This window comes from Thalassophryne amazonica, chromosome 1 (assembly GCF_902500255.1).
Source record: "Thalassophryne amazonica chromosome 1, fThaAma1.1, whole genome shotgun sequence".
In the NCBI taxonomy this organism is placed as follows: Eukaryota; Metazoa; Chordata; class Actinopteri; order Batrachoidiformes; family Batrachoididae; genus Thalassophryne; species Thalassophryne amazonica.
Window position 1 is genome coordinate 120,727,304 of NC_047103.1, and position 982,147 is coordinate 121,709,450.

General features: G+C 43.0%; 2 protein-coding genes, 3 long non-coding RNA genes and 1 pseudogene across 7 annotated transcripts; 3 read left to right on the forward strand and 3 right to left on the reverse strand.

Moving 5' to 3' along the window:
• Positions 1-666: 666 nt before the first annotated feature.
• LOC117513664 (cardiac phospholamban-like) lies at positions 667-96,461 on the forward strand. 3 transcript variants are annotated; one of them, XR_004561671.1, is made up of 4 exons: positions 667-737; positions 83,547-84,029; positions 88,916-88,919; positions 96,451-96,461. XR_004561671.1 is itself a non-coding variant. In XM_034173897.1 (2 exons), the coding sequence occupies exon 2, from the start codon at positions 83,805-83,807 to the stop codon at positions 83,964-83,966; it is 162 nt and encodes a 53-aa protein (XP_034029788.1). In that variant the 5' UTR covers positions 667-737; positions 83,547-83,804; the 3' UTR covers positions 83,967-84,656. The 3 variants fall into 3 exon arrangements, 1 of the variants encoding a protein (XP_034029788.1); XR_004561674.1 differs by lacking the exon at positions 88,916-88,919; XM_034173897.1 differs by lacking the exons at positions 88,916-88,919; positions 96,451-96,461 and having other exon boundaries at positions 83,547-84,656.
• A 21,797-nt stretch (positions 96,462-118,258) lies between these two features.
• Positions 118,259-119,403, forward strand: LOC117513675 (cardiac phospholamban-like). The gene has a single exon (XM_034173916.1). The coding sequence runs from the start codon at positions 118,551-118,553 to the stop codon at positions 118,710-118,712; it is 162 nt and encodes a 53-aa protein (XP_034029807.1). The 5' UTR covers positions 118,259-118,550; the 3' UTR covers positions 118,713-119,403.
• A 19,584-nt stretch (positions 119,404-138,987) lies between these two features.
• LOC117520254 lies at positions 138,988-149,977 on the reverse strand. The gene is made up of 3 exons (XR_004563586.1): positions 149,968-149,977; positions 142,250-142,252; positions 138,988-139,122 (listed from the first exon to the last, which is right to left on the reverse strand). It is a non-coding gene; the product is annotated as an uncharacterized LOC117520254 (long non-coding RNA).
• A 23,728-nt stretch (positions 149,978-173,705) lies between these two features.
• On the reverse strand, positions 173,706-902,990 carry LOC117513685 (annotated as a pseudogene).
• Positions 468,474-483,782, reverse strand: LOC117513694. Its single transcript, XR_004561676.1, has 3 exons — positions 483,696-483,782; positions 478,913-478,916; positions 468,474-468,484 (listed from the first exon to the last, which is right to left on the reverse strand). It is a non-coding gene; the product is annotated as an uncharacterized LOC117513694 (long non-coding RNA).
• On the forward strand, positions 631,690-649,575 carry LOC117513700. The gene is made up of 3 exons (XR_004561680.1): positions 631,690-631,700; positions 644,206-644,210; positions 649,230-649,575. It is a non-coding gene; the product is annotated as an uncharacterized LOC117513700 (long non-coding RNA).
• Positions 902,991-982,147: the final 79,157 nt, after the last annotated feature.

Here is a 982,147-nt window from a genome sequence, read left to right on the forward strand (position 1 = left end):
GTGCTTCAACAATTATGAAGAAATGTGCATTTCAAAGAAAAAACATTGGGGCTTCATTCATTAATTTTCTGCCACTTACTGGCGTCCAGATCACAGTGAGTGTCAGCCCAGATACCCGATGGAGGAACCTCATTTTAGTAGGTTGTATCTGCAATCTTGTTCTTGTTCTGAGGACAGGAGTGTAAATCACCTGGTAACTCCAGAGCCTCACCTTCTGGCTCAGTTTTTTTTTTCTTCACCATACTCCATCTTATCCCAGCTTACATCCACAAGATCCCAGGATACTTGAATTCATCTACTTGGGGCAATAACTCTCACCTGACTCAAAAGAGATAATCCACTCTTTTCCGACAGAGGACCATGGTCTCAGATGTGGAGGTGCTGATCCTCATCCCAGTCGCTTCACTCTGTGTCTCGGACCTGTCCAGTGCACATTGAAGGTCACAGTCTGATGAGGCCAACAGAAATACATCATCTGCAAACAAAGCAGAGATGCAAGGCTTTAATATCATAAATGAAATACTGCTGAACTTCTACTCTGCATCATGTTTGTAATCAAGCAGATTTATTTCTGACTGCAATATCCCAGCTGTGTTTCTGAAGATGTCCTGCCTCTCTCTCTCTCTCTCTCTCTCTCTCTCTCTCTCTCTCTCTCTCTCTGTTTACAGCTTTGGACAGCATTACATATCTGACATTTCTGTCTCACACACACCAACAACTCTGCTCTCATCTGAAAGGTAAGAAGCAACTTCCTCTGTGAATTTGTATTCCTTTTGCAATCAGTGAAAGATAAATAGTGATAACCAGTCAGAAGACTGTCATACTCTGAAACGATCCTGGAAAAAAAAAACCTTTATGAAAAGAAGTATTTTGCTGACTGTATCTTCTTTGTCATTTCATCACGTTGTTGTGGTTATTAGTTGGTCCACTGGACAGTTCTTTATTGACAGCATCATTCTTATCAGTATCTTGTTGTATTGTATGTGGAGATGTAGAGGTTTCCGGCATGAATTGTTTGAACTAAAAAAGTCACATTGAGTAAGCAGATCTGTGAGGAGAGCTGCACAGAGAGGCAGGGGGAATGGAAACTAGACTCAAACTCCCAGAGGGATAAACACTCATCCACCCTTCTTCCATTCCCAAGCAAATCACATGGTTTTATTTTAGACCACTGAAGAGCACAATCAAATAAAAGTGCAAATAAAAGTGTCTCTTTCTGTCTTAGTCATGTCTCAACTTTGGTTGATCTGGTTTAAAACTGATCTCTTATACTGTTTCCCAAAAGCACCTTTAAGATAAAGACATTATTTGCCTATTAACCTGAAGCTCATAAAAAATGATGGCATCAGAGGTTTCATGCTGCTTTTCCAAATAAGGGGTTGAATGCCCTCTGATGGTCTTTAACTTAGTTACGAAGCTCTTGCACCAACATGCCAGGATTTTACTGAAAACAATGATTAATACTTACAAAGAGAGTTCACATTGGGGCAAAAGTAACTGGTGCTAATCAGCCACCAGGAGACACTGACTGTGATCCACTCACAGAAAGACTTTAGTTAGTAAAGCTTCACAGTGTTCTGCTGCACTCACTTTGACATTTTCACAACAAATTTCCAGAGAAAAATACAAAGCAAATCACGTATTACATGTGAGTTTGCATTGCTGTCAACAGCCTGACATTTGAGATGACAAAAGATGTTCAGAGTTGATGTGGCTATCATATTAGGTGGCTGTGTTGTGGATTCCACCCGAATGAAGTGTCACTGCTTATCCCTGGATCCCGTAGCATGAAGCAGATGAGAATCTGTGACTCCTCATGGATAGGACACAGTCCATCACAGGTTACATTCCCAGTCAAAGCCGGTACCTAGATACAGCTACATGGACTAGGACAATGCAGATGAGGATTGGATTTGTACTAATTTTACAACAGCAGAGACAGAATTCGTGCTGATTACAAGTAAAACTGTACTACATATAGATACTGTACTACATATAGATACTGGAAATCAACAAAAAAAAGACAAAAATAAGTGTTTTGCTGATTGTCATGGGTCTGTTTATCGCCCAAGTCCTTATCCCACTGAGATGCCTGTGCTACCTAATCACACTGCTGCCACTTAGCAATTTTTACATCCACCAAGGACATAATAAAATCATCTGTGTTTATTTATATATTTGTCTAACTGTCTGTTAGCAGGATTACGTTAAAACTACTACACGGATTTTGACTAATACCCCTGTCACACATAGCCAGAATGAGACCGAATGGTGCTAGAATGACGATTTGCCCCACATACGAAAAGTGTCCATTTGCAGTTCTAAAACGTTCTGACAGCCATCTGCAAGAGTCCACACAGTCGGTCAAAATCAGCCAGAGGCCCTGAGTGTGATGCACATGTTCAACACCCTCCGGGCACCGTCGAGATGAGAGACCTATCTGACGGCGAAACATGTGCAATCTGACCATCTGACCACAATTTACATATTCTGATGGTGGTAAAACAGGATCCGAAACAATTTGAGCACATATGAGGGAATCTCAAGATGGATCTGGCATGGCAAAGGCTGCCGGTATGACCTGCACATGTATAATAATGTCTCCAATATACAGTGAATGTGAACAATGGCTATCAAATGAAAAGCACCGTCGCAAATCTGAACAGGCTGTTATATCCACAACAGACCTTACAGTACAGATATTTGTCCATTCCTTCCCATGGGTGGTGTAAATAATGTCAACTACTGTCTTCATCATAACCTTATATACCACGGGCAGCTGCGCCTGTCCGTGGTCTCATTTGCAGTAACGCGTCATTGCACGTGTCAGGCTCGGAGCTGAATGGATCTCACTGCTGCAGTACAATATATTAGCACCTTCTAAGTCTGTAGGAGATATGACATGGAACTGTTGTGCCAGGCCGTGACAGCATTAATAAACATGAATCTCACCTCCAGCAATGGCCCAGGAGTAATTCACAGCACTGACGTGCAGCCGGGACCACAGCCTGTGGATAAAATCCTCTCATCTGGCTGCTGTGTGCTGTAATCAACCACGCAAAAATAAATCCCATGTGATAATCCAACCACTGCGGTGTCCAGTGTTGCATTGTTCTGCTGAAGTGAGCCAAAACACAAAAAAAGAAATTAAAGTTCCCTGGAAAGGCTTCATCTAAGGGATGGGACAGCATGGCTCACAGCCAGCAGTGTCCAGCAGCTGGCAACGGTGTGCATGTGCACATGTGCCCCCTCCCTGCGCACACACATAGCTGCTCATTCAGCAATTGTGAGCACACACACATACATACACACCCAGCGATCGTGTCATCAGTCCAGCACCTCTGCTCTACGCACACGCACACAAGTAAGATTATTCGCATTGGGAAGTGGAGGGCGAGCGCAGATATGATTCGATGAGTGAGTGAGTGACCGCACCATGCTGGCTTTGACACATATGGCATGAGTCTGGTCCATACGTTGGTTGTACTGCGATGTTCAGTACCGGCAGGGACTGTGCAAAGGAAGGAACACAGTGCTCCCTTCCACTTCGGTCTCATGTTTGCCATCCAGATGTTTGGACATGGGGCAGTCTTCAGCGCCTTTTATGGCTGTCTGACAGCAGTCTGTGTCATCTACCTGTTGTCTACATGCGCTTTGGATCCCATCAGCTGTGGATGGGGTAATCTGGATGCTGATCAGGCAAGCCTCTTTTCCTCCCACCTGCATCCCATTATGGCAATATTTGCAGTGTTGGCTGGTTCTTGCACATTCTTGCTATGTGTGACAGGGGCTTAAATGTTCAACACAGATAGACCATGGAAGATTCCATTAAATTCTGGAGGTGAACTGGATCCGGATTCTGGATCGAGTTTCACGCTATATAAACTTTGAAGGATTACTGTTAGCAGGATTACGTCAAAACTACTGCACAGATTTTGATGATAGGTATTAGGCAATGGAAGACTCCATGAAATTTTGGAGGCAATCCAGATTCTGAGTCAAGATTTCACTTTATACGAGTGGTGCGACCAGCGCGAAGTTCGCTCATGGTACATGGAGTCCCAAAAAGGAAGTACCAAATTTTGAGTCCACAGTGAAACAGGAAATGTCAAATGTTGAACACTTCCTGGCATGGGTGGAGCTAGAGCGGAGGCCAGGGTTGCACTGGACTCCACTGATATCTGATTGGACACAGATGATTGACATGTCACGGCACCACACGTCTGGTTGAAAAAAGCTGCATTTTGAAATCATGTCATGTCTGTCTGAGAGGACATGCATGTCTGGCTGGATGCGCACGGGCACGGCGCAACGTGTGTCCTGTGAACGGCACAGGACTGTATGATAAGCCAACAGTTCGACAAATACGCCACTTTCAGTCACATATCAGCAGAAATACACCGTATCAAATGCTGTTTTGTCAGTTATCATAGCGCTTTTTCTCTTTTTTAAAGAAATACGTTTATCTGCTTGTTGATTTTAGCCATTTCATGCTCCTGTAATAAGACAGTGATTATAGCACAGTGGTAAAGTTTTCATCTGGTAATCAGAGCTTTTGTAAATTGCAGTTTTGAATCCCGTGAGTGGCATTTATTTTTTTATTAACCAGGATTATTTAAGCACAGGGTTCTGTATTGCGTCCTCTTTTATTTATTATTTATATCAACCCAGTGATATTCACTAATTATACAGCTGGTTTTTATTTTATTTTTCTCCACATTAGCAGCATAATGTGGTGCAACACATCCCAGCTGCTCGCACTGTGTTCCTGCTCACATGACGCCATCATATGCATGACAACGTTGCAGCGGGTTTGTTCACACCTGCCCGTTGGCTTGATGTTTTTGTGGTTCGCTCATACGAGCTGTTCTGCCGTGATTCGCCCTGATTTGTACTTATTCGTACTATGTGTGAAGGGGCCCATAGAGATTTGCTTTCAGTTTGAGTTTGAGGATGATAATTTTTGAAATTTTTATTCTTCATATTTTTGTATTTCTTGTATTTGAAATGGCTTAAACAAATTAAAATTTTTCAAATTGTTCACAAGTATTCTAAAACTTTGGAGGGCACTGTATCCTAACCTTATGATGAGTGCAAAATGAGTGTGGTATTATTACAGTTTTATTTAAGAATGTTTAATTTTCACTGGTGATGCACTTTGTGTGACATCATAGTCATATCGTATATCATACTGATATGACAATATTGAGATACAATATGTGGCCATATTGTACAGCCCTACTGTCAACTAGCTGAAAACTTTGAATATTAATTTACATCTACATTTAAAAAAATGCTTAAAGTGACAGGGGTTAAGAGGGCTGTAATTAGGGGTGTCTGGGGAGTGGAGCCCCCCAGAAGCTGAAAGGCAAAAAAAGAACAATGCTTAAAAAGGTGGGGAGTCTGGGGTGGGGGGGCACAGAAGCTGAAAGGCAAAAAAAGAAAAACATTTAAAAAATGCGGGGGGGGGGGGGGGGGGGGACTGTTGTGTGGGCCGCCAGAAGAGGAGGTACTGCTGGCCCAACACCAGAGGGCGCCCTGCCTGTTGTCGGGTTTCAGGCACCAGAGGGCGCAGCCACCTCTCAGGAGCTCCAGGAGCACCGGTACTGACATCTCTCAGTCATCAGCCATCATCACCACCACCAATAAAAGCCTGGGAGAATCATCAGAGCTCTGCCGAGTTATCAGCTTACCCGTCAGGTAAACATACTCAGCCGCTTTGTGCCGGTCGCACATTTATTGCTACTGACCTTTGCAGTCGTAACCTCTGGTATACTCACAGCTTGGAGCTGGGTTTGTGGAAGTTGGAAGGAGTTGGCGTTTCCACTCCTCACTTTCCTTATCTCTAAGTATACTGTTGGTACTGCTAGTTTTCAGTGTTCCTGTTTTATGGGAGTGGTGGATTTTTCCCTCAAGAGAGGAAATGAACTTTTTGCTGACTGTTTGCTGGTTGTACACACACCCACCTTTAACCTGTGTCTGTTCCTGCCAGCAGTACCGGATCTGACAGCTGGAAGCAGTGGCCACCTGGGGACTCGGGACTTGGTGGCTCCGGTGTGTTGCAGGTCTCCGTTGGCGGTGGAACCTCGTGGGTCCTGGCTCTTCTCTGGATAGGCGTCTCCTACCCTCAGGCCTGCCCACGCGTCACCTTTTGTGTAGATTGATTGACAGACTAAAAGCATATTTGGTTGTTGTGCACATTTACAGAATAAATTGTTATTTATTCGGACTTCCTATTGGCCGTTCATTTACGCCCCCTGTCGTGGGCCGTGTACTTCACTTTCCCAACAAGGGACATTTTACTGAAAAAACTCTGAAGGACCTAAGATGGTGAGCAGCTTCCAGGCATGTGAGAGGCAAATAAAGAAAAATGCTTAAAAAGGTGGGGGGTCTGGGGGGAGGAAGCTCCACTGATGGGGTGTACTTCTTGCATTGGGTGAGGAATGTCAACGACAGCACTTTGGGCATGTGTAGTGTTTCCTGCAGTGGCAGATTCTGCTCTCAGACCTGACCATGGCACAGTGTTCCGTTACTAAACATGTAACTGTGTGATGTATGGCAAGTGAGTGCATTCATCATTTTGTTTTAAATAACAGCTGAGTGGATCCTTGTCATTTGATTAGTGCTTTGTATGTCTTGTATGTGCAAATTTGGTTCCATACATTTGGTACCATTGCACACTGCACACACCTACACACACGCACGTGCACATACACACGTGCGCGCACATTCACACAACGCGTGCATGCAAAATGTACCAAATGTAATGTGTAACAAATGTGTACCAAAATGTAAGTCCCTTTTCTGTTGTTTGCAAATTAATATAATATAAAATGACAAGGAGCTATTTTAGCCGTTATATAAAACGAATAATGAATGTTTTTACATTCTTTCAATGGAACACATATTTAATTCGGTGAAAGCTGGAACAAACCATTCAACTTGGTTTTGCCTCGTTGAATGGTTTGTTCCAGCTTTCACCAAATTAAATATGTGTACGATTGAACTCATAAACATTTATTATTTGTAGAATATTACATGTGTTCTTTGTATTAGTACTAGTGTGTTAAATGTATAATGTATGTAATATGTTCTTCACCTATAGTTGTTGAGAAAAATGTTAGGTGTCATGTAACTTGGGGGCCATTGACCGAGGAAACCCCTTGCATTCAGTTGCCCCTGCAAAAAGGTGGTTTTTGTGATGAAAATAACCTTTGAAATAAGAAAAATTCCAGTACTTCTTGGATTTGTGCCTCATGTGTGCACGTGTTGCATAGTTACATGCTGCTCAAGGCTTCAGCTGCTAGTGCTGACATGCACTGACAAAAGTCACACCCACAGAATGAGTGGCATCCAAAAAACCTCACAGGAACACAGTGCCAGTCATTGTTTAGAAAACAGTCCTTGTAAATGAAGAAGATGTCATTTTCTCGCCAAAGTGATTTGATATTTTTTATGATATTCTTACTTGCAGTCATTTCTAAATGTCCTCACATGCACTACCTCTGTTGGCCACAGTGCAGCTACAAACCCAAATCAGAAAAAGGCTTGAAGATGTTGCAGGGTCACTGTGGGGCTGGAGTCTATCCCAGCAGTCATAGGGCGTGAGGTGGAGTACAATTAACTAATCTAAATTAATTGCATGTACATATATCAAAAATAATGCAGGGGGGAAAATCACTCTTAAAAACAATTATAGAAATATTACAAAGCAGAAAAAATAAACTGTAGTCTACAAACTTTGCAAAAATGGGGCATCATGAACATACTGAGCATGATTTATTGCTGCACTACAAAATGTATTTAAAAAAATCACTCCAACTCATGGCGTGTGTGTGTGTGTGTGTGTGTGTGTGTGTGTGTGTGTGTGTGTGTGTGTGTGTGTGTGTGTGTGTGTGTGTGTGTGTGTGTGTGTGAGAGAGATGCAGCAATTGGATGTCAAGGTGTTTTGTAATTTTGGAATACAGTTGTAATCCTGTGATATGGAGAAAGTGTATGTATGTGGGTTTTTTGAATCTGAGGTCAAAACAGAGGACCTGAGGGGATGGGTTATTTTTGTTACATATATGACTTCAAATCTTTAAAGCACAGACATGAAATCAAATCATAAAAGCACAGAAGTGACATCAAATCATAAAGGCTCAGAAGTGACTTAAAATCATTAAAGCCCAGAAGTAACATCAAATAGGCAACCCCACCCATCACAGTGGCCGGCCCAGGTTCAGCAGCAGACCAATGTGTGGGGCTCCCAGGAGGCGAGCTGGCTCCAGCAACAATATATGCACCCACACATCCCCCCAAGGTCACATGTCCCTGGCTCATACGGCAAAATTAAGGGTTTACTGTGATTTTTTCAATTGTAGCACAAAGACAGAGACATGGTGGGAAAGGGGGAGACAGAAGCGCCGCTGATTGATCTAACAAAGCAACTGTGGCACAAAGTGCCAGAGGGACTTTTTTTCAGCCATGACAAGGAATTAAAGTATTTTCAGATGTCATTTTCCAAAATCAGGAAGCTTTATGTGGATAATTTTCTTCACGATGTGATGATTAATCCACTAAAACGAACAGGTAAGACTTTCTATTTACTTTGTGTGTGAATTTACACCTCATGAGGACTGCAGCTGTCAGCGAATCATTGGACAGCATCAATTGATGTATTTCGGATTATGAGAAAGCCTGTAAAAATCCATAAATTAGCCACATCATTGTTTAAGCCGCAGTGTTCAAAACCTGTGAAAAAAAGTAGCGGCTTATCTTCTTTGTCTTTCGGCTGTTCCCGTTAGGGGTCGCCACAGCAGATCAATCGTTTCCATCTCACCCTGTCCTCTGTATCTTCCTCTGTCACACCAACCACCTCCATGTCCTCTCTCAGCACATCCATGAACCTCCTCTTTGGTCTCCCTCTTCTCCTCCTGCCTGGTGCCACATCCTCAGCATCCTTCTCCCTATATACCCTGGTCCCTCCTCTGCACATGTCCAAACCATCTCAATCTCGCCTCTCTGACTTTGTCTCCAAACCGTCCCACCTGAGCTGTCCCTCTGATATGTTCATTCCTAATCTTGTCCATTCTTGTCACTCCCAAAGAGAATCTCAACATCTTCAGCTCTGCCACCTCCAGCTCTGCCTCCTGTCTTTTGTTAGTGCCACTGTCTCAAAACCATACAACATAGCTGGTCTCACTACTGTTTTGTAAACTTTCCCCTTCACTCTTGCTGATATTCTTTGGTCACAAATCACTCCTGCCACCTTTCTCCACCCACTCCACCCTGCCTGCACTCTCTTCTTCACCTCTCTACCACACTCTCCATTACTTTGAACAGTTGACCCCAAATATTTAAACTCATCTACTTTCACCACTTCTATTCCTTGTAACTGCACTATTCCACTGGGCTCCCTCTCATTCACACACATGTACTCAGTCTTGCTTCTACTGACTTTCATTCCCCTTCTCTCCAAAGCATATCTCCACTTCTCCAGACTAGACTCAACTTGCTCTCTACTCTCACTACAGATCACAATGTCATCTGCAAACATCATAGTCCATGGGGACTCCTGTCTGATCTCATCTGTCAACCTGTCCATCACCACTGCAAACAAGAAAGGACTCAGAGCTGATCCTTGGTGTAATCCCACCTCCACCTTGAATGAGTCTGTCATTCCGACTGCGCATCTCACCGCTGTCACATTATTCTTGTACATGTCCTACACTACCCTAACATACTTCTCTGCCACTCCAGACTTCCTCATACAATACCACAACTCTTCTCTTGGCACCCTATCATAAGCTTTTTCTAAGTCCACAAACACACAATGTAACTCTTTCTGTCCTTCTCTGTACTTTTCCAACAGTATTCTCAGAGCAAACATTGCATCTGTAGTGCTCTTTCTCAGCATGAAACCATATTGCTGCTCACAGATCTTCACCTGTTTTCTAAGCCTAGCTTCTACTACTCTTTCCCATAACTTCATGCTGTGGCTGATCAGCTTTATGCCTCTGTAGTTACTGCAGCTCTGCACATCACCCTTGTTCTTGAAAATAGGAACCAGCACACTTCGTCTCCACTCCTCAGGCATCCTCTCACTTTCCAAGATTTTATTAAACAATCTGGTTAGAAACTCTACTGCCATCTCTCCTAGACGTTTCCATGCCTGCATTGGAATGTCATCTGGACCAACTGCCTTTCCACTCTTCATCCTCTTCATAGCAGCCCTCACTTCTTCCTTGCTAATCTCTTTTACTTCCTGATTTACTCTCACCACATCATCCAGCCTTTTCTCTCGCTCATTTTCTTTATTCATCAACTCTTCAAAATATTCCTTCCACCTTCTCAGCACACACTCCTCACTTGTCAGCACATTACCATGTGCATCTTTTACCACCCTAACGTGCTGCACATCCTTTCCAGCTCTGTCCCTTTGTCTGGCCAATCGGTACAAGTCCTTTTCTCCTTCCTTACTATTCAACTTCTTGTACAGCTCGCAATATGCCTTTTCCTTTGTTTTTGCCACTTCTCTTCTCGCCTTACGCCGCATCTCCTTGTACTCCTGTCTACTTTCTTCATCTCTCCAACTATCCCAAAACTTTTTCACCAACCTCTTTCTCCTTATGCTTTCCTGGACCTCTTCATTCCACCACCAAATCTCCTTGTCTTCTTTCCACTGTCCAAATGTCATACCCAGTACTGCCCTAGCTGTCTCCCTCACCACATCTGCAGTACTTTTCCAGTTGTCCAAAACTGCTTCCCCTCCAACTATTGCTTCTCTCACCTGCTCGCTAAATTTCACACAACAGTCTTCCTCCTTCAGCTTCCACCATCTGATCCTTTGTTGAGCTCTCACTCTCGTCTTTACCTCTAAAGTCATCCTACAAACAACCATCCTATGCTGTCTAGTGACACTCTCTCCTGCTACCACCTTACAGTCTGTGATTTCTTTTAGCTTGCATCTCCTATTAAGAATGTAATCCACCTGTGTGCACCTTCCTCCACTCTTATATGTTACCCTGTGCTCCTCCCTTTTCTTAAAGTAGGTATTCACCACAGCCATTTCCATCCTTTTTGCAAAATCAACTACCATCTGTCCTTCCCTATTCCTATCCTTGATACCATATCTACCCATTACTTCCTCATCACCTCTGTTCCCTTCACCAACATGCCTATTGAAGTCTGCTCCTATCACCACTCTTTCATGCTTGGGCACACTCTCCACCACCTCATCTAACACACTCCAGAAATCTTCTTTCTCCTTCATCTCACAACCTACCTGTGGGGCATATGCACTGATGATATTCATCATCACCCTTCAATTTCCAACTTCACACTCATCACCCTGTCAGACACTCAATCTCCAACACACTTTTAACATACTCTTCCTTTAAAATGACCCTAACACCATTTCTCTTCCTGTCCTCACCATGGTACAACAACTTGTACCCACCGCCGATGCTCCTGCTCTTACTTCCCTTCCACTTGGTCTCTTGCACACACAATATGTCTACCTTTCTCCTCTCCATCATATCAGCCAGCTCTCCCCCTTTACCAGTCATACTACCAACATTCAAAGTCCCCACTCTCATTTCCACCCTTCTAGTTTTCTTCTTCTCCCGCTGTTCGTGGCAACATTTTCCTCCTTTTCTTCGTCGTCTTTGCCCAGCAGTAGCCCAATTTCCACCGGCACCCTGTTGGGCAATAGCACCGGTGGCGGACGTTGTTAACCCGGGCCACGACCGATCCAGTATGGGAATTCGCGGCTTATATTCTGATAAATATTTGATGCACTGTCGATTTTTGTAAGTTTTCCCACCTACAAAGAATAGAAAGGTCTGTAATTTTTATCATAGGTACACCTCAACTGGGAGAGACAGAATGTAAAAAAAAAATAAAAAAATCAGAAAATCATTGTATGATTTTTAAATAATTAATTTGCATTTTATTGCATGAAATAAGTATTTGATAAAATAGAAAAACAGACCATAATATTTGTTACAGGAACCTTTTATTGCCATTACAGAGGTCAGATGTTACCTATAGCTCTTGGCCAAGTTTGCACACACTGCAGCATGGATTTTGGTTCACTCCTCCATACAGATCTTGTCCCTCCTTCAGGTCTGGAGACTGGCTAGGTCACTCCAGGACCTTGAAATGCTTCTTATGGAGCCCCTACTTAGTTGCCCTGGCTGTGTGCTTCGGGACGTTGTCATACTGGAAGGAACCCATCTTCAGTGCTCTTACTGAGGGAAGGAGGTTGTTTGCCAAAATCTTGCGATACATGACCCCATCCATCATTCAATATGGTGCAGTCGTCCCGTCCCCTTTGTAGAAACGGTTTCACGGTTTGGATAGTGTTCTTGGGGTTGTTCTCATCCTCCAAACACAGGAAGTGGAGTTGATATCAAAAAGCTCTGTTTTAGTCTCATCTGAAAACATCACCTTCTCCCATGTCTCCTCTGGATCATCCAGATGGTCACTGGTGAACTTCAAACAGGCCTATACATGTACTTGCATGAGCAGAGGGTCCTTGCATGCCCTACAGGATTTTAAACCATGACAACATAGTGTGTTACTAATTTTATCTTTGCGACTATGGTCCTAGCTCTCTTCAGGTCATTGACCAGGTCCTCACATGTAGTTCTGGGCTTTCTCAGCATCATCCTTACCCACAAGGTGAGATCTTGCATGGAGCTCCAGACCGAGAAAGATTGACAGTCATCTTGTGTTTCTTCCATTTTCTAATAATTATGCCAACAGTTGTTGCCTTCTCTCCAAGCTGCTTGCTTGTTGTCCTGTAGCCCATCCCAGTCTTGTGCAGGTCTACAATTTTGTCCCTGTGTCCTTAGACAACTCCTTGGTATTGGCCATGGTGGATTGGTTGGATTGTGATTGATTGTGTGGACAGGTATCTTTATTACAGGTAATGAGTACAGCGAGGTGCAACTTCATTCAATTTTGGAGGTGATCTGGATCTGCATCCAGATTCTGGATCAAGATTTCATGCTATATAGGCTTTGAAGGATTACTTCAAAACTACTTCACAGATTCTCACCAAATTTGCACCACATATAGATATTAGGGCATGGAAGACTTCATTAAATTTTGGAAGTGATCCGGATCTGGATTGGCAGATGTCAGAAATCTCTGACTGCTTTCATTTCTTTGTTGTGTTAGTTTTGTACACCCACTGTGCTTATTTGTGATTTTTATGTAGCTAGCTAGCTAGCTAGCTAGATAGATAGCTTTTATTATCATTGTCATTACAACAACGAGATTTCTGCACTCACATTCCACATACAAACAGCAATTAATCCACAATTATTACTTGTTTACCGTAATAATGGCACACATCATAATTAGAACAACACATATGCATTTGACATTGTTTATGTACACTAAACTTGAAACAGTCCGTTTTCCAAATTGAGGCGATGTGAGTGTGTTGGCAGCCGCTGAAACTGAAGTCGCGTCGCCTGCTAGCTTGCAAAGAACGGGGGCCTGCCGCGGGGGAGGGGGGGCAGGAAGACAGGTAAAAGGAGATACTGGAGCATGCTTCAGTCCATGTGTAAGTCAGTTATTGTCTTTGTGGGTTGAGATAAGAATGGAGCCGAATAATCTCACCAAGGCCTGAATAAATTCCTCTGGAGGTAAACAGTGGGCAATTGACCTTGAGGCTAGATAGCCTGTAGTGTTGCACCTGAGCAGTGAAAAACACTTTTTAACAGTTCCACTTGAACAGCCAAATCCCAATTATGAATTAAGAATATTCCCAATTATGAATTAAGAATATTCACCGGCCTCCGAAACCTTCAGCTTCAACTGCAAGGCACGCATCAGCTCCAAGGTGTCATCCAACTTGCATCTGAGTTCAAGAGTCAACGCAGTCTGAGAATGCACTGCCTTGCCAACCTCGTTAATCATGACGGACAAACGAAGGTCCGTGGTTCTTGATGCTGCCATCTTGCCAATTTTCCGGGAGATCAGGGCAGCACATAAGCCAAAAAGTACCAGCCCTGCTGCCATGAGACCAAAAATGAATAAATCCTCGACATCCTCAACAGAGAAAGGCGCCAAGCATGCAACACGCCAAGACCCCCAGGAGTCGAGGACATAGCCCGCAGGATACGTTCCATCTGGGCAGGTAGGATCCCCCGGTCCTGACCTTCTTATAGAAAAATGGTGTCAATAGTGTTCAGAGACCAGCTGATCAATTCCATGGTTAATCCAATAGTAGTCCAATAGATCCAGAATCCAATATAGTTTTGAGGAATTCACAGTCTGGTGAAGTAGGGACTTGAAGGTTAAAGGCAGAGAGATAAGGGAGAGTGGAGGAGATGTGACCACCCTCGTCGGAGTCCCAAGGTGTGTCCAATATTTCTGTATGTCTTGATACATTATTTAATTTTGTATTATTTTTGGTCAGCCTCTCCACTCAGTGCTGGTTTTCAGGTGCAGTGACGTGTCAGCCAGTCCTTATCTCTCTGACTCCTAACCTGATTTTCAGGTGTTGTTTTTGTTTTCTCCTGCATACGTCAGTCATGTGTGTTGGATACAGGACAAATGGTTCTCCGTATTTTGTTATCTGTGCTGTGATTTGGAGTGATGGGATATTCTGATATGGTCTAGACTTTAGCCAGGTATTCTGCAGTGACTATAGGCCAGTGGTGGGCACAATTTTGCTAACCACTAATTAGCAAAGCTAACTTTATCATTAGCAGATTAGCTTTTCAGCTAACTTTGAAAACCATCAGCAGATTAAATAGCTTCTGCTAATTTTCAGCCCACTAAAAGTTCTTTACTGGCATAGTTAAGACTGAACAGTCAGAAACATTTGTAACCCTAAAATCAAACATTAATTTCTGTCTCTTGTAAGGAACTCAGACACCCCAGCACAAAGAAGCGGGTCAGCTACAGGTGTTGCCGGAACAAAAACATCATTTACTTTTAACATACAGCTGCTCAGACAGTGGCAGAAGAGGTAAATCACAATGTACTTTTCACTCATGGTCACAGTGTACTGTAAGTCAGTGTACTGTAAAATAACTACATTCCTTGAACTATAAAAACACAACAAATCTATGACACTAACAACGCTGCTAAACAAACATGTACTACAGTAATAATACAAACAAACAATCCCCAAACTCCCATAATGCATTGCTGCAATGCATAATGATCAATGATGATCAATGATCAATGCTGATAAAGACAGCGTGTACATGCAAACCATTAGTTTTTTAAGTGAAACAACACTTATTTATGGAGTTAAATTTGTCTCTTTAACACCTGCAAATGCACAGAGGTTGATCTACAAATAGTCCTTGATTTGCACACGTGTTTTGTGATCCACAAACACAAATTTCTGATTTGTAACTTGCGTGTTGGTTTTCAGAAATAGATGTGTATTATATGTATTTTTTCCATTTGTAAAAAAAGGCATTTGCAAAACTGAAAATTCTGTTTATGAAGTGTGACTCAGCATGTTGATCACTGATCACATGTTGGCCGCTATTCACACTCCCAACTAGTAGATGGCAGTGTTCTATGTATTTTGGTGGGGGGTGATGAGAGGAGACTGATTTCCCATAATGCTTTTTTGCGCTTGTGTTGGTTTACTGCTCAAATCTTCAGAATTAGCGCATTAATGTGCAATATTTTCACTTTGTAAAAATGACAAAGTTGCTTTTAATGTTGATACACTGTCCGGAATTAGTCTGTTTATTAATGAAACAATGAGTGAAAGTGCCTTGCATTTGGTCTACACTACCACCGTCTCTAGTATAAGCGAAGTGTGCATTGCATCTGCGCATGCGTGGGTCAAACGGGGGCAAAAATCACAGCTACTACACTCACACTGCTCCCATTGAATTTCGTATACAGTAGTATTACCGGACTGTAAAAGTTAAGGCTTACAGGGATTGTTTCAAAGGCTTTAAGCCTTAAGCGACACATACAATAATGATAGGGGCGCATTGTGCTGTTTTCAAATGCTCGAACGGAATTTATAGGCTTGAAAGTTGACTGAAAACACACGATTGCAAACCTCCGCCAAGTCCAAACAAAGATGGAAAGAAGAAGAAATGTGGTCGTAAGCCTCCGTTCATTCTACACAATTTTGCCACAAAAAAGAAAGATCCAGACGGACGTAAAAGACGGACTAAAATTGTTTCTTGCACATTTATTTTGTCAATATCCTGAAACCGTGCCGCCGTTTTCATGCATCGGCTTATGACTGTAATGTCGCGCCATGAATGACGTGGCGCGTAATATTGTAAAATTGACATGTTCTGTAAACAAACTGCATGCATGCACATATCATTGTATGTCTGTCAACTTATCAAAACAAACGTGACAGCAAAGAGGTTATATGTGAGACTCACCGTCATTGTCGTCATTATGAAGCCGGCGGAGTCGCGATTTCTCATCCCTGCTTAGCAAATATTCTGCAATATCCACAGTTTCAGTCTCTGGACTTCGTCTAACCATCTGTCAGTTGCCTTCAAGGGGTCAGAAATTTGTTTTTCTCCAACTATCAACAAGCACGGGTCATTTTCGACAGCAGCGTGCTCTTCCTCCTTTGTCGGCACTAACGGAACTTTCTGTACAGATGTAGCACACGCAAGCTCAACCAGCTCTTCTTTCCATTTCTGTCCACTGCCGTATGTAGTCCTGGTTGTAACAGGCAATCCGCGAAGCTTACAAAAAAGCTTTAAATCGTCAACTTTCCAGCGGTTGAAATGATCCAAATCACAGCACTCTTCGCTGCTTTCCGCCGGCATAGCTTGTGGGTTGGTAGCTGAAAACTTTAGCCTGCCCATAATGCACCGCGCGGCCTGAGATGCGCACTTCGCTTATTCTGTGTGTAAGGTAAGTGTGATGTCTTTGCAGCAGCTGACAGGGTGATGGAAGACAAAAGTGCTGGCTCATTGTTTGTTTTGGATTTGTGATCACTTCACATTGAGTTTACTCAGAAGCGGCTGTGGTGCTTCTGAGTAAACTCAATGTGAAGAACTCAAAACTTGTTTATCAGTTGTCGACAGTGCGCTGATGCTAAAGTTAGCGGTTAGCTGTAACTTCCACTAATTCTTTTAGGGGTTTATCGGTTTAGAGTTATAAATAGTAATGGGTCGATGAGACAGCATGAAGCATTTCAACACATTGCCAAACTATTGATACTGTGTCGATACTGTGTCACTGAATACTGACATCTGCTGGACCTTAAAAATCCCTACAGGCACCTGAGTTGACACTCTCAACTGACACTAATTTCATGGCCTAGTTTATACAATAATATAATCTAAGTCATTGTATTTCATCTTGTATCATTTCATATGTTCATTTAAATTTTAAATCTTAAATAATAATAAATAATGTGAACATGTATCATACGTAACGTGAAAATCTCAATGAACATGTTGTGAATGACAATGCTTGTTGACTGGGATTATATATATATATATATATATATATATATATATATATATATATATATATATATATATATATATATATATATATATATATATATTTTTTTTTTTTTTTTTACAAATTTTTATTCAAAAAAATAAGTTGTTCCAAAGTCTGTTACGCTTGTTTGATGCAATTTCTCCAGCTTTAGAAACACCCACTCACAGGTCACGGATGACGTTGGAGTGCAGAGAAACTGTAATGACAGCTGGAAGAGGTTTGAATATACTGTCTTGTGGTTGTCCCAGTATCTCAGAGGATCCTGGGACCTGGCAATATTGGCTGCTGCCAGGTACCTCTGCACCTCCTGGATGGCATTAGCTGTGGCACTTTTGGTGTACCTGCCCCCTTTGATGTCGAGATGTTGCCGAAGGTCATCTAAAAACAACAATGTGGCATTTCAGTACATGATTTCCAAACAACAACAAACAAATGATGCTGAATATGAGGGCTGAAGGACCTGAACCAGTTCCCTGAACCCTTCACTCTCCACAGTGCTGAGGGGCTGGCAGTTCTTCAGGATGAAACTCAGCAGAGCAACATCCAGCATCTGCTTCCTGGAAGATGGTGAGGTAAAGAAAGGAAATGAGGTAAAGAATAAATTAATAGGAATTTATTATCAATAAATTAACTGTGAGTAAGTTGTAGACTGGCTGTATACCTGAGTTCATCCTGGGTGTATCTGGGACTTAAAGAGTTGCTCTTGCTTAGATAGGAAAGTTCTACTGAACAAATGCGACATTTAACCTGCAGAAAATAATATGAATAGTAAATTAAGACTCACTTTGAAATGAATACGAATTCAGATAGATCAAGTGGAAAGTCTGACAGGACCTGGATGGATCAAGAAAATTAAAACATACCTTATTTTCCGATATGACATCAAAATGATCCCACATGGTGGAAATATTTGGTGAAATTGATGATACACCTCAAAAGATCTGAGATTCTTTTGGCAGATGCATCCCGTTGACAGATACGCTTCCTTATAAATACAGTTTGGCCATTTTGGCGCGTCAATGTCAGTTCAAAACAGTTCCTGTATAGGTCACGTGACTTTCGCAAAGCGATACGTGCACCGACATGGGGTTTCGCTCTATGAGCTTGACGCATGCGCTGACGCATCGGTGTTGCTGGACCCATCACTAGTTATAAAACTTAACTTTTCAGTTAGCGGATTAGCGGTTATCAAAGCTAACGGTTTTTCGGTTAGCTGTGCTCACCACTGCTGTAGGCACACACAGATTTTTTCCATATGTATCTATCTATATGTACACCCACTGATATATGATAGAGGAGCAAATGGTAGCTGTCAGGTGAACTATTTTATTGATTAGAGCTGATAATATATGGTTAGGCTATATATATATATATATATATATATAGCCTATGAAAGACGTGCGGACGGGTCCGCGTGTCGGGACACAGCCGGCGCGGTGCGGCGGCACAGGAAAAACACCTCCGTGTTGATAACCATTTGTAAAATCCAGGCGGCTTTTGATGGCTTTCAGTGGAGTGAGTATATGAGAAATTGTTTAACAGCTGGACATGTTCCAACTTGTCCTTAAGGCTTCCAACAGAGGTGTTTTTCCTGTGGCGGAGTGTCGCGGCGGCTGCGAGCCAACGCTGCAATCCGTCCGCACGTCTTTCATTAAAAAAATCTCCTTTAACAGTGGAATATCCAGATAAAATGCTGAAACCGACTTCTTCTGAAACTTCTCTGTTCTCTCACGACGTCCTGGATCAATAGAGCCTGAAATGTGGAGGTTTTCAGCTTGAAACAGGCTGACGACGGCGCCTGAGAGCGCTGCGCGACGTCTCGCACCGTGGGAAGTCCTTAAAGCGACAGTATCACCTCAAAATCTCTCATCAGCCATTAAAATTTTCACCGAAAACCAGCTTAATTTTTGGAACCGTGTCCACTTCGATGTGTCTCACAGGTTTAGAAAAAATTTTGATCAAACAAAGCACCAGTCTCTCAGCAACTTCTCAGACAAAGGAATTCTGACAAGGGGCTGGACGACTCCTCCCACAAGGAGTGCTCACAGGCGAATGACGTCACCGACAGGCGTGGAAAAACTCACGCATGCGCACGAGGGTTCAAGCATGTCTGACGTAAAAACATATGAATGAAATCCATATAGTTTTTGAAAAAAATAAAAAGGACCTATACTTTATTGACAGACCTCATGTATATATATATATATATATATATATATATATATATATATATATATATATATATATATATATATATATATATATATATATATATGTGCTTGGCGATTCACCCTCTCTGCAGCACTCAGCACCTCATTATTAAGATTGTCTTAATATGTTGAATATGGATCATGTTACATTATTATTTTGTGGCACTTTACACAGTGCTATGCGACACTTTACAGAGCTAGGGAGGTGCACCCAAGGCAACTCTGATGTACATACCTACATCAAATCTGTGGCACATACGCACAATTATACAGATTTATATTATGACCCCTTCACTGTGCTTTTATACAGTTCTGTGATATTAGATTCACATTATGCAGCCACTGGTGATGTTCAGTACTACTTGTGATAGATGATTCCTCATGCCCTGTTTTCGACAGGCCATCTATTTGGACAGGGATATGCTGCACAGTGTTCTGGCATTTTGTTCCTTCTGCTGCTCAGCTCGGAGTTCGGTGACCACTCCAACATGGCAGCCACATTTCTTGCACCCCAGCAGCCATTGCGGCATCTACTCTATATGTCTGCTATACCTTGGTGGGCAGGTGTCAGCTGCCATTTGTTTGACAGTTGGGACATTCATGTTAGTCTGGGTAGATTCCTGTCACTCTTGCTGCATTCTGCATATTCTTGTTGTAGTCTGTCGGCATTGGGGGGATTCCGGCTGTGTTGTGGGCTGATTCGTCCTACATCCTGGGTATTCTTACTGTATGACAAAATAGTGTCTTCCTGATCTTGGTTTTACATCATTATGTTGTGTCTGTGAAGTACGTTTGACATAATTCTTAATGGCCACTTCGTACATAACACAACTGAGGCCAAATGGGGCATGAAGGATGATTCAAATGGCAGTTGTGAAATATCGGAGCCACCTCAAGCGCCTCATACAGCAGTTGGCACAACCATTCAGCCACAGCACATGCACTCCACATTTGTGTCGTGCTCGTACTGGAAACACAATCGAATGCCATCAATATGAGGTCTTACTGCCATCTCACCATGGTCACAGCACGTCATACGTAGGTCAGACCATTCAGACTGCAATTGAGGGGCTGCACAAAATGATCGGCCACATCGAACCCTGTCCGAATGTGGTGAACAAGCTAGCCTTCACACCAATGGCCAAATTAGGGCAAATGGCACTGAATGGCCATTTGACCCACGCCCAGCCAGAATCAAGGTGCCACCCACGAACTTTCTACAACAGCAGTCACTGCTGTTGGAAGTTGGGCACTTAGAAAATGTGTGCCCATTTGTGCAGCCAGCACAAATGTACTGTGCAGGACACCACTGTCGAGGTGCAGTCGAGGTGGTGAAAGCTCAAAGGGTTTTCAGTGTTTCATGTCCGCCCCAGAGCAACACAAATGGCATGCGAATGTGTCATTGCCCCCCCCCACCCACACACACACACACACACACCACGATCCAACATTGAAGAGGTGTGGCTGAGGTGGCAAAGGCTTAAACGGTGACAGGAGTGCAGTGCGATCGCTGTCCAGTGCAGCGTGTACATCTGGATGGCTGTCATGTCCATGATGGAACAGCTAAATTAGAAAAGACATGCACATCCAAGATGTACAAAAAAAAAAAGGCATGCTGGATCAAAAAAGAGACTAGATATCAAAACAAAAAATCTGCACAACCTGAACGCTCCCATGCAAAAAGCTTTATTAAGATACAGAAAGCAGTAGTGGTGTTTTGGGCGCTGCCCTTCTTCAGACATGGAACACCCTCATAGCATATCCAGCATGTCCTGCTGGAGATGGAATCACCAGCCAGCAGCGTGCCCACACCACCACAACAGAGATTAAAAAAAAATCCCTAGCTGCTCCAGCTGCATGCATGGTTCTATCTACGGTGGGCGATGCCGGGAATGTAAATTTCCTCCCCACGCTTGTGTTCAAATTGGCTGTACCACCTAGCTTGGATTTTACAGAAAAATTAACTGAAAAAGTACCAATTCGTTCGTATTTCGTAGTTTGCTTTATTTTGCAATTTCAACCAAATAATTAAAGAAATAAGAAATATATATATCTCATTTTCTTCTTATCAATGCTGATCTCTGCAAACAGCAGAGCTGCTTTCAGCTTTCTTTGAAGCCACAGTGCTGAAGGCACCTTAGAGCAGTCAGCTCCCTCTGTTCTGACTGAAAGGAAAAATAAACTCCATCAGAATCTTTAATGAAATAATCCAGAGTTCATTCTGGGTCCATAGATGGTGATACATTCAGAAATTTACAGTTTATTGTACAGTTTAAAGACTTCGTGTTTCCAAAACACTTTGTTTGCTCTGAGAGCAAACAAAGATGGAGAGAGGTAATAGTTTTCATGTTTTTGACACATTGACATGTTTTCACATTAATAGTTTTATATTGTTTTTTTTAAGTAATCCAATCCCACTCAAAAATGTTGAAATAAAACATAACTGTCATGACAGAAAAACTGCCCACTTCACTGGATTAAAGGTATATTTTTTGAACAAGAGAGCAAATGCTATGTCCATCAAATATTAATGTGTTTTTAGCCTTTTCAACATTATTTATGACCTTTTCAACATTATGTATTTTATTAACTTAGACTTTGACAGAAACATGGAAAAAGGAAACATGGATATTACAAATATTAAACATAAATATCTTTTTTTGTCTATTATTCTTGCTTTCACTGCATCTAAAACTTGTCAAAATGAGCTAAAATAGGGCTTGTCAATCATGTTTTGGAGTCAATCATGTGGCGCAGACACCGACCACACAGCAGCCTGTTCTGTACATTATGCTGACAGCTCCCACCATCAGCTAAGAAAAACATTGTGCAATATGAATCCCATATAGATCACATAAAAACAGCAGCCTCCCGCAGCCAGCAAGCCATCCCACCGGGCAGCCACATCACATGACATGCAATCATGATCATGGCCCAGGCACGCCCTCTGATGTAATCAAATGATGTCAGCACACGCAGAAGCGCTGAAGCCGTCAGATGATCACAAACGCGTTCACCAAGGCGATCAACATGTCACACCTGATAGCTGTGTTATCGCAAGTCAAAGCTAGAGAACACATATCGTGCCATGAAGAACATCACCTGTCAACAGGCCACCATGATGCACCATGACATGGTGAAAAATAAAAACAGCTCCTTGGCCCACTGTGCTTCACGTGGCATGTGATCGCAACATCCACACGTTCCATCCATCATGTGACAGCCTGACTGAGCCCACGCATGAACCAGTGTGAGCAGCTCATTTGCCCTACATCCTGGAGAGGGAAAAGCCGTGAGCCCATTTATGTGAGTGCTTCACTGCTCCGGACTTGGGGGCAATGTCACTCAGATCATGTCAGCGCAGTCGATCATCATCACAACTCACAGCTGGAGCACACATATCATTCCATGTAGAACATACAGCCCTCTACAAGCCATTGGGATGCACATGTGTCGGCAGGCTCTTCTGATGTGGACAGAAATAAAACATTTCACCTTTGGAACAGCTGTGCCTCAGTGCACACTGCAGACACATCAGCCAGGCTGCCCCATGTGAAAATATCCATCTGATCATGTGAATGACCAGCTGGTGAGGTAAAAGTCAAATTTTTATTTGCCCTCACACATTTTCTTTGATTTATGACCATTTGTACAAAATTGCTTCTGCTGCTGTGTGAGTGATGTGGTGTCACACCTCTCACGTGGTTGCACTGTGTTCATGTGCATGCACATGAGCGTGCAAAAAACCATCACTGTGGGATCATACGGCATCCATACACAGCTGTCCAACATCTGTCCCTCCCAACAGTGGCTGGAATTTTTCAGGATTTGCCAATTCTCCCTTTTTCGGCCTCATTCGCCCGTGTGTTATGTGTGAAGGAGCCATAATAGTCTACATCCGAATCCGAATCCAAATCGCCTCCAAATTTTAATGGAGTCTTCCATGGCCTAACACCAATACATGGTGAAAAGTTGGGGAAAATCCGTTAAGTAGTTTTGAAGTAATCCTCAAAATCTGATGAAGTAAAGTGTACAAATTGAAATCCTGATCCAGAATCAGGATCCAGATCAGCTCCAAAATTCAGTGGATTCCTTGGCCTAATATCTATCTGTGGTACAAATTTGGTGAGGATCTGTGAAGTAGTTTAGACGTAATCCTTAAAAGGCTATAGGGTAGGCCAATAAAATGTTACCACGTTTTTAATTCGTACAATTAGAGAGTGTATTACAACAACCCACAGACCATTGAGACCCTGAAGACCAACATCCATCAGGAAATTCGGAGAATCCCTCTTGAGATGTGTGGCAATGCCATCACAGACTTCAATGTGCATGTTGCAGCTGTAATCCAAAGAAGAGGCACGTGGATTGAACATGTCATTGAACTGTGCGGAAAACAAGACAAGTGGGAAACCTTTGGTATCAAATGTTAATTTCATGCTTCTGTTACAAGCAGTGTTGCCACAGTTACTTTGAAAAAGTAATCCAATTACTGATGACTGATTACTCCTTGAAAAAGTAACTTAGTTACTTTACTGATTACTCAATTGTAAAAGTAACTAAGTTAGATTACTAGTTACTTTTTTAGTTACTTTTCCCAGCTGCCGACAACAACCTCTGCCACTCAACATGACAATGATACCTGTTTGCCAAAACTTACTTTATAGTCACCCTTTCTTGACTTCAATGAAAATAAATACTTGTTTTATAAAAAGTAAAATAAAGACCTCTTTCTTGACCTCATATTTAACTGTTGACAGCACTGTAACAGTAAAACTTGCAATTTCGAACCTACATTGTTTATAAATGTAACTATTAAATTCATTCTAGCATTTTCTAACATTTAAATTCTCTCTAAATATTTTACTTGTCGAAATTAATATTATTTTAAGTAGTATTAGTAGTTGTAGTAAAAAAAAGGCTTCAAAACTGGACCTTAATCTAGGTGTGTTGTGAGGGGGGCACATCCCTCCCCCACGCCCCCATTCCATCTGGATTCGCCCCTACTTTGGCGTTTGAGCACAAAGAATGGATAACATTTATTTATGCAGAAAACATGACCAGATTTACAGGTAAGAAAGTTTTATTGTGTTTTCACATCATGTGGTCCTCAGAAAGAGAGTTTAGGTGCATTTGAGTGGAAAATAGTGTTAGTTGTTGACGCGTCGCGGAGGATCAGCTGTTTAACGTGCAGATACGGAGCGGCTCAGCTCTAAATAAAGGAGGAAAAAAAGTATAAAAATGTCTTTGTAAAGCTCAGTGCAAGTGTGCTGATCACCGTGCTTTAAGAGGTGAGGACGAGTCGAGCAGCTGCAAAAAACCGCGGATGAAAAGCTCACAGCTCACTGAAAGTGGGCAGTTCAGTCGAACCCCGACCTCCTGCCCACAGACCAAGTTTAATGCTGTTATCGACCCACAATGAAAATAATAGTAACGCACAGTGACATGAAGAAGTAACTTTAATCTGATTACTGATTTGGAAAGATTAACGCGTTAGATTACTCGTTACTAAAAAAAGTGGTCAGATTAGAGTAACGCGTTACCGGCATCACTGGTTACAAGTCTGTAAACAAAAACTTCAAATAAGTTCTCATTTCAAAAACGTGTACAATCAAAAAGTGGGTAACATTTTATTGGCCCACCCTGTATATTGAAATCTTGATCCAGAATCCGGATCCAGATCACCTCCAAAATTTTATGGAGTCTTCCATGGCCTAATATCTATCTGTGGTGAACATTTATTTAATCAAATCCGTGCAGTAATTTTAATGTAATCCTGCTAACAGACAGACAAAAAATAAACACCAATGATTTTATTATGTCCTTGGTGGACATAATAAAGTAAGACAGGAAGCAACAAGGCCCAACAGACTTGTACAGTATATTCTTTCCCTGCAAAGCTATCCGCATTATGAAACACTTCTGTCAGGCAACATCCTGACTCCATAAGCTCGTCCCAGATGTCTCTCAATGTAAAAAAGGCCACAGATCCAGAGAAATAAATGTAACTGCTGAGATAAGTGAATGTCTCTACAAGTTCTACACTTTCACAGGATACAGATACACTTCTGATGGCCAAGTGCAGGAACTCATTGAAATCTCTGAACCATAGTCTTGATCCAGGTCAGTCACAAACCTCTTTAAGGGCCCCTTCACACATAGTACGAATGTGGCTGAATTGCACACGAAGCAGGAATTGTATGCAATATGTGTAAAATTGGAGCTGCCTCCAACGCCTCGTACACCTGTTGCTACAACTATTTGCGCACACCAGTGGCTGACAGACAGAGTGTGCCCTGTGAGAGCCCATTTGATCCCTCTCACAGCAGGTGTTGGCCAAATTTCAGGTGACACACACAAACATCTAACACCGCTTGCTTGGCACTTACAAAATGTGTGGCCATTTGCACTGTTAGCACGACAACAGTCAGCAGACGATTACTTTCATGTTGGCGGTGAAATTTTTCTAAGTGCCCCACGAGTGCAGTGTTGCAAAACAGAAATGCACATGTGGCGTGCACGTGTTATGTGCTGTGCGTGTGAATCGCGAGTGTGTTGGGCCCCCCCACCCCATCCGCAACACATGTGGTGGATGTGTTGCAGATGGGGGGGATAACTAAATAGCAGCAAAAATACCTAAAAAGAAATGATCACATAACAGACACAGAGTGACATGTTGGTGTGTGTGCTGAACTGACAGGAGGCATTGACATCTCTGGTTCTGGATGTCATGGCTGGGAACATGTACCGTGTTTGGATGGACATGAACTTACAACTGTCCACTGTGACACGCGTGTGTCTGCTTGCTGTCCTCACGTGGACATACATAAAAACATATATCGCTGTTGCGATGGGCTGCAGCGAGTGAGCACATGGTGCGCTCATTGACAGGCTGTTCCACATGACCCGTTCACAGGACATGCGTGTCAGGCCAGACATGCGTGTCCTGTGACACTGGCTGGACACACCAGGCCAGTAGATGTGAACATGATAAGAGTGCACCGCTCCATTCATGTCATTTCATGACTGTACGTCTGTGACCATGGGTCATCTACAGAGGAACAGATGGTTCATGCTTGTATTGTTCGCTTGATAAGAGGGATTCAATAAAATGCGGTGTTGTTTATATGATGTGTAGTTTTATTTTTTTAAATAGGTCTATGTCCTTGTTGATTTCAGGCATTTTTCCACATGTTTTATAGGACAGCGATGGTAGCGCAGTGGTAAAATTTCTGGCTGGCAGTCAGTTTTGTAAATTACAGGTTCGAATCCTGTGGGTGGCATGTAGTTTTTTTTTCACAGCAGCTGTGTGATGTGGTTACACATGCTCCAGTTGTTCGCACTGTGTTCCTGCTGCGATGGTGTCGTGCACGCTTGTGCACGACACCGTCGCAGTGGGATCGTTTATGCCTGCTCGACCACATGTCCCTCCCGACGTCGGCTCGATGTTTCCGTGGTTCGCTCATACAAGCTATTTCGCCGTGATTCGCCGTGATTTGTATTCATTCATACTATGTGTGAAGGGGCCCTAACCCATAGAAGCACCTTTTTGGGCACAGAGAGCAGTGTAATCCCTCTGTACCTGCTGCAATCCGGGTGATCATCACTTTCTTTCCAGACTGGGACATCAAGTACTTTCTTCTGTCCCAGATTATACAAATCTGGGACTGTTCACAATGTTAAGAGAACAACAACTTCACCTGCCCTGAGATCAGCTCCAATACTGCTGATCCCTAGACTGGTCCAAATTTAAAGCTGTTTCAGTGTCTTTGCAACCTCAAAACCATTTGGCGATTATCTGCTCACTGGAGGATTAAATATAAGAAATCTAGCACCCAAAATGTCTAACATCCCAGCAGGAGTGACAGCCTTATACAACTGCTCAACTGGGCACTACAGCAGCTAGCAGTCCCCCATCATGATTCTGGTGGAATGAGATGTAGGTTTTCAGAGGAGCAAAGTGCTTTGATTCCTCTGTAAGTATGCCAAGGCTCACTAGACCACAGATGGTGATTTATCACAGGGCTTCCCAGTGTACTCTGTGAGCATTACAGTCCACTTTCTCACTTCCCATTACAGCCTAAATTTTCCAGCAGACTATGTACTATGACTCCTTTGGGTGGTTTTTAGAGCACCCTCAGATATGAAACCTCCTTCTGTGGACACCAGTGATTCCAGTTCAGTTCCCATCAACTTTCAGGGTCTGGATGTGGAACAATTCTGACATTGCATTTGGACCAACAGTTGTTCCTTTGAAACAGTTTGCTCTTGAAGTCTAGTCACATTTATTTTTGGACACTGAGCAGACAGCAGTCTGCGAGGCTTACAACTGAATCCTCATGGAAGCCACAACAAGGTTGTAGTCAGAAGTCTTTGTGAATCCATTCAGTCAGGGTGTGTATCTGCACCAGCACATAACTTGTGTTTCATTTTACTTTACTTGCATCATGCCTCATGACCATTACCTCAATTTTTGGAGGTAAAAGTTGTATTCTGTGACTTTGCCTTTCAGCTGCTGCATCTTGTCCCATTACAACCTGGTCTCACAGCAAGTCCTGGTTCAGCAGCACGAAATATACATTAATCTATTGGTTTGTGATATTGTGATCAAAAGCGCCTCATTTTTGTCACAGCAGCACAAATTCATTCTAATTCATTCTGTGACGGCTGCACGAAATTGAAAGTGGTTACGGTGGGGGGGAAGGAGTAAGATTAGGTTATGATTAAGGTTAGGGTTGGGGGTGGGGAGTAGGGTTAGGAATAGAGAGTTAAAAAAAGCTCCGTCACAAAGATTTGACTCATTTAATCACGGGAGCACGAAAAAAAAAAAAAACAACAAAAAACAAAACAACAACAAAAAAACGTGAGACTGGGCTGCCCATTCTCTGTTTTTATCCAAGTGACACAGCAGAGCTGAAGCAGCCACATAGTCCTGACAGTGCAGCAGCACTTTGGATGAAGCACAGACACACAGAAGAGGAAACAAGTAATGACTTTTTGAAAAATGCCAAATTTCCACTTGGTGGAGGAGTTCATTTTGGCAGGACGCTGCTGTGCTGTGAGGATCAGAAACTCCCAAATGTCATCAGTCCTGTTTCTGTTGTAATATACGATTATTTCATTTGTTTTCTGTTCTGGCTAAAAAGAGGACTACCCGTCAGTGATCAGGAATGACTGACAGCCAGCGATCAGCACATAACAGCGTGACTGAGGACTGATGACAGCTGGAGGATAACTGTCACTCACACCCTGCCAGTCATATGGAAGCATGGAGGAAATACTTCCTTTGCATTTGTCATTCTGACCACTGTTTTTTTTTTTTTTTTTTTTTTTTTTAGATCTGATAAGATTTCAGGCAAAGCATTTCAAGGTTTTTTATTTTATAAAAAAAAAAAAGCAGTAAAGCTGAATGATGGAGCTCTGGAAGTACAGAGAACCTTGGAACACCCACAACTCCTTAACACACAACACTGTGCGTTGATCCTCACACTGGAACAGAAAAACTCCTGGAAATGTGTAGAAATGCATAATTGCATTTACCATTTCAACTCCTGCAAGACCCCCTGCTGTAGGAACAAGATTTCCAAACTTGGCTGTCAAAATAATGCATTAAGTTAGATTAATTAATTACAGCACCTATAATGTGCTAAGAGCCCATTTTTATAAGAATCAGGCAGTTTACATGGGGCTGCGATAGTGACCAACTCAGATTTTGCTCAAACTTTGGTTACTGGATGCACCCACCACCAACATACATAACAAACATACACCAAACATTTTGGCCAAATTCAATACGGTGACCTCAGCAGGGCTCATCAAAGTTCACACCTAGAATGGCCTTAAACTGAAATTTGGTGAACAGGAAAGATTTGGACAGCTCTTACATGAAATGCGTTCAATCCCCCAAAGTACTTTTGTGATTTAAGTATTATAGGAGGACAATTCTTCAAAATAATCACTAATCTGGGTTGAGGGATTGAACGCGTTGGAGGATTGTATGCGTTGGCCACCAGGCGGCGCCAAAGTGGTCAAATTTGTGTTTACACACACACACACACACACACACACACACACACACACACACACACACACACACACACACACACCTTTGGCGCCCCCTAGTGGAGGGTGCGTCCAGTTACCAAAGTTTGAGCAAAATCTGAGTTGGTCACTATCACAGCCTGCCTGACTCTTATAAAAACTGACTCTTTAGGTCTCGATTAATTGCATTTTGAACTTTTTGTTTTCATCTCACTGACTTGGTCTGGAAACAGAGTGTTGCACAGCTTAAACAAGAGCACCAGACCAGAAGCGTTTTATTTTTTATTTTTATAGCATCAAAGAAAAATAATGTTATCAGCAGATCTACAGTGAATGGATCATGGGCGCAGTTTGGTGGGGGATAGGGGGGACATGTCCCACCTACCTTTTCAACCAGGGGGGACAGAATATGGTATGTCCCCCCCACCTTCTGACATATATGTGTGTACTTGAAACATGCTATGCCAGTCTTATGTGCAAACCACGTCAGTCTTATGTGCAAAACCATGTCAGAATAGTATCTTTGTTTCTGCAAGTTTGTACTTTTAGCAGCACTGACTTGTTTACAACACCTGTTTCTTGTTTGTCACATTGGGAATTTTCTGGGACTGCATTTGCCTAGATTTGAAACCAAAAATAGTTGCCTCTAGGGAGTAGTGTCTACACATAAATATCAATGGACCATATGCTAATTTACTAAATTCTGAAAGTTAGAAAAGGAAATAAGAAAAGCTATGCGGGACCTCAGAAAGCCCATCTGCAATATTGCTTGATCTCCCAAATCAGTCTATGCAAACAAAATTATGTTCAGTATGAGTGTTGTCATTAGTGCCACTTCGAAAATTAAATTCATGATAAGTATTTATCCTAAACTTATGATCTGTTGTTTTTTCAAACTTATGCAAAAACAAATCTTGAGAAAAAAAATACAGTATGCAATTGTTGTTTTATATTTATGAATACATTTGACCACATTGCAGTTGTTTTTTTAATGAGAATTCAACCTATCATTCTTTCTGAGTTCGACACGTGGTGATACCTTATTTACACCAGGATGTTAATAAAATCAATGCTGGCTATTCTCAGAATAAAGTACTTATAGCCACAGTTTCAAATTGCATAAGTCAAATGGTGTCCACTTTATGGTCTTCTCAAAACATTAAAATTACTGTTCTGGATGCTCAGAATGCATCTGAGCTTATCTAGAAACCGTTGGCCTAAAGCAGCCCCCAGGACCCCTGCCTATGGGCTTTGGCCCTGCGGGCCTCGCACTTAGCCCCCCGCCTTTCCTGAGCACAAGGGTGTCCATAAGTGCACGGGGCACCAGGACACCCTGAGCCGGAGGTCGATGATCGACTTTGTAGTCGTATCATCTGACCTTCTGCCACGTGTCTCGGACACTCGAGAGAAGAGAGGGGCAGAGCTGTCAACCGATCACTTGGTGGTGAGTTGGATCCGCTGGGAGGGGAGGAAGCCGGTCAGACCTGGCAGGCCCAAACATATCCTGAGGGTCTGCTGGGAACAACTGACGGAACCCTCTGTCAGCGAGGTCTTCAACTCCCACCTCCGGGAGAGCTTCTCCCAGATCCCGGGGGAGGTTGGAGACATGGAGTCCGAGTGGACCATGTTCTCCACCTCCATTGTCGATGCGGCCGCTCGTAGCTGTGGTCGCAAGGTCTCTGGTGCCTGTCGCGGCGGCAATCCCCGAACCCGGTGGTGGACACCGGAAGTAAGGGATGCCGTCAAGCTGAAGAAGGAGTCCTACTTATCTTTGTTGGTAGGTGGGACCCCAGAGGTAGCTGACAGGTACCGGCAGGCCAAGCGTGCCACAGCCCGTGCGGTCGCAGAGGCAAAAACTCAGGTCTGGGAGGAGTTCGGGGAGGCCATGGAGGAGGATTAGTCGCGGCACACTGGACCAGCGCTACACGCTCCATCGGGTGCTCGAGGGTTCATGGGAGTTCGCCCAACCAGTCCACATGTGTTTTGTGGATCTGGAGAAGGCGTTCGACCGTGTCCCTCGGGGCACCCTGTGGGGAGTGCTCCGGGAGTACGGGGTCCGGGGTCCTTTGCTAAGGGCTATCCGGTCCCTGTATGACCACAGCAGGAGCTTGGTTCGCATTGCCGGTAGTAACTCAAACCTGTTTCCAATGCACGTTGGCCTCCGCCAGGGCTGCCCTTTGTCACCGGTTCTGTTCATTATTTTTATGGACAGAATTTCTAGGTGCAGCCAGGGTGTAGAGGGGGTCTGGTTTGGGAACCACAGAATCTCGTCTCTGCTGTTTGTGGACGATGTGGTTCTGTTGGCTTCATCAAATCAGGACCTTCAGCATGCACTGGGGCGGTTTGCAGCCGAGTGTGAAGCGTTTGGGATGAAAATCATCACCTCCAAATCCGAGGCCATGGTTCTCGACCGGAAAAAGGTGCTTTGCCCTCTTCAGGTCGGTGGAGTGTCCTTGCTTCAAGTGGAGGAGTTTAAGTATCTCGGGGTCTTGTTCACGAGTGAGGGACGGATGGAGCGTGAGATCGATAGACAGATCGGTGCAGCATCTGCAGTGATGCGGTCGCTGTATCGGACCATCGTGGTGAAGAGAGAGCTGAGTACGGGGGCAAAGCTCTCGATTTACCGATCGATCTACATTCCTATCCTCACCTATGGTCATGAGATTTGGCTCATGACTGAAAGAACGAGATTGCGAGTACAAGCGGCCGAGATGAGTTTCCTCTGCAGGGTGGCTGGGCGCTCCCTTAGAGATAGGGTGAGGAGCCCAGTCACTCGGGAGGAGCTCGGAGTCGAGCCGCTGCTCCTCCACGTCGAAAGGAGTCAGTTGAAGTGGCTCGGGCATCTTTTCCAGATGCCCCCTGGACGCCTCGCTGGAGAGGTGTTCCGGGCACATCCCATTGGGAGGAAGACCCAGGACACGCTGGAGGGACTATATCTCTCGGCTGGCTTGGGAACGCCTTGGGGTTCCCCCGGAGGAGCTGGGGGAGGTGTGTGTGGATCGGGAGGTCTGGGTGGCTTTGCTTGAGCTGCTGCTCCCACGACCCGACTCCGGATAAAGCAGAAGAAAATGGATGGATGGATGGATGTTTCCTGCTGCTCTGCAGCAAATGTAGGCAAAATACTGTGAAGTACTTTTCATACCAAAGTAACTTGCTTTAATTACTGTAATTGTTATATCGCAAATGTGGCTTTTGCACGTTTACTGGCGTTCATGCACAAAACACCGATTAGACTTTAAGGATTGCTAAAAAAAACAGCCACACACATTCTAACAGCTTTAAAATAGTCTAAAAATGTTTGAGTCACGGTGTTTGTCATCCAGATTTTAACGTTCATTTGAAAGATTTAAAAATGAAATGATCTTGGATCCAATAAGATAACTTTGAAAGGGTTCATACTGTGCAAAATCAGTTTTCATCTGTCTTTTGCATTTTCAAGTGTTTGATATTTAATGTTCAATGTCTCCAAAGTCCTGTTCTGAGTGTGTTTTTTTTTACATATACTCATCTGATTTAAGCAGAATTTACATATGTAACAGAAATAACTCATCCCTCTCAGATCCTCTAATTTTACCTCAGATTATTAAACCCAGCACACACACACACACACACACATATGCACGCACGCACGCACGCACACACACACACACACACACACACACACATACACACACACTTTTTTGTATTGCCCAGGAATAAATCTGTATTCCAAAAACACAACAAACTCAAATCAAATCACAAACCCCTGATATGCAAATTGAAATTTATGACATCATACACTCCACCACTGCATTTTGTAGTGCAGCAAAAAATCTTGCTCAGTATGTTCATGATGACCCATTTTTGCAAATTTCATAGCCTGCACAGGACATTAAAATATATTTTTTTGTTATTGTTTTTAAGCATTACAGTTTTGCCGATTGCTTACACACATTCTGCAAAATTTGGCTTACTGTGTCAAAACTCTACACACAGGCAAGATAAGACACAACCAGTGTTGTAAAACTCCTCAAACTCCTCACAGCCCTGTCCCCCTCCCCCCAGGAGCTGAAAGGCAAAAAAAGAAAAATGCTTGAAAAGGTGGGGGGTCTGGGAGGAGCGGAGCCCCCCCAGAAACTGAAAAATTTTACCCATGTTAATGTTCCCTGAAGCATTTGCTCCAAAAAATCTGAAGGACCTAAATGACATGCTGAGATGCTGAAGAGATGCTCGTTCATGTCTGCAACATATACATATTATATAGCTCTATTCTGAAAGTAAAATTGAAATTTTACAAGAAGGAAGTTTAAATAAATTAATATATAAATAAATGGCAATATGCCCAGAATGTTTTGACTTTCATTTAATTTTCAGATTATTTACGTATTTACTTGGGGAAAAAGATGCTGTTCTCACACAGACAGATGTTAAAAATCTCAGAGCAGTCTGAGGTTCCAGTGCAGTTATCTGACAAAAGAGGAGTGTGGTAGTTGTGCATAAAGGTGTTAAAGTGTCAGATGATAATGTGTAGCTTCCTTGCACATGACAGCATGAAGAAACAAGGCAGAAATGATAAGCGTGATATGCTGCAAAGTGTGAAAAACACAGCTGTTATTTGAGCTGATTGCTGTGAGGTGAGAGACAGCAGCACTGACTGAGGCACACACTGATCTGAATCAAATTAAATTACCGACTGTGCAGTTATTATGTGACATGCTGCCCTTTAAAAAACAATATATATGGTTGCAAAAAAATTATAAAGTCTCACAATGATGAAGAAAATAATGGGATCAGTGAAAGAAACTGAATGGACAGAATTTTTTTAAACTCTGATATCATGTCTTTCAGCATTGTCAACATTCTTGTCATATAGCAACCAATGACTACTAACAGACAAACAAACAGGGCAAACAAAGAAATGAGGAAATTTGTTTGCAAAGTTTCTATTCATTCATTATACATTTACAAACATCATCTCATTTCAATTCACTTCTGAAACAGCACATGCAGGTACTATCATAAATAGTGATAGTATACCAATATGATTGTAATATATATATATATATATATATATATATATATATATATATATACACACACACACACACACACACACACCGTGCATCTGGAAAGTATTCACAACGGTTCGATTATTCATTCATTATGTCTCAAAATTCTACTCACAACACCCCATAATGACAACATGATTTTTTTTTATTATTTTTGCTAATTTATTAAAAATAAAAAAGTAAGAAATCACATTCAGACCCTTTGCTCAGTACTTTATTGATGCATCTTTTGGAGAAATTACAGCCTCAATGTTGGGAAGGTGTCGTGACACGGACCCACAACAGGGGGCGCTAAGGAACGGACAATGGATAAGCCAACCAGTAACAATTTAATGTTGTGGAAACACACAACGGAATACAGACAGAGATATGGATTGCCAATGATACACGAGGTGACGTGTGGGCAGGCTCGAAGATAGAAGACCTCTGGTGAGAGAAGAGCTGATTCCCACACAGCTTCCACCACCAGCGGGCCTGAAGAACACCGGAGCCGCCAAGTCCCGAGTCCCCAGGTGGCCTCTGCCTTCGGCTGTCGACCCTGGTACTGCTGGCAGAGAACAGAGAAAATCCAGATGAGTGTGAATCCGCACACTCAGTAGTCCACTCACAGTCAATGTTCTCCAAGGAGGGAGCACCTCCACCTCCAATCACACACTCGTGCAGCTCCTGTGTAACCACTTATCTGGTACGGAGCGTGATGCGAAGTCGTCACGGTCACGCCCTTCTCCAGCTCCGATAAGAACACCACAGGGCAAGCGGCTGCAAGGAAGAGTTACGTTAGCAGAGAAATTTACCACAGAGAAGATCACCTCTTGGTTGCTGATTTCTCGGCGGGGAGGTGGAGTTGTAGTCCGGCTTTTATGGTGATGTGGTGAATGAGTGACAGCTGGTGCAGATGATGAATGACAGCTGTCACTCTCCGTTGCTCCGACGCCCTCTTGTGCTTGAAGCCCGCACTCCAAGCAGGGCGCCATCTGGTGGTGGTGGGCCAGCAGTACCTCCTCTTCTGGTGGCCCACACAACACTCAAGTCTTCTTGAATATGATACTACAAGCTTGGTGCACCTATCTTTAGGCAGTTTTGCCCATTCCTCTTTGCAGCACCTCTCAAGCTCCATCATGTTGGATGTGGAGTGTCGGTGCACAGCCATTTTCAAATCTCTTCAATCAGATTCATGTCTGGACTCTGGCTGGGCCACTCAGTGACATTCACAGAGATATCCTGAAGCCACTCCTTTGATATTTTGGCTGTGTGCTTACACAGTAAAATTACCAGTGTTAAATTAATACTGACAGTGAATATATGGTCCCACTCTGGCCAGAGTAGGACCATATGTACACTGGCAGTGTTAATTTAACACGGTCAGTGTCAGTTTCACACTGGTGATGTTACTGTGTAGAGTCATTGTCCTGCTGAAAGATGAACCGTCACCCCAGTCTGAGGTCAAGAGCACTCTGGAGCAGGTTTTTATCCAGGATGTCTCTGTACTTTGCTGCATTCATCTTTTCCTCAATCCTGACTAGTCTCACAGTTCATGTTGCTGGAAAACATCCCCACAGCATGATGCTGCCACAACCATGCTTCACTGTAGGGACGGTGCCTGGTTTCCTTCAAACACGATGCCTGGCATTCATGCCAAAGAGTTCAAACCTTGTTTCATCAAACAACAGAATTTTGTTTCTCATGGTCTGAGTCCTTCAGGTGGCTTTTGGTAAACTCCAGGTGGGGTGCCATGTGCCTTTTACTAAGGAGTGGCTTCCATCTGGCCACACTACCATACAGGCCTGACTGGTGGATTGCTGCAGAGATAGGTGTACTTCTGGAAGGTTCTCCTCTCTCCACAGAGGAATGCTGGAGCTCTGACAGAGTGACTATCAGGTTCTTGGTCAAAAATTTCCAAACTTTTTCATGTTGTCATTATGGGCTGTTGTGAGTAGAATTTTGAGGGATAAAATGAATGTACTCAATTTTGGAATTAGGCTGTAACATAAAATGTGAAAAAGTGAAGCATTGTGAATACTTTCTGAATGTACTATAACAAAAATAGTTATTAAAGCAAGTTACTTTGGTATGAAAAGTATTTAACATGTAGTACTTTACTGTTTGTTGCTGAGCAGGAGGAAACAAGAAGCCTGTTTTATTCCTCACATCAGAGAACATAAAGCTAATCCGTGCACTGTAGATGTGCTGATAGTGTTAATTTTTCCTTGGCGCTATTTAAAAAAATACTTTTGGTCTGGTGCTGTTCTTTAAACCATGCAAAAAAGTGTCCAAATGTATGCATCACCAAACCAGTTACTGCTTTCAAAAGCTTTCTTTACTTATAAACCAAGTCATTGATGCCCACACAAGGTTTAAAATGTGCCTATAGATATTACAACATTAACGCGTTATGGGTGCTGTAATCAATTAATCTAAATTAATGTGTTATTTTGACAGCCATAGTTTTAAGACATAAACTTATGCATAATTATAAGCCTGGTCATTTTGAGTGACATCTGCTGAGTTGAGCCCATCTCTCAGCGTTGCTGCTCAGAGGTCGCTCAGTTGCAGCCTCTAGCTGTGGTGAAGTTCAGTGTCTGTCATTTTTGACATTTTATTCCAAGCAACTGGAATAATATGGCTTGTTGTGAGATGAAATGTCCTAACAGATCATCTAAGACTAAATTCTTGTCTTTGTGCATGCTAACAACATTAGCATTTTTAGTGGTTATAGGTAGCTTGATCCCTTAGGTCTTATGGGCCTTTCACACTGAAGCCATCTTTTGATCATTTTGATGCCTTGCCTTGTGTTGAACGCATTGGAAAAGTTGGACGCAGCAAGGGGGGGCGGCGATTACTCTGTCACTATCTGGCTTTTCAAGAGTCCAGTGGACAAGCAGGACAGTCGCCATCTTGGATTCACAGGAAAAAGCGAAACAGTCTGCCAGTCATAACCACAAAAAGCAGAAGAATGAGTCACCTGTCACCCTGCTGAGAGAAGCTTTTTTTCCGCGACTGTCCAAAGTGACACTGAGCTGAGGGAGGTCTGACCAGACGGGGTGATGTATCAGGCCGCGACAATGGGCAGAGCAAAACACGGCAGCCAGTGTTCAGGCCACAAACCCAGGTAGAGCAAGACACAGCAACTGAGGTTACTGAGCAGACCCACTCAATACGAAATGCTTCACTTTTGGATATAAAGAAACACCCAGTTTGAGCAATGGAGCTTCTGCAAATTTGTCTGAGGTGACAGTAATTAAAACTAAAATGTGCACTGCTGAAGGTTCATGATCAGCTAACATTAGCTTAGCTTTTTAGCCTTTAGCTGGATTTTAAATTTTAAATTGTTCAATCTATATTTATTTTTACCAAACAAAGCTGCACAGTTTTTAAATTGTTACTGCTGTGACTACAAGGAAAGACTCAACTTTAAATAACTTAATTTTTTGGTTGAATTTTTTTATTGTTTCGTGTTTCTATAATATTTTAAGAAATATATTTCTTCACTTGTCCCACATCAGGAACATTTCAACATGTGCTGTGCCTTGTAAAACCTTGTAAATACAATTGAGCTTCAAAAACTCCCAGTGATGGTGCTGAACAGCAAAACCTGAAGTCCAGACAGAAGAAGAGACCATCTATGCTCTTCAAAATATGAAGACTCCACCGAGGACGAAGTTGTGAAGGAGACCTTCATCTGGTTAAATGTCCTGAGAGTCCAGCTCACCTGTCATCTTTTAAAACTCCCACCTGCTGCTACACTTCTGAAGGCAGCTATTTAAAAGAGCAACTATTTGAATATTTGGAAAAGCTGTTTCCTTTTACATTTTGACATTAAATGAATTCATTCATTTAATACATACATTTATTAAACATGAAAATTCAGTAAGGTATATCTTATATATTATATTCCAATTCTAAGGTGGAACTATGCCAGTCTACAAAGGTATATCTAAATATCTAAAAAGGAAGAGTAAAATAGGAGAGTAGAAAAGAGTAGAGTAGAGCCACTTAGGTGCCTGGTCTTGAGAACCAGGGATGATAGGTTAAAAAGCTTTTTTATCCCATGGGAACTCTCCCTACCCACCCAAGCAGCTCAAGAAAAAGGTATATATAATATAATAAGTAATAAGACATAAGAAGGATAAAACATCACAGGAGAAGATTGTTATCAAACACAAAGGAACCAACTATTTTGTAAGCTACGATGAACATTGCTAAGGCCGGCTAGATAAGCTAATGTTAGCTGTTAGGTATAACTAATTGTACCCCACTCCTCCGATATTTACTTAAATATAATAATATTGAAAAGGGGGGAACAAGACAAAGTAATGCATGTAGAAATGTATATGGAGACATAAGTACATATATTTGCAGAAAAGAGAAAAACGGCGGCCGTTTTAATCACCAAACCTGCAGCGGCCAGCATTACACATCTTGCTGTTTCTTCTTCTTCAGCTTATATTTCTGACACAGTATTCAGTAGCTTCGCCCTCGTGTGGGAACACATGTAATTACAGCTGATCATCCCAGTAACCACTTAGAGCGTTAAAATTAATTATCTAATAGGCTGCCTCACCCTCATTCACATTATATATATATATATATATATATATATATATATATATATATATATATATATATATATATATATATATATATATATATACATACGAGGGCTGTCCGTAAAGTATAGGTCCTTTTATTTTTTTCAAAAACTATATGGATTTCATTCATATGTTTTTACGTCAGACATGCTTGAACCCTCGTGTGCATGCGTGAGTTTTTCCACGCCTGTCGGTGACGTCATTCGCCTGTGAGCACTCCTTGTGGGAGGAGTCGTCCAGCCCCTCGTTGGAAGTTGCTGAGAGACTGGCGCTTTGTTTGATCAGAATTTTTTCTAAACCTGTGAGACACATCGAAGTGGACATGGTTCGAAAAATTAAGCTGGTTTTCAGTGAAAATTTTAACAGCTGATGAGAGATTTTGAGGTGATTCTGTCGCTTTAAGGACTTTTCACGGTGCGAGACGTCGCGCAGCGCTCTCAGGCAGCGTCATCAGCCTGTTTCAAGCTTAAAACCTCCACATTTCAGGCTCTATTGATCCAGGACGTCGTGAGAGAACAGAGACGTTTCAGAAGAAGTCGGTTTCAGCATTTTATCCGGATATTCCACTGTTAAAGGAGATTTTTTTAATGAAAGACGTGCGGACAGGTCCGCACGTCGGGACGCAGCCGACGCGGCGCGGCGGCACAGGAAAAATTCCGACGAGGGGCTGGACGACTCCTCCCACAAGGAGTGCTCACAGGCGAATGACGTCACCGACAGGCGTGGAAAAACTCACGCATGCGCACGAGGGTTCAAGCATGTCTGACGTAAAAACATATGAATGAAATCCATATAGTTTTTGAAAAAAATAAAAAGGACCTATACTTTACGGACAGACCTCGTATATATATATATATATATATATATATATATATATATATATATATATATATATATATATATATAGATATATATAAGGTGAATGAGGGTGAGGCAGCCTATTAGATAATTAATAGCTAATAGGCTAACCTATAATTGTAGCAGTATAACTGTATAAACAAAGGCTCAGATATAATATGTTATAGGTTTTATCTAAAGTTTAGCCTATGTGTTAGGTTATGGTTAGCTAATCTAGGTAGAAGAAATTCCACACTTTGGTAATTATCACAGATGCGACCAGTTCTGACTAATTGAGAGGTGTAAACACCGTATGTAGGTTTACTTGGTATGTTACTACTCATACAAGGAAATTTTATAATATGAAAGTCAAAATCATCCGTTTGTCGAAAACGGCTGTTCTAAACTGTCTATCTATAATGATCAACTCTATATCTAAGTATGAGAGTGTTTTATTGTTTTCTGGAGTCTTTTTTAGTTCTAATTCTGATGGATAAATATTTTTAATTTCATTCTCAAAATTAGGGTTATTTAAAGTAAGTACGTCATCAATGTAACAGAAGGTATTATTAAAGGTTTTTGCTGACTTGCTATTAGTTTTAAGTTTATCTTTCATAAATTTGTATTCATAATAAAAAAGGAAAAGGTTAGCTAAAAGTGGAGCACAATCTGTTCCCATAGGTATCCCTATTGTTTGTTTGAAAATTCTGTTGCCAACCTCTATATTGATATTGTCTACAAGGAATTCTATATGCTCAGTCATATTTTCCTCAGTTATATTATGAAACCGTGTTGATGTAGACCAATATGTTGTACAATCATTTCTTATAACGATATATTTAGAACCTCTAATTCTAAAAGCTTCCCTGACTAGTTCACTGATACTATATATCAGCCTATACTGGTGGTTGGCTCTCACTGTGGTATTGTATCACTTCCTGTTCTGGAGCACAGCGGTGTTTTGCTGTATCTGTTAGCTGTTTAATCTGCGCAGTTAGATTGATCTAGTTAACTAGATAACGATTTGTTTCACAGTATAATCTTCACGTGCCTTAACTAAAGCACTCCCTCTGCTGAATCACCTCTAAATTATTTACACATTATTCACTTTGTGTGTTTTTAGGAATCCGCTAGCTTAGCGCAGCTATTAGCTCTTAGCTGGTTTAGCATTGCGGCTTCTCCTGTCTCTCCCGCACTTTTCTGCTCTGGGTGTGAAATGTTTAGTTATTCCTCGGCCTCCTTTAGCAGTAATGGTACTTGTAATAAGTGTAGCTTATTCGTAGCTTTGGAGGCCAGGCTGGGCGAATTGGAGACTCGGCTACGCACCTTGGAAAATCCTAGACCAAGGTAGCTTAGCCACCGTTAGTTCCCCTCCGGCAGATCCCGAGCAGCCGAGAAAGCAGGCCGACTGGGTGACTGTGAGGAGGAAGCGTAGTTCTAAACAGAAGCCCCGTGTACACCGCCAACCCGTTCACATCTCTAACCGTTTTTCCCCACTCGGCGACACACCCGCCGAGGATCAAACTCTGGTTATTGGCGACTCTGTTTTGAGAAATGTGAAGTTAGCGACACCAGCAACCATAGTCAATTGTCTTCCGGGGGCCAGAGCAGGCGACATTGAAGGAAATTTTAAACTGCTGGCTAAGGCTAAGTGTAAATTTGGTAAGATTGTAATTCACGTCGGCAGTAATGACACCCGGTTACGCCAATCGGAGGTCACTAAAATTAACATTGAATCGTGTGTAACTTTGCAAAAACAATGTCGGACTCTGTAGTTTCTCTGGGCCCCTCCCCAATCGGACCGGGAGTGACATGTTTAGCCGCATGTTCTCCCTGAATTGCTGTCTGTCTGAGTGGTGTCCAAAAAATGAGGTGGGCGTCATAGATAATTGGCAAAGCTTCTGGGGAAAACCTGGTCTTGTTAGGAGAGACGGCATCCATCCCACTTTGGATGGAGCAGCTCTCATTTCTAGAAATCTGGCCAATTTTCTTAAATCCTCCAAACCGTGACTATCCAGGGTTGGGACCAGGAAGCAGAGTTGTAGTCTTACACACCTCTCTGCAGCTTCTCTCCCCCTGCCATCCCCTCTTTACCCCATCCCCGTAGAGACGGTGCCTGCTCCCAGACCACCAATAACCAGCAAAAATCTATTTAAGCATAAAAATTCAAAAAGAAAAAATAATATAGCACCTTCAACTGCACCACAGAATAAAACAGTTAAATGTGGTCTATTAAACATTAGATCTCTCTCTTCTAAGTCCCTGTTAGTAAATGATATAATAATTGATCAACATATTGATTTATTCTGCCTTACAGAAACCTGGTTACAGCAGGATGAATATGTTAGTTTAAATGAGTCAACACCCCCGAGTCACACTAACTGCCAGAATGCTCGTAGCACGGGTCGAGGCGGAGGATTACCAGCAATCTTCCACTCCAGCTTATTAATTAATCAAAAACCCAGACAGAGCTTTAATTCATTTGAAAGCTTGTCTCTTAATCTTGTCCATCCAAATTGGAAGTCCCAAAAACCAGTTTTATTTGTTGTTATCTATCATCCACCTGGTCATTACTGTGAGTTTCTCTGTGAATTTTCGGACCTTTTGTCTGACTTAGTGCTTAGCTCAGATAAGATATTTATAGTGGGTGATTTTAACATCCACACAGATGCTGAGAATGACAGCCTCAACACTGCATTTAATCTATTGTTAGACTCGATTGGCTTTGCTCAAAATGCAAATGAGTCCACCCACCACTGTAATCATACCTTTACAGTAGAAGTCTTTTTAATCATACCTTAGATCTTGTTCTGACTTATGGTATGGAAATTGAAGACTTAACAGTATTCCCTGAAAACTCCCTTCTGTCTGATCATTTCTTAATAATATTTACATTTACTCTGATGGACTACCCAGCAGTGGGGAATAAGTTTCATTACAGTAGAAGTCTTTCAGAAAGCGCTGTAACTAGGTTTAAGGATATGATTCCTTCTTTATGTTCTCCAATGCCATATACCAACACAGGGCAGAGTAGCTACCTAAACTCAGTGAGTGAGATAGATTATCTCATCAATAGTTTTATATCCTCATTGAGTACAACTTTGCATGCTGTAGCTCCTCTGAAAAAGAGAGCCTTAAATCAGAAGTGCCTGACTCCGTGGTATAACTCACAAACTCGCAGCTTAAAGCAGAAATGGCGTCTGACTAATTTAGAAGATCTTCACTTAGCCTGGAAAAAGAGTCTGTTGCTGTATAAAAAAGCCCTCCGTAAAGCTAGAACATCTTACTACTCATCACTAATTGAAGAAAATAAGAACAACCCCAGGTTTCTTTTCAGCACTGTAGCCAGGCTGACAAAGAGTCAGGGCTCTATTGAGCCGAGTATTCCTTTAACTTTAACTAGTAATGACTTCATGACTTTCTTTGCTAATAAAATTTTAACTATTAGAGAAAAAATTTCTCATAACCATTCCAAAGACATATCATTCTCTTTGGCTGCTTTCAGTGATGCCGGTATTTGGTTAGACTCTTTCTCTCCAATTGTTCTGTCTGAGTTATTTTCGTTAGTTACTTCCTCCAAACCATCAACATGTCTATTAGACCCCATTCCTACCAGGCTGCTCAAGGAAGCCCTACCATTAATTAATGCTTTGATCTTAAATATGATCAATCTATTAGTTGGCTATGTACCACAGGCTTTTAAGGTGGCAGTAATTAAACCATTACTTAAAAAGCCATCACTTGACCCAGCTATCTTAGCTAATTATAGGCCAATCTCCAACCTTCCTTTTCTCTCAAAAATTCTTGAAAGGGTAGTTGTAAAACAGCTAACTGGTCATCTGCAGAGGAATGGTCTATTTGAAGAGTTTTAGTCAGGGTTTAGAATTCATCATAGTACAGAAACAGCATTAGTGAAGGTTACAAATGATCTTCTTATGGCCTCAGACAGTGGACTCATCTCTGTGCTTGTTCTGTTAGACCTCAGTGCTGCTTTTGATACTGTTGACCATAAAATTTTATTACAGAGATTAGAGCATGCCATAGGTATTAAAGGCACTGCGCTGCGGTGGTTTGAATCATATTTGTCTAATAGATTACAATTTGTTCATGTAAATGGGGAATCTTCTTCACAGACTAAAGTTAATTATGGAGTTCCACAAGGTTCTGTGCTAGGACCAATTTTATTCACTTTATATATGCTTCCCTTAGGCAGTATTATTAGACGGTATTGCTTAAATTTTCATTGTTACGCAGATGATACCCAGCTTTATCTATCCATGAAGCCAGAGGACACACACCAATTAGCTAAACTGCAGGATTGTCTTACAGACATAAAGACATGGATGACCTCTAATTTCCTGCTTTTAAACTCAGATAAAACTGAAGTTATTGTTCTTGGCCCCACAAATCTTAGAAACATGGTGTCTAACCAGATCCTTACTCTGGATGGCATTACCCTGACCTCTAGTAATACTGTGAGAAATCTTGGAGTCATTTTTGATCAGGATATGTCATTCAAGCGCATATTAAACAAATATGTAGGACTGCTTTTTTGCATTTACGCAATATCTCTAAAATCAGAAAGGTCTTGTCTCAGAGTGATGCTGAAAAACTAATTCATGCATTTATTTCCTCTAGGCTGGACTATTGTAATTCATTATTATCAGGTTGTCCTAAAAGTTCCCTAAAAAGCCTTCAGTTAATTCAAAATGCTGCAGCTAGAGTGCTGACGGGGACTAGAAGGAGAGAGCATATCTCACCCATATTGGCCTCTCTTCATTGGCTTCCTGTTAATTCTAGAATAGAATTTAAAATTCTTCTTCTTACTTATAAGGTTTTGAATAATCAGGTCCCATCTTATCTTAGGGACCTCGTAGTACCATATCACCCCAATAGAGCGCTTCGCTCTCAGACTGCAGGCTTGCTTGTAGTTCCTAGGGTTTGTAGGAGTAGAATGGGAGGCAGAGCCTTCAGCTTTCAGGCTCCTCTCCTGTGGAACCAGCTCCCAATTCAGATCAGGGAGACAGACACCCTCTCTACTTTTAAGATTAGGCTTAAAACTTTCCTTTTTGCTAAAGCTTATAGTTAGGGCTGGATCAGGTGACCCTGAACCATCCCTTAGTTATGCTGCTATAGACGTAGACTGCTGGGGGGTTCCCATGATGCACTGTTTCTTTCTCTTTTTGCTCTGTATGCACCACTCTGCATTTAATCATTAGTGATCGATCTCTGCTCCCCTCCACAGCATGTCTTTTTCCTGGTTCTCTCCCTCAGCCCCAACCAGTCCCAGCAGAAGACTGCCCCTCCCTGAGCCTGGTTCTGCTGGAGGTTTCTTCCTGTTAAAAGGGAGTTTTTCCTTCCCACTGTAGCCAAGTGCTTGCTCACAGGGGGTCGTTTTGACCGTTGGGGTTTTACATCATTATTGTATGGCCTTGCCTTACAATATAAAGCGCCTTGGGGCAACTGTTTGTTGTGATTTGGCGCTATATAAAAAAAAAAATTGAAATTGAATTGATTAATTTTCTCTGCTGACTAAAATTCGAGTATTAGTCTGATCTCTTTTTGCAGCCGTTTTCCTGGGACGGATACCCTGTCTGCGGCGTTGGCGTTTGGTGTGGACTGCGACGGCTTCGCCTCACACCCCACCCAGATAAGTGGTTATCTCAGGAGCTGCACGAGTGTGTGATTGGAGGTGGAGGTTCTCCCTCCTTTACTGAATACAGACTGTGGGATTACTGAGTGTGCGACCTCACACTCATCTGGACTGTCTCTGTTCTCTGCCAGCAGTACCGGGTCTGACTGCTGAAGATAGCGGCCACCTGGGGCGCAGGGCTTGGCGGCTCCGGTGTTCTTCAGCTCCGTTGGCGGTGGAAGCTGTGTGGATCCGGCTTTTCTCTCGCCAGGCGTCTTCTATCGTCGAGCCTGCCCACACGTCACCTGGTGTATGATTGACAGTCACTGTATTGTTATTGTCTGTACATCGTTGTGTGATTCACAACATTAAATTGTTACTTTTGGTTTATCCATTGTCCGTTCATTAACGCCCCCTGTTGTGGGTCCGTGTCACGACATTTTCACAACAGGATTTCTCGGCCAGCGTCATGGATCCCGAGGGGCGTCAACCATCGCTTGAACAGCCAATGGAAGAGCGAGGTGCACAGGCGCCAGCAGGAGGCGTGTTGGGTGAGCTGCAGCACATCTTAACCGCCTTTACCGCTCGGTTGGACTTAGTTACCGAGCAGAGCAGTGTTCTCAATCGTAGGATGGAGGCTCTCACCGCCCAGGTGGAAGTGCGTGCTCAGGGCGCTGCTGCAGCACCTCCTCCTGCTGACCATGTGCCAGAAACAGACATTCCGCTGGTCGTTCAATGAACCCCCCCACCTTCCCCTGAAGCATACATAAGTCCTCCGGAGCTGTACGGAGGCTGTGTGGAGACGTGCGCGGACTTCTTGATGCAGTGCTCGCTCGTCTTTTCACAGCGTCCCGTCATGTACGCAGCAGACGCCAGCCGGGTGGCTTATGTGATCAATTTGCTTCAAGGAGAGGCATGCGCCTGGGCTACGGTGCTTTGGGAGCAGAATTCACGGCTCCTAACGGTTTATACTGAGTTTGTGAGGGAGTTCCGACACGTGTTCGACCACCCTCATAGAGGCGAGACCGCTTCAAGTGTGCTGCTGTCGATACGGCAGGGGCGTCGGAGCATGGCGAAGTATGCAGTCGTCTTCCGCATCGCGGCAGCGCGAGCCGGCTGGAATGCTGTTGCGCTCCACGCCGCCTTTGTAAACGGACTGTCTCTGGTCCTTAAGGAGCACCTGGTGGCGAAGGACGAGCCGCGGGATTTAGATGGGCTTATCGACCTGGTTATACGGTTAGACAACCGATTAACGGAACACCGACGGGAACGAAATGAGGGGTGTGGCCAGGCACAAGCCGTCCCTCTTCCTCCCAGGTCCGAAAGGAAGCCGACTTCCCCACGCTCCACTGCCAGGGCTCTCCACGTGACAACAGCTCCCCCTGCTGACGTTGCTATGGAAACAAGCAGGGCCAAAAAACGATCAGATCAGAGACAAAGGAGGCTGATCCGTGGAGAGTGTTTTCTCTGCAGCTCTACCGAGCACATACAGAAAGAATGCCCCAAACGGTCAAAACAACAGCACTCGTCCTTAGAGACTGGGCTAAGGGTGGGTCACAACACCCACGTGGGGAAATCCCGACGATCTGCACAAATCCCAGTCACGATCCTGAGTGGGGATCTAACCCTTCACGCCCCAGCACTGGTGGACACGGGGTCGGAGGGGAATCTGCTGGATAGCAGATGGGCAAAGGAGGTTGGGCTCCCTCTAGTGGCCTTACCGTCACCATTGTCGGTGCGGGCGCTAGATGGCACCCTTCTTCCACTAATCATACACCAGACACAGCCAGTGACATTGGTGGTGTCTGGGAATCACAGGGAGGAGATTCTGTTTTATGTATCACCTTCAACCTCCCGAGTGATTTTGGGTTTTCCATGGGTGTTAAACACAATCCCCGGATTGATTGGCTGTCTGGGGTTGTGGTTCAGTGGAGCGAAACCTGCCACCGGGAGTGTTTAGGATCCTCGGTTCCACCCGGTTTGACAGCTAAGGAGGAGGTTTTAGTCCCCCCCAATCTGGCGGCGGTGCCAGTCGAGTACCACGACCTTGCTGACGCCTTCAGCAAGGATCTGGCACTCACGCTGCCCCCGCACCGTCCGTACGATTGTGCCATTGATTTGATACCGGGCGCTGAGTACCCATCCAGCAGGTTGTACAACCTCTCACGTCCGGAACGCGAATCAATGGAGACCTACATCCGGGACTCGTTAGCTGCCGGGTTGATCCAGAACTCCACCTCCCCGATGGGTGCTGGTTTCTTTTTTGTGGGCAAGAAGGACGGCGGACTCCGTCCATGCATTGATTACAGAGGGCTGAGCGAGATCACGGTTCGCAACCGATACCCGTTACCTCTGTTGGATTCAGTGTTCACGCCCCTGCATGGAGCCCAAATTTTCACGAAATTGGATCTTAGGAATGCTTATCACCTGGTTCGGATCCGGGAGGGAGACGAGTGGAAGACGGTATTCAACACCCCGTTAGGTCACTTTGAGTACCTGGTCATGCCGTTCGGCCTCACCAATGCGCCCACGACGTTCCAAGCATTGGTTAATGACGTCTTGCGGGACTTCCTGCATCGGTTTGTCTTCGTATATCTAGACGATATACTCATCTTTTTTCCGGATCCTGAGACCCATGTCAAGCATGTACGAGGTCTGTCCATAAAGTATAGGTCCTTTTTATTTTTTTCAAAAACTATATGGATTTCATTCATATGTTTTTACATCAGACATGCTTGAACCCTCCTGCGCATGCGTGAGTTTTTCCACGCCTGTCGGTGACGTCATTTGTCTGTGAGCACTCCTTGTGGGAGGAGTCGTCCAGCCCCTTGTCGGAATTCCTTTGTCTGAGAAGTTGCTGAGAGACTGGCGCTTTGTTTGATCAAAATTTTTTCTAAACCTGTGAGACACATCGAAGTGGACACGGTTCGAAAAATGAAGCTGGTTTTCGGTAAAAATTTTAACAGCTGATGAGAGATTTTGAGGTGATACTGTCACTTTAAGGACTTCCCACGGTGCGAGACGTCGCGCAACGCTCTCAGGCGCCGTCGTCAGCCTGTTTCAAGCTTAAAACCTCCACATTTCAGGCTCTATTGATCCAGGACGTCGTGAGAGAACAGAGAAGTTTCAGAAGAAGTCGGTTTCAGCATTTTATCCGGATATTCCACTGTTAAAGGAGATTTTTTTCATGAAAGACGTGCGGACGGGTCCGCGCGTCGGGACGCAGCCGACGTGGTGCGGCGGCACAGGAAAAACACCTCCGTGTTGATAACCATTTGTAAAATCCAGGCGGCTTTTGATGGCTTTCAGTGGAGTGAGTATATGAGAAATTGTTTAACAGCTGGACATGTTCCAACTTGTCCTTAAGGCTTCCAACAGAGGTGTTTTTCCTGTGGCAGAGCGTCGCGGCGGCTGCGAGCCGACGCTGCAATCCGCCCGCACGTCTTTCATTAAAAAAATCTCCTTTAACAGTGGAATATCCGGATAAAATGCTGAAACCGACTTCTTCTGAAACTTCTCTGTTCTCTCAGGACGTCCTGGATCAATAGAGCCTGAAATGTGGAGCTTTTAAGCTTGAAACAGGCTGACGACGGCGCCTGAGAGCGTTGCGCGACGTCTCGCACCGTGGGAAGTCCTTAAAGCGACAGTATCACCTCAAAATCTCTCATCAAACGTTAAAATTTTTACCGAAAACCAGCTTAATTTTTTGAACCATGTCCACTTCGATGTGTCTCACAGGTTTAGAAAAAATTTTGATCAAACAAAGCGCCAGTCTCTCAGCAACTTCTCAGACAAAGGAATTCCGACAAGGGGCTGGACGACTCCTCCCACAAGGAGTGCTCACAGGTGAATGACGTCACCGACAGGCGTGGAGAAACTCACGCATGTGCACGAGGGTTCAAGCATGTCTGACGTAAAAACATATGAATGAAATCCATGTAGTTTTTGAAAAAAATAAAAAGGACCTATACTTTATGGACAGCCCTCGTACGTCAGGTCCTACAGCTGTTGTTGGAGAACCGGCTGTTTGTGAAGGGCGAGAAGTGTGAGTTCCACCGCACTTCTTTGTCCTTCTTGGGGTTCATCATTTCCTCCAACTCCGTCGCCCCTGATCCGGCCAAGGTTGCGGCGGTGAGAGATTGGCCCCAACCAACGAACCGCAGGAAACTACAACAGTTCCTCGGTTTTGCAAATTTCTACCGGAGGTTCATCAAGGGCTACAGTCAGGTAGTTAGCCCCCTGACAGCCCTTACCTCCACAAAAGTCCCCTTCACCTGGTTGGATCGGTGCAAAGCTGCGTTTAGGGAGTTGAAACGCCGGTTCTCGACTGCACCGGTTCTGGTGCAGCCCGATCCAAAGCGCCAGTTTGTTGTTGAAGTGGATGCCTCTGACTCAGGGATAGGAGCCATGCTGTTCCAGAGCAGGGAGTCCGACAAGGTTCTCCATCCATGTGGCTACTTTTCCCGCAGGTTGACCCCAGCTGAACGGAACTATGACGTCTGCAATCGGGAACTTCTTGCGGTGAAGGAGGCTCTTGAGGAGTGGAGACACCTGTTGGAGGGAGCATCGGTACAATTTACGGTTTTCACGGACCATCGGAACCTGGAGTACATCCGGACCGCAAAGCATCTGAACTCCAGGCAAGCCCGCTGGTCGCTGTTCTTTGGGCGTTTTGACTTCCGGATCACCTACCGCCCCGGGACTAAGAACCAACGATCTGACACCCTGTCCCGGGTGCACGAAGAGGAGGTCAAAACTGAGCTGTCAGACCCCCCTGAAACCATCATCCCCGAGTCCACTGTCGTGGCCACCCTTACCTGGGACGTGGAGAAGACCATCCGGGAGGCCCTGACACGGAGCCCGGACCCGGGGACAGGTCCGACGGACAAACTGTACGTCCCACCAGAGGCCAGGGCTGCGGTCCTTGACTTCTGTCATGGTTCCAAGCTCTCCTGTCACCCAGGAGTGCGAAGGACCGTGGCAGTGGTCCGGCAGCGCTTCTGGTGGGCATCTATGGAAGCCGACGTCCGGGAGTATGTCCAGGCCTGCACCACCTGTACCAGGGGCAAAGCTGACCATCACAAGGCCCAAGGCCTCCTCCAGCCTCTGCCTGTGCCTCGTCGCCCCTGGTCTCATATCGGCCTGGACTTTGTCACGGGCCTCCCGCCGTCCCAGGGCAACACCACCATCTTAACGATAGTGGACCGGTTCTCCAAGGCGGCCCACTTCGTGGCCCTCCCGAAGCTCCCGACGGCCCAGGAGACTGCAGACCTCCTGGTCCACCATGTCGTGCGTCTGCATGGGATTCCATCGGACATAGTCTCGGATCGTGGTCCTCAGTTCTCCTCCCAGGTCTGGAGGAGTTTCTGCAGGGAACTGGGGGCCATCGTCAGTCTCTCGTCTGGGTACCACCCCCAGACGAACGGGCAGGCAGAGCGGACGAACCAGGACCTGGAGCAGGCCCTCCGCTGCGTGACCTCCGCGCACCTGATGGCCTGGAGTGACCATCTGGCCTGGATCGAGTACGCTCATAATAGCCAAGTTTCATCTGCCACCGGCCTCTCCCCGTTTGAGGTGTGTTTGGGGTACCAGCCCCCATTGTTTCCGCTAGTGGAGGGAGAGGTCAGGGTGCCCTCGGTCCAGGCCCATCTGAGGAAGTGCCGTCGGGTGTGGCGTACCGCCCGCTCTGCCCTGCTCAGAGCCCGGACGAGGGCAGGCGGTCTGTTTATCCACAAAGGACATACCTCTACAAACGGAATCCCAGAAGCTTAAGGACATATTTATAGGACCCTTCACCATCGTGAAGGTCTTCAGTCCAGCCGCAGTGAAGCTGAAGCTGCCAGCTTCACTGCGGATACATCCAGTATTCCACGTCTCCAGACTCAAACCCTGCCACACCTCTCCCCTCTGTGCCCCTGGACCGGCGCCGCCGCCTGCCCGGATCATCGACGGGGAGCCGGCTTGGACTGTGCGCCGACTCCTGGACGTTCGTCGAAAGGGCCGGGGATTCCAGTATTTGGTGGACTGGGAAGGATATGGACCCGAAGAACGCTCCTGGGTGAAGAGGAGCTTCATCCTGGACCCGGCCCTCCTGGCCGATTTCTACGCCCGGCACCCGGACAAGCCTGGTCGGGCGCCAGGAGGCGCCCGTTGAGGGGGGGGGTCCTGTTGTGTGGGCCGCTGAAGAGGAGGTACTGCTGGCCCACCACCACCAGATGGCGCCCTGCTTGGAGTGTGGGCTCCAAGCACGAGAGGGCGTCAGAGCCGCTGGAAGTGACAGCTGTCACCTATCAACACCAGCTGTCACCCATCACCACCACTACAAAGGCCGGACTGCAACTCCACCTCCTCGCCGAGAAATCAACTACCAATCAGGTAATTTTCTCTGCTGACTAAAATTCGAGTATTAGTCTGATCTCTTTTTGCAGCCGTTTTCCTGGGACGGATACCCTGTCTGCGAAGTTGGCGTTTGGTGTGGACTGCGACGACTTCGCCTCACACCCCACCCAGATAAGTGGTTATCTCAGGAGCTGCACGAGTGTGTGATTGGAGGTGGAGGTTCTCCCTCCTTTACTGAATACAGACTGTGGGATTACTGAGTGTGCGACCTCACACTCATCTGGACTGTCTCTGTTCTCTGACAGCAGTACCGGGTCTGACTGCTGAAGATAGCGGCCACCTGGGGCGCAGGGCTTGGCGGCTCTGGTGTTCTTCAGCTCCGTTGGCGGTGGAAGCTGTGTGGATCCGGCTTTTCTCTCACCAGGCATCTTCTATCGTCGAGCCTGCCCACACGTCACCTGGTGTATGATTGACAGTCACTGTATTGTTATTGTCTGTACATCGTTGTGTGATTCACAACATTAAATTGTTACTTTTGGCTTATCCATTGTCCGTTCATTAACGCCCCCTGTTGTGGGTCCGTGTCACGACACTTTCACAACACTATGCCTTCGCAGCATTGTTTGAAATGTTTTGTAACTAATTTAAGGCTAGAGGTTAGTAGTTGGGATAATGGTTTAGTAGTACATGCATTAGAGGCCGCTATAAATCTACTACCTATTGGATTTTTATGCATTTTGGGAAGCCAGTAGAAGGATGGTAATTGTTTCATATCGTTAGTAGTTTTAAAGTTATATTTAGTCATAAATTCTTGGTGTTTTGTAACAATAGCTTCTGTGTGACTATTATAAGACATATATGCTTGTGGGTTAGTCCCATCACTAGTATTGAGTTCCTTTAAAACTACATTTAAGTAATATTTTTTTGCAAACTATTAGGATATTGTTGCTGGCTTTATCTGCTGGTACTAAAACAACACGTCTTTGAAAGTTATTTAGGTATTCTAGGCAAACCTTGTCTAACAGTACATGTTTTTTTATATGGATTTTTCCTTTTTTCCTAAGTCTATCTATCTTAATTTGAACTGTTTCTAATACTCGACCTTCCCATTCGTCCAATGTTCTAGTATCTACTTTTTCTTTTTTAGCCCAACGCTTTTTGTAATCCTTAATGGCTTTTTTAACTATTATGAGGTTTGTGTCCCAGTTAATATTATTTTGTTCTCTAAATGATGGTCCTTTACTAAGTAATTTTCTAAGCTTCCTGTTCTCAATTATTCTGAGATTAACGGTTATTATATGTCCTGTTGGCTCGTATTTGAAATTAGACGAGTCGCAATCACAGCTAAGGTTTGTAGTACCTAATTCAAAGTCTAAATTTTTTATGCTTTGTTTGAAATTAAATACTTTATTAGCTATAGATTTAGTATATGAATAGCTAATAACGGGGGGGGGGGGGGGGGGTGGGGTATCATTGATGAAATTTGTTTTAGTTTTTTAGATTGGTTTGCTATGTAGAATCTGTGATAGTTTGATAATTTCAATGCTGTTGTTGTGAAAAGGAATTTTCAAGAAAGATTTATTATCATCTTTGGTTATTGTAGTTTTTTCTATTTTTTGTAAATCTAACCTAAAGTTAGCACAATCTTTTATGACAAGTGGAATATATATAGTTAGGTAATCTTTGTTCTGAAAGTATAATATTAGTTAAAGCTGTTAGTTTGCCAAGTTTTCTTTGTAGAACCGAAAAAATTAATGTGATAAGTTCATGTACTAACCCAGGTCTATTGTAATTGTTAATTAGTTCTTTTAATCTAAGTTCTAAATCTATCTTTGTAGTTGCATGTTGTCTATTGCGCTTACCTCATCATTTTTTGAACTTACGTTGTTTTTTGTTAAAAATGTCCATATGACAATAGTTTCCATATCTCTTTTAGAAACATTACCTAGTTTTCTGACATTGTCATTAAGAGCATACGGATAAATTGTGGCTAGTTCTTTGTACCAGTATTCCTCCCTTTGTAATCATTTAGAGGCTAAACTAAAGCATTCACCCTTTTCCAAAAATACTTCCTCTATAGGCATAACCTCTATGTCATCTACATTATGGCCATATGAGCAAAAGTGTTGGTATAAAAATAAATTACACATTTTATTAAGCCTCTGTCTATGGTTGTTCATTCTGCTCCTAAGGGTTTGGCTAGTTTTTCCTACGTATTGGATACCACATTTTTTGTAGCTAATCAAGTAAATTATATTTTTTATGTTGCATGTCATTTTTGTTTCACGTGTGCTAACCTTGTATTGTCTACCTGTGGTGTTTGAAGTTATTTCCTTTTCCTTCTACTATGTATTTGCAAGTTTTACATTTACTACTACCACATTTACCAACTCTAGTGTCCTGTATAGCATCGGTCACATCCCTTCCTACCAAGGTAGGGTTTGGGGATGCAACGTCATAAGTACAGGACAAGTTGGAAATAAGAGGTATACCCTTCTTTAAGGGACTAGGGTATGAGTCCATCACCTTGGTTTGCCGGGCTAGTGACCGCTCCCTCTTATACGTAGCCATCATGATATTTAAACCCTTGTTTAAGGGACTAGGGTAAGATGAAGTCCATGAAATTAAAGTTCATTCAAAAAGACATTTGCACAGGTAGAAGAAGCCCCAGCCCTATTGTGCATAATTGAAAAACATTCACAGTCACTACAACGGTCAAATTCTTATTTTTGTAATTAGTCTGTCCTCATTACAGCATTAAAAGTAATCACATAGTCAACAAGGACGTAATTACATGTTGAAATGACTAAATTAAAAAATTATTTCATTATGAAGATTCGTCCCATCCTGTCTATGGCTGATGCTGAGACCCTGATCCATGCTTTTATCTCTTCTTGATTGGACTACTGCAATGTTCTATTTTCTGGTTTACCGCAATCTAGCATTAGGGGTCTCCAATTGGTTCAAAATGCTGCAGCCAGACTTTTGACATGAAGCAGAAAGTTCCACCACATTTCACCCATTTTGGCATCCCTTCACTGGCTTCCTGTCCCAGTGAGATCAGATTTTAAGGTTCTGCTACTAACCTATAAACCTATAAAACCTATAAAATTATTCATGGACTGGCACCTCCCTACCTAGCTGACCTAATGAAACCGTCGGGATGGAGCCGCTCATGGTGCACAACAAAAAGCATGTCCGTGTTGGAAGTCTCACAGGACAAGTTGTGACATGCCCAGCTGTTACACAATTTCTCGGATACTCATAAGCCACCGAAAGCCGTCTGAATCTTCCGAATGGTTTCCAACACGGACGTGCTTTTTGTTGTGCGCCATTGCGGCTCTGTCCCGACGTGCGAATTCCTCCGCACGTCTTTCATTACAAAATCTCCTGTAAGAGTGGAATGTGCCGCAAAAGTGCTGTGGTACACCTCTTCTGCAATTTCTCTGGTAGTCAGACGACATCCCGGATCAACACAGTGTTCACTTTGGAAATGATCTGGTCGTTTCAGCCTGTCGATGGCCGCTCGGAGCGCGGCGCACCCTCCGCCGCTGTGGGCTGTCTTTAATCCGGTTGTAATGCTCCTTAATCTGTGTGATGCCCAGAGTATCCTCACCGAAAGCCGTCTGAATCTTCCGAATGGTTTCCACCTGGCTGTCTCTCACAGTTTCTGGAAACATTTGATTCAGCGCTGCTCCAATCGCTCAGCCATTTCCCTGACAATGAAAATCCGACGAGCGGGGTGGACCAGTGCTCACTCAAAGCCTGCCCACAGGCGAATGACGCAACCGACAGGCGTGAAAAAAACTCACGCATGCGCACGAAGGTCCAAGCTTGGCTGATGCAAGCGCACATGATTCAAATCCATATAGTTTTTAAAAAAAATAAAAAGGTCGGATAGTTTTCTAACAGACCTCGTATTTACTGGGTCTTTTTTCCTGGTTGAAATGCAGATATAAATAAATGAATCTACCAGACATAAAAATATACACATTACTTTTCATGCTGTTTTATTTGTCAAAAATTAAATGTCCAAGGTTCCTTATAATGTTAATCAAGAATCATCTCATCTGAAACAACAACATGTAAGTTATATTTTTTTAAATTTTTCAGATGAACAAAGATTTCTTAAGAATCTTTTTCTTTGTTTTTTTTTCCTTAAAACTATTTTAATTACAAGTTTTGTAATGTAAGAAACATTTTTAACTTCAAAATGTACAGTAATCAGAAATTAATCTTGAGTTAAAAAAAACTACTGTGTATAAATGAACAGTTCTGTGACACATTTTTGTACTCTGTCCTCTTCCGTGTTTTGGCCTGATGCCTCCTTTCTATTGGACGTGCGAAGCTACATCACAGCGCACAGCGGTGAACGTTGGATTGGGTTGAACTTTGTCCATGGTGACCTGACAACAAGCAGCAATGCACCCTCCCGGTGGAGCATCGCTTCTCATTGAAAATAATGGTTTTAAGAGTGATCCGCGATGCGTTTAACACCCTGAACATGTGCAGTGTGAAAGGCCCTTTATTCATTCACAATCACTAAGAAAATAAGGAGCTGAAAACTTTTCATGCCCACACTGTTGTGAAAGTGTCGTGACACGGACCCACAACAGGGGGCGTTAATGAACGGACAAAGGATAAGCCAAAAAGTAACAATTTAATGTTGTGAATCACACAACGACGTACAGACAATAACAATACAGTGACTGTCAATCATACACCAGGTGACGTGTGGGCAGGCTCAACGATAGAAGACGCCTGGCGAGAGAAAAGCCGGATCCACACAGCTTCCACCGCCAATGGAGCTGAAGAACACCGGAGCCGCCAAGCCCTGCGCCCCAGGTGGCTGCTGTCTTCAGCAGTCAGACCTGGTACTGCTGGCAGAGAACAGAGACAGTCCAGATGAGTGTGAGGTTGCACACTCAGTAATCCCACAGTCTGTATTCAGTAAAGGAGGGAGAACCTCCACCTCCAATCACACACTCGTGCAGCTCCTGTCTAACCACTTATCTGGTTGGAGTGTGAAGCGAAGCCGTCGCTGATCACACCAAACGCCAATCTCACAGATAAAGACACATCACAGGAAAACGGCTGCAAAGAAGTTCAGATTATTACTCAATGTTTTGAGTCAGCAGAGAAAATTACCTAATTGGTAGTTGATTTCTCGGCGGGGAGGTGGAGTTGCAGTCCGGCCTTTATGGTGGTGGTGATGAGTAGTGGATGAGTGACAGCTGGTACGGATGATGAGTGACAGCTGTCACTCCTGGTCGCTCCGACGCCCTCTCATGCTTGAAGCCCGCACTTCAAGCAGGGCGCCATCTTGTGGTGGTGGGCCAGCAGTACCTCCTCTTCAGCGGCCCACACAACACACACCAAAGCGTTATGAGAACTACTGTGTGTTCTCCAAACATAAGATTTCAATAAAAAAAACCTAACTGATGTTAGCCTGTTAGCTTAGCTGGATTGGACTTGAAGACAGTGGCATGTTCAGGATTCTTTCATCACACAAATGAGGTACCTGCGCTCCACTTTATCCATTCATGGGTTTGTCGTGACATAGGCAGAGTCGGTGCTGCTGGGGCTGCCAACATGGCAAAGCCCAGATATGGGCTTCATATCAACTGTTCCAGGTCCCTATATAAAAACTATAGGTGACATCACGCAGCGTTTGTCAAGTATACAGTTGTATGTAAACGTTTGGGCACCCCTGATGATTTCCACGATTTTCCTTTATGAATCATTGGTTGTTTGGATCAGAACTTTCAGTTAAATATATCATATAGCAGACAAACCCAGTGATATTTGAGAAGTAAAATGAAGTTCATAGGATTTACAGAAAGTGTGCAATAATTCTTTAAACAAAATTAGGCAGGTGCATAAATTTGGGCACCCCAACAGAAAAAATACATCAGTATTTAGTATATCCTGCTTTTGTAGAAATAACAGCCTCTAAACACTTCCTATAGCTTCCGATGTGAATCTGGATTCTGGTTGAAGGTATTTTGGACCATTCTTCTTAACAAAACATCTCAGGTTTGTTGGTTTCTGAACACGGACAGCCCGCTTAAAATCACACCACAGATTTTCAATAATTTTCAGGTCTGGGGACTGAGATGGCCATTCCAGAACATTGTACTTGTTCCTCTGCATAAATGCCGTAGTAGATTTTGAGCAGTCTTTAGGGTCGTTGTCTTGCTGAAAGATCCAGCCCCGATGCAACTTCAACTTTGTCACTGATTCATGAACATTGGTCTCAAGATTCTGCTGATATTGACTGGAATCCATGTGACTCTCAACTTTAACAAGCTTCCCAGTACCTGCACTGGCCACACAGCCCCACAGCATGATGGAACCACCTGCAAATTTTACTATAGGTAGCAAGTGTTTTCCTTGGAATGCAGTGTTCTTTTTCAGCGATGTATTCCGCCACTTTGTTATGTCCAAATAACTCAATTTTAGCTTCATCAGTCCACAGCATCTTATCCCAAAATGAAGCTGGCTTGTCCAAATCTGCTTTAGCATACCTCAAGTGACTCTGTTTGTGGCGTGTATGCAGAAAAGGCTTCTTCTGCATTACAGCATCATACAGCATCTCCTTGTGCAAAGTGTGCTGTATATTTGAATGACACAGAGACACTATCTGCAGCAAGATCATGTAGGTCTTTGGAACAGGTCTGTGGGTTGATTATGACTGTTCTCACCATCCTTCGCTTATCTGAGATTTTTCTTGGCCTGCCACTTTGGGTCTTAACTGGTACTGTGCCTGTGGTCTTCCATTTCGTCACTATGTTCCTCACAGTGAAAACTGACAGCTGAAATCTCTGATAGCTTTTTCTATCCTTCCCTTAAACCATGATTTTGAACAATCTTTGTTTTCAGGTCATTTGAGAGTTGTTTAGAGGCTCCCATGTTGCCACTCATTAGAAGAGATGCAAAGAGGAGAAATATTTGTAAATGGCCACCTTAAATACCCTTGGATTCACCTGTGTAAGGAGTTCAAGGGTCAATGAGCTTATCAAACCAATTTTGTTTTTCAATAATTAGTGCTAAATGTATTCAAATCAATAAAATGACAGGGGTGCCCAAATTTATGCACCTGCCTAATTTTGTTGAAATAATTATTGCACACTTTCTGTAAATACTAGAAACTTCATTTCACTTCTCAAATATCAGCGTGTTCTTCTGCTATATGATATACATATTTAACTGAAATTTGTGTTCCACACAACCAATGATTTATAAAGGAAAATCATGAAAACTATCAGCGGTGCCCAAACCTTTGCATACAATGCTATATACAGTCTATATGGTCTTGGCTCCACAGCTGCCTTTCATCTGCAATCAGACACCTGATCCACAGTTCAGCAATCAGTTCAATGTGTATCATTTCCTGGGTTTCTCTGTTTATCAGTACATTTTGGTTCCTGTTTTTGTTCCTGCTGTGTTCATCTCTGTCTATTTTCCCTGTGTTTGTTTTTTTATGGCATTTATTTTCCTGCTCTCTGGAACATCTTCTTGTTTGTGATTTCCTCATTCACTTTTCAGTTTTCTGTGTGTTCATCCAGTGTTTCAGGTTGTCATCAACTTCTTATTCATCTGGTCATTCAACCTTTTTCCTCAATAGACAGACCTACTGTATCTGAGTTCTCTGGGCCAACATTTGAGTTTAATTTTGCATGATTCCCTAAACCGACAATAACCCTGGCAAGTGCCTTGCTGGGAACAAATCACAGAGAAATACCACTATAGTTATTGCAATCTGGGTGATCACCTTTTCTCTGCAATAACTGATAAGTCCTTTCTTCCACTCTGTTAGAATGATACCCATCTCTCATATGGTAGCAAAGATTGCTTGAAATGCCAGTATAACTGGACTTCCACCTACTTGAAGGCTTTCAGCTCTGATAGATTCCTGCAGCTTTCTCTACCTTCAGCTGTTTCATGACTTTTGCAGTCTCACTGACATTCAGCTTTAATACGTAGCTGACTGGTTAAGTCCCACCAGACCTCTGACACCAGGGATCTCCAACATCCTGACGTGAGGAGCAGCCGAATGTACTTGCTCAAAGTAGCCAGTCCAACAAGACAGTACAGCAGAGTCATCTGTTAGCACCATGGCGTCACTTGTCGTGATTGCGGAAGGATGAAGTGCAGCTTCGGTTCAGTGCTTCAGTTCCTCTGATAGCAGGTTGAGGGTCAGTTACAAGACCACAGATGGTGTGTCACCTGCCAGCAGATTTCTCAAACACATGCCTCCTTGAGGACCATCAGTACCATCAGAGGCCACTTTCCCAGCTCCATTAACAGGCCAGAGTTTCCATAAATGCATACACTATGACTTGTCTGGATGCTACTGTGCCCTGACAGATAAAACAAACACTTCCTCTTGTGAGAATTATTGAGTACACTTCAACAAGAATAGGAGAATAAGAATAAGAAAGAACTTTATTAATCCCTTTATTAATCCTGAAGGAAATTGTTTTGCCAGAGTGCTGAAACAGTAAACACTGCTTTTTTTTTTTTTTACAATGAGAACAATGAGTACAATATGTTTATGCAACATGACTGAAAGACAGTTGCACAAGATGTTTGTCAGTATTGTATATACCTCTGAGTAACTGAAAATTCTTATTGTTATGGATTCATTCTGCAGAAGGGAGAGGAGTTATACAGTCTAATTGCCACAGATAGGAAGGACCTCCTGTGGCTTTCTGTGGTGCACCTTGGTGGCCTCAGTCTTTTGCTGAAGGTGGTCTGACAGGACATCAGTGTGGCACACAGGGGGTGGGAGGTGTTGTCATGGATTGTGAGCAGTTTCCTCAACATCCTCCTCTCTGACACGTCCACCATAGACTCCAGCTCCACCCCAGGACAGAGCCAGCTCTCCTGATGAGCTTGTTGAGTTTATGTCAGCTGCCTTCAGCCTGCTGACTCAATACACAACAGCATCGAAGATGACTCTGAAGACCACAGAATGAAAAAAAAAACATCTGTAACATATTTCTGCAGACATTAAAATAATCTGGGCCTCCTGAGGAAGTACAGTCAGCTCTGACCTTTCTTATACACAGCATCTGTGTTTAGAGTCCAGTTGAGTTTGTTGTCTATTTGGGCACCCAGGTACTTGTAGTCGTCCACAATGTCCACCTCAGTTCCATTGATGGTAACTGGGTTTGGATGGGTCTTCCAGCTTCTGAAGTCCACTAAGCACACGCCACTAAGGCTCATGCAGTTTTTATGTACACACACGCACACACACACACACACACACACACACACACACACACACACACACACACACACACACACACACACACACACACACACAGCTGAGTGATAATTTGAGCCCCATGCATGCGTGCACACACATGCGGCGTGCACTCGCGCGCACGTATGTATGAGGAACACAGCGGCGCCTCCCACTCCCGTCCCGTGTTTGCCATACAGATGTTTGGACATCGGGCAGTCTTCAGCGCCTTTTATGACCCTCTGAAATCAGTCTGTGTCATCTGCCTGCTGTCTAAATATGCTTTGGATGCCATCGTGCAGGTGTGGACGACATAATTTGGATGAGTTCTGACGACGCCTCTTTTCATCCTGGCTGCAATCAATGATTTACAACCCCAATTCCAGTGGAGTTGCACTGAGATGTAGCGACGAACTATGTTAACTTACAATGGTTTTCTTAAGTGTTCCTGAGCCCACGCGGTAAGATCCTTCACACAATGATGTCGGTTTTTAATACACTGCCACCTGAGGGATCGAAGGTCACAGGCATTCAATATTGGCAGTTGTTCACAAAGTGGTGATCCTTGCCCCATCTTTGCTTGTGAATGGCTGAGACTTTTGGGGATGCTCCTTTTATATCCAATCATGACACTCACCTATTTCCAATTAGGTGTTCTTTGAGCATTCATCAACTTTCCCAGTATTTTGTTGCCCTGTCCAAACATTTTGAAATGTGTTGCTGGCATCCATTTCAAAATGAGCAAATATTTGCACAAAAACAAAAAAGTCTACCAGTTTGAACATGAAATATCTTGTCTTTGTGGTGTATTCAATTGAATATAGGTTGAAGAGGATTTGCAAATCATTGTATTCTGTTGTTATTTACATTTTTCACAATGTCCCAACTTCAATGGAATTGGGGTTGTATATTAATCTGGAACAAAGAGGACAAACAGTGTTGTAAAGGACAATAATCAGGATGTTAAAGAGCAAACTTCACTTTCCCCCAGAACAACACGAACAGGAAGCGATCACGGCTCACTGCAGTTCCCACTGATTATAACAAGAGAAACAACCTGAGCTTTTTGGATCATCTATATACATAAAGGGCTAATTCTGTCTGTCTGTCTGTCCGGGATAAACTCCCAAACTATAATATGTAGCCCAAAAAACTATATATATTCTGAATCCTCATGACATGGGGAACAAACTGGTACCATTTTTTTTTAAGTTCTGGGCACCCAATAATTTAATGCTTTAATCTATTCTCTTTATCTATTTATCTTTTATGGTTACTTGATGTCATCAAGAAAGCCTGAGTACAAAAATTATAAAGCGGTCAGAATTCTAATTCCACCCCCCCAATGATGTCATCAAGAAATACAAAAAGTATAAAGCGGTCAGAATTCTAATTCCATTCCCCCCCATCAATCCTGATGATGTCATCCAGATAGCCTGAGTACATCAATTAGACACTGGTCAGAATTCTAATTCCCCCACCAGTCCTGATGATGTCATCAAGACAGCCTGAGTACAACAATTAGAAAGTGGTCAGAATTCTAATCCCCCTCCCATCCTGATGATGTCATCAAGAAAGCCTGAGTACAAAAAGTATAAAGTGGTCAATTCTAATTCCACCCCAGCCAAACTATAATATGTAGCCCTAAAACGTATATATATTCCGAATCCTCATGACATGGGGAACAAACTGGTACCATTGAACCATTGTGACTGTGCCTTAGGAGGGGGTGACCTTAAAAGAGGAGGCGCAATCTTATCAAGTGTAGTTTTAAGCATTAAATTTGGACTATCCGCGAGGCTGTCCACTGATTTATCATTCTCCAGATTCAAAGCTAAAATATCAGGCAGTCTGGCCTCAAGTTCAGTCATAGTTGAGGGTTTAATACGACGCTGCAGTTGTAGACAAGGTTGTTGTTCCACTAAACGTGGCAGCGTAAATGTAAACCTGACAAGTGAGTGGTCAGAGACTATAGAGGCGAGAGGCAAAATGTCAATATTTGTGACAGCAAACCCACGTGCAAGAACCAGATCCAGGGTATTTCCACTAATGTGTGTTGGGTCCTGAATGCATTGCTGGAATCCTAAAGCATCCACAATTTGCATAAATGATTTGCTAAGGGGATCAGAGGGCTTAATTATATGAATGTTAAAGTCACCAATAATCAAAATGTTATCTGCACTAGTTGACAGAGATGAATGCACCAAATTCATCTTAGAAGTCAGAATATGGGCCAGGGGGCCTATAAACAGTGACAATATAACATAGCTGATTTCCAGAAAGTGGTCAGAATTCATCTATTACAGAACTCAGCTTCCACCCCCCATCCTGATGATGTCATCAAGATAGCCTGAGTATCTATATACACAAAGGGCTAATTCTATCTGTCTGTCTGTCTGGGATAAACTCCCAAACTATAATATGTAGCCCTAAAAACTATATATATTCTGAATCCTCATGGCATGGGGAACAAACTGGTACTATTTTTTTTAAGGTGAACTGAAAATTAGCCCCAAAGAAGCCTTTTTTGTAAGAAATAGCCTTTTATGTAAGACCATACAGTGTTGTACCATGTACTTTTCATGCTGCCACTTCTGTCTGTCTTTTGTGTGTCCGGGATAAACTCCCAAACTATAATATGTAGACCTAAAAACTATATATATATTCTGAATCCTCGTGGCATGGGGAACAAACTGGTACTATTTTTTATTTTTCTAGTTTCATTACACTAGAAGTCTTTCAGAAAGCGCTGTAACTAGGTTTAAGGATATGATTCCTTCTTTATGTTCTCTAATGCCATATACCAACACAGTGCAGAGTAGCTACCTAAACTCTGTAAGGGAGATAGAGTATCTCGTCAATAGTTTTACATCCTCATTGAAGACAACTTTGGATGCTGTAGCTCCTCTGAAAAAGAGAGCTTTAAATCAGAAGTGTCTGACTCCGTGGTATAACTCACAAACTCGTAGCTTAAAGCAGATAACCCGTAAGTTGGAGAGGAAATGGCGTCTCACTAATTTAGAAGATCTTCACTTAGCTGGAAAAAGAGTCTGTTGCTCTATAAAAAAGCCCTCCGTAAAGCTAGGACATCTTTCTACTCATCACTAATTGAAGAAAATAAGAACAACCCCAGGTTTCTTTTCAGCACTGTAGCCAGGCTGACAAAGAGTCAGAGCTCTATTGAGCTGAGTATTCCATTAACTTTAACTAGTAATGACTTCATGACTTTCTTTGCTAACAAAATTTTAACTATTAGAGAAAAAATTACTCATAACCATCCCAAAGACGTATCGTTATCTTTGGCTGCTTTCAGTGATGCCGGTATTTGGTTAGACTCCTTCTCTCCGATTGTTCTGTCTGAGTTATTTTCATTAGTTACTTCATCCAAACCATCAACATGTTTATTAGACCCCATTCCTACCAGGCTGCTCAAGGAAGCCCTACCATTATTTAATGCTTCGATCTTAAATATGATCAATCTATCTTTGTTAGTTGGCTATGTACCACAGGCTTTTAAGGTGGCAGTAATTAAACCATTACTTAAAAAGCCATCACTTGACCCAGCTATCTTAGCTAATTATAGGCCAATCTCCAACCTTCCTTTTCTCTCAAACATTCTTGAAAGGGTAGTTGTAAAACAGCTAACTGATCATCTGCAGAGGAATGGTCTATTTGAAGAGTGTCAGTCAGGTTTTAGAATTCATCATAGTACAGAAACAGCATTAGTGAAGGTTACAAATGATCTTCTTATGGCCTCGGACAGTGGACTCATCTCTGTGCTTGTTCTGTTGGACCTCAGTGCTGCTTTTGATACTGTTGACCATAAAATTTTATTACAGAGATTAGAGCATGCCATAGGTATTAAAGGCACTGCGCTGCGGTGGTTTGAATCATATTTGTCTAATAGATTACAATTTGTTCATGTAAATGGGGAATCTTCCTCACAGACTAAAGTTAATTATGGAGTTCCACAGGGTTCTGTGCTAGGACCAATTTTATTCACTTTATACATGCTTCCCTTAGGCAGTATTATTAGATGGTATTGCTTAAATTTTCATTGTTACGCAGATGATACCCAGCTTTATCTATCCATGAAGCCAGAGGACACACACCAATTAGCTAAACTGCAGGATTGTCTTACAGACATAAAGACATGGATGACCTCTAATTTCCTGCTTTTAAACTCAGATAAAACTGAAGTTATTGTACTTGGCCCCACAAATCTTAGAAACATGGTGTCTAACCAGATCCTTACTCTGGATGGCATTACCCTGACCTCTAGTAATACTGTGAGAAATCTTGGAGTCATTTTTGATCAGGATATGTCATTCAAAGCGCATATTAAACAAATATGTAGGACTGCTTTTTTGCATTTACGCAATATCTCTAAAATCAGAAAGGTCTTGTCTCAGAGTGATGCTGAAAAACTAAGTCATGCATTTATTTCCTCTAGGCTGGACTATTGTAATTCATTATTATCAGGTTGTCCTAAAAAGTTCCCTAAAAAGCCTTCAGTTAATTCAAAATGCTGCAGCTAGAGTACTGACGGGGACTAGAAGGAGAGAGCATATCTCACCCATATTGGCCTCTCTTCATTGGCTTCCTGTTAATTCTAGAATAGAATTTAAAATTCTTCTTCTTACTTATAAGGTTTTATAAGGTTTTATCTTAGGGACCTCGTAGTACCATATCACCCCAATAGAGCGCTTCGCTCTCAGACTGCAGGCTTACTTGTAGTTCCTAGGGTTTGTAAGAGTAGAATGGGAGGCAGAGCCTTCAGCTTTCAGGCTCCTCTCCTGTGGAACCAGCTCCCAATTCAGATCAGGGAGACAGACACCCTCTCTACTTTTAAGATTAGGCTTAAAACTTTCCTTTTTGCTAAAGCTTATAGTTAGGGCTGGATCGGGTGACCCTGAACCATCCCTTAGTTATGCTGCTATAGACGTAGACTGCTGGGGGGTTCCCATGATGCACTGTTTCTTTCTCTTTTTGCTCTGTATGCACCACTCTGCATTTAATCATTAGTGATCGATCTCTGCTCCCCTCCACAGCATGTCTTTTTCCTGGTTCTCTCCCTCAGCCCCAACCAGTCCCAGCAGAAGACTGCCCCTCCCTGAGCCTGGTTCTGCTGGAGGTTTCTTCCTGTTAAAAGGGAGTTTTTCCTTCCCACTGTAGCCAAGTGCTTGCTCACAGGGGGTCGTTTTGACCGTTGGGGTTTTACATAATTATTGTATGGCCTTGCCTTACAATATAAAGCACCTTGGGGCAACTGTTTGTTGTGATTTGGCGCTATATAAATAAAACTGATTTGATTGATTGATTGATTTTTTTAAAAGTTGAACTGAAAATTACCCCCAAAATAGCCTTTTATGTAAGAAATAGCCATTTATGTAAGACCATACAGTGTTGTACCATGTACTTTTCATGCTGCCACTTCTGTCTGTCTTTCTGTCTGCCCAGGATAAACTCCCAAACTATAAAATGTAGCCCTAAAAACTATATATATTCTGAATCCTCTGTATCCGGGATAAACTTCCAAACTATAATATGTAGCCCTAAAACTATATATATTCTGAATCCTCATGACATGGGGAACAAACTGGTACCATTTTTTAAACATTCTGGGCAACCAATAATTTAATGCTTTAATCTATTCTCTTTATTTATTTATTTTAATGGTTACTGGGTAACCAATAATTTAATACTTTATTCTATTCTCTTTATCTATTTATTTATTACAGAATTCAGCTTCCACCCCCACCCCATACTGATGATGTCATCAAGAAAGACTAAGTACAAAAATTACAAAGCAGTCAGAATTCTAATTCCACCCCCCACCCCCCACCCCATTCCTGATGATGCCATCAAGAAAGCCTGAGTACAAAAAGTATAAAGTGGTCAGAATTCTAATTCCATTCGACCCAAACTATAACATGTAGACCTAAAAACTATATATATTCTGAATCCTCATGGCATGGGGAACAAACTGATACCATTTTTTAAAAGTTGAACTGAAAATTACCCCCAAAATAGCCGGCTGTGGGTATGACTAGGCAGATTCAAATTTTCAGCCCTGTATATGTGTTGGCCATCTCTGTTTATTTAATCCCTTTCTACAGCATACTCAGCACAGCACAGCCACAGCACACTCAGCAAAACAACAACATGCGTAGGCTGAGGCTGTGGGTATGACCAAGCACATTCAAATTGCCAGCCCTGTATATGTGTTGGCCATCTCTGTTTATTTAATCCCTTATGTTCTCAACTGTTAAGCACCTGACTGACTGTCCAGTACAACCCAGTTTTCCTTCCTGTCTGAATACATTCATTTTATATTGGTAAAATTGCAATGTAAAAACAGTGAAATACACCACTACCTCAATTTTGATTTATTGATGTTTACAGTTCCTGTTAGCTACCTTTTGTGTGTAATTTTGTTATAAATTTTATTGCAAAACAAAGTCTGCTTGAAGGACTTCAAATGTGTTTGTCTTTTAACCAAGTATTTCCATTTAGTTTGGGGAGTCCACCTCTTATAGTTTTACTGGGCAAACTTTAGCCCCCCATTAACTATTATATTTATGACATCAGCATTATAAAAGCAAATGTTGGGCAGTTGTTTTGATTAAATGATTGGCATTTGGCTTATGTCTAAAACAGATTAATCCGGGCAGTGCCGGGCACCCCAGCTAGTATATACATAAAGGGCTAATTCTGTCTGTCTGTCTGTCCAGCATAAACTCCCAAACTATAATATGTAGCCGTAAACACTATATATATTCTGAAACCTTATGACATGGGGAACAAACTGGTACCATTTTTTAAAAAAAGTTCTGGGCAATCAATAATTTAATGCTTTAATCTATTCTCTTTATCTATTTATCTTTTATGGTTACTTGATGTCATCAAAAAAGCCTGAGTACAAAAATTATAAAGCAGTCAGAACTCTCACCCCCCCCCCCCACCCCACGCACAACACACACACAACCCACGCACACACACACACACACACACACACACACACACACACACACACACACACACACAATACTGATGATGTCATCAAGAAAGCCTGAGTACAGCATTTAGAAAGTGGTCAGAGTTCTGATCCCCCCCTCCCATCTTGATGACATCATCAAGAAAGGCTGAGTACAAAAAGTATAAAGTGGTCAATTCTAATTCCACCCCACCAAAACTATAATATGTAGCCCCAAAAAACTATATATATTCTGAATCCTCATGACATGGGGAACAAACTGGTACCATTTTTTTTAAGTTGAACTGAAAATTACCCCCAAAATAGCCTTGTATGTAAGAAATAGCCTTTTATGTAAGACCATACAGTGTTGTACCATGTGGTTTCTCAACTGTTCTCAACTGTTAAGCACCTGACTGTCCTGTACAACCCAGTTTGCCTTCCTGACTGAATACATTCAACCAAAGTTATTTGATTCAACATAACATTATACTGAATCTGTAAAATATAATTACCTTTGGTGTACAACGCAGTACACTTTGAAGATTTGCTGTCTGAAAAGTTTTTCACCATTTATGACAAGACAGAAAAAGCTGGCAAGATACATAAAGGTTAAAGGTAAGACATCTTTTAATTCCTAAAGACACAGTTAAGGGCAACCAATAATTTAATGCATTAATCTGTTCTCTTCATCTATTTATCTACTACAGAATTCAGCTTTAATAAATGCTGCTAGATATAATCTATAGATCTATTACAGAATTCAGCTTTAATTATTATTGCTAGAAATCTTAGACAAAAAAAACCCTCTCACTTTAATTCTTTGTGGTTACTGGACTAATGCTTTAATCTATTCTCTTTATCTCTTTATCTGTTACAGAATTCTGCTTTAATCATTATTGTTAGAAATCTTAGACAAAAGATCTTTCACTTTAATTCTGCTTTAATCATTATTGCTCGAAATCTTAGACAAAAGAACTTTTACTTTAACTCTTTATGGTTACTGGGCAACCAATAATTTAATACTTTAATCTGTTCTCGTTATCTATTAATCTTTTATGGTTACTAGGCAACCTGACACTCTGGATGACCAGGTCAAGATGCACTTTGTTCACACTGTTCATGATATATGTGAGTTGGTGGCCACAGTCTTTCCAAACCTCCACTGTAACTACCAGAACCACAACTGGCTAAGCAAGCATGCTATCCTTGCTCCAAAGAACGTGGCAGTGGATGACATCAATGCTAAGCTTCTGGCCCAGCTTCCAGGACAGGCCTTCAGCTACAGGTCAATTGACACAGTGCCCAATCCAGATGAGGTGGTTAACTACCCAGCTGAATTCCTTAACAGCCTGGCACCAGCAGGCCTCCCACCACAGAGCTTGGTGCTCAAAGTTGGTGCCCCAGTCATGCTCCTGCGGAATCTCGACCCACCCAAGCTCTGCAATGGAATGCGACTCACAATTAAGAAGTTGATGCCAAGAGACCTGGAGGCCACAGTAATGACAGGCAACGCCAAGGGAGAAGATGTCTTTATACCAGGGATTCCACTTATCCCATCTGACATGCCATTTGAGTTCAGACGTCTGCAGTTCCCAGTCAAACCCAGCTTTGCAATGTCCATCAACAAAACTCAGGGACAGTCCCTTAAAGTGGTTGGACTGAATCTGGCATAGCCTGTGTTCTGCCACAGACAGATGTATGTCGGCTGCTCCAGGGTTGGTAACCGAGAACAGCTGTACATCCACTCACCAGGTGGCATGACAAGGAACATTGTCTATCAAGAGGCTCTTCAAAACTAATGGTCAGAAATCACTAAGTGAATTTCATGAAGAAATATTTCTCCATTCTAATATTTACATTTGCTGTTTAAAGCCATTTTATGTTTGTAAAATTGCAATGTAAAAACAGTGAAATACACTACTACCTCAATTTAATGATATTTGCATTTCCTGTTACCTATCTTTTGTGTGTAATTTTGTTATAAATTTATTTGCAAAACAAAGTCTGCATGAAGGACTTCATATGTGTTTGTCTTTTAACCAAGTATTTCAACTTAGTTTGGGGAGTCCACCTCTTGTAGGTGGATGGTAAATGGACTGCATTTATATAGCGCTTTTCCATCTGTATCAGACGCTCAAAGCGCTTTACAATAATGCGTCAAATTCACCCCGATGTCAGGGTGCTGCCATACAAGGCGCTCACTACACACCGGGAGCAATATGGGATTAAAGGCCTTGCCCAAGGGCCCTTAGTGATTTTGCAGTCAGGCGGGGATTTGAACCCATGATCTTCTGGACTCAAGCTCAACACCTTAACCACTAGACCATCACCTCCCCCACGTTCTGCTGAACAAACTTTAGCCCATTAAATATTACATTTCTAAGACATCAGCATTACAAAAACAAATGTTGGGCAATTGTTTTGATTAAAATGATTGGCATTTGGCCTATGTCTACAACAGGTTAACCCGGGCAGCACCGGGTACCCCAGCTAGTTTTATATATATATATAATATATATATATATATATATATATATATATATATATATATATATATATATATATATAAAACAAACACAATAAAACCGTCTAAAAACCCAGATAATATATTTATGAGAGTTTTAGGCACAATATACAAAGAGTTTTATGTTGCGATGTTAATGCTGTTGTCCGTGTCCAGCGGTTAAAGTGCAGCCTGATCAGAGCGTCTCAGTGCATTTCTCAGTGTTACTAACATCTCGCAGCATGGCGAACTCTACCAGGTTTTGCGAGATTTTGCGGGATTTGAAACCTCAATAGGGCGAATTAAGGCATGTAAATTAGCTAATCAGTGATATCACCTGTTTCTTTCTTTCTTTAAACAGGATTCATTGCAACATCCTTGTTTGTTGACTTGGTTGTAAACCAAGTTGTATGTAAATCTTTCTGTCACCACAAACTATTGCAGCTAGTTTTCCACAGGGCCACATGATTAGCCAGCTTTGTTACATGACTCTGCCCTTGTGTGAAACGTCTATGCTCTGGTTTTTAGTGATATGCCTTTTCTCAATGGATTCCTGCATAGCTTGTAGTGAGATGGACATTTTAGGTTACTTTTTGTTGTTTACTGTAAAGATGAAAACAAAACATTACTGAATGATATCATAAAAAAAGTGAATGAGTTATAATGAAAAGAGTGAATGAGTTGTAAATCAACTTGGACAGTCTTTAAAGTGCAACTTAAAATATTCAATATTCTGAGTTAATCTAAATTGCTCTTTGTGAAGTTCAAACTTTTGTTTTCCAAATTTAAAACATGCAGAGGTTTGAAACACACATGGCAATGCTGTGAAAGCTTTTGTGTTTTTCTCAGTTTTTAAGTTGTCTTTAAACTAATCCTCCCAGTCACTGTCTAAGCATTTGGTAACTGAATTGCGATATAAAAAGAACCATTAACATTTTTCAACACTCAGGTTTTCTGTGTACACACACTTCAGGGTTCATATTGTTGACGTGACACATTTGGTGCTGCCTCTTGTCTGGAGTCTGGAGCCACACTTCATCACGCCTCAGCTAGCACATTCAAGCAGCTCTCTTATCATCACAGTGCACTCTGATACAAAAAGTTCAAAAGGTCATGTGGCCATGTTCAGCCAGAAGAGGAAGCTGCATGGCTTTAAATATGTATGCATATATGTGTAGAAGGTCACTTCAAAGTTGTGCTGAAATTAAATGAGTTCTTTGTTGTTCAGATGACATGATGCAGTGTCAAGATGAATATGTTTATTATTATTATTGAATTCAAGCTATGTGTCATGAAAAGGCTGCATCTGACCTGAAATACACTTACTTGTAAATACTTACTTACTTGTGTAAGTAAGTAAGTTAGTACACAAGTTAGTGGCAATGGTTTTCTGAAGTGTTTCTGAGCCCACATGGTAAGATCCTTTACACAATGATGTTGTTGTTCATTCGGCTGCTCCCGGTTTTGTTCGGGGTCGCCACAGCGGACACAACCATATCCGCATTGCTAATTGGCACAAGTTTTACACCGGATGCCCTTCCTGACACAACTCCAGTTTTACCTGGAGAAACACACACAGCTGCTGGTGTTCCAAAGAGGTCTCCCATCCAAGTACTAACCAGGTTCCGCTCTGATTAGCTTCTGAGAACTGACGGGATCAGGCTGGCACAGAGCAGACCGGCTGTGCATCCTTTACACAATGATGTTGGTTTTTAATGCAGTGCCGCCTGAGGGATCGAAGGTCACGGGTACTCAATGTTGGTTTTCGGCCTTGCTGCTTACGTGCAGAAAGTTCTCCAGATTCTCTGAATCTTCTGATTATATTATGACTGTAGATGATGGAATCCCAAAATCCCTTGCAATTAAAGATTGAGAAATGTTGTTCTTAAACTGTTGGACTATTTTTTTCACGCAGTTGTTCACAAAGTGGTGATCCTCGCCCCATCTTTGCTTGTGGACAGCTGAGCCTTTTGGGGATGGTCCTTTTATACCCAATCATGACCCTCACCTGTTTCCAAACAGGTGTTCTTTGAGTATTCATCAACTTTCCCAGTCTTTTGTTGCCCCTTTCCCAGCTTTTTTGAAACATGTTGCAGGCATCCATTTCAAAATGAGCAAATATGTGCACAAAAACAATAAAGTCTATCAGTTTGAACATTAAATATCTTGTCTTTGTGGTGTATTCAATTGAATATAGGTTGAAGATGATTTGCAAATCATTGTATTCTGTTTTTATTTACATTTCACACATTTGTAGTTCCTAGGGTTTTTAAGAGTAGAATGGGAGGCAGAGCCTTGTCCTTTCAGGCTCCTCTCCTGTGGAACCAGCTCCCAATTCGGATCAGAGAGACAGACACCCTCTCTACTTTATACTTACTTAATATAGTGCCAAATCACAACAAACAGTTGCCCCAAGGCGCTTTATATTGTAAGGCAAAAGCCATACAATAATTATAGAAAAACCCCAACGGTCAAAACGACCCCCTATGAGCAAGCACTTGGCGACAGTGGGAAGGAAAAACTCCCTTTTAACAGGAAGAAACCTCCAGCAGAACCAGGCTCAGGGAGGGCAGTCTTCTGCTGGGACTGGTTGGGGCTGAGGGGACAGAATCAGGAAAAAGACATGCTGTGGAAGAGAGCAGAGATCAATCACTAATGATTAAATGCAGAGTGGTGCATACAGAGCAAAAAGAGGTGAATAAAAAGAAACACTCAGTGCATCATGGGAACCCCCCAGCAGTCTAAGTCTATAGCAGCATAACTAAGGGATGGTTCAGGGTCACCTGATCCAGCCCTAACTATAAGCTTTAGCAAAAAGGAAAGTTTTAAGCTTAATCTTAAAAGTAGAGAGGGTGTCTGTCTCCCTAATCCGAACTGGGAGCTGGTTCCACAGGAGAGGAGCCTGAAAGCTGAAGGCTCTGCCTCCCATTCTACTCTTACAAACCCTAGGAACTACAAGTAAGCCTGCAGTCTGAGAGTGAAGCACTCTATTGGGGTGATATGGTACTATGAGGTCCCTAAGATAAGATGGGACCTGATCATTCAAAACCTTATAAGTAAGAAGAAGAATTTTAAATTATTTTCTGGAATTAACAGGGAGCCAATGAAGAGAAGCCAATATGGGTGAAATATGCTCTCTCCTTCTAGTCCCTGTCAGTACTGTAGCTGCAGCATTTTGAATTAACTTTAGGCTTTTCAGGGAACTTTTAGGACAACCTGATAATAATGAATTACAATAGTCCAGCCTAGAAGAAATAAATGCATGAATTAGCTTTTCAGCATCACTCTGAGACAAGACCTTTCTAATTTTAGAGATATTGCGCAAATGCAAAAAAGCAGTCCTACATCTTTGCTTAATATACGCATTGAAGGACATATCCTGATCAAAAATGACTCCAAGATTTCTCACAGTATTACTGGAGGTCAGGGTAATGCCATCCAGAGTAAGGATCTGGTTAGACACCATGTTTCTAAGATTTGTGGGGCCAAGTACAATAACTTCAGTTTTGTCTGAATTTAAAAGCAGGAAATTAGAGGTCATCCATGTCTTTATGTCTGAAAGACATTCCTGCAGTTTAACTAATTGGGGTGTGTCCTCTGGCTTCATGGATAGATAAAGCTGGGCATCATCTGCGTAACAATGAAAATTTAAGCAATGCTTTCTAATAATACTGCCTAAGGGAAGCATGTATAAGTGAATAAAATTGGTCCTGCCACAGAACCTTGTGGAACTCCATAATTAACCTTAGACCATAAAGAAGATTCCCCATTTACATGAACAAATTGTAATCTATTAGATAAATATGATTCAAACGACTGCAGCGCAGTGCCTTTAATACGTATGACATGCTCTAATCTCTGTAATAAAATTTTATGGTCAACAGCATCAAAAGCTGCACTGAGGTTAACAGGACGAGCACAGAGATGAGTCCACTGTCTGAGGCCATAAGAAGATCATTTGTAACCTTCACTAATGCTGTTTCTGTACTATGATGAATTCTGAAACCTGACTGAAACTCTTCAAATAGACCATTCCTCTGCAGATGATCAGTTAGCTGTTTTACAGCTACCCTTTCAAGAATTTTTGAGAGAAAAGGAAGGTTGGAGATTGGCCTATAATTAGCTAAGATAGCTGGGTCAAGTGATGGCTTTTTAAGTAATGGTTTAATTACTGCCACCTTAAAAGCCTGTGGTACATAGCCAACTAAAAAAGAGAGACTGATCATATTTAAGATCGTAGCATTAATTAATGGTAGGGCTTCCTTGAGCAGCCTGGTAGGAATGGGGTCTAATAGACATGTTGATGGTTTGGAGGAAGTGACTAATGAAAAGAACTCAGACAGAACAATCGGAGAGAAAGAGTCTAACCAAATACCAGCATTACTGAAAGCAGCCGAACATAAAGATATGTGTTTGGAATGGTTATGAATAATTTTTTTCTCTAATAGTTAAAATTTTATTTGCAGAGAAAGTCATGAAGTCATTACTAGTTAAAGTTAAAGGAATACTCGGCTCAATAGAGCTCTGACTCTTTGTCAGCCTGGCTACAGTGCTGAAAAGAAACCTGGGGTTGTTCTTATTTTCTTCAATTAGTGATGAATAGTAAAATGTCCTAGCTTTACAGATGGCTTTTTTATAGAGCAACAGACTCTTTTTCCAGGCTAAATGAAGATCTTCTAAATTAGTGAGACGCCATTTCCTCTCCAGCTTACGGGTTATCTGCTTTAAGCTGCAAGTTTGTGTGTTATACCACGGAGTCAGGCACTTCTGATTTAAGGCTCTCTTTTTCAGGGGAGCTACAGCATCCAAAGTTGTGCTCAATGAGGATGTAAAGCTATTGACGAGATAATCTGTCTCACTCACAGAGTTTAGGTAGCACTCTGCAACAGTTTAACTGCACTGTGTTGGTATATGGCATTGAAGAACATAACAAAGAAGGAATCATATCCTTAAACCTAGTTACAGCGCTTTCAGAAAGACTTCTACTGTAATGAAACTTATTGCCCACTGCTGGGTAGTCAATTAAAGTAAATGTAAATGTTATTAAGAAATGATCAGACAAAAGGGGGTTTTCAGGGAATACTGTTAATTCTTCAATTTCTATGCCATATGTCAGAACAAGATCTAAAGTGTGGTTAAAGGGGTAGGTGGGCTCATTTACATTTTGAGCAAAGCCAACTGAGTCTAATAATAGATTAAATGCAGTGCAGTGTTGAGGCTGTCATTCTCAGTATCTATGTGGATGTTAAAATCACCCACTATAATTATCTGAGCTAAGCACTAAGTCAGACAAAAGGTCTGAGAAATCACAAAGAAACTCACAGTAACGACCAGGTGGACGATCGATAATAACAAATAAAACTGGTTTTTGAGACTTCCAATTTGGATGGACAAGACTAAGAGTCAAGCTTTCAAATGAATTAAAGCTCTGTCTGGGTCTTTGATTAATTAATAAGCAGGAGTGGAAGATTGCTGCTAATCCTCCTCCTCGACCCGTGCTTTGAGCATTCTGACAGTTAGTCTGACTTGGGGGTGTTGACTCATTTAAACTAACATATTCATCCTGCTGTAACCAGGTTTCTGTAAGGCAGAATAAATCAATATGTTGATCAATTATTATATCATTTACTAACAGGGACTTAGAAGAGAGAGACCTAATATTTAATAAACCACATTTAACTGTTTTAGTCTGTGATGCAGTTGAAGGTGCTATATTATTCTTTCTTTTTGAATTTTTATGCTTAAATAGATTTTTACTGGTTATTGGTGGTCTGGGAGCAGGCACCGTCTCTACGTGGATGGGGTATTGGGGGGATGGCAGGGGGAGAGAAGCTGCAGAGAGGTGTGTAAGACTACAACTCTGCTTCCTGGTCCCAACCCTGGATAGTCACGATTTGGAGGGTTTAATCAAATTGGCCAGATTTCTAGAGATGAGAGCTGCTCCATCCAAAGTGGGATGGATGCCGTCTCTCCTAACAAGACCAGGTTTTCCCCAGAAGCTTTGCCAATTATCTATGAACCCCACCTCATTTTTTGGACACCACTCAGACAGCCAGCAATTCAAGGAGAACATGCGGCTAAACATGTCAGTCCCGGTCCGATTGGGGAGGGGCCCAGAGAAAACTACAGAGTCCAACATTGTTTTTGCAAAGTTACACACCGATTCAATATTAATTTTAGTGACCGCCGATTGGTGTAACCGGGTGCCATTACTGCCGACGTGAATTACAATCTTACCAAATTTACACTTAGCCTTAGCCAGCAGTTTCAAATTTCCTTCAATGTCACCTGCTCTGGCCCCCGGAAGACATTTTGACTATGGTTGCTGGTGTCACTAACTTCACATTTCTCAAAACAGAGTCACCAATAACCAGAGTTTGTTCCTCGGCGGGTGTGTTGCCGAGTGGGGAAAAACGGTTAGAAATGTGAACCGGTTGGTGGTGTACAGGGGGCTTCTGTTTAGAACTACGCTTCTTCCTCACAGTCACCCAGCCGGCCTGCTTTCCCGGCTGCTCGGGATCTGCTAGGGGACAGCAAACGGCGGCTAATCTACCTTGGTCCGCACCAACTACAGGGGCCTGGCTAGCTGTAGGATTTTCCAAAGCTACGAACAAGTACCGTTACTGCTAAAGGAGGCCGAGGAATAACTAAACATTTCACACCCAGCGCAGAAAAGTGCAGGAGAGACAGGAGAAGCCGCCATGCTAAACCGGCTAACAGCTAATAGCCGCACTAAGCTAGCGGATTCCTAAAAACACACAAAGTGAATAATGTGAAAATAATTTAGAGGTGATTCAGCAGAGAGAGTGCTTTATTTAAGGCACGTGAAGATTACACTGTGAAATAAATCGTTATCTACATCAATCTAACTATGCAGATTAAACAGCTAACAGATACAGCAAAACACCGCTGTGCTCCGGAACAGGAAGTGATACAATACCGCTGTGAGAGCCAACCACCAGTAGAGGTCAGTGGTTTCAAGGGTGGTAATAGATTATGCCAAGTATCAATGATAAGTTGGAATGGCGTGTGAGACCAAAATGTTTTTAGAACCTTATGCCTGGTTCACATGGCAGGATTTTAAAATTATCTGAAGGTTTCCAAAACCTGAGAGACCACACACGTGGAGATAAAAAAATCACAGATCTAACAGGTTAGGTACAGTGTGTGGTGTTCAGCCACACGGTAAAAACAACACCACCACACACGAACAGATTTCACACACGAACATTCCCAGGTCTGACAGGAAATCTTGCAAAATCTCCTCAAGATTAAATGTAACTTCAGAGTGAACAGGTGGAGATAGTTTGTTGACTATTTAAAACAGAGGGGAAAAAAAAGATACAAAAAGAAAAGGCATTCTTTAAAGAAGTGCAGACAGCGCGACCACCAGACTTTCTGGTAAGTCAGAACAGCTGTTTTGAGTTTATTTTCTGCTCCGTATGTCCGTCACCTCACTTTCACACTGCGATATCGGGCCAAAACAATCCAACATGTTGGATATCCCCAATTTGCAATCGGAGCACTTCTGACGTCCTTCCGAGCAGATCAGAGCACTCTTAAAATACAACACACAGAAGGAATATCTGATAAGATTATCTTTAGTGTCATCACGATTGTCGAGTCATCCTTAAGATTGTCGGAGGGGGAAGATCGGGTCCAATATCAGCCTAATTATCTTGCCATGTGTACCAGGCTTTACACCTCAGCAGTTTTTAGAAGAAGAACTCAAAGCTTTTATTTCCTGTTAATTATGTAATTTTTTTATGTTAATTTACTGTCTTAATGTATTTATAAATTGTTTACATTATTGTTATCACATACACATTATTATTATTATTATCATATTTTATTATGACTTCTATTTTGTCATTTGACTTTTAAATGGATCACAAAGGGAAGAAGTGTTTTCACTTTCTTGTGCCATCCATCTATATTATAATAGCCAAGTGGCCTCTGTGTGCATGTGTTTGGCTTTGATCATACAAAAACCGGGGATCACTGACATTTGCCGTTTGGCATATTTATGTATTTTGGGTCATGGTTGAATGCTGCGAAAACTTAAAGTTGATAAGACAAATATTTTTGGAGAAATTAGCAATTGTAGCTGGCCAATAAACAATGGATGCTGTGCTGCAATGCACCATGGGAGTTTGGGGTTTTGAGGTTTTAGTTGTTGTTATTATTGTTATTAACAGTGTTGTTAATGTTGTTTTTTATCAGTTTACATAAGTCTCATTTTGCAATTATCATGAGTGACTTTAGTTTCATGTTGGTACCATGAATGAAATGTTTCGTAGTTTTAATGTTTTCAGCCACTGTCTTTGTTTGTCAAATTAAAACCATATTCAGATTCACATTCAGTTATTTTCATTGACAATATATTTACAACTGATATTGATATCAAAACACTAAGTGGCTTATTAATCAATGACATCAGTGACCATTTACCAATTTTTACAATAATTGATCTGCACTTAAATAAAAAATGTACTGAGAAAATACAATATTGTAAGCTTTTGGAATCTGAAGAAGCTATCACTGACTTAAAACATGATTTAGTTTTACAGAATTGGAATCCCATTTACGCAAAACAGGATGCTAACTTGGCATATTCAGAATTTGAAAACATATTTCTCAATATATACAACAAAAATTGTCCAGTTATACAGTATAGTAATAAGAATAAATATAGAGCTCATCCATGGATAACTAAAGGTCTTCAATAGGCTTGCAAGAAAAAATATGCTATACAGAGAATTCATAAAAAAAACTAAATCAAGAGAGGCAGAGATTAAATATAAGGACTATAAAAATAAATTAACAGCTATCATGCGAAATTGGAAAAAAAAATCATACTTTGGAAAAAGTACTAAATGACAGTAAAAACAACATAAAGGAAACATGGAAAATATTGAATACTATTATAATAAATCCACATCAAATAACAATTTAACATATTTTACGTATAAGAACAAAGATGAATATGATATGGAATTAATGAGAATTCATATGAATATGATATGGCACTGCTCAATTCAGTAGAAGAGATCAGTAGTCATGTGGACCAAAGGGAAATAGTAATGGGTTTATTTATTGACCTGAGAAAGCCTTTTGATACAATTGATCTCAATCTATTATTTCAAAAGATGGAACTGTACGGGATCAGAGGAGCGGCTTTGAACTGGATTAAAAATTACTTACAAAACTGGAAACAGCTTGTTAAACTGGGGGATTGCACCCAAGTCATCTAGAGGCATACATTTTTAACTTATGGTTCAAATTTTAACCAAACTAATTTTGGACAAGTTATTTAAATTAACATCACGTCTGAAGTTAAATAAAGTGAAAATATCAGATATATGTTTTAGTTTTAAAGTAATGCGCTAATTTTTAAGGTTTTAGTGTGGACATGCTGTGTCCAGGTGCATTATGGGTATATTATAGGGTAATCTCAGTACGTTCACGACATGAGAAATGCATTTCAGATCAGGCTCCACGGACAACAGCATTGAACTCTAGTGCCTAAAACTCTTGTGAATATATTCTCTGGGTTTAAAGACGTTATTGTGTTTGCATTTATCAAATTCCACGCATCTTAAATGTAGCAGACACGGATTATCTGGACTTTTGCTTTGGCAAGTTTTTACGGTCTCTACTGCCATCTACTGGCCAGTAGTATTCATGGCAGTATGTTGTGACATGCTCACCTCTTCCACAATTTCTCAGATAGTCACACAACTGAAAGGCCACCGAAAGCCGTCTGAATCTTCCGAATGGTGGAAGAGGTGGGCATCATTTTTCGGAGTCCAGCATGTCCTGTGAGACTTCAACGTGGTGGCGCTTTTGCTCCGTCAGCAGCTTCGTGCCGAAGCCATCGGCATGAATTTCGCTGCAACTCTTTTCATGGCAAAATCTTCTGTCACAGTGGAATGTGCCGAAAAAGTGCTGATGTCCACCTCTTCCGCAATTACTCGGATAGTCACAGGACGGTCCCGCATCACCACAGCGTTCACTTTGGAAATGATCTGCTCATTTCAGCATGTTGATGGCCGCCCGGAGCACGGCTCGATCTCTACTGTTGTGCAGCCGTCTTTAAACCGGTTGTACCGCTGCTTAATCTGTGTGATGCCCATAGGATCGTCACCGAAAGCCGTCTGAATAATCAGAATGGTTTCCACCTGGCTGTCGCCCAGTTTCTAGCAAAATTTGATGCAGTTGCACTGCTCCAGTTGTTCCGTCTTTTTCCTTGGAATGAAAAAACGCTGAGCGCACGACACACACCTCACACAAAGGCTGCTTACCAAGAAATGACGCAATCGACAGGCGAAGGTTCAAGATTAGCTCATGCAAGCACACATGATTCAAATCCATCAGGTTTTTGAAAAAAATAAAAAGGTCGGATACTTTTCTAACAGACCTCGTACGTTCAAAAACCACACGTTGGACTCGTGTTTCCAGAAGCAAAGCGTAAACAGAAGCTTTTTTTTCTAATTTAATTTACATTTCTTATTTTTTACAAAAACTCTCAATGGGAGACATCAAAGTTAAAAAAAAAACATTACAAGACAGGTCTGTGGTGTTTGCACATGCACAGTGCGAGAGGTTGGATGCTTGTAGCTCTTCAGCAGCGGGATATCCTCACGACGGCTGACCAGAATATCAAACAGGTTTGATTTTCATCTGACCATACGATTGCCAATCAGGAGGTGGTCGTGAGATATTAAATGCAGCTCATTACTCCATGTATACTAAACGATGCAGGACACGCGATTAACCTGAAACTCAGTGCGATCCAAAAAATTCTCACATGAATGAAAAATCAGCTGAAAAAGGGTCAAAACTCGCACAGTGTAAGCCCAGCTTAAGTACTGAATGTCTGGCACCAGTAGATCATGGCAGTGTTCTATTTATATTTGACACCGGTTATATCAGACAGTTATCTAATTACAACTTGGCTTTTTTTTTTTTTTTAAATGCCTGTTTTTACAAATAAAAAAATGGAATATTTTACAAAAGCACATTTATCTGTAAACACCAACACACAACACACCTCACATTAACGTGTTGGTTTACATAATGAATGACTCAACCAAATCAGGGTTAGCGGAGGCACATTTTACCCAGAATCCTTTGCGATCTGTCTGTTTGTTACAAAACTTCAGAATTAGTGCATTATTCAACATTAAAAGATATATGTTATATTTTAACTTTGTACAAATGACAGAATTGACATTAATGGAGTTATTCTATCAGTATTCATTTTATTTATACACCGAACCATAACTCAGCATTGCTTTATTTTCCAAGACCTCCGCCTGACGGCAGCATTGTGATTGAGTAGAGAGTTGCGCTTTGTGGCTCATCTCAGCTTGCGTCTGTGCTGGAAGCCATGTAGTAAACAGGAGCTTCCAGCAGCGGGCAAGATGTTCAATGACAGAAGTGCTGGCTCATTGTTTGGGCCGTTGTCGCTTTTGATGCTACCAGAAGCGACTGTGGTGTTAAAACTCAAAATACTGAAATTTATCGGTTATGTGTAACTACCGCTACGTTTTTGGGTGGTTTATCGTTTTATCTTTATGAAAGATAACTTTTCAGTTATCTGATTATCTGTTATCAAAGTTAATTTTTTGGTTATCTGTGCCCACCACTGACTAAATGGCAAAAGTCAGCTCTCCACAGTTTATCTGTGATCAAAGTTATATGCATACACGCATGAATGCACAGCTTTTTGTCATTCCTGCATTTTGCTGCAAGCAGGTGCTTTTACTTTGACACACAAATGGAAACGGTGGGGGAAGACATCAAATGCAGTACACTTGTCACTCATGGTAACAGCAATATGACATTTAAATAAACTAACTAAACCAACTGAACTACAAAAATACAATAAATTGTTAGTCTAACAACACTGTTAGAGTAACAATGTCCACAATAACAACATTTAAAACCTCAAAACCCTTACTGGTTAGCTAATATCACTAATTTCACCAAAAAAATATTAGTCCTATTGACTTTCCATTTTTGTAGTGTTCATCCTTGACCCAAAATACATAAGCATACCAAACTGCAAATGTGAGCTCTCCCCAGTTCCTCTGTGATCAAAGCCATACACACATGCAGGCATACACACACATAGAGGTCAATTGGTTAATATAGATGGTTTATAATTAATATAACCACAAAAAATATAACACTGTCTCACAAAACAGATCTTCCAGTGTACCCATGACCATAAATTTCTTGTATTGTTATTTTAACCAATCAATCAGTCATAAAGTGAGTCCTAAGGTAATGCAGTATGTTACATCTGAACTGTTTGTAGTTAGTACCTTTACATCAATGCCTGCCTCATCTGCATGATAGTAGTATGGTACCAACACCACATGGTGTGTTTTCTGTTTATGTTCTCTTTGGCGCTATACTGATTGTGCCCACAGGAAAAAAGCACATGGTTTCCAAACAAAATCTTGGCAGATATAATTATATTTGGAAAGAAAACATACATATCTGTAACATATGTAAAAACAGACTGAACACATTTAAGACACAAATGTCCCAAGCACAGCTCCACACCATCAATAGGACTGTCATGTATATGTGATTCCATTTGGACTTAATTTTGTTGTCACCCTTTGTGTCTTGTTTTAAATCACAGAGAAGACGAGAAGAAGGGGAGTGAAGAGATCATTCAGTTGACTCCACAACAAGCTGCCAAAGTCCATTTTTTCATCTCAAAGAACAAAGTCAAGCTGTAATTTAATTGACATTTGATTTGCATCCTGGTTCTTTGTGACTGAACTCATTCCTCCTCGCTGGATCCTGTTCGGTCCAGTCAGGCTCCTCTCCATTCCAGCAAGCCAAACTATCTCTTGTCATATCCAGCCAATCCCAGTGTGACCACTCTGCCGTCTCCATGGAGCGTGTTCAACATATGACCAAGTCCGCCATCCGCCGGGCATCTCAGATCGAAGTCACTCCACAAGCTAAGAGGAACCTGCAGGAGCTCTTCGTCAACTTCACGCTCATTCTCATCTGTCTGTTGCTCATATACATCATCGTCCTGCTGAGCAGCTGAATGAGCAGGCCTCACCCATGGCTATTTGAGATTGGGCATTTTGGGCAAATGAGTGCACATACAGTGACTAGTGACGTGACCACATGTCAAGTCAATCAGCATCATCAAAGTTTGACTTATTGTACATCATAAATGCAAAAGCTTTGCAGCACTGGAATGTACACCGTTGCCAAGGTCCAAAATGCCTTATTTCCAAATGCTTCAAAATCTGTTACATTTGAAGAATCCACTCAAAAATTACATTTTTTTGAGGACAGGCTCAGGTTTTTTTTAACTGGGTTTCATGAAAATTGTTTAATCAGTAAAATACTTCTCTGAACTTACAAAAAATGTGACACATTATGTGTGTCCATCACAAAATCATGTTCTTATGAAGTCAGGGTCAAACATTTCAGCAAAATGACTGAAACTTCATTTGTTGTCAACAATACAATGAATAAATGTGGGCAAAAACATCTTTGCTTGGGGAGGATGCAAAACTTAACATGATAAAGAAATCTTTGGAAGTAAGGCTAAGCTATAAAATATAATAACGTACGATCTGGTCCTTGGTTCTGGGAAGAATTGAGTATATTTTGATGGTGATTGGCATCTGCCTTAAAATTTCCTCTTCTCTCACTAACACACTTCTCACACTTTCTTTATTTGAGTATGCCTAATGAAATCACAAATATTTGCAGATATCCTACTGAAAACACAAGTGTGAACATTGTTCTGTGTCAGACGGTGGAATTTAATGCCAGGATACAAGCACGAACTTCATTAATTATAAAGAGTCACTCTGCATGGCGTGATTGCACATTTCTCTGATTGTGTTCATTTACAGTCAGTTTGATCTTCACTGACTTGATCCGGTTTAACTGTAGCAGAAATTGGTTTCTCCTCACCATGGCAACAAGGTGCAGAAAACAATTGTCAGGTTCCTTTCACAGCTCAACAAATAATCCAACACCTAGTATATCTTTACCTCCTTTAGACATCAGCCCAGCAAGAAAACAAAACCGCACTCCACTCAGTATCACTGTTTTTACATTCAACATTATACATTATTAGGATAATAATGTTGATAATCATGTTTCATATATTTTCTGCCCATGTATGTTTGGAAGACTGTAGCACGTTTTGAAATGTGGAAAGTACAATAATTTGCATGTAAATAAAATGGTTTCTCCTACAATCAGCACCTTTTTTTTCTTTGTTCTGAAATGTAACTGAAGGTTTGAGTCACCAAGTTCAAAAATTGTAACTGAGAACCAACCCAGTAGTTAAAATAACATTGATCCAAACTTTGATTAATGTTGAAGGCTAAGGGTGAATCAACATAGAACATGTGTTGGATTTGAAAACTGGATCAATGTAGAAATCCTAACATTGGGTCAAGATAGATATTCACTGCAGATATTCAATATAATATCTATATTATAATCAGGCATGCACATAACTGGTACTCATGGTGCTTGTGCGTACTAAAAATAAACGATGTGCAGCAGAACACAAGGGAAGTGCTTCATAAGAAGAAAACAATGACAGCTTGTAGGAAAAGTGTGTCCCTCTGCTGTGCATCAATGATTTTTAGTACACACGAGCATGTTGAGTACCAGTTATGTGCACCCCTGATTATAATAGCCAAGTGGCCTCTGTGTGCGTGTGTGCGTGCATGCATATGGCTTTGATTGATACTGTTGTTACTGTTAAGAACTGTTACGGTTGTTACACTTTTGACTGACATCCTGGTTCCACCTGGGGATATCTCCTGCCCCACAACTGAGATGAAGTGATTCAACAACTCACTGAAGAAACTGAGGAGAGCTGACATTTGCTGTTCATTATGCTCTGTATTTAGGGTCAAGGATGAACGCTGTGAAAGCTGAGAAATTAGCTAATTTGCTAATAACAATGAATAACAGATGTGCTGCCATGTGAGAGTGGAACCACTGTGAAACATTCAGAACTTAATAGTTTGTTTTCAGGATTTTTGTTCTTCTCCCCATTCGCTCTCCGACCAAAAAGTCACCAATGGGCAGTGCCTCGAAGGCCTTTAAGCAGGCTGGAAGAGAGGGGAGGACTTTTCAGCTGTAACTGTTAAAATTCTTGCCTTCACTGCGCATACATCAGTCTCTACACCCCAAAGCGTTCAAAGGGAATAATATGATTATTAACCATCAGATGGCAAAGTAAAACCTCTTAAATCATTCTAAAGTCAGTTTTAAGCAGAAACCAAGGCGCTAATCTGTGAGTCGCTACTGATGCTTTGAAATGACGGAGGAAGCAGTGAACACAGCAGCTGCAGCTCGTGTCGCTGCGGCACTCTGATCGCTTCCTCCGTCTTTTAGTATGAAACGATGCTGAATTGTTGTACAAAAGCTTCAGATATCTGTCACTGAGATAGATGATGACTGGAGTGCAGTTTTAAGCAGAAATGAGGTGATAATCGGTGATCCGCAGCTGACACACACAAATGACACGTGCAGTAAAGGCAGGGCTGACCGATTTTAGGGGGAGCTGTTCCGGGTCGGCAACACCGGGTTTTATTTGTATTCTGCTCCTCAGTTCATGAAGTGATATATATGAAATTGTAATATATGTTTTATGAGAATTTCGGTTCTTCAAACATGACGAGAGGCTTCAATTGTATATTACTGGACAATTGCTATACAATTTCAGGCAGGTACCCCACAGTCAGTGATTCCATCCAAGTCAAAACCAGGTGTTCCCATTGGGAGCATCGACCACTGCCTGACATACTCTGGCTCATATTCCTAATTGGATGTCTGATGTGGTTTTTGGAATGGCATTCTATTCTGCATGACAACAATACAGAGTTCCTGCGAGGTCATGTGATGGTGCATCACGGACAGAGATCCGACTCTTCAGCTGGTCCCAGAGAGCTCTGTTGGGTTGAATTTGGGTGATATGGCCGGTCACAACATATGAGGAACACCAACCTGATGGCAACGCGTAGTGATAGCACAAGCACAATGCAGAGTGTTGTCATCCATGAACTTGAAGTTCGGAGCACACTGACACCATTGTGGGGTGATGGGCTCAGTAGATGTCATACAGGTAAGACTGACTAATCATGGTACCATCTACAGGCACAAGTTTTAGTATCCATCTAGATGCCACCCCAAAATGTTACACCATGGCATAGTGCTCCACATGTGCCTCCAGATGTGCTGTCATTCATCATTCCGGTGCAGAATGACTTAAGTCTCATCAGTAAACAACACTGAGGACCACTGCTGGATGTTTCATCCTACATTTTCCCTTGCCCACTGCAGACATTTTCGGCGATGTCTGGCACAAAGGGATGTCACTCACAAAGATTGTCAAGCATTCAAATCAAAATACTGGATCCCTGTTCCGGATGTTTGGTGTAGAACATGGGTACCCCTGACAGCCCTCATACGCCACCTGGAGCTGGGTGGCTGTGCCGTTTCTGTTACACAGGGCATAGGGCCTCAAATACTGGTCATCATCCCTGTTTGTGACAAATAGACCACCACTTCTTGGCCTTTCACCAACCAATCCAGTGTCCCAATGCCGTGTAATGAGCCTACTAATGACACCTATAGACACTGAGCTCATTGCTGACGTCGACCTGTCCAGATACGGGCAACAGCTAGGTGGCAGTCCTGCTCAGGCAACTTACATCAGTTCACCATTACTAGTCAAACTTGTGTCTTTGGTCATAAACTTTTAATTCCATCCTTTTAAAGCCACTAAAATGCATTATTGCTCAATAACAGAGTTTTGAATTTCACCCCCATTTGTGTAATTGTCCCACAATTGAGATGAAGTGATTCAACAAACTCACCAAGACAGTTGTATAACTCAGACATATGTATATAACTTTCCATAGGTGAAATCATTGGAGCCAAAAATATAATTTTGGGTGAAATATATGGATCCATACCCCAATATCCTGAACTAATTAGAAAAGTATAACTTAACGTGTAGTAAGAAATAGGTCTTTCCATGTGGTCATTATGAATATTTTTTAATTAATTTACAGAAAATGTATGATATCATGATATAGATCATTGACAGAATATAAGATTTAGTCCATATCACACAGCCCTAAATGTAAATGGGATCCCTGTGAGGATTTTAGTTTGCTGAAAACATGTCAAATATAATGTGTAGCAAAGATACCCTCATTCAGAATTAATCAAATAAAGTACATTAATTCTCTTTCCCAAAATTGCTGATGTCTCAAACTGTTACTGTTGTTGCACTTTTGACTGACATCCTGGTTACTATGAAGAGTCAAAGTGATCAAAATTAATTGAAATATTGAATGTGGCAAATAAGAACACAGTAAAACAGATTGTGGTAAAAATGAAAGCAGTAAAACTTTGAATGTGGTAAAAATGAAAGCAGTAAAACAATTAATGTGGTTAAAAGTGAAAGCAGTAAATACTGAATGTGGTAAAAAAAAAAATCAAAAGGGTAAAACAGGACTTGATAAAAATGGAAGGTGTGAAGTACTGAACATGAAAATGAGTGACGTAAAAAACATCTGATTAATATTGCCCCTTTGAAAATTAGAAACATTATTACCTCCGCCAAGGAGGTTATGTTTTCGGTTTGTTTGCTTGTCTGTTTTTCAGCAGGATAACTCAAAAACCTTTGAACGGATTTTGATGAAATTTTGTGGAGTGGTTGGAAATGACAAGAGGAACAAGTGATTAAATTTTAGTGGTGATCCGGATCACGATCCGGATCCTGATGCTAACGTGTTAGCATGTCTATGGCATTTTCGATGTTAAAAGTTAGCATTAAGCAGTTGCAGCTGTCTTCACGTTCGGGGTGCATTTGTTTTCAAATTGTAATATTTCTTAAATTTATTTTTGTTTATATATTAATAATCTAATGATTATTATATACAATTTTAGAGAAAGAGACAAAAGAAATAGATCACTGTGCCAAGGAGGGAATCTCTTTAGGTCAGTGACCCTATGGCCTTGTTTAGAGAAGTGTTTCATAAATGTTAAAAAAATTCATATATTTGCAGTTTAGTTGAATAATAAATTGAATTTTGTCTCTTATTTGTTTTGTCTATAAGCACATGCAATATCAATATCAGTGCTCAGATGACAGTAGCTTCTGGGAAAGGTGCAAGTTGCAATAAACTGTGATGCCAAGCGCTAAGGATACATGCTATCCAGTCACAGCAGATGAAACTTTTTTACTACTGAGCAAACATCATTGTTAGACTTTTTTAGGTTCAATGATTCTACGGCGTGTAGATGTTATGGCGTCAGTGACCCCATGACCTTGGCAGAGGTTTGCACTCTCTGAGTGCTTCTAGTGGTAATATTAATCTTATAAATATTATGTCTTAAAAATATAACATTGGCTAATTTAATTCACTGCCTCGATTTTAGCACCTCCACTTTACCCACTTCAATTGTATCATTCACCGCGTCAACTGTGTAATTTTGCTCACTTCCGGTAGATCGGAATATGGCAGCAGCCACTGTGCGACCAGTGTGCGACAGCGGACATTTGCAGTCCAGAGCCACTGGGCATGTTACTGACCGCGGGGTGGCACCATTGGGAGTCACAGGCGAAGAGCGCCCAAATCTCAAAGCACTTTTCTACTTCACAAAGTAGCACTACTCTGCTCTACTCGGCTCGACTCTACTCGTTTTTTTTTTGCTTTTCCATTAGGGTTAGTACCTGGTACTGGGTGCTTTTTTAGTACCTGCTCAGGAGCGGTTCCAAGCGAGCCAAGCCGATACTAAAATGTGACGTCAACAGGCTGCCGGCCACTGATTGGTCAGAGAATGTCATCACTGGACAAGTCATGAGCGCGCCGTCCGAGATGAGAATCAAACCTGCCATTTTTAAATAGTCACAGCGGTGTTACAGAAACTGGGTTTTTCTTACCTTTCATGGCAAGGTTTTTTTTTTTACTCGCACTGGTCCATGGATGAGTTGCGGACGTTTCTGTGTTTGGTGGCGGAGGAGAGAATACAGAGAGGTGGATGAAGCAACCCAAAATGAGAAAATCTCCCAGTCTTTGGCAGCACCCGGCTAACTGGACATTACAGCAATGCAGAGAACAGCTGAAAAAGCTTAAAAGTGATTACAGGACCACAATGACCAGAGTAGGTCAGACTGTAACGGCTGGAAACGATTCAACCGAAGTAACACTGTTTACAGACACCGATCGATGAGCACCCGGAGGCAGGATGACCGTGATTCGGCCACGGGTTTGTTGGAAGCAACGGATGGTAAGTGTTTTTGTGACTTTGTCTGTAGTCTGCTTGAAAGCACAGTTTTAGCGTTACTTATCCCACTGGTGGGAAGCACACTTTAACAAAGATTTGAGTCTAAACTTGTGTTAAAGTAACATCGTTGTCTCATGTATGCGGATACAGTGAGCTAGCTGACTGCTAACTAGCGAGCTAGCTAACTCTGTGGTTCACTTTAAAGTATCAGAGTGGCTATACGCCCAACCGTTGGTTCAATAAAGTAAATATGCGAGCATATACGCCCAACCACAACTGACCAATGAGCGCGTTTGTAAGCTCACTTCCGGTTTCAAACGCGGGAGGGGAAAAAAGGTGGATATTTTTTCACCAGCTGCAGGAGGTTCGCACCCCACGGAGGGGCTGTGATCTAAAGCGGTTCTGTTTGGCTCATCACACCCAGGGAACTGTGTCAAACTAACACCATCTTACAGCCAACAAGCAGCATTTTGTTCAAAAACTGTTTCGTCATTGTTAACAGGCTTCCGTTCAAAATGCTTATGAAGTTTGTCTGTTTTGATCCATTGCGGTGTTTTCACAGTAACTAAAGACAACACCATTAAATGTGTCAAACATACACCACAATAGAGCCTTAAAAAGTGGTGTAAAAAATGTAGTTTAGATGCACAAAACATGTCAAATACACGATCACGGTTGTACAAATAAGATAAGACATTATATTTATCTGCCCAACGGTTGGGCGTGTAATAATACAATAACATGCTTTTGGAGGGTGGTATGCATTTTCAGAGGCCCAATGTTCATACCCAGTCACCCAAAATGACAGATATTCGCCCTCGTCTAACTCGGGTGAATATCTGTCATTTGGGCGACTGGGCATATCTGTCATGTTCTTTCAAATTATGCTCCAAATGGTCTGATTTGTTGGAGCATAATTTTGAAGAAAACATAACTTTTATGCAAAGTGACCAAGATAACTGAAACTCTGGAGAATGATCATACAGAAACTGAAAGGGTTTTTTTTTTTTTTTTTTTTTTTTATTACAATTCTTGCTTTTTGGGGGGGGGGGGGGGGGTCACTCTGTATGTACGTGTGTGTGTGTGTGTATATGTATATATACAGTGAGGAAAATAGGTATTTGAACACCCTGCGGTTTTGCAAGTTCTCCCATGTAGAAATCATGGAGGGGTCTGAAATTTTCATCTTAGGTGCATGTCCACTGTGAGAGATATAATCTAAAAAAAAAAATCCGGAAATCACAATGTATGATTTTTTAAGAATTCTGGCTCTCTTATTCTGCACTCTTTACCTGTATTAATTGCACCTGTTTGAACTTGAGGGAGCTGAAACTCCAAACCTGAAAGATCTAGAGAAGATCTGTATAGAGGAGTGGACCAAATCCCTGCTGCAGTGTGTGCAAACCTGGTGAAAAACTATAGGAAAAGTTTGACCTCTGTAATTGAAAACAAAGGCTACTGTACCAAATATTAACATTGGTTTTCACAGGTGTTGAAATACTTATTTGCAGCAGTAACATACAAATAAATTGTTAAAAAAAAATCATACATTGTGATTTCTGGATTTTTTTTTTTTTTTTTAGATTATGTCTCTCACAGTGGACACGCAACTAAGATGAAAATTTCAGACCCCTCCATGATTTCTAAGTGGGAGAACTTGCAAAACCGCAGGGTGTTCAAATACTTATTTCCTCACTGTATATATATATATATATATATATATATATATAGAGAGAGAGAGAGAGAGAGAGAGAGAGAGAGAATTTTTAACATTTTTTAAACCTTGATTTTGTTAATCACTTCCCATTTCTACCTTCATTATTGTCCAGGCAAGAGTAAAAGGAGCCTGTTCCAGCAGGAGAATCTTTCCATCCAGCGATGTTGAGGTTGAAGCTGAACTGGGTTCAGTGTGATCGACACATCCGACTGATCCTCGAAGAAGCAACGGAGGTGGAAGCTTCATTTAATCGGGCAATCCTTGACGAGCTGGGCAAGCTTATCCACGCGATGCATGACCGGGGCATGTGTCCTGCGCCCCCACCCCAGGACTATAGACACATGGAACTTTTGTATAGTTTGTGTTTCACTTTTTTTTTTTTTTTTTTTTTTGTATTTGCTCTTCTTTTAGTTGCAGTTTGTCATTAACGTTTTGGTATGATGATGGTTCATTTCTAAGAATTTAAATTTGAGATTTGCTACTCCAGAAGACACTGCACATTATACCTGGCTAAATCTTTACAAAGATGCTGTAATAATCATCTCTAAGCTGAGATTTTAGCAAATGGTATTTAACATGAAAAGGTTTAGTCACTTCAGTGATAGCACCATTACATCAAGGAATTCTGGCTATACCAGGTTTAAGGTTTGATGTGATGTAACATGTTACCACAAACTATTGGACTGTGGTGTATAATTCTGCTGGATGACGTATACCAAGCCAGAAGTAATTTATTCAGATATTTTGAACAACCAGTTTTACTGTCTGTTTACTTCCATTTACATTTATGACCCCATTAAATGTAAAACTTTTTTTACTACGGCTTTTCAAACTGTTAGCATTTAATTTAAATCAGTAAACCTTGGTAACTTTTACAAATTAAATTGATGTTACACAAAAGTGGAGACATTCTAGCAAAAAGTACAAACGTTTATTCAGAATTCAGAGTGAAACATAACTGCTGTATAACGTGTAGGCAAATGATGACAAAGGTATCCCATTCTGTGGCATGAACTTTTGCAGCAGTAGCTTTGAGAAAACCATCTGAACCACACACATACAGCATACATATTTTAATTACTGCTGTCAGGTTATTAAAAAAATAATGTAATTGATTACAGGGTTTGATTAGTTAAGCGAAATGAATCATTTTATTGCAGGTATATTAAAAAAATCTGTGTGTTTGGAGCATTTAATAATCTGGTACAAAGGATGTGGGTTATTTCTGTTGCACATCAAGCAGGTATTAAGCTGTAAATTGATCTTAAACTGGGAGAACTGTCTAACTGTAATTTGGATGGGTTAAATGCAGACAAATTCCATTATATTTATGTGTACAATGACAATAAAAGGCTGTATTATAAAGAATGCCTATAAAAACAGAATTGTGGGAGTTTGGAAGCTGATTCTTTCCGCACAATATGACGCCTTTAATAATTATATTATGAGATTCATATTTAAATTTGTCCATTGAACATTAAAATCTGGATGAAAAACAAATCAAACGTTTTTAATGTGTTTTAACCTGTTCGAGTTCAGTGACGACGTTAATTAACGGTCATTAAAATCGAATTAATATTTTGTGCATGAACGTCAGTAAACGCACAACTCCCACATTTGTTATCAAAGCAAGTTACTTCAGTATAAAAAGTATTGACATCCAACATATTTATTGCTCTCAGAAACGCATCTTCATTTAAAGACCTAAGTCACTGACAAAATGGAGCAAAGTGTGACAGGTACAAGTTAATTAATCTAAACGCTTTATTTTGACAACCACAATTTTAATATTTAATAGCGACAGCCTGCAGTTATTACTTATTTATGAGCTAACGATTACCTTACCGTCATGCTTTGTCTCTTCGTCTCTAGCAGTTTGTATCTTCTCGTCTTCATATTGTTGTATGAATTCCCATAGTCTTCTGTACTTTTCAAGCGTGTTTCGTCTCATCGCCAGCAACTTTCTCACAGAGCAGCAAACACACGGAGTCCACCATTGTTTATGTTTGTGTCGCGTATAAAACAGTACAGAAACAGCATTAGTGAAGGTTACAAATGATCTTCTTATGGCCTCAGACAGTGGACTCAAAAGTTCCCTGAAAAGCCAATGAGCTTATCAAACCAATTTGTTTTTCAATAATTAGTGCTAAATGTATTCAAATCAATAAATGACAGGGGTGCCCAAATTATGCACCTGCCTAATTTTGTTGAAATAATTATTGCACACTTTCTGTAAATACTAGAAACTTCATTTCACTTCTCAAATATCAGGTGTTCTTCTGCTATGATATACGTATTTAACTGAAATTTGTGTTCCACACAACCAATGATTTATAAAGGAAAATCATGAAAACTATCAGCGGTGCCCAAACCTTTGCATACAATGCTATATACAGTCTATATGGTCTTGGCTCCACAGCTGCCTTTCATCTGCAATCAGACACCTGATCCACAGTTCAGCAATCAGTTCAATGTGTATCATTTCCTGTGTTTCTCTGTTTATCAGTACATTTGGTTCCTGTTTTTGTTCCTGCTGTGTTCATCTCTGTCTATTTTCCCTGTGTTGTTTTTTTATGGCATTTATTTTCCTGCTCTCTGGAACATCTTCTTGTTGTGATTTCCTCATTCACTTTTCAGTTTTCTGTGTGTTCATCCAGTGTTCAGGTTGTCATCAACTTCTTATTCATCTGGTCATTCAACCTTTTTCCTCAATAGACAGACCTACTGTATCTGAGTTCTCTGGGCCAACATTTGAGTTTAATTTTGCATGATTCCCTAAACCGACAATAACCCTGGCAAGTGCCTTGCTGGGAACAAATCACACAGAAATACCACTATAGTTATTGCAATCTGGGTGATCACCTTTTCTCTGCAATAACTGATAAGTCCTTTCTTCCACTCTGTTAGAATGATACCCATCTCTCATATGGTAGCAAAGATTGCTTGAAATGCCAGTATAACTGGACTTCCACCTACTTGAAGGCTTTCAGCTCTGATAGATTCCTGCAGCTTTCTCTACCTTCAGCTGTTTCATGACTTTTGCAGTCTCACTGACATTCAGCTTTAATACGTAGCTGACTGGTTAAGTCCCACCAGACCTCTGACACCAGGGATCTCCAACATCCTGACGTGAGGAGCAGCCGAATGTACTTGCTCAAAGTAGCCAGTCCAACAAGACAGTACAGCAGAGTCATCTGTTAGCACCATGGCGTCACTTGTCGTGATTGCGGAAGGATGAAGTGCAGCTTCGGTTCAGTGCTTCAGTTCCTCTGATAGCAGGTTGAGGGTCAGTTACAAGACCACAGATGGTGTGTCACCTGCCAGCAGATTTCTCAAACACATGCCTCCTTGAGGACCATCAGTACCATCAGAGGCCACTTTCCCAGCTCCATTAACAGGCCAGAGTTTCCATAAATGCATACACTATGACTTGTCTGGATGCTACTGTGCCCTGACAGATAAAACAAACACTTCCTCTTGTGAGAATTATTGAGTACACTTCAACAAGAATAGGAGAATAAGAATAAGAAAGAACTTTATTAATCCCTTTATTAATCCTGAAGGAAATTGTTTTGCCAGAGTGCTGAAACAGTAAACACTGCTTTTTTTTTTTTTTACAATGAGAACAATGAGTACAATATGTTTATGCAACATGACTGAAAGACAGTTGCACAAGATGTTTGTCAGTATTGTATATACCTCTGAGTAACTGAAAATTCTTATTGTTATGGATTCATTCTGCAGAAGGGAGAGGAGTTATACAGTCTAATTGCCACAGATAGGAAGGACCTCCTGTGGCTTTCTGTGGTGCACCTTGGTGGCCTCAGTCTTTTGCTGAAGGTGGTCTGACAGGACATCAGTGTGGCACACAGGGGGTGGGAGGTGTTGTCATGGATTGTGAGCAGTTTCCTCAACATCCTCCTCTCTGACACGTCCACCATAGACTCCAGCTCCACCCCAGGACAGAGCCAGCTCTCCTGATGAGCTTGTTGAGTTTATGTCAGCTGCCTTCAGCCTGCTGACTCAATACACAACAGCATCGAAGATGACTCTGAAGACCACAGAATGAAAAAAAAACATCTGTAACATATTTCTGCAGACATTAAAATAATCTGGGCCTCCTGAGGAAGTACAGTCAGCTCTGACCTTTTTATACACAGCATCTGTGTTTAGAGTCCAGTTGAGTTTGTTGTCTATTTGGGCACCCAGGTACTTGTAGTCGTCCACAATGTCCACCTCAGTTCCATTGATGGTAACTGGGTTTGGATGGGTCTTCCAGCTTCTGAAGTCCACTAAGCACACGCCACTAAGGCTCATGCAGTTTTTATGTACACACACGCACACACACCACACACACACACAAACACACACACACACAACACACACACCACACACACACACACACACACACAGCTGAGTGATAATTTGAGCCCCATGCATGCGTGCACACACATGCGGCGTGCACTCGCGCGCACGTATGTATGAGGAACAACGGCGCCTCCCATCCCGTCCCGTGTTTGCCATACAGATGTTTGGACATCGGGCAGTCTTCAGCGCCTTTTATGACCCTCTGAAATCAGTCTGTGTCATCTGCCTGCTGTCTAAATATGCTTTGGATGCCATCGTGCAGGTGTGGACGACATAATTTGGATGAGTTCTGACGACGCCCTTTTCATCCTGGCTGCAATCAATGATTTACAACCCCAATTCCAGTGGAGTTGCACTGAGATGTAGCGACGAACTATGTTAACTTACAATGGTTTTCTTAAGTGTTCCTGAGCCCACGCGGTAAGATCCTTCACACAATGATGTCGGTTTTTAATACACTGCCACCTGAGGGATCGAAGGTCACAGGCATTCAATATTGGCAGTTGTTCACAAAGTGGTGATCCTTGCCCCATCTTTGCTTGTGAATGGCTGAGACTTTTGGGGATGCTCCTTTTATATCCAATCATGACACTCACCTATTTCCAATTAGGTGTTCTTTGAGCATTCATCAACTTTCCCAGTATTTTGTTGCCCTGTCCAAACATTTTGAAATGTGTTGCTGGCATCCATTTCAAAATGAGCAAATATTTGCACAAAACAAAAAAGTCTACCAGTTTGAACATGAAATATTTGTCTTTGTGGTGTATTCAATTGAATATAGGTTGAAGAGGATTTGCAAATCATTGTATTCTGTTGTTATTACATTTTTCACAATGTCCCAACTTCAATGGAATTGGGGTTGTATATTAATCTGGAACAAAGAGGACAAACAGTGTTGTAAAGGACAATAATCAGGATGTTAAAGAGCAAACTTCACTTTCCCCAGAACAACACGAACAGGAAGCGATCACGGCTCACTGCAGTTCCCACTGATTATAACAGAGAAACAACCTGAGCTTTTTGGATCATCTATATACATAAAGGGCTAATTCTGTCTGTCTGTCTGTCCGGGATAAACTCCCAAACTATAATATGTAGCCCAAAAAACTATATATATTCTGAATCCTCATGACATGGGGAACAAACTGGTACCATTTTTTTTTAAGTTCTGGGCACCCAATAATTTAATGCTTTAATCTATTCTCTTTATCTATTTATCTTTTATGGTTACTTGATGTCATCAAGAAAGCCTGAGTACAAAAATTATAAAGCGGTCAGAATTCTAATTCCACCCCCCCAATGATGTCATCAAGAAATACAAAAAGTATAAAGCGGTCAGAATTCTAATTCCATTCCCCCCCATCAATCCTGATGATGTCATCCAGATAGCCTGAGTACATCAATTAGACACTGGTCAGAATTCTAATTCCCCCACCAGTCCTGATGATGTCATCAAGACAGCCTGAGTACAACAATTAGAAAGTGGTCAGAATTCTAATCCCCCTCCCATCCTGATGATGTCATCAAGAAAGCCTGAGTACAAAAAGTATAAAGTGGTCAATTCTAATTCCACCCCAGCCAAACTATAATATGTAGCCCTAAAACGTATATATATTCCGGGGAACAAACTGGTACCATTGAACCATTGTGACTGTGCCTTAGGAGGGGGTGACCTTAAAAGAGGAGGCGCAATCTTATCAAGTGTAGTTTTAAGCATTAAATTTGGACTATCCGCGAGGCTGTCCACTGATTTATCATTCTCCAGATTCAAAGCTAAAATATCAGGCAGTCTGGCCTCAAGTTCAGTCATAGTTGAGGGTTTAATACGACGCTGCAGTTGTAGACAAGGTTGTTGTTCCACTAAACGTGGCAGCGTAAATGTAAACCTGACAAGTGAGTGGTCAGAGACTATAGAGGCGAGAGGCAAAATGTCAATATTTGTGACAGCAAACCCACGTGCAAGAACCAGATCCAGGGTATTTCCACTAATGTGTGTGTTGGGTCCTGAATGCATTGCTGGAATCCTAAAGCATCCACAATTTGCATAAATGATTTGCTAAGGGGATCAGAGGGCTTAATTATATGAATGTTAAAGTCACCAATAATCAAAATGTTATCTGCACTAGTTGACAGAGATGAATGCACCAAATTCATCTTAGAAGTCAGAATATGGGCCAGGGGGCCTATAAACAGTGACAATATAACATAGCTGATTTCCAGAAAGTGGTCAGAATTCATCTATTACAGAACTCAGCTTCCACCCCCCATCCTGATGATGTCATCAAGATAGCCTGAGTATCTATATACACAAAGGGCTAATTCTATCTGTCTGTCTGTCTGGGATAAACTCCCAAACTATAATATGTAGCCCTAAAAACTATATATTCTGAATCCTCATGGCATGGGGAACAAACTGGTACTATTTTTTTAAGGTGAACTGAAAATTAGCCCCAAAGAAGCCTTTTTGTAAGAAATAGCCTTTTATGTAAGACCATACAGTGTTGTACCATGTACTTTTCATGCTGCCACTTCTGTCTGTCTTTTGTGTGTCCGGGATAAACTCCCAAACTATAATATGTAGACCTAAAAACTATATATATCTGAATCCTCGTGGCATGGGGAACAAACTGGTATTTTTTATTTTTCTAGTTTCATTACACTAGAAGTCTTTCAGAAAGCGCTGTAACTAGGTTTAAGGATATGATTCCTTCTTTATGTTCTCTAATGCCATATACCAACACAGTGCAGAGTAGCTACCTAAACTCTGTAAGGGAGATAGAGTATCTCGTCAATAGTTTTACATCCTCATTGAAGACAACTTTGGATGCTGTAGCTCCTCTGAAAAAGAGAGCTTTAAATCAGAAGTGTCTGACTCCGTGGTATAACTCACAAACTCGTAGCTTAAAGCAGATAACCCGTAAGTTGGAGAGGAAATGGCGTCTCACTAATTTAGAAGATCTTCACTTAGCCTGGAAAAAGAGTCTGTTGCTCTATAAAAAAGCCCTCCGTAAAGCTAGGACATCTTTCTACTCATCACTAATTGAAGAAAATAAGAACAACCCCAGGTTCTTTTCAGCACTGTAGCCAGGCTGACAAAGAGTCAGAGCTCTATTGAGCTGAGTATTCCATTAACTTTAACTAGTAATGACTTCATGACTTTCTTTGCTAACAAAATTTTAACTATTAGAGAAAAAATTACTCATAACCATCCCAAAGACGTATCGTTATCTTTGGCTGCTTTCAGTGATGCCGGTATTTGGTTAGACTCCTTCTCTCCGATTGTTCTGTCTGAGTTATTTTCATTACTTCATCCAAACCATCAACATGTTTATTAGACCCCATTCCTACCAGGCTGCTCAAGGAAGCCCTACCATTATTTAATGCTTCGATCTTAAATATGATCAATCTATCTTTGTTAGTTGGCTATGTACCACAGGCTTTTAAGGTGGCAGTAATTAAACCATTACTTAAAAAGCCATCACTTGACCCAGCTATCTTAGCTAATTATAGGCCAATCTCCAACCTTCCTTTTCTCTCAAACATTCTTGAAAGGGTAGTTGTAAAACAGCTAACTGATCATCTGCAGAGGAATGGTCTATTTGAAGAGTGTCAGTCAGGTTTTAGAATTCATCATAGTACAGAAACAGCATTAGTGAAGGTTACAAATGATCTCTTATGGCCTCGGACAGTGGACTCATCTCTGTGCTTGTTCTGTTGGACCTCAGTGCTGCTTTTGACTGTTTCTGTACTGTTGACCATAAAATTTTATTACAGAGATTAGAGCATGCCATAGGTATTAAAGGCACTGCGCTGCGGTGGTTTGAATCATATTTGTCTAATAGATTACAATTTGTTCATGTAAATGGGGAATCTTCTTCACAGACTAAAGTTAATTATGGAGTTCCACAGGGTTCTGTGCTAGGACCAATTTTATTCACTTTATACATGCTTCCCTTAGGCAGTATTATTAGATGGTATTGCTTAAATTTTCATTGTTACGCAGATGATACCCAGCTTTATCTATCCATGAAGCCAGAGGACACACACCAATTAGCTAAACTGCAGGATTGTCTTACAGACATAAAGACATGGATGACCTCTAATTTCCTGCTTTTAAACTCAGATAAAACTGAAGTTATTGTACTTGGCCCCACAAATCTTAGAAAACATGGTGTCTAACCAGATCCTTACTCTGGATGGCATTACCCTGACCTCTAGTAATACTGTGAGAAATCTTGGAGTCATTTTTGATCAGGATATGTCATTCAAAGCGCATATTAAACAAATATAGGTAGGTGCTTTTTGCATTTACGCAATATCTCTAAAATCAGAAAGGTCTTGTCTCAGAGTGATGCTGAAAAACTAAGTCATGCATTTATTTCCTCTAGGCTGGACTATTGTAATTCATTATTATCAGGTTGTCCTAAAAAGTTCCCTAAAAAGCCTTCAGTTAATTCAAAATGCTGCAGCTAGAGTACTGACGGGGACTAGAAGGAGAGAGCATATCTCACCATATTGGCCTCTCTTCATGGCTTCCTGTTAATTCTAGAATAGAATTTAAAATTCTTCTTCTTACTTATAAGGTTTTATAAGGTTTTATCTTAGGGACCTCGTAGTACCATATCACCCCAATAGAGCGCTTCGCTCTCAGACTGCAGGCTTACTTGTAGTTCCTAGGGTTTGTAAGAGTAGAATGGGAGGCAGAGCCTTCAGCTTTCAGGCTCCTCCTGTGGAACCAGCTCCCAATTCAGATCAGGGAGACAGACACCCTCTCTACTTTTAAGATTAGGCTTAAAACTTTCCTTTTTGCTAAAGCTTATAGTTAGGGCTGGATCAGGTGACCCTGAACCATCCCTTAGTTATGCTGCTATAGACGTAGACTGCTGGGGGGTTCCCATGATGCACTGTTTCTTTCTCTTTTTGCTCTGTATGCACCACTCTGCATTTAATCATTAGTGATCGATCTCGCCCCTCCACAGCATGTCTTTTTCCTGGTTCTCTCCCTCAGCCCCAACCAGTCCCAGCAGAAGACTGCCCCTCCCTGAGCCTGGTTCTGCTGGAGGTTTCTTCCTGTTAAAAGGGAGTTTTTCCTTCCCACTGTAGCCAAGTGCTTGCTCACAGGGGGTCGTTTTGACCGTTGGGGTTTTACATAATTATTGTATGGCCTTGCCTTACAATATAAAGCACCTTGGGGCAACTGTTTGTTGTGATTTGGCGCTATATAAATAAAACTGATTTGATTGATTGATTGATTTTTTTAAAAGTTGAACTGAAAATTACCCCCAAAATAGCCTTTTATGTAAGAAATAGCCATTTATGTAAGACCATACAGTGTTGTACCATGTACTTTTCATGCTGCCACTTCTGTCTGTCTTTCTGTCTGCCCAGGATAAACTCCCAAACTATAAAATGTAGCCCTAAAAACTATATATATTCTGAATCCTCTGTATCCGGGATAAACTTCCAAACTATAATATGTAGCCCTAAAACTATATATATTCTGAATCCTCATGACATGGGGAACAAACTGGTACCATTTTTAAACATTCTGGGCAACCAATAATTTAATGCTTTAATCTATTCTCTTTATTTATTTATTTTAATGGTTACTGGGTAACCAATAATTTAATACTTATTCTATTCTCTTTATCTATTTATTATTTATTATTACAGAATTCAGCTTCCACCCCCACCCCATACTGATGATGTCATCAAGAAAGACTAAGTACAAAAATTACAAAGCAGTCAGAATTCTAATTCCACCCCCCACCCCCACCCCATTCCTGATGATGCCATCAAGAAAGCCTGAGTACAAAAGTATAAAGTGGTCAGAATTCTAATTCCATTCGACCCAAACTATAACATGTAGACCTAAAAACTATATATTCTGAATCCTCATGGCATGGGGAACAAACTGATACCATTTTTTAAAAGTTGAACTGAAAATTACCCCCAAAATAGCCGGCTGTGGGTATGACTAGGCAGATTCAAATTTTCAGCCCTGTATATGTGTTGGCCATCTCTGTTTATTTAATCCCTTTCTACAGCATACTCAGCACAGCACAGCCACAGCACACTCAGCAAAACAACAACATGCGTAGGCTGAGGCTGTGGGTATGACCAGGCACATTCAAATTGCCAGCCCTGTATATGTGTTGGCCATCTCTGTTTATTTAATCCCTTATGTTCTCAACTGTTAAGCACCTGACTGTCCAGTACAACCCAGTTTTCCTTCCTGTCTGAATACATTCATTTTATATTGGTAAAATTGCAATGTAAAAACAGTGAAATACACCACTACCTCAATTTTGATTTATTGATGTTTACAGTTCCTGTTAGCTACCTTTTGTGTGTAATTTTGTTATAAATTTTATTGCAAAACAAAGTCTGCTTGAAGGACTTCAAATGTGTTTGTCTTTTAACCAAGTATTTCCATTTAGTTTGGGGAGTCCACCTCTTATAGTTTTACTGGGCAAACTTTAGCCCCCCATTAACTATTATATTTATGACATCAGCATTATAAAAGCAAATGTTGGGCAGTTGTTTTGATTAAAATGATTGGCATTTGGCTTATGTCTAAAACAGATTAATCCGGGCAGTGCCGGGCACCCCAGCTAGTATATACATAAAGGGCTAATTCTGTCTGTCTGTCTGTCCAGCATAAACTCCCAAACTATAATATGTAGCCGTAAACACTATATATTCTGAAACCTTATGACATGGGGAACAAACTGGTACCATTTTTTAAAAAAAGTTCTGGGCAATCAATAATTTAATGCTTTAATCTATTCTCTTTATCTATTTATCTTTTATGGTTACTTGATGTCATCAAAAAAGCCTGAGTACAAAAATTATAAAGCAGTCAGAACTCTCACCCCCCCCCCCACCCCACGCACACACACACACAACCCACGCACCACACACACACACACACACACACACACAATACTGATGATGTCATCAAGAAAGCCTGAGTACAGCATTTAGAAAGTGGTCAGAGTTCTGATCCCCCCCTCCCATCTTGATGACATCATCAAGAAAGGCTGAGTACAAAAAGTATAAAGTGGTCAATTCTAATTCCACCCCACCAAAACTATAATATGTAGCCCCAAAAAACTATATATATTCTGAATCCTCATGACATGGGGAACAAACTGGTACCATTTTTTTTAAGTTGAACTGAAAATTACCCCCAAAATAGCCTTGTATGTAAGAAATAGCCTTTTATGTAAGACCATACAGTGTTGTACCATGTGGTTTCTCAACTGTTCTCAACTGTTAAGCACCTGACTGTCCTGTACAACCCAGTTTGCCTTCCTGACTGAATACATTCAACCAAAGTTATTTGATTCAACATAACATTATACTGAATCTGTAAAATATAATTACCTTTGGTGTACAACCAGTACACTTTGAAGATTTGCTGTCTGAAAAGTTTTTCACCATTTATGACAAGACAGAAAAAGCTGGCAAGATACATAAAGGTTAAAGGTAAGACATCTTTTAATTCCTAAAGACACAGTTAAGGGCAACCAATAATTTAATGCATTAATCTGTTCTCTTCATCTATTTATCTACTACAGAATTCAGCTTTAATAAATGCTGCTAGATATAATCTATAGATCTATTACAGAATTCAGCTTTAATTATTATTGCTAGAAATCTTAGACAAAAAAAACCCTCTCACTTTAATTCTTTGTGGTTACTGGACTAATGCTTTAATCTATTCTCTTTATCTCTTTATCTGTTACAGAATTCTGCTTTAATCATTATTGTTAGAAATCTTAGACAAAAAGATCTTTCACTTTAATTCTGCTTTAATCATTATTGCTCGAAATCTTAGACAAAAAGAACTTTTACTTTAACTCTTTATGGTTACTGGGCAACCAATAATTTAATACTTTAATCTGTTCTCGTTATCTATTAATCTTTTATGGTTACTAGGCAACCTGACACTCTGGATGACCAGGTCAAGATGCACTTTGTTCACACTGTTCATGATATATGTGAGTTGGTGGCCACAGTCTTTCCAAACCTCCACTGTAACTACCAGAACCACAACTGGCTAAGCAAGCATGCTATCCTTGCTCCAAAGAACGTGGCAGTGGATGACATCAATGCTAAGCTTCTGGCCCAGCTTCCAGGACAGGCCTTCAGCTACAGGTCAATTGACACAGTGCCCAATCCAGATGAGGTGGTTAACTACCCAGCTGAATTCCTTAACAGCCTGGCACCAGCAGGCCTCCCACCACAGAGCTTGGTGCTCAAAGTTGGTGCCCCAGTCATGCTCCTGCGGAATCTCGACCCACCCAAGCTCTGCAATGGAATGCGACTCACAATTAAGAAGTTGATGCCAAGAGACCTGGAGGCCACAGTAATGACAGGCAACGCCAAGGGAGAAGATGTCTTTATACCAGGGATTCCACTTATCCCATCTGACATGCCATTTGAGTTCAGACGTCTGCAGTTCCCAGTCAAACCCAGCTTTGCAATGTCCATCAACAAAACTCAGGGACAGTCCCTTAAAGTGGTTGGACTGAATCTGGCATAGCCTGTGTTCTGCCACAGACAGATGTATGTCGGCTGCTCCAGGGTTGGTAACCGAGAACAGCTGTACATCCACTCACCAGGTGGCATGACAAGGAACATTGTCTATCAAGAGGCTCTTCAAAACTAATGGTCAGAAATCACTAAGTGAATTTCATGAAGAAATATTTCTCCATTCTAATATTACATTTGCTGTTTAAAGCCATTTTATGTTTGTAAAATTGCAATGTAAAAACAGTGAAATACACTACTACCTCAATTTAATGATATTTGCATTTCCTGTTACCTATCTTTGTGTGTAATTTTGTTATAAATTTATTTGCAAAACAAAGTCTGCATGAAGGACTTCATATGTGTTTGTCTTTTAACCAAGTATTTCAACTTAGTTTGGGGAGTCCACCTCTTGTAGGTGGATGGTAAATGGACTGCATTTATATAGCGCTTTTCCATCTGTATCAGACGCTCAAAGCGCTTTACAATAATGCGTCAAATTCACCCCGATGTCAGGGTGCTGCCATACAAGGCGCTCACTACACACCGGGAGCAATATGGGATTAAAGGCCTTGCCCAAGGGCCCTTAGTGATTTTGCAGTCAGGCGGGGATTTGAACCCATGATCTTCTGGACTCAAGCTCAACACCTTAACCACTAGACCATCACCTCCCCCACGTTCTGCTGAACAAACTTTAGCCCATTAAATATTACATTTCTAAGACATCAGCATTACAAAAACAAATGTTGGGCAATTGTTTTGATTAAAATGATTGGCATTTGGCCTATGTCTACAACAGGTTAACCCGGGCAGCACCGGGTACCCCAGCTAGTTATATATATATATATATATAGATATATATATATATATATAATATATATATATATATAAAACAAAACACAATAAAACCGTCTAAAAACCCAGATATTTATGAGAGTTTTAGGCACATATACAAAGAGTTTTATGTTGCGATGTTAATGCTGTTGTCCGTGTCCAGCGGTTAAAGTGCAGCCTGATCAGAGCGTCTCAGTGCATTTCTCAGTGTTACTAACATCTCGCAGCATGGCGAACTCTACCAGGTTTTGCGAGATTTTGCGGGATTTGAAACCTCAATAGGGCGAATTAAGGCATGTAAATTAGCTAATCAGTGATATCACCTGTTTCTTTCTTTCTTTAAACAGGATTCATTGCAACATCCTTGTTTGTTGACTTGGTTGTAAACCAAGTTGTATGTAAATCTTTCTGTCACCACAAACTATTGCAGCTAGTTTTCCACAGGGCCACATGATTAGCCAGCTTTGTTACATGACTCTGCCCTTGTGTGAAACGTCTATGCTCTGGTTTTTAGTGATATGCCTTTTCTCAATGGATTCCTGCATAGCTTGTAGTGAGATGGACATTTTAGGTTACTTTTGTTGTTTACTGTAAAGATGAAAACAAAACATTACTGAATGATATCATAAAAAAGTGAATGAGTTATAATGAAAAGAGTGAATGAGTTGTAAATCAACTTGGACAGTCTTTAAAGTGCAACTTAAAATATTCAATATTCTGAGTTAATCTAAATTGCTCTTTGTGAAGTTCAAACTTTTGTTTTCCAAATTTAAAACATGCAGAGGTTTGAAACACACATGGCAATGCTGTGAAAGCTTTTGTGTTTTCTCAGTTTTAAGTTGTCTTTAAACTAATCTCCCAGTCACTGTCTAAGCATTTGGTAACTGAATTGCGATATAAAAAGAACCATTAACATTTTTCAACACTCAGGTTTTCTGTGTACACACACTTCAGGGTTCATATTGTTGACGTGACACATTTGGTGCTGCCTCTTGTCTGGAGTCTGGAGCCACACTTCATCACGCCTCAGCTAGCACATTCAAGCAGCTCTCTTATCATCACAGTGCACTCTGATACAAAAAGGTCAAAAGGTCATGTGGCCATGTTCAGCCAGAAGAGGAAGCTGCATGGCTTTAAATATGTATGCATATATGTGTAGAAGGTCACTTCAAAGTTGTGCTGAAATTAAATGAGTTCTTTGTTGTTCAGATGACATGATGCAGTGTCAAGATGAATTGTTTATTATTATTATGAATTCAAGCTATGTGTCATGAAAAGGCTGCATCTGACCTGAAATACACTTACTTGTAAATACTTACTTACTTGTGTAAGTAAGTAAGTTAGTACACAAGTTAGTGGCAATGGTTTTCTGAAGTGTTTCTGAGCCCACATGGTAAGATCCTTTACACAATGATGTTGTTGTTCATTCGGCTGCTCCCGGTTTTGTTCGGGGTCGCCACAGCGGACACAACCATATCCGCATTGCTAATTGGCACAAGTTTTACACCGGATGCCCTTCCTGACACAACTCCAGTTTTACCTGGAGAAACACACACAGCTGCTGGTGTTCCAAAGAGGTCTCCCATCCAAGTACTAACCAGGTTCCGCTCTGCTTAGCTTCTGAGAACTGACGGGATCAGGCTGGCACAGAGCAGACCGGCTGCGCATCCTTTACACAATGATGTTGGTTTTTAATGCAGTGCCGCCTGAGGGATCGAAGGTCACGGGTACTCAATGTTGGTTTTCGGCCTTGCTGCTTACGTGCAGAAAGTTCTCCAGATTCTCTGAATCTTCTGATTATATTATGACTGTAGATGATGGAATCCCAAAATCCCTTGCAATTAAAGATTGAGAAATGTTGTTCTTAAACTGTTGGACTATTTTTTTCACGCAGTTGTTCACAAAGTGGTGATCCTCGCCCCATCTTTGCTTGTGGACAGCTGAGCCTTTTGGGGATGGTCCTTTTATACCCAATCATGACCCTCACCTGTTTCCAAACAGGTGTTCTTTGAGTATTCATCAACTTTCCCAGTCTTTTGTTGCCCCTTTCCCAGCTTTTTTGAAACATGTTGCAGGCATCCATTTCAAAATGAGCAAATATGTGCACAAAAACAATAAAGTCTATCAGTTTGAACATTAAATATCTTGTCTTTGTGGTGTATTCAATTGAATATAGGTTGAAGATGATTTGCAAATCATTGTATTCTGTTTTTATTTACATTTCACACATTTGTAGTTCCTAGGGTTTTTAAGAGTAGAATGGGAGGCAGAGCCTTGTCCTTTCAGGCTCCTCTCCTGTGGAACCAGCTCCCAATTCGGATCAGAGAGACAGACACCCTCTCTACTTTATACTTACTTAATATAGTGCCAAATCACAACAAACAGTTGCCCCAAGGCGCTTTATATTGTAAGGCAAAAGCCATACAATAATTATAGAAAAACCCCAACGGTCAAAACGACCCCCTATGAGCAAGCACTTGGCGACAGTGGGAAGGAAAAACTCCCTTTTAACAGGAAGAAACCTCCAGCAGAACCAGGCTCAGGGAGGGCAGTCTTCTGCTGGGACTGGTTGGGGCTGAGGGACAGAATCAGGAAAAAGACATGCTGTGGAAGAGAGCAGAGATCAATCACTAATGATTAAATGCAGAGTGGTGCATACAGAGCAAAAAGAGGTGAATAAAAAAAACACTCAGTGCATCATGGGAACCCCCCAGCAGTCTAAGTCTATAGCAGCATAACTAAGGGATGGTTCAGGGTCACCTGATCCAGCCCTAACTATAAGCTTTAGCAAAAAGGAAAGTTTTAAGCTTAATCTTAAAAGTAGAGAGGGTGTCTGTCTCCCTAATCCGAACTGGGAGCTGGTTCCACAGGAGAGGAGCCTGAAAGCTGAAGGCTCTGCCTCCCATTCTACTCTTACAAACCCTAGGAACTACAAGTAAGCCTGCAGTCTGAGAGTGAAGCACTCTATTGGGGTGATATGGTACTATGAGGTCCCTAAGATAAGATGGGACCTGATCATTCAAAACCTTATAAGTAAGAAGAAGAATTTTAAATTATTTTCTGGAATTAACAGGGAGCCAATGAAGAGAAGCCAATATGGGTGAAATATCTCTCCTTCTAGTCCCTGTCAGTACTGTAGCTGCAGCATTTTGAATTAACTTTAGGCTTTTCAGGGAACTTTTAGGACAACCTGATAATAATGAATTACAATAGTCCAGCCTAGAAGAAATAAATGCATGAATTAGCTTTTCAGCATCACTCTGAGACAAGACCTTTCTAATTTTAGAGATATTGCGCAAATGCAAAAAAGCAGTCCTACATCTTTGCTTAATATACGCATTGAAGGACATATCCTGATCAAAAATGACTCCAAGATTTCTCACAGTATTACTGGAGGTCAGGGTAATGCCATCCAGAGTAAGGATCTGGTTAGACACCATGTTTCTAAGATTTGTGGGGCCAAGTACAATAACTTCAGTTTTGTCTGAATTTAAAAGCAGGAAATTAGAGGTCATCCATGTCTTTATGTCTGAAAGACATTCCTGCAGTTTAACTAATTGGGGTGTGTCCTCTGGCTTCATGGATAGATAAAGCTGGGCATCATCTGCGTAACAATGAAAATTTAAGCAATGCTTTCTAATAATACTGCCTAAGGGAAGCATGTATAAAGTGAATAAAATTGGTCCTGCCACAGAACCTTGTGGAACTCCATAATTAACCTTAGACCATGAAGAAGATTCCCCATTTACATGAACAAATTGTAATCTATTAGATAAATATGATTCAAACGACTGCAGCGCAGTGCCTTTAATACGTATGACATGCTCTAATCTCTGTAATAAAATTTTATGGTCAACAGCATCAAAAGCTGCACTGAGGTTTAACAGGACGAGCACAGAGATGAGTCCACTGTCTGAGGCCATAAGAAGATCATTTGTAACCTTCACTAATGCTGTTTCTGTACTATGATGAATTCTGAAACCTGACTGAAACTCTTCAAATAGACCATTCCTCTGCAGATGATCAGTTAGCTGTTTTACAGCTACCCTTTCAAGAATTTTTGAGAGAAAAGGAAGGTTGGAGATTGGCCTATAATTAGCTAAGATAGCTGGGTCAAGTGATGGCTTTTTAAGTAATGGTTTAATTACTGCCACCTTAAAAGCCTGTGGTACATAGCCAACTAAAAAAGAGAGACTGATCATATTTAAGATCGTAGCATTAATTAATGGTAGGGCTTCCTTGAGCAGCCTGGTAGGAATGGGGTCTAATAGACATGTTGATGGTTTGGAGGAAGTGACTAATGAAAAGAACTCAGACAGAACAATCGGAGAGAAAGAGTCTAACCAAATACCAGCATTACTGAAAGCAGCCAAACATAAAGATATGTGTTTGGAATGGTTATGAATAATTTTTTTTCTCTAATAGTTAAAATTTTATTTGCAGAGAAAGTCATGAAGTCATTACTAGTTAAAGTTAAAGGAATACTCGGCTCAATAGAGCTCTGACTCTTTGTCAGCCTGGCTACAGTGCTGAAAAGAAACCTGGGGTTGTTCTTATTTTCTTCAATTAGTGATGAATAGTAAAATGTCCTAGCTTTACAGATGGCTTTTTTATAGAGCAACAGACTCTTTTTCCAGGCTAAATGAAGATCTTCTAAATAGTGAGACGCCATTTCCTCTCCAGCTTACGGGTTATCTGCTTTAAGCTGCAAGTTTGTGTGTTATACCACGGAGTCAGGCACTTCTGATTTAAGGCCTCTCTTTTTCAGGGGAGCTACAGCATCCAAAGTTGTGCTCAATGAGGATGTAAGCTATTGACGAGATAATCTGTCTCACTCACAGAGTTTAGGTAGCACTCTGCAACAGTTTAACTGCACTGTGTTGGTATATGGCATTGAAGAACTAACAAAGAAGGAATCATATCCTTAAACCCTAGTTACAGCGCTTTCAGAAAGACTTCTACTGTAATGAAACTTATTGCCCACTGCCTGGGTAGTCAATTAAAGTAAATGTAAATGTTATTAAGAAATGATCAGACAAAAGGGGGTTTTCAGGGAATACTGTTAATTCTTCAATTTCTATGCCATATGTCAGAACAAGATCTAAAGTGTGGTTAAAGGGGTAGGTGGGCTCATTACATTTTGAGCAAAGCCAACTGAGTCTAATAATAGATTAAATGCAGTGCAGTGTTGAGGCTGTCATTCTCAGTATCTATGTGGATGTTAAAATCACCCACTATAATTATCTGAGCTAAGCACTAAGTCAGACAAAAGGCTGAGAAATCACAAAGAAACTCACAGTAACGACCAGGTGGACGATCGATAATAACAAATAAAACTGGTTTTTGAGACTTCCAATTTGGATGGACAAGACTAAGAGTCAAGCTTTCAAATGAATTAAAGCTCTGTCTGGTCTTTGATTAATTAATAAGCAGGAGTGGAAGATTGCTGCTAATCCTCCTCCTCGACCCGTGCTTTGAGCATTCTGACAGTTAGTCTGACTTGGGGGTGTTGACTCATTTAAACTAACATATTCATCCTGCTGTAACCAGGTTTCTGTAAGGCAGAATAAATCAATATGTTGATCAATTATTATATCATTTACTAACAGGGATCTTAGAAGAGAGAGACCTAATATTTAATAAACCACATTTAACTGTTTTAGTCTGTGATGCAGTTGAAGGTGCTATATATTCTTTCTTTTTGAATTTTTATGCTTAAATAGATTTTTACTGGTTATTGGTGGTCTGGGAGCAGGCACCGTCTCTACGTGGATGGGGATTGGGGGGATGGCAGGGGGAGAGAAGCTGCAGAGAGGTGTGTAAGACTACAACTCTGCTTCCTGGTCCCAACCCTGGATAGTCACGATTTTGGAGGGTTTAATCAAATTGGCCAGATTTCTAGAGATGAGAGCTGCTCCATCCAAAGTGGGATGGATGCCGTCTCTCCTAACAAGACCAGGTTTTCCCCAGAAGCTTTGCCAATTATCTATGAACCCCACCTCATTTTTGGACACCACTCAGACAGCCAGCAATTCAAGGAGAACATAGCGGCTAAACATGTCAGTCCCGGTCCGATTGGGGAGGGGCCCAGAGAAAACTACAGAGTCCAACATTGTTTTTGCAAAGTTACACACCGATTCAATATTAATTTTAGTGACCGCCGATTGGTGTAACCGGGTGCCATTACTGCCGACGTGAATTACAATCTTACCAAATTTACACTTAGCCTTAGCCAGCAGTTTCAAATTTCCTTCAATGTCACCTGCTCTGGCCCCCGGAAGACATTTGACTATGGTTGCTGGTGTCACTAACTTCACATTTCTCAAAACAGAGTCACCAATAACCAGAGTTTGTTCCTCGGCGGGTGTGTTGCCGAGTGGGGAAAAACGGTTAGAAATGTGAACCGGTTGGTGGTGTACAGGGGGCTTCTGTTTAGAACTACGCTTCTTCCTCACAGTCACCCAGCCGGCCTGCTTTCCCGGCTGCTCGGGATCTGCTAGGGGACAGCAAACGGCGGCTAATCTACCTTGGTCCGCACCAACTACAGGGGCCTGGCTAGCTGTAGGATTTTCCAAGGAGCCGAGTCTCCAGCCTGGCCTCCAAAGCTGCGAACAAGTACCGTTACTGCTAAAGGAGGCCGAGGAATAACTAAACATTTCACACCCAGCGCAGAAAAGTGCAGGAGAGACAGGAGAAGCCGCCATGCTAAACCGGCTAACAGCTAATAGCCGCGCTAAGCTAGCGGATTCCTAAAAACACACAAAGTGAATAATGTGAAAATAATTTAGAGGTGATTCAGCAGAGAGAGTGCTTTATTTAAGGCACGTGAAGATTACACTGTGAAATAAATCGTTATCTAGATCAATCTAACTATGCAGATTAAACAGCTAACAGATACAGCAAAACACCGCTGTGCTCCGGAACAGGAAGTGATACAATACCGCTGTGAGAGCCAACCACCAGTAGAGGTCAGTGGTTTTCAAGGGTGGTAATAGATTATGCCAAGTATCAATGATAAGTTGGAATGGCGTGTGAGACCAAAATGTTTTTAGAACCTTATGCCTGGTTCACATGGCAGGATTTTAAAATTATCTGAAGGTTTCCAAAACCTGAGAGACCACACACGTGGAGATAAAAAAATCACAGATCTAACAGGTTAGGTACAGTGTGTGGTGTTCAGCCACACGGTAAAAACACACCACCACACACGAACAGATTTCACACACGAACATTCCCAGGTCTGACAGGAAATCTTGCAAAATCTCCTCAAGATTAAATGTAACTTCAGAGGTGAACAGGTGGAGATAGTTTGTTGACTATTTAAAACAGAGGGGAAAAAAAGATACAAAAAGAAAAGGCATTCTTTAAAGAAGTGCAGACAGCGCGACCACCAGACTTTCTGGTAAGTCAGAACAGCTGTTTTGAGTTTATTTCTGCTCCGTATGTCCGTCACCTCACTTTCACACTGCGATATCGGGCCAAAACAATCCAACATGTTGGATATCCCCAATTTGCAATCGGAGCACTTCTGACGTCCTTCCGAGCAGATCAGAGCACTCTTAAAATACAACACACAGAAGGATATCTGATAAGATATCTTTAGTGTCATCACGATTGTCGAGTCATCCTTAAGATTGCGGAGGGGGAAGATCGGGTCCATATCAGCCTAATTATCTTGCCATGTGTACCAGGCTTTACACCTCAGCAGTTTTTAGAAGAAGAACTCAAAGCTTTTATTTCCTGTTAATTATGTAATTTTTTAATGTTAATTTACTGTCTTAATGTATTTATAAATTGTTTACATTATTGTTATCACATACACATTATTATTATTATTATTATTATCATATTTTATTATGACTTCTATTTTGTCATTTGACTTTTAAATGGATCACAAAGGGAAGAAGTGTTTTCACTTTCTTGTGCCATCCATCTATATTATAATAGCTAAGTGGCCTCTGTGTGCATGTGTTTGGCTTTGATCATACAAAAACCGGGGATCACTGACATTTGCCGTTTGGCATATTTATGTATTTTGGGTCATGGTTGAATGCTGCGAAAACTTAAAGTTGATAAGACAAATATTTTTGGAGAAATTAGCAATTGTAGCTGGCCAATAAACAATGGATGCTGTGCTGCAATGCACCATGGGAGTTTGGGGGTTTTGAGGTTTTAGTTGTTGTTATTATTGTTATTAACAGTGTTGTTAATGTTGTTTTTTATCAGTTTACATAAGTCTCATTTTGCAATTATCATGAGTGACTTTAGTTTCATGTTGGTACCATGAATGAAATGTTTCGTAGTTTTAATGTTTTCAGCCACTGTCTTTGTTTGTCAAATTAAAACCATATTCAGATTCACATTCAGTTATTTTCATTGACAATATATTTACAACTGATATTGATATCAAAACACTAAGTGGCTTATTAATCAATGACATCAGTGACCATTTACCAATTTTTACAATAATTGATCTGCACTTAAATAAAAATGTACTGAGAAAATACAATATTGTAAGCTTTTGGAATCTGAAGAAGCTATCACTGACTTAAAACATGATTTAGTTTTACAGAATTGGAATCCCATTTACGCAAAACAGGATGCTAACTTGGCATATTCAGAATTTGAAACATATTTCTCATATATACAACAAAAATTGTCCGTTATACAGTATAGTAATAAGAATAAATATAGAGCTCATCCATGGATAACTAAAGGTCTTCAATAGGCTTGCAGAGAAAAATATGCTATACAGAGAATTCATAAAAAAAACTAAATCAGAGAGGCAGAGATTAATATAAGGACTATAAAATAAATTAACAGCTATCATGCGAAATTGGAAAAAAAATCATACTTTGGAAAAAGTACTAAATGACAGTAAAAACAACATAAAGGAAACATGGAAAATATTGAATACTATTATACTAAATCCACATCAATAACAATTTAACATATTTTACGTATAAGAACAAAGATGAATATGATATGGAATTAATGAGAATTCATATGAATATGATATGGCACTGCTCAATTCAGTAGAAGAGATCAGTAGTCATGTGGACCAAAGGGAAATAGTAATGGGTTTATTTATTGACCTGAGAAAGCCTTTTGATACATTGATCTCAATCTATTATTTCAAAGATGGAACTGTACGGGATCAGAGGAGCGGCTTTGAACTGGATTAAAAATTACTTACAAAACTGGAAACAGCTTGTTAAACTGGGGGATTGCACCCAAGTCATCTAGAGGCATACATTTTTAACTTATGGTTCAAATTTAACCAAACTAATTTTGGACAAGTTATTTAAATTAACATCACGTCTGAAGTTAAATAAAGTGAAAATATCAGATATATGTTTTAGTTTTAAAGTAATGCGCTAATTTTAAGGTTTTAGTGTGGACATGCTGTGTCCAGGTGCATTATGGGTATATTATAGGGTAATCTCAGTACGTTCACGACATGAGAAATGCATTTCAGATAAGGCTCCACGGACAACAGCATTGAACTCTAGTGCCTAAAACTCTTGTGAATATATTCTCTGGGTTTAAAGACGTTATTGTGTTTGCATTTATCAAATTCCACGCATCTTAAATGTAGCAGACACGGATTATCTGGACTTTTGCTTTGGCAAGTTTTTACGGTCTCTACTGCCATCTACTGGCCAGTAGTATTCATGGCAGTATGTTGTGACATGCTCACCTCTTCCACAATTTCTCAGATAGTCCACAACTGAAAGGCCACCGAAAGCCGTCTGAATCTTCCGAATGGTGAAGAGGTGGGCATCATTTTTTCGGAGTCCAGCATGTCCTGTGAGACTTCAACGTGGTGGCGCTTTTGCTCCGTCAGCAGCTTCGTGCCGAAGCCATCGCATGAATTTCGCTGCAACTCTTTCATGGCAAAATCTTCTGTCACAGTGGAATGTGCCGAAAAAGTGCTGATGTCCACCTCTTCCGCAATTACTCGGATAGTCACAGGACGGTCCCGCATCACCACAGCGTTCACTTTGGAAATGATCTGCTCATTTCAGCATGTTGATGGCCGCCCGGAGCACGGCTCGATCTCTACTGTTGTGCAGCCGTCTTTAAACCGGTTGTACCGCTGCTTAATCTGTGTGATGCCCATAGGATCGTCACCGAAAGCCGTCTGAATAATCAGAATGGTTTCCACCTGGCTGTCGCCCAGTTTCTAGCAAAATTTGATGCAGTTGCACTGCTCCAGTTGTTCCGTCTTTTCCTTGGAATGAAAAAACGCTGAGCGCACGACACACACCTCACACAAAGGCTGCTTACCAAGAAATGACGCAATCGACAGGCGAAGGTTCAAGATTAGCTCATGCAAGCACACATGATTCAAATCCATCAGGTTTTTGAAAAAAATAAAAAGGTCGGATACTTTTCTAACAGACCTCGTACGTTCAAAAACCACACGTTGGAACTCGTGTTCCAGAAGCAAAGCGTAAACAGAAGCTTTTTTTTTCTAATTTAATTACATTTCTTATTTTTTACAAAACTCTCAATGGGAGACATCAAAGTTAAAAAAAAAACATACAAGACAGGTCTGTGGTGTTTGCACAGCACAGTGCGAGAGGTTGGATGCTTGTAGCTCTTCAGCAGCGGGATATCCTCCGACGGCTGACCAGAATATCAAACAGGTTTGATTTCATCTGACCATACGATTGCCAATCAGGAGGTGGTCGTGAGATATAAATGCAGCTCATTACTCCATGTATACTAAACGATGCAGGACACGCGATTAACCTGAAACTCAGTGCGATCCAAAAAATTCTCACATGAATGAAAAATCAGCTGAAAAAGGGTCAAAACTCGCACAGTGTAAGCCCAGCTTAAGTACTGATGTCTGGCACCAGTAGATCATGGCAGTGTTCTATTTATATTTGACACCGGTTATATCAGACAGTTATCTAATTACAACTTGGCTTTTTTTTTTTTTAAATGCCTGTTTTTACAAATAAAAAAATGGAATATTTTACAAAAGCACATTTATCTGTAAACACCAACCCACAACACACCTACAATTAACGTGTTGGTTTACATAATGAAGACTCAACCAAATCAGGGTTAGCGGAGGCACATTTACCCAGAATCCTTTGCGATCTGTCTGTTTGTTACAAACTTCAGAATAGTGCATTATTCAACATTTAAAAGATATATGTTATATTTTAACTTTGTACAAATGACAGAATTGACATTAATGGAGTATTCTATCAGTATTCATTTTATTTATACACCGAACCATAACTCAGCATTGCTTTATTTTCCCAAGACCTCCGCCTGACCGGCAGCATTGTGATTGAGTAGAGAGTTGCGCTTTGTGGCTCATCTCAGCTTGCGTCTGTGCTGGAAGCCATGTAGTAAACAGGAGCTTCCAGCAGCGGGCAAGATGTTCAATGACAGAAGTGCTGGCTCATTGTTTGGGCCGTTGTCGCTTTTGATGCTACCAGAAGCGACTGTGGTGTTAAACTCAAAATACTGAAATTTATCGGTTATGTGTAACTACCGCTACGTTTTTGGGTGGTTTATCGTTTTATCTTTATGAAAGATAACTTTTCAGTTATCTGATTATCTGTTATCAAAGTTAATTTTTTGGTTATCTGTGCCCACCACTGACTAAATGGCAAAAGTCAGCTCTCCACAGTTTATCTGTGATCAAAGTTATATGCATACACGCATGAATGCACAGCTTTTTGTCATTCCTGCATTTTGCTGCAAGCAGGTGCTTTTACTTTGACACACAATGGAAAACGGTGGGGGAAGACATCAAATGCAGTACACTTGTCACTCATGGTAACAGCAATATGACATTTAAATAAACTAACTAAACCAACTGAACTACAAAAATACAATAAATTGTTAGTCTAACAACACTGTTAGAGTAACAATGTCCACAATAACAACATTTAAACCTCAAAACCCTTACTGGTTAGCTAATATCACTAATTTCACCAAAAAAATATTAGTCCTATTGACTTTCCATTTTTGTAGTGTTCATCCTTGACCCAAAATACATAAGCATACCAAACTGCAAATGTGAGCTCTCCCCAGTTCCTCTGTGATCAAAGCCATACACACATGCAGGCATACACACACATAGAGGTCAATTGGTTAATATAGATGGTTTATAATTAATATAACCACAAAAATATAACACTGTCTCACAAAACAGATCTTCCAGTGTACCCATGACCATAAATTTCTTGTATTGTTATTTTAACCAATCAATCAGTCATAAAGTGAGTCCTAAGGTAATGCAGTATGTTACATCTGAACTGTTTGTAGTTAGTACCTTTACATCAATGCCTGCCTCATCTGCATGATAGTAGTATGGTACCAACACCACATGGTGTGTTTTCTGTTTATGTTCTCTTTGGCGCTATACTGATTGTGCCCACAGGAAAAAGCACATGGTTTCCAAACAAAATCTTGGCAGATATAATTATATTTTGGAAAGAAAACATACATATCTGTAACATATGTAAAAACAGACTGAACACATTTAAGACACAAATGTCCCAAGCACAGCTCCACACCATCAATAGGACTGTCATGTATATGTGATTCCATTTGGACTTAATTTTGTTGTCACCCTTTGTGTCTTGTTTTAAATCACAGAGAAGACGAGAAGAAGGGGAGTGAAGAGATCATTCAGTTGACTCCACAACAAGCTGCCAAAGTCCATTTTTTCATCTCAAAGAACAAAGTCAAGCTGTAATTTAATTGACATTTGATTTGCATCCTGGTTCTTTGTGACTGAACTCATTCCTCCTCGCTGGATCCTGTTCGGTCCAGTCAGGCTCCTCTCCATTCCAGCAAGCCAAACTATCTCTTGTCATATCCAGCCAATCCCAGTGTGACCACTCTGCCGTCTCCATGGAGCGTGTTCAACATATGACCAAGTCCGCCATCCGCCGGGCATCTCAGATCGAAGTCACTCCACAAGCTAAGAGGAACCTGCAGGAGCTCTTCGTCAACTTCACGCTCATTCTCATCTGTCTGTTGCTCATATACATCATCGTCCTGCTGAGCAGCTGAATGAGCAGGCCTCACCCATGGCTATTTGAGATTGGGCATTTTGGGCAAATGAGTGCACATACAGTGACTAGTGACGTGACCACATGTCAAGTCAATCAGCATCATCAAAGTTTGACTTATTGTACATCATAAATGCAAAAGCTTTGCAGCACTGGAATGTACACCGTTGCCAAGGTCCAAAATGCCTTATTTCCAAATGCTTCAAAATCTGTTACATTTGAAGAATCCACTCAAAAATTACATTTTTTTGAGGACAGGCTCAGGTTTTTTTTAACTGGGTTTCATGAAAATTGTTTAATCAGTAAAATACTTCTCTGAACTTACAAAAAAATGTGACACATTATGTGTGTCCATCACAAAATCATGTTCTTATGAAGTCAGGGTCAAACATTTCAGCAAAATGACTGAAACTTCATTTGTTGTCAACAATACAATGAATAAATGTGGGCAAAAACATCTTTGCTTGGGGAGGATGCAAAACTTAACATGATAAAGAAATCTTTGGAAGTAAGGCTAAGCTATAAAATATAATAACGTACGATCTGGTCCTTGGTTCTGGGAAGAATTGAGTATATTTTGATGGTGATTGGCATCTGCCTTAAAATTTCCTCTTCTCTCACTAACACACTTCTCACACTTTCTTTATTTGAGTATGCCTAATGAAATCACAAATATTTGCAGATATCCTACTGAAAACACAAGTGTGAACATTGTTCTGTGTCAGACGGTGGAATTTAATGCCAGGATACAAGCACGAACTTCATTAATTATAAAGAGTCACTCTGCATGGCGTGATTGCACATTTCTCTGATTGTGTTCATTTACAGTCAGTTTGATCTTCACTGACTTGATCCGGTTTAACTGTAGCAGAAATTGGTTTTCTCCTCACCATGGCAACAAGGTGCAGAAAACAATTGTCAGGTTCCTTTCACAGCTCAACAAATAATCCAACACCTAGTATATCTTTACCTCCTTTAGACATCAGCCCAGCAAGAAAACAAAACCGCACTCCACTCAGTATCACTGTTTTTACATTCAACATTATACATTATTAGGATAATAATGTTGATAATCATGTTTCATATATTTTCTGCCCATGTATGTTTGGAAGACTGTAGCACGTTTTGAAATGTGGAAAGTACAATAATTTGCATGTAAATAAAATGGTTTCTCCTACAATCAGCACCTTTTTTTTTCTTTGTTCTGAAATGTAACTGAAGGTTTGAGTCACCAAGTTCAAAAATTGTAACTGAGAACCAACCCAGTAGTTAAAATAACATTGATCCAAACTTTGATTAATGTTGAAGGCTAAGGGTGAATCAACATAGAACATGTGTTGGATTTGAAAACTGGATCAATGTAGAAATCCTAACATTGGGTCAAGATAGATATTCACTGCAGATATTCAATATAATATCTATATTATAATCAGGCATGCACATAACTGGTACTCATGGTGCTTGTGCGTACTAAAAATAAACGATGTGCAGCAGAAAACAAGGGAAGTGCTTCATAAGAAGAAAACAATGACAGCTTGTAGGAAAAGTGTGTCCCTCTGCTGTGCATCAATGATTTTTAGTACACACGAGCATGTTGAGTACCAGTTATGTGCACCCCTGATTATAATAGCCAAGTGGCCTCTGTGTGCGTGTGTGCGTGCATGCATATGGCTTTGATTGATACTGTTGTTACTGTTAAGAACTGTTACGGTTGTTACACTTTTGACTGACATCCTGGTTCCACCTGGGGATATCTCCTGCCCCACAACTGAGATGAAGTGATTCAACAAACTCACTGAAGAAACTGAGGAGAGCTGACATTTGCTGTTCATTATGCTTCTGTATTTAGGGTCAAGGATGAACGCTGTGAAAGCGAGAAATTAGCAAATTAGCTAACAACAATGAATAACAGATGTGCTGCCATGTGAGAGTGGAACCACTGTGAAACATTCAGAACTTAATAGTTTGTTTTCAGGATTTTTGTTCTTCTCCCCATTCGCTCTCCGACCAAAAGTCACCAATGGGCAGTGCCTCGAAGGCCTTTAAAGCAGGCTGGAAGAGAGGGGAGGACTTTTCAGCTGTAACTGTTAAAATTCTTGCCTTCACTGCGCATACATCAGTCTCTACACCCCAAAGCGTTCAAAGGGAATAATATGATTATTAACCATCAGATGGCAAAGTAAAACCTCTTAAATCATTCTAAAGTCAGTTTTAAGCAGAAACAAGGCGCTAATCTGTGAGTCGCTACTGATGCTTTGAAATGACGGAGGAAGCAGTGAACACAGCAGCTGCAGCTCGTGTCGCTGCGGCACTCTGATCGCTTCCTCCGTCTTTTATTATGAAACGATGCTGAATTGTTGTACAAAAGCTTCAGATATCTGTCACTGAGATAGATGATGACTGGAGTGCAGTTTTAAGCAGAAATGAGGTGATAATCGGTGATCCGCAGCTGACACACACAAATGACACGTGCAGTAAAGGCAGGGCTGACCGATTTTTAGGGGGAGCTGTTCGGTCGGCAACACCGGGTTTTATTTGTATTCTGCTCCTCAGTTCATGAAGTGATATATATGAAATTGTAATATATGTTTTATGAGAATTTCGGTTCTTCAAACATGACGAGAGGCTTCAATTGATATTTACTGGACAATTGCTATACAATTTCAGGCAGGTACCCCACAGTCAGTGATTCCATCCAAGTCAAAACCAGGTGTTCCCATTGGGAGCATCGACCACTGCCTGACATCTCTGGCTCATATTCCTAATTGGATGTCTGATGTGGTTTTTGGAATGGCATTCTATTCTGCAATGACAACAATACAGAGTTCCTGGAGGTCATGTGATGGTGCATCACGGACAGAGATCCGACTCTTCAGCTGGTCCCAGAGAGCTCTGTTGGGTTGAATTTGGGTGATATGGCCGGTCACAACATATGAGGAACACCAACCTGATGGCAACGCGTAGTGATAGCACAAGCACAATGCAGAGTGTTGTCATCCATGAACTTGAAGTTCGGAGCACACTGACACCATTGTGGGGTGATGGGCTCAGTAATGTCATACAGGTAAGACTGACTAATCATGGTACCATCTACAGGCACAAGTTTTAGTATCCATCTAGATGCCACCCCAAAATGTTACACCATGGCATAGTGCTCCACATGTGCCTCCAGATGTGCTGTCATTCATCATTCCGGTGCAGAATGACTTAAGTCTCATCAGTAAACAACACTGAGGACCACTGCTGGATGTTTCATCCTACATTTTCCCTTGCCCACTGCAGACATTTTCGGCGATGTCTGGCACAAAGGGATGTCACTCACAAAGATTGTCAAGCATTCAAATCAAAATACTGGATCCTGTTCCGGATGTTTGGTGTAGAACATGGGTACCCCTGACAGCCCTCATACGCCACCTGGAGCTGGGTGGCTGTGCCGTTTCTGTTACACAGGGCATAGGGCCTCAAATACTGGTCATCATCCCTGTTTGTGACAAATAGACCACCACTTCTTGGCCTTTCACCAACCAATCCAGTGTCCCAATGCCGTGTAATGAGCCTACTAATGACACCTATAGACACTCTGAGCTCATTGCTGACGTCGACCTGTCCAGATACGGGCAACAGCTAGGTGGCAGTCCTGCTCAGGCAACTTACATCAGTTCACCATTACTAGTCAAACTTGTGTCTTTGGTCATAAACTTTTAATTCCATCCTTTTAAAGCCACTAAAATGCATTATTGCTCAATAACAGAGTTTTGAATTTCACCCCCATTTGTGTAATTGTCCCACAATTGAGATGAAGTGATTCAACAAACTCACCCAAGACAGTTGTATAACTCAGACATATGTATATAACTTTCCATAGGTGAAATCATTGGAGCCAAAAATATAATTTTGGGTGAAATATATGGATCCATACCCCAATATCCTGAACTAATTAGAAAGTATAACTTAACGTGTAGTAAGAAATAGGTCTTTCCATGTGGTCATTATGAATATTTTTTAATTAATTTACAGAAAATGTATGATATCATGATATAGATCATTGACAGAATATAAGATTTAGTCCATATCACACAGCCCTAAATGTAAATGGGATCCCTGTGAGGATTTTAGTTTGCTGAAAACATGTCAAATATAATGTGTAGCAAAGATACCCTCATTCAGAATTAATCAAATAAAGTACATTAATTCTCTTTCCCAAAATTGCTGATGTCTCAAACTGTTACTGTTGTTGCACTTTTGACTGACATCCTGGTTACTATGAAGAGTCAAAGTGATCAAAATTAATTGAAATATTGAATGTGGCAAATAAGAACACAGTAAAACAGATTGTGGTAAAAATGAAAGCAGTAAAACTTTGAATGTGGTAAAAATGAAAGCAGTAAAACAATTAATGTGGTTAAAAGTGAAAGCAGTAAATACTGAATGTGGTAAAAAAAAAAATCAAAAGGGTAAAACAGGACTTGATAAAAATGGAAGGTGTGAAGTACTGAACATGAAAATGAGTGACGTAAAAAACATCTGATTAATATTGCCCCTTTGAAAATTAGAAACATTATTACCTCCGCCAAGGAGGTTATGTTTTCGGTTTGTTTGCTTGTCTGTTTTTCAGCAGGATAACTCAAAAACCTTTGAACGGATTTTGATGAAATTTTGTGGAGTGGTTGGAAATGACAAGAGGAACAAGTGATTAAATTTTAGTGGTGATCCGGATCACGATCCGGATCCTGATGCTAACGTGTTAGCATGTCTATGGCATTTTCGATGTTAAAAGTTAGCATTAAGCAGTTGCAGCTGTCTTCACGTTCGGGTGCATTTGTTTTCAAATTGTAATATTTCTTAAATTTATTTTTGTTTATATATTAATAATCTAATGATTATTATATACAATTTTAGAGAAAGAGACAAAAAGAAATAGATCACTGTGCCAAGGAGGGAATCTCTTTAGGGTCAGTGACCCTATGGCCTTGTTTAGAGAAGTGTTTCATAAATGTTAAAAAAATTCATATATTTGCAGTTTAGTTGAATAATAAATTGAATTTTGTCTCTTATTTGTTTTTGTCTATAAGCACATGCAATATCAATATCAGTGCTCAGATGACAGTAGCTTCTGGGAAAGGTGCAAGTTGCAATAAACTGTGATGCCAAGCGCTAAGGATACATGCTATCCAGTCACAGCAGATGAAACTTTTTTACTACTGAGCAAACATCATTGTTAGACTTTTTTAGGTTCAATGATTCTACGGCGTGTAGATGTTATGGCGTCAGTGACCCCATGACCTTGGCAGAGGTTTGCACTCTCTGAGTGCTTCTAGTGGTAAATATTAATCTTATAAATATTATGTCTTAAAAATATAACATTGGCTAATTTAATTCACTGCCTCGATTTTAGCACCTCCACTTTACCCACTTCAATTGTATCATTCACCGCGTCAACTGTGTAATTTTGCTCACATCCGGTAGATCGGAATATGGCAGCAGCCACTGTGCGACCAGTGTGACAGCGGACATTTGCAGTCCAGAGCCACTGGGCATGTTACTGACCGCGGGGTGGCACCATTGGGAGTCACAGGCGAAGAGCGCCCAAATCTCAAAGCACTTTTCTACTTCACAAAGTAGCACTACTCTGCTCTACTCGGCTCGACTCTACTCGTTTTTTTTTTTGCTTTTCCATTAGGGTTAGTACCTGGTACTGGGTGCTTTTTTAGTACCTGCTCAGGAGCGGTTCCAAGCGAGCCAAGCCGATACTAAAATGTGACGTCAACAGGCTGCCGGCCACTGATTGGTCAGAGAATGTCATCACTGGACAAGTCATGAGCGCGCCGTCCGAGATGAGAATCAAACCTGCCATTTTTAAATAGTCACAGCGGTGTTACAGAAACTGGGTTTTTCTTACCTTTCATGGCAAGGTTTTTTTTTTTTACTCGCACTGGTCCGTGGATGAGTTGCGGACGTTTCTGTGTTTGGTGGCGGAGGAGAGAATACAGAGAGGTGGATGAAGCAACCCAAAATGAGAAAATCTCCCAGTCTTTGGCAGCACCCGGCTAACTGGACATTACAGCAATGCAGAGAACAGCTGAAAAAGCTTAAAAGTGATTACAGGACCACAATGACCAGAGTAGGTCAGACTGTAACGGCTGGAAACGATTCAACCGAAGTAACACTGTTTACAGACACCGATCGATGAGCACCCGGAGGCAGGATGACCGTGATTCGGCCACGGGTTTGTTGGAAGCAACGGATGGTAAGTGTTTTTGTGACTTTGTCTGTAGTCTGCTTGAAAGCACAGTTTTAGCGTTACTTATCCCACTGGTGGGAAGCACACTTTAACAAAGATTTTGAGTCTAAACTTGTGTTAAAGTAACATCGTTGTCTCATGTATGCGGATACAGTGAGCTAGCTGACTGCTAACTAGCGAGCTAGCTAACTCTGTGGTTCACTTTAAAGTATCAGAGTGGCTATACGCCCAACCGTTGGTTCAATAAAGTAAATATGCGAGCATATACGCCCAACCACAACTGACCAATGAGCGCGTTTGTAAGCTCACTTCCGGTTTCAACGCGGGAGGGGAAAAAAGGCGGATATTTTTTCACCAGCTGCAGGAGGGTTCGCACCCCACGGAGGGGCTGTGATCTAAAGCGGTTCTGTTTGGCTCATCACACCCAGGGAACTGTGTCAAACTAACACCATCTTACAGCCAACAAGCAGCATTTTGTTCAAAAACTGTTTCGTCATTGTTAACAGGCTTCCGTTCAAAATGCTTATGAAGTTTGTCTGTTTTGATCCATTGCGGTGTTTTCACAGTAACTAAAGACAACACCATTAAATGTGTCAAACATACACCACAATAGAGCCTTAAAAAGTGGTGTAAAAAATGTAGTTTAGATGCACAAAACATGTCAAATACACGATCACGGTTGTACAAATAAGATAAGACATTATATTTATCTGCCCAACGGTTGGGCGTGTAATAATACAATAACATGCTTTTGGAGGGTGGTATGCATTTTCAGAGGCCCAATGTTCATACCCAGTCGCCCAAAATGACAGATATTCGCCCTCGTCTAACTCGGGTGAATATCTGTCATTTTGGGCGACTGGGCATATCTGTCATGTTCTTTCAAATTATGCTCCAAATGGTCTGATTTGTTGGAGCATAATTTTGAAGAAAACATAACTTTTATGCAAAGTGACCAAGATAACTGAAACTCTGGAGAATGATCATACAGAAACTGAAAGGGTTTTTTTTTTTATTTTATTTTTTTTATTACAATTCTTGCTTTTTGGGGGGGGGGGGTCACTCTGTATGTACGTGTGTGTGTGTGTGTATATGTATATATACAGTGAGGAAAATAGGTATTTGAACACCCTGCGGTTTTGCAAGTTCTCCCACGTAGAAATCATGGAGGGGTCTGAAATTTTCATCTTAGGTGCATGTCCACTGTGAGAGATATAATCTAAAAAAAAAAATCCGGAAATCACAATGTATGATTTTTTAAGAATTCTGGCTCTCTTATTCTGCACTCTTTACCTGTATTAATTGCACCTGTTTGAACTTGAGGGAGCTGAAACTCCAAACCTGAAAGATCTAGAGAAGATCTGTATAGAGGAGTGGACCAAAATCCCTGCTGCAGTGTGTGCAAACCTGGTGAAAAACTATAGGAAAAGTTTGACCTCTGTAATTGAAAACAAAGGCTACTGTACCAAATATTAACATTGGTTTTCACAGGTGTTGAAATACTTATTTGCAGCAGTAACATACAAATAAATTGTTAAAAAAAAATCATACATTGTGATTTCTGGATTTTTTTTTTTTTTTTTAGATTATGTCTCTCACAGTGGACACGCAACTAAGATGAAAATTTCAGACCCCTCCATGATTTCTAAGTGGGAGAACTTGCAAAACCGCAGGGTGTTCAAATACTTATTTTCCTCACTGTATATATATATATATATATATATAGAGAGAGAGAGAGAGAGAGAGAGAGAGAGAGAGAATTTTTAACATTTTTTAAACCTTGATTTTGTTAATCACTTCCCATTTCTACCTTCATTATTGTCCAGGCAAGAGTAAAAGGAGCCTGTTCCAGCAGGAGAATCTTTCCATCCAGCGATGTTGAGGTTGAAGCTGAACTGGGTTCAGTGTGATCGACACATCCGACTGATCCTCGAAGAAGCAACGGAGGTGGAAGCTTCATTTAATCGGGCAATCCTTGACGAGCTGGGCAAGCTTATCCACGCGATGCATGACCGGGGCATGTGTCCTGCGCCCCCACCCCAGGACTATAGACACATGGAACTTTTGTATAGTTTGTGTTTCACTTTTCTTTTTTTTCTTTTTTTGTATTTGCTCTTCTTTTAGTTGCAGTTTGTCATTAACGTTTTGGTATGATGATGGTTCATTTCTAAGAATTTAAATTTGAGATTTGCTACTCCAGAAGACACTGCACATTATACCTGGCTAAATCTTTACAAAGATGCTGTAATAATCATCTCTAAGCTGAGATTTTAGCAAATGGTATTTAACATGAAAAGGTTTAGTCACTTCAGTGATAGCACCATTACATCAAGGAATTCTGGCTATACCAGGTTTAAGGTTTGATGTGATGTAACATGTTACCACAAACTATTGGACTGTGGTGTATAATTCTGCTGGATGACGTATACCAAGCCAGAAGTAATTTATTCAGATATTTTGAACAACCAGTTTTACTGTCTGTTTACTGACCCCATTAAATGTAAAACTTTTTTTACTACGGCTTTTCAAACTGTTAGCATTTAATTTAAATCAGTAAACCTTGGTAACTTTTACAAATTAAATTGATGTTACACAAAAGTGGAGACATTCTAGCAAAAAGTACAAACGTTTATTCAGAATTCAGAGTGAAACATAACTGCTGTATAACGTGTAGGCAAATGATGACAAAGGTATCCCATTCTGTGGCATGAACTTTTGCAGCAGTAGCTTTGAGAAAACCATCTGAACCACACACATACAGCATACATATTTTAATTACTGCTGTCAGGTTATTAAAAAAATAATGTAATTGATTACAGGGTTTGATTAGTTAAGCGAAATGAATCATTTTATTGCAGGTATATTAAAAAAATCTGTGTGTTTGGAGCATTTAATAATCTGGTACAAAGGATGTGGGTTATTTCTGTTGCACATCAAGCAGGTATTAAGCTGTAAATTGATCTTAAACTGGGAGAACTGTCTAACTGTAATTTGGATGGGTTAAATGCAGACAAATTCCATTATATTTATGTGTACAATGACAATAAAAGGCTGTATTATAAAGAATGCCTATAAAAACAGAATTGTGGGAGTTTGGAAGCTGATTCTTTCCGCACAATATGACGCCTTTAATAATTATATTATGAGATTTCATATTTAAATTTGTCCATTGAACATTAAAATCTGGATGAAAAACAAATCAAACGTTTTTAATGTGTTTTAACCTGTTCGAGTTCAGTGACGACGTTAATTAACGGTCATTAAAATCGAATTAATATTTTGTGCATGAACGTCAGTAAACGCACAAACTCCCACATTTGTTATCAAAGCAAGTTACTTCAGTATAAAAAGTATTGACATCCAACATATTTATTGCTCTCAGAAACGCATCTTCATTTAAAGACTAAGTCACTGACAAAATGGAGCAAAGTGTGACAGGTACAATTAATTAATCTAAACGCTTTATTTTGACAACCACAATTTTAATATTTAATAGCGACAGCCTGCAGTTATTACTTATTTATGAGCTAACGATTACCTTACCGTCATGCTTTGTCTCTTCGTCTCTAGCAGTTTGTATCTTCTCGTCTTCATATTGTTGTATGAATTCCCATAGTCTTCTGTACTTTTCAAGCGTGTTTCGTCTCATCGCCAGCAACTTTCTCACAGAGCAGCAAACACACGGAGTCCACCATTGTTTATGTTTGTGTCGCGTATAAAACAGTACAGAAACAGCATTAGTGAAGGTTACAAATGATCTTCTTATGGCCTCAGACAGTGGACTCATCTCTGTGCTTGTTCTGTTAGACCTCAGTGCTGCTTTTGATACTGTTGACCATAAAATTTTATTACAGAGATTAGAGCATGCCATAGGTATTAAAGGCACTGCGCTGCGGTGGTTTGAATCATATTTATCTAATAGATTACAATTTGTTCATGTAAATGGGGAATCTTCTTCACAGACTAAGGTTAATTATGGAGTTCCACAAGGTTCTGTGCTAGGACCAATTTTATTCACTTTATACATGCTTCCCTTAGGCAGTATTATTAGACGGCATTGCTTAAATTTTCATTGTTACGCAGATGATACCCAGCTTTATCTATCCATGAAGCCAGAGGACACACACCAATTAGCTAAACTGCAGGATTGTCTTACAGACATAAGGACATGGATGACCTCTAATTTCCTGCTTTTAAACTCAGATAAAACTGAAGTTATTGTACTTGGCCCCACAAATCTTAGAAACATGGTGTCTAACCAGATCCTTACTCTGGATGGCATTACCCTGACCTCTAGTAATACTGTGAGGAATCTTGGCATCATTTTTGATCAGGATATGTCATTCAAAGCGCATATTAAACAAATATGTAAGACTGCTTTTTTGCATTTACACAATATCTCTAAAATTAGGAAGGTCTTGTCTCAGAGTGATGCTGAAAAACCAATTCATGCATTTATTTCCTCTAGGCTGGACTATTGTAATTCATTATTATCAGGTTGTCCTAAAAGTTCCCTGAAAAGCCTTCAGTTAATTCAAAATGCTGCAACTAGAGTACTGACGGGGACTAGAAGGAGAGAGCATATCTCACCCATATTGGCCTCTCTTCATTGGCTTCCTGTTAATTCTAGAATAGAATTTAAAATTCTTCTTCTTATTTATAAGGTTTTGAATAGTCAGGTCCGTTCTTATCTTAGGGACCTCATAGTACCATATCATCCCAATAGAGCGCTTCGCTCTCAGACTGCAGGCTTACTTGTAGTTCCTAGGGTTTGTAAGAGTAGAATGGGAGGCAGAGCCTTCAGCTTTCAGGCTCCTCTCCTGTGGAACCAGCTCCCAATTCGGATCAGGGAGACAGACACCCTCTCTACTTTTAAGATTACGCTTAAAACTTTCCTTTTTGCTAAAGCTTATAGTTAGGGCTGGATCAGGTGACCCTGAACCATCCCTTAGTTATGCTGCTATAGACTTAGACTGCTGGGGGGTTCCCATAATGCATTGAGTGTTTCTTTCTCTTTTTGCTCTGTATGCACCACTCTGCATTTAATCATTAGTGATTGATCTCTGCTCCCCTCCACAGCATGTCTTTTTCCCGGTTCTCTCCCTCAGCCCCAACCAGTCCTAGCAGAAGACTGCCCCTCCCTGAGCCTGGTTCTGCTGGAGGTTTCTTCCTGTTAAAAGGGAGTTTTTCCTTCCCACTGTTGCCAAGTGCTTGCTCACAGGGGGTCGTTTTGACCGTTGGGGTTTTTCCGTAATTATTGTATGGCTTTGCCTTACAATATAAAGCGCCTTGGGGCAACTGTTTGTTGTGATTTGGCGCTATATAAATAAAATTGATTTGATTTGATTTGAAAACGACGTCACTGCAGTTTGCTCTGCTGACCCCACCCACGTTGAGGAGGTACTATTTGTAGTAGAAAAGGACGCACCTGGAACCAAACCGAGTAGAGTTGAGTCGAGTAGTGCTGGTTCTGTGTAGTAGAAAAGTGCCTTAACGTAAGTCTGCTAAACACTTTAGCATTGATTCGACTGGCATGCGCAGTGGCTCTGGACTATAAATGTCCGCTGTCGCACACTGGTCACACAGTGGCTGCTGCCGTATTCCAATCTACTGGAAGTGAACAAAATTACACAGTTGACGCAATGAATGATACAATTGAAGTGGGTAAAATGGAGGTGCTAAAATTGAGGCAGTGAATGAAAACATTCAACATTAAATTGAGTACAGCAAATGATACAATTGAGGTGGGTAAAGTGGAGGTGCTAAAATCGAGGCAGTGAATTAAATTAGCCAATGTTATATTTTTAAGACATAATATTTATAAGATTAATATATACCATAATATGATTTTAATGGCATCCAAATTTAAGGATTCTAATTTTCAAAGGGGCAATATTAGATGGTTTTTTACGTCACTCATTTTCATGTTCTGTACTTCACACCTTCCATTTTTATCAAGTCCAGTTTTACCCTTTTGATTTTTTACCACATTTAATATTTACTGCTTTCAGGTTTAACCACATTGTTTTACTGCTTTCATTTTCACCACAATCTATGTTTTACTGCGTTCATATTTGCCATATTCAATATTTTAATTAATTTTGATAACTTTGACCCTTCATAGCTTCCACCTGGGGATATCTCCTGAAACACTCCCTTTCAGCCACATTCCAGGAGCGTGAAAATTCAGTTTTTCTTCAAAGGTTCCTGGAACTGTACCAGGCAGTGTAAGAATGAAAGAATCTTTCCAGACCATTTAGAATGTCTTCATTCAAAGATAACAGGACAATAAACTCAAACCTTGACAAACTGTGGTTGAGGTGTTGGGCTTGAGACCAGAAGATACTCGGTTCAAATCCCCTCCTGACTGGAAAATCACTAAGGGCCCTTGGGCAAGGTCTTTAATCCCCTATTGCTCCCGGTGTGTAGTGAGCACCTTGTATGGCAGCACCCTGACATCAGGGTGAGTGTGAGGCATGGTTGTAAAGTGCTTTGAGCATCTGATGCAGATGGAAAAGCGCTATATAAATGCAGTCCATTTACTATTTACAAACACACAGCTTTTCCTACAAATTAACACAATCACTTTGTGTTACAAATAACATTATTTTATCCAAGTATGAAAGTTATAATGTTTTTCTTGTGTGCATAATTAAGCAAAAACACTATTTGCATATATCCAATTTAACCTGACATGTTTCTTTTATAGCTTGGTGTGTGTTAAATGTGATTCTTGAATTATTAATGCTTTGCCCTGGTGAAATGTTTTTCTTTTAATCAGTGATTTGTTTAAGAAGGTATTCAAAAACTCTAAACTCTAATAGCTAAAATTCTAAAACTCTAACTCTAATATTCCTTCTGTGTGTGGTACGTTAAGATCACTATCATCTTAAAGGACATCAGGAGCGCTCAGACCACAAATTGGGAATATTCAACATGCTGGATTGTCTTGGCTCAATATTGCAGCATGTGTGGTGTTCCCAACCACAAATGAGCATGCAGCCTGCTGAATGTAACATGCAGATGCACTGAGCGGAATCGAAAATCAAAACGGCTCTTATGTTGCACCACAAGGTCCGGTGGTGGCACTGTCTCCACTCCTTTAAACACTGCATTTCCTTTTCTTTTTGTATAATTTTTTCTCTGTTAGGTATAGTCCACAAGCTATCTCAGTTGCTTCTTCCTCGTCCACCATGTTTAAGTTTAATCTCGAGAGGTTTTGCGAGATTTCCTGTCTGACCTGGGAATGTTCATGTGTAAAATCTGTTTGTGTGTGGTGTATTGTCTTTTCCGTGTGGCTGCCTTTGTGGGCACAGTTCTGCTAATCTGCTCAGACTCAGACTCAGACTCAGACTCACTTTTATTGTCACTTGACCCTTACAGGCAGAACGAAATGCAATTTCTCCAGGTCTTGGTGTAGGGGACAATTTTTTTTTTAACCTAACATATTGTATAAACTTTTGCAGTGTACAATATGCGCACCCCTGTGGCCATAGAATATATATACAAGGCACAGGGTCGGCAGCAGCAGTAGTGGTAGAGTATTAAGAAGGTGACAATGTGCATGTAGTGCAATGTTCACAGTTTGGTGGTGGATGTTGAACTGTTCAACTGTCTGACAGCATTCGGGTAGAAGCTGTTTTTCAGTCTGGATGTTTTTGCCCAGATGCTGCACAGCCTCCTTCCAGAGGGAAGGGGTGTGAACAGACTGTGCGCAGGGTGGGTGGAGTCTCAGAGGATGCAGGTGGCTTTGTCTCTACATCTGGAGATGTAGATGTCCTCAATGGGTGGTAAGCTGCATCCGATGGTCCTCTGTGCAGACTTCACCACTTGCTGCCGTGCTTTCTTCTCCGCCACCGTGCAGCCATCATGCCACACAAGGAGGCAGCAGGACAGGACACTGTCCACTGTACAGCTGTAGAAGGCCCTGAGGATGTCTGTGTTCAGTCCGGCCCTTCCCAATTTCCTCAAAAAATAGAGACATTGGTGGGCTTTCTTGATGACAGCCGTGGTGTTGGCGTGCCAGGTGAGAGTGTTGGAAAGGTGGACTCCAAGATACCTGATGGAGGAGACGATCTCCAGTTTCCGCTATCTGCTCAGGTATCTTGGAGTCCCAAGATACCTGATGGAGGAGACAATCTCCACCGCTGCTCCGTTGATGTATAGAGGGGAGAGGATGGTGGGGCTGACCTGCGGAAGTCAACAACTATCTCCTTGGTCTTCTGGGTGTTGAGGATGAGGTTGTTGTCTCCGCACCACCGTGTCAGGTTCTCCACTTCTCACCTGTACGCTGTCTCATCCCCTTGGCTAATGAGCCCAATCACTGCTGTATCATCTGTAAACTTAACAGCAAGATTATTCTTGCGCTGGGCTCTGCAGTGGAAGGTCATGAATGTGTACAGCAGTGGACTGAGCACACAACCCTGGGGTGAGCCAGTGTTCAGGATGATGGTGGAGGATGAGGTGGTGTTGATCCTGACACTCTGTGGCCTCCCAGTCAGTAAGTCCAGGATCCAGTTGCACAGTGCTGAGGGGGCTCCTAGTTCAGCCAGCTTGGAAACCAGTTTCTGCGGGATGATGGTGTTGAACACAGAAGTGAAGTCCAGAAACAGCAGCCTTGCATAGGAGTCCTTGTTCTCTGTGTGGGAGAGGGCCTGATGCACCACGGTGGAGATGGCATCAGCTGTGGACCGGTTTTGCCTGTACGCGTACTGGTGCTCATCTACAGTCACATCGATGGTCTGCTTCAGGCGCCTCATCACCAGCCTCTCAAAGCACTTTGTGGTGATGGGGGTGAGTGGCCTGTAGTCAACTGGCCTGTAGTCGTTGAGGCAGGATGGTGCAGAGGTCTTTGGCACAGGGATTATCCTTGATGTCTTGAGGCACGGCGGAACTCTGGCTTGGGACAGAGAGGTGTTGAATATATCCGCCAGAACCACAGACAGCTGGTGTGCACAGTCTTTAAGGACCCTCCCTGGTATTCCATCAAGGCCCAGGGCCTTTCAGGGGTTGATCCTCTGCAGCAAGTTCCTCACCTAAAGCTGTAGTGATGTTGCTGACTGGGGGGTCTTTGGGGGAGGGAGGGACTCGGGAGGGGGTGGTGGTGTTGGATGCCTCAAAATGCGCATAAAAGGCGTTCAGAGTGTCCGGGAGCACTGGGGCTGCAGAGCACTATGCTACATGTTTTTGTAGTCCATAATGCATTTGATGCCCCTCCACATGCTCTGTGGGTTGTTGGATTAGAGGTGGCCTTGAACCTTGAGGGCATATGTGGACTTAGCTCTTTTTATTCCCGCCGACAGGTTCCTTCTGGCTGCTCTGAGTGCTGTTGCATTGCTGTCTTTGAATGCAGCATCACGAATTTTCAGCACGAAGTGCACCTTTCCGGTCATCCAGGGTTTTTGGTTTGGCCTGATGGTGATGGTCTTGGAGGTGGTCACATTGTCTATGCAGCTGCGGATGTAGCAGTGCACAGTCAATGAGTATTCCTCCAGGTCCACTTTGCTCCCTGTTGTTGCAGCTGCTTTGAACTTTTGCCTGTCGGTGGTCTCAAAGCAGTCTTGAAGCATGGACACAGCACCAGTTGACCACACAGAGATGGTCTTTGTGATGGTGTCCCTGCTTTTCGACACTGGAAAAGCAGGGATTATCTAATTATCAAAGCTATTTTTTTGTTAGCGGATTAGCTTTTCAGCTAATTTTAAAAACCATCAGTGGACTAATTTGCTTCCGCTAAACGTAGTTCTGCTAATTTAGTCCGCTAGCTTCTTTTTTTACATAGTAATGGTGAAAAACATTTATAAACCCTAAAATCATACATGTTGGCTCCTGTCTGTTATGTATTTTGCAGAAATTAAATATCTGAGAAGAGCTCAGCTCAACTGTACCCCAGCAAAAGAGGCCTGGGTGCCAGGTTGCAGCTGTAAAAAAGCAAACACACAAACAACAAACAAAAGTCATTTCCATTTACAGCATACAGCAGTCCAGCCATGAGGCCAAAGTCCTCAAAAGGAAAGCAGGTCTGACTTGTGGTTTTGATTTATAAACCATCCAGATAGTTTAACTACATTAATGTCAGTGTGTAATTGTTCAAAGTGAAAATATAACACATATCTTTTAATTTTAAAATAATGCACTAATTTTGAAGTTTTGAACATTAACACACACAGATGCCAAAATGCATTATGAGCAAACTGAGTCTCAGATCACTAATTGGTTGATTTCTTATATGTAAAAAGCAACACACAAGTTAACGTGTGTGTTGGTTTTGAAAAATAAATGTGTATTTGTAACATATGTAATTTTTTCCTTTGTTAAAAAGGGATTTGCAAAACTGAAAATTCTGTTTGTTAAGTTGTGATTCAGGAACAACCATGTGATATCACTGGGCATCATTCACACTGCCATCTACTGGATGGCAGTGTGAATGGCGCCCGGTGATATCACATGGGTGTAGAGTTGAATCACAACTTAACAAACAGAATATTCAGTTTTGCAAATTCCTTTTTTTCTTACAAATAAAAAAAATACATATTTTACAAATACACATTTATTTGTAAAAACCAACACGTGTTGGTTTTTACATCAACCAATCAATGATGAGGGGAGGCTCATTTTACCCATAATGCATTTTGGCATCTGTGTGTTAATGTTCAAAATATTCAGAATTATGCACTACGAGGTCTGTCCATAAAGTATCGTACCTTTTTATTTATTTATTTATTTTTTTTTGGACGTCTATCTCAGCTTTCAGTGCTTACCAGTCCAGTAAGTATCAGTGAAATTGTGGAGAGCTGGAGAAGTCCAAACTTGTCCTCTGACACGCCGAAATGGAGGTGTTCCTTTGTCTCGCTTCCAAAGCGAATCGGTCGTGACGCGCGAAGCCTCCTCGCAGCTTTCCATGACAAAATCTCTTGTTAAAAGTGAAATCTGCCGGAAAATGGCTGATGTCCAGCTCTTGTGATAACCAGAGAAAGAGCACACAACAGTCTCATATCCACAGAGCCATCAGCTCAGAAATGGTCCGGTGGCTTGTGCCGTGTCATCGCAGCTTGGAGCGCGGCGTGCTGAGCATCCATAAAGGGGTCCTTAAAGCTGTAGTAACAGACCTTATTCTCTGTGAAGCCCATAAAATTTTCACCGAAAGCCAGATACATTTTTCGAATGGTTTCCAGGTGCCAGTCTCTAACAGCTTCTGAAAAAGTTCTGATGGAAAAAAAGTCCTTTTCATGGGTTAGGGTATGAGATTTTTAAGCACGTTGATGAGGTATTTTTTGTATGAAAACTTAGCTCTGCTTAATAATGTGTGGGAAATGGGAGAGTTACCAGCTTCTTGGAGGCTGGCAGTTATGGTTCCTATTTTAAAACCAAGTAAGGAAACCAAGAATGGCCTCTCTTCATTGGCTTCCTGTTAATTCTAGAAAAGAATTTAAAATTCTTCTTCTTACTTATAAGGTTTTGAATAATCAGGTCCCATCTTATCTTAGGGACCTCATAGTACCATATCACCCCAATAGAGCGCTTCGCTCTCAGACTGCAGGCTTACTTGTAGTTCCTAGGGTTTTAAGAGTAGAATGGGAGGCAGAGCCTTCAGCTTTCAGGCTCCTCTCCTGTGGAACCAGCTCTCGATTCGGATCAGGGAGACAGACACCCTTTCTACTTTTAAGATTAGGCTTAAAACTTTCCTTTTTGCTAAAGCTTATAGTTAGGGCTGGATCAGGTGACCCTGAACCATCCCTTAGTTATGCTGCTATAGACTTAGACTGCTGGGGGGTTCCCATGATGCACTGAGTGTTTTCTTTCTCTTTTTGCTCTGTATGCACCACTCTGCATTTAATCATTAGTGATTGATCTCTGCTGTCTTCCACAGCATGTCTTTTTCCTGATTCTCTCCCCTCAGCCCCAACCAGTCCCAGCAGAAGACTGCCCCTCCCTGAGCCTAGTTCTGCTGGAGGTTTCTTCCTGTTAAAAGGGAGTTTTTTCCTTCCCGCTGTCGCCAAGTGCTTGCTCACAGGGGGTCATTTTGACCGTTGGGGTTTTTCTGTAATTATTGTATGGCTTTTGCCTTACAATATAAGCGCCTTGGGGCAACTGTTTGTTGTGATTTGGGCGCTATATAAATAAAACTGATTTGATTTGATAGTGGCCAATAGCGTTAACATCAGTTGTTTGCAAAAAAAAGTGGAAAGAATGGTAACTGATAAGTTGGTGTACAAGTTGGAGGAGGGAAAATTTTCCAAAGTACAAATGATTTTAGGTTGGGGAAAGGAACTATGGACTCTGTTTTATTCCTGGAATCAGAAGTGCAAAAGGCATTGGTTAACAAAGAAGGGGTTGTAGCAGTTTTTTAGACATAGAGAAAGCCTATGATATGTTATGGAGGGAGGGCCTTGTTATAAAATTGCATTGAACTGGATTGCAGCTTTTTTTGCAGAAGCGGAGGATCCAGGTTAGAGTGGGTAATGTATTATCTGATGACCTGGAGACTGATAATGGTACTCCACAGGGTAGTGTGATCAGTCCTGTTCTCTTTACATAATGATTAATGATATATTTGATAACATTGGTGGAGGGTTTGGACTTTGTTTGCTGATGGTGGGGCAATTTGGAAAAGGAGTCATAGTGTTCCCCATTTACTAAAGAAAATGCAAGAAGCTTTGAATGAAGTAGTTAAGTGGACAGGAAAATGGGGGTTTTAAATTATCTGTGGAAAAAGTAAGTATCTAATATTTGGTTATAATGTAACGTTTGCCAGTTCTGTGGGCTTATCTCTGTATAATAGAGAAGAATCAGAATCAGAATCACCTTTATTGTCATTGTAATTTACATTGCAATGAGATTTGAGTGCAACTCCAAAAAGGTGCTTTCCGTGGTGCGAGTAATTTTTAGCCAAATAAAAGATAATAAAATTTAACAATAAATTATTCAGAGTATATGTACAACTAAATAAACATAAGATAAAATTAAATAAAATGTGGCTCTGTAGAACAACACCAGCAGCTTCTCCTCCAGATTGTTTCTCCTGAGCACCCTCAGGAACAGGAGTCACTGCTGGGCTTTCTTCACCACCACTGCAGTGTTGGCAGTCCAGGAAAGCCTGTCAGAGAGCTGAACTCCCAGGAACCTGATGGAGCTGACCCTTTCCACACAGTCCCCTTGGATGTAGCGTGGGGCTGGGTCAGCCCTGCCCTTCCTGAAGTCCAGGATTATTTTTGTTCTTGTGGTGTTCAGTGGCAGGTTGTTAGTTGAACACCACACTGTCAGTTGATTGACCTCATCTCTTTAGTCATTCTCATCCCCCCCCCTGAGATGAGCCCAATCACGGTGGTGTCATCCGCAAACTTTATGATGGTGTTTGTGGGATGGGTCGGAGAGCAGTCGTGTGTGTAAAGGATGAACAGGAGGGGGCTCAGTACACAGCCTTGTGGGGAACCGGTGCTGAGTGTGATGGTGGAGGAAAGGTGGGGGCTAAGTTTCACGGACTGTGGCCGGTTTGTGAGGAAGTCCTTGATCCCCTGGCAGATGGGGGTGGAGATGCCCAGATGTGTTAATTTCTGGACCAGGATCTCTGGGATGATGTGATTGAAGGCTGAGCTGAAGTCCAGCAAGAGCATCCTCACATCGCTCCCCTGGTGCTCCAAGTGGCTCAGCGTGGTGTGGAGAGCTGTGGTAATAGCGTCAGTGAAATAGAAAGAGTTAAAATTTTCAAGTTCCTAGGTGTGCTTTTTGATGAGAGGTTAAAATGGAAAGCTCATGTGGAAAAGACTGTGGCTAAATGTGTTAAGATTATAAATGTTATGCGTTGTCTTGCAGGAAGTAGTTGCAGTGCAGATAAAAGATAAAAGTGCACTTCTCATGATATATTGGGCAATCGTTCGAGCTTCATTTGACTATGTTTGTTTAGCGTATGGTAATGCAGCAAAGACGACTCTTACAAAGCTAGATGTTGTGCAGGCTAATGCCCTGAGGGCGTGTTGTGGGGCAATGAGGACCACCCCGATCCCTGCTCTTCTAGTGGAGTGTGGAGAGATGCCTTTGAGTCTTAAGCCCCGTTTACACATAGACGGTTTTGTCGGCGAGTAGTACGAAGACCAAAGTTCGCGGTAGTTCCGGCTGTTTTCGCGGTGGAAAGGGGCGGAGCATTTCGCCGGTGTTTTGACCGCCATACTATCTGCAGATACACGGATAAAACGCTGCTAAATCCGCCGAATAAAGTCGCGTTTTGACGCAGTAGCATCCGGCACACGTCAGGCAACGGGGGTTAATACCCAGTTCTATCCTTTACAATCACAGGTTAAGGCACGCGTGAGAATGGCGGTGTTCTGCTGCTGCCAATAATGCCCTGTGTACCGCTGGTTAATACCCATGTTTTTATCCAGGCAAATCCTGCGTTACTCCAGGATCTTTTGCATATAGGCACCGCCCCCAGAGTATAATAGGCTGAAGCAGCAGGTATACATGCCTCTGTCACTGCAGGGGGAGGGAGATCATCCTCAGCCTTTTCTTCTCCTTCCTTTCCCCCTCCTCAACATGTTGCTCCGTCTCCACCACAGGCCTCCCCTCTGTTTCTGAACCAGACCTCTTGATAAGTCCTTGCCGCTGCCAATTTTCTTTTAGGAGGCATACTGGAGCTTCTCTGCAAAAATATCTGGAGCTGGCCGCGAGTGCATGCAGCACGCTAGCGTTTTTATACTGACCACCGCCTATCGGCCGTTTGGAATGCCGTTTTAACTGGGAGGTGGTGTTTAGAACGGCGTACTGTCCGCTAGCGGCGCCGTTTTGTCTGCCTCTGTCGCCGGTTAAAATGCCGTTGATGATGCCAATGTGGGCTCTATTGCCGTTTTACACGCCGTTGGTTAGGGATACAACGCCGGCCGGCAATTACGGCGGTGTAAACTGCGGCACTACAGGAAGGGGCAGGATGAAACGGCGATTAAAAAGTATCAAACGCCGTTGTTCGCGTTGTCTCTGTCTTCACGCAAATTCTCCGGGAGCGCTCCCGGATTATTTGACATGTTTGAATAATTTTTTTCAACGATTCCCCGGTAAAGCCAGAACTAAGCCACGCCCCCTAGTGCCGGCGTTAACAACGGCATTTGATCCTTAAGATGGCCAAAAACTCTTCAGGGATGCTTCCGGGAGCTCTTACCGTCTATGTATGAACAAAACTGTTAGATGTATGATTTTTTTTATTGCCATGTGTGTCGTCTCTCAGGTATTGGAAATCTACAGACAATTTTAAAATATTGCCGTGTGAACCAGGCATTACGCTCTCTTGCTTCTCTTGTTCTCCCTTGCAAGCACTTACTTTTCTTTGTGGCTGAACATGTTATGTGTCGACGCGAGTTGAGGAGGCGGACCTGCGTCAGACAGAACCCAGCGCTAAAAATTAACCAGAAAGCGGTTCCAACAACAGAAACAATTTATTTTTCACCTGTGCATAATAATGTGTACAAACTGAAACAACGTCCTTCTGTGGAGTGACTGTTGGCGCGCTCTTAAGCGCCCCAAAAGGATAGAAGCCCGGCGTTCCTGGACCCACTACCACCAGACAAACAACCCCCCAGGTGGACACGACAAACTGACTCTCTGTGAAGGAAAGAAGAGGTGAGGTAAGTCAACAGTTACAACAATATCTTTCAAAAGACACACGCTATCAGCAACACTTCAGTCTGTATTTTTAATTTATGCAAATGAGCACTTCTCACAACAAGTGGAGGATCACTTATCCTGCACCCACAGCAGTGAGAAGCAAACTGCACAATTCTCATCACATTCCAGTATACTGCGTATCAAAACACCAAGTTACTATCAACAATTAGTCGGACACTTAATCACCTTTAATGTGTGCTGACAGCATGTGTCCCTCACCCTTCCCTGCTTCACGGGCTCGATGTGTCAAACCCAGGCGCAGTCCTCAGCGTCTCACAAACGGACATCACAAGGTCGAGTTCCCGGCAGTTTTGCTTGAATCACACATGCCTTAAATGCAGAACGCCCATCCAATTAACTGCTTCAGCTGAAAGTCTTTAAGGGTTGCATGTGAGCACCTCACAGGTGCTACACATGATGTTGATGAGGGTGAGGATTCTTCAGCCAGCACCTTCTCCACAGACAAATCAGTTCTCATGCCACCTGAAGAGCAAAGAAAAGAAAAGAACACCAAAACATCCAGCCACACCCCCCAACACACAACAGAACAGGCCTAAAAGCTAAAAGCTCCGCGTGGCTTTCTTTGTTAATTCATTGGTTTTGTTACTTGGGATGGCAACGTGCCAGCTTTGTCAAGTTTGTCACTTTTATAGACAACTTGTTATGGTTAGAAGTCCAGACGGGACCGGACTGGTACAGACGATGAACTCAAATGCTGGGAGCAAGGAACATAACTGGCTGGGGGTGCCTGCAGATTGGAGAGTCAGCCCGCTCGTAGCGGTGGAAATTAGGGAGCTGCAGGTTCCTGAGCCAGTCTTGTAAGGGAACTGAAATCCTGGAGTATATGGTACTTGAGCCGGGGCCAGGTGGAATGCACAGAGCCGAGAACAGGAACTAGGAGAACGGAGGAGAGAGGAGGTGAGTGATTGCACTCATAACACTGAAGCCTCTAACAAAAGACAGTTCACTGAAGGCTTAAAACAGGAATGGTCATAGTTCTGGAAATAATGTTCACAGTCTAGGAAATAAGGTTTGCTGTTCAGGAATCGTTCACAGTTCATGATTATCTTCAGAGCTGCGCATCTTGTGACACAGTTCCAATTAAGTAGGACTTGACTTTAGAAACCAGTTGGACATTTCTTAGTAGTTCAATATCAGAGTTCATACAGTTCTGAGAAAAACAGTTCTTGGAAATAGTTCTTGTACTAGTTCTTGAAACAGTTCAAGGAGTCAGTTTTGGAACAGTTTTTATTCATGCACAGTCACAAACAGGGGCAGGGTGAGAATGGGATCTCACAGAACATGAAGGAACTTAACTGAAGCATGGCATAGCTATGTGCTCTGTAGCTGAGAGCCAGAGAATTCCAAAGTGACATCCTGCAGAATGTGGTCTGGGAGCCATGAACATGTGTGACAAGGAAGCTGCACAGGAGAGTGTCTGGAAATACCAAAAATATCAATGATGACTGAGCTTTAATATGGAAATTAGAGTTGGCCAGGTTACCTTGAAAGAGCTGCGGAGAGCTAAGACATCGGAGCGCATGGAAGCGGCAGGAAAGACGTGGTCAGGGTCATGGAAGCTTCATGATCAGGATGCAATGCAAGAATCTGGCCGTGAATGAGCTGAAAGCCTGGGTTTAAGTAACCCACTGCTGATGAGCCACTCATGAACGTCAGGTGTGTATCGATGATGAGCAGCAGGTGTTCCTCAACTCACAATGTGCCATCTGGAGGAAAATTAACAAACTACACACAAGGCTAAAAACAGACAGGAAAGGGAGGCAGACAAAGGCAGCTCACAACACAGCTTCCTAGCTGAGTTTTTCAGAATAAGAGCAAATTTACAGAAAAGTGTTTTTTTTTTTTTCCTGTTTCCGTAACTGTACAATGACTTTTTCAAGCTTTTAACTTTTTTCCAAGTTTACAAAGACTTTTAATCCAGTCCCACAAGTTTTTGAGGACACCAGAATACCACTTTTAACAAACACCTAAACCTTCATCCTTGGACCAACCTGAACAAGCTGACAGTTGTGCAGAACCACTGCTCTGTCCTGCAGGTAAACCAAGCCGAAACCATGTCTGGTATCACCAGGGAAAACCTGCAGTTCAACCCCAGAACCAGGCAAGCTCAGGCCAAAGCTGGCCCATCAATGACTGAAGCAGATCGGATTGTGATCTTCAAAGAATCAGCTAAGTGACCCATCAAAAGGCTTTGTTAAATGGTACAAGGTGGCTTCATACAAATTTGTTTGATAATTTTCTTGTAATAATTGGCGACCCAAAATTCATCACTAAATTCCAATCAGATTTATTCACTTATTTCCTTAACATTCTTTCACTGCTTTAACTTTCACCGTCTCATGAGTAATAAAATGTGTCCATAATATAACTATTTAATCATTGATCATATCCTCAAAATGCCAGTGACCTGTCACTGGTCAGTCGTATCATAGACGTTATGACTTTTAGATCTGAGACTGATTGATTTGAAATTGTTTAATGGTTATTGATTAATTAATGATTGTTTAAATTAAAGTACCTATGCTTTAAATAGGTGATGCCCCTTAATAATTCCTGAGGTAATTAATATCATTCCAATTAAATCTAATCTTTACTAGTGAGGCGTGACTTACCTTGCTCCCCATAAGGAGGGCCTTTCTAAAATTAAAGATTAATAAATCTTATTATTATATGGCTGCGATGCCACACGCACTCTGACTGACTGATTACCAGTTGGATATTTTCCCATATCGGATGGGTTTCCATGACAGTCAGTCCGAAATGCGTATTTTCTTTACAAACCAGAAGCTAAAAACACGATTAGAAAAAGCAAGTCGGCAATGAACGTACTCCATAAATATCTAAACAACATCTGAAAAAACACACAGATACTGTAAGTTTGTGTGTTTATATATAACAGCCATATAATAAATGAATTATTAACCTCACTTGCTCAGTCTGTACAGGGATATCAGACCTCCGTGTTTTTCGCATGGACCTCGCTTCATTTGGTCTGTACTGATAACACGTCGGCCTTATATTTCCCCGTACAGACCTCACATTCGGTTAATAATCCTTTAATATTCAAATTCATTACATTTTGGTCCAACCATTGCTGCCAAATACTTATTACATCTTAAATTTGCTAATTAATTTGGTGCCACGTTGGTGAGGCCCAGTCCAATTTAATCCAATTTTGATCTAAATAATTATTATTCAATTATAGTAATTATAATAATTATATTATAATAATTATATTATTATTATAATTATTCAATATTTAAACGTGCTACATCTTATGTCTGCATGGCCAAAAGTTAGTAAAAGCAAATTATATTAATATCCACTACAAATTGAATTATCACCACTTCCCCATGACTAACTTCCAGGCTTAGTTGTAATAGTGTCACTCGACAACATGATCCTCACTCTGGGCATCAAGAAGCAGTCTTTTGCAGCTGTAAATCTTGCTATTCTAGGTCTTTTGGCCATGCTTTCTTGCAAAACAATGAAACATCATGATTATAGTTGGCAAATTATAATGCCATCTGAAGTTATAATGTAAGTGACCCTTGCCACACAAATCGGCTGGTCCTTGCAAAATTCTATGAACAAATGCAAGACAAATAGATGAACAGATTCTTGGTAGGAAACTTTTTCCTTTTAAAATGTGAGAAATGGTGCACATACACTGAGGAAAAGAACACCCTGCGGTTTTGCAAGTTCTCCCACTTAGAAATCATGGAGGGGTCTGAAATTTTCATCTTGGGTGCATGTCCACTGTGAGAGACATAATCTAAAAAAAAATCCAGAAATCACAATGTACGATTTTTTAATAATTTATTTGTATGTTACTGCTGCAAATAAGTATTTGAACACCTACCAACCAGCAAGAATTCTGGCTCTCACAGACCTGTTAATTTTTCTTTAAGAAGTCCGCTTATTCTGCACTCTTTACCTGTATTAATTGCACCTGTTTGAACTTGTTACCTGTATAAAAGACACCTGTTCACACACTCAATCAATCACAATCCACCATAGCCAAGACCAAAGAGCTGTCTAAGGACACCAGTGACAAAACTGTAGACCTGCACAAGGCTGGGATGGACTACTCTGAAAAATCATACATTGTGATTTATGGATTTTTTTTTCAGATTATGTCTCTCACAGTGGACATGCACCTAAGTGGGAGAACCGCAGGGTGTTCAAATACTTATTTTCCTCACTGTAAATATATTCCCAGGGTCATAAATGACCACATTCAGTCGTTTGAGGATTAATTAAAGCTTCTCATTTCCTTTTTTTATTTATTTATTTTTTAAAGTCAAACAGTTGTTCTTCAATTCCACTTTGCACAGAATTGTAGGAGTAAAACAAACACACTCTGTACAATACAGATTGAATGTTTTACATGTTAAAAATATATTTATTATTACTAGTGTGTTGCCCGTACCTCTTTGGAAACACCAGCGGCTATGTGTGTGTTTCTCCGGGTGAAACTGGAGTTGCATCAGAAGGGCATCCAGCGTAAACCTGTGCCAATTACCGTGCGGATCTGGCTGTATCCGCTGCTCCCATCCCGAGACGGGAGCAGTCGAAATGACAACACACACTAGTGAGCTGCCCGTGGGGATCCATGGGCTCTAGATTGAAAAGTGTTTATAAAATAGGTAGCTGACATTTTTCAACGGTAATGATAATGGACTGCATTTATATAGCAATTTCCATCTGCATCAAATGCTCAAAGCGCTTTACAATGATGCCTCACCTGCACCCAAAAACACACACACCGATGTCAGGGTGCTGCCATACAAGGTGCTCAGTACACAGCAGGAGCAACTTGGTGATTAAGGACCTTGCCCAAGGGCCCTTAGTGATTTTCCAGTCAGGTTGGGGTTTGAACTGAGGAGTCTCTGGTCGCAAGCCCAATGCTTAAACCACTAGACCATCACCAGAGTGGTAATAATTATGCAAAGTTTCTATAATGAGTTGGAAATGGCGTGTGAGACCAGAATTTTTAGAACCTTAGACCTCAACAACTTTTAGAGGAAGAAGGTAACCCTTTTATTTCCTGTTAATTATGTAATTTGTTAATGTTAATTTACTGTCTTAATGTATTTAGAAATGTATTTTATTTTATTATTACTGCTATTTTGTCATTTATTTTTAAATGGACCGCAATTAAAATAAGTGTTTTCACTTTCTTATGTCATCCATGTGTTTTTAATGTATTTACAATTATATTATGTACTTACATTGAACTTACTAAATAAAATCATGCATGCATACATGTACACAGACACCACTTCGATTTTAATATTTAGATGATTTACTGCCCCCAGCTGGAATGACGTGTGAGTCCAGAATGTAATTATCAATGTCCATTTATTCAGTTTTGTTAGCTAATATACGTAGTTGACCCAAAAACATTAGTCCTATCAACGTTCCATTTTGGTGGCATTCATCCTTGACCCAAAATACATAAGTATACCAAACGGTAAATAGTAAATAGTAAGTAAGTAAGTAAATTTTATTTATATAGCACCTTTCACAGACAAGAGCCACAAGGTGCTTCACAACATAAATGCAGAGTACACCACACAAAACATCAGACAATGGCCGAGACATAAAAACATAAAACATAACATAGGATCACAGAGCAGCCTAAAAGCTAAGCAAACGCTTGAGTAAAAAAGAAAATCTTAAGTTGGCTTTTAAAAGTATTGACAGAGTCCAGTGAGCGCAGAGAGAGCGGGAGACCATTCCAAAGCCTGGGAGCAACAGCCTGGAAGGATCGCTCTCCTCTGGTTGCAAAATGGGTGCGAGGAACCATCAACAGATTTTGGTCCACAGACCTCAAAGCCCTGGCAGGGGCATAAGGCTGGATGAGGTCACAGATATAGGGAGGCGCCTGGCCATGTAGAGCTCTAAAAGTTAAAACCAAAATTTTAAAATTGATCCTGAAGGACACTGGCAGCCAATGAAGTTCCTTTAAAATTGGGGAAATATGAGTCCTTCTGTTAGCTTGTGTCAGAATTCTTGCTGCAGAGTTCTGTACCAACTGCAGTCGACGCAACTCCTTCTTGTTTAGACATGAAAACAAACTGTTACAATAGTCTAAACGTGTTGACACAAAAGCATGAATAATAAGCTCTAAATCATTTCGAGACACCATTTTCCTGAGCTTAGAGATATTTCTTAATTGAAAGAAGCAATTCCTCATCAGCTGTTTACAATGCTGTACCAACGACATGTCTTTGTCAAAAATGACACCCAGGTTTCGAAGACATGATTTAGCAGACTGGCCCAGGTCTCCCAAGTACTGCTGAATACCTGGAATATGGGCATCAGGGGCAATAACCAATGTCTCTGTTTTGTCTGCTTTAAGCTGAAGAAAGTTATTCATTAGCCATTGTTTAATTTCCGCCAAACAATGGAGGAGGGAATCGAGCCTCTTAATCTCAGATGGCTTAAAGGAGCAGTAAAGCTGGATGTCATCCGCAAATAACTGGTAAGAGACATCAGTAAATCTTTGAATGATCCTACCTAAAGGGATCAAGTACAATAAAAACAAAATGGGGCCCAATACAGAACCCTGAGGGACTCCACATAACAGGTCCGCAGACTCTGACCTTATCTGGTTAGCAAAAATGCTAAAGCTGAGCCCAGACAGATATGAAAAAACCACCGAAGAACTGACCCCGACAGTCCGATATGATCCCTCAGTCTATTCAGCAGGACCTGGTGGTCAACAGTATCAAAGGCAGAGGACAAATCCAAAAGAACCAACACGGTGGATTTCCCAGCATCAGCAGACATCATAATGTCACTGGTCACTTTCAAAAGAGCCGTTTCCGTAGAGTGTTGTCTACGAAAACCGGACTGAAACCTGTCATGAATGTTATTCTGATCCAGGAAGAGTGTCAGTTGGTCTGAAACCACCCTCTCGAGGATCTTAGACAGGAATGGGAGCTTAGAAATAGGTCTAAAACTACTTAGCTCCATTTGATTTAAACCTGGTTTTTTCAGCAGGGGCAACACTATGGCATGCTTCAAAGCACTGGGAAACACACCGGTGGACAAAGAAAGATTTACCATTCTAGTAATACACGGACCAATTACCTCAAATACTTTAATAAAGAGCCTGTAGGGAAGGATGTCCAATGAGCAAGAGGAAGGTTTCATCTTGCTCACCAATGCCGAAATATCAGCAAGTGTCACAGCCCTAAATGAAGACCAAATGCTGGGAGCAGGCTCAATAACAATAGAAGTACCACACAGGGAGGGTGGAATTTTATCCTTAATCAACTTGATTTTGTCAGTGAAAAAACTCAAAAAAGCATTGCTGTCAGCTTCAAAAAACACAGGAGTAACTGAAGCAGCAGGACATACAAGAGAGTTGATTGTATCAAACAACACTCTGGCATTCTTCTTATTCACAGACACCAGCTGACGTATGTAGACAGAGCGGGCACTCTCAGCCATTTTGTTATACGATAGAACCAGCTCCCTGAGATGAAGCCTGTGAACCTCAAGTTTAGAGGTTTTCCACAGGCGTTCAGTTCTTCGACACAGTCTCTTAAGACTTAAGAGCTCTTCATTAATCCAAGGGCACTCATTTTTCTGTAAAGACACATTGTATTTGACAGGAGCCAACGAATCACAGTGTTGGTTAAAACACTGGATAAAATTGTCCATATCAAGAAAATCAGTGAACAAACAAGGATTAAACATAGAAGAAAATCTTTCTGCAGTTTCAGCAGTGATGATACGCCTCCGAGACATAATTTCTAAGGGCTTCTGATCAGAGCTGGAATGCAGGTCAAACGAAACGAGACTATGGTCGCTCAAGTGGACATCTTTTATAGACATATTTAAGGCCAAGTGTAAAAACTAAATCTAAAATGTGACCCTTTTGGTGAGTGGGCTCAGAAACATGTTGCACAAAATTAAAAGCTTCAGTCAACGATAAAAGCTCCATAGCAGAGCAAGATAACTTGTCATCAACATGAAGGTTAAATCTCCAAGAATTAAAACAGATTCCAACGTTATAATAGAGGATAAAGTCACTAAAATCCTTAAGAAAGGCAGTAGCAGGGCCTGGGGGGCGGTAAACCAACACACAGAAAAATGGGTTTGAGAAACCCACCTTGACCAACTGTGATTCAAAGGAGGGAAAATCCTGTGACTGTACCCCTTTACACACACAATCCTCTTTATAAACCCCACCACGGCGACAGGGGCGGGGCTTCCCAAAGACACAGAACCCAGCAGGGCAGAGCTCATTTAAATGAAGAAATTCGTCTTCTCTCTGCCAAGTCTCCGAAAGGCACATTAAGTCCAACATTTCCGTTGATATAAGATCATTCAGGGAAAATGATTTATTGGCGATTGAATGCACGTTCAATAAACCAAGGCGCAAGGTGGACGACGTCACGTAGGCGCTGTCTGAGGCTCGCAATGGGATAGGACGAAGAAAGTGGTCACGTGGACTCCAGCTGATCCGTGCAGGCGGAGGCATAAACACGGAAGTGCACAGTAGCGATGGAACTACGCCACCAGGATACCAGCGCTGAGAAAAGTCTAGAACACCCGTACCTAACCGAACAGGTGTCGATGCAGATGTGCCATCGCACACATCAAAGAGAGGAATGTGGTAGAGGAAGCAAGGCCACCGGTGCTGGCGCCCAAATGCGCCGCTGCACGCCTTCTCTTCACCTGGACACCAGCCCGCGAGCCTCTTCTCCTCTTATCCAAAAAGCCTTTTTTCCTCAGTCTCCTGTGGATCTTACATGGCGCCCTCAACAGCAGCGGATAATCAGGTGAGTGGGAGCCGATAGTTAGGGGCGGAGGAAACGCCTGGTTGAACCTGTCTCGTGAAGCAAATAGGCTCTCCATTGTCTCCTTGATATGAAACAAAGAGTCCCGATCGTAAGTCCGTAAAGCCAAGACACCTCCATCTGCTAGTCGGGCTGCTAAAATAACAAATGTCGTAAAAGTGGCCATTAGTAACCAACACAACAGGAGCCGAGCGACGGCCACGCCAGTCACAGGCGCCATCTTGGAAAGTCAATTACCTCTACAGGACCCCAGAGACCAAAACCACGTTAGGAGACCCTGGGCAGCTAATGTCAGCTAAATGTCAGCTCTCCCCAGTTTGTCTGTGATCAAAGTTATACGTGCGTGCATATATGTATGCAGGCACACATATACGCACGCACACACGGACACATCGAGACCACTTGGCTTTAAATAGATGATTTACTGCCCCCTGCTGGAATGGCATGTGAGTCCAGAATTTAATTATCACCATCCATTGGTCACTGTTGTTAGCTAATATCCCTATTTTCTCTAAAAGTATTACCAAATGGGTGTGTGTGTGTGTGTATAAGTATGACAAATGCTGGATTTAATTGTGAGAACAGTTCTGTTATTTAAAAAGGTTCAAGTAAGAAGTAAATGACACTTTAAGTCAAGGCGAAAATGTCCACAACAGTTTTTATTTAACAAACAACATGAATAAATCTTCACAGTGTGCATGGAGGAGTGAAACCAGAGTGGTTCCATGTGGGCTGTGATCCCAGAGAGGTTGCAGTCGCCTCTATGTGTTGGTCCATTTCTTTGTCAAAGTTAAAGGCTGTTGTTTCGTGAATTCTGTGCTGCACCATTTTACAGTGAACACAAAGCATCAAGTATTGTGCTTCTACCACAGACTGTATACATAAAATATGCAGCACCATGCTGGACTACAGGGAAACTGAAGGCTCTCCAGCACCCCTTTGTGGCCATCTTACATATGATAAATAAACTCCATTTTAACTGTGGGACACCAAGAAAGAACAGGTGAGCCCGTTAACCCGCATGAATTAGGGTCCACAAAGTCAGACCGCGAGTTATCTGAAACAGCGAGTTAATTAACTTGACCCATAAGACTTAAACTCAGTTTACCTTGCCATATTATAATAGTTTTGACCATATGAAGCATGATTCCTTCCTGGATGGTGATGATTTCTTCATCTGGAGTGGGTTTGGGATCTTTTGATTCCTCCTCCAGCTGCTGCAGGTCAGTGATGAGGGCTTCGTCAGTGCGGAAGATTCCTGATGATTCAAAGACTCTCTAGATTCTTACTTCCTGTTCAGATTGGGCCAGAATTTATACATGTGCGGACACGTGTGGCAGGTCAGGAATCAGGAATCTTCCACACAGAATCGTCCGCCCTCATCACTGATCTGCAACAGCTGGAGGAGGAAGAAGAATCGTCCAGAATCACCCACACTGACGATCCCTCCAAAAAAGGTCAAATCAAAATTGACTTTTATAGGTTGTCTACATTTTCGGGGTGCACAACTTGACCACAAGTAAAGCCGAATCGTGACTTATGTGTGCACGAGTTAACAGGGCTCACCTGTGTGTGTTTTTTAAATGTATTATTATTATTATTATTATTATTATTATTTTGTATAGCTCTGTTGTACGTGCGTCCAAATATTCATTTTGATGACAATGTAGTTTTTGAGATGGTTTACAAACACTGTGATAATCTGAGGCAGGCCTCTCATCAGCCATGTTGGTGAGGGAGTTTTATTCATGGAAATGTGGATAGCAGACTTTTTTTTGAAGAGCCTATATGAGTTAAATATATTTATTCAAGATGACTGCTCATAAAGTAACTAATAATAAAGTGGGATTATAGAATCTCAAAAGAATCTGTGACGCAATGTTAACATACAGTAATGCTGTAAACATTCTCCTGTCCTCTAAATCCTATTATGGCCCTGAGCCCGACCAGGCTGGTGAGTATTCATGGATACTGTGGTGTGAAGCCAGTTTGCAGGTTCACATTTGCTGGTGACTCATATATATATCCATGTCCAGAATTCTAGAATTGAAAGACCATCTCTTAGTACAATAAAACTTTCATTGTGTTATGGGATAAGCAAAAACACTGTCAGTACTGTCATCTGTTGTTACATTATTTTTATGCTGTGACATTGACATAATACCGTAGCTTTACTGGCTGTATTGTTTTTTGGCTTTTGACAACAACAAAACCATTGTCAGTGATAATATCAATATCATGTGGAAATGTGGTGAATTACGGAAGCATATTGCATTCACTGGATTAATTAAAAAAAATGTTAGAAAAATGTTATATATATATATACAGTGAGGAAAATAAGTATTTGAACACCCTGCAGTTTTGTAAGTTCTCCCACTTATAAATCATGGAGGGGTCTGAAATTTTCATCTTAGGTACATGTCCACTGTGATAGACATAATCTAAAAAAAAATCCGGAAATCACAATGTATGATTTTTTAACAATTTATTCAAATGTTACTGCTGCAAATAAGTATTTGAACACCTACCAACCAGCAAGAATTCTGGCTCTCACAGACCTGTTAATTTTTCTTTAAGAAGTCCTCTTATTCTGCACTCTTTATCTGCACAAGGCTGGGATGGACTACAGGACAACAGGCAAGCAGCTTGGTAGAAGACAACAACTGTTATGATTATTTATTAGAAAGTGAAAGAAACACAAGATGACTGTCAATCTCCCTTGGTCTGGGATTTCATGCAAGATCTCACTTTGTGGGGTAAGGATGATTCTGAGAAAGCAATGACCTGAAGAGAGCTGGGACCACAGTCACAAAGATTACATTAGTAACACATGATGCTGTCATGGTTTAAAATCCTGCAGAGGAGCAAGGTCCCCCTGCTCAAACCAGCACATGTCCAGGCCCATTTGAAGTTCAACAGTGACCATCTGGATGATCCAGAGGAGGCATGGGAGAAGGTCATGTGGTCAGATGAGACCAGAATAGAGCTTTTTGGAATCAACTCCAGCTGAAACTCCAAACCTGAAAGATTTGGAGAAGATCTGTATGGAGGAGTGAACCAAAATCCCTGCTGCAGTGTGTGCAAACCTGGTGAAAAACTACAGGAAACATTTGACCTCTGTAATTGCAAACAAAGGCTACTGTATCAAATATTAACATTGATTTTCACAGGTGTTCAAATACTTATTTGCAGCAGTAACATACAAATAAATTATTAAAAAATCATAGATTGTGATTTCCGGATTTTTTTTTTTTTTTTTTTTTTTTTTTTTTAGATTATGTCTCTCACAGTGGACATGCACACAAGATTAAAATTTCAGACCCCTCCATGATTTCTAAGTGGGAGAACTTGCAAAACCGCAGGGTGTTCAAATACTTATTTTCCTCACTATATATATATATATATATATATATATATATATATATATATATATATATATATATATATATATATATATATATATATATATATACACACACACACACACACACACACACACAGTGGTGGGCAAAGTTCCGCCAATCCACTAACCTCTCATCAGCAACTAGCTAACTTTTTTGTTAGCTGATTAGCTTATCAGACTAACTTTGAAAACCATCGGCAGACCAGTTAACTTCCGCTAAATATAGTTCTGATAACTTTTAGACCATGAACATAATTTTGAGGGCATTGTGAATTTCAGGCTTTATAAATGTTAAACACATTTGTAAAGTCTGAAATCATACATTTTACTGCCTGCTACCAGCACAGAAGAGCTGGCTACCAAAGAGAAAAGAAAAGAAGAACAGAGGAAAAAAGATCATTTGCTTTCACAGCCATACAGATTTGCAGACATAACACAAGTGTCACACACAGCAAGACAGTTTTGACTTATGGTTAAAATTTTAAACAAACTAATTCCGGAAAAGTCAATTCTGTTTTTTTACAAAGTGAAAATATTAGCTTTATGTTTTAATTTTAAATACACTAATTTTGAAGGTTTTAGCATTTTACAGACACACATCCCAAAAAGGATTATGAGAAAATTAGTGAATTATTTAATTCAGCACTTTTAGCGAATGTGTGGCTATGAACACTGTCATCCAGTAGATGGGAGTGTTCATGGCAGTGTGAATACCAATTGCCACACATTCGCTAAAAGTGCCAAAACACTTAACAATCATAATTTTCATTTTTCAAATTGCCTTTTTTTACAAATGAAAAAATGACATATTTACAAATACAGATTTATTTGTAAAAACCAACACATGCATTACAGTAACTTGTGTGTTGTTTTTTTTTAACATATACTGACCAACCACTGATATAGTTGTATGCAAATATTTGGGCACTCCTGATGTTTTCCACGATATTCCTTTATAAATCGTTGGTTGTTTGGATCAGCAATTTCAGTTAAATATATCATATAGCAGACAAACACAGTGATATATGAGAAGTGAAATGAAGTTTATAGGACTTACAGAAAGTGTGCAATAATTCTTTAAACAAAATGATGCAGATGCATAGTTTTGAGCACCCCAACAGAAAAAAATACACCAAAAGGTTTTGCAGAAATAACAGCCCCTCTTTGTTTTCTGGTCATTTGACAGTTGTTTAGAGGCTCCCATGGTGTCACTCATTAGAAGACATGCAAAAAGGGGAAACATTTGTAAATGGCCACCTTAAATACCTTTTCTCTTGATTGGATTCACCTGTGTAAGGAGGTCAAGGGTCAATGAGCTTACCAAATCAATTTTGTGTTCCAATAATTAGTACAAAATGTATTCAAATCAATAAAATGACAAGGGTGCCCAAATTCATGCACCTGCCTAATTTTGTTTAAATAATTATTGCACACTTTCTATAAATACTAGAAACTTCATTTCACTTCTCAAATATCAGTGTGTTCGTCTGCTATATGATATATTTAACTGAAATTTCTGATCCAGACAACAAATGATTTATAAAGGAAAATCATGAAAATTATAAGGGGTGCCCAAACTTTTGCATACAACTGTAACAGCAAGCTAATTCTTAGAATAATTAAAAATAGAAGATATTAGGTTGAGCATATAATGTACTGAGATACCCATAATGCACTGCTGGTGGGCACATCATCTCCACACTAAAACCTTCAAAATTAGCGCGTTACTTTAAAACTAAACATATATCTGATATTTTCACTTTATAAACCTCAGACGTGACGTTAATTTAAATAACTTGTCTGAAATTAGTTTGGTTAAAATTTTAACCATAAGTTAAAGCTGTATGCCTCTGGTTGACTTGGGTAATATGGCCAGGGTACAGTATGTGGTTAAAAGAAATGAGTGGTTTGCGCGTGCGCGCTCAGTTCTTTTTTGTCTGCAGAGGATAGAGCATTTTTTTCTGGAACCAGTTCTGCTGTGTTTATACAGGGTAGAACTATATATCTGCTACAAAACATTTAAGAGGTAGGTGCTCAACTGATTTTAACATTTATAAATGTTTGTCGTTATTCAGCTTTGTTTACCACATATGTTTGCAGTCTAAAAATTATCAGACCAAGACTTATCGGAAGATAATTAGTCTGATAATAGTTTTCAAAGTTATCTGAAAAGCTAATCCGATAATGAAAACATTATCTTCGATAACTAGCGGTTAGTGGATTAGCGGAACTGTACCCACCACTGCTAGTTGACCACCTTACTGAGAATGATCTTTTTGAGCCACTGCAGTCTGCTTTTAGAAAATATCACTCCACAGAAAGAGCACATATTCAAGCAGTGAATGATCTGCGGGCAGTAGACTCGGATACCACTACAGTCTTGGTGTTGTTGGATCTTAGTGCTGCATTTGACACTGTTGGTCATCATATTCTACTTCATAGGTTGGAAATTCATTTTGGGATTACTGGAACTGCCCTTGCCTAGTTGACATCTTATTTGTCTGGTTGTTCCCACTGTGTTTTGTGCAATGACACTACCTCTGATTTTAGGGGCATGAAGTTTGGGGTTCCACAGGGATCGGTTCTGGGCCCCCTGCTTTTTTCCCCTGTATATAGCACCCCTTGGGAACATATTGCGGTATTTTGGGGTTGCTTTTCATTGCTATGCTGATGACACTCAATTATATATGCCGATAACTGCTGGAAATCTTGTCCACATAAAATCTTTAGAAGACTGCCTTGCTGCAGTGAGAAGTTGGATGTCTAGTAACTTTCTACTTTTGAACTCTGATAAGACTGAAATGATGGTTCTTGGTCCAGCAAGACATCGTCATCAATTTGATCAGCTAGCGCTTAGCCTAGGTTCATGTGTTATACATCATACTGACAAAGTGAAGAACCTTGGGGTAATTTTTGATCCTACATTGTCCTTTGACCTCCACATTAGGGACATTACGAGGACTGCTTTCTTCCATCTAAGAAATATAGGAAAGATGCGTCCCATCCTGTCTGTGGCTGATGCTGAGACTCTGATTCATGCTCTTATTTCTTCCAGATTGGACTATTGTAATGCTCTGTTTTCTGGTTTACTGCAGTCCAGCATCAGGGGTCTTCAACTGGTTCAAAATGCCGCTGCCCGACTTCTTACACGAAGCAGAAGGGTTGACCACATTATGCCGGTTCTGGCATCCCTTCACTGGCTTCTCATCTCTTTGAGATTAGATTTTAAAGTATTATTGGCCTATAAAGTTGTTCATGGACTGGCACCCCCCTACCTGGCCGGCCTGGTTGAGCCCTATATAATGGCTCAGGCCTATTGTTGTCCGAGAGTGAATAAAAAGTCAGGGGTTACAGAGCCTTCTCTCTCACCGCACCCCAGCTCTGTGGAATGATCTGCCTGCACAGATCCGACAGTCAGACTCTGTGGAGACTTTAAGGCTAGCCTGAAGACCACACTTTTTTTCCCTTTTATCATTAGTATTTTATATGATTATGTGTCTTCTTTTATTCCTTTTATTTATTTTATTGCCTTTTACTTATTATGTTTTAAATTTTTATTGTTTTTAATCCTTAGTGCATTTTATCTGCCTTTTAAATAATGTTTGTGAAGCACCCTGAGGTGACTTGTCGTGATAGTGCACGATATCAATTAATGAAATTTGATTTGATTTGATTTTAATTTTCCCATAATGGTTTTCAGGCATGTGTTTGTCTGTAAAATGCTAAACCTTCAAAATTAGTGCATTACTTTAAAACTAAAACATATACCTGATATTTTCACTTTGTAAAATGACAGAGGTGATGTTAATTTCAATAACTTGTCCAGAATTAGTTTGTTTAAAATTTGAACCATAAATCAAAACTGTCTTGCTGTGCATGACTACCGTAATATGTCAGCAAGTCTGTATAGCTGTGAAAATTTTTTTTTTTTTTTTTTACCTTCCTTTCTCTCTAGTCACCAGGTTTCTTTTGCTGAGAGAAGACTGATCTGAGACAGAAGTGCTGGCTCGTTGTTGTGTCAGTGTCAGGAATTGGACTTGTGTGGGTTGTATTTGGTTTGCTTTTTGTATCTGTCTGTCTCTTGCACTGCCTTTCTGCTTGGGTTTTCTCTGTCCTGCTCTTTCTTGTCCCTCTCTTTCTCTTGGTTCTTCATGGTGCGCATTTCTCTCTGTTCTGGCCACACCCTGGTTCTGGAAGTTTTCTCACACCTGTTCTTGATTTGCTGCTCATCACCTGCTTTATAAGCCTCACTGTTTGCCTCTATTCCTCAACTGATCGAAGTGCCTTGTGCCTCTTTCTATCTGTGTTTCTTGCCTTGCCTTGACTGCCTCATCGTGTTTTTGCCAACCTGCCTGTGTACCTTGACCATGCCCTTGCCCTGATGATGGTGTTACTGTTGCTCTTTTTGGACTGCCTTTCTGTGTACTGACCCCTGCTTTCGTATCAAGTAAACGCCACAATTCTACAGAGCTGTTTGTCTGCGTCTTGTCTTTGAACACACCAGCTTTGCACTTGATCTCATTTTTAAATGAAGATGCCCATAGCCACAATGATGAATGCAAGGACATTTGACATTGAAAGAAAATAGGCACTGGATGTGAAAATGACAACTATGTCAGGTGGAAATTAGCAGTGGCACTTGTGTAGCATTGTGCAATGCTTTCCACATGATGGAAGACAGGGCCCATAACATCACAAGCACAAAAACATTAACTGATGTTACATTCTGAACCGTCCAGACTGTGATCGACTTGCTGTGAACGATCATGTCCTGTCACACTACTAAAATTAATGCACACCTTTTTGTAACAGATTATATGTTATTATATGTTATATTCCCAGATCTGTGTATTAAAATTGGTATAGATGAAACAGCCAGCTAACAGGATACCTTTGAGAGCATGCACATTGGTGTCATGTGATTGGACACCAGTATGACTCATGTCCTATCCACAGAGAGCATTGCTCATCTGTTACCTACCGTACAATCTGGTTTGTGCACGCTCCTGTGACCTCTTGGTTCCCATATGTTTGTTTTTAATGTATTCTTTTTAAAGTTATCTTAAGAACACCTAATCCTGTTTTGATCACATTTGGGCAATCCCTGAGAATTAGAAATCTGATTTTTCCTACAGACTGGACAGTGATCAAGGTCAGAGGTTAAGGTCACTTTTCAGATCCATGCTAATATATGGGTGCATCTTAAAAAGATTGATAATTCATTAATATTAATATTTTTGGCCATGTATTTCAGAAAATGAAAACTGTATATATTCACAAATCATTACATATAAATTTAAAAGTTTTTTTTTTTTTTTTAATGTTGATAATTACAATCGGCCTTGCAATAGACTGGTGTGCTGTCCAGGGTGTACCCTGCCTCACACCTGATGACTACTGGGATAGTCTCCAGGCCCTGTGACCCAAAATGGAGTAAGCAGATGTAGAAAATGGATGGAGGGATAGGTTATGGTCTACATCTCCAAAAATAGAAAATGTGTATCTCAAAATATTAAAATGTTTCCTAAGATCTATCTATCTATCTATCTATCTATCTATCTATCTATCTATCTATCTATCTATCTATCTATCTATCTATCTATCTATCTATCTATCTATCTATCTACTTGTATATATATATATATATATATAGAGAGAGAGAGAGAGAGAGAGAGAGAGAGAGAGGGGGGGGGGGGGAGCATAGAAATGTCAAACCTCTGTAAAGGTATGTTCATTTGTGCACTCAGTACTTGGTTGAGGCTCCTTTTGCAGAAATTGTTGCATCAATGCGATGTGGCATGGAGGTAAGCAGCCTATAGCCCTGCTGAGGTGTTATGGAAGTCCAGCTTGCTTTCATTGCAGCTTTCAGTTTGTCTGTATTGTTGTGTCTGGTGTCGCTCTTTACAGTACAGTACAAGTACAGTAAAACCATTTTCAGCATAATGGAGCAGATATGCGCAATATTTGAGGTGAATCGTGACTTTGACAATAAAAGCATGAAATTTTGCACACAGTTAGGGCATACCAACAAGATCATTTTTGGCTGTAGAGGGATCGCAGAGGCAGCCATTTTCCAAGATGGCTGCCACGGGTTGTTGTTTTATCAGTTGCTCAGGCTCTAGACCATCAAGGCTCTTGAAATCGGTGGCTAATCCTACCATATTCAAGAATGAGGAATGAAGTAGTACAATTTACAACATGCTAGCACCTACGTAACAGCATATGGCTAGCATTCATGGAATTAAATAATTGTAAAAACATTCAAATTTGTAATATTGGTGATATTATACATATTTTAAAACTATGACTAATGAGAGTACACACAGTACCCTACTTCTCAATGTTTCATTAATTGCTGTTTGCAAGAATTCTCCAGTAGAAGAAGCTCTAAAAATAGTCTGACTTGCAGCAGCTTTTGGTCATCCACTATTCTGTACAGTAAGACTTATTGGTGCAGATTTGATTGCTGCAAGAAATGTATGAGCAGTGTTTTTTTTCTCAATACTCATCAATGAACATGTGAAAGTTTTTAATTAAATGCATTTATACGAGCACTATGTTTATTAATCCTCATTATTAAGCAAGCTAGCTAGCTAACATATTTGGCTAACATCAGTAATCTATCTGAGTAGCAATCATTTATGAAGGGGATGTAAGTACATATGCAGCATATTTCAAACTGATTCGAAAATGTTATTTCATTGGTCAAAACATCGGTATTCAGTTGGTTTGGGTCAGATGCTGATCTCAATTTTTGGGACTAGTTTGTATGTACATTTGTATGCTTTCAGCTGACCTTGACTGGCCTGTTGCAGATAAATGTTCCCTGACACTTGCTCGACTTTGATCCACGCATTTGCACGCACTTTGTCTTGACGATCCCACCCGCTGTGTTCCCAACTGGATGCCGCATTTTGTTCCGCTGAACGCTGTGCGTTAAGCCTGGGTCCCACCGAATAATGAAGGACGAAGAAGGAGCCATGCATGGGTGTGGAGTGATTATTCGAAGAATGACCCACGTTTTCATCTAACATGTATCCACTACTAAGGTGCCTCTCTGTACCCCGCACGTGCCATGTAGAAGCCACAACCGACAGGTCATTACAGCCTCGAATGGCTCGTATCAGCCACGCTAAGCCACGTATGAACCACGTATGAGCCATGCAGTGCTGTGTAGCGTGATGTTATCAAGCTATAAAAACATTAAAAACAGTTACCTTAAGCTGTTCAAAATATATTCCACATGGAGCAGGAAAGAGAGGAAAAAAAGCGCCCAGATGAAACAGTCCTCTGTGATTCCAGAAGTGATAAGAGGTGTTTTCAGCATCCAAGGTTTGGCTACAAAATAATTATTTAGATTATTTATATACAGTCCAGTGCACAGAGCAGGTGGAATTGTGTGTGCAAGAGGAGATCCGCTCCAAAAATAGCCTCTCAGGTCCCGCGTAACTGCCAGGCGCACAGATAATGGGCTTTTTGCAGACTCGTAATCACCACGCAAATGTCTCTAAGCCGTTGCAGTAACTCGTACACAAACTGCGCCACGCGTTGTTGCTAATTTTGAACTTCTTGAAATTAGCGCCACGCTCAGAGAGGAGCCTTGTTAACTGAAGGTAATGCCTCTAAGAGCCACTCAGAGCCACGGAACTCCCACGATAGTTGAAGAAACCCTCTTGTAGCAAAGAAAACATGCTGCATGGCTCCTTCTTCATCCTTCATTATTCGGTGGGACCCAGGCTTTAGTACACTGGATGCTGCTTATATAAAATAATTATTTTGTGGCAGATTAATCATTTTTTGTCAGAGTTGGCTGCTGAAAATGCCTCTAATTGCTTCAAGAATCACAGAAGACTGTTGCAGCTGGACCTTTTTTCTCTCTCTCACTCTCATCTGATCCATGAGTTGGAGAACGTATTGGAACCATCTGAAAGGTATTTGTAATATTTACATTGTAATGCCTTGGTAAAACAGTTGCATGTTTCTTCCTTCTTATGAGTAGCTGTAAAATTATGTTTGTGATTAACATCTTGCTATAATTGTTCAGATGAGCTGCGCTGTGTGCACTGAAGCAATCACTCACACGTAAAGTTGTTTGCGCAATGTTCACGTGAAGTTCACATTATTAATGCGTGATGGAGATTTTGAACATTTCAAAGTTTTCTTTGTGCACTTGCACAAAGTCACTGCAGTGATGCAGTCGCTGTATCGGACTGTTAGGGTGAAGAGAGAGCTGAGCAGGGGGGCAAAGCTCTTGATTTACCGATTGATCTATGTTCTGACCGTCACCTATAGTCATGAGATTTGGCTCATGACCAAAAGAACAAAATCGCGAGTACAAGCGGCTGAGATGAGTTTCCTCCGCAGGGTGGCTGGGCACTCCCTTAGAGATAGGGTGAGGAGCTCGGTCACTCGGGAGGAGCTCGGAGTCGAGCTGCTGCTCCTCCACGTTGAAAGGAGCCAGCTGAGGTGGCTTGGCATCTTTTTCGGATGCCCCCTGGACGCCCTCGCTAGAGAGGTGTTCCGGGCACCTCCGAGGAAGACCCAGGACACGCTGGAGGGACTACGTCTCTCAGCTGGCTTAGGAACGCCTCGTGGTTCCCCCGGAGGAGCTGGGGGAAGTGCGTGTGGATCGGGATGTCTGGGCAGCTTTGCTTGAGCTGCTGCCCCCGCGACCCGACTCTGGATGAAGCGGAGGAAAATGGAATGGATTTAGATTGGGGTGCCCACACTTTTTCGGCTCAAGAGCTACTTTCAAAATGACCAGGTCCAAAAGATCTACCTTCATCAAAAATGCTTAACATAAGTAAGTACATACCTTACTCTGATGAGTTGCACTGAATGGACTCAGCCAGGGTTGCATAGTCCAGTTAAACTTCATTCAGTTTTGCAATTACCCATAATGCAACTGTTTTTTTCTATGTGTATTCGCATTTTCAATGCAACTTTTCAGATCTTTCAGGAATATTGCTATCCTAAGATAACCAAAGCTGAGGGGACTATTAGCAAGACAAATCACAATTGTCAATAACTTTTGTTCAGTGCATTATCATTCAAGTACTCAAGTCTTCCAAAAAGTTGCACTTATGCAATGAAAAACAGTGAATTGTCTCCTGCTGGTAAGGAATTGGAAATGGGCAGGGGTGGAGGGTGGGTGAGACCTGCCTTTTTAAAATACAGTCTGTGCTGTTAACACTGATAATATTCAGTACAATTGTTGATGCCACCACCAGGGAAAAACAGTTGATTCATAGCTTCTTCTCATTTTGTAACTTTATCATATACAGTTCAAACAGTTCCTGTATTTACACTCTGAAAACTGAAGTCAAAAGTATTTTTTTTTCATATTTGTTATCGGTATTTTAATGTCTCCCCCCCCCACCCCCACCCCACCATTAAACAAATACTGGCATGCTTAGTAGAGTTTGGAACACAGCGTTTCAGAAAGATTTGTTTTCAGTACAAGGAACAGTCTGTCATTTTCTGTTCATCTCACACAGAGTAGGGTAGAGCATATGTTGTTGTCATTATATAAAAATAAAGATCTGAAAGATGGTGAACCCAAATTACTTTAATCTAGCATCATATGGGGCAATCCAACAGTACGGGCATGTCATGATTAGAACATGTCTGTTCTTGTTGGATGCTTTCGCAATTTGCACAGTGGTCAGGGTAACGTGTGACTTGTTGAGAGACAATGTGTCAAAGGATGGGGAAAAGCAGACATGAACACCACAGTAATTCTGCCGTGGTAGTTTCCATGTTGTGGTCACATTTTGGCACACAATTTTGAGCAGCTTTGTTCATGTACCATAAGAGGACAGTGCAAAATAAAATAATATAAAAATCTCATCACTCACTCTCATCTTTAACCACTTACTCCATTTAAGGGGAAGAGGGGGGCTGGAGTCTATCCCAGCAGTCATAGGACATGAGGCAGGGTACACATACAAACAAACACATTCACACCCCCACCCACACTTATGGACAATTTAAAGCAGTGCTGTCCAAAGTATTCCAGAAAGAGCCAAGAGGGTTAGGTTTTCTTTGCAGCCACTGACTCCAGCAGGTGATTTTACTGATGAACTCATCCCACCTGCTCAAAGTGATGTTAATCAGTGAAATCACCTGATGAAGTCAGTGGCTGCAAAGAAAACTTGCACCCTCTCTGCCCTTTCTGGAATACTTTGGACACCACTGATTTAAAGTATCCAATCCACTTATCCTGTGTGTCTTTGGATGTGGGAGAAAGCTGGAGCACCCGGAGAGAACCCATGCAAACACGGGGAGAACACACAAACTCCACACAGAAAGACCACAGGTGAGAATCGAACCCATGACCTCCTTGCTGTACGGCAACAGTGCTAACCACTAATCGACTGTGCTCCAATAAATAAAAATTATTATTATTAATAATGAAAAATAATAAATACATGACAAACCCCAAATGCCCTGAAATCAAGTCAGTAAGACATGCTTTCTGCGGACACATTCCCAACCAGATTTCCAATCCTATCAGCTGTATTGTGTCTTGGGTTGTCTTGTGTGATGCCAGTTTAAAGGTAAAACCAAAGGTGATCAATGGTGTCTACTTCCATTCTCTGGAAAATTCAACATCCAACACAATTTATACATGCACAGACATAGACATAGAACTGTGGGACTTCTTTCAAAGTGTTTAACATTAAATTCCAAAAAAAAAAAAAAAACACCTGATTGAGTACAAAGCAACAGATTTTCGGTTGTAATGTGAACGCTATGACAGATCAAATGTAGCGTAAGATTACAATGTGTTACCATCAAATCTGTGGTGAAACCTTTCATGTTCAGTGTGTGAGGATACACTGATTTAACTCTTCAAGGTGGTTGGACACTGATTACGTTCCACATTACAGCCAACCCATGAATGCAAACATTAAAAAATACAAACCCTTTTTTGAACCCCATCTGACTCTGTTCTGGAAGACTATGACTACGTTTACATGCAGCCAATAACCCTTTCATAACCAGAATATTAGCAATAACCTGGTTGCACACGGCCATGTAAACACCCGCAAAAACCCGAATATGCTCATATTCCGGTTTTTAAAAACCCGAATAAGACCGCTGGGTTACTCCTCGTCTAACCCGAATATCAGGTCGTATAAACGTGCATCGGGATATCCCCATAGAAAGGAACATTATTTTGTGTTCTGAGCATGTCCTGTCCGCAAGGAATCTTGGTCTTTTGAATATGGCAACTACTTGTATGCGGCGCGCACAGCCCACCGGACACCACAGAAGCAGAGATAAACAGCGCATTGTGTTCTGCGTCCTTATCAGGCGGGCCGGTCGCGGCACCGGTCGGCATATCACCGTGATTGCTCTGCCTCCGATGTGCTTCCCATGTCTGTGGGCTTGGTAAATGCTGAAGCAGGCCACTCACACCACCCCCCTCTCTGCTGTGCAGAGCTGCGCCAAATCTGGCAACAGGTCCAGAGACTACAGTCACTGTTTTGATGCGGAAGCAGCCCGCAGGAGAGAAAAGTGAGAAAAATGTTAATGCCTATTTGAGAAAAGTGTGTAGTGAGGGGTTTTACACGAAGCAGGATTACACGAAGCAGGATCTGCATGAACGCCAGACCAAATCAAGCACCGGTGGAAGATATGCGTTGCTGTTTAGATGGGGATATTCCAAATGATACCAATGACCATGTATACAGGAGTAACTCTGTCTGCTCAAGCATGTAAACGGGTTATTCTTAAGGATTCAGAAACCGGAATATTTACCTTAACCAGAATATTAACGGCATGTAAATGTAGTCTATGTTGGAGTCATGATGTGTTTTTGTGAAGCCCTGTTCTCACTTCCATGGAAATGCATCCTGGAAGCTCACAGTTTACAACCATAGGGTGTAGAGTTTAGTTACCCAAAAAAGCAATCTAGCGCACAGTTTGATGATACAATGTGCCAAAGTTGCACCATGAGGAAAGAAAGAAAGAAAGAAAGAAAGAAAGAAAGAAAGAAAGAAAGAAAGAAAGAAAGAAAGAAAGAAAGAAAGAAAGAAAGAAAGAAAAGAATAACCCTGTAGCCTAACTGTAGCACAACATAATACAACTTCAGCACAACCCTGTCATTTCCGGAAAACTTCCCAGTGATTCCTGGGCATGGAAGACAATGGCACAGGTTTCATGGAAATGCAAGAGATTATGCAAGTATGGTCAACGTCGCAGCCAGTCTACTCTGTGCAAGCCCGATCATGTCAGATCTCAGAAATTCAGCAGAGTGGGTTCTGGTTCGTACTTGGATGGGAGACCTCTTCAGAAGACCAGAGGCTGTGTGTGTTTCTCCATGTAAAACTAGAGTTGGAAGGGCATCTGTTGTAAAACTAGTGTCAAATCCAAATGCGGATCTGTAATGGATCCACTGTGGTGACCCCACTCAAATGGGAACAGTCACAAGGCAAAGAACAGCCAAAGTATGATCAACAACAGAAAAATGGAATTTTCAAACATTTTAAGAAACGATTAAAACAAGACAAGATTTCTAATCGTGAGCTTCAGGTACGCATACTCATGAACATAAGCACAGGGCTTTATGGAAACAGTGTGAGAAGACGTGAGCTCTCAGTCCATCTGATGTCTCTCGCCTTCTCAACAAATAAGAAATAGATCTGTTTCTGACCATGCAGTTGGAGACTTTACAGCTTTTAAACAGATGCCATGGCCATGTGAAATACTCGGTACAACAACTATGTAAACTTTCAAGTTAAAAAACAGACATTACACCAAATCTGGAGACATGAAGACATCAAGTGAATGACAGCAGAATTATGATGGTGGCTGTTTTAACATGCTCTATGGTCTGCTCCAAAGGCAGAGACATACAGCAGAAGGGTTCTGTCACTGATATGAACTCCCGGACAGCTATGACTTAAACACTCCTTGGCATTAAAAAAAAAATCTTTGGAGTAAAGAAGCAAAGCAGCTTCTTTAAACCACTGACAGAGCTCTCTTCGTCTGTGTGCCTCTGGCCCACTGGTGGTGTTAACAGACCGTAGAAAAACAGGAGCTTATTACGTTATAAATATGGGAATAAAAATTAAAGAGGTGCTTGATTTACTTCATATGATGGGACATCTAAAAGGGATAGTAAATCAAACACCCCCGTGTCGATCAGACATTTGAAACATACGAGGGCTGTCAATAAAGTTACGGTCCTTTTTATTTTTTTCAAAAACTATATGGATTTCATTTATATGTTTTTACGTCAGACATGCTTGAACCCTCGTGCGCATGCGTGAGTTTTTCCACGCCTGTCGGTGACGTCATTCGCCTGTGAGCACGCCTTGTGGGAGGAGTCGTCCAGCCCCTCGTCGGAATTCCTTTGTCTGAGAAGTTGCTGAGAGACTGGCGCGTTGTTTGATCAAAATTTTTTCTAAACCTGTGAGACACATCGAAGTGGACACGGTTCGAAAAATTAAGCTGGTTTTCAGTGAAAATTTTAACGGCTGATGAGAGATTTTGAGGTGAGACTGTCGCTTTAAGGACTTCCCACGGTGCGAGACGTCGTGCAGCGCTCTCAGGCGGCGTCATCAGCCTGTTCAAGCTGAAAACCTCCACATTTCAGGCTCTATTGATCCAGGATGTCGTGAGAGAACAGAGAAGTTTCAGAAGAAGTCGGTTTCAGCATTTTATCCGGATATTCCACTGTTAAAGGAGATTTTTTTAATGAAAGACGTGCGGACGGATCCGCGCGTCGGGACGCAGCCGACGCGCGGATCCACCACAGGAAAAACACCTCTGTTGAAAGCCTTAAGGACAAGTTGGAACATGTCCTGCCTGTTAAACAATTTCTCATATACTCACTCCACTGAAAGCCATCAAAAGCCGCCTGGATTTTACAAATGGTTATCAACACGGAGGTGTTTTTCCTGTGCCGCCGCACCGTGTCGGCTGTGTCCCGACGCGCGGATCCGTCCGCACGTCTTTCATTAAAAAAATCTCCTTTAACAGTGGAATATCCGGATAAAATGCTGAAACCGACTTCTTCTAAAACTTCTCTGTTCTCTCACGACGTCCTGGATCAATAGAGCCTGAAATGTGGAGGTTTTCAGCTTGAACAGGCTGATGACGCCGCCTGAGAGCGCTGAGCGACGTCTCGCACCGTGAAAAGTCCTTAAAGCGACAGAATCACCTCAAAATCTCTCATCAGCTGTTAAAATTTTCACTGAAAACCAGCTTAATTTTTCGAACCGTGTCCACTTCGATGTGTCTCACAGGTTTAGAAAAAATTTTGATCAAACAACGCGCCAGTCTCTCAGCAACTTCTCAGACAAAGGAATTCCGACGAGGGGCTGGACGACTCCTCCCACAAGGAGTGCTCACAGGCGAATGACGTCACCGACAGGCGTGGAAAAACTCACGCATGCGCACGAGGGTTCAAGCATGTCTGACGTAAAAACATATGAATGAAATCCATATAGTTTTTGAAAAAAATAAAAAGGACTGTTACTTTATTGACAGCCCTCGTATACTGTATATACATGGTGGAAGTACTGGGACAGCGAGCCGAAGTTAGCCTTTTTTTTTTGCTGGTGTAGTTATTTTCATGTACTGCAGGTTCTAATATTGTCAAGGCAAAAAGTCTGTTCTTCAGCCTCAAAAGTCTCGCCCTGATGAGAATTACAGATTTGTGTTGGAGATGAGCTGTGAACAAGAAAGAATGAAGGAGAGTCGCTGTGATCAAACAAAATCTTTTTGTCTGAAGCTCAGCTTTGCATTTCCATGAAGATGAAAGCAAGTAAAACAAAAGCTACTGTACATAAGAAGCATGCCCTGAGGCCCACTTTTGCCGGTGCTTATCCCTGGATTTTGTAGATTGAAGTGGATGAGAGTCTACAGCTGCACATGGACAGGATGCCAGTCCATCACACGTTCCTTCCTCAGACAAGGCTGGTACCCATTTACAGCTGGGTGCACTGGGACAATACAGATAAGGGGTCTGGTCCAAGGATACAGACATGTAGTGTGAAGGGGAATCAAACTCATGGCAAACATATTGGCAGTGTGACTCATCCCACTGAGCTACTATTTTAAATTTTCTTAGAGTGAAATGAAATGTTAATTATTTAATTACTGGGATCATCCACAAATTGGTCAAATTTGTTTCCCTCTTGTGTTTGAACAGCCACATCTAAATGAATAAATTCAGATATAATGGCAGCACCCTGGGAAATAAAAACAGCCAAAACCGCCATCTGATATCTTAATGAACACCTGAAGCCCTCAGTATGGCTCTGAGAGCTGCAACAGTCCTCAAATACTGGGAGTTAGTTGCTCCATAAATCACATTTTATTGGTTTCAATACGTCTCCACCACTTAATGCAGAAAAAAAATTATATTAAGCTTAAAAAATATTGTAACAGTTACAACAACAAAAAGAAAAGGATTTTGTAATAAAAATGTAGCAAAAAGAAAATGTAATCAGGCATAGTAGGCATGACCAATATTTTCAAAAACTCACTGATTTTAGTTGTTTTATGTATTTAATTATTAACTGTAATATATATATATATATATATATATATATATATATATATATATATATATATATATATATATATATATATATATATATATATATACACATACAGGTGCTGGTCATATAAACAGAATATCATGAAAAAGTTGATTTATTTCACTAATTCCATTCAAAAAGTGAAACTTGTATATTATATTCATTCATTGCAGACAGACTGATATATTTCAAGTGTTTATTTTTTAATTTTGATGATTATAACTGACAACTAATGAAAATCCCAAATTCAATATCTCAGAAAATTTGAATATTACTTAAGACCAAAACAAAAACAGATTTTTAGAAATGTTGGCCAACTGAAAAGTATGAACATGAAAAGTATGAGCATGTACAGCACTCAATACATAGTTGGGGCTCCTTTTCCCTGAATTACTGCAGCAATGCTGCGTGGCATGGAGTCGATCAGTCTGTGGCACTGCTGAGGTGGTATGAGAGCCCAGGTTGCTCTGATAGTGGCCTTCACCTCTTCTGCATTGTTGGGTCTGGCGTGTCGCATCTTCCCCTTCACAATACCCCATAGATTTTCTATGGGGTTAAGGTCAGGAGAGTTTGCTGGCCAATTAAGAACAGGGATACCATGGTCCTTAAACCAGGTACTGGTAGCTTTGCCGCTGTGTGCAGGTGCCAAGTCCTGTTGGAAAATGAAATCTGCATCTCCATAAAGTTGGTCAGCAGCAGGAAACATGAAGTGCTCTACAACTTCCTGGTAGAGAACTGCCTTGACCTTGGACCTCAGAAAACACAGTGGACCAACACCAGCAGATGACATCTCACCCCAAACCATCACTGACTGTGGAAACTTTACACTGGACCTCAAGCAACGTGGACTCTGTGCCTCTCCTCTCTTCCTCCAGACTCTGGGACCTTGATTTCCAAAGGAAATGCAAAATTTACTTTCATCAGAGAACATAACTTTGGACCACTCAGCAGCAGTCCAGTCCTTTTTGTCTTTAGCCCAGGCAAGACGTCAAGTCAGCAGTCTGCCCCATGATTGTGTAGCCGACAGAACTAGACTGAGAGACCAGTTAAAGGCCTTTGCAGATGTTTTAAGTTAATTAGCTGATTACAGTGTGTCACCAGGTGTCTTCAATATCAAACCTTTTCACAATATTCAGATTTTTTGGGGTTTTCATTAGTTGTCAATTATAATAATCTAAATTAAAAGAAATAACTTGAACTATATCAGTCTGTGTGGAATGAATGAAGATAATTAGAAGTTTCACTTTTTGAATGGAATTACTGAAATACATCAACTTTTTCATGATACTCTAATTATATGACCAGCACCTGTATGTATATATGAAGAGTTCAGGCGCAAAACCCCGTAAATGCCACGCCCACGGAAAATGAGATAACCATTGCAAGTGAAAGCTTACAGAGGCTCGTATCCGATAACAAAATCAATTCTGCTGCAACACTCCATAAATCCTATGGTAAATGCAAGTCAACATGCGGTTTGTATGCAGAACCTCGTAAGCGCCATCCCAGTTTGTGTGCAAAACCACATAGTGAACAGCGCACCACTCACTGGCATGTATCTCGGTCACGTGATGCAAAGATTGCGGTGCCCACGAGAGCTTCTATGATGCTGCGTTTAAACATAACGATGGCACGTCACAAATGCCACGAAGTATACATTCTTGGATACTGATCACGAATGTGATGATTTGAGGCAGAGGCGTCAGGTGTCCTCAGGAACTGTTGCAACCTGTTACCATGCGTTATGATTAATGTAACGTGTTGGTGGAGCATTATCAGGAACCATTATGCACGGTCAAGAATAATATTCCGCGCTGTTGCGAACTATTCCGCGTAACAGCGCATCGTTAAGTTCTGTCACATTGTGAATGAGGCGAATTGTCTCCACACACACACCCATATTTGTCCTTCAGCTGATGAACAATTCAGATCGCTCCAGTTTGCTCCTTTAAATCCACACCAGAAGAACTTTGTGACTGCATGTTTAGTTGAGCTCTGTGCCATGGAGTGGCATAGAGAGGAGGAGACGGAGAGAGCCAGATGTGTGGCTACATGCGGCTCTCGTCTCACCCGTTGTCCTCCTTCAGCATACTGCATCAATGAAACTGAATGCGGTGCAGCAGGGTTTAATTGCACATGTCAGAGAAGAATGCTGTCATGCTCTATTATGGCTCATCATGAATCAAGATGGATCAACACGCTCAGTTGCAACCTCCACAACATGAGGCGAAATGAGGGTGGTGTGTGACATTCATGTAAGATTTTTTGACAGCCAAAAACATGCTCCACGAAAATCACGAATATCATGCACCAACACGCACTATTAAGAAACCTATTCAGATGCTTTAAGTCACATTGAGAATGTCAGGAATGTGCCAAGAATGATGCAAATATGACATTTGTAACGCGTACTGCCAATGAGTAAACACAGCATTAGCGTACATTAAAGTGATGGACTTACTGAGTTTTGCAAACAAACTGAAGGTGGAGGTACACCATAACCATTTCATAACAAGAAAGAATGATTCATAGACATGTACAAATTTCATCAGGTAAATATCCTTATTTAAAACAAGAGTGGTCTGGTAGAGATACAGGGTTTTGCACCTGAAGTCTTCATATATATATATATATATATATATAGTGCAGCATGGTGGCTTAGTGGTTAGCACTGTTGCCTCACAGTGAGAAGGTCATGGGTTCAATTCCCGCCTGTGGACTTTGCATGTTCTCTCTGTGTTTGCGTGGGTTTCCTCCGGGTGCTCCGGTTTCCTCCCTCGTCCAAAGACATGCGGGTTAGGTGGATTGGAATCTTTAAAATTGTCTGTAGGTGTGTGAGTGGGTGTGAATGTGTTTGTGGCCCTGTGACAGACTGGCGTCCTGTCCTGGGTGTACCCCGCCTCACGCTCTGTGGCTGCTGGGATAGGCTCCAGCCACCCGCAACCCTTGATTGGACTAAGCGGTTGAAGATGAGTGTGTGTGTGCGGCATTTAACCCTGAAAATGATTCAACAGTGGGGAGTGTCGGAGGAAATAAGAATCAGCAGCAGCTCGTTGCAGCCAAAAGCACCAAGGATTGGTACGTGACACTTCACTACAAACTAGGCATGTGGAGATTCATAGATGCAAATCGGTATGTAGATGCAAACGTGTGTGATGCGAGTGTATTGTTTCATTCAGTGTGCATCGATTTCTGCTCAACAAACATGCAGGTCTGCAAGCGGCTGGAGACTTTTGATGCACCAAAAATATTTAAATCAGGCGTTTGGAGATACTTTGTCTGTTTTAAAAAGATGGGAAACGTCACAAGACATGGGTCATTTGTAAGGGCCCCTTCACACATAGTGCGAAGTTTAGATGAAGTGCACACTTAGTGCGCATGACGCAGGAATCGTGTGCAAACCGTGTAATGTCATCCCTGCCTCCAACGCCTCATACACCTGTTGCTACAACTATTTGTACACGCTAGCTCCTGAAAGACAGAGTGTGTGCTGTGCGAACCCATTGCACCCTCTCGTGGCAGGTGACGGCCAAATTCCAGGTAACACACACAAACACCTAACACTGCTCGCATGGCACTTAGAAAATGTGTGGTCAGTCGCATTCTAGGCACGACAACAGACTGCAGACAATCACTGTCGTACTGCTGTGAAATTTGTCTAAGTTCCCCACGAGTGTGACTTTGCAAACACACACACTGACACATGGGTGTGTGCGCTCCACCCACGGGAGGCGTGGCTTCTGACAGAAGCAGCTGTGGTGATCTGTCATTCTGGACATTCCAGCTACACAACACCTACTGTGTTTGGACATTCATGGACTAACAACTGTCCACTGTCAGGCGTGTGTGTCTGATTGCTGCATTTACGTAGACATAAATAAAAACCTATATCGCCGTGGTGGTGACAAGCTGCAGCAAGCGAGCGTGCGCACGAAGCTGACACTGACAGCCCCCAGGCTGAAATGGACCGTCAGATCAGAACACGCAGCGGGCGATCTGACCGTCACATCACCCAGGTGAGCTCTGTTCCACATGACGCAGCGTCTTTGCTGTGGCGCCCCATCCGCAAGACATGCGTGTCGGGCAGAACACGGTCGCGGCCGACTAGACGCACCCGACCAGTAGATGTGGACATGATCAGAGCACACTGCTTCTCATTCATGTCATTTCATGACTGTATGACTGTGACCATGGGTCATCACCAGAGGAACAGATGGATCATATTTGTATTGCTCGTTTGATAAATGCAGTGTTTTTATATGGTGTGAGATTTATTTTTTTTGTAATACTTCCATGTCCTTCCTGATATGAGGCGGCTGCCTGCACCTTTCAAAGAACAGCTCCGTAACTCAGTGGTAAAGTCTCTGACTTGGGATCAGAGGTTTTGAAAGGTGCGAGTTCGCATCCTGAGTGGTGTGTATGTGTTTTTTTTAATTATACCACGTAAGTGGCGTGATGTGGTCCCACAGGTACTGGCTGTTTTTTATTTTTTATTTCTTCCACATAAGCGGCGCCATGTGCTGCACCTGGCACTGTTCCTGCTTGATGGACACCGGCGCGTGCACAAACTCTCACTTTCTTTGTGAACGCCTGTCCGTCGGCACCATGTTTCGTGCCCAATGTTTTGTGCTCTAATTTCGAAGTGTTTCACGCTGTTTCGCACTGTTTCGCTGTTTTCGTCCAAACACCGTCCAAACACTGTCCAAACTTTGCACTATGTATGAAGGGGCCCTAAAGAATGGCGTGCTGCTAAACCATACAGCCGCGCCTGCTCCCCCTAACTCGGATATTCCTATGAGGCAGATTATAAACTCAACTCCAGCAAAACTCGGTGAGAAAAGTATCTCATATTACTTTTGCCAAGGCGGTACTCTGTCAATGAGTGACACTTTAAGTCACTCATTGAGAGTGACATTGTATTACTGTTTAAGTTCTGACAGTGTGATGAAGCAGGTTCCACATATGAGGGAAATGATTCCTGTTCCTTAATGTTGAATCTGGTAAATTTGCTGCTTATAAGGAGTAAAACAAATCCTCTGCCTCTAGTAGAATCAGACGAAAAATAAGAATACCATAGTACCATAGTGAATTGCCGCTACTTATTTTCTGTTTAAATTTTTGGTGACGTGCCATATTGTACATGGTTTGAAATGTATATCACCAACATGACTTTCAAAAACTGCAGTTTTGATTGCACTCCAACCGTAGCTCCCTGTCCCAGTACCTATTTGACAGAGTTGGGATTTTTTATTTGTTTTTTGCAGTTCAGAAAGAGAAATACTGGGCGACCAACTCCTCTTCCTTTGCAAGTATTCCTTTGCTTGTCCCTGCTTCTTTCACCTTCAGGCCTGACGGCATCACAGCGTCGACTTCAGGAAGGCTGAGGAAGAAAAAAACAGGAAGAGAGAGTTTACTTAAAAATCAGCATGCTTGAACCCTGCAGACTTTCATACTCCTGCTTTGAGCTGCTTTCAGTTGCTTTGCAGTGGGCGGATCTCCCAGGGTGCTCATTTCATAATCACTGCTCGAGGCAAGCAGACCTCCTTATGCTTTGCTCACGACCTATTTACTGGAAGAACGGAAGCACAATAGTATCTTCACAGTTTCACATTTGCAAACTTACAGCTTTTAAGACGCTACACTTGTTTTAGTCTCCTCTTTTTCACCCAGAAGCCCCACTGAGACTGACCGTAAGAGCTTCAGATCATCAGAAAGTGATGACCGAATTTAGTTTGACAGATTACATCCCACGAACAATAACGAATGCTGAAAACACTCCTTCACATTTACTCTGCTCACTACTGCTGCACTGAATGATGCCTGTGTGCTGCTGAATAGTGTTTTGTATTACAGATGCACTGATTCTCAGACCTAAAGTCAAATTATCAGCCAAGACCGAGCGCAAATCACATACATGGATAAAGTACTTATAACATCATCATGCCTGTATGCGGAAGAGATCCTTCATCAGGAAGCTCACTGTACCCACTGCTTATTTTAATGAGAACCTAGAATTACAGGATGGTGCAAAAATCTGAAAAAAAAAATGCAATGCATAAAATTTTTCATGGTAATGTACAGTGCATCCAGAAAGTATTCACAGTGCTTCACTTTTTCCACATTTTTTTTAATGTTACAGCTTTATTCCAAAATGGATGACATTCTCCCCCACCCCTTAAAATTCTACACACAATACCCCATAATGACAATGTGAAAATGTTTTTCTTTTTCTTTTTTTCTGTTTGCTAATTTATTAAAATAAAAAAAAAAAACAGAGAAATCACATGTGCATAATTATTCACAGCTTTTGCCATGAAGCACAAACTTGAGCTCAGGTGCATCCTGTTTCCAATGATCATTGTTAAGATGTTTCTACAGCTTAATTGGAGTCCACCTTGAGTAAATTCAGTTGATTGGACATGATTTGGAAAGTCACACACCTGTCTACATATAAGGTCCCACAGCTGACAATGCGTGTCAGAGCACAAACCAAGCATGAACTCAAAGGAATTGTCTGTAGACCTCTGAGACAGGATTGTGTCAAGGCACAAATCTGAGAAAGGGTACACAATTATTTCTGCTGCTCGAAGGTCCCCATACGCACAGTGGCCTCCATCATCTGTGAATGGAAGACGTTTAGATTCACCAGGACTCTTCCTAGAGCTGGCCACCTGTCTAAACTGAGCAGTCACAGCAGAAGGGCCTTAGTCATGGAGGTGACCAAGAACCTGATGGTCCCTCAGTCAAAGCCCCAACATTCCTTTGTCAAGAGAGAAGAACCTTCCAAAACGACAACCATCTCTACAGCAATCCACCAATCAGGACTGTATGGTAGAGTGACCAGACAGAAGCCAGTCCTTAGTAAAAGGCACATGGCAGCCCACCTGGAGTTTGCCAAAAGGCACCTGAATGACTTTCAGAACATGAGAAACAAAATTATCTGGTCTGATGACACAATGATTGAACTCTTTGGCGTGAATGCCAGACATAATGTTTGGAGGAAATCTGGCACCATCGCTACAGTGAAACATGGTGGTGACAGCATCATGCTGTGGGGATGTTTTTCAGCAGCAGGAACTGGGAGACTAGTCAGGATTGAGGGAAAAATGAATCAGCAATGTACAGAGACATCCTGGATGAAAACCTGGTCCAGAGCGATTTTGACCTCAAACTGGGGCAACAGTTCACCTTTCAGCAGGACAATGAACCAAAGCTCACTGCCAAGATATCAAAGGAGTGGCTTCAGGACAACTCTGTGAATGTACTTGAGTGGCCCAACCAGAGCCCAGACCTGAATCCCATTGAACATCTCTGGAGAGATCTGAAAACACTCCCCATCCAATCTGATGGAGCATGAGAGGTGCTGCAAAGAGGAATGGGCAAAACTGCACAAAGATAGGTGTGCAAACCTTGTGGCATCACATTCAAGAAGACCTGAGGCTGTAATTACTGCCAAAGGTGCATCAATAAAGTACTGAGCAAAGGGTGGAAATACTTATATACATGTGAATTCTTAGTCTTTTATTTTTAATAATTTAGCAAAAAAATAAAGATAAAAAAATCATGTTGTTATTATGGGGTGTTGTGAGCAGAATGTTGAGGGAAAAAATGAATTTACTCCATTTTGTAATAAGGCCGTAACATAACAAAATGTGGAAAAAGTGAAGAGTGTTGAACACTTCCCTGGTGCACTGTAGTTACAGCTTTATATTAAATATGCTCAGCTATAAAACCATGTATAATTAAACAATACGTATCAATCATGTCTCATGCAAAAATAATAATACAAAAAATTAACAAAGGAAAACACCATCGAAGAGGCATATTGGGGAGGGGGCATTAGAAAGGAAATAAACATTGTACTGTATATAGTCAGGTCTGCACTAAAATGTGATGATGAAACATATTTCGGGATGAGAACTGATAGGATCTTTTCAATACTGATGCCATTATTGATTCTGCTTATTGATTACTGATTGTGATGGGCTTATCAATTTCATTTCCTTAGGGTACTATCTCACTTGGCTGCGATGGCCTGCAAACGGCAACTGCGAGGGAAATTGATTTCATGCGATGTTTGCTGGGTGGTGCTTTTCCCTCTCAGGGCAAGTGTCGCACCTAGATTTTGGACTGTTCAAAGTCCACAAGCCGACATGGGTCCTTGTAGTATGTTCTTAATGTACACGGTTGGGCCTCCGAATGTGAGAGAACTGTTCGGGGGCATGCACAAGCTGCTAGGAAGTACGCTAAAATAGATAAAAGAGATGATCAGAGAGAAACAGCCACTTCTGAAAGTGGCCGTGCTGCTGCAAGCTTGGCCACAATTGCAGGGCACATCAGGATTTCCATTAAAGCTTTCTGGATGTATGCATTTAATGTTATTTTTTTTTTCTTCGTTTTTTTTAGTGAGGTGCACAAGTCTTCAGGAGCAGCAGTGGTATGTCCTTTTTAATCTTCTTTATCCGGAGCGCTCTCTCTCTCCATCTCTCTGTCTCTGGACGTGTGGTGGAAGTTCTTTGATGCTCCCGCTGTGAAGGCGATGCACAGTTAGGGAGGAATTATGACATCATGCTTTTATTAAATGACACAGTCCTTTCAAATCCAGCTCTCCCACAGAGCACATATGTGTCTCTAAATCAGGGAAATCTTTCTGCTCAGTGCCGCGGTGTGGAAATTTTACATCATCTGTCAATCAGAGCCAAAAAGCAGGAGGACATTTTTGATCAGCTCTGGAGAACCTGACTGGAAAAAAAGGGAACAGCCAAAGGGCCTTACAATGTTATTGCTGAATAAATCAAATCAAATCAGAGGATGCACACCCCCAAAGTGCTGCTGGACATCATTGCGTCACAGAGGAGGCTCGTCCAGCACGTGAATGAGCACTGCACGTGGATCCTGGTTGCCAAGGATAAAGGATAATTATGTAAATTTTTTTATGTTAGTTTATTGTCTTAATGTATTTATATATTTTTTAGGTTCTTGTTATTATATACACACTATTAGTATTATCATTTTTATTTTATTTTATTTTTACTTCTATTTTGTCATTAGATTTTTGGACCACCATGAAAGTAACTGTTTTGAGTTTCTTGTGTCATCTGTGTATGAGGTCTGTTAGAAAAGTATCCAACCTTATTATTTTTTTCAAAAACCATATGGATTTGAATCACGTGTGATTACATCAGACATGCTTGAACCCTCGTGGGCATGCGAGAGTTTTTTCACGCCTGTCGGTTACGTCATTCGCCTGTGGGCAGTCTTTGAGTGAGGAGTCGCCCACCCTCTGGTCGATTTTTTTCATTGTTTAGGAATGGCTCAGAGACTGCTGCTTTGTTTGATCAAAATTTTTTCAAAACTGTAAGGCACAACTGAGTGGACACCATTCGATAAATTCAGCTGGTTTTCGGTAAAAATTTTAACGGCTGATGAGAGATTTTGGTCTGGTAGTGTCGCCGTAAGGACGGCCCACGGCGCCTGACGGCAAACTGCGCTTTGAGGCGGCAGCGTCTCGCCGTTTCAAGTTGAAAACTTCCACATTTCAGGCTCTGTTGACCCAGTAAGTCGTCAGAGAACAAAGAACTTTCAGAAGAAGTCGGCATGAGGAGTTTATTCGGACATTCCATTGTTAACGGACATTTTGTAATGAAAGAACGTGCGGGCAGAGTCGCATGTCGGGCCGGACCCGACCGCGGGGGTCGCGACAGGAAAAACACCTCCGTGTTGGAAACCTTAACGGGCAAGTTGGAACATGCCCAAGCTGTTAAACAATTTCTCAGTTACTCACTTGTTGAAAGCCATCAAAAGCCGCCTGAATTTTACAAATGGTTTTCAACACGGAGGTGTTTTTCCTGTCACGGTGCACACAGATTTGCCGAGTCGTCACGGAAACAACTCAGCGAATTTGCGCGCATGTCTTTCATTAAAAAATGTCCTTAAACAGTGGAATGTCCACATAAAGTCCTCATGCCGGCCTCTTCTGAATCTTCTCTGTTCTCTCACGACGTCCTGGGTGAATTAAGCCTTAAATTAGGATGTTTTCAGGTCAAAACAGGCCGACGACGGCGCCTGGAAGCGCTACATGACGTCCCGCTCCGTGGGAAGTCCTTACACTGACAGAAACACCCCATAATCTCTCATCAGCCGTTAAACTTTTCACCGAAAACCAGCTTAATTTCTCGAATAGTGTCCACTCGGATATTCCTCACAGGTCCAGAAAAAATTTTGATAAAGCAACGCGCGCCGTCTCGAACAAAGGAAACAAAGGAATTCAGCCGAGAGGGCGGGACCACATCTCACTCAAGGCCTGCCCACAGGGAAATGACATTACCGACACGCGTGAAAAAACTCACGCATGCACACGAGGGTTCAAGCATGATTGGTGCAATTGCACGTCATTCAAATCCATATAGTTAAAAAAAAAATAAAAGGGTCGGTTTATTATCTAATAGACCTCGTATTTTTAACATATTTTCAATTATATTATATAGAGTATATTTACTGCCCCCTGCTGGAATGGCATGTTAGTCCAAAATCAAAATAGCAACATTTGCACAACATTTAATATCCCTAGTTTCTCCAAAAATATTTGTCCTATCAATGTTCTCTTTTGGCAGTGTTCATCCTTGACCCAAAATACATAAGCAAACCAAACGACATATATCAGCTGTGCTCTGTTTGTCCGTGATCGAAGTTATACACGTATGCACAGGTTATTTTCCCAAAGAAGCCTTTAACTTCTTCTGGGTTGTCTGGGTGTCTTGATGGCTTTCCTCCCTCTTCTCGTTCTTGCACAGTCCCTCAGTTTTGAGAACTACAACCCCAATTCCAGTGAAGTTGGGACATTGTGTAAAATGTAAATAAAAAAAAACAGAATACGATTTGCAAATCCTCTTCAACTTATATTCAATTGAATACACCACAAAGACAAGATATTTAATGTTCAAACTGATAAACTTTATTGTTTTTGTGCAAATATTTACTCATTTTGAAATGGATGCCTGCAACACGTTTCAAAAAAGTTGGGACAGTGGTATGTTTACCACTGTGTTGCATCACATTTCCTTCTAACAACACTCAATAAGTTTTGGGAACTGAGGACACTCGTGATTGGGTATAAAAGGAGCATCCCCAAAAGTCTCAGCCGTTCACAAGCAAAGATCACCATTTTGTGAACAACTGAATGAAAAAATAGTCGAGCAGGTTAAGAACAATATTTCTCAATATTCAATTCCAAGGAATTTAGGTATTCCATCATCTACAGTCCATAACATAATCAGAAAATTCAGAGAATTTGGAGAACTTTCTATATGTATGCAGCAAGGCCGAAAACCATCAGAAACGCCGCTGCTTTCTCTGGGCATGAGCTCATTTGAAATGGACAGACGAAAAGTGGAAAAGTGTGCTTTGGTCTGATGAGTCCACATTTCAAATTGTTTTTGGAAATTATGGACGTCGTGTCCTCTGGACAAAAGGGGAAAAAGACCATTCACATTGTTACCAGTGCTAAGTTCAAAAGCCAGCATCTATGATGATATGGGGGTGTTTTAGTGCCCATGGCATGGGCAACTTACACATCTGTGATGGCACCATCACTGCTGAAAGGTACATCCAGGTTTTGGAGCAACACATGCTGCCATCCAAGCAACGTCTTTTTCAGGGACGTCCCTGTTTATTTCAGCAAGACAATGCCAAGCCACATTCTGCACGTGCTACAACAGCATGGCTTCATAGTAAAAGAGTGCAGGTACTAGAATGGCCTGCCTGCAGTCCAGACCTGTTGCCCATTGAAAATGTGTGGCGCATTACGAAGCACAAAATATGACAACGGAGACCCCGGACTGTTGAACAACTGAAGTCATACATCAAGCAGGAATGAGAAAGAATTCCACCTACAAAGCTTCAACAATTAGTGTCCTCAGTTCCCAAATGCTTATTGAGTGTTGTTAGAAGGAAAGGTGATGTAATACAGTGGGAAACATACCACTGTCCCAGCTTTGTTGAAACGTGTTGCAGGCATCCATGTCAAAATGAACTAATATTTGCACAAAATAAGGTTTATCAGTTTGAACATTAAATATCTTGACTTTGTGGTATATTCAATTGAATATAGGTTGAAGAGGACTTGCAAATCATTGTATTCTGTTTTTATTTAGATTTTACACAACGTCCCAACTTCATTGATTCAAAGATTTACCATAGAGTGCCATACTGTTTGTATTTCTTCATAAATTATGTAAATAAAGCCCAAGACAAATTCAGTGTCTTGAAAATGTTAATGTATCCATTCCCTGACTTATCTGAAGAAAACTGGCAATAAAACTGATTATTTACAGGTATTATACCAAAGTATTCCATTACTTACTGTATGCAACTCATCATCTTGACTTTTATATTTACGTCCGCCAAGGATGCAATGAAATCATCAGCATTTATTTGTCTGTCTGTTAGCAGGATTACATCAAAACTACTGCACGGATTTTGACGAAATTGTCACCACAGATAGATATTAGGCCATAGAAGAAAATTTTAGAGTTGATCCAGATCCGGATTCCGGATCACGTTTCACTTTATATAGGCTTTGAAGGATTATGTCAAAACTACTTCATAGATTCTCACCAAATTTGCACCACATATAGATATTAGGGCATGAAAGACTCCACTAAAGTTTGGGGATGATGCAGATCCAGATTGGCAGATGTCAGAAATCTCTGATTGCTATTGTTTTAATTAATTTATATGAAGTACTAGAAATTTTCTTTCAATTTGAGTTTAACCCTCTTGGGGTCCGAGGGCATTTTTTTGGACAGTTCACTCGCCTGGCATAAATGTTTTATTATTGCTGTTAACAGCTCTCCCTGCATCGCACAATCAAGCTTTATGTCTCTTTTTTCAGGACAACCTGTGCTTTCAGAATATACATTTTTTTCTTGAGTTTTATAAGTGTAATAAAGGTTTACATTCAAAAATAGGCAAGGAAAAAATAAAGCGAAAAATAATTTTCCACACACATTTATTCAAAACACACAGCAAACTATAATAAACAACTGTTTTGACACTTTATAAAGGTAATTTGAGGTCTTGTGTGAAAGGCTGTACAACAAAAAGGTTCAAACAATAAACACAAATGCACATTTTGAACAATATATACAAAATGGTCTATGCGTTTTGTTGTCCATTGATATGGTAAACAGTGCTTTACGCAGAGAAAGCAACAGAGTTATCCAGTAACATTCACATGCAAACTGGTGGAGCAATCCTGATAGTTACACACACTTTGTTTGAGCACGTGAGATTGTCATTAAAGGCTCTCCGTCTGCTCCTGCTTTCAATGATCGCTGTGCATAATGGCGCAGGGCACACTGACTATGTACTAATACAGGGGTGGCCAAGTTCGGTCCTCGAGAGCCACCTTCCTGACACTCTTAGTTGTCTCCCTGCTCCAACACACCTGAGTCCAATGAAAGGCTCATTAAAAGTCTGCTAATGAGTCTTTCATTGGATTCAGGTGTGTTGGAGCAGGGAGACAACTAAGAGTGTCAGGAAGGTGGATCTCGAGGACCGAACTTGGCCACCCCTGTACTAATAGTATGTACTCATTGGAGCACCCAGGGGGCTATTCAAATAGGCCAACTAGTAACATATCACTCCTGAAAGCGATCTTTGGCTTTTCACGTGAGGTAAATCTGCCCTACGATTGGATTTTGGAAAACCATGTGATGGTGAACCAACTCCGACTGGACTCTCACATTTTGCACGTCATCACACAGCTTCTATGAGGAGTACAAAGACGGCTCATGGCTAGCTCGAAAGTCCGTGGAGTTAATGTTTCAGCAAAAAAAAAGAGAAAGTTTCTATCTCATATCATTCAAAAGTTATTTATAATTTAGTAAAGCTTGGTCTTAGCTGTCGTATACGATGGCGTCGGCCCCAGAGGGTTAAGTAAAATATATATTTTTTTTTTTGTATTTGAAATGGCATGAACAAAAATGTGTGAAATTGCAAGTGTTCCATTACTGTTGGAGAGCACTGTAAGTTTCTACAGTTCCACAGCCACCCATACACATTCATACAACATAAAAGAATTCTCAAGTATCAGAGGAGGCAGAGTGGTAATGTAGAGAGCAGAAAATTTAAAATGAGTTCAAGAAAAGGTCTATTAAATAAGAACATCTAAAAAAATTTCTATTTTTCATTGAAACAATGTCTGTTTTTTCATCCAGGTTTTTAACAAGCTGCTCTGCACTCAGCTTGTTGGTAACAGAGGGTAGATCTACAGTAGTGTTCAGAATAATAGTAGTGCTATGTGACTAAAAAGATTAATCCAGGTTTTGAGTATATTTCTTATTGTTACATGGGAAACAAGGTACCAGTAGATTCAGTAGATTCTCACAAATCCAACAAAACCAAGCATTCATTATATGCACACTCTTAAGGCTATGAAATTGGGCTATTAGTAAAAAAGTAGAAAAGGGAGTGTTCACAATAATAGTAGTGTGGCATTCGGTCAGTGAGTTCGTCAATTTTGTGGAACAAACAGGTGTGAATCAGGTGTCCCCTATTTAAGGATGAAGCCAGCACCTGTTGAACATGCTTTTCTCTTTGAAAGCCTGAGGAAAATGGGACATTCAAGACATTGCTCAGAAGAACAGCGTAGTTTGATTAAAAAGTTGATTGGAGAGGGGAAAACCTATACGCAAGTGCAAAAAATTATAGGCTGTTCATCTACAATGATCTCCAATGCTTTAAAATGGACAAAAAAGCAGAGATGCATGGAAGAAAACAGAAAACCATCAAAATGGATAGAAGAATAACCAGAATGGCAAAGGCTCACCCATTGATCAGCTCCAGGATGATCAAAGACAGTCTGGAGTTACCTGTAAGTGCTGTGACAGTTAGAAGACGCCTGTGTGAAGCTAATTTATTTGCAAGAATCCCCTGCAAAGTCCCTCTGTTAAATAAAAGACATGTGCAGAAGAGGTTACAATTTGCTAAAGAACACATCAACTGGCCTAAAGAGAAATGGAGGAATATTTTGTAGACTGATGAGAGTAAAACTGTTATTTTTGGGTCCAAGGGCCGCAGACAGTTTGTGAGACGACCCCCAAACTCTGAATTCAAGCCACAGTTCACAGTGAAGACAGTGAAGCATGGTGGTGCAAGCATCATAATATGGGCATGTTTCTCATACTATGGTGTTGGGCCTATATATCGCATACCAGGTATCATGGATCAGTTTGGATATGTCAAAATAATTGAAGAGGTCATGTTGCCTTATGCTGAAGAGGGCATGCCCTTGAAATGGGTGTTTCAACAAGACAATGACCCCAAGCACACTAGTAAACCAGCAAAATCTTGGTTCCAAACCAACAAAATGAATGCCTCGCAGATGTGAAGAAATCATGAAAAATTGTGGTTATGCAACTAAATACTAGTTTAGTGATTCACAGAATTGCTAAAAAAACAGTTTGAACATAACAGTTTTGAGTTTGTAGCGTCAACAGCAGATGCTACTATTATTGTGAACTCCCCCTTTTCTACTTTTTTTTTTACTAATAGCCCAATTTCATAGCCTTAAGAGTGTGCATATCATGAATGCTTGGTCTTGTTGGATTTGTGAGAATCTACTGAATCTACTGGTACATTGTTTCCCATGTAACAATAAGAAATATGCTCAAAACCTGGATTAATCTTTTTAGTCACATAGCACTACTATTATTCTGAATCAAATCAAATCAAATCAATTTTATTTATATAGCGCCAAATCACAACAAACAGTTGCCCCAAGGTGCTTTATATTGTAAGGCAAAGCCATACAATAATTACAGAAAAACCCCAACGGTCAAAACGACCCCCTGTGAGCAAGCACTTGGCGACATTGGGAAGGAAAAACTCCCTTTTAACAGGAAGAAACCTCCACCTGAACCTGAACACTACTGTATTTCGAAACAACATTTTTCAATAATTGTTTACATTCAGCAAGTTTGTGTGTTATTTGGGGGTCTTTACCCTTACAGCAAGAAGGTCTGGGCTTGACTCCACCTATGCCCAGTTCCTTTATGTGTGGAATTTACACACTCTCCCTGTGTCTGTGTGGGTTTCCTGCAAGGACTCCAGTTTCCTCCTACTTTCACCCTCCCTCCCAAAAATAAATCAATACATAAATAAAACAAAAGAAACATGGCCATATGGTCATTAGGGTCCGCTCCTTTCTTTGCCCTTGACTAAGGCAGCATCTCTACATTTGGAGTTGGTCCCTGGACACCATTAAATTAATTGCTGTTAAATTCTTGTGTTTTATCAGATTCTCAGGGGGAAAGAAAAAAAAAAGGATACAGTGCATCTGTAAACTATTCACTTCACTTTTTCAGCCACATTCCAAAATGGATGAAATTCATTTTTTTTTTGCAAATTTATTTTTTGCAAATTTATTACAAAAAAAAAAAACAAAACTCAGAAATCAGGTGTGCATAAGTATTCACAGCCTTTGCCATAGAGCTCAAAATTGAGCTCTGGTGCATCCTGTTTCCACTGATCATCTTTGAGATGTCTCTACAACTTAACTGGGGTAAATTCTTTTGATTGGACATGATTTGGAAAGGTACACACCTGTCTACATACATATAAGGTCCCACAGCTGACAGTGCATGTCAGAGCAAAAGCTAAGCATGAAGTCAAAGGAATTGTCTTTAGACCTTGGAGACAGGATTGTCTCAAGACACAAATCTGGGGAAGCATACAGAAACATTTCTGCTGCTTTGAAGGTCCCAGTGAGCACAGTGACCTCCATCATTCGCAAATGGAAGAATTTCAGTTCCACCAGAACTGTCAGAGCTCCAGCATTCCTCTGTGGAGAGAAAAGAACTTTCCAGAAGGACAACTATCTCTGCAGCAATCCATCAATCAGGCATGTATGGTTGTCCAAAGAAAGCCACTCCTTAAGCTCCCATCACACACAGCATGAATGTGTAGGAACCAAGCCGACACAGCAAAAATAACCATAATCTGGAAGCAGTCGAGAGGGAAAGAGGAGTGTCGACTGTGGGCAGATCCCATCCAGATTACCTCGTCCACACCTGCACGATCGCATCCAAAGCATATTTAGACAACAGTTAGATGACACAGACTGCTGTCAGACAGCCATAAAAGGCACTGAAGGCTGCCTGATGTCCGAACGTCTGGAGGCAGCGCTTGTTGTGAAGGTGTAGTAACACGGACCCACAACAGGGAGTGTAAATGAACGGACGATAGATGAGCCAAAAGACAACAATTTAATGTTGTGAATGTGCACAACGGAATACAGACAATAGCAGATTTAGAATCAAGTCAAATATACAAAAGTGACGTGTGGGCAGGCTCGAGGATAGAAGATGTCTGTCCAGAGAAGAGCCGGGTCCCACACGATTTCCACTGCCCACGGATCCGGAGCACACTGGAGCCGCCAAGTCCTGAGTTCCCAGGTGGCCACCGTCTCCAGCTGTCAGATCTGGTACTGCTGGCAGGAAGCAGAAACAGTTTAATGGTGGGTGTGTGCACACCCAGCAAACAGTCCTTAGTTTCAAACGGAGGGAAAACCTCCACCTCCAATCCAGAAACCCGGCACGTGCAGTAACAGTGAGTACTTATAGAAGTTTGGCGTGGGGAGCGAAGACGTCAGCCCTCCACGAACCACAAACCCAGCCTCCAGCTGCAAGCACTCACAGAAATGACTGCAAACAATACAGAAGCAAAAACTGTCTGTGAAAGACTCAAAAAACGGCTGAGCAGTTTACCTGAGAGGTAGAACAATATCTCGGCAGGGAGGTGGAGTTGCTGCCCGGCTTTTATGGAGATGGTGATGAGGTGTTGATGAGTGACAGCTGTCAGGTGGTGATGAGGGACAGCTGTCATTCCCGGCTGCTGCCGTGAGGCGGCTGTGCCCCCTCGTGCCTGAAGCCCGCACTTCAGACAGGGCACCTTCTGGTGGTGGGACAGCAGTACCTCCTCTTCAGCGGCCCACACAACAGGACCCCCCCCTCCAGGCTTGTCTGGGTGGCGGGTGTAGAAGTCGGCCAGGAGGGCCGGGTCCAGGATGAAGCTCCTCTTCACCCCGGAGCGTTCTTCGGGTCCATACCCTCCCAGTCCACCAAATACTGGAACCCCCGGCCCTTTCGACGGACATCCAGGAGCCTGCGAACAGTCCAAGCAGGCTCCCCATCAATGATCCGGGCAGGAGGCAATGCCGGTTCGGGGGTGCAGAGGGGTGAGGTGTGGCGTGGCTTGATACATGAAACATGAAAAACTGGGTGGATCCGCAGTGAAGCTGGGAGCTGTAGCTTCACTGCGGCCGGGCTGAGGATCTTGAGGATTTTGAATGGTCCAATGTATCGGTCCTTCAACTTAGGGGAGTCCACTTGGAGGGGGATGTCCTTTGTTGAAAGCCACACCTCCTGCCTGGGCTGGTAGGAAGGGGCCGGGGAATGCCGGCGGTCTGCATGGGCCTTGGCCCTCGTCCGGGCGGTGCGCCACACCCGACGGCATCTTCGTAGGTGGGCCTGGATCGAGGGGGCACCGACCTCTCCCTCCACCATTGGAATCAATGGGGGCTGGTACCCCAAACACACCTCAAATGGGGAGAGGCCGGTGGCAGAGGACACCTGGTTGTTATAAGCATACTCGATCCAGGCCAGATGGTCACTCCAGGCCGCCAGGTGCGCGAAGGTCACGCAGCGGAGGGACTGTTCAAGTTCCTGGTTCGCCCGCTCTGCCTGTCCATTCGTCTGTGGATGATACCCGGACGAGAGGCTCATGGTGGCCCCCAGTTCCCTGCAGAAACTCCTCCAGACGTGAGAGGAGAACTGAGGACCACGATCCGAGACAATGTCAGTTGGTATCCCATGCAGACGTACAACGTGGTGGACCAGGAGGTCTGCGGTCTCCTGGGCTGTTGGGAGCTTCGGGAGGGCCATGAAGTGGGCCGTCTTGGAGAATCGGTCCAATACCGTGAGAATGGTCATCATGCCCTGGGACGGCAGGAGGCCCGTGACAAAGTCTAGGCCGATGTGCGACCAGGGGCGATGAGGCACCGGAAGCGGCTGGAGGAGTCCTTGAGTCTTCTTGTCCTCCGCCTTGCCCCTGGCACAGGTGGTACAGGCCTGGACATATTCCCGGATGTCGGCCTCCATGGACGCCCACCAGAAGCGCTGCCGGACCACTGCCACGGTTCTTCGCACCCCTGGGTGACAGGAGAGCTTGGAACCATGACAGAAGTCCAGGACTGCAGCTCTGGCCTCTGGTGGGACGTACAGTCAGTTCCTCGGGCCGGTCCCCGGGTCCGGGCTCAGTGCCAGGGCCTCCCGGACGGTCTTCTCCACGTCCCAGGTGAGGGTGGCTACGATAGTGGACTCGGGGATGATTGGTTCCGGAGGATCTGACAGCTCCGTTTTGACCTCCTCTTCATGTACGCAGGACAAGGCGTCAGATCTCTGGTTCTTGGTCCCGGGGCGGTAGGTGATCTGGAAGTCAAAACGCCCGAAGAACAGTGACCAGCGGGCTTGCCTGGGGTTCAGACGCTTGGCGGCCCGGATGTACTCCAGGTTCAGATGGTCCGTGAAAACCGTGAATGGCACCGCAGCTCCCTCCAACAGGTGTCTCCACTCCTCAAGAGCCTCCTTCACCGCAAGGAGTTCCCGATTGCCCACGTCGTAGTTCCGTTCTGCTGGGGTCAACCTGTGGGAAAAATAGGCACGAGGGTGGAGGACCTTATCGAACTCCCTGCTCTGGGACAGCAAGGCTCCTATCCCTGAGTCAGAGGCATCCACTTCAACGACGAACTGGCGGCTAGGATCGGGCTGCACCAGAACTGGGGCAGTCGAGAACCGGCGTTTCAACTCCCTAAACGCGGCTTCGCACCGATCCAACCAGGTGAAGGGGACTTTTGGGGAGGTCAGGGCTGTCAGGGGACTAACCACCTGACTGTAGCCCTTAATGAACCTCCTGTAGAAATTTGCAAAGCCGAGGAACTGTTGCAGCTTCCTACGGCTTGTCGGTTGGGGCCAGGGGACTAACCACCTGACTGTAGCCCTTAATGAACCTCCTGTAGAAATTTGCAAAGCCGAGGAACTGTTGCAGCTTCCTACGGCTTGTCGGTTGGGGCCAATCTCTCACCGCCGCAACCTTAGCCGGATCAGGGGCGACGGAGTTGGAGGAGATTATGAACCCCAGGAAGGACAAAGAAGTGCGGTGGAACTCGCACTTCTCGCCCTTCACAAACAGCCGGATCTCCAACAACCACTGCAGGACCTGACGTACATGCTGGACATGAGTCTCAGGATCCGGGGAAAAGATGAGTATATCGTCCAGGTATACGAAAACGAACCGGTGCAGGAAGTCCCGCAAAACGTCGTTTACCAAGGCTTGGAACGTGACGGGGGCGTTAGTGAGGCCGAACGGCATGACCAGGTACTCAAAGTGACCTAACGGGGTGTTAAATGCCGTCTTCCACTCGTCTCCCTTCCGGATCCGAACCAGGTGGTAAGCATTCCTAAGATCCATTTTAGTGAAAATATTGGCTCCATGCAGGCGCGTGAGCACGGAATCTAACAGGGGCAACGGGTATTGATTGCGAACTGTAATCTCATTCAGCCCTCTGTAATCAATGCATGGACGGAGTCCGCCGTCTTTCTTGCCCACAAAAAAGAAACCAGCACCCATCGGGGATGTGGAGTTCCGGATCAACCCGGCAGGCTAACGAGTCCCGGATGTAGGTCTCCATTGATTCGCGCTCTGGACGTGAGAGGTTGTACAGTCTACTGGACGGGTACTCAACGCCCAGGATCAGATCAATGGCGCAATCGTACGGCCGGTGTGGGGGAAGAGTGAGTGCCAGATCTTTGCTGAAGACGTCAGCAAGATCGTGGTACTCCTCAGGCACCGCAGTCAGATTGGGGGGGACTTTTTCCTCCTCGTTAGCAGTCAAACCGGGGGAACCGAGGATCCTAAACACACCCGGTGGCAGGTTTCGCTCCACTAAGCCACAACCCCAGACGGCCAATCAATCCGGGGATTGTGTTTAATCATCCATGGAAAGCCCAAAATTACGCGGGAGGTAGAAGGAGTTACATAAAACTCAATCTCCTCCCGATGATTCTCAGACACCACCAGAGTTACTGGTTGTGTCTTGTGTGTGATTAATGGAAGAAGGGTGCCATCTAGCGCCCGCACCCTCAATGGTGAAGGGAGCGCCACTAGAGGGAGCCCTACTTCCCTTGCCCATCTGCTGTCAAGCAGATTCCCTTCCGACCCCGTGTCCACCAGTGCTGGGGCTTGAAGGGTTAGATCCCCACTCAGGATCTTAACTGGGAGGCGTGCAGATATACGTGTGTGTCCCATGTGAATGTTATGTCCCACCCTTAGCCCAGTCTCTAAAGGCGAGTGTTGTCGTTTTGGCCATTTGGGGCAGTTTTTCTGTATGTGCGCCTTTGAGCTGCAGAGAAAACACTCCCCGCGGGCCAGCCTCCTCAATCTGTCATCTGATCTTATTTTGGCCCTGCTTGTTTCCCTAGCAACGTCAGCAGGGGGAGCTGTTACCACACGGAGCGCTGAGGCTGTGGAGCGTGGGGACGGCGGCGCCTTTTCGGACCCGGAAGGGAGAGGGACGGCTCGTGCCCGGCCACGTCCTTCGTCTTGCTCCCGACGACGTTCTTTTAATCGATTGTCTAATCGTATGACCAGGTCGATAAGCCCGTCTAAATCCCGTGGCTCGTCCTTAGCCACCAGATGCTCCTTTAGGACCAAAGACAGTCCGTTTACAAAGGCGGCACGGAGTGCAACAGTATTCCAGCCGGACCTCGCAGCCGCGATGCGGAAGTCGACTGCATACTCGGCTGCACTCCGACGCCCCTGTCTCATCGACAGTAGCACTGTTGAAGCTGTTTCGCCTCTTTTTGGGTGATCAAACACCATTCTGAACTCCCTCACAAACTCAGTATATATCGATAGAAGCCATGAATTCTGCTCCCAGAGCACCGTAGCCGAGGAGCATGCCTCACCTCGAAGCAAATTAATAACATAAGCCACCCGGCTAAAGTCCGACGCGTACATAACGGGACGCTGTGCAAAGACGAGCGAACACTGCATCAAGAAGTCTGCGCATGTCTCTACACAACCTCCGTACGGTTCCGGGGGACTTATATATGCTTCAGGGGACGGTGGGGGGGTTCGTTGAACGACCACTGGAATCTCTGTATTCGGCACCAGGACAGCAGGAGGAGGAGCTGCAGCCACGCCCCGTGTGGGCGCTTCCACCTGTGCGGTGAAAGCCTCCATCCTGCGATTGAGTATTTCGCTCTGCTCGGTCACTAAGTCCAACCGGGCAGTGAAGGCGGTTAAGATTTGCTGCCACTCACTTAACACATCTCCTGCTGGCGCCTGTGCACCCTGCTCTTCCATTGGTTGTTCAAACGTTGGTTGATGCCCCTCTGAGTCCATGACGTTGGCCGAGATATCCTGTTGTGAAGGTGTAGTAACACGGACCCACAACAGGGGGCGTAAATGAATGGACGATAGATGAGCCAAAAGACAACAATTTAATGTTGTGAATGTGCACAACGGAATACAGACAATAGCAGATTTAGAATCAATTCAAATATACAAAGGTGACGTGTGGGCAGGCTCGAGGATAGAAGACGTCTGTCCAGAGAAGAGCCGGGTCCCACACAATTTCCACTGCCCACAGATCCGGAGCACACTGAAGCCGCCAAGTCCTGAGTTCCCAGGTGGCCACCATCTCCAGCTGTCAGATCTGGTACTGCTGGCAGGAAGCAGAAACAGTTTAATGGTGGGTGTGTGCACACCCAGCAAACAGTCCTTAGTTTCAAACGGAGGGAAAACCTCCACCTCCAATCCAGAAACCCAGCACATGCAGTAACAGTGAGTACTTATCTAAGTTTGGCGTGGAGAGGGAAGATGTCAGCCCTCCACGAACCACAAACCCAGCCTCCAGCTGCAAGCACTCACAGAAACGACTGCAAACAATACAGAAGCAAAAACTGTCTGTGAAAGACTCAAAAAACGGCTGAGCAGTTTACCTGAGAGGTAGAACGATATCTCGGCAGGGAGGTGGAGTTGCTGCCCGGCTTTTATGGAGATGGTGATGAGGTGGTGATGAGTGACAGCTCTCAGGTGGTGATGAGGGACAGCTGTCATTCCTGGCTGCTCCCGTGAGGCGGCTGCGCCCCCTCGTGCCTGAAGCCCGCACTTCAGGCAGGGCGCCATCTGGTGGTGGGCCAGCAGTACCTCCTCTTCAGCGGCCCACACAACAGCGCTGTGTTCCTCCCTTTGCACAGGCCCTGCTGGTACTGTACATCAGAGTACAACCAACGTATGCCATATTGTGTCCAAGCCGGCATTGATGCAGTCACTCACTCACTCATGCAATCACATCTCTCCTTCCCAACGCTACTGACCACGTGTGTGTGTGCGTAGAACAGGTGCTGAAATGATGAAATAATTGCTCAGTGCTTGTGTGTGTGTGTTCGTAATGGCTGAATGAGCTGCAATGCTTGTGCACTTTTGCACCGATGTCAGCCACTGGACATCTTTTGCTGCTAAACTTTGCTAGCAGTGGGCCAAGCTTTCCTATGTGCACAATATTCGTCAGACACTGCCTTATTTTCAGTGAACTTTAAGTTCTTTTTTATTTTTTTGTTCACTACAGCAACACAACACAACTCTATACACTGCAATGTCCAGCTGGATACCACATACCACATGGGATTTATTTATGCCAGGGTTGTTTGCAGCACACAGCAGCCGGGTGAGAGGGTTTTCACTGCAGGCTGTGGTCTCTGGCTCCTGTCCGCCCTGTGCTGTGAAACATTCCTGGGGCCATGCTGGAGGTGAGATTCATGTTTAATAATGTTGTCATGGCCTGGTGATACAGTTCCACGTCATACCTCCTTCAGCGTTACATGGTGATCAAGGATTAATATGCATACAGTAGTGAGATCCATTCAGCTTGACCCTCTGACATGTGCAATTATGCATTACTACACATGAGACAACGGAGAGGCGCCCCTGCCCATGGTATCACAGATTTGATGGGCACAATATTTCACATTATTTATGTCACCCATGGGAAGAAATGGAGATATATTTATATTGTAAGGTCTATTATGGCTATAACAGCCTGTCCAGATCTGCAGCGATGTGCACTGTGTGACACACTGACCTGCAGTGGCACATGGTGCTTTTGGTTTGATTGCGCGCTGTTCACATTTACCGCATATGATGAATGCATGCCACATACATGTTATTACATATCAACATTTCCTTTGCCCTCCCTGGCCCGGCTCTAGTGGAGGTGGACTTACGTGGCACAACATGCCAGCAGGCTTTGCGGTGACTGATTCATCTCAGAGCTCAATCAGTTGTAATCAGATCATTTCAAATGCTGTTATGACACCGTCAGAATATGTCGACTGTGATCAGATGGTGCACAAACTGCACATAGACCGCTGTCAGACATGCATTCCATCTCAACAATGCCAAGAGTGTTTTGAACTGTGCAACACACTCAGGACAGCTGAGGGGACCAAATATGAAGATTGCTCTAAGACTGCCATCTGTCTGTCTTCACACCACACCTCAGCACTTCCCGACTGTGGCCGGATGTGTCATTCTGATGCCATTCAGCCTCAGTCGGCGTATGCGTGAAGGGGTCTTAGTGACAGGCACATGGTAGCTCGACTGGAGTTTACCAAACGGCACCTGAAAGACTCCCAGACCACAAGAAACAAAATTCTCTGGTTTGATGAAACAAAGATTGAACACTTTGGCATGAATGCCAAGCATCATGTTTGGAGCAAACCAGGCATCATCCCTACAGTGAAGCATGGTAGTGGCAGTATCATGCTGTGGGAATGTTATTCAGTGGCAGGAACTGGGAGACTAGTCAGGATTGACGTAAAGATAAATGCAGCAATGTACAGAGACATCCTGGATAAAAACCTGCTCCAGAGCGCTCTTGACCTCAGACTGGGGCAATGGTTCATCTTTCAGCAGGACAATGACCCTAAGCACGCAGCCAAGATATCAAAGAAGTGGCTTTAGGACAACTCTGTGTATGTCCTTGAGTGGCTCAGCCAGAGCCCAGACTTGAATCTGATTTAATATATTTGGAGAGATCTGACAATGGCTGTGCACCGACACTCCCCATCCAACCTGATGGAGCTTGAGAGGTGCTGTAAAGACAAATGGGCAAAACTGCTCAAAGATAGGTGCTCCAAGCTTGTGGCATCATATTCTAGAAGACTTGAGGCTGTAATTGCTGCAAAAGAAGCATCAACAAAGTATTGAGCAAAGGGTGTGAATATATGTACATGTCCTTTCTTAGTTTTTTATTTTTAATAAATATGCAAAAAAAAAAACTTTTTCATGTTGTCATTATGGGGTTCTGTGAGTAGAATTTGAGGGAAAATTAATTTACTCCATTTTGGAATAAGGCTGTAACATAACAAAATGTGGAAAAAGTGCAGTGCTGTGAATACCTTCCGGATGCATCATATATCAGTCATCAACCCCACGCTCTCTAAATATTAGTGTCGGGCATTGAAAAGCCCCTACTGGTCGATCACAAGTTCAACCTACACCATACCCACTCTTAGATATCTCGTTTTTGCATCTCCAATCCAGATAAAGACCACAGTATTACAAGCATGCCCAGATTAAAGCCAGCCATACATTACATGAAGATGCAATGCGATACAAAGGTATCATACGGCCATTAGTGTAATGCAGGACCATATTGCATAAGGACCTCATTCTAATAGCGTACAAGTTACACTTTATACCCCCATCTCTTCCATGCAGCAAAGAAAGAGGACGGTAACTGCAAACGTTGTGGTCTTGTATCTGGTCTGTGCAGAGCTCCACAGTAATAGCGAGGAAAAAAGATACAAGGCCACGTTACTATATGGAGCTTTGGAAAAGCTACTGTATTGTGTGGACACAAGACACAATTTGTTTGCATGATTTGATTAGGTCCTGCACTGTGGCAAGTTATGCATGCACAGGATGCATAAAACTGAGAGCAACAGACATACTATTGTGTGTTTATGTGGCTATCCAACACAGAAATATTTTTATTGAGCACAGACTAGATTTTGTTTGTTCATACAGATGTATAAAAGAATGTATTGGATACATGTGCAGCCAAAACTGTTTAACGAATAAGAACCAATCAAACCATGGGAACTAGTTATAGTGGCATGTATGCAATATAATTTTAAGCATCATGCAATTGTTTTTCTATTTTTTCTTCTCTATGGCTACTCTGGGGCACACCTTGGAAGTTGGCTCCTTTCAAGGAGCATACCTGTTTTTCTTTCAGAAGTTGTTGTTTTGGGTTTCAACCAAGGAATTGTGCATCTCCACATTTCAAATTCTTGTTTCCAGTCCAGTAGGCTTTGGTCACAGGTAAGTGTGTCATGCCTGTTTCTTGCTTCCGTTTTGCTGGTGTGCAAACGTGTGTGTGCACGTGTTTACCTATGCATGCCTGTGTGACTCTCTGCCTGTATTAACACATATGTGACATCGTGCAATAGATAATATGGGAAATGCAGCACTACAACCATTGAATATATACTCAACAAAAATATAAACGCAACACTTTTGGTTTTGCTCCCATTTTGTATGCGATGAACTCAAAGATCTAAAACTTTTTCCACATACACAATATCACCATTTCCCTCAAATAATGTTCACAAACCAGTCTAAATCTGTGATAGTGAGCACTTCTCCTTTGCTGAGATAATCCATCCCACCTCACAGGTGTGCCATATCAAGATGCTGATTAGACACCATGATTAGTGCACAGGTGTGCCTTAGACTGTCCACAATAAAAGGCCACTCTGGAAGGTGCAGTTTTGTTTTATTGGGGGGGGGATACCAGTCAGTATCTGGTGTGACCACCATTTGCCTCATGCAGTGCAACACATCTCCTTCGCATCATCCGTGAAGAGAACACCGCTCCAATGTGCCAAATGCCAGCGAATGTGAGCATTTGCCCACTCAAGTCGGTTACGACGACGAACTGGAGTCAGGTCGAGACCCCGATGAGGACGACGAGCATGCAGATGAGCTTCCCTGAGACGGTTTCTGACAGTTTGTACAGAAATTCTTTGGTTATGCAAACCGATTGTTTCAGCAGCTGTCCGAGTGGCTGGTCTCAGACGATCTTGGAGGTGAACATGCTGGATGTGGAGGTCCTGGGCTGGTGTGGTTACACGTGGTCTGCAGTTGTGAGGCTGGTTGGATGTACTGCCAAATTCTCTGAAACGCCTTTGGAGACGGCTTATGGTAGAGAAATGAACATTCAATACACAAGCAACAGCTCTGGTTGACATTCCTGCTGTCAGCATGCCAATTGCACGCTCCCTCAAATCTTGCGACATCTGTGGCATTGTGCTGTGTGATAAAACTGCACCTTTCAGAGTGGCCTTTTATTGTGGGCAGTCTAAGGCACACCTGTGCACTAATCATGGTGTCTAATCAGCATCTTGATATGGCACACCTGTGAGGTGGGATGGATTATCTCAGCAAAGGAGAAGTGCTCACTATCACAGATTTAGACTGGTTTGTGAACAATATTTGAGGGAAATGGTGATATTGTGTATGTGGAAAAAGTTTTAGATCTTTGAGTTCATCTCATACAAAATGGGAGCAAAACCAAAAGTGTTGCGTTTATATTTTTGTTGAGTGTACTTGAACTGCTGCATTGTGGTCTCATTTCAGCAACAAACGTGAACCTATTGCAATTACTCCATATACAATCTACATCTACAATGTGTTTTTCCCTGCAATCCTGATGTAATGTACATTCATGCTGAATCATCACATAGAGGCCGGCTTAAGGCTTTGCAATAAACAGCAGTCCTGGTAAAAGACACTGGACTTCATGCAAGAACATTTTCATATTGTTATCCTAAATTTCTCTTACTTTTTGTATGAGTTTGAATGACAGATGACAGATTTAACACCATGACAGATTTAACAAATGCTCCTAACTTCATATAACTTTGTAAATGACCTGATGAGTGCCACCTGTATATAATTCAGTGAACATTCACATATTTCTTCATATCAGTTTTTAGCAATAATAGATTTTATCAATTCAAAAAGGAATTATTTGACAACAGCACCAGATAGTTAAATTACATTTTACAAATACACTGCTTTAGAATTTTGCAAATTGCTTCCTCATAGTTCCCAGTGGGTGGCGCTGCTGGACGGTCTTTTGTAAAAAAAAAACACAAAAAAAAACAAAACAATTACTATACATTGTTTTGAAATCTTTTCATATATTACACTACTTTTGTGACCTTGTTCTAACACCAAAATAGGTTGTCCATATGAATAAAAATGTGTAGCCATAAAAAATTTGAAGAATTTCCAAACCCACATTTCATATTTTTAGTTTTAGAGTCAAATTGTATCTTTTACACAGTGTTTTAGACAAATATATGTCTCACATTCAGAAAACTGAGATTGTTCATGCTGGAAACATTTCTTCATACAACACATGGGCATTATCCTGTATGTAAGTAGAGCTGTTCTCAGGACAGGTCTCACGTGCATTTCTCCATTGTTGCCATGATCCCTGAACTTTATTATCTGTAAATGTTTTCTCTTTTGCTGTGTTTTCATTCTTCTACATCATTGCTTTGTCAGTCAAGGTGCCAACTAGGAACACCTGTGGTGGCTGACACACGTGTTTCTCATCAACCTGCTCTAGATCTATCCTGGTTTTCCACTCGATCCTTGCCAGAATATCCACTCTACTCAGCTGTACACTGGCCTCTGAAACTTCTGTGAATGTCTAATTTTTGCTCTCTTGTCTCCCTTGTCTTTTTGCCTGATAATTTTGCTTCTTCTCTCAGCACCCAGATATCAGCTGCCATTAACTCCAATGGCACCGCACCTGACTTTACGGCTGTTCCCTGGCTTCCCACCAATGTCCAGAGCTTCTCCCTCTGTCCATCACTGCAACCCCTACAACATCCTTCACTATTCAATATTATTTGTAAATACACTGTTCAACCTTTTTACGTTACTGCCTTTTGCAGCTGAGTCCTCTCCTTGTGCTGCATACTGTAAGAGTAACCTGGAAAATTTGAACTCAGCATTGGCAGACCCAGGTCATAAGGTTCTTACCTCCCACGGTGTTGGGAAAGTGTAGTGACACGGACCCACAACAGGGGGCGTAAATGAACGGACAATAGAAGGAGTTAAATTAGAACACTTTACTGTTGTGAATGCCACAACCAAACACAGCAGATTACAGAATGTATACAAGTCAATCAATAAAGGTGTCGTGTGGGCAGGCTCGACGATAGGAGACGCCCGTCTGGAGACGAACCGGAACCACACGATTTCCACCGCCACCGAACCCGAGGGATACTGGAGCCGCCAAGTCCCGAAGTCCCCAGGTGGCCACCGTCTCGGCGTGTCGGATCTGGTACTGCTGGCGGAAAACAAAAACAGTCAAGTGTGGGTGTGTGTACACCCAGTAACAATTATGGTGGGAATTCCACCTCCACCTCTCACTCAATACGTGTAAGCAGTGATCCCTCAGAGGAAAAGAGTGCCGTCCTGCACTCACACAGCCTCCACAAACTAAGGACCGGTACTCCTGCAAACACTCACAATAGATAGATTAGTAGATTACCTCAAAGGCTGAGGATATTACCTCTCGATGAAGATGATATCTTGGCGATGTGGTGGAGGTGTCTTCCTGCTTTTATTCCAGATGTGATGTAGATGATCAGTGACAGCTGTCATGGTTGATGGGTGACAGCTGTCACCTCGGCAGTTCCTGGAGGCGACAGCGCCCTCTCGTGCCTGAAGCCCGCACTTCAGGCAGGGCGCCCTCTGGTGGTGGGCCAGCAGTACCTCCTCTTCTGGCGGCCCACACAACACACGGCACACTATAGCAACTTGGAGCACACACAGAAAACAACTAAACCATGGCAACTCAGGTAAATCAACTTTGTTCACAAACTCTGCACTCTCGGATCAGGTAACACGGTTCACCCTAGCTATTCAACACACTCCACCACAGCCATCAGATCTGAGTCTGTTTTCCCTACAAGTAACCCAGTCAATACAAGAATCATACATTTGTAATTCTGAACCTTACTCTGGTGACCTTGATCATGGAAATAATTTTAGTTACAGTGTTCTCTTGTTTTCAATCAATGTCCATTAACTTAAGATGGTGAACAATCAAAGATCGCTTACCTCACTTGTCTGTTACAGGGTGATGCACAAACATAGATGGGAAGAACAATGTCCTATGTTGTCCTCATATTACACACTCATCACTGATTTCAAGAAAAGTTTACATTACCCACTTTAGGAGCAGGTGACTTCTAAAAGGCAGTTTTCACTCTGCCAAGGCTCTTGCAGTGCCACTGAATTCACCATCCACACACTGGCAGCTGAGTCCTATTGGAGTCATGTGGCACGGCAGAGCACATTTATTAATGGCCTGGCTGATCATTTAAAAGAGGAACTGGCTCTTATGGATGAACCAGGCTCCCTAGATGAATTAATCTCTGTAAGGCTGGACAGCCTGATGAGGGAAAGATGGTGTGAAAAGAGCAGAAGAGTTGAGTTTCTGTCTTCCTCTCAGATCCCCCCTAGGACAACATGATTTAATTCTTCTCATTCCATTGGCAAACTGTACACTCCAGCACATCTACCCCCTGCTGACAAACAAATATAAGTTGGCAAGGCCAAATTAACCCCTGAGGAATGTAGAATTGCTGCTGGAGAATGCATCAAATGTGGCCTCAAATCTGAGTCATGATGCACCTTATGGCCCAGTCACACGGCACACGACGATTCCTGAATGAAGGGAAAAAGCAAAAAAAGTCACAATTCGTTGACAAAAGGTGGACGAAAGAGCTTTATCACCGAACAGTCTGCGAAGCGAGAGCGCAAAAGGGATGAAAGAGGAACTTAACAAAACCGAAGCTCACGATCTTGATGCTTTAAATGAAACACTCCTGGAGCCACAGTTGGACCAGTGCGTGTCTGCATCTCTGAGTTCCAGGACTCAGCGCTGGGACAGAGCTCATAGCGCCTGAGTCCTGGAGAAACTGCAAACAGAAGCTTTGGGGATCTGTGTGCACATCGGTGGACCACCTGCTCTGGTTCCTCGTCCAGAACAAAAGAGAGATCATCACCTTCATCAGAATCCACACTGTCTGATGTCACGCTGCACGCTCTGTCTCGCTCCAATTTTAAAAAAAAAAAAGTGTGCTGTGGTCACTGCTGTATCACTGCATTATGTTCTAAGCCATATATATTGATTTATAACAGAAAACTGTCAAAAGGGAGAATAAATATAAGTGTAAAGATGACTGAATATATCAGAGCAGTAAATTAATCAGTGCGTGTGAACGTGCGCATTGACTCACATGTGCGGTTATTCCACCAGCTGATCACTGATCCACAACGTGAATTTTGCCTTCCAGAACAGCTCTTTATATCATCATTTTGATTCATCTGCCTGTTGCCACATGTACAGAAGGACTGGATTATCATTCCAACACTCATATTGTTATATTTAATAGAGGGTTTTTATGTGACGTATCGGTCACGTCATTTTGTGTCCCGCGGCCATTCTGGATTACGACGCGGTGGCCGCTGTGATACACTACGTGCATTTGGCGAATTGCAGAAGCTTCAACGTTGATGTGAAGAAGCCTCACGGCACCGTGGCACTGAGAGAGATCCGCCGCTAACAGAAATCCACTGTTTTATTATAATATTATTATATATTATAATTTTATTCGGCAAAAAAATTATATAAGAATACATAAAAATACCGCTGAGGATAACACAAGAACACTTCCAATACGGATGCTTATATACATTGTGGTCCTCGAGCACCGAGCTGCTGATCCGCAAGCTGCCCTTCCAGTGCCTGGTGAGAGAATTCGCTCAGGACTTCAAGACCGACCTCCGCTTTCAGAGCTCCGCTGTGATGCTCTGCTGGAGGCCGGCGAGGCAGCTTCCTAGTTCACAATATCGCAGTGTGACACTGTCGGCCAGTTTGTTACATCAACACTAAATTCACTATCTGGTATAAGATACGGATCCACTGAACCAACTGCTACACATCTATCACAATAAATAGCTTTATCTCTAGGATTTAAAGCATCGCAATAACCATACATTCTCTCCACTTTTCTATCACGTGCCAGCCTCATTGTAATCCAGAATGGAGACGGCACCTGTCCTGCAGCAAATCGGTCATGTGATTGAAAACCCTCTATACAAAATAATAAGCGCACGGAGCAGCTGCTGCTGCTGCTAATGCTGCATTCAAGTACCGTCGGAAATTACACAACTTTTTTGTTGTTTCAAATTCAACAGTTGCTTAGGGGATCGGCAAAGATCTGCGAGGAACACTATAATTTCTGACTGTCCCTGTCGCACCGAGACGCAGTAGCAGCCTATGTGCTGCTCACTGACTCATTGGCTCACTGGTTAAACTGATATGTGGTTCCTGCTTAATCCAAAACACACCTGCAGTAGTACACCTTTGAGGAGTGTTGCAGGTATTTTATTTACTACATTTTACCGCTGTACCACCTTCCTAATGAGAGGTGGCACTTGTCATACATTTCTAACAAGAAAAAAACAACAATGGTGGACTGTGACTGTGTTTTAGACAGATTCTTTGAACATGTTTTAGTGCACATGCTGGCCTGTATCTCCCAGCTCTTGCTTGATATGTGTGTGGTAAGTATATGTGGAGAACCATTGTTAGTTTTCTATTACTGAATGTAAGCAGGCTATGTCATATTAAAGCTTTGAATCAAGTTAACTTTGAATTATAACCAGTTAACTACTTATTTTAAATAATTGTTTTAATCTTTTTTAATTTAGTATTATGTTAGCTACAGGAAATAACTATAGTTAAAATAATGTTGTCTCTGCCAAACAATCATGGAGTGTAAACACCAGGCTGTCTTATTTTGTGTACAGACAAAATGAAGAGAAAGGGCAATAGCTCCAATTTATTTGTAAAGAAGCCCAAATCAGGGCCAGACCAGGACCAGGCAGAAGCTGTAGATTTAGTTGACTCCCTAATGCCGCGTTCACACCGGGCGCGATCAGACACTACAAATTCAAGTGGGTCACCAGGCGATGAACGCGCCTCCTTCGCCCGGTGTTTCACTCTGCTTGGGTGGACTTTTGCTGCGAAAATTCGCCCCGGTGCATCATCAAATAGGAGGAGCTTCCATTCCACTCAGCGTCATGTCATCACGACGGACCTTAATCACACGGAGCGAGTTGTTGTGGGAAGCTCCCAATACAGGGAGTACCATTATTTGCTGCAGGAGCTGTGTCTGGATGACGGCCGCTTTCAGCGGTCCTTCCGCCTCTGCGGGACCCAGTTTGAGGACCAACTGTCCCGTTCATGCGCGCACATGTAAACAATTAAAACAAAAAAAAAGATACTCTGCTGTTTGCTGCAGCTCACTCTTCCCCCCAAAAACTCTGTCATAATTGTGTTTAGAAACCAGTCACCATTTGTTTTATTATACATCTGTGTAGTTAATTAATAAAATATTCTCCACAGACGATTCACTCGCGCACGCACGTTGAAGAAAGAAAAGGAAAAAAGTCCGCTCTCCGCTGCTGCAGGGCTGCTGCTCACTCCAAAAACTCTGTCATAATTGTGTTTAGAAACCAGTCACCATTTGTTTTATTATACATCTGTGTAATTAATTAATAAAATATTCTCCACAGACGATTCGCTCACGCGCGCACGTAAAAAAAAGAAAGAAAGAAAGAAAGAAACTCCGCTGCTTGCTGCAGGGCTGCTCCTCGCACTTTCCAAAAAAACTCTGTCATAATTGTGTTTAGAAACCAGTCACCATTTGTTTTATTATACATCTGTGTAGTTAATTAATAAAATATTCTCCACAGACGGTTCACTCGCGCGCGCACGTTAAAATAAGAAAAGGAAAAAACGCTGCTCCCCACTGCTGTGGGGCTGCTGCTCGCTCCAAAAACTCTCTCATAATTGTGAAATAAAGGACAAAAGAGACATTAGTCCTGCTCACAGGCTGCTACCAGATACTGGACATGTTCACATCTTCAGTCAAACTCCAGACATCTCCACGTCACTACATATTCAGTCTCTAATTGGTCATCGCGGCGCGAAGAGACAAAAAAGTTCAGATTTTTCAACTTGGGGAGGAGGGCAACGCAACGTGACGCGACGCAATATTGCGCCACAAATGCACACAACGCTCAAAATCGCTTCACTCGCGTCGCTTCTCTTGCATCCATCGCGTCGCGCTGCGCGGTTTGATGCCAAAACACGTCCTTACATAGGGATTACATGGCAACCTGTGGCTGCAGTTGCTCGTGTCGCGCCCGGTGTGAATGCGGCATAACAGACACATTAAAAAGCTACAGAAGTGAAGCTTGCTTTGGTGAATTACTGAGGGACTCTCAAGAACTAGAGACAGCCTGAAGCCAGTTCTAGGCTTTTGGACTCACTGGTAATGAGTACTGTAGGACAGAGGCACAGTGATCAAGGTAATGAGGATTTTAACAGAGGTGTCTTTTAACAGGTACTTGACTGTCTCACAGCTGAACTTGAGAGACATTTTTCACAGAAGAATTGTGAGACAGTGCTCGGGATTCAGACTCTAGTCCCAGAAAGCCCATTATTTTTGAAAGAGGAACCACTGTTTGCCATTGGACAGACATATGAGTCAGATGTAGAAGATTTTAAACATGAGGTTCACCAAACCAGACGGCTTCTTCTAAGGATAGAGAAAAATGGATTAGAGAGACCCTCTACTTTACTTGATTTTGTTGTGTTCCTGGAACCTTATAAAGAGGTTTTGCATGAGCTGTTTAGGCTTTGTAAGATATCATTTGTTATCCCAGTCAGTACTGTGTCCTATGAGCCAAGTTTTTCTGTTCTAAAACTGATCAAAAACCACCTTAGGACAGCTATGGCTGATGACAGGTTAAGTCACCTCTGCATTTTCAGTGTTGAGTCAAGGAGGGCACATAGCCTCAACATGGATAACTCTGAAAAACATTTTCCTGCTTCCCACCAGAATTGGAGAATTATGCTCTCTTGAGTGTATCCTTGATTTCAGTTTGCAGTTTGAGCCAGTTTTATTTATGTATTTATGTATTTATTTCTGAGAATTACATTTTAGTCCTGTTCTGGGCTCTGAGTTTACATTTACATGTTCACTGCTCCATGGTGCCTTTTTACGTTGTTAAATAAACCATTTTGATTTGAGTGTGTGAGAAAATATTTGTTTTCCTTCATTCATCATTTATATATGGACCCCTCTGATAAAGCCTTGCTCACCATCTGGCCACCCCTTTAAAAAAAGTCTAGCTCCGCCACTGGTTTGATCATAAGAACTTAGCATACATCCAATCCGCTAAAAGACTGAACTCTCACCAGGCCAGGTGGGCTTTGTTTTTTGGTTCAGTTTCTCCAATATGTACTGGACAAAATCTAAAAATACAAGCCAGACACACTACAGTTCGACAGTACACATCTCCAGAATGTAGAATTCATCCTGCCCTTATTGTTGGCATCCTCAAATAGGAAATTGAGAAGACAATCCAGGAAGCCCAACAACAGTGTCCCAATCCAGGTGGGGGACTTTGTGGCTGTCGTTTTCTCCCTCCATCCACCTGTTCCCAAGTCTTTCAGTTTTGGCACTCCTCTAAATTGACCTGTCACCCTGGCATCAACCAAACCTTGGGCATTGAAAAGAGACATATCTGGTGGCTCACATTTGACAATGACATAAGAGACTTTGTCACTTCCTATTCCCTGTGTGGATGAGGCAAATTCTCTTCATCCACCTTCTGAAATACTCCAGCCCTTGCCTATTCCTAGTTGTCCCAGTCTCACCTCATCCTGGACTTAATTACTGGACTTCTATCTTTTATCTTGACTATTTTACCAAGGTTGCACATGTCCTTGTATTACCACCACTCCCTTCAGCCCAGGACGCTGCCAATTTCCTAGGCCCCCATGTATTATAGGCTCATGGCATACCCTTGGACATTGTTTCAGATGAAAGTTCACAGTTCACTCCACAGGACTGCAAGGCCTTCAGCACAGCTCTGGGGGCCATGGTCAGTTTGGCTTCTGCATTCAAACAAATGGTTCGATGGAAGGGCCCAACAATGAAGTTGAGTTGGACCAGCACTGCAGCATGGCCAATCATCTGTCTTCTTGGAGCACCAATTTTCCCGAGGTGTTTCCCGAATTTTCCCATAATTATCAGGTGAGATTTGCCAGTGGTACAGCGGATAAAATAAGTATTGAACACATCACTATTTTTCTTAGTAAATATATTTCTAAAGGTGCAATTGCCATGAAATTTTCACTGGATGTCAGTAACAACCCAGGTAATCCATATGTGCAAAGGAACCAAAACAAATAAGTACAGAAATTGAGTTATGTGTAATAAAATATAATGACACATGGGAAAAAATATTGAACATGTTTACTGAAATTTATTTAATACATCATAAAAAAAAGCCTTTGTTGGTAAAGACAGTTTCAACACGCTTCCTGTATGGAGAAGCTAGTTGCATGCATTGCTCAGGAGTGATATTGGCTCATTTTTCCCCACATAGTCTTCAAATCTTGAAGGTGCTAGGACCTATTCTGTGATCTCTGCTCTTTAGATCTCTCCATAGAGTTTTTTATTGGATTTAAGTCAGGTAATTGGCTGAGCCATTCTAGCAGCTTTATTTTCATTCTCTGAAGCCAATTGAGTTTCCTTGGCTGTGTGTTTGGGATCACTGTCTTGCTGAAATGTCCACCCTCTTTTCATCATCATCCTGGTAGATGGCAGCAGATTTTTATCCAGAATATTTTTGCTACATTTTTCCACTGATGTTTCTTTCAATTATATGAAGTTTGCCAGTGCTGCATGCTGAAAAACAGCCCCACAACACCTCCAAACTTCATTGTTGATTTGGTGTTTTTGGGGTGATGTGCAGTGCCATTTGACCTCCAAACATGGTGTGTATTATGGCATCCAAAGAGTTTAGTTTTGGTCTCATTTGACCAGACTATATTCTTCCAGTATTTTGCAAGCTTGTCTAAATGTTGTGCAGCAAACTTTAAACAAACTTCAATATACTTTTTCTTCACCATTGGTGATTTGTGTGGTGAGCGTGCATACAGGCCATGGCAGTTACTTATTGTTTGAAACAATTGTACCTGCTAATTCCAGGTCTTTCTGAAGTGGTCCTTGGCTCTTGGACAACTTGACCGACTTATAGTGAAATGATGTTCTTTCCACTTTCAGATTATATCCCCAAAAGTGTTCAATGGGACATTCAGAAGTTTAGTTTATGGACACGACTACTTTTTCCATAGTCGTGTCCATAAAAATCATAGAGGGATATGCTTTCCAAACTTAATACCCATTACTATATTGGATGATGTTGAAATTGAGGATGGCCCAGTGGTTGTTCAAGCAATAGCAAAGATTTCATGTCTGCTACCTACAACGCGCGTGGAATGTCTCAAACCTAAACCTACTTCTAGGCATCTTATATATGCTACTCTGGAACCACCCCTAAACCCAAACAGTTCAACTGTCAACCCCACTGAGGTCCTTAGACTGGGTCTCATTAACATTAGATCACTGTCCTCAAAATCATTGTTGATCAATGATCTAATTATTGATCATCACTTAGATATGATTGGGCTATGTGAAACCTGGCTTAAACCTACAGCTGTCCTCCCCTTAAATGAGGCCTGCCCACCAGCATATACATTTAGTTACGTCCCTCGTGATGCGAAGCAAGGCGGGGGTGTTGCTCATATTTATAAATCTAGGTTTAGCTTATTAGCTGTTGGGGGTTACAAATATAACTCATTTGAGCATCTGATTCTTCACTCTGCTCAGGATATTACACATTGCCTAGGTCAGAAGAAGAAAAATCAGTTGTATTACTTTGTCACTGTATATAGGCCTCCTGGCCCATATTCTGAATTGGTAGATAAATTTGGTGCGTTCATCTCTAACTTGTCAACTAGTGTAGATAACATTCTGATCATTGGTGACTTTAACATTCATATAAATAAGCCTTCTGATCCCCTTTGCAAATCATTCATGGAAATTGTGGATGCATTAGGATTTCGGCAATGCATTCGGGATTCAACGCACATTAGTGGAAATACCCTGGATCTGGTTCTCGCACATAGCATTGCTGTCACGAATATTGACATCATGCCTCTTACATCAGTGGTGTCTGATCACTCACTTATTAAGTTTACAGTTTTGCTGCCATGTTTAGTGGAACAACAACCTTATATACTCAACAAAAATATAAATGTAACAATTTTGGTTTTGCTCCCATTTCGTATGAGATGAACTCAAAGATCTAAAACTTTTTCCACATACACAATATCACCATTTCCCTCAAATATTGTTCACAAACCAGTCTAAATCTGTGATAGTGAGCACTTCTCCTTTGCTGAGATAATCCATCCCACCTCACAGGTGTGCCATACCAAGATGCTGATTAGACACCATGATTAGTGCACAGGTGTGCCTTAGACTGCCCACAATAAAAGGCCACTCTGAAAGGTGCAGTTTTATCACACAGCACAATGCCACAGATGTTGCAAGATTTGAGAGAGCGTGCAATTGGCATGCTGACAGCAGGAATGTCAACCACAGCTGTTGCTCGTGTATTGAATGTTCATTTCTCTACCATAAGCCATCTCCAAAGGCGTTTCAGAGAATTTGGCAGTACATCCAACCAGCATCACAACCGCAGACCACGTGTAACCACACCAGCCCAGGACCTCCACATCCAGCATGTTCACCTCCAAGATCATCTGAGACCAGCCACTCGGACAGCTGCTGAAACAATTGGTTTGCATAACCAAAGAATTTCTGCACAAACTGTCAGAAACTGTCTCAGGGAAGCTCATCTGCATGCTCGTCGTCCTCATCGGGGTCTCGACCTGACTCCAGTTCATCGTCGTAACCGACTTGAGTGGGCAAATGCTCACATTTGCTGGCGTTTGGCATGTTGGAGAGGTGTTCTCTTCATGGATGAATCCCGGTTCACACTGTTCAGGGCAGATGGCAGACAGCGTGTGTGGCGTCGTGTGGGTGAGCGGTTTTCTGATGTCAATGTTGTGGATCGAGTGTCCCATGTTGGCGGTGGGGTTATGATATGGGCAGGCGTCTGTTATGGACGAAGAACACAGGTGCATTTTATTGATGGCATTTTGAATGCACAGAGATACCGTGACGAGATCCTGAGGCCCATTGTTGTGCCAACATCCAAGAACATCACCTCATGTTGCAGCAGGATAATGCACGGCCCCATGTTGCAAGGATCTGTACACAATTCTTGGAAGCTGAAAATGTCCCAGTTCTTGCATGGTCGGCATACTCACCGGACATGTCACCCATTGAGCATGTTTGGGATGCTCTGGACCGGCGTATACGACAGAGTGTACCAGTTCCTGCCAATATCCAGCAACTTCGCACAACCATTGAAGAGGAGTGGACCAACATTCCACAGGCCACAGTTGACAACCTGATCAACTCTATGCAAAGGAGATGTGTTGCACTGCATGAGGCAAATGGTGGTCACACCAGATACTGACTGGTATCCCCCCCAATAAAACAAAACTGCAGCTTTCAGAGTGGCCTTTTATTGTGGACAGTCTAAGGCACACCTGTGCACTAATCATGGTGTCTAATCAGCATCTTGATATGGCACACCTGTGAGGTGGGATGGATTATCTCAGCAAAGGAGAAATGCTCACTATCACAGATTTAGACTGGTTTGTGAACAATATTTGAGGGAAATGGTGATATTGTGTATGTGGAAAAAGTTTTAGATCTTTGAGTTCATCTCATACAAAATGGGAGCAAAACCAAAAGTGTTGCGTTTATATTTTTGTTGAGTGTATATCATTACAGCGATGCATCAACTCCTCAACTAAGACTGAACTCGAAGCTAGACTGCCTGATGTCTTAGCTTCACATTTGACAAATACACAGTCAGTAGACAGACTTGTGGATAGTTTATACTCAGTGCTCAAAACTACACTCGACATGATTGCACCACCTGTGTTAAAACCGCGCTCCCCCAAATCACAGTACCTTGGTTCAATGATTATCTGCGTGACCTCAAGCATAAAGCAAGAGGTCTAGAACAGAAATGGTGTGTTCAAAATTAGAAGTATTTCACCTTACGTGGCGTGATGCTATCTTAGACTATAAGCATGCATTATCGGCTACAAAGCGGACCTACTACTCTGATTTGATCAACAAAACAAGCATAACTCAAAGTTCTTGTTCGACACAGTGGCAACACTTATGCATGGACAACCACCTGTAGTTCGCTCTTCTTTTACAGCACAAGATTTCCTGGATTACTTTGGGAAGAAAATAGAAGACATCAGGTTAAACATATCCCGGCATGCATTAACCCAGCCACTACATCCTGCTATTGAGGTGGGCGCCACTACTGAGGTATTACTTAGATTTATAGAAGTTGATAGTATCTCACTAGGCATGCTGACAAAACTCGTAATGTCAACAAAAAGCACAACCTGTTTATTTGAGCCTATACGAACAAAACTGTTTAAGGACCTGTGGCCCCAAGAGTGGGCCACAGGTCCTTAAACAGTTTGGTTTGTGCAGGAAATTATTAATCTTTCTTTAACTTCTGGATCTGTTCCTAAATGTTTCAAATCTGCAGTGATTAAACCATTACTTAAGAAACCTAAACTTGACCCTAGTGTATTGAAAAACTATCGGCCGATATCAAATCTATCATTTTTCTCTAAAATTCTGGAAAAAGTGGTGTCACGGCAGCTCGTAGACTATCTTACTGAGAATAATCTCTTTGAGCCACTGCAGTCTGCTTTTAGAAAATATCATTCTACAGAGACGGATCTCACTAAAGTGGTGAATGATCTTCTGCTTACAATGGATTCTGACACCACTACGGTTCTGTTGCTGTTAGATCTCAGTGCTGCATTTGATACAGTGGATCATCATATTCTACTTGATAGGCTGGAAAATCATTTTGGGATTACTGGGAGTGCCCTTGCATGGCTGACGTCATACTTGACCAGTCGTTCTCACTATGTTTTGTACAGTAACACTACCTCTAACCTTAGTGACATGAAATTTGGGGTTCCACAGGGGTCTGTCTTAGGCCCCCTGCTTTTCTCCCTTTATATAGCACCCCTTGGGCACATATTGCAGCGTTTTGGGATTACCTTTCACTCCTATGCAGATGATACTCAGTTATACATGCCGATAACTGCTGGTAATCTCGTTCACATAAAATCCTTAGAAGATTGCCTTGCAGCAGTGAGAAGTTGGATGTCTAGAAACTTCCTACTTTTAAACTCTGATAAGACTGAAATGATGGTTCTTGAGAGGCTTGAGGCTTGCCTCTACTGGTGGTTGGCTCTCACTGCGGTATTGTATCACTTCCTGTTCCGGAGCACAGCGGTGTTTTTCTGTATCTGTTAGCTGTTTAAGCTGCGCAGTTAGATTGATCTAGTTATCTAGATTACGATTTGTTTCCCAGTGTAATCTTTACGTGCCTTAACTAAAGTACTCCTTCTGCTGAATCACCTCTAAATTATTTACACATTATTCACTTTGCGTGTTTTTAGGAATCCGCTAGCTTAGCATAGCTACTAGCTCTTAGCCGATTTAGCATGGTGGCTTCTCCTGTCTCTCCCGCACTTTTCTGCTCTGGGTGTGAAATGTTTAGTTATTCCTCGGCCTCCTTTAGCAGTAACGGTATTTGTAATAAGTGTAGCTTATGCGTAGCTTTGGAGGCCAGGCTGGGCGAATTGGAGACTCGGCTCCGCACCGTGGAAAATTCTACAGCTAGCCAGGCCCCTGTAGTCGGTGCGGACCAAGGTAGCTTAGCCGCCGTTAGTTACCCCCTGGCAGATCCCGAGCAGCCGGGAAAGCAGGCTGACTGGGTGACTGTGAGGAGGAAGCGTAGTTCTAAACAGAAGCCCTGTGTACACCCCCAACCCGTTCACATCTCTAACCGTTTTTCCCCACTCGACGACACACCCGCCGAGGATCAAACTCTGGTTATTGGCGACTCTGTTTTGCGAAATGTGAAGTTAGCGACACCAGCAACCATAGTCAATTGTCTTCCGGGGGCCAGAGCAGGCGACATTGAAGGAAATTTGAAACTGCTGGCTAAGGCTAAGCGTAAATTTGGTAAGATTGTAATTCACGTCGGCAGTAATGACACCCGGTTACGCCAATCGGAGGTCACTAAAATTAACATTAAATCGGTGTGTAACTTTGCAAAAACAATGTCGGACTCTGTAGTTTTCTCTGGGCCCCTCCCCAATCAGACCGGGAGTGACATGTTTAGCCGCATGTTCTCCTTGAATTGCTGGCTGTCTGAGTGGTGTCCAAAAAATGAGGTGGGCTTCATAGATAATTGGCAAAGCTTCTGGGGAAAACCTGGTCTTGTTAGGAGAGACAGCATCCATCCCACTTTGGATGGAGCAGCTCTCATTTCTAGAAATCTGGCCAATTTTCTTAAATCCTCCAAACCGTGACTATCCAGGGTTGGGACCAGGAAGCAGAGTTGTAGTCTTACACACCTCTCTGCAGCTTCTCTCCCCCTGCCATCCCCTCATTACCCCATCCCCGTAGAGACGGTGCCTGCTCCCAGACTACCAATAACCAGCAAAAATCTATTTAAGCATAAAAATTCAAAAAGAAAAAATAATATAGCACCTTCAACTGCACCACAGACTAAAACAGTTAAATGTGGTCTATTAAACATTAGGTCTCTCTCTTCTAAGTCCCTGTTGGTAAATGATATAATAATTGATCAACATATTGATTTATTCTGCCTTACAGAAACCTGGTTACAGCAGGATGAATATGTTAGTTTAAATGAGTCAACACCCCCGAGTCACACTAACTGTCAGAATGCTCGTAGCACGGGCCGGGGCGGAGGATTAGCAGCAATCTTCCATTCCAGCTTATTAATTAATCAAAAACCCAGACAGAGCTTTAATTCATTTGAAAGCTTGACTCTTGGTCTTGTCCATCCAAATTGGAAGTCCCAAAAACCAGTTTTATTTGTTATTATCTATCGTCCACCTGGTCGTTACTGTGAGTTTCTCTGTGAATTTTCAGACCTTTTGTCTGACTTAGTGCTTAGCTCAGATAAGATAATTATAGTGGGCGATTTTAACATCCACACAGATGCTGAGAATGACAGCCTCAACACTGCATTTAATCTATTATTAGACTCTATTGGCTTTGCTCAAAAAGTAAATGAGTCCACCCACCACTTTAATCATATCTTAGATCTTGTTCTGACTTATGGTATGGAAATAGAAGACTTAACAGTATTCCCTGAAAACTCCCTTCTGTCTGATCATTTCTTAATAACATTTACATTTACTCTGATGGACTACCCAGCAGTGGGGAATAAGTTTCATTACACTAGAAGTCTTTCAGAAAGCGCTGTAACTAGGTTTAAGGATATGATTCCTTCTTTATGTTCTCTAATGCCATATACCAACACAGTGCAGAGTAGCTACCTAAACTCTGTAAGTGAGATAGAGTATCTCGTCAATAGTTTTACATCCTCATTGAAGACAACTTTGGATGCTGTAGCTCCTCTAAAAAAGAGAGCTTTAAATCAGAAGTGCCTGACTCCGTGGTATAACTCACAAACTCGTAGCTTAAAGCAGATAACCCGTAAGTTGGAGAGGAAATGGCGTCTCACTAACTTAGAAGATCTTCACTTAGCCTGGAAAAAGAGTCTGTTGCTCTATAAAAAAGCCCTCCGTAAAGCTAGGACATCTTTCTACTCATCACTAATTGAAGAAAATAAGAACAACCCCAGGTTTCTTTTCAGCACTGTTGCCAGGCTGACAAAGAGTCAGAGCTCTATTGAGCTGAGTATTCCATTAACTTTAACTAGTAATGACTTCATGACTTTCTTTGCTAACAAAATTTTAACTATTAGAGAAAAAATTACTCATAACCATCCCAAAGACGTATCATCTTTGGCTGCTTTCAGTGATGCCGGTATTTGGTTAGACTCTTTCTCTCCGATTGTTCTGTCTGAGTTATTTTCATTAGTTACTTCATCCAAACCATCAACATGTTTATTAGACCCCATTCCTACCAGGCTGCTCAAGGAAGCCCTACCATTATTTAATGCTTCGATCTTAAATATGATCAATCTATCTTTGTTAGTTGGCTATGTACCACAGGCTTTTAAGGTGGCAGTAATTAAACCATTACTTAAAAAGCCATCACTTGACCCAGCTATCTTAGCTAATTATAGGCCAATCTCCAACCTTCCTTTTCTCTCAAAAATTCTTGAAAGGGTAGTTGTAAAACAGCTAACTGATCATCTGCAGAGGAATGGTCTATTTGAAGAGTTTCAGTCAGGTTTTAGAATTCATCATAGTACAGAAACAGCATTAGTGAAGGTTACAAATGATCTTCTTATGGCCTCGGACAGTGGACTCATCTCTGTGCTTGTTCTGTTAGACCTCAGTGTTGCTTTTGATACTGTTGACCATAAAATTTTATTACAGAGATTAGAGCATGCCATAGGTATTAAAGGCACTGCGCTGCGGTGGTTTGAATCATATTTGTCTAATAGATTACAATTTGTTCATGTAAATGGGGAATCTTCTTCACAGACTAAAGTTAATTATGGAGTTCCACAAGGTTCTGTGCTAGGACCAATTTTATTCACTTTATACATGCTTCCCTTAGGCAGTATTATTAGACGGTATTGCTTAAATTTTCATTGTTACGCAGATGATACCCAGCTTTATCTATCCATGAAACCAGAGGACACACACCAATTAGCTAAACTGCAGGATTGTCTTACAGACATAAAGACATGGATGACCTCTAATTTCCTGCTTTTAAACTCAGATAAAACTGAAGTTATTGTACTTGGCCCCACAAATCTTAGAAACATGGTGTCTAACCAGATCATTACTGTGGATGGCATTACCCTGACCTCTAGTAATACTGTGGGAAATCTTGGAGTCATTTTTGATCAGGATATGTCATTCAAAGCGCATATTAAACAAATATGTAGGACTGCTTTTTTGCATTTACGCAATATCTCTAAAATCAGAAAGGTCTTGTCTCAGAGTGATGCTGAAAACTAATTCATGCATTTATTTCCTCTAGGCTGGACTATTGTAATTCATTATTATCAGGTTGTCCTAAAAGTTCCCTAAAAAGCCTTCAGTTAATTCAAAATGCTGCAGCTAGAGTACTGACGGGGACTAGAAGGAAAGAGCATATCTCACCCATATTGGCCTCTCTTCATTGGCTTCCTGTTAATTCTAGAATAGAATTTAAAATTCTTCTTCTTACTTATAAGGTTTTGAATAATCAGGTCCCATCTTATCTTAGGGACCTCATAGTACCATATCACCCCAATAGAGCGCTTCGCTCTCAGACTGCAGGCTTACTTGTAGTTCCTAGGGTTTGTAAGAGTAGAATGGGAGGCAGAGCCTTCAGCTTTCAGGCTCCTCTCCTGTGGAACCAGCTCCCAATTCAGATCAGGGAGACAGACACCCTCTCTACTTTTAAGATTAGGCTTAAAACTTTCCTTTTTGCTAAAGCTTATAGTTAGGGCTGGATCAGGTGACCCTGAACCATCCCTTAGTTATGCTGCTATAGACGTAGACTGCTGGGGGGTTCCCATGATGCACTGTTTCTTTCTCTTTTTGCTCTGTATGCACCACTCTGCATTTAATCATTAGTGATGTTGTGTGGGCCGCTGAAGAGGAGGTACTGCTGGCCCACCACCACCAGAGGGCGCCCTGCCTGGAGTGCGGGCTCCAGGCACCAGAGGGCGCCGCCGCCCCACAGGAGCTGCCTCGGTAACAGCTGTCACCCATCACCTGAGACAGCTGACGGCAATTATCACTGGGGTATATCAGCAGGACGGCATCTCCACCTCTTCGCCGAGATATCGTTCTACCTGGAAGGTAATAATCTCAGTTGACTGCTTGACAGTAACCTTTGTGATTTTTGTGAGTGATTGCAGACTTTTTTTCTCCAACGAGAGGTGGAGGTAGCTTCCCTGCCGTGCAGGTTGCTGGGTGCAAACGCGCCCACGTTTAATTGTGTTCTTGTTCCTCGCCAGCAGTACCAGGTCCGACACACGGAGGCAGTGGCCACCTGGGAGTTCGGAACTTGGCGGCTCCAGTATTCCCGGGGTCCTGTGGCGGAGGAAACCGTGTGGTTCCGGTTCTACTTTGGAGAGGCGTCTCCTATCTTCGAGCCTGCCCACACGACACCTTTGTGAATTGAACTTTGTCCATTGTTGTAATTTGTTGTTTTTGTTGTGCACGTTCGCAACAGTAAAGTGTTGTTATTTGACCTATTCCATTGTCCGTTCATTTGCGCCCCCTGTTGTGGGTCCGTGTTCCTACACTTTCCCAACAGGATATCTCGGCCAGCGTCATGGATCCCGAGGGGCGTCAACCGGCTGTTGAACGGCCAATGGAAGAACAAGGCGCACAGGCGTCCGCAGGAGGGGTAATCGGTGAGTTGCAGCGGATCCTCACCGCTTTCACGACTCGGTTAGACTTGATGGCCGAGCAGAACGCCCTCCTGAACCGCAGGGTGGAGGCTCTCGCCGCGCAGGTGGAAGCGCGCCCTCCGGGCGCCGCTGCGGCTCTCCCTCCCGTAGACCCTGTGCGTGACAGCGACGTTCCACTGGTTGTCCAACGACCCCCCCCACCGTCCCCTGAAGCATACATAAGCCCCCCAGTGCCGTACGGAGGCTGTGTGGAGACGTGCGCGGATTTCCTTATGCAGTGTTCGCTCGTCTTCGCACAGCGTCCCTTCATGTACGCGACCGACGCTAGCAAAGTAGCTTATGTGATAAATCTGCTTCGTGGTGAGGCACGCACTTGGGCTACAGCGCTCTGGGAGCAAAGTTCACGGCTCCTTCTGACATATGATGGGTTTGTGAGGGAGCTCAGAACAGTGTTCGATCACCCTAATAGAGGAGAGACCGCTTCAGCCGTGCTGCTGTCAATGAGACAGGGGCGCCGGAGCGCAGCTGCCTATGCAGTCGACTTACGCATCGCGGCTGCGAGGTCCGGCTGGAATAGCACTGCCCTCCGCGCCGCCTTCGTAAACGGACTGTCATTGGTCCTCAAGGAGCACCTGGTGGCTAAGGACGAACCGCGGGATTTGGATGGGCTTATCGATCTTGTCATACGATTAGACAATCGGTTAAATGAGCGCCGTCGGGAACGAGACGAAGGGCGTGACCAGGCACGCGTCGTCCCTCTCCCTTCCGGTTCCAACCGCGTTCCGCCCTCCCCACGCTCCACGGCCCCTGCGCTCCGTGCGATCACAGCTCCCCCTGCTGACGAAGCTATGGACACGAGTAGGGCAACATTTAGGGCACCGGTCACACAAAGGAGGCTGGCCCGCGGAGCGTGTTTTGTTTGTGGCTCGATTGAGCATCAGGTAAGAGACTGCCCCGAGCGGTTAAACACCAACGCCCGCCCCTAGACACTGGGCTAGGGGGGGCCGAGACGTTCACGTGGGACACACCCACATCGCCACACGACTCCCAGTTACAATCCTTTATGAGGATTTAACCCTGAAGGCCCCAGCACTGGTGGACACGGGCTCAGAAGGGAATTTGCTTGATAGCAAATGGGCCAGGGAGATAGGGTTCCCTCTGGTGGCGCTTACCTCGCCTGTGCAGGTACGGGCACTAGATGGCTCCCTACTCCCTCCAATCACCCACAAGACACCACCAGTAACTCTGGTGGTGTCGGGGAATCACCGGGAGGAGATCGAGTTTTTTGTAACTCCGGCCACCTCCCGTGTGATTTTAGGTTTTCCCTGGATGTTGAAACACAATCCCCGGATCGATTGGCCGTCCGGGGTAGTGGTCCAGTGGAGCGAGACCTGCCATCGGGTATGTTTAGGTTCCTCGGTTTCCTCCCGGTTCCCAGGCCAGGGAGGAGGTCAGAGCCCCGCCCAATCTAGGGACGGTGCCGGTGCAGTACCATGACCTTGCGGAGGTGTTCAGCAAGGATCTAGCACTCACCCTTCCCCCGCACCGCCCGTATGATTGTGCCATTGATTTGGTTCCAGGCGTTGAGTTCCCGTCCAGCAGGCTGTACAACCTCTCACGACCTGAACGCGAATCAATGGAGACCTACATCCGGGACTCTTTGGCTGCCGGGTTGATCCGGAATTCCACCTCCCCGATGGGTGCGGGTTTCTTTTTTGTGGGGAAAAAGGATGGCGGATTACGTCCATGCATTGATTACAGGGGGCTGAACGAAATCACGGTTCGTAACCGATACCCCTTACCCTTGTTGGATTCGGTGTTCACGCCCCTGCATGGAGCCAAGATATTCACCAAGCTTGATCTTAGGAATGCGTATCACCTGGTTCGGATCCGGAAGGGAGACGAGTGGAAGACGGCATTTAACACCCCGTTAGGTCATTTTGAGTACCTGGTCATGCCGTTCGGTCTTACAAATGCTCCCGCGACGTTCCAAGCATTGGTTAATGATGTCTTGCGGGACTTCCTGCACCGATTCGTCTTCGTATATTTAGACGACATACTCATCTTTTCTCCGGATCCTGAGACCCATGTCCGACATGTACGTCAGGTCCTGCAGCGGTTATTGGAGAACCGGCTGTTTGTTAAGGGCGAGAAGTGTGAGTTTCACCGCACCTCTTTGTCCTTCCTGGGGTTCATCATCTCCCCCAACTCCGTCGCTCCTGATCCGGCCAAGGTTGCAGCGGTGAGAGACTGGCCCCAACCCACAAGCCGTAGGAAGCTGCAACAGTTCCTCGGCTTTGCGAATTTCTACAGGAGGTTCATTAAGGGCTACAGCCAGGTTGCTAGCCCCCTGACACCCCTGACCTCACCAAAAGTCCCCTTCACCTGGTCGGATCGTTGCGATGCCGCGTTCAAGGAGTTGAAACGGCGCTTCTCGTCTCCACCCGTTCTGGTGCAGCCTGATCCTAGTCGCCAGTTAGTGGTTGAAGTGGATGCTTCGGACTCAGGGATAGGAGCTGTGCTGTCCCAGAGTGGGAAGACCGATAAGGTCCTTCATCCGTGTGCCTATTTTTCCCGCAGGTTAACCCCGGCTGAACGGAACTATGACGTCGGCAACCGAGAACTCCTTGCGGTGAAAGAGGCTCTTGAAGAGTGGAGACACCTGTTGGAGGGAACGTCCGTGCCATTCACGGTTTTCACTGACCACCGGAACCTGGAATATATCAGGACCGCCAAGCGGCTGAATCCCAGGCAAGCCCGCTGGTCACTGTTCTTCGGCCGTTTTGACTTCCGCATCACCTACCGGCCCGGGACCAAGAACCAGAAGTCGGATGCCTTGTCCCGGGTACACGAAGACGAGGTCAAAGCGGAGTTGTCGGATCCACCGGAACCCATCATCCCGGAGTCCACTATCGTGGCCACCCTCACCTGGGACGTAGAGAGAACCGTCCGGGAGGCCCTGGCACGAAGCCCGGACCCCGGGACTGGACCACAGAACAGACTTTACGTCCCACCAGAGGCAAGGGCTGCAGTCCTGGACTTCTGTCACAGCTCTAAGCTCTCCTGTCATCCAGGGGTGCGAAGAACCGTGGCAGTTGTCCGGCAGCGCTTCTGGTGGGCGTCCCTGGAGGCCGACGTCCGGGACTATATCCAGGCCTGTACCACCTGTGCCAGGGGCAAGGCCGACCATCGCAAGGCTCCGGGACTGCTACAGCCGCTGCCCGTGCCTCATCGCCCCTGGTCCCACATCGGCCTGGATTTTGTCACGGGCCTCCCGCCGTCCCAGGGAAACACCGTGATCCTCACGATAGTGGACCGATTCTCCAAGGCGGCCCACTTCTTAAATCTTAGAAACATGGTGTCTAACCAGATCATTACTGTGGATGGCATTACCCTGACCTCTAGTAATACTGTGGGAAATCTTGGAGTCATTTTTGATCAGGATATGTCATTCAAAGCGCATATTAAACAAATATGTAGGACTGCTTTTTTGCATTTACGCAATATCTCTAAAATCAGAAAGGTCTTGTCTCAGAGTGATGCTGAAAAACTAATTCATGCATTTATTTCCTCTAGGCTGGACTATTGTAATTCATTATTATCAGGTTGTCCTAAAAGTTCCCTAAAAAGCCTTCAGTTAATTCAAAATGCTGCAGCTAGAGTACTGACGGGGACTAGAAGGAAAGAGCATATCTCACCCATATTGGCCTCTCTTCATTGGCTTCCTGTTAATTCTAGAATAGAATTTAAAATTCTTCTTCTTACTTATAAGGTTTTGAATAATCAGGTCCCATCTTATCTTAGGGACCTCATAGTACCATATCACCCCAATAGAGCGCTTCGCTCTCAGACTGCAGGCTTACTTGTAGTTCCTAGGGTTTGTAAGAGTAGAATGGGAGGCAGAGCCTTCAGCTTTCAGGCTCCTCTCCTGTGGAACCAGCTCCCAATTCAGATCAGGGAGACAGACACCCTCTCTACTTTTAAGATTAGGCTTAAAACTTCCTTTTTGCTAAAGCTTATAGTTAGGGCTGGATCAGGTGACCCTGAACCATCCCTTAGTTATGCTGCTATAGACGTAGACTGCTGGGGGGTTCCCATGATGCACTGTTTCTTTCTCTTTTTGCTCTGTATGCACCACTCTGCATTTAATCATTAGTGATGTTGTGTGGGCCGCTGAAGAGGAGGTACTGCTGGCCCACCACCACCAGAGGGCGCCCTGCCTGGAGTGCGGGCTCCAGGCACCAGAGGGCGCCGCCGCCCCACAGGAGCTGCCTCGGTAACAGCTGTCACCCATCACCTGAGACAGCTGACGGCAATTATCACTGGGGTATATCAGCAGGACGGCATCTCCACCTCTTCGCCGAGATATCGTTCTACCTGGAAGGTAATAATCTCAGTTGACTGCTTGACAGTAACCTTTGTGATTTTTGTGAGTGATTGCAGACTTTTTTTCTCCAACGAGAGGTGGAGGTAGCTTCCCTGCCGTGCAGGTTGCTGGGTGCAAACGCGCCCACGTTTAATTGTGTTCTTGTTCCTCGCCAGCAGTACCAGGTCCGACACACGGAGGCAGTGGCCACCTGGGAGTTCGGAACTTGGCGGCTCCAGTATTCCCGGGGTCCTGTGGCGGAGGAAACCGTGTGGTTCCGGTTCTACTTTGGAGAGGCGTCTCCTATCTTCGAGCCTGCCCACACGACACCTTTGTGAATTGAACTTTGTCCATTGTTGTAATTTGTTGTTTTTGTTGTGCACGTTCGCAACAGTAAAGTGTTGTTATTTGACCTATTCCATTGTCCGTTCATTTGCGCCCCCTGTTGTGGGTCCGTGTTCCTACACTTTCCCAACAGGATATCTCGGCCAGCGTCATGGATCCCGAGGGGCGTCAACCGGCTGTTGAACGGCCAATGGAAGAACAAGGCGCACAGGCGTCCGCAGGAGGGGTAATCGGTGAGTTGCAGCGGATCCTCACCGCTTTCACGACTCGGTTAGACTTGATGGCCGAGCAGAACGCCCTCCTGAACCGCAGGGTGGAGGCTCTCGCCGCGCAGGTGGAAGCGCGCCCTCCGGGCGCCGCTGCGGCTCTCCCTCCCGTAGACCCTGTGCGTGACAGCGACGTTCCACTGGTTGTCCAACGACCCCCCCCCACCGTCCCCTGAAGCATACATAAGCCCCCCAGTGCCGTACGGAGGCTGTGTGGAGACGTGCGCGGATTTCCTTATGCAGTGTTCGCTCGTCTTCGCACAGCGTCCCTTCATGTACGCGACCGACGCTAGCAAAGTAGCTTATGTGATAAATCTGCTTCGTGGTGAGGCACGCACTTGGGCTACAGCGCTCTGGGAGCAAAGTTCACGGCTCCTTCTGACATATGATGGGTTTGTGAGGGAGCTCAGAACAGTGTTCGATCACCCTAATAGAGGAGAGACCGCTTCAGCCGTGCTGCTGTCAATGAGACAGGGGCGCCGGAGCGCAGCTGCCTATGCAGTCGACTTACGCATCGCGGCTGCGAGGTCCGGCTGGAATAGCACTGCCCTCCGCGCCGCCTTCGTAAACGGACTGTCATTGGTCCTCAAGGAGCACCTGGTGGCTAAGGACGAACCGCGGGATTTGGATGGGCTTATCGATCTTGTCATACGATTAGACAATCGGTTAAATGAGCGCCGTCGGGAACGAGACGAAGGGCGTGACCAGGCACGCGTCGTCCCTCTCCCTTCCGGTTCCAACCGCGTTCCGCCCTCCCCACGCTCCACGGCCCCTGCGCTCCGTGCGATCACAGCTCCCCCTGCTGACGAAGCTATGGACACGAGTAGGGCAACATTTAGGGCACCGGTCACACAAAGGAGGCTGGCCCGCGGAGCGTGTTTTGTTTGTGGCTCGATTGAGCATCAGGTAAGAGACTGCCCCGAGCGGTTAAACACCAACGCCCGCCCCTAGACACTGGGCTAGGGGGGGGCCGAGACGTTCACGTGGGACACACCCACATCGCCACACGACTCCCAGTTACAATCCTTTATGAGGATTTAACCCTGAAGGCCCCAGCACTGGTGGACACGGGCTCAGAAGGGAATTTGCTTGATAGCAAATGGGCCAGGGAGATAGGGTTCCCTCTGGTGGCGCTTACCTCGCCTGTGCAGGTACGGGCACTAGATGGCTCCCTACTCCCTCCAATCACCCACAAGACACCACCAGTAACTCTGGTGGTGTCGGGGAATCACCGGGAGGAGATCGAGTTTTTTGTAACTCCGGCCACCTCCCGTGTGATTTTAGGTTTTCCCTGGATGTTGAAACACAATCCCCGGATCGATTGGCCGTCCGGGGTAGTGGTCCAGTGGAGCGAGACCTGCCATCGGGTATGTTTAGGTTCCTCGGTTCCTCCCGGTTCCCAGGCCAGGGAGGAGGTCAGAGCCCCGCCCAATCTAGGGACGGTGCCGGTGCAGTACCATGACCTTGCGGAGGTGTTCAGCAAGGATCTAGCACTCACCCTTCCCCCGCACCGCCCGTATGATTGTGCCATTGATTTGGTTCCAGGCGTTGAGTTCCCGTCCAGCAGGCTGTACAACCTCTCACGACCTGAACGCGAATCAATGGAGACCTACATCCGGGACTCTTTGGCTGCCGGGTTGATCCGGAATTCCACCTCCCCGATGGGTGCGGGTTTCTTTTTTGTGGGGAAAAAGGATGGCGGATTACGTCCATGCATTGATTACAGGGGGCTGAACGAAATCACGGTTCGTAACCGATACCCCTTACCCTTGTTGGATTCGGTGTTCACGCCCCTGCATGGAGCCAAGATATTCACCAAGCTTGATCTTAGGAATGCGTATCACCTGGTTCGGATCCGGAAGGGAGACGAGTGGAAGACGGCATTTAACACCCCGTTAGGTCATTTTGAGTACCTGGTCATGCCGTTCGGTCTTACAAATGCTCCCGCGACGTTCCAAGCATTGGTTAATGATGTCTTGCGGGACTTCCTGCACCGATTCGTCTTCGTATATTTAGACGACATACTCATCTTTTCTCCGGATCCTGAGACCCATGTCCGACATGTACGTCAGGTCCTGCAGCGGTTATTGGAGAACCGGCTGTTTGTTAAGGGCGAGAAGTGTGAGTTTCACCGCACCTCTTTGTCCTTCCTGGGGTTCATCATCTCCCCCAACTCCGTCGCTCCTGATCCGGCCAAGGTTGCAGCGGTGAGAGACTGGCCCCAACCCACAAGCCGTAGGAAGCTGCAACAGTTCCTCGGCTTTGCGAATTTCTACAGGAGGTTCATTAAGGGCTACAGCCAGGTTGCTAGCCCCCTGACACCCCTGACCTCACCAAAAGTCCCCTTCACCTGGTCGGATCGTTGCGATGCCGCGTTCAAGGAGTTGAAACGGCGCTTCTCGTCTCCACCCGTTCTGGTGCAGCCTGATCCTAGTCGCCAGTTAGTGGTTGAAGTGGATGCTTCGGACTCAGGGATAGGAGCTGTGCTGTCCCAGAGTGGGAAGACCGATAAGGTCCTTCATCCGTGTGCCTATTTTTCCCGCAGGTTAACCCCGGCTGAACGGAACTATGACGTCGGCAACCGAGAACTCCTTGCGGTGAAAGAGGCTCTTGAAGAGTGGAGACACCTGTTGGAGGGAACGTCCGTGCCATTCACGGTTTTCACTGACCACCGGAACCTGGAATATATCAGGACCGCCAAGCGGCTGAATCCCAGGCAAGCCCGCTGGTCACTGTTCTTCGGCCGTTTTGACTTCCGCATCACCTACCGGCCCGGGACCAAGAACCAGAAGTCGGATGCCTTGTCCCGGGTACACGAAGACGAGGTCAAAGCGGAGTTGTCGGATCCACCGGAACCCATCATCCCGGAGTCCACTATCGTGGCCACCCTCACCTGGGACGTAGAGAGAACCGTCCGGGAGGCCCTGGCACGAAGCCCGGACCCCGGGACTGGACCACAGAACAGACTTTACGTCCCACCAGAGGCAAGGGCTGCAGTCCTGGACTTCTGTCACAGCTCTAAGCTCTCCTGTCATCCAGGGGTGCGAAGAACCGTGGCAGTTGTCCGGCAGCGCTTCTGGTGGGCGTCCCTGGAGGCCGACGTCCGGGACTATATCCAGGCCTGTACCACCTGTGCCAGGGGCAAGGCCGACCATCGCAAGGCTCCGGGACTGCTACAGCCGCTGCCCGTGCCTCATCGCCCCTGGTCCCACATCGGCCTGGATTTTGTCACGGGCCTCCCGCCGTCCCAGGGAAACACCGTGATCCTCACGATAGTGGACCGATTCTCCAAGGCGGCCCACTTCGTGGCCCTCCCGAAGCTCCCTACGGCCCAGGAGACAGCGGACCTCCTGGTCCACCACGTCGTCCGCCTGCATGGGATACCATCAGACATCGTCTCCGATCGCGGTCCCCAGTTCTCCTCGCATGTCTGGAGGAGCTTTTGCCGGGAACTGGGGGCCACGGTCAGTCTCTCGTCCGGGTATCACCCCCAGACCAACGGGCAAGCAGAGCGGGCCAATCAAGAAATGGAGCAAACACTGCGTTGTGTGACAGCCGCGCACCCGGCGGCCTGGAGTACTCATCTGGCCTGGATCGAGTACGCCCACAACAGTCAAGTGTCATCAGCCACCGGCCTCTCCCCCTTTGAGGTGTGTTTGGGGTATCAGCCCCCGTTGTTCCCGGTGGTTGAGGGGGAGGTCGGTGTGCCCTCGGTCCAGGCCCACCTGCAGAAGTGCCGTCGGGTGTGGCGCGCCGCCCGTTCTGCTTTGTTGAAGGCCCGGATGAGGGCGAAGACCCATGCAGACCGGCGGCAGACCCCGGCCCCTACGTGATCACCCCGGGCAGGAAGTGTGGTTGTCCACAAAGGACATCCCACTACAAGTGGCCTCCCCTAAACTACAGGACAGGTACATAGGACCGTTTAAAATCCTCAAGGTCATCAATCCCGCCGCAGTGAGGCTTCAGCTTCCAGCCTCACTGCGGATCCATCCTGTGTTTCATGTGTCGAAGCTCAAGCCCCATCACACCTCGCCCCTCTGTACACCCGGTCCGGCACCACCTCCTGCCCGGATCATCGATGGCGAGCCGGCTTGGACAGTGCGCCGGTTGTTGGACGTCCGTCGGATGGGCCGGGGCTTTCAATATCTGGTGGACTGGGAGGGGTATGGTCCCGAAGAACGCTCCTGGGTGAAGAAGAGCTTCATCCTGGACCCGGCCCTCCTGGCCGACTTCTACCGTCGCCACCCGGACAAGCCCGGTCGGGCGCCAGGAGGCGCCCGTTGAGGGGGGGGTCCTGTTGTGTGGGCTGCTGAAGAGGAGGTACTGCTGGCCCACCACCACCAGAGGGCGCCCTGCCTGGAGTGCGGGCTCCAGGCACCAGAGGGTGCCGCCGCCCCACAGGAGCTGCCTCGGTAACAGCTGTCACCCATCACCTGAGACAGCTGACGGCAATTATCACTGGGGTATATCAGCAGGACGGCATCTCCACCTCTTCGCCGAGATATCGTTCTACCTGGAAGGTAATAATCTCAGCTGACTGCTTGACAGTAACCTTTGTGATTTTTGTGAGTGATTGCAGACTTTTTTTCTCCAACGAGAGGTGGAGGTAGCTTCCCTGCCGTGCAGGTTGCTGGGTGCAAACGCGCCCACGTTTAATTGTGTTCTTGTTCCTCGCCAGCAGTACCAGGTCCGACACGCGGAGGCAGTGGCCACCTGGGAGTTCGGAACTTGGCGGCTCCAGTATTCCCGGGGTCCTGTGGCGGAGGAAACCGTGTGGTTCCGGTTCTACTTTGGAGAGGCGTCTCCTATCTTCGAGCCTGCCCACACGACACCTTTGTGAATTGAACTTTGTCCATTGTTGTAATTTGTTGTTTTTGTTGTGCACGTTCGCAACAGTAAAGTGTTGTTATTTGACCTATTCCATTGTCCGTTCATTTGCGCCCCCTGTTGTGGGTCCGTGTTCCTACACTTTCCCAACAAGTGATCGATCTCTGCTCCCCTCCACAGCATGTCTTTTTCCTGGTTCTCTCCCTCAGCCCCAACCAGTCCCAGCAGAAGACTGCCCCTCCCTGAGCCTGGTTCTGCTGGAGGTTTCTTCCTGTTAAAGGGAGTTTTTCCTTCCCACTGTAACCAAGTGCTTGCTCACAGGGGGTCGTTTTGACCGTTGGGGTTTTACATAATTATTGTATGGCCTTGCCTTACAATATAAAGCACCTTGGGCAACTGTTTGTTATGATTTGGCGCTATATAAAAAAAATTGATTGATTGATTGGTCCAGTGAGACATCGGCATCAATTTGACCAGTTAATGCTCAGCCTTGGCTCGTGTGTCATACATCACACTGACAAAGTGAGGAACCTTGGGGTAATTTTTGATCCTTCGTTGTCCTTTGGCCTCCACATTAGAAATATTATTAGGACTGCTTTCTTCCACCTGCAAAATATAGCAAAGATTCATCCATCTTGTCTATGGCTGATGCTGAGACCCTGATCCATGCATTTATCTCTTCTAGATTGGACTACTGCAATGTTCTATTTTCTGCTTTACCGCAGTCTAGCATTAGGGGTCTCCAATTGGTTCAAAATGCTGCAGCCAGACTTTTGACACAAAGCAGAAAGTATAACCACATTACACCCATTTTGGCATCCCTTCACTGGCTTCCTGTCCCAGTGAGATCAGATTTTAAGGTTCTGCTACTAACCTATAAAATTATTCATGGACTGGCACCTCCCTATCTAGCTGACCTCATTAAACCTTACGTACCAGCCCGGGCTTTATGTTCTCAGGGTGCAGGACTACTTTGTGTCTGTAAGGTGAATAAGAAGCCTGCGGGTCACAGAGCTTTCTCTTATCGTGCCCCTGTTCTGTGGAATGATCTCCCTGCATCAATAAAACAGTCAGATTCTGTGGAGATTTTCAAGTCCAGACTTAAGACGAACTTATTTTCCCTTTCATATGGCTAGCATACTGGTACAGTTTTGTTTTACGCTTTTTACTCTTTTAATTCATTTATTAGTAATTGGATCGGGCTGTGGCCTCAACTTTACCTAAATTCTGGGTCTTTTAATGAAGTTTAGGGCTAGCGGCCGGCGATCACCTTAGTATTTCTTCTGTTTTTGTTGTTGTTTAATGCTGGCAAATTATACAGTATTTTTTGTCTTTCTGATGCCTGATTCTGTTTTTTTCTCTCTGTTTAAGGTGCAGCTCCATCCAGAGATGGGAGTTGTATTTGTGTTGACGACCCTCCTGTCCTGTGCGCCAATAGCATTTCTTGTATATTCGTCTGTGAATTGTTCTGTGAATTGTTCTGTAATTTATGTTTGTAGCATGGCCCAAGCAGAGGGTCACCCCTTTGTGTCTGGTCTGCTTGAGGTTTCTTCCTCAGAGGGAGTTTTTCTTTACCACTGTTGCTCTGGGGGTTGGTAAGGTTAGACCTTACCTGTGTGAAGCGCTTTGAGGCAACTCTGTTGTGATTTGGCACTATATAAATGAAAATAAATTGAATTTGAAATTGAAAAAATAGAAATCCTTCTATAGCCAGTGTCACAGTATGTTTTGCAACAATATGGTTGCAAAGATCTTTAGAGAGCGCTTTGCTTTAAGCCATCATAAGATGTTTCTTGCGTGATGCCTTGCAAAGACACACCTTTTTATAGGACATCAGTTGGGACTGAACCAGCTGATATTATTTTGCACTGACAAGGGGCAGGATTGCTTTCTAATTACTGTCAGATTTCAGCTGGTGTCTTGGCTTTCCATGCAGTTTTGCACTTCCCTTTCTTTGGGTGTTCAATACTTTTTCCTGTGTTATTTCACATTATCACACAAAACTTACAACCCCAATTCCAATGAAGTTGGGACGTTGTGTAAAATGTAAATAAAAACAGAATACAATGATTTGCAAATCCTCTTCAACCTGTATTCAATTGAATACACCACAAGGACAAGAAATTTTTTGCACAAAAACAGCAACACTGCAACACATTTCAAAAAAGTTGGGCCAAAAGACTGGGAAACAACAAAAGACTGGGAAAGTTGATGAATGCTCAAAGAACACCTAATTAGAAACACGTGAGTGTCATGATTAGGGATGGATATTGATAAGATTTTATCGATATCGATGCCATTATCGATTCAGCTCATCGATCCAATTTCTTATAGATTCCCTTATCGATACCTCTTGTGAATTTTCTGTGCACTAAAAGTATGCTTTATAGGTTTTCTATGTCAACAACATTTTAAATTGGTCACTGGATCCTTGATCTCTGAACATAAATAAAAATAAATAAAATCTGTAGTTGTCAAAAGCATTTCCTTTCAGACATTTTGGCATGAATGTCTCTCCATACCTCTGAGCTGAGCTCAGTCAGCTGCTGCACATCAGTGCAGGACGTCTCATTTTGGGAGGAATTTATGTTTTGATTGATTGCAGTTTGTTTGTATTACAACGTTTGGAAAGAGGTGTCATTTGATTTAAAAAGTGTTTCGCTTTGAATTTATTAATTCTGACTGGACTCTATCATTCTAACTTGACTCGGCAGAGAGCCGCGCAGCGTTTGGAGCTGTGTGAACAAAAAGGAGGATGATTCTCATTTCTTTCTCCCAGCAAGACAGGAGTCCCAGTTAGTGACTTTATCCGCACAAAAGTGACTCACGATTGACATATTCAGGGATGAAAGTGGTAAAAAACAAAAAAGCTATAACCCAAAATTACCCCCCAACACCATCCACACAAAAATGTTTGAATTCTAGAAGCTCTGAAATGCAATCTGGGACTACTCCAGACAATAAACTGCAGTGGGTGCAGCATCCCTTTTGGTGAGAAAAAAAAACAACTTTCCTTATTCAAATTCATTCCAGTAGTATTCTGCTCTTACTAGGATGCAGCAGTTTTCTAGCTTGGCAGATAGTTCTGGAGGAAATCACTGAAGAAATAAACAAATTGAAAATATGGTTTGACTGAAACAAACTGTCATTACCTTAAATAAAACAGGAATGAAGTGGAGGTGTACGAGTCACTAGGTGTTCACAGGAAACATTTATTTCTATATTTATTTATTTAGGTTCATTGTTAGTTGGTTTTATCTTTTCTGTTGTGTTTTTAATCAGGTTCTTTTTGTCTCTTTCTCTAAAATTGTATTGTAGTATTATTGGTTATTATTGGTTATTATTATTGGTTATTATTGGTTAGTTGTTATTACTATTATTGTTGTTGTTGCTATTATTAATATATGAATAAAATAAATAAAAAATACAATCTGACTCTTTTACGACAACAAACGCTGAGCCATTAGTTATTATACAGAAAACAAATGCACACAAACAAGCTGAGATGCGAACCGCTTAATGCTAACTTTAACATTGAAAATGCCATAGAGATGTTAATGCGTTAGCATTGGTCCCCTTTTTAAGTTATAAAATACATCTATCAACTGTTTCAGAAGACCATAACAGGTCGGTTTAACATATAAAAGGTAAATATTACTCACAGACATATGCTCTTTAGGGGTTTAGCAGGGAAAAGTTAAGATAAAGTGAAATAAAACAATGAACCAACGAAGCAGCAGTTCGATGCACTGCGTCAATCTGCGAATCACTGCTTCAATTGTTTCAAGGTTCAAAGAAAAGCTGCGTTGCAGAAAAGTTGGTTACAGACCTGCTGCAGGGTCGGTAATCAATGTAGAGAAATGATCATTTTCCTGACAAACACCCCCCAAAACAATGGCCACTCTGAAGGACTGATAAGGGAATCGTTAAGCAAAAAGGTTATTGATGATGGTGGATCCAATAATTTCTTAACAATACCCGAAAGGAACCGGTTCTCGATACTCATTCCTAGTCATGATTGGGTATTAAAGGAGCATCCCCAAAAGGCTCAGCCATTCACAAGCAAAGATGGGGCAAGGATCACCACTTTGTGAACAACTACATGAAAAAATAGTCCAACAGTTTAAGAACAATGCTTCTCAATGTTCAATTGCAAGGAATTTAGTGATTCCAGCATCGACTGTCCAAAATATAATCAGAAGATTCAGAGAATCTGGAGAACTTTCTACATGTAAGCAGCAAGGCCGAAAACCAACATTGAATGCCCGTAACCTTCGATCCCTCAGGTGGCACTGCATTAAAAACTGATATCATTGTGTAAAGAATCTTACCGTGCAGGCTCAGGAACACTTCAGAAAACCATTGTCAGTTAACACAGTTTGTCGCTACATCTACACGTGCAAGTTAAAAACTCTACCATGCAAAGTGAAAGCCATACATCAACCAAATCCAGAAACACTGCCACCTTCTCTGGGCCCGAGCTCATTTGAAATGGACAGACGCAAAGTGGAACAATGTGCTGTGGTCTGATGAGTTCACATTTCAAATTGTTTTTGGAAATCATGGATATTGTGTCCTCCAGACAAAAGAGGAAAAAGACCATCCATATTGTTACCAGTGCAAAGTTCAAAAGCCAGCATCTGTGATGGTATGGGGGTGTGTTAGTGCCCATGGCTTGGGCAACTTACACATCTGTGATGGCACCAACAATTCTGAAAGGTACATCCAGGTTTTGGAGCAACACATGCTGCCATTCAAGCAACGTCTTTTTCAGGGACGTCCCTGCTTATTTCAGCAAGACAATGCCAAGCCACATTCTGCACATGTTTTAACAGTGTGGCTTCGCAGTAAAAGAGTGCAGGTACTAGACTGGCCTGCCTGCAGTTATTGTGTTATTACCAACATCTGGTTTAAAATTTCAAGTCAATAGCACCTTTAGAACTCTACTTACTGAGAAAAACGGTGACATGTTCAATACTTATTTGACCTGCTGTATGTCTCCAACCTTCATTGCCTTTGATCCAGGAGAAAGACATTGCTGTTCCTTCCTTACAGGCCCATCTTCAACATTGTTGCAAGGTATGGAGGACTGGCCGCTCTGCCTTGCTGCTTACCAGGACTCACAATCAGTGCCATGTGGAAAGGCTTCCAGCCTTGGCTCCCCGATCTGTCGTCCTGGTCATGAGATGGGGGTGTTGGCCAAAGGCATTGCCCTGAAAGCCAAGGCATGCAAGTTAGCCACCCCATTATTTGGGGCCATATGTTATGGACTGGGTAATTAACCTCAGTTTGTCAGGATTCACCAAACTGTCCATATTTTGGGCCTGTAGCGAGTTCACTCCAGACTCAGATTATGTAAAGTAATTCAGAGTCATACTGGAATTAAATGTCAAATCAGTTATGGCGTGTAATTGATATGGAATTTTGAAAGTAAAACGGCTTCAAAGTAATACAATACACAAACAGTTCCACAAAAAGGTTTGGATGACAGCAGAGTATTTGCATCTGACTCCTACAACAGGTTTGGAACACTCACGGAAGGGAAAACTCAAAATATAAGAAACTCAGTGAATGCAAATAGTTCTCTTAAATCGCTAATATGAGTAATTTATGAACACATCTGTTAGTATGAATGATTCTTGCATGAGGCCCATTGTGATGTTCTTAAAGAGTAGAATAATGGTAGCCAAATAAAAGGTCTGCTTTTTAACAGAACAAACTCATGCTTACTGTTGATGAACAGGGGTGAAAACAGAAGAGAGAAACCAAAGGGAGAGGTGACACAGACAGTGGGAGTGCTGGGGACAGTTCAGGTTCAGTTTTGTGAAATGAAGGCAGCAGTGATAGAAACTGAGATTGGTTCTCACCTAAAGTTTTGTAGATGCAACTGGACTTCTTGAGGATGAGGAGCATGAGGAAGAACAAGGCTTGGCAAAGGATGAAGTGAGGGATGAGGAGGAGGAGATTGAGGAGATGGAAGAGGAAAAAGGTTGGAAAGTGGAAGAGACTTTCTAAATTGGGGGAGGGACCTTCGATGGGGGGAGTGAGGAGGACCAGAGTGTTCTCCTTGTCCTACCTCCTCCACCTCCTGTCCTACTGCTTCTTCTCCTTCATGATTCATGGTGGGAGGGCTGACGAATCGGAGAGCTGACTGGCTAGGGAAGGTGGCGAAGCGGTGATCTGACTGGCTGCCTGTTTTTAACTATAGACACACACAGAAAGGCAGGTTTGTGGATCTGATTCTAAAATTACAAGAGTGCAATTAATGTTGACCAAAATAAGTGTTAAAATACCTAATCCAAATGTAAAAAAATTAAATCTGTTTACAGGGGAATGTTCTGAGTCACACTTAACTTAAAAGACCATATTAATTCTAAAACGAATGCTGATCTCGCATCTACACAGTCTAGAACAAATATGAACCTAAGCAGCTGATTAAATATTGGCTGGTTAGGATCACCACGTGTGTGAAGGAAAGTTCTTTTCATTTTCAGTCCTCTTCACCATCGCTGTTTCCACGAGTCAGCAAGAAACTTAGACCTCCAAATATAGGCAGTGAATTTCACTTCCTCAAAGACGCCATATTTACTTCACTGTCTGCGAGTGTTGCAGTGATACAGGCTGCATCATTTGTATATAAATTAATCCTTTTCCTCCCAGGCAAAATTATAATCTTTTTTACACATTTTACAAACTTCATGTCTTGACAGTAGCAAGGTTCCCATTTTGATTTAAATGGGAATTGGTCGGTAATTCATGCAGATACAGTTTGTCCACAGTAGGGTCTGTGATGAATGATATGTGCACAACTTAATCATCGGTCTTATCAGACCGTTTCAGCAAAGTACAGAAGAGTTGGGAGGGAGAGGATTAAATATACCCTTGAACAAAAGCTCCAGGTTTTCTGTAGGCCCACTTAACAATGCTGAGTACCTGAGAGCAGAGTCATAGTGTTTCTTTAACTTTACATTCATGTCTCTGTGTCTCATAATTTCATCTAAAGGTCAGTGTTTTGCTCAACATGCAAGGTTGACATACAAAGAGTACTCATTCCAGCATAAAACACAGCAAGGGACACAGGAAAGAACAAACAAACAAGTAAACAAACAAACCAGCTATATCAAAATGTTTGCACATTTATTAAAAGAAAACAAAAACAAAACAAAATAACAACAACAAAAAAACCTAAGAAATCACATGTACATAAGTATTCACACCCTTTGCTCAATATTTTGTTGATGCACCTTTCACAGCAATTATAGCCTCAAGTCGTCTTGAAAATGATACCACAAGCTTGGTGCACCTATCTTTGGGCAGTTTTGCACATTCCTCTTCGCCTCTCAAGCTCCATCAGGTTGGATGGGGAGCGTCAGTGCACAGCCATTTTCAGATCTCTCCAGAGATGTTCAATCAGATTCAGGTCTGAGCTCTGGCTGGGCCACTCAAGGACATTCACAGAGTTCTACTGAAGCCACTCCTTTAATATCTTGGCTGTGTGCTTAGGGTCATTCACTGCTTTAAGGGTTCCCATAATCTCTCTGGCAGCCCCCTGCACTTCCCAGAATGCACAGTGGAGCCAGCAGAGTTCCGGTATTTCAAAGCCATGTAAACAATGGCTATTGAAAATGTGGATAGCATCAATTCAGCAAGTTCGTGTGCGATTATGATGATGACACGAGAGGTTTATTAAGAAGAGGTGTAGCACCTGTGATGAACTTCTGCTGTGCCCCGATGTTGTCTTGTTGTACAGTATTATGTAAAAGTTTGGGGACCCCTGATGATTTCCAAGATTTTCCTTTATGAATCATTGGTTGTTTGGATCAAAAATTTCAGTTAAATATATCATATAGCAGACAAACACGCTGATATTTGAGAAGTGAAATAAAGTTTATAGGATTTACAGAAAGTGTGCAATAATTCTTTAAACAAAATTAGGCAGGTGCATAAATTTAGCCACCCCAACAGAAAAAATACATCAATATTTAGTTGATCCTCCTTTTGCAGAAATAACAGCCTCTAAATGCTTCCTATAGCTTTCAATGAGAGTCTGGATTCTGGTTGAAGGTATTTTGGACCATTCTTCTTTACAAAACACCTCAGGTTTGTTGGTTTCCAAGCATGAACAGCCCGCTTAAAATCACACCACAGATTTTCAATAATATTCAGGTCTGGGGACTGAGATGGCCATTACAGAACGTACTTGTTCCTCTGCATGAATGCCTTAATACATTTTACGCAGTGTTTAGGGTCGTTGTCTTGTTGAAAGATCCAGCCCTGGTGCATCTTCAACTTTGCCACTGATTCATGAACATTGTTCTCAAGAATCTGCTGATATAGACTGGAATCCATGTGACCCTCAACTTTAACAAGATTCCCAGTACCTGCACTGGCCACACAGCCCCACAGCATTATGGAAGCACCTCCAAATTTTACTGTAGGTAGCAAGCGTTTTTCTTGGAATGCTGTGTTCTTTTTTCAGCCATGCATACCGCCACTTTGTTATGTCCAAATAACTCAATTTTAGTTTCATCAGTCCACAGCACCTTATTCCAAAATGAAGCTGGCTTGTCTAAATATGCTTTATTAGCCACTCAGTTTGTGGTGTGTATGCAGAAAAGGCTTCCTTTGCATTACAGCATCTCTTTGTGCAAAGTGTGCTGTACAGTTGAACAATGCACAGAGACACTATCTGCAGCAAGATCATGCTGTAGGTCTTTGGAGCAGGTCTGTGGGTTGCCTATGACTGTTCTCACCATCCTTCGCTTCAGCTTTTCTGAGATTTTTCTTGGCCTGCCACTTCGGGCCTTCACTAGTCCTGTGTCTGCGGTCTTCCACTTCTTCACTATGTTCCTCACAGTGGAAACTGACAGCTGAAATCTCTGAGATAGCTTTTTGTATCCTTCCCTAAACTATGATGTTGAACAATCTTTGTTTTCAGGGCATTTGAGAGTTGTTTAGAGGCTCCCATGTTGCAACTCATTAGAAGAGATGCAAAGAGGGGAAACATTTGCAAATGGCCACCTTAAATACCCTTTCTCATGATTGAATTAACCTGTGTCAGGAGGTAAAGGTCAATGAGCTTACCAAACCAATTTTGTGTTCCAATAATTATTGCTAAATGTATTCAAATCAATAAAATGACAAGGGTGCCCAAACTTATGCACCTGCTTAATTTTGTTTAAATAATTATTGCACACTTTCTGTAAATACTAGAAACTTCATTTCACTTCTCAAATATCAGTGTGTTCATCTGCTATATGATATATTTATCTGAAATTTCTGATCCAGACAACCAATGATTTATAAAACAAAATTATGAAAATTTTCAGGGTTGCCCAAACTTTTGCATACAACTGTACATACTTCATGAGGCGTGCTTACACCGTGCACTAAACTGGAACTCTCTTGAAACTGACCTCTCGTGTAAGTCACAGACCACGAGACGGCACAAGATTCACAACTGCGAAACAGCGAAATGTCCTGCTGAAGGATGAACCATAGCTTCAGTCTGAGGTCAAGAGCGCTCTGGAGCAGGTTTTCATCCAGGATGTCTCTGTACATTCCAGCATTCATCTGCCAATCCTGCCTAGTCTCCCAGTTCCTGCCACTGAAAAACATCCCCACAGCATGATGCTGCCACCACCATGCTTCACTGTAGGGATGGTGCCTGGTTTCCTCCAAATATGACGTCTGGCATTCACGCAGTGAATTCAATCATTGTCTCATCAGACCAGAGAATTGTGTTTCTCATGGTCTGAGAGTCTTTCAGGTGCCTTTTGGTAAACTCCAGGTGGGCTGCCATGTGCCTTTTACTAAGGAGTGGCTTCTGTCTGGCCACTCTACAGTACTTGTCTGACTGGGGTGTTGCTGCAGAGATGGTTGTCCTTCTGGAAGGTTATCGTCTCTCCACAGAGGAATGATGGAGCTCTGACAGAGTGACCATCAGGTTCTTGGTTACTTCTGTGACTAAGGCTCTTCTCTCCCAGTTTAGATGGGTGGCCAGCTATAGGAAGAGTCCTGGTGGATCTAAACTTCTTCCATTTATGGATGATGGAGGCCACTGTGCTCATTGGAACCTTTACAGCAGCAGAAATGTTTCTGTACCCTTAACCAGATTTGTACCTTGAGACAATCCTACCTCGGAGGTCTACAGACAGTTCCTTTGGCTTCATGCTTGGCTTTCTGCTCTGACACGCACTGTCAACTCTGGGACTTTATATGTCAACAGCAAGTGTCTTTCCTCCACATCACATCCAATCAACTGAATTTACCCCAGGTGGATTCCAATTAAGCTGTAGAATCATCTCAAGGATAATCAGTGGAAACAGGATTTTAGTGGAAACGGGATTAAATTTTGAGAACCTGGCAAAGGCCGTGAATACTTATGTTGATGTGATTATATATATATATATATATATATATATATATATATATATATATATATTTAATAAATTTGCAATAAAAAAGTTTTTTCACACTGAGCATTAAGGGGCATTGTGTGTAGAATTTTGAGGGAAAAAAATAAATTTCACTCATTTTGGAATAAGGCTGTAACAACAAAATGTGGAAAAAATGAAGCACTGTGAATACTTTAAGGATGCCCTGTAACTGGGTCTGTTTGGGGTTCTAGCTTTAAAATCAGGTCAGTTAAGGTGACACATAACACTGTAATTTATGAATGCATTTAAATAAAATTTATATATGTCGTATTAAGCACATGAATGTATCAATATTGTGGTACATATTGAGTATCAGATGGCCAATGTATCGTATTGTATCATATTTCATTTTGAGAAATACAATAAAGCCCTAGTGAGGAGTACTGCTGTCCCCTTAGAAACACAGGGAAGGGGAAATGATTTGACAGGATGGGACTCACATAGTAGTACCTCACTGAGCTGTTGAACATTGGTGACAAATTGCAAATGGCTTTCGAGAAGGATTTTCCAAAATGTCTTGAAACATGGGGGTTCTCAATTTCCTCGTGTGAGTCATAGGGCTTCACCTCCCTGTTGCTGGAATTTTGTACATGTTCAAAAAATTTGCACAACGTATTTTCTCTCAAAATAGTCAGTCATTGCGGCTGTCTTGAACCCTTCTCAGTTACGCTTCTTTTTATACTATGATCAGAAAGGAACTGCGTTTCAGGCTGGAAGCGGCGCGATCATGGCCAAGTGAGTCCAGCAGCTCTCAGCCAAGCTGCTCTGCTACCAGCCTGGCTGCAACCTCGGGTGCATGCAGGGGTAGTGTGTTGGAGGAGTCCTGTGTGGGGGCAGAGCAGGAGGTGTGGGATCTGCTCCAGAAGCATCACGAAACAACAAGATGCACAACCTTCAGTGTCACAAGGTGTCCATGAACCTGTCCAGTGGAGGATCATAAACAGGTCATTCCAGAGAAGCATGAAGGAGATCTGTATGTACTCCTTCTTCAACATCAGAGGAGAGGATAGTGGATCTAGCGGGGACAGTAATGATGAGATGTAGCTACCTTTCCTGTGGGGTGTCACTCTGCTGGAAGGAGGCTGGGTGAACAACATTCTGGAAGTCGATGAATCTGCTACCACCAGACAAAACATCCACTTTTTTATTCTTTATTTTTCTACTCCACGGAGCTGCACTAGGCGTTTTTTTTTAGAATTATTTTGCCATCTGTGGCTACAGTCTGGGGTATTTCCACAGCTTCTTTATGCAAATGCTCACCAACACTCACAGCCCAGTCAGATACTATCTTAAATATGCACATATGGCCAAGTTGAGAATATCAATAGGGAACAGAAAAGTTCATAGTACAGAGGGAGTTCTTCATTCTCTGGGCATTACAACGCAATTAAGCCACTAAATCTTTACACAGAAAATAGCTGTTTGCTGCACTATATTGGGTAAAATGCAATTTAGGGCACCTTTAATGCTACATTTGAGAAACTACATACCAAAATGTAGCAGAATTTTTTTTTTTTACAGACAAACACAAGATAAGAAGATGAAAACATTCAAGAAAGATAGAACTGATTTTTCTAAATTGCCCCCACTGGGCATGGTAGCAGATTGAATCACAAAAACAAGGAAGATTGACATTTTAACCAAAGATATGTTCCTCACTCAGTGAAAACTGAATACATCTGAAAGCAGCAGTGCCACAACCACTGTGCCAGAAAATCTAAGAACTACCTCTCATATTCCATGTCTATTACTTCGACGTATGACGTCTGTTACATCTTTTGCGACAGTGTGTCAAATAAGAAAATTCTTAAATCTTACATGTAAAAATATGATATACTGTTGTGTAAAAGACAAAAAAAGGACCATAACTTACATCCTTGATGGAGAAAAATGCCCAATGGTAATGGTAATAAATAGGAATGTCAGTCAATAAAATAGAATCCCTAAGACTGTGCGCAACACAAGCAGTTGAAGAAGGGAGAGTAAAGAAATTGATCTACAAATCAGACATCATGACTTATGAATGAGCCCAGGCATTACATGAATAAAGACTTACTGCTGGAGCAATTAGATCTTTACTTGGAGAACTGAGCAAAAATATTCAATAATTACCAGTTTAGTAATGGACTATACCTATGTGTATTTCACTATTTAAGTAAAATGCCAAGTATTCACTAGTTTAATCTCCTTGTCAAGACATTCACTTATCCAGTTTCCCACACATTAACATCAAATTCAAGGATATTTGAAGGTCCAGTTCCATCAAATTCAAGGACCAAATGTGGCAACAGTTAGGGACTGGAGAGCAAGGTAAGCTACTTTTACAAATTTTATCATGAGACCTGCAGAGTTAATGAAAGCTCGGACAGAACAACTGACATGAGAAACTTGAATTTTTGAATATTTACAATTACAACAGCCCTGTGTCCTTGGACAAAACAAGTTAATTTGCATGGTCTCAGTCCACCCAGCTATAAATGGGTACCAGCCTTGCCTGGGGAACGAACTAACCTGCATCAAACTGACATCCTGTCCGGGGGATGGGGGTGGGGGGTGTCATAGACTCTCATCCACTTTTCACTATGTAACCTGCAGATAAATGCTGGCACCAATAGGACCCAGGGTCAATACAGGATTGACTTCTTCTTAACAGTGTTGTGTTTCAGGAAGAGCAGAGATGGTAGTCTCTTGTTTTCTCAAACACAGCAAAACAATGTTTTGTGTGAGTACACAAATGGAATCCAAGACTTGTTTGAAAGTTGATCAAAGTAACACTTCATTTATGTCATTCAATAACAACAAAACTACAACAAACTCAGTGATCTTTACATTTACACTGACTTCTATTTCATTGTAGGTGGTATGAATCCAACATATTTCATGTTTTGTGGGGTAACTTCATTTGTTCATATACATCCATTCCTGGATTTAAAGCCTGCAAAACATTCCAAGAAACTGTGAGAGAGGCAATCCATTCTAATTATAAGAATTAAATCACCACTTTACAGCTAATGTTTTTGACAAGTCAGAAGATGGATACATGAACTTTTTGAAATTGTTGGATGGAATGTTCCATGACGCATGTCCAAATGTCCTCAGATTTGACCTGACTGCTTTATGTGCAGCCATTACGCATGTCTAAAAATGTCGTAAACTGCATACAGTCTAAAATGATAAAAACCAAGGGCTTCATATCTGTCTGGAACAAACCGCTGTGCCATGAAATGTTCTGTTCTTTGCTTATAACGCTAACACAAACACATTCATACCGCTTGAACATAACGCGATCACGTCACCCGCTTACCACGTCAAACACACCAGCCTTTGCAACCAAGCACATAGCTCCACTGATCCACACAGAAGGATAAGACCCACCCACCTGAGGGTGGGCCGAGAGCAGGCTTAAGAAGCAACCTAACCTTAATGTCGGGGCACTTGTTTGCAGCGGTGCATGAGACGCTTGCTTCAAGATCCCAGCGCTGTCGTAGGTGACTCTGTTCATCAGTGCAGGCATCTTTTTAATACAACATCTGGTTTTTAAGTCCGTCTCCCGTCAGTCTTTGAGTTCACTCCCAATATAAAACTACTGGGAGGGGTTCAGCAGGCAGAAAAAAACCCCTACAAAATCAATGAATAAATTTTGGACTTCATTTACATCAACCATTACGAAATGCAAACAGTATGGTACTGCATGGTAAATCTGTGTGAAGTAGGCAGTTCTCAAAAACTGAGTGACCATGTTAGAAACAGACCAGTGAGAGAATGACCAATGAGCAAGACCTCGATGAGCTCTGAAACAATGATAGGCTTCTGTGGAAGTGAGTGGAAAAATGGACATGGTATGACATTAGCCTGTTGCATCCCCATTCACAGCTTTGTGTTGTGGTGAAGTCGAGAAACATTGTAAAAAAAAAGACAACAGATTAAATCTAGACTTGTTTCCCATGTCCCTTCTGACAAACTGCAGCTGAAAGTTTTCACATTCATTTTAAGAAAATTCTCTTCTATAACATGTCATCATGAAGCTGTATACCCGGTGGTGCAACAGACATAAGTTGTATAATGCATCCTAGTACCACAGACCACAGACGAAATCCAACGTAGGCCAGGAAAACAAACAAACAAACAAACAAACAAACAAACAAAAAAACCCTCCAGAAACATTCATCATGAAAGTTAAAACTCAGATTTCTGGGAATTCTCAGAAAACTTTCATCACTGTGTCATAATTTTCTGTCTCCACTGACTCTTCAGCAGTCAAGCAGTGGAATACTTGGATGCATGTGATGGAGCATTGTCCTGCCTAAAAATCAAGGCCTGCTTGAATGAGGCAGACTTTTTTTCTGTAACACTGTATGATGAAAATATATTCAGGTATCCCTCCTCCACCTTGGTGGTGTCTGACTGAAAGTGATGCTATTTAGTGGTGTTCATTAGTAATCCAGCCATGAGCCCATCCATCTGGTCCATCAAGAGTCACTCTAATGTCATCTGTCTGTGAAACATTTTAAAAAAGTGTCTTCAAATATTTCTTTGCCAAATCTTGGTATTTCAGGTTCTTGTTGTCTAACTGATGATGTCTTTTAACTTTAATTCCAGAAATATTGTATTAACCATTTAGGAATTGCAGCCTTATTTTCTGCCTTCAAAACTACCATTCTAAGCGAAGAAAGGTGATAATTTGAGGAAGAAAATGCTGCTGTGAATATACCTGGAATGGCTAATTTGTCATTCTTTCTTTAGTAAATTTTGGCATGCAGATGTGACTGCACTGCTGATGGAGAATTCTTGATTATTACAACCAAGGCTATTTTTTACATGTTTTGGTGGTTATTTTTTTCCCACACATTGGTAAATGGTAAATGGACTGCATTTATATAGCACTTTTCCATCGGCATCAGACGTTCAAAGCGCTTTACAAATAATGCCTCACATTCACCCCGATGTCAGGGTGCTGCCATATAAGGCGCTCACTACACACCGGGAGTAACTAGGGGATTAAGGACCTTGCCCAAGGGCTCTTAGTAATTTTCTGGTCAGACTGGGATTTGTACCAAGGATCCTCTGGTCTCAAGCCCAACTCTTAACCACTAGACCATCACCTCCCCACATTATTTATTTATAATGCAAACATCACATTAACAAGCAGAAGCTAATGAGCAAAAAAAAAAAAAAAATGCTATTGTACAAAGCATAAAAAGTGTTTCTTATCACCACTGAACAGATGAATTCACCCACGTCTTAATCTTTTAACATCTGATTAAATAATCACTTATTTTAATTTGAATCGTGCAAATAGTTATAGTACATTATTCTGAGGTTCATCTAGAAACACACATATCACCCATGAGAAATGCTGATGTTCTGGCATGCATTTCAACATTGTCTATTTTGCTTATTTTTAACCCCCCTCCCCCTTAAACACACACACACACACACACACACACACACACACACACACACACACACACACACACACACACACACACACACACACTGCAGCGATAAGGCTGCAGTATCTTTTTTCAAAGTGTGTCAGGCATTTTTCACTGGAAATTTTAAGATGAGCCAGCATGTGTTGCTACTCTATTTTTTTGCACCTGGGCACAAGCCAACATGGGGCAACACTGATTAGACAGTATCACACACAACATTGCTGACTGGATATGGTTATAGATGCCTCACAATATTTTATAAACTCAAGTTACTGTGATAAGGCCAGATTGTACTGGCTAATAAAGCTGACTGCTCCAGGAGCATCAGGAAACATGTAGATCAGGCACACACTTGAGTATGTGACTGGGGTAAAATCAGCTGGGGGAAAATGACCATTTACGACTAAAAAATAAATAAATAAATATACTCAACAAAAATATAAACGCAACACTTTTGGTTTTGCTCCCATTTTGTATGAGATGAACTCAAAGATCTAAAACTTTTTCCACATACACAATATCACCATTTCCCTCAAATATTGTTCACAAACCAGTCTAAATCTGTGATAGTGAGCACTTCTCCTTTGCTGAGATAATCCATCCCACCTCACAGGTGTGCCATATCAAGATGCTGATTAGACACCATGATTAGTGCACAGGTGTGCCTTAGACTGCCCACAATAAAAGGCCACTCTGAAAGGTGCAGTTTTATCACACAGCACAATGCCACAGATGTCGCAAGATTTGAGGGAGCGTGCAATTGGCATGCTGACAGCAGGAATGTCAACCAGAGCTGTTGCTCGTGTATTGAATGTTCATGTCTCTACCATAAGCCGTCTCCAAAGGCGTTTCAGAGAATTTGGCAGTACATCCAACCAGCCTCACAACCGCAGACCACGTGTAACCACACCAGCCCAGGACCTCCACATCCAGCATGTTCACCTCCAAGATCGTCTGAGACCAGCCACTCGGACAGCTGCTGAAACAATCGGTTTGCATAACCAAAGAATTTCTGCACAAACTGTCAGAAACCGTCTCAGGGAAGCTCATCTGCATGCTCGTCGTCCTCATCGGGGTCTCGACCTGACTCCAGTTCGTCGTCGTAACCGACTTGAGTGGGCAAATGCTCACATTCGCTGGCGTTTGGGACGTTGGAGAGGTGTTCTCTTCACGGATGATGCAAAGGAGATTTGTTGCACTGCATGAGGCAAATGGTGGTCACACCAGATACTGACTGGTATCCCCCCCCCCCATGAAACAAAACTGCACCTTTCAGAGTGGCCTTTTATTGTGGGCAGTCTAAGGCACACCTGTGCACTAATCATGGTGTCTAATCAGCATCTTGATATGGCACACCTGTGAGGTGGGATGGATTATCTCAGCAAAGGAGAAGTGCTCACTATCACAGATTTAGACTGGTTTGTGAACAATATTTGAGGGAAATGGTGATATTGTGTATGTGGAAAAAGTTTTAGATCTTTGAGTTCATCTCATACAAAATGGGAGCAAAACCAAAAGTGTTGCGTTTATATTTTTGTTGAGTATAAATAAATAAAGCCTCCTGGGGGTCCTATGAAACTAAAAGCAGCAGTGTTACATGGATGAATAAAAGAAATTCAGGGCTGCCCATAACTTGATATTATGAGCATCATTTTGAGACTGAAAGCATGTTCTTGACAAAGCATGGCCTTCAGAAAGTCTTTTTCCAAAGATACAGTATGTCTTGTAAAAGGACTGTTGACATGGTTTTCTTATATTTATACCTCCATCACACATAGCCAGAATCATGCAGAATGGCGTCAGAATGACAACTGGCGCACATCTGAAAAGTGTTGGGATTCAGTTCCAAAACACTCTGACAGCCATCTGCGAGAGTCCACACAGTTGGTCAAAATTGGCCCGGCGGCCCCGAGTGTGATGCACATGTTCAAAACCCTCCGGGCGCCATTGACATGGGACACCTATCCAGCTGCAGTCTGAGCGCCATCTGACTGCAATTTACATATTCTGAAGGCGGCATAAACAGGATCCGAAACAATTTGAGCACATATGAGGGAACCTCGAGATGGATCAGGCATGGCAAAGCCTGCCGGCATGCACACGCCACTTATCGACTTATAATGTCCATCTTCACTGTCTCCCCACCACCACCACCCCAGGACACAAAGGAACCATTGATCGTATATGTATGTGGCATGCAGCCATCCATGTGCAGGGGATGTGAACACAGCGAGAACAAACTGAAAGCACCGTGTCCACTGCGGGTCTATGCATGGCACAGTGCATATCTGGACAGGCTGTTATATCCATAATAGACCTTGCAGTACAGATAATATTCTTTCCCATGGGCGACATAAAGAATGTGAAATATTGTGCCCATCAGATCTGCGACACCACGGCGGCTGGCGGGCAGGTGTGCACTCTGTCACACATCACATCAGAGACTCAGAGCTGAATGGATCTCACCGCAATCCCATGTGATCATCCAACCAGAAATCATGATGTAGAGTTGCATTGTGGTGAAAAAAAGAAATTGTTTGTTGGAAAGGCTGCATCCTACTAACAGTGGAAAAGCTCACTGTGAACTTTTAAGCAAAGGTGTCCTTTGACTCTCAGATAAATGTCGCTGTGTGTGCGCCCACATGCATGTGCATGCACACACAGTGAACCTTTGCTGAGAGGGTTCCTTTGACTCTCAGTTAAACTTCGCTGCGTGTGCACGCACGTACACATACACACAGCAAAGTTTAGCTGGCAGTAAAATTCAGCATCAAAAGCTGTCAAGTGACAGCTGAGCACACACATAGCGGCTTATTATGAAAACACACACACACACACACACACACAGAGCAATCATTTCCTCATGTCAGCAGTTCTACATACACACACGCACGTGAGGTCAGTGAGCCTGGGGAAAATAGGACGAATGAAGAAGTGATTGAATCAGAGTGGGTGACCACACGGATGGACACATATGGCGTGAGTCCAGTCCATGCGTTGGTTGTTCTTTGATGTCCATGACAGGTCCTGTGCAAAGGGAGGAACACAGCACTCCAGTCTGTGTTTACCATCCATAAATTTGTAGATCAGGCAGTCTTTAGCGCCTTATATGGGCATCTGACAGCAGTCTGTGTCATCTACATACACTTTGGATGCCATCTGACAGGTGTGCACGAGGCAGTCTAGCTGCGTTCTGACTTGGCTGATCATGCCTCTTTTCCTCCCGACTGCATCCGGATTATGACCATTTTTGCTGTGTCGGCCTGCTTCCTGCACATTCTGGCTATGTGTGACGGGGGATTCTGAACAATATGTTATTTGGAAATGTATATTATTTGTTTTGTTGTGGTGACACTGTGGAGAAGGTGTGTGATTGTTCAAGACCATATGCACAGCAGGTTTTATTGTGTACAGTACACTCTAACTCAGGGGTGTCCACACTTTTTGGGCTTTCGAACTATTTTTAAAATGACTAAATCAAAATGATGTACCTACATTACAAATGTTAAACATACACTGGCTCATCAATTAAACTTAGTGCAGAACTGTAAAACTTAGTCCTACAGTAATAGTGACTTAAACATTTTAGTTGTTAAAATAATAATTCCTATTATTATTATTATTATTATTATTATTATTATTATTATTATTATTATTATTATTATTATTATTATTATTATTATTTGTAGTATTTCAAAATATGAAAAATGTCTTCACAAGTGACCCTTTAATCTAGTGGTATTGGGAGGAGCATGTCTTCTTCTCCCCTTGGTTTGCTGTCTGAGCAGGAAAAATTGATAAAAATTGATGCAGAAAGCACAACCTGATTCACCTGGTGTGCTGCCATCACTGTGCTTTTAGACACAGAGAGACGGCGGCAACTGTTTTTTTTTTTCCAACTCTGGCCTGCTGCACAAAACAGAGGATGAACAGCTTGCAGTATCAAATGCTAAAAGTGGGCGAAGTCGCCGGTTCAGCCGAACCCCCAACCTCCCCCTGGCTAAGGACCAGTTTTAATGCCATGTGATCTCCCACACTATCTTTGCGATCAAGCGCTCAATTGCAATTGACATATTGGGGACCCCTGCTCTAACTGTAAATACAGTGGTTTTTTTCAATTTATTTTCATTTATATAGTGCCAAATCACATCAAAGTTGCCTCAAGGCACTTTACACAAGTAAGGTCTAACCTTACCTAGAGCAAGCATACAGGCGACAGTGGTAAGGAAAAACTCCCTCTGATCATTTGAGGAAGAAACCTCAAGCAGACCACACTCAAAGAGGTGACCCTCTGCTTGGGCCATGCTACCGACACAATAGACAGACAATACAGGAAATTATACATGAAATTTTGGGAGATTTTGGGTAAACCATTTTTTCTCCATGAATATATTTCTAAAGGTGCTATTGGCATGAACTTTTCAACAGACGTTGGTAACAGCCCAAGTAATCCACATGTACAAAGAAACCAAAACAAATAAGTACAAAAATTACGTAGGTAATAAAATAGAATGACAGAGGGAAAAAGTATTGAACATGCTTACTGAAATGTATTTAACATTTCATACAAAAGCCTTTGCCGGTAATGACAGCTTCAAGATGCCTCTTGTATGGAAAAACTCATGTCATGCATTGCTCAGGTGTGATTTTGGCCCATTCTTCCACACAGTCTTCAAATCTTGAAGGTTCCACGGAACTCTTCTATGATCTCTGATCATTAGATCTTTCCATAGATTTTTTTTTTTTGGATTCAAGTCAGGTGATTGGCTGGGCCATTGTAGCAGCTTTAGTTTCATTTTCTGAAACCAACTGAGAGGTTCCTTGGCTGTGTGTTTGGGATCATTGTGTTGTTGAAATGTCCACAGTCTTTTCATCTTCAACATCCTGGTAGATGGCAACAGATTTTTATCAAGAATGTCTTGGTACATTTTTCCATTCATCCTTCTTTCAAATATATGATGTTTGCCAGCACTGTATGCTGAAGTGTGCGACACCATGATGTTCCCACCTCTAAACTTCAGTGTGTTTTTGGTGTGATGTGCAGTTACATTTATGGTGTGTATTACAGCATCCAAAGAGTTTAATTTTGGTCTCTTCTAGCCAGACTATACTCTCTCAGTATTTCACAGGCTTGTGTAAATGTCCAGCAAACGTTAAACTAGCTTCAACATGCTTTTTCTTCAGCAATAGAGTCTTATGTAGTGAGCATGTATACAGACCAAAATACACTGAGTGTATTACTTAGTGTATTCTTTGATCCAGTTGTACCTGCAAATTCCAGGTCTTTTTGAAGCTCTCCACAAGTGCTCCTTGGCTCTTGGACAACTCTTGTGATAATTCTTTTCACTCCTCACCTCATGGTTTATGGTGAAATGATGTTCTTTCCATTTTCAAATTATGGCCCCAGCAGTGCTCACTGGAACTTTCAGAAGTTTAGAAATCCTTCTGTAGCAAATGCCATCAGTATGATTTGCAACAATGTTGCGAAGATCTTTAGAGAGCTGTTTGCTTTTAACCATCATAAGATGTTTCTTGTCTGATGCTTTGGCAAATGACACACCTTTTTATAGGCCATCAGTTGGGATTGAACCATCTGATATTAATTTCAATTGAAAAGGGGCAGGGTTGCTTTCTAATTACTGGAAGATTTCAGCTGGTGTCTTGGCTTTCCATGCAGTTTTGCACCTCCCTTTCTTCGGGTGTTCAATACTTTTTTCCTGTGTCATTTCACATTATTATGCATAACTTAATTAATGGACATCTATGGTTTGATTTCTTTGTATGTGTGGATTACTTGAGTTATTACTGACATCTGGTAAAAATTTCAAGTCAGTAGCACCTTTAAAAATATAATATTCACTGAGAAAAATGGTGACATGTTCAAGACTTATTTTACCCACTGTGAACAGTGCAGTATACATACAAGCCAGTACATTCTGAGTGTCAGTCTTGAGTCCTTTGGGTAGTATCTCATTAGATCATGACTGCTGGAGAGTAGGTGGAGACAAAAAATTGTGACACAGTGATGGGAGTTTACTGGGAGTTCCCAGTGGTTACTTCCATGGGAACGTTTCCAGGTTATTTTTGTTTTCCTCTTCCACATTGGATTTAGTATATGGTCTGATTTCATGATGTTCTTATTTGTAACATCTTTTGGAAACATCTCTAATGAGACACCACAGTGGATACTAAGTCTCACGATTTCACGTCCTGATTGGAGACTGAAGGATAAATGTAACATGCTGCCGCTTGTCCACAGAGCAGCAAATGAGAGATGCTGAAAGAGATTCTTACTGTGAACTCTGTGTTGGGTTGAAGCTTCTACAAAGATCACTGGAGATGTTGTTCTGTTGCAGGGTTACTATTTAAAGTTCCTGAGGAATAAATTAAAATGGGGGTGGTTCTAACAGAAGGACCAAAACACAGAGCTGACTTCATTGTTTATATGGAAAATGTTAACATTCCCGGTAAGTCTTTGATCATATTATATCATGTTTTTGATGGAATTTGTTGTCAGTTGACATTATTAAAGTTATTTGACACAAATCTAAAATTTCTCTTTGGGATGAATTTACTTTAAAGTGTCTCCATGGAAACTCAACATGTTAGCATGCCAATTATGCATTTTATGGTTCTTCTGTTATATGGGAGTGAAATATTAACCCTCTGGAGCCGAGTGACGTGCCCTTGCATAAAAAGTCACATGACCTAATTAAATGGACGTAACACTCAATCTGCTGCACTCTGAGGCTCCCTTTAAATGTGTGTTGAACATGGAGACTTTAACCTTTATATCACTTTTCAAACTTTGTTAATAGGCCTAGTATAACTTGACTTATGAGTATTTTTTCGCCATGCGTTTTCATGAATATTATTGTCATTTTTCACTGCACGTTTATGTACACACATGCAGCCAAAAAGGATCATTTCCTTCTCTACTGCAGCAGCAACAGCGCTGGGAAGAAATATGACTCCTTCTTCTTCATTGGTTGGCTGGCTCGTGAATTTTCCACCAATCAGAAGTCACTAACCCCACGAGTTCACTAACCCCACATGTGTTTGATCACAGCCCACTCATCCCACATGGGTCTGATTGTGTTCTCTTTATTGCTGGTGGAAAGTGTGTGTAGGTTAGTGTTTTGTTGTTGTTTGGGTTTTTTTTGGTAAAAATGAGGTGTTTTATGAATGTGGAGCAAGCACTTCAATTATTTTTTGAACTGGTGGAGGTGGAAGACACAGCGTGCAGCATGTAGTCAGAATCTGAAACAGACAGTGTGCTGAAAGAGATGATCCCTCTTTTGTTCTGGAGGAGCAACCAAAGCAGGTGGATCCACCAACATGCACACGGAGATCTGAACAGAGGGTTGGAGCACGTGCTTCTGTTTCCAGATCCAGATTTCCGCTCGGACACGCAGCAGAGACACGCCCCAGCGCTGACGGCTGGAACACGGAGGAGGACGCAAACACCGCTCCAGCAATAAGCAGATTTCAGCCTCGGAGAACACCAGGAGTCCAGGTTGATACACTTTCCACCCAAAGTCTAAAACATCTTTTTCTTTAGTTTTTTGCAACTGACACAATTACAACAATTTGCATCAACACCAATAAAATTGCTGCAAAAAACAAGGCATTAGGGAAAATATACAACTGGACAGACATTGAAATGGAAGATCTGTACAAATTTTTTGGACTTCTGATATACTTCTGTCATTGGTGTCACTGCCACGTCTCCAGGACTACTGGAAACAAAATAATATTAGATCTGTGCCCTTTCCAAGGAAAGTGATGTCCAGAGACAGATTTAGATATTCTGGAACATCCACCTGAGTGATCCAGATGAGGATGTAGAAAATGATAGAAAAAAGGGAACACCAGGTCATGACAAACTGATTCGAGTCAGGCCTCTTTATGATATCGTCAGTGCCTGCCAGGCTTATTACCACCAGAGGAGGGAGCTGGCATTTGATGAAAGGATGGTGGTGATGAAGGCAAAACCTGGAATGACTCAATATTTGAAGGATAAGCCAACAAAATGGGGCATGAAGCTTTTTGTATTGGCTGTTTCAAGTAATGGCTACACACTCAAGTTCACCATTTACACTGGCAAGACTGTGACCACAAGTGAGCACAGGCTGTCATACGATGTGGTCATGAACCTAATCCAGCCATCCTCACTTGGTACTGGGTACCACATTTACATTGACAATTTTTACACGAGTCCCAAACTGTTCATGGACCTTGCTAACATGAAGTTTGGGACATGTGGCACATACAGGGAGAACAGACGAGGGTGCCCCAGAGGGAGGGCAAATGCTCTCACAAAAAAAATCTGAAAGAGGATCTATAAGATGGATAAGAGAGGGGCCTCTGGTGTTTGTAAAGGGGATGGGCACAGGGGAGGTCTGTGTGTTCCACCATCCATCATGCGTTTTCGGGTGAGACAGTGAAGAGAAGGGTGAAGGATGGGAAGGATGGACACTGGACGGTGAAAGATATTCCCTGTCCTACCCCAGTGATGGCTTATAATAAAACCATAGGTGGAGTCGACCTATCTGACCAGCGCTTCCAGTACTACTCCACCCATCGGAAAACTGCACGCTGGTACAGGATACTGTTGCTGCACTTACTTGACATTGCAACCACAAATGCATTCATCTTGCATCGTGAGATCAGCAGTGTCAAGCAAGTGCAGCCCAAGACACACAAGGACTTTATGATGGAGCTGGCGTCTCAACTGTGTGGCACAAAACAGGTGTCCCACAGAACAGGAGCCAAAACCACATTCCTGTGCCAATTGTGACAGGCATAGATCCTCACCAAAAAGCCACAAAAGGCAGATTGAGGTGCCAACAGTGCCTTCAGGTGGACAACAACAGGAACTGTAAAGTCACACAGGTGACGTTGTGCTTAAAAAATGACACCAAACAAGACCAGGTAAACCCTTTTGAAAGGTAAATTATAAAGGTAAAACCAAAAGTAGTCAAAAATGGCCAATTATACCCTGGACTCCAGAGGATTAATGTGGAGGAAAATCCACATGTCGTTTTACATGACATGTCATTTATCTGTGTCCCAGAAATGCTGAAGTCAGGACTGCATGGAAAAATCTGTGGCATTGCATTTCCTGTTTATAGTAAGTCATTAAGAATCTAGTTTTAACCCAAATCAGTGTTCCTGAGAGCTAAACGTGAAATTGGTGGCTTAATGAACAGTAGGCGCAGCTGTACTTCAAATTTTACATCAAGTTTTATTTTTGTTCATGATAAGACACTATCAGTTGTTATAAAAGCACAAATTGCTGAAGTCAAATGTTTAAATAAATGTAGAGAGAGAACAGTAACAGTCCAATGCAAATACATGGTTTTATGAAATAGTAATAACACTGCATTCTAATCCATGTGACAGACTGTGTATTATAGTTCTATCATCAAATATGCTTTTTAGGACTAAAATGAACAAGAAAATGGGACTGAGAAATAGCTCTCATTTATCTTATTAATTGCACCAGATTGCATGTACTATTTCAAAATTTTCTGGGGGAGGTTCCCCAGACCCCCCCACTGAGGGCTGCAGTCCCAACATCCTGATAAAGGTTTTCAATTTTTATTTTTCAAGGGCGACTTACACCACTGGCAACAAAACAGGTGAATTGGTGACAATTTCACAGGTGGAATCTCAGTGAAACGGTACTTCTGACACGTTAGCACATGTTGCCAAAATGTGGACTGAATGTCGCATGGGCTGGCAGCAAAAATAAAAATGGAAGTGCTGCTTGAATACTGTTCGGCACTCTCACGAAAGCCGAGCACATCAAATGTGAAACATTTTTAATATTTTGCCACCATCCACACAATATTTTATGGTCTGAAATCTCACACGATTAATCAATTAGATTTGCGGAAAATGTAATTGGATTAGAATTCTCATTTCTTGCCCGCAACAAGACATAAGTCCCAGTTAGTGACTTTAATCCACACAAAGGTGACTCACGATTGACATGTTTAAATGGCTCTGCAGGGGAGTTAATGAAGAAATTGTGGACCTGCCACTTCTGAAAAGCAGTGAAGCAGAGAACCAATGACGCAGCGGGTCTGCAATCAAGGTAGAGAAATTATGATTTTTCCTGATACACACCTGCTAGGTTCCTCCTGTCCAGTAGTTAGTGCTGTGTACCACAAAACATTCTAACCCACCTTAGCAGAAGAAGAAAAATGTTTGCCTGAGATTTGAACTGAACACGTTGTTTAAATATGGACTAATAATGACACCAAACTTATATTGGTGAGGAAACGACTATATTTTATGCCAGAAATGAGGTCCAGGTTGTTAAAAGCAACATTTCTCCTTTAATTTGGGTTGCCTTATATACACGTTTAAGCTAACAGACAGCAGCTGGTTCATGCTCTGTTGGATTAGTGCAGCAGATAACTGAAACAATCCTTTAAATGGTGATACAAGCATCAAATTCAGCACAAATACAGCTTAGACATTACACTTCAAAAAACTGACTGGCCACTTGAATTTTCAATAGGCAGCCAGGTCAGGGTCAATTGAAGAATTACACAGGGGTAAAAATTTAAAAATGCTCCAATCAAATTGAAAACTACATCATGTTACTTGTCTGATTATAAAGATTCATAAAAGCTATAGTTTGGGCTATCTGTGACTGAATGTTATGGAGTTTTGGGGGTAAAAACAGCAAGAATGGTGACAAAGGTCAATTTCAGTTTGTACAGGGGTGAAAAGGTAAAAAGTTGCTCTAATTTTGGTTAAAAGTGATGCAAATTATTGGTTGAGTTAATAGGATTAATAAATGGAATAGTTTTGACAGTGCTGAATGCTTGGTCTCCAAAGTAAAGGTCAAACAAGGTCAATGTCCATTGGATTCTATGACATGTGACCAGTGGTGGGCACAGTTCCGATGATCCGATAACCGATAATTATCGAAAATAATGTTTTAAAAACCATTATCTTTAAAAACCATTATCAGACTAATTATCTTGCAATAAATTTTTGTTCGATAATTTTTAGACCAATAACGTGGTAAATAAAGCTGAACAGCTACAAACATTTATAAAATTTAAAATCAGTTGAACACCTACCTGTTAAATGTTTCGTAGCAGATGGGTAGTTCTACCCTCTGCAAAACAGAGGAGAGCTGCTTCTAGAAGAAACCGCTCTATGCTCTGCAGGCAAAGGAGAACTGGTCACCCAAAAATAAAACACATTTCTTTTAACCCCATACTGATACGTGGGCAATATCACCTAAGTCATCCAGAGGCATACATTTTTAACTTATGGTTCAAATTTTAACCAAACTAATTTCGGACAAGTTATTTAAATTAACGTCACGTCTGAAGTTTTATAAAGTGAAAATATCAGATATATGTTTTCATTTTAAAGTAATGTGCAATTTTTAAGGTTTTAGTGTGAACATGCTGTGTCCAGGTGCATTATGGATAGGATAGGGTAATCTCAGTACGTTCACGACATGAGAAATGCATTTCAGACACTCTGATCAGGCTCCACAGACAATAGCATTAAACTCTAGTGCCTAAACGTTCGTGAATATATTCTCTGGGTTTATAGACATTGTTATTGTGTTTGTTTTTATTAAATTCCACGCATCTTAAATGTAGCAGACACGGATTATCTGGAATTTTGTTTTGGCAAGTTTTTACGATCTCTACTGCCATCTACTGGCCAGTAGTGTTCATGGCAGTATTTGCCCTGAAGCTGGGCTGATATTTTCAATCACTGTACTCGGTTCCAGCTCAAACTGTACCACAGAACCGCATGGTGTAAAAGTTCAGAGCACCCGATTTATGTTCTCACACACATTGTACATTCAAAAGCCACACATCGGACTCGTGTTTCCAGAAGCAAAATGCAAACAGAAGCTTTTTTTTTTCAAATTTAATTTACATTTCTTATTTTTTTTACAAAAACTCTCGATGGGAGACATCAAAGTAAAAAAAAAAAAAAAAAACATTACAAGACAGGTCTGCGGTGTTTGCACATGCACAGTGCGAGAAGTTGGATGCTTGTAGCTCTTCAGCAGTGGGATACTCTCACGACGGCCGACCAGAATATCAAACAGGTTTGATTTTCATCTGACCATACAATCGCTGATCAGGAAGTGGTCGTGAGATGTTAAACGCAGCTCGTTACCCATGTATACTAAACAATGCAGGATGCGCGATTAACCTGAAACTCAGTGCGATCCAAAAAAATTCTTGCACGAATGAAAAATCAGCTGAAAAAGGGCCAAAACTCGCACAGTGTAAACCCAGCTTAAGTACTAAATGTCTGGCACCAGTAGATCATGGCAGTGTTATTTTTGACACCAGTTATATCAGACGGTTATCTAATTACAATTTTTTTTTTTTTTGGAAATGCCTGTTTTTACAAATAAAAAAATGGAATATTTTACAAAAGCACATTTATCTGTAAACACCAACACATGGCACACTTCACATTAATGCGTTAGTTTACATAATAAATGACTCAACAAAATCAGTATTTTACACAGAATCCTTTGCGATCTGTTTGTGTTTGTTACAAAAACCTCAGAATTAGTGCATTATTCAACATTAAAAGATATATGTTATATTTTAACTTTGTACAAATGACAGAATTGACATTAATGGAGTTATTCTATCAGTTTTATTTATACACAAAACCATAACTCAGCATTGCTTTATTTTCCAAGACCTCCGCCTGACGGCAGCATCATGATTGAATAGAGAGTTGAGCTTTGTGGTTCCTCTCAGCTTGCTTCTGTGCTGGAAGCCATGTAGTAAACACGAGTTTCCAGCAGGGGGCAAGTTGTTCAAAGACAGAAGTGCTGGCTCATTGTTTGGGTCTGTTGTTGCTTTTGATGCTACCAGAAGCGATTGGGGTGTTTAAACTCAAAATCAGCTTGTTAGTAGTTGCAAGTGTACCAGAGGCAATACTGGAATTTATCGGTTATCTGTAACGTCCGATACATTTTTCGGTGGTTTATTGTTCTATCTTTATCAAAGATAACTTTTCAGTTATCAGATTATCTGTTATCAAAGTTAATTTTTTGGTTATCTGTGCCCACCACTGCATGTGACATATGTTACCCTGCAACATGAACTAAGCATGACACATGATGCAAACTGTTACTTTTTAAAACCCGATTAACTCAACCAATAATTGGCATAATTTTTTACCAAAATTGGAGCAACTTTAACTTTTGACCCCTGTACAAACTGAAACTGACCTTTGTCACCATTCTTGCTGCTTTTACCTCATAACTCCATAACATTCAGTCACAAATTGTCCAAACTATACCTTTTTGGAATGTTTATGATCAGGCATATAATGTGGTGTAGTTTTCTATATGATTGGAGCATCTTTTAATTTTGACCACTGTGTAATTCTTCAATTGATCCCTACCTGGCTGCCTATTGAAAATTCAAGTGGCCAATCAGTTTTTTTCAAAAGACTTCATGTCTATGGATTATTTGTGCCCAATCTGATGTTTGTATCACCATTTGCAAGATTCCACTGTAAATATTCTCTTATCTGCCTGACCATATATGAGATGTAAGATGCTGCCCCTCAGTGTTTCTCATTTGCCCTCATTTGAATTTGTTTGTTCCATTTCAAATACATTTTTTTTCTAAAATTATCTTCCTTAACTCAAACTGAAAGCAAATGTCTACAACTTGATAAAATTAATTAAAAATCTAAAATCCAGCTTCCTGATGAAGTGGAAGGAGGATTTTCTTAAAAAGAAGACCTGAAAGTTCAGCTAGAATTTGCCAGAAAGTACATTTGAGATGAAAGCCTAGATTTGATGTTTTGGTGAAAAAAATTTGTATTTCTTCATAATTGATGTAAATAAAGTCCAAGACATATTCAGTGACTTGGGTGTGTTCATATTTCCATCCCCTGACTTGTCTGAATAAAACTGACAATAAAACTGATTATTATTTACAGATTTTATCAAGTTTTAGAGATTTGCTTTCAGTTTGAGTTTGAGGAAGATAATTTTAGAAATTTTTATTCTTTATATTTTTGTATTTCTTGTATTTGAAATGGCATAAACAAAAGTAAAATGTGTGAAATACCAAGTGTTCCAATACTTTTGGAGGGCACAGTATCCTAACCTTATGAGTGCAAAATGGGTGTGGTATTATTACTGTTTTGTTTAAGAATGTTTAATTTTCACTGTTGCTGCACTTTGTGTCAAATCATAGTCATCAGAATCAGAAAAAAGTTTTATTGCCATATGAGTGAACAACATTAGGAAATTGCTGCGGTACTTGGTGCTAACATTAAAAAGTCATATCATATATCATATTGTTATGACAATATTGAGATACGATGATTTTGCCATATTGCACAGCCCTACTGTCAACTAGCTGAAAACTTTGAATATTAATTTACATCTGCATTAAAAAAAATGCTTAAAATGGCAGGGGGTTAAGAGGGCTTTAATTAGGGGGGTCAGCTGAAAGGCAAAAAAAGAAAAATGCTTAAAAAGGTGGGGGATATGGGGAGGCCGGAGCCCCCACCGAAGCTGAAAGGTTTTTGCCATGCTAATGCTCCCCTGAAGCATTTACTCAAAATAAAGTTTGAAGGACCTGTGAAATCCCTCACCATTGTGGTTTGCAAGCTGTCACAGCCCAGTAACATACTACCCTTAGTAATTGGCTGGGAGACCATTTGGAAGAACTGTGACCTGTGAGATGTTTCTCAACAAAGAACTGCTATAGTGACCCCAAGCAACAAGGGGAGGCAAAAGACAACACAAATTTAGTCAGTGTTTGTTAACTCGCCAGCTGAATAAGGATGCATTCCAGTTCTGTTCTGCTTCACTTCAAATGGTATGCTTCTGATCGGCCAATGAGGCAGCTCTTTCCAGTCCAAGAAAAACAGTTTCTTGTCATCTTGTCTCAGCGCAGAGCTTTGAGACTTGTATGTGGCAGCACTTGGACAGACAAACCTGAAAAGGACCTGATGACAGATCAGATTTATGAGATCCTGTATCATGAATCTGAACCAGAGTTTGTCCATCTGATTATGACCTTCAACTTTACTTAAGGTGATTTAACAAACATATTGTATTAATCATTTAGGAATTACAGCCATTTTCCTACACACACACACCCCTTATTTAGAGACCACATACAAGGATCAAAGTGGTTAATGTGATATTTGTGTTAAACATGTTGAATAGGCTAAAAAGTTGGCACTACAACCATACCTTGACTGTTTCATTTCAACTCCACTATGGTGGTGTACAGTGGTAAAATAAAAAGCCCAGACTGTCCCAATACATATCAAACTTACTATATTTAGATATGTCTGTGACTTTTACATGTCTGGGCTTGTGGCATAGAGACCACTGATCACAAGACAAAGTTTTGGATTTTCACTTACATGTTATTGTAAAGATTTTTGATTACACAACTGCAAAGATTTGCATGAGAACACTCACCTTGATAAGTGGGTTTATGACGCCAACATTGGCAGTGGAATTGAACACCTTGTTGAAACTTGTGTCTCTGTTGACCAATTCCAACTGGTAAAACTTCTTGTCATCCTACAAAACAACAAAGATGTTAATTTGCAGACTCGATCTTCTTGGCCCAGCACACTTGAATTAAGTCCCTCTGGCGGCTGTCTTGTTTCACTCGGGGTTGCCACAAGTTTTACGCCGGATCCTTTTTGATGCAACGCCACATTACATGGAGAACGGGCAGGCATGGCCTTGAATCAGGAACCTTCCGCACTGGAAACAAGTGCAGTAACTGCTTGGCCACCACCTGCCCCACCAGCACACTTGAACTGTGGCTGTGTACTGTTTTCCAACTGGTACCACAATACTGCTAAATCTACTGCTTCAGTCTTAATCATTTTGAGTTCATTACATTGCCACTGCCCAAGACAACTGGAATAAGACTCAGCACCTTAATTATAATTAGGCTGTTAGCTTCAGCTATCAAATCAACCAGGTAAAGGCCACTGGTGAGACATAAAATGTTTCACCAATGTGAAAGCATGGACAACATAGAAATAATTTATACTCAAAGGTCGGGTTGAATTTCTTTCTTGTTGACAACAGCTATAAAGAGACAATCTACACTCTTTTATGGACATTTATAGTCAATTAATATTATCATTATGAGAACATCTGGACCATTTCAATAAACAAGTGTCAGCTGCATGCCCAAACAAAGTACTGCAACAAAGTAATTTAGAAAAGTGTGGGTATGCCTGCTGGGAGAAGCTCCAGCCCCCCGTGACCCTTAATTGGAGTAAGCCGGTATAGAAAATGGATGGATGGATGGGTCACTGATTCAAAATACATTGTGGTGAACATCTCCTATGTGATTCACGGGCATAGCTGCACCAAAGCAATAAAGTCCCTCATGTTTCACAGAGGTTAATTTTGTTTTTGGCTTATAGGGAACAGTGTGACTATTATGTCGACTCACCACCAGCTTTTTGACCAACGCTTCTCTCTCAGTGATCATTTCTCTGAGCTCTGCTATAAGCTGAAGGTCTTCTGGTCGGCTTTCTCTGTTCCTTAGCTTCTCTTCAGTCCCCTCTAGCCTGGACACAAACATGAGGAATGTTTATGACAATGTGACAATTAAATGGATGACCTCTGTAATGAAGCAGATCATAGAGGTTTGGAGGCTTGAACAAGCTAAAATGGCTTGAAACAACAAAAGAAAAACCTTTAAATTTGAAGGTTAAACACACACACACACACACACACATAAACTTATATTACATTTTTAGAAACTTTTTTTCCAAAAACACTTGCAAAAAAGACATTTTTTAAAATTGTTTTTAACAGTTGACAAACACAAAAAAATAATTGTGAAGATAGTTACGATTCCAAAAATGAGCAGTGTCCCTTAATAGTTTGTTCAAAAGGATAAAGCAATGAAATGTTACTTGATGGAGGATTCATGATATATATTGATGAATATTTCAACAATATGATGAGGAGCACTGTATCACTTGCATTGTGAGAGAGTGTCAGTCTTGACATTATGGTCATGTGTTGTGTTTTTCTATGCATCAGCATCAGCATCTATGCTGATGCTGATGCTGATGAATCAGAATAGCTTTTATTCACCAAGTATCCACAGAATACAAGGAATTTGACATTGGTTTGAGCTGCACTCTCTCTGTACGGCATGTATAAATATACACTAAACACTGAATGTTTCACAGTAATAAAATGTGCAAATGAAATGTGCAAGTAAAATAAAATGTGCAATAAGAGAAAAAATGTGAAACAAACAAACAGATTGAAGTTAAGTTGTACTTGAGGTATACGAATTAGTGAGTTTTTTTTTTTTTTTTGGCAGGTTAAATTGTTCATCAGTGTGATGGCCTGTGGGAAGAAATTGTTCCTGTGTCTTATTGTTTTGATGTACAGAGCTCTGTAATGTTGACCAGAGGAAAGAATTTAAACAGTGTGTATCCAGGGTCTAAAGGGTCTGCAGAGATGTTACCAGCTCTCTTCCTGGACTGGTATAGGTCCTGGATGGAGGCAGGCTGGCTCAGATGATTTTTTTCCTGCAGACTTGACAGTTTGTTGAAGTCTCTGCCTGTCATGTTTGGAGGCAGAGGCAAACCAAACAGAGACGGAGATGCACAGGCCAGACAGGATGGGCAACGTATGCATGTTGTAGTGAAGATAGCCTCATTGAGAATTAATCCCAATGTTGTTGTTGAACATTCAGCTGCTCCCGTTTTTGTTCGGTGTCGCCACAGTACAGAGCCGCACTGGCATTTGGCACAAGTTTTACACCAGATGCCCTTTCTGACGCAACTCCAATGTAACCTGGAGAAACAGCCTGCTGGTGTTCCAAAGAGGTCTCCCATCCAAATACTAACCAGGCCCACACTGCTTAGCTTCTGAGACCTGACAGGATCAGGCTGACACAGAGCAAATCGGCTGCTGAGAATTAATCCCAATAAAGTACATTGATTCTCTTTCCAAAAATGGCTGAAAACTGAAAAGACTGTTTGTTACACTTTTGACCTGTCATCCCGGTTCCACCTGGGGAGGTCTCCTGAAACACCCCTGTCAGCCTCCACATTCCAGCAGATTTATCTCTACTTTTAATTCAGTTTTCTTCAAATCTGTTCCTGAAAATAGTTATCGTGAAATCTGGTCACAGTAAGCTATCAGACATTTTAACAAAACCAGTGTCAAAACCAGAGATATTCCAGTCCGGGAGAAGTTAATGTTGCACATCCCTGGGACCAATTTATAATACATGTCTCCAAAATGCTCTTCAAAGCATTCCTGGTTCAAACATTATCTGCAAGGCAAACTTGGTTCATCACCAGAGCTTCCCCTGGAGTTAACAGTGGGAAGGACAACCACTTTGTATTACAAATAACATTATTTTATCCAAGGATGAAAGTTATAATGTTTTTCTTGTGTGTGGCACTAACATCTCTTGTTATGAAGACTTTTGAGAAAATTGTTAAAGAGGAGCTTTTAAGACAAACACAGGGAGTGTTAGACCCACTCCAGTTCGCATACAGATCTGGAAGGGGCGTGGATGATGCGATCTCCACTTTACTCAATCTGGCTTTGCAGCATCTTGAAGGTGCAAATACCTTTATTCGGATGTTGTTTATTGATTTCTCCTCTGCTTTTAACTGCATACAACCATATGTATTGGCAGAGCGATTAAGAGACATGAATATTGATGCTGGCCTAATCTTATGGATTATTGACTTTTTAACAAACAGATCGCAGAGAGTCAGAGTTAATGAAACTCTCTCCGATGCTGTTGTATCATCCACTGGAGTCCCTCAGGGCTGCATTTTATCTCCTCTGTTGTTTGTTTTTTATACTAATCTCTGTCAAAGCCAACATGATAATCATCACATCATAAAATATGCAGATGATTCAGTCATCCTGTCCCTTTTGCACGGTGATGACTCCACAGACCATAGTTTGGTCTTGCTGGACTTTTTAGAGTGGTGCCATTCATCTTTTCTACATATAAATGTGGATAAAACCAAAGAAATGCACATTGATTTCAGGAAAACACCACCTGTTCTGAATCATATGTCCATTGATGGGAAGCCCATAGATGTTGTTGAGAATTGTAAGTATCTGGGCACCCAAACTGACAGTAAATTATCCTTTGAATTGCAGGTTAATGCAGTGTGCAGTACGGCTCATCACAGAATGCACTTTCTGCGAAAACTTAGGAATTATAATGTAGATGGTGTCTTCATGAAAATGTTCTACAGTTGCTTTGTGGAGTCTGTGTTAACCTTTTCCTTCCTGTGTTGGCTTAACCTATTGAACCTTAAGAATCACAATCATCTTTGTAATATTGTCAAGGAATGTGGTAAAATTGTGGGAACTCAGTGCACGGACATTATGGACCTTTTTAAAACAAGGGTTGTGTCAAAAGCCAGGAAAATGATGGCCGATTCTGCACACCCTCTGTACCCACAATTTAAGTTTCTGCCCTTGGGCAGACGCCTGGTAATGCCCAGATGCAGAACCAACAGACTAAAAAACTCTTTTATTCCCACAGCCATTGCTCTCCTAAATAACACCTAAGGACTCACTGTTGAACTTAAGTCAATACTGACTCGCACCTTATTTCTGGGCTCTTGTTTTATATATTTATTCTGCTGTGTTTTTATGTTTTTTATGAATTTGTATGATGTGGTTTTATGAATGTAATGTAATTTTTACTGCTGACTGCACCTGAATTGCCCCCATGGGGACTAAATAAATGATCAAATCAAATCAAATCAAAATTTAGCCCTCCGCAAAACTGTCATCACATCCGGGACGCTGCCGAGACGTCAGGGAAAAGACCCTATCCCAGCATGCATTACGCGCGCCAACTGTAATTTGTGGATTTACGTCAGTTTGCATCTCCACCTTTTTCTTGTCTTATACAGAAGGATCTACTTTTTTTAAAACTTCATATTGTCTTGCGGCACGTTTGGTGAGTACACATTTCTTTTATTTGTGCTTGAAAATTATTTTGGGGGACTTTTTCATACACCCGTTTGATTGAGTGGTGTCGCATTGAAAATCTACTGTGTTTCGTCTCCGGTGTTACCGTCGCGGGGTACGGAGGAGGGACCCGCAAAGAATCCAAGTCTTTAAAAAGATATAAACCTCTCTCAGCGGCCACGGAGCTCTACGGCTCCGATTACCGAGACGTGCGGCGCTGCGGAAAGTCTGTCCTTGCAGCAACAGGTGTCACTGGCCGCTCAGCATCAAAACAGCGAGCGTAGTCTCTGGACTTTTTCCAAGTTGGCCGCACCTCCATTCAGTAGACAGGGAGGTGCTGCCGGCTGCACAGCAGACATGGGGGCGATGTGAGTGGCCCGCTGCGGCGTTTAGCGAACACGCAGACTCAGTAAGCGCAGCGGAGGCAGAGAGCAAGGCGTCGGGGAAGAACGTCGCCCGCTGTCGATGTCGCCACTGATAACAGCATGCAGAACTGTATCTCACATTCATGCAACTTACTTTTGGATGCTGAAAGCAGGATGTGTATAACAGTAACATTACTAACAGATAAAATCAATTTCAATGCGGGATCGGACTGAAGGTGGGAGCGCTCTGTCTTCTGCCGGACGTCACTGCAATGACCCAGATGTACAAACAGTTTTCGCCGAGGGCTAAATTTTAGCTGCAAATTTGTCATTTTTAAATGAAGAATTCTCCGCTGAATTACAAATTTGGGCTTGCAGATTTACTTTACTGCATTCATAAGGGTCTTATAAATACATATCAGCTATTTCTTTCTTAGATCTGACCACATTTATTTCAATGCAGGTCTACTTTAAAGCTTTCCATAGTGAAATGTTTTTGCTTTTAATCAACGGTTTGTTTAAGAATGTACAGGAACCTTTCATCATATTTGGTGAAGAAAACATAACCTAAGAACAAAGTGTATGTCAGTATATTTAATGTCTAAGTATTTGACATCCCTCTGACTGTCTCTGCCTGAGTGAAATCACACACCAAATGGGTGGAGCTTAGTGACGTAGAGTCCACAAGTTCCAAAACAAAGTCATTCTCTCTCTTGTTGTGCTGTCTCTTATGCTTTTGTTTTTACTCTCTCTTGCTTCTTAAGGTGCCCTGACACTTTCATGACTTTGATCCGCACACTGGCATGCACTCTGCCCACTCTGCAAAGAAAATTTTGAAATGTTCAAAATCTCCATCACACATTATTTACGTGAACTTCACGTGAACATTGCGCTAACTATTCAAAAACACTGCCCGTGAGTGCGAGCGATTGTGTCAGTGCACTGCATGACAGCACAGGTCATCTGAATGATTATAACAAGCTGTTACATCTATCATAAACATACTTTTACAACTACTAATAAGAAGGAATGAACATGCAACTGGGCAATTCTATGGTAACGGAATTACAACAGCAGCAAAATGTGGACATATGGCATCTAGTCTTGTCCATCCAAATTGGAAGTCTCAAAAACCAGTTTTATTTGTTATTATCTATTGTTCACCTGGTCGTTACTGTGAGTTTCTCTGTGAATTTTCAGACCATTTGTCTGACTTAGTGCTTAGCTCAGATAAGATTATTATAGTGGGTGAATTTAACATCCACACAGATGCTGAGAATGACAGCCTTAACACTGCATTTAATCTATTATTAGACTCAGGTGGCTTCGCTCAAAGTGTAAATGAGCACACCCACCATTTTAACCGCACTTTAGATCTTGTTCTGACATATGGCATAGAAATTGAAGACTTAACAGTATTCCCTGAAAACCCCCTGTTGTCTGATCATTTATTAATAACATTTACCTTTATTTTAATGGACTACCCAGCAGTGGGGAATAAGTTTCATTACAGTAGAAGTCTTTCTGAAAGCGCTGTAGCTAGGTTTAAGGATATGATTCCTTCTTTATGTTCTTCAATGCCATATACCAACACAGTGCAGAGTAGCTACCTAAACTCTGTGAGTGAGATAGATTATCTCGTCAATAGCTTTACATCCTCATTGAAGACAACTTTGGATGCTGTAGCTCCTCTGAAAAAGACAGCCTTAGGGCCCTGTCCCACTGGCGTTTAGGAGGATTTGCGCATGAAATGAGGAGACAAAAGCTGAGCGTCCGCAACAAAGGTGGGCAGAATTGACAAATGTCCTGGGCTGGATAAGTGAATACATGAGGAAGAAAAGCGAATATAACAGGGAACAGAAGCGAAGGCGAATGCGGAGGCGCCCCCATGAGGGGCACAGCGGCCGTGATGCACTCGCTTCATCCATGCCCACTCTGTCTGCATGTGCGACATACCATTTGTGACCGTGATGTGGCCGTGCTGGGCACGCGTCATATCTGTTTTGCACGCTGTCCCAGTCCACCGCCAAGCCGCGCCAACCCGCGCCAACCAGTCGGTTGCGGATATCAGCGGATGCCAGGGAATATGCGGCGCGTTGGTTGTGTATGTCCTGCGTATGTCTTCAGTATGTGTTCAGGCAGTGATGCGGATCTCATCCGCAGCAGGATTTTTCAGCCGCTCAAAAATCCTGGCTGCGGACATGTGTGGATGATCACAGACGTGTTCGGATGGCGGCCGACTCATACAGGAATGTTACACGGTTATTGCGGTTGTTTGGCGGATGTGGGCCACTTTTGTGCGCATTCCATCCGCAAATCCTCCTAAACGCCAGTGGGACAGGGCCCTTAAATCAGAAATGCTTGACTCCATGGTATAACCCACAAACTCGCAGCTTAAAGCAGATAACCCGTAACCTGGGGAGGAAATGGCGTCTCACTAATTTGGAAGATCTTCATTTAGCCTGGAAAAAGAGTCTGTTGCTCTATAAAAAAGCACTCCGTAAACCTAGGACATCTTACTATTCATCACTAATTGAAGAAAATAAGAACAACCCCAGGTTACTTTTCAGCACTGTAGCCAGGCTGACAAAGAGTCAGAGCTCTATTGAGCCGAGTATTCCTTTAACTTTAACTAGTAATGACTTCATGACTTTCTTTGCTAATAAAATTTTAACTATTAGAGAAAAAAATTATCTTTATGTTCGGCTGCCATCATTAATGCTGGTATTTGGCTAGACTCTTTCTCTCCGATTGTTCTGTCTGAGTTATTTTCATTAGTTACTTCTTCCAAACCATCAACATGTCTATTAGACCCCATTCCTACCAGGCTGCTCAAGGAAGCCCTACCATTAGTTAATGCTTCGATCTTAAATATGATCAATCTATCTTTATTAGTTGGCTATGTACCACAGGCTTTTAAGGTGGCAGCAATTAAACCATTACTTAAAAAGCCATCACTTGATCCAGCTATCTTAGCTAATTACAGGCCAATCTACAGCCTTCCTTTTCTCTCAAAAATTCTTGAAAATGTAGTTGTAAAACAGCTAACTGATCATCTGCAGAGGAATGGTCTATTTGAAGAGTTTCAGTCAGGTTTCAGAATTAATCATAGTACAGAAACAGCATTAGTGAAGGTTACAAATTATCTTCTTATGGCCTCAGATAGTGGACTCATCTCTGTGCTTGTCCTGTTAGACCTCAGTGCAGCTTTTGATACTGTTGACCATAAACTTTTATTACAGAGATTAGAGCATGCCATAGGTATTAAAGGCACTGCGCTGCAGTGGTTTGAATCATATTTATGTAATAGATTACAATTTGTTCATGTAAATGGGGAGTCTTCTTCACAGACTAAGGTTAATTATGGAGTTCAACAAGGTTCTGTGCTAGGACCAATTTTATTCACTTTATACATGCCTCCCTTAGGCAGTGTTATTAGAAAGGATTGCTTAAATTTTCATTGTTAAGCAGATGACAGATGTCAGATGTTTTCTGGGGAAAACCTGGTAATTTTAGGAGAGACGGCATCCATCCCACTTTGGATGGAGCAGCTCTCATTTCTAGAAATCTGGCCAATTTTATTAAACCCTCCAAATCGTGACTATCCAGGGTTGGGACCAGGAAGTTGTAGTCTTACACACCTCTCTGCAGCTTCTCTCCCCCTGCCATCCCCCCAATACCCCATGCCCGTAGAGACGGTGCCTGCTCCCAGACCACCAATAACTAACAAAAATCTATTTAATCAATCAATCAATCAATTTTTTTATATAGCGCCAAATCACAACAAACAGTTGCCCCAAGGCGCTTTATATTGTAAGGCAAGGCCATACAATAATTATGTAAAACCCCAACGGTCAAAACGACCCCCTGTGAGCAAGCACTTGGCTACAGTGGGAAGGAAAAACTCCCTTTTAACAGGAAGAAACCTCCAGCAGAACCAGGCTCAGGGAGGGGCAGTCTTCTGCTGGGACTGGTTGGGGCTGAGGGAGAGAACCAGGAAAAAGACATGCTGTGGAGGGGAGCAGATCGATCACTAATGATTAAATGCAGAGTGGTGCATACAGAGCAAAAAGAGAAAGAAACAGTGCATCATGGGAACCCCCCAGCAGTCTACGTCTATAGCAGCATAACTAAGGGATGGTTCAGGGTCACCTGATCCAACCCTAACTATAAGCTTTAGCAAAAAGGAAAGTTTTAAGCCTAATCTTAAAAGTAGAGAGGGTGTCTGTCTCCCTGATCTGAATTGGGAGCTGGTTCCACAGGAGAGGAGCCTGAAAGCTTTTAAGCATAAAAATTCAAAAAGAAAAAAATAATATAGCACCTTCAACTGCACCGCAGACTAAAACAGTTAAATGTGGTCTATTAAACATTAGGTCTCTCTCTTCTAAGTCCCTGTTAGTAAATGATATAATAATTGATCAGCATATTGATTTATTCTGCCTTACAGAAACCTGGTTACAGCAGGATGAATATGTTAGTTTAAATGAGTCAACACCCCCGAGTCACACTAACTGTCAAAATGCTCGAAGCACGGGTCGAGGAGGAGGAGTAGCAGCAATCTTCCACTCCAGCTTATTAATTAATCAAAGACCCAGACAGAGCTTTAATTCATTTGAAAGCTTGACTCTTAGTCTTGTCCATCCAAATTGGAAGTCTCAAAAACCAGTTTTATTTCTTATTATCTACCATCCACCTGGTAGTTACTGTGAGTTTCTTTGTGATTTTTCAGACCTTTTGTCTGACTTAGTGCCTAGCTCAAATAAGATAATTATAGTGGGTGATTTTAACATTTACATAGATGCTGAGAATGACAGCATCAACACTGCATTTAATCTATTATTAGACGTAGCTCCTCTGAAAAAGAGAGCCTTAAATCAGAAGTGCCTGACTCTGTGGTATAACCCACAAACTCGCAGCTTAAAGCAGATAACCCGTAAGCTGGAGAGGAAATGGCGTCTCACTAATTTAGAAGATCTTCATTTAGCCTGGAAAAAGAGTCTGTTGCTCTATAAAAAAAAAGCCCTCCGTAAAGCTAGGACATCTTCCTATTCATCACTAATTGAAGAAAATAAGAACAACCCCAGGTTTCTTTTCAGCACTGTTGTTGTGAAAGTGTAGGAACACGGACCCACAACAGGGGGCGCAATGAACGGACAATGGAGAGAGTAAATAACAAGATTTACTTCTGTGAAACAAGCACAATTAATATAACAAACACAATTTGGGGTCGAATCCGCTGGTGTCGTGTGGGCAGGCTCGAAGGTAGGAGACGTCCGTCTCAGTCGAACCGGAACCACCCAGATCTCCTCTGCCACCGAACCCTGGAAATACTGGAACCGCCAAGTCCCGAATTCCCAGGTGGCCACTGCCTCCGCTCGTCGGATCCGGTACTGCTGGCAGGAGAGAGCAACAACACACAGGCGTGGATGACCGCACCCAGTAACGGAGAGGGGAGAAGCCGCCTCCACCTCTTGTCAAAGAACAGCAGGAAGGTGAGTACTTATCCAAACAATGAAGCTATCTGTAGTCACCAGTCCTGAAAAGGTTTAACGGGTTTAGCTGGTTATGCGATATATAAATGCAGAGAATACTACCTTAGTCTTAGGCGATATCTCGGCACTGAGGTGGAGACGCCGTCCTCCTGATATACCTCTGTGCTGAGTGGAACAGCTGTGTCTGGTGATGGGTGACAGCTGTCACCCAGGCTACTCCCATGATGCGGCAGCGCCCTCTGGTGCCTGGAGCCCGCACTCCAGGCAGGGCGCCCTCTGGTGGTGGTGGGCCAGCAGTACCTCCTCTTCAGCGGCCCACACAACAGGACCCCCCCCTCAACGGGCGCCTCCTGGCGCACGACCGGGCTTGTCCGGATGGCGACGGTAGAAGTCGGCCAGGAGGGCCGGGTCCAGGATGAAACCCTTCTTCACCCAGGAGCGCTCCTCGGGTCCGTACCCCTCCCAGTCCACCAGATACTGAAAACCCCGGCCCATCCGACGGACATCAAGGAGCCGGCGGACAGTCCAAGCCGGCGCTCCATCAATGATCCGGGCAGGAGGCGGCGCCGGACCCGGGGTGCAGAGGGGTGAGGTGTGAAGGGGCTTAATCCGGGAAACATGAAAAACTGGATGTATCCGCAGTGAGGCCGGAAGCTGGAGCCTCACTGCGGCGGGGTTGACGACCTTGAGGATCTTATACGGTCCGATGTACCGTTCCTGGAGTTTTGGTGAGTCGACCTGTAGAGGAATGTCCTTGGTGGACAACCAGACCTCCTGCCCAGGACGATACTTGGGGGCCGGGGCTCGCCGCCGGTCTGCATGTTTCTTCGCCCTCGTCCGGGCCTGCAACAAGGCAGAGCGGGCGGCACGCCACACCCGACGGCACTTCCGTAGGTGGGCCTGGACCGAGGGCACACCGACCTCTCCCTCAACCACCGGAAACAAGGGGGGCTGATACCCCAAGCACACCTCAAACGGGGAGAGGCCGGTGGCTGATGACACTTGGCTGTTGTGGGCGTACTCGATCCAGGCCAGGTGGGTACTCCAGGCCGTCGGGTGCGCGGCTGTCACACAGCGAAGTGTCTGCTCCAGTTCTTGATTCGCCCGCTCTGCCTGCCCGTTGGTCTGGGGGTGGTACCCAGACGAGAGGCTGACCGTGGCCCCCAGTTCCCGGCAGAAGCTCCTCCAGACGTGTGAGGTGAACTGGGGACCGCGATCGGAGACGATGTCTGATGGTATGCCATGCAGACGGACGACGTGGTGGACCAGGAGGTCCGCTGTCTCCTGGGCCGTAGGGAGCTTCGGGAGGGCCACGAAGTGGGCCGCCTTGGAGAAACGGTCCACTATCGTGAAGATGACGGTGTTTCCCTGGGAGTCGTGTAGCAATGTGGGTGTGTCCCACGTGAATGTTTTGGCCCACCCCTGGCCCAGTCTCTAGGGGCGGGCGTTGGAGTTTAACCGCTCGGGGCAGTCGTTTGCGAGATGCTCACTCGAGCCACAAACATAACAAGCTTCGTGGGCCCGCCTCCTTTTTTGCTCCAGGTGCCCTAAATGTTGCCCTGCTCGTGTCCATAGCTTCGTCAGCAGGGGGAGCCATAGGCGCACGGAGCGCAGAGACAGAGGAGCGTGGGGAGGGCGGAGCTCGATCGGACCCGGAAGGGAGAGGGACGACGCGTGCCTGGCCACGCCCTTCGCCTCGTTCCCGACGGCGTTCTTCTAACCGGTTGTCGAGTCGTATGACTAGATCGATGAGCCCATCTAAATCCCGCGGTTTGTCCTTAGCCACCAGGTGCTCTTTTAGGACCAGAGACAGTCCGTTTACAAAGGCAGCGCGGAGGGCAGTGCTATTCCAGCCGGATCTCGCCGCCGCGATGCGGAAGGCGACTGCATAGGCAGCTGCGCTCCGACGCCCCTGTCGTATGGACAGTAGTGCGGTTGAAGCGGACTCTCCTCTGTTGGGATGATCGAACACCGTTCTGAGCTCCCGTACAAACCCATCGTATGTATGAAGGAGCCGTGAGTTCTGCTCCCAGAGCGCTGTAGCCCAAGCGCGTGCCTCCCCGCAAAGCAGATTTATCACATAAGCTACTTTGCTAGCATCAGTCGCGTACATCACGGGACGCTGAGCGAAGACGAGCGAACACTGCATAAGAAAGTCCGCGCACGTCTCCACACAGCCTCCGTACGGTTCTGGAGGGCTTATGTATGCTTCAGGGGACGGAGGGAGGGACCGTTGAACGACCAGTGGAACGTCACTTTCGCGCGCAGGGTCCTCGGGAGGGAGAGCCGCAGCGGCGCCCGAAGGGCGTGCCTCCACTTGTGCGGCGAGAGCCTCCACCCTGCGGTTTAGGAGAACGTGCTGCTCGGTCATTAAATCGATCCGAGAGGTGAAAGCGGTGAGGATCCGCTGCAACTCACCGATTACCCCTCCCGAAGCCTCCGCCGCGCCTTGGTCTTCCATTGGCCGTTCAACAGCCGGTTGACGCCCCTCGGGATCCATGACGCTGGCCGAGATATCCTGTTGTGAAAGTGTAGGAACACGGACCCACAACAGGGGGCGCAATGAACGGACAATGGAGAAGGTAAATAACAAGATTTACTTCTGTGAAACAAGCACAATTAATATAACAAACACAATTTGGGGTCGAATCCGCTGGTGTCGTGTGGGCAGGCTCGAAGGTAGGAGACGTCCGTCTCAGTCGAACCGGAACCACCCAGATCTCCTCTGCCACCGAACCCTGGAAATACTGGAACCGCCAAGTCCCGAATTCCCAGGTGGCCACTGCCTCCGCTCGTCGGATCCGGTACTGCTGGCAGGAGAGAGCAACAACACACAGGCGTGGATGACCGCACCCAGTAAAGGAGAGGGAGAAGCCGCCTCCACCTCTTGTCAAAGAACAGCAGGAAGGTGAGTACTTATCCAAACAATGAAGCTATCTGTAGTCACCAGTCCTGAAAAGGTTTAACGGGTTTAGCTGGTTATGCGATATATAAATGCAGAGAATACTACCTTAGTCTTAGGCGATATCTCGGCACTGAGGTGGAGACGCCGTCCTCCTGATATATCTCTGTGCTGAGTGGAACAGCTGTGTCTGGTGATGGGTGACAGCTGTCACCCAGGCTACTCCCATGATGCGGCAGCGCCCTCTGGTGCCTGGAGCCCGCACTCCAGGCAGGGCGCCCTCTGGTGGTGGTGGGCCAGCAGTACCTCCTCTTCAGCGGCCCACACAACAACTGTAGCCAGGCTGACAAAGAGACAGAGCTCTATTGAACCGAGTATTCCTTTAACTTTAACTAGTAATGACTTCATGACTTTCTTTGCAAATAAAATTTTAACTATTAGAGAAAAAATTATTCATAACCATCCCAAAGACATATCTTTATGTTCGGCTGCCTTCAGTAATGCTGGTATTTGGCTAGACTCTTTCTCTCTGATTGTTCTGTCTGAGTTATTTTCTTTAGTTACTTCATCCAAACCATCAACATGTCTATTAGACCCCATTCCTACCAGGCTGCTCAAGGAAGCCCTACCATTAGTTAAATTCTTCGATCTTAAATATGATCAATCTATCTTTATTAGTTGGCTATGTACCACAGGCTTTTAAGGTGGCAGTAATTAAACTATTACCTAAAAAGCCATTGACCAAGCTATCTTAGCTAATTATAGGCCAATCTCCAACCTTCCTTTTCTCTCAAAAATTCTTGAAAGAGTAGTTGTACTTCACAGACTAAGGTTAATTATGGAGTTCCACAAAGTTCTGTGCTAGGACCAATTTTATTCACTTTATACATGCCTCCCTTAGGCACTGTTATTAGAAAGCATTGCTTAAATTTTCATTGTTATGCAGATGACACGCAGCTTTATCTATCCATGAACCCAGAGGACACACACCAATTAGTTAAACTGCAGGAATGTCTTTCAGACATAAAGACATGGATGACCTCTAATTTCATGCTTTTAAATTCAGATAAAACTGAAGTTATTGTACTTGGCCCCACAAATCTAACAAATATGGTGTCTAACCAGATCCTTACTCTGGATGGCATTACCCTGACCTCCAGTAATAATGTGAGAAATCTTGGAGTCATTTTTGATCAGGATATGTCCTTCAATGTGCATATTAAGCAAATATGTAGGACTGCTTTTTTGCATTTGCGCAATATCTCTAAAATTAGAAAGTTCTTGTCTCAGAGTGATGCTGAAAAGCTAATTCATGCATTTATTTCCTCTAGGCTGGACTACTGTAATTCATTATTATCAGGTTGTCCTAAAAGTTCCCTGGAAAGCCTTCAGTTAATTCAAAATGCTGCAGCTAGAGTGCTGACAGGGGCTAGAAGGAGAGAGCATATTTCACCCATATTGGCTTCTCTTCATTAGCTCTCTGTTAATTCCAGAATAGAATTTAAAATTGTTCTTCTTATTTATAAGGTTTTGAATAATCAGGTCCCATCTTATCTTAGGGACCTCTTAGTACCATATCACCCCAATAGAGCACTTCGCTCTCAGACAGCAGGCTTACTTGTAGTTCCTAGGGTTTGTAAGAGTAGAATGGGAGGCAGAGCCTTCAGCTTTCAGGCTCCTCTCCTGTGGAACCAGCTCCCAATTCGGATTAGGGAGACAGACACCCTCTCTACTTAAGATTCAGATTAAAACTTTCCTTTTGGAAAAAGCTTATAGTTAGGGCTGGATCAGGTGACCCTGAACCATCCCTTAGTTATGCTGCTACAGACTTAGACTGCTGGGGGGTTTCCCATCATGCACCCAGTGTTTCTTATTATTCACCTCTTCTTGCTCTGTATGCACCACTCTGCGTTTAATCATTGGTGACTGATCTCTGGTCTCTTCCACAGCATGTATTTTTCCTGATTCTCTCCCCTCAGCCCCAACCAGTCCCAGCAGAAGACTGCCCTTCCCTGAGCCTGGTTCTGCTGGAGGTTTCTTCCTGTTAAAAGGGAGTTTTTCCTTCCCACTGTCGCCAAGTGCTTGCTCATAGGGTCGTTTTAACCATTGGGGTTTTTCTGTAATTATTGTATGGCATTTGCCTTACAATATAAAGCGCCTTGGGGCAACTGTTTGTTGTGATTTGGCGCTATATAAATAAAATTGATTGATATATATATATATATATATATATATACACACACACACACACACACACACACACACACACACACACACACACACACACACACACACACACACACACACACACACACACACACACACACACACAGTGGGGAAAATAAGTATTGGACCCCCTGTCAGTTTTGCAGGTTTTCCCACCTACAAAGAATGGAGAGGTCTGTCATTTTTATCATAGGTACACTTCAACTGTGAGAGACAGAATCTAAAAAAAAAAACAAAAAAAAAAAAACAGTAAATCAAATTCTATGATTTTTAAATAATTAATTTGCATTTTATTGCATAAAATAAGTATTTGACCCCCTAGAAAAACAGAGCTTAACAATTGGTACAGAAACATTTGTCTGCCATTACAGAGGTCAGACGTTTCCTGTAGTTGCAAGAGGGATTTTTGTCCACTCCTCCATACAGATCTTCTCCAAAACTTTCAGGTTTGGAGTTTCAGCTCCCTCCAAAGATTTTCTATTGAGATCAGGTCTGGAGACTGGGCAGGCCACTCCAGGACCTTGAAATGCTTCTTACAGAGCCCCTCCTTGGTTGCCCTGGCTGTGTGTTTGGGGCCATTGTCATGCTGGAAGATCCAGCCACAACCCATCTTCAATGTTCTTACTGAGGGAAGGAGGTTGTTTGCCAAAATCTCACAATTCATGACACCATCCATCCTCCCTTCAATACGGTGTAGTCATCCTGTCCCCTTTGCAGAAGAGCACTCCCAGAGTATGATGTTTCCACCCCCATGCTTCACAGTTGGGATGGTTTTCTTGGGGTTGTTCTCATCCTCTAAACATGGTAAGTGGAGTTGATTCCAAAACGCTCTATTCTGGTCTCATCTGACCATATGACCTTCTCCCATGCCTCCTCTGGATCATCCAGATGGTCACTGGTGAACTTTTAAACCATGACAGCATCATGTGTTACTAATGTAATCTTTGTGACTGTGGTCCCAGCTCTCTTCAATCAATCAATCAGTCAATTTTTTATATAGCGCCAAATCACAACAAACAGTTGCCCCAAGGCGCTTTATATTGTAAGGCAAGGCCATACAATAATTATGTAAAACCCCAACGGTCAAAACAACCCCCTGTGAGCAAGCACTTGGCTACAGTGGGAAGGAAAAACTCCCTTTTAACAGGAAGAAACCTCCAGCAGAACCAGGCTCAGGGAGGGGCAGTCTTCTGCTGGGACTGGTTGGGGCTGAGGGAGAGAACCAGGAAAAAGACATGCTGTGGAGGGGAGCAGAGATCGATCACTAATGATTAAATGCAGAGTGGTGCATACAGAGCAAAAAGAGAAAGAAACAGTGCATCATGGGAACCCCCCAGCAGTCTACATCTATAGCAGCATAACTAAGGGATGGTTCAGGGTCACCTGATCCAGCCCTAACTATAAGCTTTAGCAAAAAGGAAAGTTTTAAGCCTAATCTTAAAAGTAGAGAGGGTGTCTGTCTCCCTTCAGGTCATTGACCAGGTCCTCCTGTGTAGTTCTGAGCTTTCTGAGCTTTCCTTACCCCACAAAGTGAGATCTTGCATGGAATCCCAGACTGAGGGAGATTGACAGTCATCTTGTGTTTCTTCCACTTTCTAATAAATAATCGTAACAGTCGTTGCCTTCTACCAAGCTGCTTGCCTGTTGTCCTGTAGACCATCCCTGCCTTGTGCAGGTCTACAGTTTTGTCCCTGGTGTCCTTAGACAGCGCTTTGGTCTTGGCTATGGTGGACAGGTTGGAGTGTGATTGATTGTGTGAACAGATGTCTTTTATACAGGTAACAAGTTCAAACAGGTGCAATTAATACAGGTAAAGAGTGCAGAATAAGAGGACTTCTTAAAGAAAAATTAACAGGTCTGTGAGAGCCAGAATTCTTGCTGATTGGTAGGGGGTCAAATACTTATTTTATGCAATAAAATGCAAATTAATTATTTAAAAATCATACAATGATTTCTGGATGATTTTCTGGATATTTTTTTTTTTTTTTAGATTCCGTCTCTCACAGTTGAAGTGTACCTACAATAAAAATTACAGACCCCTCCATTCTTTGCAGGTGGGAAAACCTGCAAAACTGACAGGGGTTCAAATACTTATTTTCCCCACTGTATATATACACACATTTTATATATATATATATATATATATATATATATATATATATATATATATATATATATATATATATATATATATATATATATATATATATATATATATATATATATATATATATATATGTATGTATGCAGCACAATTTGTGTCCGGAGTGAACTTCCGCAGTGATTAAGCGATCAACACCAAACTTGATATGGTCAATGGGGGCACCAAGGGGCCTTTGTGTTGACAACATACGTGCGCGAACACACAAACACACTAGATTAAATCATCACACACAATAGATTAAAGCATCACACATACACATTGAAGTGAAAGTTCTTTTTGTCTACGAATTCTAACAATAATGATTAAAGCTGAATTCTGTAATAGATAAAGAGAATAGATTAAAACATTAAATTATTGGTTGCCCCATAATCATAAAGGCTTAAAGTGGAAGTTCTTTTTGTCTAATAAGTCTAGCAATAATGATTAAAGCTGAATTCTCTAACAGATAAATAAAGATAATAGATTAACCATTAGATGCAGGTGTGGATGGACACCTCGCCGCCTGGACCATTGACTACCTCACTGACCACCCGCAGTACGTGCGGCTGTCAGTCTTAGGTGGTAAGGTGCAGCACCGAGGCCCCCCAGGGCACCATCTTCTCACCTTTCCTCTTCACCCTCTACACCTCGGACTTCATCTACAACATGGACAGCTGCCACCTCCAGAAGTTCTTTGATGACTCCACCATTGTGGGTCGCGTGTCTGAGGGGAACGAGCTGGAGTACCGGTTGGTCATCACAGACTTCGTGGACTGGTGTGAGAGCAACCACTTGTGTCTCAACACCAGTAAGACAAAGGAGATGGTGATCGACTTCAGGAGGAAGCCACCACCTCACCCACCGGTGAACATCCAGGGGGAGGACATAGAGACTGTGGACAGTTTCAAATACCTGGGTGTTCACCTCAACAGCAAACTGGACTGGACTCACAACACCGACGCCCTGTACAAAAAAGGCCAGAGTCGCCTCCATCTCTTGAGGAGACTGAGATCCTTTGGAGTGAGCAGGCCTCTGCTTAAGACCTTCTACGACTCTGTTGTAGTCTCTGCTCTCCTCTATGTTATCGTCTGTTGGGCCCCGGGCAGCACAGAGTGGGAGAGAAAGAGACTGAACAAGCTGGTCAGGAAGTCCAGCTCTGTCCTGGGCTGTCCTCTGGACTCTCTGGTGGAGGTGGCTGACAGGAAGGTGTTAACCAAGTTCAAATCCATCATGAACAACTCCTCTCACCCTCTGCACTGGACTGTAGTGGAGCTGAACAGCTCGTTCAGTGACAGGCTGAGGCACCCTCATTGCAAGAAGGAACGATACCGCAGGTCATTCCTCCCTGTTGCTGTCAGGCTGTACAATAACACTGTAATATATATATATATATATATATATATATATATATATATATATATATATATATATATATATATACCCCTGGCAAAAATTATGGAATCACCGGCCTCGGAGGATGTTCATTCAGTTGTTTAATTTTGTAGAAAAAAAGCAGATCACAGACATGACACAAAACTAAAGTCATTTCAAATGGCAACTTTCTGGCTTTAAGAAACACTATAAGAAATCAAGAAAAAAAACTGTGGCAGAATAAATTATGGAAGCACCCTGTAAATTTTCATCCCCAAAACTAACACCTGCATCAAATCAGATCTGCTCGTTAGTCTGCATCTAAAAAGGAGTGATCACACCTTGGAGAGCTGTTGCACCAAGTGGACTGACATGAATCATGGCTCCAACACGAGAGATGTCAATTGAAACAAAGGAGAGGATTATCAAACTCTTAAAAGAGGATAAATCATCACGCAATGTTGCAAAAGATGTTGGTTGTTCACAGTCAGCTGTGTCTAAACTCTGGACCAAATACAAACAACATGGGAAGGTTGTTAAAGGCAAACATACTGGTAGCCCAAGGAAGACATCAAAGCGTCAAGACAGAAAACTTAAAGCAATATGTCTCAAAAATCAAAAATGCACAACAAAACAAATGAGGAACGAATGGGAGGAAACTGGAGTCAATGTCTGTGACCGAACTGTAAGAAACCGCGTAAAGGAAATGGGATTTACATACAGAAAAGCTAAACGAAAGCCATCATTAACACCTAAACAGAAAAAAACAAAGTTACAATGGGCTAAGGAAAAGCAATCGTGGACTGTGGATGACTGGATGAAAGTCATATTCAGTGATGAATCTCGAATCTGCATTGGGCAAGGTGATGATGCTGGAACTTTTGTTTGGTGCCATTCCAATGAGATTTATAAAGATGACTGCCTGAAGAGAACATGTAAATTTCCACAGTCATTGATGATATGGGGCTGCATGTCAGGTAAAGGCACTGGGGAGATGGCTGTCATTACATCATCAATAAATGCACAAGTTTACGTTGATATTTTGGACACTTTTCTTATCCCATCAATTGAAAGGATGTTTGGGGATGATGAAATCATTTTTCAAGATGATAATGCATCTTGCCATAGAGCAACAACTGAAAACATTCCTTGCAAAAAGACACATAGGGTCAATGTCATGGCCTGCAAATAGTCCTGATCTTAATCCAATTGAAAATCTTTGGTGGAAGTTGAAGAAAATGGTCCATGACAAGGCTCCAACCTGCAAAGCTGATCTGGCAACAGCAATCAGAGAAAGTTGGAGCCAGACTGATGAAGAGTACTGTTTGTCACTCATTAAGTCCATGCCTCAGAGACTGCAAGCTGTTATAAAAGCCAGAGGTGGTGCAACAAAATACTAGTGATGTGTTGAAGCGTTCTTTTGTTTTTCATGATTCCATAATTTTTTCCTCAGAATTGAGTGATTCCATATTTTTTTCCCTCTGCTTGGTCTAAAAAAGTAACCGTTACTGACTGCCACAATTTTTTTCCTGATTTCTTATAGTGTTTCTTAAAGCCAGAAAGTTGCCATTTGAAATGACTTTAGTTTTGTGTCATGTCTGTGATCTGCTTTTTTTCTACAAAATTAAACATCTGAATGAACATCCTCCGAGGCCGGTGATTCCATAATTTTTGCCAGGGGCTGTATATATACATATGCATGTATGTGTGTGTGTATATATAGATACATACATATTCTATTTCTACCTCATTTGTTAGGTCTCGTACTGTTACAAGTATTATTATTATTGCTTATCCTTGCCCAAGCTGTTTGATGAACATTTTCCTCTACTTGCACCCATCTTGTGTGTTTTTTTAAGAGCTGATGTAACGTGAATTTCTCCTCTGTGAGATTAATAAAGTTTATCTTTATCTTTAAATTATTGGTTGCCCAGCAACCATAAAAGATACAGTAAATAGATAAAGAGAATAGATTAAAGCATTAGCCCAGTAACCATAAAGAATTAAAGTGAAAGTTCTTTTTGTCTAAGATTTCGAGCAATAATGATTGCCCCCTTACCACCTGCCTCATTTTGGCTTGTCAGTATCTCATGAATAAAAAGTGAAATTTCCCATTGATGGGATATACAGGTTTAGGAGAGGTTAAAGCTGAATTCTGTAATAGATCTATAGATTATTTCTAGTAATAATGATTAAAGGTGAATTCTGTAATTTATAAATAGATAAAGATAATAGATTAAAGCATTAAATTATTCGTTGCTCAGAAGTTCTTTTTGTCTCAGTTCCAGCAATAATGATTAAATCTGAATTCTGTAATAGATAAATAGATGGCCAATAACCATAAAAGATAAATCAATAAAAAGAATAGATTAAAGCATTAGCCCAGTAACCATAAAGAATTAAAGTGAAAGTTATTTTTGTCTAAGATTTCTAGCAATAATGATTGCCCCCTTACCACCTGCCTCATTTTGGCTTGTAGGTATCTCATGAATAAAAAGTGAAATTTCTCATTGATGGGATATACAGGCTTAGGAGAGATTAAAGCTGAATTCTGTAAATCTATAGATTATTTCTAGTAATAATGATTAAAGGTGAATTCTGTAATTTATAAATAGATAAAGATAACAGATTAAAGCATTAAATTATTGGTTGCCCAGAAGTGCTTTTTGTCTAAGAATTCCAGCTATATTGATTAACGGTGAATTCTGTAATTTAAAATAGATAAAGAGAATAGATTAAAGCATTAAATTATTGGTTGCCCAGATGTTCTTTTTGTCTAATAATGATTAAATCTGAATTCTGTATAGATAAACAGATGCTCAATAACCATAAAAGAAAAATAGATAAAATGAATGTATTAAAGCATTAGCCCAGTAACCATAAAGAATTAAAGTGAAAGTTCTTTTTGTCTAAGATTTCTACCAATAATGATTAAAGATGAATTCTGTAATAGATATATAGATTATTTCTAGCAATAATGATTAAAGCTGAATTCTGTAAGAGATAAAAAGATAAGCGAATAGATTAAAGCATTAAATTATTGTTTGCCCAGTAACCATAAAGAATTAAAGTGAAAGTTCTTAAGTACAGAAGTGATGTCAAATCCTTAAGGTATAGAAGTGACATTATGCGAGACACATGCACCACAGTCTTGGGGCACTTGGACAAATTTCACATCCAGCTCTACAGTGATTGTCTGCTGACTGTTTTCGTGATGATACTGTGAATGGCCACACATTTTCTAAGTGCCAAATGAGCGGTGTTAGATGTTCATGTGTGTCAGCTGGAATTTGGGCATTGGAAGCAGCTACGATTTTACATGTTTTGCATAAGATTCCTGCTTCATGCGCACTTCGACGAAATTCGCACTATCTCTGAAGGGGCCCTAAGGCTTGTTACATTTTTCACTTTTATAGACAACTTCCTAGTGGAGTTTTTCAGAATAAGCAGGAATTTCAAAGAAAAACTTTTTTTTCATATCGTAGAAATTACGACTTTTAGATTTGAGACTGATTAATGATTAATTAATGGTTACTGATCAATGTTTAAATTAAAATACCTATGCTTAAAATAGTTGGTGCCCTAATAATTTTGAGGTAATTAAATATCATTCCAATTAAATATTGCTTTACTGACTTATCTTTGTCCCCATAAGGAGGACCTTTCAATATCAAAGATTAATAAATCTTCATATTCAAATTTATTACATTTTTGATCCAAATAATTATTAAACTTTAAAGTTAATAATTAATTTGGTGCCACTGGTGATATGGGTTCTTAAAAATTATGAAATATTTAAACTTGCAACATCTCATGTTGCCACTGTATGCTAAAGTTTAAACTGGAAATTAGTTATATCCGCTACAGTGTTGAGTACCTCAAAGACTGGAGAAAGCAAGGTTGGACAACCACCAATCACCTGGCAAAAGCAGAGAAATGGTGACTTTCAAAAGGCTGGGGATGGAGTGGCTGTCTGCCTGTTGCCATCCAAGACAAAAGACAGTACCATGGTTGTCACTGATGCGGCAAATTGCGACACCAGCACATGCTCCCAGACTTGACTTGATGATACGTATAATGTTCTAGCAGAATGCATATAACATTTAATGTACTATTAAAATGTACTATAATGTACATATAATTATAATTATAATAACTATCAAATCAAATCCATTTTATTTATATAGCGCCAAATCACAACTACAGTTGCCCCAAGGTGCTTTATATTGCAAGGCAAAAGCCATACAATAATTACAGAAAAACCCCAACGGTCAAAACGACCCCTTATGAGAAAGCACTTGGCGACAATGGGAAGGAAAAACTCCCTTTTACCAGGAAGAAACCTCCAGCAGAACCAGGCTCAGGGAGGGGCAGTCTTCTGCTGGGACTGGTTAGGGCTGAGGGGAGACAATCAGGAAAAAGACATGCTATGGAAGACAGCAGAGATCAATCACTAATGATTAAATGCAGAGTGGTGCATACAGAGCAAAAAGAGAAAGAAACATTCAGTGCATCATGGGAACCCCACAGCAGTCGAAGTCTATAGCAGCATAACTAAGAGATGGTTCAGGGTCACCTGATCCAGCCCTAACTATAAGCTTTAGCAAAAAGGAAAGTTTTAAGCCTAATCTTAAAAGTAGAGAGGGTGTCTGTCTTCCTGATCCGAATTGGGAGCTGATCCACAGGAGAGGAGCCTGAAAGCTGAAGGCTCTGCCTCCCATTCTACTCTTAAAAACCCTAGGAACTACATGTAAGCCTGCAGTCTGAGAGCGAAGCGCTCTATTGGGGTGATATGGTACTAAGAGGTCCTTAAGATAAGATGGGACCTGATTATTCAAAACCTTATAAGTAAGAAGAAGAATTTTAAATTCTATTCTAGAATTAACAGGAAGCCAATGAAGAGAGGCCAATATGGGTGAAATATGCTCTCTCCTTCTAGTCCCCGTCAGTACTCTAGCTGCAGCATTTTGAATTAACTGAAGGCTTTTCAGGGAACTTTTAGGACAACCTGATAATAATGAATTACAATAGTCCAGCCTAGAGGAAATAAATGCATGAATTAGTTTTAAAGCATTACTCTGAGACAAGACCTTTCTAATTTTAGAGATATTGCGCAAATGTAAAAAAGCAGTCCTACATATTTGCTTAATATGCACACTGAAGGACATAGCCTGATCAAAAATGACTCCAAGATTTCTCACAGTATTACTGGAGGTCAGGGTAATGCCATCCAGAGTAAGGATCTGGTTAGACACCATGTTTCTAAGATTTGTGGGGCCAAGTACAATAACTTCAGTTTTATATGAATTTAAAAGCAGGAAATTAGAGGTCATCCATGTCTTTATGTCTGTAAGACATTCCTGCAGTTTAACTAATCGGTATGTGTCCTCTGGCTTCATGGAGAGATAAAGTTGGTATCATCTGCGTAACAATGAAAATTTAAGCAATGCTTTCTAATAATACTGCCTAAGGGAAGCATGTATAAAGTGAATAAAATTGGTCCTAGCACAGAACCTTGTGGAACTCCATAATTAACCTTAGTCTGTGAAGAAGACTCCCCATTTACATGAACAAATTGTAATCTATTACATAAATATGATTCAAACCACTGCAGCGCAGTGCCTTTAATACCTATGGCATGCTCTAATCTCTGTAATAAAATTTTATGGTCAACAGTATCAAAAGCAGCACTAAGGTCTAACAGGACAAGCACAGAGATGAGTCCACTGTCTGAGGCCATAAGAAGATAATTTGTAACCTTCACTAATGCTGTTTCTGTACTATGATGAATTCTGAAACCTGACTGAAACTCTTCAAATAGACCATTCCTCTGCAGATAATCAGTGTGCTGTTTTACAACTACCCTTTCAAGAATTTTTGAGAGAAAAGGAAGGTTGGAGATTGGCCTATAATTAGCTAAGATAGCTGGGTTAAGTGATGGCTTTTTAAGTAATGGTTTAATTACTGCCACCTTAAAAGCCTGTGGTACATAGCCAACTAATAAAGATAGATTGATCATATTTAAGATGGAAGCATTAATTAATGGTAGGGCTTCCTTGAGCAGCCTGGTAGGAATGGGGTCTAATAGACATGTTGATGGTTTGGAGGAAGTGACTAATGAAAATAACTCAGACAGAACAATCAGAGAGAAAAACTCTAACCAAATAACAGCATTACTGAAAGCAGCGACAGATAACGATATGTCTTTGGGATGGTTATGAGTAATTTTTTCTCTAATAGTTAAAATTTTATTAGCAAAGAAAGTCATGAAGTCATTACTAGTTAAAGTTAAAGGAATACTCGGCTCAATAGAGCTCTGACTCTTTGTCAGCCTGGCTACAGTGCTGAAAAGAAACCTGGGGTTGTTCTTATTTTCTTCAATTAGTGATGAGTAGTAAGATGTCCTAGCTTTACGGAGGGCTTTTGTTATAGAGCAACAGACTCTTTTTCCAGGCTAAGTGAAGATTTTCTAAATTAGTGAGATGCCATTTCCTCTCCAACTTACAGGTTATCTGCTTTAAGCTGCGAGTTTGTGAGTTACACAACGGAGTCAGGTACTTCTGATTTAAGGCTCTCTTTTTTTTAGAGGAACTACAGCATCCAAAGTTGTGCTCAATGAGGATGTAAAACTGTTGACAAGATAATCTATCTCACTCACAGAGTTTAGGTAGCTACTCCTCACTGTGTTGGTATATGGCATTGGAGAACATAACAAAGAAGGAATCATATCCTTAAACCTAGTTACAGCGCTTTCCGAAAGACTTCTACTGTAATGAAACTTATTCCCTACTGCTGGGTAGTCCATTAAAGTAAATGTAAATTTTATTAAAAAATTATCAGACAGAAGGGGGTTTTCAGGGAATACTGTTAAGTCTTCAATTTCCATACCATAAGTCAAAACAAGATCTAAAGTATGATTAAAGTAGTGGGTGGACTCATTTATATTTTGAGCAAAGCCAATTGAGTCTATTAATAGATTAAATGCAGTGTTGAGGCTGTCATTCTCAGCATCTATGTGGATGTTAAAATCGCCCACTATAATTATCTTATCTGAGCTAAGCACTAAGTCAGACAAAAGGTCTTAAAATTCACGGAGAAACTCACAGTAACGACCAGGTGGACGATAGATAACAACAAATAAAACTGGTTTTTGGGACTTCCAATTTGGATGGACAAGACTAAGAGTCAAGCTTTCAAATGAATTAAAGCTCTGTCTGGGTTTTTGATTAATTAATAAGCTGGAGTGGAAGATTGCTGCTAATCCTCCCCCTCGGCCCGTGCTACAAGCATTCTGACAGTTAGTGTGACTCGGGGGTGTTGACTCATTTAAACTAACATATTCATCCTGCTGTAACCAGGTTTCTGTAAGGCAGAATAAATCAATATGTTGATCAATTATTAGATCATTTACTAACAGGGACTTAGAAGAGAGAGACCTAATGTTTAATAGACCACATTTAACTGTTTTAGTCTGTGGTGCAGTTGAAGGTGCTATATTATTTTTTCTTTTTGAATTTTTATGCTTAAATAGATTTTTACTGGTTGTTGGTGGTCTGGGAGCAGGCACCGTCTCTACGGGGATGGGGTATTGGGGGGATGGCAGGGGGAGAGAAGCTGCAGAGAGGTGTGTAAGACTACAACTCTGCTTCCTGGTCCCAACCCTGGGTAGTCACGGTTTGGAGGGTTTAATAAAATTGGCCAGATTTCTAGAAATGAGAGCTGCTCCATCCAAAGTGGGATGGATGCCGTCTCTCCTAACAAGACCAGGATTTCCCCAGAAGCTTTGCCAATTATCTATGAAGCCCACCTCATTTTTTGGACACCACTCAGACAGCCAGCAATTCAAGGAGAACATGCGGCTAAACATGTCACTCCCGGTTCGATTGGGGAGGGGCCCAGAGAAAACTACAGAGTCCGACATTGTTTTTGCAAAGTTACACACTGATTCAATGTTAATTTTAGTGACCTCCGATTGGCGTAACCGGGTGTCATTACTGTCGACATGAATTACAATCTTACCAAATTTACGCTTAGCCTTAGCCAGCAGTTTCAAATTTCCTTCAATGTCGCCTGCTCTGGCCCCCGGAAGACAACTGAGTCGCCAATAACCAGAGTTTGTTCCTCGGCGGGTGTGTCGCCGAGTGGGGAAAAACGGTTAGAGATGTGAACAGGTTGGTGGTGTACAGGGGGCTTCTGTTTAGGACGACGCTTCCTCCTCACAGTCACCCAGCTGGCCTGCTTTCCCGGCTGCTCGGGATCTGCTGGGGGACAGCTAACGGTGGCTAAGATACCTTGGTCTGCACCTACTACAGGCGCCTGGCTAGCTGTAGGATTTTCCAAGGTGCGGAGCCGAGTATCCAATTCGCCCAGCCTGGCCTCCAAAGCTACACTTATTACAAGTACCATTACTGCTAAAGGAGGCCGAGGAATAACTAAACATTTCACACCCAGAGCAGAGAAGTGCGGGAGGGACAGGAGAAGCCGCCATGCTAAATCGGCTAAGAGCTAGTAGCTGCGCTAAGCTAGCGGATTCCTAAAAACACACAAAGTGAATAATGTGTAAATAATTTAGAGGTGATTCAGCAGAGGGAGTGCTTTAGTTAAGGCACATGAAGATTACACTGTGAAACAAATCGTTATCTAGTTATCTAGATCAATCTAACTATACAGATTAAACAGCTAACAGATACAGCAAAACACTGCTGTGCTCTGGAACAGGAAGTGATACAATACCGCAGTGAGAGCCAACCACCAGTAGAGGCCAGTACAGCCCTAGACTGATTTCAGTCTAGTACATTATAATGTACTACTATAATGTACTATCATGTGCTATTGTTGTTAAAAACTAAACAAGTCATTGAAGAATTAAGTCAAGTCTTAGCGCATGCACCGATGTTGTGTAATCACCTTGAGTCCTGGATGGAAACCACCCACGCAGATAACCAGTCCATCCATATGTCTTGAATTGAAACATCTATTTGCTGCAACCATTTGAAGCGTGGGTGAGAATTTGGCCTTCTTCAGCTGCTGAGATCTTCAACACTGAGCCACCTACATGTTGGATCATGCAGAGAAACATGGCATATACCAAAATGCTGCATGATTCAAAATCCACGACACTTATCATCTGAGTCTCCCTAAATAACCATTCACTGAGCACAAAGTCATTCCAGCAGTACACAAGGATCCTCCAAAGAGACCTGGTACCAAATACATCCAGTCGACACCTTAGGTTAGTGTTCAAGTCTCACAACAAGATAGTAAGCCAGGAAGCACGGGGACCCAAAAGATTTATACCTTTGTTATCCTGAAAAGGTATCAGCATTGCCAAACACCTCTGTTAAGCTACATCATGACTCTAAAAGCTCTGATATCTTCTCCTGATACCAGAAGCCAAGGACGCAGTGACATGAATATCACTGCAGAGAAACATGAATTTCTCGTCAACATTTTCAGGGCATACACAGTAAATTTTGCAGAGTAAAATACACTCTGCCAGGATAACATTTGGTCGCAGTCCAAACAGAGTTAAATACACTCTATTATTATCACTTACTGAGGCACTCCTGGGCTGGTAGAATAGATTTACATTTACGCTACTTGTCTACACCTGCCCATCCATGCCCAGTCACCCAAAATGACTGATATTCGCCCGAGTTAGACGGGCCTCTGAAAATGCATACCGCCCTCCAAAAGCATGTTATTGTATTATTACCTCCACCAAGGAGGTTGTGTTTTTGGTCGCATCCATTTTTTTGTTGGTTGTTTGGTTGGATTGTTAGCAGGATTACTCAAAAAATCCTCAACGGATTTCAATGAAATTTTTACCAGGGGTGTATCTTGGCCTAACTTAGAAGTCATTAAATGTTGGTAATGATCCGGAATATGTATGATGACGTGAGCAATGTGAGTGTCCAATCGGAATTGGTTCACCGTAACATGGTTTTCCAAAATCCAATCGTAGGGCAGATTCACCTCACGTGACACAACAAAGATTGTTTTTAGGAGTGATGTGTTCCTACTTTATTATAGTTTGCTGTGTGTTTTGAATAAGTGTGTGTGCAAAATTATTTCCGCTTTACTTTTTCCTTTCTTATTTCTGATCGTAAACCTTTATTACACTTATAAAATACAACTAAAGCATATATATTTTGAAAGTATAGGTTGTCCTGAAAAAAAGAGACATAAAACTTGATTGTGGGATGCAGGGAGAGCTGTTAACAGCAATAATAAAACATTTATGCCAGGCGAGTGAACTGTCCAAAAAATGCCCTCAGATCCCAGAGGGTTAACCACTGAATCTGAAACATGATGGTAGATGCGTGAAACGACGTGGAATAAGTCTCTTTGCCAAAGAGTATTCCATGTGACATCAGTGACCCTATGGCCTTGGCGGAGGTTTGCGCTCTTCGAGTGCTTCTAGTTATAGAGTGAAATCAGCTCTACCATCTTGTCACATCACAATTTTCAACTCCAATAAAAGTCATTCACAGCATGATAGAGTTGATTTTACCCTGTGATAGAATTGATTTAGCACTGTGATAGAGTATATTTAATTCTATTTAGACTGGGACCAAATGTTATCCTGACAGAGTATATTTTACTCTGCAAGATTTACTGTGTACAGATACACTTCTGAAGGCCAAATCCAGGAAGTCACTGACAGCCTGGATCGCAGTCTTGATCCTCACTCAGCTTCAATCAATGGATACCCTAATTCAGAGTATCCATTGATTCCACAAAGATCACAGTTCTGTAAATGAAGCCAGGGTCAGTAAACCTTTCCTCTCCAACAAAAGCACCAAAGGCGCCCAGAGCATGCAAGCACTGAACTGTGTAGGAGCCAAACAATTCCTGAAGAGCACCAGTTTTCACAGAGGAAAAACTCCAAGTCTCAGCCCCAGCTGAAGACAGTATTCACAGTAGTAGTGGACAGGCTCTTTATGATGTCCAGCAACTCCTTGGGAACCCCATGAATTTTCAGGATATCCTGTAGAGCAGCCCAATCAAGTGACTCAAAGGCTTTTCAAAAATCAGCACAGGCTGCAAAGAAGCTGATATTCATGCTTGAATTCTATCAGTAGCCACATACCTGGAATGCAGTTGACAGGTGACTTCTTGAAGACAGACTGTTGTAGTCACTGAGCAGCAAGTAGCTGGTACTGTTCCTATTAAGAACAATCCGTATCTAGTGATAAGGATTGTGGCAGGCTACCTGCTATATACAACAGGTAGTCTGCCATTATTTAGGCCTGGGTTCGAATCCCACTCATGCTATCTTTCTGTGTCCTTTCACAAATCACTTAATCTGCATGCATTGTGTCAGTCCACTCAGCTATAAATGGGCCTTTGCTGGGGAAGTAGCTTTCATTTGGACTGGTGGCCTATCCAGGGGGAGTTGCAGAATTTGATCTGCGTCACACTATGGAATCCAGAAATAAGCACTGGTACCAGTGGGCCTCAGGTCCTATAAAGGAATTATTTCTTGCAACAACCTTTCTTCCTGTTAAAAGGGAGTTCTTCCTTCCCACTGTAGCTTGCTCACAGGGGGTCGTTTTGACCGTTGGGGTTTTACATAATTATTGTATGGCCTTGCCTTACAATATAAAGCGCCTTGGGGCAACTGTTTGTTGTGATTTGGCGCTATATTAAAAAAATTGATTGAAATTGATTGAACCTTCACCAGCACAGAGAGCAGTGTAAACCTCCTTCGATGCAATCACTCTTCCCTTTCCAGACTAAAACAAAGATGGTTTTCAATGGCAGGAGCACAGCTTCTCCGTTCAGCTCCAGTGATGCAGATCCCTGTTGCTTTCCTTGCCCTCAGCTGTTTCATGGCTTTTGCAATCTCACTAACATTTGCTGGTTCACAGTTGACTGGAGAATGAGCCACCCTGGCACTGAATATGTCTAATATCTCAGGAAGATCAGCCCGCTACAGCTGTCCCAATGTGACAGTACAGCAGAGGCATCTGTCCACACTGAATCATCATCTGCCATGACTACAGTGGGACGAGATGTAGGTTGGAAGAAAAAGTGCATCATTTTCTCTGCTATTAGGCTGAGTGTCACTTGACAGCAGCTGTTGAGTATGGGGTCAGGACGCTGTCAGAAAAAATGTGTGCATAAAAGTAAAAAGTATAATTTATATTTTTAAAAAAATCAAAATTTGAAGTACACTTTTATGGTTGTGGTTTCTTCATTATGTACATGAATCAAAGTATGTGACTACTGTCAAATATATGTCACAGGGTAACAGGCATTATGTATGGACTACCAGTGCCGTTTCTAGATTCATGGGGGCCTTATGCAAGATGCTGTTTGGGGGCCCCGAGTTTCCCAAACTACAAAGGAGAGATTGCTAAGGGCCCCTTCACACATAACACGAAATTGTGCGAAAGAAGCAGACACCGGCCGAAAATCTGCAAACAAAAAATGAAATGGGGAACCGCAAAACATTCCACCTACTGTCGGGAGGGACACACGGTCGGACAGGCATGCATGATACCTCGGTGACGGTTTCCTGCACGCTCGTGTGTGTGTGTGTGCACGAACACAGTGCAAGCACCTGGAACATGGCTCCGCATCGCACTGCTGCTGTGAGAAAAAAAACAAACAAACACACACATCAAAAAAAAAAAAAAAAAAACCCACAGCAATTTCTAATATTTAATCCCTCTTGTTGAGCGGACAATATAAGTATGATCCTTCTGTTCCTTTGTATATGACCCATGGTCATAGATGTCAAGTCATGAAAAGACATGAGTGAAGGAGTGCGCCCTTACCATGTGCACATCTGCTGGTCCAGCCAGCTCCGCATGTCCAGGGAGCAGTGTGCCAAAGGACACTGCGTCATGTGGACCATAGCTCACATGGGTGACTTGACATTCAGATCGCCAACTGAGTATACACATGATCAAATGGTCCTGCATGCTGACACAGTTGCTCCAGCCTGTTGCAAAGGCGATATATGTTTTTATGTATTTCCATATGAGGACAGCAAGCACATGCACGCACCTCACAGTGAACAGTTGTAATGTCATGTCCATCATAACATGGTACCTGTTCTCCAGCTGTGATCAGGTCCACAGATCCCAAAAGCTGCTGCTGTTTGCAGCAACACCCACATGTTCGATCAGCGCACAGAACAAAGTGTCACTCTGGTTCTGTGTTTATTTATTTTAGTTATTTGTTATGCAATTATGTGTGTTGTTATTGTAGTATTTATTTATATACTTGTCATGGCTACAACAAGTTTGATAGTAAATATACTTGTAGATCAGTATATTTAACATGACAGTTGTATATTATTCATAACTAGTGTTATTTATAAAGCAGTAGCCAGGTTCTAATTAGAAGCCTATGAAATACAAACTAAACTTAATAAATTAAACTTATGTAAGTAATCATAAAATAATGTTAAGTGGCAAATATCTTAGAAGCTACTTCCTTTGGATGATGACAGCAGGCATCTGCACAACAACAACATCCTACATTTATTTTTAAACATATAACTCCCCTATTCCACAGAGTGCCATTCTACTACGATCACCCACAATCCAAAAAAGTGCAAAAAATGGGATGAAACAGCTTAATCCACCTTGCCTCCTAATAGACTGTCTTATAAAGTGCAGATCTAGCAATCTGCAGAAAATCAAAACTAAGAAGCTGCGCCCTTGGTCAGAACTGCAACCAATGCTGCACGATCAAGCAAGTTTAAAGCCATCCTCATTATCCCTCATATAGGGCCTCTTCACACATAGTACGAATAAGTACAACTCACTGCAACTCATGGTGAAACAGCTCATATGACTAAACCACGAAAACATCGCGCCGAGGGGCAAGCATGCGCGATTCTGGTGTGATGATTTGTGCACGCGACACTGTTTTTCCAGCAGAAACACAGTGCAAGCAGCTGCACCACATCACTTCGTTGATGTGGAGAAGAATCAAATAAAAAACAGCTGTATAATTGGTGAATATCACTGGGTTGATATAAATAATACATCATTTCAGGCATTTTTCCACACTGATTACAGGCCAGCAATGGTAATGCAGTGATAAAGAGTCTGTCTGGTAATCAGAGCTTATGGGTTCCAATCCTTTGAGTGACTTTTTTTTTAACCAGTGTTATTTAACCACGGGATTTCTGCTAGCAAATTCCTGAATCAGTCTGATCTTGAAGTCTGGCCAGATTTAGTCTTAGGCACTGAGCAGACTGTAGTGTGCAAGACTTCAAGTGAATCTTCAGGGAAGCTACAACAGGTCTGTGGTTAGAATTCTCAAACGGGGCACTTCAATAGACCCTATATTTCGGCAGAATTCTCCCGCTTATTCCCACAAGAGCCAGGCCATTCTCCTTGGCAACACTACCGGTATTAGAATGCCACATCCAGTGATGTATTTCTGTAAACTGACACTAGAATCCAACCACTCATATCCTTCAACCTTTTGCAAAGTCAAAGAGCACTGACCCATTTTCACCATGGTTACCAGATCCATGTGGACCAATGCAGTCTTTGTGGCCATGTCTGTGGACGCCAGTGATCACACTGAAATCACCCATGACCAATGAAGTATCACCTGTGGAACAGTGAATAAAAGGTCTCCCTCACTGAAATATTGTTCACAGCAGTTGGACCATAGACTCAAATGTAAAAACACAATAGCCATTGACTCTCTCTGAGCTCATCCATGGTTTTATTTGGGTTTCAAATGTGGTACTGTTGCTTCATACAGCAAAAAGCACATTTTAATTAATCAGCACATTATTTATTTATAATGCCATCACCCTTTTAGGAAGCAGAACATAACTCCCTAATTAATGGTACTGTTCAAAGCACAAAGAATGTAAGAAAAAAACACTTCTTGTCATCACAGACTAGGCAAAAACATCAAGAAAGAGCTAAATGTGCACATTTACCTCACTGACTAAATCACTTAAAAGATTAACACATTATAGTTAGCAATACTTTAGCCTGGCCATCTTCCTCATTGCCCAAGGCTGTCCTTCAAATTGCAACAAACTGAGTGTTGAATAATATGATGCTTATTACCTGTATTTAGTCGAGTATGGTCTTTCAGTTAGAGAGCGTGATTTTTGCCATCCATCCATCCATCCATCCATCCATCCATCCATCCATCCATCCATCCATCCATCCATCCATCCATCCATCCATCCATCCATCCATTTTCTATACCCCAGCAGTCATAGGGCATGAGGCAAGGTACAACCTTGGACAGGATGCCTATCTGTTGCAGGGCCACATATAGACAGACAAACACATTCACACCCATGGCCAAGTTAAAGTTTCCAGTTCACCTAACATGCATGTCTTTGGATGTGAGGGAATCCATGCAAACATGGGGAGGACAGAGGACATGCAAACTCTACACAGAAAGGCCACAGGTGGGAATCAATCCCATGACCTTCTTGCTGTGAGGCAACAGTGCTAACCACTAAACCACCATGCTGCTCAGTGTGATTTATTATTTCATTAATTCTCCAAGTCCCATCATGTTCTCCTCATTCAGAGCTGCTGCTGCTTCTTCTGCTATATTTTGCAGCTGCTGGTATTCAGCATAATGGGGCACTGCCACCATCTTCTGCTCCAGAATGTGGGTCAGACAGTCCCTCATTCAGATCAGTAAATAGGAGCAGCTTGCCATGCATGTAGATGGTACCATCTGGTGACCATATTTGATAATGCAGTATTTTGACATACAGTAACAAACAAAAGTTTGGACACACTTTTCCCATTCAATTAAATGGGAAAATGTGTCCAAATGACTGGCAGTGTAAGTCACTTCAAAATAGTCACAAGACCAGCTGAACAAGTAAAAAAAGACAGCTTATAGTCCAGAAATTATGGAACTGATCATCTGTGAAACTGCCTAATAAGGCTATCGGTAGAAAGGAGAACCTGTTCCATCTTGGCCGTTCATATCCATCACTGGTCTAAAATGTTGCACAAGACATTGCCATCATGCAGGAGCCTATAAGTGAAGCCCCACCTTTACCCCAGTAGATAAACTGTGGATATATGACTGTTAGATGGTTGCACATCCTGATATACACTGTTGGACAGATGTGTGAAAGGGAAACTATGCAACATTTTTTTACCTGAACTTTACAGTTTCTGAATAATTATAATTGCTAAATGACTTGTTTTGGTGTTTTGGAGAGAATGGGGCTCCCCCCACTGTCTCATAACAGAAAAGCAGTCTTGCAACTTTAGGGACATGGACCTGGTGTCTTTTGAATGAGAGTTCTTAGGTCTCGCGAGAAATACCAACTGCTTTACGGTACAACAACAACACAGGCTGGCTCTGTGGTTGGCATGAAGCTTGACACTCTGGTGACAGTGGCAAAGAAGAGAACACTGGACAAACTGCTGGACATTATGGACGATGCCAGTCACCCTCTGCACACCATGATCAGTAACCAGAGGAGCCTGTTCAGCCGTACACTGCTCCTCCCCAAGTGCAGCACCAACAGGCTGCAAAAAACTCCTTTGTCCCTAAGGCCATCAGACTGTACAACTGCTCACTCAGGGGGAGGCGGAGTAACAGGAAGACAGAGGACGGGAAGGAGAGCAGCAGTTCTGGTATTTATATTTGTATTTACTTTTTTCGAATTGTTTCTTACTTCTACTTTTGATACCCTGTGTGCTCTTACACTGTGTGCTAGTGCTACTGTCTAATGCTGCTGGAGCCTCCATTTTATTGAGGGAGTCTTCCCAAGGGATTAATAAAATTTTATCTAATCTAATCTAATCTAACACACACATATCAATGCTTCGGCTAGCTAGCAGCTGTAAGATCAAAACAAGGTTGGCTTTATTTCCTACATATTCATCATCATAGCAGAGCTGGGGGAAAACTAAAAAGCAAACAAACAAACAAACAAACCCTCTTATTAGAGGAAGTGAGGAAGAAAAAGAGCCTGTGACAGCCACAGAAGCCTATAACTTTTTCTGGGTTATCTGGGTGTCTTGGTGTCTTTCCTTCACTCTTCTCCTTCATGCACAGTCACTCAGTTTTTGAGAACTGTCTACTCTACAAAAATTTACCATAGAGTGCAATACTCTGTATTTTTCGTAACCGATGTAAATAAAGTTCAAGACATATTCAGTGACTTGGAAATGTTCATGTATCCACCCTTTGACTTATGGCAATAAAACTGGCAATAAAATGTATTGTTTTCAAGTACTGGTAACACTTTATTTGAAAGTACCATCATAATCATAACATGACACTGTCATAACTGTTACATGACACAGTCATGAATGTGTCATAAACATTATGTCAATGTCATAAATGTTTATGACTGCTGTCATAAAGTGTCATTCGGTTTTTGTCATGACAAGTTGACATTTGTTGGGTTGTCTTAATTATGACAACTTGACATGAATCAAAGTGACATTACCAGAAAATGTCTTTGTCATGACAACTTGACATTAAATTTGTTTGAGATGTCCTTATTATGACAACTTGACATTAATCAAAGTGACATTACCAGATAATGTTTTTGACAAGACAATTTGACATTAAATTTGTTTGAGATGTCCTTATTATGTATTTGTGTCTTCATGGCAAACTGACATAATGACTATTCAGTAGCAGTTTATAATAACTACACCTTATTTAGCCTTAATTAAGCATGAACAAATACATAATGAATTAGTAACAAACAATCAATTAAGAATGACTCATACGTAATAAGTAATTAACTAATACATTTAATTAATGCTTTACTTCTAATGAATAGTCTCCACATAGCATTATGTGTTTACTAAATTGTTTCTATAATTAATAAACCATGAACAAACTATTTGTAAGTGCACGTATGTATGTATTATTACGTCATGAGTTAGACATGTATTAATGATCGGGAAGTGTCTGAATAAATGATTTACCAATTGTGCAATGCATGTATAATTCACACAGTTGCTAATACCGAGCAGCGTGAGGAGCGACGATGATGACAAACAAGCACAAGCGTGTTCTTGCAGTCCATCCAGCTCAGTTTCCGCCATGACCGCAAACCTTACGCGCTTGCCACTGCAAACAGGAAGTTCAAACATGAAGTTCACAGGAAGTACACAAGAAGAATGATGAGAGAGACCAAGGTGCATGATGGGAGAACTTTTTCCCAGAAATGCGTAGAAAAGGCGTTACATCGTCCCACTGGACACGAGTGAAAGACTGGTGTAGGAATACACTGGGTGAGCCGTATTACCGCCATAAATCTATAGCTTCAGTCAAGAGAGTAGTTTGGAAAAATTAATAAGCCAGTTTTGAGATTCTCAGAGTGCATACGCAGTGAGATAGCTAACACTTCTGCTTCACAGGTCAATGCATACAAACACGCTGCCAGCGCCGGTCATGCTGGTAAATGACAGTGTGTGTTTTCTGAAGCAACATAACAGCTTAAAGAGCTTAAAAAGGAATTACACTGTGGACATAAAACGGTATTAAAACATTTCTAAAGTCAGTAGTTGTTCCACGTAGGCCTCATTCTATGACAAGCCGCTTACCGTGTTTGCAAACAAAGTAACAAAACTGTTGTACCATGTGGTTTCTCAACTGTTCTCAACTGTTAAGCACCTAACTGTCCTGTACAACCTTGACTTCCTGTCTGAATACATTCAACCAAAGAAGTTATTTGATTTAACATAACATTATATTGAATCTGTAAAATATAATTAATTACCTTTGGTGTACAACCCAGTACAGTTCGAAGATTTTCTGTCTGAAAACTTTGTATTTTCACCGTTTATGACAAGACAGAAAAAGCTGGCAAGATACATAAAGGTTAAAGGTAAGACATCTTTTACTTCTTAAAGACACCATTAAGGGCAACCAATAATTTAATGCCTTAATCTATTCTCTTTATCTATTTATCTTTTATGGTTACTAAGTAACCTGACACTCTGGATGACCAGGTCAAGCTGCCCTTTGGTCACACTGTTCATGACATATGTGAGCTGGTGGCCAAATTCTTTCCAAACCTCCACCGTAACTACCAGAACCACAACTGGCTAAGCAAGTGTGCAAGCTGATACAGCTTAGGACTCTGACGAGGGCGGTCACATCTCCTCCAGTCTTCCTTATCTCTCTGCCTTTAACCTTCAAGTCCCTACTTCACCAGACTATGAATTCCTCAAAACTATATTGGATTCTGGATCTATTATACTATTGGATTAACCATGGAATTGATCAGCTGGTCTCTGAACGCTATTGACAACATTTTTTCTACAAGAAGGTCAGGACCAGGGGATCCTACCTGCCCAGATGGAACGTATCCTGCGGGCTATGTCCTCGACTCCTGGGGGTCTTGGCGTGTCGCATGCTTGGCGCCTTTCTCCATTGAGGATGTCGAGGATTTATTCATTTTTGGTCTCATGGCAGCAGGGCTGATACTTTTTGGCTTATGTGCTGCCCTGATCTACTGAAAAATTGGCAAGACGGCGGCATCAAGAACCACGGGCCCTCGCTTGTCCGTCATGATTAACAAGGTTGGCAAGGCAGTGCATTCTCAGACTGCGTTGACTCTTGAACTCAGACGCAAATTGGATGACACCTTGGAGCTGATGCGTGCCTTGCAGTTGAAGCTGAAGGTTTTGGAGGCCAGTGAATATTCTTAATTCATAATTGGGATTTGGTTGTTCAAGTGGAACCGTTAAAAAGTGTTTTTCACTGCTCAGCTGCAAAACTCCAGGCTATCTAGCCTCAAGGTCAATTGCCCACTGTTTACCTCCAGAGGTATTTATTCAGTCCTTGGTGAGATTATTCGGCCCCATTCTTATCTCAACCCACAAAGACAATAACTGACTTACACATGGACTGAAGCATGCTCCAGTTTCTCCTTTTACCTTTCTTCCTGCCCCCCCCCCGCCCCCCGCGGCAGGCCCCCATTCTTCCCAAGCTGGCAGGTGGCACGACATCAGTTGCAGCGGCTACCAACACACTCACTTCACCTCAATTTGGAAAACGGACTGTTTCAAGTTTAGTGCACATAAACAATGTCAAATGTATATGTGTTGTCCTAATTCTGATGTGTGCCATTATTACGGTAAACAAGTAATAATTGTGGATTAATTGCTGTTTGTATGTGGAATGTGAGTGCGGAAATCTCGTTGTTGTAATGACAATGATAATAAAAGCTATCTATCTATCTATCTATCTATCTATCTATCTATCTATCTATCTATCTATCTATCTTTGCTCCAAAGAAATTGGCAGTGGATGACATCAATGCTAAGCTACTGGCCCAGCTTTCAGGACAGGCCTCCAGCTACATGTCAATTGACACAGTGCCCAATCCAGATGAGGTGGTTAACTACCCAGTTGAATTCCTTAACAGCCTGGCACCAGCAGGCCTCCCACCACACAGCTTGATGCTCAAAGTTGGTGTCCCAGTCATACTCCTGCGGAATCTCGACCCACCCAAGCTCTGCAATGGAACGTGACTCACGATTAAGAAGTTGATGCCAAGAGTCCTGGAGGCCACAGTAATGACAGGCAAGGCCAAGGGAGAAGATGTCTTTATACCAAGGATTCCACTTATCCCATGAGACATGCCATTTCAGTTCAGGCGTCTGCAGTTCCCAGTCAAACCCAGCTTTGCAATGTCCATCAACAAGGCTCAGGGACAGTCCCTTAAGGTGGATGAACGGAATCTGGCAGAGCCTGTGTTCTCCCACAGCCGGTTGTATGTCAGCTGCTCCAGGGTTGGTAACCCAGAACAGCTGTACATCCACTCGCCAGGTGGCATGACATGGAACATTGTCTATCAAGAGGCTCTTCAAAACTAATGATCAGAAAACACTAAGTGAATTTCATGAAGAAATATTTCTCCATTCTAATATTTACATTTGCTGTTTAAAGCCATTTTATGTTTGTAAAATTGCAATGTAAAAACAGTGAAATACATTACTACCTCAATTTTGATTCAATGATATTTGCATTTCCTACCTATCTTTTGTGTGTAATTTTGTTATAAATTTATTTGCAAAACAAAGTCTGCATGAAGGACTTCAAATGTGTTTGTCTTTTAACCAAGTATTTCCACTTAGTTTGGGGAGTCCACCTCTTATAGTTCTGCTGGACAAACTTTAGCCCATTAAATATTCCATTTGTAAGACATCAGCATTACAAAAACAAATGTTGGGCAATTGTTTTGATTAAAATGATTGCCATTTGGCCTATGTCTAAAACAGGCTAACGGGCAGTGCCGAGTACCCCAGTTAGTATATATATATATATATATATATATATATATATATATATATATATATATATATATATATATATGAGCTTGCTGGTAATTACACCAAACTTGTATAAACTTTAACATAGTTTATATAAATATAAGCATGAGGGAATAAGCCTGAAAATGAGATGCATGCTGTATTTTTTGTTTGAAGAAAAAAGTTAAATTAAGCTGTATAAAAAAAACTGAGCAGGTGAATGAAAATTATAGGAATGAATGTATGTGAATATTATATGTAAGGTGAACAGAGTGAAGGAGACTTAATGTAGAAAAATGAGGGGAATTTAAAAGCAAGTAGAAATACAGTCAAAATTCAAATTTCATTGCATTTATCATGGACAGTGTCGTCATTACAGTATAAATGAAAAAAGAGTCTGACAAAATATTCATAAAACTGTAACCATTGTATTGTATGTGACAATGACATTAGAAGCATAAGAAAACAAATTATTACTTTCTGAATTCTGAGTATTTGTCCCAGTGAGATATGAGAAACTGAGAAGAGAATCAAATCAAATCAAATCAATTTTTTTTTATATAGCGCCAAATCACAACAAACAGTTGCCCCAAGGCGCTTTATATTGTAAGGCAAGGCCATACAATAATTACGGAAAAACCCCAACGGTCAAAACGACCCCCTGTGAGCAAGCACTTGGCAACAGCAGGAAGGAACAACTCCCTTTTAACAGGAAGAAACCTCCAGCAGAACCAGGCTCAGGGAGGGGCAGTCTTCTGCTGGGACTGGTTGGGGCTGAGGGAGAGAACCAGGAAAAAGACATGCTGTGGAGGGGAGCAGAGATCAATCACTAATGATTAAATGCAGAGTGGTGCATACAGAGCAAAAAGAGAAAGAAACACTCAGTGCATCATGGGAACCCCCCAGCAGTATAAGTCTATAGCAGCATAACTAAGGGATGGTTCAGGGTCACCTGATCCAGCCCTAACTATAAGCTTTAGCAAAAAGGAAAGTTTTAAGCCTAATCATAAAAGTACAGAGGGTGTCTGTCTCCCTGATCTGAATTGGGAGCTGGTTCCACAGGAGAGGAGCCTGAAAGCTGAAGGCTCTGCCTCCCATTCTACTCTTACAAACCCTAGGAACTACAAGTAAGCCTGCAGTCTGAGAGCGAAGCGCTCTATTGGGGTGATATGGTACTACGAGGTCCCTAAGATAAGATGGGACCTGATTATTCAAAACCTTATAAGTAAGAAGAAGAATTTTAAATTCTATTCTAGAATTAACAGGAAGCCAATGAAGAGAGGCCAATATGGGTGAGATATGCTCTCTCCTTCTAGTCCCTGTCAGTACTCTAGCTGCAGCATTTTGAATTAACTGAAGGCTTTTCAGGGAACTTTTAGGACAACCTGATGATAATGAATTACAACAGTCCAGCCTAGAGGAAATAAATGCATGAATTAGTTTTTCAGCATCACTCTGAGACAAGACCATTCTAATTTTAGAGATATTGCGCAAATGCAAAAAAGCAGTCATACATATTTGTTTAATATGCGCATTGAATGACATATCCTGATCAAAAATGACTCCAAGATTTCTCACAGTATTACTAGAGGTCAGGGTAATGCCATCCAGAGTAAGGATCTGGTTAGACACCATGTTTCTAAGATTTGTGGGGCCAAGTACAATAACTTCAGTTTTATCTGAGTTTAAAAAGCAGGAAATTAGAGGTCATCCATGTCTTTATGTCTGTAAGACAATCCTGCAGTTTAGCACAGAACCTTGTGGAACTCCATAATTAACCCTAGTCTGTGAAGAAGATTCCCCATTTACATGAACAAATTGTAATCTATTAGATAAATATGATTCAAACCACCGCAGCGCAGTGCCTTTAATACCTATGGCGTGCTCTAATCTCTGTAATAAAAATTTATGGTCAACAGTATCAAAAGCAGCACTGAGGTCTAACAGAACAAGCACAGAAAGGAGTCCACTGTCTGAGGCCATAAGAAGATAATTTGTAACATTCACTAATGCTGTTTCTGTACTATGATGAATTCTAAAACCTGACTGAAACTCTTCAAATAGACCATTCCTCTGCAGATGATCAGTTAGCTGTTTTACAACTACCCTTTCAAGAATTTTTGAGAGAAAAGGAAGGTTGGAGATTGGCCTATAATTAGCTAAGATAGCTGGGTCAAGTGATGGCTTTTTAAGTAATGGTTTAATTACTGCCACCTTAAAAGCCTGTGGTACATAGCCAACTAATAAAGATAGATTGATCATATTTAAGATCAAAGCATTAATTAATGGTAGGGCTTCCTTGAGCAGCCTGGTAGGAATGGGGTCTAATAGACATGTTGATGGTTTGGAGGAAGTAACTAATGATAATAATAATAACGCACGAAGCCTCCGCTCCTCTTTCCATGACAAAAACTCCTGTAACAGTGGAATGTGCCGTTCATTTCCAAACTGGATGCTGTGTTTTATCCAGGACGTCGTCTGACTAGCACAGGAATTGTGAAAAGACGCGGACATCAGCACTTTTTCGGCACATTGAGACAGACGTGCGGAGGAATTCCGCGCGTCGCGGCGGTGCCGCATGGCGCAAAGCAACACCGTGATGAAGCCTCATGGGACATGTTCCTGGCATGTCCAGGCACTTCCACAATTTCTCGGATAATCACTCGATGGAAAAACCACCGGCAACTCTCTGAACGCCATCTCAAAGCCGTCCTGTGAGACCAAAACGGAGGTGGTTTTGTCTTGGTCCAGTAGCGAATCCATCGTGAAGCGCGAAGCCTCCGCTCGGCTTTCCATGACAAAATCTCTTGTTAAAAGTGAAATCTGCCATAAAATAGTTGATGTCCAGCTCTTGTGATAACCAGAGAAAGTGCACACGACGGTCCTGGCTCCACAGAGCCATCCGTTTAGAAATGATCCGGTGGTCTGTGGCTCTTGATGGCGGCACGGAGCGCGGCGTGCCGAGCGTCCTTAAAGCCGTCCTTAAAGCTGTAGTAACAGTCCTTATTCTCTGTGAAGCCCGTAAAATTTTCACCGAAAGCCAGATAAATTTTTCGAATGGTTTCCAGCTGCCAGTCTCTAACAGTTTCTGAAAAAATTCTGATGGAAAAAAAGCCCAAATCATTCCGCCATTTCCTGACAATGAAAATCCGCCAAGGGGGTGGACCACTCCTCACTCAAAGCCTGCTCACAGGCGAATGACGCAACCGACAGGCGTGGAAAAACTCACGCATGCGTACGAGGGTTCAAGCTTGTCTGACACAATCACACATGATTCAAATCCTTTTGGTAAATCCAGACTGGCAAAACGACAAAATCTACAACAAAAATATAAACGCAACACTTTTGGTTTTGCTCCCATTTTGTATGAGATGAACTCAAAGATCTAAAACTTTTTCCACATACACAATATCACCATTTCCCTCAAATATTGTTCACAAACCAGTCTAAATCTGTGATAGTGAGCAATTCTCCTTTGCTGAGATAATCCATCCCACCTCACAGGTGTGCCATATCAAGATGCTGATTAGACACCATGATTAGTGCACAGGTGTGTCTTAGTCTGTCCACAATAAAAGGCCACTCTGAAAGGTGCAGTTTTATCACACAGCACAATGCCACAGATGTCGCAAGATTTGAGGGAGCGTGCAATTGGCATGCTGACAGCAGGAATGTCAACCAGAGCTGTTGCTCGTGTATTGAATGTTCATTTCTCTACCATAAGCCGTCTCCAAAGGCGTTTCAGAGAATTTGGCGGTACATCCAACCAGCCTCACAACCGCAGACCACGTGTAACCACACCAGCCCAGGACCTCCACATCCAGCATGTTCACCTCCAAGATCGTCTGAGACCAGCCACTCGGACAGCTGCTAGAACAATCGGTTTGCATAACCAAAGAATTTCTGCACAAAATGTCAGAAACCGTCTCAAGGAAGCTCATCTGCATGCCCGCCGTCCTCATCGGGGTCTCGACCTGACTCCAGTTCGTCGTCGTAACCGACTTGAGTGGGCAAATGCTCACATTCGCTGGCATTTGGCACGTTGGAGAGGTGTTCTCTTCATGGATGAATCCCGGTTCACACTGTTTAGGGCAGATGGCAGACAGCGTGTGTGGCGTCGTGTGGGTGAGCGGCTTTCTGATGTCAATGTTGTGGATCGAGTGGCCCATGGTGGCGGTGGGGTTATGGTATGGGCAGGCGTCTGTTATGGACGAAGAACACAGGTGCATTTTATTGATGGCATTTTGAATGCACAGAGATACCGTGACGGGATCCTGAGGCCCATGTGCCAACATCCAAGAACATCACCTCATGTTGCAGCAGGATAATGCACGGCCCCATGTTGCAAGGATCTGTACACAATTCTTGGAAGCTGAAAATGTCCCAGTTCTTGCATGGCCGGCATACTCACCGGACATGTCACCCATTGAGCATGTTTGGGATGCTCTGGACCGGCGTATACGACAGCGTGTACCAGTTCCTGCCAATATCCAGCAACTTCGGACAGCCATTGAAGAGGAGTGGACCAACATTCCACAGGCCACAATTGACAACCTGATCAACTCTATGCGAAGGAGATGTGTTGCACTGCATGAGGCAAATGGTGGTCACACCAGATACTGACTGGTATCCCCCCCCAATAAAACAAAACTGCACCTTTCAGAGTGGCCTTTTATTGTGGGCAGTCTAAGGCACACCTGTGCACTAATCATGGTGTCTAATCAGCATCTTGGTATGGCACACCTGTGAGGTGGGATGGATTATCTCAGCAAAGGAGAAGTGCTCACTATTACAGATTTAGACTGGTTTGTTAACAATATTTGAGGGAAATGGTGATATTGTGTATGTGGAAAAAGTTTTAGATCTTTGAGTTCATCTTATACAAAATGGGAGCAAAATCAAAAGTGTTGCGTTTATATTTTTGTTGAGTATGAGCTGACTCAGGAACGAGTCTTTTGGATGGAGCAGTTGGCATCAGGTAAATCTTTTTCGTTATGTTAAAATGTGCTGTATGTGTTGTCCCTGTGTGTATTCCTCTATTTGCTCTAACATTACAATTATACAGTAAAGTGAGTCTATTTGAGTGTTTTAATCAATTATCTTCAAAAGGACACCCGCTGTAGAAAGGATTCCGGAATCTTTGCTCCAACACTGCGTTAGAATATTAATCTGAGTCATCTGAGTATTGCTCATCACCACTGTCATCAGATGATGACAGGAAGAAGAGGAAGACCAAAAACAGTATGAAGGGAAAAAGTCACAGAAGAATAAGGAGGAAGACTTTCAGAGAGGTAAATTTTTAATATTTTTCCTGTTTTATTTGCATGTGTTAATTATTATATTGTGTATCTTTATTTTGACCTTTACAATTGGTATTAAATAGTTTCTATTTAAGCCCAAAGTCCAGATCAGGTGGTGTCCCAATGCCGATGTCTGCTCAAGCTCTTCAGAAGAGATGTGACAATGACAATGACAATGAGTGTTCATGTGCTATCAAGGGGACCGGAACACCATAGTGGTAACAGCTCCCATTGCAGAGCTGTCGATCACTGCACATAGCAAATACAGGGAAGCCATAAAAACTAAAACAGTCAGGTTAAGCTCTCTGTTTGCAGCACAGTGTGCATTTGCAATAACAGAGGATCTAGAGGTAGGGCAGCTGATTAAAGACTAAAAGTCTCATGCACAGTAAAATCACCAGTGTGAAACGCACACTGACAGTGTGCATATGGTCCTACTCTGGTCAGAGTGGGGCCATATGTTCAGTGTCACGTTAACACTGGTGAATTTACTGTATGGAAAGCTACTGCCTTTTAAAATAAAGTAATGATGGATTATATTGTTGACTGTTCATTGGTTTCAGAGAGTATTGCAGCGTTGTATTTATGATAGAAACATTTGCACTAAGACATTGTTGCCTTTGAAAAGTATTTCAGAGTTATGTTTACAAGTATTTGCACTGATAAAATACTTTTGTTTATTATTATTTTCTGTTTTTAAGTAGCCTACACAGGTTTTGCAACTGTGTGGCTAAGTTTTAATGGCAGATTTTTGTTACTTTTTCTTTTATAACATATGTAAAAGTGTGTACGTATGTTCATTGTTTTTATTTCTGTACAGTTTTGCAAATACTTAATTCTGTATTGACGTCTCGTGGCTTTACTTATACTGATTTTGGTCTCTTTTCTGCACTGAAAAGAGATTTGTGACATTTTAGGGTTTTGTCTACCTTAACAAGTACTTTATAAAGCATAAATAGTCTTCACTTTCATAGTGTTCACAAAAAATAGTTGTAAGTGCCTGAAATAGTAATGCATTACAGAATTGAGTTGTCATTAACATATCACAATGTATAAACGGACTGTCTTGACACCATTATGATAATGTAATGAAGATGCGCCTTGGGGCAACTGTTTGTTGTGATTTGGCGCTATATAAAAAAAAAATTGATTGATTGATTGATTGATATGCTTTGACCTCAGAGAAAGTGGTAGCATTTTGATTTGTCATTAACATATCATGACGTATAATATGACTGTCATGACACCGTTATGACAATGTAATGAAGGTATTCTTTGACCTCAAGTAAAGTGGTAGCTTTTTGATTTGCCATTAATATTTCATGACATATAAATTGACTGTCATGACACCATTATGACAATACAATAAATATATTTTTTGACCTCAAGTAAAGTGGTAGCATTTTGATTTGTCATTAATATATCATGATGTAGAAACTGACTGTCATTACACCATTATGACAATGTAATACAGATATTTTTTGACCTCAAGTAAAGTGGTAGCATTTTGAGTTGTCATTAACATATCATGAAGTATCAACTGACATGAGTCATGACACAGTTATGGCAGTGTAATGAAGATATTTTCATTCGTCTGTAACCTTGTGCATGTAATTATAATAATCATTATGTCAACTTGCCATGATCACAAAGTAATTCATGGCATAATAGTGCCTACATAGTGCACTTACAAATAGTTTGTATTGTTTATTAAATATGAACAACAATGAGTAAACACATAATGAATGGGACTATTCATGAGAAGTAAGGTAGTAATTAAATGCATTAATTCCTTATTAAGTAGGCTGGAGTGGTGGCTCTAAGTGGTTAATGCCCTTGTTTTAAGTGTGGATGGTTCCCAGTTCAAACCCCACCTCTGCCACATTTCTCCATGTAATATGGAATTGTGTCAAGAAGGGCATCTGGTGTAAAACAGGCTAATTCAACAAGCAGATGCATCTTGGATTTGCTGTGATGACAACGAGTGAAAACCATGGAGCACCCAAAGGGACTTCTTAATTACTTAAGTATTCATTCAGAGTCATTCTTAATTATTTGTGATAAATTCATTACATATATTAATGCTTAATTAAGGCTAAATAAGGTGTAGTCATTATAAAGTGCTACCTAATAATCATTATGTCAACTTGCCATAAACACAAAAATATATGCATATGTTGTTAATGTCAAGTTGTTACGACAAAGACATTTTCTGGTAACGTCACATTGATTGTCAAGTTGTCATGACAAGGACAACTTCTGGTCATGACACTTTGATTATTGTCAAGTTGTCATAATAAGGACATCCTAAACCAGGGGTGCCCAAGTTCGGTCCTCGAGATCTACCTTTGTGACACTCTGAGTTGTCTCCCTGCGCCAACACAACTGAATCCAATGAAAGACTCGTTAGCAGGCTTTTAATGAGCCTTTCATTGGATTCACGTGTGTGTGAGCAGGGAGACAACTCTCAGGAAGGTAGATCTCGAGGACCAAACTTGGGCACCCCTGTCTTAAACAAATTTAATGTCAAGTTGTCATGACAAAGACAACTTCTGGTAATGTCATTTTGATTAATGTTCAGTCGTCATAATCAAGACAACCCAAAAAATGTCAACTTGTCATAACAAAAACTGAATGACATTTAATGACAGCAGTCATAAACATTTATGACATTGACATAATGTTTATGACACATTCATGACTGTGTCACGTAACAGTTATGACAGTGTCATGTCACGATTATAATGGTACCTTCAAGTATAGTGTTACCCAAGTATTACACCAAAGGGGCTGATTACTTATGCAACCTATCATCTTGGCTTTTATATTTTTAATTAATTTATATCAAGTTGTAGAGATTTACTTTCAGTTTGAGTTTAAGGAAGATAATTTTAAAAATTATTATACTGAAAAGCCTGATTTGCTTTTTGTATTTGAAATGGCATAAACAAATTAAAATGCCAAGGAGCTGAATACTTTTCCAAGCCACTGTATCCCTTGTACATACCCCTTACTGTGTGAACTGTGCACTGGGCAATAAGAGACTTCATAAGATGAGTTTATGGCCATGTCACACACTGTATATTAAAATATTGCATGTTTAAAATCTCTATGCATCACCATTTCAGTGATTGTCATTAAGTCATATGAGCTTCATCAACACACTTACAGTATTTGTAAAGCAGAAATCTTGTCTTTGAGGACTTCTTGGGCCTTACTGAAGTCAGCCAACATGATTTGGGTGTCTCTGTGATGGACTGCATTGAGCTCACCAAGATCCCTCTCAAGTCTCTTTGTAAGGTCTTGTTCATGGGCTCTACAGGAAGGACACACAAAACACAAACACTTGGGAAACAGCTTTACAATGAGTCAACAAGTAAAAAAATGATCCTAAAAACTTAATGAAAATAATGCAATATGATGAATGCATTATTTCTCCAATATGTCTTGTATTGCACCATTCTTATTCTCATGATATCACTGAATGTAAAGCATAACTCACAGCAAAAACCTGGTCAAAAGCTGAGAACAGCACTTTTGCAGTATTTAAAGTACAAAATAGACATGCTTTCCATAAGGGCATTGATAACATATTTACACCCCGATTGTATACACAACAAAACCACTTTGAAAACAACAATTAAAGGAAATAGATACATGGTAAAAGACAAAACTTAATTTTACTGCTTCAATGCTTCACCACAGGGATCTTTAATGGCTGTTGAGTGCTGGTACATTCTGACAGGTTGACACAGATTAATTAACTCCCTAGAAAACCTCTCATTTGGTGTTGCTTTCTAATTAGCACAGCAATGTGTGACGAGCACACACACATATGACAGATGACACTCTGGAGCACCAAGTGATATTTCTAGCTTACACCTGACATAGTGCTCATTTTTACCCCCAGCACCTGCATCCTCTAAATACATCACTTGCTCTCCTGTGAATGTATTGGGCGACATATGAGGTGTGGTCAGGCCCAGAGCTGGCAAGATGATAACTTCCATCCCCAGAAAGTGTTTGTCACTTATACCTCCAAAAACCATGTCTGAAGTCATGTGCGGTCTAGCACAACACAATAAGCGTAACAGTCAAATATGCCTGGCATAAGAGAGCATGAGAAGGAAGAGGGACCTGTGCACACCATGTGTCTCTGTTATTTGTACAGTAGGAGAAGGGAAAGAAAACAAAACAAGCACATACCCCAAATCTACTTGCACTACACATTTCTGGCTTTGCACTATAGCTTATAAAGCTGGGGCCCATGTTATACATTGTAATTTAAAAAGGGCAGTTTTAGTCATAGAATATTCATTTGTCCATCTGCAATCCCGTCTGCTTATCCCATCAGGTGTTAATCAGTGAAATCAACTGGTGGAGTTGGTGGTTACTAAGAAACCTGCACCCTCCTTGCCCTTTCTGGAGTCAGGTTGACAGCAATGAAGGAAATCTGGTGTAAAATAAGCCAAACCAACCACGCAGAGTACAAATCAAATTTCCATACCGGATTGATCGAGGCCTGGGTTAACAACAACCGCCATCGCTGCTGTTGCCAACAGGGTGCCAGCAGAAATTTGGCTACTGGTCAGTGAAGAAAAAGAGGATGAGAAAGTGTCCACAGACAGTGGGAGAAAAGGGAAATTAGAAGGGTGGAAGTGAGAGTTGGGACATTGAATGTTGGCAGTATGAATGGTAAAGGGAGGGGAGAGAGCTGGCTGACATGATTGAGAGGAGAAAGGCAGACATACTGTGTGTGCAAGAGACCAAGTGGAAGGGACGTGAGAGCAAGATTATAGGTTATGGATTCAAGTTGCTGCATCATGGTGTGGATAGGAAGAGAAATGTGTTGGGGTAGTTTTAAAGAACAAGTATGTTAAGAGTATGCTGGAGGTTAAGCAAGTGTCCGACAAGCTGATGAGTGTGAAGCTGGAAATTGAATGGGTGATTATGAATATCATCAGAGCATATGCCCCACAGGTTGGTTGCGAGATGAAAGAGAAAGAAGATTTCTGGAGTGAGTTAGTTAAGGTGGTGGAGAGTGTGCCCAAGCATGAGAGAGTGGTGATAGGAGTGGAAGTCAATGGGCATGTTGGTGAAGGGAACAGAGGTGATGATGAACATAGAAGTAGAGAGATGGAATGCCAAGTCCTTATCTCGGGAGCTGAGGTTGTGCCGCGCATGCGCGAGAGGAGTTTGGGTTCTTCACTTCTGGGCTTTTGCTCTGCAGCCAATGCTTCATTCACAGGTATTATAAACTCCAATTTCTGCTGGGAATCGATGATATTAAACATCACAAAATAAGGTTAAAAGTTTTGATCAATTAATCTGAATGCAACCCCAATTCCAATGAAGTTGGGACGTTGTGTAAAATGTAAATAAAAACAGATTACAATGATTTGCAAATCCTCTTCAACCTCTTCAATTGAATACACCACAAAGACAGGATATTTAATGTTCAAACTGATAAAAGTTATTATTTTTGTGCAAATATTTGCTCATTTTGAAATGGATGCATGCAACACATTTCAAAAAAGTTGGGACAGGGCAACAAAAGACTGGGAAAGTTGATGAATGCTCAAAGAACCTAGTTGGAAACAGGCGAGTGTCATGATTGGGTATAAAAAGAGCATCCCCAAAAGGCTCAGCAGTTCACAAGCAAAGATGGGACGAGAATCACCACTTTGTCACAATTGCGAGAAAAAATAGTCTAACAGTTTAAGAACAATGTTTCTTAACATTCAATTGTAAGGAATTTAGGGATTCCATCATCTACAGTCCATAATATAATCAGAAGAATAAGAGAATCAGGAGGACTTTGTACACGTAAGCGGCAAGGCTGAAAACCAACATTGAATGCCCGTGACCTTCGATCAGAAGTAGTGGGTACTAGACTAGCCTGCCTGCAGTCCAGACCTGGCACTGAAGGAATATATCCTAAATGTGCTTAAATATGCATTAACCTTTTGTGCTTTTTTCCCCATTCAGTATCATCATAATATTATTTATCTTTTATTGAGCTAAAAATATATTGTTACATATATGAGTGTGTTTTAATGTTTAGAAGTCACCATTTATATATTAATAGAGCTTGTTGCTGTTGAAGAATATATTACTCATATGACCATAGTGATCAATATTTATCAATGCTTACTGAACACGTAATCAATAGCTAAGGTTAATTACATGATCTATATATACAAATACATTTGAGTTATATGCTCGAATGCTGTTGAATTGTGTATTGTGTCCTAATGTGACCTAATTAAAGGTATGTTATGTTTATGATTACATTTGCTTTTGTTCTAAGATTTGCTTTTGCTCAAATATTAGTTTAGTTTCTTAGCAAGCTGTCATGAAGATATGTTACTTATATAATCATTTTCAAAAGGTCTTGTAAATGTGATGTGTCCCTGTTTCGGTGAGGCCCTGAAGATATATTAAGAAATCCATATGTTGCAAACAGCATATGGAACAGTGCTGACCACAAACTGTCAGAGAAGGAGACTAAACTGTTTGTTAGAAGGTTGTGTAATTTTGAAATGTGCAAACATTCTTGAGGTATAACCGTGTGCTGTGACTTGCTGACAGTTTTTCAGTTAGCAGTTGTTGCCCAAAATTTCTTATCAGTTCAAGAACAGAAGATTTCACAGCGTGTGTCTGCAGGACCATGCCACAAAATAGAGGGATCAAGACCATCCAGATGAAGAACAATGCCCAAGATTAGCAGAAAAACGTTGTAGTAGAATAGGGTATAAATACAAAGCCAGCCCACTGTTCAGGGTTCCTCCTTGCTGTCAGCTTGCTGGAACACCAGATTGCTGGTTGGAAGCTTGCAGCTCCTGGGACCCTCAGAACTTCTGGGTACGCTTTTGCTTATCTCATTCATTCTGTAAAACTTGCATTCTGTCAAATTCTGTGACATTTAAATTCTGTTTAATAAATCTCTGAGTGGTGGTCTAGCCCTCAGACTAATTGTGGTCAAATTTAAATAACTGGTCAAAACCTTTTTCAAATCAACGGACGCACAGGATAAGAGAGACAGGGGAGAGCGAGGTCGCTGGAGACCCCAGAATTATCCCAAGAGCACCCACTGAAAATGTGTGGTGCATTATGAAGTGCAAAATACGACAACGGAGACCCCGGGCTCTTGAACAACTGATGTCGTAGATCAAGCAAGAATGGGAAAGAATTCCACCTACAAAGCTTCAACAATTAGTGTTCTCAGTTCCCAAATGCTTATTGAGTGTTGTTAGAAGGAAAGGTGATGTAACACAGGGGTAAACATACCACTGTCCCAGCTTGTTTGAAATGTATTGCAGGCACCCATTTAAAAATGAGCAAATGTTTCCACAAAAACAATAAAGTTTATCAGTTTGAACATTAAATATCTTGTTTTTGTGGTGTATTCAGTTCATTATAGGTTGAAGAGGATTTGCAAATCATTGTATTCTGTTTTTATTTACATTTTATGAGGTCTGTTAGAAAAGTATCGGACCTTTTTATTTTTTGCAATAACCTTTTGGATTTGAATCACGTGTGATTGCATCAGCCAAGCTTGAACCTTCGTGCGCATGCATGAGTTTTTTCACGCCTGTCAGTTGCGTCATTTGCCTGTGAGCACGCTTTGAGTGAGCACTGGTCCTCCCCCCTCGTCGGATTTTCATTGTGAGGAAAATGTCTGAATGGCTGGAGCAGTGCTGCATCAAATTATTCCAGAAACTGTGAGAGACAGCTAGGTAGACACCATTCGGAAAATTCAGATGGCTTTCAGGGACGATTTTATGGGTATCACACAGATTAAGGAGTGGTACAGCCAGTTTAAAGATGGCGCACAATGGCGGAGGGCGCGCCACACTCCGAGCGGCGATCGACAGGCTGAAACGACCAGATCATTTCCAAACTGAATGCTGTGTTGATCCGGGAAGTCGTCTGACTACCAGAGAAATGGCAGAAAAGGTGGACATAGCACTTTCCCGGCACATTCCACTGTTAAAGGAGATTTTGTCATGAAAACAGGAGCGGAAGAATTCGCCACGGAGCTGCTAATGGCGCGGAACGAAAGCACCTCCGTCTTCGTCTCACAGGACATGTTGTTAAATGCTCAGCTCTTCGACAATTTCTCGGATACTCACTCGACTGAAAAGCCACCCAAAGCCATCTGAATCTTCCGAATGGTGGAAGAACTGGTCATGTCCCATGAGACTTACAACACGAAGGTGCTTTTTGTTCTGCGCCATTAGCGGCTCCGTCCTGATGCACGAATTACGCTGCACGTCTTTCATTACAAAATCTCCTGTAACAGTGTAATGTGCCAAAAAAGTGCTATGTCCACCTCTCTTGCCATTTCTCTGGTAGTCAGACGACGTCCCGGATCAACACAGCCTTCACTTTGGAAATGATCTGGTCGTTTCAGCCTGTCAATGGCCGCTCGAAGCGCGGCGCGCTCTCAGCCACTGTGGGCCGTCTTTAATCCGGTTGTAATGCTCCTTAATCTGTGTGTTGCCCATAAGAGCTTCACCGAAAGCCATCTGAAGTTTCCGAATGGTTTCCACCTGGCTGTCTCTCACAGTTTCTGAAAAAATTTTGATGCAGCAAAGCGGCAGTCGCTCCACCATTTTCCTGACAATGAAAATCCGGGGGCTGGACCACTACGCCCACAAAGCGTGCTCACAGGTGAATGATGCAACCGACAGGCGTGAAAACACTCGCATGCGCACGAAGGTTCAAGCTTGGCTGATGCAATCACACGTGATTCAAATCCATAAGGTTAAGGCAAAAAATAAAAAGGTCTGATACTTTTCTAACAGACCTCGTACACAACGTCCCAACATCATTAGAATTGGGGTTGTAATTTACTGAGCCTTACATTTTTGTAGCTGCCCCGATTATCACTCAAAAGTCACGCTGCTCTCAAAAAAAAATGTGTCGGTGAGGTGCTGTTCTTGCTGCGAAGGTTTGGAAACAACCGGGTAGGTTGAAAGGGGAATTATTCAGCTAAAATATATCTTATATAAAATATAGACGTTGCAGTCGATTAACAACAAGGCAAGTTTTAAAAGCAGTTAAAGTTAAGTTTATTCAGTCAGCTAAGGGCCCTGTCCCACTGGGGAGAGGATTAATTGCGCATGAATTGAGTACACAAATTGCGGGCGTTCATTGTCGTCCGCAACAAAAATGGCCAAAAATGACAAATGTCCCAGTATGAATTACGGATATATTAATAATATATAGCGAATATATGATGAACAATCACGGTTATATAATGCATGTAGTGAGGAAACTGATCCGACACATTGAGATTATCACGGCAGTATTACGGTGTATTATGAATGCATCGCGCACGTGTTGCGCATGCACGGCATCTGCATTGCGGTCATAAAATAAGCTCACTCGGGCCGTCGGCATCACTATTCACACCAACAATACAGCCTCTGGAGCATTTGCTGGACTTGGACAAGTTGATCACAGTGTTGTCATGCGAGGGTTAACTGTTCATGAGTTTGGGGAGTGGGAGGGGTGTTTTTTTCTTTTTTTTTTTTTTGAGAGTGTCACAAACAGCTAAACAGAAACTCTTCCTTTTGTTGGTGTTAAATAAAAGTCCTGGATTGCAGCAGCTATTACGTCTTTGTGGATCAGCACTGACTGGCAGGTATGTCGCTTTCTGCCACACTTTGGGTTTACGTGACGTGTTTGTTATGCATTCACAGATTGTCCACAAATCAGCTGCAAAGCAGATGTAATAAAAACGCTTTATTTGTGGCCAATTTGTATGCATTCACTACAACATATTTTAGTTTGTGATGTGGACATAATAGGCACGCAATATATCTGTTTTACACACTGTCCCAGTCCGCTGCCAAGCCGCAAATCCCCGTCAGTTGCAGATATCAGCAGTTAACGGCAGATATACAGTGCATAGAGTGACTATGTATTGTGTATGAATTGATTATATATGGAGTATGTAAGGCAGATGTCATCCGCATTCAGTGGCGGTCCTAGAGTGATTTACTCCCCGGGCGAAACCCCCTGTGTGCCCCCCCCCCCCACGCACAGTAACCACAATCCCACAAATTAACTCACAACAGCTATTTTCAAGAACAAATTTCCAGTTTTAATGACTACTGCAATAACAAACACAAAGAAGTTGGCACAGTCTAATGTGTCATCATCCATGGACTTATCTGCAATGATCATCTCAAAAGTTTGCAGGAGGGCATCATAATTGTTTGTCCCAGTGCTCACTATCCGTGATGTGAAATTCCATCAAGTAGGAGCATTTCTTGGCAACCTTGAGCAGCCTGCAGACTCAAGAAAAGACATCCTCTTTGTGGATTTTGAGAAAAATGTGGCAAACCCAGAGAGTGATGCAAAAAATATTCTGCACTCAGATAAGCATTTAGCCCCCCTGAGACAGAACCAGATTCAGTCTGTGTGCACAGCAATACACAAACATTGCACTGGGGGCTGTTGCTTTAACTTTGGCCTGCAAACCATTGAGAGCTGAAGCCATGACAGCAGCCATGCCTTCTTCGTAAGGAAGACAATCAAATGGCTTCACCAAAATCCGGTCCACAACATTCAAATTGTCTGCCATTATGTGCAGCTTGCTACCTAGCTAACTCGCTAGCTGGGACTGGCGCGAGGTTAGTGTGAAGTTTGTCCGCCTATGAGTGCTTTGTGACGGTGAAGGAGCTCAGCAGCACCCGCTGCTCGGTAGGGACAGAAACTGTGATAGAAGTCAGAAAGAGTGATAGAAGCCAGTCTCCAAACACAAGCAGCTACAAAAAACCCACCAGAAATAGAAGCTTGATTTGTCGCTAGTCATTTTTAACAAAGAAAATGCCGCTAAGAGGATTCGGAAAGTCTCCGGTTCAACTCAGAAAAGAATGAAAATGCTCCCACGGATGTTTACACCAAAAGATCGCTGATTCGCTCATTTCGCTGTCAATCAAAAAGGGATTCAGCCTCAGACAGATCATCCAATCATCATGCAGAAGCTGAGCGTCCGGGCCGGCCGAGGCCAGCCCACTGCCCCATAGACCCCCAGACACGGTGAGCGTCCGATGGGCGGGACAGAGCCCAATATTTATCCAATGACTCGTCTCGTTTCGCTGCAGTCTTTGCTTCGCTACTGTTTATAGCACTGTGAAGCTGCGGGAATGAGTGAGAGGAAAGCCGCCATGGGACGGGAAGGTGGGGGCGCCACTCTGCCGTAACGTAACGTAACCATGAACCCCCCCGTCAGGACAAACCCCCCCACCCCGTTTTTTTTTTTTTTGACCGTTTTTTTTTTTCCGCACGGTCGTGCCGCCCCACCGCGATGCCCGGTCGGCCCGCCTCCAGGACCGCCCCTGCGGACATGCGTGCCTCTGCGGATGATCACGGGTGTGTTCGGATGACGGTTTACACATCCATATGCAATCCATACGCAAATCCTCCTAAACGCCAGTGGGACAGGGCCCTAAGGGAAGAGGATAAGGTCACCATTTTATTTATATTTATTTTTTAATGGGATTTCTGGTCCCAAAGATGAACTTATCTTCGAGTCCATTATTTTCTTGTCCAAAACTTGGTGCTAAATTTGTTGTCTACACTTCTACAGGGATACAGTTGCTATTTATTTTAATTCATTGTGATCTTATATTGTTGTCTGTTCAATTTATACTTATTTTATTTTATTGGTATCCCAGTGTAAATTGTATATATATAAACTACACACTTATTGCTACTTACATTAGTCTTTTTAATCTTTACATGTTTAATCGAGCTCCTCAGTATTAAGTTTTAGCCTCACATGGACCACAATGGAAATAAGCATTTGTTTTATTGTCTCATCTGTGTATCATTGATATAATCACCTTTCTGTGTTATATGATTTTACAAAATTAACTCAGTCAAATTTGTAAATAAAAACACAGTCGCACTGTTAAAACAAGGTCGCAAACTGAGAGGAACTAATGTCTTCATCAATGAACATTTAAGAAAAAGGAAATGCTGATATTGCTAGAAAGGCTAGACAACTCAAAAAACTTAAAAAGATACAACACACGTGGGTTTCCAACTGTAAGATCTTCATAAAACTGAATGGGAGCCCTGAGGAAGCCAGAGTGTTGGTCGTGAGGAAGATGAAGGATTTCAACAAATACATCTGACAAATGGTTCTGATAAGGTAATACAAAACTAACATTGTCCTGAGACTTTTTGAATAATATGACAACTCCAAGTATGCCTTCATCACCAAACAGCAAGGATTTGTGTATATTACAGACTATTCTCCAACACAAACAAATGGAACTGGAAACGTTTAATTACATGAGTGCAGTATACTTGATCAGCCTGAGACAGACCCTGATAATAGTCTTTCTACCTTGGTTGGTGACTGTCACTATTTACACAAGATCAATTTAACAAAATAAATTCTGAGGGGAAAATGTCCATAATACATTTAACAGTAGAAGTATGTATAGCAATTTCAGCTCTATCAAAGAGTTTTTGCTTAAATTTAATTTTCCTTTTAGTGTTATTGCAATTACAGAAACCTGGATTAACAACGACAGAGATATGCCATTTTGTCTTGATGATTATGAGCTAAAATGTATGAATAGAGTAAGCAAATCAGGAGGTGGGGTAGCACTTTTTATCCACAATCTGTACATTTTACAACTTTATCAAATTTTTTCTTTCACAGTAGAGGGATTATGGAATGTATTACCATTGAAATCTGTAATGGGAAAAGGAAAAATATGACTGTAAGTTGTGTGTATCGATCACCTGGCTCAAATATTGAAACTTTCACTGCAATTATGGAAGAAAGGTTTCTTCTTTTAGCCAAAAAACTGTTATTCATTTGCGGTGATTTCAATATTGACTTGCTGAATCCTACCAAACTGAAAGCAATAGATGATTTTTCTGATACAATGTACAGTTGTCTCTTTTCCCTACAATAACCAAACCAAGTAGGATAACGTCACACAGTGCTACATTAATAGATAATATTTTTACCAATATATGGGTGTTCCAGCAACAAGTGGTTTAATAATATGTGACATCACAGATCACTTGCCCGTGTTTACTCTGTGTGACTGCGAATTAAAGACAAGTTATGAGGAAAGGAAAATTACTACAAACGAATAAGAACTGATGAAACCATTAATGCTTTTATCAACAGTTGAAAGAACAGGATTGGAGCTCAGTCATTTCTGAAACAGATGTTGATACAGCATATGACAATTTCTTGCATACGTTTGTTTCCCTGTATAATAATTATTGTCCAGTTAAGAATAGTGTATAAAGAAAAAATCTATAAATAGTCCTTGGCTTACAAAAGGCATATTGAATGCATGTAAAAAAAAAAGAAGCAATATCTGTACAAAATGTTTATTAAGCTTAGAACTAAAGTTGCGGAACAAAGTTAGAAAATTTACAAAAATAATTAACTGATATAATTACAACTGCTAAACAGCTGTATTTTAAACAAAAACTATTTGATAATAAATCAAACATAAAGAAAACATGGGACATATTGAATGATATTATTAAACAGGGATCAACAAAATCAGAATATCCCAATCATTTTGATAACATCAGTGGTGACAATCAATGCATGATCAATATAGTTAACAAATTTAACAAGTTCTTTGTGAGTGTTGGTCCAGAGTTGTCTGCTGAGATTCCAGACCAACCCAAAAGTCAATTTAATGCAACAATGATTAAGAATACTCACTCAATGTTTCTCTCCTCAACCAATGAACAAGAAATCAAAAGGATAGTTCTCAATTGTACAAGCAAATATTCCACTGATTGTCATGGCATTGATATGTCACTTGTTAAGTGCGTTGTCGATTATATTGTAACTCCTTTCACCCATGTTTGCAACTTGTCATTCCAGTCCGGTTGTTTCCCAAGTAAAGTGAAAATAGCAAAAGTATTACCATCATTCAAAAGTGGGAATAAACACAGTTTCACCAATTACAGACCAATCTCACTGCTGCCTCAGTTCTCAAAAATTATGGAAAAATTATTCTCCGCTAGACTTGTAAGCTTCATCAACAAACATCAATTAATAAATGAAAGCCAGTATGGCTTTAGGTCAAACAGAACCACCTCTATGGCAATAGTTGATGCAGTAGAAGGCATAACAAATGCACTGGATCAAAATAAGCTTGCTGTTGGTATCTTTATCGATTTAAAAAAAGCGTTTGACACAATCAATCACTCTATTTTAATAAGCAAATTAGAGAATTACGGGATCAGAGGATTCGCTAGGAACTGGATCAGAAACTACCTGACTGGAAGAGTACAGTTTGTGAAGATGGGTGACTATTCATCTGAACTTCTTAGCATTACCTGTGGTGTCCCCCAGGGGTCAGTATTAGGTCCAATCCTGTTCAATCTGTACATAAATATATATTTAATGTATCACAGTCAATCAATCAATCAATCAATTTTTTTATATAGCGCCAAATCACAACAAATAGTCTGCCCCAAGGCGCTTTATATTGTAAGGCAAGGCCATACAATAATTATGTAAAACCCCAACGGTCAAAACGACCCCCTGTGAGCAAGCACTTGGCTACAGTGGGAAGGAAAAACTCCCTTTTAACAGGAAGAAACCTCCAGCAGAACCAGGCTCAGGGAGGGGCAGTCTTCTGCTGGGACTGGTTGGGGCTGAGGGAGAGAACCAGGAAAAAAGACATGCTGTGGAGGGGAGCAGAGATCGATCACTAATGATTAAATGCAGAGTGGTGCATACAGAGCAAAAAGAGAAAGAAACAGTGCATCATGGGAACCCCCCAGCAGTCTACGTCTATAGCAGCATAACTAAGGGATGGTTCAGGGTCACCTGATCCAGCCCTAACTATAAGCTTTAGCAAAAAGGAAAGTTTTAAGCCTAATCTTAAAAAGTAGAGAGGGTGTCTGTCTCCCTGATCTGAATTGGGAGCTGGTTCCACAGGAGAGGAGCCTGAAAGCTGAAGGCTCTGCCTCCCATTCTACTCTTACAACCCTAGGAACTACAGTAAGCCTGCAGTCTGAGAGCGAAGCGCTCTATTGGGGTGATATGGTACTACGAGGTCCCTAAGATAAGATGGGACCTGATTATTCAAAACCTATAGTAAGAAGAAGAATTTAAATTCTATTCTAGAATTAACAGGAAGCCAATGAAGAGAGGCCAATATGGGTGAGATATGCTCTCTCCTTCTAGTCCCCGTCAGTACTCTAGCTGCAGCATTTTGAATTAACTGAAGGCTTTTTAGGGAACTTTTAGGACAACCTGATAATAATGAATTACAATAGTCCAGCCTAGAGGAAATAAATGCATGAATTAGTTTTCAGCATCACTCTGAGACAAGACCTTTCTGATTTTAGAGATATTGCATAAATGCAAAAAGGCAGTCCTACATATTTGTTTAATATGCGCTTTGAATGACATATCCTGATCAAAAATGACTCCAAGATTTCTCACAGTATTACTAGAGGTCAGGGTAATGCCATCCAGAGTAAGGATCTGGTTAGACACCATGTTTCTAAGATTTGTGGGGCCAAGTACAATAACTTCAGTTTTATCTGAGTTTAAAAGCAGGAAATTAGAGGTCATCCATGTCTTTATGTCTGTAAGGACAATCCTGCAGTTTAGCTAATTGGTGTGTGTCCTCTGGCTTCATGGATAGATAAAGCTGGGTATCATCTGCGTAACAATGAAAATTTAAGCACTACCAGTCTAATAATACTGCCGAAGGGAAGCATGTATAAGTGAATAAAATTGGTCCTAGCACAGAACCTTGTGGAACTCCATAATTTAACTTTAGTCTGTGAAGAAGATTCCCCATTTACATGAACAAATTGTAATCTATTAGACAAATATGATTCAAACCACCGCAGCGCAGTGCCTTTAATACCTATGGCATGCTCTAATCTCTGTAATAAAATTTATGGTCAACAGTATCAAAAGCAGCACTGAGGTCTAACAGAACAAGCACAGAGATGAGTCCACTGTCCGGGCCATAAGAAGATCATTTGTAACCTTCACTAATGCTGTTTCTGTACTATGATGAATTTTAAAACCTGACTGAAACTCTCAAATAGACCATTCCTCTGCAGATGATCAGTTAGCTGTTTACAACTACCCTTTCAAGAATTTTTGAGGAGAAAAGGAAGGTTGGAGATTGGCCTATAATTAGCTAAGATAGCTGGGTCAAGTGATGGCTTGTTAAGTAATGGTTAATTACTGCCACCTTAAAAGCCTGTGGTACATAGCCAACTAACAAAGATAGATTGATCATATTTAAAGATCGAAGCATTAAATAATGGTAGGGCTTCCTTGAGCAGCCTGGTAGGAATGGGGTCTAATAAACTGTTGATGGTTTGGATGAAGTAACTAATGAGAATAACTCAGACAGAAACAATCGGAGAGAAAGAGTCTAACCAAATACCGGCATCACTGAAAGCAGCCAAAGATAACGATACGTCTTTGGGATGGTTATGAGTAATTTTATCTCTAATAGTTAAAATTTGTTAGCAAAGAAAGTCTTGAAGTCATTAACTAGTTAAAGTTAATGGAATACTCAGCTCAATAGAGCTCTGACTCTTTGTCAGCCTGGCTACAGTGCTGAAAAGAAACCTGGGGTTGTTCTTATTTTCTTCAATTAGTGATGAGTAGAAAGATGTCCTAGCTTTACGGAGGGCTTTTTTATAGACAACAGACTCTTTTTCCAGGCTAAGTGAAGATCTTCTAAATTAGTGAGACGCCATTTCCTCTCCAACTTACGGGTTATCTGCTTTAAGCTACGAGTTGTGAGTTACTACCACGGAGTCAGACACTTCTGATTTAAAGCTCTCCTTTTTCAGAGGAGCTACAGCATCCAAAGTTGTCTTCAATGAGGATGTAAACTATTGACGAGATACTCTATCTCCCTTACAGAGTTTAGGTAGCTACTCTGCACTGTGTTGGTATATGGCATTAGAGAACATAAAGAAGGAATCATATCCTTAAACCTAGTTACAGCGCTTTCTGAAAGACTTCTAGTGTAATGAAACTTATTCCCCACTGCTGTGTAGTCCATCAGAGTAAATGTAAATGTTATAAGAAATGATCAGACAGAAGGAGTTTCAGGGAATACTGTTAAGTCTTCTATTTCCATACCATAAGTCAGAACAAGATCTAAGATATGATTAAAGTGGTGGGTGGACTCATTTACTTTTTGAGCAAAGCCAGTAGAGTCTAATAATAGATTAAATGCAGTGTTGAGGCTGTCATTCTCAGCATCTGTGTGGATGTTAAAATCGCCCACTATAATTATCTTATCTGAGCTAAGCACTAAGTCAGACAAAAGGTCTGAAAATTCACAGAGAAACTCACAGTAACGACCAGGTGGACGATAGATAATAACAAATAAAACTGTTTTTTGGGACTTCCAATTTGGATGGACAAGACTAAGAGACAAGCTTTCAAATGAATTAAAGCTCTGTCTGGGTTTTGGATTAATTAATAAGCTGGAATGGAAGATTGCTGCTAATCCTCCACCCCGGCCCGTGCTACGAGCATTCTGACAGTTAGTGTGACTCGGGGGTGTTGACTCATTTAAACTAACATATTCATCCTGCTGTAATCAGGTTTCTGTTAGGCAGAATAAATCAATATGTTGATCAATTATTATATCATTTACCAACAGGGACTTAGAAGAGAGAGACCTAATGTTTAATAGACCACATTTAACTGTTTTAGTCTGTGGTGCAGTTGAAGGTGCTATATTATTTTTTCTTTTTGAATTTTTATGCTTAAATAGATTTTTGCTGGTTATTGGTAGTCTGGGAGCAGGCACCGTCTCTACGGGGATGGGGTAATGAGGGGATGGCAGGGGGAGAGAAGCTGCAGAGAGGTGTGTAAGACTACAACTCTGCTTCCTGGTCCCAACCCTGGATAGTCACGGTTTGGAGGATTTAAGAAAATTGGCCAGATTTCTAGAAATGAGAGCTGCTCCATCCAAAGTGGGATGGATGCCGTCTCTCCTAACAAGACCAGGTTTTCCCCAGAAGCTTTGCCAATTATCTATGAAGCCCACCTCATTTTTTGGACACCACTCAGACAGCCAGCAATTCAAGGAGAACATGCGGCTAAACATGTCACTCCCGGTCCGATTGGGGAGGGGTCCAGAGAAAACTACAGAGTCCGACATTGTTTTTGCAAAGTTACACACCGATTTAATGTTAATTTTAGTGACCTCCGATTGGCGTAACCGGGTGTCATTACTGCCGACGTGAATTACAATCTTACCAAATTTACACTTAGCCTTAGCCAGCAGTTTCAAATTTCCTTCAATGTCGCCTGCTCTGGCCCCCGGAAGACAATTGACTATGGTTGCTGGTGTCGCTAACTTCACATTTCTCAAAACAGAGTCGCCAATAACCAGAGTTTGATCCTCGGCGGGTGTGTCGTCGAGTGGGGAAAAACGGTTAGAGATGTGAACGGGTAGGCGGTGTACACGGGGCTTCTGTTTAGGGCTACGCTTCCTCCTCACAGTCACCCAGTCAGCCTGCTTTCCCGACTGCTCGGGATCTGCCAGGGGGGAACTAGTCATTAAAATTAATTCTCTTTGCTGATGACACGTAGCTCAGATTACAATGAGCTTATGGATACGGTAAATGTGGAAATGAATAAACTAAAAAAATGGATGGATACAAACAAATTAATTTTAAATCTAAACAAAACAAAAGTAATGACTTTTGGTAATCACAAAAGCAATCCATACTTTCAAGTTATTATTAATGGTGTACAAATTGAAAATGTATTTGAGAATAAATTCCTAGGTGTAATTATGGATAGTAAATTATCGTGGAAAGTTCACATCAGTCATATAAAAAACAAAATTGCCAAGAGCCTCTCAATTATAAATAAAGTTAAACGATATCTTGATCATGACGCACTGCGTATGTTATACTGTTCCTTGGTGCTCCCCTACTTTACATACTGTGTTGAAGTATGAGGCAACAATTTCAAATGCTCATTAAATCCGTTATTTTTACTGCAAAAAAGGGCAGTGCAAATCATTCACAAAGTTAGCTACTTTGAACATACTCATGATCTCTTTATTCAGTCCAAGTTATTAAAGTTGTATGACCTTGTAAAATATAATACACTCATCTTGCTCTTTAAAGCTTTTAATAATCAACTACCGAACAACGTGCAAAAATGTTTTGCTCTTAAAGAGAACATTCATAATTTGAGAGGCTACGGATATTTGTTTTGCCTAAGTTAGAACTATTCGAAAAAGTTTTTGTGTGACAGTTTGTGGGGTGAAATTGTGGAATGCTCTGGATTTACAGCAGAGGCTCTGCCGAAACATTCACAAATTCAAGTCCTCATATAAAAATGTGGTTTGGTCTGTATACAGAGAGAATGGAATTTAATGTACTGTTCTTTATCAGTGTTGTGCTGTACCTTACGATTCCTTATAATTGTTGGTATGTGATATACTCTACCTCTGAATTTCTTACCATTGTTGGTATGTGCTTTCCTCTACCTGTGGATTTCTTACCATTGCTGGTGTGTGTGCTATATCATGTTGTTACCATTTGGTATTTTTTTTCATACCATTGCTGTATCTACCTCTTTGTTGCTAACAATAATCTTGAATATGAAAAATTGCTGTTTTATGTTTTGTTTTTGTTTTTTTAATTTTTGTTTTCAGTTGATCTGACAAGGAAGTCATTGTGATTTTTTTGTGTGTGTGTGTTAAAATGAATGATGGGGGTGGGATTTAATACGTTTTCTTCTTCCTTTCTTGCTCGAAATGAATAAATAAACAAACAAACAAACAAATACTTATGATGTTTGTTTTACTCTAAATACTATTTTATCAGAGGGAACACGGCTGTCCACATTGCCAGACTGAGAACTGTTCGACTCAGCATCCAAGAGTCAGCTGGTGGTCTCCGGTGATAGCGGTCACCTGCGTCATCCTGTAAGCCGCTGTCTGGTAGAATGCCACCTGCAAGGCCTCACGGTTGATCCCAGATATCCTGGACCTCTTCATGATGCAAGAATTAGCAATTGCACAGTTCCGAAACTACAAAACTTTCATGTCAATTTAAATCATGTAATATACAAACCTGCTGAGCTTGCTGGTGATTTTTCCTCAGTTTTGGCAGCTTCATAGAAACTGAAGGCAGGTGTCAGATTCTCCGTGATGCCTCTCATATTTTCTTGAATTTGTGTGGACTGTGAGTGACAGTCCACACAAATTAACAGACTCACTCACAGGTCTCTCACTGTTGTCTCGGCCTAGCAGCAGCAGTGCAGAGTACCCAACCTTCTTGGAGTCTCTGGGAGGGGTACTAGATAGTGCTCCGACCAGGGACTCCATTGTTCTCCTGGGACCCTTCAACGCCCACGTGAGTGGCGACAATGAGACCTGGAGAGGCGTGATTGGGAAGCACGGCCTCCCCGACCTGAACCCGAGTGGTGTTCAGTTGTTGGACTTCTGTGCAAGCCACAGTTTGTCCATCATGAACACCATGTTCGAGCACAGGGGTTTCCATAAGTACACGTGGCACCAGGACACCCTGAGCCGGAGGTCGATGATCAACTTTGTAGTCGTATCATCTGATCTTCGGCCACGTGTCTCGGACACTCGGGTAAAGAGAGGGGCTGAGCTGTCGACCGATCACCACCTGGTGGTGAGTTGGATCCACTGGGAGGGGAGGAAGCCGGTCAGACCTGGCAGGCCCAAACATATCGTGTGGGTCTGCTGGGAAAGACTGGCGGAACCCTCTGTCAGCGAGTTCTTCAACTCCCACCTCCGGGGAGGTGGGAGGACATGGAGTCCGAGTGCACCATGTTCTCCACCTCCATTGTTGATGCGGCTGCCTGCAGCTGTGGTGCAAGGTCTCTGGTGACTGTCGCGGCGGCAATCCCCGAACCCGGTGGTGGATGCTGGAAGTAAGGGATGCCGTCAAGCTGAAGAAGGAGTCCAACTTGTCTTTGTTGGTAGGTGGGACCCCGGAGCTGACAGGCAGCCCAGTGTGCTGCAGCCTGTGCGATCGCAGAAGCAAAAACTTGGGTCTGGGAGGAGTTCGGAGAGGCCATGGAGGAGGATTATCGGTCGGCCTTGAAGAAATTCTGGCAAACTGTCCGACGCCTCAGGAGATGGAAGCAGCTCTCTGCCAACACTGTCTGTAGTGTGGGTGGGGAGCTGTTGACCCTCGGATTCAGGAGGAGCAGTGTGGTTTTCATCCTGGTTGTGGCACACTGGACCAGCTCTACACCCTCCATCGGGTGCTTGAGGGTTCATAGGAGTTCGCCCAACCAGTCCACATGTGTTTTGTGGATCTGGAGACGGCATCTGACCATGTCCCTCGAGGCGCCCTGTGGGGGGTGCTCCGGGAGTACGGGGTCCGGGGTCCTTTGCTAAGGGCTATCCGGTCCCTGTACGACCGCAGCAGGAGCTTGGTTCGTATTGCTGGTAGTAAGTCAAACCTGTTTCCAGTGCACATTGGCCTCTGCCAGAGCTGCCCTTTGTCACCTGTTCTGTTCATTATTTTTATGGACAGAATTTGTAGGCGCAGCCAGGGTGTAGAGGGGGTCCGGTTTGGGAACCACAGAATCTCATCTCTGCTGTTTGCGGATGATGTGGTCCTGTTGGCTTCGTCAAACCAGGACCTTCAGCGTGCACTAGGGCAGTTTGCAGCCAAGTGTGAAGCATCCGGGATGAAGATCAGCACCTCCAAATCCGAGGCCATGGTTCTCGACCGGAAAAAGGTGCCTTGCCGTCTTCAGGTCGGTGGGGTGTCTTTGCCTCAGGTGGAGGAGTTTAAGTATCTCAGGGTCTTGTTCACGAGTGAGGGACGGATGGAACGTGAGATCGATAGACGGACCGGTGCAGCGTCTGCAGCGATGCAGTCGCTGTATTGGACCGTCGTGGTGAGAGAGAGCTGAGTAGGGGGGCAAGCTCTCGATTACCGATCGATCTACGTTCCAACCTGACCTATGGTCATGAGATTTGGCTCATGACCGAAAGAACAAGATCACGAGTACAAGCGGCCGAGATGAGTTTCCTCCACAGGGTGGCTGGACGCTCCCTTAGAGATAGGGTGAGGAGCTCTGTCACTCGGGAGGAGCTCGAAGTCGAGCCGCTGCTGCACCACGTCGAAGGAGCCAGCTGAGGTGGCTGAGGCATCTTTTCCGGATGCCCCCTGGACGCCCTCGCTGGAGAGGTGTTCCGGGCACGTCCCATCGGGAGGATGCCCCGGGTGTAGTGTGTGTGTGTGTGTGTGTGTGTGTGTGTGTGTGTGTGTGTTGGGGGGGCTGTTATAAGCTTTTGCTTCTGCCTACACCCTTTCGGTCACACAGTTCACTGTTAAATTGTCCTATTTATGAGTTTTTTGTTATTGTTGAGAGTCTGTGTGGAGAATAAATTCCTTCATTCATTCATTCATTCAGTTTTCAACCTTTTTCATAAGAAAAGCCCATACAGCCATACATTCAGGTACAGGTACTATCAAAATAAATACAAAAATAGTTTAAGATGTCAAATTTACATGAATTACAATTCATGATGATTATTACTTAATTTAAAGCCTGATTTATGCTTCTGCAACTATGCAATGCCGTGTATGCAATGACGTGTGTGACAGTTCTAAACTTCTCCGTCGCTGGATTATGCTTTATTCAGGATAAATCTGACCCTCAGCAAGCTTTTTTTCCACAATCATCACCTCCAATTCAAAGGTAAGCTCTACAATTTCCTCTTTTTCTGACTTGTAAATTTGCACACTTTTCTGCCAAATGTATGTGATCCTGACAATGTATGTCAGTGTGCGCCTGTAAAACCTATTATAATATGAGAGGAAAGAGGTGAAAGCAGAAAAGTGTGCAAATTACAGCCTTTTGTGTCTGATTTAACAGGTGCATGTCCAGACTGCAGGTCTGAGTCTGAGCACGGTTTGAAAAAAAAAAATCATGGAATCACAGAAATGAGTCTGCTCCAACTTTCCTTTAATCGGCAAATGTCACAGTGTTGAACTTTAATTTGTACCTCTATTACTGTGCATGTCCAGACTGCTTGGGGTTTTTAATGGAAATGCATTGCAATCGGACAGGACATTTTATCCGATGTGAGTGAAAAATCCGTTATACAAATCCATTATATACGGTGTTTATTACATGGAAAACAATACAAAAACATTGGGACTTTTTTGTCTGGTGACTGCGAATATCGACTTTATATGATGACAGTTTAGGTGAGTTTTACTGTATAATGGACTGAACACTAAATTTACGTACCTCACAAAACTTTGATGATAAAGTCAGCTTCCAGCCCACACGGCTGACTTTATTTTCCAATTTTTTTCTTCTGTTCGACTGAAGGGAATGTGAACATCTTGAAGCCCTTGTTGTGTCTATTTGAGCATCCAATGCACAGCAACTTGGCATTTTCAGTGAATAAATAAATAAAATAGCTGGATTTACATGCAGATATGCTTAACAACGAACATATTGTGGCCCAAAGATGGCACCATAAGTCACATGATCGTTTTTATTCAGCTTGTCATGTATCTCTGAATAAAGGGACTCTAGCCCATACAGCCCCTGCTGTAACGCTCCGTAATAAAGTACTGCACCCCCTCCCCATCAGGCGTTACGCAATTTTTCAATGACAAGACAAAACAGTCATGAGACAGCTATATTGTACGGCTTAGAGGACTGTAGCACAAACAAAAAGACAAGAGGCAGAGCTGGAGGTGGCAGAGCTGAAGATGCAATTCTCTTTGGAGTGACAAGAATAGAGAGGATAGGAATGAACATATCAGATGGTTTGGACATGTGCAAGGAGGGACCAGGGTATATAGGGAGAAGGATGCTGAGGATGAAGCCACCAGGCAGGAAAGAGAAGAATGAAGCCAAGAAGAGGCTTATGGATGTGTTGAGGGAGGACATACAGGTGGTTGGTGTGACAGAGGAAGATGCAGAGGACAGCGTGAGATGGAAACAATTGATCTGCTGTGGTGACCCCTAATGGAAGCAGCCAAAAGAAGAAGAAAAATAACGCATGCATTATGAACTTACAAGTTACTGTTAAATCACTAAGGCCCCAATCTTCCATCCAGTGTAAAACAGTACACAGTGCAATGTCAGGTTCCTTGGATGTCAGATATCGTTGGAGCTACGCAGCATACTATTAAGGTCTATTGTTGCGCTTGAAATCAAGTAACCACAAAATGTGTTGACCGCATGAATTCAAACTTTTGACTCTGTAAAGTAGGTCAAGCTGAAAAATCAAACCATATATCATACATAACCTTTGGAAGAAACCAAGTTAGAAATGGGTAAAGTTCCTGCTAATGCAGCAGGAGTATTTGCAGTTTATTAAAATACTGAATTTTGACATCTGTGATCTCAAAAAGTAGGAAAAAACTGAAAATGATATAACACAGCATGTACAGCCATGAGAAGAAGAAAAAGAAGTAGGCCATGAGATCCGTTGGTGCTGGAGCTTATCCCCAGATAACAGTATGAAGCAGATAAGAGTCTATGACTCCCTCTGGGAGGATTACCAGTCTGATGCATATAAAGCTTATTTACAGGTGGGTGAACTGGGACAACGGAAGGACACAGACAGGCATGACAGAGAATCAAACCCAGGTTTAGATATTGGGAGTCCATTTCCTTTTCCCTCTGAGCTACCCACTCTGCATTGGACGAGAGAAAGAAAGTCCAAAAGTAAAGTCCCATGTAGGCCCTGAGGCCAGTTGGTGCTGGTGCTTATCTCTGGATTTTTGTAGCATGAAGTAGGTGAAAATCAATGATTCTCCCTGGAACGGACGCCAGTCTGACGCAGTACCTGTACCTGTTCTACATTGGAAGAATCTGTGATAAAAAAAAAATCTGTGATGTTCAGTATAAAAATATACTGTGTGTGCACGCATAAATGGTGGGTTTTCAACACAAGCACATTATCGAGGACTTTGAACCCTGCATTATTCACAGCCAGAACAGTGTTTTTTTTTTCATTTGCAGTCAATAGCATACATAAAGCAAAGTGTCAAATACATGGCCTCAATTCCTGTGCCAAGAAGCAATGAAATACCTTAAACAAGGAGTGTTTGAGAAGGTTTTGAGCCTGACCCAGAAAAAGTAGGACATGGTCAGAGTAGGATGTGGAAAAAGGGACTGTCTCTGAAGGAGAAGCATGAAGACATGGTAATGACATTAGGGGAGGATACCCCATGCTAGTTAAGGCTGTGACAACTAATTCAAGAGGGCAGAACAAGCATTGAAGATAAAACAAAATCAGGGTGGACCCAGAACTCCCACCTCAACCAATATGATCCAGAAGATCCATGATATGGTCCTTGCTAACACAAGAGTAAGTGAGCATCACATAGCCAGTACTGTAGGCATTTCACAGGAAAGACTTCATTTGGTTCTGATGGAAGAACTGGGAATGTCGAAACTTTCAGCACGATGGGTCCCTAAGCCTTCTCATGGCCAAACAGAAATGCAGGAGGTTCTAGATGTCCAGGGAGAATCTTCAGCTTGTTGAAGGAGATCTGGATAACTTCATGCGATGATTCGTGACCATGGACTAGACTTGGGTCCATCACTTTGAACTGGAGTCCACACAACAGTTGAAGCAATGGAAACATGAAACCCACACATTTTTTCATAGCTTCGAATGTTGTGTGGACCCCATTGCAGAATAAAGCTAAAGTTGTCGCATTTGCTGGAAAGGTCACAGCCTGTGTATTTGGGAAGCTGAAGGCATTAGAATGTGAACTATCTCCAAAAGAAGTTTTGAACCTAACCCAGAAAATATAGGGTGTGGCTCTCCATGTTTTGGATTCTGAGAAACCAACATTTCTCTTCAGAATGTGTGAAATTTTGACTCTACTTGAGTTCTTGATTGGGGTTTTGGTTATTGTTCAGTTCTTGTTGTCATTTGTGTTTTGATTGCCTCCTTATTTTGTTCATAGTTTTCATGTTAAGCCCCAGTCAGACGGCACTAATGAAGGACACCGAAGTCAAAATGAAACAACAAATCTGGACTTATGTTGACTTTCGGAGACACTGTTTAACCATCGTCCAGCTTCATTCTTGTAGCTGCCACTTCGTCAGAATTTTCAAACTATTGAAAATGTGAACGAATCCCGACGACAACTTCAGTTCATTTGTATTCCGTTTGCTTTCTGTCTTGACGGTTCCTCATCATTTGCGTAGTTCCCGTACCATCAGCGTTCCGTCTGACTGACGTCCAACTTCGCCCAACCTCCCAAGTTCGACATCTTGCATGAACATTGACGATATTTGAACGGATCAATAACTAAAGCTCCGACGAGCTGAACATGACTCTTCCATGTGTGGGACACAAATCAATGTTTTCACACAGAAACAATAGCAGCAAGAAAGTTTTAGCAACTACTTTAAACAACTATTTACGCACGTTCCAGCCGTGTGTGGCTGGAGAGGCTGTACGCACAGTCCCAAAATGGCTGTGCACCACAAACGACTGTGCACATTGCACGTTCCAGCAGTTGTGTAGCTGGGACTTGAGTGTGCGCACACGTTGTTGTGAAGACAAACCTGTTGTCAAGCTAACCAGATCTCGCACCTGCAGGTGCTGTGGAGAGCACAGGCTGGCTGTAGAATTGCTCACAGGCTGGCGCTCAGTCATGTCATCATGAATGTTTTGTCTTGATTTTGTTTAAGGCGTCAAGGTCACCATTCGCTTTGTTTTTCTTTTGTTAGTTTCGGATTTGTTTCATTCTTTTATCCACTCTGGATTCGCAGGCTTTTCAGCGATGAGAGAAGTGCAGGCTCAATCCTCCACTTTTTCTTGACAATTTGTGACTTTCTGACTTTTTTCCTTCATTCAGCTATCGCTGTGTGCCGTGTGATCCGGCTCTTAGTTACACTGTTGCACTTTGCTCACTTCTGAGTTCTATGTTTGTTTCTACATTATGTATTTTCTGATCTGTTCTGTTCTGTTCTGATCTGTATTTTCTGATCAGGAGGAGCAGTGTGGGTTTCGTCCTGGTCGCGGCACACTGGACCAGCTCTACACGCTCCATCGGGTGCTCGAGGGTTCATGGGAGTTCGCCCAACCAGTCCACATGTGTTTTGTGGATCTGGAGAAGGCATCTGCCCATGTCCCTTGAGGCGCCCTTGTGGGGGGTGCTCCGGGAGTACGGGGTCCGGGGTCCTTTGCTAAGGGCTATCCGGTCCCTGTACGACAGCAGCAGGAGCTTGGTTCGCATTGCCGGTAGTAAGTCAAACCTGTTTCCAGTGCACGTTGGCCTCCGCCAGGGCTGCCCTTTGTCACCGGTTCTGTTCATTATTTTTATGGACAGAATGTCTAGGTGCAGCCAGGGTGTAGAGGGGGTTCTGGTTGGGAACCACAGAATCTTGTCTCTGCTGTTTGCGGGATGATATGGTTCTGTTGGCTTCGTCAAATCAGGACCTTCAGCGTGCACTGGGGCGGTATGCAGCCGAGTGTCAAGCATCCGGGATGAAGATCAGCACCTCCAAATCCGAGGCCATAGTTCTCGACCGGAAAAAGGTGCTTTGCCCTCTTTAGGTCGGTGGAGTGTCCTTGCCTCAAGTGGAGGAGTTTAAGTTTCTCGGGGTCTTGTTCACGAGTGAGGACGGATGGAGCGTGAGATCGATAGACGGATCGGTGCAGCATCTGCAGTGATGCGGTCGCTGTATCGGACCGTCATGGTGAAGCGAGAGCTCAGTAGGGGGGTAAAGCTTTTGATTTACCGATCGATCTACGTTCCGATCCTCACCTATGGTCATGAGATTTGGCTCATGACCGAAAGAACGAGATTGCGAGTACAAGCGGCCGAGATGAGTTTCCTCCGCAGGGTGGCTGGGCGCTCCCTTAGAGATAGGGTGAGGAGCTCGGTCACTCGGGAGGAGCTCAGAGTCAAGCCGCTGCTCCACCACGTTGAAAGGAGTCAGTTGAGGTGGCTCGGGCATCTTTTCCGGATGCCCCCTGGAGGCCTCGCTGGAGAGGTGTTGTGGGCATGTACAATTGGAAGGGGGCCCCAGGGTGACCCAGGGCGCGCTGGAGGGACTACATCTCTTGGCTGGCTTGGGAACACCTTGGGGTTCCCCCGGAGGAGCTGGGGGAGGTGTGTGTGGATCGGGAGGTCTGGGCGGCTTTGCTTGAGCTGCTGCCCCGCGACCCAACTCCGGATAAAGTGGAAGAAAATGGATGGATAGATGGATATTGTGGTTTTGTGATTTCTGTTCTTCTTCGGTTATGTTTTATTTTCCACTCATCCTCAGATGTCTGTTTAGTTTGTTGTCAACTTGTGTTCTATTAATTATCATGTGTGTCTTTAGTTCCGGCTCACTGTTTTCGCACACCTGTCGTTATCAGTTTAGTCATTTTAAGCCACTCTTTGTTTATTTTTCAGGTGCGGGTCAATTATTCCGTTATAGTGTCAGTATGAGAGATTGTCATCTCCCCTTTTAATCACTGGTTGTAAGTATTTTTTTTAATTTTTATTTTTGTCTTCTTGCTCCGCCTAGTTCCTATATTTTTATGAGTTGTTTACTCCAGGTCCCCTCAACTTTTGTCCACAATGTCATGGCATGTTGTATTTTGTATCATGCTGGATAATTAAAACACACAGAGTTTTTTTTTTGTATCCCTGCATCTGCATCCTGGCTGCCTGCTGTTGGGGTTCAAATGGACTTAGTAACTGGTTCTACACATAACATTCTTCTTGGTCGGGCTTAAAAAACCTTTCAATCACCCCTTGTAAATCTGTATGAAGAAAGAATACACTCATAAAGGGAGGTGTTGCAGATTCACAAAACATTTTTAAAATGAGAAAATTTACAAAGACATTGAGGACAAAAGTTCATGGTGATCAGGTGATTTAGAAGGTGCAGTTGCTGTGGTTACTGCTTTACAGCTGTGACAGTGTGAAAATGCTGGTTCTCAGTAAACATACGTCTGCAAAAAACAGCCCATTACCAGTGGTAGGCACAGGTAACCAAAAAGTTAGCTTCTATAACTGCAAAATGAAAAGATAACTTTTATAACTCTAAACCGATAAACTGCTCAAACATTTAGTGGAAGTTACAACTAACCACTAACATTTTGCATTGGCTCAGTATGCAGTCAGCGAAACCATTTCCAAGTTTAAGCACTGCAAGTGCTGCTGGGTAAATTCAAAGGTGATAACAAACCAAAAACAAACAAAAAGCCAAGCTTCTGTCTTTGTGCACTTGGCCTACCACTACAAAAAAAGCATAATTTACTTTGTGACCAGGAGGCATGAAGCACAAACCACCTTTCACTCATGGTTTCATCTAAAACCAACTAATTCCGCACAGTTTATCGAAATTAATGGCAACTATGTCATTAACAACAACTCTGTCATTTTTACAAAGTGAAAATATGGTACTAAACATTTTAAAGTAATGCACTAATATATGAAGGTTTGAGCATTAAACAGACGTGCTGAAAGGCATTATGGGAAAATTCAAATGATCTGATGGGGGAGGTGATGGTCTAGTGGTTAAGGTTTTGGGCTTGAGTCCAGAAGATCAAGGGTTCAAATCCCCGCCTGACTGGAAAATCACTAAGGGCCCTTGGGCAAGGCCTTTAATCCAGGCCTTACAATACATAATTGTAAAGCGGTTTGAGCGTCTGATGCAGATGGAAAAGCGATATAAAATGCAGTCCATTTATCATTTATCTGCTCTCATCAATTCCTTCCCATCTATTGGATGGGAGTGTAACTAGCCCAACATATATGTGAAACTCAAACGCAGTTTTACACTCAGAACATCTCAATAAGTGGATCACTGATCACATGCATTGTAAAAACAAACACACAAGTTACAGTAGCTTTCAAGAGGGTATCAAAATTGTCTTTTTTTTTTTGGTTTATTTCAGTTTCACAACAGTATATCATTTTAAAGTACCACAATTCGTCCCATATAGATATCCCATAATCCCTTGTGCCCCAGAGAGTTGCTGTAGTCAAAATAATGCTGAGAAACTACATGATGACGATTGCAAATGAACATTATATGACCAAAATGTAATTTTTCTGCCTTTCATAACATTTTTAAGAGACTGCTGCATGAGAACCTGAAAACTTGCTAAAACTACTATTCCAAATATTCTGCATCTGCTGCATTTAATCTACATGGAACGTCATGAACACAAACTGAATTTCAAACATTTTTGTGTATTATTCTGGAACAAACAATGCTGTAAAGGAAGATATGCAGGACATTAAAGAGCACGCTTTAGTTTCCTCCAGAATGACATGAACATGAAGTGATCGTGGCTCACAGCGATCCCCCCGCCCGCTATAAATAACAGTGAAACAACCTGAGCTTTTCGCAGGGTTTTACATAAAACAAACACAATAACAATGTCTATAACCCAGAAAATATATTCACCAGAGTTTTAGTCACAAAATACAGAGTTTTATGTTGTGATGTTAATGCTGTTGTCTGTGTGCAGTGGTTAAACTGCAGCCTGATCAGAGCATCTCATTGCATTTCTCAATGTAACTGACATCTCGCAGAATGGCAAACTCTCCGAAGTTTTGTGGGATTTGAAACCTCAATAACGCGAATGATATGGGTTTATAGATGTTGTTATTGTGTTTGTTTTATGTAAACCTGTGAGAAGCTCACTGTTATTTGCAGTGAGTGGGGAATCACTGTGAACCGCTATCACTTTATGCTCCTGTCATTTTGGAGGAAACTGAAATTTGCTCTTTAACATCCTGCTTATTGTCCTTTAAAGCACTGTTTGTTCCAGAGTAATATACATAAAATGTTTGAAATTTGTTTTGTGTTCATGAAGTCCCACGCAGGTTAAACGTAGCAGCTGTGATTATTAGTATTTGTTTTAGCAAGTTTTCAGGGTCTTATGCAGCAGTCTCTTAATAATGTTATGAAAGGTGGAAGATGTGCGGCAGTGGAAGATGTGCGGCAGTGGAAGATGTGCAGTGGTGGAAGACGTGCGGCGCTGTTTAGATGGGGATATTCCAAATGATACCAACGACCATGTATACAGGAGTAGCTCTGTCTGCTTAAGCATGTAAACGGGTTATTCCTAATGATTCAGAAACCGGAATATTGACCTTAACCCAAATATTAATGCCATGTAAACGTAGTCAGTGTTCTCTGCATTTTGATGGAGGGGGGAGAGTGATGAGAGCATCTCATTTGAATTTTCCCATAATGCCCTTTGGCACATGTCTGTTTAACACTCAAGCCTTCAGGAATTAGTGCATTACTTAAAAGAATATGTGCAACATCATATTTTCACTTTGTCAAAATGACAGAGTTGCATTAATTTGATAAACTGTCCGGCATTTGTTGGTTTTAAATGAAACCATGAGTGAAAGATGCTTTGCACTTTATGTCTCCTGCTCACTGTCTGCATATTGACATGTTTAATTTTTTTTTTCTTTTTCTTCCTTCTGTTGTGGGAGGACTCAGGTTCTCACAGCAGTCTGTTTACTGCAAAACACATGACAGCAATTACATGTCGGATTTTAGCTTTAACAGATGTTTCTGGCTATTAAACTTTACACACTAAGCCAGAAAAAAAAAATGTTAGTGGACTAAAGTAGAGGGTGACATGGGAGTAGATTTTCACTCCTGTCTCGGGCCAGAATAATAATAAAAAAAAAATCCTTTCCTGTCCCACTCCTGGTAAACTGACCCCCACTCCCATTCAAAATGACTCCCGCTCTTGTACCACTCCCATTTTTTTTCTGCTTTAGTTTTTAGGCTTTACTGTTCGCAGTTTTATTTCAGAAGATATTAACAGTTTTAGAGTTTTAGAATCCTTTGCGTGCTGGGGAGGGAGGCTTGATAATGGTTCAGCTTAATGCTAACTTTAACATTGAAAATGCCATAGACATGCTAACATGTTAGCATCAGTCCCATTTTAAAATTATAAAATACATCTATCAACTGTTTCAGAAGACCATAACAGGCCAGTTTAACATCAAAAAGGTAAATATTACTCACAGAAATATGCTCGGTTTTAGTGGGGAAAAAATTAAGACAAAGCAAAATAAAGACCCAACGAAGCAGCAGATCTTAGATCAAAGCACTGCTTCAGACCCGCTGCAGGGTCTGTAATCAAGCGTTTCTTGGGATAGTCATTTCAGTCTTAGTTTGGTTCTGTTTATCTCATTTCTTGTATTATGAATTAGTCACTAGTTTGGTTTTCTGTTGATGATTTTGTAGTCTCTGGTTTTGCTTCATTTACTTTCTGTGTTTAGTAATCTGGTTATGTTCCTTTAGTTATTTATTGCATTCTCTGTTTATCATTTATTTTGTGTTGTCCTTCATTGCATCATCTGTATTCTTTAGTCACTGGGTTTTTCTTTTCCATTTATTTTCTAGTTTAGCTTGTAGTCTGTTTTGCCATCTTATTATCAGTTATTGCATTTACATTTATACCTTAGCCAGTATCAGTTCCATTCCAGTTTTGGTTATAGCTTTTTGTTTTATTGTTGTTCCCCTGTTAGGGTTGTCACATTATTTCCTTGTTGCTCCCTTTATTTTGTTCACGTCACTTACTGTAGGTCTTTGGGCACATTGTGTTTTTCACCGTTGGGTTTTCCTGTCACTTAATTATCTTGCCTTGATTTGCTTTGCTTTTCACTATCTTGCACCTGCCTTTGTGTTTGTCAGTCATGCTCCTTCCAGGACATTCCTCACACTTGTTCCTCATACACCGTCTGATTAGCCTGCCCCTTATTTAAGCCCTCACAGTTCCACAGCTCACTGCCAGATTGTTGAATTTGTTTTTCACTTTCCAGCCATTCCTTTTCTTGTTTTGCCTAGATATCAGGCTGCCACTATTTGACCTTGTTTTGTCCTCGACCATGTTATTGTTTTTGCCTCTGAATACCACCATGGTGTGTTTTTTAACATCTGCCTGGTTTTTGAACCACGCCTAAGCCTCACATTTATCTGTACCTTTGCCTCGCTGCTGGACCGCCGTGTACTGTCTCCCTGCCTGTTTTTTTTTTTTGTTTTGTTTTTCATTAAACCTAATTCTACTGCATTTGCTGTGAGTGTTTGCATTTGTGTCCACCCAGTTTATGCCACTCCTGAGAGACGGGGGCTTTTAGCATGGCTTGGTGGGGTGTACAGCAGCACCTTGCTAGGGAACACAGCTCATTACTGAGGTTTGTGCATAGGCTATATGAAGTATTTGTTGCATACTGGTACTGGACCACACACACCAGGTGTGTATGTATGTGTATATATGTATGTACTACACATGGCATTATTATTTTGTCAGTGCCTCTTGTAATAAATAATATCCACTTGAATATGGATTGGGTAGCTCAGTTATTTTGATGATGCCAGGCTCCAAACTAATGGGGTTATTTCACAGAGCGCAATTCCTTCCCATTTCATCTGGAATAGCGAATTGGGATGTGTTTTGAAGCATCACAGTAACTTCTTGATCCATCTTAGTCAATCTTGAACAAACTTGGTATATGTAGTAGTTAAGGCCAACGGACTGTTTCAAGTTTAATGGACATAAACAATGTCAAATGTATATGTGTTGTCTTAATTCTGATGTGTGCCATTATTACAGTAGACAAGTAATAATTGTGGATTAATTGCTGTTTGTCTGTGGAATGTGAGTGTGGCAATCTCATTGTTGTAATGACAATGATAATAAAGCTATCCATCCACCCATCCATCCATCATCTACACCTGTGGTTGCAGCACCTGCATCAATTAGCAGCATCCTAGTTAAGCCTCAGCTGAGCAGGAGGACGCTACCAGATCTTTCTGCCTTCAGCGTGTCTGGAGCCACAACCAGCTCCACTGGCCCACCTGGCTTCCTGTACCTGCAACCCATCCTCCAGTGTCTTCATCTCCTGGTGAAGACACTGGAGGACCACATCATACAGTATCAACAGCATATTTACAATAAACTGTTCTTTGTTATTTCCTGTCTCATTGCATTTGAGTCCGTTTCAGTTCCTGGTCATCTGGCAACAGAAAGATCTGGCCAATGCATAGAGTCAGCTGGGATAGATTTGATCGACCATGTATTCTCTTCTCAGGGCAACTTACGCAGTCAACACCAGCAACAAATCGCGGAACTCCACGACAGCAATCAGCAAATCACAGCTCAGGTATCACAACTCTGCACACAATTCACCACACTCACTAAACAGTTAGCAAATATTTTTCCTACACCCAGTACCAGCCAAGCCTCAAGCATACCACAAGTAGTAACTATGAGCATGCCAGCCACACCCCCACATGACTCCCTAGTTTGTGATCCCGAATCATTTTACAGCCTGTTCACCACCTGTTTGTCATTTATAGTACAGTATTCATTTTTTTTTTTTTTTTTCCCAGCGAAACTCAACTTTTAGCACTGATCAAAGTAAAGTATCTTACCTGATGAGTTTGGTCCGGGGGGAGGTGCTGAAGTGGGTCACAGGTCTGTGGAAGGGCAAGTCCCAGATTTTAGCGTGCTATGATGAGTAATGCGGGGAACTCCGTAAGGTTTTTGACCATCCAGTAGGGGTACAGAGCAGTTATTTATGATCTGTCAGGGGGCTTGCAGTGTTGCCGAATACTCGGTAGAATTCCACATCTTAGCAGGAGAGGCAGGCTGGGACATCACGGCGCTGCGGCCCGTATTTAACATATTTATATTTATGTGATGAGCTGACGGCCAGGGATGAACCACAGTAACTGGATGAGCATATAATGCTGTGCATTTGTTTGGATAACCGGTTGCAGGATTGGTATTGGGTTCGAGCCCATAGGGGTTGGCCATCTTGGGCCTCTCTCTCTCCACCTACATGAGTCACCTCTCTCTCCTGGGGAGGCACTTCCCAGTGCTGTGGCACCCTTTGTTGACATACCGATGCAGGTCGGCAGGTCCCACTTAACACCAGAGGAGAGAGGATGACACTTATAGACTGGGGAATGCATTTATTGTAGTTTAAAGGGGCATATCCTGAGAAATTGCTCCAATCGGCCAAAAGAGGCTGCTCATCAGCAGATTCCTAGATCCTGGTGAGCAGTAGTTGTACTATACCTTTTTCCTCTTGCAAGACCCAAATCCCAGCCATAATTCAGCTACATCAGGACCATTTTTCATCCTCTGCCCTAATTTGTCCTCTGCCTAGAAGTTAGTTTCATTGATAAAAATGTTATAACCAAGCTTGGGAATCCCCTAGAGAAATTGCCTACCCTCCTTGGGGTTAAAGCTCTGGATGACACCACACTAACCACCATCACCACATCACGCACCATCCAACTTCACCTTATAACTTCTGACCCAATTTTCACTCACTAACCATGAGTGAAAAAAGTTTTTGTATTATCATTCATATTCTTTGAAAAATGGCCAAAAAAAAAAAAAAAAAATTATCCCAGGGCATGTAAACTATTGAGCACTACTGTAATGTTATGTATACCACTGATGTCCTTAGATGTTGACCTTCTCTGACTAAATATCTCACCTACAGACAACTAAAGATGTTGGTTTGAATTTAGAATAGTGATGCTTTCGTCAAGGTCAGTTTTATATTGGCTGCTCCAAGATTAAGAGAGGCACTCTCTTACTGTATATATGTGAAGGACAACAAGATCAGAAATGTTGTTTATAAAGAACCTTTAATGGTGACAGACTAGCAAATACATCAATTTCCATAATATTTTGTTAATTAATTTTTTCATTATCACTTAATAGTTCTCCATCCCATAGCGATGGGTATCAAAGTGCTAGTTACTCAGTAAAAGCAGAAAGAGTTTACACGTTGTGTTGTGTGGGCCGCCTGAAGAGGAGGTACTGCTGGCCAATGCCAGAGGGCGCCCTGCCTGTTGTCGGGTTTCAGGCACCAGAGGGCGCAGTTGCCACAGGAGTCACCAGGAGCCAGGAGCTGACAGCTGTCAGTAATCATCATCATTCATCACCACCATCCATAAAAGCCTGGGAGAGACATCAGAACTCTGCCGAGTTATCAGCTTACCACGCAGGTAAACCAACTCAGCCGTTTTGTGCCGTACGCACATTAATTGCTACTGATTTTTGCAGTCGTAACCTTTGGTATACTCGCAGCTTGGAGCTGGGTTTGTGGAAGTTGGAAGGAGTTGGCGATCCCACTCCTCACTTTCTTTATCGCTAAGTATACTGTTGGTACTGCACGTTCTCAGTGTTCCTGTTTTCTGGGAGTGGTGGATTTTTGCCCTCAGGAAGGAACTATATTTTTGGCTGACTGTTTGCTGGGTGTTCACACACCCACCTTAACTGTCTGTTTTCCCTGCCAGCAGTACCGGATCTGACAGCTGGACGCAGAGGCCACCTGGGGAGTCAGGACTTGGCGGCTTCGACATACTGCAGGTCTCCGATGGCGGTGAAACCTTGTGGGTCCCGGCTCTTCTCTGGATAGGCGTCTCCTACCCTCGGGCCTGCCCACACGTCACCTTTTTGTAACTGTGATTGACTGACTAGAAGCAGTATTTGACCTGTTGTGCACATTTGCTGCAATAAATTGTATTTATTGGCATATCTATTGACCGTTCATTTACGCCCCCTGTGTGGGTCCGTGCATTACACTTTCCCCAACAGGATAACTCGGCCAACGTCATGGATCCTGAGGGGCACAACCCACCCATTGAACAGTCAATGGAGACGCAAGGTGCACAGGCTCCAGCAGGAGGAATAATGGGTGAGTTGCAGCAGATCTTAACCGCCTTCACTGCTCGGTTGGATTTGGTAACCGAGCAGAATGTACTACTCAATCGTAGGATGGAGGTTCTCACCGCACAGGTGGAAGCGCGCACACAGGGCGCAGCTGCTGCTCCTCCTCCTGTGGACCTGTTGCTGAACAGGGACCCTCCTGTCGTCGTTCAATGAACCCCCCCATCCCCTGAAGCATACATTAGCCCCCCGGAGCCGTACGGACGTTGTGTCGAGATGTGCGCGGACTTCGTGATGCAGTGCTCGCTCGTCTTTGCACAACGTCCCGTCATGTACGCGTCAGACTCCAGCAGGGTGGCTTATGTCGTAATTTTGCTTCAAGGTGAGGCACGCGCCTGGGCTATGGCGCTTTGGGAGCAGAATTCACGGCTCCTAACGACATACACTGGGTTCGTAAGGGAGTTCAGACAGGTGTTTGATCACCCTAATCGAGGCGAAACTGCTTCTACTGTGCTGCTGTCCATTCCACAAGGGCGTCGAAGAGCTGCGAAGTATGCAGTCGACTTCCGCATCGCGGCCGCGAGGGCCAGCTGGAATACTGTAGCGCTCCGCGCCGCCTTTGTAAACGGACTGTCTCCGGTCCTGAAGGAGCACCTGGTGGCTAAGGACGAGCCGCGGAATTTAGACGGGCTTATTGATCTCGTTATACATTTAGACAACCGATTAGAGGAACGTCGACGGGAGCGAGATGAAGGACGTGGCCGGGCACGCGTCGCCCCTCTCCCTTCCCGGTCCGAAGCAGCGCCGCCTTCCCACGCTCCAGAGCCAGAGCGCTCCATGTGATGACAGCTCCCCCTGCTGACGAAGCTATGGACACAAGCAGGGCCAAAATGAAATCAGCTAACAGACAAAGGAGGCTGGCCCGCGGAGAGTGCTTCTTCTGCGGCTCTAATGAGCATTTGCAGAAAAATTGCCCCAAGTGGTTAAACACCAACACTCGCCCTTAGAGACTGAGCTAACGGTGGGCCATAACACACACGCGGGCAATGCACGAAAATCCGCACGAATCCCAGTTGTGATCCTCTGTGGGGATTTAACCCTTCAAGCCCCAGCACTAATCGACATTGGGTCAGAAGGGAATCTGCTTGAAAGCAGATGGGCTAAGGAAGTAGGGCTCCCTCTAGTGGCCCTTCCTTCACCAGTGAGGGTACGGGCACTAGATGGCACCCTTCTTCCACTAATAACACACCAGACACAGCCCTTAACATTGGTTGTGTCTGGAAACCACAGGGAGGAGATTGTGTTCTTTGTAACACCTTCTACCTCCAGAGTTATTTTGGGTTATCCATGGATTAGTAAGCACAATCCCCAGATTGATTGGCCGTCTGGGGTTGTGGCTCAATGGAGCGAAACCTGCCACCGGGAGTGTTTAAGATCCTTGGTTCCACCCAGGGCGACTGCTAAGGAGGAGGTCCGTGTTACCCCCAATCTGACGGTGGTGCCGGCTGAGTACCATGATCTCGCTGACGTTTTCAGCAAAGATCTGGCACTCACGCATCCCCTGCACCGACCGTATGATAGTGCCATTGATTTGATACCGGGTGCTGAGTATCCGTCCAGTAGGCTATACAATCTCTCACACCCGGAACGCGAATCAATGGAGACCTACATCCGGGACTCTTTAGCTGCCGGGTTAATCCGGAACTCTTCCTCCCCGTTAGGTGTTGGTTTCTTTTTTGTGGGTAAGAAGGACGGCGGACTCCATCCATGCATTGATTATAGAGGGCTGAACGAGATCACGGTTCGCAACCGATACCCATTGCCCCTATTGGATTCAGTGTTCATGACCCTGCATGGAGCCAAAATATTTACAAAACTGGATCTTAGGAATGCTTATCACCTGGTTCGGATCCGGAAGGGAGACGAATGGAAGACGGCATTTAACACCCCGTTAGGTCACTTTGAGTACCTGGTCATGCCGTTCGGCCTCACTAACGCCCACGCGACATTCCAAGCATTGGTAAATGACGTCTTGCGGGACTTCCTGCATCGGTTTGTCTTTGTATATCTAGACGATATTCTCATCTTCTCCCCATATCCTGAGACCCATGTTAAGCATGTACGTGAGGTCCTGCAGCAGATGTTGGAGAACCGGCTGTTTGTGAAGGGCGAGAAGTGCGAGTTCCACCGTACTTCTTTGACCTTCCTGGGGTTCATCATCTCCTCCAACTCCGTCGCACCCAATCCGGCCAAGGTAGCGGCGGTGAGAGATTGGCCCCAACCGGTAAGCCGTAGGAAGCTGCAACAGTTCCTCGGCTTCGCAAATTTCTATAGGAGGTTCATCAAGGGCTATAGTCAGGTTGTTGGTCCCCTTACAGCCCTGACCTCCCCAAAAGTCTCCTTCACCTGGTCGGATCGGTGCGAAGCTGCGTTTAGGGAGTTGAAACACCGGTTCTCTACTGCGCCAGTTCTGGTGCAGCCCGATCCTAATCGCCAGTTTGTTGTAGAAGTTGATGCCTCTGACTCAGGGCTAAGAGCCGTGCTGTCCCAGAGCGGGGAGTCCGATAAGGTTCTCCACCCTTGTGCCTATTTTTCCCGCAGGTTGACCCCGGCAGAGCAGAACTATGACGTTGGCAATCAGGAGCTCCTGGCGGTGAAAGAGGCCCTGGAGGAGTGGAGACATCTTTGACTTCAGGATCACCTATCGCCCCGGGACCAAAAACCAGCGGTCTGATGCACTGTCCTGGGTGCATGAAGAGGAGGTCAAAACTGAGCTGTCGGATCCACCAGAAACCATCATTCCGGAGTCCACTATCGTCGCCACCCTTACGTGGGATGTGGAGAATATCATCAGGGAGGCCCTGACGCATCACCCGGACCCCGGCGGTGGACCATCTAACCGTTTGTATGTCCCACCAGACGCTAGGACTGCAGTTTTGGACTTCTGTCATGGTTCCAAGCTCACCTGCCATCCAGGGGTGCGAAGAACCGTGGCAGTGGTCCGGCAGCGGTTCTGGTGGGCATCAATGGAAGCCGACGTCCGGGAGTATGTCCGGGCCTGTACCACCTGTGCCAGGGGCAAGGCCGTCCACCAGACCGAAAGAGGACTCCTCCAGCCGCTTCCTGTACCTCGTCGCCCCTGGTCCCACATCGGCCTGGACTTTGTCGCGGGTCTCTCTGCGTCCCAGGGAATGACAACGATCCTGACGATAGTGGACCGGTTCTCCAACGTGGCCCACTTTGTGGCCCTCCCGAAGCTCCCGACGGCCCAGGAGACTGCAGACCTCCTGGTCCACCACGTCGTATGTCTGCATGGTATCCCTGCGAACACTGTCTCCGACTGTGGTCCCCAGTTCTCCTCTCAAGTCTGGAGGAGTTTCTGTAAGGAACTGGGGGCCACCGTGAGCCTCTCGTCCGGGTACCACCCTCAGACCAACGGATAGGCAGAGCGGGCCAATCAAGAGCTGGAGCAGGCCCTACATTGTGTGACCTCCGCGCACCCGATGGCCTGGAGTCAACATCTGGCCTGGATCGAGTACGCTCATAACAGCCAAGTCTCATCAGCAACCGGCCTCTCCCCGTTTGAAGTATGTTTGGGGTACCAGCCCCCATTGTTTCCGGCTGTAGAGGGAGAGGTCGGGGTTCCCTCGGTCCAGGCCCACCTCAGGAGGTGCCATCGGGTGTGGCGAACAGCCCGCTCTGCCCTGCTGAAAGCCCGGATGAGGGCGAAGAGCCATGCAGACCGCCGACGCGCCCCGGCCCCTGCATACCAGCCCGGGCAGGAGGTTTGGCTGTCAACCAAAAACATCCCGCTGAACACGGAGTCACCGAAACTCATGGACAGATACATTGGACCCTTCAAGATCACTAAAGTCATCAGTCCAGCCGCAGTGAAGCTGAAACTCCCAGCTTCACTGCGGATCCATCCAGTGTTCCATGTCTCCAAACTGAAGCCATACCACACCTCGGACCTTTGCACCCCCGGACCAGTGCCGCCTCCTGCCCGCATCATCGACGGCGAGCCTGTGTGGACAGTCCGCAGGCTCCTTGATGTTCGACGGAGGGGTTGGGGTCTCCAATACCTGGTGGACTGGGAGGGTTACGGACCTGAAGAACGCTCCTGGGTGAAGAGGAGCTTCATCCTGGATCCGGCCCTCCTGGCCAAGTTCTACCAGCGACACCCCGACAAGCCTGGTCGGGTGCCAGGAGGTGCCCGTTGGGGGGGGTCCTGTTGTGTGGGCCACCCGAAGAGGAGGTACTGCTGGCCAACGCCAGAGGGCGCCCTGCCTGTTGTCGGGTTTCAGGCACCAGAGGGCGCAGTCGCCACAGGAATCACCAGGAGCCAGGAGCTGACAGCTGTCAGTAACCATCATCATTCATCACCACCATCCATAAAAGCCTGGGAGAGACATCAGAACTCTGCCGAGTTATCAGCTTACCATGCAGGTAAACCAACTCAGCCGTTTTGTGCTGTACGCACATTAATTGCTACTGATTTTTGCAGTCATAACCTTTGGTACACTCGCAGCTTGGAGCTGGGTTTGTGGAAGTTGGAAGGAGTTGGCGTTCCCACTCCTCACTTTCTTTATCGCTAAGTATACTGTTGGTACTGCACGTTGTCAGTGTTCCTGTTTTCTGGGAGTGGCGGATTTTTTCCCTCAGGAAGGAACTGTATTTTTGGCTGACTGTTTGCTGGGTGTTCACACACCCACCTTTAAACTGTCTGTTTTCCCTGCCAGCAGTACCGGATCTGACAGCTGGAAGCAGAGGCCACCTGGAGACTCAGGACTTGGCGGCTTCGACATACTGCAGGTCTCCGTTGGCGGTGAAACCTTGTGGGTCCCGGCTCTTCTCTGGATAGGCATCTCCTACCCTCGGGCCTGCCCACACGTGTGGGTCTGTGCATTACACTTTCCCCAACACGTTGTTTCTTTTAATGCTGTGTTAAGCAGATGAAGCCATCCTTTCAACTCCATTTTATCTCCCACATTCGACCACCTACAGTTAGTGTACCGACCAAACTGCCCTGCTGAGGACGCCTTATCCACTGCTCTCCACCTGTCCATGGAACACCTGGAGAGGGAAAATTTATGGGCTTTAAAGGCCAACCAGTGTCTGCACTTTCTCTGCAGGTTAAAGCGTGGCCATCTGAGCCCAGCTGTCCTCATCTACTTCTATAGAGGAACAATAGAGAGTGTACTAACCAGTAGTATCTCTCTATGGCATGAAAGTAGCAGCCTTGCAGACAGGAAGGCACTGGGGAGGGTTGTGAGGGCAGCAGAGAAAGTTATTAGGGCCAGGCTGCCAACCATTGGTGAACTGTCAGAACAGTGCTGCTTGTCCAGGGAAAGACGGATAATCAGAGACACTTTACATCACTTTCAGAAACTGTTTTCCCTCCTGCTGTCAGGTAGACAGTACTGTAGCCAGCAAAACATACAGATCCAGGGACTGCTTTTACCTAACCGCCATAATACAGTCAAATACAAATCGATAGAAAGAACTGTGCAATATAGAATGTATGTTATAGAATGCACTGTAGCATCTGGTAGCAGCTTTATCCTTGTAGCATCTTCATATGTGCAATATCCTGTGTCCTTTATTTTTTGTATGCTGTGTATATAGAGATACAGAGGCAGTTATCATTTTTTTTTCTTATCCAAAAGTAATTTATCACTATCACATGACTTTTATTATGTGCTTCTACAAACCCTGGCAAAAATTATGGAATCACCGGCCTCAGAGGATGTTCATTCAGTTGTTTAATTTTGTAGAAAAAAAGCAGATCACAGACATGACACAAAACTAAAGTCATTTCAAATGGCAACTTTCTGGCTTTAAGAAACACTATAAGAAATCAAGAAAAAAAGATTGTGGCAGTCAGTAACGGTTACTTTTTTAGACCAAGCAGAGGAAAAAAATATGGAATCACTCAATTCTGAGGAAAAAATGATGGAATCACCCTGTAAATTTTCATCCCCCAAATTAACACCTGCATCAAATCAGATCTGCTCATTGACATTGACCCTATGCCATGACATTGACCCTATGTGTCTTTTTGCAAGGAATGTTTTTGCAGTTTTTGCTCTATGGCAAGATGCATTATCATCTTGAAAAATGATTTCATCATCCCCAAACATCCTTTCAATTGTCCAAAATATCAACATAAACTTGTGCATTTATTGATGATGTAATGACAGCCATCTCCCCAGTGCCTTTACCTGACATGCAGCCCCATATCATCAATGACTGTGGAAATTTACATGTTCTCTTCAGGCAGTCATCTTTATAAATCTCATTGGAAAGGCACCAAACAAAAGTTCCAGCATCATCACCTTGCCCAATGCAGATTCGAGATTCATCACTGAATATGACTTTCATCCAGTCATCCACAGTCCACAATTGCTTTTCCTTAGCCCATTGTAACCTTGTTTTTTTCTGTTTAGGTGTTAATGATGCCTTTCGTTTAGCTTTTCTGTATGTAAATCCCATTTCCTTTAGGCGGTTTCTTACAGTTCGGTCACAGACGTTGACTCTAGTTTCCTCCCATTCGTTCCTCATTTGTTTTGTTGTACATTTTTCGATTTTTGAGACATATTGCTTTAAGTTTTCTGTCTTGACGCTTTGATGTCTTCCTTGGTCTACCAGTATGTTTGCCTTTAACAACCTTCCCATGTTGTTTGTATTTGGTCCAGAGTTTAGACACAGCTGACTGTGAACAACCAACATCTTTTGCAACATTGCGTGTGTTAAGGATTTTATATATATATATATTATCACTGTTAAACATTTGTACCTTTTGTCTTCTTTCTGATGAGAACGGTGTTGTGCTGTTTGCACTTAACCCCGAGAATGTACGTGTTATTCAACCTTGTTTTAGCATGCTGGGGTCAATCTGAACTGGGAATGAGAAGCTGGATGTACTTATTATTATTATTATACAACTTGTTTTCGTAGCCGCTAACGACTGGGAGTAAAAGAACTGAAGGTTGAATTTTGACTGATTGTGATGTGATGCTTAGTGTTCCAGGCAGATGCAGAACAGCTGATAACTGCGAACGAGATGTGCTGACCTTCGACGATAAGAGTAAAAGAAAGAAACTGTTTTATGCTTACAGCTGTACTTATTGACGTGTGTGTTTATGTTACGGGAAGAAACTTGTCTTGCGTCATTCCCCCACCCTTAGGACAAGTTTTTGTTTATGTGATGAGGGATTCACTAATAAAAAGAGCGAAGCGCAGGCCAGACTTTAGTGTAGCCTTGGTGTACAGCCTGACTGCACTCCGCGCGTAAAATTTGACTTTCTGTCTCACTGGTGTTTCTTGACTCTGTTTGTCTTGTTAAAGGTTTTAAAAATGTTTGGAGGAGAAAATACCCAACATTGACTGGGGGCTACGTCCGGGATCTCAACAATACCGGAGGTGTCCAGCGGAGGTCGTCAAGTCCAGACGTAAATCCTTGGCCAAGGTCTGATCGATTGATCGTGTCTGCAATTGTCGACCACCGTTGGCATCGTCTGGTTGACGAGATTTTCCCGAAGAAGACAGACAGGAAGTCGAGTCAGTGAGTAGAATTTCTTTGTAAATAGTACTGAGTGAGTGGTGATCAGATCACATAAACAGTTAAATTCCGCAAGCGATGATACAGAATCGTCTGTTAATGCAAAGCAGTTAAACTCTGTAAGGAGGGTGCGGACTCCTCTGTTTATATACGCGTACCGGTAGGGGATAAAAGTGATCACATAAAACAGTTAAACTCCGTAAGCGATGATACAGAATCGTCTGTTAATGAAACACAGTTAAACTCTGTAAGGAGGGCGGACTCCTCTACGGTTGCAAGGGACGCACGTAGTTAAATTCCGGAAGGAGGATACGGACTCCTCTGTTTTAATACGTAAAGGAAATCCCGGGTAGAAATACGTGCACTGTAAAAAAGCAGTTAAATCTGGCAGGGACGGCGGAGTCCCCTAATGCAGGACATTAGTTAAATTTCACGGGAGGGCGAGCTCCCCTGGCATAAGAATACGCGTACGATTATTAAAAGTGTTTCTATGTGTAAATAGTGTTTTGTGTAAGTGTAAATAACTGTGTGAAAGTGTAATACTTTGGACAACGTTAGTGACAACCGTGCGTGTGGAAGCAGCAGGCAAGTGATTCCGCTTCCTACGGGGAGGTGAAAGGAATCAACCACACGACGGCAAATTAATTGTCACGTCCAAAGAAAGTGTGAAAACTTCAGATTTAGAACACCCTAGGTGTGCCCCCGTCTGAAGTCCAAATTATAACAAGGGATAATAAAAATGGGGGGTAAGACGTCTAAAAATAAGGAAAATTTATCAACTGACGACTGGAAATTTATGGAAGCAAAAAATCCAAAAGCAACAAAGAAATTGGAGACCTGGATAAATAAACATGACTTTGACGGACGACTGAACCTGATCAGTATACAGAAGCTGAAGAAGGAGTTAGAACAGCAACATAAAGGTGATGAGAAAAAGATGCAGAAAGCAGGGGCAGATTTAGTGGCATTTTGGGAGGAGGAAGCAGAGAACAGACAGAAGGGAGCAGAGAAGCGACGATTAGCGAAAGCAAGGAAAAAGAAAGCTGTAGGTAAGGTAGAAGAAGATGTGATAATTCAGCACAGAGAACCAGAACAGCCTCAACAACCACCGCCGGCTGGATCGTCGGTGACAACAACACCTTTATCTCCTCTACCAGAGGATGACGATGTACCGCCACCACAGTATGATTTGGCAGTAAAACCTAAGGTAAAAAGTGAAAAACCAGAAAAACCAGAAAAACCACAAACACGCAGTCAAGCGAAAGTGCCTACAGCCCCTCCCATGGTGGAACACAGTGACCAGGGAGGTGCCTATCCTATGATAGAAGTACCAAATCCTCGTGCAGGAACAGCAGGACAGCGATCAACCATGCTCGTATATCGAACATGGAATGCTGATGATATCAAAGCAGCAGTCGACATGATACCATCGCCACATGTCGATATTGAGGGATTTATGCAGGATATAGAAAACATTAGAAATTCTTACCACCTTAGTGGACCTGAAGTCCAACAGGTGTGGATGAAAGCATGTGGCCCTAAATGGAGTCAGGTACGCGGAGACTGGAATCCTGCAGACCAACAAGGCGTACCACTGACACATGATGATCTAGTCTTAGAAACAAGAGTGGAAGCTATTACACGGGCAAAAGGTGTGTTAGGACCAAAGATAAATTATACTGAAATTACCAGGACAACTCAGAAAGAAGGAGAACCATGGATAGAGTTTAGATGCAGATTTGAGAGTGTATTTAGGGTCCATAGTGGCATATTGCCAGGAACACCAGTGTATGAAAACAAATTGAAAAATATTTCACCTGTGAAGCTGACAATGACCGATTTGATTCATGATGGCAACTCAACAGCTGTCATAACAGTAACGTGCCACTGAAGATGTTTTAAAATTGAGATTCACAGGTATGCCATTACATGTGTCACTTTGTAAACCATATTTGACAGAATGGCAAGAATTGGGACTGACAGTCATAACAGCTTTGTCAGCCACTGATTGGAGCAGAGTTGGACCACGAATGGAGTTCAGTCCATCAACTAAATTGTATAAAGTGCCAGTTAATGTCTCATTGGTGCTGACAGCTGGAACACACATTGATGTGTCCACTTCACAATCCTGAGTGTTTCAGTTGAGTCCTGAAGAGGATGATCTTCTCTCTTCTGTACCATCAGGATTGTGGACAACAGGTCCTTCAGACGTAGGACTGATAAAAAATGCACAACCTGTAGTTATAAGACCAAAAACAGAATACAGACCATGTGTAAGACAGTATCCATTGAAACCTGATGCAATTGAAGGAATCAGGCCAGTAATAGAGAATTTATTAACAGCAGGAGTAATAGTGCCATGTCCAGATTCACCATGTAACACACCCATATTTCCTGTAAAAAAGGCTCCGCCCTCAGTGGGGTGGAGAATGATTCAAGATCTGCAGGCAGTAAATGCTGCTGTGATTAAAAGAGCACCATGTGTCCCAGATCCACACACCTTGTTAAATTTGCTGAGACCAAATTCTAATAGTTTCTCAGTAATTGACATAAGTAATGCATTTTTCTCTGTGCCAGTACACCCAGATAGTCAATTCTGGTTTGCTTTTACCTTTAAAGGACAACGATATACATTCACCAGATTACCGCAGGGTTACGCAGAGAGTCCAACTATTTATTCTCAAGTCATGTCAGCATGTTTAGCTAATTTCGTTCCACCGGCAGATAGCCAACTATTAGTGTATGTCGATGACATTTTGATTGCCTCTGACACACGAGAAAACTGCATAACTGACACAGTAGCATTATTATGTTTCTTATTTGATAATGGCCACAAAGTGAGTAAAAACAAAGTTCAGTTGTGTAGGGATAAAGTAAAATATTTAGGACATGAATTATCAGCCACAGGGCGCACGATCCTGTCTGACAGGAAGGAAGCAATTTTGCACGCTCCAAAACCACAAACCAAAAAGCAGATGATGTCATTTTTTGGACTGACTAATTACTGCAGGGCATGGATTCCCTGCTATGCAGAATTGACTAGTCCACTTTCTGATTTGATGTACAAGGATGATATTTCAATGTCAACCGTGTTGGAATGGAACAAAGATGCTGAGGAAGCTTTTGTAAAAGTAAAACAAACATTAGTGTCATCCACAGTTTTGGCACTACCAGATTATAGTAAACCATTCATTCAAACAGTTGATTGTAAGAATAAGTTCATGACTAGTGTTTTGGTTCAAGTGTATGGCTCAAAATTGAGGCCAGTTGCGTACTACTCATCTAAATTGGATGCAGTAGCAAGTGCTTTACCACCATGCGTACAGGCTGTTGTTGCAGCCTCTATGGCTGTTCAAAGTAGCAATAATGTTGTTCTATTCCATCAGTTGACACTGAAAGTTCCACATGCAGTCTCTGCACTTCTGTTGCAGACAAACATGAGCCTTTTGTCCCCAGCAAGACATCTTTCGTGTATGTCCTTGCTATTATCACAACCACATCTTACGGTAGAGCACTGTACAACATTGAATCCATCCACATTGATACCCTTACCTGAGGATGGTGAGCCGCACAATTGTCTTGATGTAGCTACGGTCTGTACGAAAGCACGCCCAGACCTCTGGGACACACCCATCCCAAACAGTACAATTGTGTATGTGGATGGTTCTTCCACTAAAAACGCTTATGGACAAACACAATCTGGATATGCTGTTGTCACAAATTCAGAAGTATTGGATTCTGCTTCATTGCCATCCTCATTTTCAGCACAAGCAGCTGAATTAGTTGCTTTAACTGCAGCTTGCTATCTGTTTAAAGGTACGGCTGTAACAATTTATACAGACAGCCAGTACGCTTTTAGCACAGTACATGTGTTTGCAAAACTGTGGGAAGAGCGTGGAATGGTGACATCATCTGGAAAGCCAGTGACTCATGCCACTCTCCTAACTGCATTACTGAAGGCTGTGAGATTGCCTAACCAAATTGCTATATGCAAATGTGCGGCTCACACCAATGGCTCTGACAGTGTTTCAAAAGGAAATGATTTTGCTGACAGAGCAGCAAAAGAGGCAGCAGCAGCTTCTTCTATTTTTGTTGTACAGGAAACTACTCCAGATTTGCATTTAGGTCATACACTGCTTGCTGACATGCAACAGCAGGCAACTGACAGAGAAAAACAAATGTGGATAGCTAAAGGAGCTACGTATGCAAATGATTTGTACGTATGACCACAAAAGAAACCCATATTGCCAAAAAATATGTTTAAATGGGCAGCTATTATGAGCCATGGCGTGACGCATGTCTCATCAGGGGGTATGATATCGCAATTGAAATCTATTTTTTGTCTTTATGGGTTCGATGCATATGCAAAACAGCATTGTAGAGCATGCATGATATGTGCAAAACACAACTCACAAGGCAATTTGAGACCCCAAAGAGGTAAATTTCCAACACCACAATATCCCTTTCAAGTGATTCATATGGATTATATACAGCTGAGTAAACATGAAGGGAAGGAATTTTGTTTAGTCATAATTGATGCCTTCTCAAAATGGGTAGAATTGTTCCCTACAAAACATGCAGATTCACTTACAGTGGCTAAAGCATTATGCAAAGACATCATCCCACGATGGAGCGCATTTTGTTAATACAATAGTGCAATATGTAGGAGAAGCACTACAGGTCAATCTCAAAAATCATTGTGCTTATCATCCACACAGTGTCGGATTAGTGGAAAGGACAAAGGGCACAATAAAAATAAGATTAAGGAAATGTATAGAAGAGACAAAACGAACCTGGATTGAATGTTGGACCTAGTAAAATTGTATATGAGAATAACACCAACACCATCAGGGTTAACACCATTTGAGATACTTTATGGACGACCATATCGTCTACCAATTTTGACATGGATACTAAAACAGCAGATGAGGAACAAACATTAGCAAATTTTATGAAAAAGACATTAACACAGAAAGAGATAACTTAAACACATTTACTGCCGAATAATTTTGATCTTCCACAGGACGGCCTTCCAGTAGTCTAGCCAGGAGACTGGGTGTTCATCAGAGTGATTAAGAGGAAGAACTGGTCCAGTCCTCGTTGGGAAGGTCTATACCAAGTGCTGTTAACAACACCAACTGCAGTAAAGATAGCGGAGAGATCAACGTGGATACATCACTGTAAGATACAGCGTGTGTTGGCGGCCTCCACAGTGTAAGGGGAAGTCTGGCTACAAAGGGAGTCTATTTAATTAGCAATAGATTGTCTCAATGCCAGTGAAGCAGGGAGATCCTTGCACTATTAGGTGAGGTGGTTAACAACACTGTATCCTAGCAATCATGACTGAACTACAGCAGACCCCGGAGCGGCGTGCTCAGCGCCGCCGCTGCCGGACTGTTGGTAGGGCAGCCGGTTGCGTTGTGATCTTAGTGTGTTTCGTGCTCCTCGGATTCCTGGCCTGGTGGTTGACCCAAGAATTGCAGCTCACTGTGGACCAAGCCAGAGAACAACGCAAGCAACGTCAGAAGAGGTTTATTCATAATGTGAATGAGACAGATGGACACCCTCATATATACCATACTAATATGTGGTACAGATATGTTCATTTATTGGCTATGGAATTACGTTACTAATTGTTATGTTTGTTCGCAAATACCTATATCCTCAACACACCCAGCTCTGACGGCTAAACCGTACCCTGCTAGGGTGACAGAATGTCTTATCATACGGATGCATAATCAAACTGTATTTCGGGGGCAGCAGTTCTCAGCAAATCTGATAAGATGTAACACCACTTGCCTCAGTGCAACCACTTATATGATAGGGATTTCAACAGAGGACGTACAAGCGTGCCCAAGTGCTGCTCCATTGACTAGACTGAAGGGAAGCGCAAAAATATCATCACGTTAAATTGTCATCACAACGGCCATTCCCAAATTGCTTTTACGGGACAGGGAATAAAAATGTAGGTAAAATTAAGAAACGTCTGTGTACCCAAACGTATGTTTTATCAAATAATTTAAGCCTAACCAAAACATAATATGTGGATGGTACTTATCTTCATCACATTGGACGGGGATGTAATTATACAGGCTCCTGTCCATGGGGAACGGATGAATCATGTGCTTATGTTAGTAAGTTTTTGCTACCACCTGTAAATGGTACTCCGGTGTATGATGACATCTATTGGCTTTATGGTTCCAGACTGTACATGAGTCTCCCACCAAATTGGGGTGGTGTGTGTGCACCTACCCAGGTGACTGACCATACATATGTGGTAGGACCTCCACAGAGAAGAATGGCAGCACCAGACGGAGGAGATTGATATACCCAGATGTGTTACCACATAATCACATGTGGGGCTCGGATGTACTAAAGGACCAAAAAATTGTGGTCTGTAGGAGATAAAATAGCACATTCATTGTTCCCCTGGATAGGAGTGGGAAAAAATTCATTAATGATTGAAACTCTGAATTATCGATTGGGTCTGTTCATGAATGTAACTAAAAAAATAGTAGCAGCTCAAAACACTGAAATAGATGCTTTACGTACCATGGTGATGCAAAATCGCATGGTTTTAGACTTGCTTACTGGTTCACAGGGAGGAGTTTGTGTTCTGCTGAACACAACATGCTGTACTTTCATCCCAGACTCCATTCATTCAGTGGATATGCAGGACGCATTGGAAGAGCTGAATAAACTTCGTGATGCAATGCATAAAGACACCCTAGCCATGAACCGGTGGAATCCCTGGTCCTGGTTGACTTCAGGACCATGTTGGCAGTTACTATTGAAAATGGTGTCAAATACATTTGTACAGTGTAATCTGGCCTTCCAACAAACTATGCCAAAATATCAAGCATTGAAACAGTCAGACCTTAGTGGAGAAAACTGTAATGACTGTACTGAGAATTATGATGATATTGAAAAGCTCACAACTCCAGTTCAAGCTTGAACTGTTGACGTGATGAGTTAACACACTCTTAGCCTATGAAGCTTTAGCTGAAAAAGTAATAAGTCAAGTGGTGTAGTCAAATAATACAGAAAAATGGTTCATTTATACCAGTCGGTAGGAGTGATGTATGATGGTGGTGTGGTGATAACAGAATCTTTGACAGACTGCCACGAAATGTGTCAGGTTATTGTGCATTAATATCATTATTGTTACCCATGACCCCTGAAGACGTTACGACATATGCAGCCTCTCTTATTCCTGAGGATTGGCAGAAAGGCATAGCCAGACATAGAGTAAAAAGAGATTGGAAAGGAGTAGGAAATCCAACATATATTGACGCAATAGGAGTCCCCAGAGGAGTGCCTGATGAGTATAAACTGGTTGATCAAATAGCAGCTGGATTCGAATCTTCCATCTGTTGGTGGTGTTCAATTAATAAAAACGTGGACAGAATAAACTAAGTTAATAAACTAACTAACTAAGCTGGGTGATGCCTACTGTATGTTTAACAGGTGATAAACAGGTGGGAAATGTTAAGGATTTTATATATATATATATATGTTATCACTGTTAAACATTTGTACCTTTTGTCTTCTTTCTGATGAGAACGGTGTTGTGCTGTTTGCACTTAACCCCGAGAATGTACGTGTTATTCAACCTTGTTTTAGCATGCTGGGGTCAATCTGAACTGGGAATGAGAAGCTGGATGTACTTATTATTATTATTATACAACTTGTTTTCGTAGCCGCTAACGACTGGGAGTAAAAGAACTGAAGGTTGAATTTTGACTGATTGTGATGTGATGCTTAGTGTTCCAGGCAGATGCAGAACAGCTGATAACTGCGAACGAGATGTGCTGACCTTCGACGATAAGAGTAAAAGAAAGAAACTGTTTTATGCTTACAGCTGTACTTATTGACGTGTGTGTTTATGTTACGGGAAGAAACTTGTCTTGCGTCATTCCCCCACCCTTAGGACAAGTTTTTGTTTATGTGATGAGGGATTCACTAATAAAAAGAGCGAAGCGCAGGCCAGACTTTAGTGTAGCCTTGGTGTACAGCCTGACTGCACTCCGCGCGTAAAATTTGACTTTCTGTCTCACTGGTGTTTCTTGACTCTGTTTGTCTTGTTAAAGGTTTTAAAAATGTTTGGAGGAGAAAATACCCAACAGCGTGATGATTTACTCTCTTTTAAGAGTTTGATAATCCTCTTCTTTGTTTCAATTGACATCTCTCCTGTTGGAGCCATGATTCATGTCAGTCCACTTGGTGCAACAGCTCTCCAAGGTGTGATCACTCCTTTTTAGATGCAGACTAACGAGCAGATCTGATATGATGCAGGTGTTAGTTTTGGGGATGAAAATTTACAGGGTGATTCCATAATTTTTTCCTCAGAATTGAGTGATTCCATATTTTTTTCCTCTGCATGGTCTAAAAAAGTAACCGTTACTGACTGTCACAATCTTTTCTTCTTGATTTCTTATAGTGTTTCTTAAAGCCAGAAAGTTGCCATTTGAAATGACTTTAGTTTTGTGTCATGTCTGTGATCTGCTTTTTTTCTACAAAATTAAACAACTGAATGAACATCCTCCGAGGCCGGTGATTCCATAATTTTTGCCAGGGGTTGTATTCTGTGTTTTTTCATTTATTCATGGAGTGCATCAATATTTTGTTCTGTGACAGTATCTGTGATGTTTTTACTGAATGATAACTAGAGACATTCATCACGAAATGCCCCGCGTGCAGCACTATTTTCCATGTAAAGTGCAGTAATATGTACATGTGTGGGGTAGGTATTTGGTTGAACCCTCATGTGTTTGATGTAAACTGGGATAAACAGTGGAAAATTTGGAGATTGACATTATATTTATTTAGAGGATATGGCCAACAGTGACCATAAAAAGTCTGTAACCTTCGAACAAATGCAACTATTGGTAATTTTTTAAAAGTAGGTCAAGGTCACTGGCCTTCAAACCCATGCGAAATACTCCTCCAAGGCATGTACCCACCAAATATGAAGTTTTTGCAAGCAATAGGTGCCGAGGTACACTGCGTCGAACAAATTTCAGGCGAAGGATTTGACAGTTGTGACCATTGGTGACCTTGAAAAGTAGGTCAAGGCCACCGACCTTCAAACCCATGCGAAGTACTCCTCAAAGGCATGTACCCATCAAATATGAAGTTTCTGTGAGCAATAGGTGCTGAGCTATGTTGCGGCAAAGGATTTGGCAGTTGTGACCATTGGTGACCTTGGAAAGTAGGTCAAGGTCACCAGCCTTCAAACCCAGACAAAGTATTTCTCCAAAGCATGTACCCACCAAATATGAAATTTCTGCGAGCAATGGGTGCCTTCCAATGTTGTGGTGAAGGATTTGACAGTTGTGACCATTGGTGACCTTGAAAATAGGTCATTTTCCCCGGCCTTCGAACCCATGCGAAGTACTCCTCCAAGGCATGTACCCACCAAATATGAAGTTTCTGGGAGCAATAGGTGCGAAGTTACGTTGCGGCAAAGGATTTGACAGTTGTGACCTTCCTCAAACAACTCCCAGCCAGAAAGTCTTTTTTGTATTCTTGTATTGAAGTTTTTGCGAGCAATAGGTGCCAGGCTACGTTGCGGCGAACGAATTGCGGCCGGACAGATGGACGGACGGACAGACAGACGGAGAGTCGGACGGATGGACAACCCGGATGCTATATGCCCCACCGCACGTGGCATAATAAAAGCTATTCGAAGTCTATGTGTTAGTCTTTCATCTTTCTCCATCACTGTTTTGGATGAAAATCTATTACAAATATTACCTCCTCATCCCCACTAACAGTGCAATTCACAAACTCACTATTCTAACAGAAGGACAAACCTCCAGGCCTCCTGAGTGTACTGATGCTTACATTTTTCACCTTTCAAAATGTGCCTCATTTAACCTCCAAAGAATCTGTTCCAGAGCATTAATATTTTAAATGCTCCTCTTCATACACATCATGTCCATTTTTTTAGAAGAGGAAGAGCACAAATCTAAAAGGTTTTAACTTTTTCCTGAACATCTTCAGAGTAACAGAAAATGTGATTTACCGTATCTGATGGTTAGCTTCACTGCGGACCCGCAGCACCTCTTTGCCTTTCAGTTCCAGCTCTCTGGTCAGAGTGTCAATGGTCTCGTTCAGAGAGTGGATCTCATGGTCCAGGTCAGTGATGCGGTTGCTACGGGAACATACCTCTGCCTGCAGATCTGAGATGCGGGCCAAGAGCTCTTGTTCCTATATGATGTGCATGCACATTTAAAAGACAATACAGAGCTTTTTAGTAGATATACGATGAGAGCTAAAAAATTATTTGGTCACATACACGAATACTCTAGAAGCAAATGTTTCATGTAACCTGTTGGTGGCTGTGCTCCATAGCGCTCTTGAGCTCCCGTTTGGCAACGTTGTTTTCTTTAAGGTGTATCTGCTTCAGATGTTCTATCGATGAAGCATGCAGGTGGTTGAGCTCTGCACGCAGGGAAGCTGGCAGAGGGTGAGAGAGATCACTGTTACAGAGAATAGATATGATTATGCTTTTAGCTGTTCAGACATTCTCTCACTTTAACATCAACCAGATGGACAACACTACACATTTTATCCCTCATGCTCATCATAAATCATGTCTATTTGATACACATGCCACAAAAAAATTAACACATTGTATAATGATTAATATTTTCCTTCGTTATTTTGTCATATAAAGCCAAAGTCATCCAACTCAAACCCCGATAAACAATGTTTGATGTTTGTTCCTAGTCAAAAATGATTTCATAACCAAGGCATTTATTTCCCTCAATCAGAAGATGGTTTTCATCAATACTTTCATCTATTTCTTATCAGGATGGATAAAAAAATAACATGCCTTGTATAACACTAGCAGAAAAAAAAAAAAAAAACATTTGTTAGAATGCATTATGCCAAAAACTGAAACAACTAAAATAAATTAATAAATTCATTCATTATTTAATAATAATAATAATAATAATAATAATAATAATAATAATAATGAACACCACCACCGTTTTTCTCAGTAAATATATGGCTGAAGGTGCTACTGAAATTAAATTTTCACCCAATGTCGGTAACAATCCAAGTAATCCACACATGCAAATAAACCAAACAAATACGTACAGAAATTATGTTATGTGTAATAATTTGAAATGACACAGGGAAATTTACTGAAATGTATTTAATAATTTTTACAAAAGCCTTTGCTGGCAATGACAGCTTCAGGACACCTCCTGTATAGAGAAACTATTTGCATGCATTGCACAAGTGGGATTTTGGCCGATTCTTCCACACAAACAGTTTTAAAATCTTGAAGCTTCCACTGACTTCTTCTATGAACTCTGATATTTAGTTCTTTCCAGAGATTTTCTATTGGATTCAAGTCAGGTGATTGCTGGGCCATTTTAGCAGCTTTATTTTTCATTCTATGAAACCAATCAAGAGTTTCCTTGGCTGTGTGTTTTGGAACATTGTCTTGCTGAAATGTCCATCCTTGTTTCATCTTTATCATCTTGGTAGATGGCAGCAGATTTTTATCAAGAATGCCCCAGTACATTTTTTCCATTCATTTTTCCTTCAATTCTATGAAGTCTGCCAATGCTGTATACTGAAAAACAGCCCACACCACGATGTTCCCACCTCCAAACTTCACTGTTGGTGTGGTGTTTTTGGGGTAATGTGCAGTGCCATTTGGCCTGCAAATATGGTGTATATTATGGCATCCAAAGAGTTCATTTGTGGTTTCATGTGACAAGACTATATTCTCCCAGTATTTCAAAGGCTTGTCTAAATGTTGTGCAGCAAACTTTAAATGAGCAGTGAACTTCAGCAGTGGAGTCTTGCATGGTGAGCATGCATACAGGTCATAATGATTGAGGATTACTTATTGTTTTCTTTGAAACAATTGTACCTGCTAATTCCAGGTCTGTCTGAAGTGCACCACAAGTGGTCCTTGGCTCTTGGACAACTCCTTTGCTAATTTTTTTACTCCTCTGTCAGACATCTTCCAGAGAGCACTTGGTTGTGGCCGGTTCATGGTGTTCTGTCCACTTCGGGATTATGGCCAAACAGTGCTTGATTTACTGTTCCAAATATTCATACTGTGGAAGAGTCTGGGGGGACCTGGTTGGTAGATGTGGAGAGCTGGGATCAACTCCCACCTATGACCAGGGCTTTGGGGCGTACATGAGGGCTGGCTGGGGACCCTGTGGCATGTGTCCGTGGATCACAAGTTAATCTTTCATTAACTTCTGGATCTGTTCCTAAATGTTTCAAATCTGCAGTGATTAAACTATTACTTAAGATATCTAATCTTGACCCGAGTGTATTGAAAAACTATAGGCCGATATCAAATCTATCATTTTGCTCTAAAAATTTGGAAAAAGTGGTTTCACGGCAGCTTGTAGACTGCCTACAGAGAATTATCTTTTTGAGCCACTGCAGTCTGCTTTTAGAACATATCATTCCACAGAGACAACTCTCACTAAAGTGGTGAATGATCTTCTACTTGCAATGGATTCGGACACCAGTACAGTTCTGGTGCTGTTAGATCTCAGTGCAGTGTTTGACACTGTGGATTATCATATTCTACTCGATAGGCTGGAGAATAATTTTGGGATGATTGGGAGTGCCCTTGCATGGTCATACCTGACCAGTCATTCTCACTGTGTTTTGTACAATAACAGGTAACACTTTACAGTACCCTTAATACATAGTACCTACCACACTTAGTACAATGTATTAGTCTATGTAATAATCTGTAATTACTTGTACTCAGTTGTACATCCATAATGGAATAATGTGTACTAGTGCTTTGTAGGTACATAATGTAATAAAAGGGTATTGTTACAAATGTGTACTAAGAGATTGGTGGTACATATAGTAATAACGCATTCTTGTTACAAATGTGTATTTACACATTACAGTTACATGATGTAACAAGATGTACTAGTTGCATGTACTTATATTTGTTTATTCAAATGTATTAAAGCTCTTGTTTCCAAGGTCACCTTGCATTGTTTTGTACTACACGCTAACTACATTGGGAAGGTTTCGCCCCTATATGTATGTGTAACCTGCATGAAAAATCAGGTCACTAACCGGTTATTTTCATTTAGATACTTTCAGTGTACCTCCAGTAGGTGGCAGTGCCCCAAGCACGTAAATCAGGTATCATGTGAAGTCCGCACCTGCATGAGGGTCATTTTCCTCTCAGACACGAAGCAGACAGCAGCAGACCCGAGGGAGACTGTAGACATCCAGAACCAGACTGTAGCAGACAGACCCTGAGTTCATTTCAACCGGCGGTAACCCAACCACATTTATGAGTTTGTGCTTGATGAAACTCTGGTGAGTTAGCCAGCTAGTTGCTAGCTGTTCAGAAAAATGCATTGTGCTTTTAACTTGGTTTAAGTTAACCCACGTTGTTTAATAGATGCAGTAAGATGTATTCCAGTGTCTTTCCATGACGTTCATGCACTTGTATTGTTGTTTATCGCTCTGAAAAAAAAATCGCTAGCTTACATGCTAATGCTAAGCGCAACTAAGCTTACTTCATGCTAATCGCTAAGCTAAAGCTAAAGTTACACATAGTTTGCAATGAAAAGATGCATTTTAAATATTTTCTGTGAATTCCTCAGTTTGTGTCATTAGCCACTGTAATGGTTAACAGTGCCATTAAGGTGTGGTATATTTGATTCTTTAATCACAAAATTGTGCTATTGTGTATAAAAGTTGTAATTAATTATAAGTACAGAAGAGATACACTTTATTTTACAGTACTCAATCCATTGTATTTAAAGGTAATAATACAGTACTACAGTCTCTAATACATGTAGTATACTGGGTCATATACAAGTAGTACGCTGTATAGTTAACACCCTTCTGGTCTTGGTCATGATAATATGAGGTTTGTAGTACAATGTAAGTACAGAAGAGATACACTTTATTGTACAGTACTTTATCCATTGTATTTAAAGGTAATAACAAAATACAACAGTCTTTAGTACATGTACTAGGTAATAAAGCAGTTTTGATTTGCCCAACTCAAGAGCTGTAATCATTGTAATTTGTGGTTGTTACAATGCAATTACAGAGAGGATACACTTTATTTTACAGTACTAGGTCTATTGTATATAAAAGTAATAAATGACTGCAGTACATGTAGTGCAGGGGGTAAATTGAGTGATGGTAATGCGATAACCCAACCAAATCTGAAAATTAAGGACATGTACCAAGAGGTAGGGCCACGACAGGTGCATGTTCTTCAATGTAAGTACACAATGTTATGTGATGTACATACAATGTACATACATACATATAGGGGCAAAACCTTCCCAATGTAGTTAGTGTGTAGTAAAACAATGCAAGGCAACCTTGGTAACAAAAGCTGTAATACATTTGAATAAACAAATATAAGTACATGCAACTAGTACATCTTGTTACATCATGTAACTGTAATGTGTAAATACACATTTGTAAGAAGAATGCATTATTACTATATGTACCAACAATCTCTTAGTACACATTTGTTACAATACTCTTATTACATTATGTACCTACACAACACTAATACACATTATTCCATTATGGATGTATAACTGAGTACAATCCTTAGAAGATAGTCTTGCATCATTGAGAACCTGGATGTCGAGCAACTTCCTATTTTTAAACTGAAATGATGGTTCTTCGTCCAGTGAGACATCGACATCAATTTGACCAGTTAACGCTTGGCCTAGGCTTGTGTGTCATACATCACACTGATAAAGTGAGGAACCTTGGAGTAATTTTTAATCCTATGTTGTCCTTTGACTTCCACATTAGAGATATTACAAGGAGTGCTTTCTTCCACCTATGAAATTTAGCCAAAATTTGCCCCATCCTGTCTATGGCTGATCCTGAGACCCTGATTCATGCTTTGTCTCTTCTAGATTGGACTACTGCAATATTGTATTTTATGGTTTACCGCAGCATTTGGGGTCTCCAATTGGTTCAAAATGCTGCTGCCAGAGTTTTGACACGAAGCACAAAGTTTGACCACATTAGACCCATTTTGGCATCTTTTCACTGGCTTCCAGTCCCAGTGAGATCAGAATTTAAGGTTCTGCTACTAGCCTATAAAACTGTTCATGGACTGGCACCTCCCTACCTAGCTGACCTAATTAAACCCTACGAACCGGCCCAGGTGTTGTGTGTTGTCCTGGTACCTGCTGTCTTTCTCTCTCTTCCTAGGTGGCATTCCTTGTGCAGCTGATGAGCACACCTGTCTGCAATCAACCTGCCTCCATATAAACCCTGGTTCAACAGCTGGTCAGCGCCAGAAACTCAGTGTTCACGACCTGGTACCTGGCCTCTCTATTTCTCTATAGAGCCTCTCTGTCTGCGTTCCGTCGCAGTGTTTTCTTGACTCTCTGTTTGGCTACCTGCATGTTTCTTGTCACCTGTTCTAGTTTGAGTCTGAGTAATTGTGAGCAGCCACCCTCATACTGTTTCTCCTCCTCCGCAGTGACACCACTCTCTGTCAGCTCCATACGGGGCCATCTGGAACACAGACCACTGACAACTCCTCACCTTGGATTGCCACCTGCACACCGGGTCTACTTGGGCTGCAACCTCTTGTTTCCACTGCAACGCAGGCCGGGTCTCCACTCTGCAAACCCCCCAATCAGTACACACCACTTATGCAGCATTTGTCCTGGTAATCATCCTTGTACAATAAATCTGGTTTCCTTTATCCATTCAGCCTCCCTGCGTTGGAGTCCAATCCTGGTTTTTGGGTTTAATCTGTAACAGAAGTTTCTGGCCAACATCATGGACTCCGCAGGGTCAGACAAACTACAACAGGCTCTTTCCACCCAAGGCGCCTTCCTGCGCCAGCAACAACAACAACTCGCTGTACTGTCAGATCATGTTCAGGACCTCACTCAACAGGTTTCACACACACACACACACACACACACACACACACACACACACACACACACACACACACACACACACACACACACACACACACACACACACACACACACACACACACACACACCACACTGTTGTCACTAGCAGCGAAAGTTGAGATGCTTACCTTGGTTTTACCTCCTGCTCCAGTTTCCACTCCAGTTCAATTCCTATAGACCTCCGCATCCCCCAATCTCATCCCCGAACCGTTTATCTGTCATCCAGAACCATATTCCGGTGATGTTGATACATGGTCTTCCTTTCTCATTCAGTGTTCTTTTGTTTTCACTGGTCCTTCTCAGTGTTCCACTGATCTCAGTAAGATATATTACGTTATCAACTTGCTCCGGGGGGAGGCCCTCAAGTGGGCTACCGCCCTCTGGAGCACGGATTCACCTCTGCTTCACTCCTTTTCACTTTTCTCCCAAGAGTTTTGGTTGGTTTTCGATCACCCCCAACGTAGCCATTCTGCTTCCCAGCAGCTATTGTCCCTGAGGCAGGAGCAGCGGAGCCCTGCAGAGTATGCAGTCGACTTCTGGGTTCTTGCTGCGGAGGCCGGCTGGGACTCCGCGGCGCTGCAAAGCATTTTTGTTAACTGAGTATCGGAGGCATTAAAGCATGAGCTGGCGGTCCGTGATGAGCCCAAATCGCTGGATCAGTTAATCTCGTTAGCCATCCGTATCGTCAATCGGTTGAGGGAGCGTCGGCGAGAGAAAAGCCGGAAGGCTAACCGGAGTGCGGCTGCTCGGATCCCGCCGGGCCCTTCTTTCCTGAGCTCCACTGCTGTGTCCATCCCTAGACCTCCAACTCCCCCTGCTGAGGAGCCCATGCACCTCGGCGGGGCCAAATTATCGCCACAGGAGCGCCAGCAGAGACTGTAGGCTGGGGAATGTTTATATTGTGCAGCCACTGGCCACATCTGCAGTTCTGTTTTTCCAAATTAGACCTCAGAAACGCCTATCACCTGGTCCGGGTCAGGGAGGGTGATGAGTCGAAGACTGCCGTCAACACACCTCTCGGACATTTTGAATATCTGGTCATGCCTTTCGGTCTGACAAATGCTCCCGCCACCTTCCAAGCTCTAGTCAATGATGTCCTTAGGGACTTCCTCAACCAGTTTGTTTTCATTTATCTCAACGATATCCTTATTTTTTTCTCCGACTCTCAGTGAACATATCAGGCATGTGTGCCTAGTACTCCAGCGGTTGTTGGAGAACCGGTTGTTTGTGAAGGTCCAGAAATGCGAATTCCACCAGTCCACCATTTCCTTCCTTGGTTTTATTATTTCTCCCAACTCTGTCAAGCGTGATCTCAGTAAAGCCACTGCTGTAACTCAATGGCCAGTTCCAACCTCCAGTAAACAGTTACAGCAGTTTCTTGGTTTTGTCAATTTTTATCGCAGATTCATTCGAAACTTCAGTCTTGTTGCCTCACCTCTCACAGCTCTCACTTCTCAGAAGGTCCCATTTCAGTGGTCCGCCTCAGCTGACAAAGCCTTCCGAGACCTCAAACACTGGTTCTCCACAGCCCCTGTGTGGAGGTTGATGCCTCTGATTCCAGTATTGGTGCTATCCTGTCTCAGTGGTCTGCCACAGATGACAAACTCCATCCATGTGCCTTCTACTCCCGCCGGCTGACCCCTGTGGAGAGGAACTATGATGTTGGGAACAGGGAACTCCTGGCGGTCAAGGAAGCTCTGGCAGAGTGGAGACACTGGCTGGAGGGGGCTGCAGTTCCATTCACTGTCTGGACAGATCACAAAAACCTGGAATACATCAAAACAGCTAAACTTCTCAATTCCTGCCAATCCAGGTGGTCTGTGTTTTTTAGACGCTTCAATTTCAATCTCACCTACCGACCCGGAGCCAAGGAAAACCTAATGCCTTATACCGCCAGTTCGAACTCTTGGATCCTCCCTCCACATCGGACCCAATTCTGCCTCATTCCATGGTCATGGGGGCCCTCACCTGGAATGTTGAGAGAGTTGTCTGGGAGGCTTTAGACAGACATCTGGCTCCTGAAGGAGGACCTCCTGGGCGGCTTTTCATTCCACCAGAAGCCTGATCGGAAGTCCTCACCTTCTGTCATGCTTCCAAGCTTGCCTGCCATCCTGGGGTTTCCTGAACTTTAGACCTAGTACATCATCGCTTCTGGTGGCCCTCAGTCCAGGCAGACGTGCACGCCTATGTTCAAGCCTGTACCATCTGCGCCAGGGGCAAGTCTCTCCATCGTCCACCTGCTGGTTTTCTTCACCCGCTTCCCATGCCCAGCCACCCCTGGCCCCACGTCTGCCTGGACTTTGTCACGGGGCTGTCTCCATCCCAAGGTAACACTGTGGTCATCACGATCATGGATAGGTTATCCAAGGTGGCACAGCAATGGTCAGGCGGAACGGGCCAACGAGGACCTGGAATCGACCTTGAGGTGTATCTCTTCCTCCCACCCGCCCAAATGGAGCACGCACCTTTCTTGGATTGAATATTCTCACAATTCTCAGATCTCCTCAGCTACTGGATTTTCTCCTTTTGAAGTTTTGCTTGGCTATCAACCTCCTCTGTTCCCTCTACAAGAAGCAGACACTGCCATGCCGTCAGTTCAGGCCCACCTCAGGCGTTGCCGTCGGATGTGGAGGACAGCCCGTTCCGCCCTCCTGCAGGCTAAGGAAAGTATGCAATGTCATGCCAACCATCACCGCACCCCGGCTGACGTCTACCAGCCTGGGCAGGAGGTGTGGCTCACCTCACGGGACATTCCTCTGCAGACAGAGTCTCCCAAGCTTGCTCCTTGCTTCACTGGGCCGTTTGTGGTTGATCGGGTGATCAACCGTACCTCTGTGCGACTCCGTCTGCCTCGTTTCCTGCTGATCCACCCGGTCTTCCATGTGGCCCGGCTCAAGCCTGTCTGCTCCAGTCCGCTGTGTCCACCTGCTCCGCCACCTCCTCCTGCCCGGAACATCAATGGTCATCTGGCCTGGACGGTCAACAAAATCTTGGATGTTTGTCGGTGTGGTCGGAGTTTCCAGTATCTGGTGGACTGGGAGGGTTATGGGCCTGAAGAACACTCCTGGGTCAAGTGGAGCCTCATCTTGGACACTTCCCTCCTCCGGGACTTCTACCGGGAGCAACCTGATCGGCCCGGTAGGTCGCCTGGGGGCTCCCATGAGGGTGGGATACTGTTGTGTGTCGTCCTGGTGCCTGCTCTCATGGCAAGTCGTGATTCAACAGCACGAAATATACAATAATCTATTGGTTTGTGATATTGTGATGAAAAGCACCTCATTTTCAGGCCCCGTTGGCCTTCTCCAGCTACTAGGGCTGTAAACCCTCACAATGCAACTGATACTCCTCATCTTAGTCTCTAAGTAAGCGCTCATTTGATACAAGGTCATTCCAATGGAACCTAAGGATCTTCCAAAGACACTTTTTGTCAAAGACATCTAGTTGTCACCTTCGGTCAGTGGTTAGTGTCTAAGTCTCACACGCATACAGCAAGACATGTAGCAGCAGGACCCTAAAGAATTGGACCTTGGTTCTCTTGCAAAGATATCAGTATCGCCAAACCCCTCTGTCCAGCAACCTCATGATTCCATAAAGTTCTTCCCATGTGCCTCTCAATCTTACAGGTCGAGGACCCAGAGACATGTATGTCACTGCCGAGATAAGTGAACATCTCCACAAGTTCAACACTTTCACCACATACAGTATAGATACACTTATGATGGCTGAGTCAAGGAAGTTGTTAAAACTCTGAAACTTAGTCTTGATAAAGGACACTTAAAGACCCAGATGCTCTGATTCCTCACTCAGCTTCTCAAGTGCTACAATCACAGTATTCACAGCTTCTGCAAAGATCACAGAATTGTCTGTGAAGTCAAGGTAATTACTTTTCCTCACCAATAAAAGCACCCAAGTCACTTGTTTCTACAATCCTACCCAACATCCAGTCCATGCAAGCACTGAAAAATGTAGGAGCTAGAACATATCCCTGATGATTGCGAGTTTTCATTGAGAAAACTTAAAATCTCTGCATCCACTGCACACCATTCATAGTAACTGTAGATTGGCTGACTATGATGTTCGCTAACGTTTTGGGGGTCCCACGAATTCTAATGATGTCCCAGAGAGCACTCTGATCAACTTGATCAAAGGCTTTGCTTTGTGAAAATCAACACAGGGTGCAAAAAAGCACTGCTGATATTCCTGCTTGTATTCTATGAGTACTCACAGGGCTAGAACTGTGTCAGTGGTTAACTTGTTGGGCGTCATTCCCGCTGAGTAGCATGTTACCAGAACTGAATCCTATTCAGAATAATCCTTGCAAGCACCTTCTCTGTCACAGAGAACAGTGTGACAGTCTTTTGGTTGTTACAATTCATACAACAATCACCCTTTCCAGATTGCAAGAACAAGTCCTTTCTTCCATCCTGTAGGGATAATACTGGTCTCTCAGTCTGAAACAAAGATTGTTTGCCAGGAGCTCAGCTACAATGCCACAGAATTTTCCCTGTCTTCAGCTAATTCACGGCATTTGCAATCTCACGAAGATTAGGTGGTTCACAATTAACTGGAGAATCAATCAATTGTGAACCACTCATACGGGGAAACAGATCAAATCTAGGCTCACGTTTCCCCTCTGTCTTTTACCAAACTGTAGCTAAAATTAAGCATCTTTTCAAGAAAATCCATCCCTATGGCACTGGCACTGGACATCCACAGGGAGAGGGGCTTGAACCTTTCCTTTCTGCAGTGCTGGTGGACTACCTGCTCTCAAAAGCACATTAATGAGTTGCTTATGAATAACCATTCCCTGCTCCAGCAGGAACCCAGGTCAAACTGGAAAATGCAGACATCAGGATCCTTTAGTGTTTCACCCCTTGTGCTCAGAATGTGATGACCAGCACCATGTTGAAAACTGTCAAACTTAGCCATGACTTCTGTTGCCTCCACCTGATACTGACCTCCACCTGATGTCTCCCACAAACTGGAAACTACCTGGTGCAGCGAGAACATCACAGTAGGCCTGAAGTTAGGGGTTGGCAGTATACTCGCGTGATAGTGCAATATGGATTGCGAAATGTCTTCTATCTCATGAGAAATATCTTTTGCCCATATGGAAGCACAGGACCTTCGTTAGGCCAGAAATATTTTTTATTTCACTGATGAAGTAACAAAACATAATGTGAAATATATATTAATTTGGACATCAATCATTATTTTGGCACAGTTCTATCAGTGCTGCATGTACATTTGTTGAACCCTTAACAAGTATCATCATAGCCATTGATTTGCTAAATGTAAAACTAAAGATTTGTGAAGTTTACATGCAGATTTTAACTTTGAAAGAGTAGATTTGAAAATGAAAGTAGTCCAGGTTAAATACTTGCTCAGAAAAGATCATAATTAAAGTGGTCATACAGTGCAAAACCAGTAAAACCATGACATAATACCATCACCATTCAGACAGTGAAAAAATATTGTGACATTAAGCTGAAGGTCTATTTTTAAACCTACCCGCCTCACATATCCATGTATGGCTATGAATCATGGGTGAGTATTTCAATGTTTGAGCAAAAGTTCAACACTTTAACCACCAGCTACTACACCAACATACAGCAGCTGGTTGGAGTGTGCCCCATCAACCACCATCCAGCAGTTCTTTGCACTCATAATTTGATGACAGATGGACAAAAAAAATCTTATGGTGCATACACCATACAATCACCCCTGGAAAAGGAGACAGCTATTCCCAAGGCTAATGTAGACTATTACATTTATTTGATGCAACCGGAGGGACTGCTGCAAAAGGGCTACATCACATCTTTGGTACACCAGTGAAGCATCATCACTCATGCAGTTTAAAAATGATTTGACAAATCAACAGGTTGTTTTCACAGACAGACTCAATATAGCACTATGCAAATATGAAATGGTCACAACATGGACAAATGTATTTAATTTTCTTTTTACCCATCTTTGCCTTCCCTTCATCCTCAAGCTCAAACCGCAGAGTCTGGAGCTCTTGCTCTGACTGCTGTCTGAGGATCTCTAAAGTCCTCCTGTGTGCCTCCTTCATAACATGAACTTCCTCCCTCTGCTCCTGCTTCAGACGCTCCTCCAGGGCCTAAAAAGTGGGAGAAATTGAAGAGGAAGGATAGAAGAGATGAAAGGTAAGAGCCACATGGGGTGTGTAGCCAGTACATTCTGCGTGCTGCTCTCAAGCCGGTATATTGAGTCAGGTTATGTCAGGAAGGGTACCTGGTGTAAAAAAGCCACACAAAGTATGCAGATCAGAAATCGCAATTCCCTATTGGATTGGTCAAGGCCTGTTTAACAATGACCAACCCCAAAAGGGTCAGGGTTTTTCCAAACTAGAAGCCCTGGATGAACAGTGCAGTCCAGTCCCTATTAAAAAGCTGCAACACCACCTTTAAATCAGGGGACAGCGCCCTGTACAGCGAGGCCAGGTCCGATCTGAAAAGAGGCATCAGAGAGGCCAAGGCTGCCTACAAGGAAAAGATAGAGGACCACTTCGCTGCAAATGACCCCAGAAGGATGTGGCAGGGAATAAATCATATAACCAACTACAGACGCAGCAACCCAGGAAATGCTAGGTCTGACGCCTCGCTGGCAGAGGAGCAGAACCACTTGTTTGCCCGCTTCGAAGCAGACAGGCCAGCAGCAACTCCACACCCATCACTCTCCAGCACTAGCACGCTAACACTTCAAGAACATGAAGTGAGACGTGTGTTGAAGGCGGTGAATCCCAGGAAGGCGGCCGGCCCCAATGGTGTACCTGGAAAGGTACTGAAAGTGTGTGTTGACCAACTGGCTGGAGTTTTCACCTGCATCTTCAACCTGTCCCTGTCGCAGGCCACCATTCCACCCTGCCTCAAATCCTCCACCATCATTCCAGTCCCAAAAAAGTCAGCAGTGGAGAGTATAAATGACTACAGGCCTGTTGCACTTATGCCTGTGGTCATGAAGTGCTTTGAAAGACTGGTCTCTCAGCACATCAGAGCTTGTCTGCCTCCCACTCTGGACCCCCACCAGTTTGCCTACAGGGCAAACCGCTCCACGGAGGCCGCTATCATCACAGCTCTCCACACCACGCTGAGCCACCTGGAGCACCAGGGGAGCTATGTGAGGATGCTCTTCGTGGACTTCAGCTCAGCCTTCAACCACATCATCCCAGAGATCCTGGTCCAGAAACTGACACATCTGGGCATCTCCACCCCCATCTGCCAGTGGATCAAGGATTTCCTCACAAACCGCCCACAGTCCGTGAATCTTGGCCCCTACCTTTCCTCCACCATCACACTCAGCGCCAGTTCCTCTCAAGGCTGTGTACTGAGCCCCCTCCTGTTCACCCTTTACACACACGACTGCTCTCCGACCCATCCCACAAACACCATCATAAAGTTTGCGGATGATACCACCATGATACCATGATACCATGATACCACCAGCTCTCTGACAGCCTCTCCTGGACTGCCAACACCACAGCGGTGGTGAAGAAAGCCCAGCAACGACTCCACTTCCTGAGGGTGCTCAGGAGAAACAGTCTGGAGGAGAAGCTGCTGGTGTTCTTCTACAGAGCCACCATCAAGAGCATCCTGATGTACTGCATCACAGTGTGGTACGGGGGGTGCTCAGCAGCAGACAGGAGAGCGCTGCAGACACATCTCACCCCAGCAACCACCTGTTTGACCTACTAGCCTCCGGCCGACGGTATAGGTCAATCAAAACTAGGACAAACAGACTCAAGAACAGCTTTCTCCCCAGAGCGATCACTGCTCTGAACAATAACAAATCACTCTAATCCGCACCTTCAAGTTTCTTGTGCAATATCTGTAAATCATGTGCAATTTTCTCGTGAAATATGATTCCACAATTGTATATAATTCTCATTTTACATTACTTAGTCCACATTTCATTTTATTTTATTTTACCTTATGTTTATATTAGTTATACATATACTCTGAATAATTACTGTTAAATTTCACTATCTTTTATTTGGCTAAAAATTACTCGCACCACGGAAAGCACCTTTTTGGAGTTGCACACAAATCTCGTTGTAATGCAAATTACAATGACAATAAAGGCAGTTCTGATTCTGATTCTGATTAAAGCAGCGTGTTCATGTATTTTTAAAAGACATGGTGCTGTATTGCTCTCAGCCCGACAGACCAAAATAATGGGCCGAGTGCTAACCAGCAGCTAAAGCTAAAGCTCCAGTCCTCACATGATCATTCATACCGTTTGACAGTTTAAAATATTAAAACCATTCACACACTGAGTAAATATAAAACCTGTTAAATTGTTTCAGTCTTATTCACCATCACAACCTGACGATAAGACGCCCATGTTTTCGAAGATGACCTCTGGGAAATACTTTAATTCCTTATCGTGGAAATTTTAAAGACATCCCTCGTCACAGCACTCCATTCAGACATCTGTTGTCTCAAAAATTAATTCCATAAAAATTCCAAATTCTAGTTTTTAAAGACCCTCAATGTTTGTCTGCTCTGGGTGGATTTCACAGCATGAAACAGGATGTGGCACATTGACCCGCTACCAACAACTAGAATAAGTGACCAACAGGAAGTGAACCTTACCTCACTCGTAAATGGAAACCTTTTCAAGAAGAAAAAAATAATGGTATTAACCGGTTACCAATATTTTAAAATAATGATTCTGTTCCAGAACATTAAAAAAAAGTTTCTGATTTCATTTAACATACCAGTGGAGGCATGGATATATTTAGGTTAGATGGCAGTGGAGTTTCTTTTTGTTTTTTTGTTTTTTTTGTTTGTTTGTTTTTTCTTTACATTTATTCATAATTTTTTTCCAGCAAGAAACAAAACACCAGCACATCATCTTCACAAGTACAAGTACAACTAAAGTGAAATCAAACATGCTACAACTCGAACATTCATGAACATCCAATCCCAACATACCAACCACAGGGCCCATGAAACAATACAACCCAGTCGGCATGTCTTGATTCAGGAGCACGAAATATACATTAATCTATTGGTTCATGATATTGTGACGATAAGCGCCTCATTTTTGTCACGGCAGCACAAATTCATTCTCATTCATTCCATGATGGCTGCACGAAATAAAAAGTGAAGGGGGGGGGGAGGTCGAGGGTGGTTATCATTAAGGTTGGGGGAAGGAGTAGGGTTAGGCTATGGTTAAGGTTAGGGTTGGGGCTTGGAGTAGGGTTAGTAATAGTGAGTTAAAAAAGTCATGAAAATTTGACTCATTTCGTGACGGGAGCACAAAAAAAAAAAAACAAAAAAAAAAAAACGTGAGATTAGGCAGAAAAATAATAAATAAATAATTTTTCAGTGATCCAAGATAATTAATACAAGGTTGTCAGTTTTAGAAACTAGTGCTGGGTTGAAAAGAGTGATTCGCCAATTTTAAATTGATTCTCATTTTAATCACCACAAATTGATTCATACATCCAAAGATCGATTTAAAAAAAATATATATATGCACTTTTCGTCAGTGTTATAACCTGGCGAAAAGTCAGAAAAAATTATGCTGCAGTTGGGCCATTATGCTGTGTCTGAGGGTGTGAAAATGATCATTTCTCTATATTGATTAGATAATGAAATATACACACAGAAAGAGTCAGTGAGTAAGAAGGGGTTTAACCTCCAAGGAGGTTGAGATGGATGGCGAGGGGACAAGGCAATATCAAGAGCCAAAGTTGCATGATCTGAGATGACAATTGGAAGACATTCTGAATTATTGATTTTTTTTTTTAAATTAAAGAGCCATTAATAGAAAAAAATCTATACAAGAATATGTGTGATGAAAATGCAAGAAAAAAGAATATTCTCTGGCTTGTGGATTATGAAATCTCCAAGGATCAATGTATCTGTTTTGAGTCATAAGGTCTGATAAAGATTTAGACATAGCAGAGAAGGTTTTCATGCTGGAAGGAGAGGTATCAAGTACAAGATCACTAACACTATTTAGAGCACCACCAAAAATCAGAAGGTGTGTATTTAAATCAGGGATCATTCCCAAAAGGTGATGAGCAAACTGAGCATTATCAGATTTTGGAGAATAGACATTCACCAGAACAACATTGTACAGGAGAGTCCTTACAATAATTAAATATATTCCATTTGTGTCTGTGATCATTTTAGAAAGTGAGAAATGTATTTTCTTACTCTGGAGTTTAGATTTGAGTGGTAGATGTGACCGATCCACAGCTTTTTAAGTCTGTTATGATCTTTAATAGGTAAATGAGTTTCCTGGAGAAAAATCACACCTTTTTAAAGATGTTTCTAATGAATGAAAACCCTAGACATCTTTACAGGACCATTCATGCCCTTCACATTCCAGAAAAAGAATCCAATGGCACTATCCACAGTGGTACAGTCATGTATATGTGCACTTTCCTAGCAGTATTACAGTGTGGGTATGGTCCCATATTGACAAAAAAGGGAAATACAAACACTGGGCCACCTTAAGCATCAAGAGTGTGAAAGAGACAAAACACAATAAACCAAATAAAAACAAATGGTATAAGAAAAAAACAAGACAGCAAAACTAATTATAACAAACACACATATGGGCCAGAACACCCCCACCCCCCACTCTCTTGGCCCCCTTCCCCAAATTAAGAGAACTGCAGCTTAAACCAAACATCTGACTTTCCACTGCAGGCTCAGCCATATGAGCACTAAAATAAGAAATAGAATGTGCTCACTGAACCTATTAAAACAGATCAAGGCTCACCATCTTTGAAATTGTCCAAGGTCTATGTCCCAAGAATGCTCTTGTGAATTTGAAGACCCTGGCAGTGATAGAAATGGACTTATGCTGTCAGCTGTATGAGCATAACAACAGGAAACAGCATGTGAGCTTTTGACCTCCTAAAATAGGTCAAGGTTAGCCATTTTTTAACTTGTCCAATGCCTGTGTCCCAAGAATGTTCCCTGTGAATTTGGAGACCCTGGCCATAATAGGAGTGGACTTATGCTGAGTATAGACAGATGGACAGACAGACAGTTGGACAGACAGATGGACGCAAAGCCTTTGCAATACCCAATGGCCGTATTTTGATGGCCTAGGGTAAAAATTAGTAGTTGCTGGATGAATAAAGTTAACACTGAATGATATTAAAGGGGTGGGGGGGCGACAACAAAAAAGTATTAATTATGAGAAGGCACTGAACACAAAACAAAGTGTCTCATCTCAGTCTGACCAACAAAAAGGCAGAAACAGCAATGACCACGATCAATCCATTTTACCTGTAACAGTGCAGACAGCAGTAATTGAAATGAAAAGAAGAAAAACACCTCTAGTCTTTGCATAGATCCTGCACAAACTTGTCGGCATCCAATGCAGATTGCAGCCACTTCCTCTCCCCCTTCAGCAAAGTAATACGAAGTTTGGTAGGATACAGAATGTATAATAAAAATGTTATTGTGCTGTTTTGCACCTGTCTTAAAGTAACCCTGAGAATGTACTTGTTATTCAACTTTGTTTTAGCATGCTGGGGTCAGTCTGAACTGGGAGTGAAGAGCTGGATGTACTTGTTACACTGATTGCACAACTTTGTTTTAGCATGTTGGGGTCAGTCTGAACTGGGAGTGAAGAGCTGGATGTACTTGTTATTATTCACAACTTTGTTTTTGTTGCTGTTGACGACTGCGCTGAAGAGATGTTTTTGCAAGAGGAAATACCTTTTTGATGCCTGTTGATTAAATTATGTGCGCCAGGGAGTTTGAAATGGCCACTCACCCTCCCTTTGCGCACACACTAGAAAAGAGGAGGCAGAGCCATGCTCCGATAGAGTCTGCTGCGGGTTTACGTACGAACGCCCAGCCGGTTGACAAGCGCACTCTGCCGAAGGTGTTGGCTCTCCACCTTAAAGGCGTCACGGTAAGAGAGAAAGAGATGTTTCATGCGCTGCAACCACTTGTGCTTGATGTAACTGCTTTTGTGGGGAATAAATATACGCCTTTTTGTTCTAGCAAAATGCAGTCTGTGTGATCATTTCTGTGTGCCGATCTGACCGAACCTTGTTTCAAAACACAGAAGCACAGGCCTGAGTCCCCACTTGTAAAGCTTTGGCATGGGGCTCCTGAACTCTGCACGTTGTCTTACCACTTTGGGGTTGTACTCTTCGTAGAGCCGAATCATATAGCCAATGTAAGTCAGGTCACCTCTATTGCGTGCATCGTGAATCATCAGATCTTTCATTTGAAAACAATAAAAGCGTAGGGTAAGTGGTCAGGGTTTTCCTCTGGGAGCTGGTTTAGGAGCTAAATGCTGGTGCGCCCTGTCCAATACCGGTGTGAAGCAAGCACCTCAGTTCCAAAAACATCGCAGAGGAGTTGGCAGAAAAAAACAGAAGGCACAGGCCCTCAATAGCTTAAGGTAAACTTGAATCTGAACATTCCAGCATCTGCTGCATCTTTCCAGGTGTGCCATCTTGGATTTCAACCACTCATTCTCTTTTTTGAGTGCAGAGTACTCGTCCTTGAGCTGATCCAAACGCTTATCAAAATCTGTGTAAGTGGATTCAAGAAAATTAATGCGTAAACCATGGTCATGCACTGCAGATTGGACACTGCCCAGCTTGGATGACAAACTTTCAAAAGAAGGCTGAAAGTGTCCAGACAGCTCTGTGGTCTTCCAGCAGAAGGCTAATCTCTGCCATAGTTACAGGTGAAGCAAGCGGCAAAGTTTCTCTGTCTCGTTCTGACTTACTTTAAGACTTGGACACTTTGCAGGTGATCAGAAGGCGGTAAATACAAAAAAAAAAAAGTAAAACTGGTATTCCAAGCAAAAAGTGCGAGGTTTGCAAGACAAAAAACTGAATAGTGCAGTGGCGCGAGCTGAATACACATCTGATCACCAAACGCTATACTGGCAGTGGAATTTCTAACCAGATTGTTTAATAAAATCTTGGAAAGTGAGAGGTTGTCTAAGGAATGGAGAAGAAGTGTGCTGTGCACTGTCCTGACTGTTAAGAACAAGCGTGATGTGTACAACTGCAGTAACTACAGAGGCATTATGCTGATGAGCCAGAGCATGAAGTTATGGGAAAGAGTAGCAGAAGCTAGGCTTAGAAAAGAGGTAAAAATCTGTGAATAGCAACATGGTTTCATGCCGAGAAAGAGCACCACGATGCAATATTTGCTCCGATAGTGCTGATAGAGAAGTACAGGTGAGCCCTGTTAACTCGTGCGAGTTGGGGTCCACAAAATTGGACTGCGAGTTATCAGAAATTGCGGATTAATGAACTGACCCAAAAAAAACTTAAAATCAGCTTTCCTTTCCATATTACAATACTCTCGACCATCTCAAGCATGATTCCTTCCTGGATGGTGATGATTTCTTCATCTGGAGTGTGTTAGGGATCTTTTTTTCCTCCTCTGAATGCTGCAGGTCAGCAATGAGGGCTTAGTGTGGACAATTCCTGACAATTCAAAGTTTTTGGATGTGACTCTTTAGATCCTTACTGCCAGTTCAGGTTGGACCGGAATTTATACATGCCACACACCATCAGGACTGTTCTGCACAGAATTGTCCGCCCTCATCGCGGACCTGCAGCAGCTGGAGCAGGAAGAAGAAATCATTGTCCGCACTGATGATCCCTCCCAAAAACGGTCAAATCAAAATGGGCTTTTATACAGTAGTCTAAATTTCTGGGGTCAACAACTTGACCGCAAATAAAGCCGAATTGTGACTTACACGTGGGTATGGGGCTCACCTGTATGCAGAAGGTCAATGGACAGGAAGGACAAGCATGCTGAGGAAAGTATAACAGAAGGTAGGTTTGCTTTGGGAGTGCTGATGGAAAAGTATAGAGAAGGCCAGAAGGAGCTACACTGTGTGTTCAAGTATTTAAAGAAAGCTTATGACAGGGTGAGGAGAGAGAAGCTGTGGTGTTGTATGAGGCAGTGAGGAGTGGCAGAATATGGTGCAGGATCATGACTGAACATCATGGGTTTCTGAAAAATCAATGGTGATTTTTAGAGAAGACAGCAGCTCATACCATATATATGTTACGGCTGTGAAAATGACGTGTTAATTTTGATTATTTAATTTCAGCACCTATAACCTATGAGATCACTGGGATGGTAAATAAAGAGTTAGTATTGTGCAGACACTTTCTTCTTTGGATCATTTTGTCATCCTGACAACCACTTATGTGGCTGGGATGTGCATGTCACAGCTCATGGATTATGTTGTTCACTGACATGACAAATCACACTTTTTGGCTTTCATGGTCATTAATCTAACAGCCACATGGAGTTCTTACAGGTTTAAAACAGTATAAAAATGCCTGGTCCATGCTGTTTTTCATCCAAATTTAAATGTTCAATGAGCAGATTTGAAAATAAAATGGTGTTGGATCCAATAAGATAATCATTATGTAAATGTACTGCATGCGGTTATGATCAAAGTACTTTACAGTGATGCCTCATATTCACCCACTCATACACTGATGTCAGGGTGCTGACATGTAAGGTGCTCACAACACAAAGTCAGCAACTTCAAGATTGAGGACCTACCGAGGGTCACAAACCTACAGCTTTAAGCCCGTGTGTGTGTGTGTGTGCGTGTGGCTTTTAATAATCTGAGGTAAAATTAGAGGATCGGAGGGAATGGGTTATTTCCCTTACATATATGTCACAGAGGGGTTAAACAAGCTGTGCCCATCATAAATATTGCTTAAATCAGAATATCTGTGAAAACACTCAGAACTACTGGACTTTGGACATGTTGAACATGAACAAATGACAATGTAAAAGACAAATAAAAAGTGATTTGGCACAATACATCCCTTTTAATAATTATCTTACTGCATCCAAAACCATTTCATTTTCAAATCTGTCCACTGTACATTAAAATCTGGAAGAAAAACACCATGAATCAAACATTGTCAGACTGTTTCAAACCTTTAAGAACTCTCTCTGGCTGTTTAATTAATAACTGTTTAAGCCTAACCAGTGTTTCACTGTAAGGGCCCCTTCACACATAGCACAACTGAAACCAACTGGCACACAAAGGAGGAATCGTAACCCACTTGTGAAAAACCTGAGCCGCCTTGAACACCTCATACCACAGTCACCACAACCATTTGGGCACAGCACGTACACTCTAGATTCACGTGCTGATTGTGTTCGCAGCATTTGCACGGCGTGTCGAACGCAGGTCGAACATATCGTCCCGCAGCCAAAGAGCTGAATGAAATCATCGGCCATGTCGAACCATGGCCGAATGGCGCAAGAGGCACGAACATCCAACACCACTCGTGGGGCAATTAGAAAAGGCGGGGCTATTTGGGCAGCTGGTATGAGAGTAGAGTGCAGGCGACCACATTGGAGCTGGCTGTGTGAATGGCCCCACATTTTCTAAGTGTGCCACATGTGTGCCATTACCAAGCAACACAATGGCATGCTGGAGTGCAATCATCGGCTGTCATGTCCAGCTGGAAGAGGTGACCGCTGTGTACTCGCAACTCAGCTAGAGAAGATATATCATGTCACACAATACACATGTGTGGGCAGGCTCTCATGCTCTCATGAAATGTTGATAATTATGTACAGACAGGATGACATGGGAACCGGCCAGCAACGTCTGAGGACGCACAGCATGTTGTGAACTTTGTTATCAGCCAGCCGGCCAGACAAATGTCACTTCCACCATGTAAATTGTAGTCCACATGATGAACAGAAAGAGTGGAAAAAAATAAAAACATGTATATGATAAGGGGAAAGGCGTGAAAACATTCATGTGTGATCGTTTTGCTCATAGCGCCGTGGACACATGTGGCGTTTCGCCGGCCAGCAACTCACCATCAGCTGGAACTGACAGTGAGTCAGGAGGCAGGACAAGTAAATAAATACAACAATAATTACATACATATTTATATAACAAATACATAAAATAAATAATCACAGAACAAAGGAACAGAGAGTGAGACTTTTTTCTGTGAGCTGAGTTGGTCCGCAGAGGTGGGCGTGTCCGCGGCAGCAGTAGTAGCTGTTGAGCAGTGTGTACTCGCAAGTCACAGCTGGGGAACACATATTGTGCCATGCAGAATATCACCTCACAAAATGCCATGAGGCACGTGCATTGGCATGCTGTCCTCACGTGGAAATACATAAAAACACATATCGCCTTTGCAATGTGGGCAGCAGCGAGCGCGTCAGCATGCACATCACCAGCCAGGCTGCCCCATGTGAAAATATCTGTCTGATCATGTGAACATTCAGCTGGAGATCCGAATGTCACACAGTTATGGTCCACATGATGCGGTGTCCTTCGGTGCAGCACTCGCTGGACAGCTGGACACGCGGAGCCGGCTGTTGTGGATATGATATGAGGAACCGGCTTCATTCACGTCAGTTCATTACCTTTTTTACGTCCATGACCGTGGGTCAAGTACAGAGGAACAGGAGGATGACACCTATATTTTCTGCTCTTTATAACAGGAACTAAATATTACAATAGAAACTGCAGTGTTTTGGGTTTTTGTGTGTGTGTGTGTGTGTGTTTTACAGTGAGAACAGGTTCATGAACAGTAACATGATTGTGCTACATTTAAACAGTACATTCATTGTTCATATAATGTTCTGAATCTGTGCTCTAACATTATTTTGTGCTTACATATTTTCATTGATTTATGAACATATGTCCAGCATCTAATTGCTCTGTTGCTATGTAGTGTGACACTTTCCATGTGCTCACACTGTGTTTGTGAGTGTGCACACGAGTGTGCACGAAACCGTCACTGCGGAATCGTGCACGCCTGTCTGACCAAGTGTCCCTCCTGGCAGCAGATGGAATTTTTCACGGATAGCAATTTTTTTTTTGTTTTTTTTTTTTTTGCTCTTTTTTGGCCAGTTTCTGCTTCTTTCGCCCAACTTTATGTTATGTGTGAAGGGGCCATAAAATGTCAGTTCATGTATTAAAAACCTCCACAATCTTTTTGCTCTGCTGCCAGTCTCAATGCATACTTAAAAATGTACATTTTGTGTGAACGTGTGCATTCTACCCTGATCTGGTGCTGTCTGGCCTCCTCCATGGTGCTCAGTGCGCAGCAGTGAGCCTCCTGTAATCGATGCTCTCTTCTCTGATGTTCTCTCTGCATCTCTGAACATACAAACAAACCACCACACATCATCATAAATCACGGCCTCTTCCAAATCACTGATGCATTCTGTGAGTAATATCCACATCAGTAAAATCTATTCACGATCTTAAATACATTTTTATTCATTTATCCTTTATTTTATGGGCACCCATTTGACAGTTGGTGGGACTTAGAAACACACGCACACTATTTAAAGTTATGAAAACAAGAGGGAATCATTTCATTAATCCTTTGCGATCTTATTTCTACTCAGACACATACATGTGACTTGCATGAGCTTTATTAGAAGAAAAAATAAATTTGATTTGTATAGTACTTTTCCGACAGCCATTTCAAAGTTTTAGAAAATCTACATAAAAACATATACAACAGGAAAAAAGTAAACTAAAAAAAATTTACAGCCAAAAAAGACCTGAAAGCGTTTTCATTTTAATTTTGAAAATTAAGGCGTATAGCTTCAAAACAGAAAAAAAAAAAAAGCATTTCACAATATTAGAATATTTCATGTTTGAGTCATTATTTATTGTTGTATAAATACCATGAATTTCTCAGTTTGGTTCAACACACAACCACAGTCACAGGGAACACTGCTCACCCACATTTCAAAGTATCAGGCACATCCAGAAAAAAGAGAATATTATGAAAATGAAATGATTGTAATGACTCTTTTAAATTGTGTAATATTGTGGAAGAAAATGTTTCTAAAGTTATTTCACAACTAAACAAGAGTAAAACTAAGGACGTCTTTGGTATTGACACCGCTTTCTTAAAGGAACACAAAGAAACTCTAACCCCAGTTTTAACAAAAGTGATAAATCAGTCAATAAGTGAAAACACCTTCCCCACAGTTTTAAAAACAGCTGTGGTTAAGCCTGTCTTCAAGTCTGGAGACAAGCTCCAAGTCTCCAACTATAGGCCTATCAGTATCCTTCCAACCATCTCCAAAGTCTTTGAAAAGGTTGTAGCAATACAGTTGATGGAACATCTCGAGTCTGTTGAGGCTTTACATCCTCTTCAGTTTGGTTTTAGAAAACACTACTCAACCGAGACTGCATGCTGTTATTTTTTAGAAGAAATAAAATCCAGTTTGGATATGGGAGGAGTGGTAGGAGCAGTCTTTCTGGACTTGAGGAAGGCTTTTGACACTGTTAACCATGAACTTCTTCTTAACAAATTAACTAAATTCAGCTTTCATACCAATTCAATTCATTGGATAAGATCGTACCTCAGTGACAGGCAGCAGTGTGTAACTATGGGTGAAGTAACATCCCCTTTAAGACCATGCAGACTAGGTGTGCCTCAGGGCTTTATTTTAGGGCCACTGTTGTTCACACTTTATATTAATGATCTTCCATCTGTCTGCAATGTTAAAACAATTATGTATGCTGATGACACTGTAGTGTATACCCATGGAAAAACCGTGGAGGAGGTAGCTCAAAAACTAACAAGAGAGATGAAGTTGGTTTCTCATTGGTTAAAAAATTCCTGCCTTACTTTAAATATTGAAAAAACAGTATCTATGTTTTTTACAAACCGAAACAAACTTCAGAAATGTCCTGAAGTTTTAATCGGTGGTCAGAAAATTCATAATGTTGATCAATATAGATATCTGGGTATAATACTTAATTCAAATTTGAATTTTAAGAAACATTTTAAAACGATAACAAACACTTTAAAATTTCATTTGTCAAATTATAGATACATTCGAAACTCTCTTACCATCAAAGCTTCTAATGTATATCTTAATGCAATGATTATACCACATTTTCGCTACTGTATGACAAATTGGTCACAGGTGTGCAAAACTGCCTTTAGGCCTCTTCAATCACTTTATAAAAGCTCTCTCAAGTTTCATGATAAGAAAAAACATTTATTTCATCATTGTCACATACTCTCAAAGTATAATATTCTGAGCTTTGAAAATTCAATCATGTACTCAAATTTATGTTTGTTGTTTAAAATCATTCATGGCACTGCTGCTCCACCGTTAAAAACTTTCATATCCTTGAACTCGGAAATAACATCTCGAACCACTCGGTCGACGGGTCGGATTCCCAGACGTAGAACAACTTTTGGGAACTCAGTGTTCTCTTGTGTGGCCATGCGCCAGTGGAATATGTTACCAACTGAACTTATTTCTTGTACAAACTTTTACACCTTTTCACGACTGGTTAATTGTTTTCCATCAGCCTGTCTAGGGACTACAGGTGGAAATTAGCACGTGTGCTACAACCTGGCATAATGCATCTCTCCTATTTAAGGATAATGTATATTGTGCACTGTCCCTGTTTCAAATAAATAAATGTCAAATCTCAAAATGTTTAATATTTTGTCAGATATCTCTGAAAGTGAAAATATGTAATATCTACAATAATTCAAGTATTTTGTATTTTAATTTTGATAGTTATGGACTAAAGCTCAAAAACAAAACAAAAAAAAACAACAATGCAATTTTATGTAACTCATTAGTAATACAGTGAATCTCTCAGTCTGGTTCTGTACACAACCATTATCATAGGGAAGACTGCTGACATGAAGGTTACCCAAAAGACACTGACTGACACCCTCCAGACAGAGGGTAAGAAATAGAACATCATTGCTAAAAGGGCTGGCTGTTTGTAGAGTGCTTCAGTCCATTAGCAGTGGACTGAGGCTGGACTCAGTGCATCAAGACCCACCACACACAGACGTCCAAAGTCAATAGAGCTGTCAGGAGATTTTACAGCAATTCATGCTTCCATTTGCTGACAAGCTTTCTGCACTTGCTGATTTCCTTTTACAGAAGGAGTTGGCACTTGTCCACAGTTCCAAAACTACCAGGAACTGGTTTGCTGACCATGGTATTACAGTACTTGATTGGCCGACCAACTCGCTTGAACCTGAACCCCGCAGAGAGTCTATGGGGTATTGTCAAGAGAAAGATGAGAGACACACAACCCAACAATAAAGATGAGCTGAACGCTACTATCAAAGCAACGTGGACTTCTGTAATACCTCAGCAGTGCTACTGGCTGATTGCCTCCATGTCAGGCCGCAGTGATGCAGTAATTCCTGCAAAAGCATCCCCGACCAAGTATTTTGTATATACTGTAAATTAACAAACGCTTCAGAAGTTAAACATTTCTGTGTTACAAATCCTTTTTGTAATATTATAATATTTTGAGATATGTTTTTTTCTGTTTTTTGGTGCTGTCAGCTGTAATTATCAAAAATATAATGCAATGCTAAAATACCCTCGGCTGTATGAGCCTTGTGTTCTTTATAATTTTTAGTTGTTTAATTAATTATTAAGATCCTGTTGTCTTATATACAATATGTATATGTTCAATGAAGCCCGTCTATTAATCAGTCAATCAAAAACAATATTTACATTTGAACAGCATCTGCAGGAGGCTTAGCGTGTGCGTGTACATGAGCTTTTGACAAAAGTGGAAGTTATGCAAATCAATGAATATTTGTCAAACGTCCTCTGTGCATAGGAACTCCATAGGAAGTTAGCTTTCAGTTAGCGGAGGTTAGCACGCATGCTAACGCTGCAAAATGTGTTATCAGGTTACATAAAGAGGTTTTTTTTTCAGTTTTAGAAGTGTTTATCTTTTACATAATATATGACAAAGAGGATATATTTACACACAAATGAAACAGAGTTTTGCAGCTAGCTACCACCCTGTGATGTCACCATGCTAACATCTGCAAAATAAGTTCAGAGGTGTTATTAGGTTCCAATTCACCCTTTTCAGGTTTCAAATCCCGCAAAACTTTGGAGAGGTCGCCGCCCTGCAAGATCTCAGTAACACTGAGAACTGCATTGAGATGCTCTGATTGGGCTTGGGACATAAAACAATTTTTATATTGTACCTAAAACTCTCATGAATATATTCTCTGGGTTTTTACAGGTTGTTATTGTGTTTATTTTATGTAAACATGCGAGAATCACAGGTTGTCTCCGTTATTTTCAAGGGGAGCTGCTGTGAGCTACGCTCGCTTCCTGATCATGTCGTTCTGGGGGAAAGTGAAGTTTGCTCTTTAACATCTTGATTATTGTTCTTTACAACACTGTTTGTCCTCTTTGTTCCAGACTAATATATATAATATGTCTGATTTTTTTTTTTTGAAGATGGTGCTGTTGAAGCAGCAGCCTGTTACTTCAGCTCTGGCCCCTCGTTTCCTACTGTCGCTATTTGTAATACTTTTTAATGGTGCTTATTTGTTTTTATTTGCAGTGGGTGGTACCCTGTGCAAGTATGCACATGGGAAACCCACTTTTGTTACTCTTGTGATTATTTTCATGATGCTCTCTGAACTTTTTGAGGCAGCGCGGGGAAATCCCTTTCTTTCCTTTGTTTCCTCCGGACGTCCCATAGGAGCAGCTGCTTGGACTAAGAGACTCAATGCACAGGGGGCCGGGTCCCTGCTATGCTGAGCACCTGGATGTACCTGAGACATTCGGAAGAAATGTAGGGGCTGCAGGGGCGGCCGGACAAAGCGGAGAATGACTTATACTCCATCTGTGGTCATGGGGAATGTAAGATCTCTCCACAACAAGACGGAGGAGCTATAAGCGCTAACCCATTCCCAGAGGCTGTATAAAAACTGCAGTCTCATGTGCTTCACAGAGACGTGGTTGGATGAATATGTACCAGACTCTTTAATCAACATGGACGGCTTCACACTCATCCGCGCAGACAGGACGCTGGCGGAGAGCGGAAAAAAGAGAGGAGGGGGGCTCGCCGTTTATGTGAACGAGAAATGGTGCAGCGGGTCTCATATTCACGTGAAGGATCAGATCTGCTCCTCGGACATGGATCTACTCGCGGTGAGCATGAGGCCGTATTATCTCCCATGCAAGTTTGGAAGTGTGATTATGCTCTGCACGTATATTCCTCCCTCTGCAGAAGCCGCCACTGCCTGTGAGCAGATTCACAGCACAGTCACGCGGCTGCTGATGCAACACCCACGCACGCTCTTCCTCATCACTGGAGACTTTAATCATGCCTCCCTCTCCGCCACCCTCCCCACATTCACCCAGTACGTCACTTGTAAAACCAGGGACAATAGAATACTGGACCTTTTTTACACTAATGTGGAGAACGCTTACACCTCCACCCCCCTCCCCCCGCTGGGACGCTCTGATCACAATCTCTTCTATCTGCTCCCCCAATACACACCCAGGGTGAGAAGAGAACCAATACACAAAAGGTCAGTGAAACTCTGGACTGAAGAGGCCACTGACAGGCTGAGGGACTGCTTCAGAACCACAGACTGGAGCATGTTTCAAAACTCTTATGGTGAAGACATCAACGGCCTGACTCAGTGTGTCACTGACTACGTTAACTTCTGTGTGGAGAGCACTGTGCCCACCTGGAGGGTACAGTGCTTCCCCAACAACCACCCCTGGATGACCCCCGAGCTGAAGGCCCTGATGAACCAGAAGAAGAGGGCCTTCAACTTGGGAGACAGAGAGGAGCATAGAGTCCAACATGAGCTCCAGTGGAAGATCCGTGCAGCCAAGAAGGTGTATGGAGAGAAGATGGAGGAGCAGCTGGCCCGGAACAACGTCAGAGACGTGTGGAGATGCCTCAAGACCTCCTTCGGATTTGGGCAGAGTGCCAGCAGGACTGCAGATGGGGATTCTCGGTTCGCAGAGGAGCTAAACAGCTGCTTTAACCGTTTTGGCTCCTCCACGCCTGCTTCCCCCGCCTGGTCCCGGCCCCCCACATGTCTCCAACAGCCAGCCCTCCAGTCCCTCTGACCCACCACCTTCTACCCCCTGGTCACCTTCACTGCACCCCAGACACCCCCCCGCAACTGTATTCAGCACCAGCCCACCTCAGCTCACACCCCAGCTCCCTCCTCCCCCCCTCACTGTAACTCCAACCGAGGTGAGAGGCCAGCTCCTATGGCTGAAGCAGAGGAAAGCAGCAGGACCTGATGGGATCTCCCCGAGGCTGCTGAGGACCTGTGCAGATGACCTCTGTGAGGTCCTCAGCCACATCTTCAACATGAGCCTCAGCCTGGGGGTGGTCCCCACCCTGTGGAAGACCTCCTGTGTGGTCCCGGATCCCAAAACACCGCACACCAAGGAACCGGCCCACTACAGACCAGTTGCCCTGACCTCCCACCTCATGAAGACCATGGAATGGCTCGTCCTGTCTCACCTCTGCACCATGGTGAGCGACACCCAGGACCAACTACAGTTCGCCTACAGGCCCAACACTGGGGTAGATGACACTGTCATCTACCTACTGTAACGAGTGCTCAGCCACCTGGAGACCAGCGGGAGCGCTGTGAGAGTCATGTTCTTTGATTTCTCCAGCGCTTTTAACACTATCAGATCGGCACTGATGAGGGGGAAACTGGAGGACGCAGGTGTGGATGGACACCTCGTTGCCTGGACCATCGACTACCTCACTGACCGCCCACAGTACGTGCGGCTACGTGGCTGTCAGTCTGAGGTGGTAAGGTGCAGCACCCCACAGGGCACCATCCTCTCGCCTTTCCTCTTCACCCTCTACACCTCGGACTTCAACTACAACACGGACAGCTGCCACCTCCAGAAGTTCTCTGATAACTCCGTCATTGTGGGTCACGTGTCTGAGCGGAACAAGCTGGAGTACCGGTCGGTCATCACAGACTTCGTGGACTGGTGTGAGCATTTACAAATCCCAGCACTAATGTCACCTTATCACATCTGAACTCCATTTCACATATTGTAAAGAAGATGCTCCTATCTCTTTTTCAATCCCAATCATGTCTATATATATGCATATGTACATGTGTACGTGTATAGGTATGTGTGTGCATATGGGTATGCGTGTATGGATGTATGTATATGTGTATATATATGTATATGTGTATATGTGTGTATGTATGTGTGAATGAATGAATAAATGAATGAATGAATTTATTCGGCACACACACACAAATCCGAAAGAACAGAAACATACAAATAACATGAATATTATATAAACAAAACCTGTGAGTCCGAAAGGGTGTGGGCATAGGACCGTGGTTTGATGTAAAGACCTGTGATGATGACGTCATTAATTCTGGTGTATTGTTCCAATTCAGCCACTCGATTTTAGAAATGAGCCAAACGCCGGTCTTTCTCGCCTTTACCTGCTCCACCAGATCCATGATTGATTTCTGCTGCAGTTTCACAACAGAAATCTCCTTTCTTTTTAATGTCATCACCCTCCTCTGCCGTCAGAGGAGGGTATATATATATATATATACACGCACTTATGTGAGTGCGTGTGGGTATATAAATACATACATATTCTATTTCTACCTCATTTCTCATGTCTTGTACTGTTACAAGTATTATTATTGCCTAGGCCCCATTGTCGACTTGTGGGCTGCTTGTTGGCAATCGCCGATGTTATCTGCCTGTGTTGTTGGTCACCGCGAGCCGGGATGAATCTATATATATATATATATATATATATGTATACATACGCACGTATGTGAGTGCGTGTGGGTTCTATTTCTACCTCATTTCTCATGTCTTGTACTGTTACAAGTATTATTATTGCTTATCCTTGCACACGCTGTTCGATGAACATTTTCCTCTACTTGCACCCACCTTTGTGTTGTCTTAATAGCTGATGTAACGTGAATTTCTCCTCTGTGAGATCAGTAAAGCTTATCTATCTATCTAAATTCGGTTTCCATTTATTAAATTCCACGCAAATTAAACATAGCAGACACGGATTATTCGTTATAATTGTTTTAGCAAGTTTTCATCATATCATGCAGCAGTCTCTTATTATCGTGATGAAAAGCATAAACAAATACATTTTTGTAATAATATAATATTATATTAATAATATTATAATAATATTCATTTACAATTGTCATCATGTGGATTCTCTATGTTGTTTTAATGAAAGCGACTTTCTGGCACACAAGGTATTATGGGATACATGAAAACCCCAAATAACGGCATTTTCTGTTTTAGAAGTGTTTATTTCTCGCTAGCTTTTACATAATATATGAGAGACATGTATGTAAACACAAAGCAATGCGGTTTTGAAGAGAACAGCCACTGACATCATGGTACAGCTCTACTCTGATTATGTTATCCCCCACTGCTCAAAGTATAACAGATTTAAACAGAATGTGACTTTTTAACCTCTAAAAATACCTCTTAAAATATGTCAAGGTTAACTATCTTTGAACTTGTCCAAGGTCTGTATCCCAAAAACCTTCCCATGTGAGTTTGAAGACTGTGGCAATAATAGAACTGGACCTATGCTGAACAGAGACAGACGGACGGACGGATGGATGGATGGACAGACAGACAGACAAACAGACGGACGGACGCCATGTCTTCGCAATACCCGATGGCCATATGTTGGCCTCGGATAATGAAATGTAAAAAAATGTTTAAACATTTTATGTATAGTTTATATATAATGAGTCTAAAACATATAAAACTTTTGTTTTCTGAAATAACCAACAAAAATATTCAACCTCTTCTCAATATTCAAATTTTTTGGGTGCTGCTTATTTTTGGGGGAGAGTGTGGGGTGAATATACAGCTGGAATGGCTTTGTATCAAGTGAGTGGCTTGTAAGCGAGACTAAGATGAGGAGAATCAACATTGTGAGGGAGCATCAGCTATGACATTTTGGCCATCTGGCCTGTTTCTCTGTGCATGATCCAGCACACAGTTGCCTGGGTGGTGAAGTCCCCACTATCTCAAGAAGGCCAAGGGAATGTCAATGTTTCACCTGCCTGTGACAGAGAGATGGTTATTTTAGAGTTGTAGGAATGGACCTGTTGGCTGTCTGGATGGTTGTCAACCAGGACCCAAGGTGGTTCCATGGCATTGTGGATAAGGCAAAGCACATCACCAGCACATGCTCCCAAACATGAATTGGCTTGACTACAAAATTGTACCCAAGGCCATCAAAATATGGTCATTGGGTATTGCGAAGGCTTTGCATCCGTTCGTCTGTCTGTCTGTGCTCAGCATGAGTCCAGTCCTATTACATTCTTGGGACACAGACAATTTCAAAGATGGCTAAGCTTGATCTAATTTAAGAAGTATCTTAAAAGATTAAAAAGTCACATTCTGCTTCATATTTTCATGCTTTGAATAATTCAAATCCATTTTTTTGAGGGGTGAGGATGACAGTCAATCAGAGTAGAGTGGCACTGTGACATCACTGGCTGGTCTCTCTATGGCATGCCAAAACCGCTTTGTTTCTGGCTAAATATAACATGTTTTTAATATATTATGTAAAAGCTACCAACAAATAAACACTTCTAAAACCGAAAACATTGTTTTTGTAACCTGATCACTGATCACTCCACACCTCTGGAGTGATTTACAAGACATGTCACAGAAGACAGAATGCACACTAATGTCCGCTAACCAGGGATGCCAACTCTCATGCATCTGGTGTGAGACTCGCTTTCCGCATCAATCTCATGCTCTCACGCACAAGCAAAAAATGTCACGCCAAAATAAAATATTATCCCGTTAATTTTCTGTTGATGACTAGATTAGTCCAGACAAGACCACAGCGCATTTTTTCTTAATGAAAGGAGATTAAGATACACACACACAACTGTTAACATCTTCTGACAACGTTCCGACTGCAGTATTCTCTGACCGTTAATTTCCTGAAAACCTTGCAGCTGAGATACGCCAGCATATGAATAGTTCAGAGTTTGAGCATAGTCAAAATTTTGAGCAAAGTTTTGACTATATTTTCCATTTAAACACATTAATAATATACTTGTCTTATAATGTGATTGTGCCATCATAAAACACTGTATGTAACAGAGATATAAATTGTAAAATACAAAATGAAAGGGATTTGGGGGCTTCAAAGTTTGTTTTTTTTAATGTAAAAACAAGATAATTTCAGTGGTGTTAGACTTGAGTCTTCCTCCTGGCTCTCTTCCTCCTTTCCAGCTTTGGAGAGAAGAGAAGAGAAGAGAGAAGCACAGACGTTTGTGTCATATGAAGACTTGTAAAGCCTTGGATAAACAGCTGCCTCTCTATCTCTCCTTCCAAATTCACTGCAGAAAATGGTTCTGGGGAGCGTTATCATGGCTAAAACCCTACAGCTTCTGGGGAAAAGCCCCCAGACCCCACAAGCAGTACCATGTTGACCTGCAGCCATTTTAATCACTTTTCTTTATTTGCCTCTCACACGCCTGAGCTTCCTGAAATATTTTGAAAACAGAAAGGAGGATGGATGTGGAGAGGATAAGAATCAAACAGTTGCCCTTCTATTATTATTTATATTAGTAAATGAGGACTGTTTTTTTTTTTTTTTTGTAAGTTAGGGTTGGGGTTACCAAAAATTTTCGGCGTGCACTATGTACGTGCAATCTCACTCCAGCCAAAGTCCCAAAGTTGGCAACACTGCACCACCTGAAAGCTAACTTTCATTCTTGTCAAAAGCTCATGTATGTGCAGTGGTGGGCACAGATAAGCAAAAAATTAACTTCAATAACAGATAATCAGATAACTGAAAAGTTAGCTTTGATAAAGATAAAACGATAAACCACCCAGAAATGTATCGGAAGTTACAGATAACCAATATGTTCCAGTATTGTCTCTGGTATATTTGCAACTACTAATAAACTGAATTAGAGTTTTAACACCACAATCACTTCTGGTAGCATCAAAAGCGACAACAGACCCAAACAATGAGCCCACACTACTGTCTTTGAACATCTTGCTCCCTGCTGGAAGCTCTTGTTTACTACACTGCTTCCAGCACTGAGAGCAGCCAAAGCACAACTCTCTACCCAATCTCAACACTCCAGTCAGGCGGAGGTCTTGAAAAATAAAGCAGTGCTGACTTATGGTTTTGATTTATAAATAACATTAATACCGATAGAATAACTCCATTAATGTCAATGCTGTCATTTGTACACAGTTAAAATATAACATATATCTTTTATATCTTATATATATCTTGTTGAATAATGCACTAATTGTGATGTTTTGTAACAAACACAGACAGATCACAAAGGATTCTGGGTAAAATGTGCCTCTGCTAAACACTGATTGGTTCAGTCATTCATTATGTAAACCAACACGTTAATGTGGCGTGTGTCGTGTGTTGGTGTTTACAGATAAATGTGCTTTTGTAAAATATTCCATTTTTTTATTTGTAAAAACAGGCATTTTTTACGGAGCCCTGGAAGTGTCATCACAAAATGTTTTGCAAGTGGAGAGAATGTGCGCTCATTTATTATACTGTGCCGTGCGCATGTTTTATTATATAATTGTGCACAGATTTTATTATATTGTAAAATGTGCACTCAAAATTGTGTTGACACATAAATGTTGGCTTTACACTGTGCAAGTTTTGGACCTTTTTCAGATGATTTTTCATTCGTGTGAGAATTTTTTTGGACCGAGTTTCAGGTTAATCGCGCGTCCTGCATCATGTAGTGTACATTGAGTAACAAGCTGCGTTAACATCTCACGACGACCTCCTGATCGCCGATCGTATGGTCGAATGAAAATCAATCCTGTTTGATGTTATTCTGGTTGGCCGTCGTGAGGGTATCCTGCTGCTGAAGAGCTACAAGTTTCCATACCACTCGCACTGTTCATGTGCAAACACTGCAGAGCTGTCTTGTAATTTTTTTTGTTGTTGTTTTGTTTTGTTTTTAAACTTTGATGTCTCCCATAGACAGTTTTTGTAAATTAAGTTTGAAAAAAAAGCTTATGTTTTGCTTCTGGAAACACGAGTCCGACCTGTAGTTTTTTTAATGTGCAATGTGTGTGAGAACATTAATCGGGCGCTCTGAACTTTTACACCGTGCGGTTCTGTGGTACAGTTTGAACTGAAACCGAGTACAGTGATTAAAAATACCATACACTGTCTGTCCAGCTTCAGGCCAAATACTGCCATGAACTGCCATGAACACTACTGGCCAGTAGATGGCAGTAGAGACCCTGAAAACTTGGCAAAACAAAATTCCAGATAATCCGTGTCTGTCTCATTTAAGGTGCGTGGAATTTGACAAACGCAAATACAATAACAGCATCTATAAACCCAGAGAATATATTCACGAGCGTTTTAGGCACTAGAGTTTAATGCTGTTGTCCATGGAGCCTGACCAGAGTGTTTGAAATGCATTTGTCCTGTCGTGAATGTACTGAGATTCCCCTATCCTACCCATAATGCACTGCTGGGCACAGCATGTGCTCACTAAAACCTTAAAAATTAGTGCATTACTTTAAAACTAAAACATATATCTGATATTTTCACTTCATAAAACTTCAGGTGTGACAGTAATTTTAAATAACTTGTCCGAAATTAGTTTGGTTAAAATTTGAACCATAAGTTAAAAATGTATGCCGCTGGATGACTTGGGTGATATTGCCAGTGTATCAGTATGATGTTAAAAGAAATGATTTTTTTTTTTTTTTTTGTGACCTGTTCTCCTTTGCGTGCAGAAGATAAAGCAGTTTCTCATAGAAGCAGCTCTCTTCAGTTTGCAGAGAGTAGAACTATACATCTGTTAGGAAACTTTTAACAGGTAGGTGCTCAATGTTTTTAAATTTAAAAAATGTCGCTGTTCTGCTTTGTTTACTACGTTATCGCTCTAAAAGCTATCGGACAAAAATTTATCGGAAGATAATTTGTCTGATAATGGTTTTTAAACCATTAAACCAACATCTGGCTGCCACTTTATTATGGTGGGGGAGTTTGCGTACCCGGATGATCCTAGGAGCTATGTTGTCGTGGGCTTTGTGCTCCCTGTAGGGTCTCCAAAGGCAAACAGGTCCTAGGTGATGGGTCAGACTAAGGGCAGCTCAGAACCTCAGAACCTCCATGACCAGTGAAAGATCAAGCACCGACACGTCGCCCGGTATGGCGGAGCCGGGGTCCCACCCTGGAGCCAGGTATGGGGTTGGGGCTCGCGTGCGAGCGCCTGGTGGTCGGACCTTAGCCCATGGGGTCCAGCCGGGCTCAGCCCGAAGGAGCAATGTGGGCCCGCCCTCCTGTGGGTTCAGAGGGGGCCATGGGGGTCGGGTGCAGAGAGGATTGGGTGGCGGGTCGAGGGCGGGTGGCCCGGTGGCCCGGTCCATGCTCACAGCCTCTGGCTGTTGGGACGTGGAATGTCACCTCGCTGGGGGGGCAAGGAGCCTGAGCTTGTGCGGGAGGTTGAGAGATACCGACTAGAGATAGTCGGGCTCACCTCCACGCACAGCATGGGCTCTGGTACCCAACTCCTGGAGAGGGGCTGGACGCTTCATTTTTCTGGCGTTGCCCACGGGGAGAGGCGGAGAGCTGGGGTTGCATTGCTTATTGCTCCAAGCTCAGTCGCCATGTGTTGGAGTTCACTCCGGTGAACGAGAGGGTCGCGTCCCTACGCCTTCGGGTCCGGGACAGGTCTCTCACCGTTGTCTCGGCCTACGGGCCAAGCAGCAGTGCAGAGTACCTGACCTTCCTGGAGTCCCTGGGAGGGGTACTAGATAGCCCTCCGACTGGGGACTCCATTGTTCTCCTGGGGGATTTCAACGCCCACGTGGGCGGCGACAGTGAGACCTGGAGGGGGGTGATCGGGAAGCACGGCCTCCCCGATCTGAACCCGAGTGGTGTTCATTTGTTGGACTTCTGTGCTAGTCACAGTTTGTCCATCACGAAAACCATGTTCGAGCACAAGGGTGTCCATAAGTGCATGTGGCACCAGGACACCCTGAGCCGGAGGTCGACTTTGTAGTCGTATCATCTGACCTTCGGCCACGTGTCTCGGACACTCGAGTAAAGAGCTGTCGACCGATCACCACCTGGTGGTGAGTTGGATCCGCTGGGAGGGGAGGAAGCCGGTCAGACCTGGCAGGCCCAAATGTATCATGAAGGACTGCTGGGAACGACTGGCGGAACCCTCTGTCAGGCAGGTCTTCAACTCCCACCTCTGGGAGAGCTTCTCCCAGATCCCGGGGGAGGTTGGAGACATGGAGTCCGAGTGGACCATGTTCTCCACCTCCATTGCTGATGCAGCCGCTCGTAGCTGTGGTCACAAGGTCTCTGGTGCCTGTCGCGGCGGCAATCCCCGAACCCGGTGGTGGACAACGGAAGTAAGGGATGCCGTCAAGCTGAAGAAGGAGTCCTACTTATCTTTGTTTGTAGGTGGGACCCCAGAGGCAGCTGACAGGTACCGGCAGGCCAAGCGTGACGCAGCCCGTGCGGTCGCAGAGGCAAACACTCGGGTCTGGTAGGACTTCGGGAAGGCTATCGAGGAGGACTATCGGTCGGCCTCGAAGAGATTCTGGCAAACCATCCGACGCCTCAGGAGGGGGAAGCAGCTCTCCACCGGCACTGTTTACGGTGCTGGTGGGGAGCTGTTTGACTCTGACTGGGGATGTTGTTGGGCGGTGGAAGGAGTACTTCGAGGATCTCCTCAATCCCATCTTCACGTCTTCCGAAGAGGAGGCAGAAACTGGGGACCCAGAGGCGGACTCATCCATTACCCAGGCAGAAGTCACCGAGGTGGTTAGAAAGCTCCTCGGTGGCAAGGCTCCTGGGGTGGATGAAATCTGTCCTGAGTATCTTAAGTCTCTGGATGTTGTGGGACTGTCTTGGCTGACACGCCTCTGCAACATCGCGTGGCGATCGGGGACAGTGCCTCTGGATTGGCAGACCGGGGTGGTGGTCCCTCTGTTTAAGAAGGGGGACCGGATGGTGTGTTCCAACTATAGGGGGATCACACTCCTCAGCCTCCCCGGTAAGGTCTATTCCAGAGTACTAGAGAGGAGAATTCGACTGATGGCTGAACCTCGGATTCAGGAGGAGCAATGTGGTTTTCGTCCTGGTCGCAGCACACTGGACCAGCTCTACATGCTCCGTCAGGTGCTCGAGGGTTCATGGGAGTTCGCCCAACCAGTCCACATGTGTTTTGTGGATCTGGAGAAGGCGTTCGACCGTGTCCCTCAGGGCAACCTGTGGGGAGTGCTCCGGGAGTACGGGGTACGGGGTCCTTTGCTAAGGGCTATCCAGTCCCTGTACGACCACAGCAGGAGCTTGGTTCGCATTGACGGTAGTAAGTCAAACCTGTTTCCAGTGCACTTTGGCCTCCGCCAGGGCTGCCCTTTGTCACTGGTTCTGTTCATTATTTTTATGGACAGAATTTCTAGGCGCAGCCAGGGTGTAGAGGGGGTCTGGTTTGGGAACCACAGAATCTCGTCTCTGCTGTTTGCAGACGATGTGGTTCTGTTGGCTTCGTCAAATCAGGACCTTCAGCGTGCACTGGGGCAGTTTGCAGCCAAGTGTGAGGCGTCCGGGATGAAAATCAGCACCTCCAAATCCGAGGCCATGGTTCTCGACCGGAAAAAGGTGCTTTGCCCTCTTCAGGTCGGTGGAGGGTCCTTGCCTAAAGTTGAGGAGTTTAAGTATCTCGGGGTCTTATTCACGAGTGAGGGACGGATAGAGTGTGAGATCGATAGACGGATCGGTGCAGCGTCTGCAGTGATGCATTCGCTGTATCAGACCGTCGTGGTGAAGAGAGGGCTGAGTAGGGGGGCAAAGCTCTCGATTTACAGATCGATCTACGTTCCAAACCTCACCTATGGTCATGAGATTTGGCTCATGACCGAAAGAACGAGATCGCGGGTACAAGCGGCCGAGATGAGTTTCCTCCACAGGGTGGCTGGGCACTCCCTTAGAGACAGGGTGAGGAGCTCGGTCACTCGGGAGGAGCTCGGAGTCGAGCCGCTGCTCCTCCACGTCAAAAGGAGTCAGTTGAGGTGGCTCGGGCATCTTTTCCAGATGCCCCCTGGACGCTTCGCTGGAGAGGTGTTCCGGGCACGTCCCATTGGGAGGAGGCCCCAGGGAAGACCCAGGACATGCTGGAAGGATTACATCTCTCGGCTGGCTTGGGAAAGCCTTGGGGTTCCCCCGGAGGAGCTGGGGGAGGTGTGTGTGGATCGGGAGGTCTGGGCGGCTTTGCTTGAGCTGCTGCCCCTGCGACCCGACTCAGGATAAAGCGGAAGAAAATGAATGGATGGATGGATGGAAGTTATCTAAAAAGATAATCTGATAATAATGAAAACATTATCTTTGATAATTCTCTGTTATCGGATTATCGGAACTGTGCCCACCACTGGGTATGTGCACACGCATGCCCTCCTGCAAACACAGTTAAAACATAAATAAAATATTGTTTGTTTGATTGATTGATTGAGTTTATTCTGCAACATCAATATAAACATAGGGAGGTGAATATATCAATGATACACGGATAACACAATAAAGCATAAACATTTCTATTGTGGTCTTTGTGAAATTGTGATATTACAAAATAGAGGAGCTTGAATGAACATGAACACTTTGTACATAAGACAATAGGATGTTAATAATTCATGTAAATAACAATAAATGTGTGTATATATATATATATATAGTGGTGGGCACAGATAACCAAAAAATTAACTTTGATAACAGATAATCAGATAACTAAAAAGTTATCTTTGATAAAGCTAAAACGATAAACCACCCAAAAATGTATTGGAAGTTACAGATGACCGCTAAATTCCGGTATTGTCTCTGGTACACTTGCAACTACTAACAAGCTGAATTTGAGTTTTAACGTCACGATCGCTTCTGGAAGCATCAAAGGTGATGACAGACCCAAACGAGTCAGCACTTCTGTCTTTGAGCATCCTTCCCCCTCCTGGTAGCTCCTGTTTACTACATGGCTTCCAACACAGTTGCAAGCTGAACTCAAGTCTCTGTTGTCAGGCGGAGGTCTTGGAAAATAAAACAGTGCTGAGTTATGGTTTGGTGTACAAATAAAATGAATACTGATAGAATAACTCCATTAATGTCAATTCTGTAATTTGTGCGAAGTTAAGATATAACATATACAGTATCGTTTAATGTTGAATAATGCACTAATTCTGAAGCTTTGTAACAAATACAGGGAGATGGCATTCTGGGTAAAATGTGCCTCCGCTAACACTGATTGGTTGACTCATTCATTCTATGTAAACCAACGTGAGGTGCATCATTGATGTTTACAGATAAATGTGCTTTTGTAAAATATGCCATTTTTTATTTGTAAAAAAAGACTTTTTCAAAAAAAAAAAAAGCCAAGTTGTAATTAGATAACCATCTGATATAACCGGTGTCAAAATAAATAGAGCACTGCCATGATCTACTGGTGCCAGTGAGAGTTTTGGCCCTTTTTCAGCTGATTTTTCATTTGTGCGAGAATTTTTTGGATCGCACCGAGTTTCAGGTTAATCGCGTCCAACCTCTCGCACTGTGCCTGTGCAAACACCGCAGACCTGTCTTCTAATGTTTTTTTTTTAAACTTTGATGTCTCCCATTGAGTTTTTGTAAATTAAGTTTGAAAAAAAAGCTTCTGTTTACATTTTGCTTCTGGAAACACGAGTCCAACGTGTGGTTTTTGAATGTACAATGTGTGTGAGAACATGAATCATGCGCTCTGAACTTTTACACCGTGCGGTTCTGTGGTACAGTTTGAGCTGGAACCAAGTACAGTGATTAAAAATATCAGCCCAGCTTCAGGGCGAATAGATAGCAGTAGAGAGCTTGAAAACTTGCCAAAATAAATTCCAGATAATCTGTGTTGCTACATTTAAGATGCATGGAATTTAATAAACGCAAACACAGTAACAATGTCTATAAACCCAGAGAATATATTCACGAAAGCTTCAGGCACTAGAGTTTAATGCTGTTGTCTGTGGAGCCTGATCAGAGTGTCTCAAACGCATCCATCCATAATGCACCTGGACACAGCATGTCCACACTAAAACCTTAAAATTTAGGGCATTACTTTAAAACTAAAACATATTTCTGATATTTTTACTTTATAAAACTTCAGACTTGTCCGAAAATAGTTTGGTTAAAATTTGAACCATAAGTTAAAAATGTATGCCTCTGGATGACTTTGGTGATATTGCCCGCGTATCAGTATGTGGTTAAAAGAATTTTTTTTTTTTTTTTAATAAAACCAGTTCTCCTTTGTCTGCAGCGGATAGAGCAGTTTCTTCTAGAAACAACTTTCTTCTGTTTGCAGAGGTATAGGACTACATATTTGCTACAAAACATTTAACAAGTAGGTGCTCAACTGATTTTAAATTTTATAAGTGTTTGTAGTTGTTCAGCTTTGTTTACCACGTTATTTGTCTAAAAATTATCGTACAAAAATTTATTGGAAGATAATTAGTCCAATAATGGTTTTCAAAGTTATCTGAAAAGATAATCCGACAATGAAAACATTATCTTTGATAATTTGGTATTGGATTATCCGAACTGTGCCCACCACTGAATATATATATATATATATATATATATATATATATATATATATATATATATATATATATATATATATATATATATATATATATATATATATATATATATATATATATATATATATACATACACACAGTAAATCTCACATTTAATGGATTCAAGTGGACGAGCGAATTTTGTCCGTTATAATTAAAATCCGTTATATGTGTAAAACGTACAAAATCCACTATATGCATAAAATGGACAAAATCCATCATATGTATAAAATGGACAAAATCCATTTTTTCTACATCCACTATGGAGTGACACCTTAAAGTCCTAAAGCCTGATTTAGGGCTGCAGCTATCAAATATTTTTGGAATTGAGTATTCTATCAATTATTTTATCGATTAATTGAGTAATCGGATTAAAAATTACTTTTATGTTTTTAAACAACAACAGTAGTGGCAGGGCTCTCCCTAAGTAATGGCACAATGTCACTGTGCCATCATGCAGATTTTTAAGTTTAGGGTGTGCCCTCTCTCTGTTTCCCATATAATTATTTATTTTTTTCACGCTGTTGAGAGTTTTGGAGCTTTCCTGAGTCATAAGCCCAGGCAGTCTGTGAAATCTTCAGTCTGCGGCTAGGACATTCTTTTCTTTTCTTTTTTCCTCTTATTGCACATTTTATTTTCTTGCACATTTCATTTGTACATTTTTTCTACAGTGATTTATTCAGTCTTTAGTGTATATTTATACATGCTGTACAGAGAGAGTGCAACTCAAACCGAAGTCAAATGAATGTGTTTGTCTGTCTATATGTGGCCCTGCAGCAGACTGGCATCCTGTCCAGGGTGTACCCTGCCTAGTGCTCTATGACTGCTGGGATAGGCTCCAACCCCGCCCCACCCCCCCACCCCGTGACATTTGATTGGAGTAAGCAGGTATAGAAAATGAATGAATATATGTATTATTTTCAATATTAACTCAACTCCTATGAAAATTATTACTGTTTATGGATATTTGGGCAGTCAGATGGTCTTCAAGAATTTTTTTTATTCATTAAGTGGTCCTTGGTATGAAAACGCTTGAGAAACAGGAACCATGAGAAAGCTTTGATTTCACTCTATTTCCACTTTGACATTATTCAGCATATATTTCAATTCCCGCATGATGAAATAAAAGGATCTTTGGAAATCTGCAGCAAAATAAAAATTAATATTTTAAAATGTCATTTAAATGTACAGGTATATATTAATGGTAGGACTGATTATATTGGGAGCCAAAACTATATGACATCAATGGGATATATCTCCAGTACCAATACTTAAAATGGCTGAAAGATGAAAAAGTTATTCAAATTACTTAATAATATTTACAGTGTATTGTGACTAGCCTCCACTGTCTGGCACTTTCGGTTTGATCACTTACATGCTATCAGTTTCAGACTCAGACTCAGACTGAGACTCACTTTTATTGTCACTTCACCCTTACAGGCAGAACAAGTTTTTTTTTTAACCTAACCTATTTTATAAACTTTTGCAATATAAACTTTTGCAATGTACAATATGCACACCTCTCTGACCATAGAATATATATACAAGGCACAGGGTCGGCAGCAGCAGCGTTTCAGCTGGATAAGAAGGTGGACTTCGCTCAAGTTCTCTATAGTTAAATGTTGTTTATCTCAAGTGAGTCTTTGAGCTGAACTCTTTTGATTAATTAAAAAGATGAATGACCTTTGTGTGAAATGCTAGTGATCTTCTGAGTGATATATCATTTCTCCAAGTGCCCAACTGAGAACTTCAGCTTCAGCTCTCTCTCTCGAAGTGGTTCATTCAGTGTCTTGTTTGACTGCATGCTCACCGTGCTTTTGCTCTTTCTCTGTTGAAGTGTTTCATTATTACAAGCTCTATGACAGATCACAAAAACTCATGGTTCAGATTGGATCATGGTTTTAAGTCACAGATTAAGAAAAAGAAAAAGGGGAGGCAGAGATAAATATAACTTTGCTTCACATTTTTAAAAATAAACATTTTTTAAATATAATTAATAATAATAATAATAATAATATAATAATAATATTGAATAATATTTTAAATTACAATTTAATTGATTTATTAAATTGCAATGTGAACAGTATTAATGAATAAAAATAGCCTTTGTTAATGTTATAAAAATTAATTAAAAGAATAAAAATTAAAACACACCTGTTTATAGCTTAAAATACTTCATTAAAATATGATGATGTCTACATTTTCTGGTGAGAGGATGATGATGATAATAATAATTAATAATAATAATAATAATAATAATAATAATAATAATAATAATAATAATAATAATAAAAAATTAACTCATTCATTCATTCATTTTCTATACCCACTTACTCCAATCAGGGATCATGGGTGACAGGAGCTGATCCCAGCAGTCACAGGGTACACCCTGGACAGAACAGCAGGCTATTACAGGGCCGCATAATAATAAGAATAATACATTTTATTTGAAGGTGGCTTTCTTAACACTCAAGGACACTGTACAGTAAAACTCAAAGTCCATAAAAAACAATAAAAATCAAGAAAATTGCTAAAATAGACCGAGCAATAGGCATCAGGTGGAATAAGCAGTCAACAACAGATGTGATTTGAGTTGTGATTTGAAATAGGGAAGTGAATCAATGCTTCTGAGTGGAGATGGTAATGAATTCCAAAGACGGGGAGCAGAGCGGCTGAATAGTGATGATATGCAATCCATATACACATGACAACTTTCTATATGCAATTCAAACATAAACATTCCCCCTTCATTTATGTTAAATTAAAGTAAGTGAGGACAGGAGCCCAGAAGTTCATAAAGATACCTAGCTTCAGGTGGAGTTTTGCTGTTTTTAATTCCCTTTAAGGATACCTTCTCTATTCTCTCTCTTGAAAAAAGACCTGTGAATATACTGTACTTGACCATCTGACGGTCCAAGGCCAAGGATTAGCCCACCGCCTTTTTTGAAGAAAGTTGGTTAAAAGCACACACACACACACACACACACACACACACACACACACACACACACACACACACACACACACACACACACACACACACACACACACACACACACACACACACACACACACACACACACCACACACACATCTTCATCTGCTTATTCCAATTAAGGGTTGCGGGGGGCTGGAGCCTATCCGAACAGTCATAGGGCGTGATGCGGGGTACACCCTGGACAGGATGACAGTCTGTCAAAGAGCCACTTATAGACAAGCAAACACATTCACACCCACACGCACAACTATGGACAATTTAAAGCTTCCAAGCCACCTAACCTGCATGTCTTTGAATGGGGGAGGAAGCCACAGCACCTGGAGGGAACCCATGCAAACATGGGGAGAACATGCAAACGCCACACAGGAAGGCCACCGGTGGGAATCAATCCCATGACATTCTCGCTGTGAGGCAACAATGCTAACCACTAACCCACTGTCCTGCCTGGTTAAATACCCACCTGAAATTAAATAAAATTACATGCAATACATTTAATGAATGAGAAAAGGACAAAATTGGACACAATCAAGTGAGTTATTTGTAAGATACTGTATTTTATATTTGTGATGAAATCAGACATTTTACTGACATTGGCATTCCAATGTACATGATACTGGGAATGCTCATGCAGTGGCCCACCCCCTCATCGGGCAGAATTTCACATGGAGAACCTTGGGACCTCTGGTGGGAGAATGGGGTACATTTGTTGAATAACCCTGTTGTCTCTGATGATTTTCAGACGTTAATGCTGGATTTTACAGTCCCAAATTGAGTTGCCAGGAAAAAGGAGTTTTACCGGGGACGCGTTAGTGGATATAATTATAATGGTCAGGGTGCAGAGCAATATGTGAAATGTGAAACGGTCGAATATTGTGCCACCATCAATGCAATATTTTATGGTTGTGGAAAAAGATTTGTGGAAAAAATGTAGTTGGATTAGAATTTAGATTTCCGTGGAATGAGTAAGTGATCTGTTATTAATCATGATGCAAGGGAATCTCAGTTTATTATCATAAAGAGGATAAGCTGTGACATTTTTGAGATCTAAATTGGACTTGTTGACAAGTCTTGGGTCTGTTGAATTGAGACCTGGGGCCCATTCCAGAAAGCAAGCGGCGCTTAATGTGAAACACCTGCCTTGAATAAGCCAAACAAATGAGATGAAGCTAAAGCGGTTCCATCAAGGCTGAGCCACGTTCAGGCAATCAAACTAAGTCAAGACAGGTTCAACCAGTCAGACTAATTGTGTGTGTGAATCACCTGGTATAAGATAAAGGCCAGCTTACCTTTCAGCTGTTGGCTCAGCAGCTCCCTCTCTTGGTTGAACTGTGACTGAAGCTGCTGGAATGATGACTGCGACTGAGACAACTGCAACTCCAGTGACTGCTTTAATAGTGAGATCTAAAGAGAAAGAAGGATGGGAAAAAAGAAAGAAAAAAATAAAGAGACATCTATAGTTACCTGTTGAATAAAACAGGTGGAATATGTTGAGTATGTTAGTTAGAAACGTTGGGCTAGCTGCCGGCGATCACCTTTGTATTCTCTCTGCTTCCCTGTCGGTTTACTGGTGGTGAACTTATACCATAGGGGGTTTTTCTGACCGACTGATTCTGCTCTTTTTCTCTCTGTCCGAAGCACTGACAACACCACTGACTGATCCTGGCCCAGTACCACCAAGGTGCCAGACTGACCTTGGGATGTCACGCCCGTTCCAATACTGACCTGAGGTCCTGGCCTTCAGTCTATATTGGAGAACCAAGATGGACTTTACTGACTTTTCAATTTAGGACTCTGTATTCGCTGCTCACCTCTTTGTAAGGGCCCCTTCACACATAACATGAAAGACGCAGAAGCCGTAAGAAAATCCACAAACTAAACACGAAATGGGGAACCACGAACCATCCACCTGCTGTCATGAGGGATGTACAATCACACAGGCGACACATCAGCGACGGTTTTGAGTATGCTCGGGCAGCTGGAACGTGTTGAACCACATTACGCCGCTGATGTGGAGAAAAAAAAATACAAACCAGCTGTATAATTAGTGAAAATCACTGGATTGATGTCAATAATAAATAAAAGGGGACGCAATACAGAACCCTGTTTAAATAAAAATTAAATAAATAAATGCCACTTGCGAGATTCGAACCTGCAATTTACAAAAGCTCAGATTACCAGACAGAACTGTACCACTGTGCTACAATCACTGTGTTATAACGGGAGTGTAAAATGTCTCAAATCAACAAGAAGATAAACATTTTTTTTTTTAAAAAGAGGAAAAAAGCGCCATAATAACTGACAAAACAGCATTTGTTATGGTGTATTTTTGATGATACGTGACTGAAAGTGGCATATTTGTGGCACTGTTGGCTTGTCATATTGTCATAGTATTGCAGCGCATGTGTTCTGCCAGACACGTGTGTCGGGCCAGACACATGTGACATTCAGATCGCCTGCTGTGTGATTTGATGGTCCATTTCACATACAGCAGTCTTAGATCTTACTCATGTAAAGTGCCTTGATCAGCTTTGCTGTGCTTTGGTGCTATACAAATGAAATTAATTGAATTATGGAATACAGTAATTCCAAAATCCAAACATAAATTATAAGTACAGGTGAAACTTGTTAAGTCGTGCATGTTGGGGTCCACAAAATCGAACCACGAGTTATCTGAAGCCTTGAGTTAATGAGGGTCACCAAAAAACATACAGTAGTCTAAATTTTCTGGATCCATAAATCGACCATGAGAAAAGCCAAAATGCAAGTTACACATATGCTAATTAACAGGGTTGACCGGTATTCATTCATTTTATGCTGCTTCTCCAGGTTGGGGGGTGGCATCAGACAAGCACCCCCTCCACCATCTCCCTATCATTGGCCAAGTCCTCTCACTCTTCCTGGGGTCTTCTCTGAGGTGTTCCCAAACCATCTTGGAAATCCAGGGACTTTCAACTGAGAAAAGGCCCCAGGGAAAGCCCAGGACAAGCTGGAGACTCCCTCCCAGATATTTGAGCTTCTCACCCTATCTTTGAGTGTAAACCCAGATACCCAACAGAGGAACCTCATTTCCACTGCTTGCATCCACAACCTTGTCCAGTCAGTCATTACCCAAAGCCCGTGACCATTGGTGAGGATAGCAGTATAAATCAACTCGGAAATCAAGAGCCTCACCTTCTCAATCAACCAATCAAACAGACAGATAGATATCAATCATGTCAAGGTCATCATTGATCCTGCTACTGGTAACAGTGCAACCCAGTACAACCTGCCATATGGGTGTGTAGATGGCATCTGAACCAGCTCATCCATGAGCGCTTATGGTAGTGAGGAGGGTGGCATGACACCCAGCAGGATGAAAAACAAGACCTGTCAAAGAGTGGATGAGCTCCTTGTGAGTTAATGGCCATCATGCTTTTATGTATTATTTTTTGTTTACGTTTTTAGGAATTTATGTGTTTTAAAAAGTTTTATTTTATTCTTTTTTCCCTGTCTGCATATATAGTAATGGTAAATGCCACAATGGCAGAACCATATATGCTCATTAATACACATATATGTAATTTATTCATGCAAGACAGAAGGTATGTGGTGCGTGAGTGAACGTGGTGTGCGTGTGTGACCCCCATCCACCCTTCCCGATCAGCGTACAACATCCTACTCAAAGCCAACCGGCAACTTCTATCAGGAAGGGCCGACCACCAAAACAACATGAAGACAGACAAGAATGAAAGACAAGTGGTGAAGGCAATAAATGTGAAGTGATGATAAGTGAGACATGAAGGAGTCTGTTGTCTAATTAGTGAGCATCCATACCTTAATCTAGGACACCAGAGTCTTGATCTCCTTGAGCGCACCCAAAACCGAATTGTGGTGATGGCCACAAACACACAACCATCCACGTACAGAGACCCAGATCACAGCTAAATATCCGATCACTACTGTGGCTGGTGTGTTAGGCCAAGACAAAAGTACAGAACCTTACCATATGACATGGACCACTGTGGCACGTCAGAAGCCATACGGCAACTGCACGCAATGATGGAAATGGGTCCAGGATGCAGGTCCCCAGGAGAAACCAGGAGAAAAAGGGCAGTGGAAGGGCACAGGGGCCAGGAAGGGCAGCCACCAGAGCAACCGGGGCAGCACGACGAACCACCAGGGAAATGGCCCGGCGGCACCGGAATGCACCCCCCAACTGCCCCCCACCGGAGGCAACGGAAGCAACCGCATACCCAAGGGAAGCACACAGGGCGCCGGCATGGCGCCACACCACCACTACTGTACTGAGAACCACACCACCTGGACTACAGCCCCCAAAGGGAGGAGCGAATGGAACTGTAAATTCCCTGATGATTAAGACGGAATTCATTCTTAAACTCCCCCAACTAAACCAAATTATCTGAACGTCATTCAATAATTGCTCAGTGAAATTCATCATCCTCAGAGTGCTTACTGTGATATGTCCTGTTATTTAACTTCTGCCTGAGTTAAATAAATATCTTAAATGTGTGAAGTTGTCTGTGATTTTGTATGTTTTATAGAGGGGGTCGGACTTGACATGTCGAACTTGGACTGTAAGATTAGAGACTGCTTTTAATATTTCCTATTGAGTGACCCTAAAATCATAGATATTATAACCTTGTTATAATATCATTCAGTCATAGGTGGTGCCCCCAGTATTCGAGGTAAAATTATCCACAAGTGATAATTTCAAATATCCTAAAACACATATTATATTCTTCCTGCTACAAGGTCCACACCTAGCCCTTGGAAAAGAGCCATGTGTCATTTTAGAAATCAATGTAAGAACAATCATGCCACTGTGTGATGTGTTGACTGCTACAGATACACGTGGCAAATGCAGAAGGGAGATACCATGACAGTGCCGGGATTGTGAGTGATTGTTGAAATGTACTCACTCACTCACTGCCACTCTCAAACACTGTATCCTGATAATGCACAGTTTTTTTTATTATTATTTGTAAATGTGTTTTTTTTGTACTATTTTGCACCATTTTTAATCAATAAATCTCAGCAACAAAGGAAAGAAACCCATGTGTGTTGGTGTTTTGTCTTTGGGATGAACCAGTTTCTTTGCCAGGTTTAGAAGAGTGAAGCCACCCCATCCCCCATAAGCTTGTCCAGTGTCCAGTCGCTCCTGTGGTGCACCAGTGATCATTGCCTCGTTTACATAATAAAAAGAGTGCTCACAGGTGATTTAGCAGATTAGCTAAAAGCCGATTGGCTGCCCTGTGGGTTTTATAGGTAGAAACGCCAGATGGCTGCTCTGAGGGACTTCTAGTGTTGATATGGTCTCTGCACCCAAGAATGACAAGTGGTCTTCCAGCCAGCGGGTAATCTTGTTTTGAGTTTGGTGGCAGGATGATGGCTTCAGCCACTGTATAATACATCACAAAGCTAAAAATAAAAAAGCAAGATTCTTATTCCCATTCTCCATGGGAGTAACTCTGCAGCTGTCTTCCATCAGGCAGCAGCTATAGTCTATGAAGGGAATGGGTGCTGAGGGCTTGTCCCCTGCATGTCAGTGCCTAGGTCCAAACCTGCTCATGCGGGTGGGCACCTGGAACACTGTTTATCCTGTAAGAATGACTATCTTCCACTGCTCTTGAGGGAATTTGGAAAACTATACTGCAGTGGCAACACTGTCTGAAGTGTAAACACTGGAAAGTGACAAAATTTCTGTAATTTTGTAATTTCTGGTCATCATGATAGTCAGTATTAGGAGGGAGTGGGAATTGCTGTGGCAGACTAGGTCCTTGCATGGATGGTGAATATCACCCCTGTCAATGACTGTATTATGAGGCTCAGCCTCAAACATGCAATGATTCATGTGTCTGTTGCCTCTGTTGACACTGTGACTGCAAAAAGCAATGACTGTCATGACTGGGGGTTTGTTTGTTATGTTTTATGTTGTCTTATATTTGGTGATTGTGTGGATTTGATTTCTGGTTTGTTTCTTTGACTGCACTCTCTTGCTTTTTGGTGTGGACTTTGGTTTAGGGTGTGTCTGTTCCCTTTGTTTGCCACACCCTTCCCCTGCTTTTCCCCCACACCCGAGTCTGATTTGGTGTAATCACTTCCTCTATTTTAGTCCTGTTGTTTCAGTTCTCCAACGCCAGATCGCTGTGCCTAACAGCCTTCGCTTCCAGCCTTCCTTCTGAGTTTCTGTCCTACTTCTTGTTCTGATTGCCTGCCGTATTTTTGACCATCTGCCCATTTTCTAGACCATGCCCTGCCTAATGTATTTGTTACACTTGCTGATCACTGACTACCTGGTTGTGTATGAATCCTGCCTGTGACTAAAACTTTTTGAACACCAAATGCCTGAGTCAGAGTCTAGCATTTATGTCCAGCCTCGTCTGGTTCCTGAGCCTGATAGAACAATCTGCCCAAGAATGGACATAGCTGACTCCGACATCTACCGCTAGACTGTGCATGCGCACGGTGAACAATTGGCACAACAGTAGGAGACGCTGTCCAACTGTGTACCGGTTTCAGTGAATTGGCTTCATGTCAAGATGCCATGATGTCCTCCCTGAGCTCCCAAGTCAGACAGCTGTTACACAGGCTGGATCAGCAAACTCCACCTGCCACCACTAGCCAGCCTCCCGGCCCATCAGTAGCCCCGGCGGCGTCTGCTGTGAACTCTGATTTTGGCAATCAACTCTCTTGCCTCAAGCGTTTCCCCAGAGAATCTGGTGACATCACACCTTTCATCACCCGTGAGTTACACTTTGAGATGATGTCATCAATGTTCCTGTCAGTCAAGACAAAAATAGCTTTTATGATATCTCACCTCACGGGGTGCACAGCATCCTGTGCCACAGATTAATGGAGCAGGCAATTTGAGTACTGTCGCTCTCTTGGACACTTCACCGCCGTATTATGGCAGGTATTTCAACACACATCACCTGGTAGAGAGACAGCTCAATCCTTCATGCAGCTGAGGCAGGGCGCTCGTAAGGTGTCAGATTATGCCATAGACTTTTGACGCATCCTGGCTGTAAAAAGCGAGTGGAATCCGGCGGTACTAACTGACGCATTCTTTCAAGGACTTGCCAATTACGTTAAGGACCAGCTGGTAGCTGTTGACCTCCCTGAAGACCTGGATGCGCTTATCGTGCTGGCCATCCATGTGGATTGACATATGATGGACCGTCCCATGCCCGCAGGAGCAGATCATCATCGCACAGTCTCCGCCCCATCACGTCGTCCCAAACTGGTTCCAGCCTGCCCCAAGTAGACTCCAGCGAGCCCATGCAGCTGGGACGTAGACGCCTTTCCACGGAAGAGCGGCACCGACATCAAGTTGAAGGACGTTGTTTCTACTGCAGACAATTGGGACATCTTATTTCAAGTTGCCAGGTCAGGGGTGCACCAACGCCAAATAAGCCACCAGTCTTGGTGAGTCAGAATACTATTTTTCCCTCAGAACACAATCAAAGCTATGACAATGCTCATGAATGAATTCAAGCTCCACAGTTTCCCACAGGGTCCCCAATTTGACTCACAATTCTGGAAGGAATTCTGCAGGATGCTGGGAGCCACTGTCAGCCTGTCATCCAGTTACCACCCGTAGTCCAATGGCCAAGCTGAAAGGTTCAACCAGGAACTGGAGAAAGGCCTATGGATTTTAGCCTCACACCATCCCACCACCTGGTTGTCAAAGTTAAGTTGGATTGCACTCGCTCATAACAGCTTACTCTTTTCGTCTACTAGGTATTCCCCATTCCATGTGGTATATGGGTCTCAACCACCATTGTTTTCAGCTACAGACATTGGTTCACCTGCCCCATCTGCTCTGTCTCTCATTTTGAGGAGCAGAAAAACCCGGGAGCAGGCACGTTGGGCCTTGCTGCACTCTTCAGCCTCCTACAAGGCAGCCGCCAACTGCAAGAGATCACCCGCACCCGCATATGCCCCCGACCAAAGAGTCTGGCTCTTCACATGGGACCTGCCTATTTGGGGTCCTTCAAAGAAGCTCACTCCTAGATTGGTTGGCCCATTCCCCATTGCCAAAGTGTTGTACCGCGCAGCTGTTAGGCCCATCTCCTGAGATCCATGAGAATTCATTTTGACCTCTGGCCGTTCCCCCGCCGCTCACCCGGTTTGTCAATGGTGGTCCTGCCTATTCTGTCCAGCAGCTCCTGTCCTTGTGGTGTCAGGGCCGGGGCATCTAGTTCCTGGTTGATTGGGAGGAAAATGCTCCAGAGGAGCGCTCCTGGGTTTCATCTCGCTTCATCTTGGACCCTGACCTCATCCAGGACGTTTATGCCTCTCACCCTGATGCTCCTGGGTCGTCTGGGGTCGCCCAGTTGGGGCCTAACAGCCTTCACTTCCAGCCTTTCCTACAGAGTTTCTGTCCTAGTTCTTGTTCTGACTGCCTGCCGTGTTTTTTACCATCTGCCTGTTTTCTGGACCACCCTGCCTAATGTATTTGTTACCTTTGCTGATCATTGACTGCCTGTTTGTGTACCGAATCCTGCTTGTGGCCCGACTAAAACTTTATGAACACCAAATGCCTGAGTCAGAGTATAGCATTTGTGTCCAGCCTCCTGTTTCCTGTGCCTGATAATGCCTCATTGAGGGACACCTTTTATTCACAGTTTCACTCATCATCAATGACTGCCCCAGCTGTGACACTTTGTTGGCCATGGATGATTTCAATGCAACCACTACAATCTACAGGCTTGACTTCAAGAACTGCATTGGTCCACATGGATCTTGGGAATTGGTGAAAAAGGCACAATCCTCTTTGACTTTGCAAAACGTCAGGGGCTATGAGTTGCTGAATCCTGGTTTCAACATCCAGATGTACTCCGGTGAACATGGTACTCTAATGCCAGTGTTGTCAAGGATCATGTTCTTGTAATAAAACACTGTATAATTCTGCAGAGCCACAAGGTCTACAGAAGACCCAAGGTTGTGAATTCTAAACAGAGCTTTCCAGAGGATTTAGATGAAGTCTCAGACTACTTTTCTGGCTTGGGACTTTGGCGAGGGTGGTCACATCTCCTCCTCTCTCCTCTCCTCTGTGTTTTTCTATCTCTGCTTCAACTTTCAAAAGTCCCAACTTCACCAGAATGTGAATTCTTCATGCTATATTTGGAATAACCATAATGGTCTCTCATACTGACACCATTTTAACAACAAGGCAATCATGGCTGGGGACCCTGCATGCCCAGATGGAACCTATCCTGTGGGCTATGTTCTCGACACCTGGGAGAAGTGGTGCATTGCATGCTTGGCACCACTCTCCGTGGAAGACGTTGAAGATTTATTCTTATTTGATTTCATGGTAGGAGGGGTGGGGCTGATTGGGTTATGCGCTGCCCTGACCTATTGGAAAATTGACAAGACGGCTGCTACCAGAACCATAACCCCACATCTGTCCATTATGATTCATCAATAGGGCAAGCTGGTACAGTCTCAGACTGCATTAACTTTTGAACTCAAATGCAAGTTGGAAAACATCTTGGATCAAATATCTGCCTTGGAAAGGAAGATGTTGGAGACCAGGGAATATTCATGAATTGGATTCAGACAGTCAGAGGAGCCGCAAATGGAATTTCTGTGTCTCTCTGCCTAACCCAAAACATGGCAGCCTTATCAGCTACCGAAGGTCAAAACACCCCAATTGTTTTCCTCCAGAAGGATTTCAACGGCCTTGGTGAAGCATTCGGCTACCCTCTTATCTACCCTCCCTTACAGCCTGCTGTTGTCAATGCAACTCAAGACTTTATGTACACATGGGCAGAGACTGATACGAGCTCATTTGCACACATGACGCATCAGTTATCTCAAAAGATGTGTGAGTCCTGACATATACGTCTTCTGTAGTATCACAGTGGACTGGCAGCTTTGAGCAGCTGAATAAGGCAGATCCTCCTGCTGGGAAGCTAGATGTCTCAAGGGGCAGGGTTCTTGTGGCTGCATGTCCAGTCAACTGTGAACCTACAAATGTTGGCGAGATTGCAAAGGTTATGAAGCAGCTGAAGGCAGTGAATGCCCCAGGGATTTGCAATACTGGAGCTGAGCTCTTCCAGGAGGGTGGAGATGCTGTTCTACTTGCATTGCAAACAGTCTATGTTCCAGTGATGGAGACTGGCATCATCCCTATAGACTGGAAGAAAGGACTTGTCCCAATCTGGAAATAAAAGTACGATCATATTGATTGCAACAACTATAAAGTTATTACACTGCTCTCTGTGCTGGGAAACATGGTTATAAGGATTATTCTTAATATAATTCAGTTCAAGCTATTGAAGTTTAGTGACAAGGACAGTCTGAGTTCATGCTCAGGAGGTCAACTGTCAACTGCATTTTACCTCTGCCAGTACGCATAGAACACATGCAGGAATATCAGCAGTGCTTCTTCGCAGCCTCGGGTGATTTCCACAAGCCATTTGAGTCAGTTTATTGGGCTACTCTCTGGAACATTCTGAGAATTCATGGGATCCTCAAGAAGTTGCTGGACATCATAATCAGTCTACATACAGATACTGTGAGTGCTGTAAAGAATGGAGGCAGAGACTTTGATTTTTCTCAGTCAAACCTGGTATTCATTAGGGATGTGTGCTCCAACACTGTTCAGTGCTTGCATAGATTGGGTGTGATGCATGTGTAACACATATGCATGATCCAGTGCTAAGATGCATGAGTGTTAGAGGTTCCAGTGGCTCTAAAAGGCCAAGGGGATGCCCACACTTCACCTGGCTGCTCCAGACAGACAGACTTTGGAGAGGTTGGAATGGAATGCACCAAGGCAATTTCCCAGACTTGACTTGAGAAACACACCCACACACACACACACACACACACACACACAGACTTTTTTTTTTTGTATTCACATAGAAGCAGATTGTCCAACAGAAAGACAATAGCACTTACTGTAATTTCCGGACTATTGAGCACACCTGAATATAAGCCCCACCCACCATCTTTAAAAAGAAAAAATATGTACATATATAGGCCGCACTTGTTTAAAAGCCGCAGGTGTCCATGTTGCAACATGGACCCATTTTTTTTTTTACTTTTAATTAAATATGTACAGGTAACAAACACAAATACGTACAGTAAATGATTTTTTTCAAATAGTGCATGTAAGACGGCTGATTAAAAAAATAAAAAACACAAACGATAAATACTTTTGTCTGAACAGTGCCTGTAACACGGCTGGTTAAAAAAATTAAAAATACCGGTACAGTAGCCTACCAGGAAAAGTCACTGATCGCTATCTTCACCTTCCTCCTGCGCACTAAGTTGTCTTCTTCAGTGTCGGAACTGAATAACCTCAGAATTACTTCATCACACAATTCCTCAGTCTCTCTTTCGTTGTCGCTCTCAATGCCACTTTTGTCTCAAGGCAAATTCACCCTTCAGCTTGTGCTGTCCTCTTCATCACTCAGCAGTCCAGCCTTTTGAAACCCATTGGTGGTCGTGGATTTTTTTGACACTGCTCCAGGCTGTCAGAATCCACTGGTAGACTTGAGCAAAAGTTGCTCTTCGCATGCGGCCAGTTTTGGTAAATGATTTCTCGCCACTAGTTATCCAAGCCTTCCACTCAGCTCGGACTGCCACTTTAAATGATCTTTGTAAAAATCCATAAATGAGCTGCACCATTGTTTAAGCCGCAGAGTTCAAAGTGTGTGAAAAAAATAACGGCTTACAGTCCGGAAATGACGGTACACCTGTGTAGACAAATGGCAGATTTGTGTCTGTGCACTGTATCGGGCTGGATGGTCTGGAATTGCAGGACACAAATGCACGGCTCAGACAAACAGCTCTGGCTTTTAGAAGGTTTCACTACTGAGGATAGCGGGGGTCAGTACACAAGTAAGCAGTCAAGAAAAAGCAGCAGTACAAAAAACATCAGGTAAATAGGAGTGGTCGAAGTGACAGGCTGGAGATCAGGTACACACAAAGAGGCAGGCAGGACTATGGAATACAGGAACAGAACTGGGGCACAAAGCATGACAAACTGGAGGGGAACAAACACACCCAGTGAGCTTAAATAACATGCAGGTGGTAATCAGCAAATCGGGAACAGGTGTGCATGGAAAGCACCAGAACTAGGGCGTGGCCAGAGAGAGAGAGAAACACCCATCACCAAGACCCAAGGGAGAGAGACAAGAGAAAGAAAGACAGGCAGACCCAAGCAGAAAAACCCCAGCAAGAGATGAAGCCAACCAAACCTAACAAAATGCAAAAATAACAAACAGAACAAAAGAACAAAATAAAACAGAACACTTAGCAAAACTCAAACCTTGACAGTACCCCCCCCCCCCCCCATGGCCGGATCTGGACGGCCCAGGTACAGCAGGACGAGAGTCATGAAACTCACAGATCAGAGCAGGATCAATGATAAAGTGGGAGGGAACCCACAACCGCTCCTCTGGTCCATAGCCCTCCCAGTCCACCAAATATTGAACCCCACAACCACGTCAGCGAGAGTCCAAGACCTGCCACAAGCAAAAACAGGACCCCCACCCACAAACCGGGCGGTAGGCGGGGCAACAGCCGGGGAGCACAATGGGCTGGAATGAACAGGCTTGATGTGGCTAACATGAAAGGTCGGGTGGATACGCATAGTCCTTGGGAGGCAGAAGCGAACAGAAACTGGATTAATGACTTTGGAAACCAGGAATGGACCAACGAACCTGGGAGCCAGTTTTCTGGGCAGTCCTTTAAGAGGAAGATGATGTGTCGAGAGCCAAACTTTCTGTTCAGGTTCGTATGCAGGCGCGGCAGATCTTTTTCGATCAGCCACCATATTATAAGCCACTGAGGACTGTAGGAGGGCCCTGCATGCCCGCTCCCAGGTTCATCGGCAGCGGAGGATGAGTCCTAGGGCAGAGGGAACAGAAATATCAAGTTCTGCGGATGGAAACAATGGAGGTTGATGACCATATACTACATGAAATGGAGAAAAACCAGAGCATGAAGAAGGGAGACTATTGTGTGCCAGTTCGATCCAGGACAGTTGCACAGACCATGAGGCAGGATGCTGGGAGGCGAGAATCCGGAGGCCCTTTTCTAACTCCTGATTGACACGTTCTGTCTGCCCGTTGGCCTGGGGGTAATAACCTGATGTTAAGCTGGCAGTGTCCCCAAGGAGACGGCAGAATTCCCTTGAAAAATTAGATACAAACTGCGGCCCTTTATCTGACACAATATCCTGTGGAAATCCATGCAACTTGAACACATGTGTGAGCATTATCTCGCAGTTTCTTTTGCTGACGGAAGTTTAGGTAGAGGGATGAAGTAAGACATCTTGGATAGTCTATCCACCACGGTTAAAACGGAATTTCCTCTTGAAGGTGGCAGACCAGTTACAAAGTCCAACGTGATATGTGACCAGGGACGAGTAGGGACAGGCAGTGGCATTAAAGAGCCTGCAGGCGGGCGGTTAGAGGACTTGTGAATTGCACACATTGAGCAAGCATTAACATAATCTGTAATATCTTTTAACATCCCGGGCCACCAAAACCTCTGCTGAATAACATACTCTGTCTTTTTGATTCCCGGATAACAAGAGAACCGACTGTCGTGTCCCCACCTAATCACGTCCCCCCGAGAACGGCTGGAACAAATAGTCTACCCTGGGGACAACCTGGAGGAACTGGAGTATTGCCCAAGGCAGACTGGACCCTAGATTCTATCTCCCACGTTAATGCTGACACAAAGAAAGATGCTGGTAAGATAGTCGCCGGATCGTTTGGCGCATCAACTGGGTCACCCCGGCTGCGGTAACACATCAGGCTTGCCATTCCTGGAGCCAGGTCAGTAAGAGATCACAAAGTTAAAATGGCTAAAGAAAATGGCCCACCTGGCCTGGCGAGCATTAAGCTGCTTAGTGGTTCGTAGATAGGCTAGGTTCTTATGATCAGTATAAAACAAAAAGGGAATCTGTGCCTCCTCTAACCAGTGGCGCCACTCCTCCAAGGCCACTTTAACTGCCAACAGCTCACGGTCGCCGATGCAGTAGTTTTGTTCTGCCGCAGTCAACTTCTTCGACAAAAAGGCGGACGGGTGCAATCTGTTGTCTGAAGTTTTAACTTGCGACAGAACAGCTCCAACACCAGTGTCAGAAGCATCTACCTCAACCACGAACCGGCAAATCCCACATGGCCGCAACCTTCTCAGGCTCCATCTTAATCTCTCCCTCTGCAATAACAAATCCGAGGAATGATACAGTGCGTTGGTGGAACTCACATTTTTCGGCTTTAACAAATAGACTGTTTTGCAACAAAGTTTGCAGAATGGTGCAGACGTGGCATGTGTGGGTTTCCAGATCAGTGAAAAAAAATCAGAATATCGTCTAGATAAACGAAAACAAACTTATTTAGGTACTCGTGCAGCACGTCATTAACCAGGCTCTGGAAGACCGCTGGGGCATTAGTAAGACCAAAAGGCATGAATAGGTATTCGTTGTGTCCTGAGGGCGTATTAAAAGCAGTCTTCCATTCATCGCCTTGCTTTATACAAACCAAATGACATGCATTGCAGAGGTCGAGATTTGTGAATATTTTAGGTCCTTCTAAGAGCTCAAAAGCAGACGCGATGAGTGGCAGTGGATATCGGTTCTTTATTGTAATGTCGTTGAGCCCCCGGTAATCAATACATGGGCAGAGGGATTTGTCCTTCTTTTCTACAAAAAAGAACCTCGCTCCTGCAGGTGATGATGACGGTGTAATCAAACCAGCGGCAAGAGATTCTTGAATGTACTCATTCATGGCGTCGCGATCAGGGGCCGACAGAGAAAAGAGCTTCCCTCGGGGTGGGTTAGCCCCGGGGAAGAGTTCTATAGCACAATCGTATTCCCGGTGAGGTGGTAACGATTTAGCTTTGCTTTTACTAAATACTGGTGCCAGGTCATGATAGAACAATGGCACCCCCACCAGGTCCGGGTTGGAAGTGGACTGAACACATACAGGTTTAAACAGACATGAATTGTTACAAGCAGGCCCCCAGGAAATAATCTCTCCCTTAGCCCAGTCAAAATTGGGACCATGTTTTTGTAACCAGGGATGCCCCAAAATAGCCGGGTGAGTCATCTTATCAACACCGTGGAAACTGATTGATTCAGAGTGGTTTTCAGTAATTATCATCTGAACTGACTGAGTGCAATGGGTAATGCACCCCACTTTATGGCCATCCACGGCACGCACCACCAGAGGTCGTGAGAGCTCATACAGTTTAAGGTGTAGAGATTTGGCCAGAGAGGACAAAATCAAGTTTGCATCAGAACCAGAATCAACAAACGCAGAATCAACAAACGCAGGCACAGAAACGGATGAATGATCAGATATTAATTTAGCCAAAATCACGTTTTTTGCTGAGGAAGGAGAAATTGTGTTTTGACTCACCCGAATCTCAGCTTGTGGCCGCATGGTGGCACCCCTGGCTTGACAATAAGTTATCATGTGACCGGAAAACCAACAGTAAAAACAAAGTCCGCCTTCACGGCATCGCCACCTCTTGGCAGAGGAGAGTCGAGTGCGACCCAATTGCATTGGCTTCTCAGTGCTGTGGAGTGAAGATTCTGTGCTGACATGATTGGAGGAGGACGAGTGGGTGGGAGATCTTGCGGCGCGTTGAGCAGGAAGCTGGACGTCACGGCCAGGAAGGTCCTGCAGATGTTGGGCGGTCCGTATGCCGAGTGCGACGAGCTGGTCAACGTGCTCAGGCATTTTGACGGCCACCAACTGGTCCTGAAAGTTTTCAGCAAGCCCCTGAAGAAAAAATCATGTAGTGCCGCGGGATTCTAATCGCACTTGGCTGCCAGAATGCGGAAGTCCACGGCATAGTTGGCGACTCGGCGTCCACCCTGCCTCAGCCTCATGAGGGCACGGGCTGCTTCTAGCTCCGGAGAGGTGTGCTGGAAAACTGATCGCAGTGCCGCTGTAAAAGCCGGAAAAGACACACAGGTTGCAGATCGGCAACCCCACTCCGCTGTTGCCCACGCCAAAGCACGACCGGTCAAGATTATGTAAGCTATCTTCGCCCTGTTGGACAGGAACTTACATGACATGAGCTCAAAGTTTAATTCACACTGACCCAGTGAGCTTAAATAACTGCAGGTGGTAATCAGCAAATCAGGAACAGGTGTGCATGGAAAGCACCAGAATTAGGGCGTGGCCAGAGAGAGAGAGAAACACCTTCACCAAGATCCAAGGGAAAAGAGACAAGAGAGACAGGCAGACCCAAGCAGAAAAACCCCAGCAAGAGAAGAAACCAACCAAACCTAACGAAATGCAAAAATAACAAACAGAACAAAAGAATAAAACAAAACAGAACACTTAGCAAAACTCAAACCTTGACACACTGCAATAAATAAAACATTAACACTAGAATGCCTGGAACTTTCTGCCGCTGCTGCAAGCTCCCCCCCCCCCCCCCCCCCAAAAAAAAAAAAAAAAAAAAATTAGTGTTGTGTTGATCACCCTATTGACTGGTTCCTTTGAGTTGCAAATTATATCAGTACCTGCTCCCTTGCTCCACTCAGACTGTGTTGAAAGAGGGAGACATGTAGGAAATCAGGTTCTGAGGATCAGGGTTGGGCATCCCTGGCCTAAATTGAAGGATAGATCAAACAAAGGACTTCAGTGAAAAAACAACATTTATTTCACACATAAAAATATTCACGAGAAATCGCATTGATAAACAATTTGTGAGCACAGTCAGCAAATTGTGAGTTCCTATGTACAGTGTTCTGTTTTTTTGTTTGTTTAGTTTTTTTTAGCTATTTTTACACACGAATGGAGATCCTTTCCTACATTTCCGACAGGTGTACTTGTGGCAAATGGCACATTTCTCTGTACTGCGATTGCTGTTGCAACTCTGACACCCTTGGCATGTTGTTGTTTTCCCTTCAGAAACTCATTTCACGTAGTGTCTCCTCTCTCTCTCTTTCCGTTGCGCGTTCCTACATGTGTCTATTTCTCAGGTCAATTGCAAGCTTATGCTGGAACTTTCGCCTCGACTCCTTTGATCCTGTACATGCCTTGTACAGTACATGTGCATTAGCAGCAGCAATGTTGAGGATGTTGTAGAAGACAGCTATAGGCCATCTCTGTGTTCCTGTGCGCACTGTGTAAGCATGCAGTTTTTGATCCAGCACATCAACACCACATTTCATATGGTTGTAGTCTATGATTACATTTGGTTTTGGCTGCAAATCTTCTTCAAGCTCCACTTTCTTATGCAGCGTGCTGAGAAGACACACATTTTTCTTCTTTTTAGCTGCATAAACTGTTAGCAGGGCACTGCCAGAACTGAACACCTGTGTTGAAAACTACTCACGTTCTCTGGTGTTTTTTATATGCTCTGGAACTTCCTGTCAAATTTTATTTATTGTGCCAAGCAGAGTTGTGTTGCATTGTAGAAGCCTGTTCGCCAGAGACAACGATATGAAAAAATTGTCCATAGTGACAGTTCTGCCTCTGTCCAAAAAAGGTTCCATAAGCCTTGTCACAACATTGTCTGCAAGTCACTCTCCTATGGCACGGCTGGGGTCTTTTCCTAAGTAAGGAATGGCATTGCATATGTACTTAGTGTCCAAGTCTGCTGCAGTCCAAAACTTTATTCCAAACTTGTCCGGTTTAGATGCAATATATTGCAGAAAAGGACATCGGACCTTTGTTGGAAATAACTTCATCAACTGTTATGTGTTGCCCTGGGTTGTACGACAGCACTCAGTTCTGAACAAAGCACCCCCAAATGTCTGAAATGGCAGCAGATTTGTCCATCTGCATGCGTTCCAAATGGGTGTCCTTGATATCGAAGCTTAAATAGCGCATCAACTCTTCATATCAGTCTCGGGACATTGTGGACATGATTTCCGGAATGCCAAAGCATTTTGACCAGCAGTCACGCATGGCACCGGTTCTGCCAATCGCTCCTCTGAAGAATAAAACAGCTATGAATGCCATCAGCTCGAGACACTTGTGCTCCAGTCAGGGTTTGTTTTGCGGGATTTGTGTACTGTGCAGTCTATGATGGTCCTCAGCATGCTGATGTCAAATAGACAAAGGAAGCTTTGCAAGTGACTAGTCACTTTGCGTCTTGCAGTCTCCGTCGGTCCTGCATTGCTGACTGATGTCTGGGTTGTCTGCATTGGCTGAACGGTGCAGAAGTCCTGAACCCAAACAGTTCCATCTCTCGCTGTCTCACAAGGTCCTGCCTAAAGATAACATGAGATAAGATAAAACCTCTACTGCCCAAAAGGGAAGAATTGTTTTGCATTTAGGAGCATATATAAATAAAACCATAAACAGAAAGACGTGAACACAGACAATGCTACAATATAAAAGCAAAATGAAAATACCTTGGAGTTTTCGCTTGCGTCCCTGCTTTTCTGGGCTTTCTCTTCTTTTTTCTGGGACTTCTGTTCAGTGCGCTTGCGCTTCTGTGATGAAGAAGACTTTTCTCCAGTGCGCCTGCGTTTTTGGCACAGTGGTTTGTCTTCAGCATGCTGTTTCCCTTTTCTGAATTGGAAAGACTTTCCTTTCATAGATGAAGGCTTCTCTTCATCATCCTCCTCTGTAACAATTATTAGTCTTTTAGTCCGCTTATGTGCAAGTCTCGTGTGAAGAGGCTGTTTCCGCTGTGAATCCGTTGGTGCTGGCATGTCCTCATCAGAGGAGGAATCAGAGGGGATGAACTCTGATTCACCAATGGAGGAATCTTCATCACTACTCCATGAGTCCACATCTGGGAGTGCTTGCAAAAGAGCTAAGGCTTCCAGAGGAGTGTATTTGCTTGACTGTCTTGCTGCCATTGTGATGTTTGTCTTCTTGACTTCAAGATGTGTCTGCTTTTATAGTCAAAATGTCACACATACGCCCACATACATCAGGTAACCCTAACCCCAATGTTGAGCGGCGTTCAGCATTTAGCACCATTCCCTCATTCCATCAAAGATTCTTGCTGATTCTTGCTGGGAATCACTCCCAATAATGAGACTCTTTAATTTCTTTTCCTCATTTATTTCAAGTAGAGATGAAAAACCTTTAACACACAAACACCAGTGTAGGTTTCCACAATTTAAAAATACAGTAAATATGTACACTAAATTATGCACAACGCTCAACATTTATGCTTAGCTCATAATTAGAATTAGGATAATTTGGCCAAATTTGTAATTTGTTAATTCATTGTTACTATCCATAATTCATTTTCACTTATTAAAACACACTATTCCATAATTTCATATTTTCTTCAAATTAGCAAGCATACAAATTTAATTTTAAATGAATTTTCCTAAGTTTCTAGAACTACCCCAATTAATCATTAAACCAAAACTTCCCAATATTCACACTGAAAGTGCACTTGAAGCCCATATTTACAAAGCACACCTCAAACGCACCACCAAACAATGACAGGAATAAGTCCGAGGGTAGAGATGGAAAAAAGCGCTGCTTACTGGCAGTCCACTTCAGTTTGTTTGGTGAGTTTTATGCGTGCATTTACACTGGTCTTATTTTTCTTTTTCCTTTTGTTAGAAGCCCATATCCTTAGCTGCTTTTCCTCCTTCTTGCTCATACACTGCAACACCCGCGCTTCCTGCTGTTTGCTGTGCGCTGATTACTTTGCACTTACACCTGGCACTCAGCATCACATAAGATAAAAGGGGCGGGGGGGACGGGGCAGGTTTAACTCCGTTCGCCGCAGCACCTCCCACTCAACCTTTTTGCTTGCACTCGGAAAGGTTGCAGAATTATAGGCAAACTTGATGTCATAGAGCAGGGGTGGCCAAGTTCGGTCCTCGACAGCCACATTCCTGACACTCTTAGTTGTCTCCCTGCTCCAACACACCTGAATCCAATGAAAGGCTCATTAAAAGTCTGCTAACGAGTCTTTCATTGGATTCAGGTGTGTTGGAGTAGGGAGACAACTAAGAGTGTCAGGAATGTGGCTCTCGAGTACCGAACTTGACCACCCCTGTCATAGAGGACAAGGATCCTGCTCCTCCACAGGCAGAAGGACAATTAGCCACCTGACATCTCTGTGCAACACTATTCCTGCCTTCCTCTCTTGCTCACAAGATTCTGAGGGTGGAGTGGATGACTTTTGCTTTTGAACAGGACACAATGGCCAGGGGTGACTAGTACTTTTGCATCTCTTACGACACCTTTTGAGTCAGGAGCCACATCAACAACTCTTCCAAGTCTGAACTGTCCTCGTAAAGCATTCTGATCACAAAGCCAAACCCCATCCCCCACAGCAAGATTCCTGGCCTACGCAGATCTGCTTGTATCTGAGCCAGATTCTTGTTGGGCTCTAATTCTGCCCTGGCCCGGGTTAAAGCAGCAACAAAACCTTTCTTCTAGATCCGTACAATATTTCCTCTTGCCTCAACAGCAACATCTTTAGCAGACTTTACCGGCCACTCGCTTTCAGGTAGGTTTAAAAACTCAGGACCCTTCTGCCACCTGGAATCTTCATCCAAGTCTCTAGGCTCTGCCCCTCTTGTAATAATGTCCACTATACTGACTGGTCCAGGGATCCACCACCAGTCTTGGACGTTTGTGCTGCCTTGAATTTCTGCAATTCGATTGGCAAAGAATGTTTGATAGCCATAGCTTTCACGTTGAATTGCTCCAAGAACAGTCCAGCTATCAACCAAATGAAACCATTTCTCGACGCGAATTATGCAGTATCTCTGAAAATAGTTTTTGAGACGGGCAGCATAAACCGCTCCACAAACCTCCACCTTGACTGCATCACCTTTATGGTCCAAAGGTGTCAACTTGGCCCTAGATTCAACCAGCCGTATAGTCACATCTTTTGGGCCTGTCCACCGCAGGTATAACACAGCACCATACGAGTGCTCACTGCCATCCGAGAGTGTAATTCCACAGGGCTCCTCACTTGGGTCAGGTGTCAAAGACCTCGTGAATCTTAACTGCTGCAGTTCCATGTAGTCTTCCATTAACCGAATAGCATCTTCTCGAAGACCATCACACAAAGGCGTGTCCCATGTATTTTCTGATGAACTGTACCGTACCTTCGCTTCTTGAAAGGCCCTTCTCACCAAGATAGCCCCCTTCTGCTTAACTGGTATTGTGAGCCCGAGCGGATCATACAGCCCAGAGACTTGACTTAAGAGTTGTCTTCGAGTGAGCGGGTTCGGTGCTTGCGGCCTTACCTCATTTTTCAACAGATTTTCTCCCAACCTCATCTTTTTTTTCTTCTGAGAGAAGTTCACAGCAACCATCAGATGGAGCTTGTCCTCTTCTGGGTCATACCCAAGACCCAATGCTTTATTATCCTTCTCTGTAAGTTGGTTTGGGAGAACTATGATGGAAGGTTCATTCCTCTCTAAATCTTTGGATCCTGGCCTCCCACTTTGGCCTGAATAGATCCACGGTTCCATCCGAAACCCTCCAGCTTCCAAGATCTGCTCAATGTTTGCTGTTATAAGCTTGACTTTGCCGAGGTCATTATGAGAAGTGAGAATGTCATCCACATAAGCGTCTTGCTCCAACATGTGACGCTCCTCTTTAAAGTTGTTAAACCTTGGGTGATTTGCAGTCTCGCGCATAACAACCTGGGCGATACAGCCTGCAGGTCTGTCACCAATGTTAACCCTTGTGATGGGATACTCCTGGATGTCCTCATTCTCAGAGTCTCTCCACAGGAACCGATGCAGATGGACTTCTTGGTCTTCAAGCCAAACTGAATTATACATCTTCTTGATGTCCCCGAGCGCAGCAAACATACCTTCCCAGAATCGTAGGACAGCTCGGATGTTATTCAGGACATCGGGGCCTTTCAAGAGGAGGTAATTTAGACTGTGGACCCTGAACTTTTGGCTGCTGTTCCATACAAGACGAACTGGCATAGTAACTGAATGGGGGTTTGGCGCTATAAGATGGCTAATATACCACACTGACCCAGTCCATTTCTCTATCGGCTCTTTTGAGAGCTTAACTGCAGCTCTCCTGTCAACCATCTCATGGACTTGTGCTTTATAAGCCACCATCCATTCCAGTTATTTTGCCAATTGCTTCTCAGTCCTTAGGAACGTTGCCTCGACCGCCCTTCGATTATTAGGTAACGTTGCCGGATCCTCCACCCAGGGATACTTGGCATGCCAGTGTGGCTCCTCACTATGATGATCTCCGGTCACATATGTCAATCCACTCCTTATTTGCTCCAATTCGTGCTCCTCAGAAAGTGTCATCTCTTTTCCTCCAGGCTGACAGTTTCCACATCTACAGCCGCCACACCTAGGTTCACAGGCGGCTCCAATGCTATCCCACCTCCACCAATCCATAAAATCTCGAGGCTGATGTAGTAGCCAGAATGATCTGTTGTAATGGGTCTGGAGTTTTGGAGGTAACCTCTCTGCACTTAGTTGCTACAGTTCGCATGGAGCATACAAAATGTGTCCTGGAGCCGTGAGCTGTGACTGTGACCTCTTCCAGCAGGTCTGGGTGTGAGCCACCCACTGTTTTGCCAAGAGGGCCATCCCACAAAACCAGATCCCCGACAGAACATACCTTTTGAGGGACCAATTGGCCCTCCTTATGGCTGATGAGAAGTTTGATTTGTTTGGGTCGGACCAACTCTTGGAGGGGAACACCAGGAAATATTTTTTGCAGTTTCTTGGGTGACACGTGACGATTTACCTCTGCAATACTATTGAGCCCGTAACAAACAAGCTGATGTGATCTTAGATTACCCTTTGATGTTGGTACCCGGATCTTCAGGAGGGATCGTTTTGTGTTCACAGTGACTTGCATCCCACCAACACCGTGTCGCATCCTCACTTCTCAAACCTACTTCATCAGCAGCCTCGTAAGTAATGTAATTGGTGTCAGACACCAAGTCTATCAAAGTCCCGATTATTTGGCCAGCGTTTGCAGTGACTTCCAAGATCATCATTATAACTGGGTATTCATGAAGCCCATTCTCAGCCAGTAAACTACGGCCAGGTACAGTTTCACTGAATGTTTTTGAGACAGTATTACAAAAGACGTTCTGACACTCTTGTGCAATCTCGGGAGGCAGCCTGGCCAGAAGCTCTTCCTGGGCCTCTGTGTACTTTCTTCCTCCACCTCCCACTGGGCTCGGTTTTGGCCTTTTTGAATCACTGCCCTTGCTTCCAAATTTGGAACAAAGGTAGTAGTGATGACTTTGGGTCTGAGAATCCTTACATGCCTCATTTCTGCACAAAAAGGTTGTTTTACACTCTTCATCAACATTGTGCACCTCTAAACATTTCCCACAAGCTCCAAGCCTCCTTACTGCTTCTTTCTTTTCTGCTAACTTGAGGGTTTTGAACGTTTTACAGTAGAACAAGTTCTTCCTGTGGCCACTTTCTCCACACACAACACAAGCTTGCGGGGAGAACGATTTGGTGGCCTTTGTCCGGACGTACCTTTGTGGGATCTTTGGCTCTCTCCTACCAGAATCAACATCCCTTAAGTGTTCCAATTGTTCATAGATCCTCTCCTGTTTTTTTCAGAAACGTCAAGAGTTCATCAAACCTGTCATCAGGCGACACAGTCTCCTCTACGTCTGAGGCATAAAGCAGCCACTCTTTCTTTAGACTCTCTGGCAGCTTACTTTCCAGGGACTTAATGATGATTTTTCAGGGTGCCTGTATTTCTCAACTCTCTGAGATCCTGCAAAGCCTTTTCAATCATTTGAATCATGTCCACTATTTTCCTAGGTTGATGACTTCTTATGGGTGGCAGCGCCTGCAGGTCCTCAACCATTTCTAAGGCAATTGTGGTCTTGTTCCCATATCTGTTTTCGAGGACACGAAAGATTTCATCAGCTGTTCCATATGTCGACAAGCGAAGGTCTCGCCCAACCTTTTCCTCAAGACTGTCCAAAAGCTGCAATTTCTTTTCCTTAGAGCCAGTAGGCTCCCCTTGCTTTTGGAGTGCCTCCCAATCCTTTCTCCAGGAGTAAAAGGTCCGCTTATTTCCATCAAACCTTGGCAGGGCCGTCGGTCTCAACTTTATGGCTGCTGACTGGAGATAGGGTGATCCCACAAATAAACAACTTTGCTCAAGCTTCGCCTGCATCAATTCAGCCTTTCCCGCGACCAACTCAGGTACAGAGGCTTCCAAGCTCTACATACGTTCCTGAACATCACTCCGCTCCGCAGCAGGGATCCAACGGTTCCATTTCCGAAGAGCTTCTTTGGCCGCTTTTACAAAACCCTCAAGATTATTTAGCATGAGCTCATACACCTCCAACTTTACGTCTGGGCGACCTGTCAAAGGCTGCTTGCTCTCCCTTTCAGCTCGTCCACAACCCTCTTTATATCCAAAGCCCAGTTCTCTTTGGAGATCTTCTCCTCCCCTTCCTCATTTGTCTCAGCATACATAGCTTCCAATTCATTGTTGGCTTCCATCATCTTATCGGCCTCCAGTGTAACGTTATTGAAGGCTTCCACAAGTTCTTCTGCTGACATTTTTGAACATGACATCACTATTGAGTTTGCCAGCCGAGAGAGCCTCTGCTTGGCTGTCGTCCTTTCGTGCTTCAGTTGTTGCAAAGACTTTAACTCAGCCATCTTCCTTCTTATTTAGGCCAAGCTTGTGTTTAGAAATTACAGATGGAGCTTTGGGCAGAGGGTATAGAGCGTTAGGCTGGGAGGCTGGAGCTGGAATTTTGGGCTTGAACGTCTTTTTGGGAACGTCCTTGTCAGCCAGCTTGAGCTGGTTTTTCACAGTTGCGTGGTGTTCAGCATTTAGCACCATTCCCTCACTCCACCAAAGATTCTTGCTGGGAATCACTCCCAATAATGAGACTCTTTAATTTCTTTTCCTCATTTATTTCAAGTAGAGGTGAAAAACCTTTAACACACAAACACCAGTGTAGGTTTCCACAATTTAAAAATACAATAAATATGTACACTAAATTATACACAACAACGCTCAACATTTATGCTTAGCTCATAATTAGAATTAGGATAATTTGGCCAAATTTGTAATTTGTTAATTCATTGTTACTATCCATAATTCATTTTCACTTAGCATTTAAAACACACTATTCCATAATTTCATATTTTCTTCAAATTAGCAAGCATACAAATTTAATTTTAAATGAATTTTCCTAAGTTTCTAGAACTACCCCAATTAATCATTAAACCAAAACTTCCCAATATTCACACTGAAAGTGCACTTGAAGCCCATATTTACAAAGCACACCTCAAACGCACCACCAAACAATGACAGGAATAAGTCCGAGGGGAGAGATGGAAAAAAGCGCTTCTTACTGGCAGTCCACTTCAGTTTGTTTGGTGAGTTTGATGCATGCATTTACACCAGTCTTATTTTGCTTTTTCTTTTTGTTAGAAGCCCATCTCCTTAGCTGATTTTCCTCCTTCTTGCTCATACACTGCAACACCCGCACTTCCTGCTGTTTGCTGTGCGCTGATTACTTTGCACCTACACCTGGCACTCAGCATCACATAAGATAAAAGGGGCAGGGGGGACGGGGCAGGTTTAACTCCGTTCGCCGCAACACCCACACAGCCTGTTTGTCTATGCAGATTGGGGACTGCATGCTGCAATAACATATGTCTGGGCTAGTGAATGGCTTGTTAATGAACCATTGTGCCACAATGATGGACTCTTGGGGTAGAGGGGGGTACCTTACTCTGCGCAAATTTGCGCAGCCTCAGGTTCTAAAGTGTTAAACTGATTCTCAATTGCAGTTGAACCATGTTGTCTTTGGAACTTGTGTCTCTGAGTGCTTCTATTTCTTTCTGCAGACAAGCCTTTAAATTAAAGCAAATACCCTCGACCATTTAAGAAATATATAACATCAAAATTGCGGAACAGTCTCTGAGTGCTTTAATTACAGTAAGATCAAAAAATGCTTTGGTATCTAAAATGATGACTATTTTTTTTCCTGATTTGCAGTAAGTAAATGTTTTGAATTTTATGGGTTCATCTGAATATCCTCACTGTGGCATAATAGATTCTGAACACAGTGTGCCAGAACCAGACATCTCATGTTTTCTGTCTCAGACAGCCAACAGCTTGTGAATGAACAAGCGTGCATGAAGCCAGATAAATAAATGACCAGACAGCATAAGCCACATCTCATCACACAAAATTGTTGTGTTTGGAAGAGATACTGAAACTATTAGGGGACCAAGCAGCTGTGAATGGCAGAACTCTCACAGACAGGCTGCTCTGGTCGTCGAGCTGCCACTCATCCTGCAGCTCCAGCAGGTAAAATTCCACAAGGATTTGCTGCAGGAGCTTGACTATATTAGTGGCTGAAGGTAAGAGGGATTTAAAGCAAGGATGAGAAGCAGTGCTGGAATAAGGTATGGAGGGCTCAACATAGGATTAAAAAAGACCCACTGTATATTCAGTGGTGCACAGAAGAGAAATTTATTTGTTGTGAAATTACAAATGCACGAGCTTATTGTTTAATGTTCATTTGTATATAGACAACAGCCAATTTTTATTTATTTATTTATTTATTTTTATTTGGGGGTTTAATCAACAGTGGTAAGGCACCGTCACCTGTTATGAAAAGTGTTCTTTCACACTCAAACTGAATGAATTAGCATCAATTATGTCAGTCTGATGATCTGGTCAGTCTCATTTCAGTGCACCATTTACACCTGGCATTAAAGTGTGCCGTGTTTTAATCTGACTCCTTTGATAACTACCACTGAACAAAAATATAAATGCAACACTTTTGTTTTTGCTCCCATTTTTCATGAGCTGAACTCAAAGATCTAAAGCATTTTCTACAAGGTCTGTGAGAAAACTATCCGACCTTTTTATTTTTTTCAAAAACTATATGGATTTGAATCGTGCGCTTGCATCAGACAAGCTTGAACCTTCGTGCGCATGCGTGAGTTTTTTCACGCCTGTCGGTTGCGTCATTCGCCTGTGGGCAGGCTTTGAGTGAGCACTGGTCCACCCCCCTCGTCGGATTTTTATTGTCAGGGAAATGGCTGAGAGGCTGCCGCTTTGCTACATGAAATTTTTTTCAGAAACTGTTAGAGACAGCCAGTTGGAAACCATTCGAAAGATTCAGATGGATTTCGGTGGAGATTCTGTCGGCGTCACACGGATTAAGGAGTGTTAAAACCTTTTTAAAGACGGCCCACAGCGGCTGAGGGCGCGTGGAGCACCGAGCGGCCATCGACAGGCTGGAACGACCAGATCATTTCTAAACTGAACGCTGTGGTGATCCAGGACATCATGTGACTACCACTGAAATGGCAAGAGAGCTGGACATAGCACTTTTGCGGCACATTCCACTGTTACAGGAGATTTTGTAATGAAAGACATGCGGAAGATTTCGCACGTCGGCGCTCAACAAAAAAACACCTCCGTGTTGGACACCATTCGTAAGATTCAGACAGCGTTCGGTGGCTTTTCAGTCGAGTGAGTATCCGAGAAATTGTTTAACAGCTGGGCATGTTCCAACTTGTCCTGTGAGACTTCCAACACGGAGGTGTTGTTTGTCCCACGCCATGAGCGGCTGCGTCGCGATGTGCGATCTTTCATTACAAAATCTCCTTTAACAGTGGAATGTGCCGATAAAGTGCTGATCCTGACCTCTTCTGAAACTTCTCTGCTACGACGTCCTGCATCAACAGAGCCTTAAATTTGGAAGTGATCTGCTCGTTCCAGCCTGTCGATGGCCGCTCGGGGCGCGGTGCGCCCTCCGCCACCGTGGGCAATTTTTAATCCAGTTTTAATGGTCCTTAATCCATGTGATACCGACAGAATATTCGCCGAAAGCCATCTGAATTTTCCAAATGGTTTCCATCTGGCTGTCTGGCAGAGTTTCTGAAAAAATTTTAATGGAACAAAGCGGCAATCGCTCCGCCATTCCTAAACAATAAAAATCCGACGAGGGGGGTGGACCAGTGCTCACTCAAAGCCTGCCCACAGGCGAATGACGCAACCGACAGGCATGAAAAAACTCATGCATGCGCACGACGGTTCAAGCTTGTCTGATGCAAGCGCACATGATTCAAATCCATATAGTTTTTGAAAAAAATAAAAAGGTCAGATACTTTTCTCACAGACCTCGTATATACACATTTCTCTCACATACTGTTCACAAATCTGTCTAAATCTGTGTTAGTGAGCACTTCTCCTTTGCCGAGATAATCCATCCCACTTCATAGGTGTAGCATATCAAGATACTGAGTAGACAGTATGACTATGCACAGGTGTGCCTTAGGCTGGCCACAATAAAAGGCCACTCTGAAGTGCTCAGTTTTATCACACAGCACATTGTCACAGATGTCACTAGTTTTGAGGGCACATGCATTTGGCCTATTGACTGCAGGAATGTCCACCAGAGCTGTTGCATGTGAACTGAATGTTCATTTCTCTACCATAAGCTGTCTCCAAAAGCTTTTCAGTGAACTTGGCAGTACATCTAACTGGCCTCACAACCACAAACCACGTGTAACCACACCAGCCTCCATATCCAGCACGTTCACCTCCAAGATCATCTGAGATCAGCTACCCGAACAGCTGCTACAACAATCGGTTTGCCAAATCAAATAATTTCTGAGTAAACTGTCAGAAACCATGATCTGCATGCTCATTGTCCTCATTGGGGTCTTGGCCTGACTGCAGTTCGGCGTTGTAACCAATGTGAGTGGGCAAATGCTCATATTTGATGGTGTCTTGCTGCTGATCAACTCTACGCGAAGAAGATGTGTTGCAATATGTTCAGGCAAATGGTGGTCACACCAGATACTGACTGGTGTTCTGACTCCCCCTCCCCCCAACCCCTCCAATAAAGCAAAACTGCACATTTTAGAGTGTCCTTTTATTGTGGCCAGCCTAAGCCACACCTGTGTTATAATCATGCTGTCTAATCTGCATCTTGACATACTACACCTGTGAGGTGGGATGGATTATCGCAGCAAAGGAGACGTACTCACAAACACATTAAAAAAAATCACACGCTTTTTTCTATCGGTGCATGCGCATGGTTGAAATGGCATGAGAAGCTAGACTAGAGTGAGTGGATACTACAATGGCGGAAGCTAAAACCTATTTTCATTCAAAGTGGGAGAATTATATTTCGCTTATTCAAATCCCAAGTCCATCTGTCTTATCTGCAATGCAAATGTAGCTTTACCAAAGAGGGAATTTGGCACGGCATTTCAAGACGATCCACAAGAGCTACAATGCAGACTTCCAGACTAAATCACCTCTGCCCACCCAAAAAGTCCAGGAATTGAAACGTCGGCTAGCAGCACAACATTCCATTTTTACCAGGCCCAATGCCACAAGTAAGGCTGCAACCATAGCTTTTTATCATGTCAGTCATGTTCTTGCAAAAGGAAAGAATCTTTCAAGGATAGTGAGATTGTGAAAGAAGCGTTCATGGAAGCCACAGATGTGCTCTTTGCAGATTTTAAAAATCAAAAGGAGATTGTGTCTGCTATTCAGGATGTGCAGCTATCAAGAAATTCTGTAACATGGCAATGTGAGAGAATGAGAGGATGTTGAACAGCAAATGAGGAATGGTATTGACACATTTCTCAGATTTGATGAACCCACTAACGCTGTGGATGTGGCTCAGCAATTTGTTGACATTAGAATGGATTGAATGTAAAAGGAAGAGCTGCTGACCATTTTGCCTTTGAAAGAGCACACAAGAGGCACAGATATTTTTCAAGTTTTTATGGAATTCATTAATAAGTGCCAGCTGCCCCTCTTCAAACTCATCTACATTACAACCAATGAGGTTCCAGTGATGGTTGGATATACTGCTGGGTTCAACGGATTGGGCAAATAGTGTGAATCTTTCCCAGATTTACTGAATTTGCCAGTAAGGGTTGTCCGTGAAGATTGTAAATATGAAAGACATGATGGATGTGGCTATCAAGATTTCATGTTTTGTTCAGGCCAGCAGTCTGCAGAGGTGATTATTCCGTATGCAGCTGGAGCAGACAGGTGCAGAACACACAGCTGCTGCCCACGTAGCTTGAGAGTGCACACTATGATGAGCAAGTTGAGAGCATCTTGTCAGAATTTGACAGGTGCTTTACTGACTTTGCATCCCGTGAGCCTGTTGTCAGTTTTCTCCATTTTCCATTTGGGGGAAAATATAGATGTGGATTATATAACATCCAAAGTGGTCTCACTCTTCAACCTGGATAACTGTGCTATTGAGAATGAGATCCTCACACTGAAAAATTACATTGAGTTCAAATACAGAGCAACTCCTGGCATGAATGTCCAATTCTGGAATCTAATGCAGAAAGAGAACTACCCCAACCTCAACCAAACTGCACAGAATTTACCTGCATTTTTTGGATCAATATATTTGTGTGAGTCTGCCTTTTTACATATGAAAATCATCTACTCAAAATACAGATCCACCATGACTGATGACCACTTTGTGGCCTGCTTACAGCTGGCACTCAGCTCCTACTGTCCAGACTATGAGAGACTAGCTTCCTCCTCCCAGTGCCAGAACTCCCACTAAGATACGGAACAACCTTTCCAACTTGAATTAGGCAATGTATTATTTGGGTTGTTTGTTATTGTTTTGTTATGAGCCAGTCATATGCCTACTTGTGTTTATTCTTTGCACCATGCACATTTACTTCAATAATTTATTATTACTGTCAAAACTTTATCTTTGTGCCAGAAAACTGTATTATTACATTGGTGCCCAATAAATTGTGGCTACACTATGGCTTTGATATGGCTTGGTAGATCTCGATACACTGTCAAATTTAAAAGTAGATCTTGGTTGAAAAAAGGTTGGGCACCCCTGCTTTAGAGCAAATAATGTTTTTTTTTTCTTTCTTTCTTTTGTGATCTTATTTTGGTGGTTCCTGTTATTCTACATCCCCTTCTTGAAGATAGTCATCTTGAGACAGATTTTGGCACCACATGGAAAATTTGGGTGAGAAGCAGGGCTGATTTTGCACTGTGAAAGCTGAAGGCATGGGCTGTAGGCCCGCCTTGCGGGTGGTTTTTCCCTCTGGTTGGGCATGGGGCTCTTTTCATGGATATTCTCACCTAAGGACCTGCCGGGACATCATTTTGTGATCAGAGGACAGAGTATTTTATTTGAGCATTTTTCCAGAGTGGAGTCAACTGTTTGGGACTTACTCATTTAATAATTAACGGTGGATTATCACACAGACTTTCTGAGCCCAGCACTGACCTCTTGTGGATTATTTTTCTAAGTAAAACATTTCCCAAAGTGAGTGGGCAAATGCTAACATTTGATGCAAACTTACAGTGAGTCCAGTTTTAAATCAGCTCACAACAACATTCACATTGCTACTCTGTTGTGGTAATGAGCATCTCTTTGTTTGTACCGTAACAGCTAAAACACAGACATGAACGTCTGTTCTTGTGCCTTTTTATGGTGGAGTTCTTTGTGTCATTAAACATCACTCTTTCCTGTTAGATAAAGACATTTATTCATATTTATTTGCTTGAAGTGAGCATGACTACTAATTGTATTTTATCTGGAGCCCAACATGAAGAAAAGCTCAAAATAGTGAAGCCATCACGATTGCTTGTTTAAAGAACGCTAAAAGTGTGACCCAACTCAGTTTTAAAGGCATGCTAAAAGTAATCAAGCCCTGTTAGGAAATTTCCACCTCTCTTGTTTTTAAAACAAAAAACAGTTTAATGTTGTGTTTCTCATTTCAAATGTAAAGAAAATTCATGGTCGTGAATTGTGATTTTTTTTTTTCCCCAAGTCATACCAGACCATAAGTCACAGGACCTCTCAAACATGTTAATAAAAAGTTGCATATACTCTTGAAAATACAGTACATCTTATGCTGATCCTTTCTCAAGTTTTAGGAGGAACATAAAAGTTGTGGAGGGTGTGTGGAGAGTTGTTGGGGGGGCATCTGGCTTGGAGCTCCACCTTACACCCTGACTGGACAGTTGTCAGCAGAGCTCATATGGCTGGGCCATGACATTACAAAAGACAAAAAAAGGCCCTCCAGAAGAATTTCATTCTCTTTCTACCCAGGGACAAGCTGCCTTATCAAGGAAGCCACTGAGGATGCTTCAGCACACTCTTTGGCTAGCTAGTGCCATGAATACTAACATGAACAATTTACTTGCCACATTAAAATCAGTGAGATGGCCACAGTGCTCCATGAAAACTTATTCTCTTTTATTTTCTCTTTGTCTTTCTCCCAGTTGTTTGTACTGAAGTACAGTACAAGTACAGTAAACATTTGAAAGTCTGACATGTTTGTTTTAGGCCCCACCCACACGCAAAAAAGGGTTCAGGCATACTCACAAAAGTTTTGTATTGTATAGGTGTTTCCTTCATCCCCACCAAATTGGTCTTTTCAGTGTCCGAAAATGCTACTTTATAAAAATAGGTCTCAGAGTGGATCAATCTGAATCAATCGTCTGGACAAGGAATCAGGAACATTTTCAAGTGATAAATGGTAAATGGACTGCATTTATAAAGCACTTTTCCATCTGCATCAGACGCTCAAAGCACTTTACAATAATGTCTCACATTCGCCCTGATGTCAGGGTGCTACCATGCAAGGGGCTCACTAGACACCGGGAACAACTAGGGGACCCTCTGGGGTCTGAGGGCATTTTTTGGACAGTTCACTTGCCTGGCATAAATGTTTTATAATTGCTGTTAAAAGCTCACCCTGCATCCCACAGTCAAGTGGTATGTCTCTTTTTTTCAGGACAACCTGTACTTTCAGAATAAATATGCTATAGTGGTGTTTTATAAGTGTAATAAAGGTTTACAATCATAAATAAGAAAGGGAAAAAAAGCAGAAAATAATTTTCACACACATTTATTCAAAACACAATGCACATTTTGAACAATATATACAAAATGGTCTATGCATTTTGTAGCGAGAAGTCTGCCTTCACCATTCAACCTCCTAAATTTGCATTAAGCAAAAGGTCATAAAATTTCTTCAAAGAAGAACCCATCACAGCTCAAGGTCTGGAATATATCTAGGTGTCAAAGGGATGTTCTCTGTGCCAAACACAGGATGCCAGTTGTCATCAACCCCCACCACAAACAGGATTTAAGACTCTTTATGTTATGTGTCGGACGCAGCCCGGAGAACCGACCAGCGTTTGAAGGACCCAGTATAAAATAAGCAGAGCACGATACAAAGGATAACAGAGTTTAATGAACATAACAGTGCTGTGAAAAAATATAAAAGTGCGCGGTCTGGCGTGGTGGTTTTGCGGTGCGCTCCCAGCAGCGCCAACGGTCCGGAGCCAGAACCAACCCGGACCCAAGGACCCCGCCGACACCCCCCAGGTGGCCGCGACAAACCGAGTCTGTGAAAGAAGGAATCATTATGTGAGTCCACACTCAACACACAGAGAGAACGCTCAAAGGTGCACAAACAGCAAACACTTCCTGGCTTAATTACTAATCAGCTTCCCACCCTGCAGGCATGGAACATCCAGTTCACAAAACTCCACTGCAGAGGAAGCTGATTACACGACCAACATACAGCTCAATATAATAAGGTGTGAGGGACACCACATTTACTGACTGTATAAATGTTAGTCACAAAATCTAACGTACCTCAGGAAGTGTGCTGACGAGCGTGAGACCTCACCCCCTCCTCTTTCACAGACCATGCATCAAACCTGGACATTCTCTGCATCCACTGATGATGAGATGGCTCCCGAGACGACGATCTCACCCGTCTGGTCACAAGGTCGAGTCTCTGGCAAATACACACTGTGTACTCCAATCTTAAATGCCACCATGTTCCAATCCATGTAGATGCACCACAGCTGTGAGTCCTGACGAGCCGCAGGTGATCAGCCTCAGGTGATCAGGGTGAGGTCCTGATAAACTCAGCTACACAGCCACTCAGTCCCAAATGCAAGCCACCTGGAAGGAAAAACAAAAGACAGGACAAAAGACAGAAACAAAAAGGCAGCCAGGCCCCCCCAGCCATACAACACTTTAAAGTGCATTCCTCACAGAGTTTTGGATTCCTTATCAGTTCCCAAAGCCATATGGTCAGCACTCCTTTATCATCTAAAAACATACACCCCAGAAAATCATACTTTTGCCCAAAGTCCAAGAACTGTGTCTTTACAGTACAATTCCAATAAGTTCATACCACAGAAGAACTGCCATCAACTTGGAGATCATAATACAGTTTTTCTGGTCAAAATCGGCCTCAGATTGATGGATGTTACAATTTATGATGAAATCCAAAAACCAGCCTCTTCCAGTACGTGGAACAAGAGTGACCCCTTTTGGGCAAATTGGGGAAGGACATGTGCCCAATTTGTGAATATTATAAAGTTGAAGATTACATTGTAAAAGTCATACTATTGTTGTTGTAACGAGAAAACAAAGGAAAAGAAAAGAAACTAACATGTGATCATCTAACCTCTCACATGGAATTTAGATATCCTGTATTTTTGCTCTGATCATAGATTGTAGAACGTTATCAAATGTGTGTTTTTCCATATACGGGTGTTGTGTGGTATTTCTAAGGAAACTGTTTACAAGAGTTTTATCATACAGGACTTGCTTGGTTTTAAGCAGGAATTTAAGAAGTAGACACTGATTTATTATTAAAGAAGACAAAGAAACGTGGAAAAAACTACAGTACCCACAATTCTTGGGGTGGAGCTTTTAACCCTTTAAAAGCATGCGCCCCCAGGGAACTCGCGCTCTTACGCGTCGGCTCTTCCTCCTGCATCTTTCTATTTCCTTGGGTCTGGAGACGCTCACCTTCACCGTTTGTTCTTGTAACCACGTGTTGAACTGATTTCTTGTCTGTGCGCGCAACAAGAAATGACTTTTTCTTCCTTCCACAGTTAACTTTCTAGCACAACTTTTGCAAAGTTAAATGCGCAGGCGCAGTTAACTTTCTTTGACGGTTTTTCAAGTTAAAACCTTTTTTCTTCTTAAACTCCAAATTCATCTCGTGAACATTTTTCTTACAAAGTCAACTATTTTTGTATTGAGTATTGATTTGACCTGGCTTCCAAAGACGATGACGAAAGACAATTTTGGGGAATAGAAAATAAAGACACTCCAACCTTTATTGACAATCCCAGACGGCAGGCGCTGCAGAGATATATACATCCAGGTCAGCTTGAGCCACGAAGCGATTTGAAATGCCGTCAAAAGTCACAGTTTAACAACAAATTGCCCTTGGAAACCAACGAAACTGGGCGCGGTGACCGGCAGAATTCCTCCGTCAACCTTGAATTCCTCCGTCAACCCGTTGACCTTGATTCATCGACTGGAAACTGAAGACGGCTCCCAGCATCTGACCTCACAGAGACCATCTGCACTGTGCATCAAGTAAGCCTGGGTTTTGTGTATCAGAAATAAGCAGAGTGTCTTTATTTAATTCTATTACCTGTCATTAACAATATCTCACGTTAATAAATACCAAAGTAAATTCCCTGCTGACTAGGATGGAATTCATTCTTAAACTCCCGCAACTAAACCAAATTACATAAATGTCATATAATAATTATTCAATGAACTTCTTCATCATCAAATTGCTTACTGCATATATGTTATTTAACTCCTGACTGAGTTAAATAAATATTTTAAACATATGAAGTTGCATGTGGTTTGTATGGTTTTACAGAAGGGTCAGACTTGACCTGTAGAACTTACTACTGTAAGATTAGAGACTGATTTTAATATTTCCTATTGACTGACCCTAAAATCACTGATATTATAACCTTGTTATAATATCATTCAGTCATAGGTGGTGCCCCCATTATTCAAGGTAAAATTATCTACAAGTGATAATTTCAACATATCCCAAAACACATCTTTCAGCTACAGTTTTGTTTGTCTTTATGCCACATCTCAAAGCAATTTCTGTCTGCTGTTACCACAAAAGCTTACAACACATAAACTTTTTTACTTCCGTGGAGTTGAATCCCTCTTGGAATGTGTTCCTGCACTGTAAACAATCGATCTTCATAGTTTGAGGCCCTGTTCACACCCCTCCCCCCTCCTTTCCTTCATATGCATAAACGACACTTTACGAGTGAGAGCGAGAGAGGCTTGTCCAACAATAATCACTGGCCAAGTAGTGAATCATTCCTCCCAGTGACACTCTGTGGTCCACCACTTGAGGTTGTATGAGGCCCTCTTACACTGATCACTTCCATTCATATGCGTAAACGCTGCGCTTTTACGCATGGAGCCAGCAGCCAGAGGGCTACTCAAACAGCATTCACATGCCAAAGAGTAATACTTCGCTGCTTCTAACAATCTTTGGCCTACCATGTAAGACTGCTCTGCCCTACGATTGGATATTGGAAAATCATGTGACGGTGAGCTAATTCTGATTGGACACTCACATTCCGCACGTCATCACACAGCTTCTACTAGGACTACAAGCATGGTAGATGGCTGAAACAAAAGTCAGAGGAGTGTACTTTTCAGCAAAAAAAGTTTCTATCTAAAGTCATTAAGAAATGGCGTATCATTTAATAAAACTTGTACCGTCGTATACGACGGCGCCGACCCTAGACCTTGCCCAAGGGCGCTTACTGATTTTCTGATCAGGCTGGGATTTGAACCAAGGATCCTCTGGTCTCAAGCCCAATGTTTAACCACTAGACCATCACCTCGCCATTTTTTAAATGATGATGTCACAGCCTCAACTGTGTAACCTCTACCACCTGCCATGACATCATGCAACAACAAGAAAAAACATACTTTATACAATTTACAATTCATTTTCTAACTGAGCACACCAGCCTCTCCTGCTCAGAACAGACAATATGTTGTTGTTATCAATGATAATTTAGCATACTTTTTCTTTGTCTTGGTGGATTCTTTATAGGATTTATGTTTGTAGCTAGCAGAATGCTGAAGAGATGAAACTGGTGTGAATAAAGGGACTGTTGTGACACTAATAAAATAACTGCAGAAAGACTTTTAGCATAAGCTTCTTCTTGGTGGTGGGACGCAGTTGGTGACCTCTGGCTTTGGAAACATACCCAGCGAAGACTGCTCGTCTGTCGGGCTCCAGTCTGTGAGCATCGATGCCAAAAACCAAGAGGCTTCTGAGTAAAATCAAAAGCGATCACAAACCCAAAAACAAACAACGAGCTAAAGCTTCTGTCTTACATAGTCACACAGCTGTGAGCTCAGTCCTCCTTCAGCAGAAGTGAGCAGAACAGGCTGGCTGCTGTTACCCAAAAAGGGAAGGGGGGGGGGGGGGGTAGTCATTTAGTTTCAACATGTGAAAGGACAGACAGTCTGGAGGAGAAATGAAGTGCAACACACTTTTCATTTATGGTTTTACTCATAAACAACTAATTCCGGATAGTTTGTCGATATTAACAGTAACTGTGTCATTTTTTACAGAGAGAAAATATCACACATATGACATATCTTTTAAAGGAATGTGCTAAATTCGGAAGGTTTGAGCTTTAACAGACACACTTGCCGAAAGGCAATATGGGAAAAAATGAGTCTCCTTCACTTGTTGGTTTATTTATTTTTAAAAACCAACACACAAGTTAAGGCAAGGTGTGTGTGTTGTTTTTTACAAATAAATGTGCATTTATAAATATGTCATTTTTTCATTGGTAAAAAAACAACAAAAAAAGCATTTACAAAACTGAAAACTCTGTGAAGTGTAATTCACGACCAACATGGGCCGCTATTCACAGTACAGTTAAGATTCAGTACATGGCAGTGTTCGATGCATTTTGACGGGGGGGTGATTGAAAGAGACATTTGAATTTCCCATAATGCCTTTTGGCACATGTGCCCAGGGCTGGACTGGCATCTGAAAAGGGCCCGGGCACTTTTTGATCACCTGAGGGCCCAGCGCTGTTATATATACGATATATATGTAGGCCTATATATGATGTCTGGAAGCATATGCTAAAGAAGAATGTATGTGAAGTTCAGTGTATGTATGTTTTTGAGGGTGAGAGATAGATAGAGAGAGAGGAGGATAAGGTCACTAACTTTTTTTTTCCTGATTATGAGCCCTGATATGAGCCCTGGCCAGTGAATCTCAATGTGAAAAAAAATATATATAAGTGGTCTGTCCAAAAAGTAACGGACCTTTTTATTTTTTTCAAAAACTATATGGATTTGAATCACGTGTGATTGTATCAGCCAAGCTGGAACCTTCGTGCGCATGCATGAGTTTTTTCACGCCTGTCGGTTGCGTCATTCGCCTGTGGGCAGGCTTTGAGTGAGCACTAGTCCACCCCCCTCATCGGATTTTTATTGTCAGTGAAATGGCTGAGAGACTGCCGCTTTGCTCCATGAAATTTTTTTTCAGAAACTGTTAGAGACAGCCAGTTGGAAACCATTCGAAAGATTCAGATGGATTTTGGAGAAGATTCTGTCGGCGTCACATGGATTAAGGAGTGTTAAAACCTTTTTAAAGACAGCCCACAGCGGCGGAGGGCGCGCGGCAGAGGGCGCGCGGCAGAGGGTGCACGGCGGAGAGTGCGAGTCAGAGGGTGCGCGTCGGAGGGTGCGCGGCGCATCGAGCGGCCATCGACAGGCTGGAACGACCAGATCATTTCTAAACTGAACGCTGTGTTGATCCGGGACATCGTGTGACTACCACAGAAATGGCAACAGAGCTGGACATAGCACTTTTGCAGCATATTCCGCTGTTACAGGAGATTTTGTAACGAAAGACGTGCGGAGGATTTCGCGCGTCGGCACGGAGCCGCTCATTGCGCGCAAAAAAAAAAACATGTCCGTGTTGGAAACCATTCAGAAGATTCAGACGGCTTTTGATGGCTTTTCAGTCGAGTGAGTATCTGAGAAATTGTGTAACAGCTGGACATGCCACAACATGTTCTGTGAGACTTCCAACATGGAGGTGTTTTTTTTGTTGCGCACAATGAGTGGCTCCGTGCCGACGCGCGAAATCCCCTGCATGTCTTTCATTACAAAATCTCCTGTAACAGTGGAATGTGCCGCAAAAGTGCTATGTCCAGCTCTCTTGCCATTTCTGTGGTAGTCACATGATGTCCCGGATCAACACAGCGTTCAGTTTGGAAATGATCTGGTCGTTCCAGCCTGTCAATGGCCGCTCAGTGCGCCACGCGCCCTCCGCCGCTGTGGGCCGTCTTTAAAAAGGTTTTAACACTCCTTAATCCGTGTGACGCCGACAGAATCTTCACCGAGATCCATCTGAATCTTTCGAATGGTTTCCAACTGGCTGTCTCTAACAGTTTCTGAAAAAAATTTCATGGAGCAAAGCGGCAGTCGCTCTGCCATTTCCCTGAAAATAAAAATCCGACGAGGGGGGTGGACCAGTGCTCACTCAAAGCCTGCCCACAGGCGAATGACACAACTGACAGGCATGAAAAAACTCATGCATGCGCACGAAGGTTCAAGCTTGGCTGATGCAATCACACGTGATTCAAATCCATATATACTCAATAAAAATATAAACGCAACACTTTTGGTTTTGCTCCCATTTTGTATGAGATGAACTCAAAGATCTAAAACTTTTTCCACATACACAATATCACCATTTCCCTCATATTGTTCACAAACCAGTCTAAATCTGTGATAGTGAGCACTTCTCCTTTGCTGAGATAATCCATCCCACCTCACAGGTGTGCCATACCAAGATGCTGATTAGACACCATGATTAGTGCACAGGTGTGCCTTAGACTGTCCACAATAAAAGGCCACTCTGAAAGGTGCAGTTTTATCACACAGCACAATGCCACAGATGTCGCAAGATTTGAGGGAGCGTGCAATTGGCATGCTGACAGCAGGAATGTCAACCAGAGCTGTTGCTCGTGTATTGAATGTTCATTTCTCTACCATAAGCTGTCTCCAAAGGCGTTTCAGAGAATTTGGCAGTACATCCAACCAGCCTCACAACCGCAGATCACGTGTAACCACACCAGCCCAGGACCTCCACATCCAACATGTTCACCTCCAAGATCGTCTGAGACCAGCCACTCGGACAGCTGCTGAAACAATCGGTTTGCATAACCAAAGAATTTCTGCACAAACTGTCAGAAACCATCTCAGGGAAGCTCATCTGCATGCCCGTCGTCCTCATCGGGGTCTCGACCTGACTCCAGTTCGTCATCATAACCGATTTGAGTGGGAAAATACTCACATTCGCTGGCATTTGGCACGTTGGAGAGGTGTTCTCTTCACGGATGATGCGAAGGAGATATGTTGCACTGCATGAGGCAAATGGTGGTCACACCAGATACTGACTGATATACCCCCCAATAAAACAAAATTGCACCTTTCAGAGTGGCCTTTTATTGTGGACAGTCTAAGGCACACCTGTGCACTAATCATGGTGTCTAATCAGCATCTTGGTATGGCACACCTGTGAGGTGGGATGGATTATCTCAGCAAAGGAGAAGTGGTCACTATCACAGATTTAGACTGGTTTGTGAACAATATTTGAGGGAAATGGTGATATTGTGTATGTGGAATAAGTTTTAGCTCTTTGAGTTCATCTCATACAAAATGGGAGCAAAAACAAAAGTGTTGCGTTTATATTTTTGTTGAGTGTAGTTTTTGAAAAAAATAAAAAGGTCCATTACCTTTTGGACAGACCTCGTATATTCATATCATTTTCCTTAAGCAAAAACTGAAAACGGGTCGCACAGACCCAAACACCTTACGAGGGTTAAGCAAAGCAATATTTCAGTAACACACATAACACTGTAAGTTGGACACCAAATCTAGTCAGAGCATTATTTGACACCAAAGCTAAGGCACCACACACACACACACACACACACACACACACACACACACACACACACACACACACACACACACACACACACACACACACACACACACACACACACACACACACACAGGTGCTCCAACTCCTAATTCCCTAATGTATTATGTCCTTAAATATAGATGGTCATATGAATAACATGGAAACAGTAGGGAAATTGTGCTGCATAGGCCATAAGGTAAATATGATTTCTGTTAATATACAGTAAGAAAAGGGCTGTGTTGTGCACAATTCCATCTGGACCGCTATTGTATGTTCTAAGTCTTACTGAATAAAATTAATCCCTTAGTAATAATTTCCTAGGTTAAACATTTTCATACTTTCAGCTTACAATTGCTCCATTCGAGAGACACTGTCAGTGAGCTTACTGAATGGAATGTTAATAACAACCAAAAATATTTTATGCCAATTCCACAGTGTATCACACGTCTTTCTGCCCCTTCTCACCAGGCTGGCAGTAGCTACTCCACCTTGGAACGGCTACCAGCGATTGCTAAACAGTAGCACAGCTAGTCGGCTTCTTACCTATCCATCTACCACGCCACGAGGCAGCTAATACTTAATACCAGATGTCTTGATAATGACATGGCATGCCATTACAGAAGGAAAATATTACAAAAAAACATTTAGTATAAAATCATAGTTGCACAACACATGACAAGCAGTAGAGTAGAAATAAGATATTAGTTGGATTTGAGAAAGTGAAAGTGGGGGATGCCATAACTAACACGCACTAGCAATTACTTTAGACACACAGCACAGGTCGTCCTTGTGACAGTTCAAGACAAATGGAAGAGTTCTATATGCTGGCGCAACAATACAAGGGAAGTCAAAGTGTATGAAAATAAATCAAATGGGACATGTTTGCGACTGATTTGAGAAAGTCAGGATGACGACTTAGTCTTAGTTTCAGGCAATAAATGGGAAACGAAACGCCGAAGCGGTGAATAGCTACACTGCATTGGCTAGCTACTAGCAAGTGTTGAGATGAATTCTAACCTCAATCTCTCCCTGCTGGGTCACATCTCTCTCCGTCTCTGTCTCCTCCTCCTCCTCTTCACTCTCCACCACCTGTGCTCTCGACGCCGGTCCCGAGCTAGTTTGAAATGACGGACCGGCGGCCCCACTACCCGAACCCGAGGTCGAGCTTGTGGTTTTAAACATATCTGTGATTTTGGCACATTTTGCTGCGTCGTCTTTTAATTTCTGTTTTCTTTTTTCCTTTCGCTTCTCAGCTCCACTCTTTTGCTTCTCCATTTTGCGCACAACTCTCCGATCTCCACTCGAGCTCAGACTGAACAGCCAAAACTTTGAGTGATGACTTGGGTCAGGTGGGGGCCTGTAGGGAGGGGCGGGCCTTCGAGAACCAAGGAATTTCATTGGACTAGCCCCTTGTGCCTCAGGGCAAGCATCCAATGGGCCTCTATGTGTCATTTTTTACCGTCGCAATCAATAAAAAATATAATTATATACATATATTTTTTAATGACAGACCTGAGGGGGCCCAAAATGCGTGAGAGCCCGGCAGGATTTGCCCGGTACGCCAGATAACCAGTCCAGCTGTGCATGTGCCTGTTAAAAGCTCAAATCTTCAGAATTTACGTAGTGCATTCCTTTAAAACGGAATGTCATATGTGTGATATTTCTCTCTGTAAAAAGAAAGAGGTAGCAATATCAATAAACTGTCAAGAATTAGTTGTTTATGAGCAAAATCACAAGTGAAAAGTTTGCTACTCTAAATTTATGTCTCCTCCACACTGTCTGTCTTCTTGCATGATGAAAGCAAATGACTTTTTTTTCTTCTTTGGGGCAACAGCAGCCGGCTCGCTCTGCTCTCTTCTGCTGAAGGAGGACTGAGCTCACAGCTGTGTGATTACATAAGACAGAAGCTGACAGAAGGGTTAGGGTTAGGGACAGAAGTCTGGCTATTGCAAAACATGCAACAGGTAAGTACTAAAATGTATGATTTTGACTGTTAAGTTTTATTCACTATGCCAGCAAAAAAAAGTTAGCTGACTGAAATTTAGCAGAAGCTAAGTGGTCCACCAATGGTTTTCAAAATTCGCTGAAAAGCTAATGCGCTAACAAAAAATTTAGCATCATTAAGTAACAGTTAGCAGATTAGCAGAACTGTGCCCACCACTGGTCACACGAGTCTAGGCTAGCGTTAACTGGTCAAATTGTTGCTGATGTGTCACTGGACCAAGAACCATCATTTCTGTCTCATCAGAGTTTAAAAGTAGTAAATTGCTAGACATCCAGCTTTTCATTGATGCAGTGCAATCCTCTAAGGATTTTATGTGGATGACATTAGCCGCCGCTGTAGGCTCGACTCAGCCAACATCGGGCTGAGTCGGGCCTCCATCGACAGCCAACAGCGGGCCGAGACGGGCCTCCATCGGCAGCCAACAGGGGGCTGAGTCGAGCCTACAGCGGTGGCTAGCTTTGGGCTGAGTCGGGCCTACAGCGGCAGCCAGCACCGGGCTAAGGCGGGCCTCAAATCACAGGCCAGGATCTAACAACAACCTGCTACATCATGGGACCAAAGAAAAATATGGCCACACTTGAAGAAGAATTAGATAAAATCAAGAAATCACTAAAGTTCATGTCAGATGAGCTGGGTAAAGTGGCAAAACAGCAAATGTTGCTTGATTTGATGGGTGAAATCAAGCAGCTGAGGAACATAATAAAGGAAAAGGACAAGAAAACCAATGACCTGGAAAGAAGGATTGAAGATTTGGAGCAATACACAAGAATGGATGATGTAATTATAAATGGTTTAGACACTACTCATCGGAGTTATGCCAGTATTACAGCTGGCTAGTGCAAGGACGGGGAGGACGCACCATCAGAGGAGCTGCAAACACTGGAATGGCAAGTAATGCAATTTCTTGAAAGCAAAGAGATAAGAATTCATCCAAACAGTGTTGCAGCATGCCATACACTGAAGGGAACACCAGAGGAAGCAAAGGTGATTGTGATAAGAGAACTAAAAGAACTTGATCAATATAAATGAGAACATGCTCAGTATTCAGGGAGTATCATTCACAAGAATTCTGTGATTGATGGAGAGTGATATTTACACTAAAACATGGTCACATATGATAGTATAGTAGAGGATTTAGATGACAAGATATACAACATAGATGGGGATACAGATCACAATTGATCAATCCTTGAAAGTAATAACTGTGATTATTATACTGAGGAGCAGTTTATGAATAAGATAATGATGAAGGGTAACCTATCCATTATTCACTTTAATAGCAGAACTTTAAATTGTAATTTATCTAAAATAGAAGATTACTTAAAACAGTTTAAAGACAATTTTACTGTAATTGCTGTGTCTGAAACCTGGATAAAGAATGATGAGTTAGATGAACTTCAGATCGAAGGATATGATTTATATAATGTAAATAGAAAAAATAAAAGAGGTGGGGGGGTAGCTTTGTATATCAACTCATCCGTGAGGTGCAAAGACGTTAGCAATATGACATCAGTGGTTGATAATATAATGGAAATTATAACTGGGGAAATAGTAAACGAGAAATCAAAAAATGTACTTGTGAGCTGTGTCTATAGAGCACCAGGAACTAAGGTAGAGTCATTCATTGACATTATAACAGAACTGATTGACCAAATCCAAGCCAAAGAAGTGTTTTTGTGTGGTGATTTCAACATCGATATGGATAGTGGACTTCACTCTTTTGATGTTTTTACTGATACAATGTTTAGTTTGGGTCTAGTTCCAATGATGTCAAAACCAACAAGAATCACATCTCAGAGTGAGACTATAATTGACAATATATTTACTAATATAATCATTGGAAAAGTAGTGAGCGGAATCTTAATAACGGATGTGAGTGATCACTTACCTGTGTTTGCTATATATGAAAAAAATTGCTATAATATTAAGGAAACCACCAATAAAATAAAAGTCAGAGACAGATCCGAAAAAGCATTACAGGCATTAAAGGAAGACCTTAAAAACCAGAATTGGGATGGAATATTTGTAAATGATGTCAATAAAGCATATGATGCATTTATGAAAATTTTCACAATGTTGTATCATAAAAACTGTAAACTGATGAATTTTGCCAGGAGGGATACTGTTGACAAACCATGGATGACTAAAGGGTTAAGAAATGCCTGCAAAAAGAAAAATAATTTATATAAATGTTACTTAAAATCAAGGTCACGAGATGTAGTGTGGTGCGATATGTCATAAAAAGGGCTCCCGTAGGATTTTTGTGCCAAAATTGATTTTTTTGCTGATTTGACTTGGGTAGGGGTCCAGTTGACTGAAAATAGCGGGGTACAATTTTTCTGACCCCCATAACCCCCTTTTGGAGGGACTTGTTTGCCAAGGATGCAAAAAACCCTCTAAATTACTATCTTCCCCTGTTCTTAGTCACTTCTATTAAACTTTAGAGTCTTTTATGGGTTTTCATTGTTGCTAACTTCATATAAAACTTTTTTTAGAAATTGCAGACTCAGCACAGACTGATATTTAAGTCTTTATATTATTAATGGGATAAGGATTTGTTACAATTTACCAGTTTTATTAACTGCATGTTACTCATAAATTTTTCAGTGACCACAGTCAGTTTTGGACAGACAGGAATCTTTGGAGATGCTGTGGTTTTTAAGGGAATAATAATTTCAGTGTTAACATTTGGTTTCATGACCAGTTAAGTAATATTTATTTTTATATACTGTAACAATAACACATGTTATATAAGTAAATAAGGTAAATGTTTTCTGATTAACAATTAGTTTACACAAGATAACATAGAATAAGATAGAATAAGTTAGAATAAGACACCACACATTATCAAAATAACATCTATAGGTAACTGTATTATCAATCAATCAATCAACTTTTTTCTTATATAGCGCCAAATCACAACAAACAGTTGCCCCAAGGCGCTCCATATTGCAAGGCAAGGCCATACAATAACCATGAAAAACCCCAACGGTCAAAACGACCCCCTATGAGCAAGCACTTGGCCACAGTGGGAAGGAAAAACTCCCTTTTAACAGGAAGAAACCTCCAGCAGAACCAGGCTCAGGGAGGGGCAGTCTTCTGCTGAGACTGGTTGGGGCTGAGAGAAAGAACCAGGAAAAAGACATGCCGAGAAGGGGGGCAGAGATCGATCACTAATGATTAAATGCAGAGTGATGCATACGGAGCAAAAAAAGAAAGAAACAGTGCATCATGGGAACCCCCCACAGTCTACGTCTAAAGCAACATAACCAAGGGATGGTCCAGGGTCACCCGATCCAGCTCTAACTATAAGCCTTAGCGAAAAGGAAAGTTTTAAGCCTAATCTTAAAAGTAGAGAGGGTATCTGTCTCCCTGATCTGAATTGGGAGCTGGTTCCACAGGAGAGGAGCCTGAAAGCTGAAGGCTCTACCTCCCATTCTACTCTTACAAACCCTAGGAACCACAAGTAAGCCCGCAGTCTGAGAGCGAAGCGCTCTAATGGGGTAATATGGTACTACGAGGTCCCTAAGATAAGATGGGACCTGATTATTCAAAACCTTATAAGTAAGAAGAAGAATTTTAAATTCTATTCTAGAATTAACAGGAAGCCAATGAAGAGAGGCCAACACGGGTGAGATATGCTCTCTCCTGCTAGTCCCCGTCAGTACTCTAGCTGCAGCATTCTGAACCAACTGAAGGCTTTTTAGGGAACTTTTAGGACAACCTGATAATAATGAATTACAATAGTCCAGCCTAGAGGAAATAAATGCATGAATTAGTTTTTCAGCATCACTCTGAGACAAGACCTTTCTGATTTTAGAAATATTGCGTAAATGCAAAAAGGCAATCCTACATATTTGTTTAATATGCGCTTTGAATGACATATCCTGATCAAAAATAACTCCAAGATTTCTCACAGTATTACCAGAGATCAGGGAAATGCCATCCAGAGTAACGATCTGGTTAGACACCATGCTTCTAAGATTTGTGGGGCCAAGTACAATAACTTCAGTTTTATCTGAGTTTAAAAGCAGGAAATTAGAGGTCATCCATGTCTTTATGTCTGTAAGACAATCCTGCAGTTTAGCTAATTGGTGTGTATCCTCTGGCTTCATGGATAAATAAAGCTGGGTATCATCTGCGTAACAATGAAAATTTAAGCAATACCGTCTAATAATACTGCCCAAAGGAAGCATGTATAAAGTGAATAAAATTGGTCCTAGCACAGAACCTTGTGGAACTCCATAATTAACTTTAGTCTGTGAAGAAGATTCCCCATTTACATGAACAAACTGTAATCTATTAGACAAATATGATTCAAACCACCGCAGCGCAATGCCTTTAATACATACCTATGACATGCTCTAATCTCTGTAATAAAATTTTATGGTCAACAGTATCAAAAGCAGCACTGAGGTCCAACAGAACAAGCACAGAGATAAGTCCACTGTCCGAAGCCATAAGAAGATCATTTGTAACCTTCACTAATGCTGTTTCTGTACTATGATGAATTCTAAAACCTGACTGAAACTCTTCAAATAGACCATTCCTCTGCAGGTGATCAGTTAGCTGTTTTACAACTACCCTCTCAAGAATCTTTGAGAGAAAAGGAAGGTTGGAGATTGGCCTATAATTAGCTAAGATAGCTGGGTCAAGTGATGGCTTTTTAAGTAATGGTTTAATTACTGCCACCTTAAAGGCCTGTGGTACATAACCAACTAACAAAGATAGATTGATCATATTTAAGATTGAGGCATTAAATAATGGTAGGACTTCCTTGAGCAGCCTGGCAGGAATGGGGTCTAATAAGCATGTTGATGGTTTGGATGAAGTAACTTTTTTTTATATATATTTTATATATTTTAAGTATTAAAATATATTTATATTTGTGTGTGTTGTAGATTATGCATAACGGTGAAGTGAGTATCCTTGAAGCTGTGTCTGCAAAATGAGTGCTTGTATCATCTGCAATGAGGGTGAAACATCATCCAAAAGACTTGTTTGTAATCCACAGATGGTTGAAGAACTCCTGGACTGTTGTAAAGAAAGACTAAGCCTTGGGGATACCAGCATTCAAAACCTCACAGAGAGCTTATCAAGTTTGGAACAGTCAAAAAGAAAAGACTTGTTATATCACACTGAATGCCGTAAACCCCTTGTGAATAAATGTGTAATTAAAAGACTCAGGGAGGGTGCTAAAAAGCGTGATAGATCTAACTCCCCCATAGGTTTCTTTCCTGCTCTAGGTCGCCCCTCATGTTCAAATGCTCCAAACCGTCCAAAAAGGTCAAAAAGTCTATCTAAAGCAGAGGTGTGTCTGTTCTCTTCATGTTCTTTCTGTGCATCTGAGGCCAAAGAGTCTTTGCATCAGGTTTTTACTGATAGAATGGGTGAAACATTGCTTCAGATAAAGTTGAACACATGTGATGATCATGTCCGAACTTGTGTTTCTGATCTGTTTGATGCTGGTGATGCAGCTGCTCAAGAAAGGTTCTATCACAGAAACTGCTTACGGTCAGCACAGAGAACCTGTCTTTCTGAGGGCCACAGCAATGTGCCTCTGATCCAATCTCTTTGTGATGAAGAGTTACTCATGTTCATTCAAAATACAGTTGTGGATGATTGTGACACAATAAATATGGCTGAGGTGAATGAGGCCTACATCTCGCTCTTGAAAAGATATCAGATAGAGGTCAAGGGTGATGAAAACTACAGAAAACACCTGAAAAGGTTAATCACTGAGCGTCTGCCAAATTTCCAGTTTGTCAAATCACTGCGTAAGAATGAGCCTGACAAACTTGTTACCCTGAAAGGGTGTTAGCAAAGCTATTGATGTCCACCTAGATTCACTTGACACAGTTGCAAAACTGAGAGTGACAGCTGATATCTTGCGAAGGGAGATAACCAAAAATGAAATCAATATTTTTCATGTTATCCAGGGTGTATCATTATTATGTTGAGTACCCTCATAACCCCATAGATTAATTTTGGGGCCCTTAGGACCCAGCCCCCCAAAATACAGAAAAGCAACAAAGCTTGATTTATTGCATGCAGGGTGTATTATTTATGTATTTAGCACCCTTACAAATTAAAAAAAGGACTGTAAGATTGTGAAAATTGGTCTAGAATTGAGGAAGATACGCTTTATACTGTTTGAGGGCCACCCAGGCAGAATGACCCCCATAGAGGGGGGTTACAGGGGTCAGAAAAATTGTACCCCATTATTTTCAGTTAACTGGACCACTAACCAAGTCAAATCAACAAAAAAATCAATTTTGGCACAAAAATCCTACGGAATTACATATCGCACCACACTAATGATGAGGTTAGATATAAGAGGTATAAAAATAAACTAGTAGAGATAATAAAAAAGCACAAAAAGGAATATTATGGTAAATTACTTGATAAAAATAGGAAAAACATAAGAGCTACATGAAGAGTAATTAAAAATGTAATAAAAAAAATCACAAAGAGAAACCAGTTATTCCAAATTATTTTATGAAAGAAAATGTATGCATACAATAAGACAAAAATAGTGAATAGTTTTAATGATTTTTTGTAAGGGTGGGCCCAAATTTAGCGGCTAATATTCCAAAAACAAAGATACTGCAGTTGGAAGTCTAATCATGGACAATGTGAACAGCATCTTTCTTGGCAAGGTTGAAAAGGAAGAGATACTGAACGTCGTGGGTGGTTGTGCAAGCAAGAGATCAACAGATTGTCATGATCAAGACATGTTTCTAATTAAGAACATTATTGAATCAGTCATTGTACCATTTACTTATATTTGTAATGTCATTTTCAACGGGAACTTTTCCTGATAGCACGAAAACAGCTATGGTAATTCCACTATATAAAAGTGGGGATAAAGATGTTTTTTCTAATTACAGACCAGTTTCCTTGCTTCCACAATTTTCCAAGATATTAGAGAAATTATTTGTAAATCGATTGGATAAGTTCCTTGATAAATATAACATTCTAAGTAATAGTATGGTTTTCGAACTAGTCACTCTACAGCCATGGCAATTATGGAACTAACTGAAGAAATATGCGCTGCAATAGACAATAAGGATTTTTTTGTGAGCATTTTTGTGGACTTCAAAAAAGCTTTTGATACCATTGACCATACTTTACTTCTTCAAAAATTAAATAAATATGGAATCAGAGGGGTTGCTCACAAATGGGTATCAAGCTATCTAGTCAACAGAAAACAGTTTGTACAGGTAAATGATGTAAGATCTGGATTATTAAGTGTTACCTGTGGGGTACCTCGGGTCGGTCCTTGGACCAAAACTTTTTACACTGTATGTCAATGATATTGTTAATGTATCTAAGATGTTACATTGTACTCTGTTTGCTGATGATACCACATTTTTCTATTCTGGTAAAAATTGACATGTGTTGACAGTAGTCAAAAAAGAATTCATGGGAATAAAAACTTGGCTTGACATTAATAAATTATCACTTAACTTTGACAAAACTAATTTTATGATATTTAGTAATAGAGATAAAAGTATGAATACCCCAATTATTATAGATGGTGTAGAAATTAAAAGAGTCATGAGTGATGAGAACCTGAGTTGGAAATGATATATTAACTATACAAAGAATAAATTATTAAAAATGATTGCTATACTACACAAAATAAAAGAGATGTTAGATGAGAAAGGACTATATATATTATACTGTTGTATGATTGTTCCACCTCTGTCCTACTGTATTGAAATATGGGGAAATGCCTGCGAAACATTTACACATTCACTTTTCATTTTACAGAAAAGAGCAATAAGGATAATTAGTCGGAGGCATTATGGAGAACACACGAGTCCAATATTCCTGCAGTTACATTTGTTGAAATTTCATGACCTGGTTGATTACACTATTCTCCAGACAATGTTTAAGGACCACAAAAAAAATACTACCAACTAACATCCAGAACAAATTCGAAAAAAGAGAAAGCCAGTACAACTTAAATGGAACAGAGATATTTAACAAACCAAGATTCAGAACTAAATTGAAGGAACATTGCATTTCTATCAAGGGAGTCAGTTTGTGGAATAATCTGAACAAGGAAATTAAAGAAGCTAAATCAAGCAATATAGTATTTAAAAAGGCAGTTAAAATTAATATGATTCAGAAATATGACCTGATGTTGTAATAATGAAACAGCATGTATATTTTTACTGTTTATTTTTCTTTTCCTTTTGTAGATATTCTGATTGTAATGTTAATAATGTGATTATTATTTAATCTGGAAGTTAATCTTCTGTAAAAAGGGGTAGATAATATAAGTTTGCTTCTTTCTACCCCCTTTCATTCAGGTGTATTGTTACGTTTGTTATGTTTTCTTTTGGAATGATTTTTGGTTGTGTGGTTGGAACTGAATGAAATAAAATTAATGAAATAAAAACATTACCAGCTGTTATCGGCATGTATAAATGAGTATCATCAGCATAGCAATGAAAGGTAATCCCAAAATGCCGCAATATGTGCCCAAGGGGTGCTATATAAAGGGAGAAAAGCAGGGGGCTTAAGATGGACCCCTGTGGAACCCCAAATTTCATGTCACTATGATTAGTGGTAGTGTTGTTGTACAAAACACAGTGATAACAACTGGTCAAGTATGATGTCAACCATGCAAGGGCATTCCCAGTAATCCCAAAATGATTCTCCAGCCCAATGAGTAGAATATGGTGATCCATGATATCAAATGCAACACTAAGATCTAACAGCACCAGAACCGTATTGTTGTCCGAATCCATTGCAAACAGAAGATCATTCACCACTTGAGTGAGAGCTGTCTCTGTGGAATGATATTTTCTAAAAGCAGACTACAGTGGCTGCAGTGAATTTATTACCAGCATCACACTTACTGGTAATAAAATCCAAGAAGGCACATGTGTACTTATCACTTCCCCCCAGTACTTTGTACCATAGCTGCCTTAGTGGAGACGATCACTTTGGTCAATAAATTTGGAGTAATTTGGAAAAAAAAATCTCTGAATCATGTCTTTTGTGTTCTCACACTATTTTTAACATAAATCAACCAGCACTGTTACCAACCAAGCTATTGATAGCTAATTTAACTGTGCTAATGTGACAGAGACCAGCAGGAGTCACTGTGCATATGGTAGTCAGGAAACCTCACTCTCCAACAAAAGACGCTCTAGCCACAAATGCCAGAGCCCATGAGTTTTAGCCCTGTGGAGAGAGTGCATGCCTCCCATGCCGGACATCATGACTTTGCATCCTGAGTGGAGAGATGGAGTGAGAATATATCAATGCAACACAGAGGTTAAACTGGTGCCGTGACCCAGGTGGGAGTGAAGTTTAGGAAGGTGAGTGTGACAAAGGCCAGCAGGAGGTGCTGTGTGTATGGTAGTCAGTAAACCTCACTCCCCAGCACCAAAGGACCCTTTGGTTACTAACATACAATTAAATAATACAAAAATTTCATGCAACAGAAAGACTGGAACACAGATTTCTGAGATAGTTTGTTAGTATAATTAACTGCAAAGCAAGCCACATCACATCTAGTATTTATAGTAAAATGATCAGAAAGGACAAACACAGTCAAAACCACTGCAGCGAGCAGCCTCTACGAACTGGGCCCTGTCACACAAAGTGATATAATCTCTAAATATTCATAACTCTATGGCTTAACGTATCTTAAACTGATGTTTTACGAGTTGTATAAAAATTCACTCCCTCTGTAGTTGTCATGCATGAGAAAACTGTAGAGACCAATTTTTTTTATCCAGGAAATTTTAAGATGGCATTTTGAGAGAAAATTTTAAATGCATCATTCAATTATTAAGAATGCAAAGAATACAGCATGCCCTGCTTTACTACATTGTGTAAGGACTGTGGTGATGTTGTGTAAAAGTGTGCTCCATCCAGCTTTCTACACTCCTTGACCCCACTGTCTCATTGCGCCCTGAGAGTCATCACTGGTTGTAGCCGCCTCACCCACCATTGTGAGTTGTATGCCAAAGTGGGCATGCCCTCTTTGTCTGTCAGGTGTTATACACATTGGATGATTCTGGTTGACAAAACTCTTATTGGTCTGGTTCCGACCTATTTATCCAGCTTACTTCAGAGATCTGAAAGCCGTTATGCTCTGCACTCGAATGACATATAATGTTTTTGTGTACCTCATGTCCACACTGAAGCGGGAAAGAATAACATTAGTTTCTCAGCTCCCTCTGATTGGAACGTTCTCCAATCTGAACTAAAACTGCCTCGACTGACTTCCTTGAGCACCTTCCGGTCTATTTTATGAGGTCACGAATGGGATTCTTTTGCTCAAAGACTATGTTTGTAATCCAATCTGTTTGAGACTTTACTTCATGTGCAATGTTATTGTGACCAAGTTGATTGTATTTTATTTATCACCAGTGTTCTTATGTTGATGTTAATCTGTCCACTATGAAGTCTGCTGCTGCATTTCTTGGCTAGGTCACCCTTGTAAAAGAGGTTTCAATCTCAATGGAAGCCTACCTGGTTAAATAAATAAAGGTTATTATAAGGTTGTAAGAGTACTTTTGATGTTATCATCCTTTAAATATGAGCTTAGCCTTTCTCAGATTGACTTTAAGAGATGGATTTTGATGGTCACCCAGGTGTTGGCCTTTTGGTATTACAAAATGGACTGTGTGCTTATCCAGACATTAAAACTCAGGGAGACGGGATTTGTTCCTGTCAGTACTGAGGGAAATGAACATTCATGGGCAGAGGAATGGGAACATCCTCTGGAACAATTCCCTCTTCCTGCTCACAGTGTACAGCAAAAATATTCAGCGTTCCAAACCATCTTGGCTCTCACTGGTAGAGATCTTGTCTCTGTGTAATCGGAATCCATCTGCTAAGATGTACTCATTCTTTGGCCAAGTTTGATAAATTCACAAACAGAAAGACATTTCTATGATACATGACTTTGTTGTTGGATTTCTACAACAGTGTCAGTTCAAGGAACATTCAGGAAATAGGATTGATTTCATTGTTCTTTTTTTAGCACTGAAGGCTGTGATTATCAATACCTTGTTCAGCAAAGTTGGTGGCCCTTAGAGGGTCTTTGTGAAACCTGATAATGCTCAAATTCCAACTTGTTTGATGAACGCACATTTAGGATGTCCAGTTCAAGTTTTGCTGAAATCAGATTTTTATCATGGCACAGTAGTGACTAACACGCACATTTATGCACTGTTGTATATTTCCATTCTGGCATCATGGCCAGTATAAGATAACACTTCCAGATTATAAATCTGGGAGTTAAATTTTGGAGGTTCTATGACTTATACTACCGTGCAGCATATATCTGTTTTTTTTTTTTCTTCTTCAAGAGGCATTTTAACAGGTGTGATGTACATTTTAGAAAAATTGGCAAATTGCACTCATGTTGATGTTTTAGTAGAACTTTAATTTCTCAAAATATCAGATTGTTCCTTTTGTACTGTTCTAAATTAAAACGAATGACAAGATGTTGGCAGTTGTCTGGTTCAGCATTTTAGACAAGGTTTATCACTTGCGTCTTGGTAAAGTCAGGATGTGTCTCTTTGCATTTTCATTCACGTCTCATTTTAGCTGTGAATTACCCAGAAGCATTTTGCTCTGCGTGGACAACAACGTGGGTATGGGGTCGAAGTCTTCATTTGAGACTAATCTGAGAAGATTTGGAGTCCCTGACCCATTTTCAATCTCATCAGAAAGATTCTAAACATAGCTAAATGTACTGACAGTTTTTGAAAAACAAACTAAACAGACAAAAACCCCTTCATTTTTAATTTCCAATTCATATTGTGCAAATTCTAAACATTCAATAAACACTACTATTCATTTTCAGAGTGTCTTCTCCACAGTAAGTGTTTAATAAAGCACACTGTAAGAGGGTCACATGTCTGTCAAATGTAGCTTTGGGAAAAGCAAAAAACTGAATAAGCATGCTGCAATGATGTTGGGAATTGAACAAAAATATCACATGGAAAAAACAATGGTCTGATGTTTTAGGGCCAGCTTACTGTTGCTGAGTGAATGAGGAATGAATTAACTAAATTAAATTAAACGTAAAGAAGGTGAAGTGGATATTTATGACATCACTGCTAATGTAGCTCACAAAGGCTGTGACAGGAAAACACAAAACGTCAGCCGCATTGCTCCATAAACAGACTATTTGTGATTAAGGCTGTCTTCAACATTGAGCCGCCCTGTCAATCAACTCTAATGCAGGGGCTCCAGAGTAAGTGAGGGGGTAAAGGTCAGATGTGGGGGTGAACCAGATCCCTGTCACTAACAAAATCAGAGCACAGAACATTTCACAGAAGCCAGTCCTAAAAAAATACAGTAAACACAATCAGCAGTCTTGTCCTCGATAAAGACCAAATAATGTTGGAAACAAAAGAGAAAAATTCTGGATTTCTTCAGAGTTTTCAAACCTCATTAAATCATAACAATTAATATGCTTTTTGTTGTTGGTAGACACATAGACACATGCACAACTGCACACTGCTGCATCCCTGTGGGATACCCTTAGCACCAACCAAGTCTCAACACTTTAGCAATGGGAATATTTTCAGAGCAGCTGGAGAGCAAATCTGCCAGCAATCCTGTGTAATGAATTCATTACACTGGGGACATCTTAAAACTTAGGTGCACTTTAAGGTTCTACTTAGTACAGAGCAATTTGAGTTTCAGTATCTTCTTCAAGGACACTTTGGCATACAGACAAGGCCATGGTTTGAATAATAGGGAATGCATGACACAGTCTGACACCTTAATTAAGACCTTGGACTATCCACCAGAGCACGCACTGGCACAACACTGCCATGTGACACTGCACCACCCAGGGTCAAGATCTCCGTAATTGGGGCCAAGGGAAGTGTTCCCAACAACTGCAAGTGCCAGACATGCTCATTTCCAGGGAGTTGAACCATATTGTCCACCCCCTGACCCACCAACTGCCAGGCCCCCTTACATCTCTGAGGATCACAGGGTAAGAACAGTACAACTGCATGACACCCCATCCTGAGCTTGTGCCCAAAGCTTGACTTACTGCCCAGAAGGATGCTAGGGTGCACCTGAGGGTAATGGCCAGTGAACCCCAAGGATGCAGCAATACCAAAAGGTCTCCGACCCCTGATCATGAGTAGCAGTCCTCCTCACCTCTACAGTCACCAGCAAGGGCCCCTGGCTCCCATGGCAACACCACCCTTGGGATATTGGGAGTAGCTATGTAGTCATGTTATTTTTGAATTTATATCAAGGATGATAGACATGAAGGGTGGAAAGCGTGGGCACTGGCCCACAAGTAGTTGACACCCACCCCAATCCCCACCACCGTCCACAATCCAAGGATCAAGTCTGTGAGAGAGGTGTGAGAACGCAGATATGATTTACATGGAGTGTACTAAATGGGCGCTGCAATTAAAATAGTGATGCTGGTAGATGCAGAGGCATCCCAGTGAAGGGAGGCCTGAGACAAGGGAAGGAGGCCAGGCAATCATCAAGTCATGTGGTCTCTAACCAGTGGTGGGCACAGTTCCGCTAATCCGCTAACTGCTAATTATTGAAGGTAATGTTTTCATTATTGGATTAGCTTTTCAGATAACTTTGAAAACCATTATCAGACTAATTATCCTCCAGTAAGTTTTGGGCCAATAATTTTTAGACCGCTAATGTATTTTTGCAGACGTGGTAAACAAAGTTGAATAGTTATAAACATTTATGAAATATAAAATCAGTTTACCTACCTGTTAAATGTTTTGTATAGTAGATGTGCAGTTCTATCCTCCGGAAACAGAGGAGAGCGGATTCTGAAAGAAACTGCTCTATCCTCTGCAGACAAAAGAGAACTGGTCAGAAAACCTCATTTCTTTTGACCCCATACTGATACACTTGTTATGTGGGCCACTGAAGAGGAGGTACTGCTGGCCCACCACCACCAGAGGGCGCCCTGCTTGGAGTGCGGGCTCCAAGCACGAGAGGGCGCCAGACCCAGAAGAAGTGACAGCTGTCACTCATCCTCAGCACCAGCTGTCACTCATTCATCATCATCACCATCACCATAAAGGCCGGACTGCAACTCCACCTCCTCGCCGAGAAATCAACTACCGAAGAGGTAATTTTCTCTGCTGACTCGAACATTGAGTAATAATCTGAACTTCTTTTGCAGCCGTTTTCCTGTGGAGCTTGCCTTATCTGTGGGATTGGCGTTTGGTGTGATCAGCGACGGCTTCGCCTCACACCCCAAACCTGATAAGTGGTTAAACAGGAGCTGCACGAGTGTGTGATTGGAGGTGGAGGTGCTCCCTCCTAACTGAGTGCAGACTGTGGATTACTGAGTGTGCGAATTCACACTCATCCATCCTGTCTTTGTTTTCTGCCAGCAGTACCAGGGTCGACAGCCGAAGACAGAGGCCACCTGGGGACTCGGGACTTGGCGGCTCCGGTGTTCTTCAGGCCGTTGGTGGTGGAAGCCGTGTGGGACGCGGCTCATCTCTCGTCGGGGGTCTTCTATCTTCGAGCCTGCCCACACGTCACCTGGTGTTAATTGACTTTACAGATCTTGTGTGTTTAGTTGTGTGTTGTCACAACATTAAATTGTTACTATTTGGCTTATTCATTGTCCGTTCCTTTGCGCCCCCTGTTGTGGGTCCGTGCTACGACACCTTCCCAACAACACTGGCAATATCACCCAAGTCATCCAGTGGCATACAGTTTTAACTTATGGTTAAAAATTTAACCAAACTAATTTCGGACAAGTTATTTAAATTAATGTCATGTCTGAAGTTTTATAAAGTGAAAATATCAGATATATGTTTTAGTTTTAAAGTAATGCACTAATTTTGAAGGTTTTAGTGTGGGCATGCTGTGCTCAGCAGTGCATTATGAGTAATAATGTCAGTACATTCACGACAGAAGAAACGTATTTGACAGGATTATCTGGAATTTTGTTTTGGTACGTTTTCACGGTCTCTACTGCACTCGTACTGGCCAGAAGTGTTCATGGCAATTTTCACCCTAAAGCTGGGTGACACTGTACGATATTTTCAATCATTGTACTCGGCTCCAGCTCAAACTGTATGACAAAACCGCATGGTGTAAACGTTCAGAGCGCACGATTTATGTTCTCACACTATACAGCCCGATGCTCTGATGCGATCTGACTGCTCACATTGTACGTTCAAAAAACCACACATCGGACTCGTGTTTCCAGAAGCAAAACATAAACAGAAGCTTTTTTTTTCAAACTTTATTTACATTTCTTATTTTTACAAAAACTCTCAATGGGCGACATCAAAGTTTTAACAAAAAAAAAAAAAACAAACACAAACAAACAATACAAGACTACATGAGTTGAAAAAAGAGGAGAAAAGAAACAAGCTGCTCTCCCAAAGAGATGATCACTGTTTATGCTCTCTCCAATTCCGCATCGGTGTTTGCACATGCACAGTGTGAGAGGTTGGGCGCTTGTACCGCTTTAGCAGTGGGATACCCTCACGACGGCCGACCACAATATCAAACAGGTTCATCCGACCATACGATTGCCAATCGGGAGGTGGTCATGAGAGGTTAAACCATGGGTTAAAGCAATTAATTTTCATCTGACTGAAAGTTTTTCCTGGCAAAAATCAATGCCAGCAATTCCCCAAAATGTGACATAGTGGGGGCAAACACACTCTTTTTTTCCTTAATAAATACAATAAACACATTATACAGTATACAAATCTATTCTAAATAGGCTCTAAGGAGAGAGAAAAAGCATAAAAAGAATACAAAACCTGAACATAAAACGGTGGTGGGGAGCAAGGGTAGTCTTGATTGTGGGGGTCTGGGGGTGCTCCCCCAGAACTTTTTTAAAAGAGCAAGTCAAATTTTGTCTATTCTGGTGAATTTTAATGGGTATGAAGCCCTCTGAAACAAAGAAAACTCACTTTAAACTGTCAAGTACACACACCTTATTCTAAATATGTAGGAACACAATTAACAGAGAAAGAACATCAAAGGAACAAAAACTGAGGTAATAAAGTGCATATAATGCATATGTTTCTGTAACACTTTTACTTTTTTTGCTTTTTAGCAGTGAAACCAAAAGCTTCAAGCATGGTCTCACCAGACACATGCTTTTTCCCTAAATTAGTAGACTCTTTGGCAGGAGCAGTGGAGGTAGAGGCCCTGGCAGGAGCAGTGGCTGTGGAGGTAGAGGCCCTGGCAGGAGCAGTGGCTGTGGAGGTAGAGGCTCTGGCAGGAGCAGTGGATGAGGCTTTGCCAGAAGCAGTGAATGTGGATTTTTTTATTGGTTTCATCCTAACAGCTGTGAGAATCTTTGCAGCTTGTCGAAGTTTTAGATCTTTTTGTTTAATCACTTTCTCCTTTTTTGCATAAGGTACATCTTGTATCTGGCATAAAAAGAAATACACATTCTTCTCATGGATGCACTGATTTCAGTGTGACAAGATGTTTTTTCCTGAACACTTTAGGTGTGATTTGATGATGGCTAAAGCTTCATAGGTTTCAATGTTCAGGCTTGTTCTGTCCTTTTCAATGATGTCATCCGTAATATTGAATGTGCCTTCAATGAGAGCACCAGAAAACAGTGACAGGAGAGCCTTAACCAATTTCCCCATAGTAGGAAATCTCACCACTCCAGCTGGTGTCTGTTTGGAGAGTATGGGACCCCACCAGTCGACATTGATCCAGGCATTTTCCTCTTCAAATTCTTTGGCCTTCAGTAACAGATAAGGATCAATCTGGTATGCCCGTACTTCTTCAACAAGCTGACTGACTTTGAGTGTCTCCAACACATTGGGTAAAGCCTGGGCTAAGGTAGAGAAGGCATCCAGCAGAGAGTCTTGGGAAATGAAGGATGGTGTTAAAGCTGATAATGCCACAATGATTTTGTTGTTGAGGGGCAAGTTTCTAAACAGAAACAGACCAGCCTTGATGTAGCCTGCTCGTAGACACTTGTAAATTTGAGAAACCCATGGTTTCTTGTCACTCCTTGCCTTATTTAAGGCATACATGCAAAATCTCCCCACAGCCAGCTTTTTGTCTGGGTACTGCAGAGATCTGTCTGTAATATCAACTTTCACCAAGTCCTTGACAGTCACAGGAATGAAGGATGGCTTCATGAACTTTGAAAGCAGCTCCCTAACAAGTACCACCATCTCTGCATGCAGAACATGTATGAGTGGTTTCTCATGCTGCAGCCTTTTGATGAAGCCTTGAAATGTTGGAAGCACTCCTGAAAACAAACAAAGCAAAATTAAATATGCATTATTGTGACATTCACATATTTCTATTTGTGTAGTTTGCCCCTAAATCTTAGATGAAGTCAGTTATAAAGGTTATACATTTTATCTTGTAGCATTGCAATAAAAAAATGAGAGTCAAAACGATGGAAAACGATGCCTGTGCATACCGTTTGGGTCATGCATACGCATGGTTTAATTCTAAATCATATTTTAAACAAATGACAAAGCAGACATTCTGTTGCTATACTATGACATTACCAGCATGCATAATATCCATCAAATAATAAAATATGTATATATCCTTTTAATGTATGTGTTTCCAGTTACTGTACCTCTGTATAGGTCAATCACATTGGTGAGCTTTTCATGTTCCCAAAAGAGAACAGAGATGCTCTTTTTTCGTTTCTTGTTCTCCCTGGTTCCCACCCTAGCAGATTTGATGATTTCTTGTAGAACACTTATCCTGGCCCTCTCTTCTGGTGCAACTCGATACATCTGGAATATTTGGTTCAGGAGCCTGCTATATATAAAAAAGGTACACATTAATGTGCATTTTTTATATATATATATATGCGAGGTCTGTCCAAAAAGTAACGGACCTTTTTATTTTTTGCAAAAACTATATGGATTTGAATCACGTGTGATTGCATCAGCCAAGCTTGAACCTTCGTGCGCATGCGTGAGTTTTTTCACGCCTGTCGGTTGCGTCATTCGCCTGTGAGCAGGCTTTGTGTGAGCACTGGTCCACCCCTCTCGTCGGATTTTTACTGCGAATAAAATGTCTGAACGATTTGGAGCGTTGCAGCATCAAATTTTTCCAGAAACTGTGAGAGACCTCCAGGTGGACACAATTCGGAAAATTCAGATGGCTTTCAGGGATGATTTCATGGGGATTACACAGATTAAGGAGTGCTCCAGCTGGTTTAAAGACCGCCCACAGCGTCTGAGAGCGCGGCGCACTCCGAGCGCCGATCGACAGGCTGAAACCCCGCTGAAACAACCAGATCATTTCCAAAGTGAAGGCTTTGTTGATCCGGGACATCGTGTGACTACCACAGAAATGGCAAGAGAGCTGGACATAGCACTTTTGTGGCACATTCCACTGTTACAGGAGATTTTGTAATGAAAGATGTGCGGAGGATTTCGCACGTTGGCATGGAGCCACTCATGGCGTGCAACAAAAAAAACACCTCTGTGTTGGAAGTCTCACAGGACATGTTGTGGCATGTCCAGCTGTTACACAATTTCTCAGATACTCACTCGACTGAAAAGCCATCGAATGCTGTCTGAATCTTCCGAATGGTTTCCAACACGGAGGTGTTTTTTTTGTTGTGCGCCATGAGCGGCTCCATGCCGACGCACGAAATCCTCCACACGTCTTTCATTCAAGGATTCAAAGGAATTTTATTGTCATATGCACAGAAGAACATGTTCCCTGCACAATGAAATGTGTCTACTGCATTTAACCCATCCTAATTGCCAGTAGGAGCAGAAGTCGCCATTAGGCGCCCGGGGAGTCCAGCTCTCTTGCCATTTCTGTGGTAGTCACATGATGTCCCGGATCAACACAGCATTCAGTTTGGAAATGATCTGGTCATTCCAGCCTGTCGATGGCCGCTCGGTGCGCCACACGCCCTCCGCCACTGTAGCCCGTCTTTAAAAAGGTTTTAACACAACTTAATCCGTGTGACGCCGACAGAATCTTCACCGAAAGCCATCTGAATCTTTCGAATGGTTTGCAACTGGCTGTCTCTAACAGTTTCTGAAAAAAATTTCATGGAGCAAAGCGGCAGTCGCTCTGCCATTTCCCTGACAATAAAAATCCGATGAGGGGGGTGGACCAGTGCTCACTCAAAGCCTGCCCACAGGCGAATGACGCAACCGACAGGCATGAAAAAACTCATGCATGCGCACGAAGGTTCAGGCTTGGCTGATGCAATCACACGTGATTCAAATCCATATAGTTTTTGAAAAAAATAAAAAGGTCTGTTACTTTTTGGACAGACCTCGTATATACCCTGAACAAAATACAGCGCAATTAATATTGACTGCGGAAAAATCTAAAACGGATCATATTCAAACCATGCAGTTAACTATAAATCATATTGTCATAAAGCCATACAAATGCATTCAATTGTTTTAAGTGATAGAGAATGAGGATGAAAGTACAATGAAATATTTTAGACACTTCTTGGTGGGGCTTGTTATATAATTGTGACAATAAAATGTCAAAAATACATAATAAATCATATTAAAGGAGAATGGAAAATGCTGATAGTATTTTACCTGTATTTGTTTTTATCTTGTGGTGACAAGATGTTGTAATAATGAACAATCAGTGGATCCAGAAGCTCTTGCAATCGATTGCAGACATCCAGCATCTGCAGGAATCTGGTGTCAATAGGACGCATGAGGGATTTGGGCTCCAAATGTAGCAGGGACTGAAGTTCAGAAAAAAGCTCTTTTTGCTTTGGAAATTTTTCAATGTCACAGTATACATGCCTGCTAAAGCTCTCCACATATCCATCAAATGGAGAAAATAGGGCCTTGGCTGCATTGGATGCCATGTGAACTGTGTCACCACTGATATCAAGGAGGGCAGGATTTTCTTTTCTTATCAGTGTTTCCACTCCAGTTTTTTTTTTTTACCTCTCATAACATTGCAATTGTCCAGCCGAACAGACACAGCTTGGTTCCATTTTAAGGAGTAGGTGTCAAGAATATCAGACAATGTTTTTGTTAGCGTTTTGGAATCTGCAACATTGGCCTTTCTTGAGGCAAGATGAAGGGTTAAAAAACTTTACCCTTCATTTTATCAAAATATCTAATGAGGACATTCAGAAGTCGATCCTTATTAGCATTTGTTGCCTCGTCCATGTTTAATGAGAAATGCATTCCCTGTAGTTTGGTTGACAGTTCAGATTTGTAAAGTGCAGCCGTGCCATGTGTACAAAGGTAAGAGGCATGCAAATTTGATATGGACAGTCCTGACAGGGTGCTCTTATCAGTGGCGCACGATTTAATTAACTCCACAAGCGGTTGTGACATGGTGAGCGTCAGGTCATGTTCGGCTAAGAAAGCACACACTCTCACTTTCAGATCGCAGACACGGTCAATCATTGAAGCGCGTGCATTTGTTGTCATTGCTGAAGCACCGGGTATGCATGTGGTGTGCTGAAGAGAGCGCACAGCAGCCTTGTGTGTTGTTCCTGACTGGTGACGTGCCAGGACTTTTTTACCGTTGCTACCATAGATGATTTTCTTATGGCACATGCATGCACCTGGTTGTTTATTTTTTTTGCACCATGATCGATAGGACATGCCATCATCTCCCTTCTCATCAAGCCATGCCCATCTCCATCTATTTTTAACGCTTTTGTGGATGTTTCCGACGTCGGCACCTTGCTCTACAAACAACGCGTCCATGCTGATATCGTGTTATACGAGGTCTGTCAATAAAGTATAGGTCCTTTTTATTTTTTTCAAAAACTATATGGATTTCATTCATATGTTTTTACATCAGACATGCTTGAACCCTCGTGCGCATGCGTGAGTTTTTCCACGCCTGTCGGTGACGTCATTCGCCTGTGAGCACTCCTTGTGGGAGGAGTCATCCAGCTCCTCGTCGGAATTCCTTTGTCTGAGAAGTTGCTGAGAGATTGGCGCTTTGTTTGATCAACATTTTTTCTAAACCTGTGAGGCACATCGAAGTGGACACGGTTCGAAAAATTACGCTGGTTTTCGGTGAAAATTTTAACGGCTGATGAGAGATTTTGAGGTGATACTGTCGCTTTAAGGACTTCCCACGGAGCGGGACGTCGCGCAGCGCTCCCAGGTGCCGTCGTCAGCCTGTTTCAAGCTGAAAACCTCCACATTTCAGGTTCTATTGATCCAGGACGTCGTGAGAGAACAGAGAAGTTTCAGAAGAAGTCGGTTTCAGCATTTTATCCGGATATTCCACTGTTAAAGGAGATTTTTTTAATGAAAGATGTGTGGAGGGATTGCAGCGTCGGCTCGCAGCCGCCGCGACGTTCCGCCACAGGAAAAACACCTCTGTTGGAAGCCTTAAGGACAAGTTGGAACATGCCCAGCTGTTAAACAATTTCTCATATACTCACTCCACTGAAAGCCATCAAAAGCCGCCTGGATTTTACAAATGGTTATCAACACGGAGGTCGGATGACGGGGAGGACGGGTCCGCACGTCTTTCATTAAAAAAATCTCCTTTAACAGTGGAATATCCGGATAAAATGCTGAAACCGACTTCTTCTGAAACTTCTCTGTTCTCTCACGATGTCCTGGATCAATAGAGCCTGAAATGTGGAGGTTTTCAGCTTGAAACAGGCTGACGACGGTGCCTGGGAGCGCTGCGCGACGTCCCGCTCCGTGGGAAGTCCTTAAAGCGACAGTATCACCTCAAAATCTCTCATCAGCTGTTAAAATCTTCACCGAAAACTAGCTTAATTTTTTGAACCGTGTCCACTTCGATGTGCCTCACAGGTTTAGAAAAAATTTTGATGAAACAAAGCGCCAGTCTCTCAGCAACTTCTCCGACAAAGGAATTCCAACGAGAGGCTGGATGACTCCTCCCACAAGGAGTGCTCACAGGCGAATGACGTCACCGACAGGCGTGGAAAAACTCACGCATGCGCACGAGGGTTCAAGCATGTCTGACGTAAAAACATATGAATGAAATCCATATAGTTTTTGAAAAAAATAAAAAGGACCAATACTTTATTGACAGCTCTCGTATGCCAGCTAGCTATTCTGTAAATTGGACATCGGTCACATGATCTGCAGTGCGCCTTGTCCCTATTCAGTGAAAAGGAAGGGTGATTCTGTCTTCTGTATTATTTTGATCGGTTCTAATCCGGTAAATGTGCCAAAAGTGTGCTTTGTCGCTGGCTGTACAGTCAATAAAATACAAAATTAAGGCCTAATGTTGTGTGGGCCGCTGAAGAGGAGGTACTGCTGGCCCACCACCACCAGAGGGCGCCCTGCCTGGAGTGCGGGCTCCAGGCACCAGAGGGCGCCCTGCCTGGAGTGCGGGCTCCAGGCACCAGAGGGCGCTGCCGCATCATGGGAGTAGCCTGGGTGACAGCTGTCACCCATCACCAGACACAGCTGTTCCACTCAGCACAGAGGTATATCAGGAGGACAGCGTCTCCACCTCAGTGCCGAGATATCACCTAAGACTAAGGTAGTATTCTCTGCATTTATATATCGCATAACCAGCTAAACCCGTTAAACCTTTTCAGGACTGGTGACTACAGATAGCTTCATTGTTTGGATAAGTACTCACCTTCCTGCTGTTCTTTGACAAGAGGTGGAGGCGGCTTCTCCCCTCTCCGTTACTGGGTGCGGTCATCCACGCCTGTGTGTTGTTGCTCTCTCCTGCCAGCAGTACCGGATCCGACGAGCGGAGGCAGTGGCCACCTGGGAATTCGGGACTTGGCGGTTCCAGTATTTCCAGGGTTCGGTGGCAGAGGAGATCTGGGTGGTTCCGGTTCGACTGAGACGGACGTCTCCTACCTTCGAGCCTGCCCACACGACACCAGCGGATTCGACCCCAAATTGTGTTTGTTATATTAATTGTGCTTGTTTCACAGAAGTAAATCTTATTTACCTTCTCCATTGTCCGTTCATTGCGCCCCCTGTTGTGGGTCCGTGTTCCTACACTTTCACAACAGGATATCTCGGCCAGCGTCATGGATCCCGAGGGGCGTCAACCGGCTGTTGAACGGCCAATGGAAGACCAAGGCGCGGCGGAGGCTTCGGGAGGGGTAATCGGTGAGTTGCAGCGGATCCTCACCGCTTTCACCTCTCGGATCGATTTAATGACCGAGCAGCACGTTCTCCTAAACCGCAGGGTGGAGGCTCTCGCCGCACAAGTGGAGGCACGCCCTTCGGGCGCCGCTGCGGCTCTCCCTCCCGAGGACCCTGCGCGCGAAAGTGACGTTCCACTGGTCGTTCAACGGTCCCTCCCTCCGTCCCCTGAAGCATACATAAGCCCTCCAGAACCGTACGGAGGCTGTGTGGAGACGTGCGCGGACTTTCTTATGCAGTGTTCGCTCGTCTTCGCTCAGCGTCCCGTGATGTACGCGACTGATGCTAGCAAGGTAGCTTATGTGATAAATCTGCTTCGCGGGGAGGCACGCGCTTGGGCTACAGCGCTCTGGGAGCAGAACTCACGGCTCCTTCATACATACGATGGGTTTGTACGGGAGCTCAGAACGGTGTTCGATCATCCCAACAGAGGAGAGTCCGCTTCAACCGCACTACTGTCCATACGACAGGGGCGTCGGAGCGCAGCTGCCTATGCAGTCGCCTTCCGCATCGCGGCGGCGAGATCCGGCTGGAATAGCACTGCCCTCCGCGCTGCCTTTGTAAACGGACTGTCTCTGGTCCTAAAAGAGCACCTAGTGGCTAAGGACGAACCGCGGGATTTAGATGGGCTCATCGATCTAGTCATACGACTCGACAACCGGTTAGAAGAACGCCGTCGGGAACGAGGCGAAGGGCGTGGCCAGGCACGCGTCGTCCCTCTCCCTTCCGGGTCCGATCGAGCTCCGCCCTCCCCACGCTCCTCTGTCTCTGCGCTCCGTGCGCCTATGGCTCCCCCTGCTGACGAAGCTATGGACACGAGCAGGGCAACATTTAGGGCACCTGGAGCACAAAGGAGGCGGGCCCACGGAGCTTGTTATGTTTGTGGCTCGAGTGAGCATCTCGCAAACGACTGCCCCGAGCGGTTAAACTCCAACGCCCGCCCCTAGAGACTGGGCCAGGGGTGGGCCAAAACATTCACGTGGGACACACCCACATTGCTACACGACTCCCAGTCACGATCCTTTATGAGGATTCAACCCTGAAGGCCCCAGCACTGGTGGACACGGGCTCTGAGGGGAATCTGCTTGACAGTAGATGGGCCAGGGAGATAGGGCTCCCTCTGGTGGCTCTTACCTCGCCTGTGCAGGTTCGGGCGCTAGATGGCTCCCTACTCCCACCAATCACACATAAGACACCTCCAGTAACTCTGGTGGTGTCAGGTAACCACCGGGAGGTGATCGAGTTCTTCGTGACTCAGGCCACCTCCCGTGTGGTTTTGGGGTTTCCATGGATGCTAAAGCACAATCCCCGGATCGATTGGCCGTCCGGGGTAGTGGTTCAGTGGAGCGAAACCTGCCATCGGGAGTGTCTAGGTTCCTCGGTTCCTCCCGGCTCCCAAGCTAAGGAGGAGGTCCGAGTCCCGCCCAATCTGAAGGCGGTGCCAGCGGAGCACCATGACCTCGCTAACGTGTTCAGCAAGGATCTGGCTCTCACGCTTCCTCCCCACCGCCCGTACGATTGTGCCATTGATTTGGTTCCAGGCAGTGAGTTTCCGTCCAGTAGGCTGTACAACCTCTCACGGCCGGAGCGTGAATCAATGGAGACCTACATCCGGGACTCATTAGCTGCCGGGTTGATCCGGAATTCCACCTCTCCGATGGGTGCTGGTTTCTTTTTTGTGGGTAAAAAGGATGGCGGGCTTCGTCCATGCATTGACTATAGGGGGTTGAACGAAATCACGGTTCGCAATCGATACCCGTTGCCCCTGTTGGATTCGGTGTTCACCCCCTTGCATGGAGCCAATATCTTCACCAAACTTGATCTTAGGAATGCGTATCATTTGGTTCGGATCCGGAAGGGAGACGAATGGAAGACGGCATTTAACACCCCGTTGGGTCATTTTGAGTACCTGGTCATGCCGTTCGGTCTCACTAACGCTCCCGCGACCTTCCAAGCGTTGGTAAACGATGTCCTGCGGGACTTCCTGCACCGGTTCGTCTTCGTGTATCTGGACGATATACTCATCTTTTCCCCGGATCCTGAGACTCATGTCCGGCATGTCCGTCAGGTTCTGCAGCGGTTGTTGGAGAACCGCCTGTTTGTGAAGGGCGAGAAGTGTGAGTTCCACCGCACTTCTTTGTCCTTCCTGGGGTTTATAATCGCCTCTAACTCCGTCGCCCCGGATCCGGCCAAGGTTGCGGCGGTGAGAGATTGGCCCCAACCTACAAGCCGTAGGAAGCTGCAACAGTTCCTCGGTTTTGCTAATTTCTACAGGAGGTTCATCAAGGGCTATAGTCAGGTAGTTAGCCCCCTGACAGCCCTGACCTCTCCAAAAGTTCCCTTCACCTGGTCGGATCGGTGCGAGGCCGCGTTCAAGGAGTTGAAACGGCGCTTCTCATCTGCACCAGTTCTGGTGCAGCCCGATCCTAGCCGCCAGTTAGTGGTTGAAGTGGATGCCTCGGACTCAGGGATAGGAGCGGTGCTCTCCCAGAGCGGGAAGACCGATAAGGTCCTTCACCCGTGTGCCTATTTTTCTCGCAGGTTGACCCCCGCTGAACGGAACTATGACGTCGGCAATCGGGAACTCCTTGCTGTGAAAGAGGCCCTCGAAGAGTGGAGACATCTGTTGGAGGGAACAGCCGTGCCATTCACGGTTTTCACTGACCATCGGAACCTGGAGTATATCAGGACCGCCAAGCGGCTGAACCCCAGGCAAGCCCGCTGGTCACTGTTCTTTGGCCGTTTTGACTTCCGGATTACCTACCGTCCCGGGACCAAGAATCAGAGATCGGATGCATTGTCCCGGGTGCACGAAGATGAGGTCAAAACGGAACCGTCGGATCCCCCGGATCCCATCATCCCGGAGTCCGCTATCGTGGCCGCCCTCACCTGGGACGTGGAGAAGACCGTCCGGGAGGCCCTGACCCGTGTCCCGGACCCCGGAAACGGACCAAAAAACAGACTATACGTCCCACCAGAGGCTAGGGCTGCAGTCCTGGACTTCTGTCACGGTTCTAAGCTCTCCTGTCACCCAGGGGTGCGAAGGACCGTGGCAGTCGTCCGGCAACGCTTCTGGTGGGCATCCCTGGAGGCCGACGTCCGGGACTACGTCCAGGCCTGTACCACCTGCGCCAGGGGCAAGGCCGACCACAGGAAGACCTCAGGGCAGCTACAGCCACTGCCCGTGCCTCATCGCCCCTGGTCCCACATCGGCTTGGACTTCGTCACGGGTCTTCCGCCGTCCCAGGGAAACACCGTCATCTTCACGATAGTGGACCGTTTCTCCAAGGCGGCCCACTTCGTGGCCCTCCCGAAGCTCCCTACGGCCCAGGAGACAGCGGACCTCCTGGTCCACCACGTCGTCCGTCTGCATGGCATACCATCAGACATCATCTCCGATCGCGGTCCCCAGTTCACCTCACACGTCTGGAGGAGCTTCTGCCGGGAACTGGGGGCCACGGTCAGCCTCTCGTCTGGGTACCACCCCCAGACCAACGGGCAGGCAGAGCGGGCGAATCAAGAACTGGAGCAGACACTTCGCTGTGTGACAGCCGTGCACCCGACGGCCTGGAGTACCCACCTGGCCTGGATCGAGTACGCCCACAACAGCCAAGTGTCATCAGCCACCGGCCTCTCCCCGTTTGAGGTGTGCTTGGGGTATCAGCCCCCCTTGTTTCCGGTGGTTGAGGGAGAGGTCGGTGTGCCCTCGGTCCAGGCCCACCTACGGAAATGCCGTCGGGTGTGGCGTGCCGCCCGCTCTGCCTTGTTGCAGGCCCGGACGAGGGCGAAGAAACATGCAGACCGGCGGCGAGCCCCGGCCCCCAAGTATCGTCCTGGGCAGGAGGTCTGGTTGTCCACCAAGGACATTCCTCTACAGGTCGACTCACCAAAACTCCAGGAACGGTACATCGGACCGTATAAGATCCTCAAGGTCGTCAACCCCGCCGCAGTGAGGCTCCAGCTTCCGGCCTCACTGCGGATACATCCAGTTTTTCATGTTTCCCGGATTAAGCCCCTTCACACCTCACCCCTCTGCACCCCGGGTCCGGCGCCGCCTCCTGCCCGGATCATTGATGGAGCGCCGGCTTGGACTGTCCGCCGGCTCCTTGATGTCCGTCGGATGGGCCGGGGTTTTCAGTATCTGGTGGACTGGGAGGGGTACGGACCCGAGGAGCGCTCCTGGGTGAAGAAGGGTTTCATCCTGGACCCGGCCCTCCTGGCCGACTTCTACCGTCGCCATCCGGACAAGCCCGATCGTGCGCCAGGAGGCGCCCGTTGAGGGGGGGGTCCTGTTGTGTGGGCCGCTGAAGAGGAGGTACTGCTGGCCCACCACCACCAGAGGGCGCCCTGCCTGGAGTGCGGGCTCCAGGCACCAGAGGGCGCTGCCGCATCATGGGAGTAGCCTGGGTGACAGCTGTCACCCATCACCAGACACAGCTGTTCCACTCAGCACAGAGGTATATCAGGAGGACGGCGTCTCCACCTCAGTGCCGAGATATCGCCTAAGACTAAGGTAGTATTCTCTGCATTTATATATCGCATAACCAGCTAAACCCGTTAAACCTTTTCAGGACTGGTGACTACAGATAGCTTCATTGTTTGGATAAGTACTCACCTTCCTGCTGTTCTTTGACAAGAGGTGGAGGCGGCTTCTCCCCTCTCCGTTACTGGGTGCGGTCATCCACGCCTGTGTGTTGTTGCTCTCTCCTGCCAGCAGTACCGGATCCGACGAGCGGAGGCAGTGGCCACCTGGGAATTCGGGACTTGGCGGTTCCAGTATTTCCAGGGTTCGGTGGCAGAGGAGATCTGGGTGGTTCCGGTTCGACTGAGACGGACGTCTCCTACCTTCGAGCCTGCCCACACGACACCAGCGGATTCGACCCCAAATTGTGTTTGTTATATTAATTGTGCTTGTTTCACAGAAGTAAATCTTATTTACCTTCTCCATTGTCCGTTCATTGCGCCCCCTGTTGTGGGTCCGTGTTCCTACACTTTCACAACACCTAAATTGACATTGTTCTGCTGTACACAAAGTAACACTACCCGTTTTGAAAATGCATGTACACTGTGAAACTCAAAACTGGCTTACTCACATTTAATCAGTAAAATGCTGTCACTTGTAAAACAATTGTAGCGTACTGCAAGTTAAACTTTGTCAAAGCCATTAAAGATCAATCGTGACTCACCTTTTAGTGGATTAAAGTCACTAACCAGGACTCTTGGTGTGATCAAGAAATGATTGAGGCTCGCCTGCCGTGTCCCACCAGAGTTTTTATTCGTTCCTCATTAACGTGGCTTTTCAGAGGGGCAGCCAACTAACTCTCAGGCCCGGACTGGATCATTAATCCACTTTGCCAGTTCATCAACTGAAGTTAAAAATAATGTCCCCCGTTATGTGAGACGTGACTCGTTCCTTCAAATGCGCGCGGTGTTACCGGTGTCACATCGGTTCACCGACAAACAGTCCCTTCCTCCGCAGTCCACAATGACATTGATGTTGCTTTGCTTTGACAGAGTATCATATTTCAGCCCCAAAACACGCATGACACCACGTGCGCACGCGTATGTGTGGTTAAATTTTCCAAATGACGGAAATCTGTCATGGTGACGGAGCATCCATCAAAGACTGGCCAACATGACCACATCATCTGCAAAAAGCAGTGATGACACCCTGAGCCCACCAAACTGAAAACCCTCCTCCTCCGACTATGCCACGACTTCATGTCCATGAATGTCACAAACAGGATTGGTGACAAAACGCAGCCCTGGCAGAGGCCACCCCCACTGGAATGAGTCCGACTTACTGCGAGAACCTGAACACAGCTCTCGCTTTTTGAGTACAGAGACTGAATGGCCTTGAGAAGGGTCCCCCTCACTCCATACTCCTGCAGCACCTCCCACCGCATCTCCTGGGGTACCTGATCATACAACTTCTTCAATTACACAAAATACATGTAGACTGGATGGGCATAATCCTAGGCCCCCTCCAGGATCCTTGTGAGAGTGAAGAGCTGATTGGTTGTTCCACGGCCAGGACGGAACCCACATTGTTCCTCTTCAATCCGAGGTTTGACTATCGGCCGAACCCTCCTTTCCAGCACCCTGGAGTAGACTTTACCAGGGAGGGTGAGTAGTGCGATGCCCCTGTAATTGGCAACCACTCACTGGTCCTCCTTTTTAAATATGGGGACCACTACCCCAGTTTCCCACTCCTTAGGCATTGTCCCAGACCACAATGCAATGATGAAGAGACATCTCATCCAAGACAGTCCTTCCACACCCACAGACTTCAGCATTTCTGGACAGATCTCAACAACCCCCGGGGCTTTGTCACTGCAGAGTTGTTTGACTACCTCAGTGACTTCCACCAGGGAAATTGATAATGACCTCCCCCCATCAGCTTCTAGCTCTGCCTCTATGACAGAGGGTGCTCCAGTCTGATGCAGGAGTTCCTCCATGTGTTCCTTCCAGCGCCCAATTACCTCCTCAGTTAAGGTCAAAAGTCCCATCCTTACTGTTGACAGCTTGGATGTTTCGCCGTTTTTTTCTCCTGTGGTGCATCACGGCCTGTCAGAAGCACCTTGGTGTCAACCAAAAGTCTTTTTCCATGGTTACTCTGAATTCCTCCCACACCCACTGTTTTGTCTCCCTTACAGTAGAGGCTGCCTCCCTTCATGCCTGCAGCTGCCTTAGGAGTCCTTCCAGGATATGTGATCTCGAAGGACTCCGAAGGTCTTAGGTGCTGCCCCTTCGGGCACTTAAGACCTTCAGGCCACGGGCTTCAGCCATGGAAGCTTTGAACATTGCCCATTCTGGTTCAATGCCCCAACCTCCACAGGGATGCCACAAAAGCTCCGCCAGAGGTGTGAGTTGAAGATCTCTCAGACATTGGACTCCTCCAGACATTCCCAGTTCACCTGCACTATCCACTTGGGGTTACCAGGTCTGTCCAAAGTCCTCCCCGACCCTCTGATCTAACTCACCACCAGATGGTGATCAGTTGACAACTCTGCCACTCTCTTCACCCAAGTGCCCAGAACATGCCATGTACACTTACGAGCATTCATATGTTCACACGTGATGTTCGTTATGGACAGTCCATGACTAGCACAGAAGTCCAATAACAAATGGCCGGCCTTGCTTAGATTAGGTAGGCTGTTCCTCCCAATCACACCTCTCCAGGTGTCTCTGTCATTGCCCATGTGAGTGTTGAATTACCCCAGCAGAACAATGAAACCCCACTGGAACCCTATACAGGACTCCATTCAAGGACTCAAAGAAGGCTGAATGCTGCTGTTTGGTGCATACGCACAAACAACAGTCAGAGTTGACCCCCCCACCGCCACCCAAAGGTGCAGGGAGGCGACTGTCTCATCCGCTATGTAAACTCCAACATTGTGGTGCTCAGCCGAGGACTCATGAGTATTCCCACACCCGCCCGGTGCCTCACACCCTGGACAACTCCAGACAAGAATAAGGTCCAACACCTATCAAGGAGAATAGTTCTGGAGTCGAGGCCCACCAGATCTAACTCCTGCACAACTTCCAGCTCCTTCCCCCACAGTGAGGTGACATTCCACACCCCCAGAACTAGCCTCTGCCACCCGTATTGGGTCCGTTGAGGCTCTCGACTTTCAATGCAACCCATGGGACAGTGCACGCGACCACAGCGGTTCCCCCTGCGAGTGGTGAGCCCACAGGGTGGATACGGAAAGTCCATGTTGCCTTTTCAAGCTGTGCCCTTCTGGGCTCCTTGGTAAGCCTGGCCACCAGGCACTCGCTGATGGACCCTCAGTCCAGGCACGGCTCCAGATGGTGGCCCTGGGCTTCCTCTGTGCTGGGTCATGTTTCCTCTTCCTCATTTATTCATGGGGTCATTATTATAGCAATAATTAAAATATTACTGAATTATAATGAAAATATTATGCCAGTAATTTCATTACAATTCAGTAAAATATGTCGAACCTGGGGAACAAGCTCACAAAATGACAGCTCTCCCCCCACAAGCTCTGCCTTAGTAATTGGTTGTGTGCATTATATATTGCCTATATAAATCTTTTTTGATGAAATACCTGAATTATCAGACTGGTCAATCTGCATTTTTTTTTTATCATGTACGAGGTCTGTTAGAAAAGTATTGTACCTTTTTATTTTTTTCAAAAACTATATGGATTTGATTCATATGTTTTTACGTCAGCCAAGCTTGAACCTTCTTGCGCATGCGTGAGTTTTTCCCACGCCTGTCGGTTGCATCATTCGCCTGTGGGCAGGCTTTGAGTGAGCACTGCTCCACCCCTCTCGTCGTTGTTTCATTGCGAGGAAATGGCGGAATGATTTGGGCTTTTTTTCCATCAGAAGTTTTTCAGAAACTGTTAGAGACAGGCAGCTGGAAACCATTCGAAAAATTTATCTGGCTTTCGGTGAAAATTTTACGGGCTTCACAGAGAATAAGGAGTGTTACTACAGCTTTAAGGACGGCCCACAATGGTGCACGGCGCGCCGCGCTCCGAGCCGCCATCGAGAGGCAGAAACCACCACATCATTTCTAAAGGGATCGCTGTGTGGAGCCGGGACCACCGTGTGCAATTTCTCTGGTTATCACAAGAGCTGGACATCAGCCATTTTCCAGCAGATTTCACTTTTAACAAGAGATTTTGTCATGGAAAGCCGTGCGGAGGCTTTGCGCGTCACGACCGATTCGCTGATGAAGCGAGACAAAGGAACACCTCCGTTTCAGAGTGTCAGAGGACAAGTTGGGACATGCCTATCTCGGCTTTCAGTGCTTACCAGTCGAGTGAGTATAAGAGAAATTGTGGAGAGCTGGACACATATATATATATATACACACATACACACACACACACACACATATATATATATACATATATATATATATATATGTATATATATATATATATATATATATATATATATATATATATATTCTATTTCTACCTCATTCTCTTATCTTATTGTATTATTACAAGTTATGCGTATGTATATATATATATATATATACGCATAACAGTTTAACAGTTTATTTGTTTAGTTCATAATAATAAACATCTCAATGCACTTACAAATAAATTAAATAAAAATAAAAGTAAAACACAGATATAACTAAAATGATAAAATATAATAATAGCTTAAAATGCTTGTTTAAAATAATATAACTTTAAGTGTCTCTTAAAATGATCCAAATCTAGGATTTTAATGTCACTGGGTAGAGAGTTCCACACATGTGGCGCAGCGTGGACAAACTCGAGTCCCAACCTCAGTTCGACATCTAGGAACCTTCAGGTTGAGCTGGCTACTGGATCGTAGGGTACGCTGTGGGCTGTACACTTCAATAAGATCTCTTAAGTAAGGTGGGGCTAGCCCATTCAGACATTTATATGCCAGAAGGGCAATCTTAAAGGAAACATGATATTTCACCGGTAACCAGTGGAGATCTTTCAATAACGGTGTGACATGATCGTATTTCCTGGCCGCACACACCATTCTAGCTGCACAATTTTGCAGTTTTTGCAGCTTATTGATAACACACTTCAGTGCTCCATAGAGCAGAGCATTGCAATAGTCTATATTAGAGGTCACAAAAGCGTGCACAATTCTCTCCATGGCAGATTTATCCAAATATTTTCTTATGTGTCTTATTCGTTTCAACTGATGATAACCTTTCTGACATATGTAATTCACATGATTTGTCATTCTAGGTTGTTGATCAAACATGACACCAAGATTTTTCAAAGATTGTACTGGCTTCACATGTGAATTTCCAACTTCAATGTCATGTATAGTTACTTTTGCAAGCTGTTGAGGCATTCCAAGTAACATGAACTCAGTTTTTATGTCATTTATCTTCAAACAGTGAAACAGCATCCATGCTTTAACCTCCGAGATACAAGCACAGAGACTGTTAATGGCACTGGTCTCAGAAGTGTGGTCTCCAGGCTTATACGAAAGATACAGCTGATGGTCATCCGCGTATCCACTGACCTGGACCACCGGCAGATGTTTCTCCATGATATCATACAAGGCACACAGATAACCCAGGAAGACAACCGGACCAGCACAGCTTCCCTGGGGGACACCATACTTCAGTCTATAATGATCAGAGATGGCACCGTTTATAATGACACGCTGGTCCCTATCCTGTAAATAGGACTGGAACCAGGAGAGTATGTTTCCTGAGATCTGAAGCTGGCTCTGGAATATGCTGGTAAAAATGTCTAAACTCACAGTATCGAAGGCTGCGGCCAAGTCCCATAGAACTAATAACGTCACCTTCTGAGAGTCCATATTGTTGATAATATCAGAATGAATTTTCACCAATAATGTCTCTGTACTGTGGTACTCCTTATATGCTGAATTCTTGCTGAAAAATCTATCAATCTGCTTCAAATGAGCAACATACTGAGACAAACCAGCCTTCTCCACCAGCTTTGACATATAGGACAGTTCTTGAAAATGAGTTCCAGCCCCATCTTCTTCAACAATGGTATTATCAAAGCGATCTTCCAATTACTAGGGAAGACACCCTCACGTAGGGAAGTGTTCACTATATCAGTAATTGGCTGGATCAATACATCCAGACACTGTTTTAGTAGAGATGTCGGTATTGGGTCTAACTGTGATGACTTAGTTTTTGACCTGTTAATAAGTTTCATGACATCATCTATTGATAACATTTTAAAGTCAGTGAGATGATCATCACTAGTTGCACAGCCCATATTGTATTGTATTGGCCCATATCAGGAATATTCTCTTACTGAATAATGGTTTCAATGTCACTCATTATTTTATCTATTTTATCAATAAGAAAATGTGCAAAGTCTTCACATAGTTGCTGGTCACTGGTAGCCTCAGGATACACAGAGACCACAGCTCCCTCTGTGAGATTCTTAATCAACTTGAAAAGTCTGTGCTGGTTACTGACACATTTTTGTACTTCATTACTATAATGTAAGTCTTTGTTTCATTGCACCTTCTGATATACTCAGATCGCACATACTTAAACTTTTGATGGTCTTCAACAGTTCTTGATTTCAACGAAGCTCTCTCCACCTTACGTTTCTCTCGCTTCAAAGATCTGAGTTCATTATTGTACCATGGCGACATATGTTTGATCTTGATGGTCTTTGATATCAAAGGAGCATGAACATCCAGAATTTCACTCAATGTTTTATCATACAACTCCGCCTTCTCTGAAGCAGACATGTTGCACATATTGCTAAGATTACTATCAATGATGTCTCTCGTAAACTGATCAAGGTCAATGTGTTGTATTCTTCTAAACTGAATATCCTTAGTCTCACACACTGACCTGCGGCTCTTCATACGAGTCCTGACAAATACATGATCTGAAAGGAAGTGAATCATCTCCGGTGGATCAAGCATGATATCGCAATTTCTAGTAATCAACAGGTCAAGTGAGTGACCCTTTTCATGTGTCGGTAACCACACATGATTCTGCAGATTAAGACCCTCCAGTAACTCCAAGAATTTCTTGGTGTCACTTGCATCCCTATCCTCCATGTGAATGTTGAAATCACCACCAATCAGCAACTTATGTGGGGTGGTGCTAACAAATTCTATGTAGGTACTTAATTCATCCAGAAAGTCATTAACTGTGCATCTGTTCATCTCTGAATATGGTGGCCTGTACACTACCACAAGTAGTTTTTGAGTGCCACAGGTCAGAGTCCACTCACAGCATTCAAATGACTTCCATGAGGATCCAGGTATGTTCTGTTGTGGCCTCATGGACTGTGTGCAGAGGAGACCCACCCCTCCTCCAGGTCTCTCACTCCTGGGCAGGTCTTGAAAGCAATATCCACTAGGTGTCGCCTCAGTCTGCAGCACACCATCATGATGATCAAACCACGTCTCAGTTATCATACAAATGTCATAATGTTCATCAACGACACTGTCATGGAAATCACAGGTTTTGTTCCTCAGTGACCGTGCATTAACACCCATGAGAAAGTCACTAGATGTTTTCTTGACATTTTTCGAGATTGTTTACATTAACTCCATCGATGTAATCAAACTGTCTCACGTTTTCCATGTTTATTGACAACATTGGGTTTCAGCAGGTCAAGTGATTTGAGGTCGTAATAAACGTTCCATGGTAGTCTAGACTTGACTATATTTTCATTAATCCTCTTCAAAGTCGGTCGGTGTATGTATATACACATACATACACACATACAAACACACACACACACACACACACACACACACACATATATATATATATATATATATATATATATATATATATATATATATATATATATATATATATATATATATATATATATATTATCAGTTATCAAGTTGTTCACCAATGAATATGGCTTTATACAAACTGAAGGGTGTAAAAAGCCATATTCACTGGTAAAACAACTTGATAACGATTTAATCATATACCTATAAATGATAAATGTTGTATGGTTTTCTGAAGGGTGTAAAAAGCCATATTCATTGGTGAACAACTTGATAACGATTTTATCATATACAGTGGTCCCTCGTTTATCGCGGGAGTTACGTTCTAAAAATAACCCGCGATAGGCGCAATCTGCGAAGTAGTCAGTGTTATTTTTTACTATTATTATAGATGTTTTAAGGCTGTAAAACCCCTCACTACACACTTTATACACTTTTCTCAAAGAGGCATTAACATTTTCTCACTTTTCTCACCTGTGTAAACACTCAAAGTTCAAACCTTAGTAGAAAAAAAAATAGAACATTTTCCTATAAATAATTATGATGGCTTTCAGAACTAGCAAATTTAATTTTAATGATCAACCTACGAGGTTGGACAGGTAAGAAATTATTAATAGTGACTCACCAGTATTTCACAGTTACTCTGACTGCGCCTCTTCGTCGTGGCGCCACTCCGCTGTCCGGATTGGCTGATTACTCGGGTGGTCTGAAAAATATTACCCGTCCGCGAAAAGGGTGTATTGCTATTTATTCTTTAGTGTTTTATCCAATCATATTGGCGTATCATTTAGAGGTATATGATAAATGATTGTATTATCTCATTCAAGTGCCTGTTTTCTATGTAAATGTAACTGTGTATGTAACTCTTAAACCTGGGTCCCACCGAATAATGAAGGATGAAGAAGGAGCCATGCAGCATGTTTTCTTTGCTACAAGAGGGTTTCTTCAACTATCGTGGGAGTTTCATGGCTCTGAGTGACTCTTAGAGGCATTATCTTCAGTTAACGAGGCTCCTCTCTGAGCGTGGCGCTAATTTCAAGAAGTTCAAAATTTAGCAACAACAGAGTGGCGCAGTTTGTGTACGAGTTACTGCAACGGCTTAGAGGCATTTGCGTGGTGATTACGAGTCTGTTAAAAGCCCATTATTCGTGCGCCTGGCAGCTACGCAGTACCTGAGAGGCTATTTTTGGAGCAGCTCTCCTCTTGCGCACACAATTCCACCTGCTCTGTGCGATGGACTCTATATAAAATAATTATTTTGTAGCGGATTAATCATTTTCTGCCAAACCTTGGATGCTGAAAACACCTCTAATCACTTCTGGAATCAATGAGGATCATTTCATATGGACGCTTTTTTCCCTCTCTTTCCTGCTCCATGTGGAACAGCTTAAGGTAACTATTTTTAATGTTTTTTATAGCTTGATAAAACAGTTCCTAGCTGTAAAAGTATGTCTGTTGTATGTAAAAGTATGTTGATTTAATATCTTGTTAATGGATCACATGAGCTCCGCTGTGTGTGCTCACTGACGCAGTGACTCATCACGCTTCAAACGAGCATTTAGGCAGAATGCCAGCTCACAAAAGAGTGATTTTTCAGTCAATATTGGACGAATACAAAGTTAAAATTTGGGTGACTGAGTGAAAGTGGATGTGTGTTTAAAGCCATGGAAGATAATAACTCCAGTGAAGCCGCTAAAAGCAGAGCAGAAGCTGTGCAGCAACACAGGAGGAGAGTGCGCAAAAGATCGATTTTGAAGACATAACACAAAGTTAAAAGTTGTATCAGCTGCGGAAGAAATAAAGAAATATATATATATATATATATATATATATATATATATATATATATATATATATATATATATATATATATATACCGTTGTCTCGGCCTATGGGCCGAGCAGCAGTGCAGAGTACCCGACCTTCCTGGAGTCCCTGGGAGGGGTACTAGATAGCGCTCCGACTGGGGACTCCAATGTTCTCCTGGGCGATTTCAACGCCCATGTGGGCGCGGACAGTGAGACCTGGAGGGGGGTGATCGGGAAGAACGGCCTCCCCGATCTGAACCCGAGTGGTGTTCAGTTGTTGGACTTCTGTGCTAGTCACAGTTTGTCCACCACGAACACCATGTTCAAGCACAAGGGTGTCCATAAGTGCACATGGCACCAGGACACTCTGAGCCAGAGGTCGATGATCGAATTGTAGTCGTATCATCTGACCTTCGGCCACGTGTCTCGGACACTCGAGTGAAGAGAGGGGCAGAGCTGTCGACCGATCACCACCTGGTCGTGAGTTGGATCCGCTGGGAGGGGAGGAAGCCAGTCAGACTTGGCAGGCCCAAACGTATCATGAGTGTCTGCTGGGAACGACTGGCGGAACCCTCTGTCAGCGAGGTCTTCAACTCCCACCTCCGGGAGAGCTTCTCCCAGATCCCGGGTGAGGTTGGAGACATGGAGTCCGAGTGGACCATGTTATCCACTTCCATTGTCAATGCGGCCGCTCGTACCTGTGGTCGCAAGGTCTCTGGTGCCTGTCGCGGCGGCAATTCCCGAACCCGGTGGTGGACACCGGAAGTAAGGGATGCCATCAAGCTGAAGAAGGAGTCCTATTTATCTTTGTTGGTAGGTGGGACCCCAGAGGCAGCTGACAGGTACCAGCAGGCCAAGCGTGCCACAGCCCGTGTGGTTGCAGAGGCAAAAACCCGGGTCTGGGAGGAGTTCGGGGAGGCCATGGAGGAGGACTATCGGTCGGCCTAGAAGAGATTCTGGCAAACCGTACGACGCCTCAGGAGGCGGAAGAAGCTCTCCACCAGCACTGTTTATGGTGCGGGTGGGGAGCTGTTGACTCTGACTGGGGATGTTGTCGGGTGGTGGAAGGAGTACTTCGAGGATCTCCTCAATCGCATCATCACGTCTTCCGAAGAGGAAGCAGAGACTGGGGACTCAGAGGCGAACTCATCCATTACCCAGGCCAAAGTCACCGAGGTGGTTAGAAAGCTCCTCAGTGGCAAGGCTCCTGGGGTGGATGAAATCCGTCCTGAGTACCTTAAGTCTCTGGATGTTGTGGGACTGTCTTGGCTGACACGCCTCTGCAGCATTGCGTGGCGATTGGGGACAGCGCCTCTGGATTGGCAGACCGGGGTGGTGGTCCCTCTGTTTAAGAAGGGGGACCGGAGGGTGTGTTCCAACTATAGGGGGATCACACTCCTCAGCCTCCCCGGTAAGGTCTATTCCAGAGTACTGGAGAGGAGAATTCGACCGATGGTTGAACCTCGGATTCAGGAGGAGCAGTGTGGTTTTCGTCCTGTCGCGGCACACTGGACCAGCTCTACACGCTCCATCGGGTGCTCGAGGGTTCATGGGAGTTCGCCCAACCAGTCCACATGTGTTTTGTAGATCTGGAGGAGGCGTTCGACTGTGTCCCACGGGGCACCCTGTGGGGAGTGGTCCGGGAGTACGGGGTCCGGGGTCCTTTGCTAAGGGCTAGCCGGTCCCTGTACGACCGCAGCAGGAGCTTGGTTCGCATTGCCGGTAGTAAGTCAAACCTGTTTCCAGTGCATGTTGGCCTCTGCCAGGGCTGCCCTTTGTCACCGGTTCTGTTCATTATTTTTATAGACAGAATTTCTAGGTGCAGCCAGGGTGTAGAGGGGGTCTCGTTTGGGAACCACAGAATCTCGTCTCTGCTGTTTGCGGACGATGTGGTTCTGTTGGCTTCATCAAATCAGGACCTTCAGCGTGCACTGGGGCGGTTTGCAGCCGAGTGTGAAGCATCCGGGATGAAAATCAGCACCTCCAACCCGACTCCGGATAAAGCGGAAGAAAATGGATGGATGGATGGATATATATATATATATATATATATATATATTTTTTTTTTTTTTTTTTTTTGAAAATGATCCACAGGTGTATATAATAAAGCGGCCACCACATTCTGTATGCCGAATGGCACCGCATACAAAAGAGCACTTTTGCAGAAATAAACGGATGAACACAAAGTTAAAAGTGGAATCACGGTGTAAAAATGACTGTGTTTAAAGCCAGTGAAAAAATAAAGCCAGCAAGCCACGGATGGAAAGAGCACAGAGGCGGCTCTCCATGAAAAGACAACAGCAGCGCGCATGCGCAAAAGAGCGATTTTGCAGAAATAAACAAACAAACATAAAGTTTTGTGTGTTTAAGCCGCAGAAGAAAAGCCAGCGAGCTGCGGAGCCAGCGAGGAGCACAAAGGCAGCTCTCCAGGAACCCGTGGTTTGGGTCTAGCTGGTCTGGTGCATTACAGGTGGACTGCAGCCTGGCGCACAGCGCACAACTGCGGAACTGTGCTGGAGTGTCTATTTTTGGACTTTAAATGCTGCTGTGAATCTGTGAATTGAAAACCCACACTTTAAAGGGACCAGGTGTGGGAGGGCTGGAGGTTTCGACCAAACTCATGCCTAAACATGCCCCAACATGGCGTTATCATGGCGCTATCATGGCACAACATGGCTTTCGTGGCTTAGTGTGGCTGATGCGAGCCATTCGAGGCTCTAATGACAGGTCAGTCATGGCTCACTAGAGGCTGCTACATGGCACATGCAGGGTACAGAGAGGCACATAGAGGCATCTTCATAGCGGATACGTGAAAGATGAAAACGTGGGTCATTCTTCGAATAATTGCTGACACACCCATGCGTGGCTCCTTCTTCATCCTTCATTATTCGGTGGGACCGAGGCTTTAGACCGTGAGCCAGAGGGGTTGGTCGTTACCGAAAAAGTGGCAAAAGCTACCATACCTCTTCTGAAAGCCTGGGATCTCAGCTTTTCAATGATATATGATGGCCATCTGACAAGAATAGCTGTTAGACGTTATGGCACATAACGTAATCTAAGATTGAGAAAAATTTTGCAGACGAACCAATGCAAAATAGTGAAGTAGTTGAAAATCTAAAAATGGTATAACAACAACTGAGACATGGATTCCTATGTTTTTGGGTATGACAAACCCAATTATGACATTAGCATTGCTGTAGAAGGTCAAGGTCATGACCTTTTGGCAAGGTCAATGACATTTTTTGACATTTTTCAACAAATTTTGTATTATCTCTCAATTTTCTTATCCTTTATTTTGTGAACAACAAATGAGAAATGTTTGTTTGTTGAATATCCAATTACAAAAATAACTTTGCAGTGAAAGGTCAAGGTTACAACCTTTTTCTCAGGCTGGTAACATTTTTAAGGTTTACTGCAACATGTTATTTTGTACATTTTACATTTGTTTTCCCACTCAGGTTTCTGAAACATACTATGATTATTATATATAATTATTTGTGAAATTCCCATCAGTATATTGCTGTTTGTAGTGACAAATAACACCTATGTTTATTGGAATATCTTGTGCTTTGTTGCAAATATTTGGTTTCTGTACATAGCATACAAAGAAAAGACTCATATGCCACAACCAGACAGGAATCAGTCTTGTATAGCATATGGGCAAAGAGTGACCATAATCAAATAACCTTAAGCCAATCAATATAAACACACAGAAAACCTTAAACCTAAGTTGGACAACAATGAAGCATTAACAAACATGTCAAGGAGTGGAAACACACTCAGAATATCTTAAAAATCTAAAACAGTCTTGGATAAAGTACGAGAATATTATTAAGCATGTCAAAGATTGAAAATACCTCAATCAGAGCTGTTAAAACTTTTCAACAGACTAGATAGTTTAAAGCTTTAATAACCTTGGATAGCATTTCATCATGCTTCATCTTATCAGTAATAGTTTGGAACTTGCACAGAACATTTACTGATTACTAAATTACTTTTTCAATAAGCAAAAATCTACATCTGTTGTGTGGGCCGCCAGAAGAGGAGGTACTGCTGGCCCACCACCAGAGGGCACCCTGCCTGAAGTGCGGGCTTCAGGCACGAGAGGGCGCTGTCGCCACGGACACAGCCGGGGGTGACAGCTGTCGCTCATTTTCTCTTGACAGCTGTCACCCATCTACACTTCATCATCTCACTCCATAAAGACCGGACGTCATCTCCACCTCGTTGCCGAGATATCATCTACCTGTGAAGGTATTTTCTCTGCTGACTTAAAACTGAATAATAGTCTGAACTCTTTTGCAGCTGTTTTCCTGTGGTGTGCCTTATCTGCTGGATTGGTGTTTGGTGTGAACAGCGACGGCTTCGCTTCATACCCAAACCAGATAGGTGGTTTAACAGGAGCTGCACGAGTGTGTGATTAGAGGTGGAGGTGACTTTCCACCTTCTGACTGTTTTTGTTACTGGGTGTGCACACACCCACATCTCACTGTTTGTGCTCCTCGCCAGCAGTACCAGATCCGACAGTCAGGGACGGTGATCACCTGGGAATTCGGGACTTGGCGGCTCCAGTATTCACCGGGTTCTGTGGCGGTGGAAATCGTGTGGTCCCGGCTCTTCTCAGGACAGACGTCTTCTATCATCGAGCCTGCCCACACGTCACCTTGGTGTATTGACTGCTATCAGCTTCTGTGATTGTATAATCGTTGTGCACATTCACAACATTAAATTGTTACCTTTTGGCTCATCTATTGACCGTTCATTTGCGCAGCCTGTTGTGGGTCCGTGTACACTTTCCCCAACAGGATATCTCGGCCAATGTCATGGATCCCGAGGGGCGTCAACCATCTGTTGGTCAGCCAATGGAAGAGCAGGGTGCACAGGCGTCGGCTGGAGGCATGATTGGTGAGTTGCAGCACATCCTCACCGCCTTTACCGCTTGGATGGACCTGATGACCGAGCAAAACATCATCCTTAATCGCAGGATGGAGGCTCTCACCGCGCAGGTGGAAGCACGCGCTCAGGGCGCTGCTGCAGCTCCTCCTCCTGCCGACCCGGTGCCGAATACAGACATTCCACTGGTCATTCAACGACCCCCCCCACCATCCCCTGAAGCATACATAAGCCCCCCAGAGCCGTACGGAGGTTGTGTGGAGACGTGTGCGGACTTTCTTATGCAGTGTTCGCTCGTCTTTGCACAGCGTCCCGTGATGTACGCGTCTGATGCCAGTAAGGTGGCTTACGTGATTAATTTGCTTCGAGGTGAGGCACGCACTTGGGCTACAGCGCTTTGGGAACAAAGTTCACGGCTCCTTGCCTCTTATACTGGGTTTGTGAGGGAGCTCAGAACTGTTTTTGATCACCCTAACAGAGGCAAAACTGCGTCTACCGTGCTGCTATCAATGAGACAGGGGCGCCGGAGCGCAGCCGAATATGCAGTCGACTTCCGCATCACGGCTGCGAGATCCGGCTGGAATATGACTGCGCTCCGAGCTGCCTTCATAAACGGACTGTCGTCGGTCCTGAAGGAGCACCTGGTGGCTAAGGAGGAACCGCGGGATTTGGCTGAGCTTATCGATTTGGTTATACGATTGGATAATCGGTTAGAAGAACGCCGACGGGAGCGAGGCGAAGGGCGTGGTCAGGCACAAGCCGTCCCTCTTCCTCTCGGGTCCGAAAGGGAGCTGTCTTCCCCACGCTCCTGCCACAGCGCTCCGTGTGGCTACAGCTCCCCCTGCTGACGATGCTAGGGACTCAAGCAGGGCCACATTCAGACAGAGGAGGCTGGTCCGCGGGGAGTGCTTTGTCTGCAGCTCGAGTGAGCATCAGCAGAGAGACTGCCTCAAACGGTCAAAACACAAACGCCCGCCCTTAGAGACTGGGCTGAGGGGGGGGTCAAAACATTCACGTGGGTCATACACATCTTTCAACACGACTCCCAGTTACAATCCTGAGCAGGGATTTAACCCTTCAAGCCCCAGCACTGGTGGACACGGGGTCAGAAGGGAATCTGCTGGATAGCAGATGGGCAAGGGAGGTAGGGTTCCCTCTGGTGGCGCTTCCTTCACCATTGCAGGTGCGAGCACTAGATGGCACCCTACTCCCTTTAATCACACACAGGACACTACCAGTAACTCTGGTAGTGTCAGGGAATCATAGGGAGGAGATTGAGTTTTTTGTGACTCCTTCTACCTCCCGCGTGATTTGGGCTTCCCATGGATGATTAAACACAATCCCCGGATTGATTGGCCATCTGGGGTTGTGGCTCAGTGGAGCGAAAGCTGCCACCAGAATTGTTTAGGATCCTAGGTTCCTCACAGTGTAAATGCTAATGAGGAGGTTAAAGTCCCTCCCAATCTGATGGTGGTGACGGTTGAGTACCACGATCTTGCTGATGTCTTCAGCAAGGATCTGGCGCTCACCCTTCCCCCGCACTGTCCGTACGATTGTGCCATTGATTTGGTCCCGGGCGTTGAGTTCATGTCCAGCAGGCTGTACAATCTCTCACGTCCTGAGCGCGAATCAATGGAGACCTACATCCGGGACTCATTAGCTGCCGGGTTGATCTGGAATTCCACCTCCCCGATGGGTGCAGGTTTCTTTTTTGTGGGCAAGAAAGATGGCGGACTCCGTCCATGCATTGATTACAGGGGGCTGAACGACATAACGGTTCGTAATCGATACCCTTTACCCCTGTTGGATTCAGTGTTCACGCCCCTGCATGGAGCCCAAATTTTCACCAAACTGGACCTTAGGAATGCGTACCACCTGGTTCAGATCCGGAAAGGAGACGAATGGAAGACGGCATTCAACACCCCATTAGGTCATTTTGAGTACCTGGTCATGCCGTTTGGCCTCACTAACGCCCCCGCGACGTTCCAAGCATTGGTAAACGACGTCTTGCGGGACTTCCTGCACCGATTCATCTTCGTATATCTGGATGACATACTCATCTTTTTCCCGGACCCTGAGACTCATGTCCAGCATGTACGTCAGGTCCTGCAGCGGTTGTTGGAGAACCGGCTGTTTGTGAAGGGCGAGAAGTGTGAGTTTCACCACACCTCTTTGTCCTTCCTGGGGTTCATCATCTCCTCCAACTCCGTCGCCCCTGATCCGGCCAAGGTTGCGGCGGTGAGAGATTGGCCCCAACCAACAAGCCGTAGGAAGCTGCAACAGTTCCTCGGCTTTGCAAATTTCTACAGGAGGTTCATTAAGGGCTACAGTCAGGTAGTTAGCCCCCTGACAGCCCTGACCTCTCCAAAAGTCCCCTTCACCTGGTCGGATCGGTGCGAAGCCGCGTTCAAGGAGTTGAAACGCCGGTTCTCGTCTGCACCAGTTCTGGTGCAGCCCGACCCTAGTTTGTGGTTGAAGTGGACGCCTCTGACTCAGGGATAGGAGCCGTGCTATGCCAGAGCGGAGAGACCGATAAGGTTCTTCACCTGTGTGCCTACTTTTCTCGCAGGTTGACCCCAGCTGAACAGAACTATGACGTCGGCAATCGAGAACTCCTTGCAGTGAAAGAGGCTCTTGAGGAGTGGAGACACCTGTTGGAGGGAGTGTCTGTGCCGTTCACGGTTTTCACTGACCATCGGAACCTGGAGTATATCAGGACCGCCAAGCGGCTGAACCCCAGGCAAGCCCGCTGGTCACTGTTCTTCGGGCGTTTTGACTTCCGAATCACCTACCGCCCCGGGACCAAGAACCAGAGATCGGATGCCTTGTCCCTTGTGCATGAAGATGAAGTCAAGACTGAGCTGTCGGATCCACCGGAGTCCATCATTCCGGAGTCCACTATCGTGGCCACCCTCACCTGGGACGTGGAGAAGACCGTCCAGGAGGCCCTGGCACGGAGCCCGGACCCCGGAACTGGGCCGAAGAACAAGCTCTACATCCCACCAGAGGCCAGGGCTGCTGTCTTGGATTTCTGTCACGGTTCTAAGCTCTCCTGTCATCCGGGGGTGTGAAGGACCGTGGCAGTGGTCCGGCAGCGCTTCTGGTGGGCGTTCCTGGAGGCCGACGTCTGGGAATATATCCAGGCCTGCACCACCTGTGCCAGGGGCAAGGCAGACCACCAGAAGGCACAGGGACTTCTTCAGCCACTTCCTGTGCCTCATCGCCCCTGGTCCCACATCGGTCTGGATTTTGTCACGGGCCTCCCGCCGTCCCAGGGCATGACAACCATCTTCATGATAGTGGACAGATTTTCCAAGGCGGCCCACTTCGTGGCCCTCCCGAAGCTCCCCACGGCCCAGGAGACTGCAGACCTCCTGGTCCACCACGTCGTGCATGGGATACCTACTGACATCGTCTCTGATCGTGGTCCCCAGTTTTCCTCACACGTCTGGAGGAGCTTCTGCCGGGAACTGGGGGCCACCGTGAGCCTCTCATCCGGGTATCACCCGCAGACCAATGGACAGGCAGAACGGGCCAATCAGGAATTGGAGCAAGCCCTGCGCTGTGTGACGTCCGCACACCCGACGGCCTGGAGTGAACATCTGGCCTGGATCGAGTATGCGCATAACAGCCAGGTGTCCTCTGCCACCAGCCTTTCCCCATTTGAGGTGTGTTTGGGGTATCAGCCCCCGTTGTTTCCCGTGGTGGAGGGAGAGGTCGGTGTGCCCTCGGTCCAGGCCCACCTGCAGAAGTGCCGTCGGGTGTGGCGCTCCGCCCATTCTGCCTTGTTGAAGGCCCGGACGAGGGCGAAGACCCATGCAGACCGCCCGCGGTCCTCGGCCCCTGCTTACCAGCCTGGGCAGGAGGTGTGGCTATCCACGAAGGACATCCCCCTCCAGGTGGACTCCCCGAAGCTCAAGGACAGGTACATTGGACCATACAAAATCCTCAAAATCCTCAGTCCTGCCGCAATGAAGCTCCGACTCCCAGCTTCACTGCGGATCCACCCGGTTTTTCATGTGTCAAGAATCAAACCTCACCACACCTCACCCCTCTGTGCTCCCGGACCGGCACCGCCTCCTGCCCAGATCATCGACGGGGATCCGGCTTGGATGGTCCGCCGGCTCCTGGACGTCCGTCGGATGGGCCGGGGGTTCCAGTATTTGGTGGACTGGGAGGGGTATGGACCCGAAGAACGCTCCTGGGTAAAGAGGAGCTTCATCCTGGATCCGGCCCTCCTGGCCGATTTCTACCGCCGTCACCCGGATAAGTGCCCGTTGGGGGGGGGTCCTGTTGTGTGGGCCGCCAGAAAGAGGAGGTACTGCTGGCCCACCACCAGAGGGCGCCCTGCCTGAAGTGCGGGCTTCAGGCATGAGAGGGCGCTGTCGCCACGGACACAGCTGGGGGTGACAGCTGTCACTCATTATCTCTTGACAGCTGTCACCCATCTACACTTCATCATCTCACTCCATAAAGACCGGACGTCATCTCCACCTCGTTGCCGAGATATCATCTACCTGTGAAGGTAATTTCTCTGCTGACTTAAAACTGAATAATAGTCTGAACTCTTTTGCAGCCGTTTTCCTGTGGTGTGCCTTATCTGCTGGATTGGCGTTTGGTGTGAACAGCGACGGCTTCGCTTCACACCCAAACCAGATAGGTGGTTTAACAGGAGCTGCACGAGTGTGTGATTAGAGGTGGAGGTGACTTTCCACCTTCTGACCGTTTTTGTTACTGGGTGTGCACACACCCACATCTCACTGTTTGTGCTCCTCGCCAGCAGTACCAGATCCGACAGTCAGGGACGGTGATCACCTGGGAATTCGGGACTTGGCGGCTCCAGTATTCACCGGGTTCTGTGGCGGTGGAAATCGTGTGGTCCTGGCTCTTCTGAGGACAGACGTCTTCTATCCGCGAGCCTGCCCACACGTCACCTTGGTGTATACTGACTGCTATCAGATTCTGTGATTGTCTGTATAATCGTTGTGCACATTCACAACATTAAATTGTTACCTTTTGGCTCATCTATTGACCGTTCATTTGCGCCCCCTGTTGTGGGTCCGTGTCACTACACTTTCCCCAACAACATCAACAGTTTAACACTTAAATCTAGTTTCATTACTGGAATGTGGACCAGACTGACAACTAACAATTAAGATAGATCATCAAGATAAGCAAATAATTACTCAACCTTACTATACAATCATGTTTGAAAATACATCATCATGCTTGTCTTTACATTCAGTCAAGGCTATGAAACTAATCAAATTCCTCATCATCATTATCATCATCAGAGGAATAGGACTGATCCTCATCAGCAATGTCATCCTTCTGATTTTTGCACTGTCTTGCATGGCATAGGTCAGTGCAGGCCAAGTTGTTGGCAACACACTGACATGATTGAGTGACACAGTCCCTTCTACATGAACAGGACAGAAACTCAAGTACTGCTTGTGCACCAGTGGGGACACTGAAGCAGTCTACAGAGAGGTGCAAGTCACCATCTTGACCAGCTCTAGACCAACCATGCTCAACTGGGGAAGGAACCTCAGGGTTGTTCTCAAGGCATCTCCTCCAGATAGCACTTTGATAGTTAGCTCTGAGACAGTGCTTCCTGAGAGAATCTGAGCAAGGAGGTAACTGCCAGGATTCTATGCCTTTCTTTGCACAGAACAGTGCATACCTCATTTCATTGATGTTGGTGATTCTGGACTTGGAGCTGTACGTACATGTAAATTCTTGTAACCCTTCATACAACTCTGGTGACAAGGTCCAGTCTCTCCCCATCTTCCTGAATGTCTCACAGAAGGTTTCATTCCTCTGAAGCAATTTTAAGGCTGACACTTTACCATGAACTGCAAATGCACTTACTGTGTCACAACCTGTGTATGCATGTATACCAGGCAAAGCCTGACACAACTGTGATCCTAGACCACTAGCAAGCTGAGAGATGCTTATATAACTAGTGTGTGTGTTTTTTTTTTTGTCCCTGTCTTCAGGAACAGGTCACACGTGAGTGAATCAACGGTAGCTAGACATAGTACCAAGACATCAGTATCATCAGACACAAGGATGACAGATTTGTGACCAATCCTTGAGGTATGGCAAGCATGGAGCAGCATATGTGTGTCAGCCTCCTCTTGAGTGGATGACAGGTCTGCTACCTCTTGCACTCCCTGTTGGCTCAGCTTGTAACATTGATCTTTGGGTGCTGTAAAAAAAAAAAAAAAAAAAAAAGCTGGTGTCTACCTCCTACTAGGCTAATATACAAATGTTATATACCATTTAAAAGAGCATTTTGTTGGGATATAAATAAAGACATTTACATGTGTCTTCACAAAACAGAAAGAAAAATGATATAATTTGTACAAAAATGTCAAAAAATGTCATTGACCTTGCCAAAAGGTCATGACCTTGACCTTTTACAGCAATGTCATAATGTCATAATTGGGTTTGCCATACCCAAAAAAATAGGAATCCATGTCTCACTTCTTGTTATACCATTTTTAGATTTTCAACTATCTCACTATCCTGCTTTGGTTCGTTTACAAAACATTTTTCAACCTTAGGTTACGTTTTGTGCCATAACTTCTGAAAAAACACTTTTGTTAAGTGGCCATCATATATGATTGAAAAGCTGAGATTCCATGCTTTCAGAGAAGGTATGGTAACCTTTGCCACTTTTTTGGTAATGCTTTCTGTATTTTGAGGTCCTGGCTCACGGTCTATCTGCCCTGCCTCTTGGCCAGGACACTCTTGAAAAAGAGATTCTTAATCTCAATGAGTTTTATCGTGGTTAAATAAAGGTGATAAGACCCAATCAGAATAGAGAAACCTTTAAACTCTATATTTCATGGATGTTTTATGGTCCCAGATGAAGGCATTTGATTGATGGTGAACAATATTGGTTTTCTTTCTGTATGTATCTATAGCTATCTACGACAGTAATATTTCCTATTCTGAAGTATCTTTAAATCCCCCTTCCAAATATACTCTACAACTATATGGACCTGATTGACAACATGAAATATGTGGTGTGATGGAAAATACTCCAATTTAGTTTTGCATAAAATATCCACATATGTATAGAACACACAGTCGTGTGTGCGCACACACACAAACACATACACACAGACACAATAGTATGCAAAGAAACATATGTTTAAGAAACATAATGAAAATGACTGGGCCTATAAGTTGTTTTGTTGAATTTAGTGTTTGACCTTCCTGTGACCTTGACCTTTGACCTTGATCCTTTTGTGTACTGAAAGGTACCTTTTCTAGGGCTGCTACGGTATATTTCAAAAATTGCGACCAGGAAAGTTATTTAGTTGAATTTAGTGTTTGACCTTCCTGTGACCTTGACCTTTGACCTTGATCCTTTTGTGTATTGAAAAGTACCTTACTAGGGCTGCTATATTTCAAAAACTGCAACCAGGAAAGTTGTGGAGTTCAATTTACTGTTTGACCTTATGTGTACTGAAAGGTACCTTACTAGAGCTGCTATGTTTCAAAAATTGCGACCAGGAAAGTTGTGTAGTTGAATTTAGTGTTTGACCTTCCTGTGACCTTGACCTTTGACCTTGAGCTTGTTCCTTTTGTGTACTGAATAGTACCTTACTATGGCTGCTTATATGTGAACTTGCAAGAGTCTGCTAGGTAAACTGTGTGCTGCACAGCGAGTTAAAGGTGAAAAATGCAATGATTACAAACCAACAAACAAAAAAACCATACATATTGACAAACACATCTTGCAAAACTTCGTTTTGGCAAGATACTGGGGTGGGGGGTAAGATATCCTAGGATCTTCCCCCCTCGGGTAAGATATCCTAGGATATCTTACCCGAGGGGGGGAAGATAAACTGTTACACCGGTTCCCCTCAAGGCTGTGTGCCGAGCCCACTGCTCTTCACCCTGTACATATTTGACTGCACCCCTATCCACACCGGCAACACCTTCATTAAGTATACGGATGACACCACAGTGGTAGGTTGTATCACTGCAGGAGATGAGTCCGCTTATCCGGATGAGGTGGAACATCTGATGGTATGGTGTAGAGAAAATAACCTGCTACTGAACACATCCAAAACCAAAGAGCGAATCATAGACTTCAGGAGAAACAAAACAGACATTTAGCCAATTATAATTAGGGGGACCTGTGTGGAAAGGCTCAAGGACTTCCGTTTCCTGGGAGTCCACACAGAGAAGAAACTGACCTGGAACAGAAACACCACACATTTGGTAAAGAAGACACAGCAAAGACTCCACTTTCTGAGAATCCTCAGGAAAAAAAAACATGAACCAGCAATTGCTTGTGTCTTTTTACCACTCTACCATGGAGAGCATCCTCACATACTGCCTCTGTATGTGGTTTTCCAGCTGCACAGTGGCAAACAACAAAGAGCTCCAGAGGGCAGAGAAGATCACTCTCTGTCATCCCAGTTGGAGGATCAGTGGGTGCCCTCTACCCACACTGGAGGACCTTCATGGCTCTTCGTGTCTGAGTAGAGCCAACACCATCCTAAAGGACTCATCCCACCCTGGCCACTCTCTGCTTGACCTACTTCCATCAGACAGATGGCATATGGCCATTAAAGCAAGTACAAATAGACTGAAAAACACTTTCTACTTAACTGCTGTTATGGCTTTGAACGCCATTGGAACCAAATAGCCATGTCACATGCCACACTTGAAATGAGCGCAATATTTGTTAGTGTGCAATATTCACTGCCACTGAAGTATCCACAGTTTGGTACATACTTTTCTCCTTTTTTATATACAATCTCTTTTTTGCTACTATGTACTTATAGATATTTTTTCCTTTTTTTTAATTTGCGCTTTAAACACACCTTTTTTCAAGCTGTTAAATTTTATGTTTATTTTCTTTTCTTCCCCAGAACATTGAAGTCGCAGTGTGGTTTACTGGCTTGTACCTTACCCCTTCATTGTACTTGTTACAATGACAATAAAGAATCTGAATTTCAGATTATTTTTCCCATCCCCAGTAGAAACAGCCATGCGGGTGATATATTTGATATCTTCATAAGATTTGGTAATGTAGGTTGTAATGACTATACATACGAGGTCTATTAGAAAAGTATCCAACCTTATTTAAATAAAAAAAAAAAACATATGGATTTGAATCACGTGTGCTTGCGTGAGCCAACCTTGAACCTTCATGCGCATGCGTGATTTTTTTCACGCCTGTCGGTTGCGTCATTCGCCTGTGAGCAGGCTTTGAGTGAGGAGTGGTCCAGCCCTCTCTGCGGATTTTCATTGTCAGGGAAATGGCTGAGAGACTGCCGCTTTGCTTGATCAAATTTTTTTTAGAAACTGTGAGGCACATCCATGTGGACACCATTCGAGAAATTCAGGTGGTTTTTGGTGAAACTTTTATGGGCTTCAAAGACATTAAGGGATGTTACTGTCCCTTTAAGGACGGCCCACAGCAGCTGTGGGGCGCGCCGCGCTCCAGCTGCCATCGACAGGCTGAGCGACCATTTCATTTCTAAACGGATCTCTCTGTGGATCCGTGACCATCGTGTGCAATTTCTCTGGTTATCACAAGAGCTGGACATCAACTATTTTCCTGCAGATTTCACTTTTAACAAGAGATTTTGTCATGGAAAGCTGAGCGGAGGCTTCGCGCGTCACGATGGATTCGCTGCTGGACCGACACAAAACCACCTCCGTTTTGGTCTCACAGGACGGCTTTGAGATGGCGTTCAGACAGCTGTCGGTGGTTTTTCAGTCGAGTGATTATCCAAGAAATTGTGGACGAGCCTGGACATGCCAGAACATGTTCTGTGACGCTTCATCACGGCGTTGCTTTGGAAAGAGGAACGGATGCTTCGCGCGTCACGATGTCAAGCGAGACAAAGAGCCTTTCAGTGCTTACCAGTTGAGTGAGTATCAGAGAAATTGTGGAGAGCTGGACATGTCCCAGCTTGTCCTTCTGGCACTCCAAAACGGAGGTGTTCTTTGTCTCACTTGTCGTGACGCGCGAAGCGTCCGTTCCTCTTTCCATGACAAAAACTCCTCGTTAAAAGTGGAAGGTGCCGTTCATTTCCAAACTGGACGCTGTGTTTTATCTGGGACGTCGTCTGGACTAGCACAGGAATTGTGAAAAGACGTGGACATCAGCACTTTTTCGGCAAATTGAGACAGACGTGCGGAGGAATTCTGAGCGTCGCGGATGCCGCGACGTGCAAAGCAACGCCGTGATGAAGCGTCACAGAACATGTTCTGGCATGTCCAGGCTCGTCCACAATTTCTTGGATAATCACTCGACTGAAAAACCACCGACAGCTGTCTGAACTCCATTTCAAAGCCGCCCTGTGACACCAAAACGTAGGTGGTTTTGTGTGGGTCCAGCAGCGAATCCATCGTGACGCGCGAAGCCTCCGCTCAGCTTTCCATGACGAAATCTCTTGTTAAAAGTGAAATCTGCAGGAAAATAGTTGATGTCCAGCTCTTGTGATAACCAGAGAAATTGCACACGATGGTCACGGATCCACAGAGCGATCTGTTTAGAAATGAAATGGTCGCTCAGCCTGTCGATGGCAGCTGGAGCGCGGCGCGCCCCACAGCTGCTGTGGGCCATCCTTAAAGGGACAGTAACATCCCTTAATGTCTTTGAAGCCCATAAAATTTTCACCAAAAACCACCTGAATTTCTCGAATGGTGTCCACATGGATGTGCCTCACTGTTTCAAAAAAAAATTTGATCAAGCAAAGCTGCAGTCTCTCAGCCATTTCCCTGACAATGAAAATCCGCCGAGAGGGCTGGACCACTCCTCACTCAAAGCCTGCTCACAGGCGAATGACGCAACCGACAGGCGTGAAAAAAATCACGCATGCGCATGAAGGTTCAAGGTTGGCTCACGCAAGCACACGTGATACAAATCCATATGTTTTTTTTTTTTTAAATAAGGTCGGATACTTTTCTAATAGACCTCGTATACTGTACACGTCAGTGTGTTTTTATGATTCACCTGTTCCAACAGGTCCTCCACCTTCCTCTGCCAGCCCTCTCGTGCAGCCATCATCTCCAGTTCTTTCTGCTGAGAGAGCTGAGCGAGTGCAGCTTGTTTGTCGGCTTCATACTCCTCAGTCAACTCCTCCTTTAACAAACGTAATTCTTCACTGTAGAGAAGGAGACAGAGTGAGAGTCAGTAAATGACCCATCACGCTGACTGCATTGGATGTTGTCAGTGTGTAAAAGTCTGTCCCAAAGGCTGTCACTAATGCTTTACTTAAGCATGTTGCACGGCACACCTTTTCTGCAAGCCAATATACTGTAGATTACCAATTGTCTTTAAAATATACTCTAAAGTTTGTTCCTAAAAATATCACGTATCTGCTTATTTTTTAGGACATGTTGTGGCGTGATGGAAGAGGCAGAAGTTTTGTAACAGCTGACAGTCTGACAATCTGTCTGCTTCACCCACAGATTGTGCAAGCACGTCACACAACAACAAAAACAAGCTTTTTCAGGCCTAAATTATCCACTTGCCAATGCTCATGCTCATGCCAATCTAAGGATCATAACCACACTTAATCAAAAAAATTCGCCTCTTGTCTGCGGGCCGGGTCCCACCCTCATATGGCTCAGTGGTCCCTGCCCGTGTTTTGGATTTGGTTGCGGTGGCTCCTTTGCCCCCCGTCCTTGCCGCGGCTCGCTCCCGCCTTTGGGGGCCATGGCCCTGGTGGTGTGGTTCTGGGGTCCCCCCCTATTGGTAGGCTCTGCTGGTGCCCTGTGTGCTTCCCTTGGATATGGGGCTGCTCCCCGTGCCTCAGTGGAGTAGGGGTGCCGGGGGTGCGTTCTGGTGCCGCCGGGCCACTCCCCTGTTGGTTCGTCGTCTGCCCCGGTGGCTCTGGGGGTTTCCCTTCCTGGCCCCTGTGACCGTCCACTGCCCTTTTGTCATGGTTTCTCCTGGGGCCCCATGTTCTGGGCCCGTTGCCGTTGTCGCTCGTGGCCGGCCGTATGCCTTCAACGCGCCGGAGTGGTCCATGACATATGGTAAGGTTCTGTACTTTAGTCTTGGCCCAACACACCAGCCACAGTAGTGATCGGATATTTAGCTGTGATTTGGGTCTCTGTGTGTGGATGGTTGTGTATTTGTGGCCATCACCACAATTCGGTTTTGGGTGCTGTCAAGGGGATTAACACTCTTGTGTCCTAGATTAGGGTATGGACGCTCACTAATTAGACAACAGACTGTTGCTGTCACTGTTTGTTCATGTGTGGTTGTTTGTCCTGGTAGGTTGTATGCAGGGTTGGGTAGGATTACTTTGAAATGTAATCCAAAAGTAATCAGATTACAAGTAATCCAAATGTATGTACACACATACATGTAATCCACATGTATTCTTTCAAAGTAATCCTACCCAACCTTGGCTGTATGGCTGAGGCCCTGTCTCCTCGGTGTCTCACTTCAGTTACTGCCTTCACCACTTGTCTTTCGTTCTTGTCTGTCTCCGTGTTGTTTTGGTGGTTGGCCCTTCCAAATAGAAGTTGTTGGTTGGCTTTGAGGAGGATGTTAAAGGCTGATCGGGAAGGGCGGATGGGGGTCTCACACACACACACACACACACACACACACACACACACACACACACACACACACACACACACACACACACACACACACACACACACACACACACACCATGTTCACTCACGCACTACATACCTTCCGTCTTGCAAGAATAAATTGCATATATGTGTATTAATGCTCATAAATGGTTCTGCCAGTGTGGCACTTACCATTACTATATATGCAGACAGGGGAAAAAAGGGAAAAAAAATCAGGATGGAAAAGCTATTTTCCACAATTTCCCACAGCAAATCCACTCAAATTGTTATGGTTTGAACCCAGATATGTAGACATGAAAAACTCCAGGGATATGACAAAAACTCAGTGATTTATTAACTGAGCCATGTGAAAACCATACAACAGTTAATGCAGATACAGGTGATCAAAGAGGATCCAAAACACAGTGGAGGCAAAAAGACAGATGAACAGCTGAGAGAAGGAACAGACTAAACCCAGGAATAACCAGACGTGCACAGGGAATGTCCAAGGAACAGAGGGATACTCATGGACAAAGGACACAGCAGACGAGGAGAAAGGCAATTACCATGACCATGAACAGAGACCAAGACAATCAATCACAATGAACTGCCAACATGACAAAAGCACGGGTGTGCTTAAATACTGAAACCACTGATGACACAGGTGCATAACAAATGAAAGGAGGAAACAAAAAAACGCATGTGAGAAATAAAGTAGCGTACAAGTGACACAACAAAACAGACAAGGACAGCGATCACAAAGTAAGGACAACCAAGGGTGAGTGGAAAATAAATAACAAAACCCAAACATAACCATCCTAAGAGAAATAACCACAAAAAATAAATAACAACTAAGAGGTGAGTGCTGCAGAATAAACACAAATAAGAATAACTAAGAAAGCAATAACACAGTGATAAACCTAAATGACAATCAGTACAAAAATGAAGACAAAACCAAAATCCAGAATACCAAGAAATATTAAGTCTCTTTGGTTGCTCTCTTGTTTGTACTCTGGGTCACCATAGCAAAATCCAAGGTGGATCTGCACAAATTTTACACCAGATACCCTTCCTGACGCAACTCCACATTACATGGAGAAATGTGGCGGGGGGGTTGAACCACGAACATTTTGCACCAAAAGCAAGTGCACTAACCACTTGGCCACCACCCCTACCAGAATACCAAGAAATAACATGGAAGTAATAACCGCACAAATAGCATGAACCAGACACGCAGGACAAGGAACCAAATCAGACAGAATCAGATGCAAGTGGGGAGCACACACAAGACACAGTGGGTGGGTGGGTGTGAGGGGGTAGAGCACATCCACACGCCCAAGAGACAGAACGGAGATCACACAAGCACATACACGCAGGATGCACGGGGTTGAACGGTAGACACACACCCACAGCCATATACCAGATTCATTCCGTGATGGCTACATGAAATTAAAAGTGAAGCGGGGTAAGATTAGGTTATGGTTAAGGTTAGGGTCGGGGGTAGGAGTAGGGTTAGGAATAGTGAGTTAAAAAAAAACTCTGTCATGAAAATTTGACTCATTTCGTCATGGGAGCATGACAAAAAACGTGAGACTGGGCTGGTCCTAGATGTGAAACTAAACTGCTCCAGTCACTCAGCAGCAAGCAGCTTCACTGAACTGTTCCAAGAACCTTGCTAAGTACAAAGAGCAGTGTACTTGCCCTGTGTTCCTGAAAATCAGTTGATGACCGTTTTCTTTTCAGAGAGGGGCAAGACATCCTTTCTTTCACTTTGTTAGGATGATACCTGTATCATCATGGAAAGAAAAATTCTTCACAGTGCCAACAGAACAGCATCTTTACCCATCAACAAAAGTTTTTCCCTGATACCACAAGTCCCTGTATCTTTACCTTTTCTCATATATTTCACCATTTTTGCAATCTTACTGACATTTGATGGTTCACAGCTGACTCATGATCCAGCCACCATAGCACTGGTATTGAAGACATCAACATACTGACAGGATGATTTGCCCAACTCAGCTGCTTAAAATACAGAGCTCAAATGAGCAGTACAGCACAGTCATCTGTCAAGCCCACACCATCACATTTCATAAACAGAGTGGGGCGAGGTAAAGATTTGTCAAATCTCAGATTCAGGTGGAGCAATGTGGGTTGTCTTAACGCTGGACTAGCTCTTTCCCCTTGCAAGGATATCAGAAGGATCTTGGGAGTATGACCAACCACTCTACATGCATTTTGTGAACTGGAAAAGGCATACGACAGGACCCTCAAGGTGTCCTGTGGGAGGTACTGCAGGAGTATGGAGTCCTAGAACTGCTTAAATGTGCAATCCAGTCTCTATATGACCAAAGAAGGAGCTGTGTCAACATTCTCTGCATCACATTGGACCTGTTCCCAGTGGATGTTGGACACCACCAGGGTTGTGACTTTTCACCAATCCTGTTCATGATGTTCATGGTCAGGATTTCAATTTGCAGTGCTTATTGGGGATGATGTGGTTCTGTTGGCTTCATCAGATGCACATTGATGCACATTAAGCAGGTTTGAGGCAGAGTCTGAAGAAACCAAAATCTGAGACAAGTGTGAGACAATGGTTGTGTATCAGAAAAGGGTGGATTGTCCTCTCTGGGTCAATGGAGAGTTGCCAGAAGTGGAAGTTTAAGTACATATCTCAGAGTTTTGTGCATGAATCGGGGTAGGTTGGAGCGTTGACACTGGCAGACGCTGTACTGGACCGTCATGGTGAAGAAACAGCTGAGCCAGAAGGTGAGACTCTCGATTTACCAGTTGATTTACGCTTTCTTTCTTGTTGCACACTGTATTGGTCCTAAATAAATGCCAAGGGTAAATATCTGTACCACTGAAAACACAAGGTTGATTTTGAGGTGGCTGTTCAAGAAAACAAAAAAAAAACAAAGGGTGAGGGATTCCATTGAGTCTAACTTTGTTCCTGTGTTAGTGAAGATTGGTGGCATTGTTTTGTTCTGGTGAAATTAATTTATAAATAGAGCAAGCCTTGAAACTTGATCATATGCTCACTTGTGTCTCATTAATATCCATGAATTCCAACTTGTGATAGCAACAAGTCTGATTATGACAAAGAGGTCGTGATACATGTTAGACATGAACACTTTTTTAAATCATTGTTTTTTATTATTATTATTATTTATTTATTTATTTTTTTACCGTAGTGCATCTCTCCATTTTTGGTCCAAGTCATCTGCCATCTTGTCCATCTTCTGTTTCTCTTCCGTTCTGATGGATATCACTCTGGCCTCATGCTGCTGTTTCTGGGTTTCAATCTCCTCCTGTGCACATAAACACACACAAAAACAAAATGTTTTTATGATCCACCGTGACACATTTTGCACTAGGAAAACCTGCACTCTTTTTCTCTGTATCATAAATGACTCAAAGTCAATCACGCACACACAACACACCGACACTGTATCACAGGTCTCACTGAAATTACACATTTGAGGGCTTAAGTAAACAAATACTTTCATTGTTTTTTATGTGGCCCTGGGTTTGATTCCCTGCCATACTACCTGTTTGTGTGCTTGGAGAAGACCCCTCATCTGCACTGTTCCTAGAGATGGGGCCAATCCAATCCAATAATGGTATTGGGTTCAAATACCAATGTAATTCATGAACTGCAAATTTCCGAGACAACCTGTGGAGGTTTCCGATCCAGGAGCCATGTCTGTGTGTGTTTTCTGCTGAAATGTCTTGCTGACTGCTCTGCTAGCTGGCTGAAAACTGTGGAAGGGATGTCCTGAATGGAGGCGTGCCTCAATGAGACGAGGTGTAATGAGACAAGCCTCTGTTCAGGAAATCCCTTCCACAGTTTGCAGCCAGCTAGCAGGCAAACATTGAGCAGACTTGTCGCTGACCACCTTTTCATCACAACATGTCCGCTGTATTTTACACTAGAAACACTGCAAAGCAAGACAGCAACATGCAATGTTTGCAAAGCTGTTGTACCAAGAGGCGGAACCTCCGTCGCAGCCTACAATACAGGAAACTTAACCAAACACTTGAAAAAGTGTCACATTAAAGAGCATAAGGATTTTTTAGCCATAGGCAGAAAGGGCCGGCCGGAAGGGTGCGGCCATTTACTTAGACTGACCCAGACTGACTCCAAAAATGCGTAAATTAAGTACTTTTATTTATTTTTTTGGTGGTTTCTTGTGTCATTTTGGAAATGTGCTCTTCCTAAAAATGGTAAACATACTTGGAGCAGGTGTGCCATCTGGTGTTCAAGAGATGAAACTTCAGCCACTGACCCAACAATGTCTCCATTTACATGTATATAATCACATATACCATTCATCAGATTTATTTCATTCCTTAACATTTTTGCATGTTTCGGCAATCTAAAGAGCTAATTTCTTGGAGAGAGAAAGAGAGAGAGAGAGAGAGAGAGAGCACTGTCTTTTCTCTATAAAGTCTATGGTTTTATTCAAGACCTGCCATTTCTCTTTCCTCCAGAAGAAATCTAGTTTATGAACTGAAATCATGATAACCATGTTTTTCTGATTATTATCGAATTACTGAAGTGCATGTAAATGTGAGGGATCAGATTAATACAGTTATCTGATTACTAACAGTCATATGATTATTATGTCCACTAATGACATAATAAAATCATCAGCATTTATTTATTTGTCTGACTGTTAGCAGGATTACGTCAAAACTACTGGACAGATTCTCACCAAATTTGCAACATAGATAGATATTAGGCCATGGAAGACTCCACTGAATTTTGGAGGTGATCCGGATCATGATTCTGGATCAGGATTTCAATTTGTATGCTTCACTTTGTCGGATTTTGAGGATTATTTCAAAACTACTCAACAAATTTTCACCAGATTTTTACCACAGATTGCTGTTAGGCCTTGGAAGACTCCATTAAATTTTGGAGGTGATCTGTATCTGTATCTGTATTCTGGATCAGGATTTCATTTTGTAGAAATCAAAACTACTTCACAGATACAACATCACAATGTAAGAAAGGCCAGAAAGACACTTTTTTGCTTCAGATGGTGAATTAAATATCAGGTTGCAACATCTTGATCAGTCGACCATTCTGGATCAGTATGCAATTATTGCATTGTGTTGTGGAATCTGGATCCAGGTAAAGTCCAAGTCATGATGTAAATCACATATCTTGATATTGAGTCGTCATCAACCCTTGGCAGAGGTCAGGAATCTCCGATTGCTCTTGTCATTTCCATGTAAATATACTCCGCTATGGGGAGCTCATCTCCCCTGAGCTGGTTGATTTTATTTTCACAGGGATGCCTCATGTACCATTTTGACGATGGAGTGCATTTCTGCATTTCCAAAATGCCACAGGAAACCACCAAAAAAATAAATAAAAGTACTTAATTCTTTCAATAAAACATCAAATCTAGGCTTGCTTCTTAATGTATCTTCTGGCAAATTGTTGCTGAACTTTCAGTCTTCTTTTTAAGAAAACCCTCTTCTATACCACTTAATCATGAAGCTGTATAACTGGGGATACAAAATACCCTAATATAAAATCAACAGTAATGTTAATAATATTAAAGCAAACAGAGCTCTGGTATTGGAATAGTATCATATCGGCATATATCCAAATTCAGGTATAGGGACTGGATCAGAAGTGAAAAAATGTGGATTGGTGAATCCTTAATTGTTCCAGCTATAATGCTATAATAGCTATAATGGGCACTGGCCTTGGCTGGAGAAGTAACCTGTGATAAACTTTCATCCCATTAATCTCAGACTGATCAGCTTCACATTACAGAATCCATGGATAAACACCAGCTCCAATGGGCCTCAGGGCGAAAAATAGGATTTCATCATCTCTAGAAATAGTTTCATACAACAAATTATTTTGTTGACATCATATTTTGAAAAAAAAAAGCACATTTAAAATATTTTCCAAAAGCTATGACATTGTATGCAATTGTATTGCATTGTATACACTCTATGCAACTCTTCCTGTATGCATTTGAAGTCTTTGCTGAATAAATTTGTAAGTTACTAATCTGTCAAGTCCAAAGTTCTTCAAGTGTTTATAGTTCTGCACTTATAAAAAAAAATCATGGAAAAACTATAGTGTTTATGTTGCAGAGCGGGTGAGATTTTAAACAATACAGACATGCTGAGGTTTGTTTGAAGGGTACAGAACATGATTGGTGTTATGCCACAAAGAGAAATACACTCTTTCCTATTTCAGATATCACTGCCCATTTGCAACATTTGAAGAGCTGAAAGTAGGATGACTCATAATGTCCACATCCACATCTATTTCTAATGTCTGTGATGCCAGGCATTTGATATGTAAAGGTTCCAAGTTAGAAACTAATTTCACCAAGTCAGCCACTTCTGACGCTCTAGAGTTGAAATGTTAATGATCTCATTAAGAGACATAAAAGCACCCCCCACCCCGCTTTTCCCTTTTTTTGTTTGCTTGGAGGAGAATAATTAGAGGAACTAAATATAGACTTAACTGTCCAAAGCTCAACAATTCCTCAGATATTTTTTCTGAGTCAGTCATGTCGTCCTTTCAAGTCATCAAAAATTCCAAAGAATCTTCCAACGATACCTCTGTTGGAAGGCATTTTACATAATGGTTCGCTCATATCCTGTTTTAGCTCTGGTATACAAGGATGGCGCTTTGTGCTTGAGTTCAAAATTTGTGCCCATTTTTCCCCAGCTACTTCCACTGCTGATTTTGACATTTTACTTTGCAAGCACATATTTCCAAAAAGAAGAACTCAACAGCAGATCCTCCAAAGCAGTACTGCAAAGAAAGCAAAACTGTATGAATGATGTGATGTGAACAACTATACACTGGTGTAAATGCTATGAACTACAAATGCAAAACACTGCAATAGATCAGCTCATCACATTATTTATACATTTTATTTTATCTGTTATCAATTTTATCTAGTTTATCTTTATTTTTTATTTCTTTTAATTATTGTTTATTAATATATTTTAGCAATATTTATTTGTATATATTTTCTTGTTATTTCTTGATACTTGTTAATTCTCTTCTTGTTACGTTATTTTTAAATATTATTGTGTAAACTCATGTATTTTTAAAAGTGATGTGGTGCTAGGTGCGGGAGGTTTTTTCATGATCCAATGAAATAAACTTCAAAAAAGTGATCTATGGGTAAAATTTCATCAAATGCAACATCAGGAGAATGAAAGTTTTGAAAAAAAAGTTTTGTAGTCATAACCCTTGCCTACACCCCTCCATACAGACAAATTAAGCGATGGGTAAGTGCATAACATAATGTTGTACCTTGTACATTACAATCCATAACCTTTTAGTAAACACCTTTTCAAGGTCATCCAATCATAAAACTCAAACAATGGTCGTACATTTATTGTTGTGTCTCGCCCATAACCAGGCCGATACACTCATGGTGTGAGTGTATTGGCCTGTATGTGCCTGTTCATGAATAGATTAAGTGTGTATGGGTCTCGCCCATACCCAGGCCCACACACTCGTTGAATGCATGCACCTGTTCATGAACAGACTAAGTGTACAGACAGCAATCATTTATGATTGTCTAGATTACAAAGAAAGGCAAACATTTCTCTGACAGCTCCTGTTACGCGTTAGTTATTCCTTTTTCATATTTCAGTAATTCTTTATAAACATTTTTAAAGCGTGGCAGATTCTTGCAATGTTTGGCATTTCCCAAGTCATACTGGTCACTTCTTTTTGAGAAAAAAAAAATGTTTAGAATACTTTGAGGAAGCAACATTTCTGTAACTTTGAAGAGGATTTGAGCAATTCTGAATTGAACCAGGTCACTAAATTTCAATATTTTGTCACATTTTAGCCTGATTGGGGCTTTGATTCTGGTTTTGCCTCTGTCTTTTCTCGCCAGCTGGCCCAGCTTTGATTTATTAGTTGTTTATCTTCATTATGTGTTTTTTCTCTGTTCTATTTTGCTTTGCCACTTTGTTTCTTTGTTATTTTTATAGTTCAGCCATAGTTCAGTTCTGTTCTAGTTTCGTTCTGTGAGTTGTGTTTTCATTTATTGTTCATTAGTTTCTCACTTGTTTATTTTGCTGTTTTCTTTTGTGTTATCAGTGTTAGATATCTGTGCTAATTCTTTATTTCATGTTAACTATTAAGTATTTGTGTTATAAGTAAAGTTTTACTTTATCATGTGTTCAAGTTTCAGACACAGGGAGATCTTCCCCTGTTGGTGAGAGCCAGTAACAATAGAAATGTGAGAATAAACCACACCTATTGTTAACACCCACAAGGTATAAAAAGTGTTGTATGACTCATTTTGGGGGGACACTGTCTGTGAGGGTCTCAGGCCTGGTTTGTAACGTGACGTTGAATAACCTTGCTACCTAATCAGTCTGCACATGCACCTTGTTTACACCACCTGTTATTTAAGCACTCACAGTCTCACAGCTCACTGCCATATTGTTGTCTATGTACACTTCCAAGCCTTTGATGAAGATGTGACAAATACTGCTTGAACAAAACAACGTGATGACATCATCCGCTTACCACATCAACACACCACAGCCAATCACATAGCTCCACTGATCCACATGGCAGAGCAAGGCCTGCCCACCTGGGGCAGGCTGAGTGCAGGCTTAAGAACACCCTAGCCTTAAGGTCGAGGCTCTCGTTTGCAGCGGTGCATGTGACATTTTGCTTCATGACCCCAGCACTGTCTTAGTTGGCTCTATTCATCAGTGTAGGCATCTTTTAACACAGCATCTGGTTTTGGGTTCTCTCACCACATAAAACTACAAAGTGAGGTGCAGCAGAAAGAAAAACCCCGGCAAATGTGGTGCCATGACCCGAATGTGGTTTTGAGAAAAATTACATGAAATCCATGGCGTTTTTACAAAATCTGACCATGGATTCTCTGACGCTGGACTCCGTGGCCACAACAAAGGTGGGCAGAAAACCTTTTCTTAAATTTCTGCTGGGCATAGGCTCATAAAACTGAAGTCCAGTGTTATATGAATGCACAGTTATGATTCTGATATGAAAATTGACGGACTGATGTTGAAGAGAATTGCTGAGTAGAACCTTCACTGAATGAAGAAGAGTCACTATTGTTGTCGGCCGGCATGCCGTGGATTTGAGGCCCTGGGTGACAAGGTTGTGCAGCCCCAATGTCCGTGGGTTTGAGGCCCTGGGTGACAAGGTTGTGCAGCCCCAATGTCCGTGGGTTTGAGGCCCTGGGTGACAAGGTTGTGCATCCCCTAAAGTCTGTGGGTTCAAGGTCCTGGGTAATGAGTTTGTGCATCCCGTTAAGTAAGTGGGTTCATGGCCCTGGGTGATGAGTTTGTGCATCCCCTAAATTCTGAGGCTTTGAGGCCCTGCAGCATATGTTTATGCAAAGTTCCCTGGTTGGTATTGGTAGAGGATTGACTGGTTAGTTGGCCGAAGCCCACCAAAGCCGAAGATCAGGAGGCCACCCAAGCAAGAGGAGGACAACACCCCTGGCCCCCATCCCCCCAGCAGCCATCCATCCCTCAGTATCATCACATGTGCCCCACTGCAACACCCACCCCCCTAATGGGCTGCAGCACCCTGGGCCCCACAAGCCCCAGAGCAGGGCCCCAAGACCACTGTGGAACCGGCCTGGATATGCTTGGATTATGTGAAACCTGGCTTAAATCCACAGCTGTCCTTCCTCTGAATGAGGCCTGCCCACCGAAGTACACTTTTAGTCACGTTTCACGTGATGTGAGGAAAGGCGGGGGTGTTGCTTTTATTTATAAATCCAGGTTTACTTTATTAACTGTGGGGGGTCATAAATATAATTCATTTGAGCATCTGATTATCCGATATGCCCATGATGCTAAGTACTCTCAAGGTCATAAAACTGGAAATCAGTTATGTTATATTGTCACTGTCTATAGGCCTCCTGGCCCATATTCTGATTTTTTAGATTAATTTGGCGCGTTCATCTCTAGTCTTTCAACTAGTGTAGACAACATTTTGATTATTGGTGACTTTAACATTCATATAAATAAGCCCTCTGATCGGAAATCAGGAATGCACTAGCATTTCGGCAGTTCATTCATGGTTCAATGCATATTAGTGGTAATACTCTGGATTTGGTTCTTGCACGTGGCCTTGCTGTCACAAATATCGACATCCTGCCTCTTGCATCAGCGGTCTCTGACCATTCGCTTATTAGGTTTACAATTACGCTGCCACGTTTAGTGGAGCAACAACCTTGCCTATCATTGCGGCGACGAATTAAACCTTCAACTTTGACTGAACTTGAAGCGAGACTACCTGAAATCCTAACTTTAAACTTGATGAAATTTAAGTCGGTAGACAGTCTTGCAGATAGCCTGAATTTAGTGCTAAAAACCACACTTGATAAAACTGCGCCTCCTCTATTAAAGCCACGCCTTCCCAAAGCACAGACACCTTGGTTCAACAGTTATTTGCATGACCTTAGGCAAAAGGCTAGAGGGTTGGAACGGAAATGGCGTAGTTCCAAACTAGAGGTGTTTCACCTTGCGTGGCGTGAAGCTATTTTAGATTATAAGCATGCTTTATTGGCTACGAAGCAGGCGTATTATTCTGAATTGATCAACAAAAACAAGCATAACTCAAAGTTCTTGTTTGATACGGTAGCATTTCTTATTCATGGACAGCCACCTGTTGGTCGTTCTCCCTTTTCAGCACAGGACTTTCTGGACTATTTCAAAAAGAAAATAGAAGATATTAGGTTGAGCACATTTCAGCATACTTTGGTCCAGTCATTGTATTCAGCTACTGAGCTGTGGACTACCACTGAGGTGCTACCTAGATTCACGGAATTTAACAGTATCTCACAAGGTGTGCTGACGAAACTCGTGATGTCTACTAGAAGCACAACTTGCTTATTTGATCCTATACCAACAAAATTGTTTAAGGATCTTTGGCCCATTCTTGGGCAGACTGTGCTGGAAATTGTTAACCTTTCTTTAAACTCTGGATCTGTTCCAAATTGTTTTAAATCTGCCGTGGTTAAACCACTACTCAAGAAATCTAATCTTGATCCTGGAGTATTGAAAAATTATAGGCCGATATCAAATTTATCATTCTGCTCTAAAATTCTGGAAAAGGTGGTTTCGCGGCAGCTTGTGGACTATCTTACTGAGAATGACCTTTTTGAGCCGCTGCAGTCTCCTTTTAGAAGACATCACTCCACAGAAACAGCACTTATTAAAGTAGTTAATGATCTTCTGTGAGCAATGGACTCAGATACTACTACAGCATTGGTGTTGTTGGATCTCAGTGCTGCGTTTGACACAGTTGATCATCATATTCTACTTGATAGGCTAGAAAACGGTTTCGGGATTATTGGAACTGCTCTTTCGTGGCTGACGTCTTATCTGTCTGGCCGTTCCCACTGTGTTTTGTGCAATGACACTACCTGTGACTTTAAGGGCATGAAGTTCGGGGTTCCGCAGGGATCCGTTCTGGGTCCCCAGCTTTTTTCCCTGTATATGGCACCCCTTGGGAACATTTTGCGGTGTTTCGGGGTTGCTTTTCATTGTTATGCTGATGATACTCAGTTGTATATGCCGATAGCTGCTGGAAATCCTGTCCACATAATATCTTTACAGGACTGTCTCGCAGCAGTGAGAAGTTGGATGTCTAGCAACTTTCTACTTCTGACTGATAAGACTGAAATGATGGTTCTTGGTCCAGCAAAACATCGGCATCAATTTGATCAGCTGGCGCTTAGCCTAGGTTCATGTGTTATACATCATACTGACAAAGTGAGGAACCTTGGGGTAATTTTGATCCTACGTTGTCCTTTGACCTCCACATTAGGGAAATTACGAGGACTACTTTCTTTCATCTGAGAAATATAGCGAAGATTCGCCCCATCCTGTCTATGGCTGATGCTGAGACTGATTCATGCCTTTGTCTCTTCTAGATTGGACCCATCACCAACACCTGTCCACAAACCTATATGAACCCAATAATGTGCTACTTAAAACCCAATATACGAGGTCTGTTAGAAAACTATCTGACCTTTTTATTTTTTGCAAAAACCATATGGATTTGAATCACGTGTGATTGCATCAGCCAAGCTTGAACCTTCGTGCGCATGCGTGAGTTTTTTCACGCCTGTCGGTTGTGTCATTCACCTGTGAGCAGGCTTTGAGTGAGCAGTGGTCCACCCCTCTCGTCGGATTTTTATTGCGAATAAAATGTCTGAACGATTTGGAGCGTTGCTGCATGAAATTTTTCCAGAAACTGTGAGAGACCTCCAGGTGGACACCATTCGAAAAATTCAGATGGCTTTCAGGGACGATTTTATGGGGATTACACAGATTAAGGAGTGCTCCAGCCGGTTTAAAGACCGCCCACAGCTGCTGAGAGTGTGGCGCACTCCGAGCACCGATCGACAGGCTGAAACCCCGCTGAAACAACCAGATCATTACCAACGTGAAGGCTTTGTTGATCCGGGACGTCATCTGACTTCCACAAAAATGGCAGAATACGTGGACATCAGCACTTTTTCGGCACATTCCACTGTTACAGGAGTTTTTTTTCATGGAAAGAGAAGCAGAGGGATGCGCCACGGAGCCGCTCATGGCGCGGGACAAAACCACCTCCGTGTTGGTCTCACAGGACAGCTTTCAGATGGCTTTCAGACGGCTTCCGGTGGCTTTTCAGTCGTGTGACTATCCGAGAAATTGTGCATGAGCTGGACATGCCAGAACATGTCCTGTGAGGCTTCATCACAGCGTTGCTTTGAGCCATGCGGCTCCGTCCCGACGCGCGGAATTCCTCGGCTCCTCTTTCCATGACAAAATCTCCTTTAACAGTGGAATGTGTTCATTTCCAAACTGGACGCTGTGTTGATCCAGGACGTCGTCTGACTTCCACAGAAATTGCGGAAGACGTGAACATCAGCACTTTTTCGGCACATTGAGACAGACGTGCGGAGGAATTCCGCGCGTCGGGACAGAGCCGCATGGTGCAAAGCAACGCCGTGATGAAGCCTCACAGAACATGTTCTGGCATGTCCAGCTCATGCACAATTTCTCGGATAGTCACACGACTGAAAAGCCACTGGAAGCCGTCTGAAAGCCATCTGAAAGCCGTCCTGTGAGACCAACACGGAAGTGGTTTTGTCCCGCGCCATGAGCGGCTCCGTGGTGCATCCCTCCGCTTCTCTTTCCATGAAAAAAACTCCTGTCACAGTGGAATGTGCCAAAAAAGTGCTGATGTCCACGTCTTCTGCCATTTTTGTGGAAGTCAGACGACGTCCCGGATCAACAAAGCCGGATCAACAAAGCCTTCACGTTGGAAATGATCTGGTTGTTTCAATGGGGTTTCAGCCTGTCGATCGGCGCTCAGAGTGCGCCGCGCTCTCAGCAGCTGTGGGCGGTCTTTAAACCAGCTGGAGCACTCCTTAATCTGTGTAATCCCCATAAAATCGTCCCTGAAAGCCATCTGAATTTTCCGAATGGTGTCCACCTGGAGGTCTCACACAGTTTCTGGAAAAATTTGATGCAGCAAAGCTCCAAATCATTCAGACATTTTATTCGCAATAAAAATCCGACGAGAGGGGTGGACCACTGCTCACACAAAGCCTGCTCACAGGCGAATGACACAACCGACAGGCGTGAAAAAACTCACGCATGCGCACGAAGGTTCATGCTTGGCTGATGCAGTCACACGTGATTCAAATCCATATGGTTTTTGCAAAAAATAAAAAGGTCGGATAGTTTTCTAACAGACCTTGTAACGTGTGTGCAAGTACTTATCTAGTGAAGTGCATTAAAAGGGTGTGACATGAGGCCTAACCCCAGGCAGCTAATCAATGTAGCAGCCGATGCTACCACCTTACACATCCACACGTAGACTAAAATAAAGTTTTTAAGAGAAAGAGGGTCCACGCTGATCATCTGAAGTGGACTAATTGCGCATTTAAAGCCAAGCAGTGTGTTTGTAAAAAAAAAAATGGTTTGGTCCACTGGCTGCTCTCCACCTCCACAGATAAAGTGAAAGGATGCGCACTTTAAGCAAACCATGTCTAACTATTCAAGAATTATCTTTATTCATATTTGAATAGAGTTTTTCCAGCAGGCTGCACAGTTGGTTTTTCAGTACAGTTTTTGTGGAAACCCTGTACTCCACAGCCGTTTTTCACAAGCGGTGTTCACCTCCACATGCAGTTTTTCTGCAGACTGAAGATTTTCACTGATTGCCTGTGCATACAGTCTGACAAAGCTCTAAAACTCAGAACGACAGAAAAATAAATAACTACCGGGGAAGACAGAAAAAGAGGGACAACCCTACATTGACCCTCTGGAGTCTTGGCTATTTTTGGGCGGTTTTGTCTACTTTTGGTTTTACCTTCATAATTTACCTTAAAAATGTTTATCTGGCCTTCTTTCATGTAATTTTTTTCATCACAATCTCACCTGTGTCATTTTACAGTTTTTATTGCATTCTGACACTGCATTAAAACAGTGACCCAATATTCACCCCAAAACACAAAATTCAAGTCAGATTTTTTATTTTTTTTTTTACTGTGAAAACCAGAAATATTTTTAACAAACCATTTTCATAACTTAAAATGTAAAGATAAATAGTAAACTTAAATGTAAAAAATGTAGCTTAAACAAAGTTATATACAACAATTCATATTAAAATGCAGGAAATGCTTCAGGTGTTTTTCTGTGGCTATTTACATCCAATAAGATGCCACAAAAATTATATTTGTGCCACTCAGAAAAAAGCAATTCCTGTTCAATGCACATTAGAAGCTCCAAAAATTTGGAAAGATATTCCACCTCAATATACATGTGTATTTTTCCCTAATTCCTTGTTGTTGTAGCATTTTTACTGGTATTTGTACAGACTGTCCTGGCTGTGTTAGTTTCTAAAACAATAGAAAAAGGTGTCTTGGACTTTGGGGGGGGGTCTCTACCTGAACTCCTGTGTTCTCCGCCCCTGGAGCCTGTTCTGTGCTCCAGGACTCGGCGCTGGAGCAGAAACGCATGAGTCCTGGAGAAGATGGAATGAGACGTGCAGTCTGGTCCACTGTGCAAATCTGTGCGCACAGATTGGTGAATCCACCTGCTCTTGTTCATCCAGACCACAACAATAAAGTCCAAATTCCAGAGCGTCCTCATGCAGTTCAAAAAAGAGAGAGACTTGACGCGCTGTTCCAAGAAGCCTGATTATTTTGACGCACTGAATAAATAATAAAACTACACCACAAACTAACCACACACACTAAAACACTCCACCACAGATGCCTGATTATTTTGATGCACTGAATAAATAATAAAACTACACCACACACTAACCACACACGCTAAAACACTACACCATACACACTAAAACACACTCCAAGCACAACAAATATCACAACTTTCAAAACTGTTGCGTGTGTGCTTGCAAAACCACAATTTTCTTCTCTCATTAAGCAAATTATGTGGATTGGGGATCATTGTTGTTTTTGGTAATATATTATAAACCAGTGCGAAAAAAAAATTGGGGTATTTTTTAATATTTGTTTGCTGCCGCAAACAGAGAGACATGGAAGAAAAGTGCCGTTCGCGAAATGTGGGTGCGCACACACACACACACACACACACGGGGTCTGTGCATTGTCATCAAACCCACGTGAAGTTCGGGATTGTGATTGGGTAGTTTCTGATTTTTCCACCAATGGTAACACGCCTCTCTCCTGTTGCAGTTGAGGGAGTCCTGTTTCATTCCAGCCCTAGCGCTCCTCCAGCTCAAAGGAGGAAATGAGTCATTTTGCTGCTACTGTCTGCAAAACGCGCAGTGAATATGAGAATATTATGCCCCAAAAACTTGCGTAAATTATTCATCATAATTCAAGTTATACTTGTCGTATTAACAAAATTGAAAGTGTTGTGGAGTTTGAAGTCTCCACGTTCAACACACATTCAAACAGACACTCAGAGTGGAGCCGATTGTGTGCTATGTCCTCTTAATTAGGTCATGTGACTTTTGACGCAAGGGCACGCCATTCGACTCCAGAAGGTTAATTAAGGGGGGGGGGGGGGCAGTTTTATCTGATCAATCGAGAAAATGAACAATAGAATACTCAATTTCAATTCGTGCTTTCAATCAATCCATTGATTTTATCATTGTGTGGAGGGAGGTACCGCACTCAAGATGATAGTGTGGAGGGGAGTGGCTAGAGCTTAGATAACTTTGTTAAATAGAGACTGGGAAAATGGTGTGATTTACAGAAAGGGGGTACATGTTGGGTGATGTGGAAAGTGGCTCACAAGGAGACTGAAGCTGCACTGGAAAAGGAAGGTATCATATTGTGGGAAAATCTGGCACAGGAAGATGGTCATTTTGAAAAATGAAATGAGCCATTTCCTCTGCAAGGCTACTTGAATATCATAAACAACCTTGACAGAAATCGGTTAATGCAGCAGCAGAACAACCAAATTTTATGACCAAATACAAACATCAAATAAACCTGATACAGAGGAATGACCACCACAAATGGATGGGGAGAGTAATAAGAGCCTGGAATTACATTGTAGCTGATGGCCAGATTAAAGCAATACCATCGGGGGTGCAGAGAGTATATCTGTATCCCAGCATTGAGGAGAATAACACACCACAAGGCGCACCCAATACCCACCCGACACCCACCACACTCCACTCACATCACTGGCTCCTGAACTGTGTGATGAACTGACTCATCCTGGAGAGAAAGGACAGCAATTAGTATAGGGCAAGCAGGCACAGATGCCTCTGATGAGGATGACTGGTGTAGGTGGACACAGAGGTCCCGGAAGAGAAGCAGTAGCAGAAATACAGAGACAGACGGAGGAACTGAAGGTCAGTTTTGAGGCTGCCAAGGAGGTTTTGAAAAATGTGCAAGAGGAAAGAGAGGGGTCAGGAGGATGCGGAGGCTGGTAGGAGTGTACAAGGAGATAAGGGAGTACAGTGTATTTCAGGCAAAGATGGGGAAAAGGTGATGCAAAAGAGGATGACGTAGGGTATGTTGCACATGTCATGACCACGGCCATAAAAGGCAGGGAGAAGGTGTTGTGGAGTGAGGCAATAAGGAATATATGGGCAGAATTAGTAAAGAAAAAATGCAGGTTACCAAGAAAGGTGCCAGCAGGTGATAAAAAGGTGACAAGAAACTTATATGCTCTCTGAGAGGGGTCATACCTGGAGAAACATCTGAAAGTGAGGACGAGGTGTTAGCCCCGAATTATGGTACCACCCAATCAGGGGTGACAGTGCTATAGGGAGCAGCTGCTGGTCTTTGAAAAAAACATCACATACAAGCCAGGATGTTGATGACAGCAGTGTGTCATTCTTTACAGAAGAAGAACTTCAAAAAAAAAAGTTCTTGAATCTTTCGACAAAGCTGACACCAAGCTTGGTCTTTACATCAACCAGAAGAAGACACAGGTGCAATACCAGCCTCTACTCAACATGGACAATCCAAAGTTTCCTGCAGTCAAACTGCATGGACAGGTCCTGGAGAACGTTACCCACTTTCTGTACCTTTCTAGGTGTCCTAGAAAGAATCAAGGCTCACTGGAGGTCCAACTGTGAAACTGCCCCTCTCCTCTGTATTCCTGGATTCCCAGCACCCAGAAAAACGCATGGATTATGATGGATCCAACCTGTGTTTCCCGCGTTTGGATACTGACCTGCATCATCTGCCGGTTGCAGCACCTCGGCTCAAGCGCCTGGCGAAGCACCGTGGTGTGGATTTTGGCTCCTTCTGGATATGTCACTGCTCTTCGCGGGTTTTCGAGAGTGTGTCTCTATGCCTTCGCCTGTTGAATGTTAGATTGCTAGCCAACAAAACATTTTTACTGAGTGATTTTGTTGTATGGCTGGGGGTGCCTGGCTGCCTTTTGTTTCTGTCTTCTGTTCTGTCTTTTGTTTTTCCTTCCAGGTGGCTTGTGTTCAGGACTGAGTGGCTGTGTGGCTGAGCTATTAGGACCTCACCCTGATCACCTGAGGCTGGTCATGTGCAGCTCGTCAGGACTCACAGCTGTGGTGCATCTACATGGATTGGGGCATGGTGGCATTTAAGTCTGGAGTACACAGTGTGTATTTGCCAGAGACTTTGTGACCAGACGGGTGAGATCGTCGTCTTGAGAGCCATCTCATCATCAAGGATGCAGAGACCATCCAGGTTTGATGCCATGGTCTGTGAAAGAGGAGGGGGTGAGGTCTCACGCTCGTCAGCACACTTCCTGAGGTACGTTAGGTTTTGTGACTAACATAAGTACAGTCAGTAAATGTGGTGTCCCTCACACCTTATTATATTGAGCTGTTATGTTAGTCGTTTAATCAGCTTCCACTGCAGTTGAGAATATGAACTGGGTGTTCCATGCCTGCAGGGTGGGAAGCTGATTAGTGATTAAGCCAGGAAGTGTTTGCTGTTTATGTACACCTTTGAGTGGTCTCTCTGTGTGTGGAGTGTGGACTCACATGATGGTTTCTTCTTTCACAGACTCGGTTTGTCGCGGCCACCTGGGGGGTGTCGGCGGGGTCCTTGGGTCCGAACTGTTTCTGGCTCCGGACCATTAGTGCTGCTGGGAGCACACCGGCATTCCACCACGCCAGACCGTGCACTCATTTGTTTGCATTTGCACGTCACTGTTATGTTTATTAAATTCAGTTCCTTTGTACCGTGCTCTGCTTATTTTATACTGGGTCCTTCAAACGCTGGTCGGTTCTCCGTCCTGCGTCCGACACATAACAGATTTCTTCACATCGTGCAAACTGGATATAATGCTGCTCACAGAGACCTGGCTCCAAGCCGATGAGCCTACACCTTTCTCCGAGCTTTTACCCCAGAATGCCTTTATCTTAATACACCTCAGATGAGTGGCAGAGGTTCTGGGCTAGCTACTGTATATAAAGAATGCTGTACACCTGTCTGCAGACACTGGCAGATCTGTTCTCTAGCTTTGAGCTTACTTACTAGTGGTGTATCGCCCTCCAAAGCCAAATAAAGTCTTTATTCACGACTTCACTGACTTCCTGGCTAGCTTACCATTAAACTGCGATTAATTTCTGATTGCTGAGGACTTTAATATCCACGTCTGTTGCAAATCCAAGCCGATGTCCAAAGACTTTTTAAGTTTGATTGACTCTTTTAACTTGACTCAGTCTGTGTCAAGCTGCACATATGAGAAGGGGCATATTTTTTGGACATTGTGTTCTCTTTTGGTTTTAATCCTAATGTAATTGAGATTTGTGAAACCCACTTCTCTGACCACTTTGCTGTTTTATTCTCCTTAACATTGTCTGTGAGCGTGGTCAATCCGTGTGCCATGGCGCGCCGGTTGCACACATTCAATACTGATTCAGCCTCCTTGCTCTCTGCTGCCTTTTGTGAAACATATATAAATGACTCAGAAAATGCAACTCCTGATGAACTTCGCTCCTATTTTAATGGAGCGTGCACAAAGGCTTTGGACTCAGTGGCTCCATTTCTGTTGAAGTGCCTAAAGCCCATGGCACAGCCTTGGCTAAATGAGCACACTCACGAACTCAGGCGCTCTTGTAGGCGCACTGAGCAACAATGGAAAAAAGACAAGCCTGGGTCCCACCGAATAATGAAGGATGAAGAAGGAGCCACGCATGGGTGTGTCATGATTATTTGAAGAATGACCCACGTTTTCATCTATCACATATCCGCTATGAAGGTGCCTCTATGTGCCTCTCTGTACCCCGCATGTGCCACGTAGCAGCCTCTAGTGAGCCACGACCGACCTGTCATTAGAGCCTCAAATGGCTCACATCAGCCACACTAAGCCACGTGTCATGATAGCGCCATGATAACGCCATGTTGGCGCACATTTAGGCATGAGTTTGGTCCAAACCTCCAGCCCTCCCACACCTGGTCCCTTTAAAGTGTGGGATTTCAATTCACAGATTCACAGCAGCATTTAAAGATGTCCCTTTTTTGAACGTAGTCCAAAAATAGACACTCAAGCACAGTTCCACAGTTGTGCGCTGTGCACCAGGCTGCTGTCCACCTGTAATGCACCAGACCAGCTAGACCCAAACCACAGGTTCCTGGAGAGCCGCCTCTGTGCTCCTCGCTGGCTCCGCGGCTCTCTGGCTTTTCTTCTGCAGCTTTAAACACACAAAACTTTATATTTGTCCCTTTATTTCTGCAAAATCGCTCTTTTGCGCACGGTGACGTTTTGCATACAGAATGAAGTGGCCGCTTTATTATATACACCTGTGGATCAATAAGAAAAAAAAAAAAAATAAATATATATATATATATATATATATATATATATATATATATATATATATATATATAATTTCTTCCGCAGCTTACAAGTCACCATGATACATCTTTTAACTTTGTGTTATGTTTTCAAAATCGGTCTTTTGTGCGATCTGTGACAGATATGGGCTGTAAATGGTTGGTCTTTTGTGGATCCGTGCCGGATCTGGGCCAGGGTGCAAAAATTGTCTGGACCGGATGTGTTTTCACGATTGGTACCGGATATTGGACTACATCCGGCCCGGATCCATTTGCTATCTGGGTGTCTGCTTTCCTCTGATACAGATACAGAGTGAGTGAATTTTCCTTTTGTGTTGTTGGAGTCTGTGACTAGATTTTATAATGTGAATACATTTTATAATGTGTTTTTGTATCAAAGCTCAGAGTATGGCATCTTAATATCAGCTGTTTTTTTTTCTTTCAAACCATGTTCGAATTCAGGCTCTTGTGAAAATTTAGCAAACCTGAGAAGGACAAAAACCAGTGTAAAAAATATATTTTTTAAAACAGCGTTTTAAAAAAGTCTTGTATTTTTAGTTTTTACTTTCGCTTTGTTGCTATGCAGTTTGGTGGAAGTAACAATACCGCACACTTTACACAGCAGAAATTTAAACCAGATTTTTGCTGGCCTACGGCACAATCTATACTTGCTGCCAAATAACAGGTGCAGTGTACAGGCACCTGATCATACATTTTTAGAGCAACATGCCCATGGCTGCACAGATGAGTGCAAATTGTGACACAGACAGGATGGGACGAATCTTCACTATATTTCGCAGGTGGAAGAAAGCACTCCTCGTAATATCTCTAATGTGGAGGGCAAAGGACAATGTAGGATCAAAAATGACCCCAAAGCTCCTCACTTTGTCAGTGTGATGTATGACACACGAGCCTAGGCTAAGCGTTAGCTTGTCAAATTGATGCGATGACTCACTGGACCAAGAACCATCATTTCAGTCTTATCAGAGTGAAAAAGTAGGAAGTTGCTAGACATCCAGCTTCTCACTGATGCAAGGCAATCTTCGAAGGATTTTATGTGGATGAGATTACCAGCAGTTATCGGCATGTATAACTGAGTGTCATCAGCATAGTAGTGAAAGGTAACCCCAAAACACTGCAATATGTGCCCATGGGGTGCTATATAAAAGGAGAAAAGCAGAGGGCCTAAGACGGACCCCTGTGGAACCCGAAATTTCATGTCACTAAGGTTAGAGGTAGTGTTATTGAACAAAACACAGTGAGAACGACTGGTCAGACAGCTCTTTGGTCTTGGCCATGGTGGATAGGTTGGAGTGTGATTGAGTGTGTGAACAGATGTATTTTATACAGGTAATGAGTTCAAACAAATTTTCATCTTAGGTGCATGTCCACTGTGAGAGACATAATCTAAAAAAAAAAAAGGCAACAACTGTTATGATTATTTATTAGAAAGTGGAAGAAACACAAGATGACTGTCAATCTCCCTCGGTCTGGGATTTCATGCAAGATCTCACTTTGTGGGGTAAGGATGATTCTGAGAAAGCTCAGAACTACACAGGAGGACCTGTCATTGACCTGAAGAGAGCTGGGACCACAGTCACAAAGATTACATTAGTAACACATGATGCTGTCATGGTTTAAAATCCTGCAGGGCAGCAAGGTCCCCCTGCTCAAGCCAGCACATGTCCAGGCCCGTTTGAATTTCACCAGTGACCATCTGGATGATCCAGAGGAGGCATGGGAGAAGGTCATGTGGTCGGATGAGACCAGAATAGAGCCTTTTGGAATCAACTCCTCTTACCATATTTATGAATGGAACAACCCCAAGAAAACCATCCCAACTGTGAAGCATGGGGGTGGATACATCATACTCTGTGGGTGCTGTTCTGCAAAGGGGACAGGATGACTGCCCCGTATTGAAGGGAGGATGGATGGGGTCATGTATTGCAAGATTTTGGCAGTAAGACCATTGAAGATGGGTCATGGCTGAGTCTTCCAGCATGACAATGACCCCAAAAACACAGCCAGGGCAACTAAGGAGGGGCTCCGTAAGAAGTATTTCATGGTCCTGGAGCGGCCTGGCCAGTCTCCAGACCTGAACACAATAGAAAATCTTTGGAGGGAGCTGAAACTCCAAACCTGAAAGATCTAGAGAAGATCTGTATGGAGGAGTGGACCAAAATCCCTGCTGCAGTGTGTGCAAACCTGGTGAAAAACTACAGGAAAACATTTGACCTCTTGTAATTGCAAACAAAGGCTACTGTACCAAATATTAACATTGATTTTCATAGGTGTTTAAATACTTATTTGCAGCAGTAACATACAAATAAATTATTAAAAAATCATACATTGTGATTTCTGGATTTTTTTTTTTTTTGATTATGTCTCTCACAGTGGACATGCGCATAAGATGAAAATTTCAGACCCCTCCATGATTTCTAAGTGGGAGAACCTGCAAAACTGCAGGGTGTTCAAATACTTATTTACTTGGGCTTCAAGATGGCGCCTGTGTTTGTTTGGGCTGCATCTTGCCTGCTAATGTGCCGACTTTCTGTCATGTTTCTCATCGTCTGTGCCGTGATATCAGTTGTGACGGACTGCGACTGTTGATGCTGTAAGGAGTTATGATCGAGGCTCTCTTTTTCAAATCAAAGAGTCAATGGAATGCCTTTTTAATGACTGGGACAGATACAAACAAACTTTCCCACCCCCGTTTGTGTGCTCGCCCTCCTCCCAGGAATACCTGTTGTTATTGCATCATCTAGGTAATTCCAAAAAGGGGTCCAAGAGGAAATCCTCAAAGCCTCGAGGTTGCAGAGCGGGCATCCAGTTTCGGGTAAAATGTGAGGCAAGGTCTGTGGCTCGCTCATACCGAAGCTACAGGTGGCTGTGCCCCGTTTCTCTTTAGCAGGACATGGCTGGCGGTGCTGCTCTGCTAACGCTCTCCGTGATCCCTCCATGCGGCAGTGGTTGGCCCTTGCATCGCTGTATCCCTGATGGACGTCCCGCCTGGATCCCTGGCTCATCTCGGCCGTCTTTGTGTACATCCTGGGAACGTCGTGGGCTGTGCCAGTATAGCTGGATGTCACATGACCGTGGGAGATGCCTGCAGCCAATCCCGCTGCTTCCGGCTGGCTCGACCGAGGCGTCATCGCTGAGTCGGATTGGATTATTGAATGCATGCTCCATCACAAATAAAGCATTCTCTATTAATGAACTTTTTGTCAGGAGGAACCTGGATTTCCTTTTCCTCACTGAAACGTGGCAGAGGGAGAACGAGTTCATACATTTAAATGAGCTCTGTCCGGCTGGCTGTTTAGTTGTGGGAAAGCCCCGCCCCTCTCACCGTGGTGGGGGCCTGGCTGCTGTGTACCAGGACAGGTTCACATGCAGACATACGAACACAGATCACGCCGCCTCTTTTGAGGTACTTATGATGGAAGTTGGTTCCTCAGATACTTTTTATTGTATTTTGATTTATCGCCCCCCAGGCCCTGCTGGGACCTTTGTAAAGGATTTTACAGACCTTTTAACATCCATAATTCGATTGGAAAGGGTTTTAATTATGGGGGATTTCAATTTGCACATTGACAATGACAACATCAAGTCATGCTGTAGAACTTTTATCAGTGACTGCGACATTTAATTTTAAACAGCATGTGTCAGGCTCCACCCATAGTAAAGGCCATACTTTGGATCTGGTCTTCACATTGGGTCTGCATGTTACTGATGTGTGCGTAGAGGATGTTCTGCTGAGCGACCACTCCTGTGTTCTCTTTGACTTGAGGGTGCCATCTCAGCCAAGGCCTGTGCTCTCCAAGGTAGAAAGCTGGATTATCACAGGGGCAACATCCACACATTTTTGTGATAAGTTTGATCCTCTTCTTTTTAGTGAATGCACTGAAATTGATGGCCTTGTGGACAGCTATAACGGTCACTGTGCAACCATCTTGGATCAAGTTGCACCACTTAAATCTAAGAATGCATCTCGTGAAAAGTTCTGCCCCTGGATTAATGATGCGATCATGAATCTAAGGAGATCTTGTCGTCAAATTGAACGCTGTGGAAATCTACAAAATTGGAGGTCCACAGGCTGCATTTGAGAGACGTATTAGCCTCCCTAAATAAGATGTTAGAAGAGGCCAGGGAAAACTACTTCAATCTGCTGATTTCCTCTAATAGAGGAAATCCCAAGGCGCTCTTTGAAACTATTAGCTCTATTGTGGCACCTGCTACTTATGTCACTCCTGTTCACTATAAAACTACTAGTGATGAGTTTCTGACTTTCTTTATTGATAAGGTCAGGGCTATAAAAGATAGACTGCCACAGTCAGTGCCACCTTGTCAAGGCCCCCAGCATATGGGACCACCCCCTCAATGCTGGGCATCATTTGCTCCTGTTACACAGGAGGACATTTTATCCATTATCAGCAAAATGAAACCATCTTCTAGTACACTAGATGTTCTTCCTTTTAGACTTTTCATGAATGTATTTGATTCTATTGGGCCATGTGTTGCCAAAATGTTTAATATGTCCCTGTCGACTGGTGTGTTCCCCAGTTCTTTTAAGCATGCTGTTGTGGAGCCACAGCTTAAGAAAGCTGGACTGGACCCTACAGATCTGAAGCACTTTAGGCCAATATCAAAAACCCCCTTCCTGGCTAAAGTCCTGGAAAAATTGGTCTGTGCCCAACTAACTTTCTTTTTGCAGACTAACAACATTTATGACACTTTTCAATCTGGGTACCGTGAGTTTCACTCCACTGAAACGGCTCTGTTGAAAGTGTCGAGTGACATTATGATGGCCGCTGACACTGGCAAATGCACTGTCTTGGTTTTGTTGGATTTGTCATCTGCATTTGACACAGTTGACCATGGCATCCTGATCAGGAGACTACAGGATCTGGTGGGGATGTCGGGTCCTGTATTAGAGTGGTTTAGCTCCTACCTGGTTGGTAGAACTTTTAGTGTGTCTGTTGATAATGTGATGTCTGAGTCTGCTGACCTTTTGTGGGGTGTGCCGCAGGGCTCGGTTCTGGGACCTATTTTATTTCTTTTGTATATCATCCCTCTCGGCAAGTTGATCCAGCAGTTTTGTGACGTATCCTATCATCTCTATGCTGATGACCTGCAGCTGTACTGCTCCTTTAAAACAACTGAGACCCAGAAACTCAATTCTTTAACCAATTGTCTCACCAAAGTTAAGGAATGGCTCAGTGAAAACAGCTTGCAGCTGAACTCTGATAAGACTGAAACATTGATTGTTGCTCCGGAGAGTGCCGTGCCTGCTATTAGGCTGCACCTTGGTGAACTGAATAGTTCAGTTAAGGGCAGCCTGCGCAATCTTGGCATTATCTTGGATAAAGGGATGTCTCTGGAACATCATACGAAACAGTTAGTTAGGAATTGTTTTTTCCAGATCCGGAATATCTCTAAACTTCGAAAAATGGTGTCTTTTGAAGAGTTAGAGATGACTGTACATGCTTTTATATCTTCGCGACTAGATTACTGTAACAGCCTGTTCACATGTCTTAATAAGAAAGAACTGGCTCGTTTGCAGATTGTGCAAAACTCCGCTGCACGGCTTCTGACCTGCACCCACAGGAGAGCCCATATTAGCCCAACACTCAAGTCACTGCATTGGCTCCCTGTCTCGTTTAGGACAAATTATAAAATCCTGGTGCTTACATTTAGAGCTCTGCATGGGCAGGCTCCGGAATACATCAAGGAACTGATCCAACCGTATGTGTCCACCAGGGGCCTGAGGTCCTCCAACCTGAACCTGCTGATGGTTCCCCGTACCTGTATTAAAACTCGAGGGGACAGATCTTTTAAAGCCATGGCGCTGCGCCTGCTCCCTTCGCTCAATAGACTCTGTCGATGTTTTTAAAAAGCAACTTAAGACTCACCTTTTTAAAATTGCATTTTAGCTTGATTTTCTTTTAAAGGTTTGTATGTGTTATTTTGTATTTATTGATTTTATCATGTGAAGCACTTTGTGACCCTGGTCTGTGAAAAGTGCTATATAAATAAAGTTTACGTACTTACTTACTTATTTTCCTCACTGTATATACGAGGTCTGTCCATAAAGTATCGTACCTTTTTATTTTTTTTTTAAACTATATGGATTAGATTCATATGTTTTCACGTCAGACAAGCTTGAACCCTTGTGCGCATGCATGAGTTTTTCCACGCCTGTTGGTGACGTCATTCGCCTGTGAGCCCGCCTTGTGGAAGGAGTGGTCCCGCCCCGTTGTCGGATTTTCATTGTCTGGAAATAGCGGAATGATTTGGGGGGTTTTTTCCATCAGAATTTTTTCAGAAGCTGTTAGAGACTGGCACCTGGAAACTATTCGAAAAATTTATCTGGCTTTCGTTGAAAATTTTACGGGCTTCACAGAGAATAAGGTCTGTTAGTACAGCTTTATAGACCCCTTTAAGGACGCTCAGCGCACCGCAAAACTCACGCATGCGCACAAGGGTTCAAACATGTCTGACGTACAAAACATATGAATCAAATCCATATAGTTTAAAAAAAAAATAAAAAGGTACGATACTTATGGACAGACCTTGTATATATATATATATATATATATATATATATATATGAGGTCTGTCCATAAAGTATAGGTCCTTTTTATTTTTTTCAAAAACTATATGGATTTCATTCATATGTTTGTACGTCAGACATGCTTGAACCCTCGTGCGCATGCGTGAGTTTTTCCATGCCTGTCGGTGATGTCATTCGCCTGTGAGCACGCCTTGGGAAGGACTGGTCCCGCCCCCTTGTCGGAATTCCTTTGTCTGAGAAGTTGTTGAGAGACTGGCGCTTTGTCTGATCAAAATTTTTTCAAAACCTGTGAGGCACATCGAAGTGGACACGGTTCGAAAAATTCAGCTGGTTTTCGGTGAAAATTTTAACGGCTGATGTGAGATTTTGAAGTGATTCTGTTGCTTTAAGGACTTCCCACAGAGCGGGACGTCGCGCAGTGCTCTCAGGCGCCGTCGTCAGCCTGTTTCAAGCTGAAAACCTCCACATTTAAGCCTCTGTTGACCTGGGACATCGTGAGAGAACAGAGAAGTTTCAGAAGAAGTCAGTTTCAGCATTTTATCCGGATATTCCACTGTTAAAGGAGATTTTTTTAATGAAAGACGTACGGGCGGATTAGCACGTCGGCTTGCAACCGCCGCGATGCGCCGCCACAGGAATAACACCTCCGTGTTGATAACCATTTGTAAAATCCAGGCGGCTTTTGATGGCTTTCAGTGGAGTGAGTATCTGAGAAATTGTTTAACAGTTGGGCATGTTCCAACTTGTCCTTAAGGTGTTTTTCCTGTTGCGCCGCGCTGCGTCAGCTGCAAGCCGACGTGCGAATCTGCCCGCACGTCTTTCATTAAAAAAATCTCCTTTAACAGTGGAATATCCGGATAAAATGCTGAAACTGACTTCTTCTGAAACTTCTCTGTTCTCTCACGACGTCCCGGGTCAACAGAGGCTTGAGGGGGCTGGACCACACCTCCCACAAGGCGTGCTCACAGGCGAATGACGTCACCGACAGGCGTGGAAAAACTCACGCATGCGCACGAGGGTTCAAGCATGTCTGACGTAAAAACATATGAATGAAATCCATATAGTTTTTTAAAAAAATAAAAAGGACCTATACTTTATGGACAGACCTCGTATATATAATATATATATATATATATATATATATATATATATATATATATATATATATACACACACACACACACACACACACACATATACATAGCATTATGTTATATTTAAAAGATGCAGTCAGCACAGGGTCTGTACATACAATAGAACAGGGGTGGGCAACTGTGCCATGAAGAGCCGAGACACTGCAGGTTTTCCTTGCTTCTAATTATCTCAGCAGGTGATTTCATTGACAATCAGGTGTTTATGTTCAATGGAGAAGCTCATCAACAACCCAACTGCTGAGGTGATTGGTTGCAAGGAAAACCTGCAGTGTCTCAGCCCTCTTTGCCCACCCCTGCGATAGAACAAATATTTCAGTTATTCTTGAATATGTATTTAGATTGAGGTCATCCTTGTATTTTTATTCTCGTATCGTTTTCCAAATAGCACCTCCCGAACTTTTCACTGTCACTGTAAAAGGTAATTAACGCAAAAATATTAATGAAAGTGTTGCAATCTAATTCATGAGTGGGGAGCAATGTCACTTCAGGCACCCCTTTTCCTTTTTGGTGAATATGTTTTCTGCAACAACTCAGGTTGAATGTAACACTGTGCAATTCTTTCTTAGAAGAGCATTAGCATCTGTTTTTCCAGCAAGTTAGCATGAATGATGGACAATGCCAGTTTGCAGTTATTACCTTTTCAAGTTACTGATTAAGAAATACATCTACCACACACAGATCAGAGGTACACAGACAACATGAACAAATGTGTTCTGGAATTCAGTGCTGCAGCCTGTCATGTCTGTTGTTATGGTCTCAGTGAAATGATCTCTTGTTGGATATTACAGAAAAATAGTTTGTCATCCTTTGATTTGTTTGAAATGTTGCAAAAAGCATGGGTTTGCTTGGTTGCCAGGTTTTTCAGTTGTTCCTGTGTTCGCTATCATGTCCTGGTCATGTCCTTTCTCCCCGTGGACACCGGGTGTCTTGGATATGAGTCCTTGTGTGAAACCTTGTCAGCTGTCCATATGTTACGCATATGGACAGGCAACCAATAATTTAACGCTGTAATCTATTTTCATCTCTTGATTTATTGCAGAATTTAACGTGAATAATTATTGCTAGAAATCTCAGACAAAAAAGAACTTTCACTTTAATTCTTTATAGTTACTGGGCTAATGCTTTAATCTTTTCTATTTATCTATTTCTCTTTTATGGTTACTGGCCAACAAATACTTTAATGCTTTAATCTATTCTCCATCTATGTATCTATTACAAAATTCAGCTTTAATCATTATTCCTCAAAATCTTAGACAAAAAGAACTTTCAATTTAATGAACCACTGGACAGCTGCAGGAAAAATACATGACATGCAGATGACAAAACGGCAAAAAAACATGCATGCAGTGGCAAAGTTCTTCACCTGATATCCACTCAAAGTTTTGAACACACACAAAACTTTCTGATGGACTTGGTGGACATCAGCTGACAAGGTCGTCATTTTGCAGATGGGAAAATTACTTTTGTTGGGCAAAAACGAGCATGAATGTATAGAATCAGCCCCTCATTGCCATCTCTCGCTACCTCAGCAGAGCTGCCAGCATCGGCAAAGACACATCCCACCCCAGCAACCACCTGTTTGACCTACTACCCTCCGGCTGACGGTATAGCTCAATCAAAACTAGGACAAACAGACTCAGCGACAGCTTTCTCCCCAGAGCGATCACTGCTCTGAACAAAAACAAATCCCTCTAATCCGCACCTTCAAGTTTCTTGTGCAATACCTGTAAACCATGTGCAATATTCCCGTGCAATATGATTCCACAGTTGTATATAATTCTCGTTTTACATTACTTAGTCCACATTTCATTTTATTTTATTTTATCTTATGTTTATATTAGTTGTACATATACTCTGAATAATTTACCGTTAAATTTCACTATCTTTGATTTGGCTAAAAATTACTCGCACCATGGAAAGCATCTTTTTGGAGTTGCACTCAAATCTCGTTGTAATGCAAATTACAATGACAATAACGGTGATTCTGATTCTGATTCTAATAAGTTTCCTTGATCCATCACAATGTGACTGGGGCTTAAAACACTCATAGGTAATTAACAACTGTTTTTGATTATTTGTGCTGCTGTCTTGGGCAGGACACTCTTGGAAAAGGTACTTTTAATCTCAATGAGTATTTTATTCCTAGTTAAATAAAGATTAAAAACAAAATGCTAACTTCCTGGCATATCAATTTGGCATTTTTCAATACAGTAGCTCGCCACATTTGAGACATGTATCTTGATGTTTTGCAAAAGGCTAGTGATAACTAGTGATCACCAAATGAGGCTTCGTGGTCTCTTTTCAAAAACTGGGGGAAAAAATGAAAATGAGACATCTACTGGGTTCAGAAAAAACAAAAACAACAACAACAACAAAAAAACAAGAAATGTTTCAGAAAGCCTCATTTGGCCATCACTGGTGATTACAGGTGTGAGAATTACAGTCTGATGTTGCTCTTTTTGGAGCAGTGCTCATCCAACTTTGTTATGTGTCTGCAGAAAAACTGGCTCATTCGATTTTTTTATTGGGAACATTCAATATCTGATGTGACGTTCCCTCATGCAGAATACCTTCCACTCCCCTTTGTGTTTTTCTTGCACTTGCACAATGACACAGTTATTCTGTCACAGCAGCAGGTCTCTTTTCAAACTCAGGACCACAGGGTGATAATGGCCTGATCATCATCATTATCTCACAGCTGGTTTTCAGCATGCACCTTCTGTGCAGGATAACTGTCATTTTCTACATTCATAATGTTCTTCCTCTGTCTTCCTTTGCACTCATGTGTTTTCCTCAGTCCTTTAATATTTCAGGGGCTGAACTGAGAAGCACTCAGATACTAAAGGTGTTGGGAAAGTGTAGTGACACGGACCCACAACAGGGGGCGCAAATGAACGGACAATAGAGGGAGTTAAATTTGAACACTTTACTGTTGTGAATGTCACAACCACACACAGCAGATTATAGAATAAATACAAGTCAATGGATAAAGGTGTCGTGTGGGCAGGCTCGACGATAGGAGACGTCCGTCTGGAGATGAACCGGAACCACACGATTTCCACCGCCACCGAACCCGAAGAATACTGGAGCCGCCAGGTCCCGAATTCCCCAGGTGGCCACCGTCTCAGCGTGTCGGATCTGGTACTGCTGGCGAAGAGCACACACAGTCAAGTGTGGGTGTGTGTACACCCCGTAACAACAACGGTGGGAATTCCACCTCCACCTCTAACACACACTCGTGCAGCGTCTGAGTACCACTTATCTGGTGGGACGTAGAACGAAACAGTCGCGGCCCACGCCGGTCCTCTGGGTAGACAGCTGCAACAAAGTAGCTCTTGAAATCAATTAGTACAATACGCAGGCAGAGAAAGTTACCTCCAAGAAGTACGATATCTCGGCGACGCGGTGGAGGTGTCATCCTGCTTTTATCCGGGGTGAAGTGCAGATGATCGGTGACAGCTGTCATAGTTGATGAGTGACAACTGTCACCTCGGCTGTTCCTGTAAGGCGGCAGCGCCCCCTCGTGCCTGAAGCCCGCACTTCAGGCAGGGCGCCCTCTGGTGGTGGGCCAGCAGTACCTCCTCTTCTGGTGGCCCACACAACAGGACCCCCCCTCAACGGGCGCCTCCTGGCGCCCGACCAGGCTTGTCCGGGTGGCGACGGTAGAAATTGGCCAGGAGGGCCGGGTCCAGGATGAAGCTCCTCTTCACCCAGGAGCGTTCTTCGGGTTCATACCCCTCCCAGTCCACCAAATATTGGAAACCCCGGCCCATTCGATGGACATCCAGGAGCCAGCGTACTGTCCAAGCTGGCTCCCCGTCGATGATATGGGCAGGAGGCGGCGCCGGACCGGGTGCACAGAGGGGTGAGGTGTGATATGGTTTCAACCTTGACACGTGAAAGACTGGATTGATCCGCAGTGAGGCCGGGAGTTGGAGCCTCACTGGGGCGGGACTGAGGACCTTGAGGATCCGGAAGGCCCTATGTATCGGTCCTTTAGTTTGGGGGAAGCCACCTGGAGAGGTATGTCCCGTGTGGATAGCCATACCTCCTGCCCGGGCTGATATGCGGGAGCCGGGGACCGTCGACGGTCTGCATGGGACTTTGCCCTCGTCCGGGACCTCAACAAGGCCGAACGGGCGGTGCGCCACACCCGACGGCATCTCCGCAGGTGGGCCTGGACAGAGGGTACACCGACCTCTCCCTCCACCACAGGAAACAAAGGGGGCTGGTACCCCAGACACACCTCGAACGGGGAGAGGCCGGTGGCAGAGGACACTTGGCTGTTATGCGCATACTCGATCCAGGCCAGGTGTTCACTCCAAGCCGTCGGGTGTGCGGATGTAGTACATCGCAGGGCCTGCTCCAGCTCTTGATTAGCCCGTTCAGCCTGTCCGTTGGTCTGAGGGTGATACCCAGATGAGAGGCTCACGGTGGCCCCCAGCTCCCGGCAGAAACTCTTCCAAACCTGCGAGGAAAACTGGGGACCACGATCTGAGACGATGTCTGTTGGTATCCCATGCAGAAGTACGACATGGTGGACCAGGAGATCCGCTGTCTCCTGGGCCGACGGGAGCTTCGGGAGGGCCACGAAGTGGGCCGCCTTGGAGAACCGGTCCACTATCGTGAGGATGGTGGTGTGCCCCCGGGACGGCAGGAGGCCCGTGACAAAATCCAGACCGATGTGGGACCAGGGGCGATGAGGCACAGGAAGCGGCTGAAGGAGTCCCTGTGCCTTTTGGTGGTCCGCCTTGCCCCTGGCGCAGGTGGTGCAGGCCTGGATGTAAGCCCGGATGTCAGCCTCCAGGGACGCCCACCAGAAGCACTGCCGGACCACTGCCACGGTCCTACGCACCCCTGGGTGGCAGGAGAGCTTGGACCCGTGACAGAAGTCCAGGACGGCAGCCCTGGCTTCTGGTGGGACGTATAGTCTATTCTTCGGCCCTGTTCCGGGATCCGGGCTCCATGCCAGGGCCTCCCGGACGGTCTTCTCCATGTCCCAGGTAAGGGTGGCCACAATAGTGGACTCCGGTACGATGGGTTCCGGTGGATCCGACAGCTCGGTCTTGACTTCGTGTTCATGCACCCGGGACAAGGCATCCGACCTCTGGTTTTTGGTCCCAGGGCGGTCGGTGATCCGGAAGTCAAAACGGCCGAAGAACAGTGACCAGCGGGCTTGCCTGGGGTTCAGTCGCCTGCCGGTCCTGATATACTCCAGATTCCGGTGGTCAGTAAAAACCGTGAAAGGCACTGACGCTCCCTCCAGCAGGTGTCTCCACTCCTCAAGAGCCTCTTTCACTGCTAGGAGTTCTCGATTGCCCACGTCATAGTTCCGCTCTGCTGGGGTCAACCTGCGGGAGAAATAGGCACACGGGTGAAGAACCTTATCGGTCTCTCCGCTCTGGGATAGCACGGCTCCTATCCCTGAGTCAGAGGCGTCCACTTCAACCACAAACTGGCGACTGGGATCGGGCTGCACCAAGACGGGTGCAGTCGAGAAGCGCTGTTTGAACTCCCTGAACGCGGCATCGCACCGATCCGACCAGGTGAAGGGAACTTTTGGTGAGGTCAGGGCTGTCAGGGGGCTAACTACCTGACTATACCCCTTAATGAACCTCCTGTAAAAATTGGCGAAGCGGAGGAACTGTTGCAGCTTCCTACGGCTCGTAGGTTGGGGCCAGTCTCTCACTGCCGCGACCTTCGCCGGATCCGGGGCGACGGAGTTGGAGGAGATGATAAACCCCAGGAAGGACAAAGAGGTGCAGTGAAACTCACACTTCTCGCCCTTCACAAACAGCCGGTTCTCCAACAACCGCTGCAGGACCTGACGTACATGCCGTACATGAGTCTCAGGGTCCAGAGAAAAAATGAGTATATCGTCCAGATACACGAAGACGAATCGGTGCAGGAAGTCCCGCAAGACGTCATTTACCAAGCTTGGAACGTCGCGGGGCGTTAGTGAGGCCGAACGGCATGACCAGGTACTCAAAATGACCTAACGGGGTGTTGAATGCCGTCTTCCACTCGTTTCCCTTCCGGACCCGAACTAGGTGATATGCGTTCCTAAGATCCAGCTTTGTGATATTTTGGCTCCAGCAGGGGGGTGAACACCGAATCCAACAAAGGCAACGGGTACGGTTGCGAACCGTGATCTCGTTCAGCCCCCGATAATCAATGCATGGACGAAGACCGCCATCTTTCTTGCCCACAAAAAAGAAACCTGCTCCCATCGGGAGGTGGAGTTCCGGATCAGCCCGGCAGCTAAGGAGTCCCGGATGTAGGTCTCCATCAATTCGCGCTCAGGTCGTGAGAGGTTGTACAGCCTGCTGGACGGGAACTCCACGCCTGGAATCAAATCGATGGCGCAATCGTACGGACAGTGCGGGGGAAGGGTGAGTGCCCGATCCTTGCTGAAAACGTCAGCAAGATCGTGGTACTCAACCGGTACCGCCGACAGATTGGGAGGGACTTTGACCTGCTCCTTAGCCTGGGAACCGGGGGGGACCGAGGATCCTAAACACACCCGATGGCAGGTCTCGCTCCACTGTACCACCACCCCAGACGGCCAATCAATCCGGAGATTGTGTTTTAGCATCCACGGGAAGCCCAAAATCACGCGGGAGGTAGAAGGAGTCACAAAAAAACTCGATCTCCTCCCAATGATTCCCAGACACCACCAGAGTTACAGGTGGTGTCTTATGCATGATTAAAGGGAGAAGGGTGCCATCTAGTGCCCGCACCTGCAATGGCAAAGGAAGCGCCACCAGAGGGGCCCTGCCTCCCTTGCCCATCTGCTGTCTAGCAGATTTCCTTCGGACCCCGTGTCCACCAGTGCTGGGGCTTGAAGGGTTAAATCCCCGCTCAGGATTGTGACTGGGAGTCGTGTGGCGATATGTGTGTGTCCCACGTGAATGTTATGACCCCCCCTTAGCCCAGTCTCTAAGGGCGGGTGTTGTCGTTTTGGCCGTTTGGGGCAGTTTTTCTGTATGTGCTCTTTTGAGCTGCAGAGAAAACACTCCCCGTGGACCAGCCTCCTCATTCTGTCAGCTGTTCTCATTTTGGCCCTGTGCGTTTCCCTAGCAACGTCAGCAGGGGGAGCTGTTGCCCCACAGAGCGCTGCGGCTGTGGAGCGTGGGGAGGGCGGAACCTTTTTGAACCCGGAGGGAGAGGGACGGCGCGTGCCCGGCCACGTCCTTCGCCTCGCTCCCCGACGGCGTTCCTCCAATCGATTGTCTAACCGTATAACGAGATCGATAAGCCCATCTAATCCAGCGGTTCTTCCTTAGCTACCAGGTGCTCCTTCAGGACCGACGACAGCCGTTTTACGAAGGCAGCGCGGAGCGCAACGTTATTCCAGCCGGACCTCGCAGCCGCGATGCGGAAGGTCGACTGCATATTCGGCTGCGCGCCGGCGCCCCTGTCGCATTGACAGCAGCACTGTTGAAGCGGTCTCTCCTCTGTTAGGGTGATCAAACACTGTTCTGAACTCCCTCACAAACCCAGTATACGTATGAAGGAGCTGTGAATTTTGCTCCCAAAGCGCCGTAGCCCAAGCGCGTGCCTCTCCTCGAAGCAGATTAATTACATAAGCTACTTTACTAGCATCAGACGCGTACATGACGGGACGTTGTGCAAAGACGAGCGAACACTGCATGAGAAAGTCCGCGCACGTCTCCACACAACCTCCGTACGGCTCTGGGGGGCTTATGTATGCTTCAGGGGATGGTGGGAGGGGTTGTTGAACGACCACTGGAACATTCATATCTTGCACAGGGTCGGCAGGAGGAGGAGCTGCAGCAGCGCCCTGAGCGCTCGCTGCCACCTGTGCGGAGAGAGCCTCCACCCTGCGGTTCAGGAGGATGTTTTGCTCAGTCATCTGATCCAACCGAGCCGTAAAGGCAGTGAGGATGTGCTGCAACTCACCAATCACGCCTCCTGCAGACGCCTGTGCACCCTGCTCTCCCATTGGTCATTCAATTGCTGGGTGACGCCCCTCGGAGTCCATGACGCTGGCCGAGATATCCTGTTGGGAAAGTGTAGTGACACGGACCCACAACAGGGGGCGCAAATGAACGGACAATAGAGGGAGTAAAATTTGAACACTTTACTGTTGTGAATGTCACAACCACACACAGCAGATTATAGAATAAATACAAGTCAATGGATAAAGGTGTCGTGTGGGCAGGCTCGACGATAGGAGACGTCCGTCTGGAGATGAACCGGAACCACATGATTTCCACTGCCACCGAACCCGAAGAATACTGGAGCCACCAGGTCCCGAATTCCCCAGGTGGCCACCATCTCAGCGTGTCGGATCTGGTACTGCTGGCGAAGAGCAAAGACAGTCAAGTGTGGGGTGTGTGTACACCCCGTAACAACAACGGTGGGAATTCCACCTCCACCTCTAACACACACTCGTGCAGCATCTGAGTACCACTTATCTGGTGGGACGTAGAACGAAACAGTCGCGGCCCACGCCGGTCCTCTGGGTAGACAGCTGCAACAAAGTAGCTCTTGAAATCAATTAGTACAATACGCAGGCAGAGAAAGTTACCTCCAAGAAGTACGATATCTCAGCGACGTGGTGGAGGTGTCATCCTGCTTTTATCCGGGGTGAAGTGCAGATGATCGGTGACAGCTGTCATAGTTGATGAGTGACAGCTGTCACCTCGGCTGTTCGTGTAAGGCGGCAGTGCCCCCTCATGCCTGAAGCCCGCACTTCAGGCAGGGCGCCCTCTGGTGGTGGGCCAGCAGTACCTCCTCTTCTGGCGGCCCACACAACAAAAGGTTTATTACCTGACCATGAGGTCTGTATGCAAAAATATCAGACCGAGGTGTTGACAGTACAGGCTGAGCATTAGCAAAAGCACAGAGTGTACCATAAAAAAAACACTGTACAGACCGATTATTAACTGAGCAAGCGAGGTTAATAATTTGTTTGTTATATGGTTATTTTTGCAGCTGCATCTACATTTTGCACTTCAAGCTCATTTTCTGTTAATTCCGCCAGTTCAAACTTTTCAATGTAATAAAATTCACTCGGAGAATGGTCCTCTTCGTCGCTCATAATTTCTTTGTTCACTTTTTGTTCATTTGTTTCTTGCTTGATGTACGACTTCAGTTGTTCAATAGTCCAGGGTCTCCGTTGTCGTATTTTGTGCTTCATAATGCGTCACACATTTTCAATGGGCGACAGGTCTGGACTGCAGGCAGGTCAGTCTACTACTCACACTCTTTTACTAAAGTCACACTGTTGTAACACATGCAGAATGTGGCTTGGCATTATCTTGTTGAAATAAGTAAGGACGTCCCTGAAAAAGACGTTGCTTGGATGGCAGCATATGTTGCTCCAAAACCTGGATGTACATTTCAGCACTGATAGTGCCATCACAGATGTGTAAGTTGCCCATGCCATGGGCACTAACACACCCCCATACCATCACAGATGCTGGCTTTTGAGCTTTGAGCTGGTAACAATCTGGATGGTCATTTTCCTCTTTTGTCCAGAGGACACAACGTTCATGATTTCCAAAAACAATTTCAAATGTGGACTCATCAGACCACAGCACATTTTTCCACTTTGTGGCTGTCCATTTCAAATAAGCTCGGGCCCAGAGAAGGCGGCGGCATTTCTGGATGTTGTTGATGTATGACTTTCACTTTGCATGGCAGAGTTTTAATTTGCACTTGTAGATGTAGCGATGAACTGTGTTAACTGACAATGGTTTTCTGGTGTTCCTGATCCCACACAATGAGATCCTTCACACAATGATGTCAGTTTTTAATGTAGTTCCGCCTGAGGGAATCGAGGGTCACAGGCATTCAATGTTGGTTTTCGGCCTTCCCGCTTACGTGTAGAAAGTTTTCCAGATTGTCTGAATCTTCTGATTATATTATGGACTGTAGATGATGGAATCCCTAATTTCCATGCAATTGAACGTTGAGAAACATTGTTCTTAAACTGTTGGACTATTTTTTCACGCAGTTGTTCACAAAGTGGTGATCCTTGCCCCATCTTTGCTTGTGACTGGCTGAGCCTTCACAACAGGTGAGTGTCAATCATGACACTCACCTGTTTCCAATTAACTTGTTCACCTGTGGAATGTTCCAAACAGGTGTTCTTTGAGCATTCATCAACTTTCCCAGTCTTTGGTTACCACTGTCCCAGCTTTTCTGAAACGTGTTGCAGGCATCCATTTCAAAATGAGCAAATATTTGCATCAAAAAGAAAAAGTCTACCAGTTTGAACATTAAATATCTTGTCTTTTGTGGTGTATTCAATTGAATATAGGTTGAAGAGGATTTGCAAATCATTGTATTCTGTTTTTAATTTACATTTTACACAATGTTCCAACTTCATTGGAAATGGGGTTGTACTTTTCAACATTTCTCTATCACAATTTTTAAATTAACTTTATAAAATAGTCTAATATTTTGAGATACTTTATTTTATTTTAGATGTCTGTCGAAATTCTCAAAACTAATAAAAACAATTGAAAAATTGGAGGTTGAATATAATGATTCTAGTATATTTAGGTTAAGGCCAAGGGTATCAATACAAGACTTAAAAAGAAAGCTTAGTTTTCAGGATTAAAAATGGCAATATTACTAATTCTTGATATAAGACGTTTGAGCGTGTGATTTTATGTTTCTATCAAAAAAGTCTGGATTCAATTGTAGAATGTGAATTTGTATTCATTACGAGTGGTGTAAAAAATCTCTCCACTCCTTAATGCTATATGTTCAAAATACTAATTCATTAACCTTCTTCCTTTTCACTCAGGGTCACAACCACTGCAAATTTCCTTTATTTATTTTTGTTTATTGCAAACATACCTGTTCATCCTACTCACTCTGTAATGTTATTGTCATGAAGGCTTTAACAAGGTCTCTCTTGTAAAAGAGATCTCGATCTCAGTGAGACTAACCTGGTTAAATAAAGATTAAATTAAAAAAAACAGACTATTATAAAAACATCTATTTAAACTTCATGTTATAATCATAGGTTATTAGAAAATGTGGGTGTATGAATTCCTTACACCACAAAAGTAATAGTTTTGAGATATTGATGATCAATGTTTTTGAAACATGCTGCAGATAAGAACTTTGCCAGCTCTGGGTAGGGAATGAGGTCTTGCCCCAAGTGAAGGAGTTCATGTACCTTGTTCATGAGTGAGGGGACAATGGAGCATGAGATTGGCCGGAGAATCTGCGCAGCAAGGATGCTATTGCATTGGCTGTGCTGTACTGTTGTGACAAAAAGGGAGTTGAGCCAAAAGGTGAAGCTCTCAATCTACTGGTCAATCTTCATTCCTACTCACAACTATGGAAATGAGGGTTGGGTCATGACAGAAAGAACTAGATCGCAGTAAGTAGCAGGTTTCCTCAGATAAGGTGAGAACTCGGCCATACCATGAGGAGCTTGGAGTAGAGCCACTGCCCCTTCGCGTTGAAAGGAGCCAGCTGAGGTGGTTCGGGCATCTTTTAAGGATGTCCCTGGACGCCTGTTCCAGGCACGTCCAGCTGGGAGGAGGACCCCACCCAGGCAAGACCCAGGACTAGTCAGAGTGGTTTAATGTGGTCCCAGAAAGGGAAGTTTTGGGACCACTGCTGGAGTTGTTTCCCCTGCAACCCAGTCCGGGATATGCGGCTGAAGATGAGTGAGTGAGTGCTGAGCTGCAGATCCTTTTTTTTTTTGTAGAAGTAGCATACAATAACATCTATTACCACATAGTCAAACCCTTTTTCTGTGGCAAAATAATCTTTTATTGCAATAAAAATCAGAAAACGTGGTTTCACCTTAAGTACTTTAGTGGCTAAATGCAGCTGATCTGCTCTGTGTGCTGTGTGATCTGCTCTCAGAAGCTAAGCAGTGACGGCCTGGTTAGTACTTGGATGGGAGACCTCTTTGGAACACCAGCGGCTGTGTGTGTTTCTCCAAGTTACACTGGAGTTGCGTCAGGAAGGGCACCCGGCGTAAAATGTGTGCCAAATACCAATGCGAATCTGGCTGTATCCACTAACAATAAACTGTGCCACCGAAGGGACGACAACAACAACGACTATTGTGGCTAAATACCTGGTCTTGGGTACTTTTATCATACAAAGCCTTTTACTGCTCAATTTTTATTTCCAAAAAGTCAAAATATGGTTTCATTTTATGATTTAATATTAATTTTATTTTATTAGCAATATTCAGTGAACTCAATACAACAATCTACGTTTCATTTTATGATTTAATATTAATTTTATTTTATTAGCAATATTCAGTGAACTCAATACAACAATACTACCCAGGAAAGTCAAAAATTACTGTTTACAGTTAAATAAAAAATTAAAGTCCTAAATAAAAGAAAAACAAACTTTAATGTCAACTTTCACATCATGTTCCTCATTTCAAAAGATTCTCCTGCTTAGAAAGTTTGCATTAAAATCATCCCAGATCAGAAATATCACCACAACCTCAACTGTTAAGAGTAGCAAAATATCACTGTCACTCCATCAACATTCTTTATGGATTTACTGAGGGAAAAACAGAACCTACATTGAACTTTCACTATCGAGGTGGCAGTAATTCAGCTGTACCCATAAACTGCACTATTCATACTCGTGAACATCCTCAACTCTATTGCCTACCTTGAGGTGCTGGTAGAAGGTAACATTGGAAAAATCAATGTGCTGAAACAAAGCTCCTACATGCTTTTATCCCTCAGGAAATTCATAAACTATGAAACACGGACAGACATCATGGTTGCCTCAAGTTGCTCCAACTTCACACTACGTTTCAAGAAGGTGAGAACAAAGGTGCAATCTCCTGTCATTGTGTGGCTCATAGGGTCTTTCCTATGCATGAATTTGACATTTTTAAAGATTGTCACATCATGCATACTCGAATTTGGACTGGTCAGTCATGGAACAAGAATTCCTTGCATATATATATATATATATATATATATATATATATATATATATATATACGAGGTCTGTCCAAAAAGTAACGGACCTTTTTATTTTTTTTCAAAAACTATATGGATTTGAATCACGTGTGATCGCATCAGCCAAGCTTGAACCTTTGTGCGCATGCGTGAGTTTTTTCACGCCTGTCGGTTGCGTCATTCGCCTGTGGGCAGGCTTTGAGTGAGCACTGGTCCAGCCCCCTCATTGGATTTTTATTGTCAGGGAAATGGCAGAGCGACTGCCGCTTTGCTCCATGAAATTTTTTTCAGAAACTGTTAGAGACAGCCAGTTGGAAACCATTTGAAAGATTCAGATGGCTTTCGGTGAAGATTCTGTCGGCGTCACACGGATTAAGGAGTGTTAAAACCTTTTTAAAGATGGCCCACAGCGGCGGAGGGTGCGCGGCGGAGGATGCGCGGCGGAGGGCGCGCAGCGCACCAAGCGGCCATCGGCAGATCATCAGACCAGATCATTTCCAAACTGAACGCCGTGTTGATCCGGGACATCGTGTGACTACCACAGAAATGGCAAGAGAGCTGGACATAACACTTTTGCGGCACATTCCACTGTTACAGGAGATTTTGTAATGAAAGACGTGCGGAGGATTTCGTGCGTCGGCACGGAGCCGCTCATGGCGCACAACAAAAAAACACCTCCGTGTTGGAAGTCTCACAGGACATGTTGTGGCATGTCCAGCTGTTACACAATTTCTCGGATACTCACTCGACTGAAAAGCCAACGAAAGCCGTCTGAATCTTCCGAATGGTTTCCGGAGGTGTTTTTTTTGTTGTGTGCCATGAGTAGCTCCGTCCCGACGCGCGTAATCCTCTGCACGTCTTTCATTACAAAATCTCCTGTAACAGTGGAATGTGCCGCAAAAGTGCTATGTCCAGCTCTCTTGCCATTTCTGTGGTAGTCACACGATGTTCCGGATCAACACAGCGTTCAGTTTGGAAATGATCTGGTCTGATGATCTGTCGATGGCCGCTCGGTGCATCGCGCACCCTCCGCCGCTGTGGGCCGTCTTTAAAAAGGTTTTAACACTCCTTAATCCGTGTGACGCCGACAGAATCTTCACCAAAAGCCATCTGAATCTTTCGAATAATTTCCAACAGGCTGTCTCTAACAGTTTCTGAAAAAAAATTCATGGAGCAAAGCGGCAGTCGCTCTGCCATTTCCCTGACAATAAAAAATCTGACGAGGGGGCTGGACCAGTGCTCACTCAAAGCCTGCCCACAGGCGAATGACGCAACCAACAGGCGTGAAAAAACTCACGCATGCGCAGGAAGGTTGAAGCTTGGCTGATGCAATCACAAGTGATTCAAATCCATATAGTTTTTGAAAAAAATAAAAATGTCCGTTACTTTTTGGACAGACCTCGTATATATATATATATATATATATATATATATATATATATATATATATATATATATATATATATATATATATATATATATATATTTCTTGCACTACACTTTTGTGAATTCACCAAGTACTATATGCCAATATAACAGACTTGAGTAATTGTTGTCAGAAATGTTTTGCACCAAATGATGCTTTGATCATGTATTACAGTACTAGTGTCATGTTATTTAAATAGTTGCTGTTGTGGCTGGCGTGCCTGGCTGGCTTTTGTGTGTCTTTTGTTTCTGTCTTTTGGTTTTCCTCCCAGGTGGTGCGCATTGGGACCTGAGTGGCTGTGTAGCTGAGTTTATCAGGACCTCACCCTGATCACCTGTGGCTGATCACCTGCGGCTCGTCAGGACTCACAGCTGTGGTGCATCTACATGGATTGGAACATGGTGGCATTTAAGACTGGAGTACACAGTGTGTATTTGCCAGAGACTCGACCTTGTGACCAGACGGGTGAGATCGTCGTCTCAAGAGCCATCTCATCATCAGTGGATGCAGAGAACGTCCAGGTTTGATGCATGGTCTGTGAATGAGGAGGGGTGAGGTCTCACGCTCGTCAGCACACTTCCTGAGGTACGTTAGATTTTGTGACTAACATTTATACAGTCAGTAAATGTGGTGTCCCTCACACCTTATTATATTGAGCTGTATGTTGGTCGTTTAAATCAGCTTCCACTGCAGTGGAGTTTGTGAACAGGGTGTTCTATGCCTGCAGGGTGGGGAGCTGATTTGCAATTAAGCCAGGAAGTGTTTGCTGTTTGTACACCTTTGAGTGGTCTCTCTGTGTGTTGAGTGTGGACTCCCATAATGATTTCTTCTTTCACAGACTCGGTTTGTGCGGCCACCTGGGGGGGTTGCGGCGGGGGTCCTTGGGTCCGAACCGGTTCTGGCTCCGGACCGTTAGCGCTGCTGGGAGCGCACCGCAATCCACCAACACCAGACCGCGCATTTTTATTATTTTTCACAGGCACTGTTATGTTCATTAAACTCTGTTATCCTTTGTACCGTGCTCTGCTTATTTTATACTGGGTCCTTCAAATGCTGGTCGGTTCTCCGGGCTGCGTCCGACACATAACAGTAGTCTCTGACCAAACATCACGGACCCAGCGGTAGCAGAGACGGTAACGCGCCGGGAAGACGGCAGCAGACATTCAGAAGTTATCCGGATCAGTTGCGGGTGCTCTCCGCCCGGATGGTGCGTGTTTGAGAACCCATTACTGAATACTGATTCGTGCTCTCTTGCAGCCGTGTTTCCTGTGTTTGTGCCTTATCCGTGGGGTCGTGTGGAGTGTGACTGGCGACGGCTTCGCGTCACACTTCGACCGGATAAGAGGTTTAAACGGGAGCTGCAGGAGTGTGTCTGTAATGGGTGAACGCGCACGGCGGAGCTCTGTGGCACGGGTCGCGGTGCTTCCTGTGTTACAGTCGTAGCCCTGTTTCCCCGGGTAATGATAGCTACTGCGTCTGTTGTGTCAGCTCCGGTGTTATTTAGTTGAATCACATTTTCTGGTTGTGTGTTGCACACAGCTGTGCACAGAAAAGCAGCTCGTTTGTTTTCTCTGTCACCAAAGGGGGTTTTTCATTTTTAGCACTCTGGCTCCCTCTGTTGGTGACTGAGTCACATTACCGTCAAGCTCTTAAGTTGGAACAGGTGTGTTCCATTTGTTTGAGCTTGACGGTATAAATCACTTATTAGTTTTGTGTTAGTTCATTTTGTGTGGGTGTTTTTTGAGTTGGTTTTTGTGTGGGATTTTTTTTTTTTACACTATTAGTGTCTGGGGTCGTGTCCCTGCAGTCTGTTTGGAGCACAAAAAGGACCCAAGCAACTTTATGTTAGTCTGTTAGTCTTTCTTTTTATTTTTTTTAGTTTCACCTCCCAGGGTTTGATGGGACGGTCCCCTGGGCGGTGATGGGGGGGTAATTGGGTTGTTTTTTCTTTTTTTTTTTGTTTTGTTTTTTGTTATGCCCTCTCTTCTCCTCTGACTCCAGCCGGGTGAGCCGTAGAGTCGGCGTTGCTGGAGTGGTGCAGTTTGGTTATGCTGGGCGTTCCCAGGTAACCTCTGCACCCGGGAGGGGAGGGGGGGTTTTGGGGTATTTTCTTTTTTTTCCCTCTCTTCTCCTCTGGCTCCAGCCGTGTGAGCCGTTGGTTGTCGGCGTTGCTGGAGTGGTGCAGTTTGGTTATGCTGGGCGTTTCCCAGGTAACCTCTGCACCTGGGGGGGGGGGGTTTGTTTGTTGATTCCCTGTTCCACCTCCGGCTTCAGCGAGCCTTTGAGCCGTCTGCCATCGGCGTGGCTGAGGTTTGGGGCAGTGGGATATACCCGCAGCTGGTGGCTGGTTTGGAAGTCGGAGGAGTGGCGCCGTTTTGTGCCGTCTGCCATAACCGCTGTTCCACTCCTCCCGGTTGGCTTCTGGGGTATAGTCACGGTTGGTGACGCTGGACGTGCTTCCAGTTTCCACTGCGCCAAGGGGGTGGGGTTGAGGTTGTTTTGTTTGTATGTTTTTTTTTTCTTCCTTTTGTTTTTTCCCCCCAGTTTCCGCCCTCAGGGTGTGACTGTGGTGTCCTCTGGGGGGGGAAAGGGCTGTGGGTCCATCTAGCCATAGACGGCCGGGGCTGGGTCCATTGGTCATGAGGGGAGGCGTCTCCTGGGTTGATGGAATGGTCCTCTGGGAGGCGCTGGGAGTCCCCGTGGGTGACGTTGGGATCCCAGAGGGACCTCGGCTGTGGTTATTACTCCTGGAGCTGGCGGGATGTCCTCTGGGGGGTGTTGGTCCCGACATGTCGTTAGGGGGGGGGGGGTTAGCATTTTTATTTGCAAGCTTAAGTTTGGGTTGTTTTTCTTTTTCTCCCCTTCCCCGGGTTTTGATGGAACGGTCCTCTGGGGGGGGGGGGGGGGGGTGTTAGCATTTTTATTTGCAAGCTTAAGTTTGGGTTGTTTTTCTTTTCTCCCCTTCCCCGGGGTTTGATGGAACGGTCCTCTGGGGAGGGGGGGGGGGGTGTTAGCATTGTTATTTGCAAGCTTAAGTTTGGGTTGTTTTTCTTTTCTCCCCTTCCCGGGATTTGATGGGATGGTCCTCTGGGAGGGGGGGGGGGTAGTTTGGTTGTTTGTGTTTGTCTTTTTTGTTTTATGACTAATCAGACTGAACATGGTTGGACAAAGGCTGACCGCACAGGTTTAAGAACTCCTGGCCATACCTGTGCTAATTGACAGACAGAAACAAAGGCAAAGATGCAGCCAGAGGAGAAGACATCAACCGTTCTGTTAAATGAAGATTCTGTTGGAAGACGAATGCAGATATGGTTTCCAGCCATGGTCCCTGGAGGGGGGTGTTTCTCCTGGGCCAGGTTTGTGTGGTCGCCGGGAGGCTTCCCGTGAGGGTGGGGTGCTGTTGTGGCTGGTGTGCCTGGCTGGCTTTTGTGTGTCCTTTGTTTCTGTCTTTTGGTTTTCCTCCCAGGTGGTGCGCATTTGGGACTGAGTGGCTGTGTAGCTGAGTTTATCAGGACCTCACCCTGATCACCTGAGGCTGATCACCTGCGGCTCGTCAGGACTCACAGCTGTGGTGCATCTACATGGATTGGAACATGGTGGCATTTAAGACTGGAGTACACAGTGTGTATTTGCCAGAGACTCGACCTTGTGATCAGACGGGTGAGATTGTCGTCTCAAGAGCCATCTCATCATCAGTGGATGCAGAGAACGTCCAGGTTTGATGCATGGTCTGTGAAAGAGGAGGGGGTGAGGTCTCACGCTCGTCAGCACACTTCCTGAGGTACGTTAGATTTTGTGACTAACATTTATACAGTCAGTAAATGTGGTGTCCCTCACACCTTATTATATTGAGCTGTATGTTGGTCGTTTAAATCAGCTTCCACTGCAGTGGAGTTTTGTGAACAGGGTGTTCTATGCCTGCAGGGTGGGAAGCTGATTTGCAATTAAGCCAGGAAGTGTTTGCTGTTTGTACACCTTTGAGTGGTCTCTCTGTGTGTTGAGTGTGGACTCCCATAATGATTTCTTCTTTCACAGACTCGGTTTGTCGCGGCCACCTGGGGGGGTGTCGGCGGGGTCCTTGGGTCCGAACTGGTTCTGGCTCCGGACCGTTAGCGTTGCTGGGAGCGCACCACAATCCACCACGCCAGACCGCGCACTTTTATATTTTTCACAGCACTGTTATGTTCATTAAACTCTGTTATCCTTTGTACCATGCTCTGCTTATTTTATACTGGGTCCTTCAAACGCTGGTCGGTTCTCCGGGCTGCGGCCGACACATAACAGTTGCTGCATCTTGGTCCTCAATTTTGATTGCTAAACATTATTAGCAGCATTCTAATGTAGTTCATATCAGTGTGTTCTGAGAGAAAATTAATTCATCTTTCTTTCGTATCATCTTTTCTCTCTCACTTATCCACTAGCTTAAGTCCATTTTCACTTGATGCAGGAGTTCTCCTTCATCTTCAGTCGTGTACACTGATATTTTTTGGAACCTGCATGGTGTTTGGTTGCTTTGTTGTAAACATTTACGAATTCAGATCCTTGTTCTTTTCACCTAGCATCAGTTCCCATTTAAAAAGTAAAATAAAAATATCCTTCAAAATACAGTAAACTATAATGGATTCAGGTGGACCAGCAAATTTTGTCTGTTATAATTCAAATATGTTATATGTATAAAATGGACATAATCCATTATATGTATAAATCAGAAACAATCCATCATATGCATAAAATGGATATAATCCATTATATGTATGTAACTGATTAGTTACAGCCAGGAGACACCAAACGATCTACAGGGAGTCCTGAATAGGGGCCTGCTTCATTTTCATGACCAGATTGTTTTTCGTCTGAAAAAATAAACGACTGCCTTAAAAAGATGTGCATTAAAAAAAATTACATTTGGTTAAGTCACTCTTTTTCTAAGTCCACTGCAGAGTAGTACCTTTAAATCCTAAAGCCTGATTTATGCTTCTGCAACTCTGCAACTCCGTGACCATGCAATGACATTAACATGCGTGTAAATCTTACAAAGTTTTCCGTTGCGTCTTTATGTAATTTGCCACAGGAACGAGCTTCTTTATACAGTCATCAACCTTGAAAACAAAAGTAAGGTGTACAAATTCCTCCACAAATTGCAGGTCGTTTGAAAGTCTTTTTCTAACTCTGTGTTGTGAAGTTGGTCATATTTGCAGACTTTTCTGCCAAACGTATTTGATCCATGATTGAAATGAAATCAGCATGCACACTGCAAAAACTTTTAAAATATGACGGGAGAGGAAGGAGTGAAACCATAAAAGTGAAAAATCACAGCCTTGTGTGGTCTCAGATTTAGCTGGTTCATGGGTTTGCAGCCATGCAAAGGACTGTGATCTAAAGTGATTTGGTTTGTCACACCCAGGGATATGTGTGAAACTTAACACCATATTACAGTGCAGGCAGCAAGCAGCGTTTTGTTAATAATCACTGACCTTGAATTACGTCCTACCTTGTTTAGGTGCTATATCTGAGCACAGTTTGAAAAAAACTAAATGCTCGGTCTTTTAATCAAGGAAATACATTACCCACTATCCTCAAATAGTCACGTGCCAGTGCTGCACTTCATTTCATACCTCTGTTAAGGCCCGGTCCCACTGGTGTTTAGGAAGATTTGCGCATGAATTGCACACAAACCTGGTTTATATTCGCTAAACATCTGCAGTATCCTTGAAACATGCTTGCATGAGTCGACCATCATCCGCACACGTCCACAATTATCCACACGTTTTTCCGTTGTCAGGATTTTTGAGCTGCACAAAATTTTGGTTGCGGATAACATCCGCCTTACATACTCAATACATACTCAATCTATGTGCTGTATAGCCACCATTATCCACTGATATCCGCAACTGACGGGGTACTGCGGCTTGACAGCGGACTAGGACAGTGTGTAAAATGAATATATAGCATGCCTATCATGTCCACATCACGAACTAAAATAAGCTGTAGCGAATGAATACAGAGTGGCCACGGATAAAGCGTTTGTATTACCTCTGCTTTGCATCTGATGTGCAGACAATTTGTGAATGCATAATAAACACTTAACATAAACCCAAAGTACTATATAAATGTGGCAGAAATCGACATACTTGCCAGTCATTGCCAGTACAGCTGTGGAGACGTACAGATGTAGTTATGGATCCCCAAAGACGGAGTGTGATAGTTGCTGCCATCACAACAACATACCAATCAACTTGTCCAAGTCTAGCAATTGCTCCAGAGGCTGTGGTGTGGTGTTGCCGAAAGGCCCGAGTGCAATTCTTTTATGACTGCAATGCAGATGCCGCGCACATGCAATATAACCGCTGTTTCCACAACACGTGCTCAATGCATTCTCAATACATCTGTAATACTTCCGTGATAATCGCAATGCATCCGATCCTTTTCCTCAATACAGGCGTTATACATCCATGATTGTTTGTCATATATTCGCTATATATTATTAATATAGCTGTAACTCATACTGAGAAATTTGTCATTCCTGGCCAATTTTGTTGTGGATGACAACGAACGCCCAAAATTTGTATACTCAATTCATGTGCAATTAATCCTCTCCCCAGTGGGACCGGGCCTTTAACGGGCACGTCCACACTGCTTTGTCTGGTATTTGTGAGGGTTTTTTCTGAAAATGCATTGCAATTGGACAGGGCGTTTGGTCCTATGTGAGCAAAAAAATCTGTTATGCAAAATCTGTTACAGTATATACAGTGTTTATTACATGGGAAACCATACGAAAGCATTGTGAGTTTTGCTTTTCTCTGGTGAGTGTGAATATCTGGTTTATATGAAGACAGTTTAAATGGTAAATGGATGGCATTTATATACCAGTTTTCTATCTGCATTCAAAGTTCAAGAAGTTCAAAGCACTTTACAATTATGCCGCACATTCACCCTTTCACACAGACACACTCACACACCGATGTCAGGGTGCTGCCATGCAAGGCACTCACTACACCCCGGGAGCAACTAGGGGATTAACGACCTTGCCCAAAGGTCCTTAGTGATTTTCCGGTCTGGCTGGGTTTTGCACCGAGGATCCTCTGGTCTGAAGCCCAACACTTAATTACTAGACCATCACCTCCCCCTTAGGTGAGTTTTACTGTACTGGAAATCACTGTCTACCTCTGAAAATCACCCAACATAATTTCTGGTTCCTCCATTTCCCCAGATTTTGACAAAAGGAAAAAAAAAGTGAACTCCGACAACTGGCTTCCCGCTCTACTCACTGTAGTGGTGCATTTCATTTTTACTGAAAGGTTGGAAATTCCCAGTTATACCACCAGGAATACCTGCTGATGTTTGAATTCCAATTTGTCAACTCATTTGAACCCCACTTACCCCAAGTTCACAATCCAGTTGGCTGCTCCAAGCAAATGAAATGAAATGAAAGCTGCAGTTGTTTCTGTTTTTTTTAAATACTTTTATCTTTTTTGTGTCCAATTTAATAAATTATGCACACAATGTTGGCTGTGCATGTGTTGCTGCATCATTTTCATGCATGAAATACCACGTAATGTTGTTTATCAACTGGTGCCACTAATATTGTCTAACCATTGCTAACAATACACAGCGCTACAAACTGAGCAGTAAATTAAAATGCTAATGTAACTTCTGTGCCATCTGTTCTCTTCCATAAGGTCTCTTTGCTGGACTGCATATTTTCCGAAGCACTCTATACTCAAAATCTTAGAAGCATCCAGCTAATGTTCCAACTTCTGGTGCTGTGTGATGTCATTCCCAGTCGCAACTTACAATGTCTAAGGCAAATGAACACAGTATAAATACATTGAACATTTCCATGTCAAATCTTTCTACTGGATAGTCCTCATATTTTGGTGTGTGTAAATAAAAACATTTTTCTTTTTCTTACAACTTCAAATAGTCTTTTAGTGATGTGTTTATAGCACATGCTCATAATGTGATGATGATGAAAATGTGGTAAATCGTGCATCTCCATTCTGGAGTTATACAGATCGAAAGCTCATTGTGACAAAGAAGCAAGGCTTTGAAATGATTTAAGGAACAAAAACCAGAAACAATTAAAACATCATTAGGAACAAACACAAAACATTTTTTTGGTTCTGGAACAGAACCCACTATTATCTCATATTTGATAATAGTAACTGCTGCATATTTTTTTTCATTCTTTCACTACAGACTGAGGTGTTTGTAACAGAGGAGAAATATTGTGCTTTGCACTGGAATAAATCTTGGTCTTTGACATAAACATTATCAGTATATGATGGACAGGCTAACATCTAAAGAGGACTGTTAGAAAAGTATCCGACCTTTTTATTTTTTTCAAAAACCATATGGATTTGAATCACGTGTAATTGCATCAGCCAAGCTTGAACCTTCGTGCGCATGTGTAAGTTTTTTCACGCCTGTCGGTTGCGTCATTCGCCCGTGAGCAGGCTTTGTGTGAGCAGTGGTCCACCCTCTCGTCGTTTTTTTTATTGCGAATAAATGTCTGAACGATTTGGAGCTTTGCTGCATCAGTTTTTTTCCAGAAACTGTGAGAGACCTCCAGGTGGACACCGTTCGGAAAATGAATATGGCTTTCAGGGACGATTTTGTGGGGATTACACAGATTAAGGAGTGTTACTGCCGCTTTAAGGACGGCCCACAGCGTCTGAGAGCGCGTCGCGCTCCGAGCGCCGATCGACAGGCTCAAACCCCGCTGAAACAACCAGATCATTTCCAACGTGAAGGCTTTGTTGATCCGGGACGTCGTCTGACTTTCACAAAAAGGCAGGAGACGTGGACATCAGCACTTTTTTCAGCACATTCCACTGTTACAGAAGTTTTTTTCATGGAAAGAAAAGCGGAGGATTGCGCCACCGTGCTGCTCATGGCGCAGGACAAAACCACCTCCGTGTTGGTCTCACAGGACGGCTTTCAGGTGGCTTTCAGACGGCTTCTGGTTGCTTTTCAGTCGTGTGATTACCCGAGAAATTGAGCATGAGCTTGACATGCCCCAACATGTCCTGTGAGGCTTCATCATGGCATTGCTTTGCGCCATGCGGCTCCACCGCGACGCACGGAACTCCTCCGCTTTTCTTTCCATGAAAAAAACTCCTGTAACAGTGGAATGTGCCGTTCATTTCTAAACTGGACGCTGTCTTGATCTGGTATGTCATCTGACTAGCACAGGAATTGCGGAAGATGTGGACTTCAGCACTTTTTTGGCACATTCAGACAGACGTGCGGAGGACTTCCGCGCGTCGCGGTGGAGCTGCATGGCGCAAAGCAACGCTGTAATGAAGCCTCACAGGACATGTTGGGGCATGTCCAGCTCATTGCTCAATTTCTCGGATAATCACACGACTGAAAAGCAACCAGAAGCCGTCTGAAAGCCACCTGAAAGCCCTCCTGTGAGGCCAACACGGAGGTGGTTTTGTCCCACGCCATGAGCGGCACGGTGGCTCAATCCTCCGCTTTTCTTTCCATGAAAAAACTCCTGTAACAGTGGAATGTGCCGAAAAAGGGCTGATGTCCACGTCTCCTGCCTTTTTGTGAAAGTCAGACGACGTCCCGAATCAACAAAGCCTTCACGTTGGAAATGATCTGGTTGTTTCAGCGGGGTTTGAGCCTGTCGATCGGCGCTCGGAGAGCGGCGTACTCTCAGACGCTGTGGGCCGTCCTTAAAGTGGCAGTAACACTCCTTAATCTGTGTAATCCCCACAAAATCGTCCCTGAAAGCCATATTAATTTTTCGAACGGTGTCCACCTGGAGGTCTCTCATAGTTTCTGGAAACAAATTGATGCAACAAAGCTCCAAATCGTTCAGACATTTATTCGCAATAAAAAAACGACGAGAGGGTGGACCAGTGCTCACACAAAGCCAGCTCACAGGCGAATGACGCAACCGACAGGCGTGAAAAAACTCACGCATGCGCACGAAGGTTCAAGCGTGGCTGATGCAATCACACGTGATTCAAATCCATATAGTTTTTGAAAAAAATAAAAAGGTCGGATACTTTTCTAACAGACCTAGTAGTTAGCTTGTTCCACTTAGGCCAAACAATGTGCCCACCATAGCCTAGCTTATTAACTGTGGCATTTGTGATAAAGTGTATTAGAAAAATGTAGCTATTTTCAAAAGACATTTTATAGTGTACCATATCACTGTGTCAGACAGCCTTACGTGGAACATAATTAATTGATATTTATTTTGGTTCAAGCTGGTTGGGGCACATTAACATTTCAGGCACAACTAGAACCCAGAATTGGAAATGTTAAAATACTATTTCTTATGGGAATAAAACAGTTGAAAAAGAAAATCTGGTTTGGAACCCTAAAAAGAAGAAAAGTAGCATTAAGTCCTATACGGTCTTGAGGCTCATGTCCAGATACTGTAGTGTGAAGCAGATAAGAGTTTCCAACTCCCCCTCAACAAGATGCCAGTCCATTAAAAATCGCTTCCCCAGCCAAGGCCATCACGCATTTACAGTGGGATTGACTGAGACAATATAGATGAAGTGTCATTTCTAAAAACACAGATAGGTAGTAGGAAGAATTAAACCTAGTGTTATGTGTCGACGTTGGTTGAGGAGCGGACCTGCGTCTGACGGAACCCAGCGCTAAAATAACCAGAAAGCGGTTCCAATAACAAAACAATTTATTCTTTCCACCCTCTGGAATAGCCAGAACCGGAATCCCACAAAGGTCCCCAGGTACACATGGAGCAAACGGCGCCCCCCAGAGGACCATACCATCAAACCCCAGGAAGCACCCTCCCCACAACCCCGGAACCCCAGACCCGGCCACACTTGGCCAATCGGCCCCACAAGCCAATTCCCCCCCAGAGGACCGTCCCATCAACCCTGGAGGTGGAACCCGGAAGGAAACAAAACAAAACAAAGTCCAACCCCCGGAGTACTACCCTAAACAACCCCGGGGGCAAATAAAACAACCGCTAAACCCTGTTACCTTCCCCGGCACCCCGAAAGACCCCAGGTCCCTCCCAGAGCCCCTCGGCGGCTCAATTTTGGCGAACGGCACAAAACATTAAGCCGGGGAAGGGAACAGGAAAAACTAACCCAGCCCCAACCCCAAGGCGCAGTGGAAAACCGGAAATACGTCCGGTGCCCAAATTCGACCATACCCCAGCCTCTCGGGAGGGGTGGAACTACCGAAATGGCGAACGGCAACAGATCGGCCCACCCCTCCGACTGAGGTATGTTCCCGCTGCACCACACCCCGGCAACACCAATGACGAACGGTACAAAGGCCCACCGAGGCTGGAGTGGAACCGGGCCCTAACCAAACCAAGAAAAACGCCCCTAACAACCCCCCCCTTGTCAGGACTGGACGAGGGCAGGACACAAATGCAGGCTCGACAAAAGAAAATATACTTAAAGGGTGGTTTATTCAGGCTAGGGATCGTTAACAGCAAGGCAGTCCACGGAGCAAAAGTACTTGACAAGGATTAAGCAAAAGACGTGGTCCAAAGAACAAGCAAGGTCTAAACACGAGCAAACAGGTATGTCAGAGCAGAGGCAAAAAACAGGATCCAGAACACAAAACAGAGTCCAAAAACAAGGCTAGGCAAAACAAGAATGACACAAGAGGCTGGTAAGTGAGTGAATCAACGAACGAGCGGGGAAGAAGTGAACAGACGCAGGTTAAATAGGGACAGGTGTTAATCAGGAAATGAGGTGCACGTGGAGGAGGAAAGGCCTGGAAAGGGGGGCGTGGTCAGGTGACAGCTAAGAGGCCAATGATGCAGAAGGGCGGTGACAAATGGGCAAGCGATGACAGATGAAGGGGCGTGGCTGACTGAGAGGACAAAGTGCAGGTGCGGAACAGAGTGCAGTGATCCGGAAAAGACTGTGGAAACAATGAGAGACTGACAAGCAGGAGCAAGAGAAAGGTGATAGATACAAAACATGACAATAGAGATAGTACAAAGAAAACCACCCTAACTTGAGCACAACTGAAAAGCATACAGGAACGTGATAAGTGAATCATGGGAATTCATACAATAAACCTACTAAGAACAGACAGAAGAACTACAAGAAAACAAAACTGAAAACCAAAACCAGAAATACCCAAATACTTAACAGAAGACGAGAACAGCAACATAAGCAAACAAACACTAAATGCTGAAACATAAAAACAGACTGTGGATAAACTAGAATGGAACTAAAACATAGCTGTAAAGTAACCAAGAAAGAAAGTGACAAAGCAATATGAGAACATTGAATAAACGTGAAGAAAGAGGCAATAACAAAACAAGACTAAAACATAACTGAGGTGAAAAGTAACAAAGGAAGAAAGTGACTAAGCAAAAATCAGAACATGGAAAAAAAAACCCCACATGAAGAAAAAGGTAATTAACAAAACGAGGCTGATGCCAAAGGAACAGAACTAAATGAAGAAGGGACATATGGGCTGAAGCCTGGAAACGGCCGGGACATGACAGTACCCCTCCCCCAAGCGGGTGCCCCAAGAGGGCCGAAAAAAAAACAAAACCCCAGGGATGTCTGACAACAGACCCCAGCAAAACAGGCAGAGGAAACGAGGAATAACAGTACCCGGGCAGGCGGTCGAGGGACCCAAAACTGGGCATAGCCAGGGCAGGAAAGAGGCCCCCAGGCGGGCGACAATACGGCTCAACAAAGGGCCTGGGCACGCGACACACACCCGGGTCGCGAGTTACCACGAGGTCAGGGGAGTGGACCCGTGGAGAAACGGGCGTGGAGACAGCAGGAACTCGGCCTTGGGACAAACCGGCCCCTAGCGTGATTCCCAAAGAACAATCGGGGCCAGGTTTAGGACGAATAGCACCAAAACAGTGGTGTACAGAAAACAACCTCCTCAGGAGGAGTCCCACCGTGCGTAGAAGCCACTGGGCAAAAGGGAGCAGAGCTAAGCCACACGCAAAACAGAGGGTGTTCACATTCCAGGTACGGTAACACAAGACACTTAGGCGCATACACACTACCTTACAACAATGACAAAAACAAGACAGAAAAGAGCCCTCATACAGTAAATAAAAGTTCGTGAACAAAACCCCAAAAAGCAAAAAATCCCCATAAACAAGCAAAAGTGCAGACAGAAAACAAACAAAACCAGACAACACAAGTACCAACCAGAAAATCCTGTATTTGCTCAGGGTGCCGAATGTATTGCACAAGAAGGTTAATCAAAGTCTGTGGATAATTGGCATGGCCAGAAGTACTTGGAGACGTGAGAGAGAATTTTAACAGGCGTGAGATGGAAAATGTTTCCATGAACCCACAACCGCCCCCTGGGGAGACCCTAAGAACAAATAATTTTACCCAACAGCCAGGTCATGGACGCTCTGAAACTGTGAGTCAAGGTCAGACATGGTCCACCCAGGAGTAGGCATGGGGCTTTGAACCAACAAAGCACAGAGGTAAACAACGTGAGTACAAATAGACCCGCAACAAATACAGTTCAAGCAAAATGTCACTAACCATCTCCAGGTTTGCGTCCTCGCTCGTCATCTTCTGTGCCGGCAGTGAAGCTGGATCAGGATGAGGAGGCGCAGGAGGGGAAGGTTCCGACGGCATGCGTGCGAACGACGCACCGTCTGGCCTTGAGACTGGTTGTGCTGCGGCGTGTGCTGGAACAGGTGCTGGCGCGGTGCGCGCAAAGTCCAATGCAGCCGTGGGCGTGGAGTCTGGAGCAGTCGCTGGTGCCGCAGGTGCGGAGATCGCTCCAGTCGCTGGTGCAGTGCACATGGAGACCGGGCCGGCTGGAAGCATCGCTGGTGCCGCTGGCATGGAGACTGGAGTAGCCGCTGGTGCAGCTGGCGTGGAGTCTGGAGCAACCGCTGGAGTGATGCGCACAGAGACTGGTTCGGCGGGAGGTGCCGCAGGTGCGGAGATCGCTCCAGTCGCTGGTGCAGTGCGCATGGAGACCGGGCCGGCTGGAAGCGTCGCTGGTGCCGCTGGCGTGGAGACTGGAGCAGCTGCAGGTGCGAAGCACACGGTCTTCGGTGGCACAGGCGCGCAGGGCTGTCGAGGAGCTGGAACAGGAGGAAGGCGGAGAACAGCCGTTGTCATGGCCCAGAGACGTTGGGAAGTCGGACATGAGGAGGCCGGCTCCGCTTCGGTCCGAAGCGAGCGTGTGGAAGCCACGTGAGTCGTTCGTGGTGCGGACTTAGGTGGTGCTCGTGAAGGGGCTTGCATGGGTGTTGAGCGTGGTCGTGGTCCCGGTGTCTTCGGTTTTGCAGGTGCAGCCGGTTCTTTTCCTGATGCACACCAGGCTGCGTCTGATATTGTTATGTGCCGTGGTGCGGTCGAACAGGCTGCGATGTCTGATTCAAACATGAACTCAATCGGATCTTCGATACATGGTGGAAGAAGGCCCTGCTTAAACTGAGCCTTTATGTTCTCAAGGTCAGGAAAAGAGCGAACCACGTCAGGCTCGGCTTGTAACAGCTGATCAAGGTCCGACAGAACGCGACGTCGGTTCTGTGGACTCAGATTGTCATGGTATTCAAAAAACAAGTCCTGTACCTTGAACAATACGTTTACCGAGCCCTGTACCACGAACTGTTCTGACTCCGACGAATTGTCTTCATCATCGTCATCACAATCGCTCCATTCAGCGTCGTCATCGACAGGCAGGGGCTGTGAACACGGGTGGGTCTCTGGATGTTTTATCCAGTCAGGAAGTGTAGTGCCAGAAAAAATCGTGTCCAGGTCTTGCAGATCAGGGAAGCGTTCATAAAGCCATTCATTGGCTTCCACGATTTCCCATGCCTGCTCAAGATAATCAAATTTCTCTTTTGGAGAGAAACAGTCACGAAAACAAATAAAAAAAAATTGAAGGTCATCAAAAATCCTCTTGATTGTATCAGCGTCTTGATTCCTGGCGACCGGATTCGAGCCTGCTGCGTCCATGTCTGGCTCGTTCGTTCTGTCAGGACTGGACGAGGGCAGGACACAAATGCAGGCTCGACAAAAGAAAATATACTTAAAGGGTGGTTTATTCAGGCTAGGGATCGTTAACAGCAAGGCAGTCCACGGAGCAAAAGTACTTGACAAGGATTAAGCAAAAGACGTGGTCCAAAGAACAAGCAAGGTCTAAACACGAGCAAACAGGTATGTCAGAGCAGAGGCAAAAAACAGGATCCAGAACACAAAACAGAGTCCAACAACAAGGCTAGGCAAAACAAGAACGACACAAGAGGCTGGTAAGTGAGTGAATCAACGAACGAGCGGGGAAGAAGTGAACAGACGCAGGTTAAATAGGGACAGGTGTTAATCAGGAAATGAGGTGCACGTGGAGGAGGAAAGGCCCGGAAAGGGGGGCGTGGTCAGGTGACAGCTAAGAGGCCAATGATGCAGAAGGGCGGTGACAAATGGGCAAGAGAATGACAGATGAAGGGGCGTGGCTGACTGAGAGGACAAAGTGCAGGTGCGGAACAGAGTGCAGTGATCCGGAAAAGACTGTGGAAACAATGAGAGACTGACAAGCAGGAGCCATAGAAAGGTGATTAGATACAAACATGACAATAAGAGATAGTACAAAGAAAACCACTCTAACTTGAGCACAACTGAAAAGCATACAGGAACGTGATAAGTGAATCATGGGAATTCATACAATAAACCTACTAAGAACAGACAGAAGAACTACAAGAAAACAAAACTGAAAACCAAAACCAGAAATACCCAAATACTTAACAGAAGAGAGAACAGTAACATAAGCAAACAAACACTAAATGCTGAAACATAAAAACAGGACTGTGGATAAACTAGAATGGAACTAAACATAGCTGTAAAGTAACAAAGAAAGAAAGTGACAAAGCAATATGAGAACATTGAATAAACGTGAAGAAAGAGGCAATAACAAAACAAGACTAAACATAACTGAGGTGAAAAGTAACAAAGGAAGAAGTGACTAAGCAAAAATCAGAACATGGAAAAAAAAAACCCACATGAAGAAAAAGGTAATTAACAAAACAAGGCTGATGCCAAAGGAACAGAACTAAATGAAGAAGGGACATATGGGCTGAAGCCTGGAAACGGCCGGGACATGACACCCCTAGGTGCAGAGGTCTTCTGAGAACGCTCAGCGTAACCAACCTGCACCACCCCACAACCCACAAGACGAACGGTCTTGGGGCAAGTGAGGTCGGGGTTAGTGATGTAGGGAAATAAAAAAACAACAAAACAAAACGACCCCAAAACCCAAACAGAAAATACCTAAATACACATCAAAAAATAACGATCAAGGGAGCCCAGACGGGCTTCTAACCGCCTAACGTTCACTCCACCAGACACGCCTCCGACTCCCCAAACAAATTATAACCCCTATACAAAGAAACAAAACATTAACCCATACAAGTTTTTTTTTGTGTGTGTGTGTTATTTCGCCTGTCCCAGAACACCTGGAGATACGTCACCATTATTTTTCTTGACGCTTATATGTCGGGGCAATACAGTGGTCTCTGCTCATCCGAGCTGCATGGGCTCATCTGCAAGAGGAGCCAGACGTCCCGTCGGAGGAGCCTCAGTGGGGCGAAGAAGAGGCGGCCCAGATCTGTGTCGGGGAAAGCCCCGAGACGAAAAAACCCGCTCTGATGGCCGCCCTCTCTCGCATCCACGCTCCTTCATTCGATCATCTAGACGAATCACCAACGATATTAGCTCATCTAAATCGTTTGGCTTGTCACGGACTGCCAGCTCGTCTTTTAATGACTCATTTAACCCATCAACAAACACTCCTTGTAAAGCTGTGGCGTTCCAACCTGACTGAGCAGAAAAAATCCGGAAGTCCACGGAATACTCCGCCGCACTCCGCCTCCCCTGCCTGAGATTCAGCAACCGTTGGGCAACAGTATTCGTTTTCACCGGATGGTCAAAAACCAGTTGGAACTCCCGGGAGAAATCCTTAAAGGATCCTAACAATGGCGAGTTGTCACTCCACAACGCTGTGACCCAAGCTAAGGCGTCACCTCGGAGCAAATTTGTCACATATGAAATACGGCTCCCATCAGAAGAGAAGGAAGCCGGTCGCTGAACAAAAACCAGAGAACATTACATCAAAAACAAAGCACAGGCTTCAACGTCTCCCGCATAAGGCTCCGGATGACAAATAATCGGTTCGGACGCCGAATCTCTGGGTGACGGAGTTATCTGCACCAGTATCGATGGTGCCGCAGCTGGAGCAGCAGGAAGCGAAACGGCTTGCGCTGCAAGCTCCGTAACATGGGCGTCTGTTTGTTTAATTTGGTTTGCGAGATGCTGTAATTGCTCCCATATTTTCTCCAAGTGTTCTTGAACTCTTTCGGCGAAAGGAACCGCCTCTGCCGCTGGGTCCATTTTGGAATGGCCGGGAACTACTATTATGTGTCGACGCGGGTTGAGGAGCGGACCTGTGTCTGACGGAACCCAGCGCTAAAATAACCAGAAAGCGGTTCCAATAACAAAACAATTTATTCTTTCCACCCTCTGGTGCATAACAAAGTGAATGAACAAAAGATGCGTCAGTCTGGTGGAGTGAAGGCTGGCACGCTCTCCAGCGCCTAAAAGGATCGAAGCCCGGCGCTTCTGGACTCACTTTTACCGCCAAACACCCCCCAGGTGGACACGACAAACCGACTCTCTGCGAAGGATAGAAGAGGTGAGGTAAGTCAGCAGTTACAAGCAATATCCTTCAAAAGGCACACACTATCAGCAACACATTCAGGTCTGTATTTAAGCTCCATGTAAATGAGCAGCCTCTCACAACAGGTGGAGGACCAGTTGTCCGCACGCCACAGCAGTGAGAAGCGAGCTGCACAATTCTCATCACAATTCAAATATACTGCGTAACAAAATACCAAGTTACTATCAACAAGTAGTCAAACAATTAATCACCTCTGATGTGTGCTGACAGCATGTGTCCCTCACCCTTCCTGCTTCACAGGCACGATGTGTCAAACCCAGGCGCGGTCCTCGGCATCTCACAAACGAACATCACAAGGTCGAGTTCCCGGCAACTCCGCTTGAATCACACATGGCTCAAATGCAGAACGCCATCCAATCATCTGCCTCGGCTGAAAGTCCTCAAGGTTGCACGTGAGCACCATCCACAGGCGCTGCACATAACGTTGACGAGGGTGAAGGACTCCTCAGCCAGCACCCTCTCCACAGACAAATCAGTTTTCATACCACCTGGAGAGCAAAGAAAGAAAAGAACACCAAAATGTCCAGCCACCCCCCCAACACACAACACCTAGCTCTACATATTGGTAGTCACAGCTGCTATGGAACAGAACCCATCTCATCCTAAATTGACAAAGACCACGTACCTGAAGATCAGTTAGGAGGTTGCTGGTTTCTCGCACACGTGCTTCTTGTTGCATCTAGCTCTGTCTTGAGTTTCTCCTGAGTCTCTTTCAGACAGGAGATCTGTGTCTGTGCTGAACCAAGGTTCTGCTCCCGCTCCCTCACCATTTCCTGGAGATGGGACACCTGGAGATAACAGCACAAAAAGCATTAACAAACTGCTGTCACACAAAAAAAGTCAGTTGTCTGAATGGAATCCATTTAGAAGACACACTGGAACTGAGAAAAAAAAAATCAAACTTTTCATACCTCCTGATTGGCCAATTGACTTTTGCAGAGAGCTCCTCTTTCAAGTTGTCCAATTGTTGTTGGAGTCGATCTCTTGCTCCTCCAGTGACAAACGCTTAATCTCAAACTCCTGACTCATTTTCTGAAAAGAACAAGAGTCGGAAGGAAAGAAACAACGCAATGAGCACTTGGGCCTGATGAAAGGAAATTAAAGCATCAAAGTCATCATGGTCAAATAATAATAAAAAGCCACTACTGTAATGACTCACAATTGTAATAATGATTACAAATAGTGAGTTCTGGAATTTGAAGATTAAATATTCAGGATGGGGTCAACATTAAAATACAGTTTTCATTATCTTCACACAAAATACAAGTAATTTGTAGTAACTGAGACCATGTTCAAATGTAATGTAATGGCTTGTTGGTGTAATGTCAGACAGGCAAGTTGTACAGGCACACCATTTAAATGTATGCATGACTGGTGGATGTGGAGTCAAATGAATAACATGGCCAGGATAAACGCTGGTCAGTGCCCCCATACCACATGTACATAACTACACCTAAATGCACTGTTGTATACACCTCCAGCCCCTGTGACATCATTTCCTCCTAGAAACCAGATTTCATGATACCCAATTAGCCTGGAGCAAGCTGATTTCATGATTCTGAAGGAGTGTCAGTTTTAGAAACTGATACTTGGCTGTGCAACAGTGGTGGTTTTATTCAAAAGCTTTCTAGTAGATCATTATTAACTGTCAGTGTCTTCCACTGGCTTGCTAATATCTAAAATGTTGCAGATTCTTATATACCTGAAAAGTCACCAATGTTCTCATCAATTTTGCAGAACACACAAATAAAGAGCATGTGCAGAAGTTCCATCTGTCAAGGGCAATCTGTTGGGCAAGTTTATGCATCTTATAAATACCTCTCACAAAAGGCCTGCCACCCATTGTTCCAATTTATATGAGGCAAGCACCGCGTAGCAGCAGCAAAGCTGCTTTTATGGTAGATGAATGCACAAACCGGAAATGGCACAAAACAATCTGCCCATAGGGAAAAAGCCACACACTGGACAACATTGTCGTAAAAAGCCATGAAAAGCCACCAAACCGATGGTAGACAAAGCCACAAACCGGAAATGGCACAAAACTCTGCCTATGGTAGACAAAGCACAAAATGGGCAACATTGTTGTAAAAAAAACGATACTAGGTCTGCAACATTTTATTCAATTGAAATTATTGTCTGATGATACACACAGACGGTGAAGAGCCTCGCTCATTAATGTCAGCAACATTGAACATATAATGTGTGAAATACCAAGTGTTCCAATACTTTTGGAGGGCACTGTATCCCAACCTTATGATAAGCGGAAAATGAGTGTGGTATTATTACTGTTTTGTGTGGAATGCTTAGTCTCAGGTTTAGAGTCTGAAGACTGTGAATGGTGAGAATTGCCAACATTAAGGAGGCATGTTTGTTCATCGTGATCTTTTATCCAGTTTTCTGTCTGTTGCTTTCTTTAATGTACCAGGTTGACTCTGGTACATTATGAATTCATCCATCAAAAGAAATTCACAAACTCATTTTCTTGGGTCTGTGCAGAAATTCCTATCTTGCTGAGAAACAAATTAAAAGTAAAAACATTAGTTATCTGGGAGATGAAATGTGCTAATGAGCAGTTCTGTCTTCCCTCTCAGGCGCCATCTTCCATCTTCACAATTCCTTTGCACCTCTCTGTCTTTGAGCTTCATTTTCTGCCTACATAAAAGCATTAATGTAAAGCTAATAAGACAACACACAGCTATGGGTTACATAATATTCTTTTTTCATCATTTTTTCTCCTGATCTCTCTTCTGTTGTGCTCTTTCTTTCAGGCAATCTATAAACACACACACACTCATGGCCTTCATTCTGCTTGGAGGAAGGATTTCATGCCAATTGAAATCAAGCAACAAGCAGGGATCTTAAAACGGCATTGGAACCAAGAGAAAATATGAAGAAAAGAGCAAATGACTTCACTTCATAGGCACAGAATATTGCTTTAAATAAAGAAAATCAATAATTTGGAGAATCTTGTCGTTCGACTCATGCTTGGACTTTAGTTCAGGTGGAAAAGTCCCACGCAACTGGAGCCACACTGTAACAACAAGCTGTTATTTTCCTGACATTTAAATACATTTTGCATTTGTTCTGTATTTTTGTGAAAAGGTGCGAGGGAACAAGCAACATAATTCAAGCAGCACAAAGCCGGTGTTGGTATTTGTTCAAGCCCTTGAAGAACGTTGTCAATCAGATGTTGTAAGCAAAGGATACTAAGTGATTTCATTGACATTGTGAGAACACGTCAAGATAGTTCTGAAGTGAAGGGAAAAAAATAAGAAGTTAGGAATTAGGTATGAGGAAATAGGAGGTGTCAGTCTAATTATGGTCAGAGTAGTGTAGCGCCATGGCCTTGATTCACCTGATAAATAAAATATATTAATCCTGTCTCAACAACAAAAGCAACTGGAGGACAGAGACTGTGTTTCCACCCCCAGTTGAGAAATTCCTACGTCATCTGGAGTTTTGGAGATGTCCCCTGATGGTCCAACACTGCTTCGCAGAGGAAAAACAAAGCTGTAATTCAAAGTTCTTCAAGGGGAAGCCCTTGCCTTTTCTCAGTTAAATTTCGGTCATTATGAATTATATGACATTATAATGGCTTTACATCAGAATGTGAGCTTCTCCAGGCTTGAAGAACCGACCTTATGGTCTCAAGACTGCAAGACGTTATCCCTTCCCCCATGATAACACATGGTCATAAACTTTGTCCTGACAATCAGCTTTTATTTTGAGGTTTAAAGCAAAGGAAAAGACCTTTGATTTGAAATAAAATTTTAGATCAGTACTTCTTTCATTTATATCTAAAGAGTTATAATGTTTGTTTGCAGTGATTATTCAAACAAATGCTTTGTATGTAGTCATTCCATTACTTATATGTGTTCTTGCCACTGATGTTGTTTAAGTGTGATTCTGCCTCCATCGTCAAAGGTTGATGAAGTATTCTGTTTAACCAGAGGATGTGTTTAAGTGACGATGAATAATGTGTCCATTTGAGTGTCTTAGAATAATAGTATACGCAAATTAATTAATGGGTTTAAATAGTTGAATCATTCTGTCTGCCCTTGAGGACATCATGTTTTCTGTAAAATTACACACCCTAAATGGGCGGAGTGTGGTGACATCAGTCCCCCTTTAAGAAGTTAGGACCCTTCTTCTGCTTCGCTTCTCCCCTTCTGCCCTTCTTCTTTTCCCTTTTTCTTTGTAAATGCTTACTTTGTATTTTTGGGCCCAGGCCCATAGCATCGCATTGCTAAGCTAAGCTACCACGTGGCATTCATTCATTCATTCTTATTTTGTGACAAAGTTTTAACTGACGCTTTAAGGTGCGTCAAGTCTTTTGAATTTTAAGAGAACTTCCGAGCTGAGCTTTCAAATTAAGAGCAAATTGACAGAAAGCGAACTTTTCTTTTTTTTTCTTTTTTTTAAATAATTTTTCACGGTCTGAAATTAAAATTTTACTTTTTTCTAAATTCACAAAGACTTTCATTTGGCTCCAACAATTTTTAAAGCTACCAGACACCAACCTGATTGCAAGCAGCTAAGTGTCGGAAAGCCAGCCGACACAAGCCCTGGGATCACTCGGGGACACCTCTGAGTTAACCCCTCCGATCCAGGTAAGCTCACATGCGCACAGCATGATTATCCACGACTGACGAAACACTCTTCAACAGCAGCTAAGTGATCCAGGAAAAGGGTTTGTTGTCTTTGGATACAAAGTGCTAATTTTAATCATTTGGCTCCTTTTAAAACATATTCATGCTTGTCTAATATTTTCTTAATAATTGGGTTAAAAATTCATCACTAAATTCCAATCAGATTATTTATTTAAAGTTTTAAGCTTTATCTCTTTCTTCCAAAGTCTCATGAGTGAGTAAGAAAATTGTTTCCATGAATTAACTTATCACTGTCATAAATGCCAGTAAAATATTCATTTCTTGTATAAATTGTAAATAAATTGTAAATATTTTCTGCTGTGGTTTATTTTGGTACAGAAGGAACGCTTGGTCAACCGTATCATGAGAATTCAGCCTTCAGATCAGAGACTAAATTAAATCAAGGACAGATTGATTCATTTGAGACTGATAAATTAATGTTTTAAATTATAGTACCTATGCTATAAAAAATATAGGTGGTGCCGCGAGTAATACTTAAATAAAAAGTATTAAACCCTAAATTAATTATTTGTTGACCGTTACATTGGGCCTAGTCCAATCTATTTGGGAGTTTAACTACTCATTCACTATAAATTGCTACATATTAATGGTTCCTCATGTGTGGGCGATTCAGTAATCAATTATTTTAACAAATTATTTTAACAAATATCTGTTACATCTAATGGGTCCCCATTGCGAGGCCTGAATATCTGTAAAGCAAAGTGTCTCCAATAAATAAATAAATAAATAAATACATTACAGTAGATATAAGTAATCAATCATCTGACTCTTACCAACAAGTTGCTGTTGACATTGGTATAAATGTCAACCTGATAATTAAATTCACTCTGGCTATGTCTGAGACCATGTCTGGGCTGAACACTGGTCCATCCCAACCTCCTGAAAGATGCTATCAATCTTCAACAGCCACAGAAAATAAATGGTCTGTTCTCCAAAAACCCAATCCAGGGCGTACTCCCAGCTCAAAGGGGAAAACAGTAACACAAGAACAGACTCACCCAGAACTGAGACTGTGCAATACTGGATGAACATGTGGCAGAAAGAGTCACGTGACACTAGTGCCAAGTGGCTGGTGCACCTAAGAGCACACCACAGCCACCTCCCAGAACAAGTACTAGTCAACATCATGAAGGCAGACATCCAACAATGAAATCAGGGATGAAGAGCTGGACAGCACCAGGGCCTGATATGATACACACCTACTGGCGGAAGAAGCTAACAGCCATGTGCACCTACAAAAGGGTGGGCTACTAACAGCAAGTACTCACCCAGACTGGCTGTCATGGGCAGGACAATCCTGATCATGAAGGAACCCCGCCCCCCCCAAAAGGGTACGGCACCCTCAAACTACCAGCCAGTTACCTGCCTCTGCACAACATGGACAACCCAGTCTCATGGCAAGTCGTGATTCAGCAGCACAAAATATACATTCATCTATTGGGTCGTGATATTGTGATGAAAAGCACCTCATTTTCATCACAACAGCACAGATGCATTCTAATTCATTCCATGATGGCTGCACAAAATTAAAAGTGAAGTGGGGGGTCGGGTGGGGAGAAGGAGTAGGGTTAGGTTATGGTTAAGGTTAGGGTTGGGGGTAGGAGTAGGGTTAGTAATAGTGAGTTAAAAAAGAAACCGTCACGAAAATTGGACTCATTTTGTGACAGGAGGACGAAAAAAATGTGAGAGTGGGCTGACATGGACGCTTCTATCACATATCATAGCAACCATGTCGAGTAGGAACATGAGTCAACACATGAACACAGCTCAGAATTGCATTGGAAACAATGCCAGAGGGTCAAAGCAATAGCTACTGGTTGACCGAGCAGTATACCAGGACTCAAAGTCCAGGTAGACCAACCTGACCACAGCCCAAATTGACTACAGGAAGGCCTATGACTCAATGCTTCACACATGGATACTGCAGTGCTTGGCACTATGCATGTCTAACAGTGCAATGATAACCTTCATCAGGAACCCAGTAAGACTGTGGATGACATCACTGGTGAACAACTCCAAGGCAAGTGCACAAATCACCATCAATTGTGGAATATACCAAGGTGATGGACTATCCCTGCTGCTGTTCTGCACATGCCTCAACCCCCTCAGCCAACTAATCACGTTTGCTACTGATATCAATTCAGGAGTGGAGTAATCATCAGCCACCTCCTGTACATACAGTGCCCATCAAAGGTATTTTATGCCATTTAAAATACCCCAAAAAATAAATAAATGAATAAAAAAATCTAAAATTAACTTCCTTAAACTCTTAAAGCAAATCTCTTCAACTTGATATAAATTAATTAAAAATATAAAAGCTAAGATAATGGGTTGCATACCTAATGGAACCCTTTGACATAATCCCTGTAAGTAATCAGTATTATTGCCAGTTTTCTTCAGACAAGTCAGGGGATGGATACACGAACATTTCAAAGTCACAGAATATACCTTGGACTTTATTTGCAGCAATTATAAAGAAATACAAATAGTATACAGTAGTCCCTCGTTATCGCGGGAGTTACGTTCTAAAAATAACCCACGATAAGCGAAATCCACGAAGTAGTCAGCGCTATTTTTTGCAATTATTATAGATGTTTTACGGCTGTTAAACCCCTCACTACACACTTTATACACTTTTCTCAAACAGGCATTAACATTTTCTCACTTTTCTCTCCTGTTTAAACACTCTCTTTTATCTTCTGGGCGAGAAAATTATAAACAGACACACGCAGAACTCTCCCTTCGCTCACTGCCTCCGGAGCTCTGCGGCTGTGGTCAACATCCGCATCAAAACAGCGAGTGTAGTCTCTGGACCTGTTGCCAGATTTGGCGCAGCTCCGCACAGCAGACAGGAGGGCGGTGTGAGTGGCCCTCTGCGGCATTTACCGAGCCCGCAGACTCAGTAAGCGCATCGGAGGCAGTGAGAGCAATCATGGTGATGCCGACCGGTGCTGCGACTGGCCCGCCTGATAAGGACACAGAACACAATGCGCTGTTAAAAAAAAGCATGCAAAATTGCACAAAAAAAATCCGCAAAACTGCGAGGCCGCGAAAGGTGAACCGCGTTATAGCGAGGGACCACTGTACAGATATACAGTACTCCATACAGAGTACTATGGTAACTCTTTATGGAGTAGACAGTTCTCAAAAATGTCATAATGAAGTGGCATAGAAGAGGATTTCCTTTCACTAAAACATCAAATCTAGGCATCTCAGATCTACCTTCTGGCAAATTGTAGCTGAACTTTCAGGTCTTCTTTTAAATAAAATTCTCCTCTATACCACTTAATCATGAACCCCTATAACTGGGGCTACAAAATGCAAAACATGCACTCTGCACACTTTCTCCAATCACAGCGAGAGAAGCCAATAACTTCTTCTAGGTTAGCTGGGCTGGTTGCTTTCCTCATTCTTTTCCTTCTTGCACAGTCATTCAGGTTTTGAGAACTGTCTACTCCACACAGATTTACCATTGTAACGAATATGGCTTCAAAGTTAAGCCAACATTAATGTTTGCTTTTGTGAAGAACTGTTTTCCCAAACATTCCAAAATCTAAAGGTGTTAAACTGAAAGGACTGTTGTTACATTTGACCTGAAGGTTACAGCAGCACAGGGGAGGTGTCTTGTGAAATTCCTGCCGAACACCCATCGCATGCCACAAGAGTAAACCATACATTGTACTTCAAAGGTGTCCCTGAAACCACTATCAGTCAAACTCCAGTCAGCGTGAGTTATTAGACAGGTGTAATAAACCTGCCTACATCGAAAACTTCACAGACAAGCCAGAATGTCTCTCTCTACAAGATAACAAGCCAATAACTCAGAACTGCAGCATCCAGATGTAACGAATTAACGGTCACGAATGTGACCATTATGGTGAGCAGAACCATAGGTCCCCCTGGAGGTCAAGAGTGGAAAAAAGACCCAACTGTAGTTCATTATAAAATAACATTCTTTTATCCCAAGTGAAAAGTTATAATGCTTTTCTTGTTTGTATAAGTGACAAGTGACAAGTGACAAAGTTTTTTATTCGGCACACAAAATATTCAAATAGAAAAAAAATGAACAATTCCACAAACAAACACAGACAAAACTAGTGAGTCCGAAAGGGTGTGGGCTGAAGCAAAGCTTATTAGCGCCCACCCCTGCTAGTACAAGTCCAACAATTCTAATCAGTCATATTTACATAAATACAAATTCACTACTACATGTCGACACACAGACATACACATCAATATACTATTCACTTATAATTATATTTATATAGTACCAGATCACAAGAAAGTCGAATCAAGGCACTTTACGCCAGTAAGGACTAACCTTACCAGCCCCCAGAGTGAGCACTAGGCAACTGTGGTGAGGAAAAACTCCCTATAAGGAAGAAACCTCAAGCAGACCAGGCTCTTGGGGCTGACCCTCTGCTTGGGCTGTGCCATATATACCTATATACATACGTATATACTTTACAAACATAAATATATACATACATATACACAGTCACTTATATACATATACACCTACCCATATCTATATATCTACATATGCATATACATACCCACACATTCAAATATGCAATAAGTCCCACTTATAAATTGAACATTCCATAAATCAAATTATATTTGCTTCTTTATGATACTTAGACATGATGTTCTTTTTGAGTAGTTTCTTAAATCTTACTAAGGTACTACTCATTCTAACCTCTGTTGAACATTTGTTCCATTTCCTCACCCCAACCTCAGACACACAAAAACCCTTTACATTTGTTCTTACTGGTGGTTAAACTATATCTGAATTCCCTCAATTGGAACAGACTCTGGACATGTCTCGGTAAGGCTTGGTTTTTCGCTCGAAATAAAGTTTGAATTGTAATGTAATCGACCAAATCTATGAATTTTAATAAATTTAAAGACACAAATAGAGAATGAGTTGGTTCACGATATTGTTTATTGCAGATGATTCGTATGGCTCGTTTTTGCAAAAGGAATATTGGATTGGTATTTGATTTGTAAGTGTTTCCCCATGACTCAACACAATATGTCATATATGGTACCATCAGAGAATGATATAAAGTAAGTAACCCTTCTTGCGGCAGTAGGTCTTTGGCTTTATACAAAATGGCTATAGTTTTTGACAATTTTGATTTCACATAATTTATATGTGGTTTCCAGCTACGTTTATTATCAATTATAACACCTAAAAATGTATTCTCTGTTACTAACTCAATTTCCTTATTGTTTATAGTTAAATTTTTACATTGGGTGCCTGTTTTATTTCCAAATATAATACATTTAGTTTTCCCAAGGTTGAGTGACAACTTATTAGCGTCAAACCAAACCTTAAATTTTTCCAGTTCTTTCTCCACTATGTCCAGAAGCTGTTCAAGATTTTCACCGCTACAGAACACAGTTGTATCATTCGCAAAAAGGACACATCTCAGTGAACTCGACACCCAACTTATATCATTTATATAGATTATAAACAACAAAGGACCCAGCACTGAGCCCTGTGGCACCCCACATGTGACATCCCTGAGTTCAGAATTTGTATTATTGAATTGAACATACTGAAATCTGCCTTGTAAATAACTGGCTATCCATTCATATGCCAGACCTCTGATTCCATATTTCTGCAGTTTCATTAATAGTATTCCATGGTTAATTGTGTCAAACGCTTTCTGTAAATAAAAAAAACAAACACCTATTGCGTATTGTTTATTGTCAATTGCAGTTGCTATACTTTCCACAAAGTCCATCAAAGCATGTGATGTAGTTCGAGACCTTCTGAATCCATACTGTTCTTCACAAATGATGTTATGCTTCAGTAAATAATCATTTAATCTTTTAGCAAATATTTTTTCCAAAATTTTGGAAAATTGTGGCAGGAGTGATATAGGTCTATAATTAGAAAATGTGTGTTTGTCACCAGTTTTAAACAGAGGAATTACTTTGGCTATTTTCATTTGAGAAGGAAATTTACCCGTACTTAGTGACATATTGCAAATATAATTGAACGGTTTTACTATACAATCAATAACTTTTTTAATAAAGCCATATCCAAATATTAAAATCAGTCGATTTCTTACTTTTTGAACCATGAACCAGATCAAGTATTTCCCTTTCATGAGTACCACCAATGAACATTGAAACAGATTTGTTAAACGTTGAATTATTTACCCAGAAGTTATTTGTTGATGAGTCAATTTTACTGGCAAGATTTTTACCCACATTAACGAAGTATTCATTAAAGTGTTCAGCAATAGACTCGTCGTTATCAATCGTGATGTAGTTGTTACTCTGAAAAAATGAAGGATAATCTCTAGTTACTCTATTCTTTTTTACTATTTCATTTAATATGTTCCATGTGTTTTTGATGTTATTTCTATTTTTGACAAGTAACTCATTATAATATATTTTTGATATATATTTTTGATATTGCTTAACTTATTCTTATACGTTTTATACTTACTTTCAGCTTCCTTAGTTCGTAGTTTTATGAAATGTTTATATAGTACGTTTTTCTTTTTACATGCCCTCTGAAGCCCCTTAGTTATCCATGGTTTGTTGCTATATTGATTTCTATATATTTTGACAACAAATGGACAATGTTTATTATACAAACTGGAAAAAATGGAAATGAAAGCATCATATGACCTGTCAACATCATCAACAAAAACATCTGACCAATTATGACTTGATAAATCCTCCCTTATACTATATATACAGCATGGCAGTGATTGACTGCAGACTGTTGTGGTGCCAAGAATGCGAATGGACACACATTTTCTAAGGAGATTTTTTTAATGAAAGACGTGTGGACGGGTCCGCGCGTCGGGACGCAGCCGACGCGGCGCGGCGGCACAGGAAAAACACCTCCGTGTTGATAACCATTTGTTAAAATCCAGTTGGCTTTTGATGGCTTTCAGTGGAGTGAGTATATGAGAAATTGTTTATCAGCTGGAGATGTTCCAACTTGTCCTTAAGGCTTCCAGCAGAGGTGTTTTTCCTGTGACAGAGCGTCGCGGCGGCTGCGAGCCGACGCTGCAATCCGCCCGCACGTCTTTCATTAAAAAAATCTCCTTTAACAGTGGAATATCCGGATAAAATGCTGAAACCGACTTCTTCTGAAACTTCTCTGTTCTCTCACGACGTCCTGGATCAACATAGCCTGAAATGTGGAGGTTTTAAGCTTGAAACAGGCTGATGACGCTGCCTGAGAGCGCTGCACGACGTCTCGCACCGTGGGAAGTCCTTAAAGCGACAGAATCACCTCAAAATCTCTCATCAGCCATTAAAATTTTCACTGAAAACCAGCTTAATTTTTCGAACCATGTCCACTTCGATGTGTCTCACAGGTTTAGAAAAAAGTTTGATCAAACAAAGCGCCAGTCTCTCAGCAACTTCTCAGACAAAGGAATTCCGACGAGGGGCTGGACGACTCCTCCCACAAGGAGTGCTCACAGGCGAATGACGTCACCGACAGGCGTGGAAAAACTCACGCATGCGCACGAGGGTTCAAGCATGTCTGATGTAAAACATATGAATGAATCCATATAGTTTTTGAAAAAAATAAAAAGGACCTATACTTTACGGACAGACCTCGTAATCTGACCTTACAAACAATGCAACGCCTCCACCCCTTCTCGTCTGCCTATTAACCAGGAACAATTCATAACCATCAAGATATACCAGCTCTTTATTATTCTCATTTAACCATGTTTCTGAAATTGCAATAACTGAAAAATGTTTTTTGGATGTTTTCAAACAATCATTAATAGTGGACAGATTACGAGAAAAACTTCTGCTGTTGAAATGTATAATTGAAAAATCTTCATCACTGATTTTATAATTTTTGAATTGTTCTTCTGTAAAATATTTGCACTGTCTCACAATATTCTCACTGAAAAAGGTATCAGGATCATTTCCAGATTCGAAGGGGTGGTTAGCAGAGTTATTATAATTAAATGTATCTAGACAGAGCTCCTGGGCAGAAATAAACGGATCATTATCCTTAGTCATTATGTCTCTCTTGTCTCCGGGTGTAGATGATGTGGATGAGTGGGTTGCTCCAGTCTGCATCATGGTGCTGTGATGTGTTTGAGTCCTTATACCTACTGTTCATATTTGTCCAGCTCCTCGATGTTCCTTACTGCCATAACCTTTGCTTGTTCTGGTGATCCGTTCAGTTTGATGAATATTTTACAGTTTGAAGTCCATGTGTGCTGTATTTTTCCCTGTTTCTTTAAGAAGCGTGCTTTCCTGGCGATGTCGGCATTCCATTTGGTGAGATGTTCATTGATGAATACGTTTGTCCCTTTCAGTTTTCTTCCTTGTTTTAACAGTGCTGTTTTGTGTTTTCTGTTGATGAATCTCATGATGACGGTTCGTTTATCATCATCATTTCTCCGGGTGGCATGCTTCAATGTTATTTAAATCCATTTCTATACCTTTAGATAGGAGGAAATCAACAACCTGTTTTTCCACAGAGCTGACCTCCTGTTCACTGGGATCCCCTCCGCTCTCATCTGTTACCGCCCGTGCGTAGGACCGTGGTTTGATGTGAAGACCTGTGATGATGACGTCATTGATTCTATTATTATTGATTCTTATTATAACTAATCAGAAGGCAAATTATGTATCCAAAGTAACCTCTTAACATGTTTTCCTTGCATGTGAATTCTTTTTTAACTGTTGATGTGTGTCACATGTTATTTCTTGAATTGTTAGTGATTTGTTATGATGCAACATTTTTATTCCTAATAATTACTGTGTTTTATTCCTGATAATTACTATTTCCTAAATACCATGTACAGTAATTATCGAATGTTCAGTTAGAAACTAAACTAAAGGCCCCTTCACACATGGTGCGAAGTTTGTTCAAATACAGCAAAACAGCATAAAACAGTTCGAATTAGCGCACCACGAAACATCACGTCGACGGCAGGCATGCAGGATCCCGGTGCGAGGGTTCGTGCATGCAAACACAGTGCGAGGTGCACCACATTGTGCCACTGATGTGGAATAAATAAAAAATAAAAACCAGCTGGTACCTGTGGAATTACATCGCGCCGCTTATGTGGAATAAATAAAACATAAACCCAACTGGTACCTGTGGAACCACATCACGCCGCTGATGTGAAATAAAAAAAAATACATACCACCCACAGGATTTGTACTTGCACTTTACTGATTGCGAGCCCAAAACTTTGTCACTGAGCTACTGTCACTGGCCTGTAAACGGTGCAGGGAAAATGCCTGAAATCAACAAAGAAATGGACGTATTTAAAATAAATATAACCATACACCATAAAAAACACATCATTTAATATTGAATCCCTCTTATCATGCGGCAATACAAATATCCATCTCTTCCTCTGTAGATGAAATGACATGAATGAGAAGCAGTTCGCTCTTGTCCACATCTGCTGACACGTGTCTAGCCGGCCCGCAGGCGTGTCCTGCCCGACACGCATGTCTTGTAGATGGCTCGCCAGAACAGACATTGCATCATATGGAACAGAGTTCACGTGGGTGACATGAAAGTCAGATCGTCTGCTGTGTGTTCAGATCTGACGGTCCGTTTCATCCTGGGGGCAGCCTATCAATCGGCTGCAGCGAGTGTGCACATGCTCACTTGCTGCAGTCCACAGTATATATCACCACAGCGATATATACTATATATACAGCATGGCAGTGATTGACTGCAGACTGTTGTCGTGCCAAGAATGTGAATGGACACACATTTTCTAAGTGCCAAACAAGTAGTGTTAGATGTTTGTACGTGTCAGATGGAATTTGGCTGACACCTGCGGTGAGAGGGACTGATGGGTTCGCACAGTGCACACTCTGTCTTTTAGCTGCTGGTTTGCGCAGATAGTTGTAGCAACAGGTGTACAAGGTGTTCGAGGCAGGGGTGATTTTACATGATTTGCACACGATTACTTCATGCACACTTCATGCACACTTCGACTAAACTTCGAACTATGTGTGAAGGGGCCTTAAGAAAGTATTTCAATATGTGAAGTTTCTCTGATTTTCCCTGTGAGTGAAACCACACACCAAGGGCAGGACTTAGTGACATACAGTCCCCTTTAAAAGGTCTGGAACAAAAGTAACGAACTCTCTAATACCTTCTTTAAACTCTTTAAACTCTTTTCATTGCTTTGTGACTTTTGATGTTAATGCATCAGTTTTGAAAACCTTTAAGGTTTAAGTCATGTTTCCTGCATTTTATTTACAACTTCCTAGATGAGTTTTTCAAATTAAGAGTGAATTTGCCAAAAGCATTTTTCATTTTTCCTATAACTTTACAATGGTCGCTCACAAGCCTTTAACTTTTTCCTAAGTTTTACAAAGACCTTCGGTCTTCCATGAGTTTTTGAAAGTCACCAGAGCATCTTTTGAGCCGAAGCAACGCCTGGTATCACCAGGGAAAACCAGAGGCAGTCAGTAACGGTTACTTTTTTAGACCAAGCTGAGGGAAAAAAATATGGACTCACTCAATTCTGAGGAATAAATTATGGAATCACCCTGTAAATTTTCATCCCCAAAACTAACACCTGCATCAAATCAGATCTGCTCGTTAGTCTGCATCTAAAAAGGAGTGATCACACCTTGGAGAGCTGTTGCACCAAGTGGACAGACATGAATCATGGCTCCAACATGAGAGATGTCAATTGAAACAAAGGAGAGGATGATCAAACTCTTAAAAGAGGGTAAATCATCATGCAATGTTGCAAAAGATGCTGATTGTTCACAGTCAGCTGTGTCTAAACTCTGGACCAAATACAAACAACATGGGAAGGTTGTTAAAGGAAAACATACTGGTAGACCAAGGAAGACATCAAAGCGTCAAGACAGAAAACTTAAAGCAATATGTCTCAAAAATCAAAATGCACAACAAAACAAATGAGGAACAAATGGGAGGAAACTGGAGTCAACGTCTGTGACCGAACTGTAAGAAACCGTCTAAAGGAAATGGGATTTACATACAGAAAAGCTAAATGAAAGCCATCATTAACACCTAAACAGAAAAAAACAAGGTGACAATGGGCTAAGGAAAGCAATCGTGGACTGTGGATGACTGGATGAAAGTCATATTCAGTGATGAATCTCGAATCTGCATTTGGGCAAGGTGATGATGCTGGAACTTTTGTTTGGTGCCGTTCCAATGAGATTATAAAGATGACTGCCTGAAGAGAACATGTAATTTCCACAGTATTGATGATCAATCAATCAATCAATCAACTTTTTTCTTATATAGCGCCAAATCACAACAAACAGTTGCCCCAAGGCGCTCCATGATATGGGGCTGCATGTCAGGTAAAGGCACTGGGGAGATGGCTGTCATTATATCATCAATAAATGCATACGTTTACGTTGCTATTTGGACCTTTCTTATTCCATCAATTGAAAGGATGTTTGGGGATGATGAAATCATTTTTCAAGATGATAATGCATCTTGCCATAGAGCAAAAACTGTGAAAACATTCCTTGCAAAAAGACACATAGGGTCAATGTCATGGCCTGCAAATAGTCTGGATCTTAATCCATTGAAAATCTTTGGTGGAAGTTGAAGAAAATGGTCCATGACAAGGCTCCAACCTGCAAAGCTGATCTGGCAACAGCAATCAGAGAAAGTTGGAGCCAGATTGATGAAGAGTACTGTTTGTCACTCATTAAGTCCATGCCTCAGAGACTGCAAGCTGTTATAAAAGCCAGAGGTGGTGCAACAAAATACTAGTGATGTGTGCAGCGTTCTTTTGTTTTTCATGATTCCATAATTTTTTCCTCAGAATTGAGTGATTCCATATTTTTTCCCTCTGTTTGGTCTAAAAAAGTAACCGTTACTGACTGCCACAATTTTTTTTTCCTGATTTCTTATAGTGTTTCTTAAAGCCAGAAAGTTGCCATTTGAAATGACTTTAGTTTTGTGTCATGTCTGTGATCTGCTTTTTTTCTACAAATTAAACAACTGAATGAACATCCTCCGAGGCCGGTGATTCCATAATTTTTGCCAGGGGTTGTAATCAGATTTATTCCCCTTTTAAAATCTTAAACTTTGCCCTTCAGTACTTCCTCTTTTAACGTCTCATGATTAACAAAGTATCTCTATAATAAAATTATTTAATCACTGTTCATATTCTCAAAATATCAGTCCCCGGCTTATCCCTTGTACATTTGTAAATAAATATGTATATATTAAGCCAGTGGTTTTACTGTGTTCAGTGAAACAGAGTTTTGGTCAATCGTATTAGAAAAATCATGATCCTTAGATAAGACACTGATTAATGTTTAAATTAACTTTCCTGTGCATTCAAAACAGGTGGTGCCCCCTTTTTTCTGAGGTAATTCAAATTCATAATTAATTGAATATCGTCTTAACGTCTATTTTATTACGTAAATTTATTGTGAGCACACAAGTGCTCTCCAAATGATTAATTATTCAAATTCATTACATTTTTGGTCCACCCATTTGATCTTAATGATTATTAATATTTAGAATTGTGTCATGATTGGGTCTGTGGGGTTTATTGTATGTTGCTTTGTCTTCCTCTTTTTGGTACTGTTTGGTTTTTCACTGGGGTTTGGTGGCGGGATCTCTCTCATCTTATGTTGTGTGTTTGGTGTTGGGAATGTCATTCCTGCCCTCCCTTCCTACTCGCCACCCCCCATTCTGGATTCTTCCTCACACACCTGAGGTGCATTCTCTCTTGATTACGTCACCTTTATTACTCACACTTTCTCCCTCTCTCACTTGCGAGATTGCTTGTGCCACTTTCGAGCGTTTGTCCTCTGAGTTACCAAGTCCTCTTTTTTGCTTAGCCATGTATTGGCCTGTCTGCCTGTTTTTTTCTGGATTTTGTCTCTGCCTAATGCCTCAGCTACTATTGGTTATTTTGGACAGCCTTATTGTGTACCGACCCACACCTGCATTAAACCCTGTTAAGCTAACTCACAAATCCTCCATTTGTGTCCAACCTTCTGGTTATGAACAATCTCACCAACTATGGATGCAGTGGATTTGGATACCACACATCTGATGCTACACTCTCAATCCTAACTGGCATTGCTTGAGGACAAATGTTCGACTCTCTGTACTGGTCTCAGTGAACTGTCCAGACGTCAAGACCAGCTTCTCAATGCACTAAATACGCAGATGAACCAGCTCCTGAACCGTATGGACGCATGGCTTCTGCAGCCATCCAGAGCCAAAGCTACCACTAACCCACTTCCAGGTTCATCCACAGAGACACTGTCACCCAGTTTTAACCCTGAGAGGTGCAACCAGCTCTCCCCACCAGAACGCTTCTCTGGGGGTCAGGTGACATCCAGCTGTTTATTACACAGTGCAAACTACACTTTGAATTGATGTCATCTACGTTCCCATCCGATCGGATGAAGATAGTGTATATGATATCCCACCTGACTGGAAGAGTGGCATTCTAGGCCACTGCTGAATGGAGTCACCAATCAGAAACATGTCAAATGCTCCAGAGCTTCACCTCCGCTTTGAAGCAAGTGTTTCAGCACACTACACTGGACTGTGAAGCACGTCGTTCTTTCATGTGTTTCCAACAAGGCAGACAGCGGGTGACAGACTACATCATCAGCTTCCGCATCTTAGCTGCCAAGAGTGAGTGAAAGAAGAATTAAAAGTAAAAGATCAGCTGGTCACCACAGATCTCCCAGAGGGCCTAGACGCTCTTATCACTCTGGTCATTACAATCGACAGATGACTGGTTGACTGGTGCCGTGATCTGGCACATCACAACCACCCACACTCTCAGTCCCACGGCCACCAAACTGAGGCTTCCTTCCTGGCTCAATCAGGAGATGCAGGTCCCTCCGGATTGAGGAATGACGTGGAGGAAAATAGCAGCTGGGTTTGCACCCGGCTCTCAGCCAAGAAACATCGCCATTGTCAGCAGGAGGGTTGCTGCTTCTACTGCGGTCAGCACGGACAGCGGATCTCTTGTTGCCAGGTCAGAGGTGCCCCTCCGCAAATCAAGCCTGCAGTCCGGGTGAGTCAAAACCAAATATCTTTATAGACTCTGGTTCAGATGCTAATTTACTCCATTCCTCTCTCATCAGGGTGCTGAACCTGAGAACGCAGTCTCTGGCACTCTCTGGAGGTCAAAGGATAGCAGCATTTTTGGGGAAAATCACACATAGAACTCAGTCCAGTTAACATTTTCTAAAGAGCACCCTGAAACCAACAGTTTTCATGTTTTCAGTAATATGATTCACCAGGCAATTCTGGGGCACCCCAGGCTCACACAGTACAGTACATCATTTGACTGGGCCAATGGCCATATTGTTTCCTGGGAGCACACTGTAGGAGTTCCTGTTTGATCAAGCAAGGGATACAGTCAGCTACCACAAATCCTGATCTGACTGGAGTGCCGACCTGTTACCATGATTTAGCTAGTGTTTTTAGCAAAGCTAAGGCTAAGACTCTACCACCACATCACAGCTAGGAATGGTCCATTGATTTGTTACCTGGTTCTAGTCCCCCACGAGGTAAACTATTTTCGTTATCAGGTCCCAAACACCTGGCCATGGAAGACTATATCCAGGAATCCCTCGTTGTGGGTCTCATCGGTCCTTCATCTTCGCCAGCCGGTACCAGGTATTTCTTCAATGAAAAGAAATATAAAACCTACCATCCTTGTAGTGATTGGGTCTTAATGATGTCACCATTAAGAACAAATATCCCCTTCCTTTGCTAATCTCAGTGTTTGAATTATTGGAAGGGGCTAAGTCATTTAACAAGCTAGATCTCCACAACGTCTACCACTTAGTCCAGATCCGGGAAGGTGATGAATGGAAGACGGCTTTAAATACACATACCAGCCACTATGAATATTTGGTAATGCCCTTTGGGCTCACTAACACCCCTGCAGTATTCAAAGGACTAGTTAACAATGCCCTGAGGAACTATTTGAATAAATTTGTCTTTGTCTATTTGGATGACATTCTGATCTTCTCCCCCAATGAAGACATGCATATGCAACATGTCCGTACCATATTGCAGCGTGTGTTAGAGAACCATCCATCCATCCATACATTTTCTTCCGCTTTATCCGGAGTCGGGTCGCGGGGGCAGCAGCTCAAGCAAAGCCGCCCAGACCTCCCGATCCACACACACCTCCCCCAGCTCCTCCGTGGGAAACTCAAGGCGTTCCCAAGCCAGCCAAGAGATGTAGTCCCTCCAGCATGTCCTGGGTTTTCTCTGGGGCCTCCTCCCAATGGGATGTGCCCGAGAACACATCTCAGGCAAGGCATCCGGAAAAGATGCTAGAGCCACCTCAACTGACTACTTTCGACGTGGTGGAGCAGCGGCTCGACTTCGAGCTCCTCTCGAGTGACAGAGCTCCTCACCCTATCTCTAAGGGAGCGCCCAGCCACCCTGCGGAGGAAACTCATCTTTGCTGCTTGTACTCGCGATCTCGTTCTTTCGGTCATGAGCCAAATCTCATGACCATAGGTGAGGATCGGAACGTAGATCAATCGGTAAATCGAGAGCTTTGCCCCCCTACTCAGCTCTCTCTTCACCACGACGGTCCGATACAGCGACCGCATCACTGCAGATGCTGCACCATCCGTCTATCGATCTCACGCTCCATCCGTCCCTCACTCGTGAACAAGACCCCGAGATACTTAAACTCCTCCACTTGAGGCAAGGACACTCCACCGACCTGAAGAGGGCAAAGCACCTTTTTCCAGTCGAAAACCATGGCCTCGGATTTAGACGTGCGGATTTTCATCCCGGACGCTTCACACTTGGCTGCAAACTGCCCCAGTGCACGCTGAAGGTCCTGATTTGACGAAGCCAACAGAACCACATTGTCCACAAACAGCAGAGACGAGATTCTGTGGTTCCGAAACCAGACCCCCTCTACACCCTGGCTGCGCCTAGAATTCTGTCCATAAAAATAATGAACAGAACCGGTGACAAAGGGCAGCCCTGGTGGCGGCCAACGTGCACTGGAAACAGGTTTGACTTACTACCGGCAATGCAAACCAAGCTCCTGCTGTGGTCATACAGGGACCGGATAGCCCTTAGCAAAAGGCCCCGGACCCCGTACTCCCGGAGCACTCCCCACAGGGTGCCACGAGCGACATGGTCGAACGCCTTCCTCCAGATCCACAAACACATGTGGACTGGTTGGGCGAACTCCCATGAACCCTCGAGCACCCGATGGAGCATGTAGAGCTGGTCCAGTGTGCCATGACCAGGACGAAAACCACACTGCTCCTCCTGATCTGAGGTTCGACCATCGGTCGAATTCTCCTCTCCAGTACTCTGGAATAGACCTTAACCGGGGAGGCTGAGGAGTGTGATCCCCCTATAGTTGGAACCACCCTCCAGTCCCCCTTCTTAAACAGAGGGACCACCACCCAGGTCTGCCATCCAGAGGCACTGTCCCAGGTCACCACGCGTTTGTTGCAGAGGTGTGTCAGCCAAGACAGTCCCACAACATCCTAGACTTAAGGTACTCAGGATGGATTTCATCCACACCCAGGAGCATTGCCACCGAGGAGCTTTCTAACCACCTCGGTGACTTCAGCCTGGGCAATGATGAGTCCACCTCTGAGTCCCCAGTCCTCTGCTTCCTCTTTGGAAGACATGACGATGGGATTGAGAAGATCCTCGAAGTACTCCTTCCACCGCCCAACAACATCCCCAGTCAGGGTCAACAGCTCCCACCCGCACGGCAAACAGTGCTGGTGGAGAGCTGCTTCCGCCTCCTGAGGCGTCAGACGGTTTGCCAGAATCTCTTCGAGGCCGACTGATAGTCCTCCTCCATGGCCTCCCCGAACTCCTCCCAGACCCGTGTTTTTGCCTCTGCGACCACACAGGCTGCGGCACGCTTGGCCTGCCGGTACCTGTCAGCTGCCTCTGAGGTCCAACCTACCAACAAAGATAAGTAGGACTCCTTCTTCAGCTTGACGGCATCCCTTACTTCTGGTGTCCACCACCGGGTTCAAGGATTGCCACTGCGACAGGCCACAGAGACCTTGCGACCAAAGCTAAGAGAGGCCGCATTGACAATGGAGGTGGAGAACATGGTCCACTCGGACTCCATGTCTCCAACCTCCCCCAGGATCTGAAAGACGCTCTCCCGGAGGTGGGAGTTGAAGACCTCGTTGACAGAGGGTTCCGCCAGTCATTCCCAGCAGGCCCTCACAATACGGTTGGGCCTGCCAGGTCTGACCAGCTTCCTCCCCTCCCAGCGGATCCAACTCACCACCAGGTGGTGATCGGTCGACAGCTCTGCCCCTCTCTTCACTCGAGTGTCTGAGACACATGGCCAAAGGTCAGATGATACGATTACAAAGTCGATCATCGACCTCCGGCTCAGGGTGTCCTAGTGCCACGTGCACTTATGGACACCCTTGTGCTCGAACATGGTGTTCGTGATGGACAAACTGTGACTAGCACAGAAGTCCCAACAACTGAACACCCACTCAGGTTCAGATCGGGGAGGCCGTGCTTCCCGATCACCCCCCTCCAGGTCTCACTGTCCGCCGCCCCGTGGGCATTGAAATCCCCCAGGAGAACAATGGAGTCCCCAGTCAGAGCGCTATCTAGTTACCCCCTCCCAGGGATTCCAGAAGGTCGGGTACTCTGCACTGCCGCTTGGCCAGTAGGCCGAGACAACGGTGAGAGACCTGTCCCCGACCCGAAGGCATAGGGACGCGACCCTCTCGTTCACCGGAGTGAACTCCAACACATGGCGACTGAGCTGGGGAGCAATAAGCAATGCGACCCCAGCTCTCCACCTCTCCCCGTGGGCAACACCAGAAAAATGAGGCGTCCAGCCCCTCTGCAGGAGTTGGGTACCGGAGCCCAAGCTGTGCGTGGAGGTGAGCCCGACTATCTCTAGTCGGTATCTCTCAACCTCCCGTACAAGCTCAGGCTCCTTCCCCCCTAGCGAGGTGACATTCCACGTCCCAACAGCCAGGGGCTGTGAGCATGGACCGGGCTGCCGGGCCACCCGCCCTCGACCGCCACCCAATCCTCTCTGCACCCGATCCCCTGGCCCGCTCTGCAGGTGGTGAACCCACAGGAGGGCGGGCCCACGTCGCTCTTTCGGGCTGAGCCCGGCCGGGCCCCATGGGCTAAGGCCTGACCACCAGGCACTCGTGCACGAGCCCCAACCCCAGGCCTGGCTCCAGGGTGGGACCCCGGCTCCGCCATACCGGGTGATGTCTCGGTCCTTGATTTTTTACTGGTCATGGAGGTTCTGAACTGCCCTTAGTCTGACCCGTCACCTAGGACCTGTTTGCCTTGGGAGCCCCCGACAACATAGCTCCTAGGATCATCCGGGTACGCAAACTCCCCCACCGTGATAAGGTGGCAGCTAGAGGGGGAGGTGTTAGAGAACCAGTTATACATTAAGGTGGAAAAGTGTGAATTGCACAAACCCACAGTGTCCTTCCTGGGGTTTGTGATATCTGAGAGAAAGAGAACCAGATGTATCCTTCAAAAGTTGAAGCTGTAGCGGAGTGGCCCACACTTCATAACTGCAAGGAGGTCCAACAGGTACTAGGCTTTGCCAATTTTTACAGAAAATTCATTCATAATTTTAGCACCATAGCTGCTCCATTGCACAATCTTACCTCCACTCATTGTACTTTCATCTGGTGTGTGAGGAAGCATTTTGGGAGGTAAAGATTGATTTACATCCACCCCCGTACTACTCCGTCCTGACCAGGTCGACAGTTTGTGGTGGTGGTGGACGCCTCAGACATTGGGGTGGGGGCGGTACCTTTGCAAGTTAGTGCTTCTGACAACAAGCAGCATCCCTGTGCATACTTTTCAAGGAAGTTAACACCTGCCGAGTGAAACTACAACATCAGTGACTGCGAGTTGTTGGCCATTAAAGTGGCCTTGGAGGAGTGGCGTCACTGGCCTGAGGGAGCTCAGTTACCTTTTTTCATACTAACTGACCATAAAAATCTTGAATATTTATGGACAGTGAAGAGATTAAATGCTAGGCAAGCATGCTGGTCACTGTTTTTCAGTCGATTTAACTTCACACACTCTTACCAACCCAGCACTGAGAATAGGAAACCGGACTCCCTGTCTCGCAAATTTGAACCAGATGATCATAGCCCGAACCCTCAAACTATTCTAACTAGCCTGTTTCATTTCTACCCTTACCTGGAGCATAGAGGATAAAGTAAAGGCAGCTGCTGCTGCTAATAAGTCCATACCTCAGGACTGTCCGGCTGATTTGCTTTTTGTTCCCAATCATTTAGGGGCGAGGTCATTCGCTGGGCTCATGATAGCCAATTTGCCTGCATCCCTGGCATGAAAAAGACCAAATGGATGGTTCTCCAGCATTTTTTGGTGGCCTTGTATGGGTCACGACATAACTGAATATGTCAATGACTGTCAGGTTTGCACAGCACAAAAATCCCCTAATCAGAAACCTACAGGGAAGATGCTACCTCTGTCAATTCCCACGCATCCCTGGTCTGATACAGCAACTGATTTTGTCACTGGTCTTCCAGCCTCACAAGGACACATGGTTATTCTCCTGGTTATAGACTGATTTTCTAAGATGTGTCACTTTATCCCTCTTCCTAAACTCTCTACAGCTAAAACAATGGCAGAAGTCCTTCTTCAGAATGTGTTTAAGCTGCATGGATTCCCGCAGGATATCGTGTCAGATCATGGCGCTCAATTTGTTTCCCACTTTTGGCCTGAATTCTGTAAATTGCTTGGAGCTACTGCGAGTCTCACATCCGGGTATCACCCTCAGGCCAACAGCCAAGTTGAGCGTGCCAATCAGGAGCTACAAAAAGGACTGCACATCCTGGCTTCCCACAAGCCGTCCACCTAAGCTGCGCAATTGCACCGGGTGGAGCTGGCCCACAATTTGCTTCCAACCTTGAAAACCAGTTTCTCCCCTTCCATGATGTCCATGGTTTTCAACCTCTTTTGTTTCCCCTTACAGACTTGACCTCTTCCATACCTTCGGCACTAGCTCTCATCTGGCGCTGCAAAGGGATCTGGTCACGGGCTGTCTACCTGGGATCTGCCATTTCGTGGGACAGTCTGGAAGCTCGTGCCCACATTTGTGGGCCCCTACCCCATTACTAAGGTAATCAAGCCTGTGTCAGTTCGTCTTCATCTACCCAGGGCTCTATGTGTCAATCCCATGTTTCACATAAGTTGGGTCAAACCCGTAATGACTAGTTCTTTGTGCCCTCAGGCCAATCCCCCTTTGTCCACCCAGTTTGTGGGTGGCGGCCCTGTTTTCTCTGTCTGCTGTCTCCTGGCTACCCATCGTCAGGGCTGGGGCTTGGAGTACCTGGTGGATGGGGAAGGCTAAGGTCCTGAAGAGCATTCCTGGGTGCCGTCCCACTTCATCCTGGATCCAGTGTTGATCATTGACTTTCATGCCTGGCATCTAGGGGTTCCTGGGCTGTCTGGGCCTGGCCTTGGGATGGGTGGGGGGGGGGTGATGTCATGATTGTGTCTGTGTGGTTTACTGTGTATTGCTTTGTCTTCCTGTTTTTGGTTTGCTGTTTGTTTTTTCACTGGGATTTGGTGGCAGATCTCTCTTGTCTTATGTTCTGTGTTTGATGTTGGGCATGCCCTTCCTGACCTCCCTTCCTACTTGCCAAGCCTGCTTTTGTGTCCAACCTTCTGGTTATGTCAGACGTGTCAAATTGCTACATATTATTTGGTGCTCCACTGGTGAGGCTCATTTCAATTTCAATCTTAATAATTAAAAAATATTTAAATTCACTACTCATGACACACTAAATAACTGTTAATATATTTATAATTGCTACATTTTTGGTGCTGCCATGTGTGGCCAAAGAATTATTAAAAATTGCCTACACCACAGAATGCCATACTGTTTGTATTTCTTCATAATTGTGTAAAGAAATTCCAAGACATTTTCATTGACTTGGAAATGTTTATGTATCCATCCTCTGACTTGTCTGAAGAAAACTGTCAATAAAACTTATTATTTACAGGTATTATATCAATGCGTTCCATTGCGTATGCAACCTGTTTATCAGGCTCGATAGGCAGGACAGGCTGGACGCAAATGCACAACGCAGGGACACAGCTCAGTAGAGACAGGACATTTACTGGATACACAGGCTGGGGTCGATACACAAAAAGGCAGTCCAAAAACAGCAACAGTATCAAAAGCATCAGGCAACAAGGCGTGGTCGGAGTACACAGGCAGGTAAGGCAAGTTGCAGGCTGCGCAAATGCACCCCAGAGACAGTCCAGCACATAGTAGCAGGATGTAAGCTAGGACAGCATACACTGAGAAGCAAAACCATGTCTCGGGAATCACGTACAGGAATATGCGTGCTCCATATGGATTCGAAGTCCACAAGTCCCAATGGGAGACATCACTGATGGTGATTGAGAACAACAGGGCTAAGGTCCTGTGGTACTTCAAATTCCATACAGACAAGCAGCTGCTGGCCAACCATCCAGACATAGTGGTGGTTGACAAGGGAAAGAAGACCACAGTTGTGATCAATGTTGCAATTCCATCTGAGAGCAACATCAGAAAGAAGGAGCATGAGAAAATCAAAATGTGCCAAAAGCTGAAGGAGCTACTGGAGAAGATGTGGAAGGTAAAGCCAATAGTGGCCCCAATGGTAATATGAGCACTAGGAGCTGTAACTCCTAAACTGAAAGAGTGGCTCCAACAGACTTCAGGCACAACATCATAGGTCTCTTTCCAGAAGAGTGCGGTATACGAACAGCTAAAATACTGCATGGAATCCTCAAACTCCCATGCCGACTGTGACTTAGGGCCCTGTCCCCCTGGGGAGAGGATCAATTGCGCATGAACTGAGTACACAAATTACGGGCGTTCATTGTCATCCACAACAAAAATGGCCAAAAATGACAAATGTCCCAGTATGAATTACGGATATATTAATAATATATAGCGAATATATGATGAACAATCAGTTATATAACGCATGTAGTGAGGAAACTGATCCGACACAGTGAGAGTATCACAACAGTATTACGGGTGTATTATGAATGCATCACGCACGTGTTGTGCGTGCACTGAATCTGCATTGCGGTCATAATAGTGATGCCGACTTGGGCCGTCGGCATCACTATTCACACCAACAATACAGCTTCTGGAGCATTTGCTGGACTTTACAAGTTGATCACAGAATTAATGTTCATTTTGTCATGCGAGGCTTAACTGTTCATGAGTTTGGGGAGCGGGAGGGGGGAAGCCACTCGGGGTGTGAGACGGTGTTTTTTTTTTTTTTTGAGTGTCACAGAAAACAGACTTCAGCGTGAGTTGTGGCTAAACAGCAACTCTTCCTTTTGTTGGTGTTAAATAAAAGTCCTGGATGGCAGTAGCTATTATGTCTTTGTGGATTTACACAGCCGGACCGGCACTGACTGGCAGGTATGTCGCTTACTGCCACATATAGTACTTTGGGTTTACGTGACGTGTTTGTTATGCATTCACAGATTGTCCGCAAATCAGCTGCAAAGCAGATGTAATAAAAATGCTTTATTCGTGGCCAATCTGTATGCATTCGCTACAACATGTTTTAGTTTGTGGTGTGGACATGATGGGCACGCAATATATTTGTTTTACACACTGTCCCAGTCCGCTGCCAAGCCGTAAATCCCCGTCAGTTGCGGATATCAGCGGTTAACGGCAGATATACAGCGCATAGAGGGAGTATGTATTGTGTATGAACTGAGTATATATGGAGTATGTAAGGCGGATGTTATCTGCATCCAGATTTTTGAACAGCTCAAAAATCCTGGCTGTGGACATGCGTGCCTCTGTGGATGATCACAGACGTGACCGGATGACGGCCGACTCATACAGGCATGTTCCACAGATATTGCGGATGTTTGGCGAATATGGGCCAATTTTGTGCGCAATCCATACAAAAATCCTCCTACACGACAGTGGGACAGGGCCTTTAATGGTTAGCATTCTTGCCTCTCAGCAAGAAGGTCATGGGTTCAATTCCGACCTGTGGCCTTTCTGTGTGTTCTCCCCGTGTTTGTGTGGGTTTCCTCTAGGTGTTCCGGTTTCATCCCACATCTAAAGACATGCAGGTTAGGTGAATTGGAAACTTTATAATTGTCCAGGTCTCCCTTGCAAAAGAGGTCTCGATCTCAATGGGACTAATCTGGTAAAATAAAGATTAAATTAAATATATATATACATTAATAATTATTTGGTCAAACACTGCTTCACTGAACAGTGGGATAATGCTGGAAACTACCTACCTGTTGTGTGTTTTGCAATAGTCAGACAGCTGTGAGCTCAATCCTCCCCCAGCAGAAGACAGCGGAGTGGGCCGGCTGCTGTTGGCATATCAGTAACTGACAGTACTAAAAGTTGGTGCTTAGCTGTAACTTCGGCTAAATTTTTTCCCGGTTTATCGGTTTAGCGTTATAAAAGTTAACTTTTCAGTTAGTGGATTAGTGGTTATCAAAGCTAACTTTTTGGTTAGCTGTGCCCACCATTGACAGCGATACTGTAGAATAGTGGTATAATGCTGCCAACTCTAGTTGCCAGCAGTTTACTATAAATTTCAAGGTAAATTTATTTTGGTGTGTTCACAAAATACAAAAAAGGCAGTAAAAAAATGGTTCCTTTGTTTTAAATGTCATTTTGATTTTCTGTGCTGTGTAGCCCCTAATGAAGGTCCAAGTCTTAAAGGTAAGCAAAATCAGCATCAAAATATCACATCCAACACAGATTCTGAGGAAAATTATTGTTTGTGATTACATCAGATGCTGTACTATGACATGTTTGAGAATTGACAACTACTTCTGGGTCCATCGCAGATTACTTTCCCAGCTGAGTCTGGCACCCTTTTATAGCTGAGTGTACTGGGGCACTGCAGATGAAGTATCTTGTCCAAGGACACAGACAGCTAGCATGACCGGAAATTGAACCCATGCCTATATATTGCTAGTCCAACTCCTTCCACTGAGCTACCTGCTGTGCTACATCAAAATGTTGGTTACCAGCATTGAATCATTTAATCTAATTCATATCCTCCTCACTGTTAGGTGGTGGTAAGAGAATGCTATTGTGGTCTGTCAGGTTACATTAATTTAATGTGTTATGTGAATTGATGTTGCTTTGGTAAAAGCTGCATTAGTATTCCCTTCATGTTGTACCTTTGAATTCAAAGGGGAGGAGGAGGGAAAAATTAGAGGTAAAAAAAGACAGTGGGAAAGACGCAGCAGGAAATAAAGGGAAAGAGATGTTATGTATTAGTGTTAATGCTGACATAATTAAACATGGGCAGGCTGCTGAGGGAGTGAGTTCTAAAGAAGAAATCTAATGTGATGTTGCTGCAGAGAAAACAAAATCCAAAACAGCTTAGAAATACTAATATTGTACTGGTGCATCGTACAGGGCTTCAGGTTCTGCTCTAAGTGCACAATGTTTGGAACAAGGTATTACTTTTAAATGACAACATTATCATAAGCAAACACAAGTCCATATTTTTCAAGGACAACAAAAATCCCAGTCTATTGGGGTCCTGGGGCCTCATGTACAAAGCGTGCTTACGCACAAAATCCTGGCGTATGCCCATCTCCACGTCCATGTGCAAATGTATCAAAAGCGATGTAAGCATGGAAATGTGCCGTGCGTCATGCAAAAATCCAGGCTGGCCTACGCACGTTTCTACAGCTATTTTTCCACTGTGGATATGTAAAGGTGACGCAGGGAACCATTAATAGTGTGAAAACAAGAAGTCATCAGAGTGATGTGCACATCAGACTGTTACGGCCCCTGGGCCTTGTGGGCTGGGCATTTGGTTGTTTGTTTTGCCCTCTTCTTTGTCTGAAGGGTGCTCATTTCCGGAGGACGCACTATAAAGCTCCGCCTGTTCTTCCGCTTAGCTCTCCCTCTGTGCTGCTTCAGGTCCTGACGTGCTGCTGCCGGGCTCCGGGTCCTTTGACATGCACCTTTGAGTTTGCTTTTTAATTTCACATATCACACATCTTCCCACACATACACATACAACACATCCAAACATCTGCCTTCACTACTGACGCTGACATTCACACCTCATCTTTGTTTTTTGTTAAATAAATTCTTATTTTATGCACGTTACTCTGGCATGGTCTCCATTTTTGTTATGGCTTTGAGCCGGTCATAACAAATTGGGGCTCGTCCGGGATTTGAACCCGGGGCCTCTGGCACCCCAAGCGAAAATCATACCACTAGTCTACCCCTACCCCTACCCCTAAAGCCTGATTCAGTTTTGAATTCTGTAGCTCATCCTGTCTGTATGTCTGTTCCATCAGGAACTCCACTTGTGGCAGAGCTGGATGTTGACGATCTTCCTGGTCCGGATGATGCTATTGTAACTGGTCTGTTGAAAAATACAGAGTCTTTGGAAAGGTTGGAAAGTTTTTTGGGCCACTTGGAGCCATGGCAAAGAGATCAGTTGGTCCAGTTAATTCACAGCTTTCCTTGTATTTTTGGTGATACTCCATCATGCACCACTTGGTTAAAGCACGACATTGATGTTGGAGATGCTAAGCCTATAAGGCAAAGATTTTACAGAGTACATCCTGAAAAATGCAATCATCTCGAGGCAGAAGTGGGGTATATGATTGAGAATGATATTGCGGTGCCTTCTGATTCTAGCTGGGCTTCTCCGTGCCTTCTGGTCCCTAAGTCTGATGGGAGTCCACGTTTCTGCACTGACTTTCGTAAAGTAAATGCAGTCACAAAACCTGACTCCTTTCCTTTGCCACGAATGGAGGACTGTATGGACCAAGTGGGTGGTGTGAACTTTGTGACCAAGCTGGACTTGTTAAAGGGGTATTGGCAGGTCCCCCTGACAGAAAGGGCCAAGCAGATTTCTTCTTTTATGTCATGCTGTTTGTTTTGAGAAATGCACCAGCGTCATTTTAGCGCCTTATGAATTTAGTTGTGCGGGACTTGGAAGACTGTGCTGTGTACCTAGACGACCTGGTTGTTTTCGCAAATAGCTGGCAGGAGCATTTGGAGCGGCTTGGAGCTGTGTTTGACCGCTTGGCTCAGCCCAATCTAACTGTGAACCTGGCTAAATGTGAGTTTGCTAAAGGCACGGTGGTATACCTGGGTCGTGTGGTTGGCCAGGGCACTGTGAGGCCTGTGCGGGCTAAAGTCCAGGCCATTGATCAATTTCCTTTACCCACTACAAAAAAGGAGCTGATGCGGTTTTTGGGGATGGTGGGCTATTAGAGGTGTTTCTGTAAAATTTTTTCTACTGTGGTAGCGCCCCTGACCGATCTTTTAAAAGGAAAGGTAAAATTTGTGTGGTCCAATCCATGCCAGAAAGCATTTGAGCGTGTCAAGGCATTAATTTCAAATGCACCCGTTTTGGCTGCTCCTAGGTGGGACAGGGCATTTCAGTTGGAGGTCGATGCAAGTTCGGTTGGTGCAGGTGCTGTGTTGTTGCAGGCAGATGATGAGGGGGTAAATAGACCAGTTTGTTTCTTTTCCAGAAAATTCAATCGTCATCAGAGGAACTATTCCGTTATTGAAAAAGAAATACTTGCTTTGATTTGGTCTTTACAGCATTTTAGTGTTTATGTCGGATGTGGTCCGGTAACTGTTTTTCCAATCATAACCCGCTGACCTTCCTCAGCAGTCTGCAGTCTCCCAACCAACGTTTAATGTGTTGGGCGGCCCTATTGCTTCAATCTTATTGCCTTGAAATACGACATATAAAAGACTGTGATAATGTGGTGGTGGATGCGTTGTCTCGGGCGCATTGAACAACTTTGCCTGGCAGACACCTGTGAAGATTGGTGACCAGGTGTTCTGCTCTGTTGTGCCTGTTTGCCACGAGATCTTTATCTAAACTTCTAGTGTTTTAGGTGCCTGGATACCTCTGTGGTTGAAACGTCTACAACAATGTTGTGACCTGGTTCACACATTGTCCACCTTCTAGAGGTACATTAGATTGGCACACTGTTCAAATATTCTGTGGTTTGACTCCTTTCATGGGTTAAATTTTTTGTATGGGGTTTGTAAAGGTCCCTGATGGGTCCCCTTTTTGTGAGGGGGGGGGGTGTTACGGCCCCTGGGCCTTGTGGGCTGGGCATTTGGTTGTTTGTTTTGCCCTCTTCTTTGTCTGCAGGGTGCTCATTTCCGAAGGACGCACTATAAAGTTCCGCCTGTTCTTCCGCTTAGCTCTCCTTCTCTGTTGCTTCAGGTCCTGACGTGCTCCTGCCGGGCTCCGGGTCCTTCGACATGCACCTTTGAGTTTGCTTTTTAATTTCACATTATCACACATCTTTGCACACAAACATCGTACAATAGATCCAAACATCTGTCTTCACTACTGACGGTGACATTCACACCTCATCTTTGTTTTTTGTTAAATAAATTCTTATTTTATGCACATTACTCCAGCATGGTCTCCATTTTTGTTATGGCTTTGAGCCGGTCATAACAAGACACACTGATGAACAATTAACACACGTGTTTGCAATTATATGGATGAATATAAAAGCATGCACAAAGTGATGTGTAAAATGGCACCAACAGTGGCTGGATTAGCATTGTTAGAGGACCTTACAAATGGTGCAACCCAACATGAGCTTGTACTCAGGGAATGTGAGGATTTACTTGCAAATGACGGTAATTGGCTCTGGAACCGATTTTGATTACCAAGCACCCGCACTCCAGACAGGGCGCCCTCTGGTGGTGGTGGGCCAGCAATACCTCCTCTTCAGCGGCCCACACAACAGGACCCCCCCCTCAACGGGCGCCTCCTGGCGCCCGACCAGGCTTGTCCGGGTGGCGGCGGTAGAAATCAGCCAGGAGGGCCGGGTCCAGGATGAAGCTCCTCTTCACCCAGGAGCATTCTTCGGGTCCGTACCCCTCCCAGTCCACCAAATACTGGAAGCCCCGGCCCATCCTACGGACATCCAAGAGCCTGCGCACAGTCCAAGCCGGCTCGCCATCGATGATCCGGGCAGGAGGCGGCGCCGGACCCGGAGCACAGAGGGGTGAGGTGTGATGCGGCTTTATCCGGGACACATGGAAAACAGGATGGATCCGCAGTGAGGCCGGAAGCTGAAGCCTCACTGCGGCTGGACTGATGACCTTAAGGATTTTGAAGGGACCGATGTAACGGTCCTGTAGTTTGGGGGAGTCCACTTTCAGGGGAATGTCCTTTGTGGACAACCACACCTCCTGCCCTGGCCGATACGCAGGGGCCGGAGTCCGCCGACGGTCTGCATGAGCTTTTGCCCTCGTCCGGGCCTTTAGCAAAGCAGAACGGGCGGCGCGCCACACCCGACGGCACTTCCGCAGGTGGGCCTGGACCGAGGGCACACCGACCTCTCCCTCAACCACCGGAAACAACGGGGGCTGATACCCCAGACACACCTCAAAAGGGGAGAGGCCGGTGGCTGAAGACACCTGGCTGTTATGGGCATACTCGATCCAGGCCAAATGGGTACTCCAGGCCACCGGGTGCGCGGCCGTCACGCAGCGCAGGGCCTGTTCCACCTCCTGATTGACCCGTTCTGCTTGCCCGTTGGTCTGAGGATGATACCCGGATGAGAGACTCACCGTGGCCCCCAGTTCCCGGCAGAAGCTCCTCCAGACTTGCGAGGAGAACTGGGGACCGCGATCGGAGATGATGTCTGTTGGAATCCCATGCAGCTGGACGACGTGGTGGACCAGGAGGTCCGCTGTCTCCTGGGCAGTCGGGAGCTTCGGGAGGGCCACGAAGTGGGCCGCCTTGGAGAATCGGTCCACTATCGTGAGGATGGTGGTGTTGCCCTGGGACGGCGGGAGGCCCGTGACAAAATCCAGGCCGATGTGGGACCAGGGGCGATGAGGCACAGGCAGCGGCTGGAGCAGTCCCGATGCCCTGCGGTGGTCAGCCTTGCCCCTGGCGCAGGTGGTGCAGGCCTGGATATAATCCCGGACGTCGGCCTCCAGGGACGCCCACCAGAAGTGCTGCCGGACAACTGCCACGGTCCTACGCACCCCTGGATGACAGGAGAACTTGGAGCCGTGACAGAAGTCCAGGACTGCAGCCCTGGCCTCTGGTGGGACGTAAAGTTTGTTCTTCGGCCCAGTTCCGGGATCCGGGCTCCGTGCCAGGGCCTCCCGGATGGTTTTCTCTACGTCCCAGGTGAGGGTGGCCACGATAGCGGACTCCGGGATGATAGGTTCCGGTGGATCCGACAACTCCGTTTTGACTTCGTCTTCATGTACCCGGGACAAGGCATCCGATCTCTGGTTTTTGGTCCCGTGACGGTAGGTGATCCGGAAGTCAAAACGGCCGAAGAACAGTGACCAGCGGGCTTGCCTGGGGTTCAGCCGCTTGGCGGTCCTGATATACTCCAGGTTCCGGTGGTCACTGAAAACCGTGAATGGCACGGACGTTCCCTCCAACAGATGTCTCCACTCTTCAAGAGCCTCTTTCACCGCAAGGAGTTCTCGATTGCCGACGTCATAGTTCCGTTCGGCCGGGGTCAACCTGCGGGAAAAATAGGCACACGGGTGAAGGACCTTATCGGCCTTTCCGCTCTGGGATAGCACGGCTCCTATCCCTGAGTCCGAGGCGTCCACCTCAACCACAAACTGGCGACTAGGATCGGGCTGCACCAGAACAGGTGCAGACGAGAAGCGCCGTTTCAACTCCTTGAACGCGGCATCGCACCGATCCGACCAGGTGAAGGGAACTTTTGGTGAGGTCAGGGCTGTCAGGGGGCTAACTACCTGACTGTAGCCCTTAATAAACCTCCTGTAGAAATTCGCAAAGCCGAGGAACTGTTGCAGCTTCCTACGGCTGGTGGGTTGGGGCCAGTCTCTCACCGCCGCAACTTTGGCCGGATCAGGAGCGACGGAGTTGGGGGAGATGATAAACCCCAGGAAGGACAAAGAGGTGCGGTGAAACTCACACTTCTCGCCCTTCACAAACAGCCGGTTCTCCAACAACCGCTGCAGGACCTGACGTACATGCCGGACATGAGTCTCAGGATCCGGAGAAAAGATGAGTATATCGTCTAGATATACGAAGACGAATCGGTGCAGGAAATCCCGCAAGACATCATTAACTAATGCTTGGAACGTCGCGGGGGCGTTTGTGAGGCCGAATGGCATGACCAGGTACTCAAAGTGACCTAAGGGGGTGTTAAATGCCGTCTTCCACTCGTCTCCCTTCCGGATCCGAACCAGGTGATACGCATTTCTAAGATCTAGCTTAGTGAAAATCTGGGCTCCATGCAGGGGCGTGAACACTGAATCCAACAAGGGCAAAGGGTATCGATTACGAACCGTGATTTCGTTCAGCCCCCTATAATCAATGCATGGACGAAGTCCGCCGTCTTTTTTACCCACAAAAAAGAAACCTGCACCCATCGGGGAGGTGGAATTCCGGATCAACCCGGCGGCTAAAGAGTCCCGGATGTAGGTCTCCATTGATTCGCGCTCAGGTCGTGAGAGGTTGTACAGCCTGCTGGACGGGAACTCAACGCCTGGAACCAAATCAATGGCACAATCGTACGGACGGTGGGGGGGAAGGGTGAGCGCCAGATCCTTACTGAACACATCCACAAGGTCATGGTACTCCACCGGCACCGTCCCAAGATTGGGCGGGACTCTGACCTCCTCCTTAGCCTGGGAACCGGGAGGAACCGAGGAACCTAAACATACCTGATGGCAGGTCTGGCTCCACTGAACCACTACCCCGGACAGCCAATCGATCCGGGGATTGTGTTTTAACATCCACGGGAACCCGAGAATCACACGGGAGATGGCAGGAGTCACAAAAAACTCGATCTCCTCCCGGTGGTTTCCTGACACCACCAGAGTTACTGGTGGTGTCTTATGTGTGATTAGAGGGAGTAGGGAGCCATCTAGTGCCCGCACCTGCACAGGCGAGGTAAGCGCCACCAGAGGGAGCCCTGCCTCCCTGGCCCATCTGCTGTCTAGCAGATTCCCTTCAGAGCCTGTGTCCACCAGTGCTGGGGCCTTCAGGGTTAAATCCTCATAAAGGATTGTAACTGGGAGTCGTGTGGCAATATGGGTATGTCCCACGTGAATGTTTTGGCCCACCCCTAGCCCAGTTTCTAGGGGCGGGCGTTGGTGTTTAACCGCTCGGGGCAGTTCCTCACTTGATGCTCTGTTGAGCCACAAACAAAGCACGCTCTGCGGACCAGCCTCCTCTGTCTATCTGGTGGCCTAAATGTGGCCCTGCTCGTGTCCATAGCTTCGTCAGCAGGGGGAGCTGTAACCACACGGAGCGTAGAGGCCGTGGAGCGTGGGGAGGGCGGAACTCGGTCGGAACCAGAAGGGAGAGGGACGGCGCGTGCCCGGCCACGCCCTTCGTCTCATTCCCGACGCCGTTCTTCTAACCGATTGTCTAATCGTATAACGAGATCAATAAGCCCGTCTAAATCCCTGCGGTTCGTCCTTGGCCACCAGGTGCTCCTTCAGGACCAACGACAGTCCGTTTACGAAGGCGGCACGGAGGGCAGTGCTATTCCAGCCGGACCTTGCAGCCCCGATGCGGAAGTCGACTGCATAAGCAGCTGCGCTCCGGCGCCCCTGTCTCATTGACAGCAGCACGGCTGAAGCGGTCTCTCCTCTATTTGGGTGATCGAACACTGTTCTGAACTCCCTCACAAACCCATCATATGTCAGAAGGAGCCGTGAATTTTGCTCCCAGAGCGCTGTAGCCCAAGCGCGTGCCTCGCCGCGAAGCAGATTAATCACATAAGCTATCTTACTAGCATCAGTCGCGTACATGACGGGACGTTGTGCGAAGACGAGCGAACACTGCATAAGAAAGTCCACGCATGTCTCCACACAACCCCCGTACGGCTCTGGAAGGCTTATGTATGCTTCAGGGGAAGGTGGGAGGGGTCGTTGAATGACCTGTGGAACGTCACTGTTGCGCACAGGATCGACAGGAGGGGGAGCCGCAGCAGCGCCCTGAGGGCGCACTTCCACCTGCGCGGCGAGAGCCTCCACCCTGTGGTTAAGGAGGACGTTCTGCTCGGTCATTAGATCCAACCGAGCCGTAAAAGCGGTGAGGATTCGCTGCAACTCACCGATCATTCCTCCTGCAGACGCCTGTGCGCCCTGCTCTTCCATTGGCCGTTCAACAGCCGGTTGACGCCCCTCGGGGTCCATGACGTTGGCCGAGATATCCTGTTGTGAAAGTGTAGGAACACGGACCCACAACAGGGGGCGCAAATGAACGGACAATGGAGGAAGTCAAATAACAACACTTTACTGTTGTGAATAAGCACAACAAACACAACGGATTACAACAATAGACAAAGAAGTCAATTCACAAAAATGTGTCACGTGGGCAGGCTCGAAGATAAGAGACGTCTGTCCAAAGCAGAACCGGAACCACACGATTTCCTCCGCCACCGAACCCCGGGAATACTGGAGCCGCCAAGTCCCGAACTCCCAGGTGGCCACTGCCTCCGCGTGTCGGATCTGGTACTGCTGGCGAGGAACAAAAACAGTTAAATGTGGGTGCGTTTGCACCCAGCAACCCGTATGGCGGGAAAACCACCTCCACCTCTCGTTGGAAGAATGTCTGCTATTTAACGCACAAAAGTAACAAAGGGTTAATGTCAAAGAACACAGTCGGCTGAGTACGGTACCTTCTAGGTAGAGCGATATCTTGGCAAAGAGGTGGAGATGTCGTCCTGCTGATATACCCCTGCTGATCAGATGATTGGTGACAGCTGTTGTAGGCGATAAGTGACAGCTGTCACCCCGGCTGCTCCTGTGAGGCGGCAGCGCCCTCTGGTGCCTGGAGCCCGCACTCCAGACAGGGCGCCCTCTGGTGGTGGTGGGCCAGCAGTACCTCCTCTTCAGCGGCCCACACAACAGGTTGTCTGTGCTGACCATGCTGGGCATCCTGGCATCAGGGGCATTCCAGCTTAATTCCAGCTCAATTATATGGATGAATATAAAAGCACACGCAAAGTGATGCGTAAAATGGCACTAACAGTTGCTGTGTTAAAATAGTTTATTCGTGTAATTGTTCCAAACGCAACCCAGCACGGACACATTTGGGCATGTGCGTATTCAAATATGTTTTTATTATTAGGGGAAGATGGGGCACAGTGGATCAGAAATGTTGTTTTGTGGCAGCATAAACACATTATGCATAGGTTTAGGTCATTCTATTGTGGATTTAATAAAGCAAGTTATTGTTTATCCGACTGTGTTATTCACCAAGTGTAATTTACAGGTGTTCAAAATTGATTTTAAAATTTTTGATTCTCTGTGCCCCGGAATCAACTTAGAATATAATGAACGTACATATGATTATAAAGATTTCTTCAGCATTATTACCTCCGCCAAGGAGGTTATGTTTTTGGTTGCGTTTGTTTGTTTGTTTGTTTGTCTGTCTGTCAGCAGGATAACTCAAAAGGTTTTGAACGGATTTTGATGCAATTTTGTGGAGTGGTTGGAAATGACAAGAGGAACAAGTGATTAAATTTTAGTGGTGATCCGGATCATGATCCGGATCCCAATGCTAAAGCGTTAGCATGTCTATGGCATTTTCAATGTTAAAAGTTAGCATTAAGCAGTTGCAGCTGTCATCACATTCGGGTGAATTTGTTTTCAAATTGTAATATTTCTTAAATTTATTTTTGTTTATATATTAATAATCTAATGATTATTATATACAATTTTAGAGAAAGAGACAAAAAGAAATAGATCACAATCTCTTTAGGGTCAGTGACCCTATGGCCTTGTTTAGAGAAGTGTTTCATAAATGTTAAAAATTCATATATTTGCAGTTTAGTTGAATAATAAATTGAATTTTGTCTCATTTGTTTTTGTCTATAAGCACATTCAATATCAATATCAGTGCTAAGATGACAGTAGCTTCTGGGAAAGGTGAAAGTTGCTTGTGATGTCAAGCGCTAAGGATACATGCTATCCAGTCACAGCAGATGAAACATTTTTTTACTACTGAGCAAACATCATTGTTAGACTTTTTTAGGTTCAATGATTCCACGGCGTGTAGATGTTATGGCGTCAGTGACCCCATGGCCTTGGCGAAGGTTTGCACTCTCTGAGTGCTTCTAGTTAAATATATGAATGAATGAATGAATGAAAACTGTTTATTTCGAACATTTGATACAACAACAATTACAAGATAGATCAGTAAAGACAACAACAAAAAAGTTCCTACTGTGTACCCAACATGTCTGAAAAGGGGTAGGGTGAAGAATCAGCTTATTTATCCCTACCCCTTCTTCCCCACAACCAGTAATACCCTTTGCCACATATACACATAGATTCCTACACACCTAAACCGATATCAATATATATATATATACATATATATACACATACACATACATATATACATACACACATCAACATACATACACATATACATACACATATATACACATATACATATATACACATATATATACACAAACATAAATATACACCGACACATACCTACTTACATACAAAATACTATATATTTACAAGCCGAAGCAAAAAACAAAAACTCCCTAACCCTCATTACCCTTCCTCCTCCCTATACCCAGAAAAAAACATATTTTTGTACCGCTGTTTGAACTGGTTCATGCTTGGACATTGCTTGAGCCCCACTCCCAATCTGTTCCACATCCTCACCCCACAGACAGAAATACAGAAACCTTTTAATGTTGTTCGTGCCCACTGATGCTTTAAATTAAATTTCCCCCTCAGACTGTAATCCCCTGATCTGTTAAAAAACATATTTTTAATATTTGCTGGAAGTAAATTGTTTATTGCTTTATACACAATTTGTACTGTTTGAAAATGAACCAAGTCTGTGAATTTTAAGAATTTGGATTGTAAAAATAGTGGATTTGTATGATCTCCATAGCCAGTATTAGGAATAATTCTTATAGCTCTTTTCTGCATTACTGATAGTGATTGTGTTGTACCTTTATAAGTATTACCCCATACCTCTGCACAGTACTGTAAATATGGTAAAACCAGTGAGCAGTAAAGAATGCGGAGTGAGTTGTGGTCCAGAATATGTTTCGCTTTGTTTAGAACTGAAATGCTTCTTGACAGTTTACTTTGTATATGTTTTATATGAGTCTTCCAGTTTATCTTATCATCTATTATCACCCCCAGAAACTTATTTTCATGTACCCTTTCAATATCTACCCCCTCGACTTGTAACTGAACCTGTATGTCTGTATTACAATAGCCAAATAACATGTATTTTGTTTTACTTAAGTTTAATGATAATTTGTTTCTGTCAAACCATATTTTCAATTTTCTCATTTCTATACTGATCCTCCTCAGTAACTCCTGCAAATCCCCCCCTGAACAAAAAATGCTTGTGTCATCTGCAAATAATACTAATTTTAATATTTTGGAAACATTGACAATATCAATATATAAATTAGAAACAGTTTTGGACCCAATACTGACCCCTGTGGGACGCCACAAGCATTGTCCAAGCATGATGATGTATATTCCCCCAACTTCACAAACTGTTTTCTGTTACTTAAGTAGCTTCTCACCCAGTGCAACACCAACCCCCTAATCCCATACTGTTCAAGTTTATTGATTAATATGTCATGATTAATTGTATCAAAAGCCTTTTTAAGGTCTATAAATATTCCAACTGAATGTAATTTGTGGTCTATGGCGTTTGTAATCTCCTCAACTGATTCTATTAATGCAAGTGATGTTGAACTATGTGCTCTGAATCCATATTGACTATCAGTAAGTAATTTATGTTTATTTATGAATTTGTCTAATCTATTATTGAATAACTTTTCTAATAATTTGGAAATTGTGGAAGCAAAGAAACAGGTCTATAATTGTGAAGTGGTGTCTATCCCCAGTCTTATACAGCGGCACAACCTTAGCTATTTTCATTTGATTGGGAAATTTACCGGTTTGAAATGATAAGTTACAGATGTATGTTAATGGTTCTACAATCCATTCAATGACCTGTTTTACCACCACCATATCAATTTCATTTAAATCGGTAGATGTTTTATATTTACAATTATTCACAATGTCTATAATTTCATTTCCATCCACTGCTGTGAGGAACATTGAACAGGGATTTCTTTCTATGAGATTATTATCCCAATCCTCAGGTTGGGAATCGGGAATTTTTTCTGCCAAGCTTGGTCCAATATTTACAAAAAATTATTAAAACCGTTGACTACCTCATCCTTATTTTCCTTCTTGACATTATTATCAATGAAATACTGAGGGCAACTCTGTTTTTTATTACCATTTTTGATAATGCTATTTAATATATCCCATATTCCTTTAATATTGTTTTTGTTATTATATAATATGTTACTATAATATTCCTTCCTACATACCCGTATAATATTAGTTAATCTATTTTTGTATTTCTTATATCTATTTTCTGCCTCTTTAGTCTTTAGTTTTATGAATTCTCTATACAGTGTATTTTTCTTATTACATGCATTTCGTAACCCTTTCGTCATCCATGGTCGAGCTTGGATTTTTTGTTTTCTGTAGTCTTGTTTAATTGGACAATTTTATCATATAATGATGTAAATATTTGTAAAAAAGTTTCATATGCACTATCAACATCACTTTCACTGTATACCTTTTCCCAGTTTTGCTCCTGTAAATCCTTCTTTAGTGTGTTCATGTTTTCCTCTGTCCGCACTCGCCTGTATTTTATTTTCTCCTCTGGCTGATTCCGCCGATGGTTTCTATTATAAACGATGAAAACTGGTAGATGATCACTAATGTCATTGATTAATAATCCACTCACAGTGTTATTCTCAATATCATTGCTGAATATATTATCAATTAAGGTGGCACTATGGGATGTAATTCTGCTTGGCCTGGTGATTTTTGGATATAAACTCATACTGTACATTATACTGATAAATTCATCTGTTATTTTATGCTTATTTGGATTGAGCAGATCAATATTTAAGTCACCACAAATGAACACAGTTTTTTGATTCGTTTTTGAGAACATTTTTCCCATACAGTCAGTGAATGTTTCAATACTAGATCCTGGTGCTCTATATATACAGCTGACTAATACATTTTTGCTTTTTTCTTCACATATTTCAATAGTTATACATTCTAATAAGTTATCAATCACAGTTGTCATATTGTCTACTATTTTATAATCCATGTTCTTATCCACATACACAGCCACTCCTCCTCCACTCTTATTTTTTCTGTTTACACAATTAAATTCATATCCATCCAGTTCAAAATCCATTCCTTTATCTTCATTGATCCATGTTTCTGATATAGCAATTATGTTAAATATTTTTTTAAACTGACTTAAATATTCTTTAATGTTGTTAAAGTTTGCATATAGACTTCTGCTGTTGAAATGGATTATTGATAATTTGTTATCCGTTTTAATGATCCGATTAAACTGTTCATCTGTATAATAGCAACAACTGTCATTGATATTTGAGAAGAAATTATTGTCCGGGTCTATATCGTGCTCCAAGTCCAGTACATTGTGGTCTGTGTATTTAAATGTTCTCAGTTCTACTTTTCCATGATCAGCAATCCTTTGAGTTATAGCCTTCTTGTCTCCAGATGTAGATGAATAGGTAGTAGATGAATAGGTTCCTCTGGTCTGTGTCATGGTGTTGTGATGTGTTTGTGTCCTCATACCTTATTGGTCATATTTGTCCAGATCCTCGCTTTAAGAAACACTATTGTTCATATTTGTCCAGCTCCTCGATGTTCCTTATTGCCATGACTTTTGCTTGTTCTGGTGATCCGTTCAGTTTGATGAATATTTTACAGTTTGAAGTCCATGTGTGCTGGATTTTTCCCAGTTTCTTCAAGAAGCGTGCTTTCCTGGCGATGTCGGCATTCCGTTTGGTGAGATGTTCATTGATGAATACGTTTGTCCCTTTCAGTTTTCTTCCTTGTTTTAACAGTGCTGTTTTGTGTTTTCTGTTGATGAATCTCATGATGACGGTTCGTTTATCACCGTCATTTCTCCGGGGCAGAGGGTGGCACGCTTCAATGTTATTTAAATCCATTTCTATACCTTTAGATAGGAGGAAATCAGCAACCTGTTTTTCCACAGAGCTGACCTCCTGTTCACTGGGCTCCCCTCCGCTCTCATCTGTTACCGCCCCGGTGCGTAGGACCGTGGTTTGATATGAAGACCTGTGATGATGACGTCGTTAATTCTGGTGTACTGCTCCAATTCAGCCACTCTATTTTCCAGCTGCACCAGATGCCGGTCTTTCTCGGCATTCTGGAGCCGTAATGCCTTCACCTCCTCCACCAGATCCATAATTGATTTCTGTTGCTGCTTCACAACAGAAATCTCCTCTGATAGAAAGTCCAGAGATTTTTTTAATATCGTCACCTTCCCTCCGCTGTCAGAACCTTCTTAGGCCCCATGGTCGGCTTATGAGCAGCTTGTCGTCGCCGATGTTAACAGCCTGCGTTGTTTGTCACCGGATGGATCTGCACTGCGCTGGTGCAGCGCGGCCTCGGTGTTCCGCGCTGATGGATCCGCGGTGGCTGCACGAGGCCTCGGGGAAGCGGTACTCGTGACGCGCGGCTCTAATGACGCAGCGCGCGGCCTCAGTGAATTCACCAGTTGGGCGGGGCCTCGGACGTGTTGCTGTCCAGTCGCGGGGCTAAGTTGCCGGTTGAGGTGGTATTCCCACTGTCCGGGTTGGCAACACCGGCGTGGCAGATGGCAACTACAAACACCACCTCTGAAAACTCAGGTACAAACTTTTTGCAGCTCGCTCTGACGACATGCAGCTCTGACTGACTGTGACTGACGCAGCTCTGACTTATATGCTGATGCATATAAAAACTATAATCCAGAAAACCAGCTATGTAATGTGTGAGTGTCTTATATAGTGATACAAGTCCTTTAGAAACTATTATAAATACAACTGTCATAATTCCTGTTCAATCGTGAAACAGTTGTTTATATATACAAATTATAGAAATAATTCATGGAAAATAAATGTATAAGCTTCAACAAGTATATTTGTCATCCACTCGATACTGGGGCTTAGTAAATCATTTTCTGGACTGATTCACTGTGCCCCGATTCACTGTGCCCCGGGTGCATGTGACACAGATGGGTCATGTTATGAAATAGCTGATAGTCTGGAGAAAACATAACACATGCTCATCAGTTGGACGGGGTAGGTTTCTAATTAATAACCATTTTTTGGGCCACAAACATTTTCCCAGTTTCATGATTAATCCGTTTAACGGCGTACCGTTAAAATTACTACTGCATGTCTACACATAATTTCTCGTCATCTGTAGTATAATTTCTTTTCTGTGTTCATGTTGTCTGATGTGGTGCGCAGTTGGGAATCCCTGCTTAAAGAGCCTATTACATGAAATTGCATATTTAAATGGGTGTGGCCAGGGAGGAATTTGGTTCCACACTCAATTCCATGTTTAGTGGGATGTACAAACCAAGTGTGCGTAGATTCATGCCTATGCACACTTTCATACATCTGAATATATTTGTGCTTACACCTGATTCAGCGTTTTGGTGTACGCCAACTTTAATAGAAAGACCACGCAGTCTTGTACATGAGGCCCCTGGTGTTTCCTTGTCTTACTGTGTGGTTTTGAGACTTGGATGCCAACCAGTGACAACCTAGTCAGTGTTACGGAACAAAGGCAAGAGAGGCTGAAACAAAAGCAAAGAAAAAGTAAAAAATAACAGAGTGGTGAAGCCAGGAATGAACAATATCCTGAATTATTCAAAGTCCAGAATTCACACAATGAGACAGAACAATGTCAGGCAGGATCAGGAGTGAAGGAAGATCAATGACTCGAAACAGTGCACAAGTAATCAAAGCTGATGAACAATCTGGTAGTAAATGTGTGAAGCGGAACAAAAGAAATACAGATTTCTGTTTGAACTGATGTCAGGCAGGAGTATAGTTTATAGCAGAGTGTGGCAGCGGACCGCACAAAGAGGTGGATGGAACCACATTCTGAGAATGTCGATAACTTTTGTGATGCCACAAAATGAACATTAAGGGGGCAAGATGGAAGATCATAATGACATGTAAAACAAAGGAACAATTTATTATTGCCTTTTTTGTATTTGTATGTGAACACACTGAAACAAATTTTCCTTTACATGTACAGAAAACTACTGCCACCTGGTGTTGGCAGCATTATACTGTTATTACATCCACCAAGGATGTAATAACAGTATAATGCTGCCAGCTGGTGTTGGCAGCATTATACTGTTATTACATCCACCAAGGATGTAATAAAATCATTCTAGATCAAGATTTCACTTTATATAGACTTTGAAGGATTATGTCAAAAAAACAAAGACTACTTCACGGATTCTCACCAAATTTGCATGACAATTTTGCAGGTGATCCAGATCCGGATTGGTGGACGTCAGGAATCTCCGATTGGTCTTGCTATTTTTAGGGATGGGCAAGTTAACGTGTTATCGCATTAATGCATTAAAATTAATTATCACCGATGATTTTTTTTATCGCACATTAATGCAGTTTTTTTTTTTTTACTGTAAGAGTCTGTTGCTCACGGGCTTTTGTTTTTCAAGTCTGTGGCTGACTGCTGCCGTGGACATGGAGAAGGACACTGAATTTTTACATGCCCATTTTCATTTTAAAGTGCTTCCAGATGGCGTAGTTGACAGAACCGAAGCTAATTGCAGTCACTGCAAAGCTATATTTTCTTATCAGGGGAGTACTTGAGTCTTAAATGTCACCTAAATGCAGCACACACAGCTGAGACCAGCAAATCATTCAACAAAACACACTGTGGTACATTAGATGCAGTGTGTGGGAGAACTATAGATAAACAAATGCAAGACAAACTCACAAATGCAAACACAACAAATGATGGCATGTATGAGATTCCCTCACAACGCACCATGAAGGAGAGGACTGCAAGAGCAACATGGTCTCACGGCAAGTCATGATTCAGCAGCACAAAATATACATTAATCTATTGGTTTGTGATATTGTGATGAAAAGCGCCTCACTTTCGTCATGGCAGCATGAATTCATTGTAATTCATTCTGTGATGGCTGAGCGAAATTAAAAGTGAAGCGGGGGGGTCAGGGGTGGTTATGGATAGGGTGGGGGGAAAGAGTAAGATTAGGTTATGGTTGGCTGGTGGCTCTTGGGGGGATGGGGGCTGTGGTCTCTGCGGGGTGGGCCCCGCTCTCGCTCGGGCGGTCTCTGGTTATTGGCTTTGGTGGTTGTGATGGGATCCGGGGTGGGGGGGGGGGGCCTGCTGGCTATGCTGGGGGGTCTGGTGTCAGGGGCCTTGTGCTCTTCCTGGCCCCGGGGTCGGGCCTTGCCTCTTGTCTGGGGGCTGGGCCCCGCCCTCGTGTGGCTCGGGGGTTCCTACCTTGTGCCTTGGATTCGGTTGCGGTGGCTCCTTTGCTCCCCGTCCTTGCCGCCGCTCGCTCCTGCCCTCCAGGGCCGTGGCCCTGGTGGCGTGGTTCCGGGGCTCCCCTTATTGGTGGGCCTATGCCGGCGCCCTGTGCTCTTCCGCTGCCCCTTTTCTCCTGGTTCCCCCGAGGCCCTGTGTCCTGGCCCCACTTCCTTCAGTGCTCGCGGCCGGCCGCGTGGCTTCTGATGTGCCGGAGTGGTCCATGTCATATGTTAAGGTTCTGTACTCTTGTCTTGGCCCAACACACCAGCCACAGTAGTGATCGGATATTTAGCTGTGATCTGGGTCTCTGTGTGTTGATGGTCGCCTGTTTGTGGCCGTCACCACAGTTCGGTTTTTGGGTGCTCTTAAGAGGATTAACACTACAGTGTTCTAGATTAGGGTATGGATGCTCACTAATTAGACAACAGACTGTTGCTGTCACTGTTTGTTCATGTGTGGTTGTTTGTCATGGTATGTTGCATGGTTGGGGCCCCGTCTCCTCGGTGTCTCACGTCACAGTTATTGTCTTCAGCACTTGTTTCTCGTTCTTGTCTGTCTTTGTGTTGTTTTGGTGGTCGGCCCTTCCTGATGGAAGTTGTCGGCTGGCTTTGAGTAGGATGTTGTAGGCTGATCGGGAAGGGCGAATGGGGGTCACACAGACACACACCACATTCACTTATGCACTACATACCTTCTGTCTTGCAAGAATAAATTGCATATATGGGTATTAAAGTTCATAAATGGTTCTGCCAGTGTGGCTTTTACCATTACTATATATGCGGGGGGGAGAGTATATAGGAGATCCTTGTGGAATCTGGCTTCTTGCTTTAACTAATTTACACACCTGAATGATTGTAATGTATTTATTTGCACCCTATTGCAACCAAGCCGTTCATGCAATAAATCTAACAAGATTCATGACAGTGTGCTATCTTTTTTTCCATTTTTGCAATTTATTTATTTACTTATTTACAATTTGTTTGGAAATAAGCTGGTCTGCTTTGTGTCAGCCTGATTCCGTCAGATCGCAGAAGCTAAGCAGTGCGGCACATGCTTAGTACTTGGATGGGAGACCTCTTAGGAACACCAGCGGCTGTGTGGTGTTTCTCTAGGTAAAACTACAGTTTTATCAGGAAGGGCATCTGGCGTAAAACTTGTGCCAAATACCAATGCAGATCTGGCTGTCTCCGCTGTGGCGACCCTGAACACAAAACAGGAGCAGCCGAAATGACAACGCACACACAATTTGTTTGAAAATCCAAACAAGCTATATCCAAACCCAGTGTCTTGGTTATGAATTGATGCTGTGTTTTTAGGAACTCTTTTTGATAATTTTCTCACCACTAACGAAATGTACACCATCATTGATACAACCACTGAAACAAAAGCCACAACTATTACCTCCTCAGAGATGGACTCCAGAAGAATCCCCTTTTCCCTTTTTCCTAATTTATGAGTAAAGAGAACCCGTAGAGCATTACATAACACAGATGAAGCATCTCCAAAAGAAGAAACAAGACCAGTCCCTGTGTGAAAAATTGCTTTTACAATATGGGAGAAATACTCTGTTTACTTGAGGTTTATACATCTGTTTAGTGCCTGTGTTGGGACCAGAAAATACTGATGTTTGCAAGAACTAGTGCTCCATCATGAATGGATGTTCCTTTAATCAAATGGTCCTTGTGAAAAAAATGAGAAATGTGCAGAAACCACAACACAAAACTTCAAAAAGGATGTAAGACACATAACGCGCAGGTAACATCTGTGAACCCACTGCGCATGTAACATCTGTGAACGTCCTAAACAGATCAATACATCACGATATCGATCTATTTAGGACATCCCCAGTGTTTTTTATTCAGTGCAACCAGCAGTGATAAAAAGCAACAAGAACAGCAAGGTCAAGGAGGAGAAAGAGGAGGAGAGGAAAGAAAAAAAATTGAGAGAACCAAATCACAGTACACATAGTTGCGAATCTTTACAGCGGAAGGCTCAATTCTATCCAAAGAGCTGGTTTATCATGTGTCCTGTTAGCTCCACCGAAATATTCAGACTCCTCCAGTACCTTTCTTTTTCACTTTTTTTTTTTACCCACTTCTACTGGGCAGAGCAGTGTCGTTTGAACCACTGCATGATCTTGTGGAATTTGAACACAGCCTGCCATTGTGCAACACAAACACAGCATAACCTCACAGGGGAAAATGGTGTACTGTTTTGTTTTTGGCTGCAATCACCGAAGCAGTGGCGAAAAGTGCAGTTGTTTTTTGGTTCCTGGTGGAGAAGGGAAATCAAGGCAGATGGAAGAGGTCATGCAATTAAATCTTAGCCTACAGACATAGTAGCTGTGGCCTCTTGCCTGCACAACTGCCTCGGCATGTTTGAGTTCCAGGTCATAAACAAACAGCAGTATGTCCACTTTCCACTGCATCGTCACATTTTCTTTGCATTTTCACTTTGTTTGCGGTGTAATCTGCAAAAAAAACTCAGAGAAAGTAGCATGTTTCTGATGGGGACAGACAAGGGCTGTCCCTGGATGTAGGATTATTGCGTCATATACGTCATATTTTGAAGCTTTACTGCCCACCCTCAAATGAGACTACGGTGCCCAGTTGTTTTAATAAACTGCTGCAATGTCTTGAGATTTTATTATGGTGTGGCAGCTTTTCTAAAGAGTTGCAGTGCAAATTTTGATAGTTTATTGAATTTTTACTTGTTTATTAACTTTTAAACTGTTTTTTTTGTAATGAATTGCAGGAAGAAGTAAAAATTCCCAACATAGTTATGATCATCTATATTATAATAGCCTATGACTTTGATCACATAAAAACCGGGGAGTGCTGATATGTGCCGCTTGGTATGCTTATGTATTTTGGGGTAAGGATGAACACTGCAAAAACGGAAAGTTGATATGACGAATATTTTTGGAGGAAATTAGCAATTTTAGCTAATCAGTAAACAATGGACATTGAGTTTGGGGTTTTGAGGTTTTAATGTTGGTATTGTGGCTCATGTAAACAGTGTTGTTAGTGTTATTGAGTTATTGTGTTTATAGTTCAATTGGTTTTGTCACTTTAGTTAAGTGTTATGTTGCTCTTACCATGAGTGACATAAGTCTCATTTTGGTACCATGAGTGAAATGTTTAGTGGTTTTAATGTCTTCAACCACTCTCTTTTTTGGCAAATTAAAAGCACCTGCTTACAGCAGCTGTGTGTGCAGGCATGCATGTAACTTTGATCACGGACAAACAGAGCACAGCTGACATTTGACATTTGATATCTATATTATAATAGCCAAGTGGCCTCTGTGTGTGTGCGTGCATGTAACTTTGATCACAGACAAACGAGCACAGCTAACATTTGCCATTTGTTATGGTATATTATAATAGCCAAGTGGCCACTGTGTACATGTGTGTGTTTGCATGCATGTAACTTCAATCATAGACAGAGCACAGCTGACATTTGTCATTTGGTATCTATATTATAATAGCCAAGTGGCCTCTGTGTGTGCGTGCCTGTGTGCATGTAACTTCGCTCACGGACAAACAGAGCACAGCTGACATTTGGCATTTGGCATCTATTTTATAATAGCCAAGTGGCCTCTGTGTGCATGCATGCATGTGTATGGTGTCAATGACGCAAATACTGAGGAGAGCTGACATTTGCTATAATGGTATGCTTATGTATTTTGGGGTGAAGGATGAACGATGCAAAAATAGAAGGTTGATAGGACAAATATTTTTGGACAAATTAGCAATTTTAGCAAACCAGTAAACAATGGACATTGTGCTGTAATGCACCAATGGGAGTTGGTGTTTTGAGGTTTTTAAATGTTGGTATTGTGCTCATGTTAGTTTAACAGTGCTGTTAGGTACCATGAGTGAAATGTTTAGTGGTTTTAATGTATTCAGCCACTACCCTTTTTGGCAATTAAATGCACCTGCTTACACAAGCTGTGCCTGCATGTAACTTGATCACGAACAAACAGAGCACAGATGACATTTGCTGAATGATATCTATATTATAATAGCCACGTGGCCTCTGTGGGTGTGTGTGCATGTGTATGGCCTTGATTAATTATATGATCAGAGATATATATATATATATATATATATATAGTATATATATATATAATATATATATATATTATATATATATATATATATATATATATATATATGCACACTCACAACAAGTACAAAAAGGAAAAAAAAACAAGCAGACAATAAAGATTAACCAGTGAACACAATGTCTTAACACAACCAAATAAACAGCGCACAATCAATAAACCAGTAACAAACTCTGTAATCTACTCTTCATACTGTAACAAGTAATTATATTATTTTTATAAAGTCTTTTTAAACCAACTAACGTACCACATAATTTAATGCTATCAGAACAGTTATTCCAAATATTTAGGCCTTTTACAGAAACACAATGACTTTTTACAGTAATACCAGTCTTTAATTTATCAAATACTAATATTCTCTCAAATTATAGATGGACTGCAGATGGACTCATTTTTACTTAAACTGACTTTAGAATGATTTTAGATGATTTAAGACCAACATTTTCCAAAAAGTTTGAATGGATCATTATGACCTGTAATGAATAAAAAAAAAAAAAAAAAACTTAAATAATTATTATTTCAAACAGATGATATCAATAGGTGTATGTAATCATGATTAGGTAAAAAAGCAGGATGCACAAAAGCCTGAGTCTTTGAGGAACGAAGATGGGCAGAGGATTTCCAGTTTGAATATTGTTATACAACAAATGAAATGATATATTATTGTAACTACAAAAAAAGGAGCAAGCCTAAGCTAAACACTCATGGTCGTTGGTTCCTCAGACAGTACTGCATCAATAACAGTCATTTATCAATAGTCATATAACAACACAAAGGATTGAATTGGGAAACATCTGTCAAGCACTACAATACAGCTTTACATTCACAAATACCCCTTAAAACTGCAAAAAAAAATAAACATATTAACCTTGTCCAGAAGGGACATAGACTTAACTGGGCCCTGAGGCATCTGGGTTGTACCACTACACAATGGAAATGTGTATTGTATTGTAATGTGGTGTATTTAAACAAATGATGAAAGGACCATCAAGATTGTTATCAGTAACAAGTGGAAAAGCCAGTGTCTGTCATGATATGGGTTTGTATCATTGCTCTGGAACATGGTAATTTACACTTCTGTGGTGGCAGCATAATGCTAAAGAGTAATATAAGATTTTAGAGCAAGAACTGCTGCCTTCAAGATGACGTCTTTTCCAGGGACGTCCCATACAGTTTTCAACAAGACATTGCAAAATGACATTCTGCACACATTATAAGGGCATGGCTAAGGAAAGAGAGGGTACCGACGCTGGCGTGGCCTGTTTGCAATCTTCACCTGTCCTCAATAATGGATGTGTGAAGAATTTTGAAATGGGGAGAAAAAAATAAATGAAATACACACCTTAAGATGGGTTTGGACAAATGACACTGTGAATACTGCATCACTGGGTCTCTTCAATGCCAAAACATCTTTTAAGTGTTGTGAAAAGGAACAACAACAATACAAAGGGTAAATGCTTTAATGTCCAAACTATTTTTGGAATGTGATGCAGGCCTGAAATGTAGGAAAGGATGCATAGTAACAAATGAAATGTAGTTGAGCACACAAAATCTTGGGTTTATTCTCTCTACAAAGAAACAGAAGTCAAAGTAAATGTAAGAATCACTGCAGGTGTTTTGATTTTCATTTTCTGTGTTGTCCCAAATTCTTTCTGATTTGGGGTTACATCACAAAAACATCCTCACATTTTACTGACCGCCATGAGGAGTTTTTGCTCCTCCTCCTTCTCCTGTTGAGCCTCCTCTCGCAAGGTCCGGTGTTTCTCCTCTAGTTCTTCAAGTGCTCTGACTTGCGCCTCTTTGAACCCGAAGAGTCTCTTCCTCATAATGTGCTCTCAGTCTGGAAAGCTCCTTTTCATAGCCTTGGTGCTTCTCACGGAGAGTCTGTGGAGAAGGCATTAAAAACACATCAAACGCACAGTCTCAGGCTGGAATGAGATTAAAACGGTATAAAGCAATCATGCTAAGCTTTAAGATGAGTATTTTCTTTTGCAGTGGAGCAGCAACAGCAGTACCTGTTCCAGTTTGAGGACTTGTTGTTTGTGCTGTTCACTGGCCACCTGGCTCTGGTTGAGCAGAGTCTCCCTCTCTTCCTCAAGCCTGCTGATCTTCTCCTTTAACCGAGCCTGTTCCTGGTCCAGATTCCTGATGGTCACCTCATGGGCCATTGGGTAGCCTGGAGAGAACCGATCTGACCTGGGAACAAAATATACGAGGTCTGTCAATAAAGTATAGGTCCTTTTATTTTTTTCAAAACTATATGGATTTCATTCATATGTTTTTTACGTCAGACATGCTTGAACCCTTGTGCGCATGCGTGAGTTTTTCCACGCCTGTCGGTGACGTCATTCGCCTGTGAGCACTCCTTGTGGGAGGAGTCGTCCAGCCCCTCGTCGGAATTCCTTTGTCTGAGAAGTTGCTGAGAGACTGGCACTTTGTTTGATCAAATTTTTCTAAACCTGTGAGACACATCAAAGTGGACACGGTTCGAAAAATTAAGCTGGTTTTCGGTGAAAATTTTAATGGCTTGATGAGAGATTTTGAGGTGATACTGTCGCTTTAAGGACTTCCAACACAGCGGGACGTTGCGCAGCACTCCCAGGTGCCATCGTCAGACTGCTTCAAGCTGAAAACATCCACATTTCAGGCTCTATTGTTCCAGGACGTCGTGAGAGAACAGAGAAGTTTCAGAAGAAGTCGGTTTCAGCATTTTATCCGGATATTCCACTGTTTAAAGCAGATTTTTTAATGAAAGACGTGCAGACGGATTGCAGCGTCGGCTCACAGCCGCCGCAACGCACCGCCACAGGAAAAACACCTCTGTTGGAAGCCTTAAGGACAAGTTGGAACATGCCCAGCTGTTAAACAATTTCTTATATACTCACTCCACTGAAAGCCATCAAAAGCCGCCTGGATTTTTTCAAATGGTTATCAACACAGAGGTGGTTTTTCCTGTGCCGCCGCGTCCCGACGCGCGAACCCTCAGATTCTGTGATTGTCTGTATATTCGTTGTGCACATTCACAACATTAAATTGTTACCTTTGGCTCATCTATTGACCGTTCATTTGCGCCCCCCATTGTGGGTCCGTGTCACTACACTTTCCCCAACAGGATATCTCGGCCAACGTCATGGATCCCGAGGGGCATCAACCATCTGTTGGACAGCCAATGGAAGAGCAGGGTGCACAGGCATCGGCTGGAGGCGTGATTGGTGAATGCAGCACATCCTCACCGCCTTTACCCGCTCGGATGGACCTGATGACCGAGCAACACATCATCCTTAATCGCAGGATGGAGGCTCTCACCGCACAGGTGGAAGCGCGCGCTCAGGGCGCTGCTGCAGCTCCTCCTCCTGCCGACCCGGTGCCGAATACAGACATTCCACTGGTCATTCAACGACCCCCCCCCACCATCCCCTGAAGCATACATAAGCCCCCAGAGCCGTACGGAGGTTGTGTGGAGACGTGCGCAGACTTTCTTATGCAGTGTTCGCTCGTCTTTGCACAACGTCCCGTGATGTACGCATCTGACGCCAGCAAGGTGGCTTACGTGATTAATTTGCTTCGAGGTGAGGCATGCGCTTGGGCAACAGTGCTTTGGGAACAAAGTTCACGGCTCCTTGCCTCTTATACTGGGCTTATGAGGGAGCTCAGAACTGTTTTTGATCACCCTAACAGAGGCGAAACCGCGTCTACCGTGCTGCTGTCAATGAGACAGGGGCGCCGGAGCGCAGCCGCTTATGCGGTCGACTTCCGCATCACGGCTGCGATATCTGGCTGGAATATGACTGCGCTCCGCGCCGCCTTCATAAACGGACTGTTGTCGGTCCTGAAGGAGCACCTGGTGGCTAAGGAGGAACCGCGGGATTTGGTGGAGCTTATCGATTTGGTTATACGGTTGGACAATCGGTTAGAAGAACGCCGACGGGAGCGAGGCAAAGGGCGCGGTCAGGCACAAGCCGTCCCTCTTCCTCCCGGGTCCGAAAGGGAGCCGTCTTACCCACGCTCCACAGCCACAGCGCTCCGTGTGGCTACAGCTCCCCCTGCTGGTGATGCTAGGGACACGAGCAGGGCCACATTCAGACAAAGGAGGCTGGTCCGCGGGGAGTGCTTTGTCTGCGGCTCGAGTGAGCATCAGCAGAGAGACTGCCCCAAACGGTCAAAACACGAATGCCGCCCTTAGAGACTGGGCTGAGGGGGGGTCAAAACATTCACGTGGGTCATACTCATCTTTCAACACGACTCCCAGTTACAATCCTGAGCGGGGATTTAACCCTTCAAGCCCAGTACTGGTGGACACAGGGTCAGAAGGGAATCTGCTGGATAGCAGATGGGCAAGGGAGGTAGGGCTCCCTCTAGTGGCGCTTTCTTCCCAGTGAGGTGCGAGCACTAGATGGCACTCTTCTCCCTTTATCACACACAAGACACTACCTGTAACCCTGGTAGTGTCCTGGGAATCACCGGGAGGAGATGAGTTTTTGTAACTCCTACCTCCCGCGTGATTTGGGCTTCCCATGGATGATTAAACACAATCCCCGGATTGATTGGCCGTCTGGGGTTGTGGCTCAGTGGAGCGAAACCTGCCACCAGAATTGTTAGGATCCTCGGTTCCTCCCGGTGTAAACGCTAAGGAGGAGATTAAAGTCCCTCCCCAATCTGAAGGCGGTGCGGTTGAGTACCACAATCTTGCTGACGTCTTCAGCAAAGATCTGGCGCTCACCCTTCCCCCGCACCGTCCGTACGATTGTGCCATTGATTGGTCCCGGGCGTTGAGTTCCCGTCCAGCAGACTGTACAATCTCTCGTGTCCCGAGCGCGAATCAATGGAGACCTACATCCGGGACTCATTAGCTGTCAGGTTGATCCGGAATTCCACCTCCCCAATGGGTGCAGGTTTCTTTTTTGTGGGCAAGAAAGATGGCGGACTCCATCCATGCATTGATTACAGGGGCTGAACGACTTAACGGTTCGTAATCGATACCCTTTACCCCTGTTGGATTCAGTGTTCACACCCCTGCATGGAGCCCAAATTTTCACCAAACTGGACCTTAGGAATGCGTACCACCTGGTTCGGATCCGGAAGGGAGACGAATGGAAGACGGCATCAACACCCCATTAGGTCATTTGAGTACCTGGTCATGCCGTTCGGCCTCACTAACGCCCCCGCGACATTCCAAGCATTAGTAAACGACGTCTTGCGGGACTCTTCTGCACCGATTCGTCTTCGTATATCTGGATGACATACTCATCTTTTCCCCGGACCCTGAGACTCATGTCCAGCATGTACGTCAGGTCCCTGCAGCAGTTGTTGGAGAACCGGCTGTTTGTGAAGGGCAAGAAGTGTGAGTTCCACCGCACCTCTTTGTCCTTCCTGGGGTTTATCATCTCCTCCAACTCTGTCGCCCCTGATACGGCCAAGGTTGCGGCGGTGAGAGATTGGCCCCAACCAACAAGCCGTAGGAAGCTACAACAGTTCCTCGGCTTTGCGAATTTCTACAGGAGGTTCATTAAGGGCTACAGTCAGGTAGTTAGCCCCCTGACAGCCCTGACCTCTCCAAAAGTCCCCTTCACCTGGTCGGATGGGTGCGAAGCCCCGTTCAAGAAGTTGAAACGCCGGTTCTCGTCTGCACCAGTTCTTTGCAGCCCGACCCTAGCCGCCAGTTTGTGGTTGAAGTGGACGCCTCTGACTCAGGGGTAGGAGCTGTGTTATCCCAGAGCGGAGAGACCGATAAGGTTCTTCACCCGTGTGCCTACTTTTCCCGCAGGTTGACCCCAGCTGAACGGAACTATGACGTTGGCAATCGAGAACTCCTTGCGGTGAAAGAGGCTCTTGAGGAGTGGAGACACCTGTTGGAGGGAGCGTCTGTGCCGTTCACGGTTTTTCACTGACCATCGGAACCTGGAGTATATCAGGACCGCCAAGCGGCTGAACCCCAGGCAAGCCCGCTGGTCACTGTTCTTCGGGCGTTTTTGACGTCCGAATCACCTACCGCCCCGGGACCAAGAACCAGAGATCGGATGCCTTGTCCCGGGTGCATAAAGATGAGGTCAAGACTGAGCTGTCGGATCCACCAGAGCCCATCATTCCGGAGTCCACTGTCGTGGCCACCCTCACCTGGGACGTGGAGAAGACCGTCCGGGAGGCCCTGGCACAGAGCCTGGACCCCGGAACTGGGCCGAAGAACAAACTCTACATCCCATCAGAGGCCAGGGCTGCTGTCTTGGATTTCTGTCATGGTTCTAAGCTCTCCTGTCATCCGGGGGTGCGAAGGACCGTGGCAGTGGTCCGGCAGCGCTTCTGGTGGGCATCCCTGGAGGCCTACGTCCGGGAATATATCCAGGCCTGCACCACCTGTGCAAGGGGCAAGGCAGACCACCAGAAGGCACAGGGACTTCTTCAGCCACTTTCCGTGCCTCATTGCCCCTGGTCCCACATCGGTCTGGATTTTGTCACGGGCCTCCCGCCGTCCCAGGGTAACACCACCATCCTCACGATAGTGGACCGATTCTCCAAGGCGGCCCACTTCGTGGCCCTCCCGAAGCTCCCCACGGCCCAGGAGACTGCAGACCTTCTGGTCCACCATGTCGTTCGTCTACATGGGATACCCACCGACATCGTCTCTGATCGTGGTCCCCAGTTTTCCTCACACGTCTGGAGGAGCTTCTGCCGGGAACTGGGGGCCACCGTGAGCCTCTCGTCCGAGGATTTACCGCAGACCAATGGACAGGCGGATAGGGCTAATCAGGAACTGGAGCAAGCCCTGCGCTGTGTGACGTCCGCACACCCGACGGCCCTGGATGTGAACATCTGGCCTGGATCGAGTATGCGCATAACAGCCAGGTGTCCTCTGCCACCGGCCTCTCCCCATTTGAGGTGTGTTTGGGGTATCAGCCCCATTGTTCCCCCGTGGTGGAGGGAGAGGTCTGTGTGCCCTCGGTCCAGGCCCACCTGCGGAGGTGCCGTCGGGTGTGGCGCTCCACCCATTCTGCCTTGTTGAAGGCCCGGACGAGGGCGAAGACCCATGCAGACCGCCGGCGGTTCCCGGCCCCTGCTTACCGGCCCGGGCAGGAGGTGAGGCTTGCTTGCCTCTACTGGTGGTTGGCTCTCACTGCGGTATTGTATCACTTCCTGTTCCGGAGCACAGCGGTGTTTTTCTGTATCTGTTAGCTGTTTAATCTGCGCAGTTAGATTGGTCTAGTTATCTAGATTACGATTTGTTTCCCAGTGTAATCTTTACGTGCCTTAACTAAAGCACTCCTTCTGCTGAATCACCTCTAAATTATTTACACATTATTCACTTTGCGTGTTTTTAGGAATCCGCTAGCTTAGCGTAGCTACTAGCTCTTAGCCGATTTAGCATGGCGGCTTCTCCTGTCTCTCCCGCACTTTTCTGCTCTGGGTGTGAAATGTTTAGTTATTCCTCGGCCTCCTTTAGCAGTAATGATACTTGTAATAAGTGTAGCTTATTCGTAGCTTTGGAGGCCAGGCTGGGCGAATTGGAGACTCGGCTCCGCACCGTGGAAAATTCTACAGCTAGCCAGGCCCCTGTAGTCGGTGCGGACCAAGGTAGCTTAGCCGCCGTTAGTTCCCCCCTGGCAGATCCTGAGCAGCCGGGAAAGCAGGCCGACTGGGTGACTGTGAGGAGGAAGCGTAGCCCTAAACAGAAGCCCCGTGTACACCGTCAACCCGTTCACATCTCTAACCGTTTTTCCCCACTCAACGACACACCCGCCGAGGATCAAACTCTGGTTATTGGCGACTCTGTTTTGAGAAATGTGAAGTTAGCGACACCAGCAACCATAGTCAATTGTCTTCCGGGGGCCAGAGCAGGCGACATTGAAGGAAATTTGAAACTGCTGGCTAAGGCTAAGCGTAAATTTGGTAAGATTGTAATTCACGTCGGCAGTAATGACACCCGGTTACGCCAATCGGAGGTCACTAAAATTAACATTAAATCGGTGTGTAACTTTGCAAAAACAATGTCGGACTCTGTAGTTTTCTCTGGACCCCTCCCCAATCGGACCGGGAGTGACATGTTTAGCCGCATGTTCTCCTTGAATTGCTGGCTGTCTGAGTGGTGTCCAAAAAATGAGGTGGGCTTCATAGATAATTGCAAAGCTTCTGGGGAAAACCTGGTCTTGTTAGGAGAGACGGCATCCATCCCACTTTGGATGGAGCAGCTCTCATTTCTAGAAATCTGGCCAATTTTCTTAAATCCTCCAAACCATGACTATCCAGGGTTGGGACCAGGAAGCAGAGTTGTAGTCTTACACACCGCTCTGCAGCTTCTCTCCTCCTGCCATCCCCTCATTACCCCATCCCCGTAGAGACGGTGCCTGCTCCCAGACTACCAATAACCAGCAAAAATCTATTTAAGCATAAAAATTCAAAAAGAAAAAATAATATAGCACCTTCAACTGCACCACAGACTAAAACAGTTAAATGTGGTCTATTAAACATTAGGTCTCTCTCTTCTAAGTCCCTGTTGGTAAATGATATAATAATTGATCAACATATTGATTTATTCTGCCTAACAGAAACCTGGTTACAGCAGGATGAATATGTTAGTTTAAATGAGTCAACACCCCCAAGTCACACTAACTGTCAGAATGCTCGTAGCATGGGCCGGGGTGGAGGATTAGCAGCAATCTTCCATTCCAGCTTATTAATTAATCCAAACCCAGACAGAGCTTTAATTCATTTGAAAGCTTGTCTCTTAGTCTTGTCCATCCAAATTGGAAGTCCCAAAAACCAGTTTTATTTGTTATTATCTATCGTCCACCTGGTCGTTACTGTGAGTTTCTCTGTGAATTTTCAGACCTTTTGTCTGACTTAGTGCTTAGCTCAGATAAGATAATTATAGTGGGCGATTTTAACATCCACACAGATGCTGAGAATGACAGCCTCAACACTGCATTTAATCTATTATTAGACTCTATTGGCTTTGCTCAAAAAGTAAATGAGTCCACCCACCACTTAATCATATCTTAGATCTTGTTCTGACTTATGGGTATGGAAATAGAAGACTTAACAGTATTCCCTGAAAACTCCCTTCTGTCTGATCATTTCTTAATAACATTTACATTTACTCTGATGGACCTACCCAGCAGTGGGGATAAGTTTCATTACACTAGAAGTCTTTCAGAAAGCGCTGTAACTAGGTTTAAGGATATGATTCCTTCTTTATGTTCTCTAATGCCATATACCAACACAGTGCAGAGTAGCTACTAAACTCTGTAAGGGAGATAGAGTATCTCGTCAATAGTTTACATCCTCATTGAAGACAACTTTGGATGCTGTAGCTCCTCTGAAAAAGAGAGCTTTAAATCAGAAGTGTCTGACTCCGTGGGTATAACTCACAAACTCGTAGCTTAAAGCAGATAACCCGTAAGTTGGAGAGGAAATGGCGTCTCACTAATTTAGAAGATCTTCATTTAGCCTGGAAAAAGAGTCTGTTGCTCTATAAAAAAGCCCTCCGTAAAGCTAGGACATCTTTCTACTCATCACTAATTGAAGAAAATAAGAACAACCCCAGGTTTCTTTTCAGCACTGTAGCCAGGCTGACAAAGAGTCAGAGCTCTATTGAGCTGAGTATTCCATTAACTTTAACTAGTAATGACTTCATGACTTTCTTTGCTAACAAAATTTTAACTATTAGAGAAAAAATTACTCATAACCATCCCAAAGACGTATCGTTATCTTTGGCTGCTTTCAGTGATGCCGGTATTTGGTTAGACTCTTTCTCTCCGATTGTTCTGTCTGAGTTATTCTCATTAGTTACTTCATCCAAACCATCAACATGTTTATTAGACCCCATTCCTACCAGGCTGCTCAAGGAAGCCCTACCATTATTTAATGCTTCGATCTTAAATATGATCAATCTATCTTTGTTAGTTGGCTATGTACCACAAGCTTTTAAGGTGGCAGTAATTAAACCATTACTTAAAAGCCATCACTTGACCCAGCTATCTTAGCTAATTATAGGCCAATCTCCAACCTTCCTTTTCTCTCAAAAATTCTTGAAAGGGTAGTTGTAAAACAGCTAACTGATCATCTGCAGAGGAATGGTCTATTTGAAGAGTTTCAGTCAGGTTTTAGAATTCATCATAGTACAGAAACAGCATTAGTGAAGGTTACAAATGATCTTCTTATGGCCTCGGACAGTGGACTCATCTCTGTGCTTGTTCTGTTAGACCTCAGTGCTGCTTTTGATACTGTTGACCATAAAATTTTATTACAGAGATTAGAGCATGCCATAGGTATTAAAGGCACTGCGCTGCGGTGGTTGAATCATATTTGTCTAATAGATTACAATTTGTTCATGTAAATGGGGAATCTTCTTCACAGACTAAAGTTAATTATGGAGTTCCACAAGGTTCTGTGCTAGGACCAATTTTATTCACTTTATACATGCTTCCCTTAGGCAGTATTATTAGACGGTATTGCTTAAATTTTCATTGTTACGCAGATGATACCCAGCTTTATCTATCCATGAAGCCAGAGGACACACACCAATTAGCTAAACTGCAGGATTGTCTTACAGACATAAAGACATGGATGACCTCTAATTTCCTGCTTTTAAACTCAGATAAAACTGAAGTTATTGTACTTGGCCCCACAAATCTTAGAAACATGGTGTCTAACCAGATCCTTACTCTGGATGGCATTACCCTGACCTCTAGTAATACTGTGAGAAATCTTGGAGTCATTTTTGATCAGGATATGTCATTCAAAGCGCATATTAAACAAATATGTAGGACTGCTTTTTTGCATTTACGCAATATCTCTAAAATCAGAAAGGTCTTGTCTCAGAGTGATGCTGAAAAACTAATTCATGCATTTATTTCCTCTAGGCTGGACTATTGTAATTCATTATTATCAGGTTGTCCTAAAAGTTCCCTAAAAAGCCTTCAGTTAATTCAAAATGCTGCAGCTAGAGTACTGACGGGGACTAGAAGGAGAGAGCATATCTCACCCATATTGGCCTCTCTTCATTGGCTTCCTGTTAATTCTAGAATAGAATTTAAAATTCTTCTTCTTACTTATAAGGTTTTGAATAATCAGGTCCCATCTTATCTTAGGGACCTCGTAGTACCATATCACCCCAATAGAGCGCTTCGCTCTCAGGACTGCAGGCTTACTTGTAGTTCCTAGGGTTTGTAAGAGTAGAATGGGAGGCAGAGCCTTCAGCTTTCAGGCTCCTCTCCTGTGGAACCAGCTCCCAATTCAGATCAGGGAGACAGACACCCTCTCTACTTTTAAGATTAGGCTTAAAACTTTCCTTTTTGCTAAAGCTTATAGTTAGGGCTGGATCAGGTGACCCTGAACCATCCCTTAGTTATGCTGCTATAGACGTAGACTGCTGGGGGGTTCCCATGATGCAACTGTTTCTTTCTCTTTTTGCTCTGTATGCACCACTCTGCATTTAATCATTAGTGATCGATCTCTGCTCCCCTCCACAGCATGTCTTTTTCCTGGTTCTCTCCCTCAGCCCCAACCAGTCCCAGCAGAAGACTGCCCCTCCCTGAGCCTGGTTCTGCTGGAGGTTTCTTCCTGTTAAAAGGGAGTTTTTCCTTCCCACTGTAGCCAAGTGCTTGCTCACAGGGGGTCGTTTTGACCGTTGGGGTTTTACATAATTATTGTATGGCCTTGCCTTACAATATAAAGTGCCTTGGGGCAACTGTTTGCTGTGATTTGGCACTATATAAAAAAATTGATTGATTGATTGATTGATTGATCCACAAAGGACATCCCCCTCCAGGTGGACTCCCCGAAGCTCAAGGACAGGTACATCGAACCTTACAAAATCCTCAAAATCCTCAGTCCTGCCGCAGTGAAGCTCCGACTCCCAGCTTCACTGCGGATCCACCCGGTTTTTCACGTGTCATGAATCAAACCTCACCACACCTCACCCCTCTGTGCTCCCGGACCGGCGCCGCCTCCTGCCCGGATCATCGACGGGGAGCCGGCTTGGACGGTGCGCCGGCTCCTGGACGTCCGTCGGATGGGCCGGGGGTTCCAGTATTTGGTGGACTGGGAGGGGTATGGCCCCGAGGAATGCTCCTGGGTGAAGAGGAGCTTCATCCTGGATCCGGCCCTCCTGGCCGATTTCTACCCGCCGCCACCCCGGACAAGCCTGGTCGGGCACCAGGAGGCGCCCGTTGAGGGGGGGGGTCCTGTTGTGTGGGCCGCCTGAAGAGGGGGTACTGCTGGCCCACCACCAGAGGGTGCCCTGCCTGAAGTGCGGGCTTCAGGCACGAGAGGGCGCCGCCACCACGGACACAGCCGGGGGTGACAGCTGTCACTCATTATCTCTTGACAGCTGTCACCCATCTACTCTACATCATCTCACTCCATAAAGATCAGACATCATCTCCACCTCATTGCCGAGATATCATCTACCTGTGCAGGTAATATCCTCAGCCAGAAACTAACTGTGTCCTAGTCTGAATTCATTTTGCAGCTGCTTTCCTGTGGAGTGCCTTATCAGTGAGGTTGGCGTAATCCGCGACGGCTTCGCTTCACACCCCAACCAGATAAGTGTTTGACAGGAGCTGCACGAGTGTGTGTTAGAGGTGGAGGTGACTTTCCACCTTCTGACTGTTTTTGTTACTGGGTGTGCACACACCCACGTCTCACTGTTTGTGCTCCTTGCCAGCAGTACCAGATCTGACAGTCGGGGACGGTGATCACCTGGGAATTCAGGACTTGGCGGCTCCAGTATTCACCGGGTTCTGTGGTGGTGGAAATCATGTGGTTCCGGCTCTTCTCAGGACAGACGTCTTCTATCCTCGAGCCTGCCCACACATCAGTGTTGTGGATTGCCTGCTATCAGATTCTGTGATTGTCTGTATATTCGTTGTGCACATTCACAACATTAAATTGTTACCTTTTGGCTCATCTATTGACCTTTCATTTGCGCCCCCTGTTGTGGGTCCGTGTCACTACACTTTCCCCAACAGTTAGGGTCGGGGATAGTATTAGGGTTAGAAATAGTGAGTTCAAAAACCTCGTCATAAAAATTTGACTCATTTTGTCAAGGGAGCATGAAATAAAAAAACGTGAGACTGGGCTGTTTTGCACCAAATGACCAGGGTTTTCTTTTCCACCAAAAGGAAGGAAATCCAAAGGGAAATTCATGGTTTTGTTTGAGACTGTAATTGTACCGATAAAAGAGAAGACAGAAGGAGAAAATCTCTCGTTCCCGCGCTCTGGACACAGCAACCGCATGAGCAGCTTCACACATTGGCTGTGCATTTGGCACCAAATGGCTGCGGTTTTCTTATCCACCAAAGCCAAAGGGAAAATCATGGTTTTGTTTGAGACTGTAACTGTACCGATCAGAGAGAACACAGAGTGAGAAACTCTGTCATTCGCACACGCGGTGGACACATTGAATACATGGAGCGGCACGTCGCACACACACTGGCTGTGCATTTTGCAGCAAATGGCTGCTGTGTTCTTTTCCACCGAAGCCAAAGGGAAAAACATGGTTTTGTTTGAGATTTTGCTGGCTAAAGCAATCACACGGAGCAGCGCTTCACATATTAACATAATAATTCCCGAAAAGGGGGGGAGAGACATGCGTCGTGTGCAGATGAGTTAAGTTTCTGTCAGTTTCTGTCCATGTGTGTGTAAAGTCTGATGTTGCTAGGCAACAGCGGGGGAGATCGATGAGAAGGGGGAGCCGAATTCCTTCACCTAGGCCGTAGATCCTCTGGGGGAAGAGCAGGGTATTTGGCCTTCAGGAGCCGATAAGGCTGCCATGTTGGTGTTAGGCGGAGAGATACAGAATTCTATTTACTGCAGCTCTGACCATCTAGAGTCCAAATTTATGAAGAATACTCTCCAGTCCTCAGCAGCACATTCCTTTGCAATGCTGTGATATGCTCCAAGATGGTATCCATTTTGCGTTTGAGTTCAACAGTTTATGCAGTCTGAGATTTCACAGCATTGCCCAACTCATTAATCATGACGGACAGATGAGGGGACAAGATTCTGGAATCAGCCGTCTTGCTAATATTCCTGTGGGTCAGGACAGCGCACAAACCAATCAGTGCCAAACCTCCCACCATAAAAGCGAATAGAAATAAATCCTCAACGTCTTCTACAGAGAGTGGAGCCAAGCATGTCACACTCCATTCTCTCAGGTGTCGAGAGCATAGCCTGCTGGGTAGGCTATTTTTTTCCTTGTCGAAAAAAAATGGTGTCAATAGCGTTGAGAGACCAGCTGATCAATTCCATGGTTAATCCAAATCTTAATTTGAAGAATTCACAGTCTGGTGAAGCTGGGACTTTGAAGGTTGGAGCAGAGATAGAGAACAGAAAGGAGGAGAGGAGAGGGGAGGAATGTGACCATCCTTGCCGCAGTCCCAAGCTGAAATAATAAAAACAACACTACAATTTCTTTCAACTGCTCCCATTAGGGGGTCACCACAGCAGGTCAACAGTTTCCATCTCACCTTGTCCCACCCTGTGAAATTAATTCAATCTGGCTGTCACAAACCTGTTAGTTTTTCCTTAAGAAGCCCTCCTATTCTGCACTCTTTACCTGTATTATTTACAGCTTTGACCCAGTTACCTGGATAAAACAATCACACTCCAACCTATCCACCATGGCCAAGACCAAAGAGCCATCTAAGGATACCAGGGACAAAATTGCACACCTGCACAAGACTGGGATGGGCTACAGGACAATAGACAAGTAGCCTGGTGAGAAGGCAACAACTGTTGGCACAATTATTAGTAAATGGAAGAAACACAAGATGAATGTCAACCTTCCTCGGCCTGGGGCTCCATGGAAGAGCTCACCTCACGGGATATGGATGATGCTGAGAAAGCCCAGAACGACACGGGAGGACCTGGTCAATGGCCTGAAGAGAAGACAGCTGGGACCACAGTCGCAAAGATTACATTAGTAACACACTATGCCATCATGGTTTAAAATCCTGCAAGGCACGCAAGGTCCCCCAGCATGTGGCTAGGCCCATCTGACGTTTGCTAGTGACCATCTGGATGATCTAGAGGAGGCATGGGAGAAGGTCATGTAGTCAGATGAAATAGAGCTTTTTGGTATCAACTCCAGTCGCCATGTTTGGAGGATGAGAACAACCCCAAGAACACCATCCCATCTGTGAAGCATGGAGGTGGAAACATCATTTTTGGGGGTGTTTTTCTGCAAAGGGGACAGGACGACTGCACCGTATTGAAGGGAGGATTGATGGGTTCATGTATCGTGAGATTTTGGCAAACAACCTCCTTCCCTCAGTAAGACTATTGAATATGGGTGGTGACTGGGTCTTCCAGCATGATAATGACCCAAAACACACAGCCAGGTCAACTAAAGAGTGGCTCTGTAAGAAGCATTTCAAGGTGCTAGAGTGGCCTGGCCAGTCTCCAGACCTGAACTCAATAAAAAATTCTTTGAAGGGAGCTGAAACTTGAAACCTGAAAGATCTGAAGAAGATCTGTATGGAGAAGTGGACCAAAATTGCTGCTGCAGTGTGTGAAAATTTGGTTGAGAACTACAGGAAACATCTGACATCTGTAATTGCAAACAAATATTTTTCTACCAAATATTAAGGTCTGGTTTTCTATTGTATAAAATACTTATTTCATGGAATAAAAGGCAAATGATACAATGCAATTTTTCTGATTTTTTTTTTTTTTTAGATTATCTCACAGTTGAAGTGTACCTACAGTAAAAATTAGAGACCGCTCCATTCTTTGTAGGTGGGAAAACCTGCAAAATTGACAGTGGATCAAATACTCATTTGCCTCACTGTATATATGTTGTTGCCTCTGTTTTCTGCAAATGTACCCAGCTCTATGTAATGGCAAAATGTCCTGCAGATGATGCACACAGTGAGGGGAAAGAAAATTATGGAATTCCAACTCCATGAAAAATGAAATAGGAATCAGTGAAGAGTTATGCCATGTACACTGGATGAAACTTAATTTTAGATTAGATTAGATTAAATTAGATTTGATAGAACTTTATTGATCCTTTGGGAAGGCTCCCTCTGGGAAATTGAGGTACCAGCAGTATCGTTCAGCATCTTGAAATGAAACAAGTATTTTCATGCATTTCATACTATTAACCTGAAGGGCTCAAAAAGTAAGGAATTTATTTACAGATAGTTGAGTTAAACTCTGGAACAGGTAAGTGTCACAACAAAAATACAGACAGCAAAAACAACAGCAAAAAACAGCAAATGTGCAGATAAGTGTCAACCAAAAAACAGATTTAACTCCACTCTGGGTGAGGGATTCCAAAAACAGCTGGTGTGGGGATGGTTCTAACAGGATTCCAAAAACAGCTGGTGTGGGGATGGTTCTAACAAAATACAATCTAACTCCAAAGACAGGGTAAGGGAAAAAGCCAACAACAAAAGTAGCTAACAAAACTACAACAACAAAACTAGCTGGGGTACCCGGCGCTGCCTGGGTTAACCTGTTTTAGACATAGGCCAAATGCCAATCATTTTAATCAAAACAATTGCCCAGCATTTGTTTTTGTAATGCTGATGTTTTACAAATGTAATATTTAATGGGCTAAAGTTTGTCCAGCAGAACTATAAGAGGTGGACTCCCCAACCTAAGTGGAAATAATTGGTTAAAAGACAAACACATTTGAAGTCTTTCATGCAGACTTTATTTTGCAATCAAATTTATAACAAAATTACACACAAAAGATAGGTAACAGTAAATGTAAATATCAATGAATCAAAATTGCTGTAGTGGTGTATTTCACTGTTTTTACATTGCAATTTTACAAACATAAAATGGCTTTAAACAGCAAATGTTAATATTAGAATGGAGAAATATTTCTTCATGAAATTCACTTAGTGTTTTCTGACCATTAGTTCTGAAGAGCCTCTTCATAGACAATGTTCCTGTTCATGCCACCTGGCGAGTGGATGTACAGCTGTTCTGGGTTACTAACCCTGGAGCAGCCGAAATACAACCGGCTGTGGGAGAACACGGGCTCTGCCAGATTCAGTCCAACCACCTTAAGGGACTGTCCCTGAGCCTTGTTGATGGACATTGCAAAGCTGGGTTTGACTGGGAACTGCAGATGCCTGAACTCAAATGGCATGTCTGATGGGATAAGTGGAATCCTTGGTATAAAGACATCTTCTCCCTTGGCCTTGCCTGTCATTACCTGGCCTCCAGGACTCTTGGCATCAACTTAATTGTGAGTCGCGTTTCATTGCAGAGCTTGTGTGGGTCGAGATTCTGCAGGAGTATGACTGGGGCACCAACTTTGAGCACCAAGCTGTGTGGTAGGAGGCCTGCTGGTGCCAGGCTGTTAAGGAATTCAACTGGGTAGTTAACCACACGAGGTGGTTAACTACCCAGTGGTTCTGGTAGTTACGGTGGAGGTTTGGAAAGACTTTGGCCACCAACTCACATATGTCATGAACAGTGTGACCAAAGGACAGCTTGACCTGGTCATCCAAAGTGTCAGGTTGCCCAGTAGATAAATAGATGAAGTTAATAGATTAAAGCATTAAATTATTGGTTGCCCAGTAACCATAAAGAATTAAAGTGAATGTTAAGAAAATGTTTACAAAATTGTTCAAATTTTTATTACAAAAGTACGCTTTTAGTCATGCGGATGAACTGTTTTAGGAATAGAAATAATTTTACCAAAGTATTTTTGATCTGTGTGTTTTGTGTGTGTGTGTGTGTGTGTGTGTGTAGACGCACACACCCTAATGTGTCATGTGGGACTGTGTATATCAGAGGTATTCAACTCATTCCAGAAATGGCAAAGAGGGTGCATGTCCCGTGAGGCTTCATCACGGCGTTGCTATGCGCCATGCGGCACCGCCGCGACGTGCGGAATTCCTCTGCACGTCTGTCTCAATGTGCCAAAAAAGTGCTGATGTCCACGTCTTTTAACAATTCCTGTGCTAGTCAGATGACGTTCCGGATAAAACACAGCATCCAGTTTGGAAATGAACGGCACATTCCACTGTTACAGGAATTTTTGTCATGGAAAGAGGAGCGGAGGCTTCGCGCGTCGCGGTGGTGCCGCATGGCGCACAGCAACGCCGTGATGAAGCCTCACGGGACATGTTCTGGCATGTCCAGGCACATCCACAATTTCTCGGATAATCACTCGATGGAAAAACCACCGACAGCTGTCTGAACGCCATCTCAAAGCCGTCCTGTGAGACCAAAATGGAGGTGGTTTTGTCTCGCTCCAGTAGCGAATCCATCGTGACGCGCGAAGCCTCCACTCGGCTTTCCATGACAAAATCTCTTGTTAAAAGTGAAATCTGCCGGAAAATGGTTGATGTCCAGCTCTTGTGATAACCAGAGAAATGGCACACGATGGTCACGGATCCAGACAGCCATCCGTTTAGAAATGAAATGGTCGTTCAGCCTGTCGATGGTGGCTTCGGAGCGCGGCGCGCCCCACAGCCGCTGGGGGCCATCCTTAAAGCGACAGTAACACTCCTTATTCTCTACCAAGCCCGTAACATTTTCACCGAAAGTTTCTTTACAGCAGGGTCCACGGCATGTTTAAAAACAAGATAAAAACACTAAATCTGAGAGAAAATATCTTGCTGCATGGACAGATAATTTCGCTTGACAAGATGTCTTGAAAAGATTAAATCTAGAAATCAGCACATTGAACACTTAAAATAAGAAGTTAACCCTTAAAACAAGCACCACTTCTAAACCTAAGGTTTTGTTTTACCCAAATAATTTGCACTGTACCAAGATATAAATAAAAAAAACAAAGAACTTTAGATTTAGAAGTAGTAGATATGTTTTTTTTTTTTACTTGGTGAAAACCAAATAATCTACAGTGTACCAAGAAAAAAGAAAAAAGAAAAAAAAGAATACTTCACATTTACAAGTGTTGGACAATTTATCTTGTTTTAAGGGTTCATTTCTTATTGTAAGTGTTTAACATGCTTATTTCTAGATTTAACAATCTTAATTCAAGACATCTTGTTAAAGTAGACCTGTATTGAAATAAATGCAGTCAGATCTTTGGACCAAAAAATTACTTATATTTACACATACGATCCTTCTGAATGTAGTAAAGTAAATCTGCAAGCCCAGATCTGTCATTTAACGGAGAAATCTTTGTTTAAAAATGACAAATTTACAGCTAAAATTTAGCCCTCCGCAAAACTGTCATCATATCCGGGACGCTGCCGAAACGTCAGAGAGAAGACCCTATCCCAGCATGCATTGCGCGCGCCAACTGTAATTTGTGGATTTAAGTCAGTTTGCATCTCTTACAAAAGGACCTGTTTATTATCTTATACAGACGGATCAACTTTTTTTAAAACTTCATATTGTCTTGCGGTACGTTTGTGAGTACAAGTATACATTTCTTTTATTTTTGCTTGAAAATGATTTTTGGGGACTTTTTCATGCACCTGTTTGATTGAGTGGTGTCGCATTGAAAATCTACTGTCTTTAGCCTCCTGAGTTACCGTTGCGGGGTATGGAAGTGAGACCCACAAAGAATTCAAGTCATTAAAAAGATACAAACCTCTTCCAGTGGCCACGGAGCTCTGCGGCTCCGATTACCGAGACCGTGCGGCGCTGCAGATTTTGCTGCAAGAAGTCTGTCCTTGTGGGCAACAGGTGTCACCGGCCGCTCCACATCAAAACAGCAAGCGTAGTCTCTGGACTTGTTGCCAAGTTGGCCGCACCTCCATTCAGTAGACAGGGAGGTGAGGTGGTGCCGGATGCACAGCAGACACGGGGGCGGTGTGCGTGGCTCGCTGCGGCATTTACCGAGCCCGCAGACTCGGTAAGCGCATCGGAGGCAGTGAGAGCAACGCGTTGGGGAAGAACGTTGCCCGGTGTCGATGTCGCTGCTGATCTGAGCATGCAGAGCTGTATCTCACATTCATTGCAGCTTACTTTTGGATGTTGAAACCAGGATGTGTATAACAGTAACATTACTAACAGATAAAATCAATTTCAATGCGGGATCGGACTGAAGGGGCGAGCGCTCCATCTTCTGCCGCACGTCACTGCAATGGCCTGGATGTACAAACAGTTTTCACGGAGGGCCAAATTTTAGCTGCAAATTTGTCATTTTTAAACGAAGATTTCTCCGCTGAATTACAAATTTGGGCTTGCAGATTTACTTTACTGCATTCATAAGGGTCTTATAAATACATATCAGCTATTTCTTTCTGAGATCTGACCACATTTATTTAAACGCAGGTCTGCTTTAAGTGAAACTATCTGTCCATGCAACAACATAATTTCCCTCAGATTTAGTGTTTTTATCTTGTTTTTAGGCACCCCTTTATTCGCACCTCCCCAGCACCTCAATTTGCACTGCTGGAAACAGTACGACACTCAGATCTGAAAGTGCCAGCTGGGAACATGGCTGTGATCAGGAAACAAACCCAGATCATCAGCCTCACAGTCCAACGTGCAAACCATTGTGCCACAACCTCCCAAAATGATCCTAGCCTTGCGGAATCTGCCTTATTCAGGGTAAATGCAAAAATGGAACCTCCCAGCATTAAGATACCACCACCTCTGTGGAGAAATTATCAAGATGTTCAACATCATGACAGGTTGCCATGTCAAGGAAATAAGTATGTCAGGACAAGAGACCATACCTAGAAACCAGGGTTCTAGCTAGACCCATTTTAGTGCCGGGTAAATTACTTGATCATGAATCATGGCCGGGGGTCTGGGGGCCCCAGCAGGGTTCAAGGGGGCAGAGCCCCCTGAAGCTATAGGGTTTTATACGTCTAAAACGTTATTGGCAAACCCTATTTTTTACTAATTTTGAGTAGTTTTAGATGCACTGAAAGAAAGAATAACAGACAAAAAAATTACATTTATGTTGTAATATTTGTAATACCAAAGTTCTTTTTAATTGTTTCTGTCAAAGTCTAAGTTAATAAAATAAATAACATTGAAAAGGTTGAAAACACATTCATATGTGAAGCAGGCAGAGTTTTTCTGCCATGACGTTTTTTTCCAACATGTTTCAGTGGGATAGCGTTGTTATTATTATTTTAAACAACATAACCTCTAATTGCCTTTTGAACAAGAGCTGAAGCTGGACTGATTTGATTGTCAGTTTTTCAATGAGTCGCTGAGGCTCCTCCCCCTGCTCCTCTTCCCCTCTTGCTCTCTCTCCTCTTCCCTCCTCCCCCTCAGTCTCACCGTCTGTTTTCCTCCAACCTTTTTGGAAACAGGAAGCCTTTAAACAGTAAAATAAGCCATAAACGTCTGAGTATATTATCAGCACCTCCCGACACAGAAGCAACTCTGGACTATGAAGCATTTTCTGGAGGATTTTTTTTTTTCTTTTAAGTCAGAGTGGAGTCTGTTTTACTCAATCCACTCTCATTTCTGCTTTCAGCATTCTGCAGCTTCACAGAGCGCTGAAAGCAGCTGACTGCTGTTCTCTCTGCTGTTTGTGCTTAGATATGAAGAAAATGACAAATATATTTCTTATTTCTTTACTTATTTGTGTAGAAGAATTTTTAGGTCCATATTTGAACTGTGATGAACTATCAAGTGTCCTGATCCGAACTGTATGTCCTCTGGTTGAACTAGCAGGTGTTCAACCCAAAAAAAGGGCTCTATTAGTCATTCAGTCTGTCAGGGGCTTTCCAAGGCCTCTTAGGTGCTTTCCCGCAGGCCACGTGCAGGGGCCTCAGGCCAGCTGCACGTGTGACTGAGGCCACGTGCGGGGGGGGGGCCTCAGGCCAGCTGCACCTGTGGCTGAAGGTCTTTTAAAAAAATCAGTTGTAAATCCTTCATGTTTTAATGGGAGCGTTTGTCACATTGAAATAATGGCCTAACACCTGCTTAGGGTTCACTAGAGGACGCTTCCAATAGAAAACCATGTCTTAGGAATGAAATAAATAAAAAAAGTTGAAGGAGGAGCGATGCCCGCGGGTCTCCAATAAATAGACGAGCGCGGTTGTCATATTCAGTCTCTCTAGAGGACTCAGTTTGTCTAAGCTCTGTGTCGAAGGCTTAAATAAACTTAAAAACTCTGTGCATTTTATCTTGCTTAAGGCTGAATTATTCTAAAGTGTTGTGTCCTTTTTCTAGCATATCACTTGCAATTAGTTTGTGTTATCTAAAAGACGACATCCTGAGAAGACCAAAAAGACGAGCCGCGACAGAACTTGGCGAGCCAGCCAGGAGGGTCCAGGGGCATTCCGGCAGCCTGGGGCAGTCCAGCTCATCCCTCCAGACCGTAAATAACAGTGATCATGACTAAAAGGTAAGCAGAAACCTTTTATAACTTCTGCACGATCTGGAGGAGTGAGTCGGGATTTCCGCCCAAGTTGACAGGTGATATTTTTAATTGCCTCTTACCCAAAAGAACCTGGACTAAGAAAATTGATAAGAGACTAAAAAAGATAAGATTGAAAATTATCAGGCCTTGTAGATAAAATGCTCAGAAGGTGTGTGTGTTCCCGGGAAAAGAATGTCTGTGTGAGTGAAAGGTCAGGAATGTTCATGAACTCTGGTGCGGAAAGAGTGCGTGAAGAACTAACCTGGATGCTTGGGGAATAATTGGTGTTGAAATTCGTTACTAATGTGCCGGCTGATAGCATGCGCTGTAGGGGTTAATTTAGGGGAGTATACTGACAAATAGATACAAGGTAATACAAGGTTGTTTAAAGAGTTTAACAGAGACTGAAGTGAAATAAGTGAGAAAAAGAGTTTAACAGAGAATACGTGCAGAGGAAGCACAAGATAAGCGCCTGAGGGGGCGCAGTAGAAATACCGTACGTGATAAAGAGATTTAAAAGTGCAAAGTGGCACAGCTGACAGTAAGTAAAAGAGCTCAATAAAGGACGTCATTTTTTAAGAAAAGAGAAAAACTATAAAAAAAAATAAAATGAATGAAGAGTTAGTGCAGAATACATGAGAATTAATGAAGCAGAAAATAGTGCAGTAAGGCACCAGATACACGCTTGTGGGGCGTGGGAGAAGAATAAGTAATTAAGTACACAGTAATATGAGTTTTTTTTATAAGAAAAGAAAAAGAGAATATTTTCAGTGCAAAGGCACATTAAGCTCACGAGGAGCTCAGTAAGTGAAAAAAAAAGGTAGAAGAAAGTGCAGAAAGGCACAGGATACGCACGCGAGGCGCGGTAAGGCGTAGAAATAAATGAATATTGTATGCTCAGAAAGGAGCTTGTGAAAATAATATAGTAAGCACAGGATACGCACGCGAGGCGCGGTAAGGCGTAGAAGTAAATGAAATATTGTATGCTCAGAAAGGAGCTGGTGAAAAATAATATATTAAGCACAGGATACGCACGCGAGGCGCGGTAAGGCGTAGAAGTAATGAAATATTGTACGCTCAAAGAGGGCTTGTAAAAAGTCATATATGAAGTTGCTGACAGCGCCGGAGAAGCTGTCTAACGTGAAGAAGAGATACATGCTTAAACAGAACACATTGGTGTTAAGTGAATAAAAGGTTGTTTAAAGCCGCGGAGTGAAAAGTGGCAGAAGTCTAGATAGAGATATATAGAAAGTTGTTTTTAATAATTTTTGTGTATAAAGCTTTTGAAAATTGGTGTGTGGGAGAGTGGAGAGTAATCTGTGTAAAGCTGTGAGAACTTGCAGGCTGGCTGACATACAAGATTAATGTGAAAGAGTACGAGGGGGAGGTATTTAGACCCAACAGGAGGACTTGGGAGGTGCATGACAGGCAGAGAGGAAAGTGTGAAACAGAGACAGTGAAGAAAAAGACAGGAGAAGAGTGCTATGTAAATATATTATTTCAAAGAGAGAAAACTAATAAACAAACATAGCAGAAAAAGACGAGAAGCAGAAAGTTAAAAAAAAAAAAAAAATTAGAAGGAAAATAGAAAGTCGGGAGCAAAGACATTAGGAAGTGTTAGGGTTGTAAGAGGATTAAATAAATAAAATTGGTTATAAATCAAAAGAGATAAAGCTTAGATTATAGTGAAAAGCTGACAGACTGATCAATGCTTGGGACAGTCATTGATGGGAGACTTAAGTGATGATGAAATAATACTCCCAGAACATTACTTGACTGACGGAGACATCGAAACCCAGGGAATCAGGACACATTTTTGGCTGGAAAGGACCTATTGTGACAGGGTAGGAGCAGAACATTGGCAGGACGAACAAGAGCTCAATCAGAAATTATGGCAGATTACTAAGGTAATCAATCTGAAGCAAAAGAAAGAACAATTCCCTCTAATTAATTGGGAGCTGCTGATAAGACGTCTGTGGCATCAGGGTTTAACCCCGTGGCTGGAGCTGCTTTGTGCTGACCCTAATAAAGAACTTAGCATACCATTAAATCATTTAGTAACACTACCAACCGATCCAGGTGAAGAACTGTTTCCTAGGTTGACTCTGACTGTTGGTCCCAAGGAAGGTTCGGTGGGAACAGGTAAATTTTCATATTTAGTTAAAGAAAAAGAAGACGGGCATAGCAGTTGGAAATTTAATCCTTTTAAGGGTTTAAAATACAAAACAGGTGTTACAGCCAGCAAGTTATTGGTCTGGATCAGGACAGCCCCTGAGGGACTACCAGAACACCATAGAAACACCTCACATAGCGTTTGTCAGGGTTACATGGGTAACTCTCAAGGTCAAGGTCGGGAAAGTACCCCGCTAGACTTAGTACTAAGAAAATATCCAGGAAAACGCACTAAGGCCAACCAATGTATGAGAAAGTGGCACAAAAGGTCACATGGGGGCAGGCAATGGCCTTTGGTGGGATCATTTGATCCGGTGATGTGTGAAGCAGTTGCGGTAGAAATACAGAAAAAAGAAATTAAAGATCAGCAGAAGAACGTAAAAAACAACAAAAAAACGCACTGAAGAAAAAGAAGTTTTGGCCTTGTTCAAGCAGGAAGCACAGAGGCTACAGCAGAAAAGAGAAAAAATGACAGAGGAAAGATCCCAAGAGACTAAAGCCAGTGCACCGAGCTGGGAATCAGAGCCACCCCCATATAAACGTCATGATATGGGAAAGACAGCTGGACAATTTGTATTAGGAACTCGTGAAGAGGACCAAGGCATGGATGTGGAGGGCAAATTCACACTGACACTAAAAGCTCGAGAGCCACAAGGAGACAGGTCCTCAGTCTGTCAATGGATCATACAAGGTCTCCAAGTCCGAAAGTAAGTGGTCGCACACCACGACCAGCAGGGGGGGCCACAAATAACAGTGACACGGAGGCAGACGAGGATAAAGAGAGAGACCTGAAGGCTCCGCCTGCACATCGAGGTCCACTGAAAACCATCCCCTCCCACCATAAGTCAGCCGACTGGACCTTCACAGGCTATAGAGGCTCCGAAGAGTGGCACAAGAGCTTCTGTGACACATTGGATCTGGCCAGAAGAGATAATGAAGAACTAGCTGAGCAACTTCGGCTAGCGAAGGAAAGAATACAAAGACATAGGGACGCCGAGGAAAGAAGAATATTACAACAATCGACGCCCAATCAAGGGAATCACATTATAGAGCCACCCACCCGGAAAATTTCTGGTGAGATCATCATTGAGACTGCAAAAGAGGCCCGACTCAGGCAAAGACAACAATGTGTAGCCAAAGACATAGCGGCTTTAGAACAGAATATAACCGACTGGATGGACTGCCTGGAACCAGTCAGTCGCACTCGATCTGGAAGACAGTATGGAGCCCGCACAGAAGAAGAGGAGGACGAAGACCTCATATGCCCATTGGTGGTTAGAAATGGTCATCATGTGTATACCCCATGGAGCTGGACAGACATGGTGGGGCTGGCCAACAGACTGCCAGACATCACCCAAGGAGCTGGGAGATGGATAACTGCCTTAGAAGAAGGCACTGCAGGGGTAACCTTGTCTTTAGGTGACATAAAAGCCTTGCTAATGCATGTCATGGGAAAACATGACACTGAAGAATTAGCAGGAAAGGTTGGACTAACACAAATGATGGGCACTAATCAACATGATGAAGTCCCCTTTAATCGCTATAGAAACTCCATGTGGGAAGGACTGAGAAGAAAGTACCCTGAGGTCTTGGATCCCTCTAAATTGGATGATGAGGAGTGGACACCTGAAGAGTGCCCAAAGAAGTTCCTGCACCGATTCCAGAAGAGATGGGCGGAGGAAACAGGAAATGCATGGAACCATTCTCCAGCAACTGAAATCCTGTTTAAAATAACTGTAAAAAAGGCTCTACCAGATGAGGTTCAGAAAGCCCTAGATGGAGTCGTGGGACTATCGAAAATGAATTGGGCTTTATACTCTGAGCATATTTGTCACCATCTTGAAATCTACAAGAAAGAAAACAAAAAGAAGAAGATGCAGCAAAATCCCTGACGAAAAAATTGGTGCAGATGCAGTTGGGAGAGCTAACCAAAGTCAAGAAAGAAAAAACAAAGACCCAGGCACCAATGATGACCCCTGTTCCTTCTGAGTCGGCAAGCACAGGCCCTACGGCAAACACTGCTGCCACCATACAGGCACCTGTGGTAACAGCCGCACAGAGCCCCCAAGGAGCAGCAGGAAGCACTCCTACAGGAGAAGTCTCAGCACCAGTGGAGCATCACTATCACTATCATAGCACTGGCACACCCGGAAATGGACCTACCTACAGTCATGGGTGGAGAGGAGAGTCACGGAACTTTCCAGGTCAAAGAGGAGGGTGGCGAAGAGGATCTCGCCAACCTTCATTTGGAAGCAGATTCCAAAACTCAGCTCCCAGGAACAGTCAAGCGGGACCGCCTATGGGACCAACACCCCCAATAGGGGATCAACCCTCTAATAAGTGTTGGAGCTGTGGACAACCTGGACATCGAATGAGAAATTGTCCGGCCCGACCTTGGGTTGGACCCTCTGCCTATTGGCAATAGGGAGGCCTAGAGAAGACAGAGGGGGAAACGGTGGCATTGGCTATTTCGATGATACCTAAGGAAGAGCCAACCGTCACCGTTAATATACAAAACAGAGATTTCCCTTTCATGGTGGATACAGGGGCAACATACTCTTGCATAGGGAAAATGGGCGCTCATCTCCCCCTCTCTGGGTCTGTAATTAAGACCATCGGCTTCTCTGGGAAGACTCAAATAATACCGTTTACACGCCCACTTCCTGTAACGATTGCAGGAAAAACAATTGAAGCACCCCTGTTATACTCACAAAATACACCTGTGAATTTGCTGGGAAGAGACATTTTATGTAAGCTACAAACCCAGATAGTGTGTACCCATCAAGGACTGCAAATACACTTTCCTGACGAAGCACTCACCAACATTATGGTGCTTATGGACATGGAAAACAAGGTCCGACCTGTGCAACCCATGGTATACTGGCTGAAGTTACAACCAGAAAATTCAAATCTTCAACTGGAATGGGAAAAATGGAAGCCCTGGGCAGAACAACACTATGAAGCAGTATGTACACCTAGTTTACCTTTACATGTCACCCTGATGTTCGATGCCAAACAAGAACAAACTGACTATGCATGCTGCTGGGATGCATTGATGAATCAACGGCTGTTTCACATAACCACCACAGAAATTTATTTAGGCCCCCAAGGGGCCGCAGCTTCTGTCAAGCTAACTTCAGCTGAACAACAATGGTATCAAGTGTCGAATGCCACACCTCATGTGACCCTTTTAGTCTCAGAAAAGTACGAATCCCATGACCTAGGTCCAATGGTAAAGACAGCCTCAGAAGTTGAAGAATGGCAAAACATGGAAAGTCCACAAGTACATCTGTCAAAAGACCAGCAGTTTATACGAATTAATTTAAAAGTAAATGATGAGGCTATAGCTCAAAAAGTGGAGCTCAATCCTAGACCAGAGGGACAGATGGTGTTATCGGCCCAACAAGAGAAATTGTTAGAGCAAATACCACCAGTGGTGTGGTCCAAAAGCAAAACAGATGTAGGACTAGTAAAAACAGCCTTACCAGTAAAAATAAAAGTAAAACCGGGAGCAAAACTTCCTCACCAAAGGCAGTATCCATTAAAACCTCAGGCTATTGAAGGCATAAAACCAGTAATTAAGGGACTAATGGCAGCTGGAGTTTTAATAAAACTGCAAGCCCATGCAATACTCCTATCTATCCTATCCCTAAAAACAATACCAAAGAGTATCGGCTGGTACATGATCTGCGTCCTATCAATGCAATAATAGAAATGGATGCACCTATAGTACCTGATCCGCATACTATACTATCAAGCATCCCTGCTGGAGCAAAATGGTACACAGTAATAGATCTGTGTTCAGCCTATTTCAGTGTGCCTGTGCACCCAGACTCACAACATTTGTTTGCATTCACATTTCTGGGACAACAGCTAACGTATACACGGCTACCTCAGGGACTGAACCTGTCCCCAGCCATCTTTAACAAAGTCCTGGCTGAAGATTTACAACACCTTGACATACCCAGTACAATGGTGCAATATATGGATGATCTCCTTATTGCATCAGAGACTCAAGAACAGTGTGAAAAAGATTCATTAATTGTATTGCATGCATTGGCAGATGGAGGTCATAAAGTAAGTAAGGACAAATTGCAGTTCTGCAAACAACAAGTAGAATACTTGGGAAGACAGTTGTGTGGGACCACGCGATGTATAGCCCCAAGCCAAGTGGAGGCTATAATCAAGGCTCCCAAACCCCAAACAGTGGGACAGATGCTTTCATTCCTTGGGATGGCAGGGTACAGTTGGCCGTGGATTTGTGATTATGCTATAAAAACTGCACCTTTGCGTGCCATGATTAGAGCAGTGGGGCAAACAAGCAATGCAGCTCTCCTCGTCTGGACAGATCAGGCAACGGGAGCTTTTGAGGCCCTAAAAACAGACATGCAATCTGCTCCCGCGTTAGGTAACCCAGATTATGGGAAACCTTTCCATTTGTATGTTACTGAAAAAACTGGATATGCTTGGTGGCCCAGCGCCCCTGCGGCCTCGGCAAGCTCGTCTTGGCAGGGCCGCCGGGCCAAGGGGGGAAGCAAGAGAAGCCAGAGACCCTACAGCAGCACCGAGGGACGGCCACGCCTCCCTGCAGCCAGAAGAAGCACAGAGGGAAGGCCACGCCTCCCTGAAGCCAGGCGAACACTGGCCAAGGCGCTCACAGAGACTGATTGAACAAAGACGACGCACAGCTTCAGAGAGTAGTGGATCCCTGCCAGATAGAGCAGCGACAGACTCAGATGCAGACTCAGAGACAACTGGAGACGCAGGCCAACAGACAGACAGAAATACAGACCGACAGATAGACAGGCCACAGGAGACATCAGACTCGGACAGCAACTCAGTAGATTTACCGACAGAAGAACCGCAGGAAGTACAACCCAGACAAAGCACAGATACACCACACATCCCTAGTGACAGCTCATCTAGTGACGGCTCACTTAGTAGCACATCTAGTAGCACATCCCAACAGTCATCAGAGCAATGATTAAGGAATTATTCAAGGGAGTGACAATACTACTGGTGGTCAGTATGGGAGAAAATAGACATCCAAAACATACAACGGACTGTGCCGTGGCCATGGCCGCAATAGCAGCTAACAAGGCATTCTAAACACAGGAAAAACATATAATTGGTATACATTAAATCAAAAGCCTACAAGAACATAGGAATACAGGGAAAGCTGGGGATTACATATTAGGCGAAGCCATTAGCATCAAATGTGAAGAGGAGGGAACACTCAACATAGAGGTAATTTGTGATAAAAGAGGATGCAGGGAAACCAAGCACGACGTAACTGTTACAGTACATGAAGCCACAAAATGGGTAAAAATCAAACCAAGGAAAAAGAGGACAATTAGAAGCCTAGAAACAAGCAGTCACTTAGGGAGATGGGATCCCAGTACAGACCTAGCCCGCACACAAGGGTTGAAGACCAATTTATTTTACCAATGGTTGAAATTTTCGGCTAGGCAGATCAGTGAAAAGCCTTGCATAGCCTGTCACCGGAAAGGTGTGATACCTCAGGCTAAACCCCTACCTGATATCAACAACTGTTATAGGAGCCCCCAACATAACCCAGACCAAGCAGAATGCTATACACAATGTGTTATGAAAATGGCAGTAGGTGATGAAAAATATGCTGCCGACAGTAAACTTTGTCCAGTGCCCCTAAGTACAGAAGGAACCGTTCCACCTATGATTAAAATAGAGAAAGGGATGATACACCCATTCTGTATAGCTAAAGGCTTAGTAGCACAATACATAAGCGATTGGCAGGTAGGGACGACCCAGCCAAAACACCACATACAGTGTATGCAAAAGCAGCAAGAATACAAACCGGCCAAAACAGCATGGAACATTACCGTCTGTCACACCCTGCCAGCAGCAGGCATACAGTGTGAACAAATAGTACCGGCCACAGGGGGGTCTGTAATTGGACTGAATCTCACCCATGCTTCATGGGTATCTACTCCAAATTTAGCTAAGGGAACGGTACCCTTAGCTGACATCTTTTGGATATGCGGACAAAAAAGGAAACTCCTGTCATCGCTGTCCCCGAATTGGAAAGGCCTTTGTGCTCCTGTGATGCTCACAGGAGCTATAACAGTAATTGAAATGCCAAATTCAATACAACCCATGCCACAGAAACTTCGTAAGAAAGAGGAATAATGAGTTTAAAACAGACTACAACATCACAGTAAGAAACGGGATACCAGAAGGGATACCCCGACAGTTAGAAGCCATAGACAGTAGCAGAGTTAAGCAGATGAAGATGCGGATAAATGGGGATGGGCATTGGCTCTGTTTGGGGTTACTCCAAAAATCCGTTCTAGGTTCCAGGAGGTGCAGTGGATTAATTACTTGTGGTATAATCAGCAAAGATACCTGAACTGGACATTGGCAGCAGTAGGAGCCTTAACCGAACAACTGCACGCCACCTCGCTAAGGACAATGCAAAATAGATTAGCTATCGAGATGATGATGGCTGATGAACAAGGAGTTTGTATTATGATCAAAGCCACCGAATGTTGCACAGCTATTCCCATGCGTACAGGGAAGACGGAAATTTGACAGAGCTCTTAATCACACTTGAAGAGATGCAACAGGAACTGTTAAGTAACTCCATAGGAGGGAGAAATGAAACTGACGATTCTGGATACATTGTAGGGAATGGAATGAATATTGGCCCACTGTTTTCACTGTTTGGGACTCTAAGGAGAGGGTGGATATCATGGAAAGACTGGTTATACCAGATAGGTGTAATCTTGGCACTAACAGGGGTGGCGGTCTTGCTGGTAATATGTTGTGGTATTCCCTTGATAAAATTTCTGGTCAATAAATTGATTTCATCCACAGTAGGACAGCTCCCACTGTTAGCCATCCGAGCCCTAGAAGAAAGCACAAACGAAACAGACAGAGAACCAGAATATATGGAAATGGATGAAATACCAATTATCCTCCCCGACAGCCCCCAGCTCCCTAATATTGTGGCGTACACCCCAGATAGGGAGGACTGGGATGGACCGTGCTTGGTGATATTGTAGACGAGGAAGAAGACATGCACGCACATTACATTCACACACATGCACCACAAAAATGAGGGATAGGATAGAAATATCTGAAAGAATGATATGGAGCTGTAATAATGAACGTATATGTATATTACTAGGACACAGGAGTATGGCTGAGAGACCAGACTCCTCTGATCAGGGACTATGCCTGATCTGCCTCTATCAAGTCTGACTGGACTCTCAGAACTGTTTGGAGGAAGAGGATATACAGGAGGGATGGCGAGACATGATTGGTTGCCACAGCCGCCTTCCATCCAGCAGCTAAACCAGTTGGCAACAGAAGGATCTTCATCGTTCCAGCACCTGGCGATGACGGCTTCACAGAATCTGCCTGCAGCAAGAGTCGGCCCGAGGACTCCACCATCACCTGAAGGACCCTTTGGACTCAGGAACACACCCCTTCCGCAGATGCCATGGAGACAGTCACATGTGCCAGTGGCAACGATACCCTCCAGGGGAGGCAGCCAAGGTCGGCCATATGCAGCAACCCGCCCGAGTGCATCCTAGACCCAATTCACTGCTAGGACCTGTCCCCAGCTTCCACCCCCAAGGGCAGGAGAGATATTCTGATCAGCCCAGTACCTCTGGAGGAGGATCAGCAGGGGTAGACCTTAGCCGAACTCACCCACCAGGACAGAGGGGAGCTTTGTACAGGCTGCTAAATGCCCAGAGTGTCCCACCCACTTGCCTGTGCGACATCAACAATACTCCCCCACACACGAAATGCCTTCCCCCTTGTACTTCCTGTCCCCTGGACTGCACAACCTTAATCTGGTCATGGTCACCCCACAGGACATGGCAATCTTGGTTCGAGGAGCTTCGTCTTCCACAAGAGTCTGTTCCAAAAACCTTGGAGCAGCTCCTGCCCCTCACAAATCACATTCCCCATGAGCTATTTGAGGAAATCATGCCACAACTAAGTCAGGACAGCTGCATACCTGTTCAGGATACACCGTGACAATGCCAACATCTCTTGTGCTCAGGAGGGCCTCCCATACTCAACTGTGTGGTCTTCAGTCTAGTATGGACATGCATCTGCATGATGGAGCATATGGAAAGGGAACAGCTAGGGCTGGCCACCACCACCCTGAATGTGGGCAAGAATTCTCTGGGGGCCCTGTACAACCTGGCCAAGCAGCACAAGGAGCTGGAAAGATCCATCAGAGAACTGCACGACTGTCTGAAAGCCAGAATTCCTGATCCTTCCCCCACTACCCCTGAAAGGGCCAACCTACCCATGTTCCCCAACTTCTCCCAAACTTCAGATGCTGAGTAAATGCTGAGGAGCGTGGACTGACGTAATGGCACTGAACCAGGACTATGATCTTGGTTCTTGAGTTTGAATTGCGGACTGGTTCAGAAATCTGAGTGTAAATACAACAAGAAGGATATATGTTAGTAACGAAGGTTGGGTAAATGTCTGTCCTTACCATCATCTGCGTAACACAGATAAAGCTAAATGCATACACATAGATATCCACATGCAAAGTTTATAAAAAGGGGACCCTTACACGGCGTGTTTGTAGATTTAGTAGTAAAGATGCACCATAGGGACCCCTTTTCTTAAATTATAGCATGCCTCAAGAGACATGCATCGCCTAAATTTGGCGTCTGGCCAAAAAGGGCATTAGAAAACAAGCTGAAAAGAAGAAAACAAGTGGAAAATGTTGAGAAATGACCTATAATGAAACCATTATAGGACTGACTAAGGCAAATGACTTAAGGACGGACATGAAGGGAAACCATTTATTGTGTTTATCATTTAACTAGACATAGCTGCGCTAACCTTAGAATAGTTTCTGATTGGTTGACTAAATAGTGGTAACGTAGGGGTTATTTGATGCATTTAAATAATAAATGTGTGACGCTTTAACAAAATAATATGTAGAACCAAGTATAATGGGTTGGAGCCTCTGGTTGAGTGAGTCAATAGATGCCAGAAGATGATTGGTGCACTTGATGTCAATGTAAAGCCTTACTTTGCCATGATTTAAGAAGTTGCTGATACTGTGTTTTATGTGGCCATTTTAAGTGCCTTGAATTACACCAAAACTCAATGTTTGAATGTCCCTTGCGTTGATTATATCCAGCTAATTGCTCACCTTGTGCCTTAGTATGTAGGTTCACCTGCACTGCAATATATTTACCGTGTGAAGTATCACTGATATTCATATCCGCACCAGAGTTATCAGTAAGTCGAGTGGATGTGTTTTTCTTTTTATTATTGCAATGCACAAATGAAGATGTCTTGTCAGTAAACAACCCAAAGAGTATAGTTGAAGTAATGGACTCTTTCGAGTCCCAGCGGAGGGACCTGTAGAAGAATTTTTAGGTCCATATTTTAACTGTGATGAACTATCAGTGTCCTGATCCGACTGTATGTCCTCTGGTTGAACTAGCAGTGTTCAACCCAAAAAAAGGGCTCTATTAGTCATTCAGTCTGTCAGGGGCTTTCCAAGGCCTCTTAGGTGCTTCCCACAGGCCACGTGCAGGGGCCTCAGGCCAGCTCACGTGTGACTGAGGCCACATGCGGGGGGGGGGGGCCTCAGGCCAGCTGCACCTGTGGCTGAAGGTCTTTTAAAAAAATCAGTTGTAAATCCTTCAGTTTTAATGGGAGCGTTGTCACATTGAAATAATGGCCTAACACCTGCTAGGGTTCACTAGAGGACGCTTCCAATAGAAAACCATGTCTTAGGAATGAATAAATAAAAAAGTTGAAGGAGGAGCGATTGCCGCGGGTCTCCAATAAATAGACGAGCTCGGTTGTCATATTCAGTCTCTCTAGAGGACTCAGTTTGTCTAAGCTCTGTGTCGAAGGCTTAAATAACTTAAAAACTCTGTGCATTTTATCTTGCTTAAGGCTGAATTATTCTAAAGTGTTGTGTCCTTTTCTAGCATATCACTTGCAATTAGTTTGTGTTATCTAAAAGACGACATCCTGTGAAGACCAAAAAGACGAGCCGCGACATTTGGTTGAAATTCCAAAATAAAACAAAACTACGACTCTATAAGCTTGAAATGCGAATCAATTGGTACATTTTTCAGCAACATTTCAGTTCATTTGTTGGAAAATGTGAACATGAGTGCCGGGGGCGGAAAATTTGCAGTAGTGGGGGGGTACCGCCCGCTACCGCCCACTACACCTAGCTAGAAACCCTGCTAGAAACTGTGAACAGCAATGCTATCTTTTACCTGTCAGTTCATATAGAGAAAGCCACCATTGTACCTATATTTGAAGGAAGATTAGGTAAGGTTGGGAAGTACCTATGGACCTCACATTTGATCATGGACTTGAGTTGCCATTGAGCGTGACCCTTATAGCAGATTATATCTTGAAACACATGAGCTTGAGCCTTTCTTCCAGAATTCATCTGCATCAGCTCTGAATGAAAAATTTCAGCTAATCTGATCCACTGAGGTCTTGTTTCAAACCTTACTGCAGTGATATAGACTTGATCTACATTTTTAAGGCTGTCAAAATCCAACCCTGTTGTGACACCTGGGTAATGGAACGAGTCAGGGGTTCCCTGTTGGGGTGAAGTACAGTGGGGACCTTGTATGCCTCTTGGTCACTACGGTAACCATAAAGGCCCAACAGGACTGCAGAACACAAGACTATGGGGCTCTGGGTGAAACAAGTCCCTCAAGAGTGGATCAGGCGGATAAGGTGATGGCTTGTCACCCAACAGCTGTGAAGGCTGATGAAAGCTGCAGCAGGTTCTCAGACCCTGATCATCTTGTATTTGCCTGCCTTCTGATGAAACTAAACATGTCAAGGGCCGTGTATTTATTGGTGTACAACATTCCCACGTTAAACAGACCCATGCAAAGGCGACTCTAGATTGACACTGGACATAGATTTTCTCCCCTGCGCTGCACACCCATAAGTCTAAATGGTGCGTGTCAAGACTGGGCATGTTCAGTCATCTCCACGTCCACCATCCCTTCCGGGAATCAATCCAAGACAATCTTTGTAATAAAAATGAGTGACCTGTGGTGCAGAAAGCAGCACTAAATTAAAGCAGATAGAAGCCTGTCTTACTGGCTTTGTGGAGTATTTCAGTAGCCTGCTGTTGAACTCGCTCCCTGCTGCCTTCTAATTCATACTCGGTGTCTTTCAGCTGCATTACCCAGATCTCGCCATCCTGGATGGCTTCTTCCAGCTGCTTGTGAAGATTCTGAAGAAAACATGAAATCAGAGACAAATTACAAGACAGTAATAAACATTTAATTTTAGAAAAAGTAATCCCTTACACCACAATTTAGAAACGTATCCAGCTATTCTTGCTCTAAATACTTGCCTGCAGGACCATCAGTGCATGCCATATTAAATTTTCCATCACGCTGAGATTCTTGAGAACTGTTTCCACCCTGAGGCTGTGCATTTTCTTTGTTTTTCATCCAATTTAGCCCACTTTCCCATCAACTTTAATACATAAAAGGCTGCAATCATCATGGAGTCACCAACATTGCATGGGTATTTAAAACAACATAATTTAGTTTTAGTTATTGTGTACACATTTTTCTGAATACGAGGATGACTGAAGTCATGACATAGGGTAAGAATGGATGGTTATTATTACTCCAACAAAGGTGCTTAAGCTCTACATGCACATTGTTATGTTGACGTTTGTGAGGGTTTGAACCCAAAATGCAGACAGTGACCAGCAAGAGTAAAAATTAAAGAGTTTATTTTACCATAGTGGAGGTTGAAAATGTGAGTACAAAATTGGGGGATAGTCCAAATGATCAGGACAAAAAGAGGAGAGTTGGCAGCCGCACAGGGACAAAGTGAGATGATCAAACACAGAACTCAATATTGAAAACATGAACAAACACCCAGAATAACAGCAGATGGACAGCAGAACAGTGACAAGCTTAAATAGTGACATGTAACAAAATGACATGCGACATGTAATTTCTACTTGTTCTTTATGTAATATACTGCCCCTTACCAAGAACCAAATCGTTATATTCCTCATTTTGAATTTATTGAAAGTCACGTTGAAACCGAGCCCGGGTCCCCACAGATGGACTCCATCTTGTGAAGAGACCATGACCATAGCTTGCACAAGTCTCACAATTCTAATGTTACTGGCTCTCACAGACAGGGGGAGCGCCACCCCTTATTTTCAACCAAGTTATTTGATACATGGTGAAACTTAATTCCTTTGTTTAAACTTGAAGCCAGATTTCAGGCATTTCTAAACAAATTACAAAAGCAAATACTTGATCATTAACATAAAATAAGGAATTAGCAAAGATATTATCTAACAGACAGGTGAGGTGATTGTGATGACAACTGGCTGTGAGGAACAGCGGGTGTCAGAATCACGCCTACAGCCAATGGCTGAAAAATAAAGTGTAACTCAAGAAAGGCTCAAGTGTGAAATAAAGGAGAACACAACGAACAGACAGGACATAAGATAAGGACAGGGGATAGATGACAACATGTAGTTTGTTACTTTATATGAATGCAGATATACACTGGATAAAAATATAAATGCAACACTTCTGTTTTTGATTCCATTTTTCATGAGCTGAACTCAAAGATCTAAAACATTTTCTACATACACAAAAGACCTCATCTCAAATATTGTTCACAGAGCTGTATAAATCCGTGTTAGTGATCACTTCTTCTTTGCTGAGATAATCCATCCCACCTCACAGGTGTGGCATATCAAGATGCTGATTAGACACCATGATTATTGCGCAGGTGTGCCTAAGGACAATAAAAGGGCACTCTGAAATGTGCAGTTTTGATTTATTGGGGGGGGGTCTAGAGGGGTCAGAAAACCAGTCAGTATCTGGTGTGACCACCATTTACCTCACACAGTGCAACACACCTCCTTCGCATAGAATTGATTAGCATCCAGACGCCATTGAATGTGAGCATTTGCCCACTCAAGTCAGTTACAACGACAAACTGCAGTCAGGTCGAGACCCCGGACAGGATGGCGAGTATGCAGATGAGCTTCCCGGATATGGTTTCTGACAGTTTGTGCAGAAATTCTTTGGTTGTGCAAACCAAATGTTGCAGCAGCTATCCAAGTGGCTGGTCTCAGATGATCTTCCAGGTGAACATGGTGGATGTGGAGGTCCTGGGCTGGTGTGGTTACATGTGGTGTGCAGTTGTGACACCGGTTGGTGTACTGCCAAATTCTCTGAAATGCCTTTGGAGACAGCTTATGGTAGAGAAATGAACATTCAGTTCACAGGCAACATTTCTGGTGGACGTTCCTGCAGTCAGCATGCCAATTGCACGCTCCCTCAAAACTTGTGACAACTGTGGCATTGTGCTGTGTGATAAAACTGAACATTTCAGAGTGGCCTCTTGTGGCCAGCCTTAAGGTGCCCTGACACTTGCACGACTTCGATCCGCACACTTGTACACACATTGTCATGATGATCCCACCCGCTGTGTTCCCAGCTGGACGCCGTGCTTTGTTCCACTGGATGCCACGCATTGTGCGCTGGATGCTGCGTATATAAAATAATTATTTCATAGCGGATTAATCATTTTCTCTTTGAACTGGGTGTTAAAAAATGTCTCTAATCACTTATGGAATCACAGAGGGCTGTTCAAGCTGCAGCTTCTCTCTCTCTTGCACGCGCGCAACGAGGTGGAGGAAGCATTTTGGAACAATTGAAAAAGGTAATTATTTGTCATGCTTATATTGTGATGGATTGGGAAAACAGTTGCATGTTCTTTCCTTCTTGTGTGCAGCTGTAAAAGTACATTTATGATGGATTTAACATCTCATTATATTCGTTCAGATGAACTGTGCTCTGATGCGGTGCACTGATGCAACCACTCGCACTCAAACGCAGTGTTTTTGAATTGTTTGTGCAATGTTCACGTGAAGTTCACATAATTAATGCATGATGGAGATTTTGAAGATTTCAACATTTTCTTTGCACACTTGCACAAAGCCATGCACGGATTACAATGGTTTACAACAAGTTTGAGATGAGTTTACTCTCATGCACGGCAGAGTGCGTGCAAGTGCGTGCACTCTTAGAAATGAAACATACACTCTTAGGCATAAAATGTTAAATTTAACTGATAAAATTAAAGTAAGTTTTTCCACATAACATTGTTAGTTAAGTGCAAAACAACATTGTCATTGACATGAATTAAATCAAATGAAACATTATTATTTAAATCCCAATATTGTGTTGCATTTAATTGACAAAGTTATGTGGAAAAAGTTACCTTAACTTTATCAATTAAATTCAACATTTTATTTCTTAGAGTGTGCATCCAAGTTGTGCAAGTGTCAGGGGGCCTTAGGGCTGCTTTGTTCATTGACCAATCAAAGGCTTCTGACACTGTGGATAACAGTCTCTTACTTAAAATTCTTTGAAGAAAATACATTTGCTGTTGCTTGGTTTGCAGACTACTTAGTAGATAGGACTCAATGTGTTCAGATGGCTGGAGTTAGTTCCTCCTCCCTTGAGGTCACAAAAGGTGTACCTCAAGGCTCAGTCTTAGGACCTATTTTGTTCACAATTTACATTATGATCTACAGTATGTGTAAATTCATTAGATGCCTCTTCTCATCGTTATGCAGATGACACAGTAATTTATTGTTACACAGGCATTTGAATTCTTGCAGTTAGCCTTTGATGTGGCTCAGATTCGACTAGAGAATTTGAAATTGGTCTTAAATGTTGAAAAATCTAAAATAAAGCTCTTTTCAAATTCATTAGTTTCTTCAGAGGACATACCAGTTATTAAAACTGCACAAGGTCAGATTCTTGAGTTAGTCACTATGTACAAGTAGTTGGGTTTAATTATTGATGCAGAGCCTTCGTTCAAAGCTCATATTAAACAGCAGGGCCCATATCCCTGGGGCATCTCAAAGGCCTCTCAAAGAGCTCCTAACTTATCCTAAAATATCCTGACAAGCACTCCCATCCTAAGAAACACCCAAAAGGTGTCTGAGAGTGGATCTGAACAATAAGGGGACAGAAACTCCTGTCTTTGTGAGGAGGTGGGGTTGACCCCACTGGCAGGTATGACACAGTCCTCTAAGACCTGTAATTGGTTGTCACAGAAAGGGAAGGAGAAAAAAATGAGCTCCATGCTCATAGTTATGAATGGACAGTAAAATCAACCGATCATATAACCTGAAGTGCATTAAGATGTGTAATTGTGAGGATAACTTTGTTATGATGATAAAACTCAGTAAAATTAAATGAAATGTTACATCATTCACATGCCATCTATCTATATATTAAAAGTGTGAGTGTGTGAGTGCATGAGTGTGTGCATGCGTGCATGAGTTTATTTAGTAAGTACATTGTAAGTACATAATATAATTGTAAATATGTTAAAAACACATTCATGACACAAGAAAGTGAAAATACTTATTGCCATTGTGGTCCATTTAAGAATCAAATGACAAAATAGATAATGCTAATAATAATAATAATATTAATAATGATGATAATATTAACAGTGTATATATGATAACAAGAACAGAAACAATTTATAAATACATTAAGATGGCAAACTAACATAAAATAATTAGATAGATCAAGCTGGTGGCTTGATACTGACTCACTTATATCCTACATATGGAGAATATCTCTGCTTCCTCTCTGTCTAAGACACACTAGCCTTCTTAATAGTCCTCCACCCTACTCTTACCAGTTTGGCACCTTGAGAGCTCTCTTAAGGTATGCTTTGCAGAAAACTTTCATTTTAAGGTGCCTTGACATGTGCATGCATTTTGGCTCCGCGCTCCCGCGCACTTTGTAATAACAATGCCATGTGCTGTGTTCACAGCTGGATACCCTGCTTTCTGCCGCTGGATGCTGCGTATATAAAATAATTATTTCGTAGCTGATTAATTTTTTTCTCTCAGAGTTTTGCTGATGAAAACACCTCTAACTGCTTCTGGAATCACAGAGGACCATTCCAGGTTCAGCTTTTCTCTCCCCCTCTCTCTCTCTCTCTCTCTCGCTCGAGTGCTTCATGACATGGAGAACGCATTTAGAACAGTCTAAAAAGTAATATTTGGAATATTTATATTGTAATATTTATATTGTAATAGCTTGGTAAAACAGTTGCATGTTCATTCCTTCTTTTGGGTAGCTGTAAAATTATGTTTATGATAGATTTAACATCACATTATAATCGTTCAGAACAAACAGAATAGAATAAAATAGAATTTATTATTATCATTGTACATGACACCAGAAAAAAATACTGTGCAAAACAATGAAATTACAAACAATCTCTTAAAAGCACAATTAAAATAAATAAATAAAATAAATAAATAACCCTAAAAAATTCTACATAAAACCTAGTTAAAAACACTCAATCACAATCATAAAATGGCAGGTCCAGCAGCATTCAATGCACAAATAGCTCTTCCCACAAAGCTATTTTAAGTCTGATTGTTCTGGCCTTATGTGCCCTGTATCGTCTGCCTGATGGCAGCAATTCAAACAAATAGTGTCCAGGATGGGAGGGGTCTCTGATTATAGTCCTTGCCTTCCTGAGACAACAACTTGTATACAGTTCCTCTAATGAAGGCAAGAGACAACCAGTGATCTTCTGGGCTGTGGTGGCGACCCTCTGGAGAGCTTTCCTGTCTGTGACTGTGCAGCTGGTAAACCACACACACAGACAGTAGGTCAAAATGCTCTCTATGGAGCAGCAATAGAAGGACACCAGCAGTCTCTGTGGCAGATGGTTATTCCTGAGAACCCTCAGTCTCTGCTGTGCCTTCTTGATGGTAGCCATAGTGTTTGTGCTCCAAATCAGGTCGTCTCTCAAATACACGCCCAGAAAACAAAATTCAGAGACCCACTCCACGAAGTCCCCATCGATAAGCAGTGGCTGGATGACTGTTTTCCTCCTTCTATAGTCCATAGTCTTTGAGGTGTTGAGGATCAAATTGTTCTCCCTACAACAGACCGACAACCGCTGCACCTCCTCTCTATAGGCGGACTCATCATCACCAGAAATGAGTCCCACCACAGTAGTGTCATCAGCAAACTTAATGATATTGTTGCTGAAGTGACAGGGGGTGCAGTCATAGGTGTAGAGGATGTAGAGCAAAAGACTCAGCATGCAGCCCTGAGGGGAGCCAGTGCTGAGGCTAATGGCCGAAGAGATGTGAGGACCAACTCTCACACTCTGAGAGCGGTCTGTGAGGAAGTCCAAGATCAACCGGCAAATGGAGTGGGACACCCCCAGGTCCAACAACTTAATCACCATTCCGCTTGGAAGGATGGTATTATAAATGCTGAGCTAAAGTCCACAAAGAGCAGCCTCACATAGCTCCCCTGCTGCTCCAGATGGAACAGAGCAGCATGTAGAGCCATAATTATAGCATCCTCCATGGACCTGCTCGCACGATAAGCAAAAGATAGTGAGGGTCCAACCCAGGGGGAAGGCAGGAAGTGATGTAGGCCCGGATTAACTTTTTTCTAACAATTATAGGAAAAAGGAAAAGGAAAGGAAAAATAATGATCAATGGAAACAGGATGCGTCTGACCTTAACTTTGAGCTTCATTCAAATTGGAATTTTATTTTGGAATAAGACTGTAACATAAATTGTGGAAAGTGAAGCGCTCTGAATAATTTCCGAACGCACTGTATATGCGTGTGCAAATACGTTTGATGTGGTATTATTACAGGCTACAGAAAGAACACCCTGAAACACTGATAACTGGCTCTAAGCCTTTATTAACATTAACACAGCACTGTGCAAACAAAAACTACCCTAGATAAACACAGGTGACTGACTTTGAGAATATGAATAATGAATAATGAAGTCCCTCCTGTCCTTAAAGCAGACTGATTCACGTGTGATCAGTGCCTGCCAACATTAAAAAACATGTTTCTGCTTGACAGAAAGCCCCCCCAGGAGCCAGTGTCTAGGGCCTGCAGAGCCCCAGAAACCAAATTAATTTTGTATCTAATAATACATTTTCAACATCTTCTGGAAAAAAAAATTCTCAAAAGAAGCACATATTTAAATAATCCTAGATTCGACCTTTCATTTATATTGTCAAAGATAATGTTGAAATAACAGACTATGACATGGTACTTCCTGGAATTATTTTCCTTTTAACTGTAAACCAAATTATGCATTAACTCAGAACAATTAAACGATATGAAATTTCTGAAGACTGAAAGGACTGTTAAAGCATTTCAAAAACCACAGCTAAAGCTTGTAGAATACTTTGAAAATCAGGGTAAAATTTCAGTAACATACCTTCAGTGTTGCCACAGTTACTTTGAAAAAGTAACTTAGTTACTTTACTGATTACTCAATTGTAAAAGTAACTTAGTTACTTTACTGATTACTCAATTGTAAAAGTAACTAAGTTAGATTACTAGTTACTTTTTTAGTTACTTTTCCCAGCTGCCGACAACAACCCTCTGCCACCTCAACATGACAATGATACCTGTTTTGCCAAAACTCACTTTATAGTCACCCTTTCTTGACTTCAATGAAAATAAATACTTGTTTTATAAAAAGTAAAATAAAGACGTCTTTCTTGACCTCATATTTAACTGTTGACAGCACTGTAACAGTAAAACTTGCAATTTCGAGCCTACATTGTTTATAAAGGTAACTATTAAATTCTAACATTTTTCTAACATTTAAATTCTCTCTAAACATTTTACTTGTCGAAATTATTATTTTAAGAAATATTAGTTGTAGTAAAAAACGGCTTCAAAATTGCACCTTTAATCTAGGGGTGTTGTGGGGGAGGGGGGCACATCCTTGCCCCACGCCCCCATTCCATCTAGATTCGCCCCTGCTTTGGCGTTTGAGCACAAAGAATGGATAACATTTATTTATGCAGAAAACATGACCAGATTTACAGGTAAGAAAGTTTTATTGCGTTTTCACATCATGTGGTCCTCAGAAAGAGAGTTTAGGTGCATTTGAGTGGAAAATAGTGTTAGTTGTTGACACGTCGCGGAGGATCAGCTGTTTTTAACGACCAGATACAGAGCGGCTCAGCTCAGAATTCTAAATAAAGGAGGAAAAAAAGTATAAAAATGTCTTTGTAAAGCTCAGTGCAGGTGTGCTGATCACCGCGCTTTAAGAGGTGAGGACGAGTCGAGCAGCTGCAAAAAAACGCGGATTAAAAGCTCACAGCTCACTGAAAGTGGGCAGTTCAGTCGAACCCCGACCTCCTGCCCACAGACCAAGTTTAATGCTGCTATCGACCCACAATGAAAAATAATAGTAACGCACAGTGACATGGAGAAGTAACTTTAATCTGATTACTGATTTGGAAAGATTAACGCGTTAGATTACTCGTTACTAAAAAAAGTGGTCAGATTAGAGTAACACGTTACTAAGTAACGCATTACCGGCATCACTGCATACCTTATAGTAAAAAGTTACTTATATTCTTGTGTAAATTCCTGTAAACCAATTCAGATCTACAGTGTCTTTTTTCCAATGAAAGAAAGTCTACATTAATAAAAAAAAAAGTCATATAATCTTGTCTGAAATCCAGCACAATGTTTATTTTCCAGGGAGAAAAAAAATTCTTACCATGTTTCCTGATGGCACACAATACAGTTCACTTTTCCCAATTCTTTTCTTTTTCGGATGTGTTTGTGAAGACGACTTTAAGTTCAAGCCAACACCAATTCCACAAATTTTGAGTCTTACTTTTTCAAAGTGTCTTTCTCGCCATCTTCCCTCTGTCCGATGTTGCTTTATGACACAGACATGCCGCAAATTTCTTCTTTTAAAAACTTGATACCTCTAAATGTATGTGATTTCCACGTGCTACTTTTAGCTTAAAAACAGCATCTTGGAACAGGAGGCAACCAGCCAGTCCTGCTTTACAGTCACGCTTTGAGTGAGGCATTTTTCTTTTGTATCTGTTATACAGATCAGTGTCCCCGGATTTATAAAACTTGCACAGGCATTTTAAAAACTCAGTGACGATCACAATTACAGAGTAAAACATGAACTCTCCCCCCCCCCCCCCCACCCATGATGAAATCCACAGAATTCACAACCCTGAAAGGAGATCTCTCACTAATTTATTTTGTTCAATAATAAGTTGTAGTTTTGAATAAATTATAATGTTCAAAATAAATTCTAGTGGAGTGGGGAAGCAAAAGACTATGTGTGCTCTTATACACAAAAGTGAGGCCCTGCAGAAAAAGTTTGGGAACCACTGTTTTAATGTGACAATCACTATCACATTAGGGATGTGGTAAGTGTGTAAATTACTATAACATGAGAAGATTTTAATGTGATAATAAGCATCACATTATAATGCGATGTTTGTATGTTTTAATTACATAAAAATATGTTATAAGGTGAAATGTTTCACAATGAAACATGAAATTTTTCAAGTTATAATGAGAGACTGAGCAACTACTTCTACAACTACTACTACTACTACTTCTGTGGCACGATATTTCCACATTGGACAATGCTTCGGTTCTTACATTAAAAGGTGTCAGTTATTTGTCCGAACATTTCTTTGCGAGAGCACATGTGTAAAACACACTTATGCACATAAAGCAAAAAAAAAAGGCACTAAACTGAGTGAATTATGTTAATGTCTTCAAATTCTTTTTTTTCACACAACTGATGACATTGAATGTAAAAATAGTTATCAATGAGTAAATTTTAGTTATTTTTTAGGTTTGCCATAAAGTGAATGGAACATTCTCACACACACCTTGATGGTTCCCTCAGCGTTGGCCAGTGAGGTCTGCAATCTGTTTGTCTTGTCTCGGTTCTCACGGGCCTCCTCCTGTGCTTTCTGAAGTTCACTTCTCAGCTTCGACAGAGAGCGCTGCAGCGCCACCTCCTGGGCCTGGAACTCCTTACGAAGCTCAACCTTAACATGAGCACACAATGACAGCAGTCACTTCAAATCTAATTGTAAACAGATTATTTTCTGTCATAGGGTGCATTAAACACACATACCACTCAGGTTCATTAAGGTAACTAGAGTTAGCACTCCCCCCATCTAATCCATAGGAAGGCATAGAAAATGGCCCAAAATGGAAAGAACAAACAATAGAATACCCAATAATCATGAAAATGGACTGCATTTATATAGTGCTTTTCCATCTGAATCAGACACTCAAAGTGTTTTACAATGGCTCCGCACTGTTATATATACAGTAGTGTTCAGAATAATAGTAGTGAGAGAGAATAATACCCCACCTCTTGTCAAAAGTTTGATGCATGACGTCACAGCCAATCAGAATCGACTATGGCACTAAGCCCTGCCCCTAACCCCTCCCCCAATCCCGCCCCTATGATGTGTCACAGCCAATCAGCGTGAGCCTGCCCCTAAGCCCTCCCCTAACCCCGCCCCTATGACATCACAGCCAATCAGCGTGAGCCTGCCTCCAGAGTCCCGCCCATATATAATTAGTTCACACACAGGTGTCATATCAGCCTAATTTGCATTGAATGCTAGTCTGAGCATGTATGGGCATGTCAGCCCAATTTGCATCAAATGGGGTTCACCCCTTTCATGAGTCTCTGATGCTATAATATTATATATAAAATAAAGATTTATAAAATGTAATTATTTAATTCATTAAACAATTGTTTAGTCTGGGAGCCCTGTGGGATTAACCCTTTAAAAAACGGTTCTGACAGAAACACTCATTGCAGGCAAGGGCGTAGGTTTGGTCTCAGCTTTGGTAGGGACAATACCACCCCCCTGCCCACCACCACCACCACCCCCTAACCCACTCATACCATTAGACGCACAAGTACAGCATAATACATAACATATGACGACATAATGCTGAATAATTTAACACTTTATTTACATTATTAAGTGTGTAGGCAGACAAAGAAATAGCTTAAATAACAAACCCAAAATCACAAATCTATTCTATAGGCCTACACCTGAGAGAACAAGACAACAAAAAAAATACTTGTGGAGCTAACAAAAAAAAAAAGTTTTTGCAACCAAGATGTATAATCTATTCTCTTCATCAATAATGCAGTTGTAGGTATCTGGCAACCTAATTTGCCAACAAAAAAAAGGGCTTTACAATGATATATAGGGTGTATTACGGTAAACGTAAGCCTGTGATGTCATAACGCAGAGGAAAAACACGGAAGTTTCACACTAGTGCGCCGCTGATTCTCATTACCGTAAGTTCTCATGTAAGTCCTCATGCTGAAAAATTTCAACACTGACAGCAAGCCAAGAACCCGTGCTTTCCAACAGTATGCTATATGTTGCATATATTACGGTAAAGTGCGTTCGGTGACTTTTGAAACGAGGGAAAAGTATGAAAAAGAGCGCAAAAGTGACAGAAAAGTACAGACAGCAAACATAAATGTAGGAATTTTTCAGGAAAAGGCAGGGTGTTAGTGTCATTTGTGAAGGTGTGCGTGCGTGTTTGTGTGGGTGTGCAGTTTATTTTAAGTGTGGCGCACAGCATTGTTCGCAAGCCCCCGCCCTTCTTGTTTTTCTGCACCGGAGCAGTGTTGCCAGATATGAAATATGAAACTATCGTACCAAAACCTCAAAATTATCGTATTTTGGGAGAAATTATTGTACACAAACATAACGCATACAACGTAGCTATTTTAGCGGTTTTTTTTTTTTTATTTACAAAGAATTTTATGTCACATTTTTAAACAGTAATTATAGTAATGGGGAAACTATGGCACAAAAAGAACGCAAATGCACAAGCAAATGCACTACCAGACTAGAAAGATTTTTTTTTCTGTGAAGGGACACAAACGTGTTAATTACCAGACTAGAAAGAGTCGAATTCAACCTCGAGGTCGCTGTCGTCATCCGATGCCATGGCCACTTGTGCAGATTTTGTTGAACACAGAAAAAAATGTTGACACCTCCATAAGGAACTTTAACTTTTTTTTATTCTTCTTGTATATCTCTTTGCTCTTGTGTTTTGTTCGTTTGTTATTGCATTTGTTGAAATAAAGTTTCGAAAAAAAAAAGATGTTGGTTGGGGAATCTTCCTGTCACGGTAAAGATTGGATGGGAACTCATTACTTTGTATGGAGAGGGGGCGGGCTTTCAAATGACTGTCCCGGTCGCCCAAAGCCAGCATTTGATGCCGCCTGAGTGCAACACCTGCAAAATGATTCTTGGGTGTCAGAAAGAGATGCGTGTTTGGGCAACCAACTGAAATTATCGTACATATTGGATTTTTTCCCATTATTGATCGTACATTTATTGATCGTACATTTATTGATCGTACATCGTACAGAGGGCAAAACTATCGTACAAATACGATAATTATCGTACATCTGGCAACACTGCACCGGAGCCACCCATCCTCTGCGCTCTGGGACCTCCCACTTTACAAATTAAGCACTGCCTGCCACGAGATGCGCTTTGTTTACGTCCATGTGAGAAGAACGTGAGCTAATGAAATTGCAACATGGGTAACCCTGTCACTCTGGCACGTCGAAAACACAAAACGTGACGACTAAAATTATAGTATCGAGTTCGCAAAAAAATAGTGAATGATTTTGTTATATAAAAAAAATTCTAAATATTGGTAGGGACTATTTTGCCATCCCAAAATACTGGTTGTGACTTGTCCCTATGGTCCATATGCAAACCTACGCCCCTGATTGCAGGTGATGTGTGAGCGCGCTTGTGCACGCGTGTGTGTGCGTGTGTGTGTGTGTGCGTCTCCCTTTAAAGCTGGTGCTGAGGTGGAATATCTCGCTTTTCAAACCACGATGGCCCAACGTGTTTTAACTTCGTGCAAACTCCAGTAAATATTACAACGGTCTCTAACAATGGGGCAGCGCCTAAGAAGGTAAAATTATACATAAATCGTGTAAAACCGCCTCTACCACTCGACCACCTGGCTGGGGTAGTGAATTTTGAGTCAGGAGCCTGTCTGGGGTATATTTTCAAAGCGTATAAAGCAACCCTGAGTTTTTACATGTTACCCTCGATCGAGCCCCACACCCCGAAAGTGACTTTGTGCACATATGTCTGGAGCATTATGTCCACCGTGGTCGCTGCTTATTTGAGAGGGGATGTTTTAGCGGATCCTCAGACAATCTGTGCTGAGAACAAAAAACATTTTCAGATTACATGGACCAGTTACACCAGCTCTCTGTATAAAGTGACCTTTGAATCAGTGCAAAAACTGTCTGGAATGAATAAACGTTTTAGATCCGTGTAGCACTGTTTGATCTGTGGGTGTGATGATTACAGCTCTGACCTGTCTGGAGCGAATAAACGTTTTAGCTCCCTGTAAGAGGGTGAGGGACATATATAATCTTCATTTAGCTGGAAAACAGGGTCGAAGCAGTCGCTCTGAGAAATCTCCACACATCCGTGTTAAAAGGGGTATTTTCAAAGTTTGGTTATATATGCGGGTCTGTACTCTCAAAATGTTAATAATCATCTCAACTAGAAATTGAAGCTTCAAGTGTGAGCGGAGTCTGCGGTGAGTATACTTTGTAAATTGGCTTTAAATTCATTTTTTACAGCCTGTGTAATAATTATCTTGCTTTTTGTCTTACCTAATTATTATTAATATATGTTATAAATTTGTTTATAATCGTTATTACAACCTGTGTAATATATATTGTCTAGCCTGATAATTATTTTATATGTTATTACAGATGATTTAAAAGTGAGTTGTGTAAATAAAATCGTATGTCTACTCCGTGTTTAGAGAAATCTGCGCGGACATTACAAACCTGTTTCAAACGTGTGCCAGCCGGGAGAGGTAATTATCTCAGATTATTTATTTATTTATTTGTGATGTTATTACAGATTATTTAAAATTGAGTTGTGTAAATAAATTGTATATCTGCTCTGTGTTTTAGAGAAATCTACACGGACATTACAAACCTGTTTCGGACGTGTGCCAGCCGGGGAGGTAATTATCTCAGATTATTTATTTATTTATTTGTGTATGTATTTATTTTTTAGCGTTTGAGGAGCGCATATAATTCTTTCTCTCTCTCTGTCTTTTTCTCTGTCTTCAGTTTTAGAATTCAAGCCTGAAGAAGAGGTGCTAGATAAATTACCCTCCATTCATAAAAACTTTCTAATGAAAAGTATTTATTTATTTATTTGTGTATGTATTTATTTTTTAGCGTTTGAGGAGCGCATATAATTCTTTCTCTCTCTCTGTCTTTTTCTCTGTCTTCAGTTTTAGAATTCAAGCCTGAAGAAGAGGTGCTAGATAAATTACCCTCCATTCATAAAAACTTTCTAATGAAAAGTATTTATTTATTTATTTGTGTATGTATTTATTTTTTAGCGTTTGAGGAGCGCATATAATTATTTCTCTCTCTCTCTCTCTCTGTCTTCACTTTTAGAATTCAAGCCTGAAGAAGAGGTGCTAGGTAAATTACCCTCCGTTCATTAAAACTTTCTTTCTAATGAAAAGTGAACTTGTGTAATAATTATTTTATTTTCTATCATACCTAATAATCTTAATTTTCGGTACTGATTCAGCAACCCCAAACAACGTTCCTGAACAGCTTAACAGAGCTGGTAAGCAATAATATTTATTGTTTAAGTCTGTATAAGGTTGCATACCCTATACTTATAAAAATTCACATACATGTCTGTGTTACAGAACCAGTGCAGACCTCTCCTTCAGTCGAACCTTCAGGGGGTGCAGGCAGCCGTTGATGCCCGAGGATAGATCCCTACCTGCGTTCTTTGGTGAGTATTTGCAAAAGCGTTCTGTACACATGACATGTAATTAAGCGATAATTTATTCATAACACGTAAAATCTGTATATTTCAGCCAGGAGACGTCGAGCAGCTCCCGGAGGAGGAGACCTGTTGACCGGCGCCCGGCCCGTCGAAACTGGCTTGGACGGCGAAATACCAGGAGCCTCTTCACCAACCCCCCTTCCAATCACCACGGTTTCCTCCTCTTAGGGAGAAGATGAGAGACCGGGAACGTCATTACTTCTGTGCGGTGAATTAGAATCACATCATCAGAGCAGGGATCATGCGGGAGGGGCACCTGTCATCAGTGGGGCAGGGAGAAATCTTGTTACAACAACCAGAAACAGGTTTAATAACGTGGAAATCCAGCAAATGTTAAATTTCCCTGCATCAAGTGATACCCCAGACTTTGCTCAGTTTTACAATGGTGTCATGACCACCTTTCAAAGTTCTGTTGAAAGAGCGCTGTCATATGCCAGGGAGGGTGACGTACAGGCAGAAATTAGAGGTGAAAGTCTCCACAATCAGGGGGCTCTTATCAGGACATGCGACATCGATGGTGATTTGGCTGGGTTCCGAAATCTTCTCGAGCGCCTTGTTCAATCAAACGCGAATGTGTTATCTGACAGCTTGCTCGAATTGGTTGTTCAAGTCGTGCATAATCCCACTGGTGGGGGTTATAAGCGTAAAATAACCAGCCTTCTCGATGATGAGCTGATAGTGAAAAAAGGCCCGGTGTCTCAACATTGTGCATAATGTTGATAATCAGCTATGTTTTGCAATAAATCTCATCCAATTATTAAACCGACATCTCACTACCCAGGAAGCCACTGCCAGGGCGTACGAGTTACAATGTTCCGTTGGATTATCAATGAGCACACCCGTGTCGTTTGACCACCTTGGAAAATTTGAATTGGTGGTGGAATTGTGGTGTTTTGACGGGGAAAGAAAGCTATCCAAATTCCAGACAGCGCAGATTAATCACTCCCCTGAAAAACAGCATTTCTATTTCTTTTCAAAAACCATTATTACAGTATCATGAACCTGAAACAGTTCCTGGGGGTGAAATATTTCTGTGATTTTTGTTTTACTGGATATGAGTGTCAGCGGGGGCACTCCTGCTCACGGCGCTGCGGTGTATGCGAGACCCCCGACTGTGGAGACAATGATAAACACCCTATTTCCTGCGGTGATTGTAACAAGAACTGTCGGTGTGAGCTATGCTATGTCAGGCATAAAGAACCAAGGTTGCGACCTGTTGCAGGTAAATCTGTAAGCCTGTGTGATTGCAGGAAAATATGTCTTAAATGCAGAAGAGAGTATTATGTACCCTTCTCTAAAAAAAGCCTTCACATCTGTAGGCACTCGTCATGTCCGATATGCGGTGAAAAGCTTGAGGAGACAGACGAGCCCCACTTGTGCTATATGACACCAATCACACCAGCAGAGTTTTATTCTGACAAATACGTGTTTTGTGACTCTGAAACATTTATGAATGATGTTGGAGAACACGTCCCGTTTTACGTCAGCACCCAGACGATGACTGGCTGCATCTGGAAAGCATGGGGGACTGATTGCGTTGCTGAATTTTTTAACATTTTAGAGCAAAGAAATTCGAGGATCACATCTTCATACCGCACAAAAAGGATTTGACGGTTAACTCTTTCTGCAATATTTAATCAGTCAGGGTATCACTCCTGAAATGATTATGACAGGGAGCAAACTTCTGCAAATGTCCGATTGGGCATTAAGGCAGAAGTACATTGATTTGCTGTCATTTTTAACCACCCAGACAGCAAATAGATCCAGGCCGGACGTAGTCCAACATCTGGTACCAATCCTGAAAACAGATCCGGTCCAGACAGTTTTTGCACCCTGGCCCAGATCCGGCACGGCTCCACTTTACAGTTCTGGAACAGATCCGGACCATATCTGAACTGGATCCGCAAAAGACCAACCGTTTACAGACCACATCTGGCACGGATCTGGGGCAGATGTGGACTGCATCACAGCACCGTGGCAAGAACAAGTTTTACAGGGGTAAGTTCCGTGGATCCGAGGAAACTTATTTGTATCTATAACACACAGATCTGTGTCCCTGGACTTATAAAACTTGATTGTCGTAAAGAAACAAACCGCTTTGCAATAAGCATTTAAAAAACCCTCAGTGACGATCACGATTACAGAGTACAGAGTTTATAACCGCTAATGGATAGTTTCTGCTGAGTGCAGATAAAATTGCTTATCATTATGCCCCATGTTCCTGCCACGGTGCTGTGATGTGGACCACATCTGTCCCAGATCCATGCCAGATATGGTCTGTAAACAGTTGGTGTTTTGCGGATCCAGTTCAGATCCGGTCCGGATCTGTTCCAGAACTGTAAAGCGGAGCCATGCCGGATCTGGGCCAGGGTGCAAAAACTGTCTGGACCGGATCTGTTTTCAGGATTGGTACCAGATGTTGGACTACATCCGGCCCGGATCTATTTGCTGTCTGGGCATGCGCTTCGCTCAAATGCCGAAAGCTATGGGTATTGAAGTGGAGGCGGGTATGCAGAAAGGTTACTTTCCACACCTGTTCAGCTCGGCAAAAAATTTGGATTATATCGGCCCATATCCTGATCCTGCTGCATATGGCATGGCGAAAATGTCTGAGACAGAAAAACGGGAATTTGATGCATGGTACAAAACCAGACAGAACTCCGTTTTTGAATTTAAAGCAGAGGCGATGACGTACTGCGATAATGACACTAGAATTCTTGCAGCAGCATGCACTAAATTTATGAAGGAATTTGTCAGCAAAACATGCGTGGACCCTTTCAGCTGCAGTACAATTGCCTCAGCTGGTATGAAAGTTTTTAAAATGAACTTTCTTCCACCTAATACATTGACCTTACCTTCAGCTGACAACTACCGCCAACAGTATAAAAGAGTTTCAGACGGTTTGATTCAATGGCTAGAATGGGAAATGAAGAACTTAAATATTACAATCGCTCATGCACTGAACAAGGGTGAGAAAAATCTGGGGGCGTATACCGTTGATTGTTATGCAGAGGTTAACGGGGTGAAAAATGTCTGGGAATTCCTTGGTTGCTTTTATCACGGTTGTCCAACCTGTTTTCTGGCCCATGAAAAAAAATCCTCTTCTGAACACCACATTCGGTCAGCTGTACACAGTGTATCAGATGAAATTAGCAGCTTTGTGGGCGATGGAGGGCATCAGTCTTACCATTATCTGGGGGCACGAATGGAATAACATGAAAAAAATAATCAGACAGTCCGACAATTTCTCCAGCAGTACCGAGCCCTGAAGCCCCTCGAACCAAGAGATGCTTTGTACGGGGGACGGACAGCCCCTGCGCGTCTGCGGTACACCTCAGCTCAGGGTGAACAGATTCATTATGTTGATGTGAAGTCGTTGTACCCTTACGTTAATATAAATTTCACATACCCCACAGGACATCTGAAAATCATCATCAGGGATTTCCAAGACCCTCGTTCATATTTCAGTCTCATCAAAGCTAGCGTGTTCCTGCCGCGCGGGTTACATTTCCCCATTCTTCCTTACTGGATGCCTCAGGGAAAGCTAGTCTTTCCTCTTTGTTGCCTGTGTGCTGATCTCAACAACCAAGATGAATCATGCACACACAGCGATCAGGATAGAGCTTTGAACGGGACATGGCCGACCCCTGAATTTCACAAAGCTTTAGATAAAGGTTACATTGTGGCAGAGATTAACGAGGTCTGGCATTTCGAAACTAAAAGCGGTATTTGTGGGGTACATAAACACGTTTTTAAAACATAAACAGGAGGCATCTGGATATCCACCAGAATCTGATAAAGACTCTGAGAGCAGGGAGAAATATGTCGAGGACTACTGGATCAATCAAAAAATCTGATTGGACCCGGGAAAAATTTCCCTCAACCCTGCAAAAAGACAAATGGCGAAATTATGTCTGAATTCCTTCGGGGGGAAATTCGCTCAGAGGAATAATCTCACGCAAACCAAACTCGTCAGGAACGCTGACGAATTTTTCAGGTTTCTATTCTCCGACCAGTATGACATCACCTATTTTTCATTTCTGAATAATAATGTGGCTATGGTCCAATGGCGGTATGGATCACAATACATAGCTCGTCTGGGTAAAGCAGATAATATATTTATTGCGGCATTCACCACGTCATATGAGTGCTTGACTCTGTATGGATTTATGGAAAAGGTGGCAACCCCAGAGAGGATCCTGTACTATGATACAGATAGCCTGATCTATGTCTGCAGGGATGGTGAAACCCCGTTACCCACTGGTATGTTTCTCGGACAGTTAACAGATGAGTTGGGTGGGGACACTATTGTTGAATTTGTGGTGGCAGGACCTAAAAGTTATGAGTATAAAACCTTGAGTGGAAAAACTGTTATGCGCGTGAAAGGGATCACACAAACTCATGCTAGCTGTCAAAAAATAAACTTTGACAGTGTCAAAGACTTGATCGAGGGTTATGTAAAAAATCCTGCCAACGGGTCCATGATGAAAGCGCCACAGCAGGGTATCAAACGTTATAAAAATGGCTTCAAGCTGACAAACGCGTCATTCCAGAAAACCTTCCGAGTCGTGTATGACAAACGACGTATTTTGCCTGACGGTCTGACTGAACCCTTTGGATATTGAAAAGCATGTCTGATTTTGGAGAGCCTATCCTGTTTGACCCGAGATTGCAGACACCTTTCTCATGCCTCATAATAGGACCAAGTGGATCAGGAAGAACTGTTTTTGTTAAATCATTGTTGGAGAACTGTGATCATGTAATGAAAGATGTGCCGGAAAATATTGTATGGATTTACATCTCATTCCAACCCATGTACTCTGAACTGAGGGCGAAGAATAAAAACATTAAATTTGTGCAAGGTCTGCCTGATTCTTTCGAAGACGAAAGCCTTTTTCCTTCTGGTCAGTCTCACCTGATAATATTGGACGATCTCATTTTTCAGGCAGCTGATGACCCTGGAGTTGTGAGAGTATGTACACAGTACAGACACCATAGGAATATGTAGATAATTTTAATAACTCAGAATGTGTTTCATCAGGGGAAATACAGCAGAACAATCAGTCTCAACACAAGCTATATGGTGCTCTTTAAAAACCCACATGATAAACTGCAGATGAATATTTTAGCTCAACAAATGTTCCCCTCCAAAAAACAATATTTTTTTGGACAGCTTAGAAGACGCAACCAGCAAACCATACGGATATTTATTCCTGGACTGTACACAAAACTGCCCAGATCGGTTTAGACTGAGAACAGGGTTGTTGCAAAATCAGTGGCCGGCTGTTTATATTGCAAAATCCAGCAGAAGACCATGAGCTCATTTTTAAAAAAGGAACGCCGACATTCTTAAAACTCTAATCAAAGCCAGCCCACATCAGCGTCAAGACATTTTGAGAACAGCGGCGCTCGACCTTCTGCATGCCTTACCTGAGATTGCTCTGAATATTTTAAAGGGTAATATCGTCCTTAACAGGTGACAATTCAGCACCCTGAAAAGGAGGAGAAAAGCTTTACAGCTTTTGGCAGCTAAAAAGACCAGCTTAAAGAGTAAACGCAGGAGTCTTATACAGACTGGATGATTCCTGTTGCCACTACTTGCTGATGCACTGCCGATTATTATTCAACTCATACAAGTATAAATGACATCAAAATCAACTCAGAAGATGTTTCTGTTAATGCCCCAGCAACTTGAACAGATGACCTCAAATACGCAACGGTTGAATCCTGGTGGTGCAGACATCAGACAGTCCACTGAAAATGATTTGGATTTTAAAATGAGGGCAGTTATAGCTGAGGATGGACAGAGTCCTTATGAGAAAATTAAAAAATACGAGGCTCTCCTGCAGTGTTATTTAATGCTTATCAGGCAGGGGGAGAATAAAAAGCGGGCACATGTTTCACCATCTGAAAAGAAGTCCGTTATTACACCGAAAGAGGAGGAGTTCACGGGTAACGTAAGGGATGTGATAGAGAACCTGCCCTCGAGAGACCGTAAGAACGCAGAGTATATTATGAGGAAGATTTTCACAGGTAATGCTACTTGGACCGCATCGGGTGAATTTATTTATAACGGGCGGGCAGTTAAGGGTTCCCATACAATCGATCTCATGAAATATCTCAGCTCTTCCTTCAAAAAATCCAACCCTCCAACAGACTGGGGCCGTTTTCTTACTGTTTTGAATGAATACGAGGTCTATTAGAAAAGTATCCGACCTTATTATTTTTTTCAAAAACCATATGGATTTGAATCACGTGTGATTACATCAGACATGCTTGAACCCTCGTGGGCATGCGAGAGTTTTTTCACACCTGTCGGTTACGTCATTCGCCTGTGGGCAGTCTTTGAGTGAGGAGTGGCCCACCCTCTCATCGATTTTTTCATTGTTTAGGAATGGCTCAGAGACTGCTGCTTTGTTTGATCAAAATTTTTTCAAAGCTGTAAGGCACAACTGAGTGGACACCATTCGATAAATTCAGCTGGTTTTCGGTGAAAATTTTAACGGCTGATGAGAGATTTTGGTCTGGTAGTGTCGCCATAAGGACGGCCCACGGTGCCTGATGGCGATCTGCGCTTCGAGGCGTCTCGCCGTTTCAAGTTGAAAACTTCCACATTTCAAGCTCTGTTGACCCAGGAAGTCATCAGAGAACAGAGAACTTTCAGAAGAAGTCGGCATGAGGAGTTTATTCGGACATTCCATTGTTAACGGACATTTTGTAATGAAAGAACATGCGGGCAGAGTCGCATGTCGGGCCGGACCCGACCACGGGGGGTCGCGACAGGAAAAACACCTCCGTTGGAAACCTTAACGGGCAAGTTGGAACATGCCCAAGCTGTTAAACAATTTCTCAGTTACTCACTTGTTGAAAGCCATCAAAAGCCGCCTGAATTTTACAAATGGTTTTCAACACGGAGGTGTTTTTCCTGTCGCGGCGCACACAGATTCGCCGAGTCGTCACGGAACCAACTCGGCGAATTTGCGCGCACGTCTTTCATTAAAAAATGTCCTCATAAAGTCCTCATACGGCCTCTTCTGAATCTTCTCTGTTCTCTCACGACGTCCTGGGTGAATTAAGCCTTAAATTAGGATGTTTTCAGGTCGAAACAGGACGACGACAGCGCCTGGAAGCACTGCACGATGTCCCGGTCCGTGGGAAGTTCTTACACCGACAGAAACACCCCATAATCTCTCATCAGCCGTTAAACTTTTCACCGAAAACCAGCTTAATTTCTCGAATAGTATCCACTCGGATATTCCTCACAGGTCCAGAAAAAATTTTGATAAAGCAACGCGCGCCGTCTGGAGCAGCGTGTGAAACAAAGGAATTCAGCCGAGAGGGCGGGACCACATCTCACTCAAGGCCTGCCCACAGGGAAACGACGTCACCGACACGCGTGCAAAAACTCACGTATGCGCACGAGGGTTCAAGCGTGATTGATGGAATCGCACGTCATTCAAATCCATATAGTTAAAAAAATAAATAAAAGGGTCGGTTTATTGTCTAATAGACCTCGTATAATATTCCTGTGACCTGCATTTCAAACCCTGCAGCCCACGAAGAACTGCAGAAATTTAAAAAAAGCCAAAGTATATTGCCGGATGAGTCACCACTTGCAACCAAATCCCCCAGCAAGAAGAAAAAAAAGGTGAAGCCAATCATTTGGGAAGAATTTCCCGCATAAACATTGCTTTCTGAGGATAACCGGATCAGCAATATGGTCAGAGATACCCAGGCGTCAGACCCGGTGACACTTCCAGCATGAAAGAAGATCACAGAGTTTTCAAATAAAAGAAGCAGACCTTGTTATTGTACTAATCACTTATTTAATATATAATTTGTTGTTATACAGCATGTTTATCATCACAATAAAAATCTTTACAAAAGTAACAGTCTGCAGCGATTTCATTCAGTGTAAATTGTAATAGGTTTTAAACGCATGAAAACAACATGAACACTGGTTACACAAGCTCTTACAGCCTGTTCTGGTACATTGCTGATATTCCTTCACAAATTCAAAAAACATATCATCGTTCTTAACAGTGTTGCGGGTGTATAAAGACAGTACATCTTTGTAGGACAGACTGCAGGCTCTTTTAGACAAATAAAACACACAGTGTTGCCCGCACACATCTGACATTTCATGTTTTCCAAATACTGTAGGATACCTTTGGGGTACAGGTTGAAGTCCAGGCTAAATCCGAAGAAATCAAAAAACGTAGCTCCACCGTCTTTTTCAACAGTCATCGCCAGCCAGTGTTCACCCGGTAAATGCCTCGGGTGGGTATTTACTATGAAAAAAGCAGGCGGTTTCGCTTTGATGCAATGTAATTCATCATAGGCCCACACTCCTCTGAAAATGTTTCCTGCTAAACGCCTCAACACTCAAGGGTGTTCATGATTCAGTAAAAATCGACCAACACTTGCCGTTTGGAGTTAATTTCCAGAATGGAGTCGTAGCACGCGTAGACCACTAGCGTTATCGTATGTGGGGTCGCCACTCTGAAACGCATTTCCAGCCATAGACTGCCAGTAGAAACGGTGACAATGCCCCCGTATCCTCCTCCGGACTCAGGTTAAAGGCGTACAAGGTGTATCCCAGTGGGAAATCATCACGAGTTATACAGAGAGGAAGATCCTTCAAATGTCTCCCTGTGGCTGCGTACAAATTATAAAACTCTCTGACAGAGATCCCGTTGTTAAATTGCGGTTGGAAGGGTTTATAAGGCACCTGTCTCCCATTTTGGCTTAGAGCCAGATATTCCACATCGTAGTTTCGGAAGTTAAACGGGGATAAATCCCTTTTTCCGCTGAAAGCATTGTGGTTCACCATACCCAGGATGACGTATTTCAGCATGACCCCAGAAACAGTTTTTCCTGATTGCAAATTCTGGAATTGTGAGGGATAACATAGGTTTTCACATTAATCCGTGATAATGGATACAGGGCATTCCCTTTCAATAATGCCGCATTGTGGCTGAGACAAACTGCTGGGGAGACTGAGACTTTTTTAACAAAAAGAGATGCTCCCAGGATGTTTAACTTAAAAGTGCTGTTATCAGCACACATCAGGTTGAAAGTGTCACCTGCGCAAATCAGCTTAACTCTAAGGTCAACATTATTTAACAATGACCTCTCGCAGAAAAAGATGTCTGCGTGTATCAGATCAAGCAGGTGGATTTCTCTCGACCGAGCAGTGAGGCGCGAACTGCTCACCAGACCTGCGTTGGGTCCATCATCAGCCATCACAGCTGAATCCAGCTTGCCTGCCGTGTCTTTGAAAAAAAGGCCTGCTGTGAACTGAGATTTGAGTAATTCAGCTGAGAAGTTCAGTAATGTTTCAATCATAGACCTGTAAGGATGTGTGGTGCTGGACTGCGAAATTAACCTGTCACCCAGAGTGACATCGACCTGTGAAAAAATTGTGTTCAGGGGGTAATTTATTAGCCCCACGCTGGCGTCAGCAGCCAGATTACTCCTGTCAGCATTTGTAATTTTCACCCGGAGATGAATCAGCGTGTTATTTAAATACAGGTATCTTTCTCCATCTCCGGGGATAAAAAATTAAATCGGCCCAGTGTCAGTCAGCAGCGATATCGGAGTTATTTCCACATATTGACTGTTCTCTATCGAAAGTTGTGTCGCTGGGACAGTAAACAGGTCTAGCTCGCTCATGGCACACTCGGGTGAATTATATCGTAACAGGATCACCCTTAAGAAAAAATATCACGAGACGGTTTTCTCTTCTTGGCGTTACGTCGGACTGTCTCACGTTTGTGCGAGACTCTTCGTTTTTTACCCCTGCCTATGCGTTTCTTGGGAGGGCATTTCCTGGGGCGTCGCGAGAGTACCTTGATTCCGGATCCTTCCTGCATGCCGGCTTCCTGAGGACGGGACACTCTTTCAACCACATGGCTCACCACATCGGACGCAATATTTTTGGCAGCGTTTTTCAGGTGAGGTTTGGTAAGCGCGTATCCTTGTTTAAATAAAGGCGTGACGAACTTGAATAATTTTGAAAATATGTTACCCAAACCTTTCCTGTACATAACGGGGGCGCCGGAAAAACCATGACCGACCTGATTTTCATAATAAGGAACGAATCTATAAACAGCAAGTTGCATTTTTTTTTAACCCGTCGGTTTAAAGTGTAACGTGACAATCACTTTCCCGTATGTGAATTTAATGGGCTCGTCTTGAAACTTCCCTTGGATCTCGAAACAGCGGAGCAGAGGAGCAAAACTGTCACCCACCATCTGAGCCTGAACAACGTCTGTGTAACAGAAAAAAAATGATATAACCCGCCTTTTATATCAAGGACACGCAGGGAGGTCACGGCCCCAGGTCCGCATCTCAACTATTTATCAGGCTGTAACCCCAGCATGTACGCCGTTGGGGTTTCAAAATGTTCATGGCAGGTACCGTCTCCTTCCCACACAAATTTTTTTTGAATATTGTCATATTTTAAAGAGATCATTGGATCTATATTCTTCAAACAAGAGTTTATCTGCGTTGCAATAAGGTCAAAGTTGTCATAATATCCTGCCTCTAAAGAAGTCGAGTTAACGGAGATTTTGTTCTTGGATGGAGGACCTGTAATTTTTTTCACCTGAAATGTAGAGCAATGCTTTTCCGGAATATTTAACCAAGTGTGAGGATAAGAAATTTCCGTCAGCACCACAACCCACTCTCCCTCTAAATCCAGGTGTCAAGCCAAGTCCACCTGGTAGCATAAAATCGTGTTATCAGGGAATACTTTTAGGCTGGCATTTGAAGGCAGAGTCACATAAAATCCTTGTCTCAGGTCCCGATCCATTTTTCTTATGCTGGTTGAAGATAGATGTCGTCACATTTATATGGCCATCAGTTGGTCTGCAGGAACCGAGGAGTTAAATTTTTCAGGCCAGTTCTTCCACCTGACAAATACAAATTTCTTCCCCTTGGTAAAACGTTCACAAATAATTTCTTGAACCTGATACAGTTTGTCTTTTGATATTTTAACCTTCTGCAATTCTGGTTCATAAAATGAACCTTCATTGATCTCACCGTCGTACTCCGTTAATTTATACACAGGTGGGAAACGTGGAATACATTCTGACACTGTGAACATTTCATCTGTAAAACTGTTGATATTTTTTTTATCAAAAACTCCCCTGAGCTTGGAGATCCTGACTATATAACCAACCTTATATTTAAACTTCAAAGGCCTTGTGCGTAGGGGGAAAAGTCCCATACAAATTTTGAAAGACTTGATCGACATTTTGAGCATTAACCTCATTCAGACTCATCTTAATGCTTTTATGATAAGACACATTATAGGCTTTAAGCAGATTCTGCAGCACGTCGATGTAACAATGTGTATTGTTTGCAGTGAAAAACCTCCACATCTTGGTTTTTAGTGTCCAATTAAAGCGTTCAACGACTGAGGCCTTCAGATCGCTGGCACTTGAAAAATATTTTATGCTGTTTTTTTTCATGAGGGCTGAAAAAACCTTGTTGAAAAATTCTTTCCCAGCATCAGTCTGCAACTTCTGTAGGACTCCGCTTTCTTGTAAAACGGTGGTGAAACCGTTTGAGACCTCATGACCTGTTTTCATGAGGTCTTGAGAAGCCTGGCATGCTGGTGCCAGGTGGTTTCCATAGTAGAGAAGATTTCCAGTCGAAGATTCAAGCTTCTCTACTATTCCAGTCGAAGATTCAAGCTTCTCTATTATTCCAGTCGAAGATTCAAGCTTCTCTACTATGGAAACCACCTGGACAACTGAGAGCCTACACAGAAACATTGCGACCAACTGTGGGCATGAGGCCCTGGCACTGGTACGTAAGTTGGAAAAGACTGCTAAAAAGATAGCTAACTTTAGAAACCACTTAAGATTTAACCTGAGATGCAAACAAAACAATGTTATTCCCAAATGCATGAAGCAAAAGGCACTAGAAGCAGGTCACACAGCAGAAAAGATCCAGCACAGTTACCTTAGGAGGATTTTGGGTCTTAGAATTAGAAGGCTTCATTTTAAAATATTAGACCTCCAAAATAATCTTGATAGTCTGCACAAAATGTTAGAAACTTTAGTGGAGGAAGAGGCCCATAATAAGATCACGAAGTTCATAGTTAAAATTCAAATGGCTGAGCATTTAAAAAGTAAGGAGCGGCAAATCAGGAAGTTTCACAACCTTTTAGTGCAGAAAAGGCGTACTTTCAGTGGGAGTATTTTTAAAGATACACCCAGACAAATTAGTGACAACAGGGAAAATTAGGTAAAGAATCTCTCCAACAGGGTTCTTACACAGACAGAAAAGGATGTGTTCGCTAAAGGACTAAATTTCTCAGTGACCCCTAAACATATACCGACAGTAGATTACATCACTGCAGTAGAGTCAGCCATTAAACATAACAGTTTGTCAGAGTCAGAAGCTGGGGACCTCCGACTAAGAGTCACAGCAGTGCTGAACAGTGCTAAGCCTCCTCCGTCCAACATCACAGGAGAAGAACGGAAAGTTCTGTCAGCACTGCAAAAGGACCAAAGCATCCTTATCCTGCCAGCAGATAAAGGCAGATGCACGGTGGTCCTGAACACATCTGACTACGAGGCCAAGATCAACAACTTGCTCAGTGACTCCAATACATACGAACGTCTGAAGAGAGACCCCACGAGCGGCTATAAGAAGAAAATCATTAGCTACCTCCAAAACCTGGAGAAAGAGGGACTCATTGACAGGCAAACATACTACAGACTGTACCCTGGGGACGCCACTCTGTGCATCTATGGACTGCCCAAAATCCACAAACAGGACGTGCCACTCAGGCCTATTGTATGTAGCACAGATTCCATCACGTACAATGTGGCCAAGCACCTCAAGTGGATTTTGGCTCCTCTAGTGGGTAACTCAGAACACCATGTGGAGAACACACAAGATTTTGTGAACAAGATCAAGGACCTGCAGCTGGAGGCAGATGAAACAATTGTGTCTTTTGATATGACATCGTTGTTCACCTGAATCCCCACCGCTGAGGCAGTCTCAGCTGTGAGGCAGAGACTGCTGGAGGATGTGTCTCTACTTGAAAGGACCAAACTCACACCAGACCACATCTGCCAGCTCTTGGAGATCTGTCTTAACACCACGTATTTCCTGTTTAGGGGGAATTACTACAGGCAGATTCATGGCTGTGCAATGGGGTCTCCGGTATCCCCCATTGTGGCCAATCTGTACATGGAGCGAGTGGAGAAGACAGCCTTGACGTCTTTCACGGGCATCTCTCCCAGTCACTGGTTCAGATATGTTGATGACACATGGGTTAAAATCAAGCAACAGGAAGTTGAGGACTTTACAGAACACATCAACTCGGTGGACGCCAATATCAAGTTCACACGTGAGGATGCCAGAAACAACCATTTAGCCTTCTTGGACTGTGATGTTACGATTGGAGAGAACAGGCAGCTCCAGACAGGGGTTTACAGAAAACCAACTCACACTGACCAATATCTGCTCTTTGGCTCAAACCACCCCCTTGAACACAAGCTCGGGGTGATCAGAACGCTTAAACACAGAGCCCTACAGGTGCCCACAACTGCAGAGGGAAGGGCTAAAGAACAACAACTTGTCCGGAAAGCCCTCACAGTATGTGGGTACCCACGATGGTCCCTGGACAAAGTGCAGAAGTCCCAGAGAACAAAGAGACCAGATAGACAGGAGACGGAGACAAGAAGAAGAGGAGTGTCTCTCCCTTATTTAGCAGGAGTAGGGGAAAAACTACAGAGGATCTTCAGACAGCACAAAATCCCAGTTTACTTTAAACCGGTTAACACCTTGAGACAGAAATTAGTTCACCCTAAGGACAGGATCCCTAGTTACAAACAGAGCAATGTAGTGTATTCTATCAGATGTCAGGAAAACTGTAACGAACACTACATAGGTGAGACTAAGCAACCTTTACACAAAAGGCTATACCAGCACCGCAGAGAGGGCGCCAGACACTAACCACACGTTTGAGGACAAGGAAGTTAAAATATTAGCCAGAGAGAAGAAATGGTTTGAGAGAGGGGTCAAGGAGGCATTCTTTGTGAAATGTCTGAAACCCAGCCTTAACCGGGGAGGGGGTCTGAGACACGCTTTATCCCTGTTTACAATGGGGTACTCAGGTCAAAGCAGTTTCAGTCTTTTGTTCATGGTAATGAGTCATTCACGTCATCAGCAGAGTCGTCAAGGGAGCCATCAGGAGAGGGACAGCTACCCTGTCATTAGGAGGGTGCTAACTAGAGCACAATAGGTGCTAATTAGAGCTATTGTTTAGTCACCAGCCTATAGCAGTCTGCCTCTTGGTAGGAGGGGTCTGGTTAGGTTTAAAACTCCAGCTTTTGTGACTTCTTGATTATTCTTCTCTACAAGAGTCAAGACAGAAGTCAGACCACCAGAGCAAGAATTTTAGCTGAGGAAGCTTCTGCGATTTGAAACGAAACGTCCTCGTGTCAAGCAACCCAGTCCAGTCGAAGATTCAAGCTTCTCTACAATATATCTTAGGTAAAAAAAAAAAAAAAAGAATATGATGCAATCATGCAAATAAACCAATTTTGTAAAATCAGAATGTCCAAATATGTCCATAAATGTCCATAAAATGTCCAAAGTTATAGTACAAAATAAAAAAAAAATGTTAAGCATAAAAACACGGACATATATGTAACACAGCTACTGGCACACTTTAATGAATTTACTGTAAATCATCACTTTCACAGACATGTTAGAGGATGAATAATTGAATATTTCCAAATCACTGAATAAGTCTTGGACTTTATTTACCAACCCAATTTCACACCAGTTCATGATGCCATCATGATAAAGTGTTTAATCTATTAGTTCATGATGCCATCATGAAAGTGTAACACATTTCATGATGTTATCACAAAAATATTTGTGATGGTATCATTAAATTTAGGGTGACATGGGGAGGTGGGGGGGGGGGGGGCTATGAGGGTTATGGCTAGGGTTAGAAATGTAGTTATAGTTAGAGGTAGGGTTAAAAATAGTCAGCTAAACTTGACCATGTCATGAAAATGTGACTCATTTCCAGCCTGACTGGAAATTCACTAAGAGCCCTTGGGTAAGGTCTTTAATCCCCTATTCTTCCTGGTGTGTATTCAGCACCTTGTAATGCTACACCCTCACATCGGGGGGAATGTGAGGCATTATTTGTAAAGCGCTTTGAGCGTCTGATGCAGATAGAAAAGCGCTATATAAATGCAGTCCATTTACCATTACATGATGTATCATGAAAAAAGTAAGATTGGGAGCTGTAATCATTAATAAATAGAAACACTATAGTACGTATGGTAAATCTGTCTGGAGTAGGCAGTTCTCAAGAATCAAGTGACTGTACAAGAAAAAGACTAGTGTAGCAAATACAGCCACAAAGACATATCTTTACAGAATCAAAGGTATATTCATGTTCTTGTTTTCAAAGAATTGTCTCTCCAGACCTTCACTGTGTTATGTGTCTTCGCACATAACACAATAACAAAATTGGGCAAAGAAGCAGAAACTGGCCAAAAATTTGCGAACAAAAAACAAAATGAGGAACTGCGAAACACACTGGCTGTTGGGAGGGACACACGGTCAGGCAGGCGTGCATGATACCGCAGCAACGGTTTTGTGCATGCTTGTGTTCATGCACACGAACACAGTGCGAGCACAGACAGTGGCCGGTTTTCATATGAAGTCATATGAAGTCATATGCAGTCAGCTGCTCCAGCTGCGCAGTGTACTAGACAGTGATCGCACTCAGCCATAATGTTGGATCACGGTGTGTGTGTGTGTGTGGGGGGGGGGGGGGGGTCTGCACAGTCACGCCCATGTGTGTTGTTTGGTAACATACTCATGTGGCACTTAGACAATTTTCACAGACAGCTTGAATGTGGTCATCTGCACTCCACTATTGTCCCGGGAGAGCAAATAGCCCCACCTTTTCTCAGTGCCCAGCGAGAGGTGTTGGACGTTTGTGTGTGGCACCTGGAATTTGGCTGATACCTGCCGAGAGGGGGTCAAATGTGCACTCACAGGGCACTCGCTGTCTTTCAGCCATTGGTGTGCATGAATGGTTGTGGCAACAGCTGTACAAGGTATTTGAGGCGGCTCCGACTTTTCACAAATGGCATGCAATTCCTCCGTTGTGCGCCAGTCGGCTTCAATCGTGTTATGTGTGAAGGGGCGCTAAGGCCAGAATGTCTTAAGCTGAAGGACTGTGTTATCACTGAACTGAGGCCAGAGGTGGAAAAAACTGGCTTCAGAAAGTATAAGCCCTACCATTTATTGCCTCTACCTGTGCACCTAAAATAGGTGATCTCAATAATTAGCTCATCCACTTGGCTGAAGAGTTGAACTAATTACAATCAGCTGGTTTATTAGGGAGATGGAACAATTATGTGGTTGGACTTGTTGTGGGCTGCCTGCTCTGTTCCTGCTGCTGCTGCTGTTTCTCTCTCTCCTCTGCACAGGTGGCGCACCTCAAGCTGATCGACACACCTGATCCACATATCATCAGCACCTGTATATGAACCCCGGCTCTTCACTCCATCCTCGCCAGAATCTCAGTTAATCTTCCATTGTAAACTTGGCCCCTCTATTTTCCAAAATAGAATATTTTTGACTTTTTGGTGTTTCCACACACCTTCTGTCTGAGCCTCTGCTCAGAGCTGACATCTTCCTAATTGCTCCTGCACCAAGACCAGCTTCACATGCAACCTGTGCACAGAGCTCTCACACTCTGCATCTACCAGCTAAGTGTTTGCTCTCCTTTTGCTCATATGAGCTGCTGCTCACTGAACACTGCCTGGAATAATCATACGAACTGAACTGTGAACTTTTCCTGGTAAGAACTACTACCAGAAACTGAACTGAATCATTCTGTCTAACTGCCTGCATATCTGGACCAGCTGTGGTAGTTTGTCACTGACTGACTGTGAGACTCACTTCTGGAAGTGACCGGCTCAGCACTCACTCATCGGTCTCTCCTCCCCAGCCACGTCGGCAGCTTGCAGGCGGCCACCTGGCTCCGATCCATCCCATCAGAACTGAAGACATCTGGGCTGTGGTTCCCCTGGTTCCACCGCTGAGCGGGCCGGTCTCCACACAGCTAGATAGCCATGCACATTGGCTCATTTTTTCATCTTCTGTACTTAAGCTCCTTGTAATAAATCAGTTTTCTAAAATACCGTTCTCTGCTCCCTGCTCTTGGATTCGTCTTCCACCCACGCCAAACCATCACAGGACTTTTACTTTCTGAAGCCGGAGTCTTCTACCTCTGCCTGGGGCAGCCACAGCAAACCCCCCACCTCCTCACAAAAGTGACCAGTCTTCAACAAACACTTTTATACTTTTTCTGAAACCAGGACGGGTTAAACCCAGTTCAGTCTGAATTTATTAGACAGTTAAATAAATCTGTATAAAGTGAGAGTTTGTCTAGACCCTAAAACGAACAGCTCTCTACATCAAAAGACCTTAGTTGATATAGGGCCAGGAAATATCAACTTCCAAACACTCTGTGAACTATTTATAGCCTCTCACATCTCCAGAAGGGACCATCAAAGCATTCTTGTTCAGGTCTTATCAGAAGAACAATCAATTCCACCAGCTAGACACAAAGAACCCTCATGGCACTGGACCCACAGTGCCACGTAGAGGAAAGAACATGGACACACTCCAGTGTGCAAATAACCCCTCTTCTAACCATAGAGAAATTATAATGTCTTTTCTCTTGTCATGATTAATCAAAAAACAAAGTTAGTCAAAACACAAAGTTTATATTCCAATTTAATCTGTTAATATGTCTCTTTCATGTGATGCCTTTTATAACTGTTGATGTATGTTAAATGTTATTCCCTGACGTTTTAATGGATTGTCATAGTCAAACATTTTTCTCCTAATTGCTTTCCAGGTTCTAGAATGTATTCAGAAAAGGCAGTCATCTTATATTGTGTTAGTTAAAGAAGAAAAGAAGGTATGTCATTCATTAGATCCGATGTGGTTTTTATAGCTTTCTTGTGGGAGGAAACCTAGCACCAAATCTGAAAAGCTTATCACCAGACATAGCTTTCTTTAAAAAGGTCATGAACAAAGGAACTCCCTCTCTCTTACACTTTTTCTTTCATTTTGCTCGTTTTCCGACAGCCTTTTATGCGCTACATGCACGCTTCCTTTTTCGGACTCTCTAAGTCTGACCTCATGGCTTTTGTTTCAATGTTCACTTGTCTCATTTTTTCTGAGAGTTTCTTTTTGTTCCATCACTTCCAGTGTTTAATGTGCCAGTCTTGCTAACTTTTAAGGCTTGAGTCAAGTTCTCTGCATTTAAAAGACAATTTCCTAGCTGAGTTTTTCAGACTAAGAGTGAATTTGCAAAGTATCCAAATGCTTATATTTTCTGCTCAATGCCAAACGTGTTTTTGTTAACTTTAACCTCTTCCACAACTTTCTTTGCCAAGCTTTGGACTTTTTTCTAAATTTTCACAAAGACTTTAAATCGATCTTCCACAAGATGTGGAAGCTGCCAGAGCATTTCTGAGAATAAACACCTAAACCTTCATCCGTGTGTCGAACCAACGGAGATAGACCCACAGAACCATTGTTTCGTCCCACCAGCAAAATGAGCTGGACTCTCATCCTGTGGTCAACCCCAAAAACCGGTGGTTTAACCCCGATGCAGGCAAAAGAAGGCCGCCAAGGCCCATCAGGAAATTGGACTGAACCTGACTGCTCACTTCGCCAGATCTAACAGATCCAGTAAGTGAACAGCCAAGTGTTTCTGACAGACTTTGTTGTCAATGATGCAAACTGGCTATTATTTGGTCATTTTCTTAATAGTAATAATTTGTGAACCCAATTTTAATGTTAAATTCCAACCAGAGTTATTGCCATTAAATTTATACACTTTGTTTTTTCAATGCTTTCTCTTTTTAATGTTTCATGATCAACAGATCATCTCAGTAATATAATTATGAATCATTATTGATATTCTCAAAATGTCAGTCAGCTGTGTTTATCCCTGTACATATGTAAATAAATGTGTAAATATTATGTCAGTTGTTTTTCTTGTGTCCAGTTGAGGACAGATGTTTGATCAATCATATCTGGAACTTGTGACTTTCATATCAAAGACTGATTACTATTGATTAACAATGTCCCTGCATATCTAAGAGCAGGTGGTACCCCTATTCCAAGGTTTAATTAAATTTCATGTTTAATTAAACCTTGTTTTAATTAAATATGCAATTTTAAGAGTTTCAGAGTGAAACAGAGAAGGACTTTCTTGAAAAGAAAACATTAAATTGCTGCTATAGTTTTTTTTTTTTTTTTTTTAGAATCACACTGGAAACTTGAGTCTAAATTTGATGAGCTTTCTTTTATTAAAGTGTTTCACCAGTGTTTCTTCAGTCACAACAAAAGCCTGTAACTTCTTCAGAGTTGTCATGGGTGCCTTAGCGGCTTCCATCATTAATCTCCATATTGGGTACTCACTCAATTTGCCTATATCAGACAGATTTACCTAGAGTACCATAGTCTGGTACTCTGGTCTTTTGTGATTAATGTAATTTAAGTCCAAGGCATATTCAGTGATTGGAAATGTTCATGAGTTCATGCTCTGTCATAAAACAAATACTGGCATGTGAAAGCGATGATTTACATTAATCCTAATGTACAGTCACTTTAGTCAGACAGACAAATGCTCTGATAAATTAGCTGTTGCTTCATGCTGCGCGCAGCTGCACCAAACATTCACATAGTTCCTATCTGAAACTTTCTCTAAATGAAAAATAAATAAATAACTTCCCTGCATCCCTCCCACACATTGACTTGTTGGAGGGATCATTTTAAAGGTGACAGTTTGTATTTTCAAGACATGGTTAAATTAAGTTTCTCTGATCTATGAATGTAAGAATGACGTTGGATGCGCCACCAAATAGATGTAACATATTATCAAATTCAACAAAGTTGAGCACGCAAAACATGAAATATCTTGGATTCATACTGTCTTAAATAAAACAGAAGTCAGAGTAAATGCAGATCTCTTTCTTTTTTTTTTGCATTTTCCATATCATCCAAATTTTTTAGCTGGTCTGGAATAGTAGTTTAACAGACAGCGGTGGCTTTTTACAGCTATTGAATGATTTTATGTTTTATGGTTCTACAATGATCAGTGATTTCACCTCAGTTCTTTTCCAGGCCAGAAGATTCTCTGTCGTGAGCTGGTGTGTTCGTCTCATGGCCTCCAGCTCTCTCTCGTAATACTCCTGAGCCTTAGCCAGCTTGGCCTCATACTCCTCCACCAGACGGACCTTATCCTTCGTTATTTCCTCCACCCTCTCCATTAATGCCTCCACCTATAGATTAATATATGGTGAGCACAAAATGTGTGGGTTTTTCAGCCCTCTGCTTTAAATGTCACTGACACCACCTCAATGCCAGCACTATATATATATATATATATATATATATATATATATATATATATATATATATATATATATATATATATATATAAATTATTATTATTATTTTTTTACTTATGTACATATTAGAGTAATGGCGTGGGTGTGAAATTACAGACCATACCATCTGCTAGTAATCCTGAAGTAATCCTTCAAAGCCTATAGAAAGGGAAATCTTGATCCAGAATCTAAATACAGAACCAGATCACCTTCAAAATTCAGTGGGGTCTTCCACGCCCTAATATCTATCAGTGGTGCAAATTTGGTGAAAATCCATGAATTAGTTTTGACGTAATCTTTCAAAGTGTATATAAAGTGAAACTTGATCCAGAATCCGGATCCAGATCACCTCCAAAATTCCCTGGAGTCTTCTTTGCCCTAATATTTACTTGTGTGGCAAATTTGGTGACAATCTATGAAGTAGTTTTGATGTACCGGTAATCCTTCAAAGCCTATAGAAAGTGAAACTTGATCCAGAATCTGGATCCGGACCCGGATCACCTGCCAAATTTAATGGAGTCTTCCATGGTCTAATATTTATCTGTGTTGAAAATTTCGCCAACATCAATGCAGTAGTTTTGACGTAAGCCTGCTAACAGTAATCCTCCAAAGCCTATATAACATGAAACTTGACACATAATCTGGATCCGGATTAAGATCACCTCCAAAATTTAGTGGACTCTTCCGTGGTCTAATATCTGTTTGTGGTGTCTGTCAAAATCCGTGCAGTAGTTTTGACGTAATCTTGCTAACAGTCAGACAGACAGACAAACACACAAATAAATAAACACCAATGATTTTATTACAGCCTTGGTGGACGCAATAAAAAACTAAGAAATCACATGTACGTAAGTATTCACAGCCTTTGCCATGAGGCTCAAAATTGAGCTCAGGTGCATCCTGTTTCCACTGATTTTCCTTGAGATGTTTCTACAGCTTAATTGGAGTCCACTGGGCATTAATTTGATTGGGATATGATTTGGAAAGACACACACCAGCCTACATATGAGGTCATACAGTTGACTGCATGTCAGAGAACAAACAAAGCATGAATCATGGAGAAAGGAATTGTCTGTAGACCTCTGAGACAGGATTGTACCGAGGCACAAATCTGGGGAAGAGTATAGAAATATTTATACTGCTTTGTAGGTCCCCATGAGCCTGGCTATGCATCTACGCTCCCATCCAACCTGATGAAGCTTGAGAGGTGCTGCAAAGAGGAATGGGCAAAACTGCCCAAAGATAGGTGCACCAAGCTTGTAATTCCTGTAATTCCTTGATATTCAAGAAGACTTGAGGCTGTAATTGCTGACAAAGGTGCATCAACAAAGAATTGAGCAACAGGTGTGAATATTTATGTACACGTGATTTCTTAAATTTTTATTTTTAATAAATTTGCAAAAATTGAAAACAAAATTCATGTTGTCATTCTGGGGCATTGTGAGAAGAAATTTTGAGGAAAAAACAAAGAATTTATTCCATTTTGGAATAAGGCTGTAACATACCAACATGTGGAAAAAGTGAAGCACACTCTGAATACTTTCTGGATGCACTGTATGCTAAAAATAAAAACACTTTATAGCACAGTTTGACAGCAATGCAAATACAGATGATCCACCAGTATTTGGACAATGTCACCATTTTTTGTACAACACCACAATGGACTTTAAATTAAACTATCAAAATGTGCTTATGCATGTTGTGATTATAAATATATCACAATCAGGAATCACACGTAGGAGTTACAGCCATTTACAGCACTGCCCTGTTTCACCAATTACAGCCACAGAAGCCCCAATCATAGTTAGACATATTCGTGATTTGACAATGTTCGTTAATGTATCCCTATCTTGTTTAGAGAAAATGAGATGTAAATATGATGAAATGGAGAGACTTTGTATAAAAATGGTTCTAAGTCCGGTATGGTTTTGTGATATTTTTGTCAAACCCCTCAAATTAAATCTGAAAGTCTACACTTGGTTACAATGGTGACAGAGGCAGAATTACCGATTTAAAGTTTTAAATCAGGATCCAGATTTAAAATTAAAATTCAGACTCTTCAGAGGAAGCTTGTTGGCCACAGGACCACCTTCCAGACACCACGGTGCTCCTCCTGGTGCTGCCATGGCCTGCAGTCGGTCACCTGACTTTGTTCAAACCTCCTTGCAGCCGCATGGTTGGCCTCCTGATGTCGCCTGGGATCTCGGTCGACTCATCAGGCGGCCGCTGGTAGCTGCCAGCAGATCCGGCTGGTCACGTGACCTCCCAGGCCTCCTGAACTTAGACTTTTGCCGGCTGTTGGGCTGTTGCCTTCTGTTATCTTGGAGTGTTTAGGGGCATTTTTCACCTTTTGGCCCCCTCCTTCCCTCCCAGGTCAGGTTTTCTGTGGGTCCCAGGGTTTTGTTTGGTGTCAGTCTTTGGGTTGCTTATGCTAGTGTCAGTTACATTATGTTTTGGTTTTTCCCCGTTTTGTTTATTTATTGGGGGGGTTGGTCTGTGCCGTCAGTGCCATCATTTGAGAGAGGGATACTGTGGCGGTTCTGCCATTTTGCCCGTTTGGCACTGTTTTTGAGTTTTGTGTTTTATTTTGGGGTTTTTCATCTGTCATTGTTTTCTGTTCTCTTGTGTGTGTGTGTCTCCTCATGTCTGTCATGTGTCTGTCCCCCTGTGCTGCGCTCTCTGTGTATGGGTGTGTCTCCCCCTGTCAATCCTGTTCACCTGTGTGTATGTTGATTTGTTTCCCTCCTACAGTGTGTGGAAATGTACATGTGTGTCTCCTGTTCGACCCCCCGTGTCCTGTGGTCTCCGTCCCTTCTCTCTGGTTTGTAGATGTGCTATTATTATTATTATTATTATTAATTATGCTATTTTATTTAACTCCTTTAGCGCCTACCCTCAAATGAGACTGTGGTACCCAATTCCCCGTGCTTGTCTTGTTACTCCTGGTTTTGGTCAGTTTATTTTCTCTGATGTCAATCGCTCTTTTGCCTCCACTGTTTTTTGAGATATTTTTATACACCTGTGTACTCACAAACTGATGAACTGTTTTCACTGGGGCTCAGCCAATAAAGCACAGAGTTGTTGTCACATCCCTGGAGTTTATCACAGTCTGCATATTTGAGTTCATCATTCTTCAAACCATAACAACAGCCTTATTTCAAAATGGAGCAATTTTTTTTCCATCAAAATTATACTCACAACACCCATAATGACAACATGAAAAAATTTTCTTTCTTTCTTTTTTTTTTTTTTTTTGCAAATTTATTAAAAATAAAAAAATAAGAAATGACATGTACATACAGCCTCAAGTGTTTCTGAAAATGATGGCACAAGCATGGTGCACCTATGAGGAAGTTTTGTCCATTCCTCTTTGCAGCACCTCTGGAGCGCCATCAGGTTGGATGGCAAGCGTCGGTGCACAGCCATACTCATTGGGACCTTCAAATATTCAATCAAATTCAGGTCTGTGCTCTGACTGGCCCACTCAAGGACATTCACAGAGTTGTCCTGAAACCAATCCTTTGATTTTTTTTTTTTTTTTTATTAATTTAACCTTTATTTAACCAGGAAAGTCCCACTGAGATTAAAAACCTCTTTTTCAAGGGAGTCCTGGCCAAGAGGCTGCAAAAGTTACAATTTCAAATGCACAGGTAAAATTACATAAACATTATGAAAAACAATTGGCTGTGTGCTTATGGTCATTGCCCTGTTGAAAGATGAACCATTGTAACAGTTTATCTTCCCCCCTGGATATCCTAGGATATCTTACTCTCCACCCTGGATATCTTACCCCCACCCCGATATCTTGCCAAAACAAAGTTTTGCAAGATATGTTTGTCAGTATGTATGGTTTTTTTGTTTGTTTTGTTTGTTTGTTGTAATCACTGCATTTTTCACCTTTAACTTGCTGTGCAGCACACAGTTTACATTGCAGACTCTTGCAAATTCACATGTAAGCAGCCCTAGTAAGGTACCATTAAGTATACAAAAGGATCAAGTTCAAGGTCAAAGGTCAAGGTCACAAAAAGATCAAACACTAAATTCAATGAAACAACTGCCCTGGTAGTCCATAGGCCAAGCAGGTTGTCGGTACCACTGAAGGTGACCAAATGACACTTCGAATCAAGCCTCAGTGGATTCTAAGTGTCATTAGGATTGTTTGGGTTGATAGGGTTCTAAAAAAGAAAGGTTTGCACCATCTGTCATGCTTAGTTATCACGTTACAGGGTCACCTGTCATAGTATCCAATGGACATCAACCTTGTTTGACCTTTACTTTGGAGACCAAACATTCAACACAGTCAAAACTATTCCACTTATTAATCCTTTGATTTCAACCAATAATTTTCATAATTTTTTACTGTAATTGGAGAAACTTTAACTTTTGACCCCTGTACAAACTGAAACATTTTTGCTGTTTTTACCCCATAACTCCAGAATATATTATTCTGTTGATTCCTATCTGCCACTCTTTATATTTATGACCTAGTTTGTACAAAAGAGAATTGAGAAAGGTAGCAGACATTATAGGCCCCTCATTTTCATTATGTTTCTTAAACATATGTTTCTTTTCATCTTATTGTGTCTGTGTGTATGTGTTTGTGTGTGTGTGCATACACACTACTTACTGTGTGTTCTATACATATACTGTGGATATTTTATGCAAAACTAAATTGGAGTATTTTCAATCACATCACATATTTCAGGTTGTCAATCAGGTCCATATATTTGTAGAGTATATTTGGAAATGGGGGATTTAAAGATACTTCAGAATAGGAAATATTACTACTGTAGATAGCTATAGATACATACAAGAAGAACAATAATATTGTTCACCATCAATCAAATGCCTTCATCTGGGACCATAAAACATCCATGAAATATTGAGTTTAAAGGCTGCTCAATCCTGATTGGGCCTTATCAAGGTTCAGGTTAATCAGTACTATCTAGGGATGGGTATTGATAAGGTTTTATCGATATCGATGTCATTATCGATTCTGCTTATCAATCCGATTCCTTATCATTTCCCTTACCGATACCTCGTGAATTTTGTACTAAAAGTAGGCTTTACAGGTTTTCTATGTATTTCCTTGAGTCTTAAGCCCTATTCGGACGGGATTAGTTTTATGTGGTGACGTGGGGTAAAGTAATTATTATACCAGGGAATTTAGTCCTGTCCGAACGCGCCATGTCAGTAAAAAACACGGAGCATGTCAGTAAACTTTACAGCGACTTTTACCTTCTGTAAAACGGTCAGGAGAAACTACCGTAGGTAATATTAATCCCGTGCGAATGCGACCCTCAGTAAAAATGCAGGTAATATTTCGTCACATCCTGTTTTAAAATACTTTGCCGCACTTTTAAGAACATCGAGGCGCTTGAAGAAGCATTCGGTTTTGCGGGCAGTCAAATTTGTCCGACTTTTTTAATTAGTCATGAACGCATACGCCGAAGACCAATGAAAAGACTTCAAAGGTCCACAACGATTGTCAGAAGCACAAAGCTTCTGATTGTTTTAGGTAATTTGTTGAAAGTGCCGTTCTCCCACTTTTGTTCCCGGTCGGCGCTATGTTTATTGTAGTCAGAAAAACAAGGAAACGCAGTACGTACAGGAAGTTACGTAGCACGCACATGCAGACGAAAGGGTGACGGCAGGGTTTACTCCACCCATGTCTGGAGAAATTACGGAGATTTCCAGTCCCGTGCGAATTGGACATTTTTATTACAGAGATCCCATGGTAAACAGTAATTACCCTGCATCCCCCTGTAAAACTAATCCCATCTGAATTTGGCTTTAAAGTAAATAAATATGAAATTAGTCACTGTATCCTTGATCTCTGGACATAAATAAAAATAAACAAAACTGTGTTTCGCTTTGAAGTTATTAATTCAGACTGAATTCTATCATTCTATCTTGACTTGTCAGAGAGCCGCGCAATGTTTGGAGCTGTGTGAACAGAACGGAGGATGATTCTCGTTTCTTTCTTGCAACGAGACAGGAGTCCCAGTTAATAACTTTAATCCGCACAAAAGTGAATCACACTCATATTCAGGATGAAAACTGGTGAAAAACAAAAAAAGCTGAAACTCAAAATTACCCCCCAACACCACCTGCATGAAAATGTTTGAATTCTAGAAGCTCTGAAATGTAATCTGGGACTATTCCAGACAATAACTGGAGTGAGTGCAGCATCCATTTAGTGAGGAAAAAAAAACAACTTTCCTTATTCAAATTCATTCCAGTAGTATTCTGCTCTCACTAGGATGCAGCAGTTTCTAGTTTGGCAGATCTGGAGGAAATCACTGAAGAAATTACACATTAAAAATATGGTTTGACCGAAACAAACTGTCATTAAACTTAATAAAACAGGGATGAATGGAGGTGTAAGAGTCACTAGGTGTTCACAGGAAACACTTATTTCTGTATGTATTTATTTATGTTAGTTGCTATTATATATTTTCTGTTGTGTTTCTATTCAGGTTCTTTTTGTCTCTTTCTCTAAAATTGTATATAATAATCATTAGATTATTAAGATATAAACAAAAATAAATTTAAAGAATGTTACAATTTGAAAACAAATACAGCCCCGAACGTGATGACGGCTGCAATTGCTAAATGCTAAATTTTAACATTGAAAATGCCATAGACATGCTAACACGTTAGCATCACTCCCGTTTTTAAGTTATAAAATACATCTATCAACTGTTTCAGAAGACCATAACAGGTCGGTTTAACATAGAAAAGGTAAATAATACTCACAGACGTATGCTCTTTAGGGTTTTAGCGGGGGAAAATTAAGCGAAAGAAAGAAATAAACGAAGCAATCGACCAAAGCATTCCTTCAATCTGAGAACCACGCTTCGATTGGTTCAAGGTTCAAAGCAAAGCCGCGCTGCAGAAAAGTTGATTAAGGACCCGCTGCAGGGTCTGTAATCAATGTAGAGAAATTATTATTTTCCTGACAAACACCCGCCAAAACAACGGCCACTCTGAAGGACCGATAACAGAATCGTTAAGCACAAAGCTTATTGATGTCTGTGGATCGAATCATTTCTTAATGATACCTGAAAGGAACCGGTTCTCGATACCCATCCCTAGTGCTATCCCTGTAGGATTTTTTTAAACCTTTATTTAACCAGGATAAATCTCATTGAGATTAAGAATTTCTTTTTCAAGAGTGTTCTGACCAACAGGCAGGGCAGAGTTACATACACAGTTACATTTACATAGATAACAGACACTTGAAGGAGATAATACAATCAGGTAAAACACCTACAGGTCAGAGCCATCAAGAGTCATTTAAAAGTGTTAAGTGGCACTAGCTCTTTCAGTCTAAACTCATTTTGGAGTTAATTTCAAGAGTGGAATGTTGGAATGTTGCCTGTCAGGGGTGGGGTGGGGGGCAGATTTCCAGGGTGGGATGGAAGATATCCTAGGATATCTTCCTCCCTGGGGGAAAGCTATCCGGGGGGGGGGGGGGAGTTATACTGTTACACCGTCACCCCAGTCTGAGGTCAAGAGCACTCTGGAACAGATTTTCATCCAGGACGTCTCTGTACATTGCTGCATTCATGTTTCCTTCAATCCTGACTAGTCTCCCAGTTCCTGCTGGTGGAAAACATCCCTACAGCATGATGCTGCCACCACCATGCTTCAGGTGATGGTGACTGGTTTCCTCCAAACATAACACCTGGCATTCATGCCAGAGAGTTCAGTCTTTAGCTCACCTGACCAGAGAATTCTGTTTCTCATGGTCTGAGTCCTTCAGGTGCCTTTTGGCAAACTCCAGGTGGACTGCCATGTGCCTTCTGTCTGGCCACTCTACCATACAGGTATGATTGGTGGATTGCTGCACAGATGGCTGTCCTTCTGGAAGGTTCTTCTCTCTCCACAGAAGAATGATGGAGCTCTGGCAGATTGACCACCTGGCTCTTGGTCACCTCCCTGACTAAGGCCCTTCTCCCCAATTGCTCAGTTTAGACAGGCAGCCAGATCCAGGAAGCATTCTTGTGGATCTGACCTCCTTCCATTTATGGATGATGAAGGCTACTGTGCTCATTGGGACCTTAAATGCACCAGAAATATTTCTGTACCCTTCCCATTCTGCCTTGAGACAATCCTGTCTCGGAAGTCTACAGACAATTCCTATTATTTCATGTTTGGTTTGTGCTCTGGCATGCACTGTCAACTGGGGGACCTTATATGTAGACAGGTGTGTGCCTTTCCAAATCAGGTCCAATCAACTGAATTTATCCCATTAGGTTGCAGAAACACCTCAAGGATGATCAGTGGAAACAAGATGTACCTGAGCTTGATTTTGAGATTCATAGCAAAGGCTGTGAATACTTATGTACTTGTTTTTGTATTTTTACATCCACCAACACTAGTTTCCAATTCCACAAATTTTTACCTTTGAAAAAATTTTCAAGGTCAAAGTCCTGTTAGAAGTGGCTTTTCATAAGTTAAAATATAATAAAAAATGTAATACAAAACATATATCAAAAGGGCTTTTGATTGTTAAAATCAAATATCCACCAAATCCACAATATGGATCAGCTGCGGCTCAAACTTAGTGTATTCATTAAGAGTGCCCGTTTGCACCTCACTGTCACAATGAGAGTGAATGAGGCACTTTTTAATATTAAATTCAAATGTCCACAAAATCCACAATCTGGATCAGATATGTATCAAACTTTGTCAGGCATTATTGAGTGCCAGTCCGCACCTCATTTTCAAATATGAGAGTGATTGGGGCATGTCTGATTAAGATATAATGTAAAATATACATTAAATGGGGTTTTCAAAGTTAAATATAAATAGTCACAAAATCTGTATTCTAATCCAATTTCATTTTTTCCGCAAATGTGATTGGTTAATCGTGTGAGATTTCATACCATAAAATATAGCATTGACGGTGGCAAAATATTACCTCTTCACATTTGATGTATTACTCCGGAACCTGACCACGCGTGTTGCTACGCAGATGTCAATAATGGCGCTGTCAGCAGAGAGTGTGAGGAACTGGTGGACTGATGTAGATTACTCAATGCAGTTGACGAGATGGAGAAATCTCTGGGTCTGCTCACAGAATTTCCAGTTTGGCATGAAGACACTGTTGCTACGGTAAGCTTTGAGAAGCCGACCACACTCTTTGACAATGTTTTGGAAAGTAGCCAGGTGGAGAGGAATCTTGTCATTGGCCATCTTGAATTACTTACAGAAAAATAAACTGTGCAAACGATGGAATTGGATTAGAATGGGACTAACCCCCTTGTGTCTCATGATTTGCGGATGTTAATGCTGGTTTTTATGGACGCAAATCGAGTTTATCGGCAACGCGTTAGCACAACAGGGTTATTCCCTAATCTGGATCAGATCCCGATCAAACTTTGTCAATTGATAAAGACCCCTTCACACACAGTACGAATAAGTACAAATAGGGCGAATCAGGGCGGAACAGCTCATATGAGCAAACCACAAAAACATAGTTCACGCCTGCCGACGGGCAAGCGTGAACTATGCCGCTGTGACGGTTTCATGCACGCAGGAACACAGTGCGAGCAGCTGCGTGATGTGGTTACACAATATGCAGCTGCTGTGAAAAGTAAATAAATAAAAAATAAATGCTGCGCGCAGGAACACAGTGCGGGCAGCTGTGCGATGTAATTGTACATCGCGCATCTGCTGTGAAAAAAAAGAATACATGCCACCAATGGGATTCAAGTCTGCGATTTTCAAAAGCTCTGATTGCCAGCCAGAAACATTACCACTGTGCTACCATTACTGTCCTGTAAAAGGTGCGGGAAATGCCTGATATCAAGAAGGACATGGACGTATTTAAAAATAAAAATACAACCACACACCATATAAAAACACTGCATTTTATTGAATCCCTCATATCAAGCGGACAATGCAAGTATGATCCGTCTGTTCCTCTGTAGATGACCCATGGTCACAGAAGTACAGTCATGAAATGACATGAATGAGAAGCAGGGCGCTCTTATCATGTCCAAATCTGCTGGTGCTGTGTCCAGCTGGCCCCTTGTGTGTGTCAGGCCCAACACACGTGTCTTGTGGATGGCACACCACAGGACAGACACCGCATCACATGGAACAGAGTTCACATGGGTGACATGACATTCAGATCGCCTGCTGCGTGTTATGATCTGATGGCCCATTTCACCTGGAGTAGCCGGTCAATGTGCACACCGTGCACGCGCTCGCTATAGCCCATTGCAACAGTGATATATGTGTTTTATGTATGTCTACATGAGGACAGCGTGCGTCACAGTGGACAGTTGTTAATTCATGTCCGTCCAAACATGGTACGTGTTCTCCAGCTGGGATGTCCAGAACCAGAGATCTCCATAGCTGCTCCTGCAGGCGGACACACCCCCTGCCAGTTCAGTGCACACACCAACGTGTCACTGTGTCTGTTTGCAAAGCCACACTTGTGGGAAAACTTGATCAAATTTTACGTCCACTTCAATCAATTCAATCAATCGATTTTATTTATATAGCGCCAAATCACAACAAACAGTTGCCCCAAGGCGCTTTATATTGTAAGGCAAGGCCATATAATAATTACGTAAAAACCCCAACGGTCAAAACGACCCCCTGTGAGCAAGCACTTGGCAACAGTGGGAAGGAAAAACTCCCTTTTAACAGAAGAAACCTCCAGCAGAACCAGGCTCAGGGAGGGGCAGTCTTCTGCTGGGACTGGTTGGGGCTGAGGGAGAGAACCAGGAAAAAGACATGCTGTGGAGGGGAGCAGAGATCAATCACTAATGATTAAATGCAGAGTGGTGCATACAGAGCAAAAAGAGAAAGAAACACTCAGTGCATCATGGGAACCCCCCAGCAGTCTAAGTCTATAGCAGCATAACTAAGGGATGGTTCAGGGTCACCTGATCCAGCCCTAACTAGAAGCTTTAGCAAAAAGGAAAGTTTTAAGCCTAATCTTAAAAGTAGAGAGGGTGTCTGTCTCCCTGATCTGAATTGGGAGCTGGTTCCACAGGACAGGAGCCTGAAAGCTGAAGGCTCTGCCTCCCATTCTACTCTTACAAACCCTAGGAACTACAAGTAAGCCTGCAGTCTGAGAGCGAAGTGCTCTATTGGGGTGATATGGTACTATGAGGTCCCTAAGATAAGATGGGACCTGATTATTCAAAACCTTATAAGTAAGAAGAAGAATTTTAAATTCTATTCTAGAATTAACAGGAAGCCAATGAAGAGAGGCCAATATGGGTGAGATATGCTCTCTCCTTCTAGTCCCCGTTAGTACTCTAGCTGCAGCATTTTGAATTAACTGAAGGCTTTTCAGGGAACTTTTAGGACAACCTGATAATAATGAATTACAATAGTCCAGCCTAGAGGAAATAAATGCATGAATTAGTTTTTCAGCATCACTCTGAGACAAGACCTTTCTAATTTTAGAGATATTGCATAAATGCAAAAAAGCAGTCCTACATAATTTGTTTAATATGAGCTTTGAATGACATATCCTGGTCAAAATGACTCCAAGATTTCTCACAGTATTACTAGAGGTCAGGGTAATGCCATCCAGAGTAAGGATCTGGTTAGACACCATGTTTCTAAGATTTGTGGGGCCAAGTACAATAACTTCAGTTTTATCTGAGTTTAAAAGCAGGAAATTAGAGGTCATCCATGTCTTTATGTCTGTAAGACAATCCTGCAGTTTAGCTAACTGGTGTGTGTCCTCTGGCTTCATGGATAGATAAAGCTGGGTATCATCTGCGTAACAATGAAAATTTAAGCAATGCCGTCTAATAATACTGCCTAAGGGAAGCATGTATAAAGTGAATAAAATTGGTCCTAGTACAGAACCTTGTGGAACTCCATAATTAACCTTAGTCTATGAAGAAGATTCCCCATTTACATGAACAAATTGTAATCTATTAGATAAATATGATTCAAACCACCGCAGCGCAGTGCCTTTAATACCTATGGCATGCTCTAATCTCTGTAATAAAATTTTATGGTCAACAGTATCAAAAGCAGCACTGAGGTCTAAAAGAACAAGCACAGAGATGAGTCCACTGTCCGAGGCCATAAGAAGATCATTTGTAACCTTCACTAATGCTGTTTCTGTACTATGATGAATTCTAAAACCTGACTGAAACTCTTCAAATAGACCATTCCTCTGCAGATGATCAGTTAGCTGTTTTACAACTACCCTTCAAGAATTTTTGAGAGAAAAGGAAGGTTGGAGATTGGCCTATAATTAGCTAAGATAGCTGGGTCAAGTGATGGCTTTTTAAGTAATGGTTTAATTACTGCCACCTTAAAAGCCTGTGGTACATAGCAACTAATAAAGATAGATTGATCATATTTAAGATCGAAGCATTAAATAATGGTAGGGCTTCCTTGAGCAGCCTGGTAGGAATGGGGTCTAATAGACATGTTGATGGTTTGGATGAAGTAACTAATGAAAATAACTCAGACAGAACAATCTAAGAGAAAGAGTCTAACCAAATACCGGCATCACTGAAAGCAGCCAAAGATAACGATACGTCTTTGGGATAGTTATGAGTAATTTTTTTCTCTAATAGGTAAAATTTTATTAGCAAAGAAATTCATGAAGTCATTACTAGTTAAAGTTAAAGGAATACTCGGCTCAATAGAGCTCTGACTCTTTGTCAGCCTGGCTACAGTGCTGAAAAGAAACCTGGGGTTGTTCTTATTTTCTTCAATTAGTGATGAGTAGTAAGATGTCCTAGCTTTATGGAGGGCTTTTTTATAGAGCAACAGACTCTTTTTCCAGGCTAAGTGAAGATCTTCTAAATTAGTGAGACGCCATTTCCTCTCCAACTTACGGGTTATCTGCTTTAAGCTGCGAGTTTGTGAGTTATACCACGGAGTCAGGCACTTCTGATTTAAAGCTCTCTTTTTTAGAGGAGCTACAGCATCCAAAGTTGTCTTCAATGAGGATGTAAAACTACTGACGAGATACTCTATCTCACTTACAGAGTTTAGGTAGCTACTCTGCACTGTGTTGGTATATGGCATTAGAGAACATAAAGAAGGAATCATATCCTTAAACCTAGTCACAGCGCATTCTGAAAGACTTCTAGTGTAATGAAACTTATTCCCCACTGCTGGGTAGTCCATTAGAGTAAATGTAAATGTTATTAAGAAATGATCAGACAGAAGGGAGTTTTCAGGGAATACTGTTAAGTCTTCAATTTCCATACCATAAGTCAGAACAAGATCTAAGATATGATTAAAGTGGTGGGTGGACTCATTTACATTTTGAGCAAAGCCAATTGAGTCTAATAATAGATTAAATGCAGTGTTGAGGCTGTCATTCTCAGCATCTGTGTGGATGGTAAAATCGCCCACTATAATTATCTTATCTGAGCTAAGCACTAAGTCAGACAAAAGGTCTGAAAATTCACAGAGAAACTCACAGTAATTCGACAGTAATTGTCTGCTGACTGTTGTCGTGCTAACAGTGTGAATGGCCACACATTTTCTAAGTGCCAAGCAAGCGGTGTCAGATGTTCATGTGAGTCAGCTGGAATTTGGCCGACACCTGCCGCGAGAGGGTTCGATGGGCTCTCACAGCGCACACTCTGTCTTTCAGCTGCTGGTGTATACAAATAGTTGTAGCAACAGGTGTACGAGGTGTTGGAGGCAGCTCGGATTTCAGATGTATTGCATATGATTCCTGCTTCATGTGCACTTCATGCGCAATTCGACCACATCGGTACTATGTGTGAAGGGGCCCTAAAACGGGGTGGCCAAGTTCGGTCCTCGAGAGCCACCTTCCTGACACTCTTAGTTGTCTTCCTGCTCCAACACACCTGAATCCAATGAAAGACTCGTTAACAGACTTTTAATGAGCCTTTCATTGGATTCAGGTGTGTTGGAGCAGGAAGACAACTAAGAGTGTCAGGAAGGTGGCTCTCGAGGACGGAACTTGGCCACCCCTGCCCTAAAGCATACCATCCTACATAACACTCTCAAATACGAAAAAAAATTGATATTTTTTGACAGAGTTATGAATTTTTGAAAACGAATTCAATGTTAAAGGATAGATATTTTCAACCCAGTCTCACGGCAAGTCGTGATTCAGCAGCACGAAATATACATTAATCTACTGGTTCGTGATATCATGACGAAAAGCGTCTCATTTTCATCACGGCAGCATGAATTCGTTCTAATTCATTCCGTGATGGCTGCACAAAATTAAAATTGAAGCAGGGGGGTCGGGGTGGTTATGGTTAGGGTGGGGGGAAGGAGTAGGATTAGGTTATGGTTAAGGTTAGGGTCGCGAGTAGGAGTAGGGTTAGTAATAGTGAGTTAATAAAAACCCTGACATGAAAATTTGACTCATTTTGTCAAAAAATCACGGAAAATAAAATTGTGAGACTGGGCTGATATTCTTCCAATTTTAAAAGATTTTTTGACTTTGACCTTTGACCTATGACATTGAAAACTGAATAATTTCTTGTCAAGATATGAATTCCCTGTAAAATCTTTATAACGATATATGAAAAATTGTCGGTTTTCATGTTGTTCGCAAACAGACAAACAGAGGTGAAAACATTACCTCTTCCCAACTTCATTGGCGGAGGTAAATATTTCAGTCACACAAAATCATTAACATTTCTCATACAGCTTTCTGCAAAAACTGCACAGATTTTTACGATTTTTAAATTTCTATCTTTTGGTCTTCTATCTACCCCTCACTCTCCCTCACATGCTTCACTCACTTCTTGTCTGTGGAGCTCTGCCAGTTTCTCCTGGTCTTCAGTGGAGGTGGCACTCTGGTTCTGCTGGTTTGTGAGGAGTTCTTCCACCTCCTGACGGTGGGTCACCCTCAGCTCCTCCAGCGCTCGCCGTTTATCTGACTCAAAATGTGCCTGCGCCTGGCTGAATGCTCTTAGTTTCTCCTCAAAGTCCCTGCGCATCTCCTCCACCTAATCAAAGTCAAAATCAAAGTCAGCTTTATTGCCAATTTCTTCATATGTACCAGACATGCAAACGAATCGAAAAGGCATTTCTCACTATCTCACAACCACCCAGGCAGACCACCAGTCCATTCTCACATCTCTAAAAATAAGCATCTATCTGCCGCATCCAGGTGAATCATGGACATCCCCTTGGCCATTTCTAGCGAATGGGGTCCTACACGCTCTGTACTGAGTGTCTGAGGTTGCCTGCCTGTGTAGACTGAGAGTTCAGAAGCAATGGCATTTGATAAGAGCAGGCAATAGCACGATGTGAAGATGGTGCCGTATAGCCGATTAGATCACATTACTTTGAAATAGTTTATGTTGAGGTCAGAAGGAGAGCTTCTGAACTGATGGGTATTTCTCATGTTTATAAAATGGCTCACCTATGGCAGTGACAGTGATGAAGCATCCATGACCGAGATAATGTACCTCAAATTACTTCCTGGGTATGACGTTCAAAAGTCTCCCAACAGGTTGGCGGAGGATTGGTAATCTAGCAACTGTAAAATGTTTAAAAAACATGACGGTGGCAACTGGTGTGTGTTATGGCGACATTCCATATGTACAGGAACATGGAACTGCAGTTCATGATCCTCCACCTGACACTGCTCAGCTTCCCTGGGAAAGGTGATGCCTTTGCTTCTGCTCACCCCCTTTTTGGTCACACATGTCACTGTGGAATTGTCTTGTATATCAGTTTTTGTTATTGACGAGTTGTGTGCCAAATAAATAAGTTCAAGTTCAAGTTCAAATAAGTGTAGGAAAGGAGACCTGAGCTCAGGAGGAATAACGTGGAATTAATATACCGTGTGAAACAGTGAACCAACTCTTCAGGTCACTCGAAGAATCACATGATTTTCCCATTTTCAGCTGAACATCTACTTCATAGACTTGGACAAAGTCAAAGATCATGACTTTCATGGTGTAAAGAACTTCTCTGTGATATAGGGTGTCAACCCCCAAGTTACATGGCCATCTGATACCTCTTGAATCATGACAGTGAGAGCTGCTTTTGCATCCTAAGCAATATTTCAAACACATTTTCAGTCACACGTTTCCAGTAAGTGTCAATGTATTTAGATGAAGCCCAACCAGAAGAAGAAAAACTTGCAGTTTCTTGACTGGCTGCTTGAAGCTGGTGCCAAAAAAAAGCATGCTCCCATTAAACAACAGGTTAAAATGTTCTCCTTTAGAGTAGAAATAAACATGTTTACAGCCAGGTACAAAAAAAAAAAATCTCCTTTAGAGTAGAAATAAACATGTTTACAGCCAGGTACAAAAAAAAAAAACAACAGTTTCCAGTCACTATCAGTAATTCCCCCCTACATGACAGCTGTATGGGGTGAATTTTTTTTTAACTTCTTAGTTTACGATATATGAAGCCATAAAGTAATGTGTAATTAGGGTTGTGGTTGTACCCAACGTGGCTGGTAGCTTTTGTGGAGGCTGTGTCTGTTGTCTATGAAATTCTCATCTTATTTAATGTTGTCTGCTAAAAGTATTAGCACTTTAGTGGCTACTGTTAATACACAATTACAGACAAAATAAGCAGCTCATAACTTTTAAGCACACACCAAAGCAAACCATAATGAGAACCACTGCACAGTCCCCAAAAATATAATTTAATAAAAATCTGAATGGAAGTTAGCCTTTATGCTTTCTTGTTCTGACTCAATAATAGGGGCATGCTTCATATCGGCTGTTCCGAGTCTCTATAGAAAATCTATGACATCACACAGGCTTCCTCCAGTATAAGCGCAATCTATGGTCACACTCTGTCAGGGTTTCATGCTGCCACTGATTCTGTATTTGCTGGTGTCAGAGGGTTACGTTGACAGTTAGAGAGGTCTTGGTATTGCATTACTGTTTACTGCAGATGTTGCTATGGTCGTGTTATCAGAAGATGATGCATTCAGACAGCTCCTCTAAATCTTGGCCAGTGTTACTTTGCCAAAAATAAGTAGCTTGCTTCTTCTAAGATGGGAGTAAATGACTGTCCCATGTGAAGGACATTAATACCCCATCACACATATGCCAATTGTGCCTGAATGGCGTCAGAATGATACATTCGGCCACAGTCAGGAAGTATTGAGGTGCGGTCTGTAGACGGACGGATGACAGTCTCTCAGCAGTCTACATATTTGGTCCCAGCCGCTCAGCTGTCCCTAGTGTGTTGCACAGTTCAAAACACTCTTGGTGCTGTCAAGATGGGAGGCACATTGCTGGTCGAAGCATCGCACAGCACACGCCACTGCAGACCTGAACAGGCTGTTATATCCATAATAGACCTTTACAGTACAGATACATTTCCAGTCCTTCCCATGGGCTACATAAATAATGTGAAATATTGTGCCCATCATATCTGTGACACCACAGGCGGGTGCGCTTTCTGTGGTCTCATGCGCAGTAATGCGTCATTGCACACATCAGTCGCTCAGAGCTGAATGGATCTCACCGCTGTAATATACATATTATTACTTTATCACCATCTAACTATCTAGAGGGTATGATGTGGAACTGTATCGCCACCCCATGACATTATTAAACATGCATCTCACCTCCAGCACTGAACCAGGAGCATTTCACAGTGCAAGGCAGACAGGACCCTCTCAGGACCCAGCTGCTGTATGCTGCAAACAACCATGGCATAACTAAATCCCATGTGACAATCCAACCGGACGTCGCAGAGTACAGAGTTGTGTTATGTTGCAGTGAGCAAAAAAAAAAAAAGAAAAAAAAAAGAAAAAAGAAAAAAAGAAGATAAAGATTAAAGTTTGCTGCAAATAAGGCTGCATCTGACAAATGGTAGGAAAGCTTGGCCCACTGCCAGCTCACCACTTTCAGCAAAGGTGTCCAGTGGCTGACAATGGCACGCACACACAGCCACATTGAGCAGCAAACAATGTCCAGTGGCGTGCATGTGTGCCCTGCGTGCACGCGTAGCAGCTCATTCTCACACACACACACACACACCGAGCAATCATTACAACATTTCAGCTCCTGTTCTACGCATGCACGCACATGTGAGTTCAGTGAGCGGTGGGAAGGGGAGGACAAGCATAGATGTGATTGCATGAGTGAGTGAGTGACTGCACCAATGCCGGGTGCGGTCACTCACATATGGCGTGAGACTGGTCCATACGTTGGTTGTACTCCGATATCCAGTACTGGCAGATCCTGTGCAAAGGAAGGACAGAGCGCTGCCTCCCACTCCAGTCCCGTGTTTGCCATCCAGACTTTCGGACATCGGGCAGTCTTCAGCGCCTTTTATGGCCATCTGACAGTAGTCTGTGTCATCTAACTGTTGTCTAAATATGCTTTGGATGCGATTGTGCAGGTGTAATCTAGATGGGATCCGCCCACAGTTTACATGCCTCTTTCCCTTCCGACTGCATCCAGATTATGGCCATTTTTGCCGTGTTGGCCTGGTTCCTGCACATTCTTACTATGTGTGAAAGGGAAATTAAGTATCTTGGAGACTGGTTCACAAACGACGAGAATATTGTACAAGATTGTCATGGTGAAGAAACAGTTGCTCTTAATTTGCAAACTGATCTATGTAACCCACATCTATGGTTGTGAACTCTGGGTACACAAGAGGCCAAAATGAGATTCCTTCAAAAAGTGGCTGTGATTACCCTTCAAGACATGGTGAGCAATTTATGAATGAAAGGAAATGGCGTAATGGAGAAATTATAAAGGATGGAGAAATTACAAAAGTTTAATCCGAATGCAGCATGGTGGTGCAGGCGATTAGCACGGTTTCATTCCAAATACAAGGTCACAAGTTCAAGGTCACTTGTGCTCCATGGTCCATGTACATCTGGAGCTGCATTAAGAAGGACATCCTGTGTAAAACGTGTGCCAAATGAACATGGATGCACTGTGGTCAGCCTGAACAAAGCAGAAGCAGCCAAAATAAATATGTTTATATATAAGTACAAACATGTGACTGGACAGCACCTGAGGTTGGATGTATTCCGTTTGGACTTTATTTGTGCTTCCAAATGCAGATTTGTTTTACATTTATTACATTCACAGTACAGATACTGTGACATTCTTGAATTAATTTGAATGTCTTCCTGTGATATACACTATTTCTAATTAAGCAGTTAAAAAAAAAAACTTTCATATGCTGAGTAGCACAGGTTACAGTGTCCACTCTGTTAGGTAACCTACATGCTGGCCTTTTCATTACAGAAAGTAAAAAAAGAAAAAAAAAATCATAAATACAGTCAAGAACAACTTCAGCCATGATGTAAATGATCAATATTGAAGAAAATGTGACTGAAATTGTGTTTTCTGAAGCCCCTAATTCTGAGCCCCATTGCTCTGAAAAAAGTAAGTTGTACGAGGTCTATTAGAAAAGTATCCGACCTTATTATTTTTTTCAAAAACCATATGGATTTGAATCACGTGTCATTGCGTCAGACAAGCTTGAACCTGGCCTGTCGGTTGCGTCATTCGCCTGTGAGCAGGCTTTGAGTGAGGAGTGGTCCAGCCCCCTCGTCGGATTTTCATTGTCAGGAAATGGTGGAATGATTTGGGCTTTTTTTCCATCAGAATTTTTTCAGAAACTGTTAGAGACTGGCAGCTGGAAACCATTAGAAAAATTTATCTGGCTTTCGGTGAAAATGTTACAGGCTTGGTAGAAAATAAGGAGTGTTACTGTCGCTTTAAGGACAGCCCCCAGTGGCTGTGGGGCGCACCGTGCTCCGATGCCGCCATCGACAGGCTGAACGACCATTGCATTTCTAAACGGATGGCTGTCTGGATCCGTGTCCATCGTGTGCCATTTCTCTGGTTATCAGAGCTGGACATCAACCATTTTCCGGCAGATTTCACTTTTAACAAGAGATTTTGTCATGAAAAGCTGAGCGGAGGCTTCACGCATCACAATGGATTCGCTACTGGAGTGAGACAAAACCACCTCCGTTTTGGTCTCACAGGACGGCTTTGAGATGGCATTCAGACAGCTGTCGGTGGTTTTTCCATCGAGTGATTATCCGAGAAATTGTGGATGTGCCTGGACATGCCAGAACATGTCCCGTGAGGCTTCATCACGGTGTTGCTTTGCGCCATGCGACACCGCCACGATGCGCGGAATTCCTCCGCACGTCTGTCTCAATGTGCCAAAAAAGTGCTGATGTCCACATATTTTCACAATTCCTTTGCTAGTCAGATGACGTCCCGGATAAAACACAGCGTCCAGTTTGGAAATGAATGGCACATTCCACTGTTACAGGAGTTTTTGTCATGGAAAGAGGAGCGGAGGCTTCGCGCGTCGCGGCGGTGCCGCATGGCACAAAGCAACGCTGTGATGAAGCCTCACGGGACATGTTCTGGCATGTCCAGGCACATCCACAATTTCTCGGATAATCACTCGATAGAAAAACCACCGACAGCTGTCTGAATGCCATCTCAAAGCCGTCCTTGTGAGACCAAAACGGAGGTGGTTTTGTCTCGCTTCAGTAGCGAATCCATTGTGACGCGCGAAGCCTCCGCTTGGCTTTCCATGACAAAATCTCTTCTTAAAAGTGAAATCTGCCGGAAAATGGTTGATGTCCAGCTCTTGTGATAACCAGAGAAATGGCACACGATGGTCACGGATCCAGACAGCCATCCGTTTAGAAATGAAATGGTCATTCAACCTGTCGATGGCGGCTTCGGAGCGCGGCGCGCCCCACAGCCGCTGGGGGCCACCCTTAAAGCGACAGTAACACTCCTTATTCTCTACCAAGCCCATAACATTTTCACCGAAAGCCAGATAAATTTTTCTAATGGTTTCCAGCTGCCAGTCTCTAACAGTTTCTGAAAAAAATCTGATGGAAAAAAAGCCCAAATCATTCCGCCATTTCCTGGCAATGAAACAACGACGAGGGGGCTGGACCACTCCTCACTCAAAGCCTGCTCACAGGAGAATGACGCAACCGACAGGCGTGGAAAAACTCATGTATGCGCACGAGGGTTCAAGCTTGTCTGACGCAATCACACATGATTCAAATACATATGGTTTTTGAAAAAAATAATAAGGTCGGATACTTTTCTAATAGACCTCGTATATACTGTAGGCCATGAGGCCTGTTGGTGCTGGTGATTATCTCCAGATTCCGTAGTGTCAAGCAGATGAGGGTCTACGACACCAGTCTGATGCAGGTTATTTCCCTAGCCAAGGCCGGTGTTGCAGACCCAATGGTCTGCCATTAAAAATTGGTCCACTCTGCCTCCACTGCGCATGCGTCATTTTGGACCTCAGCAGCTCGTCTGAGAGTCTCTTCACCCAAAGTGATCAAATGGATTAATGGGATTATTAACCATCAGATGACAAGGTAAAACCTCTTAAATCATTCTAAAGTCAGTTTTAAGCAGAAACGAGGCCATTTTAAGCAGAAAGGAGGCGATAGACTGTGACATTTTGAAATGACCGACGCGCAGTGAACGCATCAGCTAACAGCCTGTTTAACTGCTGTGCTCTGATCGCTTCCTCCTTCTTTTAAGAAGAAATAATGCTGAATTTATGTGGAAGTAATTGTTGTACAAAAGCTTCAGATATCTGTCACTGAGATAGATGAAGACTGGAGTGCAGTTTTAAGCAGAAACAAGGTGATAATCCACGAACTGCGGCAAATGATGAATGCGCAATGAAGGCAGGGCGCACCAATTTTTAGGGGGGGGCCGTTCGGTCAGGGACACCAGCATCCATTTACAGCTGGGTGAACTGAGACGATGTAGATTAAGTGTCTTGTTCAAGGACAGACATGTAGCATGAGAAAGATTCAAACATATCCACTCAACTACCTGCTCTAAGAGAAGCCCTGAAGTAATTTTTATTTCAATTTATATTTGTTTTTATTTTGTTTTGGAACTAACAATATATTTTAATGTCAATGTTAATATTTTACATGTAATTGACATGCTCGATGGCATAAATGTCAATCCAAGCAGGGTTTGGTACACAAAGTGGCATAAGGCAGAGATGGGATCCAAAAACAGGCAGACAGGTCGGTACACAGGTAAGCAAAACAGGACAAGAAAACTCAAACGCTTGAAAGAACACAAGGCACAACAATCTAGCAGCTGAAAGAGGAAATGGGACTGACTTATATAGGAGGAGTGATAATGAGGAAATACAAGACAGGTATGTGAGGAAGGTTCAGGAATGGGGCATGGCAAGCAGGAAGGGAGGAGAGGAGAGACACACCGAACGCCAAGTACCCAACAAGAAATCCCTTCACAAAAACCCAAGCACAAAAGTAACAGAGAGAAAATAAACAATAACCCATAATAAGCCCCACAGACCCAATCATGACAGTAACGTCATCAGTATCAAACGTCTTACCTCTCTGCTCATCGAAACCACTCTCTGTGTGTGTTGAGCCTCAGTGCAGAGTTGAGAGTCTTCCATTCTCTGTCTGTACATTTCAAACTCGGCCAGGGCCTAACAATGTGAACATATTGCACAAACCATACTAAAGACACACAAATGTAAATCAACTACAACAGAACTGTTTAATTATGTACATGATCAGATGTCATACAGCTCAGGTTATACTTAAAACAGATGAGGTCAAAATTATTAGCTCCCTATGAAACGTAATATTTTCTTCAAAATTTTCCCAAATCCTTTTTTTGGTCCCATCACACATAACACAAAGTTGGACGAAAGAGGCAGAAACTGGCTAAAAAAGCCCCCCCCCCCCCCCCCCCCCCCAAGAAAAAGAAAATTTTGTGAACCATGAAAAATTCCAGCCGCTGTCGGGAGGGACACATGGTCGGACATGCGTGAACGATCCCTTGGTGATGGTTTTGTGCACGCTCGTGTGCACAAACACAGTGCAAGTATGTGAGAGGTGTGATATCACATCGCACTCACACAGCAGCGGAAGCAATCACATGTTGTACAAATGTACATAAATCAATGAAAAACTGTAAAGACAAAATAATGAGCCAGCACAGAACATTTTAAGAACAATGAACATACTGTTAAATGTAAAACAATCATGTTCCTGGTAATGATTTGTAACTGATGCCTGATGACCTGGCAGTCTGTGTTGGAAATGACAAAACAAATGGATTTCATTTTATCAGTTAAAATATTTAATTCTTGTTATAAAGAGGAGACAATACAACAATTAATGTCCCTCTGTTCCCTGTACATCTGTACATGAACCATGGCCATGGACGTAAACAAGGAATTAAAGAACTGACATGACTGAATGTTCAAATCATGAACACATCAGCCGGCTCTACGTGTCCAGCTGTCCACCGCATGGCACGCCAAAGGACACTGCGTCATGTGGACTGTAACTCATGTGGTTGACGTGACATCTGGATCGCCAGCTGAGTGTTCATATGATCAGACAGATATATTGACATGGTGCAGCCTGGCTGATGGCATCTGCAGTGCACAGTGAGGTGCTGCTGAAGGCATTGCAAATGCGATATGTGTTTTTATTTATTACCATCTCAGGAGAGCATGCCAACATGTGTGCATCGCAGTGGTGTATTGAGAGGAGATGTTCTACATTGTACAATATGTGTTCTCCAGCTGTTAGTAGCAAAGACAGAGCGCTAAGCTGCTACAGCTCATCCATGACACACCCAGTGCAAATCACAGCTAGAGAACACATATCTGCCATGAAGAAAACCACTTCTCAACATGCCACAGCAATGCACGTGTGGCCGAGCTCTCATGACATGCTAATCATTGTTTTATTAGTATTACTTATTGTTCTTTGTTTTAATTTTACACGTTGTGTTCACCCTGTCAGTGTCAGCTGAGAGACTTAGTCTGAGGTAGACACACCCCCGTGTCTGGAGCATGAAGCAAAGCCATCACACATGAATGAACTCATGCTGTTGTCCCTATTATATGTATTTTTTATTTTACCATTGTTTCTTTTAACTGAACATCTCGCTGTCACTTGCACACTCACCTGGCAGCATGCATGTTATCATCTGACAATGTCGGTGCCCCTGTGCTAACATGATCTGAGTGACACACGCCCTTGGGCTCATGGCTAGCAGCCATGCAACGCTCCACATTGTGATCATATGTCACATGGCAGTACCCTCGATTGCTGCACTGACCATGAACCCTTGCGTCATATGGGGTTTATATGGGATCTATGCAAGTCATATGGGACAGTGCTTTTGTGATTGTTTTTTTTATTTTTAACTCTGTTGTGGCGGCATGTGTGCACTGCTGCCTGGTGATCCCACCTCCAGGGGGACATGCTGAATATGTCATGATGGGTGGTCCACAGCTCTGACATGTCGGTCAACTGTGTGCATGAGCCAGTCACATGCATCGACTTGCGTGCACCTGAACGTCTGGTACTACAGTGGTAATGATCATAATGTCCCATATATATTGTGTAATGGGAGGGGATGGCAATGTATGTGTTACATGATCTCCATCATGGACATGACACGCCGTCCAGATGTGCATGCTGTGCTGGACAGCGATCGCACTGCACTCTAGCCGCCGTTCAAGCAATTTCCACCTCAGCCACACATCGAAAATGTAGGATTGTGGTTTGGGGCGGGGGAGCACATGACACACCGGAACGGCATTTATGTTGCTCGGGGGCGGGGAGACACCGCACACTCACATGTCATTTCATTTCTGTCACTAGGGAGAGGAAGACACTCACATGCCATATGTGTTTCGGGGGGGCACGACACACTCACACACTGTTTGTGTTACTCAGGGGAGGGGGAAAGGCACACTCGCAGAGCACTTAGAAAATGCAGGGCCATTCGCACAGCCAGCTCGAAAGTGCTCTGACCGCACTTTACTTTCGTGCTGGCAGCACGAATGGCCCCACCTTTTTTAAGTGCTCCACTAGTGGTGTTGGAAGTTTGTGGGTGGCACCTGGACTCCGGCCGACTCCGGACAAGAGTGGGTTGAATGCCCACTCACCCAGCATTTGCTGTCATTCGGCCGCTGGTGTGAAAGCTGCCTCGATCATGCCATTCAGCCAGGATTTCGAAAAGCCCCTCAGCTGCAGCACAATTTGTCTGACCTGTGTACGACATGCTGTGCAAATGTTGTGAGCACGAGCAGATGGCAGCGCGATCTCATCTTGCCTGTCATTCAAATGGGTTTCCGGTGCGAGCAACTCGCGAATGTAGAGTTCGTGTGCTGTGGCCAAATGGTTGTGGCGACTGCTATACAAAGAGTTTGAGGCGGCACTGAAATTTCATGAGCGCCATTCGAATCCTCCTTCGTGCGCCATTTGGCCTCAATCATGTTATGTGTGAAGGGGCCCTTGAACTTTCAATACAGCATTTCCAAACAACTTTTTTTTTTTGGATGCTTACATTATTTTACTTTGCACACAGAAACAAAGTTGTTTCACAAAAACCAAAAACTCCCAGGGCCAAAATTATTGGCCCCCTGGTGCCAATAATTCAATTGTTTGTCCGTTTTGAGGGATAACAGGATGCAGTCATTTACTGTAGTTTTCAACAAGTTTCAGACATGTCTCCTGAGGAATCCCACCCCATTCTTCATCTTTCAATCTCCTCCAGAACTGATGGTCTTCTGGCATGGACCTTCATCTTCAGTTCACCCCACAGATTTTCAATGGGATTCAGGTCAGGAGTAGGCCAGTCAATAACATTCACATTGGTCTGCTGAAGGGAGTTCTTTATAAGAAGAGACATATGTTTTTGGTTGTTGTCATGTTGGAAGACAAAGTGATGACCCAGACGCTGTTTTGATCTGACTGGTTGAGAAAGTGACCTCCTCCACCTGCATGAAAGATTTCCCACTTCCAGATGCACGGGAAATCTCACAAGTATAATTCGTCCACTGCTGTGTTTCACTGTGGGGATGGTGTTTTTTGGGTTACACGCCTCTCCCTTCTTTCTACAAACATGAGCAGCATCTCTATGGCCAAAGAGCTCTACTTTCTTCTCATGTGATCAAAGGATACACTTCCAGTATGCATAATCTTTCTCCAGGTTGTCTTTAGCATACTTCAGTCTGGGTTGAAGGTGTCTCTTCTGCAGGAGCTTATCTTGGTCTGCAACCTCACAGTGTATTCTTCTAGTGATTGTCTTCTTTAAGGCTCCTTCACACATAACACGAAGGAGGCTGAATGGTGCACAAAGGATTCGAATGGCAGCCGTGAAAAATAGGAGCCACCTCGAATGCCTCGTACAACAGTTGGCACAACCATTTGGCCACAGCACATGCACTCTACATTCACACTGTGCTGTAAACCCAATCAAACAGCATCAAGATGATGTTGTACTGCCTTCTGTAGAGCATGCAGTACGCAGGGGCTGCATGAAATGATCAGCCACATTGCACCCTGGCCGAATGTGGTGAACGAGCTAGCCTTCACACCAACAGCAGAATGAGAGCAAATGATGCCGAATAGCCATTCAACCCATACTCAGCCAGAAGAGAGGTGTCAACCAAGAACTTCCAACAGCAGTCGCTGGGCACTTAAAAAACGCAGGCTAATTCGTGTGACCAGAACAAATGTAGTGTGCAGGACACCACTGTTGAGGTGACGAAAGTTCAAAGGGCAGTCAGTGTGTCATGCCCGCCCCAGAGCAACACAGATGGCATGCGAGTGTGTTGTGCACCCCCCAGCAACATGATTATGAATGGCATGCAAATGTGTTGTGTCTCTCCCCCCGAGCAACACAAATAGCGTGCGCATGTGTCATGCCCCTCACACACACACACACACACACACACACACACACACACACCACAATACACCATTGTCGAGTTTACTGGATGATCATGTCCATAATGGAACAGCTGACAGCTGTGAAACACCCATCATGGCATATTCAACATGTCCCGCTGGAGATGGAATCACCAGACAGCAGAGTGCCCACAACACCACAACAGAAATACAAATAAAAACTGAGCTGCTCTATCAGTGTGTCACAGCACCAGCGCACCATCCAACCGGACAGCCACATCACGTGACACGCGATCGCTGATGGTAACGGCCCAAGTGCACCTACTGAGGCAATTAAACGATGCCAGTGCATATGGGTGCACCGAAGCCGTCAGATGATCACAGGTGCATTCATGAAGGCCATCATCATGTCGCACCCAATCAGTGTGTCATCGCTACTCAAAGCTGGGGAACACATTTCATGACATGAAGAACATCATCTCTCACTCCACCATGATGCACATGTGTCAGCAGGCTCTCATGACATGGTGAAAAATAAAAACAGCTAACCAGTCCACTACGCATTACGTGACACACAATTGCAACATCCACAAGGTCCATTCATCATGTGACAGCCTGACTGACAGCCTGGCTGACAGACCAATCTGGGACATTCTGGAGCTGTGAGCCCATTCTGCAAGGTGATCATCATGTTGCACCTGACCACTGTGTCATTGCTACTCACAGCTGGAGAACACATACCATGAAGAACATCACCTCTCAACACGCCACCGTGATGCACATGTGTCGGCAGGCTCTGATGCCATGGTGAAAAATAAAAACCCATATCACCTTTGGGACACTTTCAGCTGTGCCTCTGTGTGCACTGCAGACACCATCAGCCAGGCTGCCCCATGTGAAAATATCCGTTTCATCATGATAACAGCCAGGTAGTGAGGCAAATGTCACATCCACCACGTGAGTAATTTTGTTTTTGGTAAGATGCGTTCTCAAGTGGCAGCTCAAACCCTTACTGAGGTTTTTATCCTGTTTGTACATTGGAAGATGTGCAAACATCTTTGTACTTCGGCTGCTCCCGCTAGGGGTCACCACAGCAAATCAATGATTTACATCTCACCCTGTCCTCTGAATCTTCCTCTGTCACACCTACCACCTGCATGTCCTCCCTCAGCACATCCATAAACCTCCCCTTTGGCCTCCCTCTTCTCCTCCTGCCTTGTGGCTCCATCCTCAGCATCCTTCTCCCTATATACCCTGGGTTCCTCCTCTGCACATGTCCAAACCATCAAAATGTTGCCTCTCTGACTTTGTCTCCAAACCTGTCCCACCTGAGCTGATCCTCTGATCATCTTCTGGACCATTTTTCTTCACTCAGCTGAGAGACAATCTGCTCAGGAAGTCGCCTGTTATCGATGTGACCCACCCACCAAAACTGGTTCTTGATGATGACACATTCAATGCTCTGGAGCTTGGCTTCAGCCAGGATGCTGATGTTGGCACAGTAGTCTTCCCACCTAATGCGGAGGATACTCCTCATGCAGCATTGGTGTAACTGCTTGAGGGTATTCAGATGGAAGCAGCAGGTGCTCCAGGTCTCAGATCCATACAAAAGGGTTGGCATGACAACAGACTTGTTGACAAGGATTTTCATCGCGTGGAAAACATGGGTGCAGAGCCTGGTGAAGGTAATTCCTGTACACTTGAGTCAGTGTTGGATCTCGACATTAATGTTGCTGTTTGATAACACTTGGCTATTCAGGTATGGAAAATGGGTCATGCTTTCCAAGACTTGTCCACGCAGTTTCACAACAGAAAGCTTTGGATCGGCCATGTTGGGTAGAGGCTGATACACGACCTGTGTCTTCTTCAGGCTGATGTGAAGACCAAGCTTGTTGTAAAGAGAGTTATGAGAGCATGAGCGTAACAAAGTCACATTGCTGGGTGTGACCTGGGTAATGTCAGCCAACATTATATAAGACCGTGTCACCCAGCATCCGGTTCTTTTGGAATCTATCTAGACTCCGAGTGACAACCAACTCTGGAATTCACCCATTATTTAGAGAACCATAGTTACATATATAACTCTTGTTCTATGTCATTCCTCCTGACCAACAGAGGGTGCTGCTTAGCACCTGAATGACCTCACACCAAAATGGTCACGAGGAATCTGCACTTCCCGAACCTCAATTGCAGTGTGACAAGGCCAATAATACAGCCATCATCACAGGGTGAGGAGCAGCCACATTAACTCTGTAGAAGCCAGAAGCCCACGTTGCTGCAGCACAGATGTCCCTCAGGGGAACACCTCTCAGGGCAGCCCAAGAAATAAATATGCCCTGCATTGAATGTCATCTCACTGAAGGAGGATGATGTAAGCTCGCACATATCTTTCACAGAAATGCACTAATTCTGAAAATTTGAGCATTAACAGATACATGCACCAAAAGGGATTGTGGGAAAAATGAGTCTCCCTCACTGGTTGGTTGGTTTATTTATTTGTAAAAACCAACACACAAGTTACTGAAACGTGTGCGTTGGTTTTTTATTATTAAATGTGTTTTTGTAAATAGGTCTTTTTTTTTTCATTTGTAAAAAAAAAAAATGCATTTGAAAAACTGAAAATTCTGTTTGTGAAGTGTAATTAATATGAGCTTCACGCTGCGCAGCTCATGGTACACTGTGGCCCAAAGTGGAAGTGCCAAATTTTGAATCCACAATGAAACAGGAAATGTCAAATGTTGAACACTTCCTGGCGTGGGTGGAGCTAGAGCGGAGGCCAGGGTTGCACTGGACTCCCCTGAAATCTGATTGGACACAGATGACTGACATGTCATGGCACCGCACGTCTGGTTGAAAAGACCTGCATTTTGAAATCAGTGAGTCACATCATTTTGTGCTGTGTACCACAAAAAGTTGTAATCCACCTTAATACACTCAACAAAAATATAAATGCAACACTTCTGGTTTTGCTCCCATTTTGTATGAGATGAACTCAAAGATCTAAAACTTTTTCCACATACACAATATCACCATTTCCCTCAAATATTGTTCACAAACCAGTCTAAATCCGTGATAGTGAGCACTTCTCCTTTGCTGAGATAATCCATCCCACCTCACAGGTGTGCCATATCAAGATGCTGATTAGACACCATGATTAGTGCACAGGTGTGCCTTAGACTGTCCACAATAAAAGGCCACTCTGAAAGGTGCAGTTTTGTTTTATTGGGGGGGGGGGGGGATACCAGTCAGTATCTGCTGTGACCACCATTTGCCTCATGCACTGCATGAGGCAAATGGTGCATAAAGTTGATCAGGTTGTCAATTGTGGCCTGTGGAATGTTGGTCCACTCCTCTTCAATGACTGTGTGAAGTTGCTGGATATTGGCAGGAACTGGTACACGCTGCCGTATACGCCGGTCCAGAGCATCCCAAACATGCTCAATGGGTGACATGTCCGGTGAGTATGCCGGCCATGCAAGAACTGGGACATTTTCAGCTTCCAAGAATTGTGTACAGATCCTTGCAACATGGGGCCGTGCATTATCCTGCTGCAACATGAGGTGATGTTCTTGGCTGGCACAACAATGGGCCTCAGGATCTCGTCACGGTATCTCTGTGCATTCAAAATGCCATCAATAAAATGCACCTGTGTTCTTCGTGCATAACAGACGCCTGCCCATACCATAACCCCACCGCCACCATGGGCCACTCGATCCACAACATTGACATCAGAAAACCGCTCACCCACACGACGCCACACACACTGTCTGCCATCTGCCCTGAACAGTGTGAACCGGGATTCATCCGTGAAGAGAACAGCTCTCCAACATGCCAAACGCCAGCGAATGTGAGCATTTGCCCACTCAAGTCGGTTACGACGACGAACTGGAGTCAGGTCGAAACCCAGATGAGGATGACGAGCATGCAGATGAGCTTCCCTGAGATGGTTTCTGACAGTTTGTGCAGAAATTCTTTGGTTATGCAAACCAATTGTTTCAGCAGCTGTCCGAGTGGCTGGTTTCAGATGATCTTGGAGGTGAACATGCTGAATGTGGAGGTCCTGGGCTGGTGTGGTTACACGTGGTCTGCGGTTGTGAGGCTGGTTGGATGTACTGCCAAATTCTCTGAAACGCCGTTGGAGATGGCTTATGGTAGAGAAATGAACATTCAATACACGAGCAACAGCTCTGGTTGACATTCCTGCTGTCAGCATGCTAATTGCACGCTCCCTCAAATCTTGCGACATCTGTGGCATTGTGCTGTAAAACTGCACCTTTCAGAGTGGCCTTTTATTGTGGGCAGTCTAAGGCACACCTGTGCACTAATCATGGTGTCTAATCACCATCTTGATATGGCACACCTGTGAGGTGGGATGGATTATCTCAGCAAAGGAGAAGTGCTCACTATCACAGATTTAGACTGGTTTGTGAACAATATTTGAGGGAAATGGTGATATTGTGTCTGTGGAAAAGTTTTAGATCTTTGAGTTCATCTCATACAAAATGGGAGCAAAACCAAAAGTGTTGCGTTTATATTTTTGTTGAGTGTAGAAGAAGAAAAAGGTTTGCATCAGATTTTAACTGAACACGTCGTTTGAACCGTGGACTTCTAATGGCACCAAACTTATATCAGTGAGTAAAACAACGTATTTTATGCCAGAATTGAGGTCCAGGTTGTTAAAAGCAGCATTTCTCCTTTAATTTGGGGGGTCTTATACAATGGGGAAAATAAGTATTTGATCCCCTGTCAGTTTTGCAGGTTTTCCCACCTACAAAGAATGGAGAGGTCTGTATTTTTTATCGTAGGTACACTTCAACTGTGAGAGACAAATCTAAAAAAAAAAACAAAAAAATTGAGAAAATCACATTGTATGATTTTTAAATAATTAATTTGCATTTTATTGCAGGAAATAAGTATTTGACCCCATAAAAAAACAGAGCTTAACAATTGGTACAGAAACATTTGTCTGCCATTACAAGAGGTCAGATGTTTCCGGTAGTTCTTGACCAGGTTTTCACATACTGCAACAGGGATTTTGGTCCACTAATCCATGCAGATCTTCTCCAAATCTTTCAGGTTTGGAGTTTCAGCTCCCTCCAAAGATTTTCTATTGAGTTCAGGTCTGGAGACTGGCCAGGCCACTCCCGTACCTTGAAATGCTTCTTACAGAGCCCCTCCTTAGTTGCCCTGGCTGTGTGTTTGGGGTCATTGTCATCCTGGAAGACCCAGCCATGACCCATCTTCATTGCTCTTACTGACGGAAGGAAGTTGTTTGCCAAAATCTCACAATACATGACCCCATCCATCCTCCCTTCAATACAGTGCAGTCATCCTGTCCCCTTTGCAGAAGAGCACCCCCAGAGTATGATGTTTCCACCCCATGCTTCATGGTTGGGATGGTTTTCTTGGGGTTGTTCTCATCCTCTAAACATGGTAAGTGGAGTTGATTCCAAAAAGCTCTATTTTGGTCTCATCTGACCAGATGACCTCCCATGCCTCCTCTGGATCATCCAGATGGTCACTGGTGAACTTCAAACAGGCCTGGACATGTGTTGGCTTGAGCAGGGGGACCTTGCTGCCCTGCAGGATTTTAAACCATGACAGAATCATGTGTTACTAATGTAATCTTTGTGACTGTGGTCCCAGCTCTCTTCAGGTCATTGACCAGCTCCTCCTGTGTAGTTCTGAGCTTTCTCAGAATCATCCTTACCCCACAAAGTGAGATCTTGCATGGAATCCCAGACCGAGGGAGATTGACAGTCATTTTGTGTTTCTTCCACTTTCTAATAAATAATCATAAAAGTTGTTGTCTTCTATCAAGCTGCTTGCCTGTTGTCCTGTAGTCCATCCCAGCCTTGTGCAGGTGTACAGTTTTGTCCCTGGAGTCCTTAGACAGCTCTTTGATGTTGGCTATGGTAGACAGGTTGGAATGTGATTGACTGAGTGTGTGAACAGGTGTCTTTTATACAGGTAACAAGTTCAAACAGGTGCAATTAATACAGGTAAAGAGTGCAGAATAAGAGGGCTTCTTAAAGAAAAAATAACAGGTCTGAGTGAGCCAGAATTCTTGCTGGTTGGTAAGAGGTCAAATGCAAATTAATTCTTTAAAAATCATACAATGTGATTTTCTGGATTTTTTTTTTTTTTTTTTTTTTAGATTCTGCCTCTCACAGTTAAAGTGTACCTTTGATAAAAAATTACAGATCTCTCCATTCTTTGTAGGTGGGAAAACCTGCAAAACTGACAGGAGATCAAATAGTTATTTTCCCAACTGTATATACAAATGTTTAAGCTAACAGACAGCAGCTGGTTCATGCTCTGTTGGCTTATTAGTGCAGCAGATAACAGAAACAATCCTTCAAATGATGATACAAGCATCAAATTAAGCACACGTACACCTTGCATTGCACTTTTGGAAAAAAATGACGGGCCACATGAATTTTCAATAGGCAGCCAGGTAGGGGTCAATTGAAGAATTACACAGGAGTCGAAATTTAAAAATGCTCCAATCAAATTGAAAACTACACCACACCCATTTTCTGATCATAAAGATTCCAAAAAGGTATAGTTTGGACTATCTATGACTGAATGTTATGGAATTATGGGGTAAAAACAGCAAGAATGGTGACAAAGGTCAATTTCAGGTTGTACAGGGGTCAAAAGTTAAAGTGGCTCCAATTTCGGTAAAAAGTGATGTAAGTTATTGGTTGAGCTAGTAGGATTATTAAATGGAATCATTTTGAGAGTGCTGAATGCTTGGTCTCCAAAGTAAAGGTCAAACAATGTCAATGTTCATTGGATTCTATGACATGAGACATATGTTACCCTGTAAGATGAAGTAAGCATGACACATGATGCAAACTGTTACATTTTAAAACCTGATTAACTCAACTTAGGGGGGTCAGTTGAAAGGCAAAAAAAAAAAAAATGCTTAAAAAGGCGGGGGTCTGGGGGCAGAGCCCCCCCACCAAAAAAGGCTTAAAGGCAAAAAAAGGAAAACGCTTAAAAAGCAGTGGTTTTGGTGGGGCGGAGCTCCCCCCCCCACCCCATAAACTGACAGGTTTTAGCCATGCTCATGCTCCCAAGAACCAGTTTACTGAAAAAAAAAGTCTGAAGGACCTAAATGACATGGTTAAATGGTTAGGAGCATCTAGGCATGTGAGAGGTAAATAAAGAAAAATGCTTAAAAAGGCGGGGGTCAGGGAAAGCGGAGCTCCCACAGAATCTGACAGGTTTTAGCCATGCTAATGCTCCCCCGAAGCATTTGCTCCAAAAAGTCTGAAAGACATAAATGACACGGTTTGATGGCAAAGAGCATCCAGGCATGTGAGAGGCAAATAAAGAAAAATGCTTAAAAAGGTGTGGGGTCTTGGGGAGCGGAGCCCCACCAGAAGGTGATAGGTTTTAGCCATGCCAATGCTCCCCTGAAGCATTTACTCAAAAATAGTCTGAAGGACCTAAATGACATGGTGAGATGCTGAAGAGCTTCGCTTGTTCATTTTCTAGACATATACCTATTCGCGACCAACATTGGTCACTATTCACAATCCCATCCAGAAGATGGCAGTGTTCTATGCATTTTGACTCATTTTTCACATAATGCCTTTTGGCACGTATTTCTGCTAATGCTCAAACCTTCAGAATTGGCGCATTACTTTAAAAGACATGTGTGATATTTTCACTTTGTAAAAATGACAGAGTTACCATAAATGTTGATAAACCATCCAGAATTAGTTGTTTATAAGTGAAACCATGAGTGTAAAGTGCTTTGCATTCCATGTCTCCTGTCCAATGTCTGTGTTGTTGCATGTGGAAAGTAAATGACACCTTTTTTTTCTTTTCTTTTGCAAAAGCAGCTGGTAGCTGGCCCGCCCCCTTCTGCTGGGGGAGGACTGAGCTCACAGCGGTCTGGCTGTTGCAAAACAAACAACAGACAGGATCTAACATGTATGATTTTAGGGTTTACAAATGTTTTTGACTGTTAAGTTGTATTCTCTATGCCACCAAAAAAATGTTAGCGCACTGAATGTTAATGGAACAAAATTTAGCGGAAGCTAGTTGGTCAGCTGATGGTTTTCAAAATTAGTTGAAAAGCTAATCTGCTAACAAAAAAGTTAGCTTTGCTAATTAGCCATTAGCGTATTAGCGGAACTGTGCCCACCAGTGATTGCAACCAACAAGGATTTATTAGCGAGACGTGAGTAAAAAAACATATTCAAGAGAAAGCTGTTTAAAAGTGTGACCCAGTCAAACCAGTGTCAGGAAAGGGGTGCAATCAGTGTTTTAATTGATGAACTCAACCCTTGTGCTCAATCTGATCAGTGAAATAAAAATTGTCACCCTGTTGACCCCTTCTGGAACTAAAGCAGTCACAGACCATTGCAGTAATTGAATCTGCTGTTAGTGACCTGTCTCTTCATGTGTTCATGGAGTTCAACAGACTCCTCCAGACTGGTCAGCCGCCGCCGCAGGTCTGCCTCATCCGCCATCTTACTCTTGTACTGCATGATCTTGTCTCTGGTTTCAGTCACAATGTGCTTGACCTGAACAAAAAACAAAAAACACAAAATAAAAAATAAAAACAAACACACACAACACAGATTCTGATGTTGGAAAGAATAAATTAACATAAGAAAGACACAGTATGTGAAGTTGAGGTTATTGAAAACTGCCAAAAAATGGGAACCATCACCTTATCGTGGTGGAGAGGTTTGTGCACCGCTATTAACCTGAGAGCTGTGTTGTCAGGAGCCTTTGTGCTCCTGGTAGGGTCTCCCATGGCAAATTGGTCTCAGGCGAGAGGCCTGACTAAGAATGGTTACAAGACACCGTGATAGAACGAGGTAGAGGAAGCCCGGGGCCCTCATCTGGAGCCAGGCCTGGATGTAGGGCCCGTCAGCAAGCGCCTGGTGGCTGGGCTTGCCATGGAGCTCAGTCGGGCACAGCCCGAAAAGGCAACGTGGACCTTCCATCTCCACCCTGTGGGCTCACCACCCGCAGGGGAAACCGCTGGTCTCGGGTACACTGTCCCTTGACTGGCAGTGAAAGTCGAGGGCCTTGACAGACCAGACCCGGGCGGCAGGGGCTAGCTCTGGGGGTATGGAACATCACCTTGCTGTGGTGGAAGGAGCTGGTGAGCCTCGCCTCCATGCACAGCCTCCACTCCGGAACCACTCTCCTTGATAGGGGTTGGACCTTATTCTTCTCTGGAGTTTCCCAGGGGGTGAGGCGCCGGGCGGGTGTGGGGATACTCACAAGTCCCCGGCTGAGCGCCGCCATGTTGGAATTTACTCCAGTAGATGAGAGGGTCACTTTCCTGCATCTTCGGGTGGCGGGGGGAAACTCTGACTGTTGTTTGTGCATATGCACTGAACAGCATTTTGGAGTATTTGGCCTTCTTGGAGTCCCTGAGTAGAGTCTTGTATGGGGCTCTGGTGGGGGACTCCATTGTTCTGCTGGCGGACGTCAACGCACACATGGGCAATGACAGAGACACCTGGAGAGGTGTAATTGGGAGGAACGGCCTCCCTGATCTAAACCCGAATGGTCGTTTGTTATTGGACTTCTGTGCTAGTCACGGACTGTCCATAACGAACACCATCTTCAAACAAAAGGATGCTCATAAGTGTACATGGTACCAGAGCACCCTAGGCTGAAGATGGATGATTGATTTTGTGATCATATTATCTGATTTGAGACCGCATGTTCTGGACACTCAGGTGAAGAGAGGGGCAGACCTGTCAACTGATCACCATCTGGTGGTGAGTTGGTTCAGAGGGTGGCGGAGGAATCTGGACAGACTTTGAACGGATAATTTGGGTGAACTGGGAACATCTGGAGGAGCCCACTGTCTGACAGATCTTCAACTCACAACTCCGGCAGAGCTTCTCTGGCATCCCTGTGGAGGTTGGGGGCATTGAACCAGAATGGGCAATGTTCAAAGCATCCATTGCTGAAGCTGCAGCGGGGAGCTGTGGCCTGAAGGTCTTAGGTGCCTCAAGGGGTGGCAACCCTTGAACACTGTGGTGGACACCGGTGGTCAGGGAAGCTGTCCAACTGAAGAAGGAGTCCTTCTGGGATATGTTATCTCAGAGGACTCCAGAGGCAGTTGCAAGGTACCGACAGGCCCGAAGGGCAGCAGCCTCTGCTGTGGGGGAGGCAAAGCAGTGGGTGTGGGAGGAGTTCGGAGCAACCATAGAGAAGGACTTTCAGTCGGCACCAAGGTGCTTCTGATGGACCGTGAGGCACCTCCGGAGGGGAAAATGGGGAACCATCCAAGCTGTCTATAGTAAGGATGGGACTCTGTTGACCTTAACTGAGCATGTAATCTGTCGCTGGAAGGAACACTTTGAGGAACTCCTGCATCAGACCGGACCGCCTTCAATAATAGGGGCAGAGCTGGAAGCTGATGGAGGATTTTTGTCAATTTCCCTGGTGGAAGTCACTGATGTAGTCAAACAACTCCGGGGTTGATGAGATCATCCAGAAATGCTGAAGGCTCTGGGTGTGGAGGGACTGTCTTGGATGAGATGTCTCTTCAACACTGCGTTGATGTCTGGGACAGTGCCTAAGGAGTGGCAAACTGGAGTGGTGGTCCCCATATTGATAAAGGGGGACCAGAGAGTGTGTGCCAGCTGGGTCATCACACTACTTAGCCTCCCTTGGTAAAGTCTACTCCAGTGTGCTTGAAAGGAGGGATCGGCCGATAGTCGAACCTCTGATTGAAGAGGAACAATGCGGGTTCTGTCCTGGTCGTGGAACAACCTGCCTGGGAATATGCCCACCCAGTCTACATATGTTTTCTGGACTTGGAGAAGGCATATGATCAGGTACCCCGGGAGAGACTTGGGGTACCTGATCATACCTGATACTAGTAGTACATGATACTACTGTGGGAGGTGCTGTGGGAGTATGGAGTGAGGGGGTCCCTCCTCAGGGCCATCCAATCTCTGTACTCGCAAAGCGAGAGCTGTGTTCGGGTACTCGACAGTAAGTCGGACTTGTTTCTGGTGGAGGTTGGCCTCCTCCAGGGCTGCACCTTGTCACCAATCCTGTTTGTGATATTCATAGACAGGATATCAAGGCGTAGTTGGGGAGAGGAGGGTTTCCGGTTTGGTGGGCTCAGGGTCGCATCACTGCTTTTTGCAGATGATGTTGTCCTGTTGGCTTCATCGGCCAGTGACCTCCAACACTCACTGGATCGGTTCGCAGCCAAGTGTGAAGCGGCTGGGATGAGGATCAGCACCTCTAAATCTGAGGCCATGGTTCTCAGCAGGAAACCGATGGATTGCCTACTCCGGGTAGGAAGTATGGCCTTGCCCCAAGTGAAAGAGTTCAAGTACCTTGGGGTATTGTTCACGAGTGAGGGGACGATGGAGCGTGAGATCGGCCGGAGAACTGGCACAGTAGGAGTGGTATTGCATTTGCTCTACCGTACTGTTGTGAAGAAAAGAAAGCTGACTCCAAAAGCAAAGCTCTGGATCTACTGGTCATTCTTCATTGCTCCTCTCACCTATGGTCATGAGGGTTGGGTCATGACCGAAAGAACTAGACTGCGGGTACAAGCGGGTGAAATGGGCTTCCTCAGGAGGGTGGCTTGTGTCTCCCGTAGAGATAGGGTGAGAAGTTCGGTCATCCGTGGGAAGCTCAGAGTGGAGTCGCTGCTCCTTTGCATTGAAAGGAGCCAGATGAGGTGGTTTGGGCATCTTGTAAGGATGCCTCCTGGGCACCTCCCTAGGGAGGTGTTCCAGGCCCGTCCATCTGGGAGGAGACCCTGGGGAAGACCCAGGACTAGGTTGAGAGATTATATCTCTACACTGGCCTGGGAACACCTCGGGATCCCCCAGTCAGAGGTGGTCAATGTGGCATGGGAAAGGGAAGTCTGGGGTCCCCTGCTGGAGCTGTTGCCCCCGCGACTCGAACCCGGAAAAGCAGTTGAAGATGAGTGAGTGATGAGTGAAAACCACCAAAAAGGAAGGAACCAAAGCAAAAAAGCAAGAAAAGAACTCATTTCATTGTACACATAGAAATCAAACAATTACATTTTTTTACTTTTCAAAACTAATATTTTTATCACTTAGGACCACAGTTTGCCTAATGTATCAGTGTAACTCATAATGCAATGACATAATAGCCCAATGACATTAAAATCATTAGAATTCTTGACATCATGCAGGTATGTTCACTCCCAAAATATAGTCTCAATAATAACTCTAACAACTGCATTTGAGTAATATTTCTAAATATTTGAAAAATTAACATTTGAAAGTAACAGAAATTTAAATAATAAGCTACTTAACTTCTAAGACGACAAAAGTCTTTAATAATATGAATTTTACAAAAGGTGATCCTTGTTCATTCACTCCTATTTTAATATGTTACAACACCAGAGTGCAAATCCTTCAAACCATTTGGGGACTTATGGATGCCACATTCGACACAGTTGGGGATGTATCATTTTGAAAACAAATCTGTAACAATGCCTCAAAACATGGGTGTTGCAAAGGTTTTAAAACATTCTAGAATCATGATTACAATTAACAATTACTAATCTGCAGTACCATTGGAATGTTTTGGTATGATCCCCAGCTACATGTTCTATCCATTCTTAAATCCCCTTTTTTACTTCACATTCCATGTTATATTTCATCCTGTATTTATGAACATTGTGGGAATCATATTTTCTCTGCGATTGCTAGCCTCATTAACTGAGCAGACTGTTATCATATTTCTCCTCATACTTGCTAGCTCGTTAGCTGGATGCAGGGGAGATCAAACATTGAGTGTCCAGGAAACCCACAGATCTTCCTAATTCTCAGTTATTAAACTGGCACTAAACCATAATCCACTAATCCAGTAGAAAGCAGAAACTTCTATGGGATTACACGGTTAAATAAAAATTGTGATGCATCAGAGTCCAAAAAATGCAGTTAACACCCCTATTCCACAGGACACCATTCTGTTATGATCTCCCCAAGAAAAAAGGGTAAAAACGGGATATAACGGCTTACTCCGGCATGCCTCTTATAAGGCTGGTTTATAAAGTGCAGAGCTGGCAACTGGCTGGATTAGCGCATACCTGGCAATCCACTCGAAAGCAAAAGTAAAGTTGAAGCCGGGTAGATTCTCAGCCAGAACTGCAACAAATGCTGGTTTTGCTTCATATTTTTACCCCAATGGCGCACAAATTGTTCTGATTAATCCAAATTAACCCTGATTAATTTGATTTATAAATCAAAACCAGAAGTCAAACTTGCTTTCCTTCTCAAGATCTCTGCCTCATGGCTGGAATGCTGTATACTGTCAAGGGTAATGACTTTTGTTTTTATTTTTTGTTTGTTTGTTTTTGTTTTGTTTTGTTTTTTGTGGCAGCCTGGCATCAGGTCCTTCTGCTGGGGTTGCGCTGAGCTCACCTCCTTACTGCCGCAAAATAAGAGTAGACAGGAGCCAACTTTTTTTTCACCATTGCTATATAAAAAAAACATTAGTGGTCTAAAAGTTATCAGAACTAAATTTATCGGAAGCTAATTGGTCCGCTGATGGTTTTTGAAGTTAGCTGAAAAGCTAATCTGCTAAAAAAAAAAAAGTTAGCTTCAATAATTAGCGGTCAGTGGATTAGTGGAACTCTGCCCACCACTGCTTACTTGCAACTCCAGTGTAATTTTAATCAAGCAACGCTTCGGCCAGTGGCCATCGTCAGGCAAATAGTTTTTGTGAATGAGAAGTCATTTTAAATAGGGTGTGGCTGGTTATATCATAGGATGTTGTCATGACAACCATATAAAACATTTCACAATATCCACATCAATATCCATGAAACAGATAATTCTGGTGCACAGTAAATATCGTACAAAGAATGTATCTGTGAAGGCTCTCAGTTGTCCAGGTGGTTTCCATAGTAGAGAAGCTTGAATCTTCAACTGGACTGGGTTGCTTGACGCGAGGACGTTTCGCTTCAAATCGCAGAAGCTTCATCAGCTAAAATTCTTGCTCTGGTAGTCTGACTTCTGTCTTGACTCTTGTAGAGAACAAACAGAAGCCACAAAAGCTGGAGTTTTAAACCTAACCAGCCCCTCCTACTGAAAGGCAGACTGCTATAGGCTAGTGACTAAACAACAGCTTTAATTAGCACCTATTGTGCTCTAGTTAGCACCCTCTTAATGACAGGGTAGCTGTACCTCCTAACGATGGGACTGACGCCTCTCCTGATGAGCCTCCTGATGACGTGAATGAATCATTACCATGAACAAAAGACTGAAACTGCTTTGACCTGAGTACCCAACTGTAAACAGGGGACAAAGCGTGTCTCTGACCCCCTCCCTGGTTAAGGATGAGTTTCAACTGTTTCACATACAATGCCTCCTTCACTCCTCTTTCAAACCATTTCTTCTCTCTGGTTAAGATTTTAACTTCCTTGTCCTCAAATGTGTGGTTAGTGTCTTTAAGGTGGAGATGAACTGCAGACTGATGTCCACTGGTGCCCTCTCTGCGGTGCTGGTATAGGCTTTTGTGTAACAGCTGCTTAGTCACACCTATGGAGTGTTCATTACAGTTTTCCTGACATCTGATAGAATACACTACATTGCTCTGTTTGTAAATAGGGATCCTGTCCTTAGGGTGAACTTATTTCTGTCTCAAGGTGTTAACAGGTTTAAAGTAAACTGGGATTTTGTGCTGTTTGAAGATCCTCTGTAGTTTTTCCCCTACTCCTGCTAAATAAAGGAGAGACACTCCTCTTCTTCTTGTCTCCGTCTCCTGTCTGTCTGGTCTCTTTGTTCTTTGGGACTTCTGCACTTTATCCAGGGACCATCGTGGGTACCCACATATTGTGAGGGCTTTCCAGACAAGTTGTTGTTGCTATAAAATGGAAACCTCAAACTAGGTACTATATGTTGATATCTATTAAAGAACCCATAAACTGAAAAATAATTAAAAATCTACACCATGTAAAAAAATTATGTAAATAACAAAAATAAGCTAACTATAGTTAGAGGAGCTAAACGTTAAATTAGCCGTTAATAGAAGCCTGATCCCGTCAGATCTCAGAAGCTAAGCAGTGCGGGACCTGGTTAGTACTTGGATGGGAGACCTCTTTAGAACATCAGTGGCTGTGTGTGTTTCTCCAGGCAACACTGGAGTTGCGTCAGGAAGGGCATCCGGCGTAAAACCTCTGCCAAAATATCAATGCGGATCTGGTTGTATCCGCTGTGGCGACCCCAAACACAAAATGGGAGCAGCTGAATGGACAACCAATAAGCAACCGCACTTAGCTAGCCAACAAGATAAACAAAACTAGTAACTGCGTATAAAGTATAATAGCGTAGTTAAACCCTACAATAACGGTATAAACAAATACATATAACAACAAATGTAGACAAAAGTATTAACGTAGGTATTAAAACAGAAAAGAACCGACTATATTGTTAGCTACGATAAACAGTGCTACAGCCGGCAAGATAAGATAACGTTAGCTGTTAGGAATAACTAATTGTACCCCACTCCTCCAATATTTATCATAAATAGAACAATATTAAAAAAAGAACAAGAAAAATTTAAAGTGTGCATGTATATAGAGACATTATATAAGTACCTTAGTGAAAGGATATAAAGGTGGTATCATTCCCGGCTAAAGAGAGCTCAAGGCTTGTGGTTGCAGCAACAAGAATAGCCTTTAACTAGCTAGACGGAGAGGGAAATATTCCAGATAAGCTTACGAACATTATTGTAGCTAACGTTTAGAGTAGTAAGCCTAGTTACCACTTAGGCAGAAAATGTTTTTTTTTTAGAAAAAACAAGAAATCACACAGTTTTCCCCTGTTACCCTGTAAGTCCTGATTTGAATACAGGACTTGCAGTTCAGACCTCAGTCTCCCTGAATCAAAGGACTGACCATAACTTTTCAAGACACTCTGGAATGCCTCCTCTGGAAACACTTCTCTCATGTCATCAAACTTCCCTGGATGGATTAATTCTAAGAAGCGCAAACTTTTCAAATTTGATAAGTGCTGACGAATTTGCTCCATGAGATTATCGAGGATGGCCATGGACAGATTTCTGTCACTCCTGAGGATCCCGGATTTGGGAGAGACAACACTTTCTCATGGGCTAATCTCGTGGGTCGGATGTGAGACCTGTTGCATTGGCATAAGCAGCTTGGAAAGCCTCCTCTGACCTCTTCTCTTTGACAAAAGCAAGAAGAGATACAATTCTTTTCTTGCATCCATGGCCCTCTGCTGGATGATATCAAAGACCACATCAGTGTCAGAGAAGATGTTTTCATATGTGTACAACATGAACACAAACTCCAGCTTCATTACAAAACCTTTGGCACAATCCAGTCTGTCATCATCCATTGTCTTATCTGCAATGATGCTGTAAAAAGTCTGCAAGGGGCCATCATAATTGTTTGCCACAGTGCTCACTGTCCGTGATGCGAAACTCCATGGAGTACTTGTGAGTACTCATTTTTTCCAACAGTGTTTACATAGCTTTGAGGAAAACATCTGAGTGTGCACTTGAATGGAATGTAGAATCTAATGTTAAGAATGGAGCCACAGATAAATGGGAAAGTTGACATAAAGGGCCTTTGACACTGCATGCATTGAGGGCATTAGATCCATTGTGGATCGCACTAAAACCATTATTACATCGGTCAAGGATGTAATAAAATCATTGGTGTTTATTTATTTGTCTATCTGTCCAACTGTCTCTCTGTTAGCAGGATTACGTCAAAACTACTGCACGGACTTTGATGAAATTTTCACAACAGATACATATTAGGGCATGGAAGAAACACTTAAAAAAAAACATGTCACTCACGGGATTCGAACCTGCGCCTTCCAAAAGCTCTGACTGCAGTCAGAAACTTTACCAAGTGAGCCCCCATCACTGTCCTGTATTAGGTGCTGAACACTGCCTCATATCAGGAAGCACATGGACGTATTAAAAAAAATAAATAAAAATGACGCACCATACAAAAACATCGCATTCTATTAAATCCATCTCATCAGGCGGGCAATATAAATATGATCCAACTGTTCCTCTGTAGATGACCCATGGTCACTGACGTACAGTCAGGAAATGACATGAATGAGAAGCAATTCACTCATCTCATTCATGTCCACATCTGCTGGTGCGTCCTGCCAGCCTGCGCATGTCTTGTCAACACACACATCATGTGGAACAGAGCTCATGTTGGTGATGTGACAGTCAGATCACCTGCTGCGTGTTATGATCTGATGGTCCGTTTCAACCTGGGGGCAGCCTGTCCATGTGCGCGCCGTGAGTGCATGCGCTCGCTTGCTGCAGCCTGTCGCCACAGTGATATATGTTTTTATTTATATCCACGTGATGACAGCAAACAGACACACGCGTCACAGTGGACAGTTGTTAGTCCATGTCCGTCCAAACACAGTACTGTCCAGCTGGGATGTCCAGAATGACAGATCTCCACAGCCGCTTCTGTCATAGCCACACCTCCTGTCAATTAAGCGCACACACCAAAGCCATATTCGTGGGGCACTTAGACAAATTTCACTGCGAGTACGACAGTGATTGTCTGCAGTCTGTTGTCGTGCCAAGAGTGTGAATGGCCACACATTTCCTTAGTGCCATGCAAGCAGTGTTAGATGTTCATGCATGTCAGCTGGAATTTGGCCGACACCTGTCGCAAGAGGGTTTGATAGGCTCCCACAGCACACGCTCTCTCTTTCAGTCACTGGTGTGTGCAAATATACTCAACAAAAATATAAACGCAACACTTTTGGTTTTGCTCCCATTTTGTATGAGATGAACTCAAAGATCTAAAACTTTTTCCACATACACAATATCACCATTTCCCTCAAATATTGTTCACAAACCAGTCGAAATCTGTGATAGTGAGCACTTCTCCTTTGCTGAGATAATCCATCCCACCTCACAGGTGTGCCATACCGAGATGCTGATTAGACACCATGATTAGTGCACAGGTGTGCCTTAGACTGCCCACAATAAAAGGCCACTCTGAAAGGTGCAGTTTTGTTTTATTGGGGGGGGGATACCAGTCAGTATCTGGTGTGACCACCATTTGCCTCATGCAGTGCAACACATCTCCTTCGCATCATCCGTGAAGAGAACACCTCTCCAACGTGCCAAACGCCAGCGAATGTGAGCATTTGCCCACTCAAGTCGGTTACGACGACGAACTGGAGTCAGGTCGAGACCCCGATGAGGACGACGAGCATGCAGATGAGCTTCCCTGAGACTGTTTCTGACAGTTTGTGCAGAAGTTCTTTGGTTATGCAAACCCTATTGTTTCAGCAGCTGTCCGAGTGGCTGGTCTCACACGATCTTGGAGGTGAACATGCTGGATGTGGAGGTCCTGGGCTGGTGTGGTTACACGTGTTCTGCGGTTGTGAGGCTGGTTGGATGTACTGCCAAATTCTCTGAAACACCTTTGGAGACGGCTTATGGTAGAGACATGAACATTCAATACACGAGCAACAGCTCTGGTTGACATTCCTGCTGTCAGCATGCCAACTGCACGCTCCCTCAAGTCTTGCGACATCTGTGGCATTGTGCTGTGTGATAAAACTGCACCTTTCAGAGTGGCCTTTTATTGTGGGCAGTCTAAGGCACACCTGTGCACTAATCATGGTGTCTAATCAGCATCTTGGTATGGCACACCTGTGAGGTGGGATGGATTATCTCAGCAAAGGAGAAGTGCTCACTATCACAGATTTAGACTGGTTTGTGAACAATATTTGAGAGAAATGGTGATATTTTGTATGTGGAAAAAGATTTAGATCTTTGAGTTCATCTCATACAAAATGGGAGCAAAACCAAAAGTGTTGCGTTTATATTTTTGTTGAGTGTAGTTGTAGCAATAAGTGTACGAGGCATTAGAGGCAGCTACAAAATTACACGGGTTGCATACGATTCCTGCTTCATGCGCAATTCATGCGCAATTTGACCACATTCGTACTATGTGTGAAGGGGCCCTTAATGATGTCATCTTCCGCCCAGGAAACATTATTGGGCATTATTAAATATATGTATAAATATTATGTTTTTTCAGTCGTAGTCTCATCCCTATGGTCTATGAAAAAGTTTGTTGGTTTGATTTGAGCTAGAATCCGCTGGGAATTTGCTGTGCTGTATTTGTGTCAAAGTCCAAAAACAGGAACTCAAAAGGAGTTCTAAGTGTGAAGTGTGAAGGCATGTTTGTGTGGGACAGATTGAATTCAGAATTAGTGTTTGTAACATCTATCAATTACAGATTGATTAAAATGTCTTTTAATTACCCAGACTAATTAGACAACATTCCTGTGGCCTCTCTGTGTGGAGTTTGCATGTTCTCCTCGTGTTTGTGTGGGTTTCCTCCGGGTGCTCCGGTTTCCTCCCACATCCAAAGACATGCGGGTTAGGTGGATTGGAATCTTTAAAATTGTCCATGGGTGTGTGTGTGGGTGTGTCTGTGTTTGTTTGTCTATTTGTGGCCCTGCGACAGACTAGCGTCCTGTCCTGGGTGTACCCCGCCTTGCGCTCTATGACTGCTGGGATAGGCTCCAGCCCCCGTGACCCTTAATTGGACTAAGCGGTAGAAGATGAATGAATGAATGAATTAGACAACAAAAATTGGTGTCATTCAACAGTCAGGAGAACGATCAACAGAGGAATGCAGAGTATCATCATATTCAGACTTGCAGCCGAGCACAGCTCAACCTTCTGCACATGTGGGAATGAAAATATATTTCCAATAAATGTTTTGACAACTGACATTTTAGCTGTCAATTCGACCAAATTCGTACTATGTGTGAAGGGGCCCTAAAGTTCATCGTCATGAACACAGATAAAAGAAACGGGAAAAGCTCACTGCATCTTATGCCCTCAAGAAACATGGCAAGAATTTATTATTATTATTATTATTGTCTCTGGAAAATAAACATTGTGCTGTTCAAACAGGATTTCAAACAAGATTATGTGACTTTTTTCATTAATGTAGACTTTCTTTCATTGGAAAAAAAGACATTGTGACTTTGAATGGATTTACAGGAATTTACACAAGGATATGTGACTCTTTTACTATAAGGTATGTTATTGATAGTTTACCATGATTTTCAAAATATTGTACACACTGTAGCTGTGGTTTTTGAAATGCTTTAACAGTCTTTTCTGTCTTCATGAATTTCATGTAGTTTAATTGTTCTGAGTTAATGCATAATTTAAACTAGAAGCACTCAGAGAGTGCAAACCTCCGCCAAGGTCATGGGGTCACTGACGCCATAACTTCTACACGCCGTGGAATCATTGAACCTAAAAAAGTCTAACAATGATGTTTACTCAGTAGTAAAAAAAGTTTCATCTGCTGTGACTGGATAGCATGTATCCTTAGCGCTTGGCATCACAGTTTATTGCAACTTGCACCTTTCCCAGAAGCGACTGTCATCTGAGCACTGATATTGATATTGCATGTGCTTATAGACAAAAACAAATAAGAGACATAATTCAATTTATTATTCAACTAAACTGGAAATATATTAATTTTTTAACATTTATGAAACACTTCTCTAAACAAGGCCATAGGGTCACTGACCCTAAAGAGATTCCCTCCTTGGCACAGTGATCTATTTCTTTTTGTCTCTTTCTCTAAAATTGTATATAATCATTTCTGTCGCATTTGTTTGTTTGTCTGTCTGTTTGTCAGCAGGATAACTCAAAACGTTTTGAACGGATTGTGACGAAATTTTGTGGAGAGTACTGACGGGGACTAGAAGGAGAGAGCATATCTCACCCATATTGGCCTCTCTTCATTGGCTTCCTGTTAATTCTAGAATAGAATTTAAAATTCTTCTTCTTACTTATAAGGTTTTGAATAATCAGGTCCCATCTTATCTTAGGGACCTCATAGTACCATATCACCCCAATAGAGCGCTTCGCTCTCAGACTGCAGGCTTACTTGTAGTTCCTAGGGTTTGTAAGAGTAGAATGGGAGGCAGAGCCTTCAGCTTTCAGGCTCCTCTCCTGTGGAACCAGCTCCCAATTCAGATCAGGGAGACAGACACCCTCTCTACTTTTAAGATTAGGCTTAAAACTTTCCTTTTTGCTAAAGCTTATAGTTAGGGCTGGATCAGGTGACCCTGAACCATCCCTTAGTTATGCTGCTATAGACGTAGACTGCTGGGGGGTTCCCATGATGCACTGTTTCTTTCTCTTTTTGCTCTGTATGCACCACTCTGCATTTAATCATTAGTGATCGATCTCTGCTCCCCTCCACAGCATGTCTTTTTCCTGGTTCTCTCCCTCAGCCCCAACCAGTCCCAGCAGAAGACTGCCCCTCCCTGAGCCTGGTTCTGCTGGAGGTTTCTTCCTGTTAAAAGGGAGTTTTTCCTTCCCACTGTAGCCAAGTGCTTGCTCACAGGGGGTCGTTTTGACCGTTGGGGTTTTACATAATTATTGTATGGCCTTGCCTTACAATATAAAGCGCCTTGGGGCAACTGTTTGTTGTGATTTGGCGCTATATAAAAAAAATTGATTGATTGATTGATTGATTGATTGGTTGGAAATGACAAGAGGAACAAGTGATTAAATTTTAGTGGTGACCGGATCACGATCCGGATCCCGATGCTAAGGCGCTAGCATGTCTATGGCATTTTCAATGTTAAAAGTTAGCATTAAGCAGTTGTTAGATTATTAATATATAAACAAAAATAAATTTAAGAAATATTACAATTTGAAAACAAATGCGCCCGAATGTGATGACAGCTGCAACTGCTTAATGCTAACTTTTAACATTGAAAATGCCATAGACATGCTAACGCATTAGCATCGGGATCCGGATCGTGATCCGGATCACCACTAAAGTTTAATCACTTGTTCCTCTTGTCATTTCCAACCACTCCACAAAATTTCATCAAAATCCGTTCAAAACCTTTTGAGTTATCCTGCTGACAAACAGACAGACAAACAAACAAATGCGACCTAAAACGCGGAGGTAATAAAGTTCAACCCAATCCAACTTTCACCACTGTGCACTGTGACATGGGTTTGTGCTGTCCAATAGAAAAGAAACATCAGGCCAAAACACGGAAGACTACAGTGCAGAAATGTGTCACAGAACTGCTAATTTACACACAGCAGTTTTCTGAAGAAAATCCTAGCAAATGTATTGCAAATGTATTAATTGATTTCTGATTATTGTAAAAAAGTTTCTTACATTGGATCACTAGTAATTAACATAGTAAAAAATTTAAATAAAAGATTCTTTCAAAACCGTTCTTCATCCATAAATTAAAACCATAACTTACCTGTTGTTTCAGATAAGATGAATTCTGATTAACATTATAAGGAACGTTGCACATTATAAGACACTTTGGTCTGCTTGAGGTTTCTTCCTCAAATCATCAGGAGTTTTTCTTTACCACTGTCACCTGTGTGCTTGCTCTAGGGTTGGTAAGGTTAGACCTTACTTGTGTGAAGCACCTTGAGGCAACTTTGTTGTGATTTGGCACGATATAAATTTAAAAATGTTTATTTTTAGGCAAATACAATAGCATGAAAATTAATGTGTGCATGGTTCATTCATATCTTCATTTCAACCAGGAAAAAAAAGACACTGTAAATAAATACAAAAATATTTATTATAAATGCAACAGGAGATGATATAACAATGACTGCAGTGTGATTATTAATTAGGATTTCTCAACGTGACATAAACCTTATGATAAAATCAGTTTTTTAATTGAGTCATTTCAACTTAAAATTATGTCCTCAGAGCATGTGATTGCTGTTAATGCTATGATGAGGGCAGAGTAATTTCTAAAACATGAATCTGACTAGTGATTGTGAATGTTTTGAAATTCTGCACAATAAGGGTGGGGCTTCCTCTATCTATGCAAATATCTCTTTGACTGAACTCTGACTTCATGGACATGTTTAATGATTCATTCATGTAATGTTAAAATATAAAATGAAACAGCTTTTTAAAACAATAAAATACTTGCTGTTTAAACAGCCTTTGTTTTATTTAGAATCAGAATCAGAATCACCTTTATTGTCATTCCACAGTAAAACAGCACAACAAAATTTGCTTCCTCAAAATTTGCATCCTCAAAAACAATGCTCGCACTCACACCTAACTTACCCACACACACCCTCACATGAACACACATCCACACCCACCTACACACACACTTCCGTCAATATTAAGAACATCAGGAGATTTTTTTTTGGGGGGGGGGGGTGAGGCGAGCTCAGAAACCTCTAAAGTACACCATTCTAGTCAGACATGTGTCTCATATTGCACTGTCCCAAACAGACACATCTCATATTGTACTGATCCCACATTATCTTCATCCCATATTCACTTGTCCCATATTTCACGTCCCCCATTGGTCTAATTAAAGCATTTTTTATAGATTTAGAAGCGTAGCAAAAGGTGTTGGGTTTGCTGGACCCTCTGAACATTTAACCAGATGGTCTCCTCAGCAACTTCAACCTCTGGTGGAGTGTTTGAAGACACCTTTCTCCCATTTTGAAGAGCAGATCTTCCCTCTGGACTTCAGGTTTTGAAGTGTGTATTGAGGTTGTTTTCCTGATGTGAAGTAAAAAATATATTTCTTAAAATATAAAGAAACACAAAACAGTAAAAAACAAATCTAAGTTATCTAAAGTAGTCTTTTGTGTTATAGTTACAGAAGCAACAATTTGGTAAAATAAAAATAGACAACTATTTACAAATTAAAACATTCACTGAGCTTGACTGATTCTGCAGCTAAAAGGCTAAGATAATGTTACCCGTGCATTAAATCTTCAGCAATGCAGTAACGTCACATTTTGTTTTTAAATTATTCTCACCTCAGACAAATTTGCAGAACTAAGCTCCATTTGTACATATCCAAAAGTGAAGAATTTTGGATTGAGTGGGTCTACTCCATCACCCCGGCTGCGGTGTCTCACGCTGTGCTTTTTTGTGGTTCTGACAGACACAAATCCAAGATGGTGATTGCTCGGCTTTTTTGGGCTATGGAAAGGCCAGAGTGTGATGTAGAAATCTCTGCTCCCCTTGCTGCGTCTGGCGCGACGCCTATGACGTGACGCTTCTGACACATCTAACACTTCAGATGCAAAAGGAGGTGGAGGTGTTATTTGAAGCTGATAAAGCGTGCAATATGAAAAGCCCTTAAGTGTGATGTCGTGTTATGATGACTCATTTTTAAGTGATAACTGTTAATTTCTGTTATGATGACTCATTTTTAAGTGATAACTGTTAATTTTGATGCAGTCATGGTAAAGGCAGAAGTGGCTCTTCACTGTGAGAAGACTTAGTGCATGTGCATGTCTGTCATGAACACAGCCTGTTAAAAACAGTCTCTGCTACACAGTAAATTTTGCTGACTAAAATGTACTCTGCTGGGATAACATTTGATCCCAGGCTAAATAGAGTAAAAACACTCTATTGCAGAGTGAAATCAGCTCTACTGGCGTGGCCAACCAAACGGTGAACCACGGCTGATAAAGTATGTGCAGTAAAGGCAGGGCTGACCGAGTTTTAGGACAGACCCTTCGGTCTGCAACATCGTCTAATCCAACAGTGGGCAACGAGGGCCGAGACACTGCAGGTTTTCCTTGCAACCAATCACCTCAGCAGGTGGGTTGCTGATGAGCTTCTCCCCTGAACATAAACACCTGGTCATCATTGAAATCACCTGCGGAGACACCTGAACATTAATGAATCACCTGCTGACGTGATTGGTAGCAAGGAAAACCTGCAGTGTCTCGGCCCTTCATGGCACATGATTGCCCACCCCTGGTCTAGTCAATACAAGTGTTTTACACCAATAAGAGTTGATTTTACACTATGTTGATTTGATTTAGCCCTGTGGTAGAGTATTTTTAACTCTATTTAGATTGGGACCAAATGTTATCCCAGCAGAGTAAATTTTACTCAGCAAAATTTCCTGTCGAGGCTCAGCTTATCGATGCTGTCATCAATAGAACTGTGAAAAAAACATCTGTGTGATAAGGTAGCTGAAAAACAGCAGAGACTTACGCATGCAGGTTCACAGTGGGAGCTATAACAGGATTAAAACAGCGTGCTGCTCTGGTACAGAGAACAGTATCCAACGAGTATTGAGTTTTGAGGCAATTAAACAAATTGTTCCATTCAGTCCCATTTAGGTGAATGGACACTCAGCTTCTACAGGCAAATACATTGACCATAGACCATATAAGAAAATGATTTCTTGAAATGTATGGGATTGACGTTACAGGAATGTATGAAAGTTAACAAAATCATGTCAGTTGATTTGTGATAAGTAGCTGATTCTGAAAGAACTCGAGATGAACTGAGATGAACATGTTTTAATACATTTGCAGTCAATGAAATGTTACACAATTGTACATATTTGACCATTTAATTTTTACATTTTAGGGGAATCTGTGCTTCCCTTGTAGTCTGAGAGAAATCACCTCTGGTACCAATGCTCCCCATCCAAACTGATGGAGGTTGAGAGATGCTACAAAGACATTATGAGCAAAACTGCCCAAAGATAGGTGCACCAAGCTTGTGACATCAAATTCAAGAAGACTTGAGGCTGTCATTGCTGCCAAAGGTGCATCAATAAAGTATTGAACAAAGAGTGTGAATACTTATGTAAATGTGATTCCGTTGTTTTTTATTTTTAATATATTTGCAAAAAAAAAAAAAAAAAAAAAGTGGAAGTTGCAAGTGGAATTTTGAGGGAAAATGAATTTACTCTATATTGGAATAAGGCTGTAACATAACAAAAATGTGGAAAAAAGTGAAGCACTGTGAATACTTTCCAGATGCACTGTATGTATGCAAAGGGATGAAAGTCTACAATACAAACCTGGAGTTTTTTTTTTTCTTTCATTTCAACTCTATTTTGGTGGAGGAAAGAGACAAAATTACAAAAATTGCACCATTGTCCAGTTAGTTATGGACCTGACTATTTATCATCAATGTAAAGGCTACTGAGACATTTTGTTATTTGAGGTTATGTACGTAAAAATTTAGTTCAAGTTCTGTAAAATACAACACAACATTAGCAAAGTTCACAATTGGCATTCTGTTTGCAGCTGTCCAGCTGCAAATTCCAAAAGATTCCATCTTGACAGCAAAATTGCAGTGTGTTGCTTGTCTGTCAGTGATGTGCCCACCGACTGTGACCCTCCTCCGACCACATTAGATCACTAAAATAAGGACCAGGAAGTATATACACAACATTCCTCATGAAAACAACAGAAATCCTACTGATGAACAAGCAAACATTATGATCATTTTCCTGACAGCTTGACCACGGCCTAATACAGTGTGTGTGTGTGTGTGTGTGTGTGTGTGTGTGTGTGTGTGTGTGTGTGTGTGTGTGTGTGTGTGTGTGTGTGTGTGTGTGTGTGTGTGTGTGTGTGTGTGTGTTTTACAAACTGTAGATGTCAGCAGCAAAATAAAAAATTTAAATTAATTAAAAACAATTACTTCACACTACAGTTGTGTTGCAGAAATCATTCATTCATGAAATCATTAATGAATGATTCCTGCAACACAATTACACACAGTACAGTACATGATGTGGTTTGTAGTTCCTGTACCTCATCTTCATGGGCTTCTTTTAGAGACTCTATCTCTTCTTCATGCTCATCGTTCTTGGTGTTAAGAGCATATATCACCTAGAGGCATGAAGACATTAGGATTAGACAATAGAATGAGAAAGAAAAAGTGCATTTCTCACTCTTGAATTCTGCATCAAACATTCTGAAAAGATGAATAAAAGTCAGTTCAGCTAAAGTGAGCATATCAACATCAGTAAAATCCAACTATACAGACATACATTCATCAGCCATGTCATTAGGTAAACCTGTTCAAATTCTCTTCAAACAAATTAGCCAATCATGTGGTAGAAACCCAGTGCATTTTGGCATATACATAGATGACATTAAAAGGATCAGCTATACCTGAAAGCAAATTTCAGAACAGAGGGAAACAAAGGTGGAAGTCTTGTGAGGGACCATTAGCTATGACATTTTGGCCATGTGGCCCGTTTCTCTGTGTATAATCCAGTACACAGATGCCTGAGTGTTGAGGACCACAGTAGAGAAGGATAAGGGGACACCTACATTTCACCTGGCCGTAGTAATAGATGGTTATTTTAGAGATGTGGAAATGGACCGGTTGTCTGCCTGGGTCGTTGCCATCCAGGACCCATGCTGTTCGGTGGTGTTGTGCATGTAACCAAGCACAGCATCAGCACATGCTCCAGACCTGAGTGATCTGTAGATTTACTTTGACTTCTGTTTCATTGCAGACTAGGGATGGTTATCAAAACCAGTTCCTGTTAAGAAATTGATCCAATCCATCAACATCAATAGCCATTTTGTATAACAATTCCCTTGTTGGTTCATAAGTTCACATTACAACAACCGGAGCAGCTGTTGTTTTTTGAGTTGTATATCGGGAAAATTATCATTTCTCTATGTTAATTGTGGGACTGCCGTTTGTGAGAACCTGCTAAGTGAAGCAGCGGGTCACAGCATAAGCTGCGAAGCAGTCTCAGAAGCACGGATGCGCTTCAAAGCAGTGAAGCGCTGCAACGGGTTAGCAATTTCTTCATTAACCTCAAAGCCATTTAAAGATGTTAATCGTGAGTCACCTTTGTGCTGATTAAAGTTACTAACTGGGACTTGTTGCGGGCAGAAAAGAGAATCGTCCTCTGTTCCACAGGTTCAATGGTTCTCTGGTGTGAGCTGGACCTGCTTCATCGGTTGGTAAACTGATACTCTGGTAAAGAAATGAATAATATAATTAATAACTAGCAGGGTGCTGCAAAGCAAGTGAGGCCAACTGTGTGTGTCACTTCTGTACTTTAATGATGTGACATCACCTCTGTGCCTTTATGATTTGATATCAACTCTGTATATTAAGTAGACCTGCACTGAAATAATCCAGTCAGATCTTTGGACCAAAAAATGACCTATATTAACAAATAAGATCCTTCTGAATGTAGTAAAGTAAATCTGCAAGCCCAGATCTGTCATTCAACGGAGAAATCTTCGTTTAAAAATGACAAATTTACAGCTAAAATTTAGCCCTCCGCAAACTGTCAGCACATCCGGGACGTTGCCGAGACATCAAAGAGAAGACCCTATCCCAGCATGCATTGCGCGCACCAACTGCAATTTGTGGATTTACGTCAGTTTGCATCTCTTACAAAAGCAACCTTTTTATTGTCTTATACGGAAGGATCGAGTTTTTTTAAACCTTCATATTGTCAAGAAAGATGACTTTAAGCTTGCTTTTAGCTTGTTTTCATCTTGGAATATAATACGTGCCATGGGATTAATACACATGTTGTTGGATTAACTGAACAGTGTTTGGTACTTTCCCGGAGAAAAGTGAGGGTCATACCGGACTTTTCCATTACAAATGGGGAGGCCCACGGAATGAACTCAGTGGTGAAGATGATGGAATATGTCTAAGATGATGCTAAAATGACAAAGTATGATCAAATGAAGTATTAATGTGTTTAAAAGTAATATCTAAGAATGATTCCAACATAACGAGTATGATTAAATGAACTATTAATGTAATAAAATTAAGAGTTGATTAGAAAAAGTATTAGAAAAAGTATGTTACAAATAAGTGAAATGAATGATTGAAGAAGTTGTTTTTCATAAAGAGTGCAGAGTCAGAGAGAAAGAGGAAGTAGTGTCGCAAGCAGAGCAAGAGAGCTGATGATAAACAACTGATCAAATGATTAAAATGTGATAAAATATGAAATGCATATTAAGGAGACGAAAATGTTTGTATATGATCATATGAATTGTTTTATGTGAAAGAGAGTTTGTAATGGAAATGATTGAATGTGATTGATGTGATTCTAAAGACATGATTAGGAAAAAACGAATTCTTAGAAAAGCTGAAGTGTTACAGAAAAGAGGAACTTGAGAAATAAGTTACTGGCAAAGGGCTGCAGATGGCTTCCAGTAAGGGAGGAGAAGGGAGAAGGTTTTGAGTCACCATCGTCCCCATGGTAACCAAGATCATCTGAAGAACGGCAAAAGTCAGCACATTATAAACTGTAGAACACCAGGAAACGGGGTATTCATCCAGGGAGAGGTGCTGTTGTCACTTCTCCCCTGCTACGAGGAGATCACAAGACTTGACCATCTTGTGAGCAGCAATTGGAATCATAGAGTGAGAGGATTGGAGCCATAAGAGATCATTTGAGAGAGTTTTCAACTCCCACTCAGGCTGTCCAGTCACAGAGTAGCAGAGCATTGGAGAATAATCACTGGCCTTAAGTCTGAGTGAGGAAGTTTCAACGTTTTCTCTCTCAAGGAACATCACAGCATACCAGAATGGATTAGATCAACTTTTGGTTGATTGAAGAAGGAATAAACTCTTATGTGGATTAATTTCCTGAAGGATTACAACATCACACAAGGATCGTGGTCAGCTAACAACTAATAGCTGATGAAGAGGAAATCAAGTTCATCGAACTGGGGATTTTAACATCAAAAACCTCCTTCTCTCACTCCTAGAAAAATTGTTAAGAAATTAATCCAGTCCAGTCAGAGTGAGATCAGACAGCATTATTGAATCAAAAACAAAATCTCTGCCAATTATTATTCTGATTATATTTGAATCTCTGTTGTGAAATTATCATCATATAACCTATTTTGATTATGGTCAAAACCTGCAATAAATTTCCAAGCATGCAGTTAAAGTGTTAAGGCTCGGACATTGGATTTATTGATGCTTCTTAAGGTGTAAAAGTTAAAGTTTATTGGGTGTATAACATCAAAAAGTGCTCTAAAAGGTTAGTCTGGTTTTTAATGAAATTAACGCATCCTGGGGACTCGCTGTATGAGTCACTAAATTTAAAATCTAGCAACATTCCAAGAGCCCTGATCCATAAGAGGAGAGCTGCCGTTAACGGGCGTGGCCGGCTCGTATCCTGGTTCCAGAGAAGGCTATTCGACCGGCGTGCGAGATCAGCGTCAGCGGGGTGGACGACTCGGATGGAGGCAGTGAGCGGCTAGACGATCTCCTCGCCACCAGCTTGAACAGCCTTTGTGCAGCCCTGCCGGGTAATACCCGTGGAGACACGAAGGTCGGACCCCAGAGATGGAGAGCTGGTTTTTAGTACACAAACACATTCATCGGAGGGTGAGCGTGTGTCGCGTGTGGCACCCGACAGGGACCTGACGAAGTGTAGTCGGGTCCGAGGAGAATCCTGGCCAAAGGAGAGTCTTTGCCATTGGATAGGTGGAAAGCCCCTGAGTAGATCACCAAAGGAGACAGTGTTGTGGAGAGTGCCGGCTGATGGCCTGTATAGGTCCAGTAGGGCTTGAAACATATCTGTTTTCCAGAGGTGTGAAAGTTTGGAGGCGACTACCAGAAGGACGAAGTAAAGACAACAGGAGCAAGTATCGCAGGGAGCTGGGATCAAGGACGAGAAGCAGACGTGTCACTGCTGGATCGTTTGAACTGGGACGAGAAGCAGACGTGTCACTGCTGGATCGTCTGAACTGGGACGAGAAGCAGACGGAGATAGCCTGCTGGATCGTCACGAAACGGCGAGGTAGGGAAGCAGGCGAGCCAGCCTGGTATTGCTCATGGGGATGCAGAGTACTACTGGGCTATCGAGCAGGATATTGGGAGGAAAGGAAGCTGTTTTTCCAGCATTATCAGACATGATGTTTGCAGAATGATAATGCCTACCTGGAAACATTGGGGAAATTATAATCTCACCTGTGACAACACCCGCAGCAGAGTGCCGAAAGTGGATACTACATCTACAATAATCCCTCCGTTGAACAACGCTACCGACATGGGAACAGGAATACCATATTCCAAACCAACCGTCATCTCACCAGTAGCATTGGTGGGGTCCACAAAGATATCACCAACACAGAGAAAAACTAAACCACTCCCTACATTGCCAACACAAGATACCCAGCAAGTATTAGAACCAAAAGTTAGAAGTATTGATAATGTGGTTAGAAATAGATGGAAGAAGATTCATGATTATTGTGTAAAAGAAAAAGTAGCAAAATTAGATAGATGTTATTGGAATCGACCTATTGGATGTAAATCTCAAAAATACATGGTGCTTACACCAGTTATTGATTTGATAGACAGGATTACTTGGAAACAAAAACAGGAGGCAAAAAATGATGAATGGCTTAACGACACTTTTCCGTGGTCTGGAGCGTTCCACTGATACATTTTGAGGGGAATCTTCCAAAGGGCAACACGTGGACTGGGCATAATTTGCGAGGGTCCACATAAAGCAAAATTCTATGTGCAAAAAACTACCAAAGCCTGATGAGCTAAGGTTAGTACCTCGGGATGATTTTAGCAAAATTGATCAATGCGTGGCGAATAAAATCTATGGAAGCTTACATGAGACAGAATACCATAATAATTTGGCTGAAGGTTCTGGTAAATCCCCCCGATGTCCCATAGACCAAATTAAGACAGGGAATTGGCTAAGATGGGTATATAACTGTACAAAGTTGTTACAGATTCCAACCATTAAGGGGACCCTTCAAGCATGGCAGGAAGGAGTTAAGCGTAGTAAGGACGTCACCTGGTGGGGAATGGAGAAATATGAAATTGAAGATTGGGTATTCCCCTGTTTAGATCAAAGTAATAATTATTGGGTTAAATATCATACATCGCCACAGTCTACTCCAGAGATAGAGCTACTTGGTCTGGTGTACTCTGGAGACCAAATCCTTATGTTACGCCACGGCCATGGAAAATGATTTGTAATAGAAGTAATACCACATGCACGATAAGCCTTGCCCGTCAAAATTGTAGAAAAGTTCCTAGCTGGGAAGAATATTGTGACGCTTACTATGACGGCGAGTATGACACTTACGGCCATCAAACAGCTTGGGAGAAGAATAGTGCAGGCGAATGGATAAGAGCTTTTCCACCCAACGTTGGATGTGCCAAGGCTTGTCTTGGGACATGGAATGACAAAAAGGAAGCAGATCCTAGGCCACATAGTGCCATTTGTTAGAGATGCTTTGATAATGCTTGAAGAAGGATATGCCTTCAAGAAAAGTCTATGCGAAGGACGAGAAATTGTCGGTTACGAATGGTTGGGACCCAATCGGATTTACATAATGGTACATGTGAATCGCTTGCAGAACATTGGTTAAGCTGTGGAAAAGGAAGAAGTCGGCATGAATGTTCTTGGTGGGAAAGAACGCAAATATCGCTGGAGGAATCATCACCACATTTGCAGCAGAGACCGGAGAAGTCATTAAAGAAGGTCTCGAAGTAGTGACTGGTGGATTGGACATTTTGGATATCTTTGGCCCTATCTGTTAATCATAATAGGACTTATTATTGCCTGCAGTAATTGGATATGATTTTGATAAAGGAAGTTTCGCAGCCGCCCTGCGCTTGTGTGGGAGGAGCACACAACGCAGAGATATGGAGCCCCTCCTCCATTAGGGGAGGAGCGATGGAGCCTACAAAGCCCGACGCCGAGACACGCCCTGTTCATTCTGCCTTGGGGGAAGGGAAAGGAAGAAGAAGCATCTACATAAACAGCATACCAACTTAAGGAGAATAAGTAAAAAGAATAAGAGAGCACAATGTCCAAACAATACTGGCGGCATAAATGACAAGTGAGTAGAGTGGAGTTTATTGCACTACTGTTAATATGGCTGCTATACTGCTGTGTCGGCCGTTGGGACTTACGAACAACCACTGCGAATAGTAACGCTACTACATGGATGTGTCGATTGGCGATCATCAATCTGCCATACGGTCAGAGTGACTTAGGGTTGTCTTATTCATCACTCACGTCCTCGGGCGCTTTAATCTCCAGTTTGACTGTTGGGGAATATGGCAGTACACATCAATTACAATTTGGAGGGTGAACATATGACAGCAATCTTTTACGCCTCGGCAGTGATAGCTGACATTGTGTGCGAAGCTGTGATGGCCCTGACCCTATTGGCGTACATAGCTACGTTAACTGGAGCCGTACAAACGCAAGAAAACCCTGGCTCTACAAACTTGGACTTATCATAATTTGGGCCTTAGGATGGGGGAATATTATCAGCTTTATACTGGCTGTCCATGGTTAGTCAACTACTCCTGCTGTTATGGTTTTACGACCTATGATGCTTGCTTCCCGCGTACAGCTCCTTCAGCTACAGCGGGAATGGTAACGTCATCACAGTCCCACTCTCCTACGGTGATCATGAGGCAGCTCTGGCGTGCATCTGAATAATCCCGACGAACTCTTTTGCTTGCTTGCAATAATAGTTAAAAGACTAATGTTTCCTCTTACACTATAGGGGGATATAAGATGTATTCATTGTCAAGCCACCCTGGAACAAGCGATCTACTTCTGGGAGGTAACACCGACTCTGTGGTGCCCGACGTGTTATAGCAACAACTTCGCTGTTCAAGTGGCACGGGGAATAGTGGGATGGAAGGATACATCTTTCCTGCCCCAGGTACCAACAGCAACATACCTAAAAATTGAAGCCGAGGCAACCATAATTTGGCATTCCCTTTTGGTTGATCAAATACGAGCTGACACTGTAGTGTCTCCAGAAGGAAATATGTATTGCCCCGTGTTTACCAAAATGTGGATGTACCCTACGGGAATAAGATTCTCCACAGCTCATCTTGCCGATGGCCGGATCGTGGCCATTGGTCCTTCATTACCACCAGCTCCACGTTCATCTCCACAGCACACTGTGGAGACTGGAGTGCAGACCGAGGATATCAACTGGTGTTTGGAGGCTCTCACGCAGGTGTTCCTGGACGAACACCTTCAACAGCCCGAGCCTGAGGATATTCACGCTGAAGCTTCACCTCAACCGAAGGATACATCACCACGACCATCTACACCAGTTACACCATGTTATACACCCGTCACCCCCACTTCACCATGCGCACCATCGTTCCCTGATTATCATCTCAGGAATATGAGGCAACTCCATCTCCATCGGGATTACCATCACAAACATCGCTACTGGAAGAGCAGCCTTCTGACGGCGACAGCAATCTACAGATGGGCGGAGAGGAGTATGTGGTGCTGGATGAGTGTCGTTCAACTCCAGCTCCTCCAGTTCTGTCTCCGATGGTGGATGAGAAAGAAGTGCTCACCCTTCACCCTGTCGACGACGACGGGGATGTTTTTATGGAAGTATAGAGAGATCGGCAGAGCTTCAAGTCATGGAGGGGGTGTCAAGAAAGATGACTTTAAGCTTGCTTTTAGCTTGTTTTCATCTTGGAATATAATACGTGCCATGGGATTAATACACATGTTGTTGGATTAAACTGAACAGTGTTTGGTACTTTCCCGGAGTAAGTGAGGTCATACTTTTCCATTACAAACGGGGAGGCCCACGGAATGAACTCAGTGGTGAAGACGATGGAATATGTCTAAGATGATTCTAAAATGACAAAGTATGATCAAATGAAGTATTAATGTGTTAAAAGTAATATCTAAGAATGATTCCAACATAACGAGTATGATTAAATGAACTATTAATGTAATAAAATTAAGAGTTGATTAGAAAAGTATTAGAAAAAGTATGTTACAAAAAGTGAAATGAATGATTGAAGAAGTTGTTTTTCATAAAGAGTGCAGAGTCAGAGAGAAGAGGAAGTAAGTGTCGCAAGCAGAGCAAGAGAAGCTGATGATAAACAACTGATCAAATGATTAAGATGTGATAAATATGAAATGAATATTAAGGAATGAAAATGTTTGTATATGATCATATGAATTGTTTTTATGTGAAAGAGAGTTGTAATGAAATGATTGAATGTGATTGATGTGATTCTAAAGACATGATTTAGAAAAATGAATTCTTAAAAAAAGCTGAAGTGTTAACAGAAAAGAGGAACTTGAGAAATAAGTTACTGGCAAAGGGCTGCAGATGGCTTCCAGTAAGGGAAGGAGAAGGGAGGAGGTTTTGAGTCACCATCGTCCCCATGGTAACCAAGATCATCTGAAGAACGGCAAAAGTCAGCACAATATAAACTGTAGAACACCAGGAAACGGGGTTATTCATCCAGGGAGAGGTGCTGTTGTCACTTCTCCCCTGCTACGAGGAGATCACAAGACTTGACCATCTTGTGAGCAACAATTGGAATCGTGGAGTCAGAGGATTGGAGCCATAAGAGATCATTTGAGAGAGTTTTCAACTCCCACTCAGGCCGTCCAGTCACGGAGTAGCAGAGCATTGGAGAATAATCACTGGCCTTAAGTCTGAGTGAGGAAGTTTCAACGTTTTCTCTCTCAAGGAACATCACAGCATACCAGAATGGATTAGATCAACTTTTGGTTGATTGAAGAAGGAATAAACTCTTATGTGGATTAATTTCCTGAAGGATTACAACATCACACAAGGATCGTGGTCAGCTAACAACTAATAGCTGATGAGAGGAAATCAAGTTCATCGAACTGGGGATTTTAACATCAAAAACCTCCTTCCCTCACTCCTAGAAAAATTGTTAAGAAATTAATCCAGTCCAGTCAGAGTGAGATCAGACAGCATTATTGAATCAAAAACAAAAATCTCTGCCAATTATTATTCTGATTATATTTGAATCTCTGTTGTGAAATTATCATCATATAACCTATTTCGATTATGTTGTTGGCACTTGCAAAACCTGCCGTTAACGGGCGTGGCCGGCTCGTATCCTGGTTCCAGAGAAGGCTATTCGACTGGGGTGCGAGATCAGCGTCAGCGGGGTGGACGGCCGGATGGAGGCAGGGAGCGGCTAGACGAATCTCCTCGCCACCAGCTTGAACAGCCTTTGTGCAGCCCTGCCGGGTAATACCCGTGGAGACACGAAGGTCGGACCCCAGAGACGGAGAGCTGGTTTTTAGTACACAAACACATTCATCGGAGGGTGAGCGTGTGCCGCGTGTATCTAAAAAATAATAACGGGATCTGACAATATTGTCTTGCGGTACGTTTGGTGAGTACACATTTATTTTATTTTTGCTTGAAAATCCTTGAAAATATCCGTAAGACTTTATTTGTATGGCCGTATGACTCTGAAACTTGGAAAAATCCGTATAATTTATGGACAAACCATATATGTTGACATGTATGCCCATTTGTCTTGTCATGGGGGTCATGTGCAATATGGATGTGTGCATGTGCGGGTGTGTGTGGATAAGTTATGTGTGAATGTGAGCATTGTTTTTGAGGATGCAGAAGTAAATTTTGTTGTGCTGTTTTACTGTGCAGTGACAATAAAGGTGATTCTGATTCTGACAGGCTTCCCTTCTCCACTGGGAACTGAGAAAGAACTGCACTTTTCATGACTGCTTCGGTGATTGCAGCTGAAAATAAAACAGTACACTATTTTCTGTTAGAAGTGATGCTGTGTTTGTGCAGGCTGTCCCCGGAAGTAGTCAAATCCCGCAATATCATGCAGATGTTCAAATGGCACTGCGATTCCCTATTTCCACATGAAACATACAAATATTTCCAAATAGTGCATGATGAGTCCAGCTCCACCAATATTAACAGAAATTTATGATGTAGGGGAATTCAGGACAATGCTATATTAGTCATCCAAAAGAGAGACCAATGAGTCTTTAATCTGGAATTCAATGATTCCACAGAATCAGGCTGTTTTTTTCTTATTATCTCAGCAGGCACACTGTTCCACAGAATAGGTGCATGATAAGAAAACGCTCTGTTATGATTCTTTTATGATACATTTTACTTTTTATTCATACTTTAAACAATAAGTGTTTACAGCCATTTTGTGCACTGTTAGTACAAAGATTTGTGATGTATTTTATTTCACTCATTTTGATGATGTAATTGTTATGACATACCACTGGTGTTTTCCATAACAGTGTTGACTCTTGTCAGTCCACAGTAAAGTCAGATTCCAAGGTGATGTTTCAGTTTGTGCTCCTCTCTGTGAGTGTGAGCCTTTGATTCTCTGCAGTAAATCAGCCATGGAAATGTTCCCTCAATTATACATGATTATTTTAATGACGCTGGTGCTGTGCTGCTTTCATCTCTCTCCACTCCTGTGCTTTCATCCTTTTATCTCATTCCCCTTTTGTTCTTTATCTTCGACTCTCCCACACTTATTTGTCACTCTCCTTTTTATCTTTATCTCCTGTGAATAAAGACAGCTCCAATTCCTGTTTGTGTCCTTGTGTCTAAGTATAAAACATTGATTCTATAAATATCCTCTCTTCAGTGGAGTGTCTAACAGTGTTAAACAAATTTGTTTCAGTGCCACAAAATCCACACAAAAGCTGTTTTTGTTGATGTCACGCACCCTATATATATATATATATATTATTTATTTATTTATTTTTTTGTCTAAATGTCTGTATTTATAAAATTTAATGCATCCTGGTGATAATGTAACCCCGGGTTGGCCAGCTGTCCGGTATCACAATGTGGAGCCTGTAAAGAATAAATGAAAATATATTCTAAAACCAATGTATGATGTCACCACATCAGTGGCCTCCTCTAAACTGTTGCACTCTAAAAGCACATCCCATAGTGTGCAGTCAAAACAGCCCTGAAGTTTTTCCTGCACCTCACAGTCCCACTGTTTGACCTGCTTCTTAACCACGCCCCCCCCCCCCCCCCCCCCCCGTAACTTCGTGCGGTAAAATGGGATTAAGTGCAAAACATTATGGTCTGCAGTACTGAGTGGTGGTTTTTTTTATAGGCTCTGTATGTACCCTTTATATTACCATAGCAAAGGTCAATTGTTTTGTTGCCCCTAGTGGCACAGGTAACATACTGATGATAAGTGGGAAGAGTCTTACTAAGTCTGCAGCCGTTGAAATCCCCTAAAACCAGCACATGAGAGTCTGGCGATGCGCTCTCGAGCCGGTGAATGCGTGATGCGATGGCTTCAGACGCGCGCGCAGCATTCCCTGATGGAGGAATGTACATGAGCACAAGCGCAAATCGTCCAAACTCCCGGGGAAGGTATTTAGGTCTGAAGGACAGGGGGAGCAGCTCCACGTCAGGAGTACAACTAGAGTCTATAACGGTGGCCGCCCTGCTCCAAGCCTGGTTGATGTACACACAGATCCTTCCCCCATGCCTCTTCTGGCTGCACAGTGCGCACTAAAAGGTCTAGTTCACGACATTCAACCATAAGTCAGCTTTCTCAATGAAAATGAAAATGAAAACAGAGCTGCAGCGTGCATCACTAAAAGCTAAGGCAGCAGCTGTAATGGAAAAATTGGCCATTGAACAGGAGGAAGCACAGCTCCAGGCAGAGCTTGAGGTAGAGCGAAGGCGAAAGGAAGCTACCATCAAAGCTAAGAAAGAAATGCATGAAATTCAACAAAATTAGCTGAGTCAAAAACCATATGGATTTGAATCACGTGTGATTACATCAGACATGCTTGAGCCCTCGTGGGCATGCGAGAGTTTTTTCACACCTGTCGGTTACGTCATTCGCCTGTGCGAAGTCTTTGAGTGAGGAGTGGCCCACCCTCTCGTCAATTTTTCATTGTTTAGGAATGGCTCAGAGACTGCTGCTTTGTTTGATCAAAATTTTTTCAAAACTGTAAGGCACAACTGAGTGGACACCATTCGATAAATTCAGCTGGTTTTTGGTAAAAATTTTAACGGCTGATGAGAGATTTTGGTGTGTAAGTGTCGCTTTAAGGATGGCCCACGGCGCCTGACGGTGATCTGCGCTCCGAGGCATCGTCGTCTCACTGTTTCAAGCTGAAAACTTCCACATTTCAGGCTCTGTTCACCCAGGTCATCGTCAGAGAACAGAGAAGTTTCAGAAGAAGTCGGCATGAGGAGTTTATGCGGACATTCCACTGTTAAAGGAGATTTTGTAATGAAAGAACGTGCGGGCAGATTCGCATGTCGGCCGGACCCGACCGCGGGGGGTCGCCACAGGAAAAACACCTCCATTGGAAACCTTAACGGACAAGTTGGAACATGCCCAGCTGTTAAACAATTTCTCAGATACTCACTTGTTGAAAGCCATCAAAAGCCGCCTGAATTTTACAAATGGTTTTCAACACGGAGGTGTTTTCCTGTCGCGGCGCAGACGGATTTGCGTCGTCGTCACGGAACCGACTCGGCGAATTTGCCCGCTCTTTCATTACAAAATCTCCTTTAACAGTGGAATGTCCGCATAAACTCCTCATGCCAACTTCTTCTGAAACTTCTCTGTTCTCTGACGACAACCTGGGTGAACAGAGCCTTAAATTAGGAGTTTTCAGCTCGAAACAGCCAGACAGACGCCCCTCCGACCGCTCCGCGCTGATCCGCTTTGTGAGCTGTCCTTAAAGCGAAAGAAACTCCACAATCTCTCATCAGCCGTTAAAATTTTCACCGAGAACCAGCTGAATTTCTCGAATAGTGTCCACTCGGATATCCTTCACAGGTCCTGAAAAAATTTTGATAAAGCAACGCGCGCCGTCTCCAGCAGCATCTCAGACATAGGATTTCAGCCGAGAGGGCTGGACCAGTGCTCACTCAAAGCCTGCCCACAGGCGGATGACGTCACCGACGCGTGAAAAAACTCACGCATGCGCACGAGGGTTCAAGCATGTCTGGTGTAATCACACGTGATCCAAATCCATATAGTTTTTTTTTTTATAAAACTGCCGGTTAGTTTTCTAATAAACCTCGTATAACTGAGGCAAAAAAGAATGAAAATGATACAGTTGTGCTGGATAGTTTGTGCCAAGCCATAACCCAACAGGCTAATGTCACAGAGTACTTAGTGAAGAATCACAAGACATCTTTACTTCCTGATCTCACTATTAAAACATTCAAAGGAGACCCACTAGAGCAGGGGTAGGCAACCTGTTCCAGAAAGAGCCATGAGGGTGCAGGTTTTCTTTGCAGCCACTGACTCCACCAGGTGATTTCACTGATTAACTGATTCCATCTGCTCAAAGTGATATTAATCAGTAAAATCACCTGGTGGAGTCAGTGGCTGCAAAGAAAACCTGCACCCTCATGGCTCTTTCTGGAACAGGTTGCCTACCCCTGCACTAGAGTAAAAATCATTTATTAGATCCACTGAACATGGCATTGAAAGCCGTCCTGAGGATGACCGTGACTGTCTGCAGTTTTTGCTGCAGTACACAAGTGGACAGCCACACGAGTTGGTGAAGAGCTGCATTCACATGCCACCTTCAACAGGATATGCCAAAGCAAAGCAAATGTTGCAAGACTATTTCAGTGATGACTACAAGATTGCAGAGGCATACTTAAAGGAAGCCACGGACAGGCAGACAATCAAACCAGAAGATGGCGGTGTGCTACAGTCATCTGCATTGTTCCTGACTGGTTGCTCCAACACAATGGCAGATATTAGCTACATGGAAGACTTGGACAATGCAGCTTACATTAAGGCATTAGCTAGCAAGCTACCCTACAAACTGAAGGAATCCTGGAGAAAACAGGCCTGCGACCTGCAAGAAAAAACAAAGGCAAGAGTTAAATTCAAGGACTTTGTTGAATTTGTGAACAAGCAAGTAAAGTACTTACTACACCCTCTCTATGGGAACATAAAAGACAACACCACCAACACAAAGGATTCAATTTGACAGAAACCAAAAGCACAAGACAAAGACACAGCTAGATCCAAGAAGGTTTTCACAACATCCGTTGCTTCGTTTGCAGAAAACAAAGCCCAGAAGGAAAATGAAAGCTCAACATCTAACAAAACAAAATCAGTGGATGCTAATGGGAAACCATGTCTTTACTGCAGCGGAGAACATCACAGTTTCGCAGTCTGCAAAGGATTCAAGAAGAAGCCACACAAGGAAAAGCTTAGGTTTTCAGAAGTAAAGGGCTGTGCTTCGCATGCTTGAAACATGGCCATATGAGTAGCAGCTGTACAGAGAAGGCTCAATGTCAAGAATGTGCTCGTTCACATCCTACTCTGCTGCACATCACATTTAAAGAGTCAAAGGAAGAAACGACGAAAGATAAAGAAAGTAAAGATGAGCAAGCTGTCACCAACGCTCTTGTTCAAGCATCTGAACTATGTGGTGTCACTGGGGCTGGTAAAGAAGATTGCTTCCTGTCCATAGATCCAGTACAAGTCAAGGCACAGAAAGGAACCAAGATAGTGACCACGTACACATTTTTGGACCCAGGTAGCTCCGCTACCTTTGTTACAGAATCACTAATAAATGAGCTGAACCTGAATGGACGCTGCACAAGCATCTCCTTGCGAACCATGGGGAATGAGTCTGTGGTGAATACGCGTATAGTGACAGGACTGGAAATCAGTAACCTGGAAGGTAACCAGTTTATTGAACTTTCAGAAGTGTTTTCCCAGAAGGCCATTCCTGTGACGAAGGATAATATCCCACGCCAAGAGGATGTCAGTAGGTGGCCTCACCTAAAAGAAGCTTCCTGCCATTGAAGCAGAAGTTGGACTGCTAATCAGAGCTAACGTTCCCAAGGCCATGGAACCAATTCAGGTGGTGAGTAGCGTGAATGACGGGCCATATGCTGTGAGGACAGCGTTAGGCTGGACAGTCAACGGTCCTGTTAAAGGAGGCAACGATGGACAGAGAACTAAGTCGTCAGCAGTTACAGCTAACCGAATCTCAGTAGCCAGGCTAGAAGAGCTTTGGCATCAACAATTCAAGCTGGATTTCCCCGATGCAGGACAGAGTGAAGACATTGAAATGTCAAAAGAAGATCACCAATTTATGAACATGGTTTCTCAGTCTGCACAACTGAAAGATGGTCATTACAGTATTTGCCTTCCACTGAGAAACAAATCGCTGTGCATGCCAAACAACAGATCAGTAGCAGAACAACGTGCACTGAACTTACGAAAAAGATTCACTAAAGACACAGACTACCGTGAAGTGTATGTTGCATTTATCAATCAATCAATCAATCAATTTTTTTTATATAGCGCCAAATCACAACAAACAGTTGCCCCAAGGCGCTTTATATTGTAAGGCAAGGCCATACAATAATTATGTAAAACCCCAACGGTCAAAACGACCCCCTGTGAGCAAGCACTTGGCTACAGTGGGAAGGAAAAACTCCCTTTTAACAGGAAGAAACCTCCAGCAGAACCAGGCTCAGGGAGGGGCAGTCTTCTGCTGGGACTGGTTGGGGCTGAGGGAGAGAACCAGGAAAAAGACATGCTGTGGAGGGGAGCAGAGATCGATCACTAATGATTAAATGTAGAGTGGTGCATACAGAGCAAAAAGAGAAAGCAACAGTGCATCATGGGAACCCCCCAGCAGTCTACATCTATAGCAGCATAACTAAGGGATGGTTCAGGGTCACCTGATCCAGCCCTAACTATAAGCTTTAGCAAAAAGGAAAGTTTTAAGCCTAATCTTAAAAGTAGAGAGGGTGTCTGTCTCCCTGATCTGAATTGGGAGCTGGTTCCACAGGAGAGGAGCCTGAAAGCTGAAGGCTCTGCCTCCCATTCTACTCTTACAAACCCTAGGAACTACAAGTAAGCCTGCAGTCTGAGAGCGAAGCGCTCTATTGGGGTGATATGGTACTACGAGGTCCCTAAGATAAGATGGGACCTGATTATTCAAAACCTTATAAGTAAGAAAAAGAATTTTAAATTCTATTCTAGAATTAACAGGAAGCCAATGAAGAGAGTCCAATATGGGTGAGATATGCTCTCTCCTTCTAGTCCCCGTCAGTACTCTAGCTGCAGCATTTTGAATTAACTGAAGGCTTTTTAGGGAACTTTTAGGACAACCTGATAATAATGAATTACAATAGTCCAGCCTAGAGGAAATAAATGCATGAATTAGTTTTTCAGCATCACTCTGAGACAAGACCTTTCTGATTTTAGAGATATTGCGTAAATGCAAAAAAGCAGTCCTACATATTTGTTTAATATGCGCTTTGAATGACATATCCTGATCAAAAATGACTCCGAGATTTCTCACAGTATTACTAGAGGTCAGGGTAATGCCATCCAGAGTAAGGATCTGGTTAGACACCATGTTTCTAAGATTTGTGGGGCCAAGTACAATAACTTCAGTTTTATCTGAGTTTAAAAGCAGGAAATTAGAGGTCATCCATGTCTTTATGTCTGTAAGACAATCCTGCAGTTTAGCTAATTGGTGTGTGTCCTCTGGCTTCATGGATAGATAAAGCTGGGTATCATCTGCGTAACAATTAAAATTTAAGCAATACCATCTAATAATACTACCTAAGGGAAGCATGTATAAAGTGAATAAAATTGGTCCTAGCACGGAACCTTGTGGAACTCCATAATTAACTTTAGTCTGTGAAGAAGATTCCCCATTTACATGAACAAATTGTAATCTATTAGACAAATATGATTCAAACCCGCAGCGCAGTGCCTTTAATACCTATGGCATGCTCTAATCTCTGTAATAAAATTTTATGGTCAACAGTATCAAAAGCAGCACTGAGGTCTAACAGAACAAGCACAGAGATGAGTCCACTGTCCGAGGCCATAAGAAGATCATTTGTAACCTTCACTAATGCTGTTTCTGTACTATGAAGAATTCTAAAACCTGACTGAAACTCTTCAAATAGACCATTCCTCTGCAGATGATCAGTTAGCTGTTTTACAACTACCCTTTCAAGAATCTTTGAGAGAAAAGGAAGGTTGGAGATTGGCCTATAATTAGCTAAGATAGCTGGGTCAAGTGATGGCTTTTTAAGTAATGGTTTAATTACTGCCACCTAAAAGCCTGTGGTACATAGCCAACTAACAAAGATAGATTGATCATATTTAAGATCGAAGCATTAAATAATGGTAGGGCTTCCTTGAGCAGCCTGGTAGGAATGGGGTCTAATAAACATGTTGATGGTTTGGATGAAGTAACTAATGAAAATAACTCAGACAGAACAATCGGAGAGAAAGAGTCTAACCAAATACCGGCATCACTGAAAGCAGCAAAGATAACGATACGTCTTTGGGATGGTTATGAGTAATTTTTTCTCTAATAGTTAAAATTTTGTTAGCAAAGAAAGTCATGAAGTCATTACTAGTTAAAGTTAATGGAATACTCAGCTCAATAGAGCTCTGACTCTTTGTCAGCCTGGCTACAGTGCTGAAAAGAAACCTGGGGTTGTTCTTATTTTCTTCAATTAGTGATGAGTAGAAAGATGTCCTAGCTTTACGGAGGGCTTTTTTATAGAGCAACAGACTCTTTTTCCAGGCTAAGTGAAGATCTTCTAAATTAGTGAGACGCCATTTCCTCTCCAACTTACAGGTTATCTGCTTTAAGCTACGAGTTTGTGAGTTATACCACGGAGTCAGGCACTTCTGATTTAAAGCTCTCTTTTTCAGAGGAACAGCATCCAAAGTTGTCTTCAATGAGGATGTAAAACTATTGACGAGATACTCTATCTCACTTACAGAGTTTAGGTAGCTACTCTGCACTGTGTTGGTATATGGCATTAGAGAACATAAAGAAGGAATCATATCCTTAAACCTAGTTACAGCGCTTTCTGAAAGACTTCTAGTGTAATGAAAACTTACCCACTGCTGGGTAGTCCATCAGAGTAAATGTAAATGTTATTAAGAAATGATCAGACAGAAGGGAGTTTTCAGGGAATACTGTTAAGTCTTCTATTTCCATACCATAAGTCAGAACAAGATCTAAGATATGATTAAAGTGGTGGGTGGACTCATTTACTTTAAATTTCTATGTGGACGACTGCCTCAAGTCAGTAGTTGATGAGGACGCAGCAGTCACTCTGTGCTCCAACTTACGAGGCATTCTGGCAAGAGGTGGTTTTCGGCTAACCAAATGGGCAAGCAATAGCAGGAAGTTGCTCAACTCAATTCCTGAAGATGAGCGAACACAAGGATTTCAAGATCTTGACTTAAACATGGACAATTTACCAATGGAGCAAGCGCTGGGAATCCAGTGGTGTGCCGAGACGGATCAGTTTAAGATCAAGATCAACCTCAAAGAGCGTCCACACACCAGGAGAGGCCTGCTCTCCTTCCTGAGCTCCATCTTTGACCCTCTGGGGTTCATAGCTCCAGTGGTACTACCCGCCAAAAGAATTTTGCAAGATCTGTGCCGGCAATGGTACAGCTGGGATGACAGCCTACCAGAGGATGTCATAAAGGAATGGACAAAGTGGACATCGGACTTGCAACAGCTAGAGCAGTTTGGCGTTGACAGATGTATCAAGTCAGAGGCATTTGGTGCACCAGTCTTCTCTCAGCTACACCACTTTGCTGACGCAAGTGAAGACGCTTATGGAACCACAAGCTACCTTGTACTACGCTCCTCAGCTGGTGAGACCCAATCCTCTCTGATGATGGCGAAGGCACGGGTAGTGCCCTTGAAATCCCCGACCATACCAAGGATGGAGTTAACTGCGGCCTCAGTTGCACTCAAGATGGACAAGCTGCTGAAGTAAGAGCTTGAATTGGAACTCCACGACTTGGTATATTGGACAGATAGCACAGTTGTGCTCAAGTACTTGAACAGTGAAAGCTCCAGATTCAAGACTTTCGTGGCCAATAGGGTGTAAGCCATCCTGCAGCACTCTCAGGCTACACAGTGGAGGTATATCAATACCAGCCTGAATCCGGCGGATCATGTGTCCCGAGGCCAGTCTGTTGAAGCATTCTTGAAATGCAAAAGCTGGCTTTCCGGACCAGATGTTTTGTGCCGCAAGGAAGACCAGTGGCCAAAGAATCCATATTCTGGAATGATAAATGTGGATGACCCAGAGGTCAAAAAGGTTCAATCTCATGCCATACAAGTGCAAGACTTAAAGGACCCGATGGACCAGCTGATGTTGTACTACTCATCCTGGACGAAGTTAAAGTGCGCTGTAGCCTGGTACCTGAAATTGAAAGCTCTTCTGAAAGAACTGAAGGCAGGCAGAAAGACGGAACCAAGTCTATCAAGCAAGCAAAGAATGGACAGATTCAAGAAAGAATATAAAGGAACAAGACTTAACTGTGAAGATTTGACGAAAGCAGAGACAGAATTTGTGAAATACGCAGAAAAGAAAGGATTCCAAGAAGATCTGGAAATGCTAAAAGAACAACAAAGGGTCAAGAAAAGTAGTTCGCTTCGCAAGCTGAACCCAGTGCTACAAGATGGACTCATAAGAGTGGGAGGTAGTCTGAGCTGCGCAGCAATGCCAGACGACTGCAAGCAGCAAGTCATCTTGCCAAAGGACTCGCACGTCACAAGGCTCGTTCTTAGACACATTCATGATGTAACAGCACATGCAGGAAGGACTCACATGCTGGCTCAGTTGCGGCAGAGATTCTGGATCCCTGGAGCAAATGCAGTCATCAGGAGAACGTTGTCTAAGTGCATCGCCTGCAAGAAGATGCATGGCACAGCTGGCAAGCAACTCATGGCAGATTTACCAACATCTATTCACGCGAGTTGGCGTCGGCTACTTCGGCCCATTCCTGGTGAAAAGAGGAAGAGGACATGTAAAAAGATACGGTGTCATTTTTACTTGTCTCGCAGTTCGAGCGGTGCACTTGGAAATTGCGTCCTCGCTTGACAATGATGCATGCCTGAACTCAATAAGAAGATTCCTAGCAAGAAGAGGAGAAGTCAGAGAGATTTATTCAGAACGGGACAAACTTCAGAGCAGCTGAAAGCGAGATGAGGAAAATGATAAGTGAGTGGAACACGAGCAAGATTGAAAGGCACCTGCAACAGAAAGGTGTACAGTGGCACTTCAACCCTCCGACAGGTTCCCACCATGGGGGAACCTCATCTACTCTGTGAGAAAGATTCTGAACGCTACAGTGAAAGAGCAGATGATGGATGAGGAAAGTCTCCACACCCTGTTGTGCAAAGCGGAGGCCATCATCAACAGTAGGCCCATTACCAAGGCGTCTTCTGACATAAATGATTTAGAGGCCTTAACCCCTAATCACCTTCTGTTACTGAAAGTCAAGCCTGAGCTGCCTCCTGGAGTGTTCAGCAAGGACGATCAGTACACAAACCGAAGATGGAGACAGGTCCAGTACCTCGCGGACATAGTCTGGAAGCGCTGGTGCAGGGAGTACCTCATGCAGCTCCAAGAGCGGCAACGATGATTAATGCTAGAGAGGAACTTCTGCGTCGGTGACGTGGTGCTGATTGTCGACGACACGTCTCCCAGAAACTCCTGGCTGCTTGGAAGGATCACAGAGGCTTTTCCAGACCAGAGAGGTTTTGTTCGGCAGGTGAAGGTCAAGACCCGGACCAATGAGCTCTTGCGCCCAGTAACCAAGCTGTGCCTGCTGCAAGAGTCGGAGATGGATTAATGGACTTTCACATATCCTTTTCATTGATGATAGAGTGATATAGTTATGCACTTAGTTAAAATGTTATTCAGTTTTGACTTATGTGAGCTTAAAGTAAGATAATGCGAATAAGTGTAGTATTAGACTCCTTGTGATTTAAGGTTGAGTAATTGTTTCAAGGCATTGATAACAATTAGGGGCCGGAAATGTAGGAGCCTAAATGCAGTTTATTTTAGTTGGAATATTTTTTATTTAAAAAGATGCAAGTTCATAAGTAAGATAAATATTGTTTGTAATTTCATGATTAAAAAAGATTTTAAACACTATTTGCATATGTACATTTCATTGATAGTGTATGAGTAAGATAGGACTTTTATTGTGACATTTAAAAACCCACCAGTGGGGTGACTTAGTTTGGTTGCCATGGGAGCGGGGTCAGTAGGAATCAGAAAGGAGATTGGAGCGGAATAGTTTTTTGACCTCTCTTCCCAGGCTCTCTCCATTTGACTTTGAAAGCCTTGTAATCATGGATATCTTTTCAGTTTTTGTAATGTTGTTTAAGTTTTTCAAGTAAACAGTTAAAATCAAGAAGTGGACTTGTGGATTTATTTTTGGAGTGTTTTTGATACAAGGGAGTCTCACAAGCTTCAAGCTAAAGCTTCAATATAGGCACTTGGACATCAGCCGCGTCAGCTGGCAACGTAGCCTCGCGAGATGACGTCATCAAATTTTCAAGCTCGCGGTTCATATCGTTCCTAAAATGCGGATTGGAGAGGCTGGTTCTGCATGAATTCTACCGGAAATGCCGCTATTTTGATGTAGGAGACCTGCGAATTCTTACGCACTTTGTCTGGTAAAAATCCATTCAGATTTTTGAAGTGTGCCTGATTTTCAAATTTAACGTGGATTTCCCATGTTAAATTCACCACCTGCGTGACTTCGTAGGTGAGTAAATACCTTTGCTTGGTCTAGTTTATGTAATAAACATCATTTTAGCGAAGTATCATATGAATCTGTGCCTCTGCACTAATATTTTGGATCCCCGCCGGGAGCCATGGTAGCGACGTCCCGCTCTGAAAATAGTTGTCGTCTACTCGCCATGCCCGGAAAATAATTGTTCTATACATGAACATCTGCACATTTTTCAGCCGATAAATGCTTCAGATAAGTTTATCGATATCTTAAAATGTTATTTTCGCGAGGATTTTATTTCAGTTTTGCTTCATTATGAAGGATTGATTGGGGATTTATTTTGTCAAGCATATTTATTTTGGGCAGGCTGGCGCACTGGTATGGTTACTGCTTTCTGATTGGTCGAGCGGAACTATGACGTATTAAAGTGATACCCTCTGATTCTTCTTCTTTTTCTTCTTCTTCTTGTTTGTTGGCAAACTAGGCATTGTCAGTGCATTGCTGCCCCCCTCAGGTCATAAGACACAGAACACCTATTAAATGTCAATGAGATAGACACAGCACCCCTAAATATTCCAATACAAGCTACAGTTTTTTTTTTAAAAACAAACCACCAAATTCGCTCTCTCCTTTGAGGAGGCTCCATGCCCCAGTAATGTCCTCAAAGAAAAGGTACTACAAACCCAGATCTACCAAACCTCGAAACATTACCCTTCTAGCCTTCATTACTGATTGGTTTCTTTGGATCTATTTAGAAAAAAAAAAAAAGTGCCATTTTTTCATCAATGTTTCTTGCTCTTCTTAAAATTCTCTTTTTTTCCAGGCCATTGTTGTTCAGCATACAAACACAATGATGATGGGAAGAGAGGAATGCAACTGGTGCTGTATCTGCTGAAGGCAAGTGCTGAAATTGATACTGGATTTATATAATAATCAGAATGCCTTTTATTGTCTATACATTGGTACAACGAGATTAGGGCCATCCAGTTGCAGTGCAATAAAATAGAATAAAAATAGTGCAAAAAATAAAATAGTGCAATAATATATACCAAAAACAAGATAAAAAATTCAACAATATAAGGAAAAATATATATACAATTGACACTAGTGCAAGGTGTGGCTTAGGATATAAATATATTGCACAGAAATGTATATTGTCCATGGGTGATTGGGTTATTGCACATGGTTAGGATTGCACGAGGAGGATCAGTCCACGCTAGAGTTCAATGTGGTTATGGCTTTGGGGAAGAAACTGTTTTTCAGTCTGTTTGTTTTTGTTCTTATGAGCCTGTAGTGCCTCCCTGAGGGCATCAGGTCAAACAAGGCAGAGCCAGGGTGAAAGCAGTCTTTGGAGATCGCATTGGCTCTACTGAGGCAAAAATAATATATACAACAATACAAATATATATACATTGTACTTATTTATTTTTCATTTTATTTGTGTCCTCTCAAGTCCATTCTTTCATTTTGCCTGCTGTGTGGCCTGTACTGTGAATGTGTCTGGGGTACAGGCATTTCTTAAAAATGCATCACAAAATCTTCGGGGGAGGGGGGGTGATCAATAATTTTTTGCACTTGACCTTACATTTACAATTTTTTTTTTTTCCAGCTCTTCCTTCTGAGTCTTCCATATTCCTGAAGTCAGCCAGTGATCTCCATGATTACATTGAAAGTTTCAAGGATGACCTAGCTGGCATTGAACAGAGTGCTACTCCCATCCGCAAGGGGCTGTTTATATTTGCATTCACTGAATCGACCGAAAGTCCTGAAGAAGACAACTTCTCACTTACTCCAGATCGCCAAAGAAAATGGACTGATTTCTGAACAGACGTCCATTAATTTTTGGACAGTGAATACAGCTGTGAAAGCAGTAATAGACACTGTACAGAAAGTGAAGAATCTACCAAGGGATGGCCACCTTATTGTTCATCTTCTCAAAGAAACGTTTAATATTCCAGTCAGGAAGGTTCATGATATTGTTATTGACAGTTCTTGTTCTGAAGCAGTGTCCAACCCTAGCTCACTATCATGCCCCCAGCCTTCAGTTTCATCAGTTCCTCTTGTTACACCAGTCAAACGACCAGTTAGTTGTCCTCCAGTTTCTATGACATGTATGAGTTCTTTGTCTACTCCAGATGTTGTGTCATCTCCAAATGTGACAGTGCCCTCCCCTAAACGATTGAAAAGTGATTGCAAAAAATGTGTGAACAGGAGGGCTTCGCTTGTGACATTAGCGTCACGCAAACGGAAACTTAAAGAGGAGTTTAACAATTTGCTCTTGTCCTCTGATAAGAAAAGAAGAATTAAGCAAGCTTATGAACAGAAAGTAGGCTTAGAATCAAAACTTTGCCAAAAAAGGCAGGAGTTACAGAAAACTATATTGCAAAAGAATGCTGAAATCAGAAAATTAAAGAGGTCTATTGAACTGGTTAGTCCAAAAGTGCAGAAGAAGAAACGTAAACATAACTGTAAATTTAGGAAAATGTTGGGAAAAGTCAGAACAGAACTGAACTGTGCGAAAAAAACAATCAAAGAACTGGAGATCGAAAATGACAGACTGCAGGGGTTATTATTGGAGAGTGAAACTCCAAGTGACTGTAATACTGTGTCTGTGAAGAATGACTCCAAAACTTATTCATCGTCCTACAGACTCGCAGCATACTCGTGCATCCTACACCAGGTGCCAGTTGAGGAGACTAGTAATCTCATAGCAGAGGTTGTTGAGAATATCACTGGTTATAAGGTTGATGATAAGGCTGATATTTCCACGGTTGCCCAGTTTGCTTATGAACTTGGTGTGTTAAGTGAGGTACAGGTTGCAGAAGCGGTAGTTAATGAGAAATGTGTTGATCTTACACTTGGTTGGGATGCAACATCCCTGTCTGCAGAGCACATCAATGAGGTTCATCTCATGTTTCCAGGTGATCCCCCTTCCTGCCCATGGGGACTTCAGTTACAGATTAATGCATTAGCAGGAGGGACTACAGATGACTATGCAAGGAGGCTCTCAGTGACATCAGTGAAACATATGCAAGTCTCACAGATACAAATTCTTTGGAAGTGAGCAACGTTTTCATTTCAAAACTGAAAAACACCATTTCAGATCGAGTGGCTGTTAACAAATGTGTTCAGGAAAAACTGGAAGAAGATTTCAACACTGAACTGTTGCAGCTGAATTGTAACATCCATCCCCTGGAAGGTATAGCCAATGAGACCAGGACTGCTCTGAAGCAGCTGGAGAAACAAAAACAGATTGTGGGACAGCTTTTCGGTCGTGGCTGCTGTGTAGACAATTTGATATATGCTCTCTCAAAATGAGATTCAAGCAGGGAAAGGTGACCCCAAAGGGTTCAAATCATTTCTCAAAAAAGTTGGCATTGATCTGAAACTGTTTGTTCGATATGTGGGCAACTGTCATGTTTCATTTAGCAGGAATATATTTCTGCTACCGCACACAGATTTTGGATTACCTGCAGCATTTTTGCAACTGTACCACAGGATTCCGCACATCACTCATCAAGGATCTGACTAACTCTTCAATTGTTGTTCACTTACAGGGCCTGGGTCTTGTGGGGAAGATTGTAACTGGGCCTTGGATGTCTCTTTTTTATGGTAACAAGGCTGGCAAGACGAACCTTGAGGTTGTTCCCTTCTTGAAGTGCGCTGTTGAAAACCTGTCCAAGTTGGAAGAAGAGCCGCTTGACGCCCTCACTGCCCAGAAGGATGTTTTTGAAAATCCATTGATGGAAAACGATGTCCTCAGATGTCTTCAGCAAGTTCATCATGAGTCCCAGGGTGAATACGACGAGCATGCAGATGAGCTTCCCTGAGACTGTTTCTGACAGTTTGTGCAGAAGTTCTTTGGTTATGCAAACCCTATTGTTTCAGCAGCTGTCCGAGTGGCTGGTCTCACACGATCTTGGAGGTGAACATGCTGGATGTGGAGGTCCTGGGCTGGTGTGGTTACACGTGTTCTGCGGTTGTGAGGCTGGTTGGATGTACTGCCAAATTCTCTGAAACACCTTTGGAGACGGCTTATGGTAGAGACATGAACATTCAATACACGAGCAACAGCTCTGGTTGACATTCCTGCTGTCAGCATGCCAACTGCACGCTCCCTCAAGTCTTGCGACATCTGTGGCATTGTGCTGTGTGATAAAACTGCACCTTTCAGAGTGGCCTTTTATTGTGGGCAGTCTAAGGCACACCTGTGCACTAATCATGGTGTCTAATCAGCATCTTGGTATGGCACACCTGTGAGGTGGGATGGATTATCTCAGCAAAGGAGAAGTGCTCACTATCACAGATTTAGACTGGTTTGTGAACAATATTTGAGAGAAATGGTGATATTTTGTATGTGGAAAAAGATTTAGATCTTTGAGTTCATCTCATACAAAATGGGAGCAAAACCAAAAGTGTTGCGTTTATATTTTTGTTGAGTGTAGTTGTAGCAATAAGTGTACGAGGCATTAGAGGCAGCTACAAAATTACACGGGTTGCATACGATTCCTGCTTCATGCGCAATTCATGCGCAATTTGACCACATTCGTACTATGTGTGAAGGGGCCCTTAATGATGTCATCTTCCGCCCAGGAAACATTATTGGGCATTATTAAATATATGTAAATATTATGTTTTTTCAGTCGTAGTCTCATCCCTATGGTCTATGAAAAAGTTTGTTGGTTTGATTTGAGCTAGAATCCGCTGGGAATTTGCTGTGCTGTATTTGTGTCAAAGTCCAAAAACAGGAACTCAAAAGGAGTTCTAAGTGTGAAGTGTGAAGGCATGTTTGTGTGGGACAGATTGAATTCAGAATTAGTGTTTGTAACATCTATCAATTACAGATTGATTAAAATGTCTTTTAATTACCCAGACTAATTAGACAACATTCCTGTGGCCTCTCTGTGTGGAGTTTGCATGTTCTCCTCGTGTTTGTGTGGGTTTCCTCCGGGTGCTCCGGTTTCCTCCCACATCCAAAGACATGCGGGTTAGGTGGATTGGAATCTTTAAAATTGTCCATGGGTGTGTGTGTGGTGGGTGTGTGTTTGTTTGTCTATTTGTGGCCCTGCGACAGACTAGCGTCCTGTCCTGGGTGTACCCCGCCTTGCGCTCTATGACTGCTGGGCTAGGCTCCAGCCCCCGTGACCCTTAATTGGACTAAGCGGTAGAAGATGAATGAATGAATGAATTAGACAACAAAAATTGGTGTCATTCAACAGTCAGGAGAACGATCAACAGAGGAATGCAGAGTATCATCATATTCAGACTTGCAGCCGAGCACAGCTCAACCTTCTGCACATGTGGGAATGAAAATATATTTCCAATAAATGTTTTGACAACTGACATTTTAGCTGTCAATTCGACCAAATTCGTACTATGTGTGAAGGGGCCCTAAAGTTCATCGTCATGAACACAGATAAAAGAAACGGGAAAAGCTCACTGCATCTTATGCCCTCAAGAAACATGGCAAGAATTTATTATTATTATTATTGTCTCTGGAAAATAAACATTGTGCTGTTCAAACAGGATTTCAAACAAGATTATGTGACTTTTTTCATTAATGTAGACTTTCTTTCATTGGAAAAAAAGACATTGTGACTTTGAATGGATTTACAGGAATTTACACAAGGATATGTGACTCTTTTACTATAAGGTATGTTATTGATAGTTTACCATGATTTTCAAAATATTGTACACACTGTAGCTGTGGTTTTTGAAATGCTTTAACAGTCTTTTCTGTCTTCATGAATTTCATGTAGTTTAATTGTTCTGAGTTAATGCATAATTTAAACTAGAAGCACTCAGAGAGTGCAAACCTCCGCCAAGGTCATGGGGTCACTGACGCCATAACTTCTACACGCCGTGGAATCATTGAACCTAAAAAAGTCTAACAATGATGTTTACTCAGTAGTAAAAAAAGTTTCATCTGCTGTGACTGGATAGCATGTATCCTTAGCGCTTGGCATCACAGTTTATTGCAACTTGCACCTTTCCCAGAAGCGACTGTCATCTGAGCACTGATATTGATATTGCATGTGCTTATAGACAAAAACAAATAAGAGACATAATTCAATTTATTCAACTAAACTGGAAATATTAATTTTTTAACATTTATGAAACACTTCTCTAAACAAGGCCATAGGGTCACTGACCCTAAAGAGATTCCCTCCTTGGCACAGTGATCTATTTCTTTTTGTCTCTTTCTCTAAAATTGTATATAATCATTTCTGTCGCATTTGTTTGTTTGTCTGTCTGTTTGTCAGCAGGATAACTCAAAACGTTTTGAACGGATTGTGACGAAATTTTGTGGAGAGTACTGACGGGGACTAGAAGGAGAGAGCATATCTCACCCATATTGGCCTCTCTTCATTGGCTTCCTGTTAATTCTAGAATAGAATTTAAAATTCTTCTTCTTACTTATAAGGTTTGAATAATCAGGTCCCATCTTATCTTAGGGACCTCATAGTACCATATCACCCCAATAGAGCGCTTCGCTCTCAGACTGCAGGCTTACTTGTAGTTCCTAGGGTTTGTAAGAGTAGAATGGGAGGCAGAGCCTTCAGCTTTCAGGCTCCTCTCCTGTGGAACCAGCTCCCAATTCAGATCAGGGAGACAGACACCCTCTCTACTTTTAAGATTAGGCTTAAAACTTTCCTTTTTGCTAAAGCTTATAGTTAGGGCTGGATCAGGTGACCCTGAACCATCCCTTAGTTATGCTGCTATAGACGTAGACTGCTGGGGGGTTCCCATGATGCACTGTTCTTTCTTTTTGCTCTGTATGCACCACTCTGCATTTAATCATTAGTGATCGATCTCTGCTCCCCTCCACAGCATGTCTTTTTCCTGGTTCTCTCCCTCAGCCCCAACCAGTCCCAGCAGAAGACTGCCCCTCCCTGAGCCTGGTTCTGCTGGGGGTTTCTTCCTGTTAAAAGGGAGTTTTTCCTTCCCACTGTAGCCAAGTGCTTGCTCACAGGGGGTCGTTTTGACCGTTGGGGTTTTACATAATTATTGTATGGCCTTGCCTTACAATATAAAGCGCCTTGGGGCAACTGTTTGTTGTGATTTGGCGCTATATAAAAAAAATTGATTGATTGATTGATTGATTGATTGGTTGGAAATGACAAGAGGAACAAGTGATTAAATTTTAGTGGTGACCGGATCACGATCCGGATCCCGATGCTAAGGCGCTAGCATGTCTATGGCATTTTCAATGTTAAAAGTTAGCATTAAGCAGTTGTTAGATTAAATATAAACAAAAATAAATTTAAGAAATATTACAATTTGAAAACAAATGCGCCCGAATGTGATGACAGCTGCAACTGCTTAATGCTAACTTTTAACATTGAAAATGCCATAGACATGCTAACGCATTAGCATCGGGATCCGGATCGTGATCCGGATCACCACTAAAGTTTAATCACTTGTTCCTCTTGTCATTTCCAACCACTCCACAAAATTTCATCAAAATCCGTTCAAAACCTTTTGAGTTATCCTGCTGACAAACAGACAGACAAACAAACAAATGCGACCTAAAACGCGGAGGTAATAAAGTTCAACCCAATCCAACTTTCACCACTGTGCACTGTGACATGGGTTTGTGCTGTCCAATAGAAAAGAAACATCAGGCCAAAACACGGAAGACTACAGTGCAGAAATGTGTCACAGAACTGCTAATTTACACACAGCAGTTTTCTGAAGAAAATCCTAGCAAATGTATTGCAAATGTATTAATTGATTTCTGATTATTGTAAAAAAGTTTCTTACATTGGATCACTAGTAATTAACATAGTAAAAAATTTAAATAAAAGATTCTTTCAAAACCGTTCTTCATCCATAAATTAAAACCATAACTTACCTGTTGTTTCAGATAAGATGAATTCTGATTAACATTATAAGGAACGTTGCACATTATAAGACACTTTGGTCTGCTTGAGGTTTCTTCCTCAAATCATCAGGAGTTTTTCTTTACCACTGTCACCTGTGTGCTTGCTCTAGGGTTGGTAAGGTTAGACCTTACTTGTGTGAAGCACCTTGAGGCAACTTTGTTGTGATTTGGCACGATATAAATTTAAAAATGTTTATTTTTAGGCAAATACAATAGCATGAAAATTAATGTGTGCATGGTTCATTCATATCTTCATTTCAACCAGGAAAAAAAGACACTGTAAATAAATACAAAAATATTATTATAAATGCAACAGGAGATGATATAACAATGACTGCAGTGTGATTATTAATTAGGATTTCTCAACGTGACATAAACCTTATGATAAAATCAGTTTTTTAATTGAGTCATTTCAACTTAAAATTATGTCCTCAGAGCATGTGATTGCTGTTAATGCTATGATGAGGGCAGAGTAATTTCTAAAACATGAATCTGACTAGTGATTGTGAATGTTTTGAAATTCTGCACAATAAGGGTGGGGCTTCCTCTATCTATGCAAATATCTCTTTGACTGAACTCTGACTTCATGGACATGTTTAATGATTCATTCATGTAATGTTAAAATATAAAATGAAACAGCTTTTTAAAACAATAAAATACTTGCTGTTTAAACAGCCTTTGTTTTATTTAGAATCAGAATCAGAATCACCTTTATTGTCATTCCACAGTAAAACAGCACAACAAAATTTGCTTCCTCAAAATTTGCATCCTCAAAAACAATGCTCGCACTCACACCTAACTTACCCACACACACCCTCACATGAACACACATCCACACCCACCTACACACACACTTCCGTCAATATTAAGAACATCAGGAGATTTTTTTTTGGGGGGGGGGGGGGGGGTGAGGCGAGCTCAGAAACCTCTAAAGTACACCATTCTAGTCAGACATGTGTCTCATATTGCACTGTCCCAAACAGACACATCTCATATTGTACTGATCCCACATTATCTTCATCCCATATTCACTTGTCCCATATTTCACGTCCCCCATTGGTCTAATTAAAGCATTTTTTATAGATTTAGAAGCGCAGCAAAGGTGTTGGGTTTGCTGGACCCTCTGAACATTTAACCAGATGGTCTCCTCAGCAACTTCAACCTCTGGTGGAGTGTTTGAAGACACCTTTCTCCCATTTTGAAGAGCAGATCTTCCCTCTGGACTTCAGGTTTTGAAGTGTGTATTGAGGTTGTTTTCCTGATGTGAAGTAAAAAATATATTTCTTAAAATATAAAGAAACACAAAACAGTAAAAAACAAATCTAAGTTATCTAAAGTAGTCTTTTGTGTTATAGTTACAGAAGCAACAATTTGGTAAAAATAAAAATAGACAACTATTTACAAATTAAAACATTCACTGAGCTTGACTGATTCTGCAGCTAAAAGGCTAAGATAATGTTACCCGTGCATTAAATCTTCAGCAATGCAGTAACGTCACATTTTGTTTTTAAATTATTCTCACCTCAGACAAATTTGCAGAACTAAGCTCCATTTGTACATATCCAAAAGTGAAGAATTTTGGATTGAGTGGGTCTACTCCATCACCCCGGCTGCGGTGTCTCACGCTGTGCTTTTTTGTGGTTCTGACAGACACAAATCCAAGATGGTGATTGCTCGGCTTTTTTTGGGCTATGGAAAGGCCAGAGTGTGATGTAGAAATCTCTGCTCCCCTTGCTGCGTCTGGCGCGACGCCTATGACGTGACGCTTCTGACACATCTAACACTTCAGATGCAAAAGGAGGTGGAGGTGTTATTTGAAGCTGATAAAGCGTGCAATATGAAAAGCCCTTAAGTGTGATGTCGTGTTATGATGACTCATTTTTAAGTGATAACTGTTAATTTCTGTTATGATGACTCATTTTTAAGTGATAACTGTTAATTTTGATGCAGTCATGGTAAAGGCAGAAGTGGCTCTTCACTGTGAGAAGACTTAGTGCATGTGCATGTCTGTCATGAACACAGCCTGTTAAAAACAGTCTCTGCTACACAGTAAATTTTGCTGACTAAAATGTACTCTGCTGGGATAACATTTGATCCCAGGCTAAATAGAGTAAAAACACTCTATTGCAGAGTGAAATCAGCTCTACTGGCGTGGCCAACCAAACGGTGAACCACGGCTGATAAAGTATGTGCAGTAAAGGCAGGGCTGACCGAGTTTTAGGACAGACCCTTCGGTCTGCAACATCGTCTAATCCAACAGTGGGCAACGAGGGCCGAGACACTGCAGGTTTTCCTTGCAACCAATCACCTCAGCAGGTGGGTTGCTGATGAGCTTCTCCCCTGAACATAAACACCTGGTCATCATTGAAATCACCTGCGGAGACACCTGAACATTAATGAATCACCTGCTGACGTGATTGGTAGCAAGGAAAACCTGCAGTGTCTCGGCCCTTCATGGCACATGATTGCCCCCCCTGGTCTAGTCAATACAAGTGTTTTACACCAATAAGAGTTGATTTTACACTATGTTGATTTGATTTAGCCCTGTGGTAGAGTATTTTTAACTCTATTTAGATTGGGACCAAATGTTATCCCAGCAGAGTAAATTTTACTCAGCAAAATTTCCTGTCGAGGCTCAGCTTATCGATGCTGTCATCAATAGAACTGTGAAAAAAACATCTGTGTGATAAGGTAGCTGAAAAACAGCAGAGACTTACGCATGCGGTTCACAGTGGGAGCTATAACAGGATTAAAACAGCGTGCTGCTCTGGTACAGAGAACAGTATCCAACGAGTATTGAGTTTTGAGGCAATTAAACAAATTGTTCCATTCAGTCCCATTTAGGTGAATGGACACTCAGCTTCTACAGGCAAATACATTGACCATAGACCATATAAGAAAATGATTTCTTGAAATGTATGGGATTGACGTTACAGGAATGTATGAAAAGTTAACAAAATCATGTCAGTTGATTTGTGATAAGTAGCTGATTCTGAAAGAACTCGAGATGAACTGAGATGAACATGTTTTAATACATTTGCAGTCAATGAAATGTTACACAATTGTACATATTTGACCATTTAATTTTTGACATTTTAGGGGAATCTGTGCTTCCCTTGTAGTCTGAGAGAAATCACCTCTGGTACCAATGCTCCCCATCCAAACTGATGGAGGTTGAGAGATGCTACAAAGACATTATGAGCAAAACTGCCCAAAGATAGGTGCACCAAGCTTGTGACATCAAATTCAAGAAGACTTGAGGCTGTCATTGCTGCCAAAGGTGCATCAATAAAGTATTGAACAAAGAGTGTGAATACTTATGTAAATGTGATTCCGTTGTTTTTTATTTTTAATATATTTGCAAAAAAAAAAAAAAAAAAAAGTGGAAGTTGCAAGTGGAATTTTGAGGGAAAATGAATTTACTCTATATTGGAATAAGGCTGTAACATAACAAAAATGTGGAAAAAAGTGAAGCACTGTGAATACTTTCCAGATGCACTGTATGTATGCAAAGGGATGAAAGTCTACAATACAAACCTGGAGTTTTTTTTTTTCTTTCATTTCAACTCTATTTTGGTGGAGGAAAGAGACAAAATTACAAAAATTGCACCATTGTCCAGTTAGTTATGGACCTGACTATTTTATCATCAATGTAAAGGCTACTGAGACATTTTGTTATTTGAGGTTATGTACGTAAAAATTTAGTTCAAGTTCTGTAAAATACAACACAACATTAGCAAAGTTCACAATTGGCATTCTGTTTGCAGCTGGACAGCTGCAAATTCCAAAAGATTCCATCTTGACAGCAAAATTGCAGTGTGTTGCTTGTCTGTCAGTGATGTGCCCACCGACTGTGACCCTCCTCCGACCACATTAGATCACTAAAATAAGGACCAGGAAGTATATACACAACATTCCTCATGAAAACAACAGAAATCCTACTGATGAACAAGCAAACATTATGATCATTTTCCTGACAGCTTGACCACGGCCTAATACAGTGTGTGTGTGTGTGTGTGTGTGTGTGTGTGTGTGTGTGTGTGTGTGTGTGTGTGTGTGTGTGTGTGTGTGTGTGTGTGTGTGTGTGTGTTTTACAAACTGTAGATGTCAGCAGCAAAATAAAAAATTTAAATTAATTAAAAAACAATTACTTCACACTACAGTTGTGTTGCAGAAATCATTCATTCATGAAATCATTAATGAATGATTCCTGCAACACAATTACACACAGTACAGTACATGATGTGGTTTGTAGTTCCTGTACCTCATCTTCATGGGCTTCTTTTAGAGACTATCTATCTTCTTCATGCTCATCGTTCTTGGTGTTAAGAGCATATATCACCTAGAGGCATGAAGACATTAGGATTAGACAATAGAATGAGAAAGAAAAAGTGCATTTCTCACTCTTGAATTCTGCATCAAACATTCTGAAAAGATGAATAAAAGTCAGTTCAGCTAAAGTGAGCATATCAACATCAGTAAAATCCAACTATACAGACATACATTCATCAGCCATGTCATTAGGTAAACCTGTTCAAATTCTCTTCAAACAAATTAGCCAATCATGTGGTAGAAACCCAGTGCATTTTGGCATATACATAGATGACATTAAAAGGATCAGCTATACCTGAAAGCAAATTTCAGAACAGAGGGAAACAAAGGTGGAAGTCTTGTGAGGGACCATTAGCTATGACATTTTGGCCATGTGGCCCGTTTCTCTGTGTATAATCCAGTACACAGATGCCTGAGTGTTGAGGACCACAGTAGAGAAGGATAAGGGGACACCTACATTTCACCTGGCCGTAGTAAATAGATGGTTATTTTAGAGATGTGGAAATGGACCGGTTGTCTGCCTGGGTCGTTGCCATCCAGGACCCAATGCTGTTCGGTGGTGTTGTGCATGTAACCAAGCACAGCATCAGCACATGCTCCCAGACCTGAGTGATCTGTAGATTTACTTTGACTTCTGTTTCATTGCAGACTAGGGATGGTTATCAAAAACCAGTTCCTGTTAAGAAATGATCCAATCCATCAACATCAATAGCCATTTTGTATAACAATTCCCTTGTTGGTTCATAAGTTCACATTACACCGGAGCAGCTGTTGTTTTTGAGTTGTATATCGGGAAAATTATCATTTCTCTATGTTAATTGTGGGACTGCCGTTTGTGAGAACCTGCTAAGTGAAGCAGCGGGTCACAGCATAAGCTGCGAAGCAGTCTCAGAAGCACGGATGCACTTCAAAGCAGTGAAGCGCTGCAACGGGTTAGCAATTTCTTCATTAACCTCAAAGCCATTTAAAGATGTTAATCGTGAGTCACCTTTGTGCTGATTAAAGTTACTAACTGGGACTTGTTGCGGGCAAGAAAAGAGAATCGTCCTCTGTTCCACAGGTTCAATGGTTCTCTGGTGTGAGCTGGACCTGCTTCATCGGTTGGTAAACTGATACTCTGGTAAAGAAATGAATAATATAATTAATAACTAGCAGGGTGCTGCAAAGCAAGTGAGGCCAACTGTGTGTGTCACTTCTGTACTTTAATGATGTGACATCACCTCTGTGCCTTTATGATTTGATATCAACTCTGTATATTAAAGTAGACCTGCACTGAAATAAATCCAGTCAGATCTTTGGACCAAAAAATGACCTATATTAACAAATAAGATCCTTCTGAATGTAGTAAAGTAAATCTGCAAGCCCAGATCTGTCATTCAACGGAGAAATCTTCGTTTAAAAATGACAAATTTACAGCTAAAATTTAGCCCTCCGCAAAACTGTCAGCACATCCGGGACGTTGCCGAGACATCAAAGAGAAGACCCTATCCCAGCATGCATTGCGCGCACCAACTGCAATTTGTGGATTTACGTCAGTTTGCATCTCTTACAAAAGCACCTTTTTATTGTCTTATACGGAAGGATCGAGTTTTTTTAAACCTTCATATTGTCAAGAAAGATGACTTTAAGCTTGCTTTTAGCTTGTTTTCATCTTGGAATATAATACGTGCCATGGGATTAATACACATGTTGTTGGATTAAACTGAACAGTGTTTGGTACTTTCCCGGAGAAAGTGAGGTCATACCGGACTTTTCCATTACAAATGGGGAGGCCCACGGAATGAACTCAGTGGTGAAGATGATGGAATATGTCTAAGATGATTCTAAAATGACAAAGTATGATCAAATGAAGTATTAATGTGTTAAAAGTAATATCTAAGAATGATTCCAACATAACGAGTATGATTAAATGAACTATTAATGTAATAAAATTAAGAGTTGATTAGAAAAAGTATTAGAAAAAGTATGTTACAAATAAGTGAAATGAATGATTGAAGAAGTTGTTTTTCATAAAGAGTGCAGAGTCAGAGAGAAAGAGGAAGTAAGTGTCGCAAGCAGAGCAAGAGAAGCTGATGATAAACAACTGATCAAATGATTAAAATGTGATAAAATATGAAATGAATATTAAGGAACGAAAATGTTTGTATATGATCATATGAATTGTTTTTATGTGAAAGAGAGTTGTAATGAAATGATTGAATGTGATTGATGTGATTCTAAAGACATGATTTAGAAAAACGAATTCTTAGAAAAGCTGAAGTGTTAACAGAAAAGAGGAACTTGAGAAATAAGTTACTGGCAAAGGGCTGCAGATGGCTTCCAGTAAGGGAAGGAGAAGGGAGAAGGTTTTGAGTCACCATCGTCCCCATGGTAACCAAGATCATCTGAAGAACGGCAAAAGTCAGCACATATATAAACTGTAGAACACCAGGAAACGGGGTTATTCATCCAGGGAGAGGTGCTGTTGTCACTTCTCCCCTGCTACGAGGAGATCACAAGACTTGACCATCTTGTGAGCAGCAATTGGAATCATAGAGTGAGAGGATTGGAGCCATAAGAGATCATTTGAGAGAGTTTTCAACTCCCACTCAGGCTGTCCAGTCACAGAGTAGCAGAGCATTGGAGAATAATCACTGGCCTTAAGTCTGAGTGAGGAAGTTTCAACGTTTTCTCTCTCAAGGAACATCACAGCATACCAGAATGGATTAGATCAACTTTTGGTTGATTGAAGAAGGAATAAACTCTTATGTGGATTAATTTCCTGAAGGATTACAACATCACACAAGGATCGTGGTCAGCTAACAACTAATAGCTGATGAAGAGGAAATCAAGTTCATCGAACTGGGGATTTTAACATCAAAAACCTCCTTCTCTCACTCCTAGAAAAATTGTTAAGAAATTAATCCAGTCCAGTCAGAGTGAGATCAGACAGCATTATTGAATCAAAAACAAAAATCTCTGCCAATTATTATTCTGATTATATTTGAATCTCTGTTGTGAAATTATCATCATATAACCTATTTTGATTATGGTCAAAACCTGCAATAAATTTCCAAGCATGCAGTTAAAGTGTTAAGGCTCGGACATTGGATTTATTGATGCTTCTTAAGGTGTAAAAGTTAAAGTTTATTGGGTGTATAACATCAAAAAGTGCTCTAAAAGGTTAGTCTGGTTTTTAATGAAATTAACGCATCCTGGGGACTCGCTGTATGAGTCACTAAATTTAAAATCTAGCAACATTCCAAGAGCCCTGATCCATAAGAGGAGAGCTGCCGTTAACGGGCGTGGCCGGCTCGTATCCTGGTTCCAGAGAAGGCTATTCGACCGGCGTGCGAGATCAGCGTCAGCGGGGTGGACGTCCGGATGGAGGCAGTGAGCGGCTAGACGAATCTCCTCGCCACCAGCTTGAACAGCCTTTGTGCAGCCCTGCCGGGTAATACCCGTGGAGACACGAAGGTCGGACCCCAGAGATGGAGAGCTGGTTTTTAGTACACAAACACATTCATCGGAGGGTGAGCGTGTGTCGCGTGTGGCACCCGAACAGGGACCTGACGAAGTGTAGTCGGGTCCGAGGAAGAATCCTGGCCAAAGGAGAGTCTTTGCCATTGGATAGGTGGAAAGCCCCTGAGTAGATCACCAAAGGAGACAGTGTTGTGGAGAGTGCCGGCTGATGGCCTGTATAGGTCCAGTAAGGGCTTGAAACATATCTGTTTTCCAGAGGTGTGAAAGTTTGGAGGCGACTACCAGAAGGACGAAGTAAAGACAACAGGAGCAAGTATCGCAGGGAGCTGGGATCAAGGACGAGAAGCAGACGTGTCACTGCTGGATCGTTTGAACTGGGACGAGAAGCAGACGTGTCACTGCTGGATCGTCTGAACTGGGACGAGAAGCAGACGGAGATAGCCTGCTGGATCGTCACGAAACGGCGAGGTAGGGAAGCAGGCGAGCCAGCCTGGTATTGCTCATGGGGATGCAGAGTACTACTGGGCTATCGAGCAGGATATTGGGAGAAAGAAGCTGTTTTTCCAGCATTATCAAGACATGATGTTTGCAGAATGATAATGCCTACCTGGAAACATTGGGGAAATTATAATCTCACCTGTGACAACACCCGCAGCAGAGTGCCGAAAGTGGATACTACATCTACAATAATCCCTCCGTTGAACAACGCTACCGACATGGGAACAGGAATACCATATTCCAAACCAACCGTCATCTCACCAGTAGCATTGGTGGGGTCCACAAAGATATCACCAACACAGAGAAAAACTAAACCACTCCCTACATTGCCAACACAAGATACCCAGCAAGTATTAGAACCAAAAGTTAGAAGTATTGATAATGTGGTTAGAAATAGATGGAAGAAGATTCATGATTATTGTGTAAAAAAAAGTAGCAAAATTAGATAGATGTTATTGGAATCGACCTATTGGATGTAAATCTCAAAATACATGGTGCTTACACCAGTTATTGATTTGATAGACAGGATTACTTGGAAACAAAAACAGGAGGCAAAAAATGATGAATGGCTTAACGACACTTTTCCGTGGGTCTGGAGCGTTCCACTGATACATTTTGAGGGGAATCTTCCAAAGGGCAACACGTGGACTGGGCATAATTTGCGAGGTCCACATAAAGCAAAATTCTATGTGCAAAAACTACCAAAGCCTGATGAGCTAAGGTTAGTACCTCGGGATGATTTTAGCAAAATTGATCAATGCGTGGCGAATAAAATCTATGGAGCTTACATGAGACAGAATACCATAATAATTTGGCTGAAGGTTCTGGTAAATCCCCCCGATGTCCCATAGACCAAATTAAGACAGGGAATTGGCTAAGATGGGTATATAACTGTACAAAGTTGTTACAGATTCCAACCATTAAGGGGACCCTTCAAGCATGGCAGGAAGGAGTTAAGCGTAGTAAGGACGTCACCTGGTGGGGAATGGAGAAATATGAAATTGAAGATTGGGTATTCCCCTGTTTAGATCAAAGTAATAATTATTGGGTTAAATATCAATACATCGCCACAGTCTACTCCAGAGATAGAGCTACTTGGTCTGGTGTACTCTGGAGACCAAATCCTTATGTTACGCCACGGCCATGGAAAATGATTTGTAATAGAAGTAATACCACATGCACGATAAGCCTTGCCCGTCAAAATTGTAGAAAAGTTCCTAGCTGGGAAGAATATTGTGACGCTTACTATGACGGCGAGTATGACACTTACGGCCATCAAACAGCTTGGGAGAAGAATAGTGCAGGCGAATGGATAAGAGCTTTTCCACCCAACGTTGGATGTGCCAAGGCTGTCTTGGGACATGGAATGACAAAAAGGAAGCAGATCCTAGGCCACATAGTGCCATTTGTTAGAGATGCTTTGATAATGCTTGAAGAAGGATATGCCTTCAAGAAAAGTCTATGCGAAGGACGAGAAATTGTCGGTTACGAATGGTTGGGACCCAATCGGATTTACAATAATGGTACATGTGAATCGCTTGCAGAACATTGGTTAAGCTGTGGAAAAGGAAGAAGTCGGCATGAATGTTCTTGGTGGGAAAGAACGCAAATAATCGCTGGAGGAATCATCACCACATTTGCAGCAGAGACCGGAGAAGTCATTAAAGAAGGTCTCGAAGTAGTGACTGGTTGGATTGGACATTTTGGATATCTTTGGCCCTATCTGTTAATCATAATAGGACTTATTATTGCTGCAGTAATTGGATATGTTTTGATAAAAGGAAGTTTCGCAGCCGCCCTGCGCTTGTGTGGGAGGAGCACACAACGCAGAGATATGGAGCCCCTCCTCCATTAGGGGAGGAGCGATGGAGCCTACAAAGCCCGACGCCGAGACACGCCCTGTTCATTCTGCCTTGGGGGAGTGAAGGAAGAAGAAGCATCTACATAACAGCATACCAACTTAAGGAGATAAGTAAAAAGAATAAGAGAGCACAATGTCCAACAATACTGGCGGCATAAATGACAAAGTGAGTAGAGTGGAGTTTATTGCACTACTGTTAATATGGCTGCTATACTGCTGTGTCGGCCGTTGGGACTTACGACAACCACTGCGAATAGTAACGCTACTACATGGATGTGTCAGATTGGCGATCATCAATCTGCACTACGGTCAGAGTGACTTAGGGTTGTCTTTATTCATCACTCACGTCCTCGGTCGCTTTAATCTCCAGTTTGACTGTTGGGGAATATGGCAGTACACATCAATTACAATTTGGATGGTGAAACATATGACAGCAATCTTTTACGCCTCGGCAGTGATAGCTGACATTGTGTGCGAAGCTGTGATGGCCCTGACCCTATTGGCGTACATAGCTACGTTAACTGGAGCCGTACAACGCAAGAAACCCTGGCTCTACAAACTTGGACTTATCATAATTTGGGCCTTAGGATGGGGAATATTATCAGCTTTATACTGGCTGTCCATGGTTAGTCAACTACTCCTGCTGTTATGGTTTACGACCTATGATGCTTGCTTCCCGCGTACAGCTCCTTCAGCTACAGCGGGAATGGTAACGTCATCACAGTCCCACTCTCCTACGGTGATCATGAGGCAGCTCTGGCGTGCATCTGAATAATCCCGACGAACTCTTTTGCTTGCTTGCAATATAATAGTTAAAAGACTAATGTTTCCTCTTACACTATAGGGGGATATAAGATGTATTCATTGTCAAGCCACCCTGGAACAAGCGATCTACTTCTGGGAGGTAACACCGACTCTGTGGTGCCCGACGTGTTATAGCAACAACTTCGCTGTTCAAGTGGCACGGGGAATAGTGGGATGGAAGGATACATCTTTCCTGCCCCAGGTACCAACAGCAACATACCTAAAAATTGAAGCCGAGGCAACCATAATTTGGCATTCCCTTTTGGTTGATCAAATACGAGCTGACACTGTAGTGTCTCCAGAAGGAAATATGTATTGCCCCGTGTTTACCAAAATGTGGATGTACCCTACGGGAATAAGATTCTCCACAGCTCATCTTGCCGATGGCCGGATCGTGGCCATTGGTCCTTCATTACCACCAGCTCCACGTTCATCTCCACAGCACACTGTGGAGACTGGAGTGCAGACCGAGGATATCAACTGGTGTTTGGAGGCTCTCACGCAGGTGTTCCTGGACGAACACCTTCAACAGCCCGAGCCTGAGGATATTCACGCTGAAGCTTCACCTCAACCGAAGGATACATCACCACGACCATCTACACCAGTTACACCATGTTATACACCCGTCACCCCCACTTCACCATGCGCACCATCGTTCCCTGATGGATTATCATCTCAGGAATATGAGGCAACTCCATCTCCATCGGGATTACCATCACAAACATCGCTACTGGAAGAGCAGCCTTCTGACGGCGACAGCAATCTACAGATGGGCGGAGAGGAGTATGTGGTGCTGGATGAGTGTCGTTCAACTCCAGCTCCTCCAGTTCTGTCTCCGATGGTGGATGAGAAAGAAGTGCTCACCCTTCACCCTGTCGACGACGACGGGGATGTTTTTATGGAAGTATAGAGAGATCGGCAGAGCTTCAAGTCATGGAGGGGGTGTCAAGAAAGATGACTTTAAGCTTGCTTTTAGCTTGTTTTCATCTTGGAATATAATACGTGCCATGGGATTAATACACATGTTGTTGGATTAAACTGAACAGTGTTTGGTACTTTCCCGGAGTAAGTGAGGTCATACTTTTCCATTACAAACGGGGAGGCCCACGGAATGAACTCAGTGGTGAAGACGATGGAATATGTCTAAGATGATTCTAAAATGACAAAGTATGATCAAATGAAGTATTAATGTGTTAAAAGTAATATCTAAGAATGATTCCAACATAACGAGTATGATTAAATGAACTATTAATGTAATAAAATTAAGAGTTGATTAGAAAAGTATTAGAAAAAGTATGTTACAAAAAGTGAAATGAATGATTGAAGAAGTTGTTTTTCATAAAGAGTGCAGAGTCAGAGAGAAGAGGAAGTAAGTGTCGCAAGCAGAGCAAGAGAAGCTGATGATAAACAACTGATCAAATGATTAAGATGTGATAAATATGAAATGAATATTAAGGAATGAAAATGTTTGTATATGATCATATGAATTGTTTTTATGTGAAAGAGAGTTGTAATGAAATGATTGAATGTGATTGATGTGATTCTAAAGACATGATTTAGAAAAATGAATTCTTAAAAAAAAGCTGAAGTGTTAACAGAAAAGAGGAACTTGAGAAATAAGTTACTGGCAAAGGGCTGCAGATGGCTTCCAGTAAGGGAAGGAGAAGGGAGGAGGTTTTGAGTCACCATCGTCCCCATGGTAACCAAGATCATCTGAAGAACGGCAAAAGTCAGCACATATATAAACTGTAGAACACCAGGAAACGGGGTTATTCATCCAGGGAGAGGTGCTGTTGTCACTTCTCCCCTGCTACGAGGAGATCACAAGACTTGACCATCTTGTGAGCAACAATTGGAATCGTGGAGTCAGAGGATTGGAGCCATAAGAGATCATTTGAGAGAGTTTTCAACTCCCACTCAGGCCGTCCAGTCACGGAGTAGCAGAGCATTGGAGAATAATCACTGGCCTTAAGTCTGAGTGAGGAAGTTTCAACGTTTTCTCTCTCAAGGAACATCACAGCATACCAGAATGGATTAGATCAACTTTTGGTTGATTGAAGAAGGAATAAACTCTTATGTGGATTAATTTCCTGAAGGATTACAACATCACACAAGGATCGTGGTCAGCTAACAACTAATAGCTGATGAGAGGAAATCAAGTTCATCGAACTGGGGATTTTAACATCAAAAACCTCCTTCCCTCACTCCTAGAAAAATTGTTAAGAAATTAATCCAGTCCAGTCAGAGTGAGATCAGACAGCATTATTGAATCAAAAACAAAAATCTCTGCCAATTATTATTCTGATTATATTTGAATCTCTGTTGTGAAATTATCATCATATAACCTATTTCGATTATGTTGTTGGCACTTGCAAAACCTGCCGTTAACGGGCGTGGCCGGCTCGTATCCTGGTTCCAGAGAAGGCTATTCGACTGGGGTGCGAGATCAGCGTCAGCGGGGTGGACGTCCGGATGGAGGCAGGGAGCGGCTAGACGAATCTCCTCGCCACCAGCTTGAACAGCCTTTGTGCAGCCCTGCCGGGTAATACCCGTGGAGACACGAAGGTCGGACCCCAGAGACGGAGAGCTGGTTTTTAGTACACAAACACATTCATCGGAGGGTGAGCGTGTGCCGCGTGTATCTAAAAAATAATAACGGGATCTGACAATATTGTCTTGCGGTACGTTTGGTGAGTACACATTTATTTTATTTTTGCTTGAAAATCCTTGAAAATATCCGTAAGACTTTATTTGTATGGCCGTATGACTCTGAAACTTGGAAAAATCCGTATAATTTATGGACAAACCATATATGTTGACATGTATGCCCATTTGTCTTGTCATGGGGGTCATGTGCAATATGGATGTGTGTGCATGTGCGGGTGTGTGTGGATAAGTTATGTGTGAATGTGAGCATTGTTTTTGAGGATGCAGAAGTAAATTTTGTTGTGCTGTTTTACTGTGCAGTGACAATAAAGGTGATTCTGATTCTGACAGGCTTCCCTTCTCCACTGGGAACTGAGAAAGAACTGCACTTTTCATGACTGCTTCGGTGATTGCAGCTGAAAATAAAACAGTACACTATTTTCTGTTAGAAGTGATGCTGTGTTTGTGCAGGCTGTCCCCGGAAGTAGTCAAATCCCGCAATATCATGCAGATGTTCAAATGGCACTGCGATTCCCTATTTCCACATGAAACATACAAATATTTCCAAATAGTGCATGATGAGTCCAGCTCCACCAATATTAACAGAAATTTATGATGTAGGGGAATTCAGGACAATGCTATATTAGTCATCCAAAAGAGAGACCAATGAGTCTTTAATCTGGAATTCAATGATTCCACAGAATCAGGCTGTTTTTTTCTTATTATCTCAGCAGGCACACTGTTCCACAGAATAGGTGCATGATAAGAAAACGCTCTGTTATGATTCTTTTATGATACATTTTACTTTTTATTCATACTTTAAACAATAAGTGTTTACAGCCATTTTGTGCACTGTTAGTACAAAGATTTGTGATGTATTTTATTTCACTCATTTTGATGATGTAATTGTTATGACATACCACTGGTGTTTTCCATAACAGTGTTGACTCTTGTCAGTCCACAGTAAAGTCAGATTCCAAGGTGATGTTTCAGTTTGTGCTCCTCTCTGTGAGTGTGAGCCTTTGATTCTCTGCAGTAAATCAGCCATGGAAATGTTCCCTCAATTATACATGATTATTTTAATGACGCTGGTGCTGTGCTGCTTTCATCTCTCTCCACTCCTGTGCTTTCATCCTTTTATCTCATTCCCCTTTTGTTCTTTATCTTCGACTCTCCCACACTTATTTGTCACTCTCCTTTTTATCTTTATCTCCTGTGAATAAAGACAGCTCCAATTCCTGTTTGTGTCCTTGTGTCTAAGTATAAAACATTGATTCTATAAATATCCTCTCTTCAGTGGAGTGTCTAACAGTGTTAAACAAATTTGTTTCAGTGCCACAAAATCCACACAAAAGCTGTTTTTGTTGATGTCACGCACCCTATATATATATATATATATATTTATTTATTTATTTATTTTTTGTCTAAATGTCTGTATTTATAAAATTTAATGCATCCTGGTGATAATGTAACCCCGGGTTGGCCAGCTGTCCGGTATCACAATGTGGAGCCTGTAAAGAATAAATGAAAATATATTCTAAAACCAATGTATGATGTCACCACATCAGTGGCCTCCTCTAAACTGTTGCACTCTAAAAGCACATCCCATAGTGTGCAGTCAAAACAGCCCTGAAGTTTTTCCTGCACCTCACAGTCCCACTGTTTGACCTGCTTCTTAACCACGCCCCCCCCCCCCCCCCCCCCCCGTAACTTCGTGCGGTAAAATGGGATTAAGTGCAAAACATTATGGTCTGCAGTACTGAGTGGTGGTTTTTTTTATAGGCTCTGTATGTACCCTTTATATTACCATAGCAAAGGTCAATTGTTTTGTTGCCCCTAGTGGCACAGGTAACATACTGATGATAAGTGGGAAGAGTCTTACTAAGTCTGCAGCCGTTGAAATCCCCTAAAACCAGCACATGAGAGTCTGGCGATGCGCTCTCGAGCCGGTGAATGCGTGATGCGATGGCTTCAGACGCGCGCGCAGCATTCCCTGATGGAGGAATGTACATGAGCACAAGCGCAAATCGTCCAAACTCCCGGGGAAGGTATTTAGGTCTGAAGGACAGGGGGAGCAGCTCCACGTCAGGAGTACAACTAGAGTCTATAACGGTGGCCGCCCTGCTCCAAGCCTGGTTGATGTACACACAGATCCTTCCCCCATGCCTCTTCTGGCTGCACAGTGCGCACTAAAAGGTCTAGTTCACGACATTCAACCATAAGTCAGCTTTCTCAATGAAAATGAAAATGAAAACAGAGCTGCAGCGTGCATCACTAAAAGCTAAGGCAGCAGCTGTAATGGAAAAATTGGCCATTGAACAGGAGGAAGCACAGCTCCAGGCAGAGCTTGAGGTAGAGCGAAGGCGAAAGGAAGCTACCATCAAAGCTAAGAAAGAAATGCATGAAATTCAACAAAATTAGCTGAGTCAAAAACCATATGGATTTGAATCACGTGTGATTACATCAGACATGCTTGAGCCCTCGTGGGCATGCGAGAGTTTTTTCACACCTGTCGGTTACGTCATTCGCCTGTGCGAAGTCTTTGAGTGAGGAGTGGCCCACCCTCTCGTCAATTTTTCATTGTTTAGGAATGGCTCAGAGACTGCTGCTTTGTTTGATCAAAATTTTTTCAAAACTGTAAGGCACAACTGAGTGGACACCATTCGATAAATTCAGCTGGTTTTTGGTAAAAATTTTAACGGCTGATGAGAGATTTTGGTGTGTAAGTGTCGCTTTAAGGATGGCCCACGGCGCCTGACGGTGATCTGCGCTCCGAGGCATCGTCGTCTCACTGTTTCAAGCTGAAAACTTCCACATTTCAGGCTCTGTTCACCCAGGTCATCGTCAGAGAACAGAGAAGTTTCAGAAGAAGTCGGCATGAGGAGTTTATGCGGACATTCCACTGTTAAAGGAGATTTTGTAATGAAAGAACGTGCGGGCAGATTCGCATGTCGGCCGGACCCGACCGCGGGGGGTCGCCACAGGAAAAACACCTCCATTGGAAACCTTAACGGACAAGTTGGAACATGCCCAGCTGTTAAACAATTTCTCAGATACTCACTTGTTGAAAGCCATCAAAAGCCGCCTGAATTTTACAAATGGTTTTCAACACGGAGGTGTTTTTCCTGTCGCGGCGCAGACGGATTTGCGTCGTCGTCACGGAACCGACTCGGCGAATTTGCCCGCTCTTTCATTACAAAATCTCCTTTAACAGTGGAATGTCCGCATAAACTCCTCATGCCAACTTCTTCTGAAACTTCTCTGTTCTCTGACGACAACCTGGGTGAACAGAGCCTTAAATTAGGATGTTTTCAGCTCGAAACAGCCAGACAGACGCCACCTCCGACCGCTCCGCGCTGATCCGCTTTGTGAGCTGTCCTTAAAGCGAAAGAAACTCCACAATCTCTCATCAGCCGTTAAAATTTTTCACCGAGAACCAGCTGAATTTCTCGAATAGTGTCCACTCGGATATCCTTCACAGGTCCTGAAAAAATTTTGATAAAGCAACGCGCGCCGTCTCCAGCAGCATCTCAGACATAGGATTTCAGCCGAGAGGGCTGGACCAGTGCTCACTCAAAGCCTGCCCACAGGCGGATGACGTCACCGACGCGTGAAAAAACTCACGCATGCGCACGAGGGTTCAAGCATGTCTGGTGTAATCACACGTGATCCAAATCCATATAGTTTTTTTTTTTTATAAAACTGCCGGTTAGTTTTCTAATAAAACCTCGTATAACTGAGGCAAAAAGAATGAAAATGATACAGTTGTGCTGGATAGTTTGTGCCAAGCCATAACCCAACAGGCTAATGTCACAGAGTACTTAGTGAAGAATCACAAGACATCTTTACTTCCTGATCTCACTATTAAACATTCAAAGGAGACCCACTAGAGCAGGGGTAGGCAACCTGTTCCAGAAAGAGCCATGAGGGTGCAGGTTTTCTTTGCAGCCACTGACTCCACCAGGTGATTTCACTGATTAACTGATTCCATCTGCTCAAAGTGATATTAATCAGTAAAATCACCTGGTGGAGTCAGTGGCTGCAAAGAAAACCTGCACCCTCATGGCTCTTTCTGGAACAGGTTGCCTACCCCTGCACTAGAGTAAAAATCATTTATTAGATCCACTGAACATGGCATTGAAAGCCGTCCTGAGGATGACCGTGACTGTCTGCAGTTTTTGCTGCAGTACACAAGGTGGACAGCCACACGAGTTGGTGAAGAGCTGCATTCACATGCCACCTTCAACAGGATATGCCAAAGCAAAGCAAATGTTGCAGACTATTTCAGTGATGACTACAAGATTGCAGAGGCATACTTAAAGGAAGCCACGGACAGGCAGACAATCAACCAGAAGATGGCGGTGTGCTACAGTCATCTGCATTGTTCCTGACTGGTTGCTCCAACACAATGGCAGATATTAGCTACATGGAAGACTTGGACAATGCAGCTTACATTAAGGCATTAGCTAGCAAGCTACCCTACAAACTGAAGGAATCCTGGAGAAAACAGGCCTGCGACCTGCAAGAAAAAACAAAGGCAAGAGTTAAATTCAAGGACTTTGTTGAATTTGTGAACAAGCAAGTAAAGTACTTACTACACCCTCTCTATGGAACATAAAAGACAACACCACCAACACAAAGGATTCATTTGACAGAAACCAAAAGCACAAGACAAAAGACACAGCTAGATCCAAGAAGGTTTTCACAACATCCGTTGCTTCGTTTGCAGGAAAACAAAGCCCAGAAGGAAAATGAAAGCTCAACATCTAACAAAACAAAATCAGTGGATGCTAATGGGAAACCATGTCTTTACTGCAGCGGAGAACATCACAGTTTCGCAGTCTGCAAAGGATTCAAGAAGAAGCCACACAAGGAAAAGCTTGAGTTTTTCAGAAGTAAAGGGCTGTGCTTCGCATGCTTGAAACATGGCCATATGAGTAGCAGCTGTACAGAGAAGGCTCAATGTCAAGAATGTGCTCGTTCACATCCTACTCTGCTGCACATCACATTTAAAGAGTCAAAGGAAGAAACGACGAAAGATAAAGAAAGTAAAGATGAGCAAGCTGTCACCAACGCTCTTGTTCAAGCATCTGAACTATGTGGTGTCACTGGGGCTGGTAAAGAAGATTGCTTCCTGTCCATAGATCCAGTACAAGGCAAGGCACAGAAAGAACCAAGATAGTGACCACGTACACATTTTTGGACCCAGGTAGCTCCGCTACCTTTGTTACAGAATCACTAATAAATGAGCTGAACCTGAATGGACGCTGCACAAGCATCTCCGTGCGAACCATGGGGAATGAGTCCTGTGGTGAATACGCGTATAGTGACAGGACTGGAAATCAGTAAACCTGGAAGGTAACCAGTTTATTGAACTTTCAGAAAGTGTTTTCCCAGAAGGCCATTCCTGTGACGAAGGATAATATCCCACGCCAAGAGGATGTCAGTAGGTGGCCTCACCTAAAAGAAGCTTCCTGCCATTGTAAGCAGAAGTTGGACTGCTAATCAGAGCTAACGTTCCAAGGCCATGGACCAATTCAGTGGTGAGTAGCGTGAATGACGGGCCATATGCTGTGAGGACAGCGTTAGGCTGGACAGTCAACGGTCCTGTTAAAGGAGGCAACGATGGACAGAGAACTAAGTCGTCAGCAGTTACAGCTAACCGAATCTCAGTAGCCAGGCTAGAAGAGCTTTGGCATCAACAATTCAAGCTGGATTTCCCCGATGCAGGACAGAGTGAAGACATTGAAATGTCAAAAGAAGATCACCAATTTATGAACATGGTTTCTCAGTCTGCACAACTGAAAGATGGTCATTACAGTATTTGCCTTCCACTGAGAAACAAATCGCTGTGCATGCCAAACAACAGATCAGTAGCAGAACAACGTGCACTGAACTTACGAAAAGATTCACTAAGACACAGACTACCGTGAAGTGTATGTTGCATTTATCAATCAATCAATCAATCAATTTTTTTTATATAGCGCCAAATCACAACAAACAGTTGCCCCAAGGCGCTTTATATTGTAAGGCAAGGCCATACAATAATTATGTAAAACCCCAACGGTCAAAACGACCCCTGTGAGCAAGCACTTGGCTACAGTGGGAAGGAAAAACTCCCTTTTAACAGGAAGAAACCTCCAGCAGACCAGGCTCAGGGAGGGGCAGTCTTCTGCTGGGACTGGTTGGGGCTGAGGGAGAGAACCAGGAAAAAGACATGCTGTGGAGGGAGCAGAGATCGATCACTAATGATTAAATGTAGAGTGGTGCATACAGAGCAAAAGAGAAAGCAACAGTGCATCATGGGAACCCCCCAGCAGTCTACATCTATAGCAGCATAACTAAGGGATGGTTCAGGGTCACCTGATCCAGCCCTAACTATAAGCTTTAGCAAAAAGGAAAGTTTTAAGCCTAATCTTAAAAGTAGAGAGGGTGTCTGTCTCCCTGATCTGAATTGGGAGCTGGTTCCACAGGAGAGGAGCCTGAAAGCTGAAGGCTCTGCCTCCCATTCTACTCTTACAAACCCTAGGAACTACAAGTAAGCCTGCAGTCTGAGAGCGAAGCGCTCTATTGGGGTGATATGGTACTACGAGGTCCCTAAGATAAGATGGGACCTGATTATTCAAAACCTTATAAGTAAGAAAAGAATTTTAAATTCTATTCTAGAATTAACAGGAAGCCAATGAAGAGAGTCCAATATGGGTGAGATATGCTCTCTCCTTCTAGTCCCCGTCAGTACTCTAGCTGCAGCATTTTGAATTAACTGAAGGCTTTTTAGGGAACTTTTAGGACAACCTGATAATAATGAATTACAATAGTCCAGCCTAGAGGAAATAAATGCATGAATTAGTTTTTCAGCATCACTCTGAGACAAGACCTTTCTGATTTTAGAGATATTGCGTAAATGCAAAAAAGCAGTCCTACATATTTGTTTAATATGCGCTTTGAATGACATATCCTGATCAAAAATGACTCCGAGATTTCTCACAGTATTACTAGAGGTCAGGGTAATGCCATCCAGAGTAAGGATCTGGTTAGACACCATGTTTCTAAGATTTGTGGGGCCAAGTACAATAACTTCAGTTTATCTGAGTTAAAGCAGGAAATTAGAGGTCATCCATGTCTTTATGTCTGTAAGACAATCCTGCAGTTTAGCTAATTGGTGTGTGTCCTCTGGCTTCATGGATAGATAAAGCTGGGTATCATCTGCGTAACAATTAAAATTTAAGCAATACCATCTAATAATACTACCTAAGGGAAGCATGTATAAAGTGAATAAAATTGGTCCTAGCACGGAACCTTGTGGAACTCCATAATTAACTTTAGTCTGTGAAGAAGATTCCCCATTTACATGAACAAATTGTAATCTATTAGACAAATATGATTCAAACCATCGCAGCGCAGTGCCTTTAATACCTATGGCATGCTCTAATCTCTGTAATAAAATTTTATGGTCAACAGTATCAAAAGCAGCACTGAGGTCTAACAGAACAAGCACAGAGATGAGTCCACTGTCCGAGGCCATAAGAAGATCATTTGTAACCTTCACTAATGCTGTTTCTGTACTATGAAGAATTCTAAAACCTGACTGAAACTCTTCAAATAGACCATTCCTCTGCAGATGATCAGTTAGCTGTTTTACAACTACCCTTTCAAGAATCTTTGAGAGAAAAGGAAGGTTGGAGATTGGCCTATAATTAGCTAAGATAGCTGGGTCAAGTGATGGCTTTTTAAGTAATGGTTTAATTACTGCCACCTTAAAAGCCTGTGGTACATAGCCAACTAACAAAGATAGATTGATCATATTTAAGATCGAAGCATTAAATAATGGTAGGGCTTCCTTGAGCAGCCTGGTAGGAATGGGGTCTAATAAACATGTTGATGGTTTGGATGAAGTAACTAATGAAAATAACTCAGACAGAACAATCGGAGAGAAAGAGTCTAACCAAATACCGGCATCACTGAAAGCAGCCAAAGATAACGATACGTCTTTGGGATGGTTATGAGTAATTTTTTCTCTAATAGTTAAAATTTTGTTAGCAAAGAAAGTCATGAAGTCATTACTAGTTAAAGTTAATGGAATACTCAGCTCAATAGAGCTCTGACTCTTTGTCAGCCTGGCTACAGTGCTGAAAAGAAACCTGGGGTTGTGCTTATTTTCTTCAATTAGTGATGAGTAGAAAGATGTCCTAGCTTTACGTAGGGCTTTTTTATAGAGCAACAGACTCTTTTTCCAGGCTAAGTGAAGATCTTCTAATTAGTGAGACGCCATTTCCTCTCCAACTTACAGGTTATCTGCTTTAAGCTACGAGTTTGTGAGTTATACCACGGAGTCAGGCACTTCTGATTTAAAGCTCTCTTTTTCAGAGGAGCTACAGCATCCAAAGTTGTCTTCAATGAGGATGTAAAACTATTGACGAGATACTCTATCTCACTTACAGAGTTTAGGTAGCTACTCTGCACTGTGTTGGTATATGGCATTAGAGAACATAAAGAAGGAATCATATCCTTAAACCTAGTTACAGCGCTTTCTGAAAGACTTCTAGTGTAATGAAACTTATTCCCCACTGCTGGGTAGTCCATCAGAGTAAATGTAAATGTTATTAAGAAATGATCAGACAGAAGGGAGTTTTCAGGGAATACTGTTAAGTCTTCTATTTCCATACCATAAGTCAGAACAAGATCTAAGATATGATTAAAGTGGTGGGTGGACTCATTTACTTTAAATTTCTATGTGGACGACTGCCTCAAGTCAGTAGTTGATGAGGACGCAGCAGTCACTCTGTGCTCCAACTTACGAGGCATTCTGGCAAGAGGTGGTTTTCGGCTAACCAAATGGGCAAGCAATAGCAGGAAGTTGCTCAACTCAATTCCTGAAGATGAGCGAACACAAGGATTTCAAGATCTTGACTTAAACATGGACAATTTACCAATGGAGCAAGCGCTGGGAATCCAGTGGTGTGCCGAGACGGATCAGTTTAAGATCAAGATCAACCTCAAAGAGCGTCCACACACCAGGAGAGGCCTGCTCTCCTTCCTGAGCTCCATCTTTGACCCTCTGGGGTTCATAGCTCCAGTGGTACTACCCGCCAAAAGAATTTTGCAAGATCTGTGCCGGCAATGGTACAGCTGGGATGACAGCCTACCAGAGGATGTCATAAAGGAATGGACAAAGTGGACATCGGACTTGCAACAGCTAGAGCAGTTTGGCGTTGACAGATGTATCAAGTCAGAGGCATTTGGTGCACCAGTCTTCTCTCAGCTACACCACTTTGCTGACGCACGTGAAGACGCTTATGGAACCACAAGCTACCTTGTACTACGCTCCTCAGCTGGTGAGACCCAATCCTCTCTGATGATGGCGAAGGCACGGGTAGTGCCCTTGAAATCCCCGACCATACCAAGGATGGAGTTAACTGCGGCCTCAGTTGCACTCAAGATGGACAAGCTGCTGAAGTAAGAGCTTGAATTGGAACTCCACGACTTGGTATATTGGACAGATAGCACAGTTGTGCTCAAGTACTTGAACAGTGAAAGCTCCAGATTCAAGACTTTCGTGGCCAATAGGGTGTAAGCCATCCTGCAGCACTCTCAGGCTACACAGTGGAGGTATATCAATACCAGCCTGAATCCGGCGGATCATGTGTCCCGAGGCCAGTCTGTTGAAGCATTCTTGAAATGCAAAAGCTGGCTTTCCGGACCAGATGTTTTGTGCCGCAAGGAAGACCAGTGGCCAAAGAATCCATATTCTGGAATGATAAATGTGGATGACCCAGAGGTCAAAAAGGTTCAATCTCATGCCATACAAGTGCAAGACTTAAAGGACCCGATGGACCAGCTGATGTTGTACTACTCATCCTGGACGAAGTTAAAGTGCGCTGTAGCCTGGTACCTGAAATTGAAAGCTCTTCTGAAAGAACTGAAGGCAGGCAGAAAGACGGAACCAAGTCTATCAAGCAAGCAAAGAATGGACAGATTCAAGAAAGAATATAAAGGAACAAGACTTACTGTGAAGATTTGACGAAAGCAGAGACAGAATTTGTGAAATACGCAGAAAAGAAAGGATTCCAAGAAGATCTGGAAATGCTAAAAGAACAACAAAGGGTCAAGAAAAGTAGTTCGCTTCGCAAGCTGAACCCAGTGCTACAAGATGGACTCATAAGAGTGGGAGGTAGTCTGAGCTGCGCAGCAATGCCAGACGACTGCAAGCAGCAAGTCATCTTGCCAAAGGACTCGCACGTCACAAGGCTCGTTCTTAGACACATTCATGATGTAACAGCACATGCAGGAAGGACTCACATGCTGGCTCAGTTGCGGCAGAGATTCTGGATCCCTGGAGCAAATGCAGTCATCAGGAGAACGTTGTCTAAGTGCATCGCCTGCAAGAAGATGCATGGCACAGCTGGCAAGCAACTCATGGCAGATTTACCAACATCTATTCACGCGAGTTGGCGTCGGCTACTTCGGCCCATTCCTGGTGAAAAGAGGAAGAGGACATGTAAAAAGATACGGTGTCATTTTTACTTGTCTCGCAGTTCGAGCGGTGCACTTGGAAATTGCGTCCTCGCTTGACAATGATGCATGCCTGAACTCAATAAGAAGATTCCTAGCAAGAAGAGGAGAAGTCAGAGAGATTTATTCAGAACGGGGACAAACTTCAGAGCAGCTGAAAGCGAGATGAGGAAAATGATAAGTGAGTGGAACACGAGCAAGATTGAAAGGCACCTGCAACAGAAAGGTGTACAGTGGCACTTCAACCCTCCGACAGGTTCCCACCATGGGGGAACCTCATCTACTCTGTGAGAAAGATTCTGAACGCTACAGTGAAAGAGCAGATGATGGATGAGGAAAGTCTCCACACCCTGTTGTGCAAAGCGGAGGCCATCATCAACAGTAGGCCCATTACCAAGGCGTCTTCTGACATAAATGATTTAGAGGCCTTAACCCCTAATCACCTTCTGTTACTGAAAGTCAAGCCTGAGCTGCCTCCTGGAGTGTTCAGCAAGGACGATCAGTACACAAACCGAAGATGGAGACAGGTCCAGTACCTCGCGGACATAGTCTGGAAGCGCTGGTGCAGGGAGTACCTCATGCAGCTCCAAGAGCGGCAACGATGATTAATGCTAGAGAGGAACTTCTGCGTCGGTGACGTGGTGCTGATTGTCGACGACACGTCTCCCAGAAACTCCTGGCTGCTTGGAAGGATCACAGAGGCTTTTCCAGACCAGAGAGGTTTTGTTCGGCAGGTGAAGGTCAAGACCCGGACCAATGAGCTCTTGCGCCCAGTAACCAAGCTGTGCCTGCTGCAAGAGTCGGAGATGGATTAATGGACTTTCACATATCCTTTTCATTGATGATAGAGTGATATAGTTATGCACTTAGTTAAAATGTTATTCAGTTTTGACTTATGTGAGCTTAAAGTAAGATAATGCGAATAAGTGTAGTATTAGACTCCTTGTGATTTAAGGTTGAGTAATTGTTTCAAGGCATTGATAACAATTAGGGGCCGGAAATGTAGGAGCCTAAATGCAGTTTATTTTAGTTGGAATATTTTTTTATTTAAAAAGATGCAAGTTCATAAGTAAGATAAATATTGTTTGTAATTTCATGATTAAAAAAGATTTTAAACACTATTTGCATATGTACATTTCATTGATAGTGTATGAGTAAGATAGGACTTTTATTGTGACATTTAAAACCCACCAGTGGGGTGACTTAGTTTGGTTGCCATGGGAGCGGGGTCAGTAGGAATCAGAAAGGAGATTGGAGCGGAATAGTTTTTTGACCTCTCTTCCCAGGCTCTCTCCATTTGACTTTGAAAGCCTTGTAATCATGGATATCTTTTCAGTTTTTGTAATGTTGTTTAAGTTTTTCAAGTAAACAGTTAAAATCAAGAAGTGGACTTGTGGATTTATTTTTGGAGTGTTTTTGATACAAGGGAGTCTCACAAGCTTCAAGCTAAAGCTTCAATATAGGCACTTGGACATCAGCCGCATCAGCTGGCAACGTAGCCTCGCGAGATGACGTCATCAAATTTTCAAGCTCGCGGTTCATATCGTTCCTAAAATGCGGATTGGAGAGGCTGGTTCTGCATGAATTCTACCGGAAATGCCGCTATTTTGATGTAGGAGACCTGCGAATTCTTACGCACTTTGTCTGGTAAAAATCCATTCAGATTTTTGAAGTGTGCCTGATTTTCAATTTAACGTGGATTTCCCATGTTAAATTCACCACCTGCGTGACTTCGTAGGTGAGTAAATACCTTTGCTTGGTCTAGTTTATGTAATAAACATCATTTTAGCGAAGTATCATATGAATCTGTGCCTCTGCACTAATATTTTGGATCCCCGCCGGGAGCCATGGTAGCGACGTCCCGCTCTGAAAATAGTTGTCGTCTACTCGCCATGCCCGGAAAATAATTGTTCTATACATGAACATCTGCACATTTTTCAGCCGATAAATGCTTCAGATAAGTTTATCGATATCTTAAAATGTTATTTTCGCGAGGATTTTATTTCAGTTTTGCTTCATTATGAAGGATTGATTGGGGATTTATTTTGTCAAGCATATTTATTTTGGGCAGGCTGGCGCACTGGTATGGTTACTGCTTTCTGATTGGTCGAGCGGAACTATGACGTATTAAAGTGATACCCTCTGATTCTTCTTCTTTTTCTTCTTCTTCTTCTTGTTTGTTGGCAAACTAGGCATTGTCAGTGCATTGCTGCCCCCCTCAGGTCATAAGACACAGAACACCTATTAAATGTCAATGAGATAGACACAGCACCCCTAAATATTCCAATACAAGCTACAGTTTTTTTTTTAAAAAACAAACCACCAAATTCGCTCTCTCCTTTGAGGAGGCTCCATGCCCCAGTAATGTCCTCAAAGAAAAGGTACTACAAACCCAGATCTACCAAACCTCGAAACATTACCCTTCTAGCCTTCATTACTGATTGGTTTCTTTGGATCTATTTAGAAAAAAAAAAAAAGTGCCATTTTTTCATCAATGTTTCTTGCTCTTCTTAAAATTCTCTTTTTTTCCAGGCCATTGTTGTTCAGCATACAAAACACAATGATGATGGGAGAAGAGAGGAATGCAACTGGTGCTGTATCTGCTGAAGGCAAGTGCTGAAATTGATACTGGATTTATATAATAATCAGAATGCCTTTTATTGTCATTATACATTGGTACAACGAGATTAGGGCCATCCAGTTGCAGTGCAATAAAATAGAATAAAAATAGTGCAAAAAATAAAATAGTGCAATAATATATACCAAAAACAAGATATAAAAAATTCAACAATATAAGGAAAAATATATATACAATTGACACTAGTGCAAGGTGTGGCTTAGGATATAAATATATTGCACAGAAATGTATATTGTCCATGGGTGATTGGGTTATTGCACATGGTTAGGATTGCACGAGGAGGATCAGTCCACGCTAGAGTTCAATGTGGTTATGGCTTTGGGGAAGAAACTGTTTTTCAGTCTGTTTGTTTTTGTTCTTATGAGCCTGTAGTGCCTCCCTGAGGGCATCAGGTCAAACAAGGCAGAGCCAGGGTGAAAGCAGTCTTTGGAGATCGCATTGGCTCTACTGAGGCAAATAATAATATATACAACAATACAAATATATATACATTGTACTTATTTATTTTTCATTTTATTTGTGTCCTCTCAAGTCCATTCTTCATTTTGCCTGCTGTGTGGCCTGTACTGTGAATGTGTCTGGGGTACAGGCATTTCTTAAAATGCATCACAAAATCTTCGGGGGAGGGGGGGTGATCAATAATTTTTTGCACTTGACCTTACATTTACAATTATTTTTTTTCCAGCTCTTCCTTCTGAGTCTTCCATATTCCTGAAGTCAGCCAGTGATCTCCATGATTACATTGAAAGTTTCAAGGATGACCTAGCTGGCATTGAACAGAGTGCTACTCCCATCCGCAAGGGGCTGCTTTTATATTTGCATTCACTGAATCGACCGAAAGTCCTGAAGAAGACAACTTCTCACTTACTCCAGATCGCCAAAGAAAATGGACTGATTTCTGAACAGACGTCCATTAATTTTTGGACAGTGAATACAGCTGTGAAAGCAGTAATAGACACTGTACAGAAAGTGAAGAATCTACCAAGGGATGGCCACCTTATTGTTCATCTTCTCAAAGAAACGTTTAATATTCCAGTCAGGAAGGTTCATGATATTGTTATTGACAGTTCTTGTTCTGAAGCAGTGTCCAACCCTAGCTCACTATCATGCCCCCAGCCTTCAGTTTCATCAGTTCCTCTTGTTACACCAGTCAAACGACCAGTTAGTTGTCCTCCAGTTTCTATGACATGTATGAGTTCTTTGTCTACTCCAGATGTTGTGTCATCTCCAAATGTGACAGTGCCCTCCCCTAAACGATTGAAAAGTGATTGCAAAAAATGTGTGAACAGGAGGGCTTCGCTTGTGACATTAGCGTCACGCAAACGGAAACTTAAAGAGGAGTTTAACAATTTGCTCTTGTCCTCTGATAAGAAAAGAAGAATTAAGCAAGCTTATGAACAGAAAGTAGGCTTAGAATCAAAACTTTGCCAAAAAAGGCAGGAGTTACAGAAAACTATATTGCAAAAGAATGCTGAAATCAGAAAATTAAAGATGTCTATTGAACTGGTTAGTCCAAAAGTGCAGAAGAAGAAACGTAAACATAACTGTAAATTTAGGAAAATGTTGGGAAAAGTCAGAACAGAACTGAACTGTGCGAAAAAAACAATCAAAGAACTGGAGATCGAAAATGACAGACTGCAGGGGTTATTATTGGAGAGTGAAACTCCAAGTGACTGTAATACTGTGTCTGTGAAGAATGACTCCAAAACTTATTCATCGTCCTACAGACTCGCAGCATACTCGTGCATCCTACACCAGGTGCCAGTTGAGGAGACTAGTAATCTCATAGCAGAGGTTGTTGAGAATATCACTGGTTATAAGGTTGATGATAAGGCTGATATTTCCACGGTTGCCCAGTTTGCTTATGAACTTGGTGTGTTAAGTGAGGTACAGGTTGCAGAAGCGGTAGTTAATGAGAAATGTGTTGATCTTACACTTGGTTGGGATGCAACATCCCTGTCTGCAGAGCACATCAATGAGGTTCATCTCATGTTTCCAGGTGATCCCCCTTCCTGCCCATGGGGACTTCAGTTACAGATTAATGCATTAGCAGGAGGGACTACAGATGACTATGCAAGGAGGCTCTCAGTGACATCAGTGAAACATATGCAAGTCTCACAGATACAAATTCTTTGGAAGTGAGCAACGTTTTCATTTCAAAACTGAAAAACACCATTTCAGATCGAGTGGCTGTTAACAAATGTGTTCAGGAAAAACTGGAAGAAGATTTCAACACTGAACTGTTGCAGCTGAATTGTAACATCCATCCCCTGGAAGGTATAGCCAATGAGACCAGGACTGCTCTGAAGCAGCTGGAGAAACAAAAACAGATTGTGGGACAGCTTTTCGGTCGTGGCTGCTGTGTAGACAATTTGATATATGCTCTCTCAAAAATGAGATTCAAGCAGGGGAAAGGTGACCCCAAAGGGTTCAAATCATTTCTCAAAAAAGTTGGCATTGATCTGAAACTGTTTGTTCGATATGTGGGCAACTGTCATGTTTCATTTAGCAGGAATATATTTCTGCTACCGCACACAGATTTTGGATTACCTGCAGCATTTTTGCAACTGTACCACAGGATTCCGCACATCACTCATCAAGGATCTGACTAACTCTTCAATTGTTGTTCACTTACAGGGCCTGGGTCTTGTGGGGAAGATTGTAACTGGGCCTTGGATGTCTCTTTTTTATGGTAACAAGGCTGGCAAGACGAACCTTGAGGTTGTTCCCTTCTTGAAGTGCGCTGTTGAAAACCTGTCCAAGTTGGAAGAAGAGCCGCTTGACGCCCTCACTGCCCAGAAGGATGTTTTTGAAAATCCATTGATGGAAAACGATGTCCTCAGATGTCTTCAGCAAGTTCATCATGAGTCCCAGGGTGAATTGAAAGAGACTCTTCACATCATCTTCAAAGCGACAGTCACAGTGCTAACCCGGCAGCTACAGCCATACCTCTCAGGATTATTGTCAAATCCCTCACCTGCAATGTTAGAGCAGACTAAATCATCCCCTGTTGACAACATATTTAGTGAAAGAGTCCTTGCCATGGTTGACAGCCAACATCACCGTGCCCCAAATGCTACTATGGGGTACATTGACGGGAAGGTGCGGGCAAAGCAGAACAAGACCCTTGAATGGTTAAAGAAGAAAGACTTTATTGAGCAGAACCGTATTGTCAAGTTTGTTGTGAGGAGAGCAAAGCAAGTGAGGAGAATAAGAAGGGAAAGACTACGTGAAAAGGAATACCATGCCAGACAAGAGAAGAAGAAGCAAAAGAAGGAAACCAAACAGAGGAATGCAGTGGAGAAGAAACTGAAAGCAGCTGTAGAACGTGGTGAACTTAGGGATGAGCTGGCATTAGAACTGAGTTTGAGTGAAGAGCAGAGAAAGGTTCTTTGTGACATTTTGAAAAATCCCAAGGGTCTGGTTGATTGCTGTGTTGACCATTTCTGGTTTTCTGAGGAGGACGCATGCAATGTGCTTTATTGTGGAAGGGTGTTGAGAGTGTGGGAAAAGAGAGGCATGACAACAGTTTGTTTGTCATACTGACATGATGAGGCTGAGGAGGAGTCTGAGGACCATCACATGCCCCTCTTCAAATTCCTGACAGACTACAGCCTGGGTGATCTCGTTTTGAATTAGACACAGTATGACTGAAAAATAACCCAGCAGAAGCTTCAAATCAGGTTAGATTGTGAAGTTTTAGTTTCCTCTCATTCTAAGCTCCATTTTGATACCCTACATGATATACTTTGGTCCAAGCTAAAATTTGCTGTTCTTTCCTCCAATATGGCCGCCATATGGTGCATAATTAATACTTGAAATGATGTCTTAGTGAATTCCTACATCCATAGTTGTAGAGAATGGTGCTTTGAATGTAAACTCAGAATGTGTTTCTGTTCAATTTTAGTTCAGGTAACCATTTCCGTTAGTGTCGACATTCCACTAATTTGACCTTGACCTTGGGGTCATCAGGGTCACTTGTTGACCCAAGATCAAAGCAAAATAATTTCCAGATATCCAGTGACCCCCCCCCCCCCCCCCCCTTAAAATTTGATTGGAATATCTTTTAGCACTTATAAATGGTGTCCATACTAATCTACCTTTCCTTTCAGCCAGCAATTCCTATTATTTGACACAATTTTTCCTCTATTGTAATGTAAATAAACAGAAAATAGGGCACGAAAATGACCCCTTCAAATCTCAATATCTCTGGTGTTATTTATCCGATTTTGACAAATTAGGTGTCATTTTGTTGCATTTTTGGTGCCCTTTCGTCTGATTGCAGGCAGAAGGCCATTTAAACAACTTTGAAAAAATGTCCAAGTGCCTATTCAATAGGAACAATAACAAACTACACATGCTGTGGGTATCGGTTTTGTGGCAATATTAAAGATGTGTATGCATTCTGAACTCATTTTTGCACAAAGATGAATGATTTTGATGACTGATCTGCTCTTCTGTTTTAATAAACCTGGTAGGATTAACTTGAATTCAAATTATTGTTGTCCGTGTATTCTATTTGCACTGCCCACTGACTCACAAGAAGCCTGAGATTTTCTATGTTTTTGAGAAAAGGTTATTTTTTGTGTTTTTTTTCCCCCAACAAGCCACCACTGTGAGGCTGCGCCGCCCCCAGTTACCACACACATACACACTAATGCCACTGTCCCAGCTATAATGTAAATTTATTTATTTATTCGCACTAATGCCACTGTCCCTGCTATAATGTAAAATTATTTATTTATTCGCACTGGGTACAATGGAACCTCAGTTTTCAAACTGCTCTCTTTCCAAACAAATCGGTTCACAAACATATTTTTCAAATGAAAAATTCAGCAGTCCTTGAACAAAAGCCTGGTTCACAAGATGCACATCAGTCACACTGCAGCCATTGCTCTGCAAATGCTCTGTGAACACACATGCTCAACAGGATTGCGGATTACGCACATTGGACACAGATTTTATTTTAGTTTTGTTGTTGTCCGTAAAGAAGTCACTATGGGGCCAAATAAAGGAGGCAAAGGTGAAAAACCGAAGAGGAAAGTTGAGAGAACCACAGTTTGAGGTGAAGAAAGAGATCATTTCGAAACATGAAAAAGGCATCTGTGTATCGGATCTTGCTTTGCAGTACTGTATGGCAAAATTTTCAATCTGTAGCATACTGTAAAGTGGCAATAAAGGGAGCTAATGTTGCCAAATGAGTAACAGTGATTATCAAACAAAGATCACAGACATTGAGAACCATCACTTTATCATGGTGGAGAGGTTTGTGTGCCCCTATGAATCTAAGAGTTGTGTTGTCTGGAGCCTTTGTGCTCCTGGTAGGGCCTCCCAAGGTAAATTGGTCTCAGGTAATTGGAGGATAAAATTTGTGGATGAGTTTAAATTCATCACGATGAAGCTTAATCAGTGCAATCACCTAATGGAGTGGATGCAAGTTTTCTTTGCAACCACCCACTCCACCAGGTAATTTCACTGATTAACATTAGTTAATCAGTGAAATTACCTGGTGGAGAAGGTGCAGGTTTCCTTTGCAACCACCCACTCCATAAGTGAAATGTGTAATGCTTTTTATGTCTTCCGCCACCATCTTTGGCAAATTAACAGCACTTGCTTACAGCAGCTGTGTGTGTGCGCACGTACGTGTGCAATTTTGATCATACACAAACTGTGGAGAGCTGACATTTGCCGTTTGGTATGCTTCTATATTTTGGTTCAAGGATGAACATCACCAAAACGGAACATTGATAGGAGTAATATTTTTAGAGAATCTACATATATTAGCTAACAACACTGAACAATGGACATTGATATTTGCATTCTGGACTCACATATCATTCCAGCAGGGGGTGGTAAATCATCTATATATTAATAGCATGAGAGAGAGAGAGTGTGTGTGTGTGTGTGTGTGTGTGTGTGCGCACATGATTTTATTTAGTAAGTTCAATGTAAGTACATAATTTTGTAAACACACTAAAAATATATAGATGTCACAAGAAAGCAAAAACACTTATTTCCATTGTGGTCCATTTAAAAATCAAATGACAAAATAGAAGTACAAATAAAATAACAATACTAACTATAATAATAAAAAAATAGTAATACTACTACTACTACTACTACTACTACTACTAATAATAATAATAATAATAATAATAATAGTGTGCATATGGTAACAATCAATCAATCAATCAATCAATTTTTTTTATATAGCGCCAAATCACAACAAACAGTTGCCCCAAGGCGCTTTATATTGTAAGGCAAGGCCATACAATAATTATGTAAAACCCCAACGGTCAAAACGACCCCCTGTGAGCAAGCACTTGGCTACAGTGGGAAGGAAAAACTCCCTTTTAACAGGAAGAACCAGCAGAACCAGGCTCAGGGAGGGGCTGGTTGGGGCTGAGGGAGAGAACCAGGAAAAAGACATGCTGTGGAGGGGAGCAGAGATCGATCACTAATGATTAAATGCAGAGTGGTGCATACAGAGCAAAAAGAGAAAGAAACAGTGCATCATGGGAACCCCCCAGCAGTCTACGTCTATAACAGCATAACTAAGGGATGGTTCAGGGTCACCTGATCCAGCCCTAACTATAAGCTTTAGCAAAAGGAAAGTTTTAAGCCTAATCTTAAAAGTAGAGAGGGTGTCTGTCTCCCTGATCTGAATTGGGAGCTGGTTCCACAGGAGAGGAGCCTGAAAGCTGAAGGCTCTGCCTCCCATTCTACTCTTACAAACCCTAGGAACTACAAGTAAGCCTGCAGTCTGAGAGCGAAGCGCTCTATTGGGGTGATATGGTACTACGAGGTCCCTAAGATAAGATGGGACCTGATTATTCAAAACCTTATAAGTAAAAAGAAGAATTTTAAATTCTATTCTAGAATTAACAGGAAGCCAATGAAGAGAGGCCAATATGGGTGAGATATGCTCTCTCCTTCTAGTCCCCATCAGTACTCTAGCTGCAGCATTTTGAATTAACTGAAGGCTTTTTAGGGAACTTTTAGGACAACCTGTTAATAATGAATTACAATAGTCCAGCCTAGAGGAAATAAATGCATGAATTAGTTTTTCAGCATCACTCTGAGACAAGACCTTTCTGATTTTAGAGATTTTGCGTAAATGCAAAAATCAGTCCTACATATTGTTTAATATGCGCTTTGAATGACATATCCTGATCAAAAATGACTCCAAGATTTCTCACAGTATTACTAGAGGTCAGGGTAATGCCATCCAGAGTAAGGATCTGGTTAGACACCATGTTTCTAAGATTTGTGGGGCCAAGTACAATAACTTCAGTTTTATCTGAGTTTAAAAGCAGGAAATTAGAGGTCATCCATGTCTTTATGTCTGTAAGACAATCCTGCAGTTTAGCTAATTGGTGTGTGTCCTCTGGCTTCATGGATAGATAAAGCTGGGTATCATCTGCGTAACAATGAAAATTTAAGCAATACCGTCTAATAATACTACCTAAGGGAAGCATGTATAAAGTGAATAAAATTGGTCCTAGCACAGAACCTTGTGGAACTCCATAATTAACTTTAGTCTGTGAAGAAGATTCCCCATTTACATGAACAAATTGTAATCTATTAGACAAATATGATTCAAAACCGCTGCAGCGCAGTGCCTTTAATACCTATGGCATGCTCTAATCTCTGTAATAAAATTTTATGGTCAACAGTATCAAAAGCAGCACTGAGGTCTAACAGAACAAGCACAGAGATGAGTCCACTGTCCGAGGCCATAAGAAGATCATTTGTAACCTTCACTAATGCTGTTTCTGTACTATGATGAATTCTAAAACCTGACTGAAACTCTTCAAATAGACCATTCCTCTGCAAATGATCAGTTAGCTGTTTTACAACTACCCTTTCAAGAATTTTTGAGAGAAAAGGAAGGTTGGAGATTGGCCTATAATTAGCTAAGATAGCTGGGTCAAGTGATGGCTTTTTAAGTAATGATTTAATTACTGCCACCTTAAAAGCCTGTGGTACATAGCCAACTAACAAAGATAGATTGATCATATTTAAGATTGAAGCATTAAATAATGGTAGGGCTTCCTTGAGCAGTCTGGTAGGAATGGGGTCTAATAAACATGTTGATGGTTTGGATGAAGTAACTAATGAAATAACTCAGACAGAACAATCGGAGAGAAAGAGTCTAACCAAATACCGGCATCACTGAAAGCAGCCAAAGATAACGATACGTCTTTGGGATGGTTATGAGTAATTTTTTCTCTAATAGTTAAAATTTGTTAGCAAAGAAAGTCATGAAGTCATTACCAGTTAAAGTTAATGGAATACTCAGCTCAATAGAGCTCTGACTCTTTGTCAGCCTGGCTACAGTGCTGAAAAGAAACCTGGGGTTGTTCTTATTTTCTTCAATTAGTGATGAGTAGAAAGATGTCCTAGCTTTACGGAGGGCTTTTTTATAGAGCAACAGACTCTTTTTCCAGGCTAAGTGAAGATCTTCTAAATTAGTGAGACGCCATTTCCTCTCCAACTTACAGGTTATCTGCTTTAAGCTACGAGTTTGTGAGTTATACCACGGAGTCAGGCACTTCTGATTTAAAGCTCTCTTTTTCAGAGGAGCTACAGCATCCAAAGTTGTCTTCAATGAGGATGTAAACTATTGACGAGATACTCTATCTCACTTACAGAGTTTAGGTAGCTACTCTGCACTGTGTTGGTATATGGCATTAGAGAACATAAAGAAGGAATCATATCCTTAAACCTAGTTACAGCGCTTTCTGAAAGACTTCTAGTGTAATGAAACTTATTCCCCACTGCTGGGTAGTCCATCAGAGTAAATGTAAATGTTATGACAGACAGAAGGGAGTTTCAGGGAATACTGTTAAGTCTTCTATTTCCATACCATAAGTCAGAACAAGATCTAAGATATGATTAAAGTGGTGGGTGGACTCATTTACTTTTTGAGCAAAGCCAATAGAGTCTAATAATAGATTAAATGCAGTGTTGAGGCTGTCATTCTCAGCATCTGTGTGGATGTTAAAATCGCCCACTATAATTATCTTACAAGAACCTAAATAATTTACAAATACATTAAGACAGTAATTAACATAAAAAAAAAACCTAATTAACAGGAAGTAAAAGGGTGGAGTTCTTCAAAAAACTGTTGAGGTCAAAGGGACTAAGGTCTAAAAACATTCTGGAATCACACGCCATTCCAACTCATGATAGAAACTTTGCACAATTATTACCACCCTGTCAGCTACCTATTTCATAAGCACTACCCAATCTGGAACCGATGGATCACCACAGGCAACATACTAGACCTTTTGATATTTGACAAGGGCCCATCATATGGAGGAAACTGTTTGGCTGCCTTCGTGTGTGCTCTGTTCTGCTCCCCCTCCCCTTCTGTTTCTGCAGGCGTCGCGTCACGGAGCTGATTATCTTCACCTGTCAGTAATCATCACCACCTGTATAAGAACCTTGGTTCATCCACTCCACATTCGCCAGAAACTTCGTTTTGCTTAGTGGTACCTGGCCTCTCTGTCTCTGTAAGACACTTCTATACTTACCTACTCCGTGTTGTCTGACCCGTAACTTTTGTGCTCTGTCTCCAGCATAACCCATCTCCAGTCAGCTCCCGTGGGCATCCACCTGGTTCAGGTTACCTGTCCACAGTCCTGTTCTGGTCCAGCCTATTGTCCTAACTCAGGTGTCTTCAGGACATTTCAAATTCCATTGTGTCATCGTTCCAATAAATTGTTACTTGTTTCATTTACTCAATTCCCAGCTTTTTGGGTCCTAATTTGGGTTTTGACCAACTTGGCCTTAACAGAAATGGACCAGTACTTCAGACATTGAGGGTCATTATCCACACCCCATTTTGAAATCTGAATAACTGACTAGCCAGACTCAAAAGACTTAATCTGCAAAATAGACATCACTGAACTTGTTTCACCATCTGCAAATTCATCACAGCAAGGAATATGAAAACTATGAAAAGCTCAGCTGCCCAAGAAAAGCCTAAATCAGCTCAGGTGACTGCACACACACTCAGAAACTTTGTTTACTTTTACCATGACTGCATGAAACACACGAGTACTCACGGTACTTTGTTTTTGGAAGTCTCCGTAGCCGTTTGCTGCGAATGCCGTATACTTTGAAACCGGTCACAGAAGTGCACAAAGTTATCCCAGTGGATGATCAGATGGTCACTACAGCCTAAATCTAAACTGTTATGATTGGTGCAACATATCCTTTAAAGAGAAATCACACATGCTGCTGTCTGAACCACAGACTGTAAATGCAGTCTGAACATGTAATATTATCTGACAGTTTTGATCAGCACAAATTTTCACTTCTAGCGATAGAGATAAATTTTTGAAACTGTATCAGCCTATATCAATATTTCCTGATATAACTGTACATCCCTGTTCCTTATATATAGTTTGTCCAATTAATTATGGGTTTGAAGATTGTGGCACTTTTTTAAGCAAACTGTAAAAGTATTTAATGTGATATTTTGTGAAACCAATTGAATTCATAAAGCTAGCAACCTACACTACAAGCTAATCTTCACCACTGATATGGACAGACATGCCAGCACATCTAAGTGGAGTTTCTGTCATATTTCTATTAATAGATCAGCAACTGAAATGTCATAGAGACTTCATTTAACCACTTCCTGAAAGTACAAATTCTCATCTGTAAAATAAATCTCTGATCTAAATGATCTTTCACACTCAGCCTCTCTCTGCCTGCTGTGAGATGATCCTCTCAGCTGCAGCAACTGTTAAGCCCAGGTTACACATAGACGGTTTTTGTCGGCGGGTAGTACGTAGACCGAAGTTCTCGGTAGTTCCGTCTGTTTTGAGGTGGAAAGGGGCGGAACATTTCGCGGCGTTTGAGCGCCGTGCTAGCCGCAAATACGTGGATAAAACGTCGTTAAAATCCGCCGAATAAAGCGGCGTTTTGACGCCGTAGCATCCGGCACACGTCAGGCAATGGGGGTTAATATCCAGTTCTAGCCTTTACAATCGCAGGTTAAGACGAGCGTGAGAATGGCGGTGTTCTGCTGCCGCCGATAATGCCCTGTGTACCGCTGGATTTATCCAGGCAAATCCTGCGTTACTCCAGGAACTTTTGCATATAGGCACCGCCCCAGAGTATAATAGGCTGAAGCAGCTGTCACTCAGGGGGAGGGAGCTCATCTCTCAGCCTTTTCTTCTCCTTTCCTTTTCCCTCCTCAACGTGTTGCTCGTCTCCACCACAGGCCTCTCCTCTGCTTCTGAACCAGACCTCTTGGTAAGTCCTTGCCGCTGCCAATTTTCTTTTAGGAGGCATACTGGAGCTTCTCTGCAAAAATATCTGGAGCTGGCCGCGAGTGAGAGGCCTGCATGCAGCGCGCTAGCATTTTTATACTGACCGCCGCCTATTGGCCGTTTGGAACGCCATTGACCGGGAGGTGGTTGTTTAGAACGGCGTACTGTCCGCTAGCACCGCTGTTTTGTCTGCCTTTGTCGCCAGTTAAAACGCCTTTGAGGACGCCGATGTGGGCTCTATCGCTGGTTGGTTAGGGATACAACGCCAGCCGCCAATTACGGCAGTGTAAACTGCGGCACTACAGGAAGGGGCAGGATGAAACAGCGATTAAAAAGTATCAAACGCCGCTGTTTGTGTTGTCTTCGTCATCACGCGAATTCTCCAGGAGCGCTCCCGGAATTATTCGACATGTTGAATCATTTTTTCGACGATTCCCAGTAAAGCCGGAACTAAGCCACGCCCCCTAGTGTCGGCGTTGACAACGGCATTTGATTCCTTAAGACGGCCAAAACCTCTTCCGGGACGCTTCCGGGAGCTCTTACCGTCTATGTATAAATGGGGCTTTAGAGCCCCTTCACACATAGTGCGAAGTTTGGACGACATGCACACTTAGTGCGCATGACACAGGAATCATGTGCAAACTGTGTATATCGTCCCTGCTGCCAACACCTCGTACACCTGTGCTACAATATTTGCGCACACAAGCGCCTGAAAGACAAAGTGTGCGCTGTGCAAACCCATCACACCCTCTTGCGGTAGATGTCGGCCAAATTCAGGTGACACGGCACCAGCACCTACACCGCTCACATAGCACTTAGAAAATGTGTGGCCAGTTGCCACTATTGGCATGACAAAGATTGCAGACAATCACTGTCATACTGCTGTGAAATTTGTCTAGGTTCCCCACGAGTGTGACTTTGAAAACACACACACTGACATGTGGGTGTGTGCACTCCACTCACGGGAGGTGTGGCTTCTGACAGAAGCAACTGTGGTAATCTGTCATTCTGGACCTTCCAGTTACACAACACCTACTGTGTTGGACACTCAGGACCAGATTGCTGTATTTACGTGGACATAAATAAAACATATATCGCCATGGTGGCGACAAGCTGCAGCAAGCAGCTCTTTTTTTTTTAATTATTCCACATAAGCGGCGCATGTGGTTCCACAAGTCCCGGCTGGGTTTTTTATTTTTATTTATACCACATAAGCGGTGCAATGTGGTTCCCACACGTACCGGCTGTTTTTTATTTTTTATTTATACCACATAAGCGGTGCAATGTGGTTCCACACGTACCGGCTGTTTTTTTTATTTTTATTATACCACATAAGTGGCACCATGTGCTGCACCTGGCACGTTCCTGCTCGAAAGGCAGCGGCACGTGCTGAATTCTCGCACCAGGCTCGTGCACACCTGCCTGTCGGTGTGATGTTTCATGCGTGATGTTTTGTGCACTAATTTTGAACTGTTTTGTGCTGTTTCACACCGGTTTTCATCCATACGCCGTCCAAACTTCGCACTGTGTGAAGGGGCCCTTAGTTGGAGCTCCTTACTCACACGGCACAGTAAAGGCTAATAAACTCTAAAACATGTCCCGATTGACCTGAAAACAGTTATTTAATCTCAGACGCAAAGAAAATCATTGTGGAAAAACATGTGAAGGGACTATTTTCTTCAGGAATGGTGCAGTATTTTTTTTACATCAGATTTTATTCATCCAAAAAGAAATTATGTAACAAGAGAAGCATACAGCAGTCAGGTAAGAGCTATTATATTTTACAAATATGCTGTTTTGAATGTTCTAGATCTCTGTTCCCAGGTAGAACCGCCACACTGCACATATATAATCTACTTTGGTGAACCCATTCATAGCATCAAAACAGTTTACCACATGAATAAAAATGTATAGTCAGTGAAGAGTTGAATTTCTAATGCATTTTCAGTATTGGAGCCAAATGGTATCTTTTACGCAGTGTTATTGACAATATATGCATCACAATCAGAAAGTTCAGATTGTCTTGAACATTTTGTTGTGTAACACATGGGCATTTTGCAAAAAGAATGTACCTTAAAAGGGGAAATTATTGAAAGTATGGTAAAATCAAGAAAATACCCCTGTAGCCCACAAGGATATTTGTTTCATTCCAATTTCAAGAATATTGTGGGCAAAATTAGAAGAAGAAAGAAGAAGAAGCCAGCTGTTGTGAGCATAGCATACTTTTACTGTTCAAAACTGATATAACAGTATGAACAAATTGTGAACCGAACGTTAAGATCAAATGGATGCGTCCCTTATGTCACCTCCCAATATCAGACATGTTGATTTTTATTTTTGCTCTTAACCCCACAAAGTTAATGTTCCTGTGAGCATTGTTGTGGAAGCCTTGTACCGTCCTTAGTACTTTTACAAAAGTTTGAAGACACGGAAGTAGCAGCATAACTCAACTGATTTATAAAAATTATGTTGAGCCATTACTGTTGTGAAAGTGACGTGACACGGACCCACAACAGGGGGGCGTTAATGAACGGACAACGGATAAGCCAAAAAGGAACAATTTAATGTTGTGAATCGCACCACAATGTACAGACAATAACAATATGGTGACTGTCAATCATACACCAGGTGACGTGTGGGCAGGCTCGACGATAGAGAAGACGCCTGGAGAGAGGAAGAGCCGGATCCGCCAACACAGCTTCCCACCACCAACTAGCTGAAGAACCCGGAGCGCCAAGTCCCTGCGCCCCAGGTGGCCGCTGTCTTCAGTAGTCAGACCCGGTACGCTGCCTGCAGAAACAGAGACAGTCCAGATGAGTGTAGTTCGCACACTCCGTAATCCACAGTCTGTCTTAAGTAAAGGAGGGAAAAACATCCACCTCCATCACACACACTCGTGCAGCTCCTGGTTAACCACTATCTGAGATGGGGTGTGAGGCGAAGCCGTCGCTGTCACACCAAACGCCAATCCTCCAGATAAGGCAACACTCCAGGAAAACGGCTGCAACAGAAGTTCAGGTATTACCACAAAGTGTCAGTCAGCAGAGAAATTACCTGATGGTAGTTGATTTCTCGGCGAGGAGGTGGAGTTGCAGTCCGGTCTTTGTAGGGGTGATGATGGGTGACAGCTTGTGTTGATTGTTGACAGCTGTCACCTCCAGCAAAGCCGATGCCCTCATCGTGCTTGAAGCCCGCACTTCAGCAGGGCGCCATCTTGTGGTGGGGGCCAGCAGTACCTCCTCTTCAGCGGCCCACACACAGGACCCCCCCTCAACGGCGGCGCCTCCTGGCGCCCGACCAGGCTTGTCCGGGTGCCGCCGGTAGAAGTTGGCCAGGAGGGCCGGGTCCAGGATGAAGCTCCTCTTCACCCAGGAGCGTTCTTCGGGTCCATACCCCTCCGAGTCACCCAAATACTGGAACCCCCGGCCCTTCCGACGGACGTGCAGGAGCCGGCGCACGGTCCAAGCCCGGTCCCCGTCGATGATCCGGGCAGGAGCCGGCGCCGGTCCGGGGGTACCGAGGGGTGACACGTGGTGAGGTTTGATGTGGGAACCATGGAAAACCGGGTGGATCCGCAGTGAAGCTGGCAGCTCAGCTTCACTGCGGCTGGACTGAGGACTTGAGGATGGGGAAAGGTCCCGATGTATCTGTCCTTCAACTTTTGGGATTCCACTTGCAGGGGAATGTCCTTGTGGAAAGCCAAACCTCCTGCCCAGGCTGGTACGCAGGGGGACAGGGGCACGCCGGCGGTCTGGCATGTTTCTTGGCCCCGTCCGGGCTTTGAGCAGGGCAGAGCGGGTGGTACGCCACAGACCCGACGGCACCTTCTCAGATGGGCCTGGACCGAGGGCACCCCGACCCTCTCCCTCCACTAGCGGGAAACAATGGGGTTGGTACCCCAAACACACTTCAAATGGGCTGGAGAGGGCCGGGGCAGCACGAGACCTTGGCTGTTATGCGCGTACTCGATCCAGGCCAGATGGTCACTCCAGGCCGTCGGCGCGCGGACGTCACGCAACGGAGGGCCTGCTCCAGTTCCTGGTTTGTCCGCTCTGCCTGCCCGTTCGTCTGGGGGTGTACCCAGACAGAGACTGACGGTGGCCCCCAGTTCCCTACAGAAACTCCGCCAGACCTGGGAGAAACTGAGGACCATGATCCGAGACAATGTCTGATGGAATCCCATGCAGACGCACGACATGGTGGACCAGGAGGTTTGCAGTCTCCTGGGCCGTCGGGAGCTTCGGGAGGGCCCGAAGTGGGCCGCCTTGGAGAACCGGTCCACATCGTTAGGATGGTGGTGTCTCCCTGGGACGGCGGGAGGCCCGTGACAAAGTCCAGGCCGATATGAGACCAGGGCGACGAGGCACTGGCAGAGGCTGGAGGAGGCCTTGGGCCTTGTGATGGTCAGCTTTGCCCCTGGCGCAGGTGGTGCAGGCCTGGACATACTCCCGGACGTCGGCTTCCATAGACGCCCACCAGAAGCGCTGCCGGACCACTGCCACGGTTCTTCGCACCCCTGGGACAGGAGAGCTTGGAACCGTGACAGAAGTCAAGGACCGCAGCCCTGGCCTCTGGTGGGACGTACAGTTTGTTCTTCGGACCAGTCCCCGGGTCCGGGCTCCGTGTCAGGGCCTCCCGGACGGTCTTCTCCACGTCCCAGGTAAGGGCGGCCACGACAGTGGACTCGGGGATGATGGTTTCAGGGGGTCTGACAGCTCGGTCTTGACCTCCTCTTCGTGCACCCGGGACAGGGCATCAGATCGTTGGTTCTTTGTCCCGGGGCGGTAGGTGATCCGGAAGTCAAAACGCCCGAAACAGCGACCAGCGGGCTTGCCTGGGGTTCAGACGCTTCGCGGTCTGGATGTACTCCAGGTTCCGATGGTCCGTGAAAACTGTAAATGGTACCGATGCTCCCTCCAACAGGTGTCTCCACTCTTCAAGAGCCTCCTTCACCGCAAGAAGTTTCCCGATTGCCGACGTCATAGTTCCGTTCAGCTGGGGTCAACCTGCGGGAGAAGTAGCACATGGATGGAGAACCTTGTCGGACTCCCCCGCTCTGGATAGCACTGCTCCTATCCCTGAGTTCAGAGGAATCCACTTCAACAACAACTGGCGCTTGGGATCGGCTGCACCAGAACCGGTGCAGTCGAGAACCGGCGTTTTCAACTCCCTAACGTGGCTTCGCACCGATCCGACCAGGTGAAGGGGACTTTTGTGGGGTCAGGGCTGTCAGGGGGCTAACTACCTGACTGTAACCCTTGATGAACCTCCGGTAGAAATTTGCAAAACCGAGGAACTGTTGTAGTTTCCTACGGTTCGTTGGTTGGGGCCAATCTCTCACCGCTGCAACCTTGGCCGGATCAGGGATGACGGAGTTGGAGGATTATGAACCCCAAGAAGGACAAGAAGTGCGGTGGAACTCACATTCTCGCCTTCACAAACAGCCGGTTCTCCAACAACCGCTGTAGGACCTGACGTACATGCTTAATGGCTCTCAGGATCCGGAGAAAAAAATGAGTATATCGTCTAGATATACGAAGACAAACCGATGCAGGAAGTCCGCAAGACGTCATTAACCAATGCTTGAACGTCGCGGGCGCATTGGTGAGGCCGAACGGCATGACCAGGTACTCAAAGTGACCTAACGGGTGTTAAATGCCGTCTTCCCCGTCCCTCCCGGATCCGAACCAGGTGATAAGCATTCCTAAGATCCAATTTTGTGAAAATTTGGGCTCCATGCAGGGGCGTGAACACTGAATCCAACAGAGATAACGGGTATCGGTTGCAAACCGGATCGCGTTCAGCCCTCTGTAATCAATGCATGGACGGAGTCCGCCGTCCTTCTTGCCCACAAAAAAGAAACCAGCACCCATCGGGGAGGTGGAGTTCCGGATCAACCCGGCAGCTAACGAGTCCCGATGTAGGTCTCCATTGATTCGCGTTCCGGACGTGAGAGGTTGTACAGCCTGCTGGACGGTACTCAGCGCCGGTATCAAATCATGGCACAATCGTATGGACGGTGCGGGGCAGCGTGAGTGCCAGATCCTTGCTGAAGACGTCAGCAAGGTCGTGGTACTCGGCTGGCACCGCCGCCAGATTGGGGGGGACTAAAACCTCCTCCTTAGCTGTCACACCGGGTGGAACCGAGGATCCTAACACTCCCGTGGCAGGTTTCGCTCCACTGAACCACAACCCCAGACGGCCAATCAATCCGGGGATTGTGTTTTAACACCCTGGAAACCCAAAATCACTCGGAGGTAGAAGGTATTACATAAAACACAATCTCCTCCCTGTGATTCCCAGACACCACCAATGTCACTGGCTGAGTCTGTGTGTGATTAGTGGAAGAAGGGTGCCATCTAGTGCCCGCACCGACAATCGTGACGGTAAGGCCACTAGAGGGAGCCCACCTCCTTTGCCATCTGCTATCCAGCAGATTTCCCTCCAACCCCATGTCCACCATGCTGGGGCGTGAAGGGTTAAATCCTCACTCAGGATCGTGACTGGGATTCGTGCAGATTTACGGGTCTCCCCGCGTGGGTATTGTGACCCACCCTTAGCCCAGTCTCTAAGGACGAGTGCTGCTGTTTTGATCGTTTGGGGCATTCTCTCTGTGTGCTCAGTAGAGCTGCAGAGAAAACACTCTCCACGGATCAGCCTCCTTGTTCCTCTGATCTGATCGTTTTTTGGCCCTGCTCGTTTCCATAGCAACGTCAGCAGGGGAGCTGTTGTCACGTGAGAGCCCTGGCAGTGGAGCGTGGGGAGTCGGCTCCCTTTCAGACCCGGGAGGAAGAGGGACGGCTTGTGCCTGCCACGCCCTCCGCTCGCTCCCGTCGGTGTTCTGTTAATCGGTTGTCTAACCGTATACCAGGTCGATAAGCCCGTCTAAATCCCGCGCTCGTCCTTCGCCACCAGGTGCTCCTTAAGAACCAGAGACAGTCCCGTTTACAAAGGCGGCGCGGAGCGCAACAGCATTCCAGCCGCTCGCGCTGCCGCGATGCGAAGTCGACTGCATACTTAGCTGCGCTCCGACGCCCCTGCCGTATCGACAGCAGCATACTTGAAGCGGTCTCGCCTCTATGAGGGTGATCGAACACCTGTCTGAACTCCCTCACAAACTCAGTATAAACCGTTAGGAGCCGTGAATTCTGCTCCAAAGCGCCGTAGCCCAGGCGCGTGCCTCTCCTCGAAGCAAATTATAACGTAGCCACCTGCTGGCGTCTGCCGCGTACATGACGGACGCTGTGAGAAGACGAGCGAGCACTGCATCAATAATCCGCGCACGTCCCACACAGCCTCCGTACGGCTCCGGAGGGCTTATGTATGCTTCAGGGGAAGGTGGGGGGGTCGTTGAACAACCAGCGGAATGTCTGTTTTCTGGCACACGATCAGCAGGATGAGGTGCTGCAGCAGCGCCCTGAGCACGCGCTTCCACCTGGGCGTGAGAGCCTCTATCCTGCGATTGAGACACTGCTCTGCTCGGTAACTATGTCCAACCGAGCGGCGAAGGCGTTAAGATGTGCTGCAGCTCACCCAACACGCCTCCTGCCTGTGCACCTCGCTCTCCCATTGCTGTTCAAGCGATGGTTAACGCCCCTCGGGATCCATGACGCTGGCCGAGAATCCTGTTGTGAAAGTGACGTGACACGGACCCACAACAGTGGCGTTAAGAACGGACAATGGATAAGCCAAAAAGTAACAATTTAATGTTGTGAATCGCACAACAACGTACAGACATAACATATGGTGACTGTTCAATCATACACCAGTGACGTGTGGGCAGGCTCGACGATAGGACGCCTGGAGAGACGAGAGCCTTATCCCCACACAGCTTCCACCACCAACGGAGCTGAAGAACACCGAGCCCGCCAAGCCTGCGCCCCAGGTGCCTCTGTCTTTAGCAGTCAGACCCTGTACTGCTGGCAGAGAACAGAGACAGTCCAGATGAGTGTGAGTTCGCACACTCAGTAATCCACGTCTGTCTTAAGTAAAGGAGGAAAAACTCCACCTCCATCACACACACTCGTGCAGCTCCTGGTTAACCACTTATCTGAATGGGGTGTGAGGTGAAGCCGTCGCTGTTACACCAAAACGCCAATCCTCCAGATAAGGCACACTGCCAGGAAAACGGCTGCAACAGAAGTTCAGGTTATACACACAAAGTGTCAGTCAGCAGAGAAATTACCTGAATGGTAGTTGATTTCTTGGCGAGGAGGTGGAGTTGCAGTCCGGTCTTTGTAGGTGATGATGGGTGACAGCTTGTGTTGATTGTTGACAGCGTCACCTCCAGCAAAGCCGACGCCCTCCTCGTGCTTGAAGCCCGCACTTCAAGCAGGGCGCCATCTGTGTGGTGGCCAGCAGTACCTCCTCTTCAAGCGGCCCACACACAATTACCTGTTCTTTAGTACATTTAGATCGATTCATTGGTCCCTGTATCAATGTATTTCTACCTATTACTTAAAACCTATTTCAGATTTGTATCTGTCAATTGTTCACCCCTAGAGGCTAAGGTAAGCGGTTAACTGTATACCATATTTACCAGAGTATAGTTACACCTTTCAAACATTCCTTTTGGGAGAAAAAAAAACATATATGTCACATTGGAGTGCAGCACCTTTTTCTCTGTTATGAGCTCTTTCATTTAGGATTTTGTGCATTGTTGTAGTGTATTTTTAGATCTGGCTTTTATTCTTTTATTATTGGAGTTTGTTTAGTGCTTTGATTATTTTGTTTAGTGCTTTGATTCTTGGGAAAGTTCGATACAAATAGTCATTATATTTATTATTATTAATACAAAGTTGTGAATTTTCAGTATACAAGTCATGCAGGGCCTCCCAAATTAGTACCCCCCCCCCAAAAAAGTGTCTTATGCTTCCTTAAAATACTGCAATCGGCCATTTTAAAATGTTTCTTTACATTTAGTAAAGGTAAACGTGCACATTTACCTCTGTAGGGATCCTTTTTGTGTTAGTGACTGCTGATTCATTCATCCCTGGTTCATTTTGACAAAGCATGTTGGGTTTGTGTACAGTTGTGTTTTTAGCTTGCCCCATGTCATTACAGTATATAGCCAGTGTTTGTCCCAAGTGAAAAGAGAAAGTGCCTTGAGTGCCTGATCAGATGGAAAAGCACTATATAAATTCAGTCCATTTAATTACAAAAGTGTTGGCCCATTACCAAGGCGTCTTCTGACATAAATGATTTAGAGGCCTTAACCCCTAATCACCTTCTGTTACTGAAAGTCAAGCCTGAGCTGCCTCCTGGAGTGTTCAGCAAGGACGATCAGTACACAAACCGAAGATGGAGACAGGTCCAGTACCTCGCGGACATAGTCTGGAAGCGCTGGTGCAGGGAGTACCTCATGCAGCTCCAAGAGCGGCAACGATGATAATGCTAGAGAGGAACTTCTGCGTCGGTGACGTGGTGCTGATGTCGACGACACGTCGTCCCAGAACTCCTGGCTGCTTGGAAGGATCACAGAGGCTTTTCCAGACCAGAGAGGTTTTGTTCGGCAGGTGAAGGTCAAGACCCGACCAATGAGCTCTTGCGCCCAGTAACCAAGCTGTGCCTGCTGCAAAGAGTCGGAGATGGATGAATGGACTTTCACATATCCTTTCATTGATGATAGAGTGATATAGTTATGCACTTAGTTAAAATGTTATTCAGTTTTGACTTATGTGAGCTTAAAGTAAGATAATGCGAATAAGTGTAGTATTAGACTCCTTGTGATTGAAGGTGAGTAATTGTTTCAAGGCATTGATAACAATTAGGGGGCCGGAAATGTAGGAGCCTAAATGCAGTTTATTTTAGTTGGAATATTTTTTATTTAAAAAGATGCAAGTTCATAAGTAAGATAAATATTGTTTGTATTTCATGATTAAAAAAGATTTTAAACACTATTGCATAGGTACAGTTCATTGATAGTGTATGAGTAAGATAGGAACTTTTATTGTGACATTTAAAAACCCACCAGTGGGGTGACTTAGTTTGGTTGCCATGGGAGCGGGGTCAGTAGGAATCAGAAAGGAGATTGGAGCGGAATAGTTTTTTGACCTCTCTTCCCAGGCTCTCTCCATTTGACTTTGAAAGCCTTGTAATCATGGATATCTTTTCAGTTTTTGTAATGTTGGTTAAGTTTTTCAAGTAAACAGTTAAATCAAGAAGTGGACTTGTGGATTTATTTTGGAGTGTTTTTGATACAAGGAGTCTCACAAGCTTCAAGCTAAAGCTTCAATATAGGCACTTGGACATCAGCCGCGTCAGCTGGCAACGTAGCCTCGCGAGATGACGTCATCAAATTTTCAAGCTCGCGGTTCTATCGTTCCTAAAATGCGGATTGGGAGAGGCTGGTTCTGCATGAATTCTACCGGAAATGCCGCTATTTGATGTAGGAGACCTGCGAATTCTTACGCACTTTGTCTGGTAAAAATCCATTCAGATTTTTGAAGTGTGCCTGATTTTCAAATTTAACGTGGATTTCCCATGTTAATTCACCACCTGCGTGACTTCGTAGGTGAGTAAATACCTTTGCTTGGTCTAGTTTATGTAATAACATCATTTTAGCGAAGTATCATATGAATCTGTGCCTCTGCACTAATATTTTGGATCCCCGCCGGGAGCCATGGTAGCGACGTCCCGCTCTGAAAATAGTTGTCGTCTACTCGCCATGCCCGGAAAAATAATTGTTCTATACATGAACATCTGCACATTTTCAGCCGATAAATGCTTCAGATAAGTTTATCGATATCTTAAAATGTTATTTTCGCGAGGATTTTATTTCAGTTTTGCTTCATTATGAAGGATTGATTGGGGATTTATTTTGTCAAGCATATTTATTTTGGGCAGGCTGGCGCACTGGGATGGTTACTGCTTTCTGATTGGTCGAGCGAACTATGACGTATTAAAGTGATACCCTCTGATTCTTCTTCTTTTCTTCTTCTTCTTCTTGTTTGTTGGCAAACTAGGCATTGTCAGTGCATGCTGCCCCCCTCAGGTCATAAGACACAGAAACACCTATTAAATGTCATGAGATAGACACAGCACCCCTAAATATTCCAATACAGCTACAGTTTTTTTTTTTAAAAACAAACCACCAATGCGCTCTCTCCTTTGAGGAGGCTCCATGCCCCAGTAATGTCCTCAAAGAAAAGGTACTACAAACCCAGATCTACCAAACCTCGAAACATTACCCTTCTAGCCTTCATTACTGATTGGTTTCTTTGGATCTATTTAGAAAAAAAAAAAAAGTGCCATTTTTCATCAATGTTTCTTGCTCTTCTTAAAATTCTCTTTTTTCCAGGCCATTGTTGTTCAGCATACAAAACACAATGATGATGGGAGAAGAGAGGAATGCAACTGGTGCTGTATCTGCTGAAGGCAAGTGCTGAAATTGATACTGGATTTATATAATAATCAGAATGCCTTTTATTGTCATTATACATTGGTACAACGAGATTAGGGCCATCCAGTTGCAGTGCAATAAAATAGAATAAAAATAGTGCAAAAAATAAAATAGTGCAATAATATATACCAAAAACAAGATATAAAAAATTCAACAATATAAGGAAAATATATATACAATTGACACTAGTGCAAGGTGTGGCTTAGGATATAATATATTGCACAGAAATGTATATTGTCCATGGGTGATTGGGTTATTGCACATGGTTAGGATTGCACGAGGAGGATCAGTCCACGCTAGAGTTCATGTGGTTATGGCTTTGGGGAAGAAACTGTTTTTCAGTCTGTTTGTTTTTGTTCTTATGAGCCTGTAGTGCCTCCCTGAGGGCATCAGGTCAAACAAGGCAGAGCCAGGGTGAAAGCAGTCTTTGGAGATCGCATTGGCTCTACTGAGGCAAATAATAATATATACAACAATACAAATATATATACATTGTACTTATTTATTTTTCATTTTATTTGTGTCCTCTCAAGTCCATTCTTTCATTTTGCCTGCTGTGTGGCCTGTACTGTGAATGTGTCTGGGGTACAGGCATTTCTTAAAAATGCATCACAAAATCTTCGGGGGAGGGGGGGTGATCAATAATTTTTTGCACTTGACCTTACATTTACAATTATTTTTTTTCCAGCTCTTCCTTCTGAGTCTTCCATATTCCTGAAGTCAGCCAGTGATCTCCATGATTACATTGAAAGTTTCAAGGATGACCTAGCTGGCATTGAACAGAGTGCTACTCCCATCCGCAAGGGGCTGCTTTTATATTTGCATTCACTGAATCGACCGAAAGTCCTGAAGAAGACAACTTCTCACTTACTCCAGATCGCCAAAGAAAATGGACTGATTTCTGAACAGACGTCCATTAATTTTTGGACAGTGAATACAGCTGTGAAAGCAGTAATAGACACTGTACAGAAAGTGAAGAATCTACCAAGGGATGGCCACCTTATTGTTCATCTTCTCAAAGAAACGTTTAATATTCCAGTCAGGAAGGTTCATGATATTGTTATTGACAGTTCTTGTTCTGAAGCAGTGTCCAACCCTAGCTCACTATCATGCCCCCAGCCTTCAGTTTCATCAGTTCCTCTTGTTACACCAGTCAAACGACCAGTTAGTTGTCCTCCAGTTTCTATGACATGTATGAGTTCTTTGTCTACTCCAGATGTTGTGTCATCTCCAAATGTGACAGTGCCCTCCCCTAAACGATTGAAAAGTGATTGCAAAAAATGTGTGAACAGGAGGGCTTCGCTTGTGACATTAGCGTCACGCAAACGGAAACTTAAGAGGAGTTTAACAATTTGCTCTTGTCCTCTGATAAGAAAGAAGAATTAAGCAAGCTTATGAACAGAAAGTAGGCTTAGAATCAAAACTTTGCCAAAAAAGGCAGGAGTTACAGAAAACTATATTGCAAAAGAATGCTGAAATCAGAAAATTAAAGAGGTCTATTGAACTGGTTAGTCCAAAAGTGCAGAAGAAGAAACGTAAACATAACTGTAAATTTAGGAAAATGTTGGGAAAAGTCAGAACAGAACTGAACTGTGCGAAAAAAACAATCAAAGAACTGGAGATCGAAAATGACAGACTGCAGGGGTTATTATTGGAGAGTGAAACTCCAAGTGACTGTAATACTGTGTCTGTGAAGAATGACTCCAAAACTTATTCATCGTCCTACAGACTCGCAGCATACTCGTGCATCCTACACCAGGTGCCAGTTGAGGAGACTAGTAATCTCATAGCAGAGGTTGTTGAGAATATCACTGGTTATAAGGTTGATGATAAGGCTGATATTTCCACGGTTGCCCAGTTTGCTTATGAACTTGGTGTGTTAAGTGAGGTACAGGTTGCAGAAGCGGTAGTTAATGAGAAATGTGTTGATCTTACACTTGGTTGGGATGCAACATCCCTGTCTGCAGAGCACATCAATGAGGTTCATCTCATGTTTCCAGGTGATCCCCCTTCCTGCCCATGGGGACTTCAGTTACAGATTAATGCATTAGCAGGAGGGACTACAGATGACTATGCAAGGAGGCTCTCAGTGACATCAGTGAAACATATGCAAGTCTCACAGATACAAATTCTTTGGAAGTGAGCAACGTTTTCATTTCAAAACTGAAAAACACCATTTCAGATCGAGTGGCTGTTAACAAATGTGTTCAGGAAAAACTGGAAGAAGATTTCAACACTGAACTGTTGCAGCTGAATTGTAACATCCATCCCCTGGAAGGTATAGCCAATGAGACCAGGACTGCTCTGAAGCAGCTGGAGAAACAAAAACAGATTGTGGGACAGCTTTTCGGTCGTGGCTGCTGTGTAGACAATTTGATATATGCTCTCTCAAAAATGAGATTCAAGCAGGGGAAAGGTGACCCCAAAGGGTTCAAATCATTTCTCAAAAAAGTTGGCATTGATCTGAAACTGTTTGTTCGATATGTGGGCAACTGTCATGTTTCATTTAGCAGGAATATATTTCTGCTACCGCACACAGATTTTGGATTACCTGCAGCATTTTTTGCAACTGTACCACAGGATTCCGCACATCACTCATCAAGGATCTGACTAACTCTTCAATTGTTGTTCACTTACAGGGCCTGGGTCTTGTGGGGAAGATTGTAACTGGGCCTTGGATGTCTCTTTTTATGGTAACAAGGCTGGCAAGACGAACCTTGAGGTTGTTCCCTTCTTGAAGTGCGCTGTTGAAAACCTGTCCAAGTTGGAAGAAGAGCCGCTTGACGCCCTCACTGCCCAGAAGGATGTTTTTGAAAATCCATTGATGGAAAACGATGTCCTCAGATGTCTTCAGCAAGTTCATCATGAGTCCCAGGGTGAATTGAAAGAGACTCTTCACATCATCTTCAAAGCGACAGTCACAGTGCTAACCCGGCAGCTACAGCCATACCTCTCAGGATTATTGTCAAATCCCTCACCTGCAATGTTAGAGCAGACTAAATCATCCCCTGTTGACAACATATTTAGTGAAAGAGTCCTTGCCATGGTTGACAGCCAACATCACCGTGCCCCAAATGCTACTATGGGGTACATTGACGGGAAGGTGCGGGCAAAGCAGAACAAGACCCTTGAATGGTTAAAGAAGAAAGACTTTATTGAGCAGAACCGTATTGTCAAGTTTGTTGTGAGGAGAGCAAAGCAAGTGAGGAGAATAAGAAGGGAAAGAATACGTGAAAAGGAATACCATGCCAGACAAGAGAAGAAGAAGCAAAAGAAGGAAACCAAACAGAGGAATGCAGTGGAGAAGAAACTGAAAGCAGCTGTAGAACGTGGTGAACTTAGGGATGAGCTGGCATTAGAACTGAGTTTGAGTGAAGAGCAGAGAAAGGTTCTTTGTGACATTTTGAAAAATCCCAAGGGTCTGGTTGATTGCTGTGTTGACCATTTCTGGTTTTCTGAGGAGGACGCATGCAATGTGCTTTATTGTGGAAGGGTGTTGAGAGTGTGGGAAAAGAGAGGCATGACAACAGTTTGTTTGTCATACTGACATGATGAGGCTGAGGAGGAGTCTGAGGACCATCACATGCCCCTCTTCAAATTCCTGACAGACTACAGCCTGGGTGATCTCGTTTGAATTAGACACAGTATGACTGAAAAATAACCCAGCAGAAGCTTCAAATCAGGTTAGATTGTGAAGTTTTAGTTTCCTCTCATTCTAAGCTCCATTTTGATACCCTACATGATATACTTTGGTCCAAGCTAAAATTTGCTGTTCTTTCCTCCAATATGGCCGCCATATGGTGCATAATTAATACTTGAAATGATGTCTTAGTGAATTCCTACATCCATAGTTGTAGAGAATGGTGCTTTGAATGTAAACTCAGAATGTGTTTCTGTTCAATTTTAGTTCAGGTAACCATTTCCGTTAGTGTCGACATTCCACTAATTTGACCTTGACCTTGGGGTCATCAGGGTCACTTGTTGACCCAAAGATCAAAGCAAATAATTTCCAGATATCCAGTGACCCCCCCCCCCCCCCCCTTAAAATTTGATTGGAATATCTTTTAGCACTTATAAATGGTGTCCATACTAATCTACCTTTCCTTTCAGCCAGCAATTCCTATTATTTGACACAATTTTTTCCTCTATTGTAATGTAAATAAACAGAAAATAGGGCACGAAAATGACCCCTTCAAATCTCAATATCTCTGGTGTTATTTATCCGATTTTGACAAATTAGGTGTCATTTTGTTGCATTTTTGGTGCCCTTTCGTCTGATTGCAGGCAGAAGGCCATTTAAACAACTTTGAAAAAATGTCCAAGTGCCTATTCAATAGGAACAATAACAAACTACACATGCTGTGGGTATCGGTTTTGTGGCAATATTAAAGATGTGTATGCATTCTGAACTCATTTTTGCACAAAGATGAATGATTTTGATGACTGATCTGCTCTTCTGTTTTAATAAACCTGGTAGGATTAACTTGAATTCAAATTATTGTTGTCCGTGTATTCTATTTGCACTGCCCACTGACTCACAAGAAGCCTGAGATTTTCTATGTTTTTGAGAAAAGGTTATTTTTTGTGTGTTTTTTTTCCCCCAACAAGCCACCACTGTGAGGCTGCGCCGCCCCCAGTTACCACACACATACACACTAATGCCACTGTCCCAGCTATAATGTAAATTTATTTATTTATTCGCACTAATGCCACTGTCCCTGCTATAATGTAAAATTATTTATTTATTCGCACTGGGTACAATGGAACCTCAGTTTTCAAACTGCTCTCTTTCCAAACAAATCGGTTCACAAACATATTTTTCAAATGAAAAATTCAGCAGTCCTTGAACAAAAGCCTGGTTCACAAGATGCACATCAGTCACACTGCAGCCATTGCTCTGCAAATGCTCTGTGAACACACATGCTCAACAGGATTGCGGATTACGCACATTGGACACAGATTTTATTTTTAGTTTTTGTTGTTGTCCGTAAAGAAGTCACTATGGGGCCAAATAAAGGAGGCAAAGGTGAAAAACCGAAGAGGAAAGTTGAGAGAACCACAGTTTGAGGTGAAGAAAGAGATCATTTCGAAACATGAAAAAGGCATCTGTGTATCGGATCTTGCTTTGCAGTACTGTATGGCAAAATTTTCAATCTGTAGCATACTGTAAAGTGGCAATAAAGGGAGCTAATGTTGCCAAATGAGTAACAGTGATTATCAAACAAAGATCACAGACATTGAGAACCATCACTTTATCATGGTGGAGAGGTTTGTGTGCCCCTATGAATCTAAGAGTTGTGTTGTCTGGAGCCTTTGTGCTCCTGGTAGGGCCTCCCAAGGTAAATTGGTCTCAGGTAATTGGAGGATAAAATTTGTGGATGAGTTTAAATTCATCACGATGAAGCTTAATCAGTGCAATCACCTAATGGAGTGGATGCAAGTTTTCTTTGCAACCACCCACTCCACCAGGTAATTTCACTGATTAACATTAGTTAATCAGTGAAATTACCTGGTGGAGAAGGTGCAGGTTTCCTTTGCAACCACCCACTCCATAAGTGAAATGTGTAATGCTTTTATGTCTTCCGCCACCATCTTTGGCAAATTAACAGCACTTGCTTACAGCAGCTGTGTGTGTGCGCACGTACGTGTGCAATTTTGATCATACACAAACTGTGGAGAGCTGACATTTGCCGTTTGGTATGCTTCTATATTTTGGTTCAAGGATGAACATCACCAAAACGGAACATTGATAGGAGTAATATTTTTAGAGAATCTACATATATTAGCTAACAACACTGAACAATGGACATTGATATTTGCATTCTGGACTCACATATCATTCCAGCAGGGGGTGGTAAATCATCTATATATTAATAGCATGAGAGAGAGAGAGTGTGTGTGTGTGTGTGTGTGTGTGTGCGCACATGATTTTATTTAGTAAGTTCAATGTAAGTACATAATTTTGTAAACACACTAAAAATATATAGATGTCACAAGAAAGCAAAAACACTTATTTCCATTGTGGTCCATTTAAAAATCAAATGACAAAATAGAAGTACAAATAAAATAACAATACTAACTATAATAATAAAAAAATAGTAATACTACTACTACTACTACTACTACTACTAATAATAATAATAATAATAATAATAATAATAATAGTGTGCATATGGTAACAATCAATCAATCAATCAATCAATTTTTTTATATAGCGCCAAATCACAACAAACAGTTGCCCCAAGGCGCTTTATATTGTAAGGCAAGGCCATACAATAATTATGTAAAACCCCAACGGTCAAAACGACCCCCTGTGAGCAAGCACTTGGCTACAGTGGGAAGGAAAAACTCCCTTTTAACAGGAAGAACCAGCAGAACCAGGCTCAGGGAGGGGCTGGTTGGGGCTGAGGGAGAGAACCAGGAAAAAGACATGCTGTGGAGGGGAGCAGAGATCGATCACTAATGATTAAATGCAGAGTGGTGCATACAGAGCAAAAAGAGAAAGAAACAGTGCATCATGGGAACCCCCCAGCAGTCTACGTCTATAACAGCATAACTAAGGGATGGTTCAGGGTCACCTGATCCAGCCCTAACTATAAGCTTTAGCAAAAAGGAAAGTTTTAAGCCTAATCTTAAAAGTAGAGAGGGTGTCTGTCTCCCTGATCTGAATTGGGAGCTGGTTCCACAGGAGAGGAGCCTGAAAGCTGAAGGCTCTGCCTCCCATTCTACTCTTACAAACCCTAGGAACTACAAGTAAGCCTGCAGTCTGAGAGCGAAGCGCTCTATTGGGGTGATATGGTACTACGAGGTCCCTAAGATAAGATGGGACCTGATTATTCAAAACCTTATAAGTAAAAAGAAGAATTTTAAATTCTATTCTAGAATTAACAGGAAGCCAATGAAGAGAGGCCAATATGGGTGAGATATGCTCTCTCCTTCTAGTCCCCATCAGTACTCTAGCTGCAGCATTTGAATTAACTGAAGGCTTTTTAGGGAACTTTTAGGACAACCTGTTAATAATGAATTACAATAGTCCAGCCTAGAGGAAATAAATGCATGAATTAGTTTTTCAGCATCACTCTGAGACAAGACCTTTCTGATTTTAGAGATTTTGCGTAAATGCAAAAATCAGTCCTACATATTTGTTTAATATGCGCTTTGAATGACATATCCTGATCAAAAATGACTCCAAGATTTCTCACAGTATTACTAGAGGTCAGGGTAATGCCATCCAGAGTAAGGATCTGGTTAGACACCATGTTTCTAAGATTTGTGGGGCCAAGTACAATAACTTCAGTTTTATCTGAGTTTAAAAGCAGGAAATTAGAGGTCATCCATGTCTTTATGTCTGTAAGACAATCCTGCAGTTTAGCTAATTGGTGTGTGTCCTCTGGCTTCATGGATAGATAAAGCTGGGTATCATCTGCGTAACAATGAAAATTTAAGCAATACCGTCTAATAATACTACCTAAGGGAAGCATGTATAAAGTGAATAAAATTGGTCCTAGCACAGAACCTTGTGGAACTCCATAATTAACTTTAGTCTGTGAAGAAGATTCCCCATTTACATGAACAAATTGTAATCTATTAGACAAATATGATTCAAACCGCTGCAGCGCAGTGCCTTTAATACCTATGGCATGCTCTAATCTCTGTAATAAAATTTTATGGTCAACAGTATCAAAAGCAGCACTGAGGTCTAACAGAACAAGCACAGAGATGAGTCCACTGTCCGAGGCCATAAGAAGATCATTTGTAACCTTCACTAATGCTGTTTCTGTACTATGATGAATTCTAAAACCTGACTGAAACTCTTCAAATAGACCATTCCTCTGCAAATGATCAGTTAGCTGTTTTACAACTACCCTTTCAAGAATTTTTGAGAGAAAAGGAAGGTTGGAGATTGGCCTATAATTAGCTAAGATAGCTGGGTCAAGTGATGGCTTTTTAAGTAATGATTTAATTACTGCCACCTTAAAAGCCTGTGGTACATAGCCAACTAACAAAGATAGATTGATCATATTTAAGATTGAAGCATTAAATAATGGTAGGGCTTCCTTGAGCAGTCTGGTAGGAATGGGGTCTAATAAACATGTTGATGGTTTGGATGAAGTAACTAATGAAAATAACTCAGACAGAACAATCGGAGAGAAAGAGTCTAACCAAATACCGGCATCACTGAAAGCAGCCAAAGATAACGATACGTCTTTGGGATGGTTATGAGTAATTTTTTCTCTAATAGTTAAAATTTTGTTAGCAAAGAAAGTCATGAAGTCATTACCAGTTAAAGTTAATGGAATACTCAGCTCAATAGAGCTCTGACTCTTTGTCAGCCTGGCTACAGTGCTGAAAAGAAACCTGGGGTTGTTCTTATTTTCTTCAATTAGTGATGAGTAGAAAGATGTCCTAGCTTTACGGAGGGCTTTTTTATAGAGCAACAGACTCTTTTTCCAGGCTAAGTGAAGATCTTCTAAATTAGTGAGACGCCATTTCCTCTCCAACTTACAGGTTATCTGCTTTAAGCTACGAGTTTGTGAGTTATACCACGGAGTCAGGCACTTCTGATTTAAAGCTCTCTTTTTCAGAGGAGCTACAGCATCCAAAGTTGTCTTCAATGAGGATGTAAAACTATTGACGAGATACTCTATCTCACTTACAGAGTTTAGGTAGCTACTCTGCACTGTGTTGGTATATGGCATTAGAGAACATAAAGAAGGAATCATATCCTTAAACCTAGTTACAGCGCTTTCTGAAAGACTTCTAGTGTAATGAAACTTATTCCCCACTGCTGGGTAGTCCATCAGAGTAAATGTAAATGTTATGACAGACAGAAGGGAGTTTTCAGGGAATACTGTTAAGTCTTCTATTTCCATACCATAAGTCAGAACAAGATCTAAGATATGATTAAAGTGGTGGGTGGACTCATTTACTTTTTGAGCAAAGCCAATAGAGTCTAATAATAGATTAAATGCAGTGTTGAGGCTGTCATTCTCAGCATCTGTGTGGATGTTAAAATCGCCCACTATAATTATCTTACAAGAACCTAAATAATTTACAAATACATTAAGACAGTAATTAACATAAAAAAAAAACCTAATTAACAGGAAGTAAAAGGGTGGAGTTCTTCAAAAAACTGTTGAGGTCAAAGGACTAAGGTCTAAAAACATTCTGGAATCACACGCCATTCCAACTCATGATAGAAACTTTGCACAATTTATTACCACCCTGTCAGCTACCTATTTCATAAGCACTACCCAATCTGGAACCGATGGATCACCACAGGCAACATACTAGACCTTTTGATATTTGACAAGGGCCCATCATATGGAGGAAACTGTTTGGCTGCCTTCGTGTGTGCTCTGTTCTGCTCCCCCTCCCCTTCTGTTTCTGCAGGCGTCGCGTCACGGAGCTGATTATCTTCACCTGTCAGTAATCATCACCACCTGTATAAGAACCTTGGTTCATCCACTCCACATTCGCCAGAAACTTCGTTTTTGCTTAGTGGTACCTGGCCTCTCTGTCTCTGTAAGACACTTCTATACTTACCTACTCCGTGTTGTCTGACCCAGTAACTTTTGTGCTCTGTCTCCAGCATAACCCATCTCCAGTCAGCTCCGTGGGCATCCACCTGGTTCAGGTTACCTGTCCACAGTCCTGTTCTGGTCCAGCCTATTGTTCCTAACTCAGGTGTCTTCAGGACATTTCAAATTCCATTGTGTCATCGTTCCAATAAATTGTTACTTTGTTTCATTTACTCAATTCCCAGCTTTTTGGGTCCTAATTTGGGTTTTGACCAACTTGGCCTTAACAGAAATGGACCAGTACTTCAGACATTGAGGGTCATTATCCACACCCCATTTTGAAATCTGAATAACTGACTAGCCAGACTCAAAAGACTTAAATCTGCAAAATATGACATCACTGAACTTGTTTCACCATCTGCAAATTCATCACAGCAAGGAATATGAAAACTATGAAAAGCTCAGCTGCCCAAGAAAAGCCTAAATCAGCTCAGGTGACTGCACAACACACTCAGAAACTTTGTTTACTTTTACCATGACTGCATGAAACACACGAGTACTCACGGGTACTTTGTTTTTGGAAGTCTCCGTAGCCGTTTGCTGCGAATGCCGTATACTTTGAAACCGGTCACAGAAGTGCACAAAGTTATCCCAGTGGATGATCAGATGGTCACTAACAGCCTAAATCTAAACTGTTATGATTGGTGCAACATATCCTTTAAAGAGAAAATCACACATGCTGCTGTCTGAACCACAGACTGTAAATGCAGTCTGAACATGTAATATTATCTGACAGTTTTGATCAGCACAAATTTTCACTTCTAGCGATAGAGATAAATTTTTGAAACTGTATCAGCCTATATCAATATTTCCTGATATAACTGTACATCCCTGTTCCTTATATATAGTTTGTCCAATTAATTATGGGTTTTGAAGATTGTGGCACTTTTTTAAGCAAACTGTAAAAGTATTTAATGTGATATTTTGTGAAACCAATTGAATTCATAAAGCTAGCAACCTACACTACAAGCTAATCTTCACCCACTGATATGGACAGACATGCCAGCACATCTAAGTGGAGTTTCTGTCATATTTCTATTAATAGATCAGCAACTGAATGTCATAGAGACTTCATTTAACCACTTCCTGAAAGTACAAATTCTCATCTGTAAAATAAATCTCTGATCTAAATGATCTTTCACACTCAGCCTCTCTCTGCCTGCTGTGAGATGATCCTCTCAGCTGCAGCAACTGTTAAGCCCAGGTTACACATAGACGGTTTTGTCGGCGGGTAGTACGTAGACCGAAGTTCTCGGTAGTTCCGTCTGTTTTTGAGGTGGAAAGGGGCGGAACATTTCGCCGGCGTTTTGAGCGCCGTGCTAGCCGCAAATACGTGGATAAAACGTCGTTAAATCCGCCGAATAAAGCGGCGTTTTGACGCCGTAGCATCCGGCACACGTCAGGCAATGGGGGTTAATATCCAGTTCTAGCCTTTACAATCGCAGGTTAAGACGAGCGTGAGAATGGCGGTGTTCTGCTGCCGCCGATAATGCCCTGTGTACCGCTGGATTTATCCAGGCAAATCCTGCGTTACTCCAGGAACTTTTGCATATAGGCACCGCCCCAGAGTATAATAGGCTGAAGCAGCTGTCACTCAGGGGGAGGGAGCTCATCTCTCAGCCTTTTCTTCTCCTTTCCTTTTCCCCTCCTCAACGTGTTGCTCGTCTCCACCACAGGCCTCTCCTCTGCTTCTGAACCAGACCTCTTGGTAAGTCCTTGCCGCTGCCAATTTTCTTTTAGGAGGCATACTGGAGCTTCTCTGCAAAAATATCTGGAGCTGGCCGCGAGTGAGAGGCCTGCATGCAGCGCGCTAGCATTTTTATACTGACCGCCGCCTATTGGCCGTTTGGAACGCCATTGACCGGGAGGTGGTGTTTAGAACGGCGTACTGTCCGCTAGCACCGCTGTTTTGTCTGCCTTTGTCGCCAGTTAAAACGCCTTTGAGGACGCCGATGTGGGCTCTATCGCTGTTGGTTAGGGATACAACGCCAGCCGCCAATTACGGCAGTGTAAACTGCGGCACTACAGGAAGGGGCAGGATGAAACAGCGATTAAAAAGTATCAAACGCCGCTGTTTGTGTTGTCTTCGTCATCACGCGAATTCTCCAGGAGCGCTCCCGGAATTATTCGACATGTTGAATCATTTTTTCGACGATTCCCAGTAAAGCCGGAACTAAGCCACGCCCCCTAGTGTCGGCGTTGACAACGGCATTTGATCCTTAAGACGGCCAAAACCTCTTCCGGGACGCTTCCGGGAGCTCTTACCGTCTATGTATAAATGGGGCTTTAGAGCCCCTTCACACATAGTGCGAAGTTTGGACGACATGCACACTTAGTGCGCATGACACAGGAATCATGTGCAAACTGTGTAATATCGTCCCTGCTGCCAACACCTCGTACACCTGTTGCTACAATATTTGCGCACACAAGCGCCTGAAAGACAAAGTGTGCGCTGTGCAAACCCATCACACCCTCTTGCGGTAGATGTCGGCCAAATTCAGGTGACACGCACCAGCACCTAACACCGCTCACATAGCACTTAGAAAATGTGTGGCCAGTTGCACTATTGGCATGACAAAGATTGCAGACAATCACTGTCATACTGCTGTGAAATTTGTCTAGGTTCCCCACGAGTGTGACTTTGAAAACACACACACTGACATGTGGGTGTGTGCACTCCACTCACGGGAGGTGTGGCTTCTGACAGAAGCAACTGTGGTAATCTGTCATTCTGGACCTTCCAGTTACACAACACCTACTGTGTTTGGACACTCATGGACCAGATTGCTGTATTTACGTGGACATAAATAAAAACATATATCGCCATGGTGGCGACAAGCTGCAGCAAGCAGCTCTTTTTTTTTTAATTATTCCACATAAGCGGCGCGATGTGGTTCCACAAGTCCCGGCTGTTTTTTATTTTTTATTTATACCACATAAGCGGTGCAATGTGGTTCCACACGTACCGGCTGGTTTTTATTTTTTTATTTATACCACATAAACGGTGCAATGTGGTTCCACACGTACCGGCTGTTTTTTATTTTTTATTTATACCACATAAGTGGCACCATGTGCTGCACCTGGCACTGTTCCTGCTCGAAAGGCAGCGGCACGTGCATGAATTCTCGCACCAGGCTCGTGCACACCTGCCTGTCGGTGTGATGTTTCATGCGTGATGTTTTGTGCACTAATTTTGAACTGTTTTGTGCTGTTTCACCGTTTTCATCCATACGCCGTCCAAACTTCGCACTGTGTGAAGGGGCCCTTAGTTGGAGCTCCTTACTCACACGGCACAGTAAAGGCTAATAAACTCTAAAACAATGGTCCGATTGACCTGAAAACAGTTATTTAATCTCAGACGCAAAGAAAATCATTGTGGAAAAACATGTGAAGGGACTATTTTCTTCAGGAATGGTGCAGTATTTTTTTTTACATCAGATTTTATTCATCCAAAAAGAAATTATGTAACAAGAGAAGCATACAGCAGTCAGGTAAGAGCTATTATATTTTACAAATATGCTGTTTTGAAATGTTCTAGATCTCTGTTCCCAGGTAGAACCGCCACACTGCACATATATAATCCTACTTTGGTGAACCCATTCATAGCATCAAAACAGTTTACCACATGAATAAAAATGTATAGTCAGTGAAGAGTTGAATTTCTAATGCATTTTCAGTATTGGAGCCAAATGGTATCTTTTACGCAGTGTTATTGACAATATATGCATCACAATCAGAAAGTTCAGATTGTCTTGAACATTTTGTTGTGTAACACATGGGCATTTTGCAAAAAGAATGTACCTTAAAAGGGAAATTATTGAAAGTATGGTAAAATCAAGAAAATACCCCTGTAGCCCACAAGGATATTTGTTTCATTCCAATTTCAAGAATATTGTGGGCAAAATTAGAAGAAGAAAGAAGAAGAAGCCAGCTGTTGTGAGCATAGCATACTTTTACTGTTCAAAACTGATATAACAGTATGAACAAATTGTGAACCGAACGTTAAGATCAAATGGATGCGTCCCTTATGTCACCTCCCAATATCAGACATGTTGATTTTTATTTTTGCTCTTAACCCCACAAAGTTAATGTTCCTGTGAGCATTGTTGTGGAAGCCTTGTACCGTCCTTAGTACTTTTACAAAAGTTTGAAGACACGGAAGTAGCAGCATAACTCAACTGATTTATAAAAATTATGTTGAGCCATTACTGTTGTGAAAGTGACGTGACACGGACCCACAACAGGGGGCGTTAATGAACGGACAACGGATAAGCCAAAAAGTAACAATTTAATGTTGTGAATCGCACAACAATGTACAGACAATAACAATATGGTGACTGTCAATCATACACCAGGTGACGTGTGGGCAGGCTCGACGATAGAAGACGCCTGGAGAGAGAAGAGCCGGATCCCCACACAGCTTCCACCACCAACGGAGCTGAAGAACACCGGAGCCGCCAAGCCCTGCGCCCCAGGTGGCCGCTGTCTTCAGTAGTCAGACCCGGTACTGCTGGCAGAGAACAGAGACAGTCCAGATGAGTGTGAGTTCGCACACTCAGTAATCCACAGTCTGTCTTAAGTAAAGGAGGGAAAAACTCCACCTCCAATCACACACACTCGTGCAGCTCCTGGTTAACCACTTATCTGAGATGGGGTGTGAGGCGAAGCCGTCGCTGTCACACCAAACGCCAATCCTCCAGATAAGGCAACACTCCAGGAAAACGGCTGCAACAGAAGTTCAGGTTATACACACAAAGTGTCAGTCAGCAGAGAAATTACCTGAATGGTAGTTGATTTCTCGGCGAGGAGGTGGAGTTGCAGTCCGGTCTTTGTAGTGGTGATGATGGGTGACAGCTTGTGTTGATTGTTGACAGCTGTCACCTCCAGCAAAGCCGATGCCCTCTCGTGCTTGAAGCCCGCACTTCAAGCAGGGCGCCATCTTGTGGTGGTGGGCCAGCAGTACCTCCTCTTCAGCGGCCCACACAACAGGACCCCCCCCTCAACGGGCGCCTCCTGGCGCCCGACCAGGCTTGTCCGGGTGCCGCCGGTAGAAGTTGGCCAGGAGGGCCGGGTCCAGGATGAAGCTCCTCTTCACCCAGGAGCGTTCTTCGGGTCCATACCCCTCCGAGTCCACCAAATACTGGAACCCCCGGCCCTTCCGACGGACGTCCAGGAGCCGGCGCACGGTCCAAGCCGGCTCCCCGTCGATGATCCGGGCAGGAGCCGGCGCCGGTCCGGGGGTACAGAGGGGTGACACGTGGTGAGGTTTGATGTGGGACACATGGAAAACCGGGTGGATCCGCAGTGAAGCTGGCAGCTTCAGCTTCACTGCGGCTGGACTGAGGACTTTGAGGATGGGGAAAGGTCCGATGTATCTGTCCTTCAACTTTTGGGATTCCACTTGCAGGGGAATGTCCTTTGTGGAAAGCCAAACCTCCTGCCCAGGCTGGTACGCAGGGGACGGGGCACGCCGGCGGTCTGCATGGTTCTTGGCCCTCGTCCGGGCTTTGAGCAGGGCAGAGCGGGTGGTACGCCACACCCGACGGCACCTTCTCAGATGGGCCTGGACCGAGGGCACCCCGACCTCTCCCTCCACTAGCGGGAACAATGGGGGCTGGTACCCCAAACACACTTCAAATGGGGAGAGGCCGGTGGCAGACGAGACTTGGCTGTTATGAGCGTACTCGATCCAGGCCAGATGGTCACTCCAGGCCGTCGGGTGCGCGGACGTCACGCAACGGAGGGCCTGCTCCAGTTCCTGGTTTGTCCGCTCTGCCTGCCCGTTCGTCTGGGGGTGGTACCCAGACGAGAGACTGACGGTGGCCCCCAGTTCCCTACAGAAACTCCGCCAGACCTGGGAGGAGAACTGAGGACCATGATCCGAGACAATGTCTGATGGAATCCCATGCAGACGCACGACATGGTGGACCAGGAGGTTTGCAGTCTCCTGGGCCGTCGGGAGCTTCGGGAGGGCCACGAAGTGGACCGCCTTGGAGAACCGGTCCACTATCGTTAGGATGGTGGTGTCTCCCTGGGACGGCGGGAGGCCCGTGACAAAGTCCAGGCCGATATGAGACCAGGGGCGACGAGGCACTGGCAGAGGCTGGAGGAGGCCTTGGGCCTTGTGATGGTCAGCTTTGCCCCTGGCGCAGGTGGTGCAGGCCTGGACATACTCCCGGACGTCGGCTTCCATAGACGCCCACCAGAAGCGCTGCCGGACCACTGCCACGGTTCTTCGCACCCCTGGGTGACAGGAGAGCTTGGAACCGTGACAGAAGTCAAGGACCGCAGCCCTGGCCTCTGGTGGGACGTACAGTTTGTTCTTCGGACCAGTCCCCGGGTCCGGGCTCCGTGTCAGGGCCTCCCGGACGGTCTTCTCCACGTCCCAGGTAAGGGCGGCCACGACAGTGGACTCGGGGATGATGGTTTCAGGGGGGTCTGACAGCTCGGTCTTGACCTCCTCTTCGTGCACCCGGGACAGGGCATCAGATCGTTGGTTCTTTGTCCCGGGGCGGTAGGTGATCCGGAAGTCAAAACGCCCGAAGAACAGCGACCAGCGGGCTTGCCTGGGGTTCAGACGCTTCGCGGTCTGGATGTACTCCAGGTTCCGATGGTCCGTGAAAACTGTAAATGGTACCGATGCTCCCTCCAACAGGTGTCTCCACTCTTCAAGAGCCTCCTTCACCGCAAGAAGTTCCCGATTGCCGACGTCATAGTTCCGTTCAGCTGGGGTCAACCTGCGGGAGAAGTAGGCACATGGATGGAGAACCTTGTCGGACTCCCCGCTCTGGGATAGCACGGCTCCTATCCCTGAGTCAGAGGAATCCACTTCAACAACAAACTGGCGCTTGGGATCGGGCTGCACCAGAACCGGTGCAGTCGAGAACCGGCGTTTCAACTCCCTAAACGTGGCTTCGCACCGATCCGACCAGGTGAAGGGGACTTTTGTGGAGGTCAGGGCTGTCAGGGGGCTAACTACCTGACTGTAGCCCTTGATGAACCTCCGGTAGAAATTTGCAAAACCGAGGAACTGTTGTAGTTTCCTACGGTTCGTTGGTTGGGGCCAATCTCTCACCGCTGCAACCTTGGCCGGATCAGGGATGACGGAGTTGGAGGAGATTATGAACCCCAAGAAGGACAAAGAAGTGCGGTGGAACTCACACTTCTCGCCTTCACAAACAGCCGGTTCTCCAACAACCGCTGTAGGACCTGACGTACATGCTTAACATGGCTCTCAGGATCCGGAGAAAAAATGAGTATATCGTCTAGATATACGAAGACAAACCGATGCAGGAAGTCCCGCAAGACGTCATTAACCAATGCTTGGAACGTCGCGGGCGCATTGGTGAGGCCGAACGGCATGACCAGGTACTCAAAGTGACCTAACGGGGTGTTAAATGCCGTCTTCCACTCGTCTCCCTCCCGGATCCGAACCAGGTGATAAGCATTCCTAAGATCCAATTTTGTGAAAATTTGGGCTCCATGCAGGGGCGTGAACACTGAATCCAACAGAGATAACGGGTATCGGTTGCAAACCGTGATCTCGTTCAGCCCTCTGTAATCAATGCATGGACGGAGTCCGCCGTCCTTCTTGCCCACAAAAAAGAAACCAGCACCCATCGGGGAGGTGGAGTTCCGGATCAACCCGGCAGCTAACGAGTCCCGGATGTAGGTCTCCATTGATTCGCGTTCCGGACGTGAGAGGTTGTACAGCCTGCTGGACGGGTACTCAGCGCCCGGTATCAAATCAATGGCACAATCGTATGGACGGTGCGGGGGCAGCGTGAGTGCCAGATCCTTGCTGAAGACGTCAGCAAGGTCGTGGTACTCGGCTGGCACCGCCGCCAGATTGGGGGGGACTAAAACCTCCTCCTTAGCTGTCACACCGGGTGGAACCGAGGATCCTAAACACTCCCGGTGGCAGGTTTCGCTCCACTGAACCACAACCCCAGACGGCCAATCAATCCGGGGATTGTGTTTTAACACCCATGGAAAACCCAAAATCACTCGGGAGGTAGAAGGTATTACATAAAACACAATCTCCTCCCTGTGATTCCCAGACACCACCAATGTCACTGGCTGAGTCTGGTGTGTGATTAGTGGAAGAAGGGTGCCATCTAGTGCCCGCACCGACAATCGTGACGGTAAGGCCACTAGAGGGAGCCCAACCTCCTTTGCCCATCTGCTATCCAGCAGATTTCCCTCCAACCCCATGTCCACCAGTGCTGGGGCGTGAAGGGTTAAATCCTCACTCAGGATCGTGACTGGGATTCGTGCAGATTTACGGGGTCTCCCCGCGTGGGTATTGTGACCCACCCTTAGCCCAGTCTCTAAGGACGAGTGCTGCTGTTTTGATCGTTTGGGGCATTCTCTCTGTGTGTGCTCAGTAGAGCTGCAGAGAAAACACTCTCCACGGATCAGCCTCCTTTGTCTCTGATCTGATCGTTTTTTGGCCCTGCTCGTTTCCATAGCAACGTCAGCAGGGGGAGCTGTTGTCACGTGGAGAGCCCTGGCAGTGGAGCGTGGGGAAGTCGGCTCCCTTTCAGACCCGGGAGGAAGAGGGACGGCTTGTGCCTGACCACGCCCTCCGTCTCGCTCCCGTCGGTGTTCTGTTAATCGGTTGTCTAACCGTATAACCAGGTCGATAAGCCCGTCTAAATCCCGCGGCTCGTCCTTCGCCACCAGGTGCTCCTTAAGAACCAGAGACAGTCCGTTTACAAAGGCGGCGCGGAGCGCAACAGCATTCCAGCCGGCTCGCGCTGCCGCGATGCGGAAGTCGACTGCATACTTAGCTGCGCTCCGACGCCCCTGCCGTATCGACAGCAGCATACTTGAAGCGGTCTCGCCTCTATGAGGGTGATCGAACACCTGTCTGAACTCCCTCACAAACTCAGTATAAACCGTTAGGAGCCGTGAATTCTGCTCCCAAAGCGCCGTAGCCCAGGCGCGTGCCTCTCCTCGAAGCAAATTTATAACGTAAGCCACCTGGCTGGCGTCTGCCGCGTACATGACGGGACGCTGTGAGAAGACGAGCGAGCACTGCATCAAGAAGTCCGCGCACGTCTCCACACAGCCTCCGTACGGCTCCGGAGGGCTTATGTATGCTTCAGGGGAAGGTGGGGGGGGTCGTTGAACAACCAGCGGAATGTCTGTTTCTGGCACACGATCAGCAGGAGGAGGTGCTGCAGCAGCGCCCTGAGCACGCGCTTCCACCTGGGCGGTGAGAGCCTCTATCCTGCGATTGAGAACACTGCTCTGCTCGGTAACTATGTCCAACCGAGCGGCGAAGGCGGTTAAGATGTGCTGCAGCTCACCCAACACGCCTCCTGCCTGTGCACCTCGCTCTCCCATTGGCTGTTCAAGCGATGGTTGACGCCCCTCGGGATCCATGACGCTGGCCGAGAAATCCTGTTGTGAAAGTGACGTGACACGGACCCACAACAGGGGGCGTTAATGAACGGACAATGGATAAGCCAAAAAGTAACAATTTAATGTTGTGAATCGCACAACAACGTACAGACAATAACAATATGGTGACTGTCAATCATACACCAGGTGACGTGTGGGCAGGCTCGACGATAGAAGACGCCTGGAGAGAGAAGAGCCGGATCCCCACACAGCTTCCACCACCAACGGAGCTGAAGAACACCGGAGCCGCCAAGCCCTGCGCCCCAGGTGGCCTCTGTCTTTAGCAGTCAGACCCTGTACTGCTGGCAGAGAACAGAGACAGTCCAGATGAGTGTGAGTTCGCACACTCAGTAATCCACAGTCTGTCTTAAGTAAAGGAGGGAAAAACTCCACCTCCAATCACACACACTCGTGCAGCTCCTGGTTAACCACTTATCTGAAATGGGGTGTGAGGTGAAGCCGTCGCTGTTACACCAAACGCCAATCCTCCAGATAAGGCAACACTCCAGGAAAACGGCTGCAACAGAAGTTCAGGTTATACACACAAAGTGTCAGTCAGCAGAGAAATTACCTGAATGGTAGTTGATTTCTTGGCGAGGAGGTGGAGTTGCAGTCCGGTCTTTGTAGTGGTGATGATGGGTGACAGCTTGTGTTGATTGTTGACAGCTGTCACCTCCAGCAAAGCCGACGCCCTCTCGTGCTTGAAGCCCGCACTTCAAGCAGGGCGCCATCTTGTGGTGGTGGGCCAGCAGTACCTCCTCTTCAGCGGCCCACACAACAATTACCTGGTTCTTAGTACATTTAGATCGATTCATTGGTCCCTGTATCAATGTATTTCTACCTATTACTTTAAAACCTATTTCAGATTTGTATCTGTCAATTGTTACACCCCTAGAGGCTAAGGTAAGCGGTTAACTGTATACCATATTTACCAGAGTATAAGTTACACCTTTCAAACAAATTCCTTTTGGGAGAAAAAAAAAACATATATGTCACATTGGAGTGCAGCACCTTTTTCTCTGTTATGAGCTCTTTCATTTAGGATTTTTGTGCATTGTTGTAGTGTATTTTTAGATCTGGCTTTTATTCTTTTATTATTGGAGTTTGTTTAGTGCTTTGATTATTTTGTTTAGTGCTTTGATTCTTGGGAAAGTTCGATACAAATAGTCATTATATTTATTATTATTAATAACAAAGTTGTGAATTTTCAGTATACAAGTCATGCAGGGCCTCCCAAATTAGTACCCCCCCCCCCCAAAAAAGTGTCTTATGCTTCCTTAAAATACTGCAATCGGCCATTTTAAAATGTTTCTTTACATTTAGTAAAGGTAAACGTGCACATTTACCTCTGTAGGGATCCTTTTTGTGTTAGTGACTGCTGATTCATTCATCCCTGGTTCATTTGTGACAAAGCATGTTGGGTTTGTGTACAGTTTGTGTTTTTAGCTTGCCCCATGTCATTACAGTATATAGCCAGTGTTTGTCCCAAGTGAAAAGAGAAAGTGCCTTGAGTGCCTGATGCAGATGGAAAAGCACTATATAAATTCAGTCCATTTAATTACAAAAGTGTTGACACATTTATGGACCCAGCTCTCATTCCATAGTTACTGACAGACTTCAAATGAACTACAGACAAAGCCTGAGTGAAAAGTAAAAAGCACATGAACTACAGTAGAATCCCATTAAAATGATTTATCTTGGACTTTTCCTAACGATCTCTGGATTGATAGATGTGTGTTACCAATTGTGTGTAACCAAACCGCACAGTTCTAATCATAACATTATCAACAACTTTTCATCTAAAGACAGTTATAATCTCCAGTGTGTGCTCTACACAATGAATTAATAAACTGACAATTTTGGGCATACAAGACATTTTCTACATGAGCTCATGACCGACCACTGAATAAAGTCTATGTGTTTTCCAGAACGAAGCAAATGTAATATCTGGCTTCAACTGAAGTGATGCTGTAGAGAAAGATCCCACAGCTGTGAGGATTTCCATCACATGCACAAACTGAGGGATTCTCTCTCTCTCTCTCTCTCTCTCTCTCTCTCTCTCTCTCTCTCTCTCTCTCTCTCTCTCTCAGAGATGTTATGTTGTCATCTGACATATGCGCTTCTTGCCCACTGTTTTTTGTCTTTGTTTTGTTTTGTTTGTTTTTAATTACCACCCACACCATGAAGTGGCAGCTTTTGTAACACAAACATTTGTACAGCAACATCTCTTGATATGTGTTCCTTATTTCATTGTCGGGCTGCTCTGAAGCAGCTGAAGAAACTTCACAGCCGACAATCACTGAAAGCAACAAGAAAGTAGTAGTTACCATTTTAAAAAGAAATCAAGGGCCAAGCAAAGATGCAGAATATTTATTGTAACAGAATTTGGAAAAACTGTGTTTAATCACTCATGTCCCACAACTACATACAAAGGATATTATTATTTTTTTTTTCCTTTACCAAGGCCAATGTGAGGCATTATGGTATTTATATGTGGAATGTGTATTATGTAGGGACTGCAGATGCAATTTAGCCTAACTCTGGTGCAATGCATCAAATGGTAACATTTATGTTTTAATTGCACATGGTCCCTTTTAAATACATTGAAATTGAAATTGAAATGTAAGCACTCTGACATGTATAAATGTTACCCTATAAACCAAATATAAAATGTTTGAAGGGCCTGTTGAGGTTTTAGTGCCTGGGAAAAAATAGCCCATCCACATTTTTATGACAGTATGCTTTGCCTGTAGGACTAAATAAAAAGCAAAAAGTGTTTTCAGGCTGACAGGACCTGCTTTTTTGTTTTTGTTTATTTATTTTATTTTATTATTATTATTATTATTATTATTATTACGAGGTCTGTCAATAAAGTATAGATCCTTTATATTTTTTTCAAAAACTATATGGATTTCATTCATATGTTTTTACGTCAGACATGCTTGAACCCTCGTGCACATGCGTGAGTTTTTCCACGCCTGTCGGTGACGTCATTCGCCTGTGAGCACTCCTTGTGGGAGGAGTCGTCCAGCCCCTCGTCGGAATTGCTTTGTCTGAGAAGTTGCTGAGAGACTGGCGCTTTGTTTGATCAAAATTTTTTCTAAACCTGTGAGGCACATCGAAGTGGACACGGTTCGAAAAATTAAGCTGGTTTTCGGTGAAGATTTTAACGACTGATGAGAGATTTTGAGGTGATACTGTCGCTTTAAGGACTTCCCACGGTGCGAGACATCGCGCAGCGCTCTCAGGCGCCGTCGTCAGCCTGTTTCAAGCTGAAAACCTCCAAATTTCAGGCTCTATTGATCCAGGACATCGTGAGAGAACAGAGAAGTTTCAGAAGAAGTCGCTTTCAGCATTTTATCTGGATATTCCACTGTTAAAGGAGATTTTTTTAATGAAAGACGTGCGGACGGATTGCAGCGTCGGCTCGCAGCCGCTGCGACGCTCCGCCACAGGAAAAACACCTCTGTTGGAAGCTTTAAGGACAACTTGGAACATGTCCAGCTGTTAAACAGTTTCTCATATACTCACTCCACTGAAAGCCATCAAAAGCCGCCTGGATTTTACAAATGGTTATCAACACGGAGGTGTTTTTCCTGTGCCGCTGCACCGTGCGGGCTGCGTCCCGACGCGCTGACCCGTCCGCACGTCTTTCATTAAAAAAATCTCCTTTAACAGTGGAATATCCGGATAAAATGCTGAAACCGACTTCTTCTGAAACTTCTCTGTTCTCTCACGACGTCCTGGATCAATAGAGCCTGAAATGTGGAGGTTTTCAGCTTGAAACAGGCTGACGACGGCGCCTGGGAGCGCTGCGCAACGTCTCGCACCGTGGGAAGTCCTTAAAGCGACAGTATCACCTCAAAATCTCTCATCAGCTGTTAAAATTTTCACCGAAAACCAGCTTAATTTTTCGAACCGTGTCCACTTCGATGTGCCTCACAGGTTTAGAAAAAATTTTGATCAAACAAAGCGCCAGTCTCTCAGCAACTTCTCAGACAAAAGAATTCCGACGAGGGGTTGGACGACTCCTCCCACAAGGAGTGCTCACAGGCGAATGACGTCACCGACAGGCAGGGAAAAACTCACGCATGCGCACGAGGGTTCAAGCATGTCTGACGTAAAAACATATGAATGAAATCCATATAGTTTTTGAAAAAAATAAAAAGGACCTATACTTTATTGACAGCCCTCGTATTATTATTATTTTTATCCATCAATCCATTTTCTTCCACTTTATCCGGAGTTGGGTCGCGAGGGCAGCAGCTCAAGCAAAGCCGCCAAGACCTCCCGATCCACACACACCTCCTCCAGCTCCTCCGGGAGAACCCCAAGGCATTCCCAAGCCAGCCAAAAATGTAGTCCCTCCAGCGTATCCTGGGTCTTCCCCGGGGCCTCCTCCCAGTGGGACATGCCCGGAACACCTCTCCAGCGAGGCGTCCAGGGGGCATCCAGAAAAGATGCCCGAGCCACCTCAACTGACTCCTTTCGACATGGAGGAGCAACGGCTCGACTCTGAGCTCCTCCCGAGTGACCGAGCTCCTCACCCTATCTCTAAGGGAGCGCCCAGCCACCCTGCGGAGGAAACTCATCTCGGCCGCTTGTACTCGCGATCTCGTTCTTTCGGTCATGAGCCAAATCTCATGACCATAGGTGACGATCGGAACGTAGATCGATCGGTAAATCTAGAGCTTTGCTCCCCTACTCAGCTCTCTCTTCACCACGGTCAGATACAGCGACTGCATCACTGCAGATGCTGCACCGATCCGTCTATCGAGCTCACGCTCCATCCGTCCCTCACTCGTGAACAAGACCCCGAGATACTTAAACTCCTCCACTTGAGGCAAGGACACTCCACCGACCTGAAGAGGGCAAAGCACCTTTTTCCAGTCGAGAAGCATGGCCTCGGATTTGGAGGTGCTGATTTTCATCCCGGACGCTTCACACTCGGCTGCAAACCGCCCCAGTGCACGCTGAAGGTCCTGATTTGATGAAGCCAACAGAACCACATCGTCCGCAAACAGCAGAGACGAGATTCTGTGGTTCCCAAACCAGACCCCCTCTACACCCTGGCTGCGCCTAGAAATTCTGTCCATAAAAATAATGAACAGAACCGGTGACAAAGGGCAGCCCTGGCAGAGGCCAACGTGCACTGGAAACAGGTTTGACTTACTACCGGCAATGCGAACCAATCTCATGCTGCGGTCGTACAGGGACCGGATAGCCCTTAGCAAAGGACCCCGGACCCCGTACTCCCGGAGCACTCCCAACAGGGTGCGCCGAGGGACACGGTCGAATGCCTTCTCCAGATCCACAAAACACATGTGGACTGGTTGGGCAAACTCCCATGAACCCTCAAGCACCCGATGGAGCGTGTAGAGCTGGTCCAGTGTGCCGCGACCAGGACGAAAACCACACTGCTCCTCCTGAATCCGAGGTTCAACCATCGGTCGAATTCTCCTCACCAGTACTCTGGAATAGACCTTACCGGGGAGGCTGAGGAGTGTGATCCCCCTATAGTCGGAACACACCCTCCGGTCCCCGTTCTTAAACAGAGGGACCACCACCCCGGTCTGCCAATCCAGAGGCACTGTCCCCGATCACCACGTGATGTTGCAGAGGCGTGTCAGCCAAGACAGCCCCACAACATCCAGAGACTTAAGGTACTCAGGACGGATTTCATCCACCCCAGGAGCCTTGCCACCGAGGAGCTTTCTAACCACCTCGGTGACTTCGGCCTGGGTAATGGATGAGTCCGCCTCCGAGTCCCCAGTCTCTGCTTCCTCTTCGGAAGACGTGACGATGAGATTGAGGAGATCCTCGAAGTACTCCTTCCACCGCCCGACAACATCCCCAGTCAGGGTCAACAGCTCCCCACCCGCACCGTAAACAGTGCTGGTGGAGAGCTGCTTCTGCCTCCTGAGGCGTCGGACGGTTTGCCAGAATCTCTTCGAGGCCGACCAATACTCCTCCTCCATAGCCTCCCCGAACTCCTCCCAGACCCGAGTTCTTGCCTCTGCGACCGCACGGGCTGCGGCACGCTTGGCCTGCCGGTACCTGTCAGCTGCCTCTGGGGTCCCACCTACCAACAAAGATAAGTAGGACTCGTTCTTCAGCTTGATGGCATCCCTTACTTCCGGTGTCCACCACCGGGTTCGGGGATTGCCGCCGCGACAGGCACCAGAGACCTTGCGACCACAGCTACGAGCAGCCGCATCGACAATGGAGGTGGAGAACATGGTCCACTCGGACTCCGTGTCTCCAACCTCCCCCGGGATCTGGGAGAAGCTCTCCCGGAGGTGGGAGTTGAAGACCTCGCTGACAGAGGGTTCTGCCTGTCGTTCCCAGCAGACCCTCACGATACCTTTGGGCCTGCCAGGTCTTACCGGCTTCCTACCCTCCCAGCGGATCCAACTCACCACCAGGTGGTGATCAGTCGACAGCTCTGCCCCTCTCTTCACTCGAGTGTCTGAACACCACATGGGTTCAGATCGGGGAGGGCGTGCTTCCCGATCACCCCCCTCCAGGTCTCACTGTCTCCCCCAGGAGAACAATGGAGTCCCCAGTCGGAGCGCTATCTAGTACCCCTTCCAGGGACTCCAGGAAGGTCGGGTACTCTGCACTGCTGCTTGGCCCGTAGGCCGAGACAAAGGTGAGAGACCTGTCCCCGACCCGAAGGTGTAGGGACGTGACCCTCTCGTTCACCGGAGTGAACTCCAACACTTGACGACTGAGCTGGGGAGCAATAAGCAATGCAACCCCAGCTCTCCGCCTCTCCCCGTGGGTGACGCCAGAAAAATGAAGCATCCAGCCCCTCTCCAGGAGTTGGGTACCAGAGCCCAAGCTGTGCGTGGAGGTGAGCCCGACTATCTCTAGTCGGTCTCTCTCAACCTCCCGCACAAGCTCAGGCTCCTTCCCCCCTAGCGAGGTGACATTCCACGTCCCAACAGGCAGGGGCTGTGAGCATGGACCGGGCCGCCGGGCCACCCGCCCTCAACCACCACCCAATCCTCTCTGCACCCGACCCCCATGGCCCCCTCTGCAGGTGGTGAACCCACAAGAGGGTGGGCCCACATCACTCTTTCGGGCTGAGCCCGGCCGGGCCCCATGGGCTAAGGTCCAACCACCAGGCACTCGCGCGCAAGCCCCAACCCCAGGCATGGCTCCAGGGTGGGACCCCGGCTCCGCCATACCGGGCGACGTCACGGTCCTTGATCTTTTACTGGTCATGGAGGTTCTGAACTGCCCTTAGTCTGACCCGTCACCTAGGACCTGTTTGCCTTGGGAGACCCTACAGGGAGCACAAAGCCCCCAATAACATAGCTCCTAGGATCATCCGGGTAGGCAAACTCCCCCACCACGATAAAGTGGCAGCTAGAGGGGGAGTATTATTTTTATTTATTTATTTGCATTTATGAGGCTTTCGTGACAGTATGAATCAATCTGACTCCTGAACAGAATGACGGAGCACTCTGAATGAGCCTGCTGAAGCGACAGAGAGATAGAAACAAAGACCCATGGGACCTTCTTTAGGTTCCAGGATTGGCTGTGAGGCAAAGATCATCTACAACAGGGATTCATAAAAGAAATGACACTCTGTAGCTTCAGGAAGTCATCAAGTGAAGTGTGTCTGACATTCCAACACTGATCTGTTAATAGAAACACGGCAAAAAACAGAGATGGAAGTGTGGGCATGGCCATCAAAACCAGAGGGATAAAAGCAAAATTTAATGGGAATATTTATTGTGCATGAATGCAAAAAAATCTATTTAATTAGAAGCAAAATATAGTGTCAGATTCCTCCCAGTCATCATTGGTAGAGCTCATGGTGCATGTACAACCACTATTTTGTTGAAAGTTTGACTCCAGACTACGGTTTGGTATGGCGAACCGGTTCTTTTCGGCTATTGTTAAGAAATGATTCAATCCACCAATATCAGTAGTCTTTTTGCTTAACGATTCCCTTATCGGTCCTTCAGAGCGGCCGTTGCTTTTGAGGGTGTTTGTCTGGAAAATTATTATTTCTCTATGTTGATTACAAACCCTGCAGCACGTCTGTAATCAACCACTTCTGCAGCACAACTCCACCATGAAGCATGAACCAATGAAGCAGTGCTTCGCTCCACTGGCTCGTTGGTTCTTTGATTTGCTGCTCTTCAGAAGCGACAAGTCCGCTTCTTAACCCCACTCAAAGCCATTAAAAATATGTCAATCAGGAGTCACTTTTGTGTGGATTAAAGTCACTAACTGGGACTCTTGTCTTGTTGCAGTCAAGAAATGAGAATCATCCTCCATTCCGTTGGCACAGCTCCAAACACTGCTCCACTCTCTGCTGAGACAGAGTCCGGTCGGAATTAATAACTTCAAAACGAATTGCCGCTTTGACACCTCTTTCCAAACACTGTAATAGAGACAATAAACTACAATCGACTAAAACTTTTTTCCTCCCAAAATGAGATGTGCTGCATTCTTTATGAATTACATCCTGATGTGCAGCATGGCCGGCTGCAAGAGCTCAGCTCAGATGTATGGAAAGACATTCATGCCAATAATGTCTGAAAGGAAATGCGTTTGACAAAAACAACAGATTTTGTTTATTTCACTTTATGTCCAGAGATCAAGGATCCACCATGTAGAGTTTATTATGTCCAGAGTTTAAGGATCCAGTGACCAATTTCATATTTATTTACTTTAAGACTCAATAAAATGTTGCTGACATAGAAAACCTGTAAAGCCTACTTTTAGTACACAGAAAATTCACAAGAGGTATGGATTAGGGAATCGATAAGCAATCAGATCAATAAGTGGAATCGATAATGGTATCGATATCGATAAAATCTTATCAATACACATCCCTACTCCAGACCCCATATTAAAGCATTTCAAAACAAAAAAAAAAAAAAAGGCTGGGCCAGAAGTGGCCTATGGGCCATAAATTAGCAGCCCTGATTCAGGCACAGCACTTCACTGCTGACTTAACAAGCTGCTGTTCAGCACAACTACTATTATACCAATCATCAAAGTTTTGTATGGTTTCTGATGATACTTTGCTTTCAAAAAAACAGATGTTTGCTCAGGATTTATTGAGCTTTAATGGCAGCAGACAATCGTGCAAAACGGTTAGTGTTTCATAAAAAAGATAGAGAGTAATCATTGATTTTATTCTGTTTATAGGAGTCAAATTCTGTCAGATTCTCATGTCTGACGCCTTATACAACCCCTGGCAAAAATTATGGAATCACCGGCTTCGGAGGATGTTCATTCAGTTGTTTAATTTTGTAGAAAGAAAGCAGATCACAGACATGACACAAAACTAAAGTCATTTCAAATGGCAACTTTCTGGCTTTAAGAAACACTATAAGAAATCAGGAAAAAAAAAATTGTGGCAGTCAGTAACGGTTACTTTTTTTAGACAAAGCAGAGGGAAAAAAATATGGAATCACTCAATTCTGAGGAAAAAGTTATGGAATCATGAAAAACAAAAGAACGCTCCAACACATCACTAGTATTTTGTTGCTCCACCTCTGGCTTTTATAACAGCTTGCAGTCTCTGAGGCATGGACTTAATGGGTGACAAACAGTACTCTTCATCAATCTGGCTCCAACTTTCTCTGATTGCTGTTGCCAGATCAGCTTTGCAGGTTGGAGCCTTGTCATGGACCATTTTCTTCAACTTCCACCAAAGATTTTCAATTGGATTAAGATCCGGACTATTTGCAGGCCATGACATTGACCCTATGTGTCTTTTTGCAAGGAATGTTTTCACAGTTTTTGCTCTATGGCAAGATGCATTATCATCTTGAAAAATGATTTCATCATCCCCAAACATCCTTTCAATTGATGGAATAAGAAAAGTGTCCAAAATATCAACATAAACTTGTGCATTTATTGATGATGTAATGACAGCCATCTCCCCAGTGCCTTTACCTGACATGCAGCCCCATATCATCAATGACTGTGAAAATTTACATGTTCTCTTCAGGCAGTCATCTTTATAAATCACATTGGAACGGCACCAAACAAAAGTTCCAGGATCATGACCTTGCCCAATGCAGATTCGAGATTCATCACTGAATATGACTTTCATCCAGTCATCCACAGTCCACGATTGCTTTTCCTTAGCCCATTGTAACCTTGTTTTTTTCTGTTTAGGTGTTAATGATGGCTTTTGTTTAGCTTTTCTGTATGCAAATCCCATTTCCTTTAGGCAGTTTCTTACAGTTTGGTCACAGACATTGACTCTAGTTTCCTCCCATTTGTTCCTCATTTGTTTTGTTGTCCATTTTTGATTTTTGAGACATATTGCTTTAAGTTTTCTGTTTTGACGCTTTGATGTCTTCCTTGGTCTATCAGTATGTTTGCCTTTAACAACCTTCCCATGTTGTTTGTATTTGGTCCAGAGTTTAGACACAACTGACTGTGAACAACCAACATCTTTTGCAACATTGCGTGATGATTTCCCATCTTTTAAGAGTTTGATAATCCTCTCCTTTGTTTCAACTGACATCTCTCGTGTTGGAGCCATGATTCATGTCAGTCCACTTGGTGCAACAGCTCTCCAAGGTGTGATCACTCCTTTTTAGATGCAGACTAACGAGCAGATCTGATTTGATGCCATTGTTAGTTTTGGGGATGAAAATTTACAGGGTGATTCCATAATTTATTCCTCAGAATTGAGTGAGTTCATATATTTTTCCCTCTGCTTGGTCTAAAAAAGTAACCGTTACTGACTGCCACAATTTTTTTTCTTGATTTCTTATAGTGTTTCTTAAAGCCAGAAAGTTGCCATTTGAAATGACTTTAGTTTTGTGTCATGTCTGTGATCTGCTTTTTTTCTAAAAATTAAACAACTGAATGAACATCCTCTGAGGCCGGTGATTCCATAATTTTTGCCAGGGGTTGTATTTCAAGCTTTGACTGTTAACTTTAATTGATGCTGGACAGTAGGATACTTAACATGAGTTTTCAACATCCTGCTGCTGTCAGCTGACCTCCAGGTAGATTAAAATATAAATAATAAGCTGATTAATGCACTGTCAAATCATTTCCAAAAATGTTACTCCACAGTGCTGCAAATGCACCAAAATCCAAGTAGGTTTAGTCAGATTAATTATCTTGAAGATATTTCAATATTCAAAAGCTTCATCAGTTCTGATTAATTGTTGATTGGACGAATTAGTTACAGTCAAATGGTGCCAAACAATCTACAGGGAATCCCCACCACCAATTAGACTGATGCATTTCATTGATTAAATGCCTGACCTTGTGCGCTTGGTTTTGGTGCAGAAGGTTCCTGGTTCAAACCCCAGTCCTGCCACACGTAATGAGTAGTTGCATCAGGAAGCGCATCCAGCGCAAAACCTGTGCCAATTCTCCATCCAGATCCACCTCGGATCTGTTGTGGTGACCCCGAGTGAAAACAACGGAGCAGCCGAAGGGACTTATTAAATGCCTGACCTTGAATAAGGAACTGCCACAACCTGATGCATTTAATTGCTCTGTCAAAAATTTGTCGGAAAAAAAAACAAGAAAAGCCTGCCTTAAATGAGCACCAGGCATTATGTCATTAAAAAGGATTACATTTGATTGTCACTCTTTTTTCTAAGTCCATTGCGGAGTGGTACCTTAAAATCCTAAAGCCTGATTTATGCTTCTACAGTTCCGTAACTCTGTGGCCATGCAATGACGTCGACGTGCGCATGACCATTTTAAAGTTCTCAGTCGCACTGGTGGGCGTCATTGCAGTTTACCACAGGAACAGTGGCTTTTCTGGATCATTTTGTCACTCAATGAGGTCCACTTCTTTATACAATCATCAACCTCCAACATTATGTGCAGTTTCGCTCCATGGATTGCAGGTCATTTAAGTGTCTTTCCAGTTTTTAGACTGCATGTTGTAAAGTTGGTCATATAACCCCAATTTCAATGAAGTTTGGACAATGTGTAAAATGTAAATAAAAACATAATACAATGATTTGCAAATCCTCTTCAACCTATATTCAATTGAATACACCACAAAGACAAGATATTTAATGTTCAAACTGATAAACTATCATTTTTGTGCAAATATTTGTTCATTTTGAAATGGATGCCTGCAACACGTTTCATAAAAGGTGGGACAGTTGTATGTTTACCACTGTGTTACATCACCTTTCCTTCTAACAACACTCAATAAACATTTGGGAACTGAGGACACTAATTGTTGAAGCTTTGTAGGTGGAATTCTTTCTTGATGTACGGCTTCAGTTGTTCAACAGTCCAGGGTCTCTACTGTTGTTTTTTGTGCTTCATAATTTTTTGTGCTTCATAATGAACCACACATTTTCAATGGGTGACAGGTCTGGACTGTAGGCAGGCCAGTCTAGTACTTGCACTCTTTTACTTTGAAGCCACGCTGTTGTAACACGTGCAGAATATGGCATTGCATTGTCTTGCTGAAATAAGCAGGGCACGTCCCTGAAAAAGATGTTGCTTGGATGGCAGCATGTGTTGCTCCAAAACGTGGTAGAGAAGCTTGAATCTTCGACTGGACTGGGTTGCTTGACGCGAGGACATTTCGCTTAAAATCGCAGAAGCTCAAAGCCTGCTCACAGGCGAATGACGCAACCGACAGGCGTGAAAAAACTCACGCATGCGCACGAAGGTTCAAGCTTGGCTGACGCAATCACACGTGATTCAAATCCATATGGTTTTTGAAAAAATAATAAGGTCGGATACTTTTCTATTAGACCTCGTATATAATATCCAGTAGTTCATGCGGTGAAAGACGTCCTGGCTACCATTGTCACGCACCGTTGTGTCATCCATCTGTAGACCGATGTCCTCTCTTGGCTGAATCCCACCTCTATGCTCATGGTTTGATCATGCATGCACACGTCTCATGGCCACTAGCATGAACCTTTTTTTTTGGTTGTGTTACTGATTTAGAAAAAAAGAAGAGAAAAAAGATATTCCCAGCTGCCATAGACAGGTGTGTCCAGACCACTGACCACAGGTTGGACTTCCTCTGCTCCTTCCAGAAACACTGTCTTCCTCCCGATCATCTCCACTATTTTGGCGTGCTCCCAGGGCAGTTTGTGCATGACTCCCATGAGTAATGTCAGCTCCTCATTTTTTTCTCCAATCACTCAAAATGTAGTGTCATCCATGATCAATCCCTCACAACGTTCCCTCACAATTCTCACACATTAGTAGTCATCGTGACTACAAGCTTCTCCATGGCCATGACGGCTTCCTGAGTATTTGGTGAGAGTCACCTCACCAAGGTTGAAGAGTGACATGCAAGCGACACCTACCGACTCATGCAAGGGGTTGTTGCCTCTCCACAGCAGTCCCAGGGAATCTCGCAATTCCCCTCACAAATGGCAGTCACAAGCAGTCGCAACCCAGTGGGATCAGACCCTTAATGACAGCAGTGGTGTTGGTGTTGTGCTTCTTCAATGTGAACACCCAGAAACCACAAACTGGAGAACCTCTCCATGAAGTCCCTGCCAATGGGAAAATGGTTAAATGGTCAGCTCCTTGGTCTTGGTTGTGTACAGAAGCAAGTTATTTTCTGTGCACCATCTCAATAGTCATTGCACCTCACTCATCTTGGTATGCAAACTCATCTCCACCCCTCCCACCCCCCACCACATGATGAGCACCACTGATTCCATTCAATTTGTTTATATAGGGCCAAATCACAGCAGAGCTGCCTCAAAGTGCTTCACATGGGTAAAGGCTAACCTTACCAATTCCCCCAAAGCAAGCACATGGTTACAATGATAAGGAAAAACTCCCTCTGGCCACAGTGTTGTCAACAGCAAACTTGATGATGTTGTTGCTGGAGTGGGTGGATGTGCAGTCGTGAGTGTGTGTGGTGTAGAGCAGGGGGCTCAGCACACAGCCCTGATGGGATCCAATGCTGAGGTTGAGGGCTGAGGAGATACTGTGGCCTACTCTCACTCTCTGGGAGCAATCAGACAGAAAATCCTTGATTCAAGAGCGGTTGGAGTGAGACAGATTCAGGTCTGACAATTTGGACACCAGTCTGGGAAGGATGATGGTGTTAAAAGCTCAGCTACAATCCACAAAAAGCAGTCTTGCACAGCTACCCTGCTACTCCAGGTGGGTGAAAGCAGTGTGCAGAGCTGTGGCTATGGCATCTTCTGTTGATCGATTTGCTCTGTAGGTGAACTGATTTAGGTCAAAACCAGCTGTGAGGCTTCAAACAATGTGTCTGTGACCAGTTTTTGAATGTCATTCACGATGATCAGTGTAAGTGCCACTGGTTGGTAGTCATTCAGACTGGTGGATTGGTGGACTTATTTGGGAGCGGTATGATCACAGAGGACTTCACACAGGGTGGGGCAGTGGACTGTGACAGGGACTGGTTTAAGACATTAGTAACGACTCCAGCCAGCTGGTCTACACAGTCCCTGGAGCCACCGGGTCCCAAACTTTTCCTTGGATTCACAGCCCTCAGTACATGCCTTACTTCATGCTCCTTCACCATGATGATGCAGCTGCTGTGGGCCAGTGGATCTGATGTGATTGACTCTGGTGACTTCTCCTCAAAGTGTGCAATGAAGTGGTACAGTTCCTCTGCCAAAGAGGTGTCACAGTCAATTGCCATGAGGTTGTAGTTGTAGCATCTGTAGTTGGTAATATGCTGGACGGATCCCCCGCCACACCTGCCTTGTGTCACTGTTGTTGAAGCAGTCCTCAGGCAGCCTGGGCCTCTCTGATGCCTGTATTCAGGTTGGCTCTGTCAGTATTGTATAGTGCCCCATCTCCAGACCTGAACACAGTGTTCCTCTCCCAAAGCAAGCATTACACTTCCCTGGTCATCCAGAGCTTCATTAGGATAGACCCAAAAGCTCTTGTTAATAGTGACAGTGTCCATGCGGTGCCTGATGTAGGCCAGGAAAACTGCAGTGTACTGCTCTAAGTCCTGATGTTCAAAAGCCTCCCACTTTTTTTGGCTCAAAGCAGGCCAGCAAGACACTTTTAGGCCATGTTCTGATAGTTCTGGATGTAATAAGCGCACTCTTTCTGGCTTTCGGGTGGGGGGGGGTTGAATGCTGGGATTAGGAGCAGGGATATATGATCTGATTGGCAAATGTTTGTTTGTAATTCTTTATTCACAACAAAATGCTGTACACTAAAAATGAAACATATTTAAAACAAAAATAAAAATCTTAAAAGAGCACCAGGCTCACCCTGTACATAAACAAGTAATAATCAAATGACATTCATGTTCATTCAAAAACCCAACTTCGCAACTGTCTCTCATTTAACAGAGCTCCTTAATTTGCAGTGCAAGTCTGAATAAGTGACTATCAAAATTAAGCTGCCAAAAGGCACACACATTATTTATATCACAATTAAATTTATACATGAGAGATCTCTTATTAGCACCTATCACAGAATGGGTACCTAACAGTCCCATATTGGTAATGGTACTGACAACATTGTTATCACTATTACACAACTTATCAATAAATTGAACGCATCACTTTGCAAGCAAAAGATCAATGCTCATAATATTTGCAAGGTAAGGTAAAATATTACTATGAGTAGTATAAGGCACACACCAGACCTTCCGAATAGCTTTCCTCCATGCACAATAAATGGTTTCTAATTCATTTGCGTACAAAGGAAGAATTTGGCTACCATAAAATGAAGTACAATACTTGTGAAATAATTAATTTCTAATGAAAGCATTAGCATTTTTAAAATCAGCAAAAAACATGTTACACTGAGAATGTAGTAGTGGCTTAGCCATAAAGCCACGCTTGATGTTGGAGTAGAGCTTATCTAGTATGTTTGCTCCCCTTGTGGCACACTTAACGTACTGATGGAATGTAAGGAACACTACTTCTAAATTAGCTTGGTTAAAGGACCTTGCTGCAATGTGTACCAACTCAGAATACATGCTCTGTTGACTGTTAATGATGTCGTGTCACTCACGATTTCAATATGAGCATTCTGTCCTGCTTCAAAGCATAAAATAAAAAAAAATCTTTAAAAATAAATCTTTCTCTGTAGTGCTTAACTTAAAATTGTATAAATTAACAAAAAAACAATAGAAAATTTGCATCATCCAAAACAATGTAACAGTGCAAAACAATGTAACAGTGCACATTTACATATTTAGTGTAATAAAAAGTGCAAAAAATAAAGTCTGAAAAGTAAACAATACTTACAATATTTAGCTGTTGTCACGCACCTTTTCCACCCAGCCATTTTCCTTTTTTCATTCGCACCTGTATTTTTGCATTCTTTTTTGTTTGTTTTTTATTTTAGGAGGAGTAATGACGTTACAGACATTGCTGTCCGTAGGCATATCTGCAGTGCCAGTGTCGGTGTCTGTATCGATATCAGCCATGCTGCGCTTTGTTATTGTCGTCCAGCGACTGTCGTCGGCTCATGACGTCGGTATCTTCTTGCGAGCAGATGTCCCTCGACCAATGAGATAAGAGTGATTCTGTATTGTCAACTCGTGTCTGTCAGCTCATTGGTGAAAAGCAGGAGAGAGGCTGGGATCAAATTTACCGTAAGTTTCCATATAAAGCGCCAGTCAATTCCATTGACATTTTACAGACTTTTTGATTCTCACAGAAATACGGGACAAACTGCGTCCCGTTTCAGGTCAATACGGAACGCACACTTTTATTTCCAAATAAGGGACAATTCCATTTTTCAAGGGACGGTTGGCAACCCTAGGCAGGTGGTAACAATAGTAAACTCCTTCGAAAGGTAAATAGGCTTGCATTTAACAGTAGCATAGTCCGTGTCTGAGGATCAGTGACTGCTTACAGTCCGAGTGTTAGTACACCAGCTGTTGTTGACATAAACACATAGCCAGCCTCCTCTGCTCTTACTGGAGTCTGTGGTCCTGTCCTGTCAGTGCATTTTGGGACCTGCTAGCTCAATAGCTGTGTCCAGAATTAATAGATGAAGCCAGGTCTCTGTGATCAGCAGGATGCAGCTGTCTTTGCTGCAACCTGTAGCTTTGCTTGCAAGCATTTTTTTGATCAGTGCAAGATCACTTGTATGTAAGATGGATGAACTGGAAGCTTCCGTAGTCTCACCAAAGTGCCACCCCTGCAGCCTCGCGTTTGCCTTCTCTCCCTGTGCCGCCATTGTCAGCTTCCCATGGGGATGATAATCCACGGAGAGTCGGGGAATCTCGCAATATGCACTGGGATGTCATGAGAGTGGAGAAACAACGAGAGACGACGAAAGACGAATTTCTGTTTTTGGCGAATAGAAAATAAAGACACTCAAACCTTTATTCTGACGATCCCAGACGGCAAGCGCTGCAGAGATATATACATCCAGGTCAGCCTGAGCCGCACAGCAATTCGAAGTGCCGTCAAAAATCACAGTGTAACAACATAAATCGCCCCTGGTAACCAACGAAACTGGGTGTGGTGAACGGCAGAGTCACTTTGTCAAGATCCTCCAAGTCAGCTGTGAAGAGAGAGAGATGATTCATCGACTGGAGACGAGATGGCTCCCAGCATCTGACCTCACAGAGATCCTATCTGCACTGCGCATCAAGTAAGACCTGGGTTTTGTGTCAGAATTTGAGCTGAGTGGCTTCATTTAATTCTATTCCCTGTCATTAACAATATCTCACGTTAATAAATGCCAAAGTAAATGCCCTGCTGACTAGGACGTAATTCATTCTTAAACTCCCGCAACTAAACCATATTACATAAATGTCATATAATAATTGTTCATTGAACTTCATTATCATAACATTGCCTTACTGTGATATGTCCTGTTATTCAACTCCTGACTGAGTTAAATAAATGTTTTAAATGTATGAAGTTGTCTGTGATTGTATGGTTTTACAGAGAAGTCAGACCTTGACCTGTAGAACTTCCGAACGGAAGATCAGAGACTGATTTAATATGTTCTATGAACTGACCCTAAAATCATTGATATTATAACCTTGTTATGATATCATTCAGTCATAGGTGGTGCCCCCATTATTCAAGGTAAAATTATCCACAAGTGATAATATCAACATATCCTAACACACATCTTTCCGCTACAGTGTTATTGGTGGCCCATGTGAGGTGCACTTATCTGGGCTGAACCTCTGTGTAATCATATAACGTGCTGCATTGTTCAAAAGGACTGCCATGTCCTCCATTTTGAGAGCAGCAAGCACGTTTTAAGAATTTATTGTTGTTGATGTGAAAGTTTGAAGAGGGGGCATTGCCTGCTTCGAACCCCATCTGTGTGCAATTTCCATCACGACGCTATCAGCAGCTTGACGCGCCAACATCAACACGTGCTATTTCATATGCTCGACGTAAACAGCTGCCATCTTGGTTCACCCTCAGAGCTGTTTAGCAAGTCACAAGCTGTGTTGAAAATCATCACGATTTTTCTTCTGAAATATTACTTGGTGAACCAAGCAGCTTTTAATGGTCATTAACTGCATGAAACCTGCAAGTTAATCATTCTGAGTAATTCCATTCAATCGATCTCAGCTGTCTTTGTGATGCTCGACCGTGCTAGCATGCTAATATAGCGCTAACATGCACCAGCTTCTACAGCTGTGCTAATGGAATTTAACTCATATATTGAATACTAATCAGCTATTGTAAAGCGAAAGGCAATAGCGTGCTAAAATGTAGTTAGCTGCTTTCAACCACCGAGGCTCCGATGATCGAATTAATCCAGGTGCTAATCACCACAGCTAAAGCGCCCAACTAGTTAGCCTAGCTTCCGCTAACAACCTGATAGCATACTACAGTAACCGGATAGCCGGCTGCCGACTGCTAGCCTGTATTGCCTGTAAATAATTTCCTGTGACTTCTAAATTAGTCTGCTTATGGAACTGTTCTCTACTACTTAAAGAATAACTACCATTAACCAAACCATTTATGATCAAGTTTTATCTTGCTTAATAATTTTTTAAACTCTTTGATTTACTTCTTTAATTCCAATGGGAAATATTACTCTTTTATTCTACTGTTTTATTATTAATCAAGTGTATACACATATTTCTAGTGGACTGAGTTGTTTAATTTTGATTGGTTTACTCTTGTTGTTTTCACAACAAGCGAATGAACTTTATAGTTTCAATCCTATTTAAGTATGATTAGTCAGAAAATCATTTAATAAGAAATTTAATTACATTTCCACTACCGTATTAAAAGAATATCTTGTTCAGGAGTGATTTCTTTTTAAAATAAAAGTGCTACAGCTTTACTAAATTGTAACCCTTAGCAATTCTAGACAGAGAATATTGGTGTTACATCACGATAACCAAACAAAGGAAAGTTTCTGCTTGTGTGTACATAAGATAATACTACGAATAACACTCCTTTCAAAATTTCCTTTTGCATTCATGTGAATTCTCCACCGCTGGTTTCACTTGTGGTTAACTCACTAATCCAGTTCACACTTCTGCAGTTGGTTCATCTATAAATACTTTTTATTATCGTTCATCTTATTATTTTGTTGTTGATTCTTTATTGTTTTGTCTCTGGTGTCGACGCTGTCTTAACCGCCACCCCAAAAAGCCAACATGGCCATGCCCAGTATTGACAAACCAAGTACTTAATTTAATGCTTCGATCTTAAATATGATCAATCTATCTTTATTAGTTGGCTATGTACCACAGGCTTTTAAGGTGGCAGTAATTAAACCATTACTTAAAAAGCCATCACTTGACCCAGCTATCTTAGCTAATTATAGGCCAATCTCCAACCTTCCTTTTCTCTCAAAAATTCTTGAAAGGGTAGTTGTAAAACAGCTAACTGATCATCTGCAGAGGAATGGTCACCCTGATGACAGACATTACCCAGGTGGCCGGTCCCAAGGATGGCAAGGTTCAAGACACCGACATCAGCAACCACCTGGGTACAACACTAAAAGAACTTAGAACAGAGACTCCAGAGAAAGAGCCCATTCCAAAGACACAGGTATGAATGTGGACTCAAGCCTCCACAAAGAAATACATAAGATCAGGAGAGGCCTGCTCCAGGAGTTTGAGGATGAAAAAGCCAAAAAGAAAGCTAATGTGCTATGTGTAAACCGCATAGCTCCGACTACAAACCCAGTGTCTTCACAAAATCCGCCAAAGGCATCTGAGGAACACCTATACCGGAACGTAGACAACCCACCATCGGCACCGTCCCAGGACCCATGTCCTCAGATATCGTACTTTTCAGCTGGGACCAAGGACAAAGAGAGACCAAAGTCTGGTCCTCCCAGCACCATCCTGGTAGTCCAGGTCGATAGGGACAAGAGATCACATGCTGATCCAGCTTCGGTTATTCCTGGCCAACCACCTGTACAGAAATTCTTAGGCAATCTCTCTGAGAAAGGGATTGCAAAGAAATTTTATTTGTCACTAATCCTTGAAAACTCCCTCAGACATGAGGCTCTTCTGGATACCACCGTCGATGTCACCTTAATGTCTGCCACACTGTTTAAACAGCTGCAGGTAGTGGCACGGCAGGCCAACAAGAACCTCAATCGCCATGTTCGCTGGAGATCCAGCCCTACACGGACAACCCTGCAACTATGTCCTCAATGACTCTGGTCAACATCACTGTCGGTCCCATGAGTCTGGTACACCCTGTGTACATATCAGCACTCAACTCCATCCCTGTCCTCTTAGGAAAAGATTTTCTCAACAGATTTGAACCCCTCATTGATTTCAAATGGTTGAAACTGTGGGCACAGGTCTGTCATCCTCTCCCATCTGAGGTGATCCAACCAGCAGAGCCCCAATTTTATGCTACTGAGACTCTGATCCAGGATTATATAAAAGCCCCATGCAGCACGGTCACAGCAGACATCCCATCGACTGTAGACCCACGGAATGCCTCATGGCCCCCAGATGCACTGCTGGCCAAGAAGGACACTTTCCTCTATAAGCTGTCAGAGGATACTAATGTGATCGAGTACTGCTCTCTGGTCGTAGATGGTCTCCATTTGGAAAACACACACACTGCTGATGTAGCTCTGGCTCTTTGGACCAAAAGATCAGCTATTAGTCAAAGTCTATTTGACTCATTAAGCAAATCCAATCCGGACATTTTATATGTGGAAAAGTCTTTCAGTTTTCCAAAGGACCCTCTACCCCAGACCATACTCAAGGCCACAGGGATCTGCACTCTCAAAACATGCTGGAACTGATGAGAATTGCACCTCTCATTCTTAGTCGTTGCAAACCTGCCACACTCTGTCTACATAGGAGGTGACCTCCTTGTCAGATTGGAGGTACAGGTTGACAGAGTCAATTAGGTCCTCCGGTCTCTGACCAGAGCACACGAAGACCCTGCTTACTCCAATCCGGAGTATCTAAAGTCTGGACAATTGATCACTGATGCATGCCAGGTAATGAGTGCTGGTCACATCACGATACCTGCCAAACTGAGAAATGCACCACTCCACCTCGTGATACGTCCAGGACAACGGCTCCGGCACCTGCAGGTGGTCTTCAAGCCATCCCAGCTTTTCACCAAACTGGGACTGTCTCTTGAAGCCACCCCACTTCTGAGCCTAAGAAATCGGTCAACTCGTATTGTGATGCATAACGACACTGGCAAAGACATCCTGATTCCCAAGGCCACCCCACTGGAAGTAAGTAACTTCTAGTGGGGTGGTAAGTAACTTCCTTTGACGATTTTTCAATTTAAAACCTTTTTATTCTTAAACTCCAAATTTATCTCATGAACATTTTTCTTACAAAGTCAACTATTTTTGTATCGAGTTTTGATTTGACCTGGCTTTCAAAGATGACGACGGAAGACGAATTTTTGTGTTTGACGAATAAATCAAATCAAATCAAATCAATTTTATTTATATAGCGCAAAATCACAACAAACAGTTGCCCCAAGGCACTTTATATTGTAAGGCAAGGCCATACAATAATTACGGAAAAACCCCAACGGTCAAAACGACCCCCTGTGAGCAAGCACTTGGCAACAGTGGGAAGGAAAAACTCCCTTTTAACAGGAAGAAACCTCCAGCAGAACCAGGCTCAGGGAGGGGCAGTCTTCTGCTGGGACTGGTTGGGGCTGAGGGAGAGAACCAGGAAAAAGACATGCTGTGGAGGGGAGCAGAGATCAATCACCAATGATTAAATGCAGAGTGGTGCATACAGAGCAAAAAGAGAAAGAAACACTCAGTGCAAGGAAGGTTGGAGATTGGCCTATAATTAGCTAAGATAGCTGGGTCAAGTGATGGCTTTTAAGTAATGGTTTAATTACTGCCACCTTAAAAGCCTGTGGTACATAGCCAACTAATAAAGATAGATTGATCATATTTAAGATCGAAGCATTAATTAATGGTAGGGCTTCCTTAAGCAGCCTGGTAGGAATGGGGTCTAATAGACATGTTGATGGTTTGGAGGAAGTAACTATTGAAAATAACTCAGACAGAACAATCGGAGAGAAAGAGTCTAACCAAATACCGGCATCACTGAAAGCAGCCAAAGATAACGATACGTCTTTGGGATGGTTATGAGTAATTTTTTCTCTAATAGTTAAAATTTTATTAGCAAAGAAAGTCATGAAGTCATTACTAGTTAAAGTTAAAGGAATACTCGGCTCAATAGAGCTCTGACTCTTTGTCAGCCTGGCTACAGTGCTGAAAAGAAACCTGGGGTTGTTCTTATTTTCTTCAATTAGTGTGATGAGTAGTAAGATGTCCTAGCTTTACGGAGGGCTTTTTTATAGAGCAACAGACTCTTTTTCCAGGCTAAGTGAAGATCTTCTAAATTAGTGAGATGCCATTTCCTCTCCAACTTACGGGTTATCTGCTTTAAGCTGCGAGTTTGTGAGTTATACCACGGAGTCAGGCACTTCTGATTTAAGGCTCTCTTTTTCAGAGGAGCTACAGCATCCAAAGTTGTCTTCAATGAGGATGTAAAACTACTGACGAGATACTCTATCTCACTTACAGAGTTTAGGTAGCTACTCTGCCCTGTGTTGGTATATGGCATTAGAGAACATAAAGAAGGAATCATATCCTTAAACCTAGTTACAGCGCTTTATGAAAGACTACTAGTGTAATGAAACTTATTCCCCACTGCTGGGTAGTCCATCAGAGTAAATGTAAATGTTATTAAGAAATGATCAGACAGAAGGGAGTTTTCAGGGAATACTGTTAAGTCTTCAATTTCCATACCATAAGTCAGAACAAGATCTAAGATATGATTAAAGTGGTGGGTGGACTGATTTACATTTTGAGCAAAGCCACTTGAGTCTAATAATAGATTAAATGCAGTGTTGAGGCTGTCATTCTCAGCATCTGTGTGGATGTTAAAATCGCCCACTATAATTATCTTATCTGAGCCAAGCACTAAGTCAGACAAAAGGTCTGAAAATTCACAGAGAAACTCACAGTAACGACCAGGTGGACGATAGATAATAACAAATAAAACTGGTTTTTGGGACTTCCAATTTGGATGGACAAGACTAAGAGTCAAGCTTTCAAATGAATTAAAGCTCTGTCTGGGTTTTTGATTAATTAATAAGCTGGAATGGAAGATTGCTGCTAATCCTCCGCCTCGGCCCGTGCTACGAGCGTTCTGGCAGTTAGTGTGACTCGGGGGTGTTGACTCATTTAAACTAACATATTCATCCTGCTGTAACCAGGTTTCTGTAAGGCAGAATAAATCAATATGTTGATCAATTATTATATAATTTACTAACAGGGACTTAGAAGAGAGAGATCTAATGTTTAATAGACCACATTTAACTGTTTTAGTCTGTGGTGCAGTTGAAGGTGCTATATTATTTTTTCTTTTTGAATTTTTATGCTTAAATAGATTTTTACTGGTTATTGGTGGTCTGCGAGCAGGCACCGTCTCTACAGGGATGGGGTAATGAGGGGATGGCAGGGGGAGAGAAGCTGCAGAGAGGTGTGTAAGACTACAACTCTGCTTCCTGGTCCCAACCCTGGATAGTCACAGTTTGGAGGATTTAAGAAAATTTGGCCAGATTTCTAGAAATGAGAGCTGCTCCATCCAAAGTGGGATGGATGCCGTCTCTCCTAACAAGACCAGGTTTTCCCCAGAAGCTTTGCCAATTATCTATGAAGCCCACCTCATTTTTTGGACACCACTCAGACAGCCAGCAATTCAAGGAGAACATGCGGCTAAACATGTCACTCCCGGTCCGATTGGGAAGGGGCCCAGAGAAAACTACAGAGTCCGACATTGTTTTTGCAAAGTTACACACCGATTCAATGTTAATTTTAGTGACCTCCGATTGGCGTAACCGGGTGTCATTACTGCTGACGTGAATTACAATCTTACCAAATTTACGCTTAGCCTTAGCCAGCAGTTTCAAATTTCCTTCAATGTCGCCTGCTCTGGCCCCCGGAAGACAAGTGACTATGGTTGCTGGTGTCGCTAACTTCACATTTCTCAAAACAGAGTCGCCAATAACCAGAGTTTGATCCTCGGTGGGTGTGTCGCCGAGTGGGGAAAAACGGTTAGAGATGTGAACGGGTTGGCGGTGTACACGGGGCTTCTGTTTAGGACTACGCTTCCTCCTCACAGTCACCCAGTCGGCCTGCTTTCCTGGCTGCTCGGGATCTGCCGGAGGGGAACTAACGGCGGCTAAGCTACCGTGGTCCGCACCGACTACAGGGGCCTGGCTAGCTGTAGGATTTTCCAAGGTGCGGAGCCGAGTCTCCAATTCGCCCAGCCTGGCCTCCAAAGCTACAAATAAGCTACACTTATTACAAGTACCATTACTGCTAAAGGAGGCCAAGGAATAACTAAACATTTCACACCCAGAGCAGAAAAGTGCGGGAGAGACAGGAGAAGCCGCCATGCTAAACCGGCTAAGAGCTAGTAGCTGCGCTAAGCTAGCGGATTCCTAAAAACACACAAAGTGAATAATGTGTAAATAATTTAGAGGTGATTCAGAAGAGGGAGTGCTTTAGTTAAGGCACGTGAAGATTACACTGTGAAACAAATCGTTATCTAGTTATCTAGATCAATCTAACTGCGCAGGTTAAACAGCTAACAGATACAGCAAAACACCGCTGTGCTCCGGAACAGGAAGTGATACAATACCGCAGTGAGAGCCAACCACCAGTAGAGGCAATAGAAAACAAAGACACTCAAATCTTTAATCTAACGATCCCAGATGGCAAGTGCTGCAGAGATATATACATTCAGGTCTGCCTGAGCCGCACAGCGATTCGAAACGCCTTAAAAAAATCACAGTGTAACAACATAAATCGCCCCTGGTAACCAACAAAATCAGCAGAGTCACTTTGTCAAGATCCTCCAAGTCAGCTGTGCAGACGGACGATTCATCGACTGGAGACGAGACGGCTCCCAGCATCTGACCTCACAGAGACCCTATCGGCACTGCCCATCAAGTAAGACCTGGGTTTTGTGTCAGAATTTGAGCTGAGTGGCTTCATTTAATTCTATTCCGTCATTAGCAATATCTCACGTTAATAAATGCCAAAGTAAATCCCCTGCTGACTGGGACGTAATTCATTCTTAAACTCCCGCAACTAAACCATATTACATAAACGTCATGTAATAATTGTTCATTGAACTTCGTCATCATAAAAGTGCCTTACTGTGATATGTCCTGTTAGTCAACTCCTGACTGAGTTAAATGTTTTACTGCCTCCTTCTCCTTTTGAGTATGAGTCTTTTGAGTCAGTTCTTATGATGTGCACATTGTAAGAATCAATATAGCAATCATATCAATATAGCATTATAATTATTAAAAGGTGCAACAACTGCAGTGATGATCTGAAGTGTGCATATGTTTGGTGCAGTCAGCCACTGCAAGTATCAGTCTCTGTTCAGATAGTGTGTGGTCACTAGATGCTGTGGATTTGATGTGTTTGTGAGCATTTTATTATAAACACCTGAGGTCAAATGGCTTGTATGGTGCTAACAGAAAAAGTCACTGCTCAAGTATTTCCCCTGAGTACAATTTTATTATAATTTAATTTGTTTGTTTTCACAATTGGCATTAAATAGGTATCAAATGCTTGGTGATATTAGCTCCAAAGAAGCTGCCATGGTTGCTGAGGCAATATACCTGGCTTATTTTTTATTACCTGTACCCAATTAAGATGCTCAGTATGAAAACCACAAACATCTGGATCAAAGTCACCCTGTTACCCTTAAATTGCATAGTAACTCTGAATTGGGTGTGTGTTCAGGATTCCTTTGTTCCTCCCAGACCATGCCAGTCTTGAACACACTCCACCTTATTACCAACATATGGATTGGTCGGAAGCAGTGGTGGGCACAGTTCAGCTAATCCAATAACAAGATAATGAAGCTAATGTTTTTCCAAGCGGATTAGCTTTTCATTCAGGGTTTTCATGTATCCCATAATCCAGGGGTGGGCATCAAGGGCCGAGACAGTGCAGGTTTTCCTTGCAACCAATCCCCTCAGCAGGTGGGTTGCTGATGAGCTTCTCCCCTGAATATAAACACCTGATTGTCAATGAAATCACCTGCTGAGGTGGTTGGTTGTAAGGAAAACCTGCAGTGTCTCGGCCCTTCATGGCACATGATTGCCCACCCCTGCGCATAATCCCTTTTGCGCCAGAGAGTCGCTGCAGTCAAAACAACATAGAGAATCCACATGATGACAAAAATTTTATTTTATTTCATTGTGGCTGTAATTTAATCACCAAGACTCAGTGGAGGAGAGGAGCTCTCATGGTGCAGCTGTGTGTACAGAGGGGGGGGACTTTTCTTCACATTTAGACACTGTTTTGGATTTGAAAAACAGAGGACTCTTTATGTGGATTATTTATTCAGATGAATCCCTCTGAAGCTTAACAGGTAAGAAACTATATTTACTACGTGTATTTTACTCTGCCAGTCAATGCATTAATGGACGTATTTCGGTTGTACTAGAATTACCAGAGTGGTGCCAAATGGCACTTCTTCCTTTCATGACCAAGGTGGTGCCAAATGGCACTGCTGGGGTAATTTACAACTCATTAGGCCACCTTTTCTTATGTAAGTGCAGCCATTAGATCGGAATGTGGTAGTACCAGAGTGACCGGCAGTTTGAGCCTGTGAGAATGTTCAGTTTTTTAAAAGTTAAAAAGTTTAAAAAGTTGCCAGTCTTAAAAAAACATTTCAGCAGTGTGTAAATTTTAAGGAGGTTGGATGGGTATGTGTTTGCCCAAATTATGTTACCGTAAATCAAATATGGATAAATCAAAGAAGAATACAGGGTCATTGGACAAGCCTTTTAGAAAATATAGTTTGCTGATGAATCCAAATGATCTTACTGTTTTTTTTTTCTGTTTGTTTGTTTTTTTTTTGTGGATAAAACTAATGTGTTGTTTCTGGTTCAAATTCTCATCCATTACAATGCCTAAAAATTTAACATGGGATCCATGGGATAAATTTACTTTCCTTCAATTGAAACTCTGGTATAGAGTTTGAGCAGCACAAGGTGACATGGGCTTATGTTCATCTACCCATCTGCAAAAGCAGCCTTTTTTACTGTAAAGCACTTTGGTATTTCTGCCCTTCTCCCTAATCAACAGAAGTTTATGCACCACTTTAAAAAAAAAAGAACATTCTCACAGTATACAATATAAAATATTCATCAGATGTGTGTGTTTATTTCCAAAACATGTTCTTACCTTTAAGTTTACCATCAGCATTTAGAAATGTGTTGATATTAAATTCACAGATTCATTCATATAACACTAAACAGAATAGTCATCTTCACCTTCCTTTCTATAAAACTAAACATGATCTGTTTTCCATCAGATATTGTGTCGTACAAATATGGAATGATAAAAGAAATGTAACAGAGAGCTCATCATCACTGCAAACTTTTAAAAGAAAACTGTCTTTACATTTAATTCACTATGCTTAGTTTTGTTTTTTAAGTCTTAATTTTGTTCAGTTTTTTGGTCATTTTTTTATTTGTATGCATGTATAACAGGGACTTTTCTGACTTTCTCAGTCAGAATGTAAGCTTGAGCAGAACGCCACATTCTGATATAATGGCTGCACTTACATATGAAACATAAGAACAGGTACATAAGAAAAGGTGGCCTAATGAGTTGTAAATTACCCCAGCAGTGCCATTTGGCACCCTCCGATCAGAATAGGAGGTGGCAGAAAAGGCTGGATTTTCGAGTGTTAAGTCGCAGGGTTGAAAGCATTTGAAAAAAGCAACAGCTTTTTAGTTTGTAAATGACAGTGTATCTAAAGGCTGGCGCACACGGGGGCAAGATTCTTTTCCAAATGGCACGCGTGGTCAAATGCTTAAACAGGATACCCTCATCTGTGGTGGATTTTGTGAGAGTCATCCACCTTTCTGACACAAAAGCAAACTATCTAGCGTGTTTAATCATTTCTGCCTCACGTGACAAATGACTCGCTGTGTGCGGGGGAGCATAAGCATTCGGCTTTCAGTCTGACTGAAGTGCACCTGCGCCACGACCTGTGTACCCCACCGCCATGTCACGTGTCATAGATAACATGGCGGAACACATGGAATCCCCGCTGTCGTCACAGTTTGTTTCTGAAATAATTTTGGAAGACAGACTTGTAGACCTATGGCCCGATTATCCATGTCTGTATGTCGTTGATTCAGCAGATTTCAAAAACGAGGATAAACGCTTCCTTGCTGCGTCAGAAATCGCGGAGAAACTCAACAAAACAGGTGAGTTTTTATAATTATCCTGACTACTAGCTAATAAAATAAATACGCTTCATAATTTATAAAGGATGTCATAACAGTTTTTTGAAAAGGCGAATATATTTTCTGCAAAAAGGTTCTACAATTATAAATTTTCCACATGCAATGCACTTATACACCCATTTCCACAACACATTGCAATCGTGAATAAACAGAGCTAGTCTCTCATGACCAGGCCTACCTTGTTATATCACCACTGAATTATATGTGACTGCTACAAGTGACATTTTTCATAGCATTGTGACAAGGGTAGGACTGTTTCAGAATTTAATTTCATCTTTATATTTGTTACAGTTTCTCCAATAATTTACACACATTTTGAATATAACTTCTACAAAAAAAATTAACAAATATCATTTCATGTTTTTCAGCTCAGTGGGTCTTTTCAAAGATAAAAGCTCTTCGCAACAGCTACACAAAAATAAAGAAACTGGGACCCAGTGGAAGTTCAAGGAAAAGTTTAAGTAAAAGAGCAACCTGGATGAAAGAGAGACTACAGTTTTTGGATCCACACATACAGACAAGAACATCAATCTCAAATTTAAACAAGGTAAGTTTCTTTATTCTTTATTTACACTGATATGTGTTTTTCTTTTTTCCCCATTAGCATTAAAGATTTATCATTTTGTCCTGCCAAGGAACAGATCCCATTTCTGAGTTGAAATACATAGTTAGGAGCTGCCGTTGTTCCTTTGCACTTTGTGTTGGGTTTCGCTGAGTACTTGGGCCAATCCCAGGTAGTTTTGGGTCACTCCTCCAAGCTAAAGGAATCAACATGCATGTTTCAGTGTCCTCCACATCACAGACATTAACATACAGGTGCTTATTTTTCTGAATCATGAAATTATGTAAACAGCAAGCTGACAGAATTAAGTAGGTTACTTTTTCAGGAGACAAGTTGATCAATCAATCAATCAACTTTTTTCTTGTATAGCGCCAAATCACAACAAATAGTTGCCCCAAGGCGCTCCACATTGCAAGGCAAGGCCATACAATAATTATGAAACACAGTCTACGTCTAAAGCAACATAACCAAGGGATGGTCCAGGGTCACCCGATCCAGCCCTAACTATAAGCCTTAGCGAAAAGGAAAGTTTTAAGCCTAATCTTAAAAGTAGAGAGGGTATCTGTCTCCCTGATCTGAATTGGGAGCTGGTTCCACAGGAGAGGAGCCTGAAAGCTGAAGGCTCTGCCTCCCATTCTACTCTTACAAACCCTAGGAACTACAAGTAAGCCCGCAGTCTGAGAGCGAAGCGCTCTAATGGGGTAATATGGTACTACGAGGTCCCTAAGATAAGATGGGACCTGATTATTCAAAACCTTATAAGTAAGAAGAAGAATTTAAAATTCTATTCTAGCATTAACAGGAAGCCAATGAAGGGAGGCCAACACGGGTGAGATATGCTCTCTCCTGCTAGTCCCCGTCAGTACTCTAGCTGCAGCATTCTGAACCAACTGAAGGCTTTTTAGGGAACTTTTAGGACAACCTGATAATAATGAATTACAATTGATGGTTGTCAAGAATACCCAAAATCTGTTGGTCATGCCAAATGAATTTTCTACCACACGTCTTGCGCATGAAATGCGGTAGTTAAAGATTCGTTTGTCTTTGTCCAACTGCCTGTGAGGATAGGGTTTCATCATGTTAATGCTCATTGGGAAAGCATCATCACCTATGAAATGGAAGGAGATTTTATGATCTGGAATTCCATCGACAGTCTCAGGAGATGGTAGGTTCAAAGAATTGTCATCCAGGGCATTTTTCAGTGTGGAGTAATTGAAAACCCCAGCATCACCTGCACGGCCAGCAGCTCCAACGTCAACATAAACAAATCTACAGGTTGCATCCACAACAGCCAGAAGAAGAACACTAAAACTGTGTTTGTAGTTAAAGAATTGGGACCCTGTGTTGTCTGGTTGCTGAATTGCCACATGTTTACCATCTATGGCCCCAATGCAGCATGGGTAGTTCCACTTTCTTTTGAATTCTTCTGCTATGGCCAGCCATTCATCTGGAGTAGATGGAGTCTAGAAATAGAAAATAATTCATTTTATTAATTTTCAAATGTCAATTTTTTTGTTTGTTTGTTTGTTTGCAGAATTCAACGGTCTCATCTGAAGTAACAAATGATGACAACAATGATGATGAAGATAATGACACAGAAAGTCTCCAAGATAACCCATCAATTCCATCAACACTTGATGGAACTGATCAAGACGTAACCCCTGGAAGAAAATCAACAAAGGAGCCCTTGAAGGCAAAAACAAAGTCATCTGCTAAAAGACAGGCTGAGGACAAGTATCATTTGATTAAAGAGTTAACTCAAACATTATCAGATCAAAAGAAGAAAAGGGAAGAAAATGCCCACCAGAAAATTGACCCATTTGCTTGTTATGTGTCAGAGGCCCTATCACAACTAGATCCAAAAATGAAGCATTCAGCTGTACATCACATTAACACTGTCATCTTTCAGGCTCAGATGGGAACTCTTGGCCAGTTACAATCACAGCCACAAAGTCAAGTGCATTCTCTGCAGTATAATCAGCAGTCTAACTGGTTTCCACCAGACCGTTTATTTTCTGCACCACCTGAATACAATAGATGGTATCAACCAAACCAGCAACAACATCATAATCCTGCCTCTACAATCCCAAATCAAACATGGTGTCCACCACCGCAACAATTTTTGAATCCTGGCACTGACACCAATGTCAATCAGAGTATTTGGCAACAGGAAAATAAACTGCAAAACAATGCAAATTCCCAGTGTTCTGTGGGCCAAAATCAATGGTCACAGCTTGATAACCGACAGTCAGAACAAAACAACCATGACAGTGAACCAAAGTAAAAGATTCAAAACTTCTTCCATTTAAAATGTTAAAACAATCAGTATTACAACTTACAGCTTAAAGTCACTTACATTGTAATAGTAGAGGATTTGTTAAAGGTTCTATTGTATTTCCCAGTATTTTTTTTTTTTTCAATTTCACTTTTTACAATAAAACTGTTTGCTCAAGCTTACCTTTAAGTGCTGCTCTTTCAGAATATTGTACAATGCCTGACATGTTTCGGATACAATTCCAGAAACCGTTCTCTCCCCCATCCAATACTGGAACGACAGACTCTTAAATGATTCTCCTAAAGGAATACAAATGGAAATGTTATTCGTACATCAGAATATTTAAAGATATCCAGGACAAGCTTTACTTGTATCTAACATTTCACTGAGAAATGTATGCCTAGGCTCTGTGTTGGGGAGTATTTGGAATACATGTATTTAGAATACATATTCAGAATATTAATTTTGAGTAACTATATTTAGGTTCTTTTTCATTTGAGGGTATTAAGAATACAGTTACTTTCCAAAAATCGTAGGAATACATTATGGTACTTAGTCATTACATATCAGCCTTATCTTGCACAACATTTGCAAGAGAATTAAATGACCAGAAAAAAAAGTTTATTTCAAATTCTTTAACAGACAATTACAAATGGAACCAGTAGGTGAGTAAAGGGGGACAAGAACATTTTTTTTTGTTGTTGTTCAGAATTGACAGTGTTGAACACTGAACGTCAGTAATCTGACTTTAAAATAGCTGGTTGTCAAAGTTTCTGAATTTCATTTCACTTTTTCAAGGGCTTTGAGCTTGATGAAGTTGGAAAAGACCATTTACGTATTTGTTTTAAAATCAGTGATCTGTCCCCGCAAAATATTTACAAAGATTGAAAGCTATTTAAGGTACAATCCTTTTTTATCACCACAATTTTGCTTTCAAAATTTGTGTTAAAAAAGACAACAGCAGGTGTAACAAGCCTGGATTTTTCTGATCATATCTTATTATGCACCACATTTATATAGAAATATTTTAATATTTTAAGGCAAGTATTCAGTATTCCCGTAACTATATACAATTTCAAAGTATTTTCTCCCAGCACTGCCCAGGCTTAGTCTATGTTCTAGTGAGAGCCTGGTGGGTTATATATAATTAAAAATCTACATAGACCAGGCTAGCAAATATAAAGGTCATATCTGATGGGAAAGGAGACTTACCTGTTGCTAGAAACCTTAGCGTGACAGAAAGTCTTTCGCTAGGTTTTATTGCAGCACGCATAGTCATGTCTTCTTTCTTAATAAAAGGCTCCACTGATGCTAAGATTTCATCAAAGGACTGGCGATCAATCCGGTGGTATTTGCGAAATGTCTCTGGATCCTCTGCATTTAGTTCCTGGACCAAATTACTGTACGCCTCTTGATTCTCTCTCCTCTTTATCCAAGATCTTGTCCAGGTTTTACGACAAACAGATCTTCGTCTTCAACGCCGTCTCCGAATCAATAATACAGCTAAAAGACCAATCATATCATCTTCATCCGATGACAACTGGGATTCCATGTGTTCCGCCATGTTATCTATGACACGTGACACTGCGGTGGGGTACACAGGTCGTGGCGCAGGCGCAGTTCAGTCAAACTGAAAGCAGAATGCTTATGCTCCCCCGTACACAGCGAGTCATTTGTTACGCGAGGCAGAAATTATTAAACACGCTAAATAGTTTGCTTTTGGGTCAGAAAGGCGGATGACTCACAAAATCCACCACAGACAAGGGTATCCTGCTTAAGCATTTGACCATGCGTGCCATTTGGAAAAGAATCTTCCCCCCGTGTGCGCCAGGCTTAATACTGAGATAAACTGTGACTTCTACTACAGTGTTTTACTGCTTTTGAAACATGAAGACAGTGTCTGGGGTTTTATTTTTTATTCATTCATTTTCGTGCATTCTTATGTGTTTGTGATCCCTAAATTTACCCAGCAGCGAAAAGTCAAAGTGAAACTGCTTTATTAGAATTCGACAATGTAATATGATGTGGCCATGTCCGAATAAAAGTTATTGGTTATTGGTTATCTGTAACAAAAATAAATTTTTAGCAGTTTATCAGTTTAGCGTCATAAAAGATAACTTTTTGGTTAGTTGTGCCCACCACTGGTTGGAAGTGATATTTTTACTTTCATTTTTTATTTGTTTTTCAGTTCAACGACCTGTCAAACTGATATTAGATTTAAAGAAAATACAACGTTAAAGTAGACCTGCATTGAAATAAATGCAGTCAGATCTTTGGACCAAAAAATGACTTACATTTACACATAAGATCCTTCTGAATGTAGTAAAGTAAATCTGGAAGCCCAGATCTGTCATTCAACGGAGAAATCTTCATTTAAAAATGACAAATTTACAGCTAACATTTAGCCCTCCACAAAACTGTCCTTCTCATCATGGACGCCGAGACATCACGGAGAAGACCCTCTCTCCCAGCATGCATTGCGCGCCAACTGTAATTTGTGGATTTATGTCAGTTTGCATCTGCACCTTTTTCTTGTCTTATACGGAAGGATCTACTTTTTTTAAAACTTCATATAGTCTTGCAGCACATTTGGTGAGTACACATTTCTTTTATTTGTGCTTGAAAATTATTTTGGGGGACTTTTTCATACGCCCGTTTGACTGAGTGGTGTCGCAATGAAAATCTACTGTCTTTCGCCTCCGGTACCATCGCGGGATATGGAGGCGAGACCCGCAAAGAATCCCAGTCATTAAAAATATACAACCCCTGGCAAAAATTATGGAATTACTGGCCTCGGAGGATGTTCATTCAGTTGTTTAATTTTGTAGAAAAAAAGCAGATCACAGACATGACACAAAACTAAAGTCATTTCAAATGGCAACTTTCTTGCTTTACGAAACACTATAAGAAATCAGGAAAACAAATTGTGGCAGTCAGTAACGGTTACTTTTTTAGACCAAGCAAAGCGAAAAAAAATATGGAATCACTCAATTCTGAGGAAAAAATTATGGAATCATGAAAAACAAAAGAACACTCCAACACATCACTAGTATTTTGTTGCACCACCTCTGGCTTTTATAACAGTTTGCAGTCTCTGAGGCATGGACTTAATGAGTGACAAACAGTACTCTTCATCAATCTGGCTCCAACTTTCTCTGATTGCTGTTGCCAGATCAGCTTTGCAGGTTGGAGCCTTGTCATGGACCATTTTCTTCAACTTCCACCAAAGATTTTCAATTGGATTAAGATCCGGACTATTTGCAGGCCATGACATTGATGCTATGTGTCTTTTTGCAAGGAATGTTTTCACAGTTTTTGCTCTATGGCAAGATGCATTATCATCTTGAAAAATGATTTCATCATCCCCAAACATCCTTTCAATTGATGGGATAAGAAAAGTGTCCAAAATATCAACATAAACTTGTGCATTTATTGATGATGTAATGACAGCCATCTCCCCAGTGCCTTTACCTGACATGCAGCCCCATATCATCAATGACTGTGGAAATTTACATGATCTCTTCAGGCAGTCATCTTTATAAATCTCATTGGAACGGCACCAAACAAAAGTTCCAGCATCATCACCTTGCCCAATGCAGATTCGAGATTCATCACTGAATATGACTTTCATCCAGTCATCCACAGTCCACGATTGCAGTCCACAGTCCAGGCTGCTTTAATTTTTCCATCTTGATGCTTAGATGTCTTCCTTGGTCTCCCAGTATGTTTGCCTTTAACAACCTTCCCATGTTGTTTGTATTTGGTCCAGAGTTTAGACACAGCTGACTGTGAACAACCAACATCTTTTGCAACATTACGTGATGATTTAACCTCTTTTAAGAGTTTGATAATCCTCTCCTTTGTTTCAATTGACATCTCTCGTGTTGGAGCCATGATTCATGTCAGTCCACTTGGTGCAACAGCTCTCCAAGATGTGATCACTACTTTTTAGATGCAGACTAATGAGCAGATCTGATTTGATGCAGGTGTTAGTTTTGGGGATGAAAATTTACAGGGTGATTCCATAATTTATTCCTCAGAATTGAGTGAGTCCATATTTTTTTCCCTCTGCTTGGTCTAAAAAAGTAACCGTTACTGACTGCCACAATTTTTTTTCATGATTTCTTATAGTGTTTCTTAAAGCCAGAAAGTTGCCAATTGAAATTACTTTAGTTTTGTGTCATGTCTGTGATCTGCTTTTTTTCTACAAAATTAAACAACTGAATGAACATCCTCCGAGGCCGGTGATTCCATAATTATTGCCAGGGGTTGTATAAACCTCTCTCAGCGTCCATGGAGCTCTGGGCCTCTGATTGCCGAGACGTGCAGTGCTGTGGATTTTGCTGCAAGAAGTCTGTCCTTGCAGCAACAGGTGTACCGGCCGCTTTGCATTAAAACAGCGAGCGTAATCTCAGGACTTGTGTCAAGTGTGCTGCAGCTCCATTCAGTAGACAGAGAGGTGATGCCGGTGTTGTGCGCTGAATCTGGCACAACACCGGCTGCAAAGCAGACACGGGCAGTGTGAGTGACCCGCATCGGTGGTGCTGTTGATGTCGTTGCTGATCTGAGCACACAGATCTGTATCTCAGATTCATGTTGAACCCAGGACGTGTATAAGTAACATTACTAACAGATAAAATCAATTTCAATGCGGGATCGGACTGAAGGCATCGTCTTGTCCCTGACGTCATGGAAATGATACGGCTGTACAAAATGTTTTCACAGAGGGCTAAATTTTAGCTGCAAATTTGTCATTTTTAAACGAAGATTTCGCCGCTGAATTACAAATTTGGGCTTACAGATTTACTTTACTGCATTCACAAGGGTCTTATAAATACATATCAGCTATTTCTTTCTGAAATCTGACCACATTTATTTCAATGCAGGTCTACTTTAAAGTACAAGGTTTATTTTCCAAGCTAAATAAACACAGGATGTTTTGAGAGTTGTTAGTTTTTTTTTAATTGCTAAAACACAAAACCCAATTCTCTAAACCAAATGAGCAGTTCTCTCAACACATTTAAAACTAGCCCCCATTTGCCAAAACCATAAACACAGCACATGAAGACACAATTTACAAAACACCACACTCCTTTTCTCATAAATCTAAACACATTTAGACTTGCTAAAACACAAGTTGTATAAAACTCTGCTCAGAGTCTCAATTTAAAGCTCAAGTGATGCAAAATGCTTGCCACAGTCAGCAAAACCTGAACACAATATACACACCTGGCTTCATTCATTAAACATAAATACTCAGAATTGTAGACACTTGCAAAACACTTGCAAATGATGTGACCACACCTATAGAAGCCAGTTCAGAGTGCACAGTTTGGTCAAGGTTCCAAACGCATACCACAATGGACAGAGGCAGAATCAGAGGAAGAGGAGTTAAAGTCAGAGGAGGGAGAGGAGCAAGCCAAGGAGGGAGAGGAGCAGGCCAAGGAGGGAGAGCAAAGCAAACTCGCACCATCATGCCTGTGGCCTGACCCAGCTCGACGACATGATGCCGCACAATTATGTGTGTATGTGTGTGGTATAGTTCAATAAATGAAAAAAAAACATCACACCCTGAACATTGTGTCTTCAACGAGTATTGTGTGTAATGGATCCTCTGTAGTGTTTGCATTGAGTTGTGATACAGTACAGTAGTGTACATACTGTATTTTCTGTTTATTTACATACTGTTCATATGAAACACACAAATCTACGAATGCTACATACTCTACAGTAATATATTTTGAGAACAGATACTGTTCAGATACAGATACTATACTTTGGCAGTTGTGAACAAATGTAAAAAGGACATTCTCACACACTGAACACTGTGTTTTCAGTTGTTTTGTTGTAGTGTGTAATGATGTGTTTACATTCTTGCAGGCTTTGAGCAGCTGTTTTGGTGTGACAGTTTGTGTTTTGAAAAAGAGGTGTGGTTTTGTGTATGTAGCTTTAATAAAGTGTGTTGTGTTTAGCATTTTGAGAAAATGGGGGAGAGTTTTGTGAAATGTGTTTTAGCAATTTAAAAAAACTGTAAATAATTGTGATTTCAAGTTTGGCCAATGTAATTGTATGGGTTTTGCCATAAATGAGCAGCCCTACTGCAGGTTGTAAGTTGCTTTCCCAAGTGAAGGAGGTAAAGCTTCTTTACCAGGAATGAGATGAAAAATACAGTCTGAGTTTGACAGGCAGATATTGTAGGTGTCAGCAGCAATGGAGGAATTACTCTGGACTGTGTAGTGGCAAAAAAAGCATGACAAAAAGTGACATTTTTACCATTATGTTTATGTTCCAAACTTCATCAGTGGCTGTGAAGAGCTCTGACTTTGACAAGCAGCTGACACTGAAAGGGCAGCTTCTTTGTATAGAAAGCAGACAGATGTGGTGATGTCGATGTCTGATAAGAATGTCTGCAGGATGCTTCCATTGTAAGGTTTGTGGGGACTGGTCCAATTGAGAGGTGACCCAGAACTATATGGTGTAGGGATAATATTTCCCATCTTGACATGAGCTGCCGTGAGATTTTGATTATTATTATTTGGATTATAACCAAATGCAAACATGCAAATAGGTTATTACACACTAGCAGGTGTACCCTCTGCGAAGCAAGCATATTTATATATAAGGTTTACTGTGTGTCACTTCTGTACTTTAATGATTTGAAGTCACTTCTGTGCCTTTACGATTTGATGTCACTTCTGTACCTTAATGACTTGATGTCACTTCTGCAATTTAATAATGATTTGAGGTCACTTCTAAAGTGTCCCTGCCATGCCATGACATTTTTACATATTCTTGAAGAATAAAAAAAGCTTTTTCCACATGTTGTCTTTGTTTTTTTACCATAAAATTACACTGAACAAGGATTTAGACGTTTCGTTACCCATCTGAGAATTTGAATGTTCCGCCTCCGAGTTGACCTACTTTATCGCTGCGACGGATGTGACGTCACTCGAGTAAATGTGTCACAGCGCCGCTCTGTTTACCAATACGGCAGACACGGACAGTGAAGGCATAGTGCGCGATTATAGTTAAGATTTAAGTGATATATCGATTGTTTTTGAAGAAGATGAGGAAGTTTCTGATGAAGATATTAACGGTGTAAATAATGAGCGGCTCCAAACCATGTATGTTCCAGCCGAACGCGACAGAAAGAGGATGAAGCGCAGCTGTCAGCTGACATCAGCAGCGTTGAGGAGGACGACACAGAATGGCTTGTTCACTCACCACTTTCTTATAAATGATCATTTACGCCTGGCACGGTGTGTTTGTGTATGAAAAAAAAAATATTTGAGCAGCACAGCGTGCTTAAATTCAGGAGTTTGTTCTAAAATCACTGAAAATAAAGTTTATGTACATTCTGTATATATTTAATCATTTATAAGTCAGTTTCTTGTGATTGCTAATTCTTCACATTTTATTCAATTCAAATGATTGCAAATCTTGATCTGAAAAGCTGTCGACCCACATGGGATGGGGGGAAAAGATTTCTGAATAAAAGAAAATTTTACTTCTAAATCTGTTGTCAAATTTTATCAGGCATAATATTGTAGAAAAATGTTTAGGCTAAATGGAGAATTTCCTTTCTAAAATACACATACAGAACATCTATAATCATAAATTGTATGACATCTAATGTACTTTGAATGAACAGACGTCTGAACAAAAAACAGGCTGTTCATTTTACATGCATATGTATATTTGGAAAACACAAAAATGTCAATGTTCTGTTTTTTTCAGGTGCTCATGTGAACACAGTCAGCCGATGCCACTCGTGATCAAGTCCACCTTCTCATATCAGGGTCAGCTTTGCAGGTAAGTTGTCCATGTTATCTCAATAACACCCTAACTTTCAAACAGCATTTTTTAATGTATATAAGCAATTTTTATTAACGTTGTTTTAACTTCTGTTTTAGAACTTTGGTGGCAACCCTTCATTTTAATGAAATTGCAGAGACAACAAAAGCAGACAAAGCAAGAGAGACCAAGGTTCAGAATATACTTTCCTTAGTGGAAAAAAGGGGGTTCACAGTGAGAAAGTTAGCCACATACCCAACATGTGATATGTGGAAAATGAAAAAAAAAACAAAAAACAAAACAAAACAGATTATTTGTATATTTTTATATAACATAATAAAATGAATAAAAATACAATTTCACATAAGTTTCACACTGTTTCTTTCAAATGAGAAGTGTTTTACAATTTGTTAAAAAACAACATTTTATTCAGTCTTTGTGAGCGACATAGCAAAAGAGGTTCTTCAGATCTGCAAAACACCAAACCAACCAGAAATCCCCACCAATGATCCTCATCCACTGAGCAGCCAATGCAAACGGACAAAGCTGAGGCTGATGCTGCCAGGCGGACCAGATACCACCGATGAGCCCAACCCTGTTATGATGTTGACGCGGGTTGAGGAGCGGACCTGCGTCTGACTGAACCCAGCGCTAAATAACCAGAAAGCGGTTCCAAAAACAAAACATTTATTCCCCTTTCGTGCAATAATTGTGTACAACATAAAAGTGCGTTTGTCTGGCGGAGTGAAGGACGGCGCGCTCTCCAGCGCCCAAAGGGATCGAAGCCCGGCGCTTCTGGACTCACGTTCACCGCCAAACACCCCCCAGGTGGACACGACAAACCGACTCTGTGAAGGATAGAAAAGGTGAGGTAAGTCAGCAGCTACAACCAATATCCTTCAAAGGCACACACTATCAGCAACACACTCAGGTCTGAATTCAAGCCTTATGTAAATGAGCAGCCTCTCACAACAGGTAGAGGATCATCTGTCCGCACGCCACGGCCGTGAGAAGCGAGCTGCACAACTCTCATCAATATTCACATATACTGCGTAACAAAATACCAAATTACTGTTAACACTTATTCAGACAATTAATCACCTCTGATGTGTGCTGACAGCATGTGTCCCTCACCCGTCCTCCCCCACAGGCACGATGTGTCAAACCCAGGCGCGGTCCTCAGCGTCTCACAAACGAACATCACAAGGTCGAGTTCTCGGCAATTCTGCTCGAATCACACATGGCTTAAATGCAGAACGCCATGTCATTATCTGCCTCAGCTGAAAGTCTTTAAGGTTGCACGTGAGCATCATCCACAGGTGCTGCATATCACACTGATGAGGGTGAAGGACTCTTCTGCCAGCACCTTCTCCACAGACAAAAAACCAGTTTGCATACCACCTGGAGAGCAAAGAAAAGAAAAGAACACCAAAATGTCCAGCCAAACCCCCCCAACACACAACAAACTCCTCACTCCAGAGGAGGAAACTGGAAGCCAGTGTAGTTGGATGATGGTGATGGAAAAGTACTCCTTATTTTGAATACAACACAAGCTGGTAGTGGCAACCTTCTCTGCCTTCCCAAGTGTCCCCAGCACAACCGCACAAATTGCCGATATGCAATATGATGATACTTTCTGCAACAAAAAATAGCATGGATTTATGTTCAAAACAACAGTTCATTCTTTTTGTATTTGAATATTTTTTTACTTTTTTCTATAAACCATGTAAATTAAACTTTCTAACTATTTCATGTGCCGACTCATATTGTGGAGCATCATGTAGGCATAGTGTGCCACTCTGAGGACATCTGCATTCAAACACACAATCGAGAAACTAGCCAGCTGTGTGACACATTGAGGATTTTCACCACCACGTTGCATTTCCGCCAAGACTGCAGAAATTTCCCTGCAACAGCGAGACTTGATCACAAGTGGCATCGGCTGACTGTGTTCAGATGAGCACCTGAGAAAAAAAAACAGAACATTGACATTTTTGTGTTTTCCAAATATACATATGCATGTAAACTGAACAGCCTGTTTTTTGTTCAGATGTCTGTTCATTCAAAGTAGATTAGATGTGATACAATTTGATTACAGATCCACTGTATGTGTATTTTAGACAGGTAAGTCTCCATTTAGCATAAACATTTTTCTACAATATTATGCCTGATAAAATTTGACAACAGATATAGAAGAAAATTTTTCTTTTATTTAGAAATATTTTCCCCCATCCCATTTGGGTCTACAGCTTTTCAGATAAAGAATTGCAATCATTTGCTTTGAATAAAAAGAATTAGCAATCACAAGAAGCCTAAATGATTAAATATATACAGAATGTACAGAAACTTTATTTTCAGTGATTTTAGAACAAACTCCTGAATTTAAGCACGCTGTGCTGCTCAAATGATTTTTTTCATACACAAACACACCATGCCAGGAATAAATGATCATTTATAAGAAAGTAGTGAGTGAACAAACCATTCTGTGTCGTCCTCCTCAACGCTGCTGCTGTCAGCTGACTGCTGCGCTTCATCCTCTTTCTGTCGCGTTCAGCTGGAACATACACGGTTTGGAGCAGCTCATTATTTACACCGTTAATATCTTCATCAGAAACTTCTTCATCTTCTTCAAAAACAATCGATATGTCACTTAAATCTTCACTATAATCGCGCACTATGCCTTCACTGTCCGTGTCTGCCGTATTGGTAAACAGAGCGGCACTGCGACACAGCTACTCGAATGACGTCACATCTGTCGCGAAAAAGTAGGTCAACTCGGAGGCGGAAAATTCAAATTCTCAGATGGGTAACGAAACGTCTAAATCCTTGTTCAGTGTAATGTTATGGTAAAAAAAACAAAGACAACATGTGGAAAAAGTTATGGCGTGGCAGGGACCCTTTAAGAACTTTAATTTTAATTCTTTATGGTTACTGGGCAACCAAAAATTTAATGATTCTTTTAATCTGTTTGTCTATTACAGAATTCAGTTTTAATCATTATTGCTAGAATTCTTATACAAAAAGAACTCCTGGGCAACCAATAATTTAATGCTTGAAACTATTCTCTTTATCGATTTATCAATTACAGAATTCAGTTTTAATCATAATTGCTAGAAATAATCTATTTATCTATTAAGGAATTCAGCTTTAATCATTATTGCTAGAAATCTTAGACAAAAAACTTTCACTTTAACTTTATGGTTGCTGGGCTAATGCTTTAATCTATTCTCTTTATCTATTTATCTTTTATGGTTACTGGGCAAGCAATAATTTAATGCTTTAATCAATTCTCTTTATCTGTTTATCTATTACAGAATTCATCTTTAATCATTATTATTTTAATGTGTGTGATGCTTTAATCTAGTGTGTGTGTGTGTGTGTATATATGCGTATGTTCGCAAAAGTGTGCTTTCAACACAAGGGCCCCAAAGACATCCGCCTCGGTGCCACTAGTCGATGGGTCGATTGATTGGTGTCGATCGCTTGATTGCTGTGGAAGTTCACCCCGAACACAAATCATGCCACATACATACATTGTATTTTATGTATATATATATATATATATATATATATAGATATAGATAGATAGATAGATAGATAGATAGATAGATAGATAGATAGATAGATAGATAGATAGATAGATAGATAGATAGATAGATAGATAGATAGATAGATAGATAGATAGATAGATAGATAGATAGATAGATAGATAGATAGATAGATAGATAGATAGATAGATAGATAGATAGATAGATAGATAGATAGATAGATAGATGACTATGGAAATAAAATTTAACTGTTTCTCCTTATCTTTCTCTCTCACCCTTTCCTTGCCTTAATATAGTTTGTGACTATCATGTAAAACCATCATTTGTATTTGTTTGTTTACATTAATGATTACACAAACCCATGGAGTTTGTTGGAAGATTCAAAACAAAATGACAGAGAACAGCATTCCATTTTTGCTACATATTTAAAAAAAACTACATGTTGGAGAGGCACAAAATTCCAGAAGTAGTGGAAGTGTAGTGCATTTTGTTAACACTTTGCACATTTTGTCGTGCTTTGCTTTCTGACCAGAGAGAGTGATGGAGCCTCTGTGGTGTTAGCTTACTACTTAGCTTGATTATCTGCTACATTAGTGCTCCCAGAGTATTTATTTTACTAAGGGCCATTTTACTTATTTTACTTTGTACGAATGAGCACGAGCCAAGCCAAATCACACAGAATGTCAAAAACACACACACACACAATTCGTGCCACATCTGGTAGGGAATAAGAACTGCGGAGGACAGCCGTCCAAATACCCAGACTGTGCTCCGACCCACACATCACACGTGGGAGGTACGTGTATAAACCTCTGCCCAATCTGAACCCGCAGTAAGGATCCAAAGAGTGATATCCAAAAGCTTTGATTCGCCCTCATCGCCGCTTGCAGCTGCCGGACAATGGGAGGGTCCGTTGTCTGCTAAAGGGCTGATGTCCCGGAGAGAGCAAGAGGGAGAGAGAAAGAGAGAGAGAGAGAGAGAGAGAGAGGCAGAGGGGGTGGCTGAGCAAGTGCTGTCTGGACATGACATCATATGGAATAAATATTCCGTAGTAGACAACACATGTACCCAGTGATCATGACGGATGTCACTATCCCACTTCGCACCCATGTCAAACGAATGACATGACAGCTGATGGCAGCAGTGTGGCCGGTGGTTGCCGTGCCATGGGAAGCGTATCTGGAGCCATTCCAAAGGTGATTACTTACTTTATTTACATTGTAGTGCCTTGGTAAATGGTTTAATTGTCAGTCCTTGTAATGGTTTAGATGATGTACTGATGATGCAATGGAGACACGCACATCCAAAACACGTAAAAAGGCGTGCTGGACCAGGAAAATACACCAAAATATACCAGCCTTGGTGTGACCAAGGGCTGGTTGCCCGAAACGTTACCTTCATGCTTTGTTAAATAAAGTCTTTTTTGTATGGGAGCATTGTAGCTGTGCGGATCATTTGGTTTCTATCTTAGATGATGTACTGGTCATTATACGTATGTTCATTACAGCAAGTGCTGCACTGATGAGCGTCTCTGTGACATGCAGACGCACAGCGCAGCCATGTCAACGGAGTGCTACAGCCATGCAGTGGGCACAGATAACAAAAAACTTTACTTCGATAACAGATACTCAGATAACTGAAAAGTTATCTTTGATAAAGTTAAAACGATAAACCACCCAAAAATGTACTGGAAGTTACAGATAACCGATAAATTCCAGTATTGTCTCCGGAACACTTGCAACTACTAACAAGCTGATTTTGAGTTTAACACCACGATCGCTTCTGAAAGCATCAAAGGCGACGACAGACCCAAACGAGTCAGCACTTCTGTCTTTGAGCGTCCTGCCCCCTGTTGGAAGCTCCTGTTTACTACATGGCTTCCAGCACAAATGCAGCAGAAAGGAACCACAAAGCTCAACTCTCTACTCAATCACAACGCTGCCGTCAGGCGGAGGTCTTGGAAAATAAAGCAATGCTGAGTTATGGTTTTGTGTATAAATAAAATGAATACTGATAGAATAACTCCATTAACCCTCTGGGGTCCGAGGGCATTTTTTGGACAGTTCACTCGCCTGGCATAAATGAATTATTGCTGTATTCAGCTCTCCCTTCATTCCACAATCAAGTTTTATGTCTCTTTTTTTTTCAGGACAACCTGTGCTTTCAGAATATATTTGCTTTTGTTGTGTTTTATAAGTGTAATAAAGGTTTACAAACAAAAATAAGAAAGAAAAAAGAGAAGTGGAAAATAATTTTCCACACATTTATTCAAAATACACAGCAAACTATAATAAACAACTGTTTTTACACTTTATAAAGGTAATTTGAGGTCTTGTGTGAAAGACTGTACAACAAAAAGGTTCAAACAATAAACAAATGCACATTTTGAACAATATATACAAAATGGTCTATGCATTTTTTTTTTTTTTTTTGTCTTCATCTCAAAGTAATTTCTGTCTGCTATTACACAAAGGTTATGAAGGATATATATTAACCAATATTAACCAATTGTGCTTCTTTCTCTATTCAGAATCAGTTTACAGCTTTATCCTTTATTGAGCTAAGAATATATTGTGTTGTTTGAGTGTGTTCAAATGTTTTGAAGTGATCCTTTACATTTTAATAGAGCATGTTGCTGTAGAAAGATACATTAATCATATGTGCATAATGATTAACAAATATTAATGCTTATTAAACATGTAAACAATAGCTAAGGTTAATCACACAATATCCAAATGTTTATATACATTTTGAGTTATATGTTTGAATGCTGTTTTTGAAATGTGCAAACATACTTGTGATGTAACTTGCTGACAGTTTTTCTGTTAGTAGTTGTTGCCTGAAAACCTTATCAGAAGACTTCACAGCGCGTGTGGGCAGGACCTTCAGTTAGCAGTTGTTGCCTGAAAACCTTATCAGAAGGCTTCACGGCGCGTGTGGGTAGGACCATGCCACGAAAAAGAGGGATCAAGACCACCCAGACGAAGGACAACGCCCAAGATTAGCAGAAAGACTTTGTAGACGCTTAGGGTATAAATTTAAATGCAAGCCCACTGTTCAGGGTTTCTCCTTGCTGTCTGCTTGCTGGGACACTAGATTGCTGGTTGGAAGCTCGCAGCTCCTGGGACCCTCAGAACTTCTGGGTATGTTTTTGTTTATCTCACTCATTCTGTAAAACTTAAATTCTGTCAAAATCTGTGACATTTAAATCCTGTTCAATAAATCTGTGAGTGGTGGACTAGCCCTCAGAGTAATTGTGTTCAAATTTAAATGACTGGTTAATACCTTCTTTCAAATCAACAGACGAGCGGGATAAGAGGAGGTCACAGGGGACCCCCAAAATATCCCAATAGTTACAACACAAACTTCTACTTCTACTCTGTTTTGGACTGTTCTGTGCTGCTCCTAGAGCAGCTTCACGTGAGATTGTCATCAGAGGCTCTCTGTCTGCTTTCACTGATCGCTGTGCATAATGGCGCAGGGCGCACTATGTCCTAATAGTATGTACTCACTGGAGCACCCAGGGGGCTATTCAAACGGGCCAACTAGTAACATATCACTCCTGAAAATGATCTTTGGCTTTTCACTTGAGGTAAATCTGCCCTACGATTGGATTTTGGAAAACCATGTGACGGTGAAACACTCACATTGCACACATCATCACACAGCTTCAATGAGGAGTACAAAGATGGCCGATGGCTGGTTCGAAAGTCTGTGGAGTTAACTTTTCAGCAAAAAAGTAAGTTTCTGTCTCATACCATTAAAGAGTTATTTATAATTTAGTAAAGCTTGGTCTTAGCCATCGTATACGACGGCGTCGGTCCCAGAGGGTTAATGTCAATTCTGTTATTTGTGCAAAGTTAAGATATAACATATATATTTTAATGTTGAATAATGCACTAATTCTGAAGTTTTGTAACAAACACAGACAGATGGCATTCTGGGTTAAATGTGCCTCTGCTAACACTGATTGGCTGACTCATTCATTCTATGTAAATCAACACGTTAATGTGACGTGTGTTGTGTGTTGGTGTTTATAGATAAATGTGCTTTTGTACAATATGCCACTTTTATTTGTAAAAAAAAAAAAAAGGCATTTTCAAAAAAAAAAGCCAAGTTGTAATTAGATAACCATCTGATATAACCGGTGTCAAAATAAATAGAACACTGCCATGATCTACTGGTGCCAGTGCGAGTTTTGGCCGTTTTTCAGCTGATTTTTCATTCGTGCGAGAATTTTTTGGATCGCACCGAGTTTCAGGTTAATCGCGCATCCTACATTGTTTAGTATACATGGAGTAATGAGCTGCGTTTAACATGTCACGACCACCTCGTGATCGGCGATCGTATGGTCAGATGAAAATCAAACCTGTTTGATATTCTGGTCGGCCGTCGTCACTCCAGCTGGTGAGGCAGGAAGGCGAGCCCAGAGCAGAGTCTCACTTCTGGTGTGAAGTGCCCGGTCCCGCTGGATGTGACCCGCTCTGGGGACACTGACAGGTGGAAGCAGGAGGTGTCATAAAGTTACCAACGGGGATAACCTGGTTGCGGCGGCCAAGCGTTCACAACGACATCATTTTTTAATCATTCGATGTCGACCAATCTTATCATCATAAAGCAGAATTCACCAAGTGTTGGATTGTTCACCCACTATTTACCACCCACCACAAACAAGTCGAGGTGTGGCACGAAGCCCCATGGTGCAATGAAAGTTAGAGGTGCACAGATGGTAGCTTCACACCATATACACCAAATCGTGATGAACTTCACATTTTGTGACTTAGGTTTTGCGAGACCTATGTTCACTTTTCAGGAGATATTTTTTCAGTATTCACATTTTGCAATTCACGGTATGCGGATAATTCACAAATTTGCAGCTGATTCACATTTTGGGGGTTAACAGCTCCCTGCAGTCAGAGCAACACTGGGGTAGTGCACAAATGGCTGATAGCATGTTAGCCACCTGTAGAAGGTCGAGGTTCATGGAGCTCTTCTTCTCCGGGCACATAGCCAAACAGACTGGCAACTTCTTGTTTCCTTCTGGTGGATTCATTCTTATGTTGTAAATCATGGTTTAAAGCGGCCACACACGGAGCTCCGCTCAAGCTTTAGCTCAGTACTGTAAGCTACTGACAGCTATCTGTAAATTATTATTGAAATTATTTTTATTTTTGGAAAAGTGCCAGTTAACATGTTTGACCACGGAATCCAACAACATAAAAAAAAGTTAAAGGGCATATCTCTGTCCAGTCAGAACTGTCTTTTAAAAAATTATGTACCAGATGACAAATGATTTCTTCTAACTCTTTAGCTTGTTGGGGCTCTGATATAGCTAATAAAAGTACAATAATCCAGAGTGCGCCTGAAAAATACACGACAGATTCACAGCCATTTTATCCATAATAATTATGTAACTTAGCTGCCTCACAGTCACTCCACCTGTGCCCATGTACAGTCTATTTCATGATTACACCAATACAGACAGTGAATTTGAGTTACTTTTTGTCTACAAATGTAATGTGCCTTTAATTTAGCTGTCAAGCCAAATTCTTAAATTATGCAAACAACATATCTGTGTCTCTTTGTAACTGGCAGTGCACTAAAAAAAAAAAAATCACATCACGTACATCTCAATAAAATTTAATACTACTCCTACTACTCCTAATAATAATAAATACATAGGGGAGGTAAGGGTCTCGTGGTTAAGGCGTGGGGCTTGAGACCAGAAGATCCTCGGTTCAAATCTCATCCTGAATGGAAATCACTAAGGGCCCTTGGGCAAGGTCTTTCATCCCCTATTGCTCCCGGTGTGCAGTGAGCGCCTTATATGGCAGCACCCTCACGTCGGCATGATTGTGAGGCATTATTTGTAAAGCGCTTTGAGTATCAGAAGCAGATGGAAAAGTGTTATATAAATGCAGTCCATTTACCATTTACTTATCCTGAAAGCCGCATTGCTGATTTTACTCCTGCTGTATTTGCACACAGAGGCATGTAGAATTATTGTTCAGCTGTGTCGTGCTGTCATTTGTCCACAGCAAATGGCATTCCTCCACCATACTCCCAGTACTTTAGCTTAGCATGGTGTTCCTCATGTACACACATAGACTACGTTTACATGCAGCCAATAACCCTTTCATAACCCTTTCATAACTGGAATATTAGCAATAACCCAGTTGCGCACGGCCATGTAAATACCTGCAAAAACCTGAATATGCTCATATTCCGGTTTTTAAAAACCCGAATAAGAACCCTGGATTACTCCTTTTCTAACCCGAATATCAGGTCATATAAACGTGCATCGGGATATCCCCATAGAAAGGAACATTATTTTGTGTTCTGCGCATGTCCTATCCGCAAGGAATCTTGGTCTTTGAGTACGGCAACTACTTGTATGCGGTGCGCGCAACCCACCACAGAAGCAGATGTAAACAGCGCATTGTGTTCTGCGTCTTTATCAGGTGGGCCAGTCGCGGCACCGGTCGGCATCACTGCAATTGCTCTGCCTCCGATGCACTTACTGAGTCTGCAGGCTCCGTAAACGCCGCAGCAGGCCACTCACACCGCCCCCCCTTTCTGCTGTGCGGAGCTGCGCCAACTCTGGCAACAGGTCCAGAGACTACGTTCGCTGTTTTGATGCGGAGGCAGCCCACAAGGATTGATTTCTTGCGGAAAAAATCCACAGCACCGCAGGGTCTCGGTATACCGCAGCCGCAGAGCTCCGTGACCATGACTTGGATTTTTTGCGGGTCCCGCATCCTTACCCCCGGAGGCAGTGAGCGAAGGGAGAACAGGCACATTGTGTTCTGCGTGTGTCTGTTATAATCTTCTCGCTCAGAAGAAAAAAGAGAGTGTTTACACAGGAGATAAAAGTGAGAAAATGTTAATGCCTGTTTGAGAAAAGTGTAGAAAGTGTGTAGTGAGGGGTTTTACACAAAGCAGGATTTGCACGAACGCCAGACCAAATCAAGCAGCGGTGGAAGACGTGCGTCGCTGTTTAGATGGGGATATTCCAAATGATATCAATGACCATGTATACAGGAGTAACTCTGTCTGCTTAAGCATGTAAACGGGTTATTCCTAATGATTCAGAAACCGGAATATTGACCTTAACCCGAATATTAACGGCATGTAAACATAGTCACAGATAACACATTCAGTACTTTAACATTTTACATAATCCCCCTGGTGGCCCCTGCACTTCCCAGAATGCAATGTGGCACCAGCAGAGTTCCAGCGTCTCACAGTGCATGCAAACAGTGGCGAGTGAGGATGTGGATGGCATCGATTTAGGGCGTTCACGTGCAATTATGATGATGACACATTCTCCCAAGTTGAGAGGGTTAGCTAGAGGAGGTGCAGCACATGTGATGGACTTCTGAAGTGCCCAAACAGTGTGTTATTGTCCATACTTCACAAGGTGTGTTTACATTGTGCCCTGGATTGGAACTCTGCTGAAACCGACCTCTCGCGTGCGTCACGGACCACGAGATGGCATGAGATTCACAACTGCAAAACAGTGAATATAGCTGGAAGCTGGTCCACGTTACGGCTCTCCTGCTAACAGCGATCACTGTCATCACTTGCTCACGTCACATTTTCTCTGAGTCTTCATGATCATGGATGCAGCTTCCTCTGCCACACTCACCAGCTCCTCATGTGACAGCTTAGCTTAGCACGATGTGGCGGCCCAAACCACAAACACAGCCGGTTCCATGCTTTTGCCAGAAGCAACATGCTTTGTTAGCATGAATGGAAAGGATATAATATGTGCTTAGATCCATGTTTCGAAGGTCATCCCCACATTGTGCTCGGCTTCATTTCTGCACTGTCTGAGAGACACATAAAAAAAGCTCCCACTGTCCTCAAAATATTATGTTTGGGAAAACTGTCCATGTAATAAATATCATGATTGCTGTTGCTGCATCCTCCCAAAAGACACCTGTTCACCATTTTGACATATTCACCATCAAAGTCTGAAAAAAACACATATTTCAAGGTTGAAAAAATTCCGATGTTCTTATTTGTTTCAATAAATGGGTCTGAGCTGGCGGTCTCTAACATGATGTCACCGAAGTCACAGAGTATAATTTCTGAGCGTTTATCCACATTAGATGAATCTAGCTAATTTACAGGGGTGGTGGCCAAGTGGTTAATGTGCTTGGTTTCAGTGCAGAAGGTTCCGGGTTCAAATCCCACCCCTGCCACATTTCACCATGTAATGTGGAGTTGCGTCAGGAAGGGCATCCGGAGTAAAACCTTTGCCAATTCAACATGCAGATCCACCTTGGATTTGCTGTGGCATCCCCGAGTGCAAACAAGGGAGCAGCCGAAGGGACTTACTAGATGAATCTAGCTAATTTCCCCATGTTTATGACAATTTCTTAGGGCATATGGCACCAAAAATAAAGCACAGTACATGAATATTTTCATAATATTTATGTCAGCTCATTTGACATTTCATATTTCAATTCAGATATGTACTTTAAGATAAATCGTTTAGTCAAAAAAAGTTTTATCTTCATCCTTTCTATTGAATGGCTAGTGGTAATGTACAAACCCATTTCCAATGAAGTTGGGACGTTGTGTAAAATGAAAATAAAAACAGAATACAATGATTGAATATGAATGATGAACAATGAATACAATACAATGACAATGATGACAAATCATCTTCAACCTATATTCAATTGAATATACAACAAAGACAAGATATTTAATGTTCAAACTGGTAAATTTTATTGTTTTTGTGCAAATATTTGCTCATTTTGAAATGGATGCCTGCAATATGTTTCAAAAAAGATGGGACAGTGGTATGTTTCCCACTGTGTTACATCACCTTTCCTTCGAACAACATGCAATAAGCATTTGGGAACTGAGGACACTAATTGTTGAAGCTTTGTAGGTGGAATTCTTTCCCATTCTTACTTGATGGACAACTTCAGTTGTTCAACAGTCCGGGGTCTCCATTGTCGTATTTTGTGCTTCATAATGCACCACACATTTTCAATGGGTGACAGGTCTGAACTGCAGGAAGGCCAGTATAGTACCCGCACTCTTTGACTACGGAGCCATGCTGTTGTAACACGTGCAGAATGTGGCTTAGCATTGTCTTGCTGAAATAAGCAGGGATGTCCCTGATAAAGACATTGCTTGGATGGCGGCATGTGTTGCTCCAAAACTTGGATGTACCTTTCAGTCATCACAGATGTGTAAGTTGCCCATGCCATGGGCACTAACACATGGGGATGTGTTAGTGCCAATCATCACAGATGCTGGCTTTTGAACTTTGAGCTGGTTCCAATCTGGATGGTCTTTTTCCTCTTGTGTCCGGAGGACATGATGTTCATGATTTCCAAAAACAATTTGAAATGTGGACTCATGTAGATGTAGCGACGAACTGTATTAACTGTTCGTCGCTACATCGCGGTAAGAGCCTTTGCACAATGATGTCGGTTTTTAATGCAGTGCCACCTGAGGTATCAAACGGGCCGGGGCGGTGGATTAGCAGCAATCTTCCATTCCAGCTTATTAATTAATCAAAAACCCAGACAGAGCTTTAATTCATTTGAAAGCTTGTCTCTTAGTCTTGTCCATCCAAATTGGAAGTCCCAAAAACCAGTTTTATTTGTTATTATCTATCGTCCACCTGGTCGTTACTGTGAGTTTCTCTGTGAATTTTCAGACCTTTTGTCTGACTTAGTGCTTAGCTCAGATAAGATAATTATAGTGGGCGATTTTTAACATCCACACAGATGCTGAGAATGACAGCCTCAACACTGCATTTAATCTATTATTAGACTCTATTGGCTTTTGCTCAAAAAGTAAATGAGTCCACCCACCACTTTAATCATATCTTAGATCTTGTTCTGACTTATGGTATGGAAATAGAAGACTTAACAGTATTCCCTGAAAAACTCCCTTCTGTCTGATCATTTCTTAATAACATTTACATTTACTCTGATGGACTACCCAGCAGTAGGGAATAAGTTTCATTACACTAGAAGTCTTTCAGAAAGCGCTGTAACTAGGTTTAAGGATATGATTCCTTCTTTATGTTCTCTAATGCCATATAACAACACAGTGCAGAGTAGCTACCTAAACTCTGTAAGGGAGATAGAGTATCTCGTCAATAGTTTTACATCTTCATTGAAGACAACTTTGGATGCTGTAGCTCCTCTGAAAAAGAGAGCTTTAAATCAGAAGTGTCTGACTCCATGGTATAACTCTCAAACTCGTAGCTTAAAGCAGATAACCCGTAAGTTGGAGAGGAAATGGCGTCTCACTAATTTAGAAGATCTTCACTTAGCCTGGAAAAAGAGTCTGTTGCTCTATAAAAAAGCCCTCCGTAAGCTAGGACATCTTTCTACTCATCACTAATTGAAGAAAATAAGAACAACCCCAGGTTTCTTTTCAGCACTGTAGCCAGGCTGACAAAGAGTCAGAGCTCTATTGAGCTGAGTATTCCATTAACTTTAACTAGTAATGAGTTCATGACTTTCTTTGCTAACAAAATTTTAACTATTAGAGAAAAATTACTCATAACCATCCCAAAGACGTATCGTTATCTTTGGCTGCTTTCAGTGATGCCGGTATTTGGTTAGACTCTTTCTCTCCGATTGTTCTGTCTGAGTTATTTTCATTAGTTACTTCATCCAAACCATCAACATGTTTATTAGGACCCCATTCCTACCAGGCTGCTCAAGGAAGCCCTACCATTATTTAATGCTTCGATCTTAAATATGATCAATCTATCTTTGTTAGTTGGCTATGTACCACAGGCTTTTAAGGTGGCAGTAATTAAACCATTACTTAAAAAGCCATCACTTGACCCAGCTATCTTAGCTAATTATAGGCCAATCTCCAACCTTCCTTTTCTCTCAAAATTCTTGAAAGGGTAGTTGTAAAACAGCTAACTGATCATTTGCAGAGGAATGGTCTATTTGAAGAGTTTCAGTCAGGTTTTAGAATTCATCATAGTACAGAAACAGCATTAGTGAAGGTTACAAATGATCTTCTTATGGCCTCGGACAGTGGACTCATCTCTGTGCTTGTTCTGTTAGACCTCAGTGCTGCTTTTGATACTGTTGACCATAAAATTTTATTACAGAGATTAGAGCATACCATAGGTATTAAAGGCACTGCGCTGCGGTGGTTTGAATCATATTTGTCTAATAGATTACAATTTGTTCATGTAAATGGGGAATCTTCTTCACAGACTAAAGTTAATTATGGAGTTCCACAAGGTTCTGTGCTAGGACCAATTTTATTCACTTTATATATGCTTCCCTTAGGCAGTATTATTAGACGGTATTGCTTAAATTTTCATTGTTACGCAGATGATACCCAGCTTTATCTATCCATGAAGCCAGACGACACACACCAATTAGCTAAACTGCAGGATTGTCTTACAGACATAAAGACATGGATGACCTCTAATTTCCTGCTTTTAAACTCAGATAAAACTGAAGTTATTGTACTTGGCCCCACAAATCTTAGAAACATGGTGTCTAACCAGATCCTTACTGTGGATGGCATTACCCTGACCTCTAGTAATACTGTGAGAAATCTTGGAGTCATTTTTGATCAGGATATGTCATTCAAAGCGCATATTAAACAAATATGTAGGACTGCTTTTTTGCATTTACGCAATATCTCTAAAATCAGAAAGGTCTTGTCTCAGAGTGATGCTGAAAAACTAATTCATGCATTTATTTCCTCTAGGCTGGACTATTGTAATTCATTATTATCAGGTTGTCCTAAAAGTTCCCTAAAAAGCCTTCAGTTAATTCAAAATGCTGCAGCTAGAGTGCTGACGGGGACTAGAAAGAGAGAGCATATCTCACCCATATTGGCCTCTCTTCATTGGCTTCCTGTTAATTCTAGAATAGAATTTAAAATTCTTCTTCTTACTTATAAGGTTTTGAATAATCAGGTCCCATCTTATCTTAGGGACCTCGTAGTACCATATCACCCAATAGAGCGCTTCGCTCTCAGACTGCAGGCTTACTTGTAGTTCCTAGGGTTTGTAAGAGTAGAATGGGAGGCAGAGCCTTCAGCTTTCAGGCTCCTCTCCTGTGGAACCAGCTCCCAATTCAGATCAGGGAGACAGACAACCCTCTCTACTTTTAAGATTAGGCTTAAAACTTTCCTTTTGCTAAAGCTTATAGTTAGGGCTGGATCAGGTGACCCTGAACCATCCCTTAGTTATGCTGCTATAGACGTAGACTGCTGGGGGTTCCCATGATGCACTGTTTCTTTCTCTTTTTGCTCTGTATGCACCACTCTGCATTTAATCATTAGTGATCGATCTCTGCTCCCCTCCACAGCATGTCTTTTTCCTGGTTCTCTCCCTCAGCCCCAACCAGTCCCAGCAGAAGACTGCCCCTCCCTGAGCCTGGTTCTGCTGGAGGTTTCTTCCTGTTAAAAGGGAGTTTTTTCCTTACCACTGTAGCCAAGTGCTTGCTCACAGGGGGTCGTTTTGACCGTTGGGGTTTTACATCATTATTGTATGGCCTTGCCTTACAATATAAAGCGCCTTGGGGCAACTGTTTGTTGTGATTTGGCGCTATATAAAAAAAAAATTGATTGATTGATTGATCAAAGGTCACGGTTATTCAATGTTGGTTTTCGGTCTTGCCACTTACATGTAGAAAGTTCTCCAGATTATCTGAATCTTCTGATTATACTATACACTCACAATTAGTGTCCTCAGTTCCCAAACGCTTATTGAGTGTTGTTAGAAAGAAAGGTGATGTAACACAGTGGTAAACATACCACTGTCCCAGCTTTTTTGAAACGTGTTGCAGGCATCCATTTCAAAATGAGCAAATATTTGCAAAAAAACAATAACGTTTATCAGTTTGAACATTAAATATCTTATCTTTGTGGTGACTTCAATTGAATATAGTTTGAAGAGGATTTGCAAATCATTGTATTCTGTTTTTATTTACATTTCACCCAGCGTCCCAACTTCAATGGAACTGGGGTTGTACATAAATGTGTAGTTTTGCCAACAAAGACACCAGTTGCAAATCGCAAGTGGTTATGCTTAAAACCAGAATGAGCATTAATAATAATACCAAATAACAAGAATAACACTTTTCCCCAGGAGTGTGATAAGTTTAAAGGAAAAGAAAACCCACTGAAAAAATACAGCTGGGAAGATAGACTGTCCTATAAAGTAACAATCGATGCGTATCAATGAAAATAAGGAGCTCTTACAACTCAAATATCCACCTCAAAACTCAAAAGTGCCATTGACACAATTTTAACCAATCAGACAAAAACACCGGGATCGCTTGTGGCACTGCTGTGACGTGAAATGAACACAGAAAGTCACAGATGGCAAACATGGGCAGATGTAAAAGCCCTCTCCCTCTCTCTCCCTCTTTCTCTCTCTCTCCCTCAGTCTCTGTTTTCCTGCTGAGCAAACACCAAGCCTTTCAACTGTTAAATAAAATAAAAAATAAAATAAATTTCTAAATGTATCATGAATGGCCCTCACAGCTCTGGATAAAAACTGAAGAATTTTGGTGGTTTTCCCGTTCAGTGGAGGGAAAATGAATCTCTGTTCCTCTCCAGCTGCACTCAAAGCTGCTGTGAAAGTGTTTCACATCACAGCCTGGAGACAAGAAAAGCAGCTGATTTTCAGTAATAATTCAGTTGATTTTTCAGAAAATCCCTGCTGTGCGGTACAGAACATTTGAACCCGAGAGCCAGGTGGAAGTTTGCCATTATTGGAGGATTAAATCTCGCCTCTGCTGCTGTGAGCGGAAGAAATAGCTCGCCTTCAGCACAGAAACCTCCCTCCCCTCCTCCTGTTCAGCAGTAAACAGAGCAGACAGCAGACAGCATAAGAGAGGTTTCACAGACGTGGTTTCTCTCCAGTATTGGAAAATCCTGCAGGTTGGATCCGCAAATTATGCCAGGATCGGAACCAGATACCGATCCGGGACCTAGAACGTTGATTGCCGCTTACGTGCTTTGCCCCTTCTATACTGCAGGGTGACACTGGCAGAGTGTTGAACCTCTGTGCCCATGTGACATCACACATCGCTGTTACAGCAGCTGTCAAGGCTGCCTGCTGGTGGCTTTAGACCAACCATACAAAAACGCTCTTAACTTTAACATAAGTGATCACACATGCCCACAACTTTTCATATGGGCTCTCATTATCATAATCTACCAACCCAATCGTAAATTATCAGTGGGTTTTCTTTTTCTTTAAGGCCCCGTCACACATAATACAAATGAGGCCGAATGCCGCATGAACGAGGACTCGAATGGCACTCATGAAAAATCTGAGCCGCACTGAAACACCTCGCACAGCAGTCGGCATGTTACAACACATTATGTCACCGGCACACATTGTCCCATATCATCACTGGTCATCAGAGCAAGAAGTAAAACTTGATGTTTAACGATGAATTGTTTTTTTCTCTCTCTGTCTCACACAAACACCCACGCACACTCGCTCTCATCACATCTGCCAAGAACATAATAAAATCATTGCCATTTATTTATTTATTTAATATGCTGCTTCAGCGGGTGGCGTCATCTGATCTGAGGTCATAGTCCAAGGGTTTTTTTTTTGCGAGTGGCCCCCAGGGGTGCTCACGGCGCTCTCAGGAGGGCAGGGTAGGAGATGCCTGCGGGAGGTTGCAGGCAACCCTGTTGCTGCAGACCGTCACACGTTGACCACTAACCCAAAAAAAAGTAGGCTTCCTGTGGATGCGCACTGGGTTCGGTTCTGGCGTCTTATCACTGTGAGTGCATGAAAAGTGTTACATTTATTTTCTTGCAAGCCTTCTCGACAGTGCCAGGACTTTTCACGACCAGTGCACACAGGACCGAGGAAGATGGTTTGATCCATCCTGTACTGAAAGGCGATGCATAACATGGAGATGCTTCTACGCAGGCTGAAGAACACCGCATCATTTCAGCATGACTTTTAGCACTCAGATGTTGGTGAATTATTTAAAGAACTTGGGTGATATTGGTTCAGTAATAATAAAAATGGCAGCACTGTGGTTGCTTCTGCTGCTGATGGCAGTGACAGAACAGGGCGCATGCCGGAGACCCTGAACCCTTGCACTGTGCATAAACATGGTGACAATTTCAGCTGAAATATTCACCATGCGGTTGCTGAGTCCTCTCGCGCCCTCCCTTCCTCACCATGGGTTTGCCAAATCATGCAGTTGAACAGAAAATGACTGTCGCGTGGTGATGTGATCCCCAAAGTGAGAATTAAGGACATTTAAACAGGTGCTTTTTGCTGTGAAGTTCTGTTAAGCGTGCACAATAATATATTTTCATGTACATGCAGACAAGGATGATTCGGGCTGCTGTCAGTGGAACAATCATGCTGGGATTTACGCTGCACTGACAGTTCTTCCGCTGATCCACAGATTTACGTGTGAATCCAAACAGCTTTTACGCACAAGGTAATTTAATAATATTATTTAATACAAAATTATGACCTCTTCCTGCACTCTCTCTCTCTCTCTCTCTCTCTCTCTCTCTCTCTCACACACACACACACACACACACACACACACACACACACACACACACACACACACACACACACAACTGTTGTGGCATATAATGACAATATGTACCAATGTTCACAGCATGTTATTGCTGGTGCAGTGGATTGAATGTAATAACACACCTGGCACACACTGTCACTGACGACAATATGTGCCGAAATGGGGCCATGAACATCGGCATATGTTGTGGCTACAATAAGTGCACTGCAACAATATGTACTGCAACATGGCACAATCGTTCGGCCACAGCACATGCACTCAAGATGAGGTCATACTGCTATCTAACAGTGGTCGCAACATTCGTATGGATTGTCGTACCATTCGGACTGCGGTAGAGGGGCTGCACGAAATGATCAGCCATGACGTACCCTGGCTGAATGTCACAATCGAGTCAGCATTCACATCAGCGGCTGAATGAGGGCGAATGGCGCCCAAAGTCGAGGTGCCACCCACAAACTTCCAACAGCAGTCGCGAGGCACTTAGAAAATGCGGGCCAATTTGCATGGCCAGCACGAATGTAGTGCCCAGGACAACACTGTCGAGGTGTGGTCAAGGTGGCAACAGCTCAAAGGCAGGTCAGTGTGTTGTGACTGCCCACGAGCACCAAGAATGGCATGCGAGTGTGTCGTGTGCCCCCCCGCCGAGCACCACAAATGATGTGGAATGTGTCGTGCTTCCCCCCCATCCAACTTTATCATGGTGCGGCTTAGGTAGAAAAAACTTGAACGGTGCCCGGAGTATAGTGTGATTACTGACCAGTGCAGCGTGCACAGCTACACAGGCTGTCATGTTCTTGATGGACATCACTTATCACATACATTGTCATTCCCTTCCATGGTTTACACAATGTACATTCTAATCCAATTACACTTTTCCACAAATCTGAGTGGTTAATAGTGTGAGATTTCAGACTGTATAATATCAGATGTACAGTGGCAAAATATTCCACTGCTTCACATTTGAAGGATTACTCTGCGTCCTGAGCGCGTGCACTGCTATGCAGATGTCAATAATGGCACAGTCACCTGAGAGCGACGGTTAAGATGCTGTTGCTAATGGTAAGCGTGGCCGACCGAATTACCAACAGAAAAATAGACCAAATTAGCTACAGAAAAATAAAGCATGCAAACAATAAAATTGGATTAGAATGGGAATAAACCCCTTGTGTCTGATGATTTGTGGATGTTCATGCTGGATTACGGTCGAAAATATCCGGTTTACATTTAAAACTCCTTTTTACCGTAAAGCTCAATTTGTTTTACAGTAAAGCATCAGACACAACAGGGTTATCCCCTAATTATGATTATCACAGCAGTAATATGAGAGGTGCAGGTGCACATAGCATGCTGCCTGCCCATGGCGAGTCAATGGGCTGCTCGGCACGCTGCCACCAGACACAGCTGAGCGGGATATGACAGTAGAGCTGAGTTGTATATCCGGTTTAACCTTTAAACTAGGGATGTCGCGATCAGGTTTTTTTGGCCCCGATCCGATTCCGAGTCATCTGATTTTGAGTATCTGCCGATACCAAGTCCCGATCTGATACTTTAAAAAACTGAATGAACAATGAACAAATGCTAAATATATAATGTTTTCATTTTAATCACATTATTTTATTATTTATCACTTAAACAGTGCACTTCTCCTTGAGGTAGCTTGAACAATCAAGTAATAGTCTACCAGACTTAAAAAATGTACAAATTTCCATGTTATTTTATTTGTCTAAAAATATATGTCCAAGGTTCCTTATGTTAAACAAGAAATCATCTAATCTGAAATAACAGGTGGTTTTAATTTACAGAAGAAAGGTTTCTAAAGAACCATTTATTGATTTAGCTATTTTAATTACAAGTGTTCTAAACTTTTTTAACCAGTAATCAGAAATTTTTGATTTAACAAACAACAACAAAAAACATTTCCAAGGATTTTTCTTCACAAAACTGCTCTATAAATGAGCAGTCCTGTGACACGTTTCTGTTTTGTAGAGATCAGTGGTTTCTGCACCAATCTGTTTTGTACAGATCAGTGGTTTCTGCCAATAGTCTTCTGTGTTTTGGCCCGACGCGTCGTTCCTATTGGACAGCGCGAAGCTACGTCACAGCTCAGAGCATCGAAAGTTGGATTGGGTTGAACTTATGTTTTTTCTTTTGTTCAATAAAAAATAAATAAAATAAAATTTTAAAAAAGATTGGGTTGAACTTTGACCATGTCAGCCTACTGACAAGCGGCAATGTGCGCTCCCGTCAGAAGCGTCACTTTAGTTCGGCTTTTGACGCGACGCTTCTGACGACTCTAAAAAGCAACACGTCTCATTGAAAATAATGCTTTTTAGATTCTTGACGCCTCTGAAGCTTCCGACGCTTGAAAGGCCCATTAATTTGCAATAATGAGCTTGAAATAGTGCTGATCAAAATAATGAGGATGAAATCTATATCGGATTACTGATCAGGATGCAACATCCGATTTCGATCAAGTCTGAAACCACGTGATCGGGCCCGATCCCTACTTTAAACATTATAATTTTGGCTGACGGTACAGATTTGGACTCCACCGACTAATCGCGATAATGCCCACAGAGTTTTTCAATTCAGCAAACTCATCTGTTATGAAGCATCTGTGTGTGAACCAGAGGGGAGGGGAGGGGGTGTTCTGAGTTGAGGCATGACCACAGAGCCCTGTGGGCGTGACTCTCTCTGAGATGAGAGTGTTCATGTGAGTTTGTGAGACACCAGAATGTCTTCCCCACTTAGCAATTCTGCACTCGGGGAAGGCAGACCCTTTGTGGTGACTGGAATCAAACATTTGAGAAGGCACCACATTAAATAATGCAAGGATTTTTTAAACTGTATTAGAATAACAAACTCAGCCAGGTAACAATGACTTATGCAGAAAGCAATCTTCTAAGGATTTTATGTGGATGAGATTACCAGCAGTTATCGGCATGTATAACTGAGTATCATCAGTATAGCAGTGAAAGGTAATCCCAAAATGCCGCATATGTGCCCAAGGGGTGCAGTATAAAGGGAGAAAAGCAGGGGGCCTAAGACAGACCCCTGTGGAACCCCAAATTTCATGTCACTAAGGTTAGAGGTAGTGTTATTGTACAAAACACAATGAGGTATGATCTCAACCATGCAAGGGCATTCCCAGTAATCCCAAAATGATTCTTTGGTCTATCGAGTAGAATATGATGATCCATTGTATCAAATGTAGCACTAAGATCTAACAGCACCAGAACCATAGTGGTGTCCAAATCCATTGCAAGCAGAAGATCATTCACCACTTTAGTGAGAGTTGTCTCTGTGGAATGATAATTTCTAAAAGCAGACTGCAGTGACTCAAAAAGATTATTCTCAGTAAGGTGGTCCACAAGCTGCTGTGAAACCCACCTTTTCCAGACTTTTAGAGCAAAAGGATAGATATGATATCAGCCTATAGTTTTTCAATACACTGGCTTCAAGATTAGATTTCTTAAGTAATGGTTTAATCACTGCAGATCTGAAACATTTAGGGACAGATCAAGAGGTTAAAGAGACATTAATGTAGACCTGCATTGAAATAAATGCAGTCAGATCTTTGGACCAAAAAATATTTTTTTTTACACATAAGATCCTTCTGAATGTAGTAAAGTAAATCTGCAAGCCCAGATCTGTCATTCAACGGAGAAATCTTCATTTAAAAATGACAAATTTACAGCTAAAATTTAGCCCTCCGCAAAACTGTCATCACATCTAGGACGCTGCCGAGACGTCAGGGAAAAGACCCTATCCCAGCATGCATTGTGCTCGCCAAGTGTAATTTGTGGATATACGTCACTTTGCATCTGCACCTTTTTCTTGTCTTATACAGAAGGATCTACTTTTTTTAAAACTTCATATTGTCTTGCAGCACGTTTGGTGAGTACACATTTCTTTTATTTGTGCTTGAAAATTATTTTGGGGGACTTTTTCATACGCCCGTTTGATTGAGTGGTGTCGCATTGAAAATCTACTGTCTTTCGCCTCCGGTGTTACCGTCGCGGGGTACGGAGGCGGGACCCACAAAGAATCCAAGTCATTAAAAAGATATAAAACTCTCTCAGCGGCCACGGAGCTCTGCGGCTCCGATTACCAAGATGTGCAGTGCTGCGGAAAGTCTGTCCTTGCAGCAACAGGTGTCACCAGCCGCTCCGCATCAAAACAGCGAGCATAGTCTCTGGACTTTTGCCAAGTTTGTTGCACCTCCATTCAGTAAACAGGGACGTGGTGCTGGCTGCACAGCAGACACGGGGGAGATGTGAGTGGGCCGCTTCAGCGTTTACCAAGCATGCAGACTCAGTAAGCGCAGTGGAGGCAGAAAGCGAGGCATCGGGCAAGAACGTCGCCCGCTGTCGATGTTGCCGCTGATCTGAGCATGCAAAGCTGTATCTCACATTCATTGCAGCTTACTTTTGGATGCTGAAACCAGGACGTGTATAACAGTAACATTACTAACAGATAAAATCAATTTCAATGCGGGATCGGACTGAAGGTGGGAGCGCTCCGTCTTCTGCCGGATGTCACTGCAATGACCCGGATGTACGAGGTCTATTAGAAAAGTATCCGACCTTATTATTTTTTTCAAAAACCATATGGATTTGAACCACGTGTGATTGCGTCAGAAACGCTTGAACCCTTGTGCGCATGCGGAAAACAAGCTTTTGTGTCTCCAAAGTGTGTGTGTGTGTGTGTGTGTGTGTGTGTGTGTGTGTGTGTGTGTGTGTGTGTGTGTGTGTGTGTGAGAGAGAGTGAGAGAGAGAAAGGTAATGTGCGTGCGTGTGTGTGTGTGTGTGTGTGTGTGTAAGAGAGAGTGAGAGAGAGAGAAAGGTAATGTGTGTGTGTGAGAGAGAGAGAGAGGTAATGTGTGTGTGTGAGAGAGAGAGAGAGAAAGGTAATGTGTGTGTGTGTGTGTGTGTGTGTGACAGAGAGAGAGAGAGAGGTAATGTGTGTGTGTGTGTGTGTGTGGTGTGTGTGTGGTGTGTGTGTGTGTGTGTGTGTGTGTGTGTGTGTGTGTGTGTGTGTGTGTGTGTGTGTGAGAGAGAGAGGTAATGTGTGTGTGTGTGTGTGTGTGTGTGTGTGTGTGTGTGTGTGTGTGTGTGTGTGTGTGTGTGTGTGTGTGTGTGTGTGTGTGTGACAGAGAGAGAGAGAGCGGTAATGTGTGTGTGTGTGTGTGTGTGTGAGAGAGAGAGAGAGAGAGAGAGGAGAGAGAGAGAGAGAGGTAATGTATGTGTGTGTGTGTGTGAGAGAGAGAGAGAGGTAATGTGTGTGTGTGTGTGTGTGTGTGTGTGTGTGTGTGTGTGTGTGTGTGTGTGTGTGTGTGTGTGTGTGTGTGTGTGTGTGTGTGTGTGTGTGTGTGTTTAGTTTATCTTACCTTACAGCAGACAGTCTCGGGGAACACAACCACTTATTCAGGGTCTTTTTTGTGTTCAGTGTTGGGTGTTTTTCAGAAAATAAAGACCGCTCATTTCGGTTCGGGCGGCTGAAATAATCCATAGCAGGTTCGGCCTCAGACGTAGCTGAAGGGACGTTGACAGTAGAAGCACTAGCATGATGAACTTCAGGTTCTGTCATCTCCTGTGCATCCTTTCCCACGAGCTGCTCACTGGACACGGAATCCTCCGATTCCGACCCAACGTAGACATCAATTGGCTTTGAGCCTGGACTAACCTCTCCAGTAAAGTTGTCCTCATTTTCACCCGTTGAAGTTGCATTTTCGCCCGTTGTAGTAGGGACGTCGGGAGCACTAGCAGCAACGCTAGAAGTAGTATTGGCCACAGCAAACAAATGATCTTTTTTAAAACACCCAGAAGCCTCAGCTTGTAGAGCTTTCTGCTTTTTGTCCCGAATCTTCTCCGCTCCCCCTTTCCTCTTTTTGCCACCTCTTTCCATGATTTATCTAGTGAAAATATATGCGCGACATGCATCCGTGTTCCCATGGACCTGCGCCACTCATCACATCAGCAGGGTTGCCAGATGTGACTGACTGATGATTTCCAGCCCAAAAAAACGCTCAAAAACTGCCTGGATGCACTAAATCTCGCCCAATTTGAACAAAAGTCTATTGATCTCTACGGCCATAAATCTACAGAAAAACATTTTTTACCCGCAGACGGCCATCCTAAACTGCCCAATCTGGCAACACTGCACATCAGACGGAAAACGACAGCATTAGATGCATACCCCCATGCACCGCAACACATTTTTTGCAAAATCTTAGGACATAAATCTGCCAAATACATGAGGAACATCGTAGTTTTGCTTAAACAAAGTAATATTTATTATAATTTAGTTTGTTGCAAGGATTTTACAGTTTAAAAAAGAAAAAGAAAATTACACCATATTCCAACCGTCACAAAGATGTTTACTACAAGTAAAGGGTATATAAACTGCACGTACCTCCCTATCAATTAATAGTAAAAGTTAAACCTCAATAACGTTTTTTTGAGTCGTCACTACCTACTCGCAGTTACAAAGTAGAGAACGGGGCCGGTGTGAACTTGGGAGGGCCAGCCCACGCACGTTTAAACGTGCAGCGGCCCACCGGGCAAATGCCCAAAATCACAGATTACCAGTCCAAGTGTGCATGCAACCATTTTCCTTGATACTAGATATACAGTTTGGTGTCATGAAGTAACGACATGCAGGTTTTGCAATGTCGAACTGTCAGAGAAAGATGGTGGCAATTATAACAGGAAACGATAACATCTAAGGCATATAATTCTGATGGAAAGAAACATTTGGAAGGGGTTCTCATTTGGAACCTGTTCTTGATTCCAATCCCAAGTAGAGTTGAAGAAGTGAAAGAAGTACAAAAGTGAACAACTGCGAGCACACATCACAGTGTGAAGGTGAAACATCACTGAGGAATAGGACAAGATGATTTTGACTGAAATGCATCTTTAAATTAGGGGGTAGAGTGTGAGGGTGTATCTATGCAGGAAACATCAATGGCCTCATTTGAAGCCCTACCAGAAGAAAAAGTTGCAATTCTTTGAATGGCTGGCTCCAAAACAGCAACTTCGCATTCAACTCCATGTTAAAATGTCCAACTTTTTTTTCCTTTACAGCCCCAATTCCAATGAAGTTGGGACGTTGTGTAAAATGTAAATAAAAACAGAATACAATGATTTGCAAATCCTCTTCAACCTATATTCAACTGAATACACCACAAAGACAAGATATTTAATGTTCAAATGATGAACTTTGTTGTTTTTGTGCAAATATTTGCTCATTTTGAAATGGATGCCTGCAACACATTTCAAAATAGTTGGTACGGGGCAACAAAAGACTGGAAAGGTTGATGAATGCTCAAAGAACACCTAATTGGAAACAGGTGAGTGTCATGATTGGGTATAAAAGAAGCATCCTCAAAAGGCTCTGCCATTCACAAGCAAAGGTGGGGCGAGGATCACCACTTTGTGAGCAACTATGTGAAAAAATAGTCCAGCAGTTTAAGAACAATGTTTCTCAATGTTCAGTTGCAAGGAATTTAGGGATTCCATCATCTACAGTCCATAATATAATCAGGAGAGTCAGATAATCTGGAGAACTTTCTACATGTAAGCGTCAAGGCCAAAAACCAACACTGAATGTCTGTGACCTTTGATTCCTCAGGCGGCACTGCATTAAATGCCGACATCATTGTGTAAAGGATCGTACTGCGTGGGCTCAGGAACACTTCAGAAAACCATTGTCAGTTAACACAGTTCGTCGCTACATCTACAAGTGCAAGTTAAAGCTCTACCATGCAAAGCGAAAGCCATACATCAACAACATCCAGAAATGCCGCGGCATTCTCTGGGCCCGAGCTCATTTGAAATGGACAAACGCAAAGTGGAAAAGTGTGCTGTGGTCTGATGAGTCCACATTTCAAATAGTTTTTGGAAATCATGGATGTCGTGTCCTCAGGACAAAAGAGGAAAAAGACCATCCAGATTTTTACCAGCGCAAAGTTCAAAAGCCAGCATTTGTGATGGTATGGGGGTGTGTTCCTGCCCATGGCATGGGCAACTTACACATCTGTGATTGTACCATCAATGCTGAAAGGAACATCCAGGTCTTGGAACAACACATGTTGCCATCCAAGCGACCTCTTTTTCAGGGATGTCCCTGCTTGTTTCAGCAAGACAATGCCAAGCCACATTCTACACGTGTTACAACAGCGTGGCTTCGCAGTATAAGAGTGCGGGTACTAAACTGGCCTGCCTGCAGTCCAGACCTGTCGCCCATTGAAATGTGTAGCACATTATGAAGCGCAAAATACGACAACGGAGAAATATTGTTGAACATCTGAAGTTGTACATCAAGCAAGAATGGGAAAGAATTCCACCTACAAAGCTTCAACAATTAGTGTCATCAGTTCCCAAATGCTTATTGAGTGTTGTTAGAAGCAAAGGTGATGTAACACAGTGGTAAACATACCACTGTCCCAGCTTTTTTGAAATGTGTTGCAGGCATCCATTTCAAAATGAGCAAATACAGTATTTGCACAAAAACAATACAGTTTATCAGTTTGAACATTAAATTTCTTGTCTTTGTGGTGTATTCAATTGAATGTAGGTTGAAGAGGATTTGCAAATCATTGTATTCTGCTTTTTTTTTTTTACATTTTACACAATGTCCCAACTTCATTGGAATTGGGGTTGTACTTACAAAACAGCCAACAAGGTGACAGGAGACAAATAAAGTGCAAAACCAGGTAAGCAGACAAGAAGACAAACAAACAAAAGCAGCTTACATCACTTTTTGAGCTTGAGAATACAGTATGAAGGTGTGTGTCTGCGTGCGTGCGTGCGTGTGCGAAGGTGTGTGTCTGCGCGCGTGCGTGCGTGTGTGTGTGTATACCTAAATAAGAGACAGAGTATGTGATATTAATGCTCACACCCTTAGTACAAGTAGGAACAATAATAATGATGACAGACATTTTCTCTCCTTTCTTCCTTCACAACAAAATCTCAACTATAACCAGAAGAAAAAAAAGGTGTTAAGTGTTTGTGTGGGAAGGAAGGTACTATCATTAAAAACCCCTCTCATGTACCAAACAGAGCAGTCTGGATCAAAGTGCCCAGTAACAGAGGTACGAAATGAAGTTCAGCACTGACACTCGCTGATTCAAGGAAAGTGGGTACCGTATTTCCGTGATTAAAAGATCAGCAGTTTATTTATTTATTTAATTATTTTTAAACTGTACTCAGACCCGGAACCCACAGTCTGACGTGCATCTGCTAAATCAGAGATGCAAAGGCTGTGATTTGTCACTTTTCACTCCTTCATTTCCTGTCATATTTTAAAAGTTTTTGCAGTGCGTACACCGATTTAGATCAAATACGTTTGGCACAAAAGTCCGCAAATATAACAAACTTCACTACACGAAGTTGGAAAATGACACTCAAATAATGTGCAATTCATGGAGGGCATAGTACACCTTACATTTGATTTGGAGGTACAGTAGATGATTGTAGAAAGAAGAGCTCACTGAGGAACAAATCCATAAAAATGTATAATCCAGAAAAACTGCATATACGCACATCACGCACATCGTCATTGCATGGCACGGAATTACAGAGCTGCAGGGGATTCTCAGGTACAATCAACAGCGGACTTAGAAAAAAAGAGTGACATGCACAAATGTAATCTTTTTAATGAACATAATGTCTTATAAAGTCTTGAGAGGATACCAAGGCACTCATCTGATGAAAAAGTTGAAATGCCTTTATTTTATGGGCAAATCATAATTAAAAACAAGCACTTCGACACGTTTTGGCTAGAAGCCTTCATCAGAAAGTGAACACTCTCATTCTGAGACAATTCTGATTAAAAACCTCAAAATGGGTGGGTTATCAGGTGTGAACAATTAGATCACCACTTAACCAATGAGAACAAAGTCAGATAAAGGGTAGTCAAAGCTGAAACAAAAAACAGAGGTGGCCAACAGGGGGCCTCATGTCAGCCCAGCAATACAAAAATCCATCAGATATAATATGTCAAACATATAAATAACACATTGCATATCACTAGGACAATAAAGTCTTTAGAGGAAATGGCAATATTCTATATCTTCATTGAGACCAGGGTATACGAGGTCTGTGATAAAAGTAACGGACCTTATTATGTTTTTTTCAAAACCATATGGATTTGAATCACGTGTGATTACGTGTGATTGAATTACGTGGGATTCTCTTGAACCCTCGTGGGCATGCGAGAGTTTTTCACGCCTGTCGGTTACGTCATTCGCCTGTGGGCAGTCTTTGAGTGAGGAGTGGCCCACCCTCTCGTCGATTTTTTCATTGTTTAGGAATGGCTCAGAGACTGCTGCTTTGTTTGATCAAACTTTTTTCAAAACTGTAAGGCACAACTGAGTGGACACCATTCAATAAATTCAGCTGGTTTTCAGTAAAAATTTTAACGGCTGATGAGAGATTTTGGTCTGGTAGTGTCGCCGTAAGGACAGCCCACGGTGCCTGACGGCGATCTGCGCTTCGAGGCGGCAACGTTTCGCCATTTCAAGTTGAAAACTTCCACATTTCAGGCTCTGTTGACCCAGTAAGTCGTCAGAGAACAGAGAACTTTCAGAAGAAGTCGGCATGAGGAGTTTATTCGGACATTCCATTGTTAACGGACATTTTGTAATGAAAGAATGTGCGGGCAGAGTCGCATGTCGGGCCGGACCCGACCGCGGGGGGTCGCGACAGGAAAAACACCTCCGTTGGAAACCTTAACGGGCAAGTTGGAACATGCCCAAGCTGTTAAACAATTTCTCAGTTACTCACTTGTTGAAAGCCATTAAAAGTCGCCTGAATTTTACAAATGGTTTTCAACACGGAGGTGTTTTTCCTGTCGCGGCGCACACAGATTCGCCGACTCATCACGGAAACGACTCTGCGAATTTGCGCGCACGTTATTCATTACAAAATGTCCTTAAACAGTGGAATGTCCACATAAAGTCCTCATGCCAGCCTGTTCTGAATCTTCTCTGTTCTCTCACAACGTCCTGGGTGAATTAAGCCTTAAATTAGAATGTTTTCAGGTCGAAACAGGCCGACGACGGTGCCTGGAAGCACTGCGCGATGTCCCGCTCCGTGGGAAGTCCTTACAGCAACAGAAACACCCCATAATCTCTCATCAGCCGTTAAACTTTTCACCGAAAACCACCTTAATTTCTCGAATAGTGTCCACTCGGATATCCCTCACAGGTCCAGAAAAAATGTTAGCAACGCACGCCGTCCGCAGGGGCTATTCAGACAAAGAGATTCCGATGGGCGGGGTGGAGCACTCCTCACTCAAGGCCTGCCCACAGGCGAATGACGTCACCGACACGTGTGAAAAAACTCACGCATGCGCATGAGGGTTCAAGCTTGTCTGACGTAAAAACATATGAATCAAACCCATTTATTTTTTGAAAAAAATAAAAAGGACCGCTTTTTTCATCACAGACCTCGTATATCCATCCATCCATTTTCTTCCGCTTCATCCGAGGTCGGGTCATGGGGGCAGCAGCTCAAGCAAAGCCGCCCAGACCTCCCGATCCACAGACACCTCCCCCAGCTCCTCCGGGGGAACTCCGACGTGTTCCCAAGCCAGCTGCGAGACATAGTTTCTCCAGCGTGTCCTGGGTCTTCCCTGGGGCCTCCTCCCGATGGGACGTGCTCGGAACACCTCTCCAGCAAGGCGTACAGGGGGCATCCGAAAAAGATGTCCAAGCCACCTCAGCTGGCTCCTTTTGACGTGGAGGAGCAGCAGCTCGATTCCAAACTCCTCACCCTATCTCTAAGGGAGCACCCAGCCACCCTGGAAATTCATCTCGGCCTCTTGTACTCGCGAGCTTGTTCTGTTGGTCATGAGCCAACTCTCATGACCATAGGTGAGGGTCGGAATGTAGATCGATCGGTAAATCGAGAGCTTTGACCACCCTGCTGGAGTGATGACGGTCAGCAACTTTGCACTGGGTTAATAGGTCCCTGATATATGCATAGTGACTCACTGTGTTCTTGTTAAGATATTTTTCTGCACTGAAAGTACATCTTGTAATAGCTAGCATCTTCTATTATCTTGTTATCATGTGAAAAAAAGTAACAGCAGGCAGGGGCTCACCAGTTAGTCACCAACCCAAGGCCCTGTTTTTACGTCTTTTCAAGTGCACATGGCTTAAACATGACATAATCTTTTTCATTACACACATGCCTCTCAGCGGCCACTAGCCAATAGAAATCCGAGTCCACCCATTGTGTCAGACTGTCTATAAAATATTTCTGTAAACTGTGTTCAGGGTCTTTTTTGGATGGAGCCCCTGAATGAGCTTTGTTTGAAAGAGCACCAGATCTGATCAACCTCATATGAAATAATACACTGTAACTTTTGTGATAACAGAGTCTCTTTGATCCAGGACAGACCCAAAGAACCAAGGTTTACAGTACCAACATGAGACATAACTCATAGTAAGAGTAACTCCCATAGTGCATTGCAGCACAATGGCCATTTTGTACTGGTTGGCTAAAAATACTAATTTCTCCAAAAACATTTGTCCTATCAACTTTCTATTTTCACAGTATTCATCCTTGACCTAAAATACATAAGCACGCCAAATGCCAAATGTCAGCTCTCCCCAGTTTTTGGATGAATTCAATTCATTTATGAGCAGGATTTCCATCTATGAAATATATGTATCCAAAACTCAAATAAAGCACATTCATGCAAGATAATTTAATTTAATTTAGTTAGGACTACATATATTTATTAGATAGAAATCCAATCCAATGAGTCAGTTTTTTGAGTGCACACACATACACACACACACACACACACACACACACACACACACACACGTATGCACGCACGCACACAGAGGCCACTTGGCTATTATAATATAGATAGTGTCTATATGATAGCAAGAACCTAAACAATTTATAAATACATAAAGACAGTAAATTAACATTTAAAAATTACATAATTAACAGGAAATAAAAGGGTTGAGAGTTCCTCTTCTAAAAATTATTGAGGTGTGAGGTTCTAAAAACATCCTGGACTCACATGCCATTCCATCTCATTATACAAGCTTTGCTTAATTTATTTGCACCCTTGAAAAATGTCACACTACCCAATCTAGTTATATGTATAAAGACTGACCAGTTTGTTAAATCAGGTATTTCATGACAAATGATTTACTACCACCAATATATATTGTACATATACAGCAATACATGTCCTCCACACAGCTTCTGAACTGGGAAACCTTTTTTTTGCACTCCTGAAACTATCGGCAGTTTCTTGAAGTGCACTGTACGCTTTCAGTGTTGGAAGGAGGCTCTAAACATGATGTCTCAGTTGCATAGCAACCTTGCAATTTATTTTATATTAAATGGTTTAAACCAGAGATTCAAAAAAGTCAGCTGTGGCCCCTGGTGGATCATCAATGTACTGCAGGTGAGCCGTGAGAGGTAGTTAAAAATAATAATTATTTTAAAATGTAATCAGAAGTAATAAAACAAAAATATGGGATTTACATTATGTATTATTCTTCATTTATCTGACCTAGACAATAAGACAACATATGTATGGAAATTATTTATCTTAGTCTCATGTGTTGATCAAAATTGTGATTAAAGGTTTCAACAGACTGCAGAAATATTTCAGCTTTCCAAGCATTCTTAAATTTGTAATATGTAACACATAAAAAGTTTGGAAATTTGAACATTTTTTCTGCTTCTGGACCACAGCCTTGCATATTTACAGGAGTGTTGTGCAGTTTCAGAATTGTGATGTAATTCAGGGACAATTTTGCAAATTGTGTGTGTGACACATCCAAGGAATTTGTATAGCAGAGTGCATGTGGGTATCTCATTTTCTTTCCAATTAATCCGTTAACTGAGCAACTATTCAATGTGAAAACAATGATTAGTTGCAGCTCTTCCTGCAACTACAATCATATGAAGAGATCATTGAGATAGGATTGTGTGGCTCCTGATGGAGATATACGTTCTAATTTTTGCCCTTGTGGTTTAGAATATGTTTGCGCTAAACAGAACCCAGAGATGCTGTAGACAGAGCAGATCTTTTTAGTTCTCCAGAAGAGCTGCTGTGCTTTCAGGTGGATCACAAACAAACAAAGCCCTGCATCCCTCCAACATTACATAACGTCACTCAGCCTTAACACAAACCCTGTGATGACAACACTCAGGTTCAACACGCACACACACGCTTCACAGTGCAGCCTGGGATGGTGACAATATAACTCTTTGTAGGTGAGTTCAGCTCGTCAGCCTGCTCCTGAAAGCTTCCTGCACAGATGATCACACGGCAGCGGGCTGAGACAAAGCTGTCCTGGGTCCCCACAGCAGCAGCAGCAGCGTGATTTGGGATTACATCTCACACCAACTACTCCATCTGCATCCTGCTCCAAACGCGCGCGCCACACAGCCGATGTCATGCGTTCATTCACATCCACGCACCTTAGTGAGCTGCGCTATCTTCTTGCTCATCTTCAGGTGCAGGTCCTGGGTGTATTCCAACGTCACGGTTCCGTCGTACAGCACGCTGCATGTTGAAGGGCTGTATTTAGCGCTGCTCGCTGATGTGTTGTACGCGGGCTGCCAGCCCGTTCCCGTCGCCATTTTCACCCACAGTCAGCACAAACACGACGCTTCAATGGCACTTCAAACGGAGCCGCTAGCCGCTCGTTCTCTACATTGTTGCGTTTTCGGCTCGCAGTGACAGAAGGAGAGCGGACAGCCTGGCGCGAGACCGTCACGCCGCGCGCCTCCGCGGATGGCGCGTGAGTACGGCGCTTTGGCCGGCGCGCGCGCCAGATGAGCTTCAACCGGTGCTCGCGCACAGGTTAGCGCTCTGGATTTGGGTTTTAAGATGTAGAAGAGCAGCACCAGAAAACAGGAGGAGGTCTCATCAGGATCAAAGTGTTTTTAATTAAACGAATCAAAACAAGGACATGAATATTCTCAAAAAACAGTGGCCACCAGAAACCTGCAATAAGCAGCACAAGTCACAAGTGACCTGAAGTGATCTTGATTTTATTTTGCAGGTGAGAATATATGACACCACAGGCCCAAAATAGGCGTTTTTTCAGTCTTCACTATCAAAACCCAAAATTTTAGTCAATGAAAGGGCTGATGCATACCCTGTGTGTTCAGCACAACACAATATAAATGTATGTGTAATACACACACACACATACATATATATATATATATATATATATATTTGTCTGCAGCAGTGTTTTTAACTTCATCATATGACTTCTGCGTGACTTCATTATGAGTCATTCATACCAATCAAATGCAAATACGTATCTTGCTGATCGTTATATCCATCTATCATCTATGCTTCTTACTTGTTCAGCTATATAAAGAAAGGTTGTTTTTCAGATAAAAATTTCCTTGACCTTGACCTTTGGCCAAACTACTCCAACAGCTGCCCACCATGGGCAGCACCAAGGGGTGCTAGGGTGTGCTAGATCTCCCCCTGGATTTGCCATAGCACCCCCAAGAAAATAATTCCTCATTTATTATTTTAATTTAATTCCATCCCATGTTTTTAAGGCCTTGTCCACACTGAAACTGAACTTCTGCTATACAATCTTTTTCTTCGTCATTTTCAAAAAGTGTTCCATTCAAGAAATATCTCTGTTCTCACAGATTCAGTGAAACCGTGTGAAAATGCTGTAGTACACATGCCAGGCCTGTATGTAGCGCTGTAACGCTTCTACAAAAAATGGAGAAGAATGGAGAAGATGACGACAGCTAACACTTTAGAAGATGACTCACGGATTAAATAAAGTCTTTTAATCTGAGCTGTTGCCAGAATTCATCATCACAGATGAAAACTGTTTCCACATGACACCCTTGTTTTGGAAGATGACTTCTGGAAATGCGTTAATTTGTTATGACGGAAATTACTTGTTAAAGGTTTTATTTTTTGAGGTTTTTTTTAAAGAGTTTTTAAAGAAGCCCCTCAGTATCTCTCTGCTCTGGGTGAGTTTCTCAGCCTGAGCTGGAGGACGCCAGCACTTTGTCCCACCAACAACAAGAAAAACATAATATGGTAAATTAGACTGTGTTAAATGACACTGTTAACAACATGTTCCAGAGGCAGCGTGATGACATCATCCTTTCAGTTTTCCACAGTAAGACACTTCTGGCATTTTCAGATTTATGTGATTAATATTCCACTCATAAAAGAAAATAAACATTCATCAACAGAACTAATTGTTTTACACTAAATAACGTGATGTTCAATGACATCACATTCAATGTCATGATAATAATAATAATAATAAGTTTATGTTATAATAAGTTTTTTTTATATAATGCACCTTTTGTTAATAAAAAATCTCAAAGTGCTACAGGGAAAAATAAAACCAAGGAGAAATAAGAGAATAAAAACATAAAATCTTAAGATAAAAACAGTCACCAGTATGTAATAAAACCAAAATAGAATCAAAAAGACTAAAATGCAACAGATTATTATTATTGAGACCTGTGAGGCCTGTCTAGAGGCTTTAGCTTCCAAAGTCTGTGGAGCCCTCAGATGGTCAGGGAGGGAGTTCCAAATATGAGGAGCAGCTGAACAGAAGACCCTGTCTCCCATGGTGTGACATTTGGTGCGTGGGGGGCGGAGAAGATTAGTGTTGTATGAACGGAGGGAATGGGAGGGTGTGTGGGGAGTGAGGAAGTCTTTGAGGTATGTGGGGGCATTGCCATGGATGCATTGGTGGGTGATAAGAGCAATCTTAAAATGGATTCTGTAGGTGATGGGGAGCCAGTGAAGGTTATGGAGTACAGGTGTAATGTGCTTCTGTTTACATACTCTCATCAGAATTCTAGATGCACTGTTTTGGATGTATTGGAGCCTTTGAAGGTTTTTTCCAGAGATCCCAAAGAGCAGGGAGTTACAGTAGGCAAGCCTAGAGGAGACAAGGCATGGACAAGTTTTTCCAGCATCAATGATGACATTGTACTGTACTGAGTGTAGTTTCAAGTTGCTGAAATGGTTCAGTTTTTGCTGCCCAAATATCCATGAGTGGAACTGGAAAGAAATGAAGTCTGTGTAGCCTAAAGTACTACCTGAGGAACAACAGTAGGCACAGACAAACCAGTGTCCCAGTGTCACTCCTGGCAATTAACCCTCAGAGAACACGGCCTCTGGACAGCAACCAACTCATTGATGCTTTTGCTCTTAACCACAACAACAGGTGCATTGTACTGTTATGAAGACATCACTGGTAGGTGAAAGATTTTCTCTCTGCCTGCTGTTGTCATTTTTTTCTCCTGAGGCTATAGGCTACACGTGGAGGTCTGTAAATATGTGTATTGAACAGTAGCTAGTAGGTTTGTGTGTGTGATTTTGGCCATTCTGTATGTCATTAATGACTGTTGCAGATTAGAATGTGGCTATGTGTACGCATGCCTGCGAATGTGGCAGAGGAGTAGCAGAGAGCCATAGCGACACATGAGCCCATAGCATCCTCATAAAAATGCCAAGCTACATACATAGCACCTGCAGAAAAATATCTCTGGAGCCACCATTGCTGCCCAACACTTGATACTGATCCAAGTAATATTCCTGCCAATATTGAGCCATCCATTTTTGGTTGCTGTGAGATATTTTAAAAAGTAATTTGTATTTTTTTTTTCAACCACATAGCGCATCTGCTGTGAAAAGCTGCTGTGTTCCCGCATTCACGGAACCGTCACAGCATGTTTTTTTTTCTTCTTCTTCACAGCAGCTGCACATCGTGCAGCTGCTGGCTCTGTGTTCCCGCATGCATGAAGCGTCGCATTGGCATCGTGCACGCCTGCCTGTAGGCGCATTGTTTTATGGTGTGCTCATACAAGCTCTACTGCCATGAGTGGTCTTAGAGTTGTACATGTTCGCAGTGTGTGTGAATTTGGTCAAATTACAGCAAAACAGCATGAAACAATTCAAATTAGTGCACCACAAAACGTGCCGATGGGCAGGCGTGCACGATCCTGGTGCGACGGTTCATGCATGCGACGGTATCTTTCAAGCAGGAACACAGTGCAAGCTGCTGCAGCTGCTTGCACTGTGGGACGGGCTGCACCACATCGTGATGCTGACGTTGGAGGAAAATTAGCTTTTCAGCCTTACCTGTGATGAGCATAATGCTCCAGATTGTATTTTTCAATATATTTCACTTATTTAGCATTTGTATACTGTGGGTAATAATGTTGAAAAAGGGTGCAAAATTAAAAGTAGTTTTGGAAATGCATTCTTCAGGGAGTAGCTGCCTTCCATTGTAAGCGTTATACCATGGCTGCTTAAACACATCATAATTTTTTTACTACTTTAGGCAAAAAAAAATCAATCAATGAAATTGTTTTCATATCTCAAAAAATGTGATGTGATTGGTAAAAACTAATACCAGATTCGGATTCAGTACCCCCAAATTAAAATCCGTTGAAAAACATGGTGGGCAGCGGACCAGGGTGTGGTGGTGTCAGGAATGAAATCGCCGGGGAGTTATAGTGGTTGGCCATAAACCAACTCCGCCAACGAGGACTGGAGGTCCTCTTTTGAGGGCCGTTCATAGGCCCAGCATGACCCATGGGAGTCTGTTAAGCTGGCCTGCAGAGAGGCTTTCTTAGAGAGATGAAAGCACTCACACAGACAATTAGCCTGGGGTTCATAGTCTGTGGTCCAGTGGAGCTTCACACCCGGGCTGCCTGCGATTGCATTCCAGCTTGGATGGAAACTGCAAGCCCCTGTTCGAAGAGAGGTCATATGGAGTGCCAAAATGGGCGACCCAGGTGCCAATGAATGTCCAAGCCATCTCAGTCATTGTTGTGGCCATCAACGGAAACAGCCTCTGGACTGCAGGTGGTTCTATCCGCCATTGTAAGGAGGTGTGTGAAATGCAGGAATGGGGGTAGGGAGCCCACGAGGTCCACATTAACACGATTGAACCTCTGCTCTGTACAGGGAAGTGAGCCAGTGGAGCTTTGGAGTGGTTGTGGATTTTGGAGTGCTGACACTTGCCAAAACAGTCTGTCCAGTCTCTAACATCGTTTTTGAGCCCATGCCAGATGAACTTAGTTACCACCAACTTTTGCAATGGTTTCCTCACTGGGTGGGAAAGGCTGTGTACTACATCAAAAACATGCCAGTTCCATGTGGCGGAGGCGACGGGCCATGGCTGTCCTGTGGAGATGTCACAGAGCAGCATGGTGCCGCCCTCACCAAAAGTGATATCTGTCAACTGTAATCCAGTAGTCGCAGACCTGAGTGATTGCCCCTCTGGGTCGGTGGTCTGATCAGCCGCCATGAGTGTGTAGTCCAGGCTGAGGTGGACAATGGCTGCAAAAGCTTGGGAGAGGCGTTCCGCAATGAAATTCATCTTTCCAGCAACATGCTGTATGTCTGTGGTGAACTCTGAGATATAAGCAAGCTGTTGCTGTTGGTGGGTGGACAAGGGTTCAGACACTTAGCCATGGCGAACATCCGCAGTTTGAGGATGATGAAAGCTGTAAACCTCTGGCCCTCCAGCAGTGTTGGGAAGTGTTGGACAACGAGGTGAAGGGCAAGCTTTCCTAGTAAAAAGTGCTATACTTGCACTCACTGGGGCATAACTGCTGACTAAAGAAAACGAGCAGCTGCCAGGTGTCATTCACCCACTGTTTGTGCACTGTGCCCACAGCATGGTCCAATGCATCCATGGTGATAGTTATGGGGGCATCCAGCAAGCGATGCACTAGTAGTGTTGTGGCCACTAAGGCAGCTTCGGCATCCGAGAATGGTGTGCCTCTCTCGGGAGTCCAGTCCAGCAGGTGTTTGGGCGCTTTACCCTTGTAGTGTCAAAATTATTTATTTCATGCTTTGCAGATAGCCTGCCTAAAACTTTTGCATCTGACTCTGTGCTGAATGCCCTCATATAACCTAATGTGCTGAGCAGCTGCATTGATAACCACATTGTTTCTGCCTGACCATACTCCCATCTCCCCCACAGCAGAAACTGTGATAAGAACTGTAGAAGCATTTTTAGGTCCTTATTTGAACTGTGTATTCTCTGATGAACTATCTAGTGTCCTGATCTGAACTATATGTCCTCTGGTTGAACTAACAGGTGTTCAACCCAAAAAAGGGCTCTATTAGTCACTCGGCCTGTCAGGTACTTTCCAAGTTGGCAGCAGAGTTGGCTGATATCCCAGCAGTAATGAGCCCACAGGCCAGGTGCGGTGGGCCTCAGGCCAGCTGCACCTGTGGCAGATGGTGTTTTTTTTTAAAAATCAGTTGTAAATCCTTCAAGTTTTAATGGGAGCATTTGTCACATTGAAATAATGACCTAACACCTGCTTAGGGTTCACTAGAGGACACTTCCAATAGAAAACCATGTCTTGGGAATAAAATAAATAAAAAAGTCGAAGGAGGAGCGATGCCCGCGGGTCTCCAATATATAGATGAACGCGGTTGGTGCATATTCAGTCTCTCTAGAGGGCTCAGTTTGTATAAGCACTGTTTTGGATGCTTAAATAAACTTAAAACCTTTGTGCATTTTGTCTTGCTTAAGGCTGAATTATTCTAAAGTGTTGTGTCCTTTTCATGCAAACCACCTGCAGTCAGTTTTGTGTTATCTAAAGAAGACATCCTGAGACGACCAAAAAGAAGGACCACGACAGAACTGGGCGAGCCAGCCAGGAGGGTCCAGGGGCATTCCGGCAGCCTGGGACGGTCCAGCTCATCCCTCCAGACTGTAAATAACAAGTGATCATGACTAAAAGGTAAGCAGAAATCTTTTAAAACTTCTGCATGATCTGGAGGAGTGAGTCTGGATTTCCGCCCAAGTTGACAGGTGATATTTTTAATTGCCTCTTACCCACAAGAACCTGGACTAAGAAAATTGACAAGAGACTAAAAAAGATAAGATTGAAAATTCTCAGGCCTTGTAGACAGAATGCCCAGAGGGTGAATGTGGGTTCCCGGGAAAGAGAGTGTCTGTGTGAGTGAAAGGTCAGGAATGTTCATGAACTCTGGTGTGGAAAAGAGTGCATGGAGAACTAACCTGGATGCTTGGGGAATAATTGGTGTTAAAATTCGTTACTAACATGCCGGCGCTGTAGGGGTTAATTTAGGGAAGTATACTGACAAATAGGTACAAGGTAATACAAGGTTATTTAAAGAAAAAGAGACTGAAGTAAGATAAGTGAGAAAAAGAGATTAAAAGAGAATAGTGCAGAGAAGCACAAGATAAGCGCCTGAGGGGGCGCAATAGAAATACCGTACGTGATAAGGAGAATAAATAAAGTGTAGAGAAGCACAGTTGACAGTAAGTAAAATGAGCTTAATAAAGGATGTCATTTTTTAAGAAAAGAGAAAAACTATTAAAAAAATGATGAAGCGTTAGTGCAGAATACATGAGAATTAATGAAGCAGAAAATAGTGCAGTAAAGCACCAAATACACACTTGTGGGGCGTGGGAGAAATATAGAAGTGAAGATTAGTGCATACTGAAGAATAAGTAATTAAGTGCACAGTAATATGAGTTTTTTATAAGAAAAGAATTTGAAAAAAAAAGGGTACTTTCAGTGCAAAGGCACATTAAGCTCACGAGGAGCTCAGTAAGTGAGAAGAAAGTAGACATAATGTACGCTTGGAGAGCATAGGAAACATACACAAGTGAGAAGAAAGTGCAGGAAAGCACAGTATATGCACGCGAGGCGCGGTAAGGCGTAGAAGTAAATGAAATATTGTACGCTCAGAGAGGAGCTTGTTAAAAATAATATATTAGTTGCTGGCAGCGCCGGAGAGCTGTCTAACGTGAAGAAAAGATATATACTCAAACAGAACACATTGGTGTTAAGTGATTAAAAAAGTTGTTTAAAGCCGTGGAGTGAAGAGTGGCAGAAGGCTAGATAGAGATATATAGAAATTTGTTTTTAATAATTTTTGTGTATAAAGCTTTTGAAGATTGTTGTGTGGGAGAGCAGAGAGTAAGCGGGGAGTTGTAGGCAAGCTGTGAGAGCTTGCAGGCTGGCTGACATACAAGATTAATGTGAAGAGTACGAGGAGGAGGAGACATTTAGACCCAACAGAAGGACTTGGGAGGTGCATGACAGGCAGAGAGGAAAGTGAGAAACAGAGACAGTGGAGAAAAAAGACAGGAGAAGAGACTGCTATGTAAATACAGAGAAGGTAGATATTATTTCAAAGAAAGAAAACTAATAAACAAACATAGCAGAAAAAGACAAGAGAAGCGGAAAGTGAGAAATTAGAAGGAAAAAAAAAGAAAGTCAGGAGTAAAGACATTAGGAAGTGTTAGGGTTGTAAGAGGACTAAAGAAATAAAATTGGTTACAAATCAAAAGAGTTAAAGATCAGATTATAGTGAAAAAGCTGACAGACTGATCAATGCTTGGGACAGTCATTGATGGGAGACTTAAGTGATGATGAAATAATACTCCCAGAACATTACTTGACTGACAGAGACTCGAAACCCAGGGAATCAGGACACATTTTTGGCTGGAAAGGACCTATTATGACAGTGTAGGAGCAGAACATTGGCAGGACGAACAAGAGATCAATCAGAAATTATGGCAAATTGCTAAGATAGTCAATTTGAAGCAAAAGAAAGAACAATTCCCTCTAATTAATTGGGAGCTGCTGATAAGACATTTGTGGCATCAGGGTTTAACCCCGTGGCTGGAGCTGCTTTGTGCTGATCCTAATAAAGAAATTAGCATACCATTAAATCATTTAATAACACTACCAACCAATCCAGGTGAAGAACTGTTTCCTAGGTTGACTCTGACTGTGGTCCCAAGGAAGGTTCATGGGAAACAGGTAAATTTGCATATTTAGTTAAAGAAAAAGAAGACGGACAAAACAGTTGGAAATTTAATCCTTTTAAGGGTTTAAAGTACAAAACTGGTGTTACAGCCGGCAAGCTATTGGTCTGGATCAGGACAGCCCCTGAGGGACTACCAGAACACCATAGAAACACCTCACATAGTGTTTGTCAGGGTTACATGGGTAACTCTCAAGGTCAAGGTCGGGAAAGTACCCCGCTAGACTTAGTACTAAGAAAGTATCCAAGAAAACGCATTAAAGCCAACCAATGTATGAGAAAGTGGCACAAAAGGTCACATGGGGCAGGAAATGGCCTTTGGAGGGATCATTTGATCCGGTGATGTGTGAAGCAGTTGTAGAAATACAGAAAAAAGAAATTAAAGATCAGCAGAAGAACATGAATAACAACAAAAAACGCACTGAGGAAAAAGAAGTTTTGGCCTTGTTCAAGCAGGAAGCACAAAGGCTACAGCAGAAAAGAGAAAAAATGGCAGAGGAAAAATCCAAAGAGACCAAAGCCAGTGCACCAAGCTGGGAAGCAGAGCCACCCCCATATGAACGTCATGATATGGGAAAGACAGCTGGACAGTTTGTATTAGGCACTTGTGAAGAGGACCAAGGCATGGATGTGGAGGGCAAATTCACACTGACACTAAAAGCTCGAGAGCCACAAGGAGACAGGTCCTCGATCTGTCAAATGGATCATACAAGGTCTCCAAGTCCGGAAGTACATTGTTTCCCATCACGACCAGTAGGGGGGGCCACATATAACAGTGAAACTCCATGTGGGAGGGACTGAGAAGAAAGTACCCTGAGGTCTTGGACCCCTCTAAATTGGATGATGAGGAGTGGAAACCTGAAGAGTGCCCAAAGAAGTTCCTGCACAGATTTCAGAAGAGATGGGCGGAGGAAACAGGAACTGAAATCCTGTTCAAAATAACTGTAAAAAAGGCTCTACCGGAAGTGGTTCAGAAAGCCCTAGATGGAGTCGTGGGACTATCAAAAATGAATTGGGCCTTATACTCTGAGCATATTTGTCACCATCTTGAAATCTACAAGAAAGAAAAACAAAAAGAAGAAGATGCAGCCAAATCCCTGACGAAAAAATTGATGCAGATGCAGCTGGGAGAACTAACCAAAGTCAAGAAAGAAAAAACAAAGACCCAGGCACCAATGATGACCCCTGTTCCTTCTGAGCCGGCAAGCACAGGCCCCACAGCAAACACTGCTGCCACCATACAGACACCTGTGGTAACAGCCACACAGAGCCCCCAAGGAGCAGCAGGAAGCACTCCTGCAGGAGGAGTCTCAGCACCAGTGGAGCATCACTATCACTACCATAGCACTGGCACTCCCGGGAATGGACCCACCTACAGTCATGGATGGAGAGGAGAGCCACGGAACTTTCAGGGTCCCAGAGGAGGGTGGCGAAGAGGATCTCGCCAACCTTCATTTGGAAGCAGATTCCAAAACTCGGCTCCCAGGAACAGTCAAGCGGGACCGCCTACGGGACCAACACCCCCAACAGGGTATCAACCTTCTAATGAGTGTTGGAGCTGTGGACAACCTGGACATCGAATGAGAAATTGTCCAGCCTGACCTTGGGTTGGACCCTCTGCCTATTGGCAATAGGGGGGCCTAGAGAAGCCACAGGGGAAACGGTGGCATTAGTTATTTCTATGATACCTAAGGAAGAGCCAACCGTCACCGTTAATATACAAAACAGAGATTTCCCTTTTATGGTGGATACAGGGGCAACATACTCTTGCATAGGGAAAATGGGCGCTCATCTCCCCCTCTCTGGGTCTGTAATTAAGACCATTGGCTTCTCTGGGAAAACTCAAATAATACCTTTTACACGCCCACTTCCTGTAACGATTGCAGGAAAAACAATTGAAACGCCCCTGTTATACTCACAAAATACACCTGTGAATTTGCTGGGAAGAGACATTTTATGCAAACTACAAACCCAGATAGTGTGTACCCATCAAGGATTGCAAATACACTTTCCTGACGAAGCACTCACCAACATTATGGTGCTTATGGACATGGAAGACAAGGTCCGAACTGTGCAAGCAATGGTATACTGGCTGAAGTTACAACCAGAAAATTCAAATCTTCAATTGGAGTGGAAAAAATGGAAGCCCTGGGCAGAACAACACTATGCAGCAGTATATACACCCAGTTTACCTCTACATGTCACCCTAATGTTCGATGTCAAACAAGAACAAACTGACTATGCATGCTGCTGGGATGCATTGATGAATCAGCGGCTGTTTCACATAACCACCACAGAAATTTATTTAGGCCACCAAGGGGCCGCAGCTTCTGTCAAGCTAACTTCAGCTGAACAACAATGGTATCAAGTGCCGAATGCCATGCCTCATGTGACCCTTTTAGTCTCAGAAAAGTACGAATCCCATGACCTAGGTCCAATGGTAAAGGCAGCCTCAGAAGTTGAAGAATGGCAAAACATGGAAAGTCCACAAGTACATCTGTCGAAAGACCAGCAGTTTATACGAATTAACTTAAAAGTAAATCATGAAGCTATAGCCCAAAAAGTGGAGCTCAATCCTAGACCAGAGGGACAGATGGTGTTATCGGCCCAACAAGAGAAATTGTTAGAGCAAATACCACTGGTGGTGTGGTCTAAAAGCAAAACAGATGTAGGACTAGTAAAAACAGCCTTACCAGTAAAAATAAAAGTAAAACCGGGAGCAAAACTGCCTCACCAAAGGCAGTATCCATTAAAACCTCAGGCTATTGAAGGCATAAAACTGGTAATTAAGGGACTAATGGCAGCTGGAGTTTTAATAAAAACTACAAGCCCATGCAATACTCCTATCTATCCTATCCCTAAAAACAATACCAAAGAGTATCGGCTGGTACATGATCTGCGTCCTATCAATGCAATAATAGAAATGGATGCACCTGTAGTACCTGATCCGCATACTATACTATCAAGCATCCCTGCTGGAGCAAAATGGTACACAGTAATCGATCTGTGTTCAGCCTATTTCAGTGTGCCTGTGCACCCAGATTCACAACATTTGTTTGCGTTCACATTTCTGGGACAACAGCTAACGTATACACGGCTACCTCAGGGACTGAACCTGTCCCCAGCCATCTTTAACAAAGTCCTGGCTGAAGATTTACAACACCTTGACATACCCAGTACATTGGTGCAATATATGGATGATCTCCTTATTGCATCAGAGACTCAGGAACAGTGTGAAAAAGATTCATTAATTGTATTGCATGCATTGGCAGATGGAGGTCATAAAGTAAGTAAGGACAAATTGCAGTTCTGCAAACAAGTAGAATACTTGGGAAGACAGTTGTGTGGGACCACGCGATGTATAGCTCCAAACCAAGTGGAGGCTATAATCAAGGCTCCCAAACCCCAAACAGTGGGACAAATGCTTTCATTCCTTGGGATGGCAGGATACAGTCGGCCGTGGATTTGTGATTATGCTATAAAAACTGCACCTTTGCGTGCCATGATCAGAACTGCGGGGCAAACAAACAATGCAGCTCTCCTCATCTGGACAGATGAGGCAACGGGAGCTTTTGAGGCCCTAAAAACAGAGATGCAAACTGCTCCAGCGTTAGGCAACCCAGATTATGGGAAACCTTTCCATTTGTATGTTACTGAAAAAGCTGGTTATGCCTGTGCTGTACTAATGCAGGAAACAAATGAAGGAAAACAACCATTGGCCTATTATAGTACAAAGCTTGACAACATTGAAACGGGATTGCCACCATGCTATCAGGGTCTAGCAGCGGTTACCTTTGCATTTCAAAAAGCATCATCCATAATCATGGGACATGCAGTAACGTTGTACACGTCGCATCAATTACATGCCCTGCTAACCAGTCAACGTTTTGTCCTAACACAAGCTAGATGCACTGGATATGAAGTTGTGTTGTCCGCTCCAGAAATAACAATACAACGTTGTCACACGGTGAACCCCGCCACCAAAGTGACCACATCGTTAGATGGTACTCCACATAACTGTGTGGCAGAGACAGAGAAATTCTTGAGAGCCAGAGAACATTTGTATAATCACGCCATAGATGCAGATCTAACCCTGTTCGTGGATGGCTCATGCTTTCGGGATGCCGCAGGATTGCATGCGGGTATGGGGATTGTTAAACTAAACACTGATGGCGAGACCTTTGAATTACTGGAGTCCCAAGGAATTGCTCAGCCTTGTTCAGCCCAACTGGCAGAAATCAAAGCCTTAACTATGGCTTGCCAGATAGCTAAAGATCAACGTGTTAACATCTACACAGATTCAGCCTACGCTTATTGCATATGTCATGTACATGCAAACATTTGGAAACAGAGGGGATTCCTGAGAGCAGATGGCACCCCTGTCACTCATGGAGAAGCGATTTCCCAACTATTACAAGCTCTCCAATTACCATCTGAGGTAGCCATCATTAAATGTGCAGGTCATCAAAAGAATAATAACATCATAGCTCAAGGTAACAACCTAGCAGATGACGCAGCTCGCAAAGGAGCACAAGGGGAAAACATGTTTCCCCTGTTAACCATCCAAGATTGTGCCCTACTGGTTTCACTTGAGGCACTGATAGTTGCTCAAAGTAGAGCCAGTGGAGAAGAAAAACGAATGTGGGCTAAACGAGGCGCTATTGAGACACGTAGTCTCAGCGGACAAACTGTGGCGCAGTAGTCATGGACATTTTGTGTTACCCACCAATTTATTACGACATGCAATCATTTGGGCCCACGGACCCGATCATTGTTCGCGAGTCCAAATTATGAACAAACTAAAAGGTGTCTGGTGGTCACCATATATGGTGGCTACGGTGGACCGTTTGTTGAATGAGTGTGAGGTATGTGCGCAGTACAATGTCCGGAAATCATTCAGAGGCTCTTTAGCCCACATTCCGGTCCCTGATGGGCCATTTAGACATCTTATGATGGATTTCATAGACATGGGAGCTGAAAACCGAGTTAAACGAATGAGATATGTTTTGGTAGTGATATGCAGGTTCAGCCGATGGATTGAGGCAGTAGCCTTTCCAAATCAAGACCATAAAACGGTAGCCAAGTTCTTGTGCCGAGACATTTTTCCAAGATTTGGCATTCCAGATACTATCTCATCTGACAACGGTAGGGCTTTTGTAGCCAAGGTTACACAAGAAACATTCAAACAATTGGGTATCAAACAGAAATTTGGGTGTGTTTATCACCCCCAATCAAATGGGGCGGTGGAACGGGCTAATGGCATTTTAAAGAGCAAACTAGCAAAGATCATAGCAGACAGCAATGGCAAACTAACCTGGCTGGATGCGTTGCCGCTTGCTCTATTGTCAATGCGCTCACAAACTAACCGACTAACCCATCTGACACCATTTGAAGCTCTCACAGGTCGGCCGATGCCTATTCCATACCTAAGAGGACCCTACGAAGGACCGTCGCTGGAGCAGCTTCAAGACGAATGGCATAATTATCTGAGACAATTAACCCAAATACCCAAATCTATCTTTTTGCAGGTCAAAGGTGCTACAGAAGACAGAGAAGCAGAGATTCCACTTGAAAATCAGACCATCCAGCCTGGTGATCTGGTTTACGTCAAGGTGTTCAAAAAGAAGTGGGACAGGCCCCGCCGAGAAGGTCCTTTTAAAGTGATTCTTGCCTCACGTACAGCAGTCAAAGTAGATGGTAAGGACACTTGGTTCCACTTAAACCACTGCTGTAGGGTTGGTGGCCCAGCGCCCCTGCGGCCTCTGCAAGCTCGTCTTGGCAGAGCTGCCGGGCCAAGAGGGGAAGCGAGAGAAGCCAGGGACCCTACAGCAGCACCGAGGGAAGGCCACGCCTCCCTGCAGCCAGAAAAAGCACCGAGGGAAGGCCACGCCTCCCTGCAGCCAGGCGAACACCGGCCAAGGCGCTCACAGAGACTGATTGAACAAAGACGACGCACGGCTTCAGAGAGTAGTGGATCCCTGCCAGATAGAGCAGCGACAGACTCAGATGCAGACTCAGAAACAAGTGGAGACGCAGACCAACAGACAGATAGAGATGCAGACCGACAGATAGACAGGCCACAGGAGACATCAGACTCAGACAGTAACTCAGCAGACTTACTGACAGAAGAACCGCAGGAAGAACAACCCAGACAAAGTATAGATACACCACACACCCCTAGTGATAGCTCACCTAGCGACAGCTCACTCAGTAGCACATCTAGTAGCACACCTCAACAGTCACCAGAACAATGATTAAGGAATCATTCAAGGGGTTGACCATACTACTGGTGGTTAGTATGGGAGAAAACAGACGTCCAAAACATACAACGGACTGTGCCGTGGCTATGGCCGCAATAGCAACTAAACAAGGCATTCTAAACACAGGAAAAACATATAATTTGGCATACATTAAATCAAAAGCCTATAAGAACATAGGACTACAGAGAACGCTGGGGGATCACATATTAGGCGAAACCATTAGCATCAAATGTGAAGAGGAGGGAACAATCAACATAGAGGTAATTTGTGATAAAAAGGATGCAGGGAAACCAAGCAAGACGTAACTGTTACAGTACATGAAGCCACAAAATGGGTAAAAATCAAACCAAGGAAAAAGAGGACAATTAGAAGCCTAGAAACAAGCAATCACTTAGGGAGATGGGATCCCAGTACAGACCTAGCCCGCACACAAGGGTTGAAGACCAATTTATTTTACCAATGGTTAAAATTTTCCGCTAGACAGATCTTGCGTAGCCTGTCACCGGAAAAATGTGATACATCAGGCTAAACCCCTACCTGATATCAACAACTGTTATAGGAGTCCCCAACATAACTCAGACCAAGCAGAGTGCTATCCACAATGTGTTATGAAAATGGCAGTAGGTGATGAAAAATATGCTGCCGACAGTAAATTTTGTCCAGTGCCTCTAAGTACAGAAGGAACCCTCCCACCTATGATTAAAATAGAGAAAGTGATGATACACCCATTTTGTATAGCTAAAGGCTTAGTAGCACAATACATAAGCAATTGGCAGGTAGGGACGACCCAGTCAAAACACCACATACAGTGTATGCAAAAGCAGCAAGAATATAAACCGGCCAAAGCATCATGGAACATTGCCGTATGTCACACCCTGCCAGCAGCAGGCATACAGTGTGAACAAATAGTACCAGCCACAGGGGGGTCTGTAATTGGATTGAATCTCACCCATGCTTCATGGGTATCTATTCCGAATTTAGCTAAGGGAACGGTACCCTTAGCTGACATCTTTTGGACATGCGGACAAAAAAAGAAACTCCTGTCATCTCTGTCCCTTAATTGGAAAGGCCTTTGTGCTCCCGTGATGCTCACAGGAGCAATAACAGTAATTGAAATGCCAAATTCCATACAAACCATGCCACAGAAACTTCGTAAGAAAAGAGGAATAATGACATTTAAAACAGACTACAACATCACAGTAAAAAACGGGATACCAGAAGGGATACCCCGACAATTAGAAGCCATAGACAGTAGCAGAGTTAAAGCAGATGAAGACGGGGACAAATGGGGATGGGCATTGGCTCTGTTCGGGGTTACTCCAAAAGTTCGTTCTAGGTTCCAGGAGGTGCAGTGGATTAATTATTTGTGGTATAATCAACAAAGATATTTGAATTGGACATTGGCAGCTGTAGGAGCCTTATCTGAACAACTGCACGCCACTTCGCTAATGACAATGCAAAATAGATTAGCTATCGAGATGATGATGGCTGATGAACAAGGAGTTTGCATTATGATCAAAGCCACCGAATGTTGCACAGCTATTCCCATGCGTACAGGGGAAGATGGAAATTTGACAGAGCTCTTAATCACACTTGGAGAGATGCAACAAGAACTATTAAGTAACTCCATAGGAGGGAGAAATGAAACTGACGATTCTGGATATATCGTAGGGAATGGAGTAAATATTGGCCCACTGTTTACACTATTTCAGGCTTTAAGGAGAGGGTGGATATCATAGAAAGACTGGTTATATCAGGTAGGTGTAGTCTTGGCACTAATAGGGGTGGCGGTCTTGCTGGTAATATGTTGTGGTATTCCCTTGATAAAATTTCTGGTTAATAAATTGATTGCATCCACAGTAGGACAGCTCCCACTGTTAGCCGTCCGAGCCCTAGGAGAAAGCACAAATGAAATAGACAAAGAACCAGAATATATGGAAATGGATGAAATACCAATTACCCTCCCTGACAGCCCCCAGCTACCTAACATTGTGGCATATACCCCAGATAGGGAGGACTGGGATGGACAGTGCTTGGTGATATTGTAGACGAGGAAGAAGACATGCACGCACATTTACATTCACACACATACACCCACAACAATGAGGGATAGGATAGACAATATCTGAAAGAATGACATGGAGCTGTAATAATGATTGTATATGTATATTAATAGGACACAGGAGTATGGCTGAGAGAACAGACTCCCCTGATCAGGGACATATGCCTGATCTGCCTCTATCAAGTCTGATTGGTCTCTCAGAACTGTCTGGAGAAGAGGATCCACTGGAGGGCTGGTCGAGCCATGATTGGTCGCCACAGCCGCCATCCATCCAGCAGCTGAGCCACTTGGCAACAGAAGGATCCCCATCGTTCCAGCACCTGGCGACGTGGGCTTCACAGAATCTGCCTGCAACACGAGTCGGCCCGAGGACTTGAAGGACCCTTTGGACTCTGGAACCCACCCCTTCCGCAGATGCCATGGAGACAGTCACATGTGCCGGTGGCAACGATACCTTCAAGGGGAGGCAGCCAATGTCGGCCATATGCAGCAATCGCCCGAGTGCATCCTAGACCCAACTCACTGCTAGGACCTGTCCCCAGTTTCCCACCCCCAAGGCAGGAAAGAAATTTCGAACAGCCCAATGCCTCTGAAGGAGGATCAGCAGGGGTGGACCTCAGCCAAACTCACTCACCAGGACAGAGGGGAGCTTTGTACAGGCTGTTAAATGCCCGGAGTGTCCCAACCACTGGCCCGTGCGACATCAACAATACTCCCCCCACACATGAGATGCCTCCCCCCTTGTGCTTCCTGTCCCCTGGACTGCACAACCTTAATCTGGTCATGGTCACCCCACTGGACATGGCAATCTTGACTGGAGAGCTTCGTCTTCCACAGGAATCTGCTCCAAAAACCCTGGAGCAGCTCCTGCCCCTCACAAATCACATTCCCCATGGGCTATTTGATGAAATCATGCCACAACTGAGTCAGACAGCTGCATACCTGTTAAGGATACACCATGACAATGCCAACATCTCTTGTGCTCAGGAGGGCCTCCATACTCAACTGTGTTGTCTTCAGTCTAGTATGGACATGCTAGCCAGCATGATGGAGCATATGGAGAGGGAACACCTAGGGATGGCCACCACCACCCTGAATGTGGGCAAGAATTCTCTGGGGGCCCTGTACAACTTGGCCAAGCAGCACAAGGAGCTGGAAAGATCCATCAGAGAACTGCGCGACTGTCTGAAAGCCAGAATTCCTGATCCTCCCCCCACTACCCCTGAAAGGCCAACCTCCCCATATTCCCCAACTTCTCCCAAAACTTCAGACGCTGAGTAAATGCTGGGGAGCATTGACTGACCTAATGGCTCTGAAAACGGACAACGACCTTGGCTCTTGAGTTTGGATTGTGGACTGGTTTCAGAAATCCGAGTGTAAATAAAAACGAAGAAGGATATATGTTAGTAACGTAGGTCTGATAAATGTCTGTCCTTACCATCATCTGCGTAACACAGATAAAGCTAAATGCATACACATAGATATCACATTGCAAATTTATAAAAAGGGGACCCTTACACGGCGTGGTTGGGAAGTTAGTAATAGAGGCGTCATAGGGACCCCTTTTTCTTAAATTATTTCATGCCTCAAGAGACATGCATCGCCTAAATTTGGCGTCTGGCCAAAAAGGGCATTGAAAAACAAGCTGAAAAAGAAGAAAAACAAAGTGGAAAATGTTGAGAAATGGCCCATAATGAAAACCATTATATGATTGGATAAGGCAAATGACTTACATGGACGGACATGAAGGGAAACCATTTATTGTGTTTATCATTTAACTAGACATAGCTGCGCTAACCTTAGAATAGTTTCTTGATTGGTTGACTGAATAGTGGTAACGTAGGGGTTGTTTGATGCGCTTAAATAATAAATGTGTGAAGCTTTAACAAAATAATATGTAGAACCAAGTATAATGGGTTGGAGCCTCTGGTTGAGTGAGACAATAGATGCCAGAAGATGATTGGTTGCACACAATGTCAATGTAATGCCTTTACTTTGCCATGATTAAGAGTTTGCTGTAAATTGTCTTATGTGGCCATTTTAAGTGCCTTGATTTACACAAAAACTCAATGTTTGAGTGTCACCTTGCGTTGATATAATCCAGCTAATTGACCACCGTGTGCTTTAGTATGTAGGTTCACCTGCACTTAAATATATTTACCGTGTGAAGTATCACTTATATTCATATCCGCACCAGAGTTATCAGTAATTCGAGTGATGTGATTTTTTATTGCAATGCACAAATGAGGATGTCTTGTCAGTAAATAGCCCAAGAGTATAGTTGATGTAATGGGACTCTTTTGAGTCCCAGAGGAGGGACTGTAGAATAATTTTTAGGTCCTTATTTGAACTGTGTATTCTTTGATGAACTATCAAGTGTCCTGATCTGAACTATATGTCCTCTGGTTGAACTAACAGGTGTTCAACCCAAAAAAGGGCTCTATTAGTCACTCGGACTGTCAGGTACTTTCCAAGTTGGCAGCAGAGTTGGCTGATATCCCAGCAGTAATGAGCCCACAGGCCAGGTGCGGTGGGCCTCAGGCCAGCTGCACCTGTGGCAGATGGTGTTTTTTTAAAAAATCAGTTGTAAATCCTTCAAGTTTTAATGGGAGCGTTTGTCACATTGAAATAATGACCTAACACCTGCTTAGGGTTCACTAGAGGACGCTTCCAATAGAAAACCATGTCTTGGGAATAAAATAAATAAAAAAGTCGAAGGAGGAGCGATGCCCGCGGGTCTCCAATATATAGATGAGCGCGGTTGGCGCATATTCAGTCTCTCTAGAGGGCTCAGTTTGTATAAGCACTGTTTCGGATGCTTAAATAAACTTAAAAACTCTGTGCATTTTGTCTTGCTTAAGGCTGAATTATTCTAAAGTGTTGTGTCCTTTTCATGCAAACCACCTGCAGTCAGTTTTGTGTTATCTAAAGAAGACATCCTGAGACGACCAAAAAGAAGGACCATGACAGAACATTCTTCAGTGGGAGGTTTGTGGGAATGCTGAAATATTCATGTGTACGTGACTTTTGCTATGCTACCCCATCCTGGCAGGTTTACAAAAGAGCACTTTCAGAGCTGCCTTGGCACACACACATTTAGATCCTACTGTATGCCTTTTGACTTTGTGTGTGACTTTGAAGTTTTGAATAAAAAACCTGTTGTTTTTGACAGTCTGTCAATTCACTGAGATTTATTTCCACAGCCACAGACAGCTTGGTCTAAAAACCTTTTTGCCTCCACAAGCTGGTGTCAGAAGTGGGATGCTCTCTGGACCATCAGACCATATTGGCCAAACAGATCCATTAGGTAGAATCTGCCTCGTACTCAGCTTTGACGGAAGGAGGACTGACTGGTTCGGGTTCCCAATCATCAATGCAGAATTTCCACAAACCGTGGGTGTTGTACCAACAACACCGGTGAGCAAGGCTGTTCTGTTGTTATAGAAATTAAAATTGATCAGTTGACAACAGGCGTTTGGGCCCGGCGTTTGGGCCCTGGTAGGAGACCTGATGGTTTCTGAGTTTATGTAGGAGTCACAGCAAAAAGTGATTCTGAGTGTAGGAGAATTTTAATTCTCTGAGGAAATTGTAGGGGCTTCAAGAAGCTCTAGTGTAGGAAATAATACCATGGTGCAAGGGCGTAGGTTTGGTCTCAGCTTTGGTAGGGACAGTACCACCCCCCCGGCCCCCCTGCCCACCACCACCACCCCCTAACCCACTCATACCATTAGACGCACAAGTACAGCATAATACATAACATATGACGACATAATGCTGAATAATTTAACACTTTATTTACAATATTAAGCGTGTAGGCAAACAAACAAATAGCTTAAATAACAAAATTGCACCCAAAATCACGAATCTATTCGATAGGCCTACACCTGAGAGAACAAGACAACAAAAAAATACTTGTGGAGCTAACAAAAAAAAAAAAAGTTTTTGCAACCAAGATGTATAATTTATTCTCTTCATCAATAATGCAGATGTAGGTATCTGGCAACCTAATTTAAAAAAAAAAGGGATTTCCAATGATATATATGGTGTATTACGGTAAACGAAGCCTGTGATGTCATAACGCAGAGGAAAAACACGGAAGGTTCACACTAATGCGCCGCTGATTCTCATTACCGTAAGTTCTCATGTAAGCCCTCACTCTGAAAAATTTAACACTGACAGCAAGCCAAGAACCCGTGCTTTCCAACAGCATGCTATATGTTGCATATATTACGGTAAAGTGCGTTCGGTGACTTTTGAAACGAGGCAAAAGTATGAAAAAGAGCGCAAAAGTGACAAAAAAGTACATAGACAGACAGCAAACATAAATGTAGTCATTTCTGAGGAAAAGGCAGGATGTTAGTGTCATTTGTGAAGGTGTGTGTGGGTGTGCAGTTTATTTTAAGTGTGGCGCACAGCATTGTTCGCAAGCCCTCCACCCCGCCCTTCTTGTTTTTCTGCACCGGAGCAGTGTTGCCAGATATGAAATATGAAACTATCGTACCAAAACCTCAAAATTATCGTATTTTGGGAGAAATGATCGTACACAAACAAAACGCATACAACGTAGCTATTTTAGCGTTTTTTTGTTTTTTTAAATTTCCAAAGAATTTTATGTCACATTTTTAAACAGTAATTATAGTAATGGGGAAACTAGAACGCACTACTAGAAAGATTTTTTTTTCTGTGAAGGGACACAAACGTGTTAATTACCAGACTAGAAAGAGTCGAATTGAAGGAGAACTATGGGGACAAATGTGTCACACATATGAATATATGGGTGAAAGATTTTGATTCCCAGCAGGAGGTAGCTTAAGCAGAAATCAATTGGACAAACTAAAAGGGAAAAGCGAAAACTATGTCAAAATCTAACGTAAGGACAGTGGATGTGACAGATATGGCAGATTGTTATGCCGCATATGCTGTATGGTCAAATGAATGTGATTTAAGAGATAAGAAATAGAAGGAAGGGAAAAAGAATGTTGATACAAAAGATTCAGATGAGATAAAAGAGACAGACACATGTAAACAAACAGCCATGGAACAAACTTTATCACTCATTCATCCTTTTTCCTCTCCTTTACTCCCTCACCCCTCCAATTCGCTCTACCCAAGCCTTGATGTGCCCGAAGTCAAAGGTCTAAGTCCACGAGGGGATGACTGGTGTCCTGTTTATCGCCGACCCCAGCCACTCCACAAACCAGCCGCAGCCCCACAGCCAGATCCACAAGTCCACCAACCTCCTGTTGGCCAGGTTGGTGGACTTGTGTCCACCAACCTGCCCAACCTGTCTGCTCCATCTTCTGGTGGTGCAGACAGCCAGGTCTGTCTGCTCCACCAGAAGATATGTCTTAACCAACATCACCACCAGATGATCCACAAGGTGCAGTGGGAGGACAACTGCGACTACACGTTGAGGGCATGACAACCCAATCCCGCACACAACTGCAGGCACAACAGCAAGACAGATGACTTTGTCTTGCCAATGATTAAGCTCTCTGGTGCTCACGGTGAAAATGTCCTGGTCCACCATCACTTGTGGACAGAGATGTTAACTGTTGCAATAGACGACCTCCCTCCACTCAGCCAGGGTGGAGAGGGGTTTGTGGTAAAACTGAATGCTTTCTGTCAAGCCTGGAGACTGACAAGTGAAGAACTGACCACCCTCTTAAAGACACTTGTTCCAGTCCAACAATATCTGAAAATCCAGGCTGTGGTTGAACGACAAGCAGCACAAAGACTGAGAGCGGTGACCATCACCTGGGATAACACCACTCAGTATGAAATGCATGTCAAAGCAGTTTGTGATTACATCAAAGCCAAATGTTCAGCCACAGTGGACATGGCAGTGATACAAGCCTGCAAACAAAAGCCTGGTGAAACTGTGACAGACTTTTCATCCAGCTGGAGAAAGAGTGCATCGCGTACAGTGGACATGAAAAAGTTGACGGTGCTTACAATGGAGACAGAGAGACACCATTCAAAGCTGTCCTAAAGTCCCGTCTGGACCCTGGCCTAAGGTCAGAAATCCATCAGGGAGTCAAACAAACCCTAATCAGAGGATGGGCTGACAACAGAGTAAAAGACATTCTAAAACATGCACGGCATGCTGAAACAAGAGATGTGAGGAAAGCCACCAAGAGGAGAGACAATGATCACCAGACAATGATGAATGCCCTTGAAACATCCACTGCTTCCCATGATTTCCATCAAAAGAGGGCATCCTCATTAATGTGGCCAACAGAACATTGGTCAGAGGCTGACCAACAGCTCCTGACCCAGAGACATTGAAGATCTATCCTGGGACTCAAACGGCTGCTTCATCTGTGGGGCGTCTGACCATTTGTCCTCCCAGTGCCCACAACCACGCCTTAGTTTTTCACATTCCTCTCTGCCTAACAACTCATGGCAACACTTTCACAAGGTTATATGAAAATCCAGTTCCTAATAAATATATGGAAAATAAAACCACTTATAAACAAATTCAAACAACACAGATTGTATGAAAATAACAACTAACATTAGCATAGTTAATATAAAAGCATAATATATCTTTCAACGGACACAGGTCCATTTGTGGTTTGTTGTGATGCAACATATGATTGGGAAGATACCAATGTGCCTACAATTTATATGGGCAACCGGTGCACAACTGACAGGCCATCGAGTTTTGACAGTGTTCAATGGCACTGAGGCGTTTTCTCCTCCCACACCCATGCCAAATTTTGGAAGTCCCCTCTTATCTCTCTTCTGTTCTGCCCACATTGTGGGCACAATGTAAGTATGACGTAGGTTTGATCAAAGGTTGTGCTCCAATTTTATTACAGCCTAAATCATCTTTCAGGCCTATTAAAAAACAATATCCACTCAGACAGGAAGCTGTGAATAGAATCACACTTGTTTTTCAGTTCCTGCTGAAAGTAGGAATCCTGATACCCATCCAGAACTCTCATGTTTTAACGCCAATATTCCCAGTGAAAAAAATTGTCCTGCTGGACAACTCACTGACAGTGTTTTGTTCAGAACTTGCAGGCCGTGAATGCTGCAATCATACCTCCTGCTCCACTGGTACCAAACCAAATTGTTGATCTTTCAAATTATTTCTTCTCTGCCCCAGTTCACCAGATTCTCAGTTCTGGTTTGATTTTACTTTCAAGGTTCAACAGTATACCTGGGCCCACCTACCTCAAGGGTTTGCTAGTAGCCCTCAAATGTTTTGTCAGGCTTTGACTTTATGACAGGGAACAGCCCTTTTGCAATATGTGGATGATTTGCTTCTTGCAGCACCATCTAAGGCCCAGTGTGAACATGACACATTAATCCTCCTTACCCATTTGGCTGAGGAAGGGCATAAGTGCCACTTAAAAAGTTACAATTTGTTCAATCTGAAGTGTCCTTCATTGGCCACTTGGTGTCAGCAGAAGGCAAACTTTTGAGCTCCACATTCCTGCATCAAGGCACATCAGTCCAATGAAGCTCTTTAGCTCACGCAGGTTGGTGGAGATCAGCCAAACCCTCACGGCCTGCACTTTCTCCTCCAAAGTGCCTATGCCCTCTCCCCAACTCTGTGTCCCAAAAACTCCAACTCTTTCCTCATGAAGCAGCACTTGTTGGCATGGGGCTTCAGACCTGCTGCTGCTATCCTCTGTAGAACCCACCGCAGGGCCCTCAAGGCTGTCTGGAAGGAACTCCAGTGAACCATGACATTGTTCAAGTGGATGAGACATTCCTGTTGAGGGATGTCAGTCAACACCTTTTCCATCAGTCTTTCAAACACGGCCAGCACATTGCACAGGCAAAAATGCTTGAACCCTTGTGGGCATGCGAGAGTTTTTTCACGCCTGTCGGTTACGTCATTTGCCTGTGGGCAGTCTTTGAGTGAGGAGTCGCCCACCCTCTCGTCGATTTTTTCATTGTTTAGGAATGGCTCAGAGACTGCTGCTTTGTTTGATCAAAATTTTTTCAAAACTGTAAGGCACAACTGAGTGGACACCATTCGATAAATTCAGCTGGTTTTCGGCAAAAATTTTAACGGCTGATGAGAGATTTTGGTCTGGTAGTGTCACTGTAAGGATGGCCCACGGCGCCTGATGGCGATCTGCGCTTCGAGGCGGCAGTGTCTCGCCGTTTCAAGTTGAAAACTTTCACATTTCAGGCTGTGTTGACCCAGGAAGTCGTCAGAGAACAGAGAACTTTCAGAAGAAGTCGGCATGAGGAGTTTATTCGGACATTCCATTGTTAACGGACATTTTGTAATGAAAGAACGTGCGGGCAGAGTCGCATGTCGGGCCGGACCCGACCGCGACAGGAAAAACACCTCCGTTGGAAACCTTAACGGGCAAGTTGGAACAATTTCTCAGTTACTCCCTTGTTGAAAGCCATCAAAAGCCGCCTGAATTTTACAAATGGTTTTCAACACGGAGGTGTTTTTCCTGTCGCGGCGCACACAGATTTGCCGAGTTGTCACGGAAACGACTCGGCGAATTTGCACGCACGTCTTTCATTAAATGTCACAAAAATGTCCTTAAACAGTGGAATGTCTGCATAAAGTCCTCATGCTGGCGTCTTCTGAATCTTCTCTGTTCTCTCCTGGGTGAATTAAGCCTTAAATTAGGATGTTTTCAGGTCGAAACAGGTCGAAACAGGCCGATGACGGCACCTGGAAGCGCTGCATGACGTCTCGCTCTGTGGGAAGTCCTTACAACAACAGAAACACCCCATAATCTCTCATCAGCCATTAAACTTTTCACCGAAAACCAGCTTAATTTCTCGAATAGTGTCCACTCGGATATTCCTCATAGGTCCAGAAAAAATTTTGATAAAGCAACGCGCGCCGTCTCAAGCAGCGTGTGAAACAAAGGAATTCAGCCGAGAGGGCGGGACCACATCTCATTCAAGGCCTGCCCACAGGGAAATGATGTCACCGACACGCGTGAAAAAACTCACACATGCGCACGAGGGTTCAAGCATGACTGGTGTAATCGCATGTCATTCAAATCCATATAGTTAAAAAAAAAATAAAAGGGTCGGTTTATTATCTAATAGACATCGTATATATATATATATATATATATATATATATATAAATAAATATATATATATATAAATGTTTTGTAATGGTTTTAGGAGCTGCGCTGCGCTGAAAGCAGCAGCAGCAGCAGGTCAGTTCAGCTCAGCAGCGCAGTTTAACAGCGCAGATCCGTGTAACTTTCAACACATATTTCAGAATGTGTGGGTGTCAGAGTAAGTTTAATACTTTCTTGACATGATTTAATGTTAATTAATTTTACTGGCTCGATATCCAGTTCAGAATGGCATTTTAACACGTATTTTGCAAGTGTTTTTCTGAGTGTGTTTGGTCGCAAATCCCCATTGAAAATGCATTACCATCCAGGAACTTCGTCAATATTTTGCCCAGTCAGGAGACATCATGTCGCTCTCCATGAAGGGAAGTTTGCATTTAGTGAGCAGCATTGGGAATGCGGACTCAAGTATTCATATGTAACCTCTTTGATGGTGCCTCTGGTAGGGAATCTCAGAATGAGGCTCATCTTCCCTCCAACCAGTGACGTCACCCGCCTGACCTGCATAAATGGAGGCTGCCGGTTGATGTCAAAGCCTCTCAAACCACGACTAAAACAAGGTTTTCTGTAGATGTTTTGTGGTCTTTAGTGTTTCTTGAACTATCAAAAGAATGTATTTTTTGTGTTTATTGATGCTATAAATAATCCATGGGCATTTCTGTTCCCCTTTAAATTAAATTATCTAGCATGAGTGTGCTTTTTTTGAGTTGGGGCTACATATATTTATTAGATGAAAATCCTGCACATAACTGAATTGAGTTCAACCAGTGAGTCATTTTTTGAGTGCATAGGGGCTATCTCACCAGTCACTGTGCGTAGTTTCACCACAGTAGGTTCCAACTTTGTTCCTATTGAGACCACATCAAGTCTCATCAGTATTGCGGTGGAGTCTGTGTCAACAAGGGTTATGCATGGAGCCCCTGCCAGGGTGATCGGGATGTGAGAAACATCTCCGACATGAGTCCATCCCACCACCCTCACCAATTCAGCAGTGTCATCTACTTCTGCTGGGAGTGGAGCTCTGTTTTCTGGTCTGTGTAGCTAGGCTCTATGCAAGGCATAGTGGGACACAGGGGCAGGGGTCTGCATTGTCCCTTCTACACCCTGGCATGCAGAAGGTGTCTCTTCAAGCTCTGGGGTGTTTCCCTGAGCACCAGCCTGCTTGGGGGCACCATATGCTTATATGGCCAGCCTGACCACACACCCAACACACAGTGGAGCCCTGGTGAGGATGGGTGCTGCTGTGTGATGATTGGAGTGCCACAGTGCAGATTAGTTCAGTCAATGCAGCAGCCCATGCTGGCTTCTCTTGAGCTGGGCCCTCATGTCCCTGTTCTCACTACTGGTCCCCAACATGGATGCTCTCTGCAGTCCCTCCTACAACCTCTCTCTCCAAGGCTATCTCCAGTCCCTACTGCAGAGTGTGGGAGTGCGCCAATTGAGTCTGTATGCACAAGTCTCTTGAGGTTATGGCCCGGATGAATTGATCCGTGACCAGCTTGCTTTGCACTTAAGCAGGCATACGGGCGTATGCTCTTTGCAAGGGTTTCCATGTTATTAGCCAGTGAGCGGAGTGGCTCTCCAGCCTATCTCTGCCTGTTTGACAGCTCTGAACGCAGAACAACAGACTGACTGCATTGTCCAAAACACCACTGTAGGACCCCAATTAAAGCCCCGTAGTCACATCTTTCGGCTGGCCTAAGGAGCAGAAAGCATGTTAAAGCATCATCTGTAAGGCACAGAGCCAGATGGAGTACTTTATTGTCCTCCAGCCAGCCTGCAGCCCGTGCCAACAATTAAAATTGGGCATGGAAGGCCTCCCAGTCTGCCCTGCCAGAGTATTTTGGTGTTTTCACTTGAAGTTGGTTACACTGGCCGTCGCCGTGTTTGTTTACATCCAGCCCAGCGTCACTTTTGGCGGGTGTTCTCATGCCTGCACACTCCCCCACCACACTCAATGAGTAAACCCGGCATCAACAGCTAGCCTACTGGCTGCCCGTCTCAGGCAGGCCAGCTGCTCAGAAGAATGGCCAAGCTCTGTGTCACACATAACCTCATAAGCACCATCCATCACCTCATCTTTGACTCTTGGACGAGCATTGGCATTCCCCCACTGTGCCGCCATATCATCTGCAAGCTGTTAATGCAAGTCAGCTGGGTCCGAGCTAGCTGCGGCAAACCACTATTGGTAAGTGAAGTTCCAGTGGTTTACTTCTGACACCAATGTAACATCCATTGAGACATTGAAAAGATAATGAGGAGTTTCAGCAGAATGGCCCTTTATTCTGTAGCAAAATATTGGTTACTGTCGGCCACAACCACGACAACAGCACAGCAACGCTCACAGCTCAGCTCCGAACAACTTCCCGGTCTTTTTTTCCACTCTCTCCACTCCCCCTCCATCCTTCAATGCACCAGAAAGCCAATAAACACAAAGAACACTGAACATATAAAACATTATAACACCAATATTACTGCAGGTTCGCAACAATATGTTGTATAGTTGGCTTGGCATTAGGCGCGATGTCAAGGCACTGACTTCACACTTAACGTTAGCATGAGCTTAGAGCCTCCATTATGAGCAACAGGATTTAAAATGTTGTTCAAAATAAGTACTTGTGGTGGCTGAGGACCTGAGTGAGGGGAGCATCTTAAAGCAGTGATTCACGAAAGGATTAATCATCCACACATCTTGAAAGCTTGCTATCATCACATAATGAATTGCTAAAGGGCTAACATTAGCATGAAAACTCACTAATGTCATGTTACGTGATGCTAACAGGCTAACATTAGCATGAGCTGAATGCTTCCATGATGAACGAGACTTATAATGTGTTGAAATAAAACATACTTAGAGTTATAATTTTGTTTAGAAAAGTCTTCACATCTTCAGGTAATTTTACATGTTGGCTGACAGTGACTAACTATGTGTGGTTTTCAAGATTTTCATTGGACAGACTAACATATAACAGACATACAGATTTGGGCCTTAGAGAATTATGGCATAGATAATAATTTTGATTAAATAAGTACGCTTCTGACTGTCTGGCTTCTTCTGTCTGGGTATGTGGAGATGTTTATTATTGCATGTTTGATAATTCTATGTTGTACTTTATTTGATTCTGTTTGTTACTGGTAGTATGCCCAAAGCAGATGATCACCCTTCTGGGTCCAGTCTGCTTCAAGTTTCTCTCTGCAGTCAAAAAATGGAGAAGCAGCTTTTTCTTACCATTGTTGCCTGTGTGCTTGCTCTGGGGGTGGGTAAGGTCTTTACATTTCTGAAGCACCTTGGGGTGACATGATTTTGATGTCATATAAATAAATTTAACTGAACTGACCTGATGGCAAAAGAAGAACAGGTGTTCCACAAAGAATTTGGCTGGAGAGTTCAAGGACAGCAAGTGACTATCAAACAAAAAGATCTCATCTGGACTACAAAGTGATGAGCTACCAGTGAGAAGTGTGAAAGCAGGGAAGGCAGCAGGGGCACCTGCAGTGGTAGATTTAACAGCTGAACCTCCTGAAGATGCTGTGGACCTTAAAGGATGGAGCATGCCCACCAGACAACTCCGATGATGTATCAGCCCCCTCAGTACAACACCATGTTCAAGAACTAATCAATGCCAAGTACAATAACAGGGATTAAAACAAGTCTCAAGAGCTCAGCTAATCAACTTAAGCGCTGTTTTCAAGTGTGTGCAACTGCATGGCAATTACTCAGTTTTTCTACCATGGTTGATTGCCTTTTTGTTCAATAATGTGGAAAAACATATGTGTTCCTCATTTATTTAAACAGCAGTGTGATAAGAAAGGAAACATGTGAGATGCTGTTGATTTCAGAGCACATAAAGACATATTCAGTTTGAAAGATTCAGAAGACAGTTCAAATCAACTAACAAGTTAGACTTAAAATTCCCAAGTCACAGAAAGGAAGTTAAAAAGACTGTTGCTGTATTAAGTTAGTAGGTGGGAAAATAGTGCTGTGATTATTCAGACTTGCATGCTCGTCAGTTACTTTTGTGAACAATCCTGCACTTACATCTGCTGGCAGCTTCCATGACTTACAAAAGAAGCTTCAACAATACACTGAACTGTTCATCCAGTTGCTGGGAATAGAATTGCTTGCTTCTTCTGGAAAATAATTTCATCTCAGTGAATTAAGAAAACAAGCCAGAGAAATCCACTTCATTACAAATAGTGTCCATGATATTGCTCATTTGTTTGAGTGGTTACTTCGTTGTAGTTCTCTCAGGTTGTGCTTTAGCATGGGAAAGCTACCTGTGCTGTGGTGAGTGTGGAGTATCAAGGTCAGTATACAATGCAGCAAACAGAATTATGGGTAAACAACCAGTGCAGACACTTTTTGTCGGATGACATCTCTCTACTCTCAACATCCTGTTGTCATGGTACTCTGAATCACTATCAGAAGACTATTAGTCCCGAAGGTAATTTTCCGCTGTGTTCAGATGACAGGAATGAAACACAACAAAATAATAGAACTTCCTGAAAGCTGTTTCAGTATCAAATCCTGGTTCAGTGCTTTTCAGGGTTTTGCACGTCTGTTACAGACCATCTTGGATTTGTTCAATTGGTACAAGAACTCTCCATGGATTCAACAATTGCCTGCATTTTGAACAAAATTCCGCTGCTCCCATTGTGACTGTTGCCTCCCATTCTTCACTCGGTGTGTATATCTATAAAACAGCAAACAGTGCTATGCTTGAGCAACATATCCTGTAGATGGCAGTGTTTGCCTGCAGAAAATCCCTTGCATTATCACTTTTTTTACATGACTACATTGTGAGAATTCAAAAGTAGTTGGGGGCAGATTTCATCTTTGGAAAAACAGGACTCTATCATTCCAGTACCTACCAACCACCTTGATATTTCTCTCCAGATACTTTTATATCATGCAACAGGAACTCCTACATCTTTTAGCTAAAGGTACCGGTGGATAGCTCACTAAGCCTAGTTTTGTCTGTGGATTTGAGCAATGGTAGCTTTTAAATTTTAAGCCTCCTTCACAAGAAACATTAAATTCTTGATGATTTGCTGAATATAATACAGCTGCATAATGTCACACGCTACATCTTTATCTATATGTAGCCCACAACAGTCCACACATCAAAACAGCAAATTGAGTCATTCAACCACAGCTGATGTGTTGATTTATTACATGCTCAGGAGGCCACAGTTACCATATTGACAGATCATATGACAAGGAATGTAAGTTCTGCCTTTGCTGCTTCCTGTTTCAGCACTTCCTATTGTACACCTCCACCAAAGGTAGCAATACAAAACATGTGTTGGCCAATTAAGACAGAAACTCATCATCAACACACCTGATCAAGCTGTCAGATGGTGGAACATAAAACAGATCATATTACAGTTTTTCTCAAATGCTAAAACACATTTCACAAACGTTTCCTCCATGTCCCCCAATGTCTAAACACAACACCTTTTTCTAAAGCTACACAAACAAAACCACACACTTTCACACCAAAAGAGCAGCTTGAAGCTTTCAAAAATGTAAACACTATACACATCATTGCACACTACAGCAAAACAACTGAAAACACAATGCTCAATTTGAAGGTTCTTTGTTTCATAACTGCCAATGCATATTTCTAGAAACTTTACAGTAACGGATCTTCTTAAATCTCTGTAGAGGATTAGGCATTTAGATTTGTGAGTTTCATATGAAGAGTATAAATCTATAGAAAATAGTGCATGTACGTGGTGTGTCCATAAAGTAACGGTCCTTTTTATTTTTTTAAAAACTATATGGATTTCATTCATATGTTTTTACGTCAGACATGCTTGAACCCTCGTGCGCATGCGTGAGTTTTTCCACGCCTGTCGGTGACATCATTCGCCTGTGAGCACGCCTTGTGGAAGGAGTGGTCCCGCTTCCTTGTTGGATTTTCATTGTCTGGAAATGGTGGAATGAAAAGGACTTTTTTTTCCATCAGAATTTTTTCAGAAGCTGTTAGAGACTGGCACCTGGAAACCATTCGAAAAATTTATCTGGCTTTTGGTGAAAATTTTACGGGTTTTACAGAGAATAAGGACTTTAACTATAGCTTTAAGGACCCCTTTAAGGACGGTTGGTGCGCCGCGCTCTGAGCTGCGACGTCGCGGCACAAACCACTGGATCATTTCTAAGCTGATGGCTCTGTGGATACGAGACCGTCGTGTGCTCTTTCTCTGGTTATCACAAGAGCTGAACATCAGCCATTTTCCGGCAGATTTCACTTTTAACAAGAGATTTTGTCATGGAAAGCCGCGCGGAGGCTTCGCGCGTCACGACCGATTCGCTGATGAAGCGAGACAAAGGAACACCTCCGTTTTGGAGTGTTAGAGGACAAGTTTGGACATGCCTATCTCGGCTTTCAGTGCTTACCAGTCGAGTGAGTATAAGAGAACTTGTGGAGAGCTGGACATGTCCCAACTTGTCCTCTAACACTCCGAAACGGAGGTGTTCCTTTGTCTCGCTTCATCAGCGAATCGGTCGTGACGCACGAAGCCTCCGCGCGGCTTTCCATGACAAAATCTCTTGTTAAAAGTGAAATCTGCCAGAAAATGGCTGATGTCCACCTCTTGTGATAACCAGAGAAAGAGCACACGACGGTCTCGTATTCACAGAGCCATCAGCTTAGAAATGATCCAGTGGTTTGTGCTGCGACATCGCAGCTCGGAGCGCGGCGCACCGACCGTCCTTAAAGGGGTCCTTAAAGCTGTCCTTAAAGCTGTAGTTAAAGTCCTTATTCTCTGTGAAGCCCGTAAAATTTTCACCAAAAGCCAGATAAATTTTTCGAATGGTTTCCAGGTGCCAGTCTCTAACAGCTTCTGAAAAAATTCTGATGGAAAAAAAGTCCTTTTCATTCCACCATTTCCAGACAATGAAAATCCGACGAGGGGGTGGGACCACTCCTTCCACAAGGCGTGCTCACAGGCGAATGACGTCACCGACAGGCATGGAAAAACTCACGCATGCGCACGAGGGTTCAAGCATGTCTGACGTAAAAACATATGAATGAAATCCATATAGTTTTTAAAAAAAATAAAAAGGACCGTTACTTTATGGACACACCACGTACACTACTGTAACACAACTCAATGCAAAAAACATGTTCAGGGTGTGAAGTTGTTTTATTTACTTTATTCACACCACACACACACCACAATCACTGTGCGGCATCATGTCGCTGAGCTGCATCGGGCCACATCACCTCATCCACATCGCAGGCTATATTCTCTCTTGCCAGGCACCGCGGGGAAAACGCCCTGGAATGGCGAATCCATCCTTGGAAGGCCTCCACTGGGATGTCAACACAGGCCAGCTCCATTGCCCTTAGGAGGTTCTCTCTAGTGTATGGTTGTCTGTCATAAATCTTCCATCTCCACGATGAGAAGAACTCCTCTATAGGGTTCAGGAAAGGGGAGTAGGGTGGCAGACAGACGTTTAAAAACTGGTTACTGTTGGTGGTGAACCACTCTCTGATTTGGTTTGTTCTGTGGAAGCTGACATTGTCCCAAATGATCACATAAATGGGATGTGCGGGCACAGGATGGTGTTGGTGGTGGTCCAGGAGGATGTCTCTTAGCTCCTCTAGGAAGGTGAGAAGATGTTGGGTGTTGTAAGACCCAAGGACAGCATGCCGGTGGACAAGCCCCTCCGAAATCATGGCTGCACAAAGAGTAATATTACCCCCCCGTTGGCCAGGAACCTCAGTGATGGCTCTTTGGCCAATGATGTTACGGCCTCTTTGCCTTCGTTTCTGCAGGTTGAAGCCAGCCTCATCCAGGAAGAGGTACTCATGAGGTCTGGCTATTGCGTCCAACTGTAATATCCTCTGTGAAAATATGAAAGTGCACAGGTGTTCAGAACAACAGTCAATCAGGTAGCGCAGTACTGTCCAGAAGTACTGTAGGCCACTGAACAACACAGTATGTCCACTAACTATACTGTGAACATGGATGTATACTTACTTGCACATACTCGTAACGTAGGTCTTTGTGTCGCGCAGAGTTGCACTCAAAGGGAACCCTATAGACCTCTTTCATCCGCATCTTTTGGCGCCGGAGAACTCGGTCTATTGTGGCCAAGCTGACATCATCAATGCTCTCGAAGTTGACATTATTGGCAATGACTTTGTCTCTGATCTCCCGGAGTCTGATGAGGTTGTTCTCACGAACCATATCCACAATGAGGGTTTCTTGTGCTGCTGTAAATATGGCAACCCTCCCACCTCTATGTGGCATTCTTTCAACTCTAAAGAAAGGAACATGTGTTGTCAATTGACATGTTTTACAATAACAACTGATTTGGAACCAATAGACTACTTTCACAGGTTTGTAAAACTGTATTGTGATGAAGAACGCAATAGAGTACAATACCTGTTGTGTTGTCTGAATGCCCTGATAATGGTGGCCACGGTGAACCTACTCAGGTTTGGACGGACTCTTAGTCCTGCTTCAGCCATTGTCATGCCATGGACAATGACATGGTCAATGACTGTTGCTCGCATCTTGTCCGTAGTGATGGTGCAAGGTTGTCTTGCTCTTCCTCCTGGACCTTCTCCTCTCCCTCCTGGACCTTCTCCTCTCCCTTGTTGGCCTGCTCCTCTTCCTCCTCTGATTTGAACTCCTCTTCCTCGTTGGCCTGCTCCTCTTCCTGTTCTGATTTGAACTCCTCTTCCTCGTTGGCCTGCTCCTCTTCCTCCTCTGATTTGAACTCCTCTTCCTCGTTGGCCAGCTCCTCTCCCTCCTCTGACTCGAATTCCTCTTCCCCTGACTCTGCCTTCATCCAATGTGTTTGTTTGGAATCTTCAGCAAACTGTGCACTCTAAACTTGCTTTTATACATGTGGTCACAGCATTGGCAACATGTGTCTTCAATTTTGAGTCGTGTGTAATGAATGACGCCAGGTGTGTTCATTGTGTTCAAATATTGCTGACTGTGGCAAGCATTTTGCATCACATGAGCTTTCATTTGAGAATATGAGCAGAGTTCTTTTGCAACTTGTGTTTTAGCAAGGAAAAATGTGTTTAGATTTATGAGAATGGAGGATTGTGTTTTGTGAATTGTGTCTTCATGTGAAATGTGTTTATGATATTGGCAGATGATGGCTAGATTTAGTACATGTGTTTAGACAACTGGTCATTTGGTTTAGAGGATTGGCTTTTGTGTTTAGCAGAACCTAAGCAGAAGGTTACAATTGCAAGCTCAAGGATGGACTTCATGGGACTTGTACGTCTACTCACCAGAAAATGAACATTTGGCATGTTTTTTTGCATACATTCTGCACCACTGCCACTGTCTTCCGGATCCGGAAACTTGTACATTGTCCCACCCCTGCACTGCATTGGGGTTAACAGAGCAAGCTCATATCACTCATGTGTGTATATATATATATATATATATATATATATATATATATATAAAGAGATAAAGATAATAGATTAAAGCATTAAATTATTGGTTGCTAAATAACCATAAAGAATTAAAGTGAAAGTTCTTTTTGTCCAAGATTTCTCGCAATAATAATTAAAGATGAATTCTGTAATAGATAAATAAAGAGAATAGATTAAAGCATTGAATTATTGGTTGTCCAGTAACCATAAAAGATAAATAGATAAAGAGAACAGATTAAACAATTAGCCCAGTAACCATAAAGAATTAAAGTGAAAGTTCTTTTTGTCTAAGATTTCTAGCAATAATGATTAAAGCTAAATTCTGGAACAGATAAACAGATAAAGAGTATAGATTAAAGCATTAAATTATTGGTTGCCCAGCAACCATAAAAGATAAATAAAGAGAAGAGATAAATACTGGCAGGCCCAGAGATTGTTGTTTCTGCTGCCCACTTTGCAAAACATGTTAATTCCTCACCATATGCTAACATTTGGAGAGGAATTGACATGCAGCTCAAGTGGACCTGTCTGGGCACATTCCAAAGAAACAATAGGCCATATTCCTCTGTTGTGTCTGATTGAGTCTGAGTGCAAAAGTATTATTTCAGCTGGAGTCTGCCATCGCTGCCCCTGCAGCAATATTCATTTTGTAGTCAATTTCATTGAGGTCATATCTTATTTCATGTACTAAGAGTAACCATTTGTTCATTTTATATTTTATTTAGCCAACAAACAGTTTTACCCTATTTTTTTTCATTTGATCCAAGATACATTTGCTGTTTGTTATAAAAAACACTTATTGTAATAATTGCCTGTCAAATCCTTCATGAACAGTAATTTGGTTGTAGGCTAAACACCAATTACAATGACAGTGTACTGTAGTAAGCTCACAATGTCATAGAACTGGGATTAGCACCCCCCCCCCCCAAAAAAAAAAAAAAATTAATCTTGGAATAACAACAAACAGAAGGTATAACGTCAGGAAGAAAACAAAATTTTATTTCTCCCCAAAAAAAGGCTTGTTACTATACAAAGCACACAAATGTAGCATACAGTTGTCATAACTAGTAGTTTCCACATTTCAAAGGTGCGTCTTTCCTACATTTGCCACAGGTGCATTTTCAGCAGTGTACACAACGTTCAGTGCTTCTGTTATTATTGCAGAGTATGCGCACCTGGCACTGTGTCTTTTTCTTCTGAGAAACTCTCTTCACACAACGCTGCTGTTTGCACTATTCCCCTAGAGCCTTTTCCTGCAAATGTCTCTTTTGAAGTTCCTCGGCGAGCTCCAGCATAAACAATTGCTGACTTTGTTTTGATCCTGTACATGCTGTGTATAAAACACGTGCATTTGTAGCAGCCATGTTCAACATGTTGTAAAACACAGCCATGGGCCATGTCCATGTTCCTGCGTAATATCTGGTCCATGATATCAACACCGCATTTGAAATGGTTGTAATCAACAACTGTGTCTGGTTTTTGTTTTCGCGTGTCCACAATTTCCACTTTCTGATGCTGCTCAGAAGACAGACAGATTTCTTTTTTTGTTGCATACACCCTCAGCAAGGCACTTCCAGATGTGAACATCTGTGTTGAGTACAACTGGCGGCCCGAGGTTTCCTTGGCAGTTGCTGCTAGCTCCCGACGATTTTTGTTGATGGTACCAAGCAGACTTGATTTTCGTTGAAGAAGCCTGTTAGCCACAGACAGAGAGGTGCAGAAATTGTCCATAGTTACAGTCTTTCCCTGGTCCATAAATGGTTCCATCAACTTCAAAACAACATTCTCTTACCGCCGGACAGGTGGCATCTTTTCCCAGGTAAGGGATGGCATTTCACATGTATTTTGTGTCCAGATCTGCTGCAATCCAAAACTTGATTCCAAACTTGTCAGGCTTGGATGCAATGTACTGCAGAAAGGGACAACGAACCTTTGGCAGAAATAATTGCTCATCCACAGTAACATGCTGCCCTGGACTGTAGGACGACAAACCACTGCCAGATGTCAGAAAGTGCTGCAAATTTGTCCGTTTGTAAGCATTCCTTGCGGGTGTCCTTGTTGTCAAAGCGAAGGTAATGCTTTATTTCAAGAAAGCGGTTATGAGGCATTATGGCTTTCATATCTGGGTTGCCAAATCTATTGGCCCACATGAATCGCATGGCACCAACATAGCCCTTGGCAGCGCTTCGGAAAAGAATTGCAAGGAACACCATCAGCTCATAGATGCTCATCTGCCAGCTGGGGTTTGTTCTACGGCCATCCTGGACTGTGTAGTCTCTGATGGTCAACAATATGCTGATATCCACCAAACACAGGAAGCTTTGAAGGCGAGTTGTGATTTCACATTTTGCAAAGTTGTTGCATTGGTTGTGACACTGTAAAATCTGGGGTTTGTGTGAAAGGCATCCCCTATTTATGATTGAACTCTCAGCTCAGTGAGAGTTCAAAGGGAGGAGGTCGGCGCTGAAGTGAAACTGCCTTCAAGTGTTAATTAGCACATTCCAAAGAAACAATAGGCTGCTTTTCTCTGCTGAAACCTGTGTCATCCTACATATGTTATTACATATGAAGGTGATACAAGCCACACAGGGACTCAGCTCATTTATATAACAAAGGGACGAGGTTGGTCATATGCTAAACTTTAGGGGGATTTTCACTGCAGACTAAAGTCTGCTCTCTGGGCCCATTAGTGTTAAACTATGGTGTTGGGGGAGAACCATGCACATGCACAAATGCTGAGGGAAAGTTCAAATGCGCACTTTAACAAACAATGATATTTTGAGTCTAAACTTGTGTTAAAGGAACATCATTGTTTTATGTATGCGGACATAGTGACCTAGCTGATTGCTAACTAGCAAGCTAGCTTACTCTGTGCTCCACTTTAAAGCATTAACTTCTGACAAAAAATAACTCCTAAGTCAGCATGACAACTAATGTGTACATCTAACTAGTTTTGTGCCATTAATGTGATGTTTTTTTTGACATGTCACCATTCTGTGTTGTTTTTGTTGAAGAATCCATAAGCGAGGGGGGTTTGACCAGCTTCAACATTTATACCAACGTCCAGCATCACACAGCAACGTCTTATCACTGGTAAGAATAGATGTCTCACATCATATACGAGGTCTGTTAGAAAAGTATCCGACCTTTTTATTTTTTTCAAAAACCATATGGATTTGAATCACGTGTGATTGCATCAGCCAAGCTTGAACCTTCGTGCACATGCGTGAGTTTTTTCACGCCTGTCGGTTGCGTCATTCGCCTGTGAGCAGGCTTTGTGTGAGCACTGGTCCACCCCTCTTGTCGTTTTTTTATTGCGAATAAATGTTTGAACGATTTGGAGCTTTGCTGCATCAATTTTTTTCCAGAAACTGTGAGAGACCTCCAGGTGGACACCACTCGGAAAATTAATATGACTTTCAGGGACGATTTTATGGGGATTATACAGATTAAGGAGTGTTACTGCCGCTTTAAGGACGGCCCACAACTGCTGAGAGCGCGGCGCGCTCCCAGCCCCCATCGACAGGCTGACACCCCGCTGGAACAACCAGATCATTTCCAACGTGAAAGCTTTGTTGATCCGGGACCTCATCTGACTTTCACAAAAAGGCAGATGATGTGGACATCAGCACTTTATCGGCACATTCCACCAATACAGGAGTTTTTTTCATGGAAAAAGAAGCGGAGGGACGTGGCACAAAACCACCTCGGTGTTGGTCTCACAGGATGGCTTAAAGGTGGATTTCAGATGGATTCCGGTTGCTTTTCAGTCATGTGATTATCCGATTGTGATTGTACATATATATATATATATATATATATATATATATATATATGTAATATATATATATATATATATGTATATATATATATATATATACGAGGTCTATTAGATAAGAAACCGACACTTTTATTTTTTTTTTAACTATATGGATTTGAATGACGTGCGATTACACCAATCATGCTTGAACCCTTGTGCGCATGCGTGAGTTTTTTCACGCGTGTCGGTGACGTCATTTCCCTGTGGACAGGCCTTGAGTGAGATGTGGTTCAGCCCTCTCGGCTGAATTCCTTTGTTTCACACACTGCTCGAGACGGCGCGCGTTGCTTTATCAAAATGTTTTCTGGACCTGTGAGGAATATCTGAGTGGACACTATTCGAGAAATTTAGCTGGTTTTCGGTGAAAGGTTTAACGGCTGATGAGAGATTATGGGGTGTTTCTGTCACTGTAAGGACTTCCCACGGAGCGGGACGTCACGCAGCACTTCCAGGCGCCGTTGTCAGCCTGTTTCGACCTGAAAACATCCTAATTTAAGGCTTAATTCACCCAGGACGTCGTGAGAGAACAGAGAAGATTCAGAAGAGGCCGGCATGAGGACTTTATGCGGACATTCCACTGTTTAAGGACATTTTGCAATGAAAGACGTGCGCGCAAATTCGCCGAGTCCTTTCCGTGACGACTCGACGAATCTGTGTGCGCCGCGACAGGAAAAACACCTCCGTGTTGAAAACCATTTGTAAAATTCAGGCGGCTTTTGATGGCTTTCAACAAGTGAGTAACTGAGAAATTGTTTAACAGCTTGGGCATGTTCCAACTTGCCCGTTAAGGTTTCCAATGGAGGTGTTTTTCCTGTCGCGACCCCCCGCGGTCAGGTCCGGCCCGACATGCGAATCTGCCCGCACGTTCTTTCATTACAAAATGTCCGTTAACAATGGAATGTCCGAATAAACTCCTCATGCTGACTTCTTCTGAAAGTTCTCTGTTCTCTGACGACTTCCTGGGTCAACAGAGTCTGAAATGTGGAAGTTTTCAACTTGAAATGGCGAGATGCTGCCGCCTCGAAGCGCAGATCGCCATCAGGCACTGTGGGCCGTCCTTACGGCGACACTACCAGACCAAAATCTCTCATCAGCCGTTAAAATTTTTACCGAAAACCAGCTGAATTTATTGAATGGTGTCCACTCAGTTGTGCCTTACAGTTTTGAAAAAATTTTGATCAAACAAAGCAGCAGTCTCTGAGCCATTCCTAAACAATGAAAAAATCGACGAGAGGGTGGGCCACTCCTCACTCAAAGACTGCCCACAAGCGAATGACGTAACCGACAGGCGTGAAAAAACTCTCGCATGCCCACGAGGGTTCAAGCATGTCTGATGTAATCACACGTGATTCAAATCCATATGGTTTTTGAAAAAAATAATAAGGTCGGATACTTTTCTAATAGACCTCGTATTTAGTAAAAATGGGGATTAGTTTGCAGGATTACAATTTTAATTCATTTTATGATATTATCTGTATATAATATATTTTTTTCTTTGAAACGAAAACATCCCTTCATGGACAGCGACATGACGTCTCCTAACCGGCAAAATATTGATGAAGTACCCGGATGTTAATGCATTTTCAATGGAGATTCACGACTGAACACACTCAGCAAAATATGTGTTATGTGTAAAATATGCCATTTTGACCTGGATATCGAGCCACTAAAATTAAATGACATTAAATTATGTCAGGAAAGTATTAAACTTACTCTGACACACACACACATTCCCAAGTATTAGTGTTGAAAGTTACACGGATCTGCGCTGTTCAAGCTGCTGAGCTGAGGCGTCCTGCAGCAGCAGCTCTGTTCAACGCACCTCCTAAAACCATTACAATACATTTATATACATATTATATTTTTACACAATTATCCTTTATTGACCGAGTTTCATTCATGAAGTCAGTGGTGTGGGTACACGTCTCTATGTGTGGGTGTGACTGTGAGAGGCACAGTGCGGGTCATTATAATCTCATTATTTTAAGGTGCAAAAAAAAAAAAAAAAAAAAAAATCCCCAGTCTTGTCGAACAATTTTAATCACTAACAAGTATTTTAACTAGACATTGGTCTAGCAGTGAAAAATATCAACTAGACATATGTGAAGAGTTAATGGTCCGTGTCATCGGGCGACACAGGTACGGCAGGAAACATACAGCTGTTTATCATCCAAATATCATGGACAAAGTGACAAGAATAACCAAAACCACTTACTTATGGAAGGAAATATTGTCGCCCTTGTTCCTCCGTTTCTGGCTTTGCCAACATGCGCAGCTTTCCGGCATATTCCACCTGTTTCCTGAACTTCTATGCACACAAATCACTAACTTGCCTGAAATTAAAATGGCGATCACGCCTCCTTACTGACAGTATTTACTTAATGGTTTTCATTATGCTGTTGTTCTTATTTTGAAAGTTCCATAAGTAGACTGATATGTTACACATGGTGCGAATGCCATGTGAAAGACTAAAGTAAGATAATTTTACTGAACAAGTAGCAGAATTTTTTTTTTTTTTTTGTATATTGTTCTGCAAGCCACTTTTAATTACAAATTCATCCGCCCACCACCTGAGTTTTCATTATCCTTCATTTGTTTGGCATTTTTTGTTCAAAATTTAGCAGGTGAACACTTTGTGTGTTTAAAACAATATTGTGGCGCTCTTAATTCATAATGTGAAGTAAAACAGAGCATGTCATGTAAAAGAAACAGTTTTATTTTTGCTTAATAAACTGTAATACAGTAGTGTTCAGAATAATAGTAGTGCTAGATTAGAAGATGCCTGTGTGAAGCTAATTTATTTGCAAGAATTCCCCGCAAAGTCCCTCAGTTATATAAAAGACATGTGCAGAAGAGGTTACAATTTACCAAAGAACACATCAACTGGCCAAAAGAGAAATGGAGGAATATTTTGTGGACTGATGAGAGTAAAATTGTTGGGTCCAAGGGCCGCAGACAGTTTATGAGACGACCCCCAAACTCTGAATTCAAGACACAGTTCACAGTGAAGACAGTGAAGCATGGTGGTGCAAGCATCATGATATGGGCATGTTTCTCCTACTATGGTGTTGGGCCTATATATCGCATACCAGGTATCATGGATCAGTTTGGATATGACAAAATATTTGAAGAGGTCATGTTGCCTTATGCTGAAGAGGACATGCCCTTGAAATGGGTGTTTCAACAAGACAATGACCCCAAGCACACTAGTAAATGAGCAAAATCTTGGTTCCAAACCAACAAAATTAATGCCTCGCAGATGTGAAGAAATCATGAAAAACTGTGGTTATACAACTAAATAGTAGTTTAGTGATTCACAGGATTGCTAAAAAAGCAGTTTGAACATAATAGTTCTTTGTAGCATCAACAGCAGATGCTACTATTATTGTGAACACCCCCTTTTCTACTTTTTTTTTTTACTAATAGCCCAGTTTCATAGCCTTAAGAGTGTGCATATCATGAATGCTTGGTCTTGTTGGATTTGTGAGAATCTACTGAATCTACTGGTACCTTGTGTCCCATGTAACACTAAGAAATATACTCAAAACCTGGATTAATCTTTTTAGTCACATAGCATGACTATTATTCTGAACACTACTGTATGTGGTCAAGACTATTTATATTTAGTTTTTTTGTCTGTATTAGCATATTTGATATTGGAGTAATCCAGAAGTAATTGAACGTAATCAAGTTACATTACTTTAATATTATGGTACTTGGATTACGTTACTGACTACATTTTTCAACAGGTAACTAGTAACTGTATCGGAATACATTTTTAAACTAACCCTCCCAACCCTGACTATATATATTCTGAATCCTCATGACATGGGGAAAAACTGGTACCATTTTTTTTTTTAAGTTGAACGTAACCAAAAAAAATTAATGCTTTAATCCATTCTCTTTATCTGTTTATCTTTCATGGAATTACTGGGCAACCGGGTCAAGCTGCCCACTTAGTATTTCCGCTTAGTTTGGGGAGTTTGGGGGAATATTACATTTATGAGACATCAGCATGACAAAAACAAATGCATTTGGCCTATGTCTAAAACAGGTTAACCCAGGCAGTGCCAGGTACCCCAGCTAATATATATATATATATATATATATATATATATATATATATATATATATATATATATATATATATATATATATATATATATATATATATATACATTGACAATAAAAAGCTAGAATACATAGAAGCTAGAATACATAGAATGTCTGTAAAAACATAATTTTTTACTTAGTAAAGCGTTACTCTAATCTGACCACTTCTTTTAGTAACGAGTAATCTAACGCGTTAATCTTTCCAAGTCAGTAATCAGATTAAAGTTACTTCTCCATGTCACTGTGCATTACTATTATTTTTCATTGTGGGTCGATAGCAGCATTAAACTTGGTCCGTGGGCAGGAGGTCGGGGTTCGACTGAACGTCCCACTTTCAGTGAGCTGTGAGCTTTTCATCCGCGGTTTTTTGCAGCTGCTCGACTCGTCCTCACCTCTTAAAGGGCGGTGATCAGCACACCTGCACTGAGCTTTACGAAGACATTTTTATACTTTTTTCCTCCTTTATTTAGAATTCTGAGCTGAGCTGCTCCGTATCGTCTCGTTAAAAACAGCTGATCCTCGGCGACGCATCAACAGCTAACACTGTTTTCCACTCAAATGCACCTAAACTCTCTTTCTGAGGACCACATGATGTGAAAACGCAATAAAACTTTCTTACCTGTAAATCTGGTCCTGTTTTCTGCATAAATAAATGTTATCCATTCTTTGTGCTCAAACGCCAAAGCAGGGGCGAATCCAGATGGGATGGGGGCGTGGGGGAGGGATGTGCTCCCCCCCCCCCCCCACAACAGCCCTAGATTAAAGGTCAAGTTTTGAAGCCATTTTTTACTACAACTACTAATATTGCTTAAAATAATAATAATTTCGACAAGTAAAATGTTTAGAGAGAATTTAAATGTTAGAAAAATGTTAGAATTTAATAGTTACATTTATAAACAATGTAGGTTTGAAATTGCAAGTTTTACTGTTACAGTGCTGTCAACAGTTAAATATGAGGTCAAGAAAGAGGTCTTTATTTTACTTTTTATAAAACAAGTATTTATTTTCATTGAAGTCAAGAAAGGGTGACTATAAAGTGAGTTTTGGCAAAACAGGTATCATTGTCATGTTGACGTGGGTTGTTGTCGGCAGCTGGGGAAAGTAACTAAAAAAGTAACTAGTAATCTAACTTAGTTAGTTTTACAATTGAATAATCAGTAAAGTAACTAAGTTACTTTTTCAAGGAGTAATCAGTAATCAGTAATTGGATTACTTTTTCAAAGTAACTGTGGCAACACTGCCAGTAAACAATGGATACTGTGCTGCAATGCACCGCAGGAGTTTGGGGTTTTAAATGTTGTTATTGTGGTTCATATCAGTTTCACAATGTTGTTAGTGTTATTGATTTATTGCGTTTTTGTAGTTCAATTGGCTTAGTCAGTTTAGTGAAGTGTTATGTTGCTCTTACCATGAGTGGCTTATGTGTCATTTTGGCTCCATGAGTGAAATGTGTAGTGCTTTTAATGTTTTCCGCCACATCTCTGTTTGTCAAATTAAAAGCACCTACATACAACAAAATGCAGAAAAGAAAAACCACCGTGCATGCAATTTTAATCACACACAAACTGCGGAGAGTTGACATTTGTTGTTTGGTATGTATTTTGGGTCAAGGATGAATGGATGAACGGAAGCTACATATATTAGCTAAGCTACATATATTAGCTAACAACACTGCACAATGGATATTTACATTCTGGACTGACATACTAACCCAGCAGGGGGCGGTAAATCATCTATATCAGTGGTGGCCATGTTCGGTCCTCAAGAGCCACATTCCTGACACTCTTAGTTGTCTCCCTGCTCCAACACACCTGAATCCAATGAAAGGCTCATTAAAAGTCTGCTAACAAGTCTTTCATTGGATTCAGGCGTGTTGGAGCAGGGAGACAACTAAGAGTGTCAGGAATGTGGCTCTCGAGGACTGAACTTGGCCACCCCTGATCTATATATTAAAAACGTGAGTGTGTGAGTTGTAGTAAGTTCAATATAATACATAATATAATTGTTAATACGTTAAAAATACATGGATGGCACAAGAAAGTGAAAACATTTATTTCCACTGTGGTCCATTTAAAAATTAAATGACAAAATAGAAGTAAATATAAAAAATAATAATAGTAATTACAATAATACTGATAGTAATACCAATAAGAATGATAATAATTATGATCATACTGTGTATATGATAAAAAACCTTAAACAATTTATAAATACTAAGACAGTAAATTAACATTTAAAAATTATGTAATTAAATGGAAATAAAAGGTTTAAGTTTTTCAAAAAACTGCTGAGGTCTAAGGTTATAAAAGGTCTATATTATAATAGCCAAGTGGCCTCAATGTGCGTGAATGCATGCATGCGTATGACTTTGATCACGGCAACACCAGGGAGAGCTCATATTTGCCATGTGTTGTTAACTAATTTCATGATTGACTAGTTGGCGTGCTGATATCAAAATGAACTCACCAATACAAGCAAACTGCATTTGATACAAGACAGCACCAGCAAAACGCTGGTCTCAGTCAACTAAGATTTGATTCAGTCAAACCATTAAGCACAATACATTTCTTCTACTTTGTGACATTGTCTCATACTATTTTATTACAAATGATTTATTGATTGATATAAGTTTTATCATCTCTGCAGCAAGATTGGTTGTGAAAGTTTTCACTGGATTTCAGTGAAACTTCAGATAAGCTCACATCACATGAAGGTGTGCAAGAAGTAAGAATAATTCTGGTTTTACATCTTCTTCAAGGGAAGGTACTTAGTCTTTTCTGCTCTTGCAAAACATCTATATCATAATAGCAAGTGGTCTCTGTGCATGTGTGCATGCGTGTGTATGGCTTAGTTCACGCAAAAACTGGGGAGAGAGGGCATTTGCTGTTTGGTTTGCTCATGTATTTTGGGTCAAGGTTGAACACTGTGAAAACGGAAAGTTTATAGGACAAATCGTTTTTGAGAAATGAGAGATTATATCTCACCTGTAAACAATGGACATTGTACTGCAATGCATCATGGAAATTCTAGATTTTGGGGTTTTAAATGTTGTTATTGTAGTTCATGTTAGTTTAACAGTGTTGTTAGTGTTATTGATTTATTGTGTTTTTGTAGTTCATTTGGCTTAATCAGTTTAGTTAAGCATTATGTTGGTACCATCAGTGAAATCTGTAGTGCTTTTAATGTCTTTCGCCACCGTCTGTTTGTCAAATTAAAAGCGCCTGCTTACAGCAGAATGCAGAAAAGATGTACATGCAAGCATGCGCAATTTTGATTACGCACAAACAGGGGAGCTGACATTTGCCGTTTGGTATGTTATGAATTTTGGGTCAAGGATGAACGGTACCAAAACCGAATGTTGTTAGCAGTAATATTTTGGAGAAGTTACATATGTTAGCTAACACTGAACAATGGCTAATGATATTTACATTCTGGACTCACATGTCAATCCAGCAGGGAGTGGTAAATTATCAATATGTTAAAAGGGTGAGTGTGTGTGAGATTTTATTTAGTAAGTTCAATGTTAGTACATAATTGTCAATACTTTAAAACTACATGAATGGCACCAGAAAGTGAATACACTTATTTCCATTGTGATCCATTTAAAAATCAAATGACAAAATCAAAGTAAAAATAAAATAATAATTATAGTAATAGCAATAATGATAATAATTGTATATGATAACAAGAACCTAAACAATTTATAAATACATTAACCCTTTAATTGTCAACTCAACCATTTGGTCGAGCATATTGATTACCATAGGTGGGACTCAAGTCCCATGACTTGGACTTGAGTCAGACTCGAGTCATGAATTTGATAACTTTAGACTCGACTTGACAAAATTTAAAAAGACTTGCAACTCAACTTGGACTTTAACATCAGTGACTCGTGACTTCACTTGGACTTGACCCTTTTGACTTGAAAAGACTTTCCCCAAACCTAAAGATTATAAAAATCTGTCTTGTGTGTAAGTGTGTGTGAGCAAGACAGAGAAAAAAATGTGTGTGTGTGAGAGTGAGAGAGAGAGAGAGAGAGAGAGAGAGAGAGAGAGAGAGAGAGAGAGAGAGAGAGAGAGAGAGAGAGAGAGAGCAAAGCATGCTGTCGGCACAACATCCAATCAAATTAGATTCACATTGTTTGCGCTGACAGTATCCAACCAAACAGAATAACAATGAAGAAGAAACAGCAAAGTGGCAGTAGGCAAAAATGATACCAAAGATCGTTTTGTTTGGGTATAAAGACTATGAGGTAGTCAACAAAAAACAGATTGCAGTATGTAAATTATGCGGATCGAAGATTACAGACGGAGACGCGACAACTTCCAACTTCGTTTGACATTTGAAGTTACACAAAGAATGGTAAGCTTTGTGGCTCCTCTCAGTTGCGTCTGTGCTGGAAGCCATGTAGTAAACTAGAGCTTCCAGCAGGGGGCAGGATGCTGAAAGACAAAAGTGCTGACTCATTGTTTGGTTCTGTTGTCACTTTTGATGCTTCCAAAAGTGATTGCGGTGTTAAAACTTAAAATCAGCTTGTTAGTAGTTGCAACTATACTGGAGACAATACTGGAATTTATCGGTTATCTGTAACTTCTGATACAATTTTGGGTGGTTTATCATTTTATCTTTATCGAAGATAACTTTTCAGTTATCTGATTATCTGTTATAGAAGTTAATTTTTTGGTTATCTGTGCCCACCACTGAGTACAGCCCAGTGTGTCGGAGAACATTGACAGTGAAAACAGAGAGCCTCGCTCAGGAAAGACGTTCAAAATTAAAAACTCAATTGAACAACTCTGACCATGTTTCAGTGACTGTGGACATTTGGTCAGACTAAAAGATGAGGGGATTCCTTGATGTCGCTGTCCACTGGATAGAGAAAGCAGCAGAGAGGATACAGCTGAAGACTATCCTCTTGGCCTGCAATCACTTCAAAGACTCACACACTGCTGAACGAATCTGTGACCAATTTGAGTCAATATGTGATGAATACAACATCAAAGATAAATTGGACTACATTATTAGTGACAATGCTCCTAACATGCGAAAGTCATTCACTGTGTGCTTTCCCAGTGAACAAGAGGATGATGATGATGATGATGATGATAGAGATCATCTTGATGACCCTGACCATTGGTGTGACTTAACCCTTGAAGATCAGCAAACAGTAGATACGGCTATGGCAAAGAAACAGCGCCTGCACTGTTTTGCGCATACTCTTCAGCTGGTGGTGGGAGATAGTTTGAAAGAAACAAAAGTGGTATGTCCTTCTCTTTCCAAGTTATCAAACCTTAGCTCACTGCTGCACACAAGCACAACATTCAATGATGTGTTTGATGGTGAATTTGGGGAAGAGAAAGGCATCCCTGCTGCAGTCAACACAAGATGGAACTCTGTTAACTTCTTGTCCATTGGTTGCAGAGAGAAACATTGAATAAAGATTCTTTGTCATTAATTCATTACATAGACCTTTGGATTGGGCAAGTAAGCATTTACTGAGGCAAGTAAAAGCAGTTCTCCAGTGTGACCATCTAAAGATCTGTGCTGTTCTAGAAAAGGCTGGACATAAGGAGTTGTCATTCACACCATGAGAGTGGAATCTGTTGAAGGAGTTGGTGGCCATCTTCAAACCGTTTGGAGAAGCAACTGATGGAGAGAAGGTTGTCACACTCAGTGTAGTTGTTCCATCCATCTTGTCCCTCAGTCACCACCTTGAGAAGCTGACGCCCCAAGTTCGATTCCTGAGTGGCCTGGCCAGAAGCCTCCAGGCATCCCTGAAAAGATTCTTGGGATCTTCATAAATGTGAAAATGGCCAGGACTCAAGATGGCATCACTGTCCCCTTTTCACATCCATTCTACCTCAAAGCGGCTGCCCTGGATCCAGCCTTTTCTCTGCTGTAGGTGGAGCCCCAGGTGCTGGTCAATCGTGACATCAAGGCAGAGGTGGTACAACAAGTTAAAGGTAAATATTATTGACTTTAATGAAACTGTTTTCCTCATAGTCTGATCTAATTTACAGCAACAATGATTACATTTTTCCATCTAAGACTGTATCACCAACATTAATTGCAATAAGGACTCTTTTGTTTCTGCTGTTATTGGTACACGTTTTTCCAGATTTGAGCCTACAAGATGCTGGAGAGACTGAACAACCTGTGCCTCTGGTTGATGATGAAAAGCAAGCGGACCTTGGAGAAGGAGAAGGGCTGTTTGCTGCATACATAAGAGGCAGAGGAAGGATTTTGAGACCACTCCAGCACTACAGCTAAGTGTACTACTTTGATATAGCCGAAGGACAGAATTCCCTTTTACTCTGGGCACTGAACATGAAGACTCTTCCTTCACTTTTCCGAGTAGCCATGACACTCTTGGCAAGTCTTGCCTGCCTCTAGTGCTCTAGTGGAGCGAGTTTTCAGCCATGATGGCATCATACTATGTCCCCATCGTGCATAAATGACTGACATGCTTTTGGCTAATTTGATTTTTTGCAAATGCAATGACAATGCAGCATAGGGCCCTGACATAGAAAAGCACAACCCCGTTCATTGTCATGTTCATGTATGTGCACCCCCCCCCCCCCCCTTTGTTTTTGTTCAAGGCTAGATTTAAGGTGAAGATTGATTTACAAAAAAGTCAGGACACTTAATTCTTATTTTTTTCAAAAGTAAATACACTTCCAGAACGTCAGTCCAGGTTTTCAGAAGTGATAATTCAGATCATTTTGGGGGGAGTGAGTTAATTTTGTGATGACTTGTTTGCAAAGGTTAAGGCTAGATTTACATTTTGAATGGCGTTAAAAGGACCTGTTTACTTGAAGGTGAAAACTGTTTTGCAAAATGATAACAAGATCAATACAACACTGCTGTGCTGCTAGTTATAGTGTAATAAGCTGTGGAAATACAATGTCAGCACTTTCTGTGGAAATTACATTTGCATTTATTTGTCACTTACTTGTGACTTGCAAACAATGACTTAGTCCCACCTCTGTTGATGACTACTACGTTTTATTGAAAAATGTGAAGAATTTAAAGGGTTAAGTCAACATTACAAAAATACATAAATTAACATTACAAAAATTATGTAATTTAAAAGTAAATAAAAGGGTTGAGTTCTTCTTCAAAAAACTGTTGTTCTGGAATCTCATGCCATTCCTGTACAATTGTACAGGTTTTCTTACTTTAGAAAAATGGTGAAACCAGAATTCACTCAATGGGAACATTTTTGAAGAAAGGGCAACTATTTTTGATAAATCAAAGGAGAAAATTTACACCAGCTAAATGTTTAAGAAAAAATATGTAAGGAAAAAGAAGTCTATGTGAACACCACTTGTGCACAACTCAGACTGGAGTAAAAAAAAAATCTAAGTGTTTTCTAAATAAATGCTTTGATATTTTCACAGTTAACTCTACTTTTTAGGACATGATGAGTCCAGAGTGGACTCAATTATGCAGTGAGGCAGTTGTAAAAAGCAAAAGCTGTTATGATTCGAGGTCCGGTGTTGGGAAAGTGTAGGTACACGGACCCACAACAGGGGGCACAAATGAACGGACAATGGAGGAAGTCAAATAACAACACTTTACTGTTGTGAATGGGCACAACAAATACAACAGATTACAACAATGGACAAAAAGCCAAATCACAAAAGGTGTCGTGTGGGCAGGCTCGAAGATAGGAGACGTCTGTCCAAAGCAGAACCGGAACCACACGATTTCCTCTGCCACCAGACCCCGGGAATACTGGAGCCGCCAAGTCCCGAACTCCCAGGTGGCCACTGCCTCCGCGTGTCGGACCTGGTACTGCTGGCGAGGAACAAAGAAACAATTAAATGTGGGCGCGTTTGCACCCAGCAATCCGCACGGCAGGAAAACTACCTCCACCTCTCGTTGGAAAAGGAGTCTGTTATACAACGCACAAAAGTCACAAAAGGTTACTGTCACACAGTTAGCTGAGAATGTTACCTTCCAGGTAGAACGATATCTCGGCAAAGAGGTGGAGACGTCGTCCTGCTGATGTACCCCTGCTGATTGGTAACAGCTGTTGCAGGTGATGCGTGACAGCTGTCACCCTGGCTGCTCCTGTGAGGCGGCTGCACCCTCTGGTGCCTGGAGCCCGCACTCCAGGCAGGGCGCCCTCTGGTGGTGGGCCAGCAGTACCTCCTCTTCTGGCGGCCCACACAACAGGACCCCCCCCTCAACGGGCGCCTCCTGGCGCCCGACCAGGCTTGTCCGGGTGGCGGCGGTAGAAATCGGCCAGGAGGGCCGGGTCCAGGATGAAGCTCCTCTTCACCCAGGAGCGTTCTTCTGGGCCGTACCCCTCCCAGTCCACCAAATACTGGAAGCCCCGGCCCATCCTACGGACATCCAAAAGCCGGCGTACAGTCCAAGCCGGTTCGCCATCGATGATCCGGGCAGGAGGCGGCACCGGACCCGGAGTACAGAGGGGTGAGGAGTGATGAGGTTTAATCCGGGACACATGAAACACAGGATGGATCCGCAGTGAGGCCGGCAGCTGAAGCCTCACCGCGGCTGGACTGATGACCTTCAGGATCTTGAATGGGCCGATGTAACGGTCCTGTAACTTGGGGGAGTCCACTTTGAGGGGGATGTCCTTTGTGGATAACCACACCTCCTGCCCTGGCCGATACGCAGGGGCCGGGGTCCGCCGATGGTCTGCATGGGCTTTTGCCCTCGTCCGGGCCTTTAGCAAAGCAGAACGGGCGGCACGCCACACCCGACGGCACTTCCGTAGGTGGGCCTGGACCGAGGGCACACCGACCTCTCCCTCAACCACCGGAAACAACGGGGGCTGATACCCCAGACATACCTCAAAAGGGGAGAGGCCGGTGGCTGAAGACACCTGGCTGTTATGGGCATACTCGATCCAGGCCAAATGGGTACTCCAGGCCGCCGGGTGTGCGGCAGTCACGCAGCGCAAGGCCTGCTCCACCTCCTGGTTTACCCGTTCTGCTTGCCCGTTGGTCTGAGGGTGGTACCCGGACGAGAGGCTCACCGTGGCCCCCAGTTCCCGGCAGAAGCTCCTCCAGACTTGCGAGGAGAACTGGGGACCGCGATCGGAGACGATGTCTGTTGGAATCCCATGCAGCCGGACGACGTGGTGGACCAGGAGGTCCGCTGTCTCCTGGGCTGTTGGGAGCTTCGGGAGGGCCACGAAGTGGGCTGCCTTGGAGAATCGGTCCACTATCATGAGGATGGTGGTGTTACCCTGGGACAGCGGGAGGCCCGTGACAAAATCCAGGCCGATGTGGGACCAGGGGCGATGAGGCACAGGCAGCGGCTGGAGTAGACCTGATGCCCTGCGATGGTCAGCCTTGCCCCTGGCGCAGGTGGTGCAGGCCTGGATATAATCCCGGACGTCGACCTCTAGGGACGCCCACCAGAAGCGCTGCCGGACAACTGCCACGGTTCTTCGTACCCCTGGATGACAGGAGAGCTTGGAGCCGTGACAGAAGTCCAGGACTGCAGCCCTAGCTTCTGGTGGGACGTATAGTTTGTTCTTCGGCCCAGTTCCGGGGTCCGAGCTTCGTGCCAGGGCCTCCCGGACGGTTCTCTCTACGTCCCAGGTGAGGGTGGCCACGATAGTGGACTCCGGGATGATGGGTTCCGGTGGATCCGACAACTCCGCTTTGACTTCATCTTCATGTACCCGGGACAAGGCATCCGATCTCTGGTTCTTGGTCCCGGGACAGTAGGTGATCCGGAAGTCAAAACGGCCGAAGAACAGTGACCAGCGGGCTTGCCTGGGGTTCAGCCGCCTGGCGGTCCTGATATACTCCAGGTTCCGGTGGTCAGTGAAAACCGTGAATGGCACGGATGTTCCCTCCAACAGATGTCTCCACTCTTCAAGAGCCTCTTTCACCGCAAGGAGTTCTCGATTGCCGACGTCATAGTTCCGTTCGGCCGGGGTCAACCTGCGGGAAAAATAGGCACACGGGTGAAGGACCTTATCGGTCTTCCCGCTCTGGGAAAGCACGGCTCCTATCCCTGAGTCCGAGGCGTCCACTTCAACCACTAACTGGCGACTAGGATCGGGCTGCACCAGAACGGGTGCAGACGAGAAGCGCCGTTTCAACTCCTTGAACGCGGCATCGCAACGATCCGACCAGGTGAAGGGGACTTTTGGTGAGGTCAGGGCTGTCAGGGGGCTAACTACCTGACTGTAGCCCTTAATGAACCTCCTGTAGAAATTTGCAAAGCCGAGGAACTGTTGCAGCTTCCTACGGCTAGTGGGTTGGGGCCAGTCTCTCACTGCCGCAACCTTGGCCGGATCAGGAGCGACGGAGTTGGGGGAGATGATAAACCCCAGGAAGGACAAAGATGTGCGGTGAAACTCACACTTCTCGCCCTTCACAAACAGCCGGTTCTCCAACAACCGCTGCAGGACCTGACGTACATGCCGGACATGAGTCTCAGGATCCGGAGAAAAGATGAGTATATCGTCTAGATATACGAAGACGAATCGGTGCAGGAAATCCCGCAAGACATCATTAACTAATGCTTGGAACGTCGCGGGGGCGTTTGTGAGGCCGAACGGCATGACCAGGTACTCAAAGTGACCTAATGGGGTGTTGAATGCCGTCTTCCATTCGTCTCCCTTCCGGATCTGAACCAGGTGATACGCATTTCTAAGATCCAGCTTAGTAAAGATTTTGGCTCCATGCAGGGGGGTGAACATGGAATCTAATAATGGCAACGGGTATCGGTTGCGAACCGTAATCTCATTCAGCCCCCTGTAATCAATACATGGACGAAGTCCGCCATCTTTCTTGCCCACAAAAAAGAAACCTGCCCCCATCGGGGAGGTGGAGTTCCGGATCAGCCCGACAGCTAATGAGTCCCGGATGTAGGTCTCCATTGATTCGCGCTCAGGTCGTGAGAGGTTGTACAGCCTGCTGGACGGGAACTCAGCGCCTGGAACCAAATCAATGGCACAATCGTACGGACGGTGCGGGGGAAGGGTGAGTGCCAGATCCTTGCTGAAGACGTCAGCAAGATCGTGGTACTCAACCGGCACTGCCGTCAGATTGGGAGGGACTTTGACCTCCTCCTTAGCCTGGGAACCGGGAGGAACCGAGGATCCTAAACACACCCGATGGCAGGTTTCGCTCCACTGAACCACCACCCCAGACGGCCAATCGATCCGGGGATTGTGCTTTAACATCCATGGGATGCCCAAAATCACGCGGGAGGAAGAAGGAGTTACAAAAAACTCAATCTCCTCCCAGTGGTTTCCAGACACCACCAGAGTTACTGGTTGTGTCTTGTGTGTGAGTAAAGGGAGGAGGGCGCCATCTAGTGCCCGCACCTGCAATGGCGAAGGAAGCGCCACCAGAGGGAGCCCTACCTCCTTTGCCCATCTGCTGTCTAGCAGATTCCCTTCTGACCCTGTGTCCACCAGTGCTCGGGCTTGAAGGGTTAAATCCCCGCTCAGGATTGTGACTGGGAGTCGTGTGGCAATTTGTGTGTGTCTCACTTGAATGTCTTGACCCCCCCTTAGCCCAGTCTCTAAGGGTGAGTGTTGACGTTTTGGCCGTTTGGGGCAGTCTCTCTGTGTGTGCTCTGTTGAGCTGCAGAGAAAACACTCTCCACGGATCAGCCTCCCCATTTTGGCCCTGTGCGTTTCCCTAACAATGTCACCAGGGGGAGCTGTTGCCCCACAAAGCGCTGCGGCTGTGGAGCGTGGGGAGGGCGGCCCCTTTTCGAACCCGGAAGGGAGAGGGGCGGCGCGTATCCGGTCACGTCTTTCGCCTCGCTCCCGACAGCGTTCCTCTAACCGATTGTCTAATCGTATAACGAGATCAATAAGCCCGTCTAAATCCCGCGGTTCGTCCTTGGCCACCAGGAGCTCCTTCAGGACCAACGACAGTCCGTTTACGAAGGCGGCACGGAGGGCAGTGTTATTCCAGCCAGACCTCGCAGCCGCGATGCGGAAGTCGACTGCATAAACAGCTGCGCTCCAGCGCCCCTGTCTCATTGACAGCAGCATGGCTGAAGCGGTCTCTCCTCTATTTGGGTGATCGAACACTGTTCTGAACTCCCTCACAAACCCATCATATATCAGAAGGAGCCGTGAATTTTGCTCCCAAAGCGCTGTAGCCCAAGCGCGTGCCTTGCCGCGAAGCAGATTAATTACATAAGCTATCTTACTAGCATCAGTCGCGTACATGACGGGACGTTGTGCGAAGACGAGCGAACACTGCATAAGAAAGTCCGCGCATGTCTCCACACAACCCCCGTACGGCTCCGGAGGGCTTATGTATGCTTCAGGGGAAGGTGGGAGGGGTCGTTGAACGACCTGTGGAACGTCACTGTTGCGCACAGGATCAACAGGAGGGGGAGCCGCAGCAGCGCCCTGAGGGCGCGCTTCCACCTGCGTGGCGAGAGCCTCCACCCTGCGGTTAAGGAGGACTTTCTGCTCGGTCATCAGATCCAGCCGAGCCGTAAAAGCGGTGAGGATTCGCTGCAACTCACCGATCATTCCTCCTGCAGACGCCTGTGCGCCCTGCTCTTCCATTGGCCGTTCAACAGCCGGTTGACGCCCCACGGGGTCCATGACGTTGGCCGAGATATCCTGTTGGGAAAGTGTAGGTACACGGACCCACAACAGGGGGCGCAAATGAACGGACAATGGAGGAAGTCAAATAACAACACTTTACTGTTGTGAATGGGCACAACAAATACAATAGATTACAACAATGGACAAAAAGCCAAATCACAAAAGGTGTCGTGTGGGCAGGCTCGAAGATAGGAGACGTCTGTCCAAAGCAGAACCGGAACCACACGATTTCCTCCGCCACCAGACCCCGGGAATACTGGAGCCGCCAAGTCCCGAACTCCCAGGTGGCCACTGCCTCCGCGTGTCGGACCTGGTACTGCTGGTGAGGAACAAAGAAACAATTAAATGTGGGCGCGTTTGCACCCAGCAATCCGCACGGCAGGAAAACTACCTCCACCTCTCGTTGGAAAAGGAGTCTGTTATACAACGCACAAAAGTCACAAAAGGTTACTGTCACACAGTTAGCTGAGAATGTTACCTTCCAGGTAGAACGATATCTCGGCAAAGAGGTGGAAACGTCGTCCTGCTGATGTACCTCTGCTGATTGGTAACAGCTGTTGCAGGTGATGCGTGACAGCTGTCACCCTGGCTGCTCCTGTGAGGCGGCTGCGCCCTCTGGTGCCTGGAGCCCGCACTCCAGGCAGGGCGCCCTCTGGTGGTGGGCCAGCAGTACCTCCTCTTCTGGCGGCCCACACAACAGTCCGGGACGGAACCGGACCATTTCAGGCAATGGACCCAAATGCTAGGGAGCAGGGAACAGGAATGAGTACAAAAGAAAAGATGTTTATTGGTATAAATAACGTAAATGATGCTCCACTGAGGGTGCCTGCAGAATGGAGAGATGGCCCGCCTCCTGGTGGTAAAAATAGGGAGCTGCAGTATCCTGAGCCAGTCTTGAGGATAAACTGAGAAAAGGGGTTCAGATACCAGGACCAGGTGGAACGCTCACCTCCGAGACCAGGAACTAGGGGGAATGAAGACACAGACGGTGAGTGAATGCACTCGTAACACTGAAGCCACTAAACAGTCACTGTTCATAAAAGGCTTAGTACAGGATTCTTCAGAGGCTTGGAAATAATATTCTCTTCTTAGGAAATCAGGTTCACTGTTCAGGAATGGTTCACAGTTCATAAATTGTGTCCACAGTTTATCATTTGTCTCCAGAAGTCAGAGGACAAGTACTACGCGTGTGACGCAGTTCCAATTAAGCAGGACTTAGCTAGGCTAAATACAGTTTAATATCAGAGTTCATGCAGTTCTTAGGAAGAGTTCTTAACAGTTCTTTGTCATAGCACAGTCACAGACAAGAATGAGTGAGAACGGGATACCACTAACACGAGGAGGAACTTAACTGACGTGAAGCAGAGCCACGCTCTGAGCTGAGAGCCGAGGAGTTCCAAGGTGACTTGCTGTGCAGGGATCCAGGGACCAAGGGTCAAGGCAGCATGGGAGCCATGCAGGACTTGTCTGGAACACCAGGAAAGACAGTTCGTTCTAATACGGGAATTAGAGGGGAGGCCAGGTTACCTGAAATTCAGCTACGGGAAGCTCTGACATCTTAAGCACATGGGAGCAGCAGGCAGACTCGGTCAAGGTCACAGAGAGGCAGTCAGGCTTGGTCCTCCTGGAAATGGTCTGGGTCGTGGATCATGGAAGAGTCCATGAAGAATCAGGCTGTGGGATCTCAAGCAATCTCAAGGAACATGCAGTGCAAACTGCAATGCAAGTATCTGGCAAGGCTTCAAGAGCTTAGAAAAGCATCTGGAAGTATATGGCAACTACTTAATAGAAGATCAGGGTTTAAATAGTCTAACCATAATCAGTCACATATCTGATCCAGGTGTGAAAACTAACAGAGGACGCCATCTGTTGGAAAAACTAACACATGACACTGGTTAAAAGACAGAGTTAAAACCAGGATCAGGGGGAAATCCTGACAAAAGCTTTATTTTAATAGTGATGATAATGCGGTGGTTATGTAACAGAGTCTAGAGGTTGAAGACACTAGAGGACAGATTTTAGGTAAGGTGAGCCACACAGGACTGCGGACTGCACGAAAAGACAAACACAAATTAAACATTGACATTTTTTTTTATTTAACCAGGGTTATTTAACCGCAGGGTCCTGTATTGCATCCCCTTTTATGCATTATTTATATCAATCCAGTGATATTCACTAATTATACAGCTGGTTTTTATCTTATTGTCCTCCACATCAGTGGCGCGATTTGGTGTACCTCGTCCCATGGAACACACTGTGTTCCTGCAGCTGCTCACACTGTGTTCCTGCTCGAAAGACACTATTGCGTGCACGAACCGTCGCACCGGGATCGTGCATGCCTGCCCATCAACGCAATGTTTCGAGGTTTGCTCATAAGAGCTGTTTTGCTGTGAGTTGCCCTGAGTTGTACTTATTTGCACGATGTGTGTAGGGGCCCTAAAGCTCATTTAAGATGACAGCAGTCGACCAAAGTGCTGCACATAATTAAAAAATGGGCACCAAGTTGGCCCCAATTGTAAATAAATAAAGAGGTTTTAAAAAGTCTCTAGGGGCAGGGATAATCTAATATTAAAGGGGAAACTATTCCAGAACCTGTGGGTAGCCACTGCAAAGGCTCTGTCACCTTTTGTCTTTAACCTGGTTTTAGGCACCTCCAGCAACAGTTGGTCAAATTCCTTAAGGCTTTGGGTGGGGTGTAAGGAAAAAGAAGCTCTGAATGATGCACTGAAAGGCTTTAAAAACAATTAAAAGTTTAAAATCAACACAGTAATGGATAGGAAGCCAGTGACGAGTAGCCAAAACAGGCGTGATGTGCTCATACTTTTTCTTTCCCAAAACGAGATGAGCAGGAGCGTTCTGAATAAGCTGAAGGTGGTTTAGACAGGTCTGATCCAGGCCACCGTACAGAGAGTTACAATAATCTAGTCTAGTTGTGACAAAGGCATGGATAACCTTCTTAAGGTCAATCCTAGAGAAATATGGCTTGGGCTCGGTGTTAAAGATTTTATATATATATATATATATATATATATATATATATATATATATATATATATATATGTTATCACTGTTAAACATTTGTACCTTTGTCTTCTTTCTGATGAAAATGTTATTGTGCTGCTTTGTACCTGTCTGTCTTCAAAATAACCCTGATAATGTACTTGTTATTCAACTTTGTCTTAAGTATGCTGAGGTCAGTCTGAACTGGGAGTGAAGATAGTATGCTGAGGTCAGTTTTGACTGTTGTGAATTTATGATGCAGAACAGATGATAAGTGCAACAGAAGAGCCTGCAAGAACGGGATGTGCTGACCTTTGATGATAAGATTAAAGGAAAGAAACTGTTTCTCCACGCAGCTGCACTTATTGACGCATGTGTTTGTTTTACTTGAAGAAACTTGTCATGCGTTCTCCCCCCCCCCCCCCCCCCCCCTTAGGACAAGTTTCACGCTGTGGGTAGGTTTTCCTAATAAAAAGAGTGAGCAGGCGCAACAGTCCTTAGTGCTTTCAGTGGTACTACGTGTACGGACTGTTTGCACTCCTCGCGAGCTAAATTTGACTTTCTGTCTCACTGGTGTTTTTTTGACTCTGTTTGTCTTGTTAAAGGTTTTAAGAATGTTTGGAGGAGAAAATACCCAACATTGACTGGGGGCTACGTCCGGGATCTCAACAATACCGGAGGTGTCCGGCGGGGGTCGCCAAGTCCAGACGTAAATCCTTGGCCAAGGTCCGATCGATTGATCGTGTCTGCAATTGTCGACCGCCGTTGGCATCGTCTGGTTGACGAGATTTTCCCGAAGAAGACAGACAGGAAGTCGAGTCAGTGAGTAAAATTTCTTTGTAACAGTACTGAGTGAGTGGTGATCAGATCACATAAACAGTTAAATTCCGCAAGCGATGATACAGAATCGTCTGTTAATGAAACACAGTTAAACTCTGTAAGGAGGTCGGACTCCTCTACGATGGCGAGGAACGCACGTAGTTAAATTCCGAAGGAGGGTGCGGACTCCTCTGTTTATATACACGTACCGGTAGGGGATAAAAGTGTGATCACATAAACAGTTAAACTCCGTAAGCGATGGCGTGGAATCGTCTGTTAATGTAAAGCAGTTAAACTCCGCGAGGAGGGCGGACTCCTCTACGGTTGCGAGGGACGCACGTAGTTAAATTCCGGAAGGAGGGTACGGACTCCTCTGTTTTAAATACGAAGTAATACCGGTTTTGAGAATAAAAGTGTGAAAGTGTAATACTTTGGACAACGTAAGTGACAACCGTGTGTGTGGATGCAGAGGCAAGTGATTCCGCTTCCTACGGGGAGGTGAAAGGAATCAACCACACAACGGCAAATTAATTGTCACGTCCAAAGAAAGTGAAAACTTCAGATTTAGAACACCCTAGGTGTGCCCCCGTCTGAAGTCCAAATTATAACAAAGAATAATAATAAAAATGGGGGGAAAGACGTCTAAAAATAAGGGAAATTTATCAACTGACGACTGGAAATTTATGGAAGCAAAAAATCCAAAAGCAACAAAGAAATTGGAGACCTGGATAAATAAACATGACTTTGACGGACGACTGAACCTGACTAGTATTCAGAAGTTGAAGGAAAGGCTAGAAAAGGAACATAAAGGTGATGAGAAAAAAAAAAAAAACAGCAAGAGGGGCAGATTTAGTGGCGTTTTGGGAGGAGGAAGCAGAGAAAAGGAGACTAGAAAAAATGAGGAAAAAGAAAGGAGTAGGGAAGAGGTAATAGTACAACAAGAACCACAAGAACCTCAGAAACAGGCGGCAGGACCGTCTGGAAAATCATTATATCCTCAGGTAGAGGACGAACCACAGCATTATGACTTAGCAGTAGGACCAAAAATAAATTATACTGAAATTACCAGGACAGCTCAGAAAGAAGGAGAGCCATGGACAGAGTTTAGATGCAGATTTGAGAGTGTATTTAAGGTCCACAGTGGCATAATGCCAGGAACACCAGTGTATGAACAACAATTGAAAAACGCTCTGATCCAGCAATCCAACAAGGATATAAAAGCTTGGATACAGAAACATTGGATTGGACTGCCTACAGGCACATTGGAAGAAACACACACCCACTGTTGTCATGCAGAAGAAGTCTTAAAGCAGAAAAAGACAGGTAACAGCGACAAAGGAGTGTATGTAGCACAAGGAGATGATGAAATATATTACCAACAGGGTAACTTAAGACAGCAGAAGAAGTGGAAACGCCCCCAAAAGCCATGGCAGAACAGACAAGGTGGACAGCCACAACGTCAAGGACCATGGCAACCGCAACAGCAGCGCAGACAGGGAGGGCCACCACATGGTCCCCTGATTTGTTGGAACTGTGGAAGAGAGGGACACATGTCTAGAAATTGTTCGAATACTAAACCCATAACCTTGGAAGATCCCTTTGGAATGGCGTGTACAATGCCATTGTTGAACATGCCACAGTGTCCCGTAAATCTGCTAGGACGAGACGGATTGACTGCATTGGGCTTGTCCATAATTGTGGAACAAGGGAAATTAGTTGTTAAGCGCACAGGTGGTGTTAACATGGTGAGAGAAGAAAGCGATGACCCCACATTCCACTATTACTATACATTTGACATTTCTGAAGAAGATGCTGCAGGATGGGGTAAAGATGTCGTCTTGCAAGCAACAGCCCTACTGAAACATCCTGAACAAAACATGTCACCACCTGACCTGCATGTCACAATGTGGCATAAAGATCCTCCAGGTCCGGATGGTGACTATGAAAACAAATTGAAAGACAGTTCACCTGTGAAGCTGACAATGACAGATTTGATTCATGATGGCAACTCAACAGCTGTCATAACAGTGACAGGTGCCACTGAAGATGTTTTAAAATTGAGATTCACAGGTATGCCATTACATGTGTCACTTTGTAAACCATATTTGACAGAATGGCAAGATTTGGGACTGACAGTCATAACAGCTTTGTCAGCCACTGATTGGAGCAGAGTTGGACCACGAACGGAGTTCAGTCCATCAACTAAATTGTATAAAGTGCCAGTTAATGTCTCATTGGTGCTGACAGCCGGAACACATATTGATGTGTCCACTTCACAATCCTGAGTGTTTCAGTTGAGTCCTGAAGAGGATGATCTTCTTTCTTCAGTACCATCAGGATTGTGGACAACAGGTCCTTCAGACGTAGGACTGATTAAAAATGCACAACCTGTAGTTATAAGACCAAAAACAGAATACAGACCATGTGTAAGACAGTATCCATTGAAACCTGATGCAATTGAAGGAATCAGGCCAGTAATAGAGGATTTGTTAACAGCAGGAGTAATAGTGCCATGTCCAGATTCACCATGTAACACACCCATATTTCCTGTAAAAAAAGGCTCCGCCCTCAGTGGGATGGAGAATGATTCAAGATCTGCAGGCAGTAAATGCTGCTGTGATTAAAAGAGCACCATGTGTTCCAGATCCACACACCTTGTTAAATTCGCTGAGACCAAATTCTAATAGTTTCTCAGTAATTGACATAAGTAATGCATTTTTCTCTGTGCCAGTACATCCAGATAGTCAATTTTGGTTTGCTTTTACCTTTAAGGGACAACGATATACATTTACCAGATTACCGCAGGGTTACGCAGAGAGTCCAACTATTTATTCTCAAGTCATGTCAGCATGTTTAGCCAATTTCGTTCCACCAGCAGATAGCCAAGTATTAGTGTATGTTGATGACATTTTGATTGCCTCTGACACACGAGAAAACTGCATAACTGACACAGTAGCATTATTGTGTTTCTTATTTGATAATGGCCACAAAGTGAGTAAAAACAAAGTTCAGTTGTGTAGGGATAAAGTAAAATATTTAGGACATGAATTATCAGCCACAGGGCGCACGATCCTGTCTGACAGGAAGGAAGCAATTTTGCACGCTCCAAAACCACAAACCAAAAAGCAGATGATGTCATTTCTTGGACTGACTAATTACTGCAGGGCATGGATTCCCTGCTATGCAGAATTGACTAGTCCACTTTCTGATTTGATGTACAAAGATGATATTTCAATGTCAACCGTGTTGGAATGGAACAAAGAAGCTGAGGAAGCTTTTGTAAAAGTAAAACAAACATTAGTGTCATCCACAGTTTTGACACTACCAGATTATAGTAAACCATTCATTCAAACAGTTGATTGTAAGAATAAGTTCATGACTAGTGTTTTGGTACAAGTGTATGGCTCAAAATTAAGGCCAGTTGCCTACTACTCATCTAAATTGGATGCAGTAGCAAGTGCTTTGCCACCATGTGTACGCGCTGTAATTGCAGCCTCCATGGCTATTCAAAGTAGTAGTAATGTTGTTCTGTTCCATCAGTTGACACTGAAAGTTCCACATGCAGTTTCTGCACTTCTGTTGCAGACAAACATGAGCTTTTTGTCCCCAGCAAGACATCTTTCGTGCATGTCCTTGCTATTATCTCAACCACACCTTACGGTAGAACGATGTACAACATTGAATCCATCCACATTGATACCTTTACCTGAGGATGGTGAGCCGCACAGTTGTCTTGATGTAGCAACTGTTTGTATGAAGGCCCGTGTTGATCTTTTGGATACGCCCATCCACACAGTACAATTGTGTATGTGGATGGATCCTCCACTAAAAATGCTTATGGACAAACACAATCTGGATATGCTGTTGTCACAAATTCAGAAGTATTGGATTCTACTTCGTTGCCATCATCATTCTCAGCGCAAGCAGCTGAATTAGTAGCTCTAACTGCAGCTTGTCATTTATTTAAAGGAAAGGCTGTAACAATCTATACAGACAGCCAGTACGCTTTCAGCATAGTGCATGTGTTTGCAAAACTGTGGGAAGAGCGTGGAATGGTGACATCATCTGGAAAACCAGTGACTCATGCCACACTCCTAACTGCACTACTGAAAGCTGTGAAATTGCCTAAACAAATTGCTATATGCAAATGTGCGGCTCACACCAAAGGCTCTGACAGTGTTTCAAAAGGAAATGATTTTGCTGACAAAACCGCAAAGGCAGCAGCAGCTTTTTCTATTTTTCTCCTACACGAAACCCCTCCGGATTTGCATTTAGGCCATACACTGCTTGCTGACATGCAACAGCAGGCAACTGAAAAAGAAAAACAAATGTGGTTAAATAAAGGAGCTACATATGCAAATGATTTGTACTTATGACCACAAAAGAAACCCATATTGCCAAAAAATATGTTTAAATTGGCAGCTATCATGAGCCATGGCGTGACGCATGTCTCATCAGGGGGTATGATATCGCAATTACAATCTATTTTTTGTCTTTATGGGTTCGATGCATATGCAAAACAGCATTGTAGAGCATGCATGACATGTGTAAAACACAATTCACAAGGCAATTTGAGACCCCAAAGAGGCAAATTTCCAACACCACAATATCCCTTTCAAGTGATTCATATGGATTATATACAGTTGAGTAAACATGAAGGGAAGGAATTTTGTTTAGTCATAATTGATGCGTTCTCAAAATGGGTAGAATTGTTCCCCACAAAACATGCAGATGCACTTACAGTGGCTAAAGCATTGTGCAAAGACATCATTCCACGATTTGGAATACCAGAAACAGTCTATTCAGATAATGGAGCGCATTTTGTTAATACAATAGTGCAATACATAGGAGAAGCGCTACAGATTAATCTCAAAAATCATTGTGCTTATCATCCACACAGTGCAGGATTAGTGGAAAGGACAAAGGGCACAATAAAAATAAGATTAAGGAAATGTATAGAAGAGACAAAACGAACCTGGATTGAATGTTTGGACCTAGTAAAATTGTATATGAGAATAACACCAACACCATCAGGGTTAACACCATTTGAGATACTTTATGGACGACCATATCGTCTACCAATTTTGACATGGATACTAAAACAGCAGATGAGGAACAAACATTAGCAAATTTTATGAAAAAGACATTAACACAGAAAGAGATAACTTAAACACATTTACTGCCGAATAATTTTGATCTTCCACAGGACGGCCTTCCAGTAGTCTAGCCAGGAGACTGGGTGTTCATCAGAGTGATTAAGAGGAAGAACTGGTCCAGTCCTCGTTGGGAAGGTCCATACCAAGTGCTGTTAACAACACCAACTGCAGTAAAGATAGCGGAGAGATCAACGTGGATACATCACTGTAAGATACAGCGTGTGTTGGCTGCCTCCACAGTGTAAGGGGAAGTCTGGCTACAAAGGGAGTCTATTTAATTAGCAATAGATTGTCTCAATGCCAGTGAAGCAGGGAGATCCTTGCACTATTAGGTGAGGTTGGTTAACAACACTGTATCCTAGCAATCATGACTGAACTACAGCAGACCCCGGAGCGGCGTGCTCAGCGCCGCCGCTGCCGGACTGTTGGTAGGGCAGCCAGTTGCGTTGTGATCTTAGTGTGTTTCGTGCTCCTCGGATTCCTGGCCTGGTGGTTGACCCAAGAATTGCAGCTCACTGTGGACCGAGCCAGAGAACAACGCAAGCAACGTCAGAAGAGGTTTATTCATAATGTGAATGAGACAGATGGACACCCTCATATATACCATACTAATATGTGGTACAGGTATGTTCATTTATTGGCTATGGAATTACGTACTAATTGTTATGTTTGTTCGCAAATACCTATATCCTCAACACACCCAGCTCTGACGGCTAAACCGTACCCTGCTAGGGTGACAGAATGTCTTATCATACGGATGCATAATCAAACTGTATTTCGGGGGCAGTTCTAACACCACTTGCCTCAGTGCAACCACCTATATGATAGGGATTTCAACAGAGGACGTACAAGCGTGCCCAAGTGCTGCTCCATTGACTAGACTGAAGGGAAACGCAAAAATATCATCACGTTAAATTGTCATCACAACGGCCATTCCCAATTTGCTTTTACGGGACAGGGAATAAAACTGTAGGTAAAATTAAGAAACGTCTGTGTACCCAAACGTATGTTTTATCAAATAATTTAAGCCTAACCAAAACATAATATGTGGATGGTACTTATCTTCATCACATTGGACGGGGATGTAATTATACAGGCTCCTGTCCATGGGAACGGATGAATCATGTGCTTATGTTAGTAAGTTTTTGCTACCACCTGTAAATGGTACTCCGGTGTATGATGACATCTATTGGCTTTGTGGTTCCAGACTGTACATGAGTCTCCCACCAAATTGGGGTGGTGTGTGTGCACCTACCCAGGTGACTGACCATACATATGTGGTAGTGCCAAGGACCTCCACAGAGAAGAATGGCAGCACCAGACGGAGGAGATTGATATACCCAGATGTGTTACCACATGATCACATGTGGGGCTCGGATGTACCAAAGGACCAAAAATTGTGGTCTGTAGGAGATAAAATAGCACATTCATTGTTCCCCTGGATAGGAGTGGGAAAAAATTCATTAATGATTGAAACTCTGAATTATCGATTGGGTCTGTTCATGAATGTAACTGAAAAAATAGTAGCAGCTCAAACACTGAAATAGATGCTTTACGTACCATGGTGATGCAAAATCGCATGGTTTTAGACTTGCTTACTGGTTCACAGGGAGGAGTTTGTGTTCTGCTGAACACAACATGCTGTACTTTCATCCCAGACTCCATTCATTCAGTGGATATGCAGGACGCATTGGAAGAGCTGAATAACTTTGTGATGCAATGCATAAAGACACCCTAGCCGTGAACCGGTGGAATCCCTGGTCCTGGTTGACTTCAGACCATGTTGGCAGTTACTACTGAAAATGGTGACACCAGTTATTATAGTCCTAATTCTGATTGGACTTTGCATGTGTTGTGTGTCCCTTATATCAAAACAATGGTTGGCAAATGGGTCAAATACATTTGTACAGTGTAATCTGGCCTTCCAACAAACTATGCCAAAATATCAAGCATTGAAACAGTCAGACCTTAGTGGAGAAAACTATAATGACTGTACTGAGAATTATGATGATATTGAAAGCTCACAACTCCAGTTCAAGCTTGAACTGTTGACGTGATGAGTTAACACACTCTTAGCCTATGAAGCTTTAGCTGAAAAAGTAATAAGACAAGTGGTGTAGTCGAATAATACAGAAAAACGGTTCATTTATACCAGTCAGCCGAAGTGACGTGTGGTGGTGGTGTGGTGATAACAGAATCTTTGACAGACTGCCAAGAAATGTGTCAGGTTATTGTGCATTTATATCATTATTGTTACCAGTTAAAGCCATGCCCATGACACCTGAAGAAGTCATGACATATACAGCCTCCTCTCATTCCTGAAGACTGGCAGAAAGGCATAACCAGACATAGAGTAAAAGAGATTGGAAAGGAGTGGGAGATCCAACATATATTGATGCGATAGGAGTCCCCAGAGGAGTGCCTGACGAGTATAAACTGGCTGATCAAATAGCAGCTGGATTCGAATCCTCCATCTGTTGGTGGTGTTCAATTGATAAGAACGTAGACGGAATAAACTACATCCACTACAATGTGCAGAAATTAGGTCTATAGCAGTGTTTGCTGCGATTCTGACATTGTGTGGATGTTGTTGTATTCCGTGTATACATGGACTTATTAATCGAATGATCCACACAGCAATAGGGCCAGGAATGCCCACTTCAGCTACATACCCTCTCCTTGGATCTGAAGCCGAGGACAATGACGAGGATGAAGATAGCCACAATGATGACTGGGAGCAAGGAGTTCATGAACTTTTCCCTGACCAAACTAAGTATGATGACCCAGACACCGATGATGATGACGATGACATAACCTCTGGGGTGTAAGCCTGTAGAACATACCATGATGAACCTCTTAGTGAAAATCTCAAGAAAGAAGTGCTAAGCTAGGTGATAACTACTACTATATGTTTAACAGGCGATAAACAGGTGGGAAATGTTAAAAGATTTATATATACTCAACAAAAATATAAACGCAACACTTTTGGTTTTGCTCCCTTTTTGTATGAGATGAACTCAAAGATCTAAAACTTTTTCCACATACACAATATCACCATTCCCTCAAATATTGTTCACAAACCAGTCTAAATCTGTGATAGTGAGCACTTCTCCTTTGCTGAGATAATCCATCCCACCTCACAGGTGTGCCATATCAAGATGCTGATTAGACACCATGATTAGTGCACAGGTGTGCCTTAGACTGCCCACAATAAAAGGCCACTCTGAAAGGTGCAGTTTTGTTTTATTGGGGGGGATACCAGTCAGTATCTGGTGTGACCACCATTTGCCTCATGCAGTGCAACACATCTTCTTCGCATCATCCGTGAAGAGAACACCTCTCCAACGTGCCAAATGCCAGCGAATGTGAGCATTTGCCCACTCAAGTCGGTTACGACGACGAACTGGAGTCAGGTCGAGACACCGATAAGGACGCCGAGCATGCAGATGAGCTTCCCTGAGACGGTTTCTGACAGTTTGTGCAGAAATTCTTTGGTTATGCAAACCGATTGTTTCGGCAGCTGTCCGAGTGGCTGGTCTCAGACGATCTTGGAGGTGAACATGCTGGATGTGGAGGTCCTGGGCTGGTGTGGTTACACGTGGTCTGCGGTTGTGAGGCTGGTTGGATGTACTGCCAAATTCTCTGAAACGACTTTGGAGATGGCTTATGGTAGAGACATGAACGTTCAATACACGAGCAACAGCTCTGGTTGACATTCCTGCTGTCAGCATGCCAATTGCACGCTCCCTCAAATCTTGCGACATCTGTGGCATTGTGCTGTGTGATAAAACTGCACCTTTCAGAGTGGCCTTTTATTGTGGGCAGTCTAAGGCACACCTGTGCACTAATCATGGTGTCTAATCAGCATCTTGATATGGCACACCTGTGAGGTGGGATGGATTATCTCAGCATAGGAGAAGTGCTCACTATCACAGATTTAGACTGGTTTGTGAACAATATTTGAGGGAAATGGTGATATTGTGTATGTGGAAAAAGTTTTAGATCTTTGAGTCATCTCATACAAAATGGGAGCAAAACCAAAGTGTTGCGTTTAATTTTTGTTGAGTGTATATATGTGTATATATATATATATATATGTGTATATATATATATATATGTGTGTATATATATATATATATATATATGTGTGTTATCACTGTTAAACATTTGTAGCTTTGTCTTCTTTCTGATGAAAATGTTATTGTGCTGCTTTGTACCTGTCTGTCTTCAAAATAACCCTGATAATGTACTTGTTATTCAACTTTGTCTTAAGTATGCTGAGGTCAGTCTGAACTGGGAGTGAAGATAGTATGCTGAGGTCAGTTTTGACTGTTGTGAATTTATGATGCAGAACAGATGATAAGTGCAACAGAAGAGCCTGCAAGAACGGGATGTGCTGAGCTTTGATGATAAGATTAAAGGAAAGAAACTGTTTCTCCACGCAGCTGCACTTATTGACGCATGTGTTTGTTTTACTTGAAGAAACTTGTCATGCGTTCCCCCCCCCCCTTAGGACAAGTTTCACGCTGTGGGTAGGTTTTCCTAATAAAAAGAGTGAGCAGGCGCAACAGTCCTTAGTGCTTTCAGTGGTACTACGTGTACGGACTGTTTGCACTCCTCGCGAGCTAAATTTGACTTTCTGTCTCACTGGTGTTTTTGACTCTGTTTGTCTTGTTAAAGGTTTTAAGAATGTTTGGAGGAGAAAATACCCAACACTCGGCTAGGCCTGAGAGGCTGTTTTTGGAGCGGCTCTCCTCTTGCGCACACAATTCCACCTGCTCTGTGCGCTGGACTCTATATAAAATAATTATTTTATAGCGGATTTATCATTTTCTGCCAAACCTTGGATGCTGAAAACACCTCTAATCACTTCTGGAATCACAGAGGACTGTTTCATCTGGATGCTTTTTCTCCTCTCTTTCCTGCTCCATGTGGAACAGCTTAAGGTAACTATTTTTAATGTTTTTATAGCTTGATAAACAGTTCCTAGCTGTAAAAGTATGTCTGTTGTATGTAAAAGTATGTTGATTATCTTGTTAATGGATCACATGAACTCCGCTTGTGTGTGCCCACTGAGGCAGTCACGCTTCTTTCATTTAGGCAGAATGCCAGCTCACAAAAGAGTGATTTTTTTTCAGTCAATATTGGACAAACACAAAGTTAAAATTTGGGTGACTGCGTGAAAGTGGATATGTGTTTAAAGCCATGGAAGAAATAACTCCAGTGAAGCCGCTAAAAGCAGAGCAGAGGCTGTGCGGCAACACAGAAGGAGAGAGCGCAAAAGACCAATTTGAAGACATAACACAAAGTTAAAAGTTGTATCACGGTGACTTGTAAGCTGTGGAAGAAATAAAGATATATATATATATATATATATATATATATATATATATATATATATATATATATATATATATATATATATATATAATATAAACGCAACACTTTTGGTTTTGCTCCCATTTTGTATGAGATGAACTCAAAGACCTAAAACTTTCTCCACATACACAATATCACCATTTCCCTCAAGTATTGTTCACAAACCAGTCTAAATCTGTGATAGTGAGCACTTCTCCTTTGCTGAGATAATCCATCCCACCTCACAGGTGTGCCATATCAAGATGCTGATTAGACACCATGATTAGTGCACAGGTGTGCCTTAGACTGCCCACAATAAAGGCCACTCTGAAAGGTGCAGTTTTATCACACAGCACAATGCCACAGATGTCGCAAGATTTGAGGGAGCGTGCAATTGGCATGCTGACAGCAGGAATGTCAACCAGAGCTGTTGCTCGTGTATTGCATGTTCATTTCTCTACCATAAGCCGTCTCCAAAGGCGTTTCAGAGAATTTGGCAGTACATCCAACCAGCCTCACAACCGCAGACCCACGTGTAACCACACCAGCCCAGGACCTCCACATCCAGCCTGTTCACCTCCAAGATCGTCTGAGACCAGCCACTCGGACAGCTGCTGAAACAGTCGGTTTGCATAACCAAAGAATTTCTGCACAAACTGTCAGAAACCGTCTCAGGGAAGCTCATCTGCATGCTCGTCGTCCTCATCGGGGTCTTGACCTGACTCCAGTTCGTCGTCGCAACTTCGCACAGCCATTGAAGAGGAGTGGACCAACATTCCACAGGCCACAATTGACAACTTGATCAACTCTATGCGAAGGAGATGTGTTGCACTGCATGAGGCAAATGGTGGTCACACCAGATACTGACTGATATCCCCCCCCCAGTAAACAAAACTGCACCTTTCAGAGTGGCCTTTTATTGTGGACAGTCTAAGGCACACCTGTGCACTAATCATGGTGTCTAATCAGCATCTTGGTATGGCACACCTGTGAGGTGGGATGGATTATCTCAGCAAAAGAGAAGTGCTCACTATCACAGATTTAGACTGGTTTGTGAACAATATTTGAGGGAAATGGTGATATTGTGTATGTGGAAAAAGTTTTAGATCTTTGAGTTCATCTCATACAAAATGGGAGCAAAACCAAAAGTGTTGCGTTTATATTTTTGTTGAGTGTATATATATATACGAGGTCTGTTTAGAAAAGTATCCGACCTTATTATTTTTTTCAAAACCATATGGATTTGAATCACGTATGATTACATCAGACATGCTTGAACCCTCGTGGGCATGCGGGAGTTTTTTCACGCCTGTGGGTTACGTCATTTGCCTGTGGGCAGTCTTTGAGTGAGGAGTGGCCCACCCTCTCGTCGATTTTTGCATTGTTTAGGAATGGCTCAGAGGCTGCTGCTTTGTTTGATCAAATTTTTTTTAAAAACTGTAAGGCACAACTGAGTGGACACCATTCGATAAATTCAGCTGGTTTTGGTAAAAATTTTAACGGCTGATGAGAGATTTTGGTCTGGTAGTGTCGCTTTAAGGACGGCCCACGGTGCCTGACGGCGATCTGCGCTTCAAGGCGGCAGCGTCTCGCCGTTTCAAGTTGAAAACTTCCACATTTCAAGCTCTGTTGACCCAGTAAGTCGTCAGAGAACAGAGAACTTTCAGAAGAAGTTGGCATGAGGAGTTTATTCGGACATTCCATTGTTAACGGACATTTTGTAATGAAAGAACGTGCAGGCAGAGTCGCATGTCGGACTGGACCCGACCGCGGGGGGTCGCGACAGGAAAAACACCTCCGTTGGAAACCTTAACGGGCAAGTTGGAACATGCCCAGGCTGTTAAACAATTTCTCAGTTACTCACTTGTTGAAAGCCATCAAAAGCCGCCTGAATTTTACAAATAGTTTTCAACACGGAGGTGTTTTTCCTGTCGCGGCGCACACAGATTCCCCGAGTCGTCACGGAAACGACTCGGCGAATTTGTGCGCACGTCTTTCATTACAAAATGTCCTTAAACAGTGGAATGTCCGCATAAAGTCCTCATGTCGGCCTCTTCTGAATCTTTCTCTGTTCTCATCACGACGTCCTGGGTGAATTAAGCCTTAATTAGGATGTTTTCAGGTCGAAACAGGCCGACGATGGCGCCTGGAAGCGCTGCACGACGTCCCGCTGCGTGGGAAGTCCTTACACCGACAGAAACACCCCATAATCTCTCATCAGCCGTTAAACTTTTCACCAAAACCAGCTTAATTTCTCGAATAGTGTCCACTCGGATATTCCTCACAGGTCCAGAAAAAATTTTGATAAAGCAACGCGCGCCGTCTCGAGCAGCGTGTGAAAACAAAGGAATTCAGCCGAGAGGGTGGGACCACATCTCACTCAAGGCCTGCCCACAGGGAAATGACGTCACCGACACGCGTGAAAAAACTCACGCATGCGCACGAGGGTTCAAGCATGATTGTGTAATCACACGTCATTCAAATCCATATAGTTAAAAAAAAAAATAAAAGGGTCGGTTTATTATCTAATAGACCTCGTGTGTATATATATATATATGAAGAGTTTAATCTCAAAACGAGATATATCCATTTTAGCAAATGTGAGAAAAATGACTTTTTTTTTACTTTAAACATATATAACAAAGGAAAAAAACACATATAATCTTTTTTGACTTTATTTCATAAGTGCTTCAAAATACTTCATCAAAAATATATTGCAAATGTAACATTTTTGAGAAATATGTAAATTTCATCACTTTTTTTGCAAAACGCAACATATCCAAGTGCAAATAATTTCACAAAATGAGACATATCCTTCTCGCAAAAATGGATGATAAAACAGAATCTTCATATTGCTACTGCTTGAATACCTACCATTCAAACTGATCTTACGGGAACATCCCAACCCCAAATGCCCCCACCCCCTCTCCACCCCAGACATTCAACTGTCATTAAACCAACAAAGCTTCCTGAGATTAACTTTTTAAATTGATTTATATAAAAAGCTTTGCTCTAACAATCTGTAACTATGGTGGCTTAGTACTTCACCATCCTAACTGAACAGAACTAACAAATTGCACAATTTCATAATGCATCATCATCAGAACAAACAAATTGCAAAAATTCATAGTGCATCATGATCAGAACAAACCAATGGCACAAATTCATAGTGCATCATCATCAGAACAAACAAATGGCACAAATTCATAGTGCATCAACATCAGAACAAACAAACGGCACAAATTCATAGTGCATCATCATCATCATCAGAACAAACAAACTGCACAAATTCATAGTGCATCAATCATCAGAACAAGCAATTTTCACAAACTCCTCATTCCTCATTATCAGTCTCCCTGTCAGAATGAAGATCACTGTCAACCTCAGTGTTATCACTTGCACAAGACAAAGCTCGGCGATAGAACTCAGTGACATCTGATGGAGCTCCAATTTCAGACAGAAGGTTTTCAACGTCAGTCTTTTTGCTGCCTTCACAGTAGACACCATCTCAAGAGGCTTTGGGTTGAACTTCCTCCATTGCTTCCACGTTTTAGAACAGAATGGTAGCAATATTTTGCAGAATAGGAAGTTTTGTAACCAATCTGATCATTCCTGATACACAGCATCCGGGCATCACTCAGCTTGAATGACAATTTGTGATTTAACAAGTTTTGTGTTTCCGATTATAGTCTCGCGCATTCCAATCAGTGCCATAGATGTGCAAGTTACCATGCTTATGTAATATTGCATAGTAGTCTTTGGGGTGCAGGATTGTATCCTTTTTACGTATCATCTGCTCAATCCGCCCAAACACTCTGTCAGCCGGCAGAAAACTATGTCCACGAATGGGGAATGTGAATTCAATTTCAATGTCAGGAAATGCTGACTTTCGTAAGGCACAGAGCATGGACAGTACATTCATATTCTTATTCTGGCCAAAGCAGGAGTCACTGAACAGTCTGAGTTTAGTTTTTTGATGCAAAGTACCATTCAACCGAACTCGAAAGCAGTCGTCCAGTGCAGAGGCAATCATGTTTGAGTCCTTTTTGTTTTCATGCTCCATCCAAACATATAGGTGGACATCATTCCTATTTTGATTACTGCCTTCAACATGAGGTACCACCATGCCAAACAGATACAGGTAGAACTGCCTTGAATAGTATGCCTGCCCGATCGTGTTCGTGGCAGAGCCTGTTTTGCATCATGTCAAAGCAACGGTGAGTGCAGTAGGGTCCACAATATTTAGCTGGTCATAAAATACTCGAGCTCGTCTCCAATGCAGGATGAACATCGCATTTTTTGTTCGTTTCTCTTCATCTGTCAAACTTGGATCCTTCATGGAAAGCCGATGTTCTGTGCAGGTGGCACAGGCATCAGTTGCTGGATGCCCAAACCCAAGATTAAATTCTTTGGAAAAAACAGTGTAGTACAGAGAGTAGCTGACTTGTTTGTGGTTCTGTTGTTTAAATAGTTCATTACATGCGTCGAACTGAAAGATCAAAAGGCAAATACTTGTGCCCAGGGGCTCCTCTCCGTCCATAATGGCTTGCACGACAGGTGAAAGTCTGTATGTGTGTCTTGACCTGCTCTCGCTTCCTAACTACTTCTTAGGCATTGCGCAGCCCTCCACGGTTTTCAGGACGAGGCTCTGCATTGGTGGAGTAATACTGCGCAATGCGGGATGGTCTGTCCTTGCTGATACCTGAAATGACACAAAGAAAAGCACAGTTTAGAATAAGATATTACATGTCATAAACCATACGTTTGGCCCAGCCTCAGCACACAGGCCACACCAGAACAAGGATGTTACTTTTACTCCAACTTCATTAATAAATAGGCTTCGGGAAAAGCCTAAATCCTGGCCTGTCTGTTTAGCAATTTTTGAGAACTCAAATTTGTTTTACAAAATATCTTAATTCATTTTTTAGTGTTCAATATAGTGCAATTTGCAAAATAAAACACAAAATTAGCAAACTAATAACGAGAAACAGGCAACACAACATGATAAAGTAAAGAAACAAAAAAATAAAGAGAAACCAAGGTCTATCCCATCCAACCAGATGCATAACTGCTTATGCACAGTCTGCTTTCCCTTACAGAGCTAAAAATAAATGTATGATCTTCCCATCTGATTGTTTGTACCCTATAATAATAATGATGATGATAATATAATAATAATAATAATAATAATGCAATATACTACTATGACATCCTCTTCCCCATCATTCCTGCCACAAGTCTTCTGTGTTTGTTTTAAATGCAACAGGGTACATTTAACAAAGTAGACAAACACTAAGAGGACAAAGATTTTTTTCCTGTCCTGTTGAATTTTCCTTCTTTACTCTGTGTGTCTTATTTCTCACTATTGTGACACACAAAAACAAAAGAAATTTAGTTGTGATGGTGACAGTAATATGAATAGCCGTAAGCTGTCCTCAGAGGCATTATTATTATTATTATTATTATTATTATTATGTGTTGCTCCTGTACTGGATTTGGACCACTAATTTCTTTATTTTAATCACTAATAATTCTGACCTTACAGAAGAGCTGTTGTGTCTCTGATCACATGAAATGTAAAGAAAAATACTGTTTATATTATATTGACTACCCGCCCCCACCCTCTCAATGAAACATAAGACACAAACTGCAAACTTACCGACAGAAACATGGTAGACACTGTTACTTTATGAGACAATGACAGCTTGACATAAGTAATTTTAGTCACAAAATGCTCATAATCATCAAAACCTAAAAAAAAACAAAAAACAAACAAACCAAAAAAAAAAAAAAACAGAAAACCAGCGTAGCTATACTTTGAGGCCTAAGTCGGAGTACGAGGAGTAGCTAGCTAGTACCATGCAGAGTTAGCACACCTAAAGTTACCAATAACTACATAAACAAGAAAACAAATCTGACTTACCAAACACTTAAAAGTTTCTTGCAAACTTGAATCTTCTTGGGGTGTTCTGTCTCAGAGAGAAGTGTGTACTTCAACAGTAACATCCTTCTGTTTTCGAACATTTTCATCTCGCACTCGCCGGCGTTTTGGTTCGGAAATAGTCCATCAAACTCAGATAAAGGCATCCTGGACTACCTTACTGGGATTGTCATAGAATTTGGCGTGATTTAGAGCCAAGTCTGCATTCGTAATGAGATCAGCATGACATAGATGAGGATTTTCTCGGGCATTGTGAGCACAGTAGATCTGGGGGATTTTTCCGCCACCAGAATGTCTGATTCTGCACTTTTTCTCGCGTTCATGGTACTCCGTAGATCGCCCCCGCTTCCGTGGACGAGAAGCGAGTAGTACTGGTTCCTCTAGGCCGACAAACATGTTCATTCTCTCATTTTTGAGCCAGTTTTGTGCACTGTTTTGGGAGCGAAGCAGCGAGCGAGTGCGTAGCCATCTTGGTTTCGGCATCAGACCAACACATGCGCTGATTGGCTGAGAGGATACATCGCAGTTTGTGTGGAAATGTTAATGCCTGTATCGCATTTTGCAAAGAGGGTGTGTTTTAGAGCCTGCATGTCTAAGGATTTTAACTGGTTTTGCTGAAAAAAGATTCAGCACCCACATTGCCCTCCCCATCAGCAATGATTTGGTACGAGTAGTTTTAAAAATTCAAATTTGGCGCATGAAAACTCTTCATATATATATTTTTAAAATGATCCACAGGTGTATATAATAAAGCGGCCACCTCATTCTGTATGCAGAACGGCACTGCGCACAAAAGAGCGCTTTTACAGGAATAAATGGACAAACACAAAGTTAAAAGTGGAATCATGTAAAAATAACTGTGTTTAAAGCCAGGGAAAAAATAGAATATATATAAATATAAATATATATATATATATATATATATATATATATATATATATATATATATATATATATATATATATATATATATATAGATATATATATATAAAAATAATATATATAATATAATATATATAAATAAAGCCAGCAAGCCACAGATGGAAAGGAAGCCAGTTAGAAAGAGCACAGAGGCGGCTGTCCATGAAATTTCAACAGCAGCGCACGTGCAAAAGAGCAATTTTGCAGAAATAAATGGACAAACATAAAGTTTTGTGTGTTTAAAGCTGCAGAAGAAAAGCAAGCGAGCCACAGAGCCAGCGAGGAGCACAGAGACGGCTCTCCAGGAACCCGTGGTTGGGTTCTAGCTGGTCTGGTGCATTACAGGTGGACAGCAGCCTGGCGCACAGTGCACAACCACGGAACTGTGCTGGAGTGTATATTATTGGACTGCGTTTAAAAAATGGGACATCTTTAAATGCTGCTGTGAATCTGTGAATTGAAAACCCACATTTGTAGAGACCAGGTGTGGGAGGGCTGGAGGTTTGGACCAAACCCATGCCAAAGCGTGCGCCAACATGGTGTTATCATGGCGCTATCATGGCACTATGTGGCTTTGTGTGGCTGATGCGAGCCATTCGAGGCTCTAATGACAGGTCGGTCGTGGTTCACTAGAGGCTTCTACATAGCACATGCGGGGTACAGAGAGGCACATAGAGGTACCTTCATAGCGGATACGTGATAGATAAAAACGTGGGGTCATTCTTTGAATAATCGCTGACACACCCATGCGTGGCTCCTTCTTCATCCTTCATTATTCGGTGGGACCCAGGCTTAACATAAAATAATAAAATAAGGAATTAGCACCGATATTATATCACTGCTGCAGTATTATCTATCGCAGCAGCAGCAGCATTGATACTCTTCAAATACATCTTAAATGAAAAACTAACAAACAGAAAGCCAAACAATAAAGCAGACAAATAAACAAATGCAGAGCATAGAAAAACATCACAGACAGTCAGCTCTATGTGAGCCTGATGTTGTCAGATCTCAGAAGCTAAAGCCCCTTTCACACCGGGGCTGCTCCTGGTTGCTCCCAGTTGCGCCGTGCGTCATTATGATGACGCTGCGTGGAAGCAACTCGGTGCCGAGACGATGCAGCTCTGCGCCACAACAAAGGAGGAAGCAAGTCGGGCGCCGAGAAATTAAACCTGTTTAATTTTTTGGCGTCCGCTGTGCTCGACGCAGAAAGGAAGTGGTTCCAGCGCAAGTCGGGGCAAAGAGGCCTAACTCGGGGTAAAGAGGCATTACCCGGCGTGACTCGGAGCCAATTTATGATTCCTGCTGTGTTCCATTGTTCCCGCAGTATAAATCACACAGGATTGTTTTTATACCGTGTACTCAATGCAGTATAAACTACACGCTGAAAAAAAAAAATGCCGACTGATTGAAAGTCCGGATATCTCGAGTCCACTCATGGACGTTCGTTCACACGCGCACATGTGAACACTTAAAAGAAAAAAAAAAGTCTGGCTTCAGGCATTATTTCCTTGTTCTCTGCTCAAACTCTCACATCACAGTTAAAAAAAAGGACAAAAAAGGACATAAATCCTGAGACAGGACATGTCAACATCAAGTAGAACTCCAGACCTCCGCATTGCTTGACGGTTCGCTCCCGCGCACGCGTGCGCGCGCATCTCACGGTCAAAGGAGGAAAGAAAAGAAAAAAAGTTGTCTGCAGGCAGTTAGTTTCTTTCTCTCCTCACTCTCTCATCACAGTTAAAAAAGATGCGCGCGCGCATCTTGCGGTCAAGGGAGGAAAGATAAACTATAACAGAACTCGGAGCGCAGCCCTGCAGCTGAGCACAACAAGAAGAAGAGAAGTCAGAGTGCACAGTCTGTCTGCAGCTAAACTGTGCACTCTGACTTCTCTGTGCAGAGAACCTGCAGGCTGCGTTCTCACCTCCTCTCTGCCCCCTGCTGCGCGCACCTGACGCAGAAATTCCTGCGTCGTCATGACGCCACAGGGAGCAACTGGGAGCAGCCCCGGTGTGAAAGGGGCTTAAGCAGAGTGGATTCTGGTTAGTATTTGGATTGGAGACCTCTTAGGAAGACCAGGGGTTGTCCCTGTTTCTCCAGGTAAAACTGGAACTGCATCAGGAAGAGCATCCACAGTAAAACTTGTGCAAAATCCTAATACAGATATGTACTGGATCTGCTGTGGTGCAAAAAAAAAAAAAAAAAAGCAAAATTGATGGTGTTTGTCATTTAAAAAAAAAAAAGTGAGAAGACCATTTGAATCAAGGCTGTAGTTCAAGGCTCTAAAATAAACTACTGCACTCACAGACTGCTCTTGTTCAGTTTTTAAAAGTGCTGTATGAGTGTGTTTCAAATGATAAAACTGTGCTGTTATGTAGTTATTGTTCATTTTATTTTTTCATGTTCTGTATAATTAACGCCATTATTCCACACACTCCAATACACTATAGGTTTATTTCCTGCCTTTATAGGTACAACCCCAGTTCCACTGCAGTTAGGATGTTGTGTAAAATGTAAAATAAAAACAAATATAATGAGTTGCAAATCCTCTTCAACCTATATTCAACTGATAAACTTTTTT

Bases quoted from the DNA above. Each gene is read 5' to 3' on its own strand.
- LOC117513664 (XM_034173897.1), top strand. From the start codon at position 83,805: ATGGAGCGTGTTCAACATATGACCAAGTCCGCCATCCGCCGGGCATCT.
- LOC117513675 (XM_034173916.1), top strand. From the start codon at position 118,551: ATGGAGCGTGTTCAACATATGACCAAGTCCGCCATCCGCCGGGCATCT.